This window comes from Ambystoma mexicanum, chromosome 9 (genome assembly GCF_040938575.1).
Source record: "Ambystoma mexicanum isolate Mex_15411 chromosome 9, UKY_AmexF1_1, whole genome shotgun sequence".
Classification (NCBI taxonomy): domain Eukaryota; kingdom Metazoa; phylum Chordata; class Amphibia; order Caudata; family Ambystomatidae; genus Ambystoma; species Ambystoma mexicanum.
Window position 1 is genome coordinate 799,130,958 of NC_090931.1, and position 939,921 is coordinate 800,070,878.

Sequence of the window (939,921 nt, forward strand, 5' to 3'; positions counted from 1 at the left end):
GTAGCTCAAGTAATGACACCTACTGAGATCCCTTATATGAGTTGTTAGATTGGTCTTCCCATGTCAGGTGGGTTTGCCTGAGACTTCCCAAAAACTATCTATTATATTGTTGCTGGTTGCAGGACTAACATTGGCCCTTGCATCCTCACACACCACCCCAGGATTTGGGCGTCCTGATTGGCTGGAGCGGGTCCCTTCAGGGCTGGGACCCTGTTCTGTTCACAGCACTTAGTGTACCCTTTCAAGGTAATGAGAAAGACTGTGTGTCCCCATTGTTGTCCCCATGGTTGCCACTGGCAGAGCCACCTAGCCGAAGAGAGTGCCTGCCAACTGCAATGGTTGGTGGACAATGCACGTGTCAATTCTGTCTGTCTTCACTGGAAACGGCTGTCTGTCTTCACTGGGAACGGCTTCTCTTCCCACCACGGGTAAGTGGCCATTGTTCAGCTAGGCTGAATCACGGTGGTGAGGACCGCAAAACTGAGCTTTTATGTCTTTAATAAGTGAGGATTTTATTATGTTATTTTGCAGGTGGCTCCCTACCCCGGGAGCCAGGAATGTTCCCCCCACCCTTGTCCTCGGCTGTGAGCACTGGCTCTGGACTTCACGCTGCAGAGTCTGTATCTCTTCTTCCCTTATTCTGAGGCCTGTGGCTTCATGTAAATTCACCACCATCATTCTATGGTTCCCTATATATTGTATTATCCTCTTTAGAGGTTATTAGTACTGGAGCCCTTCCAGCTTCCTTATACATTCCTGTAGCTGCTTATGGTTAGTTGCACTAAGCAGTTGCAAGCTTGCTCCGGGTGAGCTTTGCTTTCTCGTCTTTCTGTGTTTGGCTAGGGAAAAAGGAAAGGCATCTGACAGTATGTATTTGTCCTTTATCTACAGAACGGTGTGTGTGTGTGTATGTTCTTTGTGTATGAAGGTGTGTGCCTGCGTAACTTCGTGCATGGATGCAAGTTTACTTCATGGCGAGCATAGCGGCGTCCTATTGTCACTAAGGATGTCAGCCTGGCTGGATATTTATCATTAGTCAACCTGGTCCACTAATGAGCCACCTGTATCCGCAAAGACATCATCTGGATAGGGTTTGCACAGTTGTCTTAGAGAATATCTGCTCACACGTGGAATACACTGGTCCACTTGGGGGTTGGCCAAACAGCAACTGGCATATCTCGTTTCTCGTCGTTCAGGCTGACATGAGCATAGTGAGCGCAAGGGCCATTCCAGGGACCCTCTCTTCAGTCCTCCCCTCTGTTTGACCTATCGACCACTTCTCCAAACCTATTCACCTTTGCCCTCGGGAGCCAAATCTTTGTCACTCTTCCCAGACGTCCATAGAATCTTGCATGGTCATCTGGATTCCATGTCACGTAACAGCTGTCTCCTTCCAGGTTGCACCACACCCACTTCCTCCAATATTCTTTGTAGTCATAGTACTCCAGTCAGGAACAGTGGACACCCGGTTATCTGCGTACTTAGGGTATTTCGCGGTGCTATTACCTTGTTTTCTCTGTCGTTTTTTGACATTGTGTGCTACATATCCTGATCACACACAGTGTCAGTAGTACTAAAATAATGCCGCCAGCAACACTTTCAGTCCGATGGCCATCCATGTAGGTATCCATGATTAGATGTATGACAGCCATCCTTCATCTTTATCTACGCCTTTTGCTACTTCCTCCATTTTGGCATGCCTTTGCAATAATCTGGTAATAGCCTCAGTAAGTGTCCTGTTTGCATCCTCATTTGCTGGAACTAATGTACAGCAAGATGATCAGATCTTGGTGCAAACTCCTCCTTCCATTCCTGTGAGGGGAATCCAGAACATACCTATTCTGGAGAGTCATCAACCTCACTACTCGCTCCGAGCTCTTCTTTTATGGCGTTGAAGCCATTGACAGTTGAGTTTATGGTTTGCATCAGCTCCCACCTCGGAATCCGGAGTCATTTTGCATTTGTGTACGTTTGTACTGCAGGAACGATGGATGCGAAAAACAACTCCATTCTACTGAATAATTGGTGCTCAGGTGGTATGACGTCCAGAGAGTTTTCCATCACTGATATGTAGTTCCTTCTCTTCACCATAGCTTATTCTACTGACCTCTTCTTTCTTGCTGCACCGTCCATTTTAGGGAATTCATCTGTTTTGATATCTTTCTGGGGAACTACTAATGCTGGCATGTTGATGTGCACCAACGAGCATACTCCTACCCAGGTTGGGTGGCAACTTCTCATACGCTGTGGGTGCACAGGCCCAATAATGATCCATTAATACTGCTGTTCCCACTTTCATGCCTGGAACCTTTACTGTCTGCCTGGGTTCCATATGTTAATAACGACAACCAAAATAACGACATACATTTTCAGTGACACTTTAATAACGAATTCTGAATGAATTTTATTTGGTGGTGTCCCCCGGAAGCCCTCTGTTTCTACAGGTATCACTGAAAATGTTTGTCATTATTTATTTTTTGTTATTAACACTGCATACTGTCTGCTTGCATTCCTTGTTCTCTCCAACCTTTACTGCTCTGTCATTTTGGAAACATAATGCTGCTCCTTTTAGTGATACTATGGGCATTGGTCCAGCTTCATTCTCCACCCAGGCCAGTAACTTCACACTTGCTTCCCATTCCTTCAGGCACTTGTCATTTTCTTCTTGAACCTTATGCACTGGAACTGTTAGGAACGTTTGTGCCCTGCTCCTCACTTCTCCTTCTTTCCATCCTTCAGCTGTGTATACTTTGCCATAATCAAGCATCTGTGGTCTTACCTCCTATTTCTATGGGTCCCTTCTTTGGACATGGCAGTTCCCTCAAGATTGTTTTTGTCTCTCCTTTCAATGGGCTGTCAGTGATATATTGTATAGCCTGGTCTTTTTTCCAGTAACTGTCAATGTCTAGTGTTTTTATACAGCTGTCTTCATATGGAAATGTTGCTTTAGACATCCATCCATCTTAAGGTTGCTGTTTTCTCTTGGAATCTTCTTCGGGTAGTACACATTGATAGGTACATAAGGCACTGTGCTCTTGCTGCCTGGTATTTCAGTTGACATCAACGTTCTAGAGGCACTCATGGCGTAGGGGATGAGAGAGCAGACATAGCAGCTCTCTCCAGTGGTGTTTACCTACTTTAGTCATGTGTTTGTACCACATGTTATTGGATACTCGAGCAGTATTGGTGAGCTAATAACCAACCCCTCCTCTAACTTCATCAACACTGTGTCTACCTCTTGTTACTGGTCTTGCAGTGCTTACCTCCGGACCTGACATTGTAGCCATACCTGCCGAAATTGATCACACTTTTAATAATGGCATTCACTGTGGACTCCGCTTTGGAACCTTGTGTAGCTTTGAAGATATTGGCAAACCGACTGAAATGCCCGAGAAATGCGTTATTTTGTTGTTAGTACTTATTACTTTAAGTTCTGCATTGCGATGTTGTGCTTTGGCAATAAGGAATAATTGTTCCCACAGAATGCCTATTCTAGGGTCATCAAGTAGTTCAAGTATAGAAGGATTTCCTCGATAAAGTCGTGGGTATTTTTGGGGCAGATAGGCCAGGAAAACACAGAAAAATAAACTAGGAGAGGGTCTTCTCACACGGTTCGCTCTCCTAACAAAGAGGACAAATTGGCCTTGGATGGTCTCAGGTGAGGGTCTTCAGGAAGCATGGGGCAATGGAGGGTAACAGTCGCAACTTTCACGATGAATGCTGTCAGTGTTGAAAAATAAAAATAAGGAACAGTATATCCTCACTGTGGATGTGTATGAAGTCCTTTCCCTATCCCTCTCGCTCGGCAGCGAGTAATCATGGGTTGGCCTCTGCTGGGCTGTGATGCTGCTTGTGATCTTTTTGTTCCCCCTCATGAAGAATGTAGGCCCTTTCGCTGTTGTTGCTGGGAAAGGCCGTTGCTGGACAGGGCTTGATGTCCCCAAGGTAGTTTCGCACTTTATTTCCCCTTATCTTTATAGCACGATCAGTTACTTCTACTGGATGGGGTCCCGTAAATCTGGGTTTATACCAATTTCTTGCAAGAAGACAGTGTCGCCAAGATAAAGCTTTGGTGCTTTCAGTCGTTTCTCGTTTGTTTCTGTATTGTTGCTTGCTTCCTTTCCTTTGGGCCTCTCCCATTGAGCCTGCAGTTGGCGAGAAATAAGAGGCACTAGCCATCAAGGCAGCAGTGTAATTGTACATTTCTTGTCCCAATACATCCGACATTTTTTCAGCATCGGTCAGTGCCCCAGTGGGAGGAGACAGGGGAAGTTGTATGCGACGCCCGGTTAATGGTAAATGGTGGTCGGACCCTGGTTTGTTGTGCAGTGCGAATAGAGCCAAGGGTAAGCAGTGTAGCCAGATCTTGTTTAAAGTTTTCTTTATTTTGGCTATATTCTTCTTGAGCAGCCCGCTGAGGCACTCGCACATCCGGTTTGCTTGCGGGTGATACGCACAGGAGAATTTGTTGTAATCCTACCAAAGTGGTGATGTGATGGATCATCTCATTGGCAAAGTGAGGACCATTGTCAGACCACAGGACCTCACACACGCCCCATCGTGGGGAAATTTCCCTAATCTGTAATTTTGCTGCTCTAATGGCATCAGGGTGGGAACAGGGACTGGCTTCGATCAATCAGGAGAATGGGAACACAACCACTATAATGTAGCGGTAGCCCTGGCATACTTGGAGCATGTCGACATGGTGTTGGAATGGACCCATTGGATGAGGTCTGACTCCTCTCACTACCTCCAATGCAGGCCTGCAGTGAAACTTTTTTTTATAAACAATGCAATTGGTCTTGAATTCTGCCACATGTTCCGCCAGGTTGGGACAGAACCAATCTTCTCCAATATGAGCAGCAAGCACATCCTTCCCCATATGGCTAGGATGGTTTACCTATGTGAGTGCAGTGTATAATAATGATAATGGCATCATTACCTTCCCTGTGCTTTCCTGCCGCCATAGAGCGTCTGTCAGAGATATGCAACATCCCCTTCGAATGGATTGTGTCCTCCCACGTATTCCTCATCTTGTGATAATTTGTTTCGCGAGCTAAGCTGCATCGGAAAACATTTTTCGGCAGAGGGCACTGTGCTCGAGGTCGTGGCATCGAATGTCCATCGACGGGCTCCGTACCGTGTCGACGTCACTGATGGTATAAATGTCTCGAGCCGCGCCCGTTAGCTTCAGTTCCGTTTTTCCGATTGCTTCGCTCTCATGAACGGCGCGCTTTGAGATTTTCTGTCAAGAAAATGTCTTCATCGACCGCTTCGACTCCCAAGACTGGGTGTAATGACTGTGGATCGAAGATGTCCATCACCGATCCCCACCGTATCCGTTTATGGTGTCTGCGCTTAGACCATCAAACCGGCGACTGTGGCTCCTGTCATTCTATGACGGAGAAGGCCCTCCGTGAGAGGAAAAGTAAGTTAGCGGTGGGACGGGAGGCGTTGAAGGGCTCTTCGAAAGCCTTATCTAAAAAACATAAAAAATCATCCTACTCTAACGAATCGGAACGCCATAAAAAGCACTCGGAAGAGATCCCGATCTCGTAGCAGGTCGAGACGATCTTCTTCCTCTTCCTCTAAAAAGCTCAAAAGGAGACAGATCTCCGTCGTCATCGTCCGATTCGTCAACAGAATTGGTTCGATGTCCGACTAGATCGGATTCCCCTTCCAAGTCGGAGAGCTTTAGAAAAAGAATGTTGCAGGTCTTTGAGAACGCGGCCTTGACCCCCTCGAAAAACCTCAGAAAAGCCAGACCCTGGTTGCTCCTTTGGATGACGCAGGGAAGTCGGGAACTACAACGGTTAAGCCTAGTAGTACCCATAGATCTCGAGTCGACAAGTCGTCGAGAGATCCTCGAGGATCGAGTGCCTCTCCAATTCCTCATAAGAAACAAAAATTGTCGAGGTCTGGTGCAACTTCATCGGCGCCGACTGCTCCGATAGCGAAGACTACTTTATCCTCAACGCCTTTGTCGAAGGTTCCTTCGACTCCCTCGAAGAAAACACTGATTCCTTTGACAAATTATGAGGAAGAAGAGAGAAGGTTTACACCTTTACCAAGATCGGACTTCTTTAGGTCCATGTCTTCAATTTTTGAGGAATCTGGTTCAGATGATGAGGAGGTCACTCCTCTTGGAGTAAAATATGGGACTGATAAATCCTGAGACAAAAATGAGAGATTTATCTGAAACTCTGCATTTTGCTAGTGGTGTGGACACATCGCCCGAATTGGAGTTTGCTGCACCTGATTCTGCAGAACATGCAGACTCAGGGTATAGGAATTTGATGAGTAGGGTGATTGAGTATATGGGTTGGGGAAGAGCCTCCCCTACATTTGAACAAGACGATATGACGGATATTATAGTCCGAGGACCCCGGAAAGATCCAGTTCTCCCCTTTCTTAGGGCATTGCAAAGAACAGTTGAGAAAAATGGGAAAAACCTGATAGCATTGCTGCAGTAGACAGCAATCTCCCAAAAAAGTATAGAACTTCCACCTCTGACCCAGAATACCTGAGTAGACACCCTACTCCAGAAAGCTTGGTTATTCAGGCAGCTACTAAATCCAGGCAGGAAGCATACCCAACCATACCTCCGGACAGGGAGGATAAAAATGTTGATGCCTGGGCTCGTAAAGTTTTTACGTCCGGTAGCATGGCCTTGAAATCTACCAATGTCACCTGTACCCTGGCCAGGTTGACACATACCCTGTGGGAATGCATTTCGGCGGCAGCTGAGCATGTTCCGGAAGGCGAGGAAAGGGAAGGCTTCCTGAATATAGTCAATGACGGTAAAGAGGCAATGGGGGAATGCCTCCAGTCTGGACTGGATACTGCTGATAGTATTAGCAGGTCCATGGCATCAAGCACAGTGCTTCGCAGATTTGCGTGGTTGAGAAAGTCGGGGTTTGCACCAGATGTACAGACCAGGCTTCTCAACATGCCCTTTGATATCTCGAGGCTGTTTGGTAGTAAGGCTGATCAGAGCCTGGAAAAACTACAGACCTCGAAAGCGGCAGAAAAGTCCCTTAGTGCCTCCATGCGACAGCCTCAGAAACCCTATTCAGGCTCATCTTCCTGGAGGGGTCATCCTTTTCGATACTACCCCTCTGTTGATAGAGGAAGAGGACAGGCTTTTCAAAGGGGCAGAAGAAATGTCACTCGTGGTGGACGAGCAAAGACTACAAAGCCATCTTCAGGAACGGCATCTATGCCCTCAGCCGCTCCTACAACCGCCTCCAAATCTCTGAGATCTTATCATACAAAACACCTGTGGGAGGCAGAATCTCTCAACATCTGGAAGAATGGCGAGGCATTACTTCAGATGCATGGGCACTGGAGACAGTAGCTCAAGGTTACTGCCTACCCTTCATAAAAAGACCTCAAGATCATCCACCAGGAGCCAGCTCTACCAAAATTCCAGATCCGCTCCTTTGGCAGGAAATTATAACTCTGCTAGAGAAAGGTGCAATAGAACATGTACCTGTAGCGGAGAGGAACAAAGGCTGGTACTCCCCCTATTTTCTCATCCCCAAAAAGGACGGAGGATTGAGACCCATCTTGGACTTGTGAAAATTAAACAAGTTCCTCAGGAAGGACAAGTTCAAGACGGTAACCCTTTCTCAGATCCTTCAGGCTCTCCAACTCCAAGACTGGTTGGTATCATTGGACCTTCAGGATGCTTATTTTCATGTGCCAATACATCCTAAGCACAGAAGATACCGGAGGCTTGCAGTTGGCAGTTCTCACTATCGGTTTTGAGTTCTGCCATTCGGGCTGACCTCCGCCCCAAGGGTTTTCACCAAACTGATGGCGGTAGTGGCAGCGAGTCTCAGGAGAGGGGGGATTCACGTATACCCCTACCTGGATGCCTGGCTAATCGGAGCACATTCTCCAGAACAAGCTCAGGAACACCTGTCGATCACCTGCCACTTTCTCCACAACCTGGGCTTCTCCCTCAATTTCAAGAAGTCCAACATAGTACCATCTCAACAACTCCAATTTATCGGAGCAGTCTTGGACACTTCCTCGGGGAAAGCCTCGCCGCCCGAGGTGAGAGCTCTCCACATCCAGCAGATGGTAACAAAATTCCAAAAAGCCCAGCATCTACCGGCCTTCGATTTCCTGAGGTGGTTCGGCCTCATGGCATCCTGCATTTTTCTGGTGCCAGAGGCCAGATTGAGAATGAGATCCCTCCAATGGGCCCTCAGAACTCAGTGGTCCCAATTCTCTGGGAATATGTCAGATCTTCTGCAAGTCCCGAGCACAGTTGCTCGGGATCTATCATGGTGGGCTTGCAACAACAACATCTTCAAGGGAGAATCTTTTTGGCAACCATGGCCGGAGATAACAGTAGTGACGGACGCCTCACTCACGTGGTGGGGAGCACACACCAACGATCTGACAATCAGCAGACGTTGGTCTCCATCGGAGTCCAGACTGCACATCAACCTTTTGGAGCTGAGGGCAATCAGACTAGCTCTGAAGGCCTTCCTGCCCTCCGTACAGAGAAAGAATGTCCTGATAACGGACAACACAGTGGCCATGTACTACCTCAACAAAAGGGGAGGCGTAGGATCACTACCTCTGTGCAGAGTGGCGATGCAGCTCTGGTTCTGGGCGATACAAGAGGGAATCTCTCTATCGACAGTTCACCTAGCCGGAGAGCAGAACACGATGGCAGACACGCTGAGCAGGCAGAGCACAGTCTCCCAAGAGTGGGAGTTAGCTCAGGAAGTCCTTCTGGAGATCTTTGCCCTTTGGGGAACCCCTCAAGTGGATCTGTTCGCAACCTTGGTAAACCGAAAGTGCGATCAGTATTGCTCAAGGGAATTTCCTCCGAGAGGAGCTCTAGGAGACACATTCGTGGTGGATTGGGATTTTCCCCTGCTGTACGCGTTTCCTCCAGTCCCCGTGATTCCTCAAGTAATCAGGAGGTTGAGAAAGTTCAGGAAAACCATGATCCTAATTGCCCCAGTTTGGGCCAAGAGGACGTGGTATCCGGACCTTCTGGACATGTCCATCTGCCCTCCAATAAGTCTTCCACAAAGAGAGGATCTTCTCTCGCAAGAGGAAGGTTGGGTTCTCCATCCAGAGGCTAACACGCTCAACCTTCATGCATGGTTTCTGAGAGGTTGCGATACAGGGATTGGGACCTTCCGGATGACGTAATGGAGATTTTGCTTTCGGCCAGGAGGCCAGCAACAAAATCTTTGTACCGGTGCCGTTGGAATAAATTCAGTAACTGGTTCAAGGATAGAGATGTGAACCCTTTTCAATGTGGCACACCAATGGTGCTTTCTTTCCTGTTACATCTAGCCAATCTGGGGCTCCAGATCGGAACAATCAAAGGATACCTTGCTGCGCTGTCTATTTTTAAGCGCTCCTCAGAAGAGGTTTCTTACTTTAAAATACCTTTAATAATAGAGTTCTTAAAAGGACCTACAAATGTATATCCACCAATACCATTTCATGTTCCAACCTGGGATTTGAATTTAGTTCTCAAATTCCTAACATGTATACCATTTGAGCCTCTGCACTCATGTCCATTGAGGCTTTTAATGCTAAAAACTGTCCTTCTTGTGGCATTAACATCAGCCCGCAGGGTTAGTGAACTACAGGCTCTCTCATGTAAACCTCCATACACCACTTTTTATAAAGACAAAGTGATTCTAAAAGTAAAACCATCTTTCTTACTGAAAGTAGTTTCCGACTTCCATTTGTCGCAGAAAATTGTTTTACCAACATTCTATCCTCCTCCTCATTTGGGAAAAGAAGAGGAGAGGTTACATAGGCTTACATACCCTTTCTCTGCTAGTACAGTGAACATGTAGACAGATTCATTTCTACACTGTTTCTGTGTTGCTACAGATCAAGAGGTTGTCTATGTATTGTATAACAACACTTTCGAAGGGATTGTGTCCTCCGACATATTCCTTTTTTTTGATAGACTCCCATAGCAGTGGCATGTAATTGGAGGCGGGAGTGAGAGTGTTATGTATCCCTCTAGGGATGGACCGAATGTAATACGGCCTTGCCAAATCTGGTCTCTTGAGCAGTGGAGGAATCCAGATTGTAAAATCTTGTGAATGTATGTGCGGACGACCATGTGGCAGCCGCACATATGTCCCGGACCGGTACCCCTCTTTGGAGAGCCGAAGAGGCTGCGATACCCCTGGTTGAATGAGCCCTGAGATTTTGGGGTGGCTCTTTCCCTGCTAGTCTATACCATTCCAGGATGGCCAAAATAATCCACCTGGAGATGGTTTGTTTTGTTACGGGTAGTCCAAACTTGTGACCCGAGTATCCTACAAACAGTTGGTCTGCTTGCCTGATCCTAGCCATTCTGCTGATGTAAAAGCTGAGAGCTCGCCTAGGGTCCAGCCTATGTAGCCTTTCCTCCTCTTTCCCCGGATGGGGAGGAGGGTAGAACGAAGGCAAGGTAATTTTCTGAGTAATATGAAATTCAGAAACCACCTTTGGGAGGAAATTAGACTTCACCTGTAGGACAACCTTGTCCTTGTGGAAGATTGTATGTGGGGGTTTACAGGAGAGAGCTTGTAGTTCGCTCACCCTCCTAGCAGATGTTAGTGCTACCAATAGGACAATTTTAAGCGTGAGAAATCTCAGCGCGCAAGAGTGAAGTGGTTCGAATGGAGTGCCCATTAAGAATTTTAAGACTAAATTTAAGTCCCATAAGCGAACCTGGAATGGTTTTGGAGGGTAAACATTAGTTAGTCACTTGAGAAATTGTACCACTAGAGGAATTTTGAAATACGATGGTTCCTCCGCAGTGCGCTTGAAGATAGAAAGCGCTGCAAGATAGCCTTTTACAGTGCCCACTTGAAGGCCTGAGTTTGCCAAGTAGAGCAGAAACGATAACACCGTTGGTGTACCACATGAAAAAGGGTCAATATACTCTTCCCTACACCAGCTGCAAAATTTGTTCCAACGGCAGCGGTTTAAAGACTTTGTTGCCGGTCTTCTGGCCGAAAGCAACTCCTCCATGACGTCATCAGGGAGATCCCAATCCTTGTACCTCAACCTTTCAGAAGCCAAGCATGAAGGTTGAGGGTTCTGGTGTCTGGATGGAGAACCTGACCTCCCTTCTGCGAGAGAAGATTCTCTTTGAGTGGAAGACGGACTGGAGGACAGATGGACAAATCTAGAAGGTCCGGGTACCACGTTCTCCTGGCCCAATCCGGGGCAATTAGGATCATGGTTTTCCGGAATCTTCTCAACGTCCTGATCATTTGAGGAATAACAGGGACTGGTGCGAACGCGTAAAGGAGTGGAAACTCCCAGTCCACTACGAACGCATCTCCTAGAGCTCCTCTCGGGGGAAATTCCCTTGAACAGAACAGATCGCATTTTCTGTTGGTGCTTGTGGCGAACAGATCCACCTGAGGGGTTCCCCAAAGGGGATATATGCCTATAACGTATTATCAAAGATAAGGAATACGTCGGAGGAACATCCCGTCGAAAGAACGTTACCAGGTAAGAAGTAACTTGTTCTTCTAACTGTACATTGCCTAATTCCATCTGGAGAGCACTGTTGAATATGGATGGGAACTCGCAGTACCCTTGTGGAAGACGAGTGTGTTTCCACTTCTTATTTCTATCTAGAAATGAAGTCAGATCTTGCGAGTCTGGATGGAGTGGTATAGAGAAGCAAGGCTTTCTTCAAGTCTGTAACCGTGAAGTGGGTACCTTCCGTGGGAATGGCTACACAAAATTGTTGCTGGGTTCGGGACTAGTGGAAATTCTGCATCGACAATGTGGTTCAAAGAGTGCAAATCTTGTATAAAATGCCACAACCGCCTGTTGCCTTTTTCACAGGGTATACCACCGTTTCGCACCGTGATTCTGATGGTATTAAAATGCCTTGCTTAACTAGGGCCTCAATAGTCTTGTAAATGCCCTCATCTGCCTCCCTCGATAGAGGGTATTTGTTTGCTCTTGGAATTGCTCCTGGCTTAAGTTTTATCTTTACTGCTCCTATTCCCTTCAGAAGCCCGACGTCATAGGGACTTATGGTCTATAAGGTACTGGGGACCTTAGCCAAGTCTTCCTCGAGAAATGATGGTGGTGCTTTTAGTATCATCGCCATTCTCTGTGGTACCTCTCTATAGTGTATTTTCAACCAATATGTGATGCTAATGTCGAACACCACCTCATATCTGAGCGGTTGTTTTTGAACAATTTTTCATCAGTTACAGTAGTCAACCTGAACCCTTCTCCCACTGCATTTACTGACCTCCATGCTTGTCTGGTGTTATCTGTCCCATGTACTGTTATTCCTCCCCCCCCCACTCTCACTGCCTCTAGTTCTAGTGGGATCACCATCCCCTCTTACTCGTCTAATGGTAGTTCTTTTCTAAACAGGTACTCATTTCGAAGGTGCCATATCTTTCCCGCAATCCCCGGGAGCCATGCTATTATTACCTCTACTCCATATTGAAATAGCTCTTCATCTGGCGGCACCCCTCTCTGTTCCGTGCATCCGCAATAGGCTTAAATCATTTCCCTCACGTTCAGGAGGTAGATCCCCAGGTGTGGAGCTCACTATCCCTTGGTCAGTGAATGAGATGGTCATGTTGAGTTTGCTCAAAATGTGTCTTCCCAATATATGGAACACATCAGGTCTGTCTATGGGCTGTCCTATTGTGGATATGACATTCCGTTTCCTGTGATTGGGTTGCCCCCCACCCTACTTTCCAAATGGGAGTCATTCCCATGGTGTCCGTGCTTGGCAGTGTCCAGTCGTTTTGTTGTGCCGTGTAGGGTGACTGTGTGTTATTCCCCATCTGCGGAGCAAGTGGTATCTGACTATTGCTATGCGGGCACCTGCATCTGGGGTGTCTGTGTTATGGGTTGGTATGCCTGCGGGTATGCGTCCAATGTCTGAACTTGTTATTGTGTTTGGTCCTGAACATTCTACCCGGCCTGTTCTCCCTGATATGCAATATTGCATCCCCCATTCTGCTTCTACACACCCTGGAAATGTGTCCTATTTACCACATGCCCAACACTGGTGTGGTCCCCCCATTGATCTGGTACCCTCCCAAAAATCCCTCATGGTCGTGCTGCATCTGGTGCCCATATCCCTGGACCCTAGGTGTCCCCCCCTCTAAACCTGTGAGTCACGTCACCTCAACCTGGGAAATCTCCCACTGTGGGCGGCGTGCTGTACTGCGCATGTGGCGTACCTTGTACTTTTGGGCTCGTTAACATTGCCACTTCCATTGTATATTTTGACAATTGCTTCTGCACTAACTTTGCCTCTTCCTGTCTCCTTTCCTCGCATTTTCCTGCATTAGCCTACAATAGTGTACTAAAGTGAGTTGGATTTCGGACCACAGTTTGGCTTCCATCCCAATAACTTCTTGAGCTGCCTCTGCACCTGCTCCGGCAACCCTTGACACAGTATACGGTAGAAGAATCCCACTGTCTGGTCCCACGGTTCTCGCGTTAAGTGTCCATTTTCTCTTGAATAGCTTGAATGTACTGCAAGGGGTCTTCATCTTCCCCCATTTTGCATGCCATAATCGCATTAATGTCTGAGGTGTCTAGATACTGGACTCGTAGAGCGCACCACACAGCCACTCAGCAGTTGAACAGTAACCTGTTGCGCGCCATGTTCTGGGTGGTCACTCCTGGTTAGCTGGCCCTTTTCCATACGTCATCGGCTACCTGCCAGAGAATCGCAGAAAGTAAACTTTTCATATCCCCCACTGCTAGTGTCGTACCTAGTGTTAGCCTTTCGCTTTGGTATATCCACTTCCCCGCACACGTGGTCAACAAGGGTAGCTCCCACCTTTGGCCATGGCTTAGGCAATTTACCATCTGTGCTTCATGTCGATTCTGTGCTATATTTACACATTTTGTCCCTATATTGCAGAAGGGATTGGCACATTTACTAAAGGGGTGTGTCCCCATGTTGCTGCCACAATACATTATTTTAATACTTACTTGACCCCAAGTCAGGGCTTTCAACACTTCCGCTGTTATCAAACAGATGTACTTTACTTTGTTAACTTCACATATCCAAATAACAGTCAATTTCACAAAATCATAAGCCTCTCCAGCTCTTAACCAATGTCCTGGGAGTGCTCCACGCCCTTCTCCAACTTTCCGCCTTTTCAAGTACACCCACCAATCTTGCGCATGCGCCTTCCTCACACCGCCACAAAACACCACAACTCTGTCAATCTTTGATCGTCAAAAAGCTCGGCACCTCCTCATGCTCTCTGAGTTCAATACACAACCCTCGCTGGTGACATCACTTCAATAATGTGTAAGGATAAGGAAACCGAATCGCCGATACCGGCCCCCTAACAGAATTAACCAAAATATTTCCCAGTGACATCAAGACCCAGACAAATACAAACAACATATATCTACGTCCGTCTTCCTGCCTCCTAACAGGGGATACCAATATTTCACATGCTCATTCTGTACCTACAGCTTCGTCTTGTAGATAAAACGCCTCAGCGAGACTTAACCAGAAGAACACCTTCCGCGATTCAAGCTAATTTCACAAGCAAAGCCCTTAACACTGGGATACCATCATCCATGTCTGAGGTACAATGCCCAACCCACAGGAAATCCAATATTTACGTAACTTCTGTCATCCGTACCCTTAAGTCAATCATCTATGCTAACTGCCACAACTGATCACCTCAAGATCTAATGCTCCCTAACCACAGAAAATTAACATCCACCTCTGCTTCTTCACTACCCAATGCTCCATGCCACCCCATACCCAACCTTTCTTCACCACTTCCCCTATTTGCCATATGGCTGAGTCAATACTTCTACTCTGTGATCCTCTGATGCTGCTTGGCTACCAGCTCTGCCCAAATCTGCCATTCGACCCTTCTGGGTGTCCCACGGGCAGGATTTGCTCCAATGCAGCTCATGACGGCCTCTAAATGCAGTGCACCTTGCGTGTGTTCCTCGTTTTCCATGGGTCACTTCACAGCCCTCCAGGTGTTGCAACGGAAGAGACGGCTCTGTGCCGATCGAACATAGCAAACTAGCCTTTTGTACCAACTTGTAAGGTATGCCAGAGGACTGGGGGTTCGCATCACACAATCACAGCTTAGCAGAGTATACAGGGCCCAACAAACCCTCCCCTGGCAATGACGGAGGACTCAGCCATGGGGCAAGTTAGATCTGGCCTATATTTTTCCAAACAGACAGGATCATACAGGAAATCTCAGAATCTCCAGCAATCACAACTCCTGAGCTCTGACCACAAGTCTTTATCATTCCCAAAAAACCTAAAAAGCAAATCCATTGGAAAGCTCGGTGATAACACCTACAGAGATCCCTTACACGAGTTGTTAGATTTATCTTCCCACATCAGGTGGGGTCACCTGAGACTTCCCCAAAAATGATCTATTACATTGTTGCCGGGTCGCAGGACTACCATTGGCCCTTGCATACTCACACACCACCCCAGGATTTGGGCGTCCTGATTAGCTAGAGCAGGCCTCCTCAGGCCTGGGACCCTGTTTTGTTCAAAGCGCTCAGTGTACCTTTTCAAGGTAATGAGAAAGACTGTGTGTACCCATTGTTGCCACTGACATAGCCACATAGCCTGCGAGATTGCCTGCCAACTGCAATGTTTGGTGGACAACACATGTATCAATTCTTGCCCGTCTTTGCTGGGAACAGCTTCTCTTCTCACCGCGGGTAAATGGCCATTGTTCGGCTAGGCTGAATCACGTGGGTGAGGACAAAAAAACTGAGCTTTTCGGTCTGCAATTACTGAGGATTTTATTCTGTTATTTTGCTGCAGGCTCTCTGCCCTGGGAGCCAGGAATCTTCCCCCCACTTTGCAAACAGCACCGCAAAAAATGTTGGTTCACGGAAACGCTCAGTCTCCAAGTAAAAACAGTTTTCAGACTCCCTTGATGTAATGCTTATCAGTAAAACACGTACAGTCTCACTTGATGAAACGCCGAACAGAAAAAAATACAGCATTTAGTCTCTCTTGATAAAACGCCAGACCTCTCCCACATGTCCATGGAAGATAACGGAAAAATGCTATTACTGATTACATTTGTCGCTAACCAAGGGAACTAAACTACCAAGAAAAGGCCACAACAAAACACGCCACAGGCAACAGACAACTGCCTTGAAAAACATTAGCCTCTATTACTCCACCCGGAGATATAATATGAAAAACAGTTTACACCTCCCCCTTTAACGTGGGCCACAACATATACACAACCAACACATACAGACCCGGGACACTAACCTGATAAACTGTCCCCCTAACCAGGCTCACGACCAACCGGGTCTTGAAAACTTCCCAACACCTGGTCCAAAAACTGTATGGACTTGCAGAACTGGAGAGTCTCTTGCTCAACGGGGTTCGACTGTTCTCTGATAAACAACTCTGTCATGGCCAGGACGACCCCCAAAAGGGTCTCCTAATGCTCCTCCATATGCTCCACACCGCGACCTCTCACTAGAATGTTCCTGTTCACTTCCAACACGCTGTGAGCGGGACACCAACGGCCGCCGCTCACGTGACTAGCAGGCAACGCCTCACAATACTGTGATGTCACCATTTTGCCTTGGGACGCCGTTGTAGCAACTTCCACTGGGGCTCCTTGTAAACTCCTGTCAAAGCCCCCTTGCCGCGCAATGCCATGGAAGGGCCCTGGGCACCCACGGCTCCCGACCCGTTCTGCTCCGGCTTGCCGCGGATCCCTGTTCACACAACGTGCGCCGTTCCTCCATGATCTCTAGCACCTCTCCACTCGCAGACACGCAGGGAGAGACAACTTCACTACCCCGCTTGCTCCTACACCAGCCAGCAGTATCACAGGAGACTTCCTAGCACAGCCTGCACCGCTGTCACCGCCAGATACACTGGCAAAGGATACTCTGTTGGCTGCTCTGGGCCACAATACTGATCACGGGAACCGCCGCTACTGCAAACCATTGCCAAGAGTAACCAACTCGGTTCCAGTGTTCGCTGTGCCTCTGGCGGGCCGACTCAACGCAGAGCCCGCCTGGGTGTGGGGGATGTCCAACAGGGGCGGTGTTCTTCAACTGCTGCACTCCCCCAGCAGCGCCGATGGTGAAGGCACGGTCCACCTATCATCCCATCCTCGTGGCCAGTGTAAAGAAGACGGATCCGGGGCCACCAAGGTAAATTACACTGTGCTTTATTGTCTTGGTCCTGTACTCCTTCGAGATGCACACCGGGTTGGCAGGGGACACGAATGACAAGACATGAAGGGAAGATACACCGGGCTTGCCCCCACACCCATACACAACTGCTCTCTCACTCCAAGCACCAATGGTCACTGCGGAACACTCCAACTCTCACATTCCACACCAACCCATGACATCACAACACTCCAAGCTTACATTACAACACACTTGCTCTGGGCTTCACAATGCAGAGTCTGCATCTCTTCTTCTCTTATTCTGAGGCCTGTGGCTTCATGTAAATTCACTAGCGTCATTCTATGGTTTCCCTATATATTGTATTATTTTTCTTTATCGATTAGTAGTACTGCAGCCCTTCCAGGTTCCTTATACGTTCCTGTAGCTCCATATGGTTAGTTGCACTAAGCGGTTGCAAGCTTGCTCCGGGTGAGCTTTGCTTTCTTGCGTTTCTGCGTTTCGCTAGGGAAAAAGGAAAGGTTTCTGAAAATATGTATATTTGCCCGTCCCCTATCTACAGAATGGTGTGTGCATGTTCTTTGTATATGCAGGTGTGTGTCTGCGTAACTTCGTGCAGGAATGCGAGTTTACTTCGTGACTAAAGTAGCTCTGTCGTATTGTCACTAATGATGTCAGCATGGCTGGATATTTATCATTAGTCAACATGATCCAGTGATGGGGCACCTGTATTCGTGAAGACATCACCTGGATAGGGTTTGAACAGAGAATATCTGCTCACATACGCGGGATGCACTGGTTCACCTGGGGGTTGGCCAAACGGCGACTGGCATCTCTCATTTCTCATCCTTCGAGCTGACATGTGCGTAAAGTACACAAGGACCATTCCATGGACCCTTTCGTCACTTTTCTACTTATCTTACGGCATTATTTAATGGTTCTATCCTAACCTCATCCTTTGCTTCCTGTTTACACTTGCCGCTGTTATCCTTATCCTAAAAAAAACACTTGTTCCTCTCCCCTTCTAACTTCCACCCAATATCATTTCTTCCTTATCTTTCCAAACTGCTGGAACGCCATGCTTACTCTCAACTTTCTACCGTCATTACCGCTAACTCTATTCTTCCCCACTTTCAATCTGGGTTCCACTCCTTTGAGATTGCTCTCCTCTGTGTTTGTGAGTCACTCCTCGCTTCACCCTATCCAAAACATTGTGTCCTCTTGATTCTTCTGGACTTGTCAACTTCCTTTTGACACTATATATCACTCTTTTCTTCCTTCTCTCTTCTCTTGGATTTTCTGGGGCCAACCTGTGATGTCTCCAGTCCTATTTGTCCAATCATACTGATTCTGTCTCTTTGGCTGTCAAATATTCTACCGCTCTATCACAGTGTCCCTCAAGGCTCTGTCTTGGCCCCCCTTTTCTTTTCCCGCTATACCTAGCTTCTTTAGGATGAGGACCTGCACTGCTTCTGGAAATATTATCCTCCTGCATTGGACTAATCCCTCACTGCTGGCTGCAGCAGCTACAGGAGATCATTCAAGTTCAATGTATTCAGAAGTCCGGGTCATGGGATGACCAGATCAAGATTAGCTCTTCAATAGTGGGCAGACAGATACAATGTCACCAATGGATATGCCTTCCAAGAAGACCTACCCTCATTGGTAATTACATTGGATGCGCCCTTACAAGATGTAGTGCAAGCATCAGGGTCCAATTATGGCAAAAAGCCAGTGGACAAAGGGGAAAACTTTACTCAATATCAATATCCTTGACTTACGGACTGTGTCTGTCCCTTCAGAGTTTTATACCCATGATCGAAGGAGCACCATCAAAGGTTCAGATGGGGAAAAAAAACCTGCATGTTGTACGTAAACATGCAAGGCATTGAGAGTTCTTCTTGGGAATTGTAACAATGTTCTGTGGGAATGGGCGAGCCACCAGAAGATTCTCATACAAGCAGAGCATTTGGTGGGGATATCCAACAATCTGGCAGACCCCCTGCAGTTAAACCACTCCACATGGGATCAGACCAAACTGGACCGAATCTTGCACAGATTCGGAACACCACCATTGGACTTTTTTGCATCAATACAGAATTGCAAATGCTGGTTCTTCGCCGGCTTGTACTTTCACCCAGAATCCCAGGGGAGACATTCTCCGTTCCATAGAACCATCTATTCCTGTTCACCTTCCCACTGCTTCTTCTAATTCCCAGGGTGTTGACATGTCTCTGCAGATGCAATGGTATGTCTATAGCTAGAGACCGGCCTGCTACGACAAGGCAGCATCCCTGTACCTTACAGCAGATACCTTTTAAATGGCCTAATAAGGAAACCTGCACCTCCCACATAGTTGCATGGAAGTACAAGTAGTGACAGATTCTATGAGAATCATCTGGGCAGGAAATGACAGCTATTCTGTGGTTGGGGTGTTTCTCCGGAGCCCTGGCCCTTGGAGATCAAACCCCATCAACTCATCACTTACATCCTGTTTCAATCAGAATCAGGACAATCCTATCTGAGTACATCTATCAGTGATCTCACACTATCGACCTCAGAAGAGTGCTGCTACCCTACTATCACTTCCAATTAACAAGTAAATCCTCAAGAGTCTCTTATGGACGTGTCCTCCGTTACTGCAACATCAACCTATTTGGGAAGTTGAAACGGTTTTTTCCAAACTCATGAAGCCTCCTCTGAGCCTTTTCAAAAGGCAGACACAATGTACTTATCCTTGAAAAAGGCATTCCTGTTGGCAATAACTTCTGCTAGACAAGGTGGAGACATTAAAGCATGTTTCCTTAAAAACCATTATGCTTCACAGGTTGTTCTTCACATGCTTCCTAGATATCGCCCCAAGGTTCCCATGATTCTTCATATCTGTCTCTACCAACCATCTTAAAGAATCACTACACCTGCAGAAAGGACACTTCACATGCTCGATGTCAGACTGGCATTACTTTACCACATAGATTTCACATCTGCACTGAGGAATATAGACCACGCCCTATCGAAGAAAGGACTTTTTCACAAAGGAGAACATGTTTTGTTAGGCAGAGGCAGGAAGACCACTGCAATTACCGCCAACCACGCATTACACCAGAAGTAGCGTTGCAAAAGCTGCTTTTCAAGCAGGGGGGCAACCTGTTCATCATGCCAGACCGTCCCCAAGCATTATTGCTAGTACAGAAATGCAACCGTTGGGGTGGGGGGGCGCTGTTGCGCTGAGCAGAGATGGCTGCCTGAGCACAGAGTTGTGACTGCAGCTTGCCGGGGGACCCCCACGCTACACCTCCACCGACTCCTGAAGCTGGGGACTCTGTTTGGACAGAGTGGCGGCTGGGGCGAGGACCGGCGCTGTGCATGCCTACCTTGCGCCGTGTGTTGGCTCCAGCGCCCGCGGCCCTCGCGCCTACTGTGTGCCACGGCGTGGCAGGCCCTGGTGGGGGAGGGGTGCTCGGCCCTGAGTGTGCGCCCAATTGCCAGGATACGGCCGGGGGCGCCCCGCATCCCCCTATGCAGAGAGGAGCTGGGAGTTGGGGTGCGAGCCGACCTGAGACCGGCTCGAGGCTCCCCCCGTGGGCCGTGAACATATTTCTATTCATCGGAGGACCACCACACCTGGTGGGCTCCTCGCGGACGGAGCCGCTGCGGGAGGGCGGCAGCGCCGCAGCTGAACCTGCACCGTTGTGCGGATCGCCAGGGCCCCCCCTGCTGCCCATCGCCTGGCTCAATGCTCCGAGGGACAGGAAAGGAAAAGAGCAGTAAGAGCCCTGGGGAGGTTGCCTGGGGGCTGCACCTGCACTGCGGCGGTGCCTGCCTTCCCGGCCCGGGCTCCTCCTCACTCCCACCTCCTGGGCTCGACTGACTGCAGCTGTTGCCTGTGAGGTACGAGATAAAGGCATAAAAAGACACTGCTGGCCCCCTGTCATTTTGGACAACGACCCCTGCGCCTGCAGTGACACACTGGGCTGCCCCCCCCGGATGGCGGCACTCTAGCTCTTCATCACGGGCCACCTGCCCCTGCCCTGATATCTGAGGGGCAGTGATCGCGGTCGGAGCCCATGACCCATATACACCCTGGTGCCGGGGAGGCTCACGGGTCGCCTCTCGACACCGCCTCTGGTGGACGGACCTGTTCCTGGGCCTCCTCTGGGCGCCCCTTTCACTACTTCTGCCTCGGCTGCGGTTCAGCGCGGCTGGGAGCGCCGGGGGCTGGAGCGGGCCCATAGGCAAATAAGACAACGAGGCAATCTGTGCAAGGACACCTCCATAAACCCCAAATAGCCCTGAACACATCAACCACTCTAAAGGGCCCCGCCGGCGACCATGTTCTTCGCTCCACATCCTCTGAGTGGTTCCCTGCCCCCGAGATTGCCAGTACGACTCAATTGCACCAGTAACACTGTTGTCTGGGGGGAACCTGGAACCACCCAGAGCCAGGACACGACGGTTGCTGTGACAGATTTGCATGCTCCAAAGACTGCTGGGATCATAATTTAATTAACAGATTATGTCACTGCTCTGGTGACGACCCATACAACCAACGCACTCGGGGACCCTGCTGCGCTGGATGCCACGGCGGAATCACACCTCTGGCCACCTACGTTTACCCATACTGCCGGAACCTTCCCTCATTGACACCATGACCAAAGGGGCCGGCGCAGGGAAAAAACAGAGTTTGCTAAATATGTTCACAAAAACGCCGGCCAAGTCGGTGGGCGAGGCCCTTGAGGACGCACCCACTGCCTTGGCCCCTCCGGTCCTGGACGACTCGCAGAAGATGCTGGAGTATATTCGTGAGGGGATCCCCACATTGCATACCAAACTTGATGACATGAACGGCACCATCTCATCCATAAAAGCACATATCGAGAAGACCGATACCCGAGTGGCCGAGATTGAATCAAGAGTGGGGGTCACCGAGGATGATCCGAGCTCCCTGCGGGCTGCGGTGTTCACACTCTCCAGCCAGGTACTGGCAGTCGAAAAAAAGAATGATGATCTTGAATCCCGTTCAAGATGTAATAACCTATGCATTTTTGGGGTGCCTGAGGACAATATCAAGGAGCCCATGGAGGACTTTATGGAATGCATTCTTCTAACGCTCCTGGATACGCCAAAGCTATCTCCGCAATTCGCTGTGGAAAGAGCCCATCGCTCCCTCACCACAAAGCCCAGACCCGGCACGCCTCCACGTCCCATTATAGCCAGAATCTTAAACTTCCGGGACCGAGATGCCCTTCTGAGGGCAGGCAGAGCCAAGGGGGAGGTGCTTCTTGGAGCGGCAAGAATTCATCTCTATCCGTATTTCTCTGTGGCAGTTCAGCAGGAGCGCAAAACCTTTTATGGCAGTGAAAAAGAGGCTCTGAGACTTGGGAGTCAAATACTCCGTTATTCCCTGCGAAGCTGCGGATGTAAACACTCGAATCAAACATTCTTTTTCACGATTCCGGAAGAGGCTTCAAAATGTATTGAACATTTCCCGGGCTGATCCCCCCCCACTGCACTGGTGGCACTGTTGCTCCTAAATTGCATCTGCTGAAATAGTCCCGTATGCTGCCGTGTGCATGGCCGCGGCTCCACTTCACAAGAATGCACTAATAGGTGGTCTTGCTCTTTCTGTGATCTGTTTATCCTCAAATCATGTGTTTCCTTATTACTCATACTGGTTCACGTTGTTTAATAATACAAACATCCTTATGCACCCCCAGTCCGAGACAGTAACGACAGGCCAGCTCTCAGGCCCCCAGGCGTGTAGATGCCGCTGATCTAGTTGTTGTTAAGGTCATGTTGGGTTATCATTCCTCTGGTTGGGGGAGTGATGTGGGTGGGGCGAGACATGTTGGGAAGTAATGTTAAAAAGGGCTCAACCACGAGAGATGCCACGTATACTGCAGCACCAGGTCACAATTACATTGCTGAGGCGAATTATCCACTTTGGTCGGGTCGGCACACCCCGCCGCCCCACCGTGGAGCTGGATTTCCACCAACTCCCCCATACAAATGTCTGACAATAATCGAACGTTCATGAGCTGGAATGTGCGAGGTCTGGGTAACCATAAAAAGATGCGGCAGATACAGCTCTATGCTGACCGCAATGGCATTAAAATCTTATGTTTGCAGGAGACCCATGCCCGCTCTGAACAATGTGAGAAATTTGCTAAACCCTGGGGGCCCCAGAGGTACTACACCAATTATTCCACCCAGAGTCGTGATGTGCTGACTCTGATACATAGGAGCCTGAAATTTACATGCACTCACTCGCGGGTGGACCCACAGGGGAGATATGTATTAACCCTAGGCACCCTACAAAATCAGGAGGTAGCCATATTAAACCTCTATGGGCCAAATATTGATGACCCTGATTTTTACCTAAACTTGACCTCTATGCTAGAGGGGTTGCCCCTGGTCCCGATCATATGGGAAGGAGACTTTAATACTATATTGGACATCATCCTTGACCGATCGGGCTCCAGACCCCGCCAGCTCTCCAGAGCAGCCTACTCTATCTTGACATTGCTTCCCCACTTGTCGGTTGTGGATGCATGGCGTATCATGTACCCAGACTCGCGCACATACTCTTACTATTCCTCTGTACACGATTCGCACTAAAGAATAGACAGGTGGCTCGTATCGGACATTTTAAGTAGGTCTCTCTCCCACTTACCGATTCTTCCTCGAACCCGGTCTGATCACTCACCAGTCGTCATCTCTTTGAATTGGGGCCCTGACTATGATAGAGCCAGACAGTGGAAGATGAACCCCCATTCCCTGCTTGACCCAGTCTTTTGCTCAGAACTGGAATCTTCCATTGAGGAATTCTTTGAGATCAAAACCAACTCTGTGTCAACACAAGCCACTCTCTGGGAATCCTTTAAAGCATACACCAGAGGTGTCGCCATCTCCAAGGGGAGTGGAATCCTGAAAGAGATCCGCACAGATCTCGCGAGAACTGAATCAGCCCTAACCTCCCTCGAAGCCCAATATGCGTTGGATCACTCCTCCGGGATTCTAGCGCTGCTGGGTTCGTAACTGGACACATTACGGGGCCTAGCAGGGCGAGAGGTTAAATTCCTAGACGGCCCCCACCTGGCGAGGAAATATGGAGAGGGGGAGCAACCGGGTCAGACGTTCGCCAAACTAATACGCCGAGAATTCGGAGCCCCCAATATACCGGCGATAGAGAGACCTGATGGAACAATGGCTACATCATCACAAGACATCAATACGGAATTCCTTACATTCTATAGCTCCTTATATTCAAAAACAGATAGTGTCCAGATATCAGAGATCGACTCCTATCTAGAGAGCCTCCCTCTTTCTGCCCTATCCACCGATGCTAGCACTTCCCTTGAGAGGCCTTTCACTCCCGAAGAACTTTCGGAAGCCATTAACTCGCTGGCATCCGGCAAAGCCTCTGGTCCGGATGGCCTGCCCATCGAATTCTATAAACGATTCAAATCCCTTCTGGTCCCACACCTTTTGGCCCTATGGGAGGAGGCTTGTGAAGCGGGCATACTCCCTCCCACACTCCGGGAAGCAATAATAACAGTGTTACCCAAGCCTGGCAAGCCTCCCACCCAATGTGGCTCGTACCGCCCCCTCTCACTAATTAATTGTGATGTTAAACATTATGCCAAACTATTAGCCATGCGGATCAGGCGGGATTCATCCTGGGCCGCTCCACCTCCTTGAATCTGAGACGCCTATTCAATGGGATCAGCAGAGTCAGTCCCACAGTGCAGGCGGTAGCGGCTACCCTAGATATGCAGAAGGCGTTTGACTCTATATCATGGGAATACCTATGGCGAGTTCTAGAGAAATGCAAATTTGGGCCCACCTTTCGGTCCTGGGTTAAACTACTCTACACAAACCCATCGGCTAGAGTCTGCATTGAGGACAGGTGCTCGCCCCCCTTTCAGATAGCTAGCGGAACGTGTCAGGGCTGCCCCTTCTCCCCGTTAATATTTGCTATTGCCATGGAACCATTCGCAGATATGATGCGTCAGTCGCATGCACATAGAGGCCTGCGAACGGCGGGCCAGGCCGATATAGTTTCCCTATACGCTGACAACACCCTCCTCTATATCCGTTCGCCAGACACCAACCTCGCCCCGATCCTGGAGGACGTGGTCCAATTCGGACGCATGTCTGGTCTGAGGGTGAACTGCTCTAAATCCACCCTGTTCCCGCTCACTGATTGCACACAACCCCCCTCTCATCTAATGGGATTTACATGGTCCCAATCCAAGTTCACTTATCTAGGGGTGGCGGTCTCACGGGACGCTGTGACGCTCCGCGAAAACAACTACCTAATCTACCTCACAAACCTGGCTATTAAAACCGGAAGCTGGGCCAAACTCCCTATCTCCCTGGCAGGCTGAATAGGAATACTTAAAATGGTTGTTCTACCCCAGCTTCTTTACCACTTCACTGGTCTGCCCCTGTGGCCAGGAGACGACTTCTTTCAGACCCTAAGCCGCATAACCAATACCTTCCTGTGGCACTCTGGGGCAGTCTGACTCAAATTAACAACACTAACCACTCCCATGGAACACAGAGGCTTCGATACTCCGGATTTCCTCAGGTACTGGCTGGTCGCACAATCCCAATTCGCATCCCACTGGTTTAATACCGCGGACCCCCCCACCACATGTTCGGTTGGAGAAGCTGGCGGTCAGTGACTGTGAAATATGTTCCCTTATTCTCAAACCCGCCCCAGTGGACCATGGGTCAGCTGATCCAGCCGCTAGCACATCCTTAGCCCTCACTAAACTTTGGAAGCTATTGGACATCCCGTACCCCTTTCACGGGGACCTGCCACTCTGGAATTTCCTCCTTGGGGTTCCGTGCGTCCCACAATCCTTTCTAACTTGATGGGCCAACGCAGGCTTCCTAGCACTCTGCGATGTGTATGTACAGGGTAACTTCCTCAAATGGTCAGACCTCCTGCCATCCCTCAAACGGAAACCATCGGCTTGGTTGCAGTACTCCTTTCTCCGGAAAAATCTTAAAATTAAATATCCTGGGTTTCCTACAGAGCCACCTGAAGAACCCATAATAGCCGAGCTGTTCGCCTTCAACTCCTCGAGGGAGAAGATATCTCGGCTTTACACCCAGCTACAGACCAGAGCTGTCCCATCATTCACTGGGCTGAGGCACAGGTGGGAGGGGGATCTCGGGGTGGAGATGACAGATGAGCGCTGGTCCCGGATGTGTGCACGCACCCACGAGGTATCCTTCAATACTCAATTTAAATTAATACAATTTAAGGTGCTGCACAGATATCATACCCCTAGTAGGCTACATCGTATGTTCAATGACCAATCCTCCAACTGCGCTGGGTGTAACTCCGAGCAAGCTACATACATCCATATGATCGGGTCCTGCACACACCTATTACAATTCTGCACCGAAATATGTTCAACATTATCTGCCATGCTGGACCACACAATAGACCCTTCTCCATCAGGATGCCTATTTCATGACTTCCCTCAGGACGAGACTCCAGGAGGCTAGCTGGCCTCTGCATGCTACTAGAGGTGCGCTGCATCTTGATGAACCTGCTCCAGCCTAGAGCACCCATGTATATGCAGTGGCTCAGAGTGGTCACATGGGCGTCAGATACCGAGGAGGCTTGGTGAGTAATGCAGCCTCGACACTCGAGGCCAAGAGATATCTGCAACTACATGGCCTCTATGAACCTGGACTCGGACACCGAATCCACCCCCGCACCGGCACCTCCGCCTGCGGCCGACACCCCAACTGCAACGACTCTTTAATCCCCCTACTGTAGTACTGTCTGGCTATTGTCTAACTCAGTTATATGAAATGTTCATCAGACATCGGAATTGTAATCAGCATGTGGAAATGTATGTTGTTGTCTTACTGTGTACATCTCTTACTGTTATGTGTTGTCAAGTCAAATAGAGAAAGTTTTAAAAAAAAGAAAATGCAACCGTTGGATCAGCAGTGCAACAACACATGTTTTAACAGGGTGAGCTTTATTTTCCATTGGTTTGTGACACTTATTGTGCTTCATGTTGCTTATGCAGAAAATATTTGCAGTGCATACACCACATACATCCTTTTTGTTAGTGCCATTGCTGGAGAAAAAACAAGTTACTTACCTGTAACAGTGGCTACCTTGGATTGGAAAATGTCCTTGATTTGCATGCCGCACAACCCCCCCCCCCTCGAAACTATGTTTAGGGATTTAAGGGTTACATTTTTTATGAATGGACACTACAACTTTCGTATAATGTGAAGATCGATTCCTGGGAAGGAGCTTCAGCCTCTCTCCTTCATTGGCCTGGGAGAAAACAACTTTGATGAAGGGCCTGCCTGATGACATTTATGGATGGTGGCATCACCAGTGAGGCCAGGTGCTGCCACAAACGATGGGGTGCTGAGCCCATGGGCAGTAGGAGTATCCTATGGATGAACACCCTCTCTGCCTGCCACCATGCTACCCGCAAAAGTCAGATGATCATCATAGGATAAACAAGATTCTCCAGCCCCTGAAGTGTAGCGTTCCTCAGAGCTGGTACGCTCGGCTCCCTTTGTGCAGGTGCCAACTGCTCCTGAATGCAAACAAGACAGTGTGTACCTATATCAGAGGCATAAAGGGAAAAAGTGAGTTGGGAATTCCAATATGATGACCGTTTTTCTCAAAGCTGAAGTTCAGACCCATCTAGGACCAAAGAGATACGATTCCGAAGTTCACTATACAAAGTCACCACATCCGATTTCTCTTTACCAAGATAAAGGCAGGGCCATGGCTTGGCAGCCAGGAAGACCATGGGGGATGGGTGTGAGAGAGGAAATGAGTACATTCCAAGTCCCAGACCTGCAAGCCATCCCCAGTAGAGGATCTTGGTGGCTAAACCACATCCCTATCACACCTGATTCCCATTATACCAGAGGGAGGCTGGAAAGAGGAGCCAAAGCCCTATAAAGTCTCAAGAGTGTTGTCAGTAGGAGAATGGAGATAGGAGTAAGAGCTCATTTGGTGCTGACTGTAGAGAGGGAGATATGACGCTGCAAAAGTTGCTCAAGGAGTTGGATACAAGAGACTGGAATGTAGTCCCTGGAGCCTAGGGAGAGCAGGAGGCAGAAGCAGAGGCCAGGAAGGCTGGGGTAAGGAGGAGACGGGGGAGAGGAGGGACCGGCTAGGGAGGTGGACAAAGAGAGGGAGAGCCTAAAGGGGGCATCAAGACAGGCTGTGGAGCAAAAGGTCAAGAAGGTTGGGAGAACATTAAGGAAGGGGGCTGAGATGAGTGGAGGGGAGAAGGTAATCAATGTGGGGAAGGATATGCCCGAAGGGGTGATGGAGAGATATAAGGGAACTGGAAAACCTATGGATGAGGAGTTTGTATTTGTTAGGTGGATAGCGCTTTTGTCAAAGCGCTGCACAAAGACATTACAATACAGGATACAAAAATCGTTGTAAATATATAATTAAAAGTAAAAGAAATTAAGGGGGAAGACGAGACGAGAGCGGAAAACAGTACGAGTGGGAAAGGCACAGCTGTCAAGTGGGAGAGCATTCCAATGTTTACGGCAAGGAGAGAGAGAGGGAGAGAGCAGAAATGAGAATAAGTACACCAGTTTAGGTATAGGAAGAAGAAATTGTGAGTGAGGACGACATTGTGGACAGTAGGAAGAAACCAAAAAGGCAAGATACTGAGGTGCAATGACATGAATACATTTGATAACGATACAAAAAAGTGAAAAGAAGTCTGTAGTTAAAAGCCAGGAAATAGGAGAGAGGGATGAAAAGAGAATCCAGATGGCAGAATTGAATAGGGCGGAAGTCAATAGGTAGAAGCCCAACAGTCAACAAGATGGGGACAAAATGTAGAAGAAAAGGTTAGTGGTATGAAAGGACCGAAAACAGCGAGCTCTAAGGATGTAATAGAGATGAAAGTGAAAGGTACGTACCATATTGGAGATATAAAGAGAAGGACACGGTGGAGTCCAATAAGACGCCAAGATTTCTGACTTAGAAAGAAATACAGAAATAGGAGGGGAAGGAAAGAAAAGAGTTGAAAAAGGTACGATCAGAAAGAGAGTACTTCGAGGGGTTGAGATGTCGAAAATTAGAATTCCTCCAGGAGACAATTTCGAAGGGTGGCATAGATCTTATCAGAAAAGGAGGCAAAAGACAAATGTGTGTATCATGAGCATAGAAAGGACAAGGCAGGTTAAAGGAGGACCTGGTAAGGAAATGGTAAGAGTATAGAGGGAGAAAAGGAAAGGGCCAACGACAGAACACTGAGGGACAGCTAATTGTAAAAGAAATATGGAAGAAGACTTCCCGGCCCAGGGCACAGAGTAGGTCTGATTACTAAAGTAGTAGCTGAACCACTGACTAAGGGTGCCGGAGAAGTCCAAAGAGGAGGATGCAGATAGAAGAGTTGGGTGATTGACAGTATCAAAGGCCACAGAGAGATCAAGAAGAATGAGAATAGAAGAAGGTTTGGCATGATGGCAGAAAGACGAGCGGTGGAGACATAGAGAATGGCAGTTTCGATGGAATGCACAGGCCGAAAGACTGATTGGCGAGTTTAGAGTGATAGATCAGGAAAGAAGAGACTTGGAAGTAAACCAACCATTCCAGTGCTTTTGAGAAAAAAGAAAGAAGAAAAATAGAATGGAAATTAACAGAAAGGCCGTGTTGAAGCAATGTTTTTTCTTTTTTAATACAGAGAATTGATGCATGCTTAAAATCTGAGGGGAAAACAGCAGAGGAATATGAATGCATCGAAAATAGTTCAAGATGGGAAGCACCCGGGGATAAACCTTTGGTCTCAGGAGAGAGGGAAGAGTATTAAAAGGAGAGGGGGGGTGCATGCACAAAAGAAAGCAGTGTCCATATTGGAGGGCTGACGAAAGAAAGGGAAGTGGAGGTGGCATGGGGTCGGACAAGGTAAGGGGGAGAAGAAGGTAAATCGCAAAAAAGAAATGTTGGTAGAAAAATACTGGGTCAAGTCGGAAAAGGAAAGGGATAAAGAGGGATCAGGAGAAGGCGAGGACAAAAGAGGATGTAATAGCTGAAATAAGTGGGAGCGAGACTTGAGGCAATACCCAGGAAAGAAAAGAGATTGGAGTAGGTGGCTGAGGAAGCAGAACCCTGACCGGAGGTAGGTAACGAGGGACCCAGCGAGATCCCTGCCCCAAAGGTAAGGCATCCTTCTGTCATCCTCTGGCTCCAACCCAACATGGATGGCCCACCACTCACGGCTCCACTTGCAGATGCCACCCACAGACTCGGAGTACAGAGGTAAAGGAGAAAAGACTGAGAAATGTGAGACTCAGAAAAGTGTGGGAAGGACGGTGCGAGAAGCCTTGCATGATGCTTAAAGAAACAGAACTGCGCCAAGGAAAAGCTGTGCATGAGCAGAAGAGACATGTTCACAATGTCTGATTGAAACTGTAACGAAATAGAACTGCTGTTAATAGTATGATAGAGAGTATTAGTCTACGTAAGAATTGCAAACACGCTGTTTGCATGCACAGTGTCAATGGGAGTCCCTGATGAAATTACGCAGACTAATATTTTGTTAGTGATCATGTACGGAATGAAACGTGTAGGACAATATATAGCGAAAAGATGAATCGTAGTTTTGTAGTATGAATGGGTGCGAGGGCAAGAGTGTTTGGCCATAAGTGCTTGTGTAATATTGAATGAACCTTCACCTATCTCAGCTGACACTGTTGTTTATTAATGGAAGATGTAATTATGGTATTATGTTTGGCTTACGCTGCTATTCTGCACATTTGATATCGATGTAATAAATAGTAGCAATGTTTTATAACCAAGATGTTCCAAAATTGATACAATGGTATTTTTGGGAAAAAGCGTCACCTAAGAGCTAAAGGGGTATGTACGCGTTGTAGCGGGATCCCTCAAAACTGGGACTGAAACCTCAGAAAAAGAGACCCCTAGAATTATGACACGTAGAGTGTGGAACCCCCTTAACACACGGGATTGTATCGATTTGCCGGGGGACACCCAACCCCAGACTTAATGAGCACTGTTAGATTTTGGTAGGCACACTTTAATTTTACAAGAGACATTTTCTTTTTGATAATTTCTCCTCTGTGAGGAAAAGAACCGTACTGACAACCTATAGGTCAATTCAGACACTATTTGATCATTTGGCCAATCATGTACACATTTTTTTTTATTAAAACCTTTTATTAATCCAATCCTCTGGTCTGGCCTCTTTGTCGACCAATGCTGCTATGTGAGATAGCCACAACAGGCACAATGAGGCTGATAGGCTGCAACTTCCAATGTTTCCTTTACTGCTTTATAATTCTATTGTAGCAAGGGTTATTGAGGGCATATGAATGTATGAAAATGTACAGGAAAGGAACTTGGTTCATTATTAGCATACTGGTGACTGGTGAAATATGGAGGAGATTGAGAAATGGGAAGAGAAATGTACTCCTTCATTCAGTAGACTCCTAATCCTTCCCAACTTGGGAAGAAGGCCTGCTTTTGCAGCAGACCTGGCTGGAAGGAATATTGCTTTAAAGATGCTGCACAATGCAGCAATAGAATTTCTCCAGCATTGGATCTTTCATGGATTCACATGCTTAGAATATTCCCCGTCGTCAGGCTGGGAATCCCCGGTACATTATATAGACCCTTTCCCGTAGGAAAACTTTTTCGACGCTTATGCGTCCTATCCACCTTGTTTTGTATCATGCGTGCCCGCGCCGTCAGGACGCCATGATATAAATACATGACCCGCCCCCGCGCTCCCTCAGATTTCAACCGTCTTTCAAAGTAGTGGGATCCTCGCGGTTACTGCTAATTGAAGTTAGGTTGTGTTTTTTGTTTCGGCGAAGTTACGTTTTGAAAAAAAAAAAATGTCTGGAAAAGCTTTATTTCGTCCTTGTGCGCCATGTGGACTCAAAAAAGTCTATGAAGGTGATGCCCACATGGATTGTATCTACTGTCTCCACCCGCACCACACGGCGGATACATGCGAGATATGCCAGGGTTTCTCCCAAAAAACCCTTAAAGACCGGAAAAGAAGGTTGGTCGACTGGCTTAACGACGGAGCGGGTGCCTACCCGGCATCAGAAGTTGGCTCCACGGCCTCCAGGAGCAAGTCGGAACCTCCCTCGAAGAAGGTGAGGCCTGTCGAAAAATGCCCTGCGGACAAGCATGCGGGGAAGCATGCTGGGTCTTCCTCATCACACAAAAAGTCCTCCTCCTCCTCATCCTCTAAGACGGAGAGGCAAGCGGCATCAAAATCCTCCTCAGGGGACCGTCCTAGGTCTTCCGTGAGTCGAGACGCTTCAGCAGGGAAGTCGGCAACGAAATCGGCTACGAAGTCTAAAGGCTCAGTGCCGGCGACTTGCTCGTCGACCCCGGTATCGCTGACGATGCCTATTACTATTCAGGCAGCAGCGGTGGGGATTCCTTTGTCGACGGGGACTCAATTTATGGCCTGGCAGCCAGAGGTTTGTGACCCGGCCCCCCCTGAGGTCCTGCTGCAAGACACGGCCTTGCTGGGGTCGTCGGTGGAAGGAGAAGGTGACATGGTTATGCAGCCGTCGGACTTGGGCCTACGGCCTTCCAATACGTCGACGACGAGTGCGAGTGGGGGTGTGGTCCCTCTATCCTCGACGTTGCTGACCCCCCAGACGGTTTTGTCTCTGAATGTGCTTATTACACTTCAGAAGCTCCTGCAGCGTCTGGATACGCAGATCCCTCAGCCGGGCACTTCATCGTCGATATTTTCTGCACCTTCCGTCGACGAACAAGCTCAAGCAGCTCGTACGACGACCAAAAGCCCGTCGGCCTCTCAGGTGGTGAAGGATCGTCCTCGAGTGCAGGAGGAGGGTGAGCTATCGGAGTCCGATTCTATACGAGGTGACTCAGGGTCGGACATCTCCCTGTCACCGTCGAGAGACCCAACATGGAATTCGGATGTAGAGTTAGAGTCTACGAGGAGCCAGGCACAACCATCTCCTCCGGATGATGTGGGAGCCTTCCATGCAATGATGGGGAAAGCGTGTTCCGAGTTCGGCTTAATTCCTGAGGAGCAAAAGAAAGATTGTTTTCTTTTTGATCACATGGGTCAAAGGAGGAAATCGGTATTTGCCATCCCAATCCTGGACCACGTATGGCAAGAAGGCCTCAAGACGATGCGTCATCCGTTCTCGGAACCGGCTATTAAGGGGCGTATTGAGAAAAAGTTTAAAGCTCCGGAGTCCACTCCAAAATGTCTAACATCACAGCCACTGTCAGACTCTGTGGTATCGGCGGCAGCGGCTAGGAAGGCCAGAGTACAGCAAAAATGTTCAACCCTACCAGAAAGCGAGGCAAGGAGACAGGACGCCTTCGGGAAAAAGGTGCTCTCAGTCGGCGCCACGACGGTAAGAGCAGCCAACTCCTTGGCGATTGTATCGCGTTACGATAGGGAGATGTGGCATAAAATAGCCCCTATCCTAGAACACCTGCCGGAAGAACAACGCAAAGCAGCCATGTTACTAGTACGGGATGGTGAGGAGGCCTCGAACCATGCAATTAATATTGCGGTGGACCTAGCAGAGTCGGGGTTCAAACAAATCAATCATGGCGTAGTACTTCGTCGACAAGCGTGGCTCAAATGTACTACCTTTAGACCTGAAGTCCAGTACAAAGTTCTAGACATGCCATGTGAAGGAGAACATCTGTTTGGAGACAAGGTTGATGAAGCCTTGAAGGGGATGAAGGAAGACACGGATACCGCTAGGTCTCTTGGCGCCCTCCAGACAGGTAGAAGTTTTCGCTCTTTTCGCCCCTTCAGGGGTGCCTCCGGAAACTCCCACTTTGGAGCCTCTAGGGACCGTGGATTTAACAGGCCCTCATACTCCTCACAAGGTTCCAGACGGGCATCCCAGTCGGCACGTAGAGGCAGAGATTATCAAGCCTCCAGACGACGAGGCTCGGGTCCCTCGTCGACGAAGGACAAGCAAACCAGCAACCAATGACGGCCTTCAGAACGTCCTGGGGGGTCGAGTCTCTCATCATATCGACCAATGGGAATGCATCACCACAGATCGATGGGTTCTGGACACGGTTTGCATGGGTCATGCGCTGCAATTCAAAAACAAGCCTCCAAGTCTTCCGCCAGTGTTTTCGGCCCAGCCCCACCTTCGAGTTCTAAGACAAGAGGTGGCGCTTATGCTACAGAAAGGAGCGGTAGAACGGGTTCCTGTGGCACAGGAAGGACGAGGGGTTTATTCCCGGTTCTTCGTAGTCAAGAAGCCAAATGGAAAATGGAGGCCCATTCTCGACCTGAGGGTACTCAACAAATGGCTAAAGAGCTCAAGATTCAAAATGCTAAAGCTCCAGGAGGTTATCAGGTCAGTGCAACCCATGGATTATCTGTCGTCGCTAGATCTTCAGGACGCATATTTTCATATCCCAATACGTCCACGACACAGGAGATATTTAAGGTTCATCGTCGGGCGAAAGCATTTTCAGTTCAAGGTCCTCCCGTTCAGTCTCAAGTCCTCCCCCAGGACGTTCACCAAGTGCTTGGCCCCCATAGCGGCCCATTTAAGGAAGGACAGTCACCATGTCTATCCATATTTAGACGACTGGCTGGTCAGAGGCTCGTCCATGGAACAAACACGAAACAGTCTGGAGGCCACGATGTCCCTCTTACAGGAACTGGGCTTCGCGATAAACTTCAGCAAGTCCTCCGTAGAGCCTTCGAGGACCTTGGTCTTTCTAGGAGCAGAGTTTCATACGCACACAAGCCTTGTAAGACCATGCAGCGAAAGAATACAGAAGCTACAAAGCAAGGCGTCGGAATGGAGATGGGGTACCAGGGTGTCGGTGCGCAAATACATGTCCCTGCTAGGGACCATATCGTCCTGCATTCCGTTGATAAACAACTGCCGTCTGTTTATGAGACCTTGCCAGGAATTTCTAGCGGACCGTTGGACGCAGAGCCAAGGTCGCTGGTCCGACAGACTGGTCATCGACGAACAACTGGTACAAGCACTCCGCTGGTGGAGAGTTTCTACTCATCTAACGAAAGGAATGCCTCTGTTGGAACCGGAGTTCCAGAAGACGGTGGTGACGGATGCATCGCTGAGCGGATGGGGACCTCATCTGGAGACGTTACAAGTACAAGGCCGGTGGTCGTTACAAGATTCCTCCCTGCATATCAACCTGCTAGAACTGAGAGCAGTGTGGTGGGCTCTAAAATCTTTTCTTCCTCAACTGAGAGACTCTGTGGTGCGTGTCATGACGGACAACACAACTACAATGTTTTACTTAAGGAAACAAGGAGGAACACGTTCCAGGTCCCTGTCGATGGAGGCACAGAAAATCTGGCATTGGGCCCTGCAACACAACATGCTAATCTTGGCGTTCCACCTGCCAGGTGTGAGAAATGTGGAGGCAGATGCCCTCAGCAGGGAAATGAACGAAGTTCACGAATGGGTGCTGAACGACCAGCAACTACAACATGTATTCAAGAAGTGGGGACATCCTTCCATCGATCTGTTCGTGACGAAGGACAACAGGAAATGCCCGCAGTATGCAAGCAGATGGCCTCAGCAGGGCTCACTGGGGGATGCGTTTTCCTTCCCATGGACGAACAAATTCCTGTACGCATTCCCTCCATTTCCTCTTATCCGGAGGACGTTGCAATGGATCCTCAAGTACCCATGTCGGGTGATTCTGGTGGCCCCGTATTGGGCCAGACAGGTGTGGTTTTTCAGACCTGCTGCACATAGCGGCGGCGGAGCCAATGAGGTTCAGGAAGATCCCCAACCTTCTGTCTCGACAGGAGGGTACCGTTTGGCATCACGACCCGGACAGCCTCAAGTTGACGGCCTGGCTCCTGACTTCGCCGAATTTGGTCGGCTAACGATTCTGGAGGAGTGTCGTCGTATTCTGCAAGCGGCAAGAGCACCTTCCACAAACACTTCATACTCGTACAAATGGAGGAGTTTCTGTCAGTGGTGTGTGGATCAACCAGGTTTGGTTCCGCAGTCGATTACGCCGGAACAGCTCCTTCCATACTTGCTGTTCTTAGCTCAAAAGGGCTTATCGGTGTCGTCGATAAAAGTACACCTGGCCGCCATCTCCAGGTTTACGCGTCAACGGCATTCCGCACCATTATTCAGCGACCGCCTGATTAAGCACTTCCTTAAAGGTTTGTTCAGGAGTTTTCCCTCCCGAGAAGAGATTTCCTCCGGTGTGGAGCCTCAATCTGGTGTTAGCGTCTCTTATGAAACCTCCTTTTGAACCAATGTCATCATCGTCTCTAAAGTTTTTGTCGTGGAAATTGGCCTTCCTGGTGGCCATCACTTCAGCCCGACGTATTTCGGAAATCCAAGCTCTAATGGTAGACCCACCATACTTAAGATTTTTCAAGAACAAGGTGGTCCTTGCCACTAACCCACAGTTCATACCGAAAGCGCCTTCAGTGTTCCATAAACATTCCTCTATTGTCTTACCTACGTTTTTTCCAGAGCCATGCTCGGGAGCGGAGCGCACGTTACACACATTAGACGTGAAGAGGGCTCTCAAGTTTTATCTTCATCGCACGCAATCTTTCGGGGAAACGAGGCAATTGTTCGTGGCCTATGGTCTGGGTGCTAAAGGCAAAGCCATTTCAAAGCAAGGACTGTCAAGATGGGTATCGTCTACCATTTCGTACTGCCATTCCAAGGCTGGGAAGCCTCTTCTGCGACGCCCAAGAGCTCATTCCACTAGAGCGGCGGCATCGTCGACGGCGCTGTGGTCTGGAGTCCCTCTGGGGGACATCTGCATGGCGGCTACCTGGGCGGCTACACACACTTTTACCCGCCATTACTGCCTGTCACAACAACATGCCGAAGATACTCGGATGGGACAGGCGGTGCTTCGACACCTATTCCAATAAGGTAAGCCCCGGTTGAGGGGTTCGATCTGGTTGCAATTTTGATTGAATATTGTTCGTTCTCTATGTTAACTATTGCCGATGGGTTTACAACCATAGGGAACTGGCATTGTGAGGAAAGTATGTGAGTTTGCATGCACGCCTCCTCTTTTCGGGATGGTACTGCTATGTAATCTATTCTAAGCATGTGAATCCATGAAAGATCCAATGCTGGAGAAGGGAATAGTTTCTTACCTGTAACTCCATTTCTCCAGCATTGGTATCTTTCATGGATTCACATGTGCCCGCCTGCCTCCCCTGGCCATGCAAACTGGTTCCCCCACTACTTTTGGGGCCGAAATCTGAGGGAGCGCGGGGGCGGGTCCTGTATTTATATCATGGCGTCCTGACGGCGCGGGCACGCATGACACAAAACGAGGTGGATAGGACGCATAAGCGTCGAAAAAGTTTTCCTACGGGAAAGGGTCTATATAATGTACCGGGGATTCCCAGCCTAACGACGGGGAATATTCTAAGCATCTGAATCCATGAAAGATACCAATGCTGGAGAAATGGAGTTACAGGTAAGAAACTATTCCCTTATAATGCATAACACTAGTACATGAACCTGCCATTAAACATCCATGTATGTATGATCCCCATAAATACGTGCCCTGCTCTCAAACCTTTAGTTACTATTTTCCTATACAAGGCTCCCTCCTAGTGTAACCAAGATGTGGCATGACCTTACAGAAATATGAATCCTAGGAGCCAATCAGAAGGGGAGGACAACCTAAGGCAGCGGTCTGTGACCTGCGGCTCTCCAGGTGTTTAGGACTACAACTCCCATGATCCCTCCCCTTTGACTATACTTAGCAGGGCTGATGGAAGTTGTAGTCCAAAACATCTGTTGAGCCAAAGGTTGCAGACCTCTGCCCTAGGGAGAGCTCGGTATTCAAACTTCAGTGATGACAATAAATGGAACAAACCGAGCCATGAAAAAAAGAAACACGGAATACTTAGAAACCCCATTGATTGTGAGTGACTTGTTTAACAGCCAGGTGGAGGAACACCAGGGAAGTGAGAGATGGACTAGTGTACTTCACTCCTCAAGCAAGCCGCAAATATTTCTTTTTAAAGGACTTTAAAATTCCTAAATTCATTTACCTAGACCATCCCAAGTCCTTGGCCAAATTCTGTTGTGAAATACATTTATTTTAAACCTACTTCATGAGAGTTGACAGCGAGGCGGGAAGAGATTGGGGAGTACTTGGAGCAAGTAGGGCTGTAGTGGGCTGCTCAGGAGGAAAGAGAGAGGCTGGGTAGTCAGCTAACAGAACAGGATGTGTAGTGAAAAGGGGAATCCCGCACGCTCCCTTGGGGCCAGCCCTTGGTGCTATAATCACTCCTAATCACCTTCCCACACAAGTAAGTTTATACGAAGCACAATGAACTCCGTCTGGAAGAAACCCAATCACACAGAATATATGATGCTTGATTTCTTCAATGTCTAATGAGAACTAAGCAACAATTTTCAATAATATGGGAATAAACGTGCAAGCTGAATAATGCCAATTATCAGTCACAGATGAATATGCAATTATTTCTTACGCTCCTAGAAAAATGTAGATGATCAGGTCAGATCACACCCAGGACCCTCTACGCTACAGGTGCCCAGCACTCCTCGAGAGAGATGGGGAGGACTGGCCAAGGCCCCGACAGTCCTACACCAAAGCGGGGATGTGATGCTAGGAATCTCGGCCCAGATAGTGCACAGCTGGTCGCCCAGGCGCTGTTCCTCTTCGTGCATGCGTTTCACCAAACAGCCCAGGATGAGTCCCTCCCTTACTGGCCCAGGTATATTTCTCTTATTAGGGGCTACACGTCAATCACTATGACATACCAGCTCTTCGAGAAGCTTCTGGGCTCATGCTTCCGGGCAGTAAACATGTTTTCGCCTGGAAAGTTACAAGACTGGAAACAGCCAGTCTTTGGCTCCCAGGCTTTGTGCACGTTGTTTTGGGAAAGGTCTGGCATTTCTGCGTTATCAGTGCTCCTGACTCGCAGAGCAAAGACGAGCAAAGCCGTGCAAAGCTGTGCCTGGCTCCCAAGGGCTGTGTAGAGCTTCTCGCAAAAGGCTAGATGTTTGTCTTCATGAAGGGCCTTCACAGTTAACCCCTTACAAGCATGTGGGCTCACCCAGTTCGAGAGGCCTGGCTGATTTCAGCATTTTCCTCCACGCTTCGAATAAGCTCTAATATACTTAAAATAGCTCAGTAGGTTAGTGCAAGTGCAGGTTACTGCAAGCGCCTAGAAGCTCATCACGACATTCCACCCCTTTCGAAGTCGGGCCTGAAAATGCTGACTCAGTTCCATGATTTAGAAGCATGTACGGTGTGCTGTAGGCCGATTAAGCGTTTTTCTAGCGCAGTCATTCCAGTATAAAGGAAAGACATTCTGCGCAAGAGCCCAATGAAAATGATAAGAATGAATATTAGGGAAATCGGCAGCCACAGCAATGGATGCAGCATTATATTAAGCAGCTTAGTGGAGGAGGGAGACCATCCATTGAATACATCCCACCAGTGGTGAGTAGTAACTGATTGCAGATGGTCAGCAGTTTTGATTAATTGGTTCCTGTCTATTATCAGCTTGCACTCTGCAGAAATAACTGAGGTAGTTAGCGTATGGAAATCTTTCCAAGCAGTTTGGGCAAATTGTCTAATAGCTTGAAGCCGGGCAGTAATCACCCCATAGGGTAGAGTCCAGTTAAGCAAATGCGTGAGCTCGGCATGCAAAGTAGTGTGAGACCACTGGGTTAATGAATATTGGGTGTGAGTAGCAATGTCTAAGACAGTCACAACCTGATCTACGCAAAATACTTGAGGATTCCCTAATAACCTGTAATTGTTAATAAGCAAGGAATGATTAGTAACTACGCAAGCTTTATGCTGATCTATTTGGAAAATGTCAGTCCCATTAATGTGGTATTGCATCCAGGTGCATTCCCCTGCTACGGGATGCATGCATGGGTCAGGAATTCTCCCCGTTTGGGGACACATCCACCCCTGATCCCAGGGCATGCAGGTGTGACTGTGGATGGTGTGGTTTTGGCTGTCTAACCATTCCTCTCGTATTTGCGGCACCCACCAAGAACCACTGATTTTCAAAGGCAGTACTATAAAAGGACACCATATTTCTAAAGCATAAGCGGTTCTACTAACTTGCATTAAAGCATGGCATGTGCTATTCATGCAATCAAAAGCAAGCAGTTTAATCCATATGTTTGCTGGTAACTGTAGCTCAGTGTGCCAGTGGGTTGAGGATAGTCGCCCCCATTCAGAGCGGAAAGCCAACTCCTGCTGATTTAACAAAGTTTGCCATAAAATGCATCGCGTGTCTTTAGCAGTCTTGTTGACCTGCCCTATGGCAGAAAAAATGTCTTCATAGCTAAAATTCTGCCATCTCCAGTGGTTGCCAATACTTGTAGCAGTGTTGCGCAGGGTAGGGCTTATCAATGGGCCCCACTGGGCCAGGAGTTTTATAGCGGCGCTGGCATCAGAACCCATAGTGGCTGACTTATTGCGCACAGTTTCTATGTCAAAAGCATTTAAAGCTCCTGTCCCCACCCCTGCTGCCCCTGCAATCAATGAATCTAACCCCCTAGCTACGCGCAATTTGGCGATGGGCCATAGACATTGACTCCATTTGTAGCAGCTTGGTAGTACTAAGGAAACATTGCCTTGTGATAAATCAATGTCTAAGTGCACCTCTGTAATGATAGACGCGTGCATCACGTGTCTGCAGTCTAAGTGTTGTCTAACTACTGGAAAATCTAGCATGTTTACAGTTTCTACTTTGTGCGACTTGAAGAATACCATTCTCCAAGTGGGATGCCTGCCATATCCAATATCAGTTTTAGATACAAACACCATACTACCATCCGGCAGTGGCTGTTTCAACGTACAATTGTATGAAATGCATTTGGTCAAGTTATAGTCCAAAAAATCTTGGCGAGTACACTCGCTGCAGTTCTTGGGACAGAAGAAACATGAGACATCAAACAAATTATTGGATCCATTCACTGAAACGTTTGGGCCTAAGATTTCATAAGCACCAGTCATATGAGTCAGTGACAAAAGGTGTCCGACAATATGCCAATGTATTACTTTTGCAGTTCCTTGTGGATACTCATTTGTAGCACTTTTCTCACAGTTTACCGTGCGGTTGTAGTTATCATGCAGGAATGGAGCCTAAGATGTAGTGCATGCGATTCTCAGAGTCCATGTAGCGTCTTGCATCAACCCATTCTTTACAGAGAAAGCGTTTGCTTGGCAGGCCAGGAGCACCCACAGCAAGGTAAATCCCATCCCCTGCATAATGCTCTACGTTCGTGGTGTGAGCCTAGTAGCGGGAATATAATAGGCATGTCAGAATCTTGCAAAAGTACAACATAAGTACTTCCAACACCTTGACTTAACACGTCCCCAGCCTCAGGTTTTTTGTTTGGATGGTGAACCCACACCTTTTTTCCCGCGCTACCGAAGCCTCCTTCCTCCCTCAGTGTAGTGTCTGGGGCTTGCTTACTTTCAACCACTAAGGGAACAACTGCTTGCTCACAAATCAATTGTGCAATTCGGTCATATTTGGTTAATGGTACTGCAGATGCACCAGTGTTATGTAAGAGTACCGAAACAGTCCCTCTATAGTCGGAATCAATCAAACCTCCCAAAATGTCAATGCCTTATTTCGCCAGGCTGGAACATGCAGCAATGCGTCCATAAGTGCCAGCCGGCAATTTGATGCCAATACCCAGTGATATGGATTTGGTTTGCCCCGCTGGTATAACATCATCCTCACAGATAGATCAAGCCCAATGCTTCCTGCAGTGGCTTGCACAGGCAGCTTTGCTTCATTGTCGGTTTTCCACACAACAAGAGTCTTTGTGGATTCCACTTTCTCACTTGTCAGGCTCACAAAGGGTGTCTGGCGGTTTCCCAGCGGACGATTGTTCATTTCAAACAGCGCTTGTGCCAGGTGTTTGGACCACCCCTTGAGAGTGTGAGTCTTAGTCAGCTTCTTTATTTGTTGCTTGAGCAGCCCATTGCTGCGTTCCACCAGAGCAGAGGATTCTGGGTACCGGCTGATGTGCAGTGTCCATTTGATGCCTTGTTCTAACGCCCAGTCTTGCACATTGTGTCCAGCAAAATGGCTGCCTTGGTCTGATTGGATTTCATCCGGGATGCCATAGTGCCTGATAAGGTATGCCATTCCTTGCAAGGTAGCCCGTTAATCTGCATGGGTGACTTGATAAGGTAACAGTAGTCCAGAGTATGTGTCTACCATGGTCAACACATAGTGCTTTCCATTCTCTGGCGGTAAAGGGCCAATGTAGTCAACTTGCCATACGCTAGCAGCTCTTTCACCTCTTCTCAAAGGGCCTTGAGGCTTCCTCTCCAGAGGGTAGTGCTTCACTTCACAGCACACAGAACATTGGGAGGCAGCTTGTCTGGCTTGATCCATGGTAATGGGCAATTCTCTCCTTTTTGCCCATTGATAAGTTCCTGTTTGTCCTAGATGCCCTGAGGTTTGGTGTGCTTATTCTGCCATTCCTTGCAATACCTCAGCTTCTTCAGGTGTTGTCACTGGGCGAATCTTTGCCATTTGATCTACTTCGTTGTTGAACAGGGCAGCCAGTGAGGTGTCAGGGGGCATGTGTGCATCGACATGCCCAATGCAGATTTTGCACCTCTCACCTTTGCACCACATCTCTTCCCAGATGTCCGGCTCTGCCCAGATTGGAGTGTTCTTGATCTGCCAGCCGTCTCTTCTCCATGCCGGTGCCCAATGCGTCAGGCCTTGATACGTGGCCCAACTGTCCGTGTATATGTATGCAGTCTCTGTCTCTTTCACCTGTTCAATCACGGAGGCCACCGCCTGCAGTTCAGCATATTGACTGGATCCTCCCACACCTTCTCTCATTAGCAGTATTTCTCAGTGGGGCTGGAATGTAACAGCTTGCCAGTGTCTTTGCCCTTTATCATATTTTGCGGTGCCGTCCGTGAACCATGCAGACTTTTGTTCATCCTCCGTCAATGTATAATAGTAGATGGGTTTCAGTATCAGGCTTAAGTGAGGTATGTGATTTCTTCAAAAACCCATTAACCCAATGAATCTTTGTGCCTCTTTTTTATCTGCTGGTGGAGCCATCTGCTGAACCATGTCAATTACAGGGTCGGGAATTTTCTTTACCGACCCAGACCAGATTACACCTAAAAATTTCACCTCTTGAGCAGGCCTCTGTACCTTTTTGGGATTAATGGCCCACCCGCGGTCTTGCATGTGTGTGATCAACTTTTCAGCAGCTTTTTCTACATGTTCTTTCTCAGCACTGGTCAGCATGATGTCATCAATGTAATGAGCAACATACACATCATCCAACTGCACCATCTTTAGGTCTCTGGCAATCAATCCATGACACAGAGTGGGACTATGCAAATACCCCTGGGGCAGTTTAGTAAAGGTAAATTGTATATCTCCCCAAGTGATAGCAAATTGGTCTTGTGATTCAGTGTCAATATCAATGGAGAAAAATGCATTGGCCAGGTCAAGGACCACATGCCATTTTCCCACTTCTTTCGTAAGGTTTTCAATCAGAGTAATGACGTCTGGCACCGCCGCAGCTAAGGGCGGCACCTTCTTATTTAAAATGCGGCAATCAATTGTCAGCACCACGCCCCATCTGGGCGGCGAACAGGCCAGATCGGCGAGTTGAATGGACTGACTGCCGGCCTCATTATGCCAGCTTTTACCAATGATTCAATAGTTTCACCGATCTCTTTATGTCCCCCTGGCAGCCTGTACTGTTTCACGCACACTGGCTCCGTAGGAGGAGGTAAATGCAAGGGGGACCATTTGGCATGCCCAACCACCACAGGGTTAACAACACTCACATGGACTTTCCGGTTGCCAAAAACAAATTCAAAACAACACATCCGTACCAAGGATATATTCCGGTATATCTGCAATCAAGACATTTGCTGTATTGTATTGTTTATTTATTTATAGAGCGCGCCTGGCCGTTAAGCAACTGGCGCTTGCAGAAAATAAATCTTGGGTTACAGGTACATGAATACGTTACATTACTTAGGTTACAGGATCATATATTACAAGCTCATATATCAAGCATTTCTTACTTACAAGAGAGATATGTTACATATATCAGAATCTTTTTGTGTTTCACTGTCGGATGACTTACAGTAAAGATAAGTTACAGTTACAGTGTTTACAATAAATATACAGAGTATTTGGTACAGTTGGGGCATTTAGCGATCGTTAGTTTTAAGCCAGAGTTTAGTGTTGGCTTTGAACACATGGATGGAGGGGGTAGCTCTAAGTGCATCGGGGATGGAGTTCCAGAGCTGCGCTGCTAGAACCGGGAAGCTGGACCCACCAGTTCTTTTCAGTTCAAAGTTAGGGACTTTGATGCTATTTGAGAGGGCCTTTCTGATGGGACGTTCAGAGGTGTGCTTTGTGAATTTTTCTGTCAGGTATGCAGGAGCTTTGTTGTTCAGACAATTGTGTGTAATGTTCAAAGTTTGATACGGTCATTGATGGCCAGCCAGTTGACGGCTCTTCTATGGGTAGATATGTGTTGTCCTTTGGGGATGCCTAGGGCTGTTCTGAGGGCATTGCTCTGCAGGGTTTGGAGTTTGTTAGTGTTATGTTTACTGGTGCCTAGGTACAGTGCATTGCACTAGTCTAATTTAGAGAGGATGAGGACTCGCGCTATGGTGGTGCAGCTATCTGTTGAAAGGTATGGTTTGCAGGCGTGGATGAGTTTGCAGGTGTAACTGGTTGCTGAGGCTGTGGCATTTACTTGCTTGTCGAGGGTGAGAGCTGAGTCTAAGTAGAAACCTAAGGTTTTAACTTCCTTAGCTACCTTGATTTTGATGCCATCGATCGTGATGGAATTGTAAAGCTGGGGTAGTTTGTTCAGTTTATTGGTAGAACCAATGATTAAGAGCTTGGTCTTATTGTCGTTAAGACATAGGCCATGAGTGGCCATCCAGGTTTGGATAATTTGGTAAATTTTGTTTGAGTCTGGTGTCTTTTTTATAATCACCTTGGATTGGGATAAGAATCTGGGTATCATCGGCGTAGTTGGTATATGAGACCCCTAGTTTGTCCAATATATCAGAGAGGCTTTGTAAAAATATTATATAGCGTGGGGGAAACGCATGACCCTTGAGGGACTCCGCAGGTGATGGGGACTGGATCTGCTGCTGATGAAGGTGAGAAAACTCTTATGGTTCTCTGGTCCAAGAATGAATTTATCCATGCCGTGGCTTTTGTAGAGAAGTTGGCTGCCGATTTGAGGTGATTGCACAGTACCTTGTGATCTACCAGGTTGAAAGCAGCTGATAGGTCTAGGAGTAGGAGAATAGACACATCTCCTCTGTCTTTGCGCTCGTCTAGCTGGTTTTTAAGTTCAAGGAGAGCCGTTTCGGTTCCATGACTTGGCCTAAATCCTGATTGTATTGTCCCTAGTAGATTGTTGCACTCCAGATAATCTTGGATCTGAAGATATGCAGCTTTATCTAAGATTTTAAGGAGGAGCGGGAGAGTTGTTATGGGCCTATAGTTCGTTGGGACGTTGGGGTCCAGGTTAACTTTTTTTAGTAGAGGTAGTATCCATTCGTCTTTTAGGTTTGTTGGCACAGAGCATGATTTAAATGAGGAGTTAATGAATTATGTGACGAAGGGGGCTAGTTCATGTGCAGCCTCTTTAATAATTGGGGCTGGACAGGTGTCCCCAAGGCATCGGGACGGTTTCAAGGACAAGATGATGTTCTTAGTTTCTACAGTAGAGATGGCTCTAAAACTAAATTGGTTAGGGGGTTTAGTTTGGTTGGTGGCAAGATCCTGGAGGATGGTTTCTTGCGTAGAGAGGGCGATGTTGTGGAGGGTGGATTTTTTGGCTCGTATTTTGTCTTGTAGCATTGTGATTTTGTTGCATAGGGCTTTTTGAATGTTAGTACACCAGGCTTTGTCTTTGGTGCAAGAATCTATGGGTGCAATTTGGGATTCTAATTCTCTCAGAATGGAGAAGATTTCCCTGGTATTCGAATTCGCTGTTTTGATTCTGTCATTAAAGGTCTCTTTTTTAGCCTGAATGATTTGTTTTTTGTAGCTGTTAGTGAGGGCAATGAGAAGGTCTTTGTTGTGGGGAGAGGGGTTTTTTCTCCAACAGGCTTCTGCATGTTGTTTCTCTTTGCGTAAGGCTTTTAGCGCGGGGGTGAACCAGGTGTTCAGATGGGCAATAGGTTTTTATTTAGTGGGTTTCAGCGGCGCAATGGCGTCGATCGCCGAGTTGATGGTGTTGTTGTACAGGTCGACTAGATCGTTGGGGTTAGAGAACTGGCTAGAGTGATTAGTGATAGGTTGGAGTATGGGGAGAAGATTCGCGAGTGTTATTTATTTTTTGCAGTGGGTGAGGGCAGGTGGAGCATGAGGTTTGGTAGATTTGGGTTGTGGAAGGTCCGAAATGGTCAGTGAGATCAGATAGTGATAGGTTCAATTGCCGTTATGAGGGAGACGCAATTGATGTCTGCGACCCAGTCCAATGTGCGGTCTTTAGAATGAGTAGGGCCGTTATTTCGAATAGTGAGGCCTGCTTCCCCAATAGTGTTAGCTATGGTGGAGGAATTGGAGTCTTTTGGGTCCTTATAACCTAAGTTGAAATCGCCTAATAGGATGATTTGTGTTCCCGGTTTGGCATTAGTGTTTAGTAAGGTGGTTAAGTCTTCTTCAAAGGTGCCTAGTGGACCAGGGGGTCTGTAGATAAGGTGTATTGTGATAGTAGGTGTGGCAGAGATTTCTAGTTTAAGGGAAAGTAGTTCAGCTGACGGCATAGTGAGGCTGTCTATTTCTTTGATGGTGAGGTTGGCTCTGCAGATAAGAGCTATGCCTCCTCCTTTGGAAGTTTCCCTGTCTTTTCTGAAGATTGTGAAGTTTGGGGGTATGGCTATCATGAGGGCAGGGACAGCGGCTTTGTGTAGCCATGTTTCGGTGACTGCTAGGAAGTCAAGTTGGTTACAGGTGATGATGTCAGCAATTTCTGAGGCGTGAGCTATTAAGGATCTAGCGTCGATGAGACCTCCCTTGAGGTTTTGAGTTATTTCAGTGTTATTGCTGGTGTGGACCTTGTTGGGCAAAGTTTCAGAGGATTTGGTGCAAAGGGATTGATTGCAGCTGGGTTTCCTTGTGTGCCTGTTTTTCGGCTGGTGTGTTTGAGCTCCTTCTTAGCGTTGCTCAGGGGTATGTGCACGCTAGGTGGTTTGGGAAGTCTGTAGCCTAGTCTGAGGTTCCTTAGTTCGGTGGGGTAGGCTTGACTCTGTAGGGTCTGGGTGAAGGGTAATGTTCAAGCTGTGAAAGGCAATCCCTCGCCAATTGACATTTTTACATTAAAAGCTTTTGCAACAGTTTGTGCTCCCCCATAACCATTGACTAGAACTCTGGGACAGGATAATTTACTGGGATTGCCATTCAAAATGGTTACCTCAGCTCCCATGTCTAATAGAGCCACGACGTGTTTTACTTTCTCATCCAAATACAATGTAAGTGGCACAAAAGGGCGTCTGTCTCTGGGGCTGGCTCTGTTTATTAACCGTACCTCAAAGACAGAGCCAACCCTTCAATCAAAAATGGGGTCTGGGACCTCCCACTTGTCCTTTGCTAAATCAGGGTAACATTTTGCTCGCACTTTGGGCTTCAACACCTCTTCTTCAGAGGGTGCAGAGGGCTTAGTTTTTCCTGATCCCTGTTTTCTCAATTTCTTCCATCTCTCAAGCAGCACAGGTGTGGGTTTACCGTCTATCTCTTCCCTTGGAATTCCAGCTTTTGGCAGGTCCACCCACATTTGTCTGCGTGTGACCTCAATAGTATCAGTTTTCTCTTTGGACTTTTTGCCACGCTTTTTCTCTGAGTCATTACTCGCAGCCACTAGGCGCGCCGCTTTGCGCACATCCAGCCCTTCTAATTGCCCTAACAGAAGTGCCACTTCACCAATGGGTTTGCCTTGCGATGGACCCAGAAATGAAAGCAATGCTCCCTTCATATGGCTTGGAGCGTTTCTCAGCAAGCGAGCGCGCATTCCAGCTGTAAATAACTCCATGTAAGGCCCTGCAAAATTTGCACTGTACAGTGCACACTGTAAACCCATCTCTCTAAGCTGATCTGTTGCTTCTGTTATTGATCCCCAAATGCCCCAATTCTCTTCCATATTCATCGGACTCCCATACAAATTCAATAGGGCAGACTGAAGCCAATTAAACAAAGAATGCGAGCCTTGCTGCTCGAGTGCACCTCGCACTATCTGTCCCAACATTACATTAGGAGTGAGTGAACCCATCTTTAACAGTTCTTCTGGAGTTAAGAAGATCGCATCGGCACCCGTATCCAACAAACGAAGATACCACTTCAGAAGTGCTTCGCCTGTCTTTCGTCTGAATAATTTAGCAATATCTAAAAGTTCAGTCTGTGTATAATCGCGGACAATCCTAGTATTCTGAATGTTTGCACCGCCAGCTTGGCCTTTTGACTTGTTAGTGATTAACGGCCACGCTGGATAAACACATTTCTTTGGAGCACATTCCATCTCCTCTTCGTCAGAGCAGTCTAACTCTGCAAGCCTGACTTCAACAGATTCATCCCAGTCAAATGTTTGTTCAGTTTCGCTGTCACTGACTTCACCCGACCATACATTTGCATCCCAGTTATCTTTCCTAATTAGTGCGCAAATCCTTATCTTTGACGGATTGCCCCGCCGCTGTCTGCGCTTGTGCGTGGCTACACGCACAGCTAAAGAGGCACACCTGTCCTCCATCTGATCGGCACGCTTAACGGACGATTCAAGGGTCTCTCTCATAATTATTTGTTGCTCCTGGAGCAGGGAAATCTCATCTGTTAATTTGCGAATCTGCGCATCTTTAAGCAATTCATTCTCATGCAACTTTCTGAGCGCCTGCAGGAATAACCAGCCTATGTTTCCTGCTGCTTTTAGCTCCCGTCTGCATTTCCCAAGCGGCAAACTCTCCAAGCACTCACTAATTAACATCATTTTCAAGCATGTCCCATGCCCTCGGTGCCGAGTACTGATGCAAAATGTCTGCCACACCCGACCAAGCATTTGCTGCTGGCCATCCTGGAATGTGACAGAGTGCATCTCCCACATTGCATTCATCTTTTGCTTGTTTTTTTCCAGACGGGCATTGTGCTCGTAAATCCTGCCGACTACGCCAAATGTAGTGAAAAGGGGAATCCCGCACCCTCCCTTGGGTCCAGCCCTTGGTGCTATAATCACTCCTAATCACCTTCCCACACAAGTAAGTTTATATGAAGCACAATGAACTCAGTCTGGAAGAAACCCAATCACACAGAATATATGATGCTTGCATTTATTTCTACAATGTCTAATGAGAACTAAGCAGCAATTTACAATAATATGGGAATAAAAGTGTAAGCTGAATAATGCCAATTATCAGTCACAGATGAATATGCAATTATTTATCTTACGTGCCTAGATCAATGTAGATGATCAGGTCAGATCACACCCGAGACCCTCGCCGCTACAGGTGCCCGGCACTCCTCGAGAGAGGAGGGGAGGACTGGCCAAGGCCCCCACAGTCCTACACCAAAGTGGGGATGTGATGCTAGGAGTCTCGGCCCAGATAGTGTACAGCTGGTCGCCCAGGCACTGTTCCTCTTCGTGCACGCGTTTCACCAAACAGCCCAAGATGAGTCCCTCCCTTACTGGCCCAGGTATAGTTCTCTTATTAGGGGCTACACGTCAATCACTATGATGTACCAGCTCTTCGAGAAGCTTCTGGGCTCATCCTTCCGGGCAGTAAACATGTTTTCGCCTGGAAAGTTACAAGACTTGAAATAGCCAGTCTTGGCTCCCAGGCTTTGTGCATGTTGTTTTGGGAAAGGTCTGGCATTTCTGCGTTATCAGTGCACCTGACTCGCAGAGCGAATACGAGCAAAGCCGTGCAAAGCTGTGCCTGGCTCCCAAGGGCTGCGTAGAGCTTCTCGCAAAAGGCTAGATGTTTGTCTTCGTGAAGGGCCTTCGCAGTTAACCCCTTACAAGCATGTGGGCTCACCCAGTTCGAGAGGCCTGGCTGATTTCAGCATTTTCCTCCACGCTTCGAATAAGCTCTAATATACTTAAGATAGATCAGTAGGTTAGTGCAAGTGCAGGTTACTGCAAGCGCCTAGAACCTTATCACGACATATGTGCACAAGGCTATGAAGGCTCTACCAGCTGGGAAAGCAGCTGGACTGGACGGACTCTCTGACGATTTTTATAAGGCTTATGCAGATCTTTTGGTTCCCCCTATGCTATGTGTGTATCAGCAGTCTATACAGTCTATACATGATGGGACACTGCCGGGACAATGTGAGAAGCAGTGGTCACCCTGCTCCTTAAGCCGAGAAGGAACGCTGACAGTTGCTCCTCCTATCACTCGATTTCTTTGATAAATCTGGGCAGTAAAATCCTAGCCAGGGTGCTGGCAAATAGGCTTTTTCCAATTATGTCTGAATGTGTATTGACGGTTCAGACTGCGTTCATTCCCGGGAAGTCCACGTCTTATGGGCTTTGTAGAATTTTCAGGCTTCTGTCTCTGCACTCCAAGTAAACCCCTCCAAATCCATATTGTTGCCCATGACAAGCGGGACAATGTGGTTCCAGGAGGAGTTTGATTTTTAATGGCATGCAGAGACTACTTGTTATCTTGGGGTGATGGTGGCCAGGTCTTCTGAGGAATGCTGAAGAAAGTGTTCAGAGGACATATTTGTTTTACAAATGTCGTATCAAAATGTATCTACACTCAGTGTCAATCATACATCCAACAATTACTAAAAAAAACATACCAATATAATACAACATTAAGAGATAGGACATGTAACTTGTCACCAAAAGCAATAGAATTATTACATATGATCTATCGCAAAGGTGGATCTAAATGCAATAATTCAAAAAGATCACATCCCCTTTTAATAATGGTAATTATTAAGTAATGGTTGGATGTATGATTGACAGAGTGTAGATTAAGGTTTGAATGTTGCACTGTGAATGAAAATTATTGGTATGACTTTTTTTAGCTTTTTAGGTAGTCTTATGCTTCCCTGCCATGTAATATAACTATGAAGTGTATAGTAATATGTGATTGTCTTTTTTGACATTTCGTATCATGGTAAATACATTTTGATACGACATTTGTAAAATAAATATGTCCTCTGGACAATTTCTTCAGCAATCTTTGGTACAGTAATACTCTGGTCCAGAGTGTAGGGTTCTCCTGCGTCCTTCAGGTTCCCATGTCTTCTGAGATGCTGTTGGGGAACATTTTCATTTCAGGGTTTAATTTCTCCCGCCGCAAAGACTTCACAGATTGCCTCACAAATGCTCAAGCTGAACTCCAAAAAGTTTTCTGTCTTGCCGCTGATAACATTTTATCTGGCAAAAGCGGTTCCTGTAATTCTCTATGGTTTTGAGGCGAAACCTCAGCTTTGGCCTACAAATTGGAGTGTTGTAGAGGGACAACTATGGAAGAGGACCTTAAGTCTCCCTTCATATACCGCGATTTGGAGCCTCAGATTCAAACTCGGTCTCAAATCCCTAGGATGCATGGCAAACTGGAAGTTGGTGTCGCTCTACCAGGAGATCATTACTGGACACAGTACCTCTTTATATGGGGATATTAGACACCACTTAGAACAATCCAGATCACCCATGCTGATTGATCTGCAAAGTAGAGTGAAGGTGATGTTGGCCAAGGTAGATTTGGAGGTCAAGACCCACATAACCAATCCATTAAAGTTCAAGCGAGATCTAGAAACTGGCGCTTGGATAGAAACAATTGCGAAAGTGAGTCATCTTTAAACAAACCTTGGCTGCCTTTCTCACTACCTTATGTAATTCCAGACAGGGCAGTAAGGAACAATTATTTGAGGATCAGACTAAATTTGGTGCATTGTGCAGAGGTGTTGGCAAGACGACATCAAGGAGATAAAGCCATTAAGCTGTGTAGTGTCTGCGACATTCCGTCAAACCAAACGCTAAGGCACTTATTGATGGAGTGTGAGGGAACATGGTCTGTACGTTTTACGCAATTTAGGAGATTTGTACATCGAGAGGATGGGACCATCGCAGAATACTTTTGGGATAGACTGGTTTCTGGACACAACATTGCCCTAACAGCTTCGGTGGATCGTGTCCTAAAACTTTGTAAAATAATTGACCTCCATTGGGCCGGGTATTGTAATTGGGCGCAGTTTTTAGCTCATTCACAGATTAAGTAATCATGATAAATAATGTTTCTTATCAGATGATTGGCTTTCAATTAATGTGACTGTAAGTTTATTTTCTCTTAGTATTTTTTCTTTCTTTATGTGTTAGTATTTTTGTAAAATTGTGTATTGCTTCTTTTGTAAAGGTTCAAGGTAGAACCATATACAAATACATTTTTAAAAAAAAATGTCTCCCACCTTAGAGACCCTCAGCTCTTTTGCTGAACTTTGGGACTTTGTACTTTTAATTCTATGTGTTTCCTGTGTTTGGTTTGGGAGTCTGACAAACTCCATAGGCATAATCTTTTTACATTGTGACACACCGCACCTTAAGTGCAGTGGCACAGGAAAGTCTTTCAGATTTCCCAAAGGATACCTCCTTTTGGTTAAAATACTGTTTCCAAGAGCAGTGAAGTGAAATTGACTTTACTTACATTTTGTAACTTTCTAGACCCAGCACACACTATCTTACCATAGGGTCCTGGAGGGTTTACTTAGTATCCCCTTTTTCTAGTTGCTCATGTGACATATTTGCTACCCTTTCTACAATTAATGGCTGGTGGCAGTGGTTTACTTTTTACTACCTTTGAGTGTTTCTACCGCAGGGTGCAATTGCAGCTGCGGTAAAGCACCCATGGGCGCTTTGTGTCAAAATGGTCTGTTTTCTTTTTTTGCCATTTCTTGTTGGAAAACGGTCCTTCTTGAGATTTACTCTGCCCACCAAACCAGGTTTGGTTCCTTTGTTCATTTTGTCTTTGGCGGGATTCACTGGTGAAGCCCGCCTCTGGCTCCAACATGACTGGCAGGGCAGGAAGCGAGGGAGTTGCCCGAATCTCCTGGTGCTTAGTCTCCTTGGTTACAGGAATGCACCCAAAAGGTGATTGGCTGGCTGTCCAGGTTTGGTTCCTTTGTTCATTTTGTCTTTGGCGGGATTCACTGTTGAAGCCCGCCTCTGGCTCCAACGTGACTGGCAGGGCAGGAAGCGAGGGAGTTGCCCGAATCTCCTGGTGCTTAGTCTCCTTGGTTACAGGAATGCACCCAAAAGGTGATTGGCTGGCTGTCCTCGAAGGACAACCTCCCTGCTGTGTGATTGACAGCTAGGCTGCGAATGATTGGGAGAAACCTGCATAAAAGGCGAGGTCTTTTGCTTGGAAAGCAGAGTCGACCACTGGACGAAGGAATCCGAAGAAGAACTTGGAAGAGACGCTTGCTGCAACTCCTGGACCGTTGGTTTGCCCGGTGAAGCCCTGCTTCATTGCTGAAGCTCCGAATTCGCCTCGACTAGCGAAGCCCTGTAAAGGACAACTTCTCCCCTTGGTTGGTGGGACCAATCGACCCCAAGACGAACTCATCTGTCAATCCTCTCAGAGCTTTGCTCCATTGCTGCGGCAAGAACCGATTGCCAGGGCGGAGACCACCAGAATCGAGTGTGTCGTCTTTAAGTCGGACCCGAGCTCCAGGAAGATCCTCAGGACTCCCATGAAGCAGGACTGACCAAGCCTGAGCCAATTCAACAGAATGCTGGACTGTTGCGCTCACCTGATATCCCCAGGGGCGTGTGGAAAGCTCTGAGGTCTGGAACCCTGGATAAGTAGTTGCCCAACATGGAAATAATGAATCTGCAATACAGGAGGGAGGATTTGTAATAACTGTCTTTAGTGGGTGAATCTCCCACCTCCCGCAAACCGATCCCCCCCCTCCCACCAAGTCTTTCTCACCTTATTTTCGAGTATGGTGAGCTATCCGTCCTGCGTTTCTTGTGCAGGGGCGCTTAGCGGTTGCTGGCGCTGCTACCGAGTTACTTCACTGGTGCAGTGCGCCTTCCTTTGGGTCCAGGCCTGCTGTGACCCCAAGCCTGCTGTAGACAGGTAGGTTTGATATTTTATCAGTCTTTGTCTGCTCTCCTGTGGTGGTTTGCAGAAGTTTCATTAATGTCTTTATTTCCTTCTTTACAGGTGTGAAAGTCTTTTGGTGCTGGCTTGCCAGGTGGAGATGCACGCTTTAGGTAAGAGAAAGCGCAAAGCCCGGCGTTCTTTTATTGTCTATTTAAAGCTAACCTGTGTTCTCTTCTTATCCTCACAGGCCACTGTGGAGCTATGAGTGGACGAGAGAACGATGAAACCTGGGCTCAGGCATCCGTTAAGGTAAGTAATGCATAGAGTGCAGCGCGTTTTGTTACATGTTGAAAGCGAACCTGAATATTTCTCCCTTTCCCTTGCAGGATGCTACTGTGTGTTCTGGATGGAAGCGCAATGTGGCGTGACGGAATTCAGGTAAGAATAATGAAATTCGATATTCTGAAACCGCGCGCGTTTTAATATTATTCCCTTTCTTGTTATTTCAGGTCGCAATGTTTGAGCGGAGGCTGCGAATTCCTCAAGCTAGTACTCACAGGTGAGTAATGTTGATGCTTTTGTTCTCTCTTTATTTCCACAGGTTGCGGTCTTCCGCGAGGGATGGTTGAGATGCTGGATCGTGTACTCACAGGTAAGGCAGCGTAATCTTGTTCTTGCAGGACTGCAAGGAGCTGCTGAAGACCAGGAGCTGAACACAGTGAGCGTCACGCTGCTAGATGCAGAATAACGCGAAGCATATTCTGCTATTCGGATGTGGTTTAAATAGCCCAGGTAAAGTAGTTCCAAGCAAAGTAGTTCCAGGCCCAGCCACACCTAAAGCACTAGACCGTGTGGCTTGGTTCTTAAGAACTGAGCTATGCGGTGGCCTCCATGTTGGATTTAAAGTTCCCATGTTTATAATTGAAAGCAAACCTGCTATGTGTCTTCCTTACAGCATATGAGCCTGGCTCCAGGAGCCCTTTTGTAGAAGTTTTAAGGCCCTTAGGGCTATTGTGGGTGCTTGCTTGTGGCACAACTTGTGGCCCTTAATAGTGGTCATGACATGGACCCCAGATGCGAGGAAAGTCCATAAGGTGTCCGAGAACGGCGGTGGTGCCATTTGCGAGAAGCTGAAACCGCGAAGTGCAGCTGATCTAAAGTTTTCCCATTGCTGCCACCGACCTTCAAACCATAGTGCAGGAGTCCCCAGACGTCTTCCCTCTGGTCCCCACGACTGAGGCCCCGGAACAACAGGATCTGCCATACTACAACTGGAACAGAAGCAAGCAGGAACCAATTTCTTCAGACCTAAGGTACTGTAAACTAAGGGGTTGCTTACCTCTTGTCGTATAGCCTTGCTAGCTCTCAGTTGAGACTTGTCTTGGTTGCTTTTGCAGATTTGCTTGCAGCTTTGTCCCTCACAAGCCTCCCAGCTTGTGGCCCATCAGTTATTTCATTTTTTATAAAACATTGTGCAAGACTTTTTACTTACCTTCAAGAAGTGTTTCAGCTCACTTAGAATGTAGCTCAATTGGCATTGGCTGTCCTGACTCCCCGAAAGTCTCTTCTAACCTCTGACTTTGTGCTCTAACTATCCCTCAACAAAAGTCACACATTCAATAACCTGTGTAGCTGGGAAAGGGTTAATTTACTTTGCATTGGGGGGTTCAAAAAGTAGTTACCTGCTAAGAATATTTGTTAACCATTGTTTTATTCCCTCATCTTTTCCTTTTGACACTAACCTCAGTATTGCTCTAAATGTGCCAGTGATATATCAATGTCCACAGTGTCCTAATTATTTAAGTCATCTCATGGTGTAGGAAGTATCTGTGTGCCATTCCAAAAGGGTATCTACTGATTTGAAGAAACTGAGAGTGTGTATTTTGAAGTATTTTTTAGTGTTACATATATTTGCTCCCTTCTAAAGAAGGCTTATTCAACTGACTGTTAAATTAATAAATAATAGTTTAATTAAGAAACCTTGAGTGTAAGTGTTTATTTGGATACTTTTCACTGTGAATCTTTGTTACAACCGTACAGCTCACATTGACCCCTCCTGAGGTAAGCCTGGCTGCTCAGTCACTCTCCCAACTTGTGTAGTACATGCCTATACCAAAGGTTGGGTTAACTATTGCCAAGAGGACAAGGCTGGTGCAGTCTGCCACAGGGTACTGCATACAATCTTGCCTAATAGATGCTCTATCAAATAAACGTTGGGGAAAAGTTGGTGCACACAGAGGCATTAATTCAAAGGTGGAGAAACCTGCTGCTGTCTCTTTCTGTGAGTATTTTGGTAATCAAGATGGTGATACTACCCGCATTTCTTTATGCATTCCTCAATGTGCCCATTTTAATCCTGGCTACATTTTTTCTATGATAACGAATTTCATCTGGCAGAGGAGGCAGGTTTGGGTGCGCTAGGAGAAACTTGTGGCCCCTTTGGAGCAGGGAGGCCTGGCCCTACTGGATCTCGAAGCCTACTGGCTGGAAGCACAGGCCTCTTTTTTGATGCACTGCTACGATCTGGTCCCAGCTAGGGCACATATGCTGATGATAGACCGAGCGTTGGTTGCTCCTTCGCTCCTGAGGACCATTGTTCTCACCTCACCACAGCAAATATTTCGTCCGCAGAACATGGTTGAACTCACCAGTAGTGCATGGAGAAAGATGAAGAGTGCAGCTCAGAAGGAGCTATTTTGTTCTATGCTTCCCCCGATTCTGCACATCCCAGCGCTTCCACTCACAGAGGAGAAGGGTTTTTGTCCACTGGACAGGTTGGGCATTCAACGCTGGCGGGATCTGTTCCCTAACGGACACTTCCTGTCGCTGGAGGACTTCAGGGCTGAGGGAGAGGTTTCAGCGCTGGATGGGTTCGTGCATTTTAGGCTGCGGGTAACACTAAAGGAGAGGTTTGAAGGCTTTCCTCGGGAACTCTGTATGGTACCAGTGCTGCATGGGCTGATCAGCTCAGGGGTGAAGTCTAGGATGATCTCCAGGTTGTATGCTGCTATCATAGATCGAGCTACGCAGTGGGCGGAGGACTCTTGCGTTAAATGGGAGGATTCTCTGGGAGCCCACGGTCGGACAAAAACTAGAAATACTGCTGCCTGCGCAAGGTAGCCATCAATAGTAAATTTAAATCAATTCAGTTTACATGTTTACACCAGTTTTAGCTGATCCCGAAGGACACACAGAGATTCTTCCCCGAGGCTCCTGACTCGTGCCGCAGGTGTGGCACTGCCCAGGCTTCTTTTATACATCTAGCTTGGGACTGTTGACAAATCTGATCCTTTTGGGGGCAAGTGTTTGTACTGCTTGCAGATACAGCAGGGGAACGAGTAGCTCCGTCTCCAACTGGGGCTTTGCTGGGCTTCACACTCAATCTACCTAAACATACTAAGATATCACTTGGCCTTTTGCTACTACTAGCTAGGAGGAGAGTGGCCATGGTGTGGGCTTGGAGCTGCTCTCCATCAGTCAAACAGTGGAGGTCTGATATTTTATGCTATTATGAAAAGAAAAGAACTATGCAACTTATGTGCACCCGACCTCGAGGAGGCCAAAGGACATTTGGGGCCCAAATGTTACACCGGAGGGGTCTGCTCATCATTCTCCCTGATGAAACCACAAAAATGTATGTCTTCCTGTTCTTTGTTTCTTTTCCTCCTTGGCTGTAAAGTTTTTGATAAGTTGGGCAGGGTGTAAGAGCGGGCGTTGTCGTCTGATTGGGATACAAGTGATGTCTGTTTTGTTTAAGCTTTAAAATGCAATAAAAAACAGTTTTAAAAAAACATACTTCATGAGACCTATGTAATACATTGATCCCTCTGACTTGACAGCAAACACATAACTAGAATGTTGCCTTTCAGAATTGTACAAGCTAAGTCACTTATATAACATTAGCACCCCAAGACCTACTCACTCGTCACATCACTCACTTTTAGGAGACTTTGCCATCCCTCAGAACCCTTACCAAAACCATTTCCCTTCTCCAAAGTGGCATCACAACCCCTACCCTTCTTGGCTACTTACCTTTGGTAGAACGGCTGGTGATGCCTAAGTTCCCCTGGTTTTTGTGTTCATCAAAATATTGCCAAAGGAGGGCCTTTCCGGGCTGGTAGTAAAGACCTCATGAAGATAACGTCTGCATTCACTATAAAGAGATGGCAGGACGAAACATCGCACAGCTGATGCCACCCCGCAATATGTGGCATTCCATTGCAGGGGAAAGTGAGCAGGATACAGAAACCAGAAAGTGGTGCGAGGCTGGGATGTAACATGTGCATACTGAACCCAAACGTGATGCTGTTAACATCATACATGGGTGATTTACTGAGAGACTTGACAGGAAATGATATGATATATGGCATTTGTAACGCGCCTATACACAAGTGTTTCAAGGCGCGAGAAACACTTGTTTCTAAATAACAGACAAGAGGCCATAGAACAGCAAGTAAGATTGTTCTGTTACAAAAATCCAGAAATCAAATGTTGATTATTCTCAGAAGGGAGAAATCAGTGGGCAGCAGAGCTTTCAATGGAAACTGTTTGGAAATGTTTTCTTTTTGCACCTTTCCCTCCATAGGTTCCATTGGGTCCCCCTAGTCTTTTTGAGTATAGTTTAACCCTGTCCTGACTTTTGGAGGTCAATAAATTCTTGTATTTTTACAATTGCACACATCACCTTACAGTGAAGAGCAGTTAGGATACGTTGTATTCTTATAACCTTTTACCTGATGACGTTTTGGTTTGTTTGACAATGTGCCTAAGCCTGGGGGCAGCAGTGTGATTTTTTTTAAAACATATTTTTATTGTATTTCCAATAAGACATGACTTCAACATTATTTCCCAACATCACACCCCCCCCCCCTCTTACTCTTTTCCTCCTTTTCATTCCAGGAGAACTTTTCATGCTGTGAATAGGTCAAAAAATGCGAATTTTATGTGGGCACCATTGGGCCATGTAGTCTGATTGTAAATAAGCCAGCACTGATCCCCCTTCCCCATTCCTTCTGGAATAGCTCTTGAGTCCCTTGGACCTTGTGTTAACCATTCCATTGTTACCAGTGACCACAATTTCTGCAGCCAATCATGTGTCGTCGGTGCTGTACGCTGTTTCCAGTACTGGGCTATCGCCAGCCCATGAAGGACTTCTTTTGTGTCTTCGTTATTGTCTTTGACTTTGGGTCCCACAACCTGCAGAGCCAGACTGTTTCTTCCATTTGGGCCGTGACTGGTATCAATCCCTGTATCTGGGTTTTTACCCCATCCCAGAATCCCTGCAACCCCTGGCGGTCCCACCATATGTGCCTCCAACTTCCTGTCCCATTACATCCCCTCAAGCACAGATTTGAGACCTGTGGGTACATCGTCTTTAGCCTTTCTGGTGTATAATGCCATTGTACCGCCATTTTCACCCACATTTCTCTCATCTGGATAGCTCTTGTCAATTTAGGTATTTCCATCCAAAGAGCTACCCCTTAGCGTTACTTCCCATATTTTCATGAAACTCCACTGGATCTCTTCTTTCTGTATAATAATAAATCTATGAAGGGTTGAAACTAGCCTTTCCGCGCAGTGTTGGACAGTGTTAATGTTTCAAAGGGTGTGAGGTCTCTTGTGGCTGCTTGCTCAATGGCCGGTCATTTAAGCCAATGCCTTATCTGCTCGTATTTAAATCTATCAGGTCTAGCAGTGTTTTACATTCCTCAAACGATCTGATGTTCTTGTTGTAGAACATATCCCCTGTTTTAGTGCATCCTGCTGTCTCGCACTTACTGAAGGCCCCCATCTCCGTTCCCGGCGGAAACTCTGGGTTGCTGAACATGCGTTTTAACGAAGCTTGGTCATCTGTTTAGATGCCTTTAATGGATAGCTCGTCCTAAGTGTCTAATGTTATTTTCATCACTTCGCTGATGCACACGTTAGGGTGTCTATATTGTTTTCCTTTCCATAGGGTCTCTGCCAATGGGGCCCTTGCCACCGCCCTATCCTGCCTGTCCCATATTGTTTGTGGGTTTCCCGAGGTCCATTCCTTGAGGACCCACAGTTGCACCACTTGGTAGTATTTGTAGAAATGTGGAAGGGCTGGCCCTCCCGCATGAAGTGGGGCTGTCAGTACTGATCTTGCTACTCTCGTTTTTTTTCCCCAGATATTTGACCTGATTGCCTTAGTAAGTGCTTTAAAGAAGGATTTGGGGATCTTAAACGGGATTGCCTGGAAATAGTAGAGAAGTTGGGGTAAGGTATTCATTTTTATTAAAATCATTCTGCCCCACTACAAGATCATAAGGGGGTTCTACCTGTCTAAGTCTCGTTTGGTTCTTTCCAGAAGCCGAGTGTACTTTTCCCGATATAGGCATCCCACCTGATCTGTTACGGTTATTCCCAAGTATGTAATCCCTTTATCTGCTATTCGTAGTTGTAGCGATGACGCCCGCCTCTTGATCACATCTTGATTCCCCGCCAATATCAGAAGCTCTGATTCTTGTCTATTTACTTTAAACCCTGAGATTGCGCCGAAGCTTTCTATTTGCTGCATCGCTTCTGGAAGTGATCGTATTGGATCCGTAAGGGCCAGTAGCATATTGTCTGCGTACAACACTACTTTGTGAGGCCTTCTTGTCATTTATATTCCTTTCACTATGTTTGATTCTCTGAGTTTTATTAGTAGGGGCTCCAGGTAGATGACATATAGGAGCGGGGACAGTGGGCATCCCTGTTTTGTTCCCCTAGAGATCACAACACTCCCTGTAACTTCCCCGTTTATGGATATTCTGATAGATGGAGAGTTCTAGTTTGCTTGGATCATTTCTATAAACCATTCCCCCATCCCCATATGTTTCAGTATACAGAACAGGAGCAACCATCCAACTCAGTCAAATGTCTTTTCGGCATCGATTGAACGCAATACTGCTGGGGCCTTGGTTATACCTATCTTCTCCATCAGATGGATGATTCGTGTGGTATTGTCATGGATTTGTCTTCCCGGAATAAAGCCTGATTGATCTTGGCCAATCAGGTCTGGTAAGAGGGGTGATAATCTACCTGCCAGGATTTTGGTGTATAGTTATGAATCTATGTTAATGAGGGCGTTTGGCCTATAGGATCCAGATTGCGTTGGATCCTTCCCAGGTTTGTGGAATACTAATACCGTGGCTTCATTCATAGATGCTGTGATATTCCCCACTTCTTTGAACGAGTTGAATAACCTCGTCAGAATTGGGGTCAGGGTATCAGCGTATTTCTTATAGATTGTGGCAGTGAATCCGTGGGAGTCCTGCTATGGCTTTCTTTACCTCTTCTTTGCTGATTTCCCTATCTAAGGAGTGTTTGTCCGCATCCGCTATATGTGGTATAAACATTGTGTTTAAGTATGTGTCTTGTTCAGCGCCAACCGGATAGTCCGACTTGTACAGGGCTTGATAGTACTCTTTAAAGATCTCACCTATATCCTCTGGGCATGTCTGCAATACCCCCAATTTATTTTGGACATTTTTGATTGTTAGGGTGTTTAGTTTGGCTCTCAATTGCATGGCCAGGAATGTGTCGGCCTTATTGGCCTTTGTGTAGTACCAGTGTTTGAGGAAGAGGAAGACTCTTTTCTGCTTGTTTCGTGCCTATTGTTTCTAATTGGCCCTGCACGTGCCTCAGGGCCTTCTTCAGTTTATTACTGGGGTTTCGAGTGATTTCCCTCTGGATGTCGCTAGGTTTCCCCTCCAGTTCTCTTTCCCATTTGAGCCTCTGCTTGTCCTTGGTCTTCTTCAGGGCAATCATATGGCCCCTTATTACCGCCTTTCCATACTGTTTCTAGCGGCACCTCACTCATGTCATTGTGGGCGAAGTACTCCGTGATTTTTTTCTCGTATATTGTTCTCCAGAATGGGATCTTGGAGTAGTTCCTGCAGGAGAATCCACCTCCATAGACCCTTATTCCTGTCAGGTATTGGGATCACCACCCACGAGGGAGCATGATCAGATAACGTTATGGGTCCCAAATCTATTTCCTGAACCCTTCCCAGTAGACCCACCGTCACCCAAAAGTAATCTATTCTAGAGATTGTATTGTAAACGTGAGAGAAGTATCTGAACCATTCCTGTTGGCCACTTCACTCCCTCCAGACTTCACAAAGTGCCAGATTTCCCATCTTTTGGCAGAGATTGTTTGTAGGCATCCCCTGCCCCTGGTGCCCGTTGCTAATTCTGTCAATGTTGGGTTGCCAGGCTAGGTTTAGATCACCTCCCAGTATTATCTCTCCTTTTGAGAAGTCTTCTAATTTCCCCAGAGTCTCCCTCATGAAGCCATCCTGTCCCACGTTCGGCACATATAGAGACTAGCGTTAGTGCGTAGCCTTTGATTGTCACGTTTGCGAAGATATATCTCCCTGTTTTGTCTATTATTGTATTCTTCACCTGTTTCTTTAGGTTATTGTGGAATGCCAATAGGACGCCCGCTTTCTTTTCTATCGCGTTGGATTGTATAGTGTGCCTATATCCCCTAATGTGGAGATTAGCTTTATGTATCGATCTGATATGTGTTTCCTGTAACATTAGAATATCATACCTATCCCTCTGGAGGACATTTTCCAGCTTTTTTCTTTTTACCGGGGAGTTTAGACCCCTCACATTAAATGTTAGTATTTTCAGCCCACCCATCCCTGCTTTTTCTTACTGGCGTTGCTTCCTGTTCTCCGGTCTCCGTGTCCATTACGCTCTCCCTACCCACCCCAACATCCACTCCCTCCTCCCCTTTACCCCCCGACTTGAGTACCCCCCAACATCCCTGTAACTGTCCTGAGGAGGGCCCAGGAACTGCAAGGGGGATCCTAAACCCTGTATTAACCCCTGCGTTCTCACCCGGAGTCCGATGGAGGTCCCCGGCCAGGCTTTGGGTGCTATCTGATCATTGGAACTGTCATCTCTCTTGTCTTTGATTAGCTGCTTCAAAATCATCATCGGAAATCCTGTATCCCAGCCCGCAGGGGGGAGCATTTTCATTTCTTATGCTCATGGTTTCTTTTTTGGGTATACCATCATCCATTCCCATGGCCTTCTCCGGGGTCCCTCCCTTGTCTCGTATTTTTCCGCCTCTCTCTCTTCTCTGATGTTGAAGATATGTAGTCCTTCATCGCAGGTGGTCACTCTGTTGTTTGCTCTCCCAAGCGAAGAGGAGTCCAAAAGGGAAGGTCCAATTATATCTTAACTGTTTTTCGCTACCAGTTCTTTCACCACTGGAGCCATCTCCCTTCGTTTTTGGAGTGTTTCTTGGGCAAGGTGAACAGCTGAATTTCTACCCCATTCATTCTAACGTGATCCATTTCTCAAGCCTTCCAAAGTATAGGCTCCTTCTGAGGGTTGGAAGAAAGGGCAACCAGTACATCGCAGGGGCGTGCCCCCGGTTCTCCCGTCCCTCATGGGCCGATCCTGTCTATCAGGATTTCCTCCTCGTCCCCGCTCGCCAGAATGTCCTTAAATATGGCTTCCTTAAGTTCTTTATCTTCCACGTCGCGTATGGTGGATCTGTGGGAGCCGTTTTCCAGGTCCTCACACTGCAGTTCTAAGTTGTGAGTGAGGCGTACAAGGTGTTCCTCTGTCTCGTTGGTTTGCTGTGCTTCTTCCTCCACATTTTGGACCACTCTTTCAAGGGTGTCCGTGTGCTCTTCTAATTTGGCTATGTCAGTCCTTAATTCCTGGACCGCTTGTCTCATTTCTTCGTTTACGGATGCAAATTGATCCTGCACCATGGTCATACATTTCTCTTGGAGGTCTTTGAACCATGCTTGCATATCCTCCTTTGTGGCCGCCATTGTCTACGAGGAAGTAGGTTCCTGATCTTTTGTCGGTTCCCCCTGGGTTATCCCTTTGGATGTGGAGTTATCGCTGGTCCACAGTTGGAGGCCTGGTTCCGTGGGGTAGCCTGTGCCCCTTTTCCTCTTGATCTGTTCATCTAGGCTCTTTGGTAATGACACTTGCCACCCTCTGCTTTTATCCCTCCTTCCTCTGTTGGAACCTTGAATTTGCACTCTGTTCTCTCCCTTATGGTGCCTCCGGTGGGATCCCGAGGCCAAGTCGTTGCAGTCCTGCGTCCTTCATGCTATTCTCCTCCTTGCTGCTGCCTTGTATTAGAGTGAGAGGTGGGTGGGTCTCACCCTTATGCGGCCGACTGCCCCTTGGCTGAGGTGTGACCCGGGTATTACCTGTTTGGTAGGAGTTGTCAGATGACCCTGCTGGTGCGTCCCCAGGTCACTGAGTTGTCAAGGGATCCCATTGCTCTCTCTCCCTTGCGTTTCTGTGTTTGTGGGGACCTCGATTTAGATGTTCAAGTGTGCCCTGTATCGGTGTGTGAGATGAAGGGGCAGTGTGGGGCGGGTGTTCCCTCCTCCTCCCCCTGTGGCTGTGTCCTCTCTCAGCTTTAGTTTCTTGGGTGCTGGTCATGTGCATGTGGCATTGTGGTCTCGGTCCTCTTCTCCTGATGTACTTCCCTTCTGGCTATTTGTTGGAAGGCCGGTACTGCTCTCTTGTGCTGCGTGTCACTACAGTGTCTCCGGCCCTATGGACCTTTTGGTTCTATCTTGTGTGTGCTCCGACCTCAACGAGGCTATTCCTGGTGAGGTGCCTCCCCTCTCCAGCCCCTTTCCCGGGATATTTTCCAATGGGGCTTTCCTTCCTGGGCTGGGGATAGGGTGTGTAAACGCCTTACGTGAGGGATCGCACAGGAAGTCCTTACATGCGCCTTATAGTAGGCTCCCTGGCACATACTAGTCTGTGGGGAGGGGGTTTGGGGGTGTAGACTGTTCTTGGACTCTCCCGAGAGCCTGCTTGCTTTCAGTGGCTTTTACTGTCACCTTCCCTTTGCTCCCTGTCCCCAGTTTACCGTATCATTACAGTTGCCCTTTTTGGGCTGCTTCCTCCATTCCCCGTCACGTATCCACTGGGGCTTCTGCTCTCTCCTGTCCACTGGGAGGGGAGGTGTCGGCTGGCCGTGCCCACTGTTCGAAATGCTGGTGCTTTTCTCGGAATTTCTCTGTGCCTCAATGTGGTCCGCCGCGGAGCCACGTCTGTCATCCCGTCTGATTTGATAGCCCCAATCCTCTGTGTGTTTGCACCTCATAGCCCGGGAGCGGGAAGAGGGGGCCGCCTCCTCCCACCCGGCTTCTCTTCCTTGACATTGGGTGGTGCAGGTTGCTTCTGGAACTCCTGATCGCCGGGAGAGTGTGTGGGGGGATAGGGGAGTCTGGTCTGTTGGTACCTCCTTTGTAGTAAGTAGCTATGTCCCCCTTGTCGCCAACAAGAAGCTTTGTCCGTTGGCTCTGTAGTGATACACAAAATTGCAAATTTGCCAATCAGGGCTTTAGATGACAGCATTAGCCGCTGAAAGCCAATAGTTTATTCAAAGTATGTGCCAAAAATGCTGACAGTAGTCTGTTGTAGCACTTCCATTACGCAGTAGTGACTACAAGGAATATGCAGGCCTAGTAGGGGTGGTAGGTCACATTATGCATTGTAGATAGACAGGCAGGGCGAAGGCCCCAGCTCTGTAACTAATAGACATTATTGGAGTGTTTGGAACATTATGGCATCTATATAGCGCTTAGATAGCCAGTCTTAAGCGCTATGAACACTAAGCTATGAGTGCATGCCTTTTAGAGCTTGCTCACATAGGCTTAATTCATCTCGACTTTCTAACTGTAGCCCTGCATGGTTTTGTAAACTAATCTTCTTTTCTCTGGGAAGGCACTGATAAGACATTCCTGAGCTTTCGCGCAGATGGGCTCCAAGTAGGGAGGGGCACAGGAAAGGAGCACAGTGGAAATTCACAGAGTTGGGTTTTTCCATGAGCAAGCCTATATTTTGCACAGGGAAGGTTCTAGAACTGTGCGTCATGGACTGACAGCACGAGATTATAAAAATGCATGCCCACATGACTCAGGTGGGAGATCGATCTGTGGACTTGGTTCGAGCAAAATCGAGTGTCCGGAACCTGTTGCTCTGTCGGCACCCTGCAGCGCTGTCCTCTGAGCGGGGCTTGTTACAGCTAGCTTATGAGGGCCAGGGTCTCCCAGTGCTGATTGAAGGGGTGTAAGACTGTGTTTCTCTATGTTTCTCTAAGTTCTATGTTTCTCTATATTTTGCATTTCTCTAAGTTTTGTGCTTTGTAATCTTCTCTAACTTGAATCACAAGATGTTGCTGAAATTCACTGTTTAGAATAAATACTAAAACTTTTTGAAGGTGTCATTTGTCACTAGCATGCGTTCACTGCTCGGCACAATAGAACCTGTATTTTGGGCTGAATTGGGTAATTTTTGCTCCCAAGGGCTGGTCCCGAGGAAGATTTTCCCAATATCAAGACAGGCTCCTGTTGACTGCCCATGGCGGGCTGCTTCCCTTCTCCAGTCCCGCAGGTGTTTGGCGTGTGCTCCTGTGTAGCGTGTCCCAGTGTTCCTTACCCACCTTCCATCTTCTCTCACCGCCGCCCCGCCTGAGGTTCCTAGGTTTGTCTGCTCTGCTGGTGGGTGGCCGTGCGCGACGGTCGGCCTCCCTGTTGCCTCAGCGTTTTGCCTCATCCGCGTCGCTGCCAGGCTGGTTCCGGCTTATGGTTTGTAGGTCCTAACTGCCCTGTTCTTCTCAGTCGATTCCTGCCCGACTCTCGATATGGTAAGGATGTCTGAGTAGCACTCCCGACGGGAGCTTCTCAGGCAGATGATTTTTAGTTTCTGACAGGTTCCAATGCTTTGTTTAGAGCTTCATTGTCTCAGCCTGGCAGGAGAGACTTTCACAGACGTCTCATTCCCATGGCCGCCATCTTGGATCCAGCAGTGTGATTTTAACCATTTTTGGGATATTTTTCATGTTCACTTTTGCATTTACTGCAAATGGCTACTAAAGGTGGCGAGCACCCTAAAATTGCTGTGCCATGTGATTTTCACTTGTTCTTTGGACATCTTGTCCATTGGTCTTCCTGCCTTCACAGGTCATGAAATGCCATATATGGGAACCCTTTTTCCAGTGAAAGCTGCTGTTTTAGCGAGCAAGTGAGCTTTGCATGTCTTGTGCCAGCCCACATCTTCTGGCACCCGAAAGTCTGTTGCTGGATGGATGTGATGACCAGTTGTCCAGGATTGGACAACACTGGGCTGTTTGACTGTTGCAGATCCTTAACATACATTTGTGGGCTTGGGCTTGCTTCCTGCCTTAATCGTGGTAGAAGGAGGTCTCCCGCAGCTTTGACAGATCGTTGGAACCAAGACTTCTATAAGGAAGAGCAGGCTGCTCGCGACCCGAGGATGGCTCATGCAGCTGACCAGCCTAGACTCAAGTGATTGGCCCGGTGAAGCTCTGCTCCTCTGTGGGATCTCAGAAGATCCTTATTGGTGCTTTGACCCTTGGATCGTTGAGAACAACCAGTCACAACCCCTGCTCGAGAATCCGTGCCTTGGAAGCCTTAGTTCAGAGCAGAGTGCTTGGGACTTGACAGATCTTGAGCGTATGCCTTAGGTCACCTGTCCTCGCAATTTCAGCCATCTCACTACATGAGATGCTGTTCTGAGGCTGTTTCTGTGTTCAACACTGGATGATCCCCTGTCGCTGCCTGATCATGGTTATGTCTGCTGGAACAATCTTTCTTCACTCGCGTGAGGGGTCCTGAAGGGTCTGCACTGCTGAGGTCTTCATTTTCTTTATTTAGGATCTTCTTCTTCTTGAAGTATGCTGGAACTGTCTGGTGAGCACTGTGACCAATCCCTGACCTGAAAGGTGACCTCTGCACCTGCGACTCCTGGGCTTCACTCACTCAAACATAGGACAGAAGATTGTGTGGCCAGCGAATTCCAGAAGACCTGCAGTGTCACCTAGAAGAATCAGAGTCAGGGGGTAAGTGAACATACCTGGTTCTGCCCACCCCCTTTGCTCCCTAGGCTAGCATTGGGTGTAAAGCCTGTGTCCCCCAACTACCTCTGGCCTGACCTCCGGTCATCGAACCTGGGTTAAGGATCCTTTCCTGGGACTTGCCTGATTTGGGGCAATTACCTGATTTAGGGTAAATACTTACCTTACTTGAAAGAACTTTCAAAGCATCACCACAGTCGACTGCATCAGTTCTGAAATGCCTATCCTAAAGAAACCATTTGCCACTTGGGCACAAGGCCATTTACATCTTAGGGATGGACTCCATGAGATGGAGGGAACTGGGTTTGTGCTTACTCTAACTATTCTACCCATTTTCCTGAATCTGATTACTCACCACTTGACCACTGGTACATAATCCATATGCAATTCTATTTCTAAGGTTGAATGTAAATATGTTATATATGTTTTTTGTGATACATTATCTACTTGTGATTTTTATAGGCTTCGTGTGTTCCTAAGGGTATAATAAATAATTATATTTGTATATACTTACTAACTTGAGTTATTGGTGGTGTTGTGTGGACTTGAAGTCCTAGACCACTCTCTCTTTAGCTGAAACTAAGTCTTGATGGCTTGTTTACCTACCTTGGTTGGGTTTTGACTAACCTCACAGCGTCTTACCAGTTTACTTTTTTTTAAAATTGTTTATTGGTTTATATAAACCTTTACAAAAAAAATCTAAAATGTCATAAAACATCATCATAAAACAAAACATTCCATTATTCTTTCTAAGTTACACTCAAACTATCTTACAATTAAGTTTCCAAGACAGTAAAATAATACAGTTCGTAGACCAACAACGTATACTTTCTTAAGAAGGTTTCCACAATGATTCTTCACTACAAACAACATTCTCATAGTGACCCCCCGGTTCCTTGGGTACCTTCTAAGTCACTTTACAAATCACCTTTAAAAATTCAATCACCCCAATTTTTAAGGACATTGAGGGGACATGGAGCATTTCATACCAAATCACATCCCTTTGAACATTTGAAGTGTCTTGCACTAATTTAGAAAAGTACTCTATCCTCTCCTTACACAGTTTAGGACAAATTAATAACAAGTGCATCAAAGTTTCAGTTTCACCTTTGGCTGAACAAAATCTACACACTTTCATTTCCTCAGAGATAAAATTTTGCATAAAACCAATTTCATTTGTATTTAAAACATTGCACCTGAAGCGCATCACACTATTCCTCAGAGAGTGAGATGGATATTTTTCACAGTATTTCTCTGGCTCGGGATACCATTTCCATGCTGATACAGTTTGCCAATATAGCCTAAGATTCAATATGGTGGCATTATTGTCTGCCCAGTCAAATGCTTTAATTAACATTTTTACCTTCAAAGGTTTCTCGATGAGGCATTGCATTGTGACGCAGACATTTAACAGTATAGTTTCAACGTCTTTTTTGAGGTTCAGCATACATACTTCCGACTCATTGTCACTAAATTTGCTATACAATGAGTTACTGTCACCTAGTACACATTTCCTACATAGTGCAATCTTCCTACATTCCATGAGGCTTTTCAGCGACCCAAGTCCAAACTCATAGCGCTCATAGCGGATTACTTCAATGGGTACACATTTGGGTAAAAAAAACAGGACTTTTTTCCAGATTGCGGCTTCTATTGTTCTTGGGGGTAAGTTATCTGGAAACCATTCAAACCCATATGCAAGTCTTGGCATGACCTTCGTGACATAGAAGTCTCTACATGTGGTCATTGTGAATTTACCATATCTTTTTTCAATTACCTTCATCTGCCTCACAGCTTCAATTGCCTTTGTTTATAAACAGTTTTTAATAAAATTCTTAGTCATAGAACTGGCAAATGTGTATCCCAAATATTGAAACACCTTATGAAGCTGAATCCTCGTCCCCTCAACAAACCAGGTTGGCTTTACTGCTTTCTTATTTGCGTGTCCCAAATTAATAAATGTTTTTTGTGGATTTATTTTCAGCTTCAAATTGCTTATGAATTTCGTAAATGTATCTATTAATCTCTGTTAGCCAATTTTGGTTTTTATCAAAAAGCTGAAAGTCGTCAGCATATGCGACCCATTTTTCTGATGTTTCTCCCAACTTGGGCGCCACCAATACACTTGCTTCAAGAGCCTCACCAGCGCCAGACACATATAAATTAAATAGTATGGCCGCTATTGCGCAGCCCTGTTTACAATCATGCTTTGTCTTTATTTCTTTAGACATCATACCATTCATACCTAGTCTCACTTTCATCACTGTATTAGAATATAAGTTTATCAGTATATCCAGTAATCCTCTGTCAATATTTAATGCAAGCATCCTCTGCCAAAGTAAGGGTCTATGGACCTTATCAAAGGCCGCTGAAAGGTCCATAGAGGCTGCATACAATGGAAGTTGCCCTGAGCTTCGTGCTTTCAATTGCAAAATAGAGACAAGGAGGCCCCCAACATCTGTTGTCCCCATCCCCTTTCTAAACCCAAATTGTCTAATGTTCAGGATTCTTTGTTCGTCTATCCATCGTATTAGTCGTTCTAAAACCAGAGAAGCAAAGATCTTAGCCTCCACATTCATTAGCGAAATCGGCCGATAATTTGTGGGGCTGAGCTGATTACCTTTTTTAAAAGTCAAGATTACATACAACATTTTCCAAGACTCAGGCATTCTCTCTGTATGGACTACATTTCTGTATATTGAGCTGAGAACCCTTGACCATAACAACACATTCTGTTTAAAAGTTACATAGGACAGATTATTCAGCCCAGGGGAGGAAGACGATTTTGCTTTCCTAATACTCCTGCTTATATTTTCAACTGATACATGATCTAGAACCCATTTCTCTTATTCAAACACCGGAGACGTCCAAATAGTAGAAGAGGAACAAAACAGCTTCTCAAAATAATCACACCACACCGTTTCACTTATGGGAATTATGTTCAATTGAGTAATAGAGACCTCAGTGCTATTAATCAGAGCCCAATAATTCCTTGAATTTGATTCCTTCATAGCTGCTAACATAGCTTCTCCGTCTTTCTGTGATTGCGCAGCACGGTTTTGAATCATCCAATTCTTGTACCACTGCCGACACACTCTAGTGTATTCCTTTGCTTCTAATGGGATCAGATTTAATTTGTCATGCCTCGAAGTTCTTTATGATACTGCGATCTGTGTTGTTTAATATCTAAATCATAAACATCTCTATAGCTTTTACTTTTTGTAGTACCTTTGTTGATGATTCGTAAAACTTAAATAACATACTCTCCAGTAGTACTCCAAAAGAATCTACTGAGTACATTTCAATTTTAGATTCCAAAGTTCTTTGTGTGAAATCATGCATCATTAAGTTATTCAATTTTAGAAGTCTTTGTCGGGTTCCATTTAACTCTATTGCCCCTTTGATTAACAATTGTGTCCGCAGAGTACTCATTTCCATCACAAGATAATTTTTCAATTTTTAAGTTGGTTGACAGCATGGCATGATCGCTATGTGGGTTAAATTGTACTTTCATGTTTTCAGCTAATTTGTTGATATGTTCACTAACAAACATAAAGTCAATAATGGATGACTCCTCTCGTGCCGTCCATGTAGCCCCAAGATCTTGCAAATGATAACCATAGTTCAGGCCCCAACATGGCACGGAGACAGCCCTAATAGATTTTAAAGCCCAAATCGATGAACTGAATGATAAAGGAAACACAGCCATGCTACTCCTCCTTGATCTCTCGGTGGCCTTTGACTTGGTGGACCACGCAGTCCTTTGAAAACACCTAGCATCGGCAGCCCGCTTTTCAGGTGATGCTATAGCTTGGGTCAAATCATTTCTTGATAACAGAAGCATAAGAGTCTTCTCCTTAGCTGCTTCCGCAGACCCAATCTCTACAACATGCAGTGTCCCTCAACGCTCTTGTGTTTCACCTACCATGTATAATATCTTCACTAAGCCTCTATTTGATAAATTGGACCGGCTGGGTATCACCTTCACTAATTATGCAGACGATACCCAGATCCTTATCCCCCTTACGGGCAATTTTACATTGGATACAGCCTTAGTGAATTAAATCTTTACCCTCATTCAGGCATGGATGGCAACCCATGGCCTCTGCCTGAATGACGATAAAACGGAGATCCTAATCCTTGGCTCTACTAACAACTTAAAAAAACTCAATGACAACTATAAGGCCTTCAACATAGACGGTAACATAATCACAGTTGCTAAAGAAGTGAAGACTCTAGGCTTTTACCTGGACTCTACTCTCTCATTAAAAAAACAAATTAACTCCTTGGCCTCATCTACAGCCTACACCGGCAAACTCATTAAAGCATGCAGTTTCTTCCTTTCCCCAGCTAGCTGTATCATTCTAGCCAATGCCCTCGTCCTCTCCAAACTATATTACTGCAATGCACTTTATGCAGGAACCAACAAATACATCACGAATAAACTACAGATCCTCCAAAATAACAGCCCTGAACCTCCCTGCCAGAGATCACATTTCCAACGCCAGGAGAAATCACAACTGGCTAAAAATCACAGACCGGTTCCTCCTTAAAATGGTCACCCTAACCTTCAAATGCCTACATAATGCAGCACCACCCTACCTGAAGGAAAGAATAACCAGAAAACCCTCATGCTCTACCAGAACAGCCAACTCTTACTGTCTCCAAATTCCCAGATTCAGTCTAAAAAAAAACTGGTGGTAATAGCTTCCCAGTAAAGGTAGCACAACACTGGAATGCCTCACCAGTCGAATTAAGAAGAGACCAATCTTACAACCGCTTCAGGCGCAAAACCCGTAGCTGGCTACGCCACAAAGATCAATAAATCAAAGTTACCCATGTACCGCCACTCTCTCGCTCTCCACTGTAACATGCTACCTACATTGTGTACCTAGGCACTTGCACACATAGGTAACCTTCCTAACGGTATCCTCCACTACGACCTAACAGATACATAGGCTTATCTACTACTATGTAATCGATAATTATATTCAAATGTACATACTCATCTATGAATTATCGATACTCATTTATGCACTGTTACCAAGCCTTAAGTAAACCTGTTAATACGTTGTAATTATGTTAACTGTACCATACAACTGTGCCTCGATTTACTCACTGTAACTAAGCTATAAGTTATCTTGATATGTTGTGCGCCCAGCTACTTAAGGGTTTTATGGCACCCTTTAAATAAATAAATAAACAAACACAGTGCCCCTCTATATTTTTTATTGCCAGTTTTGTTTCCATGATTGCCAAAAGAAGTTATTGCCCATTCAATCTCACAAGTAGTTTGGTCACAATCCGCGTTTAGATCCCCTGCCAAGATGATTAGGCCACCAGGATTTAGATCCAACCATTCCTCAATCAAATGGTTGAGGTCTCTAATCAGTTTTTCTAACATCTTGTCCTCATAATCGGCACTGTTCCAGTAAATATTTACCAGCATTAAATCTACAGTGCCATTTCTAGTTTTAATATGGAAGGTAGCTATTAGAACGGATGTATTCAGATGTTTTTCAGTTAGCATGACTATTTCTCAATTATTTCGGAACGCTAAGGCAATTCCTTCCTTTGGCCGACCTCTGGAAGCACAAGAGGCAGGCATACATAACATAACGTACCCATATCATATCAGTTGGCCACATGCCCAAAGTCTAAGTGCACTAATCAGTTGCATACCTCATTATTCAATTCTAAGTGCGTATGACCTCTAGAATTCCATGACACTAATTTAAATGACGTAATATCGCTAAAGCCCCAAGTTTCTGAGTAGTTATATGGATTCTCTTAATGACAATGCGAGAGATCGCCATTTGTGCATCTCTTTTAGGATAATTCCATCATCATTCATCTGTGACTTAGCTTCAATTCTTAGTGATTTGGCTATATTGATCGTTGGCGGTTCTGTGTGCTGTGATTCTTCCATTTGTCTAATCTCTTAATAAGTGCATACATCAAATCCTTGCTTCTGTAAGGATCCGGGTTCTTTGAGAATCAGTGATTGCACAAGTGGGGAAGGGATCACCAGTCATATCTACGAGGATGTATGTAGTCAACCAGTTTAATATCAGATGAAGTAATCCGGGTTAGCTCTGGGATATCACCAAATAGACTTAATATACAAGGTCTGTTCAGAGCATGAGGTCCACCGGCATGAAATACATAATACAACACCAGTCCCGGATCATTTGGTAACACCGGATGAAGTAAGATCTCATTCTGATTATTCTGATTGATTGATTATCCCTAAGGTGTGTGTAACTCAACTTCCCCTTAATCACGTCAGCATTGTAATATTCATCTCTGGAGGTGGTCTGTAATACATGCCCTCTCATATTTTCGCCAGAATTGGTTGTTCTTACTCCTCCTCGAGCTTGCTCATTGCTAACGCAATCACCTAGAACTGAATCTGATGCTTAGTTTCTTGCCTCAGTTTGATTTGCAGGTATCATTTTACTGACGACTTATCAGCAATTTTCTGATTCAAAATGTCGTTTATCACGTTACGTACAAACTTCTCAGATAAGACATCAAACCAAACCCTATTTTTTATCTTCCTTCCTGTCTTTATGCCTCCAACCGAAAGAGCACTCTTACTCACAGGATTAGGTGCCTGAACATTAGCAGTTCTCGCGATTTCCAATACCGATTGTACTCACACGTTTCTCCTGTTGCTAGTGTAGAGCTGTCGATAGGTAATTAAGATTAGAAAGTGCCCCACTTGAATCTATTGACACGCGGTACAGGTTCTTAACAGAGTGTCCTGCTGCTATAGCTGTGCTGCAAGCAGCGAACAGCAAACAGGGCCACTTGAGGACCACTTGCTCTGAGCGCTCCCGCCAGTCTTTTTAAGCACATAACAGTTAGGGGGCGTGACCTAACAAAAAAAATAACAAAAAGCACACATTAGTGAGCTATAGATGTTCACACTACTCAATATTTCTTGTTAGGGTCCAGTAAAGTTCCTTTTCAATGTTTCAAGTAACAAGTTGTACCAAAGTTAAGGTCCGTAGTAGACGTTGTCAGAAGACACAGGAACAGAATACGTCCACAGCACAGCAAACTGGACCACTTGAGGACCACTTGCTCGGAGCTTGTGCGCAGGAGAGCACTCGCCAGTCTTTTTAAAGACGTAACAGTTAGGGGGCATGGCCTAAAAAAATAAATAAAAGAAAGCACACATTAGTGAGCTGTAAATGTCCACACTACTCAGTATTTCTTGTTGGGGTCCAGTAAACTTCCTTTTTAATGTTTCAAGTAACAAGTTGTACCGAAGTTAAGGTCCGTGGCAAACGTTGTCAGAAGACACAGGAACAGAATACACCACAGCACAGCAAACAGGATCAATTGAGGACCACTTGCTCGGAAGGGCCCTGTTTACTACAAATAGGATAGCCTCCTAAAATCCTCCCTCAGGGGCTGATTTTAGAAATCCATCTTAAATTGGTTTGCAACAGTGGGATAAGGTTTTTGGCACTAAATGTATATTCTGCGGAGTGATATCATAGTTCGTTACACAGAACATTAGGCTTTAAAGGTTTTAGGCCTCAAACTGATCTCACCTATATTATATTATGGAAACATACACCAGTACAACTCTTGCTATGCACAAACTTGAATAATGAAAGAAATTGTTTGTAGAAAAAGAATTAACTACCTCTGGTGTTAAATCTGATCATGTGCAGAAACTGGCCAAGAAGCGAGAAAAAAATCCTTACCTGATGCAGATGGTGTAGAAGATGCTAGGGCAGGGCCTAGCAGTAGTAATGGTCCTGTTGTTCTAGGAACCACACATGGCACTAGTGAGGATGAAGAGAAGGGTTCAATGGATTGCTTTTCTCCCGCAGATTTCTCATCATCATAGATATCCATCATCCAGCTCTGCTGTTCGGACTTCTTTTGTCAGGGGGGCGTAGTGGACCTTGACTCGGCTGTTGATCCATCTCGTCTGGCACTCAATCGTCGGCTCCGGAAGTGACATCTGGCATCATATATATAGCACGTCACTACGCCCCATGCTTTAGTTCCTTTTTTTCTGCACGTTTGCAATCTGCATCGGGAACATGACTCGAGTATACTGAATGTTCTTTTTGTACTGTTTGTATGCTTTTCTAGAAAAATCCTTGACGCAATGTCGTCTCACAGGGTTCAAGTGATGCCGCGATTGTGAGGCAAAAATGTCTATGACCGACTGCCATGACATCTGTCTATCGGGCCAATGTGTTAGTCACGACACAGAGGCACAGCGTGTTGTGCGCAAAGATGCAGCCAAAATACCTATGTGAGAGGGCCAGGAAACTGGTCTTGGGCCGACCATGAGCCTCTTGCGTGGTTGCTAGTCCAGTCTTCGGAGGCCGAGACTGAGGAGCCCACTCCCGACAAGGGGAACGAACGGAATCGCAGGAAACCCAATAAACGGTCCAATTCCAGGAGCCTTGCCTCACTGTCTTCTTCACGGAAGAAGCAGCACAACCGCCATCAATGAGAGTCCAGCTTGTCGTCGAATGAGGTAAGCCTTAGGCGGGGCCAACCACACGGGAAGAGTGGGAAAGTTTGAAAACGTCAATGTTAGAAATGTTTGAGGCAAGCTACTGTAGGTGCGGCTGCAGCCCCCGACCAGCAAGCTTTGGTGGCAAAAGCGGCGCTCGGTGCTCCCAAGCCACCCACTCCGTCGACATCGTCTGCATCGAAAATGTCTTCAGGCGTTACGCCTGCAGGGCATAAATCACCAGAAGGCTGTAAGGCTGAGGTCCATGACGCCCATCGGTTATCCGAGCTTCCCTCGGCACCAAAAGAATCTTCAGTATCGAAAGCTTCAGCTTTGAAACCTATTCTCAAGCCCCTGGCGCCAACAGTCGACAACGGTTCATTTATGCCACTGTCGAGATCAGGTTTCTTCGAAGCGTTCCATTTTTGGCATCGATGGACCAGAGGACTCAGTGGACCTCATCTACACGGGAGCCCGCGACGATTTCTTTGACGACCAGGCAGATTTATTGGCCGTAGCTCAGGGTCTACATGACGCCAGTGGTCTGGGTACTTTCCCAGGCCTTGAGTTACAGCAAAACCAGAACATATCCAAAGCTGAGTATTGCTACACAGCAAGCCTAGATGCACTCAAAAGGGACATACCATCCCTCTATTTTAAATCAAAATTAATTTAAACATTTGGCGCCCAAAAAGGCGTAAATTCAACGGTGTACTAACACCGCCTAGCTTTCTTTGGTTTACAAAGGTAAATGTAATTACACAATTTTGCAGCGTTAATAACAATGAAGTAAATGGAACACTCAGAACCCAAACATAAGAGCTAACTTTTGGATTTTAATCTTCATAATCCAACAAGTTGTACATGAGTGAAACAAAACTAGAATGGACAGTGTTCTCTATTATTCATAGGAAAAGGGCACCCACGGATGTTCAGTATAACATAAGTAGGAACAAACAAAGGCATTGATGGACAACAGCTCTAATAGAGTAACACATGCAAATCTGTATAACAGTTACAGTTCACAGTGCTCAAAATGCATAGGTTCAACCATTAAAATATACAAATGAAATCTCATATTAAGATGTAACAAAATAAGGCCGACCCGTTTCGGTTCGAAGAACCATCTTCAGGGGATAGACTTCATTTTTCATAAGCATAAACATTAGATCATAGCACAGTCTCTGTGGGGTAGTAGAGAAAAAAGATTTTTCAGTAAAACTCTATAATAAGTGTAAAGTTCAATAGTTAAGTACAAAGAGTCAAAGTCACTAACCTTGCTGATGAAAGAGTCGGGACACAGACAAGGAGTCCAAACAGGCACAATGGGTAGCAAGAAGCCACAGGTTGCTAAGGTATCTAGGGGGTAAGATCAAAGGACCAAACATTAAGGAAAGCAAAAAGGCTAAAGGTCTGTATTTAGAAGAAAGCAGGATTAAGTGAACAGGCGGAAAATAACACAAAACTAGGGGAGGTAAAACCAGTAACAGAGGAGAGCCCATATATGCCGACCACATAGCCATCGGGTAAAACACAAACGTGGAAAGATTGCGATGTAACTGTATATCCACTTGGAATGCGTGCATAAAAAACGAGCATACTAGCACGATTCGAAAAGTCTCATTAGAGTAAGAAACGTGAACCGGGTGGTTCAGGGTGTAGGTGACTCGAGAGGGAGACAGTAGCTTACCTGCGAGTGCAGGAGACAACAGGTCCTCTCGCTGCAGACGTGCAAGCAGAGTGACCGTTAGCAGGCAACAAAAGCATTGTCATGGTAACCTCGCGCATGCGCGCGAGTGCACCTTGGGGACGTCCATCTTGGTGTGGGAAGCTGAGTGTGGTGTTGCCATAGGGATATCAATAACAACTTAAAAGATATGCGGCCAGGAGGTCACGAGGAAATGTGGGCCGGGCAGCAATGCTATGAGAAAGGTAGAGCGATACTATAAAGGGGTGTCTTAGAGGTAAGTGCATGGAAAATGAGTAAACATAACGCGCGCGTGGGGGCAGCGACCGTAGCTCAGGAGAACTACGGGGTGCCCCCACGGCGAGAAGGTGGGCAGAAAATGAAAAAAGAACTCTAATGCCGCCAAGCAAAAGGTGTATAAGGCAGCCCATAAGTCTGGGTAAGGGCGGTGGTAGCAGGAGACCAAACAACTCGGGAAACAGCAAAACCAGCCCTATACCCATGCTAATATTAGGTTCAGGGATCTGGTTCACAGGGTGGTTGACACCCTGGGGTTGAAGCCGTCCACTACCCCTCTTCAGGGGTATGAGTTTAGCAACATTTTGGACGAGAATTCTACAGTTGAGTATAACGTGCCTTTTAACCCAGCCGCTGCGGACCCTTTAGCCTCCTCATGGCAGCGCCCTTGTACCATTCCCCCTGTGAATGCCAATTTTACAGGGAAGTATAGGCCGGCAAGAGGAGACCCTACTTTCAACACCACACACCCTTCCCCGGAATGGTTGGTTATAAGGCTGCCACTATTTCCACCAGACCTGCGGCATCCACCTCTAATCTGCCTACGGACAGAAAGGGGAAGAAATCTGGTGCATTGGCCAGAAAGGGGTTCACCTCTGGTAGCATGTCACTCAAAGCCACTAACGTTGCAAGTGGATTCGGCAAGTACTCTTTTGGCTTATGGAAGGCTGTGGGACATGCTGCTGAATACGTCCCTGAGAGTGCCATCCGGGACAGATTTTTACAGAGGGTAGAGGATGAGAAGGAGGTAGCCAAGCAGTCATTACAAATGGGCTTGGACGTAGTGGACTGTGTTGGGAGAGCAATGGGTTCAGCAGTTGTAATGAGACGCCAAGCCTATCTAAAAACTTCTGGCTTCTCTCCAAATGTTCAAAACAGGTTACTGGGCATGCCCTTTGAAGGTGACATGCTTTTCAGGCAGAAAGCAGACAAATCCTTAGAAATATTGAAGAGATCAAAGTTGGTTGTAAATCATTAGGTCTAGCGGCGCAGCCGACCAAACCTGCCTTCAGCTTCGCCTACAGGGGCAGAGGCTATAGGCGTCATGTGCCCTATGGCAGAAAGGCACAGCTCTTGCAAGCCAGGCAAGAGCAGAGGCGCTTCTCGCAACCCCGAAGTGGCAGAGAGTCCTCTAGAGGCCAACAAGCATCTGCAGCGGTAGGGTCACCCGCACCCTCTAAGCCGCTTTCATTTCCCCTACCACGATGCACCGCTTGGAGGACGGTTGGCATGCATTGGTCCTAGTGGCAGGAAATAACTTCTGATGCCTGGGCTCTGCAGTTGATTTGGTGGGGGTTATTGTCTGCCTTTGATAAAGAGGCCTCCAGACAGTCCTCCATCTCCCCCAATCCAACTGGGACAGGAGCTCCTGGAAGAACTGAGAGCCCTGTTGTCGAAGGGTGCTGGGGAAGAGGTACCTCCTGATCAGAATGGGTCAGGCTGGTATTCCTGGTACCCAAGAAGGGAGGAGGTCTTCGTCCCATCCTGGACCGCAGGGCCTTGAACAAGTTCCTGAGGAAGGACAAATTCAGGATGGTGACATTGAGAAAGATTCTCCAAGCTCTCGAACTACAGGACTGGCTGGTGTCAACAGACCTACAACATGCTTATTTTCATGTGCTGATCCATCAAAAGCACAGGAAGTTCTTAAGGTTCCTCATAGGCGACAAGCACTATCAGTTCAAAGTGCTTCCATTTGCTTTGACCCCCTCGCCAAGAGTCTTCACCAAGCTCACGGCGGTAGTTGCAGCTCACCTCAGGATAGCCGGAGTCCATTTATTTTTGGATGATTGGCTGGCCGGGGTAAGTCAACGGGGCAGGTCTGGTCTCATCTGACACTGCCTACTACTGCACAGGCTGGGCTTCTCCCTCAACTTGAAGTCCCATTTGACACCAGTTCAGCAGCTCCTGTTCATCGGAGCAGTCGTAGACACCCAGGTAGGGAAGGCTTTTCCTCCCAAGGAAAGAGTCAGCAACATATCCCAGATGATCCATATGTTTCCGAACCACGCCACTCTTCCTTCAGCGCCTTCCTTTATCGGCCTCTTGGGTCTCCTGGCTTCCTGTATTTTTCTAGTGCCAGAGGCCAGGCAGCGTATAACATCCCTCCAGTGGCTCCTGAGGACCAGTGGTCTCAGTATCTGGGAGCTCTTATGGAGCGCCTTTCAGTGTCCAGTTAAGTAGTCAGCGAACTCGGCTGGTGGAACACGCGCAGTATTCTATTAGCAGGGGAACTCTTCTGGCCTCCTTGGCCCCAGCCCTGAGTGGTCACGGAGATGTCCCTGAAGGTGTGGGGCGCCCACTGCGAGGATTTGCAGGTGAGCGCCCTCTGGTCTCCGTCGAAGCCAAGTAGCATATCAACGCATGGAAGTTGCGGGCCATCAAGTTAGCCCTGAGGGTCTTTACACCATCGTTCAGAGGGACACATGTCCTCATCCTGACCGACAACACTGTGTCCATGCACTACTTCAACAAGCAGGGTTGTATGTACTCCTGCCCACTCTGCGTAGAGGCAATTCAACTGTGGTTCTGGGTGTGAGAGAACCAAATCTCGGTCTAAGCAGTTCTTCTGGCAGGGAAAGAGAAAACCTTGGTGGATGCTCTGAGCAGGCAGAGCTCGGTTTTACACGAGTGGGAAGTGTGCCTGGAAGTCTTCAAGGAGGTCTTTGTTCTCTTGGTTACCACAGCAGTGGATCTGTTTGCCACGGAGTCCAAAGAAAGTGCAAACAGTTTTGCTCAAGGGAGTTCCCAGCCAACGGTGCACTGGGGGATGCATTTCTAGTAGTTTAGATCTTCCCTCTCCACTACGCCTTCCCCCTCGATTCCCGTCAATCCTTGGGTTCTCAGGAGGTTGAAGAGATTTCGAGTGACCATGATATTGATCACCCCAGATTGGGCGAGGAAAACATGGTACTCTGATGATCTGGATCTGACCAGCTGTCTGCCTCAAGGCTAACATCTCCGTCTGGATCCCCTAACACATTTGGAGGGTTGAGTGCTCCACCCGACCCCGGATTCCCTCAACCTACATGCATGGCTCTTGAGAGAATGAGGTATGATGATTGGGATCTGTAAAATACCAGAAGGTGTTTCACTGCCCAAACCCCGGGTATCTTTTGCTCAGGTGGCCCAGGGCACGGCCATCACCTTGGGATCAAGACCCTGGGGGTGGACCAGTGCTGGAGGAGCACCTGGGTGAGGGATCCTAGGGAAGTGGGCGTGGGCCAAATAACGGTGAGTCATGGTATCCCCCCTTCGAAACTTTTACTCCCTCTTTCCTGATGAAGTACATGAGTATTGTAACTCCCTCCCCCTTCCCTGCACGAACACATATACATTCCATTGACACATTAGGGAAAGACAGACTTGAACATGTCCTGGTGCCGTGGTCAGGCAGAGTCAGGCAATTTCTTGGAACAACTCACACCTGAATCCCCTTTGCTTTCCCCACCTGGATAAAAGGCAGGGTACGGGAACACACTTTGAGCAAGGCAAGAAACGAGATGGAGCACATGAAGAAGCAGCCTATTCCAGACTGCAGTTGAATCGAGGAAGCCAGGCAAAGTCACAGAATGAAACCAAGGAGGGAGATGTCCTTGGGCCATTTGACAAGTAATCACTGGGCTGGTTGAAAACCGGAAACAGCATGTGTAAGGTGAAGAAATGAGGCTAGAGTATCCTGTAATGCGTGTCCGAGATACAAGGGGGTCCTCCTGCCTGACTAGTCGAGTTGGAAAAGAAGTGCAGCCACTGTGGTATCGCCCTTGGCTCCACGATCAAAGCCGCGAGCCAAACCTTGTATACAGCCAGTAAATTGAAGGCAACTGAGTGAATCTGTGCTGCATACGAACGAAGGTTACACTCAGCAACAACGTGTCCTATGAAGTCGAATGGAAAAGGCATTTGATGAAAGACGCGAGTGAAAAGGGAAAGCCTATAATTGTTTTCTGAACTTTGAGAAGTGAGCACATAATAGTAGAGTGGTCCGGCACTGCGTGGGTGCCCAATCGAAAGGTCTCTGCCTGAATGTATCCAGAACTTATGAAATGTGAATATGATTTATGAGACAGAGAATCAAAGTGGTCCAGCTAGGGTTTAAGTCAAATTCTTTGCACAATCTAAAGTGTTCGATTTGTAGTGAACTGTGAAATAAACAAGAGTCTGAGCCCGATGGAGGGGGGACTCAAAGTGAAAGGTGAAAGTGGTGTGAATTGAGAACAGAATAATACAGACAGAGGCCTGAGTCAGACGGAAAGAAGGCCTATGGTAAATTTTAAAGTGCAAAGATAGTCCGAGCCAGGTCAAGTGGACGCACAGTGGAAATAAAGAAAGTTTGGAAAAATACATGAATCTGGTCCGAGCCCAGCAGAGGGAGACCAATTGAAGATTTTGTGTTCAAGTGGGTCTGAGCCCGGCGGAGGGGTACCCAGGGCGAATCGAAATCACCCCAAAAGGTGTACATGAGAATCCTGAGGAGAAAGGAACTTTTGAATATTTGTTTGTCATATCAGGCCCTCTGAAATAAGAGACTTCGAATGGCAAACAGACTTTGGTACAGAAGGCCCTGATACTGAGATTTGAACTGCATCCTTGTGCTAGAGAAGCCAGAGACTGTGCTTAGCTCGAGTGTGCGGCCTTGCCCTGTGCTGAAAATGTGGGGAAGGGATGTGTCATGACCACTGTGAAGGGGCGCAAGTTGTGCCACAAGCAAGCTCCCACCAGAACCCTGAGGGCCTTAAAACCACTGCAAAAGGGCTCCTGGAGCCAGTCCTGGCACCTTTGGTACCAGGCTCATATGTAGGAAGGAAGGGCTGTTCAGACTAGGTCCCATTTATGTACATGGGCCTTTAAATCCAACATGGAAGCACCCACACGGTCTAGTTCTAAGAACAAAGCCATGCGGTGTCTAGTGTTTTGGGTGTGGCAGGCCTGGAACTACTTTCCCTGGTACTACTTTACCTGGGTTATATAAACCACACCCTGACTGCAGAACACGCTTTGTGTTATTCTGCAACCAGCAGCGTGACGCTCACCATGTCCAGCTCCTGGTCTTCAGCATCTTCCTGTAATCCTGCAAGAACAAGATCAAGATCATTCTGTCTTACCTGAGAAAACACCATCCAGCACTCAGCATCTCAACTGGGCAGCAATATGTGGAAACCGAGAGAAGAAGAAACATCACTCACCTGTGAGTACTAGCTTAAGGACTTCCGGCGAACCGCTACCACAGCTGCTGTTCGAACATTGCGACCTGCAATAACGAGAAAGGGAAAAACAATACTAGAACGCGTGCCTCCAAAACATCGAATTCCATCAGTCTTACCTGAATTCCATCGCGCTATGCCACGCTTCCATCCGGAGCACCACAGCAACATCTGCAAAGGAAAAGAGACATATTCAGGTTCGCTTTCAATATTAAACAAATGCACAGCGCAGTACTTACCTTAACGGATTCCGGGAGCCTGTTTTTCATCACGCTCTCATCCACTCGCAGCACCACAGCGACCTGTGAGGAGAAGAAGAAGAAAACACAGGTTAGCTTTAAAAGACAATAAAGGCGCTGCGCTTCACGCTTTCTCTTACCTAGAAACGTCCCTCTCCATCCGGCACGCCAGCATCAAGACCTTCACACCTGAAAAGGAGGAGATAAAGACATTAAGGTATTCCCACCATAAACAGAACAAAGACTTACAATTAACAATCCTACCTGCCTCCCAGCAGATTCAGGGTCACAGCAGGCCTGGGCCCAAGGAAGGTGTACTGCACCAGAGAAGCAACTCGGGCAGCTCGCCAACAAACGTCAAGCGCCCCATCACAAGAAACGCAGGACGGATAGCTCACCCTACAAATAACTAAGATTCATTATTCAGCACTGGGCAACTACGCATCCAGGGTTCCAGATCTTTGAGCCTGCCAGACGCCCCCCGGGATATCAGGTGAGCGTAACAGGAAGCCAACGACATGAATATCCCGACATATCATTTCTTGAACACTTCTCTTTTGCAGAACATTGTTTCCCACACTATTTGTATTTAGAAATACGGATTGGCAATAGGTTTATTAGTGTAGGACGTTTTATTTTAACGAGACACCACTAGAACTGCATTATTATAATTTGATGGTCGTAGCTTGCTCCCATTTTTAGATTTGGGTTTAGATAGGCATTTATCAAACCCAATTGAAGTTCAATAAACACCCTTGAACTGTGATCACTTGGGTCTGTTTTACTGTTTGATACCATGCCTTCCTTACAGACCTGTCAGAGGAGATGCTTGAGGTTTTGCTGACTGCACGCAGACCTTCTACAAGACCTATGCAAGTGGAGAAGATTTGAGGTGTGGTACAGGGAACGCAAGACTGACCTTATCTCTTGCCCCACTACCACTGTAATGCAGTTCCTTCTGTCACTGGCCTCTTCAGGCAGCAACGGTCAAAGGGTATTTGGCGGCCCCATCTCTGTTCAAGAGGTCCCCAGACCAAGGATCCTTTTTTACTATTCCTGTCATGGCCCAGTTTCTGAAGGGCCTTCTCAACAAGTTTCCGCCAACCCCATTTGTTGTCCCAGACTGAGACCGTAATCTGGTTTTGACCTATTGAATGGTGTCTCCGTTTGAGCCTATGCATTCATGTTCTTTGCGGCTGTTGTCCCTTAAAACACCCTTTTTGGTTGTGATGACATCTGCCACAAGGGTTAGCGAACTGCATGTCTTGTACTGCAGACCCCCCTTTCTGAAGTTCTTTCGTGAGAAAGTCTCTCTTAAAATCAGACCCGGATTCCTTCCTAAGGTGGTTTCAGAATTTCATCTGTCTCAGTCTATTGATTTACCTGTCTTTTACCCTCCTCCACATCCCTCTAAAGAGGAAGAGTGTTTTCACCACCTTGACCCCAAGAGAGCGTTAAGCTTCTATGTTGCTCGCACATCTGAGTTTAGGAAGTCGGACTAGTTGTTTGTGGCACATTCCTTTTCTAGAAAAGGTCTTGCCATCACTAATCAAACCCTGTCACGTTGGATTATTTTATGCATATCAGAGTAATCGTCAGGCAAGGAGCTACCAGCGGGTATCAGGGCACACTCGACCAGAGGGGTCTCAGCCTCTACAGCCCTCCACAGAGGGGTTCATGTTAGGGATATATGCCGGGCGGCCACTTGGTCATCCTAACATACCTTCACCAACGACTATGCCTCGGATGCCACTAAGATTTCATCTAACACGCAGGAACGTGCAGGAACAGATTGTGGATCTGCCCTTCGATAGCGTGGACCTTTTACATTCGTCAACTGATGGCGAGTTGACAAAGAAGAAAACCTCCACTCAAATTGCCAAGTCCTTGGCCATCCTGACAAAACCAGGTCCGAAATCCTTACCTCAGTACCAGGTCAGGACCAAGTTCAAGCCCCACTCTTTCTTTGCCTTCAAGGTGTTCTAGGACCACAGCACACTGAGGCCTGACGGGTCACCCAGTGACAACTGGAGGAAGCAGCAGAGAACGTTGCACATGTTATTTCCACTCCCCCTTCCCTGCCCCCACCTCTAGTGCCAAGAAGAAGTGATGTCTAGGTTGGGGAAAACTGCTTGCCTGTGGGGGACCATTTGGCTCTGTTGCAGGGCACCTGGAAGCATCTTTTCAGCAACCCATGGATCCTATCTGGCTCTTCTCCTTTGCCTCTAACATCCTCTCCTGATCTTCAACAGATCGGGTCCCCGGCTCTTTTATGGGCGGCTCTTTTGCTCTTGGAGATGGAGTTCCTCTTGTAGACCAGAGCTCTGTTTACTATTCCAGGATTTTTGCGGTATCCAAGAACAACCAGGCTGGCCTGAGGGTTGACCTGCACTTGGATTTCTAATTCTGTCTTTACCGCTGGAACGCTTCAAGATGATTACTCCCATGCACAGAGCCGAGTCTCTGTGCGCAGGGGACTGGAAGTGTTCCCTGTACCTGCATGTTCCCATGTACCAGCCGCATTTAAAGTTTCTCTGCAGTTCACGATTACGTTGTACCACTTTCAATACAGGGTGCTGTCCTTAGGCCTGAACTCGGCCCCCTCGTGTCTTCACTAAGTTGATGAATGCAGTGGCGTGCCTTCTCCGCTTGGAGGGCCATCATCTGTACCCTTACATGGACGACTGGCTGGTGAGAGCGGTGTCACCCGAAGGGGTGGTGCAATCCTGCCAGAGATTGGCAGATATCCTTCATCAGCTGGGGTTCTCCCTCAACCAGAGGAAGTCAGTTGCACCCATCTCAGGAACTGGTCTTCCTAGGAGTGCATTGGAACACTACCATTCAGTGGGTGTTCCCTATGCACAAGGGGCTTCTGTCCCTCCGCAAAGCAGTGGGGCACTTTCTGGCCAGCTTGATCACCTCAGCATGGTGGTTCCCACACACTCTGGACCTGATGGCCTCCTGCGTGTTCACTGTACAACACGCTCGATTCCAGATGAGGCACCTCCAGCTCCACCTGGCAGCCATTTGGGAGCAGGAGACTTGGACTCAGTCAGACAGGGTCCCAATACCACCACTCCTACTGCCTGATCTTTGCTGGTAGCTGATAGATGGCATTGTTTCAGTGAAAGCCCCTTTCTCCAGAGTAGCCCCCCAATTCATTGACTCCTTCAGGAAGTCCGAGGTGCTGTTCGTGACTTTTGGGAGCTCTTCCCCCAGCTGTCAGGCTTCCAAGGCTACCATCAACCGTTGGATGGCTCAGGCCATTTCTGAGGTGTACACGGCCATAGGCAGATGTGTTCCTGAGGGGATTCATGTCCATGCGGTCAGAGCCAAGGCCACGGCCGTTGCATTTCAGAGACATGCTTCTTGAGATGCCATCAGCAAGGGGGCTACTTGGGCTCTCTGTAAGCCTTCTTTAAGCACCACTAGCTGGACACCAGTTCCAGGCGCGATGCAGACTTTGGTCTGGTGGTTCAAAAGTACCCTTTTGCTTCATGCTAGATATGAGGCAGGTTATCACATCTCCACCCTATGTTCTTGTTCAGTGGAATCACCCACAAGGATGGAGGAAAGGGGACGGGACTTATCAGTAATTAAAGTTGCTGTAGTGACTAGAGCACTCATAGTCCATAGTCCCCTTTCCTCCATACATCCCACCTGGCTTCCCCCGCTAGTATACCAATGACTAACATATTGGGGGGCTACTCTAGAGGGCTATGTGATTCATGGTGCATGGTCTAGGACGGAAGCCCATCCTGCATATAAATCTGCTTAAGCTCAGACCAGCGGGTCTGGCCCTCAGGCTGTTTTTCCCCTCATCAGGGACAGGTTGATTCTGGTCAGGACATACAATTCTACCACAAGTTTTAGCTGAACAAGCAGGGTGGCACCCATTCCCCCTTCCTCTGCATGGAGGTGGTATCTATCTGGGAATGGGCCCCGATGGAGGGGATTTGGATTTCAGCAGTCCACCTCCCAGGGAACGGAAATGCAGAAGTGTACCAGCTGAGCCGCTTGGGGTTCAACACCTGCAAATGGGAGTTTCACAACAACTCCTTGCTGCCCCTGTTCCAACGTTGGGGGTTTGCGGACCTGGATTTGTTTGCATCCCCTCTGATTTCCAAGTGACCCCAGATTGCTTCATGGGCAGGACGGGTCGGGGGTCTCTGGGAGATGCCTTCCAGATCTGCAGCCAGAGCTGCAGTTGTTATGCGTTCCCACCCACCCCTCTGCTTCAACTGACCCTCTGCAAGTTTCAGGCTTTGATGGGTTGCAGCCTCATCCTGATTGGCCCCCCCAGTGACCTTTGAGACTGTGGTTTTCAGATCTGTTGCAGTTTTGCTCCCAGGGTCCCGTCCACCTTCATATGTTCAGCAGGGGATTCCTGATGCAGCAGGGCAGGGCAGGGCAGTGGAAAAACCGGCCCTGCCAAACTAGTGCTGGCAGCCTGGTTCCTGACCAGCTGAGGCTTTAACATGCTAAATTTTCAGATGATAACTGAGACATTATTCAGAAGGCCCTTGACTCAGTCCCAGTATAAGAATAAATGGACTAAGTTCTGCTATTGGGCTTGTGACAAGGATCTGGACACTGTCACTTGTCCTCTGGGCGATGTACTGGCTTTATTAGCACACTTCGCTTGTTCTGGAGTTCAGTTGGATACTTGCCGCACTTATTTGGTGGCTATTGGGGCTTACAAGAATTCCCCTTGGCATGTGTTTTCTGAGCCAACCCAACCATTAAGGACCACCTTAAGTAGTTCTTTAGGTTTTTTTCCGCCAGTGCATAGGCCGTACCCAGTCTGGGACCTCAATGTGGTTCTTGCAGCTTTGCTGTGCAAACCTTTCAAGCCGATGGCCTCTGTGGACATCCACTTGGTGGCAGTAAAGACCGTTTTGCTGGTGGCTCTGTGTGCAGGGTTAGTGAGCTGCAGGCATTGTCCTTGTGCAAGCCCTTCACAACGGCAAGGTCATCTTGCGCACTCACCCAAACTTCTTGCCCAAGGTGGTCTCTCTTTTTCATCTGAATCAAGAGATCTGCCTGCCGGTGCTCTTCCCGAACCCACAGTGAGAGGCAGACATGGCCCTGCTTTCCTTGGACCTCAAGAGGGTCCTCCAGTTTTATCTCTCTCGGAAGAAATCCTTCAGGAAGTCCGAGGTGCTGTTTGTGACCTTTGGGAGCTCTTCCCCCAGCTGTCAGGCTTCCAAGGCTACCATCACCCGTTGGGATGGCTCAGGCCATTTCTGAGGTGTACACGGCCATAGGCAGATGTGTTCCTGAGGGGATTCATGCCCATGCGGTCAGAGCCAAGGCCACGGCTGTTGCATTTCAGAGACCTGCTTCTTGGGATGCCATCAGCAAGGGGGCTTCTTGGGCTCTCTGTAAGCCTTCTTTAAGCACCACTAGCTGGACACCAGTTCCAGGTGCGATGCAGACTTCGGTCTGGTGGTTCAAAAGTACCCTTTTGCAAAAGTACCCTTTTGCTTCATGCTAGCTATGAGGCAGGTTATCACATCTCCACCCTATGTTCTTGTTCAGTGGAATCACCCACAAGGATGGAGGAAAGGGGATGGCACTTATCAGTAATTAAAGTTACTGTAGTGACTAGAGCACTCATAGTCCCCTTTCCTCCATACATCCCACCTGCCTTCCCCCGCAAGTATACCAATGACTAACATACAATAAGCGTAGCCATGGATCTAAGCATCTGATGTGTTCAAAGGGGACTGAGGTGAGGTGCCGGGGGGGGCGGGCCTCGTCCTGAGGCCGCACAACCCTGCGATGTACTAAATTTAAAGGGAAGCTCAATATTTTGCTGCCAAAAGTTCTGGTATCGTCCCCGTATTGGGTGATGCCCACAAGGATGGAGGAAAGGGGTCTATGAACTATAAGTACTCTAGTCACTACAGTGAGTAACTTTAATTTATGCTTGAACACATTTATGCCTCTTGTTCCACTGAGCTGAAACAGTATTTGGCAGATTCAAAGGCATTAGATCCTACAAAACATGCCATTGGTGCCGATCATTGGGTATCCCATAGTGTCCTATATGTGCAAACACGATCCTGGTAAGCACGAGAAGGGGAACAAGCAAAAAGAGAAGGACTTTGGGTCTACTGAAAATCCTGCATCCCATACCGCCCACACAAAGTTTAATAAGGGGAGTAAGCCACCTGGAGAGTAAGTAAAAGGTAGTGCGATGTAACCTTCTCGAGCATGAAAGCGGGCACAATAAGTCTCCCTACATACAAATGTCCTCAGGATTTTGTGTAACCTGTGGAGCAAATGACCATGTAAAGGGGGGGCCCAGATGTAAGGGGAAGAATTTGGGGTTCCATTCTGTAAATCTGGCATTCCCTCATGAGAGAGAGAGGTACTTGCAGAGGCATCGTTCTCTTTCAATTCCTTGTCCACTGGCATTCGATCCGAAGTAGTTCTAGTGGACCTGGGAGCCTAGAGTTGAGGAAGCTTATGCTTCTATCCCTGAAAATACAAAGCATTATTTCAAGGATAGTGTAGTGCTGGTAGATGGTATAGACGCTTTTGCTATCAGGGACACTGGGGTCAGTCGAACGGTGGTGGAATCCACACTGGTAAACTCAGAGGCTTTGGCCAGAGCACCTCTGATGCCCACGAAGTTGGCTGATGGCCCCCCTCTTAACTTCCCAATAATGCCTTTCACTATCAGTAAATGGAGGAGTGGTCAGGATACCTCTAAGTGTACAGAATCAAGTTCCATGTAGAGTTCTGCTGAGAAATTACCGCCGAGACATAGATATTGTGGTGGACATTGTGGTGGTGGACACAGCAGAGCTACCAAGTACTAGCTCTCAAAGAAGACTGTCTTACCCAAGCCAAAGGAGAAGCCTAAGCCAAAGGGGAAACGCTAAGGCCATGCAGGCAAGGCATTCAAAGAAGGGGAAAAATAGTTCCTGCCCTACTCTACCTACAACTCAGGTTGAGGTAGCTGACCGAACCCTTGAACCTGAAGAGTGTATCCCTTGTGAAGCATACAATCTATTGAGAAGGTGGGTTACTGTACAGTGAACCCATAGAGTCCCCTGGTGGTGATCATAGGAGGTTGGTGGTCCCTCAACATGTGAGGCTTTCTTCCTGCGCATGAAGTCCCCCTTGCAGGTCATCTTGATGTCAAAAGGACTAAGGAGAGGTTATCCATGCATTTCTACTAGCCTAAGTTAGGGGTCCAAGTAGAAGGTCACTGAAGGAGTTGAACCACTTGTCAGTTGTCTGGCTAAAGTGGAACAACGATTCAGGCTACATTGGTACCACTTCATGCAGCGGGTGTACCATTTGAGAGGGTAGGGATTGACATGGTTGGTCCCCTTGAACCTCCTACATCCTCGGGCAGCAGGATGACCCTGATGGTGGTTTATCATGCCAATAGATATCCTGAAGCCATCCCACTAAAAACAGTAATAGCCAAGTCATTTGCTAAAGCATTTTTAGGAATTTTCACTAGGGGTGGCTTCCCTAAAGAAGTAACTTTATGTAAGGCATGTGGAAGGAATGTCAGGTGTCATCAATTTTCATCCGCGTACCATCCCCCGACAGCTGGTCTTGTTGATAGATTTAACAGAACTCTCAAAACCATGATTGGAGCTCTTCAGGTTCCCCAGAGAAGTCAGTGGGGCCTTCTTTTACCATGCTTACAGAGAAGAAGGGGTTGATTTTAGCCCCTTTGAACTTCATTTTGGTCATCCTTTCTGGGGAACATTAGCTATTGTCAAGACAGATGGGAGTCCCCCACTTCTGCTATTAGTGCACATGTAGTAGACTATGTGCTGGGTTTAAGAAAGGGAATGGGCCTTGTGATGACTCAGGCCACTTTCAAGTTGAAGGCTGGACAAGCATGGTGAAACATTGGTGCGACTAGAAAGCTTCACTTGTACAATTTTCTCCATGCCAAGTAATCCTGATCATGACTCTCAGATGGCCTAGAGAGAGACAGAATAAATGGTCTGGCCCTTATGGGATAGTTGAGAGACTAGGTGAACCCTGGCAGGCCTAATCAATCTCCCAAAGTATTATCTTTGGAGATGGTGTGCTTACCAAAAGTAGGAGTTACAGGCTGCCAGACAAGATTAGATCACCCATCAAGTCTGTGTTCAACAAGATGTTGGATCTATTAGTGATAGATCCCTCTAACAGTACATGGTCAGGTCCAGTCCAGTGGAATTGGTACCAAAGGCAGGCACCACAGATTTGAGGTTCTGAGTGGACGACATAGCTCTTCATGCTGTCACCAAGACAGATGCTCATCCCCTTCCACAAACTGATGAGTTAGTGGACAAGCTGGCTGCTGCACAATTCCTCAGTACCTTTGACCTTGGAGATATCCCTGCCATAAAGTGGAAAGGAGAAGATTCCATTCTCAACACCTGAGGGACTTTAACAGTTCAGGTTAACTCCCTTTTGCTTAAATAATGCACCTGACACTTTTCAAAGGTTTGTTAACCATGTCCTGAATGGGTTAGATGAATTTTGAATGGCATTTCTTGATGTAATTGCAGTTGCCACTCGCCAGCCCTACTTGGGAAGAACATTGTAAACACCTGGGAATTGTGTTGCAGGCGTTCAACAGGCCCACTTGACCATAAAGGCTACCAAAGGCCTGATTGGTCAAGGTTCAGTGCCCTGCCTTGGGCATGTGTTTGGCAGGGCAACATTCAGCCTCTACCCAGTAAAGTAGAAGCTGTACAGGACTGTGCAGCTCTCTTATCTCAAACCCAGCTTTTCTAGGCCTGACTGGGTGTTACAGGAATTTCATGTCCAATAATCGATCCATAGATGCCCCTTTGACTGCACTCGCCATTCCAAAGAAACCTAAAAAGGTTAAATGGGCAGTGGAGTGTGAGAAGGCCTTTTAAGCGTTGAAGGATTCCCTTTGCCAGGAACCTGTTCTCATGGCACTTGATTACCAGATACCCTTTGTAGTACAAACTGATGCCTCCTACATTGGAATAGGGCCAGTCCTTAGTCGGCTAAATGACAAAAGGCAGGGAGCAACCTATATGCTTCATCAGTTGCCAGCTTAAGGACAGAAAGTTAAGGTGGGCCACAGTGGAAAAGTAGTATTTTTCCTTTGTGTGGGCACTTAGGAAGCAGAGACCCCACCTCTTGGAGACTCACTTCACTGTACAGACTGGCTGATGAACATGAAGGGAGAGAATCCTAAGTTGCTCAGGTGGTCAATACACCTTCAGGGCAAAGCTTCACTATTGAGCATAGGCCAGGTTCTCAATATAATTGTGTTGATGGGATGTCCAGGATGTGTAACTGACTGTAACGGGTAACCCATGCAGGGGTGGATTAGATCCCTTCTATCCCTAGTTTGGGGAGAGCGTTTAAGTGTTGAGAAAGATTTATTTAGTACCTTTCCTGCCATAGATTCTGATGGGAAAACCAGCCTTTTGCTTATTTTTTTTATCCCTGTCCTGACTTTTGGAGGTCAGTAAAGCCTTCTGCTTTACATCCCTTGCTGGTTTTGCTCATTCGTATGGGGAGTCGTACTAGTCCCCAATACACTTAGTACTGAGAGACTAGCTCTCTTAGTATGAAGTGTTGTATTGTGAACACATCACCTTACAGTGTAGTGCAGTTAGCATACAAAGTATCCTTTTATCCTTGTACCTAATAGCATTTTGGTTACTTTGACAATGTGCCTAAAACAAACTGTTGGCAGCTGTGCGATTTTCTTTTTTTCTATTGTTTTTACCATATCTGTGATATTTTTCTCATGCACTTTGGCATTTACTGTGAATGGCTTTTAAAGGTGCCACAAGATTTTTGCTTGTTCTTTGGCCATCTTGTCCTGGGCCTTCTTAGGTAAGGAATCGTCATATTCGGTAACCCCTTTCACAGTGAAAGCCTCTGTCATGGGCAGGAGTGGACAATCCTGGGCTGATTGAATGGTTTAGATCCGTAGCAGTGGTGGGCTTGGGCTTGCTCCCAGCCTGAATCTTGGATAAAAGGAGAGCTCCTACCGTTATTCGACAGATCATCACTGGAACCAAGACTTCTACAAGGAACCGCAGCCTGCTGACGACCAAAGGATGACTCCTAGAGCGGACCAGCATCGATTCCAGTGATTGGCCTGGTGAAGCCCGGCTCATGTGTGTGATCTCAGAAGACCATTGTTGGTGTTTTCACCTTTGGATCGGTGGAACAACCAGTCTTGATTCCCTACTCAAGGATCTGTGCCTTGTAAGCCTTCGGAGGTGTCACTGGACAACCCAGTGGACTGACCAGCTCCCTTTTGGGATACCTTGCAGCAGCTGTCATCATTCTGAGCATATCTTCAGCTTATGCATAAGTCACCTGTTCTGAAAATTTCTATTTCAAACATCTCACCACAAGGAGCTTCTGTGTTCACTGCTAGATGATTTCCTGTCACCGCCTGATCGTGGTGACCTCAGCTTGAACAATTTTCTGCCTTCCAGTGAGGTGTCCTGAAGGGTCTACGTTTTCCCAAAGTCTTCATCCTTTTCTTCAGTTGTGGTGGTCTTCTTGAAGTTTCCTGGAACTGTCAGGTGAGCATCACAATCGGCACCCACCTGAAAGCGACTTCTGCACCTGCAACCCTTGAGCTTCCCTCACTCGAACCAAGGACAGAAGATTGTGTGGCCAGCGAGTTGGGGGGGGGGGTAAGTGCACATACCTGTGTCGCTCCCCCACCCCCATTCTCCCTAGGGCAACAGTGGGTATAAAGCATGTGTCCATAACTCACTCTGGCTGAAGATCCATTCCTAGGACTTACCTTGAGAATAGGATAGAGTGGGGTGCTTACCTGATTTGGGGTAAATACTTACCTTACTTTAAAGAACTTCCAAAGGAACACCACACTCCTACTGCATAAGTTCTCAAATACCTTCCCTGAAGAAACCATAGTTGAAACTTGCGACGTTTCGGCACATGACCCTATACATCTTAGGGCTGGATTTCATGAAATTGAAGGAACTGGATTTTTGCTTATTCTAATTGTTCTACAAATCTTTCTGCATATGATTAATCACTGGTACATAATCCATATGCAGTTCTATTTTGAAGGGTGAAAGTATATATATGTTATACTTACCTGTGATTTTTATATACTTAGTGTGTTCCTAAAGGCCTAATAAATAAGGGAGAGTATTTTGCTGTTTTCACCAAATCAATACCACTGAGTTGTGGTGATGAGCGCGTCCAACCGCTAATGACAATCCCATCCGGGACATGGTCTCACCTAAACACAGTCGCTCTATCTATCTCAGTGCCTCGGCTACACATCTTGACAAAATCTCCCAAACATTCAGCGACGAAGATTCTATAAAGGCAGTTCGCTTACTGATGTGCAGATTACTTCAATTATTAGTCCCTCATAAGAAAACCTCAAACCTACAAATGCACTACTTTCTGCACACGTTATAGAGAACCACCCTAATTCATTAGACACGGCAAACAAGTCAAATCGGATTTAGTGCAGATAAACAAAGCCTGGCACAAATTGCATGCTGAGCCTGTACCTCATGTAAACCCTTTACACATGAATCAAGGGAGAACACCAGATGCACAAGCCACTGACTCAAATACTACGACCAACCACACAACCAGAGACATTGTGGGGGCAAAACATAGGCGGATTCATGTAAGCAATTCACCTTCCTTGCAATGCTCTCAATTGAAAAAACTGAAACTTACCCAGAAACCTGTGTTGAGCAAACAAAATAAAGGACTTGTGCCTTCTTCCCCTGAACATGAAGCACAATTCATAGAGGCTACTGATCGACATCAACACTCCTCTGCTTCAGAAACCTCTTGCACTGACTCTTCAATTATGGAGCGCCCTTATCCTAAAATCAGATCAAGTAGGCGCATTTACCGACACAAACAGGCAAGTACCAGCTGGATACTCGATGCTATTCAAGACTCATCTCTTCCTAAAGAGCTACAGACAACGATCATGGCATCAATGGGAATAACCATCGCGCCCTTTCTTAAACTCTATGAAGACATGAACGAACATATTAAAGACCTCACGACACTGACTGCACTCCTCAATACAAAAATAACTGAAGTTGAAAGGAAAGGAACTGTCTGCAAAGAAGACTTAACCACCATGAGCAGCAAAATGGATCTAATGTTAAAATCTATCTCCGAATACACTCAAAATAGTAATGAGGACAAAAAACTTATGGCAGAAGTTGCATGAGAAGCTCTGAAACTCTTTAAGCATAAATCTGATGCTCGCTCGCAGATTCTTGACCTGGAAGCAAGCTCCCCTGACAAGGTCCTAAAAGACAAATGGTGCACGATTCAATATCAACAAACCCCAAGTCACTGCCAGATGATTGCTGTTTACTCACACTGCCTCTTGCAACTCAGGATCCAAAGTCAACAAATGATCCCCTTATGATTCTTCAACCAGCAATAACAAAGTCCATGATGGCAACAGCCTACGTTTATGAAATTTCCTGTTGCCCTACGAAGAAGCTCGTTAGGACACCAAGTATTAATTTGTTACCTATAGGTGTCGATCCAGTTGAGCCTAACATTCATGCTAAGGACCTGGCACAGCATGACATGGCATCCTTTGATGAGGTGCTCGAAATTAGCTGCCGACGCGGCAACCTTGCATTATGAAACCCCCAAATGCCTTCATCGTCAAGAATTGATTCCTTGCTTCACGGAAAAAGCAACAAAGATGGCAAAGTATCAGCATGCACAGCTGAACCATCTACCTTCAAGACTTTGGATGTATTTGATGTTTTTAAGGGGCCCCAATGTCAGGCGATACCAGCACCTAAATTTGCATTTGGGAAAACCCAAGCTCCCAGAAAGAAATCCAAAAATCAACCTGCAACTAAGATACGGCGTGGAAATGGCTCTAGGAAATTCTTGCGCAACTTAAAAACTGTAAACTTAACAGTTCACAACCCTGGATGCAAAGTCCCTACCCCTCCCAATTCAAACTTGGTGTGCAAAGCAGCAAGTTCTAACGTTGGCTCAAACCCCTCTGAGGTGATCCAGAATGATGAATCCGACTTGATAAACTTATCAACGTATGATGATGAAGAAGAAAAGCGCTTGAAAATAATGGCAGAGAGTCACTGAAACTGAACGCGAAACCAGTCAATCTAATGCAACCCATGCCTCTCTAAAAACTGGGAAGACATCTAACCCAAAACTAAGTCAAACGTCTCTTGAGTCGCAGTTTCCCCACGGCCATACCTCAGATGCAACACAGTCAATCCTTAAATGTAACTTGACAAATTCTAAAATAACGAAAAAGGTATCAGCCTATGAAAAACTAATTGTGGAAAGACTAGACTCTTGCGACAACTTGATCTTAAATTGACAGTACATAACTAAGTTATTCTATCTCGTGCCCAGTTTGAGAACGATCCATTCTGATAATCTGAAAATTGTGGAGTTGCAGTGTGAAAAAAGAAATGATATGGTGAGACTGCATCTTGCCTCAAGAATAATCTGTGATATACTACTAGATGCTATACCAGCATTGTTCTCACTAGGCTTCGACTTATATTCTCAGCGCCAAGATGTCCTACCAGCAGAGCTCTCGCCCAACAGAATGCACAACAAAAATCTTGAAAACTTAAAGAAATCAACAACCATGAACATAACACATAAAATCCTTAAAGGCCAAGGGTCTAATGTATCATCAGAAATTACATCAAAATCTGAAAACAAAGAATCAATCCATTTTACAGAAAATGAGCAAATTCAAATAACCATTGAAGGTCTAAACGTAAACGACGACACAACCCCTCACGAGGATGTGACTAGAAGCACTCCAGAAAAGGAAAATTGGGCATGGTTGGCTGCAAATCTCAATAATAAACATTGCAATTAACGCCAGGAACAGCATGAAAGCCGATCCATGACTTTTGGATCTTGGAACACACAAGGCTTTGCCCACATGTTCCATTCCCCCTGGATGTGTAATCTGGACCTGATCTGTTTACAGGAAACCTGGTTAACGACTTGCCCTATCTCTTCTTTGTTTGAGATAGCAGCAAATCCTGCGATTAAGCCCCTTAAAGGTAGGTCCATGGCTGGGCTCCTAATAGCCGCAAACAAAGATCGTGGCCTCAGAGTAGTAGAGACAAAGAATGTCTCACCATATATTCAAACCGCCAAAGTGAGGACACCTGGTATTCGCAAACCTGAGTTCCCGTATATTATTAATCTTTACTGGAACCAAATTGCAACTGGAATCTTCCAATTCATTGATCAAGTGACCACGATTTTAGACACGATACTGGAAAACTCGAGCATCGCTCAAATTATAATCTGTGGCGACCTAAACATCGATTGCCTGAATATGAATACTCATACAAAAACAAAGTCATCCAGCAAAAAGGTCAACGAAGTGGCTGCCTACACATGGGGGACCGAAAGGAATTCCCGAAAACTAACACTTCTGAATGGGAACCCCCCTGGCGACATTCTCGCGACCAACAATCCTCAACACTGGACTACTTTTTTGTGTCGGAATCTTTTGCACCAAAAGTCCATCACCTAGAGTTCGTCAAGATAGAACATAGCGATCATGACATGTTAAAGATGATGTTTAACACTTGTAATAACACAGTACAAAAATCATGGCCTCATGCCATTACCTACTGATCCGGAAGGATTCGTCTCAACCTTGAAACAAGTGATGTTAACTCGTTAGCAACTGCCTTGTCGGCCATACCGGATGAGACTGAATACCAACACCTTCTGTCTCAATTCTCAGAACATAAACAAGGTCTTAAACAACATATGATGCAACATAAACATAAGTTCGACATCCAGGTGCTGAAACACAAACGTCTACTACGTGGAGAACTAAGGAAGCTGCCCCGAGAAGACAAAGATCTTTATTGTGCAGGCAAAAAACGTGCAGCACAAAAATACAGAAACTGGAGAAAGACTCACAATGCCGTATTACTCCAGAACGATTCTGAGGAGTGGCTACAAAAACTCAAGAACAAAAACTCTGTGGAATTCTGGAGCCTTGTAAACAATCTTGCTGCTCCTCAGGAGGCGCTTCAAGCATCCCCAATTTCCCAAGAAACCTGGGTAAAACATTATACAGACATCGAAAGTCGAACCCGAAAGAACGAGTGAAGTTGGCGCCCCCTGGGCGTTGAAGTTCGACAAAGTTAACATCACAAATTCAATCAAGAACTCTAGTGCATCGAGAGCTCCGGGAGCTGACTGTCGCACAAACTACACTTTGAAACAAAATCCTGAGGCATGGGCAAACCTTTGTATCATCCTTTTTGAAAGGATAAGAATGAAACATGCGACCCCAAGATTGTGGAAAAATGCCATTATCGTACCCATTTTTAAAAAAGGCAACAGACTGGACCCGAGAGACTATCTACCGATTGCCCTTCTCGACGTACTTGGTAAAATCTACGCAAGCCCACTCCAACAAATGCTGCAATCCCGGTCAACTTAAAACCTTCATAATGACCATTGGCAAGCTGGCTTTGTTAAAGGTGTTGGATGTGGCCTCAACACTCTTTTGCTGAACCTAATAAAAATGGAGACAATAAGAACCAACACCGCGATTTATGTGGCAACCATCGACTTTTCACATGCCTTTGATAGTGTCGACCGTCAAATCTTGTGGGAGAAACTTAAAGCCTGCAAGTGTCCACCTGGCCTCCTGGATGCAATAAAAGAACTGCATTCCAACACGACCATCCAAATCAGACTGTATCAAGGAGGCACTTTATCTCCTCTAATCAAAACCTTTAAGGGCTTGAAACAGGGCTGCCCCTTGGCTGCCATTGTTTTCAATCTCTTTATCTCTGGTATTGGAGACACACTTAACGAGGTACCAGCTTTTCCACCGAAAATTCATGGGTCACAACTAGGCTGGCTTTTATATGCTGACGACTTAATACTCTTGGACGCCACACCTGTCGGCTTGCAATGGAAACTAGAGGCCTTGGAAAGATAAGTAAACAAAAACGAGCTTCACATTAACAAGCAAAAATGTGAAGACCTGATTCTACGCAACTTGGCATCTCATAAAAGAGGATCCACACAATATGTTTGGCACTTGGAAAAAACATCCCTTAGAATCTCTTCACACATAAGGTATTTGGGATCTTTGATAAGTGCCAACATACACGACAACCCATGGGTTGAGGCAACCAAAAGGAAGTGTCAACAGCTAGCCTGCCAAGCTGCTATTATAAACAGAAAATGTGGAAAATTTTCCATAAAACCCATGATCAACTTTTACCGGCAAAAGGCCATACCGGCTCTTATTTATGGTGCCGAAAATTTGTTCGGCTGTCCACACGAGTTGTGGAATACATTAGAAAATAACTTTTGGACTAGAGCTCTGCACCTCCCCAAGGGATGCCCGACAAGTAACATAAGATATGAGTTGGGCCTGACATCTATACAAGTGAGAGTGTGCTGCAATGCATTAATTCTATACAGGAAGACCCTACTTTCAAACCCAGTCCCACAATTTAAAATCTTACATAAACCAGACACAGACCCGGAATACACAATCCTTTCCAAATGGAGTAATTTATGCACAGAAATTCCTGATGCAAACAAAATCAAAATTACAACCTTATTAGAAAATCCAGACAAGGCTAAATTAAAGCTGTGGAGATCGGATTGGCACCAAACTTGTGCTGATAGAAAAAGCTCTCCTTTTATAAATGATGCACCATCAGAAGCAAGAGAGTTAGACAAACTACAGTCTTATTTGACCCAATCTTCGGATCAGAATTCGAGATTACTATTCTTACATTTTCGACTTAACCTTTTCTTCACCAAAGATTGTACAAGAACCTGGGCATTGAAGAAAATCTCCAACCTCACTTGTCGTTTCTGCGAATATCCTACAGAGACTCTAAAACATTTCATCTTGTTTTGCCCAAAGTTTCGTTCATTATGAACAAAACTGTTCGGACCTCTTTTCGAGGGCTGTCAAACTTATTCTACTAATGATTGGTGGAAAGCCATGTTTGATGGTTCTGAACGCAAAGTCTTGTTTGGTTTGGTATTGTTTTTGAAGGACTTGAAAACTCATTTGGCTGAATCGAATCCCACACCTACAATTCCTTCATGAGACGTGCACCTATGCTAAGTGGTGTGGGTTCGTATGAAGTGCTGTAACTGAGAATGAATTCTTTTTTAAAGGTTTTCTTTTAAACCATAAAAAAAATATTAGAATAATAATTGTATTTTTATATTCCTACTGACTAACTTAATTATTGGTATTGTTCTGTGTGAACTTGTAGCGCTGGACCACTCTCACACTTTGTCTGAGACTAAGGCTTGACTAATCTTTTAGAATCTTCCCTGTTTACCATAAATACTGGGGCCTCTAAAATCTTCCTCTTGGGGATGATTTGAGAAGTCCATCTCAATAGGAACCAATTCAGGGAGGGGCTCCCACACGCCTTTTATCATTTTGTAAACTTGGGGTTTCACCGTAAGTAACCCAGGGTAATCCAGACGTGGACCCCTTGCTTACTGTGCTTAGCTTCACCACCTAGTATGAAGAGGCCCAACAGGGCCAAAACACATGTCTGGGGTTGCTGATCAGAGGATAATTACCTAGCTGTTCGGTGCTGGACTGCCCTTGTGGGTGGGAACAGACTGTTCTGCAAATTGATATTTCTCCTTTGCGAAGGGTGCAGTGGACTAAAACGTGGTTGTAGACCCTCCTGAGTGGAGCAAATTTCATAGAACAGGGCATTTGAACTATGTTCGTCCTCAGTAGAGGGGCTCCCATGTGCCTTTTGTAACCTTCTAATTCAGGGACTAGTTACATTGTTACAAAATCCATTCCTCTCATAAGAGGAGCAGCCACTCACTACAGAGGCACTACAGAAAAGGTGATTATTTTTGGAGCAGATCCTCAAGGGATAGAAGTTACTTTAGAGAGAGGAGTCACTTAGAAGCAGGCAGCATGCATCCGGCAATGCTATGAGAGTGTACACATCAGTCCGGAGGGCCTGACCTGCAAGGGAAAATAATCCCTGTCAGGGAAAATAATCCCTGTCAGGGAAAACCTTTCCACGATTGAAAAGTACAGCAAAGCAGTCTATATGCCCGTGAACCTAGTACTGCAGAAAGAGAGACAGTAAATTAGGGTCCCCAAGGATGATGGTGACAAGGACCCTAATTCGATAAGCAGAAAAGAACAGAAATCCTGGCACGGATGTGGTCCAATCTGGAATTCCCTGATTAAGTTACTCAGGAGGAAGTAGTAAAAGATTTCCTGAGCAGGTAGGACTCAATACCAGGCAAGAAGATCCAGGTCTTAAGAATGGTCCAAAAGAAAATGATCCCAAATGGAAGAATCAACAGGAAGTAATGCTCCCTAAATTCATGTGTTAGTGCTGTCTTTTGTGGGGAGAACATTCCCCACCTAAGTTTGGTTGAATTTCACCATTTCTAACCTCAGGGGTAAGGCACTGATGGCAAAAGGGAACATATCTCCTAGGGACGCAGCAGACAAAAAGGTAGATGCAATGATGCACAGGTTTTAATCTTTCATTGTGCAAGGCTTTATGCAGGTTTAGCAGGTGCAATCTACTCATTGGAAGGAATACTCCAACACTATTGCTGTGTCTGGCATAAGCTGGACCCCATCTCCATCACTGCAAAACTCCATAACCACATTAGCATTCACGTGCCAAGTTAGCCAGAAGGAGCATCACTGTCTGTCATAGGAAATCACATGCCAAGCAAAAGAGTAGTCCTTCATATGCCAATCAAGAAGGAAAAGCCTTTCAAGACTGAAAACATTCATATCCTTTACACATAAACCTTCACAACCCAAGAGGTCTCCAATGGTCTTCAAGAGCACCAGGAGAGCTTGGCTAAGTGGGCTGATGTTGCACATCTGGTAGAGGGGAACCTTAAAACCCGGCACCTATTAACAGTTCTGGAGAAAAAAACGCAACTCCTGAATACAGAAAAGAAGGAATCAATTGTGATCAGGCGACATGTACTTCTATTCACCATAGCGTTAAAAAAGATACCCCTGGACAAATGGACATGCAATATAATAAAGAGGATACCAGCTGGAGTTCTATGCAGTGTGCCATAGGTGGCAATAATCACACAGATACCAGGAATAAAGAGAAAGTAGAAGCCTTACTACTCAATAGACGAGCCCCGATTTTTGGGAATGCAACTCCTCCAATTCCCCGGAAGGACGAAGGAAAAGGCCTTGTTAATTTATTTTCATTATCCACAAGTTGTGTGGAAGGTTCGCAAATCATCCTGGATTTAAAGAGATCGAGTGCCTCAAACACACACTCAAACTTAAGATGGAAATGCTGCAATCTATTTTGGTAATGGCGGAGAAAGACACACAGGACAATAGATTTCCCGCAATGCGACCCATCACTACCCAATACTTAAGAGTCATCAGGAATGGCTCTAGTTTGGAAATGCTAGTTCAAAGTCATCACCTTTAGCCTAAAATCACCCCAGGCGCTTCACACAGATGAAGGCACCAGCAGTGGAATAACTGGCCCGGGAAGAGGTTTAAGCCCATCTCTACCAGGATGAATGATGCATGCACACATCGAGCCGCGACAAGTATGCATGTGAAAAGTACATGACATGTCCTAAAACAACTGGGATTTCTGATAAACATCCCAAAATCCAACCTGGTCCATAGTCTGGTTTTGATTTTTATAAAGGCAAGATTCAACATTGCCATAAGAGTGGTATTTCTGCCTCAAACAAGGGCGGAGAAGCTACAGCACAGACTCTGCCAACAACTTGGCAAAGAGAAAGCACTGATAAAAGCATTACTAAATGTCCAAGGGGAATATGACTGCTATTGTAATTATTGCTCTGTAGGCCAGGATCAACGCAAAACTATTTCTAAACCATGTACTACATCAGTCGGATTTATAATCCTTGAACTAAGAGCTCCAGATAACACAACAGCATAAATACAGCAGTGGATGTACTGGGGGATGCAGCTGGGTCATTTAGAGACTGGTGCAACACTGAAACCCCCAACCCGGGATATTATAGCAAGACCCACGTGGGATTGGCAGGGGAGTGACATGGAGACATAAATATATCCAGGGGCAATTAATCATTTCCAGACCTTCAACAGTCACCCAACTGGAAGGAAGTCAAATCAGTATACCTTTCACTGAGGTTTTTAACCTCAGACCTCAAGGACTTCTGGGTTGGAATGGACAGAGCAAATCTAATGTCTATTCCAGCCATTCATATCCAGGGCACATTGAACATAAAGGAGGACAGAGTGAGCAAAGTCTTTTCTTCATCACAGGAGTACGTTCTGTCCCGCGCCGCACGTCGGACAGAAATGCAGGTAATTAGAGGATCGGTCATGAACCTCTTCACATGGAGAACCAGATGGCAGATTTGTTTTTCTGCAGACGCACAGACCAGACAGCCTGAGGAGCAGATACACTTTCCATATCTTAGCCAAGCGACTGGTTATATGCCGTTTCTTCCTTTCCACATGTTGAAGCTATGTTCTGCACTACCAAAACAACAAATCTATTTTAAAATAGTAACATTGTTCCTATTAGTGATTTGTCAAAAAAGGTGTACCGGTTTTGTCTCTAATTGCAACTGTTTTGTCACTTTAGTATCTGTGTTTTCTGTTTTTGTGTATTTTTCATTATCCTGCAAATGTAGTTAATTATTTACATACCACAATTCATACCACTCCTAGATAGCCTAAAATGTCGGTCTATTGTGCAAACAATTTTTAAAAGAACTTTATCAAGGCAGGTCACATCTTTTCTAATTAACCTTGCTGTTGGACCATGTGGAACTCATATCTCTGAACAGGGGTCCTATGTCCTATGTTTGGTATCAGGTAATATTATCCACACCAATAATATCGCCATTTGTATGGTCGTTGGGAATGGCCATAGGTGATATTATTAGTGGGGATAATATTTGGGGTAAATGGGAGTGGGGATTGCGGGGGTGTCCCCCGCTCCCTTTAAAATATGGGGTTGCAGGGGTTTCCCCGGTAGGTTCAATGGGTTAATATCACAGGATAAATATGGCACCATTCTTGTATTTGGATATTTTTGCAGGGATATTAACACATGGAACCCACTGTATGTGTTGAATCCTGGAATCCCTTGTTTAGTTTCACTGCCCCGATTCCCCTTTTCTTGTCTTATAGTTCACAGTGGTTGCCTAGTCACAAGGAAATAGTTTTCTTCAAAGTTGTTTTTCAGAACTTTTCCTTATCCGTCCCCTCACCAACTCTTTCCACAGGAGTTTCTTTTACACATTCATAACTTAATTCAATTACAAGTATCTCAGACGATGGCTGGGTCCAATTTACAGCAGAATACAGAGAGGGCCTCCTTTCAAGCGTGTTCATTTTGGAAACTTCAGAAGTCACACAAACTAATATTTCAGACTTGGATGAAATTGTCCAATTGCATAACCTCCTGGTCTGAATGGAGATATCTGGAGCTATTACGTTAAGACTTACAGCCCTGAGGGAGTATTGTCCTAATGAGCAACAGCTCACCCACACATATGGTCATGACTGGCTAGTTCTAATAAAAGACATCACTACCTAAGTGGTACAACACATTTTGAATGATTTGAGAATATACACAAACTTGTTGCGTTAGAACAGTTTACTAAGCTATTAGAAGAAATAGACAAAAGATAAAATAGTTCAAAGGATTTCCCACCAGTTACAAAATAAATCGCTTAAGAAAGATCTCAAACCAATTTAAAACCACAGGGACACGCCCATATTCAGACAAGGAGTAAAAACATTGAATTCCAGCAAAAAAGAGAAATAGAAAAGTTGACTTCATGGATAACTCTTACAGTTAAATTACAAAACTGATTTCACACACAGTTCCTTCCACCGCTGGTGCAAGTAAGTGGCATTGGTGACCACAAAAAGGTACTAACAGACAAGGAAGAGGCAACAACCAAGTGTAATACTAATCAAGTTTTCTATTAGGACAAGGCATGTGGACAGAACAAGAAGGAAACGACCAATGCGTGACCCCTGGTGGTCAACATTAGTAATCAATTTGTCATCCCATTAGCGGGAATAGATTTGCTAGAAATGGGATTAGATTGTGTTATTTCCATCCATCAGGATGCCTACTCTTTTCGGATGGAATTCCATAGTTTCAGGAGACAAAGCATCTAAAATAATTTCCCTCAACTTAGACATGGCTCCTAGAGACCACAGGACAGGCCTCAACCCACCCCTCCTTTACTTCTGAGCCACCTTCCTCTAGCCATTCAGCTGCATAGAAGGATCTCGGATGTAGAATACTACAAGATATATCATCTCTTGAGCAGGCCAGACATTGCTTCTTCAAGAACCTCTCAAAATGCAAACAAATGGACTTGGTAAATTAGTCATAAAATAGAAAACTCATTATAAAATCAGCAAACAGAAGTGGTCCCATCATATTTATGGATAAATGTTTTCACGAAGCAGAATTTCTGCACAAACGTAGTGACCTCTGATGTACTGGACCCATTAATAGTGACCCTACAGAATCACGCTGCATCCTTATTAAACATGGGTTCAAGAATAAGACCTAGAAATACTAGAAATGGCATTTTCTACAGACTACCTAAAATCCATACAAATCTAAAGAAACCCCCATACCGCCCACTCATATTGGGGATCAGTTCCATTTTGTGACTGCTAACTAAGCATTCCTATCATTTTCTTAAGACCGCACACTCCCAAGATGAGATCCTTCTTGAAAGATACCACCCAAATGATAAATATAAGAAATCCTGCAACTTACTTCTGACACTTGATACTGGATCACTGTAACCCGGATTCCACAGGGCACTGCTATAGTTATTCTTAGGAATCCCCTTGTACTGTACCACACTGAAAGAGTTGCAGATGTGTAACCTGGTATACTGGAATAACAATTATCAGGAATTTCTTTCGTTTTAAAGATCAGCTATTTCACCAGCCAGAAGGCACAGCAATGGGAGCAACGATTGTGCTCTACATAGCAAATTGCTATGTTGCACACCTCGGAGAGACTCGTCTTGAAACCTTAGAAAATAATTGTGCCCATAATGTAGTTCTATGGAGCCTATACGTGAATAACATTCTGGTAATTTAACACAGTAGTGAGTCTATGGCCACTGCCTTTGTGAACTGGATAAATACAAATGCTCCTCAGCTCACATTCAGGGGCCACAAGTAAAAAAGAAATTACATTATTGACATTTCCATTCATTAAGAAGTTTGATTTTCTTAAGTGCACCCATAAAGCAAACCTGCTGGCATAAATTCACTACTTCGTTTTGACATTTTGCACCCCCAGTATCTTAGAGAAAACCACCCTTATGGGCATGTCCTATTCCTTTATAAAAATAGCTCTGGAAAGTCCTCTTTTGAAAGTACATCAACTAATTTAACTAAACAAATTCCGATTCTCGTACACACCGACCAAATGTGTCTCTAACAACAGAGAAGCCCTTTTAGAAAAAACAGTCAGGGATCACCATCCCAACAAACTAGTCAGTCATGTCACAGATGGCTTCAATAACACCAATTCCCAGATGAGGTTCAAGGGTTTATTTTCAATTCAGTCAAAGGCCTAATGGCCATCTCCCTCTAACCTAGGAATGGGCAGTCCCATTCTAACACAGGCATCCCTCGACACTGGACTGGTACTAGTGATCGGTAATCACTACTATCTAAACGCTATCTGTCTATTGGTGATAGCCTTAAGATTTGCCTTATCTATTTAGACTTCCTCTGGGAACAATCCGGGTGACACCTAGCAGGAACTCAGGTTGTATAGTGCATCTCAATCACTGTGGGCACTTTCCTGATCTTCCACACCTTTCTATTCCTCTCCTTAGATCTAGCTATTGCTCTGCCTGGTCTCCTAGTCTTCTCCCCCGACTCCACCCACCAAATTCTCTGGCACTCCCTGTCACTTTCTGGCCGCACACTCTGATGTTCCTCTCCGTCTACCTCCACCCTCAAATCCTACTCCTTCTACACTCTCTCGCCCTCCCCTTCTTCCACTCCTCTCCCCACTACTGCCACTCCTCTCCCCAAACTCCTACTACTCCCCTCTCTCTGTAATACTACACTCACCTCCCCACACCACTACTCCACCTTCTGTTCAGTCACTCTTTTTCCACTCTTCCAGTCAACCCTCTCACTCTCTATTCTCCTACTACCCTCTTCTCTCACACACCTTAATCATACACTCACACCAAATAACCACTTTCTCTCACCAGCCAATACCTCATCTTGACGATAAACTGCCTGCACGTGCTTAGTTTAGTTCATTTATTTATAGAACGCACTGAGCCCTTGGGCAACTGGGCGCTTGGCTTACATGTTGCAAAATACAGACAATTATGAAGGTACACAATATACAAGAAATATACATACACTATACAATAACAGGTCAATGGATGGAGCGTATTAGGATGTATACATCAGAATTGCAGTGGTAGAGAGTTCAAACAATCGGGTGCCTATCTTGCTCAAAGTGCCAGGCTTTGGTCTTATTCCTAAATGTGTGATAAAACGGTTCTTCCCTAATGGAGAGGGGGGAGGGCATTCCATTTTCTGGCCGCTAGGAACCGGAAGCTGGCTCCGCCTGCATGTTGTTGCCTGAATCTGGGTATAATGACACAGTGCCTCAAAGTGGATCTAATGAGTCTTGATAATGTGTGTGTGGCGAGAGAAAGTGTTGGACAGGTAGATGGGGGCTTGGTTAGATAATAATAATAATTTAGCATTTATATAGCGCTACAAACCCTCAGGTATCTGAGCACTGCTTATTATTACCCACTGTGTGTGGTGCTCATTTATCGACCTCGGAAGGATGAATGGCTGAGTTTGGACCTGCCGGGAATCGAACCTGTGTCAGCAGGCTCTGCACAGATGTCAAAGCGAGCGATCTACTCTACTCGCTGTGCTATTGGACTGGCCAGATAGGTACTTGTGAGTAAGAGACAGGGTTTTGTAGGCTATTCTTTGGTTGATGTTGAGCCATTTTAGCGAGAGTCTAGTTTCTGAGGCATGGTGATTCTTATGAATATTTATGGCTGCGCGAATGGCACTATTTTGCAGGACCTGCATTTTGTTAAGGTTATGTTGAGATGTGCCGAGGGAAAGTGCATTTCAGTAAACTAACTTAGAGAATACTAGGGCTCTAGATAATGTAATGCAGTTGGCTGGAGAGAGGTACGGTCGGCAAGCTGTAATAAGCTTACAGGTATAGAGGAATGAGGAAGCTTAGGCATTAGTTTGTCTGGTTAGTGTTAATGCTGAGTCTATATAAATCCCTAGTGTTTTCACCACGGTGGCGACTTTAATTAAGTTGCCATCAATGTTGAAGTAAGAGAATGAAGCATTGAGGTTATTCTGGTTGGCCGGCGAGCCCAGAAGGAGCAACTCTGTCTTGTCATCATTAAGATAGAGTCCATGCTTCGCCATCCAGGCTTGTATGATGGTGTAAATGTTATTGGGAGTCTCACTGTCTACAATGTAGTCGCCGGTAATGGGGATGAGTATCTGTGTGTCATCAGTGTAGTTAGTGTAGATGACACCCAGATAATCAAGCTCATCAAAAAGGGGTTTGGTCAATACATTGTAGAGAGTGGGGGACACGCAAGAGCCTTGAGGCACCCGGCAAGTGATGGGAGTTGGTGAGGCAGAAGCAGACGGTGCAAAGACCCTCATAGATCTGTTATTAAGGAAGGACTTAATCCAAGCATTGGCTTGGTCTGAAAAGTTTACGGCGGAGGACAAATGTTTGAAAAAGATTTTATGGTCTACCAAATCAAAAGTTGCTGATAGGTCGAGTAAGAGGAGCAGAGCTAGTTTGCCTTTGTCTTTCAGTGTTTGGATTTGGGTCTTAAGGTCAATGAGGGCAGTTTCAGTTCCATGTCTTGGTCTGAAGCCAGAATGTTTCAGACCTAGAAGGTTGTTCATTTCCAGGTATTATTGTATCTGCAGATAAGCAGCGCGGTCAAGTATTTTTAGAAGAAATGGGACTGTTATAATGGATCTATAGTTACCCGAGTTGTTTGGGTCGAGAGAAGGTTTTTTAGCAGCGGGAGAACCCACGCATCTTTCAGGTTGTTGGTTACTGTGCTAGATTTGAATGAGGCGTTGATAACAGATGTAATGAAGGGGGCTAGTTCATTGGCAGCTTCCTTGATGAGGGGGCAGGATATGCATCGCCTTGACAGATGGAAGGTTTAAGTTTCTGAATGATGGGTTCAACCTCTTTGATGGATAGAGGGGAGAAGTTAAATTGGGGTTGTGAACTTTTAGTCGATGACTGTGAATTCGGAGTGGGGTCACTGTTCGAGATGAGGGATTTCTTCATTTCTATTTTATTTTGTAGCATGAAGATTTTATCTTGGAGTGCATTGTACACTGTCCTTCCCCCTTCTGGTCCCTTGGTCCACCTCTGCCTCCTCGGACCTCACTCAAACAACCCACAATTCTGGTTTTGTGATCGCTTTTATACACTCCCCCCTCCAATTGGTTGCCACCTTCTGGTTTCCAGAACAATTAATCCTGGTCTCCCCCCACCCCCCTCCCCCCCCGGGACCCCTTTTTCATACACGGATCCACTGGTGTTTGTCCATTGTGGCCAGTTTTCAATATAGTCAAGGTTCCCTTTGTATGAGCATCATTTGGAGCAGCTTGTATGCTGGCATTAAATGGGTCCTGCTCCATGGCCCCTAATAAATTACGTGTGTCTATTTTGTTAATTCTGTGAGTCCTGAATAGGCAGAAATGCTACGTGGACCACTAGGCATGATCCCGTTGGTCTGTGTCACGTAACGAGAGTGAGTAGAAAAAGTGAATGTTGATCTGTGCGCCTACCTCATGTATTCTAGGCCTCGAATATCTAATTTGTTGAACCTGGCTGCAGGTACCTGACCTGTACTGATATTCACTAGTCGGTCAGAATCCAAGTGACAATGTATCTGTAGGACAGGTGATGTTCTGTGCCGGTTCACTGTTTCTATAAACATAAATAAATGATTCAACAGTCTTAAATTGTATTATGGATTTAAAACCTACAGAGTATTGATATACTGCGTATTTTATATTGGTGCCAACATTCTCCAAGTGGAGGCACCTGCTTCGTTCCTCCCGTACCTGGGTTTTCTCAATGCACAATGGTATACAAACTGGTTATGAAGTGAAATGTATTCATTAACCATTACACATAGTTTTCTAATATCCAAAATAAGCCATCGCATTTGTACATATTCCCACTATTAAAAGGTTATCCTGTTATTCCTTCACAACAAGACAGAATTATGTAATGTTTCAACCCTAGTATTTTCTTGACAGTCCACAATGTATGAGTTCATTCACTAATTCTATGTAGCTAACGTGATAATTCTGAGCAGGAGTGATTCATTGTCTCCAACATGTGCCAATAGTTGTAGGAACCTATTATCTCATAATTCATGTGGTGCTCCTCCAACTGGTTGGTTATTTTCTATTACTTTTCTATTGGGCTGGTTCTTCAGGATGTGTCTGGTATCCTGTTAGTTATCTTTGTTTTCTTCATTATGTTATTGTACACAGAGAACCAGCCCAATAGAAAAGTAATAGGGTTTGTTGTTCCACTTGTCCCATGGTAGAGTAGCTTCTGCGGTCTCTCTCCAGGTGGTTCGGCTGCATGGTTTTTCTTCCGCCGCTGGGCAGTGTGTTTCTTGTATGGAACTACCAGGACAAGAGAAAACCAGGGTCGCATTATGCAAGAAAGATATGAGATGATCAACAGTGCTACTGCTCTCCTACATGCAGGCACAGGGTGAAGGGATAGGACTGGGACCCTCACAACTGCCACCTTCACCCCATGGGGTAGGGTTGGCTCTGGCTTCAAGCCCGGTAGACCTCCCACCACAGGTTCAGAGGAGTTCCTATCTTGACACGGACCTGTTCTATTTAATAATTGCTCGAATTTGTCCCACAAAATTAAGATTATTCTGTCAAATGGTCTTTCCCATTTAGAAAGGCCCTTGTTTGTCTTTAAAAGAAGTTGCCATCTGCGTGATCCCTTGGTACACACTGGGCCTTATTACGACCCTTGCGGTCCCGTAATGAAGGGTGCCGGTACGGGACTGGCACCCTTCATTACGGGAGCGCTGATTACGAGGTTCCCTTTGCGGGACCCGGAACAGACGTCTGGTAAAACCAGACGTCATTTCCGGGTCCCTCGAGGGGAAGAGGGAGCTAATAATGGGCCATTTGTAATGTGCCCGTTATTACCTCCCTCCCCATTGAGCCCTATTGGGGCTCAAATGGGAATGGGGAATGGTTCCTTCAAGGAGGAATTACCGGGTCCTCCAATGTTTGAATGACCCGGTAATTCCCCATTGAAGGAACCCAGTATTGGAGCCCGGTTTGGAGGCAGCCATGGAGCTAATAGCACCATGGCTACCTCCAACCTCGTAATGAGGCCCACTGACTTAGTAAGAACAGCACCGGCACACCAGTCTACTATTGTGTCTGCCTCCCCTTATTGTACACCACCTATGAGGCCATTTTTCTGCTTGAAGATTAACATAACAAAGAGTTGGATTCAGGCCTGCCCTGTCTTTTGGAAGCAAAATAAACAGTAACTCACTAAGCGCAATGTATGCAATGATTTGATACTGCAATCCTTACTGCGTTGGAAAGACACTAAGAGCCACAAAGACACGCATCATTGAACTTCGGAGCTGAATATGGAACAAGAATATATCGGCACCACTGGTCAACCATTAAACCAGTGCAGGACACTGAAGATGAAAGGAACTGCTCAATCGCCATGACTTTCCCTCCAGCTCCCAAAGGAGAAAACAGACGTTTGGTGGCAAGCACCGTCTGACTTTCAAAACAAGTCCACATGTAAATGGCCTAAACGAAGACATATGTTATCTTAGATCCCTATGTGCTGATATTGTATCATAGTGATTCCTATAGCTTTTCATTTTTAATGGTATTGTCTAGTTCCCTTTTCCATCCATTTATTATTGATTCTGTTATCCACACACATTGCATGATATACCCATGTTGGCCTATTATTATTTTTTTTACAGCTTTTCCTTAGGGTTTACTTTTTTGTATACCTACCATCACACTTTTCGTGCTTACTTAAAATTATAGTGCGCCAATTTATATCCTTTTTTTTATTTCTTTTTTTACATCAGATGCATTAATCATAACATGCCATGCAGCAAAAGATTTCTACCGCTCCATTTTCACAAATAGTGCTTCATCCCCAATTCATCTTTTGGGTGTACCATTCAATCCATTGGGCATATTTTTCCAAACCGGCTTCTTATAATGGCCCAGACGTTTTGGGGCATTTATATCAATGTATACATTGAATGGGTCTTCCCACTTGACCCGCTCTCCCTATGTGCTTACATTCATTTTGTTGTTCAACTACTAGGCACTTGCACGCAGCCATTTTGTTACTTGGAGCTGTGCATAAAACCACATACCCAGGCTCCCATCTTTCTATCCGTATTTAATTTTAGTGCACGCACAGGAAAACCTTTCTTCACACTCCAGGAAATGCCCAAGTAATTATCACCGTTACTGTTTTCAGTGCCTTTAATTCACCCTAAATATTATTTCTAGCTAACTTTAAATTGATTCCATGAGGACTCCTGTTGAAGGGACTGTTGCCACTTGCCCACTGCCCGTTTCCCTTTCAAGCCCACACATCGCCAGTCAATTAAGTCTGACGCGGACACCAGGACAATCGAGTGACGAATCTTTATTTTGTAATACACCAATATGGGCTGTTTTGACCACTACATTTCCGCCCACCCCGCACCACATGCCTTCCGGTGCCCGCCCGCATCAGGTGATCACAAACACGTGATCATGAGAACATTACAACCGCCCCCCTTTTTAAACATAAAGTCAACTTTACTCCATTTCTTCGATGAGTCTCCTCGGTTTGTTTCTGGTGTGCTGGGGCCGTCCTGTGGGGGCCACTAGGACCTGGTACGGGCTGGGATGTACAGAAGGGTTTCAAGCATCACCATCAGAATCTTCATCACCTTCATAGGGTTCTTCCGATTCCCCTAACTGTGTCATCTCTCCATGTTTCTCCCTCTCGCACCCCTGGAAACCTTCTGAATTTCTGGTTACTTGCCACCGTCCATCCCCTGCTGTTCGCAGTGATCCTTTGACTCTAATGACAGTCAGCGGGATACTGCTGAATGCGGCAGTGTATTTGTGAGTGTGAGGTTGTCTCACTACTACCATGTCTCGTTCCTGTAGGTCTGCTGCCTTTGCTTTCTGTTGGAGGTCAGCATGGTGTTTAAAAGCTGCTTTTGCCAAAGTATGCCAACCTCTCACCTCCTGATCTTCAGGGTATCTTTCCTCTGGCAGTGTGATGTGTGGTAGTCGCGTTATGACATTTCGACCAAACATAACTTCTGATGGAGTCTTTCCAGTAGTGCTGTGTGGGGTATTTCTGTAATCCCTCAACAGTTGATAGAGTACCTTCTCCAGTGCTTCTCCGGTTAAGTGGGCAATCTGGACGGTCCTTTTCATGTTGCTCATGAAGCGTTCTATGGTCCCGTTGGCTTGGGGCCACAGTGGGGTGATCCCTCTATGTCTGAAACTCATGTACTCAACAGAAGTCCTGAAAGCTTGTCCCGTTAATGGGGGACCATTATCATATTTCCCTATGCATGGCACCTCATGCGCCGTAACCATCCAGTGCAGGTCTGGGATGGTATGGTAGGCCACTGAGGACGATAATATCTGTATGTCTGGATAGCGGGAATACTCGTCCATGGCCACAAGTATGTGCTCACCACCTGCAATGGGCCCAAATAGTCAATGTCTACTACGTTCCAGGTGTGCTCAGGAAGTTCTGTCATTTGCAGAGGGTTAGGTCTGGTGTAAGGCTTCTGGACAGTGCATGTGGGGCAAACTTTGAGCAGGGCTTCAACTTGTCCCATCCAGGTGAGGAAACCAAATATGGTGGTGCAGGAGTCTCCTTATGGATACAATGCCCCCATCTCCCTCATGCGCCAATTCTAGCATCTTCTTCCTCACATTTCAGGGTATTACTATCTTGGTGCCTTTCAGGAACAAGCCCTCTTCAACCCATGTTAGTTCTTCTTTTACTAGGAGTAATCCCTCAATGTCTCTCTGCACCTCAGGACAGGTACCTTCCCCCAGTTGTTTGGCTTGCTTCCATCTCCCTGACCGTAGGCATTGTAAGATTATCTAAACAGCAGATCTTTCTCCGACTCCTGAGCGATTTGGGTAATGTCGACCCCTTCCGGGATGGCCGATTGGACCTCATAGTGGATGTATTGTCCACAATCATGGAGCCTGTTTCTGTTGAATTGATCAGGTGGCAGGATAAAAGGTCTGCAGGATTCTACTGCTTGCCGAGCCCGAATACAATGCAGAATTGATAGTCTTGTAGTTGGAGACCCCATGTAGCAATTCGAGGTGGCACCTTTGCCTGTGGGTTTCCAAATATAAACTAGAGAGCTTGATGGTCATTCACAACGGTCAATGGTTTCCCATTCAAGAATAAATGAAAATGTTCACAGACCCTCACTATGGCTAATCCTTCTTTTTTGGGTTGTGATTAGGCCTGTTCCATCTGAGAAAGGCTTCTACTGGAGTATGATACAATGTGCTTTCTATCAGGTGACTCCAGATCCACTTGAGTCAGAATGGCCCCCAGTGCCACAGAACTGGCATAGACGGAGAGTTCTGTTTCCTGAGCTGTGTTGAAATATGCCATGCTGTCTGCAGACGAAATGCACAACCTGATGGTTTCAAATGTTTCCTGGCAGGCTTCCGACCACACGACAGGCACCAGGATCTTGTTGAGCGTGCAAAGGGGTTCGCTCATGGATGCAAAGTTTCGTATATATCGAATACAGTAGCTAGCAAGTCCCAAGAATGAGTGTAATCAGATACATTTGTGGGTGGTTCGGACCTTCTCTGGATCTGGCATCATTCCCTGTGGAGAGAATATGTGTCCGCACAATTGTAGCATTACTTTGCGAAATAATCACTTCTCCATGTTTATTGTGAGATTGGCTACCTCTAGGGACGTGCAATATCTAGCCAATGTGTTATCGTGCTGGTCCTGATCTTTCACAAACACAAGTATATCATTGCTGTAGTTCAGGCAGTTGGGGGTGTTTGATTACATTGTAGATCTCAGCCTGAAAGAACTTGGCAGTCGAGAATACCCCAAAGCTCAGTTGCTTGTATCTGAACAACCCTAGGTGCGTGACAAAGATTGTTATATATCTGGACTCCTCACTCGGCTCTAGCTGGTGGTATCCCTTGTTAAGGTGTAACTTGGAGAAAATGTGTGCTGCGTTCAACAGATAAATCATGTCCGTGATTCTTGGGGCTTGATGCCTCTCCCTCATGATTGCCTCGTTGGGCCTGAGCATGGCAACGCAGATCCTGATGTCATCAGATCGTTTCTTAGTAACCAGAACTATGGGCGAGACCCAAGGTGTCGGTCCTGTCGCTGGCTCAATGTCTTGTTCAAGCAGCTTGTGCAATTCATCCTGTACCTGTCTTTGAATGTTTACGGCATGCCCTTGTAGTGTTGGTCTACTGGGTGCACCTCAGAGTTGATGTGTAAACGTATTTGTCTGTTCCTCTGTTTTCCAAGTCCTTTCAACAGTTTGGGAAATAGCTGTTCCGTTTTGTCTGTTGCATCAATGTATTTATGTGCCATGAGGCAATACAGTATGTGGATCAGGCCCATATCTAGGGCTGCCCTGAAACTTAGGATGCATCCACTTTCTGCTGCAGCCTCGAGCACATGGATGGGCAGCGTTTTGGACTGTCCTTTGTATTTGCATTCTGCCAGAAAATACCCCTTGCACGGTAGGGGCATTCTGGATCCGTAGGGATATATGTTTACCTCTGCAGGCTTGAGTTTGGGGGCACTTGGGATCTTGCCATACACTTCTTTTCTGGTGACATTTACGGTTCCCCCTGTGTCAACCAGGAACTCTACCAACAGTCCTCGTATTTGTAGCAACAAAATGAGACTATGTTCTTTGGCTGTGGAGTTCGACAGGGCATATAAGTACCCTTTCCTCTTTGGTTCTTCTGTGGCTGGTTGTCTGGATCTGTGTTTTCGCTTGGCTTCTTCGGCCGAGGAACAGCTGGAGCCGCTCTCCGAGGCAGATTGTCCTATTAAGCAACTGATATAGTGTTTGGGACTTCTTTGAGGCCTTGCACTGGAAGAACGACACGTACACCATTCTGGTACAGGTCTGCCGTGTAGATGGCTCTCCTCCACATCTGTGTGGGGTTCATATGGTGCCGACGCCCCTACTTGGGGTGTGGTTGATCTGTCTTTCGTTCTGGACAGCCTCACTTGTGTGCCTTCCCCTTTTGCCTGGCTGCGTGACATGCAGCATGCCACTTTAAAATGGTTCTCCCCTCCGCATGCTGAGGATTGTTGACCCAGGGCAGGGCATACACCTTTCTGCGGACATTCTTAACCACATCTGTAGCATAAAAGGTCACTGTTCTGTTGAGGTGTCGAGAATGTGATCACCTTGAGAAGTACTTCTGATGGCGGGGCAGATACTTTGATGTTTCCCATGGCTTCCACTTGTAGCGCCAGAGCGGTGTCTGACCTGGCCAGCTTCAGGATCTCATCAAGCGATCGCTGTAGGCGCTTTCGGAATATAGGGGACTCGCATCCCACAATGATTTGCGATCTCAAGACTTCTTTGTTGGAATCCCTGTTGAAGTCGCAGTGCTTCATCCGAACACGCAGACGCATAACAAACACATCCATAGACTCACCCTTTTTCTGTTTGGTCGTATGGAATATGTGGAGCTTGTAGTCCACGTTGGTGTGTGGGGTCAATTAATCGTTGAGTGCCACCCTGAGGTCTCAGGAGTCTGGGGGCGTCAGCCGGGAGCTCGTCCACAATATCTCTCACATTTGGCCCTAAACCAAGTGACAGCAGGCTGTGTTTCTCTTCCTCGTCCAACAAGCCTATGGCCCGTATGTATATGTCAAAATCTCTGACCCGCCTTTTCCATCTGGGCCCCAGGGTGCTGGTTGCCATAATATCAAAATGGCCGGGTAGCTGCAGGGCCATGTTGTCTTGCAGTCTAGATGGTAAGCCTCCCTGTGGCATGGGTGGTGGTGTGGCAGGTATGGCAATGTGGTCTTGTTCCGACAAGATGTGGCTGCTGACTGTCGCCAATTTGCCACTGATGATGTGACTTGCTGTCTTGTAGTAGCTGCAGTTTCTAGGCTGAGTCTGCCAGGCTTTGATGCTGTGCACTGATTTCACATTGTAAGGATAGTAGTGTTGGGGTCAAAACTCAGCTTGCCTCCTCCCCTTTCTGCAATATAGCATCTGAAGACATGGGTATATGCAGCTGAATTTGGCTCTTATCCACGTTATTTGTGTGGTTCACCTACTTATTGTTAATGTCTATATTTTCCTAAGTGGAAAAAGCAACGTTCTGCTTATTTTATGAATATGCGTGCTGCTCGCACACACAGTGGACTGGGTATGGAACCACTGCACCTTGCTGCGCAGTACTTGCCAACCGCATCTCTGATGCCTGGAGCCTTGTGCACTCCTGCACAGCCTGCATTCACGGCAGGCCTCGCTCCACCTTGCTGACAGGGAGCTTGGATGGTGCACACCTGAAAACGTCTGCTGGCGGTTCCTGAGCGGGCTCGCTCATCTTGCCTTCGTCCCCAATGTCAAAGGGACTGTTGCCGCTAGCCCACGGCCTGTTTCCCTTGCAAGTCTGCACGGCGCCAGTTAATTAAATCTGACGCAGACACGAGGAGAATTGGGTAACACGTCCTTATTTTATAATACACCAAGACGGACTGTCTTGACCCATCCACCTTAACTCGACTTTTCCCCTTGTTTTCAATAGGATTTTTTTTGTTTACATTTTACATATTCTAAAGTAATTTAGCATGATTTCAATTTGTGTTACCTTTTTCATTCAGAAACTGATTTACCCCATTACCAGAGAAAGATGGCTTTTCTGTCTCCCTAGGCAAGTGACTTTACCACCTGTCTCCACCGTTTCAGCAAATGCTTTTTCTGAATACCTTGTGTAAATACCACATCAATCCAGCGCTAAAGATGTTACACTGGCTGCCATTCAAAAAACGAATCACGTTAAAAACTATGTACATAACGCACAGAGCAATCCATGGCCAAGGAGCGGAGTTCCTACAAATTACTATTTACCAACAGACAAGAACACTCGGATAAATCAAGGACACCAGCCTGGAACGGAAACCATACACAAGAAAAAAACGTCTTTCTCTCACCTGGCAGCAAAAACCTGGAACTCCCTGCTGAAAGAAATGCCCAATACAAAGGACCAACTAAAATTGAGAAAACTACTTAAAACCTGGCTCTTCACTTCTCTAAACATCCCCTATCGCCACTCGAGGGGTCGGTGAGGTATCACAAACAACTTGTCCCACAGCCTGCTAGACAGTTAAGGAGACAAGCCACTACTATGTAGAGAATTTGGAGAGTGACCCACCACAGAACGCATCAACACGCTTCACGGGCAGAGACGCCTAACACAGATGTCCGAAGCAAGGAGGTAAGATGGAATGACCCACGAACCCGACCGCTTAAACCTCAACTGTCTGCATTCACCTCTCAACCGTGAAATAAACACAACTACATCTATTACACAGCAATCCGAACACACTTCACTACATGGCAACAACAAAACAAACCACACACCATCTCCCACAACAGCACATGGCAGACTAACGACCCAGAAATTGCACCCATGCTCAGCAAACGGTGTTAACCGAACTGAAGCTGTCAACAGCACATCACAATCCTCGCTCTGCCTTCTTCCCACTATGCCCTGTTAATCCATCCTACCCTCCTACCTTTCAGATCCACCAGGGGACCACCCCAGTGGTGATAGTGCACGGTATCAATGAACTTTAACATAAATAACAAATATCCCTCACCTCTCTATGCCCTGTGTACAACGTTTTTGGGTGCTTTGAGAGTTTACCACCCGTATTACTGTTTTGCCCAATTCCTCAATTTACCCACAATGAGAACACTTGTCTTGACATCTCTGGAGTGTGCTATACAATTTTGTTTTTTATATTAGTCCTTTGTAGACTCCATAATAATTCTGTTAGCTCTCTTTTTTTAGACATCCACATGACCATTACCCCCGCACCCTCCTGAAGAAGGACCTACACCAACCAGGGAATCTGAAACATGACTGGGCACTACTGAAACAAGAAATCCTTTTTACAACAGTAAAAGGGTTCCTGTCAGTGCTTTGAGAGAACGATAAACCAGTTGTTTATGTTTTTCATCTCAAATAAATTATGTTGTTGAAATATGTAATTTTAATATCTATTTAGCGTACTGTTATTTGGTGTTTTTCACTATCATACATATTTAGCTGTTAATTATTAATGTGTCATAATTCATATCGCTCCCAGGTTGACTAAGATGTCTTCATAGATTGTGCAGCCAATCGACAAAAAGAACCTTTTGAATGGATATGCACCTTTCCTGAATTACTTTCTGTAGTCAGACCGAGTAGGGCACATTACATGTTCGCACTTGTTGAGTCCACTACCCACGTCACCATTGGCATTCTTTAGCTGCGGTGTAAGTTGTACGCTAATGTTTATACCTGCTTCAGGTATGTTGGGTATGGTGGCCAGTTTAGAAATATCAAGTTCAGTGCTTTTAAACAAAATCCAGTCATAATCTGACCACAGTATTATAAGTGCGAGACTACTGAAACCTCAGTGAAGGGTGTAAACATGTTGTCTAAAGTATAACCAGCTTCGTGGGTAGGAGCATAGATCAATGGGTGAAGGTCAAGAACATCAAATTCTGTTAGTAAATGAGACGTATTGGGAATATGAACCGCACTGAACCAAAAAGTTAAGAATTCCTAAAACAATAAGTTTGGAATTATTCAATAACATTTCTGCTATTGGTTTCAGTAAGTCTTTGCGTGGAAGGGTGTTTTGAGGGGAAGTGTGGAGTTCTGTAAATTAGTAGCACATTGTAATCGTACTTGTCTGTATTAGTTAAAATAATAATGACTTGTTATATGCGAAGCTCATAAAAATCAAATTCTACCTGTTTGTATAAAGGTTAGAGACGTGCAATTGCTTGTATAGCCGAGCCCAAGTTGGTCCACAGGATATTTACAGTGGCCCTTTTATCTCCAGACAGGAGGAGGGAGATGAGAGAATGTACTTGGAATGATGCAGGTACGGTGGAGAAATATGAAAGAATTGTGGAAAAGACTATTTCGAATTACCCCAATGAGCCATTAAGTAGTCTGGGCAGCAGGGAAATAGCATTCCATGTCAGTGGAGTGATACCACCCCGAGACTAGGGCCTTGTCACTTTACCCCAGTTTATTCTAGCGATACCAAGATGCCATGGCAGATGGACCAGCAATGACAGACGTTTTCTAAAAATGCACTTCCAGGCCAGATGGGAATATGTCAGAAATAATATAAGAGTTTGGAAGAACAATCATTTTTACAAAAGACATTCTGGTGAAGACTAAAAGGAGCAAACATGGCCACCTCTACTAAAAAAGTCTAATCTCTGCCCACTCACCCCGTCGAACTATAGGCCCATTACTAACACCGCCTTTCTTTTGAAAATACTGGATAGAGTGGCATATAATCAGATCTCCACATTCCTGGAACAGAATCAAATTCTGCATAATTATCAATCAGGATTCCGTGCTAATCATGGCACGGAAACAGCACTCCTAGCCCTTAAATCCCATCTCATTCAGGGCATGGATAAGGGTCAGATTGCCTTACTGATGATCCTGGATCTTTCGGCGGCTTTTGACCTGGTGGACCATTCGATATTGTCCACCAGGCTAAGAGAAAATGCATTCTTTTCGGAAGAGGCCATCCTCTGGATATCATCCTTTCTAAAGGATAGGCAAATTAGAGTTACCAGTGAATTGGCAGAAGCAGATCCAATGTTATTGTTGTTCGGAGTTCCACAGGGAGCTTGCGTGTCACCATGTTTCTATAACATCTTCACGATCCCCTTCTTTCAGATGCTGGAGGAGGAAGGGATCATGTTTGCCAACTACGCGGATGACACGCAATGCATCCTACCCATCTCAGGAATCGCCAAAAAGGACGTAGCTTTCATTAATGCAATATACCTAAAAATTCAAGATTGGATGGTATCCAATGGTCTTGCCCTAAACAGTGCCAAAACTGAACTTCTTTTGGTGGGCTCGCCAAGTAAATTGGATAAATTAGGAGCAGAATATAAGAACATCAACCTGGACAATTGTGTCATCAAAATCTTGTCCAAAGTTAAGACCTTGGGCGTATGCCTGGATAGACACCTAAATATGAAGGCTCAGGTGAACAGTCTTGTTTCGTCAGCCTCATATTTCCTCAAACTTTTTCACCATCTTCGTCCATTTATTTCTGAAAAAAAATCAGAATCATTGGCTAGAGCCATCATTGGATCAAAATTAGATACTGGATGCAGTCTTTTGGTGGGCATCCCTCAGACCGAGATTCATCGTCTTCAGGTGATTCAAAATGAGGCTGTGAGAGTAGTTAAGGGCTTAAGTAAGAGAGATCATGTATCAGAGGCCAGAAGGAGCCTTTATTGGTTGCCGGTTAGAGAAAGAATTCAGTTTAGACTTCTGCTCATTACCCAGAAATGCATTGTAGGTCCAATGCCATCATATCTGAAGGAAGCCATAATTGTGAAGGACAAGGGAAGGTCACTTAGATCAGATAATTCTAATACACTCAGTGTACCCCGGCATAAGACCAACAAAACAAGGCATGGGTCTTTTGAAGTTGCAGCACCCATTGCTTGGAATGCCCTTCCAACCTCAATAAGAACGTTGGTTTCAACAGAACTTTTTAAAAAGAAATTGAAACATTGCTTTTTGCCTAAACCCGCCCAGTGGGACAATGGATAGACAATAGTTTAGCTGTTTTTGTGGCCTGTTTTGTGTTTGTATGTCTGCGCCCATCAGCCTTTGGGTACCAGGTGCGCATTACAAATGACTTAACATAACATAACCTCTTAATCTTGAGTATCAAGTCCTCAAATAGGCCTGATGAACGAGCACCAGAAGCTTTGATTCCTTTCTACTGAACCACAATCCCAAATACCTGATTATTTTCCAAACTAATCTATAATGACCAATTTCTTTCAAGGCATAGTGCTAAGTCCATCAGATGGAACCAAACGGATATATGCAAGTTTATCTTAAGCCAATCCCAAATTTCAATTCTCAGCGGACAGGAACCGAAATGGCAATGGGATTGTTAACATACAGCCGAGGATCATCTGTATATAATGGCCTCATGCATTGCCAACCCGCTGTGTGCATCTTTAAGGTCACCAAGAGCTCTATATGGCAAGTGCACATTATAACTGGGAGAAAGGGCAATATTACCTCATTCCCCATCAAAGAAGAAAGCGTTCTAATTGGAGCCCTGCTGGTCTTACCTGGGACCTAGGCTCAGCATATATCAGGCACACCAAGAACATAAAATAGCCACACAGACTCATCCTAGCCATCACAGCAAATAATCATTCCCATGGAATGAAATGAAAGGCTTTACCCACATCCAATAATGTGGTGAATCCCTGTGATTGAGGGCTCAGTTGTGTCAGAACAGAGAAAAACTCTGGCCATTTAGGGAAGTGGGTCTGCCAGAAACAAACTATGATTGAGTGAGACAGATCAGAAATGGCATGTATTTCAGCAACCTATCAGCAAAGATGTTGGCAAATATTTGGGCATCACTATTAAAAGGAGATTTCCGGATGGCCACCAGGGGGCGCATAGATGAGAAATGCAAGTTAGAACCTCTCTGTGCCCCTGGCCCGTAAACCTGCAAATGTGCCCCCATTTGCCCACACTCTGGGACCACCACCACTCTCCCTGGACCGAAGACACACCGGAGCACATACTGGGAAAAAAAATCGGATCAAAATCAGTCTCTCCATCCCAGAGAAATGTCGCCAAGACTGGTGGTTCCCACCAGGAGGCAAGAAGTACATGTGACCATGATGCCAATACATGCCCCCGAGCAGTCCCCGTCGCCCTGGCCTCGGATTAAGTATACCAACCAGACACACAAACAGGCCCACAACTCTGCATCCTGTGGTCGTATAATCCCTGGTGGACCCTAACCAACTTTGCTCGCAATCCGAATTGGAGAAGAAATCCAAGGACCCAACGGAGATGCCGGCCACCACCGTGGAGTGACCCGGAAGGAGTGCAAAAGGTGTGTGGCCTCCAAATCGGGGCGTGTGCCCGCCTGCTCCTCTCACACATAGTTGGGACACCTGGGTCGACCAGACTCGCATACGAAACCATGCCAAACTGACAGCGCTGTGACCCAGAGACTGAGACCTTAAACATAGACCGGCCACAAGTCACTGTCTACACGCCTGGTACTCAGAATCAAGTACCCTCCGCCATAACACCAAGACACCCAAGGTGCCCTCCGGCTTCACCCTGTTGGCTACCAATACTGCAATATCACAAAGGACACCCGCCACCACGAGGCCATTGGAGAAGGGTGCACCTGTGCACGGACTGTAGGAACAGGCTAGCCAGATTTGCATTCACCGGTGGACACAACAGCGACCCCTCTAACGCACCAGTGGCAATGGCCGCAGACATGCAGAATTCAACGGTTACCAAGGGAGATGTTGCTGCACTAATGGATGAAATAACGGGCATGCGTGCTGATATTGCAAACAAAGTGTTCAAGATTAATAGTAGGATGGATAAAATGGAGGATAGACTCACAGAGGTGGAGCACAACCAGTCATCCCTTGACACGATCGAAACACAAATGGACGTCCGATTGAGCGAAATAGAACTCCGAGAGGCAAACTTGATTTTGAAGATGGATGATTTTGAGAACCGAGAGAGGAGGAATAACCTCCATTTCTTCGGGATCCCAGAAAGAGAAGGAGAGACCGAAGGGGAATTGAAGAACATTATCCATCAGATCCTAAAGCAACTCTTCAATGACAAATCCATTGATGCCACAAAAATCGAAAGGCTCCATAGAGCCAGTGGACCTTACTGGAGGACCGAGATGTTTCCTAGTTCGCTTTCATAATTACCCTGACAGGCACAAAATCCTAGAGAAAGCTAAAATGAAGGCACAATAATGCTGGACACAGCACGAATTACCATATTCCAGGATCTTTCATGCCTAAACCTTGCGAAGAGACAACTATGCTTGCCACTGACCAAATGGCTCAAAGAGAAAGGAACACATTACAGATGGGGTTACCCATTATCCATCACGTTTGAACTCGACGGACAAAAGCATAAACTTATCACAGACTTAGAAATCAACAATGCCATAAGGGCATTAATAGGAGGGGAAGAGAGCACCTTGGACAACCTGTCACAAACCGAAAAGAACACTGGATGGCAGACTAAAAGATCAAGGAGAAGAATAATACCAGGAGCCAGACAATTCCTTAAACTCAACACACTCTCACCAAAAGCACCGTGAGAATACGTCAGCCTCTTGCTGTGCTGACAACATGCAAGGATATTCACGTGGACTGACCAGCTCAACGATCACCAATGTTGAGTGAAGTATCACTCCCTACATCATTAGGGCGTATTGAGCATTGGCTTGCATACTATATGAGCCCTAACGGAAGACGATACCTAATGTTGTTATATAAGTTATATAAAGTGTTTGAAGTACATAATGTTGGGGTTCATTGGTAAATGACCAGTTAGAGCACGGGGGCACTCGATCATATGGTTTTATGGGAAGGGGTCAGGTTCAAAGACCTCACCGGTGGCTCGGACTCGCCTAGTGACCAGAACTGGGAGAGACCAGGCACCTCAAGGGATTAGGTGTTTGGGAGGGAGCGGGGTTGGAGGGTAGAACCGGGGAAGAGCAAGCAAGGGAGGAGTTTCAACAATCTCCCCGCAGACTGACATGGTTCAAATAAAAGTTGATAAACCAAGCATGTATGATACACACGATGAGCACAGTTGGTACGCACACACACACGACTTTCACACTCACTACATATGGCAGCAATAACAGGTACCCACAAAATGAACTCACTTTGCATATGCACGCTAAATATTAAAGGTTTAAATTTACCCACCAAGAGATCGTTGGCTGCCAGAGAGTTTCGGAGGTCCGATACTGACATTCTGTTTCTCCAAGAAACTCGATACCAAAGAGGCAGTGAGAGAAAGATTCCCTCCGGCCTTATAGGTGGAACATACTGGAGCTCTGGTATCTTTAAAAAGGCAGGAGTAGCCATCCTAATACACAAAGGGCTACACATGACAGTCACGAAAACATGGGCGGATGCAGAGGGGAAGACACTACTGGTCACGGGATGCATAAAAAAGATTAATATTTCCCTTGCAACCATTTACGCACCCAACGAGGGCCAGAAAAGATTGCTCTTCAGAATCACAGAAAAAATAATTGGCTTGATACACAGTCACCTTGTCCTTGGGCGCGACTTTAACGCCTGGATAAACACAACCCTAGATAGACAAACCCGGGACAATAGGCAGAGCCCACTTCAAACACAAGTAGTAGCAGAGATTAATGCGACCCTAGAGTTATACAGCCTCAAGGATAGCTGGAGGTACATTTACCCACAAGACGGAGGCTTTACTTTCTATTCCAGCCCACATGGCACTCTCACGAGAATCGATTACATATTTATATCTAAAGGCCTGTTTAGAGATACTTGGTAACTCAGACATCCTATCGCATGGTCAGACCACGATATGGTATCAGCAGATTTAAATTAGGAAGGTCTATCACCCCGGAACTCGAAGTTGAGATGTAATGAATCCCTGTGCAAAGATCCAGTTTTTAGGGAAGAAATAGAAACCGAGATTAAACAATTCTTTATAACCAATGACACAGGAGAAGTAAAAAAGGGATCGGTATGGGAGGCAGCCAAGGTCATGTCGAGGGGTGTCCTTACTAGAGAAGGGGACCGGAAAAAAAAGAGAACGCTCACTCATAGAAAAGGGACTCATGGAGCGGATAGGCGCAGCGAGAAGCTTGCACAGTACTCCCCTGGCAACAGGTCTAAACATCTCTCGGAAGCCAAAGGTCTTAGGGAGGAACTGAGGGCGCTTGAGATATGAAACATAGTCCAGAACTTGCAATTTTTCAAACAAAAATTCTATAAAAAAGGAGACAAGGCTGACGCCATCCTGGTGGCCCGCTGCGCAAGCAGATATCAGAGAGGTGGGTTGACACAATAAAAAGACCAGACCCCAAACACACAAATACAACACAGACCACTGCAGAGGGGATTCAGGAGGCATTTGCAACCTTCTATGAAGGCTTATACACTAGTGACGGGTCAGCCCCCACAGAGAACATCGGCACTTACCTCAGGGAGTAATGCCTCCCATGATTATCTAAAGTAGAAGCCGAAGCTCTTGATACATCAATCACAGGAGAAGAGGTGCAGAATGCCATCAAACGTCTTAAAATAGGGAAGGCCCCGAGGGATGACAGCTTCACCCCAGGATTCTTTAAAACATCCTCTTCAATCCTCACCCTCTTTCTAGTGACTCTCTTTAACGACATCTTGGAAACGGGCAAGGCACCCCCATTGTTTGCTCAGGCCCTCCTTACAGTAATACCAAAAGAAGGAAGGGACCCTAAGAACTGTGACACAGTTTGCCCCATATCACCCCTCAATATTGACGCTAAAATATATGCTAGAGTCATCGCGGCCAGATTGGAACACTTACCGAAACGGATACACCCAGACCAAGTCAGTTTTGTAATGGGACGACAAGGGGCAGGCACGATGAGAAAGACACTCCATCTAACATATGAAGCGCAGGAGGCGTTAGGAGACCCTACGCTCCTCTCAATAGATAGAGAGGCGGCATTCGACAGGGTTCTCATAAAAATAGGCTTGGGACCAAGGCTCCTCCGAGGCATTAAGGCGATATACCCCTCTCCAAGGATTGGTTTAGCGGTTAATGGAGGCTATTCCAGGTGGTTTGAACTAAAAAGAGGGACTAGGTTGCCCACTATCTGCTATACTCTTTGTCCTCTCCCTCGAACCACTTGCCCAGAAATTGAGGCAAGATAGAAGGGTGGAGGGAATCACAGTTGGGAAACAGGTTTATAAACTGGGTCTATACGCCGATGACATACTCCTACACGTAACAAACCCTCTAACGTCCATCCCAGCAGCAATAGGGATAATAGAGTCATACGGCCGCCTAGCGGGGCTCAAAATTAATACTGGGAAATCAGTCATTCTCCGTATAGATAAAAGCAAGGATGCTGATGTAGAACGTTTTACACCTCTGGGTATGAAAATTAGCTTAGGCACGCTGCAATATGTGGGCATCAACGACACCAGAGAGCCTGAAGACATATATGAGGCACACTTCCCCCCCCTGATGTCGGTGATAGAAAATGATTTTGAGAGATGGAATAAACTTACGATTGCATGGATGGGTTGGCTGAATACCATCTTGATGGTGATCCTACCGAAAATACTCTACTTATTTCAAATGCTCCCCATTCAAATAACTGATGATTATTTAGCGATGACTAAAAACTCCCTACTGCGCTTTGTATGGCAAAACAAAAAGCCCAGGGTCTGTAGGGCCCTACTCCACCTCCGCAAGGATAGTGGAGGGGTCCGTCTCCCAGACATACAGCTATATTACAGGGCCACACAATTGAGAATTTTAATTCCACATCTTAGACAACGTACAGATCTTCAGTGGGTGGGCCTGGACAATCATCATCAAACGTTGGGAAATTGTTTGTGGGTACCCAGAACAAAATTACTCAAGAGAATACGAGAACATCCCATACTCGGGACCCTGTGGAATGTGTGGAGACAGGGGAAGGGGATGAAAGGGATCACAAGATAGCCCTCACCCTTGGGACACTTGTGGGTACCAGGAATCTGAGATGCCATTTCAAATCCAGAAAGGTTCCAAACCTGGTTTGAAGACGGACTGGAAAGAGTGGGACAGTTATGGAGAAATGATACCTTTATAACAATACAAGAACTTGAAGAGGCACTCGGGATAGGCCCACTCTCAGTATTCTACAATTGAAAGGGGTTATGACCAGAGACATCTGGAAAGACAAATTACAAAGAGTACTCACTCCGTTTGAGAAAATCCTAGACACAAGTATGGGCACCAGTGGTCTTATAAGTGCATTAGACACAGCCTTAGTAGAAGTGAACAAATCCCCACCCTATACACTAAAAGCTAAATGGGAAGCCGACTTAGGACGGGACTTATCCTCGCATACTTGGCTCCAGATATGTAGGAAAACTGCACAAACGTCCATAGCATGTCAGTTTAAACTACACAGTATCAAACTACTTTACAGATGGCAATATGACCCGGCCAAACTAGCTAAAATATGATATGTGATATGGCATTTATAACGCACCTATACACAAGTGTTTCATGGCGTGACAAAGCAAGGGAGGGGGAACAGAGGGAAGACAGAGACCGCGATCCTATTAGGCCAGGTGTGATTCAGATCGCGCAAGTGCAGAGGCAAGGGGGAAAGTGCGAGGGGGAGGGCATAGTGCAGTACATGGGATAATAGAATAAATAACAGTAAGTAAAAGTGCGACCAGCTGGTGGCAAGTGCAAGGATAAGTGCAGACCACGGGTGTCAAGTGCTGGTAGTGGGATTGTAGGGATACAGAGACAGTCCCCAAGTGTGGGGGTTGCCAGGAAGGCATTGTAGGTGTGTGACTGGCGGGGGAGGACCTGGGCCTGAGATCAGAGGGTGACCAGGTAGCCAGTGCAGTTTCAGCCAGGAGTTCAGCAGGGGAGAGGAGGAGAAAAAGCAGAAGCAAAGAGAAATGTTTTGAGGTGCTTACGGAACCGGAGATGATTCTCCTCAAGTTTCAGTGACGCAGGGAGGACCCGGCCGAAGAGAGAGATCTACCACCAACTGGTTGCTTGGAGAAGTAACTGACCTGGAGGGAGTTGGAGGTGGATGAGCGTAGAGCTCGAGAAGGAAGATATTTAGGAATAGAGAGTTGAAGGTATTGAGGCCCCAGGCCCCAGAAGGCCTTGTGGACAATGCAAAGGGTTTTGAACTTAATCCTCACAGCCACTGGGAGCCAGTGCAGAGATTTCAGTCCTGGAGAGACACGATCCCTGGGCTTGAGGCCAAGGACAAGTCTCGCAGTCCTGTTCTGGATGAGTTTCAGAGGGCGGAGAGTGGAAGCAGGCAAATTTAGAAAGAGGCTGTTACAATAGTCCAGCCTAGAGAGAACCAGAGCTCTGGAGACAGTGAGCTTCTGGGGGAAGGAGAGGAAAGGAAGAATACCTCTGAGGCGTTGGAGCTGGTAGTGTGACTTCCTAGAGACGTCAGACATGTGAGCAGAGAAGGAGAGTGTGGAGTCGAAGATGACCCCGAGGTTTTTAGCCTCACAGATGGGTGCAGGAAGAGGGCCAAGAGAGGCCGGCCAGATGTATCAGGGAGTAAGCTCTTACTGGATGCGGAACGAAGGCCGACTATTGGCACATGCGGTGGGGGTGCACAGTTGTACTGGCGTATTGGGACGAAGTCCTTAGCTGGATCAAGGAGCTGAATGGGGTGAAAAGGGAGAAATTAGCGCTCGTGGTTTTGTTTGGTTTGGAAGAGCTAGATGACGCAGTCTCCAAACTGCCAAGGATGATTCATGGTCTGCTTTTGGCTGTGAGAGCATGTCTTACAACCTTTTGGAAAAGGGAACTCCTCCCAACAGAAAATGAATGGATTAATGTAGCTCGAAACATACACTGAATGGACAGCCTAACTGCAGCCATCCATGGGTTTCGTACCTCCATTGACACAGAATGGACCGACTTTTGTACCAAATATGTTACCTGATATAACACGTGCAAAGCCGTCAATAGGTAACAGAACTTTAATTGACTAAGTATCGCCTGTGAGATGACCGAAATGCACTGTGAAGTGTACCTGCTCATTGCAATGTTAAGGCATGTAAGATGGTGCCACTTGATAATGTGACAACTGAATGAACCTGAGGTGGTAAATGAGGGGGTGGGGACCTGAAGGTCAGCGGGGAATAACAACACACGAAGTGATAATGCAGCATGTTTATGTTAACTCATGACACATCTTATTACTGTTATATTTCATTGATTCGAATGTTGTATTACTTTCTGTCTATGATGTACACTCATTGTGACTCAGGGTGTTACTTTCTCTCGGGCATCCTCTCCAGGGTATTTGTCAAGAACTGGAGTTTCTCAGGATAAACAATGTGATAAATGCCCATAAGTGCTTGTATTTTAGTTCGTGCCCTGTGTAGCTCACTGCTTCAAACGCATTTACATCAAAGTGGTCTCCTCTTTCTGCCAATTTCTCTTTGTGCTCCTGTGCCTTTTGTGTGAAGATGATCTCTTATTATTGTCTCAATAGCAGAGTATGGTAACGTAACTGTTCTATCATTTAGGATAATCACTATTTCTATAGGTGTCTTGTGAAACGCTAAATATGCACTTGCAATTTTATAGTGAAATATATGTATCCAAAACATATTGTTGATAATGTGAATTTTGTTTTCATTGGCATTTTCAACATATACAGAAACAATAAAACAAAGCCCTGTCCCTCCTCCCCCCTTCTTCCCTCTCCCCATGCCAGACTCTTGGTCCAGTAAACGATACATAAATTGTCACCTCCAGATGTGATCGAACTTCTACATTATCTCTAGTATTCTCACATACTCTTACGTCCCGTCCTCTTTCCTCCATACTGCATGGGTGTCCCTTCCAAGGGACGGGAGACGGAACCTTTTTCACCAGAAAAAAAAGTTTTCCCCTTTAAATTTAGAGGCATGCAGGTGTGCGGCCCAGGGAGCATGCGCTGCCCTGACTTTGCCCTCCGGCGCCACACCCCAGTCCCCTTTTCCGTGTCGACGGGAACGGGCCGAATTCACCAGCGCTCCTTGGTTTGGCTTCGGCCATGTCATTCCAAGCGCGAATACTTCTTCTCTTTGTCTTTTTTATCATTCAGGCACTCGGTCCTCAGGCGTCGTGCTCCTCCCCGGTGCATGTCGACTTCCACAGGGTTCAGCAGGTGTCCATCCTGCAACAGGCTCTTCCCAACTTCAGATTCCCATGCCCTTTGCCTACGTTGCCTTGGCCCAGACCACGATTGGCAAGCTTGTACAGCGTGTGGCTTGCTGTCCTCGAAATCGCTGAAGAACAGACTAGCCAGGTGAATGAAGCTCTTCCAGAAGACGCCTCAAGAGGATCTGAAGAACTTCATGAAACATCGAGCCAAGCCCAAGGTAGGGCCGCTATTCTCCATCGCACCTTGCAAAGGAGACTCCTTCCCAAGGACGCTCCCGCGTGGGAGGGACTGGTCAGGTCCTTATACCAGCACGTGCACCGAGGCTGATGCAGCTACCGGCCTTCGGGCCAAGGGATCCTTGGATCCTCCAGTGGTAGTGTTGAGGGACCAGAAGGTTCTCGTACCGGATCGTCATCCAAGGGACTCTGCCCTTGTACCCCCAATATGGCCAAGGGGCTATGCCCTATTACCGGCAATACGTCCAAGGGGGTTCCCAAACGCTGCTCTACCGACCCCCGGGTCAAGGGTGTCACACCTACCGGGCCTAGGCCCAAGGAGCAGGGTAGGCCTTGTGATCCACATGCGAGAGTCTTGGTGGAGGCTGGGCCCTGCAAGCCGAGCAACACGTCGCAGGCACGTGGTAGGCAGCTCAATAAGAATGCCGCTGCGCCAGACAGATGCACCCGTACTAAGCCATTCCAGGAATTCGATGAACGAGTGTCAAGGTGGGACTGGCCTCAACCAGGTACGTGGCCTACAGCCAATCCCTCTTATGCACAGGGCAGCTTCCCACTGCGTCCATATGGGCAGGGTATGCAGCGGCTCCAGCAGCTCCTGTCTACCCTGTCAGTACCCTCTGCCACTGCCACCTCTACGGCCAGTGAAGAGGGGTTCTTCGAGAGTTTCCTCGGCCTCATGAAGTCACCTCGGATGGGGGTTATCCTCAAGGATGCAATCAAGGAAGTCCTCCCTACGATGCTAGCAGCACCATAAGCTCTTCCGCTGGCGCCCACGACCCCGGCTCAGCCACTGCCTCCGCCTCCCCAGACTATTCCTCAGGTGGTTCCGTACCAGCCTCCGCCGCCTCCTCAGCCTCCGGCCACGGTCCCTTTACCCCAGCCTATGGCGCCAACTACTCCTCCACCTCCGCATGATCCTCCTGATCCACAGAATATGGATGAGGAGGATCCCTATACACCATCCTCAGCCAGGGCCTTCCACGAACGCCTTGCAGGACTGGCGGAGTATCTGGGCCTACACCAACCCGAGGTTGAGCAGCCGGCAGAGGGGGTTCTGGCTGAAGTCCTCATGCAACGCCCCTCTACCAAACCGAGGATTCTGCTGCAAACCAATGTAGTCTCCCTGGCCAAGAAGGGTTGGCTCAAGCGCCACTTGGCCCAGCCGGTCAATCAATGCCTGGACGCCAAGCACAGGCAGATGGAGGGGGATACACTCTTGCTCTCGTCCTATCCTGAGCCACACTCCTCGGTGATCGCTATGGCATCTATATACTCCAAGCCTCAGTCGTGCTCAGCCCCCTCCTCTGCGGCGCTGCTAGGCAAGGAGGAGAAGATCTTGGAGGCATACGGCAAGAAACTGTATTCCAATGCATCCTTGCATCTTCATCAGGCCAGCGTAGACGCCATGCTGGCGGACGCTAATCAAAGGTTATGGCAGGAAATCGCAGACTTCCTCCCGGAACTCCCTACGCAGAGCCAATCACGTTTTAAGGTACGGCTCGCTGAGGCCAAGCTAGTGGCGCATGACCTCATGGAATCCACCGTGGCCCATATTGACACCTCTGGCCGTGCCATCTGTATTGCCACGGACATGAGAAGGAAAGCCTGGCTCCGGGTGATGAAATTCAACCCGGATGTCCAGGAACTCATATTAGATCTACCATTCCAGGGGGGGGGGGGGCCTCTTCCACCTCACCACGGGCGTGGAGCTGGACAAGAAGAAAAACAGCTCACAAACAGCAAAATCATTATCCATCTTGACAAAGACCATGGCCAAGTCGTATACCCAGTCACAGCAGTGCTCCAACAGGGGGAGTACATATGGAGGGTTCCGCGGCTTCCAGGAACGGAGATCCAGGCAGCCGGACCGCTCGCCGTCTCAGAACCGGCGCAAGCAACAAAAAGCGGGGGGAGTAAGGGCTTTTTCCAGTCCCCCTCCTCTGTGACAGCCTCTGAGGGAAAGAAGGCATGACACGCCCCTTCGGGTCCACATGTCTCCAGTGGGGGGCAGGCTCGCTCTCCACACACATTTCTGGTGCCAGAATTACACTGACCCCTGGATCCTCTCCGTAGTATCCATGGGGTACCGCCTCCCTATCCCAGCCTCTCCCCTCCCTCCTCCCCTCCACTTCCACAGGTTGGGACAGCAACGCTTTTAGCTGAGATACGGTCACTCGTAGAGAGCCAGGCAGTGGAGGAAGTCCCAGCCTCCTAGCGAGGCTTAGGCTTTTACTCCAGGATTTTTGCCATTCAGAAGAAGAACCAGGCAGGCTTAAGAGTTGTGCTGGACCTTTCCACCCTCAACCTCTCCTTACCCCTGCAAACATTCAAGATGGTTACGCCAGTTTTTATAGCAGAGACATTGTACAAGGGAGACTGGATGTGCTCCCTTGATCTGAAAGACGCGTACCTACATGTCCCGATTTGGCAGCCCCATCGTTCTTTCCTACGGTTCAGGATCATTGGCTACCATTTTCAATACAAGGTCCATCCTTTTGGCCTCAACTCGGCCCCCAGGGTCTTTACCAGGCTCATGAATACGGTGGCGGCCCTCCTCAGAGCGCAGGTCCTCCACATCTACCCATACCTCGACGACTGGCTCATCAGGGCTATATCTCCGAAAGAGGTTCACCACTCTTCCCATGCCCTTATGCTATGGCGAAATTGCTGAGGCTTCTATTGGTACTTGCCTGACATTTCAGTGCTGAACTGCCCTTATGGTACTTTTTGTTTCAGAACATGGGTAATTTAATGCTTCAAAATTATTGCATACCCAATATACAGCATGACACTCTGGGGGATCAAGGTTGGATGAGTGCAGAGCCAAAATAAGAGTAAGAATTTGGATTTCATTATTGATCGCTTTATAGCTTTGTGCCAAGGCTCATGTTTTTAATGTTATTCTTAGGAAGATCATGACTTTTTTCCGGCCTCTAATGGAATTTCAGTAGTCAGGGCTACTAGATCATCAAGGTGGGTACATGCTTGTATTTGGGTTGTGCCACTTTTCCTATAAAAAGACATTCAAGTTGTACAGATTGCAGAGGCTGGTCTCTTGTCACAGACATGAAAAAACAAAATATTACTTAACACTGCTTTACCAGCTTCACTGGTTCGTGGAGCACCAACACATTAGTTCAAATCACTTTTTCATATATTTCATATTTACGCTGTGAACAATGTTACTGGCCCACTAGCATGCTTAAAATGCACCCCTTACAACTTTATTTCCCAGGGGATTGCTTTGGGAAAGAGTACCCAAATCCATCAGACATAGTTTGTTTATTCCTCATCACATGTCTTAAATGTAACAGACCTTGAGTACTTTAAAAAACACTATGTTCCACTAGATTTCTTAGGTAGATAACCCTCCCCTCACACAAAGCCTGGTTGAAATGATCTTTAAATTCTACCATATTATGTCCAGTGTTACTCATCCTGTTCTCCTAAAAATGCACAATTTGCCCCTAAAGATCCTGAGAATCCCTTAGGAGGGATGGGTGGGGCAGCAAGAAAATAACCCTTTATATGTTGGAGTAAATGCTACTGTTGAAATGTTCTTAAACATTTGCCACTAAATCGCTTGAAAATTTCCTGGGAGAGAACTCCAAGCACTCAAATATTTTGTTACATCCTACAAAGTTTTTGAATAATTTTGCTGGCCTACTGCCTAGAAATGCAGCGTTTGCCACTTAATTTACTAAAGATTGTATTTTTGTACCAATGTATTGTCAAATGATGTTTAAATCCATTATGAATTGCCTGGACTAGGTTTACACCTGGATGAGATTACTGTTAATTACTGATAATGAATAGTGCTATTAGCAGTATTCATCTTAGTACACATGTGATTTGTTCCAATCATTTTACCACCGACTGAATGCCGATAAATTACATCAAAGTACTGAAGTTTCTCCCCATTTCATCTGACACTCAAATGTTGTTAACATTGCTAACAAAAGGTTGGGGACCTCTGAGTTAGAAGGACCACCATGGCACCAGGTTGATTCCAGTATTGATAGAATCTGAAACAAATCTCAAAGATGGAACGTGAATGGAGTCAGAGGCACTAGGATGAGGCTTGTCAATCAGACAAGTACAGATTAAGAAGCAGTGAAAGCAGGCAAGGCTAAGAAATCCATTTACAAGGACCGCCTCCTACCAGCAAATAATCTGTCTGGGGAACTTTTTGCATCATTGCAGCTCTACAAGAGTTGGAATTGATTAGTAATCAGATTTTGCGCTTTTCAGGGACTCTGTGAATGACTGACCAAGTAGTCTTCTGGTAAGGTATGGCAGGTATTCGGTTCTCTTGAAATCTAATCACCCCAGTTTAGAAGCTGATGCAAAAAAGTGTAGCAGCAATGTTTTACAGACCTAGACGTGGTCAGGACACTTATGTAGGAAGCCAGGGACTTGCGCTCACCTAAGGATCCCTGTCCAGACAGATATGCAACAATAGGTAGAGATTGCCTTAATCCGTATGTAGGAGCACTAATCAAACATCCCTCCGCCCAATAGAATCTACAAATTAAAGATCGATATCATTGTCGTGTATCCACAAAGAATTGCAAGAAGCAGTAGTGCTGCAACGACTGCAGGATTTTGCATCAGCAAACGGTCTCCGACACATTTCAGGTGTGCGTTAGACCCCAGCACAGCAGCAGTTTCGGCCTAAATGGCTGACATCTGTAGTCTCAGGATCTTGACAAGTGTCAAGGCCCTGATATGGTTAGATCTTTCGGCAGCCTCCAACACAGTTGATGACAGTAGTCTGCAAGGCCACCTCCATGCACTGGTGATTAGAGGCAAAGTGCACGCATGACCTCCCTCCTTTCTTACCAGACAGTGGCAAGTTGATAATGTAGCTCCCTATGGATCCAGAATCAACATGGCTACTGGTGGCCAAGCACAGAACTCCGTTTTGTCTCCTTTGTTTGTGTAGATCTTCGTTCACTGGCCATATTGAGATTGCGCAATGTCTAGTATAGCATTTATGCAGAGGATAGACAGATGTTATTGAGAAACAAAGGTGACAAGAAGTGATATGGACAGTAACATTTGGCCTCCCTCAATGGGCAACTGCATCACCCCTTTTGGTGAGGTATATAACCTAGGCGTGTACCTCATTGGGAGCCACACACAGAATACCCCAAATGAAGACGGTTCAAATGAGCTCCTTTTTTCACCTGAGACATGATATGATAGGTTATTTATAACGCGCTTAATACCCAGAGGTTTCTAAGCGCGGATCCGGCGATCGAACCTGAATTGCTCCATGTCGTCTTGCTTCCAAGGCGAGCACGGTGCCGCTGAGCTATCCTCCCGAGACATGAAGGCGTGTGTTGTATTTATTCCCTTTTTCATAGCAGGCCACTTTGGTCAATGGTTTTGTATCAATGAGAATTGACTAATGTAAGGCAGTACATTTAGATGCTCCTCTCAAAAGACTTCCATATTCAGGTTGCACTGTCTCATTTTTTGCTGTAACGGAGGAAAAAGGAGCATGTTACACCACCCCTTGCCACGTCGCGCTGGCTCCAAGAGGCTAGCAGAATTATTTCCTGTATTGCCCACTGAGACAATTCATGAGGGGGCCCAAATTCCATGTCGGAAAACTGTCTAATCAATGTTTCAACGTAAAAACCGTGATCATTAAGAAAGTGAGACTGGGAGGCAGAGCATTTTCAGTGCAGGCCATTGTAAGGTGGAACTCCCTTCCAGACTCGAATCAAGGAATACCTAAAGTAAAAAAATTGTATCCCTTCTGTTTGCTAAAAGCAATGGGACCTTTTGTGTTCCCTGAACCCGCTTGGTTTCTTCTTCAAAGCCCAAAGATGCCCAACAAGCGATAGGGGGCACTACACATTTCATTACATAAACACCCTTCAATCACTTCTTGATTACAGTATTTTTGGAGGGATTAGCTTGTGTAGAGTGCCATCTTTGTCATTGATCGTGCTGACAGAGCATTGACTCGATTTCTTTGTCTTTCAATGCGATTTCTTTCTTTAGATCCAATTCACAAGCATGAGGGAATGTACTCCCTGCAAAGCATATTTATAAGTTGAAATTACTCATATTTGCAGATATGAACTCATTTGGCTTCAATACAATTAATAAATTGTATTTAATTGATGGCAGCCCGATTATTGGGCTATGCCCTTAAACGCATGTACTTGGAATTCATTGCCAAAGTCGAAGTGGTAGCCAAGTAGTGTGGTGTTGGGTTAGGCTGTTTGCTACCTGCTGCAAATCTCCTGCTTTGAAAATATTTTTCCTGAACTTTGTGTCCTGTCAAGTGCAGAAAGCAGCAAGGCGCTTGCCTGGGATTTGAAACCGGCACCCTTAAATATATATATATATATATTTGTTGTTTTCCGAGGATCTCGTGACCTGGACCCCCCCTGCAGGCCCTCCTCCCCAATTCCCCCCACTCCCCTCTCCTCAGATGGGGTACTAATGAACTTTCGCTGCTTGAAGCGGTAGACAAGTGGTGTCGGTGTCTGGGCCTGCGGCCAGTGCAATGTACAGAGCCATAGTAGCTTCACTCGGTGAGTAGTCACTTAAAACTTGTCTCACTACTGGTTTGCTCATTTCTGAAACCTGCTTTCCCCTTCCCTCGCTTGGCAGCAATAGAAGGAAACTGATGTGCTGGGGAATGAAAACTTACAATTTAAGAAGCAAGTAACCCCGCCCAAGAAGAGGACTGTTCAGGTGCCAATGCATTATTGAAACCCTGGCCGGGAGCGCGTGCAGGCAGGAAGTGTCACAAATAAGCATGAGTGACTTTATTCAGGGGGGTCAGCTGCAACAAGGAGACCAGACCTTACTAACGACAATGTGCAGCTGCTGCCCTCTCCACCTAGAGTAAATACACCAGGGGAAGGTGCACTTAGTAGGGGACATCTCTTTGAAGGTTTGATATTATTTATTTATTTTGTTGCTTATGTAGCGCGCCAAGCCCGAAGGCATCTGGGCGCTTTCTTACAGACAAGGTTACAGTTGTTACTGTGATGACTTACTCAGCCCTGGTTTGTGATCTAGTTACGGATAAGTACTCTGCACTGGATGACAACTCGGTTGACGTGCCTGAAATGGTCACTCCTTTGCTAGCGTATACTTGCCACAGTTCTTGTTCAGCCGCCATTGTCCGAAGAGTGAGCTTTGTGTTGTTGCAAGTACGCCTCTACATGTGGTTGTGGACACCCCTTTATCAAGAAACTTTTTGCAGGCAGTCACTGATTTGCCCTACCACAACATGTTTGATGCTGGAATGAGGTCAACAGTCATGCCTGAAGATCTTGGTCATAATGTCTATGAGGATGATCGCTCGGCTGCCCTTTTTTGTAGCATCTGGATGCTACATTGCCTTCAACAACGGGGAAGTCTTTGGGGAATGATAGGGCGGGTACGACCCATGAGGTAAAATCACCAGAAAGGTCCCTGCACATACCTGCTCTGAACCTGCCAAGAGTGGAAAGGCCACTTAAGGGGAGCCCTGCATTCGGGCGTAAGCTTGGCAATATGAATACACGTGTCTGATTATTTCCGGAAGCTGGGGCCCTCGACCAGTACAAACCTTTGTCAGTGGCCAGGATGAGGGAGGTGCGCGGTGGAGTTGACAAAATGCATCGGAAACCAAAACCTTTTGGAGCTGGGCCTGCAAATAGATCAGGGCCCAAGGACCAAAACTGTAGTGGCACAAATACCAGACTCCCAGGGATGCCATTGAAAGTGAGGGTTTCCTCTCATTTCTCACAGAACGCCCTACACGTTTCCTCTCAGATGCTTCCAGCCTACTCTGCTACTGCCACAACAAACTTTGCCTCATACACTTTGTGAACTGGATGACCAGACTCGATTGACTGCTACTGAAATATCAGTTTTAAAACATGGCGCTGAGCCCGTTCTCAACCCTTTATGATAACATCCGTTTAGAGTGGATTACTCATACTCTCCAGCTGAGCGATGTCAAAATCAACCGAGAAATGATTCACAAAACCACGTCTGGTGGTGTGTGGTCATCGGGGAAATCTTTAGGAGACCCAGCAGTGACTCCAGCTCCTTGCGTTGCGTGGACGGTGGTGTGAGGATGACGGGGGAGCCCTTCGGGAGAATCAGCTCCTATTTGTACTCCAGGTCATCCTGTGACCGTTTTTCCTCCTCTTGTGTCAATAACAACGAAAGTGAGCAAAACCAACTTGGAGAAATTCCCGGGAAATCGCCACTTGACGGAGGAGGCAACTTGTGCCGCTGAAAAAATACGCCAAAATACATCCTGGTGCTGCCAGATGACCACGTTATGACTGATATGGATGTATTTGAAATTTGTATTTGAATTTCGACAAAAAAAGGCGATAGTCCTCCAGTGTTTTGATGCTGTGGTATTGCCTAATGGTGATGCCTATACAAAAACAAGGGGGGTCATGGGAGTCCCTCTGCTGGCCAATAAGTCCCGGTTTCGAAAGTGTTACCCAGATTCTTTAGCTCACTATCTCTTTCACAGAGAAGAAATATCCATAACATATCAGTCTTTGTCCTGCCCAGCGGCAGTGCAGCACCGAAATGCCAGGCAATTCTCCTCTGAACAAGAGGACCAAGAGCAACCCAAGACACGTGTTTCAGCCTCGTCAAGGAGAGGAAAGAAAGGCAAAAAAGTCAGCTAAACCAACTTGAGGAAATTCCAGAGAAATCTCCACTTGACGGAGGAGGCAACTTGTGCCGCTGAAACAATACGGCAAAATGCATCTTGGTGCTGCCAGATGACCACGTTATTCCTGACCCGGCTGTATTTGAAATTTGTTTTTCCCTTGCCGAAGTCAAACCTCAGGGAAAGAATCTACGGCTGAACATTTAAATGAAAATCCCCTGGAAACAGTGACTATGGAGACTGGGACCCATAGTGTTAGAAGTTACTCGATATTTCCAAATGGTTGCTAAAAATCAATGCTCCAAATACTAACAATTAAGTATACTAGCGACCATAGGAAATAAGACATTCACAGTGCTTCTGCGGGCTAGAGGTAGATTTGACCGAACAAGAACGGTTCAATACCTGACAGCGGACTGTGTGCCATTCAAATCCTCAGAAGTCGGAAAGTGTGAACAACTAAAAAAAGAGATAGGCCTCCAGTGTTTTGAAGCTGTGGTATTGCCTAATGGTGCGGCTGATGCTGGCCTATTAACCACAAAGGGTTTTCCTTTGGCTTCTACCTCCGGTGGTCAAAATGCCATCTATTAGTTGGCATTGGGAAACGACGCTGGGGCTTCAAAATAGGCAATACGCGTGCAATGCCAAACCCTGGCAGAGGGGGAATTGTCAGACCACAAAAGATTTTTTTTATGTTACCAATAAATGGGTCCCACAATGCAAACTGTCTACAGAACTCCACGAAGTCCAATCACGAGGCCATAAAAAAGGACATGGGACTCCAATGTTGCTTGGGTGCTGTAGCCCAAATTGAAGGTTCGTTGGAGCATATACCTCTACCAACAAGGTGGGCCCTGAAGAATGGGTTTTTCCCTTTGAATAAGGATTATGGTGACCCTCAATGTTCTAGGGAGAGGGCTACAGACTCACAAAACACCTATTCAGGGGCTTCAAGGAAGGTCTATTTGGGTGAGACAGTTGATGTGGGGTGGCGGGTGACCAACAGCCCAATGGTTCAAGGCAACAGCCAACATGGGGCCGACCCCATGCCAGTGAGGTGGGGGGTCTCTTCTCCTCTACCGACCCCATCTATTTCTGTTTTATTGCTCTCTAGGTGATCCATCCAAGAGTTGAAGACTACGAGACTCTTCTTGGAGAGGATGGAAAGTGGCAATAATACCATTTTGCTGAACAGATCAAATGTAATCTTACCTCTCCACAAGATCCCCAGCTACGGTTGCTTAATACAAGGGATATTGATGGGGTCAATTTCCCATATGACCACAGGACTGATTATGTTCAGTTAGACTTTAAATCTAATACTGTGGCACATTATAGTGGCAGAAATCGACTCATTGAGGGCTTTGGGGTACAATTTACAAAACGATAGCTGGGATGATCTCCGGGCCATGGAAGATGGGGAAGTTCAGGGCCTTGAGCCCTTTCACCTAGGATCTTGTCCTCCTGTGGCAGTTACATGTTCGGCAGGGAAAAGGGGTGGTGAAATTTGCCCAGTCATTGAAGACATCATCGAATAATGCTCATGATGACTGGAGCTGGTTGCCAGAATCCCTCGTTAGCTCCATTAGGAGGTTGGGTGACCGCGGGACGGGGCTTTAGTTCAGCCCGCAGCCCCCAAGCTCTTGGAGATATTGTGTTGGAACCCACAAGGGTTCAATAGCTTTCTTGGTTCAGAGGATAGATCAAAGGTTTTGCATTATTATTATATAATTTTCTTACAGGAGGTGTGGCTGACAACAGCTTATTTTGGACGGTTATATGGTCCTCCAGCAGATTGCGACAAGGGGTTAGGGTGGCCGAGCATCAGGTGGCCTAATAATTGCTATCAACAATTCCATATTAGAGGAGTTTGACGTTATCTCAGAAACCACACATGGTCTGTTGGCAGCAAGATTAGTACAGAAGGGGTCTATTCCTTTTAATCCCCTTCTTGTTAACATCTACCATAACCCTTGGTGTAGCCATCTTGATGGTTTCTTGGGAAAATTGTCCGAAATATGTGAAACTTATTTATATAATAAGAATGGGACACACATGTTGTACCTAGGCGATTTTAATGCAGACTGCATTTCCTGTTTGTTTAATGAATGTCCAGTGCCAAGTGATTATCACAAGCTGCGAACTAGGACTGTAATTGAGTGCAAATAATGGTTCGATTTGTTTGACACCTAGAATCTGAAGGTTGATAAAGGCTCATTACGTGGTGACGTTCCTCCTAGTCCCGGTAACTGAAGGGATTTGCTCAAAAATGTGGGAGAACTTAATGAGCTAATAATATTGGAAACAAAGGGGTGGTGTCCTACCACATCTATTTGGTCACTTTACAATAAATATTTTCCTGTAAAGTTTCAGTCATTTAACATGCTTTGTTATATGTAGAGCAGAATATCTAAGCTAGCTCTCATATAGGAAGAACCCCGTCTTCCTATATGAAGAACTGAAACTTTACAGGAAAATATTTATTGTAAAGTGACCAAATAGATGTGGTAGTTCCTCCTAGTCCAACATGGATTTTGGGTCTGAAATCATCATTCCTAGACTGTTTGGTCCCGTTGTCAACACTACTAGATCTTTACAAAGAGCTTAAGGTTGACAATACGGACCTTAGCGACCACAAAATTATTAAAGTCCAAACGAAATGTTTAGTAACTCGTGTCCCTAATGCTCTCTTAAGTAATTTGCTAGTTAACCAGAGAGGTAACCGATAATCCAAGACTTTATTACATCATTACCATTGGAACAAAAAAGGGACCTGATTAGACCCAACTCATTTCAGGCCTTCCTTGATGGATTTAAATATAAGCCTTGAGTAAATAAATCAGGTACACAAATAACAGTGCATGCCGTTGAGCCTGTGATAATGGAGAATAAAAAGAAAAACCTAAGAGAAATGAGATCCTTGGGAAGAGGGGTTTGCCTGCAGTGGCTAATATGGCGAGTGTCAAACGTTTGAACCAAAAATATTAAATTTGGATCAAGGGATATACGTTCATCCAGCACCTCAATGAAAGGTCAAAAATGCTTCCAATCCTAACCCAGAATAATTCCAGGAATTTCGGGTAAGTAATTAACAGAATAAATAACCACAGGTCCATTTGCAGAGAAATCCCATAACTGAGGGAACCTGGGTGAAGCACTTCCTCTACGTATTTCAGGGATTCACAATGTGAAACATCTTGGACATCCCCTGGTCTCTGCCACGGTCAATAGAATTTATTGAGACTCTGAACAGGAGGTCAGCTAATTCTAGGGCCGAACAGAATATTGAATGTTATCTTGAAGCATAACCCAGTTTTATGGTCCAGGATACTATACATTCTTTTCAACAACATTTTGGTGGAAAAAACAATCCCCCACTCCTGGAGTCTGCCAGTAATCGTGCCAATATACAAGAAGGGGGATAGGGATCAGCTGGAAAATTACCGACCTCTCTACCTTCTTGAATGCAAGAGTAAAATCTTTGCAGCTATGGTGCTGAAAGCACTCGAACACTCGGCCACTTCCTCCAGTTGTTTACAAAAATATCAAACCGGCTTCCGAAAGGGCCTTGGAACCGAAATGAATGGCCTGGTGGTTAGCTGCTTAAAGGAGGAATCAGTAAGGGCAGCCAGCTTGCCTTTGTATATGGCAGCCACAGATCTCACTCAGTCTTTTGACTGAATTAATCGAAATCTTCTGTGGTCAAAAATAAAAGATTGGCAAATACCATCAGGCCTACTTTCTATCTTGGTTCACCTATATGAGTACACTTTCCTCCAAGTGAGTTTGAACGGGCAGGGTGCGCTGACGGAGAGCTTCTGTTCTAGTCGGGGCCTGTGTCAGGGATGCGTTTTGGCTCCCTACCTGTTCAACTTTTACTTGTCTGATCTGGGAGAACACTTGTCAAAGTCTACATTTGCTTGCCAGAGGATCTCTACCCTGTCAGTTCCATCCCTTACATACACCAACAATGTGCTCCTCCTTGATAAGACTCAGGTGGGTCTGAAAATGCAATTGTCTTCACTATGGGATTAATCGATAAACAATGAATAAACTACTTATGAGAGTAAAATGTGCATCATCAAATTCACCAGTGGTCCTAAAAAAATAAATATAAAAAAATGGGGTATAAATGGTTAGTTGTTAGTCAGGCAATAATTCCCCACTCAAGGGCTTACATACTTGGGCTTTATGGTGGATTCGGCAAATAATATAGGGACTCTCATGATACGTATTTTGAGTAATGCGACTCAGGCCGCTGCTCAGATGACGAAAATCTGGGTTTAGTACTGTTGCTTCTTCACTTAGCTGGTTTGGTGGAAGAATGTACTTGCATACCTTGAGAAACCTCCATATTTACAAATTTATTGGCCTTAATGCAGAGGATAATCAATTAAAAGATGAATTTCCTTAGTTTAGGTCCAGATAGAAACAATGACAAGCTGGTCATCAACTGGAATTCCTTGGACTTGGAGACAAAAAGGTTGATCACTCTTTTTGGGTCACAAAAATGTTAATGCTCCTCCATTTTAGAGGGTGGCAGAAGCATGAAGAACCCTGGAAGATGAATCTTCTGAATGCTACGTACAGGCAGAACCATATGCAGTTACATTTTATTTTTGTGGGTACTTTCCAAAGGTGGGGACCCATCAGAGGTTTAAAAAGAAATTAAAGAACATGCCGCCTTTGTAAAAGTCTTGAAGTAATTGAGACATTGAAGCACTGGCCAACAGACTGCCCAGAAACAGCCAAAATGCGGAAAACTAAGATTTGGTAAAATTGTACCGTATGATGAGAGTCTGGATAGTGAGTGGTTCTTGGATAGTGAGTGGTTCTGGGATAGTGTAAAGATTGGAGGGGGTATCTGTATTTCTGCCCACTATACAGTTGGGGTAGAGGCACACCCCAGCCAAGGTTCAGACGAACAACGAAGGCTGAGACTCAAGGAAGGTAATGCAGGCTGGTTCCTAGGTACAGTGAATCCCCAAGCTCCCCACAATGGAATGCCCACAAACTATGGGCCTCATTACGAGTTGGGTTGGATTCCGCCGGCATACTGCCCAACAGAATTACTGTTACTGCCACTTGGTCCAGCGGAATTACCACCGGATTACAAGTGGTGGTGGCAGAGTTAATCCCCATTTTTTTAGAGACCATTGGACTCTATGGGGCATTTTCAGCAGTAATCCCACCGATGTCCACATTTTATCAGCATAAAGCGAGAGGATTTACTTCTAGCAAAATGCTGGAGGTAAATCCCCCACTCCAGGGCCATACTCGTAGTATGGCAGTGCAGGAAAATTGGCAGCAATTCTGTTACCACCAATATTTTCCCACACTGCCATACTTGTAATGAGGCCCACTGTTAGGTGATAACACAGTACTTTTATTAAAGGATAAAAGTCAGGTAGATATTCACAAATAAATAAGACTCACTTTGTACTAGAAATCCAAACAGGTAATTTAACATAATACGTGCAGCTCTATGTGGTACCACTATTACCTTTAAAATCAATTGTAAAGCCCCAACTGCTGATAGTTACCAAAAAGCATTTAAATTATTAGGCAAGGGTTAACTTCATAAAACATTACAGTAGAAAGGCAGATAGTCCTTAGAACATAGGCAGGATTCTTTCTTTAGGATAAAAATGCAATAGTGTTTGAGGATCCTTCCACCTGGGCAACCTGTAAGGAAAAATTAAGGTGTACTTTATGTCGTATATTACAGCCCAGTCCAAATATGTTCATTAATTGTCTGCTTCTCTTTCTACAGATCCCACTACCCCAAAGTACCTGAGAAGCCACAGGAGAACAGGATCCAAGACTAATCGGGTAGCTCTGGATGAATCCTGAGGATGGAAGATGCTCTTCCCCATCACAGTACCTTTAGTGCCTTGGCAGGCCAAGTGATGGAGTTTCTTGGCTTTACTCGATGAAACCCCTTTAGGAAGGACCCCCCCTTGGAAGAAGGAGTCGCTGGGATGTCAGTGTTGAGAAGAAGGAGGGAACTAAGCATTGTCGGACCTTTGTGGTGGTCTCCGATGTCTGATTGCTACACCGCCTGTGGATGTTGACCTTGCTGTGGACCTTGACATGACCTTGACGTGGCCTGGCTAAAGATAACATCGCTGGTGGCCTTGGATGACTTTTGGTGTCGACGGGTGCAGTAGCAGAAGTAGGTGCCGGGTTTCGGGATTTCCCGATTTACTGCCTTTCGGTTCTTCTGTGCTGCAGCTGCAACCCAGACCTCAGGATGGCTTCTGGTGACCTGGACATGACCACTGGACTATGGACACTCACCAAGTCTGGACCTTCGGGAGATCTTTGGAATTTTGTGGCGGGAAACCAACAGGTGGACTCCTCGGCAGCGACTCTGGACCTTTTCCGGCATCGAAAAGTGGGTAGACGTCGTGGCAGGGATGCCCCTTGAAGGATTCTTCAGTTGTTTGGAACTTTCACAGCTCCAGGTGTCAGGCAGTACCATGCCAGGGTACCCCCTCTTCCGGGCGATACTCAGCAGCTTGGCTTCCAACGGTCACAAACACTCCTCCGGACCCTGGGTGACACAGATGAACTTCTTGGCTTCAAGACATTCAGGCGCTCCTCTTCTGGACCCATGAAGATCCCAGACCGCAGGCACACAGGACTGGCTTCCAGGCCACTTCAGGTGAAGAGCAGCTGATTCACAATGTTCACTCATAGTCACAGGAAGAGGTCATCTATCGAGGTCCTCTCTGGAGCAGTCCTTGAATCAGCAAGGCAGCATTCAGATTGGATGAAGAGATGCAGCCGCAGACTTCCTCCAACTGGATTCCAGGATGCAAGCTTAAGCTGATTTCAGCTTTTGCTTCAGGTTTCTTGTTTCAGCTTCTGACAAGGAGGTGAGTGTGAGGCCCCCTGTTATACAAAACACTCCCCATTCACTCAGGCTGAGCCAGGCTCCATCAGCCAATCAAACGCAAGTGCATTCATGCAGGCATCACCCAATAAGGCTCACAGGCATTCAGAACATTCTCCAGAAACCAGACACCCACAACGCAGGATGTAGATTGGGGGCTACTCCCCAGCCTTTCAGTGCACTACACTTCATTCATTCCATTTTCAGTCAAGGCTGGCTCAGGCATTGTGTCACACAACCAAAACCAGACACCCACAACACAGAATACATATGGACTACTCACTCCATTCAGGTAGGCTCCATTCCAAGGTTGTACTCACAACAAGCAGCCCCTGGGAAACTTCCAGCCAGTCTGGCAGGAGACAGCCCCAGAGCCAGATATGGTCCTTCCACCAAACAGCCATTCAGGGGAAGAGAACAGAGCCAGGGCTTCTCAGGACTTTGAAAAACAAGGGGGCAAGGCAAAGGAAACCAAGAGGCCACCAGTGGCCATCTTGCCTTTATGTAGGAATCCATTGTTTCCGATGGCAGGGCCTGGGTATCTCAAAAATTAAGGATGCCCAGAGCCACCAGCCCTTACCCTGCTCTGTGGGCAACACACATGTGCCCAAAAACATACACTAGGGATACAGGTTTTTACCCCTGCCCATGGGCGCCCTAAAGGTATCCCATGGGTCCTTGTTCACCAAGAACTAAATGAAGAGGTGCACGGCCAGCAGTCCAAACTGGACTCTACGGGTCCGAGAAGCAGCAGAACACACAGTTTATGGAGTTATAGGAGAAGGACAAGGAGCCCCCCCACCCCCAAATGCATTTCCAGCATCACAGATAGACTGATGAGTGATCATTCTGCATCATTCCCAATGTCACTGGTGCAAGTTTTAATAACACTGCATTCCTTATTGGGGGGAAATGTGTACAGTAAATTAATTGGAGGGCTGAGAAGACAGTATATTTATTTTTTCTCCCCAACCCCTTTCTTATATAACATTGTGGCCAATTTTATGTTTTTAGATATATGCTATGTGGTTAGGAGCTTTTCGATGTATTAATGATTGAAGAGCATATTATTTGAGTTCCTGAGTATAGAACTATAGTAGGAGTATGCTATATTTTTTATATTTGTTAATTAAATGTTGTGTTAAAGTTGAAAAACTGAAACACAATAAAAAAATTGCGAAAGAAAAAAGAATGCTACATATAGAAAACAGATGACTTCACATTAAGGGTAACCCTTTCCATGGAACACACACGTAAAGGGGGCCCCACACACACAAAGTTCAGATCTACATCGGATGTTGGGTTGGTGTAAGGTGTGCAAAAAATAATTCTACTGTCGATACCCTCAGAGGATGGTAGTGCGCAGGCACAAAGGAGATGCAATAGCAACATTCAGAACCAAATTCAAATCCTAAAATGGAGTCCGAAAATGCTTGGGAGTAAAAACTCCCAAGTCCCTTAGGAAATTACACAACCTTACTGAGGGTGGAATATAGGCCCTAGCATCCTCCTAAAGAAATGGTGGACAAATCGCCTTTAACCATGCCAAAGTTGAGGCCACCCTTGGAAAAGAGCAGCAAAAACTCAAACAGCTAGAGGAAGCAAACTAGGTTGTCATTGCTACATCAACTTGAAGACTTTCTCCACTTGTTAATGTCTATTGCCGACAATGTTACCTATAGAGCAGCCCCTGTGAGATCCAAGTCCCGATACCTCAACCTTTCAAAAGACGGACATGAAGGTTCACACTGCACACATTAGGGATGAAGCGGAAAGAGTTCATTCTGCAGAGTGAGGTTCCATAGGTGACATACTTTCCATGGCAGTTCACTTCCGAGACCAGATTCGTCAGGATTGACCAAATCTCAAACCTAAAAGGGACATCATACTCCTTGTAAAAGGTGCTCCAAAAATGTGCCACAGCAGCAAGTCTTAGCTAATGGAACATGACCAAGACGCATTGCTCCACCAAAGGTGATGATGGGTGCAACGCTGGTGCCATTGGCAGGTTCGTGCCAGGCATCGGCATTAACTTTAAAGAGAAGAAAATCTACAGATCCACTAAAGATAATCCTGGAGCCTGGGGAAGAGTAACACCAAACACAGTTCTGGGGCATGTAGTGGTGATGTTTAGGGGAGCAGTGCGGAAGCCCCCCTGCCCCCATTCAGGTAAAGGAGAAATTGCTCCCAGTACACAGGCACCAATGCCTGCTGCATCCTAATTCTTCCATTATGCAGAAACAGAGGCTGCGGTGGTGAGAAAGGCCTTTCTAACCTAGTTTTCCTAGACATGTTTATTGGTTCCTTCTCCTCAGAGCTATGCATGGACTCCAAGTGCTGCAATCAGGCCGCAATTCTGAACAATAGGAAGACTCCTACACAGCTCTTCCTTTTTCTCTTCAATCTACCCCAGCCCAGTCAGAGGCTGCAGAGACTCCTTACCCTCCCTTTCAGTTAGGAGTCGACCAGACTAGGGGATTAGACTGGCGCTGCTGGTGTGTAGTCTAGGCAGGGCACTCAATCGGGTTTATGAAGCATGCTGAAGACCTTGGCTACCCAAGCTCTAATGGCTCTAGGGTGCATGGACTGAAAAGCTGTTGTGTCATGATCCGGCATAAGGCGGCAGACGCTGTGCCAGCGGGGGTCCGTCACCAATAACTGGTGTTTAAAACCCTGACAACATTTCAACCCTCAATGTCTTTGAAGAACCATTAACAAAAACTGCATTAATGGACACAGTAGAGGCTGGCTCCAGATGGGATATGTGGTGCACTGAAAAAATGAATTGAGCAACAGAGGCATGTGCAGCTCTTCAAATGTACATGCTATTAGTGCCAGCGCCAGTCCATAACTTCTCCAGAGACCCGTGGTGGCGCTATGTAGATTGTGGATTCAATCTCCAGCTGGATCCATTTGTGAATGTGAGGAATCAGTGGGAGGAATGGAATAGATCCCTGAGAATAGATTAGTTGTAAACGCTTAGGTTTGTGCTGTTGTCAAGGTTTGATTCAACGTACCTGGTGGTTTTTGATGCGAAGTAAGGTGGCAGACACCTAGGGTTCCCATGTTAACCACAGGAGAACAGAGAATGGCTTGTGGGTCCCGAGGTGGCTGCCAGACGAGGGAGAAAAAAACCCACAGAAGGGAAAAAAGCCTTGACGAAGTCCAGCAGTGTCCAAGGACTGCAGACAAGAATCTTAATGCAGCCGGATCCAAGGAAGAAGGGCTGGATATTGGAGAAGGCAGCAAGGAAGGAAGAACAGAATGGCTTGGAGGCCAGGGACAGGGAACTGAGGAAGAGCAGGAAAATAGGAGCAAAGCAGGAGGCTAGAAAAATGGGGCACAGGAACGTTAGCAACAGGCAAGGAAACCCAGGTGTTGCGACATGTTCTTACCGGAGTCGGAATCCCTTTTAAGGGCCCTTTCCGGATGTGAAGAAAGCAGACATCGCCATCTTGTGATACCGTCAGGCTGTTCCTTACATTATTGCAACGGGGAAGGGGATGCGGTGGGCGGCATCTTGGGAAGGTCGTTGCTAACCCGTTGTGGTGGTCATTTTGGAATGGGATGGACTGAGATTTCGACAGCGCCGTGGAAAGTATATAGAGCAGTGGCTCAGGTACCATAGAGACCAGCCTTCTCTGCTTGGAGTTATGACAGTATACCCCTCATACCAGATTCAGGTCCAGCCTTCTATGGTACAAAGAAAATGTCTGAGAAGCCGAGGGATATGGATTTTGGATGACAGTTCCCAGGTACGATTGCAGGGTTCAAACCCTTTGCAATCCACCAGATATTGCAAACAGCCCCGATGATACCAGGAATCACAGATCTGGGGAAACGTCCTACTTTGGTCCACCCTGAGTTAGAACAGGAACAGGATGCCATTTGGCACATTCAGGAAAACAGTCAACTACATGTGGTTTCAGCTGTGATATGTGGAATACAGGATGTATTCGAGACCAAAAAGGGGGTAGTAGCAGGACAAAGGTCACTGGACTGATGCAGCACATAATCCTGAAGGGTTCAAAGTATTTGGGAGATAACTTGGGCCTAGGGGAGTTGGTAGGTACTGGGAGGATAACCCGATAGCATCCCCGATCTTCAGAGCAGGCCCCTGTGTTATTTTCAGTCTACATTATTCCTTAAGTTTGATTTAGGTTTTTTCGAGGCATTTCTTTGCGTGTTTATGGCCGTCTTGGATGTCTGAGATGAGCTAGAGTACAGAAGGAATGAAAGATTTAGAGTGAGGGCAATCAAAAAAACCTGGGGATGAAACACAAATGAACAGTAGAAAGGACTGTTTTTGATGGAAGAATGAATAGTGTTGCTATAGGCAAACTCTGCTAGAGGGATAAGATCAAACCAATTGTCTTGCGATGTGGAGACGAACCAACGCCGGTACTGTTCTAGATTTTGATTTAGTCGTTTGGTCTGGGGGTGAAATACAGAAGATAAGGCATGTTGAACGTAGAGATAGTTGCACAGCTGTGACCGAAATTTTAAGCTAAATGGAGGACCTTACTCTGTATGGTATTTGCAAGCCCACGTAATCGAAAACTGTGTTGCAGAAAACATGTAGCCTTGACCTGTGCTGAAGGCACTTTAGGCAGGGGTGTGAACTGGGCTAACTTGGTCAATGTGTCACTGTTATCATGATGGCTGTGTATCCCTGTGATGGTGGTAAAGCACAACGTCGATGGATGTGGTCTACCATAGAGTGGCAGGGATGGGAGTCTGAACATTTTTTACAAAGGTTTGGTACAGTGTGTCTTAGATTGAAGAAAAGTGGTGCATGCCAAGACATAGTCACAGACACCGATTTGCATGGATGGTGACCAGAAATGACCAACAACATTAGTAAGAGTAGCCTTGACTCCCTTATTCCCGGCTACGGTACTCTCATGGCACATTCTTAGAATATCCATTTGTAACTCCAGACTAGATATGTACAGTTGTAGTAGACCTTGTTGTTCCAATAGATGCTGTTGCTGCAGCAATGTTGCCATTTCCACAGAGGTACCAGCTCTGACAGCTAATTTGATCTTCTGGAGTTAATCAGTAAAACCAAACATGAAAGTGATGTTGTGGAATAACCTTTTGGAAACTAGGTGTTTTCATTTCAGTTTCTTTCAGGGATATCTGAAATGATGTTGCAGGTTCCAGGAAGTTAAGAGAATCGGATGCCATACAGCAAGAAGGAATAGGCCCATCTGGCCTTCAGACTGTTGCACCACTCAATATTTTGGCGGTCTTGGAGATTACAAAGGTTCATTCGCACTTGCGTGGGGTGCCTTGCCCCCGGTAGTAGGTGTCTCCACTCAATGCAGGTTTGCTTCATGACGAGCAATGCTTTTTCGAGCATTTCGAGCATTGTATAGTTCTTTACGGAACTAGTCAAAGTCCTGGAAAGGTATGCTATGGGATGTTCTACAGCATCATATTTTAGTTGTTTCAGTACTGCTCCAATGGCTTCATTCGAAGCATCGGATTTGACGATGGTTTGATATCTAGTTGGCTTAATGTCAGGGCCACAGTAAATGCCTTTTTAAGAGCATGAAAGGCATTGTAGGCTTGCTCGTACCAAAAAAACAGACTCCTTTTTCAGTAGTCTTGTGATGGGTATTATGGTTCTGGAATAGATATGATAGGCTATTTAAAACGCGCTTAATACCCAGAGGCTTCTAAGCGTGGACCCGGTGTAGTGAAAAGGGGGATCCCGCACCCTCCCCTGGGGCCAGCCCTTAGTGCAATAATCACTCCTAATCACCTTCCCACACAAGTAAGTATCTATGCGAAGCACAGTGAACTCATTCTGGAAGAAAGCCAATCACATAGAATATATGATGCTTGCATTTATTACTACAGTGTCTAATGAGAACTAAGCAGCATACAATAATATGGGAATGAAAGTGCAAGCTGAATAATGCCAATTGTCAGTCACAGATGAATATGCAATTATTTATCTTACACTCCTAGATATTGTAGATGGAGATATGATTGGATCACACCCAGGACCCTCGTCACTCCAAGTGCCCGGCACCCCTTGAGAGAGGAGGGGAGGACTGGCCAAGCCCCCCACAGGCCTGCACCAGAGCGGGGTTGTGATGCTAGGAGTCTCGGCTCAGATAGTTCACGGCTGGTCGTCCAGGCGCTGTTCCTCTTCGTGTACGCGTTTCACCAACAGCCCACGATGAGTCCCTCCCTCACTGGCCCCGGTATAGTTCCCTTATTAGGGGCTGTGCGTAAAACACTATGACGTACCAGCTCTTCGAGAATGTTCTAGGCTCACCCCTCCGGGCAGCAAACATGTTTTTGCCTGGAAAGTTACAAGACTGGAAACAGCCAGTCTTGGCTCCCAAGCTTCGTGTACGTTGTTTTGGGAAGGCCTGACATTCCTGTGTTATTAGTGCACCTGACTCTCAGAGCGAAGACGAGCAAGGCTGTGCCTGGCTCCTGAAGGCTGCACAGAGCTTCTTGCAAAGCTAGATGTTTTATGTCTTCGAGACGGGCCTTCACATTTAACCCCTCGCAAGCATGCTGGCTCACTCAGTTCGAGAGGCCTGGCTGGTTCAGCATTTTTCCTCTACACTTCGAATAAACTCTAAATACATGCAAGATAGCTCAGTAGGTTAGTGCAAGTTACTGCAAGCGCCTAGAGGCTTTTCACGACACCCGGGATCGAACCTCCGTTGCTCCATGTCACCTTTCTTCCAAGGCGAGCACGTTGCCCCCTGAGCTATCCTCCCGAGACTGGAATTAACTTTCTATAGAAATTGGCAAATCCTAGAAATGCTTCGATCTCTTTGACAGTGCAGGGTGCAATCCACTCCAGAACTTCATTGACTTCCTGAAGATCCATGGCAACGACATCAGGAGACAATATGTACCCAAGATAAGGAACTGTTTTATAGAATTGCCACTTCTCCGGTTTTGCAAGTAGATGGTGAAGGTAGCAAAGTACCTCTTCAACATGCTCGTCATGTTGTTTCTGTCTTTGAGTATCAAAATATCATCAAGATATACAATGGGTGAGTGGAGCAGGAGATCTGAAAAATGTGGTCCATAAACCACTGGAAAACCCAGGGTGCATTGGATAGTCCAAACAGCATTAGCCGGTAATCAAAGGTGGGGGGTTTCCTTCCTCTGTTTTCTCAGCACTAACTGGGGTGTCCCTGCCCCATTCCTCCAATCCCTGGTTTACTATCCTGCCAGGGTTTTACTTTGCTACTTGGGTGCAGGTCCTAGATTCGCTGTATGCCCGGTTTTCCTCTTCTGACAGGGATTTTTGTCTTTTCACTTGCATGCAAGTCCCAGACTCACCAAGTGCCTGGTTTAATCTCCGGCCAGGGCTTTTTGAGTCCTCCCAATATTTGAGTGCAAATCCCAGGTTCTCATGCATCATTAACATTCACTAGCTTCTGTATCCAGGTAATTAGGTCTTTCTTATGTCAGGCCACCGACCCTTCTCGAACTGTGTTAAATGTCCTAGCTCCCTTGTGTGGGATTTTGCCCTTTACTAATGGCACTTATCATGCACCCTGAAGCACCCCAATCTCCTTCTCTGGGCTTACCGTTCTTCTCTGGCAGCTTCAGCGTCCTTCGCCTCTCACCATTTTCTCTGCTATCTACTGCCCGAGAGCACATTTCGTCAGCTTCTCGGTTCCCGCCTGGCCTTCTCCTTCACTCGACAGCTTCTGCTGCTCGGGATGGCAGTGCGACAAACACTGTTCTGCCTGACTTCATTGGATGCTGTCCTCGCCATCTTCTTCGCTCCAGTCTGCAGCTCGCTTTCCTCCCGTGTTCCAACCAGCGTTGGGCAGACCTATTCTCCTGTTCTGTTCAGGTATTCCATATTTGGATCTCCCGGCACCTGTTAACATCTTCCAATGACTAGAACGTGGCATTGGTTTGACGCTTCTAGTGATCCTCATTCCATCTCTCTTCCTCGTCTCAGTGTTATAAAAGGGGTTGGGGGATGTATGCAAGTCCCAACACTTGTTAACATCCTCCAACGACTAGAACAGTGTGGGCTTTCCACTTCTAGTGATCTTAACTCCTCCATCTCTCTTTCTCATCTCCGCATTAAAGGGGGAGGTAATCATATAAGGTTGGTGACCAGTAAACAACTGAGATTCTTTATTCACCTTACAATATGCCCTACACTAATGGGGAGGTGAAGCAGTGTTGTTAGGTCCTGATGAAACAGGGGGTTACCATGTATGACCTAACTAGTCTATTCCGCTCCCATGAGGGTTGTCTCCCCTCATATAACCTCTCCAAGGGTCAGGATCAGGTAGCTTCTGCCTTTCCCTGGCCACATGAGCAGGCTTTCCTTGGCAAAAGAGTGACAACATCGCTAGATTCGTCACAAAGGATCAAATACCGGCAAAACAATGCTGTGAGTCAAGTGGAATTTAGAAACCACTTTAGGACGCACCTTGAGTGAAACTTTCTCCTCAAAGAATCGTAGAATTCCACAGGGGAAGAGCCGAGAAGACCCTTTAGTAGATCAGAGTATCAGAACTGGTGTGTCCAGTTTGGAGGACTTGAATAAAGGCTGCATTCACACTGCCTAAAGTTCTGCAGCACCTTGTGGATATCAGCGTCAGAGGGAAGTTTTAGAAGAACTTGCCAGAGAAGTCCAGCAGAAATAATGGCTACGACTGACACTTTTTGGTGTGTCTTGCAGCAATTCAACTTAGTGGAGGAACACCCAAAAGCAGAAACATATTGTGAATCATCACTTGGTAGAGCTCTCCCTCATGAGTAAAGCAACAGAGAAGGATAAGCCTGTCTGCCTCTCTATTGATGGCACACTGAACATGTACCTGTACCAACACTGAAAAAATGTTCCCCAGAGTCACAGTTGGATTGCCAAAATGCATATACGGCAAGAGTGGATGCCCCCCTGCTTGTTCACTTACAGCATCCAGTAGCGTTGCCTCTGTGAAGATTGCTGGAGAAACTAATATTCCTAAGGGGTAGGCTGCACGTCACTGTTTAAGATAATTAGTCAATAAATTATGTATGTTGGTGCTGGTATAAACGGGCCATCAACGAATATGGCCAAACAGAATAAGGAATGAATGTTCCACAGGTCAGACCCGGACAGCTGTGCCGCACTTTTGATGTGTCAAAAGGTCTATGAATCGAGAATTATAATAGTTATAGGTATTCACCTTATCAATCAGTAGTACACGGGTGGAACGGGAGCTTACAATTGAATTGACTGTAAGGTTAAATTAACTTAAAAAAGGAACTAAATAAACGAAAAAGGATCTAATGTCCAATTGACATTCAAAATGTATATACACATTCATAATGAAATTACAAACAAGCATATTCAAGGATGCTTTTCAAAAACAGCAATACATTCGATCTGAAATAAAATCAGAGAACCACCTCTGGTAGTTTGTCTAATTGTTTTGGAACTGCACCCGGTTTCAGAGGAAATGCAGTTTTACCATTTCCTACATCAAATGTAGAGGGGAAACAAAAAATCAGACTTTAACAGAGCTGTCTGTGAAATGTCTATGTGTTTGTACGCCACTCTCGCTGCATATCTAAAATCACCCACAATTGTGTGTGAAGATATCTTTATTCTTGGTCTTCTTTGTTGGGATACTTTCCATCTGGTTACAATTATAGAAGTATTTCCAATATGATGTAATCTCCAAGGTAAAGGTCATGTTCCAAATAAAAACATAACAGTATTATGGACTATAACCCACCTGAAATGTTAAGTAATGTTGAGAGCAAAGATCAGGCTATCCACTTAAGTCTGAAATAAAGACAGAATACCTATAATAAGCCTTTAGGTCACTCAGAAACACATAATAAAACTCGAAATAAGGCTTACAAATGACATGAACCAGCCCTTCGACACACAATAGTCCATGTTAACAGCAGCAAGAAAAACCTGCGAGTATTTGCATTTTCCTTATATGAAAATGTAATGAGCTGGACGTTATGTAGCATCTTGTGTACATCTATATACACAGCATATGACAACTTGTAACTCACATACAATGTTCTTCATAATGTCTCATATGGGTTTTATAAATTATTCCCATTACAATAATAAATCGGAGAGCAGTAAACCTAGTCAGAAAAAATCTAAAATATTATAGCTCCGGTCAGCAGGTTCATTATAGGCAAGTTTACTTATTAACTCCTAGTATATCATTGACTAACAGTTGCAATTTGATGTATTTATTATAGTTTTAAAAAAAAATGTATTAATTAATTTCCATTTACATACCAACATGTGCACACTTTGCTTAACACGTAAAATCAGAGAGCACAAGACACACAAACCTTCCAGGGAAAACAAACCCCGCCCCCCCCCACTCCCCCAACAACATTGCCTGAAGTCCAACGTGGGTTTCGTTTCTATAAGCGTGCACCCTAGCATGTCCTCAGGATGTATGCAACAAATATGGTTGAGTCAGCACAGTTCAGAGTTGGCTGACCACTACCGCCCCCATTTCCTGTAGAGCAAACATTGCCTGTGTTAGAGCATTCCAAGATGCAATGTCTTCACTTGCTTCCCTAAGGCCTCAATGCAAAGCTCTGTGTCAGACTTCCGTCTCAGACATTGTCTACCTTTGCAGATCACCCCACCTCTACCCGGGGCCAAGTAAGGTATTTCATTTTCACTATGTCTTACGTTCCGTTTCCTTGCATACATGTATTTACTATAGTTGGTGGTTAATTTATTACGTTATATACGTATATTATAAAAATGTAAGTGACCTCAAGACTTATTATGTCTCTATCCCAGACTAAGCAGACAGCCTATTCCTTGCACTTAATATTACACACCTTTAAAGTAGGCTATTTTCCATCAGACTGGTATACATTTCTATTTGTAACTCAGCAAACCTTTAGTTTAGAGATAGATCACATTGCTGAAACTTTGATAATCGTATACAAATTGAATGTAAAGGTATTTATCTCAAGAATAAAACTGTATTATCAAAGAAGACTAAGAATTGTCACATGCACTTTTGAGTGATTTTGATACACAGTATAATAACTTTGAACCTCTTCTGTGCTTTACCAACCAGCCTCATTCAGATAGAACCGACACCCTATAGCCCAAACATGAACCTACCTCTTTCTTCTAAGATTAATCCCACGAAATTCCTGCCGCCTCTGGAACATAGTCTAAGCGAGCCTCACATTAAACCCACCGTATTCCTCCCGAACCTGAAACCAAGCACTAGCAGCTACCAAATAAACCAAACCAGACCATCTAACCTCATTGACGTGCCTCCCCCTAGCCAATGGATCAAACTATTTGCAGCTAAACCTACAGCTAATCAACACTGCCGAGGGGACCTTAGAAACTATAGACTAGGTTCCAGACTTACTAGACGCGCAATACCAGCTGAAACACCTTCAGTGAAAGATATTACTCCACCTGACCTTAAAGCAATTCCGAGCTACACAATGCCTCAACAACCTCTGCGCTCCTCAGCCAAGATACCCCAGACGAGAAAATCTAACAGGAATTCAGAGAAGAACACCATAAGCCCGCCTCAAGCCCTCACATCAAAGGCGCTCTAATAAACGGCAGATCCATCATCGCGCACGCCACTGACATAGCGGATGTGATCATCGAGGGAGATGAACAAGTTACTTCTTACCTTGTAACGTTCTTTCGATGGGATGTTCCTCCGACGTATTCCTTATCTTTGATGTTATCCATTCCAACTTGATGGCCTTGCACATTTTTTCAGTAGAGGACGCTGCGTATCGGCGCCAACGTCATCGTGCGTATAAATATACTCACGCAGCGTCCGTTGCTCAGTTCCGTTTTGCAGCTTAAAATTAGCTGTGCATGAATTGGTTATTGACCTTGAAGGAGCATAAACTGCAACTACAAGGGAAGTTTTACTGCAGGGATGGATGGGAGGGGTGATAAGGAATACGTCGGAGGAACATCCCATCAAAAGAACGTTACAAGGTAAGAAGTAACTTGTTCTTCGAAGGGATTGTGTCCTCCGACGTATTCCTAATCTTTGATAGCCTCCCATAGCAGTGATGTAAAGAGGAGGTGGGAGTAAAATTGGAATATTTCCCTTTAAGAATGTAAAGAATGTAACACCGCTTTCCCAAATCTTGTCTCCTGGCAAGAGGAGGAATCCAGGCTGTAAAATGTTGTAAAGGTATGTGCGGACGACCATGTGGCAGCCACACAAATGTCTCGAATCGGAACCCTTCTTTGGAGAGCCGAAGAGGCTGCGATACCTCTGGTTGAATGAGCCCTAAGATGTTGAGGGGGTTCTTTCCCTGCCAATTCGTAGCATTCTAGAATGGTTAAAATAATCCATCTTGAAATGGTTTGTTTCGTGATTGGCAATCCTAATTTGAGTCCTGCATAACCTACAAATAGTTGGTCTGCTTGCCTTATCCTAGCAAGTCTGCTGATATAAAAACTCAAGGCACACCTTGTATCCAGCCTACGTAACCTCTCTACCTCTTTCCCTGGGTGGGGAGGAGGATAGAATGAAGGTAAAGTTATTTTCTGCGTAATGTGAAATTCAGAAACTACCTTTGGGAGAAAATTAGGCTTCACTTGTAAAACAACCTTGTCTTTATGAAAGGTTGTATGAGGAGGTTTGCAAGATAGAGCTTGTAATTCGCTAACTCTTCTGGCAGATATTAAAGCCACTAAGAAGACTGTTTTAAGAGTGAGAAACCTTAATGAACAAGAATGGAGTGGTACAAAAGGAGTATCCATCAGAAAATTTAAGACTAGATTTAGGTCCCACAATGGAACTTGAAAAGGCTTTGGGGGAAAAACATTAGTTAACCCTTTTAGGAATTGGATTACCAGGGGTAATTTGAAATATGAAGGCTAATCCGCAGTGCGCTTAAAGATTGACAGCGCTGCGAGGGAACCCTTGATCGTAGCAACTTGAAGGCCTGACTTTGCAAAGTAGAGTAAGAAAGATAACACCATTGGTGTACTGCATGAGAAGGGTTTGATAGTCTTTTGTCTACACCAGCTCTAGAATTTGTTCCAACGGCATCGGTATAAAGTCTTTGTTGCTGGCCTTCTAGCTGAAAGCAACACCTCCATGACGTCATCCGGGAGATCCCAATCCTTGTATCTCAACCTTTCAGAAACCAAGCGTGAAGGTTGATGGTTCTGATGTCTGGATGGAGAACCTGACCTCCCTTCTGCGAGAGAAGATTCTCCCTTTGTGGAAGACGAATTGGAGGGCAGATGGACATGTCCAGAAGGTCCGGGTACCACGTTCTCCAGGCCCAATCCGGGGCAATTAGGATCATGGTTTTCTGGAACCTTCTCAACCTCCTGATCATTTGAGGAATGACAGGGACTGGAGGAAACTCATACAGAAGTGTAAACTCCCAGTCTACTACAAACGCGTCCCCTAGAGCTCCTCTCGGGGGAAAATTCCCTTGAAAACAACTGATCGCACTTCCTGTGGATGCTGGTGGCGAACAGATCCACTTGAGGGATTCCCCAAAGGGCAAAGATCTCTTGAAGGACTTCCTGAGAAAGCTCCCAAGCGTGGGAGACTGTGCTCTGCCTGCCAAAGCGCCCGCCGTCAAGTTCTTCTCTCCGGCTAGGTGAACTGCCAATAGAGAGATTCCTTCTTGAATTGCCCAAAACCAGAGCTGCATTGCCTCTTTATACAGTGGCAGTGACGCTACGCCTCCTCTTTTGTTGAGATAGTGCATGGCCACTGTGTTGTCCGTCATTATCAGGACATTTATCCCCTGTACTGATGGCAGAAAAGCTTTCAGCGCTAGTCTGAGCTCAGCTCCAACAGGTTGATATGTAGTCTGGACTCTGATGGAGACCAACGACCGCTGGTCAAGTCGTTGGCATGGGCTCCCAACCCCGTGAGTGAGGCATCCATGACTACTGTCATTTCCGGCCATGGTTGCCAAAACTATTCTCCTTTCAAAATGTTCTCCCAACAGGCCCACCACTGAAGGTCTCGAGCCACTCTGTCCGGGACTTGAAGGAGATCTGACATTCTTCCTGAGAATTGCAACCATAGGGTTCTTAGTGCCCACTTGAGGGATCTCATTCTCAGGCGAGCCTCTGGCACTAGGAAGATGCAGGATGCCATAAGGCCTAGCAACCTCAAAGACGAAGGCTGGAAGACGTTGGGCATGTAGAAACTTGTTGACCATCTGCAGAATATCTTGAGCCCTCACCTCTGGTGGCAAGGCTTTCCCCAGAGGCTTTCCTCCAGGATCGCTCCAATGAACTGGAGTCTCTGTGATGGTATCATCTGTGACTTCTTTAAGTTGAGGGAGAAGCCCAGCTTGTGAAGGAAGTGGCAGACATAATCTAGCAGGATCTGAGCTTCTTTCGAAGATACTGCTCTGATCAACCAATCGCCCAGGTAGGGGGTAGACATGGATCCCTTCCCTCCTTAGACTTGCCGCCACTACCGACATTAGCTTGGTGAAGACCCTCGGGCGGAGGTCAGCCCAAATGGCAGAACTTGATAGTGAGAGTTGCCAATTGCGAACCTCAGGTATTTCCTGTGTTTGAGATGGATTGGCACAGGGAAATAAGCATCTTGAAGGTCTAGAGATACCAACCAGTCCTGAAGCTGGAGGGCCTGGAGGATCTAATAAAAGAGTTACCATCTTGAACTTGTCTTTCCTGAGGGATTTGTTCAATTCTCGCAAGTCCGAGATGGGTCTCAGTCCTCCGTCCTTCTTTGATACTAGGAAGTAGGAGGAATACCAACCCTTGTTCCTCTCCACTACGGGTACCGGCTCTATGGCACCTTTCTCTAGCAGGTCTATAATCTCCTGCATAAGGAGCGGATCTGTAAACTTCAAAGAGTTGTTGCCCGGTGGATGATTCTGAGGGGTGTGTAGGAAGGGCAGGCAGTAACCTTGGGCAACTGTCTCCAATGCCCAAGCATCTGAAGTAATAGCCTGCCATTCTGCCAGATGTTGAGTTAACCTGCCCCCTACTGGTGTCTTGTGAGAGGTGACCTCAGAGGGGTTTTGAAGCGGATGACACAGATGCCAAGGGTAAAGTGGCACCTGCGGCTGCGGCTTTTGTACCTTTTCCCCATCCACCAAGGATGAATTGTTTCTGGCCCCTTTGAGCTGGCTGTCCTCTGCCTTTTCTGAATGCGGAGTAAAAGCGAAAGGACCTACCTACTCCAGGAAGCTCCTAAGGGGCGATTCGGAGTCTGCCGGATTGCAGCCTCAAGAGATTTCGCTGCTGCCTTGGATGTTTGTAATCTCTCCAGGCTGTCATCAGCCTTCTTACCAAATAAAGAAGTGCCGTCAAAGGGCATGTTCAAAAGTCTAGCTTGTACATCTGGAGCAAAACCAGACTTCGGCAACCACGCAAATCTGCGGATTGTGTTACTTGCCGCCATGGCCTTGCTGATACTGTCAGCAGAATCAATGCCTGTTTGAAGGGATTCGCACATTGCATCCTTTCCATCCCTGATGATGTTTAAGAATGCTTCCCTTTCCTCTCCTTCCGGGAGGCAGTCAGCCGCAGATGAAGCACATTCCCAAAGTGTATGGCTGAATCTTACTAGCATGCACGTGGCATTAATAGATTTAAGCGCCATGCTACATGCCGAAAAGACCTTCTTTGACATGGCATCAAATCTTTTATCATCCCTGTCCTGTGGAATAGTGGGGTATGCAGACCTACTATTTGATGAAGTTGCTGCCTGTACAACTAAACTCTCTGGAGTTGGATGCTTGCTCAAATATTCTGGATCTGAAGCAGATACCCTGTATTTAGCGGAACGTTTCTTGTTCACTGCCGGGATAACTTCAGGAGTTTCCCAATTTGCAGATATTTTTCTCTGCAGGGCAGTATGAAAGGGAACTACAGGATCCTCCTGAGGACCTTTATCTAAAATATCAGTAAGGTCATCCTGTTGAAAAGAAGGTGTAGGTGTAGACCACCCCATGAATTCAACTATCCTGGTCATCAGAGCCCTATAGGGGGTCTCAGCATGCACCCCAGGGTCTGGTATAGCAAACTCTACTTCTGGAGAAGTATCTAAACCACTTGCCTCATGTAGAGAGTCCAAAAGGTCTTTTAACCTGTTCTCTTCAGAGATTAATTCCTCTGGCATGGGTGTTGTAGTCCTTTGTAAACCAGAGGGTCTCTCATGGTCGGAATCCTCCCCTTCCTCATATATAGAGGACAAGGCTCTAAAATAGTCATACCTAGGATATGGTTTAAAACCCATTTCTAAAGCAGAAGGAGCCAAACTGGTTGTCACTGGCTGAGAAAACATCAAGGTTGTTGACGTGGAAGTCAAAGGCTTCAACAATCCCGAAAAGGGTGTAAAAAAAAAAGTTTGAAAAGACCTTGATGTACTCGAGAGGATCGAGATCCTACTCGGTGTCGTTGAAATTGTCGACGGCATCCTCGATGTAATGGTCGAAATCCTCGACACCTCTACTGTCTGAGATGTAGTGACAGTTGTAGGTCTGTCTTTTATCAGAGTCGACAGTGGCGTCAAAGAGGGCATTGATGTAACCGATTTATGCGTCGAAGGGCCCGTCGACAAAGGCCTCGATGACGCAGATATATATAGTCGAAGCAACCTTCGATGATGGCGTCGATGATGCGGTCTTACTGCCTTTACTCGAGGGTTCATGACGCCCTCGGGCAGTTTCTCTCGCCGGGTTCAACGACTTGCAGCGTTTTGACTTTTTGGGCTTTTCACCCAGGGTATCACCGTTAGAAGTCTCCGAGGGGGTCGAGGCCACTTTCTCTGAGACCCTAAGCATTTTCTTACAGAATTCCTCCCACTTAGCTGGAGAGCTGTGTTTCGTGGGGCAGGTGACCCTTACTTGGGAGGTAGAGGAAGAAGAAGAAGAGGGAGATCTACGACGCCTCTTCTTAGAGTGTTTTGATCTCGAAGACTGATTTTTTTCTTTTTTTTTGGGAACCGCTTCGAGACCTTGAACGGGAATGTTTGTTGTGACGACGAGGAGACGAATGTCTCGACTCTGCCGAAGAAAGTTTAGAGGGAGTAGAAGTTTTAAGAGTCTTACCTCTTTCTAGCTTCCCCTTACACTCTTTCAAGGCTTTCGCCGTCATGGACATACAGTCCTCGTATTCCGAACGTGATGCTCCGATCCTAAGCACCACAAACAAATCCTGTGAGGATCCTGCAACGACATTTTCTTCCCACAGTGGTGACACTTTTTGAAACCGGACAGAATCTTCCTGAGGAAAAGAACTGAGCGACACGTTTCCGAGGCCCACGAAGCATGGAAAAACAGAACTGAGCAACGGACGCTGCGCGAATCTATTTATAGCACGATGATGTCGGTGCCGATACTGTTGAGGGACACCAACTCGAGGGACATCGACGCACAGCGTCCTCTACGGTAAAATTTTCCGCAGCCAGCAAACTGGAATGGATAACATCAAAGATCAGGAATACGTCGGAGGAAACAATTCCTTCGAACTACATTTCTTAGCTATTTCAGCGGCTGCAGGACCATCCCTCCTTCTGGCCATCCCAGACTCTTACACCATGGTAAGAGCAGATAAAGAAACCTCAAAAGGTGGCGGGGTCGCCTTCTTCGCCAAGACCAGCCTAGCTATGAGAGTAACCACTGGCCCTTTGGTCAAATCATGTGAACTTATCTCTGTCAAACTAGCCACCTCTAAAACTAGCACCTTAACTATCCACTTAATATACCGACCTCCCGGCCCCATTGGTGCATTTGAGGAGGATATAAATACCATACTTTCATACAATACTAAACCCACCTCTCAAATATTACTTTTAGGAGACTTTAATCTAGGGTTCCTAGACCCGAATGAACTTCCTGCTAAACTACTTGCTGACTCACTAACTGATTTAAACTTCACACAAAGAAAAGTCCCTCCCACCCACGAAAAAGGCAGAATATTAGATTGGGTGGCCGACCACAAGCAAGCTCCAGCACAGGCAACATCAGTACCACGGGAACAGAAGAACCTACCATAGGGAACACATACATACTACTCTGGAGCCAGGGTTCTAAGCAACAGTACTTTCCCTCTTCCAGGAAGCAACACTTCTACACAATATGACAGCCCACAGCATGCCTTTATTTGCCCAGTTCTCTCAATCACTCCAATGCAGACAGGCATTATTTGCATATGCAGTCACCATTTTGATTGGTTACCAGAAATGCAGAAAGGGATATTTCGCCTGCCAGCGGAATTCTTATTCAGACCAGTAGTACCACACGACGAAGCACCAGGATACATTTTCACCTTTCACATTCAGGCAGTGATTATCATTGATTATCGATGTAACAGGCACAGATGAGGAAGGGATGGTATGGAGAAGTGCACTATGCATAAAGCCTGCACAGCCATTGAAAGAAATTACTGATGAACAGCTATTTACGAACTTTGACACAGATAGGGAAGTAGTCTTTGAAATAGGCATACTTTGTTATTTGGTAATACAGCACAGGGAAGTGCCACATACAGTAATGACAGCAACAACACTTCCAACACAATCACATGAGGACTTTGCACATGTGCCTAGTTAACTGTGGACAAGCAATCCTCATTATGTAGGGCGACTGATCAGCATAGGGGCAGTTAAAATCGAACTCAAACCAGGTGCCATACTCCCTAGAGTAAAGCAATACCCATTGTCTAAAGAAGCAGATGAGGGAAGTTATGACACAATCAAAGCATTACTTGACCAAGGCATCATTGTGCCTTCAGACTCACCTTGCAACACAGCTATACACCCATTGAAGAAAGCAAAGGGGGTGGGTGGGGAATCCTGGAGATTAATCCAGGATCTGCTCCCTCCAAACGACATAGTGGGAGCAGTATATCTGCTAATACCAAACCCAGCATCGATATTCTGCAACATACCTTCAATGCAGTCTACTTCTCTGTGGTAGACCTCAAAAATGCATTCTTCACCATACCATTACATCCAGACTCTCAATACTCAACAGCGTTTTCATATCACGGAAAGAGATTCCAACAGACTAGGTTTCTCCAGGGGTGCTGCAAGTCCCCCCAGTGTCTTTAACAGGGTCCTCCAGATGACCTTGGGGAATATCAACATGGACAGTACACCATTACAGTAGATGAACTTGGGGAATATCAACATGGACAGTACACCATTACAGTATGTAGATGACTTATTAGTGTGCAGCACCAGAGAACAACAGTGCAGAAGAACAAGTTACCTCTTACCTGGTAACGTTGTTTAGATGGGATGTTCCTCTGACGTATTCCTTATCTTGATAGATCATCTCCAACTTGCTGGCCTCGGAAATGTTTTTTCAGTAGAGGGTGCTGCGCGTCGACGTCCCTCGAGCCGGTGTCCCTCGACAGCCTCCGTATCGGCGCCGACGTCATCATGCATATAAATACTTGTGCAGCGTCCGTTGCTCAGTTCCGTTTTGACGTTAACAGTTGTTTTACATTAATTAGTTAATGACCCAGAAGGAGTGTAAGCTGTAACCACAAGGGAAGTTTTACTGAGGGGATGGATGGGAGGGGCGATAAGGAATACGTCGGAGGAACATCCCATCGAAAGAACGTTACCAGGTAAGAAGTAACTTGTTCTTCGAAGGGATTGTGTCCTCCGATGTATTCCTTATCTTGATAGACTCCCATAGCAGTGGTGTGTAACTGGAGGTGGGAGTAAAATTGCCATGTTTCCCTTCAAGAGTGAACAGAGTGCAACACAGCTTTGCCAAATCTAGTCTCTTGGCTAGAGGAGGAATCCAGGTTGTAAAATCTTGTGAAGGTATGTGCAGACCATGTGGCAGCCGCACATATGTCTCGAATCGGTACCCCTCTTTGGAGGGCCGAAGAGGCTGCGATACCCCTGGTTGAATGAGCCCTAAGATTTTGAGGAGGCTCTTTCCCTGCCAGTTTGTAACATTCCAGAATGGCTAAAATAATCCATCTGGAAATGGTCTGTTTTGTTATCAGTAATCCCAATTTGTGCCCTGAGTAACCTACGAACAGTTGGTCTGCTTGCCTAATCCTAGCAAGTCTGCTGATATAAAAGCTCAAAGCCCGCCTTGGGTCCAGCCTATGCAGCCTTTCTTCCTCTTTTCCCGGATGGGGAGAGGGATAAAATGAAGGCAAGGTAATCTTCTGAGTGATGTGGAATTCAGAAACCACCTTTGGGAGAAAATTAGGCTTCACTTGTAGGACAACATTATCTTTATGAAAAATTGTATGGGGGGGTTTACAAGATAGAGCCTGTAATTCGCTCACCCTCCTAGCAGATGCCAATGCCACTAATAAGACAGTTTTAAGGGTGAGAAACCTTAGTGAACAAGAGTGGAGTGGTTCAAAAGGAGTACCCATCAGGATATTTAAGACTAAATTTAAAGAAACTTGGAATGGTCTTGGAGGATAGACATTGGTTAATCCCTTCAGAAATTGTATTACTAAGGGTAACTTGAAATACGATGGTTCCTCTGCAGTGCGCTTGAAGATCGATAACGCTGCAAGATAGCCCTTGATAGTGCCAGCCTGAAGGCCCGAATTTGCCAAATACAGTGGAAAAGATAACACCGTTGGTGTACCACATGAAAAGGGGTTGAAATTATTTTCTCTACACCAGCTGCAAAATTTGTTCCTATGGCAGCGGTATAAAGTCTTTGTTGCTGGCCTTCTTGCCGAAAACAACACCTCCATGACGTCATCTGGGAGGTCCCAATCCTTGTATCTCAACCTTTCAGATAGCAAGCGTGAAGGTTGAGGGTTCTGATGTCTGGATGGAGAACCTGACCTCCCTTCTGCGAGAAAAGATTCTCCTTGAGTGGAAGATGAATTGGAGGGCAGATGGACATGTCCAGAAGGTCCGGGTACCACGTTCTCCTGGCCCAGTCCGGGGCAATTAGGATCATGGTTTTCCGGATACTTCTCAACCTCCTGATCATTTGAGGAATGACAGGGACTGGGGGAAACGGGTATAGAAGTGGAAACTCCCAGTCCACTAGGAACGCGTCCCCTAGAGCTCCTTTTCGGGGGAAATTCCCTTGAACAAAACTGATCGCACTTCCTGTTGCTGCTGGTGGCGAACAGATCCACTTGAGGGGTTCCCCAAAGGTTGAACATCTGTTGAAGGACTTCCTGAGCTAGTTCCCACTCGTGGAAGACTGTACTCTGCCTGCTCAGAGCATCCGCTGTCAAGTTTTTCTCTCCGGCTAAGTGCACTGCTGATAGAGAGATTCCTTCTTGGATTGGCCAAAACCAGAGCTGCATCATCTCTCTACACAGAGGCAGTGATCCTACGCCTCCTTTTGTTGAGGTAGTACATGGCCACTGTGTTGTCCGTTATTATCAGGACATTTTTCCCCTGTACAGATGGCAGAAAAGCCTTCAGCGCTAGTCTCATTGCTCTCAGCTCTAACAGGTTGATATGTAGTCTGGACTCCGATGGAGACCAACGACTGCTGATGGTCAAGTCGTTGGTATGGGCTCCCCACCCCGTGAGTGAGGCATCTGTGACTACGGTTATCTCCGGCCATGGCTGCCAAAACAGTTCTCCTTTCAAGATGTTCTCCTGGCAGGCCCACCACTGAAGGTCTCGAGCCACCTTGTCCAGAACCTGAAGGAGGTCTGTCATTCTCCCTGAGAATTGCGACCACTGAGTTCTCAGTGCCCACTGAAGAGATCTCATTCTCAAACGAGCCTCTGGCACAAGGGAGATGCAGGATCCCATGAGGTCTAGCAACCTCAAAAGGTTGAAGGCTGGGAGACTTTGGGCATTTTGAAACTTGGTGACCATCTGCAGAATATCTTGAGCCCACACCTCTGGTGGCGAGGCTTTTGCCAGGGAAGTGTCCAGGACCGCTCCAATGAACTGGAGTCTCTGTGATGGTATCATCTGTCTTTAAGTTGAGGGAGAAGCCCAGTTTGTGAAGGAAGTGGCAGACATAATCTAGCTGGATCTGAGCTTGTTCTGGAGATACAGCTCTGATCAGCCAATCGTCCAGGTAGGGGTAGACGTGAATCCCTTCCCTCCTTAGACTTGCAGCCACTACCGACATTAGCTTGGTGAAGACCCTCGGGCGGAGGTCAGCCCAAATGGCAAAACTCGAAATTGATCATGAGAGCCGCTAATTGCACACCTCAGGTATTTCCTGTGTTTGAGATGGATTGACACATGGAAATAAGCATCCTGAAGGTCCAGAGATACCAGCCAGTCCTGGAGCTGGAGGGCCTGAAGGATCTGAGAAAGAGTTACCATCTTGAACTTGTCCTTCCTGAGGAACTTGTTCAATTCTCGTAAGTCCAAGATAGGTCTCAGTCCTCCGTCCTTCTTCGGTATTAGGAAGTAGGGGGAGTACCAGCCCTTGTTCCTCTCCGCTACAGGTACCGGTTCTATGGCACCTTTCTCCAGCAGGTCTACAATTTCCTGCAAGAGGAGCGGATCTGGAACTTTCCGAGAGCTGTTCCCCGGGGGATGACTCTGAGGAATGCGTAGAAAAGGCAGGAAGTAACCTTGGGCAACTGTCTCCAATGCCCAAGCATCTGACGTAATAGCCTGTCATTCCGTCAGATGTTGAGTTAGCCTGCCCCCTACTGGTGTCTTGTGAGGAGAGTCCTCAGAGTGATTTAGAGGCGGCTGATCCAGGTGCCGAGGGTAAAGAGGTACCTGCTGCTGCTGCGGCTTCTATATTTTTACCCTGTCCACCTCGGCTGAATCTTTTTTGACCTCTTTGAACCGACTGTCCTCTGCCTTTTCTGAATGCGGAATAAAAGCAAAAGGACTTACCTCTCCACGAGGTTCCTGAGGGGCGATATGGCGTTTGACGGATTGCAGCACCCAGGGATTTTGCTGCTGCTTTGGATGTCTAACTTTTCTAGGCTGTCATCTGCCTTCTTACCAAACAAAGAAGAGCCGTCAAAGGGCATATTTAAAAGTCTGGCTTGTACATCTGCAGCAAACCCAGACTTTCGCAACAATGCAAATCTGCGGGTTGTAGTACTTGCCGCCATGACCCTACTGATGCTGTCAGCAGAATCAATGCCAATTTGAAGGGATTCGCACATTGCGTCTTTACCATCCTTAATGATGTTTAGAAACGCTTCCCTTTCTTCTCCCTCTGGGAGGCAGTCAGCCGCTGATGAAGCACACTCCCAAAGTGTATGGCTGAACCTTGCGAGCGTACAAGTAGCGTTAATAGATTTCAACGCCATGCTACATGCAGAAAAAACTTTCTTAGCCATAGAGTCGTATCTTTTGTCATCCCTGTCCTGTGGAACAGTAGGGTATGCCGATCTACTGCCTGATGCAGTTGCTGCTTGGACAACCAGACTCTCTGGAGTTGGGTGATTAGACAAAAATTCAGGGTCAGTAGTAGATACCCTGTATTTGGCTGATAACTTCTTGTTAACTGCCGGGATAACCTCAGGAGTTTCCCAGTTAGCCAATATTTTTCTTTGTAATGCAGCGTGAATTGGAACCACAGGATCCTCCTGTGGGCCCTTGACTAAGATGTCTGTAAAGTCATCCTGTTGGAATGCAGGTGAAGGTGTAGACCAACCCATGGATTCTATGATTCTTGCCATTAAAATTCTGTAAGGGGTCTCAGCATGTTCCCCTGGGTCTGGTTTGGCAAATTCTATTTCTGGGGAAGTATCTAACCCACTTGCCTCATGTAAGGATTCTTTAAGGTCCTTCAACCTATTTTCCTCAGAGGTAAATTCCTCTGGTTCTGGTGTTGCAGATCTCTGCAACCGAAAAGGTCTTTCTTGATCTGAATCCTCCCCTTCCTCATAGATTGAAGGCAAAGGTCTGAAATGATCAGACCTTGGAAATGGCTTAAATCCCATTTCCAGAGCAGAAGGGGCTAAATTTGTCATAATCGGTTGGGAAAAACATCGACGTCGTCGACGCGGACATTAAAGGCTTCAAAAACACCGAAAAAGGCGTCGAGAAGATTGGAAGTGGCCTCGAAGAATGTCATGACCACTGCTTTCAAGGAGTCAGGACCTACCCAACATCCTTGGAAACAGGCTCATAACATGCCTTATCGGCACCAGCAAGTCCCAATAGGGACCTTTTGGACCTTGTCCTGGCACCGGTGGTGCCAGGCTCATAGTAAGGACCCGTCCCGGCACAGGAAGCGCCGGGCTCATATCAAGTGTAAACGTGCTTGGGTGAACCTACCTGAAGCAGACCATGCTGCTTACTTACCAGCCAGATGATGCTTTACTCTCTTCTAACAGGAACTACTTTTCTTTCTGGGTGGGGCAGGCACCACTCCCTGGATCACTGAGGCTGGAACTCTTCTGGAAGCAGGAACTCTTTTACCTGGGCGCGGCTGCTGTGGAAGAAGACACCTAAGTACTCCTATGGGCTATTTAAACCACACCCGATTGGTACCACATGCTTCGCGTTATTCTGCATCTGCAGCAGGACGCTCACCGTGTCAGCTCCAGCGAATCTTCAGCTCCGGATCCTGTAGTCACGAAAATTACCTGCTGGGAACCAATCTTCAATCTTCAGCAGCTCCTGCAAAACAAAAGGCACAGGTTAGACAAAGGCAAAGTTAGCGCTTCAACTCACCCGATCCATCGGCAGCATCCAAGTCGTTTTCTTTTCTGCATTCCGCATCCGGCATCGGGCCTGCTAAGACAAAGAACATTGGTTAGTAACGCTCAGTTACAATACTGCTTACCTGTGTAGCGCTTGCTCCAACCTTGTTCGCGCTGCATTCCGGCACCTGTAAAAACAAAAGGGGACACTAAGGTGCATTCTACGGCCCTAAAGCAGTCTTCCTACTTACGTGCCTTCGAATTCACCATCTTCTTGTTACGCTCTCTGCCACGAATCCGGGAGAGCATCATCTTTGGCATCGACAGCATCCTAAAGGCAAAAAACATATACATAAGGAAAAAGACATTTAAAGAGAGCAATCTAAAGAGAACTTTAATACTTACAAGTCACGCTCGTGCAGCAAACGGCGGCATTGCTCTCACCTACCCTCTGCAATCAAGAGGCGGAACTCACATCCAGTGAAGTAACTGGACCCAGCGCCCCTGCACAAGACGCAGGATGGAGAGCTCAGCATTCACTTACTTAAGGTGAGCACAACAATCATCTGAGTACTACGGGGAGAAAGGGAGAGAGGGGCTAGGAACTTCTCCCATCCTTCCAGCCACTAATACCTTGATTTTCCACTTGCAGACACCTCACTCTGCAGGTCAAGCTTTCGGTGAGGAAGGGGCCAAATCCGGGAGCCAAACGAACCCTACGCCTAACGTTGAAGACGTTTGCAGCGCCCAGCCCAAGACCAGCGCCTCCGAGGGAACCAGGTGAGCGTTACAGAACGCGAAGCCTCCCAAACACTTCCCGCCCAGGCGCAATGGAGACTTCAGACATAGACCAATTGGCCCAGTTGCTCGGGGAGTTGAGAGCAGAAGTACACGCAGCACGCCAGGAAACAAATGCCCTAAGGAGAGAGCTAGTGGTTTCTAAGGAGCGAACAGACGACTTGGCTAGACAATTGTTACAAGCCCAAGCGGGACAGACTCCTCTGCCTACCCCTGGTGGAAGCCATGCCCCAACGGCTTCCTCTAATCCGGTGCAAATTAATCTACCAGGAAATGTACCTTTGGCTCCGCCCGAACGCTTTTCAGGTGATCCGAAAAGGTTTGCTGTGTTCATCAATCAGTGTCGTTTGCACTTTCTGTGTAGACCTGCCGCTTTTCCAACAGACCAGGCTAAGGTAGCCTTTGTGCTCTCATATCTTAGTGGCAGCGCCGCAGATTGGTCTATTCCTTTAGTGACTCAGGATAACCCTATCCTTTATAATTTCCAGGACTTCCAAGCTAGTATGGAAAGATTGTTCGCAAGGCATTCTCAGGGACAGGCTCTGGACAATGAACTTCTTTCACTACGACAGGACAATCAAGATCTTCTGGCCTACATTGCATCATTTAACAGACTAGTGGTTGAAACCGGATGGCCTGAGGATAAGAGAATCACCCTTTTCTATAGAGGCCTTCGTGGAGAACTTAAAGACGTTCTGGCCCAGGTGGTGAATCCACCACAAGACTGTTCCGAATACATTGATCTGGTGGTGCAATTAGATCATAGAATACAAAATCGAAAAGCCGATCGTTCCAGGTTTGAAAATCGAGTTTTTTCAAGACCACAGAGCTCCGTTAAAGGAAATGATACCGTGGAACCCATGCAGATTGGGGTGGTGAAAGGACCTCTAACCCAAAAGGAAAGAGAAAGGAGAAGACAACTACAATTGTGCCTCTATTGCGGGAACTCAGGGCATTTCCTCCAAGATTGCCCAGTGAAACCAAAGAAGAAGACAGTAGGAGCTTCCGATAAGGGTGCCAAAGGTTCTGAGTCGGAAAACGACCTCGCCCGACAAGTGTAGAGGTTCGCTTGCCGAGCGTAAAAACCAGTTCTTTGACCTCGCATTTTACCATGCCCATGGTCCTCGTGAGTCCGGAACAACCCAATCGTATGCATGCCATTAAAGCATACATTGATAGTGGCGCAATCGGCAATTACGTGGACTGTGAATTGGCCGCCAGGATGAATCTGTCTCTTTGTCCTAAGTCGGTGAAAGACGTCATCACCACCGTGGATGGTACGGAAATAGCTTCCGGACCAGTTACTCACACCACCATGGAAGTGACGTTGGTAAGCCAAGACGGACATCAAGAGAAAATCGTGTTTGACGTGATCAAGGCTCCACAGTTTCAAGTTATCCTGGGAATCCCTTGGCTGGAAAAACACAATCCTCAAATTGATTGGCGAGCAAAGACAATCCGGTTTCCAGAATGCGCACCTACCTGCTTCCCACAGCCCCCCACGAAGCTAGCTGCAACTGTTTCTGAGAGTCCTCACCTGCCTCCTGAATACCGGGAATTTCAGGATGTCTTTCGGAAAGATCAAGCTAATTCACTGCCTCCTCACAGATCATACGACTGCCAAATAGACTTGGTTCCAGGATCCACTCCTCCATGCAGTCGAATTTATGCCCTCACAGAACCTGAAAATCTTCACCTAAGGCAGTATTTGGATCAGTACCTGGCTAATGGATTTATCCGTCCCTCGAAGTCCCCAGCCTCTTCAGCTTTGTTCTTCCTGCCAAAAAAAGAGGGAGACCTAAGAACATGCATAGATTACCGTGCCCTGAACCAGATTACGATTAAGAACAGATATCCGTTACCATTGATCCCTGAACTTCTTGACCAGGTTAAAAGTGCCTGTATCTACACAAAGCTGGACCTCAGAGGAGCTTATCATTTAGTACGAATAAAAGAGGGCGATGAATGGAAGACGGCCTTTCGTACTAAATATGGACTGTTCGAGTATCAAGTAATGCCCTTTGGGCTTTGCAACGCTCCGGCAGCCTTTCAGTATTTTATGAATGACGTCCTCAGAGAGCTCATTGATGTATGTGTAGTTGTCTATATTGATGACATTCTGGTCTACTCGTCCTCTGAGGCGGAACATCGAAAACATGTCACCGCGGTACTGGAGCGGCTCCGAAAACACAAACTCTTTGCGAAATTGGAAAAATGCGTTTTTCACGTCACGGAGGTCGAATTTTTGGGATTCATTTTGTCACCAAATGGAGTCCACATGGACTCAAGAAAAGTGGACGCTATCATTAAGTGGCCCTCACCAACGTCAGTGAAAGGAGTTCAAAGCATGTTGGGCTTCGCTAACTTTTATCGAAGATTTATCCCAGATTTTTCTCAAGTTGTCCAACCCATTACAGCCCTCCTCAGAAAGAATAAACGTTTCGAGTGGTCTACAGAGGCTGAACAAGCTTTTCAGGAACTAAAAACAAAATTCACCTCGGCTCCAGTTCTAAAACATCCTCGCCCGGAACTTCCCTATATCGTAGAAACTGATGCTTCCAGTCTCGCAATGGGAGCAGTGCTTTCGCAAAGAGACCCGGAAACAAATCAGTTACACCCAGTGGCATTTTGGTCCCGCAAATTTTCAGCTCCTGAAATCAACTATACCATTACAGATAAGGAACTTTTGGCGATTAAGTCCGCCTTTAAAGCTTGGCGGCATTATCTCTTGGGAGCCCGACACACAGTCACCGTCATCACGGATCATCGTAATTTACAGTACCTTAAATCAGCCAAAGCTCAATCCTCTAGACAACTTCGCTGGGCATTGTTTTTCGCCGAATTCGACTTTGTGATAACTTACCGACCAGGCAACAAGAATGGTAAAGCAGACGCTCTCTCCCGAATTGGAGTAGATGAACTCACGACCAATCCTGAACCCGTACCTATAATTCCGGAACAGAGAATCCTGGGTTTAATAGATGCACAATCCATTGAAGACATTGAAACTAAAGTTAAAGATCTTCTGACTCCAGCAGAAGTGCAAGACTGGCAACTCAAGGGAAATGATTTCACAATGGATAAGAACCTATTATACTTTCGAGGAAGATTATATCTACCATGTACCGATTTACAAAGACAGGTGATCTCTTGTTACCATGACTCCTTAATGGAAGGACATCCCGGCATTACCAAAACGTTGGAAAAGATAAAGAGACATTTTTGGTGGCCATCTTGGAGAAAGGACATTAAGGACTTCATTAATTCTTGTGGCGTATGCGCTCAAAGCAAAAGCCAGAAGGAGAAACCAGCAGGCCTCCTACATCCAATAGACGTTCCTCCATATCCATGGCATACTCTCTCCATGGACTTCATCACGGATTTACCACCATGCTCCGGATTTAATACAATCTTAGTGATTGTGGACCTATTCTCGAAAATGGCTCATTTCATCCCATTGAAAGGGTTACCTACAGCTCCAATTTTGGCCCGAGAATTCCTCGAAAACATCGTTCGGTTGCACGGCTTTCCTTCAATTTTAATCTCAGATAGAGGGAGTCAATTTATTTCCCACTTCTGGCGGAGTTGTTGTCGTCTAGCCCAAATTGACATAAGGCTTTCGACCAGCCACCATCCCCAGACTGACGGGCAGACCGAGAGGACCAATCAAACCTTGGAACAGTATCTACGCTGCATGTTACAACAATCAGAGGGCACTTGGAAAGACATTCTCTGGATTGCGGAGTACGCTTATAATAATTCAGTCCACGCCGGAACAGGAAAGACTCCGTTTTTTCTTTCATATGGAATACACCCTCGCACCTCAAATCTTGACCCACCTCAGACTCTTGGAACACCCGCTGTAGATCATCTGCATTCGAGAATCACTCAAGCCTTTAAAGAGGCCACATCTCACCTTAAGCAGGCCAAGGAGCAATATAAAAAGTGTGCGGATCTACATCGAAAGGAAGCTCCTCAATATCTTGTGGGAGATCAGGTCTGGCTATCCACCAAACATTTACCCCTAAAAGGACCGCGTACTTTCAATCCACGATATCTGGGGCCTTACCCAATCACTGCCATAATCAATCCAGTGGCGGTTAAATTGGGCCTACCTGCTCATATGAAAATACATCCAGTTTTCCACGTTTCACTACTGAAACCCATGCAACCTGGAACCCGTTTGACAAAATCTCCAGACCCTATTCTTGTGGACGGAGAACTAGAATTCGAAATACAAGACATATTAGACTCCAAGATTTCCAAATCTAAATTATACTATCTGATTGACTGGAAAGGTTATGGCCCCCAGGAACGATCTTGGGAACCGTCGGAACATGTTCATGCACCCCGTCTGGTTAAGAAGTTTCATCGAACTTTTCCTGATAAACCAAAACCCCCGGAGAGAACAAATTTGGGAGGGGCCTTGAGGGGGGGTGCTGTCATGACCACTGCTTTCAAGGAGTCAGGACCTACCCAACATCCTTGGAAACAGGCTCATAACATGCCTTATCGGCACCAGCAAGTCCCAATAGGGACCTTTTGGACCTTGTCCTGGCACCGGTGGTGCCAGGCTCATAGTAAGGACCCGTCCCGGCACAGGAAGCGCCGGGCTCATATCAAGTGTAAACGTGCTTGGGTGAACCTACCTGAAGCAGACCATGCTGCTTACTTACCAGCCAGATGATGCTTTACTCTCTTCTAACAGGAACTACTTTTCTTTCTGGGTGGGGCAGGCACCACTCCCTGGATCACTGAGGCTGGAACTCTTCTGGAAGCAGGAACTCTTTTACCTGGGCGCGGCTGCTGTGGAAGAAGACACCTAAGTACTCCTATGGGCTATTTAAACCACACCCGATTGGTACCACATGCTTCGCGTTATTCTGCATCTGCAGCAGGACGCTCACCGTGTCAGCTCCAGCGAATCTTCAGCTCCGGATCCTGTAGTCACGAAAATTACCTGCTGGGAACCAATCTTCAATCTTCAGCAGCTCCTGCAAAACAAAAGGCACAGGTTAGACAAAGGCAAAGTTAGCGCTTCAACTCACCCGATCCATCGGCAGCATCCAAGTCGTTTTCTTTTCTGCATTCCGCATCCGGCATCGGGCCTGCTAAGACAAAGAACATTGGTTAGTAACGCTCAGTTACAATACTGCTTACCTGTGTAGCGCTTGCTCCAACCTTGTTCGCGCTGCATTCCGGCACCTGTAAAAACAAAAGGGGACACTAAGGTGCATTCTACGGCCCTAAAGCAGTCTTCCTACTTACGTGCCTTCGAATTCACCATCTTCTTGTTACGCTCTCTGCCACGAATCCGGGAGAGCATCATCTTTGGCATCGACAGCATCCTAAAGGCAAAAAACATATACATAAGGAAAAAGACATTTAAAGAGAGCAATCTAAAGAGAACTTTAATACTTACAAGTCACGCTCGTGCAGCAAACGGCGGCATCGCTCTCACCTACCCTCTGCAATCAAGAGGCGGAACTCACATCCAGTGAAGTAACTGGACCCAGCGCCACTGCACAAGACGCAGGATGGAGAGCTCAGCATTCACTTACTTAAGGTGAGCACAACAATCATCTGAGTACTACGGGGAGAAAGGGAGAGAGGGGCTAGGAACTTCTCCCATCCTTCCAGCCACTAATACCTTGATTTTCCACTTGCAGACACCTCACTCTGCAGGTCAAGCTTTCGGTGAGGAAGGGGCCAAATCCGGGAGCCAAACGAACCCTACGCCTAACGTTGAAGACGTTTGCAGCGCCCAGCCCAAGACCAGCGCCTCCGAGGGAACCAGGTGAGCGTTACAAAGAACTCGAGAGGATCGGGATCCTACTCAAGGTTGTCGATGACCTCGAAGTCAGGATAGAGGCTCTGGGTATGACCACTGGCTGTGAGGTAGTGATGGCCGTGGGTTTGCTCTTTTTCGGCATTGGCGTCGCAGACGGCGTCGATTCGATTGACCTATGCGTCAATAAGCCCTTCGACAATGGCGTCGATGACGCAGAATTATGCGAAGGGACCTTCGACGCTGGCGTCGATGGCACAGTGCCTTTTCTCGAGTGTTCGTGACGCTCTCGAGTAGTTTCTTTCGCTGGGTGCAACGACTCGCAGCGTTTAGATTTTTCGGGTCTTTCACCCAGGGTATCACCCTCAGCTGTCTTTGAGGGGTTCAAGGCCGCTTTCTCGAAGACGCTAAGCATCCTTTTACGGAATTCCTCCCACTCAGCCTGAGAGCTATGTTTTGTGGGGCAGGGGACTCTTTCCGGAGAAACAGAAGATGAGGAAGGGGATCTTCGACGTCTCTTACTTGAATGCTTGGATCTCGAAGAGTGGTGGGAACTGCTTCGAGACCTAGACCGAGAATGTTTCCTGTGTCGGCGAGGAGACGAATGTCTCGACTCTGCCAAGTAAACTTTTGAAGGAGTTTTAGCTGTCTTACCTCTCTCAAGCTTCCCCTTATGCTCCTTCAAGGCTTTCGCCATCATGGACATGCAGTCCTCGCACTCCGAACATTGGTGCTCTGATCCCAGGCAACACAAACAGCTCCTGTGAGGATCTGTCAATGACATTTTCTTTCCACAGTCTCGACATTTTTTGAAGCCGGACCGTGGAGTCGTCGGTTCGGGTGAGGAAGCCATCGAGTAAGAGTTGGTTTATTCTCGAGGAATAATGAAGAATATATTCTCTGACTAACGAACTGAGCAACGCGATTCCGAGGCCCACGAAGCGCGGAAAAACGGAACTGAGCAACGGACGCTGCGCAAGTCTATTTATACACATGACGACGTCAGTGCCGATACGGAGGCTGTCGAGGGACATCGGCTCGAGGGATGTTGACGCGCAGCACCCTCTACTGAAAAAAAAAATCCGAGGCCAGCAAGCTGGAGATCTATCAAGATAAGGAATACGTCGGAGGACACAATCCCTTAGAAAAGATACAATATAGCTCCTGACAATATTAGCAGAAAAAGGATACAAGATGGACAAAGAAAATATAGTACTGCCAGAAAGAAGTGGTATACTTGAGTCAGATCGTATCTGCGACAGGAAGAAAGATAAGCCCAGACAGAGCCACAGCAGTGAGAAACACATCACAGCCCAGCACAATAAGAGATGCAGCAATTGTTAGGGGTTGTGCAATTATTGCCACATATGGGTGTTCAATTATTCAACACGTTAGACCACTATTGCAGGCACTTAAGGAAGCCCAGAAGATTAATAGTACAATTGTATGGACAGAGGAAACGGCAGAATGTTTTGAAGACCTCAAAATAGCCATCAGCAGTGCACCTGTACTAGCCACACCAGATTACAAAAATAAATTCTTCTTACTTTCACATTCAAATGGCCAAGTCATGACAGCAGTACTGACACAACGATCATCACATAAACACAAACCTTTGGCATTCTTTAGTGGCCTCCTAGACCCAGTAATGCATGGACACTTTCCATGTGAACAAGCATTAGAAGCAGCCACATTCGCAGTACAGAAATCTGACATAATTGTCATGGGGTGTCCACCCACTTTTTAGGTTGAGCACGCAGTATTTTCCATACTCTAGAGAAACAAGTCCACACTCATCACACAGAGCAAGTGAGTATGAGGTAATGCTGACAAATACAGCTATCACCATAGTGAGATGCCACAAAGTTAACCCAGCAACTTACATTGCCAAGCAAGTTGGACCTGAAAATCAAGTCCATGATTTTTTTTTTTTTTTTTTAAATTTCTTTATTGGTTTTACAACATCAGAACAATCAATCATTAATCAGTGCAATATTCGTAGGCCTGAACAGCAGGTCTTAACTATCCCAACTATCCCGTCCCTCCCCCCCCCCACCGAGACCCCATTGGAACTCTCAAGAGGAAAGCGTCTCAGGCTCATATCTCGTCAGGGCCACTTGGACTGTTCGGGGTGCTATCCAGTGACACTGGGTGGAGTAATGGCATCGTTAAAGCCACCCATCGGTTCAAATCTGCGCTAGAGTCCAGTCTCTGTGTTTGGATTGCCGTTTCCCAAGCCGCCGTCTCAGCAGCTATCCATTTTTTGAGGTCATTCCACCAGAGGGCCCTGTTCGGTCCCCTTGCACTCTTCCAGCTCATGGCGATACGTCTTTTCGCTGTTATATATGCCAAGTCCTTGAGTTTATTTAGGGGCTTGTTCTTGCTGGTCCGTCGGTAGCTTCCCAATATGCAGGCTGCCGGCTCATCGGTCACCAGCTCGATCTCAGCGGTCCCCATTTTTTCCCTTACGCCGCTCCAGAACTGCTGAACTATCGGGCAGCTCCAGAACATGTGGGTCATTCCCGCCCTAGGCTCATGGCATTTGGGGCATGTTTGAATTGTGGCTCCCTTGAAGTTCGATATAACTTCGGGCGTGAGGTAGGCTCTGTTGGTGACATATAGTTGTATGAGTTGGAGGCGGGCATTCCTAGAGATTGCCTTGTGGTAGTGTGTTATTTTCCCCCATGATTTGTCCTCAAATTCGATCCCCAATTCGCTCTCCCATCTACTCTTGCTTTTCAATACGTCATTTGTCGTGCTCTGCAGGAGAGTTTCGTATATTCTGGAGGTTTCATGGCCTCCTTCAGCAGCGTTTAGCAACAGTTCGATAGCCTCGTTTTCCTGAAACCGATTGGCGGCCTCCGGCCATCTTTCCTTCAGGGCTGTCATTACTGCTCCATATAGCAGGAACTGGCCCGGTGGCAGGCCAGTGGATTCGCAGAGGTCGCCGAAAGCCACAAATTCTTGCTCTTGGATGAGGTCCCCAAGCACTGCTACACCATATGGTTCCCACAGCGTGCGTGTGTCCACGTGACCCCATGAGGATTTCGCCATGACAGCTGCGATGGGGATCTGTGGGGAATACGGGTCCGCTGCCCCTATTGCCTTGCAGGCCCTTCTCCAAAGCTGAGTCCCAAGTTTGATCAGGTAAGGGAGGCGTTGCGTGTTTCCCCATCTAACCCAGAGTAGGTCCCTGAGTAGCAGTCTCGGCAGGGCTGGCTGGAGGAGTCTAGTGTCAGCAGTGGTCTCATCTGCCATCCAGTGCATTACGTGCCTTAGTTGGCTAGCCAGGAAGTACAGCTCAAAGTTGGGGATTTTTAGTCCCCCCTTCTCGTAAGGCCTCTGGAGAATGTCTAGTGCCACCCTGTGCCTGCCGCCCTGCCACAGAAATCCCCTGCAGAGCTTGGACAGATCTCTAAAGAAGGTAGAGGGGATGTTAAAGGGTACATTGGTAAAGCAGTGCAGTAGGCGTGGGAGCGCCACCATCTTGAGGAGGCCCGCTCGCCCGGCCATTGAAAGTGGGAGCTTCCCCCAGAACCCCATGGATTTCTCTAGCGCGTCCTTTGCCCTAACCGTATTAAGAATGTGTTCAGTGTTTGGGTGGCGATGGATGGTGATCCCCAGGTATCTAAAGGACGTGGCTTGCCATTGGAGGGCTAGCGGAGGCAGGGAGCCGTACCCCTCACTGTGGAGAGCAGCTAGGGGGTAGAGACAGGACTTGTCTTTATTTATCTGTATGCCCGTAAGTGTGTGGAAGCAGTCTAGTGTCTCTAGGATGTAGGGCAGGCGGAGCTCGGGATCATGCAGGTAGAGCAGCATATCATCTGCGTACATAGAAATAAGGTGTGATACCCCATCTAGCTTGATGCCTCCGTCCCCGTACTCCTGGCGGAGGTACGCGGCCACCGGTTCTGCGGCTATGATGTAGAGCATGGGGGACAGGGGGCATCCTTGCCGTGTACCTCTGTGAAGGGGCCATTTACCGGAGTAGGTCCTGTTAGTACGGACCCTGGCAGTGGGGCGAGTGTAGAGCAATTGGGTCCATTTAAGGAAGGCAGGTCCAACCCCCATCTTGACCATGGTGGCGTACAACCAATCCCATCTGATCGAATCAAAGGCCTTAGTGGCGTCGAGTGATGCCACAGCGTACTTCTGGGGCTTCCCTTCGGTGCCATGTATGATGTGGTGCAATCTACGTAAATTTTCGGTGATGGAGCGTCCTGGCACGTATCCCGTCTGGTCCTGGTGGATCAGGAGGGGGAGTGCTCTGCGCAATCTGCTTGCTAATAGTGCCGCGAGTATTTTGCTATCGACATTTAGCATAGAGAGCGGTCTATACGCTCCACACTCCGTCCCATCTTTGCCAGGCTTTAGTATAGGAATTATTATTGCCTCGCTCATAGAATCCGGGAGGGAGCCCCGCTCAAAGGCCTCGTTGTATACCTGTGCGAGCAAGGGGGCGATGGTCTCCTCGTATGTCTTATAAAATTCCCCGGGAAGGCCGTCCATACCCGGCGTTTTACCCGAGGGTAGTGTTCTGATTATAGCCTTCACCTCGTCAGGTGTAATGGGGTCGTCTAGGGCTTCCGTCATCTGTGGATCTAATCTGGGCAATTGTATGCAGTCTAGGGCGTCTTCGATTCCGGTGGCCGACGAAAGGGGGGTCTGGGAGTAGAGGTCACGATAAAACTCGGAGAAAACCTCATTGATCTCTACCTGTGTGTGCGCAGTGCCGCCATCAGGTTTCCGCACGTGACAGATAGGGGCGCTGGGGGTCTCTCTTTTATATAGCCAGGCAAGGAGTTTGCCAGGTTTGTCTCCTAGGGCGTGTGACCTTTCAACGTGCTTAGTGTAGCTCAGTTTCCCGAGTGTCTCCCAGTGGGTCAGACAGGCCTGTCGCAGTTGAATCATTTCTCGCAGGCTCTCGGGGGTTACGTCCGCTTTGCTTTCTAGCTCGCCCAGTTTCCCCTCTGCCTCCGCCAGGGAGTTCGCGACAGTTCTCTGGGCTCCCCCCACTGCCATCAGCATGTCCCCTCTCATGACCACCTTATATGCCTCCCACGCGGTACCAATGCTGTCTACGCTACCCAGGTTAACCCGCCAGTATTCATCTGTGCTGTTCTGTATATGGTCCCGGAAGGCTACATCTAGCAGGGCCTCAGCTCGTAGTCTCCACGTGGGAACCGGGGGTCTAGGCGGGTGCATCTCCCATGTGACCATTAAGGGGGAGTGGTCCGACAGGACCCTAGGCAGGTACTGTGCATCGCTGAAAGTGGCCTGCCACTCGCAACTTACCATCATGTAGTCCAGCCTAGTGTAGACTTTGTGTGGTGGGGAGTAGAAAGAGTACTCACGCTTCTCCGGGCCCAGCTCCCTCCACAGGTCGCAGAGCGAGAGTTGAGTCATTAGCTTAAGCAACACTTTGGCTGGGGGGGACGGGCGGGAGTGTTTGGCATCAGATCTGTCCCTGAGCGGGTCGAGGGTGCAGTTGTGGTCCCCACCCCAGATCACCGTGGAGTTTGCATGAGGGCCTAGTCTGGTGTATAGGGAGTGGAAGAAGGGGGTGGCATCATGGTTTGGGGCATAGGTGCTAACCAGGCACAGCTCCCTCCCCTCCACCGTACCCCGCACCAGGGCCATCCTACCTTCATCATCCGTCTTGGTGTCCGTTATCCTGAAGGGGACGGTCGGGTCTATCCATATCAAAACCCCCCTTGCGTATGAAGAGTAGGAGGATCCAATCAGGGTCCCTCGCCATGTCTTGGCCAGGGCTTTTAGTTTCTCCTCTGTTAAATGTGTTTCCTGGATCATGGCAATCCTGACTTTACAGCGCCTTAAGTATGTGTGTATTCTGCGTTGTTTCACGTAACTGTTCATGCCTCTGACGTTCCACGTCATTATTTTAATCGTTCCGGCCATGAGCATGGTTGGGTCCAATGTTCCCCCACTGTCTCAGGCGGGGGGTTTAGTTGGCAATGTATCTGTGATAAGGATGTCCTGGGGTCTCGGCGTTTCCCTTTCAAAGTCCCAACGTGGGTGCAACTCCTCCGCAATTCCCTCCCCCCCAATAAACTTCCCAAACAAAAAACTGGTCTAACGGAGGGAACCCCGTCATGACTGTCCCGTTTCCGCTCCTTAGGACCAAACATGGTCGTCGGGTGCCCTACGGGCGGGTAAACGTACCCTAAAAGAGGAATAGAACTCCAGGGGGTTGAGGGAGCTGGTGCTTCGGTGTTCCGCGTGGTATGATCCGTTCAGTTGCTTGTAGGGCGCGATTCCGTGTCGTTGTGCATCTGTGGAAGAGCTCTTTTCGTTATAGTTACGATGGGTGGTTCAGTTCTGCTTACGTCTCTTATCTTCGATGTCTGGCAGTTGTTGCTCGTCCATCCAGTCACGAGCGAGTGCCGGGGTGTCGAACAGGAGGGCCCTGTTGTTGTGTAGTACCTTTAGCCTGGAGGGGTACAGGAGCATGTATTTCACCCCGGCCGCTTTCAATCTAGCCTTAGTGTATATGAACTGGGCCCTGTTCATCTGTACTTGGAACGTGTAATCCGGGTAGATCGCAATCTTGGCCGAGTTCCTCTGGATCTGTCCTCCCGAGCGCGAGAAGGCCAGGATGACCTCGCGGTCTCTGTAATTTAGCACCTTCGCTATCATGGGCCTGGGTGGGGCGCCCGGTGGCGGTTTCTTAGCGAGTGATCTGTGGGCCCTCTCTATGGTGAATCCCTGTGAAAGTTTCCCCGCTCCGATCTCTTGTAGCAGGAGATTTTCTACGTAGTCGGTGGGGTCTGAGCCCTCTATGCCTTCAGGTAGGCCTAGCAGCCGGATGTTATTTCGGCGGGCCCTCCCTTCGGCCTCCTCCGCTCTGTCTTCCAGATTCTTAACTCTCTGCCGTAGGCCGTCTACATCGTGTAGGAGTTGGGCCTTTGCTTCAGTATTTTCTCGTACCTGGGTCTCCAACGTCTCGGTCCTGTCCGCTAGCGCACGGACGTCTTGGCGCAGGAGCCCCAGGTCGATGGCCACGGCATCTATCTTGTTCACTATCGTTGCTTGGAATGAAGCGATGGCCTCCATGAGTTGGGTATTGCTGGGTTCGGTCGGCGCCGCGGCGGGGCCCGGGTCCTTATTAGCCGTTGTTGCTTCGGGGCACCCAGGGGCTGGGTGGTCGTTAGCCGCATACACATCCAGGGTGGTCTGTCGCTGTTTAGATTTGGCTCCCCTGCCCGTAGATCTGTCCAGGCTGGCCATGTTTACAGGTCCCCGGCGGGAGGGCCGCGCGCCTGTGTTTTTCCCTCGTCTCAGCGGGCGGGCCCGGTTCACTCTCCAGTCCCCGTCGGACCCCACCGCGGGGCCACTATATATTCCCTCGCAGGGGCCGTCTCGAACCCGGTGAGGCCTCCTTCGATCTTCCTCCGGAGCCTCTTCTCTCTCACTTGCGATGGGGGCGCGGATCTCCAGGCCAGCGCAGGGCTCCACGGGCTTAGTAGGATGCGGCCGCCATCTTGGTCTCAGATTACGCCGTTGTTCGCAAGCCGCGTTTAGGTCTTTTAGGGCCGCGATTTCCTTGTATGAGAAGTCCAAGGGCCTCCTGCAGGCTTCCACCACTCCTTCGATGTTTCTGCGGGCTCAAGTGTTGCTTAAGTGTCCCGTAAAGCAGCTTATCGATGTCCTTCGAGCGGAGCTCACCAGAGACGCGTCCACTCTACATGGCGGTTAGCCACGCCCCCCAAATCAAGTCCATGATTGTGCAGTATTACGGGGGGAGAAGCAGATGAATTCAGCAGGTTCGGTGAAGATCCCCTTGACACAGGAGAAGCACTTTATATAGATGGGCCATCAAGCATAGACCAGAAAATTGGTCAAAGGCACACAGGTGCAGCAGCAGTATATTCATAAATATGTGAAGGACCAGGAGGAAGAGTCTCAAATAATCATGCAGCAGAGATTGCCCTCACATTCAGCACAAGCAGTAGCACTCATTGTACTCACTGAAACAGCAGATATATCAACATAAAAAAATGATACCATATAGACTGATTCTGCATGCATGACAACTACAGTACATTCAGGTTTATCAAGATGGAAGAGAAGGGGATGTAGACCAGCAGATGGGTCCCTAGTCCAACATGCAATTCTGTTAGCAACATTAATGGAAGCATTGAAAGGCCCAGTACACATAGTTATAGTGAAGTGCACTGCAAAAGGAACGAGACTTAGTGACACACGGAAATGCAGCTGCAGATGCAGCCGCAAAACAGGCTGCTTATATGCCCTTTCTGGAAAGAAGCAAAATATCAGTTACCACAGCCCAACAGAGGGTTACCAGAAGCATAAAGTGTATTATCAAAAGAACATACAATTGAACTGGGCAGCAGAGGTGGGCAGTCGTTGCAGACAGTCTGAGGAGAGAGTCTGCCTTCACTTGTCTCCAAGAAGTCACACTACCAGCTGCACCCCCTCAGAGGTATTCTTCCTTCCCTCTCCTTCCCCCTGAAGCTCACTGCCTCCAGAGCTCTGGTTCTCTCTAAGCGGGACTATTGCAACAGCCTCTTTCTAAATCTGCCTGCTTCTACTCTCCACCCTATGCAACTCATCCAGAACCGGACTGCGAGACTTGTCCTTGGCCTCAAGCCCAGGGATCTGATCTCTCCAGGACTGAAATCTGTGCAGTGGCTCCCAGTGGCTGCGAGGATTAAGTTCAAAACCCTCTGCATTGTCCGCAAGGCCTTCTCAGGCCTGGGGCCTCAATACCTTCAACTCTCTTTCTAAAGATCTTCCTTCTCGAGCTCTTCGCTCATCCGCCTCCTACTCCCTCAGTGTCAGTCGCATCTCCAAGCAACGAGTTGGTGGTAAATTACTTTCTTTGGCCAGGGCCTCTCTCTGGAACAGCCTCCCTGCCCCCCTAAAACTTGAGAACCATCTCTGGTTCCGGAAGCACCTCCACACCTTTCTCTTTGCTTCTGCTTTCTCTCCTCTTCCCTGCTGATTTCCTGGCTGATACGGAACCTGCACTGGTTTACCTTGCCACCCTCTGATTCCGGTGCCCAGCGCTCCTTCTCCACCAGTCGCACACCTGTACTGCCCTCCTGGCAACCCCTGCACTTGGGGACTGTTTTCTGTATCCCTACAGTCCCACCACCAGCACTTGATGCCTGCCCTTACACTTGCCACCTACTGCCGTACTTTTCTATTGTTATATATTCTATTATCCCATGTACTGCACTGTCCCCTCCCTCTTCCCCCCCTGCACTTTCCCCTTCATCCTTCCCATGCACTTGCTCGATCTGAATGACACCTGGCCTAGTAGGATTGTTGTCCGTCTTCCCTCTGTTCCCCCTCCCTTGCCTCGTTGCGCCTTGAAACACTTGTGTATAGGCGCGTTATAAATGCCATATCATATCACATTCTATCCATGGAGGAGGTGTGCTTTTCTCATATTTACTGCATTTCAGCGCGCAGCAGAGGTGGGCAGTTGTTGCAGTCTCTGCAGTCTGGGAAGTGGGACAAAGCTGATAGCTCCTAGACACACGTTATCATTCAGACTGGACCCATGCCTAAAAGGGAAGAAAGAACGACCAAGTGATCAAGTGACTACAGTAACCTAAGTGTTGCCATAGCCCCTGCTGCGATTATTTTTACATCCAATGTGTACAGGAAACATCGCAAGGGTCTAAGAAGCTTTGCCTTAGCTCCAGACGAGCGGTGAATCATTATGTTACCAATTGGCCCATGTGCTAGATGGAAGGGGAAGGTGAGAGAGGACTCAGCAACTGCTCCGATAAACAATCAAGCAGCTTCCGAAACTCCCTCTGTCAAAAGGATTGAACGTACATCTCATGACACGCCTCGAAACGGCGATGTGGGGAGACCAAGAGAAAGGTCCCCAGGCATGTGTACAGTCCTCTAACTTAACGGCCTAGAAAGGCGAGTTGTGGGACATGGTAATGAGTGTTGGCAAAAGTGAGAGGCGGCCCAAAAGAAAAAGTGGCGTCAGTCTCAACTATTCTTGCGATAATGGGCCTGCTCCCTCCCACTCCCCCGTTCAGTCCCATGCAAATGACGCAAGTTTCCCCAGAGGTTAAGGGGGATAATGAAGACTTCAAGTACAAAGAAGATGCTGCATACCTCGAGGTGGTTTTTAACCGCCCGGACTCCCCACAATATGCAGTATTGGGGTCCGCAGAGCATGCAATGAACCCACCTCCCCATGCCGTTTTGTTTCCACCAGTGGATGCTTTAGAGTGCCAGAATGTGGTTCTGGCGGCGCGGTTAGCCCTGGACATTGCCGACCTGACCTACACTAGGTGAACCCAGCGTAGGCCGAGTGACTTGGCTAACACAAACTGCTCCACTCCAAAATGCTTTGATCTCCCCGAAGGCCCACTCCATACTACTAATCTTTTGACGCTGAGGAACAAACCTGCAAAAAGATTGCTGAGTGGCAACCCGGAGGAGTCGGTTTACAGCAACTTCAAGATGAATACCCAAGAGATCACCTTAAAAATGCCTCAAGTCCAAGCCCCTTCAAATGGTAACTTGGCACAGGAATTGAGTTCATCCTCTGCCACCTCCCTCGATTCCGGAGCAAGTATCACTTTGATGAGGAATGGAATGGTCAATTTGCCTCACCCTGGGGCTCCCGGAGCTATAGACCACTTTCAACTGCAGAACTTGTTGATGGAGGCCCTGAACATTACAATCAATCCGTTCACAAAGCTGTATGAAACCCTCAATGAAACTATAAGAGACCAGGCTATGTTGCTAGAGATGGTTCACACCAAATCTTTCTGGAATCTTTCACAGGAGCCGCCCAGTCAAGACTTGATAGGGAAGCTGAACTATCTGCACAATGGCAAGTAAGACTCTTTGGCTTGGCCAGAGGTGAGGAGGTGGAGAAAAACACTAATGACTGGAATCCTGGATCTATTGAAGTGGTCTAGACATCAAAAGACCTTCCGTGATTCTGAGTGGATAGGAGCCTGTATACAAAGCCCGCAATCAACGCCCCAAAGATAATTCTGCCTCCAATGGCAACGAGGGAATAAATCTTGACTAACTCACACAGTACATTGCTCAAACTGGTCTCGCTGAAACCAATGCAAAGAAACGGGCAGGGGACAAGTCATGACACAGTGGCAGTGGATCTTGTTAAAGTTCAATCCACATTGACTCCGCTGGAACCACTGGGGCTGGACTGGGGTCTTGAAAGGACAGAGGTAACATCCACAAGCTTACACTCCAAAGTGCTAAGATCTGAAAGTAGGAAGCTATACTCGGTCTTTGGAAACTCGAGTATGAACGAGGATGGACGTAAAACGGCCCTCAAGCAACAAAGAAAATCAAAAAAACAACCAATGCCTAAAAAACCTAAATCAAACGGCTCCAGAACCTTGATGCAGAATCCTATGCTCCCGGGACCTTTGAACTCAGAGACTTGCAACCCGGAAGAAGCCACACAAATTCCTGTCTCTCGGGGTGCATCTGAAAAGGCCACTGATGCATCCAATGTAGAGGATGAGAATATGCTCCTGCTGATGAATTTATCTACCTACTCTGATGAAATGAATGAGGAATTGGTTGACACAAGTGATCTCACTTTTGATTTTGAGAAAAGGGAGCATTCTAATGGGGAAGACCAGTTCAATCACAGTCATACCTGCGACCTCTCTGCCCCCGGGATCTAGCAGAATAAATCGGGTGTCAGCGGGAGCACCCATTTTCAAATGGTGGAGCATAAAAGAGATTTCTTGCTAAAGAAAAAAGATCAAGTTAGTATACCTCCTCCTTGCTCGATTGGGTAGAGAGAAGAAGATAATACGAGAAGATTATTTATTCAAATTTGTAGAGCGTGCAACAGCCCATAGGCATCGTGGCGCTTGGTACAGACAGATTTCTTAGTTACAGAGCGAGCCATGAGGTGCAACAAGACATGATACAATACACACGAGAGATAGCATGGCATCGTGGTGCTTGTCACAGAAGAGAATTCATAGTTGCAAAAGAAAGGCAGAGAAAAAACAGTGTGTGTTACAGGCATAGGAAAGAGTAGGCAATCAATGGTTTAGGCAAAGAGGGAGGTTTTGAGTTTTTTTTTTCCAAAGGCCAGGAGTGAGTTTTCTGATCTTATGACAGCGGGTAGTGCATTCCATAATCTGGTTGCAATGTATGGGAAGCCTAGCCCACCAGCTTTGGATCTGTTGATGCGTGGGGTGCAGAATTGGTTGGTGTACAGAGTTCTGATGGGCCGAGTGGTTGTGACTATCTTCGTAGTCTCTGATAGATAGGACGGCGCTGAGAAGGTGAAACATTTGTAAGTGAGGGTGAGGATTTTGAATGTAAGGCGCTCTTTGACCGGGAGCCAGTGAGCTGACTGTCTGGCCTGGGAGATATGTTCCCTTTTGGGGATGCTTAAGGCTGCGCGAAGCGCATTATTCTGTGTGACTTGAAGTCATTGGAGGTTTTTTTCAGATGTACCAGCTAGAAGGGCATTACAGTAAACTAATTTGGCACCAATAGTGGCTCTGGCTATTGATAGACAGTTGGGCTTAGAAAAGTAGGGTTGTATGGCATTTATTAGCTTAGTGGTGTGTCCTGAGGCAGAGGTGATGGCGTTAACCTGCCTAGTCATTGATAGTGTGGAGTCTATGTATACCCCTAGAGTGTTCACTGATGTGGAGGACAGGGATAGTAGTAGTAGTGTCAATTGTGAATTTAGCATAGTGTTTGTCAAGTTTGGCTAGTGTGTTTTTTAAACCATGGGTGATGATTTCCGTCTTCTCCCCATTGAGGAAGAGGCCATTAATTGCATTGCAGGCCTGGATGGTGGAGTATATTAGGTGGAGTGCTTCGGAATCTTTATTGTAGATACCGGTGAGTGGGAGAAGTACCTGCGTATCGTCAGCGTAGTTGGTATACGCGATACCCAGTGTGTCAAGCTTGTCGAAGAGGGGCTTTGTGAACAAGTTGTACAGTGTCAGTGCAGGAGCCCTGTGGGACTCTACAGGGTATGGCAGTGGGGGCTGCGTTGGCTATATTAGAGAATACTTTCATTGCCCTGCCTTCCAAAAAGGGGGTGACCCAGAGGGTCGCTTCTTTGGAGAATTTAGCAGAATGAGTAAGGTGCGAAGTGAGAGTTTTGTGGTCCACTAAATCGAACACGGCTGAGAGGTGAAGGAGTAGCAGTAGGGCTGGTTTTCCTTTGTCCATGATTTGGGTGATCTGATTTTTTAAATTTACCAGTGCTGTTTCCGTGCCATGTCCTTTGTGGAAGCCAGATTGTCTGGTTCCGAGGATGGAATGAGCCTCGAGGAAATGTTGGATCTGACTATGGGCGGCTTTATCCAAGATCTTGAGGAGGAAGGGCACAGTGGTTGAGGGTCTGTAGTTGTTGGGCTCTGTCGGGACTAGAGTGGGTTTTTTTCAGGAGGGGACGAACCCACGCCTCTTTTAGGCTATCTGGGATGATGCCTGATCTGAATGAGACACTGATGAAGGCTGTAAGGATAGGTGCGAAATGTCAGTGCATTTCTTGATGAGCTTAGGTGGACATATGTCTCCTTTGCATGTGGACGGTTTTAGGTTTTTAAAGGAGGTTGATAATTTCTGTTTCAGTGATGTCGCTGAAAGAAAAAAGTGGTTTGGTGATGTTGGTGGGAGGGGGTTGGGGGAAGGTTGGCGGTGGTTTGCTTGGGTCTGGGGTGGTAAGGTAGGGTTTTACACTGGTCCTGACATTTTTTGTGCAGGAGATCAATTTTGTGTAGCATGGCCGATTGAATACTGGCACACCATGCTTCGTCTTTGATGATCTCATCAGGGGAGTTGGGAGACGAAACAAGCTCATTGAAAATGGCGAAAATTTCTTTGGAATGAGAGTTAGCATTTGAGATGTGGGCATTAAAGGAGTTGGCTTTGGCTTTGATGATGGCGCTTTGTATTGGTTAGAGATTATATTAAAGCAGTTTTTGGTAGTGATGCTAGGGTTGGATTGCCATTTTTTTTAGTACTTCCCTTTTGTGGGGGCAGAGAGTCTGTAGTTCTGTGAATCAAGTGTTGGTGTGCAGTGACTTTTTTTCTTTTTTGCTTTCAAGTGGGGCTATAGTATTGGTGGCGTTGGTGAGAGTGTCTTTGTAAATGTCTGCTGGAGTGTTGGGGTTGCTGGAGAAGGAGGGGGGCAAGTGCTGGGATATTTAAGTGTGGGCAGAGGTTTTCCTGTGTGAGTTTCTTAGAGCTTCTTGCTTTAGCTGTTGGGACGGGGATGGCTGTTTTAGAGATAGCGGTGTTGGGCATGGAGAATTCAATATAGTTGTGGTCTGTCCAAAGCATAGCTGTATTGGAGGTGATGGTGGTACAACAATTGTGGTCTGCAACCCAGTCCAGGGTGCGGACTTTGGAGTGGGTGGCGCTAGAGACTTTTTGTGTGAAGCCTAGGTCAAGGAGCTCTTTGACAAGGGATGCAGCAGTTTTGTCTTTGGCATCATTGAATCCTAGGTTTAGGTCTCCAAGTAGTAGAAATTTAGTGGAGCTTTTTAGGTTGTCAATGAGTAGGTGGATAAGGTGTCCCTGAAAGTCAGAGGGGAGACCTGGGGGGCTGTACAGCACGTGGATTTTGATGGTGCTGTTGGGGGACAACATAAGCTTAGCAGACAGAATGTCATAGTTGCTAGCCGGAGGGTGACTAATAAGTCTGAGAGGGAGGGTGTCTTTGGAGATGAGGGCTACTCCGCCTCCTAGGCGGCCTAGTCTGTCCTGTCTGAGGATAGTATGACCTGGTGGGAGAGAGAGGGCGATTGCTGTGCCGGATGCGTCATGGAGCCATGTTTCTGTGATGGCTAGTATATCGAGGTTGAGATTGGCTAGTAAGTCGTGTATTTCTAAGGCGTGTGCTGGGAGGGAGCGAGCGTTGAGGAGGGCTCATTTGATAAGCGGTGCAGGACTAGTTTTAAGTTTTATAATACGAGAGGACAGGCGAGACCCCAGGCCCTACCCAAATTACAAGTTTCGTTTGAGAGGCTTATTCCTGAGAGAGACGACCGAATTATGAACAGGAGAAAGGTGTTAAAACCTTAACATTGCTCGCCTAAACTCAGATTCACTGGCCAAGACGATGTCAAAATTGTGTCCTTTATTAGTGAACGTCGTTTGGACTAGGTTGTCTTGCATCTCCACTGAATTCTGGTGAAGAATGCTCTTATGGAAGCCTCTCCTGACTTTCTTCACCTGGGCTTTGAGTCAACTGACAGTGATCTTCTTAAGCCCTTAGCTCTCAGTAAGCCAATGTGTAGCCAAGAGGAGGACAGGATGGGAGAATGTTACAAACAAGCCTGGTATAAGCCACGTCAAAGGCTCAAAACTGTCACCCTTAAGATCAAGGCAAGATCAGGAACCCCCCCATTAGGGGAGGGGATTTAGTAACTTCTATGCAAGTCACCTTTGATTGAATGAAAACCACAGAAAGAAGAGTGCGAATGAGTGAAGAAGGAAGTGGGGCAATAAGGTCATTGCTAGCTGGTCTTGGTTGGCAGGTACTTTGGCACAGGGCCAACGTCTATAACCCCCAGAGACGCAGGAAATTACCTCTCTATGTATGGCCTCGGTCAATACTAGAGGTTTTAGGCATTTGTTCAACAAGGAAGGTTTGGATCTACTAAACTATTACATACTATGTATGTAGGAAACATGGCTGTTTTCCAAGCCGATTTGTGAGGGCTTTGAAGTATGCTTTAATCCGGGCCAAACAAAACCAGCGGCAGGTCTACTACTCTAGTAAAACTGGGGCAGAACCTTAAGATCCTGGAAAAAGGGAAACCAAACCCTGATGTTCAGTTGGTTGTTTTAGAATGGGAGAGAATTACTGGCAAAATCTCATGGTTGCTAGTTGTGTTAAATCTCTACTGAAACCTAGCTGTGATCAGGGATGAGGAATTTGTGGAGCTTGTTACTCACCTTATGGTTAATTGCTGGGTGGAGTTGAAGGACCCCATTTTCTGATTTGTGGGACCTTAATGTAAGATGTTTGGTTATAACGGGGTAAAATTGCCAAAGGTTTCCCCATCCAAAAAAGAGTCTATGGGTTTCAGAGCTAAAGGAAAAAGATGTTTGTACGGTGAATGGCCTGTTAAGAGGTGATATACCGGATAGAGCAACATAGGCCCGTGGTCTGCAGAAAGCCCATTTGGATTATTACTTTGTTTACAATGGTCTTTTCAAATGTTTGCAATCCTGAGTGATCATTGCCTGCTATATCTTTGATTCAAAGGTCAGGAAAGGGGCTCTGATTTGCGGATATGTGAAGACCTACAAATAAATCCATGGGGGAATAGACTGAATACCACCTAATATTTCACAAAAGGTAGCAGACGCTCCTCTCCAGAAAGAACATGGCATGATAACCAAGTTCACTGGGCAACACGAAGTGGAGGTTGCAATACCAACGGTTGCCAATCGCCACACCTGGGTGCATCTGTCCGGCATACGAATAGACACAAGCACAACACCTCACCGCTGATGAACAATGGTCCACAACATCAGAACAAGCCATGAAAAATGTGTGAATTCACCAACTTTAAAAATAAACATAAGATAAAAATGAGGCCCTTCGGGCATAGTAGGACAAGTGCTACAGTTGATATGGAGAAAGTTCAAGAAAATAGTCATAGAAATGTGACAAATTTGCTAATAGGGATATGTTGTATATTTTTCTCCTTTCTATTCTCTTAACTGAGCTTCTAAGACTAGGGCATAGTGATACTAAGCAAAATGGTAAACAAATAGAAAATATCTTTGCACTTACGAATAATGTTATGATTAGACATAGAAGACAAGCACAGAAGCAATTGGAGTGCTAGACGATCATCACTCAGAAGGCATAAATACATGGTACAAAATGAGTTTAGTAGGGCCCATGTAAATGGGTCACGTTATATTTGTGGGCTTATCTCACATACAGTTGGCCCCACCAGACTGCTCTTATCACAGGACGTGCCGACTTTAGACACACAGTAGTTGGCACATTTAGTAACCTGCAAAGTTCAGGGCCAATTTCAGGGAGACAGTGTATATTAGAATGGAGAAAAGGTCAGCAGAAGAATGTGAAAAGATGGGAAAGCAAGAGGGGACACAGTGTCCAGAAAAAACAATGATGGTAATAGAAGGAGCCACATTCTGGAATAGAAATGGGTAAAGGGGGAAGCAGTATTCAACACTGAGGGGCTAATGGGATTTACATAAGATGAAGTGAAACGAACAGATGAACTATGTAGAGATGTATGGGCATTGCATGTGAGCAAATTGACAAGTCTGCATCAATATTAACCTGTAAAAGTACAGAAACTCACTATCTTCATTTTGTTTCAGCAGCAAAGGAAGTGTCCCTGTTGGTGTCAACTCAAATTGCAACAAACGCCAGCACTGTATGAAGGCACCTCCATGGTGATGGACACCCTCTGAAATTCCTATCTGCTGCCATCTTGGAGCGTCTCTGCTCCCTTGTTGCTCTACATGCACCAGTGATGGCAATGCCCGCAAAATATGTGCAATTGTCAAGAAGAAAATCCCAGTCCCCTGAATAGCCCCCACGAATGTACTACACTTGGACTCACCTAGGGTGCATAGAAAGAAATGTAGCAGTTACTTCTCCATGAAAACAGATGAAACATTAGAAAAGATGTCGCCCCAGTATAGTTTGTTCACTAAAACCAAAGTCTTTTTTACATCATCGCTTGTACCAGGAATCCAAGTAGCCACCAATTCTAAGTGTTTACAGCTACTGCGCTGGAACATGATTGAACTGTCCAATGCAAATGAATATGAACTTAACGCCATATGAGAGGAACTCGGGGAGCTCAGTCTCGCAGCACTCCAGAACCCCATGGTATTAGACTTGATAACGGCGATGGAGGGTGGCGTGTACAAGAAGATTGGCAGCTCCTGCTGCACTTATATTCCTCCAAACGATGCAGAAAACGGAACACTTACTGCAGCCATCAAGCAAATGGCCCAATTGACAAAACGTGGAAAAGGAAGGAGGAATTGCTAAAGAAGATGACTGGCCAACGCTGCTTACATCGTGGATGCCCAAGTGGCTAATTGTTTTCGAATAAGGTTTCCTATTCTCATCCTTGGGTGTTATTTGGGTATATATACCAGTTATATATCACCTGTTGTGTGTCCCAAAAAAATTAAAACAGTTTGAGTAATGACAGAAAATGCCACTCGTCAGTGGAAAGATGAAAGCGGTCAAACAGATGAGCAATCAGAGTTCAAAAAACACAGGAGCAGTTACCCCACAAACATACCCAGTGTAGTGAAGGAGGGACAATCGTCCCGGACCCCGTCCAGTACTATCGGATGAAACAGAGACCTGGGAAGGTACAGTAGGGGCTAAGGGAGGTTACAGAGGGATGGGAGTGTCGTTAGGAGCCATGATGCAGAGAGGGGTGTGTGTGTGTGTCTTGCGCTACTATGCATGGGGAATCAAACGCCATTTTGAATAGTAGCAGCCATATTTGAAGCAAGGCCTAGTTTTGCACTCAAGCCAGGGCCACAGGCCCAAGTCACACACATTGAAATAAAGTATATGCAGGTGGTAATAGATTGCAGCTTTAGCACCAGTGAGGAAGGCCAGAGCTGCAGAGATTCATAGACCCTTCATTGTATCATGTTGCCAACATTTCATATCCCCGAAGAAATGTTCCCTGCAAGGCCACAAGGGGGTTGAGAGCTCACTGTGAAAAGTGATCCCACAAAAAGGAGGGCATGAGCCTATGACCCTTCCTGTTCTAGCTCTAAGTAATAGCACCCCAAAGCCCCAGCCTCAATACACCCACCATTCCAAGGTACCAGTCAGTCCCAGACACCCACCATAAAACTATTAAAACCCCCAATCGAGCAGAAAAGATCTGAAAGCAGGGATCAGTCACCTTCACAATAGGATGCATGATTTGTGCTGTGAGGTGCCGAAAGGGATACAACAACATAGCTAAAATGAGGGTGAGAATCTTTGGTTGGGCTGGTGCCAACCTGTCTGGAATCAACTTGTAGTTTTGTTAGATGAGATGACCTCTTAGCCCATGTCTGCAGTACCAGGTGCACATCAGGTTACAGATGGAGCTTGTATTGTTTTTTCTTCACATAATTGCCAATCAGTGGTAATTTCACGCCCCATTACGAGAGAGGAGGAACCCACTTGGAAGAAGATGGACAGAAGAGGCTGGGACCAATGGCCTGGCATCCCTTATGGAGCAGGTAGACTATGTATAGGGTCTCGACCAACCAGCCACGCGGGTTTGCAAAGTATGTAATTTTTGTCCCTGATGATGCTGTAGGCCTAAAGTGTTGTTTGTACTGATTTTGCCAGAACATTCCATGGTAGCAGAGTTCTTTGCTGGTGCATTTCTATTTTTTTTGGAAATAAAACCTTGTCTTCCTCACAAGAGGTGTGCTGGGCTTTGTTCACTAATGGGTTGTATTTTTTCTGGTGTGAGCGTTGAGGGGATTCTCTACAGCAGCTCCCCCGACAATGCTTTTTGGTCCCAACCCAGTGACCCACCCAACTGCTTAGAGTGCTACATTGACACCACTCTAGAATGGACCCATAGCTATTTGCAATGCACCATTTGGGATTAAATCATGTATGGTGGGGATTTAAGAGATGTAGGGAAAATATGGATACCCAGGAGTGTCTACGAGTAGCCAGAAGAAGAGGAAAGATATGAAGGACAGCTTAGGGAAACATTCAACCCTCTAGGGATAAAAGGAGGGGAATGTAGAGGAGTGTGAGAATATGAGCACATTTATGCTACATCCTAAACATGGGCAAACATATAAGTTGTGAAAGTCACTGAAAAAAGTGCACTTCAACAAAGCGAGCAGCCCCAATTAGCAAAAGGCTTCATGCTTTTTTATGAATTTTTTATGAATGCTTCATGCATCAGCCAGGCCAGAACATAACCCTTGTACACCAACATAGTCATGTACTTTTACCCAAACCCAGCTGCATTTAACATCAAATAGAGAAATGTAGGAGTGTTTATATTGACAAAAACATGAACGCCATTAGCTGAATACACACAAAGGCGTCAAGATTTAGCCATTCGTGCTGCATGAAAATCTCCCTGTCACCCCATAATAGGAAGCAGCAGTCAGACCCTTGCTGAAAAGCACACATTGCCGAGTTGCAACATTTATACAGTCACGGGCCAGATGCTGCGAATGGACTGGTTAGAGCAAGACGGGAGGGAAAGCTTTCCCAGGGTTTAGTTTGCATTAGTGAGATCATGGAAAGCAACATCAAATATTAAATCCCTGAGTTTAAGGACAAGACACTGTACTCTGACTGACCAGCCTACATAAGGTTTGCTGCTTTCCCATACCCATGTCCCAGAGAAATATAACAACTCGTGTCCCCAAGCAGAATAACCAAACGCAACTTAATGAAGGTCACACATTGGCAGGTGTCAAACAGTAAGACACGAAAAAAGCATGTTTGTAGAGAGAATGATCAAAGCACAACACTGACATCTGAAGGATAAATCACAGCTGCAAAATTCTCTTCTAAGAAAGTTATACAGAACCCCATTTTCTGCTGTGAAGCCCCAATTAGGAGTTAGTGAACTACACAGAAGATTACACATAGCTCACATGTGAATGCAGGGATAACAACTTGTGGAGCTACACCCCACACAAACAATATTACTGACACAAACATTTGTCAGGGTACAGTAGTTCACTGTCATGGTCATGAAGTCAGGGGCACAAGCATGCACGGGTTACATGCACAGGAGACCTGGGTGGACACTGTCCTGGCGCCTTTGGCACCAGGCCCATGAACAAAAGTAAACAAGAACATCCATTTAACACCAAAAAGCTTTTATTATGGACATACTTCAGATGCATTAACCTTGAACATTCCATCCATTAAGCAGGATGCATTAACCTTGAACATTTCAACCTTTAAGCAGCCCCAAGGGTATTCTCTGGTGTGGCTGCTAATGGATTGCCTTCACACATGCTCACTCTCTAGGAGTGGCAGGGTGTGGCTGGTAAGCCGGGTCTAATGGGCGTGCCCACGATCTCAGCTATATAAGCCGGCCCGATCCTCAAGACAGACGCTTCACGTTATTCTGCACTTCCAAGCAGCGTAACACTCACCGTCGCCTGAGGTCAGACTTACCTTTGAAGATCCTGCTTCCTGGACATCCTGCTTCCTGCCGCCATACTTACCAACTGGGGGAAGCTGTTCTTACCTGTACATCTCTTCGGCGAACCAAGTATTCATCTTTACACTTTCCAGAACGCCGAAATCTTCATCTTGGCACCGCAGCACGACACGCTCATCGTCGACAGCAGCGCCTACAAGGAAAAGCAGAAGACAAGGTTAGACATCGAACAAACTGTCAGTTTAAGGCTGCGCTTCGCCATACTTTGCGCTTTTCCTTAAACCATCACTTACCTGCTGTCGAACATTGTGGTAGCATCCATCTTCCATCCGGCCGCGTCTCACAGCTGCATTGAGGCTGCATTTCCATCTAAGGGAAGAAAACAGAAGAGAGACATTATTGCGGGAATGAATAGGAGCAACATATAAAGACATTAAACAGAACGAACAGCATTCACAAGAGCTCAAGAAAGACTTACCAATCATAAGGAGAAGCACAGTCGCAGCTGGATTGGACTTATCCTTGACAGGGATCAGTGAAGGAACTAGATCCCATTCTACGCGCCCCTGCCAGAAGTAGCAGGACGGAGAGCTTATCTTCCATAATTCACAAGTGAGCTTTATGGGCCGGCGTCTACTCACAGAAACCGTACTTTGGGGTGAAGGGTTCGAGAGGTACAACAATCGAAGATTGGCGCACTCACACACTTATCTCCACGCAGTAGCAGTATCACCACGTACTACCGCTCACAGCTTTTCTACTGAGGGAGATGTTTGAAAGGGGCGATTCAAGTTCAGGGAGGGCTGCAACTGTGCCCCAACGCCTCTGGAGAGGGCAGGTGAGCGTAACATTCACATCCAAGTAACACTGCTTGAATGTATTAGCAAAATAGAGACAGGTTTATGGCAATATACACTATGCAAACACATTCACGCTTGTGCCATTATGAAAGAGCAAAGTTTGTCAAAATCTTGGCTCCAGATCATAAGGTCAGAAATCGAACAAGATTAACTCATAAGAATCAGGAATGACATGCAAGTAGCCTTTCCATTCAAGTGAGTTGCAACAATTAACTGATAATACACAGTTCTTAATAATGGGACAGTATTCTGGTGCCAAACCGCTTAGGTCATTCAGGATGGAACTTAAATGTTATAATGATGTGTTACACAATCACATTTTGATCGGTACAAAGCTCTGTGCTTACTCACTCCACATTTACTCCTTCTGGAACAGACAATGGAAAACTAAATCTGACTGTTAGATGTTTTACCACTCACCATCCAATCACGGAGGCCGAGAAGGAATTCACTGAATAGGAGATAACCAGCATATACGTCATTGTTAACACATGTTTAGAACAGGCCAATGAAACTGTAATGTATAGAAGCACAAATACTGTCATTCATGCCAACCAATCACTGTTGAAGATATTTCAAAACAAATTGTTGCTTTTTTGCTTTCTGTAACTACGATAAGACCACGCACTCACTCTACTAAAATTTGAATGCCTGTTGGATATTTCCCTACCTAAGCAGTTATATAACATTTTTGTTTTTTCTCTTATCTAGTGCATTGCATTTGTGGCTCTTTGGATTCCTTTTATTAATACCAAAAGGGACTTGGCATACACATGGTAAATATTACCTGGATAGACTGGACTACTTTCAATGTAACTATGCATGTGCAACAAGGGTAAAGCATACACAAGCGCTATTAACTGGCTAGACTAGCCTACATTCAATGTAGGACAGTCTACCTACATACAATGTAGGACAGTCTAGCCAGGTAATACTTCTGTTTGCTCTACCTCGGACATCCAAAATCAAGATAAAAGGCAGAGGGCACTCAAAAGACTAAGGCAATCTCTCATCTCCCAAGACAAGTCTACATATCTCTGGTACTACATTGGCAAAAGGCCACCCCAATATTCAGAGCCCAAAGACCCAAATAGAGCTCACAAGATCCTTGCAGAATTCTTAAAGTGCTTGTCGTCAGATACTGCCAATGTCCCAGCTCAAACACGCCCATCAATTTGACACTTTTAAGGTCAACCACCCTTGGCTAACCATCTCAAGTGACACACTTGGTGCTCCAGAAACTAACAATAACAGCCCTACAGGTGATCTTTCCACCACCTAACCACAATCACTCACAGTTTCTCCCATGAGTTTAACTTTGCAGTCACCTCGCACAAGGTCTCTCCAATACCACCTGACCCTTGCTCTGAGGGAATCTCAAAATCTTTCCAAACTGCTATAACATAGCAACTAATGACCATTGCGAGCCACTTGCTCACTCACTCCCGTACAGTTCAATTTCCATTGAAAGAATCTGCCACCCCATCATAGAATGAGGATTTCACCGTGCCAATTACAAACTTATACATAATCTCCCTTTCTCCACTAAGCCATCTGAACAGGCTGGATTTGAGTCAGTTCAGTGCCGCATTGGGGGCAACTCGGACTCCCCGCTCCCTCCGCCTCAAGCTTCCGACCAAGAAGGTGCACAGAGTTGGTTCTGGTCTCCCTGCTGGACAACCTTCATATAACAAATTGATAGGGTCAATCCTACTACAACTATTATAATGTCACTACACTAATCATCTCTTCTACATTCGCTCGAAATCAAATACTATTTCCATGCAATGTAATGCTCTTATTTAACGTTTGTGCAAACTATCATCTGCCAAATGACGATACACCCCACAGCTTTCTGAAACCATAACAATGGCGCTATACAAACTTCAAGTAACAAGAGGTGCCTTCTACACCGTTAATTACAACATTCCTGACTTCTCAGGGGTGGTTGGCCAATTCTTAAACAAACAGAATTAAAAGGACCATGCCCATCCCTTTTCTGCCATCTTTTCTCATCATTGGCAGGGCCCATCATGGTTCTCATCATGGTGCTGCCTTATCCTTCCAGACAGATGCTAGCCTGGCAGTCAGGAATACATGCCTAAAAATACCCCACTGCCCTCCAGTCTTCATTCATAAAACTGACCGATGTTCCACTAGCGGGTTGGAAGTGAACGCCTCATAAATATATTATACTTTTGAGAAAGAGCCTCACTTGGGCAGCAAATGTCTGGCCCTTTGCCCTGGGCACCTTTCTCATCAAAGTCATGCAAGTTAAAGATCTGGGATTCAATGACAGCAAGCTCTCCCTCACACTGCCAATGAGCATAGCTCTCAACACCAACTTTTTGTAACTCAAGCTTGTTTGCCAATAAACATTCCACATATCTGAGAGAACTGCTGCCGTCATTAAATATCTTCCTCCTGCCTTCTCCATGGCAGCCACTTCTACCTGGGTCTCCCATCTCGGCAAAATCAACGACTCAGTACATGTCCAGAACACAGGGATAACTGCAGACTTGTATTCCCCCTATATTGGTTTTCCTTAAGAAAAAAGTGTAGATCAAGGCAGTCTGCAAAACATTACATGGAGCAGATCCTGAATTCCTCAGCTCCAAAATCACTTCCCGTGTGCCCTGCAAAAACGCTGCTTCACTGCTGAGGTCAGCCTTCTGCATTCCAAAGATTAGGGATAAGGTTTAAGTTACTTACCTTGCATTATTGTTCTCCAGCATGGGTATGGCATGGATTCACATGCTCATGAATATTCCCTGTCAGGCTGGGAATCCTCTGTAAAAGAAAAAACAGTTTCACTTTAAAACTGTATTTCTCCTCTAAACCAATCACTGTCCTCTGGGTCAAACTGCCCCCTTTTAAGGACAGTCCTCTCCCTAAGCCTGGCCTCTGGCAGCCATCTTCAGATTTGGTAAGCATGTAAAGTGGCAGTATGAACAAGAAGAGCTGCAGAGGGGCCGGAGGGAGGGTTCGCAGGTGAATCTGTACCGAGAGACCCCCGGCCGGCCCATAGAGTCGGGGTTTGCTCTGCAGTATTTTAAGACGAGATAGCTGCACCTCGAGATGGATGGGGGTGCAGGGTCTCTTACTCCAACACCAATTAATAAGGAAAACTCAATGGTTTGGCAAAGGAGAGTCAGTTTAATGACAAGTACAAAAAACGGGGAAACCTGGAAATCGACAGCAGTGCGACAGCCTGTCTCGCTTCAACTCCCTCAGACTTCATACAAAACATAACTTTTATACTCAAAACGGGTCATAATCTGACGTGTAACACTCAAATGTTAACATGCAATTCTAGTGGTTGGGAAAAGGTAACTTTAATATAGGTGCTATATCTGTATAGGGTAACGGAGGGGATTGGGTAAATACTGTCAGATGGGCAGCTAAACCCTTCCTTCATAGATGACTACTGTAAACGTCACTAAAAGTATGGCGTCTCATTGGTTGTACTAACTATAGGACCCTAGATTATTTGGTACACTGTGATTGGGTTGGCATCAACCCCATGCATAACTCTCCACTTTGCCTAGCAGCACGCAGAATGGTCAACCAGATGCCTTCCTTCAATCAATCATCACTTTATGGGCTATGTGTCAATTAATGCACTGTGGTTGGCCCCGAAACTGCGTCTTCTGTCTGGAAAAGTTTTGATACCTCTGCCTGGGCCGGTGCCAGGCGTAGGTGTGAAGCCGTGCCTCCTTTTGCTCGGCTGGTCACGTGCTAGTACACCATGGATTTGCCTGGTTTCTCTCCATTTGTGTATTTGATTTTCGTTTCACCCGGTCACCTGCATTTGCTTTCTTATCTCGATTCTTCAGAGGCAGGATATTCTGTTCTTAGCTTTAATTAAAAGTAGCTACTGTCTACAGCTTCTATCTATGCGACCTCAGCTTCCCTGGCAAGAGCTGCCTCTGCTGAGTTTCAATTCAGCCTTTTTCCTCTTGATGCTAGAATATGAAACTTCTGGCGTTTGACCTGTAATAACCTGGGTTGGTTCTGTTTTTTATTCAAAGTGGACCCGCACTTATTATATTTTGCTTCGTTTTGAGGTAGATTATGTACAATGGCGCTTGCTGCTCTATTCTACTACTTAGCATAGCAAGCATCACTGTTTTCTTTAGCTTCTTGCGGTTCCAAGCATATGTACATGCGTTAGCTGGTTGAATATATTCATCATGCTTCAGCTTAAGCTCTCTCGTATTTCAACAATGTTCTCTTCTTTTAGTTTCACGTTATCTTTATTCCTGGCATTTCGTCTCTTTGTGTCATCCTTGGGTGGTCACCTCTTCTATCTGTATGTTGGTCCGGGCCCTCGCGACGTCACCATTTGCCCTCCGTTAAGGATTTTCTGGTTTCTTCCTGTACAGTACTTAAACAATCTTCATTTCGTTTCATTTGCTGGTACGGTTTTCTCAATGGGTACCTTACTGCCCATGGTTGTCTGGTTATTGGTACTAGGTATTGTTCTTCTGATAGGTACTGGGCAGAGACCTACTGCGGCTCTCTGCTGGTTTATTTGCTCATCATACGTCACATATTTCAGTGTGAATGTTCCTGGTACTTCAAAATGGGTGACTGGAGCGCAGGCTATATTTGGGACCTCCTCTGCACTCCCCCCTCTGGCTATATTTGGGACCTCCTCTGCACTCCCACCTCTGGTCGATTTATCGACCACTTCTATTTTCTCCTTTGGATTCATTTTACTTGGTTCTTCTGTATTCATCTTCATATCCTCTTCTGGGCTCATTCCATCTTCATCTTCTGCTTCTGTACATGATGGCTTGAAGAAGTGTCTTTTTGGCGTCCATAGCTTTATCACTCCTTTCAGGTTTCCTGCTGTCTTTACATGTGCGTCTTTGTTCCATGTCATCCACTGACATTGTCCATTTGGGTTGCAATAAATCAATTTTCCCACATAATTTCTGCGTTTCCTGGGATAGAGAAACTCTGTTCCTTTTGGTGCGTGAACACTGGCCTTCACGACGTCTCTCATTTCTTCATCAGTCAGATCTCTGGGCTTCCATCCTGTGTTGACATCAATCATGATCTTCATCCCTATGGCTCTCCTCGAAGTCTTCTGGCACTGTGAGATTATTATCTTGATAATGCAAAATCCTAGCAATATCATCACTAGTAAGGCTCCTAGGAACTTGAATGCATCTGCCATCCATTGTGGAACCCATGATAACAGTGATCCAAACCAGCTGTAATCATCAACTTCATTGGTTTCATTGATCATCTGGTTCTGTAGGTTTGTCAGCATTTCTATAGCCTCTGTTAAGGTTCCATTTTCCTCGTCGTGAGAAGGTATAGATGTGCAACATGATTCTCCTATTTGGGCACAAACTGTAACGCTCACCTGATTCCCGTAGAGGCGCCGGTCTTGACTGGGCGTATACCGTATCTTCAAAGGTGATGTGTAACACACGGCTGGCTCTTTGGGCTGGACCTCTGTGAACTGTATGTCTGACTCGAAGGGTAAGATGTCTGCAGATAGAAAATATGGGATTAATGAACTGGGTTATTGAATGTCTCTCTCTTCTTCTCTTTCTCTTCTCCTGTAGAACCCCAAAGGTTAACGCTCTCACCTTAGGTAAGTGAACGCCGTGCTCTCCATCTGCCTCGGGGCAGGGTGCTGTAACCAGTTTCTTCACTGGATAAGGGGAGCAGGCCTCTTGACTTCAGAGGACTGCTGTCCGTCGTTTACTGCACGAACGGTAAGTTTCGAGTAATTCTAATGTCTTTAAAAGTCTTTAGTAATGATGTCTCTTGTTTTGCAGGGTTCCGGCGATGGCGGATGACGGGCTGAAGTGAGTTGAAGATGGAGCCCGTGTGATGAATAGAAGCGCCTGGAAGCACGTAAGTAAGCGCTTGTTGCCTGCTTCACGATGCGCTCTAACTGTCTTTTTATTTTGCAGGTACAAGTTCGGAGCGGCTGCAGGGTGCCGGAATACCCACTGGGTTAGATGTGGAAAGGAGTAATGGCACGTGAGTATTAAAGTTCCCCAATGTCTTTAAACGCACCTTGTTTTGTCTTTCAGATGCGGGATGCAGCGCCAAAGGCCTCCGGAGCGTGCGAAGAGTTGGTAAGCTTTTGTCTTTCAGATGCCGGAATGCAGTGCGAAGACCTCCGGAGCGCACGAAGAGTAGGTAAGCCTTTGTCTTTCAGATGCCGGAATGCAGTGCGAAGACCTCCGGAGCGCACGAAGAGTAGGTAAGCCTTTGTCTTTCAGATGCCGGAATGCAGCGCGAGGTGTTGGTGACAGCCGATGGACCAGGTAAGTGAAGCGCTGTCACTGAAGACCGTAATGCTAACCTGTTCTTTCTTGTCTTTATAGGTGTTGCTGAAGACTGGATTCAGGATGGTAAGCCTTTTTCCTTAGGCCCAGGATCAGATGCAGAAGACACGATGAGCGTTCTGCTGCAGAGGATGCAGAATAACGCAAAGCAAGATTCATCCATCGGGTGTGGTTTAAATAGCCTCCTGTAGTGCTTAGGTGTCTCCTTCCACAGCCACGCCTAGGTAAGAAAAGAGTTCCTGCTTTCCAGAAGAGTTCCAGTGTTCTGAACCTAGGGAGTGGCTCCTGCCCCACCCAACAGGAAAAGTAGTTCCAAACAGAAGAGGATCAGAGGCTCAACTGGCAGGCAAGTAAGCAGCATGGTCTGCTGCAGGTAAGTCCACCCAAGCATTATGAGCCCGGCGCTTCCAGCGCTGGGACTGGGCATATTTATGAGCCTGGTGCCACTGGCGCCAGGACTGGGTCCAAAAGAATTGGGACTGGTTGGCACTCGGAACCTGGGTTATGGATCTGCTTCCAAGGGAGTTGGGAAAACCCTGACCTTTTGGAAGCAGAGATCATGACACAAACTCCTCCATCCATAGCCGTGATCATGTCAAGTACATCTCTCTTCTGGAGAGTCATCAGTTGGATGGCTCTTAGCTCTTCCTTGATTGCATTTAATCCTTTTATGGTTGTGTTGATCATTTGCAGTAACTCCCATCTGGTTATCTGCAACCATTTAGTACTGGCTCCAACTTGGAATCTTGGCATGAAGATTGTCGCGAACACTGATGAGGTGAGGCTGAACAGCCGGTGTTCATATGGGATTGCATGAAAAGCTTCTTCTGATTTGGCAGAAAAGTAATTCTCTCTCTTCATTCGAGTTATCCTCCCCAGTCTCTTGGCAGTCTGATGTATGCTTTGGATCCACATGCCCAATAATGATCCATGATCACGGCAGTTCCATGAACCATTCCTGAAGCATCAAAAACTCGTCCACAGTTCTGATTCTCTCCAATCTTTCTTGTGCAATTGTTTCTGAAGCAGAATTTTGGGCTTTCCAGTAGTATTATCTGCAAGGGTCCTCCTATGTCTTCAACCCATGTCAGCAGTTTTGCAAGCTTTGGCCACAAAGGCTTGCAGCCATTTTGCACAATGTCGACAGTTTCTTTGTAGAGTCCAGTGATCATCCAAGCTCTGCAAATCACCACTCCTTTTTCCCCATCCGTCTAGTGAAAGAACTGTTCCCCAAATCTGCATTTGGGCTCTGTTTTCGAGCTTCTTCTGGAGTGTTTCCTTGGACATTTAGTCTCGGGTTTACTTCCCATCTTATTCCTGCTCCTTTAACTCCAGGATTCTCGTATCTGATCACATGATACCTCATATGAGCTCTGTTTCTTGTCTTAATGTCCTGAACATAATCATCTTCATCGGGATGGGCTGTTTCAGTTGCCCATATCAGTTAAGCGTCACTTCCCATAAACTGCCCTCTAGTATTGCACATGGCTGCATGTGAAAGACAGTGTGCTGTCTGGACATCAATTTCTACAGCCACGAAGATCTTGGACTTTCCCATGCTATACGGTAGGAGAGCACAAACATAGCATTCCCCTTCGGAATTCCATCTTCCAACTTCCTTCATGTGCTGGTACCAAATGCTGGTACCAAATGTTTCCTAGGTGTGCTGTGCTATCCATGTAATCATTCAGTTAATTCTCGTCTTCATGCGTACTTCTCTTGAGTCTTAAGGTTTTCATGTAGTCTGTTATTACTACGTCTCTGAATGCATTTGTGTAGCTTTTTCTTGCTGGAGGGTTCTCAGGTATCCTGATCCAAGGTGCAGGCCTTCTCATCTGCGCCATTTGAGTGGACAGGAGTCTGGCATCTCTTCATTTTTCTTCATACATCGTTTTCCTGCTGGATGCATGTGCCCATACCCACCAACCTGGCACTGGTCCGGTATATGGTTGTACTGTGGAACTGGTTCTTGATCCTTGTTTAGGTACGTGTATGCTGGGTACTGCAGTCTCAGCGGTTTTGTTCTTCATTTCCTCTTGTAGTTTCTTCTTTTCTGCTGCTTTGGTTTGGGGTTCTGCAGTCATTAATGCTAGGCCGGTATCGTGTACAGTGTTTGTGTGCGTTTAGTTGTCAGTATTTTTTCTTCATCCAGTTTGTGCCGATCCTGTCTCTGGCTTTCCTGCTCATTCGTTACCACAAGTGTGTGTATCATTGCTAGTCACATCCATTTCAAGTTCACTCACTCCACCATCAGATCTTCTAGGGACTGGAATGACTATATAAGGTCTGGGTGCTTTTGTGGATTTTATGCGTATATCATTAGGTGGGTGCACTGAAATTGGAATGCTTTGTGCACCAATATAGAATGCAGTTCTGATTGTTAATGAGAGTAAAACAATGATGAATAAAATGCATAAGTACATAAAGGTTCGATACGTGAGGCGACAGCATTTCATTCCAGAGAAGCCAGGATGCCTCTCTTCTTGTGGGATGACCAGGTTGCTGCTCTGGGTCCCCATCTTGATCATTCACCAATTGTTGACGTTAGTATTTCCTTATTCAATGTCGCCCTTCAAGTTCTGAGTTTAGGAGTGTCAGGTGCTCAAAAGGTGTTCCCCTTCCCCTTCCTGCATGTGACAATTCTCTTTTATTTCAGGGCACAGTTCTTTTGCTAGACTATGGAAAAGAAATCAATTTAAGTAATACTTTGGTGTGTCTTTTTTACTGTGCACGTTCAAAGTACGCGAGTTCCCATTCCACCCCCAAATCTGCTTCAGTTCTGAGTACATGCTGGACACTAGTCAGTATGAAGAAATATGGAAAGCTACCAACAAATGTAACAAATGGAGTTCTTGACTCTGTTCCTTCGATCTGTCCCTCGGCAGAAGGTTTCATAATCTTCTCCTAAGAATTCAATGGACATTGGAAATTTTGATTTGTGCTATAATACCATGCAAGAGCATGTTTAGCTGAGTACTCTTTATTGGATTTCTAAGAAATGTAAGTATGTCAACATTGACTGGTCTTCCCACTTGCTCTGGAAAGTCCTCAATAAGGTGGAAGAAGACATTGTATGCCAATATGCTGTCTTCTGGTGACAGGGACATCTGTCCAGTCTGTGCTGAGATTCAGGATTGTCTGTTTTTTCCATGATGTAAACAATGTCTGCACTGTCTGTTTGCGTGAAGTGTGACCAAAATTCAGGTTTTATCTAGAAGATGGTTTAAATGGTCAGTGTTCGCTGGGTCTCGTAGAAATGTGCGTGTGTCAGTTGTTCTTCCGACAATGGTTGGACAGTCTTCAATTATGCAAAGGAACACTGAGGATAAACTCCATTTATTTTTTCCTGTGTTGGGAATAATTTGCTTCTTTCTCACTACACTCAGGGAGTACACTGAATTGTTCTGCAATGACAGTAAGCAGTTGCCTTATTATTTTTTCGTGTCCAGGATCTTGGAGAAAGTCTGCGACACTTGTGATCCTTCCTACTAATGACGGGTAATGATCTTAGCACTAGGTTGAAGTAGGTAACTATGTCCTTTGTGATGTCTCTATCGTGCAACACAATACATGACTTCCAAATAGGGTCTCGGTGTGGAAGGAACTAGGGTACTGTATCTTATTTCAATGTATGTGTCCTTGGTCAACATTTGGCATACTTTTCTAATCAAGGCTTTTTAGCGTGCCGCAGTCCAAAGTTCAAAATCAACAGACTATGTTGTGGCTTCTAAGCGAAATCTTCTTCTTCACCCTGTAACTAGGGTGCACAGAGTGTCCGTTTTTATGTCGTTATCCCCTTTTTTGCTTAGAGGAATGTTCAAAAAGAAGCCACAATCTTTTGGCAAAAGTTCTTTGTCTTTACTTTGCTGGTCATGCATCCTTTTTCCTCGTCATGGATCTCGTCTGCACGTGCTGTGGTTCTTCCCCGTTGTTCGTCGATTCCTCTCATTGGGGTGCAGGCAGGGGGCTTTCTCCGATGTAAGGTTTAATGTCACTGAGAAAAATCCAAGCTCTCCTGCCCTGTAGCTTCACAGCGGACGGAGTGCAGTCCTCTATAATGAAAGGACCGTTGAATCTTGGTTCGTCCCACTTTTTCCTTTTATGATTTCTCACCAAGGCAGCGTCACTAGGGAAGACGAGTGGAACACGTAGAGTCTGATGCAGTGTCTCCTTCTGTGTTCTGTGCTGTGTTGCACCCTTTTTGTTATCGCTGCAGCTGGTCTGAAATTACAATAAGACAAGATGTCGTACAGTTCAGATAGTTTTGCATTTCATACCCTAAAACCTCTCCTGTTGAATGGGCATCACATCTAGCTCTGTCTCGGGGTGTGAGGGGAGTTGTCATTCTTCCTGTGACTATCTCGTGTGGCGTAAGATGATGGTCGGAGCCAGGTTGATTCCAAAGTTCATACAGTGACAATGGAAGGCAGTGCAAACATCCCCTCTTTAGAGTAAGATTCAAGCCTCTCACATATCCCATTACCTTCCGGATGATACGCCGACGAGAACTTGTGCTTTATACTAAGCAGCAAGATAATCTGCTCAAACACTGTATTAACAAAGTGGGCCCCATTATCTGATCTCATGACTTCACACACCCCCCACCTGGGAAACACTTCCCTCACAAAAATGTAGCCGCACAGGTAGAGTCTGGGTGTGTACATGGACCTGCTTCTATCCACCTAGAGAATGGACACACCACAGCAAGTATCTGTACCCGTTGCATACTTGAATCATGTCAACGTAATCGACACGCAAGTGCTGAAAAGGCCCATTTGGCCTGGGGATGATTTATTACTTTTAATGTGTGCCCAGCAGTGAATTGCTGGCAGATTATGCAATTCACCATAAAAAATCTGCTAAATTCGGTATGAACCAGTCTTCCGCGAGCGTTGCTGCTAGATTCTCTTTTGTAATGTGCACCGGGTAATGTAACTGCTCCAGCGCTATTTTTAATAGTGCTACAGGCATTACTGGTTTACCAGTGCTGTCTTGTTGCCACAAGCTGTCAGAGGGGTTTAAAGAAGACCCTCAACGTTTCCACAGGTTTTTCTTTTCCTGCGGTGCCTCCCCTTGGAGCTCCATTAATTGGGTTTGCCCTAGATCGTTATAGGCTTCAGAAGTTGCTAGAGCAACCATCATCCTTTTCATTTGTGCACACCCTTTCCACTTCCATAATCGTCTCACTTTTGGATGCCATACGCTTGGCTTCTGTGTCTGCTGCTTGGTTCCCGCGCGAGACAAAATCTGACCCCTTGGTGTGGGCGGCGCATTTCACGACCGCTATGCCCACTGGGAGCTGTAATGCCTTAATCAGCCTGTCCAATAAGGCTGCGTGCTGTACTGGTGTGCCGTCCGATCGGAGGTAGCCTCTCCTTTTCCAGCGCGCTAAGCCTGCATGCACTGTTGATGTCCCATAGGCAGAGTCACTGTACACCTTTACTTCGTGGTCTGCGTTATTCTCAATGGCGAGTATCAACGCCAATAATTCTGTAGCCTGTGCCGATAGTGAGATGGTATTTGTGCACTAAGAAGTACTTGGAACTCTACATTTGCTGTATGCTTTATCACCGCAACGCCCGTGTACCTTTGCCCATCACTTTGTTTGATTCTCGATGACCCGTCAATAAAGACGATCTCTCCTCCTGCCAAGGCATTTTCTTTCACCCTGGGAATTTCATCATAGAATTATTCAGAGTTCGGGCAGTCATGTATCGGCTCTCCCTCAGTGATTGGTTCTGCGATGTACATGGCTGGATTTACTATCTTACATCGGACTATTTTGATCAATGGGTTTGATATGATCACTTCATAACCAGAAGCTCTCTGAGATGTCAATGTGCCCTTTGGTTTCTCTAGAATGGCAAATATTGAGTGCTCGATGTACAACATCAATTGGTTGTACCCTTCTCTATGGCGAACGCCGCGGCAGCTAAACTTTGTTCACATGGGAAGTGGCCTCTCATTACTGGGTCCAGATTCCCACTGTAGTATGCTAGGGGTTTGTACCCCAAGGAGGTTCTTTGAGCTAGCACTGCCGTCATGACACTGCCATTTATGTGTGAAACAGGTCAAATTCCTCGGCATAATTGGGAATTCCGAGAACTGGAGCTGTACAAATTGCTCTCTTGAGTTCAGCAAACCCTTTCTCCGTGGCTTCAGACCATTCAATCTTTTCCTGTCACTTGGGCCTTCTTTAGGGCCTGAAGTAAAGGCTTAGTATAAGAGCTGTAATCGAAAACCCATGCTCTAACATAATTGCATAGGCCTAGAAAGCTCTGCATTTGCTTTATCGTGTGTGGCTTAGCCGTGTTCATTATGGCTTCAGCCCTTTCTGGGGTCACTTTCTTTCCTTTATGTGTGATCAACTGGCCTATGCACAGCACTTCTTGTTGACAATATTGTAACTTTTCCTTGTCAACTTTATATCCTTTCTCAGCCAATATAGTCAATAACCGAACAGAATCATGCCTGCAGTGTTCTTCTGTGGTGCTGCAAATTAAGATGTCATCCACATATTGTAAGAAAATTTCTAATGTAATATTGCTCAAATCGATATGCAGGACTCTTGTTGAAACTAGATGGAGACTCACAGTACCGTTGTGGCAGCCTCATGCTTTTCAGACACATTTGTCTGAACGTGAATGACATCAGATCTTGTGAGTCACGGTGCAACGGGATTGAGAAAAATGCATTTTTCAAGTCACTCACCGTGAAATATTTTGCCTCAACGGGTATATTACATAGAATTGTAGACGTGTTAGGGACTAAAGGGAACTCAGCCTCAACAATATCGTTTATCGGTCTAAGATCTTTAATTAGCCTCCAAGACCACCCCCTTGATTTGTTTGCAGGATAAACTGACGTATAACATGATGACTCTTACGTCACTAAAATGCCCTGGTCCATCATGGCTGAAATTTTCTTAGAAATACCTTCATCTGCCTCTCTGGACATGGGATATTGTCGGGCTCTTGGTAGGATTGCTCCTGGTTTCAATTTAATTCTTACTTCTCCCAACCCCTTCAAGAGGCCTACGTCATAGGGTCCGGTAGTCCACATTGAGATAGGCACTTTAGTTATGTCGTCATCAAAATATTCGGGACGTTTCAGTGCTAGCATCATTCCCTGAGGTACCTCTCTTTTGATCATTTTTACCAGAAAGGTGAGGTTTACCTCTGCCATTGTCTCTCCCATTTCTGCTTGTTCTTCAAACATCACGTCAGTCACTCAATATCATTCTTTGATGGCGATAATCGCGCACCATTGTCTGCCATCATCATCATAACCATCAACCAAAACCACTTTCCCTCACACTGTGGCAGCATGTATTATTAAGGGAAATACTTGTCCCTCCTCCTCATGCATTGGTATTCTCGGTCTGAATAAGAACTCATCAGAGGTTCTCATTACTTTATCTGCAAGGCCTGGCAATCCCGCCATAAGCACACGCATGCCATATGCAAACATTTCTGGCTCTAATGGTATGGCCCTGATGGCTATGTGTCCTGAGTATGCTCTAATTATTTCACATACATTTGAGTAGTGCATTCCTGGAGTTGAGCATAGTATGCCCTCCTCCGTGAATGAAATTGTCATGTTCAACTTTGTCATTAGGTCTCGACCCAAAATATTTACTGGGGTCTGACGCGAGTATAATAAGTGTATATTCATTTTGCACTCTCCTATGGAGACTGGGAGTGCGTTTGTAAAGGGAACTCGACTGTGAGCTCCTGTGAAACGCTGAGTATCTATGGCCTCGACGGACAAGGAAAACTTGCCTTCACGTATGCACGAGCGTGTTGCACTAGTGTCTACTAGGAAGGAATAATCTTTGCCCCTATAATGACATCCACCCTAGGTTCCCTATGAGGGTCTGGCATCACTGATAGGATAGAGCACATCAACGTTCCCAGTGAGCTGTCCTAGTTCATATACAAGTTTGGCCCAATGTGCACTTGTAGATTTTCCCCATTCCCATTGTTGCTTCCCCTTGCTGGGTTTTGGGTCTGCCCTGTGCTCATCGTGTGTGACACTTGTAACAGTGCTTGTTGGATTTGTCCTTGCAGAAAACTGCCCATGGTATGAGGTTGCACTCTGTGCTGCGCTCCTGGTGCTTGTTGTTGCACCGTGTGATTCTGTGCAACCCCCTGTTGTACAACTGCAGGTGGATTCGCCATGCCTGCTCCCATCCCTTGGCCGTTCTGCATCATGCCTTGATTTCTGCATGTGCGTGCCAAGTGCCCTGTCATTCCACACAGCCCACACACTGGCGGTGGTCGGATTATTTGCCCATTTGACATATCTGGGTTTCCATTTTGCACGTTTTGAAAGCCTCCCTGATTATTTTGGAAACCTCCTTGACTGCTATGCCATCCTCTTCCCCTAAAGCCTCTCCCATGTGGGTAAAGGGTAAAATCCAAAGTTACCCTGATTATCCTGTTGTGGACTAGCCACCTGCTGCATGCTTTGTTCAGCTGTGCTAGCATGGCTCCTTCAAGAGCATACTTTGATAGTTTCTTCTGCACCAGTTTTGCTTCAAGTTTTCCTAATCCATGTGTGGCCATGTAATATATTGTGGTCTTACTCGCCCCCCTCTCTCCGACTCTAGTAGCGGAAACTGGAATGCGTAGCCGTCTTTTTCTTCTCTCATTGTTCTCCAGTCTAAAGCAGGGGTAACATTCCTGCATTGCCGTCTACCTGGCAATGTCCTTAGCCTGTCCACATAGGGCGGTGAAGACACTTAATGTTGGTCAGACCGTGTGGCTGACTCTGATGTCCTCGGTGCAGACTCGCTATTTTCTGACCATCATATCCCTTTTCCTCTTGGGAGAGGTCCTTTGTTATGTCTCCCTCCTTCTCTTTCCTCGCGCTCCTTTCCTTCGAAGTCGGACATTGTGTGTTCCCAATTTATGCAACTTCTTGTATCCTCTTTATTCCTACTTATTTCTAGTCTATCCTGGGATAGGTCTTTATTCCCACTACTTTGGGTGACATCCTCAGTGTCATACAGTTGAGTACTTTCCAAGCGCTCGTCTTCCCTCTCTCCTTGGGGTATTTGTTCTAGCCCCATTTCATCATATATTTTATCAATCGTTTCTCCGATGCTTCTGGTGTCAAAGTCATCGTCAATATTCGCCCTAGACGTACCTGGTACTGAATCGTACGCAGGAAAAAATTCTTCAATGTCTTCCCAGTCTACAACTGGATCAGGTTTTTTAACTTCCCTCTCCAAATATTCAAGATCGCGTGCTCTCCATCTTTGCTTACGTTCGATATCGTCATCAATTTCTTTGCGCTTCCTCGCCTCTTCTCTGACCCCATCTTCTTCCTTTCTTTTTTCATTTCTACGTTCAACTGCCCTTCGTATTTCCTCATCTCTTCATCTTTTCATTCTTTTCTCACATATTCTTTGCTCTTCCTCTAACCTTTGCTGTTTCTGTCTGTCTTGATCTTAGGCTGCTCTTGGGTTGCGATCGAGCTGTTTTTCTTGCTCCTCGCGATATAGCGGCTCTCGCCTTTGTCTGTCTTTACTTCTTATCCTTTTGTCTCTTAATTCCTTTTCTTTCCCCTTTCTCTCCGTTTCATCTAACCTCTCCTTTTGTCTTGCATCATCAAAGCCTTTACCATTGAAGTTCAATACAATTTGCCCTCCCATCCATTCGTCCTTTGCAAATGCTATCTCATCAGTTCTGTCTACGCTCACTTTCCATTTCTTCCCTTCTCTCTCCTTGTCGGGAGGTTCACTTGTCTGTGCCTGGTCTTTCCTTTCATCATCGCGCCTCCCTTTTTCCTTTGGGACTGTGGAGGTAATATTCTTGCCCTTATCCTTCCTTTTATTTTCGTCACTACTATGTGTAGGTGACTCGTATGCAGGGTTGCTGTACCCCGTGGCTGTTTTAAGTTCCCTCAATGGGTATAATCCCTCAACCTTACTTCCTTCATCTTTCATTTTGGGTGGGGCAGGTGAGGCGGTAGGCGTCTCACCCCCCTCAGTGCATACATTAAGTATCCAATCTGTTGGCGGCTCTTCCTCCTTTACCTGTTCGTACATTTTCCATAATTCAAGAATAGCAAGGCGTTTTTCTAACTTCTTGCCTCTATATGTGGCATGCAAATATGTCATATGTTGTAAGACGGCTTTAGATAAAGACCCATTTTGTGGCCACGGTATAAACATCTTATGGGCAGTACCTTTAACCCACTTGGAGCTATACTTCTTTAGCTTGGGTGCGTGTTTTGGCAATTGCTTGCATAAGTGTGCTAATGGAGTTATGTTTTCCATGTTTAAATCAGTTCCCTTTCCTCTTATATAACACTTGCCAATGCTTTCGTGTGGCTTAAACAACTCGTGACAATATGAGCAAACACCAAACAATGCAAGCTCCAATCCAAATGTTCACAAAATTTTGACATATTCCAATGTATTCACAAACATCAATTTGCGTGCGATTCCATCTCAGCTATTGGATCGCGCACTTTTTTTTATCAGTTCTCATAAAAAAAACTTCACATGTGACGTCACAACAGAAAACATGTAAGACAGACGCTAACAGACTAGACAGACACCAGCTGGACACAAATAGCTCTAATCATTACCCCTTTATGGAGTGTAAACGAACCCCTTTAACAACGTCTTTAATCGTTGTGGTAGTCTATTTGTTCCCTCATTATGTGGGACTCTGGGTACACGTTTCTTCTGGCCGTTATATTTAAAGCGCAGGAATAAGGGGAATCCTCTGACTTCTCAGGTGTCCACCCTATTAGCCTCTCTCTTCTCGGGTGTCCACCCCGGTAACCTTTATTTATTTAATTATTCTCAAGTCATTATCCCCTTATATGTATTGAGTCTTCTCTACTTCTAACTATATATTTTTTTTCTCGTCCTCCGTTACCCTTTTCCCTTACTTGTTCTAAAGGCATGCACTGTTTGCCAATGCACTAAATTTTTGTTTCACTCACCGTTCGCATTGTTCGTCTCTGGACCCTCGGGATCACCGCCTTCATTACTGCCTTCTTCAGCTTTTCGCCCGATCAGCTGCCTGTAGGAATGGGAAGAGATTTGTTGGAAAAACGGGTCCCTTCAGGCCCTGACTGCAGTTTTCTTGCTTCCGCTATCATTGTCTACGGGGAGCTTCACGGTCTACTCAGCCGAATGGCAAAGGACTCGTGATATTGCCGAAGACCTAGAGTTACTTTATGTCGACGGTCAATAGGTGTCTTACTTCAATCAATAATCGATAGTCAATAAACCTTCCAATCTTTGCTACCAAGTGTACCGAGAGAGCCCCGGCCGGCCCAGAGAGTCGGGGTTTGCTCTGCAGTACTTTAAGACGAGATAGCTGCACCTCGAGATGGATAGGGCTGCAGGGTCTCTTACTCCAACACCAATCAATAATGACAACTCAATGGTTTGGCAAAGGGGAGTCTGTTTAATGACAAGTACAAAAAAATGGGGAAACATGGAAATCAACAGCAGTGCGACAGCCGGTCTCGCTTCAACTCCCTCACACTTCATACAAAACATAACTTTTATACTCAAAACGCATCATAATCTGACTTGCAACGCAAGTTAACATGCAATTCTAGTGGTTGGGAAAAGGTAACTTTAATATAGGTGCTATATCTGTATATGGTAACGGAGTGAGGGGATTGGGTAAATACTGTCAGGTGGGCATCTAAGCCCTTCCTTCATAGAGGACTACTGTAAACGTCACTAAAAGTATGACGTCTCATTGGTTCTACTAACTATAGGACCCTAGATTATATGGTCCACTGTGATTGAGTTGGCATCAACCTCATGCATAACTCTCCACTTTGCCTAGCAGCATGCAGAATGATCAACCAGGTGAAGGACATCCCTTAGCTCACCCTGCCTTCCTTCAATCAATCATCACTTTATGGGCTATGTGTCAATTAGTTCACTGTGTTTGGCCCCGAAACTGCATCTTCGGTCTAGAAACGTTTTGATATCTCTGTCTGGGCCGGTGGCAGGCGTAGGTTTGAATCCGTGTGTCAATAATACTCAGTACAAGGGAAGAGAATTCGACACTCTTTCCCGAACCACAGAAGCCGAATGAAGTCGACCCTCCACCCGTGGTTGGCACGGGCACCTGATAGAATAAACAGGACACCACGTGGCAGCCAATGGGGGGGAAGAGGAGTTAGGAAGAGGTTGTGGATAGGGTGGGGGAAATTAGGAACACCGGTAAGAGGGTTAGGAAAACCTATGTTGGATAGGACAAGGGGAGCAACGGGAAAAAACCCTACCTATTTTCCTCTGAACACTTAACACCTATATCCAGCATACCATACACAGAATTTAGACCTGAGATTTGAAACACCTTAATACGTGCCTCTACCCAGTCTTAGACCTGTCCCTACGACCTCACAAACACAGAAACATAGATGATACCCTACACATGTCATACTTGGGAGAAAATCCCACAATGAATCAACAAACACGTGGCCCGTGGGCTTACAGAAAACAATGAATATGAACACGTAACATGAAACATGGAACGCATTTGCAGCAACATAAATAACAAACATATGCCCCTTTTGATTTTAGAACGTGATGTGCTGTCATGCAATGCAGTAATGACTCTTCCACTCGCATTGATAAATGAAAACTTGCGAGCGAACAAACTTATAGCACTGGATTTCAAGGCGGCAGGGTACTAGAAACAAGAACTACATATATTAGAGCGATAAGCGCGCCGCTTCTCGCCCTGTACTTAACTCAAGTCCGGGAGGCCAGCAAGCCTTCCCGGACGTAGCAGTTTTCTGCTTCTAAAGTGGATTCTGCAGCCGCCTGAAGTCCGTGTTCCCGTAGAGAGTTTTCACATGCTCCCGCCAGCTTCGTAGCTTCGCCTGCTCCTTCTTCGATACACAAAATAAGCCACACCTGCCGTGGCTCCGTTACTCCTTATAAACGTTTGTTAATCCTTAACAGCTGTGTCAACGGCCGCACAGCCCTCAACTACAATTTTCCTTAGAGAATGCTGGGAATGTAGTTAAAGTTGCATTTGTGAATTCCACAGACCTCTACTGCCTTTTGCACACTCCTTTCTTGCACCAGCCCTTTTTCCTGACATTACCTCCCCTCTCACACCCTTCCTCAAACCAGCCTTGGACATGTGGCGCAAGTGAAATTGTTTCACCAACTTAGGAGCATGCACGGCTTCTGCTGGCTCCCAAGAACAATCCTCCGGTCCATAGCCTTTCCATTGGATTAAATACCACATCTTCTGGCCCCGTTTCTTGACTTCCAAAATTTGTTCCACTTCATATTCCACCTGTCCTTCTTTCAGGATAGCTGGTGGTCGTTTAGTTGTCATCCCAGGAGCTGCGGGTTTAAGAAGAGATACATGGAATACCGGGTGTATCGCTAGATTCTTAGGCAAACGTAATTTCATAGCTGTTTCAGAAATACATTAAATAATGGTATAAGGCCCAATGAATCTAGGCATACATTTTCGTGATCCTATCATGGAGAGGTTTCGAGTTGAGAGCCACACTCTATTTCCCACTTGATATTTAGGACTTTCCTCACTATGCTTATCAGCTTGTGTTTTATACTGTCTTTTGGCATGTTCCAAATTGGTTCGTGCTTTTTGTCTGACTTCCAAAAGCAACTGTTTGCGCTCCTGCAATGCTGGTATACTTTCTATTTTGGGCAAATGTTCAGGTATCATATTCTGCTCCTGACCATACAGGCACTCATTAGGAGCCATTCCCAAAGAACTGTGAAAGGTGTTATTGTATGTGAATTCTGCTAACCAAAGAGCTTGCACCCAGGATCCTCTTCCATCCCCCAAATACCCTCGCAAATATTGCTCAAGTGTTTGATTCATTCTTTCCATTTGACCATCTGTTTCAGGGTGATAGCTGGTGGATAGAGCACAGTTGATTCCTAATAGTCGACAAAAAGCACGCCAAAACCTAGAAGTAAACTGAGAACCTCGATCTGAAACAATGCTTTTAGGTAGACCATGTAATCTCACTATGTGTTGTAGAAATAACTCAGCCAATTGGCCTGCCCCTGGTATTCCAACACACGGCACAAAATGTGCCTGTTTTGACAAGAAATCCACTACGACCAATATTGTATCAAAATGATTGTCAGGAGGCAAATCTGTGATGAAATCCATCGAAATGTGAGTCCAGGGTCTCTCAGGAGTCGGTAAAGGCTGTAACAAACCTCTTTTCTTAACATGATCTGCCTTATTTCTTAAACAATTTTCACATCGTACCAAATAAGTCATAATGTCTTGTCTTAATGTGGGCCACCAAAAGTACTTTTCCAACATCACTTTCATTTTTTTCTGACCTGCATGTCCCGCCAAGGGAGACTTATGACACCAAAACAAAGCCTTTTCTTGCAACATCTTGGTTGGTAAATACAATCGACCCTGATGATATGGTAAGCCATTCCGTACTGTCCTAGTCGAATGACTCCTTTGCCACTCTTGCAGTTGTCTAGATGATACTGCTTTCTTTACCTGTTCAATCAACTTCGTGGTAATAGTCCCAATAATCCTATCGGGTGCAATGATCGTCTTTGTTTCACTTATTGTATTGTCTAAATTCTGTTGCCGGGATAAAGCATCAGCTTTACCGTTTTTCTTTCCCGGCCTAAATGTCACCACAAAATCAAATTCATTGAAATATTGAGACCACCTTAATTGTCTTTGACTCAAAGATTGAGCTGTCTTAAAGTATTGTACATTTTTATGATCTGTTACTACCACAACCTGATGTTTTGCTCCCAGTAAGTAATGCCTCCACTCAAGGAATGCTGATCGGATAGCCAATAGTTCTTTATCAGTGATGGAATAGTTTTGTTCGCATCCAGACAATTTCCTAGAGGAAAATGCCACCGGATGCAAAACTCCATTCTCATCCTTTTGAGAAAGAATAGCTATTATGGCCACATTGCTGGCATCTGTCTCCACCTGAAAGACCCTCTCAGTGTTTGGATGACTAAGTACTGGAGCAGTGGTAAAGGCTATCTTCAATTCGTGAAACGCTTTTTCTGCTTCAGCACTCCAATGAAATCTCACTGCCTTTTTGAGTAATTGTGTAATTGGGGTAACAATGTTTGAGAAATTACTGATAAACCGCCTATAAAAATGAGCAAAACCCAGAAAAGACTGAACATCCTTTATGCATTGTGGAGATGGCCAATCCCTGACGGCCTGCACTTTTTTAGGATCCATCAAAATTCCTGTTGCCGTCAGAATGAAGCCCAAAAACTCCACCTGGGTCACATGAAAGGCACATTTCTCTAGCTCAGTGATCCCCAACGTGTAGCTCGCGAGCAACATGTTGCTCTCCTGACCCTAAAATGTTGCTCGCCCGTTGCTCTGGGTCATTGTGTGAAGGCTAAGAAGAAGGACATTCAGATATGAGACAACAATGGCAGTGTACCCTGAGCCAGAACTGTGCAGGAAGGCTAGCCAATCAGCCTACTCTATTTGACAGGCATGACATACTGTTAGGTATTGACGCTTTAGCTGTGGAGGCATCAGTAGAGTGGTCTGAGTGGTGGGGCAGGCCAGGTGGGTGCAGGGAGTAAGGGGGTGTGGTTACAGAAATTAATCTCTTCGGGCTTCAGATGAGACAGTGATTGAAGAGAACCTGAAGCACAGAAACTAAGCTGGCCTGGCACCCATGTGAATACCCATGGTACTGCTCTGTAATCAGAAGTAAAAAGGACTCCCCACTGAATCCACCCTTATTCAGACAATTTCTGTTTTAGCACTCTAAAATGTATATGCCACTTGAAACTCTGGTACACTATGAGGTGCATCGCTGGCTGGATCAAGACTACAATCTACGAAGATAATGTTGCCGCCAACTGAGCCTTCCCCCATTGCACTCAGGTAGACCGCAAAGGGGTTAGTCGTCGAATAGTACGAAAAGAAGTAGGAAAATAAGTGACTTGAATGCCCAACTGTCAAGGAAGTTCCAATAAGATTCTTTTGTACATGTATGATTTGCGTTTGTTGCCAAAATGTAATTTTTTGGTCCAAAATGTTCCACAATAATTGCATAATCTTTGTGAAAACATTTTCATCTTCTGATTCTTTTTTCTAGTACGGAAGTGCATTAATGGGAAAAATAATTGAACCAAATGCCTGTGTTTGTGTTCTGGTGGCAATTGCCAGCTTCTGTGCCTTTATACAGCTGGTGCCCACATATTGGGCAAATAAGTGGCATGCATGCTCAAACTTTCCTTCTTAAACAAATTGCTTATGCCAGTTTCTTTACATGTGAAGTTTGTGTTTGCGGGCCCCATGCCTCATAATTGGCACAAATGTTACATACTACTTGTATTGCAGTGCCTGGTGGGAACATTCACATTGTATGATGCTTTGCTTATCTGGCATATGACTAATGGATTTCTAAGGGGAATGAGCTCCAAATTGTGCACACTTAATAAGTGTAGCTACCAATTGCAATTCACTTATGTTACTGAAAATTATTTCTTAGTGACATAGAAATTATTTTTACTTTAGTATAGTGTTTCTTGCTAGATTCTTCCTGCTTCTAAATTCTTTAAGAACGGATATTACCCAATGTAATGTAATGAATTAATCAACCTCGAGCAATGAATGGCTAAGTCGACCCTGCCACAGGTATGAACATGCGAAGTGCAGGCTGACCCCATGTCAAGGGAGTGCACTTAACAAGTGAGGTATACAACCATAAACATATAATGTGTACAATATGAAGGAAGAATGCCACCCCTTCTGTAATGTGGTCTTCAAAAGTTCCAGTTTGTGTACAATGTTACTGGCCCACTAGCATGCTTAAGAATGCACCACTTACAACTATATTTCCCAGGGGATTGTTTGGGGAAAGAGTACCCAAATCCATCAGAAATCGTTTTTTTTATTCCTAATCACTTGTCTTCAATGTAACAGACCTTGAGTGCTTTAAAAAGCACTATTTTCCGCTAGATTTCTTAGGTGGATAACCCTCCCCTCACACAAAGCCTGGTTGAAATGATCTTTAAATTCTACCATATTCTGTCTAGTTTTACTCATCCTGTTCTCCTAAAAATGCCCAATTTGCCCCTAAAGATCCTGACAATCCCCTTGGAGGGATAGATGGGGCAGCACCAAAATAAGCCTTTATATTTAGGAGTAAATGCTACTGTTAAAACGTGCTTAAAAAACATTTACCATTAAATCGCTTGAACATTTCCTGGGAGAGAACTCCAAGCACTCAAATATTTTCATACATCCTGCAAGGTTTTTGAATAATTTTGCTGGCCCAGTGCCTAGAAATGCACTGTTTGCCACTTAACTTACTAAAGATTGTATTTCTATACCAGTTTAATGTCAAATGATGTTATGATGTGTTCCAATCATTTTACCACTGAATGCAGATAAATTGCATCAAAGTGCTGAAGTTGCTCACCATTTCATCTGACGCTCAAATGTTGCTCATTGCTAACAAAAGGTTGGGGACCCCTGCTCTAGCTTAACACACAGTTGATAAGCTTGCAACCTGTGCAACACAGCTTTCACATGCTGCACATGCTGCTCTAGAGACTCGGAATAAATCAAAATGTCATCTATGTACACAATAACAAAAACATCAAGAAAGTCATGCAATACCTCTTGCATAAAAAACTGAAAAGCCGCTGGGGCATTACATAAACCAAAAGGCATAACCAAGTATTCAAATAACCCAAACTTTGTCCGAAAAGCGGTTTTCCATTCATCACCTTCTTTTACTCTTATCAGATGATATGCTCCTCTCAAGTCCAACTTAGTATAGATCTTGGCTGTTCTTACTTGATCTAAAAGGACTGCAATCAAAGGCAATGGGAACCTGTTCTTAATTGTCACCTTATTTAATGCACGGTAGTCTATGCAAGTTCGTAAAGTGCCTTCTTTTTTTGGAACAAAAAACAATGGTGAGGAGACGGGGGACGTAGAGTGTCTTATAAACCCCTTAGCCAACATCTCATCCAAATAGTCACGTAAATACTTATTTTCTTTTTCAGTAAGAGCGTAAATCCTGCTGCAAGGTAATTTTGCCCCTTCCTCAAGATCAATCATGCAATCATATGGTCTGTGAGGTGGTAACTGCTCTACTACCTTTTTGTCAAATACCTGGACAAACTCTTGATACTGTGACGGAATTTCTCCACTCATGGCCCCCACCACCTGATTGTCCAATCCTTTCTCTACCATAAATTGGACAGGTCCTACTTCTGGTACCATATGTGCCCGACAACTTTCCTCCTCAAACCACAAGACTTGTCTTACCCAATCAATCCGAGGGTTATGTAACACCAACCATGGCATACCCAAAATCAATCCGAACTGTGGGGCTGCAATTAAATCAAACGTGATATCCTCCTTATGCCCAGATGTACAAATCATCTCCATGACTTGTGTCCGTTTCCGGATGGGCCCTGATATTAGTGGTGAACCATCCACAGATTGCACTCCCTCCATCTTCTGTTTATCAACCAAGGGTAATCCCAACCTTTCAGCAAATGAAATATCCACAAAATTGCCTGTAGCCCCAGAATCTACCATGGCCATCACTTCTTGTTTAGTACACGCAAAATATGTTACCAGAATGTATAAATGAGAAGTTTTACTTCCCATCGTATTTGCCACCAATCTTGGGAACCTGAATTCGTTCGGGCCCGACACCTGTGTTCCACCTAAGTTCGGCCCAACTCTTTTCCCGACTCCTTAGTACTCTTTTCTCCACCCACCTTCTTTTGCGGGGTGTTGGGACAGGTACGTATAAAGTGTCCTGCCTGCCCACAATAAAGACACCATTTTTTTCAATTTACGTTGTTTCTTTTCTAAGGCTGATAATGGTCCTCTAATACTGCCAATTTGCATAGGTTCCGCTTCACTCAGTCTTCCTCCTCTACCTCTATCCAGCCTCGCAAATGGTACTACTTCCGGTCTTTTCTTATCCCCTTTTCGCTCATTCATCCTATGATCCAATCGTAATGCCAAGTCAATCATTGCTGTACAAGTACTTGGTTGCGGCTCTACTTGAGCAATAGCATCCTTCAACTCTTCGCGTAACCCCTGGTAAAATAACACTGTTTGTTTAGCCACTGGCCACTCTGTTTCGATTACCAGCCGATTAAATTGTGTGACATAGGTGACCAAATCCCTCGTTCCTTGCTTCAATCCCAACAACTCTTTGTCCTGTGCTAAAGACACCTCTCTTCTATCAAATAGTCTGCCAAAAAACCATCCCAATTATATAGCAATGGATCATCCCTTTGTACCAAAGGCATGGCCCAAGCCGCTGCATCTCCAGTTAAATAGGAGATTAAAAAAGCTGTTCTCGCCTGTATACTCTCAAAAGCTGTGGGTTTACACAAAAAATGTAATCTGCATTGTGTGAGAAACGTCATATATTTGCGAGGATCTCCCGCAAACCGCTCCGGCGCTGCTAGAGGAACACTGCTCGGAGGTTTCACAATGATTGTTGGATTTTGACTTGTGGACGCTCCCTGAGTTCGGGTGCCTTCCAAAGGAATTCCCTGAGCTACCAAACCCTGAACTTGTGTTTTTAGATTATCTGACTCTTGTCTGGCATGTGCCAACTCCAACTGAATATCCTGAAGAGCCTTTAGCACATCGGCTAAAGGCGGAGGTGTCGCATCCATTTGGCTTGGGTGGTTGTAAGTATCCCAATATGGGGGTGGCTTATTAGGTCAATAATACTCAGTACAAGGGAAGAGAATTCGACACTCTCTCCCGAACCACAGAAATCCGAATGAAGTCGACCCTCCACCCGTGGTTGGTACAGGCACCTGATAGAATAAACAGGACACCACGTGGCAGCCAATGGGGGGAAGAGGAGTTAGGAAGAGGTTGTGGATAGGGTGGGGGAAATTAGGAACACCGGTAAGAGGGTTAGGAAAACCTATGTTGGATAGGACAAGGGGAGCAACGGGAAAAAACCCTACCTATTTTCCTCTGAACACTTAACACCTATATCCAGCATACCATACACAGAATTTAGACCTGAGATTTGAAACACCTTAATACGTGCCTCTACCCAGTCTTAGACCTGTCCCTACGACCTCACAAACACAGAAACATAGATGATACCCTAGACATGTCATACTTGGGAGAAAATCCCACAATGAATCAACACATGGCCCGTGGGCTTACAGAAAACAATGAATATGAACACGTAACATGAAACATGGAACGTATTTGCAGCAACATAAATAACAAACAACATATGCCCCTTTTGATTTTAGAACGTGATGTGCTGTCATGCAATGCAGTAATGACTCTTCCACTCGCATTGATAAATGAAAACTTGCGAGCGAACAAACTTATAGCACTGGATTTCAAGGCGGCAGGGTACTAGAAACAAGAACAAACTACATATATTAGAGCGATAAGCGCGCCGCTTCTCGCTCTGTACTTAACTCAAGTCCGGGAGGCCAGCAAGCCTTCCCGGACGTAGCAGTTTTCAGCTTCTAAAGTGGATTCTGCAGCCGCCTGAAGTCTGTGTTCCCGTAGAGAGTTTTCAAAAAGCTCCCGCCGGTTTCTAGCTTCGCCTGCTCCTTCTTCGATACACAAAATAAGCCACACCTGCCGTGGCTCCGTTACTCCTTATAAACGTTTGTTAATCCTTACCAGCTGTGTCAACGGTCGCACGGCCCTCAACTACAATTTTCCTTAGAGAATGCTGGGAACTGTAGTTAAAGTTGCATTCGTGAATTCCACAGACCTCTACCGCCTTTTGCACACTCCTTTCTTGCACCAGCCCTCCTTTCGCTCGGCAGGTCACGTGCTAGTACACCATGGATTTGCCTTGTTTCTCTCCATTTGTGCATTTGATTTTCATTTCACCCTGCCACCTGCTTTCGCTTTCTTATCTCGATTCTTCAGAGGCAGGATATTTTGTTCTTAGCTTCAATTAAAAGTAGCTACTGTCTACAGCTTCTATGTGACCTTGGCTTCCCTGACACGAGCTGCCTCTGGCGAGTTTCAATTCAGCCTTTTTCCTCTTGATGCTAGAATATAAAACTTCTTGCGTTTGACCGGTAATAACCTGGTTGGTTCTGCTATTTATGCAAAGTGGACCCGCACTTATAATATTGTGCTTCGTTTTGAGGTAATTATGTACAATGGCGCTTGCCGCTCTATTCTTCTACTTAGCATAGCAAACCACACTGTTTTCTTTAGCTTCTTGACGTTCCAAGCATATGTACAATCATTAGCTGATTGAATATCTTCATCATGCTTTCAGCTTAAGCTCTTTCGTATTTAAACAATGTTCTCTTCTTTTAGTTTCACAATATCTTTATTCCAGGCGTTTCGTCCGTTTGGGTCATCATGTCTTCCATCTATACGTTAATCCGGGCCCTTGTGACGTCACCATTCGCCCTCCATTAAGGATTTTCTGGTTTCTTCCTGTACAGTACTTAAACAATCTTCATTTGGTTTCATTTGCTGGTACGGTTTTCTCAATGGGTACCTTACTGCCCATGGTTGTCTGGTTATTGGTACTAGGTATTGATCTTCTGATAGGTACTGGGCAGAGCCCCACTGCGGCTCTCTGCTGGTTTATTTGCTCATCATACGTCACATATTTCGGTGTGAATGTTCCTGGTACTTCAAAATGGGCGACTGGAGCGCAGGCTATATTTGGGACCTCCTCTACAAATCTATGCCAGACCCATGTTGGAGAACAATAGTTACAGGTAAGTAACAAACCTTCTCCAGCCTGGGATGGACTCACATGCTCATGAATAACGAATACACAGCAGTACACATTACACAACCATGGGATGTGGCAAGGCTCAACAGAAGCAATTAACACATACCCCTGGAACAGACTCACATCCAGGGAACAGGTTGCGTTGCACTGCCTAGTCGACTCTGAACTCTTCCCTGGAATCGCCGTCGACGCAGTAGAACTTCGTGAAGGTATGCATGGACATCCACGTTGCAGTCGAACACACCAGAAAGGAACGCCGTCGTTACAGCTATCGCTCTGATGAATTGGACTCCCCGACATCCCGGCAGAGGCCAGTTTGCCAGCCGATTACAGTGCATAATGCAGCCGCCTTGAGATAGAATCCTTGGACAAGGCCTTCCCATGGTTCACAGGACCAAAGCTCAAACAATTGAAAAGTCTTGCGAAAACTCATTGTGCGTGCAACGTAGAAATTCAAGGAACAAACAACGTCCAGCGAATGCAAGGGCCTCTCGGCCGATTAAGGTTTTGGGAAGAACACAGGCAACTCCAAAGGCTCATTGAGGTGGAATTCCGACTGAACCTTTGGCATCAAAGTGGGGTGCGTACGCAGTACCACCCTTGATTCATGGAAAATCAGACATGGATGCTTGCAGGATAGGGCCTGGATCTCACCCACACATCTAGCTGTGGTGATAGCCACAAGGAATGCAGTCTTCCACGGGAGAAACTTGAGTAGGGCTTGATGCATAGGTGCAAAAGGTGACCCCATCAGTCTTCTCAGAACCATGTAAAGTTCCCATGCTGGGGCAGGCGCCTTCACTGGCAGGAAAGACCGAAAAAGTCCATTGAGGAACTCCTTGACTGGTCTGGGAGACCACACCAAAGATCTTCCCGGGGATCTGGTGTAGGGGGAGATGGTCGCCAGGTGTACCTTAATGAATGCGTGAGCCAGTCCAGCTTTTTCCAGGGACAGCAAGTATGGAAGAATCTGTGGAACCGTGACCCTGAAAAGGGTAATCTTCTGCGACCGGCACCAATAAGTAAAACGCCTCCACTTGTGGCCCTTGCACTTCAGAGTCGATGACGCCCTGGCTTTGGCAAGGACCTCTCTGCAGCCCGCTGGCAACTGAACCTCCAAACTCTAAGGCTGCAGGAGCCACGCCTTCAGAGATCCTGGGTCGTGATGAGGGATTGCGCCTCCCTCCCTGGTGAGCATATCCGGAAGTACCAGCACCTTGACTGGAGGAGATACTGATTAGGTCCGGATACCAAATCTGCCTCGGCCACACCGGGGCAATGATTATCATCTTGCACAGACACCGAGTAGGTTGATCACGCGTATCAGGAGAGGAAATGGGAAAGGAGTACAGAAACAGACCTTCACACAGGAAGGAGAACACGTTCCCCATGGTCCTGAGTTGGTGGAACTTGCTGGCAAACATCTGGCATTTTGAGTTTGTCGCTTTGGCAAAAAGATCAATCGGAGGTTGCCCCATTTGACCAACAGAGAGTCCACCTGATTTTCCCATTCGAGGCAAGAGCGCAGCTCCCTGCTGAGGGAGTCAGCGATGGTGTTCCTGACGCCCGTCAGGTGGAACCGGACAAGGAACATCCCTTGTCCGAAGGCCCATTGCCACAAGTCCTGAGCTTCCTTGGAGAGTACCAGGGATCAAGTGCTCCCTTGTTTCCGGATGAAGAATATGGTGGTGGTGTTGTCCGTGAAGATCCTCACCACCTTGCCTCTCAGACGGTAAGACATGAAGGCCACCAACTCCAGGATGTTTATGTGCAGATCCTTCTCCTCAGGAATCCACAGACCTCTGGCGTGTAGACATCCGGTGTGAGCTCCCCAACCTTCCAGAGAGGCGTCTGTGGTGACTGTCTCCTGGTATGGTGGGGTTTCAAATCCAGTCCCTTGGGCGATGTGGGAGCGTGCCGCCCACCACTCTATCACCCGCCGGAACACCTTGCTGAGGAGGATCTTGTCTGCAAAATACCCAGACACTTGCATCCAAGAATTTCTGTAGGGGTCGCATCTGCAACCTGTAGAGAGAGACGAGGTAAATGCAGGATAACAACATGCCTAACAAAGACTTTATGGCCCGAACCGTGGCCGTCTTCGCCCACGACAGCCACTATACCTTCCCCTGAATGGCTGCTAGCCTTTCCTCCGAGGGGGCGCCAGGCAAGTCACAGTGTGGAGTCTGGCGCAATTGCGTTAAGCAGAATTTCGGATAGTTCAAGGAGAATCCCAGCTCCGTCAGTAGTCAAACGGTCTCGTTCATGTGCTCCTCGGCCAGTTCCTGGGAGTGGGTTCATAACAGCCAATCATCCAGGTATGGGTATACATAACTTGGCCAGGGTGGATGACTTCCTCTTAGAAGAGGAGCTCGATGGCAGGCTGGCGGACGGACGATGATGATCATGGCCGATCCAACCTGGGACCTGCATCAGCGGCAAACTCAGTGGAATCGGACTCGCGGATCTGGGCCTAATCTTGGACCCCCAAAGATGGGGCATCCTCAAAGGACTTGACGTCCTCCCTGAGGGAGACCGTTCTTAGGACCGACTGGTCCTGGGTGAGGCATGACCCTGCTCTGAGCACGGGTCAGAGGCATCGCACGATTTGAGCGACACCGCTAGCCTGCTATACCCGTTTTTCTTTGTCTTCTTCGAGATCCACAGGCATATCTTGCACGCATCCTCGTTGTGGTCCACGTGCAGGCAATATAGACAATTCAGATGTTTGTCCTCCACGAACACGTTCAGTAGCCCGCATTGTGTGCAGGGCCTGAAGAGGGTCCTTCCCTCCTTTTTCTCCTCTGTCATGGTCAGAGCATGCAAAGTAGGCCCAAGACTACCTTCTAGAAGCTTCGACGGACAACCACATTTGAGGGATGCGCAACTACACTGACAGCGGATCCCCATTGACCGACTGATGGAGATAGGAGCACACGTGCCCCGATGAAACACAAATAGAACTTTTCTGTGAAAATGTTTTGAAAAAAGTACAAAATATCTCGAAGAGCAATTCTCGAGGACTCCCAACACTGAAGCGTGCAGTAAAAATCTGAAAATGGCTGTCAGAGGCGGGTCTTGGGGAGAGCACTGTCATTGGAAGGGGGCAGTATGACCCAGAAGAAAGTGATTGGTTTAGAAGAGAATTACAGTTTTAAAGCGCAAGTGAAACTTTTTTCTTTTACTGAGGATTCCCAGCCTGACGACAGGGAAAACTCATGAGCATGTGAATCCATGCCAGACCCCATGCAGGAGAACACATTACTTAACCCTGGTAACATTCTTCCGATTGGATGGTCCTCCAACGTATTCCTCATCTTAAGATAATTATCTCTCCAGCTTCAGAAACTTTTTTCGACAGGGGGGCGCTGTGTGCCGTCTCGTTGAGTCGATGTCCCTCGAGGGCCTCCGTTCGACTGTCGATATCATCAGTACAAGTAGCGCACGCAGCGCCCGTTGGCTTCAGTTCTGTTTTTCCCTGCACCTCCTGAAGAGGAATTACCAGGCATACCTTAGACCGTAGGCTCACAGAAAGCATAAAGTGTAAGAACACATAAATTGTACAGCGGGGTAGGCTGGGAGGGGCGATGAAGAATACGTGGGAGGAACATCCAATCAAAAGAACGTTACCAGGGGGTAAGTAACTTGTTCTTTGAATGGATGGAGGCCTCCCGCGTATTCCTCATTTTATGATGGACTGCCAAAGCAGTAATAATTTGGTGGTGGGAGTACGAATTAACCTTTTTGTTCTAATCATGGACCGAATGGAGGACTGCTTTTGCAAATTATCATCCCTGACTGGAAGATGAGTCCAGGCAGTAATGTCTCACAAAAGTATGAATAGACTACTAAGTGGCCACTGAACAAATGTATTTGATTTGGACACCTCTTTGAAGAGCAGCAGAGGCTGCCGCCATGCCCCTTGTGGAATGTGCTGTTAGGCCTTCTGGCTGGTCCTTGCTTGCTAATCTGTAACATTCACCAATAGCCAGGCTAATCCACCTGGATTCGATTTGTTTGGTAACCGCTAGACCCAATTTGGGGCCAGTATAAGCCAATGAATAATTGGTAATTATGGCAAAATTTAGCCATTCTGGATATGTAAAAACAGAGCCCTTTTGGGTCCAGTCTATGCAATCTTTCCTCTGCCTTCCCCAGATGGACAGGTGGATAGAAAGTTGGTAAAGTAATTTTTTGCGACAAGTGGAAGTCGGGGACTACCTTCGGTAAGAAAGAAGATTTCACCTTTACAATAACTGTCTTTATAGAAAATTGTATGAGGAGGTTTACAGGACAGGACAGGGCCTGCAACTGGCTTACTCTGTGGGGGTGACGTTATTGCAATAAGCAAATCAGTTTTTAATGTCAACACTCTTAATGGGCATGAGAGTAGAGGCTCAAAAGAAATGCATGTTAAAAATCTTAACACCAGATGCAATCCCACACAGCTACATTGAATGGAACTGGTGGAAATCAGAGGGATCTTAAAACATGATTCCTTCTCTGAAGAGCGCTTGAAAATACCACCAGGTAACTTAATTGTTCCAATCTGGATTGTCAAATGTAACAAAAAGGAAAGCACCACAGGCGGGTTACATAGAAAATGATCCACCTTCTTAACCCTGCACCAGCTGCTGAACTTGTTGCAACGGCAGTGGTACAAAGATTTTGTTGCTGGCCCTCTAGCTGAAAGCAAAATCTCCATTACTTCATCCGGAAGGTCCCAACCCTTATATCTCAGCCTTTCAGAAACCATATGTGAAGGCTGAGTGTCTTGACCTCTGGATGGATAACTACCTCCCTCTTGCGAGAGAAGATCCTCTGAGGACGACGCATTGGAGGGCAGATGAACATGTCCAGAAGGTCCGGGCACCACGTCCTCCTGGTCCAATCCGGAGCATGGATTTCCCAAAGTTTCTCAACCTCTTTATCACGTGAGGAATGAAGGAGACTGGAGGAAAAGCACACAGGAGTGGACACTCCCATTCCACCACAAACCCCTCCCCTAGAGCTCCTCTTGGAGGAATATTCCTGGAGCAAAACCGTTCTAACTTCCGGTTGACACTTATTGCGAACAGATCCACTTGAGGGGTTCCCCATAGGGTGAAGATCTCTTGAAAGACTTCCTGAGCCAGTTCCCACGAGTGGGAGACAGTGCGCTGCCTGCTCAGAGTGTCTGCCGCGTGTTCTCCTTTCGGCTAGGTGAACTGCTGACAGGGAGATTCCTTCTTACATTGCCCAGATCCAGAGCTGCATTGCGCCTCTGCACAGTGCTAGTGACCCTACACCACCTCTCTTATTGAGGTAGTATTGTGTTGTCCGTCATTATGAGGACATTCTTTCCCCGTACAGAGGGCAGAAAGGCCATCAGCTTGCTAGTCTGATTGCCCTCAGCTCCAAAAGGTTGATATGCAGTTTGGACTCCAATGGAGACCAACGACCGCTGATTGTCAGATTGGTGGTGTGGGCTCCCCAACCCGTGAGTGAGGCGTCCGTCACTACTGTTATCTCCGGCCCTGGCTGCTAAAAAGATTCTCGCTTGAAAATGTTTTTCTTGCAAGCCCACCACCGAAGGTCCTGAGAGACTCTGCTCAGAACTTTCAGGTGGTCTGACATTCTGCCTGAGAACTGTGACCATCGAGTCCTGAAACCCCATTGGAGGGATCTCATTTTCAGGCGAGCCTCTGGCAACAGGAAAATGCAGGATACCGAGCAACCTCAAAATAAATAAATAAAACAATAAAAAAATTCAAGGCCGTAGATGCTGGGCACTCTGAAATTTGTTAACCATCTGCAGAATGCGTTGAGCTCTCATCTCGGGTGGCGAGGCTATTCCTGAGGAAGCATCCAGTACTGCTGCAATTAATTGGAGTCTTTGGGATGGTATCATGTGGGACTTCTTGTAATTGAGGGAGGAGCCCAGTCTGTGAAGAGAGTGGCAAGTTACGCTGAGATGTTCCCAGGCTTGCTCGGGTGAACGAGCCCTGATCAGCCAATCATCCAGGTAGGGGTAGACGTGAATCCCCCACTCTCCTGAGACTCGCTGCCACCACTGCCATCAACTTGGTGAAAACCCTCAGGGCAGATGTGAGCCCGAATGGCAGAACTTGAACTGATAATGGGAACCTCTGGTAGTTTCTGTGCTTGAGATGGACAGGCACATTAAAGTAAGCATCCTGAAGGTCCAACAACACCATCCAGTCTTGGAGTTGGGGAGCCTGAAGGATTTGGGAAAGGGAAAGTATCTTGAACTTGTCCCCTGATGAGGTCGCTAGACAAGTCCTCCGATCTATGAAAGCCTCATCAAAACAGGTTCATCCCTGTTCCTCTAAAACCTTCAAGGACCACATTGATACCCTCACTCCGGCCCTTGCCGACTTTTTCAACCTCTCCTTTGCCTCAGGATCCGTCCCCTCCCCTCTGAAGCATCCTTTTCTCAAGAACCCCACAGCCAATCCTTCTTGCCCGGCTAACTATCGCCCAATTTCCATTACTCCCTTTCTTGGTAAACTCTTGGAAAAATTGGCCATCTCCCAGCTTAATGCTCACTCCGATTCTGTTGGCTCTCTCCATGACCACCAGTCTGGCTTCAGATCTGCCAGAAGCACGGAAACTACTCTCTTGAACATCCATGAAGATCTGCTCTCCAACCTTGACTCTAACATTCCCTCTATCCTCATCCTACTCAGTCTCTCTTCTGCCTTCGACACGGTCAACCAAATCACCCTGCTCAACCGTCTCCGTGATAACCTGGGTATCACCAATCAGGCTCTGGCCTGGCTGACCTCTTTCCTCTCTGACCGACTGTTAAGACGGATTTCTGAACTCTGTCCTGGAGGGGCAGAGGTTCAGAAGGCCAGCCTAGTTTCTTGGAACAGGGTGACCTCTGGACAAGCAAGACCAATCAGGATAGCGATTGCGGCGGTCAAGTCTAGGTCTCGAGGGGTGAGGGTAACTGAAAGCCCGCAATGAGCACACAAAGCAAGGACACTTACAAATTACTCCAAGCAGGTGTTATATTAAAAATATATACACATTTATTACAAGGCCTTTGTAACATTGACCGTAGCGAGAAATCACAATAAAACTTAAGTAAACCAACACATACCAAACCAATACAATATATATACAAATACAAACGAGTCTAACGAGGCAGGCGCACGAAATGTGTAGACCACCTAGATGGGGAGGAAAACAGGCAGTGCGAATGATAATTAGACCCAGTCTGCCTTCAGAGGCACCTAACTAAAAGGAAGTCCAAGCCCTACGAAGAGTGGAGCCTTGTGCTCAAAAGTACCTGCACACATTCGAGGGAATCAGGCAGTTTAGTTCGGTGGACAAATGAAGATGAACAGAGCTCTGCGACTCAAGCGCAGCCTCCACTGTGGGCAGAAGCAGAGCGAGAGTACGGAAAGGCGTGCTGTTAGACACAGCGGGGAAAAGCTATCGGCTCCTGCAGGAGGGCGACCAGTTCCTAGCGATGCTACTCACCGGTCCCCTATGCAAGCAGAGCCAGGCTTCTCCGCGTCAGTTTCAGTGCTGGCAGGTTACGATACGAGCAGGGGACGACTCGGCGTCGTGTAGATTCTGCAGTAGCAGAAGTTGAGTTGAGGACGTCCCAAACGCAGTGAACCCGCACAGTTTGTTACCACAGCAGGGCAACGGAGCGGCCGTGTGTATTTCAGCCAAATGTACACTACTCACTTCAGACCTGGGAATGCCAAGTGTACAAATCGTGTGAGAGTGACAAGGACTCGTAATACAACACAACCTGACGGCGGTTACAGAGCAAGACTCCTGGGTAGGCTGGTCAGTCTGCTGGATGGCCAGAGACACTTCCGAAGGCTTACGTGCAGGAGATGGTGAAGATGCCGAGAATAGTTGTTCCCACTATTCCAAGGGTCGAAGTACCAGTACAGGCCTTCTCGTTCGATCAGAGGTAGAAAGGGTTTCACCAAGCGACAGCAGTGCAGAGGAGCAGTCCTTCAGCGGGTCACCAGCGATTCCTCGGTTCAGCCTCGTGGTTGCAGGATACTTGGCTCCTGTATTCCTTCGTTCGTGAGAACTCAGGAGATCGACATGGTAGTGGTGTTTCCAGCCCCCTCTTATCCACGGTTCCCTTCGCGCCAAAACGGAGGGGACCCAATGGGAGATCTGCTCACAAAACACTCACACTATACGTGGACCCATCAGGGACCACGGAGGTCCCAGGCATTCACACCACCCTAGACTCTCTGGCACCCAGGATGTGTATTGGGACCAGACATCCCAGCCCACATCCTGGAGGCACACACAAAGCCTGTAGAAGCCCGTGAAAGCATCTGTGTTTCGCGGGAAAGTACATGCCCAAATAAAGAAGGCCCCGGGTCGGCTCGACCTGGTGAAGGTGAAGGGGGCAAGACGGTCAGCGGACAGGACAATGAGCCTCGTGGTCTGGCCATTTTGGGAGCCAGGCCACCATTTTGGGCTAAGCGCGAGAAACGTGTTTAAATGCCAAAAGGAGCTCCAAAACACAAAGAAACGATTGCTGCCACCAGTCCCGTCCGTGATTCACTTGCACTGTTTGTTAACAATCCCAAGAGAGTATCTAATGCCTGTAGTAGACTAGAGACCCAAGAGAGCAGTAACTTAGCTTACAGTGCCCTCTTGTGCCATGTTGCGCGAAAGCTGCAACATGATAAAGAAACTACGGAGAACAACGTTTCCCGGTACTGACTGTCTTAAGGGCATGTCAGTTTCCCCGTAAGAATGGAGCGAAAGCCCAGAGGAGTGCGGCAGAAGGCTGCACTTCTCTGGCAAAGTCTAGATCCTGGTGAAAACAGCAGCAAAAAGTTTAGGGGTTGCCACATGGAAGGAAAATTACCCACAATTAAGAAATCTTTCCTAACACTCGCCCTTCCCAGACTATGGACAGGGGGGACTAATCCACCCCTGGATGAGTCTCTTGTTCAGGTCGGTTAAACATTCTGGACAACCCATCAGCATTGCTATGTTGGACACCCGGCCTATGCTCAATAGTGAAGTCGAAGCCTTGTAGACTTATGGACCACCTAAGCAACTTTGGATTCTCTCCCTTCATGTTCATTAGCCACTTTAAGGGCTTAAGGTCAGTTTGCACAGTGAAGTGGGTCCCATAGAGGTAGGGCCTCAGCTTCCGTAGGGCCCACACAACAGAGAAACATTCTTTCTCCACTGTGGACCATCTGAGCTCTCTGTCCTTAAACTGGCGACTAATAAAACCAATAGGGTGTTCCTTACCCTTCTCATCTACTTGCGATAGTACAGCTCCTATCCCAGTGTCAGAGGTGTCCGTCTGCACAATAAAAGGTCTTTGATAATCAGGGGCCCTGAGGACAGGGGCCTGGCACAAGGAGTCTTTTAAGCCATTGAAGGCCTTCTCACACTCGTCGGTCCAAGTTACCTTCTTGGGTTTCTTCGGAGTAGTGAGGGCAGTCAGAGGGGCAGCTATGGTGCCATAGTCTGCCATGAAATTTCTGTAATACCCAGTGAGTCCTAAGAAGGCTCTCACTTGGGTCTGTGTAGTGGGGGCAGGCCAGTCTTGTACTGCTTGTACTTTACTGGGAAGAGGCAGTATTCTCCCTCCACCTACTTCATGTCCAAAGTAAACCACTGAGCCTTGTCCAATCTGGCATTTACTAGCCTTTATGGTCAAGTGTGCTTTCTGAAGAGCCTTGAGCACAATCCTGTGGTGTTTCACATGGTCTTCCCAGGTGTCACTGAAAACTGCTATATTGTCCAGATATGCAAGACAGAATTCGTCCAACCCATTTAACACATGATTCACAAGCCTCTGGAAAGTGGCAGGTGCATTTTTCAACCCGAACGGCATTACCCTGAACTGGTAAAGGCCGTCTGGAGTAGAAAACGCGGTCTTCCCCATGGCATGTTCTGCTAAAGCTATTTGCCAACAGCCCGCAGTGAGGTCAAACGTGCTGAGGTACTTGAAGGCACCCAAAGTATCCACCAGCTCATCTGTTCGAGGCAAGGGGTGTGCATCTGTCTTGGTGACAGCATTCAGAGCCCTGTAATCCACGCAGAACCTCAATTCAGAAGTGCCTGCCTTTGGAACCAAAACCACAGGGCTGGACCAAGGACTACTAGAGGGTTCAATCTCCCCAAGGTCTAACATCTTGTTGACCTCGGTCTTAATGTAAGACTGTACTTTGTCGAACATCCTGTATCCCCTACTTTTGGTAGGTACACTGTCTCCTGTGTCTATGTTATGTTTGCACCAAGGTGCTAAACCAGGCGACTGTGAAAACAGGGGGGAAAACTGCCTAAGCAAACTTTTCACCTCAGCCTGCTGATTAGAAGTCAGGTGAGGGGCCACTCGGATACCCTCAAAGGAGCTATCTGAAGGACCGCTTCGGAACAGGTCGGGGAGAGGTTCAGACTCCTCTTCCTCAACATCTGAAGCCAGTAGCAGTGCTGCGATTTCGACTCTTGGGACGAAAGCCTTCAGCCTATTTACGTAGAACACTTTTGGAGCCTGTCCAGGCCTTCCAAGGTCCACTAAATAGTTAACCTCACCCAGGGGCTCCACCACTGTGTAAGGGCCTGACCATTTGTCCTGTAAAGCTCGAGGCCTTATGGCATTCATGATCAGGACTTGCTGACCAGGTGTAAAGTTGATGAGGGAAGCTTTCTGGTCGTACCAATGTTTCACCAGCGCTTGTCCTGCCTTCAATTTATCACTAGCCAAGCCCATCAGAAGTACCATCTGTTTTCTGAGCCCCAGCACATAATCTACTACGTTGGTAGTAACAGGGGCAGTGGGCATCTCCCATCCCTCTTTGACTATGGCTAAGGGTCCCCGTACAGGATGACCGAACAGAAGTTCGAAGGGGCTGAAGCCAACACCCTCCTGTGGTACCTCTCGGTAGGCAAACAGCAAGCATGGTAAAAGAAGATCCCATTTTCTTCTCTGAGGTTCTTCCAGAGCCCCAATCATGCTTGTTCTGTTGAAACGTTCAACCAGACCATTGGTCTGGGGGTGGTATGCAGAAGAGAACTTGTAGGTGACCCCACATTCTTTCCACATAGCCTGCATATACTTTGACATAAAGTTGCTGCCTCTGTCAGACACAACTTCTTTAGGGAAGCCAACCCTAGTAATGATGCCAAGTAACGCTTTTGCAACTGACTTGGCAGTTACAGTTTTCAATGGGATGGCCTCAGGATATCTGGTAGCATAGTCGACTAGCACCAAGATAAACCTATTGCCTGAGGATGTCTGCGGGTCAAGGGGACAAACGATGTTGCCCTACCCTTTCGAATGGTATTCCCACAACTGGGAGTGGTACCAATGGAGCTTGGATTGTTGAGCCACTCTTACCAGATAACTGGCAGGAGGCACAACTCCTGCAGTGACTTTCTACTTGCACCCCCATCTTGGGCCAGTAGAAGTGCATGGATAACCTTTGCTTGGTCCTCTTAATACCAAGGTGACCAGCAAGGGGCACTTCATGTGCCAGCTGCAGGAGGAAGGGTCTTACAGCAAGGGGAACCACCAATCTCCTATGGTCTCCTTCTGTAGACTCTGTGGGCTCACTATACAGGAGTCCACCTTCCCAATAAATCCGATGCGTCCCAGGAGGTTCACCCTCAAACTGGGAGCAGGCCTGTCTCCTTAGGCCTTCCAGAGATGGGAACTCACGTTGGCCTTTACTGAATTCTTCCCTGTCAGGACCACCTTCTACTAACAAGTCTTTTAGTTCAGGATGGTCGTTGGGGCCAAATACTTCAGGCATCGCCACCTCCTCGTCAGGCCCGGGCGATTGACCAACTTCCTCCACCGCAGTGGTAGGCGAGCTCGGGGGAATGTTCTCTTTCCCTCGTCTTGACTTGCTTACTCCTTTCGCCTTGGGTTTCCCCTTCGGCTGGGTCGGCGTATTGGTCTTGGCCAATGCTGCCCGTGTTTGAGACCGTGTGCAGGGTCTGTCGGCCGTGTCTCCTACGAGCCCTAAAGCTCTGAGATCATTGCCTAACAAGACCTTTCCTGGGACGTTTCTCTGAATGCTCACTGGAATCCTGACTGCTGTACCATTTAAAGTAAGATTTACAGGTATTACTGGGAACATGCGAGGTGGGCCGTCAGCCAACTTAGTGGGCATCAGAGTAGCTCTGGCAACTTCCTCCGGGTCTACCAAGGTAGAATCCACTACAGTTCGACTGCACCCACTATCCCTAAGAGCTGGAGTATCCACTCCATTGATCAGCAGCACACTGTCTTTAAAGTAGTGCTTGGTATTATCTGGAATCCTAGCATAAGCCTCTGCGACTTTAGGCTCCCAGGGAAACTAAAACTACCTCAGCTTCTATCCCGCTGGGGAAGGAGTCTGAAGAGAAGGATGCTCCCGTAATCTCTTCTTCCTCGTAGGAGGAGAAGGCCAGATTAGCGGAGTGGACCCCCAAAGGTTTAACCTTACACCGGGGATCCCCCTTCACGTGGTCAGTTGCTCCACAAGCAAAACAAGATCCATTGGGTCTGTTTACATAGGGAGGCTTATTGTAACCAGAGTTCTGTTTCAGAGGCTGACCTCCACTACCCTGTGAGTTATCTTGTGTCTTACCCTTATTTTTCTTTTTGTGGCCCTTTTGAGAAGATGATCTATCAGATTCTCCACTCTCCTTATCTTTGGACTTTTTCCCTTCCTCCTGCTTACCAGGATGAGTTTTGTCCTTATGGGACACTCGATGTGACACCCATAAATCTGCGGCAATGGCCAGCTTCTTAGGATCTATCTCCTTCGAATCGGCCAAATGCTGCTTAAGCTCCGGGGAAGAAGATGCAAAAATATGTTCCAGCATGACAAGACTTATCATGCCTTCAAAGGTAGAAACCTTATAACCTTCGACCCAGCCAGTCAAGTTTTTTAAGGATTTGGTACATAAGATACCCAAGTACCACCTTCTTTCTTCTTATACTCTCTGAATCGTTTTAAATATTGGGAAGGAGTCTTTCCAAACTTTAAAATGAGAGTTTGCTTTAACATTGCGAAATCCGCTCGCTCAGCCGACATTTCCATAATGGCACTACAGCCAAAATGGGGCAGTCTGCTGAGTAACCAGGCAATCTTAGCATTGTCAACTTGTTGAACTTCGCATGCATACTCAAATGTATTCAGCCAGTCCATAATGTCATTCTTTTCCTCATACACACTGAGCAGATCTTTTGGAAACCGTGGATGAGAGGAGGCCCCAGACCCATGTCCAGGACCCTTGGATCCAGTTGCAACCTGAAGCTTGGCCAGTTCCAACTGGTGATCCCTGTCTTTCTGTTTTTCTGCCTGTTCGATTTTTAGCTTGACCTATCGAACTCAAACTCTTCCTGTAGTTTGGCCATATTGAACTCAAGCTCCTTCTGCCTAAACAGCAGCTCTTGCTTCTTGAATTCAAGCATGGCCTCCCCATCGAAACTGGCAGAGGAAACATTAGACATCACATCCTGCCTGTCCTCGTGGTCGCGGTGGACCAGTGCAGCGGCAGAACCGTCGGTTCTACCAGTGAGAGCAGCCCCACCTCCTTCCGCACTGTCCTCAGAAGTTATAGCGTCAAGCTGCGCTTCTTGCCACACCACGATTCTTTGGATCATATCCATTTTGGTGCCTTGAGAGGAGACACCTCTCTCCGCACACATCTTTTTCAATGTTTCGGATTTAGAAGCATTTAAAGTTAACAAGGTATTTGTTTCTATACTGTACGATAGGACTATGGCCTTTTAAAAGCTATACTATGACAATTCACTACGTGTCCTGGTAGGAATAACTTGAAATGCCTTCACTCGTGCGCAACACTGGATACCTTCAGTCGTATCCCACCGCTGTACACTAATTTGTTAAGACGGATTTCTGAACTCTGTCCTGGAGGGGCAGAGGTTCAGAAGGCCAGCCTAGTTTCTTGGAACAGGGTGACCTCTGGACAAGCCAGACCAATCAGGGTAGCGATTGCGGCGGTCAAGACTAGGTCTCAAGAGGGGTGAGGGTGACTGAAAGCCCGCAATGAGCACACAAAGCAAGGACACTTACAAATTACTCCAAGCAGGTGTTATATTAAAAATATATACACATTTATCACAAGGCCTTTGTAACATTGACCGTAGCGAGAAATCACAATAAAACTTAAGTAAACCAACACATACCAAACCAATACAATATATATACAAATACAAACGAGTCTTACGAGGCAGACGCACGAAATGTGTAGACCACCTAGATGGGGAGGAAAACAGGCAGTGCGAATGATAATTAGACCCAGTCCGCCTTCAGAGGCACCTATCTAAAAGGAAGGCCAAGCCCTACGAAGAGTGGAGCCTTGTGCTCAAAAGTACCTGCACACGCTGGTGCCAACGGGCAAAGGGGAGTCTCTTCGAGGGAATCAGGCAGTTTAGTACGGTGGACAAATGAAGATGAACAGAGCTCCGCGACTCAAGCGCAGCCTCCACTGTGGGCAGAAGCAGAGCGCGAGTACGGAAAGGCGTGCTGTTAGACACAGCGGGGAAAAGCTATGGGCTCCTGCAGGAGGGCGACCAGTTCCTGGAGATGCTACTCATCGGTCCCCGATGCAAGCAGTCCCAGGCTTCTCTGCGTCAGTTTCAGTGCTGGCAGGTTCAGATACGAGCAGGGGACGTCTCAGCGTTGTGTAGATTCCGCAGCAGCAGAAGTTGAGTTGAGGACGTCCCAAACGCAGTGAACCCGCACAGTTTGTTACCACAGCAGGGCAACGGAGCGGCCGTGTGTATTTCAGCCAAATGTACACTACTCACTTCAGACCTGGGAATGCCAAGTGTATGAATCGTGTGAGAGTGACAAGGACTCGTAATACAACACAACCTGACGGCGGTTACAGAGCAAGATTCCTGGGTAGGCTGGTCAGTCTGCTGGATGGCCCAGAGACACTTCCGAAGGCTTACGTGCAGGAGATAGTGAAGATGCCGAGAATAGTTGTTCCCACTATTCCAAGGGTTGAAGTACCAGTACAGGCCTCCTCGTTCGATCAGAGGTAGAAAGGGTTTCACTAAGCGACAGCAGTGCAGATGAGCAGTCCTTCAGCGGGTCACCAGCGATTCCTCGGTTCAGCCTCGTGGTTGCAGGATACTTGGCTCCTGTATTCCTTCGTTCGTGAGAACTCAGGAGATTGACATGGTAGTGGTGTTTCCAGCCCCCTTTTATCCACGGTTCCCTTCGCGCCAAATCGGAGGGGACCCAATGGGAGATCTGCTCACAAAACACTCACACCATACGTGGAACTATCACGGACCATGGAGGTCCCAGGCTTTCACACCACCCTAGACTCTCTGGCACCCAGGATGTGTATTGGGACCAGACATCCCAGCCCACATCCTGGAGCCACACACAAAGCCTGTAGAAGCCCGCGAAAGCATCTGTGTTTCGCGGGAAAGTACATGCCCAAATAAGGAAGGCACCGGGTCGGCTCGACCTGGGGAAGGTGAAGGGGGCAAGACGGTCAGCGGACAGGACAATGAGCCTCGTGGTCTGGCCATTTTGGGAGCCAGGCCACCATTTTGGGCTAAGCGCGAGAAATGCGCTTAAACGCCAAAATGAGCTCCAAAACACAAAGAAACGATCGCTGCCACCAGTCCCGCCCGTGATTGACTTGCACCGTTCGTTAACAATCCCAAGAGAGTATCTAGTGCCTGTAGTATACTAGAGACCCAAGAGAGCAGTAACTTAGCTTACAGTGCCCTCTTGTACCATGTTGCGCGAAAGCTGCAAGATGATAAAGAAACTACGGAAAACAACGTTTCCCGGTACTGACTGTCTTAAGGGCATGTCAGTTTCCCCGTAAGAATGGAGCGAAAGCCCAGAGGAGTGCGGCAGAAGGCTGCACTTCTCTGGCAAAGTCTAGATCCTGGTGAAAACAACAGCAAACATGTAGGGGTTGCCACATGGAAGGAAAATTACCCACAATTAAGAAATCTTTCCTAACACCGACTCTCCTAGATTGAACTTTAGTCCTTCCTATTATCTATCTCCCTCTCCACCTGTGGTGTTCGGCAGGTGTCTAACCTCTCGTCCTGGCTTTTCAACCAATACCTGGAAACGCTCGCCCACTGCATTGCCATTTTCTGCTCAAATCGCCAGTGCTACGCTGACAACTCATTTTCAGGCTACCCTCAGCCACCTCCTCTCCTTTTCTCATCTCTAACTGCCATTCAAGGTTGGTGTGCCGCCAATGATCTTTGTCTAAATGCCAACAAGACTTAGATCCTCCTCATCAGTACACCCTAGCCATCCTTTCCCCCCACTCTCTGGTCGGCCTCCCTGGGCCCTCCTCCTACCCCTAACTGTGAGGCAAAGAACCCCGGGGTCATCTTTGACTGCACACTTTCCTTCTCTGCCCACATCTCAGATGTCTCTAAAAAGTAAAACATCCCACTGCACCTCCTCCGAGGTACTCTGCCTTTCCTCTCCTTCCCCCAGAAGCTCATTGTCTCCCAAGCTCCGATTCTCTCCACGTTGGACTATTCTAACAGCCTTTTTCTAAATCTACCTGCTTCTACTCTCCGCCTTCTACAACTAATCCAGAACAGGACTGCAAGACTTGTCCTTGGCCTCAAGTCCTGGGATCGTATCTCTCCAGCTCTGAAATCCCTTCATTGGCTCCCAGTGCACACAAGGATTACATTCAAAACCCTCTGCATTGTCCACAAAGCTTTCTGGGGCCTGGGTCCAAAATACCTTCAACTATCCTAATGCAAATAACTCCTCCCTCAAGCTCTTCACTCCTCTAATTCTAACTCCCTCAGGGTCAGTTGTTTAAAAAAAACTAACTGGGCGAGATCATTTTCTTCAGCTGGGGCCTCCCTTTGAAACAGCCTCCTTGCCACTCAAACTTGAGGAAAACCATCTCCGGTTCTGGAAGCACCTCAAGACCCTCCTCTTTGCTTCTGCCTTGACCCCCCTCCTCCTCCCCTGCTGATCAGTTTTCTCTCTTGGCACCGTGCACCTGGCCACCCTCTGTCCCCAGGTACCTGCTCACCATGCCACCCTACTGCACTGCCCCCAGGCCACCCCTTGCACTTGGGACTGTATCTGTACCCAACCCCCACTTTCTCTTTCTTTTTGCACTTATCTGGCATACCCAGTCTGCTGCCTTAAAAGCAGCACTTGCCACTTGTTGGCTGCACTACCACCGCTTATTGCCTTTATTACTTATTTATTTTTATTTATTATTTATCTGTTCTCCTCTGCTCCGAACTTTCCACTTCTCCCCCTCCCATGCACTTTTCCCCTTTCCCTTGCGCGTTCTTAATGTCACTGGGCCTAGTAAGATTGTTGTTTTATCTCCCCTGTTCCCCTCCCTTGCCTCTTTGCGCTCTGAAACACTTGTGTATGAGCGCAACATAAATACATCATATCATAGCTTCCTGAGGAACTTATTCAAGTTTCTTAAGTCCAAGAAGGTCTCAATCCTCTGTCCTTTTTGGGAATCAGAAAGTATGGGGAACACCAGCCATTGTTCCTTTCCGCTACAGGTACATGTTCTATTACACCTTTCTCTAGCAGGGCCAACATCTCCTGCACAAGGAGCAGATCTGGAATGTTTAAAGAGTTGTTCCCCGGTGAATGATCCTGAGATCTTCTTTGGAAAGGAAGGCAGCAACCTTAGGCTACAGTTTTCAGTTTGTTAAGATTGGCTGGGGATCCTACAAGGAGTAACTTTCTTATCGTTGATTGGCCATCCAGTCGTTGAGTTTTGCTGTCTGAAGCATAGTCTCCAGTGATAGGGATGAGTATTTGGGTGTCATCAGCTTAATTAATTGTTATAGGTGACACCCAAATAATGAAGGTCATCAAACAGAGGCTTAGTAAACACATATAGTGTAGGGGACACACAGGATCCTTGCGGGACTCCACAAGTGACAGGTGTTGGCTTTGCGGAAGCTGAAGGTGAAAAGACCCCCATTGATCTGTTTAGGAATTACTGGATCCAGGCGTTTGCCTGATTGGAAAACTGTGCAGCTGACATTAGATGGTTGCAAAGGACTGTGGTTTACTTGGTTGAACGCCGCAGACAGATCTAGTAGGAGGAGAAGGGCGAGTTGGCCTTTGTCTTTTAGTACTTCGATTTGGGTCTTGAGATGAAACCAGGCTGTTTCGGTCCCGTGTCTGGGTCTGAAGCCTGATTCTCCGAGGCCGAGAAGATTATTTGATTCAAGATGACTTTGAATCTGCAGATATGCTGCTCGGTCTAGTATTTTCAGTAAAACAAAAGTACTGTGCTAGATAGGTCTGTAGTTGCAAGGATTGTTTGGGTCTAGCCTTGGCTTTTTTAGAAGTGGAAGTATCCATCCTTTAGGTTATTGGGAACAGCGCTAAATTTGAAAGATGCTTTGATAAGGGATGTAATGAAAGGGGCGAATTCCTTTGCTGTTTCTTTTATGATGGGAGCAGGGCAAATGTCTTCCTGGCATTTGGAGGGTTTTAATTTTGAGATATCCTCGACCTCTTTGATAGAGAGAGGGGAGAAATTAAATTGGTTATGGGTATTCCGGTCTGGTGTAGGGTGAGTAGGTGCGGGGGCAACGTTGGTGATGTTGAGTTTTTTAGATTCTATTTTGCTTTGTAGCATTGAGATTTTATGTGTAATGCCTTCTGAATATTAGTGCACCAAGTGATATCTTTGGTGCAGGTATCCAGTTGTGGGGCAGGGGATTCTAGCTCTTTAAGAATGTTGAAGAGTTCTTTAGTGCTACATTTGGCTTTGGTGATGCGGTCGTTATAATTTTTTTTTTTTAGCCTGGACAATAACCTCTTTATAGTTGAGGGATGCTAGTGAGAAATTGTCCTCGTTAGAGGTCGATGGGAGACTTTTCCAAAGAGCTTAAGCGTTTCTTTTAAGTTTCCATCGGGATCTGAGATGCGGGGTGAGCCATGAGTTCAGATGCGCACAGGGTTTGGATTTGTGCAGTTTTAATGGTGCCATAGTGTTAATGGCATTGAGTAGTGTGGGGTTGTAATGATCAACTAGGGCGGTGGGGTCGGGGAGTGCAGACGAGGAATTAATGATTGGCTGTAGTAGGGGCAGTAGTTTCTCAACTGTTATATTGCGTTTGTGTCTGGTGCTCATAGGTGAAGCAAGGTTCTGCTGGTTAAGCTGATTAACTTCCTTTTTGGCAAAAGAGATAAGTTGATGATGGTCTGAGCATGCACACGGTGTGTGGGACAAAACATTGATGTCACAATTGAGTCCGGATAACCAGTCTTTAGTTCTGCCTTTGTTATGAGTTGGCTCAGTTATGCAGTGTAGGAATCCTAATGCAGGTATGCCTGCTCCAGCCTAAAAACTCTGTAACCTTACTCAGTTTTCTATATGGAGGAGTCAGCATGTTCAGTCGGATCTGGTTTGCCAAAATAACTCGGGAGAGGTATCTAACCCACTCGCTGACTGAAGAATGCCGTATAAATCCCTTAATCTGGACTCAGATTAGAGGTGCCAAATTCCAGCCCAAAAGGTGGTGTGTTACAATTAGAAGGACAATCTTCCTCATAGATGGCTGATAAAAGGTTTGTCTGTACCACCAGCTGGCTTTGACAATTTTGAAGTAATCGTCGACAATGACCTTGAAGTCGGAATCACCTTAATCTGTGTCTACTTCGATGTCGGCGGCTCTGATGGAGTCTGCAAAGGCGGCAACGTAGTCGACTTCTTGTGCTTCTTTGATGGAACCCTCGATGGGCTAGGTTCCCGACTCGTCGAAACCCTCGATTTCTCATCGGATCAAGATCTTTCTCGAAGCAGCACCAGCTTAAGGCTCAGTTTCGAAAATGTCTTCGATTTCCATTCGTCTTTTTGCAGATAGACAGGGGCATGGGCTTTCGAGGCCGCATTCTCGATGATCTTAAGCATCTCAGTACAAACACGCATCCCACTTAGCAAGGGAGTCCAATTTCGTTAGACACCGGATTACCTCAGCCGAGGAATCACTGGAGGTCTAAGGCGAGCTATGATGCAGTTTATTGGCTTCGAAGACGAAGAATGGCGTGATCGATTTTTCGAACGAGACCACTCAGATTTTGAGAGGAATTCCTCCACTCAGTCTTTTTTTAACTCTCCGAAGGAGATTTCAAAGGTGACCTCCCAACCACCAATTTACCTTTACGCACCCCGAGAGCCTTTCGGCAATCACATGACAAGAGTTGCAGTCACAGACATACACAGTGGGAGTTGGTGACCAACATCTTCAATCCACAGTCTTAGCACTTCTTGAAGGCTGACTTAAGCACTGATGGTACCGACGAAGAAGACTTTTTCGAAACGAAAAGAACTAGTGATCACAGAAGAACCAAAGCGTGCTGTAATTCTTTTGAATCGTTAGCTCGGAAAAACTGAACTGAAGACAACAGGCGCTGCGTGAGCTACTTATACAGATGATGTCGACAGGCGAACTGAGGCAATCGAGGGACATAGACTCGAGACGGCACACAGCGCCCCCTGTCGAAAAAGAATTTGGAAGCAGCTGGAGAGATAATTAACTTAAGATGAGGAATACGTGGAGGACGCAATCCATTTGAAGTGTAAATATGCAAGAGCCTTTCCCTACTTCAGCGGCAAGTTATGGAATTACACAAAAATACAACAGATCAACAAAGTATTCCTAATGCTAGTGCCACCACCGTCTATACATTTTTAAAATTGTAAGGTACCTTTGGCAGGTCCCTTTGTAGTATTAGATACCCTACAGAATATACTGAATGTAATGAGGCTCTCGGAAGAAAACATTGAGATTCCCCTAATGAAGCCAAATTATTGACAAGGTGAAACATGGTTTCTTGCGAATGGGCTCTATCAACATTTATTATATCGACTACATCCTAGGCATGGACCCAGAGACAGAGGTCACTAGACAGTTTTGAGGAACACTGAGTGGGGATGTAAACAGGCTGCAGTGGACAGAAGAGAGGCGCTTATAGATTAGATAGGTTTATGAAAGGGGCAATACTGAACTCTGAACACAACACTGTTGTTCTGTTATAGACTATGTTCAGTGTGATAACAATTAACTAATTATTGACATTTATATATAAGCACAGGCTGTTTATCCAGGAGAGTCAAACAGAAGGGTTGGGCTTTGTTGCTTTATAATTTATCACATACGCATAAAAACAATATTCTAAGCAAATTGCAAACCAAAATGACCAAAAACGGTTTTAAATGCGCTGAATATACATTTTCTTTAAAAAAACAAAGGGTCTTTGTCACACTGGTGCATACTAAGGCCATTTCAATCAGTGCAAATAATTGTGGATTTTTATTTGTTCATTGGTTGTGTAGCACTATAAAACACACACATCATTGATTGCACAATTTCACAAGTTATGGAAAATACCCATGTTTTTAACAATTAAATATTGCCGGAGTGCTGGCCTATAGTTATTGCATACAAAAAAACAGGACACACATCTAACAGTATAAAGACCACATAAGATGATTGGTAAGCTGACTGAATGTTGGGACAGAAGACACAAACAAGACTAAACGGTCCTTAGAAATGTTTATTACAGCTGCCGCAGGTGCCAAGATATACCCCCAAACTATACAGCCAAGGTATGGATTATGCATTATAGACCATGGAATGGTCATTATTGCAGGTAATTGCCAGTCCCCCATTTATTGCCTGACGAGAAGCATAGTGCCATAAATTGAGAAAACTGGTGAAGGGCAATTATTTCAAGTGATAATGATATCCTCCCAAGGTGGTGATAATATAAAATCCATAAATGCAGTTTGCAAAGAGTTTCCTACCCACGCTTGCTTCCCTGAAAGCAGAGCAAGAGCTAGCAGGAAGAGTTTGCAATGGACACAGCACCATTTGCAGGGTGGGGTAGGCAGTGTACTGAGGGATGCACCAGGAAGAGAAAAATCTAGATCTGCTGAAGAGAACTGGCATGGAAGTTTAATAAATAAAGCATTGTGTGTATTCATTCTTAATTTAGTCAGGTCTTTCACCACTGCATGGCTCTGGTTGACCCGCCTCACCACTCCTATGGTGCCACTACCCTTTGTTCCTGGAATCGGTCTGTAGCCCAGGGGCGGAGTCACTGAGTGAGAAATAAGAGCAATTGATTTAATTTGAAAAAGGACAGCCATTTGACAATAGGGCCAATATCAGTAGTTATTGCCCACATTCTAAGCTTTCCGATTTGCAGAAACAGTCAATGACAGCCATGTAAAACATACATGGTTGAAGCTCTGGCGGGGGGGGAGGGGGGGCAAACAACTTGATCAAGTGGTGTATAGTGCAAGAGGCTACATGAGACATTTCAAAAAGAAAATGGTTATCTTTAATTTGGTGGCACGAAAACCTGTCAGTCCAGTAAATGTGGAAAAAGTGCATCAAATCATTCATGAACAGAAAGATTAAGTGGCGTTAACTTGGATTGTTCCGAATTGATTTCAAGTTATGAAAATGCAATTCCAACTTGTCCGTTTCTTTTTGTAGAATCCTGCTGGAAAATGGAGACATATTACATGTAACTAAACAAATAAATAAAAATATGATATATTATACTTTCACCAAAATTATATCAGTCAGCAGTACCTTCTAAATTTCTTAGAACAATGTCCATAACTAATTGCAATTAGAAAAAGTTACTCACCGTAGTGATTTCTGTACTCTTAGTCCATAGTCCTTTCCTCCATAATTGTGGGTGTCCGTCATTCGGGACGGAAGCAGAGCACTTTTTGCACAGCACCAAAATGTATAATTTCCCCTTAAAACGTGAGCTCCATGGGAGATGAAGCAGTGTGGGTGTGGTCATCACTGATGGCTCCACCTTTCTGCAACACCCATCAGTTCTTTGAAATCGCTAGATGGGTAACCTGACTATTGGGGGGGTCGGCAGGCGGGCCCTATTTATTTATTGTTTGCTTGTTAGGCGCCTATACAGGAAATACATTCTGTTTCAAGGCGCCCACAGGGCAGCAGGGAGGGAACATGGGATAGCCGTACAATTAAATACAACAAAAAATACAGATGGGGAAGGGACGGCCGAGACTACTATCCCTTGCGAGTATTCAGAACGTGCAAGTGCAGGAAGTAAAAGGGCAGTGTGGTAGGTGCTTTGGTGTCGAGGGTGTGCCGCAGATGCAGTGCAAGGTACGGTAAGTGCTATGCAGCCAGGCGCTGCGTTGGGTGGAAAGTGCAAATCTCCAGTGTGGAGGGTGTGCCGAGGCAAGTGCTGAAGGAGGACAGAGGCTGGGGAGATTGGTAGGAATGGTTAGAGGCCCAAGATACCAAATCACAGCAATTGTGGGATTAGCAGAGGAAGGAAGAAGGGAAGGAGGAGGAAAGGAGGAAAGTCTTGAGGTGTTTTCGGAACTTTAAAAAGGTCATGCTCAAGACACAGTGGGTGGGGGAGACTGTTCCAGAGGAGGGATCCAGCTGAGGAGTATTTGGTGAGAGAGTTGCAGATAGTGTGGTCCCCGGCCCCAGACAACCTTGTTGATAATGCAGAGGGATTTGAATTTGATTTGTGCAGCAACCGGGAGCCAGTGGAAGCTCTTTAGGGCAGGAGAGATGCGGTCCCTGGGCTTAAGGCCAAAGACAAATGACGCTGCTTTATTCTGGATTAGCTGAAGGGGTTGCAGAGTGGAAGAAGGTAGATTGAGGAGGAAGCTGTTGCAATAGTGAAGACTAGAGAGAACCAGGAATCGGGAAACATTGCGCTTCTGGGGGAAGGTGAGAAATAAAAGAATTTCTTTGAGAAGGAAGAGTTGGAAGTGGGACTTCTTGGCAATGTCCTGAGTGTGAGGGAGGAAGGATAAAGAGGAGTCAAAAATGGCTCCAAGGTTTCTGGCTTCAGAAGGAGGAGCAGGGGGATAGCCTAAGGTGGGAGGCCAGAGAGAAGGGAAGAAGAAGAAGAAGAAGGGGCAGGGGTCCCAATAGGAAGGATCTCAGTTTTTCTGGCATTGAGGCAGAGATCATTGGAAGAGCACCAAGCCTGGATGGCAGACAGGCAGTGAGTCAGCAGGGAGTCTGAAAAAGAGTTCAGTGTCGTCTGAGGAACACTGGAAGTTGGGGAACAATGAGGAGATGAGGCATGCCAGCTGAGCAAGGTAGAGATTTGTTAAGATGGATTTCTGAACTCGGACCTAGAGGGGCAGAGGTTCAGAAGGCCAGCCTAGTTTCTTGGAACAGGGTAACCTCTGGACAAGCCAGACCAATCAGGATAGCGATGGCGGCGGTCAAGACTAAGTCTCAAGAGGGGTAAGGGGTGACTGAAAGACCTCAATGAGCACACAAAGCAAGGACACTTGCAAATTACTCCAGACAGGTGTTATATTAAAAATATAGACACATTTATTACAAGGCCTATGTAACATCGACCATAGCAAAGAATCACAATAATACTAAAGTAAACCAACACATCACAATCGATACAATATATATACAAGACCGAGGGGTCTAAGAAGTTAGGAGCATGTAATATGTAGACCACCTAGATGGGGAGGAAAACAGGCAGTACAAGTAATCATTAGACCCAGTTCGACATCAGAAATACACCTAACTAGGAGGAAGTCCGAGCCCTACGAAGAGAGGAGCCTTATGCTCAAAAGTACCTGCACGCGCTGGTGCCAATGGATAAAGTAGGGTCTCTTCACGGGTCTCAGGCAGTTCAGGAAGGTGAATGAAGCGATGAACAAGTCCCCACTACTCAAGCAAGGCCTCCACTTGTGGTCAGAGGCAGGGTGAGAGTGAGGGATAGAGTCGCTATTTCGCAACAGCGGTAGAAAAGAAACGGGCTCCTGCACGAGGGGCCACCGGTTGGGGTATGGACTACTCACCGGTCCCCGACGCAGGCAGACCCAGACTTCTCCAGTTCAGTTCACGTTGCTGGCAGGTTCAGCTGCGATGATCAGGACGTCTCGACACCGTGTAGATTCTGTGTAGCAGGATGCAGGGTCGAGGGTGTCCCAAATGCAGTGGACGTGCACAGGTTGTTACTGCAGCAGGGCAACACGGCAACCTCGTTTACTCTGGTCCGGGCGCACTCGTCTCACTTCAGACCTGGGAATGCCAAGTGTACGAAATTCGGTGTGCGTGTGCCGTGGACGCAGAGCAAGCAGTAGACCAAGTTTCGAGGGCTTCCCTGAAACGGCGGCGGTGACAGAGCAAAGTGTCCTGCGTAAGCTGGTCAGCCCACCAGTTGGCCCTGGGACACTTCCGAAGAGGCTTACTTGCAGGGTTTGATGAAGGTGCCGGGAATAGTTGACCGCACTATTCCAATGGGTCGAAGCGCCTTCGCAGACCTTCTAGGACGATCAGATGCAGAGGGGTCTCGCAGGACGACAGTAGTTCAGGGTGCCAAACCTTCAGCGAGTCACCAGCGGTTCCTCGACTCAGCTTCTTGTTGCAGGATACTTGGCTCCTTATCCCTTGTTCGGTGTGAACTCAGGAGATCGACATGGTAGTGGTGTTGTCAGCCTCCTCTTACCCAAAGCTCTCTTCGCGCCAAAACAGAGAGGACCCAATGGGAGATCTGCTCACAAACACTCACACCATACGTGGACCTATCACAGACCACGGTGGTCCCAGGCATTCACGACACTGCAGACTCTCTGGCACCCAGGATGTGTATTGGGAACGGACCTCCCAGCCCACATCCTGGAGGCACACACCAGGCTTGCAGAAGCCCGCAAAAGCTTTGGGGTTTCGCGGGAAAGTGCATGACCAAATAAGGACTGACCCGGGTCGGCTCGACCTGGGGAAGGTGAAGGGGCAAGACGGTCAGAGAACAGGACAAAACCTCGTGGCATGGCCATTTTGGAGCCACGCCACTCATTTGTGCCAAACGCGGATAAAATGGCGAAAAAGGGTTCAAAACACAAGAGAAACAATAGCTGCCACCAGTCCTGTCCGTGACACACTTGCACAGTTCATAATAAGACCAGCAAGAGTTTCTAGGGCCTTTGGAATGACTAGAGACCCAAGAGCGCGGTAAAGTAACTTACAGTGCACACTTTTTTCATGTTGCACAAAAGCTGCAACATGAGGAAAGGACTAAGGGAAACAAAGTCTCCCAGTACTGACTGTCTTAAGGGCATGTCAGTTTCCCCATAAGAATTGAGAAAAAACACCAGTGGAATGTGGCAGAAGGATGCGCTTCTCTGGCAAAGTCTACATTAGGGTGTAAAACAGCAGCAAAATGTTTGGGGGTTGCCACATGGAGGGAAAATTACATACAATTATGAAAGAAAGCTTTCCTAACACTCGCCCCTCCCAGACAAAGGACAGGGGGAACTAATCCACCCCTGGATGAGTTTCTTGTTCAGGTCGGTTAAACATTCTGGACAACCCATCAGCATTGCTACGTTGGACATCTGGCCTATGCTCAATAGTGAAGTCAAAGCCTTGTAGACTTATGGACCACCTAAGCAACTTTGGATTCTCTCCCTTCATGTTCATCAGCCAGTTTAAGGGCTTATGGTCAGTTTGCACAGTGAAGTGGGTCCCATAGAGGTAGGGCCTCAGCATCCATAGGGCCCACACAACAGAGAAACATTCTTTCTCTACTGTGGACCATCTGAACTCTCTGTCCTTAAGCTGGCGACTAATGAAACCAATAGGGTGTTCCTTACCCTTCTCATCTACTTGTGATAGTACAGCTCCTATCCCAGTGTCAGAGGCATCTGTCTGCACAATAAAAGGTCTTTGGTAATCAGGGGCCCTGAGCACAGGGGTCTGGCACAAGGAGTCTTTTAAGCCATTGAAGGCCTTCTCACACTCTTCAGTCCAAGTTACTTTCTTGGGTTTCTTTGCAGTGTTGAGAGCAGTCAGAGAGGCAGCTATGGTGCCATAGTCTGCCATGAAATTTCTGTAATACCCACTGAGTCCTAAGAAGGCTCTCACTTGGGTCTGTGTAGTGGGGGTAGGGCAGTCTTGTACTTCTTGTACTTTACTGGGTAGAGGCTGTATCCTCCCTCCACCTACTTCATGTCCAAGGTAAACCACAGAGCCCTGTTCAATCTGGCATTTACTGGCCTTTATGGTCAGGTGGGCTTTCTGAAGAGCCTGTAACACAATCCCAAGGTGTTTCACATGGTCTTCCCAGGTGGCACTGAAAACTGGTATATCATCCAGATATGCAAGACAGAATTCATCCAACCCATTCAACACATGATTCACAAGCCTCTGGAAAGTGACAGGTGCGTTCTTCAACCCAAAAGGAATTCCCCTGAATTGGTAAAGACCTTCTGGAGTTGAGAATGCTGTCTTCTCCTTGGCATGTTCTGCGAGGGCTATTTGCCAATAGCCTGCAGTAAGGTCAAACGTGCTGAGGTACTTGGAGGCACCCAAGGTATCCATCAGCTCATCTGTTCGAGGCAAGGGGTGCGCATCTGTCTTGGTGACAGCATTCAGAGCCCTGTAATCCACGCAGAACCTCAATTCAGAAGTGCCTGCTTTTGGAACCAAAACCACAGGGCTGGACCAAGGACTACTGGAGGGTTCAATCACCCCAATATCTAACATTTTGTTGACCTCCGTCTTAATGTAAGAACATACTTTGTCTGACATCCTGTATCCCCTACTTTTGGTAGGTACACTGTCTCCTTTGTCTATGTTATGTTTGCACCAAGGTGTCAAACCAGGGGACTGTGAAAACAGGGGGAAAATTGCTAAGCAAACTTTTCACCTCAGCCTACTGATCATAAGTCAGGTGAGGGGCCACTCGGACACCCTCAAAGGAGCTATCTGAAGGACTGCTTTGAAACAGGTCAGGGAGAGGTTCAGACTCCTCTTCCTCAACATCTGAAGCCAATAGCAGTGCTGTGATTTCAACTCTTGGGATGAAAGCCTTCAGCCTATTTACGTGGAACACTTTCGAGCCTGTCCAGGCCTTCCAAGGTCCACTAAATAGTTGACCTCACCCAGGGGCTCCACCACTGTGTAAGGGCCTGATCATTTATCCTGTAAAGCTCTAGTCCTTATGGGATTCATGATCAGGACTTGCTGACCAGGTGTGAAGTTGATGAGGGAAGCTTTCTGGTCATACCAATGTTTCACCAGGGCTTGTCCTGCCTTCAATTTATCACTAGCCAGACCCATCAGGAGTACCATCCTTTTTCTGAGCCCCAACACATAGTCTACTACGTTGGTAGTGATAGGGGGAGTGGGCATCTCCCATCCCTCCTTGACTATGGCTAAGGTTCCCCATACAGGGTGACCAAACAGATGTTTGAAGGGGCTGAAGCCAACACCCTCTTGTGGTACCTCTCTGTAGGTAAACAGTAAGCATGTAAAAGAAGATCCCATTTTCTTCTCTGAGGCTCTTCCAGAGCCCCAATCATACTTTTTAAGGTCCTGTTAAACCGTTCCACCAGACCATTGGTCTGGGGTGGGGGGTATGCGGAAGAAAACTTGTAGGTGACCCCACATTCTTTCCACATAGCCGGCATATACTTCGACATAAAGTTGCTGCCTCTGTCAGACACAACTTCTTTAGGGAAGCCAACCCTAGTAAAGATGCCAAGTAAAGCTTTTGCAACTGACTTGGCAGTCACAGTTTTCAATGGGATGGCCTCAGGATATCTGGTGGCATGGTCGACCAATACCAGGATATACCTATTGCCTGAGGAGTGGTACCAATGGAGTTTGGATTGTTGAACCACTCTTACCAGATAACTGGCAGGAGGCACAACTCCTGCAGTGACTTTCTACTTGCACCCCCCATCTTGGGCCAGTAGAAGTGCATGGATAACCTTTGCTTGGTCCTCTTAATACCAAGATGACAAGCAAGGGGTACTTCATGCACCAGCTGCAGGAGGAAGGGTCTTACAGCAAGGGGAACCACCAACCTCCTATGGTCTCCTTCTGTAGACTCTGTGGGCTCACTATACAGGAGTCCACCGTCCCAATAAATCTGATGCTTACCAGGAGGTTCATCCTCAAGCTGGGAGCAGGCCTGTCTCCTTAGGCCTTCCAGAGATGGGCACTCACGTTGGCCTTTACTGAACTCTTCTCTGTCAGGACCACCTTCCACTAACAAATCGTTTAGTTCAAGATGTCATTGGGGTCAAATACTTCAGGCATCACTACCTCCTCGTCAGGTCCGGGTGATTGACCAACTACCTCCACCGCAGTGGTAGGCGAAGTAGGGGGAATATTTTCTTTCCCTCTTTTTGGTTTTGTGACTCCTTTAGCCTTGGGTTTCCCCTTTGGCTGGGGCAGGGCATTGGTCTTGGCCAATGCTGCCCTCGTTTGAGACCTTGTGCAGGGTCTGTCAGCAGTATCTCCCACAAACCCTAAAGCTCTGAGATCATTGCCCAACAAGACCTTTCCTGGGACACTCCTCTGAATGCTCACTGGAATCCTGACTGCTGTACCATTGATAGCAAGATTTTCAGGTATTACTGGGAACATGAGAGGTGGGCCGTCAGCCAACTTAGTGGGCATCAGAGTAGCTCTGGCAACTTCCTCTGAGCCTTCCAAGGTAGAATCCACTACAGTTCGACTGCACCCACTATCCCTAAGAGCTGGAGTATCAACTCCATTGATCAGCACACTGTCTTTAAAGTAGTGCTTGGTGTTATCTGTAATCCTGGCATAAGCCTCTGCGACTTTAGTTTCCCAGGAACCCAGGGAAACTAAAACTACCTCAGCTTCTATCCCACTGGGGAAGGAGTCTGAGGAGAAGGATGCTCCGGTAATCTCTTCTTCCTCGTAGGAAGAGAAGGCCAGATTAGCAGAGTGGACCCCCAAGGTTTTGACCTTACATCTGGGATCCCCCTTCACGTGGTCAGTTGCTCCACAAGCAAAACAAGATCCATTGGGTCTATTTACATAGGGAGGCTTATTATAACCAGAGTTTGGTTTCGGAGGCTGACCTCCACTACCCTGTGAGTTCTCTTGTGTCTTACCCTTATTTTTCTTTTTGTGGCCCTTTGGGGAAGAAGATTCATCAGTTTCCCCACCCTCCTTATCTTTGGACTTTTTCCGTTCCTCCAGCTTACCAGGATGAGTCTTGTCCTTATGGGACACTCGATGTGACACCCATAAATCTGCTGCAATGGCAAGCTTCTTAGGATCCATCTCCTTTGAATCTGCCAAATGCTGCTTAAACTCAGGGGAAGAAGATGCAAAAATATGTTCCAGCATGACAAGGTTGATCATACCTTCAAAGGTAGGAATCTTATAACCTTCGACCCAGCAAGTCAAGTTTTTAAAGGATTCAGTTACATAAGATACCCAAGTACCACCACCTTTTTTCTTATACTCTCTGAATCTTTTTAAGTATTGGGCAGGAGTCTTTCCAAACTTTAAAATGAGAGTCTGCTTCAACATTGCAAAATCAATTTTTAGTTTGGCCATATTGAACTCAAGCTCCTTCTGCCTAAACAGCAGTTCTTGCTTCTTGCTTCTTGAATTCAAGTATGGCCTCCCCATCCGCACTGGCAGAGGAAACATTGAACATTTCATCCTCTCTGTCCTCATGGTTGCTGTGGACCAGTGCAGCGGCAGAACTGTCAGTTCTACCAGTGAGAGCAGCCCCACCTCCTTCTGCACTGTCTTCTGAAGCTATAGCACTAAACTGAGCTTCTTGCCAGGCCATGATTTTTTGGATCATTTCCATTTTGGTGCCTTGAGAGGAGACCCCTCTCTCAGCACACATCTTTTTCAACGTTTCGGATTTAGAAGCATTTAAAGTTAACAAGGTACTTGTTTCCATACTGTTAGATAGGACTATGGCCTTTAAAAATGTATACTACGACAATTCACTATGTGTCCTGGTAGGAATAACTTGAAATGCCTTCGCTCGTATGTAACACTGGATACCTTCAGTCGTATTCCACCGCTGTACACCAATTTGTTAAGATGGATTTCTGAACTCAGACCTAGAGGGGCAGAGGTTCAGAAGGCCTGAAAGGGGCCCCTAGGGGTCCCTTACGTCTATGGAAACAAGGCGAGTCACCACACACGATAGATACGCCAGACACGAGGTTGTATTCCCAAAGCTAGGGTTTATTGCAAAGCAAAAGTCTCAGTTGGCCAACTCGGTCTCCCGCCCCGCGACGTGTATCTTTAGACCTCGAGAGACGCAAGAGAGTGAATTACGTACATCAGTTACATATATACATAATGCATATCAAACAATCAGCTATGACATGTTTAACACCCCCCTCTATTGAGTTTCTTTGAACTTGGTGTGATGATGGACATTTTCGACAACTATGACACCTTCAAACATCTATTCTAGTAACAACTTGCAATTTGTGAGTGCGGAGGCATCTTTCAGTTGTTGAACAGAACACAGCGCTTCTGTTCTTGGACGCGAGCTACATACGGGGGGGGGAGATTTGCTTTCCAGACCTTGCTATCTATGAGGTGCTATTCGTGTCCTGGGAGCCGACACGCTCTAACGGGGCTCAGCAAAGGGGGCCGCAAGAAGAGCACAATTCAAGCCTTTAGCTGCTTTATTCTAACATATTCTACCATATAACGAGACTGGCTGGCAGCTGCGAAATGATTAAATGCCCTGCAGCTCTGCTTCAAGGCTACATTCGGGAGGGAGCCGGGCATTCTTCCTGGCGCTGCCTACGTTGTGTTTCATCAAACTCTTGTTATCCTCGCGGCCCTGCGGCCTTGTTCTTTTACGTGCAGACAACAATGTTTTACAGTCGAGCAGTGTAAGCGGAAAATGTACTGCGAAGCAATAAGAACAGAAAGCAATGAGCAATGGTTGGAAAACAAAATGGCGATTCTTGTTACATCAAAATGGCCGTTCATTGGCAAACTCGAAAACCTATATTCTGTCATATCGTGCATGAGACGGTTGGCCCACGGCCATCAAAATACATTTGCGGTCACAAAGTAGAGGTATCCATTCTTCTAGACTGACAAACCCTCCTTTGGCCGCATGCAAAACGCCTCATCTATTTATTGAAACCTCCTCTAGTGATGATGAGTCTGAAGTACTTATGTCTGAATTTTGCATGCTATCGTAAACATCATCGTCTTCATCAATATCTATAGCCATCAACTCTTTTACTGTTTTCATCTCATTTGTGTCTTGGCCAGCTCGCCCATGAGGTTGTCTTTTCTTTGTCATCATATGCATACATCCCTCCGTACATCCCTCAGTTACCTCAGCGCAAACTATTGGTAGGCAATGTATGCAACAACAGCACGTTAGGAATATTCCAAACACCAATACTAATATCGAAATCAACTTCCATCCCCAATAACGCAGTATTCCCCAAAACCAAGACCCTATTCCCCAGCTTCCTTCTTCAGTAGGGAGTTCGGAGCTTAGGACATGCATTTTCTTTGATCGTAGGGGAATAGTCATCGACATATACACAACATGCTGATCCCACTATTTTGCAAATTCCCCCACGATCAACCAAGAGCCATTCTATTTTGCAGTGTCATTAACCTGATTCCTCTTTCTTCCAACGTCATGTTAAATAGTATATCTGGCGTTGTGTCGATGGTATTTTTTAGTATTCTGAACAGCTGCCTTATATTATAGGAGTTCATCATCTGCCCCAAGAATGGAATGAATGATTTTGCTACATCAGTTGCTATCAAAACACCCTCGTCAGTCCTTTTGACTCTAGTTCTGGATAGTCTGGCCATGTCTGCTGTTTCTAAGAGGAATACTCCTGGCAAAAGTAGACCTAGGTAATATGTACCTCCCCAGTTTCAGGATATGCTTTCTCTCCACATATAAAATAAACTGGATCTCCCACATATACTGGTTCTATTTCCCATTTCAATACCACTGTATTCATGCACCCAGTATATGTTCAGACTGAAAAAGAGCCTTTCTTTTTTAGACAAAAAGGGACAGTTCTTGGGCTATAATTCACTGTGTAAAATGGGGGGATTGCATCTTTGTCCTCTTCTGTTCTTACACGAAACGTCATTACAGATGTTTTTTCTGGTGGGGACAATCTATCTCGTCATGTTATCTTTCGCATATTTTTCCTTGTGGGCTCTGGGGCCATTACTTGTGCTTTATGGAATATGGAACAACCCACAGGCTTCATCATTATTTCCTCAAACTCATTCATGTTGGTTCTGTCTAATTGACCCGTACTACTCTCATTCCATTTCCCATAGAACATTGCACCTAAAGATGCACTACATGCAGAACTTAATGGTAATGGCTGTACATACCACCCTATTCCTTTCCCAGCATGCTGTGGTAAATGGGCACATACCCAGCAATTTGTTTTCTTCAGAATTGCATGTGTCATGTTCATTATTAATAACGTGTTGTTCCCAAACCCTTCCCTGTGTCTTTCTTCCATTGGGGGCAGGGTATAAGTAATCACCTGAACCGGGCTTTCAGTAGTGGATATATTAACTATTGGTAAAAACATTTCTAATGGGTGTATCGATTCCACATACCATAATATTAGGGCTGTCATTGGTGCTACCACGCTCATAAAGCACATAATTATTGTCAGTGCCAGCATACAATTCGTTTTACCATGCGTTTTTCTTAAGCTTACAGTCTTTATAATTGACTCATTCTCAGCAGTGATGCAGGAGGAGGCTGGAGCCGGTCCCGACATGTTTCTCATCGTCCTTCTTCCTTATTACAGTTCGTCGTGGATATCTCTCTCCGTCACGCTTGCTCTGATGTCAATAAGTTCAACGGAATTGTCGCAGTTCAGTTCTGCCAGTCCTTTATAGCCTGGATTTGCTTATTTATTTTCAGACAAGATCACTTGTCCTTTCTCATACTGCTCAGAGGACTCTTGATCAGTTATCTTTTGCCTTAGTACCATGTGTGCCCAGCTTGTCCGCTCTGGTTCCTGAAACATGTACTTTTTATGGTCGCACAGAGGAGCCGCGAGTCTTGAATTGTCGACTTGCACAATTCTCACGCTTCTCTCCTCTACATCTCTAGTTCCTTCTCCGTCCATGAGCAGAACCAGAGGTTGACATAAACACAAAAAGAACTGTGGATCACTTTGTCTTTCGAGGCCGCAAGTTTTATCGCCTCACTCCTGGTATTGTGCGATCCGTGAATAATGCCGGTGCACTTCCAGATTCAGGCTCAAAGTCAGCCTGTGGCGCTACTGCAGGTGCTGGTGTGTGCCGCGCCAGTGATGCAGATTCGGTCTTTGGTGTGCTGGCAAGTGCTGGTGGGCGCCAAAGGGGTACACGGATTGTTTCTGCTGGCATTTGCAAGGCAGATTTTGTGTCGGCCAACAGTGATGTCGACACTTACAAATTACTCCAGACAGGTGTTATATTAAAAATATAGACACATTTATTACAAGGCCTTTGTAACATCGACCATAGCAAAGAATCACAATAATACTAAAGTAAACCAACACATCACAATTAATACAATATATATACAAGAACAAGGGTTCTAAGGAGTTAGGAGCACGTAATATGTAGACCACCTAGATGGGGAGGAAAACAGGCAGTGCAAGTAATCATTAGACCCAGTTCGACATCAGAAATACACCTAACTAGGAGGAAGTCCGAGCCCTACGAAGAGAGGATCTTTATGCTCAAAAGTACCTGCACGCGCTGGTGCCAATGGATAAAGTAGGGTCTCTTCACGGGTCTCAGGCAGTTCAGGAAGGTGAATGAAGCGATGAAGAACAATTCCCCACTAAACAAGGAAGGCCTCCACTTGTGGGCAGAGGCAGGGTGAGAGTGCGGGATAGAGTTGCTATTTCGCAACAGTGGTAGAAAAGAAACTGGCTCCTGCGCGAGGGGCCACCGGTTGGGGGATGGACTACTCACCGGTCCCCGACGCAGGGAGACCCAGACTTCTCCAGTTCAGTTCACGTTGCTGGCAGGTTCAGCTGCGATGATCAGGACGCCTCGACACCGTGTAGATTCTGTGTAGCAGGATGCAGGGACGAGGGTGTCCCAATTGCAACGGACGTGCACAGGTTGTTACCGCAGCAGGGCAACACGGCAACCGCGTTTACTCTGGTCCGGGCGCACTCGTCTCACTTCAGACCTGGGAATGCCAAGTGTACGAAATTCGGTGTGAGGGTGCCGTGGACACAGAGCAAGCAGTAGACCAAGTTTCGAGGGCTTCCCCGAAACGGCGGCGGTGACAGAGCAAAGCGTCTTGCGTAAGCTGGTCAGCCCACTGGTTGGCCCAGGGACACTTCCGAAGAGGCTTACTTGCAGGGTTTCATAAAGGTGCCGGGAATAGTTGATCCCACTATTCCAATGGGTCGAAGCGCCTTCGCAGACCTTCTAGGACGATCAGATGCAGAGGGGTCTCGCAGGGCGACAGTAGTTCAGGGTGCCAAACCTTCAGCGGGTCACCAGCGGTTCCTCGACTCAGCTTCTTGTTGCAGGATACTTGGCTCCTTATCCCTTGTTCGGTGTGAACTCAGGAGATCGACATGGTAGTGGTGTTTTCAGCCTCCTCTTATCCAAAGTTCCCTTCATGCCAAAACGGAGAGGACCCAATGGGAGATCTGCTCACAAACACTCACACCATACGTGGACCTATCACAGACCACGTTGGTCCCAGGCATTCCGGACACTCCAGACTCTCTGGCACCCAGGATGTGTATTGGGAACAGACATCCCAGCCCACATCCTGGAGGCACACACCAGGCAATCACCAGGCATGCAGAAGCCAGGAAAAGCTTTGTGGTTTCGCGGGAAAGTGCATGATCAAATAAGGACTGACCCGGGTCGGCTCGACCTGGGGAAGGTGAAGGGGCAAGACGGTCAGAGGACAGGACAAAGAACCTCGTGGCATAGCCATTTTGGAGCCAGGCCACTCATTTGTGCCAAACGTGGTAAGCGCGGATAACATGGCGAAAAAGGGTTCAAAATACAAGAGAAACGATAGCTGCCACCAGTCCTGTCCGTGACACACTTGCACAGTTCATAATAAGTCCAGCAAGAGTTTCTAGGGCCTTTGGAATGACTAGAGACCCAAGAGCGCGGTAAAGTAAGTTACAGTGCACTCTTGTTTCATGTTGCACAAAAGCTGCAACATGAGGAAAGGACTAAGGGAAACAAAGTCTCCCAGTACTGACTGTCTTAAGGTAATGTCAGTTTCCCCTTAAGAATTAGCGAAAGCCCAGAGGAGTGCGGCGGAAGGCTGCGCTTCTCTGGCAAAGTCTAGATTAGGGTGTAAAACAGCAGCAAAAAGTTTGGGGGTTGCCACATGGAGGGACAAGTACATAAAATTATGAAATCTTTCCTAACAATGTTAAAGAGCCATGGGGAGAGGATAGATCCCTGGGGGACAGCACAGGTGGAGAAAAATGTAGGAGAGGAGAAGGAGCCAAGGATGACATGGGAAGAGCAGTCAGTCAGGAAATCAGGAAAGGGAACACCCATTCCAGTGCCTGTTCTGAGATACCAAGGGTATCGTGGAGCCTTTATATGATGATGGAATGGTTGACAGTGTCAAAGGCAGAGGCGAAATCAAGTAGAATGAGGACAGCTGGGGAGATGGAGAGCAGTTCTTCACAGATGTTCAAAACAGCAGTTTCCGTGCCTCTGGATGCTCAGAATCCAGAATGATGATCGTGGAGACCACCAACAAGTTCAGTGTGCAAGTTGCGTTGGGGCAAGGCCAACTTCTCCAGCAGTTCTCCCAGCAAGGTGTGATTGAAATAGGATGGTAGTTGGATGGACAGGTAGGGTCTGCTGAAGGCTTTTTCAATAGTGGGCGCACAATGGAGTGCTTGAGGGAGGAGGGGAAAGAGTGGTTGCAGAAATCAGCGAGTGCTGGGGTAAGAGAGCCAATATTGTCCTTGAAAGTTCTGGACGAGCAGGGGGGGGGGGGGCCGGTTTGGAAGAAGCCTTCATAGAGCAGACAACTCTGGTAACATCTTCAGGTGTGACAGGGGTGAAGGAGAAGGCAGTAGGAGGAGGGAGAGTGGCTAAGGGAGGCAAAGAGGTGTGAGATGGGTTAGGTTGGTGAGTAACAAGGGTGTTCGGGATGTCCTAAATTTTGGTGGCAACGTGTGTGGCCAGTTCATTGCAGAGGGCCTGGGAAGGAAGAGGGTAGGAGGAAACTACGGAAATGTTGGCTAGCTCCCTGCAGATTTTGAAAAGGTCAGCCGTGTTATTGGATGCACCCGATACCTGTGCCTGAATGTGGGCCCTTTTCTTGGCAAGGATGGCAAGGATGGCAAGTATGTATTACCTTTGGAGCAGGTGGCAGGGCAGTTTGTCAGACGGTCAACCTGCGTTTTGCCACTTCCGTTTCACAGCTCTGCACTTCGTTTCAGGGCTGCAAGTTCAGTCATACCAGGTGTTAAGCTTAGAGGTGGGTTTCAGGCGGGTCCTCATGACTGGGGCAAGGATGTCAAGGGTACTGGTGATTGCTGAGTGAAGATTTCTGACAGCGGAGTCTGAGGTGGAAGGGGAATGGGGGATGAAGGTAGAGGCAAAGGCAGCAGCTGACACTCGTTTCATCGGGCGAATGTTCGAGAACTAGGTTGGCAAGGCTTTTGTGGGTATGGTAGGAGGGCCGAAGGGACCCAGGTGGGAAGAGACGAGAGCATGGTCTGACCAGGAGAGAGGGGTGACCAGAGCGGGAGCGAGCAAGGTCATAGTTGATGGCGTCCAGGGTGTATGAAGCCGAGTGGGTTGGACCGGAGGGGGGAGAGAGGCACACAGGTCAATGAAAAGAGTAGATGCAGAGGCGTCCAATTGGATGTGGAAGTCACCCAAGAGGAGGAGGTTGGAAGTGGATGAAAGTAAGGAGGAGCAGAAATCAGCCCATTCAGAGAGGAACAGGGTTGTAGCACCTGGAGGCCGGTAGTTGGTAGCAATGGTCACAGTGGAGGAAGGACAGATGACCAATTTGCAGACTAGGCTCTCTAAGGAAGATGGAGTTGGGTGGGTACGATCAAAGAAGGAACCCACTCAAGACAGATTAAGGCGACCCCACTTCCAGCACAGTGAGGTTGAGGCTTGGAAATTATTTTGAAGCTGACAGGGAGGAGGGAGTCAAAAGCAGTGACTGAGCTGGCATTGAACCAAGTCTCGGTGAGAGTGAGAAAGTCAAGGTCAGTGTCTTCAAGAAGGAGGCAGATGTCAGTAGAGTTTGTTGGCACAGCGGGCATTAAGCGTTCCCAGGTGGAGGCGGTCTCTACCTTTGAGGGTTCTCCAGGGCGTACAGGGGCATGGTACTCTGGTCAGGGGCGGAGGATCAGAGAGAGCGGTGAGGGTAGAGGCAGAAGAAGGAAGTACATTGATGAGGGAAGGCAGGATCCGGTCAAGGAGTAGATGGTTGGGCTGATGACACTGAACCAGGTCAGTGCCAGTGTGGTAGACATTAATGATGCAGCGTGAGGATGAGAAGCGAGCCAAGAGGACTTCCCACTTGCTCACGCTGTTAATGGGAGAGGAAGTGAAAGGGGACAGAGTAGAGATGAGTAGTCCAAGGATCTGGAGAGGGGACAGAGAAGAGGATATCCGTGAAGACCTCTCTGGAGGTTGCTCTGATGCAGTTGTGTTTGTGATGGGAAGGCCAGGGTTTGCACGCAAGATGTCTTTTTTGCGCTTTTTCAATCTGAACTTCGTGAGAATGGGGATAGGAGACAGAGTAGCAATTACAGAATATAGGAGAGATGATGAGTACAATTAGCATGACAGAGGGAAGTTGAAAGGAGGGGTGACTGCACTGCACAGTTCTGACCTAATCTCACAGGTGGCGTAGCAGTAGCAGAGACACTAGGATGTAAATACACAACTAAAATGCTTTTCAATGAAAGACCACAAATGCAATGAATAGTTCAAGCATCAATCACTGAAGGCTCAATAGCTCGTAGTGGTGCGGAGGCCTGAGTTCATGGAAAGGGCAAGATGAACCCAATAGGCTGCAGCTTAGTTTGTGGTAGGGGAGAACGCGTGTGTCCCTCGCAGACCCGGGCCGGCACAGACAGGGGCCTTGAAAGAGGGGCTGGCTTCTGCCTACCGGCGCCTGGGATTGGGCTTTCCAAGGCAAAGGCTGCCCAATCATTGTGGAAGCTGGCTGGCACGAGGATGCCAGTGGCCATTTTTGAAAATATTTTCAGCAATGAGAAGTAATGCGCCCACTGCCCTCAGCAAACTTTAAACAACTTTTTACTGCATGCCGTGCAATTGCGCTTCAGTGTGAGCAAGTGGGTGATCTTTCTGCAAAAAATAGTGCCTAATGTGTGCTCAAATGACTTCGAATTTTGATGAATTTGGATTTAGAAAGCCTATCAGTGCTTACCTTCACTCTGATGAATGGACTCGCTGCTCCTGCAGCGTCCAACGCTCATATAGGGTCCAACGGTCAGCTGACATACAGATGAACACAAGGTGGAATTTAAAGAGGTTATTAGCTTAAACAGGGGGCCAAATGTACAGCTGTTAACCCAAATTGACGAAAGAATCGACTACTTAGGTCCTGCGCAAGTGCCTGGCGTTTTAGACTCCCGCTGCTGACGAAAGATTGTGGTAGTCAGAATCCACAACTAGATGTCTCCGGTTGAGATGTGCTAACATTAATTGGGACCCAAGTAAGTCGATTCTTTGGTCAATTTGGGTTAACAACTGTACATTTGGCCCCCTGTTTAAGCTAATAACCTCTTTAAATTCCACCTCGTGTCCATCTGAATGTCAGCTGACCGAAATGAAGTGGCAAAGCAAAATGCTTTGGAAATAACTGGCCTCTACTAAAATGTAAACAAAGGATAACAATCCTGGGGTTCACAATATTCACTACAGGCCTCAAACGCAGTATGGGATGCAAGTGAACCGTGGGTGACTTTCCGAAAACATGGTTATAAGTAAATAACCTTACACGGCTACCATTGAGTCATATTTTGAGCTCATGTCCGTTCAGGATGTAAGTAAAGGTTTGGTGATATTTACTTATCGACGTGTTTTATATAGTGTAATAGTTTGATACACTGTTTAGAGATGTGCCACATTGAAAACTATCGACTACGAAATGTATAGTTACATCAATGTATTAGATCTGTGTATTATTTTTTAAAAGAAAGCCTTTAGGTGCTAGAACCACGATTGTATGTAACACTGTCTATTGCTTGTTTTTAGATATTGTCAAACCTGTTTTGGGGTAATGAAAGAGTTTAACTACTACATCTAAAGAAATGGTCTGTTCTGAAGAAGGCCGCGGGAAATCAATGGTTGTATAGACACTAGAGATAGTGTTTTAAAATCCAGAAAGGCCGAAACATGTCGACAATTGACAACAGACTTATGAACTATTGAAGTCTCATTTCTAACACTGCTAAAGTGAATATAGTCAGTTTTCATTGATCCAACTAACCCCTTTACAGATGATACTGTTTTTAAGAATGGATTGAGAAGATCATGTACTGTTAATTTTGTCATACATGTTAAATCTTGCTCTCTCTCTTTTTTAAATTGCTAAATTGGTCTTAAAATGAATACATTTGTATGGACTCATTTATGATTTGTTGTTTTGCCTTAAATTTTGGGTATTTTTGAGTGTGCAACAAAGATGTGGTTCTTTTCTTTCATACGTGTGTGGCATCAGTTACATTAGGTAACATTAGGTAACTTTAAGATTAAGAGTTGTTAGCGCCACTTTCTTATGAGGACCTTCGTATTCTAATTATCGGAAGAAACTATTTGAGGGCTCTGAAGATAGCCAACAGCTCTAGCACATTTATATGCCACTGGCTCTCTGTATGGGACAATAGTGCATGTGTTTGAAGTTGACTGAAGGTGCCTCCCCAGCCTGAGGGACAAATATGAGGCTACTATGGGCAGAACGAGGATTCAGAAAAGGAACACTTCTCTGAAGATGTGCATTTTCTTTCCACCAAAGCAGATCTGGTGTTGATTTCGGGAAGTATCCGAATCCTTTTCGATTGAGCTATTTTCTCCTGGGTCCATGACTCTGCCAGATGAAGCTGAATAAATCTCATCTTGAAGCGAGCCAGGGGAAGCGCCAGGATAGAAGCAGACATAAGGCCCTGCAGGTGCTGGAATTACCACACCAAAGTGGACCTCGAAGTTAGGAAGTGGGATGCTGCTAACTTTATGCCCCGTACCCTCTCCTTAGAGGAATACTCTGGCAATGCTCGAGCGCCACCTGAAGCCAATGAATATGAAGTCCTGACTAGATGAGACTTTTTGTTGTTGACAGAAAGCCCCAGCCTGAACAGAAGACTTTGCAAACTATTGAGAGACGCTGTTGCTTGCCGACATGTGTCTTCCCCGGCCAGTCTTCGATGTAGGGATGAATATGAATTCCCTGCGCCCTCAAGTGAGAAGCTATCGGGCTCATCAGTTTTGTGCCCCCCGCTATCCCACCCCCCCATAATCTATGGTCAACGATTCCCAATGTGGTTATATGTTGTCGATGTAATCTTTTTAGCCTACCTCTCTTGTACTCTACAGAAGGTTGAGTTATGCCTCTGCTAGTTTAATTCACTCAAAACGTCTTCTGTGAGCATTGCAAAATGCTATCTAGTGAGGTTAGTAAAGCCACACAAATGAAAATATTCTGTGAAAAAGAAAAGGATGGAATGGACTAGTACCTGTGGTTTTTGGCGGACATTCCCTTTATGAACTCTTAAATGTTGCAGTCATATAGATAAACAAGCTACTTGGATGAAACAGTAGCACTGCCCCGTTTCATGTTATAAAATTACAGGTCGTTTTCTCCTAGAAGCATTGTGGACAACCTATCATGCCAAATCAATTTAGCACGTGGCATAGGGAACAGGCATACAGGGAACTGTGAATGTCAAAACATTAAACATCATATGTTAACACCTTCCTAAGAAAACTGCTACACCTCTCTAAACCTAGCACAACTTAGTATCCCATTTAGAATTTGGCATGATGTTGTGTCCCATTATATGACATCTATAACACTACCATTATTAGCTGGTTAAACCCTTTGGCAGTTGTGGAGGGAAAATATTTTTGGACTTGATGAAGAGTGAAGTTTCTGCACAGATAACATGGGTGAAATGTCTTTAAGAAGATTGAACTAATAAGTGGCCAAAGTATGGGCAGTAGCATCAATCCTGACAGATCAGCCAGGAAGCTCGAGAGAAACCACTGTTTCAGGTGCGCGAACATCTGGAGCGCAGCTGTGCAATAAAGATAAGAGACTGCTCTCTCTTACTGCAATCTGCTTCTTAGAGAGCAATGGCCTATAATTAAAAGGCTTTGCCCCCTCGAAGAAGGGGACATTCCAATAGAGTCAGCAGGGGAGGGAAAGCTATGAACAGCTAGCAAACCTGGTCAAGTGGACTTGGTTTTATGTACAACTGGTTTGATTGATTTGGTATTCATAACGCGCCTACACACAAGTGTTCCAAGGCGCAAGTTACACACTTCTGATTGCCTGATGTACTCTGCTGCCAGGGCGTCTCAGATTCACACACTTGTGATTGCCTGGTATACTCTCCTGCCAGGGCTTTTGCTCCTTTCATAATTGTAATTGCCTGGTTGAACTAGAGCCAAGCTATGGAACGCTCTACCCTCAAAAATCAGAGCTGAAAACTCTCTCCTTGCTTTCCGAAAAACTCAAAACTTCTCTCTTCATCTAACCCATTGTATGTATTCTCCTGATTAATGCCTGTATTCAAAATTGTTACTGTTCACATTTCCTGTAACTAAGTAATCTGTCTGTAACAAGCACCAGGATGCCCCCGTGCTGTTGTGCGCTTTACAAATTCGAATAAATAGTGTGATGATCAGATAAAGCACTCACACCCAAGCCATGAAGGTCAACTATGAGCAAGGGGGCCAATCATGAAAGAATGTAGCTTTCATGCCCCGGCTGGGGGGCAGACATTGTGTTTAATGGCCCACCAGCCCGAGCTTTGGTAGGCCTAAGCTGCAGGCCGTTAAACGACATGTCAACCCCCCAGGCGGGGTGTGAAAGCTATTCGGACCCTGAGATTTCCCGGGGTGTGGACCGATTTCATTTTTTTTCTTCGTGAGCACATCTCCCTTCGGAGAAAAAAAAAATAAGAAAATACCAGCTGCCTTTAAAATAGAAAAGGGACTAGGAACAAGTTCCAAAATGGCTGCCGTAATCCGAAAAGGAACCTAGTCCCTTTTCTATTTTAATGGCAGTGGACATTTGACTTTTTTCACCACGGGCAGTGAATGCCCAATCGCGCCCGGGAAAGGAGCATTGTCATTGGTCAATTTGCCTTTCCTGGATGCAAATGAATAGTTCCAACACAAAAGTCCTTTATGTGTGAAGAGTCCTTGTTCCAAAAATGGGGGCTCCCCTGACCTTGATTTCTCTGCAATGAATACAACAGTTACTTGTGTCTTTCTTGGTACACAAAAGCACTGTGACAACCAACGCTCCCTTGCTTTGTAAATCCTTCTGTCAAGACTTGGCTTTTTCTCATATACTTAACAGTTCTGATATTCCTCTGCTTAGAAGTTCTTGTTCCCTACACATTGGCAATTTCCTTGTATACTTCCCTGCCAGGACTTGTCGTATTCACAAACTTGTGAATGCGAGAAACCTTGGCTGGAGAATATACTAAAAAATTACATGGGATTTCTATCCTTTTCCTCAATTGTCTATTTACTTGCTTGGATTATATATCCTCTGGATATACATTTCGATTTGGGGTTGCCATGTATTTACATTCTATGCATTCACATACTAACCAGGGTTTTCACTCTTCCCCTTTTTACCGTTAGTCTCTTTGCATTCTTTCTTTCTCTGGTTCTTGTTACTGTTATTGGTACTTGGCATAATCACCGGCATGCTCTGCGGTCCCCACTGTCTTTGGGCTGACTCAAAAGCTCTTGCTGGCATTCTCAGGCTTGTTCACGGTCGTTCAGTGAAGGTATTGTAAAGCAAGGCATGAAATCAACAGTAAGACGGACACAACTGACCACAGTTCAAGGGTGTTTATTGAACTTTAACAAGGGTGTGATAAATGCCTATATAAACCTAAAACTACAGATGGGAGCAAGCTACGACCATCAATAATAATGCAGTCCCAGTGGAGTCTCGTCAAAATAAAAGGGCCTATAGCAAAAAAAGAAACGATTGCCAATCCTTACCACTAAACATACATAGTAAGGGGTAGTGTTCATGAAAAAATGTTTTCACAAAATATGTCAGGATGTTTAGGCCATTGGCCTCCCTTACCCCACGTTTTCAGCAAAGGACAAGGCGGTTCACTCGAGCAAAGCACACACTCTGGCTTCTTCGGCACGAGGAAACAGTTCCATTACCAGCATCAGGGGCTTCTGCGCTGCAAGTCTCTATGCTTTTCCAAAGTCCCCCGACTCAAAGGGCCTGATGTACAAGAACAAAATGAAGACAAAGATCCTCTCCCCTTTCGAGTCTTCAATTCGGGTTCTCACCCTGGATCCCCCTCAGCCGGGCTCAGATCCATTTGGTATCACAGTCAGTATCGTGGATCCCCCTGTTCTGGGCTCAGATCCTCATTTTCAAAATATTTAGAGAATACCCTTTTTCGGGTGACTCACGGTTCACCCCGGATCCCCCTCAGCCGGGCTCAGATCCTTGCTCCTTTACAATTTAGTCTCCCTCAGCTGGGCTCAGACCAGTTGTAGCACACATTTAACTATTGAAGACTTTCAAATGTGCACAGGATTTAGCTTGACCCGTTGCAGTGCCACTTTATCTCAAATTTCCCCTTTTCAATAGTTGCCAATTAATTGGATACCTGACAGAGACCTTTGAGTGAGCACCCACATGGCGCTGGACCACTGTCTATGGTATTTTATTTGGCCTCCCAAAGTTCAATCACTCCTCTGGTTTTCAATTATATTTGCGTTGTTTGTCTCGTACATTTCACACGCTATTCTCTTTAGATTTCACCATACAATGTTGCTGCTTGCAACCTTGGTTCTAACATAGGCAGATTTTGTATCAGTCTCTCTGACTCACGGCTATGCTGTCTTTAATGGCACTGCTTTGTTGTAGGAGTCGAGGACAGTACCACAGTGTCAGCCGCTCCACCGCGCCATGCTCATCGACGCAGGAGACCCCCCAGTACCTCACACACAATGCAGTTTTGTTCAGCTTTAGTTCCTGTGCTTAGGTTTCTTGCTTTTCAAAGTTCGCAAAAGTAACGGTCTGAAAAGGTCAAGGGCACTTCCGCCCTCCTTGCAACCCTGTCTGGTCTTGACTTCTTTCTCCTTGTATTAAACTGCCATCTTAGAACCGCTGTTTCCTTGTGTGCTTTGCCTCGCTCACAGTGTGCTTTGGTGCTCCACCTTTTATCTGTGTGGGGAAGTTTGATGAAGTCAAGTGTGTGTAATTGCCGGACGTTGCCTGACCATTGTAGTGGCACATGTCAAGTATACGGATCAGGTGTTAGTCCGTTTTTGCTCACACTGAGCTGTCTGTAAGAAAGTTTTTGTGTCTGGAAGGGGGGGGTTTGAGTTCATAAGTATGGGGGAAGGGTGTTACAAGGAAGGGGATACAGCGTCTCACCTTCCTGTGTCCCTCTTCCACTCACCAAAGACACCTCATACAGGTGATCCTCCCACACTAGACCACCCACAGGAACTGGATCCAAAAGAGATGGCCATGTCTTGGCCACTTGGATGACAGATCTCCGGGGACTAGCGGGTGAGATACCTTTGGTGTCTCGCAGTATGCTGCCTGGCTTCCCTTTGTGGCAGTTTCCTGTTAGTTTTCCGGTCTCTCACAGAGTCTCTTCCACTCATCTGTTTTGCCTCAGGCTCCGGTAAGAAAGGGGTTGCTTGTTGCAGTTGGCAAAGGCCCAGGAGTCTTTCGCTGGCTTCTGGAAGCCCAGCAGTCTGACCGATCCGCTTGGACAGCGTTTCCCTTCTTTGCTGGTGAGCCACTCGGCTCCACCACGCCTACTTCTGAGTCTTGCGAGCCTCCCGGAGAGGTGAAACATTTCGCCAACAGTAGCCTCTTGCCTCTCGTTTCCGTACTTTAAATTTCCCAGGCACAGTTGCCTGCAAGGAAAGACTACATCTCTCTCTGGGCTTACGGTTTCTCCAGCTCTGCATTAATCCTTCCTTCTTCTTGGTCCCAAGTATGAGTAATTCTGGGAGAAGAAGTCCATTGTCGGTGATTGACTTCCAAAGCTTGAATAATCACTTTCAATAGTTTTAAATGGCAAAATATTTTAGGAAGATTGAAAAATGGACTTGGAGAAGGCAGTCTTGTAATGTCTACAAGATAAACCAAGTTTGGCTATTTCGCTCATTTAATGTGGGGAAACATCTTCCCTCTTCTTCAAAGGGGGTGATGTAGATGAATAAAAATAGGCCATAAGGATCTTGGGTATGGGAGGATTATTTTCACAAGCAATTGGGGGAATCCAGGTCTCATCCAATGAAGCCATGCCATCTTCCCAGAGGTTGTTTCCTCCTATGTGATTCTCCCTCATAGCCGCCCCGGTGTCAGGATCAGGTAGAGGCTGCCGTCCCCTGGCCACATGGGAGGTTGTCAAAGCTGCAAGGTCAGTGTTGACTCCATAGGATCACATTCCCTACACGCAGGGCATGTCTGATGGTGATCCAGGTGGCGACTACATGTGCACAGTGGCACCCTCCACATGGGCTTACACACCGTCTCCTGTCTCTCACTCTTCGTACAATAAGCAGAAGAGTCCACTGCCTCCCCTTGGCAGGAGGCCTTGCTTCAGCATCCTCAGCCAGTAGAACGCCTCCCTAGACCAGGGGGCTCCAGCCTGTGCCACAAGGCCAACCAGCACAGCACTGCCAGAGTATCTGGGTCTGTGGCTGTCTGAGCCAGCTAGGCAGGCTGCAATTGCTGCACCACGCCTCACCCCCTTGTGGCATTGCAGCTATCCAGCAAGCGCCAGGCCTCTCTTTCGGCCAGAGCGGCACCTCCTCATCTCAGCTGAAAGCTGGGGAGCTGTGACCGTCACCATGACACCCACAGCTGATGTTGGATCAACACTGCACACTGGGGGCTTACCTCTGTGACACCCCCCAGGCAGTGTCTTGTTGCCCCATGCTGGTACTCTGATTCAATACAGGATGAATGTGGGTGCATGCGGGAGCTCAGAAGCGAGCAGCCCTCTGTCATTTGCAACTTCGATTCAGTATACCATTAACTATTGTCACAAATCCGTAGATGTCCCTTCTACAACAGGAGGGAACCCTTACCATGGGGCCAGGGCAGTGCAGCCACAGTCCAATAGTCCTCCTGGGGGTGGTGCATTCATGGGAGGATCACATGGAGAGGGGAACCCCTTATGAGATAGGGGTGAACATCCTAGGGACAACACGGTACCAACCCACCCCTTTTCTACCTCCCTCACCCTATGAAGGGTAATTTAGTTCCACAGACCTCAATATGTCTATGTGGGATAGACCAACCTGTCTCGCTGCCCTATACCAATACAAGAAATAGCAGGGACTACCCATGTGAAACCCACTGCAAAACTGGGACGAGGAAGAGCATTTGTGACTCAGAGATCATCCATAAAGGTACTGCGACAAGGAAGATGTGCAGAGTGCTGAAGAGCAGCCCACGGAACCAACAGGAGCAGACTATTCATTATGGACTTTGAGTATGTATAAAGATGGAAGTAGGATTTACAGGTTTGTCAATTCCTCCCTGGAAGAAACGCAAAGGTGATCACAGGAGAAGGAAGAAAGTAGACCAGGACGCCGAGACGGGAGCAAGCCGGTGCCCACATATACAAGAGGAGAAAGCTCCAGGCGTCCGATGACTAGCAAGTGTGGGAAGCAAGAGCCACGCCAACTGGAGAAGGCTTTTTACTGTGGAGTCATGGCAGAGCAGAAGAAGCTGAGAGAAGGGGAAGCCCAATGGCAGAACGCAGGCATTCCGAAAACCACGAGAAAAGGTACGCAGGTGGAAGGGAAGGTGCTGCGCACCCCAAACAAGTAGTGGCGAGGCGGACAGAAGAAAAGCCCGGAAGTAATGGCATGGGAACCTACCATAGATATGAGAGATTTTGCAGAGCGCAGAAGCATCCTCATTCCTCCTCAGTCACATTACCTGGCAGGAGAGTAAACCAGGGGGGCTGTGTCTATTGGACAGAAAGTGAAAGTCTAGGACCCACATCTATAAAAGCATCCTGGTTGATCCTCAGTCACAGTACCAGGCTGGAAAATACACCAGGTGGACTGTGCATCAAGGACAGAGTGCCGAGTCTGGAACCTGCATCCATAAAGGCAACCCAAGCATCTTTGTTACTCCACATAGTCACCATGCCTGGTAGGGAAGTAAACCAGGTGGACTGTGCCTAAAAGAGGGGAGAAGTAAGAAGCAGCATACCTCTTCTTCACCCCGGTACTTGGCGAGAAAGAGTGCCAAGTCAACCATCCGGGGGTCTGGGACTTGCAACTAGAGGTGGAAGGTGTTGGAATACTTGGAAGAGACCGGGGAGGTAATCATCCCCTCTAGTTTTGTGGAAAACATGTGGACCTTGAGAAACATAGAAAACAGGGGAAGGGAAATATTCCACATGACCGTTTGCAAAGAAGCTTTTGTCCAGAAGAGAAGGATTATTCTTCTGGACCCAGCAGAGACTTTTACCATCAGTTATTTTCAAGTGTTAGGGAAAGGGGTAGATGCGATATGTCATTTATAATGCGCCTGTACACAAGTGTTTCTAGGCGCGACAAGACAAGGGAGGGAGGGAAGACAGCAGGAGGACAAGACAAACAATCTTACTAGGCCTTGCGTCATTCAGATCATAAAAGTGTGGGAATGAGAAGTGGAAGGGGAGTGCAAGGGAAAAGGTAGGGGAAAACAGGACAGCAATGCTCTGAGAAAGTAGGAGTTGACACAATGGTGGACACATTATTTTGGACATACTGACAAGATCCTTAAGTTTATTTGAGGAAGGGAAACCTTTTTTAGCATTAGGGATAGGGTTTTTTTTCCCTTTTCTTTTAGGTACAATAAAAGTTTGTAGAAATCATCATGCCACCTTTGTGTTGATCTACTTATGTACCCTTACATATGGTGTCAGAGTGGGATCTGACCTAGTTGATACAAACTGGGGGACCCATGAATTCACCAAGTTAAACGAAAGTGCAACGAGTCCATTGGTGGCTACTTCAGAGTCGATAGGGTTTGACCTCTCAAGTAGATGTTATAAAAACTGAGCCGAGAAAGTTAGTACCTACTGATCTTATATTAAATCACTCCCAAAAGGTACATAACATCATACTCGCCTGAAAGTCTGGACTAGCATGGAAATATGACAGATGTCATGGCTGGCGTGATAGACCCAGACTTCCGAGGAGATGTTAAGGTCTTACTACAGAATAATGGTCAGTTCCCATATTGAATAAAAGCAGGGGGAAACAAAAAGAATTAAATTAAAAAATAAATAAAATCGCCCAGGGAATTCTGGAAAACTCTATTTCCCAAGTTTCACGAAGTGGAGGACACAAACTACTGAGAGAGTGAATAAAGGCTTGGGAGAAGCTGACCTATAGCACAAAGCCATAGTGGAGGTACCCAAGCCAGATAAGGAAGGCAGAACTGACCCCAGTTTTCACAATCACCCAATGCAATGATCCGATTCTAGCTGAAACTTTCTCCAAGGTCATACCTGACAGGAGGGTAGAAGAAAGGACGCTTTTTTTTCACTAAACAGGGACTGTTGAACAGAGGGGAAACCATTAGTGAAGGCAAAACCATAGCCCAAACAGTGGTCCCCAGGAACCATAGAAGAGTAGTGCTGGAAAATGCTCATGCACATCTCACCTCTGGGCATCTAGGTTTAGCCAAAACACAGGGACAAGTAGTGAGCTGATTATATGGGACCTAGGGTATACGCTTGTGTAAAGAACTTTATATCGAAGTGTCCGTTATGTAAAAAAAAAAATCTGCCCCACACAACCATCCACCGACTCCCCTACAACACTTAACGGTTGTAAATGTCCCATTCTCCCGTATCAGGATTGATATCGTAGGACCCCTGGAAACATCGGAATTAGGAAATAGATATTGGCCGTCATACATTATGTTACCCACTATCCGGAGGCTTTCCCTATGCGTAAAAACACCCCGCAACAGATCCTTAAGCACATCATCATCCCCTCTTTTTTTTCCTTTTTAATCATGGGTGGGAATTCCGAAGGAGATTCGGACTGACCAGGGAACCACCTTTATGAGTAAGATCATGGGTGAGGTCACACAGATATTACAAATCAAGACCGAGTGAGAACTTCAGTTTATCACCCTCAAACGGATGGGCTTGTTGAGTGCTTCAATAAAACACTCAAGAGCGCATTAAGGAAACTAGTAGAGGCAGATGGTAGAAACTGGGACGTGATGATTCCATGGGCACCCGTTTGCCATCTGGAAAGCCCCCCAATCTTCCCTGAGCTTTTCACTGTTCGAGCTCCTGTATGGGCGAGAACTCAAATTTCTAGTACATGTTAAGCGAGGCCTGGTGTCATACTGCCTACCTCCAAGGAGCCAGACCAGGCCCAGCTACCCCAGAGGCAGACATCATGTCCCCGAGGGAAGTCTCAGCAGCCCCAAGTAGGGGCCCTTTGGACTCAGTCCTGGCGCCTTTGGCGCCAGGCTCATATTGGACAACAGTCCTGGCGCCATAGGCGCCAGGCTCATAAAAGATGACTTTGTCTTTAAAGGTGCTTGGTGTAAACTTACCTGATGCAGACCATGCTGCAACATCCGGGCCATCTAGAGGCCTGAATGGGACTACTTTATCTTTGGGGACTACTTAACCACACCGGTGTGGCCGGAGGAAGAATACATACCTGAGAGGAAGGATACATACCTGGAACTACTTCGAAGGCTATTTAAGCCACGCCCAAGCAGCAACTCGCGCTTCGCGTTGTTCTGCATCTAGCAGCTGGACGCTCACCGTGTCTGCTCCTGCATCCTGACTTCTGCCAAGCCCACCAGCATCCTGGAACACCTGCAAAGGGAGAAGAGAAGAGAATAGGAGAAAGAAGAGTCCTTACCTGCTAAATCCGCATTCCGGAGACATTTCGCCGACGATCCTGAAAAGGAAGACATTCATTTTAAAAGCACATCGCATCGATCGCTGCAGCGCCGCATTCCACTCACCTTTACTAGGCGCCTCCATGTTCACCAGCGAACATCTGGATCCGCAACCACATTTCAGCGCCTAAGGAGAAAAAGACAAGAACAAAGGTGAGCTAGGGAAGAGAATAAGAAAACCTTAATTTGCCATCATAAGACTTACCTGTTGGGTCATTCCCACTTCATTTCGGGTCGGTGCCGCATCCTGGCATTTCTGGACCCCGGCCCCTAAGGGGAAAAAGAGGCATCAGCGTTAGTGAGCGAATGCTAAGACATTACCTGAACGCTCATTTAGGACTTACCTGATATCTACTGGAACAGCACCTTTCACTTCGGGTCAGTGCCATATCTCCGGCATTTCCGAACCCCGGTCCCTATGGGGAAAAAAGGCACAAGCATTAGTGCATTAATGCAAGGACACTAAAGGAACCTCATCAAACAACTCACCTGAGTTTCCTTCGTCGGTTCCATTGCTCATCTCGGAATCTTTGTTCTGCACCTGAAATAGAGACAACGGACAATTATTATTTCGGGCTCATACTTATAAACAGAATTCCCACAGAACTTTACCGGGAAGGTCAAGCAAACTTGAACTCTCTACAATCCATGATCCAGTGAAGTAACTGGATTACAACGTGCCCCTGCATCAGAAGCAGGATGGAGAGCTCGTCCTTTCAAACCCTAAGGTGAGACTTCACGGGGAATCGCAGAAGGGCTTCGTGGAGGGTGAGAAGGGAGTGGGAGGCTTACACATTATTCCGCAGATTGTTAATACTCCCTTTTCACACACAGAAGGATATTTCTGCGAGTCAGACAAGTCAGATTTGAAGGTCCAGTCCATCTTCCGAGTCCTGCGCTTCACCATAGAAGAGGCAACAGCACTCCAAACCAGGCCTGCGCCTCCGTGGGAGTCGGTGAGCGTTACACCTGGAAAGAGAGGGAGGAAGCCATCTTGCTGCTGTAACAAAGTGCACAGTGGATTAAGGAGCATATGAACCTAGTAAGAGGGATAGTACACGATCATCTAACTAAGAACCAAGAATACTAGAAAACCCACCATGATAAGAAAGCAGTCACCTAGTCTTTTTCAATCGGGCAAAAAGGAATTGTGTTACTTTCAACACAAGAAGCTGTCTCTATGATATAGTCCATATGAAGTAATAGAACAGACTGGTCCTTTCAATTATCAAACAACCCAACCCGATAGACTTAAAGCCCAAATATTTATCTACTGTTTTGCATTTATAATGCACTCTAAACCCAGAGGCTTCAAATGTGCTTAAAGAGTGGAAGGAAGATCCAGCAGAGTCTTCCTACATGGTCTAAATCTCATACCATCTGCTCCCGACACCACAAAAAAACGACCTCCAAGCCATGTTAAATCAGTTTCCAGATGTCTTCATTGACAAACCTGGGAAGGTGAAAGGCCTGTATCTGTATGTCTGCACCCCACAAGGAAAAATTATACATTTAATACCATATTAAATCCTCAAAGCGTGTAAATACATTGTGCAGGAGGTTGAGAAAATGCTGGAAACCGCTAATCACTGGTCCTTAGACCTTACCAATAGTGTTAGTAGCCAAACCAGATAAATCCTGGAGGTTCTGTATCGACATTCAGAAACTCAGTGTGGTCTCTTAATTCAACAATTACCGATGTTCAGAATCAATTTCCTCATTGACCGATTAGGCTCCGCCGCATACCTCTCCACGATTGACCTGACCAAAGGCTAATGGCAGGCTCCTTTAATTCCTGAGAGAAAACAGCTTTTTCCACAGTGAATGGCTTATTCCATTTCAAAGTCATTCCATTTGGACTCGATTGCACCCTTGCTACCTTCCAAAGATTAATGGATAGAATATTAAGAGCTTATTCTAGCTTTTGTGTCACATTTCTAGATGATATCATATACTAAGACCTGGGAGGAATATGTCTCAATTCATATAAGGTCACAAAAAGCCTTACAGCAATCAGGCCTTAAAACTAATCCCAGGAAATATCACCTGGCACAGTCCGCCGTGAAATACCTGCGCTTCTTTGTTGGGAATGGGTAGTTCAACCACAAACAGACAAGGTTAAGGCAGCCCAAGAAACCCCAGTCCCCATGACCAAAAGGAATTTAAGATCTTACCTGGTTTTAGTGGGTTACTATCAGAGGTTCATTCCCAACTACTCCACTATTCCGGCCCGCATAACCAACAAACTACAGGATGCTGCCCCCCACAAAAAAAATAGAATGGGATAAGCTCAAGCCTGCTTTGATACCATCAAAACTATCCTATGTAGTGCACCCATTTCAACAAAGAGTTTTTACTCCAGACCGATGGCTCCAATATAGGATTGGGGGCAGTTCAATCCCAGGAGCAGGAGGGGTTTGAGCATACCGTGCTCTATATTAGCCAAAAGCTCTTTCCCCTAGAAAAACGATGCAACAATCAATTTGGAGGCTTTGGCTATAAAATGGGCTGTGGGCAATGTTCCCTCTATTTTTCTCAATGTGCGGAACCGGTTGGCTTTTGTGCGTACATTATTTTTCATTTGAGCAACTGACTAATGAGGTAAGCCACTTTGTGAGCTAACGTTGCAGAAGAGAGTTTGGAAAGGAATTTCCTCTTCCCAGCCACTGCAATTCTTTAAAAATCCACAACACTTTTTTCCAAACACATGGGCTCAAATAAAATATGTCATATGTAATTATACAGAAAACTCAACCAGTCCAATACCACTATCTGACACAGTACCTTGCAAACATAATACTACGCAGAGAAAAATGTCGGCCTCATTATGAGTTTGGCAGTAAGTGGTAAAGTTGGCGGCGGTAACTCCATTACCGCCAAATTTAGCATTACGCCAAATTACGATTTCGGGCCTGGAGTGGAAGATTTGCATCCGGGAAAATCCTGGAGGTAAATCCTCCAACTCAACGAAGAAATCGTTGGAATTTGCACTGCGGTAATTCTGCCAAAAAGCGTGAATCCAAAGGGCTCAATATGAACGGGGAATAACAGTAATTTGTTTGGCCAGTATTCTGGTGAATTTACGCTGGGATACCGCCCAAGTCTTAATGAAGCCCTGTATGTTCCATGCCACTGAAAAATCACTAATTTGTATTACAAAACACACATCTCTTAGTTGTGTTCCCAGATATCTTGTGCAAACAATATTTATTCTTAAAGAAATGTTTCTTTGTATTCTGAGTTTTCAAAAAAAAGGAATTTTATTCTTAATGCGATAATCTCGTTGTCAGCCGACAAGTGTTTCGACCCAAGGAGTCTTTATCAAGGCTGGTGCGTTATTGTTCATTGACCGTTAGGTAAGTTGGCTCTTGGTGGTGGATTGGGGTAGGTTAGTTCCACTCCGTGAATAGGCTGGCTTGACATCCCGTTACTGCTGCGAACGACGTCCCTGGCATTTGTGGCCCTCAAATATCACTCATCATAACTGATGTGGCTTTCAAGAAACAGAATACATTTGCCGATGGATTAATGGCAATTTGTTTCTAAGGATAACTGCAACAGAATAACCACACCTTAGAATATAATGATCCAAGATTCCTGTGCCTCTGCTTACTATCCCCATTACGTTTGCCTGTGGGTAGTGATAACACCAGCCTTAGAGCTAAGAGACACATGCACCATGCATTTTTACGCCCTATAAAGGAAAATGTGCCTAACAAAAATGAGAAACAATTAACATAGCATTGCTTCAACCCACAAAGCTCCACTGATATTTTTTTGAATTAGTGACCAGTGGCATTAATGCCCGATCTCAAAAGGAATTTTATGGGGAAAGAACATCTTTTAATAAGCAGAAAGTATCCCTATTGGCAAAGCTAATTACTTGTTTACTCCCTGAAAAATCATTTGACTCCAAGTAGGGAGCAAAATCTGATTAGAGCCCTGCTTGTACCCCTGATATGGAGAGTGAAATGGCAGGGAACATAATTAAGTGCATAGTTTTGGCCACCGTTCCGCACCACAGAAGAGTCTTACTGAGGTTTATTATGGAGAGCTGTTGAAAAAAATCGCACATACATGCCTTTTAAGTTAATTGCATTAATTCATCAGAATTTAGCAAACAATCAACACAATTCCTTCAGTGTACTGCCAAAACGTCGGACTTGGTCTTTAAAATGTGCTGCTTTGTTCATCACCCACTTCCACTCATACCCTTCCCAGGCCGCTGTGCTTGCCTCCAATACTAATTGATAGAGCAGTGTAAAAAGTGAGGGACTGTAGCAGTAAACACTCACTGGGATATTTGCAGACCCACAATGCTTTGCAAGCAAGGCATATTTAAATGCCTCAATATATGAGCGTTTTAATAATGTCATGACTCTGAATGTGCACAATTCTTTTGCAGTGCATACAAGATTGTTTTGTATTCCGAGGCCCCCGGCCGGCCCATGGAGCCGAGGTTTGCTCGGAAATACTTTAAAACGAGATAGCTGCACCCTTGAGATGGATGGGGTGCAGATTTGTTACTCAAGCACCAATCAATAAGGACAACTCAATGGTTTGGCAAAGGGAGTCCGTTTAATGACGAGAACAGAAAACGGGGAGTCATGGATATCAGCAGTGATGCGATCGTCCTTCTCGCTTCAACTCCAGCGAACTTTATACAAGTTGTACCATTTATACTCAAAACTAGTCATAATTGACGTGTAACACTCAAAAGTTAATATGCATTTCTATTGGTTAGGAAAAGGTAACTACTATAGATACTATATCTGTATATGGTAACGGAGTGAGGGGATTGGGTAAACACTGTCAGGTGGGCATCTAAGCCCTTCCTTCAAAAATGAGTACTGTAGACGTCACTAAAAGTACAACGTCTCATTGGTTCTACTAACTATAGGACCCTAGATTATTTGGTCCATTGTGATTTGGTTGGCACCAACCCCATGCATACTTTTCCACTTTGCTTAGCAGCACGCAGAATGAACAGCCAGGTGTGAGGTGCCCCTTAGTTACCCGGCATTTCTCCAATTACGGTCATAATCGATCATCTCTCTAGTAGCTATGTGCCAATTAGTTCACTGTGGTTGGCCTCGAAACTGCATCTTCGGTCTGGAAAAGTACTGAAATACCTGCCTGGTCGGGTGCCAAGCGTAGGTGTGAACCCTAGCTTCTTGCTTGGCTGGTCACGTGCTTTGCACACCGTGAATTTGTCTCTTTTCTCTCAATTTGTGTATTTGATTCTCATTTAGCCCGCCACCTGCCTACGTCTTCTTATCTCGACCTTTCAGAGGCAGGATATTCTGTTCTTCATTTCAATTAGATGTAGCTACTGTTCGCCTCGTCTATTGGTATGACCTTGGCTTCCCTGGCACGAGGTGCCTCTGCTGAGTTTCGATTCAGCCGTCTCTTCTCGTTTTGCTAGAATATTAATCTTTTCTCATTTGGCCTTTAGTAACCTGGGTTGAATCTGTTTCTTGTGCAAAGTAGAAATACACTTATAATGCTGTGCTTCGTTTTGAGGTAGATTATGTATAATGGCGCTTGCTGCACTATTCTTCTACTTAGCATAGCAAGCCGCACTGTTTTCTTAGCTTTCTTGCAGTTCCAAGCATATTTGCAGGTGTAAACTGATGACCATTTTCATCTTGCTTACAGCTTACTTCTTGTATTTCGACATCGTCCTTTCACTTTAGGTTCACGATATCCTTATTCATGGCGTTTCATCTCTTTTTGTCATTCTCGGGTCGTCATTTCTTCTATCTGTGAGTCAGTCTGGGTTCTTGTGACGTCACCATTCATCTTCCATTAAGACCTTTTTGGTTTCTTCTGGGACTGTACTTAGGTAATCATCATTTTGTCTCATTTGTTGGTAGGGTTTCCTCACTGGATACCTTACTGTCCATGGTTTTCTTGGTACCGGTACTTCAATAGGTGCTGTTTTTCTGATGGGCACTGGGCAGAGCCCTACTGCGGCTCTCTGCTGGTTTATTTGCTCATCATACGTCACGTATCTCAGTGTGAACGTTCCTGGAACTTCAAAATGGACGATTGGAGTACAGGCTTTATTTGGGACCTCCTCTACACTCCCCCTCTGGGTGATTCATTGACCACTTTCACTTCTGTCTTTGGATTCATTTTACTCGGTTCTTTTATATTCATCTTCACTTCAACGCCTGGGTTCATTCCTTCTTCATCTTCTGGATCTATACATGATGGTTTGAAGACGTGTCTCTTTGGAGTCCATATCTTTATTACTCCTTTCAAGCTTCCTGTGGTCTTTAGATGTTCGTCTTTATTCCATGTCATCAATTGACATTGTCCATTTGGGTTGCAGTAAACCCATCTTCCCACATAGTTTCAATGTTTCCTGGGGTAGAGAAACTTTGTTCCCTCTAGTGTGTGAATGCTAGCCTTCACAAAGTCTCTTATTTCTTCATCAGTCAGGTCTTTGGGCTTCCATCCTGGCTTGACGTCAATCATGATCTCCATCCCTATGGCTTTCTTCGCAGTTTTCTGGCATTGGGAAATTATTATCTTAATGACTCAGCAGGGCTCTCAGGAACTTGAATGCATCTGCCATCCATTGTGGGACCCATGAGAATAGTGATCCAAACCAGCTGTCATCGTCCACTTCGTCAGTTTCGTCAATCATCTGGTTCTGCAGTTTACATATCTGTTCTGGAGAGTCAGACGGATAGCTCTCAATTCTTCTTTGATTGCGTTGAATCCTTTTATGGGGGTGTTGATGGTCTGCAGTAACTCCAATCTAGTTTTCTGCAACCATTTAGTGTTTGCTCCAACTTGGACTCTTGGCATAAAAATAGTAGTGAACACTGATGAGGTCAGGCTGAACAGCCTATGTTCATATGGAATTGCATGAAAGGCTTCTTCGGATTTGGCAGAGAAGTAATTTTCTCTCTTCATTCGAGTTAGCAGTTCCACAGATCTCTTCTTCCTCAAGTGAGCATCTGCTTTCGGTAAACTGTCAATATTGAGGTCACTTTTCGGGATCACCAGTGCTGGAACATGGACCTTCACTATTGTGCATATGCCTCCTCAGGTTTTCTGCAGTCTGATGTTTGCCTTGGATCCACATGCCCAATAATGATCCATAATTACCGCAGTTCCATGCACCATTCCTGGAGCATCAGAAACTCGTCCAAAGTTCTGATTTTCTCCCCTCTTCCTTGTGCCATTATTCCTGAAGCAGAATTTTGGGTTCTCTAGTGGCACTATCTGCAGGGGTGGTCCTCTGTCTTCGACGCATGTCAGCTGTTTTTCAAGCTTTGGCCATAACGGCTTGCATCCATTTCGCACTATGTTGATGGTAGGCTCGTAGTGACTGAAGACCATCCATGCTCGGCATATCACTACTCCTTTCTCTCATCCGTCTGGTGAAAGCACTGTTCCTCAAATTTGCATTTGGCCTCTGCTCTTCCATCTCCGAGCGTCTTTTGGAGTTTTTCCTTGGACATTTAGCTTCTGGTTTGCTTCTCTTCTGATTTCTGCTCCTTTAACTCCAGGCTTCTCGTATCTGATCACAATGTGTTTTGTCTTTCCATTGTTTCTTGTCTTTATGTCCTGGACATAATCGTCTTCATTTGGATCAGTTGCTTCAGTTGCCCATTTCAGTGAGGCACCACTACCCATGAATTGGCCTCTTGTTTTGCACATTGCTACGTGTGAGAGACAGTGTGCTGTCTGAACATCAATTTCTACAGCTACGAAGATCTTGGACTTTCCCATGCTGTACGGTAAGAGTGCACAAACAAAGCATTCCCCTTCTGAACTCAGTCTTCCAACTTCTTTTATATGCTGGTACCAAATGTTTCCCAAATGTGCTGTGCTGTCCAAGTAACCGGTTGGTTCACCGTCATCTCCATGCATGCTTCGCTTGATTCTTAATGTTTTCCTGTAGTTTGCTATCACTACATCCCTGAATGCATCTGTATGGCTCCTTCTTGCTGGAGGGTTCTCAGGTATCCTGGTCCATGGCGCAGGCTTCCTCATCTGTGCTATTTGAGTAGATCGAATTCTGGCAGTTCTTTCCTGATCCTCATATCTTTTTCTTTCTGGCTAGGAATGTTCGTATCCATACTGGCGTTTGTCTAGTATGTAGCTGCACTGTGGAACTTGCACTTGTCCCTTTCAATGGAACATATGGGTTTGTCCATGCTGTCTGTGGGTTTATTCTCTGACGTCTCTTGTCCTTTTCGTGCTCAGGTTACGAATGGTCAAAATGAATCTGCTATCAGTTGTGTTCGTGCAAGAACCTTTTCCAGGCTTGACTTTATTTCCATAAGTGCTGAATCAGGAATGACCATTAGTTTTGTTCCTGTTGGTGTCTCCTCCACTTTCTTTTGTTTTTCCACAAGTTCAGTCTCTTCTGTGTGTCTGTGTTAGACGATCCTCTGCACGCCAGTTCACTACACATCAGAACACTGCTCACATTTCTTCACCATCCCCTCCCACGGTTCCAGGCTCAGGTGATTCGGTTAACCCAAAGAACCGGAAACCCCGTACCAGCTTTGGTGTACGGGCTCGATTGCAACCCTTTCTGCATTGGCAATTGCCTTGGAGAGCGTTTAGCAGAAGGGACGGTGTTATGTCACCACGTCGGTCACGTGATCCAGAGTCACGTGTCCCTGTTGGACGTCACATGATCCAGAGACGTCACATGACTCCCAGACACACAGTATAAAGGTCTGAGAGACAGAACACTCATTGCTTCTCAGCTGGCTTCAGACCCTGTTTGGCGTTACTACTTGCTCCTTGCTATCTTGATCACGGAACTCTACCTCGGACTCCCTCGGACGCCCCTTTTTGTACCTTTACTTGGAACTGTTGACCTGTTGCCGGATTTTGGACTACACCTCGACTTGCCTTTGGATCATCCCTGGTTGCCTTGCTGAACTTCTACGCCCTTTCCCTTCTTGGGATTCAAGTCAAGCCCTCTCTCCTACAGGTGGCTAGCCCTTCATCCACGCTAACCTGCGGTTCTACCATTCCAGGGACCGCCGCATCAACTGAGTCTCGAACCTCTCTACTAGGTTACCTGGGTTACCCTTACACCAGATAGGTAAGACATTTTAGATCCTTTTGTTTATCTGACTGTGTTGTAATTGCCTGGTACTTAACCCCGTTCCTTCTCGACAGCAGCATCGGTGTTCCAGAGGCTCCGTGGATCTGGGAAGACATCTCCCACCTGTGGCCTCAAAGGTCGCACAGCGGGTTTCTATTAAGTTCCCCTGTGCGTCACTTGGGGACAGAGGACTCATCGGTCTACACGACACTCAAGTCAGAACAGACTGAGAAGCCGTATAGTCGTGTTTGACGATGCAGGGATCCACGGAAGAACCCATAGCTGCTTTAGTCCAGGCAATTACAATATTAAGGGCAGATATGGCAGCCGCGAACACAGTGATCCACCAAAGGTTGGATTCCATACAGAGTGTTCAGCATTCCCTTCCTGCAGACCCTGAGTTTGGAGATGCCAGCTCCTTCACCACACCCCCTCCCTTGGCTACTTCTACAGTCCCAACTCCAATGATCCTCCCATCTCCTTCCCCTCTGGCTGCTCCGGAACGCTATCAAGGTGACCCCAAGAAATTCAGAACCTTTGTTAATCAGTGCAAGTTACACTTCCTATGCAGACCTTTGGCTTTTCCTACTTCCACTACTAAAGCCGCCTTCGCCCTCTCCCATTTAGCCGGAACGGCTGCCGCTTGGGCTAATCCCCTGCTAGAGAATAATAGCCCAGTCCTTTACCACTTTGATTTGTTGGTTCTAGAAATGTCTCGAGTATTCGATACTCGTCACAAGGCGCAGTCTAGGGATTTGGAGTTTTTGGAACTGACTCAGGGTAGAAGGACTTTGATAGAATACATCACCCGTTTCAATCAGCTAGTTGCAGAAACATCATGGCCAGAAAACAAGCGGGCGGTGGTCTTTTATAGGGGGTTGAGTAACACCATGAAAGATGCTTTATCGGTGATCCCTTCTATGCCTACTCAGTATCAGGAATTGGTTGATCTCGTCTTGCAGGTAGATGCACGACGATCAGAGCGTAGAGCTGAATTGGGGGTCTCTTCCCATCCTACTCTTGCTAGTGCTCCTGCTTCCAGTACAGAAGAACCTATGCAAGTGGGAGGTTTACGTAGTCCTATTACAACATCAGAGAGGGAACGTAGAAGGGTGGACAATGCATGCTTTTAATGTGGCACCACTGGACATGTTGTGAAAGAGTGTCCTCGACGCCCCAAGAAGAGCCAGGTTTTTCGGATGGCTCGACCTTAGATCCGGAGAACAGGTCGAGTGTCCCGTCATCATCTCCGGGTACCTCTCTTGCCTTTGCTCGTGTCCAACCCGTCTCTGTAAAGGCTACTCTATGTCCCTCTACAGGCCTTCTTCATGCAGTCAATATCATCATTGATTCAGGTGCCACTGGTAATTACATAGATATTGATTTGGCCCATTCCCTCAACCTACCTTTAGTGGTAAAAACACGACCGGAACATGTCCAAGCCGTAGACGGCTCTGCATTGGTTTCTGGTCCTGTTAGACACCAAACTGCACCCCTCTTGTTGAACATACAAGAAACACACACAGAAACCATATGCTTTGATTTAATTACCACACCCCAATTCGGTATCATACTAGGAATCCCTTGGTTACGTGAACACAACCCACTGATCAATTGGCAGTCAGGCACTGTACTCTTCGAGTCCGAAGTCTGTCAAAATTACTGTCTCCCGGTCCATCAAGCCTCTGATACACCTTCTCGGGCCTTAGGAGCATTAGCTCAACTCACTGTTGATGATCCAGAGAATGTTCATTCGCATACTGTTGGGGGGTTGGTGTCTGGGATTCCGCCTGAGTACAATGCATTCGAATCGGTTTTCGATCGGGGCTCTTCCGAGGTACTTCCTCCACATAGACCATATGACTGCCCAATCGAAATACTTCCTGATTCCGCTATCCCTTCGGGCAGGATCTATTCTTTGTCCCCTTCGGAGGAACAAGCATTGAAAGAGTATGTACAGAACGCCTTACGTTTAGGACACATCCGTCCCTCCACTTCACCAGTAGCAAGTCCCATATTCTTTGTACCCAATAAGGAGGGGGATTTACGCCCTTGTGTGGATTATCGACGTCTTAACGCTATCACAAAAAAGGATAGATATCCAATCCCGTTAATCACCCCACTTCTGGACCATTTAACTCATGCTTCCGTTTTCACCAAGCTTGACCTACGTGGCGCATACAATTTAGTACGCGTTCGCGAGGGAGACGAGTGGAAAACGGCTTTCTGTACTCGTTACGGCTTGTACGAATATTTAGTCATGCCTTTTGGCCTATGTAATGCCCCAGCCACATTCCAACGATTCATGAATGACATATTCAGGGATATTCTGGACGTTTACATGGTTGTGTATTTGGACGACATCTTAATCTTTTCTCGTGATCTTGATAACCATGTAAAGCATGTACGAGAAGTACTATCCCGTTTGAGAGAACATTCCTTATTTGCCAAACCTGAGAAATGTCAGTTCCATAAAACTTCTGTTGAGTTTCTGGGTTTCCATATCACCCCTGGGGCGTTGTCCATGAACGAATCTAAGGTCAAAGCAGTATTAGATTGGCCAGTACCTCAAACACTCAAGTCCTTGCAGGCCTTTTTGGGATTCGCCAACTTTTATAGACGTTTCATTTCTTCTTTTTCCACAATTGTTGCGCCGCTCACGGCTCTGACTAGTCCTCAGGTACCCTATCATTGGCACAGGGAACATCAGGAGGCTTTTGAGGCTCTGAAAACTGCTTTCACTACCGCACCGGTACTCCAGCACCCCAATCCTGACCTGCCGTTCATAGTAGAGGCAGATGCCTCTTCTTTTGCTCTTGGTGCGGTATTGTCACAAACGTGTCCTACAACAGGCAAATTACATCCAGTGGCATACCATTCCCGTAAGTTCTCCAGTACTGAGACTCATTACACTGTTACGGAGAAAGAACTCTTGGCCGTCATGGATGCCTTTCGTGTTTGGCGCCATCATCTTCTGGGGGCCAAACATCCCATCACGGTGTACTCAGATCACCGGAATTTACAGGATCTGGCCTCATTGAAGTGCATTAATAGCAGACAGGTCCGATGGCATCTTTTCTTTTCCTCTTTTGATTTTCGTATTATGCATCGTCCTGGCACTGCACATGGAAAAGCAGACGCCTTGTCACGTTCCCCAGGGGGGGTCGTGTTGCCAACCTTTCCTGACACTGTTCTCAGAAAGAGTCATGTGATTTGTCTGTGTACACCTTCATTGTCGTTGTTAGACTCGGTCCGATCTTGGACTAGCAATCACTCTGACCAGTTGCGAGAATGGGACCCCGTGTTTTCTGATGGGTTGCCTTTCGTACATGAACGTCTATTCCTTCCCACACCTGACACTCGTAATCTGGCCCTTGAGTGGTCTCATGATGCCCCTTTTAATGCCCATCCCGGTCAAGAGCGCACTTTAGATCTTCTCAAGCGCTGGTGTTGGTGGCCATCTATGAAGCGCGATGTAGACTGCTATGTCAATTCATGTGCAGTGTGTGCTCAGGCTAAACATCGGAGAGGCCGACCGGTTGGGTTGCTACTTCCGCTTCCAGTTCCTCCCAGGCCTTGGCATACACTGACTATGGATTTCGTTACCGATCTCCCCAAATCACGAGGCTTTGACTCCATCTGGGTAGTGGTGGACACGTTTACAAAAATGGCTCGTTTTGTCCCTTGCAAAGGTATTCCTTCGGCCCCGGTCTTGGCGGACTTGTTTTTTGAACATGTGTTCATGTTATTCGGCCTCCCTTCGGTCATTATATCCGATCGAGGATCACAGTTCACCTCTCGGTTTTGGAGGTCGTTGACTAAATTGTTGGGCATTGATTCTAGGTATTCTTCGGCATATCATCCTGAGACCGATGGGCAGACCGAAAGGACGAATCAATCTATGGAGCAGTATCTTCGCTGCCTTATATTGCAACATCAGACCTCCTGGTTGGCCGTTTTGCGGCTTGCTGAGTTCGCGTACAACAACGCGGCTCATTCAGCTACAGGTTATTCTCCTTTCTACGCCCTCTACGGCCAACATCCCAAGGTCTTGCCAGTCCCTGATGCTTCTAGTTCTTCGAATCCTGCGGCCACGACGTGTCTTAGGGATCTGTCTGCTGTACATGCTAGTACTGTGGTGCATCTCACGGAAGCGAAGACTGCCATGAAGGCCCGTGTGGATGGCAAACGTCTGGCTGCTCCCCCTCTGGTGGTGGGTTCTAGGGTCTGGTTGTCTTCACGTCACCTTCGCCTAGTGGGTTGCCGGAAACTGCTACCTCGTTTTGTCAGCCCGTATGTAGTCTCACAGGTAGTGAATCCGGTGGCTTTTCGTCTTGTGCTTCCTAGTTCTTGGCGTATCCATCCTGTCTTCCATGTATCCCTCCTCAAGCCTTGCCCCGATTCTGTCCGCCTTCGTACCCCTGTTGCACCGGTGTCCCTGTCCTCTCCTGATGTCTTTGAGGTGTCGGCCATTTTAGGGTCCCGATGGTTTAGGGGTAGGCTCCAATATCTGGTGGATTGGAAGGGTTACGGCCCTGAGGAGCGTTCATGGGTTTCCGCCTTGGATCTGAACGCCCCTCGGCTGGTGGCCCGCTTCCATAAGGATCATCCGTCCTGCCCACGGGGTCGTGGGCCGTTGGGGGGGGCTATGTTAGACGATCCTCTGCACGCCAGTTCACTACACATCAGAACACTGCTCACATTTCTTCACCATCCCCTCCCACGGTTCCAGGCTCAGGTGATTCGGTTAACCCAAAGAACCGGAAACCCCGTACCAGCTTTGGTGTACGGGCTCGATTGCAACCCTTTCTGCATTGGCAATTGCCTTGGAGAGCGTTTAGCAGAAGGGGCGGTGTTACGTCACCACGTCGGTCACGTGATCCAGAGTCATGTGTCCCTGTTGGACGTCACATGATCCAGAGACGTCACATGACTCCCAGACACACAGTATAAAGGTCTGAGAGACAGAACACTCATTGCTTCTCAGCTGGCTTCAGACCCTGTTTGGCGTTACTACTTGCTCCTTGCTATCTTGATCACGGAACTCTACCTCGGACGCCCCTTTTTGTACCTTTACTTGGAACTGTTGACCTGTTGCCGGATTTTGGACTACACCTCGACTTGCCTTTGGATCATCCCTGGTTGCCTTGCTGAACTTCTACGCCCTTTCCCTTCTTGGGATTCAAGTCAAGCCCTCTCTCCTACAGGTGGCTAGCCCTTCATCCACGCTAACCTGCGGTTCTACCATTCCAGGGACCGCCGCATCAACTGAGTCTCGAACCTCTCTACTAGGTTACCTGGGTTACCCTTACACCAGATAGGTAAGACATTTTAGATCCTTTTGTTTATCTGACTGTGTTGTAATTGCCTGGTACTTAACCCCGTTCCTTCTCGACAGCAGCATCGGTGTTCCAGAGGCTCCGTGGATCTGGGAAGACATCTCCCACCTGTGGCCCCAAAGGTCGCACAGCGGGTTTCTATTAAGTTCCCCTGTGCGTCACTTGGGGACAGAGGACTCATCGGTCTACACGACACTCAAGTCAGAACAGTCTGTTCACCTTGCGTGTAGTAGGATTTCTTGAAGTATGGAGTTTTTTCCTCTCTGAGGCTTTGAGTTATGGTTTTGCAGTCATTGACAATGGGCCTGTTGCGTGTGCATTCCATGGTTGCATGTTTGTGGTTGTCAATACTCTTGTCACATTCATACTTTGCTGACCCTGTCTCTGGCCTTTTAATTCATCTGTACCACAAGTGTGTGTGTGTTATTGCTAATCACATCCATTTCAAGTTCATCATTCCACCATCAGATCTTCTAGGGACTGGAATGACTATATAAGGTCTTTGTCACGCTCACCTGGGCTCTGCGGGAGTATCAGGAACCTCAGCTGGGCTCTATCGTCTTGTTCTCAGGCAAATGTGTCTATGAAAAACCGAGGAAACAGAGAAAGATGGTAAGGCCTTGTGTAGTTGGAAACCACCCTGCTTCCCTTCTGACTGTGACCCCCTTACTCCTGGCGTGTGTATGGGTGCTCACCTTGTAGGATAAGTAGTGTAGCTCTTCATCCTGCTTGCATCCGTAGCAGGGGCGCAATATTCAGTCCACCAGTTACTCCACTGGCATTCAACCAAGAGTCCAGGTCACCAGTTACTCCACTGGCTTGTAACCAAGAGTTCAGCAGTATTCAGTGCACCAGTTACTCCACTGGCCTGTAACCAAGAGTTCAGCAATATTCAGTTCACCAGTTGCTCCACTGGTCAGTAAGTAGCCCAGGCCGCTGTAACTTGAGTTCAGTATTGAGTCCTGTAACATTTAGCCACTACCTCGTGACTTGCTCACATGCTGCTTGCCCAGACTATCTTGCCAGTAATTTTACTTTCCTTCCCTTTCCTCGGGATTCGGTTATGCGTGGGGGATGAGGGAGGAATCCCAGCGCTGCTATTCAATACCTGCGGACGGGCCGCGCCTCCCGATGAGTGAGACTGCTGTGCGGTGAGGTGATGAGGAAGAGCTGCGGGCCCGATCAGCTGTAGGATGCTGTAGCTGGCGGAGGCGTGTCGAGCGGGCAGAAGCGGAGGGCCGGCGCTGGAGTGGGAGTGCTCCTGCGGGGCCGCGGACCGCTAGGCAGAAGTGGAGGGCCGGAGCTAGAGTGGGCGTGTTCCTGCGGGGCTGCGGACCGCTAGGCAGAAGCGGAGGGCCGAAGCTGGAGCGGGCGTGTTCTTACGGGCTGCGGACCCGATCAGCTGTCTTTGCCTGCACTGAAGATAGATTAGCTGCCGAGCGGCCGCGGACCCGATGGCAACTAAAGTCCTCGGAAGAGCGCGAGAGTTCCAAACTGGCTGGTTTTTCTGGCCTGATCACGGAGAGCGTGCTGCTGCCTGAACAGTTCAACGTGAAGCGTGCATGGGAGTTTGGGTGTGGCTTATATAGCAGCCATCCTTAGATACACCCAGAGACTAGACAGCAACTTCCCATGGATTGCGGGCTTGCTTTCCCGCCATGTTGGATGGCCATTCCTACAATCGGTGCCATAAGCCCCATACCTGGGTCCAACTAGGCTCGCTCTTCATTTTCCTGATTGGGGGATGAACCTTATAGGAGTGCCTAGGTGCAACTGTGTGTGCCCACGACCTAGCATTGGTGGAAGCAAGTGTTGTTGGTTTGGAGGTTGTGACAGTCTTGGTGCCTTTGTAGGCTTCATCCGTTCATCATTAGGTGGGTGCACTGGAATTGGAGCACTTTGTGTACCAATGAAAAATGAGTTCTGATTGTTAATGACAGTAAAACAATGATGAATACAATACATAAATACATTGTGCCCCTGTATGTCAGGCGGCAGCATTTACTTCCAGAGAATCGTGGACGTCTTTCCTCCCGTGGGAGGACAAGGTTGCTGGTCTGGATCCCCATCTCGATCATTCGCCAAAATGTCTACCTTTTACTATATTTCTTTAAACAATATAGTCTTACGGATTCTGTGTTGTGAGTTTCAGGTGTTACACAACAATTGTACCCCCTCTTGTGAATAATGAATTGCCTATTATCTCGGGATGCAGTTCTTTTGCTAAACTATGGGAAAAATCAAATCAAATAACATTTCGGCAAGTCCTTTTACTGTGCATGTTCAAAGTAGGTCAGCTCCCAGTCCACGCCTTGGATCTGCTCCAGTCCTGAAGACATGCTGTGACCTGGTTAATATGAAAAATAGAGACAAAATAACAATAAATGGAAGAATGTGAAACCCTTGACACTGCTTCCTCGATCTGTCCCTCGGTTGAAAGCTCTTAGAATCTCCTCAGATAGTTCTGTTGATGGTTAGAGTTCTTTTTGTAGCAAGATCCCATGCAAGAGCATGCCCATCTTGCAACATTAGCACGTTGACGTGCTGATGAATATGAGCATGTCAACATGGATCAGTCTCCCCACTAGCTCTGGAAAGTCAGTGACTGGGCGAAAGAGGACATTGTGAGCCAACCTGCTGTCTTCTAGTAACAAGGACATTTGTCCTGTCATGCTGAGTTTCAGGATTGTATGCTTTCTCTTTATTGTAAACAATGTCTGCACTGACCGTTTGCGTGGAGTGATACTAGGATCATAATCAAAAACGTGTGTGTGTGTGTGTGTGTGTGTGTGTCGTTCTTCCAACAAGATTTGGGCAGTCTTCGATTATGCGAAAGAACAATGTATTGATAAGTTCATTTACTTCTTTCTCTGCTTGGGACATTTGGTTTCTCTTCGCTGTACTCAGGAAGTAGGAGAAATTGTTCGACAATTACAGTAAGCAATCTCCTTATTGCCTTTTCGTTCTCGGGATCTTGAAAAAAGTTTGTGACACTGATGATTCTCCCCACCAATGACAGGTATGATTTTAGCACTAGATTAAAGTATATCACCATGTCTTTTGTGATGTCGCTACTACGGGACACCATAAGTGATTCCGAATAGGGTCTCTGTGTGAAATGAGTCTGGATACTGTATTTTCTTCCAACTTATATGTCCTCAATCAAAATCTGGAATGTTATTTTCATCACGGTTTTAAGTGTGCCTCAGTCCAAAGTTCACAGTCAGACTGTTGTGGTTCATAAATGCAGCTTTCTTCTTCACCCTGCAACTAGGATGCACAGAGTGTCCGTTTAATATGTCCGTATCTTCTTTGTTGCTCAGAGGGATGTCCCAAGTGAAACCACAACTATCTCACAAAGGTTCTTTGTCTTTACTTTTGCTGCTTTGCTCTAGCGTCCTTCGTCTTGGATCTTGTCTACACGTGCTGTGGTTCTTCCCCGTTGCTCGTAGTCTCCTCGCGCTGGGGTGCATGCAGGGGTCCTTCTCCGATGTAGTGTTTGATATCGCCCAGGAAAATCCAAGCTCTCCTGCTTTGTAGTTTTACTGCGGTCGGAGTGCAGTCCTCCACTGTGAACAGACCGTTAAATCTTGTCTCATCCCACTTTTTCCTTGTATGGTTCCTTACAAGGACGGTGTCTCCCGGGAAACCGGATGGTACACAAAGTACTTGAGCTGTGTCTGTAGTAGTATCTCCTTCTGTGTTCCGTGCTGCCCTGCACCCCTTTCGTCGCTGCTGCAGCTGGTCTGAAACTACAGTAAGGCAAGATGTCATGCAATTCAGGTAATTTTGCATTTCGGACCCTATCTTCGGATCACATCTAGCTCTATCTCGGGGTGTCAGAGGAGTACGCATTCTTCTTCCTGTGGCTATCTCGTGTGGCGTAAGATGATGGTCAGAAGAGGGTTGGTTCCTAAGTGCATACAGTGCCAAAGGTAGGCAGTGCAACCATCCCTTAGAGCATGATTCAACTTGGCTATCCTTTCCTTTAACAAGCCGTTGAGATTCTCACAGATTCCGTTACCTTGTGGATGATGCGGCGACGAGAACTTGTGCTTTATACCAAGCAGCAAGCTGATCTGTTCAAATACTGTATTAACAAAGTGAGGGCCATTATCTGATCTCATAACCTCGCACATCCCCCACCTGGGGAACACTTCTCCTACTAAAAATGTGGCCGCACAGGTAGAGTCTGGGAGGGACCTGCCTCAATCCATCTAGAGAATGTACACACCACAACAACAAACTATCTGTACTTGAATCATGTCGACGTAATCGACATGCAAGTGCTGAAAGGGCCCATTTGGCCTGGGGATGACTCCTCTTATTACTTTTAAGGTGTGGCTAGCTGTGAATTGCTGGCAGATTACAGTTTACCATAAAGAATGCAACGTGCTCGGTCAAATTCGGTATAAACCAGTCTTCTGCGAGCATTGCTGCTAAGTTCTCTTTTGTCATGTGGGCTGGGTAATGTAGCTGCTCCAGCGCCATTTTTAATAGGGCTATAGGCATTACTGGTTTACCAGTGCTGTCGTGTCGCCACAAGCTGTCGGACCCGTGTCATTTCCAAAGATTTTCTCCTCCTGTGGTGCCTCCCCTTGGAGCTCCATTAACTGTGTTTGCCCAAGATTGTTATACCTTCAGGTTTAGTCCGTGCAACCATCATTCCTTCATTGGTATAGGTGACTACCACTTCCATAATCATCTCACTTTTGGACGCCACACGCTTGGCTTCCGTGTCTGCCGCTTGGTTTCCACCTGAGATAAAAATCTGTCCCCTTCGTGTGGGCGGCGCATTTCACGACCGCTATGGCCACTGGGAGCTGTAGTGCCTTGATCAGCCTGTCCAATAAGGCTGCATGCTGTACTGGCGTGCCGTCCTCTCGGAGGTAGCCCCTCCTTTTCCAGCGCGCTAAGCTTGCATGCACTGTTGACCTCACGTAGACGGAATCACTGTACACAGTTACTTCCTGGTCTGCATGATTCTCAATGGCGAGTATCAGCGCCAATAATTCTGCAGCATGTGCTGAATAGGGAGATGGAATTCGTGCACTAAGGAGTACTCGAAATTCTCCATTCGCGGTGTGTTTCACTACAGCGACGCCTGTTTATCGTTGTCCATCGCTTTGATCGATTCTTGACGAACCGTCAATAAAGACAACTTCTCCTTCCACCAAAGCGGTTTCTTTTACTTTGGGGATTTCATCATAGACTTCTTCATAGTTTGCACAGTCATGTATTGGTTCTCCTTCAGTGACTGGCTCCGTATGAACATAGCTGGGTTCACCATCTTGCATCAGACCATCTTAATCAATGGATTCGATATGATCACTTCATAGGCCGAAGCTCTCTGAGATGTCAGTGTACCTTTAGGTTTCTCTAGGACAGCAAATAGCGAGTGTTTAACATACGTTATTGAGCATCCCATTACAATGGTCGTAGCCTTCTCTATAGCGAACGCTGCGGCAGTTAAACTTTGTTCGCACAGGAAATGGCCCTTCATCACTGGGTCCAAATTTCTGCTGTAGTATGGCAGGGACTTGTACCCCTATGTGGTTCTTAGTGTGAGCACTGCCGTCATGACGCTGCCATTTGTGTGCGAGAATAAGTAAAATTCCTCTGCATAATTTGGGATTCCTAAAACTGGTACTGTGCATATTGTTTTTTTTAGTTCAATAAATCCTTTCTCCATGTTCTCAGACCATTCAATCTTTTTTTTCGTCACCTGGGTCTTCTTTAGGCCCTGAAGTAAAGACCCATGCCCTAACATAGTTGCACAGGCCTAAAAAGGTCTGCATTTGTTTTATTGTGTGTGGCTTAGCCGTGTTCAATATGGCTTCAGCCCTTTCCGGGGTAATTTTCTTTCCCTCATGTGAGATCAGCTGGCCTATTTATAGCACTTCTTGTTGACAATATTGTAACTTTTCCTTGTCAACCTTATATCCCTTCTCAGCCAGTATAGTCAATAGCTGGACAGAATCGTGCCTGCATTGCTCTTCTGTCGTGCTGCAAATTAAGATATCATCCACATAGTGCAGGAAAACACTTTCTAATGCAATAATGCTAAAGTCCATTTGCAGGATTCTGTTGAAAATAGATGGAGACTCACAATACCCCTGGGGTAGCCTTGTGCTTTTCAGACGCATCTGTCTGAACGTAAATGATGTTAGATCCTGTGAGTCACGGGACAACGGGATTGAGAAAAATTCATTTTTCAAGTTAATCACCATTAAATATTTTGCCTCAACAGGTATATTACATAGGATTGTAGCCGCGTTAGGGACTAAGAGGAACTCGGCCTCAGCAATATCATTTATTGGGCATAAATCCTGGATTAGCCTCCAAGACCCTCCCTTTGATTTTTGGATCGGAGAACCGCAGTATTGCATGACGACTCCGATGTCACTAAGATGCCTTGCTCCATCATAGCCAAAATTGTCTTAAAAATCCCTTCATCTGCCTCTCTGGGCATGACATATTGTCGTGCTTTGGGTAAAATTTCTCCTGGTTTTAGCTTAATTCTCAATTCTCCAACACTGTTTAAGAGGCCTACGTCATAGGGTCCTGTAGTCCACACTGAGACAGGCACCTGGGCCATGTCACCATCAAAATACTCAGGATGGTTTCGTGCCAACATCAATCTCTGAGGCACTTCTCTTTTGATCATTCTCACCCAGAAAATGAGACTCACTTCCACCATTGTCTCTTCTGTGTCTGTTTGCTCTTCAAACAGATCATCATCAGTGACGTCAGTCAATCGGTATCCTTCAATGGCAATTACTGCACACCATTGTCGACCCTCGTCATCATAACCATCAATCAAGGCCATTCTCCCCAATGCTGCAGCTGTGTTTATCAAGGGAAATACTAGTCACTTCTCCTCGTGCATAGGTATTCTTGGTCTAAAAAACTCATCTGGGGTTTTCATGATTCTGTCTGCAAGGCCTGGCAGCCCTGCTATTCGTATGCGCATACCATACGCGAATATTTCTGGCTCTAATGGTATAGCCCTCATAGCTGTGTGTCCTGCGTATGTTCTGATTAATTCGCATACATTTCAATAGTGCATTCCTAGAATTGAACATACTATGCCCTCCTCCGTGAATGAGATTGTCATGTTTAACTTTGTCATTAAATCTCAACCTAAACTATTTACTGGGGTCTGGCTTGAATATAACAAAGGCACATTCATTTCACATTCTCCTCTAGAGACTGGAAGTGCATTTGTGAAGGGAACACGACTTGCGGCTCCTGTGAAACTGAGTATTTATGGCCTCGCCGGACAAGGAAAACTTCATGTATGCATGAGTGTGTTGCACCCGTGTCAACTAAGAAGGAATATTCTTTATCCCCAATAATGACATCCACCCTAGGTTCCCGGTGAGGGTCTGGTGTCACTGATAGGATAGAACACATCAGAGCTCCCAGTGAGCTGTCCTAGTCCATATACAATTTTGTCCCACATTGTGCTTGTGGATTTCCCCCATTCCCATTGGAACTTCCCATTCCAGGGTTCAGGGTCTGTCCTGGGCTCACTGTCTGTGACAACTGCAGCAGTGATTGTTGGGACTGCCCTTGTGGAAAACTCACCACATGTTGGGGCTGTGGGTTTTGCTGAGCTCCTGAAGTTTGCTATTGAACCGTGTGATTCTGTGCAACTCCATGTTGTAAAGCTGCAGGTAGATTCACTATGCCTGCTCCCATACCTTGGCCGTTTGCACCATGTCTTGATTTCTGCACATGTGCGCCAAATGCCCAGTCATCCCTCACAACCAACATACTGGCGGTGGTCGGATCATTTGCCCGTTTGACATTTCTTGATTGCCATTTTGCATGTCTTGGAAACCTCCTTGGTTATTCTGAAAACCTACCTGATTACTTTGCCATGCCCTTCCTCTAAATCCTCTTCCCCTGGGGTAAAACCCAATATTGCCCTGATTATTCTGTTGTGTACCATTGACCTGTTGCATGCTTGATTCAGCTGTCCTAGTTATCATGGCTCCCTCAAGAGCATATTTTGACAATTTCTTCTGCACCAATTTCGCTTCCTCACACTTTCGTGTAGCTTCGTGTAGCTTCCTTTTTGCGAATCTTTTCTTGCAGTAACCTGCAATAGTGTGCGATGGTCAGCGGTATTTCTGCCCACAGTTTCGCCTTGACTCCTACCAATTTCTTGAGTTGTTTCTATACTGGCTCAGGCATCCCTTGGCACAATAAATGGTAGAACACAGGTCTAGATTTCGTCCAAGATTCATGAGTCTCGAGTAGCCACGCGCCTTGAAAATTCTGTATGTAAATTAATGGATCCTCAGACTAGTTCATTTTACGTGTCATTTTAGCTCCCATTTCAAAAGTGTCTGGGTAAAGCACTCGTAGTGCTTTCCATACTGCGGCTATGCAGTTGTTAAATGGAGCTCCGTCATGCACAGTATTAATTGTGGTCACACCAGGGTAACCTGCTTGTGTCCACACGTCGTCTGTTCTCTCACCAAGTATGGCGATTAGGAGACCCTTGATATCCCTTATAGCTAGCGTGTTTCCTCCTGTCATTTTTTTCTAACTCATGTATCCATTTTCCGGTTCCCGATGTCAGCATTGAAAGCTTGTTTTTCAGATTTTCTCGATCCATGTGTGGCCATGGAATATATTGTGGTCTTGCTCCTCCTTTCTCGAGTAACGGAAATTGGGTTGAATAGCTCTCTTTCTCTTCTCTCATTGTTCTCCTGTCTATTGCAGGGGTAATAATCCTGCATCGCCACCTGCTTGGCAATGTCCTAAGCCTGCTCACACAGGGCGGTGGAGACTTCCCCCTCTGATTGTGTATTACTTCTTTATGTCGGTCTGACTGTGTGGCTGACTGATGCCCTTGGCACGGATTCACTAGTGCCAGACCATCATATCCCTTGGGAGTCTTTCACTCCCCCTCTCTTCCTCATTTTCCTCGTGTTCCTCCCCTTCTGAGTCAGACATCGTCTGTGCCCAACTAGTTGCACTCCTTGTGTCTCTCTGTTTCTACTTATTTCTAGTCTTTCCAGGGATAGTTCTCTATTCCCACTACTTCGGGAGACATCCTCGGTGTCAGAGCTGAGTGCTCTCTAGGCGCTCATCTTCCCCCTCCCCTTGAGGTATTGGCTCTAGACCCATTTCATCATATATTCTATCGATCGTTTCTCCAATGCTTCTAGTATCTAAGTCATCTTCCATATTTACCCTCAAAGTGCCTGGTACTGAATCGTACGCAGGAAAGTAGTCCTCAGTGTCTTCCCAATCTACTACTGGAGTGGGTTTATTAACCTCTCTCCCCAGATATTCGAGATTGCGTGCTCTGTCTTCGCTTATGTTCTACATAGTCATCAAATTCTTTGCGTTTCCTCGCCTCTTCTCTGACCCCATCTTCCTTTTTTTTTCATTTCTACGTTCACCTGCCCTTTGGATCTCCTCATCCCTTCATCTCTTTATTCTCTTCTCTCGTATTCTTTGCTCTTCCTCTAATCTTTGCTGTTTCTGTCTGTCGTGATCATTGGCTGCTCTCTGTTTGCGATCGAGCTGTCTTTCTTGCTCTTCGCGATATAGCTGTTCTTGCCTTTGTCTATCTTCAAACAGATCATCATCAGTGACGTCAGTCAATCGGTATCCTTCAATGGCAACTACTGCACACCATTGTCGACCCTCGTCATCATAACCAATCGCGTAAAATTAAAATCAGCTTTTTCAAGGAAAATTTTTAGACTGTGACGTCACAACAAATAACATGTAAGACTGACGTTCAACAGACTAGACGACCACCATCCAGTCACAGATATCTCTGCCTCTAAATATTACCCCGACATGGAGTTTAAACGTACCCCTTTCACAGCGTCTTTAATCGCTGTGGTAGTCTATTTGTTCCCCCTTTAGTTGGGACTATGGATACATGTTTCTTCAAGCCACTTGTATTAAAAGTGTAGGAATAAGGCAAATCCTCTCACTTCTCGGGTGTCTCTCCCGGTAACCTCTCACTTCTCGGGTGTCCTCCCCGGTATCTTCTCTGTTTGCTTAATTATTCTCAAGTCATTATCCCTTTCCCCTTAGATATATACATTCTTCTCTACTTCCGACTATGTTTTGTTTTTTCTTTTCCCTTTACTTGTTCTAAAGCATGCACTTTTGCCAAAACACTCAGTCTTTTTCAATCACCGTTCGAATGGTTCCTCTCTGGACCCTCGGGTTCACTGCCTTTGTTACCGCCTCCTTCGACTTTTCGCCCGCTGAGCTGCCCGTAGGAATGGGAAAGGGTTGCGTGGGGAAACACTGGTTCCTTCAAACACTAGTCTGCAGATTTTTCTTACACTACCACTGTCTACGGGGAGCTTCACGGTCTACTCAGCCGAATGGCAAAGGACTTGTGATATTGCTGAAGACCTAGATTTACTTTATGTCAACGGTCAAAGGGGTCTTATCCTGATCAATAATCGGAAAAACAATCAATCTCTGCTACCAAGTGTATTCCGAGATCCCAGGCCGGCCCATGGAGCCGAGGTTTGCTCAGAAATACTTTTAAACCGGGATAGCAGCACCCTTGAGATGGATGAGGGTGCAGATTTGTTACTCAAGCACCAATCAATAAGGACAACTCAATGGTTTGGCAAAGGGAGTCCGTTTAATGACAAGTACAGAAAACGGGGAGTCATGGATATCAGCAGTGATGCGATCGTTGTTCTCGCTTCAACTCCAACGAACTTCATACAAGTTTTAACATTTATGCTCGAAACTCGTCAGAATTGACGTGTAACACTCAAAAGTTAATATGCATTTCTATTGGTTAGGAAAAGGGAACTTTACTATAGGTACTATATCTTTATATGGTAACAGAGTGAGGGGATTGGGTAAACACTGCCAGGGGGGCGTCTAAGCCCTTGCTTCAAAAATGACTACTGTAGACGTCACTAAAAGTACGACGTCTCATCGGTTCTACTAACTATAGGACCCTAGATTATTTGGTCCATTGTGATTGGGTTGGCACCAACCCCATGCATACTTTTCCACTTTGCTTAGCAGCATGCAGAATGATCAGCCAGGTGTGAGGTGCCCCTTAGTTACCCGGCCTTTCTCCAATTATGGTCACAATCAATCATCTGTCTAGTAGCTATGTGTCAATTAGTTCACTGTGGTTGGCCTCGAAACTGCATCTTCTGTCTGGAAAAGTTCTGATATCGCTGCCTGGTCTGGTGCCAGGCGTAGATGTGAAGTCTAGCTTCTTCTTGCTCGGCTGGTCACGTGCTTCCCACACCGTGAATTTGTCTCTTTCCCCTCAATTTGTGTATTTGATTCTCATTTAGCCCGCCACCTGCCTACGTCTTCTTATCTCAACCTTTCAGAGGCAGGATATTCTGTTCGTAGTTTCAATTAGATGTAGCTACTGTTTGTCTTGTCTATTGGTATGACCTTGGCTTCCCTGGCACGAGTTGCCTCTGCAGAGTTTCGGTTTAACCATCTCTTCTCGTTTTGCTAGACTATGAATCTTTTCTCGTTTGGCCTTTAGTAACCTGGGTTGATTCTGCTTCTTGTGCAAAGTAGAAATACACTTATAATACTGTGCTTCGTTTTGAGGTGGATTTCGTATACTGGCGCTTGCTGCACTATTCTACTTAGCATAGCAAGCCACAAGGTTTTCTTAACTTTCTTGCAGTTCCAAGCATATTTACAGGTGTAAACTGATAACTATCTTCATCCTGCTTAAAGCTTACTTCTATTTCGACACCGTCCTTTCACTTTAGGTTCACGATATCCTTATTCATGGCGTTTCCTCTCTGTGTCAGTCTCGGGTCGTCATTTCTTCTATCTGTGAGTGAGTCCGGTTTCTTGTGAAGACCTTTTTGGTTTCTTCCGGGACTGTACTTAGCTAATCATCATTTTGTCTCATTTGTTGGTAGGGTTTCCTCACTGGATACCATACTGTCCACGGTTTTCTTGGTACTGGTACTTCAATAGGTGCTGTTTTTCTGATCGGCACTGGGCAGAGCCCTACTGCGGCTCTCTGCTGGTTTATTTGCTCATCATACGTCACGTATCTCGGTGTGAACATTCCTGGAACTTCAAAATGGACGATTGGAGTGCAGGCTTTATTTTGGACCTCCTCTACACTTTGTAACATACCCCACCCTTATATCATTGTGTAGGATTACACAAGTGCTCAGTCAAACTGTTTTTTGTACAGAAGCGAGTTACCATATAATGTGTGAAGGTCTATGCCCAAAGAAAACTATGCAGATTGTGTGAAGATCATTCTCCCGTCTGAATATCCGGCGCCTTGATACTATGGACGATTAATCACAGGCATAGTCCATAACCATTATCCCTTGTAGGCTAAGTAAATGATATTGCAATGTTGCTCTCTACTTATAGGTTAATGTTAGTAATGCAAAAGTAGGAGACGGCGAGAATCACATTTGTCTTTTCAAAATATTTAGAGTGCAAAATAATATTTGAGTTTCATAATGCGTTCACTTGCAAGGGGTCCGCTTCAAAGCACTTGTGTGACATATGTACAAAGAAGAGGAAGTGAGGGATTTGGTTACACATCCAAGTAGCCTGCTTACTTACAGTCAGTATCTGATATTTGAGCTGGTAGTTAGATTATATAGTGCGGGTGAAGCTTTTGGTAAGGAACAATGAGTAACAAATTTGGGCGCGTGAAACTTATTCATGTTACAACAAACATAAAAAAAAGTGGATGTAGGTACACGTCTGCTAACCTTTCGCAGAGCCAAGCGAGGAAGAGTCAAGGTTGTCCGGTAGTATCTTAATGTACTCTCGGGCAGAAGTTACAGTCATAAGGTAAAAGTGTGGTAAAGTCAGGTTTAGGAGTCATGGGTGTGGAGGGAACATTTTTGGTTAATATGTGCAGGCATATCTTGGTTAGATTCTTCTGTTCAGTTTTTCATATTCGTTTGTAACCTCTTGTGTTGTATTTTGCGGTTAGGGATTTTCGGTGCATAGTAGTGTAATGCAAATAAGCAGAATATCAAGACTAGTTGCTTATATTAAGAAATAACATTTCGGGTAATTGCTGTGCTGTGGCTTGTGCCTTATTAAATCTTTCTGATTATCAGAGAATTGTCTGTGTACGCTGCTAAAAATCTAAGAGGCACCCAGAAGGAAGCTGGGCAAGCGCACGTGCGCACATCTTAGGAGGGAACATTGGCTCTGGGTCATCTTAGATATTACCTTACCGGTAGAAAGTTCAGACTTGTAACGGATCACTCTCCCCTCGTCTGGCTTGGCCTCCAAAGGGACACAAACCCCAAATAATGCACTGGTTCTGTGATATTCAACCTTTCTGTTTCTTTGTCAAGGCCAGAAATGGTAAAAAGCAGGGAAATGTAGATTTCTTATCTTGTTTTACTGTAGAAGAGGAGGGAAACAGCGACATCAGGGGGAAGGGTGTGTGACAAATCCATAGATGTCCCTTTTCCCATAAGAGGGAGCCTTCCCATGGGGCCATGGCAGTGAGGGCCCCAGTCCAATAGTCCCCTTGAGGGTGGTGCATCGTGGGAGCATCACATGGGGAGGGGGAACCCCTTATGAGACAGGGGAGGACATCCCAGGGAGAACGCGGTACCAACCAGCCCCATTTCCACCTCCCTCATCCTCTCACCCTGTGAAGGGTAACTTAGTCCCACAAACCCCAATATATCTATGTAGGGTAGACCAGCCCATCGCGCTGCCCTTTACTAAGACGAGGCAGAGCAGGGACTACCCATGTGAAACCCACTGCAAAACTGAGATGAGGAAGAGTATTTGTGACTCAGTTGAGATAAACCATAATGGTACTGTAACGAGCAAGAGGCATGGAGAGCAGAAGAGCACCCTGCAAACCAACAGGAGCGGACTGGTCATTATGGACTTTGAGTATGTATAAAGATGGACAAAGGACTTATGGGTGTGCCGAGCCTTCCCTGGAAGAACCGCAAACATGAACACAGGAGAAGGAAGAAGGCAGACCAGGATGCTTAGAGGGGAGCAAGCCAGTGTGAAGCAGCTCTGGTGTGGACCGACCACTCGCGTAGACAAGAGGAAGAAGCCCAAGGCGTCCCTGAGGTCTGGCAAGCCAGCCGGAGAAGGTTTTGCACTGCGGAGCCGCAGCAGAGCAGAAGCTGAGAGAAGGGGAAGCCCCATGGCAGACAGCAGGCGTTTCGAAAAACCCTTGGACCACCGCAGACCGTGAGAAAAGGTACGTTGGTGGAAGGGAAGGCACCAGGGCCAAGTGGCAGAGAGGTGGGCAGAAAAAGAGAAGCCCAGAAGAGAGGGTCTGAGACCCTACCATAGATGAGAACTTCTGCAGAGCGGAGAAGCATCCTCATTCCTCTTCACAGTCTCAGTATCCTTAAGGAGAGTACACCAGGTTGGCTATGCCTAGAGGACAAAGCGCGAGTCTGGGACCCGCACCCATAAAGGCAACCTAAACAACTTTGCTGCTCCACATAGTCACAGTGCCTGGTAGGGAAGTAAACCAGATGGGCTGTGTCTAAAAGAGGTGGGAAGTAAGAGAAGCACCATACCTCTTCTTCGCCACAGTACTTGGCGAGAAAGAGTGCCAAATCAAGCATCCAGGGTCTGGGACTGGCAACTAGAGAAGTGGAAGAAATCAGGGGAAGGGAGTCATCACCTCTGGTGTTGTGGAACATTTGGACCTTGAGAAACAGGGAAACCAGAGGCGGGGAAATACTCCACCCGGCCCCTTGCCAAGAAACTTTTGTCCAGAAGAAAACGATTTTTCTTCTGGACCCAGCAGAGACTTTTACCTTAGTTATTTTCAAGTGTTAGGGAAAAAGGTAGGAGTTGACATGACGGTGGACACTTATTTTTGGACATCCTAACAGGATCCTTAGTTTATTTTTTGGGGCAGGTAAACACCTCTTAGCATTAGGGATAGGTAGGGTTATCCTATTCTTTTTGGAAAAATACACGTTTGCAATCATCATGCCACCTTTGTGTCGTTCTCTTCTGCACCCTTCCATAATCCACCTCTATATAGATTATATAAGCACTGACTGGTTGGGTGGGAGGATAAAATGGGGGCTATGGAATATAAAAACAAACTTGAAATTGTCACCCCTATAATTCATTAAAAACACCATACATTTTATAATCTCCCATCTTCTCACTCCTTTCGAATTAATCGTTTTCTCTTGCTGAAAGAACTATTAGGCTGTGCAACCAGGCCTCACCAGAGGGTGCACTATTACATTAAGTGTTTCAATATGTTCTTTTTATGCACTATTAGAGCGCTACAAACCCATCCTAATTTATCATTAGATATACCAATAGTTGACAGAAATAGTCCTAACAAACACAACTGGCGTATGTGCAAAGAAAATAGATAAATGAGCTGGTGGCCAACTTCCCAATAAGTCTTAACCTTATAACATGACCATAGATTATGTAAAGTTGCCCCAATCTCTTTCTTAAAGGACCAGCACATATTCGTGGGTTATAACATACTCACCCACATCCTCCATGGGGACAAGTAGAAGTAATTGTTAGTTTTATGGTGGGTATAACGCAAGTTAAAGGTCTAATTTGTAACAGTTACTTCCATACATATTTGCTTCCACTCATTGTATGTCAGTTTGGTTTAAATCAGGTTTGCAGGGCCATGTTCCTCATATCAAAATGGGATTTGACCGACGGAGCAAGGAGGTTGTATATCCCAGAAGCAGATAATTGTGTAGCTCTAGTCAACTGTAATCGAACTGGAGGACTATGCACGTTTAGCAGTGCAAATAAGGTTATAAAAAGATCTGGGCTGCTGATGGTACTGAATCTCATGAGAATGTAAGTTGATTTTCAACTTCAGGAAATCAAACTCTACTAAGGTATACCAATTACAAATTTGTCCTATTTTCCATATTCCAGCATTTTTTTGCATGACTAATCATAAGATTAGTATTGCTCAGGTTTTTCTAGAGGGCTGAATCTTCACAAATGTGGTACTTCCCACCTTTAAGCTGGTTGCTATATTACCATTCCTTTATTACATGACTAACCGTTGGTAGTGTGTTAGTAATCAAGAGTTTTCCGTCCATGTATGACAAACTATCCAGCGGATCGGGTGTACAGTGTCTCTTTCAAAGTGAACCCAGTTTGGATTTTCTATTGACTCTGCATTAGGCCAGTAATGTAATGTATGCAACGTATATGCTCTACGATACAATTTTTATTTAGGATATCCAAATCTCCCCATTTGAATTGGGCTTTGAAGGATATCTAGCAGAATGTTTGCATTACCCGTTCCCTCCATATTTGTATTTCTTATTTGTGTTCAACTCCCATCTTTTTATTGATCATTCACAGGAGGATGGATTAGTGGAATATGTTCCCTCATTACCCATGACACTACTGATGGCCACCAGGTATGTAAATAAATGCTTAGTTATACATTTTAACACCAAAGATAAAAGTATTCAAAATGGTAAAGCAGTATCTTTACTACTGAAAAACGTTGGCTCATCCTCTGAGTAAGTATTTGCAATATTATAGCTTCATAATAAAATGTACTTTGATATATCATACTTTCTCAAAAGTGAATTTTAAACTTAATTGCATTTTACAGATCCATTCATAATCACCTTGATTAAAAGGATAGCAAATTATGGAGGTATCAGTAGCCATGATATTTAGATACAGAATATTCCCAATTTTTATCATAACATAACAAATGATAACAAGTGCTATATTATACATAAATGTGAGAAATACTAACAAAATTACATACTTTGGCATTCAATATTTTTCATGCATTGGAATGTACATGGATTTAAACACCATTTGATTGTTAACCAACATAGGGATGAAATGTCCCAAAACAAGTTTTTCAAAACTGCTTGACCAAATGCTGCGTCCGATCTAGCACCGGCGTCCAAGCAATAGTGCTTGCAGAAGGCTGATGGATAAGCCCAAGTAGCCGCCTAGCTGACTGTCTGCCATGGAGTGTGTCTTTGAAAAGCCACCGACGTGGTCTTGGCTCCGAACGCGTGGCCGAGCACATTTGCTGGTAAAAAGTCACGTGCTGCCCCTCAAAAGCTTCCTTGATCGCCATAACCATCCACCTAGCTATTGGCACCTTGGGTGGATGGATGCCTGGCATTGACCCACCGAAAGTGACAAAAAGGGAATCCGATTTGCGGAGGCTCCTAGTCCTGTCCATGTAAAATCTCAGTTCGAAAAAGTACTGCGATGGGGGGCACAACAAAGTAGCGATAGTTCAAAAGATATTCATCAATTCTTAAGTTATTTCAAAACCGGTTTTCAACATAATGACTCGTTAGTATTTCAGGTGCACCAGGGTAAATCTCGAGGCCACCCAAGATTCGAAAGGTAAGAACACAAAAGCAAATATCAAGTATTGCTACTTGATAACCCTATGGTGCACTCCTAGCGGGATATACCATCCCAAAGGCAGAGATGGCAAGGGTCACCAGAATAAGGTAGCCTTGGCCGATACCTCTCCCATATATTCAGATTATCATACAGTTTATCATTGTCTTTTGCAAACACTCACATAGTCAAAATAACCCGTAGTGCAGATTGTTTCAATACTTGTTTTATAAACAAAGGAATTTTTTGTTGAAAAGATTAAACAAAACACAAAGAGCATACAAAGCTCAATGCATATTTTTACAAACAGTGAAGTTTTTCATTTTTCAATACAAAAAGTAAACAGGTTCTCTTCAATTCAAATGAACAACCAGTATTTTATGTTGGGACCAATATACATTGACCCAGAGGCACATAATATATACAATTTGGTTGTATCTATATATATCTTCTCAATCAAAACACATTAACTAGCAATTCATGATCATCCCAAATACACTTCTTTCAAAGAATATCTCATGCCGACGCGTTTCGGATTTGACAAAATCCATCTTCAGGGCTAGAAGTGTTAAGTTCCATATCTTGATTAGATTGACAATTTCCTGCTTTCATCCTTATGCTGTCTCCAATTACTGGACACGGAAGGATGCTCCTACCCGATAGAAGACGTCCGAGTAACTCCCAATATGTGGGCCCAATGAATAACCACAATCGTCCGATGTCGAACCGGCATAAATAAATATATAAATAAATATATATAAATAAATAAAAAGGAAAAGGGCACGTCTGACATCCAGATAGTGCAACACTTTCTCTGCCTGGTCCTCCGCATTTGGAAAGAAGGTTGGAAGCACAATCTCCTAATTGAGGAGAAAAGATGACACTACATTTGGGAGAAATGCAGGGTGCGTCCTTAGAACCACCTTGTCCCGGTGAAATGTGATATATGGCTCTGATGCCACTAGAGCCTGGATCTCACTGAACCTGTGCACAGAGTTAAGGCCAACCAGGAGAGCAGTCTTAATGGTAACCAGCCTGATATCCTCTGATGCTATGGGATGAAACTGCTTGTGGGCCAGGGCGCCCAACACCACAGTGAGGTCCCAGACCGCGTGTGGTCGCTTGACTGGGCGATACAATCTGGTCAGGCCTGCCAAATGTTTCCTGACCACCGGATTGGAGGAGGAGAAGAGGAGGTTATCTCCAGACTTTTTGTAAAACCCTATGGCCGCCAGTTAAGTAAAACATGTGTTAATCTGCACACCGGAATGAGCCAGATGCGCGGAAAAAGACAGCACATGGTCTAGCGTGCCCGCCAGAGGATCTATCTTGTTTGCCTTGGCCCAGTGACAGAACCTGGTCCATTTGCTTCATTACTGACAACTGGTGGAGCTGCTTCTTGCCCCTTGAATGATGTCCAAGTTATCATGTGACAAGTGTAGATGTTTCAGGGTGACATGCACAGGAACCAAGTTGCTAGGGCCAACTTCTCCGGAGCGGGGTGTACCACCGTACCTCCCTGCTAGTATAATAAGGGGGGTGATCCCAATAGAAGGGGGAGTGGAGGTTGATCCGACAGTCGGAGGAGCTCTGAGAACCAAGGTATGGCCGACCATGGCAGCGCTATCAAGGTGAGGCGAATCCTTGACTTTGCAGATGACCCAGTGAATATACTGTGTTGGGGAAAAAGCATATGCCCACATGTCGTTCCACTGAATTTGCAACGCATCCCCCAGTGAGCCTCTGCCATGTCCCATCTAGGACGCAATCTGGTGACATCTCCTATTGCTCATGCTGGCGAATAGGTCTATGTGAGGGTGGCCCCAACTGTTGATCTCCCTCAGGACACCCTTGTTCATCTGCCATTCGTAGTTGTCGAGCCCTAGCCTGCTGAGTGTCTGCCTCCAGGTACGACTCCCCCGGGAAGTGGACAGCAGATAGGTAAATGTTGTTCGACAGTGCCCACTCCCATATGTCGATGGACAGCCTGCAGTGGGGAGAAGACCCGGTACCCCTTCTTGGTGATGTAATACATGCATGTGGAACGGTCTGAATGCAGACTGGCGTGTTGCTGATAATAGGTAGGAAACCTTTGAGAGCAAGCCAGGTGGCCATCATCTCAAGCCAATTGCCAATTGATGTGCTCTAGTGGTTCATGCTTCAACCAAAGTCCATGGACAGTGTGCTTGTCCAGGGTGGCCCCCCCGTCCTTCCAGGGACAAGTCTGTGGTAATGGTAAATGCTGGTAGTGCCTGCCAGAACGGCAGGCCAACTAACAGGTTGGCCTCTGCTCTCCACCACGTGAGGTCCTGGTGTTGGTTCTGTGCTATGCTGACTAGAGGCGCTTGGGAGCCAGTTTCCGGATTCCAAGAGGCTGAGAAGTGTAGCTGCAGCCTCCTCATTTTGAGCCTTGTGTGTGGCCATTATTTCCAGCAGGTGCGGGTACCACCATGCTGAAGTTACTGACCTGCTTAGGAAATGCCCCATGTCAGCCCTGATTGCTGTGACCTTGTCCTCGGAGGGGAAGATCCTCTCCAGCCTGGTATCCCAAATTAGCCCCAAGAATGTCAAGGGTTGAGTGGGATGTAACTGACTTCTTGGGGTTGATGGAGAATCCCAATTCGTATAATGTGTGCATAAGCATTGCTGCCGTGCACTGGACTCCTACGGGAGAGACTGCTCGTACAAGCTATTCGTTGAGGTATGGATCGAGGTGTTGGCCCTCCGCTCAGAGCAGAGCTGCCACCGCATTCATTAGTCTCGTAAAGACTCTCAGGGCCGATTTGAGACCAAATGGGAGGACCTTGCACTGGAAATGGAAGTCCATGATCCTGAAGCATGGGAAGGAACGATGGGGTTCGCAAATCGGGACGTGTAAGTACACATCTTTCAGGTCCAGGGCGCACATCTAGTCGGTACAATGTCCTTTCATCATGGGACGTTTTTTCACAGGGCTTTTTACTGCGAATTTTTTATTGATGGGGTTAAAAAATTATATATATGGGATGTGGGTTTTTGGTAATAGATATAAACTGAAACGGAATGGGGCAGTTGGGGACCCCGACCCAAAAAAATGCAATCGTTTTTTGGTAGAAAATTCACGGTAAAAAACCCTGTCAAAAAACATCCTGCAATGAAATGACATAGCACCATCTAGTCTGCCCCACAATGTCTCCACTATCAGCGTCAGCGTAACCATCTTGAACTTTTGGAGGGGTAGGGAAAGGTTGTGTTGAAAGGTCCAGGGTAACTCAAACCAGCCTGGTTCTTTTTCTGTATGGCAAAGATGCAGGAGTAGAAACCCATGCCTCGCTGTGAGGTTGGGACCTCCTCCACTGCCTGGCTCACTATGAGCGAGCAGATCTCCACCAGAAGAGTTGCCGTCCCAATCTGTGGGGGAGGAGAGGAGATGGAGGTGTGGTAGGCAGAAGCCTAAGGAAATCACTGAGAGAAACCATAGGTGAATGTGAAGGGCAAGCCTGCCCATGTGAAAAACCTGGGGGTGAATCACTGTCTGAACCCTAGGACTTCCTTTCTCGGGTGGCCAGGGCACGGCATTCGTCCTTGGATCCAGACCTTGGGGGTGGATGAGTGAAGGAGGATCACCCGAGTAAGGGGTCCTCCGGGAGAAGAATAGGGGCATCCAATGGCGAGACGCAGTATCCTTTTCCTTTCAAACCCCTTCCCCCATCCTACCATGCAGGATTTGTGTAATATTCCCATGAACATTGAGACAAGTGTGAACCTGACTGAGGGATGTCCACAGGGAGTGGTTGGTCTGAGCCCAACTGAGGGAGGTCAACATTGAGAGAAGGATCGGAGCCCGGCTGAGGGGGATCCAAGGGTAAAGAGTAATCGCCCAACATGAAGATTAACAGAAAGAATTTTTGTTTTACTGTTTATGGCACATAAGGCCCTCTGAAGCAAGAGACTTTGAATGAAAGACTTGAGCACAGAAGGCCATGATATTGAGAAAAGGAACTGTAGCCTCGTGCTGGAGTAGCCCAGTAGTGTGCTGTGCTCAAAAGTCCTGCCTTGTCCCATGCTAAAAACGTGGGGAAGGGAGACCCCGGCCCTAACATCCTGACTTATCATTTTGTGAACACTTCATTCTTTTCTTGTGAACATTATCCAACACTATTTTGCAGCCTAGCGGTAAGAATTGGCAATTTTTTTTGTAGAGGCCCTTTTATTTGACTAGACACCACTAGGAGTATATTTGGTGGTCGTAGCTTGCTCCCATCTTAGATTTAGGTTTAGTTTAGTTTATTATTTGATAATGCGCTCCAAACCCAGGGGTAGTTTAAATTAAGCGTTTATTCCACCCATTTTACAGTTTAATAACACCCTTGAACTGTGATCACTTGTGTGTATTACTTTGATACCATGCCTCCCTTAAACCCCCCACCCGAAAACTGTGAATCTGGATGGCATTGTCACTCTTTCTTTCCATATGAAGCTGGTTCCTGGGAGGAGGACTGGAAGAACCCCTTATGTGACGACTTTTGCTGCTTCCGTCAGTGCTGGCTGGGGACCGGTCAGGCTGCCTAATACGACGTTCCTGGAAAACCCTGAAACCACCAAAGGTTTGACCTCTGTCAGGGCGTGGATGACTGGCTAAAACTCTTAGCCGCAGGCTTAGTCAATATTGCCAGAGACTTCGCTGACTGGGAGCGGTTTTTCTTCTCATCAAGCTCCTTGTCGGTCGATGAATGGAACAAGTCACCTCCCCTCGAATGGCAAGCCGAGAATGCGTTCCGGCACCTCAGGGTTGCCTTAAGCCATGCAGTCCATCTCATGTTAAGGGCCACACATACAGCCCTGCCTGCGTTGTCTGTATGTACCACTGTCGACTGCATGATGTACTGGGCCACTAGCTCTGCCTCTGCCAGACCTGCTTTGAATTGAGCTAGACTGTGAGCCGGAAGCTCTGGAAGGAATTTTGCTATCTCGCGCCATAGTTTTTGGTTGATGGCGGCTAGCATGACGTCTACATTAGCCTGCCGCAGGTGAAGAGTAGCATTCGAATATATCGTTTTCCCATAAGCCTCTAGGAGTTTTTCCTCCTTACCTAGTAGGTCCAAAGTAGGTGCAAACGTGGAGGTTTATGGCTTTGCATACATCGAAGCTGCCAGTATGACCGAAGAGTGAGGCTGCGGATGCACTGACAGGACGAGGGAGTCCCCCCTCCACCTGCCAATATTTGGCATCTAGGCGCTTGTTTGTAGACTATGCAGAGTGAAGTTTTACCCAGCCCTTTTTTTTACCACGGACTCTACATCCTTTTTGGGATACCAGATTTGGTGGTTGACTGAATGGTAAGTCACTCTGCCGAGACCCCCGCCTCTGGTTGCTCAACCTGCGGCAGCGGGATCCCCAAGTACTCTGCCACACCAGCCAGCCTTTCATGGAAGGCCCTAGCTAAGGAGGAAGAGTCTTGATCCTCCTCGACATCCGTGTCCCCTGCCTTGTCCTGCTGGAGGAGTGCTGGGAGCAGGGGGGGCTGCGGGTAGTTGTGGTGTGCTGATGGGCTGCACCCCCGTGGCGATCGGCACCTGGGGTAGCGCAGGACCCTGGGCCTGCACTGTATGGGTGCCAGGGGGGGGGAGCATGTCTTGAATGAGCCCCCCTCCCAGACCTCCCCAATCAACCCCCCAGAGTATGGGTCCCCATTGGAGGTGACCCCATGAGCATGCAGAATTTTTCAAAGAAACGGTCCTTGCATGCTGGTGAGGCACGTTCCTGCGTGGTTCCTTGGACCTGTAGATGCTGCTGTGCTCTCCCCACACCTTGCCTCCGGTAGCTGGGGTCTGTGCATCACCCCCGTGTAAATGTAGTAGGGTATGAGGTTCACCAGGTGACCAAACCCACCTTGGCGTGCAGCCCAATCTCTGAGCACTGGAATGGCAAGACTCAGGATGTGCCGCCATTTTGTCTGGTACTGCGCCACATGCTTGCTGCGTGAACACCGTCGTACTGGGACCATTCTCGGCCTGACTGCAAAGGCTCGGACCATCCCTGCAAGTCAGGTAAGGGCCTGGGAGGCAGATTGCCCTCGGCCATGTTGCCAGTAGTGCATTTGGTACTGCGTTCAGGCGCCCCCTCAGGCTTCCACCCGGTAACAGAGCTAACCCACTCGGGGAGAACCCCAGTACGAGAGCTTTGCAGTCCCTTTTTGTTGTTTAATATCATTTTGACCACTGGCGGTGGGACTCAGGGAGTGGGTGTGGGAGGGTGTTTTAAGGGGACTGGGGATGACTTGGAGTGGGGGGGCGGAATGTTGGGGTCATTTGCCGGAGACTAACTCAGTGTAAAGAATAGTCGCTGTCATCCAGGCTCGACATGGGGCGTGTTGGCCCACCATGCAATCCATTTCTGGGCAAATTTTTGTTTTCAAATGCAATAAGAATATTACATTTTAAAAAAAGAAATAGACCACTAGTATATCGGACGCAGTGGTGCCAATATCACCAAAGAGGGTTGACACTGGTTGCAATAACCATGTGTCTGGGTCCTAGCTTCTTCTCCATTGTAATCAGTCAGTACGCACAAGGCAATCTTGGATCATGAAGTCTTTTTCTCCTCCCCCATGGAGTAGTTCTGAACCAGGAAACAGACCATCGAGATGGGGGTAAAGGGCATGGTCACCTTACAACCACCCCTGCATATACCCATTGCTGAAAGCAATGAAAAGCTCATTAAATGATAAATTGGTCCATGTATATGCGGCCAAAGCGATAGAGAAACAGGAAAGAGAAGATATAATGAAATATAAAGCTTGTATAAAAAACAAATACATTCAACAAATTTGCATAGAAATTTTAACATGATGATTTTTTTATGTGTATTTGAAACTATATCCAAAAACTAATAAAAAAAATGTAAAACAATGAAATGGCATGTCTAAGAAGTATAAACTAATGAACAATCATGAATACCTAATGAGCAATACCTGCATAACAAATGAGCGATCTATTACGACAACTAACAAAGTTACTCACCGTAGCGACTACCTTACTCCTAGTCCATAGACCCATTTCCTCCATACTTTTGGGGACATTCCATCCTGTGGGACGGGACCAGAGCACTTTTTGTAAAAAAGCATCAAATTGAAAATGGTTAGGCAGAAACCTGTGAAGTTCCCTTTGGGAACACTGCAAAAGATTTAGGACTACAGGTGTTAGCAGTAAACCCATTTGGTAGCAGTCTGTACCACCCAGATTTACCTGGTAGCTGTGGCTGAGCAGTCAGACTTCCCTCAAGAAGAGTTAGGCAGTATGCAAAGTATACACAATAGGCACTCAGATACAATAGCACAAGCAAACACTGACCAGAGCTTTGGTATCAAGGTATTATTATTTATTTAAAAACACACTGATTGAAACACTCCAGCACTATTATTGTAAATCACTCTAAACACAGTTACTATTATTATACATCCCTTATTCCTTATCAGACAAGTCTTAGTTAACACCACTTATTTCCAGACAGAGGTGAGCGCTTAACTATAGATGGCACTCCAATAAGTTAACGAAAAAGGGAGGGAAAAAGGCAGAATGTAGGAAAATACACCACACTAATATTTAGGAACTCTTAAGCAAGGCAGGAAAGTCAAAAGTTACTTGTGAGCCAAAGTCCATAGTTCGGGCCCCCTCTTGGAGAGAGCAGGGCACAAATGCACCCATGATTACACAATGACAACAGGCTTAAAAAGTCTTGCAGGGAGTTCAGAAAGGTTTAAGTTAGGCTCAGAAAAGTTTAGCCAGGGTGTCCCAGGCTAACCCAGGTTCGAAAGCCGGGGGCTAAATCTACCCCGTACAGTCGGTTGCAAGGGAAGCCAGGCGGAACACGGTACCTTGTGGAAAGGATCCTCCAGCGTGGGTAGTTGCTCCTGGCAGCGAGTGCAAGTCGCAGCGTCGTCCAGAGGAAGAGAAGATCTCGACGTGGAGGAAAGATGAAGGTCGTTGCACTGCCAGGGAAGAAACCAGCCGTGGAGTTTTCCGGTTAAAGATACTACCCTTTGATTCGCGGTAGTGGTAAAACGTGGTATCCCGGTTGCCGGGGTGCATGGCACAGACAAGGCAGCTGCAAGATGCTCCAGGAAATCGAAAAAGGAAGCAGACTGGTTATCCCCACCAGTCGAAGGAAGAAGACTCTCCGGGCTGGAGATCTCGTCTGTCGTTGGGAAAAGTGGTGAGACGGTTCAGCAGGGCTCCACCGATGGTGTCGTTGTAGCAGGTCGACTTAGCTTCTCCCTCGTCAGATTCTTAGGTCCTGTGGCGACTTCTAAAGTTCCAGTCCCCAAAGCCCTGCTTTTATGCAGCATTCATTCAGCCTAGCTGTCAATCAAACATGCTAAGTGGTGAGCCGGCCGGCTCACCACTTGGGCCAATCACACAAGAGTGCGACTTGAGTTACCAAGGTAACTCAGTCCAGGGTGCCTAAACCCCCTCCCACACCACCTGTGGTACCCAGGCAGAGTGGCTCCACTTTTGGAGGCTTCTGTAGAGAAGCTGCCAAAAAGTGGAACAAAGGGCTCGACTTGGGTTGGAGTCACAGAAGAGAACACAAACGCCATTTTAGAATCGAGTCCTGGCAAAAAATACCAACCGGCGAATTAATATTAAATAAACCGGCGGTATGTTCGAGGCTATGAGAATTAAATAATTAAAGTTGGTAGCCTCGAACAATGGGAAAATCCCATAGGAAAATATTTGCGGTCGAATATAAAAAGTAGTTTCCACTGCCACCAGTCAAAACTCGATCAGGGGGGACGGAGACGTGCCCCCTCGACTAAAAGACCCCGGGGCAATCGAATTGCCCTGACCAGTACGTCCACAATATGATGGTTTGTACTGGTTTCTGTTAATAATTTGGGACTAGTAAAGCCAATGGTGACTTTACATGCCCTGGGAGACAGTAGTCAGTCCCAGGGTATGGAGTCTATGGTGGGGTGTCACTATGACACCCCTGTGTTACTACACGGAGGGTGCTGTGTAACACACATAGTAAAAACACATGAGACCCTATGGAGTAAAGGACCCCATAGCCCATAAAACACATCTAGAGTCAAAGAAACACACTCAAATCATGCCCAAGAGTGAGGGTAAAAGAGTCTCACTCTGGGCAGGAGAAAAAAATAAACCCCAAAAATCCAGCAAAGCTGCTGGGGGACTCACTAGGTTAGGAAATTCAGCCTAAACAGATCATTCTCCCTAACAAAAATGTGTCCTCTTTTTACGCGGTGTACCGCATGCAGCCGTAACCCCCCAACCACCTCATCTCCGCTCCGCGCACCGTTCTTCAGTCCTTTTCTATCATCAGGTCGGAGACCATTTAAGCAATAATAGAGGATACCTATTAGAGGGGACGGCGGGCGGGCGTATGGAGGAAAGGGGTCTATGGACTAGGAGTAAGGTAGCTACCACGGTGAGTAACTTTGTTATACTTCTACGTCCCATCCCCTTTCCTCCAAACCTTTGGGAGATTACCAAGCACTCCTCACAGGAAAACGGGTGGATGGAACTCTTTTAGTGAAAGAAGTTAAGAACCGCCTGCCCGAACTGAGCATCGGCTCTGGAGCTCAGGTCCAAGCAGTAATGCTTACAAAAAGCTGATGGGGAAGCCCACATAGCAGCTCTGGCAATGGTTTCCCAGGGAACATATTTCTGGAAGGCAATGGCAGCTGCCTTGCCCCGCACAAGATGAGCATGAATTCCCTTTGGAGGCTGAAGGCCCTAAACGGTATACGCCTCAGAAATACAGGAAGAAATCCATCGGGAGATAGTTGCTTTCGAGGCCGGCTTTCCTTTCCGGGTTTAGGACGATTTTCCCGCATCAAAACCTTTTGTTCTAAAAATGCTACCACCAAAGGTTCGAACACCAAAAGTTCGAACCTTTGGTGGTAGCATTATAAAAAATAAAAAAAACGGGGGCTGGGTGTGTGTCCCCCTAATCACCCCGCTCACTATACTTCATGCAGCTTTCCGTTTCTAAAAAAAAAAAAAAAAGGAGAAAAGGACCCTGCAGTACCAGTTCCCGATCACAGAAGTCAACGGGAACTGGCGCTGCAGGAACCCAGCATGAAGACAATGTAAGTGTGGTTTGTTTATGTTGGGGGTGTGGGTGGAGGTGTGCTGAGGGTGTGGGTGGGGGGAGTGTTATGGGTGTGTTGTGTGTGTGGGTGTGTGTTTGTATGCGTGTTCGCATGAGAAAGGTGCAAACTTTTGGTAGTTTGCACCTTTCTCATGCGAACGATTTGCCTGCAGTAATTTCAGCCGCGGGCAAATCACTCGGATTCCTCCGAAGTACATAAAGAGCTGGGAAGAGCTCCTCAGTTTAGATGTTCTGTCCAAATAAAACTTTAGAGTTCATCTGATATCCAAATTATGCAATACCCTCTCGGCATCTGAGGCCAGGTCTGGAAAGAAAACGGGTAAGGAAATAGACTGGTTCAGATGAAAATCGGATACCACCTTTGGAAAGAAAGGAATGGTCTGGAGGACACCTTATCCTTGTGAAAGGTGAGGAATGGATGTTCTATAGACAAGGCCTAAAGCTCGCTTACATGCCTTGCCGTAGTCACCGCAGTCAGAAAAGCCATTTTCCACGAAAGAAACATTAAGTCCACCATAGCCATGGGCTCAAAAGGTTTATGGCATAAGGCAGTGGGGACCACATTCAGTTCCCACTTTGGATGAGGGTTGCGCACAGGTGGATAAAGATCCATTAGACCGGCAAAGTGTCTTTTAATGACAGCATTTGTCAATAAAAAAGAGCAAGAGTCCATGGACAGGTAAGCAGCGATAGCCGACAAATAAGTCCTATAAGACAAGACATGTATGCCTGAAGTTGCCAGATGAGAAACGAATGACAGGTCTGTGTTGATGGTAGCTTCTCTGGGGTCCAGCTCCTATACTGAGACCTCTAGCCGCCTGGATAATACGCATATTATCAGCGGACAAGTTGAAACTTTCTAAAGATTTAAACTCTGGCACCAGGCCGCCAAGCTGAATGATTGTAGGGAGGGGTGCCACATCTGCTGAACGCTCTGGTGAAGCAGGTTGGGAACCAACGGAAGCCCGATCGGTGAGCAGACTGACAGATGCTGAAGCTCCGAAAACCAGAATCTGGCTGTTCTATGAACAGGAGAGTGCAATTCGTCGTGTTTCTGAGCTTACATAGCACCTGGTGAATCAGAGGAAGAGGCGGGAAGGCGTAGGCCATCATGTGGTCCCACGGAATCTCGAGAGCATCCCCCAGGGAAGAAGCCCTGAGCCCGTTCATGGAAGCATAAGGAGGAAGCTTCCTGTTTGATGACTTTGCAAAGAGGTCCACTTCTGGAGTGCCCAGTGGTGAAAAAGGTCAGAGAGGATCTCCGTGTTCAGCTGACCACTGCTCGCCGGCTAAGAGTCTGCAGTTACAGAATGTGCACAGCCAAACACCGTGCTGGATGGCCCATTCCCAAATCTGAATGGCTAGATCTACAAGGGGAGGTGGCCTGGTACCCCCCCTGCTTGTTGATGTAATACATGGATACCACATTGTCTGTGTGGATGCGGACCACTTTGTTCACAATCACTGGCTTGAAAGCTTTGAGCGCCAAGAAAATCGCCAGAAGCTCCAGATAATTTATTTGAAATTGTCTGTCCTGTGGCAACCACAGGTTGAAAACCGGAAGATGATCCATCGTCGCGCTGCACCCGATAAGCGAGGAGTCCGTCGTAATGGTCGCTTGAGGGGAGGGCTCCTGAAAAGGAGCACCCACGGACAGATTGCTGGAGGATAACCACCATAGATCTGGCATTATGCAGGGTGTGCCCAGAATCATTTTGGTGTCCGGGTCCACTGCCTGAAACCAGGAACTCCGAAGAGCCATCTGCGTGAGTCGCATTTTGAGATGAGCAAGGGGAAGAGCAAGCACGCACGAAGCCGTGAGGCCTAGAAGCCCCTGGAACCACCAGACCCACATGCTCTCTGACTGAATCAAAACTTGACACATGGTTAATAGATCTGCCATCCTGCCCACAGTCAAGTACACTCTGCAGTCGATCGTGTTCCAACAGAAACCCAGGAATATTAGGTCCTGAGAGATCCGTCATGGAGGATTCCCGCCAGTTCATCGACAGCCGAAGACCGAACAGGAGCCGAAGGAGAGACTGAAGATCGAGGCTTTCACAGGACAATGACTGCGCAGAAGCCAGTCGTCCAAATATGGATACCCATGAATACCCTGTAGCCGTAGAAAAGCCACGATGACCGACATCTTTGTGAAGACAAGCGGTGCCGAGCGGAGACCAAAAGGGAGCACTCGGAATTGGAAGTGTTCCTCCCCCTGGGAGAACCGCAGATATTTCCGATGCAGGCTCCAGATCAGGAAATGCATATACTCGTCCTGAAGGTCCACAATGTTGAGCCAGTCGCCCTTCTGAAGAGAGGACTTTATTTGGCAGAGCGTGATCATCTTGAATTTCTCTTGGGGAAGAGAAAGGTTGAACTGGGAAAGGTCTAGAATGGTGCACAGGCCAGCCTGGTTGGGTTTGGGCACCGTAAATAGACAGTAGAAGCCATCCCCTTGTTACACTAGGGGAACGGGTTTCCCCCGCCTTGAGGTCTAGAAGCTTCTGGACCTCTGCTCTGAGGGAGGGCGTCCCTGACTGCTGAAAGGGAGGATTGAAGGGTGGGGTAGGGGCAAGCGGAAGCCCGCCCGAGCAATGGACAATCCCCCTGGTCTTCGGTGATGGTTTGCCACGCCTCCAGATGAGACAAGATTCGTCCTCCCACCGGAGTCTCATGCGAGCGCAAAGAAAATATAATTTTGCAGACTTTTCGTCAGAGAGACTACTTGTCCCTGAAGTGGAGACTGAAGACCGAGAGAAAAACCGACCTCGTTGCGGTGTCCGATGGGAATTACCTCTCGGTGGATCAGTCCTGCGGTCCTGGAAATCTCCAAAGCCCGAGGAGGACCGAGACTTGGATCCAGATCTCTGAGCATTGACTGGGGGCTTCACTGGGGGCTCCACTAGTACCGAAAGAAACTTGGCAGTTTGCGTGCTACCTTTAGCCTTTGAAAGCTCGTCATCCGTTGAATACTGAAACAGCTCTTTGCAGTCAAAAGGCAAGTCCAGAACTTTTTCTTGGACCGCCTTCGAAAATTTTGTTGCATGAAGCCAAGCTGGACTAGGTGTCCACCCCCAGCATAAGGCCTCGAGCTGAGGGGTCAACATGGTGCGCAGCAGTCTCCAGCATATCCTGCGCCAACACCCTGGTGTCCGATAAACCGCCTTTAAATTCTTCCAGCCTGTTACCAGGAATGAACTCCTGGAAGTCAGCCAAATCCCTCCACAGTTTTCTATTCGCCGCCGCCAAAATGAGCTGTGCGTTAGCCTGATGCAATTGCAGCGCTGAGTTGGCAAAAATCTTCTTGCCCAAGGACACTAGCAACTTGTCTTACTTGGCCAGAACCTGAGCCGGAGGTGCAGAGGCTAGCTTGTATTGCAGAGTGGCGGCCACTACCACTGTCGAGTACGAAACGGGCATGACGCCAAGGCTACTTCCTCGGAGGTGTGAAACCTGTAATGGGCGTCAATTCTTTTATTTATGTGCAGCCCATTGTGGGGATTATCCCAGACCTTGCGAGCCTCGGACAGGACGTCCCTCTGAAGGAACAGGCTAGTGCGTTCCTGTGGAGACAAGGTTATCGCCGCCAAGAGCACCCCTTCCTGCGGAGCGAGTGCCTCAGGTACTGGTATGTCAAAGAGTGACCAGTCCAGTACCCGGTCGTGGAATGCTCGGACAGAGCGGGGCTGGTCCTCACTATCCTGACCTGCCCGAGGGTCGTCCAGTGCATCTGGATCCACCGGCTGCGATGCGACTGGCGTCAAATTGACGTCTCGCTCTGCTGGAGTCTTGTCAACTGGAGACAAGGGAGGCAGAGGCGGAAGAGCTGGAGGTGGGCCGGAAGGCAGAAGCGGTGCCGCTGCCGGGGCGACAGGTGCCGTGACTGGAACTGTCGGGGCAGGATGCAGCACCCGAGGGCAGATTTCCTTAATGAGTCCTTTAAAGTACTCCCTCATGGGATCAGAATTCATAAGACTATTACATTTCCCAAAAAAGGCATCCTCTGCCGAGACCTTAGGCACTGTAGTGGGTAGAGGCTGCTCAGGAGGGGCATAACCCCACGAACGTAGTGAGGAGGGCTGCCAAGAGTGCCCACCACCAACCGGGTCTACATAGACCAGTGGGGCAGAGGTAGGAGGAAGCGAGACCGAATGTGGTAGTTGCATCCGAGCACGGCAATCATAAGAGGGGCGGAACGGATTCACACTGTCACGTAGAAAAAGTTGTCCACCAAAAAGAAGGTTCCCAGCCCCCGCCGCCGATGGCGTGGATGTGAGGGAAGAATCCAAAATGGCCGCCTTAGACCAGGCGGGAAGGCCGGCCATTTTGTGAGAATCTGAGGAGAACAGCATCACATGTGGAGATGAGGCAGGTGACTCCACAGAGAGGTCAGGGGACTTGATTGAAACTTTAGCCTCGGCAGAGCCGGTACTATGGGGTCTGTCCCTTGAATTAGCCTTAAAAAGAGGAACCTCAGCAAAGCCGTTAACATGAGTTATCGTCAGCGACCTCTCCCTGTGCCCCCTCAACAGAACCGGTAACACAGCGAGCGTGGGAAGATTGAGGAATCCACCTCACAGACAAGACCTTAACAGGTCTCTCAGTTCTGTTGGTACACACCTTAGCCTTGATAAGAGGAACCTTGGAACAGAGTCCGGTCTTTATAGCTCGCTCAAGAGGGGCCCCGAACTGGGGTTCGGTATAGAAAGCCTCAACGGAGGCTTCAGGGCGCACACCTGTAATCTCCCTATCTCTGCCCACGCTTGCAACTTAGGAATTCACTTTGACTCCTCTCTCTCTTTTTCCCACCATATCTCTCTTACCTCCCGTGCCTGTCGCTACCACCTCTTTAACATTCGCAAAGTCCGCCCCTCTCTCACCTTCCATGCTACTAAACTTCTAATCTCCTCCCTTATCTTCTCTCACCTCTTCTACTGCTCCTGCTTACTCTTTGGACTACCTAATTCCCATCTCGCCCCCCTCAAATCTATCTACCATTCTGCCGTCCGTACCCTCTGTCTCCTCACCTCCCGTGACTCCATCTCTGCTTCCTTTTACTCCCTTGGCTGGCTCCCCTTTCACTCCCATCTTAAATTTAATTTCCTCTGCTTAGTCTTTAAATCTCTCCATGGTCTTGCTCCCCCTCATCTTTCTTCCCTCCTCTCTTTCTACACTCCCTCCCGCCCCCTTTGTTCTGCAGACCACTTCCTTCTCACCGTTCCTCCATCCCCTTGTGCCCCCTCCCGCTTCTGTTCCTTCCAGCTCCTTGTCCCCCCTGCACTGGAACTCCTTAACGCTCTCTCTATGCGCTCTATTCCTTCCTTCTTCTCTATGCGCTCTATTCCTTCCTTCTCCTCTTTCCGCACATCCCTTAAATCTCTCCTTCTCCATTCACCGCCATGAAACCCCTTCCCCCTCCTTGCTCCCCCTCCTTCCTTCCTCTTTCCCCCTGATCATCTCCTTCCCCTCTCCCTCCTCCCCACTCTCACCCTTTTCCCCTTCCCTCACCCTTCCTCTCAGTTCTACTACTCAGCTCTCCCTCTTCCCTCCAGTATAATTGCTCTTCTCACTGTTTTGTTGGACTGATTCATTATTGTAATTTGCTTCTACTTTTATTTTTTTATGTATCATGTTGTTATAATGTTCAGCGCTTTGGTGTAAGGCGCTATATATACAAAATAAATACAATGCAAATACCTCAGTGTCTGTGTGGGAAACTCCAAACAGGGAGACCTCAGCGTGAACTCCAGTACCCAACGCTTCAGCACAACTATGCTGGCTATTAGCACTGGATTGGTGAACCTCTGATCGTGATCCGATATCGGCAGGCGTCTCGCGGGAACCCTCATAGAAAACCCTGGTAAGCCCATTAGGCCTCCGAGGCACCTCCAGAGAAACCTGGTAGCAGAGCTTTTGAAGCCCCTCGCGGACCTGGAGGACCCCGGGAAGGAGTTCCCGGGCCGGGGTACCCTGAAAAGTAAGGAACTTACTGGACGTCTTTTTTTCTTTCCGTCGATGAAGAGTTGAAAATGCGATGGAGGAACTCTCTGGAAGATCTCCTCCCACCGATGAAGAGGACACTGAAGTGCCCGGACCGAAAGGGAGTCGCAATAGAAACAAGAGTCCCAACGGTAATCCGGTCCCAGACACTCCAAACAGAGAGAATGGGGATCCGCCCTAGCGAAGCGAATGTTCGTAAGAGGAATAAGCGACAAATCCCAAACGATCCAGCACAGACGGAGGACTACACGACCGCAGAATACGGAGCCGGAGAGAAGGACAACAGGGGGGGGGACTTACCGATGATGCAAGTGCGTTAGCCCCCACCGCGCAGACTGAAGGACGATGCGCGGTGCGGAGCTAAGGAGGGCGGGGTTACGGCCATGTGTGGTACCCCACATAAAAAGAGAAGGACACATTTTCAATTTGCCGCTTTTTTACAAAAAGTGCTCCGGTCCTGCCCACAGGACGGAATGTCCCCAAAAGTATGGAGGAAAGGGGACGGGACGTAGGAGTAATCAGCTTTTCATCACATAGTCACTTTCCATTCCTCTCCATTCCCCCACCACCCCATCAGAATCCACCCATGCCTTCATTGTCTCACTGTAAGAGTACTTTTTAAAAAACTTTTTTTTAAATTAAGTTTATAGTGCAATGGGTTAAATACAACTTTATACGCAATGAAAATACATTCAACCAAAGATAATCTACAAATATATATATATATATATATATATATATATATATACATTATTTCATAACATCATATTTCAAACCAAACTTCAATAAAACCAACACATCAATATAAATACATTCCTACTGTACAAGCAAAAGTTAAAAAGAGAAAGAAAAGGACAATGTATTAAAATCACTTCCCATTAAACTTACTTTATCTATCCCCTATTTCATTCACATTTATTATACTGGGTTATACCATCGATTCCCCAAAAAATGTCCCCATCAGCTGGCAAATTTACTTATAATTCTCTTCCATATATAGAATGCTGCTCATATATATACTATAGTGTCAGCCATGTAAAACGCCGACCAAAACTGGTCACTTGTTATCATTCTTGTATCACTTACTAAATCCTTATAACCATTGTAATACCATTCCTAAAGATCTAAACAGGAAGTTATTAAGTGTCTGACTGTCTCCATCTCTCTGCGACAGTACTTACACACTCTTTCTTCTCTAGGTATTCCAGTCCAGGCTTCCACATACTCATTACATGGAAGGATATTGAATCGCAATTGAATGATAAATCTAGTGAATTCCTTGCTCTTAATCTTCCCCAGATAACTGCGAGGGTTAGTGGGTTGAATCCCCTGTAAGCCATATATTGCATATTGTTTCTTTCTTGACAGTTTGGACAGATTTTCACTTACAAACCATTGTATTGCTTTTGTTTTCAAACGCTTATACCATATAATTTCTCCGACTTCCCTCGGTAGGCTCAGATTAATTACATTCAAGAAGGATAGAGCTGTGTTTTTCAAGTTCTTCATGTAGTTATTCACTTTCTCCCTCTTTGTCAGACTTCTACTGATCACACTCACCAAATTCCTCTTCATTACATTCCCATATCATAATTTTAATATATAGCTTGCAGCATCTTATGTTCCAAAGTGTTGTTAATGAAGTCAATACAAGTTTGCATTTTATAGCTTCCACTGGTGAGGAACTAGCTAGCCCCATAACTGTTCTCCAGAGCTTCCACTTATTTTTTCCAGATATTTTGTGTTTGCCCTCCACCGATTCCAATCCATGTAATGCAGGTCTTATATATTGCCAAAAAACCTTCAACCGAATGGCCTCATTTTTTAGTCATGTAGCCTCTCATCACATTCCATGTTAGGGGTAAATATCCACAATCTCAATAGTTCTATATAAGTCTTCCACTTAAAAAGATTCTTTTCCCTTTTATTGCCCCCAAACACCATAATCTTTGTTTTTTCTACATTAATACATAGATTATCATCTTTGGCTTAAAGATGTACCGCGTTCAACATCCTCTGTGGACCTATCAGAGTTTTCGAATATAACTGTCGTCCATGTACATCAACCAACTAATAGTCACTTCCCTGACTTTAGGCGGGTTATTGTTGATCCTTACAAATCTTTCTCACATGTTGGCTACATATAGATTATACAATACCAGTGATTTAACAGTCCTGTTTCGGGCCCATATTAGTTTTGATGGCAGGGGAAATATTCGCACCTATTTCTAGACAAATAGTAATGGTCTCAAAATACACTTCTCTCAAAAAGGGCAATATAATCGGGCATACCTTCCAATCGGCTAGTTTGCTCCAAAGTTTATCTCCATCAACATTATCAAAAGCTTTTGAATAGTCAATATGCATACATATATATTCAGTACCCTTGTTGTCCATCGTATCAGTGATTATATGGTTCAGCATTACCATATTATCTAGGGTATTGTGCTCCTGCCTAAGCCAGTTTGTTGTGGTGATAATAACTTTCTCCTCATTCCATTTGTTAATAGTTTTCAATAATATTGAGCAGAAGATTTTGCAGTTAGTGTCTGACATGGCTAACGGACAATAGTTATTGGGAGAGGTTCTATGGCTTTACGCCAATTATCGGGTATTTTTCCCTTTTACCAAATGGAGGTAAATATTTGCAGGAGGATACAGGCCCATTCATTGGAATTCCGTTTGAGGACCATATTCGCTAGCCCATCTGGCCCAGGGGCGCTAGATGTTTTAATTGTATTTATTATGTTCAGAAGGTCTGCAATGTCAAAAGGAACTATTGTCTTACTACTATCCCAGCCCATACTAGTTACTCTACTTGTCTTATTCTTCACATAGAAAAGCTGTGCAATATATCTAATCTATTCTTCCTGTTTGACAAAATGTACATCTTTATTCTCGTCTTCAATCAAAAATGCTGTTTTTATAGGTACCAACATTTTTTGGAATCATGTGTTTTACATAACATGTAAATCATTCTCCAGTTGGCATGGCTGACATCCTGTTTATGGGCTTTTAGCCAATTTTATACTTCGACCGTATGGCAGTTATTCTCTGCCACTTCTCACCTTCTTTCATCTCCTTATCCATCTTTATGTTATTTCCTCCTTAACGCCCTTTTTCTTGTAGTTAATCTGACCATCATATGTTATACTTTTTCCCCAATGTTTGTGTTACACTATCAGTTTTCTGAATCATACCAAATAGATCCCTTACCACCCTCAGTCCATGGAGGGCAATCTTTTGCCCATCCATGGGGAGTATATTGAACATCTGATCGAATTTCTTCCAAGTTATTTTCCGACCAAAATATCCTATTGCCACCTGTTGAACTGTGTATATATTCATAGTGTCTCCTATTGGCCCTCTATTTTGGTGTGTTTTAATAAACTTGCACTTCAATACCTTATGATATGAAGGGGTGTAGGTATGTGTTAAAAGCACTCTACTTGTTTACATATACCTTTACTGGCAAACATGTAGTCTAGGCGGTAGCTCACTTTTCCATTTGTCCAGTTAGTATAACTTTCCCCCCAAATCCCTACCTCCAAATAAGACAACCCCCAATTCTGAAGCAGATTTGCCCAGGTGATCCCTTGTGTAATTTGCGGACTGTTTTGTTTTTTTCCCAGTATTCACAAATCGGATGGGAGAGTTGTCTCGAATTCCCCACACAGATCATCCAATGTTTCCATTTTTTCCAAAGCTACAACGCAGTAATCATCTCCTACTATCATCATTTCTGATTTAGGGGATTCCATCATACATCCTTCGATTGTGTTAGTTATAACCTTTCCTACAGCTTCTATTTTTATCCCCCCTCCCCAGGCAATAGTAAACATGGTTAAGTAGTGTATTCCCAAAGTTACCCAAATTCCCTATGATGGCCCACAAATGGGGAGCACCCAAATTCCTCATACTCTGACTGTTATGGGGCATTTAGCCCCTATACAGACCCCCCCTTACCGGCCTGTTACCACAAATAGTGGGTTTCATCAAGATATTATAACCATCTAGGCGTATCATACCACTTACCCACGTCTCCTGCAGAGCAAACCTCATAATTTTTCACAAAATTAATTCCATCTTTTTTTTTATTTGGTTGATTGTAAAACAACCTTTCAAATAATTCATGGAAAAGAAAAAGATGCAATCACATAATATATATAATGCATGCATTGTTCACAAAAGAAATATTAACAATTAAAAGCGAAATAAACAAGAATCAAAATACATATTGAATACAAAAGTAAGCAATAGGTAATTTTTGTCAAGGCTCCACTAAAACTAAAAATTCATCAAAATTTATCACACAAAACACAACGTATGTTCTGTATCATACGTGTCATTGTGGTCAGTAGCCTAATTACTGACTAGTTTCAATATTGACCAATGATGATGTTTTCTAAATATTGTATTACAGCAAATCTAATTGGTAGTTTCCTGCTAGTAAAAATTGCAAACCAAACTTCGTCTTCAGTCATTGGAATATATGCAGATAATAGACCTTGAAAGTAAGTTTTTCTTATTGAGGTTAGTTCTGGACAGATGACAACCAGATGCTGCAGTGTTTCCAGATGTTTCTCATTTAGACAAAATCGACAATGACTTGAGTATTTTGGAAGGTGACCCCCTTCTTACCAATACTTCTGCCGTTGGGAATAAATTCAATCTAAATCGCATGTGCTGCAGTCTAATATAAGAGGAAGGAAATTTTAACAAATAATCGGCCATGACTCGGAATTTATTTGAACCAAAATGTTGGCCGTTGAAATCCTTGCAACATTTAATTCTGTTACACATCCAGTCCTGCTGAAACAGTTTCGTTTTCGCATGATTTGGATTTGTGAGCAATATATCAATTGATATGCATGCATCGGACAGTGCGTTTAATACATGGTTTTGCCACTGAACAGGAAAGACATGGTCCGAGTTGATTAAATGATAAGCAAGAGCACACAAGATGTTCTTGGCTCCAAGGCCTAAAAGACATTTATGAAAGAAGTTGCACATTTTCCATAACAGTTGAGCAGATAGGGATTTAAGACCTAGTTAACAGATTAGGGGCAATGGAGTGCATTTTGGCAATTTCAACACAGATTTCCAGAACCTTCCCTCACATACATCCCAAAATTTATGTTTTAAAGGTAATTTGGCTTCAGCTCCATATAGCAAAATCGGTACCACCTTGCTTTGGTAAAACATCATAATATGTTTGCATGAAAATTTCCCAAATTTAGATGTCAGAATGATTGCTTGATACTTCAAGTTGTGCAGTTTTTAATTCAAGGTTGAAATATAAGATACATCTGAGAGTACATTGTACACCATTAAACCCAAGTATTTATATTCAGAAGCATTCATTAATGGCACAGTCTGCAAGTGCCAACTGTAGCTTTTTTCCATCTTTGTTTAAGAATGATCGAAAACCTCTGCTGTTCCAGGATATAATAGTTGACTCTAGTCCTATGTCCTTATTTTAACAATCTTCAAAATAGGTCCTATCCGGGATCCACCTCTCCATTATCTTCCACCCCTCTACAAATGGGTCTTTAACATCTTTTTGATTTGGAACATTATTTCTTTTAGGGACATTATTCATGATGTTATTACATATTATCATTTCAAACTCTTTGTCCCATATTACTTTTGGATGTTCTCTTATCAAATCCACTATCACTGCTGTCCCAAACTGGACAATTGCCCAGTTCTCCCAGCTACCAGATTCTGGTAGTATCACTCTCTCAATATCTGTGGTTTTAATAAATTAAAGTTGAGGGATCCAATGCAGACGTTCTAAAAGCTATGCCTGATTTAGATAGGGGCTTTCCTCTTGGGTGGTTCTCTCAATTATTTTAATGCTGTTACCCAGGTTGACTAGCCTCTCTTCTTTATCCTTTTCCTTTCCTAACATCTTTTTACTTCCACCTCCTATATTTTTACACTTTGCCAGTCTCTCCATTTCTCCCATATATTCATCTTTTTCGCTGACATTAAGATTTTCAATTGCCGTATTGATGGAGATATTCAAATACCTCACCCCCTTACCTCTACTTTCCTCCTGTACACAGATTTACATTTTACATCGGTAATAACACCAGGTCAGATCCAGTTAACCTGGACTTCCACTTTAGCCATTTTTCTATTCCCTTGTCTTGTTTGTTGGAGTATTTATTTCCTTCCTCCATTTCCTTTAGATTTCGGTTTAACTAAAATTTATTTTCTACCTCTCCACATTCAATTTCCTTCTTGGATGTCTTGGCTAGGGCTACCCTATTCTTTTTGGCTATAATTGTCTTTCTTACTTTCCGCAGGTTACCCTTTCTTCTGGCCCCTTTTTTGTTATTACATTTGCGACGTGTATGTCTTTTTGATCCCTGTGAGTTGGTATTATTACCTTTTGAGTTACAATCTATATTCTAAACGCCTTTCATCATTAGTTCCTCATTTAGCGCCGTTATCTTTGTATCCGTAACATTTATCATACCACATTCTTTAACCACAATCATACATAGCTCACTCATACATACCTCTTCCATCATTCCTACTTTTTCTATAGTGTGTTCATTGGATTTTTCACTTATTATAATCTTTTCACCTATTACTTTTATATTCTCAGAAACTGTAACCACCAGATTCGTTAGATTTTGCTGCTCATTCATGAGCTTAGTGCATATACCCAATAACATATCCACAGTTGTTAAGGAGTCTAGTTTTCCTCCCATATTTAATGAGATATGAGTTACACTTTCAGGGTCATTCCATGTATTATCCCACTCATCAATTATAGTGTCTTCTTGGGCAAATTTTCCCAGATCCGGTGTTCCTGATAGGTTTGTACCGATCACATTGTCCATATACTTCAAGTTCTCATTGCTTTTTTCCACCTCTGATAAACCCACTCCCACCAGAGGCCCCATGGAGTGTCGTCTAAAGTCATGACAGATTTAATAATGAGTTGTCTATCATGGAGCTATTTTCTGGTAAAGTTATTTCCTCATTCAATAGTTTGACAGTGTCCTTTTTCATCAAAAAGCTGGATATTTTGGGTTGTACCATATTCAACCTGTCCTTTGTCCAGGGCTCATTACTGCCTAATTTTGCACCTCTATTCCTTTTTTGGGAGTCTTTAGCAGGTGTTATAGGGCTAACATGTGGAACACTGCTATTTTGCTTTGTCTTATTTAATTTATGTGAGCAGAGTTTGGGTCCCATCCTAACACCACTTTATTCTTTTCACACTCTAAAACCCCAATATATATACACAGTAAAACCACTAATTGCTAAACTAAATAATTCACCCACCTGCTTCCAGACACATCAAATGTGTGCCTAGTATCGTTAGATCAGGGCACCAATTCACTTTTAGGTTTAAGAGCAAGCGATGCGGTGACATATTACAATTTTTTAACTTTCAAACAGTATTGCTAAGTAATACAGTACCGCTTTCACAATAAAACAGTACATTCTAAAGTTGACAATTTTCCCACCACCTTCCACACACTTCAATTGAGTACCTGTCGTTATAGCGGGACACAAATGAGCTTTTGCGTTTTAAAAAAGCAATACCGTGACGTACTGCAATATTTTAGCTTTCAAACAATGTTACTGGATAACACAATACCACTCTAACACATGACCATCAGTACATTAGCGCAATTTCACCAGGTTCACCTAATTTTAAAAGTACATGCGTTAACCTGCAGGCCTCTACGCAGCTTGCAACACTATGTTCTCACTTATGGATTACTGAAAGGCTGTTCTTGCGCAACTTGTTTTAACTTCTCAAACCCACCTTACATTGACAGAGAGCAATAAAAACAATTTTCAATATCCACAATAAAAACCAGTACCTCGTACCCGAGGTCCCCGAGCCCCTGAGCAGGTATGCTCTTTCCGTGATGATTTCCCAAAGCATATTAAATCTCCTCAGCGTTCCAATGCAGCAGTACCAGCGAACAGGTACTTTACAAGCACATAAAAGTACATGTTTTTTTGCAATTGTCAACCAAGAGGACTATTTATGCAATAAGCCCCGAGCCAGGGGAGCATTACCGCGTCAGCTAATGCCTCCCCGGCGAGGGGCTTATTACCATTAGTACCCAGGCCCGTTAGACCGGAGTACTAATAGTGTTTTTTTCAGTTGGAGAAGCTTGCCGTTTTGCACCCGAAATTTTTTTTTTAAAAAAAAAAGATGAAAAATTCCTGCCACGGATTGGGAAACTTAGGCCATTCTCCCTTTCTGTGGCAGCCGTAGTAAGCAAAGAAGATGGCCGCCATGGAACGGGAGAAGGCACTCCTTTCTCCATTTCTATGGCAGCCTGATGGGAGAACGAAAAGGAACTGTGTGGGATGTGCAGTGTCCTTCGTCAGCTAAGTTCTTGTCGGCTGGGTAATGCTCCGGCATGGGCCAACCAGCTTGTTTGTTACAAGATCATTGACCCTCGCCGGGCACTAATTTGTGATACTTCACTATTTTCTTCAACTACCAGTAACAATTCTATTCATTTATCATTGTTCATAAAGACCAGAAATAACACAAGAAGAATTTTCCGCGTGTGCATTTAGTCTCGAATCTTTATTAATTATTTCACATGATTTGATACTAAATATATATATTAGTTATGACTTTCAAAAAAAAAATATCATGGTTAGAAAAAAAACAATTGTCTTAATTTTTATCTCCATGTCTAAATAGAAACATGGGGCCTGATTCACAGAAGCATTTCATAATGGTGCACTCCCGTTGAAAAATGTTCTGCGAATCCGGCCAATAATATTTTTCATTTCTACAGTAAAGGTGAAACTGAAAGTTAAGTGGACCTTGGAATTTTCAAGACGGAAAGAAGAGTCTAATTGTAAGGCGTTCCTGAAATGGGTAGTGTAAAGCTATCAAAGAGAACGTTTGTCACCAAGCAGAAAAAAAATAAAAAATAGATAACATGAACTTCAAAGCAACACATTGGCCAAAATCCAAATTTAATTTCTCAATTGCTCTCGCACGAACTGCATTTTACATTGCAAGAAAGGATGGGCAAAAACACCACATTTATTTTATTAGACTACGTTTACAAATCATTTTTAAATAGGTAATAAATCCCAATGCAAGCACAACAAATATCTTTAAAATGTCTGAACTTACATATGGCCATGTTATTGCACGTCGTAGTTTGGGGTTCTGATTAAATGAGGGAACTTGTAGTTTAGTTTGCACATTGTAAGAAATATGCTAATCTTTGCAGCATGTAGTGCAAATAAAAAACACGACTGGCTCAAAGTACACCCCCATGTAACTGGATACATTGTGAGGTATGCAGTAAATGTGAAAAATCTGTAAATAATGGATTTGATATAACCCTTATAGGTTTACTGAAAAGCACAAATCAATTGTTGATGCATTTATAGAATTCCCTTGGATCTGCGGAATCCATAAAAAGTTATGTTTTACTTAAATGCAGGTAAAAGTGTTACTTCTTTTGACAATGGGTACTAAGTTATGTTTTTGTTTTTTTTTACATTTAAATAGTTCGGTCCTAAAAATGCGTCTGCCATGAAACCCAGTTTCTGTTGGATGGATTCTCCAACCAAAACATCACTTCACTAACAGGAATATAATCTCGGCATTCTGGGTTGATCGTAAAGCCGCTGTTGCCCATTTGCTGTGCCCACCAGGACAAACATCCCCACATGTCATCAAGGAAAGCATGCAGCAAGCCATGCTTTATTTCAGACGTGCAATTAATCATTTTTCCTCCCAAACGGAATGTGCTTCATGAGAAAACGGATGTTGGAACTATACTGAATTCCATTTCACTCCACCAAACCTTTCCTTGTACAATTCAAGTACTGAGAGTCAAACAAAGAATTAAATCTGAAAGAGTTCACGTAATGTGACCATCGACCGAAAAAGGATTAATATGGCTTGGAGTAAACAATCTGTTCTTCCATTGATATGTGCAGGTAATGGCTCTGTTCGATGTAGTTAACAGATTTTGTTGTAGTACTAAAACTCCTTACTAAATTCCCGACTATGAGTAATTATTGAAAAGTGTAACCTGTTAGCTTTTTTCTGTGAAAAGCGAGCAAACAATAACTATCTTCCGCGTGTTGCGTTGGGCAACGTGATGGTGTACTTATGTGCCAATGTCTGACATAGTAGATCTATTTGGCATGGCGGTGTCAGCTTGAGTGGCGTGTGTTATGATTTACTGCTGCTAGGGAACTTGAACATAAAGAAACTGAAAAACTGATAAGATCACAAGATGGCGGTTTCCTACCCATGCTGTTCGTGTGTCTAATTGCCCGAAAATCAAAAATAAGATGCATTGAAAATCAAAGCTAAAATGTACTGGAGAAATAAAATTAAATTATATTGATATATGCTCAAAAATATATGCTCTAGCCATTGGGCCAATAGCATTCCTGAAAGAGCTTCTCCTTTAAAAAGTAGACCTGAATCTAATAAGTATAGTAGTGTACTATATGTGATGGTGAGCTATCAATCGGGTTGAAATTTGCCTTTCTGCACCACACTACAAATCTTTTCCATTTTTAAAGTAGTAGTGTCTAGTGTTTGGCTTACGTTCTTTTTTTAATATTTCCATGCACATTTCTGGTAAATTAATATGTCCAAACTAGGAGCCAAGCTGCTAAATTGGTTGGAGGAGGATGCAGGATTAACCACCGATTCTGACACAGCAGGTTAGCTTCAAGGGTGAGGAGGTGAGAATACCACGTTTGACGTGCCCACATTGGTGTCCAGTCAATTGGTCGACAGCAAACTGGTCGACAGGACATTTGGTCGACACCATTTGGTCGAATGCCAAATGGTCGAATTTTTTTTTTTTATATATATATGTGTTTTGTGGGTTTTCGTGTGTCGAAAAAAAAAAAATAGAAAAAAAGGGGGTTGGGGGGGGACCCCCCCAAAAAAAAAAAAAAAAAAAGTGTAAAAAAAAAAAAAAAAAAAAAATTCGACCATTTGGCATTCGACCAAATGGTGTCGACCAATTGTCCTGTCGACCAAATTTTTTCGACCAATTGACTGGGAACCGCCCACATTCAGGCTATCAGAATCATTGTCAAGTGCTCTTGGTGTATGTTTTGGATTACTCTGTTCAAGAGTGGGGTTGGAGAAAAAGCATGTGCAAATATCCTTGACCAACTGATCATGGTGCATCCCCATGGATTTCTTTCTGCGAGAACCAGGAGGCATAATGTAGGAATTTTGCATTTTCTTTTGTGGCAAAGAGATGTACATCTGGTTGCCCCCAGCATGTACAAATGTTTAGTATCTCCAAATGTAACTCCCACTCGTGTTCCGAAGGTTGATGGTGTGCTTCTGATTATTGTGTCTGCTAGGCAGTTGTGTTAATGTTGTGCTTGGAGATTTATTCATTTCTGTAGGCGCCATTTCCCGATTTTGTTTGTTGCAGTGCAGTGTGGAAAGACTCCAGGAGTGAGTCCCACTCTGTTTGGTGATGTAAAACATGACTGTAGTGCTGTCTGTTATAATTAGCACATTCTTTCCTCTTAAGTGAAGTTGGAATGCTTGTAGCGCCTGGCAAAAAGCAAGCAATTCCAGAACATGTATGTGTCTCTTGGAAAGTGGTTAAGACCACATTTAATGCGTCGTATGGTGGAGCAATTGGTCTGCCCATCCTGAGAGTGATGAGGCTCTTGCGACTGTGAGGTGTGTTGGCAGGTTGACAAACTGTTTTCCTTGTAACATGCTTTCTTTTGTCCACCGCCTTAGTGCCAACACCACTGCTTGCAAAACCTCCACTAGATAGCCCCAATTGCACTTCGCTTACGCATTGTTTCGCTAACCCCTCTTTCACTGGACGCATATGCAACCTTACATGTGGCACAATGAAGATGAATGATGCCATCATGCCGAGAAGGCACGTTACTTTTCTGTTCTCTAAGTGATTTGCTCTAGTGGGTTTTGGACCATCTCGTTGGAGGGAAAGACAAAGGTGTCTTCTGTATGAATTACTGCTCTCAGGGAAAACAAATTGTGGCTGGGAACTAGATTGGACTTTTTTTGGTTATAGAAAAACCCAGTTGATGCAGAAGATGGATTGTTTTCTGGATATTTTTATTGACATATACAAGGTTTGTCTCCTGTTACTAGCCAGTCGTCCAGATAAGGGTATACTCGAATGCTCGCTCTGCGTAGATGCACTACTACCACCTTTTAGAATACATGAGGGGCTGATGCGATCCCAAAGGGAAGCACCTTTAATTGGTAATGCACAGGACCTATTTTAAACCTTAAATATTTTCGATGTGCTGGTAGCACTGAAATATGAAAGTATGCATCCTTCCTATCCAGTGTGTGTGACCATGAAGTCTCCACTCTTGAGTAGTCGGGTGACTTCTTGCAACAATGTGATTCTGAAATTCTGTGCTTTGACATACGCGTTTGTTAATTTTCGGTCGAGGACTGGCCATTTTGTTTTCTCTTTCCTTGGAACAAGGAAGTACACAGAATAAACACTCTGGTTTACCGCTGGTGCCGGGATAGGTTTTATGGCTTCCTTGTTCAGTCGTGTCTCTACTTTGGCTAGTAGAATCTGTTGATGTTCTAAAGGTATTCTCCTGTGTCTTGGCGGATGATGGTGCTGTTCTAGAAATTCCACGCAAATCTTTGACTGTTCACAACAGCAACTTGTATGAAGCAATCCCCTCCCTTATGTGGGCGATTGAGGTTATGCGACCCCCTTGCTGGGGCAATATGCGAGGGGACCTGAAACAGGGAGTTATTCTTTTTGGGGTGTGGCAAAACATCTAGTGGTCTGGCCTCTACCCCTGCTATACCCCCTTCTGAATTGTCTGTGAAATGAAGACTAACGTTGGCCCCGATTGGAAAACCACATACTGACACCTGCACCTGAAGTATAGCCAGACTGCCCAGATGATCTTGGGTAGCTTTGGACACTAACACTACAGCAGTTGAAAAAGGAACCACTTTGATACGGTTTACTTGTAATTTGTCCCAAAGTTTTGAGTGTTTTATGCTCTTTTTTGCAGTCTGTAGCACATCGTCTACTGCTTTACTGAATAAGACATTGTCTTTTACCAGCATGTTTAACCAGAACTTCTTAGCCACGTAAGTCTTTTTAATCGGAGTGCATTCAGCAACTATTCTACCAGCAGTTTCTGCTGCATCAAGTTTGTTTTTGTTAACAGTATTAGCCGTTTGTTCGCCTTGTACTAGAGTTTTAAGCATTTCTGAACACAGCGGCTCATGAGCGCCATTAACGATATCTGCCATGATCCCATTGTGTTCTATTAAACCACGGTATTAGCAATACACATTTGGTAAAATGCTGATGTTGCCACCTTTTACCCAGGAGGCACTTCTGACGTGGATAACTGTGTACCAGCCCTTTTACGCGTAGTAGTGACAAACAGTGAATCTGGTTTAAGATTACCTCTGATGGAACAGCAGTGGGTCAGTTGGTGCCAGCTTAAACCGCTTTTCAATGTGAGGATTAACAGCCTTAGTTAGGGCTGGAGTGGAAAGGAATGGTGTTAATCTCCTTTTGGCAGATTGTAATATGTGAATATACTGTCCAATTAGCTTTTTCTCGCTGAGGATATCGACAAAATCAGTCTTCTTCAGACTCATAAGTTTACATTTTGAAACATTCTGCTACCTATTTAAGGAGGTTTTTCTATAAGATGTGATCTCCTATGGTTGATGATGATATAGAGTAGTCAATGTCTTGGGATGGGACAGTAAAGTCACATGGCTCAGTGCATGGGTCTTCCTCTGCGATTTCTGCCTCCTCTTCTGAATATATCTCAGTTATGGGCTATTCATAAGTGGGAGTCAGTTCTACCCAAGGCTGGCCGATAGTTTGAGTTTTGGACATATATCGATTTATTTTCAATATCGATCTAGGAGGAGACAATATCGAAAACACAGATATATACATATACTCCAATTTTGTATTTACATTTTGATATTTACACAGCTGGTGTGTATTCTCAAACACGAAGACCAGCCATGTATTTGCATTTTAAATAAAGGTGTTTGTGACATGTCACATGTTTGGCAGCTTAGAACTGATGTATAGTTACAAGGCTCCCACTACCCTCCGTACTGTGTAGGCCAAAGCCTGTAGACATGTAGGCCATCAAGCACCAAATCTCCGGAACCTTCGAGAGCTGCGTGTGATCAGGTATTCTGCAGTCAGCTGACACTGTTGAGCGGTGTTGGTGAGGAAGACGTACGTAATATTAATAGGTCTACTAAAATATGCTCAATCGCAAGCAACAAACTCAATTAAAAAACTCTGCAAAGTGTGACCAGCCTGATGGCGGAAACAAAATAATCTGAGGACCTTGATGCGTGAAGGATCAAGGGTACAGTACACGTCACAGTAGCGATAGTTTTACAGAAATTTCTCTTTTTTAAATTGAAAAGAAATGTCATTACTCAGCACCAACCACTCAATGTAAAGCATATGATTCTAAGCAGATCCACAAGCCTCAGAAATATATATAGCACTGGTTTCCGCATGACTTACTAAACAGAGGTTACCATTCCCTTTCAAGAACATTTAATCCATTTTCAAAAGATGAAAATATTAGCTTTTCCAATATATTCTGGAGAGCACAAAAAGTTGCACTGATTTTGTTCTTACTTTGGAGTCATTGTATGCTATCCTGCTACCTGCTTGGAACCTGCTGCCGGTGGTACAAGGCTGTCCAATTGCTGCCGATTACCAGTTTTAATAAGCCATTCATTAAACTTGAGCTCTACAAGAGCCTGAAATTGTTTTCTTTGGTCCCTGAAACACAAAAACAATGCCATTGGTCAGAAGTGAATTTTCACAAACTACTGTATCATCATACATCATTTCGTTTTCTGGTCCCATTTTGTACATGAAGGTGATAAAACAAAGCATTATAAAATCAGATCCTTAATGCACATTTTCATACTGCATTTGTCCAGCGGGCCTACTCAGAAATCAGAGAAACAGCCCAGTTTCTTGCAATCCTCACGCAGCAGGTATGCTCAAACATCAGATGCACAACACACTCTCTCATAATAATTGCACAGTGCATCTGCTTCAGAAACAGATGCTGCACTAGTTCCCCTGAAATGTGAGCCTAGAGAGCTCACAAAGGCAAAAAAACGCAACATTCCAAAATACTTTCACTTTAGTCATCAGTCAACTCACCCGCAGAGCATGAGCAGTGGTGCTGGCAGACAAAAGGAATGCTCTAGACAGTCTGGCGTAATAACATCCCCAATATTGTGAACGTAAAATCTAAGATGGAGGTTCAGCCTATTAAAGGCTTGGTTGACCCCAAAGTTCAAAGTATACACAGTAAATCACAAGAACAGCAAATCACAGGCCCGCAGTCATTCTCATCCATAGGTGCAGACCATCACAGGACATCATAACATCAGGGAAGGGGTCATTGTGCTATATAATTTAGAGTACCAGTCAGACAGTGTAACTGTTTGGAGTAGGAGCTGGTGGCAGTGGTTTGGAGGGAGAGAGGAGGTTGGAGACAAGAGAGGGAGGTAAGTCATGAAGAGGTTGGGTGAAGACATCGGGAAGAGTTTGAAGAAAATGAAAAACCTTAATGGTAAGTCCACAGGGCTAGCAAGGTCATAGTTAGCAAGAACAGGAACGCACAAGAATGTACAATTGATTTATTTTTAATTAATTGTATTAGTTTTCACAAAGAAAAACCTTTCAAATGAAAAGAAACAATACACACAACACATCTCACTTCCCAAATTTCAACATTATTCCTCCATTCCCTTCATATTCCATTCCACTCTTCTCCGACTCGTATGAGCTGTGAATTTCCACCTACAGTGGTTCCAGCTGCAGCCGATTTTCTATTTCTGCTAACAAAAATGTTAAAGGAATTAACAATTTCATGTCTGTGCCAATGTACATTTTATGCCACCAATCATCAGCACACAAGGAGTGATGATTTGTTGACCAATGTCCCAAATGAATTGTCCTCACAGATCTTAATTCACCACAAAACAGCACCAAATGTTTAAGGGTCTCCCTTTCGCTTTTACACAGTCTACACAAGTCATCCTTGCCTGCATTCTCTGACCATACACAGAGACGCTCTTTAGTTCTAAAGGCATTCAAGCGGAACAGCATAAAAAGTCTCCTCGCATTTAAGTCAGGAAATCGGACAATGTACTGTTGGATGTTATTGAAGCCCCTTGCTTCCGGTGGTACATCTGCCATTATCTTTGAAGAAGCTCGCGGTGTCTAGGTCCGATCCCAATCTGCCCGCCAAATCTTGAGCTTTGCCACATTTGGGTTCCCATGCAACTGATCTAGAGTAATATCCTACTCTGTCAAAAGATTTTTGCAGCGCCTTATCCACTTTCAGGTGATATCAGTGCCGTTTGATGTTGCATTGTGAAAAAGTTCAAATTGAGGGATTTGTTCTCTCAATCTAGTTCTAAATACAGACAGTAGCTTCCAAAAGATTCTGGCATGTATTGATATTAAAGATAGTTCATATCTCATGTACGCCGTTGACGTCCCCTTTGGAAGCGGTAAAACTTTCGACCAGTAGATGTTCTCTAGAGTAGCCCACAAGTCGCGGGGGCATCCAAGTGTGTTTTCTGCACTATAAGTTATAATCAGGATTAATTTCTGTTGGTAAAAAGCTAATGCCGGTTTTAAAGAGAATTTGCCAAAGTTTCTGTTCAACACACACGTTTGGCTTGCAAGTTGTTTACATTTCCTTTTAATCTCAAGAATCCAAGGACCGTCATAGATGCTTGCGCTTATTGCCATTCCCAACTATTTTACACTACTAAGAATGTTCAATGGTTCCTGTGCCAGGTACCAGATTTATTTTTGCAATTGATTGTTTTGGAGGATTTCAAATTTTTAAACAAAAGGATCTCACTTTTTTTGTATTGATCTTTAGGTGATTGCAATTCACATATTCCTGGACAGCATTGATCTTCCTCTGTAGCCCAACTGGCGTTACGTCCAACAGAATCAAATCATACGCGTATAAAAGCCAACTGATATGTGTTTTATGTAACTTGGGTGGAAACGATTTCACAGCGTCTATACTGACTCCAATATCTGATATGAAAAGACTGAAAATTGTCACAGCTAAGGGGCAGCCTTGTTTCACACCCTTGAATGTTTTAATCTCTGCTGACAAAAGACCAGTCTGATCTAACCAAATTCTGATGGAAGTTCCAGTATGCAGCTCTCGAATTGCAGCCATCAAATCCGCCGGACAACCCCAGGCTTCAAGCTTTCCCCACAGCATCTCACAATCGATGGTGTCAAAAACATAAGAAAAGTCAATGAAAGCCAAGCAGACTTGAGTGTGTGTGTTCTCAGAGCCTCCATTTTGTTCAAATTTAGGAGCAACCGATTCAATGAGCATCCGACGTTTTTAACAAAGCCCGAACAGGAAGACACAAGAAGGTACACTTGATTTAAAAATTAGGGGTAAAGGGTCGGGTCCTAATCTGAAGGTGTGAAGCCAGCGGGGGTGAGAATTGAACATTTGGCATTGAGGGAAGCATGACTAGAGTAGAAGAGGTGACAATGAGGGAGGTCAAGACCCTAGGAGAGGGAGAGGACAGACCCCTCTTAAAATCTGCCTGTGTTAACTGGGAAAGGCGAACAAGCTCATAGCGTACCAAAATATCTACAGGAACTACAAGGGAAAAATAAGGTATTCGTATCCCACCCATAAACGAGAAACAAGCAGGAAGAAGCCTGGAGAGATTAAGTGATGGAGAAGTATCCCAGACATCTTGTGAACTTTATAAGGGAATCCTTACCCATTGAAACTGTTGATAAGAGGCTGTCCAGTCACCTTATATTTCGGTTTGTCCCAGACGAGAACCGTCGTAGTTTAAATACATTGTATTTTAACTTAAGCATTGTCTACAGCCTCTTTCTGGCTGCCACTTCGCTATAAGATAGTGCACAAAAACATTAACTTGGTGGCCGACTTGAGTTTCACGCTGCAAGTGCTTAGTCAAGACCAACATGACATTGTGAACTTAATTTTAGTAAGTTGTTATGATGAACTCTAATTGGGGAGTCTTTTTTTAAAATTATAACAAGTAGTGAATATTCAAGTCTTATGTTAAGTACATTATAGATTTTTCATCATAAATGGGTTTCGTACATAGAAATTTATAAAATCTTAATTTCACTTGATTGCAGTCTAGCCAAACTTTAGCAATTACACCATTTAAAGTTAACTAGTTGCCACGTTAGATAACCAGGTTAGGTGTACATTATTGGTGCAATAATTAAAAGAACATTAGAAACTTTACACACAAGTTCCCATCTTATTAATGTAGTTAAGCTTGTTTGATGCCAATTAAAAGTACAGGTTTCTTGAAAGTTTATAGTTTTGGCTTCTGTAAATGAGTTTACCCAGAACAATAAAATAATTTTACCAGCCTGTCAGTTCCTTTTGCAGTTATGGTTTGCAAGGAATTTTAAGTGTTGCTTATCTAGGACTATTCGGTTAAATGAGCACGATACCTTCTGGTGTTTTTCAGCAAATGCCACATCAACACTGTTATATTGCGTCATTATGAGCTGCAAAGATGTTAAGATGCTCTTGAATAGTTCCAATCAACAGGATAAAAATAAGCCATAGATGAACATGGCCAATGAAGTGGCTAATCCATATGCTCTGCAACCAGAATCCATCTTCAGATTCTGGAAATTCAATGGCGTGCATGCAAAAGATTAGCTCCCAGTGTGGGCTGCATAAAACTCTACAAACTAACGCAATGGTTGAGAACGGTGGTGACATGTAAGGAACTTCTTCCCCGGTATTGGGTCGTTCATAATTCACATGCTCTTGAAGATTATAAAATGTAGTAAGAGGCCATAAAGAACAAGGAAGGAGGGAATGAATAAGGTTAACTTTAACTAATAAGACTCTGCAGGTCCACTTGTCTACTTCAGGAAGGTCAAGAAATTATACAAGGGAGGACACGTTTGAGTGAACATGTTTCTTAGTTAGAAGTAGCTCGAGGTTCAGGGGTCTATAGGCGCTAGAGGAATAACTTAAATAAGGACGAGCGCCGTAAACAGCTAGGGGACAACACAAAGTGAGGTGCTCCAGGTGTTGCCAAGATCTTGGGATGTGGATTTCAATAAACATGAACATTTCGAACCTAATCTTTGCTGTCCCTCCAGGGATGCCCTATTCTAGCAATCATAAAAAGTCCTTAAACCACCTGGATAACCCTAGGCCTAGAAAGATTTGCCTAATTCCTGCCCAAAAAGCAAAAAAACATCCAGACTTGATCCATCAAGGTTCGTCACTAGTCTGAAACAAATGTAAAAAGAGGTTTCACTGGGAAATCCCCAAGAAGTTCTTGCAATTCTGGCCTCGCTAGTGCAAGGCATAAATTAGTTTTCAAAAATTGATTAGCAGAGTTTGCGAATAACATTTTTCTTGATTAGCAAACAAACCCATTTGATTAGCAATTTTGTAGTAATAGTTTTAATGCCACCAGAAGATACTTGTACCCAAGATATAAAATGAGCAACAATACAGCAGTTCTGTATACCGCTGAAGACATTAGTGAGATAAGTCAGGCCTTGCAAATTCTTTCTGTAAAATGGTGCATGTCACCACAAACCCGTTTAGTTTGTAACATTGCTGCAAACCATAGGCCAGCCATGCACAGTGAAACTTTTATTTGACATTTACTGCAAACAAAGTAAAGTTTAAATAAAAGTTTCCAACATCCCCTGCAAATGGTACTGGCCCTTCTTAAAACCTACTCGACTATGCGAGTGGGCGAAAATACTCTGCAAACCCTCGATGAGTGTCTGTAAAAAGGTTAGCTGCGTGAACTGACACAAATAAATAGATCTGATATTAAGGCTCTAAAAACAGTTTGGCCAGCTCTCTCTACTGCAGGTGCAAATATAGAATGCAATCATAATCATAGAGCAAAGTGAGCTCTGGAGGCCAACTACAGTGTACAGTTTTGTAGTAGGTCTGTAGATATACAGACTGGATGAAACTATTGATCACTACTTTAAGTACATACCAAAGTTAGCTTTGTGTATTCATTATGTAAAAGACTAAGCAGAGTGGATGTTATAACAGGCAGAGAACTGGGCAAAATAGGCAAAATATTGTAGTTTACGCCCATCTCACTTTTAGGGCAACGGGTATAAACCAACATGGGAAGATAGAATGTCAAGGTGTATGGATCAGCTCATGGGTTGAGCACCAGTTGCAAGCTGTGTGTAGCCAGCAGCCCACAGGACAAGGTTTGCCATCAAAGCATTTGGCTGCATGGTCATGTACATTTTCAAAGGTGTCCACCAGTCAATATGATGCATCTTTCCCAACAAAATGAAATCTAGTTGACACTGAGATTTAGATACACTTTGCTGTAAAGCATGGAGACAATGCAGGGTTTTACAGTAGAAATACTATAATTTTGCATTATGTAACCTATTACATTTTTAGAAAAGAAATTGAAAGCCTTTTAGAAAAAATTAACACATACTGGTTTTTGTCGGACAGGATACAGCTTAATGACTATTATCCCGATTATTTCTGGTTTGCAATTATTTGAAAAATTAAATGTCAATTAACACCTTTGAACTTGCAGTGAACAGAGAAAAGAGGGTTTAGAGAGCTCTGAAGGCAAGAAAGGAATGCAGGATGATCTGTGCTTACATTGAATAGGGTAACTTAAATAGCTAACTTGGCAAACCTACAGAATTGCATAGCAAATTTCTCCCTAACACTGCTTATTTTATGCCTTGCAGTGTCTTACTTTATTAGCAATCTATTTTATTATTGGCTAGCGTACTCGCTCCTTGCCCTGCCATGGGTTTGGGGAGGTGGCTACTGTGGATGGTCAGAAGGAGGAAACAGACCAGGACTTGTCATTTTCAACAATCTCTTTCTTGAAATTGTAAGAAAAATGCCTCACTATCCCCAGTGTATGGGTTTTCCCTGCCTAACAAAACTAACTAGTGTGCTAGTCAGTTTGTGCAGTGTCCAAAACTAAGTTACTCTGACCCTACCACTAACACAACTGTCAAGGAGAATGACTCCCTTCTCCTGGAGTGGCTTTCTCAGCCTTCAAATAGAATCTTCACACAGTTTGTAGATATCGGTTGCCTTAATTCATTCAGTTCACTTAGGGGACTAACAACTCAATGGCTTCCAATTCTCCTGCTTTTCCAAGATCCTTTTTTTATTTTTTGTATTCTTTATTTACATTTTAACAAACAGTACATGAACACACAACAACATACAAAGTAGCAAAGTATATCCAGAGAAAAGAAGAAGACGACAATAAATTGTCAATTACAACATCAAAACAAAGCTAGTACAGATTCAAGAAAGCATCCCAGACCTTCGCATGTAAATTCATTTTCCCCCTTTTTCTGTAAATAATCCTCTCAATGTTCGCCAAGCAATTCATTTCTGCAATCCAATCCTCTAATACTGGCGAAATTTGGGATTTCCATGTTCTCAAAATCATTATTTTGCAAATGGAAGCACCTCTGAACAAAAGAACAAGTTACTTCTTACCTTGTAACGTTCTTTCGATGGGATGTTCCTCCGACGTATTCCTTATCTTAGATATCTCTTTCCAGCTTTGCTGGCCTCGGAAATGTTTTCTCTCTAGAGGGCGCTGCGCGTCGACGTCCACCGAGTCGATGTCCCTCGACAGCCGCCGTATCGACGTCGAGGTCATCCTGCCTATAAAGGCCGCGCGCAGCGTCCGTTGCTCAGTTCCGTTTTGTAGCCCACAATAATTCTTTCTGGACTAGACTAATCACCCTGAAGGAGCGTAAGCTGCAACAACAAGGGAAGTAGTACTGCGGGGATGGATGGGAGGGTCGATAAGGAATACGTCGGAGGAACATCCCATCGAAAGAACGTTACAAGGTAAGAAGTAACTTGTTCTTCGAAGGGATTGTGTCCTCCGACGTATTCCTTATCTTAGATAGGCTCCCATAGCAGTATTCTGTTATTGGAGGTGGGAGTACTGACTTCATGCTTCCTCCTATTGATGAATAGAGTGCAATACTGCCCTTCCAAACCTAGTTTCCTGACTGGAGGAGGAATCCAAGTTGTAAAACCGTGTAAAGGTATGGACGGACGACCATGTGGCAGCCGCACATATGTCTCTAACCGGCACTCCTCTTTTGAGGGCCGATGAAGCTGCGATACCTCTGGTCGAATGAGCCCTAAGATTTTGAGGGGGCTCTTTTCCTGCCAGTTTATAACCTTCCAAAATGGCTAAAATGATCCATCTGGAAATGGTCTGCTTAGTTATCGGTAACCTCAGCTTGTGACCTGTGTAGCCTACAAACAGCTGGTCTGCTCGTCTTATCCTAGCCAGTCTACTAATGTAAAAACTTAAAGCCCTTCTTGGGTCCAGCCTGTGTAACCTCTCTTCCTCTTTCCCCGGATGGGGAGGAGGATAGAAAGATGGAAGGGTAATCTTCTGTGTGATATGAAATTCAGAAACCACCTTTGGGAGGAAATTAGGCTTCACTTGCAGAACAACTTTGTCTTTGTGAAAGATTGTATGAGGGGGTTTACAAGAAAGAGCTTGTAACTCGCTCACCCTTCTAGCAGATGTAAGTGCTACTAATAAAACAGTCTTAAGGGTAAGAAATCTTAACGAACAAGAGTGGAGTGGTTCGAAAGGTGTGCCCATCAGGAAAGTTAGGACTAAATTTAAATCCCATAGGGGAACCTGGAATGGTCTTGGGGGATAAACGTTAGTTAACCCCTTTAGAAACTGTATTACCAAGGGTAACTTGAAATAGGATGGTTCTTCCGCAGTGCGCTTAAAGATGGATAGCGCTGCGAGATAGCTGCCAACTTGAAGGCCTGAATTTGCTAAATAAAGTAGGAAGGACAAAACCATTGGTGTACCACATGAAAAGGGATCGATATTCTTTTCCCTACACCAGCTACAAAATCTGTTCCAACGGCAGCGGTATAAAGATTTTGTTGCTGGCCTTCTTGCCGAATGCAACACCTCCATAACGTCATCAGGGAAGTCCCAATCCTTGTACCTCAGCCTTTCAGAAGCCAAGCGTGAAGGTTGAGGATTTTGATGTCTGGATGGAGAACCTGACCTCCCTTCTGTGAGAGCAGATTCTCTCTGAGTGGAAGTCGAATTGGAGGGCAGATGGACAAGTCTAGAAGGTCCGGGTACCACGTTCTCCTGGCCCAATCCGGGGAAATTAGGACCATGGTTTTCCGGAATCTTCTCAACCGCCTGATCATTTGAGGAATGACAGGGACCGGTGGAAACGCGTACAGGAGCGGAAACTCCCAGTCCACTATGAACGCGTCTCCCAGAGCTCCTCTCGGGGGAAATTCCCTTGAACAGAACAGATCGCACTTCCTGTTGACACTGGTGGCGAACAGATCCACCTGAGGGGTTCCCCAAAGGGCGAAGATCTCTTGAAGGACTTCCTGAGCTAGTTCCCACTCGTGGGAGACTGCTCTGCCTGCTCAGAGCGTCCGCTGTCAAGTTCTTCTCTCCGGCTAGGTGAACTGCCGATAGAGAGATTCCTTCTTGGATTGCCCAAAACCAGAGCTGCATCGCCTCTCTGCACAGAGGTAGTGATCCTACGCCTCCTCTTTTGTTGAGGTAATGCATGGCCACTGTGTTGTCCGTCATTATCAGGACATTCTTTCCTTGTACAGATGGCAGAAAAGCCTTCAGCGCAAGTCTGATGGCCCTCAGCTCTAACAGGTTGATATGTAGTCTGGACTCCGATGGAGACCAACGACCGCTGATGGTCAAGTCGTTGGCATGGGCTCCCCAACCCCTGAGTGAGGCATCCGTGACTACTGTTATATCCAGCCAGGGTTGCCAAAACTGCTCTCCTTTCAGAATGTTCTCCTGACAGGCCCACCACTGAAGGTCTCGAGCCACCCTGTCGGGAACCTGAAGAAGATCTGTCATTCTCCCTGAGAATTGTGACCACTGAGTTCTCAGTGCCCACTGGAGGGATCTCATTCTCAGGCGAGCCTCTGGCACTAGGAAAATGCAGGATGCCATGAGGCCTAGCAACCTCAAAAAATCGAAGGCTGGGAGACGTTGGGCATTTTGAAACTTGGTGACCATCTGTAGAATATCTTGAGCCCTCACCTCTGGTGGCGAGGCTTTTCCCAGGGAAGTGTCCAGGATCGCTCTGATGAACTGGAGTCTCTGTGATGGTATCATTTGTGACTTCTTTAAATTGAGGGAGAAACCCAGTCTGTGAAGGGAGTGGCAAACATGATCTAGCTGGATCTGAGCTTGTTCCGAAGATACAGCTCTGATCAACCAATCGTCCAGGTAGGGGTAGACGTGAATCCCTTCCCTCCTTAGACTTGCAGCCATAACCGACATTAACTTGGTGAAGACCCTCGGGGCGGAGGTCAGCCCAAATGGCAGCACTCGAAATTGATAATGAAAGTTGCCACTTGCGAACCTCAGGTATTTCCTGTGTTTGAGATGGATTGGCACATGGAAATAAGCGTCCTGAAGGTCCAGAGATACCAACCAGTCGTGGAACTGAAGGGCCTGAAGGATCTGAGAAAGAGTTACCATCTTGAATTTGTCTTTCCTGGGGAATTTGTTCAATTCTCGCAAGTCCAAGATGGGTCTCAGTCCTCCGTCTTTCTTTGGAATGAGAAAGTAAGGGGAGTACCAGCCCTTGTTCCTCTCAGCTACAGGTACCGGTTCTATGGCACCTTTCTCTAGCAGGTCTAAAATTTCCTGCAAGAGGAGCGGATCTGGAGCTTTTTGAGAGCTGATCCCCGGTGGATGGCTCTGAGGTATGCGTAGGAGAGGCAGGCAGTAACCTTGTGCAACTGTCTCCAATGCCCAAGCATCTGACGTGATAGCCTGCCATTCCGCCAGATGTTGAGTTAACCTGCCTCCTACAGGTGTCTTGTGAGGGAAGTCCTCAGAGTGGTTTTGGGGCGGCTGATGCAGATGCCGATGGTAAAGAGGCACCTGCTGTTGCTGCGGCTTTTGAATATCTACCCCGTCCACCTCGGGTAGTTCTTCTTTGTCGGTCGTCTTCTACCTCTTCCGAATGCGGAGTAGAAGCTAAAGGACTTACCTCTCGCAGAGGTTCCTGTGGGACGAAAAGGTGTCTGACGGATTGCAGCGCCTAGGGATTTTGCTGCTGCCTTTGATGTTTGCAGTTTTTCTAAACTGTTATCCGCCTTTTTCCCAAACAAAGAAGAGCCATCAAATGGCATATTCAAGAGCCTGGCTTGCACATCTGGGGCAAAACCAGACTTTCTCAACCAAGCAAATCTCCTGGTTGTTGTACTTGCCGCCATTGCTCTGCTGATACTGTCAGCCGAATCAATGCCCGTCTGGAGGGATTCGCACATAGCGTCTTTACCATCCTTTATGATATTTAGGAACGCCTCCCTTTCTTCTCCCTCCGGGATGCAGTCAGGCGCTGTAGAAGCACACTCCCAAAGTGTATGGCTAAATCTAGCAAGGGTGCAAGTAGCATTAATAGATTTTAACGCCATGCTACATGCCGAAAAGACTTTCTTAGCCATAGCATCGTATTTTTTATCGTCCCTGTCCTGTGGGACGGTAGGGTAAGCAGTCTTGATGTCAGTAGAAGATGCTGCCTGTACCACCAGACTTTCTGGGGATGGGTGTTTGGACAAAACCTCCGGGTCTGCAGAAGATACCCTGTATTTAGTAGACAGTTTTTTATTTACTGCCGGGACGACATCTGGGGTTTCCCAGTTCGTCATGATTTTTCTTTGAAGAGCTTTATGAAAAGGTACTACAGGATCCTCCTGTGGACCTTTATCAAGAATATCCGTGAGGTCATCCTGTTGGAAAGCCTGTGAAGGTGTTGACCACCCCATAAATTCTGTGATCCTGGCCATTAAGGCTCTATAAGGGGTTTCAGCATGCTCCCCCGGGTCTGGCCTAGCGAACTCCACCTCTGGTGAAGTGTCTAAACCACTTGCCTCATGTAAGGAGTCATGGAGTTCCTTTAATCTGCGTTCCTCTGAGGATAACTCCTCTTGAACTGGGGTTGCAGATCCCTGCAACTCAAATGTCTCTTCTTGGTCAGATAGTTCTCCCTCTTCCATAATTGAGGACATTGTTCTCAATTGGTCTGAACTCACAAAGGGTGTGAAACCCATCTCCAAGGCAGAGGGTGCCAAACTTGTTGTAATCGGCCTCGAAAACGACGATGTCGTCGACGCCGAAGTCGAAGGCTTCGAACGTGGCGTCGAAAACAAAGGTGGAGGCCTCGAGGTCCTCGATAGAATTGGAATTCTGCTCGAGGATGTCGACAATCTCGACGACATCGTCATCGAAGACCTGGGAATAGCCACTGGGTGCGTCGCAACCGTGACTTTCCTTGGTGTCGAGGATGGCGTCGAGTCGACAGACCCGTGTGTCGAAGGTCCCTTCGACAACGGCGTCGAAGACACCGACCTCGGCGTCGACGGAATCTTCGTCGACGGCACCTTCGAAGAAGGATTCGAGGTCTTTGCTTTACTCGAGGGTTCGTGACGCGCTCGAGAAGCTTCCTTCGCCGGGTACTGCGACTCGCGGCGTTTTAGACCTTCGGGTCTTTCGACCAGAGCATCGCTCTCGGCAGTCTTCGAGGGGGTCGAGGCCGCTTTCTCGAAGACGCTCATCATATTTTTTCGGAATTCCTCCCATTCAGCCCGGGAACTATGTTTCATGGGGCAAGGGATTCTCTTAGGTGAAACAGAGGAAGAGGACGACGAAGAAGGGGATCTTCGGCGTCTCCTTTTCGAGTGCTTCGATCTCGAGGAGTGATGGGACCCGCTTCGAGACCTGGAGCGCGAATGGTGACGAGGAGACGAATGTCTCGACTTCGTCGAGGAAGAAGAAGCTTTAGAAGTCTTACCTTTTTCCAGCTTCCCCCTACGCTCCTTCAGGGCCTTAGCTGTCATGGACATACAGTCCTCGCACTCCGAACAATGGTGTTCAGCTCCCAAACACCACAGACAGACCCTGCGAGGGTCAGTCAGCGACATCTTTTTTCCACAGTCTCAGCATTTTTTAAAGCCAGACCGAGGGGTCGTCGGTTCAGACGAGGAAGCCATCGCGTATGGATCGAATATCTAGAGGAAATTTTAATAATTCTCTACGAAAACTGAGCAACGATATTCCGAGGCACGGAGTGAGCGCGGAAAAACGGAACTGAGCAACGGACGCTGCGCGCGGCCTTTATAGGCAGCGCCCTCTAGAGAGAGAAAAATTCTTAGGCCAGCAAAGCTGGAAAGAGATATCTAAGATAAGGAATACGTCGGAGGACACAATCCCTTCGAAATGTCTTTTCCGATAATGAAAGGTCCTCAGGTAAAGCACTACATCCTAAAATCATTGTTTTGAAATCCAAATTAATACTTTGATGCAAAACCCGGAGACACACATTGCACACCTCATGCCAAAAGCCCCGAACCCGTACACAATCCCACAATAGATGATCCATACTACCTGTCTCACTCCTGCAACTCCAGCAAACATCACAGTCTGACATATCCCTTTTTTTAAGTCTTTCCGGGCTCCAATAAACTCTATTGAGGATTTTAACTTTTTTCGGCATTCCTTGCCTTTTGAGTTTCCTTCACTTCACATTTCTCCAATGTCCTTGAAAGTCTCTTTCTCTAACATCAAACTTTATCTTCTGAGGAATAGATCCAATTTCCTTATTGTTACAGTCAGTGCTCAGGATAAGATTTTGAAGTGGGAGTATTTTACTCCCCACTTTGTAAAGTTCGGATTTAAATGATTTTTGGGGGGAGTCAAAACGTAAGTCCAGTTCACAATGGGAGTATTTTATATGCAAGTAAAAATATGTTTTAACTGGAAAACAAATCTTTTTGAAATAATGATTCCTTTGCACCTACTTATTCATACACATTTAAAAGATACAGGTTTAATTCTTCCAATCAGGTAGTTACAATAGTAGTTTCTTCCTGTGCTACTACATAGACGACTGGTCTAATCATATCCATGGAGCTATGTGGGTGAAAGCAGGGGCACAAGGTCCTACTTGTCGGTTTCCTATTTTCTTGTTGGGAGTATGTTTTACTCCCTGATTTTAGTTTTGAGAGCATTTGCCTATTTTTAGGGAGTAAAAGCGGTCGATAGACCCCTTATCTGTAGGGCCGGTCACAATTCTCATTTTTCCTCTAGTTATTTGGCCTCTCACAGGGATGAGTAGGAAACTCTAAATACAAATTCTCAATCTCTCGTTCACTTGCTAACTCACTGGGACGAGCACAATGAACCCAGTAACAATTCTCACTTTCTTGTGCACTTGCAGTATTACTGGGATGAGTAAGATGTGCCCAGCCCAGTAATGATGCTAACTTTCTTGGTCACTTGTATTGTATTACCGGGATGAGTAGGAGGAGCACAGTAATGATTATCAATCTCTTGGTTACTTGTAGTATTCCTGGGACGAGTATTTATTATATTCAGCTTAGTTACTGATGCAAATATAATAGTGCTACATAACAAGTATCCCCTCTCACTGGGAAAAGGGTGAGTCTTCCAATCGTTATATTTGTTCCTTGTTGGAGTATAACTGAGCCATACATTCTATTTGCCTCGCTCCCAGGGCCTCCAGTTCTCCCAGTTACCTTCCTTATAATGGGTATGCGTCACCAAGTTGGCACCATCCACCTTCTGTGAACATCTCTTCAAGACAACTATGGCTTTCGGTTGTCTTCCTTCTTTCCACACGTCCCTGTGTGTGGTATCAGCTCCTGTTAGGGCTTCTTCTCTCTCCAGCTTGGCCTCCACTTCCTCCTCAGATGAACCTCCTAGGACTCGACTTCACAAGCGTGGCTCTGGTTGGAATTTTCTCTGTCTACTCAACCCAGCCACCACTTCTTCCTTGGGCGTCCCTCCGGGGACTTCGCTCAAGATCACAGACTCTCTCTAGCCAGTCCGTTGCACAAGGTGTCTTGGACGCCTGTTCTCCACTGCTCTTCCCCAGTTTGGGAAACAATATCTTCCTGTGTTCTCCAGTGTCATTCCACATGCTGGTTTGAATCTCTGGGTCGCGCTCTCTCTATCCCCCTCTCCTCCCACTTATGACTCTGCTCGGGGGCTTCCCCAGTATCTTGTGGAAGTCCTTTTGTGCATTAGTCCTACTCATTATTTCTCCCTTGGGTTTGTTCATCCCAGTGCCAACTAGGGACTGGTCTTCACAGAGCATCAGACGTGTAGAGACTCTTCCTGTTTTCTCCCAGTTATTGTTGGGTTGTTGAGTGATTTGGGAAGGGAGTTCCTCTTCGGAACGAGAATCCTTGTACCCGGGGGAGAGGTGGAATCTCTCCTGCTGAGGTCCCGTTTGCCTCTACCCCCAAAGAGGGCATTGTATAGCGGGCTCACCAGTCTAGCCTCACAGGGAAAGGCTTGATAAGTGTCTGCATCCCACAATTCGTCACACTACCTTCCCCTCCACCAAAAAGGTTGCTTTCGGAGGGTCCATAGTACAGAATCCGCCTTGTTGGATCTTAAGGCAAATATGTTGGAAGTTGCAGAAGTAGGAGGCACAGCTCTTTTGCTCATTGCTCTCTCTGCAGTCTCCGATCTAGTGGATCACTCTATACTAGTATCTAGGCTCACACATGGCTCCCATTTCTCCGTAGCGCACTGCTAGAGTTTTCTTTGATAACTAGAAAGCAGATAAGTTTGAGATCGATTGTGGAGTCCCACAGGGTTCAAATGCCTTTCCCTGGCACTTTTTAATCTCTTTACTGCACCGCTGTTTGAACTACTTAGTGAAAGTAGGGTATTATTTACAAATTACGCTGAGGATCCTCAGTGCCTAATCCACTGTCAAGGAAAACATATTGATATTGATTGATATTGATATTTTATTTCTATCGCGCTCGTACACAAGTGTTTCAGAGCGCAACAAGGCAAGGGAGGGGAGAACAAAACAGCGATCTTACTAGGCCCAGTGACATTGAGAATGCGCAAGTGCATGGGAGAGGGGGAGGGGAAAGTGCATGGAAAGGGGGAGAAGTGGAAAGTGTGAAGCAGAGGAGAAACAGATAAATTACAATAAATACATAATAAAGGCAACAAACAGTGGCAGTGCAGCCAGCAATTTGCAAGTGCTAGGTTTAAGGCAGCAGACAGGGTAGGTCTGGTAAGGGCAGGAAGAAAAAGGGGTGGCTGTATCGGTACAGATACAGACCCCAGTGCAAGGGGTGGCCCGGAGGGAGTGCGGGAGGGTGGCAGGGTGAGCAGGTACCTGGGCCCGGAGGACAGAGGGTGGCCAGGTGCACGGTGCCAAGAGAGAATAGATCAGCAGGGGAGAGGTGGGGCGAAGGCAGAAGAAAAGAGGAAGGTCTTGAGGTGCTTCCGGAACCGGAGATGGTTCTCAAGTTTTAGAGTGGCAGGGAGGCTATTCCAGAGGGAGGCCCCAGCCGAAGACAGATCTACCCCCAGCTCGTTTCTTTGAATTGCAGAGGGATAGCTGAAGGTATTTTGGACCCAGGGCCCAGAAAGCCTTGTGGACAATGCAGAGGGTTTTGAATTTAACCCTTGCATCCACTGGGAGCCAATGGAGAGATTTGATCCCAGGGCTTGAGGCCAAGGACAAGCTTCGCAGTCCTGTTCTGGATTAGTTGCAGAGGGCGGAGAGTAGGGGCAGGTAGATTTAGAAAGAGGCTGTTACAATAGTCCAAGCTAGAGAGAACCAGAGCTTTTGGCGGAGGGAGAGGAAAGGCAGAGTACCTTTGAGGAGGTGCAGTAGGAAATTTGACTTTTTAGAGACCTCAGATGTGGGCAGAAAAGGAATGGGTGGAGGCAAAGATGACCCTGAGGTTCTTAGCCTCGCAGGTGGGGGTAGGAGGAGGGTCAAGGGAGGCCAGCCCGAGAGGGAGGGAAAAGGATGGTGAGGGTGTGCCGATGAGGAGGATCTCTGTTTTACTGGCATTCAGACAAAGATCAATGGCGGCACACCAATCTTGAATGGCAGTTAGGCAATCACAGATGAGAGAGGGAGAGGAGGTGGCAGAGGGCAACCTGAAAATGATTTGAGTGTCGTCAGCTTAGCACTGGAAATTTGAGCAGAAAGTGGCAATGCAGTGGCCGAGAGTTGCCAGGTATTGGTTGAAAAGCCAGGGCGAGAGGTCCGACCCCTGGGGAACACCACAGGTAGAGAGGAAGATAGCTGAGAGGAAGGACCCAAGTTGGACCTGGGACGTCGAGCTGAGAGGAAAGAGGTCAGTCAGGCCAGAGCCTGATCAGTGATACCCAGGTTTTCATGGAGACGGTTGAGCAGGATGGTATGGTTGAATGTGTCGAAGGCAAAAGAGAGATCGAGGAGGATGAGGACAGAGGGAATGTTAGGGTCAGGGTTGGAGACCAGATCTTCACTGATGTTCAGGAGAGCAGTTTCCGTGCTTCTGGCAGCTCTGAAGCCAGACTGGTGGTCATGGAGACAGCCAACAGAATTGGAATGAAGGTTAAGCTGAGAGATGGACAACTTTTCCAGGAGTTTGCCCAGAAAGGGTGCAATGGACATTGGGTGATAGTTAGCTGGACAAGAAGGATCAGCTGTGGGTTTCTTGAGAAGAGGATGCACAGAGAAGTGCTTCAGAGTGGAGGGGAAGGATCCCAAGGCAAAGGAGTGGTTGCAAAAATCAGCAAGGGCCAGAGCGAGGGTGTCAATGTGGTTCTTGATGGATTTAGAGGAACAAGGTTGAACCTGTTTTGACGAGGCTTTCATAGATCGGACTTGTCTAGCGACCTCGTCAGGGGAGAAAAGAGGAAAGGACGAGAAGGATGGTGGGGGGTGGCTAAAGGAGGGTCAGCAAGCACAGATAGAGAGGGGAGAGGAGGGGTATGGGTGGAGAGGGTGGACAGGATGTCCTGGGTTTTTTAAATGAAGTGAAAAGCAAGGGCATTGCAAAGAACCTGGGAGGCAACAGGAGGGGTAGAGACTGTAGCAGGGTTGGCCAGCTCCTTGCAGATTTTAAAAGAGTTCGGCCGAGTTGTTAGATGCTGCAGAGACACGAGCTTGAATGTGGACTCTCTTCTTGGTGAGGACAGAGTCGGTATTGCCTTTGTAGCAGGTGACAGGCCAGTTTGTCAGAGGATGAACAGGAAGTCCTCCATTTCCTCTCAGCCGCCCTACACTTACGTTTAAGTGCAGCTAGGTCAGCGTCATACCATGAATTGCACTTGGCTTTGGACTTCAAACGGATCCTCATGACAGGGGCAAGAGCATCAAGCGTATCAGAAATTGAAGAGTAGAGCAGAGACAGGGCTGTGTCAGGATGTGAGACAGCCAAAGGTGCGCGGGGCGGTGGGGAGAGAAAGTGGCGGCAAAAGCCTGAACTGACACATGCTTCATGGGCCGGATGTCCGAGAAGGTAGGTGGCAGTGTTGTGATAGGCTTGGCTTGGGGGGGGGGCGGAGAGAGGGAGATGAGAGGAGAGGAGGGAGTGATCGCTCCAGGAGAGAGGAGTGGTCAGAGGGATGGAGAGGGGGAGGTCAGAGGAGATGAAGACATTGAGGGTGTGCCCTGCAGACTGAGTCGGGCCAGAGGGGAGGATGGACAGGGAGAGGGAGTCACAGAGGTCACGGAAGAGGAGGAGCAAAGAGAGTCTAAATGTACATTGAGGTCACAGAGGAGTTGAGTGGTAGAAGCCAGGAGGGAGGAGGAGAGGTCTGCCCACTCAGAGAGAAATGAGGTGATTTGACCAGGAGGCCGCTAGATGGTAACCACAGTAAGAGAATAGGTAGGCGAGAGAGAAAGCCTACAGACAAGGCATTCAAATAAGTAGGTCTGAGTAGGAATAATAGAGGCAGGAATCCACTCAGGAAAGATCAGGGCTACCCCCCCCCCCCACCGGACCGGGAGGATCTGAGTGCTGAGAGGATCTTGTAGCCATCAGGGAGGAGAGTGTCAAAGCTTGTGACAGAGCTGGCCATGAACCATGTCTCAGTAAGACCAAGGACATCAATGTCTAGTTCTTCAAGGAGGTGGCAGATGTCAGAGGAGTGTTTGGCAGCACAGCGAGAGTTGAGAGTGGCAATATGAAGAAGGTTGCCAGCCTTAAAGACCTTCCGGGGAAGGGTACAGATCAGAGGTATGCCCTGTAGAGGAGACAGAGCCCTAGGAGGGGCAGAGTAGGAGGAGGAGAGAGAGAGAGGGCAAGGTAGCCAAGGGGGGAGAGGAGGGGACAGCAGGAGATGAGTGGAAACTGATGAGGCGAGGGAAGCGCCTATCAAAGAGGCGGAGATTGGCCTGAGGGCCTTGGACCATGACAGTGCCGTTTAGGTAGATATTAATGATGACTTTAGAGGAGTCGAAGGAAGCCATGAGAACTTCCCAACAAGTGCCACCATTAATGGGAGAGGGGAGATCGGGCAGAGCACAGAGACCATATGAAGTGTCCATAGATCTGGCGAAGGAACAACAAAGAGGATGTCGGTGAGGGTCTGTCTGGCAGAAGCATTGGAGTAGGTGTCGGCGATAGGAAGACCAGGGTTAGAGGCCAAGCTATCCTTTTGAACTTCTTCCTACCAGACTTAGTGAGAAGGGAAGCATAGTCAATGAAGAAGCAGTTGGAAAAGATAGGAGAAACAGAAAGCGCCATTGGGGTGGAAGCGAGGAGAGGATGGAGATACTGGGGGGCTAAGGCAGGTAGGTGTGGGGCAAAAGAGTGGCGAGGTCACTGGGCTGGCAAGTTACAGAGAAGAAACCGTATACAAGAAAAATACAGAGAATTTCACAATGGGTAGCAAGATTTGACTTTTTAAAACAAAGCAAAAACAGCAAGATTTGACTTTTCAATCTTGGAATCAGATGTTAGCTAAGGGTTTTAGGAAGCATTGCGCATCAGGATGACAACATGGGAGTAACAAGCAGAAAGAAGAGTGATAGTCAAAGGCGGCAGGAGTGAGTCCATAAGGAGGGAACCAACCCATAATTCTGGAGGAGGGAAAGTCAAGGCAGTCCGGATTTCTTAGAGGAGTGAGGTGGCAGCATCATTGTGGCTAAGGTGCAGGGAGGACCCCAATTAGCATTCCGGAAGCGGACAGGGAGCAGACAGGGGCCTTGGATGTGGGCCTTTGCTGTGAGGGCCGGCTGAAGCCTGCCGGTCCCTGATTGGATGGAAGAAAACACTCAGCAAACAATGGGAGTGCAGCACAGGGAGAGCTGGTTCAGCACAGCCTGCCTACACAACAAAGAAAAACACGGCGGCCATCTTGGAAGGGCCAAAAAACTGTTAAATAAGCAGGCAATAGTGGGAAGAACTTGTGCTTTCAAAATAGCAAGGCAGCTCCAGGTATTAAAAAGCTCAAAAAAAGGCAGTACGATGAACATGCCTAATAAAACAGTCCTTTCCAACAATTATATGCAAGTTTGTTTTCTTTTTCTTCTCTTTTTTTCCAATTTTGATTTTTCAGGTTCAATAATTCCCCTGGAGGTGCAGTCATGCACAGAAAGTGCACCTACCTAATGGAATGGTCAGCAGCCAGGCACAAACTCAGCATGTGCAGGAGAACAACAGATGGCCAGGAGGGTGGAAACAGGACCTCACCCTCAGTGAGAAGCAGATGAAAGAAAAAAAAAACATACCAGGGACTCTGAGGCAATCAACGGGGTGTATGCCATAATGCAAACTTGGATGATGAAAAATGGGCTGGCACAGAATGATGGTTAGATGGAAATCATGACTGTGGGCACAGCTGCACGCCTGAAGAAACTAGGGCCGGAGTTTAGTGAGTTCCACATAGCCGGGTGTGTTATCCCCACCCTACCGAAGGTGAAGACTCTGGGCATGGCGTTCGACCAAGAGCTCAGCATGAAGGCTCATGTAAGCTTTCTGGTGTCCTCTACATCCTACTATTTGAAACTACCTGTACAGTTGAAGCACTTCCTATCGCATGAGAATCGGGCAACAATTCCAAGAGTGATTATTGGAGCTAAACTAGATTATGGCCCCAGCCATACATACATGGAATAGGTAAAGGAGATATGATGCATCACCAAATCATGCAAAATAATGCGGTGAAAGCAGCAGAGGGATTAAAAAGGAATGACCAATGATCTCATTACGGGTCCGGTGGTAACCGGCTGCCGCTGAACCATAATAATTTACCAGGGCCTGACTTCCTGGTGCCACCGTCTCATTAAGGGTCCAACAGCCCAGGATTTCAAGCGCCGGTAAATTGTAAGTCCCGATTCCCATAGAGTTCTGTGGGACTCTATGGGAGTGGTGACACGGAAGCACCAGCACCGTTGCTAACAGGGCTGGTGCTTCTGTGACCGGTCTTCCTACCATGGCTGCTGCTTCTGGCAGGGTCAGACCTGTCAGGCAGAACAGCAATGGCAGGCAGACTCTGAGGTTGCCGATCCGGAAACAAGGGTGCCAGTGAGCTTACTGGCACCCTTCTTTCCAGACCAGCAAAACTGTAATGAGGCCCGATGTCTCTGAAGCCAGGAGAGCACTGCACTGGCTTCCCATGGTTAGTAGGACACCCTTTCGTCTTCTGTGCATTACTCATAAATGCCTGTATGGAGTCAGTCTGGTTTACCTATTTAAACGTATTTCTTGGGTGCCGGCGGATAAAACACTGAGATGCAACAATGTGGGTCTCCTCCAAACTCCTCGGCCAAAACTTGGCATGGTAGTCCAGGGATCCTTTCATTTTGCCGCACCCTGGATCTGGAATGCTCTTCCTCCAGATATGAGACTGTCAATCCATGGAAGGTTTCAAAGCTGGAAAAAAGACTGCTGTTCTGTTGATTTTGTTTCTGACTTATGATTTTATGTGACTACACCTCATTTTCTTTTTGTTTGTTTGTCATTGTTGGCGCTACTACGCTTCAAGGACTGTGACTCGCGCCTTTTAAATAAATAACATTTCTGCTAGAAATGCAAAATCTATTCTCCCATCTTAATCGAGGGCCTTGTCAGACAGTTGATGTTAGGACCCTCCTTCCGTGGTAGGTCTCCTTCTCAGGATTCTTTGTGGGAGTGCAGTTCTTGGACCCGCCAGCTTCCTCCATATTTTAGTAGAACACACATGTGGGCTCCCCCACTTGCACACCAGAGCTACAATTATTGTTATCCAACCCGTAATAGATAATGTAAACTGACAATTATTCTCAACTGCCGTTTCCACAACTTTAAATATGCCCCGGGCCATCAGGGCAATTTGGAAAATCTGTGCACATTGGTGGTTCCACAGCAGCCTGTGTTCGCTGGGTGAACGGACACAGCATCTCCACCTAACACTGCTGTCCACAGGCAGTCTGGAATCCACCTACGATATGTGGAGAATGCAAGAAACTCATGGTGGCAACAGTAAAGACAGACACGTGATCACAGTTCAAGGGTTTTTATTGAAAAATTAATGCAGGGTGGAAAAACGCCTAACCTAAATCTAAGATGCGAGCAAGCGTCGACCATCAAATGTAAATAAGGCAGTCCTAGTGGCGTTGTGGTAAATAAAAGGGCCTATACTAGGAAACCTATTGCCAAACCTTACAACTAATACAAAAAAGGTATGGGATGGTTTTCAAGAAAAGCAAGAAGTGTTCACAAATAATATGTCAGGATGTGGTAGCTTGGATCTCCCTTCCCCACATTTTGAGCACAGGGTAAAATGGGATCTTGGAGCACAGCACACACTCTAGCTTTCCCAGCACGAGTCGATAGTTCCACTTGCAGCTATCAGGAACTTTGATGGCCAAGTCTCGTTTCTCTTGAAAGTCTCTTGCCTTCGAGGGCCGGATGTATTCAATAACAAAATGAAAGTTTGTTTCCTGGTTTTACTTAGGTGATTGCTTCACCTCTGGATCTCCCTAGGCCGGGCTTGGATCCCAAAAGACAAGGGAGGGGTACTTCCCTTCCCCTTATCTTGCAATACTTCATGATTTTCGCACTTGAGGTGAGGATTAGTCACACTTGGGTCCCCCTCTTCCAGGCGCAGATCCCTCTTTAATGCTGGTCTCTGTTCTCAGCCTTCCTCATCTGGGTTCACTATGGGTTTGCACAAAGACTCTACACTAATCTTAATGTCTTTATAAGCAGTTTACCATGGACATGCCTCAGCAGGGTTCACGTTTGACAACACACTGTTTCTTGGGACTTTCGACTTTGCCCCCTTCTCAACGGCATCCATCTTCCGGGTTCACTCTTGCCAACTTCACATTCATATTTACTTTCAATGCTTACAGGATTCACTTCCCTTGCTTTCTTTATAGTTCTTAGGTCAAAGGCTTTCGACTGTACAGGATTTTGCTTGACCTCCTGCATGACCACTTTCACCTATCTTGGCAGCTCTCCTACGGCCTTCTGGTATCTGTAGTTTTACTCAGACGGGATTGACCAGGGTTTCTCGGAGCAGCACCCATGTGATACTTGTCCCCTTTTGCAGCTGGTCTCCCCTTCACAATGTTACAGTTCTTTTAAACGTCTTTCACTTTGTCACTTTGTGGCTTTCATTCACCACAGCCCGGTTCTTATCGGCTCTCCCCTCGACTCACTGGCTGTGATGAACCGCTTGGCTTTGCTCTTTACTAGAGTCTAGGCCGGTACCATGGAAGCAAAAGTCACCCTCGCTTCAGCTTATCGGCATCAATATGCTCAGTGTACCGTTGACATCTGCTGCAGCACACTTGGGCCATTGTCCTCGGTCTTACGTTTCTTTCAGTGGAGGGTTCGCAGGGTTTCGTTGAAAAGGGCAAGGTTGTGTCTCTACTTGTCAGCCTCTTGATATTTGCTGCCTTTCTCCTCCTCTTGAACTGCCGGGTCGGGATAGCTGTCTCGTTGTGCAGTCTGCCTTGCTCATACTGTGCAATTTTGCTCCACCTTTTATCCCTGTGGGGAAAGGAAAGGGCCATTAGGTGTGTGTGACTGAGTAAGCGGCTGACTTTGCGTGACCTTTGTGTCGGGACAGGTCAGGTAAACAGCTCTATGAGACTGTGGTCTTTCGTCGGGTAAAAAAGTGTTGGTGTCGAAGGGGGAGGGGGGTGTAGATCGGCAGATTGTCCTACGGGATAGAATGGGGAAACTGTGCTATATGGAATTACAACCCTTTTATTAGGGGGGTTTTTGGCGATCTTGGAAGGGTGGGTTTTGGAGGGGTTTTGACACGAGTAGGAGGGTTTGTCAGGCACCTTGGAATGAACAGGGGGAATTGTGGGATTGGTAGTGTTTTGTCTGAGCAGACGGGGAGTGCAGGAAATAGTGACTAGAGTTGCATGGAAAAGAATGACCGGGAGTGTGTAGGGAACAGAAAAACAGGGATTCTGGGAGGTCTGGTTTTGAAGGGCAACAGGGATTGGGTTCCTCGGGTAATTACCGGATATGGAGGGGACGTCGGGTTGGGATAGGAAAGATCTAATGTGAGGAAGGGAGGCAGATGGGAGACAGTCAATGAAGGTTTCAAGGATCTTGCCCTCCTCTCCTTCTCCAGTACAATACCACGTCTCCCTTGAGTTATTCCCTTGAGTACAACCCTGGGCATTCCCACCTCAAGTGAGCCTTTCTCGCTCTGTCACCCCTAGAGTTGGGATCTGAGCAGATCAGCCCTCCGCTGGCCACTTGAATATGGGTTTCTCGGGGTTCGCTATGTGAGATACCCTCAGGGATTTCACAATAAGCTGCTTACCAAGAATGATTGCAGCTAAGGATTAATCCTGCTCTGTGATCTTTACTGGGCAGGGAGTGCTAGGACTTAGGGCATTTGCAATTCAGTTCTATGTAATAATGTCCCTGCAAAAATGTTGGCTGGCAAAAAAGTCGCCAAAACATTTCCATTTTATGCACGGACATTAATACATTGAACATGCGAGACACCCCTGCAACCCCAAAACCTTTTTCTTTCCAAGGAGAGCGGGGAACACCCCATTGACCCCCGCTTCCCTTGACCCCATATATACGATCACCATATATAATCTTGCCACAACCTTTTCCCAGCGACATTATGTATGGCGAAAATATTACCAGATACCTGCGATTCGATGTTCTGACATTTACAAAGAGGACAGTATCAAGTGTTTTGCGGGCAGGGGAGTGAAGAGCGATGACAAGCTCAGAACCTACTGCACCATCCAACCTCCGGGAGGAACATCAGGTAGTGTCCGTGTCCACAGTCCCCTGTGGCTAACCCAATCATATCAGAGAATGGAAAGCGTCTCCAACTTACCACACCAACCCTTGTCTGTGCCATGCAGCCACACAGTGCTTGGTGAAAAAGTATGGGTTACATTGCACAACGTTGATATGCATATGCCATGGCCATCACCTTGAAGTGTCTTCTATGTGCTAGATGGAATTACCAGTAAATATCACAGACCAAAGGAAGATAGTAAAATATTGCTTTAATCTCAATAAAAGAAAGCAAGGCTATATAACAGTCATCAAAGTAGATGCTCAATTTTCACTCATAATTTTGCTTGTACAGAGTTGATCTACTTTCACACATGTTATTTATGACTACGTCCTAGGAGTCATTTCATAAAACCCATCGCCGGGAGGGTTTGGATTAGGAGAACATCTACTTATAGAATTGTATATGGGTTAATATCTCATTGGTTGCCCCCTGTCTGTAGGACACGCCCTGAGCTACTTCTACATACAGCACATACTAATTATAGCAGAGAATATGGCAGCAGGCTAATAACTGCAACATTGTGTATGAAAGTGCATGACCCGACTTTTCATTGGTTGGCAACCCTATTCGGCTCCTTAGCAGCACGTGACCAGAACGAAACCTAGGTGTTCAAGCTGCGTCAACTTATTCTCTTGTTTTCCCAATCAGTCCATCGCATTTCATCGACCTGATCCTTAGCCAAGGTCTATCGTTTGTAGTTGACCTCGTAGTCGGCTCACTGTTCTTGGAGATTCGACAGAGTGTGAGCACACCACTAGCTTAACTCAAGCTCTACTGAAATATTTGTTTTGAGATCTTCATCATGTGTTAGGAGACCACGATTTTGTCTATTTCAGCCTGTCAATTACTGCCATTTGATTTTATTAAACAGAGTTTGGTTTCCCCTTTAGAGACTTACTCCCTCCACCTCACATAGGTGTTTGCCTTTGTATTTGTTCAATACTTGGCATCTGTAAACGTCCTTGTGCCTCCAAATCTTAGCAGAATTATCTCTTGAAACACTTGTGTATAGGCGCGTTACAAATGCCATATCATATCATATCTTACGCACACAATCTGTTCATTCGACTCCCTTTGTGCCTTGCACCCATCTCTCGAAATAGCCTCCTTGACTTCAGGCCAACGTACTCCCTTACTTTGCACACAAAAAGAGCTCCTTTGTTAATTCTTCAATTTTTAATCCTAGGCTTGTATTTTGAGGAAGCTGGGTTGATTCATTAACATGGGCTGTCCACTTTCTTTCAATGTCCGTCCTAAACTTTATGTATAGAACTCTTTTTTAGCAAGCTTCTATAATCTTTACCTTGCATAAAAGCGTATTTACAGTTATTGGTCAGCAAGTTACTTCATCTTATTTGCATGATTACTTCATTTTTAGCTACACGTTACTCTTCTTGCTTCAGTTACACCATCAGTCTAAGTATTTTCATATCGTTTCAACATAGGTTTATACATCTTCATGACATCATTCTGGTGTCGTCAGACTTTTACTTAGCATTCATCCATGATTCCCATATCTGTATGCTGACTCTTTGGCAGTGGGCATCCTTCTTGGTGACTTCCTCCCACTGTCTCAACAAGAGGGTATCTTCTGAATGGCTGAGTGCATATCGTCTTTCATACAAGCAACGCAGTAGGGATATGTCGCATTAACCCGTGCATGGGTTCCCAAATATAGCTCTTCGTCTGCTACTCTAATAAGACAGTGGTGAGGGGGCTGGGGCTAAAGAGGCATCCACCTTCTCCTCTACCTTACCCCCTCTGGTCAAAGATCTGACCATACCCTTCTTCTGCAATTCCTGCTTCATCATATCAGATTTTCTTTACTTTGGGACCCATATCTTCGTCACTGCCCTCAGGTGACCCTCATTCTTTACGTGTTCATTCACACTCCAGGTCATATCGACAATCCCCTGCAGGTGAACAGAATATCCATTGTCCCACATCTCTCCGAGCTTGGGGATAGTACAACTTTGTTCCTGGAGGTGCAAGAGAACTCCTCTTGATGTTTTCTCAAGTATCCTGTTCAGTCTGTTTTCTCTCCAGTACCACTTTTAATGTCAACCATTATCTTCACTCCAATAACTTTCTTAGCTGTTTTCTAGCATTGTCCCAAGATGATCCTTAAGAGACAGAATACTAGCAACACTAACACTAGCATTGCGTCTAATAATTTGAAAGCACTCGCCAACCAAGATAGTATCCATGAAAACAGAGCTGAGAACTAATCGTCTCCTGCCGCCTCATTAGCTTCGTCTTCCATTTTTGTATGCAGGATTGTTAACATCGTTCTGGCTTCTGTCAGCATTCCATTCTGTCCATCCCGATATGGTATAAACATATAGCAGGATGACCCGACATTGGCACAGACACCTCCTTCCATTGATGTTATTGGATCCAGCAAATACTTATTCTGGAGGGTCATCATCCTTTCACTCAATGTTTTCAAATTATGCATTTTGTTGCCTAAAGCCCTTGCTATGGGCATCTGTATTTGCACTTGTTGGGGGAGTGAGATGTGTTATCATGGGGCATCCAGTCACCAACTCATTACGTCTTCAGATCTGAGCATGGCTGGTTCTGCAGCGCATATAGTACAAGGGCTAAGGCAATTAAGCCATCCCTTCTTTAAAGTGGCTTTTAGTTTTGCTATCCTTTCTTTCAAAAGGCCATTTAATTTCTCACAAATCCCGTTTGCTTGCAGATGAGCTGAAGCAAACTTGTGTTTAATACCAAACAGCAAAGAACAAGTTACTCTCTTACCTGGTAACGTTCTGTTACGCTTACCTGGCTCCCACAGAGGCGTCGATCTGAACTGGACAGCTGCGGTCTCCACCAATGTGATGCGTAGGGCCGAGATGACGGACTGGACTGGCCCACCTAGCTTCGTTTGCTTGGCCCTTAGGAATGCTCTTCTGCAAATTCCACTCACCCGTGGAAATGAGTGTAATTCCCCCCACCCCCGCTGTTCTCTCCACAGATCACCTTTGATGTCCCCTCTTATAGTCTCACCTGATGGTTTGAAAAGATGAGCTCTCCATCCTGCATTGAGCACAGGGGCGAGTTGATAACCAGTTGCTTCACTGGCTCAAATTAATTGGTGAGTTCCAGAACAATATTGACTCCGAAAAGTATGTAGTTTGTAAGAGTTCACATGTCTGACTTTCACTCTTGTCCGATCCCTTGCAGTTTGCAGCTTCACCCCAGCGAAGAGTTCCTCGTGGTAGCCGACGAAGTTCAGGTAACGATTTGGCTTATCATAAACAGTTCAATAAAATAAGACCAGAATGTAACCTGTTGCTTGCTCCCTTATTCAGGTGTGGAGAGAAAATATGAAGTTCGGGGAATAATGCCTCCGGCGGTAAAATTAGGTAAGTCTATTGCGGCGAGAAGAGTTCCCCTTGTTTGTCCCTTTGTCTCACCTTGTTGTCCTTTTGGTCCCCTTAGGGGCCGGAGTACAGCGAGGATGCAATGGAGACTGCGCCGACCCGTGAAGAGGAATAGTACCCACGGAGGTAATCAGGTAAGTCTATGGGGGTAGTTACTATTGCCTCTGTTTATTCCCTCTTTGCTGTTCTTGTGTTCCCCTTAGGTGCCAGAGTGCAGCGGGAACGTGCAGAAGGATGCGGTGGGTCGCGAGGATGCTGCGAAGGCCGGTCAGTTCAGCGCGGCGCTGCAGAAGGCGAGGCAGCGTGCGTAAAATGCTTCTTTCTTCCAGCTCGAAGGCGCGGTGGATCCGGAATTCAGGAAAGGATCGAAGGTTTTGCTCTTATTCTAACCTTTTCTCCTTCTGTTCCTTTCTTTTTCTAGGAGCTGCAGACTCGAGGCGGGCGTGGCAGAAGACTGGATGCAGGCTTGCAGACACGGTGAGTGTTACGCTGCTGGATGCAGAATAACGCGAAGCGTGTGCTGCTCTTCGGGCGTGGTTTAAATAGCCCCCAAAGTAGTCCCAGGTAAGTATTCCTCCCCAGCCCCACCCGAGTAAAGAATAGTCCCTAGGTAAAATAGTCCCTTTCAAGCCTCATTTGGCTTGGAGCTCTGCAGCATGGTCTGCATCAGGTAAGTTCCACTCTATGAGCCTGGCGCCATAGGCCTCAGTTGTAGTTTTTTCCCAGAACGTGTGGCACCAGTCTTCTGTCAGTCTGACCACACAAAGCCTTGCGGAAACGTAAGCTGCAATCAGATAAGAAATTCTGCAGCGGGGAAGGCAAGGAGGGAGCGATATGGAATACGTCGTCGGACCATCCCATCGAAAGAACGTTACCAGGTAAGAGAGTAACTTGTTCTTCGAGGGGATTGGGTCCTCCGACGTATTCCATATCTATGACAGACTCCCAAAGCAGTACCAATGCAAGGAGGTGGGAAAAGAATTTAGAATACAGAAATTTAGAATGCCCAATCAAATTGCGGAGTAATGGACCGCCTTGCCAAAGGCCAGATCCTGCCCACGGATGGAATCGAGGGAGTAGTGACGTACAAAAGTATGGACCGAAGCCCAGGTGGCTGCATCACAGATGTTACAAATAGGCACACCCCTCTGTAGGGCAGTAGAGGCAGCCATACCCCTGGTAGAATGGGCCCGCAAGCCGACCGGTGGGTCCTTACCCGCCAAGCGGTAACACTCAGAAATAGCCAGAATAATCCAGCGAGACAAAGTCGGCTTAGTCAAAGCTTGTCCCAAACGCTTTCCAGCGTAACCAATGAAGAGTTGATCGTCCACTCTGACCCGGGACATGCATGAAATATAAAAGCTTAAAGCTCTCCTAGGATTGAGCATATGGAGCCTCTCCTCTTCCTTACCAGGATGTGGAGGAGGATAAAACCCCGGAAAAACAACCTTCTGGCCTAAATGAAATTCCGACACACCCTTCGGAAGAAAGGAAGGACCAACTCTAAGGACAACCCTGTCCTTATGAAATACAGTGAAGGTTGGTTTAACTGAAAGTGCCTTAACTCACTCAGCGAGCGGAAGTGACCGCAACCAAAAATACAGTTTTAAGAGTTAACAGTCTCAAAGGGCATGAATGTAAAGGCTCAAACATAGCACCCATCAGAAACTTGAGAACAAGGTTCCAATCCCAACCGTGCACCTGGAAAGGTGACGGAGGGAACACGTTAGTGAGCCCTTTCAGAAATTGAGAAATTAAAGGAATTTTAAAATAGGAACACTCTTCAGACTAGCGCTTAAATATGGACAGCGCCGCCAGGTAACCTTTAACGGTACACACTTGCAAGCCCCTGTGGGCTAAAGAAAGCAAAAAAGACAGAACCATGGGAATGTCACATGCAAAAGGATCAACATTCTTAACCCTGCACCAGTCGCAGAACTTTCGCCAACGGCAACGGTACAGGGACTTTGTTGCGGGCCTTCTGACCAAAAGCAACACCTCCATCACGTCTTCAGGGAGGTCCCAATCCTTATACCTCACCCTTTCAGAAACCAAGCGTGAAGGTTGAGGGATCTGACCTCTGGATGGAGAACCTGACCCTCCTCCCGTGAGAGCAGATCGTCTCGGTAGGGAAGATGACGTGGAGGGCAGATGGACAAGTCGAGAAGGTCCGGGTACCACGTCCTCTGGGCCCATGCCGGAGCAATGAGGATCATCCGGGAACCGAACCTCCGTAACCTCCGCAGTACTTGCGGGATGACGGGGACTGGAGGAAACGCGTACAGCAGTGGGAATGACCACTCCACCACAAACGCGTCTCCTAAGACTCCTCTTGGAGGAAATTCCCGCAAGCAGAACCTTTCGCACTTCCGGTTGACACTGGAGGCGGAGAGATCCACTTGAGGGGTCCCCCAAAGGGTGAAGAGCTCCAGGAGAATCTCCTGAGCCAACTCCCACTCGTGAGAGCTCACGCTCTGCCTGCTCAGAGCGTCCGCCATCTCGTTTTCGTCTCCGGCCAGATGAACTGCCGAGATCGAAACTTCCTGCTGGTGTTACGCTCACCTGGTATCCACGGGGACGCCACCCAGCTCTGGGGACTCTGGTATCCTTCTCAGCGGATTCCAGGTATGATCAGCTGAGAAGTTCTTCCTGGAATATAGATGGGCAATGTTCAAGACTGGGCAAATGGGGTAAGAGCCTCCCAACACCCTGTATGCCCGCAGCCCCCCCCCCTCCCCCCCAAGAGCTTTCCTCACCTTGTTATGGGTTTTGGCGTGCTCTCCGTCCTGCCTTCTTGGCAGGGGCACGTTGTCCTTTGTGGGCGAGTGTGATCTACTTATTTCACTGATGCCGGCCCTTTTGAGTCTTTCAGGTAGGTCTTATTACTGTTATGCTTGTATGCCTTTCTTTGGTTTAAATAATGTCTTTTCTCTTTCCTTAGGTGCGCGGAAGTTCACTGTGGAACGTTGGCCGAGTTGGTAAATGATGGTGCATCGAGAGCGCCTTGATGCGTTAAGTAGACGCTATGCGCAGCGCTATGATGCCTTGCCTTTGCTAACCTGTTGCCTTTTCGTTCCCGTAGATTGCGGTGCTCACCCGGAGCAAGAAGTCCCAAGGCGATGCTGGTCAATGGGCGACTCGTGAGGTAAGCTTCCAGCACGATTGTAAAATGTCTAATGTCCTGTTTCTCCCTTTTTTGCAGATCCGTCGGTCCGGGAGGCTCACTGATCCTTGGATGCTGTTTGCAGGAGCTGAGGGCAGCTAGCGATGGAATTACAGTTAAGCCTGCTGCTATTAACAATGTCCTTTTGTTTTTCAGATGCTGTTCTTCCGAGGTTCGCAGGTACAGCTGAACACGATGAGCGTCACGTTGCAGGATTGCAAAGTAACGCGAAGCGTGTCATTCAAGTCGGGTGTGGTTTAAATAGCTTCAGAAAAGTAATCCAGGAAAAGTAGTTCCTAGGCTACCACACCCAAAAGACTATACCGCATAGCTTGGTTCCTAGAGAACCAAGCTATGTGGGTGCCCCCATGTTGGCTGGCACTGGAAACAAAATAGTCCCAAAAACACAAGTCCTCACGAAGTATGAGCCTGGCGCCAACGACGCCAGGACTGGCCCCAAAAGGGCTTCAGCAATGGATGCCTGAGTTTGTTAGAGACCCGATCCAAGGTGCCTCCTGGCCCATGGGCTGGCCAGGGGGGTTTTAGGATACGGGTCGTGACAGCTCTCCCCCAACCCCCCCCCCCCCCCCAAGGCCCCTCTCAAGGTGTTCCCTGTGTCCGGCCCAGGCTTAGTTGGGAAGTTTCTATGGTATTTTTTGATTAGACGTGGTGCATGAATGTTCCCACAAGGTTCCCAGGACCTATCTTGGGGTCCGAATCCTTTCCAATCAACTAGATAGTAAAGCTTGCACCTTGAGTACTTGGAATCCAAGATGCTTCTGACTTCGAATTCTGGACTCCCGACAATAAGTATGGGTTTTGGTGGTGTCCCAATCCATGTACCAGGCTGCATCGGTTTTAGAAGGGACACGTGGAATACCGGATGGATTTGTAGGTTAGCTGGTAAATCCAGTTTGACGGCCGCCGGATTAATAATTGCTTTGATGGTGCAAGGCCCTAAGTACCTGGGTTGAAAGGTCTGGGTTCCTTTAATGGGTACAAATTCGACAGCCAGCCAGAGCTTGTCTCCTACCTGATAGTCAGGGGCCTTTTTCCGGTGTTGGTCGGCAAATTGCTTTTGTTTTTCTTTGGCGTGAGTAAGATGTTCTTTGGCCTTTCTGAAAGCTTGAGTGATGTTGGTGTGAAGAGTTTTTACTGCTGGCATTTCCAAACTGGATGGGAGATCCAGTTCTGAGGTACGTGGATGTCTACCATAAAGGGTATAAAAGGGTGTAGTACTAGAATGCAAAGAATTATTATATGCGTACTTGGCTATCCAAAGTAAATCTTTCCAGTCTCTTAGTTCCTGGTGCAACATGCACCGTAGGTATTGTTCGAGGGTCTGGTTGGTCCTCTCGGTTTGACCGTCCGTTTGAGGGTGATGGCTACTTGATAGCCGGATGTCAATTTGCGCCATTGCGCAACACTTCCTCCAGAAGTTGGAGACGAACTGGCTACCTCGGTCAGGGATCAGGACTGATGGAAAGCCGTGTAGTTTGACAATACCATCTAGGAGCACTTTGGCTAGCGTAGATGCGTCAAGGAGCCCCTTGAGTGGAATAAAATGTGCAATTTTTGAGAATAAATCCACGACTACGACCACTGGTGTTAAACCCTTGGGTGAGAGGTAGGTCAGTGATCAAGTCGAGGGAAAGACTGTGCCATGGAGTGGGAGGAATGTCCAAAGTTTGCAGAAGACCGGATGGTCTTTGTTTTTGCGACTTATTTTGTGCACAGACTCCGCATGACTGAATATATTGGATGACATCCTTACGCCAGGCAGGCCACCGGAAGTTCTGTTTTACCTTGGCTAGAGTCTTGGTGATTCCAGGGTGCCCTTCGATCAGGGAATCGTGATAACCTGAAACTATTTGTTGTTGTAAGTCCTTGGTGGGTACATACAAACGATCCTCAAAAAAGGGTAAGTGATCCTTAATGGAATATTGTTCTCCTTGCGCTTGCCATGCGAGGAAGGCATCTGGGTTCATGGTTCGTTGAATCTTATCCCTCAGTTCTACTTGGGTTAAGGCCTTAGTGAGGCCCAAGAGTTTGTCTTCCGGTATGATGGGGACTGGGTCTGGGGTCGTGTATACCAAGACATCAGTGCCTGTATGAGAGAGTGCGTCAGCTTTTCCATTCTTGACCCCTGGTCGAAAAGTGATGACAGTCGTATTCTGCGAAGAAAAGGGCCCACCGCAATTGGCGTGAAGACTGGGCTTTAGCTGTTTTAAGGTATTGCAGGTTTCGGTGGTCTGTGATAACTGTAATGGTGTGTCTGGACCCCATCAGGTAATGCCGCCAGGCCTTAAAGGCGGATTTGATCGCCAAGAGTTCTTGGTCTATGATGGCATAATTCATCTCCGGAGGTGAGAATTTTTTCGACCAAAAAGGCTACTGGATGTAGCTGGCCTGTTTCTGGATCTCTTCGCGAGAGGACAACTCCCATCGCTATACTGGAAGCGTCTGTTTCCACGATATAAGCAAGATCTGGGCGAGGATGTCGCAGGAATGGCGCGAAGGTGAACCTTTTCTTGAGTTCCTGAAAAGCTTTTTCTGCTTCTTCGGTCCAGGCACATTTTTTGTTATTTTTTCGTAGCAATACGGTGATCGGGTGTACGACCTGTGAGAAGTCGGATATGAACCGGCGATAGAAGTTCGCAAAGCCCAACATGCTCTGTACCCCTTCTACTGACGTTGGTGATGGCCATTTCAAAACGGCGTCTACTTTATGCAGGTCCATTCTGATGCCTCCTGGAGTAAGAATAAAACCCAGAAACTCAACTTTGGTGACGTGAAAGAAACACTTCTCCAGCTTTGCATATAAACGATGTTCCTGGGGCTTGGAGAGGACTGAACGGACGTGCTTGATATGATCCTGTTTTGAAGTCGAGTACACCAAGATATCATTTATGTACACTAGGGTGCAGACAACAATTAACTCTCTCAAGACGTCATTCATGAAATGCTGAAACGCTGCAGGAGCGTTGCATAACCCAAAGTGCATGACTTGCTATTCGTACAAACCATATTTGGTGCGGAAAGCAGTCTTCCATTCGTCACCGCTTCTGACCCGCACCAGGTGGTATGCTCCTCGAAGGTCCAGTTTGGTGTAAATTTGGGCATCTTTGACCTGGTCCAGAATTTTAGGGATGAGCGGCAAGGGGTAACGGTTCTTCACAGTGATCTGGTTTAATGCGCAGTAGTCAATACAGGTTCTTAAATCCCCTTCTTTTTTCGGTACGAAGAACAAAGGACTAGCTGCAGGGGATTTAGATGGACGGATGAATCCATTTGCGAGGTACTGGTCTAAGTAAGACTTCAGATGAAGTTTCTCGGGTTCCGTGAGAGCATAGATCCTGCCGCAAGGAACTTGAGCACCGGGAACAAGGTCGATCTGGCAGTCATAGGGCCTGTGTGGCGGCAGCGTGTTTGTTTGGTCCTTCTGGAATAAATCCTGGAAATCGTGGTATTCCTCAGGCAAGGTATTAGTCACTCCCAGGGTTGCCACTTCAGGAGTCGTAGAGATACTGAAAGCAGGTTTCTGTTCTTGGTAATAAAAGAATGGGGAGCAGTCACTGGGGAAGGTTAATTTTCTTGCCTGCCAGTCAATCAAAGGGTTGTGAGCGACTAACCATGGCATCCCTAGTATGAGCCAGAATTGAGGTGCCTTGATGAGATCGAACGAAATAAGTTCCCGATGTCCGTCCTGGCACAGCAAGGTTATCTCAGCTGTGCGCTGGGTTACGGGTCCGGAAGCGATTTTTGTCCCATCCACCGTGGTTACCTTGTCTATAGTCGGCTTGAAACACAGGTGAAGCCCCATCTCTGCAGCCAGGTCCTGATCTATATAATTCCCAACTGCTCCGCTCTCGATGTATGCTTCAATGGCATGCATTCTTGACGATCGTTGATTATTAATTAAGATCGCCGGTATTGCAAAGTGTTAGGTCGATGGCTTTTTCCTCTCACTCGACAAACTGACCTCTACGTTTGCCGAGCTGGGTAGTTTCCCGACTGACACTCCTTCTCTTCATCTTTTTCCATTGGCCCCGATGATCTTCCTCGGAGGTTTCACTGGGCAGTCCTTGAGGAAATGCCCTGACTTTCCGCAATACAGACATAGTTGTTGCTGTCTCCTTTTATCTCGCTCTTCTTTTGTTAGTGGGGGTTGTACCCCTCCGATTTGCATGGCCTCCACAGTATTTTCTTGCACTCGAGTTACACTGTCTCTAGGTCGAACGTACACTGGCCGAGGGTCCATTTTAGAATGGTCTGCTTTTCCGTCTTGCAACCGGTGGTCCAGTTGCACAACCAAGTCTATGAATTCTGAACAATCTCTAGGAGGATTAACCACTTGAGCTAGAATGTCTTTTAATTCGCCTCGTAAGCCACGATGAAACAACGTGGTTCTTTTGTCTTCAGGCCACCTAGCTTCAGTAACCAATCAGTTGAAAGTAGTGATGTATGTTAACAAATCCTGATTCCCCTGTCGGAGGGAAAGGAGTTAATTGTCCACAACTTGTTCTCGGGTATGGCGAGCAAAAAGTTTTTCCATTTCCCTCTGAAATCCCCCAAAGTCATGTAATAAAGGATCATCATGGGACACCAATGGTACCGACCAATCCGCGGCGCTGCCACTTAGGTATGATAAAACAAAGGCTACCCGGGCTTGGTCATTTGGGAATGCTCCCGGCCTGCAAAGAAAATGAAGGCGACACAGATTCATGAAAGCAGCGTATTTTCGTGGATCACCAGCAAACCTCTCCGGTGGTGCCAAAGGAACTGTACCTGGTAACACAACTTGTACCGGAGTAGAGACAGTGGATGACAAGGTAGGGTTTTGCATCGGTGGGTTGTTCCCAGGTAGAGGCGTCTGACCCGCTTGTGATTGCAAGACTTGCCTGCTGATATCTTCGGTATGGTCTTTAGTCACCAATAAGTCTCTCCGGAGAGCGTTAGTCTCCTGTCGGGCAGTATGAACCTCGACACGAAGTCCTCCTAACAATTGGCACAGTTGGTCTGATTCTGATGTTTCCATGGCACCCAGGTGGATTGGTTTGGCAGGCTTTGCGTTCTCTTACGCTCACCTCGTATCCACGGGGACGCCACCCAGCTGTGGGGACTCTGGTTTCCTTCTCAGCGGCTCCCAGGTATGATCAGCAGAGAAGTTCCGCCTGGAATACAGGTGGGCAATGTTCAAGACTGGGAAACTCGGGTAAGAGCCTCCCAACACCCCGTATACCCGCAGACCACCCCCCCGGAGCTTTCCTCACCTTGTTATGGGTTTTGGCATGCTCTCTGTCCTGCCTTCTTGGCAAGGGCGCGTTGTCCTTTCTGGGCGAGTGCGATCTAGTTACTTCACTGATGCCGGCCCTTTTGAGTCTTATTACTGTTATGCTTGTATGCCTTTCTTTGGTTTAAATAATGTCTTTTCTCTTTCCTTAGGTGCGCGGAAGTTCACTGTGGAATGTTGGCGGAGTTGGGACTCGCCAGTAAATGATGGTGCATCGAGAGCGCCTTGATGCGGTACGTAGTCGCTATGCGCTGCGCTACGATGCCTTGCCTTTGCTAACCTGTTGCCTTTTCGTTCCCGTAGATTGCGGTGCTCACCCGGAGCAAGAAGTCCCAATGCGATGCTGGTCGATGGGCGACTTGTGAGGTAAGCTTCCGGCACGATTGTAAAATGTCTAATGTACTGTTTCTCCCTTTTTTGCAGATCCGTCGGTCCGGGCGGCTCGCTGATCCTTGGATGCTGTTTGCAGGAGCTGAGGGCAGCTAGCGATGGAATTACAGGTAAGCTGCTTCTATTAACAATGTCCGTTTGTTTTTCAGATGCTGTTCTTCCGAGGTTCGCAGGTACAGCTGAACACGATGAGCGTCACGTTGCAGGATTGCAAAGTAACGCGAAGCGTGTCATTCAAGTCGGGTGTGGTTTAAATAGCTTCAGAAAAGTAGTCCAGGAAAAGTAGTTCCTAGGCTACAACACCCAAAAGACTATACCGCATAGGTTGGTTCCAAGGGAACCAAGCTATGTGGGTGCCTCCATGTTGGCTGGCACTGGAAACAAAGTAGTCCCAAAAACACAAGTCCTCACGAAGTATGAGCCTGGAGCCAACGGCGCCATGACTGGCCCCAACAGGGCTTCAGCAAAGGATGCCTAAGTTTGTTAGAGACCTGATCCAAGGCCCCTCCTGGCCAATGGGCTGGCCAGGGGGGTTTTAGGATACGGGTCGTGACAGCTGGATTGCCCAGAACCAGAGCTGCATCGCCTCCCTGCACAGAGGAAGTGACCCTGCCCCCCCCCTTTTTGTTGAGGTAGTGCATGGCCAATGAATTGTCCATCAGGATCAGGACATTCTTCCCTCGCACAGTCGGCAGAAAAGCCTTCAGGGCTAACCGGACGGCCCTCAGCTCCAACAGACTGATATGGAGTCTGGACTCCGACGGAGACCAACGACCACCGACTGTCAACTCGTTGGCATGAGCTCCCCATCCAGTGAGGGATGCGTCTGTCACGAACATCACCTCCGGCCAGGGTAGCCAAAACGGAGCCCCCTTCATCAGATTGCCTTCAACAGCCCACCACAGAAGGTCCTGGGCGACCGAGGAGGGCACCTGAACAGGGTCCGACATCCTGCCGGAGGACTGAGACCACTGGAGCTTGAGTGCCCATTGCAAAGATCTCATCCGCAACCTGGCCTCTGGCACCAGAAGAATGAGGCCGAGCAATCTCAAGAACTTAAACGCTGGGAGACTCTGGCCAAGCTGAAACTTGTGCACCATCTGCTGAATGTGATGAGCCCTCCCTGTGGAGGAAAACACTGCCCCAGGGACGTGTCGAGCACTGCTCCGATGTACTGGAACCTCTGAGTTGGCGTCAAGTGGGACTTCTTTAAGTTGAGGGAGAAGCCCAGCTTGTGGAGGGAGTGACAGGTGACGGACAGATGATCTAGGACTTGCTCGGGAGAGCGCGCCCTGATCAACCAATCGTCCAGGTAGGGGTAGACGTGAATCCCCTCTTTCCCGAGATGCGCTGCCACCATGACCATGACCTTGGTGAAAACCCTTCGGGCGGAGGTCAATCCGAACGGCAGGACCCGCAACTGAAAGTGCGAGTCGCCAACCGCGAACCTCAGGTATTTCGTGTGCTTCGGATGGATCGGCACATGAAAATAAGCATCCTTGAGGTCGAGAGACACCAACCAGTCCTGAAGTTGAAGGGCATGGAGGACTTGAGAAAGAGTAACCATCTTGAACTTGTCCTTCCTGAGGAGTTTGTTCAAACCGTGCAAGTCCATGGTGGGTCTTAAATCCCTGTCTTTCTTGGAAATCAAAAAATAAGGGGAATACCATCCCTTGTTCCTCTCCGCTACAGGCACCAGTTCTATGGCGCCTTTCTCCAGCAGGGATTGAATTTCCTGCGCAAGGAGGGGATCCGGGCTCTTCAAAGAGAGATTCCCTGGTGGATTGCCGTGAGGCCTCTGCCGGAAAGGAAGACGGTAGCCGTGGGCTATGATCTCCAGAACCCACACATCTGAAGTAATGGCGTGCCACTCTACAAGATGCTGCACCAGCCTTCCCCCAACCGGCGAACCATGACTGAGCTGAAGCGGCTGCGGCGTTGCCTGAGGGAAAAGAGGCAACCGCCCGAGCGGCCTTGGCAGCTCGAGTACCTTGTTTTCCACCTCTGGCACTTCTACGGTAGCCCCTTTGACTGGCAGCTCCTCTCGCTTTACCAAAGGATGAGTAATAACGAAAGGAACCTCCCCTCCATTGCTGTCCCCTAGGACGAAAAGGCGGAGGTTGGCGAACTGCAGTGCCCAACGACTTTGATGCAACTTTGGAGGTCTGCAACCTCTCAAGGCTCTCGTCAGCCTTGCTGCCAAAAAGATGTTTCCGTTAAAGGGCATTTTGAGGAGCCGGGCGTGCACATCAGGAGCAAACCCCGACTTCCGCAACCACGCAAACCTGCGTATTACGGTGCTCGCCGCCATGGACCGGCTGACGCAATCTGCCATGTCCAAACCCAAACCCGACTGAACGGCCTCACACATGGCATCCTTGCCATCCTGGACCATAGCAAGAAAACCATTCCGTTCGTCCCCATCGGAAATATGTTCAGCCGCTAAGGAAACACAGTTCCACAGAGTGTGCGTGAAACGTGACAAGGCACATACGGAGTTGGCTGCCTGAAGCACCATACCCCCTGAAGAAAACACTTTCTTCGCCCAACCATCAAAACGCTTGTCGTCCCTATCAGAGGGATGGTAGGATACGACACCTGCTTTGCCGGGGCCGTAGCCACCAGCACCACCAAACTCTGCGGAGTGGGGTGCTTGGTCAAGTAGCAGGGGTCGCTACTGGCTGGGCGGTATTTTCGCGGCAAAGACTTGTCCACTGCCAGGAGACTCTCCGGAGCAGTCCAAGCCTCCACCACCCTCCTCTGTAGAGCCATATGGAACGGCAGTACCGGGTCAGTTGGTGGACCTTGGACGAGGGCATCCGTAAGGTCATCCTGAAGAAAATCCCCTGGGGGAGCAGACCACCCCAAGTGGCCCTAGACATAAGGCGCCAGTACGAGGAGTCGGCATGAGTGCCAGGCTCAGGCCTACAAAACTCCACCTCCGGAGAGGTGTCCAGACCACTGGCGTCGTGCAGGGACTGACGCAGGTCCTCAATTTGGCTATGGCCCGAGAGAATCTCATCTGGCACCCTATCAGGAACCATGCCACCATCAGAGCCCTCATCCACCTCCGAAATATACTCAAGATGGCGGTAAGAAGGCACAGAATGTGGAACAAAGCCATGCTTGACCTTGGCCAGAGCCTTTCTAGGGGGTTCCTCCGTGCCCCAGGGTACCCCCGTCGAAACAGCCTTCAACAGCGTTGAGTGAATCAGCGTCAACGCTGAACGCGGCGCCGACAGCATCAACAGCGTCGACACAGGCCTCGAGGGCGGAGCCCCGAGCACGTCCCTCGACAGCCAGGGCACCGATGGCGTCGACGACTTCTTCGGAGGCGGAGCCTCGAAAGAGTCCTTCGACGACCTCGGCGCCACAGGTGTCGTCTTCCTTGAAGACACCACAGGTGCACACACACGGTCTCGAGCGCGTCGATGACCGGGACCTGGAACGGGCATGACGAGAACGATTCCCCTTGTCCGAGCGGGACCTTTCCCGCGAATTGTGCCGACCTCCCGAGCCCGAAGGCGTACGAGCGGTGTCTCTCGACCGATCACGACCGACCCCACTCGGAGGTGCGGACGGACCAGTGCCCTGCGATTCGAGAATCGCTAGCATTCTCTTCCAGAAGGAAGCCCATTCCTCCGGCGTCGCATGCTTGGTTGGATAAGCGACCCGCCAACGGGTGGAGTCCTCGGATGAGGACGGGGAAGGCGACCGATGACGGCGCTTCCGGGAGTGCCTCGAAGAGGCAGAGGAATGGCAGGACCTACTCCGGAACCGAGACCCACTGGACTTCCGACGACGATGCGGAAAGTTGCCCCTCGAATCGTCTGTCGAAAGCCCCGCAGACCTCGACTTACGTGGTGTAACGCTCACCTGACTCCCACGGGGGCGCTGGCCTGGTTCGCGCTGCTGTGACCTCGTCTAACGTGATGCGCAGGGTTCGGAAGACGGACTGGACCGGGCCCCAGATCTGGCTTGTCTGACTCGCAGAAGTATCCTTCTGTAGGTGAGAATAGGGGGTTAACTGTCTGCGGGGTAATGCAATCGGCCTCCCACTTACCCCTCTCACCCTCCTGTGCTTCCCCGTAGCGTCTCACCTTAGGGTCTGGAAGGACGAGCTCTCCATCCTGCTTCTGATGCAGGGGCGCGTTGGTATCCAGTTACGTCACTGGATTTTCGGATGGGTGAGAACCAAACTTGCTTGGCTTCCAGGTAAGTTTTTCTATAAGTGGTTCCCCTTGTGTCCATGCATTAATGTTCTAATGCTAGTGTCTTTTTCCCCATAGGGGCCGGGGTACGGAATGCCGGGGAACAGGCACCGACCCGAGGTGAGCGGTGAAATCCTTGTGGAAATCAGGTAAGTCTTTAATGAGCGTTTTGGTAATGTCTTTTCATTCATTCATTAACACTGATGTCTTTTTCCCCTTAGGGGCCGGGGTCCGAAAATGCCTGGATGCGGCGCGGACCCGAAATGAAAAGGGAATGACCCAACAGGTAAGTCTTGACATGGAGTTTTAGCTTCCCTTTTCCCTTCGTTCTATCACCTTTGTTCTTGTCTTTTTCTCCCTAGGCGCAGGGGCGCGACTGCGAATCCGGATGGTCGCTGCTGAACATGGAGGCGCCCTGTAAAGGTGAGTAGAATGCGGCGCTGCAGCGATCGATGCAATGTGCTTTTAAAAATAAATGTCTTCCTTTTCAGGATTGTCGGCGAAATGTCTCTGGGATGCAGATTTAGCAGGTGAGGCCTTTTCCTTCTTCTGTTCTCTTGTTCCCTTCCTTGCAGGTGATTCAGGATGCTGGCAGGTGTGGCAGAAGTCAAGATGCAGGAGCAGACACGGTGAGCGTCCAGCTGCTAGATGCAGAACAACGCGAAGCACGTGTGGCTGATCGGGTGTGGTTTAAATAGCCTTGGAAGAAGTTCCTAGAATGTGTCCTTCCTCCAATCAGGTATGTATCCTTCCCCGACCACGCCCGGGTGGTAAATGAGTCCCACAGGTAAAGTAGTTCCTTTCAGGCCTCAAGGAGGCTGGGGTTCTGCAGCATGGTCTGCATCAGGTAAGTGCACCCAAACACTTTCATAATGAGCTTGGCGCCTATGGCGCCAGGACTGACGTTTTCTATGAGCCTGGAGCCATAGGCGCCAGGACGATGTCCAAAGGGCCCCTATAAGGGGTTGCTGGGACCTTCCCCAGGGACTTGATGTCCGCTTTCGGGGACGCAGGGCCTGAGCCAGCTCCCCGGGAGCGGGCATCGTGACAGCACTCCCCCCCAAGGCCCCTCCCAAGGTTGTTCCCTCCGGGGGTTTTGGTTTGTTTGGGAAGAGTCGGTGGAATTTCCTGACTAATCGAGGTGCATGCACATGGTCACTGGGTTCCCACGACCTCTCGTGAGGTCCGTACCCCTTCCAATCAATTAGGTAGCAAAGCTTTGACCTAAACATTTTTGAATCTAAAATGTTCTTCACTTCGAATTCGGGTTCCCCATCTATTTGAATAGGTTCTGGAGGTTTGAGTAGTCGGGTTCCGGGGACCACTGGTTTCAGAAGTGACACATGAAAAACAGGGTGAATTCGCATGTTAGCTGGTAAATCAAGTTTAACCGCTACTGGGTTAATTATTGCCGTAATAGAATAAGGTCCCAGATATTTTGGGTTAAAAGTTCGAGGCCCTTTGAGCGGTAAATGTCTGGTAGCTAACCACACTTGATCCCCAATCTGATACGGAGGTGCTTCACTCCGATGTAGGTCAGCATTCTCATTGTATTTTCTCTTGTCTTGTTGTAAATGCGTGGTTGCCTCTTTGAAGGCTCGGGTAATGGTAGAATGCATATGTTCTACTGCAGGCACTCCGAGGTTCTGAGGTGAGTCGAGGTTTGAGGTTCGAGGGTGATGTCCAAACAAGGTATAAAAAGGACTATGGCCAGTTCCAGAGTGTACCGAATTATTATATGCGTATTCGGCTATCCAAAGAATGTCTTTCCAGTTGCTTTCAGATTGCAGTAACATACACCGTAAGTACTGCTCAAGGGTCTGATTTGTCCTCTCGGTCTGACCATCGGTCTGAGGGTGGTGACTGGTCGATAATCTTACGTCGATTTGTGCCATTTGACAACATTTGCGCCAGAAGTGGGAAATGAATTGGCTTCTCCGGTCAGAGATTAGTATAGATGGGAATCCATGTAGCCGAACAATATTTTCGAGGAATGCTTTGGCTAGGACAGAAGCTGAAGGTAAACCTTTCAAAGGAATGAAGTGGGCCATTTTGTAAAACAAATCCACAATTACCAGAATGGTATTGTATCCCGAACAAAGAGGCAAGTCCGTAATAAAATCCATTGATAGGGTGTGCCAGGGTGCTGGCGGTATGTCTAGAGGTTGAAGGAGACCGGCTGGTCTTTTCTTTTGACCTTTATTTTGGGCGCAAACACCACAGGACATCACAAAAGATTTAACATCTTTTCGCCAAGAGGGCCACCAGAATTGTCGTTTCACCTTTTCCATTGTCTTGGCAATACCGGGGTGTCCCTCTATTAATGTATCATGATAACCTGAAATAACTAGTTAGTGTAAATCCTTGTGCGGCAGGAATAAGCGTCCTTGGTAATAAGGTAAACCATTATCTATGGTAAAGTCTGATCCCTTTTGTATCCAATCCTGTAGGACTGTAGGGTCCAGGAGTTTTTTCACTCTGACTTGAATGTCTTCAAGCGTCTGTAACAAAGTCATGCCTAGAATTCTCTGTTCGGGAATTATTGGTACTGGTTCTGAGTTTGTATCAGATTCTCCCATTCCAATTCGGGATAAGGCGTCTGCTTTGCCGTTCTTGCAGCCAGGTCGATAGGTAATCACAAAATCAAATTCAGCGAAAAACAAAGCCCATCGGAGCTACCGTGATGACTGAGCCCTGGCGGTTTTTAAATACTGTAAATTCCGGTGATCAGTGATCACCGTGATGGTATGTCGAGCGCCAAGCAGGTAATGCCGCCAGGCTTTAAAAGCGGACTTTATGGCTAGCAGTTCTTTGTCAGTGATTGCGTAATTAATCCCTGGTGCCGAGAATTTTCTGGACCAAAATGCTACGGGATGCAGTTGGTTGGTTTCAGGATCTCTTTGAGACAGAACTGCTCCCATGGCTAGGCTGGATGCGTCAGTTTCGACGACATACGGGAGATCTGGACGTGGGTGTTTCAATATAGGTGCGGAGGTAAACTTAGCTTTTAAATCCTGGAAGGCCTGCTCGGCTTCTTCAGACTATTCAAAACGTTTATTTTTCCTCAAGAGTGCAGTAATGGGTTGTACTATGCGTGAAAATTCCGGGATAAACCTGCGATAGAAATTGGCAAAGCCGAGCATGCTTTGAACCCCTTTTACAGAGCTAGGTGATGGCCATTTGAGGATGGCATCCACTTTTCTTGAGTCCATTCGGACTCCTTTGGGTGTCAGGATGAAACCGAGAAACTCAACTTCTGTGGTATGGAAAACACATTTCTCCAGTTTAGCAAATAGTTTGTGTTGGCACAGTTTTTCCATAACTGCCCTAACGTGTTTTCTGTGATCAGATTCCGAAGAGGAGTACACTAGAATGTCATTGATATAGACGACAACACAAACATCGATGAGTTCCCGAAGGACATCATTCATGAAGAATTGGAAGGCAGCAGGCGCATTGCACAACCCGAAAGGCATTACCTGGTATTCGAATAATCCATATTTTGTATGGAAGGCTGTTTTCCATTCGTCGCCTTCTTTTACTCGCACCAGATGATATGCCCCCCGGAGATCTAACTTGGTGTATATGCAAGCGTCCTTCACCTGGTCATGGAGTTCAGGAATCATAGGCAGTGGAGAACGGTTTTTAACCGTTATCTGGTTCAATGCGCGGTAATCTATACAAGTTCTAAGGTCGCCTTCTTTTTTAGGCACGAAGAACAAAGCCGAGGATGCCGGGGACTTTGACGGGCGAATAAAACCATTGGCGAGGTATTGATCCAAATATTGTCTCAAATGCAGGTTCTCAGGTTCGGTAAGGGCATAAATCCTGCTACAAGGGGGTTGTGCACCGGGCACCAGATCGATTTGGCAATCGTACGATCGGTGAGGAGGTAACGTGTTGGCCTGTTCCTTTTGGAAGACGTCCTGAAAGTCCTGGTATTCCGGAGGTAATTGCATGGAGGCAGAGGTTACAGATGCTAGATTAATCTTCAGGTTTTCTGGGTAGCATGTTTGTGCACAATCCGGGAAGGTTATTCTCTTAGCTCCCCAATCAATTTGAGGATTATGTGTCTCTAACCAAGGAATTCCAAGAATAACCTGAAACTGTGGAGCCTTGATTACATCAAACACAACTGCCTCCCGATGGCCGTCAGGACCAATAAGAGTCACCCCAGTAGTGGAATGTGTTACCGGTCCAGAGGCAATTTCAGTTCCATCGACTGTGGTGATGAGATCTTTGCTGGTTTTAGGACGGAGAGGGAAGTTAATCCTAGAGGCCAATTCACGATCCACATAGTTTCCAATAGCCCCACTATCGATGTATGCCTTTATTGCAGGCAACCGCTTAGGCTTTTCTGGATCTACGAGAACCATTGGCACAATGAAATGCGAGGTCTGCGAGTTAGTTTTCAAGCTCGGCAAGCGGACCCCTACGCTTGTCGGGCTGAGTCGTTTCCCGAAACAGAGTCTTCATGGTTTTTATCAGCGGCTCCTACCGCTTTTCGGGGCGGTTTTGCCAGGCAATCTCGTAGAAAGTGTCCAGAGTTCCCACAATAGAGACTTAATTTTAACTGCCGCCTCCTTTCACGTTCCTTTTGAGTTAAGGGTTCTTTAACCCCTCCAAATTGCATAGGCTCAGAGACATCAACTCCCTTGGGGTTAGCGTGGGTCTTGACCAACACCCGGGTCTCAAACCTGGACCGATCTGTTTTCCTGTTTTGAAGTCTGTGATCAAATTGGACCACTAAGTCTATATATTCTGTGCATTCTTGGGGCGGATTTACAACTTGGGCCAAGACATCTTTAAGTTCTCCGCATAGACCTCGATAAAATAACATGACTCTTTTATCCTCTGGCCATCCCGTTTCCACAATTAGTCTATTAAAGGTTGCAATATAGGATAGGAGGTCCTGATTGCCCTGTCGCAGGGATAGAAGTTCGTCATCCAGAGCCTGCCCCTGAGAGTGTCGAGCAAATAACCTTTCCATGCTTGCTTGAAATCCTTGAAAATCACGGAGAATTGGGTCATCTTGAGTAACCAGTGGAACTGACCAATCGGCAGCGCAGCCGCTGAGATATGACAATACAAAGGCTACTTTGGTCTGATCATTAGGGAAGGCCCCAGGTCTGCATAGGAAGTGCAAACGACACTGATTCATGAATACGGCGAATCGTTTGGGGTCCCCAGCAAAGTGTTCAAGTGGGGCCAGCGGCATGTTTCCAGGTAGATCAATCTGCACAGGGTTACTGGGAACCACAGGAGCGGGGTTCCCTCCGGAACAGGGTAGAGGAGTTTGTCCAGCTTGACCTTGCAAAAGCTGTCTGGCCAGGTCATCAGTTCTTTCCTTTGATATTATTAATTCCCTCTTGAGGGCATTAGTCTCTTGACGAGCGGCATGTACTTCGGCCCGTAATGCCCCCAGTAATTGGGCCAACTGATCAGTCTCAGAAGTTTCCATAGCGCCTGGGTGGGAATTTGTAGGAAGGCTTCGCGTTCTGTAACGCTCACCTGACTCCCACGGGGCGCTGGCCTGGTTTGCGCTGCTGTGACCTCGTCTAAGGTTATGCGCAGGGTTCAGAAGACGGACTGGAGCGGGCCCCAGATCTGGCTTGTCTGACTCGCAGAAGTATCCTTCTGTAGGTGAGAATAGGGGGTTAACTGTCTGTGGGGTAATGCAATCGGCCTCCCACTTACCCCGCTCACCCTCCTGTGCTTCCCCGTAGCGTCTCACCTTAGGGTCTGGAAGGACGAGCTCTCCATCCTGCTTCTGATGCAGGGGCGCGTTGGTATCCAGTTACGTCACTAGATTTTCGGATGGGTGAGAACCAAACTTGCTTGGCTTCCAGGTTAGTTTTTCTATAAGTGGTTCCCCTTGTGTCCATGCATTAATGTTCTAATGCTAGTGTCTTTTTCCCCATGGGGGCCGGGGTACAGAATGCCGGGGAACAGGCACCGACCCGATGTGAGCGGTGAAATCCTTGTGGAAATCAGGTAAGTCTTTAATGAGTGTTTTGGTAATGTCTTTTCATTCACTCATTAACGCTGATGTCTTTTGCCCCTTAGGGGCCGGGGTCCGAAAATGCCTGGATGCGGCGCGGACCCGAAATGAAAAGGGAATGACCCAACAGGTAAGTCTTGACATGGAGTTTTAGCTTCCCTTTTCCCTTCTTTTCTCCCTAGGCGCGGGGGCGCGACTGCGAATCCGGATGGTCGCTGCTGAACATGGAGGCGCCCTGTAAAGGTGAGTAGAATGCGGCGCTGCAGCGATCGAGGCAATGTGCTTTTAAAAATAAATGTCTTCCTTTTCAGGATTGTCAGCGAAATGTCTCTGGGATGCAGATTTAGCAGGTGAGGCCTTTTCCTTCTTCTGTTCTCTTGTTCCCTTCCTTTGCAGGTGATTCAGGATGCTGGCAGGTGTGGCAGAAGTCAAGATGCAGGAGCAGACACGGTGAGCGTCCAGCTGCTAGATGCAGAACAACGCGAAGCACGTGTGGCTGATCGGGTGTGGTTTAAATAGCCTTGGAAGAAGTTCCTAGAATGTGTCCTTCCTCCAATCAGGTATGTATCCTTCCCCAACCACGCCCGGGTGGTAAATGAGTCCCACAGATAAAGTAGTTCCTTTCAGGCCTCAAGGAGGCCGGGGTTCTGCAGCATGGTCTGCATCAGGTAAGTGCACCCAAACACTTTCATAATGAGCCTGGCGCCTATGGCGCCAGGACTGACGTTTTCTATGAGCCTGGCGCCAGGACGCTGTCCAAAGGGCCCCTTATAAGGGGTTGCTGGGACCTTCCCCAGGGACTTGATGTCCGCTTTCGGGGACGCAGGGCCTGAGCCGGCTCCCCGGGAGTGGGCATCGTGACACGTGGCTTGGACACCTTACCTACCGACAGTTTCTTCTTGCGCTCCCGCAAGGCTTTGGACGTAAGCGACTGGCAGTCGACACAATCATCCGTGTCAGGGGCCTACCCGAGGCACCAGAGGCAGGCGTCGTGCGAGTCCGTCACCGACATCTTGGACCTGCAGTCCCCGCACTTCTCGAAGCCCGGACGCGGGGTGGAAGACGAGGTAGACATCACGAAGGATAACTTTACAAATGAACAGGTTTGAAGAACCAATAAAGAACAGAAACTACAAAGAGTCGAGGCACGCCGAGATCTCCGAAGTGAACACGTTTGCGGAAAAAACAGAACTGAGGCTACGGGCGTCGTGCGCCCTACTTATAACATCCAGTGATGTCGGAGGAGGTCCTCGAGGGCGGCGTATCGACGTCATCAACGCAGGACGCAGATGCCCAAAGATTTTCCGAAGCAGCACAGCTGTGGTGATTACTGTCATAGATATGGAATACGTCAGAGGACCCAATCCCCTTGAAACGATATTTTCAAATAGCTCATTTACAAAGTGCAGTCGGATTGCAAAACTTCGCACACACCCCATTTTGGAAATACTTTGTGCACAAGGAACTTGGCGGCACAAGCAGCATCAGGGTGCATGCATGGATCTGCCTTGAACCATCTTGAAAAAGGACATACTACAACTAACATATCTATGACCATTGCAACTCTGCAGCATATCTACATAATCGATGTGTAGATGCTGGAATGGTCCATTTGGTCTGGGAATTACTCCTCTCACTGTTCGCAAAGTGTCCTGCAGAACATTTCTGGAACACAATACGTTTATAATGAACTGTGCCACATGTTCAATAGGTTTGGTACAAACCATTCTTCTGTAATAGTAGCAGCTAACTCTCGAGTCGCATGCGCTGGGCAGTGAAGCTGTTCCAACGCTATCCTCAATAATGCTAGATGCATAACTGGTTTGCCAGTGCTGTCCTGTCTCCAAATTGCCTCAGTAGGGGATACACATCCCTGTTTTTTTTCCATAATTCTTTTACTTCCTGCAATGTTTATCCTTGTATTTCAATTAACTGCACAACGGATGTCATATTAAAATCCTTCCTCAACCAACATGCATCGCCATGTTGCCTGCTTTATATTCTTTACTTCACTCTCAAATGTGGTTGGGTAATAGGCTGCTTTTTCGGCCTCTAAATCTGCAGCTTCGTTTCTGCAAGAGATTGAATCTGCTCTTTTTAAATGGGCTGCGCATTTTACTATCGCTATGGAGGAAACCCCTGCTTTTCCAAAGTGACAAGCCTGCAAGTACAGTTGACGTCACATAAGCGGAGTACACAGTCACTTCCTCATTCTCAAAGCTTCGCAGTGTGTCAATAAGCGCAGCTAATTCTGCAGCCTGTCCTGAATGATCTGGGGACAATCTACTAATCATTACCTCAAATGTACCCTCTCGATTCAGCGTTACCACTGCCGATCCTGAATGTCTCACCCCACTCTTTTGGTGGTCAATTCTCGATGGCCCATCAATGAAGACCCCATCTCCCTCCTTAGAGCATTTTCTCTAACTTGGGAACTATCATCATAACATTCGGTATACGTTATACAATCATGCATATCATCATCTTCTCCAACTGGTTCAGCTATAAACATTGCTGGATTCACTGTGCTACATCTGACCATTTTAATTGCAGGGTTTGAGATGATAACCTCATACCCGGACGCTCTTTGTGTGGTCAATGTGCTTTTGGGTTTTTCCAAAATTGCGAATAATGGTTGTTCTACAAAGAACGTCACTGAATGCCCCATGGTCATGCTTGAGGCTTTTTCGATTGTAAAGGCAGCTGCTACCAAAGATTGCTCACAAGGATAATGTCCTTTCATGACTGGATCCAAGATCCCACTATAATAAGCCACTAGTTTATGACCATGTCCTAATGTTCTTCTCCGTGTGAGAACTGCTGTCATGACATCTACATTTGAAAGAGAGAATATGAAAAAATTCTTCACTGTCATTTGGAATCCCTAACAGGGGCTGTGAGGATTTCCTTTTTGAACTCTAATCCTTCAGTCATCTCTTCTGTCCATGTTAGTTTATTTTTAGTCATCTCTGCCTCCAAGACGTTTTAAAAGGGGTTTAATATATGTACTGTAATGAAAGACCCAGGCTCTGCAATAATTGCATAGGCCTAGAAATTGTTGCATTTGTCTCACGGTTTTTGGCTGTTCAGCCCTCATAATAGCCTCTGCTCTTTCAGGTGTCTTTCCTCCCTTCGTGTGAGATCAACTGCTCTATATACAGTTTTTCTTGGCAAGATTGTCATTTCTCCTTATCCACTTTGTACCCTTTCTCTGCCAGTATAGTCATAAGTTTGACAAGAGACTTCTCTGCAGCTTTCTTCTGTCTCACTGCACACTAAAATACCATCAACATATTGAATGAAGGTACTTTCAAATTTAACATTGTCCAAGTCCATTTTAAGGATGAGTCTTGTGAGTCTACAGTAATATCATGCATATCTCAACAATAACACGTACAACTTGGAACTTACAATGCAGGAAAACACTGATAGAATACCATTTTTGGACTTGGAATTGTACATAGAGAACACCATTTAGACCACCCTTTACGTAAAAACCAACAGCTGGAAACAGTACCCTACACGCAACAAGTAACTATCTGCAACACATCAAATCTAACATCCTGTATAGAGAATTTTTTTAGAATAAAAAGGAATTGTACGCAACCAAATGAATTGGCCAAACACATTTAATAAGCCAAACAAAAATTCCAAGTTGGAGATTATGACAACAAGACTCTAAAGAAAGCATTTAAAAAAACAACATTCGGAATGAGAACTGAACTACTACAAAATAAGATTAGATCCAAATAGTCAATCCCCAAGGAAGTTAGATTCACAACAATTTACAATTCGGAGGCACAATGGCTCAGAAAAATATTAACCAACCACTGGCCAATTTTGGCAGCGGATGAAGAACTAAAAGACCACTTGAGCAACACTCCAAGCATAACTTATGGTAAAGCCAAAAATCTCAAGACCATATTATGTCCATCAAATTTTCAACCCGAGAAACTGCAAAGAGGATTAACAAAATTTTGAAACTCACAGAACTTGAGAGGCAACTACAAATGGTGCACTCGTACAATGTGCCCTTATTTCGCAAATGGAAAAACCAGCTTTAAACTGCCAAACCACAAGGAGTACAAAATCAGAGAATTTATAAATTGCAATTCCAAATACGTAGTCTACGGGATTCTTCAAATTCTACAAAAGGAGCACAATCCGTCATCTCAAAACAAGCATTACAGAACACTTGAGATCAATAAAAAATAAAGACATCAATTACCCACTGGCTTATCATTTCCATCAGGAGCATGGGGATGAAAACATTGAACAGGTCAAATTCTTTGGCATTGAAAAGGTCACAAAGACAGCAAGAGGAGGAAATTGGGGAAAAATCCTAAGACAATGCAAGGCAAAATGGATTTGTCTAGCGGACTGTTGCTTCACAGGCTTAAACACAGACTCAGAAAGGAGTAATTTTCTTATGACTCCAAATTCACTTCATGTGATCATTTTGCATGTTTCTTAGTGCAGTGGTTTATGCATGTTTTCCAAAACCAATTCAACCTCCAATCGGAGGATAAAGATTAATGCAATGTACAAATTATAATGTTTTCAAATGTATATACAATTTATGTGTTGATTTGGTTCATCATAAATAGGTTGTCGCACATGGACCATATTTACAACAATCAATACAAATAATAGTCTAAAAAAAGCAGCATTCTCAGAGAAATAGTCAGCCCGTAATTGCCCAATCCAAAATGGAGGATGACGTTGAAAACAACGCGCATCATCACGCCAACATACATAGGCAGCCATTTTGATTTTACTTTGCTTACAGCCACGGTTATCATGCCGGTGAAATCAACCCATCCATACAAACAAGGAGTAATCAGAAATTCAGGTAAGATTTACCTCAAAACCTTGTGCAATACACTAAACCACTGGACGTTTTGTATTCAATATGTTCAATTTAAATCAAATTAAGCTAACGGGCAATCCGTAACATCCTTCAATAATAATAGGTATAAATCAAGAACTTAGAGACAGAGAACTAGAAAAAAGGCATTACGCAAAGTAAAAATATGGAAAAAAGGAAAAAAATACTATTCAATAGTGACAAAGGAAAAAACACATAAGTTAAAAAAACTCCATCATGTTCAACGAACACTTAAGTAATTTTGCTTTTCCAACCATCCTTTTTGTATGGTAGCCATGTGAGACAGCAATTCATGATATAATTTGGAACACAGGATGTTGGTCTCTTCCTGCTTTGTGAAGTTACGAAATCAGAAAATGACATGAAGTAACCTTACAAAGAAACACATTTTAACATGTTAAAATTATTTTTTGTTTACAGAACCAAATTGCAATGTGTGAATGTTCGATCCACCCTCCTGAGGAACATGATTGTTTGAGAAACACATGTCGAGGGTTTTTTTGAAACATGTATTTTGATGTGAAGCAACATCAAAAAGGTTATTTAAGACAATAAAACACCAACAATTTGAAACAAAGAATGAACCAATGATTATTATTGCAACAATTGAACATTTTTGTGGAAGTTCAGATTAACAATTGGTGATCCTACTTAATTTTGTTTGCGGTCTTCATGAAGGGGAATGGAGAAAAATGCATTTTTTTAAATCTACAACAGTAAAATACTTAGCTTTCGATGGGATAATACAAAATATTGGCACAGGATTGGGAACAGGAAATTCTGCTTCGACTATATTGTTTAGGTGTCTCAAGTCCTGGATGAATCTCGACAGCCCCCCTTTGATTTTTTTTTACAGGGGACACGTCCGTGTTACACAGGGAATCAGATGGGACCGAAAGGCCTGGTTTCATTAAAGCGGATATGGTTTTGGATATACCTTCATCCGCTTCTCTAGACATGGGATACTGTTTTGCACGTGGCAGAATTGCTCATGGTTTGAGCTTTAGCTTTTTACTACTCCCCCTCCTTTCAGTAAAGCCACGTCATATGGACATCCTGAAAAATTGCAGTTTCATTTTTACCAGTGCCATTCTCTGCAGTATTTCCAAACTGTATACTTTAATCCAGTAAATACAATGTATGAAAATTACTACCTTCTTATTTGAATATTCGTCCCCAATAGCTCCTCGTCCATCAAATATGTCAACCTGTATTCTTCGTCGAAGGCTATCACTGTTCACCATCCCCTTTCCTCATTGTCTATCCCATGAAGCATCACCCATTCTGAGCCCTTCCTCGTCATCCATAGGAATCTCTGGCCTGAACAAAAACTTAGCTGGTATCCTCAAAAGCTTGCTGATCAATTTAGGCAACTATGATAATAATAGTTACTCGATACAAAAACACTTCCTTGTCTAGGAGGTACTCAGCATAGAGCTTTCTTTCCTGGGAATTCTGGGATGCGCTCCCTCATTTTTATATAATGTATTCCTGGAGTAGAACACACTATCCCTTTGTCAGTAATACAAATCGTCATGTTAAGTTTCGTCATCAAATCACGCCCTAGTATGTTTACTAAATTCATTGCCCCAGAAATTCTCTGTGCATTCATGACAATGCCGGACATTGGATATTTCGACACAGGAACGAGTTGCTCCAGTGTTCACAAAAAATAAAAACGTCTTGCCTATCGTCACCTTGACCCTTGCTTCCTCTCTGAGGTCCGGTGTTACAGATAGCACTGAACAAATCATGTCCTTCTGTGGGCTGTCCTATTGTGGATATAAATCCATCCCCGGACCTGTGAAAGGATTTCCTCCCACCACAGTCATTCCCCGATTTCGGTGTGGCTGCTTGTGTGGCTCCCATATCCACGGGCCATTGTAATGCACCCACCTATTTCATTGGAATATATTGTGCCAGTGCCTGTTGTGTCTGCATAGGTACATGCTGTTGCTCTTGTGTTGACTGCAGCTGCATTGGGACTTGTTGTATTTGCTGTGCTTGCAGCGCATACGTCTGCGTGTGATCTTGGGCAAAATATCCTTGTGAATCTGTATTATACTGTGGAGCATATCCCATCCCCACTCTTGGAGATTGCCAATTCTGTTGCTGCATGCCTCCCCTGCTCCAAACATTGTCGGCTCTCTCCCCGAGGATGGTTGATAATAGGCCTTTAATGTCGCCTATAGCTAAAGTTGCTCCTGATGTTTCTAGTTCAGAAATCCTTTTTCCCGCACCCGAAGTTAAAATTGGTAGTGTGCACTTTAAATTCTCCTTATCAATTTGTTGCCACAGTATATATTGTGTTGGACCCCCCCCCCTTCTCTAATAGGCGGAATTGTGACAATCCTGATTCATAATTGTAACCCTCCACGCTTCTTGTTTTTCAAACAGTGTTGTTCTCGCCTGTTTGTTTCTGTCCTAGTAATCCACTTAATCTGCTTATATGAAGGTGGGGATGTATCCCACGTACTGCAAGATTGTGCTTGCAGTCATTCAATATATGCGGTTCGCTCTGGTGCTTTTTCTATGGGGTCTTCTAAATCTGACCATTTTACCCTTTCACGCTCGATTCCCTTGAAAATCTGCATGAGCCTTCTCTCTGCGCCCGCTGATTCTCCTCTCTTTCTGCATCTGACATCATTATGCCCCAGCTCGTGTGGCTGTTACCTTCTTCCACTTAGTCAAAATATAGCCTGATCCTAGACATCGTTCTAGGATCATCTGTTAAGACGTCCCTTGATTTACCTTCAGTTCCCTTTGATCGGCAACTTTAAGAATTCTCTCGAGTCTCATATCTTTCTCTGACCCTCATGATCCTATATAGTTTCCAAGGTCTCTGCCCTATGTCTTCTGTATCCTGCCCAACAGCCCATGCTGATTGCGGCATTCCTTGCAGCTCCCTTCAGGGCTGTGTGACCCTCTTCTTCCAATAATTCTTGTTCTTCTAAAGGCACTATGCTTCTGTGGCATAAATATTCTATTTCATGATCTTTTCATCCCCCTACTCCTGTTCATTTCTTCCTTTCTTCTCCTGAAGTCCCTTAACGTCCCATCCTCTCACCTTTGTTGCAACCTACGTACTTTCAATCTTTGAGCTTCTACCAGGGGCGGCTCGTCCATAATGGGTGAGGGAGTCGTCAACCCACTGGGTCATGGCCCCCTCTCACCCATTATGGAGGAGCCAGCCCAGTAAAATACGAGCACCCTGCTCAGCTGTTTCTTTTGTGCCGAGGGAGTGCTCTTAACTGTGAAAGCGAAACTTTGTTTTCAGTTACATTTCCCCAGCCGCGCAAGCTCAATGAGCCATGCAAGGCTGGGGGCATTTGCTTCCACAGCTTTGCATGGCTCATTTGAAATGCTGGCAGGGGAACTGCATATCTGTATGTGCAAGGGGGCGCTCCCACACCTCCTTGCACATACAGAGAGCAGGCTGGAGTGGGGCGTCTCTGGACCCATGCGGAGGCACCGTGCAAGCATTTGCACGAACCAGGAAACGGATTCCTTTTCATGTTTGCAGGGGGCTGGAGCACTGGAACCTCCGGCAACTCTCCCACGGCAGAAGGTACACTTGTTTATGTTCATTTTTTAAATTGAAATTATGTTTATGGATGCGTGCATGCTTGTGTTAGGTGAATGTATGATGGATCCTGGTGTGAATGAGAGAGTGCTTTCTGTGCATAGGATGTCTAAATGTCTGCGTTTGATGTTCATTTATTTAAATATATGAATGGATGCGTTTATGCTTGTGTTTTGAGTGAGTGCATGATGGATGTTCGTGTGAATGAAAGAGAGCTTGCTGTGTGTATGTTGTGTAAATGTGTGTGTTTGTATGCTTATTTATTATTTAAATATGTGTATGGATGCTTGTGTTATGAATGAGTGCATGATGGGTGCACGTGACTGAATGAGACCGAGTGCTTGCTGTGCGTTTGGTGTGTCTGCATGTGCGCTGGTCTGAGATGATTTTGGAAAGTGGGGGTAGGAGGTTTGTACAACAAAGGCATTTTAAAAATGCCTTTGTTGCACAAAGCCCCTCGACATCAGCCAAAATCAGCTCTCCGTCTGAGGTGCTGTGGGGCTCGGGGATGTTATTTTACTGGACATCAATCATAAGATGTCCAGTAAAAAATACCATACCTGACACCCTGGCCCTCCAGCAGGGGGGAGGGGGAAGGGTGTGTGTGTCTGTGTGTGTGTCTCCCCCCCCCCCACCCTCCCCAGGGACAGGTATGGTATTTTTTTTTTTGCGGAACATCTATGTTAGATGTCTAGTAAAAAATACCATCTCCGCCCCAGAGTCCCCCAGTATCTTGCATACACACATAACCACATGGATTGCGTGCATGTGTGAGGAGCTCGGGACCCAGGGGACAGGCGTGTCTTTTTTTTTTTTTACTGCCCATCTGATAGATGGACAGAAAAAAAAATTAAGAAAACAGGCCTTACCCCACTACCCCTCAGCGCCTCGCAATCACACAATCACATTCATCATTATTGTGAGTATCTGACTGCAAGGCGCTGGCATTTTTTTTACTGCAAATGGTTGATGAAGCAAGCATGATAAGTGTTATTACGTAGCTAGAATTGCATTTTAATGCAATCTGTCTAGCCATTTCTTATTGTGGTAGGACATTTTGTATTGGACATCTTTGGTGAAGCAAGCATGATGAGAGTTATTACGAAGCAAGACTGGCATTTTTTATGCTACCAGTCTAGCTATTTCTTACTGAGGCACGACATTTTGTATTGGGCATCTTTGATAAAGAAAGCAGGATCGGTGGTATTATTCTTACTGTGGCATGACATTTTGTATTAGGTACCTTTGGTAAAACAAGCACAAGTGTTACTATGTAGTTAGACTGCCATTTCAATGCAGCCAGTTCAGTCATTTAGTATTGTGGTATGGCATTTTGTATTGGGTATCTTTGATAAAGCAAGCATGATAAGTGCTATTGTGTAGCTTGACTGGCATTTTAGTACAGCCAGTTTGGACATGTTTCATTCTTTGGCAAGCATTTTTTGATGGTAAAGCCAACTGGATTATGTTCTTATGTGGAGATAATGCCATATATTGGCAGAACAAACATGGACATGTTTTCCTATAGTATCATTACTGGTATTATGCACAAAGCAAACATGAGTATGTTCTTATATGGGAATAATAGGGTATAATGTTGCCGTCAGCAAGGAAATGTATGTTGACTTGCATCTATTGGATCTTTTTCATAAGTTACCTTACAAAACTCAATTGCAAACGGTTTGGTTTTTACTCGATTTTCCTTAAACGTGTGCTCTAAAATGCACCATTTTCACTGATTATTTAAAAAAGATTAGTGGGGGGAGAAGCACCCTGAACCGGCCATATCAGGGACAAATATTTACGCCGCTCCAGTAAAAAAAATCACCAGCCACCCACTCGTTTTGCTTCTCCTCTTTCAATCTCTCCTTCCCTTTTCTCATTTTATACCTTTTCCGTTCCTCCCTTTGCTTTGATTCTTTGTCCCTTTCTTCTTTGTATATCCTCTCATTCTCGCTCTTCCCGTGCCTCTTTCCCATACTCCATCAATGCCCTTATCGTCTAGTTTGAGCAATATTTGTCCTCCCATCCATTCATTCTGTACTACTCTCATGCCCTTAGCTACATCCTTTGTTCCCTTCTGTCTTTCTCCTTCATCTGTCTTGTCTTTAGTTTCTCTCATCACGCTGTTTATCTTCATCATGTGTTGATATATTTTAGTGTTCTCTACAACCGCTCTCTTCTGAGGTGTCTTCACTGTTATAAGTAGGGGGCTCATACGTTGGATTAAAGGAATTAAAGGCAACAGTGTGGTATGTTAAAGGATAAAATCCCTTTTCTTCAACTTTTATATCAGGCTTTTCCGGAGGTAAAATAGGGGCTGAAGCTGTTGCATCATCTCCTTTATTCTGATTAAGCATCGACTCCATTTAAGCTGGTTCTTCTTTCTTACTCTGGTACATTTCCAATCTTTTCTTTAAATTCTTTCCTTTATGAGGGGCATTAAAGTATGTCGTCATGTGACCTACTACCAGTTTTGATAATGAACCCTCGAGTCCACGACATAAGTGCTTTATTAGTTGTGCCCTTGATCCATTCGGAATGATATTTCCTAATTTTGGCTGTATATCTCAGCAATGTTCTGCATAGGTGTAAAAGAGGTACGTCTTCCATGGTGACAAGTCAATTCAGACTGTCAATACTAACCCAGTCTGTTCTTTCTAGGTTGATTAAATCTCGTTTTAATCTTTTTGAGCAAGCACCATCACTCGCTGCTCGTAATCCGTGAATCAAAATATTTTGAAAGCCTTTGGCCCCACTGTTCTTATTCATTCGTTTACACTTTCTACTAATTGTTTTTATATTGTTCTTGGTTTTTAAGTTTTTAAGTAACTTAAGGTTCTCCTTTATTTGTATATCAATTTAATTGAATTTTAACCTTTTGATTGACGTCAATCCTTTGGTTTTAAAAAGTGTACTAAAAAGGTATTTTTACTGTTGTTTTATATCTATCAGTTTAAACGTACAGAAAACGTTATGAAGACATATTACACCCCTAAACATGTGCACTTTCAATTTGTTCCCCTACATATGCCTTCCTTTATTTTCCTCAGTAAATGTACCTCATCTCTTATTGTCTTTGTCTCAGAGTTTAATACGCGACCTGCTTATTGACTTCATGCCTCAGGAATCCCTTAACGGTCCTATATAGTTATGACGTGTATTCCTTCTGTCCCTTATGGGCCCGTGAAATCGAGGTAGCCCTTCTCTTTATAATCCCTAAAAATCCAGTTACTCTTTCTATACATATTCAACACACCATAATACAATCCCTCCCCCCTTTATCTTTTACAATATTCAATGGTCTACTCACATCCGCTATTCAGCTCAAGTCCCTCGGCATTGACACTCCCAAAATCAACCAGTTCGCCTTCAGTCTGCGGGGACCTGTCATGATCTCTGCTTCCAAAAGGTCAGGGTTTTCCCAACTCCCTTGGAAGCAGATCCATAACCCAGGTTCCGAGTGCCAACCAGTCCCAATTGGGACCTTTTGGACCCAGTCCTGGCGCCAGTGGCACCAGGCTCATAAATATGCCCAGTCCCAGCGCTGGAAGCGCCGGGCTCATAATGCTTGGGTGGACTTACCTGCAGCAGACCATGCTGCTTACTTGTCTGCCAGTTGAGCCTCTGATCCTCTTCTGTTTGGAACTACTTTTCCTGTTGGGTGGGGCAGGAGCCACTCCCTAGGTTCAGAACACTGGAACTCTTCTGGAAAGCAGGAACTCTTTTCTTAGGCGTGGCTGTCGAAGGAGACACCTAAGCACTACAGGAGGCTATTTAAACCACACCCGATGGATGAATCTTGCTTTGCGTTATTCTGCATCCTCTGCAGCAGAACGCTCATCGTGTCTTCTGCATCTGATCCTGGGCCTAAGGAAAAAGGCTTACCATCCTGAATCCAGTCTTCAGCAACACCTATAAAGACAAGAAAGAACAGGTTAGCATTACGGTCTTCAGTGACAGCGCTTCACTTACCTGGTCCATCGGCTGTCACCAACGCCTCACGCTGCATTCCGGCATCTGAAAGACAAAGGCTTACCTACTCTTCGTGCGCTCCGGAGGTCTTCGCACTGCATTCCGGCATCTGAAAGACAAAAGCTTACCAACTCTTCGGCGCTGCATCCCGCATCTGAAAGACAAAACAAGGTGCGTTTAAAGACATTGGGGAACTTTAATACTCACGTGCCATTACTCCTTTCCACATCTAACCCAGTGGGTATTCCGGCACCCTGCAGCCGCTCCGAACTTGTACCTGCAAAATAAAAAGACAGTTAGAGCGCATCGTGAAGCAGGCAACAAGCGCTTACTTACGTGCTTCCAGGCGCTTCTATTCATCACACGGGCTCCATCTTCAACTCACTTCAGCCCGTCATCCGCCATCGCCGGAACCCTGCAAAACAAGAGACATCATTACTAAAGACTTTTAAAGACATTAGAATTACTCGAAACTTACCGTTCGTGCAGTAAACGACGGACAGCAGTCCTCTGAAGTCAAGAGGCCTGCTCCCCTTATCCAGTGAAGAAACTGGTTACAGCACCCTGCCCCGAGGCAGATGGAGAGCACGGCGTTCACTTACCTAAGGTGAGAGCGTTAACCTTTGGGGTTCTACAGGAGAAGAGAAAGGGAAGAAGAGAGAGACATTCAATAACCCAGTTCATTAATCCCATATTTTCTATCTGCAGACATCTTACCCTTCGAGTCAGACATACAGTGCACAGAGGTCCAGCCCAAAGAGCCAGCCGTGTGTTACACATCACCTTTGAAGATACGGTATACGCCCAGTCAAGACCGGCGCCTCTACGGGAATCAGGTGAGCGTTACAGAACGCAAAGCCTACCGCAAAACTCCCGTCCAGGCGCTATGGAAACCTCGGATACCGACCAGCTAGCCCAGTTACTTGGGGAACTAAGGGCAGAAGTGCATGCAGCCCGTCAGGAAACGAACGCTCTAAGAAGGGAACTGATTATTTCCAAGGAGCGAACAGATGATCTCGCTAGACAATTGCTACAGTCACAAGCCGGACAGACCCCGTTACCCGCATCTGGGGGAAATCTTCCTTCTACATCCTCTATGAATCCAGTGCAGATCAACCTACCTGGGAATGTACCTCTGGCTCCGCCCGAACGATTTTCTGGTGACCCAAAGAGGTTTGCAGTATTTATCAATCAGTGCCGGTTGCATTTCTTATGCCGGCCAGCAGCCTTTCCAACTGATCAAGCTAAAGTAGCTTTCGTGCTTTCGTACCTTAGTGGCAATGTGCAGACTGGTCGATCCCTCTAGTAAATCAAGATGATCCGGTCCTCCATGACTTTCAAGCTTTTCAGCTCAGTATGGAAAAACTGTTCGCAAGACATTCACAGGGGCAGGCCTTGGACAATGAGCTTCTTTCGTTGCGACAAGGTAATCAAGACCTTTTGGCTTATATTGCGTCTTTCAACAGACTGATAGTGGAAACTCAATGGCCTGAGGACAAAAGGATTACGCTGTTTTATAGAGGTCTACGTGGAGAGCTCAAAGATGTGTTAGCCCAAGTAGTGAATCCCCCACAAGATTGTTCGGACTATATAGACTTAGTCGTTCAAATAGATCACAGACTGCAGAACAGGAAGGCCGATCGTTCCAAGTTTGATGCTCGAGTATTTTCCAAACCGCCGACTCCTTCCAAAGGAGTAGACTCCGGGGAACCCATGCAAATAGGGGGCCTGAAAGGTCCTCTAACACAAAAGGAGCGGGAAAGGAGAAAACAGTTGCAATTATGCCTCTATTGCGGAAACTCAGGGCACTTTATTCGAGACTGTCCGGTGAAACCTGCCAAGAAGGCAGTAGGAGCTGCAGTTACCAAAGTTACAAACTCTGAGCAGGGAAACGACCTCGCCCGACAAGAATAGAGGTCCTCTTGCCGAGCGTGAAAACCAGTTCCGTGACCTCGCATTTCGTGATACCTATGGTCCTCATTAGCCCTGATAATCCGGATCGATTACATGCAATTGAAGCTTACGTCGACAGCGGTGCCATCGGCAATTATGTGGATCATGAAATGGTTTTGAGGATGAATCTAACTCTTTGTCCCAAGGCTGTAAAGGACGTCATTACTACGGTGGATGGAACAGAGATAGCCTCCGGACCAGTAACGCATACCACTCAAGAAGTGACGCTAGTAAGTCAAGATGGACACCATGAGAAGATCGTGTTCGATGTGATCAAGGCTCCTCAGTTTCAGATTATTCTAGGAATACCTTGGTTAGAGAAACACAATCCTCTGATCGATTGGCGAGCATGAACGGTCCAGTTTCCAGAATGTGTCTCTACTTGTCACCCTCCACCTGGTGTTGCACTGGCAGCAATTTCTTCAGAGACTCCCCAGTTACCTCCCGAATACCTAGCATACCAAGATGTTTTCCGGAAGGATCAGGCTAACTCTCTACCTCCTCATAGGTCTTATGACTGCCAGATAGACCTGATACCTGGATCTACTCCTCTTTGTAGTAGAATTTATGCCCTCACCGAGCCTGAGAACCTTCACCTTCGACAATACCTGGATCAATACCTGGCAAATGGGTTTATTCGTCCTTCCAAGTCCCCTGCTTCTTCAGCTTTTTTCTTCGTTCCAAAAAAGGAAGGAGACCTTAGAACTTGTATAGATTATCGCTCCCTGAACCAGATCACCGTCAAGAATAGATATCCGTTACCTTTGATCCCTGAACTCCTGGACCAAGTCAGAAAAGCATGCATATATACAAAGCTGGATCTTAGAGGAGCCTACCACTTGGTACGAGTAAAAGAGGGCGATGAATGGAAGACGGCCTTCCGCACCAAATATGGGCTATTTGAATATCAGGTCATGCCCTTCGGACTTTGCAATGCCCCGGCCGCCTTTCAATATTTTATGATTGATGTCCTCAGAGAGCTCATAGATGTGTGTGTTGTTGTTTACATTGACGACATCCTCGTTTATTCTTCATCGGAATCTGAACATCGGAAACACGTGAAAATGGTCCTCGAAAGATTGCGTCAACACAAACTTTTCGCTAAATTGGAAAAATGTGTTTTCAACGTGACTGAAGTTGAATTCTTGGGATTCATATTATCACCTAGCGGAGTGCGTATGGATTCAAAGAAGGTCGATGCAGTTCTCAAATGGCCATCACCATCCTCCATAAAAGGTGTGCAAAGCATGTTAGGCTTCGCTAACTTTTACCGCAGGTTTATCCCCGAATTTTCTCGAATAGTCCAGCCCATCACTGCCTTGTTAAAGAAAAACAAACGTTTTGAATGGTCTACCGAGGCGGAACAAGCTTTCCAGGATTTGAAGACTAAATTCATCTCTGCACCAATCTTAAAACACCCTCGCCCCGAACTCCCCTACATCGTGGAAACTGATGCTTCAAGCCTTGCCATGGGGGCAGTTCTATCACAAAAGGACCCGGTAACCAATCAGTTGCATCCCGTGGCATTTTGGTCCCGCAAATTCTCGCCTCCTGAAATCAATTACACGATTACTGACAAGGAACTTCTGGCTATCAAGTCTGCCTTTAAGGCTTGGCGGCATTATCTGCTGGGGGCCCGACACACCGTTACTGTGATTACGGATCACCGAAACCTGCAATATTTGAAAACCGCAAAAGCCCAATCCTCTAGACAACTCCGTGGGGCATTATTCTTTGCCGAGTTTGACTTCATAATTACCTATCGACCTGGTACAAAAAACGGTAAAGCTGATGCCCTTTCTCGGATGGGAGTGGAAGAACACTTGATCAACCCTAAACCTGTACCAATCATTCCCGAACAAAGAATTCTGGGTGTAATCGCCACACAATCCATAGAGGAAGTTAAGGATAAAGCCAGGCAACTTGTAACTCCAGCAGACATACAGAATTGGCATCTGCAGGGAAAGGACTTTGCAGTAAAGGACAACTTATTGTATTTCCAAGAACGATTATACCTGCGCCCAGCACAGATTTACAGAAAAAGGTCATCTCTTGTTATCACGATTCTTTAATGGAAGGACATCCCGGTATGGCCAAGACCTCAGAAAAGATCAAGCGCTACTTCTGGTGGCCGTCTTGGAAAAAAGATATCAGAGACTTTATAATGTCCTGTGGAGTATGCGCCCAAAACAAGAGTCAAAAGGAAAGACCAGCAGGCCTCTTACGCCCTATTGACATCCCACCTCGCCCTTGGCATACGCTTTCTATGGACTTCATCACCGATCTACCTCCATGCTCCGGATACAATACGATTCTAGTAATCGTGGACTTATTCTCCAAGATGGCGCATTTCATTCCGCTCAAAGGCTTGCCAACAGCAGCAACTCTGGCCTGAGAATTTCTCGAAAACATCGTCCGACTGCACGGTTTTCCTTCGGTTCTAATTTCGGATCGAGGTAGTCAATTTATTTCTCATTTTTGGCGAAGTTGCTGTCGGTCGGCTCAAATTGATGTGAGACTATCGACCAGTCACCACCCTCAGACCGACGGACAAACCGAGAGGACCAATCAAACTCTGGAACAGTATTTACGCTGCATGCTGCAACAAACTGAAAAAACTTGGAAAGACATCCTTTGGATAGCCGAATATGCCTACAATAACTCAGTCCATTCGGGAACTGGGAAAACCCCGTTTTTTCTTTTATACGGCAGTCACCCTCGAACCTCGGAGTTGGATCCCCTCCAAGATCTTGAAACACCAGCAGTAGACTACCTGCATTCTACAATCACCCAAGCCTTTAAGGAAGCTGTTTCTCACCTTCAAAGGGCTAAAGAACAATACAAGAAAGGAGCAGATCAACATCGGAAGGAAGCCCCTCAATATCAAGTAGGGGATCAAGTCTGGTTATCCACCAAATATCTACCTCTAAAAGGGCCACGCACATTCAACCCAAGATACCTTGGTCCCTATTCCATCACTACCATAGTAAACCCAGTAGCGGTCAAGTTGGACTTGCCCCCGCACATGAAGATACATCCGGTCTTCCACGTCTCTCTATTAAAACCCGTGCAACCTCAAACCCGACTAACTAAATCTCCAAAACCCATCCTAGTTGATGGAGAACTCGAGTTTGAAGTCAAAAGCATTCTGGACTCCAAGATCTCCAAATCTAAACTATTTTACCTAATTGACTGGAAAGGCTACGGCCCCCAAGAGAGATCCTGGGAACCTGCTGAATATGTCCACGCTCCTCGCCTAATCAAAAGATTTCACCGAACATTTCCTGACAAGCCAAAACCCCCGGAGAAGCCCGGTTTGGGAGGGGCCTTGAGGGGGGGTACTGTCATGATCTCTGCTTCCAAAAGGTCAGGGTTTTCCCAACTCCCTCGGAAGCAGATCCATAACCCAGGTTCCGAGTGCCAACCAGTCCCAATTGGGACCTTTTGGACCCAGTCCTGGCGCCAGTGGCACCAGGCTCATAAATATGCCCAGTCCCAGCGCTGGAAGCGCCGGGCTCATAATGCTTGGGTGGACTTACCTGCAGCAGACCATGCTGCTTACTTGCCTGCCAGTTGAGCCTCTGATCCTCTTCTGTTTGGAACTACTTTTCCTGTTGGGTGGGGCAGGAGCCACTCCCTAGGTTCAGAACACTGGAACTCTTCTGGAAAGCAGGAACTCTTTTCTTAGGCGTGGCTGTCGAAGGAGACACCTAAGCACTACAGGAGGCTATTTAAACCACACCCGATGGATGAATCTTGCTTTGCGTTATTCTGCATCCTCTGCAGCAGAACGCTCATCGTGTCTTCTGCATCTGATCCTGGGCCTAAGGAAAAAGGCTTACCATCCTGAATCCAGTCTTCAGCAACACCTATAAAGACAAGAAAGAACAGGTTAGCATTACGGTCTTCAGTGACAGCGCTTCACTTACCTGGTCCATCGGCTGTCACCAACGCCTCGCGCTGCATTCCGGCATCTGAAAGACAAAGGCTTACCTACTCTTCGTGCGCTCCGGAGGTCTTCGCACTGCATTCCGGCATCTGAAAGACAAAAGCTTACCAACTCTTCGGCGCTGCATCCCGCATCTGAAAGACAAAACAAGGTGCGTTTAAAGACATTGGGGAACTTTAATACTCACGTGCCATTACTCCTTTCCACATCTAACCCAGTGGGTATTCCGGCACCCTGCAGCCGCTCCGAACTTGTACCTGCAAAATAAAAAGACAGTTAGAGCGCATCGTGAAGCAGGCAACAAGCGCTTACTTACGTGCTTCCAGGCGCTTCTATTCATCACACGGGCTCCATCTTCAACTCACTTCAGCCCGTCATCCGCCATCGCCGGAACCCTGCAAAACAAGAGACATCATTACTAAAGACTTTTAAAGACATTAGAATTACTCGAAACTTACCGTTCGTGCAGTAAACGACGGACAGCAGTCCTCTGAAGTCAAGAGGCCTGCTCCCCTTATCCAGTGAAGAAACTGGTTACAGCACCCTGCCCCGAGGCAGATGGAGAGCACGGCGTTCACTTACCTAAGGTGAGAGCGTTAACCTTTGGGGTTCTACAGGAGAAGAGAAAGGGAAGAAGAGAGAGACATTCAATAACCCAGTTCATTAATCCCATATTTTCTATCTGCAGACATCTTACCCTTCGAGTCAGACATACAGTGCACAGAGGTCCAGCCCAAAGAGCCAGCCGTGTGTTACACATCACCTTTGAAGATACGGTATACGCCCAGTCAAGACCGGCGCCTCTACGGGAAACAGGTGAGCGTTACAGGACCAGACAGGAATTTTATGAAAGGGGGACCTGCCAAACCGGATCTTGAACACATGCTCTATTACGTTCCGCCGGAAGCTACACAATCGTCTGGCTAATGGGAGGAGCCAGTGATTGTCCGGGGTTTGGATCTGGGCCTAGATTTAGGTGGTTTAGACCAGAATCATCAGCAACACAACCAAATGTGCTCTAGCACCTTGAAGCATCATCAATGTGCTAGAGGGAATTACCAGTTAATATCACAGACCAAATAACCAGACAGACCAAAGGAAGACCATAAAATACTGCTTTAATCTCAATGAAAGAAAGCAGGGCGATCTGACAGCCTTCTTACCCCTCTCTGGCTCCTCTGCTGTCTCCTTCGTCTGCCACCTCTTTGGCACCCCCTGATGCTTCTCTGGCAACCCTGTTGCCTCCCTTCTCTGCCACCCTGCTGGCACACTTCTCCCTCTCTGACTACCCTGACTTCTCTTCCTTCCTCTTCTACCCATCCTTGGGTACCTCAAACACTTCTGCAGGGTGTACCTCAGGCCTGTACCCCTCCCCGGCAGTCCTTCAAATGAGGAAACCTGCTCCACATCGCTACTCTCAAGTCTCGTTCAGCTATCAAACACTCCTCTGACATATGCCATCTCCTGGAAGAGCTGGATTTGGATGTGCTCGGTCTATCAGATTTGGTTCACGGTCAGCTCTGTCACAAGTTTGGACACTCTCCTTCCCGACGGCTACAAGATCCTCTCCGAACCCAGAAGCCTTGATTTTCCCAGATTGGACCCCTGCTTCTATCATTCCAGTGCAGCACTACTCCTTTGAATGCCTGGTCTGCAGGCTCTCCCTCTTTCCTGGCCTCTCTCTCACATGCCACCTGGACAGGTCACCCTCTTCCTCTGAGTGGGCTGACCTCTCCTCCTCGATCCTTGCCTCCATCTCCCAACGTCTCCTCCTCTGACACTTTAACATCCACCTGGATGCTACCAGCCCTTCTTCAGGACTCTTTCGCTACCTCTGCGATTCTCTCCCTTTCTATTCTTCCCTCTGGCACGACTCACTCTGCAGGGCACACTCTGGATGTTCTGATTTCCTCAGACCTCCCCTTCTGTAACCCCCTCACCAGCCTTCTCTCTTTGAATTATCACTTTCTCCTTTCTTCCCACCTCTCTTTTCCCTGCAGGTCAAGCAGACTCCAGCACTGCCAACTGTCTTCTCGGTCATCCAACCCATGAAGTGTGTGTCAGTTGAGGCTTTTGCCGCTACTTTCTCTCCTCCTCCTGCACCTTTGGCTGACTCACACCCTGGCGCAGCCCTCTCTACCCTTCATCTCTCCATCTCCAACACTTGCCCCCGTCATGAGGATCTGCTTGAAGCCGAAATCCAAGTGCAACTCTTGGTATGATTCCAACCTTGCCTCTCTTAAACGCAGGTGGAGGACGGCAGAGAAGAAGTGGAGGGGATCGGGCGCATCCCCTAACAAACTGGTCTGCAGCCTGCTCCAAAGGCAGTACAGACTCTCTGTCCTCTCTAAGAAGAGAGCCTACATCCAAGCATGCATCTCTGTGGCATCTAACAACTCAGCCGAACTTTTCAAAATCTGCAAGGAGCTGGCTAATCCTACTGCAGTCTATACCTCTCCTGTTCCCCCCATCTTTTCCTCTATCTCCTCCTCTACCACTCCTTGCCCGTCTGAGGCCGTCTCTCCTCCTTTGCATTGTTCATCCCGGACAATGTTTCTAGACAAGTCCGATCTATGAAAGTCTCATCAAAGTTGGTTTTCCCCTGCTCAGCAGTGCAAACAGATACTAGTACTACCATTACTATCTATTTTAATTTTGTCGTATAATGGCAACAATACAGCCCTATCAGTACGAACCGTAGTATTCAGAGGCGGAATTAGTCGAAAGAGAAAGATGCGGAAACAATGGGGCTTCAGACAACAGTTGGGAGGACGAATCACCCGATCAAGAGCCTGAGCCTAGTCTCATGGAAGACGTTTCCACCTGGTGTACCTGCAATCGGTGCAAGGTCATGCCAACCAAGGAGGCGACCTGCTGCTGCAGAGAAAACTCTGGATGCTTGGCCTATATATCAGAAGACACACCGGCGCAATGTGTTACCGAGCTGCAGGACTTCAGGGTCACCTGCCTCACAAGGTCCGTGTTGAGGATTATGATGGTGCTTATGCACGAACTTTGCGCAACAGTTCACCCTCGTAATCCAAGTAACGATTAAGTGTACTCTGGAAGTGATGTCACTTAGGCCACTAACATTTCACGTTTGTCTCCTATATTGTCATAACTTTGATCCACTTTGATCCATCACTGCCCAAAGAATATAGTCTTGCAATTCTATACAACACTCGCAATGTGGGGAAATCATAGTGGTCATCTTATGTGTCTTTCACGTACAACCGGGAAACACCATTTCTCTGTGCCCCAAACGTTATGGAATGCATAGCGTTCACTTTTCTAATGTGTCTACACTTTAAAGCCCAAGTTGATTGATCCACAAAGGAACATTTGTACTGGCAACTATGCCATAGGATAAAAGATTGCATATTCAAATACGGTTTGTACACTTATATTCATTTAAATACAGTTTGTATGTTTATCTTCAACAGGTGGTACAGGCTGGTGGCCTATTGTGCGTTTACATGGTGGCTTTAAGAGAGGCTTGGATACCGCGTTCCTCGAGTAATACCCGCCTGTGCCGTTGGTGCCATTCGAGTCGAATTCCCCAGTGACATTGGTCATTACAGGGGATTTTCCCACATTGTGCTGCAACCTGAAGTATACAATGTGTAGTATATTTGTGCCATCAACATCAGCAACAAAACAAATTGCAAAAGGGATTTTATGAATAGTGGTTTCAATTATTTAGTGAATCATGATAACGCTCACTTGTCCTGGCAGGGCTGACTGGGTGGGAACGGTCGAGGTACCAAACACCATGTACACTTCAAAGGCATGCTCCCCTGAAGCAGTCTTTGCCCCTGCAATCCACATAAGTGTGTCTCCATTCAGCAGTGTTCCGGCCCTTTTCTGCACGCCCCCTGCCGATCCATCCCTCTCCACTACCAATGGCAGTGCCCTCCCGAGGGGGCTGGCAGGATGGGAACTGCCAAGGTGGCAAACACCATGTACACTTCATGTCAGGTCCTTGGGAAAATAGACTTAGTTAGTGAATGTATGTTTTATTAATTATTATTCCTGTTTAGACTCTTGGATTGCTTTTGGCCTTAACTTTAGTTTGCAGGATGCTGGTGGGAGACCAAGCCAGGATGGAGGGAAGGAACAGGAGTAGTGATTGGGTGAAGGAAAACAAAGGGACGTCTCAAACATTCTAAACTGCCTTTCATTTCTGATTTCAAGTAAGCAAGTCGGGTTTCTGTTAGCTCATGAGATTTGGGCCTTATGTTTTTGAGGCATCATCTTTCACCACAGAAGAGGGATCTTTCAAGTCAAGTTGAAAAGTTTGTGAAGATTACACCTTTGAAGATTTTGAAGATTGCAGTTCTTTCAGTTTGCTCTTTTATTAAGCTAAGTACTTTTCCTGTTAAAAGCTACCAAAGTAAAATTCTAAATCAGTTTTCAGTCATTCAGTCAGAGTTTCATAGGTATTTCTGTGCCTCAAGTAGCTAAGGATTGACTGACTTTGTGCGCGTGTTCGTCAACAAGTGTTTTCGGAAGGATCACGTCCTGAAACTTTCTAACATTGTTTTTGCTTACCCTAGGCAGGTGTGGTTGCCAGTACGGTATCGGTGTCATGTGGAAGCTCTGCGGTGGCATCGCATCAGCTGAAGTCTGGAAGGCATCGGATATCGGGTAGCGTTTCCTGTTTTCCGAGACTACGCGTCCCTTCAGGTGAGTTAGGAACGGCTGTCCGAGTCTCCCTCTTGATGCGAGGTAAGCTTTGCGCCTGTTTTTCCTTCGATTTCTGTAAAGGCGGAGTTTGCATGTTGGACTCAAAATCTAGTTCATTGGTTTGCTTATACCTGCATTACGTAGCGCGGATTGCGCGGTGACAAAGGAATTTTCGTTGTTGGATCTCCCATATGATAGTTCTACAAACTTCCTGAATATTTTTTTTAGGCACAGTGTAAGAAAGCAATTACAAGTTAAAAGGAGAATCGTTCTATTTGAAATAAAATTAAGTGCAGTAGCGTGCTGTAGGGAGAGTGAAGGAAATCCCTATACGCAAGCAGTTTAAGGTTGCCGGATTTAACAAACAGTTTATTATCTGAAAATAAGAAACTGGAGTTGGAAAGGAAATCCAATCGTAATTTTATCTAAGGAAATGCACTATTCTTTTGTAAAGGTTTTCTTTTAAAACCAAAAACAAATAAATAAATAAAAAAAAAAGAAATCCAATCTGCCTAGTTCTTTTGGACACTATTTCTCAGGTGCCAGAAGATAAAAGGATGAACTTAAAAGGGGAACTTGCTCCATTGTTGTACAGAGGTGATCCTAGTCCTCAATGAACACTATATCTTGCACAAGCCAATCTCAACGCCTTACCATACTTATCCTATCAAGGAAGAAACCGATTCAGTAAGATTACTGGAATATTTCCTAGTCCATCTAGGGAAGTGATTTAGAAGGTACACTTCGCTAGTGGAAAACATGCACACTAGGTAGTCATGAATCTTGAAATACCATTGTGTCTTGAGAATTAAGGTCCTCAGATAATCAATGCTCTTAGCTGTTGCAGAGGTCGTCTCAGGTAATAGATGTTATTTATGTTTTGGGACTTGTTAATTGAGGCAAAGTATATTGAGGTTAATAAGCTGTTTTAAATATGTATCCATACAGATGCTCAAAGAAGGCTGGCGTTCCTGTGTCTGAGTTTCTTGTTTTCTGCACTTCCCCTCCCACCCGGGATGTCACAGGCTCAGCTGTGTACCGCGCCCCTGCAATCCACATAAGCGTGTCTCCATTCAGCAGTGTTCCGGCCCTTTTCTGCACGCCTCATGCCCATCCATCTCCCCTCCACTATCAATGGCAGTTCACACCTGTGGCCCTGCCCTCCCGAGGGGGCTGGCAGGATGGGAACGGCCAAGGGTGTACACTTCAAAAGGTATTTTACGTGCAGAGGCCACTGTACACATGGCCTCCCCAGACCCTGCGTCTCCAGAAATGCTGCCCTGAAGCAGACCGTGCCCCTTCAATCCGCATAAGACAACGCAATAAAGATGTCACTCATTTACATACACACCCACTTTTCTAATTCTTTATAAAAACCTTTGATATTTATCCTGTGAACATCTGTAAGCCCCAGAGGTCAACTCGTGATCACGCTACCTGTTCTCCTGCTACTAACTACCCTGCTTGCTGAATCTAATTGTTTCTTAGTCAAGGTAAGGGCAGGTCACCTAATCATCTCTTTTTGATCTCTAATTTTCTATCTATTTCTAATGAATGTACCCAGTAGTGCAATGTTCATTCATCTCATTGCTATTACCATTACCAATGTCTTCTGTTTAATTTAATCTGTTCGATATATAGCAAATGTCATCAGTGTCAATTGGGATAGAACTGCATCCTTCGTGGACCATGTCTATAAGCATGTTTCCTTTGGTGCATGAAAGTACATTCAACGGACGAGCAACATGTTACGATTTGCGTCACATCACTCAATTCTGTAGGAAAGTTCTCCTAGTGTATATTCGTCTACGCTACACAGTTTTTGCTTCTGTGAACAAAACAAACATAGCACAGAAAACTTTCATATAATTACATCTTTCTCACGCATTCATGTCAAACATTTTTGTAACTAAGTTTACTTTTCTTTTTACAGATTTTTGAAGAATGCCTGCTTGTATGGTTTATGGTTGCCATTCTAAGACCCACCACAAACCTAAGGGCACAATAATACATACATTCCTGAGTAATATAGATTTAATAAGAGAATGTGTCAGATATTGTGGATTTCCGGTGGACGAGGTTGAAAGTCGAGCCCTGGATGTGTTGAGAGACTTGAGGGCCAATCGATTCTGCATCTATAGCGTGCACTTTACCTCGGATATGTACGACCAATCGCAGTACACAAAATAGCATCGACTCAGAACGTCTTGTAAATTGCTTCCAAATGCAATTCCAACTCTATTCATGCATATGGTGGACCAGGTGAATCCCGGATAATGAATTAGGTGTAGGCCTTGGGGTACTGAACCGGTAACTACATGAACGGATTGGTGCTTTCGATGTAAATGTTTCTTACTAAACTTTGCATATTTATCAGATTGTATTACTTTATAACTATACAACATTTTGCTAGACATCTGTCCCTGGTTTTATGAGCATCATAGAAAGTAATTATGACCACAGAAAACTATGCCATAGTGCCGTTCGAAAATAAGCAGAATCTTTTCATCATCGGTTGCTTCACATGTCAATTGTTTCAGGAGAGCATACTGATGCAAGCACAGACCCTCGCTAGTGACATCACTGACACGTCCAGTATACCAATGGTGAGCCATACAGACTTGCAGAAGTTCATATTACTGAGAGTTGGATCTTCCCACATATCTAATGCAAAACTAAATGTTCCCTTTTACCACTTCGTGTCACTGCACTGAAAATGAAGGAGCAAGATTCTGCATCCATTTATTTTCCAGAGTCAACAACAACTTTGAGCGTCTATCAGGTAGTTTTATTTTGCTTTTCTATTAAGCAAATGTATTATGCATGGTATTTTAAATGAGGTGAAATAGTTTATGTATCCTGTCATCTGTTTACATAATGTTTCATTTAGGGGTTTCGATTTATATGTAGCATTGTCTGCATTCTATTGTGTCTGTTCAATTTCACGGTTTTCATCCATACTAAAACAAGTAATGTGTTACAGGGGCATCCTGGTACTTCGACTACAATTACATCACCCTTTGGAGCTGGTCCAGAGTTTGAGGTATGCGTACTGACAGTTCCGTTGAATGGAAGGAAGTAAATCCTGCATCGAAAACTATTAGAATGTGACATTCATATAAACGTACAGTGTTTCAAACTCCTATCATTTCAGTTCTAACGTTACAATTTCTACCCTAATGCAGAGTACAATTCAAAATGCTTGAGTGCAACATTACCATCAGTAGGTTGTGCACGGTGATCTCTGATCGAGTAGACTTGCCATCAATCAGGTGAATTTCAAAATGTCTATTTTGACAAAATGATGTTCACTGTTTACGAGGGAATGTAAGTAAGCAATGTGTGCGATGAAAGACTTTCAGTTCAAATAGGATTGACTTTTTTTTAATGAATATTCTATTCAAGGAATGTATACAAGGTCAGGAATTAGAAGAGGAGGCACATGGATCAGAGGTGGTGGACCAGCTTGCTGGTGCGGTCGTTACAGTGAAGGACACGTTTTCACAGAAAATCAGGAAAACAAGGTTAACTTACAAACAAGTGTTTTGGCTTGGTATTGTCTTCATAACATGTTTTTTTTAATCTAATGTGCTATATACTGTATGTTGGATTTACATTGAACATGTTTTACAACCCATCTCCTAGAGGCCCAGAAGGAAAAGAAGTATAAAAACACAGACAACAAATGAAATCAAAGATGCTGCTTGCCAAACAGATTTCACCATGGAGCAACTATTATTTGAGGCGCAGCATGGTCCAGTCTATAAGCAGACTAGAGATGCTTATGCCCAATGGCCAGAAAATGAACTGAATGTGACTGGCGAAGCAAGCAAAGTGTTCTTGGACCATTGCTACAATGTGAGAACTCGACAAGATGAAGAAGAAACTGAATATAAGGAAGATGTTTTAGAATTATTCACGGACCTCTTCACACAATATACATCCACAAATAAAGGGCCATCCAAGAAACAATCGACATTGATGGTTTCTCCAATTTGTGTGCAAATAATGCAAGCGGAACTAACAGAGACCGAAGCTTCTACGCAATTGACCGAGAAACTTGCCAAAGATCTCGACTTCAGTGTGTGCAGTTTGGCCGACTTTGCCACATCAGTTGAGTCACAAACCACATTCATGCAGGACAATAATCCAATAAAGGAGCGCAAATACATTGTATTCGACAGCTGCCTGGTAGAGATTATACTGATGCTGAAATGTGTCCATCCGGTGAGGGGGAAAATATACAGGGAGCCATTGGTGAATGTGGCTCGTGTATTATAAGGCACTAACCTGAAACTCCAAGCCCAGCTCCATGGTACATTTTCATGGTCCGCTCAACCGATGCTGGGCAAAGTGCCAGCTGGAAATCTACTGTGTGCAGAAGCTTTACTTTTCAGTGGCTCTACTTTTAATAAGTTGTCCAGTTTCTGTCAATTTGTTGGACTTCAGTTCCTTTCTAAAACACAATACTACAAATATCAAAGAGCATTTGTATTCCCCACCATTAGCTAAGCCTGGAAAATTGAACAAATGTCTATTGTAAGGACATTCTCTGACAAACGATTCAGGCGAGCTGGCGATCGACAGTGTGACAGCCCCGGATTAGCAGCAAAGTACTGCACATATCACTTTCAGGACATGGAACCTAAAGGAATTGCGAGTTCTGTGGTCGTGCAGGTGTCCCAATGTAAATCCTCAGTGGCCATGGAGAAACATGGCTTTATACAATCCCTGGAAGATCTCCAATCGAGAGGAATGTAAACAGACCACATAGCCACCGACAGACATGTTTCAACAGCCAAGGCCATGCGAGAGCAGCTTCCAAACATTCACCATCAAATTGATGTATGGCACGTTGCCAAATCAATAAACAAATAAATCACAGCTGCTGGTAAAATAAAAGGGTTCTGAAAATATTTTACAGTGGTCCCAGTCTTTCAGCAACCATCTTTGGTGGAGCTCCAAAACTTCTGATGGGTCTGTGGAAATTCTACTTGAAAAATGGCGCTCATTGATGCACCATTGTTCCAATGTTCGCTCATGGACAGAAAACCTACATTTTCACCAATGTGCACATGGACCTTTATCGGAGGAACAGGAACGCAAGAAGTGGTTGGTCCATCTTCACCTCCATACAAAGCTCTTGAGAAGATTATGTTTGATAAAACTCTTAAGAGACCTGAAGGGACTCACAGAATTCTGTCACACCAGAGATTTGGAGGTGTTCCACAATATGTGCCTAAAGTACAGGCCCAAGAGATTGCATTTCAGGACAGACAGGATGCAATATCGAACATTACTAGTGGTATTAGCACATAATGAGAACATGGGGAGACACAATCGAGAACTGCTGGCAACCTTGGTATGCATCGTTACACAATGGCCTTTGCAAAAAGAAGTAAAAAATGGGTGGTCAAGCCAACATACCAGGAAATGGAATTCGATTTTGTGAAAAATCTCACTTTGACTGTGTTGGACATGCATACTCATGGAATCACTCATGATTTTGTTCCTAGGACACATGCATTGCCACAAAACATTGCAAACGTGCCCTATCCCCGAAAGCAGACCTTGTGGAACAGTTCACTTCCCGGTTCAAATGATTAGCGGCTATTTATATGTTCAACCATGTTTATACATTGTACATGACCAATGGAAATCTATTTAACTTGAATTTCAAAGCTATTAAAAGTATAAATTGTCCAAATAAAGCGTCCAAATTGTCTTTTCAAATGTATCCTCTGTCCATTTTTTTTGCAATAAGTGCCCGTTAGAGGATGCTATACAGTGTAACTCTGTGCTTTCACACTTTCCGGTTTCGTCGAGCTCTTGTGGGTCCTTCTGTTATGCTCGACTGGTCTCTGCGGGGACGTTGGGGCACCGTTGGAGCCCTCCTTCGACTTTGCTCCCCTGGATAGACTCTCTCCCCCGGCTGCTGCTGAGCCTGCTGTTCTGGACGCTGGTATTACCCCTGAATGAAGATGAGCGGCAATGAGAATGGCATAGTGGTGTTGTGAATTCCCTCGACCCTCTCGTGCCAAAATGAAGTGCGTAACCGTTTTCCCATGCAAGCTCACCTGTGGTTTTATAACAATGAGCTCTCTGTCCTGCTTTTTGTAGCAGGGGTGCATAGAGTGGACCTAGTTACTTCACTAGTCCGTGGAAGTGGTGATCCAGACCGGCTGTGATCAATCCACTTAGAAGGTGAGTCTTTTGGTTATGATTAATGTTCGTTTTATTATAATGTCTTTTGCCTTGATCATTAATAGTAATTCTTGAAATGTCTTATCTCTTTCCCAATAGGTGTGAATATGGCCAATCAGAGTCGTGGAGCGAGTCCAAGGATTCCCTTGAGGATGATGGAGCTCTCGAATTAGCTGGTAAATTGGCCTTTATAATGGAACTCTAAACTCGTTATTATATGGTTTCTAACCAGTTGTGTTCTTTTTCCCTTGCAGGAGAAGACTAGCGGCGTAGAGCGAAGTCTGGATGCTCGGGAGCAAGTCCACAGCTGCAGGATGATGGTACCGTGAAGATGAAGAAAGGAAGTGGAGCTCTGCGTTGCTGGGCGCCCGGATCAGGTGAGGAAAAGCTCCGACTCCGATAGCGATGGGATGCAGGTAAGATGCGCGCCCAGCGATGGAACAGCTGGAATCAGGTAAGATACGCCTTCAGCGATGGAGTTGCTGGAATCTGGTAAGATGCGTCTTCCGCAATCAAGTAGTGGGATCCAGGTAAGATGGTCTTCAGCCATGGAGTAGCTGGAATCAAGTGGATGCACGACGAGATGAAGAACAGGTAAGGACAGCGGTAAACGTTACGCTTCTGAAAGCAGAATAACGCGAAGCGAAGGCATGTGAGTGGGTTGGTCTTAAATAGGCTGGCCCTGGCCCCTCCCTTTGGCCCCACCGTGTGGCTCCACCTTGCCCCTCCCAGGGACTCTTGCATGTGCCTTCCAATGATGGTCTATGGCCACGCCCGGCCCTGATGAACGTGCCCTAGGCACAGAGTGTGCAAAGCACACTTTTTCATGAGCTTCATGAGGACTGGGTCCATTTGGACACTGGAGGTGAGGAAGGCCGGACCCTTGTCCAATGGCCATGACACCTTCACTGATCGGGGAGGGTTAGATGAATATCAGCATGAAAGCAAATGTGGGGTCTGCAGTTGCCTTAGCAAGCACAAGTTCAAATAGCTGAATAAATATGTGTCCCACTAAGGAATGAGACCTAGGACAAATAACAAACTTGGCATGCTAGATCTACTGACTGTAAGCAAAACAACGCATGAAAGGGGGCTGTTGGTGTGAAATAGGTGCATTCTGACCTATATTTTTATGGAGGCATGTGTTAGGGGTCATTGCTATCGGATGCCTTGTCAGAAGGGCTGATATTTGATTTGCTGCCTTTGGAGTCTTACCATTTCAAACAGTGGGGATAGGTATTTGTGTTACCAAAATATATGACCACACCTGATTAGATATATGCGAGGTGAATTTGAGGTGGTGTGGGAGTAGAGTCTGGGGACCAGATGCATTCAAAGGGAACAGGGGTCATGGGTTCAGGGGACCGCAGCATGGCAGGAAGGGGCTGGATAGGACATGAGTCAGTCAGCAGAGACGGATTGTGCACTAAGGTTGGAGCAGGGCTTGGTCTGACATTCTCGTAAAAGCACATTTTGTCAGGGCTTGAGACTTGCTACTTGCAAAAATGAATAGCTGCATTGCCGTGAGAACAGGAGACGGGCTGAGCCGAAAGGTGGTGGGGGCTTGCTGTGCGCAGCGCTGGGAGAGTGAGCAGTTTGCCAGAGGGACCGCAAAATAAGGCATTTGGAAGTAAACCAAATGAGGTTCAAAGCATACACATTAGCACAGCGTTAATACGCTTATGAAACATGGGTGATGCAAATAGGTAGAGGCGGGGTGGAGGCGTGTCCCGCCTTCGCTCAGGTGTCATTTGACCTGTACGACAATGGTTCACGGGGACGGGATAGATCGTCTCTCCTCCGACAACGTCTCTCCTCCAACAGTTGTAAGTGTGCTTTGTGTGTGTCTCACGTTATCCGCAGAGTACATTCCCCCTCGAAAACAGGGCGCACGCAGATGTGACAATGGGAGGACACTAACTGGTACTGTGTTCATAAAATAAGTAAATCACTATAAATTCCGCGCAGCATTGGTGGATGCCAGCAAACAATTAGTTTGCTTTTCGAAAATATTTCAAATTCCACGTTGGTCTGCAGGGCTAATCACTCCCATGGGAGTGAAGGTCACCGCGTTTGATTTTTGCTTGTGAGCACAGTATGTTTTTGATTTGTGGCTTTCCTTCACCAAAAGCAAGCTTAGCATACGCACTTTTAAGAAGGTTCTATTGTTTTTTGTCCTTGGAAGATGGGGAGGATTCGGAATGGAATGAATCAAGGGAGGTATGTAATACCCTCAAATATGATAAGGTTCACCATTCCAAAACTGGACAAAGGAACATTTTATTTAATTTTATGAACCTTAGTTGATCTGAATGGATACTCTGCGTTACACCGAGAATGGAAATGCTGAATATTATGCACGTTTTATTGTAGACGAGTTTATAGACTATCGAGTCAAGGTTTCATTTTATGACTGGTATTGCTGTCTAACATTGTAATGGGTGGTTGTTTTTGGCATTTTGCAACGACACGTAAAAACAATCTGTGTGTACTTGTCTTTGTCCCGGGCACATGGGCAGTCCAGCACCAAAATGCATATAGTCCACGTCTGGGTTCCACCAATGCCAAATTCTATGCTAATATTCAGTTAAAATGACGTCTATGTGTTCTTCGAATTCATCCGTCAGCTTCCGCATCCCATTGCGAGCTAAACATACTCCATAGCACCAACTTCTCAAGCACATCCTAGACTCCAACTTTCCACAATGTTTTCTCCGTTTCCATTGTTTCACGTTTGTGTTCATCATTAGTTTCCACACGGTGCAGAATGGGTGAATTGATACATTAGAATAAAGAACGGCTACGGAGACACATTTCTGTTATGTTTTCTACACAGCTACATCCTGCCATTTTGCGAATGTCAGTTTCAAGATACCAATAGATGGCTTCTTCAACAGACAGCTGCAGATACTCCTAAATGGCTAGATTTCGATCACGCTGTTGTGGGACGATTCGCCCCAGGCCGATATGCCCTTTACGGTACCAGCGTCAAGGATCAACCTGGCATCATTTACAGTGGTCTAGCAACAAGCTAATGCCAAAGCCTTCCGATTTACGGCACATCCATTGCGCTTCTTATACACAAAAGAACACTGATGATGACAGTGATGACTAGAGAAGAGGCTTCCAGCTGCTCCTCTACAGTAGAACACGGCCATACATTTCCTGAAAGAGTTCTTGCTTTCTTGTGACAAAACCTGATGAATGTTGGAATCCATCTGGCTATGCCAGATTTAGAATCATCTGCCAGTATCATGCCAGAGTTTTAATATCGAGGCAGTTAACAGCATTTCAGACTATGATGGAGGATTATTATACAAGGGTGGCAGAACAATAGGTTGGTTGTGATGGAAAGTCATGAGTGCTTGGGTAAAGTACTGAAGATTGCTACACTGCACTAATTTTTGTAGAACCTGGTGAAGAGTGAATCTCCTCGCAGCAGATGATGGTCGAAAGGAAAGCAGTTTTCCACAATGCAAACTTCAAGCTTGAAAGGGTGATCCACTGAATATGATAAGTGAGTATTGAGTTCCTATGCTGGAGAAATCTTCTCTATTTGCTGAAATGTTCTTAAAAGACCATCATAGATTCCTTAACTATTCTTTCAGAGAAAAGGGAGAACACACTGGGTGCCTGCTTCATCAAGAAAGGACTGCTAAATGCACTTTAATGCATGTGTGCTCTAGATTGCCTTTTGCCAAACCTAGCACACAGTGGTAAAATCTGGTGGGGAGACAGGCGGAAGGCTGTAAAGCTTGCTGAATACAGTGGAACAGAATAGTTTTGATTTTGCGTCATAGGTTTCTTTTATTTATTTATTGGGTATTTATAATGCGTACCTACAGCAAAATGGTGTTTTAAGGTGCATCAAGACAAGGGAGTGGGAGGTAGAGGGATGAAAAAGCCAAACAATAACGTTCCTACTAGGTCTTGAGACAATTCGGAGCGTGCAAGTGCAGAACAGAAATGAGGGGGGAGGAGGAGGGGAAGTGCAGGAACTGGAGGAAGGGGTAATGCTCAGGTGTATGGAGGAGAATGGTACATTAATTGCATGTGAACAGGTTCAAACACAGCACAAGGCTGGAAATGAAGTAACAACTTTGGAGGGGGTGCACAATTTGGGAAAGGCTCACCCTATGGTACAGGGGGCTACGTCACATATGAAGGTACAAATAGGTAAGGTGCAACATTGGACTGCCTCACTTCATGGTGAGGGGGGCTACATCAACTATGCGGGGTAAATGCAAAGCTGGCAAAGCCGCATCTCGTGGTGCGGGGGGCCACATCAAGTATACAGATATTCAAGAGACAAAGTCAAGGTAAATGCAAAACTGCGAAGCCACGCCAAATGGGGATACATCAAGTTGAGAAAACCCTTGCTGAAACACAGAATGTCCCTACAATCCTAAAGTAGTTTTATTTACCTGAATTTCTTTAACTAAGGAGCTACGTTTTCAGTCGGAGAGAAGCAGATCATGATAAACAACATGCCCCCAATGTCTGGACCAGCGGTCATGATGCGGATGAAGAAAAATTGGCTTTTCCCAGAGGTAGATAAAGAAGCTTTCAGAACCAATGCTGTTGAACCAAAATACTGCAGAAAGAACAATGGGATCACTAATCTTATCCAGCAAGCTGCTGCTGCTGCCACACTGGCAAATGAACACTCTGGGTTCTGGAGAAAGGTAACTAGATCAAAAGAATCAAACAAATAGTCATAGGCGCTCCTCTGCGAGAACAAACACGGCTAAATGACCTGTTCTTTGGCTCACTGTACCTTTCACAGAAGGGAAATATCCATTTGCATATCCGTCTTTGTCCTGCCGAAATGAGCAGTCCAGCACCAAAATGCTATGTCAATTCTATTCTGAAGAGTACCAACAGCAACCCTAGACACGTGTTTCAGCCTCATCAGTGAGGTGGCGCTGTGCTTGAAGCACGTGTCTGGGGTTGCCGTTGATTGTTCAGAAGAGAATTGCCATAGCATTTCGGTGCTGTATTGCCCATGGGGGTGGGACAAAGACTGACTTATTTCTCGGAGAGGGGCGCCTATTACTATTTTGAGATCGATCAAAAGAAGCCTAGTAATCCACTTGTTCCTTCTTCAGTTCCACTCATGACAGGCTACTAGAAGATTGCTACTGGGGGTATCTGCAGTCCTATTTTAACTGAGGGAGAAGGCAAGCGGAAGAATATACTTTTGAATGATCATCACTAGAGAGTTTGGGCTACACGTGAAAGGATACCTCACCTGGTTTCTCTTTGCATTCTGATGTTAAACACTGGTTTTATTGTCAGTGAAGACCCTGACCACCAGACCTCGAACTCGTGGATATCAAGATCTCAGGCCACAGCAAACTAGGATTAGCTCTAAGAGATTGACATGGAGCTCCATCCAAGAATCGCCAACATCATATTCCTCATCCCTATATGGAGGCATCTGTCTCCACAGCGCTTGTGAAATTGTGTTTTTGCAACCAGCTCCTACAAGCAGATGTTTGATTTCCCACCATGTGAGGGCCTCTTCTAATTTCACAGACAGTGGCATTTTACCATGTCACAGACAGTGGCATTTTACCATGTCCGTTGCTGGAGACCCGTTTCCATCTGGCATCCAGTTATTCCTGCTATGATTTAATGCACAGTCTAAAATTTTGGATCAGATCAATAAAGGTCAAACGCCTGCCCAGGAGTTAGATTTGAATCAATTGACAAATAATGCATTCCTTACAGGCAAGGGCATGGTTCTTGACACCCGAGTGAAGTGTCAATGGAAGGTTTCATTCTCTATATTTAGTGTCAAATAATGAAGCTAAGAACACCAGGCACTGGTAGGGCCAGATATACAATTTCTTGTAGGTGGTTGAGAATCTGAGTTTTTATGGTCTCCTGCAAGACACAAGCCAATCAACCAAGCATTGATTTAAGTTGTGACCTTGCCTCCACAAGTGAGTTGCCAAAATGGAGAGGCACATTACAAATATTCTGGGGATCCGGCAGAACCACAAACCGAGAGCTGGCTTTACACTTCAGAGCTAAAAGACTTCCTGCTGATGGGGTTGTGGAAGGAGAAGTCCTCCAAATCCAAAGGGCAAAGACCTAGCCTTCTTGCTACAAGAATGTTTCCTATTTGGAAGAGTTTTCAGTGGCACTCATTAACGAAATAGAGATCCAGAATCGGTCTACAACCACCAGATTTCTACAAGACCATAAAACTCTATCTAACACTCTCATTTCTTTGGGACAGTGGTATAGTGATCTAAAACTGCATCACTGAATTACCTCTACATAAACTGCTGTCAGTATCCCTCTCCTAAATATCACAAGACCTGCACCCTCCTTACCTACCTTGCAACTTCTAGTAAAGCGCTCATCTGCCCCTTAGTTTCCAGTCAATTTCAGTACTGTTCGAGACTCCATTCAGGATTCCCTCACTATTTTGCGGCCGTAAAAAATACTAAATGTTGGCACCTGCGCATTTGACAACCTCCCCTGCTACTCACCCACCTCTACCAACCACCTTTATGAAGATTGTTTTTCCATGCACACTGAACCCTCTACACATTTCCTCTGCCTTTGTTGATCCCCTGCCTTCATTGGAGCCCTGGCAGAACAGAGTTTGTGGCTTGTAGGGCTGGTACTGCTGCCCAGTCTAGCAAGATTACGATATTTATGATTTAGAAGTAGGAGTGTGACCAGTCTGAACACCTTTCGCTTGGTCCGCAAAAGGAGTGCACAGGCTTTGTAAGGAACATGTTAACCTTGACTGTCTGGCAGGCCAGATCTATCGACTCTCAGCTGAATGGCACGCCAACTATCCAGGCATAGACACTCAGGATTACGTTTGTGTATCAAAGCTAGTTCTGATGGCCAGGACAGCTCTTGCCATTTACTGAAAAGGAATTCCAGTTACATCTATGGTCAATTAATAGGAATGTCTGGGGCCACTTTGCCTTCCTGCGTAATCGTCAGAGCTTCCACTTCCTCATTTTCCAGGCGCAAGTCCAGCAGTGGTCCAACATATCTCAATCATTATGCATCAGGATGTAAAGATCACTGTCAGCATTTACCTTGGTCATAGCCATGGTGATTATCCTTTTATGAGAGACATCCACCTGCTTACTCTCCTTGTCTGGAAGTGCCATGCAATGTGAATATGGGCTCAAAATGGCCACTTCCTCAGCACTGAAGAAACCAATGACTTGGGTGGGCACACTCTCTGGAGGTTTGTACTCCCTCTCTTTCTAGGGAGATGAAGAAATAAAATAGAGATTTCTGATGGGGGGAAAGCCATCCTTCTGATGTACTCTAAAACTAACAGGGTCAATTGTTTAGCAAGTTGTTTCTACGCCCATCTTTAGAGAAATCGATGATTTCTCAATTGAGTTAAGGGAGCCCATTTTCAATAAATTATCCATCATGGCATTAAAGGGTTGCTATTTCATTCTTGGGTGAGCCCAAGTGGAATATTCTAGGGACTATTTAGCCATCATAATCATCTGACCACTATGAGTGCATTGATGAAGTTTCATCAGGCCACTTCTGTTGGTCTTCCATTTTTTTTGTTTTTAACAACTTTATTTATTTTGGTTTTTCAAAATATGAATACAAGCATTCATGATGTTAAATCCCTCCACCCCCCAACATCGGATACGGTATAGCATATATCAACAATTGAGATTCCTGGGTCGCACATTCTTCCAATTCAGAATATGTGTTTTAAATAACAGAAATGTTGCGCAATAGTTTCGGCTTAAAGTACATTTGTTCTCTATCATTTGTAAATTTGTGTAGTGGCATTCAGGTGTTCAAATATTTCATATAGGAGCTATGGGATAAAGCTGTAGTCTTTTCCATGGCCATTACCCCCCCATAGTCTCACCCACCACATGGCCACTATCGGTCCTTGTTTATTCTTCCACGTATGAGCCAGAGTTATTCTAGCAGCGCTTAGCATGTGGGTAATGAGATGGGCTTTTGGTTCAGATTTGGCATAACATCTCTCTACCGCCTCCCCCAGTAGGAGCACCATCGGGTCGAAAGGTAATTGTGTCCCTGTTATCTCCTTGATGTGATTTAGGATTTCTTTCCAGTACATTTCAGCAAGCGGGCAAGACCACCACATGTGTATCAAATCACCTGGTTGTCCACAGCCTCTCCAGCAGGACATGAGGTAGTCTGGGTTAATGGAGTGCATGGGTACAGGTGTCATGTACCATCTTGCACATTTTGTATGCTGCTTCTTTAATGGAGGTACATCTGGAACTTTTAGCGGCTCTTTGCCAGATTTGGCTCCAAGTTTCGCTAGAGATTGGTTTCCCCATATCTGCCTCCCACCGCTGCATATAGAGGAGTGATTCTTCAGGGTCTACTGCTCCCATTAAGCTACATACTTTCGACACCCCTTTCTTGGGTTGGCCCTCTTATCCTGAGTTCTAGTCCCACCGGTTCCCGGGTTGCCTCTTCTCAGACCTTCCTGTTAGAAATCCAATGCCTTAATTGGACATAATGGAACCTCTCAGTCTCAGGTATATTAAACTTAGCTTTGCATCTCTCGAAGGTCAAGGGTGTACCTTCTTCATAGAGGTCTCCAAGTGTCAATGATTTCTCGTTCCCACCTCACTGTACCCAGAAGTCAGACAGCATTCCTGGGGAGAAGTCCGGGTTATGGGCTACTGGTGTCAAGGGTTCCCCTCCAATCTTCACCCCTCTACTTCGTAACGCCTTGTCCCAATACCATAAGGTGGCTTTGGTGGATTCAAGTAACACAGCATCTTTATTTCTGTGTCGTTCAGGAAGGAAGGGGAGGTTATCCAAGGGGGCTCTAGTTGCTTCCTTTTCAAGGGCCGTCCAACTCGTTTAGTTATTTCTGGTTGACCACTGTAGTATTGGGGCTAACTGTGCTGCCCACAAGTATCTGCGGAATTCGGGAACCCCCAACCCTCCCAGCCATTGGGGTCTGAACAGGACCTTTTTGGGGACTCTTGGTTTTTTCTTTTTCCAAATAAATGCCATTATCTGTTTTTGGATTGCTGGAGTTGGGATGCGTACTGGTAGGGCTCTTACAACATAGAGCAGGGGTCCCCAACCTTTTGTTAGCAATGAGCAACATTTGAGCGTCAGATGAAATGGTGAGTAACTTCAGCACTTTGATGCACTTTATCTGCATTCAGTGGTAAAATGATTGGAACACATCATAACATCATTTGACATTAAACTGGTATAGAAATACAATCTTTAGTAAGTTAAGTGGCAAACAGTGCATTTCTAGGAACTGGGCCAGCAAAATTATTCAAAAACCTTGCAGGATGTATGAAAATATTTGAGTGCTTGGAGTTCTCTCCCAGGAAATGTTCAAGCGATTTAATGGTAAATGTTTTTTAAGCACGTTTTAACAGTAGCATTTACTCCTAAATATAAAGGCTTATTTTGGTGCTGCCCCATCTATCCCTCCAAAGGGATTGTCAGGATCTTTAGGGGCAAATTGGGCATTTTTAGGAGAACAGGATGAGTAAAACTAGACAGAATATGGTAGAATTTAAAGATCATTTCAACCAGGCTTTCTGTGAGGGGAGGGTTATCCACCTAAGAAATCTAGCGGAAAATAGTGCTTTTTAAAGCACTCAAGGTCTGTTACATTGAAGACAAGTGATTAGGAATAAAAAAAAACGATTTCTGATGGATTTGGGTACTCTTTCCCCAAGCAATCCCCTGGGAAATATAGTTGTAAGTGGTGCATTCTTAAGCATGCTAGTGGGCCAGTAACATTGTACACAAACTGGAACTTTTGAAGACCACATTACAGAAGGGGTGGCATTCTTCCTTCATATTGTACACATTATATGTTTATGGTTGTATACCTCACTTGTTAAGTGCACTCCCTTGACATGGGGTCAGCCTGCACTTCGCATGTTCATACCTGTGGCAGGGTCGACTTAGCCATTCATTGCTCGAGGTTGATTAATTCATTACATTACATTCGGTAATATCCGTTCTTAAAGAATTTAGAAGCAGGAAGAATCTAGCAAGAAACACTATACTAAAGTAAAAATAATTTCTATGTCACTAAGAAATAATTTTCAGTAACATAAGTGAATTGCAATTGGTAGCTACACTAATTAAGTGTGCACAATTTGGAGCTCATTCCCCTTAGAAATCCATTAGTCATATGCCAGATAAGCAAAGCATCATACAATGTGAATGTTCCCACCAGGCACTGCAATACAAGTAGTATGTAACATTTGTGCCAATTATGAGGCATGGGGCCCGCAAACACAAACTTCACATGTAAAGAAACTGGCATAAGCAAATTGTTTAAGAAGGAAAGTTTGAGCATGCATGCCACTTATTTGCCCAATATGTGGGCACCAGCTGTATAAAGGCACAGAAGCTGGCAATTGTCACCAGAACACAAACACAGGCATTTGGTTCAATTATTTTTCCCATTAATGCACTTCCGTACTAGAAAAAAGAATCAGAAGATGAAAATGTTTTCACAAAGATTATGCAATTATTGTGGAACATTTTGGACCAAAAAATTACATTTTGGCAACAAACGCAAATCATACATGTACAAAAGAATCTTATTGGAACTTCCTTGACAGTTGGGCATTCAAGTCACTTATTTTCCTACTTCTTTTCGTGCTATTCGACGACTAACCCCTTTGCGGTCTACCTGAGTGCAATGGGGGAAGGCTCAGTTGGCGGCAACATTATCTTCGTAGATTGTAGTCTTGATCCAACCAGCGATGCTCCTCATAGTGTACCAGAGTTTCAAGTGGCATATACATTTTAGAGTGCTAAAACAGAAATTGTCTGAATAAGGGTGGATTCAGTGGGGAGTCCTTTTTACTTCTGATTACAGAGCAGTACCATGGGTATTCACATGGGTGGCCAGGCCAGCTTAGTTTCTGTGCTTCAGGTTCTCTTCAATCACTGTCTCATCTGAAGCCCGAAGAGATTAATTTCTGTAACCACACCCCCTTACTCCCTGCACCCACCTGGCCTGCCCCACCACTCAGACCGCTCTACTGATGCCTCCACAGCTAAAGCGTCAATACCTAACAGTATGTCATGCCTGTCAAATAGAGTAGGCTGATTGGCTAGCCTTCCTGCACAGTTCTGGCTCAGGGTACACTGCCATTGTTGTCTCATATCTGAATGTCCTTCTTCTTAGCCTTCACACAATGACCCAGAGCAACGGGCGAGCAACATTTTAGGGTCAGGAGAGCAACATGTTGCTCGCGAGCTACACGTTGGGGATCACTGACATAGAGGAACCTGGGGAGCAGAGTCATCTTTACCGCTAATATTCTTGCCAGCCATGACAGTTCCTGCACCTCCCAACGCTTTAGATCCTCTGCTAGCTCTTTCAGCAATTCCGGGATGTTAGCTCCGTATAATTTCTCGTATTTGGAGGTCAGTTGTATTCCTAAGTATTTCACTGCTCTTTGTTTCTATTTCAGCGAGTACCTGTCCGCTCATTCTGTCATCTACTCTGCTCTCTCAGTAATATTGAGTGCACAGGATTTGCTATAGTTAATATGGAATCCGGAAACCTTCGCAAATTCCTTTAGTAGGTCTAATGTTTTTGGTAGCGAGTGTGTTGTGTCTTTGAGAAACATGAGGATATCATCTGCGTAAAGAGCTATTTTTTTGAGGACCTCCAGCGCCCGCTTCTACTCCTTGGATCTCTGGGTCGTCACAAGTCTTTTGTGCTAGTGGCTCCATGGCCATGGCGAATATTAAAGGTGATAGCGGGCACCCTTGTCTTGTGCCCTTCTGAATAAGGATATCATCCGTGAGCCGTCCATTGACCATCAATCGTGTGGATGGCTGGGCGAAATTGGCCATTACCATGCGTATGAAGATCGGGCTACACCCGAACTTTTCCAGAGTCATCTGTAGGTACCCCCAATGTAGACTGTCAAATGCTCGGGAAGCGTCTATTGCCAACACTGAAAATCGTTGTCCTGTTCTACGGCCCCATTCGATCGTATTTATGGCTCTGCGGATATTATTGTGTGTTTCACCCCTGTGTGAAGACCTCCTGATTGGGGTGGATTATCCCGGGCAGTACTTCCGCTAGTGTACGGGCCAGGACCATCAAATACATTTTTGCATCTCCGTTTAATAACGAAATGGGGCGGTATCTCGCACATTCATTGGGGTCCCTGTCCGGTTTTAGTAGTAATACTGTGGTAGCCCGGCTCATATCTTCAGAGATCCTACCGGTGTCGCGGATGGAGTTAAACAGTTTTGTTATGGGGCCAATCAGGGTGGTTCTGAACGTTTTATAATATGCGTTACTAAGCCCATCTGGGCCAGGGGTCTTGTTCATATTTAGTGTTTTTATTACTTCTCCCACCTCTTCTTCTGTTATGGGGGCTTCTAACATTTGTCTGTCTGAATCGCTAATTTGTGGCAGAGTCATTTGGTTGAGGAATGCGGTTTGTTTTTCTCTCATCAGGTCCTCCCTTTTTAAGTTTTTGGTGAAGTATGAGTGGATCACTTCCTCTACGGCTTTTTCTCCCCATATTAGGTCACCTTCTACATTTGAGAGTTGGATTATGCGGTTCCGGTTTCTTCGCTGCTTCAATTTAGCTGCAAGGAATCGGTTAGCTTTGTCCCCATTAGTGTAATAAAATTGTTTGGTACGCACTAGGAGAAGTGCAGCTTCATCCACCAGGGGGGTCCCTAAGGCTGCCCTAACCTTTTTCAGTGCCCTCCATGTTCTCCATGAGCCCTTATTTTTGTTCACTGGTTCGGCTTCTGCCACTTGGGTTTCCATGTCCCGCCTCACCCTGTCTTTTCTTTTAATGTAGTTTGTTGTGTGCGCTATGAATTCCCCTCTTACTACGGCTTTGCTTGCGTCCCAAATAGTATCCCAGTGAATCCCATGGGTGACATTTTCTTGGAAATAATTCTTCAGGGTTAGTTCAATGTCTGCTCGGAGGGCCAAGTCTTTCAGGATTATTTCATTTAGGCGCCATGGTTTGCGGTGCCGGTATTGTGGGCTCAGGGGTTCCAGCTTTAAGAGGACTGGGGCGTGATCCGACAGGCACCTCACTCCAATCTCTAATCCCGTAACTTGTGGGATCAGGGAGTCCGAGATCAGCACCATGTCAATCCGGGAGTGGCCTCTGTGTATCGCAGAGTAATGAGTGTAAGCCTTTTCTTGTGGATTAAAGAAGCGCATTGTTTCAATCAGATGTAATTCTCTGAGGAATTTAGCTAAGGCCTGTCGGAACGTGTGATCATTGGAGGAGGCTGGGAGCGTTTTGTCCATTTCAACGTCCATCACCCCGTTAAAATCTCCCCCCATTAGTATCTGTCCCTTCCCCCACTGCAAAATGATCCGGAGCGTCTCCAACAAGAAACTATCTTGGCCCTCGTTAGGAGCATAGATTGATACCAACGTTACTTGATGCCCCATCAATTTCCCTCCCACCAACAGGTAGCGGCCCTCTGGGTCCTTCTTCATAAATTGCTTTTCAAAGATAATCCCTTTGGCTATCAGGATGCCCACCCCTCGTTGTTTTGTTCCACTGGTAGCAAAAAATTGCGTGGGGAACGCTCTGTGCCTCAGTGTGTGCTAATCTTCCTTAAGTAGGTGTGTCTCCTGCATCCAAATCACTGAGGCTTGCATATCTCCCAGTCTAGAAAGCATAGATTTGCGTTAAATAGGGGAGTTCAGCCCCTGGACATTTAGTGTAACAAATGCTAGTTCAGCCATTTCCATGTCCTGCACTCCTGCTTCTCTTAAGATCCAGGGATCTCTTCACTGTTTCGAGTGTTCTTAGTATTTGATGCATCACCGTCATCCTTAAACAAAAACTTTCCCCTTAAACCCCTTAACTCTCGAACTCCAACTTCTTGTACAAACACCTTTGGTGGATTTACCACACAAGTCACCAGGTATAGACTTTCCTGGGAAAACTGGGGTCTGATCTCCCCCCCACCCCCACCCTTTGTTTCGGTTCTTATATGTTTTCGGTCTTTGATATATCTTTCTCGGTTTCCATCTTTATTTTCGTGTCGTATTTACACCCCATTTTGTTGCTGTCTGTCGTAGGTCAGAGCCCTGCCTCTGGAACTTCAGGTGCGACATTTGGGGCTTGAGCTTGAGCGCTCATGTAGGGTCTGTGGCGTTGATATCTTTATTGCGGCCCCTTGGGCGGGGGCGTACTGGCTTCCATCGTTACTTTTCAGGTGAGTCCATTCTCTTTTTAATCTCTGGGTGGGGCGCCATTTGCACCGGCATTTCGACTGTCCTCTTTGTCTCCCATAAGGCTTTCCATTTCTTCCTCTTTGGTGATCGTGTAGCGTTCCCATAGGATATGCTCATCGGTAGCGGACTCCTTTAGCCCGCAACCAGTTTGTCACAACCCTCAGCCGTTTTCTCTTGAGAAGGGTTGCCTGCGCCAGGCCCTGGTATAGTTGAATAGTTGCAGATCTGAAGTGGATGGGTTCTTTCTTCCTTGCGGCGCGCATGAGGTCTTCTTTTAACTGAAATAGGTGTACCTTTGTAAGGACATCCGGAGTTAAGTTTTTGTTAAGCTGGTATGTCGAGTAGACTGTGTGTACGGTCTAGAACTATGTCCTTATCATCTTCAGTACTTAGGATGTGTTGGAATAGGTCTGTTACGCATTGTTGTAGTTCAGGATCTGTCACAGATTTTGGGACCCCTCGGATCGGAATGTTATTCCTTCTAGACCTATTTTCGGCATCCTCCTGCCTATTTTGAACTAGTTCCATCTGCTGTTCAAGTTCTTATACTCTTTTGGTTAGTTCTTCCTGTTCCTGCCCCTGTTCGGCCATCGTGGTTTCCACCTCGTCTATTCTACGTTCAGCTGTTATGACCCTCTTGTTGAGATCGGCAATAGATTTAGCCAAGTCTGAAGCGCTTTCTTTGATGTATTTTTTCAGTTCTTGAAGCAGTGCCAGGAGGTCAGATTTCCAGATTGGCGGGTCTGTTGTGTCAACCAGGTCTTCCGTTGGAGAGGTGTGTACCTGGGCGGTGGCCTGAATCTTTCCCCATTTTTGAGCCTCCGCCACCTGCATAATCACCTTGATGTCCCCCGATGTTCCTCCTTTTGATTTAGTAGATTATTTGGACATACTTGGATGGAGAAAAGGGGAGGACGGGAGCGCGTTGGGCTGGGCCTGCTACTAATATGTTTATAAATGTTGTATTTCCCAGGTAGTTCTTCCTCACTGTGAGGCTTTATATAGACTGCGGCTCTTGCCAATATTCTTGAAACCTCCTTGAGTATAGAGCTCTTTGAGTCTATTCTTCCTACTTTCTTCCGGGCGTTTCAAATCAAGTGAGATTCGCCTACGGGTAGCTCGTTGAGTGAGCTTCGCCAGTGTTGGGTTCACAACTTCTGCTTGGTTGCAGGGTCCTCATCCACATGGCCGCAGGGTAGCTCGCGATAAGGCACAACCTCAGTCATGCGAGCAGGATATGCTGCTACGTAGAAGAGTCGTGGCGTCTTTAATGCGTGCCAGATGTTATGCTGCGTATGAATTCCACCTGTAATATGCTCTAGTGGCGTGCGGTGCCACATTTAACTCCAGGCTTCTCCTTGTCATTTCATGTCTTCCTAAATTTGCCAGACGCTGAGGCAGGTCCCTCCTTCCCCCCCGCACGGCCGGCAAAGCTTATGTTTGGTTGGGGTGTGTTGAAGTCGCAACTCCCGCTACGTTGACTTAATGAGGCGGAGAGGAGGGTTGATATACGCCCGATCGAAGCGCGTTGTTTCGTGCCAGCCCCTCCGCTGCGCTGCTTCCCCGCTGCTGCCCGCAAGAGCCTCTGATCCCCTTCTCACCTTATACATCCAGTGCAGGACACAAGACGGTGCCGGTCGTAGTTCGGGCAGGTCCGTTAGTTACCTCGGGCTCCAGGAACCTCTGTTCCTGCTGTCCTCCGATTGTGTTGCAGTTCCTCCATACGGAGCTCAGAGGTTCTGCTGGCTGTTCTTTGGTCCGCATGCACCGCTCAGGATGTTCTCTTGACAAGCCGCCCAGGTCTCATGTAGGCGGGCATACGCGCCTGTCCGCTGCATTGTGCAACTTGGTTCTCTCTGGGTCCAGGACGGCTCTCTGCGGCACCACGTTGATCATATAGCAGGGCCGCGACTTTACATTCAATCTTCTTTAGTGGGGCTCTGAGTCTTCCATCACGTTTAGGGTTGAGGCTCGATGGGCTCCGCACGCAGGGTTAAATGGGACCATCCCACCTCCGCCAACGGGCACCCCTTGTTTTCAGCCTCAGGCCGCCATCTTTGCGGGAGGATCGGGACGTCTCGTTCAAACGCCTCAGGCTCGCTTGCGGAGGCTCCCCGTCGCTTCTCTTCTTTCCTGGCGGTGCCTCGTGTGTTCCGCCACATCAGCCTGTCTTCACGGCCGAAAACGGTCACATTTATGGGGGGATTAGGGCAGTATTGGGAAAGGGGTTACAGAGCCTACCTCAGAGCCATCTGCACGGGTTCTCGGCTGGCCACGCCCTCTTGGTCTTCCATTTTTAAGCCTAGTGCATCCCACGGAGCAGGCAGGGGTGGGTCGGGTGATGGAGTGCTCCCCGAGTAGGGACCTGCTTCAGAGATTGGATGGAAGCCCAAGGCAACCTGGAGATTGCCTGGGCATTCTCGGATGCTCTTTAGCATGTTCTTTCAGATGCTAAACTGACGGTCACTTAACAGATATAGCTAATATGTGTTGCAGGCTGGACTGCTTTTCAACGTCTGAAGTTAGTGGTTTAGATGTGGGCACCCACACAGCTTGCCGCTTAGCTTTGTCAAAATATCTTTGTGAAAACAGGATCACCATTGTTGAGCAATGCACTCAAGGCTCTATTGGAGGCAAGGTTTGCTGCTTGGGGTGAGCTGCAGACTTTTCACAAATCTCAGAAAATCTGCCTGTTGAGCATTAAAGGTGGAGACAATTTAGTGCTCTAGAATCCCTTCTTGAAGTGCCTACAGATTTTCTAAGAGTATGTTGCTGGAATGGGCCCAGAGTTAGTATGTTCAGAAGAACACGTAGAAACAGTCAAGCATCACATACAGTTGTAACCTGTGGAAGGCTCACTGCCAATGTGGTTGATGTTGCCAACAGTCGGTTCATCGACAGGGAATATGACCAATGTGGCAAGATCAGCAATCTGACTTCGTCACGAGCGGATTGTGACTCAAGCCTTGGGTGGGAGGCCTACCAGGGTCGAAGCCAGAGGCATTCCTAACCCAGAGTGGGAAGGCGACAGTTGGTAGGGCCCCAGTTCCTGGCCCCCTCCCTAGGTGCCTGCATAAGTATTGACAGTACCACTGTGGTTCACCCCATAACCTCTGAAAACATTGCTTGCAAGTTGCTCCCTTAGTTTTTCAGACCAACCCCACATGCAAGATCTTGGCAGACCACCCGTAAGACAACAGCCCACCAGAGTCTTTCAGCCAACAACCCCAGCTCTCCCAGGTTTACTGTGAGCAGGAAACAAGAAAACCATCAGACCAGATGACAAAGCATGTGCAGCTTCCAGGAACACCATGCACGGCTCACCAGCTAGTGTGCACTGCGTTCTAACAGCTGCAACAGAGCCTTCTATGAACAAACACAGACTTTCTGTGGAGTGGTGTCCAAAGGTTAAAAGACTTTTACCTGATAATTTTAGACTTTTCCACAATGCAGCCCCCTAACAGGAACTGGTACATTACTGTGGGCCACCATTGTCTCAGTACAGTTGCCTCCGGGTGGAAGAAAAGGGTGAACTTAACCCACTATTTGTAAACAATGATCACTGCAATAACTCCCAAGTGTGGAGGTTAGGGGGACATTTGACAGGGGAAAGAATCCCAAGGGGGTGGGGGATAGGTGGGATGATGGGAGGATAAGAAGGGTGACAGGAAACAAAGGTGTGGGTTGTTCATATGACGTCAGAGGAGGAGGTCATATTTCGAAGGTAATGTCTAGATTAAGCAATGTACTAACCAATCCACCGCACTCCTCCAACACAACCCACGACCACTGTACACGAGTATGGGCTAACCAAACTACACATCCCAAGCATTCATTAACCTTTGCACTGTAAGGGAGGCATGGTATAAAAGTATGACATTGACACAAGAGCTACAAGTTCCAAAACATTTATTAAATTCTTGGGGTTTGGAAAAACCCCTACTTTGCTCTATAGCTATGGGGGGAGTAGTCTCTACCATCAAATAAAAAAAAAAAACACACTACTAGTCAGTCTATGTCAAATCAAAATGCTCTATACCAACAAAACCTAATGCCTGCCCTATATATTATACAAACAGTGTGTAAAGGGGAACGTTTATGCAAATGAAAGTCAGTGTTATTTTTTTATGTTTATTGACTTTAGTATGAAAAATAAACAATCTTTTTTTGTCACAGTTTCATCATTACATTTCAAATTCTTAATGGGGGAGCAAAAAAAGGTACATTAACGGTGGGCAAGAAAAACAGCAAAACAAGAGCGTGTCCCTCAGATTGCTCCTTTTTGGCTTTCCACCATAGTTTATTTGTTCTTGTCGTCATAATCCCACAACTCAAAAAAAAAATGTCCCGCATTTCTTACTCTATTTTCTTCTTCAGCTCCCCCTACTTAAATTTAGCGCTTCACATCTTGTTCTCGCTCAGCTTTCGTTGCCATGGAAGTATCATATCAACAAAATTGATGAGCGAGCATGTCAAGTTGGTGTTAATCCCTGATATAACATAACTCCACCATTCAGCCATGTTTCCATTCTTTGGCGCAAAGCGTGACAGATGTAGTGAACGCTGGTTGGCAATCTTTGGGCATTCAATCATCAGATGTTTCAATGATTCGATCTCTATCAGACAATAGGGACAGATAGCACTTGTTGTCGCTGGATCGTTCCTTTTCATCAGGATCTCACGAGTGTGGTAAAGATTAAGCCGCAGTCTTAAGAATTGGTTTCTGTGGTATTGTGATGGAAATCTGGTAAGATACTTCGGTGGGTCTCCTACTGTAGTTGAAGACATACCTGGATCAATATTCATCGGCAATTCATCTTTCATGTTGTTATTTATGATCCAGCTCCATTGGTTGAACTTGATTTTTGCCAATTGCGGAGTATTCATTACCATTTCCATTTTTATGTCTGCCGAATCTAAAATGGCCAACAATTTCTCTTCCCATTTGTTTAGCAATTCTGCGGACAGATCTTGACTCTTGTTATTTAAAATCAAATATTGTTTTGCTCCCGGTGTTAATCTCATTTTACGGAGCAAACATATTGACTTCCATAAAACTACTGAATACAAGGAGTTCAGTCCAAGCTCATTGCGGATTTTTACCATTGGAGTACATTGTGGTAGTTTAAGAACTTTGCGCCAGAATTTGCCTTCCACTTGAGACCAAAAGCTTGCATTAATATTCCAACTTGTTTCGCTTCCAAAACATAGTATTGGGACCACTTTTTGGGCATAGAAAGTGATTAATGGTAATAATGAAAATTTCCCATAGGTCGCGTGTAATTTTGTTCCTTGTAGGGCTAAGATTTTCATTCTCGAAGTCACTTTGTTTGTCCAGCTCCACTCTCTTATCGAGATACTGAACACAATTCCCAGATATCTGATTGTTTCTGCCTTGCACAACTCTTCATTATTTAGTTTTCAACGTGAATGTTTTAGCCTTGTTGTTTGTTTTTGGTCCCAGTGCAAGGACTTGCGACTTCTTTACATTTATTGTCATGTGATTTGCTGTTAGAGAAGCTTGCAAGGACGATAACAGTCTTTGGAGTCCTATTTCCGTACTATCTAGTAGTACTATGTCATCAGCATATACTATATGGCTTATCTGATTTCCATTTACTTTTGGTGGAAAACATCTTGTTTGTCTTAGTACAGCTGGGAGATCGGCAATGAACAGTTTAAATAATAGGGCCGCTAGGGGAAGACCTTGTTTCACGCCCTTTGAAGTTGATATTTCATCTGTTAGATCCCCTTCTCTATTTAAACGTACACGAATGCTAGTATTTGCATAAAGAGCCATTAGTGGAGCCAGTAGTTGATTTGGACATCCCCAATTTTTCAGTTTTTTCCAGAGGAGTTGGCAGTTGATATTGTCGAAAGCTTGTTTTAAATCGACGAATGCCATAAAGAGCCTCTTTTTTTGTTTTAGCGCATTCAGTTTGGCTATATTCAATATCACTAGATTCAATTCTACTCCAACGCCTTTGGTGAAACCTGTTTGTCTGTGGTCTGATATTAATGCGTTTTCCGCCCATTGGGTAATTTTCTTTTGAAGGAATGTGGCAAAGACTTTACCCATGGTGTCTAGCAGCGCGATGGGGCGGTAGTTCTCTGGATCACCACGATTTCCTTTTTTAAAAATTGGAACTACCACCGCGCTTGTCCAAGATGCGGGTATCTTTTTTGTCATTGCGATATGCTCAAATAGTATTTTAATAAATTTCGCCCAATTTTCTTTATGTGCTTTGAGCATTGAATTTGAAATGCCATCTGGTCCGTCGGCTCGCGAGGTTGACAATTTTTGAATTGCTAATTCAATATCTTCTACGGTTTCGATGACGTTCCATGTTTCTGCTTCAACCCTTGGATCATTTAACTTCTCACTTCCCTGATCATTAAATACTGTTGTAAAGTGATTTACCCAACTAGTTGCATTCACTCCATTGGCTAATATATCAGACTTCTTCAATTTTCCAGTATTTATAATCTGCCAGATATTACGGCTATCTTTTTGTATTAATAGACAGAGCATCAGTTCGGCTTGTTCTTGAAATCGTATGTGATTAAATGACTTTAGCCAATTTCGATAGCGTTGTCGTCTTTTCTTCATAAGCGATTCTTTTTTTTATCCCTTTTTTTCTTATTTGCTTCAGATCTTTTTGCAGCTGTTTCTTTGCCTCATCTAAGGCAGGGCTGAATTGATGTATATTTGAGATGCATCCTGTTTTTGGATTGTTTGTATGGGAAAACTTTTTTAATAACTATATATATTCCACTTGCTTCTGTACTCTTTGCATTTGGGTATATCCTATTGTTAGTCAATTTGCTTGCTGTTAATTCGAATTCGATTTTGTGCATTATTTATTTCTAGTGGAATTATATATCTTTGCAACTGCTTTTTGTGCGGATCCTCCCATGACAGTATTAGCGGATCGTGGTCACTGTTTCCATTCTTCTTTATCACTAGAGTTGTGATATGCAAGTGAAGATTTTCGGAGGCCCAAATATAATCAAGGGTTTTTGAACTGTCTCCTCGCTGCCACGTATCCGCTGCAGGGATGTCTCCTTCGATTTCACCATTCAACATTGTACATTGACGCAGCATCAACTGGAATTCCCATTTTGTACCGCGATCGTCTGCTTCTGATGTACTTTTTAATAATTTACCTGGTTTACGCATTTTGCTCTTATCAAACCATGTAAAATTTAAGTCTCCACATGCCATCTCAAACGGGTCAGAGAAAGATGCATAGCATTTATCTATTTCCGTTGTAACCGCATCTAGAAAATCTTTTTTGGCAATCATTGCGGGATTCCAGTACAAGTTCAATAGTAATAGTTGTTGATTTTGAAATTTCCCATTCTGGGTTTCAGCTACTGTTTGCAATGTTAAAGCTTGAACAAACAAATTTGGATTGTGAGTGTATAACACTTCCCAACCTGCCGAGTTCTTTACCATGGTTAGAAGGCCAGAGAAGGGTCGTCCAAATATATTTTTTCCTGCTGTATTTAGAAACGTCGTGTATCCATCACTTGAAGGAAGCGCTCGCAGCCACGTTTCTTGCAGACAAATAAAGGTGCTTTTTAGATCTTGTATATTGAAGTCCTTAAATAAATGAGCAAAACCACGGGTGTTCCAGGATGTTAGAAGTTGGGTCGCACCTATTGACCCTACATGATCCTAAACATGGATCTTGTCGTCATGCAATCTAATTACATTAGACCCTTGCTGTTTCATCTGTTTCCATAAGTCATTTCTTTTATTGTTATCTGAGGATCTGTTTTGCTTCTGCTCCTTTGCCTCATCTATTATTGACTATTGGGCGTCACACACCGTCAGATCAAACCCAAAAAACAAAAGATCTTCTTTTGCCTCCAAAAGTGGTTTAGCAAAGTTCTTGGATTTCATATGGAGCATCACCCAATCTGATCTCCTTTCAGATTTGTATTCGACGATGGCAATGTCGTATGATCTTATGTTGCGTAGTGCTGGTACATAATGCAGTAATTTCATTACATTAGCCCTACTTAAATTTAGGTCACTGTTGTCGTCCAAAATGTTTTCCAATTCTGGTTTCCACCAACTGTTTTTTCCATGAGCATATACTGTCGCCTTTTCATTTTGTGTTTTTTGCTTTTGTTTTTGCGCTTGCGCTGTGGTATATTTAGGATTACACTTTAAGGGCGCATTTTGTAATGCTTCTTGCACGTTATTACTTATTTTATCTCGGGCAGCTGAGTTGATTGAGTCTCTCTTGTTACTGTTTTGTGGTCGTTTCTTTGGGTGCAACTGCACAGAACGGCTCTGCCACATAATTTTTCTTTTGAGATCTTTTCCGGTCTCATCTTCAGTCAGTGTTTCCTGGTCTTCATTCGACTTTATCATATTTTCTGCGTCAACTTCTTCCTCAATTGAGTAAGTCTATCAATCACATAAGTCTATTGAATTATTATCCACCTCTTCATCTTCAGATATTGTTTCTTCACGAGAACGTTTTGTTGCCAATTATTGGATTTTCACTGTTTCCTTGGGTAACATTCGGAGAGGATTCGACTCTTTGCCTGGATTCTTGCTTTGCACAGTTGATTTACTGCTTTTAGCACATTCCACTCAAGGGAGAGTTGTCAGATTGCGTAGGAATTTTTTTGCATCATTTGTGCGGGGACGTTTAGAGGCTGGCCCCTTACCTTTTTTGGTACAGTTTTTGCTGTTTAACTTTTTTGCAATTCTGACTTGGTAGCTACTGATTGAATTGATTTTGCGGTCCCCGAAAAGATTCCAAAGGAGGCTATTTGTTCATCTACTAAGTCCGCACTCTTATGACTTAATTGTGGTATAATTACCACTTCAGTAGATGTACTACTCTCTTGCGGTTCAATTATCGTATTCTTGCTTGCTTTTTGTGTGCCTGACGATTTAGAGTTCTCTATTTCTATGACCGCACTTTCATTCGTTTTTAGGATCTCCGCCTTGCGGCCATTCTTTTCTGCTGTTATTGTTAGCCTACTAGGCTCATTGTCTCTCGACTTCTCTTTGGGTGCTGCTACTTCTTTTGGTAAGACGTCCCTTGTGGATTCTGACATTGTGTTACTTGTCTGCGTAAGAATCTCCAAATCGTTAACATGTTGCAGACTGCTACTTCTTGTTTCCTCGCAGCAGCCTATCGACTGTACTGCCACATTGTGTCTGATCCACTTTGTACATTCTACAATGGCTTCTGTTAAATAAAACTTTTCATGGGCTTCACGCTTCGTTATTTCATTAAGTCGCGAATGCCATTGACGCAAAGTCGCTGCTTCTGAGTCTAACCGTGAAATTAAATGCTCATTCAATTTTTCCATTGCCGAGATTTTGTTGTTTAAGGTTCCTAGAACAGAATTCTGATCTCTCAGTGCATCGTTTAAAGATTCATATAGTTTCATAAACGGCATTATCGAGATGGATGTAGCCGCCAAAACGTTATTATGGATTTGGATCCCTGCGGCTATGGAAATGTTCGCCTTGGAGGATGCCGAGTTTTCAAGTTGATGATTAGCTGGTTGCTGAGCATCATTCGAGCAATGTTTTTTTGTTTGACATCCTAACACTTGCTCTTCCTCCTCCTGATCCAAGGTCATAGCACAGTTATTCTCGCTTATTTCTTGGCCCACATCTGTGATATCAAGGTTGATGGGGCATAATGCTATCAACGGGTTTTGCAGTGAGGATTCTTTCCCATTTCTGTATGTAATTTCCTTGGTCAGAGTGCTCACGTTTCGCTTAGCCCAAAGATTCTGCTCTTTTTTCTTAGGAAAGCTATCGTTGAGACGCTCTCTCATTTGGATGAAATCTGCTTTGAGCCGTTCGGTAAGGCGCGCTTCACGAGCCGTCACATCAAAGTTTGTTGTGGTATTTACCACTGTTCTCGGATTGAGCCTTTGTGTCGGAGTATTTGCGGGTCCTGCCTGAACTGGTTTATTATTTTCTTTTTCCCTTGTCGGTTCGTTGCCTCTGCTGGATGCCTTTCCTTCAACCCATTTCTCCTTGGTCTTGGGGTCCGTATTTTCTTCCATATTAATGTGTACATCTTGTCTCACCTGCTTATTTGTAATTACCACTTCTGGGGTGGCAACAGCTTCTGCTATTTTACAAATTTTGTCAAATTCTGTACAATGCTCGTTTTGTTGTTGATTAGAGCTTTCCTTGTGAAATAATATCTGGAGTACTTCCTCTGCTGGTGATCTGATCGCTAAAATATCCGCGTCTGTTATGTCAAACGGGAAGATTGTCTCTGAGGCATCATGATATTCAGTAATTGGTGGAGGAGTATTCATTTCTGAAATTATTACAGGCTTAACTCGCAATGCTACATTCTCGCTTTGAATTATACACTGCTTTAATGAGTCATCATCTTGCCTCAATTCAGTATTCAATGGCAACAGATCAGCACCCGACTTGGAAAGAGCTAATGTTTTTAGATCCTGTGTCTCCCTTGTCTGTGATCTTTATATAGCTGCCTCTTTCACTTCCAACATCTGCAATAGAAATCAACAACACTGCCTCTGAAGTGTCTGTGCCATTTACATTCAAATTGTTAATGTCAGTCAAGGCGATGTTTGCGATAGACAGACTCTTTTGCCACATGGGGCCGATGTATCGCAGCTACCGCCATTACTGCAGCAGGAGTACACTCCGAGCTGCTTCCTGCTTTAGGCGAAGAAACATACGTTTGTCCCGTCTCCTGTAGCTTACAGCTACCCGGGGGGGGGACCCTAGATGGCTCGCACGCCACGTTTACCTTCGTTTTGTTGGATGCATTTGTTTGGAGCCGCCGCAGTTGTAGTAGACGGTTTGGCATATGAAGACCGACTCCTGATGACGCTTCTTGATCGTTGTAGGCATTCGGAACTGAGTCCATGGTGTCCCCTGCTTCGGACAGCGGGGGACTGAGGCTCTGCACCAAACCCCTCCAAATTACTTGTTTATTCGAGGTGGTGAGAACAACCAGGCTCCTGTCTCCGCTCTGGATAAAATTGCTGAGATGTTAGTTGTCCGCAAGCCAATTTCCTTTATATTGCGCTCCTCCAGCTCCAAACAGCCGCACAACAGCCAGTGGGGCTCGTCTCCACCGGGCTTAACGCCACAAGGGTGGTAGCCTCGGACTCTTGAGGGAGTCCAAGATCACGTGACCACTACACGTGGTGGATTGCCCCGCCTCCTCCAGGAAGCGTGCTGGAACGCTGCTGCCGGCAAAATCCTTCACTCGCAATGCCGGGTGAGTAAAAGTGAAGAGCAGCTTGCGCTGTAGAATAAATAAATGTCCTCCTGGGTAAAGCACAGACACACGGCGGGCGGCAGCCTCGGACTCTTGAGGGAGTCCAAGATCACGTGACCACTACACGTGGTGGATTGCCCCGCCTCCTCCAGGAAGCGTGCTGGAACGCTGCTGCCGGCAAAATCCTTCACTCGCAATGCCGGGTGAGTAAAAGTGAAGAGCAGCTTGCGTTTGTAGGATTTGAAGAGTAGTTTTCTTCAGGTTGTTGTCCTTCAGGAGCCTCTTCTTTACTCCAGAAACATCTTCAAAGCTGCGGGGGGGGGGATGTCTGTTTTAATGCTGGCGTTGAAATCAGCGACCTCGCTGAAACAAACCCGGGCAGCCTACAGCGAGGGAACGTGCTTCAGTCAGAGAAAACCCAAAGTCAGTGTTATAACAAAGGATCAAAGTGGCTGAGTCAGCTCTCCTCCCCATGTTGGACAGCACAGAGTAAGGCGGACCCGTAAACGGGATGACACACACAGGCTCAGGTTATCAAACAAAGGCAGTTCAAAACGTGGGTCGAGGCCCGCTTGGCCTGCCACATTAAAGTCACTTATTTTCAATGCACCAAAAGTTATTTCACAGTTCAACAAAAGTTCACGCAGGTCTCCCTTTGCCGGTCTGACCTTGCATCACAGCACTTGCAAGGTTTCCCTTCCACAAGCTTCATTCACATTCGTTAGGGGGTTCCCTTCCCTCAACCTATTTCCTGTTCCCGGTTTCCCTCAGTCAGGCTCGGATCTTTCACGGATGTCGAAGACATTCAAATGTGCGAGGCCTTTTCCATAGACCTCCGCAAGACCACTTCGATTTTCATTTTAGCTCTCCCTTAGGTTGTTTGCCCCAGTGTCTCTTGGTCTTGGTAGTTCCATAACAATCAGACAAGTTCAAAGAAATCTTTCGCTTAAAGCAATCACAGAGATCCACGGGGACTAGCAAGCGAGACACCCTTTGGTTTTTCACAGCACTCAAACGTCAGAGACCCAGGACCTAACCTCAGGCTGAACATACCAGTGCACACAATCCAAAAAACACCAGCCTTAGCACACATAACCACACTCCAACACAACTCACTCAGACATGGTTCTAGGTTAAAGTATCGAAATCAAAAGGTTCGAATGCCTTTTATTCGACAGTCAAAGGGTCGAAAAAAAGGTTGGAATTATTTTTTTTTTTTAATGGGGCGTTCCCCCAACCCCGTTTTCTTTATTAAAAAAAACTTTTTTTTACCAAACCAAACAAAAAAATATAAATAAATAAATAAAACAATTCAAACTTTTTTTCGACCCTTTGACTTTCGAAAAAGGTCATTCGATCCTTTATTTTCGAAACTTTAACTGGACACCCTCAGACATGTAAATAAACACCCAGAACACTGGAGCCCCCAAGCCTCTTATGGATACAACAAAGGAGTCTGCGCAATTATACACCCACCCTAACTGCACGCAACACACACCCCCAACATAAACACTAGTACACAACCAAGGCACTGAGTCGTACCCTTACAACAAGCCGGGCCACTCAACCAACCCACACGCAAGACAACACGCACAGACACCAGTTTATCCTGGTTCTGAACCCATCCTCTCCTCACTAACACAACCTGCTCTCTTTCTTTTTTTTACAGAGCCAGGGTGGTAGCGGTGTGCGTTATAAATCAACAGAACATAACCAATATAGAGAAAAACATCAGAAGGAGGATGTGTTTGGCTAGACGGTGGGGTAGAAAATGGAAGGAGAGTAGTGGGAGGAGGTTAGAACAGCAGTGAAAATAAGGAGGGAACATCAGGGTGAGAGAGGAAGAAGGAAACTAGGGGCTTGAGTGTCCGAAAGGCACCTCCCTACCACCACCCTATAGAACTAACAAAGATAGAAGGAACAAGTTACTTACCTGTAACTGTTGTTCTCCAACATGGGTCTGGCATGGATTCACATGCTCATGAATATTCCCCGTCGTCAGGCTGGGAATCCTCGGTAAAGAAAAAATCAATATCAGTTTCGTTTCTGATCTGTCTTTCGTAGTAGTAACCAATCACTGATCTCTGCGTCATACTGACCACAGCCAATGACTGCCCTCTACATAAGCCTCGCCTCTGGCAGCCATCTTCAGATTTGGTAGCACGTGAAGAGGCAGTATGACCAAGTGAAGAGCCGCAGAGGGGAAGGCGGGAGGGTTCGCATGTGAATCCATGCCAGACCCATGCTGGAGAACAACAGTTACAGGTAAGTAACTTGTTCCTTCTCCAGCATGGGGTCTGGCATGGATTCACATGCTCATGAATATAAGAATAAATAGCAGTACACACATGCACAACCACGGGGGGTGGCAAAAGGCTCAACATTAAGCAATACAAAAAACTCAACATTAAGCATCTCTTACCTCCCGAACAGGTTGCGCAGCACTGCTTGGCCGACCCTGGACTCCTCCCTGGAATCCCGATCGACGCAGTATAATCTCGTGAAGGTGTGCGTCGACCTCCACGTAGCAGCCCTGCAGATGTCCAGCAGGGGCACACCAGATAAGAACGCCGTAGTAGCAGCGATCGCTCTGGTCGAATGGGCTCTTGGACGGCCTGGCAGCGGACGGTTAGCCAACCGGTGGCAGTGCATGATGCAGCCGGAGTGCCATCTGGAAATAGAAGACTTCGAGAGAGCCTTCCCTTGATTCACAGGTCCAAAGTTCACGAACAGCTGTGATGTCCTACGGAAACTCTTTGTGCGGTCCACGTAGAACTTCAGCGCTCTAGCCACATCCAGCGAGTGCAAAGTCCTCTCGGCCGGCGACGAAGGAGACGGGAAGAAAACAGGTAACACCAAGGGCTCGTTAAGATGGAAGTCCGACGGCACCTTGGGCATAAAGGAGGGGTGCGTCCTAAGCACCACCCTCGAGGCATGGAAAGTCAAGTACGGTACTGAGCCTGGTCAGCACCACGTTAAGTTCCCACGCCGGGGCCGGGGCCTTCACCGGCGGGAACGACCGGAACAGTCCTTTCATAAACTCTTTTACCAGTCGATGGGACTACAGGGACGTCCGTCCTGTGGTTCTGGTATATCTGGAGATCGCCGCCAGATGAATCTTAATGGAGGCATGGGCTAGCCCAGCCTTTGCCAGCGATAGCAGGTACGGCAGCACTTGAGGGGCCGTAATCCGTAGGGGGTTGATCTTCTGTGCTCGGCACCAGATAGAGAACCTCTTCCACTTATGACCGTAGCATTTGAGAGTCGAGGACGCCCTGGCCTTTGCAAGAACCTCTCTGCAATCGGCCGGTATATCGTAGCCTCCAAACTCTAGCGCTGCAGGAGCCAAGCCTGCAGGTTCAGCGACGCCGGGTCGTGGTGGAAGATGGCGCCTCCTTCTCTGGAGAGAAGGTCCGCGTCCGCCGACAGCTTGATGGGAGGGGACGTTGACAAGTCCAGAAGGTCCGGGAACCAGATCTGCCTCGGCCACGCCAGTGCGAAGAGGATCATCCTGCACCAGGACCTCTTGAGCTGGCTGATGAGTCGAAGCAGCAACGGCAACGGAGGGAACGCATACAGGTATAGGCCGTCCCAGGGGAACGAGAACGTATCGCCCATGCTTCTCGGCTGGGGAAACCTGCTGGCGAACCTCTTGCACTTCGAGTTCGTCGCTGTTGCGAACAGGTCGATTTGGGGTTTGCCCCATCGTCGGAAGAGTTGATCCACCTGATCCTGGCGCAGTTCCCACTCGTGACACACGCGCAGCTCCCTGCTGAGCGAGACAGCGATGGTGTTGCTTTCTCCTGCCAGGTGGAAGGGAACCAGGAACATCCCCTGGGCGACCGCCCAGTGTCACAGATCCTGTGCCTCCTTGGATAGGGCTGGGGATCTGGTGCCTCCCTGCTTCCGTATGTAAAACATTGTCGTGGTGGTGTCCGTGAAGATCCGCACCACCTTGTCCTTGAGCGACGGGAGGAACGATTTGAGAGCCCAGAACATGGCTCGGAGTTCCAGGACGTTGATGTGCAGGAGCCTCTCCTCCGGGAGCCAGAGGCCTCTTACGTGGAGATCTCCGGTGTGGGCGCCCCAACCTTCCAGGGAGGCATCCGACGTCACCATCTCCTGGTACGCCGGCGTCTGAAAGTCCTTGCCCGCCGTGAGGTGCGCTCGAACGCCCCACCACTGAATCGCCCGCCGGAACACCTCGTTGAGGGGGACCCTGTCTTCGAAGGTGCCCGTCCCCTGCATCCAACGGGCGTCGAGAAATTCTTGAAGAGGGCGCATCCGTAGTCTGCAGAGGCGCACCAGGTAGATGCAAGAGGACATCATCCCCAGGAGGGACTTGATGGACCTCACCCTGGCCACGTCCGTGGCTAGCAGGTGCTGCACTTTGCCTAGAACGGTCTTCGTCCGTTCTTCCGACGGGGCCGCCAGGCGCCTCACTGTATCGAGCTTCGCTCCCAGAAACAGGGCCACCTGCGACGGCACCAGGTGGGACTTTGGGTAGTTTATGGCGAATCCCAGGTCTGTGAGTAGCTGGACGGTCCTCGCAGTGTGTTCGACGGCGAGTTCGCTCGCCCTTGAGCGGATGAGCCAGTCGTCCAGGTAGGGGTAGACGTGAATCCCCTGCAGGCGCAGCCGCACCGCCACTGGTGCTAGGCACTTGGTAAAGACCCTGGGGGCCGACTTCAATCCGAACGGCAGTGCTCTGAATTGGTAGTGGCGTCCCTGGACGACGAACCTAAGGAACTTTCGGTGACTTTTGAGGATGGGAACGTGGAAGTATGCATCCTCCAGGTCCAACGACGATAGAAAGTCGCCTTCCTCCAGCTGTCCCAGTACGTGCTGGAGGGTGACCATCCTGAACTTTTGTGATCTGATGTATTTGTTCAAACGACGAAGGTCCAGGATGGGGCGCCAGCCGCTCGTCTTCTTCCTGACGAGGAAGTACCTTGAGTACACCCCGGAGCCCCGGAGCCTCTTCGGGACAAGCTCGATGGCGCCTTTCCTGAGCATCGCCCGTACTTCCAACAGCAGTTGCGGGACGTGATTTTCCTTCCTGGCCACAGGTGGAACGTGAGGGCACTTCTTCAGGAATTCGATAGACTGTCCTCTTGCCAGGGTATCCAGCACCCAACAGTCGGTGGAGATGGACTTCCACACGCCGACGAAATTTGTCAGCCGGCCTCCCACCGGGGTGCTTCGGTGGGGGCCCCGAGACCACGGCCGGTTCAGTCCTGCTTGGAGGTGGTGGCCTTGCCGCCCTGGCCACCTTGCCGACGGCGGCGAGGCGCTCCCTGCTTGCCGCGACCCCTGTAGGCCTCCTGAGACAAGGAGCGTGCCGCCTGGCGGTAGGACGATGAGCCACCGCTGGATCCCTTGGAGGCACCCTGTCTGCCTCCGGAGCTCCGAAAGGGCCGTCGTTGCTGAAGGGCTCCTAGGGCGCAGGCCGTCTCCGTTTTTATGGCTTGGAGGGATTCGTCCACCGCCTTCCCGAACAAGTTGCTGCCGTCGCACGGCATGTCCAACACCCTGGTCTGGACGTCCTGACGGAAGTCGGTCGCCCGGAGCCAACTCCGTCGTCGTAGGCAAACACCGTTGCCCAGCTGGCGGAACCCGGTATCGGCAATATCGGTTGCCACCGTTATGGCGTGGTCCGACGCCACCTCGCCCTCTTGCAGTATTTCCAGGGCCTCGGACCTCTTGTCGTCCAGCAGGAAGTCCAATATGGGGGCCAGCTTAAATCAGAGCTCCCTGTCGTAACGGGCCACGATCGCCAGGGCGTTGGCCGCTTTGATCGTCGTCGCCGCCGACGAAATGACCCGCCGCCCCATGGCGTCCAACTTCTTTCCCTCGCCGTCCGGCGGGGAATTAGACGTCGAGGCTCCTGACCCCGCCGCTTTCTTCTTCGCCGCCGCCGAGACGACCGAGTCTAGCGTTGGCTGGGCCCTGAGGCACAAGGGAGCGGTTTCGGGGACCTGGTACTTCTTCTCGCACCGGTCCCGTATGGCTAGTGCCATGGAGGGGTTTTTGAGAACCGACAGGCCCTCCTCTCAGATGTCATCGATTAGAGGCACGGCGATGACAGTCTTCCTCTTGGCCTCCCGGCGCTGAAAGAGGAAACCTTCCTTTTTCTGCTCCTCCGGGCAGAGCTGGAACAATTCGGATGCCATGGCGATCATGGCATGGAATGAGCCAATCTCGTTGGGCGGCGAGGCCCATGCGACGGGAGACCCGTTTCCGTCGTCGTTGCCCTCAGAACCCGTCGGCGAGCCCAACGCACCGTCATCTCCCGACTTGTGGGAGGATGAGGAGGGAACTGTAGGCCTTACGGGGGCGAGCGGAGGAGAGGGTTGGGTCCTCCATCGTTTGTTCTGAGGACTTCCCGACGGGCCAGGTTGCTGGTCCTCCGGCCTGGGCCGTGGGAATCTCGTCCTTATCTCAGAGCATAAGGACTGGAGCGCAGACAAAATGGCCGCCGAGCCATCCTGAGGCCTAGGTTCCGGCTGCGCCGGAAGGGAAGGCTGCTCTTCCTCGCCATCGTCGTCTTCCTCGGTTATCTCCCGAGGATCTTCCTTACGGGATCAAACCTTCTCGAATTGGACTTTGAGGTTCCTCACAGCCTCGGTCAGTTCCTCCTCCGAGGCTGACTCTGAGCTCGAGGAGGCTACCGTGCCCCCCCTCGCTTCTTCCATCATGGCGGCCACGACAATGGGCTGAAAAGAGGATTCCCTCCTTGGCGGCAGGGAAACTCTAGTCCCGGAGGCAGTCTCCGCTGGCGGGGTCTCTGCCGGCTTGGCCAGAGTCGCCGCGATCGTCTCGATAGAGGCCTTTGCCTGCTGGCTAGGGGCCTTCACCACCTTAGGTGCGTCCCGGGCCTTCTCCTTCGGGGGAGGGGCGACGCCTCGCTCCCCCTCTTCCGAGATCGGACGGGGCTTCTCCCGATGCTTACCCGGGGTCTCAGACTTCCTCTTCCCCGAACCGAAGCGCTGGCTCGTGGTTGACGGTGCCGGGGAAGGTGCGCCCTGCCTGGCGACCGAAGAGCCCGACCTTTCGGCGCTCCCGGAGCCAGCGGACTCGCGGCGATTGGCCTGGTGTGGGGCCCCCGTCCCAACACTTGAACGTGCGGTAAAAATCTGAAGATGGCTGCCAGAGGCGGGGCTTAGGTAGAGGGCAGTCATTGGCTGTGGTCAGTATGACGCAGAGATCAGTGATTGGTTACTACTACGAAAGACAGATCAGAAACGAAACTGATACTGATTTTTTCTTTACCGAGGATTCCCAGCCTGACGACGGGGAATATTCATGAGCATGTGAATCCATGCCAGACCCCATGCTGGAGAATAGGTCTAGTCTCGGAAGTGACCAAGTCAGAACACAAGACGGTGGGGTGTCAATACAACTAGATACTGACCTGGGGAGCAAGTACACCTGGGTTAGGGTGGAAACTGAATCTTTTAGACAGAGTGAAGGACAGCCCTTAAATACCCTGCCAATATAGCATATATATACTACATAATAAAAGTCCAAATGTATGTTTGCTAAAAGCCTCCTGCCCGCTTCGCCTGTTATTACCGCTAGAGGGAGCTGTTGCCTTACGCATACAACTATAAGACTTAAAGTTAATCTTCCAGACGAACAAAATGTGTATTTCAACAATGATAACATACAATTAGCTGCAGAAAAAGCTCAAGACAAGATACCACTTCAGCAGCATATTTGCATATACTAAGAAAATAAAAGCATTTAAAAATAAAATATGTAAACAAATTAATTTGATTAAGTACTATTTCTCTAACAAAATAAATCACTTTTTAAATGTACTTTATGATGAAAATATGTATTGTAATATTTCTTGGTATGTATTATAATAATTTAGCATTTATATATCGCTACGAACCCTCAGGTATCTGAGTGCTACTTATTATTACCCACGGTGTATGGTGCTCATTTAATCGACCTCGGAAGGTTGAAAGGCTGAGTTTGGCCCTGCCAGGATTCGAACCTGCGTCAGCAGGCTCTGCAACAGATGTCAAAGCAAGCACTCTACTCGCTGTGCTATCGGACCGGAATAATATTCTTCATGTACGGTTTAAACTTTGACTTCAATTTACTTTATGATCTCATGTCTACTTCAAATCAAGCTGCATGTGAATTGCATTACTCTGACATCCCTCAACATTATATATTGGGAGTCCAAAACCCGTAAGTGGAATCCAAGATAATGAGGAACAGATACAACCACTGGCCACATGTACTATGTTGAACTTTCAACGGATTCTGTGAGATTTTGTGGTTACTACTCATCCAAGTAAAAGGAGCAAGAACCTTTACAATTTCTTTTTTTCCTTTTAACAGAATTTACATTAAAAAATACACCACATAATATATTTACAATCTCAAAATGGCTTCCTTTACGCACAGTAGCCCGCGTACACAGACTTTTCCACTATTCATCTATATTTTTAAAAGTGAAAATGTGTGGGTTTGTGGCTTGGCGAAGTGTTGTTCCTTATACAATTCCACACAGTTTCAGCAATCTGCACCAGGTTTTGCATAGTTATCTGTGGGGACCCTGCGGACACATGACATTTGGACAACCCACCCCTTTCCCTGGATTTTAGCACCTTCACACATGAGACGGTTGCCTGAAATCAGCGAAACATCAATGTGGTTGCAGAAGGACTGGTCCTCAAATCTAGAATGCACTGTTTCTGGGACATTCACACCACAACGGACTGCACCACGCCAGGGGGAGGCAACAAGTGGAGAGAGCACAGTAGGTCCCAGTATTTAGCAGCATACCAACTCTCGCCTCCCCCTCCAACGTCTGCTCCAGGCTATGTCAGCCAGCCACACACGGCCATTCTCACTGCAGTTTACTTCAGAGTGCAAATCACATCAGGCAAATTGGAACAGCAACCTACAGGATCATTTATTTTCAACAATTGGAGAGTGTTGTCATGTTTGTCCACAGAACTGATTCCGAGAACAGGTATTTTTTGCTAGTTTTCAATAAAAACCATTGAACGATATTGTGGAGTTGGTGTGTTATTTAGGCCATCTGACACAGTAAGTAGTTGACTGGGCCATGAACAGAATTTCTGATGACGGAGGCTTTAGCACTGGCAACACAATTTTTGCAGAGTGTTTCATCAATGAGATGATTGACCACGCCAGACTACACCTTCATGGTCATCAACAAGGTTTCCAATGTGGTGGCAGGAATTGAAGTTGCCCATCTGTTTATGTACTCCTCAGATTCACTTCTATGAAAACTCTGCCACGTTGGCCTGAGCCTTGCCACCTATAACTGCGTTGTCCAATGCCCTGATGCACATGCACTTAACTGAATGCTATGCAAAATGTAGCCCACTTCTGCTTTGCCTGCTTCTGACGTACGTAGTTCCTGTTTGGCATCAGCAAGCATGTTTTAGATCACGGTCTCAATAGGAGGGCCGGCTTTAGCAGGTAGAATTAGCAACATTACGTGGACAGGCACTGTCTGAGCTATGAGAGAGCTATAGTCATAGTAGAAACTGACCTGTGAAAAATGTAACTGTCAAGGTCTTCAGCATATTACAATGTTTACTCTCTGTTGTATAGCTGAATAGAATGTGGAATGTTGAGGGTGGAGCTTGGGAAGGAATGGAATGGAGAGGGGTTAGTTTTGCTATGAGAATAAAGGAGTTAAGACATGCAGACTGTCTCCTGTCATTTGATGGAGATATAATAAAGTGGTGCCCATGAGGCACACAACAATTGGCAACGAGGTAGTGACTGACCCACTGAAACACTGATGAGCTGTAGAGATGGTCAAGAGAAAGCAGCCTGTGAAACTATTTGAAAAAATACAGTGGAAGTGGCTAATAAGAAGAAATGAAGATAAAGGAAACAGAAGCCAAAGGAAGGAAAGAGTAAGAACAGAGGAGCAACGCTGTGTGGAATTGACTTGTATGACTTGCTAATATGGCATACATGAATACATGAAGGAGAAGATTATCAACAGACTATTGTGCAGGAAAGGCATTTTTCAAAAAAAAGAGGAAAAGGAAAAACTGCAACTGTGATATTGGTCTAAGACTGTTGGAGGTGTGAGAGTCACTGGCTGGGACTCTATGAAGCAAAACTATTGGAAGGCATTGAAAGGAAAGCGATGTGGTGCGAGTGCAACCAAATGAAGGATGGAGCAAAGAATGATGGGGTAAGATGCGCGGCGTAAAGGGGCCAGGAGTCGCAATCATATAACGAGGTGTTAATGCTAGACTGCCATAACGCACGTACAAACAGATATTAGTGGAAGCATTAAAGGGTGGCTAGCATAACTACATGAGTGTAAGGGATATTTATTGGTAACACAGACATTTAGTTCAGGAGAGGTGCGAAAGAAAACAAAGAAGAACGCATCTTTCAAAATCCAGGCAGTAACGAACTTATTTGAGGGTGCAGCGCGAGCGCCAGGCAGAATATGGCTAACATGTGAAGAGTCGTCAAGGACGCTAGAGGAAATGACTTAAGAACGTTAGAAAACGTGCCACCATGTTTGTGTACAGGCTAAGAAAATTGTTAAGGCTCTCATGGCAACATGATACACAATACGTTAGCCAAAACGAAACGTTGTGCTGAAACGGAATGAAAGCAAACATAAATAAAGCTGGGGTAAATTACAAAGGATGTCTGGATAACGTGACACACTAGTAAATGTGAAAGAGTACGGAAGTGAACGAAATAAAACCAGTAAAATAAAACTAGAGTGAAGACCAGAATTATCCACAAATATATTATTCCAGTGGCACAATAAGCATAATTAACAGAGAGCAAATATAAATAAAACACAACCAACTAATGGAAGCAAAATGATATGCTGGAATTTCACAAAGAAATGAATGCAAGATAAATCAGCAACATTATCAAAGAACAATCAGCAAGTTGGTGCAACATGTTGACAGCAACAAAATAAACATTAAGACAGAATACAGCAAGAGCAAGACTTGAAGATATTCATGATATTGCAAAGACATTAAAACAGAGTGTTCATACAACAAGAATGAAAGAAATAAGCGGGCATAGTGTAAAGAAAGAACCAGGAAACCTGAACACAAAACGAAGAGTAGAGGAGCAATACAGTAACAACAAAGGTGAAGAATACCAACAACTTGTGCAGCCTCCAATTAATTTTTCACCACGGATCTTCGCTGTTAGTGCATCCAAAATTATATTCAAGAAGTGCAAGAAATCCTTTTCACACAGTCTCATAAGCACAAATACATGTTAACATGGCTTTCAGCTGCAAGACCAAAGGTCTCTAAGCGAAGTAGTGGAGGGTTAAAAGAAGATTACTGCTAGAAAATTCGTCTCCCGTCCTGGACAGAACGGAGACTGCAACAATGTTTCAACATATTGCACAGACACTGTGAACTGGGTACCTCTGGGTAGACAAAATAAAGACAAGAGCAACAAAATAGAACTGGACAAATGAAAGTTGCACAGATGGAATAATATCGACCAATAAAGAAATAATATTGTGCAGTCAAGCAACAAAGGCAACTACGGTGTGCATGGTTAGGTGGTAGTTGCTGATAAAAGAAAGAGCGAAACAACTGCCAGAAGTGAATAACCACGTTCCTGAATATCACAAGTGGGATTCTGGTGGGCTATCTACATTGCCCTGACCCATTTGTACTTGAGCCACAGGAAGATCAGGGGCAACGATGGCAGGAATGGATGGAAGAGTTTGAGAACTTCTTGAAACCAGCAGGAAACTAGGATGCTTCAAACAAAATGGACATATTTGTGAATTTGGTAGGAAAGGAGGTGAAAAATGTGGTGATGAGCATTCTGGCTCAGGAAAGAACAACATATCAAAAATTGGTCTCTGCAAATGGTGAACATTTGGTAGTCCCTCCCAATCGGGATTATGAACGGTATGCATTCAACCAGTGCACAGAGTCCACATGAAATAATTGACCAATTTGCATTACGACTGAAGAGAAAGGCAGAATATTGCAAATTTGCAAGCTTTAGTGATGATGAGGCAATTAGGCTTAGAATCATTGAAGGCTGTACGCCATCAGAACTTCAAAGACATCTTCTAAGAGTGCCTCTCACATTAAAGGAAGTCTTGAGTTAGCACAAGTGTATGAAATAATTGAAAGGCAGGTGGCCAGGATGGAAAAGAGAAGTGAGTTGAATACCATTATCAGAGCTAATAGACGAAGGCAATCCCGACGTTCAAACCTGTTCACCCAGCAAAGTGCTTGGGATGGTACAGGTAGCAGTCGACTGGAGAAGTGCTACAGATGTGGATTGGATTTCCCGCACAGAGGAAGATGTCCAGCTTTTGGTCGGATGTGTATGAGATGTGGACAAAAATAATTTCTGGATCATGTGCAAAGAAGGGGCCCCAATATTGGCAACATGGAGATCCAGTGAACAATTGCTACCAGGAAGGAAGTGTGGCATGGTGAGATTTCCTGATGCGAGATTGTACTGGGAGAAGGAGAACATAGAGCCTAGTGCTAGTAGCTATGTGAAAATGCGTCACTCCCAGCTGAGAAGCACCAAAGCCGTAAAACTAAATAAAAGAAAAGATCCTGGCTATGAAGCATTTTGAAAATGGGGGGAGGTGGGAGACATGGACATGGTCATGGAAGAAAGAATGCTGAAGGCCAATGTGGATTGGATAACCCGAAAGAGGAAAATGGAAGAAAATCAGAAGCCAGTGAGTGAAAGTGAAGTTGTATTAAGCAGGCAGAAACAACGGAGAATAGTGGGATCCAGCCATGGCCCATAGCGCCTGTTGTGAAAGAGGATGGTGCAGTAACAGGAAAGATAGAGGGCGATTTGTTCTTTCATGCAACGTTCCAGGAGGAGTTGGAAGAAGAAACGGGGAGAAATAAGGTATCTGTTGGGCTTATGTCACAGGATGACTCAAATGAAGAACTGTATGGGGAAAGGAGGAGTGAAGAACCTGTCAATCTCCTGTCACTTAAAGACTCTGGACATTCGCCACCTTGGTTGTTCGGTAGTGGGCGCTCTCAAAGGACTATATGCAAGCCTGTATGCCTCATTGAACAAATGTAGAGGTGAACCTGTCAGACTGATGGGGAGAGTGAACTTCTCTGATAAGCAAGGGGGAGGTGTTGTATAGCTGAATAGAATGTGGAATGTTGAGGGTAGAGCTTGGGGAGGAATGGAATGGAGAGGGGTCAGTTATGATACGAGAATAAAGGAGTTAAGACATGCAGGCTGTCTCCTGTCATTTGATGGGAGATATAATAATTAAAGTGGTGCCCATGAGGCACACAACACTACAGGTATGAAGCTCACAGGAGTGTTTGCGTATTCTATTATGAGAAGAATGGATTGCACATTGAAACATTGTATACAGTTGGCATTGTACGATTAATTACTCACTTCCTTCCACAGGAGAACCTGTGTGCATTACTGTATACAAATCCTGTAAGCCCAGGAAAGGGGGTTACTGCTGCATATATACAGTTCAATAGTTGGTTGTGTCCTGTATTGTAGCTTTTCGGTATGCTGCTTTGCTGACTCATTTATCTGAAGAGTCAGTGGGCTATTTGCACAACACCAATGAGGAGAATTTTGTGTATCGCTTGGTGACCAAGTTCTTTGCGGAACAGAGGGGTCATGGAAACTCAGGCGGTAGATGGATAGGCTGCTTTTACTTCTAGAAAGGCACAAAAGGGTCCCTTCTGGTCTTGGAACCTGGATCATTTCTTAACATGCAGTTTCCTCACGATTCTACTCATCCTGGCAGAAACAGCACTTTTAGTTGACCCTGCTGCAAAATTAGGTGTTTTACCATTGTCCAGCCAAGCCACCAGCATCCTGTGTTTGTCCTGCAGTCATCGCTTAAAGCGCTTGGCAAATATGGAACCGGTCCAGGCAGTAAACACATTTGTGACATTGGTCCTCTGCATAAAAGTTTTTTCAGTCAATATAAAGTGTAGCTCTGAAACAGTGACATTTTTTTCCTCCGTCATGATTAAGCATATTTTAAACAAAGGAAAGAGGAATTTTGGAAGATATAGACGGGAGGCACCCTGAAGACAGCCAATAAGGCCCCCGCACCTACACCAACCGGATAGCAACCTGTGAGCCCAGGATGCCAAAACCCCTTTAAATAGGGATCCTTATCTGCAGATTGGTGTATAAATCTTGAAGCTGACAGAGAGGAACATGTTGTCAAACTCGAGAAATGAAAATCCCAGTTGCACATGAACACCTAATCACAAGGCATACAATGGAACGGAATCTGAAGGGGACATTGTTGGTGGCACTTATCAGCCAACTTTATTGCCCAGAGGGCAAAAGGGCCAAAGTCAATGCAGTGTTGTAAGATATATAGGGTAAAACTGCGTTGTTAAAGGTACTGAGGATTTTCAGCCTGTCAATTGGGAATATTCAAGAGCATGTGACTATATGAAGGATTCAATGCTGGCGAAGTTATCATTCTTAATTCTGGATTTCATGCGATTCACTTTAAATCAATGTTAATTCACTGAATATTTGAAAACCACCATGGTTGATTTCAGCAGGTAAACTAAACATCCAGTTAAATTTGCATGAAATATGGAACAAGATGTCAAATTACACACAATTGCATGTCATTTCAAGCAAAATCAGACATTTTGTGTCCAATAAATCGAACGCTCACCTTGTCAAACCTGCATCTTTGACAGTCTTCTGCCAGGCATGTATCCTCTGCTCTCGTTGAGCCAAAGCCTTCTGATATATTGCTGGCAGTCCACCAGGAATCTCTGTCGTATCTCCTTCCATTTCAAAAGGAATCACGTAAATGTAAAAGTCATGTGGCGATATAACCCTCCAGCTGCTGGTTTCACTGTTCTCTGGATGCATGCACATTGGCTTATCCCAGTAATTTGGCACCGTAGCGAGTCCAGTGTGCGCCATGTGATCCTCCAACATTGGATAATGCGTATGAAAGGGTGACAATATTATACCTTTGTTCGCAGTCAAGATAAGTGGGCGTGTGGCAGTGATAATGTGAAAGGTACAGTTAACTGTGGATGAGATGGACAGACGATGGCAAACTGCAATGGTTTTTACATTGTCGCAGTCCTTTACATGAAGAGTTGTTTGCACGGGCCCCAAGACAAAGGTGCTGTTCCTGCATTTCTCTATGGTGACAGACCTGAAACACACATTATTTTTCATTGGAAAGGCTGAAGGGATTTAGTTTTCTATAAATGAAAACAATGAAATGCAAATGTAAGAAAGACTTTTATAGCATTTGCGTAATAAAACAGTTTCACAATTATGGAACAGGAAACGGGAATATTGCATTTACAAAAAAAGGGTATACGAACTGACGACTGCTCTCCAGCAGGCATAATTTGCACTTGCCACAAGATATTGAATAGTGATAATGGAGACTTGGCAAGTAAAAAGGTGAGCTGTGTGCATTTACGTAAATGAGGTGGCTAGCATCTTTTATATGACCGACATGTAGATTCCAACTTGTATATTTACCCCACACTCTTCAATATTTTATAAGTTTCAGTTAAGGTAATACATTCGCCAAGTACCAGGATACCAAGTGGGGCCATTTTATGAGGCAATACATATGACATAGTTTGCCTTTAACAATAGTCCACATCGTCTTCCCCCGAGAATTAAAACAAAGAAATTTATAAAAAAAGAAGAAAAAAAACACGTTCCTTCCCTACGTTTACATTACATTTAATATACAAATTTGAAAAAAACGAAATCCAAATCAGGAGGACTCTAAATGAAATAAGCACACGGTACCTTCAAATGTTAGAGAACATAGTGATTTTGTGGTCCACGATTGGCACATAAAGGAAATCCATTTCAGTTCATTTTATAGCCCAAACATACAACCCAGGTCCAATCATGTGAGGAGGTAGGAAGGAAACCCCACTAACCAGGGGAAGATAACTACATTGTGGAACTACTTCTGGACATAACATTTCCAGCAAGGGCTCTGCCCCGGATTGAGAAACTTGGAACACATCAAGAAAAGAGATGCATCATATGACAAAGCTTTTGAAAGACACCTACCCAAATTAAGCATGCCTTATATGCAGTCACATTTGAGAAAACGGTATCCAGTAATATGATCGCTGAAGAATTGCCATTTTCACAAATAATCGCGACAAAAAGGCTGTGTTGTGACCCGGTAAAGGTGTTTGTATCATACCACACAAGGGCGCTAGGTTTCCAGGGGTGTCCCCCCGCTTCCTTTGTGCAGTATGATGGGTCAGGGGATTGCGGGGTGTCCCCCGCATCCATTACATAGATTGCGGGGGCCACATCACACCCTTTTTGCTGCATGTTTTTTTTTTTAAACAGCCATTTTCGCGACGATTTTATTACAATGAACCGAGAAAACGTGTGCTTTAAACACCAGGTCGCCTCTGGAACACATTACTTAGAAGAGGATTAATCTAATCATGTGTGGTTGATAGAGGCCACCAGATTTACCACTTTCCATGGTTTCATGTCACACTAATGGCCTCAAATTAGGTGTCCATTACGTTTGTCAGCAGCACATTACATTCTTTATTAAAGCATGTTTTTGTACTAAGGGGAACCTCTTCAAACACACAAGACACCAAACTATTACAAAAGCAAACTGTCAAGGTGAAACCTCTTTGGCCACATGTAAAAGCCCAATATCACCACTGCTTGATGCTATGGGGAAACGTTTGCTTTTAGCAGAAATAGAAACTTTTATAAATAGGATTCTGACTTGTGCCTGTAGAGTTTCCCTCTTAAGCACCATGAAATCACCAGGCTGTTGTCTTTATGATGATTCGCGGGAGATTCAGAGATTCTGGATTGAGATGGAGAACACCATATTAATCCTTGAAATTAAGTGTGACGGGGCATGCAGAGAATTTGGAAGACTGGAAATACTCCGGCCTGATCCAAATGGAATTAAAATGTTGCACAGCAGAATTATCTGCCAGATCAAATGTTATTGATCGAAAACCCATAGCAATCACGAGCTGATCAATGGAAACATTAACCAAAGACTTTCTATCAGAAAGCACATGCCTTTTAGGGGATGAACATTCAAAGCGAATGTATGCATTGTTCGCATCACCTAGATCCCCTAATCCAGTCAAAACAATATTGCAGAAGAAATGCAATAAAGAGTTTTTATAGCCCATGGTGGAGGAACCTCCATAGAGAATGAGGGATATGGGAAACATCTCAAAATGAGCGCCCTCCAACCAAAATCCGGAATTGTATCCCAAAGAGTACTTTTCAAAGAAAGGTCTTCGTGCTGGTCTTGCGTTTTGCCCAATGTTGTAAAGGTCCAGGTTCAACATTACCAAGGGGGGGCGCATATACCAGTTGTGCAAGTAACATGGTGACGTGGTGTGTGACATCGGGTGTGGGGATGACACTGAAAGCAGCACTGCTTGCATTAGGTGACAAAAGCAGGCACAGTGTGAGAAGTCCCATGGTGGAACGCCATGAGGGGTAGGTGCTTTGGGTGTAGTTTGGGGTAGTTGTATAGAGTAGGCACCTGGTGGGGGTGCAGGGTTTTGTAGGGGAGTATATAGTAGGGGAGCCTTTGAATATGTGAATAGAGAAACCATTTTGTTTGTAGGCCCACATTAGGAAAGCATTTCCTGCAGACAGTTCATAAGAAAAGAGCTGCAGGTCTTCATGTGACAAGCAGTAGTGTGCAGAAATGTTGCACAGCTGACGTTTCCCAGGAGAACGTAGCCACAGTGAAGTTACTCTAAGACAGGGATCCCCAACGTGTAGCTCGGGAGCAACATGTTGCTCGTGGCACCCTAAATTGTTGCTCGCCAGTTGCTCTTGGCCATGATGTGGAGGCCTAGAAGGAGGTGCTGAATGGATGAAACCTCAGTAGCACTGTAGTCAGGACAGAGTCCTGGACTGTGAAAGAATGTTGGCCAATGAGCCGCTGTGTTTCCAGCTGGCTTATTTTTATACATGCAAGATTTGTGTTTGGTGCCACCATGCACATCATTTTTCAGTAAATGCCCTTATTTGTTATGGTAGTGACATTGCTAAAACCCTGGCCTCTCCAGTTACTTTGCCCAACTGACAAATGTATTGAGTACAATATTTGAACCATGTTTGTGTCATGGAGAAAATTGGCATATTCTGTTCCTTGGTACAGGTAGTATGAGCAAAATGGACAAGGAGGTGGTATGCATACCCAACTTTCCTTTATTAAATAATGTGCATGCACACTTTCTGTACAAGTGAGGTTTGTGTCTGTTGCCACCATGCATATTTATCGACAATATTCATTTTGGTGCCAACTCTATTTATTATTACATAGTGTCCTAGCAGAAAAATGGTCATCGATTGATACTCTGCCCATCTGGCACATGGTTAATGGGGAGAAACGGTAAATGCATGCCACATTTTTCATAATTAATTAGCCCTATATGCCAATCCAATTAAGTTATTGTTAATAGGTTTAAACTAACAAGCCACTTAATGGAATCAAATACTTTAACACCACCACACCCCTCTATGAAGTGGTCATCAAAAGCTCAAAGGTCTGACCAATGTTTGCCACTAAGTCTTGTGTGAAATCTCTTTTGGGCAGAGAAAATCGGCTCCAAATAATTAAGAAAGTTATTATTTTTATTCCTAATCATTTTCCACCAACGCAACAGCCTTCTGGAGCTTTAAAACACATTTGCCATAACATTCCCATATAATTCTCAGGAGATAACCTCCAAAGGCCCAATGAGGTGATCTTTAAAGCCTACCATGTAATAACCTGAAGTACTAATTAATATTTAATCATATTTCTCCATTACGTCAGCAACATTTAAAAACATGCTTCAAATTTTTCATACAATCCCCACAGAACAAGCCCAAAATAGAAAAGCAACTTTAACATATTCAAACCTGCTATATATAAAAGCCTGATCATTACAAATAATTGTATATAACATAGCTCCGATGTAGTCCACGCTTTTGCAAAACAGAGAAACAACGGCAAAATAACAGAAAATGAACCAAATCTTTGACTCCTATTTTGTAAGCGCACTTTGTGCTTCCTCCTGCACACTTTCTTAATTTATTGAGTGGGTACATTTTAACATACCATTACCACCAGCCTCCTGCATTCTGGGTATCTTATTTCACAGATTTCTCCTTGCCATCTTATAGGTGTATGTAAGTCTGTATATAAGGCTAAAGTGGGCAGCCTATGTATATTTTGGACATCTGACTCTTTTTCCATCAGACAAGCTCTTGCTTTTGGAGCTATTTTGAGGTGACTTAAGGCACCAAATACAGTTATATCCCATCCCTATCCAAATGGTGCCTTACAACCACAGTATTTTTATTCACCAGGGGAGGCTACAATCGCACTTGCACTGAAATTCACTTTATGATTAGCAGAAAATCCCAGATGTGCTTTTAAAAAATAAGGAACATTCTTAACTGGCTTGGCACTTTCAAATTGAACACCCCCAAATCAGCTCACAAGACAATAGCAGGTGTATCTGCGGGGAGACCTGCTATTTGGCACAGGAATTTATTTTGCAACCCCTCCAGGAAATGACAGTTCTAACCACCCTAGTTTTTGCAGCCTTAAAATCATGGATCAGACATTTGTCTTATATACCTCCAGTCACTTCTCCAATCAGAATGCTGCAAACTTGAAATTACAACGTAAAAATCCATTTAATCACTAATGATGCCTTTTCAGCTATCTTCTTTAAATGACTGACGCAAGCACAGCTCTTTCAGAAGAGTAGGCTCAAATAAAAATGAGACTGCCCCCTCATCTCTACATTCATTCAAAAACTAACTACAAGGTTTCATCCTTTGCCTGAATACCATCATTTTAGTTTTTATTATATTTCATTTCAAACTGTAATTCTCAAAATAGTAACTTATGCTTAGCAGGCCCTGTTGGAGACTTGCAGGGGGCAAGTCCAAAATAGCTGTGTCTTCTGCATAAGGAAGCATGCTTCAAAATGAACCCTTCAGGCGGAGGGTGGATTAACTTTCCTAATAGAAGTGCTAGAATCGACATCCAAAAAGAATACATTGGGACCAACTGACATCCCTGCTTGTCACATTTATTGGTGTTGGAAAACAATGTATAATTCGTAATCTTGTATATTGGACTGATGCTGGGATGTCTGCATATCACGTTGGAAAAGACTTTTAAAAAAAACAATAGTGACCTGTAGGAATGTAGGAGTAGGACTCAGACACAGTGGGCTCATGTTGATTGCCATATACTTTTATTGAAAGTAAAATGGTGGGGGACTGGGGAAACGCCTCCATTTCCCTAAAGCTAAGAGGGTTTCCCTTCCTCAACAAAAACTAAGGAAACTGTCAGGATGTCTTGTCTAAAGTAAATAGTCCACTGTCACAAGTCCGAAGCCTATTTCCATCTCTTACACTATTGACTAACTTATAAAAAACCAAAGGTCTTCTTAATTCAGAAGAATAGGTTGTAGTTTAGTTTTAGTTTAGTTTATTTATTTGTACCGCGCACCGAACCCTGGGGTAGCTGGGCGCCGGAGACTTAAAAACAGTTACAGCATGGCAAAAATATACAGTACAGATTGTGATAAAACAACAACGGTGTAGTAGACCGGGTTACAGGTGGTCAACAGAGGCAAGCAGAGAGGAAGTGCATTAAGCGGCGTTTTTGTTGGAAAGCCATGTTTTTGTTTTGGCTCTAAAAGTCCAGAATGAGGGTTCTGCTCTAAGGTGTGGTGGCAAAGCGTTCCATAGTTTGGCAGCTAGGACCGGGAAGCTGGCGCCGCCTGCTTTTTTTAGAGAGAATTTGGGAACGGAGAGGCAGTGTGCGTATGGTGTTCTAGTTGGTCTAGTTGAGGTGTGATTGTGGAACTTGTCTGCCAGGTATTTGGGTGCGTCGTTAGAGCGGCATTTATGGACGATGACGAGGGATCTGAGGGAGATTCTGTCTCGTACTGGGAGCCAGTGAGCATCTTGTCTGAAGCTGGAGATGTGGGCGTTTCGTGGGATACTGCGGGCTGCTCTGATGGCATTATTTTGCAGTACCTGTAGTTTGTTCAGGTTGTGTTCTGATGAGCCAAGAAAGAGGGTGTTGCAGTAGTCAATTTTTGAGAGCACTAACGCTCTGGCTAGTGTAATGCAGCTAGAGGGTGATAGGAAAGGTTTGCAGGCGTTGATGAGCTTATTGGTGTAAGCTGTTGAAGAGGCAGTTGCGTTCACCTGTCTTTTGAGTGAGAGAGTGGAGTCTAGATAAACCCCAAGGGTTTTAATTTCTTTGGCTACTGTGATTAGGTTACCGTCAATGTTGATGGACGCGTAACGGGGGTCTAGTTTGTTTAGCCGCGGTTGGGAGCCGACAATGAGGAGCTCAGTTTTCTCATCGTTGAGGCATAGGCCGTGCTCTGCCATCCAGGCTTGGATCTCTAAATAAAGGTTGTTGATTTTGGTGGAGTCCTCGTCGTAGCACCCTGATAGGGTGATGAGAACCTGGGTATCGTCAGCATAGTTTGTGTAAGTGACACCTAGATTATCTAGGCGGTCAAACAATAGCTTTGTGAAGATATTGTATAGAGTCGGCGAGACGCACGAGCCTTGAGGAACGCCGCAGGTGATGGGGACAGGGAGTGCTGATGCCCCTGGGGAGAAGACCCGGGTGGTTCGGTTGGTTAGGAAGGACTGGATCCAGGCAGTCGCCTGGTTAGAGAAGGCCGCTGAGGTCCTCAGATGTTCTGTGAGGATCTGATGGTCGACGAGATCTAATCAAAGAGTTCCAAGCAACAAAGGTTCCAAACCCAAATGTCTTAAATGTAAAATAAAGTTCCATACAGTTCTTAGATATTTCTCCATTGCACAAACTTCGCAACAACCAGGGACAATGACTCCTTTGCCCTGGTTCCTTCTCCTGTAGGTCCCAGATCTCTGCTTCTCTCTCTTTCCGCTTGGGCCAACTTAGTTCACTTCTCTGCCAAGTATGGTCCTTAGTAAATTACTCTGTGGTTTCCCGTCTTCTCATGGGATTGGCCCCCAGACCCCTCTTTATGTTCGGGAACTGGGAGCCCTCTTCTCCCAAGTACCACCACAAGGAAGAGGACTTGTGGGTTTCTCGTGTAGTGGGTCCCAAACCTCCCTTCTTTGCGTGAGGTTATTGGAGCTCTCTTATCCCATGTACCACCACGAGGAAGATTACTTGTGTGGTTCTCGTGTAGTGGGTCCCAGACACCTCTTTTGTGTTTGGGTGCTTGGAGCCCTTTCTTCACAAGTACCGCCACAAGGAAGAGGACTCATGTTGCTTTCTTTTGGTGGGTACCAGACCCTTAAGTTTCTCTTGTTGGGGGACAGACATGGCTCATATGCATGCCAGGTACTGTGACTATTAAGATGCTGACTACACCGTCTTAGTTTCCCACCAGCCAGTCTGAGTGCTCCCCTTTTGCGCTTCCCTGTCTGCAGGAACATCGGAGCTTCTCTCTTCCAGCTCACCTTCTGGTCCTTCCACTGTGGACTGGCCCTTGTCCTTCCAGCTCCCGTCTTGGCATCCTGGTGTGCTCCCTTGAACCTTCCTGCACCATGCTGGCTCCTGCAGCTCCTTCATGGAGGATTAGACAACTTCTTCCTGAGTCCCTCTTCATTTTGTACTCTGCATTGGCCAATGAGCAGCCAGCAACAACTAGACTGCTCATTATGGTTCTTAGGAAAACTCTTCATGCCTCTGCTCCTCCTTTTCATCCCTCCCACTTATTCCAAGTAGTCCAGAATGCTCATGTTGGTTATGTGGAACACTCTACATTCCTCCATGAATCTTCTTTGTCTCAGTGGTTGTCAATAGCATATCTTTCAACTCTTCCCCATTCTTCCTTGTCTCAGTATTTCTACCCTTGCTCTCCCTTGGGTCGGTTGTGCTCTTCATAGTCCCAGTACTTATCTAGGGAAATGGCAGGGCGACTATAGCTCATGAGCCTATTAGGGAAGGGGTTGTTTTTGGGTTATTGGAAGGGGGGGTCTAGGGTCTGGTGATTGGTGATGATACTGCGTTCTCAGGGTAGTGTTGTTCTTAGTCCCATGAGGGGTTTCCTCTCCCATGTGATCCTCTCCCTGTGCACCACCCTCAGAGGAACTATTGTACCCAGTACGTACCGTCCTAGCCCCATGGGAATGGTCTTCCCCGATAGGGGAAAAGGGACAGCATCCACAGATTTGTCACAGACTCCAATAAAATGTAAATTACGCCACATTATGTTTCTATCAATCAAATACTGATGAAATCCACTGTGGAGTTCTACGGACTCCATAATAGGGGACTAACACCACCAAACCACCACTTGGAATCTAGCAGTGATACCACTGCACCAAGTGGCAGTAACGGTATCATTGAGATGCCACCAAACTCGTAATGAGCCCCAATGTCCAGTAAGGGAATTGGCCTATAAACGTGAGGGGCTGGTGGTCCAAGAAATACTTATCTAAGGGGATGGCATATTGCCAGTCTTAACAACAGCAATAAACATAAAACGATTTGGTGTCCTTCAAAAAAGCTCCCATTGTTTCTCAAATTCTTTTTTTGTCTTAAGCCAATTCTTTTTGCCATTTTGAAACTATAAATCTGACCAGCAGTGTACACACCCCTCATTAAATCGAACCATTGTGCATCCCTTTCTATAAACTGGAACTCCTGAACTTGGGGGCACGGTTTGCCAATAGCTCTGCCCTGGATAGTTTCTCCTAAAGACTCAAACAAACTGACACTTTCCTTTGTGGCCTCTGAACTGGTCAACAGTTTTAAGAGAATATCTTAATTTCTTGTGAATTAGTAATTCTTTCCAATGCCTCCTTTTCAAGCGTAGGCATCGCCAACCAGCCTCTCTGGCTGTCAGATACTTCTTTGTGGTGCCTACCCTGGCCATTTGAAAATGAACTCAAGAGGATTTAGTTTACTCTTTGATCAATAAGAAATGTACCATTTCATAACATTCCTGGAGGAAAAAAAATCCACAACACAGTCATCAATGACTGTGTAACAGTATTGCCGATCTTGCATGCTTAGGAATGCACCATTTGCCATTAAAGACCCCATAAAATCCAAGGCGGAATCTCAGTAGACCTGAAAAATCAGTGGTCCATTTGTGGCCATTTTTACTGTCCATACATTTGCACTAATATTTTGCTCGGGAACCTGAAACCCTTGGTAATGTTTGTTTACTCCTACTCTATTTTTGAACATCTAGGCTGGTCCTATATGTCTAAAAATGTACTACTGACCATTCAATTTCCTCAACATTTCTTGTAGACAACCACTTAACATCAAATGAAGTTAAAGGCCTTGCACATTTCCTTGACTACACTAACATGTGGTCTAGATAAATATTAAGTACTGCAAATGAAATGTTCTATACGCAGTTTTAACTTTGCTACATTTCTAATTAGTGTTGCAATCATTTTTCCGCCAACTGTGCGCCAATATGTTACATCAAAAAATTGATGTTGCTCACCATTTAATTTGATATGCCAATTTTGCTCATTGCGCACAAAAGGTTGGGGACCCCTGCTCTAAGAGATACCTTTGAGGCCAATGAGCTAGGCACCTGGGCACACGAGGAGAATTGGCAGAAGAGAAATTAAATACAGTTAAACTCCAGCCACAGTGTGGTATCGTTTTTTCCAGACTACATGTGGCAGCAAGGCGTGACAAGGAAGCCAGAGTGTTGGGGTAGGGGGGGCATGGGGCACGTGACAGGCAGCCAATCAGCAGAGAGAGGCTTTGGTGTCCCTATGGTGCAACATTGTACAGTGTCCTCCTTGCTGATGTTCGCAAGGCACATAATTGGTCAGACTATGAGAATGTCTTGCCCATTGTCATTTCAAGCCATTTTGCATATTGGACATTGCCAACCAATGACAAACACGTGTTTTTAACTGATCAGCACAATAATGTAATTGAGGGGTGGTTTGGAAAGGTTTGTGACATCACAAGGGTTAATGTAATTGTGGCCAAAGGTGTATTGTCCAATTAGGGTGACAACATATATTTGGATATAGGGGGCTGACATAGTCCCACCAATCAGCTTCTGTGACCTGCCTTAAAAATGTAACAAAAATGTTGTATGGTAATTTGGAAAATTATGTATAAAATGTTCAGCCACAATGGGCAACGTTGACCGTGCATTTCATTCAGTTTGACGGGGCTGTCTGAACTGCACTTCCCAGCTGTTTTGGGTCCAATACATTTGCATTGCTTCTTGCTTGGTGTACGCTCCTTTGTCAGATTATTTTTTGTTCTGTGACAGGACCCCTGATGCACTGTGGAGGCCCAAGTGAGATCCTTAGTTCCCTTGGCGAGCCGAGGCTATTGTTGCTGCACTCCTGGGAGCGCGGGGTAGGCAGGCTGAGACCAGTTCAAAGTGCACTAACGAGAAGGCTCAGCCGATGCAGAGTTTGCAAAGGTCTGCCTGGTCCAGAGAGCCGCCCACGCTCAAGTGGAGGTGCAGGCCATGGGGGAAGACTCAGGCCCCAGAGGACTTGATCTCTAGAGCACGCAAGTGTACCCTTGCATGAACGCACAGCGCCATGCATGTGTGCACGCGGCAGGATTATTTATGGTGTATAGGATGCATCGTACAGGGGGTGGGTGGTAGGACAATTGGCCGTAATAGTCATAGATAATAGTTCCACCCCTCACATAGGGAGTGGGTGTGTGGCGGGCACATCTGTAGGAGAACAGAGAAGTGTATAGACGGTGGCAGACTTCCATTGAATAGGAGTGGTGCGTAGTTCAAGCTGTTGTATAGTTGCGTCATTCTTTTCAGGGATTGTGAGAAGGTAAGTGCTGATTTATTGGTGTGGAACGTGCACAGTAGATTAGAAATATTGTGGTATAATGTGTTGGCCGAGGTGGAAGGGCTGACGCAAGAGTGCTACTGTAAATAGAGCTTAGTGGACTGTTGAAGTAGCTCAGTGGCCGGAGGAGAAGGAAGGGCCAGGTAACTGTATAGTAACAATAGAGTAGCAGCTAGTTAGAATTGTGTGGGCCAGTGTAGAGGCCTATTACGTTTGATAAAGAATGAGTGGGTGAGGCTGTGGAGAGGGCCATTGAATGTTGTTTTCGGGTGATTGATGTGAATGTATGAGGTGAGTGCTGAGTAAGAGTATATGGGGTGTAGCGGGTAGATTTCGTTTAATATTTGAGAATTGTATCAGTAACAAACTGTCATTGAGATATATATATATATCACTGAAAAAACGTTGTTAAAGAGACATTATGGTTTAGTTGCGCTACTAAAAACCTATGAAATTCAAATGGAAAAACGTTACAAGGGCGTTATGGTTACAGGTAAAACCGAAAACCCCCAGAAATCCGCCAGTTATGGTAGGCTAAGCAACCATAACTCGTGCTACCATTGGGCACTACAATGACTAACAGCCATGACATCAAAGATGACATGACTGATGACATCACATGTATGGCTCCCTCTTTTTGTTCAGTGCCGTATGAACACCGGGTGCTTTTCTCACTGGGAGTCGGGAACTAAAAATTGAAAAGGTACTATTTTTGTTGACCTAACACTTCTCATATGGTCTTACACTACTTTCTTTAGGGTTCGGGCACATGATAGGATACATATACATAGGGGAAAAAGTAAGATGGAAAAACAGCAATCATTTCTGTGTATGAAGATAATGAGGTAGGGTATGAACACTTTCTGGTAGTACTGCTACTGTTTTGCTAACTTTCCTTTCCTTGTATATGCACATATTTGTATGCGTTGTCTCTATGCTTTGTGTACATTAGTACCAGTATGTAGTAAGGAACAAGTTACTTACCTGTAACTGCTGTTCTCCAGCATGGGTCTGACATGGATTCACATGCTCATGAATATTCCCCGTCGTCAGGCCGGGAATCCTCGGTATAGAAAAAATCAGTATCAGTTTAGTTTCTGATCTGTCTTTCTTAGTAGTAACCAATCACTGGTCTCTGGGTCATACTGCCCCCAGCCAATGACTGCCCTCTCCCTAAGCCCCGCCTCTGGCAGCCATTCTCAGATTTGGTAGCACTTAAAGTGGCAGTATGACCAAGTGAAGAACCGCAGAGGGGTAGGCGTGAGGGTTTGCATGTGAATCCATGCCAGACCCATGCTGGAGAACAACAGTTACAGGTAAGTAACTTGTTCCTTCTCCAACATGGGGTCTGGCATGGATTCACATGCTCATGAATATAAGAATACATAGCAGTATACACATGCACAACTACGGGAGGTGGCAACAGGCTCAACATTAAGTAATACAAAAAACTCAACATTAAGCATCTCTTACCTCCTCACCAGGCTCACCTTAAGCGAACAGGTCGCGCAGCACTGGTTGGCCGACCCTGGACTCCTCCCTGGAGTCCCGATCGACGCAGTAGAATCTCGTGAATGTGTGCGTCGACCTCCACGTCGCAGCCCTGCAGATGTCGAGCAGGGGCACACCAGATAGGAACGCCGTGGTAGCAGCAATCGCTCTGGTCGAGTGGGCTCTCGGACGGCCGGGCAGCGGTCGGTTTGCCAACCGGTGACAGTGCATGATGCAGCCGGAGAGCCATCTGGAAATGGAAGCCTTCGAGAGAGCCTTCACTTGATTCACAGGTCCAAAGTTTAAAACAGCTCTGATGTCTTCCGAAAACTCTTCGTGCGGTCCACGTAGAACTTCAGCGCTCTAGCTACGTCCAGCGAGTGCAGAGTCCTCTCAGCCGGCGACGGGAAGAAAACTGGCAACACCAAGGGTTCGTTGAGGTGGAAGTCCGATGGCACCTTCGGCATGAAGGAGGGGTGCATCCTCAGTCCTCAGCACCACCCTCGTGTCGTGAAAAGTCAAGTATGGTGGCTTGCAAGATAGGGCCTGGATCTCTCCCACTCGTCGTGCGGAGGTGATGACCAGGAGAAATGCTGCCTTCCACGACAGAAACTTCAACGGTGCCGAATGCATAGGCTCAAATGGGGCCCCCATGAGCCTGGTCAGCACCACATTGAGCTCCCACGTCGGGGCAGGGGCCTTCACCGGCAGGAATGATCGGAACAATCCTTTCATAAATTCCTTCACCAGCCGATGAGACCACAAGGACGCCCGTCCTGTAGTTCTGGTGTATCGTGAGATGGCGGCCAGATGTATCTTGATGGAAACGTGAGCTAGTCCAGCCTTGGCCAACGACAGTAGGTACGGCAATACTTGGGGGGCCGTAATACGCAGAGGGTGAATCTTCTGTGCACGGCACCAGACAGAGAACCTCTTCCATTTATGTCCCTAGCACTTGAGAGTTGAGGACGCCCTGGCCTTTGCAAGAACCTCTCTGCAGTCGGCTGCGATGTCGTACCCTCCAAACTCTAGTGCTGCAGGAGCCAGGCCTGCAAGTTCAGCGACTCTGTGTTGTGATGAAGAATGGCGCCTCCTTCTCTGGAGAGAAGATCCGCGTCTGTCGGCAGCTTGACTGGTGTGGACGCTAACAAGTCCAGAAGGTCCGGGAACCAGATCTGTCTCGGCCACGCCGGTGCGACGAGGATCACCCTGCACCGGGACGCTTGAGCTGTTTGATGAGCCGGAGCAGCAATGGCAACGGAGGGAACGCATAAAGAAATAGGCCGTCCCAGGAGAACGAGAACGCATCGCCCACGCTCCTCGGCTGGGGGAACCTGCTGGCGAACCTCCGGCATTTGGAGTTCGTCGCCGTCGCGAAGAGATCGATCTGGGGTTCGCCCCATTGTCAGAAGAGTCGATCCACTTGATCCTGGCGTAGTTCCCACTCGTGGCACAAGCGCAGCTCTCTGCTGAGTGAGTCGGCGATGGTGTTTTTTATTCCTACCAGATGAAAAGGCACCAGAAACATCCCTTGGGCGACGGCCCAATGCCACAGATCCTGGGCTTCCTTGGATAGGGCAGGGGATCTGGTTCCGCCCTGCTTCCGGATGTAGAACATCGTGGTGGTGTTGTCGGTGAAGATCCTCACCACCTTGCCCTTGAGGGATGGAAGAAAAGACCTGAGGGCCCAGAACACTGCGCGGAGCTCCAAGATGTTGATGTGGAGAGACTTCTCCTCCGGGAGCCAAAGGCCTCTCGCGTGAAGGTCTCCGGAGTGCGCTCCCCAACCTTCCAGGGAGGCATCCGTCGTCACCGTCACCTGGTGAGCTGGGGTCTGAAAGTCCGTGCCTGCCGACAGATGAGAGCGGGTACCCCACCACCGGATCGCCTGACAGAACGTCTCGTTGAGTGGGATCCTGTCCTCGAAGCTGCCCGTCGACTGGACCCAGCGGGCGTCGAGGAACTCTTGTAAGGGGCGCATCCGAAGTCTGCAAAGGCGCACCAGATAAATGCAGGAGGACATCATCCCCGAGGAGGGACTTGATAGATCTTATCCTGGTCCTTTCCTCCAACGGCGAGGCCAGCCGCGCCTCTGTGTAGAGCTTGGCTCCCAGAAACAGGGCAACTTGCGACGGGACTAGTTGGGATTTTGGAAAGTTGATGGAGAACCCCAGGTCCGTGAGCAGCTGGACGGTCTTCGCAGTGTGCTCCACGGCAAGCTCCCTTGTCTTTGCCCGGATGAGCCAGTCGTCCAGGTAGGGGGAGACGTGGATCCCCTGCAGGCGCAGCCGCGCCGCCACCGTTGCGAGGCACTTGGTGAACACCCTGGGTGCCGACTTCAATCCAAACGGGAGGGCCTTGAACTGGTAGTGCCGCCCTTGGACCACGAGCCTGAGGAACTTTCGGTGTCTGTGGAAGTACGCATCCCCCAAGTCCAACAACGATAGGAAATCGCCCTCCTCCAGCTGTCCCAGCACGTGCTGGAGAGTGACCATCCAGAACTTCTGTGCCTTGATGTACTTGTTCAGTCGTCGCAGGTCCAGGATGGTACACCATCCTCCTGTCTTCTTCTTTACAAGGAAGTACCTTGAGTAAACTCCGGAGCCCCGAAGCCTCTTTGGGACGAGCTTGATGGCACCTTTCTTGAGCATCACCCTCACTTCCAACAGTAGTTGAGGGACGTGATTTTCCTTACTGGCCACGGGTGGAACGCGAGGGCACTTCTTCTGGAACTCGAGGGCGTGCCCTTGGGCCAGGGCGTCCAGCACCCAAAGGTCGGTGGAGATGGACTCCCACACGCTGACGAACCTCGTCAGCCGGCCTCCCACTGGGGTGCTTCAGCGGGGGCCAGACCCCACGGTCGGTTCAATCTTGTTTGGAGGCCGCCTTGCCTCCTTGACCTCCCTGTCGTCGGCGACGGGCACCACCTGACTTGCCGCGTCCCCTGTAGGCCTTCTGAGACGAAGATCTTGCCGCTTGGCGGTACGTCGAGGAGCCACTGCCGGATCCCTTGGAGGCTCCTTGTCTGCCTCTGGCGCTCCGAAAGGACGGCCGTCGTTGCTGGAGCACTCCCAGTGCCCGGGCAGTCTCCCGTGTCTGTCTTGATAGCCTGAAGGGACTCATCAACCCCCTTCCCAAACAGGTTGTTCCCGTCGAAGGGCATGTCCAAAACTTTGGTTTGTACGTCCTGGCGGAAATCCGTCGCCTTGAGCCATCCTTATCATCGTCTCAGGCAAACGCTGTTGCCCAACTGACGGAAACCGGTGTCAGCGATGTCTGTTGCCACCGTGATGGCGTGGTCCGAAGCAATCTCACCTTCCTGTAAGATTTCAAGGGCCTCAGCCCTTTTGGCATCCGGAAGGAAGTCCAATAGAGGGGCGATTTTGAACCACAACTCCCTGTCGTAGCGGGCTACGATAGCCAGGGCGTTGGCCGCCTTGATAGTCGTTGCTGCGGATGAGATGACCCGTCGTCCCATCGTGTCCAGCTTCCTGCCCTCGCCGTCCGGCGGGGAAGTTGATGTCGAGGCGGATGCCCCCCAGCTTTCTTCTTTGCCGTCGCCGAGACGACCGAATCCGGGGTAGGTTGCGCCCAAAGGCACAAGGGGGCAGCGTCGGGACCCGGTACTTTTTCTCGTACCGGTCCCTCTTTGCAGGCGCCGTGGCAGGGTTCTTGAGGAGGGAGAGCCCCTCATCCCAGATGTCATCAAGAAGTGGTACGGCGAGGACCGTCTTCCTTTTAGCCTTGCGCCGTTGGTAAAGGAACCCTTCCTTTTTCTTCTCTTCGGGGCAGAGCTGGAAGAGGAAATCATGGCATGGAAGGATCCAATCTCGTCGGGCGGGGACTCCCGAGCAGGGGGTGACGGGGGACACGTCCCGTCGTCATCTGTACCTGTCGTAGCCGTGTCCGTGCCTGTATCATCCCTGTGGGTAGTTGACCGGGGGAAGGCAGAGCGGGCCGCAGAGGTGGGAGAGGTGGCGGAGGATGCGTCGTCCTCTTCTTATGCGGTGGACATTCCGAAGGTCCCGGCTCCGGTTTCCCCGTCGGGTCTGGCTCAGGTACCTCCGTCGGGGGGAGGAGGCAACCTTGTCCTTATCTCCGAGCATAAGGACTGAATCGCTGCCAAAATGGCCGCCGAAGTGTCCTGCGGCACCAGAAACGACGGGCACGAGGGCTCTTGAGGAACCTCGTCGGCGACACTGTTGCTCTCATCGTCGCCCTGGTCGGGATACCTCCCGATGGGCTGGGCCTCCTCCACGACTTCGATGAGCTCTTCTTCAGAGGTCGTGTCCGTATCCACGATGGCCACCTGCCCCTCCCCCTCCTTTTCCAACGGGGACTTTGTGGGGGGTCTTCTCGATGAGCCTGAAAGACGGCTCCCTCCGCGGTGGCAGGGAGACTCTGGATCCTGAGGTCGCCTCCACAGGCTGAGCCAGGGCCGCGGCGACATCCTCAATCGAGGTCTTAGCAGGGTGAATTAAGGCCATCGCCACCTTCTGCACGCTTGGGGCCTTCACCTGGGGGGGAGGGTCCGAGCCTCGCATCCCCTCTGCCGGAATCTTCGAGATCGACCGGGGCCTCTCCAGAAGCTTCACCGGGTTCTCGGACTTCCTCTTACCCGAGCCAGAGCGTTGGCTCGTGGTTGATGGCGCCAGGGAGGATGCTCCCTGCCTGGCAGCCAAGGAGCCTGACTGTTCGGTGCTCCCGGTGCCCACGGACTCGCGGTGCTTGGCCTTTTGTTAGGCCCCCGTCGCCGGGGCACCCTCACAGGACTTAGAACCCACTCCAACATGTTCCCACAAAATCCACAGTCCTTCTCCATGTGCGTCTTGTCCTCATGGAGACAGTAGAGCCATAACGAATGCTCGTCCTCCTTGAACACATTCTGAAGCTGGCATCCAGGGCAGGTCCTGAACAGCTTCCCGGGCGTCGAGCTTCCTTTCTCCTGGGCCATGTCCGGGGTAGGCCTCGGAACTTCTGGAATCCTCCAAAAGCTTAACTCGACGAAATCTTCACCCTTGAGGGGCGTAGAAACTCCGAAACGCGTCCCCGTTGATCAGATGTAGAAACGGTGGAACTTGAGGCGCTATTTAACCGAAAAAATTAGAAAAATCTCCTGAAAAAGCGCGAAAACGCAGCAAAAGCTCGAGAGCTACAGCACGAGGACTCCCAACACTTGAACGTGCAGTAAAAATCTGAGGATGGCAGCCAGAGGCGGGGCTTAGGGAGAGGGCAGTCATTGGCTGGGGGCAGTATGACCCAGAGACCAGTGATTGGTTACTACTAAGAAAGACAGATCAGAAACGAAACTGATACGGATTTTTTCTATACCGAGGATTCCCGGCCTGACGACGGGGAATATTCATGAGCATGTGAATACATGCCAGACCCCATGCTGGAGAAGTGAGGCATTCTTAGATACTTATTACATGTTGCACAGTATGCAAAACTTTGAAACAAAAGCATTCATCATTTTACTATCCAACATGCAAAGAATTTGAATAGTGTACCTGTACGATGTATGCTGCAGATAATGGCTACATTTCTACATGAGCGGATTCATGTACTGGAAAGAACTCTGTAATGCAATGGTGTGTTTGTGTATAGCAATTCATTGGTTAATGAACAAGTTATCTCATTAAAGTTCTTCCAGTGATACCCGATAGGTGTCTACCAACATTACAATGACAATCCCTTGTGGGGGCTTTTCATGAAAACTGTATACACATGTGATGTCATCAGTCATGTCATCAATGACATTTGTGATGTCATCTTTGATGTCATGGGTGTTGGTCCTTGCACTGCACAATGGTAGCCCAAGTTATGGTTGCTTAGCCTTCCATAACAGATGAATTTCTAAGGTTTTTCTGTTTTACCTGTAACCATAACATCCCTTTAACAACGTTTCTTCAGTGAATTTCATTGGTTTTTAGCAGGATACCCTTAATTTGTACAGATGTACCGTGAAACATACTGAAGCTTTTGGCACCATGTTAATGCGCACAGCAGTTGCAGACTATGCGTCTGGTTGCTGACATCGGATGGCATCGAACCTGCTCAGGAAGGCAGAGGCTCTCTTACATACTGGTACCATTCACAAATACAGGGAACGTTTACAAAGAGCACCATGTACATGAATTACAAGGGAAAATAGAGTAGGTCTGCAAATTGTGTACTTATAAAACAAACAGGACAAATGCATAGGGAGCACACCATAACGGAATGCATCAACAAGAGAAGTTACATCTGCCTTCAACAATCTTACTGCACTGCTACTGTACATGGGAACAAAGAACCAACAGCCAGAGTAAGGACGGGAAAGTACTAAGACCAGAACGTAACTACAAAGTAGTAAGCACACTAATGTTTGTCTGATAATTGCACACGTGGTGCAGTATACAATAGTAGGGAAGCATAAGGTTTCTTTTTTTACGCAGCAAAGACAATTTCCCTCATGACGCAATGACTTACGATAGTAACCCTCATTGGTACTCACAGTAGTGTGAAACGTAAATTATGTAATATATTGCTTCATGTACACCTAAGACATTTTCTTTTCTGTAAGAGAACCTAATGGAAAGGAAAGCAAGGCAGCACAAGCGCCACCCCTTCCACAACAGCATACATGCATAGGAAAGGAAAGAGTCTGTGCATAGCAAAATGGACAGCCTGGAAGCCAAAAATGGAAAAATAAATGAACAAATGTGCCGCCATAAAAGATTGCGTACTATGATATATTATGGACAAAATAAAACCTCATTGGCAGACTTGCACATGTACCCCCCATCCCCATGTCACAGCCCGTCATCAACTCAAAATCTGTGTGATGGGAGATGTTAGTGATACCTCAATCTACTCCTCCCCTCACAACCAACTTGTGCAAATCCCCAATTCCCCACAATAAGTATCCACTTCTGCTACACCTTCCCTTTCCTAATGGTGTGTATGAATGTGTACAAGTAAACGTTGATATTTAAAATGTTGCTGAGTGTATATGCGGTATTGTTTTTTTGTTGAAATGCCATTCTGACTCACTGGCACACATTCCTCATTGGAATGACCACAATCAAGGAAAAGGTGGGTGTCCTAGGGACACTGCACCTGCCCGGCCTATCCACAATGACAATGGAGGCATCCGTACGGCGCCAGCACAATCTGCATGTCCGCATGTTGAACACCACCTATAATTACGTGTGGGACTGGACGATTGTTCATTGTGCAAGTACACGCATGTGTATCTGTTCCTGTGTCCTGATAAAACCGCCACTGTGCAGCATATGCAAACAAACTTTAATTAGGTCGAGGCGCCCACCCACATCCTACAGGTAGCTATATAGATAAACATCCCACCTGCTATACCCTATAAACAGCCAGCGTCTCCCAAAATGGTTGGCGCACGTGTGGTGCACTATTGTTCAGTAGAGAAGGGGCAACAGTGTGCATAGGACACCTATGCACATGCACACAACGTATTCCACCCAAAACACGTCCCCGGACAGCTGCCCCAAAGGAGAACAGAGGCATGCGACCACACCCATGCTGCGTGTGGTCCCTTATTTCGGGGACACGATCCGGACCCTTGGACAGCGGAAAAGTACAGTGTTGTGCAATGTACGGAGTGTTTTTCGGAAGTAGACGCTTACAAACACACCACAATGTGCCGTTGCACATGTATATATGTTTTTGAACAGCGTAGGCCTGTTTTCCAGGTACAACTTCTCCAGGGCAGCCCTACAAAAGGCCACACCCCAGAGCTGCTCTGCAATCTGTTTGCAGCTTTTCAGAACAGAGTAGCAGGCCACATAGGTTTGCCCTGTAAGTGATGTTGGACCGAATCAGCTGTGCTACATTTCCTTTGCAACTAAAAGCAACCATGTAAGCCCGGCTCAGTATGCACAGAAATGGAGAAAAGTATGAACGGCCCTTCCTGTGACCCACACCCTCAGGTGCAATAGTCCCCACTCTCCCAATCTCATGGGTAGCATGCTGAAAGCAGTAGTATGTGAACGTGCGTTTCCTCAAGGACGTCGAAGTCTGTGCCCAATAAATCGGAAAGAGTCCTTCTTCCATTTCCACTTTCTTCTTTCCCGCACGCCGTCATTGAGTACTGTTAAAAGGTTCCACATGCATCCTCCAATGGCATTGAAGAGCTCTCCATGTAACAGTATCAGTTCTGTACAACAGTCCTCTGCGTACACACCGCGGCCAGAAACTTTATTGCGCAATCCCTCTGCCTCCACATTCCCATTTCCATAGCTGCCATCTTCAAAATCCCTGGATGTGGCTTTCGTGCTGCGTGCAGGCATGGGGGAATACATTGCAACCAGGGTAGGGGGAGTTGGATTTAAGGGGTGGCTCTGAAAAATAAAAAAGCCTTTTTTTGGTGCTTCTAGAGAAACACCTTTTTTTCTGTTTTTATTTGATGTTGTGTTTTCTTGTGCTCACATTGTTACAGTAAACTCTTCCCCGCACCCTGTAGACGGGAAACAAAACAGCATTACCAATGGGTGACAAGGAAATGCCATTTGCTTGGAAAAACTCAGCATTTCCACAACTAATGAGGTCATTGTTGCAGAAGAACATCCCAGCAGGACAAAAAATTGTACATGCTTTTGTTGATGAGACACCTTCCAACCTCTGGCTCGAAACAACATCCATGAGCATTGTCCCATACTCTTCTTGGTGTTATGGATGAGAAAAGCACCTTGGCAGTGGGAAAAAGCCGATTCACTACATTGAGCAACCTCCTCAGTGGAAGGAACAAACCTAAACAAACCAAGTAACCCATATGCATGCCGCCGTAGCGCATGACTGACATGGACAGTAGCAAAAGTAGCCAGGTCTTTGCAAAGTGCATGCATATCGACGAAACTGCGGCCATAGACAGCACTCCACAATGCGTCCACTCCTTTTATACCGAAATTGCCAGAGTCTTTGCAGGGCATACTTGTGCAGATCTATAACAAAGGCATCACCCAAAGTCAACACAATGCATTTCGCCATGTCAGCCAGCCTCACTATGCCGAGTAATTTACAACAGTATGACCGCCCCTTCCTATGAACCGCACCCGCAGTACATGATTGGATAACCGCCACAGTCCCATTTCCACTGGCCAGCTTGGTGAGAAGCGCAGAATGTGGCACGTGCGTTTCCCAAAGTACTGCGAGGGCCGCGCCCCAGTAAAGCAGGAGCAGTCCTTCTTCCCTTTGCACTATTTTTTGTCAACCAGGATCCCATTGGGTACGGGTAAATAGTCACAGACGAATCCACCAATGCCATCCAAGGCGTTAGCATCTAACACAGTTCTGCACAACAGTTCATATATACCTTTACAAATTCAGCCTGCAAATGTCCTGTCATTCGAAAGCATATCCAGTAGAAAGTGCAGTAAATGATTGCAAGATTTGTGCATTCACATTCATCCAAATGAGCACCCATCACCACAAAATGGAGGGATGAAAACCTTTTCTGCAATATGTTTACAACTGTGTATTAAGTATTAAGTGCATCGGCGCACGGTATCTGCCACAGATCATCCATTACGCTCTTTAAAAGCATACTGGTTTTTTTTTCCTATCCCCTACCATCAAGTGGCACTTCAGTGGTATGTGCTTGCAACGTTTTCATTTACCGATATCATACATTGTAATATCGAAACAGGAACTCTCTGATTTCCTTCCGACAATGCTACAAATTGTTTTCCCCACTAACCAATCTCCTACATAAATCGTAAAAATATGCCACCAAAAGCAGCACTGAAGGGAGTATTTTCTTACCTGTAACTCGATTTCCAAAGTAGAGGGAACCCGAACCCAGGTTTGCCTGCAGGGGCGTCCGGCGTGCGCATGTGAATCCATGAACGATACCAACGCTGGAGAAATGGAGTTATACTCCACTTCAGCAGCATTGGATCTTTCATGGATTCACATGCTGGGAATAGATTACATAGCAGTACAACCAATGTGTGGCGTTGCGTCACAGGCAAACCAACAAATAGCATTTTATCACAGATGAGACAACAAACCCAGCAAGTGATATAGAAAAATAGAAAAACCCCAAAGCTGCGGGGCCTACCTTACCAAAACAGGCATTGGAGGACCGCACGTCCCACCTGCACATCTTCCACATGTTGCTGCCCCAGACAGTAATACCTGGAGGCTGCCTGGCAAATGCCCACCAGTGGTATCCCAGAGCCCAGCGCTGCTGAAGACGGTGCGCACTGCATAGAATGAGCCTTTGGATCACCCCTCAAAGACTTTCCAGCTTTTGTGTTTAAAAAACAAAATTGTAGAGGAAACCCAATGGGAATCCTTATTTGGAAATGGACTGCCCCTTGTTGGAGGGCCCAAACGCCACAAAGAGCTGCTTTGACTTCCGAAAGTCCTGTGTGCGATTCAGATAAAACTTCAGTGCCCTCTTAACATCCAGAGAATGCAGGGTCTTTTCTGCTGGCATGGATGCATTAGCAAAGAACGAAGGTAATACAATAGAGGCAAGTTTGTGAAATTCTGACAGCACCTTCAGGATAAAGTGCGGGTTAATTGCCAGGAGAACCTTGTCCTTCATAAACCTTAGATAAGGCGGGTCAATGACCAGTGCCTGCAATTCTGACATCCGCCTGGCTGACGTAATCACCACTAGAAAAGACACTTTCCACGAGAGGAACTTCAAAGAAGCCGTCGACATGGGTTCAAAAGGAGGCTTCATCAAAGCCGAAAGAACTACATTGAGGCTCCACACCGGTGCAAACCTCTTCACCGGAGGAAATGTCTGAAATAACCATTTCAGAAAATGTTTCATCAAGCAATCACTAAACGGAGGAGCAGTATGTCGCTTTCTCGTAACTCTAGAAATTGCCGCCAAATGCAGCTTTATGGATGACAACGCCAGGCCCCCTTCTGCAAGGTGAAACAAGTACGGAAGAACCTCAGCTGGGGAAACGTCCAAAGGCTCCATCTAAGGATGACCCTCACACCAGGTACAGAATCTCGCCCATTTATGACCATACAAGACCTTTGTGGAAGGAGCCCTTGCTGCCTCCAAGATCCGTCAACACTCCCTGGATATTCCTAGATGACCCAACTCGGAGTGACAGGAGCCACGCCGATAGGCTGAGGGACGCCGGATCGTGATGCCACACCCTGCCGCCATCCTGAGACCGGAGATCCTGATGCGCACCCAACCAAACCGGCTCTTCCACCGCCAGATGAAGGAGATCTGAAAACCACGTCTGCCTGGCCAGAACGGGGCAACCAGAATCACCCTGCACTGGTACTTCCGAATCCACTGGATGGTCCTCCGAAAGAGTGGAAACGGGGGAAGCTCATACACGAAGAGGCCTGTCCACGGGAACGAAAAACGCGTCCTCCAATGACTCCGGTTGAGCCGTCTGCTAGCAAACTCCAGACACTGCTCGTTTTCCCTCGTAGCAAACAAATCTAATGGAGGAAGTCCCCATCGCCAGAAGATTCTTGCCACCTGCTGCGCCTTCAGCCTCCCTCGTGCAGCTGACTAGCGTCCCTGCTGAGTGTGCCCGCTTGAACATTCAGCACCCCAGGCAAATGGAAAGCGACAATATAGATCCCCTGAGCTAGAGACCAATACCACCTCCTGCGCCTCCTTTGACTTGACTCTGGAATGCACACCTGTTTCCTTAAATAGAACATTGTGGTGGTATTGCCTGTCAACACCCTCATGACTGATCCGCTGAAGAAACTACTTCAGGGCCCAGGGCACCGCCCTCAACTCAAGCACATTGATATGCAACGCAGTCTCCACCAGAGACCATAGATCCCATACCTGTGATTTGTCGAGGTGCGCGCCCCACACTATCTGGGAAGCGTCTGCCACGATCGTGAATTGGAACTCTGGCTCCAGCGAGGGCATGCCCTTCACAAGATTGGTCGTGCACGTCCACCATTGAAGGACGCCCACCAAGCCCTTGTCGACCCCCAGCTTCTCCGATCATACTCCTCCACTTTGCGACCACCTGTCTGCGAGGAACTCCTGCACTGGCCTCATGAACAGGCGGCAATTGGGAAGAAGAGGGATACACAATGCCATGGTTCTCAACAGTATAGGTAACAAAAAAGGGCTCCAACCACATACAAATGTTTCTAACTCTAGTCTCGCTTAGAGTATATTATTGTATTTTGTCAGGTTATTGTTTTCTAAAAAGATGCTTCAAAAGTAAGCTGAGTATCCAAATGCAGGAATTATTTTCTTCTGGATATAAATTCCAATAATCTGCCCTGAATCAATGCTTTCTTGCTCAAAGCATTTTATTTTTATTCATCTAAACCAGTCCCTGGGACTGAATTTGTATAGCACATATTTCCATAGTACAGTAAATGAACAGAATATGAGTGATACGGTTCTTCACATGGGACAACACATTACAAAGTATATATCAGAGGTGTGTTAGTATTACTTTGTGGAGTAAATGTTACATCATATTCACATTGTTACAGAGTGGCATCCAAAGCAATAATATTTACATAACAAACAGTGATCTGCATTGTTATACACACATTCCCTCGTATTAATCTATAGGGCGGGCGTGTTCATATCTGTGCAGTTTGTCTTTGGAGAAAAAACAAACAGAAAAAGGATTCAAACTAAAAACCCTAAAATGACTGTGGGGCTGATACCAGTTTCGGTGGTCAGCTCCTGAGTGGGTTAAAATTATTTCCACAGAGTACCAAACCACTGGTTCCCAACAGTGACATGTAACCTCGGACCGAGACCACTGTTCCCCCCTGCCACTCGCCTGCCTTGGACCTCAACTTTGACTCGCTGGAAGGTTTCACCATATTGTCCAGAGTAAGAAACTGGGTCCAAGAAACACCAATTCTCTGGACGGCGTCAAATATAATTTGTCGAAGTTGAATCCCAGCCATTGCAAAAGCTGCATGGTTGCCATGAGAGACTCTCGTGCCCTTGCCAGCGACGAACCCCTCACCAACCAATCGTCCAAGTAGGGCGGCACACATGATGACCCTGCCTTCGGAAGAAGGCTGCCACCAGGGCCAGACACTTCGTGAACATCCTGGGGGAAGACCTCAGGCCAAACGGGAGGACCCAAAACTGATAGTGATCCTCTCAGACCACAAAAAGCAGGAACTTGCAGTGTTTCAGCCTCATAGGGATGTGAAAATAGGCATCCTGCAGATCTAATGACGCCAGGAACTCGCCCGGTTGCACCGAGCGGATGACATCTTGAAGGGTGAGCATCTTGAACTTCTGGCGTTGCAGATTCTTGTTCAACGCTCGAAGATCTAGAATAGGCCTCCACTTGCTGTTGGGTTTTTTCACAACAAAGTACCAGGAGTAGATTCCCTGGTCCCGCTCCGCCACCGGAACTATTTCTATCGCCCCTTTCTCTAGCACAAGACCCACCTCATGCCTCAGGATTGGAAGATCCGGCTGCACCACATGCACTGGCGGAATAGGGACAGGAGGACGCCGAAATCCAATGAATGGTCGAGACGTACTGAGTCCAGTGGCCAGTGATCTGATGTTATCCGCTGCCACTCGTCGACATGGATCGCCACCCTGCCCTACAGCAGATTGTCCATATGGCAGTCATTGTTGAGCTTTTGATTGCCGTCCCTTAGCAGCAGGGGACTGCAAACCTTTCTTTCGTTGAGCTTGAAAGTCCCTGCCCTTCTGAGCCGACTGGACTGATCGCCGATAACCTTGAGATGAGTAGCTGGAGCGCCCGTAACTACGATCTCTGGAGGAGGCAAACCAGGCATTCCCCGAGGTTTCACAAAAAGCTCGAAAGGAGCGAAAAGAGCGACCACTTTGCAAGGAACCCAAGGATTTTGCTGTCTCTGTATCCTCCTTAATTCCTTTTAGGGCCTCATCAATTTTCTCGCCGAACAAGTATTCACACTCACAGGGCATATCGATGACCTTATATTGGACCTCAGGGCGAAAGTCTGTACACTTCAGCCAGGCCTGCCGTCAGAGCACCACCCCATTAATAATCTGCTTAAAACCTGACTCCGCCAGATACACAAAAATATTGATGCTGTGGTTGGAGGCCTCCTCCCCCTCTCGAACCAACAGCGTTGCCTCCTTTGTGTTTCTTCGGAAGATGTTCAAGAATCAGGGCTAGCCGATGATACATTTCTCAATCATATCTGGCCATAATTGCCAAGGAATTTGCAGCCTTCACAGTCGTTGCCCCTACTGTCAAGACCTTCTTTCCAAAGGCGTCCTGTTTCCTGGCCTCACTGTCTGGAGGCGTAACACATTTTTGTGTTGGCCTTTGGCCTTACAGCTGGCAGCTGCCGAAACCACAGACTCTGGCGCGGGCTGCGACACCAGACATCTAGGGGTAGACTCAGGAGTCTTACATTTCTTTTCAAGGTGACCCTTCACCGCCGGTTCTGTAAACGGGTGGCGCATCGTGCGCAGGTCCTCCTGTCCCAAGTGGTCGAGAATCGGCACTGAGAAGACCGCCTTCCTTCGCTTTCCCATATGGTCGAAGAGAAAGCAGTCCTTCCGTTCCTCTTCAGGCACCAGCCCAAACTCCAGAAACGCCTTTGACATCATGGCGTGAAATGCCCCAATATCATCCGGCAGAGGTGGTTGTGCCGGACTACGGGGCTGCTCCACCTCAGGGTCCGTGTCCCATGCGTCATCCCTCGTTGGCGACGAAGACCTTGTTGATAGGGTGTCCCACGGAGTACTCCAAGGGTCTGATTCAGGTAACTCTCCCTCCTCAGGGTGAGACCATGGACGGCCCAACCCCACCGGCAACAGCAATGGCAACCGTGCCGGAGGAGAATTCCTAGGCGCCTCAGCAGGCAACCCCTCAACCACCGGCACCGCCGGACTCAGAGGGGATGGTAACCTTGCATCCAGTTGCTCTAACAAAGACTGGAGCGTAGACAGCACCTGCAATGACAGCAAGAATTGCCGATTAACCAATGGGTAAAGGGACGGCCCCACCATCCCCCACTCAACGTCCTTGCACTCTGCAGACCCAGAGCCGACGGGTCAAACACTGGCTCCTGTTCCTCCTCCATCCCTGTGGAAACAGAAAACGTAGCTGGATCCTGCTGCAAAATTTTCTCAGGAAGTATGGATTTAAGGCGGCGGACTGCCACTCCCCACCCGTCAGCAAACCTTGCGACTCCATTTATGACTACAAAAGCAGCAGACCACTGTCCGCCAAAGTCGTGGACGGCGCCGATGACACCACAGTTGACAACGGAACTGTAGATTGCATCACCACCGTTGACGAAGGAACATCCGTCGAAGAGCTCGTCATCGGAACCACGGCCTCCCGGGCTTCGATTTCACCAGACACCCGAACTTTTTGGAAGACGAACCGGAGCAGTGCTTCAAAGACTCCCGGCTGGACGAAGACTTGCGATGATCCCTGGACGAGTGCTTCGATGAAGACTATTTCGGCTTCGCCAGTCCTTTCTCCGACACTGTAGACTTCTCTGGCCTACCACTAGACCCCTTGGACTTGTCAGGCTGATCATGCTTGGACAACGAGGAGCCACTCATTGCCGTCGAATGATGCGACCTAGATGAAGACTTGCTGTCTTTTCCTACCTCCGACGCAGGCAACGCTGCTCGAAGCTTTTTAGCAGGGGGTTCCGACAACGGCGCTCGGCGATGCTCTGCTGCCTTCTCCCCTCTCCCTGAAGACAGCCGCCCATGGGCCGAACCCACCGACAAAGCCGGGTAACTGCCCTCATTGAGCCAGCATATGAGCCATCGATTACAGTCTTTCAAGGTCTTCTGCGAAAACTCCTAGCATATCTCGCAGGCATCCGCCGACTAATGGGGGCAGAGGCAGTAAAGATAGTCCATATGACCATCCCCTTCGTACACCTTCAGGCCGCAGGTAGCACAAGGCCGAAAGAGAGACGACTTCTGGGCTACCGATGACACCCCAGCCCACAAATCAAAACGCACGTGCAAAACACGAAGAAACACAAGGTGATCCCAACAGTTTGGAGACAGTTGAAATCTGAAGGGAAGCTGCAGGGGTGGGACTATTTATCAGACGTCCTATTGCTGTGGCCTAAAGTGTCGAAGTTTTCCATAAGAAAAGACTAGGTCAAAGTTACCGAAGTTTCCCAGCCCGACGACGGGGAAATATTCACAGCATATGAATCCATGAAAGATCCAATGCTGGAGAATGTACCTTACCAACCTAAAGCAAGTTCCCAAAAGGTCACTGTCTACACAGCTGTGCTTCTGTCTAGGCTGGACTATTGCAACAGGCTCTTTTTAAATCTACCTGCTTCTACTCTCTGCAACTCATCCAGAAGAGCACTGCACGACTTGGCCTTTGCCTCAAGGCCTGGGATGGTATCTCTCCTGCACTGAAATGTCCACGATAGCTCCCAGTGGCTGCGAGGAATAAGGTGAAAACCCTATGCAAAATGCACAAGCCCTTCTGAGCCCTGGGACCTCAATACCTTCAACTCTCACTTCGTACATACCTCCCTGCTCAAGCTCTTCCCTCATCTGCCTCCAACTCCCTCAGGGTCAGTCGCTTCTGCAAGCAACCAGTTGGTGTTAGATGTCTTTTTTCAGCTGGGGCCTCCCTCTGCAACAGCCTTCCTGCCTTCCTGAAACTTGAGAACCATTGTCGGTTCCGGAAGCACCTCAAAGCCTCTCACTTTGCGTCTGCTTTTTCTCCTCCTCTCCCCGGCCGACTGCCTGGTAGAAACTGATTCGGCAATGGTTACCTGGTGACTCTCTGATGTTGGGCCCAGGCCACCCCCCCCGTGCTAGTCGCACCCGTGCACTGCCTTTCTAGCAAAACCCGTACTTGGGGACTGTTTTCTGTATCACTAACAGTTCCTCCACCACCTGATGTCTGCACTTATCCTTGCACTTGGCAAAAATTGGCCCGTATTTTTGTTCTTCCCATGTACTGCACTTTTCCCTCCACCTACCCACGCACTTGGGCAATCTAAGTGGCACCTGGCCTACTAGGTTTGTTGTCTCGGTCACCTTTCTGTTCCCCTCATTTGCCTTGTTGCGTCTTGCAAAACTTGTGTATAGGCGCATTATGAATACCATATCATACAATTGCACATCATATGATAGTATAAACACATTGCATTCATAACAGGAAGCCTGCCACTTACTGTGCACACTTCACGGGTTTATTTGTATCTGCAGTATCCCACTTACTACTAACTTTACAAAAATTATCGCTCAAAAACAGCACTAAATGCATGTTACGAACATCAAACAAGTACATACAATTCATGCATACAACCAGGATGCCTGCCCCCTACCTTGCACACTTCCACCATAGCTGTCTACACTTCATTGTACAAAGAGACCTTCTACCACAGTTTTTGCGTACACACCACAAACCTTCTTGCGCAATGTCTTACGCTCCACAGTCCCGTTTCCATGGCTCCCATCCTGGAAATGACCGGGTGTGGCACGTGTAATCCTGAAACTACAGCAGAAGCCGCTGAGTTTGTGAAGGAAGGGGACGTGGAGAGTGTAAAACAGAGTAGGGGATTGGCTCTTTGTGGTTTTTTGTTTTTTCTTTTTTTTTTACGTGCTTGCAAACCACCTTTTTAGTTTTTTCTCTTTGCATGACTTTGTTGCATCTCCTCCAATTTTTACCGAATTATGGTCAACATTTCTTGCACAGTTCGAAAGAAAATGGTACTGCCAATGGCGTTCAAAGAAACGCCATTTGCATGGAAGCAGTGTATATTTTGGAACGTCATGTTCTCATAGTGGGTGGAGAACATCCCATCAGAGCACGTAAATGCAGGCATGCTTCTGTTTATAAGACACCTTCCGAGCTCTGGCTGTGGACAAATTACACCAGCATGGTCAAATACTCCTCTTGGTGAAATGGTTGAGAAAACAACCTTGGCAGTGGGAAAAATCTGCATCACTGCATTCATTCAGGTGATGGAGCAAACATCCACACGACATAACCCAAATGTAGGCCTCCATAATCCACCATGACAACTTCACCAATAACGATAGAGGCCACATATCTGAAGAGGGGAACCACCCCGCCAAAACTGCACGCATCAAGACTGGCCCACAAAGTGTCCACTCCTTCCAACCCGAAATTAGCAGCAACGCCTCTTTGCACGGCATACCTGTGCAGATCTTGTACAAATATATCACCCACGATCAGCACTGTGCGTCTCTCCATGTCCACCACCTCATTACACAGAGTATTGGGAGAAAGTAGTACCGCCCCTTCCTGTGAACCACACCTTTGACACCCGATTCCATAATGCCCACAGTTCCATTCGCATGGCCACCATGCTGAGAATGGCAGGATGCGGCGCGTGCACTTTCCCAGACCAGCAAGGGCTACACCCCAGTAAAGCAGGCACAGTCCTTCTCCCCTCTCCACTGTTCTTCCAGCACTCCCTTATTGAGTACTGTGAAATATTCACGCATGCATGCAGCAATCACAGCCAAGAACTCTGCATCCAACACTATCATTTCCGTACAGAAATCCATATTTACCGTTCAACACTCAGAGTACACGTCGCGTGTGCTTCCAAAGCACATTCAGTACAAAAGTATGGGAAAAGATCCACGATTTCAGCATCCGTAATCATCTAGAGCGGCACCCATCACGCCTTTGACCATGCACACAAGAGTCTACTACTTGCCCACACCCATCACAACATAATGGAGCCATGCATGAGAATATGTGGCCAGAAACAACAATCCACTAACTTAACACAGGCAGCAGCACTTCTACTCAACCCCAGCACCATAACACAGCGATGCATGGAAACATGTACAGTTAGCAGATTCCTCAAATATACCACTGCCTCCGCCACCCCTACCCATTTCCATTCACAAAGTATTATGTCAATGGCAACCAAACCACACAATCTTCACAACATTGTGCCTACTCCCAGGAAGCTACACAAACCAGAATATCCAAGCACATAGAAGATTCACTGCAACCCTACCCTCTTCTTTACGGACAGTGTTCCAACATAGAATCCAGTGACCACACTACAAGACATTTCACTGGACAATCTCCAGCCATACACTGAAAGCCGAGGATGTTCTAACAATGACCGCACCCATGAAACCAACAATATACCTATTTTTTTAATTCAAAACAGTTCTTTGTAGTTTGATTAACAAACTTTTACAACCTCCTTTCCATTTCATGTTCCACATACCATTTGTACATTTCATGTTCCACATATCATTTTTACATACAATTTATATACAATTTCCAAGAATAAAACAATATGATCAACTAAAACAGCTAAAAAGGTTTTCTCGTGTGGAATTCCCTCCATTTACATAAATTGTCTGCATTTAGAGAAATCTACCATTTAACAACAACGTGTATACAGATACATTTTGCATTTTAACAACAGCATCTTAGCATCGGAGGATTCTGTTTATGTCATAGTTTCTCCACTTGCTAGTCAATGTTTGGGCTGTTAGATTTAAGCCTCTAGTATAACTCAACTGCTGATAAGCTTTGTATCACCTGCATGTGAGTGGGCCCGCAGCTTGTTAAACACAAAAGGGCAGATACCCACTAAGTTGGTGAAATGATCAAACAGCATCTTTGAAAGGAATACAACTTGTTTCTGTTTTTATATGGGTTGTTTTCCAATTCAATACTTAGTATAGATAGAAATCTCGCAAGCCGTAAAATGGCTTTGGTGGACCTACCCCACATGCATGCGAGCCAAAGCCATTCTCTTGTGGGACCTAATGCTCCCACTAGCTCGATTCCAAATATTTACTTGCGTTCAGTTTCAAACTATACGCAATCAATAATCAAGTGCTTTAGGGACTCCTGCATATTAGGCTCTTCACTAAATCTACAATCGTCACCAGACAAAACTTCAATGTGCGTTGTCCAATATTTTGTTCTGTCTAGTGTTAACAGTTGGTTTAATTTAAACCTCAGATCTAAGTCTCTTGCTCTAGGGCATGGAAATTGTAACAGATAAGGCTAGTGCGGTACGCTACCTGTGGGAAATGTAGCCGCTTCTATGTAACTTAAGTTTTTCAATAGTATTTATTGTTTTACACCAATCATACGCAAATAAACAAGTTTAACATGCACTTGCCGGAATTCTAGATCAGCAGGGGTTAGTGCTAGATCAGCCAATATTGCGATCATTTTCCTATAAAAAATTCCAACAGATGGAGGATTGGCAGCATTTAGCATTACCCCCAAATCTTCATTCAAAGTTTTTCGGGGCAAAGAGCATTTTTCCCAAATTAGATAATTCCCGCCAGTTGTAGCGGGCAGCCAAGGACGTTAAGCCCAGTTCCTGTCTTAATACCACATTAGGCAGGGAATTGGCCAAGCGCAGCACACCCTTCCATAGGCGTCCTTGTAATTGATCACGGAATTGATCTATATCCGCCAAGCACATATCAAGGGCGTAGTGTATAATCAACTCAACTTTGAGGGTGTAAAATTCAAAGAGAGGAAGCAAAGAAAACGTGCAATATTTATTGAATACCATGCACATTTGGGTATTAAGAATTTTGGCCTTTTCATTTAGGACATTCTTCCACATTACACTTGAATTGGAATCGGATATTATGTAACCTGGGTATCTAATTGTGGTTGCCCTAGGAATGAGGGTGCTGCCAAGAGCAAAGACGTCTCAAGATTCTTAAATATGAATATGTACGATTTTCCTACATTAAATGACAAATTGTGGGAAGAGCAGTATTCAGCAAATATGGACAACTTTGTTTGCAAGCCTAAGGGATCACAATATCGTTGGCAAAAGCAAGCCACTGAATTTTTAGGTGACCTAGTCTTGCAGGCTAGCTAATTTGTTGCGCCCAGATGTCATTAATGCCACATAGGTACAAATTAAACAATGTGGCTGCCAGGTTGCAGCCCTGCTTGACCCCCCACCCCTATAGGGATAGGATTGGTGGTTGCACCGGTCTGGTTTGCTCTAACATAGAAAACAGTGTTTGCGTGCAGTTTTGCTATTAAAAAGATGATATGCGATGGAATACCCATCGTGCGCATTTTTTGCCACAGCATTCCCCGTACCACGCAGTCAAAAGCGGCTATCAAATCTATTGAAGCCATGTATACGGGCCCAGAGTCGGGAATCTTTATTTTTGCAAGCAAGTGTGCCATTAGAGTTGCATTTAGTGCTGTCCCCATCTGGGCCCGGAAGCCAATTTGAAAGCGTGAGAGAATGTTGTGTTTTCTCATGTGAGCGTGGAGTTCCCAGAGTAATAAAATTGCAAACACTTTGGCCGCAGCATCTATCAAGGCAATGAGACGATAGTTTGCTGGGTTGTCCCTAGCACCCTTTTTGTGGAATGAGCCTAGCCAGGAGGAAGGAATATCTAAAGATGTTAGGATATTGTCAAATTGAGATTTCAATAATGTGGCCCAAAGCAGAGGATTGCGTTTTAAGACGCAGGGGGAATACCATCCGGGCCAGCTGCCTTGGAGTAATTTAGCGCATGGATTGCGCATTCAATATCTTGCAGGGACCAGAAAGGTATCGGTAGCTTGGGAATAGTCGGTTCTTTTGCATTTATGTTGTAAAAAGACAAGGGAAGCGCAAATTTGTTCTCATAAAACTTGACCCATGAGGCAGCGGCTATCGTAGAAGCCTGATTAGTGCTTAAAGTGCATGAATCTTACCTGAGCATTGCCCAGGTTGTGCGACAATCATTTCGGCATAGTGAGATTAATATCTTTTGATTAGCCAGATTGTAAAGATGGCGTTTTAGATTCATGCACGTATTATGATAGGCATTGCAGATCTTTTTTTTCTGCCTCACGTAATCCTCTGATAAATAGGATGTGTTTTTAAGTTTGCGTAGTTCAACATTTTTTAAACGTTTGGCAAGATGGATTTCAGGGCAACCAAGTTGTGGGTTTACGTAATGAGAGCTGTTATTTTCATTACGGATAGTAATTATAGCACTAGCTATCATTTCCAAGTACTTCCTTGGATCTATTTTATTTTGTAGTTCGAATTTAGTTGTGCCCTGGAGCCGACAAAGCCAACCCTCATCACGAGCATTGATGAGGGTTGGCTTTGTCGGCTGTTGTTCCATCTGATGGAGAGACCTGGGCGATCTCCTTCCAGGAAGGCTTGATTTGGATCATGATTTAGAATGGATCTGGTGATGTCAATACTCAACTGAATTATCATATGATCTCCAAGTTCTGGATCTAATGTCACAATGTAATTATACCGATCCTGAAGGTTTGCCGAAATGGCAAAATGATCAATGCACGATGTTAGGAATCCCCCTCTTCCATGTAAACCCTGGTCCCTGCACCTGAAGAGGCAAAAAAGCTATATCCCTTGATGCTAGATGTTTATTCCACAAACTGCCTCTACCAGAAGATGTGGAAGGGGAATCGTATGCTGTGGTATGGGCGAGAAGCTTCAAGCAGTCAGCATTAAAGTCACTGTCCATTAGTATTCGACATGTTGGATACTGTGTTAGAATTTTGTCAAAAAGAATATCGAGTTCATCAAACGCAGTGGCAATTTTTACTATATTAGGGTTGGAATATACAGATACGCACAGGTAGTGGTTCGAGGAGGCCATGGGAAAAGAAATTAAAACAGCTAAAAAGGAAGTTGATTCATGAGCTACATGAGTGAGTGTGCAATTTTGTATTTATACAAATAGCTACACCGCCGTACGGGCGGCCTCCCTGTCCACGTTCAGCAAAAACTTGGTGGACAGTGAAGCCTGGCAGTATGATTTTTTTTGTGTAGCCATAGTTTCTTGGCAGAAAAGTAAGTTGCATTTATCAACATAGCTCGATTTATTGAACCATTTGTACACATTTTTAAATCCACATGAATTCCAAGAAAGAATGCACAAGTGGTTTAATTTATTGGGTGGGCTTGTTGTCCATGGCGGGATTCAACGTGGAAGCCAGTGATGTCAGCCATGACCAATGCTTGCTGACATTGGAGAAGGCAGCCAACTGGGCTATTACTTCCGATTTAAGCGTGCTCTGTGTGTTTGGAGTAGCAACTGATGGTATATTTTCAGAGGGCTGGGCCAGGGGAGTTTCATTAAAAGCGATTGCATCATCTAGGAATTTGAAAATTACCGGAGAAAGTCCAATCACTTGCAATTTGCGGTTATACTGCCATACTAAGTCAGTAATGATGTTAGTTTGAACTATACACACCATCCAATGATTGTGAGTTTGGGGAACAGTGATCCATTCTCCGTTATCCGAATGCAAAGCGCGTAATGCAGGAATTTGCCTAAATGCCTTCAACAAGGCAGAACGATTCAGGCGTTTGTTGCCATAGATCGCAGGGTCAGACTCCCACCCCAAAATCGTAGAAGATGGTACTACGAATGTGTCAATGGACCTGGCGGTGGGTAAAAGCTCTTGTGAAGGGACGACAACCAGAGCATCTGCCGGGTGCGGCGATTCCAGGAGATTTTCGTACTTTTCGCAATTTGGGATGGAGGTGTGTCCAAGGGATAATATAGGTTGGAGCAGCCTATTAGTTGGTCGTTCACAGGTGGATTCAAAGTCTGTAGGGCTTTGTAGGAGTTAGGGAGTTCACATACAGCTTTCCCCACTTGACCAACTTTGGTAGCCATAGGCTTATAAAAAGCTGATAAGTGAGTTTGCACAGTGATTGGAATTTCGTCAAAGGAGGAAAGCGGAACACCGGAAGGGCGAGCTACAATGCCTTTTGCCTGCGCCGGTGTACTCTTCCCTTTCTTGTTCGGTCGTGCAATGCCAGGACCCTCACCTTTAGGGACTGGCTGCGATGCTTTTTTACTCTCGGTCGATAGTTCCTCGATGGGGAAGCCCTGCTCAGGCTCTACCCCCATCTGTTCTACATGATCTAGGTTCACCGGTGTTTCAGTTGAGGAATTTTCTTTTTTTTTTTCATTTTTAGTTTTTTTTATTTGGTTTTGATCCCACTGTTTTTACAGGTACCTGAGGAAGTTTTCTGTCTGCCTTTCTTTTTAGTGCTCTGAAAAAGAGGCGCTTCTCCTTCCGGGAGGCAAAAAGTTGGCCAGCATTGGCAGAGTATCCCTTTTTGGCTTTACTCTTGCCTTCCAGAGAAGCAATCGCACTCTGGGACTCTGAAAAGAGGTTCGTAAGAGCTGACGGGCTATCGGGAAGATTTCGCCCACCTCGATATCTTCATCTGGTTCTACATAGTTCGTCGGTGCCTCAATAGGATTCTTTTGGATGAAGAAAAGTAGTAGTTCCATTTTTTCAGTGTTGTAGGTGACCTTTTGGCACAATTGGGCATGAGTAAGTATCTGGTATTAAGGGGCAGCCGGTGGGGCGGCAACTGTTTGTGCAAAGGATTGGGCAAATGAATAAGCAATTGTTGGTACTGGGCACATGAGGTCGATGGGCACCTCCTGTTCTATATTATCCGTTTGTGTGGCTGTGCTCACCGAGCCCACAGATGCACTCCTCCCAAGGCCAAGCAATGCATCCTTTCCCGGCAGGGGAGCTGCACCATCAGATCGAAGAGAATCAGCAAAGATAAATCCTTCTAGTTTGTTTATTTTGAAGAGGATTTGATTCAAGGAAGACTTACAGTCTCTTAGTTCGTAATGAGTATAATCATGCCCCCTGTCTAAAAAGTTTAAAGGAATGGTTCGGTAAACATTTTTTATTGCCCCTACGGGTCGGCCATGTGTTTTTAAGCCTAAGTCGCTCGATTTTAGAAAAATTTCCTAGGAACCTTACCCGAGTTTTCGTCCATTAAACACACGCGAAAACAAGCAGTAGGGTGCCGCCATTTTGTGATAATCTTATCACTTGCCGCATCGCCCTGGCTGACCTCCTTTTGCGGCACTAAATCATATCCCCCACCCCTGAATATTATCAAAACATTCATATTGCCCACCTCTCTCCATGACGTTTCTGTGCTGCGTAGGCAAACGCACCCAGTCTTCAACGCGACTTCACACAGAACCCGGAAACCAACACAGATCAACTCACAACACAGCGCGCCTCAATTTGGAATATGAAACTGTACTTTAAAATCAAACAGCAACACGGTACATTTGGTAAAGTACATTTATTTGACATTAAATGTTTATAGAATATTCAGCAATTGCCATATGAACTCGGAATGCAATTTATTTTCTTTTATCTCTATCCGCAAATCCGTAAAAGTTTATTGTGAGTCACACGCTGTTCCTTTATGGTACACAGGGTGTTGGTTTTCGTTAAAAGAAGCACTTTGGTCGCACGGTGAACCGCAAGGCTGTTCCATCAAGTAGGCACTAGGCCAGCGTAAAGGTTGATATGTTGCTTCTAGCCGCTAGTACCGCGTAAGGGCATATGGGCCCTTGGCGATCGTCCCATAAGATCGTCAAAGTGGTGCAGTTGATTACGATAAGCTGCAGCTGGCGGTTGAAAAAACCATCTGCCGGGGTCTGAAACTGGTGGCAGTAGCAGTAGGGTAGGATATACCTGTTTTGAAAACATAAAAATTAGTCTCGGCAGCCGATCTTTATTTATTTTTTTTTTTCGATTTATTTTGTTCAGGACAGCCTGAAAAATGTATCGAAAGCTTCCATCATTCGTTAATTTATCTGCAGCTTCGTTTTGACTAAAACTTCTTACTTCCAGTATAAAGAGCGTTTTCGGGTATCTTGTGACTTTTAGGGGAGAGTCCATCAAGGCTTTGCAACTTTCGCCGTCAGCTGAGTACAGTTGGGTTCTACTGTGGGAGAGGGGGTGCTACTTTCCAGCTGTTTGAAAGTTGCCTCAATTATGTTCACCATAGCCACCGACCACCTGGTGGATTCCCCTGATAGTCTATTCCATAGCTCGTTTTCTTCGAACATCCATGGCTTTTCTAACAAGGGTAGTAGGTAAGCTGTTCTGTTCCGTTTATTGTTTTCGCAGTTAAGTATTAAGTGCTTTAGAGTTTCTATCGATGCCGGCTTTTTGCATAAACGGCATTTCTTTTCGCTTGAGGCGGATCTAATCGTGAGTATTTCTTGAGTCGGTAACAAATTTAGTCTCTCTTTCAAGAGCAAGTTTCTTTTTCTTTTGTCGGGAAATTTTTTGCAATACTTGATTGGAGATTTTACTTTGTTAAAAGTCGGAGGGAGGTGAGTAAGGAGTTTGTTGTGAGATAGAGTGTTCGTATCCAATCTGTCATAAATATTTTTTTCTTGATTCTGTCTGGGTTTTCCTTCAGCTCTTTGTCTGAGCACGCTGTTTCCAGCAGTTTCTCTCTTCTTTTTTCTTTCCATTTTGTCAGGGCTGCACATTTGGCATTGTCCAACTCCTCTTTGATAATGGCAAAGGCTGGCAGGGGCTCGTCCAAGATGGATTTTCTGAAGAAATTCATGGCTGCTTGATCTACCATGGATTAGAGGGATACAAGGCCCAACTCCCTTCTGATTGCCGCCATCGAGGTTGATTTGGGGACTCCCAGAACTGATTTCCAAATTAGGCCTTCTAGTTTGGTCCAAATGTTAGTTGGAATTGAGAGCGAGACTTCCGTTCCATAGATCAGTGCGGGGATAACTTTGCCCTTGTAGAAGTTTATCGCGGGTGTCAAGAAGAATTTGACAAACTTTTTATCGACCAGGCGCGTTTGCGCTGTTAACCTTTTAGCTTTGTCCCATAGGGTCCGTTGCATTGCTAGGGATGTGTTTGTGCTGTCCAGGTCAACTCCCAAGTATCTGATTGATTTAACTGATTCCAGTTTTTCGTTTTCCAGGAACCAGACTGGATGCTTCGATTTTTTGTTCTGGGCTTTTTCGATCGTCAAAACTTAGGTTTTGTTTTTGTTGATGACAAGGAAATTTTGGGCGATATATTTAGCAGGTTGTTTAGTTTCCGCTGGAAGCCGATTATAGTTTGGTCGATTAGGATAATATCAGCGTATAACAGTGTTGGTATGGTTGTATTGCATAGTTTTGGCGGAAAGCACCTGGTTTCGGTTTCAGAGTGTTGGAAGTCACTTAGGAACGAGATGAAAAGGGTTGGTGCCAGGGGGCAGCCTTGTTTGACCCCACGTGAAATCTTGATCTCTTCGGACAAGGTTCCTTCTTGGCTGAGTTCAACTCTTACGGTGTTGTCCGCGTGAAGTGCTTTTATCGGCTCCAGAACTGGTGGTGGGCAATTCCAAGCCTGAAGTGAGATAGTCTCGCCAGCCGATCTTTAATATTATTCATTTTATTTATTACGGCCGAGCTGAAACTGTATGCTTTCAAGGATAGTGCAATGGAGTATGTTCGGCTCTAAAATCAATGCGAAAAGTAACGAAATAAATCGAGGTTAGCACACAATGAGAAACGACTGTTAGTCTACATGCGTGTGGAATGTGGAGCTGCATGCCCATGTGCCCGCTACAAGGACGATCCCACAAACGTTTTCCTAGCTCTTCATTCATTTATTTATTCATGCATCCATTCATTAATTCTTCATTCCGGTATAAAAGCGTCTAAAAAGTTTCTTACATTATATTTGCAATTTCCATTGTGTCTCTGCATAATGCAGTCTGTAAATCCCACTGTGCTCTTGACAACGATTTTTTGTATACTGAACTAACATGAAACTCGGTCAAGTTTCAGAATTTTCTGCCTTATTGTCTCTTACATTATTGCACCCCCCCTTCAAATGAAGTTCTTTCGGCATGGTCCCTGTCTCTCAAGGTCAAAAAACAATAGAACCTTGTACTGCCAGTGCGAGTTGTGCGAGCTGAAAATCAAAGCCGCTGACCTTCACTAGAAATGAGCATACATTCTTTCTTTGCAACATCCCGTAGTAAAGCCATCTGTGAGAACTTGAAGTTTCAAATCCATCTATGTACTGCGCCTCAATGTGCAAATGCGAACTGGCTTCTCTCCCATCTGCAACGGCTCGCTTGGCGCATTCTAAGGTCCCCAATTTTGTCCTTGTTGTCTGCGAGCTTTGAAGCCCCAAAGAACTATAACTATTGAGACTTTTAATTTTTTGGGGAAGGTCAGGGAAAGTATAAAGTACCCGAGGAGTTGAGTTGAAAGTGAGATTTATTGTTGGTTTGTTTTATTATTTGCAATACGCAAGCCTCCCCTCGGTTAACAGTGCGCAGCATTTACATGAGATTGCGTAAATTAGTTACATCAACAAAAATATATACATGTTATGTTATGTTATTTTGCACTTATATAGCGCCTTATATACCATTGGTATGGTCTGAAGGCACTGGTAGGATGAACGCCCTTGGGAACCGAAGTTCAGATCAGTAGAGAGAGAACGGAGAGTCAAAAAGGTGCGTGTGAGCACCGGGTATGTGTGCAGCTCGTGCGGTACTCGTGTAATAGCTGCTTCTTAGCGGTAGATGTGGTGGTTTAGAGATCAGGAGAATGTGTTCGTTCTGGCAGGATTTATCCGGAACGGATGTGGCTGCGTTAGGCCTGAGGAAAACGCCTGGCTGGGGGTGTGATACCAGCAGTGTTTACATAGAATGATGTGGAGTAAGCGGCGGATGTTGGTATGAGAACAGTTATACCGAATGGTGTCATAGTATCTCTGTGTTCTAGTTGAGTGGTGATGTAAGGAGAGAGTAAGCGTGGTGGTGTGATATGATGGGTTATATGCTCTTTCAATGAGCACACTTCTAAATGCAACTTTCCCAGAGAGGGTACTGGGCGAACTTCTAAATTCAATTTTTCATAGCAAGGCTACTGGGCAAACTTCTAAATACAATTTTCCACAGAGAGGTTTATTGGGCACACTTCTAAATTCAATTTACCAGAGAGGCTATTGGGCAGAGGGTTATTGGGTACACTTCTAAATGCAATTTTCACAGAGCGTCTACTGGGCATACTTCTAAATTCAATTTTCCAGAGAGGCTATTGGGCACACTTCTAAATTCAATTTTCTAGAGAGGCTATTGGGCACACTTCTAAATGCAGCTTTCCAGAGTGTCTATTGGATACACTTCTATAATCAACTTTCACCGATGCTATTGGGAACACTTCTAAATGCAACTTTCACAGCGTGGCTATTGGGCACACTTCTAAAGCAGCTTTCATAGAGGATATTGGGCACACTTTTAAATTAAATTTTCCACAGAGAGGCTACTGGGCGCACTTGTATAATCAATTTTCAAAAGGCTATTGGGAGCAGCTCTAAATTCAATTTTCTCCAGAGGCTATTGGGCACACTTCTAAATGCATTTTTTTACAGAGCGTCTATTGGATGCGCTTCTATAATCAACTTTCACAGAGGGCATTGGGCACACTTCTAAATGCCACTTTCATAGCGAGGCTATTGGGCACATTTCTAAATTCAAATTTTCCACATATAGACAAGGTCAGCAATATGAGGTGAATAGAGAGAGAATTCAAAGATGACACCCGGGTTGTTCGCCACCCAGGATGGTGAAGGTAGGGGTTAGGGTTAGCGTACTTTGTATGTACACTGTACAATAAAATTTATTTACAAAAAAACAATCGTATTACAATTATTTTAACCGGTATTTGTACTTCACTAACAGCTCTCCTTTGGGTGGACATGGCACAGTGGCAATGTTGGGTGGCAATGGATCAGTGCTCTGCACAGAAACACTCAAACTTCCATATCTGTGCTTCTCTAATACAGCAACAATAAGGCTTTTGACAAAGTCGAACTCCATTTCATCATAGACTGGATTTATCACCCATTGCTTGCTTCTTTTTGAAAAGGCCTTAGTGTAGCGAGGCATCCTTACATTACCCGTAGTCCTAGATTGTTCACGGCCGAGATTCTCGTTATGGGCCAAGACGGTAAGTAGAGTCCTATGTCTCATGCCCTGTATGCTGAAATGCAAGCGCTTTGGCCTGTACTTTAGGCACATATTGTGGAACACCTCCAAACCTCCTGTGTGACAGAATTCTGTTAGTCCCCTCTAAACTCTTGATAGAGTTTTATCGAAATCAATCTTCTCAATGGCTTTGTGTGTCGGTGAAGATGGTTTCAACCACTTCTTCTTCCGTGCCTTCACTGGGGACAAAGGGCCATGTTCACATTGGTGGAAATGTAGGTTTTCTGACCAGCGGTGCACGTTGGTACAGTGGTGCATCAGTGACCGCCATTTTTCAAGTAGTATTTCCACTGACCCTTCACAAGTTTTGGAGCTCCACCAAAGATGGTTGCTGATAGACTGGGACCACTCTGAAATACTTTTCAAACCTTTTTTTTTCCCCTGCAGCCGAGATTTTCTTATTGATTGATTTTGCAAGATACCACACGTCAAATTGATGTTTAATATGTGGGAACTGCTCTCTTATTGTCTTGGCAACTGAAACGTGTCTGTCCGTGGCTATGAGGTCGATGTGCATTCCCCTCGATTGTAGATATTCCACTGATTTTATAAATCCTAGTTTCTCCATGGCCACTGAGGATGTACATTGTGTTACCTGCACGACCACCGAACTCACAATTTTCTTACTATCCATATCCTGAAAGTGGTAGGTGCAGTACTTGGCAGAAAATATAGGGCTGTCGCACTGTCCATCGCCGGCTAGCCTGAATCGTTTGCCTTCGAATGTACTTGCTAGAGACAATTGTTCGATTTTCCAAGCATCACTAATGGCCGGAAACAGATAATCATGTTGGCATTTGTAGTACTGCGTTTTTTAAATGAAATGGAGTCCCACAAACTGAAAGAAAGACTAACTTTCTAAAACTGGACCCACTAAAAAGTGAGGCAGCTGCACACAGTAGATTGCCTGCTGGCAGTTTCCCCAGCATCGGTTGTGCAGACCATGAGAACGTATGATTTAATCTACAGGCGGCATGTATTTTGACGTTACTGCCTTGTTTTTGACGAGTCACATGAATCAATGGCTTCCCACATACTTTCCATCTAACTGAATGTCCACATTTCAGCATACTTATAATATTCATCAAACAACTGTCGAATAATATGTATTTGCCCTCTTTCATTAGACTGTCATCCTGCGTCAAAGTTGTTTCGGCCTGTGACATTGAGGACATATCACCACATTTGAAAGAAATATCACTGCTATCAAGTTCTGATGCGTCGGTGAATGCTGCTGCTGGTTCATTCTCTGTCATTTCAACATCTGCTACTTCAACATTGATGGGAGAACACAACAATGTCGACAGCTTTTTTGGTGGCAATTTTTTGGCGGGTGTAGATTTTGTGAATTGATCTGCGACTACTTCAGAGCTATCTTCAATACATCCAGTATCATGTTGTTGTGGTGGTGGTGCGGTCGCACTGTAGCAATGATCCTTTACAACTTTACTGGATTCTCCGGACACATTCATTTCATGTTCTGGCCATTGGACATGAGCATCTCTAGTCTCAACACGCGGCGTCTGAATTAATAGTTCCTCCATAGTGTAAATGGTCTGGCAAGCAACATCTCTCATTCGCTTCACTGTCTGTGTATGTATAGTTCAGACACCCATGGGTAACTAGAGGATAGATTGGAAAAGGGATGTTCAGTTTAAACACAATATAAAGTATAGTACAATTGACTGGAAAAAAACATAAAATAATCCCCAGCACAAAAAAAATTCTAAAGTTATGAACTGTTTGTAACTAACCTTATTTTTGTTTCTTTTCTTAACAACTTTTTTGGCTCGACCTTCAACATCTGCACGCTGTTGCTCCGATTTGTATCCGCATGTCTCCCTTCCTCTTGCACTGCAACGACTATATTTTCTGTATCCGCATAGACAGCACGGAATGAGGCTCCATCGACTCCCTGAAACATAGTATTTTCATTAATGTGTATCAAAATATTGTTAGCATAAAACACACGTGAGGACGAACACATATGTACATCTCAATAGCCAAAAACGATTTAAACATTGTGTGGAACAATCAAACGACAAGTATTCGAGCTCTGATGACCTAGTTCGATGGAGCGGTCAGTATCCATACCTCTGGCTCTGCATGGACTGCCACGAATGATTGTATTGAAGAGGAGGCATGAGCAACTCCCTGAAACACAGTACTTGGGTTAGTATGGTTTTCAATATTGTAAACATAACACACACTTGGGGTCGACGGCACAGGTACATATAAAGAGATAACCACAAATGTTGCATTGTCTAAAAGAATCAAGGAATATTTAAATATGATCAGATTTAATCGACTTATTTCTCCGATTTCTTTACATCATCTAAATGGGATCTGGTGATTGTAGTGGAAGCTTCATCGTTTCCCTGAAACACAGTACTTGGGTTAATAGGGAAGAAAGTATAGCAAGTGGAATCACGTTATATGATCACGCTCGATGGAGCTGTCAGTATCCATACCTCGTGCTGCTGAAGAATATCTATGGATGTTTTAAATGTGGTGCGCACTTCCGAAAGCTGTTGCACCGATTCGTATCCGCATGGTCCCGCTTCCCCTGGAAGTACTTGAATGTCAGGCTCGGCATCAAGTGCGTGGGTTGACGATTCAACAACTGCCTGAAACATAGTATTTGCATTAGTAAGGATTACAATATAGAAAACACAACACACACTTGGGGTCGACCGCACAGGTACATATCAATGGCTAACCACGAATGAAACATGGTGTAGAACAATCAAACGATAAGTGTTCCAGTCCTGATGATCACGGTCGATGGAGCTGTCAGTATCCATACCTCGTGTTGCTGAAGAACATCTAGGGCTGTTGTCAATGTGGTGGACGCTTCAGCATCTCCCTGAAAGACAGTACTTGCATTAGTATGGATAACACTAATTATAACTGAAAACAAACACCAGGGGACGACAACTAAGGTGTATATCAATTGGAAAGCACTAACCAAACAATTGGTAAAATAATCACACGATACATAAAAACTATTACTTGACATGCATAAAACAAGTCTGTAGCGGAATAGCCAAGTATGATTACCTGATACGCGCTAGAAGTGGTTAATAACTGCGGGCACGTCACGGATGTAGAATGTTCTTGCTTCAGATTCAGTGGATAGTCAAGCAGTTGTAAAGGTAAATTACTGTTTGATGATGAAATGCAAATATTAAAAAATTGCCATGTAAACCGACAGAATACTTGAGAATAATGCTATTGAAAATGCGCAATATAGTACAGTTCCCTGTGCCTATAAATAGATTTCCTTTGGGGGTTATAAAATCGAAAAATTATTTATTGATAAATGTCATTATTCAAAAAGCTATACACTCATATCAATATCGAAAGTATTATAAGGGAGTATTACAAGGGACACAACACCTAAAATATCAATTAATCCATTCGGCTACCTACACACTACCGCAAGGCTTAAAGCTAAATCCGGACACTTGACTCACCAGTGGCGAATGTGGACGAATAGAGTTGGAATAGCGTTTGCGAGCAATTTTCGTGTCGTTCGCCGTTTATTCTTCTTTATTACCCAAGATGTGGCGTACATGTTCGAGGAAAAGTGCCGGCTGCAGATGCGGTATCGATCACCCCTCTTGTCCTCTAAGACTTGTTGGACTCTACTTTCCAGCTCATCCAGTGGATATCAGCAATGTCTGACCCATTCTCTTATTCGATCAACAGTTTTCGGGAATACATTCATTGTAGTGCCTTCAGATTTAGCATGGGTCTTTGAAGGGCAACCGCTAATCGAACGGGCAGGCATTGTTGAAAATTCTGAAAAGTAAATATCAAGATTATTATTAAACCTTGATGAATAAAAATGTCATAAAAAAGTAAATGAACCATACCATGCTCAATGCAAGGTTTGTTTTGGTCTCCGGAACTATACCAGTTCATCATGTGCGGCTTAGTATTTGCATAAATTACAGAAATGTTTTAAATTATGTGACTAAACTCTGAACATGTGACTCGTCCCTTGGATGTTCTGTCTTGCACGAAAAGGAAACATGCTTACATTATAGACTGGACCCCCGAAGGATGCAATTTGATGACAATTGACACAGATGAAAATAAATAGATCTATTGATAGCATAACAATTGAAAATCAAGTCAATAGCAATGAGACCAATGACCATAGCTCTATTGGGTACTGTAATCGCAAATAGATAGAAATGTAAAAATGACCGAAATAAACCGACCGGTTTATAAAGTATTAGAAACAGGTGTGCGTTTGTGAATGAATGACGTGTGTATGTCGTGGTATTATGTGGTTTGCAGGGGGGCGGCCTGCCTCAGGGGAGGCCTGCCTGGAGATAAGGGGTCTGAGGAGGCCATGTGAGTGATGGCCCCTGGGCGTGGGATACCTTTTGAAGTGTACATGCTGTTTGGCACCTTGGCCGTTTGCGCCCGTGACAGCCCCCCATGCCAGCGCTCATCCCCGGGTGGGAACCGCCTTTGATAGAGGGGGGTGGGATGGGTGGGCCGGTGTGCATGCAGGCAAGTGTGTGGCAGCAAGGGGCCATCAGGCCCCTCTCATCCTTTACTTCTCAGTAGAAACTCGGACCAAGTGCCTCCAGTAGTGGGTTCACCCCGTGCCCTTATGTGATGTTAACTTTGGTTGACATTCGCGTAGATGGGACCACTGAGCAGGATACGGGGCATCCATTTTTGTACCCCCTTTCCAATCCATCTTGGTGACCAGGCCTCACTGCACACAGCACATGGTCCCCACCCTCGTTCCCACTCTGACTGGAAAACTCCAGAGGTATTTGCAACAGCTAATAAATGTAACACATCACTCTTCCTCTTCGATCACTGTCCTGCATGTGAACCAGCCTGAACTAAGCACATAGCTCGTTCATCTCCACAAACGTGTCCTCAATACCTGCATGCATTATTGAGAATATATTATGTTAGCTTAAATAGTGACCACCCTGCTTCACAGCGACCTGACCTTCACCCTGACGTCCATCCTTGAATGGAGATACACTTGATTCATTTAAAAAATCGAAACAACCATTGTTAAAATACATGTGGTGTTTTATTTTGATGACACAAAAATACAAGACTTTACACATTGTACAGGTCAGGTTGCAGCACAGTGAGAGAAAATCCCCTGTTCTGACCGCTGTCACTCGGGAACGTTTCTCTTATGGCACGAACGGCAAAGGCGGGTATTACTCTTCGAACGCAGTGTCCAAGCCTCCCGTGAAGCCACCATGTAAAGGAATGATAGGCCACCAGCCTGTACCACCTGTGAAAAGGAATGAAACAAACTGTTTTTAAATGACCAAGATAAGTTTAATAAACGTTTGTGGTCAATGACAATTCTTGTAACTAATGGCATTCTGCTCGGACAAATGCTATCTAGACACTGCACACTATTGAACGACTTTCATGCGTTACAATGATATGTATATGTAATTTTGGATATAGTAGAAGACCATGAAATGGGAGTGGCATGACAAGCAGAGTATACTTACTTGTTACTCGGATTACGAGGATGAACAGTTGCACGAAGTTCGTGCATAAGCACCATCATTATCCTCAACACGCACCGTGTGAGGCAGGCTGCCCTGAAGTCTGGCAGCTCGGTGATGCATTGCGGTCGTGGCTCGCCTTCCGAAATGTAGGCCACGCATCCCGAGTTTTCACAGCAGCAGCAGTTCTCGTCCTCGGTTGGCATTAGCTTGCACCGATTGCATGTCCACCAGGTGGAAACACCGTCCATGCGACTAGGTCCAGGCTCTTCAGCTGTTGAATCGTCCTCCCAACTGCCATCCGAAGACCCATCGTTTTCGCGTGTTTCCCTTTCCAGTAGTTCCTCCTCGGTATACTCGGGCTCGTACATGTAGGGCATTATTGTAGCCATTGTGTGTTAAACAAACTAAAATAATTTATAGCGGTGGTACTGGTATCTGTTCACACGGGCTACAAGAAGGTAGCTGACCAGAGCACAGAAACGAGTCACAGAATACTCAAAGTAACACAGAGAGAGGAATGGAATCGAAAATCTGCTGCTGTGTGTTGTGAAACGGTCTGTTTATACTTTTTTTTTTTTTAACTTCTTTTTATTGGTTTTACAACATAGCCCCTTTTCTTCCCTCTTCCCTCTTCCTCCCCCCTCCCTCTCCCCAAAGGCAACCGCAGTATGTTTATGGTCCGATGCCTCCTCGGGCCTGGCTCAAACAGATGTCGAGTTTATAGTGGGGGGGCCGGTCTCTCGGCGACCTCCCTTCTTTCCCTGGGAGTTTCCTCTGCTTTCGTCCATGTGTGTATTCGCTGGCCTTTCCAGGTAGGATTGCATTGTTCAGTGTGTGCGTTGGACCCGATCCCGTCTCCTTCTTCCCATTTCTTCCCTTTCTCTAAGTTATGTGGTGCCCCTTCGGCGTGGGCGGGCCAATTTCTTAATTTCCTGAGTCGCTTGGGTCGTCCGTGTCATCCCTGCTTCTGCTGCCAAACAGGTCTTGCACCAGAGAGTTCCATGCTAGTAGTCTGGTCCCACTGTTGCTCTCCCCCTTTTGCGTGGCTCTCGCCCAGACTGCTGTCTCTGCTATTGCCCATTTTTGTAGGTCGGCCCACCAGCCCTCCCTCGAGGGGCCTTCGCTCTTGTTCCATGCCATCGCTATGCAGCGTTTCGCTAATATTGTCATTAAGTCTTTCATTTTTGCCACATGTGACATCTGCCGGTGCCCCCTTGGGAACAGGCCCAATAAATATGTTGCTGGCGATCTTGCTGGCATATGTATATCTGCTGTCAGCGCCTTTTCTTTCACCATATTCCAGAAGTCTGTTATCCGCGGGCATGACCAGAACATGTGCACCATGTCGGCTTGTTCGTCTCCGCAGCGCGGGCAGCACCGGGTCTGTCCGTCTCCCATCCTCGACATTCTCTTGGGAGTTAGGTATGCTCTATGCACTATGTAGATTTGCAGTTGTCTAAACCTGGCGTTCCTGGACACCTTTTTTGTGTACGTGAGGACTTTGTTCCATTCCTCATCTTCGAAGGGTTGTTGTAGTTCTTCCTCCCATTTCGTTCGTGCTTTTAATGTCTTTTTGTTGGTGTATCCCAGTAGTTGCTCGTAGAGTCTGGACACAGTGTGTCCTCCCTCGGAAACATCATACAATGCATCTAGTTCTCCTTCGGTGTCCTCAGGCTCCGGCATGGTGTTCCACCTCTCCTTTATTGTCCGAACTAGGCTATTGTACAGGATGAATTGGCCCCTGTGTACATCTTGTTCATCCATCAGGGTCTGGAATTCAACCCATTGTCCGTCACGCCACAGGTCCCCTACTTGTGCTACTCCTTTGTCTTCCCATTGTGCTCTATACGTGGCCAGGCTGGCCATACGTGGCCAGGCTGGCCACTCGGGTGTCTACCAGCCCCGCCAGTGGGATATGTCTTGAGCAGGGGTCTCGTATGCCTTGTGTCTTCCAGGCTCTTTTCCATAGTGTCCGGCCTAGTTGGGCTATATTGGGTAGGTCTTTGGCTTGGGCGGCTTTTATCCATAGTAGTTCTCTCAGGTGGTTTCTCCGGAGTGTTGGTCCCATAAGTATTGTGTCTATCGAGGTCTCTTCACCCAGCCATCTCACCACAAATTGGAGTTGTGCTGCCAAGTAGTAGTATTCAAAATCTGGGAGTTTAATGCCCCCCCATTCGTAGCTTCTTTGTAGTGTGTCTAGTGCCACCCTGTTTCTCCCCCCTCCCCACAGGAAGGTTCTCGCCATGGTGTGTAGGTGTTTGAAGAAGGACCTTGGTATGATATATGGGATGTTTGTAAAGTAATATAAGAGTCGGGGTAGGACCGTCATTTTTAGCAGTGCCGCCCGGCCTATCATGCCCAACAGCAACGTCTGCCAGAATTTCATGGCGTTTTCGATTTTGTCTAGGGCTACTTGTGCGTTACCTGCATGTGTTTCCATGGTGTCGTGGTAAATGTCCACTCCCAGGTATTTGAAGGTGTTCGGGGCCCATGTGATACCCAAGTGCGGCAATTGATCCGTCGGTATTGCGCGTAGGCCTGCCAGGGGAAACAGTAAGGATTTTTCCCTGTTGACCACTATTCCGGACAGCCTACCAAACGCGCGCAGCGCCTCTAGCAAGTCCTGCAGGTGGGTGCGTGGATTCTGTATGTAGAGGAGTATATCGTCTGCGTATATGGATATCTGGTGTATTTCCCCATCTATCTCTATGCCCATTTCTTTGTAGTGCATTCTTAGGAATACTGCGAACGGCTCCAGGGCCAGAATATATAACATTGGGGACAGGGGGCATCCCTGTTTTGTGCCTCGCTCTATGCTCCATTCCCTAGAAACTTGTCTACCCGTCTTGACTCTTGCTCTCGGGTCCTTGTATAGTAGTTCTATCCATCGTGTAAACCCTCGTCCGATCCCGTAATGGGTGAGCGTTCCCAGGAGCCAGTCCCATCCCACTGAGTCGAATGCTTTAATTGCATCTAGTGAGGCTACGGCACACTCCCCTCCCTCTTGGTTCGTTTTTTCTATAACATAATGGAGTCTGCGTAGGTTCCAGGACGTGTTTCGTTCTGGCACGTACCCTGTCTGGTCTGTGTGGATCAGGGTGGGTAGCACTCTTTTAAGGCGGTTAGCTAATGCCGCCGTCAGGATCTTGGAGTCCTGGTTTATTAGGGAGATCGATCTGTAGGAGCCGCATTCGAGGGGCGGCTTACCTGGTTTAAGGATCGGGATTATTATAGATTCTGACATGCTATTCGGGAGTCTTCCTTTCTCATATGCTTCTTCTAGTGTTTCTAGCAGTCTCGGGGCTATGTCGTTTTTGTATTGTTTATAAAATTCCCCCGGGAGCCCATCTGGCCCCGGAGATTTCCCTGTCGGCAGCTGGGCGATCACGTCTGTTAGTTCCTCTACAGTGAGAGGGGCGTCTAACATTTGGGCCTGTTCCTCCGTCAATTGTGGGAGTCTGATTTCCGCGAGGGCTTCCTCCAGGTCTCCTTCTTCCGCCTCCCGGACCCTGGAGTATAAGTCCTCGTAAAATTGCGAGAACACCTCGTTTATTCCCTCTTGGGATCTAATCACCTCTCCCTGTCTATTTTGAATTTCATTAATCGGCTCCCGCCTAGTTTCCTGTTTGGTTAGCCAGGCCAGGAGCCTGCCAGGCTTGTCCCCCTCAGCATGTAGTTTCTGTATATATTTCCCATAGTCGAGCCGCCCTAATCTTTCCCAGGTCTCCGCACACTGCAGGGTGGTGAGGTTCTCTCATTCCGCCCCTTTCTGCCCCGCTTGTCCTTCGGCCTTCTCGATTTTCTTTTCTAGCTCATCTAGTTGTGCTAGGGTTTCTCGCCTGAGACCTCCCATTTTCCCCATCGCCTCACCTCTGACTACGACCTTAAAGGCCTCCCAGACCGTTCCTGTGCTTTCCACACTACCCACATTATGTTCGAAATAGTCTTCTATTACGTTTTGGATGTGTTCCTGGAAGCCTACGTCCGATAATGCCTCTGCCCTTAATCTCCACGTGGGTATAGGGGCTCTCCTGTGTGTGTGCGCCCATGTGATTCTCAGGAGGGCGTGGTCAGATAGGGTTCGCGCGTGTATGTGTGCCTCAGTAAATTCCCCCAGTGTCTCCTTGCCCGTAAACAGGTAGTCTATCCGTGTGAATGTCCCATGTGGGGCACTATAATGCGTGTATCCCCTCTCTTCCCCATGTACCTTCCTCCAGATGTCTTCGAGGTCGAGTTGGTCTAGTGTTTGTCGTAGTGCTCTCGCTGGTGGCGCCGCTCTCTTGTACTTATTGTCCGACCTGTCCAGCCGGGGGTCCAGTGTACAATTGTGATCGCCTGCCCAGATCACCGTTGCATTCCTGTACGGGGCTAGCCGGGACGAAAGCGTCCTGAAGAAGGCCGTGGCGTCATGGTTGGGAGCATAGGTGTTCACCAGGCATATCTCCCGATTTTCTAGCATCCCGTGGACTACCAGGATTCTGCCTTCCACGTCTTTTTCCTGGTTGATGAGCTGGAATGGGGCGCCCGGGGCGACCCAGGTTATTACTCCCCTTGCGTAATTAGAATATGTTGCACTATACACCTGACCTCCCCATTTTTTCTTTATTTTAGCTTGTTTTTCGGCCGTCAGGTGCGTTTCCTGCAACAGTGCAATGTGGGGCCTCGTTTTGTTCAACCAGGTATAAATTCTCAGCCTCTTGACATATGCATTCATCCCTCTGACGTTCCACGTGACAATCCTCAGGTCATCTCGGTCCTTGTGGGGATTAGCGCTCGCGGTCTGTTGTTTCCCATGGGCCCGCTCAGTGTCTTATTCTCTTGGTTTGCTCCTGTCGGGGATTTGTGTCCCTTTCTCTGGCTGTTGAGTTTTGAATCGTCTATTCGTCCGCTTTCTCGGGTTGGTTCTCTTGCTGTTGGCTGCACTCTGTTGTGGACGGTCTCACCTTGTGCTTTCCACCAACTCTTTGTTTGTGGGTGCTGCTCCCTGAATTTGCTTTTCATGCCGATTCTTTGTGTGTGACAACTGTTGTTTCCTTTTCTGCTCTTCTTCTTTCCTTGCGGGCTTAGCTTTAACTTTCGAACTATTATAACTATTAACCTAAATAACATCAACAAACGCCCAGCCTCCCCCCATCTGCTCGGGCTCCACCGCTCTCCAGGTGCCGCTTCTTCCTCCTCGGGCATGCCTGTCGCGGCGTAGTGTCTTGAAACTGACACTATAGACTTTGTTTTTACTGGGGTTTCTCTGTGGGTCTTGGCGGTTCCACTTCCCTGAGTCTTGTGCTCCCTTTGTAAGTCTCTTTACTGTAGGCTTTTCAACTTGGAGGCTGTCGGTTGCCCCATTTCGTTATTTCCCGGTAGGGTGTCTCTACCGCCTTGTTCCCGTAGTGTTGGATTCGCATGTCGTGCTCGGTTCTAGTCCCTGTTTTGCCGGGGGGGGTTTCTGTTTCGCTCATTTCTCTCTGCCAACTGCGGAATCCCTCGTTGGTCCATCCACTCCTGGGCGTCGGTCGTTGTCTCGAAGATCTGTGTCTTTCCGTCATGCAGTATTTTTAGTTTGGCTGGGTACAGCAGCATGAATTTCACCCCTGCCGCTCGAAGGCGCTCTTTGGTCTGCCAGAACTGGGCTCTCTGTCTTTGTACGAGAACCGTATAGTCTGGATATATCGTTATCCTGGCCCCGTTTCTTGTTATGTTCCCTCCTTCTCTTGAGAAAGTCAGGATTTTTTCCCTGTCCTTGAAGTTCATGATTTTTGCAATCATTGGTCTTGGTGGTGCTCCTGGGCGCGGTTTCTTAGTTAGCGCCCGGTGTGCCCTCTCTACTACGAAGCCTTGGGACAGGGTCTCAGCTCCCACTTCTTGGATCAGGAGGTTCTCTATGTAGTTCGTGGGGTCTCTACCTTCCTCCCCCTCTGGCAGCCCCACTATGCGTACGTTGTTGCGCCGGGCCCTGCCTTCTGCGTCTTCAGCTCTGCGTTCTAGTATATTGATTCTCTCCAGTGCCTCCGACATTTGTGTTCGCGAGGTGGTTACTTCCACTGAGTTGCTCTGTACTTGTTGTTCTACTGTTGTCATCCTCTCCGCCAGGTTCCTCGTATCTTATCTGAGGAGTCCTACATCCACCATCACTGCGTCCAGCTTGCCTTCTATCGACGTCTTTAACGCCCCTATGGCTTCTAATATGCTGCCTTCCACTTGCCTGATCTCTCCTTGCGTGGCGTATGGCTCCGGCGTAGCTTTCTCCCCTGCCTCCGGTTGCTGGTCATCACTTTTGCGGGCAAATGTCTCCATGACTGTTTGTCTTCCTCTGCCGCTTTTTTGGCTTGTCTGGCATGCTGGTACCTGCTACTCTTGGCCTGCGGTTGGGTCCTGCTTGGTCGGGGTCTGTTTGCGCTTCGGTGAGTTCTTACACGGTCCTCGCACTCACTTTCGCACTTTCCTGCGTGTGTTGGCTTTTAGTGAGCGTCTTCCTTCTGTTTCTTTTCCCCCGTTGTCCGTTTGCCGTGTCTCTCTGTAGTGTTCTCTTCCCGCACGCCTGTGGGTACTTGCAGTCTGTGTTTAGCGTGGGGCGGCTCTTCCCCTAGTCTCTGCCTTTGTTCAGGTGTTGTGGCGGGGGGTCCGTCGTGTCGGGTGGATTTGTGGCTCGTAGTTACTGTTGAGGTGCTGCCCCGTGAGTTATGTTCTCTCACCCGCTTACTAGTGGTCTTTGGGGCAGCCGATTGGGCCGGGGTCTGTGTGTATTCTTTTGCACACCTCGTTATGTCGGTGGCTACCTCTCTCCTCTGTGCTGTCCCTGTTGGCCTCGGCTCCCCTCGCAGGCTCCGCAGTCTGTCTCTTGTTTCCCCGGTCTTAGTTCTGATGACTCGGCGCTGCCTCACCTCTCAGGATCTCTCGCTGCTCTGCCGGGTCTCCGCTGCTGCTGCTCACCTCCGCGTCGGCAGGGGAGGGCTCTTCTTCGGTCCGATCTGTGGGCCGCCTCCCATTCATGGGTCGCGACGTTTTTACCTTCTCCAGTTCGGTGCCACGCGATTTCTTGCAGTGCTCGGGCTCCTCCTTCGCCTGCTGCCGTTGGTACCTTGACCTTCCGCCGCTCGGGGTGGTGCTCCGGTCCTGCTCGGGCCGGGTGTTGGTCTGCTGTCTCCCTCGGCTCCGCTCTGTACCGGCAGGGAAGGGCTCTTTTTCGGTCTGGTCTGTAGCCCGCCTCTTGTCCTCCGCTGCCTCACCTCTTGGGATCTCTCGTTGCTCTGCTGGGTCTCCGCTGCTGCAGTTCACCTCCACGTCTGCAGGGAAAGGCTCTTCTTCGGTCCGGTCTGTGGGCCGTCTTACGTTCTCCACTGCCTCGCCTCTCGGGTTCCCTTGTCGCTCTGCTGGGTCTCCGCTGCTGCTGCCCACCTCCGCGTCGGCAGGGGAGGGCTCTTCTTCGGTCCGGTCTGTGGGCCGCCTCTCTTTCTTCACTACCTCGCCCCTCGGGCTCACCTCCGCGTCGGCAGGGAAGGGCTCTTCTTCGGTCCGGTCTGTGGGCTGCCTCACGTTCTCCACTGCCTCGCCTCTCGGGATCCCCCGTTGCTCTGCTGGGTCTCCGTTGCTGTTGCTCACCCCCGCGTCGGCAGGGAAGGGCTCTCCTTCGGTCCGATCTGTGGGCCGCCTCCTGTTCTTGAGCCTCGCCGTCTTTACCTTCTCCGGTTCGGTACCGCGCTGCTGCGTGCAATGTTGTCTCGGGTTCTTCCTCCACCTGCTGCAGTTGGTGCCTCGTGTTTCCGCCGCTCTGGTGGTACTCCGGTCCTGCCTGGGCTGGATGTTGGCCGGCTATCTCACCCGGCACCGCTCTTCTCCTTCGGTCCTTCTTCGTGTGTTGGGACGCAGGTCGCTATTTCAGCGTTGTGCGCCCGCCATTTTGTTGGTGGTGCCGCGCGTCTCTCCCTCTTCCCGTTTTCACTCTTCCGACCTCTGTTTTTTCTCGGGTCTTCTCCCGTGTGTGCCTTGGGTCTTCCGATGCCTTATCCTAGCGTTTGTTCGGTTTTCTACACTTTATTTTCACCTTTCTCAGGATCGTTAGTCGGATCTAGTGGGAGCCTCTCGGAGTCTGCTCACGCTTGCATGGCCGCCAAGCCACGCCCCACGGTCTGTTTATACTTATTGAGGAAAGAGGCGTCCTGCCATTTCCATGGCGAAACGTCATTAGCTGAAGCACCGCGAATGTTGACACGAGACGTGCTTTGGCGTTGTGAAATGGGCGGTATGCGTCTGCTGATGACAGGCTCAGGGGCGGGGGATATGATTTAGTGCCGCAAAAGCAGGTCAGCCAGGGCGTTGGGGGAAATGATCGGATTATCACAAAATGGCAGCTCCCTGATGCCTGTTTTCGCGTGCATTTAATGGACGAAAACTCGGGTAAGGTCCATAGGAAATTTTTCTAAAATCGAGAGACTTAGGCTTAAAAACACATGCCGACCCGTAGGGGCAATAAAAAATGTTTACCGAACCATTCCTTTAATATCCGTGACAATACTGGATATGAAGCCTCTAAAGTCTGCAAATCATCCGATGGATCTAGTAAATCAAAGCCCAGAGGAGGGACAGGAGCGCTTAGAGAAGGCGAGGAAGCAGCTCCTGAGGTCGGGCAGTCAGATCTATATTTGTAGAAAGAGATGCGGATTGGGTTTTGGAAGTACAGTGGTTAGAAGTAGTTTTTTGTCAGCCGTGAGATTTGGGGACATATTGGATATGTCGAATGTGGCACTTTCTTTGCAGTGTAAGTGCACATCCGCCCTTCTACTACTGAAAACAGTTAACGGAGTCGAGGGGACATCGGAAAGCCGTACACGTCTTTCTAAGGCAGCAAGAACTGCCAGAGCTAGAATAGAGTTGTCAGAGGGAGAAGTATTCAATGCATCAATGTTACTCTCCCCAGTAGGACAGGGCTCGTCCATTCTCATACTCAAAAAAGTTCTTTGAGATGAGGACGTGCAAGTCAATCCGAGTGTAGGACAGAAAGCAGTCAAATTAGGCAAAGCAGGCAGTGTTAATTCAGCCTGAGTGCGGGCATATGCAAAAACCACTTTGTGGCAAATTAGGTCATTTGCAGAGGCGATATTTGAGCTAGGGACGAAACTTCGCTCCACCTGTGATCGCGCCATGTTTGCGGTTTCCACAATGGGAGACAATGAAGTACTTGCGTCTTTATTTGATTTTTTAGATTGTATGGGCTCGGCCACTGATTTGGAAGGCGGTCGACCACTACGTAGAGAGTAAACCATTTGGTGCTAGAATCTTAAGTGTCCCAGCAACCCCGCTCTCATGTGATTACAGTAAGCAGTATCCAAAAACGTAGTGCCAGCAATGACCAACACAATTGAAGGTGTCCGCTGGCACTATATGGAGGAAAGGTACCGCCCGTCAACACAGTGTCCCAGGCCAACTATTAGAAATAGTGCCCCACCCCAAGGTTTCCACACTCAATTTTGTGGAATCAACCAAGAACAAAGCAAACAACATACAATAATCGCTACAACACCATGAGTCTGTTTAAGTTATAAGTAACTTATTGATCTCCAATTCTACTTTTAGCACTATTTGTGGCAACACATGAGTACAGTTATCTCGCTGCTTGGAAGATGTTCAACGACACATCTCATTTTTCAAAGACAATAAACCCAGGTGAAATCAGGGACTTAAAGAAACACCCAGTCACCCTTTACAGTGAAGTGACTATCCTGTAGTCAGTAATACATATGCTCACGTGCACGTGTGATCAGCCCCCAAGGGTTCAAAGGCCTAAAGCCCGCAGTCACACTGTAAGGGCAGTTCTTGCTGTGCACGCTATTCCCCAATCTCCAGGGTTCAAGGGCAAAGTGCCCACAGTCACCCTCTAACAATAGTGCGGTAGCAAATACCTGTAGTTGGTTGTCACATTCACGAAAGGCCAGGCCAATCAAAAACTTTTTTACAGCAAGGATAATTTGCGATTTCTATTGGCGAGGAGCCCCACGCCCCGCGCTGTGAACAGTAAACAGTACTTTTGAGTACTTGAGGGTGCGCGCACGGGTGCGCTGGGTTCTGGGTATTTAATTCCACCCAGGAAGGCATCACCACCCACAGGGCGGAGCCAAGGTGCTGAGGGAACAGCTTTAAGTAAAGATAGAAGAGATGTTTAGTTAGGCTGCTTCCCTTATGGTCCAATATATACAAGCAAGGTGAACACAAAGTGAACAAAGCATGTATAAACAGTCACTTTCTCTCTCAACGCCAGGCAAGTTGGTGTTGCACTCTAAGACGTCCTGTCAAAGTGTATTCCAGCTGTCGGCATTGGAGGTAAGCAGCACGCGGCAATAGTGCTGGAGTCAACGGCGTCCCAGAAGGGCCTCAGCAGCACTCCTGCACAGAAAACAGTACTTTTGAGTACTTGAGGGTGCGTGCAACAATATATGCATGTCAGCGCACTTCTGGTGCTCTATGAAAAATAAAATGTGCTCCAGGACCATTCTGTAAAGGTGAGCACCCTCTGACAGATGCAGTCTAAACTGCATTGCTGCGGAGAAGGCATTGGCTTTTGTGTGCATGGCCTGCGGCCTTTGGTCATGCACCCAATAGTCTAGGTCTTGCCCACACCCACCGCAATGTAATGCAGGCATGTATGGCAACATGTGCCCAAGTACCACACTCCACACGTACCACAGCCACCCAACCTCTGCACCGTAAAACAGCTATCCTGGAAACATGCAACAGTTAGCAGAATCTACAAACATAACACAGCCTCCGGCACCCATACCCACTTTCATTCACATAGTATGGCTCCCAGCACTCGATTCAGTACAGAAAAGCAATAAGTCATACTGCAGTACAGTCATCAGCACTCCACGCAATGGACACTACGCAATCCTATGCAATATGCAGTTTAGCCCGTATCCACTTCTATGCACACACTATAGAAGAATTGCGCTCACTTCTCACACTTCAGTATCCATGCACTTCAACCCTACCCTCTTCTATACTGACAGTGTCCCAACACTGCAGAACTGTTCACTCCATTATCTGCAGCCATGGAGTAAACAGTGTAAGATGTGCTAAGAAGTACCACACCAATGGAATCAACAATGTAGGCAATGCAGAGGAACCACACACAGAAGGCAACAATGTTAAACCTAATTGCAACCATGGCACACAGTTGTTGGTGCAAGGCCTCCATCCGTGCAGTGAATGAGCTACAGGCTTACCACATGCAACACACCGGAGTACACGCTATCTTCTGCAATTGAGCTCCCACCAGTCACCATGTGTAACGCTTACCTCTGGGGCACTGCAGGAGTGCCTGGTCCGGTCTGTCGGTGTTCTATGCAGGCAGGTGGTCTGACGGCATACGATGTTGATGGTTAGTCCAAAACACTACAGGCGCACTGCAGGAGCAAAGACCCAGTGGACAGAAAGCAGAGTGGTTTGGTTTGGTGATTAATTGGTTCCAGATCCCTCTAGTTGGTTCGGTGGGTCTCTCGAGAACGTAGGGACAGGGGATAGTGGTCAGGGGATAGTGGTATGCATTGATGTGTAATCACAGCTCCAATCCCTTACCACCCCGCAGATACTCTTAGAAACGCCGATTGTCACCATGGAAGTCTGCTCACCTTTTGTCTGTAGTTGGAGTTCACTGCAGTCTCCTTCAGTCTATTCCAGATTCCTCACTGGATTAGGTGGCCCAGGCCATCTGGGACACCAGTTGCCCTGGAGAGTGTCTCTTTGTGGTGATGTAGAATCCATGCTGTAAGCAGTCTTAAGTGAACACACACACAAAGGTGTAGGTGATCCACCTCGTGCCTTATGTCAATACCATGCTGTCCATCCAGGCACGTTTTGTGATACAGGGTGTGCTGTCCTGGGCTGGTAGGTTGGGTGAAGCCCATGTGTCTTTATTTGTTGCTATGCGCCGATGCACAATACTAATATCTTTGCTTACTTCCTTTCAGGTCCGGAACTCTGGTACGATAGAGATTTGCAGCAGCGGAGCGTTGTGATGGCAGTGAAGTGCCGCTGCGTGGACGCAGCAAAAGGGTGAGTTCAAGCCGCTCCAACTAACCTCTGTGTCCCTTTCTGCTTGCTGAAGCTGTGGGCGTACCTTTCCTGTACCGCTGAGGAGCTGGGTTGAAAGCTGTATCCTCGCGGTGAATGCAAGATGTGGAGAGGCTACACAGGATCCCGGGAAGGTCAGGGTAAGTATCAGGGAACTCCACGAGCAGAAGGAAGCGCGAGTCTTGTGCTGAAAACGGGGTCGGTTGCACGTGGATCCAGGAGGGCAAGCGTTGCGCTGCTTCCAACAGCCGAAGAAAACGCCAAGCGCTGGGGGTGGTCCAGCACCAGTAGACCACCAACGATTCTATGCAGTAGGGCTGCTGGGGGCCATCTTGGATACTACTAGGCGACTTGTCCCGGGGGCCATTTTGGGAGGGGCAATCAATGGAATACACAGGCAGAAGCCTGTTCCTAAGCCAGTTAGCCACTCTCTTGGTCCACAGGTTGCCTGTGTTACCTGCCAGAGTTTTGGGGATCATGACACCATGGAAAGAGGTGTACGCAGCAGCTATCGTGCAGTAACGAAGTCTGCCTGCATTCAGCACACATGGTAGTCGCCTGTGCAGAGATCCGCAAATTGGCGCTGTAGGCACGGATACTGCAGAAACATCAACGTCTTTGTCACCTATTGACATCTCATATGCACCACTTCTCACTCTCCGACCCTTTCCATCCCTTCTTCCCACCACCACATGCCGTATTCTATTCAAATGCACAAAAGCAGTACCTAATAGCGGATTACAGTAGGCAGCACTCCACGCAATCCTATGAAATATGCAGTTCACCCCTATCCACTTCTATGCACACACTATGTGAATATGGCACCCTCTTCACACACTGCAGTATCCGTGCACATACAAGGTGCACTTCAACCCTACCCTCTTCTATACTGACAGTAATACAAAACTGCACTCACTGCACAAGTGTTCACTCCAGTAGCTGCAGCCATGGAGTAAACACTGTAGGATGTGCTAAGAAGCACCGCACCCATGGAATCAACAATCTATGCAATGCTGACGAACCACACACAGAAGCCAACAATGTAACACCTAATTGCAATCATGGCACATAGTTGTCGGTGCAAGGCCTCCATCCGTGCATGGAATGGGCAACAGACGTACCACATGCAACACACCAGAGTACACGCTATCTTACAATGTGCATGTCATGTGCAATGCACGCCCCTTCTGCAATTGAGCTCCCACCAGTGACCACGGAAAGAGGTCTCTGCATCAGCTATCGTGCCATAACGAAGCCTGCCTGCATGCAGCACACATGGTAGTTGGCTGAGCAGAGACCCCGCAAATTGGCGCTGTATACGGATACTGCAGGCACATCAACGCCTTCGTCCATCTATCGACATATCTCAGATGATTCACTTCTCACTCCCCCACCCTTTCCATCCCTTCTTCCCACCACCACATGGCGTAATATGTTTTGTAATGCACTCCCCGTCTGCTATTGTCATGCATCATGTCCATACGCCCGATAAATTCCCCGCAGCACGTCCTGCAAGCTGTCCAATCCCAACATGTAGGACAGGGTCCGCGTGAGCAGCTTGGGGTCCATACTTACGTCACAGCGGAAGTCACATTCGGTCCTGGTTGTATCCATTTCTGCATTGACAATTGCCGTGGTGCATTGGGTCAGGCAGAGTCAGGCATTCACGTTTGCTTCCGGATCACGTGACAACGAGTTCCCAATCACATGCTTCTACTTTGGGTCACGTGACTGCGAAAAAAAGGTATAAAAGCAGAGTTCACGCTAACACACATCGCTTCACAGCTGTTCTTTGCGACTCTGTTTGGCGTTTTGCTCTACTATCTTGATTCCTGGATTACTCGAACTCGGACCTCGAACTACGGACTTCGGACTTCTTTTGGCTTACCCTTCGGCAGGGGCGTTGCTAGGGGGGGGGGCTAACGGGGCTATAGCCCCTGATCTTTTGGTTGTAGACCCGGATAGAATCTCAGGAGCTACAGCCAAAAGACTAGCTAGCCCCCAGTTCCAACAGTTCAGACATCAGCGTAGCCCCTGGTCTTTTCCAGACCTAGCAACTCCCCTGCCCTTCGGATTTGGCGTTTTCTTTATTGTGGATCACTGGCTGTTTTGACCTCAGGACTTTCATACCGGACTTCTTTTGGTTCTTCCCCGAATTGCTTCACTTCAATCACAAACTTACGAATATCCACGTCTTCCACGTCAACAACTGCAGGTGGGCTCAGCCACTGGTGGCTACTCCGATCATCATCCAAAGTCACCATTACCATCATCTGAAGGTGCTACTCACGCGCCCCCACATAGCTACATCTCAGGCCCCTGTGTGGTTAGCAGCGACCTTACTACTACACCTCAGTAAGCTTCTTCCTGGACGTTACTAGTCCATTCTGCATACTGTCACTGTGATTGTTTGTACTAATAATTGTTTGCCTTACAGCAGCCTTGGGGTTTCCAGTGCTACGTGGTTTTGGCGTTCCTGCATCGCCCACCTGTGGCCTCAAGGATCGCATAGAGAGTTATTTTATTTCTCCCTGTGTGGTACTTGGGGAAAGAGGCCCCCTCTAATCTTCATGACAATCAAGTCTCGACAGCTATTCAGCTACCACGAGTCAGCACGGTAAGAGGTCGCAGCACAAGCTATCGTGCCGTAACGAAGGCTGCCTGCATTCACCACACATGGTAGTCGCCTGTGCAGGGACTGGTGAATTGGCGCAGTACGTACAGATACTGCAGGCACACCACCGTCTTTGTCCACATAATAATCACATCTCAGATGAACCACTTCTCTCTCCCCCACCCTTTCCATCCCTTCTTCCCACCACCACATGCCGTACATTGTCAGTCCCTTTCGGCACCGCTCTGTCCTCCGATACACCATGGCAGCGTTTTCCAAAAACGTTGACGCACAGCACGCTTCCCTCCAGCCTATCACCGGCCACGTCCAAAGTTTGCCGACAGCACAGCGTACTGCAAGCCAACGAGACTTCTGTCAGCGGAGCAAACAGTGAAACGGGTTTTGCAACTTAACCATAACTACACGCCCTCTACCGCAGGCCGTGTAATATACATACACGCATCTATACACACACACAAATATTGGCAGGGTAGATAAACTGTATAAAGTTAAGGAGGGAGGAACTCTCGGCTGTGGTAAGTCAGTGTGAACTGGAGGGTGGAGGATGGTGTTTAACTGGATAAGCCCCTAGATCATTTATGTAATAAATTGCTCCAGTATCGAGATACAATTTTAAAATACCACTTCCAGTGGGTTGTGATGAATCTGGCGATGTCCTCACTTCTTTCCCTGAGTAGGCCTCCCCCTATATGGCCAGGAGATGGCAGCCGCTACAAGATCCAAACCCTGGGGGCGGCTAAATGAGGGCGGGCCATCTGGGGAGGTTGGGGGGAGATTCATCTCAGGAGACTAACGGGGCATTGTTGGATGAAACCACATACCCCACCTTTCCTTTCAGGGATGGATTCTCTGTCCCACTTGCCTTAATGGCATATTGCCATATTCCTCCCCAACCTCCTGACAGATCTACCGTTATTGCTCTCCAAATTTACATTATGAATAGTACATTCATAAATGGGACGAGGAAGAGGCAGGAAGTATAGGGAGGGGATGAAGAAGAGGCAGGGAGTATAGCGAGGATCACTTCCAAAGCAGCTCAATATCCACTTCCTCAAAGCCTTACAAGAAATTGTCCTAGAACTACTGACACGAGAAAGAACAACCGAGTAATGAAGATCACGAAAACAAGGCGAGCCAGAAAGTTAAAATACGGGCTGGCTACAGCTTACACGGAGCAGGAGAGTGGAGAGCTGTAGACACTGAACTGCAGCGCATCCAGTTAAAACACAGAGTACCACGCAGGGGACAAACATGCTGTGGCAGGCGACGTGAAGATGAATCCTGAGCAGAGAGGAGAAAACGGAGTGCAGGCGGTCCATCGGGGGGGCAGCGGGGAGAGGAGAGAAGGGAGAGAGGAGAATTAATAATATTGATACAAGGAAACAGGGAAAGGAAGCGGTTCCCTGGACTGAACATTAGTTATTGTAACGCCTTTTGTTGTATTTGTACTTTTGTGTTGAAACTGAACATTTGAGCACTTGTGAATAACTAGAGACAGTATCCCTTTTCACTGTGGAGTTTAAGAGTGGAGGCCAGAATACGATTACGGATACAGGACACACTTTTGTTTGGCCATCTTGACACTGGACGTTTTTGGTCGAGAAATTCCTCCTAGTATACAGATAGTGAGGTATTTTCCAACCCCAATTTCTTTTCCATAAAATTCTGTAACCACAAACATGCCTCTGTGTCCGAGTCTCATTCCTAGGTTGCAGGACACTGCTGGGCAGTGTGTGAGAATGGCCAGGAAAAGGAACGTTCGATGCGGACACAATAGAAAACATGTTCTCATATTTGTTGGCGAGATATAAAGGTGCAAAATGAAAGAAGGCCACATATTGTAGGCCTAGCAAAGCTTTATGAAGAGAAAAAGGAGGAACCCGCCAAAGGGGGTGGGAAAGGTAGTGACACGGCGGTGCCACCCACTGCACCCTACCTATGAGATATACCCTACGCTGAAGTCTGCAGCGGGAGACACAAAACCACGACAGGTGTCCAAGTATGGACAAAGTAGAAATAGGGAAAGGAAAGCCAGAGGCTAGAGTCACTACCACTGACACAACAGCTGCCAGTAACGTGAAGTACTTAGCAGACATAGAAAAAAAGTATGTGGCGGCAGTTAGAAACTGTGTTCAAAGCAGCCGAAAGTGTGATAGAGAAGGAGGTCCATAAAAAGGAGGAGCAGTAAGGGGTTGTGGGAACACCAGGTGGCTGGACTCTGGCGAAAATAATGTTTAAGTTAGATGAAGAGACTCCGTAGGAGAAGAGGTCCGTGGGGTCAGAAGCGGACCCCAAGGACAACGACTAGGACGGAGGAGTAGAGCCTGGCAAAAGGGAAATATGGGATGATGAGGAATGAGATGAAGACAGAGGTAAAGGGATGAGGGGAGGAGACGGAAGTAAGAGGGAGATAGAATGCGAGATCAATTGGGGGAGAAGTAGGGACTGGTCCCAGAGCCTCCAAAACAGGATAGGTAGGCTGGCGGTAGCTAGCGCTGCAAATGGCGGGGGTCCCTGCACCACGAACACTGTTGCCCCTGTTGGAGAAAGGTTTGGGAGGAGCGCAGTATGTACCATGGACAGATAATTTTATGTATAGCTTACCATCCCATGCAGCAGGAGCAGGCAAATTGATATATACTCTTGAGAAAGCCATCAGGGGTTACCCTGGCGATTGGCGACATGAAGAGCTTATTTGCAGCCATTTGGCGAAAAGGGGCGAAAAAAATATGGGTGCACGCAGGATCGAACGGTGTAAAATGGAGTAATAGCATACACAACGGTGTGCCTTTTAACAACTTCTGTGCACACGTGTGGAATGTATTACAGACTATGCACCCAGATACATCAGACATGGGTTCCATTTTGGCACGCAAAATGAAACCAGACAAGAACCCTGCAGAATACATAGAACAGATACAGGCAGCCCTCAAGATAAGGTGTGTATCACGCACAGAAATCTTGTCCATACTGCCCCTTTCATTCTTCCTTGCGTACCACTTACACAGGCTATTTATGGCAGCGCCCGCATAAATCATGGAGGGTATCCAGTCATAATTTCGAATACAATATATTCGAAAGTAAAAATGTCGAAAATATTTAGTTGAAAAACAAAAATGTCGAAAAACAAAAATGTCGACTTTTTTTCGACTTTTTTCGATTTTATGTGTTAATAATAAATATTTTATTAAACTTTTTTTAAAAAATAATTAAAGGTATTTCCATGGGGGGTGGGGGTGATGGGGAGGGTTGGGGATAGGGGTTTGGGATGGTTTTTTAAATAATTAATTAATTATTATATTAAAGATTTTTTTTAAATAATTAAAGGTATATCTATGGGGGGTGGGGGGGATGGGGAGGAGGGGGGGGTTGGGGTAGGGGTTTGGGATGGGGGGGTTGGGGGGGACCCCCCCCCCATAATAAATGTTACTATCTGGGTAAAAAAAAAAAAAGAGTGTTTTGGGTTTTCAATTTTTTTTTCGACATTTTTTTTCGAAATTATGACTTTTCCTATTATATGTATGTTTTTTTGACTTTTTTACATTCGACATTTTTTTTCGACATTTTTGCTATTCGACATTATGTTTTCGACTTTTTGACTATAAACCATCATGGAGCTCGCTGGTGACTGCCTGGCTAGCAGCAGCTTGCAAATCCACTCTACTTCAGTAATCGACACAGTTCCTTGAAAGAAGAAACTTGGATGAGTCATGGTCCGTTTTAATTTTTTTAACACTCTTCTGTTAATGATTCTATCAAGATAGTCATGCAAAAGGGAATTTGTGTTTTGTTCACTTTGTTCAACTACCTGCATTTTGTAGGTTACAGTGTTATTAAAGCATCATGAATCATGAACATGCTTTTCCCTTTGCTTTAGGACACAGGTAGTATTGCATAAAATGAAAATGGTCTTAAACAAGGGCTGCATTTCTGCTTAATTGGGTTTAATAGAGGCAATGCAGTTGCAGCAGCATGGGCATTTTATATTTTGTTTTCTTTTAATCACAGAAGTACACCAATTGCAAAGCTAAGCATGTGGTCTGAACTTTAACTCCCTTTCTGACCACCCACTGCAAGCATGTATAATGAAACAAGTAGAAGAAGTGCTGTATATATTTTCAGTGGCAAAGATTGTACCTGTACCTCTCGACTGCTATACATTCAAGCAAAGGAGCCTAATTTACATTTCTTAGCAGGACTGGTATGTTTTGGGACAGTACCTGAATTTCTTAATAGAGCTGCTGTTAAGAAAGCACATACATGTGTTGATATTTTCTGCAGCGAGCTAAAGTACAGAGCAAGAACAGTGGGCCTCATTACGAGTGAGGCGGTAGGGGTTTAACGGCGCTGGTAAAGCTGCTGGCGCCGGTAAAGCTGCTGGCGCTTCATTACGAGATCCCCTCGCGGGACCCGCTCTGGACACCTGGTTTTACCAGACGTCCTAAGCGGGTCCCGCGAGCAGCCCAGCATGCTAACACCGGGCCCGTCATTAACAGGCTCGTTGTTAGCATGCCTCCCATTCCCATTGAGCCCTATGGGGGCTCAAATGGGAATGGTCTGGGTTCCCAGCATGGGGAAATACCGGGCCCTCCAAGGTCGGAATGGCCCGGTATTTCCCCATTCAGGGAACCCGGACCCGAGTTTGGGGGTAGCCATGCCCTTATTAAGCCATGGCTACCTGCAAACTCGTAATGAGCCCCAGTGTCTGAGCTCTTCTCACCAACCTCTGACAGTGTGATAAAATGACATTGCTATCATATACTTCAATCCCTTCTACTCAGTCTTGCATTTTTCAAAACCTCTGCTTCTCCAATGTCCGACTAAGGAGTCCCACTGCCAAAAATTGAGCACATTTCAAAGCAGGGGCACAAGCTTCTATGTGTTCATTTGCTATTTTTTTATAGAGAGTATTTTTCCCCCCTATTTTTTGGGAGGGTTTGCCTATTTTTAGGGAGCAAAAGTGGCAGAGACACCAGTTATCTGTAGGGCTGCCAACACCTAAAAAAGGATCAAGAGTCTTTGATGACACTGCTGCAAAGGCAGCACCCTACACTTGTGGAGCCATTTACTGCTTTTTCCTTTGTCCAAGTGATTGAGTTGCGGGTTGGGGTGCACCCCAACAAGAACAGGAGTTGTGGAAAAAGAGGGGCTTCTCACTGTTACCCACGGACTTGGTGTGGAGACAGAACAGTACAGGGAAACCAGTGATGCCCCAGAGGCTTCTCCAAACAGCCCTGGATCAGACGAATTACCGAGCATGTGTCAAAGAGCATTTAGCTGCAGAGATTAACAATGGTTTGTGTCCTACTTGCAAGAACTGGTAACGGAGTAAGTAAATAATTGTGTAACGTGCCAGAGGTTTACAGCAGGGAACACAATTAAAACTATTAAGGCAACATCACCATGCCCGGGGCGGCGGGGCCCTTCCTACATTTGCATATTGACTATGTGATATGCAGGATCGATGTAGCTCTTATAGATCCACGATCCTCGTGGCATGCCCTTTCTCAAGTTGGCTTGAGACTGGCCTATGTGCCCATAATGATGGAAAATCTGCCGCCAAATTTTTGTTCTGTGAAGTATTTCCAAGGTGGGTGGTATATGATGTGTTGAGGTAGGACAATGGACAACACTTTGCCAATGATCTTTTTAAGGAGGTAACATCCTTATTTGGCATCAAGCACAAACTGTGTTCTGTGTACAATCCTCAAGAAAACAGTCTTTCTGAGCGCCTAAATGGCCTGCTTAAAGAGCGCCTTGCCAAAAGGAAACTTGGCAAGAACTGTTTTCCGCTCGCTTTGTTTGCACTACACAAGTCCCCCTAGTCCTCCGCACAATGCTTTATTAGTGTGTAAATCTGTAGTCAATAGTGGAGGATGATTGTTGAATGAAACGAGTTCTGAAAGGGGCACCACTAGGGCAGGGGTGTATAGTGTAACGAGGGAACACATGTCTCCCTTATCTGGAGTGAGTTGGGCGTATGCCTGGGTCCCGCATGCCGACCATCCATCCATAATAACTGCAGTCCTGCTCCTCAGCGCCAGGATACTCATTTTGGGGATCATCTTTTGACTCCACACAAAATTGTCACTGGCAGAAGAATGCATACTCCTCTCACTCACACGTACAGTTTCGCTAACAGTTCTACCCAACTTCTGGGAGATTAATTTAAAGTATATTTAAGTGAGCTCATGAAATCTCTCACATACATCTCATGCCAGGTGCAACCACGTCAAAGCAGGCCTGCTGACCTGGCATCAAGCACAAACACTCCATCAGCACAAGAAGAGACATTCACAGTACAGCCTCCTCTTCATCCTGGCAAAAACATCCTCATCAGGAATTTTACAAGATCTTGGAAAGAACCACGTTTCACCTGACCCTTCACTGTGACATACTGCATCCTGACAGCTGTGAAGGTAGCAGAGAGGCACCTATGAATCATCTTTCAGACGTACGCGGGGACAAGACTGGCTCTGGCAACTGATGGAAAGTGTTCAACAACTGGCCAGGACTTTTTTCTCTTCCTTTCCCCTGCATAGCAAACTGGTGAGCAGGCCAGAGGAGTTGCACTAAGTAGAAGGAAGAGGAAAGACACTGTATAAGCTATGTTGTTATATTGTAGCGTTTTTTGTGTTTATTTGGTTTCTAGTTTAAAGGGGACCGTTTGCCCCTATTATGGGTAATAATGGGAGAAGCATGCACCAAACAAGATGCATTTAATTCTGAAATGTTTAACAATGGCATTGAGGCAGTCACAGCACTGTGTCTAGCAATATATGGTATGACAAAATGAGTCAGGTGGGCTCAGAGAGGACCAATGATGCATGTTATGTGTGCTCTCTCATTCCACAAGGTACAGGGGCGCATATGCTCTTTCTCCCGCAAGAAGTGTCAGCAGGAGAGGGGTGGTGTTTGATGCATTCATCATTGTGCAAGACAAGGGGCTTGTTTCAGGGACACTCAGTTACTGTCCAATGGATAGATGAGGCGGAGGAAGTATATGCCGACAATCATATGAAACTCACAAGAGGCCACAAAGCACATTATATTGGAATATGTGACAGAAGGGGCGATAAGGGGGTTGGGGGGGGCAAATGTTTACAACCCACAGCAGCACAGTGACACAGGGCACAGCATTCCATGGTGCCATATAAGACTATTGATGCATATTGAGGGGTCTGTCTTCCATGATTGGGCATGGGATGAGAGGGGGGGAATGTTGCAATGTAGGGGGAGAGGGGAGGACTGAGGTTCGAAGATGATGTAGTGAGAAAAATGAATACCAGCCATCTGAGTTTCGAACAAACATGTTCACAGTGTAACGTGGATTGATGAGAAAAAACAACCTTTGAAACACAAAAGCGTCCAAGTTCCTTTATGTGCAGGTCCGCTGGCTCGATATATTTGTGGTCAAATACTGGATGCACCAAGGTGATGAGTATCCCATAAACAATCTGGCGGGAGCTGGGTGTATGCCTGGGTCCTGCATGCCCACCATCCAACCATAACAACTGCGGTCCTGCTCCTCTGCAGTTATGGATGGATAGATGGTGGGCATGACGGACCCAGGCATACGCCCAGCTCCCTCCAGATTGTGGAGGCATGTATTCCCTAGTCAGACTACACAGCGCTGCCCTGGTGGTACCCCGTTCAGAACTCATTCCGTTCAACAATCATCCTGCATTATTGAATAAATATTTACACACCAATAAAGCATTGAGCAGGGGGGTGCATACACGACCAGCCCGATCCTTGAACTTGAAAGGGACATCAATTACTGGTCCAAAAAGAAATCAGCAGACGGGCTGGCTGCTATTCAATCAAAGTACATGTTGTTCAATAAAACAACAACCTTTCTTGCGTCCCTATTGCTTCCAGGTGTCCAAACAGCGGGTAATGCCAAATGGCTGCAACAGTGGTGCGACAATGTGGGGGGCCTTCTGCAAGCCATGCCAAGAGCCCCCCCCCTAAAGCTCTGCAACATAGCATGGGCCGCGTCACATGGCAGGCGTGCCTGGACCACCAAGCATCTGCAATGTGCATGATGGACATGCTGCTGCAGGGAAATGTCACATGCTGCACTCGGCGAAAGATGTGTTTTAATCAAACCTTAAATCTTTTACCTAGGGCGGGTAGAAACAAAGGGGCTGCACATGGTTCCTGGGTCCTGCGAGAAACGAGAAGTTGTCTCACCCGCTAGTCCCCGGGGTCTCTCATCCAGGTGGAAATGACACAGCCATTGCTTTTGGATCCAGTTCCTGGGGGTGGATCAGAGCGGGAGGATCACCTGGTTGAGGGTTCTTCGGGGAGTGGGACACTGGATGGCGAGATGCAGTATCCCTCAACCTGTAACACCTTTGCCCACATATCCTACCTGGTAGGATGGGGTACTTTACACTCCCCTTGCCCTTCACAAACACTTCCACACAGACAGCCCGCTCTGGAAGAAAACAGACTCACACCCGAGCAGTGTACCTGACATGTCCCGCTACTATGGTCAAGCGAAGTCAGGCAATTACTGACAATCACTCACATCTGACTGCCAATAAACTTCCCCACACAGATAAAAGGTGGAGCACGAGAGCACACTGAGCGAGGCAAAGCACACAAAGGAATAGCAGTTTCGCGTCGGCAGCTGAACAAGGGGAGAAAGACGGCAAACCTAGAAGGGTTTGCAAGGAAGGAAATACTCTGGACCTTTTCGGCAAGAAACCGTTACTTTCATGAAACCTTCGCGTCAGAAAGCATAAGGCCAGGAAGCCAGACTGAAGAATCCTGCATTGTGTGTCAAAGATAGCAGAAGCCCTCCCGCTAAACAGTTGGACAGGGAAGAGCAGCAGCTGTCGTGTTATCGTGCTTGGCTTCAAGAACAAAGAAGCGCCAGAGAGATCAACACAACCGGTGAGTTGGGGAGACATGTGCAAGACCGGTCTGTGTTGAAGTCAAGGTTGCAAGCAGCAACATTGTTTAAGAAGTGTTGGAACGAACTTTGTTAAACACGTGTCATGAAAGACGGGAGTAAAGCAAAACGGCTGATGAATGCTTGAATTTAGAAGGAAAGATACCATACCATTGACAGAGTGGTCCGGCGCCGTGAATGCGCTAAATCGAAGGTCTCTGTAAGTTATTACGCCATGAAGTGGTAGAAAGGAAAGTAGAAGATTGATCAGAACATTGTGCTGAGCAGTCATGCGACTGTTTAAGCAAAACCCATCACACACTCGAAAGTCTTCAAGAGGAAACTGAAGAAAGTGAGAATACATGGTCCGAACCCAAACGAGGGAGACCAAATGTGAATATTGTGCTGAAGGGATCAGAGTCCGAACGAGGAAGATCCATGGTCTGTGCCCGAACGAGGGAGATAAGTGCTAACATTGTGGTAAAAAGGGGGTCCAAGCCTGAAGGGGGAATACCCATGATGAACACTGGAAGCGAGACCTTGTGCATGTGAAGATCCTGATAAGAGTGATATTTGTTTGTTACGACAGGCCCTCTGCAATAAGAGACTGTTATTGAAAAAGAGGCTTTGTTCGAAGGTCCCAATACCTATGCTTTGATCTACTGTATCCTCGTGGCAGACAAGCCAGGGTGTGTACATTCCGCCTTGTCCCGTGCAGAAACATGGGGAAGGGAAGCCAACTTCTTTTTGCATAAACCCCCCCCTTTTGTATTTAGAAGTAAGGATTGCCAATAGTCAATTAGTATAGGCCTTTTTATTTTGACAGCGAGTCGACTAGGGCTGCGTTATTATTAGATGGTCGCAGCTTGCTCCCATCCTGAAACTTAGGTTCGATAGGTGTTCAGCGAACCCAGTGAAGTTCAATTAACTCCCTTGAACGGTGATCACTTGTGTCTGTCTTCACTGTGCGATACCATGCCTTCCTTACAGTCCTGACACACGAATGTGACCAGTAATACTAGGCAGTTATCATACCATAAGAAATCATGTTCATGCTGGCTCTGCCTGTATCCCCATGTATGAGCATTCTCTTGTTGACTTTGCCCTTAATGCCAGTAAAACTCTCCTGACACAAGAAGAAAACATGTCACTGCTGCTGCACAAATGTCTTGCCCAAATCCTGCACCACCATGTAAGAATACTCATGTTGACTTTTTGTCCTCAATCCCAGTAAAACATGCACTGCTACAGTAGGGAACCATTGCCTTGTGTTGCTGCACTTATGCCTCCACCCAATATGTAAGAACACTCATGTTGACTTTGACTTTAACACCAGTAAAATATGCAATGCCACAGTAAGAAAACATGTACTTGCTGACTGCACAAGTGCCCTCAACATCCCCATGTAAGAAAACACATATCCTTGTCCTTTAAGCGAGTAATAAATGCCATGTCAAAGAAAGGACATGTTCCAGTCCGCTACCCATTGCGCTATAACCACCAACCGCCCACCCCTCCTCCATGGAATAACATTCATTAAGTTAGCTTTGGCCAGAGATACCAGTAAAACAAGTAAGAAAACATACATGATGCAATGCCCCTTGCCTGGGCCCAAGCCTTGCATGCACACATTCATACCCATTCACCCACCAGCCATTCACCCATTGGCGGCTGGTGACCAAGTTAATTGGAGGGGTGTAAAATTTACCCACAAATATGCCAGAGCATGTGAGCGTAGGGAGTGAGTCTGAACCAACCAAAAGTGGTTCAGGGTGGGGAAGGGTCCCTCTCTCCTAGAGAAAAGAACAAGTTACTTACCAACTGGTAATGTTCATTTCGAATGAATGTTCCTCTAACGTATTCGTCATCTTTGATAATTACGTCCAGCTTCAGCTTCTTCAGAAAAAGAAATTCTCGGCAAAGGGCGCCAATGGCGTCGAGTTGATGTCCCTCAAAAGCCTCTGTCGAGGGTGACGTCATCAGGTGTATAAGTAGCAAGCGTGGCTGCCCGTTGGCCTCAGTTCTGTTTTTCCCTCCTGTTCGTGGTGACTGTTAGCCTAGGCAAGCAGTAGTCAGCCTTGCGAGAACGAACGCTTTAACAGCATAGGAAATTCTACAGAGGGGTAGGATGGGAGGGAGATGACGAATACGTTGGAGGAACATCCATTCGAAAGAACATTACCAGAGAGAGTGGGAAGCACCCAGAAAATAATGCTTTGTGAACGTATGCGACGATGACCATGTCGCAGCATTACAAATGGATCTAAGAGGTACTCCCCTTTGAAGGGCTGCAGAAGAGACTATACCACTGGTAGAATGAGCTCTCAAACCCTCTGGCGGGTTCTTGCCTGCCAATTTGTAACGTTCCGAGATACCAAGTATAATCCACCGTGACAAAGTCTGTTTCGAAACAGCTTGTCCTAATTTTCTTCCTGTGTAGCCAATAGAGTTGGTCATCCACACTTAGTTTGGAGAATCTAGAAATATAGAAGCTTAAAGCTCTTCTAGGGTCCAAGCTATGGAGCCTTTCTTCCTCCTTACCGGGATGTGGCAGGGGGCGGGTGAAACGCCAGCAGAACAATCTTTTGATTTAAATGAAAAATCAGATACATTTTTAGGTAGGAAGGAGGGTTTTACCCTCAACACAACCCTGTCCTGTTGGAATACGGTACAGGGTGGCCTGGAGGAGAGTGCCTGCAACTTGCTCACTCTACGTGCAGATGTCAATGCAACCAATAATATGGTTTTGAAGAGCATTCTTCCGAAGAGCACTTGAATACGGAAAGCGCTGCCAGGTAACCTTTAATAGTTCCAATATTAAGACCTTTGTGTGCTAACGAAAGGAGAAAAAACACTTTCAGGCTGCAACATGGAAAAGGGATCAACATTCTTTTCCCTGACCAGTCGCAAAATTTGTTCCAGCTGCAACAGTACAGAGATTTTGTTGCTGGCCTTCTTGCCGAAAGCAACACAATCATCACGTCATCCGGGAGGTCTCAATCCTTGTATCTCAACCATGCGTGAAGGTTGAGAGAGTGTTGACCTCTGGATGGAGAACCTGTCCCTCCCCTTGTGAGAGAAGAGTCTCTCTTTGCGGAAGACGTATCAGAGGACAGATGGACATATCCAGAAGGTCCGGGTACCACATTCTCCTGGCCCAATCCAGGGCAATTAGGATCATGCGGCTTCCGAACCGTCTCAACCTCCTGATTACATGAGCAATGACGGGGATCGATGGGAACGCGTATATAAGTGGAAAATCCCAATCCACCACGAACGTGTCTCCTAGAGCTCCTCTCGGAGGAAATTCCCTTGAGCAGTACCTTTCGCATTTTTGTTTGCTTCCGGTCACAAAAAGGTCCACTTGAGGGGTTCCCCAGAGGGCGAAGATCTCTTCAAGGACTTCCTGAGCTAGTTCCTACTTGTGGGAGACTGTGCTCAGCCTGCTCAGAGCGTCCACTGTCGTGTTCTTCTCCCCGGCTAGGTGAACTGCTGATAGAAAGATTCCTTCTCGAATTGCCCAGTACCAGAGCTGCATTGCCTCTCTGCACAGTGGTAGTGACCCTACACCTCCTCCCTTGTTGAGGTAGTAGATGGCCACTGTTTTGTCCGTCATTACCAGGACATTGTTTCCCTGTATAGAGGGCAGAAAGGCCTTCAGCGCTAGTCTGATTGCCCTCAGCTGCAAAAAGTTGATGTGTAGTTTGGACTCCGATGAAGACCAGGAAGCGCTGATTGTCAGATCGTTGGTGTGAGCTCCCCACCCTGTGAGTGAGGCGTCCGTCACTACTGTTATCTCTGGCCATGGTTGCCAAAAAGGTTTTCCCTTGAGAATATTGTCCTTGCAAGTCCACCATAGCAGATCTTGAGTCACTCTGGTCGGAACCTGCAAAAGATCTGACATATTCCCCGAAAACTGGGACCATTGGGTCCTGCGGGCCCATTGAAGGGATCTCATTCTCAATCTGGCCTCTGGCACCAGAAAAATGCAGGATGCCATGAGGCCGAGCAACCTCAGAAAATCGAAGGCCAGCAGATGCTGGGCATTCTGGAACTGTTGCTACCATATGCAGAATGTGATGAGTTCTCACGTCGGGGGGGGGGGGGCAGGAGGGGGGCCTTTGCCCGAGGAAGTATCCAGGACTGCTCCTATGAATTAGAGTCTTTGGAATGGTATCATATTGGATTTCTTACACAGACTGGGCTTCTCCCTCAATTACAAGAAGTGACAGGTCATGCTCAGATTTTCCTGGGCCTGTTTGGGTGAACGTGCCCTGATTAACCAATCGTCTAGGTAAGGGTAGACATGAATGCCACCTCTCCTGAGACTCGCTGCCACTACCGTCATCAGCTTGGTGAAAACCCTCAGGCGGCGGTCAACCAGAATGGCAGAACTCGAAACTGATAGCGAGAACTGCCAATCGCGAACCTCCGGTACTTTCTGTGAATGGGATGGATTGGCACATGAAAGTAAGCATCCTGAAGGTCCAATGATACCAACCAGTCCTGGAGTTGGAGAGCCTGAAGGATCTGAGAAAGGGTTACCATATTGAACTTTTCCTTCTTGAAGAACTTGTTCAAGTTCAAGATGGGTCTCAATCCTCCGTCCTTCTTTGAGATGAGGAAGTATGGGGAATACCAACCCTCGTTCCTCACCGCTACAGGTACATGTTCTATTGCACCTTTCTCTAGCAGGGTTAAAATTTCCTGCAACAGAAGCGGATCTGGAATTTTGACAGAGTTGCATCCCGGTGGATGGTCCCGAGGCCTTTTTTAAAAGGCAGTAACCTTGAGCCACTATTTCCAGTGCCCTAGCATCTGAAGTAATGCCCCGCCATTCGTTCAGATGCTGAGAGAACCTGCCTCCCACTGGGGTCTTGTGGATCAAGACCTCAGAGTGGCTTTGCAGCAGCGGCTGAGGGGACAGATGCCGCTGCTGTGGCTGTTCTAGCACCCTTTCCTCATCCAACCCAAAGACATTTTCTTTGTCCTCTTTCACTAGCCTGTCCTTTTTCTCTTCCAAATGAGGAATAAAAACGAAAAAGAGTGACCCCTCCAGGAAGATGAGCCCGAGTAGAAGTGTTGCTGAGGTTGTTGTATGGAGGCGCTAAGTGACTTAGACACCACCTTGGAGGTCTGCAGCTTCTCCAAACTTTCATCCGCCTTGCTGCTGAACAACCTCAAGCCGTCAAATGGCATATTAAGAAGTCTGGCCTGCACATCCGGTGCAAAGCCCGACTTTCTCAGCCACGCAAACCTGCGTAGCACTGTACTGGACGCCATGGATCTGCTGATGCTGTCAGCAGTGTCCATTCCTGATTGAAGGCATTCCCCCATTGCTTCCTTTTCATCTTTCACAATCGCAAGGAAGCTGTCTCGTTCCTTGCCCTCGGGAATGTGTTCAGCCACTGCCCTAATACAATCCCACAGGGTCTATGTGAATCTTGCAAGGGTGCAGGTCACATTTGTTGACTTTAAAGCCATACTGCTTGAAGAAAAAAAATCTTTCGAGACGAGGCATCAATTCTTTTATCATCCCTATCTGGGGGAATAGAAGGGTAGGCAGATTGTCTAATTGATGTAGCTGCCTGGACTATTAAGCTCTCAAGTGTAGGATGCGTAGTTAAATAGTCAGGGTCAGAAGAAGGTGGTCTGTATTTCCTAGCGAGATTTCTGTTCACCGCAGGTCCAGATTCTGGTGTTTCCCATGCGACCATAACGTTCCTCTGAAGTGCTGTGTGAAAAGGAAGAACAGGATCCTTTTGAGGACCTTGACTGAGAATGTCCGTCATGTCATCCTGTTCGTAAGTGGGTGAATTTATGTTCCAACCCATGAACTCAACCACCCTATTCATAATATATTTCTATATGCAGAGTCTGCATGATCCACAGGGTCAAGTTTACCGAATTCCAACTCGGGTGACATGTCTATACCACTAGCTTTTTGTAGACAGTCAGAGGTCAGACATTTTGGACTAGGGTCAATTAGTTCTTCAGGAACATCCCTTGTACCATATTTTACCCCTAAAGGGCAAATCTCCTCTTCAGAGGATTGTTCTTCATATATAGAGGCCATAGACCGGAAAAAGTCTTTTTGGCACAGGGTGAAAAATGTTATCTGTGGTTTGTGAAGGCATTGACTTTGGTTTCGCCAAAGGCATTGATATTAGTGCCGGAATCAATGTTGCCCTCGACAAAGGCGTCAATATTGTCGACACTGGCTTCGATAAAGTCGAAGGAGCCTTAGATGCAAGCGCCGTCGAGGAAGGTGTCGACACTACCTTCTACACTGTTGTCGAGCAAGTCTTGGACAGATGCGTCGAGGAGACCTTCGACATAGACTTCGATGATGGTTTGTCACCCAACGCCAATTTGTCTAGTGTCGCCTTCGGTTTATGCACAGATAGGCCTGTCTTGCTCTTCTTATGAGGTGTCAGAGAGGTTTCTCTCGACGACACCCTCAATGATTTTTTGCCGGATTTAGAGCGTCTAGTCTCTGACCTTCGTCTGTCATTTTTAGAATGAGCTGGGCATGGTCTTCACACAATTTCTTCAAGGGGGTATGGGCCGTGTTCTCGAAGATTTGGATTATCGAGGCTCTAAAAGCCTCCGATTTTCTAGGTGAATAATGTTTTGTTGGACAGGCGAGAACCCCTGTATCAGAGGACTCAGAAGAAGAGGGAGATCGGTGACACTGCTTCTTCGAAGATTACTTTCTTGACCGACTCTTCGACCTAGATTTCTTCGATTTACGCTAGGACTTTCTCTTGGACTCTGCTGAGTGCTTATTTTTCTTCGAAGAGGCCTTCGAAGATTCCTCCCCCACCGCCAATTTACCTCTTCGTTCCTTGAGAGCTTCATTCGTCATAGCCTGACAGGAATCGCACTCGTCAACTCGACCGAGGCACCAGAGACAAACTCGATGGGGGTCACTTATAGACATTTTCTTCCCACAATTCTGGCACTTTTTAAAGCCCGTTTTAGGGGTAGAAGGGTTATATGAAGAAGACATCTCTAAAGACTGAAGCGCCGTTCTCGTACACACGAAGCGAAAGATTTTGGAAAAATGGAACTGCAGCCAACGAGCACAGCTCGAGCCATTTATACTGCGGATGACGTTGTCACACTACGGCAGCCCTCGGGGGACAGACGCCAAGACATCGAGCACAGTACCTTCTAGTGTGGAATATTTTTTTTTCCAAAGCAGCAAAGCTGACGATACGAATGTCTAAGATGAGGAATACATGGGACGACAATCCATTCGAAACACCCTTGCTCGCACACACAACTTTTTTCTTACCTGCTGCTGCGACGAAGGACGGCTGGGCGTCCAACTGCCTGAGTTGTGCCATGCTGACAGAAACCAGGAAGGATCTTTCATCCTAAGGCGCAACAGAGAACCTCCCACAGGATATGGCCAGTGCGCTGCAAATAACCTGTTACTAAGTATTACAATTGGCAAATTCAACAGAAAAGGACTAAACTGCTGTGAGAGAAGTTAGATTAGTTGCCCTCCATAAAAGGGACATTTTGGATTTGTTAACAGCAACGGAGGTTGCAGTGTGTAAGAAGATCGGAAGCAGCTGCTGTACTTTTGTGGCTGCAAAAGATGCAGAAAACGAAAGTTTGATGGCTGCTATTGAAGAGGTGGATATGCTCCATGAGAATATGACAAAGGAAACAAGCATAGTAACATCTGACAACTGGCTCAATATCATATTTGCCTCAGTCCCGATGTGGTTGGCAAACATTTTTAAGATATCTGCTCCAATACTCATTCTGGTATTCATCACCTTTTCTGCAGGTCAATTAGGGTTAATAAAGGAATTATAGGATGCCCTATATGAATGTTGACGGGGAGGTCGGGAAAATGATACCCAGTGTGCGACACACACAAACAGAAATGCAGGAATATGATCCACTGGGAATGCTCACAATTACACCCTGGATATAAACAACTATGATACTTTTTGGGTAGATTGTTCAGCTGGTGGGGAAGCGTGTATCATAATGGGGTGCTTGCTAAAAGGAGTAGGACGCTCAAGGGGGAGAGTTTGCGTAGAGTATCAAGGGTGTGGATACCAAAGTAAAAGAGCAAAGAGCTGCACGCCCAAAATGTGTATCGATAGATTGATCGAAGGGGGGAATGTTGTAAAGGTCCAGGTTCTACGCTGCCAAGGAGGGCACATGTACCAATTGTGCAAGTAATGTGGTGACATTGAGAGTGACATGGTGGGTGACATCGGGGATCGGGACGTCATTGAATGCAGCGCTGCTTGCATAAGGTGAAACAGAAGCAGGGGAGCATAAGAAGTCCAATGGTGGAACGCCATGAGGGGTGGGTGCTTTGGGCATAGTATGGGGTAGTTATTTAGAGTGGGCACCAAGTGAAGTTGCAGGGTGTCATAGGAGGTTAGGGGGCAATATGTGAACAATAGAGAAGCCATTTTGCTTGTAAAACCACGTTAGAAAAGCATTCCCGCAGACAGCTGATAAGAAAAGAGCTGCAGGTCTTCGTGTGACAAGCAGTCAGAAACAGTGTGCAGATGTTGCACAGTTGACGCTTCCTAGGAAAACGCAGCCCCAGCGAAGGGATACTTTTGAGGGCAATGAGCAAGGTACCTAGGTACATGAGAATTGGCAGAAACATAGAAATTAAGTTAATTAAACTCCAGCCATCGTGTGGCATTGTTTTTTCAGACTACACTTAGCAGCAAGGCGCGAGAAGGGAGCCAATCAGCAAAGAGGTTTCGGTGTCTCTAAGGTGAAGCACTTGTACATGTGTCCTCGCTGATGTCCACGAGTTCCCCTGGTACACCACCGTGAAGCATATTAGAAACACTTGAGCAAAATAGTGCTCTTGCCAGTTTCGAGCCAACATGGAGAAGTCCTGTCCGCACCATCGGACCTATGCTAGTGAAGTTACACTTCTGAAAAGGTTCTTAAAATAATTCCCATATTTAGAATCAAATGCAATTTTGTTCCTAGTCCTTTGTGTGAACCAGAAAATGTAGGTAAAATACTGCACTCTGGTGGAGCGACAGAAAGGGTACTGTAGGAAATGTTTTTGTGAGGGACTCCTATATTCATCACTATCAGGAGGCAAATGCTTTGCTGCTCCTCGCAACAAAGGGACCGTAGTGAAATGTCAAATTGAAGAAATCTTCGGTTGGAGATCACAACCATAAGTAACAGACTTTAGACGCAAGTACACCAAGAGACCCCTCGGCACTATAGCAGAAAAACACACATTTCCTTCTGCTTGGTAAAGGAGTGAAAAACAGCTACAGTAAGTCATTGCTAGATGGTCATCAGTCTGGCATAGCTTCAGCAGCAACACATGCTGAACTACTCTGAAGCTGGAAAGTCTGTACAGGAGGGTCTGGCTAGACGGGAGTGTGTTCTGACAGATTGCACAACAGAACAAAGTGCCCTCTAAAATGAATCATGGCTGGGGAAAATCCAAACACGAGGAACAGATTGTCGGATCTCAAATGAGGTGTGCCCACTCAGTATTCGGTCAAAAGACCTTTTTATTCAAAAAGGAAAATAAAATGGTTTAGTAAGACGGCACAGAGCAGAGACACACACACACACACACACACACACACGCACCGCGCGCAGGGGCTGACGGGCACGCCAATACCTGGAAGCCGCGAGGAAGAACGGGTAAGTTCATGTGTACGTTTGTGTTGGGGTTTTGTGAGTGTAATGGTGGGGAGGTTTGGCAAATGGGGCAAGAGAGGGTGGGGGGTGAAGAAATGTCCTTTTTTTGATTTGTGTAGAGTGCCTAAAATCTGCCCAAAAAAATAAATATGTCTTTTTGTTAGGCGAACTACAAAAATCGAAAAAGTTACATAGAACCGTGCCACCTATGCCTGAACTGGCAACTATGAAGATGCAGACTTAAAAAGTAGACTGAAATGGCACAAAAAGGGGAACCTTTTTTGGATCAATAGCCAATTACACAGACTGACATTTTTCATTCCACTACCATTGGAAGTCTAGGAATAGTCTGACACCCCAAGACTACAACTATTAACCACTTGGGTCCCAATCATAACCAGATTAATGCCCTTGTGGTTCTCTCTGCTGGTCTGAAACATGTTGATATATGTACTACCTATCCGGGGGAGACCTCTATGGCTATCTATACGATTCATGTGTTTTTCAACATATGCTCTCCAATACAGGCATTATCTCTGGTATATGTGTGTTTTTACCCATTCATCGTATTGTCCAGGGTTGTTTCCCTCAGATTTTTAGAACAAATCTTCAATATAGGATTGCTAAATTGGCTACGGATGAAGGCGTATGGGCTGTACTGATTTTACAATATTGCAATCTTTTACTAGACCAAAAGACATTTAATGTATGATTCTCAGAAATGTGCAATCCAGCCAGAATTGGCAGAATTACAGACCATCAGAAAAGCAGCCAGAAGGGTGATTGTGTTTGTGGCCCATTTCAAGCAGTTGATTGCTAAGTGCATTTGTCTAAAGTGGCTCAGCTCACATCATTGTGACGAAGGGACACAGAAAATGATCACAGTGGTTACCATCGCAACAGAGGATAGGCTAGGCTATAGGCAAAGAAAATACTCTTCCTGGCCCATTACATTATCTGCTTGGCATGAAGGGCAAGACTTCAGCCCAGTGACAATGTGAGGAGCAGAAGACAGTACAGGAAGAGTCTGAGGCAAGATTGGAGTGTGAGCCAAGTCATTAAAGATCCCCTTTCTGGGGGGGAGAACGGATGACGGAAAGAAGACTCCCAGCAAAGGGAAAGGGATATGGGACCAGTGGAAGAGGGGACTGGCGGCAGGCAGTGAGAGAAAGATAAGGGGAGCCAGAAAATGGGAGAAAACAATGATTGCCATTAGACCAGCCAGTAAATGTTTGACACAGAGATTCCTATGTGAAAGTCAGAGACAGAGCAGGAGAACTCCTGAAGCAAATGGGTGCCATGTCCAGAGCCCTGGTTCCTCCGAGTGAGTTTACATGGCATTGACCAGCTACAGGGACACACTACAGTGCACTGCATGCTGGGAATCAAGTCACCAGCACCCCGTAACACAAACTAACCAATACTGAGTCAATGCATTATGGGGGGGGGGGGGAGAAGAGAGAGAGAGAGAGAGAGAGAGAGAGAGAGAGAGAGAGAGAGAGAGAGAGAGAGAGAGAGAGAGAGAGAGAGAGAGAGAGAAAAAAAAAGAGCAATACTCTACATTCTGTGACGGAGAGTCACGGAGATATACTTTGTGATTTCATGTGAAGCATCAAGAGTGATTCATGAAGGTGGCAGCGTCACAGTTGCTTTAAGAAATACAACTGGAGAATACTGCGCCTTAACAAACTTCCCTTTAAACAAGGTTTCTCCAGCTAATTTTGTTTCGTTAGTGCCGGATAACGAAAACTAATTAAAGTTTTCCCTGTGAGTGCACACACACACACACGATTTAAGGTCTAGAACCAGCAGCTCCAAAAATCCATGGCAAATTGGGACAAGAACTGCTTCAATTACCCCTTCCACCCCAAACATTTAATTCTCACTATCTGGTTCCAGTGGCTGCAGAGAATAGGCTCATCAGTCCGTTTTACCACCATGTGCTAGACTGCAGCATTGGTTTTAGCCTCATGTGGTCATGAAAGGTAGAAGAGGCAATGAGTCTCAAGTTTCACGATATTCTGTAACCCCTTCCATGACGAAAAGGAGTATGACCCTTCAGGGGCTTGCAGTCAGTCTGGGCTAATATCAGAGTATATATCTAATGCCACTTGACTGAGGTTAACCAAAAGGCTCATCAGTGACTATTCTGTGACCTGAAAAAACAGAGGACCAGTCAATCCTCCACAACAGCTTGGAACAGACTAAGGTGTCAGTAACTGTTCACAAGTGAACTCCATTCTCCCTCTTGTTCAGCAAGTAGAAATAGAATTTCCATTAATTTAGTAAGAAATATAATCCCCAATTCAGAATCCCAACTCCAGCAATTCATTGAATGTACATGCATCAAGCCCACACTCTCACAGCATCATATCACATGCCACTTTATAATTGGGGCAACCGAGGGAAGAGTCAGATATAATCCCACTTCATAGGGAAAGCAGATGACCAATTATTTCCCTGACCAACCAAGGTTTCATCACCATCCCTGCAAGTTCAATGTTTATGGGCAGACAGAACCAGCTCATGTCTGAATTTGTAAAGATATTCATTCATAACAGGTTCCAATGGATCAAGCAGATACCGGTTTGTGTAGCTCTAGATGAGTCATGGGTGGATCCCTCATACGGGGCCAGTCTGCATTTCTTGAGCTTGAATCCCGGCAGGGCCTTCTCAGCACATCACCCTTGCAATGTCGACAACTGGAGTACCATTAATCGGGCAATAACGCTTTTATTACAGCTTTTAGAAGCCAGATAAATCTGGTATGAAGCTTTACATAAATGTATCAGGAGGAGAATAGTGACAACATCTGCCACACCACACAAAAACGCTGTGTAAGCTTTATGCAACTTTTAACAGTAAAATATTTCAGGTAGAGACAATAGTGAAACATGACACTGGCACAGGAGTGGCCGCTTCAATGCAAAGGCAGCAATTGCAAAAATTACTTCAAGTGATGGTCATTTTAGTGCCTGATCGTACAGATTACTAGGAGAAAAAGGGTTTGAGCCCCGTAAACAATTGCGTTCACTCTTGCTCTCCAACCACACACTCGGATCAGTCATCCATGATAAATTATCCCTTCAGCCTAAACACATCATGTTCTGCCACACACAGATTTTGCAACTCCAGTTTGCATCCCAATGTAAGATCCAACAGAATTAGCACAGCCAACATTAATGTATGCTGCTCGTTGCTCACCGATTACAATTTCTCACAGGTATAGCTGAAGCCTTACTTGTGTGTGTTAATGGATAGCAATAAATGTACTTATGAATAGCTGTCAAAAATATTTCCCAGAACAGACAAGTAATTTATGTACAGGTCTTTTTTGGGCATTAACTGCAACTATAGAACATAGACATATCTACTGTTCTTTGAACCACTGTTATCCTTATTCTTACCTATTACTTTTAAAGAACTGTCCCCATTCAGTTAACCCTTCTACACGCGATCAGGGAGTCTACTTGAAAATAAAAATGCAGTTTCCGCCTAAAACCTATCATGAATTCATGTACACACAAGACTACTTTGGCTTATCGGTTAATGTCTAGCAAATTACTCAAAGTAAAGCAAGAACATCAATTATTTACAAATTAACATCAAAGTAGCAGCGGCCAAACTAGCAGCACATTGTACATTTCATAAAAAGTAATGTATCATGGAAATAAGCAAAATAGAACAATTAGCTTCTAAACGGGAACATATTGTTAATGAAGGAGTTGAACAAGTGGTTTAATGAAGAGCATTAGAGATCGCCAAAAGCAGATTTTGGAGTCAGGTACGCTTCCATTCTTTTCCCGGTCCCTCAAAAACAATAGGAGGGTATACAAAAAAATTATGATGCTTTAAATCAAATTGTGAGTAGTGGGTGTCCAATGACAATTTGAAAGTAGTATACAAATCTTAAGTGGAAACAATCTGTCTGAGAAAATAGATATCCAGCTCTGGATTTCCAATGTGATGTTCACAATTGCAAGGGGGGGAACCTGCACATTGCCTTAGTAACTACTAACCTATATGGTACAAGAAGAAGAGTACTGTTAGAGTTCCTACCTTTAAAGCATGTGCAAACTGCAAAAGAAACGGGCTGGGAAAGAAAGAGAGCTAACCTTAATGGAGAAAGAAGGTATATGAAGGATTCATTGCATCTGTGAATCTTCACATGAGCTCCCACAAGGGTCTCTGAGCTCTTTGCCAGGGTTTGTCGGTAGATTTGGCTCATTACCACCATCCGATGACCCTCTGGGACCATGTAGGCATTGCAGGCAACCTTTGCACGCTTAGTTGTTCCTTCCACTAGAAAATAAATATTTGACTAAAATGTAAATTAAGAACATTATAGTAAAAGTGACATTTTTCAGCTATGCATTGCACTGACAGGTAATTGATTTCTACAATCTCTCAAACAAACTAAAACAACTCTTTATGCAAAAGCAGCATCTTAAGGTTCCAGCTTGATGTTGCCTGTGCAGCTTTCAAAATTTTTGAAAGTTGAGTAATTACTTTCTTATGCAAATAATAATTATTTTTTTAAATGGAAAAGCAAGATGATTTTCAAAAGATTTCCCTTAGCAGTTATCCAAACTACTGAAGGATTAAATACCACAGTCTGTAAAAAGTCCTCTCAGTGGGCATAATTAGTGTCATAGTAACCTTACTACACCGCACCGAATCCTAATGTATGCAAAAATTATGGACGGTCATAAAAGAAATTGTAGAGTCCTTCACAGGAAGGTCGTTTTGATGCAACTAATGGGATCAACACGATATTGACACTTATTATTTGGTATCAGTCAGAGAATTGTTTAGAGGATTACTGGATTAAATATTTCCCCAACAATACATTTTAAAAATAAACACTCTTAAGAAGATGATAGTTACACAAACACTATGTGCAGCTCATCTTCTTACATGGTTTAATATTTGTCACAGCTAAGAGCAAGTCCTGCGGTTGGTTGGAATATCACTAAAGGAACTGCAAAGAACCTGCGAGAGGATGAGGAAGTGTACTCAAAAAGTATAACTCGTTAGCATATCAATGACCTCAGCATTTACAAATCTAACAAATCAATGATGAGGGTGAAGGGAAAGTACAACTAACTGGAAATAAGTTGTATTGAGGACTTAAAACATCCATTATCCCTCCCCACATAGAAATGTTGATAAACGTCCTCATTCACGCTTCTTAATGTGTATACTTTGTTCTCGCTAATCACTCCTACCTCTCAGGCATCCATAAGTCCTCTTCACTAGTCTGTATTCATCACATCACTTTGGGAACCAACCAGATTAAAAAAAAAATAGCATGCATTTTAATTGGTGGGCAACATCCAGTCCTCTGTGCTCATCTGCACAATACTAGAGATATATGCTACATTAGGGAAGCATCATACAAAAAGGGCCCAATCATGCACAGCATCCAAGCCACAATATTGCTCAGTGCCTCGCTAGCACACATTCAGCGGCACTCAGTGCAAAACTGTCCAGGGTGGAAGGGTTGATATAAGGGCTTCCAGCTCAAAGATAAACTGTGGCGCCAACACAGCATAAGGGAATAGTTTCTTACCTGTAACTCCATTTCTCCAGCATTGGTATCTTTCATGGATTCACATGCTTAGAATATTCCCCGTCGACAGACTGGGAACCCTCGGTAAGCTTATAAAGCCGTTTCCCATAGGAAAACGTTCGACACTTTTGTGTCCTATCTACGTCGTTTTGGGCCACGCACGCCCCACTAGGACATAGTGGTATAAATGCCCCGCCCCCGCGGCTCCCTTCAGATTTTGACCCCTCCAAAGTGGAACGGGGTGAAACAAGAACTACAAGATGATTGCATTTTGGGGAGGCCGGAGGGCGCATGTGAATCCATGAAAGATACCAATGCTGGAGAAATGGAGTTACAGGTAAGAAACTATTCCTTTCTCCAGCATTGGATCTTTCATGGATTAACATGCTTAGAATAGAATGCACAGCAGTGAACTTGAAAGAATGGAGGAGGTGTGAATGCAATCCAGCACCCACCCCATCCTGCAAAAGGCGAATCATGATCACATAAGATTCGAAATTAACAACATGCCACAGTACTGCACCGAGTAATATTCATATAAGCCATAAAAGCATACATAAAACACATGTGTTTACCTCTATGCGTATATTCGTACATATATATATATATATATATGCATATACAAATACATATCCAAACCAGCATAGACCCTTCTCGAAGAAAAGGGCTTACCTTACTGAAAAAGATGTCGCAAGACTGCTCGTCCCATTTGTATCTCGTCCGCATGCTGTCGTTCGAGGCAGTAGTGGTGGGTGAATGTATGGGGCACTGACCATGCTGCCGCCCTGCAAATGTCTGTCAGTGGAACCCCCGCCCACAACGCCGTCAACGACGAAGTCGCCCTGGTCGAGTGAGCTCTCGGACGTCCTTGTAGCGGTTTTCCCGCTTTTGAGTGGCAGAAGGCAATCGTCGACGAGACCTATCGGGCCAGTCCTTGTTTTAAAATTGCCTTCCCCTTTGCCGAAGGCCCATATGCAACGAAGAGTTGCTGCGTAGATCGAAGTTGTTGAGTTCGGTGAAGGTAAAATTTTAGAGCTCTCTTGACATCCAGGGTATGCAAGACCTTTTCCGCAGCTGATGAGGGAGTCGCGAAGAAGGTGGGCAGGACAATGGATGAATGTTTATGATAAGTTGTAGGAACTTTCGGGATGAAACGAGGACTTATTGACAAGATCACTTTGTCTTTGAAAAACCTGAGATATGGAGGGTCTATGACCAATGCTTGCAACTCTGAGATCCGTCTAGCCGATCTTATGGCTATTAGAAAAGCCACTTTCCATGATAAAAACTTCATTGACGACGTGGCCATTGGCTCAAAGGATGGTTTCATTAACCCTGCAAGTACCATGTTAAGGCTCCACGTCGGTGGAAAACGCTTAACCGGGGGAAACGTCCGGAATAAACCTCTCATGAAGTGTTTCACTAACCTGTCGCTAAACAAGGGCGTTGATTTCCTCCCTCTTGTGAACCTAGAGATGGCCGCCAGGTGAACCTTTAGTGATGAAAAGGACAAACCACTCTTCGCCAAATGTAGTAGATACGGAAGAAGTTGTTCCGGAGTAACCCTCAGAGGTTCTACTCCTGCCTGTCCGTGACACCACGTACAGATTCTCCTCCATTTACACCTGTAGGACTTGTTGGTGGACGGGGCTCGCGCAGCCTGTAATATCTTCCGACAGTCCGAGGGAATGTTCAAGACACCAAATTCTGAAAAGTCAGGAGCCACGCTGTGAGGTTGAGACTGCTCGGGTTTTGATGCCACACCGTTCCTTCGTCCCGGGACAAGAGGTTGGGCACCTTCGTGAACGCCATCGGGTGATCCGCTGACAGGTGAAGCAGGTCGGAAAACCATGGTTGCCTCGGCCAACACAGTGTTATCAGGATGACTCGGCAGCTGTACCTGCGTATCCACTGCAGAGTCCTCCATATCAGAGGAAACGGAGGAAAGGCGTAGAGGAACTTGCCCGTCCACGGGAAGGAAAACGCTTCTCCTACCGAATCTTCCTGTGGCCACCTGCTGGAGTACATCTCGCACTTCTTGTTCGTCTTCGTGGCAAAGAGATCCAGCGGAGGCCGCCCCCATTTCTCGAAGACCTTCTACAATTGCTCGGTGTCTATTTCCCACTCGTGAATCTGGTCCATATTTCTGCTGATCGAGTCCGCCTGCTCGTTCCTTACTGCTGGAAGGTGATGAGCTACGAAGGATATATCGTGTTTTAGAGCCCAGTAGCACACCTTCTGAGCCTCGATGGAGAGGGTTCTGGATCGCGTGCCGCCTTGCTTCCTTAAGTAAAACATTGCCGTGGTGTTGTCCGTCAAAACTCTCACTGTGGATCCCCTGATGTGAGGCAGGAACGCCCTCAGGGCCCAGCGGACCGCTCTCAATTCCAGAACGTTGATGTGCAGGAGAGATTCCTTCTGAGACCAACGGCCTTGCGTCTGCAGAGTGCCCATGTGCGCTCCCCAGCCAGTTAGGGATGCGTCCGTCACCACGGTGAACCGGAACTCTGGCTCCTGTAGGGGTACTCCTTTGGAAATATTCTGAACTCTCTTCCACCACCGAAGAGTTAATAGGAGCTCGTCGTCGTCGACGGTCAGCCTGTCTGACCAGAGGCCCTGAGCTTGCGTCCAACGGTCCGCCAAAAACTGTTACTCTGGCCTCATGAAAATGCAGCAGTTGGGCACCAGAGGAATGCAGGACGCCATAGCTCCCAGGATTGATGTATATTTTCTCACCGACAATCTGGAATTGATTTTCAACTGACTTGCCAATCGACTGAGCCTGGTGATCCTGTCGAGGGAGGGTCTGACTAACCCCAACTGGGTCTCGAACTGTGCACCCAGAAAGACCAAGCTTCTTGATGGCTTTAACGAGGATTTTTCGAAGTTTATCGCAAACCCCAACCGTTGCAAGAGGCTCATGGTGTCCTGTAGACTCCTGTGCGTCGACGACGGGGAGGACCCCCTCACCAACTAGTCATCGAGATACGGGTATAGATGGTGGCCTTGCCTTCTCAGCCAGGCTGCCACCGGAGCCAAGCATTTTGTGAACGTTCTGGGGAAGATTTCAGTCCAAAGGGAAGAACTGTGAACTGGTAGTGAGTCCGCCCTACCACAAACCTTAGGTACTACTTGTGTCGCCGACACATCGGTATGTGGAAGTACGCGTCCTGCAGGTCCAGAGACGCCAGAAAATCCCCTTCTTGAACTGACCTGATCATCTCCTGGAGCGTGAGCATCTTGAACTTTATGTTCCTCAACGACTTGTTTAGCTCGCGCAGGTCTAGGATGGGGCGCCACTTTCCATTTGGCTTTTTCACCACAAAGTATCGGGAATAAACCCCTTGACCCCTTTGTGACGACGGGACCAGTTCTATAGCCCCTTTTTGTAGCATAAGTGCTACTTCCTGCAGCAACACGCTCAGATGGGATTGAGCTACACACGCCGGTGGAATATGCAGAGGGTTGCTCTTGAATTGCAGGGAATGTCCGTATCTTACTGTGTCCAACACCCATTGATCTGTTGTTATTAGCTCCCATTCGTTGATGTAACATGATACTCTGCCCCCCAGAACGTTCCGATACCCGTCATTGCTGGTCCTTCTTCTGTTTATCCCTCGTCGACGACGAGTAACCTGCTCTCTTCCTGGGGGCCTGGTAGTCCCGGCGACGTTTAGCCGCTTGCGAAGCTCGCCTGTATCCCTGAGAGGAATATGCTGACCTACCGAAGAGTCGGTCCCTCGATGCTGAAAATCTGGAATTCCCCGATGCTCCTCTGAAGGGACAAAAAGACCGGAAACTCCGACCACTCTGGAGGGCCCCCAAGGAACGCGCCATGTCCGAGTCCTCCTTCATGCCCTTCAGGGCTTCATCGACCTTCTCGCCGAAGAGGAGGTCTCCTTCAAAAGGCATATCCAGTACCTTGTACTGCACCTCGTGTCGGAAGTTGGTGCATTTTAGCCATGCTTGCCGTCGGAGAACGACGCTGTTGTTCACCTGCTTAAAACCCGACTCCGCAAGGTCTACTGCGATGTTTATGGCATGATCCGAAGCTTCCTCACCTACCCTGACCAGCAACATAGCTGCTTTTCGATGTTCATCCGGAAGGTGTTCCAGTATAGGCGCCAACCGATGCCACATCTCTCTGTCGTATCTAGCAACTATGGCGAGAGAATTGGCCGCCTTCACTGTGGTAGCACCTACCGACAGGACTTTTTTGCCGAAAGCATCATGTCGTCTAGTATCACTTTCCGGGGGGGGTCGTACACTTGCGTTGAGCCCTTGCATTTCTCGCCGCCGCCGCCGATACCACAGAGTCAGGTGTTGGTTGTGAGGAAAGGCACTTGGGAGTAGAGTCCGGGGCTTTGAATTTTTTCTCTAGGCGACCCTTCATCGCTGGTTCTGAGAAAGGGTGACGCATGGTTTGAAGACCTTCCACACATGATCCAGGATGGGCACTGAAAACACTGACCTTCTCCTTTTTCCCCATGTGGTCGAAAAGAAAACAGTCCCCCTTTTCTTCTTCTTGGGCCAGCAACAAATTCCGTGCAAGCCCTGGCCATCATGTTGTGAAATGACCCAATATCGTCTGGGGGAGACGGCTGAGCCGGGCTTCTCTGGGTTTCCAATTCTGCATCGGACTCCCAGGTCAGATCCCTGGGGGGGGGGGGGGGGGAGGGAGGAGGGAGACCACCGACGATGCTCTGCTGCCTGATTCCGAATCCAACAGTTCCACTTCCTCGTGGCGTGGGGGTGAGAGATTTGCTTCTGGAGGCCCTGCCGCGGGGGTTGAAGGTGGTGGGCGGCGAGACGGGCCCGGGTCGTCGACGACCGACCTGGCCGGAGTTGTTCGAGGCAGTCTGTCATCCAGTGTCCTCAGCAGCGTTTGCAGCGTGGACAAGACCTCCAATGATAAAATTGATTGCGGATTGAGCAGGGGGGCAGAACCCGGAATGCACCCGGAGAGAGGTGTGGTAACTTGTAACCCCAGGTCTGTAGGGGCAGCTATCCTCTCACCCTCGTCTCCCGAGGACACCGACAAGGCCTCTCGCTGTAAAAGTGTGTCTGGCAAAATTGGGTCGCAGACTTGTGGACGCCAGGGCTCTTGCAGGATATCCGTCGACGAAGCAATAGCTGGCCCCGTCGTCGACGCCGGCGTCGCCTGCGATCCAGGAACGGTTGAAGTCAACTGCGTCAGCGGCAGAGAAGTAGTCGACTGCCCAACCGTCAACGACGGTGGTGGTCGTGCAGGCTTATGCGTTGCTCGCGCCTTTTCTGAACTCGACCTGCGTTTTTCAGTCTCTCGACTCAAGGTCGATCTATGACGATCGCCCAAGGAGGATTTAGATTTTTCTTTGTCTTTCCTCGCTGAAGATGAGGACGAAGAGGCCTTCTTCGAAGAGTCCCTGGAATGGCCTACCGACGATTCCTTGTCCACCGGTCGCGATTTCTTTACCGGGGGTTCCGACGACGATGAGCGGGGCCCCTGAAGACTTTGACACCGAGGCCGCGCTGCGTGTGGAGCCCACCTGCGACTCCGATCCTTAAGAGTCTTCTGGGCGAAGCCCTTACATATGTCGCACTTGTCAGCGTGTGGAGCCCACCTGCGACTCCGATCCTTAAGAGTCTTCTGGGCGAAGCCCTTACATATGTCGCACTTGTCAGCCGAGTGATGAGGGTGCAGACAGTAAATGCAGTCCATATGTCCGTCCCCCTCGTACACCTTCTTAAGTCCGCACGTAGCGCACGGGCGGAACAGTGCTTTTCCCGACATTAGGAGAAAAACCCCAACAGCACAACCTAACCAAGTAGAAAATACACGAGGTGTTCCCACTTTGGAGACGGTTGAAATCTGAAGGGAGCCGCAGGGGTGGGCCATTTATGCCACTACGTCCTAGTGGGGGGTACGTGCGCGGCCCAAAACGACATAGATAGGATACAAAAGTGTCGAACATTTTCCTATGGGAAACTGCTTTACAAGCTTAGCAAGGGTTCCCAGTCTGTCGACGGGGAATATTCTAAGCATGTGAATCCATGAAAGATCCAATGCTGGAGAAACATTGATCCCTCTAAACTGTTAATGGCAACAAAATCCTTGATCTCTTACAAATCAACATTTCTGCCCAAATACAGAACAAACAAGAATGGGGTTAAATGGCATCTTTTCATACTTATGGGGGAAGAGCCTAACTTACACTTGGAGCTCAGTAGAATAAAGGTTAGAACAGACTGACTTAGAAGTTAGTGTGTCCTATTCAGGTGAAGAGAAAAGCCAAAGCTGTTTTTTTTCAAATCCAAGGCATTTTCAAAGTTCCTGATGATACAACAGGACTTTTGGAAATTACACTAAAAACAAATATTCTTGGTATGCGCTCACACTACCTCAAAACACACACTTTATAGTATTGATGGAAACTTTCTAATATTTAAAGTGAGTGTCGCGAAGTAGCGAAAGTTAAAGGATTTTGCCCTCAGATGGAAATTGTATTACAGAAAAAATTTGGACTGAGCTTTTAAGCCTTCAGATTTGCACTCCAAAAGTTCATAGACATGTTTTTATAGATAATGTTGTAAAGGTCCAGGTTCAAAGCTGCCGAGGGGCGCACGTACCAGTTGCGAAAGTAACGTGGTGACATCAAGGGTGACATGGGTAGGGATATCAGGGGGTAGGGACATCATTGAACGCAGCGCTGCTTGCTTAAGGTGATAGAAGCAGGAGCAGTGCGAGAAGTCACATGGTGGAATGCAATGAGGGGTGCGTGCTTTGGGAGCAATACAGGCTAGTTGTATAGATGGGCACCGGGGGTGAGTGCAAGAGGTCATATGATGGGGGGCTTTTGAGCAATATGTGAACAGTAGAGAAGCCATTTTGTTTGTAGGCCCACATTAAGAAAGCATTTCTCGCAGACCACTCGTAAGAAAAGAGTTGCAGGCCTTGTGTGACAAGCAGTATGTACTGTTAGAAACCTATGGGGTATTCTCCTATATAAGCCCTGACAATCCTCTACTCAGGTGGCCTGGGGAAGGTCATCGCTTTTCGATCCCAATCCTGGGGGTGGACAAGCTAGGTAGGATCACCTGGGTAGGGGAGACCGGGGTTGTTCTCACGATAATACCTTAAGGGAGACGCAGTATTCCAATGGGACAATGGGTAAAGAAATCCCAGAACCCTTTGCGGGTTATGGAGGCCCCATTATCCCCAACCCCAGAAAGAGACACAGATTATCCCAGAGCAACCCCAGGAAAGGGAGGAAGCAATGTGAGACAAAAACAGAACCCTAATTCCAACATTTCTTTATCCTTTCCCCGTTCAGATCATAGGAAGGGTCATATAGGCCTGTCCTCACATATCTGGGGTGATGACATAGGAATAATCTAAAACAAAGGGATGTGTCTCTTATTTAAGTAGGGCCAAGGGGTCTTCCACTATTCTTTACCAATCACCTTGTAATAACCTAGCATACCAATGTCAAGTTCGGTCCCTCCCCATTTCCACCAAACACTGAGTCGAGGATGAGGCAACTAAGATCAGTAAAGATTACTCATAGGAATAACACGGGGAAAGCAAGGGAAACCTGCCATAGAAAGAACCAATAGTCAGGCAGGGTCAGGCATTCAATATTAACCATTCATACCCGACCCCACATGACTATCTTTTTACTATACAAGGTGTGGTCTGACAAGTGTATGAGCAAGTAGGAGAGCAACTTGGGAGGAGAACCGAGACGCCAGAGTTGCCCAGGAGCAGAGGCCAGAGACCGGGACACAGAGACACTGATTAACTGCCGTGAAAAAGGGCAGGTACGTGGCGAGGGAGCCGCATTTCGAGGGAGCCAATAAGGGTCCGTGTATGGGACAGAGAAGCATGCTGATGCCCCGCAGAGCCTGTGTATGTGAATGCTTGTTCCCCTGGGCTGGTGAGAAAGCTCAGGAATGTCGTGGGGCAGGTGGTGAGACCCTGACCTCGGAACTAAGAGCCAGTGTGAAGCGGCGGGGCCAAAGTCAGCCTGGTGAGTCTGAAAGCCTTACAGAGCCGGACTGTGAAGAGCGCGATACAGATACAAGGTAAGGTATAAGAGAAAGGACTGCGTTTGAATGAGCGTTTGATTTGAAGCAGACGGTAAGTCTTTAAAGATGCAAGTAACAGTGTAAAACGCGTGTGTGTACTGGACAATGAAACAAGATGAATCAAAGAGGGCCAGAAGGCTGTGGAGGTGCAAGAGGCACAGAAGAGAAAGGACAGTATAAAAGAGGGCGACAGCAACACAAAGAGGGCCAGAAGGCTGTGGAAAAGGCGCAGAAGGATAAAAAGGGGTGCGAGTGACCCAAAAAGAAAAAAAAAAACAGTGCAAAAGTGCACAAAAGCAGTGTGCAAGTGGCACCACCAAGATAAAGAATAAAAGATGGTACAAGTGTGCACGGAAAATAGGAAGGAATGTGGAAAAATGGTGCAGGAACCACCTGACGATAAAAAAGTGCAAAAGGAAGTGAAAGTAAAGAATCAAGAGAGAGGCAAAGTGTCAAAGTGGTCGCGTTGAGGAAACGCAAAGAGCCTTGCGTTTTCAATAGCCTCTGACTCTACCCCATTAGAGGATGATATGCAGGAAAGATTGTTCATAAGAAAAAGGAACATCCTGACTGTTTTGAAAGCTGGAAAATGACTGAGCTTGGGGAAGGGAACCCCGAGAGGTCTATTGAAGAAACAGACTGTGTTTTGTGTTGAAAGCTGGAAGGGTGCCCTGAGAGGCCTATGATAAAGTTAAAGCTTGGGGAAGGGAAACCCAAGGAACTCAAGGGCATTGAAGGTGTATGAATGCACTGTTAGGGCCCCGTGGAGAAGACCTTGCGAACAGCCTTGGTGAGTAAATTAATCTTTGTGACATTGACCAAATTGCACCTGGTGAGAAGACCACCTGAAATCAACTTTGGTTTTGCTAGTTTTGTTGACCCACTATTTTTCCTTTTCAAAAGACTCCCTAACATTTTTGTACAACGCGAGGGCAAGCATAGGTTTAGACACAGACAAACTTTTATTTTGAACTATTAGACAACAGCCATTAGAAACATCAGTTAAGGGAACCATCCTTTTAGAGTTAGGGCCAGTTAGGCATTCCTCCACCCCAGGAACCTTAGTAAATGTTTTTAAACAAATGCTTAGGAGTCTGTGTCTTTCTTGATACCATGCCGGTCTCAGTGTTTGAGCATTCAGCAGAAACAGTGGGCTGAAATGCTGCATGTTTGAAGTTTCCCAGGAGAACGCAGCCACAGTGAAGTCACTCTAAGAGATCTTTTTTAGGCCAATGAGCTAGGCACAGGGGTGCACAAGGAGAATAGGCAGAGAAATAGAAATTAAATACAGTTAATTAAACTCCAGCCACAGTGCAGTATATTTTGTTTTAGACTAAACTTGCCAGCAGGGCGTGAAAGGGAGCTGGGGGGCCAGAGCATTGGGCTAGGTGTTATTGGGTGCAGGGCAGGGAGCGGCTTTGGTGTCCCTGGTGTGCAACATTGTACAGTGTCCTCATGGTCCAGAGGGCACATTATTGGTCAGACTCGGTGTGAATGTCACGCCCCTTTCCATTTTGGATATTGGGCATTGCCAACCAAAGGCAAACAAGTATTTTTCACTGATCAGCACAATCACGTAATTGAGGGGCGGTGTGGGAAGGTTGTGATGTCACGAGGGGTGTATTGTGATTTCTTTGCCAAAGAAACGTTCTGCCCAATCAGGGTCATTTAACATATTTTTGGATATAGGGGACTGACTTAGACTCCATCAATAAGCACCTGTGACCTGCCTTAAAAATGTAACTAAAATGTTTTTATGGTAATTTGACGAATTATGTATAAAATGTTCAGCCGCAGTGGGCGCCGTTGACAGCTCACTTCATTCAGTTCCACAGGGCTGTCTGAACCGTGCTTCACAGCTGTTTGGGCCCAGTACAATTGCGTTACTTCACCGGAGGTCACCTGGTACAACAGTACAGCAGATTCTTTTTATTTTTCTATTGATTTCATAAACCCTGAATTTCTCTGCATTGTTCATTTTGCACAAAATCATTAATAAAGTTCATTTGGGTTTGGAGAAATGGGGTACACACTACCAGAAAAGCTGCAGAACATTTTTACTGTACTGCTGCTCCAGTGCAGTCATATCTGCCACAGGGACTTGTATAAGTGCTTCCTTAGAAAACCCTTGCTTTCGATAAATGGGGGTGGGAGCATGGACCCAATCGGGAAATATCTGAATGCCATGTTAGTTTGGCAAAACCGGGCATGATGAATGCAGAGAGGGAATGATGACCAACTTCTGTTGAATGCCTATACAATGTATAAAGATTACACTTTAGAAAAATGTTGGTCATAAAGTGAATTTGCCATCAAAAATAAAATGCAGGCATTGGTTGAGAAAAACATTTTCTTACAAGCATTAATGGGTGAGCACTTCATAGGCTTATAAAACCATAACATTTCAGAAACCATACCCACAAATACATTACCATAAAAGCATTAAATAGAAAATATAACAAAAAAACGTACTCCGCCCATTCCAAGACATTCATATACAAAAGGCCTAACAGTATATTTGATGAATGGAATTCTTCTAGGTCAAAATCATTTAAAACGATCTAAATCCATTTTGTTCATTCTTGCTAATAGTATTTTTTCCCGGCTTAACTCCTACATGTAATAGGGGCAACATTGTTTCATATTTCATTAAGAAGTCAGAAATCAGAAATCACCCAGACCTTTAAAAGATGCTCTTTTTTGTAGGGGTTAGGGGTGTGGTCTCTTCGACACCATTGCTAGGGAAGTCATGGATGCAATAAATAAGGATGCGAGGCATGCGCGACTAATCGGTAGATCCTCATCCCCTGCCAGGAAGCACAAACAGTATCAAGAAGGGTTCCAAGACAGTCTGTATTCCATCCAGTTCCATGATCCAAGAACAGACCTCCTTCCAGACGTTCTATACTATAGAAATTTCCCACCACACATGCCAAAATGTCCCAGTCCCTTGTATGGTCTCTAACATATGGGACTAACACTGTAAAACATCTTCGATGGGATTTTCAGAGGATATTGCCACTTTTGGAGAGGTTTAATTCCATGCACCTTATATTTAAAAGAACAAGATGATCCATAAGCTTGCGTGCACAGCAAGTGCCAAAAGTCACCAGAGAACACCTTACTTCCATCTCGTCCCCATTGTGTTCCAACTTTAGGTTGCCCCCGGTTTTCTGCCTGAATCACCATTTTATACAGACACATTATCAGGACTTTAGAACCCCTTTGTCCATCTGTAATTTTCTCAAAAGGTGTTAAACAGCTCTTATATCTATTCACCCATTAACGTCTATGATAAAACTCCCTTTTGTCGGCATCTGAAGACCAATACATTCTTTTTCCAGCTGGTGGGAAGGAAATTAACCTTCCATTTCTCCACAGCTGAACCACCCTCTCCAACCCAGCTTCGCACCATTTCTGATGACAATGTACATCTGTGATGCCACTGCAAATCGAAGGGACCCAAACACGACTGAAAGCCATATCGAAATGGACCCCGTGATTTTTCGTTTTCTCCACAAATTCCATAGGACTGTCAGCACTATGTGGTTTCTTACTATCCTAGAAAGTCTGCCTGTAGAGACCCAAAGTCACTGCTCCCGCTTTTACAGGTGCAAGGACATGTTCTCTAGGTAAACCCACTGCCCAGTATCTGAACTGTGCAGATGGTTACCCTTCATCATTCGGGAGAAGTTGGAAATGACATTCAGACTTTTTCCTCCTGCTGAGAAAGTGTAGAAGCATCCTTTCTTTGGAGGAGTCCGGGATCTTTACTAGTAGCACCTGGAAAAGAAAAATCAATATGGGAAGCATATTCATTTGAGTGTGGTTAATTTACCCATTGACGAAAAAGACCAGAAAGCCCTGTGCAGGTTCTGCCTTAATCCACTACCATAACGTTGGAAAGAAAATCTTCAAACAAGGGCAGCAAGGACTAGGTCAAGGGGACACCCAGGTACTTTAATTCTCGCATTGAATCTCAAATGGAAGGGAATAAAGACGAGAAACTTGCAGCATATACCTCACCTAAGGGCATTAGCACAGCTTTTTGATAATTAACAAATCCAGAACGTCTCCCAAAATGCGCCGTCATGTCTAAGGAAGCAGGGATGGAGGACGCTGGCTCAGTTTAGCGAGTGAATGGTCATCTGAAAAAGGAGAGGCTGAAATCCCACTATTCTACTTGGAACCCATGCTATCAGCCTTCACATTTAGACATTTTCTTTTGTGGTCGGCTCTGTTCCTCCCTGAAGTCTTTGTTACTTACCTGTAACTGTATTTCTTCAGCATTTGTATCTTTCATAGATTCACATGCTTGAATATTCCCTATCGTCAAACTAGGAATCCTCAGTAATAAAACAAATTAAAATAAACTTTTCCCATAGGAAAATGCTACACAGCAAGACCCACAGGGCATGTGTAGCTATTCACTTGTGTAGTCGCTCCACCTTCTTCGGTCCATACAGGCCTTAACCAATGAGGTGGCAGGGCTTAAGCTCCAACCCAGGCATCCATTTTCAGATTTTGAACCGTGAGGGCTGATAGGTGATGACCGATTGGATACAGAGCAGGCACTCCCCAGGGGAGGAGGGCGGGCACATGTGAATCTATGAAAGATACCGATGCTGGAGAAAATCAGTTACATGTAAGTAACAAAGACTTCTCCAGCATTGGATCTTTCAAACTTTCACATATTAGTTTCACATATTTGAATAGAATACCAAGCAGTAAAAAAAACAATGAACGTATCTGAGCAAAATATATACAAGTCTTACTCTGCTTAAGCAAGCAATCACATAGAACAAGCACGTAGAGAACAATTAGTATAGGGAAGAATAGGCATATATATGATACATTACTCACCGTAATTTTATTTCTGATGCTTGTATCTGCTATCCACAGGCAGACATCTAGTGATAGTTGCAGAGTATTACAAGATTTGTTTTCGTAACTCGAAAAGAGACCTTGACAGTAATACTATCCCTAGTGTGCCAGTAATACTATCCCTAGTGTGACGTGCACTGTACGCATGGTCCTTCACAAGTCGGGATCCCTCAGATTGTTTCCGACATGAAGTTGCATGAAGTGTAGCGCGAGTTTGGTTGTGATGAAGCAGAAACAGTGATAAACCAGAAAACATCTATGCACCTTCGACTCCAGTAGGGGAGAAAGGGTGGGCGCATGTGAATCTAAGCAGATACAAGCATCAGAAATACTATTACGGTGAGTAATGCATCCCTTCTGAGGCTTGTGGATCTGCTTAGATCACATTCTGTGCATAGATTAGCGAGCAGTATCTGGAGAAGGATGTGGGATGTGAAAAGGTACAGCAGCAAATAGATGTTTTACAATAGCTTGTCACACCTGTGAATCAGCGTTAGAGTGAGTATCAATGCAATAATGCTGTGTGAAAGTATAAATGGAACTCCATGTAGCAGCTTTTCAAATGGCGTCTAGAGGGACATTTGCAATTAAGGCTAAGGTAGCTCCGGTACCTCTGGTAGAGTGAGCCTTGGGAGTGAAAGGTCAAACTCTTTTGGATAGGGAATAGCAGAGCTGTATGCACTGGACTATACATTTGGAGATGGTGTTTGATATATGATCGCCCTCTCTCCCAGGTGCAATGGAACCAAAGAGCTGGTCTGTTTTCCTTAGGGGTTTAGTTTTGTTCACATAGTACAAGACCGCTCTCCGTACATTAAGTTCTATGGATGAACATGGAATTTCAAAATCAACTTAGAACCTAGGATGTGTTCGGTGGACAACATTGTCTTTGTGGATTATAAAGCAAGGGCCTTGCACAAACAAAGCCTGTAGCTCACTGACTCGTCATAGAGGTGATGGCTACTAGGAATGCAGTTTTGCAAGTCAAATGTTTTAGGCTGGCCTTGTGCACAGGCTCCAAGGATGGACCCATGAGCTTGGAGAGCATGACATTAAGATCCCAACCCGGTGGAGGGTTAGAGATGGGAGGGTATAGCCTCTTCACCCCTTCCATGAATTATTTAATGATGTAAATTTTCCATCAGGACACCTTGTTTTGTGAAGTGGGGTTAGCTGAAAGAGCAACCAGGTGTACTTGAATGGAGTTGAATACTAGGCCAGAGTCTAGTAGGTAAAGCATGTAATGTAGAATGTTATCTGGGGGACATTCGGTTGGGTTTACGGTTTGTGACCTGCACCATATTACAAATATCTTCCACTTGTTGAAATAGCAGTGCCGTTGGCCTCCAGGGGGCGCACGGATGCTCGCCTCTTTCCAGGGAGCTCCGCGCCTCGGGTCCCGTAATGCGGTAAAAGCCCCCACCGCTTGACCCCCCCGTAGGCTGAAAACCATACTAAACAAGGTCAGAGGTGAATCTCCCCACCCCCAGGAGGAAGAAATCCGGAAGAAAATCGGCACCGAATTCACAGAGAAGATAGATATTCCCCACTGCGCCTGCAGCCACGACACGCGAGCCCCATCCCCCTCCCAGACTCGGCAACGTCGGCTCTTACAGTGGAGCGCAGTGCCCTGAAAACGCATGGCAAGCAGAACGGGACGAAATTGAGGGGCCCCATCCGACACCGCCGGCTCCAGTGAAGGTGAGGCAGTCTGCGACGCATACACGGCAGAGATCCGCCCGCAGCGGACCTCGGCTCAGTGCGCCGCCCCGCCCTTTGCACCGCACCTTGACCAACGCACCTGGTGCCGGTGCTGCACAGCGGGCCTACTGAAAGGAAGAAGCAGAGTCCCCACTAGACCCACAGGGAGGTTTAAAGGGCAAGAGTCACAGCTTGCGTCCAACAAATAAAAACTGCCTGCATGATGACTGAGAAAAAGTATATTTCATCCAAGCCAGATCAGGAGGCAGCACACGCCAATGGCCCCTCTCAGGACCCCATAAGCCCAGTGGCATATCCAGCAGCCAAGAGGGCTACCCCAAGCAGTGGGCCCAGGCGAGAGCAGACCAGGGAGGAAACCCAGCCTCTCCAAATCGCTGCACTATACAGTGAGACCACAATACCCCAGTGCTCCAGTACGGGCAACCACGACCCACGCTCCCCTTAGGGATCTGGGCACGGCTCCCCCACTAATAAGCACAGTACCAAAGAGGGGGGGGAGGGGAAGAAAAAAGTGCAATGGCCGGATAGTGTGCCGAAAATAGAGTAACAAAACTGCAAACCCAGGGAGAAGGGCCGCTACACCTTAGGTTTGAACCAACAAATGCAAACCCCCACTTTTTGAAAGCACACAGGGGTCAGCGATAACTGAGATTAGACCTGTGGTTCACTGACCCAGTCCACGCGGCAGTGCAAAAACAAGCAAGTGGAAGCAACATAGAACCCAAAAGCGTCCACCCACCAGGCATCGAACAGAAAGTGGGAAATCCATTGCCTAATTCACTGCAACACCAACCACCAGGCGCCTGGAAGATACACATCAGATATTCCAGAGACTCAATAAAGGCTGTATGTAGCGATTATTGGGAACAGAACTACCCCCACTCAACCACTTGGATAACCCATTCTCCCTCCCAGTATCACGTGAATCCTCCCAGGCAACTCCAAACAGAAGTGTTGTGTCATGAACGCACAACAGAAATTGGCCTTTTTTGCTTACCCCCCGACACCCCACGGCACCACCGAATCCACTATGGCAACCACAATGCCCACAAATATGGAAACTGCAGCCACAAAGAGCGACATTGCTGCCCTACTGAGCGAAATGAAGAGCATGGGGGCCAGCATAGGTGGCAAAATCGACAAGTTAACACAACGCTTGGACAATATTGAAGACAGATTAGAAGGAGTGGAGAATAACCAGGCCTCGATAGACACTCTGGAAACGCAGCTGGACACCGAATATCCGACCTGGAGCAGACGGAAGAAGAATTCAAGCTCAAAATGGACGACTTTGAAAACCACGAAAGGCGGAACAAACTACGTATTTTTGGAATTCCGGAAGAGGACGGGGAGACGGAAGGCGACCTTAAGGAAACGCTCCACAACATCATTAAATTACTAGTTGCTGATGACGCCATTGATGAAACCAGAACGGAGGGCATTCACAGAGCTGGGGGCCCCCCTGGAGGCCCGAGGTTGGTCCTCACCCGGTTTCACAGTTACCAGGACAAAGCCAGGGTGCTGGAAAAGGTAAGGAGTGCAAGCGCAATTACTCTGGGAGGAGCACAAATAACGATTTACCAGGATCTTTCCTCCCTGACGCTAGCCCTCAGGAGAATGTGTGGACCCCTCACAAAATGGTTATAGGAACGTGACACTCGTTACAGATGGGGATACCCCTTCTCCCTCTCCTTTGAACATGGAGGCACAAAGGTTAAACTGAGAAACAAGAAGGAGATCAAAGCATGCATATCTGAGCTGGTCGGCCTGAATGAACCAAAAAATGATCGAGCAGATCCTCCAAACGAGAACAGAGAATGGCGTATGCAGGGTCCAAGCCGGAGACGGGTGAAGGGATCGAGAAAATATCGCTGGGGAAATACCTCCCCAGAAGGGACCAACTAGACCGCAGGAGCCTTGCTGCATATTAAAGAAACATGTTGCAACGTCACAAAGTTCAATCAACGGCCCGTAGATTAACAATGAGTCTGATGGCGAAACGGGCCCAGAGGGACCGCATGAGAAAGGACTGAGACAATATCTAAGAAGCAACTTACCCGCAAAGGGGTTAGGTAAACCTGAACAAATGCAACGTACTAGATCTAGATTCGTTATATGAACACCAAAGGCTCACGGATCTGCATGGCGATCCACGGCTTTCACTGAGATGCGTAGCTAGAACGGGAGGAGCAAGTGGGGGCTTAATGTTATTACGGTGTTAATTTCGCATGGGATCGTGAGGTAACTGTTCCTGTTGGTGGTTCGCAGTTGGGTCAGTGCTTTAAACTGGACTCGACCGGACGCCGACAAATGAGGGGGGGGAGAAATGGGCACATGGCAAGGCTGGGAATAATACCAAGACAAAACTTACTATGATTAAAGATGGGGTAATGTATTGAAATGTACTGAAGAGATAGCGTACAGGCGGCAGCAATTTTAAATGTTGTATACTTTGATGTTGCATAAGCATGATCTTCGCTGAGTCAGGCAAACGGGACCGCCTGAGGGTGGGGACACTGAATGTGAAAGGCCTCAACTCTCCAACCAAGAGATCACTTGTACAGAGGGAATTTCGTAGAGCTAAAATCGATGTCCCCCTCTTACAGGAGACCAAATACATGAAGGGAGATGAGAGACCAGTCCTGGGGAAACGCTCTTGCATGGAATTCTGGGGCTCTGGGCTAAGGGGGGAGTGGGAATCCTCATTAAGAAAGGCATAGACTTCCAAGCTACCAGAACTTGGTCTGATTCAGAGGGTCGGGCTCTGCTAGTAGTTGGAACCATTGGGGGCGTTAAGGTTACAATAGCCACGATCTACTCTCCTAATGCAGGCCAGGTTAGATTCCTCTCCAAAAGCATCCCTAAAATAACGCTTATCCTGGTACAGGGATTTCAACCTATGGGCAGATAACGACCTAGATCGAAAACCTGGCAACCCACCCCCTGATGACATGATAAGAAGCGAGCGTAATGAACTCGCAAAGATGATGCAATTATATGAGATGGATGATGTATGGAGGATGATGACCCTGATGTAAGAGGCTACACCTTCCACTCAGCCCCAGACAACACCTTCACCCGAATTGATTATATTTACTTTTCACATGAACTATATTACATCACGACACATACACAGATCTCCCCAATCACATGGTCGGATCATGACATGGTCAAAGCTGATACACAATGGGAACACCGACCAGTCAGAGGAGGAAAATGGAGATGCAATGAGGACCTATGGAGGGATTCAGTCTTTAATACTGAAATGGAAACGGATCACTAAATATTTTAAAACCAATAACATCGGTGAGGTCTCTAAACAGGGGGTATGGGAAGCGGCCAAAGCTACCTGGAGAGAAGTCCACATACAAGAAGGGGCACAAACGAAAAGAGATCTTTGATCGAAAATCGACTTAGAGGGGAAATACCCAGCCTAAACTTTGAAGCCAGGGGGGTAACACAATAGACCCCGACAAGATTTGGGAAGCGAAAAAGAATAGAGAGGAACTCCGACTACTGGAACACAACCAGATAGTGCGCAAGCTGCACCTCCTTAAACAAAAATTTTATGAAAAAGCGGATAAAGCCGATGCATTGTTGGCCGCTAGACTCAGGGCACAACGAGCGTAGCGCAGGGTGACAGAGATATCCGATGTAAGACCAGACCAGATAACAGACAAACCCACCATCCACGAAGCTTTCGCCGATTTTTATGAAACGCTATACAAGCCCAGAGGCAAACCCAGACCCGAGCACGATGGAGAATTATCTAGCAGATATAAATATCCCCAAGGTCGGAGACACTGACTTGCGACATTTAGAATCTCCCATAACAGAGGAAGAAATACAGGATGCAATTAAAAGGCTGACATTAGGTAAATCCCCAGGAGAAGACGGATACACAGCCGGCTTCTATAAAACCTTCGCTACTCACCTCACACCATTCCTGGTCGGGCTATTCAATGAGATCCTTGAATCAGGAAAGGCCCCAGACTCTTTCGTCAGAGCGCTCATAACAGTAATTCCCAAAGAAGGCAGAGACCCCAAGCTATGTGGGTCGTACCGCCCTATATCTCTACTGAATGTGGATGCGAAACTCTATAGAAGGGTACTAGCTGCCAGACTGTAGACACTTATGCCCCACCTCATCCACTCTGATCAGGTAGGATTCATAATCGGGAGACGGGGAGCAGACACTATGCGCTATGCTCCATCTGATTACAGCCTCCCAAGACATGGATAATGAACCAACTCTGCTTTCTATAGACGCTGAAAAGGCCTTCGACAGAGTTGAATGGGACTTCTTGGCAGCTGTTTTGCGCAGTCGGTATAGGCCCGGAATTTAGAAGAGGGATTCAAGCGGTTTACACGGCACCCAAGGCCTCTGTATTTGTAAACAGGGAATATTCAAGATGGTTTGAGCTAAAACGAGGCACCCGACAAGGATGCCCTCTCTCAGCCATCCTCTTCGCTCTCTCATTGGAACCATTAGCCCAGAAAATGAGAGAGGACATCCAGGTAGAGGGAATGCGAATGGGACAGACTCAGTACAAAGTGGCACTATATGCCGACGATATGCTCCTTCATGAGACAAACCCGAATTCGTCCATCCCCAGAGTGTTGAGCCTCCTAGAAGAATATGGCCACATGTCAGGGTTCAAGGTCAATAAAGCTAAGTCAATTCTTTTCCCCGTATGGGGGTCCGCAGAAACAAATGATGATAGATACTCCTCATTAGGCCTCATGATTGAACATAATAACCTGAAATATCTAGGAATACAGCTCACGAAAAAACTAGAAGACCTGTACGAAGCCAACTTCCCGACTCTCCTTCGAAATTTCCACGCTGACCTCGCTCGGTGGGACAAATTGACCATGTCCTGGCTAGGACGCCTCAATGCGGTAAAAATGACCTGTCCCCCACGGTTCTTGTACCCCTTCCAAATGCCCCCCCATCAAGATGCCCAAACACCACTTCTTTGAAGTTAAAAAAGCAATCTTAAGGTTTTTATGGCAAGGGAAGAAAGCTAGAATAGCCTACAATACTCTTAGACGACCCAAAGAAAAGGGAGGGGTGGGTTTCCCGGTCATCCAAAAATATTACGCAGCGACACAACTAAGAGTACTCATCTCCCACCTCCACAATCAAAAAGAACCCCAATGGATAGCCATGGATAACTATTACCTCTCCCCAGCTACTGTCTCTGAATGGCTGTGGGCAGCAAGGAGAACAGTACCCAGGAGGTCAGTTCAAAAGCACACCCGATACTAGACACCATATGGGAAATATGGAAGGAAGGCACAGAGATGCGGAACATTACCACATGGCCATCACCATTGAGCCACTTGTGGTCCCCAGGCATAAACAATCACATCCCCAATCTGGAAAGATTCCAATCATGTTATGAGGCAGGATTAGAGAGTGTAGGACAGCTCCTGAAAAAAAGATTCCTATATCACGCTCAAGGATCTAGAGGAGGCCTTGGGAATAGGGGTACTGTACGCATTCCACTTCCTGCAGGGTGTCCTGATGAGAACCGAGTGGAAAGACAAACTGAGATGGGAACTTACCCCCTTTGAAACTCTATTGAACTCCATGACAGAAATGAAGGGACTAATATCGGCCCTGTACAAAACACTGATAGAGGCCAGAAAAGGGAACCACGGAATCTCTCAGAGCGAAATGGGAAAGAGACATAGGAGAAGGCATTGATCCTGAAATGTGGGGGAAGATGTGCCAGGCAGCTCCCAGAAATTCCCTCTCATGTCAATATAAACTACATGCCATTAAATTATTACATCAGTGGCAATACGACCCTCACATGCTCTCCAAAATGTATCAATCATTTAGCCCATTATGTTAGAGGGAATGTGGAAGTGTAGCAGATTACTGCCACATGTGGTGGGGTTGCCCTCAAATCAAAGTATACTGGGATGAGGTGCTGGGGTGGATTGGGCATTTGGATGGGATCCAGAGAGCTGCAGAACCCCTTTTCATCTTGTTCGGTTTTGAAAAAATTGAAGACGAGTGGAGGAGGGTCAAAGGCCTGGTAACACAACTTTTACTAGCTGCATGGGCCCTAGTAGCCACAAAGTGGAAATCTCCTGCAATCCCGACTGAGAAAGAGTGGGTCAATGTAGCATCCAATATATGGATCATGGAAAAGATAACATCTTCCTTACACGGGAAATCCACACAGTGTGATATCCTGTGGATGGAGTTTCTCAATAAATACATGCCATGACCGACACAGTAATCAGGAATGATGTGTCCGAGGATTGTGTTGGTCAACGACCAAATGAGCAGACCACATGGTGGCCTGACACTAATAGATAAGCGATCCTACCCAAGATGAAGACATGGAAGGAGATGTCCCCCTTCAAGGAGGTCCCCTAAGATATAAACTCAGAACACAATCAAACAAACATTACACAATGCAACCCTCACAAGAAGTAAAACGAAGTAGAGACCGAGACTCGAAAGCACAAGTGGTACATGTTGAAAACTGATTCCTAAGTATAACATTCTTGACAATGTTCTGCGAACAAATTATTATTTTTCTCGCCTTGTTGTACAATGCATTTGTGACTTTCTTGTATTCAAATCCAATATAAACAAATTTAAAAAAAAGAAATAGCAGTGCCTGGTGTTGGGTTTCTGTGCCTCCTTTAGGATATCCATACACCTTTGTGGTAGATTTGAGTGGCCAAAGTCTAGGACTTCAGGAGCCGAACTACTAAGTTCATAGATTGAGGAGTAGGGTGGAGGGATGCTCCCTTGTGATGTGTTGGCATGTTGTAGGGGCACGCTAGCTTGATTAATCGCACATTGCCAGTTTGAGCAGATGTGGAACGCAAGGTTGTCTAGGCCACATAGGAGCAACCAGAATTAGAGTCACTAGTTACTGGTGCATCTTGTGCACAATCCTGCTGAGGAGTGGCGTTGGAGGAAAAGCGTAAGCAAATTTCCCTGAGCAGTTCATCCACAGGGTGTTGCCATTGGACCCTGGTTGGGGAAACCTGGACGCAAAGTCTGAGCATTGCGCGTTTAGGCCTGTGGCGAACAAATCTAATGGGGGATGACCCCCATTGGGATATCTAGTCTAGGATATCTTTGTTGAGCTGCCACTCGTGTTCTTCTGCTAGAGGGCATCTGCTTAGAGAGTCTGCCAGAGCATGGAGTTCCCCTGGAACGTGTTGAGAGTTTAGGAACATGTAACGTTCGAGTGCCCACTTCCATATTTTCGGGGATAGTTTGAACAGACTGAGTGTTTCTCCCTGCTTGTTTATGTAGAACATGGCAGTGGTGCGGTCTGTGAGGACTTGCCCGGTTTGATTTGGAAGATGTTGCTGAAAAGCTTGAAGAGCCTTGAGAACTGCCAGAAGTTCTTGGAAGTTAATGTATTTTTGGGCTGTAATGTGTGTCCTCTTGCTGTGGGCTGTGTGGTGGAGGAAGTGAGCCCCCATCCAGCAAGTGAGCCGTCTATAACTAGCATTGCTGGTGCTGGTGGAACTCGAAAGGCTTTTCCTTTTAGCAGGTTGTCCCTGGACCACCACCGAAGAGCCTGTACCAGGGTTAGTGAAACAACTAGATCGTCCCACTGATCGCTTGCCTGAAACCATTGTTTCGCTAACCACTCCTGCATCGCACGTGTGGAACCAAGTGAATGCATGAGGCCATCATCCCAAGTAAGCACATTGATTTGCATACAGTTATCTGGCGACCAGCATTGTAGTGAGGTACTTGCAACAGCATGTTTTGTACTTTCGTTTGATGGGAAATACAGCTCCTCTATTGTGTCTAAAATTGCTCCCAGAAATTATTTTATTTGGCTGGGAACTAGACTGGATTTGTTTCGTTGATGAGAAACCCAAATTGAAAAGAAGGTCTATTGTCTTTTGTGTGTTTTGTCTGCAGATTTGAAGAGAGTCCCCACCGATTAGCCAGTCGTCCAGATAAGGGTATACAGGGATTGAATACGCAGGTGTGCTGCCACTACTGCGAGCACCTTTATGAATACTCTTGGGGCTGAGGTACCTTGAACTGGTAGTGTACTCTCGTTATTTTGAATCGCAGATATATTGATGTGCGCAGGGAGCATAAAGTATAATAATGATGTGTTATTTATATAGCGCCTTAATCCAAAGCGCTTTGCAGAGAACATATTTACATATAATATCACCCAAAAAAAATTTGTACTCATTTATCGACCTCGGAAGAATTAACGGCTGAGTTGGCCTTGCCGGGATTCGAACTTGCGACCTGCAGATCACGCTCAGATCTCAGCACCAAGCGCTCAACACATTGAGCTATCTTTCATATTCAATGTCACCATGTAGTCCCCCCTTTTTTGAAGCGTGGTCATGCAAAACGTTTGTGGCTTGACATATTTGTTCACAGGGCACAGTTCTAGATCTTTTCTTGGCACAAGGAAGTAGGTCGAATAAGGAACAAGTTACTTACCTGTAACTGTTGTTCTCCAGCATGGGTCTGGCATGGATTCACATGCTCATGAATATTCCCCGTCATCAGGCTGGGAATCCTCGGTAAAGAAAAATCAGTATCAGTTTCGTTTCTGATCTGTCTTTCGTAGTAGTAACCAATCACTGATCTCTGCGTCATACTGACCACAGCCAATGACTGCCATCTCCCTAAGCCCCGCCTCTGGCAGCCATCTTCAGATTTGGTAGCACGTGAAGTGGCAGTATGACCAAGTGAAGAGCCGCAGAGGGGTAGGCGGGAGGGTTCGCATGTAAATCCATGCCAGACCCATGCTGGAGAACAACAGTTACAGGTAAGTAACTTGTTCCTTCTCCAGCATGGGGTCTGGCATGGATTCACATGCTCATGAATATAAGAATACATAGCAGTACACACATGCACAACCACGGGAGGTGGCAAAAGGCTCAACATTAAGCAATACAAAAACTCAACATTAAGCATCTCTTACCTCCTCACCAGGCTCACCTAAGCGAACAGGTTGCGCAGCACTGCTTGGCCGACCCTGGACTCCTCCCTGGAATCCCGATCGACGCAGTAGAATCTCGTGAAGGTGTGCGTCGACCTCCACGTAGCAGCCCTGCAGATGTCCAGCAGGGGCACACCAGATAGGAACGCCGTAGTAGCAGCGATCGCTCTGGTCGAATGGGCTCTCGGACGGCCTGGAAGCGGTCGGTTAGCCAACCGGTGGCAGTGCATGATGCAGCCGGAGAGCCATCTGGAAACAGAAGACTTTGAGAGAGCCTTCCCTTGATTCACAGGTCCAAAGTTCACGAATAGCTGTGATGTCCTCTGAAAACTCTTCGTGCAGTCCACGTAGAACTTCAGCGCTCTAGCCACATCCAGCGAGTGCAAAGTCCTCTCGGCCGGCGACGAAGGAGACGGGAAGAAAACAGGTAACACCAGGGGCTCGTTAAGATGGAAGTCCGACGGCACCTTGGGCATAAAGGAGGGGTGCGTCCTAAGCACCACCCTCGTGGCATGGAAAGTCAAGTACGGTGCTTTGCAGGATAGGGCCTGGATCTCTCCCACTCGTCGTGCGGAGGTAATGGCCACCAGGAATGCAGTCTACCACGACACAAACTTCATCGGTGCGGAGTGCATCGGCTCGAATGGGGGCCCCATGAACCTGGTCAGCACCACGTTAAGTTCCCACGCCTGGGCCGGGGTCTTCACCGGCGGGAACGACCGGAACAGTCCTTTCATAAACTCTTTTACCATTCGATGGGACCACAGGGACGTCCGTCCTGTGGTTCTGGTATATCTGGAGATCGCCGCCAGATGAATCTTAATGGAGGCATGGGCTAGCCTAGCCTTTGCCAGCGATAGCAAGTACGGCAGCACTTGAGGGGCCGTAATCCGTAGGGGGTTGATCTTCTGTGCTCAGCACCAGATAGAGAACCTCTTCCACTTGTGACCGTAGCATTTGAGAGTCGAGGACGCCCTGGCCTTTGCAAGAACCTCTCTGCAGTCGGCCGGTGTATCGTACCCTCCAAACTCTAGCGCTGCAGGAGCCAAGCCTGCAGGTTCAGCGACGCCGGGTCGTGGTGGAAGATGGCGCCTCCTTCTCTGGAGAGAAGATCCGTGTCCGCCGACAGCTTGATGGGAGGGGACGTTGACAAGTCCAGAAGGTCCGGGAACCAGATCTGCCTCGGCCACACCGGTGCGACGAGGATCATCCTGCACCGGGACCTCTTGAGCTGGTTGATGAGTCGAAGCAGCAACGGCAACGGAGGGAACGCATACAGGTATAGGCCGTCCCAGGGGAACGAGAACGCATCGCCCATGCTTCTCGGCTGGGGAAACCTGCTGGCGAACCTCTGGCACTTCGAGTTCGTCGCTGTTGCGAACAGGTCGATTTGGGGTTTGTCCCATCGTCGGAAGAGTTGATCCACCTGATCCTGGCGCAGTTCCCACTCGTGACACGCGCGCAGCTCCCTGCTGAGCGAGTCGGCAATGGTGTTTCTTTCTCCTGCCAGGTGGAAGGGAACCAGGAACATCCCCTGGGAGACCACCCAGTGCCACAGATCCTGTGCCTCCTTGGATAGGGCTGGGGATCTGGTGCCTCCCTGCTTCCGTATGTAAAACATTGTCGTGGTGTTGTCCGTGAAGATCCGCACCACCTTGTCCTTGAGCGACGGGAGGAACGATTTGAGAGCCCAGAACATGGCTCGGAGTTCCAGGATGTTGATGTGCAGGAGCTTCTCCTCCGGGAGCCAGAGGCCTCTTGCGTGGAGATCTCCGGTGTGGGCGCCCCAACCTTCCAGGGAGGCGTCCGTCGTCACCGTCTCCTGGTACGCCGGCGTCTGAAAGTCCTTGCCCGCCGTGAGGTGCGCTCGAACGCCCCACCACTGAATCGCCCGCCGGAACACCTCGTTGAGGGGGACCCTGTCTTCGAAGGTGCCCGTCGCCTGCATCCAACTGGCATCGAGAAATTCTTGAAGAGGGCGCATCCGTAGTCTGCAGAGGCACACCAGGTAGATGCAAGAGGACATCATCCCCAGGAGGGACTTGATGGACCTCACCCTGGCCACGTCCGTGGCTAGCAGGCGCTGCACTTTGCCCAGAATGGTCTTCGTCCGTTCTTCCGACGGTGCCGCCAGGCGCCTCACCGTATCGAGCTTCGCTCCCAGAAACAGGGCCACCTGCGACGGCACCAGGTGGGACTTTGGGTAATTTATGGCGAATCCCAGGTCTGTGAGTAGCTGGATGGTCCTCGCAGTGTGTTCGATGGCGAGTTCCCTCGTCCTTGAGCGGATGAGCCAGTCGTCCAGGTAGGGGTAGACGTGAATCCCCTGCAGGCGCAGCCGCGCCGCCACAGGTGCTAGGCACTTGGTAAAGACCCTGGGGGCCGACTTCAATCCGAACGGCAGTGCTCTGAATTGGTAGTGGCGTCCCTGGACGACGAACCTGAGGAACTTTCGGTGACTTTTGAGGATGGGAACGTGGAAGTATGCATCCTCCAGGTCCAACGACGATAGAAAGTCGCCTTCCTCCAGCTGTCCCAGCACGTGCTGGAGGGTGACCATCCTGAACTTTTGTGACCTGATGTATTTGTTCAAACGACGAAGGTCCAGGATGGGGCGCCAGCCGCCTGTCTTCTTCCTGATGAGAAAGTACCTTGAGTACACCCCGGAGCCCCGGAGCCTCTTCGGGACGAGCTCGATGGCGCCTTTCCTGAGCATCGCCCGTACTTCCAACAGCAGTTGCGGGACGTGATTTTCCTTCCTGGCCACAGGTGGAACGTGAGGGCACTTCTTCAGGAATTCGATGTCCTCTTGCCAGGGTATCCAGCACCCAACGGTCGGTGGAAATGGACTTCCACACGCCGACGAAATTCATCAGCCGGCTTCGGTGGGGGCCCGAGGCCACGGCCGGTTCAGTCCTGCTTGGAGGTGGTGGCCTTGCAGCCCTGGCCACCTTGCCGACAGCGGCGAGGCGCTCCCTGCTTGCTGCGACCCCTGTAGGCCTCCTGAGATGAGGAGCGTGCCGTCTGGCGGTAGGACGACAAGCCACCGCTGGATCCCTTGGAGGCCCCCTGTCTGCCTCCGGAGCTCCGAAAGGGCCGTCGTTGCTGAAGGGCTCCTAGGGCGCGGGCCGTCTCTGTGTCCGTCTTTATGGCTTGGAGGGATTCGTCCACCGCCTTCCCGAAAAAGTTGCTGCCATCGAACGGCATGTCCAACACCCTGGTCTGGACGTCCTGACGGAAGTCGGTCGCCCGGAGTCAACCCTGTCGTCGTAGGCAAACTCCGTTGCCCAGCTGGCGGAACCCGGTATTGGCAATATCGGTTGCCACCGTTATGGCGTGGTCCGACGCCACCTCGCCTTCTTGAAGTATTTCCAGGGCCTCTGACCTCTTGTCGTCCGGTAGGAAGTCCAATATGGGGGCCAGCTTAAACCAGAGCTCCCTGTCGTAACGGGCCACGATCGCCAGGGCGTTGGCCGCTTTGATCGTCGTCGCCGCCGACAAAATGACCCGTCACCCCATGGTGTCCAACTTCCTACCCTCACCGCCCGGAGGGGAATTCGACGTTGAGGCTCCTGACCCCGCCGCTTTCTTCTTCGCCGCCGCCGAGACGACCGAGTCTGGCGTTGGCTGGGCCCTGAGGCACAGGGGAGCGGTCTCGGGGACCCGGTACTTCTTCTCGTACCGGTCCCGTTTGGCTGGTGCCGTGGAGGGGTTCTTGAGTACCGACAGGCCCTCCTCCCAGATGTCATAGATTAGAGGCACCGCGATGACAGTCTTCCTCTTGGCCTCCCGGCGCTGATAGAGGAAACCTTCCTTTTTCTGCTCCTCCGGGCAGAGCTGGAACAATTCGGACGACCTGGCGATCATGGCGTGGAATGAGCCAATCCCGTCGGGCGGAGAGGCCCGTGCGACCCGTTCCATCGTCGTCGCCCTCAGAACCCGTCGTCGAGCCCACCGCACCGTCATCTCCCGACTCGTGGGAGGATGAGGAGGGAACTGTAGGCCTTACGGGGGCGAGTGGAGGAGGGGGTTGGGTCCTCCGTCGTTTGTTCTGAGGACTTCCCGACGGGCCAGGTTGCGGGTCCTCCGGTCTGGGCCGTGGTAATCTCGTCCTTTTCTCAGAGCATAAGGACTGGATTGCAGACAAAATGGCCGCCGAGCTATCCTGGGGCCTAGGTTCCGGATGCGCCGGAAGGGAAGGCTGCTCTTCCTCGCCATCGTCGTCTTCCTCAGTTATCTACCGAGGATCTTACTTACGGGATCGAAGCTTCTCGAATTGGACTTCGAGATTCCTCGCGGCCTCGGTCAGTTCCTCCTCCGAGGCTGACTCCGAGCTCGAGGAGGCTACCGTAACCCCCCTCGCTTCTTCCATCATGGTGGCCATGACGATGGGCTGAAAAGAGGATTCCCACCTTGGCGGCAGGGAAACTCTAGTCCCGGGGGCAGTCTCCACTGGCAGGGTCTCTGCCGGCTTGGCCAGAGTTGCCGCGATCGCCTCGATAGAGGCCTTTGCCTGCTGGGTAGAGGCCTTCACCACCTTAGGTGCGTCCTGGGCCTTCTCCTTAGGGGCAGGGGCGACGCCTCGCTCCCCCTCTCCCGAGATCGGACGGGGCTTCTCCCGAAGCTTACCCGGGGTCTAGGACTTCTTCTTCCCTGAACCGGAGAGCTGGCTCGTGGTTGACAGTGCCGGGGAAGGTGCGCCCTTGCCTGGCGACCGAAGAGCCCGACCTTTCGGCACTCCCGGAGCCAGCGGACTCGCGGCGCTTGGCCTGGTGTTGGGGCCCCCGTCGCCGGGGCGCCTGCACAGGACTTAGAAGCCCGCTCGGACCCTTTCTTCTTTTCACCCGTTGAGCCCTTCTCCAACCAGCTGGCGAGACGGGATCGACGGTCCCTCATGGTCCGCTCCGACAAGTTCTTGCAGAACTGGCAGTCCTTCTCTACATGAGTCTTGTCCCCATAAAGACAGTAGAGGCATCGCAAATGTTCGTCCTCCTTAAACACATTCTGCAGCCCGAATCCAGGGCAGCTGCGAAACAGCTTGCGTCCGGGTGACGAACTCGCGTCCTGGGCCATCTCGAAGTAGGACGCAAATCTTCTGGAATCCTCCAAAAGGTTGATTCGACGAAATCTTCACCCTTGAGGGGCGTAGGAAAATCCTGCAACGGGTACCCATTAACGGGAGTAGAAAACGGTGGAGCTTGAGGCTCGATTAACCGAAAAATGTGAAAATTCACCTGAAAAAGCCCGAAAACGCAGCAAAAGCTCGAGAGCTAAGCACGAGGACTCCCAACACTTGAACGTGCGGTAAAAATCTGAAGATGGCTGCCAGAGGCGGGGCTTAGGGAGATGGCAGTCATTGGCTGTGGTCAGTATGACGCAGAGATCAGTGATTGGTTACTACTACGAAAGACAGATCAGAAACGAAACTGATACTGATTTTTCTTTACCGAGGATTCCCAGCCTGACGACGGGGAATATTCATGAGCATGTGAATCCATGCCAGACCCCATGCTGGAGAAATACCCTTGTTTACCTGGTTTGCTGGGACGATCTCCATGGCGTCCTTCTCCAGCAGTGTCTTTACTACTTCGAATAGTATGCGCCGCTCCTCTGGCGTCATCTTTCCGTGTCTTGGCAGGTGGCTGGGTAGCTTTTGTAAATGTTTGATGCAATACCGCCTGCCACGGTGGATAACACCCACTTGTCTGACTTTATCCCCTCCCATGCGGGGATCAAGTGTGAAATTCGACTGCCTACAGGGGTGGCATGGGAGAGGACCTGCAGCGGCGAGTCATTGTTTGGGAGGGGCAGAGCCTCTCCCAGGTGAGGTTCTGCCTCTTCCTCTGGATCTTTTATTTCGTTTTTGAAAACCAGAAAAGGAAGATTGTCCTTGCGATGGGCCCCAAGATGAAGAATGTCTGCCCTGAGTGTATCCCGAAGAGCGTTGTGAACACTGACCCTGAAACCTTGTGGAGTTAGACGAGCCTGTTGTACGTAGGGCTGGTTAGTTAATTGGCTGAGCCATTTAAGAGCGTCATACTCTTCCTTTGCGCTCTTGAGGTCGTCTTTGACAGCCTCACTGAAAAGGACATTTGGTTCCACCAGCATGTTAAGGACTGTGGCCTGAGTCTCTAATTTAAATCCAGGCTGTCTGAGCCAGGCGTTGCACTTGATGAGTGTGCAATCGGCGATGATGCGGTCTGCATTGTCTCTTGCATCGAGATTGTTTCTGAGGATGCAGTTAGATACCTGCTTGCCCTCTGAGATGGTGCTTACCAATTGTGATTTTAGGGGTTCTGGAACCGCTGCAACCTGTTGTTCCAAGTAATCCCACTTGTAGAAGCCATAACTAGCTAGGAGTGTAATATTCTAGCTTTATATGCTGCTGAGGAGGCAACTTTCCTTCCGAGTGTGTAGATTTGTTTACTCTCTTTGTCTTCAGTGGTGCTTGAGCTATGCAAGAGAGGGGTGCGGGGGGGGATCTGTGGTCGATGCCCTGAATAATGTTTCGATTCTAGGGTTAACCGCCTTTTGTGAGGTTAGGCAGAAGGATGGCAATATACGTTTCTGTATAGACCGTGGAATAAACAGAGTGGCGGACATCTTGATGCCAAGAATTTCCTCCGCAAATTCCTGGTCTCCCTGTGTCTCTTGTGTGTCAATACTAAAATGTTGGCCAGCTTTGAGCAGCAGTTTTTTGTATGGAAGCTGATTACCGACAGGGGAATATGCTACCGACTGATCTTGGTGGTCAGGCGATTGGATGACAGATGTCGCAATGGTAGTATTGGTCCTGACTGTATAGGTCTCCTTGAGAGCCGGGATCTTGCAACCTTGAGAGAGCAACACCATACAAGTCTGGATAAGCGAAGCACAGGGACCTACTTTGGAAGTACTTGGCTGTGGGTCATGACAAGGTTTTTTGGCAGGACGTTGATCTTGTGCAGCACCTGACTGGGAGGCGTCTTTAAGGGCTGTTCGTTCTTCTGGGTGCCAGAGCCCCTGAGTGTTTCTACAGGGGAGGAGAAACCCATAACCTGAGAGCTTTGGGAAGACAAAGGCGTTGAGGATTCAGTGACTGTCTTTAACAGGGTGGGGCGGGGGGTGTGTTTTTTAATTTGTTCCTGCATTTTCGGCGTCTCTTTAGGGAACACTGATGAGCCTGTTCTTCGGCGCGCAAAAGGAGGGCTCTTTTGGGCACAGTGTCCGAACCGACTTTGGGGGCCAGTTTCGGAGGCCTGTCATGAGGCAAAAGCGTAAGCAATGGCCCAGATGACAGGGAGGATTTAGAGGCTTTTGCCGCGGACACTGCGTGGGCCTGGATGTTCGACGATTGTGTCAAATGCCGGCTGTGGGATATGTGCTTTGTGTGTTTGGACGTGTGCACCATGGCCGCCGGGTGTCATTTCCGTCACAGAGCCGCACATTGGGTTCTGACAACCCTGGTCACCATGGACGTTACTAAGGAGACAGATGCTTCCCTCACTGGAATACTCTGTCACATCGATGGAGGCTTCGGCCTGTATTGCGTGGACAGCCCAGCGATTGGTCTGGCAGTCATTGAGAGTTTTCGGCCGGAAAAATTTGCAGGCTTTGCAGAGCTTTTCAGGGTGGTCCCTAGGGAGACAGTAATTGCACACAGGAATTTTCTATAGTAGGATGTTACGCTCACCTGGTCTCTGCAGAGGCGTTGGGGCACGGTTGCAGCCCTCTTGGGGGTAAGGTCGCTCGGGTCCGACTTCGCCCTCTACGCTTATGTGGTGACTGGTGTAAATAGGTGAAGCTGCTCGGGACTGCTCTGGCGTAGAGAATAGGGGGTGTGAGTATGCCAGCGTGTGCGCCTGATTCCCACCCAGACCCCTTCTCCCAAACCGTGGTACCTGTGGGATGCACTGTCCTTGGAAAGCTCACCTGTTAATTAGTTTTGGCGAGCACTCCGTCCTGCTGCTTCTGGCAGGGGCGCTTGTAAGATCTGGACCAAGTTCCTTCACTGGTCCCTTGCACGTAGTAGTCCAGTCCTGCTGTGACTAAGCCACTATACTTCAGGTAAGTGTTCGTGTTTGCCTTTGTCTTTCCTCGTCTGTTTTTGTTGTATTGTAAAGTTTGTGGTCTTGTATTGCTGCCCATTCCACTTTTGATGTTTACTCTTTTGCTTTCTTCCCTTGCAGGTGATGTTGCCGGTCCGGCAGAAGCTGCAGAGATCGAGACGGCAGACGGAGGCAACGAGGAACGAAGCTGCAGCGGTACAGTAGCTGTTAAGTTGTTAACTAGGGGGTGCGTGGGGTTCAAATGCGGCACGGCCCTACAACGAATGTTCTAACCTTGTCTTTCTTCTTGACAGGGTCCGGGTTCGTGGATGCGGAGCGCAGTGCTGCAGCATAGGGATCAAGATCACAGGATGTCAGGAGATGAGTCTTCAGATGAAGCGATGAAGCACTGGTTTCCTGGAGGAGAGTATGCAGGAGAACGCCTGGTTTCAAAGGTAAGTAAACTGGTCCAAGCAGCGGTGAGCGTCACGTTGCATGCAAGTGCACAGTAACGCGAAGCAACAGCCCTAAGGATGGAGCATCTTATATAGTTGAGCTTCTGAAGCCATGCCCACCAGGTTCAGCCGGCCTGCCACACCCAATGAGGCAGCACATCAAGAACATGCCTAGGGAGCCACACCTGATGAGTCAGCACGTGAGGATGTTTATCAGCTCCTGGAAGGTTCTTGTAAAATAAAAGTACTCCTGCACTGAAATAAAGTGTTCCTGCTCACATCTCTATATGAGCCTGGCAAAGGTGCCAGGACTGAGTCCAGCCAGGGCCCCTGTGCTTATGGGTCCTAAAGGGACATAAGCGAGTCAGGTGACCCATTTACCCCATCACTATATGGTATGGTTTTCTGTGTTCTGGGGCCTGTGGCCATGACACAGGAAGGACAAAATTAAAAAGGTGGTTTGTCCATTATAAATGGAAAGGACATTTGAGCGAGAAAAAGGGAAAAGGGTTGGCAGAATCTGCATTCTCTAAAAGGTGTATGAAAAGACCTCCCCACTCTCTCCCTTCCGTCGAGGACCATCGAGCAGTTGGAGCAGTTGGATAACTTTGCAGCAAAATCAGACAGTAAAGAAGGAACAAGAAGACTATGAATAAACCTAACTAGTCAAAAGGCATCAGCCTGGAAAGGAACTCTGCAACTTGCAACCATCCACGATGGTGGAAAGAAATAATCAGAGGGACCTCGACACGCGTGCAGGACCATGGGTACAGTACACGTCACACTAGGGATAGTATTACTAACACACCCTGCCGTTTTCGACTTCCTAAAACATATTGTAATACTCTTTGACTACCACTAGATGTCAGAATATATATATTTATATTACATGGCCTGCGGTAGCGGACATGTAGTTATGGTTAAGTAGCTAACCCCAAAGGAAGAACACCTTTTGGGTGGTTTATAACTTTGCTGCCCCTGGACGAATCCTCACCAAACTTTGCAAAAAAAAGTATATGGCCCTCTCAGAATTGTTTTGCAAAGTTTGGTCGGGGGGGGGGGCTACAGCCCAAACCGCTGGACAGATTTTCACCAAATTTGCGGCAGGAGCAGCGGCTTAATGTAAATCAGTACAGTAGTTTTTGTTAAACGACCAAAAAGTAAGGCAAAAAAAATGTGTGATATCTGCGGACTCACTTCCCCGTTTGGTCCGCGGACTGGCCTCTGATTGGCCAAAGGGGGAGGAGGGGAAAAAAAAGATGTAAATGAAAAATAAAAATCACTGACTCTTGCGTGGTCCGCGGCTGCTGATTGGGTGGTGAGAAAACGTGAAATGCGTCGGTTTTCCTGAAACGGCCACCATCTTGGATTCGTGGACTTTAAGGTCCGCGGACAGCACGGTGAAGATGAAAAAATAAAAAAGCAGCATTGCACTTGTCAAACTCAACAAACAATCTCCGAAAGTCAGCGAACACTGTAGATGTCCTGGGGCAGTCCTGTGTTGTTCGTGGACACTTCAGATGTCCTAGGACATCTGTACCTATTTCTGCATTACAGGGTTGGGGAAAAGCAGTTTTTGGATGGCTTATAACTTTTCCGCCACTCAATGAAACTGCATGTAATTTTGCAATTTTATTCTAGAACTAATCCTGAATGGTTTGCAAAGTTTTGTGGGATTCTGTCAAGAGGGGGCAAAATTAGAGGGAAAGGGTCCCAAAATAATGTAAAGGCATATAAATATGGTGCCATCTGACGAATCTGAACATTTGGCTAAACGATTTTGGATCTAGATATAAATGATTTTCTAAAGTTTGGTGGGATTTTCTCAAGAGGGGGCGAAATTAGAGGGGGGGGGTCTCAACATTTTTAGATGGTTTATAACTTTGTTGCTATTTGACGAATGTGGACAAAAGTTTTGAGAAAGATTACAGACCCAACCTTCAAAGTTTGTGCAAAGACTGAATGGATTTAATCAAGTGGGGGCTAAGTTATATGACTATTGTATGTATATACATTCTGACACTTTTTAAAAAATAAAACATGGGCGGATTTCGAGCAAACTCGTGAGGAGCACTGGCAAGGACATTAAAGCATGGTTTTGAAAATGTGCCTGTGTTTTATTTTTTGACAAGTGTAATAATGTAGGTACAAAAATTGTGTTTATGTGGCTATGTCTACCTGGGACCGGCTATGTGGTAAAGTTATTCGAAGGTAGGATAGGTTTGAAAGGGAAAAAAAGTGCTTGTGGTAATATGTTCATAGGGTTTTGCAGGCTGCCATGGCAAGGGAAGAGGGAATGTGTACAGAGCCCGACCTTCTCTTTCCATGTTGGCTGTCTTGGAAAAGGATTTTCCTTCCTTCTTAGGTATAGGTAGAAAAATCTATGTTTTAGCACCCTGGGTTCCCGCTTTGGGAACCAGGGGTGCTAATGGCCTTTATCCCCCATTTCAGGGGCTGCAATGGATGATAATGGTCTGTAGCCCTCCTTATTTATTTATAACGCACCAATGCCTGTAGACATCAGGCTGTGTGGTTACAGTATTTGTTGAGGAAGATGAGGTGGAGGAAGAGAGCTTACTACTTGCTGTGAAAGGAACAACCTTTCTGAGAGCATTGCGGTCATTGGATTTGGTGTGGCGGCGCATGGCGGTGGTCTCGTAGGAGTACTGTCCAGGTAGTGTGCGACTGAGTACTCAGTGCATTTCACTTTGGTAGCTTTAGCCTTTGGTACACTCCCAACAGTAGCAAAGAACTGGCACACCCATTATTCAATCTTGGTGCTAGAAGTAGGCACTTCCTCTACCTCATCTTCTTGGTCCGCTTCATTGTCTTTTAAAGTACTGTGCTTTTTTTGTTGTGAAGGTCCTCCAGCTGGTGGTGGTGGTGGCTCTTGGGGAGGAGGGATGGCAATAACTGATGCACTTTTTAAGATAAATAGCTGTTTTGATAAATGTCTTCCAAGTATGTACTGTGTACTAGATTGCTAACGGATAAGGAGTACGAAAAGGTGTAGGAGGTGTGCAAGGGAAATTTTGAAGTTGAAAGTTCCTAGATCAGTAGAAAATGCAGTTCCGAACTGTCTTCGAAGCACGGATCCGATCACGAAGTGCAGACGCCTTCGCGAACACGTCACCATGCCGCGCGCAAGCGTATGGTCACGTGGCACTGTCTACGATGAAGTCGGACGTTCCCGGATGTCTACGGATGCAAAATTATTTCAAAAAGTTGCAAAAAGTGTATAGGCATGTTAAACATGATGCTACAAGGTCGGAAATGGCAGAGTTTTAAGGTGAAACTTTGCAAATTGGACAAAAATATTGCTTATTGAGTACGATATTAGTAAGTTGTAGGAAATAGCATGCAGTGGTAAAAACCCATGAAATTCACTGAAAAAACTTTGTTAAAAGGGATGTTATGGTTAAGTTGCACTAATAAAAACCTATGAAATTCAATGGACAAACAATGTTACAGGGACGTTATGGTTACAGGTAAAACCGAAAAACCCCAGAAATTTGCCAGTTACGGTAAACTAAGCAACCATAACTCGCGCCACCACCGTGCACTGCTAAGACTAACACCCAGGACATCAAAGATGACATCACAAATGCTATTGATGACATCACTGATGACATCACATATCTGGCTCACTTATTTTGGTTCACTGAAAAATCTAGGCCAGGTGGTTTTATTCACTGACAATCAGAATATTTAAATTCAAAAGGTGCTGTATATCAAAATGTTAACCTTGTTGTATGTTCTTAAAGTACTTTCCTTCGAGTTTGGTCTCAGCTCATGGTGCACATGCATGGGGCATAGCAGGCCTCAAACACAGGATACAGGAAGATACACTTTAATGCTATTAACATTGTCTGATGATACGGTTTATTTCTTCATTACTTTAGTTTCCCTGTATGTGCCTCTGATTTAGATGCATTATGGTCTTTATATGTATTGTTTGTACTAGCACAAGTGTTTAGTAAGTCTTGAATTGTTAGCTATTTATTACGTTTAACATTACACAATCACCCCCCCTGACATCTTGTTGCCAACATAATAAAAACACCTTGTAGGTAGGGACTTTTCATCAACATTAATTTCACATGTGATGTCATCAGTGACATCATCAATGACATTTGTGATGTCATTTTTTATGTCCTGGGTCTTAGTCTTAGCAGTGCATGGTGGTGGCACGAGTTATGGTTGCTTAGCTTACTATAACTGGCGTATACCCCCCCCCCAACCCTCCCTCCTACCTTAAGCAAACAGGTGTTGAAGGACTGCCTGTCCTACTGCGTTTCCCTTCTGGTATCTTCTTCCAAGCAGTAATGATGGGCGAATGCTCCATGTGGCCGTTCGACATATATATATTTTAAAGACACTCCCGCGTGGACTGATTACGATGCCGCTCTAGCTCTGGTGGAGTGTGCGGTCAGTGGAGACTGTAGTGGATCGCCTCTCCACTGGTGGCAGTGGGTGATACAGCTCGACACCAAGCGAGCTAGTCCCTGTTTGGAGATACATCGTCCCTTGTTACGTCCCGCAAAGGCGACAAAAAGTCTGTTGGAAGATCTAAAGTAAATCATCCTTTGTATACAGAATTTTAGTATTTTAGAAACGTCCAATGAATGCAGCGTCTGTTCAGCTGCCATCGTACAATTGCTGAAGAAGGTAGATGATACTATCCACTCAGACTATGTCATCTCAGACATCACTTTAGGGACGAACCTCGGGTGAGGTCGAAGAACCTTATTTATTTTTCATTTTTACTACGCGCTACATGCCCATGGACCGCAGAGCGCACATGAAGGACAAACAGGAAGGGGACAATAGGAGGGTCAAAGGTCAGGCAGAAGAAGCAGGGCGGTACGGAAATTAACCCGGGTTCAGGTTGAACAGATGGGTTTTAATTTGCTTCTTGAATAGTACCAGATTACTAGTCAGGCGTATAAGCCCCGGGAGTGAGTTCCAATGAAGAGGAGCCTGGACGTCAAATGATGTCCACCCCCAAAGCGCACCATTTTGTATCTAGGCTGGGAAAAGGTGGGGAAGGCAGAGGAGTGGAGCCGTCTTCCTTGTGTGTGCGTCTTCACTTGATCCTTTAGATATGTGGGACAGGCATTGGTACAGCATTTGAATGACCGCATCATGTGTGTGATCCTATGTTGTACAGACAGCCAATGTAACGTCCTTTGAGTATTGGATACATGGGCGCATTTAGGCACGTCATGAATGGCACGAAATGCACTATTTTGTGCAACCTGTACCGTTTGAATGTTCGAATGTGTGTTTTTCCAGCTAAAGACTATTGCAATAGTCTAGTCTGGAATTAATTAGCGCAGAGGCAAGTAGTGCACAGTTCTTAACAGTGATAAATGGCCAGATGTAGTCTAGTAACGTGGAGATGAGACCACAGGAAAATCGAATATAGGAGACATGCGGTCTCACAGTCAGCTCAACATCAAGAATAACCGCTAATGTCTTAACTTTGTTAGACACATTCATAATGTTACCCGCAATGCAAAAAATTAGCATAGGCTGGGCCCAGTCCGTTTAGAGGAGTTCTGGAGGCCCCGATCAAGAGCTTGGTCTTGTCCCAGTTCAAGGCGAGGGAGTTGTTCGCCATCCATGCCTGGACTTTGTCAGATTTTATTTATGGCGGCCAAATCCTGTTCATATTTCCCGCTTTGCTAAAGGACGATCTGGGTGTTATCAGCATAATTAGTATACTGTACACCCACGGCTTCCAGCAAGTCAAGCAGGGGCCTGATGTATATGTTAAACAGGGTAGGCGATAAGCAGGAGCCCTGCGAGATGCCACATGTTTGAAGGACGGGTCGGGAACTTTCTTCACTAACTGCTACCTAGGCATTCCAGGAGCCAAGAAATGATATCCACTGGTATGCCTGATCGGAACAATGTGCGATCTCCCCAAGCCTGGTCACCAGTAGGGAGTGATCCACCAGGTCAAAGGCCGTGGAGAGATCCAAAATTATCAGTAAGGCAGGATGACCTCTATCAGTGTCATGGCCACTTGGCAAGGACCACAAGCTCCACTACATAAAAGGTCCAGTTGGACCCAGTCTTGGCGCCTTTGGCACCAGGCCCATGAGTAAGTGTGCTCTGCACACTTTATTCTGGTGCACGTGCCTTTTTTTCCCCTGCAGGGCCTCCACGTGCCTCCAGGTCAGGCATGGCCATAGGAGTTAATTGGGCTGCACGTGCAGCATCCTCTAGAAGTGGCAGCGTGGGCCACGAGTCGGAACAAATGGGCATGGCCGGGACCAGGCTATTTAAGCCTGCCCCGTCCGCAAACAGGCACTTCGCATTAGTCTGCTTACAGCAGCGTAAAGCTCACCGCCGTCTGAAGCGCATCCTTACCCGATTCCAGCAGCTTACCCGATTCCAGCAGCTTACCCGATTCCAGCAGCTTACCCGATTCCAGCAGCTTACCCGATTCCAGCAGCTTACCCGATTCCAGCAGCTTACCCGATTCCAGCAGCTTACCCGATTCCAGCAGCTTACCCGATTCCAGCAGCTTACCCGATTCCAACAGCAACCGCAGTCAGAGTGCATCCTTACCGGATCCCAGCAGCAACCGCAGTAAAAGCACATCCTTACCCGATTCCAGCAGCAACCGCAGTCAGAGCACATCCTTACCCGATTCCAGCAGCAACCGCAGTAAAAGCGCATCCTTACCCGATTTCAGCAGCAACCGCAGTCAGAGCGCATCCGTACCCGATTCCAGCAGCAACTGCAGTCAGAGCGTATCCTTACCTTATTCCGGCTCCCAGCCACAACACTACTTGTGAGCCCACTTTCAGCCAGCTTCATCGTGGATGCAGGCAGCCTTCAACCGCCGGCAGATCGCCGGATAACAGCATTCCCGTCTGACTTCGCCAGGCCAACCCTGCAAGAGAAAAAGACCAAATAAGGTTAGAAAAACTATAAAGACATTGCGCTAAGGTCGCGCCCAAACCAATCCTCGCACTTGACCTAATAACCAAACTTACCACCTATTGGGACATTGTGAACTCCCCTTTTCTCCATTGGGGCTCGCTTCTTGCACCGCAACTGCCGCTGGGCCTCATATCACCTATTGGGGAAAAGGAAAGACATTACAAGAAGATACAGACAATCAAGGAAAAAGACATTACAAAAGGACATGGACAATAATCATAATCGAAGGACACTTACCTTTGAAGTGATTCAGCCACAGCCGGTCTAGGCTGCCATGCACATGGACCAGTGAAGAAACTCGGTCCATCTAAAAGCACCCCTGCAGTGAGAAGCAGGACGGAGAGCTCGCCATCATAACTAAACAGGGGCCACCAACGACCAGCGCAGCCCACAACACAGGAGCAGGGGAAGAAGTCTGACCAAGGGGAGCCAGTTCCAGCAACCGTGCCTCAACGTCCCCGCAGAGACCAGGTGAGCGTAACAATCAGCTATGCCAGCCAAGGTGGATTTAAGATCCAGCATGGTAGTTTCAGTCCCATACTGAGCTCTGAAACCCGATTGGCGAGAGCCTAAAATATGGTGGTCTTCGATGTGCTGCTGTAGCTTTAAGTATGCTAGTTTTTCCATGATCTTAAGGACAAATGGCACATTAGTAATAGGTCGATAGTTACCAGTAAGGTGGGGGTCTGCATTGGCCTTTTTTAGTAGGGGGGTAATCCAGGCCTCCTTGAGAGAGGGGACCACACCTTCATCGAGGGATACATTCATGAGTTTAGTTATCCAATGGGCTAGTAACTCCAGTGAGTCTTTGAAGACATCTGCTGGACAACAGTCACTGAGGCATGAGGTAGGTTTCAGGTCACGTATGACCTTGGAGACTTGCTCCTCTGAGTAATGGGAGAAGTTAAAAATGGAGAGGTTATTGGATACAGGGGGCAAGTCCTGGGAAGCATTTTCTTTGGTATTACATCACTGTGATGACTGGATGTTACTGATGGTCTGTCTATGCTAGGAATCCATTATGGATTTCCTGACACCAAGTGGAGTCCCTTATTAAATCATGGTTAGTGGGAGGAGGGGGGTCCAGAAAATCTGCCAAGTTCTTAAACAGTTCGCTGGTATTGGAGCGTGCATTGTTGATTCTGTAATTGAAATAGGTAGATATTGGAGCTGATGGCAGTTTTAAATTCCTTGACTGCTCGTTTATACTTGGCCAATGTGTCCAGGCTAGGGTTCTTGCGCCTGGCTCTTTCCCGCGCTCTCTTTATCTGTCTGATAGAAATGTCATCATCAGAGAACCATGTATTTTTATGTCCTTCAGGTTTAATTGTTTCACTTTTCAGTGGAGCTAAGACTCAGATGACCCATTTTATATAGGTGGTAAGCTGCTGTACTAATTGTGAGGACTCAAAAGTTGTTAAGCGGCTCAAGGCTGGATGATAAGAGGGCAGTACTTTTTGGCAGGGGTAACATTGAGGTTGCGTGAAAGTTTCTTGATTCTAGGTAATGTGTTCATTCTCGCTGGTGGTGCGGGGAGGTGAACGGTAGCTTGGATCAACAAATGATTGGACAATTGCACAGCGCGTGACCTTGAGACAGATGAATATTGGAATACCAGCCAATCAAGTGTGTGGCCACCTCTATGTGTGGCTTCTTTCACCCATCGTATGAGCCATGTGGATTTAAGGGAGTCGATGAGCGAGGATGCCTGGTTGTCTAGGGGATTGTCCGCCCAGTGATTGAAGTCTCCCATGATGATGCATGGGTATTTGGGTTGGATGATGTGAGTGAGGCGTTCCAAGAGCTGCACCTCAAAATGTGGCATGTCTTTAGGCCTGTAAAGGGTCAAAATGCTTAGGATGCCATTGTTCTGGGAGATGGTAAAGGGCAGCTTGACGGAAAGTGCTTGCAGCTCCTCAATGCACTTGGCTGACGAGATCACCACCAAAAAGGCTACCTTCCAAGATAGAAATCGTAGGTCACACTTATGAATGGGCTCGTAGGGTGCTCTCATCAGTGCCGTCAGGATGTTATTAGGACTCCAGGAAGGGATGGGTCTGGGGAGGTGCGCAGTAAACCCTTAAGGAAAACTTTAACCGCTCGGTCGTAGACCAGTGATTCTTGTAGAGGCCATGTGGTGTATGCGGAAATGGCTGAAAAGGTGCGCCTTGATAGAGAGCTGTGATAGTCCACTCTTTGCCAAGTGAAGGAGATGGGGTAAGATCTGTTCGACCGAAACTCAGAAAGTGTCAGTGTTCGTTCCTGCGCACAATACCTTGAAGCGCTTCCACTTCTTGGCGTACGTCCGATGCGTGGACGGTGCCTTGGCCGCTCCAAGGATGCCTCAGCACTGAGTCTACTGCAAGGGTATGGAATCTTCGCTGCTGATGTACCAGCCCCTGTGAGATAGACTGGTGGGTCATGGTGGAGCAACTTACCCTTGTGCTGCGACAATAGATGCAGATGTGGTTGGAGATGGATTGGGTGTGGGGATGTGGGGGGGGGTTCTCCCGTGACAGTTGCAGAAGCGTTGTGTAGCATACTTGATGGGCCCATGCTGGGGTTATCATGATCATGTTTGCTCCTTCATTCTTCTGAGCACACATGGTATCGGTGGGGTCGGGGTGAAGCTGTAAAGCAATTTCCCCATTCCCCATCCAATCCACTGAGAAGGTGTCTCCCAGAGTATTTCTCCGGGTACCTGGAAGCAAACTGGTTGCTTTTCTGGTTGTCGAATGTGGCAAACAGATCTATGTTGGGCTTCCCCACCTGCTGAACAACCTGCTCAGTTCCCACTCGCTCAGTTCCCATTCGTGAGATTGTACGAATTGTCTGCCAGAATGTTGGCGTTTCCCAGACGGTGCTCTGCCCTCAGGTGGATCTTGTGTTTTAGAGCCCAGTTACAGAGTCTCTGCACTTCTAGCGACAAGATGGTGGATCTTGTTCCCCCTGGTTTGTATAGTGCATGGACATTGTGTTGTCAGTTTGCACCATCAGCACTTGACCGGTGAGAAGTGGTAGGAATGATATTAGTGCCCAGCAAATTGCCCTGTGCTCCAGTACATTTTTGTGAAGGCGAGATTCTTCTTACGACCACACTCTGCTCGCCTCCAGGTTTCCCAAATGAGCATCCCACCCAGATAAAGAGGCGTCCGTCCTTAGCAGTAACGTGGACGTGGGTATTTGGAATGGTATGCCCTAAAGTAGGTTAGCCCACCATTGCAAAACCCTGTGGAATGTCAGTGTGAGGGGCACAATGTGCTCCCATTATCCGCTGTACAGGACCCATTGCTTGTCCAGTTCTTCCGGAATTGTTGTCATCTTCAGTCTGCAATTTGGTATGAGGAAGACACAGGAGGGCAACATGCCCGGGAGGGACTTCTATTATTGTACTGTGGATGCCTTTAATTCCTCGTAGGCTTTTCTTTCTCGGGTCGAGTTCGGATCCCTTTCACCACAATGTTCCTAACTTTACACAACTCATTTGAAACAGAAGCTCTTAGCTGATCTCCCTCTGCCGGGCTCAGACCAACTTTCTGTACGATTTCAACAACTATCAAAGACTTTCGAATGTGCACTGGGTTTTTGCTTTACCCGTTGCAGGACCACTTTGATTTACACAATTCTTAATCACTCTTCACATTTGACACCCTTCAGCTGGATACCGAACAGACATTTGAACGAGCACTCACGTGGTGCTGGACTACTCCGTTTACGGTATCACAACTTGGCTTCAAAGTTCAATCACTCATCCATGGATCAATTGTATTTGGGTCGCTTGCCACATACGCTTCATATACTGTTCTTCAGTTTTTATTATACAATGTTGCTGCTTGCAACCTTGGCTTCAACACAGACAGGTATGGTATCAGTCTCCCCAACTCACCCGCTGTGCTGACTACACTGGTGCCGATTTGTTGTAGGAGCCAAGGACAGTACCACAGCGGCATACGATTATCCCTACATTGACTATCAACGCAGGAGAGCCCCAGGAACCTCCGACAATGCAGCGTTCTTTGGCCTCCATTCCTGGTCTTATGTTTCCTATTCTCATGAATCTATGAAAGATCCAATGCTGGAGAAATTAAGCCATCTTGGTCCACAAATTAGTTTTGGAAATAGTCTGTCCAACCCGATTGCCAATACTCTCACCATGATTTTCATATCAGTATTTAATAATGCAATGGGTCTCTACGATTTGCAGTCCAACGGGTCTGTCCTCACCATAGGAATCGGAGAGATCATTGCATTCAGATAGGAAAGTTGGGTTCCCTCTCCATCTGAAATCCCATGGAAACACCTTGCTAAAAAGGGGACAGATAGGTTTGCAAATCTTTTGCAAAAGGCTATAGTGAAACCTTTGCTTCCAGCCAATTTCCCTACACTGATATCAGCAATTACTGGATTTTCCCCCTCGGATATTGGAGCATCCAATTAAATCACCTCTTCCACAAGCAATTTAGGGGAATCTAAAATTCTCCAAGCAGGGGTAAAAATTTCAAGTTGCAAGGTAGTAGCAACGCGTAGTCACTTGCCGCCCCAGTTCTCCACATGCACACAGCACACTCTTTCTTACTCAGCAAGCGTCAATTCTCACTCTCCAATGGCTAGTGGTGACTGCAATTTGAGGTCTGCTCCAAGTACCTTTCAATCAGTTGGGGTCGATTTCATTCCGCTGTACAATTACTCTAAATAGTGGGCGAAGCAGAAACTTCAGATGGAAGTGATTATGCTTTCCCAGAGGAATGCCTAATCTTGCCTATGCACCTTTCTGACTGATGGAGCCTCAACCCACAGGCCAATAACAGGTCTGCCTGATCAACTTTTTCATAAAAGCTTGGTTTAAGAAATAAAAACTTTCTAAAAGAAAACACTTTCTGCTCTTTTCACTGCAACAATCCCCGAATTCTATGCAAATTATCCTTCAATGTCTGTGTCTCATCCTTAAGCCTCTTCTCCCTCGGGCCACACTTCCTTTCCCCAGTCGACCCTTCACAGATTAACAACCCTCTTTGTCCAGACCATACTTCTGGACAGCTCTCCAGTAACATGTTTCAAAGAGCTTGTCCATTTCACTTTCCAGGAGCTCCCTAAATGGAGTACCCTGCAACATGATATTACATCACCATCTGCTACCAACCTTATAGAATGCCTCTTACATCAACCTGAATGGCCACTGCTGTGGTCTGTCCAGCCCACTGGTACCATCGCACAGAAGGACACTCGTTGCCCCTCTTCATTGACCCCATTACTTACTGCTCGCCATTTCCATATCACTATAAAAAGGCACAAAAACATCCAGGTATCCATGCTAAGCCATCACCTTCACTAAAGGGTCATTCATACATGAAATTGGCATCCATAACTGCTTCTGAATTGCATATTAGCGACTGCTGGGTATGCAGCTGTTAGGAAAGATTTCTCTTTACTGCATCTTTTCTTCCATTTTAATGGACCTCCAAACTTTTTGCTTTTATTTTTGATCCGGACCTGTACTTTTTACAGTACAGTGAAGGCTTAAGTTTCACTACACTGTCTTTTGCTCATCTGTTATGGGGTAACTGACATGTCCTTCAGTATGTCAGTATGTCAGTACTAGGAAACATGGTTTCCCTTAGTCTTTTTACTTAGTTACTACTTTTAGTAACTTGTTATCACTTGTGGTCACTTTTTATCATTGTACAATCCATCTTACAATGCAGTACAATGGGGTACACGTTTGTGTTTGCCATACACTCAGAGGATTTCTGGTTACTCTAGGTGTGCTAAATGGACCAGCTGATGGCAGCAGTGACTTTTTACAATTTGTTTGGTGCTTTTCGTTTTAGCCTTACCACATTCGGCTACTAACTGTGGCTAGTGACCAAAAAGGACCATGCCATGAGGTTTTTCGCTTGTCGTTTGGCCACCTTGTCTTTCTGTTAGGCCAGGAAAATCCTTATATGGACTTCCAGTGCCCAGGAAAGCAGAGGCTTTTGGTGGGCTACTGGAGGGCTATGTGTGCTGGGACTGTCGGTTCCCAATCCACAAACTGATTTCAGTGTGTCCGAGTGTTATGCATGAGTGTTCCCATCAGTGGTCCTGATTGGACCACTGCTGGGGTGTTTGTGCGGCTAGTTGTGCTATTAGTTGTGCTATTGGTAGTTTTGGCTCTTACCTAGCTTTTGGGATAATAAGAGGACCCCTGCACCCACTCTGGAGAGATCCTGGAGTAACCTGAAGGAGCTAAGACTCCTGTCCGGCTGCTAGACCGGTGAGACCAGCAACCCATCTGAAGGAGGCCTGGCGACCCACTTCTGCTGCTGTCCTGGAAGAGCCGTGCTGCTGGCCTAGAAGAGCCGTGTCTTGCTATTGATCTTCAGCTGTCCTGCGAGGGAACATCCATTCCTGACGCATGCTTGGTACCCTGCGAATAAGAGCCTTCGTAAGCGCCATGTGACTGCCCTGTGGATGACCAGCTCCGAGTTTGCGCTACCGTGCTGCAGACATCGTCGTTTCTGCATGGAGGCCTGTAACGTTGGGGGCCTCTGCATGTCCTACAAGTCTTATCTCAGCGTAATTTCAGAGTCCTAGCATCAAGGGGACCCCGAGATAGGAGGGAAAGTCTGACCGTGACAAGCGAGTGCTTTTGTGTCGCTGTGCTGCAGGGACCACCGTCCGAAACAGCTTACCTAAGTCGAGTCCTGAGAGGGGTCCTGCATCATGTTTTTCTGCATTCTTCATCCGAGAGTCCTTGCACCAGCTAAAGACACCAGCCACAGAGCTGCATGAACCTGCAACCCGTGAATCAAGGACTGAGGCCGACGGAAGGAAAAGCGACCTCAGACCTTCTTTCATTGACCTGCCAAGTACTGAGAAGAATCGGAGTACGGGGTTGAGTTACAGTGGTTCTTACCTACCCCTAAACAGCCTTTAAAAGTTTTGAAAAGTATTATAAAACCGTTACAATACTTTGGCTTTGCCATTGCCATTGCTTGGTGGAATAACTTGTGCTCTAACCCCTGAAATTGTTCACTGGACGCCAGAGACCCTACCTTCCTTTTTTCCAGAGTTACAAACTATCAGCCCTTTTCCTGAACATTTGGGCATAAGGCCCTGTGAGGAAGGGAGGGTGAAACCGAGGGAGCACTGTCTGCGGCACACAGGACAGGAAGGGGTTAATCATGGTGTGTGCGGCGGTTACGAGAGTAAAGGACTGTCAGATGTGAGCGGGGGTGCAGATGCGGAGAGAGTCGGAGTTGGGTTAATTAATTGGCTCTGTCTTTTTCTTTAAAAAGAGGAAATGGCGCGCCAGGTGGGGGAGGCCGAGCCACAAGGGACGGAGGAGACTGCAGGTCATGGGCCGAAAGAGGCGTTCGTCTGGGCTTATTAGTCGGCCGTGGAAACCGGTACTGGAAGGCCGACATGAACGGACGCAGTGGCGACAGCGGAAGACCAGGTTTGCCACGCGGAACGACGCCAACAAGGGAGCAGGTGAGCCTGCCGAAGATTGCAGTGGACGTTGCGAAATTAGCGCTGCTCACGAGGAGCAGGTGAACCTGTCAAAGAGAAAAGGGGTTGGGGTGGAGAAAAGGTTGAACTCTTACACTGCCATGCGGGATTAGTTCAGAACCGGGAGCAGTCTGGCCCGGAACATTATAAGTAGCGGACCACCATAGGAGAACTGGGACACCAGGCAGGGGTGAGGCAACCACTGCACTACTACCAGAATGTTGGACTACTTAGAAGTAACCATTAAGAAACAAAATAAAGACCTGTGCATAACTTTCCTTGAGTCTAAGCATGCTTTGTAACGAAACCCAAGTAGTGATAGGCCCCAGACAACCTAGGGAAAGACTTTTGAATTATCTGTGGACCTGTGGTGCATAAACTAATCGGTACTTTCATTTACAGGGGTTTGATTTGTCTTATGCCCTAATCTAGTGACTGTATGACATGCATTACTTACCGTAATAGCATTTCCGATGATTGTATCTGCTTAAATTCATATGCTGTGCATATAGTCCAACATCTAGTGGTAATCGCAGAATATTGTATCTTTCTTTTGAGGAATGAAATGGGACATTGACATGGGCGTGCCTGTAACACTATCCCCAACGTGACGTGTAGTGTACCCAAAATCCCTCACATGTCGAGGTCCCTCCGATTGTGTTTTTTCTGGAGAGAAAGGGAAAGAAAAAGCGAGGGAAAGAAAAACAGGGAGAGAAAAAGGTGTACGATGTCTATGTTCCTTCTACTCCAAGAGGGGAGGAAGGGTGGGTGCATGTGAATCTAAGCAGATACAATAATCACAAATGCTATTACGGTAAGTAATGCATGTCTTCTGATGCTTGTTAATCTGCTTAGAATCACATGATTTGCATAGTCTAGCGAGCACTATCCAGAGATGGTGGTGGGATGTGTGAAGGAACAGTAGCAAAGAGATGTCTTAGCACTGCTTGTCCCACCTGAGAATCAGACCTAGAATGTGTATCCAGAAAGTAGTGTTGTGTAACGGTGTGTACAGAAATCCAGGTTGCTGCTTTACAAATGGACTCAGGAGGAACTTTTGCACTGAATGCTATGGAAGCCCCCGTGCCCAGAGTAGAGTCTGCTCTAGGCTTGAAGGGCAGATCTCTCTTGGCAAGAGTGTAGCCCACTGTGATGCAGTTTACAATCCACCTTGAAATAGCTGATTTAGAGACAGGGACCCCTTCTCTGCCAGCTGCCACTGAAACTAAAAACTTATTTGTCTTCCTTAGTGGTTTAGTCTTTTTCAGATAATAGATCAGATCCATCCTCGCATTAAGTGTGTGGAGGATTCTTTCTGCCACGTTAGTGAGGTTCTGGAAAAAAGGTGGGTAGTTCTAGCGATTGGTTCACATGGAACTTCAAAATAAATGTAGGCGCAAATCTTGGGTGAGTCCTCAGGACCACCTTATCCTTGTGAATCGTGACAAATGGGTCTTGAACTGAAAGGGTCTGCAGTTCACCAACTCTCTTTATTGATGCAACTGCCACTAGGAAGGCGATCTTGTAAGTGAATGCTTTAAGGCTAGCCTTAAGCATAGGTTCAAAGGGCAGCCCCATTAGTCTAGTCAGTACAACTTTCAGGTCCCAGCAGGGAGTTGGATTGGAGATAGGGGGATGAAGTCTTTTAACCCCCTCCATAAAAGCCTTGATCACTGGAATTTTCCACCTTTTTCTGGGACGTGGTTCAAGCTGAAAGTGGACCTTGGAATTGAAAGCCAGGCCTGAATCTAGAAGGTGAGTCAGGTAAAGGACAATATGTGTTGGTGAGCAGTCAATAGGATTGATGGTCTTGGCATTGCACCAGATGACAAAGCGTTTCCATTTGTTGGAATAGCAATGTCCGGTGTTAGGTTTTCGTGCTTCTCTAAGTATGTCCATGCATCTTTGAGGAAGTTGATGTCCGAACTCTATGACCTCAAGAGCCAGACTGCTAAATTGAGAGTTTGCGGGCATGGATGAAGGGTTAGCCCCCCCGTCTTGTGACACCATGTTGTACGGGCATGGTAGCATCCTTGCAGGGGAGACTGACATTGCCATCAGATGAGGGAACCAGGGTTGGCGGGCCCACATCGGGGCCACCAGAATCTTCGTGACTGGTTCCTGGTGCATCTTGTGCACTATCTTTCTTGTTGAGTAGGGGAGTCTGGGGTAGAAAAATGTCCCCGACCATGGTATCCAGAGTCCGTAACCCTTGGAGCGGTTCTGCGGGTACCTGGAGGCTTAATCTGTGCATTGTGTGTTCTCCAGAGTTGCGAACAATTCAATCTCTGGGAAGCACCAGTCTGCGAAGACGTTGAGAACAACGTCTTCGTGCAATCGCCACTCCTACTTTACGGGTAGTGGGAAGTCTCTGCTGAGCATGTCTGCCAGAAGATTTGAGTTTCCCTGGAACGTGTTATGACAGGAGGAACATCTTGTGGTTGAGAGCCCATTTCCATATGTTCTGTGACAGTTTGGATAGCTGTGGAGAGTTCGTGCCCCCTTGCTATTTCAGGTAATACATGGCCGTGGTACTGTCATTGAGGGCTAGGACTCTTTCCCTGGAGACGCGTTTGAAAGGCCTTCAGGGCCTTGAACACTGCTAGCAGTTCCAACAGGTTTATGTGGCTGGCTGCTACCGCAGGGGACCAAACACTGTGCGCCGTCTGATGAAGGAGCCCACTCCCGACCCCGTCAGAGATGCCTCCGTGGTGAGATTGGCTTCTACTACGAGGTGGTGAAGGTTTTCCTTTGCAGAAGGTTTTCCCTTGACCACCACTGCAGAGATAACGAAGGCTGCCGAGACAACCACTAGGTAGTAGTGACAACCAGGGAGTCCGGAGTGGCATGCCCTCGGATTTACAAAGGTTCAGAAGGAGGGGGGCTAAACAGTTTCTCAACCCGAGGGTTGACAGCCCTTGTAAGGTAACGGGACAGCAAAGAAGGTGCAAGCCGCTTTTTGATGGAATTTAGCAGGGGAATTGCCTGACTTGCAGGTGGTTTTTCTTTCAGAATGTCCTTCACAAAGTCAGTGTTTTGAACAGCTTCCTGCGTGGTAATTTAGAAGTGGTCTGCAGCCCTTTTCAGGAGTGCATTAAAAGCCATTTGATCGTCAATAGACTATGCCTGCCTCTGTGGAGTCAAGGAGGGAGGATCCAGACAAATAGCGTCTGGTTTATGAGTTTGAGTGGGGGAAAGTCAAGGTATTACTTCTAAGGTTCTACAACGTATCCGCTGAGGGAGCTTGTGGGGTTGCATGTTTAGCCTTTAATGGTGCGGGTGTGCCCTTGTCGCCGGGTTGTGATCTCCCCATAGCAGTACCGGCGGCCTGCCGTCCGGGGACAGACAACTGTCAACCGGACGGTTCCGAGGAAAGGTCTATGGACTCCACATCAGAGCCATGGCTGCCGCTAGAGTCCTCATCACTCTCAGCCTGCATCGCGTAAACTGCCCACCGTTTCAAACGCCTATCCTTTAACATTTTAGGATGAAAAAGTTTGCAAGACTCACAAGATCGCTCGTCGTGGTCACGAGGTAAGCACCTATTGCACTTGCGATGGCTGTCCTTCCAAGGGTATTTTCGGTTACAAGACGGACAAAACTTAAATAGAGGCCTCTCCATAGCAGAGGGAAAAGGCAGCAGCCAGACCAGAAAGGGAAAAGGAAATGCATTCTCAGAGAATCAAACCCCAGGGCCCGACTCTCCCTACTATATACGCCTCGCTGAAGGGCCGAGGCCACGCGGTTGACAGCGTCGACCGATGCACGAGTCGTCAAAAGCAGTGGAAGTCTTCGGCTTAGGGGTCCACGAAGTAATCGAAGATGAAAGTCGAGACTAGACGACCAATGTCAGTGGGAGAAAGAAGTGACTCATTTTGCAATACATCTCTTTCGAGCTCAGCATAACGCGACCAACTAGTTGGGCGGAAAACAACAATCTGAGGGACCTCGATGCGTGAGGTATTTTGGGTACACAACACGTCACGTTAGGGATAGTGTTACAGGCATGCCCATGTCGACGTCCCCTTTCGAGCCTCGAAAGAGATGCAATATGCTATTACCACTAGATGTCGGACTATATGCACAGCATGTGATTCTAAGCATAATAACAAGCATCAGAAATATGTATTCTATTAGTGTTGTGTGATACTTCTACCTGTTAATAGTCATTTTTCACAGTGTTGCTTGGCCATAAATAAATAACTATTTTTATACATACTGTTCAAGTGTAATTTGTGACTCCCATTGTGTGTACTCATTGTGGACCCTTTACAAGCTGGTTTGGCTACAGCTCTCAGAGTTGTCCCCGTCACAATATAGGTTGGCCTTCTATACATCTGTCCCCCAGGCCAGATAATATAAAACCAGTCCTAACAAATTGGTGTACAGCGGTGGGATGACCATCTCCACTTAACACCTGGGTGTTTTGTGAAAAGGATCAGTATTAGGTACCTCAGTGTAGTGCACTGGTGGTGCATCCAGATAATACTTGCACAGTACACTGCGATTTTTGATTGCCTTGTAATTAACAGTCACCTACTAGAATAGTTAACATGGAGACAGTTACTTTCACTACTTTAAGTTCTTCTAAAGTGGATCACTTTAAAAAGTTGTGTAGTGACAGGGGCCTAACAGTCTCAGGCACTAAAGCTGAATGACAATGCATTACTTACCGTAAAAGCATTTCTGATGGTTGTATCTGCTTAGATTCACATGCTGTGCATAGGTCCGACATCCAGTGGTCACTGCGGAGTATTGCATTTTGTTTTTCGTAGTCGAAAAGGGGACGTCGACAAGGCGTGTCTGTAACACTATCCCTATAGTGACGTGCATTGTACCCACAATCCCTCACGCGTCGAGGTCCCTCTGTTTGTATTTTTCTGCCCTGAGGGAGCCTTCTAGACGTGAGTGAGTACAGAAAAGAGAGAATATATAAAAAAGGTGTCTATGTTCCTTCCATCCGAGCGGGGAGGAAGGGTGGGCGCATGTGAATCTAAGCAGATACAACCATCAGAAATGATTTTACGGTAAGTAATGCATTGTCTTCTGATGTTTGTTAATCTGCTTAGAATCACATGCTGTGCATAGACTAGCGAGCAGTACCCGGAGTTGGCGGTGGGTTATGAGAAGGAAAGTAGAGAAAAGATGTCTTAATACTGCCTGTCCCACCTGGGAGTCAGATCTAGAGTGTGTATCTAGACAGTAGTGTTTTGTAAAGGTGTGCACAGAACTCCAGGTAGCCGCTTTGCAGATGGACTCAAGGGGAACATTTGCAATGAATGCTATGGAAGCCCCAGTGCCTCGAGTGGAATGTGCTCTTGGCTTGAAGGGTAGTTCTCTCTTAGCAAGAGTGTAACAGAGAGTGATGCATAGAACAATCCATCTAGATATAGTGGACTTTGAAACTGCATCTCCTTCTCTTCCTGCTGCCACAGAGACAAAGAACTGATTAGTCTTTCTCAGTGGTCTGGTTCTTTCCATGTAGAACATGACTGCTCTGCGTACATCTAGTGTATGCAGACTTTTTTCTCCCAAGCTGGAAGGGTTTTGAAAGAACGTTGGTAGTTCTATAGACTGGTTTACATGAAATTTTTGGTGCAAACCTTGGGTGTGTGCGTAGAACCACTTTATCTTTGTGAACTGTTACGAAGGGGTCTAGTACAGAAAGAGCCTGTAGTTCACTTACTCTCCTAATGGAGGTGATAGCTATTAGGAAAGCAGTCTTAAGAGTGAGGTCTTTACGAGTTGCTTTGTGCATGGGTTCGAAAGGGGGGCCCATGAGTCTAGAAAGTACCACATTTAAGTCCCATCCGGGAGCTGGGTTAGCTATTGGAGGGTGTATTCTTTTTACCCCTTCCATGAAGGCTTTGATAACTGGTATCTTCCACCACGACACTTTAAGTTGGGAAGTGGTGTATGCAGAAAGTGCCGCTAGGTGGACTTTAATAGAATTGAACACTAGACCTGAATCCAGTAAATGGGTCAAGTATAGGACAATGTCAGTAGGAGAGCAGTCAATTGGGTTGATGCTCCTATTTGTACACCAGATGACAAATCTTTTCCATTTGCTAGCATAGCAGTGGCAAGTATTTGGTTTTCTGGCTTCCCTGAGGATGTCCATACATCTCTGAGGGAGTTGTAAATGGCCAAATTCTACGATCTCAGGAGCCAGGCTGCTAAGTTCATGGTTTGAGGGCATGGGTGCAGTGTCTTGCCCTTGTCTTGTGACAGCATGTTGTATGGGCAGGGAAGTTTCACTGGGGGAGATAGGGACATCTCCATCAAGTGAGCGAACCAAGGTTGCCGGGCCCACATTGGGGCCACTAGTATCATGGTAACCTGCTCCTGGTGCATCTTGTGCACCACTTTGTTGAGAAGGGGAGTCGGGGGAAAGGCGTAAACAAATTTCCCTGACCATTGAATCGACAGACCGTTCCCCTTGGATTGGTTCTGGGGGTACCTGGAGGCGTAATTTTGGCATTGTGAGTTTTCCATAGTTGCGAACAGGTCTATTTCCGGAAAACCCCATTGAGTGAAGACGTCTAAGACGATGTTTTCGTGCAATTGCCATTCGTACTCTTCGGGCAGTGGGAAGTCTCTGCTGAGCTTGTCTGCTAGCAGATTGAGTTTCCCTGGTACATGTTGCGATAGTAGAAACATGTTGTGTCTGAGAGCCCACTTCCATATATTCTGGGACAGTTTGGACAGTCCTGGAGAGTGAGTGCCCCCTTGTTTGTTGAGGTAGTACATGGCTGTGGTGCTGTCTGTGAGGACCATCACTGTCTTTCCTTGCAGGTGTTTCTGAAAGGCTTTCAGTGCCTTGAACACTGCTAGAAGTTCCAGCAGGTTTATATGTTTGGATGCTAAGCTCGGAGTCCACGCTCCGTGAGCAGTCTGATGGGATAGGTGAGCCCCCCATCCTGTGAGGGATGCGTCTGTGGTTAGAGTGGCTTCTACCGCGGGTGTGGCAAAAGTCTTCCCTATTAGCAGGTTTTCTTTTGTCCACCACCTCAGCGAAAGTACTAAGGCCTGCGAGACCACCACTAGATCGTCCCATTGTCCGCTGGCCTGACACCACTGGCTGTTGAGCCACTCCTGCATTGGGCGCATGCGCAGACGCGCGTGAGGTACCAAATAAATACATGACGCCATCATCCCTAGCAAGCGCATAGCTTTGCGTACCGTCACCTCCCGACCTGTTACATAATGGGGGATCTGAAACAGCATGTTTTGGACCCTCTCGTTGGAGGGGAAGACGAGGCCGTCCTTTGTTTGAATTAGAGCCCCTAAAAATTGTTTGGTTTGGCTGGGTTCTAGGCTGGACTTCTTTTCGTTGATGGAGAAGCCCAGTTGGTACAAAAGGTTTACAGTCTTTTGGGTATTGGAGAAGCATGTTTCGTAAGAATCCCCGGTTATGAGCCAGTCGTCGAGGTAAGGGTATATTGGGATGGATAGCCTTCGCAGGTGGGCCGCTGCTACTGCCAGTACTTTTGTGAATACTCTTGGAGCAGAAGCTATCCCGAAGGGTAGTACTCTGAATTGGTAGTGTTTGTTCTCTATCTTGAACCTGAGGTATTTTCTGTGTGCTGGCAACATTAAAATATGAAAGTATGCTTCTTTCATGTCTAGCGTTGTCATGTAATCCCCTTGTGATAACAGTGGGATTACTTCCTGCAAGGTCACCATACGGAACTTTTGTGGTTTGACAAAGTTGTTCGCTGGGCGCAGATCTAATACAGGGCGCATGGTTAAGTCCTTTTTGGGTACAAGGAAGTACACTGAATAAATACCTTCTGTTACCTGAGATAGGGGGACAGGTTCTATTGCTTCTTTTTTCAGCAGTTCTTTTACTTCTTGTAAAAGAATGGTGAGGTGCTCCGGTGATCTGCGTTGGTTTCGTGGGGGTTTGTACTTTGGGTAACCGTTGAATTCTATGCAGTATCCGTGGGTTATGGTTGATAATACCCATCGGTCTGACGATATTCCCTCCCATGCTGATAGGAACGATGTTAGCCGGCCCCCGACCGGTGATGCATGGGAGGGGACCCGAATCTTCGGGTCATTTGCTGGTATTGGGCGTGGAACCTCTGGGGCTGGAGCCACGACCTCTTCCTCTGCCACGCCGTTGGCCTCTTTGACTGAACTGGGTGTTACCCTGGTTAGAGGGCCAGTTGGTAGCAGAGTAACATTGTTGTTGGTTTTGCTGCTGTCTTTGGCCACGAAAGGAGCGTCTATTACCATAGCCTCGCCTGTTAGGGGGTCTAGATATTTGATCAAGAGTCTTGATGGTATCAAACTCTTTCTTAGCATGTTCTAGTGCCTCATCAACTGCCTTCCCAAACAGATGCGTCTGTTCTATGGGTTTATTTATGAGGGAGGCTTGGGTTTCGGGTTTAAAACCTGAATTGCGTAGCCAAACGTGTCGTTTGAGAAGTATTCCCTGAACCAGGGATCGGCCAGCAGTCTCAGCGGCATCTAGGGAGTTCTTAACGATGCCCTGGTTTACAAGTGTTCCCTCTGATATTATAGTTAGCAGACGTGACCGCAGGGGTTCAGGTGCGTCCTCTGCCTCGCTGCGCAGCTTGCTCCACTGTGCATCTGCGTAGCTAGCTAATAGGGAGTTGTTATTAGCAATTCTAGTAGAGAAGGCGGCGGAGGTCGTGATTCTCTTCCCAAGTGCGTACAGCTTCTTGCCTTCTTTGTCAGGTGGTGCTTCACTAGTGGATAGTGGTACCCCTGCTCTTTTCCTTGTGTTGGTAACTACAAGGGAGTCCGGAATAGAGTGTCCTCTGATGTATAAAGGGTCAGAGGATGAGGGGCTGAAGAGCTTTTCTATTCTAGGGTTGACCCCTCTTACTAAAGCTGGATTAGAAAGGGAAGGAGAAATTCTTCTCTTAATAGAAGCCAGGAGTGGAATAGACTGGCTAACAGGGGCTTTTTCTTTAATAACTCTTTCTACAAAGTCTATGTCAGGAAGAGCTTCCCCTGTGTCAAGCTCAAAATGCGCTGCTGCCTTGCGCAATAGTGCATTGAGGGAAGGTTGGTCATCTATGGGAGAGGAGTTCCCAATATGTGAATCCTTGAGAGGAGAAGGGTGAAAGGAATCAGGGTCTGAGTGCACTGATGGGGATTGCCACGGCTGCACTGACGGGGATTGCCAGGGCTGCGATGTAGCTGTATCCTCTTCGAAATTAGTGTAAGGATCTTCTTCGAACCCCTCTTCCTCAAGTTCTTCTTCTTGCCCACCCAAACACTCCTCATCTTCCTGAAGGTATTGCTCCTCCTCAGTGAGGTCATATACATCTGTGGAAGGGGGAACCAGCCTAGGAATCTTGACTCTAGGGTCATCCTGGGGCCATTCTCTTTGTCTTTTGTGAGTGGGTGGGTCTTGGTTTCCTAGAAACCTTTCCATTTTCTCCATGCAAGAATGGAGTCTTTCAAGGGTCTCATGGGGTACCCCTGAATAGTCTAGAGGGGGGAAATCTGTGTTTTCACCTTCGAACCGCTTCGAACGCTCCCACAACGTCGACGAGAGGTTACCGTCTCCTTCTGAAAAGCCCTCCGGTAGTTCAGAAGCATCCTTAGATGAAAGGGGCAGTTCTTGGCTACCTTTGTGCTTTTTCGTCGCGGTATTCGACGTTTGTTTCGTCGTCCGCGCACGTTTGTCTTCGGAGACAATTCTCGCTAGGCTCTCGACAACGAGTTTGTCCGTCGAGGGCTCTGGTGTCGACGTTGTGTGTGTTGCGCGTTGTACCTCGACGGCCGCTCTATGGAGTGTTACGTCGGATGTTTTTGGGGTAGCGCCCGTGTTAGATGAAAGCCCAATCGCTGGTCGCGGCTGCGTTTGCGGGTGGGGCTTGAGACCTTTACGGTCTGCGGTAGACGCCGGAGTGCCCTGCGTCCCCTTCGGCGCTGATGGATCCTTCGTTCTCGACGAAGAAGAGCCGTGGGTTGTATGTTTAGCCTTATGGGGTTTATGTGCGTCCTTGTCGCCGGGGTGTTCATCCCCATAAGCAGGGCGTGAGCCGAGCCCGTCGGGGCCGGGGACGGACGTCGAGGAGCGGGAACGCTCCTTCTGGGGGTTCATGCATTCCGTAACGGACGTCGAGTTATCGCCCTCCTCGTCACTTTCAGTAACAGCGGCAGCGGGTGAGGAAACTGACTTCGACATCGCGTAGTCCGCCCACCTTTTAACCCTTCGTTCTTTAAGGGTTCTAGGTTTCAAGAGCTTGCAGGCTGCGCAGCTGTCCTCTTTGTGATCGAGGGGCAAGCAACGATTACAGAGCTTGTGCTTATCCTTCCAAGTATATTTGCCCCTGCAGCGTGGGCAGAACTTAAAAGGTGTCCTCTCCATAGCTGAGGCAATAATAGCTGGCGATAACAACCCCAAGGGAAAGAAAGGGGAGAAAGAAAGACATTCTCAAAGAGAAGATAAAAGTTCGAACCCCCACTCTCCCTACTGTATGTTGGCCGTCGAGGCCAGGCCACGTGTTCGGCAGCGCCGAAGGATCTCCTCCGCTCTTCCTCTCCGTCGAAAATCTGTTCGGCGGAGAAACAGCTTCACAGCTAACGTCGAGGGGAGGGATCGTTAATAATATATTAAGTATAACAAAGGACCGAGGTCCGTGGCAAGTATTAGCAATGTCTCTCTAGGATCCTATAGGGCTACTGAGCTACATAGCATAGCAGTAGAGGAGATCCCTAGGGGAAGATCAGTATGGGCCAACAACGAAGGAAAACATCATACCCAGGCCTGTGGAAAAAGGCCTGCTTCCAGTGGAAGGGTTCCCCTCCAGTGAAGCAAAGGATACAACAGGGAGGTGGGTTACTGGAAAGTAAGCCCACAGAGCCCACCAGAGAAAACCTTGAGAGGATGGAGGTTTCTCAGGAGGTAAGGCCCTTCCTCCTACAGTTGGGGTGCGACACACACCTAGTGGTTCATCCGAGTGTCAGGATACCACCAGAGTGGTCTAACACTTTCTTGCTGGCCCAAGATGGGGATCACAGGAGAAACCCACTGCAGGGGTCTCCCTCTTTGTCACCAGGTTGACAGAAGCGAGACAAGTATTCACATACTCCAGAGTTCCCTTTAAAGAGTGGACTCATTTGTACCAGAGGCAAGGCCTACTTTGTTTAGCCCTTTGACCCTGCATACCTCAGGTAGTAAGTCGCAAATGGTGGTTGCTGATCACACCATATGCCTTAATGCCTACCCACAGAGAATGACTGCCAAGTCAATCATTGATGCCTTACTGAATGACAGCCCCAGAGGCAGCGCCTCTACTTAGCTCACTAGTGGTCAGACCCAGTGGAGAGAGAGTGAAGTGACCTGTCAAGTGTCACTTCGCTGTCCTCCACAGGAAGATGGTCAAAGAGAGAACTGTCAGTTCTTTCCCAAGTTTGAATGGAGTCTTCAGTGAGCTCCAGAGAAAGAGGTGGGATCTTCTCCTGTCAACAGAGATATTATGGTTCGGGAAGATATCTCGCGCTCACACCACAAAAACAATCTGTAGGATTTCTTGTTACATGTCCAATGTCATTCAATATTAGTGAAAGCAAAATTCGGTGTCACTCCAAAAGATCAATTTCAGTGATGATTCACAAAAATATATATTTAATTTCTCAAATTGTGAACAGCCGACACATGTTTCGACCACGCGCTCGTTTTCAAGGCCCATAGGTAGTTCTCTATACCCTCTCAAATTTAGGTTTGGATGTCCCAAAGATTGTCACACGTGATCTATCCTCTCTGAGTCACTGAACACTTCTGTGTCAATCCTGTAAGGAGTATCCTGATATTATGATTCTTGGTATAAGTATGAGATATGTTGATTGCATCAATGACTTGATAATTTGACATTCAGGTTCAAAAAGCTGTCTGTCACCTGGCCTTATAATAGGGCTGAATCCCTTTCGTCTTAGTCTCTAGGCAATGCTCGAACTGGTTTCTCCTTTCGCTATATCCCCTGTCAACCCCATTTAGTAAATCCATGAACACATGCGAGTGGTCTTGGCCTTGCCACGTTTCACAGTTTAGCAAGGTAAACTATTCAGAAGTCCTTGGTGGACCTGGACAGGTTACCATAAAGTTTCCTATGAATAGTTTCCCATGAATTGTCCTGATGCAGAGGAAGAAGAACATCGTGCCTGCGATATCTACCACAGCCCACCTCCATCCACAGCTGCATTCATCATCAAGGTAAACCCAGTGGGCTTTAACCAGCAGGGGACTTTGTTTGACCATATTTTATATATATTAATAAGCAGCTTTTTACAGACACGCTCTAAATTGTCCATACGAAGCGCAATTGTCCGTGCAACAGTTTTCTTCTTTGGGCATCCGTTTTCTTTTTAAAGCATCCCTGGGGTCAAGAAAAGCTTTCTACATGCTTGTGGGTGCTTGGTGTGCACCTTCCAAGATGGCCGCCCCTGCCTAGGGCAGAGGACCCACCCACTGCTTTCAGGCCTACCCCCCTCCACCATTGGCTACCTCTTAGCATTTGGGGCAATAAGTGGCACCAGCAGGCAGAAGCCGGCCCCTGCACCAAAGTCCCACATCTAGGCCCCGTGCTTGTCTGGGCTCAGGTGGGCCCCCACCTTATTGCCCCTCCACAAACAATGCTGCAGCCTCCTGTGCACGACTTGCTGCTGAATGAACTTAGACCACAGCACCCCAGGTCCCCCTTCCTGCACAAACGTAAGTTATGGCTGAACTGTACTATTGCCTCCTCCGTGCCAATCCTATTCTGCCATTCTCTTTTGACCAGCTTCACTGCACTGTTCTACAATTGGTAAATTCACTCAAGTTGTGTTTCCAGTTGTGCCTTACATCGCGCATCCTTTTTTTGTGCACTGATTGTAATCAATTTTAAAATCGAATCTAGGTGGGTGTGCTTTTCATCTTGCATCCATTTTGGTGCACTTTACTGTACTTTGGACTGACATCTTGCATTCTTGTTGTGCACTGCATTGTATTCCTTTTGCATCTCACCTTTTGCTTTGCATTGTAATTGTGCCCTCCTTACCACCTGTGAGCAAGTTCCCAGAACTGTGCAGTGCAGCCCCCCCCCCTCTTCCTCCTCACAACTATCCTCTGCCACTGAGATGGCTCTCACCATCTCTCCAAAATGTTCTAATTGTTTCACTATCACCTATCCTCCCTCTCTCACGAAATCTGGATGGAAGCACACAAAACAATAAAAAAATAAATAAAAAGACATCCTGGGTGCAAATCCTGGCCTTCCCATCGCAGACACCTATGTCAGTGCATCTTCCAGAGCAGAGAGATCTTCACTGATATCCTATTCTCTGTCGCCTCTCCAAACCTATGGACTCCTCTCTACTCTCTCCACTTTCTCATCCTCTCCCATTAATGGTGGTACCAAGTGGGAAGTCCTCTTGGCGGGCTACTTCGCCTCACGCTGCATCATTAATGTCTATCACACTGGCACTATTCTGGTTCAGGGTCCTGAGGCAATTCTTCTCTTTGACTGGATCCTACCATCCCAGATTGACTTTCTGCCTTCTCTTTCCTCTCCCCCCTCTTCCCCTTCTGCCCCCCCCCCTCTGACTGAAGTACCACGCCCCTGTACTCCACCTCGAAAACCTTCAAAAGGCAGAAACCGCCTCCACCTGGTGACACTGAACGCCCACTCAGCCAACAAACCCTTTGCTGAAATCGGTCTCCTTCTTGAAGACACTGATCTTGACATTCTCGCTCTGAGACCTGGTTCAACACGAGCTCAGTCGCCGCTTTTGAATCCCTCCTACTTGATGGCTTTAAGATAATTTCCAAGCCACGGCCTCACCGTAGTGGCGGTGGGGTTGCCTAAATCTTCCCTGAGTGGATACCCTCTTCCATCTTAACCATTCAGCTCTACTCTTCCTTTGAGAGCCTAGTATGCAAGCTGGTCATCTCTCCCTCCTCCACCCAGACTACTACTACCATTTACCAACCTCCAGGCGCTACCTCCCCATTACTCTCTGAATGGGCCGATTTATGTTCTTCCTTACTTTCTAACTCCTCCAACCTGCTCCTTCTGGGGGACTTCTAACATCCAATTGGACTCTCCTGACAGCGCCTTCTCTTTTCATTGACCACTGCAACTCATCCCTCTCCCTTCTGAATCAAGCCACTCTGCTGGACACACTCTGGACGCCCTCATGCACTCTGACCTCCCTCTCTCTCTCGTCTCCCATGGTCACCACTCTCTCTTGGTCAGACCACTCCCTTCTCTGCTCCCACCTCGGTCCCTATGGCAAGTACCTCTCCTCCAAAAGCCCTGACAACCTCGTTCAGGAACATTCACACGATGAAACAAGTGTCAGCTACTGCCTTCACTTATCTCCCTTCCTTCCCCCAACTTAGATTCTACCACGGATACTGCTCTCAGCAACTTCCACCTGTCCATCACCAACACCCTTGACATTCTTTCTCCAGTCATGAGGATCCGCTTGAAACCCGCCTCTAAGCGCAACACCTGGTATGACTCCGAACTTGCAGCCCTGAAACGAGGGTGCAGAGCAACAGAATGGTAGTGGCAAACCTCAGACGCACCTCTGACAAACTGGCCTGCGCCGTCTCCAAAGGAAATACAGACTCGCAATCCATGCCAAGAAAAGAGCCCACATTCAGGCACGGGTATCTGGTGCCTCGAACAACACAGCTGAACTTTTCAAAATCTGCAGGGAAGCCAACCCCTCCACAGTATCCTCCTCCCCTACTCCCACTCAGGCCCTCTGCAATGCACTTACCACTGACTTCACCACCAAAACCCAGGACATCCTGACCAGCCTCGTTACACACTCTCCCATCCCATCCCTCACCCCCTTGCGTCCCTTGTCCCACCTGATGAACTCACCAGAGCTGTCTGCTCCATGAAGGTCCCTACCAAACAGGTTTCCCCTAGCGCTTCAAGAACCATCAAGGACAACATTGGCTCTCTTGCCCCTGCGCTTGCCGATCTCTGTGATCACTCCTTTGCTACTGGTTCTTTCTCCTCCTCCCTCAAGTACTCCTTTGTGTGCCCCCTCCGTAATTAACAGTCAACTGACCCTACCTGTCCAGCCAACTACCGCCCTATCTCCATCACCCCCTTCCTGGGGAAACTGAAGTTGGCCCTGTCCCAACTGAACTCTCACACTGAACTTGTTGGTGGTCTCCACAGAAACTGCTCTTCTGAACACCTGTGAAGAACTGCTCGCATCCCTGGATTCCAACTCCCTAGCTGTCCTCATTCTTGATCTTTCCTCTGCATTTGACACGGTCAACCACTCCATCCGCATACATAGGCTCCACAACACCCTTGGTATCTTGGAGCGGGCACTGGACTGGCTGACCTCCTTCCTTACTGGCCGCTCCTCTCAAGTCATCCTTGGCACCTTTTCCTCTCCTACTTTCTTCTCCTATTGTGGTGTCCCCCAAGGCTCTATCCTCTCGCCCTGGCTCTTTAGGTATTACCCAAATTGGTTGTTTACAATTGACCGTATGGTCAATCTGGCCGAATTCGGCTAGTACCATTTGATCGTTTGGAAACAATCAATTTGGGTAATCGCTAACAAACTTGGGGGGCAGGGTTTGCAGGGGTTTACCCCGCTCCCCATGTTTGGTAGTGATGGACGTCAGGTGCATCAGGGGGTGTCCACCGCTTCAGGAGGTTTGGAGGCAGGAAAAAAAAAAAAAAAGGAAAATAAAAAAAAGGAGAAAAGCAGACCCTGCAGCGTCGGATCTGACCAGCGTTGGAGGGCCGGATCCGATGCCGCAGGGTCAGAAAATGAGAGACAGTGAAAAGGTAAGTATGGGTGGTTTTCGTTTCGGCGGATTTGGCAGCGGCCAAATTGGCTTGGCGGCCGAATGGACCACAGTCAATTCGGCCACAAACAATTGTGCCACAGCCAAACCGTATACATCCGCTCTTTACAATCTACCTTTCTCAGCTGGCACTCATCTCCTCATTCTTCCCCCAACTTCCAGCGTTAGGAAGAGGACACACAACTTTTCTTCAAACTTCATGCTGACTGTCTTTCTGCCATTCATGTCTGCTGCACTTCCAATGATCTCTACCTCAATGCCAGCAAAACATAGATCCTTCCCATTGGCACCCTTGCTCCCGACTTCTGGCCTTCCTCCATGGGCTCTCCCCCTCCCCCACCCCCTGCTAACTCCTCTGAAGCCAGAAACCTTCGAGTTAGCTTCGACTCCCCCCTCTCCTTCCTCCCTCCCTCACATTCGAGACATTGCCAAGAAGTCACACTTTCAGCTTTTCCTTCTCAAAGGAATTCTGCCATTTCTCACCTTACCCCAGAAGCCCAAGGTTATCCAAGCCCTAGTTCTCTCTAGGCGTGACTATTGCAATGGCCTCCTCAATCTTCCTTCTTCCACTCTGCGTCCTCTCCAACTAATCCAGAATAGGACAGCAAGGCTTATCCTTGGCCTCAAGCCCAGGGACAGCATTTATCCTGCTCTAAAAAGTCTTCACTGGCTCCCGGTTGCTTCACGGATTAAATTCAAATCCCTCTGCATCATGCACAAGGCTTTCTGGGGTCGGGGACCACACTATCTGCAACTGTCTCACTAAATATTCCCCCTCTAGACCCCTGCATTGCTCTGGCACCAACTCTTTATGTGTAAAGCGTTTCGCTAAACAGAGGGCAGGAGGTCGATCTCTTTCCTCAACTGATTCCCTTCTTTGGAACAGCCTCCCTCTTCATCTTGAGCAGGACTTTCCTAAATTCTGGTAGCTCCAAGACTTTCCTCTTCACCTCAGCCTTCCTCTCCACTCTCCTCTGCTAATCTCACAGATACTTGTTTGGTGTTCAGGGCCCTTATGCATCCACGGGGCCCTGACCTCCCACACTGAATCCCCCCCAGCTTCCATCTTCCCTCAGCACTTGCTCGACTTACCCTCCGCCCTGGAGGACCACACTTACCTTACATTGCACTTTTTGTTGCTCGCCCATCAGCACCACGGCACCTATCCCATTCCCCCTCCCTTCTGCACTTGCATGTTCTGAACACTCACAGGGAATAGTAGGTTTGTCTCCCACTGTATTAATATTTGTATGCATTTCAATCGTTTTTCCATCCTCTTGTCCCCTCCCTGTTGCCCTGTGGGCGTTTTGAAACTGTATTTACTTCCTGTATAGGTGCCTAACAAGCAAACAAATATATAAAATAGTGTGGAGATTTCTATCTTGATAGATAGAATGGGGGCCCTGCGTATGCCTACAGAGAAGGAGTCAAGAGGAATCTGGGTGTCTCCCTGCCCTGTGCCAAAGTAGCCCTTCTAATGGCTTAAGTGAGGATTACCTAGTGTCCCTCACCTGACCCCACATCAGCAAGGTGAGCTGGAGATTTTGCTGAGGCAATCTCCCTCCTTGTTGTCACTGAAACCCTTTGTAACAGATTGGTGTAAACCAGACTATTCTGGGAGTTGGTGAACCCACCAAGTTTGGGTGTTGTGATGGTTCAGACCAAACAATAAGTTTGGACAGTTGGTGTGAGATCCACTGTGTGTTGGAACAAGGAGTGTGTGAGGACTCTAGCTGTCTGAGAATCTGGAGAAACATACAGGTAAAGCCAAATTGGGATTCTATATGGACACTAGAGCTATGTATTCTGTCGCCAAGACAAATGCACACCAAGAGGTAACAACTTCGTGGGTCGGCTCTGTACTGAAAAGTACAGTTGCCTTTTTGATCTCTCTGCAGGGTATGGAAACATATTCCTTGTAGTCTATGCTAAGGAGGAGACAGCAGTTTCAGCCTTTTCAGATCCTTAATCCAATGTATGGACTTCTGGATTGGTGGCTGCAACCGACACCCGTCAAATAAGATTAGCCCCTGATCTGAATGGGAAAAAGGAACTCAGCAATACATACCTGGATGACATGGCAGATTCAACCCCCACTTGGAAGGAACTGGGAATAACTGAAGAGACTGGGTTTCATGACCTTCATCAGGCCAACTTGTTCTGGGAGACAACCAAGTGTCAAACTGAACAGGAGCCCTTGGCCTTCCTTGAGCATAATGTTGGTGTATGTGGGGACAAGAAGCAACCTCTTGTCAGTTAAGTACTTCATGTACAGAACTGGGCAAACCCCACTACCCAAGCAAGGACTTCCCTGGCTATAGCAATATAGCTGCCCCTCTGACTGACCTCACTAATGCAAGGGGTTCTAAAGAATTCTTATGGACCCTTGAGTGTGAGAGGGCATTCACCGACACTGCCACACCATTCTGAGCAAACCTATCCTCTTGTCTCCATCCTAGCACTATGGAATGAAAACAGATTTAGTGCTATCACCCATGAACTTAACTACCTCAAAGGGCCACAAAGGTTTATCCAGAACACTTAAGAGTATGCTCTGCATACTGCTTCCCTCTTTGCGTGGAGATACAAGGAGAAGGAAGAATGTTGGGTAATACAAGGGTTGTAACTTTACAGTGGAATTACTTTGTGAATGGCACTGCCTTGCTGACAGGGGATGATATCATACTTCTCCTTTATAAGTTACACTTTAGTCAGGATGGCTCATTCAAAAGAAACACTTAGTCAGGATGGTTATGCAACAATTCATCAAAACAAAGTGATGGATTTGACGCTTCTTTTCAACCACAACCTTTTACTATAATCACATTGTTCCAAACTCTCCACACTTGAATCATCAATGAGGAGATTTGAACCAACAAATGCTTCTCGGATAACTTCAAAACACAATTGGTTTACATTTTCATCCACAAGGATCTTTCACAAAAAGGATATTGATTCTCTTGTTGATCCATTTGCCTTAAGCAATGCAGGTTACAGTTCTCCCCCCCCCCTGATCCTTTTTACAAGGGGTGTTTTGCTCTTTCAGTCTTCAGTCTGATTTCTATAAAACACAACCTTTGGCTGTTGGCAATATGGTTTACAACCTGCTCTTTCTGGCTAGCTTGTTCTGTGAAGGGTATATTCACATTAACTTGGCATCACGCTCAGCCTTCTCTGGCTTTGACAATGCAGGCTACAATGTCCCCTTATTGGATATCCCTCTTTAGGAAAGAGGTGTTTATTATTATTTACTTTTGCTTCTGTTTGGCAATGCAGGTTACAATATTCCCCCATTTGGAATCCCTTAGTAGAGGAGTTGTGCCCAGTTTGCCTCAATTCAATTGTTCAATATGCAAAACAATGATTACCCAGCAGTCCCCTTCAGAGCGACCTGGGGGTATCTATCTCAGGCCAACTCACCGATAAGCTCTGGCATCGCCTGACACGCTGATATCGCTTCTTTCTTTGGGACCTCCTCAGTGTCTATTTGGTGAAAACCCAATACCAGAGCAGTTCACAGGACGCAGAGAGCATCCCTCTCTCTCTGGATGTCTGGCTTCATTTCCGCTTCCCGTTGCGTGTCCTCTGCATGAATCAGTAGTCCCGACCTACGACACATTTTTCTGCACAGCGTCCCGCTGTCAGCACAGTGTCAACTCCAGCTGCAGCTTCTCCCTGCTACTTCTCTTTGGGCCACACCTCAAAGGCCTTTAAATTATTAAAGGTCCCACTCGGGTGTGGGGAATTACAACAAGTAGACCGTTCTACAGTTTAGCAACTCTGGACCCCGCTTCCTCGTCAGGAGTCCATAATGTTCTTGTTCCTTTTAAGATCACATCATCAGTTTTACAATAAGCCATTAAGACTTTATTAGGGAAATTATCCAGAGGGTTCTCCCATTATTCTTGACCTGAACCCCCACTCCCCCCACAAACCCCCATGTGATCCTGCAGCATAATGTCACCCCCAGGGTCAGGACCAGCTAGCGGCTGCCTTCCAAGGTCAACATAAGAGGTCCAGGTGAGGGGTTTTGCGATGATCACCTCAGATTCATCATAAGATTGGTGGACAACATTCACAAGTCTGTGTGGGGCATGGGGGCCAAAAATGGTCATGTTTCTCCTGGCAGCCTTACTCATATTAGTAACAGGCTATCTCCTTTACAAGCCAATTATGGCTTGCTGCACCAGCAGTAGGAATAATTTTACCAGTATAGCTTTTCATACATTCCTGTACACAGGCGTAGGGAGACTAGATCAATACATCAACCAGGAAGAATTGACCGACTAGGATGGAAGCAGAATGATTTTAGTGAAAAACTAGATTAAAAAAAAGGAGGAACTGAAGTTGTAATTTTGTTAATACATTTTTTGCTGCTTGCTTCCAAGCTGACATATATGCTTGCATTAGGGGAAAGGGTTTTATGCTAAAGACAGATGTGCACGTTGGCAACTAAATCCCTTGTGGAATGAAATCATGGAAGAGCTGTTATGAACGACAGCCAGGCCTCATTTGTCAGCACACAAGATAAGGCAGGGAAGCCTCCCTGTGTCAATAGCCATGGTTTGCTCTGTATTCTGGGAATCAATACCAGCCAAGATTGTCTTAGATAACAGGTCGTACACTATGACCCATTTACCTCCAACTTTAAAGTTGTTTGCGGGTATATGAATGTTGAAAGAAAAAGGGATACTATGATGGGACACTAAACTCAAAGCACATTTTCTGAAAGCCGACGGTGTGTCTGTGGTCAGTTTATTCAGCAGAATAAATCGCTCTTCACCCAAATCCCTTCCAGAAGTGAGAGAGAAGAACTGGACCTTACAGAATGGCCATACAAAATAAAAAACAGGCCTCACCAACAATACTAAATCAGGATGGGTACTCTCTCCAGAACCCGAGTGGTGTATTGGCAACTTAATAAAGGGAAGGTTATCGTGAGGAAAATACATTTTTCAACTTAACATCTGATCAGCACAGGACCAAGATCCCTTAGTCCTACATTGTGGGAGGACAAGCAGGAAGACACCAAAGCAAGAACATGCCATGATATATGATATGATATGATATATGATATGATATGGCATTTGTAACTTGCCTATACACAAGTGTTTCAAGGCGCGACGAGGCGGGGGGGCAGGGGGAGACAGACAACGATCGTACTAGGCCAGGTGTCATTCAGATCGCGCAAGTGCAAGGCTAGAGGGGAAAGGGAAAAGTGCAAGGGGAAGGGGAGAGGGGAAAATGCAGTACACGGTTAGTAGAATACAAGATAAATAATAGGGCCAGCTGGTGGCAAGTGCAAGGTAAGTGCAGGGAGGAGGGGCTGTAGGATACAGAGACAGTCCCGTAGTGCAGGTAGGCAGTGCAGGGAAGAGTGGCTGGGCCAAGGACCGAGATCGGTGAGTGGCCCAGTTGCAGATTCAGTGCAGGTTCGGTGATTTTAGCAGGGGAGAGAGGGAGAGAAAGCGGAGGCAAAGAGGAAGGTTTTGAGGTGCTTCCGGAACCGGAGATGGTTCTCCTCAAGTTTCAGGGAGGCAGGAAGGCTGTTCCAGAGGGAGGCCCCTGCTGCGGAGAGAGATCTACCCCCAACTCGTTGCTTGGAGAAGCGGCTGACCCCGAGAGATATTTAGGAAGAGAGAGTTGAAGGTATTTTGGCCCAAGGCCCCAGAAGGCCTTGTGGACAATGCAGAGGGTTTTGAACTTAATCCTCGCAGCCACTGGGAGCCAGTGTAGTGATTTCAGTCCTGGAGAGATGCGGTCCCTGGGCTTGAGACCAAGGACAAGTCTCGCAGTCCTGTTCTGGATGAGTTGCAAAGGGCGGAGAGTAGAGGCAGGAAGATTTAGATAGAGGCTGTTACAGTAGTCCAGCTTCGAGAGAACCAGGGCTCTACAGACAGTGAGCTTCTGGGGGAAGGAGAGGAAAGGAAGGATACCTCTGAGGAGGTGTAGCTGGTAGTGTGACTTCTTAGAGACGTCAGATATGTGAGGAGAGAAAGAGTGTGGAGTCAAAGATGAGCCCGAGGTTTTTTGCCTTGCAAGTAGGAGCAGGGAGAGGGCCAAGGGAGGCCGGCCACAGAGCTGCAGGGAAGGAGGGAGTGGGTGTGCCGATGAGTAGAATCTCAGTCTTACTGGCATTAAGGCAGAGGTCGTTGGCGGCACACCATTCATGGATAGCAGAAAGACAGTCAGAGATGTGGGAAGGGGAAGAGGAGGCCGAGGGTAGCCTGAAAATGAGCTGGGTATCATCCACGTAGCACTGAAAGTTGGAACAGAGAGCGGCGATCCGGTGAGCAAGAAGTGCCAGATACTGGTTGAACAGCCAGGGGGAGAGGCGAGATCCCTGGGGGACACCACAGGTAGAGAAAAAGATGTCAGAGAGGAAGGACCCCAGTTGGACCTGGGAGGGTCGATTGGAGAGGAAGGAGGTAAGTCACGCCAGAGCCTGACCAGTGATACCCAGGTTATCACAGAGACGGTTGAGCAGGATGGTGAGGTTGACAGTGTCAAAGGCAGAAGAAAGATCGAGCAAAATGAGAACACAAGGGGTGTTAGAGTCAAGGTTTGAGAGCAGGTCCTCATGGATGTTCAGGAGAGCAGTTTCCGTGCTTCTGGCAGCTCTGAAGCCGGACTGATGGCCATGAAGACTACCAACAGATTCAGCATGGAGATTAAGCTGGGAGATGGCAAGTTTCTCAAGGAGCTTGCCCAGGAAGGGAGTGATAGAGAACATGCCATGAAAGCCTTGATGGGAGTGAGCCTGATGGAGGGATGGTCTTCTGTGGCAGAGAGATCAATGCGAATGAGGATAGATGACAGGTGGAAGTGGTGGGCAATACTAGGTAAGTTAAAACTATGGGAAAGCACTGTCGCAGTGCAGGGTCTGTTCTGGACCTCAGACTAGAGAGTTACAGACTAGGCGTTACTGTCCATGGGCTGTCAAGTAGTCCATGACTCTACTGAGTCATGGACTACTTGACAGCCCATGGACACAGTTGTCACGATGCCCGCTCCCGGGGAGCCGGCTCAGGCCCTGCGTCCCCGAAAGCGGACATCAAGTCCCCGGGGAAGGTCCCAGCAACCCCTTATAGGGGCCCTTTGGACAGCGTGCTGGCGCCTATGGCGCCAGGCTCATAGAAAACGTCAGTCCTGGCGCCATAGGCGCCAGGCTCATTATGAAAGTGTTTGGGTGCACTTACCTGATGCAGACCATGCTGCAGAACCCCGGCCTCCTTGAGGCCTGAAAGGAACTACTTTACCTGTGGGACTCATTTACCACCCGGGCGTGGTCGGGGAAGGATACATACCTGATTGGAGGAAGGACACATTCTAGGAACTTCTTCCAAGGCTATTTAAATCACACCCGATCAGCCACACGTGCTTCGCGTTGTTCTGCATCTAGCAGATGGACGCTCACCGTGTCTGCTCCTGCATCTTGACTTCTGCCACACCTGCCAGCATCCTGAATCACCTGCAAAGGAAGGGAACAAGAGAACAGAAGAAGGAAAAGGCCTCACCTGCTAAATCTGCATCCCAGAGACATTTCGCCGACAATCCTGAAAAGGAAGACATTTATTTTTAAAAGCACATCGCATCAATCGCTGCAGCGCCGCATTCTACTCACCTTTACAGGGCGCCTCCATGTTCTGCAGCGACCATCCGGATTCGCAGTCGCGCCCCCGTGCCTTAGGGAGAAAAAGACAAGAACAAAAGTGAGAGAAAGAAGGGAAAAGGGAAGCTAAAACTCCATGTCAAGACTTACCTGTTGGGTCATTCCCTTTTCATTTCGGGTCCGCGCCGCATCCAGGCATTTTCGGACCCCGGCCCCTAAGGGGAAAAAGAATTCAGCGTTAATGAGTGAATGAAAAGACATTACCAAAACACTCATTAAAGACTTACCTGATTTCCACAAGGATTTCACCGCTCACCTCGGGTCGGTGCCTGTTCCCCGGCATTCCGTACCCCGGCCCCTATGGGGAAAAAGACACTAGCATTAGAACATTAATGCATGGACACAAGGGGAACCACTTATAGAAAACTTACCTGGAAGCCAAGCAAGTTTGGTTCTCACCCATCCGAAAATCCAGTGACGTAACTGGATACCAATGCGCCCCTGCATCAGAAGCAGGATGGAGAGCTCGTCCTTCCAGACCCTAAGGTGAGACGCTACGGGGAAGCACAGAAGGGTTTCGAGGAGGGTGAGAGGGGTAAGTGGGAGGCCGATTGTATTACCCCGCAGACAGTTAACCCCATATTCTCACCTACAGAAGGATACTTCTGCGAGTCAGACAAGCCAGATCTGGGGCCCGGTCCAGTCCGTCTTCCGAACCCTGCGCATCACCTTAGACGAGGACAAAGCAGCGCGAACCAGGCCAGCGCCCCCGTGGGAGTCAGGTGAGCGTTACAGAACGCAAAGCCTTCCTACAAATTCCCACCCAGGCGCTATGGAAACTTCTGAGACTGATCAGTTGGCCCAATTACTGGGGGTATTACGGGCCGAAGTACATGCCGCTCTTCAAGAGACTAATGCCCTCAAGAGGGAATTAATAATATCAAAGGAAAGAAATGATGACCTGGCCAGACAGCTTTTGCAAGGTCAAGCTGGACAAACTCCTCTACCCTGTTCCGGAGGGAACCCCGCTCCTGTGGTTCCCAGTAACCCTGTGCAGATTAATCTACCTGGAAACATGCCGCTGGCCCCACCTGAACGCTTTGCTGGGGACCCCAAACGATTCGCCGTATTCATGAATCAGTGTCGTTTGCATTTCCTATGCAGACCTGGGGCCTTCCCTAATGATCAGACCAAAGTAGCCTTTGTATTGTCATATCTCAGCGGCTGCGCTGCCGATTGGTCAGTTCCACTGGTTACTCAAGATGACCCGATTCTCCGTGATTTTCAAGGATTTCAAGCAAGCATGGAAAGGTTATTTGCTCGACACTCTCAGGGGCAGGCTCTGGATGATGAACTTCTATCCCTGCGACAGGGCAATCAGGACCTCCTATCCTATATTGCAACCTTTAATAGACTAATTGTGGAAACGGGATGGCCAGAGGATAAAAGAGTCACGTTATTTTATCGAGGTCTACACGGAGAACTTAAAGATGTCTTGGTCCAAGTTGTAAATCCGCCCCAAGAATGCACAGAATATATAGACTTAGTGGTCCAATTGGATCACAGACTTCAAAACAGAAAAACAGATCGGTCCAGGTTTGAGACCCGGGTGTTGGTCAAGACCCATGCTAACCCCAAGGGAGTTGATGTATCTGAGCCTATGCAAATTGGAGGGGTTAAAGAACCCTTAACTCAAAAGGAACGTGAAAGGAGGCGGCAGTTAAAATTATGTCTTTATTGTGGGAACTCTGGACACTTTCTACGAGATTGCCCGGCAAAACCGCCCCGAAAAGCGGCAGGAGCCGCTGATAAAAACCATGAGGACTCTGTTTCAGGAAACGACTCAGCCCGACAAGCGTAGGGGTCCCCTTGCCGAGCTTGAAAACTAACTCTCAGACCTCACATTTCATTGTGCCAATGGTTCTCGTAGATCCAGAAAAGCCTAAGCGGTTGCATGCAATAAAGGCATACATCGATAGTGGGGCTATTGGAAACTATGTGGATCGTGAATTGGCCTCTAGGATTAACCTCCCTCTCCGTCCTAAAACCAGCAAAGATGTCATCACCACAGTCGATGGAACTGAAATTGCCTCTGGACCGGTAACACATTCCACTACTGGGGTGACTCTTATTGGTCCTGACGGCCATCGGGAGGCAGTTGTGTTTGATGTAATCAAGGCTCCACAGTTTCAGGTTATTCTTGGAATTCCTTGGTTAGAGACACATAATCCTCGAATTGATTGGCGAGCTAAGAGAATAACCTTCCAGGATTGTGCACATACATGCTACCCAGAAAACCTGAAGATTAATCTAGCATCTGTAACCTCAGCCTCCATGCAATTACCTCCGGAATACCAGGACTTTCAGGACGTCTTCCAAAAGGAACAGGCCAACACGTTACCTCCTCACTGATCGTACGATTGCCAAATCGATCTGGTGCCCGGTGCACAACCCCCTTGTAGCAGGATTTATGCCCTTACCGAACCTGAGAACCTGCATTTGAGACAATATTTGGAATCATACCTCGCCAATGGTTTTATTTGCCCGTCAAAGTCCCCGGCATCCTCGGCTTTGTTCTTCGTGCCTAAAAAAGAAGGCGACCTTAGAACTTGTATCGATTACCGCGCATTGAACCAGATAATGGTTAAAAACTGTTATCCTCTGCCTCTGATTCCTGAACTCCTTGACCAGGTGAAGGACGCTTACATGTACACCAAGTTAGATCTCCGGGAGGCATATCATCTGGTGCGAGTAAAAGAAGGCGACGAATGGAAAACAGCCTTCCGTACAAAATATGGATTATTCGAATACCAGGCAATGCCTTTCGGGTTGTGCAATGCGCCTGCTGCCTTCCAATTCTTCATGAATGATGTCGTTCGGGAACTCATTGATGTTTGTGTTGTCGTCTATATCGATGACATTCTAGTGTACTCCTCTTCGGAATCTGATCACAGAAAACACGTAAGGGCAGTTCTGGAAAAACTGCGCCAACACAAACTATTTGCTAAACTGGAGAAATGTGTTTTTCATACCACAGAAGTTGAGTTTCTCGGTTTCATCCTGACACCCAAAGGAGTCCGAATGGACTCAAGAAAAGTGGATGCCATCCTCAAATGGCCATCACCTAGCTCTGTAAAAGGGGTTCAAAGCATGCTCGGCTTTGCCAATTTCTATTGCAGGTTTATCCCGGAATTTTCACGCATAGTACAACCCATTACTGCACTCTTGAGGAAAAATAAACGTTTTGAATGGTCTGAAGAAGCCGAGCAGGCCTTCCAGGATTTAAAAGCTAAGTTTACCTCCGCACCTATATTGAAACACCCACGTCCAGATCTCCCGTATGTCGTCGAAACTGACGCATCCAGCCTAGCCATGGGAGCAGTTCTGTCTCAAAGAGATCCTGAAACTAACCAACTGCATCCCGTAGCGTTTTGGTCCAGAAAATTCTCGGCACCAGAGATTAATTACGCAATCACTGACAAAGAACTCTTAACCATAAAGTCCCCTTTTAAAGCCTGGCGGCATTACCTGCTTGGCGCTCGACATACCATCACGGTGATCACTGATCACCGGAATTTACAGTATTTGAAAACCGCCAAGGCTCAGTCATCACGGCAGCTCCGATGGGCTTTGTTTTTCGCTGAATTTGATTTTGTGATTACCTATCGACCTGGCTGCAAGAACGGCAAAGCAGACGCCTTATCCCGAATTGGAATGGGAGAATCTGATACAAACTCAGAACCAGTACCAATAATTCCCGAACAGAGAATTCTAGGCATGACTTCGTTACAAACGCTTGAAGACATTCAAGTCAGAGTGAAACAACTCCTGGACCCTACAGTCCTACAGGATTGGATACAAAAGGGATCAGACTTTACCATAGATAATGGTTTACCTTATTACCAAGGACGCTTATTCCTACCACACAAGGATTTACACGAACTAGTGATTTCAGGTTATCATGATACATTAATAGAGGGACACCCCGGTATTGCCAAGACAATGGAAAAGGTGAAACGACAATTCTGGTGGCCCTCTTGGCGAAAAGATGTTAAATCTTTTGTGATGTCCTGTGGTGTTTGCGCCCAAAATAAAGATCAAAAGAAAAGACCAACCGGTCTCCTTCAACCTCTAGACATACCGCCAGCACCCTGGCACACCCTATCAATGGATTTTATTACGGACTTGCCTCCTTGTTCGGGATACAATACCATTCTGGTAATTGTGGATTTGTTTTCCAAAATGGCCCACTTCATTCCTTTGAAAGGTTTACCTTCAGCTTCTGTCCTAGCCAAAGAATTCCTCTAAAATATTGTTCGGCTACCTGGATTCCCATCTATACTAATCTCTGACCGGGGAAGCCAATTAATTTCCCACTTCTGGCGCAAATGTTGTCAAATGGCACAAATCGACGTAAGATTATCGACCAGTCACCACCCTCAGACCAATGGTCAGACCGAGAGGACAAATCAGACCCTTGAGCAATACTTACGGTGTATGTTACAGCAATCTGAAAGCAACTGGAAAGACATTCTTTGGATAGCCGAATACGCATATAATAATTCGGTACACTCTGGAACTGGCCATAGTCCTTTTTATACCTTGTTTGGACATCACCCTCGAACCTCAAACCTCGACTCACCTCAGAACCTCGGAGTGCCCGCAGTAGAACATCTGCATTCTACCATTACCCGAGCCTTCAAAGAGGCAACCACGCATTTACAACAAGCCAAGAGAAAATACAAGGAGAATGCTGACCTACATCGATCGGAGTGAAGCACCTCTGTATCAGATTGGGGATCAAGTGTGGTTAGCTACCAGACATTTACCGCTCAAAAGGCCTCGAATTTTTAACCCAAAATATCTGGGACCTTATTCTATTACGGCAATATTTAACCCAGTAGCGGTTAAACTTGATTTACCAGCTAATATGCGAATTCACCCTGTTTTTCATGTGTCACTTCTGAAACCAGTGGTCCCCGGAACCCGACTACTCAAACCTCCAGAACCTATTCAAATAGATGGGGAACCCAAATTCGAAGTGAAGAACATTTTAGATTAAAAAATGTTTAGGTCAAAGCTTTTCTACCTTATCGATTGGAAGGGGTACGGACCTCAGGAGAGGTCGTGGGAACCCAGTGACCATGTGCATGCACCTCGATTAGTCAGGAAATTCCACCGACTCTTCCCAAACAAACCAAAACCCCCGGAGGGAACAACCTTGGGAGGGGCCTTGGGGGGGAGTGCTGTCACGATGCCCGCTCCCGGGGAGCCGGCTCAGGCCCTGCGTCCCCGAAAGCGGACATCAAGTCCCTGGGGAAGGTCCCAGCAACCCCTTATAGGGGCCCTTTGGACAGCGTGCTGGCGCCTATGGCGCCAGGCTCATAGAAAACATCAGTCCTGGCGCCATAGGCGCCAGGCTCATTATGAAAGTGTTTGGGTGCACTTACCTGATGCAGACCATGCTGCAGAACCCCGGCCTCCTTGAGGCCTGAAAGGAACTACTTTACCTGTGGGACTCATTTACCACCCGGGCGTGGTCGGGGAAGGATACATACCTGATTGGAGGAAGGACACATTCTAGGAACTTCTTCCAAGGCTATTTAAACCACACCCGATCAGCCACACGTGCTTCGCGTTGTTCTGCATCTAGCAGCTGGACGCTCACTGTGTCTGCTCCTGCATCTTGACTTCTGCCACACCTGCCAGCATCCCGAATCACCTGCAAAGGAAGGGAACAAGAGAACAGAAGAAGGAAAAGGCCTCACCTGCTAAATCTGCATCCCAGAGACATTTCGCCGACAATCCTGAAAAGGAAGACATTTATTTTTAAAAGCACATCGCATCAATCGCTGCAGCGCCGCATTCTACTCACCTTTACAGGGCGCCTCCATGTTCTGCAGCGACCATCCGGACTCGCAGTCGCGCCCCCGCACCCAGGGAGAAAAAGACAAGAACAAAGGTGAGAGAAAGAAGGGAAAAGGGAAGCTAAAACTCCATGTCAAGACTTACCTGTTGGGTCATTCCCTTTTCATTTCGGGTCCGTGCCGCATCCAGGCATTTTCGGACCCCGGCCCATAAGGGGAAAAAGACATCAGCGTTAATGAGTGAATGAAAAGACATTACCAAAACACTCATTAAAGACTTACCTGATTTCCACAAGGATTTCACCGCTCACCTCGGGTCGGTGCCTGTTCCCCGGCATTCCGTACCCCGGCCCCTATGGGGAAAAAGACACTAGCATTAGAACATTAATGCATGGACACAAGGGGAACCACTTATAGAAAACTTACCTGGAAGCCAAGCAAGTTTGGTTCTCACCCATCCGAAAATCCAGTGACGTAACTGGATACCAACGCGCCCCTGCATCAGAAGCAGGATGGAGAGCTCGTCCTTCCAGACCCTAAGGTGAGACGCTACGGGGAGGCACAGAAGGGTTTCGAGGAGGGTGAGAGGGGTAAGTGGGAGGCCGACTGTATTACCCCGCAGACAGTTAACCCCATATTCTCACCTACAGAAGGATACTTCTGCGAGTCAGACAAGCCAGATCTGGGGCCCGGTCCAGTCCGTCTTCCGAACCCTGCGCATCACCTTAGACGAGGACACAGCAGCGCGAACCAGGCCAGCGCCCCCGTGGGAGTCAGGTGAGCGTTACAACAGTAAGGTTACACGGCTGAGAAAATGGGGATAGAGAAGGAGGAAAATAGTTCTTCAAAACATGTAGGGCATCTTTAACAGGTAGGTAAAAGATTGAATAAAATACAGGGGTAGGAGCAGATGATTGGGTGCAAGCTCCTGGACCCTTTGTGGCCAGAGGGTCTCTGCAGGAGCAGCGGTGTGGACAGCCTGAAGGACAGCTGGCAGTTTACCTGGTGTGATTGATGGAACATCAGAGAGTGAGGAAATGGTGAGAGCGGGGGCTTGTAGCAGGAGGGCAGATGGCATTATATTAGATTTTGCAGAGATAGCTGGTAAAGTCGTCCCCTGAGAGGGCGGCGAGAAATAATGAGTAATGGGAAAGTATTGGCTTGTGAGTTATGGATAGCTTGCAAGAATGAGAAGATTAAGTTGGGATAATAGGTTTTGGCTGAGTCCAGAGAAAAGGAGAGATTCCTTATAGAAACGAAGGATAGAAAGACAGATTCTGCACCCACAGTGCAAGTTAAGGTGCATGCTGGTCCTCAGCTGTTGAATGGCTGGAGAGACCATGGCGCTGAGAGCAAATGAGCAAGTGCGGTAATGGCGCTCTAAATGAAGCTATTGCAAAATTGAAGAGAGCAGGATGAAGGTTTAAATGAATCATAAGCAATAGTACTGCTCTAGGAAACCATCCAAACCAAAGTTTGTCAGCCTGCCATGCCTTACAGTGGGGGTAAAGATAGTATGCAAATCAGGCTTGGTCCCATCCCAAAATGGGGAGTCCAGCCAAATCACAGTTAATCACAATGGGTTAATACCAAATCCACAGTGTGCAGAACTGCCCTACCCACTATAACAAGCATGGGCAGGGATCAAGGGCTTTCTACGGATTTTATAGGATCAAGGCCTCCCTAAGCTATGGAACAAACTGAGTGAATTAAGTAAGTCCAATGGGTCTTGGATAAAATGACAGCATTGGGACTCTGTAAAAGCTAGCAAGAAAATACTGAAGTCTTAAAGTCCAGCATGCTTGGCAGATTTTCTACCGATTTGTCCATTTTATTAATACCAAATATCAAGATGGCCTTAACAAGTCAGAGGATACACAGTGACTGAATATATATTCTTGCTGAAGTAAATTAGGAACCCGACATGGTATTTGCGACCCATAGTTCAGGCATTAAGCTAATGAGTTTACATTTTCCGAATCAATTGCACTGTTGATACAGGATTATCAACATTTCATAGTGTTTAATTTATTTCTTATTACGCGCCACATGCTCATGGGCCTCAGGGCGCACAAATAACAGAAAACAAGACAAAAAGACAGACTAAAATCAAAGGACAAGAGACACCAGTAAGAAACCCAGTTACTGATTGAATAGGTATGTTTTGACCACTCTCTTGAAGACAGAAAGGGAGTTTCCCGCTCTTATTGCCACTGGAAACGCGCTCCATTCTTTAGAAGCCTGCCATTACCACCAAACTTTGCCAGTTTCAACCGACGCTGTTTGTGTTTATGGCCATCACTGCACCGAAGAGAACGGGAAGGTAGATCAGTGATCAATTGTTTTGTCAAGTACACAGGTGCAGTCGATGTCCATCAATTACAGGTTAATGATAGGATCTTATGTAAAATACAGTGTTTAACCATTAGCCAATGTAGGGCCCTTCTAGAGTCTGATATGGTCCCGTCGTCGCAACCCGAAAACTGCGCAAACTGCACTGCTCTGGGAAGTCTGCAGGGACTGAAGGTTAGCCTGTGGTGTTCCCGACAACAGGCTGTTACACAAATGAAGCCTCGAGTTCACCAGGGCAGAGGCAAGAATGCATCTGTTTTCAAGGGTTAAATAAGGACTGATTTGGTTCAATAGCCTGACCACAACCACAAAATCTTGTGTATGGGCTACATGGACCTTCATGTTCAGTTCTGCGTCCAGATGGACGCCCAATGTTTTGATGCAGTCTGACACCAAAATTTGGTAATTAGCAATGCTGAAACTTCTGTAGGAGGCATCAAGTTTTGCAAGACGCTGGCCCGTGGCCACAACCAGGAGCTCTGTCTTGTCATCATTCAATGCCAAAAAAAAAATTAAAAAAAAAAAAATCATACAGCATCCATTACTGCATTGCTGCTAACGCACTGTTAAGCGACTCAGAATCCTGGGCATAGTTGCCAGATAACTCAAGGACCACCCAAGTATTATCTGCGTAGTTGCTGGATCGGATGCCCAGATGGTCCAATAAGTATAATTGAGGTCTTATATGGATAGTAAAGAGCGATGGTGAAATGCAGGAGCCCTGTGGGACTACGGAATCAATGGAACTAGGAGAGGATTGAACATGCTCCACTGCTACTCTCGAGACCCTAGGCCCAAGAAAGGATGCTATCCAATCTGATGCCCCATTAGAGCAACCCACCAGACACTTCAGAAGAATGTAATGGTCAACCAGGTTGAAGGCCGCTGAGAGATCCAAAAGAAACAGCAGTGCCAAGTGGCCTTTTCCACTATTACTAGACAAAGTGATCTTAAGGTCAAGGAGAGCCATTTCTGTCCCATGCCGTGCTCTAAATCCGGACAGATCGATACCTAGAATGTTATTTCTTTCCAGGAAATCCTGGAAACGCAGGTAAGCCACTTTGTCCTGGAATTTAAGCAGGAATGTGACATTAGTCATAGGGTGGTAATTCTTGGCTACAGTAGGATCAAGAGAGCTCTTTTTCAGAAGGGGGTTATTCATACCTCCTTAAGAGAAGATGGAACCACACCTTCACTGAACGATAAGTTAAACATCTTAGTGATCCAGGGACTCTGATGCCTTAATGATATCTGCAGGGCATATATATTGCCCCTGCAGGATGTAGGCTTCAAATTATTGACTCTCTCAATGATCTTTATTTAATGTTTTTTTTATAATGCACCTAATACCATACCAGAGTTTGGTTCCTAAATGTAGATCCTGGATTCGAACATCCGCTGCTCTCCGTGGCCTTACTCCCAAGACCAGCACATTGCCCCTTTGCTATCCTGTCTCAGAACATAGTTTAAACTGGAACTCAGCTGTTAACATACTGCTAATAGGCGCAGCGTATATCGAGGTTTCTTGCGAGATAGTATTTGAGCCAAGTTAATTGTTTTGTGTGGATGGCTTTTTGGTGAACAAGAATTTTGTTAGAAAATTCTTCTTTGATCATCCGACACCAAGCAGCATCACGCTTGATGCTACTATGGGCGTTAGTATTTGTGCCCTCCACCTCCTTTAGAACTTTAAATAACTCACCCGTTCTTGATTTAGCATTGCATATTTTTGTATTGAAATATTTGGATTTTTCTTCCACAACAAGTTTATAGTTATTTACTGTATTTCTGTAGTTGGCAAAAGTTACAGATGACGGTTTCCTCCGCCATTCTCTCTCTAATGTCCATTTCAGTAGTCTCGATCCAAGGACATCGTCGTTGAACCAGCGTTCTTTACATTCTCAGGCCTCATGACCTTGATTTATTCTGGGACTAGCACCTCAATTACAAAGGAGATGGCAGATAAGTTAGAATTCAAGGATGTCACATTGGCAAGTAAACGCCCATGAACATAATTATTATTCTTGGTTTTAATTGCTGTTTTCTTTTGGATTTCATTGTAAAGGATTGTACTGTACTTTTGGTAATCTGTTGAACTTTCATTTGCTTTCAATAAATGACAAAAAGTTACAGAGTGCCACACAATGCCCATAGCAATTCACGAATGCAGGCTGCTTCTCTTTTTTGTCTCCTGGACCCATTTACCCAAGTGATACTACTTACTGATGGGTGTCTTCAGGATGGCGGAACACTCAATAGTTACAACCAGCGTACGTGTACACACACACACACAAAACTGTGAAAAACACATTTAGGAGGTACAAATTTGACTTTTCAATCTCAACCTTTAACTACAGCACAGACTGATGGACCAATCAAAACATTCTTCTTGAAATACCAAGAAAATACACAGACTTTATTTTTACCTTGCAAAGCCCATGCCAGCTTCTTTCCAGACTTGATGCAGGCAGAAATACCAAATGGGTTCACAACAAGACAATCTCGGATCCACGACTGTAGCTTTTGAAAGAAGAACGATTTGGAGGTTTTGGAATATCCGCTCTTTGCCTGGAGTGGTTGCCAAAGAGCAAGATCTTTAAGTTGATGAACTTTTTGGTTACTTTCAGCTGTACCTTCTATGAGAAAACTCAATGCCTTCACAGCATCAACAGATAACAGACTACAGTGAGTAGAGTGAGATGACGCTGTAAGCTGATCTGTATCCAAAAGAAGTTCAAGAAGGTCTGACAGGTGGTGCTGCATGAAGGTGAAATGGTTGTAATCATCCCAGTTCTGGAAAAATCAATAAGAAAAACATGACAGCTGAAACGCTTATAGACACGTAGATTACAAATCAACTCACTATTTACACAGTCACAAATATGCTTTAATAAACATATTTAGCAATGCAGTGCAACCCTTAATTTTCCAAGAGAACAAGTGCTGATTATTTTTGTCTCAAAGTAAATACTGTTAAAATGGTCGATGAAGCTTTACTAATCAAATAAATAAATGTACAAAAAAGAATTTACATACATAGCTCCTCCACAAACCTCCCCTTTATTTCCTTTGCATAGTAAGGTCTGGCAACACCCTGACAGGGTCACAATTTGCCACCTTTCGGACAAGGTCAGGCACTGTAATACAACTACAGTAGTGATGGGCACAGTATAAATATTGGATAACAAAGCAAATGGGAAAAAGCTTCCAGAGAAAGGGGAAAGAAACCCCTACTTCCAAGGGTGGCTGCGGTAATTACATATAGCAAAACAAAGAACGATCCAGCGTTGGGTATATTTAAATTTCTTTTTCCTTATTTTAATTGTGTATGCGGGTATCAATAACTAATATCCAATCTTCACCTAGCATTACTGTTTTCAAAGCACATTTGTGGCAATTCAAAATTAAATTAATAATCACATACTTATGGGTTTAACACATACATGAAATCATAACAATGTATAAACGTTTCACGCAGATGAAGAAAAACAAAATTCATAGTATCTAACCTTAATACAAAGCAAGTCAATTTGAGTAATCCACAGTGTGAGTGGATGGACTCAAGCTTGGTGTATGTTCAGTTAGGACTAAAGTATTTTTTTCAAAGTTGGTAAAAAAGACAGAACAAACAGTAAAGGGAAAGGAAAACAAAAAAATGTACCACTTTTTCTATAGTGGTGTAAATATATTTCTTTCTTTCTCAATTATTCCGTTCTAACAATTATTCCATTCTGAGCTTGTAGAACTCAAATTGTGACTTGTTGAAGCACCTCAAGTTGGTGTTGGCGATCAAAGCGTATGAATCGTGTCGCCTTCGTCAGGGCATCTATGTAGGCCCTTTAGAGATATATGTATTTGTGCCTTTTAGTGTCATTCCAGTATACATCCATTGGTTATTAATAGAGCCCAATTGGTAGTACACGGGTAGACTTACCTAAAGTCTCTAGTAAGTAGGGTGATTCTGCTGTCCCCGGGCCACCTTGGGTGGGAGCGGTGAGTAAGGGGTTGATTTAAATCTTCTTTGGTACAGGCTGGAAGAGTTTCCTGTTATTTCAACAAGATGATTTCAGAAACTGTAAAGCAGGAGAGGGCAGAACGTTCTGTTGTTCCATCAATACCTCTTCCCTACAGGTTTGTGTGTTGATACTAAGACCTGGTAGGTGGAGTCAAAGAAGAACAAAGTTTATATTCAAACTGAGTTCTTACCAAGTATAACAGACTAGAACGGGCATCTGAACTTCGTGCGTCAGTTATAGTTGCAGATTTCATCAGGTACACCGCCACTGTAGTAGGGATTTCTGGTGATTGCGGGTTGTACACCAGGGGAAGGTCCCTGTGTAGATGTTTGTTTATTTTATTTATATCGCGCACCTGACCCAGAGGTAATTGGGCACTGGTAGGACATTAATGGTTACATGGCATAGTATAGACAGTTATGTGCATGAAAGATGCAGTTTTAACAGTCAAGGTAAGATTACAATGGTAGATATATACATATTATACATTATACATATTATACAGTCACACATTAAGGTCATAGCAATAGTACAGGGCAACATATGTACAAATTATGCAGTCCCACCTAAGGTCAGTAGTATTTAAAAACTGTGGCGTTTATGTTTCGTTAAGTAACCATGTGATAACATGGCTTCTGAATTTGTTGAATGCTTGAATAGTTTGAATATTCTGAGGGAGAGTGTTGCATAGCTGGGCGGCTAATACCGGGAAGCTAGTGCCACCGGCTCTTTTTAAATTATATCTGGGCACCGCCAGACATGGTATGTTGGATGATCTAGTATTTCTGTTGGACACTTTCCATGTGAACTTGTCTGTAAAATAGAGGGTGCTTGGTAGTTAAGCGCTTTGTGAGTGAGACAGATAGTTTTTAGGTCAATTTTATCATGTATCGAGAGCCACCTGTGTTGCTTTCTGGTTTCTGCTATGTGCTCTCTTTTGGGGATATTTAACGCTGCTCTGAGCGCGTTGTTTTGCATGATCTGCAATTTATTTAAGATGGCTTTATTGGCACCTAGGTAGAGACTGTTACAGTAATCCAATTTCGATTGTATGAGCGCTCTCGCCAGTGTAAGGCAGCTGGTGGGAGATAGTAAAGGTCTGCAGGCTCTGATCAGCTTGCCGGTGTAGGCAGTGGCAGATGAGGTCATGTTTATCTGTTTAGTTAAGTTAGACTGGGCATCGAGGTAAAAACCTAATGTTTTTACATGTTTGGCTATGGGTGTACTATTCCCCATCAATGAGGATGCTTGTATAGAGAGGACTTAGTTTGAGCAGGTTGTTAGGTGAGCCAACTAGGAGTAACTCTGTCTTATCATTCAGGCAGAGGCCATGTGTGGCCATCCATGCCTGAATGATGGTGTAGACTTTGTTAATCCGAGCGACGTCTATATCATGAGTTCCTGATACGGGTAGGAGTATCTGGGTGTCATCCACATAATTTGTGTAGGTGACACCCAGACGGTCCAGTTTGTCAAATAGTGGTTTTGTAAAAATATTGTACAAAGTGGGCGAGACGCAGGATCCTTGAGGGACTCCGCAGGTGAGGGGGATGGGATCAGCAGCTGCCGAAGGTGAGAACACACGCATTGTTCTGTTTGCGAGGAAAGATTGGATCCAGGAGACTACAGAAATGATAGGTGGTCACAAAGCATAGAATGGTACACCAGATCAAAAGCCGCTGAGAGGTCCATTAAGAGTAGGATGGCCATCTTTCCTTTATCTTTCAATTCATCGATCTGGCTCTTGAGGTCAACAAGGGCAGTTTCTGTGCCATGCTGAGGTCTGAAGCCAGATTGACGGATTCCGAGTAATTTGTGAGTTTCAAGATAGTCTTGTATTTGCAAGTAAGCAATTCTATCCAAACTTTTCAGTAAAAAGGGGACTGTCGTAATTGGTCTATAGTTAGTGGGTATAGCCGGGTCCAGGGTCTGTTTCTTCAGTAGCGGTAGAACCCAGGACTGTTTGAGGTTACTTGGGACGGAATTGCTAGAGAAGGAAGAGTTTATGAGTTTAGTAATGAATGGGGCTAGGTCTCTGGCTGCGTCTTTTATAATCTGAGCCGGGCAGCTATCGCTCTTACAATTAGACGGTTTAAGAGACGCAATGATTTTTTGAACTTCAGGTATGGTAACTTTTTTAAACATGAAGACTGAATTAATGTGTGAGGAAGGGGTTGGTGCTGGAGTGTTGACTGTAAGTTGGGATCTTTTGCCGGGTATTTTGTTCTGAAGTCCTTTAATTTTGTTGGAAAGGGCGCTTTGTATACTGGTGCACCAGGCTTTATCCTTAGTGAATGTGTCTGGCGGGGGGTTGGGGTTCTCTAGTTCTCTTAGGATGTTGAATAATTATTTAGTACTGGAGCTGGCTTGGGCTATCCTGTCATTGTAGGTTTCTTTTTTAGACTGGATTATCTTATTTTTTGTAAGTGGCAGTGATGATGGCAAGGTTTGTTTTGTTTTCAGGTGTGGGGGAGGATTTCCAGCGTGATTCCAATTTTCTTTTTTCAGTACAGAGTATTTTTAGCTCTGGAGTGAACCACAAGTTAAGATGGGCTATGGGTTTTCTTTTTCACAATTTTAGCGGGGCAATAGCACCAATGGCTTTAGTCATGGTCTCATTATAGGTGGTAATCAGTGTGTAAGGATCACTGGTGTCCGGTAGGGCATTGAGTAGGGGGGCTACCAAAGGCACTAAAGCTTCTGCTGTGATGTTACGTTTATTCCTTGTGAGGCAGGGGGGAGCAATAATGGGCTTTTTCTTTTCCAAGTTGTTGATGTTCACTTCAAAAGGTGATAGGGTGGTTGTCTGACCATACTAATGGAGTAGAATCTAATAGGGTGATGTTACAATTGAGAACCACTATCCAATCAAGTATCCTACCCTTGTCATGGGTGGGTTTGGTGCTAATTTGGGTATAGCCTTGTTCTGATAGTGCAGAGGCTAGAGAGATGGCGCGTGGGTCACTAGTATCCTTATAAACAAGGTTGAAGTCTCCTAAAATTATGTTTTGCCCCATAGGTTTAGTGGTGTCAGCTGCTAGGGCTGTGATGTCTTCTTCGAAGGTCCTGGGGGCCTCTAAATGATGTGTAGTGTGATAGTGTTGGTGAAGTTTGGAACTTGACTGAGAGGAGTTCACACAATGCCAGCGAGGTAGGGGTGGCTAGTCTTATATTGAGAGTGGCTTTAAAGATGATGGCTATTCCTCCTCCGCGAGCAGTGGGTCTGTCTGCACAGAGAATGGAATAATTATCCGGGACGGCTAGGGCAATAGAGGGGCCTGCTGCCTCGTGCAGCCAAGTTTCTGTCATTACAAGGAAATCGAGGTTATTGTTCACAATAATGTCGGCAATCTCTGTTGCGTGAGCTACAAGGGACCTGACATTCAGTAATGCTCCTTTGGTAGGCTGCGTCTGTGAGCCCTTCAATGGTAAGCTGGGACTAATGTCATTTGGCTTATTCGGTGCGACTGTATGCCTTTTGTTTTTTCGCCTGAGATTATTGTAGGTGGATCCAGAGCGATCTGAGCATATGAATTTATGGGTGTATTCTGCTACTGAGTGCTTAATGGACGGTAGTCTACTGGCTAGTCTCTCGTTGCGCTTGGAAATGTCAGGAGGGGAGGCAGATGAGACTATTGGCAAGGGGGTCAACTTATCCTGTGTAGTGCTCGTGGTAGAGCCTGGATATAGTTTAGGTATCGTTAGTATGGGAAAAGGGGGTAGCGAGGGGAGGAATGGTGTAGGGCAATGGATGGGGTAGTGGCGGGGACATCTCAGTCTACCTAGCCCTTCATTAATCTTAATGTAGTGACCTTTGGTGCAGGGGGTGGCATAGGGTATTATGCAGAAGGGGAACATAATTAAAGTTAGCAACACCTGCATACTGTAGGGATGGTAGGCAACCTTAGGATAAGCTTGCTAATACTAGGATAGCTAACATCTGAAGAGTGGGTCCTGTCGGGTGGGTCAAAGTTGTAGGTAGGAACGTCTATTTCAACAATTGCAAGTGATTAGATACAGCAGAGTAGAATATAAGACATTGTTACATATAATGAATTGAGTAGGTCGACAGGTTCAAGAGCAGCGAATTCAGTGTAAGCAACCAGAAGACCAACATGACCTGGCCAATTATGCAATGTAGTAAAATCAAAGAGGGGGTGGGGTGGCGCTGAGCACAGTAAGTGAGGTAACGTTGGAGCCCAGGGCAGGGGAGCAGGGAGCATTAGACTGTTAAGCTCTGACAATGGGTCTTATGTCTAAGGACATAGAGAGTAGCTCCAATGACTATGTAGGGGAGAAAGACAGTTAAGTGTTGATGTTAGTTAGACAAAATAGCAATAAGCAGTGGCTAAGTTACAAAGTTGTGCAATTACAAATACCATAACCTCCTACCTGAGGTTGTTGAATCAGTGCTGCAAGTCTGAGGCATATAAGGTCATATACAGGGTGCAGTATACCGCGTCGAGCGGCGCTCGCCGGCGAACAGCGGCAAACAGGGCCTTTTCCTGGCCTTATCTGGGCCGCCGGCTTTCCGCCTGCCAGTGGAAGTTGTAGATGTAAGTAATCTACACGTTGCTTAGCAACGTCGATGCATCCAAGCCTCGTTTTGGGCCCGTGCAGGGCCCAACATTTTCTTTAGATTTTGAATGCAGGGATATGTTGCAAATCAGCTGTTTGTCTCCAGCTGAAAAATGGAGCAGGTAGGGGCACACTGCGGAGCTTAGGACGGCAGTATGATGCTGGGGCAGGGCAAAGCAGATCTCACCATACTGGAGTAGTCTGCAGGGCGAGTTTCGTCCGATGTCGAGTTGCTGCTGCCTGTAGATGTGGAGATGCTGGCAGATGGTGGGGGATCCTGCCCTCTCCACCTCGCTGGTGACTCTGATGTATGGAGCATGCAGGAGTTTTAAAATAGTGCATGGAAGCATGCCGTGCAGGTCGGTATAAAAGCTAGGTCATGCACATTATGGTGCCAAAATTCACAGTGCCATGCAGGGGGGAGGGGGTCCTTACCAATATGCTCAATATCCTAATATGCATATAGAATTATGGTGGCCTCCTGGGTACGTTTCACCGTTCCCAAACGGTCCTGCTCTGACTGTAAAGTAATGACAGCAGTATGTCAAATAGTGCTTATCTCACGGATTACATCACTATAAAGTCTTCCTATGGCTTATATACGGATCGCTGTCGCGTAGCCACCCAAACTTTCTCTTACCTTCAATCTTCGAGGTTCCAGATGTGTCCTGGTCGATTGCTCGGGAGAAACACAGCTGACTGTGTTGTAAGTGAGCCGCTTCCAATACATTCTCATATCCATTTGAGTATGCAGGCTTTAACGCATCGTAGTCATGGTAACCTGGTTATTGTGTGCTTGTTTACAGAGCACTGCACTCATATGCGCGAACGGCCAAACGGATTGGTTTGAAGGGGTCTAGACGTGTGCATGCATTCAAGTCGTTGCTATGAACCCTGAAATGGTACCCAAGTGCCTCACAGTACGTGCGGTGGGCTCCTCGTTACGTGATGTGTGCCAAAGCATAAAGTGGAGATAACTCTTCCTCTGGCATAATGGTGAAGCTAGATGTAAAAATGGAAAAACATTAAAACGTAAACATCAGTATAAGCATACAATGAGGGAGATCTTCAGTTGTCCATTTTGTGATTTTTAGGCTCCTTTTCTGGTGCGCTCTATCAGAGGTGTACGTTTTGAAGGAGTCCTCGGTTTGTTAGATTGAGTCACTAAACCGCGGGTGCGCCAGAGAGAGAGAAATAGGGGGAGTGTAGGGTGGGGGGGGGAAATCGGACCCGCCAAGATCACAACCCCTCTTTCTGGCTATAGTAACCTACAAAGCGGGGGTGGGTTCCATCTAGGGTTCAAGGAGGACATGCAAGTAGTCCACCCCTTACCTTCCTTTATAAACAGGGTGAGGATTCCTCATTTAACCCTTGATTGAATGTATCCATCTGGTCTCTCTTGTTAGTAGGCTCCTCGGTACATTGGGTACATCTTTCACTACTTCCAGAACCCACATCTTTAGATCATTAGCAGAGTGTTGATAATCCATATAGTGTCTCACTAACGGTGCTGACACGTTCTTGCATCGAATTGCTAATGTTCAGAGCTCCTAGTGTTGTTGATTGATCGCATTGTAGCGTAGCCCACAGGGGCATTCAATGCAGTATTCCACCTGGCTGGTTTTGCAACTTGTCATATTGAGTGTCCAAATTCTTTCCCATATTTGGAAGATCGTCATGTTTTGGGTGAATTTACAAGCTACACAGTTCCCAGGGGAAATGGCCTGTGGGGATTACAAGATTCCACAGTCTGGTTCTAGGTGTTGCCTTGGTAAATTGTGAGTGTACCAATTGATCCCACAGATTTTTTTGCTCTTTTGAGGGCAAACCCGGGTGGGGTTCTTGGGGAAGATTGAACCACTGAGCAATATTTATTGATCTATTTTTTGACTTGAAAGGTATGTGAACCACAAGTGATTATTTCTGTCCCTCTTATGTCTGGTTTATGGACTCTAGTAGGCTCCTCTGTCTGCATCTAGCACGTTCTTTGGACCTTGATAGTAATTTCCTAGAGTATCCTCGTGCCCTCAGCCTTTCATCCAGTTTGTCTGCGTGTTTATACAATTCTTCCAGAGAGCTGCAGTTACTTCTAATCCTGAAGTGGGTGTTAACTTACAAAATTTAACAAGGTGTTCCGGTCACTATCCTTGCGATATAGGCTGCACTACAGTTTACCATTCTTGTGCCAAATCTTGAGGTAAACAATCAAGGAGGTGTGGAGACAACCAGACAGTAGGTTGAAGTGTTCACTCGTTTGATCCAGCTCAGGTGTTCTCCTATGGCCCAAGAGATGGAGGGGACACTGCAAACACTTTACTGTACAGGAAAAGTAGAAGAGAATTGAGGAGCCATCTGATGAACCACAGATCCCTGCATGGAGAGACAGAATAGATGTGCGACTGTCATGCCTGCGCCATGGGCACATCCATTTATGCTCCATTTGGACTTTGCTGCTTAATGATTATTTTCAACTAACTACGCATACCATAATGCACCTGGCCGCTAGCATTGATTCCTGGCCGTTCCTATTGGTTTTCTATGGAACTACACACCCCAGAAGCCTTAGAGTCTGGTCCTGCTTCCACCAGCCCAGGAACAGAAAGGGAGGTGGCCGATTGCCTGCAAGTGTGATTCGCCAGGTGAAACCAATTAGCCTGCCTCTGTGCTGGGCTAGGCAGTATAAAGGCTGCTGCCTGCAGTGGCTCAGCCTCTTGCATCTGAGAGTCCTTCCTCCACCTTTCGCTTCTGACTACGGATCCTTGTATGCTGTTAATCATCACTCCTGCTTGGACCCTGCCTTGCAGCTTGCTACACTCTGCTGCCTACAGCCCTAGCCTGTTGGGCTCCCTGCCTTGCAGCTTGCTACACCCTGCTGCCTACAGCCCTAGCCTTTTGGGCTCCCTGCCATGTTGCTTGCTCCACCCTGCTGCCTCCAGCCATAGCCTTCCAGGCTCCCTTCCTCACAGTCTTGCCCTGCCGGGCTCTCCACATTGCAGCGGATCACGCTCTGCTGCCTTCCAGTCCCCGCCCTTGCCCTGCCGGGCTCTCCACATTGCAGCGGATCACGCTCTGCTGCCTTCCAGTCTCCGCCCTTGCCCTGCCGGGCTCTCCACACTGCAGCTGATCACGCTCTGCTGCCTTCCAGCCTCCGCCCTTGCCCTGCCGGGCTCTCCACATTGCAGCCGATCACGCTCTGCTGCCTTCCAGCCTCCGCCCTTGCCCTGCGGGCTCTCCACATTGCAGCTGATCTCGCTCTGCTGCTTTCCAGCCTCAGCCCTTGTCCTCTGGGCTTCCTGCTCTGCAGCCTGCCTCACTCCGGCTGCCTTAGCCCTTGTCCTCTGGGCTCCCTGCTCTACAGCCTGCCTCACTCCGGCTGCCTTAGCCCTTGTCCTCTGGGCTCCCTGCTCTACCGCCTGCCTCACTCCGGCTGCCTTAGCCCTTGTCCTCTGGGCTCCCTGCTCTACAGCCTGCCTCACTCCGGCTGCCTTAGCCCTTGTCCTCTGGGCTCCCTGCTCTACAGCCTACCTCTCTCCGGCTGCCCTAAACCCTTTTCCTCTGGCTTTCTACCTTACCGTCCTACTCCTGTGGGCTTACTCACTACTTTCCTGCTCCTCTGAGCTCTCTACCTTGTACCTTACTGTCCTCTGCTATCCTATCCTGTTACTCGACTTTCCCTTCTATTCCTTCTGCTAGTTTGCTATCACCTCCTTTCCTGGATTTGTCTGTAGTAACATCTCTTGTACTGTTTGTTGACCCTTTTGTTCAGAGCTTGTCTGTTGGTTCCCATCAGTCAACCTCTGCCCCTTCCTTTGTCTTGTTTCTACATTACAGACACCCATAGCTGCTGTTCCAAGTCATGAGCAAACAGCGTGGGCCTCTGTTATAGCAAACTGTGCAGAAGGCTAGAGTATTTCCAAGGTTCGTGGAATACTCTTTTCCTATTCTGCATACACCCCAAGAGGGTATTCATTCTGTACCTTTTCCCTTGCTACTCTTTCCTACTCTTCGTTCTCTTTCCGTTCTGCTGTGTGTGTACTTGTCTGTCCGCTTTATTTCAGCACCCAAACTCTTCTGGGTGCCCTGTGCCACTCTTGACAGAGTGCCATCCTTGACAGCGACTTCTTGCCTTGTAAATGCAAAATTCCAAGATGCAGCTCAGAGATCCATCAAAAAATCCAGGCGTCCTCAGGGGTGGGTTTGGGGACGTATGCCATAAAAAGGTACAGGGGCGATCTGTGCACATCACGGTTTGCTGAAACTGAACCAAAGAGAGGTGGATGCTTAAGAGATTTTGGACAGGTGGGAAGGGATGCATCAACACCTAAAGAAAGCCAGTGGATCTCAGTTCCCAGCAAACGGCAGCAGGGGTTGTTAATGGATTGAGGGGATGTAGATTTACTAGTGACAGGAGGGTAACCTAGGAGTGCAGTGACCAGTTCAGCGGGCGCAATGTGAAAACATCTGTCTAAAAAGCGTTTTGCACAATAACACTTTCTGAATTATTTAATTTTTAAAAGGTCACCCCCTGTGACAGATTTGTAGCTGATGGGGTGGGGGATGGGGGGCACGTTTCAGTTACCCTGAGCTCTTGATTTTTAGTGACAACACATTTTGCTTCAGCAGCAGAAGAGGACTGTGCTCCACTATGAGCACTGCAGGAGAGTAAAAGTTTAAAACTCTCAAAACAAGAACTGATGTTTTGTTAACAGTGTGCAGGGCAGAGCTTTAAAGCGGACTGATCAGCCACTGTTTGTCAGGAAGATGAAACATGCACCATTTGGGATTGTACAATGCATTTTCCATACATAGGCAAATACTGAAATGGCAGTTTTTTCATTAACAAGATGTTGCCCTGATGAATTGTTGAAAGAAATTAAGAAGATGAAATATATGTTGACAGTTCTGTCATACTTATGACTGGTGTAAAATTATATGCAGTTCATTTACTTTTGAAATATTTGTATGCATATATTCATAGAGGTTGTAAATATATGAATTTAACAATTAAATTGCAATGTGTAGAGAATGACCAAGACAAAACATGTTTTGTAATGCACTGTCTGAAAAATAAAATAATTAATTATCTATTTAAATATGTAAGGTGTGCAGACTTTTGTCCGAAAAGAAATGTGCAACCCTGTGAATAGGCAATTTCGTCTCATAATGCTCCATTCCAAAAAAATGTAATGCAGACATGTACCTCTGCTGTGATGACCCGACATCCCCTAGCAGCTGCCTTATAGTGGCAAGAAGACCGGTTCAAAAGAGCACATGTGCATTCCTGAAGGAACATAGCCTGCTGAAACACAAAGTTCCAACAGACAATGACTGAATTTTACCTGATGTAGCCCTTATCAAAATTATATCATTGTGGGATCTGTGATGAATAAAGGTGGAGTCATCACTGAATCCCCTTCGGTGTCCTCCCATGTGGCCATGGGATGGCAGCCGCTACTTGATCCGGACCCTGGGGGCAGCTAAATGATGGAGGATCACATGGGAGTAGACAACTGTCGGGGGGGGGCAGTGTTTACTCCATTGGATGAGACGAGGTATTCCCTCCTCTCCACTGAGGAAGACCCTTTAATATCCAAGTCCTTAATGGATTGTTGTCACTTGTCAGTTCCACCCTATAACAGTCAGAAAACCTTTCCTCTGAATCCCTCTAGTCAAAAACCCATCTATGAACCAGCCATTGCCAATTCATGCATAACATCTTCTGGTTTTGATGTGACTTTGTGTGAAACTTTTGAATAACATCCAAAAAATCCAACAACAGCTATGCACTTTAACTCCCATAAATCTTCAAGGTACTGAGTCGAAGAAGAGGACAGACGGACTCTATGCTGCTCAAGAGAAGACTAAAGCCTAACACGCAGGCTAGTTGTTTTTTTGGACCTAAAGTGAGCAGGATATTTAAAACTGGCAGAGACAATGAGCAAGAGATCCGTGCAAGAGAAAGCAGCAATCAAGAGGATGTCCAAATCCTGGCAACGTATCGAGAACACGAGGCACACATATCGGCGTGGTGAGAAAGGAGAGGCGCAGCAGGCAAACCTGAAGGACCGTGGAAGAACTGGGAGCCACTACAAAGCTCCTGGAGGTACGGTCATGCTGGGAAGCAGCATTCTCTGGTACATGCCACAGAGGGAAGCCGGCGAGTGATTGCAGCGCTGCGGGAAATGCTAGGGGAACGTCCACACTAAGAAACCGACCCAGCAAGGAGGCTTCGTCAACAAGTCACGCCAAGAGTTGAGGTACGCAGTGAGCAACCAGTGAGTATTCCCAAAGTCGTTGGGGGCCACGGGGCTTACCGATGTGTGTGTAAACAAATGACTAAACGTTATGAGACAGTGAATAGGGACAATATACAAAAGTGGTTGAATCCAGATAAAGGCCAATACTGTTTCAAATATCCAACAAGCAGAATCCAGAGTCTGGTTGCAGTTTAATTAAAAACAAAATTCAAGCAATGTCTTGGTTTGACGCAGTGGCTACTGAGATTACACAATTATGCAGCCACAAGCAATTTATGTAATTTTACTGTCAGCTTGGTAGGCATTGGCTCATTTATGACCAAAACTTGTGTGTTTTTTGTTGTCTGGGTTACTTCACCCAAAGCAACTATTTGGGTCACACCAATTAAGCCCTCTCGTTGGTTCTGTCAGGCTGAGAGTTATCCTGTGTCCGCGGAAGCTGCTGAACCCCCGACAATCCCCCTGAAGTGTAATCCTCAGAACCCGATAATTCTCGGCTCTGTTAACTACACCCCAAGGGGGAAGTGGATAACATAAGAAACACCAGGCTGGCGACGTTCTGACTAGCTGATGCGTAATCTGCAGTGAATACATAAGAACATACAGAATCCTCAAATTACTTTACTACCTTTAAATTATGAAAACTTGATATCCTTAACTAAAATGTAAAGAATCATACCTGGTTCTTCTCTTTTAAGATCTTAGAGAAGACTGGAGTAATAGCTGATAAAATCTTTCTACCTTTCTTGTTGCTTTGAAAGTCTTGAAAATAACAGCAATTCCTTTGATTATTGAACTCTTAACAACCTTAATTCTTGCCTTATAAACTGTTAAATGTTCCAGTTAAGAAGACTTGGATGAATCCTGTTCTTTCTTCTTAATAAATAAAGTTCATAGTCTCTTGAAGAACTTGCAAACTTTTCCAAAGTCTGTTGAAACCTTTTCGCGCACATGCGCAAACATTTACCCGCGCAAAACACGCGTTGAAGAAAACACGCACCGGAGAAAAAACACGCGCTGAGGAACACACGTGCTAAGAAAACACGCGCTGAAAAAGTCACGTAGCAGTCTTTTCTTACTCTCGCGTACATGCGCTTTAAACACCCGCGCTATAGAAATCACGTAGCTGTCTTTTCTCGCACTCGCGTCCTCACGCTAGGACTACACGCGCAATGAACACTCGCGCTTTGAACACTCGCACTGGAACACACGCGTTATGACTACACGTGCAATGAACACACGTGCTATGAACATTCGCGCTGGAACACGCGCTATAGAAATCACGTAGCAGTCTTTTCTCGCGCACGCGTACACGCGCAATTGATTCACGCGCTGTAGTTTTCACGTAGCAGTCTTCTCGCGCACTCGCCCTACGATCACACATAACAGCCTAACATTGCTCGCGCGCGTTTAAAAATTAAACGTTGAACTATAAACAGAGCAACACCAGTTCTTCTTTTGAATTTTCATTTACAATCTCCTAAAGTTTCTAATGAATCTGAGCAAAGATGTACATATCCAAATAAAGTCACTTAGCTTAAGAATTTTTTCTTCTCCCAAAGAACTTCCAGAAAATCTCCTGCGAACCTGAATTCTTCTCCTGAACAACCCCGACTACGTAGCCGCTCGACTGCCAGGATTTGAAAATTCAAATCCACTAGGCCCAAGACTTCAGCAGGAGCAGCTACAGACACGTCCTCTCAGCTGGGGTTACGACGATGAAAGGCAGAGAGTGACAGTAAACGTTCATTGTTGTTCTGCAGTTCTCTCTAGCCAATCAAGGCTTCTATTGTAAAACGCCATCTTGCCTTGGGCCAGAGCCAGGAATCTGTATAGACAGGTCAAGGCCAAACCCACACAGAAATAAAGGGAAATAATTAAAGGGAACCTAACAGTAATTAAAGGAAACCTGATGACAGTAATTAAGGAAACCTGACCGGTCCCCTGTGAAGGCGTGCAACCTTCTCCAGGGCATGGGAACTCTCCCTTTGGGTGGGGCATTAGCTGGGAACCAGTGCTTCAAAGGCAGCCCTTTCAGTACAATGGAGAACACAAACCAGGTTGCTAATTACTGGAGACCATTTCATATGGAAGAGAGAGGAAGGGGGTGGCATCAGCATGGTCCAGGAGAGAGATACATTCCATAAAGGAGTCCAACCATGCTAGATTGTATTAGGGCTCCCAAACTGTGTCCCCTTCCTAATTTCCTGAAGGCAAAGCACTGTGTACATCCCATTTTGAAACCGCAGTGAGAATTGAACCTCTTAAGGGAGGATGGATGAGAGTCCATGCATTGTGGTAATTTGCCCTTTATAAAAGGAGGGGGGGGAGACTCTTCCCTTAGTCGATTCATCTTGAACTCTGAAAAGGAGGATTCACCTAAAACTTTGTTGGGCGTACAGCCTGCTCCAAAGTCCTCTTCCACAGAGGTGAAGACAGTGAGCTTCAAGGAAGGTCCAAGCTATTCACCGCAACCATCCCAAAAGGAATATTATGGGTGACCTGCTGGCTGGACAAGACCTACTGCAGCCAAGACCACAGGTTACCAGGACCCTGCAAACTGGAGGTGACCGAACCTCGCAAGTGCTCTTCCAGACGTTACTGACTGGGAAGTGCAGAAGAAAAAGGACTTATGTTGTACCTGGATGTGGTCCCCAGCAGCAGAAGTCAACCTCCAGCTCTTGACACAGTTTATAAGTGGCTGGTTTAAGTTTTTATTCCATTTCAAAATTACAAAGTTCAAACATCACAAGTGAGCCATACATTACCCAAGCAAATAATTAACAGCATATATAAAAAATAAATCTACAGATGAAGGAACAAAGAAAAAAGAAAAGAAACCAAGAGGATAGAACAATTAAAGTCAGAAACCAGGAAAGGATAGAAAACCAGAAAACAATTGGTTAGCCAAAGGTCAACAATGCAGAATCAACGAAATAGTGAACCAAAAAATTACAGGCATAAATAAACACAGCAAGAACAATTCCCAGCTATAAAAACAGCCCATTGAGTGCAGAAAATAAAATTCAACCGTAGACATCCAGGAACCTGTTCCAAATGTCCCAGAATTTCTCAATATCGTTCGCATTCTTGTAAATTGCCTTCTCATAAGTTGAAACAGTCAAAAGTTCATCCACCTATTCATCAATGTTGAAGGAGCTGCTCGACTTCCACGATCTCAAATTATCTTTTTAGCGAGCATACTGGCTCTGATTATCCAGGTCGCCTGCCCAAAGGAAATATCAACTTCCGATACATCGCCCAGAATCAGTAAGGCAGCAGAATGAGGAATTGTACAGCTCAAAACCAATCCCAACCTCTCACAGATGTACTCCCAAAATATCTTTGTTTTAGGACAGAACCATATTAGATGACTGAGGGAACCTCTAGCACCCTTACACTTCCAACAGAGTTCTTCGTCCATGAGCTGTCTCTTAAACAATCTGACTGGAGTCCAATAGGACCTAAAGAGCAATTTTGTTTGCGATGCCCTAAGACCCCAATCCAGACTTACCAATCGGGTATTCTCACAGCAACGCTGCCAACAGAACTCATCAATATCTTCTCCTAACTCCTCTGCCCATATCACAGGCAGTTCTGAATCTTCTTTCCTGAATGATTTTAGGAATCTGTACATCGTAGCAGCAGGATGAGCGGCACTTCCACATAACTGCAACACAGACCAGGCAGTATTCGGTTCCAACAACTCACCATCACCAATGCAAGCAGTGACAATGCCTTTCAGTTTCCTGTACTCAGAAAACAAACAACCAGCCATGTCATGAGTCTGACACAGCTGTGCGTACAGGATCCAATCTCCTCCATCTATCAGATCCCGGAGGTACTTTATTCCCGCCAGGAACCACTCTGGCCAAAACAAAACCTTCCCCCGACTTTTCAGGGCAGGATTCAGCCAAATGGAGGCATCCTCGTGCAGGCAAGGGTCCGCCTTCATGCGCTTCGAGATATTATTCTAGCAGTCTTGAATAAAATCAGTCAAAGGATTCGCTCCCTTCAAGTCCATTTTCTTCTAAGAGAGCAGAGCTCTGGGTTCCAACTGGGATATAGCGCCACATTCCCACGTCACACACTGCGGACATTCATCAACCGGAACAAGGAATTGACAGAGATGTCGAGTTCCGAATGAAAGATGGTATTCACTAAAGTTGGGTAAATTAATCCCGCCTTTTTTCAATGAGAGTTGTAGTTTCCATATAGCCAATCTGGGTGGCTTCATATTCCAAATAAACTGTTGCATAGGTTTGTCTATTGCTTTGAATATGTGACCAGGAACCTTGATGGGCAACATAGAGAGTAAATAGTTCACTCGAGGAGCCAGGTTCATTTTAATGCAATTAATTTTCCCCCACATGGACAAATGTAAAAGCCCCACCCGGCGACGTCAGATTGTAAGTCTTGAATGAGCATCCCAAAGTTCAAAGCTGGCAATTTCACCACATCAGCACCAATCCAGATGCCCAGATACTTGAGTTTATCACTACACCACCTGAATTGGAAATGCGCACCAGCACTACGTAGACACAGATCATTGAGTGGTAAAATTTCAGACTTGCTCCAATTGATTTTATAGCCAGATACAACAGAGAATTCTTGAATGTCATGCATCAGGTGGGGTATGCCATTAACTGGATCCTGGAGCGCAACCAATAGATCGTCAGCATACAACCAAAGCAAATTTTCAAAGTCGTTTCCAAGTATTGGCTTAAGGTTCACGTTTCCTCTCAGACAGAGCGCCAATGGTTGCATAGACAGGATAAACAACAACGGAGAGAGAGGACAACCCTGTCTCGTGCCCCTGTGGAGTGGAAATGCATCTGAAATGAGACCATTCGTGAGCACACTAGCTGATGGACCATTATACAGGATTTGTACCTATTGCAGATATTTTTCGCCAAAGCGCCTCCTCTTCAGGCAAGAGAACAAGAAGGCCCACTCCACTCGATCAAACGCCTTCTCAGCGTCTAAATAAATGGCAGCAGTGGCTACTCTCTGTCGATGACCATGTTCAATAGACAATAGTAGACGGCGCATATTATCAGCCACAGCCCTACCTGTAACAAATCCAACCTGGTTCTTGTGAATTAGAGTTGCAATCACTGGTTCCAGTCGCATTGCCAGTATTTTTGCAAGTATTTTACAGTCACAATTAATCAAGCTTATCGGTCTGTAGTTTTCACATCTTGTGGGGCACTTGTCTTTTTTCTTTAGAACAGTTATTAATGCATGCCGGGTCGTTCCAGGTAACGAACCCGAATCAAAGGCTTCCTTGTAGACATCATACAAATGTTGTAACGCAGACTCCGGCAGGATTCTGTAAAACTCACCAAAAAGACCATCCAAACCTGGCGACTTACCCCCTGCAAGTTTTGAAATTGCCAATTTTATGTCTTCCACTGTAAATTCTTCTTCAAGACACGCCAATTGAACATCTGAGAGTTGAGGTATGTCATAAGAGTTAAGGAAATGTTCAATACCCGTCTCATCACAAGCAAGGTCTGAGTCATAAAGCTTTGAATAAAAGTCACGAAACAATTAGTTTATCTCCTTCTGCTTAGTCTCCATTCCACCACTCCGATTTGCAATTGCAGAAATGAAACAATCACCTTCCGCTACCTTCAGTCTGTATGCCAGCAGCTTTCCAGCTTTTTCACCATTTTCAAAATAATGTATTTTTTGCCTAAATACAGCATAGTCCACTTGACTTGAAATTATTTTATATTAGTTTATAAGTGCCTCAGTTACATGTGTTCCAGTCCTTTGAATGGACAGCATTTGTGGTTACCGGCGAGAAGTCCCTGTCATGCTACTAAGAAATGTTGGGTAGACCAGTGGACCCTCCCCACACCGCTGTGGGTTCTATGTCACTTAACTGGTAGCAGTAGACACCACGGGCACAGAAGACAGGCAAGGCACTTTGTTAGAAAGGCATTTAAAAATAAAAGTACAACTGTAACCTCTTCCATTGCTATGGAAATGCCCCAAAGATAGTCGTAAAATGCTAACCTGAGCCAGATAAAAACAAAGTATCGCCCTACTAGAATGAATATTATAAATGGACACCAGCTGCAAAACACAATGTTTTGTATCCTATTCGGACATACTGGCAGTTGGGCTGGCACAAATGATTATAAAAACCAAGTGATAGCATTCCACTGTTCTGGTTGAAAATGGTAAAACTGAAATAAAATTGGAAAGGGGTGATGAAGTGTTTAGATACACCACAACTACAACCCATCCCCATCCCAACTATTGGCATTCTCTGAATACGTTTATTAGGAAATGTGGTCAGTAGTTTTCAGATGGTGCTTTCAGCTGGTGCGTTTAGCTCCTTCACCGATCTTAAAACTAGATTTCAGTTGTCTGGACATTCATTATACATCCACATAAAGCTCCGAAATACACCTACAACAACAGTCACCTGTCAGGATACGAACGGTACGTCCTTGAGCCCCCACTCATTTTATTTGCATATTTTACTTTGAGATACGTTGTTTCGTAGAGGCACGATTTTGTTTCCTTTCAGGGTTGGGTTGTTACCCAGCCGCAGCATGTGACTGGGCGCCTCCTACTTCCACTCACTGTTTAAAATTTTATTTTATTTTCAGTTAGTTTTATTGCCAGACTCCATCTGGCTGAGAGTGCCGTGATTTACTTTCAGACTCCACACACAGAGACAGGAGCGAGTCCGTCCTCGCTGTCCACGGGACTCGCTGCGGATTGGCTAAGGTAATACAATATGCATTTATTATAGCCATGGCTGCTGACAGCGCAGCGATAACACGCCTCCCGTGCAAAAGTCAAGCCCGTCTGTGCCCGTCCAGGTGGCATGTCAAGGGAAACAGTCTAGCACCACCGGGCACAGCACTTAGTCTAATGCAATGCAGTTTAGACATAGGTGAGTCGCCGGGTCACACAGCATTTCATGCCATGCTGCTCAATACGTGGTCTCTGACAGCTCACTGTGCCTCCATCCACGATCTGTTTGTTAGAGGATCACTAGCCTGATCTCTGTTTAACAGAGGCGTGGCTGACAAAAGCCCCGGCGCCTACCCTTATCGAGGCTCTCCACACAGGATATACGTTCATCCACCTTGATTGGGCGGGCTCGCTATCATTTTTAAATCTCAGTTATTAGTTACACACATTGCTTTTGTCCATACTTTGAAAATGGAGGCCCTTTTGATGTGCTTTAAAGTTTCAGCCTCTCATACTATGAAACTTTTAATGGTGCATCGTCCTCCCAGCCCTTGCCACGCTTTCATAGACTTCTTTGCAGATGTTATTGCAGCTTACAATCGAATTTCTCTATCGACTAGTCCTAGGTTACTCAGACAAAACCTTCCTTAAGCTCCTGGCTACTCGTTTGAATCTTTCGCAGTTTTAGGACTGGGTCAGCAGGTAACTCGGCCCATGCACCGTGTCGGAGGCATTCTTGATTATTTTTTTCTACAGAGACGACTGCACTTACCCAATCCATCTCGAATCATCACCTTGTTTCCTTCAAGCTGCTGACTAGCAGCTCTGATCCTAAACTTCCTTCTGTTGCCATGTACCATTGAAACTGGCAGACAGCGGACCATAAGGCATTCATTACAAGTATTACTAGGGACCGCCCGTCAGCGCCAAACCTTGATCTTTTGACGCTGGGCCGGTCCCTGGCACTCGCGGTCGACTTGGCTACTCTACCTCAAGCTTTTTCAGCCCTCTAATCGCCCTTCTGCCATAGTTTTCGGCGTAACTTAAAGCTACACGCCTGAAGGTCAGGCAAGGTGAACGCAAATGGCGCAATTCCTATGGCACATTAGAAAAGGGTATTTTTCAGAAGGTGTCCTACTCTTACCATGCCTCCATTAAAGTGGTAAAGCAGGCATTTTCTTACAGGAAGGGTTATGTCGGCGCTTAAGAAGTCCAAAGAGCTGTTTGCAGAGGTTAAGTCCTTTTCCGCAACAGCTCATATTTCTCCCAGTGTAGCACCTTCTCAAGTCTTGTATGACTCTGGCTAGCTTTTTTGGGACCAAAGTCAGGGACATTCGTGCTCTTATTCAATCTAATGCCTTGGCGGACAGTGCACCGGATGGTTACATCGCTAGCAAGCCGAGCAGACGGTCCTGGTCCCACTTTCTCCATGAAGGAAGTCGCAGGGCAATTATCCAGGTGAATCAGCTGCCCCATTTGATTCAATCCCAGTGGTAGTTCTGCAGGAGATTCTCCCTGCAATAATCACATGGGTGACCTCAGAAATAAACACCTCCTGACGATCTGGTAACATCCTGTGTGAACTTAACAAGGTCATAGTTCTCCCTCGCCTGAAAAGCCCTCCCTTGATCCTTTTATCCCGCCAACTTAAAACCTGTTTCGCTGCTCCCCTTTTTCATGAAACCTCTGGAGTCTCGAGAGGCACCTCTTCGGTCATCCTTCCTGGAGCCATCATCTCGTCTTGATCCTTTTCAGTCTGGATTCCACCCAAGGCGAGGTACCGAGTGTCTTGGTGTCAGTACTGGATGACCTTGCTATGCTGGTTGACCAATGAGGCATGGGGGCCCAGATATTGCTCGACTAATCTGCGGCTTTTGATACATGTCGACCACGCCATCCTTCTGGCCCGGCTCGCGGAAGCGGGCATTACTGGCTCCGTTCTGGACTGGTTCTCTTCTTTCTTGGCTGACCGCTCTCAGATACTCTCTCTGCCACCCTTTCTCTCTGGTTCACATTTTCTGTCTTGTAATATTCCTCAAGGCTCTGCCCTGTCCCCCATCGTTATGTTCAGCCTCTAGTTGCGCTCATCTGCTCCTTCAGCTTCAGATGCCTATGACGACACCCAAATCTTGGTAAGATTTGACCAAGAGCAACCAAAGTTGTCAGCGCGGCTGGGCGAGTGTCCGGTGGCTTTAAGGAGCTGGATGGATAGCAACTGACTAACACTGAATGGGGACAAGACTGAGGTATTGGTGGTGGGCTCCCCCAAGATTCCTCCGGTTGGCGGTCTGCTCTTGGAGATTTTCTGAATCCTGTGTCTACTGTCAAGAATGTGGGTGTCTATCTATCCTCTTCTCTCACCAGCTGCATTGATTATTGTAATGCTCTCCATCTTGCTCAGCCAGAAGACCTCATCTTGAGGCTGCAGCAGCTGCAAAACATGGCAGCAATGGTGGCCATGGGCGATTCCTATGGAGCTCATATCAGCCCAGTTCTTTGTTCCCTTCAATGGCTTTCAGTGGCCAAGAGGATATTTTAAGGCCCTTTGCATTATGCATAGGGGAATTTATGGGCAAGGCGCATAATTTCTGCAAGAGAAGTTCCGATCCTATATTCCTGGTCATCATGTGCGATCTGTAACGGCCCGGGTGGTTGTCCCGACTTTTCAGAGAGCACGGGTGGGAGCGAGGGCCTTCCCCATAGTAGCAGTAACTCTCTGGAATGATCTTCCTCCTGCTCTGCGGAACACGGAAAAACATCTGCAATATTGTCGCCTGTTAAAAACTCTCCTTTTCTAATCCAACAGGCGGGCTACAGACCATAGTATTCTTGCGCCATGATACCTTAGGGTGAACGTGCGCTTCAGAAGAACAATAACATAACCTAACCTGTGTGAGGAGACTGGGGAACCCTGGGGACTGAAAGTCACCCCATCCGTTTTGTGACACAACCTTTGGAGGCAGTAGATACAGCTCCTCAGTACCCCTTTGAGAGACCAAAAGAACAACTGCCGAGATCAGAAAGACCACCAATTCACAAAGGAGAAAAAAATCGAGATAAAGGAAAGAAAATCAGTTATGTTCAGGTGATCCCATTACCACCAGGAGAAGACCCCTCAAAATATTTCAGCCCCATTACAGGTTTGACACGTATACAGGACATGCAGATGAATTGACAAACAGTGGCCTGCTAACATTTACAAAATATTTTAAAAATGAAGAAAATAAAAACGGCAAAAGTTGCCTATACTCTTCAAAAATGCTGCCTTCAAATGATGCTTTGTAGATGGTATTTACAAATGGATTCCTCTGGAATCTGCCTGCATTTATTAGATGATGAAAAAAATCCCTTGGTTTTACACCTGCATGAAAAATGTAGGCATTAGACACTATGCTCTGAAGTCAGGGAAGCAAACGGGAAATGTTAATTCCGTCTTGTGCTCCTTCGCCACATCCAAATGGCATTTAAATGCCCTGGAGTGGAAACATGGACGCCCCTTTAACCCACGACAAGCAGAAACGTTTTTTATGCAGTTTTACACAAGGAACCTACAACAGAAAAAAGTCAGTGGGCCTCATTACACGGTAGGCGTTATTGATTTAACGTTACCGGTAACAGAATACCGGTAATGTTAAATCCCCATGCGGATTACGACCCGGCTCACCGCTATTAGTACGGCAGGCCGGCAGTGCCACTAATAGCGGGCAGGCCGCGTGCGCGCGACCCTCCATCCCGTAAATTACACCATGCCGCTATTAGCACAGCATCACAAGGCTAGTGGACATGCCAATAGCGGCATGGTAAAGCCCCCCAAACCTCTTACAGCCATGGTGCTAATACCGGCATCGCGAACCACCCGTTAAGAGAACTGAGCAGTGTTCGCACCTGCCACAGGTGGACACAATCAGCACAGGTGGAGGCAATGGAGACTGTGGCAGCTCAAAAGGAGCACACCACACCCCTTCCCACACCCCTTCCTACACCAAGATGGTTCCAATACTGGCAGCATTACATGGCCTGGAGGACCTCATTGCAGCGCAGCTGCAACAACAACAGGCAGCACAAAGGAGACGCAGGAGGAGGAGGAGGGCAAGACAGGCACAGCAAGCACCACCACGGCACCTAATCATACCACAGAGGCACCCACCAATCCCCAGGATCAGAGCCAGTCCATTTAACCTAACCCCTGAGCAGATACACACCCTGTACTGTCTTGACCGGGTTACCATCACCAGCATCGTGGACCTGATACACGACGACATTGTGAGCCTCATAGACATCAGAACTGCCATCCCCGCGCTACTGAAGGTGAGGTGGTGAGTGTGCTCCACTACCTGGCCACAGGCACCTACCAGCATACAGTGGGGAAGATGCATGGCATCTCACAAGCAGTATTCTCCCGCACGCTGAACCAGGTACTCGATGCCCTCCTGAAGCATGCAACTGAACACATATACATGCCACGGACTGCCCAGGATATTGCAAACACAAAAGTTGGCTTCTATTCACTGGCAGGCATCCCAAGTTGCATCGGGGCCATCGACTGTACCCATGTGGAATTGGTGGTCCCACATCACAATGAAGTAGTCTACCGAAACAGGAAGCAATTCCACTCTATCAATGTCCAAATGGTATGTGTCGCCAACAAGATAATCACACATTGCTGTGCCCGATTTCCCGGATCAACCCATGATTCCATGGTCCTGCGGAACTCAACTATCCCGCGCTACATGGAGCGACAAACCGCACAACGTTCGTGGCTACTTGGTGAGTAGCAGGGCAAGCACATGACAGCGTGATTGGGGGCGGGAGAGATACATACTCCAACTGGGTTTGATTGGGGGAGGGAGAGATGCATACTCCAACTGGGTGTGATGGGGGGAGAGATACATACCAAGTGGGTGTGATTGGGGGAGGGAGAGATACATACTCCAACTGGGTGTGATTGGGGAGAGGAGAGATACATACTCCAACTGGATGTGATTGGGGGCGTAGAGATACATACTCCAACTGGGTGTGATGGGGAGAGGGGGAGAGATACATACCCGAAATGGGTGTAGCTTGTCGGCTGCCGGCAAAATGCACATACAGATGTACGCCAATGTCCATCTGGGAAGGCGGCAACGTACTTGAGATGAACCGACATGCAAGTATAAGCTACACAACAGAGATGACATTCCAGGTCTAGTAACATTAAACATCCATCCACATACACATTGCACAACATTCCAGACCACAAAACACAAACATTTCACACATGCCATCAAGATAGTCATCCGAAATTAGTCCAGCACAAGATCAATATTGCAATGTGCCCTATAATGCGTGCAAAGGGATCACCCCTAGCCATAGCATTTCACCACGCACCTATAACACCACCAAAGTGATGCCTCTCTGCATGGCAACATCAATGTTGGAATGGCAGTAAACCAGCAGTGTTGAACCAAATCTGCCTGGGCCCAGGGACACCGAAGACCTCGCCTCACCCAGGACATGTCAATTACTGTTGGAGGCATTAATGGGGCATGTCCACTTGCAGGGTCGACCTCCCCCTTGCACATTGCTGTCACACAGACCATCTGCATGTATGCTGTTAATTGTGTACTTGAATCACATTGCAATGTCAATTTGTGTGATATGAACAGGCCGCTCTTGAGGTGAACAGTAACAGGACCCCGTTCGTTCCCCCATACAGGTGATGCGGGCTATCCCCTTAAGACCTGGCTCCTCACACCTGTACGGAACCCACAGAACAGGCACGAGGAGGAATACAATCGTGCACATACCCGTACCCGCATCGTGATCGAGCAGACTTTTGCCCTTTTGAAGTCACGGTTTAGGTGCATTAGCAGGTCTAGTGGCGCTCTCCTGTATGGACATGAGAAGGTGGCCAAGATCACCATGGCATGTGTCATGCTGCACAATATGTGTATCAGACGGAATGTGCCACTGCCCCCTGACGTTGAAATAGAAGCACCTGATGAGGATGATGATGGTGATGAGGACGGAGGTGAAGGGGATGCAGGTCTTGCAAGAGGGGATGGGCAGGAGGGACGTGCTGTGAGACAGCATCTGATCAACTAAATATTCTGAGGAACATGTTTTCGTACTGTCACATGGATATGGGTAGTAATGTACTGGTGTATGTTTGGAAGCACGCAATGGACCCTGTCGCCAATAAAAGTACACAAACACAATAAAGATGTCCAAGCCTGTGTTTTGATCAGAAACCAGTGTATTGAGTAATGGAAAGGTGAAAAAGTGCAAGTCCCCAAACATCCCACCACCCTTCACCACCATGCCCCACAACAGACCCATAACACCCTTCCCCCTCACCCCCCACAACAGACCCATAACACCCTTCCCCTCACCCCCCACAACAGTTCCTCATGTGTCTGCCATGTTTGCGTTGGCCCATGCACGCAGAGGAATCGCCATTAACCCCCTATTGGCCATTGTCTGTAGCAGCATTTGGAGGATGGCCAGACGTGCGCCTGGTGGTGCGTGTTGAGCGGCGGAGGGGGCTTTTCTGTCTTGAGCTGGAAGATGACGATGGGGCAGACTGGCCTGGTTGTGAGAAGTGGCGGTCCATTGTGTCGGCCATGCGAGTAAGGACCTCCCTGAGCCTGGATATCTCGTTACACAGCCTGTCAGTGTTTGCGTCCATCCTTTCAGTGGAGTGCCTCACCGTCTCCACAATATTCTCCCTGAGATGGACAGCCTCCTCAACATGTTGGCCAACCAGCACAGTCAGTTCGTGTTGACGCTGCAGGATGGTGGTCAGTTGGAGGGCAGTGCTGGGTGATGGTGTACTGGATGCTGTGCCCTCAGATGCACCCACTGCAGCAGGTGAAGCCACCATGGGGGACATTATGGCTGGATTGTTGTCCTCAACTGTCACATCAGACCCAGGTGTCTGGAATGGTGCTGGCTCTGGGGTTCTAGAGGGGCTTGGGGTGTGCATCTCCATTGGCCCAACTAGGGTGTCCTCAGGATCAAATAGGGGGCAGTGGCGGCTGTCTCACCAGCGGAGCTTACCGCAGCCGATGGTGGGCCCTCGGTGGTTGGTATTGGTGCCTGTGGGTTCACCTCCGGTGGTGGGGCTGCAGTTTGTGGTGCAGCTACTTCTGCCCTGGCAGTGGCACTCCTACGATGTTTCCTGCTCATCAGGTGTGACCTTCCCCCCGCTTGCCCCGGGATGTTGTGGGGGTGTCCTCCGAGTCCTGTGCCCTTGGCCTCTTACTCGTAGCTGGTGCCTGGGATGCATTAGCGGCATCCTCACCATCTGTATGTGAGCCTGTCAGGGACAAGAAGGGGGATGGCATTGGTTGCGTTTCAATATACTTAATGCAGATTACATAAATGATGCAGTTGTGGCCATTGGGACTTGGTAGTTGTGGATGCAGGTGATGTGCCAGTTCAGTGCCTCATCCATGCATGGTTGTTTTTGGAACTTGTCTCTGGTGATGTGTGCATGTGTGTGTGTTTGGGTCTGACACTGACATGGTGAGGGATGGATGCATGTGTGGATGTGTGTCCATGCATGAGATGAGTCTGTGCTCACATATGGGGGGAACAGTACATTCACATTGCATCCTGTCATGTGTACACTCACCTCCATCCGAAGTGGTACCCACGCCGAGCTCCATGGTGCCTACTCCCTCTATGGATTCCACAGCAATCAGGTTTCCACAGGTCTCCTCCCATTCTTTAAGTCTGATTGGTGAACCAGCTCCACCTGCACTGGCAATGCAGTGGTTTTCCGCAAGGATGCCCCTCACCCGCAGTCTCAGGTCGTCCCACCTCTTCCTGCACTCACGCACAGTGCGGGTGCTGGTGCCCACTGCACTGACTTTGATTGCAACTTCCTCCCAGATGGCTTTTTTTTTTAGTAGTGTTGGCCGCCGCATGTCATTGGCAAAAACAACCTCTGCATTCTCAGCCAGGGTCTGTGTCAGCATATTCAATTCCTCTGCTGTAAATTTCTCCTTGCGCTGCCTGTCAGTGCCTTTTTTTTAATGCCTTGGGCATGATGCAGGTGTCCCGGATGATTTAGAACTGCTAACGACTCAAAACAGGTCCAGGGGGCAGAGGATGGCAATGGATTGTGTTTTTAAAGATGGCCGCCGTGCTCTTTCCCGTTCCTGTGCGATGACGCTATTTCCGGTTCTGCAATTTAACGGTCACCACTATTTGCGGTGACCGCTATTTGCATGCAGCAGGAGGGCAGAGGTGCAATCTGCACTATCGTCGAGGGCGGTAGGTGACTTTTTTGGGTCTTTACCGCCATGGCGGTAGCGGGTTTACCGGCATGGCGCTATGCTCGTGTCCGCGTACTCTTAATGGTGCGTTATTAGCGCACTCTTGCGAGGGCGGACACGTTGATAGCGCCATGCCGGTATTTTGGAATTTTTACCGCATAACGTGTAATGAGGCCCAGTAAGTTAAATTGAGTTTCTTACATTAACATTGTACTTTCTAACCATACATCTTAGGAGCATGACTTTACAGGACCACCTGAGCATGGTGCAATATTGCTCGACCCAACCAAGTGACACTGGCCACCTCCTTTTCAGGCATTTTTCATGGTACCAACCCATCGCACAGCAGACCCCTGGTCAGCCCTCCGGTTCTCGGACAGCTAAACCTACCGACATGGGCGTGTAGGTGGGCTTACTTATTCCGTGGACAGTGGTTTACTTCATCCTCGCACAGCTCCATGGGCGCTCGTGCACTTGCCAACTAATTGGTATTGAATCCGCAGCACCACACCTCAGCAGGGCTGTGGATCCTACATTACTGCTACAATGTCTGCCGTACAACACCATTCGAGGCTCATGCTCATCCACAAACTTAAAGTAAAATGCCACCAGCTTCCAGTCACCCCTCTGGTGCTTTGAAGTGCACTTTTCATTTTACTTTACAGATCATCCCCATAGTCATACATTTCTGAAATCCATATGTACGCCCTTCATGTCCCACCTTCATGGTTCCTCCTTGATGTCATTGTAACCCTACAGCCATCTATCCATTACTAATATATATCAGTGTGTTTAGCGTTATTCGTTTTTTAACAATCACAGTACAATACAGGCAGATGAGCACAAAATGCATACTGCATCTGCATTAATATGAAATCTCTTCTTCCAACATTCTTCCAAGTAGTTAACATATTTCATTGCGATGCGAACGATGGGGGACGTGATACATTGATTGCAAACATGGATTGCACTTCCCTGACAACTCCTGAGGCTGCACCAGAAACAAAATGAGGCCATAAACATCACAACACTAACGGCAATGGGTAATATGATCCAGTTAGTATGATCCAATTAGTAGGGCTGACCAAATTTGCCCACTCAGTAACATGACAGAAGACATTCAAAGTAGTGCATAATGCGAGTGTCCTCTCAGCCAGTTTCAAAATCTCTCTTTTCTTAATTATATTTAGATTTTTTAACATACAGCTGTTTAACATCAGTTAGCACATGAATTTCTGGCAATACTTCTCTAAAAAACGATATGGGACGACGATAGTACACACATCATTCATTTTACATCTTATTTACATTTTGTACCGAATTACTGCAAGGCAGTTAATTGCATGTCGCTCAGTCAGTGTGGGGGAGAGAGAATCTTAGATTGTGTTTAAGATAACCTTTGAGGTTTTTATTTCTGGAACAGTATCTTGCTCATAGACCGGGCAAAAATATATCAGTCTATCACTCATTACGAAGGAGGACCCAGAAATTAATGCCATTCTTGAGCCAAGAGATATAGCCTTTACATTGCGATATTCACAGGAAACTGTGTAAATAACGCCTGATCCTCCTTTATGCTACTTGGTGCTGGACGAGGGCTCACCTTGGGTGGACACCTCTCTCCACACAAGTTGGAAATAAGACTGAGAAACCTGAGCGCGTCCTCACATATTATTCCCTTGGGACCTCTTCTCAGGTGGCCAGAGAAAGGCCATCGCTATTGGATCCCAACCCTGGAGGTGGAGAAGCGAGCGAGGATCACCTGGGTGGAGAATTCTTGGAGATTGGAGATGAGCTGTGCTCAGGTGAGACACGATATTCCACACTCCCTTCTCTCAAAGAATCTCCTATCCCAAACGCAATCATGGGATATTGTTACCCCTATCCCATTGACAAAGAAAATTATAAGAGATTTAGCCATTCTAGAGGCACCAGGGAGGTTGGGGGGGTGGGGTTAATAGTGGGGTACCCTCAGGAGAGAGATGAATCCCCCTTTCCCTAAAAATTACCTAACCCTCCCCCGACCTTTATGGGCTACTACAAGAATGTCCTTTTAATCACAATCAGGCAAACCTAAGAAAAGACACACCTGTTAACTGGTTGCAGGTGTATAAAATGAAGGTCAGAGAAAGAGGCAGGTAGCGCAACAGGGAGGCTGTGTGGGAGAGACCAGCAGGGAAACCCTTATGTATGGAGACAGCCGTGATGGGACGAGTGAAGGAGCCAGTTTGCTGCCAGGGGCCCCAAAGAACGTGTGTGGCCCAAGGCAGGTGGGCCGTGAAGTGGCACAGGTGTAGGAGCCTCCAATGCAGCACGCGAGCAGCAGGAGCCTTTCCGAGTGCTGACGTGCAGGGAAGACTGCCTGGCAGGTAGAACAGGGCTCGCATCAGAAGGCTCGTGGGCAGAGAGAAGCTGTGAGGGCCGTCGGAGGGAGCTGCCATAAGCCAGTGAGTGTCAGAGGGAACACTTAGGCAGTGGGGCGCTATTGGTAACGGTCTTTGAAACAAATACAATATATGCCTATTCAATACAAAATCAAGCAAAAACTTGAAACTACGTATAAAAAGTGCATTCTAAATGCTGAACTGCATGAAAACGTACAACTGAGCATAACGAATGCATCGCAATTACTGAAATGAATGGAAACTTCAGATTAAGACTAACAAATGCAATTTAAACACTGAACTGAATGAAAAGGTGAAATTATACATAACAGAAGTATATTGAATACCAAACTGAACGAAACCCTGAAATTAGGTATCTTGACAGAGTCTTTAAAAACTTTAATTGTTTAAGGTTTGCTTTGTTCATAAAGTGCCCATGTGAAAATAAACTACGGAGGTCGACAAGGAGAAACCAAAGAAGTGTTAACTTGCACATAAGCCAAGAGGCCAACAAAGTGTAATCAAGTGAAAGTGACTTGGTACACAGGGGCAGGAGCTGAAGAACCTGTGTGTCCCAGAACCTAGGGATCCTGGTTACGCGACCTGTGATGGGTGGACTGTGTGATCTGACAACTGCGCTTAGACCAACAAGCCCTGAATGAGTATTAAACACACCAAGGAGACATATTGTGAATATTGTGAATATACTGGTGAAGTCAACAAGAAGGAGGATCAAGTTGATCTCGAGTTTTGTTGCACTTTTGAAAAGACTAAAATGTGGTGGGATGGATGGATAGGGCCTGCGAGGGTTGAAATGGGGAGAACATGGCTCTGGGGAGCTCAATGATTAATTGATTGTGTTCTATTGTTAGTTTAAGGCATAACTGATGCTGTTGTACTTTGACAGTAGTTGTGGGAAATGATGATGTTAAGCTTGAAACTATACTGAAATGGTGCTATTACTGGCGACTCGAATGAAAATGATTCAAAACTTTGCATGCTTTCTATCTTAGAATACTTGCTGCAGGTTTATGGTGGTACTGATGAACTAGATCCTAGATTCTCAGAGATCAACCCACACAGAGAAAGGAGCATTTAAGTGGATCTGATGTATGCAGGAGCATAAGGGTGTAAAGTGAAAATGTGCAATGAAACCTCAGGTTAGCGGTCATTGGCACCGGGGGATGGTATTGGCTTACTGTTTATGCTGAGAAGGAGGGAGGTTATATATAAATCACCTTTGCATGGAGTTAATGGGCATTTAAAGTTAGTTAGGGAAGGCATATTGCCAGCTAATTGTAGAGAGGTTTAACTTAAAGGGGGTTAATGGAAAGAGGGGCAACATCTTTAAGAGACTACTTTACTTAAGGTTGTTCGGCGCCGTTTGAATGATCATTTGGCTTGTCAATTAGTCTTTACAACTATCAAAGTCCACCAATTTTAATATGAGATGGGTCGTTTATGACAAAAGGGAGTGACGGAGTAGGAGGGCGCCTTTAGCTTTCGTGAATAGATACAAATCCAGGTCTGAGTTTGCTAAGCAATGACTGGCACAGTCAATAGAAGGGCCTAGCGATATATGTAGTGGAGGCTTATGCAAGAATTGGTGGGAATAATAATTTATTTACAGTCTAATGGAAATTTCGATGGTATGTTAATAGGGATGGGGGAATGGTATATTGGTATACTGGTAAGGTATAATGAAGCTGGCAATGGAGGAAGGGAAAATTGAATCTAATAAAATAGTGGGCACGGGTTTCTTGGGGTATAGTAGGAATGGCAACTGTACTGTATATATTAGACTTGTTGGATTTTTTCTAACAAAAATAATTGTGTGTTTGTGGCATTTTTATGTTTGTTTGTGTAGGGGAAGACGAAATGAGCTGCACTCTATTCTGCTGTAAAACTGGGGGACTATCAAATCCTATGGTGGGTCTGAATTTGATTCTGAAGTTGTCCAAATGCTGCAGATGCTTATACTCCATCAGTAACAACATAATATATAGAGATCTTAGTATAGGTGAGGTTTTTAATAGTTGAAGTGGAAACACTGTGAAAATGGAATCTGGGTTTACCGACTTTAAGCACTTGGAATGTAAAGGGACTGGAAAAAGAAAAAGTACTGTCCAAATGGCGAGATAAGGTTGATGTGGCGTTTCTACAGGAAACCTATCTGTTAGAAGGTACAGGGAACTTGCTTAATAGTCCAAAATATGCTAAAACATTATTGAATTGTCATTCTTCTAAATACAGAGGGGTAGGGATTATGTTTCGGAAGGGATTAGGCAGGAGTATAGACAGGAGGACCATGGATGATTAAGGATGCATTATATTGCCGATTTGCGATTTGAGGGCAGAGTAATTACATTAGGTTCTGTGTATGAGCCGTGTGCTGGAGAGGGTTCCTTTTTTAGGACTTTAACTGGGCTACTACGAGATATGGGAGGGGAGTGTGTGTGATTTTGGGGGGCGATTTTAATTGTGTATTGGACTATAAGATGAATAGATTGTCTGTATATGGATTCACGGGTCAAAATAGATTAAGGAATTCCCGGTCTTTATGGATGTTTATAACCTAATTGATGTTCAGAGAACATTACATCCAGGGGAACGAGACTTCATTTTACTCCCTGGTGCAGGACTCCTATTCAAGAATAGACTATTTTGTTGTATCTGATAGACTAATAGAAGAAGTAGTATTGGCAAATATGGGAGAACGCAATTACTCAATGGTAAAGATTAAATTAAGCCTTGGTCCTTTTAGGCATAGTGTTTTCAGGTGGCGACAAACCATTTATTCTAAAGGAGAAGAAAGCTTCAGAGGCATTCAGCAACTTCATAACTAACTTTAATGAAACAAAGGGTTGGCCGATAGCTTGGTGGTTTGGGATTCCTTTAAAGCTTCTACCTGTGGAGAATTAATGAATTGGACCGCTAGGGCAAAAAGAATGGGAGGAGCAAAATTGAAAGATCTTGAATTGGAGGATCTACAAAGGAGCTATGCTTGTCAAAAACTAGGGAAGATAAGATTAAGATGGATGAAGTAAAGGAGGCCTTTAAGAGTGAGATAGACGCACAGGTTGAAAAGGGTATCTTTTTTATGAAACAGATATTGGGAGGAAGGCGTTCGAGGAGGCAGACTGCTAGATGACATTATAACTCTTTTAGACACTATGGGCCTTCCAGACTGAGGTTGGGGACATTTTGTTTATTTTTTAGATGCTTTTGATGGAGTGAACTGGACGTTTTTGAACTACATGCTGTTGGCAATGGGGTTAGGACCGTCATTTATTAATGCAGTCGGTGCCCTACATTCGGAAATAACTGCTAGAATCTGAGTGAATGAAGAATTGTGGGTGCCTTTTCAGTTGTTCAGAGGTACGAGGCAAGGATGTCCATCTCCTTTCCTTTTCAACCTAGCGTTAGAACCCTTGTTAGCTTATATCAGGCAGCAACAGAATATTGGGGGTTTGAGTGTGAGGCAGAGAAATTAAGGTTCTTGCTTATGCGGATGATGTAACGATTATCTTGCAAAATCCGGGAGAAGGAGGTCCAATCCTGAAGAGTATGTTTGAAGAGGTGGGGTTACTGTCGAGTCATAAAATTAACTGGGGGAAAGCTGTAGTATTTCCAGTAAGAGGGAGAAAGGCATGCAATCAATAAATGGATTGGAATTATAGGTAAGAAAACCTGGGTGTGAAATATTGAGGGATTCATCTTGTCTGTGATGTGAGGAAAATTGTAGACTACAATGTGTGCAAATTAATAGAAGTGCTTCGGAAGGGACATTCAGAGATGGAGACGTATCATGCTGAGTGTTTTGGCGAAGGTGAACACAATCAAAATTATGCTACTGCCGAAAGTGTTGCATATTATACAATCGCTCCCTTTGCGGTTTACCAAAAAGGCCCTTAGACGTATAGATAAAATATTTCAAGCATTCTTGTGGGGTACGGGAAAAAGAGGCCAAAGATACCATGGTATAGTATGGTCTGCAGTGTTCAGGAGGCGGATTTGGATATCCTATACTGGAGAACTATTGTAGGGGATTTTTGTTTTAAAAAATGTGTTACTTTGTAGAGGAAGGGAGTTCAGAACCCTTATGGGCACAAATAGAAAGTGGGTAGTTGCAATCATATCAGGTAATGAGTATATTAATTTGGTAAAATTCCTAGACAGATAGTGAACTTACAGTCAATTGTGGCTACAAAGGACGCATTAACATCATGGATACTGGGTAGCGGGCAGTCTCCATTTATGTATAAAGATGCATCGATTTGGTTTAATCTGGGGTTGCAGATTCATATTAAAATGTTGAATTGGCGTATTGGATAAAATGCTGCAAAAGTTGTCATGTTTTCATGCCAATGGAAGGTCGTTTACTGGACTCTGAGAAACCAAGACAGACTTGGTCTGAGGAGTTAGGTAGGAGCATTTCTGTGAAATAGTGGGAGGGTCTTTGGAAAGTCCCTGTTAAGGCTAAGATAGATCAAAATGTGCGTTCTATGCATCAAAGAATATTCGTCCGTCTTTACTGGACTCCAGTGCGAATGAACATATTGGGATTCAATGGTAGTGATCAATGTTGTTGTTGCTGTTGTTACACAGACTATAAAAAAAAAAATACAAACAAAAAAAAAATACTAAAATAAAATAAACTTGGCGGAGGTGAAGTCTTGGGGAAAGGCACCCAAGGACTTGAGGGACTGTACATGTTGTCTTGAATACAAGGCATCAAGACCCCTTAACTTTGGTAAACTGTGTTGCTTGGAACGTGGGAAAGGGACCCACTCCGAGGATTATTTGGAACTGTTTTGCTCGATACTTTTTGTGGAACCTTCTTGCACTTGGGGAAGAGAAGATGAAAGAAAGCTGAGAGCTGGAAGACACTCAGACTTTGAGTCAAGCACTGCTTATTTCTTTAGTAACATCCTTACACATTGTTTAGCTCTAGGCGTGAAGGCAAGAAAAGGTTTTGGATGCAAACAGACTTAAAATGAACTGTTTGACTCAAACTTTCATTATTTTTATTCAGGTAGGGAAATCCCACCTTAGTATAGAGCAAGTTAGGACTTCAATCATCCTGACATTTAAGTTAATAAATATCTTTTGTTTTAACTTTTAACTTTAAGTCTGTGCCTAACTTCATGATGCCTTCACAACTGGCAGCTGGACTATTACTACATGGTATTTTGCACCAGACATTCACTTAAGATCTCCCTTTGGATGCCATTAGCCAGAGGAATCCTCTTGGGACCAGTCCTGAGATATCAAGTGCACCAAAACCTTGGCATAGGTCGCAGTATTCAGCTGCACAAGGATCTCGGCGTGTCCCGTGTAGAATTAACCTTCAAGCACCAATGGGCTGTACCCTAGTAACTTTCAGCTTTTTTTGTGGCAGAGAGTACATTGCTTGGTAGTATTAGGCCTTCAATGGAGCTCAGTGAGAAACCTGACCTCAGGAAGCAGCTGAGAGACTGCCCCCAGTAGCATTACACATCTACGACTCCCAGATCGTTGCTCTGAGGATCTTTTTTATTTGTATGAAAGTATGCCTGAATGCAGGTTGTGGGTGGATGGAGTAAGAGTAGGATCTGAAACCGAAGGTGGGTTCACTTGATGGTCTGCTCGCCAAGTTACGAGGACCTAGATATTTTTACAGGGCTGCGAAGATAAACATGGAAAGCATATGGTTGTTGATATATTTGAAGGGAATAAGGTTGGAACGTGCACAACGCAATATGAACCATCTTTGGTGGAATGCTATTCGCACGAACAGCATCCCTCTGAACAATTGCCACTGGCATAGGCGAGAGCCACAAACAGAGGCTGGAATTCACACACCAACAACAAAACCCCAAGAACCTTCAAAAATAAAAGTTAAATCTGAGTTTTAGCAGTTAAACAGAAGAGTCGATGTGCAGGGAGTTGCTGAGGAATACAACTGCTTAGGTGCCAGGCTCACCCTTTTCAAAATGGGCTTCTTGGTTGACAGGGAATCTTCTAATAAGATGTCCCACAGCAATGACCTCTCACGTACGTCTGTTGACAGGAACTAGACACACAAGTATTTGACTGTTTTCAGAGCGAGCCATTCTACAAACTATAAAAACATGAAACTATTTTCTATATACACTAACCAACAATGTTGTCAACTACATACATTAACATTAAGAAGAATAGTATCTAGGAAAGTAGTAGTTGCATGGTTTTACCCTCGATCACACAAGCATATATTTAGTACATATTTTTCAGTACCTTATCATGACTTCTAGATTTTCCAACAAAGTCTGGCGATGAAGGTCTTGCTCTGGGACTGGGCCATTCTTCACCAATCAATGAGGTGCGTAAAGAGACTTTGTTCAACTGCTGAATATAGAGAAACAACAGAAACTGCAGCGTGTCTACGGAGAGCTGCCAAAAGAAAAAACACAAATCATCATACAATTTCACTTTCCATGCAACTGGCGGCATTGTTCGAAGTCTAAAACTGTCTGACAACAGTGAAAAGAGGATAGTAATTGACTGTCCAAGACAAGAGTACTGTCAGAGGATGAAGAACAGTTTCGATTTTCTGTAAAAATGACTCATTTGAAAGAAGGATTTGGATGTTGTAGTTAAACCCAAAGTTCATCGCCATTTTTTTTATTTATCGTGTTACAGCTTGACATTGACAAAGTACAAAGCAAGCTTTTCACAAAAATAAAAAAAGTACATCACAATTGGTATCAAACGTATAAAAACATCAAACAACCTGTATGAAAAAGAATGAAAAAGTACATGCATTTATACACTTTGTTCAAGCTACATGTTAACACTTAGTCCAAGCGTTTTCTTTAAAAAAATAAAAATGGTAAAGTAGTATTGCCCCCCACCCCACATGAGCCTTTTTTGGTCCCTGGCAGTATTGAGTTCCTGTGATGTTTGTTAAGTGACAGGACAGAATAGAGTGCTGATATTTCCAAAACGTCATGAGTTACCATTTCTCAGCTGTGCATTGTGTTAAGAGAGACAAGGGCATATATCGGACCCCCAACAGAAAATTGAACTAACCCAGAGCTGGGTAACGGAGCTAAATTGACCTTTCAGGGTGTACACATTTCAAATTGCAAGCCATTAGCCATGTATACAAAGTTCCCACCTCCTCAATTTAGTGGAAACTTTTCTTATTGGCTGCAGGGTGCTAGAGAGCCCTGGTGGAATAGCCAGGTTGCTAGAAGGAGGCAGTGTGTGCGAGGCTGCAGGAGAGCCAGGTGGTCATTATTTTAGGTCCCTGCCATCAATTCAAAAAGGAAGGAGTTCCAGATGTCCCAGGTATGATAGTACAGAGTTCATTTTGCTCTTAAATTTGATACACGCGCAAATTTTCCATAACTGACATTCCCAAACCTCTCATTCAGCCAGTCATAAGCATGCATATTTGCCCTTTCAAAAACTGCCAAGTCACAACTTGCACGCCCCAAGCTGACACTCCGAACTCGCACCCATTTCTCTCCAGTTCCTCCTGCAGTCTACAACCCTTCATTCTTTTTCGCTCCTGCATCTCAACCTTTCTCTAAATCTATTGCGCTCTTCCTCATCCTCTCTCTCAATCTGAAACTTGTTCCCCCTTTCAAGCCCACCGCTCCTCCTTTGCTTTCTTGCCTCTCATTCCCCCTCTAGTCCACCCTTTGACTGTTCTGGCCTATCACCCTCTGCTATCTTGCCATCTCTCACCTTCTGGTTCACTGCCTCCTCCCTTTGCTCCCCCACCCCTCCCCCCGGCCCTCAATATGCATTGTGACAAAAATGTGTTTAAAAATTCAAATTGTTTTTTTTTAATGTCCATGATAGCGATCACGAAATTGCATTTGCACCCGGGGAAGGGTGTTCAGTCAATCAGGTGGCTGGAACAGCGGGCGAGAATATACAATCCCCGCCCGCTGTCGCAGCCACCCAAGGCCCTTCCCCAGGTGGCGCTTTTTTTCTTCTTTTTTCATTGTGGGAAGGCAATAGGTAACCTCTCCCATGTGAGCCCCGGGGTGGGATTGGCTTTCATGCCCCTTTAACGGCACACAGTCCGAGCTGAGGCCCAAGCGGGCTGGTGGGCCGTTAAAGGCCATGTCCGCCCTCCTGGCAGGGCATGAAAGCCACAATACGTTTTCGGGGGTCAGGGAGAGGGGAAAGTCCGATTAAACCAAAGTTTTAAATGGATGTGGGTCCTTGTTTTGGGTGTCTGACATTTGGTGGCAGTACACTATTGTGACCATTTTTAGAAATGGGCAAGTAAAAATCCCACATGTGGTCCAATTAATTTCTGGGTGCTGCCTCTAAACTGTTGGGGAAAACGATACATGACAGGTTACAGGAGTGGGCTGAGGTTATTCATCCAGTTTTGGATGTTGAACTGGATTTCAACCTAGGGTAGACATCAGAGCAAGCCTTACATCTTTACATGCCGATTAATAATTGCATAGTTCGGTACAGGGTACCAATCTATGTTGCATGCATGGATTTATTCTAAAACCTTTGACTGTATAAACAGAACTTTTGTGGGAAATCTGAATTGATACCAGTATACTAGGGGCTTCTTCGATATCCCGAGATCATGTTAATGTAGCTTAAGGATGTCTGTCAAATTTGGCATAACGGGTGAGCTTTCATTATTATTTTCGTAAGCTAGAGGTTGAACAAAAAGGAATTTCTGCACTTTTTTGTTCAAACTATTTTATCTATACGATAGTCTCAATTGATGGCGATGTCCATATAATGCCCAGCCGCAGCAAAGCACCTTCTTTATGCGGATGACATGGTATAGATTACTCAAACTCCCAGGGCTCTTCAAATGCACGGATACCCAACACGAAGTACCTGAGATGCACAACCAGTCAGCAAATATAAAAGGTTACTCACCTGGGACCTAGAACTCCCCCCCCCCCCATATGTTATATTGTAAGGGCTTGAATTTTGAATATGTAAAACTTTAAGATTACCTAAGCATCCATTTCCCACAACAGTGAGCTGATAAGCCAAGTAAACAGTACAAGGCAACAGCAATTGTTCACTTTTCCCATAATACAGAAATCTACCCTGTCTACGCAATGCTCATCATGTAGAGTCAGTGGCTGTGACCACATATGCATTGGGACTGTCGGGATTAAGGCGCTCCCACTCATTACCCCAGGTGGAAAATACGTTTCTGGGGAGGATTTTGAGTTCACAATGATGAGCACCTGTTTTTAAATTCACATTGACTTTGAGTGCATTTATTTATATTCATTTATATAGTGCTGCAACCCACGGGCATCATGGAGCATCACATGTAGACATGGACAGAACAATTAGGAACAAGACATCAAATTTCAGAGAAGTGTTGGGTAATGGTTAGGTTTGACTCGTGATTATTTGAACAGTGAGGTTTTCCGTTTTTTCCTGAACTCTAAGCAGTTAGGTTCCAATCTTAGATGGTTTGGAAGATCATTCCATTTGGTGGCTGCTTTGATGGGGAATGCCCTGCCTAATCCATAGTTTTGTTTTTTAGTGGCCGACTTTCACCAAACCTAGGGTTGTTGACCTTAAGGTTCGTAAGGAATGATTTTACTTTTAAGATAAGTCTGTGCCGATCCAAATATACAATGGCAGACAATGGACATGGATTTAAAGATGATGCAATCTTCTATGGCTAACCAGTGAAGAGATCTTCTTTCTCCAGTAATGGGTTCTCTTCTTGATTTCCCCGAGATGGTCCTAACCGCCTTATACTGGATGACTTTTGTGGTGTACTATATTAATGAGCTGCCTATTCTTTTGTAAGGGGCTATTTGGAAACATCCATTGCTTCCACGACCCAAGATCTTCTGTGATATGGGTGATGAAATTGATTAGTTGACATGCATCACCAAAAAAATTTAAATAAAATACAAAAGGTTGCATTCTAAACTGTGTCATAGCTAGGAGGATCAACAACGGACTCAAGACAAGAGTTCATGTCAATCAAACAAGGGTTATTGTAATAAAACACAGGGATAACAAAGGTGAAACCAAAGTTGGATGTGCTTCTGTCAGGAATCATCGTTGCTGGAAACTCTGGCACACGTGGAAATTGCATGCAAACTCCATCCACCTCATCCACGATGGCGCAGAGAAGAACCAATTTCTTACAGTCAGCCGCCTTCTAGTTCGACTCTCCCACCGTCAGGGGGAGTCGCAGCATAAAACACAGCTTGACCATAGCTCTCTGTTGTAGCATGTCTTCTGGAATTCTTCTGCGCTTCAACTACGCCGATGTGGAATTCTTCTGCGCTCAACGAACCCAGTCATTCTTTCCTGCTTGCCACTTTTCCTCGCTGTTCCCCTTACCGGCATCTGTTACTCGCGCATTCCTGCTCTGCCTCACCTACCCTATAACCCCGGCATCCGTCCATATGACAGCTAACATACAAACATAACTCATTGCCCTTTTCCCCCCCCCCAGAAAGTGCAGAATGAGACTTGTTTGTTTGTTGGCATAAGAAGGCCGCAGAATTTATTCCACAATCATAAAACCAAACTGTACATATCTGTGGAAAACTTTGTCTGCCAGGTGCGGCGACTACTCCGTGTCGCAAGGACTTGCTTCCCCCTTTCCTTTCCCAAGAGTCCATTAGTAGGCCCAACTCTCCCAGCCTTGGTAGTATCCGAGCCTGCCTGCCCTTGCAGGTGCTCCTGGGCGGGGAGAGTGCTGTTTCTTTGGGGGAAGCTGAGCCGTAATTGTCCTTCCCCGCCGCCCCTGCCGCTTAGGCTCCCAAGGGGCTTAGGGTCTGGGAAGAGCGAAGACCCTTCCCGCATTCTCCTGGCTCTTCCGGAGTCTGTCTCCTGTGTTTGTCTGGCCAAACACCGCCACACCGCCTTGTCGTCCTGCGACGCCGACGACCAGGCGTTTCCTGATTGTTCTGTTCGTAGGGTTGGTGGGTGGGAAAAAGAAAACCCTCTGCTGCAGTCCCGTGGAAGTGCACGGGTGTCCCTCGGCTGCAGCTGCTTTCTTGTTAGTAGCGGGATCCCCGCTCCTTATGAAGGGGAAACCCCTCCCCTTTCCTTTTGTTGCCCTTCGCGGGCTTTCTTCGATATTTGCCGCGCTTCGGCTTTCGCAGGCATTTCCTTTGTTTGCCGTGCATTTCATTTGCGGGCTTTCCCAATTTTGCCGCCTTGGCCCGGCAACCCCCACCCCCCCTTTCCCAAAAGGGGGAAGGGGCTGGGGACCGAGAAGGACGCCGCCCGGGTTATCGGGGGTGCCTCCTCCATTCCGCCGGGCTCCGTGTCGTCTTACCTGGCATAACCCCGGCATCCGTCCATATGACAGCTAACATACAAACATAACTCATTGCCCTTTCCCCCCCCCAGAAAGTGCAGAATGAGACTTGTTTGTTTGTTGGCATAAGAAGGCCGCAGAATTTATTCCACAATCATAAAACCTATCTGTGGAAAACTTTGTCTGCCAGGTGCGGCGACTACTCCGTGTCGCAAGGACTTGCTTCCCCCTTTCCTTTCCCAAGAGTCCATTAGTAGGCCCAACTCTCCCAGCCTTGGTAGTATCCGAGCCTGCCTGCCCTTGCAGGTGCTCCTGGGCGGGGAGAGTGCCGTTTCTTTGGGGGAAGCTGAGCCGTAATTGTCCTTCCCCGCCGCCCCTGCCGCTTAGGCTCCCAAGGGGCTTAGGGTCTGGGAAGAGCAAAGACCCTTCCCGCATTCTCCTGGCTCTTCCGGAGTCTGTCTCCTGTGTTTGTCTGGCCAAACACCGCCACGCCACGTGTGGGTTTCCGCCCACCGTGGCTCCCCCCTTTGCTCCTTCCTCACTTTTCTAAGATCTTCGTGCGGATGTCCCAGAAAATAAGTCCATACCCCAATATGATGGTGCACCCCTCATTTGAAAAATACCCTGGAGTTTATACGTTAATGAGCCCGTGTCTAACCTGACCAAAACCCCTGCCCTTGCGACATTCAGCCATTGCGCAATTCAGTTTTCGCCAGGACTTCTCTACTGCGGCGTGGCTGTCAGGACCCCGCCCTTCCTTTCCTGGAATGATCTAAACTCGTTAAATCAATGCCACCAAGGCGAATGGTCAAGATGTCGGGCTTCCTTCTGCTGGCCAAGAGTTTACGCACTTGACCCTGAATAGCGCCCCATTCATGCCAGGCACCCCGTGCCACCTGATCCTAAAATCGCCCGCTGTCAGAGCTTCCTGTTCGACTGACCAGCTGAACCCTGCCCTGGATCCGAAGGAGTGTCCTGCCACCCATACTGCTACTTTCTTATTCCAGGCAGGTGCTACAGAGAGGGAGAAAGAAGAAGGCCTGCCACCCTTACATTTTTCCTGGCCTACTGTACTTCTTAAAGCAGCCTGATTTCCAGCTGCCTATCTGCTTGATCGTAGCCTCACTTATTCCCATTGCCGCCGCCGTTGAAGCAGCCCCTAACCTAAAAGAATGTGTACCAAACACCCCTCTTTCTCCCCTATTTTGGCCAGTGCAATTTCCGTATTTCTGACCTTGCCCCGTTTCCCTCTTGCTCCGCCTCACCAGAGCGTGCCTGTTCTGGGACCCTTTTCCTCTGTCCCCTTTCCATCCTGCTCTGCCTTAACCAGGGCGGGTCTGCTCCGGGACACTTTGTCTCTGCCCCTTTCCAGTCCGTTCCGCCTTTACCAAAGTGAGCCTGCCCGGGGACCTTTCTGACCATGCCACCTTACCATCACGGTCCGCCACCACTACGACGGCAACCAGGTGTGCCTGCTCTGGGACACTTCCGCCCCCGCCACCTTTCCAATTTGTTCGTCCTGCTGTACCCGCAATAGGTTCCTCACCATTTTTAGCTGGCTAAAGCACCCCACCAACTTAATCTTTGCTCTGCCTGTCCTTGCAGGAGTTCCCATGCTGGAGGGGTGCGCCGTGCTTGTTTCTTGTTTAGAATTCCAGGCACCATCTTTGCTTTACATCCCCCCACCCTGCTCTCTCGCCCCACTAGCATCCGCGGTCTTGTGCCGCCTTTCCTCTTTTTTGCTTTTCCCAGAGTTTTGTGCTGATTCTATTCCGGGGCTAACCAGGGCGGGCCTGCTCTGGGGCACCTCTGCTCGCCCCAGAAGGTGTTGCCTGCTTCCTCCTATTTGTTTGCGCCAAGTGTGCAGTAGAGCCCACACCCCCACCTTTTGAGCCTGGGCCTACCCTGCCCTTGCAGGTGTCCGCGGGCGGGGAGAGGGCTCGGAGTTCGAATTCCCGCCTTTCGGTGTTTCCCCACACTATTAGCCTTAGACCTGTTCATTAGTGTCGATGTCCGCCTCCCATTGTTTGTTGCTTAGTCCCCCACTTGATTATTAGACCTGACCCTGGCAGTAACTGGAACCGCCGTGAACTGGACCTTGGGGCAATAAACGGTGAGGTACCCAGCACCTAATTGAGGCAGGGAATTTTCTTTACCCCGTTACCCTGAAATGGACCTTGATCCCCCAGTGCAATTATACCGGGCTGGCCCCATCTGAAACAGACCCTTCCCATCGTTGTCTGACTTTACAGCAAAATTGGCGCACCATTCTTGCACCCCATTTCTTCCCATAAACCAGTGTCACCCCTTACAATGACCTGATCTGCCACTCGTGCATTTCAGGTCTGAACCTGCTATCCTGGTTGAATCCTGCACAAACCATGCGTAGCCGTCTTTTTGAACATCAACCCAATGTTCACATTGGGTGTACCGCTAAATCCGGCGCTGGTGTCACCTTTAGCCGGTTATGCCAGGCTGCCCACTAACTGGGTGCAGCTCCCCCTTGCATATACGATGCAAATTGTTCCTTTTAGGCGGCAGCTACTGTGGCCCAATGGTGGAGGATTGGCTGGTTACACAGGACGCTTACTCCACTGAAACTGTCCAGTAAAACCAAGTTTAACAGTTTTCCACCTGGTCAACTTTACCATTCCACCCCTGTACAGTGGCCTGCTTGCCTAGTGATCTTCCCCCTTACTGGCATCTACAACCTGCGACTGTACCTGAACACATTTGATACCGCACATTATTGTCGAGTAAGGAGAATTTATAGATGCACAATCTGCCTCCTCCTAGCGTTAAACAACCCCCCATTTTTAAGCCTAGAACCCCCTTTCTTAATATTCCAACCAGAGGGGTGACTGGCCATTCGCCCCCGCGGGCTCCTTTTAAGGGCGCCGGCAGCAGGGGTGTTGCTAGGTCTGGAACAAGATCTCGGGCTATGCTAATGTCGGAGCTGCTGTGCTGTCCATGATTTAGCCTTTATATAACGCTGCGTACCCTCAGGTATCTGAGTGCTGCTTATTATTACCCCCGATGTGTGGTGCTCATTTATCATACCCCGTGTCATACCAGCTTACCCTTCGACCTGGCTGCCTAGCCTACAGTGTCCTACTACAATCCTCCAATCACCTCCAAGCCCAACAAAAGTGAACATGTACTAAAACTCGATTTTAAAAGACCCAACCTTAACAGGCTCAGCGGAGCCCCCAATGTTTGCTTTACCCCTTTGGTGTCGTACTGTCACCCTCAGCCCGCCACCGGCGGTGCAGCTCACGGGACCCCACCCATGGGCTCACGGCAATAAAAGGAGCAATATGCGCCCACGCAACTTATTTCTCCGCCCCCCAGAGAACCCCCGTCCGCTTTGGGTGGTACCCCATTTTCAGAGCCATGCAGAGGGAACTTATTCAAATTAAAACTCCAAAGGCAACCGTCAATTCCTCCTAAACCCCTGCCACTGCACTAAGTCCCCGTGCACTCACGCTGCCGTGTATTAATCAGTGTACTTACCCCTCTACGAGCAGCCCAGGAACCACCTCCCTGCATGCTGTAATGCGCTGCCAACTGCTATACTCCTGCCCCCTACGTTATGGCAACCGGCAACATGCACCTTATATTTATATAAACCCTAGCAGCGTATGCGCGGTTCAACAGTCTCGAACAATGCGCTTAATAACAACACCAATGTACGTATTCTTTCTATTAACTGTTAAACCATGCATTAATGGCCGTCATTGACGTGCCAAAGGAATGTAAAGCCCTTCCCATATTACCCTTTTAAACCCTGTGCTTCGCTACCACCGTTTAAATACTCCATTGCACATGTTAGGCATCTTTCGTCTAATAATGCCCTGTACCGCTGCGCAAGGCCCCTTTAACTCAACACATCCTTCTACCCTGTGAAAAAAAACGTTTTGAAAGCGGGGCTTTTCCCTCTGAAAAACTTATGCCACATGGCTCAGCTGATACCATATCCTGCGCCAAGTCGCACCAGTTTACACCCCCGGGGTTAAAGCAGCCCTGAGAAAACCAGAACACCTCCTTCCGTCCCGCCGTTCACTAACTAAAGACATACCACTGTGACGCACATTAACAATTATTAGCGTAAAACAACCTTCCCAGCGCTAAGCTTGCCCCCATCGGCGGCAGACCTTCCATGTGCATTTACCCCAACGCTAGACCACTATTACACTACATAGCAGAGGCTTCCTCCTAATACAAGGATTCGCGGGAACCGGGGTCCATACTCTCACCCGCACCTTCGTTCCTCTATAGAGCTATCATCCAACATACGGCAAACCCAACAATACGCATAATGTTAATTCCCCTCATTGCGCTAGTGCCAATAAAAACATAACTCTGGCATACCTTCCTCCCACTGCATAATCCGCCCTGAAGAGCAACCCCTGCGAACACTTGTGTGCCATCCGTACTAATCAAACAACCCTGGTGCACGACAGAATCTTACACAGCCACTAATGTGCCGCATTTTCACCCCCGTTGCAACCTGCCCGGGAAACGCATGTAAACTACCCCCGCCACGTGCTTTCCACCATTGCTGGGGCGGGTTGTCCCGCCGGGCAGATAAGGGACCTGTGCCTGACCTCCTGTCCGCCTACGGACCCTTGGCCTGCTCCCTGATTGCAATCACGACTAGCCGGTGCTGGTACACCTTACACACCCTTCAATGCTCCAGAAAATATATTCTTTTGGTTGAATTTTGTTTCTCAAACCTGTTCTGTTAATAATTTGGCACGTATATAGCGCTACGAACCCTCGGGTATCTGAGCGCTGCTTATTATTACCCACGGTGTGTGGTGCGCATTTATCGACCTCGGATGGATGAAAGGCTGCGTTTGGCCCCGCCGGGATTCGAACCTACGTTGGCAGGCTCTGCACGGATGTCAAAGCGCGCGCTCTACTCGCCATGCCACTTGACTGCCGCCGCTTCTGTAGTGCGACCTGACTATTGTCCTGCATTGCCGCTAGCACGAACCCCGCCTGAGACCCTGGACTCCTGACCTTAAACCTGGCCCAGCGCCCCACCACTCCCTGGCCCCCCCAACGCCGAATTATTTACTTTCCTTCCAGTCATACCTTCTCTCTCCCTTTCGGCAACCCGACGCACCTTCCACACGGGACCGCAAACCTCCTCGGGAACGCCGCTCTGACTGGAAACTGCTCGCTGGCCATAGTGAGCACGACCTCCCCTGGAACCTGGCCCTTCAGCAACCGACTCAGGAGCAGGAAAAACCCTCTGATGGAGGGCAGGTCAGCGTCCTCCAACCGCAACGAAAAGAAAACCCTCTGCTGCAGTCCCGTGGAAGTGCACGGGTGTCCCTCGGCTGCAGCTGCTTTCTTGTTAGTAGCGGGATCCCCGCTCCTTATGAAGGGGAAACCCCTCCCCTTTCCTTTTGTTGCCCTTCGCGGGCTTTCTTCGATATTTGCCGCGCTTCGGCTTTCGCGGGCATTTCCTTTGTTTGCCGTGCATTTCATTCGCAGGCTTTCCCAATTTTGCTGCCTTGGCCCAGCAACCCCCACCCCCCTTTCCCAAAAGGGGGAAGGGGCTGGGGACCGAGAAGGACGCCGCCCGGGTTATCGGGGGTGCCTCCTCCATTCCGCCGGGCTCCGTGTCGTCGTACCTGGCATTCTCGCTGCCTTTCCCGCCTCTACCTTGTTTTGTCAAAACGTAAGCTCTGAACTTTGCCCATTCAGCAGTCCACCTTTGGTGCACTGCAGGGCATATGCAGACGTTGTTACACGTTTGCTATGATCGCGCTCTTCGCCAAACTACAATTGTAAGCATAATTCCATGGCCACGCTTCAGTCCACCGCTGGTGCACTGTTGCGCGATTACAGCAGTGGTTGCTAATCCCTGTGCTTCTCGCCATTCTTGTTCATGTCAGGCATAATTCCATGAGGTTTCGGTCCACCGTTGGTGTAATGTAGCGGGTCTATTGTCGTGGATGCCACATTTCTGCCTCAGCGCTTCTCGCCACTCTTTTAGGTGGCTAACTGCAGTTATCCTTCCTGCAGTGTGCAGGAACTCTGCTTGACAGTTCTACGGGATTTTAACCATCATCCCCTTGAAGAACAGAGTACTACTCTACTCACGTTGTCCTCTGAACCGGACCAGCTGGAACAGACCTAATCTCCTCATGGGGTTTTTCCTGCTATTAGGTTTTTCCCCCCCATTTCTGCACGACCTTCTTTTCCTATTCAGAGGTCAGACAGAAACAGGGGCTCTCTACTTAAAACCCAAGTCTGCACATCAGGTTAGTGAATTTACTGCATCTAACAGCTTCCTTCTTAAAAGAGTGAGTGTGCCAGGACCGCTGAGCAAGTACAAGGAGGGCTCATTGCCTATCTCAAGTAGGGTCGTTACCCTGAGTGCAAAGTGCTACAAGAGATTGTGGGGAGGATCAGTGGCTCTTTGGAGCCAGCAAACAGGAGGGGCTCCTAGAGCCCCTCAATGGAGGATTGATGGTTCTTCCTAGATACAGGTGATAATTGATTTCTTCCCAGTTGATCTCGTGATTTTCAGGAGATCGTCATTCTACAACCGCCACCAAGGGCAATGTGGCAGGAGAATGGTTCTTGCTTGCATGCAAGCAACTTATTCTAACGACCCTAGTTGGGCTTACCTGTTCCAATAGATGCATGTGATGACTCACAGCTAGCCTGATTCATTATCTATCAGCTTCTATTGTCTCTGTAGGCTTTCACCCTAAAAGTATGTGTCTCTAGGACGACATGCATGTCTTTCAATCATTTTAGCTCTGGTACCCTAGCTTCTGCCCAACCTGTGCCCCAGTGGTTTCCCCTTCCAGCTCTTGGCAGCTCCTCCACCCTATGGCCAACTTGGCTTGGCCAATGCTGGCTTTTCTACATGCATCTCACTGCCCACTTTCTCATTCTGCTGCCTTCCTCTGGCTCTTATGGTTTTTGCCCCTTTTCCTTCCCTTCTTCTGGCCAATACTGCCCTGCTCCAACACCTTACCTTCCCTGCTTGTGCCTTCTTCCTTCCTCCTAGTGGTCTCCTCTTACCTCCTTCTGCTCCCTCACTCTCCCATGCTTGCCTTGATTCACCCCTCCCAAATACCCAACCCCAGTGGGCATCCAGGTTTTGAAATGGATTTCTAAAATCTGGCCTAGTGGACAGATTTCAGGAGGCCACCCTAGTTATAGTGAACACTTTAACTCAGAGGTGAGCCAAACCCAATCAAGTAAGTGTGGAGAGTGGTCCATTATATGCCCAAAACACACTAGAAAAATGTAACAAGCAGGTAATACCATCACACAAACATTTATATAAAACATATATACAGTCACCTCAGTTTTGTAGAAATGCACACAATTCACAAACACCCCAAAGGAAGGTAAATCCAATCCCTGTGTTGATGGGGCCTTGTGCCCAAAAGTCACAAAAGCTTCTTCTCATGAGACAGGACAAAAAAGGTAGGATTGGTTCTTGTGGCAGTGAAAAATGTTACGGAATACCTCAAGAATATTACAGGTAAGTAAGATACTTTTTTATATCTTTTAGAATAGCTTTCAAAACAAACTTTTAAAAAACAAATTTGTTTTTCTAATCAAACGCTAATTCTAAGGTTTATTATAGGGGAGGAAGGGGTGGTTGTAATTTGTATTTTGTATAGCGCTTTAACCCAAAGCGCTGAATTTAAAAACAAAGAATGGTACACAAATAATGGTAAGTAGACATCAAAACAACAATACTGGTAGACAATCAAGGACTATGTAGGATATGAGTTTTCAAAGAAAGACGGAAAAGAGAATAAACAGTGATAGAAAGAATGGACAGTGGAACGGCATTCCAATGTCGGGGAGCAAGAAGCTGAAAGGACCGGAACCGGGACTGGGCACATGGTGGACATGGAACATTCAGTCTGAAGATACAGGAGGAGCGGAGAGAGCGAGATGGACTGTAGAAAGATAAACGCGAAGCAAGATAGTCAGGTGCAAGCTGGTGAAGTGATTTGAAGCTTAAGAAAAGAAAGTGAAATTTGAGTTGAGAGTGAAGAGGTAACCAGCCAATTGCAGCAAGTGAGGAAATAATGGAGTTGCGATAAGAATGAAGACAGTAGACGAACAGAAGAATTATAGATTGATTTCAAAGGAGCAAGACGAGAACAAGGGAGACTGAAAATAGATGAGTCATGAAAAGATTAAAGAAGAAATAAGAAGTTTAGCTTGAAAAGTGAGAAAAGGACAAACGTTGCAGATATTGTAGAGATGGAAACAACAGGAATGAGATGTAAGAGGGATATGGTAAACAAACGAGAGATTAGAATCAAGATAGAGGCCAAGATTATGACCTATAGGAGAAAAATAGTGGGACTAGCGGGTGGAAAAGATATGAAAGGAGGTGGTGGGTGAGGTGGAAGATTGTTAGCAGGGAAGAATAGCACCACAGTCTTCCCTGCATTTAAAGTGAGGAAGTAGGAAGCCATCCAAGATTTGATAGCAGAAAGACAGGCCGTGAGTGTGATGAATTTCAGGATTGAAGGACGAAAAGGACAGAAAAAGGTGTGCATCATTGGCGTAGAAGTGATGTTAAAGACCGGAGGAAGAAATGATGATGGCTGAGCATTAAGAAATATAGAGAGAGAAAAGGACCCAAGACTGACCCTTGGGGAACACCGTGCTCAAGGGGAAAGGGTAAGGAAATCTGTCCAGCCCAGGAAATGGAGAAAGTTCTATTAGTAAGATAGGAAGAGAGCCAGGAAAGTACAGAAACCCTAAGACCGAGGGAAGAGAGATTCCAAAAGCAAGGAATGATCTACAGTGTCAAAGGCCGCAGATAGGTAAAGTAGAATAAGAAAAGAGGAGTGTTTAGAATAGCTAGCTGAGAGAAGGGAATTAAGTACACAGATCAGAGCAGTCTCGGTGGAGTGACGAGGACAGAAACCAGACTGAAAGCAAGGAAGAAGAGATAGGTCAGTGACAAAAGATGAAATCTGAGAGTAAACAAGACGCTCTAAGAGTTCAGAAAAGTAGGTAAGAGGGAGATGGCACAGAATTTAGAAACAATAAGAGGATTGGCAGTGAGGTTTTTCAGGATAGAAATATTTTGCTGGTTTGGAGACTGTAGAAAAAACAGAAATGCCGAGACGGGTGTTGAAGAAAGAAACAAGATATGGAATGAGAAGGGGATTTAGGAATGACAGCAAATGGAATGGACCCGTAGGAGTAGCAGTGGGAGGAGCTTTGGCTAAGAGAAGCAGCACATCAGAGTTGGAAACTGGAGTGAAGCTGGAGGAAAAAGTTGATGGAGTAGAATGGGGTGAGAATACAGTGGTTGGGGAAGGAACATTTAGAATGGCTTGACACAGAGAATGAGCTTTAGAGTAAAAGAAGTGAGCAAATTCAGATGAAGACAAGGTAGAATAGTGTGATCAGAAGGGGGAGAGAGGAGCCATGCTAGAGTTTGAAAAAGGCGGCTAGGATGGGCAGATTGAGTGTGAAGGTGGTCAGAGAAATAGTCACGTTTAGCAGAGAAGACAATTATCATAGAGAGCACGATAGGAGAAATAGGCAGAGTAATTAGGTGAAGATCTTGTTTTAAGCCAACGCTTTCCCAGCCTACGGAGAAGACATTGCATAGCGCGAAGATGAGGGGAAAGCCAAGGTTTAGAGGGTTTACAAGTGGGCTGGAAAGCAGACAGAGGATAGAGTTGGTCAAGACCAATAGAGGGGGATGCTGAGAGAGCAGATGCTGCCTCATCAGCAGTAAGAGAAGAAACGTTTGTTGAAGGAAGGAAGGATAGTGGTGCAGGTGTCATAGAAAAATGAGGAGTTGAAATTGCATATATCGCATCGAAAAAAATGTTTTAGGTGGAAGAGTAGTAGGGGTATCTGAGGAATAGAGGACAGAAGTGAAACGGAAATTAAGTAGTGATCAGACAGGTAAACAGGTAAAGCTAGTACAGAACAGGCAGTGAAAGTAGAGAGAAAGATTAAGTCGAGCGAAGAACCAGAAATGTGAGTAGTAACCGTGGGGAGGGAGATGAGAATCGAGAATAGAAAGAAAAGGAGAAGCCAAGTGAGTAGAGAAAAGAAGATTTTAGTCTCCTAGTAATACAAGTGGAGTTCGACTGCCAAGATGTGGGAAAGAAGATGATCAGTATTGTTAGAGAAAGAGCCAAGTGGGCCAGTGGGACGATAGATAAGAAAAGAGATAGCATGGGGAATGGTAAAGATTTTATAAGTAAATTCAAAAGAGGAATAGACCGGTATACTAACAGGTGGCGGAAAGAAGAATAAGAAGAACTATAGAGAATGCCAGTGCCCCCTCCGCGACTGCTGGCTCAGGGACCATGAGCAAAAGAGGATAGAGAAGCGGTGAGGGAGGCAGCAACAGTTGTATTATGGGGTTTCAGTAATGCATAGAAAGTGAAAGTGTAATCTTAAAAGTTAGTCCAGTACTGCAGTTGTTTTATTACATAGAGACCTGGCGTTCCATGTCGTTCCAAAGGCCCAGGTCTATGGCAGCAGATGTATTGGTAGTCAATGGATAGATGAGGTTAGGATTAGGACAAGTGCATGTAAACTTGGTGTCAGATTGAAGGCTATCGGGTGATGAAATATTAGGTGTTGTTATGGTCATAAAATCCTAATGCCGGGTGATGGTTTGGGGCAGTGGGGAAGAAGAAGGTTTGCAGGAAGCATGGCTACCGGGCCATGGACCTCGTTCTTGCTGCAGACAGCTGCAGTATCCTACTTTGCCGACTTCTATTTCCCGTAACTATTACAATTACTCACCACCCTTACTCCGATTGCAGGAGTTTTCTTATGCCGAATCCAGGATCACGGCAAGAACCTGCCCACCAATGGTATGGATTTGCACCACTCAGCCACCAGTGGTCCAATCAGGGACCACTGTGGGTTGCACTCATGCATGCATACTAGACTTTCAGGCACCACAGTTATGGAATGGGACCAGACAGTCCAACCCACTTCCTGGGTCCACACACAAACGACATACACTAGTCAGCGAAAACAGCAGCTTTTCGGGGGGGAAATTCATAACCATATTAGGGATTTCCTGACCTGAGAAGGCAGGAAGAAGGTCAAGAAACAATATGGTCAAAGAACAAGTGAAAAATCTCATGGCAAGGCCATTTTCAGGCACTAACCACGTTTAGTAGCCAGATATGGTAAAAGGGAATGTGCACAATAATAGTGCAAAAATAATACACATTTACTGCTGCCACCTTTAGGCACATATACAAATAACCAAAAATACCCAGTGTTAAAGTATTACGGTGATACAAAAGTATCCCCATGCACTGCAAGATGCGGTGTACACCGTTAGAAAAGTTCCCAAAACAGGTAAGAATTAAAAGACAAAAAGAGAAACAGTTCAAGTACTGACAGCCAGTCTGAAGGACTGATCAGTTTCCCGATGACAAATGAGCAAAAAAGGCTAGGGAAGTAGAAAAGTCAGAAAAAATGTAACAACAAAATGTTGGGGGATGGGGGGAATGTGAGGGGGTCAGAAAGGAAAGCCGGACACAAAGTGGTCATGTTTATGGTTAAAGAATTTCATTAACATAAACGGGTTGGGAAAATGCCCAAGATGAATTTACCTACCTAAAACCAAAAACTAAGGATCGGCCCAAGTCAGGATGTCAAAATCAAAACTGTCCTTGTGTCCAAACGTCCTACCCTAACCCTCTCACTACAAACCAAGGTGAGAAGAGAAATGTCTTTAAACTGCTGTTTGCAAAAAGTGTTCATAAATGCAAATAGAATAGCTCCAACATACATGTTCTCCAAGGTAACATCTTGGTTCCGCAGGGCGATTCCCTTCCCCTGGATTCCTTCAATGGTGTGTCAATGTTTTTTGGTCTAACAGTTCTTTGCGTCATTCTTGGCCCACAACAATCCTGTTAGTTGCAAAGCTACTTGGGCGTGTTGTTCCTTCTTTGTTCAACAACCAGTCCTTTCTTGGGACTTTTTGTAGGTTTGCAATTGCCTGGCATACTCCCCTTCCAGGACTTCTCATACTTGTATGCAATTTTGGATGTAAAGAGAAACTGTGGCAGCTACATCTTCCTTGGTTCTGTAGGACTACAGTTTGCTTTACGTTTTCCCCAAATCTGCATTTCATGCACTCATATTGCTGGGGGTCGTATTTGTGATCTGCCTTTTTCACTTACAAACAATCTTCTTATGGCTTCTGTCTCCACAGCTTTACAGTGGTCAAACCTTGTTTAGTGCAGTTGCCGAAACACCCCCGGGTCCCCACTTGGCTTGGGCTGACTCACCGGCTCTGTGTGGCGTCTTCGATCCCGTTTGAACTTACAGTGTAGCTTTGCCGCCTGCCTTCCACTCTGGACTGCTCCCACGTCTCCCCTGCTTTTCTCGCTGCTCCACTTATGCACGCCTGCCCTTCCTTCAGGTCCCGGTAAGTAACACTGCTTTCTCCAGCTGCTGAACGCCCAGGAATCTTTTTTGGTTCCTGGAGTCTCTGCAGCACACCCTGCTTGCATAATGTTACTTCTTCTCTTTGCTGGCGAGCCCTTTGGTTCCACCACACTGGCTTGTGCCTCCAGCTTTCACACGCCTCCAAGAGATGCAAGGTCTTCTCCTGAACAGCAGCTTCCAACAGTTTGTTTTCCATCTTTAAAAAAGTCCTGTGCACAAGTGTTTTCTGTAAATTAAAACACGCTCATTGAGCTTGAGGTTCCTTATGCTCTGCATGGTTCCCTTCTTCCCCGTCGCCCCAGCACTTAGGTGGTTTTGGGAATTGGACTCCATTGATGTCAACAGATGCATAGCGCTTGGAAATTCACTCTCAATGGTTCCATGTGATAAGCCAGTTCTAGATGAAGGGGAATTAGAACTGGAAAAGGTATTCTTGGAGCTTTTACTTTTTAGACCAGGGATGGGAATTTGGCCTAAAGGTTTTTGGGAAAAGGTTGCCGTATTCTCCCTTAAGGGGCCAGGGGTGTGAGGGGGGGCAGATGGATGGCAATAAGCCATTAGGCTATTGGGTATCAGGAGGTCTTTTACATGGCAAATGGGGGATACCTTATATCATCCAATGAAACCATGACGTCTCCCCGGAGGCCGTTTCCTCCCACGTGATCCTCTGTCATAAAGCCAATCAGGTAGCGGCTACGGTCCCTTGGTTCCATGGGAGGTTACCATCAGGGGATCCATGATGAAAGTATTTAATTCACCACAAAAAGCTGCCCAAAAGAGAAATCTTTCGTAACACCAGGTAACTGCACTAATGCTGAAAAAAGTAGGGGCACCTGTGCAGGCCCATTTACAGGGCTTAGTTGGATGAGCATGCTCCAGTCCCGCAACCAAGTTGTTGCTAATCCATTGCTGAGGATTAGTGGGCAGCCTGTGGCTCAGTGGGCCCGAAGTTACAAACAATAGGCCAACCATTTGGAAGACAGCCCATTCATGGATGTCACCTAATTATGCCAAGGATCCCTCTGACCTGCCTGTGCTATTTCATCTATTCATAGGTCAGGTGTGGAGAGCCTCATCACCATGGTCTATGTAATCCGAGGATATGCAGAGTCTTGCAGTCAGCTCCATGGGCTAAAGAATCCTGCATGTCATTTCTTCGTAGGTTTGTCTCCTGCTCGGAGGTTTTAATCGTGAACCGAGTTAGTGCATGCCAACGATCCGTATTTGTACATTGTTCTACTTTTGCCATGGGGTAGGTCTACGCAATAGTAGAGGCTGGAAAGGGGGGGGGGGTTGCCCTGAAGGATCCTCTCTAAACTACCTCCAGAGATGGCATCACAGAGTGGGTGGTCTACGCAGAGAAATGGTTCCGACATCCCAAACTTCTACATGGGGCATTGTCAAACCCTCTACTCCTATCTGCAATTATAGCAAAGTAGGTCGATTATCAGCAAATAATGTGGTGGTTTATGTGATGCTTCTAGTTTGGAAACACTGCAACATTTGTCCAAATTATAATGAACCCCAGGAGCGCCACACATGTTCAGTAACTGACTGTGCAGGCCAACACCGATGGTTTTGAAAAACAAATATTGGGGTCTGCCACAGGCACAACTTAGTAGTTCTAACAACTGCAACTTGGAGATATATATGATGCGTTCGCATAGTTAGTTAGGGTTAAGACGAAGTCTCTATGGCATTTCAGAGACTTTTCTTAATAACTTTCGAACGGTTCCATGAAACAAATCAAAAAATATTCTGTAATATTTCGAGGCAGCCGCCTGTGCAAGCAAAATTTTTGATTTACTTCATTAACCACTTCAGTTTTAAAAAATGGTTCATTTTGATCGTGTTTTTAACATGGGGTTTTCTCATAGGAAAAAAAAAGGGCCCAAGTATTCCAAAATTGTCTGCTTCGTGCAGGTTCCTAGATTTTTTAACTAGAATTGATGCACTGATGTTTTGAAAACCGGTTTTGAGATAAAGGATTGACAACCACATTTTCCAGTGAAAAATAATATGCAATATGTCCCACACGCCAACTATAGGCTCAGCAACCATGCTACCCATACCCACTGCAGCTATAACCACACCCAGAATACTCACGAACCCCCCATTGCGTTGTACATGTTCCAACCTACAGTGAAGCAAGGAAATGAATAATCCAGTAACAATAAGCAGCCAACAATATAACACAGCATATGCACTCACCCCCACTGTGTAGACATTCCAACATACACTTAAGCAAGGACATACATAACAATTTACTAACAAAAAACGATGAGCTATATAGAAAAACATAAGTAAAGCAGCATGTTACTGTAAAGCTGAATGCATGTTTTCAACAATATTGCCTAGAAAATACAATAAAATAATTCCCCTCATTGGTCAAATTTACTCCATGCACCCCAAAAATATTGCCAATTTCACTCTCAATGTTGTGGTGAAAAATAAAAAGTAGGCCTTGTTCAACTGAAAATGTGTACACACACACACAATTTACAGCTATGCAAGCTCGATTGATTATTCGATGATTCGCACTTCCTCCAATACGACATTTTAAATGCTGACAAACACGAAAAACAATTTTAGTTTCAGGAAATAATCCTGCTAGATGTTGCAAACCAGTTTTATGTTCAAAGAAATGTCTGTTCCTTTTCGGTAGCCAATATCATTCCCACCAGCATGAATTACAATGAAAGCTGGCACTTTCCGACCACTGTCACAACAAACAAAAGGTTTCTCGGTAGCCATGCCATTCCACCTTCATATTCATCAACGGTGAAACACTTACTACTCGACATACGTAATGCTCCATCAAATACACCCAGGAATCACCAATAATTAATCTTCTGTAATGCACTAATTACCGCGGACTAGTCTCTAAACGTGGGACAGATAGTCAAACCTATGATGCTCTGCGTTGTTCCAACACAAACACTTCGCCCCTTACTATCCTCCCTGAATTTTTCCCATACATTGAGAAATAAAACGCCCAAAAATACGTACCCACAATCTTGGTTTATAGTTTGTGCAAATAATTACCAACTGTGCATGCATAACGTCACCAACCAATCAACATACTAAAAGACTCCACTGAACTTACGTTACCACAAACACATGTGCTTTAGACCACACCCAAACGCGCAACTTATTCAACCGCGCCGATTAACCATTTTAAATACTTCAACTATATACATTTTTAATATTAATGGCAAACTTGTAATTCTTACATTTTATACTTTAAAATAATATATTACAATTTAATTGCAGCATATTTGAAAATGTCAACATCCACGCCTTTTACCAGTGAATGCAACTATCATTTAAATGTGAACCTGGAGTGTACTATACATTTTGCGGTGAGTCAATAAAGCTTCATATGCTAGCTACATAGCTTCAAGTATGTATGCAAAATTCAGATGTGTGTAATGCTAGAAAAAAAATTAATATGACTGTAGCCACTAGCGTACTGTTAATAGCACTATATAGAAAATGTTCATACAAATGTAAGCAGTAGCATTCAATGTCCACAATTATAATGTACGCGTGTGTACAATAAACAGTAAGATTTGCAGGTTTGTATTCCATACTGTGATGTTTAAAAACAATTTCAATGTTATGTTGAGGTTTTGACTCAAGAAAACCCTCAAATAGGTTTTGTGTTTAGACCCATTGTTTTAAAAGTGTGTAAATAAATTGTTGTTTTTGCTGCAATATCCTCAGCTCCTTTCCTCTTTTTTCGCCAGCATTGACACACTGGCTACCTGCTCTTTCTCAGCCTACCTTTTTATATGGTCAGATTAGGGGTAGCCTATGACTCTTCTTTTGTCTTCCTAGGTTTGTAAGGCTACATAAAACAGATACAAATGTAAGCACTAGCGTCCTATTTACATCACTATATAAAAATAAATGTAATACAACACAAATGTAAGCAGTAGCATCAAGCATCCTTACAATTCAAACAACACTACAAAAGGTCATCTTTGGGGAATAGGTACCTACTGATATAATGGTTCTGCTAAACAAAGTTCGGGCAAGAATGAATTGTGTGTATCTGTTCACAGCAATATGTAATAGCAAGAACAATTCTAGAATGGTGATCATTTTCAAAGTAGATAACAAAAGTAAACAAACACAATCATGTGGTGTAGTGACAATCCCCACACAACATACATATTTATTTATATTTTATTTTTATTTTGCATTTTTAAAGCTCTCACACAGCCCGTGGGCATCGAGGCGCTGTTACAGGAACAGGTTTTTTTTTTAGTTGCAGAATTGTTTTTTTTTTTTAATCTTAGTTGCGTAGTTATAATGCGCTTAAATACCCAGAGGTTTTTAAGCACGAACCCGGGGATCGAACCTGTGTTGCTTCGCTTCCAAGGCGAGCACGTTGCTGCTGAGCTATCATCCCGGGACAATACATAGTATTAATACCACAATTGGATCACAAATCATGGATCGGGAAAAAAGTGTGCTGGCAATCATTTCCATTTAGATTCAGCAATTGATGTAGTGCTCCAGGTGTAGTTCTAACACTGGTTTTTTACAATGCTGGAGATAATTGAACTGATTAATATCATATAATGTCGATATACATCAGTGCACATTAACATGCCACGCCAACATGTTTCATTCCTTTGGGGCATTACAGGAACATCAAAGGGCAGGTGATGTAATTCAGACCGAGCTATAGGGGATAAATAGCAGAAAAATTCTAGAACTGAAGTATGTATAACTAAACATAAAAACAATTAGGGAAACTTTATTCTACCCGTCAGGGATGAATCCTGTGACAGCTAGCAATGAGGTGGGAGTTTGAACCCTGTATTATTCAGGTACAACTGTGCTCCTGGAGCACTGCAGTCTACGAGTTGCTGGGGCACAATGTTTGTGCCAGAATAAGATAAAAAACATTTGATCATCAAAGGGGATTTCGAATGTACAATAATGGAGCATCATACTAGGGAATAGTGGTTCGTCACTCGCCTTTAGTGGTCCTTAGCAGGTGCAACGGTCTTGTATGTAAGGATCCTTCCTAGAAAGATGGAAACTTTCCTGAAAAAAGTGTGACAGAGACAATCAATGTAGCGGTTAAGCTAGGAAGGAGTAGTTCGAAAAGTCCCGTATGTGAACAAAGTGATGCAACCCGAGAACCCATAAGCGATTACATACCTTATTAGATTATTTAAAGAAAACCGCGGACGCCAGTCTGTTTGTGGATCAACAGGTAAAAATAATAATTATTATTTCGAATTTAAATAGCGCTACGAACCCTCAGGTATCAGAGGGCTGCTAATTATAACCCACGGTGTCCAGCTCGGAAGGAAGAAAGGCTGAGTTTGGCCCTGCCTGGATTCGAACAGGCTCTGCACGGATGTCAAAGCGAATGCTCTACTCGCTGTGCCACTTGACCGGCAACCACATCTGTTACAATGTTATATAGTGCATAGAAGCCTGCATGATTATGAGGGCGACCGCCTAGGACTTAATCACGTTGCTGTGACGTTATGTTTGTTTATGGATGCCTTAGGTAAATAGACTCTTTTTATACTGCATCAATACCGTTCAGGCAAAGTATGCTGGACTCCAGTTAGAGATAATGGTGCATACACAAAAGTAAGGACTGCAAAGTTTAATGGATGGACACCAGCAGTTTTAAATAAAAGTGATGTATAGATGTCAATAAAAGAAGCAAACGGATGTTGCAAAGTGGGACGTGATCTGTTATTTAGGTGGTGAATACATATTGATAGTTTACGCAGTCTGCCAAACTGACTAACGGAACGCCAGGATTCTTTCCTGAACTTGGTTTAGCAGAACCCTTATATCAGTAGATACCGATTTAACCAAAGATGATCTTCTGTAGTCTTGATAGACTGGTCAGTGTAGTCCTCTTTGGTGTTACTTTGTGAAAATAAACTGTACATTTAGGACTATACCCCGTTGTAATATATATATATATATATCTAAAGAAAACAGAGGAGCGGGTGAACCGCGGGCCAATGGCGGATGCCAAACAGACACCATGTAATAAATACAGATGTAAAGTTTTCATTGTTAAAAGGAAAAAAGGTGCGCAAAAAAAATTGAAATGCACAAAAGGCAGCAACACAAAAACACAGACAGAGGCAGGACGCCGGGTGCACGACCTGCAAACAACACGTTTCGCGCTACACTGAGCGCTTGATCACATAGGGCGAGGGAGGGATGACTAACACAAGTATTGAAGCAAAGTTAGTCCTTCTGCTCTGTTGATTGACTCTGTGGAGGTCAATACATGGAATAAACGCGCTGGTGGCCATGATGGAATGGAGTGGAAACACATACTTAACAATGGGAAGCCAAAACCACATAAAGCAAAAAACACACGTACTTAAGTGCATAGTGCACAAGTACCCGTACATATAAATGACAATACGGCTGAGAAAAGGCAAACAGAGCCGTCCAATGTAAAGTTACAGAAAGGTGTAAATATGCCATACACCTATGTAAAATACATACTCAAGGTTGATGACAAATATAAAATGAATTGTTTAGCAAAATATGATATGGCAAGGCATGTATGTCCACAATATAGTAACAGTTGATGGTAAGAAGTCCAAATTCATAGATGGTAAAAATGTAAAATATAAAACCACCGGATTATAAATAATGATAAAATGACCAACATGAGGCGTGCATGCACATGGGACAAATGTTAAAACATAATCTAAGACAAGCAGCAGAAGGGTGGACTGGCTACAGCAACCAAAAAGGAGAGAAATGACTAAAGTGCTTTTTGAAGGGTGGGGATAAAATCACCACCGGTAAAAGTAAGTTATACCAATACCTACAAGCAGGAGTCAAAAACAAGAACCCAACCGTGCTTGGACATAAGGTATGACAATGTTGCAAGGTCCTGTATATGAAAAAGCACGATCATGCAAGTTCAATGCTAGCAGGGTTAGTAAGGAAAAAACTGTCTAAAAGTGCATCCCTCATGAAGTAAAATAATTACCACAGTTTCATTCCACCGAGAGTACCAACAATGGCTACTGGTATACATAATGGTCGTTACTTAAATTAAAAAAAAAAAAAAAAGAGGGCAGAGTAAAACTATAACAAAATGCAAATGCGATACAATGCAGTCCACGCATAAAGTGCATGAATGGTAATATGACATAGTGCAAATGCAAGAACATATCTACCATGCTTAAAGGGTTCTACGTGATTTCATCGCCGCACTTTTCATCGTATGGTTTTTTGCCGCGATTTTCTTTTTCGAAAAAAACATCAGTTTTTTCTTTTTTTGGGGGGTAACCCCCCAAAACCCCCATTTCATTTTTTTTGTTTACATCCCGTACACCCAAACCCATTTTTTAAAAAATGTACCCCCCAAAAAATTAGATTTCTTTTTTCGAAAAAAAAAAATCGCGGCAAAAAACTGCGATGAAAAGTGCGGCGATGAAATGACGGTATACCGCTTAAAGTGCATACGTGGCAACAGGTAGAGAAAAGATCTCTTATAAGGCCGCGTAATGACGGGGCCAATTTAAAGTGCTAGTGCAAGCACAGGAAAAATAACCCTGGGATAATCCCAAAAAAACAAAAGCCACCATTAGCAACAGACTAAAGCATGTAATAGAGAAGAGCCCAAAAGGTCAAAAAGCTGCGACACAAGGTCGAATGCAATAAATAATGAAAATATATTACCGACCACCAGTAAACAGAGAAAGAAGGTAAAAAAAGAGAACAAGTCAGAAATAAATCCCTCCTGAAATCCAAAATTTATGGAAATACATAGGCAAATACCAATCCCCACAGATTGCGATAGTAAGCAGCCAGATCGTGGACAAAAAATAAACAAGATTAAAAGGATACGATAAAAGTAAAGATCATATCCAAGGCCAAAGAGATTCATACAGGAGCACAGAGTAAAGAATCATAAAAGCATAATCAGGGAAAGAGCAAACAAAGAAAAAAGAAAAACGGGAGAAAAGAGTAAAGACAAGATGAAATCAAATACAGACACGGGATACAAATCAAGTCCCCAAAAAGGTGTACAACTCCTCGTCTATATTGTGCCCCTTTGGAGACTTAGTGTCAAAATCCAAAATAAATCTGGTCTCCAGTTGTCCGAGTTTCAAAACACGGTCGCCCCCTCTAGGATGTATGGGCACATGTGCCACTGCAAAGAATTTTAACAAATTGGAATCGTTCCCATGTTCCTGTTTAAAGTGTTTGGCCATGGGGTACGCCGGATCAGAGTTCTTGATGGCTCTGAGGTGTTGAAGGATACGTAGCTTGAGTTTACATGTTGTACTCCCGATGTACCATCTCATACAGAGGCATGCGAGCATGTACACCACAAAGGTAGTGTCACAATTGATGGAATATTTTATCTTGAAATCGAATTTGGGGACAGGGTGTACAAAAGATTTGAGCACAGTGGCATGTGCGCAAGCTTTACATTTCAAACATTTAGTAAATCCCATGGGAGAGGCGGGAAGCCAAGTCAAAGCAGGCACATTTTTTCCTGTGGGAAACAGAAAACTGGACACCAATTTGTCTCTAAGAGATGGCACGCGTTTAAAAGTCATAGTGGGGCGCTTGGACAATACAAATCTGAGGTCATTGTGGAGAGTTAAGGAACGCCAATGTTTCTCAACAATTTTTCGTATGTCATTGGAGGCAGTGTCGAAAGAGATGATCAGTCTGGGATCATCATCAATACTACGATTGACAGGATTGTTATCATACAAAAGTCTGTCTCTGTACATGCCACGCACCTTGGTGTAGGCCATTTCAATGGTTCTCTTGTCGTATCCTTGTTTAACAAAGTCCGCAGCTGCCAGTGCACAATGATGGTCAAACCAGGTAATATTGGTTCAGTTCCGGCGGAAAGGGATAAATTCACCGTAAGGAATTGATTTTTTAAATGCCGGAGGATGACAGCTGTTGGCATGTAGGGGCAGACCATTATTGGAGGCTTTTTTTATGAAGTGAAATTCTATATTTAACAATTGTCCTTACAATTTGTTTGCTAAACGGGAGGAATGGCACAATACATAATGTACAGCTTATAAAGTATACCGTCCGCATCAGAATCGTATTCCTGTATAAAGTAAAAGTATATATAGGTGTATATGTAAACCAGTACCACATCTCATATTTAACAAGTGTTCTTACAATTATAATGTACAAGTGTTGTTAAGGCATCATGAATGAAACACAGACAACAGATTAAAGTTTGGTCTACAAACTTTTATTAACTAAAAATGTGGGTTGGAATTAGGCCCAACGTGCCCTATGCTAAGGTGGGATTTCCCCATCTAAAGAAAATTAAGGGTAGTCCGTCAGGCAGTCCAAAGCAAATTTATGTGTGTCCAAAACCTATACTTACCGATGCCAGCATCAAAATAAGTAGTGTTCAGAGTTCAGAGCTTCTTCCTGCTCCTGGCTTGTAACCAACTTCCTCTTCCCCAAGTTCAAGATAGTTCACAAGGCACAGGGTTTCCCTTCCCCAAGTTCCTAGTCTTTCAGCCTTCCAAACCATCACCGTTCCTTGCAACACTTCATATTTCTGCCGATATTGTTATCTTTTACCACTTCACATATGCAGTTCAGTTCCTTGGCTTTATAAATGATATATAAGCTTTGCAATTCAAACACAATCTTCTTCTATACAGGGTCTAGGCGCAGTTGTCGGACCACACTTCCACCCATTACAGGTCACGCAACCAATACACCTTATTGGCTTCTTAACACGTGGCCACTGCTTCAGCTTAACAGTGGTGCTTAACTCATTCACATCAACAAGGCATAAAATAAGCGGTGTCGCTTAGCAATTTGCCATGCAATTCTGTCAGTTTGCTAATCAAATGGACACTTGTGTAGCAAAGATAGCTATTGAAGTTGCCCTATAATTAAAGCACACCTCGCCCTGCATTGCTCTCTTGCCCTCTGTGTTCTCTCCCCCTCCTTTCTCTGTTCACTTCAAGTCCTAATGGAGAGAAAGTGCAGCATTAAGTGCCAAGGCATGTATGGGAATGCTAGGCAAGAATTCATTTTTCTATTTCAAATAATTGCAAACCATAAATAAATCGGGAATGCTACTTTTATTAAGCTTTTTATATGCTGTTGGCATAGACCAGTATGTGTCAACTTTATATTTTCTTTTAAAAGACAGTCATGCAATTACATTCATAAAATGTAGGTTGTTGCATAATGCAGGATTAGAGTACTGATACTCTATAACACTGCATAATTTCCATGCTTTACAGTAAAATTTAAGTTAGTGTATCTAAATTTCATTGTGTTAACTATATTTCTTTTTGTTGGGGAAGATGCATCATATTGACGAGTGAACACTTTTGAAAATGTACACTATCACATGATCGAATGCTTTTGATGGCAAACCTAGTTCTGTAACCTGCAGGTTGGATACATCTTCCAACTGGTGCTCAACCCATGCGCAAAACCATACTTGACATTCTAGATTATCACCCAGTTGCTTTATACCAGCTACCCTGAAACTGAGATGACCACAAACTACAATATTACATCTAGTTTGTCCAGTTCTCTGCCTGCTACGCATTCCACTCTAATTCTTTCTTTTCTCTTACATAATGAATAAACAAAGCTAAGTAGATGCTTACGCAACGTAGTGATCAATAGTTCCACCAACTATGTACATCTACAGATCTATTCAATACCAAACACTGTAGTTAGCCTCCAGAGCTCGCTTTGCTTTATGATTATGACTGAATTAGATATTACCACCTGCAGGAAACAGCTGGCAAACTGTTTTCAGAGGCCTTTTTAACATATCTGTTTATTTGTGTCCATTCATGCAGCTAACCTTTTACATTTTGTAGACACTCAGCTGTGGCTCGCAAAGTCTTTTCACCCACTCGCATAGTCGTTTACATTTAATAACGGGCCAGCAGCATTTGCAAGAGAAGTTTGAAACTTTTATGTAACATTTACTTTGTTTGCAGTAAATGTCAAACAAAGGTTTCACTGTGCATGACTAGCCTGGGTGGCATCAGTGTACCAAACAAAGTGGGTTTGTAGTGACATGCAGCATTGTACACTAATCGCATTTTACATTTGTTGTCCTCCATTGCTATGGGCCGAGTGCTTCTCTCTTAGGTTGAATAGGGAAACCAAGTTACCCTGCAGGTCTCGCTGAATTTTAAAGAATTTGCAAGGCCTGACTCCTCTAACTAATGTCTTATTTCAGCGGTTTGCAAAACTGCTGTATTGTTGCTCATTTCATGTCTTGGGTACTAATAACTTCAGATGACATTAACAATATTAGTACAAAATTGCTAATCAAATGGGTCTGTTTGCTAATCAAAAAAATGTTAATTAGCAAACTCTAATCAATCTTTGAAAACTAATTTATGACTTGCATCAACCACAGCCTCTTGACATTGTATAGTGGCTTGGCTTGCCACCCTGTATTTGTTACACTTTCCTATAGTCTCCCAACTTTAGATCATTCAGTTCCTTGAATTCTCTTGGCTCTTACCAATGCTGGTTTTCACACGTCATACAGTTCCTTGCATCAGGAAGTTTCACAAACTTTCTTTCACCCAGATCGGTATTCAAAAGTGCTTAACCTTGCGTTCACTTCAATTCGTATTCAAAGAAATACTGGTTTTCATTCAAATCAATGTTCATTAGTCGCTTTCAGTGTTCGCCTGCCAACTCGGTGCTCCTCCTGCTTGTTAGACTCACCAGTCGGAGCTTAAGGCGAGGGCTCCCTTTCCCATGCGGCTCCTCGCGTAGTCTCCCAGCGGCTCTCTGTGGCTTCACTCACCCAAAAATACTTCTCCTGCAGCTCGGGATTCCTATGAACACTTCGATGGCCCACGCCGGTTTCGCTCTCACCGTCTGCTACCGGCCTCCAGCGTCCTTCAAGCTTCGCTTCCCGTTGCATACGCTTGGCCTCTCCCAAAGGGTCTTCAGCGCTCCACTTGCCAGGCCTCTTTAGCTGAGAGGTCTGCTTTCACCCAGCAGTCTGCAGCACTGCTCTCACAGCGGACTATTTTCCCAATACGTACTGCTTTTCAAGTTCCCGCCACCATGATTGGTCCAAAAAGGACTTGATAGCTCAGTGTTGAAACGGTAGTCCTGCATTACTCTTGCTGGCCGCCTCCTCGTCCCAGCACACAATTGATGTCTGTATGCATGTGTGTTACTAGAATGAGGATTTGTTTATTGTTTGCTTGTTCGGTGCCTATGCAGCAAGTAAAATGCAGTTTCAAAGTGCCCACAGACCGAGGGGAGAGAACAAAAGAGTGAAATCCATTAGAAAACACAATATTTAATAAGAGCAGTGGAGGGGAAAGGAAGAAAGGACAAACCTACTATGGCCTGTGAGTATTCAGAATGTGCAAGTGCAGCTAGGAAGAGGGAAGAGGGCAGAGGGGGAAGTGCTGGGAGTCAGAGCTCATGGGTGAGCCAGATGGAGTGCTTGGATTGTTGCTAAACGGCATGGGGCTGCATTAGGTTTATGTGTGAACCTCTATGGTACAGGGTGCTGATGGTAGACAGGAGTGGAGCAGATTGTGTGTGGGGGGTCAAGGGCCCGAGGATACATAAGGGCACCGGACATCAATCACAGCAACTGTGAGATTAGCAGAGGAGAGGAAAGTCTTGAGGAGCTTCTGGAATTTAAGAAAGTCCTGCTGAAGGTGCTGTTCCATAGGAGAGAGTCAGTTGAGGAAAGTGATCGACCACCTACTCTGTTTAGCGCTTTAAATACAAAGAGTTGGTGCCAGAGGAACAGTGATCTAGAGGGAGACTATTTGGCGAGATATAGTTAGAGATAGAGTGGTCGGCGGGCCCATATAGCCTTGTGGATGATGCAGAGAGATTTGAATTTAATCCATGCCAACAACTGGGAGCCAGTCAAAACAAGAGATGCGGTCCTTGGACTTAAGGCCAAGGGATAAGTCTTGCTGCCCTATTCTGTATTAGCTGGAGGGGTTGCAGAGTGGAAGAAGGTTGATTGAGGAAGAGGATGTTGCGGTAGTCAAGCCTAGAGAGAACCAGGGCTCGGATAACATTGAGCCTCAGGGGGAAAGTGAGAAAAGGGGGAATTCCTTTGAGAAGGAAGACCTTAAAGTGGGACTTCTTGGCAATGTCCCGAGTGTGAGGGAGGAAGGAGAGAGAGGAGTCGAAGACTACTCCAAGGTTTCTGGCTTCAGAAGAAGGAGCAGGGAGAGAGCCCAAGGCGGAAGGCCAGAATGAAGTCAAGAAGGAGGGAGCAGGGACCCAATGGGAAGGATCTCCGTTTTACAGGCGTTGAACCAGAGATCGTTGGAGGTCCACCAGGACTGGATGGCAGATAGGCAGTCAGGGATGATGGAGGATGCAAGAGGGTCAGCAGGAAGTTTGAAAAAGATCTGTGTGGCGTCTGCATGACACTGGAAGTTGGAGGAGAAGGAGGCGAGGAGGCGTGCAAGCTGAGCAAGGTAAATGTGAAAGAGCCAAGGGGAGAGGATAGAACCCTCGGGAACACCACAGGTGGAAAAGGAGGTAGGAGAGGAGAAGGTGCCCATGGTTACTTGGGTGGAGTGGTCAGTTAAGAAAGATGTCAGCCAGTACAGTACCTGTTCCGAGATACCAAGGGTATCATGGATCCTTTGTACGAGGATGGAATGGTTGACTGTGTCAAGAGCGATCGAGAAGGAGGAGGAAGAGGAGGAGACCTGGAAGCTGGAGTCCAGAGAAGTGAGCAGTTCTTCACGAGTGTTCAGAAGGGCAGTTTCCGTGCCTCTCGATGCTCTGAATCCACATTGATGGTCGTGGAGGCCCAATTAACAAGTTCAGTGTGCGATTTGAGTTGGGGCAATGCCAGCTTCTCCAGCAGCTCCTCCAAGAAGGGGGTGATGGAAATAGGGTGGTAGTTGGCAGGGCAGGTAGGGTCAGCTGAAGGTTTTTTCCAGTAGTGGTCGCACAAGGGAGTGATAAAAGGCAGAGGGGAAGATCTAGTGACAAAAGAATGATTGCAGAAATCAGCGAGTGTGGGGGCAAGAGAGTCAATGTTATCCTTTATGGTCCTGGAAGAGCAAGGGGATACCCGTTTAGAAGAGACTTCAGGGAGTGGACAATTCTGGTGACTTCTTCAGGAGAGAAGGAGGCGGCTGAGGGCCTAAGGGAGGCAAGGGAGTGTGGGATGGGTTGGGAGGGGGGGGGGTAGCAAGGGTGTTTAGGATGTCCTGAATTGTGGTGGCAAAGTGAGTGGCCTGTGCGTTACAATTGGCATGGGAAGGAGAAGGTGTGGAGGAGACTGCGAAAGGGTTGGCTAGTTCCCTGCAGATCTTGAAAAGTTCAGCCGTATTGTTGGATGCGCCGGAAACCTGTGCCTATATGTGGGCTTGTTTCCTGGCATGGATAGAGTCTGTATTGCATTTGGAACAGGCGGCAGGTCAGTTTGTTAGAAGAGGAGCCGGAGGTTTAACACTACAGTTCTGCCACCCTGCACTTTCGTTTCAGGGCTGCAAGTTCGGAGCCTTACCAAGTGTTACACTTAGAGACAGGTTTCAGGCGGCTCCTCATAACTGGGGCCAGAATGTCGAGAGTATTGGTGATGGACACGTGGTAGGGAGACAGGGGGGGGGGGGGTGAATGAGGAAACAAAGGCAGCAGCAGACAGTCGTTTCATCGGGCGGATGTTGGTGAACGAGGTTGGCAGGGCTTTTGGGGGGCGGACAGAGGGCCAAAAGGGACCCAGGTGGGAGGAAAGGAGAGAATGGTCTGGCCAGGAGAGAGGGTGACTAGTGGGTGCACGGGGTAGGGGGAGGGGAGAGGTCAGAGTGCATGAGGGCGTCTTTTTTTCAGCTGAGTGGGCTGGACCAGAAGGGGGCATGGAGAGGGAAAGAGGTCAATGAATAGTGGTTGCAGAGCCAGGGAAGTCCAGTTGGATGTTGAAGACACCCAAGAGCAGGATGTTGGAAGCGGATGAAAGTAAAGAACAACAGAAATCAGCCCATTAATAGAGGAACAGGGTGGTGGCGCTGGGAGGCTGGTAAATGGTAGCAATGGTGAGGGCGCAGATGGGAGAGATGACCAACTTACAAACTAGGCTCTCAAAGGAAGAGTAGAGATGGGTGGGTAAGATGGAAGCAAGAACCCACTCAGGGAAGATTAAGGCAACCCCCCAGCCAAGGAGGTCGAGGCTTGGAGATGATCTTGAAGCAGTCAGGGATTAAGGAGTCGAAAGCAGTGACTAAGCTGGCATTGAACCATGTCTCGGTAAGAGCAAGAATGTCTATGTGTTCCAGAAGGAGGCAGATGTCAGAGGAGGGTTTGTTAGCTGAATGGGCGCTAAGAGTCGCCAGAGAGCAGAGGTCTCTGCCTTTGAAGGTTTTCTGAGGTGGGGTACAGGGGTTTTGTACACCAGTCAGAGGAGGGTTAGAGAGAGTAGTAGGAGGTAATGCAGCAGAAGGAAGTAAGTTAATGAGAGAAGGCAGGATCCTGTCATGGAGAAGGCGGTTGGGTTGAGGACCCTGACCAGAATAGTGCCTGTGTGATATACATTAACAAAGCAATATGAAGATGTAAGCCGGCCAAGAGGACTTCCCACTTGGTGCCATCATTAATGCTAGATGATGTTGAAGGAGAGAGTGGAGATGAGACGGGCGGGGGGGGGTCCCATAAAACTGGAGAGGGGACAGAGAAATGGATATCAGTGAAGACCTCTCTGGAGCAGGGGCCGACATAGGTGTCTATGATGGGAAGTCCAGGGTTTGCACTCAAGATGTCTTTTTTGTGCTTTTTCCTACCAGAGTTAGTGAGAGAGGGGGGATATGTGATAGTGTAGCAGTTAGAGAACATAGGTGGGATGGAGAGAGCCATAGGTACAGCAGAGGTAGCCGAAGAATGGAAGAAGAGTGACTGCACAGCACAGTTCTAGCTAAACTCACCAGATGGCCTAGTAGAAGTAGTCACAAAGGCATAAGTGCAATACAGATAGGAATAGAGTTTCAAGAGACAATGGCTGCACAGATGTGAAGTACACAGCCTAAGGTTGGTCTCTTCCTCATCCCAGTACCAAACCGTTGTTTCTTAGTGAAAGGTTTAAGGGGAGAACAAGGAAGTGATTGAAAATAGCCTACAAAGGCTTGAGGGACAGAGGGCCCATTATGAAAGGGAAATGGGGGATACTATGTCTCACCCAAGGACATCCTCTACCCACTCCCCAAGTCTCCTCCACCCAGGTGATCCTCCCTCGCATCTCCACCTCCAGGATCAGGATCCAAGAGCGATGGCCTTTCACTAGGCCACCCGAGGAGGAGGATACACAGGGAAAAGTAGTAAGGATGTCCTCAGGTTCCTCACAGTGTGTACATTAAACTGTATAATTATAATGCACATTATATACATCTTGTGAACTATACGCTTTACATCATAAGCATATTCACCTACATATAATGGTACTGAAAAAGAATATACTTTTAACAATTACACATGTACGATCAATGTAATGTTGGTAGCAATGCTTACACAATGCACTTTACACCTTTAACAGATGAATAAGCCAAACAGTACATAGAACATCAGCATGCATAAATGAAATTACACTTGTTGTGTACTTTCCTTTCATCTGTTAAATTCACAAAATGTATAGGAACCGCTTCAGCAGCTGTGTATGATAAACAGTATGCATCACCATCAACTTAGAACTTAATTCATTATTTATTGCATTTGTTATATGCCCAAACCCTGGGGTATCACGGTGCAAGTTACAGAAGGCTTAACATCTCAGGTTACAGTGAAAGAATAGTTGCATAGCAATAGACCGTAAGAAAACAATACATATGTAATACAGTGGTTGACTGAGACCAGGCAGAAATCTATTTACAGATAAATAATTACCGACGCAATTACTGGTTAGGATGGTGCAAGTCTTGGCCTAGTCAAAGCCAGGTTTTTAGGATTTTTTAAAATATTGGGTGCGATGGTTCGCTTCTCAAAGTCAATGGGAGGGAGCTCCAGGTTTTAGGGGCTAATACCTGAAAACTCCTACCCCCTGCCCTCGTGAGTTTGAAGCGTGGGTTGCGGAGTTGGGAGCTGTTATTCGATCTCCGATTTCTTGTCGAGGTGTTCAGCGTTACTGTATTGGTGAGGTACATGGGGGGCGTCTTGGCTAAACATCTGTGTGTGATACAAAGAGTTTTGAAGAGAATTCTTGCCTTAATAGAAAGCTAGTGAACTTCCCTTCTAGTCTTTGAGATATGGCCCGATTTGTTGATGCCTAGTGCTGCTCTCAGCACTTTATTTTGTAGGAGTTGAAGTTTTGCAAGGTTAGTGTTGGATGAGCCTAGTAATAGCACATTGCAGTATTCTAGTTTCGACACAATTAATGCACGGGCGATAGAAATACAATTTTGTGGGGTTAGGTATTGCCGACTTAGTGCAATAAGTTTGGCGGTGTACGAGATGAGGGATGAATATGCTTGGTCAAGGTTAGCTAAGAATCTAGGTAAACTCCCAGCGTTTTAACCTGATTGAGGATAGGAATAGGTGTGCCATCAATGGTGAGGGAGGAGTAGTCCGGGTGGAGGGATTTGATTTTGGAAGGTGCGCCCCTCTTATCCTGCCCTCGCACAAGACATTGCAGAACACCCTATTTGATTCAACATCTGGCCAATGGTCATTCAGCAGAAGAAGAACATTGGTGGGCCCGTTTGATAGGAGGAAACAGATCGTCATGGGCTATAACCGCGACAAAAATCCTGGACCAGATTTTTTACGGGCCCCTACTTGAGGCTAAACTCTAATGGAAGAACTCTTTGACTATGGACTTACTTGCAAAATTTTCTTCTTCTTTCATTCAGACTCTACTGTGTTAACACCTGTAAAAATCACTTTGGTGATTATAAACTCGTAATAAAAAAAATTGAAAAAAATAAGAATCTCTGTCTTTTCATCATTAAGGCAAAGTCTATTGACTGCCATCCAGTTTTTGGATTATGGCGTACATTTACTAGAATTTTCTTGGTTCCCTGTAATGGGGATCAGGATCTGGGTGTCATCTGCGAAGGTAGTATAGATGACACCCATGGTGTCAAGGGCAGCAAAGAGAAGCTTAGTGTAGGCATTGTAAAGGGTGGGTGACAGGCATGAGCCTTGCGTTACTCTTATGGGTACTGGAATGGGGCCGGCAGCTTCCTTTCCTAAGGTGACTCTAGAGGGTCGGTCCCCCAAGAAAGATTTCACCCAAAGGTTGGCTTCATGCGAGAACTGGACACTTTCTGCCAGGGTGTTACATAGTTTATCATGATCCACCAAATCAAATGCAGCCGACAAATCTAAGAGGAGAAGGATGCAAAGGTTGCCCGAGTCTCTAATGGAGTCCATTTTGATTTTAAGATCCAATAGGGTTGTTTCCGTATTATGGCTACGCCGGAAGCCAGATTGTCTAATTCCTAGTAGATTATTCGATTCCAGATGTGTTTGGATTTGAGAATAGGTGATTTTATCTATTATTGTCAAGGGAAAAAGGGGACTGTGGTGATGGGATGGTAGTTAGTCAGTACTGTGTGGTCCAAGGAGGGTTTTTTCAGAAGTGGTGTGACCCATGCTTCTTTAATGCAAGTAAAGACTACATTGGTTCTGAAAGAGGCATTGACAAAATGCGCACAAATTGATTAGTTTGGCGGGAAAGCAATCTCCTTTGCAGTTTGAGGGTTTAAGCCCAGCTATGATCTCCTGGACTTAATTTTGGTTGACCTGGAAGAAGTTAAACTGCAATGATGGTTTGACTGGGTTAGTGTCCTGAGGCGGCGTAGATGGGCATTTACTGACTAATAGTTTTTGTTTGGCTATGATTTCATCTTGGAGCTTAATTATTTTAGCTTATTATTTTAGCTCCAAGCGCATTCTGGATAGTCGTGCACCATTCTTTGCTTACGGTCATGGTATTGGTAGGAGGGGTAGGATTTTCCATTTCTCGTAAGATGGTAAAGAGTTCTTTTGAGTTTGAGGCTGCGTTATTGTTGAGGGAATTCAGGGCGTTGGCTTTGTGTTCAATAACAGACTTTTTATAGTTTTAGATGACTTTCTAGAGTGATTTGCCCGTGACTGCAGTAGGGATTTTTTTGTGAGCATGTTCCATTGCTCTTTTGTTAAGCCGGAACTTAACCAGTTCTTGATTGAACTATAACAATGTATCCGCATTAAACAATGTACAGCTTGGAAAATTGTAGGCTTGAACTACTATTTAAAAACACAATCGATCAAGACTAAGTGATGCACAGAACTGATATTAAATAATAACCATGTGTTGTACAGATTTCATATTTTTTTTATACAAAAATCATAAATGACCTTTGGTAATATCAAAACTTTAAAAACATCTTCATTTCTAAAACACATTATTCAGTTTGTTTCCAAGACTAAATGCATACCTAGTTGATCAGGCGTACCCATTTGTAACCACATTCACACTACAAATCAATACAAAAACTCAATACCATCCTGTGGATTGAATTAAGGCTTTACAATGAGAAGAACATTAGCATATTCCTATACACCCGTTTCTCTAATAGTGTGAGACTCGCTAAACAACCAAATAGTCCTCGACACATGTTTCAGCCGGAACTAAGTGAGCCTTTAAACTGTGGCTCTGTGATATATATGATATGGCATTTATAACGCGCCTACACACGTGTTCCAAGGTGCAACGAGGCAACGGGGCAGGGGGGCAGAGGAAAGAGACAACAATCCTACTAGGCCCGGTGACATTGAGATCGCGCAAGTGCAGGGGAGGGGCAGTGAAGTACATAGGGTAACAGTAAGTAGATAAATAAAGACAGTAAATAGAAGTGCGGCTAGCTGGTGGCCAGTGCAAGGGTAAGTGCAAACATCGGATATCAAGTGCTAGTAGGGGCTGTAGGGATACAGAAACAGTCCCCAGGTGCAAGGGAAGCCAGGGGGGCAGTGCAGGTGTGCAACTGGGGTGGAGGGGACCTGGGACCGAAATCAGAGGGTAGCCAGGTAATCAGTGCAAGTTCGGATTCAGCCAGGAGATCAGCAGAGGAGAGGAGGAGAGAAAGCAGAAGCAAAGAGAAAGGTCGCAAGGTGCTTCCGGAACCGTACATGCTTCTCCTCAAGTTTTAGAGAGGCGGAGGCTGTTCCAGGGGAAGGCCCCAGCAGAAGAAAGAGATCTACCACCAACTTGCTGCTTGGAGAAGCGACTAACCCTGAGGGAGTTGGAGGCGGGTGAGCGAAGAGTTTGAGAAGGAAGACATTTAGGAAGAGAGAGTTGAAGGTATTGAGATCTCAGGCCCCAGAAGGCTTTGTGGACAATGCAGATGGTTTTGAACTTAATCCTCGCCGCAACTGGGCTTGAGGCCAAGGACAAGTCTCGCAGTCCTGTTTTGGATAAGTTGCAGAAGGCGGAGAGTAGAGGCAGGCAGATTTAGAAAGAGGCTGTTGCAGTAGTCCAGCCTAGAGAGAACCAGAGCTTCTGGGGGAAGGAAAGGAAGAATACCTCTGAGGAGGTGCAGCTGGTAGTGTGACTTCTTAGAGTCGTCAGAGATGTGAGGAGAGAAGCAAAGTGTGGAGTCGAAGATGACCCCAAGGTTTTTAGCCTCACAGGTGGGAGCAGGAAGAGGCCAAGAGAGGCCCGCCAGAGAGTGACAGGAAAGGAGGGAGCAGGCGTGCCGAAGAGGAGAATCCCGGTTTTACCGGCATTAAGACAGAGATCATTGGCGGCACACCACTCCTGGATGGCGGACAGAGTCTGAAATGAGAGAAAGAGAAGAGGTGGCAAAAGGGAGCCTGAAAATGAGTTGAGTGTCATCCGCATAGCACTGAAAGTTGGGGCAGAAAGCGGCAATGCGGTGGGCAAGAAGTGCCAGGTAGTGGTTGAACAGCCAGGGAGAGAGGTTAGACGCCTGGGGAACACCACAGGTAGAGATATAGATAGAGGAGAGGAAGGGCCCAAGTTGGACCTGGGAGTGTCGATCGGAGAGGAAGGAGGTCAGCCAAGCCAGGGCCTGATCGGTGATGCCCAGGTTATCATGGAGAAGGTTGAGTAGGATGGCATGGTTGACCATGTCAAAGGCAGAAGAGAGATCAAGTAAGATGGGGACACAAGGTGTGTTGGAATCGAGGTTGGAGAGCAGGTCTTCACGGATGTTCAGGAGAGCAGTTTCTATGCTTCCTGCAGCTCTGAAGCCAGACTGATCGTCATGGAGACAACTAACAGATTCAGAGTGAGGATTAAGCTGGGAGATGGACAACTTTTCCAGGAGTTTGCCAAGGAGAGAAGTGATAGAGACTGGACAATAGTTAGCCCGCCAAGAAGGGTCGGCAGAGGGTTTGTTGAAGAGGGTGCACAAGGGAGTGCTTCGGGGGGGTGGGGGGGGCTCCAGTGGCGAAGGAGTGATTGCAGAAATCAGCCAGAGTAGGAGCCAGGGTGTCCATGTGGTCCTTGATGTTTTGGAGGAACAGTGGTGAAGCTGTTTTGACGAGCCTTTCATAGATCGGACTTGTCTAGAAACCTCATCTGAAGAGAACAGGGGAAAGGCAGAGAAGGAGGGAGGAGGGGTGGCCGAAGAAGGGCCCGAGGAAGAGCAGGGAGTGGAGGGGGCAGGGGGAGAGGAAGAGAGAGAGGTCAGGATGTCTTGAGTTTTAGAGATGACACGAGAAGCCAGGGCTGTGCAGAGGACCTGGGAAGGGACAGGAGAGGTAGAGACTGCAGCAGGATTGACCAGCTCCTTGCAGATTTTAACGAGTTCGGCTGAGTTGTTAGATGCCGCAGAGATGCGGGCTTGGATGAGGGCTCTCTTCTTGGTGCGGACGGAGAGCCGGTATTGCCTTTGGAGCAGGCAGCAGGCCAGTTTGTCAGAGGATCTACCGGAAGCACGCCATTTCCTCTCAGCCACCCTGCACTTGCGTTTAAGCGTGACGAGGTCGGAGTTGCACTTGGCTTTGGGCTTCAAGCGGATCCTCATGACAGGGGCAAGTACGCCGAGAGTATCAGATATAGCAGAGTGGAGCATGGAAAGGGCTGTGTCAGGGTGTGAGTCAGCTAAGACTCACACCCTGGGGCGCGAGAACGTGGCGGCGAAAGCCTCAACTGACAGACGCATCATAGGTCGGATAACTGAGAAGGTAGGTGGCAGTACTGGAGTTGGCTTGGCCTGAGGGATAGAGAGGATGAGCTGAGAGGAAAGGAGAAAGTGATCACTCCAAGAGAGAGGAATGATGAGAAGGATGGAAAGAGGAAGGTCTGAAGAGATCAGAACATCCAGGGGTTGCCCTGCAGAGTGAGTTGGGCCAGAGGGGAGAATGGAGAGTGAGTCACAGAGGTCATGAAAGAGTTCAGTGGAAGGACAGGAAGCATCCAGGTGGATGTTGAAGTCTCCAAGAAGGAGGAGTTGAGTGGTCAAGACCAGGAGTGAAGGTGGCCCCTAGTATGCGCCTCTGGGGGCCATTTGTCCTAAAAAAGGCACCTGATTGGGAGGTTGATATTGTCCCTGTTGTCTGTTTTTGTACCTGTTTTGGTTGGAATCTCCTGATGACGAATCAGAGCTTGAAGTGTCTGAAAAAGAGACCCATTTACGTCTATTTCTGGTGGCCGAGGTTTGATTAGCCAGTCTCTTCTTTTCCTTCTTGTCCTTATATTCTGCCGAGAGATATGGGTAAACTAGTTCTATTTTGAAATTGCTAATGTCCTTTGCCAGTTTTTTATGTTTTTTCTCCAATGTGATAGAAGTAAATTGGTCAAAGGTTTTGTCAATTTATTTCAGCTTCTCTCTGGCGTTGGACAGACTGTCATCATTTAGAAATTTAGTTTCTTCTTCTTTTAGATCTTGTTGTATTTTAGCATGGATGCGTTGTGCTGTCGTTATGGTGAGGGCCATTAGGTCCCTGCTGCATTTTGTTGAGATTTTTCTATTGAGGACAAGGAATATATGCTGGGTTTCAGTAAAATCTCCGCATCCCCAGGCAATGCAGTTTTTCAACTACCCCCAGTGGGGACAACGCAACCAGAGGAGGAGAACCAACCGAAGGTTCTAACTGAAATACCAATTTTCAACTTATCAGGATATGTGCTTTCCAAAGAAGAAACTTCCATCCTCACCAAAGGACTATCGTTTGTACCTACAGGACATACAGACTGGTTCAAACTGGATACTGAATTATCCAATCTCTTCAGAAGTATCAGAAGGAAAGTGTACTTCAGGGATAAAGACCTCCGTCCAGAACTAGATGACACAGGACTAAGAATTAAATCCACATTCAATCCAATGGAAAACAAGGTACCCAGTTCCTTGCTTACTTTTGAAAAATGCATAACAAAAGAAATAAGAAAACTCCAAACCAATCCTCAACAGATAAAACAGAACTTGACCACTGGTGAACGCAAGGCCTAAACAACCTTAGCAGAAAACAAGAATTTGATCATAAAAACAGCTGCTAAAGGTGGTGGAATTGTGATTCAGAATATCACGCAATACAAAGGAATGGTGATGCAATTATTAAATGAAGAAGGCAACTACAAAAAAGTAAGGAAAGACCCCTCAGTTGCTATAAAACACAAAATCCAGGAAACAACTAGATTTGCACTAGAGCAAGAGTGGATCACAGAGCGGGAGGAAATTTTCCTGAATACTTCTGAAAACAGAACACTGGCTTTCTATGCTCTTCCTAAACTCCACAAAGACAGCCTAAACCCTCCAGGTAGACTGATTGTGTCAGGTTGTGGTTCAATTCTTGAACCAATCTGCAAATTCATAGACCCTTTCCTGAAGCCCCTAAGCCAGCAAACACCTACGTACCTAAGAGATACCATGTCAACTATCTCCAAATTTGAAGGACGCCAATTCAACAGAGAACAGGAAATCCTAGTCAGCATGGACGTACTTAGCCTCTACACCAACATCCCACAAGAAGCAGCGGTAGAGTGCATTCGACATCATTTAACTCACTTCATGACCCAGAAAAGAGTTCCCACCAACTTTATAGTGGAACTGCTTGAAATTGCGTTAACCAACAACTTCTTCACATTTGATGACGAATATTATCTGCAAACTAGTAGAACAGCAATGGGAGCAGCATTTTCCCCGAGTTTGGCAATAATTTTTATGGCAGAATTTGAAAAGCAACATGTCATTGACACATCCAACCCTTTCCAAGATAAAATCGCCTCGTGGTATAGATATATCGATGTCATCTTGATATGGAATGGGAATGAAAACAGCCTTACCTCATTTTTGGAGTGGATCAACACTCAGAACCAAGAGATAAAATTCACCATGCAAAACAGCAACATTGCCATTAATTGTTTGGACCTCACCATCTTAGTCAAGAATGGCAAATTGCAATGTGATCTTTTCACAAAAGAGACTGAGAGAAATACCCTACTTCACTACAATAGCCATCACCCAAGAAATCTAAGGGATAACCTTCCATATGGCCAATTCTTGAGACTGAGGCGCAACTGTACAGAGATGGATACATTTCGAGAACATGCCATAAAACTACAAAGTAAGCTACTAGAAAGAGGGTACCCCAGAAAACTCATCAGGCGGACCATAAAAAGAGCCAAATACACGCCCAGAGAAAGCCTGCCAACACCTAGATTGAAAAATCCGGATCAAGAGAATACTCTCACATTTGTCTCCACTTTTGGCCCCGACACAACCAAATTAAAAGGAATATTGAAAAAATGTTGGCCCCTGGTACAATTAAGCCTGCCAGAAGAAAAAACACCAAGAATGGCGCTCAAAAGATCCAAGAATCTGAAGGACATGCTCTCACATGCCAGACTAGAGAAGAAGTCTCAAAGATCCGCGCTCTGGAACATGCGGGAAATAAGGGGACACCACCCCTGTGGCACTTGTACAGTCTGCCGCTTCAACAGGAAAATGTCTTCATTTAGAATAGGTGAAAAAGACTGGCAACTCAGACAGTTCACAAATTGCAAAACAGCTAATGTAATTTACATTATTGAATGTCCTTGTGGTCTTCGCTACGTGGGGCAAACAACTCGTCAAATCCACAGAAGGATAGGTGAACACAGATCCCGAATCCGATGTAAATCTGCCAATGCCCCAATGGTACAACATTTCATCGAAAATCATCATGGACCAGACGATATCCTATGGTGGATAGCCGATTCAGTACCAAATACAAGTAACGCTACTAACTCACTCAACCATAAAGAGGCGTGGTGATTTTTAAACTTAAAAGCACTACCAACGGCCTAAATGAGATAGACCCCACGTGCTTCTGCAGATAATCATACATCTAGGAGTCATATTCTCCACCTCCTGAGAAACCCTTTACTTCTCCTGTCTTTTGTAGACACCACCAAAGATGGCATTTAACTAGATCTTTATCTATTCTTCTCACCCCACAAGGTCCCATCGTATTTCATTTTATTTACGCTCAATTTGCTACCTTGTAGGAGCCGCATGTCTTCCAACACGGCCCCTACAACTATACTCCCATTCAAGTGGGGAGCACCCAATTACTTGTTCTCTAAATACAGCATTACATTGATTGTATATATTGCCCCCTCAAATATGAGTTGCTAAATACATCTGGCCTCCAAACTTCAATACAGCCAACACAAGTCACGGGGCATATTCATGAGCTTTTCCACTCCGTGTTCACGAAGAACTGGGCACTCAGTTTCCCAATGCGCACGTTCAAGTGACTTGCATCCCACAATGGCAGGCTCGCATAGAAACGCTGCAGGAACTCGGGCACGGACATGCGCACACGCCGGTTAGTAGAACAAACACTACCCCCCGGCGCGCATGCGCATCAGCACAGCCGTGCACAGCTCGGCTTTTTTCTTTGGGGATTTTCCTTGTGTGTACGTGGCGCTCCAGTCGCAAGTTACACACGCGACTCCACTCGCCAGCCTGCATTAAGCTCGGGACACGAACTCCAGGTAATCAGAACCCCTAACCTTTGCATTAGATTGCACACCTTATTTACACTATCTAACAAAACGGGTGCACATATCTCGTTTTCTTAACAGCTACAGATTAGAAATCATTTTTGGCTTCACCCAGCCACCATTCCATACGGGTCCGAAACCTTGCGGCCATTTGCCAATATATCGGCATCCCATGCCTCTCCTGTGATTTTCCACAAAGAAGTTACCTAGCAAGGTGAGCGCTTGCTACTTTTATGCACTTAAGTCACCAAACTCCAGTTTTGACTACCAGCAACTGAAAATTTACCTAAAACTGTATGTGTTTTTGAATCCTGCAGACTTTCTCAGCCTGCTGTTAGCGCTTAGAAGCCTACTTTATCCTGCACCTCACGCTATTCTGATGCCACAAGCAATCTCCAGATTCATGCAGCAATTGCAGCCCCTAAGGTCAGTATTCTGTCTCCCCTGCCCCCGATTTTATAGTGGTGTAGCATATTCTTGGAATAGATTATGTCTTGTGTTTTAAAAAAAACTGTTTTTAACTCTTAAATTCAGACACTAATAGTGTCCCCATATCTCTATCCTAGGGAGACCTACTCCAGGCCCAAGATGAAGGCACTTAGCCGAAATGTCTTAAGGACCAACATTTACATACTTCTCCTGGTCCCAACATCTTTTTGATCTATATCTAGACGTCGACCACATGTTAGGTCACCCTCCAGCCTGGCTACAGACAACCAAGAGTTTCCTCATTTACTGCTTCTGTTTTGGTTGTCTTGTATTGAATACACGTTAATCACTTGTCACTAGAGGTGGTGGTTACACAGTGTTCTTTAAAGCACTATCTTGTTTTATCTTTGCATTTCTGCAATTTATCTTGTCATAACAATCGTGTGAGGGCAAGGCTAAGACTGTGAATTACCCTCCCTGCACACTCAGTATTTGTGAATGAATTTTTTGCATTTCTGTTTGTTTTCTCTACAAAAACCTATTTATTAATACTACTGATGCATGACTACTAAATGTATCCAGCAGCAAAATAAATTTAAAAGCTGTCAGATTGATATCTATTTTTGTCTGAACTCCTTCTTGTACATCCTCACATTTAAAGTGTTTTTGTATTTTCTTGGACACAATAGAAATTACCTAGGCCTACTACAATCAATAAGTAGCCCCCCCCCAAAAAACGTTACGCGTCAGAACAGACCAACCCTTTGTTAACCAAGTATCACCAGCCCATTGTTCTGCCGTAGTTGGGCTATCCCTCCAGTTACCGCCACCACACCAGGGTGAGGCAACAGGTGGGGAGCATGCACAGTAGCTCGCTGTATGTTATGTTAAAGGTCATTTGTACCGCGCACTATCACCACTGTAGTGGTCCCTTGGCACTTCGATTATGCAGCAGCACATCAACTGCCGCCTCCCCCACACGTCTGTTCCGGGGTATGTCATCCAGCCACACACGCCCAGTCTCAGTGCAGTTTACTTCAGAGAGCAAAGCACATCAAGCGATAAGAAAATCAAAACAGCGACCTCCAGGATCAATGAATTTCAACAATTGATGAGTGTTGTCATGTCTGTCCACAGAACCTGTTCGTATACCAGTTACTTTTTGCTAGTATTGTAGAATATCGGATACCACCAACCGAAGAAGTAGGCAGAATGGTAGATATTTCAATGCATACTAAAGCAGACAAAGTTTAATCCACTTTAGCTGTTTTTGATCATATTAAGACCATCAGGAAATCTTGTCAAATTGACATTATAAGTTGCTTAGCAATTAATGAAGGCCCTAAAGAAGCATGCACATTGGACTCACTCACTTCAGGGTGAAACATGCGTAGGCCGGATCTATAGTGATATTTTGTAATATCAAACTCATATAGGAAAGAATATTGGACAAATACTTGTGAATCAGGTTTGCATCATTATCCTAGTTCAATAGCACACAAACTTTTCTTGCAACAATGACATTTATATGATCATGAAGATATGTAATCTGTAGGCTAAGATAAACTGCAATATATAATCCTCTCATTTTTTAAAACTGTTTTATTGAGTTTTAAAGCATAGACAAAACAAAATCAACACATACTTAACAATAGACGGCAACACCACCCCCAAACCTCCAACAATGCACTGAGGGAAAATTACAACCAAGGAGAGAAGAAACAAGTTAGTTCCAGACTTAAAAGGCAGATTTTTGGTCGGACCCCACAGATATGCTGCCGCTGATCGACAGTAAGTATGCAACATACGAATCCCAAAGTCTTTTAGCTTTCCGGCCGGGTGTACAATGGTTCCATAGTTCATCTCCATTTCATAACAATATAAGATATCAGAACTCCAGTAATCATATGCAGGAGGTCTGCCCCTTTCCCACACCATAGCTACTCTCCTCTTCTTGGCCAACAATAGTAACAAACCCAGTAACTTTTTGACATGCTCAGACAGCTCGAACGTGTAACCCAAAAATGCTACAATGGGAAACAGGGCTACCCTTACACCCGCAAATACCCTCAATGATTTCGAACACGGAAGGTCGGGTCCGTATGGGACAGATTATTCTGGTGCAGCGTAGTGAAATTACCAAAGTCGCAGCCAGTGGAGCTTATTCGTAATTAATTACGACTCCAATCTATGACATCTACAGCCCAATGGAAATCTATCTGCTTGTATCACAAATGCATGGTGAAAGATGGAGCTCCTCACTTCGCTATTCTTAGCACCCAAAGTTGAAGGACAAAATCATGGCTGAAGTGAGGCATTAAAATATTGAAGGTCTTTCAATATCATGAAATTGAGACCCAGACACACAGAAATCCCCTCAAAGTAAAGAGAATGTTAGAACGTGCAGACTGGGTCCAGACCAGTGATGCTAAAGGTAGGACCTTGAACTATAACTGGTGGAAGGAGAGGAAAGACCTGAACGACATGCCAGCATATCTCTGGAAGTTCCCGTCAGCATTCTATAGAAATACACTACGGAGATACCGCGTGAACATCATGGCAACAAGAGAAGTAGAGCTAAAGAGACAACAAATAGGGCCTAAAGAGACATCCTGCAGAAATTGCGGCAAAAAAGATCAGGTTGAAACCCAGTTTCATTTAGTGACTGAGTGTTGGGAGTTATAGATGATTAGATTGACCTATCTGGGAGACTACCTTGTAAAAATTAGATCACTACACCAGAAGAATGGTGGGATTTGGCACCGATAGTGGAAGGGGTTGCTTTTACTCTAGCTGTATTGAAATTTGTTATTTTAATTATAGGAAGGAGGAAGGTTGGAGAGAAATATCTTGAGACAGAAGATGTGGCCAACTGTATGAATAGCAACTTGAAGGACGTCAACTGACTTGGTCACTGGGCTCCATGAGGTTATTGGCTACACTAAAATTATAGGGTAAGAACAGTACCACAAGATCATTTTGGTAGGGTATGTCCTTACTAAGGTTGAGTCTCCATTGGTCTTACTATCTCTCTGCATCCTTTTCTCTTCCTTTTTCATGGATTGGTCTTTCTGATTTTTAGGGAGTGAAACAGTGATGATATAATTTGTTAAAGGAGAAATATATGTATCTCCAATAAAACAATTTAAAAAATATATATTTCGAACACTTGTGCCCAGAAAGAATTGATTCGGGAGCAAGCCCAAGCAAGGTGTAAAAAGGTTGCCAGGTAAACACTACATCTCTGGCACTTCGGGAAGAACCTGTGTATATCTATTGGGGTGAGCTATAACTGGTGCAAAAACTGGAACTGTATTAGCTTGTAGTTGCTGTTGATGGCCACTGTGCGTGTCTGCATGCAACAGTATCTCCAGATATTGTCCGAGAGGGGGGGGCACCCAGAGCGTCCTCCGACTTAGCCCGAGAAACCACAACCCACCGGCCCATCAATTGTAACAGCATACAGCTTGGAGACTAGTTTGGACCTAGCCCCTGTGCTGATCATCCCATGAGGGACAGGTGCAATAGATCCTGTTGGGGGTGATGGGGTAGGGGTGGTCTGTGAACCTGTCTTTCAATGCAACACGCAGCCTAAAATACACACACACACACACAAAAATAATAATAATATCTAGCACCCACACCTCCCCCTTGGCCTTAAATTCTCCCAACGTAAGGATCTGCCCGTTCGGGAAGATATCCTGCCAACATGCCAGTCCCAACCTATCCATACATTGCACAAAACAAAAACGTTCTCTCCTGCGAGTGGGATCCCCGGCACATGTTTAATTGGGAGAAGTAGGGAGTAAAGTAGCACCTTGCGTGTTCCGCCCTCTATCCATTTCCAGGATTTACGGGTAAATTTGACCATGGTACGCGCCCTGGTTATATGCTGCAGCGAGACAAGAAAGACTGCCCTCAAGAGCGAAGGAGTGACCATTACCCTCTCAATTTGTACGTGTGCCCTGTCTGGACCCAAATAACACCAATGTGGCAGAAAGGATGCTTGTGCTGCATTCCAGTATGCCTCAAAATCGAGAAGAGTGAGCCCACCCCTCTCCAAGGGTGCTACCAACTTACCCCGGGGTACAAGAGCCTGCTTTCCTTGCTAGATCAAATTAGTTATGATGAACTTCAGTGATTTAAAGAATTTGGCATGGGACAAGATGGGTACATTAAGGAATGTATAGGGAAATCTTGGCAATATTAGTATTTTAATTGCCGATATTCGACCAAAGAGGGACAAAGTTTTCACGTCTGAATAAGTGCCCAATAGTTCATTTGGTAATGCACTTCAAGCGACTTAGCCACCACCACCCCAAGGGTTTGAACGTCATCGGAATACCACTGGAAGTCAAACTCCTCTTGAAACCTCTCAATCCCATCAGTCAAGGGAAATCACACCGATTTAGATGGGTTGATTTTGAGCCCTGAGAAGCGACCAAAAACCAATATATCGCTGATGACGGGTGCTAGGTTGGCTGCGGGATTCGTAATGAACAGGATTAAATCAACTGCGTAAAGTGAAATAACCAGTCTACGCGTGAACAGTTGCACTCCTCCATCTACGTGTCTAGCGCAGACCAATTCCACAATGGTGTTCCACAGCAAGCACAAATAGCAGGGGGCGCAGCGGACACGCCTGCCATGTTCCCCTACCCCACACAATGAGGGCAGAGAGCCTCCCATTCACATGGAGGCGTGCCCTGGACCTTCACATAGCAGGAAACCACTCTCACAAATTCCTCTCCCATCCCCAATGCGCCTCAGTAAAGTGAAGAGAAATGGCCACTCAAACGTCTTGTCGGCGTCGAGAAGGGCTGCCACCACAGAGGTCTGCTACTCCACAACCGAGATGAGGCTCAATAGTCAATGGAGCCTGTATGATAAGGACCTCCCAGAGCGATGTGCAACTTTGTTTTTGGTCTTAATCAAACAGGCCAGATGGACCCAGTCCTTTGACCCTTACCAAACCGCCTCACCACAGCACACCTATTAAGGAACCTAAGCTCTCGCTCTACTACGTCCCTACACAACCCCAGTTCCTCTCTGAATCTTGCCTGCATTCCTACGTCAATGGGGAACCCCACTCCTGATTCCAACTCCTTCAATTGAGTTTCACAAGCAGCCAACTCAGCCCTTAGGACAAAAGCCTCCTTGGCGATGCACAGGCCTCTTATCGCACACTTAAAGGCTTCCCCCCCAAAGGGAAGAGTAGGATGTGACGGAGCCCTTGTTTTCTTGAAAATAAAGCAGAGCACCCCCTTGCTCGTTTCCTCCGGGAACACTGTCTTGCAAGCTCTCATTCATGAGAAACCAACTCCTAAACCCCAGCCCAAGTCACCCCTAACCCCTGCCCAAGTCCCCCCTAACCCATTCCCCAAACCCCCCACGTTGCCCTCTCCGCCACTTCCCTGGGATCAGGAGAGCCAGAACCACAGGAGCATGGTCAGAGCGCATGTGTGCCAGACTATTACACTCCCAAGAACCAACCTGACCTATTTGCAGAAGCCAAAGCATAGTCCAACCGAGAAGCCGAACTATATACCCCCTTTCTGAACCATGTCGATCCCTCCACGTATCCACTAACCCTTCATTTGCACAGATCTGTCGTAATTTGCAGGTGGTCTTAGTTGCTCCTCTGCCATGACCCCCGACCTGTCCAGCGAGTTACTCATGAACGCTCAAGTCCCCTGCCCAACATACAGTGCTCTCTATTTTTGTCTGAACTCCTTCTTGTACATCCTCACATTTAAAGTGTTTTTGTATTTTCTTGGACACAATAGAAATTCATTTAGTAGTACCTAGAAATATCTCTGGATATTTCCTAAGGTGCTACTCAATGAATTCTAGGATCTCAAGAGAGTCCGTATTGGGGCCATAATAATTCACAATAATGGTGTGCCTAGAAACACTTGTGTACAGGCGCGTTATAAATGCCACATCATATCACAAAGGTGAATCCCCTCCTTTGGACCAGTCCTGTGAGAATCAGATCCCTGCCGTCCGTGTCCCTCACCACCTCTGTGCATCGGAACCCCAATGTGCCCTTGATAACTATGCACTCCACATGGGAATAATTTGAATTAGACCAGGGACCAGTTTCTAAGCGCGAGCCTGAGATTCAAACCTGTGTTGCTATGCGTGGTCTTGCTTCCAAGACATACGTGTTGCCCCCGAGCTATCCTCCCAGGAATACCATGAATAGGAGGAGAAGTAACTGGCAACTCCATGCTTTGGCAAATGCAGCTTCACCTGATGGAGAGAGGGTGCGTCTCTTGAAGAAATTCGATATCCACCTGGTGTCACTGCAAGTAGGACCTTTCTTGTTTGAGGCATTTCAGGCCTCAGACGTTCCACCTCATACACGTGACCCCCCCCATACCCAATTAGCCATCCCCTCCCTGATTAAGCATAAGCGCCTCGCAGGGGCATATACCTCGTACGACAACACGAGATTCCATCTTAGGAAACCTCCCGTCCAAATAAGACCAGCCGTGCCCCTAAACATAGGCCAGGCGAAGTTCGCCACGCTTTTCTCCTTCCCACCAAAGCGCCGCTCATAAGCGGTCACACTAAAATTAGTAGAGGACTGAGGTCTGTGTGCCGAATGAACCAAACCCCCCCCTAAGCAAACCATAAACTGAATATCCCCTCCCCCAAACCAAAAAACAACCAAAAGCCGGAGCATGGGAGCCTCTCCAGGCTTAGCCACCCCCAAACCTCCCCACCACCACATTCACAATAGGAGACCTTGATTGTCAATCACCCCTTACTATCTCGAGAGAAAGTGAGCCACATAGAAGTGCCATTCCAAAACCAAAGTTTGTTTGCAACTCTGGGAGAGGGCTTCCCTTCCCCATTTCTGCTCCTAGCTCTTCCAGCTCTATTATCCGTGGTGTCTAGGAAGTCACTCGTCTCCTCCAGAGACTGAAAGAACAGGGCTTTGCCATTGTGTTCAACTCTTAGGCGTGCCGGGAGCAGCATGGCGTATTTGAATCCCTTCGCTTTGAGACATTTTTTCAAGTTCTTCGTGACGCCTGCACCTTAGTTTTGAAAAGTCACGGAAAAGCTGAATCTGGTCACCATGGTAGGTAAGGGAGCCCAGTTCCCGTGACCGCCGCAAAGCATGGTCCCGGTCGCAGTAATTAAGGGGGCTGACGATAACAGGCTTGGGTGGCGCACCCAGGACCAGGGAATGCCCCCTCTGGGATTACGATGGGCCCGTTTGATCAAAGAGGCCGTAGAGATGCCAGACTCTCCAAGTGTCTCCCGTTGCAGTACCTCCATCTGTTCCATGGGCACTCTGTCCGCAGTCTCTGGGACCCCAATTAACCTAAGATTATTATGGCGGGACCTGGACTCTAAATCATCCTGCCCACATTGTAGCTCCATGACTACTTTCTTCAGCTGGGCCTCCTCCCTAGATGTTGAGGAGGATTCATCTTCCACCGTGGAGAGGCGTTGTTCCGCTTCATCTAATCCTTAGCCATGCATGTTGAGCCGGACCTGTATAGGGTTGACCTTACAGGTAAGTGTGCCCATTTTGCTGTCCAGTGAGGTAATGCCAGTCTGCAGCTGGTTTGGAATACACTATGTCCCAAAGCGTGTCCGGCGAGTGCTCCCTTCTTAGATCGCCCTCTCCTCCACATCAGGAACTGCTGCATTTTTTGACTGCGAGGGGGTGCCATATGAGAGTTTAGATTGCGTCTTTTCATGCATTCCCATTTTGATCCCGACTGACATGTATCCACAGACGCTCAAGGATCGCCCGGGTCAGGACAGTACTCTGCAACCCCACCTCAACGCCGGACCAGGCAAGGACCACCCAAGGGGTTCAGATGTCACCAGCCATCCTTGAACCTACTGTCGGTACCTCTTCCTTGGCAGCACCTCCTGCCCTATACTGGCAACACAACCTACAACATACTCCGGTCAGCAATTGGATTCCGATAGCTCCGAGGCACCTTGTGCAGTCCTTCTGGGATGGGCTCTCAGACCCGCCTCAGTCTCCAAGGGTTATACTTTCAAATACATTACAGCTCTCTGCTGCAGCCACCAGTGTGCCCACACTGCTGCAGGAAAATGCTGCATCTCCTCCAACAAAAGATTGCAGCTCACAGCACCATAACAGCAGTGCAAATGCTGCTCTCCCACCCCTACAGCCTCTAACAGCGCTGTCTCCTGCTACTCAGCCGCCTGCTCACTCCCGCAAGCTGAGCTGTCTCCAGTCCACTCACTACAGAGGCCGGGGACCTCTCCGCAAATGAAGGGGTTCCCAGTGACCCTCCTGAGCCCGCTCCCCCGCACCCATCAGCGGACTCTAGTTCCCCCTGGTTATGCGGTCTTGATGATGGGTGCACCACAGCTTCGGTGGCCTGAATTACCTGCCCCCACTCATCGGACACAGGCACCGCTCCCGGGACACCAGGCCATCCCGGCCTGCAGCCAGCCACTCCACGGCAACCAGATGAGGAGCATGGGGGAGCCACCCCTGGAAACAGTCAGTACCGCAGTCAGGAGACCCAGAGGTTGCGCAAAGTGGGAATCCAGGCCACCTCCCGCTGCTCCCTGCAAAAGTGCTGGCCGTCACCTATTCAGTTCTTCCCCTCCTCTCCATCCACTACAGCAGTGCCCCACTGCTTGGCAGAGCGGCCGCCAGAGCAGACAAGGAGCAAGCAGTTCCGTTGTGCATGGCGGAGATCAAAGCAGCAACCACCGCGCAACCTCGGGTTCAGGGGCTCGTCCCTCGCAGCCGCAGGTCTTGATATCAGCCCAGCAATGCCTCTGCTGTGGTGATCCGGAGCCACGTTGAATGCGCATCACCACAAGCCCACAGGGACAACTACCTTACAGCTGCAGCTTGCCCTACGCTAGCCATGCAACCGGCCGTCAGCTTCAGCACCCACAACAGTTTTCCCTGGTGAATCAACTTCAATGGATCAAGATTAGATCTCAATTTGTGGCAGGTTTCACAGGAGTTCACATAAGAGCGGCCATCTTGGCACAGCTCTTGAGCGCCCCCATCCTTTTTCATTACTCTTTATTGTCGTTTTGCAATAGAAAGTATCAGCACATTGGGTATACTCCGGAACCGTTGAAATTTGATTATTTAATGCATTATAACAGGTCTGATGCTTCCCGAGTACCAAAAGAGGAATGCACACAAAAAATTACAAGTCTGATACATCTGTCATTTAGTGATTCATTTGTGTGAGAAACCGATTTTATTCAGTGACCCAAAAGGAGAAATGCCAGAGCAGGCCTATTTAAAAGAATAGAAACAGCAGAACTGTTGGAGCATAAAATAAATAAGGCTGATCGGTTAACAACACAAACTAATTGTCAGCATTATGTTGTCCTAATGCTCAGTGCTACCGCTGTATATCTTAAGTTCGTATGGTATTTGACCAGAAGCAATCTCTTCTGTTTAGTTATACATGTTGATAGCTGCTAGCAAGAACAAGCATAGGCCAGAAGATCAGCTGAAAACTGGATGGCAAGAACTAAAAATAAATAAATATAATAAAAATGGTGCAAAGACTAGGATTGCTCTAAAGTCCTTGAAAGTGAATCAAAGATATGCGAGGAAAGCGAAGGAGGACGGGCCCCCTAGTGCCTTTTAGTAATAGGTTGAGACCACTAGAGACAGACACGAAGCTGATCTGAGGTTAAGGTTCTGAATATTGTTTAAATAAATTTGAACTGTGGTGGAGCCACCAGGTGGTGCACAGTCGATGGCAGCTTAAGTCACGCTGCTCCCGGATCATCGGTCAAAAAGGGGAACTGAGCCCCCTCTGCTTGGAGATCCTATCATTGATTCCTGAAGGGATGGTCCCTGAGCACCCCCAGTCCAATTTTTGATAATTTTTATAAACAGGACTCAGTGTTTGCTGTGTATTTTGGACTGGGTGAGATCATGGCCCAGAGCCGAGGAGGAGTTCCAGCTCACGCCACACAACATCCCAGACCCAAGGCCTTACTGAGGGAGGCCGGGGCACCCATCGAAGAACAAAGATAAGAGAAAAATCAGTGGGTGAGGTATACATGTCATCGGCTCCTTCCAAGAAAAGATGGGTCGCCATAATCCTGTCGAACCGTTACAACTGCAGGTGGAGCGAGGTCTTTTTGATCCAGATGGTTGATAAGTGTTCATGAAAGGGAGGTTGCAGGGCAGACCATTTACAATAGGATCAGTCAGATTGAGCCAACAGAGGAAGACATGCCATACACATATTATTCACAAATGCACAACACTTACTCTAGAATAGATATCATTTTCGTGAATCACACCCTTAAGGGGTCGATCTCAGAATTCTAGGTTGTTCCTACACCGTGGTCAAACCACGACTTGGAGAGAGTGGTTGTGGGAGACTGCTTGAGACAAATAATGAGTGGTAGGTGAAGTGCAACATCTTAATCAGGAATAGGGAGATCTCCCAGGGTCTCCTGACGGACATCAAAGAATACTTCGAACATAATGATAATGGGAATTCCAGATCTTGTGGGAGGGATTTAAAGCTACCATTGGGGGCGTGGGTTCTCATTCGGTTAGGCTCACAAAAAAAAGAAAGGTCTAAAAAACAGGAATTGCTTAGGAAGAGAGTAGCAGAGTAACACCTTGGAGGATCCTCGGGTACTTTCCTCAGACCCATATCTGCCACCAACCTACAAAAAACACCTTAAAGCAAAGCTCAAGTCTTTGAATTCAGAATACAGAAATAAATGTTACTCCGCAAACAGAAATATCACGAAAGGGGCAAGGCAGACACAATACTAGCTTGATAAGGGAAGAGAGGAAAAGTAAAATGGTAGTCTCTGAAGGCACGCCCCTCAACGGTCACACCAGAAGAAATACAAACCGCTAGGGGAAGAAAAAAGGCCAAGAGATTCTTGCAAAGATAAGTTTTAATTATACAACAATAGGTGTGCTGGCAAATAACTCTGCTTGCCAGGAATGTTCTGAGCAAAAAGGGTGAAAGCAAAAGCTTAAAAGAGGACAGCGTCATTCATATACAGTAAAAACCTGCGTGGCTGGCTGGAGCGACGCTATACACATGGTCAGCCTAGTCCATAGGGGATGCTAGGCCATTGGCCCCAGCCCAGTCTGTCCGTCCGTCTTCCATCACCTGGGGTCAGCTTGGCTCATAGTCTCAGGGAACCATGGTCAAAAAGACAATTAGCTACATTAGACCAACAGTGCTACCCCTTCATTATACAGGGGACCTGGCATGATCATAGGCTGGTACGGAAGGGGGGCGGGGGGGAGTTGCGTCTTCCGGCTTCCACCCTCGCTTTTTAACTATAATTTATCCCTCGATGTAACTTGCATTACAAATCATGCCACTGTAAAGTAAAGATAGGTTGACCATTCTCTTAGATCTTTTGACTGGTTTATAGTCAGTGGCGGGGGGTCAGCTGGGATCTCAGAATTCAGGGGCATTGGAACTCGGACAGTTGTAAGGGCTATAACCCGTAGTTGGCTGGGTGGCAGTCAGAGGCTTGCTCTGGCCTATTCATGTTAACATGTGCAGCAAGGCACCTAGCACCGTCTCATGGCGGCCTTGCAGGATACATTCTTTCTCGGGATAAACATAGTGGCAACCGTTTTAGAACAAGGGAGGTTTTTTGGGGAAATTAGCAGCGCAGGTTTCTCTCTCATTAGTGCTTGGGCCTATTCAGATTTCTTTATCAGGTTTGCGGCCTGTGTTTAATGCGCTGCCATGCAGGCCTCATACTTTTGCCATAGCTACAAAATTGTTTGTAAGCATGCACCAAGTCTAAACATCTAAAATATGCATAATATAATCGTGTGGGGCCCATTAGTGCGCCCCCCTGGCATATCACAGGTCTCCTAGTGGGACTGGCCTCACCCTAAAGCACCTAGGGAGGGTGGGATGGTGTCATCCCCTTCCCAACATTCCCCCCTTTCGTTACTGCTACAGTAACAAACTCCCCTTCATGCATGCGCTCATTCTCCCTTCTTACTGCCTCTTCATATGGTGGGGTCCCCTTTGTAGGTATCCAGGCCCTAAACACTGACCGCAGACTGTCCCCTGATCGCACATATTCTTCAGGTGTGCATGTCCTATAAATACACCCCCCCCCCCCATCTCCTGCTAGATCAACCCGTACCTGCTCATAATTCTCGGGGTCAGCGGGTGGAATAATGGTGTGATAAACGGTCAACTTTGTCTCCATGAGGGATGGGGTGGTCAGTTTGCATCGCACTATCCTTTGTATTGCGAGGTACTTTTCAAACAATTGACACCATCATTATTGCGCTATTAGGTACTGCTTTGGCACAACACTGGAGGCTCATTTGGCAGGTGCAGAAGATAGCCACGATGAACAGGATGACAGGTACCGGCATCTTGACAATGGCTCCTAGCCAGGAAGGGGCCCAATCCAATGCAACATCGAACCAATTATCCCTGTAGGTGCCAGTTTCTTTTTTTCATCCGAACTCATGTCCTGCTGCTATTATGTGAGACAATGATCCATTCCCTGCATCTTCGGGAGGCACGAATGTGCAACACGAATTCTGGATTTTTCGGCACACACCTCCTTCCATTGCCATCAACAAATCGAGGACATTGCGGTTCAGCATTGTCATCAGTCTCAGGGAGCACAGCTCGACCTTTATGATGTTGAGCCCGTGCTCTGTGTCATTCGCCAACTGAACCAGTTACTGGTGTACGATCTGCAGCCATTTTGAGCTGAACAATCTGTATTTGTCAGGGATTTCCCCCAAGCAATGCGGCTGAGACTTTCAAAGGATAGTTTGATGATCTCTTCCTTGATGATCTCTTCCTTCCTTCACAGTTTCTCATACTGGCTTTTCCCGGCGAGGATGCGAAATTCTGGTGGCGGTACTAAACTTTGTTCCTTGAATGCAGGAGAAACGGTTGGGGCTGGGTCATGTATTGCGCCCCCCCCCCCCGCAATTGTTCTTCTGGGACTACTAGTAGCACTGAGTGCAGCGTGGCCAGCGAACAATAGCCCCTCCATGATGGTTGGAAGTGCAAGTACGCTTGTTGGCCATCGACCCAGTAGTAATCCATCACAGCTGTCGTGCCCCTCTTCAGGTCTGGGATTAGGAGGGTCCTGTTGCACTTCTCATTCTAACCGATAAGATAGTTCCTTCACTGTGGAAGCAAAGTTCATATCTTTCTTCTCAATGCACTTTCACTGGTTTTTCTTTCGCCACAATCCATGTCAATTTTGCGAGGTGCTCGGTCCAGATTTGTGCGCAGGTTGCTTCCACTCAAGCTAGGAGTTCCTACTCGTATCCTAAAAGTCCTTCTGCCAGACAACTGTGTGGTTTCTTGCCACTTGCTGTTTATATAATTGAGTCCTTCAATTACCAAGTATGGCTGCTGCAGGCATTTAATGTCTCTCGGGTTGTTGTTACATTGTAGAGGGTCTGCATCGACAAGCTCTAGTCGTACTCTGTGTGCCTGGAAGGTGCCTTCAACCCTACATAGCCTAAGATGAACCAGGCACTGTGCATCTATATTAGGTGCTTCCTGTGGGACTAATACCTTGGGTGCCCCCGACCACGTGTGGGATCATTGAACACACGAAGCAGCTGCCATTTGCTGTTTGTCTCCCTACCACACTTATGTCTGTGTACAAGCTATTTGACATTTCAGGGTGTCTTACATCTTCAATGGCATCCAGGCCTAGGCCATAGTATGCGTCGTCCATCGCCCTGCATGTTTGCCATTTCCTTCTTTTACATAATTCTAGGGCATTATTAAACAGCACTTCCAGGACTAATATCATAAATGCTTATGTTATGCAAAACATTTTTTTAAATAAATGGAAAAAGATGTTCTAATGTTATGCTCATTTTCTTGCTAATATATGCAGATGTACTTGTTGATTTGTTATAGCTGTTATTATGCCTGTTACTATTACACATATTTACAGTGCTATATGTGGTCCCCATATAAAAGAAGCTCCCCAATAAATTCCCAGTGCAAACATCAAAACGGCAAATAGTGACACACTAAAAAGCAATCCACATGTATATGAATATCATCATCTAGGGACAGTCTGATAGCTAACATTCTTTCTAATATATACAGATGTATCCAATGATGCTGTTTCCATTGTCTTTCCCTGAAATGAAAATAATAATGCACACAAAGAAAGGCAGGAGAGAGATATTTTATTTTAAAAAAAAATAGCATTGCATGGTGACTAGGTGTGCTTGTGTATACACTAAGGGTTAAACCTAAGATGATTATGTGCCATCTGGGGGTACCCTGCGCAATACAGAAAGATGTATCCAATAGCGGAGCCCCTTTACTTGTACGGCAAGATGGGTTGAGAATATGACCTTGTAGGGGCCATGAAATCTGGGTTTGTTCAATTTTCAGACAAAACTATGCACGTAGATCAGTTCTCCAGGCAGTAGCGGTTGGGCATGTAATTATTTGTAAAGCGCTTATACACATGTGAAGTGCTTCAAAGCACTTCAAGGCGGGAAGGGAACAAGGGAATACAGTGTCATTCTTAGGCCTTGAAGTTTCTGAATGATCTAGCAAAAAAAGACTAGCAGGAGATCGCTAAGGGGTGCGGACCAAGATGGCAGCGTGAGCTGGGAGTTCTTCACCCGGTCGAGCAGGAACAGTTAATATAAAAGATGCTGTTCTGAATTGCCCCGCTGTATTTTACGTGCTATATGTGGTCGCATTATCCTATTTGTATCACAACCTCTGCATCCTGTATGCCATACTTGATTGCATTACTTGATTTGAGCTGTCCCTACCGCATCACTGTGTATTACACTTAATTGCATTGAATAGCCCCCCCCCCTGCTTCATGTGTGCTACATTGAACTGCATTTCTGTGTGATTTGAATCGCCCCCTGCATCGTGTGCACTACACTGGATTACATAACTGATTTGAATTGCATCCATCTCATTGTGCGTGCCATTCTTTGCTCCTACTACTCCAAGTGGCCCGATTTGATCTGCCCCCACTGCATTTGAGTGCCATTTTCGATTACATCATTGTATCTTGACCTCATCTGCAAATTAAATGGCAAGCTTTTATATTTGCATTATCTGGCCACTAACTGCTCTGAATTGAACTACCTCGACTGTATCTCTGGTTATATACCCAGACAAAATGCTATTGAATGCACTATTGGCACCACCTACTCTAAGGGCCCCACACATCTACTGCCCAGCATCTCCTCGCATAACATTAGGCTGAGCTCGATTTCATCGCTTGATTACCCAGACCTTACCTCACTATGTATATGCCCCACATATTATGCTATATACCACTTCTATTAACGCCTGTCTTGACCATCCTCAGCACCAGTAGTGACATACCATTTCAGCCTACCATGACATTGAACAACTTTGAACAACTTGTTTAAAATGCCCTGCTCAACATTCACCACCAGCCTCTTATTCATGCCAGTAGCGAGTATTCCACCCACTACCTTCCTGCCCGCCGGCTCACAACCTAGAACCAGCACCATTCCCACCACGACTGCGCCTCCACTTAACCCTTACCTTAACTCACAATCCCTCTGGCTGGAACACTTTGCCTCCAAACCCACACCCAACCAACCTTGTACTCTGCACCTCAGGAATTACAGAATAGGCACTAGATTCCCACTTGCAGCCTTGCAGGGATACAATCCCACTACCTCACCCAAATCTCAACACCTCTACCAAACTCACCAACACTGCCAAGATATTACACACTAAGAATACCCTACCCAAAGCTCTTTCTACCATCACCAACATCAGTCATACCATTGACAAAGTGACCACTATTAAGGGTGCTTTAATTAATGCAAGGTCATTCCCTGCACATGCTCTGGATATTGCAGACTATATCTCACCTCAAAACTTTGATTTCTTAGCCATTACTGAGACCTGGTTACACGCAGCTGCAGGACCATCACTATCACTCACCATCCCCAATGGCTATTCCATTACAAGATGCGACAGAGACTTTAACCAATCTAAAGGCAAGGGCGTCGCTTTCATTTCTAGAAGTTTGTTAGGCCCAAGACCTATTCCAAGTCAGTTCATCCCATCAGCTGAGCTACTGTCTGTCAAGATTCCTGTCTCAGCTACCCAAACCATTACTACGCACCTCATCTATACGCCACCTGGACCAGTTTCCACCTATCAGCTAACACTAAGCCCAACTCACAAAGTATGCTATTAGGTGACCTTAATCTTGGCTTACAAGATGCCAAGGATCATAAAGCTCTGGACATTGCCAGCACTTTAACTGAACTGGGCTTTACCCATCGCATCCAGGAACCCACACACATCAAAGGGAGAACCCTCAATTGGCTGGTTGATCTCAACTGCAGCATCAACATAGTGTCCAACATAACATGTGCTTGGTCAGATCACCATATGATAACCTTCAACATCAAATCTGGACCCACTGCCTCAAACAGAACATATCTCCGTCTATCAGCACGAGAAACAAAAGAGACCTAACTAGTGAGAAACTGCTCCCATTAATACAACCCACTCTAAATAATGCCTCTGAGTCATGCACTGACCCCACTACCTTAGTTGACATCTACAACCAAACCATAATCAAAGCCATCAATACCATTGCCCCACTCAAACTACGGAAATCTAAACCACGGGCACACCTTAATTCTTGGTTCACGCTGCATCTTAAAACACTAAGTAAGGATAAAAAATAATGCAGAGACCCTCTGGAAAAGCTTACTTTCAGCCGTGAATAAGGATAGCCTTATACTTGCATCCCTCAACTACAAGGAGGCCATCTTCCAAGCCAAAAAAGACACTTCTAACAATAGGATCCTGCAAGCCAAGTAGAGTACTAATGAACTCTTTAAGATACTTAAATCTCCTTCAGCTCCCCCCGCCCCCGAAACTTGTTGCAAAGATAGCACATGGTGCTCCAACATTCAAAAAGCACTCCTAGATAAAATTACCATGCTACAAACCAAAATCAATGCCAGAAAAAGCAGTTTGTCTCTTGTAGTATACCTACCAAAGCGCCCGACCTCCTTCAACGTACCCTGAAACCTTTTCTCACCACTCTCCGTCAAAGAGGTAGAAAATATCCTCAAACTCAAACCATCCAACTGCCAGGGCGACACATGTCGAGACCCCATCATCAAGGAGGCTACGAATGAACTAGCACCATTCATCAGCACCCTAATAAATGCATCATTCAACACAGGCATGGTGCCCAACAACCTCAAAGACGCCTGGGTCCTCCCCTTATTAAAGAAAATGTCATTGGACCCGAGCACTCCCACTAACTATAGGCCCATCACCACCATCCCCTTCTTACTCAAAGTCCTGGACAGAGCAGCTTACCTGCAAATTCAGGACTATTTAGATTCCAACAACCTCCTCAGCCTTAGACAACCCAGCTTCCGACCTAGGCATGGAACCGAAACGGCTTTAATCGATTTAAAAACCCAAAATGAAGACCTCAAAGATAACGGTAAATTGGCCCTCCTCCTACTGCTCCACTTATCGACAGCATTTGACCTGGTCAATCACCAAATACTCTGCCAAAATCTCAAATCTGCAGCTCACTTCTCTAACAAAGCCACCACATGGATCCGATCCTTCTTGGAGAACAGATTTATGAGGGTCTTCGCGCCGTTGGCTTCTGCCAAACCTTCACCAGTTCTGTATGGGGTCCCCCAAGGATCTTGTGTATCACCAACACTCTATAATGTGTTTACGAAGCCCCTCTTCGATATTCTTCACTATTTGGGTGTCACCGGCACTAATTATGCAGACGACACCCAAATACTCATCCCCATCACTGGAGACCACAAAGTTGACTACCAAGCACTAAATGATGTCTTAGCTGGTCATCCAGGCCCGGTTGGCACAACACAGGCTCTGTCTCAATGATGACAAGACAGAGCTACTTCTACTCTGATCTCAACTAAGACTCTAATAAATTAGATCCAGCCTTTAATTCGTTCATCATCGATGGCAACACCATAAAGGTATCCAAGGATACAAGAACCCTTGGCATATACATAGACTCTACACTATCCCTAACCAGACAAACAATACCATAATCTCGATTGCCTACACTTGCAAACTCATTACAGCCTGTCGAGCATTCCTTACCAATGCCAGCTGCACTACCCTTGCTAGAACCCTTATGTCGAAACTCGACTATTGCAACGCGCTTTATCTAGGGACTAGTCATCGAAACGTAAACTTCAAATAACACAAAATAACGCCATCAGGGCAGCTCTTAATATCCCTAGATCTCACCACATTTCCAACACTAGACGTAGTTTACACTGGCTACCGGTCTCCCAAAGAATCACCCTTAAATCATTGTCATTTACACACAAATGCCTTGCCAATCAGGCATCGAAATACTTGTCTGACCGATTCACACACGCAACACCTCTGATCGCCCTCACAGAGCAGCCCAAGAACATTGCCTCTTATTACCAAGGTTCAAGCTTCAGAAAGCAGGGGGCTGCAGCTTCCCAGTGCTTGCCGCAAGGCTGTGGAACTCGCTACCCAACCCACTCAGGTCACAATCCTCTTTCCATGCCTCCAGAAGTGGAGCTAAAACCTGGCTTGAAGCACAGGACCACCAGAGCCAACACCAGATACTTTGCTCTTCAACTACCCACGTCTGCTTTTGTTGTATGATATGACCACCCTGATACACTACTGTGTATATATAATGCTTGTAATTATATATGTAAAATGCCTTATATATATATATATATATATATATATGGCATCTTGTGTAACTAATAGTTCAAGCTGTATATCCAATGCAATTCCTTGTATATGTAAAATGCCTTGTATATGCATCAAGTTGAAATATATGTAACTATAACCTTCAACAAATGGGCCCATATGCCCATGGGTCAGGTGTGCTATACAAATAAAACACAAATAAGAGCATAAAAACTCCAACAGACGACCCCGCAGGGTGCAGCAGCGCGAAAAGGAAGATTCGGAGCGGCTAGCGAGACCAAAAGAAAGGATTTGCGCTCTCCCTGCGGAGACAGAAGCAGTAGGAAACGCTAGCGCGGCAACAGCCCCCTCAGGAGCAAGACGAAGCCTGTCGGAGGCCGCGGCCACCCAGTGGTTTAACCACTGGTACCCCTGACATAGCTGAGAGGTCGGGCAGGCATATGGAAGAGCACAAAAATGCAAAAATGTTAAATAAACAAAACAAACAAAAAACAAAAACAAAAAAAATTGCTGAGAGAAATCCAGGCGGCAAACCACATGCACACCGCGAGGAGGCCCAACAGGCCAACCCAGAGGATGCCTGCACCCCGCAGAGCGCGGCGGAATGAAAAAAAAAAACAGCAATGTGGAGAGGAGCACCTAGAAAGCAACAACCGGCAGCCACAAGGTGAGGAGGTACAACCCTACCCTCCCCCGCCTTGAAAAAAGGTGAAAGGGAGACCACACAACAGAAGGGACAGGAACGAGGAGCCCCACGCTTTACATACTGCCTGAGGCGGGGGGAAAAGACATGCTGAAAAGGGAAGGAGAGAATCCTGCCCTGTGGGCTACATTCAGGTGATACCGCAGAGTGAAATACCCTGAGAAGAGAACTGGACCCAGGGCCCAAGGTGAACCGCTGGCATAGATGGAGATCTCAAAGAACAGGGCAAACACAGCAGCCCAGAACTGCTTGACAGGTGAAGCCTAGTAGAGTGCAAGCTGTGATGAGATGCCCCCGGAGAGACAGCAGGAGGGTGGCAGCACCAGGAGGCACTCAGTGAGAAGCACACTCACCCATATAGGAGGTGACTCCAGTGAGAAGAATACACCCCTGAGAACTGCAGACCAACAGCCACACAAAACACAAACAGGGGAGATAATGGTGACTAGGTCATGGATACCCTGAAGCAGGACGTGCAAGCCATCCTTTTAGAACTTGGCATTGAGGACAGAGGTACAGACCTCCTTGGGGGCCCTCAGTGGACCGGGTGGAGACCCTTGAGCACAATCATAAATCGGCTGACATATCGGAAGTGGCCCTAGAAATGAGGGTCAAAGAACTGGAACGCAAGGAGAAAGACGCGATGGCCAAGTCTGATTATGTGGAAAACAGGGAGAGACGGAATATTCTGCAGATATGGGGGCTCCCTAGTACAGAAACCTAATCCCCAAGAGATCTGGAGCTATTGCTGACGCACCTGGTGATACAACTGCTGGGAGAAGAGACAGACAGGGAGATCCATTTGAGTCCACAGAGGTGGCAGATCAGCGGGAGGACCGCGCTCAAGTGCCACTACTACAGCGACTAAGAGGAAATCCTTAGGAAAGCAAAATAGAATGGGAAGGAGCATCTGTGACTATCTTTCACCCTAGAGCAGAGGAAGAAATGCAGGCCCCTGACTCGATGGCTCTGCGAGGGAGGGGTCAGGTACTGATGGCGATTTCCTTTCACGCTGTCCTTCGACTACAACAGAAAACACTACAAATTATCAAAGGGAGACAAAGCAGGGCTGCTGCTACAAGCGTTTCAGAAAAGGAGGGGCATCAACAAGACCACAAGGGTCAACGTAAGCTAAGGGAGCGCTTCAACAAAGCCCTGAATTTGGTGAATTGCTCTGGATAATGGAGGGGGATGAGGGGGGGGGTGACTTTTTTTTATGGTTACTGGTTTTCTTCGCGTTTCAGTGGGGTGGGGAATCCCACACAGTCCTAGTAACCCAGAATGTCCGGTCGTTTCAGGGAGGCTGCGTTGCTGACCCAAGCCGGGCCTGTTCTTCATAGGCCATTTTCAGGGAAAATTCGCATCAAGGGAAAGTTGGAAGGGGTATGGGGGGAAATACACGCAACGCGTGTCCAAGGGCTCAGAACAAAGCGAACCTCAAGGGAACTTGGTGACCGATATGGAATTCGCCAGGCAACGCTATGGATAACGTGAAAGTAGCGAAACTAAATGTAAAAGGGCTAAATTCCCCCGAATAAGAGGCCCTTCGAAGTGAACACATTCCGGAAAATTAAATTTTGTGGTGTTATTCCTACACGAGACCCACAATCGTAAGGGGGAGCAAAGGGCCAGACGTGGGACAAATGTACTGGGCTTTGCGCGCAACCTCAAAGAAGCAGAGAGTAGGCATGGTTATGTTATGTTATTTTACATTTATATAGCGCCTTATATACCATTGGTATGGTCTCAAGGTGCTGGTAGGTTGAACGCCCTTGGGAACCGAAGTTCGGATCAGTAGAGAGAGTAGAGAGTCAAAGGTGCGTGTCAGCACCGGATATGTGTGCAACTGGTGCGGTATTCGTGTAATAGCTGCTTCTTAGCGGTAGGTGTGGTGGTTGAGAGATCAGAAGAATGTGTTTGTTCTGGCAGGATTTATCCAGACCGAATGTGGCTGCGTTAGGCCTGAGGAGAACGCCTGCCTGGGGGTGTGTAACCAGCAGTGTTTACTTAGAATGAAATGTGCGGAAGATGTTAGTATGAGAACAGTTATACCGAATGGTGTCATAGTATCTCTGTGTTCTAGTTGAGTGGTGGTGTAAAGAAGAGGGTAAGCGTGTGATGGGTTATATGTTCTTTCAAACGTTCCCTGCAGTCCAAACCATACTATATACGTCGCGCTAGGCACTTTCTCAATTCAACTTTATACAGGGAGGGTATTAGGCCTAATTCTAAAATCAACTTTGCACAGAGCGGTTATTAGGGAGATTGGTCGGTTCAGCCAGGCGCACTATTAGACTAATTGGATATTGGGCACATTTCTAAATTCAACTTCTAGATGCACTTCTAGATTCAACTTTCACATATAAGCTATTAGGCACGCTTCTAAATTCAACTTTCCCAGAGAGGCTATTGGGCACACTTCTAAATTGAACTTTCTCTGAGAGGCTATTGGGCACGCTTCTAAATTCAACTTTCTCTGAGAGGCTATTGGGCATGCTTCTAAACTCAACTTTCTCAGAGAGGCTATTGGGCGCACTTCTAAATTCAACTTTCACGGAGAGGCTATTGGGCACATTTCCAAATTCAATTTTCACAGAGTATATTGGGCGACCTTCTAAATTCAACTTCTCACATATGAGCTATTGGGAGCGCTTCTAAATTCAACTTCTGGATGCACTTGTAGATTCAACTTTTACATATAAGCTATTGGGCACACTTCTAAATTCAACTTTCACGGAGAGGCTATTGGGCACACTTCTAAATTCAACTTTGCATAGAGAAGATATTAGGCACACTTCTAAATTCAACTTTCACAGAGAGGCTATTGGGCACACATCTAAATTCAACTTTGCATAGAGAAGATATTAGGCACACTTCTAAATGTAACTTTCACAGAGAGTCTATTGGGTGCACTTCCAAATTCAACTTTCACCTATGAGCTATTGGGAGCGATTCTAAATTCAACTTTCGCAGGGAGGCTATTGGGCACGCTTCTGAATTCAACTTTCCCAGAGAGGTTATTGGGCACATTTCCAAATTCAATTTTCACATAGAGGCTATTGGGCACACTTCTAAATTCAACTTTCACAGAGAGGCTATTGGGCACACATCTAAATTCAACTTTCCCAGAGAGGCTATTGGGCACACTTCTAAATTCAACTTTGCATAGAGAGGATATTAGGCACGCTTCTAAATTCAACTTTCACAGAGAGGTTATTGGGCACATTTCCAAATTCAATTTTCAACATAGAGTGTATTGGGCACACTTCTAAATTGAACTTTCACATATGAGCTATTGGGCGCACTTCTAAATTCAACTTTGCATAGAGAGTATGCTAGAAACAGTTTTAAATTCAACTTTGAGTGGGGGATATGCTACAATCATAATTCTATCTAGGTCAGGCAGATGTGTGGCACTTGGTAACATTATTGCACCTGTCTTATTTTGAGGCTGCCTAATCATCAATGTCTCTGGGAGTGGCACTAGTTAACATTGGCATGTGTGTTAGTATGTTATGCAGGACATTACAGTCCAGTCTTGAACAGATTTAGCTTGGTGGTCGAGTCTCTCTAGGTCTGCATGGTGTGAGACTGTGGCGGGTTACATTATGGAAAGGTAAGGTAGAGTGGCAGGGGCTTTCTGGAGTAGAGTAATTGCTCTACACCCCACCCATGCCTCACTTACAGTTTTGTTGGTGTCTTTTCACTGCTGGCATCACTGTGGCTTTCCTTGCGGACACCTGCAGACACTTTCTGGAGCCGTCATTGTAGGAGCCGCCCTTTGCCTCAGGGTCCTTAGCCGAAGGGGCTGCCGGGCAGAAGGCTGCCCTGGAAAGGTCTGTAATGACCTGGTGACACAAGTGGTGGGACAATCACAGAGGGGGAGGGCAGGGCTAGCCGAAGCAGGATGCAGGTGGGGAAACAGGCCTGCGCGAGGTGGGGATCAGGGTTACAAAACACACAAATATGCACAGAAGGGTATCAGATTGACACCAGTATGGGGGTTAACTCACCTGGAGCATGGCAGGGCAAAAGGTGGGGAGTGTGTTTTCAAGCAGTATGGGGTCACTCAGGGAGCCTCACTCACCTGCAGCACTCTGGTCAGGGAACGCTTCTAAATGCAGTTTTCACAGAGAGGCTATTGGGCACACTTTCTAAATTCACTGAGAGGCTACTGGGAACACTTCTAAAATGCAACTTTCACAGAAAGGCTACTGGGAACACTTCTAAAATGCAGCTTTCACAGAGAGGCTTTTGGGAACACTTATAAATACCACTTTCATAGAGATGATTTTGGGAACACTTCTAAATTCATAGAGGTGCTATTGGGGACACTTCTAAATTCAACTTTCAGAGGGGCTATTGGGAACACTTCTAGATTCACAGAGAGGCTACTGGGAACACGTCTAAAATGCAGCTTTCACAGAGAGGCTATTGGGAGCACTTTTAAAGCAACTTTCACAGAACACTTTCTAAGTGCAACTTTCACAGAGCACTTTTCTAAATGCAACTTTCACAGAGAGGCTATTGGGGACACTTCTAAAAGCAACTTTCACAGAACACTTTCCTAAATGCCACTTTCACAGAGAGGCTAATGGGCACACTTCCAAATTCAACTTTCACAGAGAGGCTATTGGGCGCACTTTAAATTCACAGAGAGGCTATTGGGAACACTTCTAAAAGTGACTTTCACAGAGTCTATTTGGCACACTTCTAAATTCAACTTTCCAGAGTAGCTATTGGGAACACTTCTAAAAGCAACTTTCACAGAACACTTTTCTAAATGCCACTTTCACAAAGAGGTTAATGGGCGCAATTCTAAATGCAACTCTTACATGTATAGGACAGAGATTCCAATTGCAAAATATGTTACAGATATAACGAGTTTACAGTGGTGATGCTTTGTTAGATGCGTGGTTGGGTAGTATGGCGTGAAGTGATTGCTTCTGGCCCTGCCCTTCCCACACTTATTGTTGGCTTCTTGCTTCTCCTGCGGATACCTGCAGATAAGACCTGAATCCGTCGCTGTAGGAGCCGTCCTTGCCTTGGGTCCTTAGCCGATGGGCTGCCGGGCAGAGAGCTGCCCTGGGAGGATTGGCAATGAATGGGCGTCCTCTTGTCAAGACCAATCAGAGCGGGGGGTGGGCGCGGTCGGGAGGCGGGAGGGAGGGTGGGGAACCAGGAAGAGGGTGCGGGGAGGGAGCAGGGACGCTGAACAGGCCACCAAGGGGCTTGGGCCTCAGGGGATCACTACACTAGACCTGGATGGCCTACAGGGACAGCAAAAATTACCTGCACTCGCCGAGTCTCCTAGATCAAAAGTGGAGCTTGGTGCAGCTACGGGGCCGTAGGGCCTTCCAAACACGGTCCGAAAGACCAATCAGAGCGGGGGTGGGCGGATCGGGAGGCGGGAAGGAGGGGAACCAGGAAGAGGGTGCGGGGAGGGAGCAGGGACGCTGAACAGGCCACCAAGGGGCTTGGGCCTCAGGGGATCACTACACTAGACCTGGATGGCCTACAGGGACAGCAAAAATTACCTGCACTCGCCGAGTCTCCTAGTTCAAAAGTGGAGCTTGGTGCAGCTACGGGTCGTAGGGCCTTCCAAACACGGTCCGAAAGACCAATCAGAGCGGGGGTGGGCGGGTCGGGAGGGAGGGGATCCAGGAAGAGGGTGCGGGGAGGGAGCAGGGACGCTGAACAGGCCACCAAGGGGCTTGGGCCTCAGGGGATCACTACACTAGGCCTGGATGGCTTACAGGGGCAGCAAAAATTACCTGCACTCGCCGAGTCTCCTAGATCAAAAGTGGAGCTTGGTGCAGCTACGGGGCCGTAGGGCCTTCCAAACACGGTCCGAAAGACCAATCAGAGCGGGGGTGGGCGGGTCGGGAGAGGAACCAGGAAGAGGGTGCGGGGAGGGAGCAGGGACGCTGAACAGGCCACCAAGGGGCTTGGGCCTCAGAGGATCACTACACTAGGCCTGGATGGCCTACAGAGGCAGCAAAAATTACCTGCACTCGCCGAGTCTCCTAGATCAGAAGTGGAGCTTGGTGCAGCTACGGGGCCATAGGGCCTTCCAAACACGGTCCGAAAGACCAATCAGAGCGGGGGTGGGCAGGTCGGGAGGCGGGAGGGAGGGGAACCAGGAAGAGGGTGCGGGGAGGGAGCAGGGATGCTGAACAGGCCACCAAGGGGCTTGGGCCTCAGGGGATCACTACACTAGGCCTGGATGGCCTACAGGGGCAGCAAAAATTACCTGCACTCGCTGAGTCTCCTATATCAGAAGTGGAGCTTGGTGCAGCTACGGGCCGTAGGGCCTTCCAAACATGGTCCGAAAGACCAATCAGAGCGGGGGTGGGCAGGTCGGGAGGCGGGAGGGAGGGGAACCAGGAAGAGGGTGCAGGGAGGGAGCAGGGACGCTGAACAGGCCACCAAGGGGCTTGGGCCTCAGGGGATCACTACACTAGGCCTGGATGGCCTACAGGGACAGGAAAAATTACCTGCACTCGCCGAGTCTCCTAGATCAAAAGTGGAGCTTGGTGCAGCTACGGGGCCTTCCAAACACGGTCCGAAAGACCAATTAGAGCGGGGGTGGGCGGGTCGGGAGGCGGGAGGGAGGGGAACCAGGAAGAGGGTGCAGGGAGGGAGCAGGGATGCTGAACAGGCCACCAAGGGGCTTGGGCCTCAGGGGATCACTACACTAGGCCTGGATGGCCTACAGGGACAGCAAAAATTACCTGCACTCGCCAAGTCTCCTAGATCAAAAGTGGAGCTTGATGCAGCTGCGGGGCCGTAGGGCCTTCCAAACACGGTCCGAAAGATCAGATAGTGATGGCAAAGGCTAGACACCAAAAGGAGGTCAACATTAAGAGGGGCTTCGGGCCAGATTTATTGCAGTCAATGGCAAATTAGAGGGGGAAATGGTCACCCTAGCCTCAGTCTACGCTCCTAACGTGAACCATGTGGCGTTCCTGAGAAAGGTGTGCGCAGTGTTGGAGGACTGGGGGACAGGGCTACGATGGTGATGGGGGCGGCGGGGGGAGATTTTAATATGATCCTAGACACAGTTAGATTGGTGATCTGCACACAGCGACAGGGGGAAAAAGGATAAGACCCACAGAGATTTTACAGGCTGCTGCAAGACTACTACTGGGCAGAGGTATGAAGAACGCACCACACACACACACCAAGAAGGGTACACTTTCTTTTCCCCACCACACCAAACATACACCAGAATTGATATTTTGCAGACACCACAGGAACAGAGGTACCCAACCACAGGCCCCAGGGTTGAAACTGTAACGTGGTCGGACCATAAGATGGTAACAGTGGAATGCAATGTTGGGAGAGACCGGGGGCACCCATCTGGCGCTGCAATGACGGTCTCTTGCGAGATCCCATCTTCAAGGAATTTATGGGGAAAGAAATGTGCTACTTTTTTGACACAAACAACAATGGGGAAACACATTTCAAACACGTGTGGGAGGCGGCAAAGGCTACATTCAGGGGCCTCTTGATAGCAGAGTGGGCACGGAACAAGAGGGAGAGGGCCTTGATAAAGCAGCACCTGCGGGGAGAACTGCAGAGCATGCAGACCCAACTAACAAAATCAGGGACTGATAGGGAGGGACTGCTGAAAGACATGGGGGACAAAAGACAGGAGCTACATTCGCTCCCGATAGGCTAGCTGGTCAAGAGGCTACATTACGTTATGCAAAGGTACTATGAGAAAGAGGACCATGTAGGGACACTCTTGGCAAATAGGATCTGTGAGGCAAAGGTGGAGAGGACGGTTGACGAGATCAGGTACGGAGGAAGGCCAGAATCACACAACAAGGGAGAATATACAAGACTGCTTTGCAGAATATTATGAGAACCTTTATGCACGACCCCACACAGAGTGACGCGAAGGTACAGGAATAGCTAGATCGACTCCCCATACCCCGGTTGGCAGTGGGCGAGAGGTCACTCCTTGAGAGCGACACTACGGCAAAGGAGGTGCGACAGACAAATGCTCATCTGAAGTCAGGTAGTGCCCCGGGTGAAAATGGGTACACCTCAGACTTTTATAAACACATCCAGGAACTGCTGGCCGAAACCCTAGCCCAAAAGTTGAATGCCATTGAGGGGCCGTGAAATATACCACCCACGTTCCTGGAGGCATTGATAGTGGTCACCCCCAACCAAGGGGAGGACAGGGAACAGTGCTCCTCTTATCGACACATCTCACTGCTAAACATGGATGCCAAGATATTCATGAGAATTTGGAGTCCAGACTGGAAGCCTACCTACCCCCAAACGGGTCCACCCGGAGCAAACTGGTTTTGTGCGCAATAGGCAAGGATCAGACAACATGCAGAAGATACTGCACGTCATGACTGTGCCTGAGGTGAGACACAAAGGGGTTCTAATTCTGGCACTAGACGCAGAGAAGGACTTCGATCGAGTCAGCTGGGTCTTCATGGCTGGGGTCCTAGAGAAAGTTGGTATGGGTTGCAAGTGGCTGGGCTGGATTGCAGCCTTATACCCGGCGCCAAAGGCTAGATTAGTGGTTAATGGGGTAATGTCGAGGGTCCTGGGGCTCCAAAGGGGCACTAGACAGGGTTGCCCCCTATAACCTCTGCTGTATGTCCTAGTCATGGAGCCATGGGCGCTGGTGGTACAAGGGGACGAGAATATCACAGAGGTGCGTATTTGGAGTAGGTGTTACAAAATTAGCCTCTTCGCTGATGACGCTCTGTTCTATATCACAAACCCACACACGTCGGTTCCCCGGCTCCTGCAGACATTGGATGAATATGGTGCATTATCCAGATTTAAAATAAACAGACAAAACTCAGTGGAGTTTATGCAGGATGCAGGGGGAATGGAGCCAACACGCAAAGGATTTCATTAGAGACTTAGGCCTACAGGTGAAACGGGAAGTTTTCCGGAATTGGGGGGGGTTGGCAGGGGGGAGTGGGATGGGTGGTTGGGAATCAATCTTACGAGGGATGCTCGGGATCTCTTCGTGGAAAATCATCACTCTTTGGAACAAGGTGCTGACCGATTTGCGTCGCTGGGGCAGAATGAATCTCTTTTGGATGGCGCAAATGTATCAAAATTATACTTCAAGTTTATGTACCTCTTCCAATTGCTCCCAACGGTAGTTCTGCCCTCATACTTCAGGACGGTTCAAAGAGCTCTCCTATATGGGCAGGGGCACGGCCAAGGATGGCCTACAGCAATGGGTCCAAATGGATAACTCAGTACTGGCACCAGTGACATTGGGAGAATGGTTGTGGGTGGGTCCCACAAAAGGAGATGCCTGTGCTAGTGTTGACACCCCGTAGTGAAAGTATTCTGGACAGTGTAGAAAGAAGGTAGTCCCATGCACTGGCTTTCATCTTGGCCCTCGCCACTAAGTTGCATCTGGGCTCCCCCCGAGAGAAAGAATAGCAGGCCTGGGACAGTTCCAATCCCGGTATGAGGCGGGCCTGACCTGGGCAGGACAGATGTGGGCGAATGGGGAGTACTTGCCCTTGGAACAGTTGGAAGAATGCATCCAGGTGGGCAAACTCCACATTACGTTACCCACAATTTAAGGGAGTGCTGATGGAACAGAGGTGGGGAAACAAGTTAAGGCAGGAACTCACGACCTTTGAAAAAACATTGCTGCAAAGCGCCAACACCAAGGGGCACTTAGCCAGACTGTACGAGGAGCTCAGGCGTAGTGAAGTGAAAGGGGTTCTACTAGTGCGAACCAGGTGGCCGGTGGATCTAGACAGAGACATCTCAGATGGACTATGGACTAGATATGTAGAGCAGTTAAGGGGTCCACAGTGTCACCAAATTATAGAATGGAGGTGATCAAACTCATTCACCGATGGCACTACGCCCTGAACATGCTAGCAAAGATGTACCCGGGGGCGGATTCAAGATGTTGGAAGTGTAGACAACTACAAAGCACATACTATCACATGAGGTGGGAATTCCCTTGCATCCAGCACTACTGGCAATCAGTGCTGACATGGCTAGAGTAGGTGGATGGGAGGCGAAGCAAATGTCCCCCCTAATGCTACTGTTTGGAGTAGAGGACAAAGAAAATGTAGGGGAGAGGCACATGATACGTAACCTGCTGGTGGCGGCAAGAAGTTGCATAGCCCAAGGCTGAAAGAAAGGCATAGGCCCCACAGAAGAAGAATGGGTCTCTAAAGCCTGTGCCAAATATAACATGGAATATTTGACACATCTGCTGGATGAAACAAAAAGGAACATGAGGGGGCCTGGCTTCTGTTCTTTGAGAAATATGGGCACTAAACAGCTTTGACAGAATTGAAATGGTAATTTACCTGCATTATAATAGGGACGAGCCAATAATGGACTTCAAAGAGGAAACGCATTCTTATGTATCACTAAAGGATTGGTAGCAAAGTGGCTACGTAAATGTTAATACATATTTAATTTGGAGAAGAAAAAAAAATAAATAATAAAATGGACTAGCAAACTAGGCCTGATGGCCTTACTACCGGTGCAAGAGCAAGACAAGAAACGGGTTCGGGGGTGGGGGTGGAGGACATACAGAAACACAAAACTATCATAGTAGGCCTGGTAAACCATGCCTAGTACATTCTAGGCAATATAAGTGCCCAGATAGGAAGTGAAAGGGAGGCAGAAAGGAACAAGTGTGCCCAGTCCAGCAGGGCCCTGGTGCAGAGAGGTTACCCTTCTCATTTAATGAATTCCAGAAGTGCAGAAGAGGTGAGCAGAGTGCAGAGGCCGGGGGGCAAGTGCGAGGACTGGGGGGGAGCCTGAGACCTATGTGGCTCTGGAGGTGCAGCAGGCGACCAGTCAGCAAACGTAGTGAAGTTAGGGAGAGAGGGAGGAGGGAAGTAGGCAAGAATAGAGAGGAGGTTAACATGGGAGAGGGAGAGAACACGAGGAAGAGAAGAGGTCTTGAGGAGTTTCCGGAACTTGAGGAGATCCGGCTCAAGATGGAGCGAGGCAGGGAGGTTGTTCCCGAGGGAAGCACCTGCAGAGGATAAAGATCTACCCCCAAATTTCAGTTTTGAATATCGGCTCACCCACAGAGAGTTGGAAGAGGAAGAGCAGAGGGCTCTAGAAGAAGAGTGTTTAGGGATAGTGGGTTATATATAGTGTGGGCTCCGACCCCAGAAAGTCTTGTGCACTATGCAGAGGGTCTGGAACTTGATCCTTGTAGCCACAGGGGGATTTCAGTGCCGGAGAGATGCGGTCCCTGGGCTTGAGGCCAAGAATAAGTCTTGCAGTTCGGTTCTGGATGAGTTGTAGAAGTCGGACAGTAGAAGTAGGAAGATTGAGAAAGGCTGCTGCAGTAGTCCAGTCTAGAAAGAACCAGGGCTCTGGAGACAGTAAGCCTCTGGGCGAAAGTGAGAAAAAGGTAGAAAACCTCTGAGGAGGTGCAGCTGGTAATGGGATTTTTTAAAAATTTTTTAGGGATTTTATTTATTCATTTGTAATGCGCCGAAAGCCTGCAGGCATCAGGGAACAAACAAGAAGACACATACAGGAGACAAGAGACGTAGAAGACAGGACACTTGGCGAGCCAAGACAAAGAAGGAGCTGCCTAATTAACTAGTAATGACTGTTCGAGATGTGAGAGGAGAGGAGAAGGAGAGAGTGGAGTCATGCCCTAGATGGATTTTTTGCCACACTAGAGTGTGAGGGCACAGGGCCAAGGGAGGCCGGCCAGAGTGAAAATGGGAAAGCGGGAGCAGGGGTCCCATGCTGGGAGCTTTTTTACTGCTGCGTGTGTGGTGTCCCCTGTTTGGGGCGGTGCAATTTGTCAGGAGATGCACTAATGGCACGTGTACGAGTTGTCAAATACTCTTTAAAAATTGATCTCCTAGGACCGCTGCAGCTTTATGGGCATCTGATTCTCTCCGGACAGGAGATATGGGTGTGGTTATGCGCCGACCAGTTACCACCTGATGGGGCGATATAGATGGTGGTCCTTGCTAAGCTGTGTGCATAAACTGAAGAGACAAAGGCACGCAGCGCACCCAGTTCTGTGGTGCAGAGCATAGATAGGTTTTCTCTTGAGCAGAGCGTTTACCCTCTCCATAACACTGTTGGCCTCGGGGTGATAAATTGAACACATCCGGTGCTTAATGCCAAGTACTGCTGATCTCTTTAAAGAGTTAATTGAAAAAATGTGTGCCGTTATCGGATCTTAACCCATCACAAACACCCCACATTGAGGGAAAATTTCACGAACAAGAAATTTAGCGGCGCATTTGGCATCCGGGTGTGCACACGGTCCTGCCTCGACCCACCGCGAGAAGGGGCAGACCACAACAATCAAGTAGCGTGATCCATTGCATCTTTCTCCCATGTCAGCATAATCTATGTGTAGCTCGCGGAACGACCCAAAGGGCTGGGCAAGGTGCCTGGTAAAGTGCAAAGCATCATGCCTGTACTAAATGACACGTGGCCCAATGCATGATCATGTTTCTGAGGTGCTCCTGAAGATTAACAATACTCCTCTAGGTCTGCTGCAATGTGTTGCTTTGAGCTGTGGGCGGGGTGGAGAATTTGGTCAAAAGCTATCGTGAGTAGTTCATATGGCATTACTGCTTTGCCAAAGCATTCTTGGCACCATAACAAATCGGTTGGGGATTGTCTGCAACCTCTTTTGAAAACACCTTTCCTTTCCTTTTCTTCACTTGTGCAACAGGCAATGCTTATACAGTGTGTTTTGATGGTTGTGTGTGTCGTCAGGACTTACTCAGAAATTATTAGGATAGGCAGTCATTTTGGCCGCAGCCTGCGCAGCAGCATTTCTCCATGAAATTTCATCTGTGTTATTGGTGTGGGCGGCGCATTCGATGACCGGCAATCAATGCATCTAGCAGTGCGGCATGTTGTCCTGGGGAACCGTTTGCTCTCCGGAAACCCCTCCTCTTCCATTGTGACAACACGGCATTCACTGTTGTAATGACGTATGCCAAGTCCGAATAGATGGTCACATGGCAACCGTGTGACGCTTGTAGCGCTTCGATAGGCGCTATAAACTCTGCTACTTGGGCGGAATAATTTGCATCACTAGTGTCTCATATTAACCTCTTTCGAGATGTACTACCGCAGCGCCCGTACGTCTTTGTCCTGTCTCTTGATCAATTGTCTCTGACCCGTCAACAAAGAGCACACCCCCCTCCTCCAATGTATTTGCAAGTCTTCGTCTGTGCACACTTCTGTCGAAAAAGTGGCAGGGTTCACTGTTCTGCATCGCACAAAATGAATGTTTGGGATTGAGAGGATAATGTCATATGCCGATGCGCTCTGTATGGTCAGGGTAGATTTTGATCCCTCCAAAATGGCGAATACTGAATGTTCCCCACACAAAGTGACTGAGCATCACATTATAATTATCAATCGCAAAAGCAGCTGCTGTAATTGCTTGTTCACACACAAATTGCCTTTGCATAACTGAGTCGAGTGTACCACTGTAGTAGGCCAATGGCTTGTGGCCCATTGTACTCTTCTGGGTAAGGATGGCGGTCATGGAGTTTGCCGTTGGAATGTGAGAATATATAAAATTCCTGGGTGTAGCCTGGGGTGGCATGACCTGGGGCTGTGGATACTACTTCCTTCAAATCATTGAAATTTTGCATCATGTCTGCTGCCCATTCGAGTTTGTAATTGCCTCGCTGTGCTTCTTTGAGGACCTGCAGGGGTGGTCTGGTATATGCTGCATAGTCCAAAATCCATGATCTGCAATAGTTGCACAACCCTAAGAATTCTTGCATGTCTTTCACGGTTATGGGCTTGGGGGTGGCACGCACAGATGCCGCCCTGTCTGGTATGTTTTTTTGCTGTTTGCTGATGGTAGCTAACCAAAATACAGTACTTCCAGGTGGCAGTACTGGAGTTTGGCCTTGTCAACCATGTACCCTTTGTGGGCCAGGAGTTGTAGGAGTTTGATAGTCTCTCCTTGGCAGTTCTGCTCACTGTCGCTACACAAGCAGGTCATCCACCAACAGTGGCAAGAAAATTATGTTGAAAGACTTCACGACTTGCGAAAGCAAGAACGTCATCTACGGACTGAAATGCCCTTGTGGCAAGTACTACGTGGGGAAGACCATACGAAAAGTACAGGATAGATGGACAGAACACAAGTCCAACATACGGACGGGCAACATCAAATCCCCAGTAGCAAGACATTTTAAAGAAAATGGACACAATATCTCCCAACTCAGAGTAGTTGTACTAGAAGTGATTCAACCAGCACCCAGAGGAGGAGGAGATACGGCCAAAAGATGGCACAAAGAGAATTATATTGGATCCATACTCTGGACGCAATTACCCCATTAGGTCTCAACGAAGATTTCTATAAGTATGCACCCCAGTAGAACAACCAAAAAACCAATAGATAATTTCTGGAATAGTCACAATTAGTTTGTTCTTCAGATACAGTTTGCTCATTGTTTTAGGCACCACAGAGTATTTAATTGTAACGCTCATCTGATTCCCACGGAGGCGCAGGTCTGGCTTCGAGTGCTGATGCTTCTTCAATGGTGAAGCGCAGGACTCTGAAGATGGACAGGAAGGGCCCTCTACTCTGACTTCTCCGGCTCGCAGGAATATTCCCCTGTGCGTGAAAAGGGAGTATTCCCTACTGACTGAGTTATGCTCAAGCCTCCCACTCTCTTCCAACCCTCCACGATACCCTTCCACGAATCCCCGTGAAGTCTCACCTTAGGGTCAGGAAGGATGAGCTCTCCATCCTCCTTCTGATGCAGGGGCGCGTTGAAACCCAGTTACTTCACTGGATTGAGGATTGATGGGAGTTCAGGTAAGATTGACTATTCAGTTAAGGCTCTGTAAAAGTTCTGTTGCAAGTTCAAAAGTCCAAGCTTAATAATGATGTTCATTGTCTTTTTGCAGCAAGCGCTAATGCTTATGTCTTTTTTCCCCCTAGGGAAAAAAGCATAAGGTAGCATAAGGTTCGGAATGCCGGAGATATGGCGCCGACCCGAAGTGAAACGTGCAGTTCCAGTAAATGGCAGGTTAGTTCTGGATGAGCGCTTGGGAACTGTCTTTGCATACGCTCATTCAATGTCTTTGTCTTTTTTCCCCATAGGGGCCGGGGTCCGGAAAATGCCTGGAAGCAGCAAGACCCGAAATTAAATGGGAATGACCCAACAGGTAAGTCTTATTCCCTTCCTTCTCTCACCTCTTATTCTTGTCTTTTTCTCTAGGCTCTGGGAAGTGGCTGTGGATCCGGATGATCGCTGCTGAAGATGGAGGAACCCAGGAAAGGTGAGTGAAATGCAGCGCTGCAGCGATCGTAACGAAATGCTTTTAAAAATAATGTCTTCCCTTTCAGGATCGTCGGTGTGATGTCTCCGTGGTGCAGATTTAGCTGGTAAGGTCTCTCGTCTCCCTTTGCAGGTGACCCAGGATGCTGACAGACGTGGCTGAAGTCCAGATGCAGGAGCTGACACGGTGAGCGTCCAGCTGCGAGGAGCAGAACAACGCGAAGCGTGAGTTGCTGATCGGGTGTGGTTTAAATAGCTTTGGAAGAAGTCCCAAGTGTGTATCCTTCCTCCGATCAGGTATGTATCCTTCCCCGACCACACCCGGGTGGAAAGTAGTCCCACAGGTAAAGTAGTTCCATTCAGGCCTCAAGAGGGCCTGGATGTGGCAGCATGGTCTGCATCAGGTAAGTGCACATTAAAACACTTGAACACATGTCTAGCTTTATGAGCCTGGCGCCTAAGGCGCCAGGACAGAGGTCCAACATGAGCCTGGCGCCTAAGGCGCCAGGACTGCGACCAAAGGGCCCCAGCTTGGGCCTGCTGGCACTCCCCTGGGGGAAATGATGCCTGCCTCTGGGGTCGGACCTGGCTCCTTGGAGGTAGGCATCATGACATTAATAAACACTTAGAGAGTTCAACCAAGGAGAACAGAGCCAGCTTGGCCCGACAAGGCTGAAATCCGGAAAGCAAAAAAAGCCCACTACAACTCCCGAATCCTAAACTGCAAAAACCCAAGCAAGGAACTCCACAAAATCATCTCTGAATTCACCAAACCTCTTGCACCACGACCGTCCCGACCCCTCTCAATCACTGTGCGACTCACTCTCCCTCCACTTTTACACCACGGCTCTCGAAAGAACAAATACTCTAGCCACCAAACTGGCTCTCTCACATCCACCAGGCAATACTCCCCCCCCTTAGAGGCCAGCCCTCCAGCTGCAACTACTACACAACCAACGTTTGAATCCTTTAGTCCAATATCACCAGAGCAATTTCTCAAACTTCTATCTGCCCGCAAACCATCTGGCTCCCCGCTGGACCCTTGCCCGGCCACAACCCTCAAAGACATTTCCGCTTCCACCTGCGCAGGAGAACACGCAAGATCCATCATAAATGCCTCCCTTTCCTCTGGTATCTTTCCCGACGCATTCAAAATGGTTCATGTCAAACCACTAATTAAAAAACCCTCCCTCGACCCTCTCCAGCCCAAAAACTACCACCCTATCTCAAACACCAGATTCCTTGCAAAACCCATTGACCGGACCGCCTACTCCCAACTAAATGCCTTTGTCGAAGCCAACAATCTCCTAGACCCTGCACAATCAGGTTTCAGAGCCCGTCACGGAACCAAAACCACCCTAACCTCAATCTGGGATGACCTTAAAATGATGGCAGACTCCGCGGGATGGGCGACACTAATCCTTCTTGACCTATCCGCCGCCTTTGACACAATCAATCACTCAATCCTCCTAGACCGCCTCCACTCCCTAGGAATTTGTGGAAACGCTCTTAAATGGATAGCTTCATTCCTCAAAGATAGGTACCAAATAACAATACTCTCCAACTATACCTCCCAAGCCCGACCAGTCGACACCGGAGTCCCACAAGGAGCATGCCTATCTGCCCTCCTGTTCAATCTCTACTTGATTAACCTCCCTCCAATAGTTCATTCATACAACATCCTGTGTTACAACTACGCCAATGACGCTCAACTAATTCTAAAACTAATTAACTCAAATCCCAACTCCCGACCTGACCTGGCCTCCTGCCTCCTCGACATAGAACTCTGGATGACCCATTGCCACCTCTTGTTAAACCCCTCCAAAATGGAAATCATGGTATGTGGCAACTCTGAGCTTCTTCCACAACCACTACCCTGGCCACCCGCCATGGGCAGCTCACCGACCCCCTGCAAATCAGTGAAAAATCTTGGATGCATCCTTGACTCTGACCCAACACTCTCGCGTCAAGTCAACAACGTCTCAAAATCCTGCCACTACTACCTTAAAACCCTTAGGTGCATCTTTCCATAGCTCTCCTTTCCTAACATACTCTCTACGGTCCAATCAATCGTTATGTCAAGACTGGACTATGCCAACCCCCTATACCTCAGAATCCACGCATACCAACTTAATAAACTCCAAAGGGTGCAAAATGCGGCAGCAAAACTGCTACTTGCGCTCGGCCCAAGAGACCACATCTCCCCAGCCCTTAAGACGCTGCACTGGCTTCCAGTAGCCCGAAGGGTGACTTTCAAAACCTTATGCATCTCCCATTGAGCACTGCATAAAACCAGTCCTCAATATCTCCAAAACAAAATAAAACCCTATCACCCCCCTCGCACCCTAAGATCAAGCTCAGCCGGCCTCCTAGTCATACCTAAGACAAACTCAGTCAGATTAGGCGGATCATCATTCTCAGCCTTGGCCCCCACCCTGTGGAACTCACTCCCACCCCACATCCGCCAAACCGAGGATTTAACATCTTTCCGCAAACTGCTGAAAACCTGGCTCTTCCCCTAAAACCAACCGGTAACCAAACTAACCTAAACTGACAAACAGCGTCTCAACGACACCAACCCAACAAACTACCTGAGGCGAGAAATTGACAGCCAATAACCCCTAATATAAACTAGAAAGTCAAACGGAATTAAACGAGTAAAGTAGATCAAAACAGAGAAGTGGATAATAAGAATAAATCATAGGGAAACAGTAAGGAGACAAACTGCAGAAATGCACTTAATGCATGAGAAGGGAACGAAGTGAATGGCGTTGATGAAATAAGTTAGAATGGATGAAGCGTCTTGAACAGATGAATGCACTGAGTGAAAGAATGCATGAGTGGAAGAACAGATGACTACATAGATTGAATAAGTGTGTAAATCGAATTAGTACGTACATCAGATAACTTTATAGAATGGATGAACATATTAAGCAACTAAGTGTTTGGAATGGTTGAGTGTAAACAGTTGAATTCACTGAGTGGAAGAATGCATGAGTGGAAGACAGATGACTACATAGATCGAATGAGTGTCTAAATCGAATGAGTATGTAGATCGGATGAAGGTATAGAATGGATGAACATGTCAAGCGGATGAGCATGTTGAATGGTTGGGTATATAGATCGGATGAGCGCATTTGGCGGATGAGGGCATAAATACAGAGAAGCTAATGTAAAACTGATGATTATACAGAACGTATGAGCGTGCGGAGGGGAGGAGCGTGCGGAGGGGAGGAGCGTGCAGAGTGGAGGAGCGTGCAGAGAGGAGGAGCAGGTAGAGTGGATGAGCAGGTAGAGTGGATGAGCGTGTAGTGCGGATGAGGCTAGAGAGCGGATGAGGCTAGAGAGCGGATGAGGCTAGAGAGCGGATGAGGCTAGAGAGCAAATGAACCTGTAGAACAAGATTACTGCGTATTAGCGAATGACTAAGGGGCTGATGAGTGCATATTAATGTTGGATGCGGGAAAAGCATGAGTGCATAAAGCGGATGAGTGCATAGAGCGGGTGAGTGCATAGAGCGGATGAGTGCGGGGAGCGGATGAGTTGAATGCATGGAAGCACTAGTGCATTGAGCGGATGAGTACGGGAAGCGGATGACTACGGGGAGCGGATGAGCACGGGGAGCGGATGAGCACGGGGAGCGGATGAGCACGGGGAGCGGACGAGTGAAGCGAGCGAATGAGTGCGGGAGCGGTCGAGTTGAATGCGTGGAAAGCACGAGTGCAAAGAACAGATGAGTACACAGAGCGGAGGAGTGCATCAGCATGTAACTCATCATATCACACCCCACGCTTACTCTCTTCTTTTCACCACCACTCAACTAGAACACAGAGATACTATGACACCATTCGGTATAACTGTTCTCATACCAACACCTCCCGCTCACTCCACATCACTCGAAGTAAACACTGCTGGTTACACACCCCCCAGCCAGGTGTTCTCCTCAGGCCTAACGTAGCCACAGTCGCTCTGGATAAATCCTGCCAGAACGAACACATACCCCTGATCTCAACCACCACACCTACCGCTATGAAGCAGCTACTTCACGAATACCGCACCAGCTTCACACATATCCGGTGCGCACACGCGCCGTTGACTCTCCCTACCCCCTCTACTGACCTGAACTTCGGTTCCCAACGGCGTTCAACCTACCAGTGCCTTCAGACCATACCAATGGTATATAAGGCGCTATATAAGTGCAAAATAATATAACATAACATCATATGGGGGAGAAAATGGACAAGATCCCTCAAACCACAATATAGATGTCATAACAGGACCAAGTTGTATTTCCCATTAGAATGTAAGTCACAATGACAAGGTCATTTTTGTTGAATAGTACATTATATTGTACATATAATGTGCATAACCTGACAGAATGTAAGTCTCCTACAGGAAATCATTGTACAAGTTTGAAACGATTTATCACTTGTGAGACCATGCTTTACCTAAACATCTCACAATGTAAAGTATCCTACAGGTTATCAATTTGTTATACTTGATTATTCACCATCAGAAATCTATACCAGGAAATTCTTCCCTTACCATCCCAGCTCCCTAAACCCATAACCCCATTTAACCTTCTGTCTCTGTCTAGTAACTGCGTTACTTTCCCTTCTACGGCATGGTAATTTACTCTGTGATCACGGATAACAAGCTCCTCGTGTCCAAGCGGACCACTATCAAAATCTTTTTGTTTATTACACATGAACATCTTCTGTTGTAGTTAGAACAAAAATTATTTTGTTTACATCCGTGACGTCACGTCACAACGTTATGACGTCATTACTTAGCGCTGTAATATATACGGCCATTTTGATCTTTACTAACATCACGCTACGGACGCGCAGAGAACCTCCACACTCTTGGGATCATAGCCAGAGGTAAGCAGCATTCAACCTTTGCTGACAACACCCTCCCCTTTACCCTCACTTACCTGTTCTTCTATCACTTAAGCTAACGGTAGGAAAACGTTCCTTTTCCCTAGCAAAAGGAACGCCATAAGAATGCATTGACTTACCTGGTATCTCTCACCTTAAGTTGTACACCGCACACAACGGCGATTTCTAGAACCTTACCTAGGGTAAGAACTTACTTACTCTCACTACCATCAGGCACTTTATCAGTGTTTACCAACATCCAATCTGACCTATGTATAAGCTATTTTGTCTTATAATTGTTAAACTCTCCCGGGCACAAATGCCATTAAGACCACATACTTCTATACTCCATAGCAAACTTTTGTAAGACTATTAGGGTACCATGCCCTCACACGAGACTATCCCCTTGACCAACTATGATACAGTACCTACAGATAATCCATAGCCTTTTGTTTGATGATTCCATTTCGGTTTTTAGACTAACAGTCTGCTTTGGACCGTATTTAGCTTAGACAAGTACGTTGACAAGTATTCTATTTGAGATTAGCAGAGTCAATGTTGAAAATAAGTTGAAAAAATAAGTTACAATTATTAGAATGACTAGACAGCTGTATATAGTATCACAAGAACCACTTTTTTCTATTGTTTCTTTTTGAACATAAAAATGTTACCATTGTGTATGCAAAACAGTAACAAAAAGTACTCTACTATAAATGTAATTATGTTTTTTTTAAAAAAGTGTTTTTATAGATGTGTTGCATAATGTTGAATATACCCCTGAAGAAGAGATGTTTATCTCGAAACGCGTTGGGCCTTCCATGAACTTTTGAACAATAAAAATACCTTTGAAGAAATATCCTCATCTTTGAGATCTATCATTGGAAGCTACAATATGCTTGTATGCCAGCAATCATAATTGAATGTATGAATTGAAATTTACTTCTAAGATTCCCTTGTCATTGGATCCCTGCTCTGGCCACGAGCGGGGCATCCCCCCCCTCTTTTCTCTGTTACCCACTGCTTATGGTATTTCTCAATTCTGTCCCGATACAGTGGCAGGGCCTTATAAATATACTAGGGTTGTCTATGCGCCTCACTATTCTCTACGCCTCTTAATGCGCCACGCACACTGCTGCTGTTCTTCAAAAAAGTCAGTCCGTCACCTCCTCCCTCCCACCAAAAAGTCAAAAAACCATTTCTCTAACCCACTCATCCTCCCCACAATCCCCGCCACACACTCAACTACCACCAATTATTACAAAAAACACCCCTCCGTGGGCCTCCACCCTACACAATAACACAAACAAAACAAACTAAAATAAAAACGACTATTCCAGAGCCCACTAATTTTGCAGGGCTCTTATTTATTTCATTTTTCCCCCCTCTGTTTGCTTAACATTCTCCTTAAAAAAATGCATAATACTAAAAAATAAGTAACCATACCCACAACACACCAACAATTTCACTCTCTCGCGCATTCACAATCTTCGCACTCCTCCATACACTTGTCCCCTACTTGTTAACACTTGCAAAGACTATACTCACGTGTGCGTGTTCACCCAAACTCCTCCTACAAGGGCTACCCTATAAACACTCGCCTGCACTCATCTTGGAACTCCACTCCAAAGAGCAGACAGGAATTCTGCAAAGACGGCTTATGTAAGGCCACTGGGGAATACGTGTTTTTGGAACCGATCGCTGTAGGTGGGCACTGCCCCTTTGGAGAAGCTGCCTGGACACCTCTGCAGGTACAAGAGGCGCTGGGATCACCAAGTGAAGGCACACCCTTGAACGCTCACACAGAAAGAGTACAACCCGCTGGGGGAAAAAAGGCCAAGAGATTGTTGCACGGATAATAAGCTTCAACTATACTAAAAATAGGTGTGCCAGCAAATAACTCTACTGCCCAGGAATGTTCTGAGCAAAAAGGGTGCAAGCAAAAGCTTACAGGAGACATAGCATCACTCATATACATTAAAAACCTGCTGGATTGGTGCAACACTATACATGATCTGCCTACTCCATAGGGAATGCCAGGCCATTGGCCCCAGCCCAGTCCGTCCGTTTGTCTTCCATCACGTGGGGTCAGCTGGGCTCATCGTGTCAAGGGAACCAAGGTCAAAAAGACAATTAGCTACATTACACTTACAGTGCTACTCCATCATTATACAGAGCACCTGACAAGATCATAGACTGGCACAGGGGAAGTCGAGGTCACTCGGACCTGCACACATTTCACTCATCCCAGTCGAGTCTTCCGGCTTCCACCCTTGCTTTTGAACTATAATTTATCCCTCACTGTAACTCGCATTACAAATCATGTCATTATAAAGTAAAGATAGGGTGACCATTCGCTTAGGTCTTTTATGGTTGACTGGTTTAGTCGGTGGCTTTGGGTGAGCTGAGATATCCGAATTTAGGGGTCTTGGAACTCAAGACAGTTGTAGGGACTATAACTCTTAGTTGGTTGGGCTGGGGTCAGAGGCTTGCTCTGGCCACTTTGTGATAACACGTGCAGCAAGGCACCTAGCACTGTCTCATGGCCTTGCTGGATAAATTCTCTCTCGGGATAAACAAATTGGCAACAGTTTTAGAACAAAGGAGGGTTTTTGTGGAAATTAGCAGCACAGGTCTTGCTCTCATCACCTCTTGGGCCTATTCAGATTTCTTTATCAGGTTTGCGGCCTGTGTCTAACATGACAGTGAACAGAGAGTGTGTCAGCGGAAACAAAATTCAAGTTAAAGACGTATGGCACCCCTTTTTCTAATTAGGAACTACCATTGCCTTGTCCACATATTTTTGGGGTTTTCTCTATATTGTTAAATGCGGCCATAGCCTCTGACCACCAGCCGGGTGACCCCCTTCAGCCGACTTGAGGTTCAGACAGCTTGGCAACATGAAGTTAATACTGACTGAATTTTCAGTCTGGTTTTATATTGGCACTTTGTTTCACTATGCACTTTATTCTACAACAATCTGCTGCTATTTAGAGATGAGCTCGTAACAAAATTTAAAATGTATGTTTTAACAAATGGAATTTAAATAAAATATTCATGTTTTTCAATTATTGTTTGGTCTATATGGTCTGATCTGTGATTCCGAATTTCGGGGGCCCCCTCTCTCCCCAACCCATTGCCGGTCACCACTTTAACTTGAATTTTGTTTCCGCTGACACACTCTCTGTTCACTACATTTGTTACTTCCTCTTTGTCAGCGAAGTAGAGGTTTACCCATCTTTTGTTTTGCTGTGTCTAACATGATGCCATGCAGGCCCCATACTTCTGCTCTAGCTACAAAATGGCATCTGTTTATATGCGCGCACTAAGTCTACACATCAAAACTTGGCATAATATTATGATTGTACGGGCCTATTAGCAGGCCCCCCCCCGGCACATCAGAAGTCTCCAAGTGGGACTCGGCTCACCCTAAAGCACCTAAGGGTGGTGGGATAGGGTCATTCCCTAACACCTCTATAAGACCTGCAGGGGGCCCTACGATATGCGACACAGGTAAGCTTGGAAAGCAGTTTACTAAATAATACGAGGGATTGTATGCCTCAGAATATTCGGGGGTGGATCCGATATCGATAGGTTTCTGGAGTAGCTCCCAATCCCAGGGATTTCTCGGGAAATGGCCTTTAACCTAGATTCCCCAATCACACCTGAAGAAGTGATACAAACTTTAAAAAGTAAGGTATGTAATACTCCGAGCTCTGGTGGCTTTGATGACATATTATCAAATGTGCAAGTCGTCAGTGGCTCCTTACTTAGTAAGGGTGTTCAATGAGGTGCTCTCAGGAGCTGACCTACTTGACTCAATGATGGAGACTATTATTGTGGTATCCATAAAGAGGGGAAAAGTACATCTTCCTGTTGCTCCTATAGACCAATATCATTGTTGAACAAGGATAGGATATTGGGCAAAACCCTGAGAAATAGACTTGATCCCATTGTCCCATCGCTGGTCCATGGAGATCAGGTGGGCTTTATTAGAGGGAGACAAGGCACGTGCAATATTAGAAAGAACTTGTACTTAATACACCACACTCGGCCTACCAATCTTGACGCTTGTCTGGTGGCGATTGACTCAGAAAAGGCTTTTGACAGGTGTGATGTATCCTGTGGAGTCATCACTAAAACACAGTCTAATGTCTCCTCCCATGTGGCCAGGGGAGGGTAGCCACTACCTGCTCCTAACCCTGGGGTGGTTTAAGGGGGTGGGGGGGAGAAATCACATGGGAGGAGAAGGCTAACAAGGGGAAGGGAGGACTCCACTAGGTGAGAAGCAGTATTCGGAGGATGAACATGAAATCATTCCCAGATGAATGGCATACTATCAATGTACCAATCCCTCTAATATCAATGTGAAGAGAACCAGTTATAAAACGTCAGTTAAACAAGATTAAGTTGATACCTCAGAGACCCAGGAATGAAAGATGAAAACCTTGAATTGTCACAATTCTGTCTTAATAGGAAGTCCTCCCTCTAATGTGAAATTGCAGACTCCTTCCACATGCTCCCCTTACCTTAACAACTATCAATTTATAGAACAATTACTTAATTGAAAATAACATGGAACAACTTACTGTTACACCCTTTTCTATGGACTACAGCTCCCACAATGCTAAAAGTACTGGGGGGCAGGGGGCGGCAGGGGGGAGAGAAGGAGCCTAGAAGCAATGAATACTCAGAATGGTGAATATTCAAAGGTTTGGTCCAGTCATTCCCAATTGAAAAACATGAGAAGGATATTTAAACCAGAGATGAAACCCAGCTGTGTGATAGTGAAGCAGAGGAAGAAGGTCGAGGAGCAACAGATGGCAGTGCAGGAAGATTAGCTGGGAAAGCTACCATCATCCAAGGTGCAGAGACAGCCACATAGAGAAGTCCGCTTGCAAGCAGGAGCCACCCCGAGGAGTAAAAACAAGAAAAGACTGCACAGTATGTGCAGCACAAAAAATCATAGCAAGAAACCCAGCTGAGAAAATTGGCCTCCAGAACAGCGTGTGCAGACGAGTAAGGCAGCAAAAGATCAACAGAGCGGTCGTCTCTTCCGGAGACCACTGCATCACTTACTCAAGGCTCAAAGAGGAGAGGAAGAAAGCCGACTGAAAGCAGAAGCACTGCCACAAAGTCAGGGAGCCAGGAGAAGCAGCGACAGAGAACCGGTGAATTGTCAGAAAGGTAATGCTAACCCCGGGGTGCTCTGTCTACTAAGACTGTCACAGAACTATTGATAAAACAAAGCATAACTTATTTGAATCACAGAATTCTCTCAAAAAGGGAATACAAGAGGGGAAAGTTTGTAAACCCACAGCCAGGAATCCGTCAGAAGACTTTGGGCAAACTACCAATGAAGAAAGCCTCTAACCAATACTACCCATAGACAAGAGACTACAAGAAGTTCATATTAAGACGAACACTGGGAAAAGTTCACAACCAGCATTACCATCAGCCGAGAGGTTGTGAAAACCCCTCGAAAGCAGCTAAAGAATAAAACCCCTTTTGGAAGATTGGGATAGCATCCATCTCACCCTGCCAACAGCCACGTGATTGTGAAACTAGATTAAGGCGACAAGAAGGGCGCAACTCTTGCTTTTGGGGATTTCAATTGGAGTAATCTTGTAACCAAAATTGCTGTCGATCCAAAGGCCATCGAGATGTCATTAAGAAATCCAATAATTCTAGCACATATAATTCTCAGTTTAAGGAAAATTGGAACACAAGTTGTCAAGAACCAAGAGATTGGAAGGAGAAACAGTTGTTGTTTAAACGTCCTTCAAAGAGAGATTGGTGTGCAGAATATTGGAATCAATACCATCATCAAGTTTGAAGTTAGTTGTAGGAGTTTCCTTCCTGGCAGGGTAGTATATCAGAAAAGGGTTTATAATAGTTAGTCCTGGCAGGCGAGTGGAGCAGGAAAGAAGATGATGGTTTTCTATAATTGTGGCAGAAATATATGTGGAAATAATTGTTGAATGAAGAAAATATATGTACTTTATCAATTATTAAGAAGCAGTAGAATCAATAAGACAAGTTGCTTTTTGCTATCTTGAAAAAAGTGTTTTATTTTATGAAGAAGTATTGAGAAAGAGCAACGTGCTACCTTGACAAGAAGAAGTTTTCTTTTGAAGAAAGTGTCATATGATAACAGAACAATTGCATTTGGTTTTGGAACCTGTGTTTTGGGGGAGAAAGTTAATCTTCGTTGCAAGAGACATATCGTCGTAGACATTGAGTTGTTTGGACTGTCAACCATCTGCGTTGAAACGACATTTGTTGTTTTTCTAAGAAAGACTTTGTGGTTGAAAAGTTGTTGGAACTGAACTTTGTTGAAATAGAACCATAATCTGTATATTCCTGAATTGATCTAGGGGAAGGGAATACAACCCTGTTTGCAAGGAATACTTCCAAGAACATCTAAGTTTGAATTACAAAACAGTTCTTGTTGAACCAAAAGTCAGCCATATTTTCCTTGTAGAATTTCATTGTATTTAGAGGTATTTTGGAGACCAAGTAATTGTTCTTTCGTTTTAGATTGCTAGGTAGCGACTGCTCTGTTAGGGTTAGGGAAAGTTATAAGTTTATCAGAACCCCTTTTTACTTTGAATAAATGGCAAACTTTGAGAAACTTTACCTTTGAGTCTGTCTCGCATTTCTGGCCCCTCAAACAGGGCAGAGTGGCAATACATGACCAAAGTCTTAGAAATCAAATGGGGCTTTGTGGCAATTTCTCAAAATAGATCTCCGCCTTATACAGATTGCAAGGGTGCAGGTGAACAAGTCGCTATCTTACTCTTTTGGATTATTGAGAGGGACTAGGCAGGGATATCCACCTTGCTGTATGCACCGACAATGGAGCACATAGCCATATCCATCTGATAGAATCACTTAATAAAAAGGGATCATGTGCAGAGAAGTAGACTTTAAATTGTCCTTCGACGATGACATCTTGAGCTATCTCACTGATGTGTATTCCTCTCTCTTGGAACTGCCATGTCAGATCTCTATCTAGGTTTACTTCTCAGCCCTAAAAATAAACATTGATAAATATTGTGTAATGCTGATAAGAGAGGGAGGATCAGCCCTTGACGGTAGACCAAGAATTGTGGGAATGAGATTAGAAAAAACTTGGGATTAAACATTTTGGGAGCAAACTTTGATCCATTGTCAGATAGGATCAAGTCGGATTTTAAGCAATGGAATCAGTTAGTCCAATCCTGGTACGGACTCATGACCTCAGTGAAGATGAGCGTTCTTCTGCGTTTACAGTATATCTTCACTGTAATCTGTTCATGGCAACTCTCCCAGATACCTGAAACAAACGCATCAGTAAGCAGAGTCATCTGGTAGAATAAGAAACCTAGACTGAAACAGCTACTCTTACTCTCCCAAAGGACTGTGGGGGATTCGGCCAACCGATTTATATTATCAAGCCTCCCAACTGCTAATGTTGCTAGAACATATGAGGAAGAACATACTGGACCTACCTAAAGACCGGGAAGCCCATCCCCCAAAAATAAGAGATCTACAATGGGCTTCTAATAATGAAATCGATAAAAAAAATGGAGGGACCACCTACTCAAGGAGTAGTATGGACAATGTGGAAGTAGAATAGCGCAAATACTAGGCTCTCCTCCTGGACATCTCTGATGACGTCAGTATAGGTTGCATGTCTTTTCACAGAACAATATTTTCAGTAAAAACCTTTTCACCTAATGTAGATTAATGACAATTTTCACAGAGAATCTGTACCGAATGTACCGCCACCTGCCCCCAAATCCCTGTTTTCTACCCTTTTAAACACCTCAAACATTCCCAAATTGTTCTTTTTTTTTTATTGGGGGGTCCCCCTGTTTTCCACATGTAACCCTTTACCCCACCCAAACATACATACATATATTTAGGATAAGAAAAGTTTTCAATGAAAGATTTTCCATTAAACATCTTCCACTGAAAAAAATGTCATTGAAATGACTGTATGCCGTCAGTATGGGCCCCCAATTAATCTCTCTCAACAGGGCTTTAGATAGTGCCAGAAATTGTCAGACAAAGGCTTGGAAAGGGTGGGTCAATTGTTCAAAAACGGAAAATTCCTGGAACACGAAGAATTAGGAGACACTGGGGGAATGACACCATTACCATTTTTGACTATTTTTGTCTTATCTGGATATTTACAGACCAGAAATGGCACGAGAACTTGTCTAGAGTACTAACTCAGTTTGAGAAAGTCCTAGACTATTCAGTTAATAGAAGGGTACCGTCTCAAGATTATACAAAGTACTTATCACTGCGGACATGACGGGTAGACAAACTTTCGAGAGATACTGGGTGGGACTATCCGGAAGGGACATCACAATGGAAGAATGAGCAAAGATTTAGAAGGTAGCATTTCACATGAATCTGTTCACTTACCCCCATGGAGCATAATTATAAAAGATACTGCAGAGGTGGCATTGTGATCCTTTTGAAAATGTTCCGGTACTTTCCCAATATGCCCTAGGACGTGCTGACAGGTAGGGTCTGTGTCCCATATGTGGTGGCACTGTCCGAAAATACTTCTATAGGAATGAACTCTTTAGCTGGATCAAAGATATAATAGGGGAGGGAGGGACAGCTCGAGCTACACCCGCTTCAAATGAATCACTGTGACCGGCCATCTTGTTCCTGCAGCACTCCAGGCTCTTCAGTGGCTATCCAGCACCCTTACTCAAGGACCAGCACCCATCCTTATATTCCGCCTTGATAAAAGACCTACGGAATCAAAACGCACGTTGGCTTTCCTGATGTGACCAGCACTACGTGTGCCCAGTTAACCCTTGGCAATTACTTGCCAATTAAATCAAGACTACACACACAATCAAGTGGCTTGACCTTTCATTTATCAAGATCAACTAGATGTGAGTGAACCTCTCACAGGCCCAGTGCCAATACACACAGGGTTTCAACTATCTTTCTTACCTCGACATATGGGAATCTGTGAGCTTGTCCAACTGAAACCCTGTATACGGCAGCAGAAGATAGTCCTCTCGAGAACAAGTCCAGCGCAAGGGTCCGCCGTTCCTACAAGCTCACTAACCACCAATTCCGCTTCAAGTGTTATTGAGTATTCCAGCTTGGGACAGGGAAGAATTTAGATTCCCCAGGTCATGGAAAGCTAAGCTCAGAGTGGGGAGATTGGCGAATTCCCTAAAGTGCAAAGATGCGAGTGTACCTTTGAAATCTGAGTGGAAACAAGCTACAGGATATTTTTATTACGGACAAATTACAGCAATGGTCAACGATCACATGGGTTCCTTTCCAGAGGAATGGGATTTGGAATCACGGTGACCACACTCTAGGGTCCGACTAACCATAAGAACTGTTGGATACTGGGAGGATTGATGAGAATCGCGAAACTACACTGCTTACCACCATTGGGGGTAGAACAACCTAGTAGGAAAAACTCGGTGGATCTATGTGAGGAGGTGAAGGGGGGTATTGAACTCCCCTATGTAGTCTGACTTCCTATCATACCATTGGCAAAAAGGGGGGCAATGGCATTGAGGTAATATTGAATTTTGAGGGAAGCAGCCTGTTCCGATTACATAACTACATCTATTGAGCAATAAACAATAAGGGAGGGGGCGGAATGGTTGGGAATTTGAACTTCGAAATGTTGAATTTTCATTACGATGTTTGTACGGAGAAGAAACCCTGAATTAAATGATATTGTATTAACCTGGGCCACTTTCCATGTAGTGCTTTGAAAGGTAATGTACAGTGTTTTAAAGACAAAACTATGTGGAAGATAATAGCTAAAAACAATCACCACAAGCAGCTAATCTACCAGATGGATTGAATCAGCAACTAATGCACATAAATGTTCACCAATAGCCATGAGCTTCTATACACCACCGTTAGAGTAAAAATAAAAATTCTAGAATATAGAATATCACGATTAGTTTCACACTTGTACTTGGAAGTCCCAGTTATTTCCTCTAGAACAGTTTGAGGATTTTCTCTACAGCCATTTAAAAAATAAAATAAAAAATAAAAAATACACACACACCACACACAAAAATCTCGGCTGGATTCAAATCACCGAACCTGGCATACAACCAAAGCCCCAAATCTTCTTGATGTTTTTAATCCATTTTATGTTTCAAAAGTCCTAAAACTAGGTGCAGTAGCTCCACTGCACAAAGTGTTCTTGGAGCTCAAAGATCCAGACTACAGCAGGCTCATATCCAGCTACCCATGCACTAAATTACTTGAAGAGTAGCCAGTCCATTAAAGTAATTTCTTGAAACCTAATAAAGCTTCAATAGCCATGAGCCTGGTATTAAATCTTGGTTGGGAGATGGTGCAAAAGCTAGTTTCTGTCCTTTATGACCTGAGGATGTTGCCCGTTATCAGTGGAGTTGTCACGGTCCTATTCTACTCACTATCAGCATAACCGGAAACTGTTGAACAAAGCATCTTATTCAGCCACTGCTAGACAGGATAAAATGGTATCTAACCAGAGGAAAACAGTCTAGTTTCCACCATTTACCTGCATCCATTTTCTTCCAGTATACTAAAGTTCTGGATACCCATGGTGGGGGCTCACTAGACACTCCACAGACAAGACTAGGTACACCCATACTACTACAGTGAGGATTTGGCACAGCATAAAAATATAGTAACATAATATGTTCACCAGCAACTGAAGAGTGTAGTCCTTCCTTAGTGTTCACTAGGAAGATTGCATGTAAAAGATGGCCACTGTATTTTCTTGCCGGCTAGTATTTAATTGAAAAGTATAGTCCTTTCTTAGTGTTTACTAGGAAGTGGTGAGCGTTTTGCTGCACTTGGTGAAAACACATGCTGGTGCTGCACGGTCTTCTTTCAAACCCTGCGAGTCATTAGCGAGGAGTTTGTTTCTCCTAATCTAGAGGTGAGCATGTTGTTCTTGAACTTTAGTAGCTACATTACTTTTAGTGATGTCGGTGGCTATTATCCCTTTTCCGTAGTTTTTTACTTACTGAACATTGAGGTGTTGTGTACTATCTCCCACTACTTGGTCATGTTCAGCATGTTTTTACACATTTAATGGCTGTGAAGTCCGCTGGTGTATGACACTACTGTTTGGAAGCATGAGCTCTAATGCACGACCTAGGCTGGGCTTGAAATGGTTTCTTTTCTTCCCTTTTTTTTTACACATTTGGGAGCCGTGGTGTATCGGTGCATTTTAATGCTCTTTGAGATGGTTGGTGACCGCCCTTCTTATATTACAGATTGGTTCTGCGTCCTCTTTTGTAATCATCTGCAGACTTGGTTGTCATTACAAGGGATTTCCTCCCCTTGCCCCACGTTGTGGGTGGCTTCACTTGCGTGAAGGTCATTTTTATTTAATATATCCTGAACAATTCATGACTGTTGTCCTGTAGTGATATGTGGCTCATTGGTAGTGTGATGTGTCCTTTCTAGGTGTGACGATATTTTCGGCGGATTGAGACGCCTTTTGAAGTATCTTAGTTTTTCAATGAAGAAAAATTAGCCTGTCATTTACAGACGTGCGTTGAAGATTCACCACATTAAGGTAAATCTAATTGGTTTAATTTCTAAACCTTTTTGTGGAATTGTTCTCTTGACTGAGTCAACTCCACTTTTACATTTGGTAATACCCCCTCCCCTGGGGATCTGATTAGTTTCCTGTTTCCCTTCTTTGCAGGCTGGTTGCCTGAAACTACCCATTCAACACGGTGTTGAGAAGAATAGTGGATGTTTTAAAGGTTCCCCTGAAGAATGTTCGCCCGAAAGGGGCTTTAAAGAACAGAAACATGTTGGGATTATATGTTGTTTTAGTGACACATTTAGGTTTTTTCTATGTACTGTGATATGTGATTTTGTCTGTGTCCATTTGTAAGTGGTTTATTTGAAATTTAGCTTTTTAGATTTTGTAGGTTTTAGTGGTAGTTTTGTACACTGTGTTAGGTGTGGGTAGTATCTTATGTTTTAATTTAAATATTCTGTATTAAACAAAAATGTTTTTTGAAATTTGGAATGTTGCACGCAGTCTATGTTGTCAAGACCTGTAGTGCCGGAGAATCTGTCAGAGGTGTCTAATCGTTGGGGGAGAAGGAGGGGTGGAAGTAGAGAAAGTTTACCATCTTATCCTTTTTTTATAATATAATCTATGTTCCTATTGGTGGAGTAAGATGTGGTACATATAAATAGGATCCTGTGTACCTATTTGATTACACACCAGCAACTTGCAGCATTCACCAAAACAACATCACCCCAGTCTCGCTCAGTGTTTATCTACAGTCATTGGCTCATCCCCATCTGCTCCCACGACCCCATTTTACATGAAACGTAAAAAACCACATAGGTCTTGACGTATTGGTAACCTGGGTGCTGCTGAAGATCTGCATGTTGACAATAAGATTAATACAAAATAATACAGATATCATAAACATGGGAGGTGATGCCCCTAGTTTGGTAACATGTCATGTGAGGACCCTCATCTTTCTCAATAAAAAGGCAATTCTGTTCCCTTTTTATCTCCAAAGGAGAAGTGTAAAAACAATTTCCCAAAAAAAGTGGGGAGGACGACGGCCATGCCATATTTTTATCATGAAAGCCAACGTTTCCGTATAAATAAATTAGCCCTTCCTTTGTAGAACTGTTTACCACTGAGGTTTCCGCTTTTGACTAAACATATAGAATTTTGCATACAATGGACAAAAAAAAAATGTGTTTGAAAGTTTTGTGTGATTACCTCAGAAAAAGAAACTGTAGAAATTAGATCCAAACTCTCATGCCCACCTGCAACCAAGAGCGGCTCGGAAGCTCTTAACAAATATTTAGCTCCTTCCTAAATCAGGCACAGTGACACCTGAGAATGTGCAAGCACTGATAACTTTCCTTTGGGCCTTGGGGACATAAGTAACAGACCGATTTGAAAACTATATTTTCTTGCAAACAATTTTGGAGTTGGTCATCACCAAACACCAAGGAGCATGATCTTTTCAACCCCACCCAGTCAGGATTTTGGAACGGTCAAAGCGCAGAGCTAAACTTCACCACTATCTTTGGCCAAATTTGGAAAGCGGTAGATAGTGTCTGAGCCTGCTGGACCACTCAGCATTTTATACCACCAACTACCTAATCCGCCTAGACTGTCTAATTAAAAATGAGTGGAGGTAGGCTTGTTTACATCATTTTCCAAACCACTGAACTGTGGAGTACCACAAGACTCTGTGCCATCACCATCTCACTTCAGTCGCACTCTAGCTAAACTAATTTGTCTAAGTGTCCACCTTTTCCTTAATTGTGCAGATACCATCCAAATTTCTTTTTTTTTTTTTTTTTTTTATATTAGCACTTTGGTTTACACTAAAAAGGAAAACCTTTGGCTATTCCAACAAAATGAAAAACAAAACTAAACAAAATCAATATAATCATTCAATTAATAAGAAGCAAAGAAAGTGTTATAAAAACAAACAGAAATGAAACAAAAAATGTAGAAGTGAGAGTTAACAGAAAAAAATCAGAAAATTTACACTTAGTATCTACAGTTCTGTAAAATACGCTAAAATCTTAATAAAAATGTTGTACAAGAATCAGCATGGTTTCCTTGCTCTTCCTGTTCTTTTAATTTAAGCAATACTTATAACTGATAGTGTTCGCTATACCTCGGAACCTTGTCGTCAACCTGTGTTTGAATCTTCTCCCTCGATTTTCTCAAAGATAACCAGCATAAATTTTGTTACCGCAAGTTTATTTGAAATCTTGTCTCCTTCCAGCAAGTGTGTCCACCAAAGGTCAATTTCCTTAAATCTGTAATCCTGCCAGATATGACCTAAATAGGTCTGTCTTTCCCCTCTCAAGGTTGGGCATTCCAGCAACAGGTGTTTCAGGGATTCCACCGTCTTTGCATTTTTGCATAGTCTACAGTCCTTTGGTTCTTCTTTTCTCCTCTTTCTGTAGTGGTTAGTTCTACTTGGCCAGAGATTGAGGCGTAGTTTTAGAAAGCCCATTCTCAAAAACCAATTAGGGAATAATGTTAGATATTTTGGTAGCCTGTTCAGTTTTCGTGGAACTGCCCAGAAATCTTCGTACCCTTGATATTTGTAAAGGTCTTCCAATGTTTCAATCCAGTCTCTAGTGTACATTTTTTTTTTCACTTGGTCCGGGTTGCTTAGTAGAGACTCTTCCGTTTCGTTCAGCTTACAGAGAATTATCTGACATGTATTGGACCATTCGGATAGTATCGGTTCCAACCTCTCAGCCATTGCTTTTTCTATAGCTGCGAAACCACCCTTTGTCGATGGTTCCAGGCATTTCCTGAAGAAGGACATTATCTTCCACTCTGCGATGACTTTTAATGAGGATAGTGCCAGTTCTCTTCGAATTAGTTGAATTGGGAAAGATTTTGGCAGTCTCAAGGTTGTTCTCCAGAATATGCCTTCTAGACGGGACCATATATTGGCATCCAAAAAAAGCGTCCCGTCAAGTTTCTAAGTTGGTTTCTCAGATCTAGACATCTTGGGGCTTCATTTCTGTCAGTGTTGACACAGACCCCCAGGTTCGTAAAGTTGGACACTTCCGTTATCTTTTTGTTGTTTAGATACCATTGAGCGCGTTTTGTTTTTTTCCCCTTTTTAGTATTGGCGAATGTCAAAATTCTGGATTTTTCCGTGTTGATGGTCATTTTATTTTTGGCTACATATGATTCTAAGGCTCTTAGTTGGTGTTGAAGGCCCATTGGAGTCTGATCAATTAGAACTATGCATAAATTTATCTTCCAATTGATACATTAGCGAGTTTTGCAGGAAAGATTCTCGAGTCTGCAAAGGCATCTTCCATGTCTGAGGAATACAGGTTGTATAATTCTGGTGCCAAAGGGCAACCTTGCTTGAGCCCGATTGTCATGGGGATTGTCTCAGACAGGAGGCCAGCTTTATTTAGCCTCACTTTGATAGAAGTATTTGTATGTAGCTCCTTTATATTGTAGAGGACTTCCGGGCAGTGCCATTTTTTTAATTTTCTCCACATCTCCTCTCCATCTACTGTATCAAAGGCCTTAGATAGGTCTATAAAGGCCACAAAGAATTTTGCCCCTTTGTTTCTAAGGGTTCATGCTTTCAGTAGATTTAAGATAAAGATGTTTAATGGAGTGCCTTGTCCCTTTACGAAACCCGATTGCCATTCGTCTTTGTGGCCAGCTCGTGTTGCCCATTTAGTCAAAGCTTTTAGCAATATGGTGGCGAAGATTTTCCCTGCCACGTCTAATAGGGCGATGGGCCTAATTTTCTCGATCTGTTCTTAGGCCCTTTTTGAAAATTGGCACCACAACACTCGTCTTCCATGAATTTGGTATTCTTCCTGATTTCAAGATATATTTGAACAATTGGTGTGTAAGATTTCTGCCCATTCTAATGGGTCCTTTTTCAAGCCTTCCTTTGTCAAACCGTCGGGTCCTGGTGTTCTTGAATTCTTTAATTTTTTGATGAGCTCTTCTAAGGTCGAAGTGTCTATGTCCAGCAAGCTTTTATCTATTCTAGCTGGAATCCATGTGCTTGTTAAAGGTTCGAATAACGGTTGTCTTTGTTTGTAATGTGATTGCCTTTTTTTCCCCAGGAACTGGGTTGGATATTAAAGCGCCTTGCAGCGTCTCCTTACTGTTTATCAAGGCCCACGTCTCTGCGGTATTTCTCTTGCAGATCGTGTTTATCTTTGACTGCGAATCGTGATTTAGCATCGATTTCTTATGCATCTTTATCCAATTGTGAAAAATGTGTTTTAATTTCCGTATTTCCACGGTTTTATTCGCCTCTTTTGATTGCTTTAGCTGTTTCTTAAAGTTCTTTTCTTCACTACCACAGCTCGATCATATACGTGGCGGTGAGAGATTATTGGTTTTGAGCTACCTGACTTGCTTGTGATGTAAAAAATGTTTAACAATGGGACGTGATCGATGACCTGGAGAACAGCCTGCAACTGTAGTTCGTTTATCTTCGTCGACAAATTTCCATTCAACGTTGGCATCGCAGGATTCATGCTTAGTCCGTTTCTGCCCGAGTTGATTTCCAGGTTAAATGGATACATTTCCGTTTCCTTTTTCACAGAAAGACTTGAGCATGTAAGTTTGACCGGGTTATGGTCACTCGACTGCATGGTTCCTACCTCAAGTTTTTGGATAAATATTGAGAAGTTAGATGAGATTGTGATGTAGTCTAGGGTGGCTTTCGATTTCTGGCCTCTCCACGTCAGTTTCCCCGGGATATCACCTGGCGTGATTCCATTTAAAATTATACAATCCCTAAATTGAAGGGTGGACCTCCACTTGACTCCTCTTTTTTGTTTCGTTGTCGCCATTTTTGGTACGTTTTGAAATGCATTGTTGTTTTCATCAAAGCAGGTGCAGTTGAGATCACCCACCATTATTATCCAAGCGTCATGCCATTTGTCTTTCAGGTTGTCAATTGCAGTTACAACATCCTTCGGGAGTGATTTGTTTGCTTTGGCTCCCGGCGTCCAGTATATGTTGATCAGAAATACATGCTGTGATTGATGATCACCTGGGATCGCTGGTATTTCCACGACTAGGATTTGAATGTATGGTGACAAGTTCATTGAATGGATCACGTTCCAATTTAGTTCTGCTTTTATTGCTATCAGCAAGCCCGCCATTGGTCTTCCTTTTTCCCCTTTCTTTGCTGGGTTTATGTTTACTGAATAGCCTTCAATCACGAGAATTTCTCTCAACCAAGTTTCTTGCAGACATAAAATATCTGGCATTTTTTTTCAAATTCGTTTTTTGTTAGAAGGTGGTTGAATCCCCTTGTATTACATGTAATAGGAGTCCAGGTATCCTTTCGGCTTTCTTTTCGGCATTATAGGGGCTTCATTTTACCAGCTGCTAGTTTAGCCAGCCATTCCCATCTCTCCTTTTCTCCGTTCTGGTTTTGAGTTTCTTGGGATTGTTTCATGGTTTTTTTGTGTGTGTCGTAGGCCGCTTGAAATTGGGCTTTCTTTGAAATAATTTCTTGTTCGAGTACATCCGGTTCCACTTCTTTGTTATTTTTTTCAGTTATCTTGAATCCCATGCTCCATATGGCCCTCTCTTCTGATAGTAATAACTGGTGGATGACTTGTGAGCAAGTTGAAACCCGTATTCTGTCCATATACATTTTGTCGGGAAATTCAATCAGGGATATATCACTAGAGCTAATTAATCTCAATGTTGGTACGTGATGGAACAATCTTAGCACGTTTGCCCAGTTTAAAATTAGTCCGTGTATGTACTAGTCTTTCCAGGAGGAGTCCCCTGCCCTTCTTTTCAGGGTTTAGCCTTTGTTTTGGTAATCTCAGGGGACTGATCAAGAATTTTTCGTTTCCCACGTTATGATTGCTTTATTCTATGTTGCAATCCGTGACCTTCAGTCTAAGCGGAGCACTGTTTTGGCTTTCCGGCTTCACTGTTGGAATTTTAGCCGGAGTACTTGCTCCTCCCATCACCGTTGTTTTTAGTTTTTTCTTTTGTCCGCCATCTGTGTTATTACAGACTGGCTTGTTTACAGATCCGGACTCGTTTGTACTACATTTCTTATTTGCTGTTTCGGATTTATGAGAGTTTTGATCGTATATCAAGTTTCTTTCCTGCAATGTTTTTGGTTTAGGGTGTTCTGATTGTTCTGTCTCTGATTGCTCTTCGTTTGCTTGTTCGATTTCATCTTCTTCCGAGTCACTAGAGGTCAGATCGTTTTCATCTGAGATTGAGTACGTGGACAGGTTCATTAGCTCCAGCTCCGAATTGTCGATTGTTGCTGCCTCTTCGTCCTCTTGACTCGTTTACACCTGCGTGTTAGCCTTTTTCAGAATACTGGTATTTTGGTTGACTTTAGTTGTCGCTGTTTCCTTTGGCACAGTCAAACATTAAAAAAATGTTTTGCTTTTGTTCATTTCCTTAACCTTTTTGTTTTTTAACTAACTGCACGGTTTGTGTAGGTCTGACTTTCTGTTCGGTAATGGTGGTTTTTGCCTTTGACCGAACCAAGGCATTCACCACCTTCTGGTTTGCGTTCTTTTTTTTAAAGATTTCACACAGTTTCGGATTATGATTATCAACCTTAGGCAATTCATTTTCCCTTACTGGTTGAGAAGTGTCCAATGTTATTTGTTGTGCTTGTTGTCCTGTCTTAGTGTTTTGTTTTGCTTTTTCTTGTGGATCATTATTCGGCCGAGTACTGGACTTGGTCACGTGAGTGTCATTTGGTGTCTCCCTTTCCTGTAGTTCGTTAGGTGGGAGAGCCTTAGAAATGTTTGGTGTTGGGTCACTATCTTTGTTTTTTTGCTCGCTGACATTCACCGTCGACGGCAGGGCTTCATTGATCCGTCCTTCCACCGAAGATGTTGTTGGGTGCTCAATCAAATTTTTTGGCCCTTCTGAATTCTTCTCTTCGATGGCTTTTTGAAGGTACTCTTCTGGTGGCCCTTTATTGGATTTTTTCTCTGTTTGTGGTTGTTCTTTCACTAGTTCCTTTAATTGTAGAGCGGAAAAATCAGGACCTCCTAATGAATCTTTTCTGGGGTTTTCCACCGATTTTCCCTCTCTTTCACTATAGGTTCTAGTATGGTGTGCAACATATCAGATTCTTTGCTCGACATTTTGCATGTTCTTTTGTATGGCCGTTATGAATCCTTCAATAAAGATTGTCTTTGAGTGTACCATTGCTAGTAAAGTAGTATGGTCTTTTAAAGGTGTCTGTGGTGACTTTGTGTAGTTTCATATAAGGGGCCAAAATTGCTGCCATTGTAGTGATCATCAGGAAGTGGTCCTTTTCTAATTTTTCTCCCATTGGCCCAGACTTAGAATCCGACTCCCCCAGTGTCTGAGGAGGCTCTGTTGTTGAGGGTGACCCTATCAATTCTAGCTCCTGCCAGTTGTCTGTTTGATTTAAATGATTTTTCGTTCCCCATTCCATAGTTTGTGTTGCCAACTCTGTAGTCAGAGAGTCTTTGTCCATTAAAGCTGAGTTTTCCAACATTAACGCATCAGGGATTTCGTTTAGCGTAGTGCTTTTGAGGGGCTTTTTTTGGGTGTGTGGTTGCAAATTCCTCTACCCCAATTTAATAGAGATTGTTTCCCAAAGAAATGGTTGTTTCTATATTGGGCGTCTCCGGAGGACAATGTTCGAGGTTTCCATATTTTTTTTTTCTAAGTCTGTGTATCTGATGAAGTCCATTCGAATTGATTTGGGAGTTGTTATTCTGTCATTTGTTGCACTAGGAATCCCATTTAGTGCTTTGTCAGACTGTTTGCCCGGGGCATTTGGTTCTATCCTTGGGTTTTCTTCAGTTAGTTGATTTGGTTCACCTTCCTTGGGTGTATTTTCAGTTGGCTCATTTAGCTTTGCTTCTGGTGTGATTGATGGATTACCTAGCGCACCTTCCTTTGGATAGTTGACCATCTTTGTTAATTCTGACTCTTGTTTGTCTATTTCAGGTACTTCATTTGGCTTCGTTAAGATGGCTCCCTTCCTTCTCTTCAAATCGGCATTACTTTCCTGTGTCTGTAGTAGTTGCTCGATCTCAGTCGTGTTATCTGTGGGCTTGGTTGTGTAATTGTCCGTACCAAGGTTTCTCCCTTCCTTCACGGGTTTTTGAAGTGTGTCCTCCTGTGCCATGCTCGACTCAGTTTGCTTACCTATCTTCACCTCTATCGTGAACGGAGGAGCTACTCCCCCCTGGTTGGGGTCTTTATTTTCAGAGCTCAAATTCATGATTTGCACAACTTGAGCAGCTTCGTTGTGATGGGGTATTACGATGTCTTCAATGTACTCCTTTGTTGGTAGTGGGTCCCCTTGCGTAGCAACCGGTATTGGATCTATGTTTGGCTGCTGTGTGGTCATGTGTTTGTTGCGACTGCTCGTCAGTGCGAGACCTTTAACTGGAGTTGTCATTTCAGGCCGTTTGTGCTTTAATTATTGTGTTACTTTCTAATTTCCGTTACAATTTCTCTAAATCGTTTAAGGGACAGACTCCAGTTGGTCGACAAGTATATAAAATTTGATTAGCACCTTTTGTGAATTTGCTACCTTTATATCTTACTTGTAACTATAGCGTCGGTAGGCGGAATCAAAGGGGTCAAGCCCCAACAGTCTCTCTTTTCCACGTTCCAATTCCAATAATATCAAGTGGATCGATCGTGTTATCAGTACTTAGCTTAGATTTCCTGCAGCAATCAAACTTACAGGGTCAATCACACCCGATTCCCTTTATGGGTACTCACGTTTGTTGCAGATGGGTATATCTGGGCGATTTTTAATCTTCTGGGCGAAACGGAGCGTCCTGCCGTCCAGCTAAACAGCCCAAACAGCAGTGCCCTTGTCCCCGCAGTGGGCTTAACGCCGCAAGGGTGCTGGTGAGTGTTTTTGAATGCCGCACTTCCAGGGTGGGTGTGGCCTGGCGGGAGGGTCCGCAAACAGGAATACCAGGCACAGCATTGAAAGGAAAATGCAGCGTTTAAGGTCTGCGCCGCAGACAGGTCCAGTAGTCCAAATATTTATCAAGTTGTCAGGCAACCGGGAGTTGTGTAGCCAACAAACTGAGGAGTGTTTCCTCCAAGAAATGCTGGATGAACAACAACTCCTTGAAACGTAAACCAAGTAAGAGGGAAGGCGCCTTCATAACGCGGTCAGTACTGTGTGGAACACAATGTTCTAGTTGGTATTTAGCCAATACCCTTGGCCCTCAAACACAGGTTTATGGCTTACCAGTACCGCTGCAAAACTAACAAGATCATCTGGCTCTTAGGAAGAAACTCCAGACCCAACTATTAAGAAAAGAAGAGTTAAGATGGTCAGATTTGGTGCTAAAAATCCATTGTCAGGTCAAAGAGCAAAATTCAGCATTATTTTGCATTATGCCCTTTAGTGAATAACTTCTACCATTTACCCAGATACTAATTAAAAACAGTGAATTTCCTACTGCAGACCCCTAAAAAACGCAAAACCCATTTTTTCATTAATGTCATACTTTGAGTTCCCACTTTACTATTTTTAGGGTGATCTTGCGAGTACTACAGCATTCGGTAAATTACTTAAATAGTTTATTCTGCACGCTATCCAACAAAAGAAATTGATCCCATGCTACACAAGAAAGACAAAAAGGAGGTGCGCTGGTCAACAAATGGGCACATATGCTAGCCCCAAAGCAGAGGGTACAAGAAATACATTTAATGGGCACACCTTATTGCGGATCTTGTCCTGCTCTTCTGAAGACTTGCAACTTGACACCGTTTCTGCCCACTCCAGCCGTTCCTCTGCACTCCTCTCCACCAAACTGTCAAAGACCTGGAAATAGAGCCAAGCCAAATCTTCGGCCAACTGCAGCTTCCCACATGCAATGTGCCTCCACATAGGCCAGTACAGGCGCGGGTAGCATCCCTCACTGGCCCGGGTTCGGACATACGTTGACATCTTCCGCAAATAATGCAAACTTAACTTGGATGGAGGGGGCAGTTGAAGGGCTCCCACCAGGAATGGTTCGGTCTTTGGCCATAGCTGGACATTCAATGGATCCATTTGAGCGGTTCCCGAGATGCTCAATCATCGAAGTATCAGATATAAGTCTTCCTTGACCTGGAACAGTTAAAAAGATAAAAGGATTACCTAGTTTTACCAGAAGCTAAACCAAAATGACAAGTACGAGGTGGTAAACATACTATATTCTGTGTTATGGTTTATTGCAAACCTTTCACATAGATTTCATAAAAATATAAAATATGAAAGAACATTAAAGAAAGAAAAACGTGTGAGGTAAAACGGGTATGTAAAAAGATCCATGCAAAATATGTACACAACTAAAATCACCATCTAGCGGCCCTGCATTAGTGTCGTCCATTGTCTTCCCAAATTCCTCTGAAGGCAATAAATAATTAACAGCAAATGGGCAAAATGTATGTTTTCTAAATTCTATTGTAACTGCAAATCATAAAACAAACGTTTCTATAGTATTTTCTCATCAAAGAAACTACACTTCCTAAGAAATGTGTACATTCCCAGCAGAGAACGTAAGATCCGATTAGTAAGGAGCAAATAAAAGCAGAAATCCATAAAACAGCTGTGGGAATTCCCTCTCGCGAGTCTTCGGGAGTCCGAAGCGCGACCAAGAGGGAAAAAAAACAGAGCGAAGGCTGGAAAATACCCCGGCGCTCCTCCTGAACAGTGACTCAGCCATCCTTATAGCCTGCAATACTCAGGCCCTTCATAGCTAGAGCGTAATTCCAAGGCTGAGCGCAGCCTCCTGGGTGCTCTAGCTGCAGGGGTCTCAACAACCTTAACTCATGCCTTGCAGTGAAGCCAACTAGACGAACCTTAATGACAGAACTGCGAGTACTGGCACCATCCCTGCCCAGGACTAAATGTCCCCACTGTTTTACCACTAAAGGTGTTTCAATAAACGGCTAGTAAAATCCCAACAGTGTCCTGTCTTCTGTCCAGGCCACCACATAATTGGCGACAAGGACAAACACCCGTGCATCAGCCATACAGGGTGCCACACTGCCCCCTGCTTTCCTTCCGTCCCCGGCACGCCGGCTATCCCTGAACTACATGGAGGCTGTTCGCCGCATCATCAAAAGATTCACCAACAAAGAAAATGTGGTCCTCCACAAACTCAAATTCTACACAAGGAAGCAGGAGGGCAATGAACCTGTAGATGACTACATCACCAGGATGAGGGAACTGGCAGCATTGTGCGGGTTTGGGGACAATGTCGAACAAATAATCTGCGACATGTTAGTAGTCCACATGAATTCCTGCAAGGTCCAAGACAAATATCATACAGGATCTGGATAAAGCCGTAAAACTTGCCTGACCCGAAGAGGAAACCTCGAGCAGGCGCCGAGAAGTTGGAGGGCCGTCACCTTCGCCCGAATTGGCCGCCATGCAGTGGAAAAGGATGCAGGGAGAGACAGCCCCAAGACACCGTCAGGGAAAAGGGACCCAAATCCAGAGAAGCACCCAAGTGTTACAGATGCGCCAGCACTAAGCACATGGCGAATAATCATGAATGTCCCGCGAAGAACAAAGGAATGCTCCAAGTGCAGGCGTTTCAGCCACATGGCCATAGCATGCACGTGGCGGGAAAAGAATGTTACACACGTCGACTGTGACAGAGAGTCGAGTAATGACGACGATCAGTTTAACAAGCCCATGGTGATCATGGTCAACTCACCCCGAGAAAGGAGGGAGAAACCCCATTGCCTGGTAAGGGTGGATGGATTGGAAACGCGCGTCATGGCCGACTCTGGGTCCGACCTCACCATTCTCTCCATCCAGACATACAAGAACATGATGGGACGTGACCAGTTCAAAATCGGAAGCACCAAGCAAAAGCCAAATGTCTTCGGGGGAGCCACCGTGGATCAACTGGGCTATATCAAAGCAAAAATTGAGTTCAAGGACAGGTGTACCACCATGAAAATCTATTTTCCATCTCAGGGCCCAGCCGTATTGGGGTGGGACGACCAACATAAGCTGAGCATACGACTAGACCCTAGCACCCCGGAACAGGTGCTGCTGGTCTCCTCGGGAGGAGCGCCAAACATAAAAGAAGCATTCCCAAAGTTGTTCTCCGAAACACCCAGGAAAATAAAAAAACTACGTGCATAAAATCCATCTCAAACCTGTTGCAGTACCGGTAAAGCACAAGGTTAGACCGGTCCCAGCGACAGCAGAAACAGCACTTGAATCTCAGCTCCAGAAAATGGTTAAAAAAGGAACTATAGAGACAGCTGAGTCCTCCGAATGGCTGACCCCAGTGGTACTCATAAATAAGAAATCCACCAGCGAGCCAAAAGTGTGCATAGACCTAAGCAGCCTAAATCTAGAGGTAGTCACAGACAGCTTTCCCCTACCCAGCATAAACAAAATCGTGCTTATGATGAAGGATGCAACCATATCTTCAAGACTCGCTCTGCGTGATGTCTACCATCAAATAGATCTGCACTAGGCCTCACGCCCGTTCACGGCATTCATCACCCCCTTTGGAACTTATCAATACACAAAAATGCCATTCGGCCCGTCCTCCGCAGCATCAGCATTCCAGAGAATGATGAGCCGTTTGCTGCACAGCATCAAAAATGTGTTGTATTTCCAAGACGACATCTTGCTATACGCCAAGGACACAGGAACCCACATCAAGGTACTGAGCGAAGTGCTGAGCAAACTAAAGAGCGCTGTAGTCCACCTGCGTCATGAGAAGTGCATATTCGGGGCTGACGAAGTGGAATACCTGGGTTATCGCATCTCGAGTGATGGGGTGAGCCCCAAGAAAAAACTGCTACAAGCCATAATTGATGCCCCAGCCCCGACGTCTAAGGGCCAACTTTGTTCGGTCCTGGGTCTCGCGGAGTTTTATGCGAGATTCGTTCCCAGGTTCTCCAAACTCAAACCGTTTAATCCCGAATGGGAAACCTGCAATACGACAGACGCCAGCTCATACGGCTTGGGCGCCACTCTTACCCAAAATAAGGGGGACACGGAAAACATAGTTGCCTTTGCGTCCAAAGCACTATACACCTCAGAAAATAACTACTCCACCGTGGAAAAAGAGATGCTGGTGAGTGCATGGCCCATGGAATATTTCAGGTCATACTTTTGGGGGAACCGAATTCCGCTTAGTCACCGACCACAAACCCCCGATACACAGGCTGAGTCCTGGCAGTACCAAAACAGCGACACCACGGCTAGCAAGACACTGCAAAACTTCAGGAGTATATATACAAAATCGAACACATCGCAGGTTAGAAGAATGCACAAGCTGACGGCATGTCCAGGCTACTAGACCAAAGCACCCTGGGCACCACATTCCTCAAAGACGAATGTGTAGTGGCATCCATAGGAGATCTTAGGAACAGAGACTTTATGGAGATGAGCGAGCTACATCTCCATGCGAAAGAGTGACCTGGGCCGAGTGGCAGAATGGGCCTGCGAAGGGTAGCCCAACAAGAGAGCAGTGCTGGAAGGTCTGCGTCCATATTGGAAAGTCAGCGGCAAAATCACCGTAATGGATGGCCTGATAATGAGAGGCGACCACGTGATTCCCCCCAGAGGCATCCGCAAAGTAATATTGTGCAGAGCGCATGTAGGTCATCTGGGCAGCAACATGGCAAGACGTAGAGTACACGACGCATACTGGTGGCCCGGCATGGAGCAGGACGTGAGGGGAATGACTGAAAGATGCCATGAATGCTCCAACAGTGACAAGCGACTAAAAGTGAGGCAAGCACCCATGATACCCACAGAAATCCCCACACGCATCTGGCACAAAATAGGACTGGACTTCATTGGCCCGCTGGACGGCATGTCGGCCGACCACAGGTATAGAGGAGTAATGGTGGACTACTTCTCCAAGTGGGTCGAGCGAGATCAAATTTGTACCAGACATCACCACGAGCACAGTAACAGAAATACTCGGTGCTGTTTTTCAAAGGGAAAGGCTCCACAAAGAGATGGTAAAGGACAATGGTGTGCAGCTGGTCTCCATGGAAATGGAAAGTTTTCTACAGAAGCACAATATCCGTCAGTTGAGAGCAAGCCTGTACCACCCACAAGCCAATGGTCTTGTAGAAAGGGCAAACCGCTTCATCAAAGGGGCCTTACAACTGGCATGCGCATCAGGCATGAATCCACACAAGACCGTCAAAGAGGCAGTTGCAGCTCATCGCCTCGCCCCAAATGCCATCACAGGAGTATCTCTGTTTCAATTGTTGAGAGGGAGAAGGGCCGCATCCACGCTGGTACCACCATGGCTATACAAAGTCAGAGAGGACGAAGACATCGACATGAGTGACATTGTGTTCCGATTGCAAAGGAACAAAGAGATCATGAAATCTCAAGGCGACAAACGCAGAGCAGCACACTGCACAGAGGTCAACGAAGGGGACTTGGTAAAAATATGCCTATCCCACAAAGACACTAGCACGGGGTCCAAACACAGCAAGGCCATATAAGTAACTCAGAAAGGAACCAACCATGTCCACACCAGCGACGGAAGAACCTGGAAAGAGTTGCTGTGTACCGGAAAAGAGCGTCCAACACCTACCCCTCCATGGAAGCAGGCGATGACCATGAACAATGGGAATCGGAAAGCGACCCTCAACAAGAGATGGATGTCTCAGAAGAAAGCAACCAACGGGAACATGCCGACAAGAGCCCTACGCCCCAGTCCAGAGAACCCCACCGGGAGGCAACCCCAATGGACCCCATCTCATTTGAAACACCTTGTATAACCACCCAATCCCCAAGGGCCATCACCAACCAGAACAGACCCCAAAAGGACAGAAGAAAACCAAACAGGTTCACAGACTTTGTCATGGACTAGGAACCATCTTTTCCCATGAAAGGAGGTGTGTGGGGACGTCCTCTTGCGAGATACCGCCCACAAGATCTCACGAGGCTTCTGGAGGCAAACACGCGACCAGGAGGGAAAAACCGGAGTCGAGGCTGGAGAATGCCCACGTACCCCGGCGCTCCTCCCGAACAGTAATAACTTAGCCATCCTTATAGCCTGCAATACTCAGGCCCTTCATAGCTAGAGCGTAATATGCGTGAATCTTAAAGGATTCTGGGAAACAAAATAAACTAGGCACGCGGGGTACTTCCTCAAGTGCTACACTCACATTGGAACCAACCCGTCACTGACATCCAAGAGCAAAGTCAGCATCTTGCCATTAATACGATACAGCTTTAGGTTGCACTGAGAGCGAAAACTTGCCCACCCCATATTACTTAAAAACAGAGTTAGTCATTGTGGGGGTGGAGGGTTGTCACGTCCAGAGGTTAAAGTCCAGTTCGGGGGGAAACTAAAGCGGGCAGCGCGAAATATGGACTCAGCGCCGAAGGAGACAGAAGATGTACGTATCACCCTGGGGCTGGAAACGTGGGAATATAAATACAAGTCATGGGTAAGAAGGGAGGGGCCAGCGTGTAGCTCGCGGATAGAAGAGGTGGGAGGGTATATTCTGAACTGATCGAATTCAAGCAGTAGCGTAGCTGACACCGCACACACTATCGTCACGGCTGCCAGCTTGGAGATCACAATTACTAATACGATATACACATAATACCACAGATATAGTGCAAAGAAAGTGCTGCTTACAGTTAAGTTCGCTCCATTCGAGCATATATTTGCGCCAACCAAGTTTGACCCGGAAGCGAACACGCATTCAACTACCGGGACGCTTACCGAACTGCGTCTGTGTAGTTTTTTGGTCACCAGGCAACGATAACTTGTCCCGCCACTCCCCTCATGGAAGTAACTCTTTTTTTTTTTTTATAAAAGACCGTCTTTTCTCACTGTCGCCCTCTTTCTCTCATCTCAACTCTTTCAGATGTACATGTAATGTACATATTCATTTATATAACTCGATTAAGAACATAGTTAAATTCCTATTTAAATGCAATGGATTTTTTTTAAACCGCTGCATTTTACACCTAATGCACATACAATGTCATATTTTCTGTGAACTATTTAGTTCGTAGTCATTCCATAAACTACAAACGTTTTTAGCCAAGTATACCAGAGGTGCAAAGATCGAGATTTGATTTCGCTGGAGCTTGTATACCCCCTTCATCATAGCGACACCTTAACAATACCCTATATCCAACTGTGACCCCTCCCAAACCAAATTACACCGTTTGTCAAGGGTATTTAACGACAGTAATCCACGATCGCATTTTAGTCTATTGACAGAATAGACAGTTGTGCAACCAGGCCTCATTAGTTTAGGGTATTAGGTGGTTGCGCCACCTGACCTACAAGCCAAAACGATTACATTAGAGTACATATAGGGAGAAATGGAATATGAGGAGGGACACACAGCTTGTAGGTGTTATTGGGTTACTTGCAAACAAATGGACTGCCCCTAACGTTCGTAATGCCTATGGCCATGCCCGCTTAGTTCCTATTCCTACCCTCCCCATAACGCCTCCTGGCATAGCTCTCAACTCACACGCTTTTGGCGGGTGTCACCCGCCTTGTAAACAGCTGACTCACCCGCCAAGCCTCTTGCACGCCCATTAATTTTAATGAGCCTCTCACCCGCCAAAAATAAAATCGGGTGTTTTCACTCGCCTTTGCGACATAAATGGTTGAGAGCTATGCGGCTCCTGGTGGGAATTCTTTGAGCTCGCTTTAACAAGCCTTACCATCAGACTTTGCATTTGAAGTTCCTGCCAGTCTTCTGAGAGTTCATGACTTAGGTGGAGCTGTAAACCCGGTACTGATGTAATAAAAATGTCTTAACCAGGTATGCCCTCAGCCGCTCGATTTATAGGCACTATGCATACCGCTCAAACCTTTTAGTTTTATGGTTGAGTGAAAACTGCCGATTTCATTTTGGGCAAGTGAGATCCCATTGAATTGAATGGATGGGTAAGGAGCTTGGGTAGAGAACTGATTTCTTTGCAGGTGACACCTGCTAAAAGAGGGATGACCATGGGTGTCCTTCATTGAAGTCCTGCTAAAAACAAGCATGGACAAAACCAACTGTTTTAGCTCGTGCATAAGTTTTAGGCATTTTGCCAGCGAGTTAGAGCAGCATCCTAATGGTACTTGCCCTTCATAAAATCTCCCTGCCAATGCGAGTGAGAGAAACGTTTTTTTTTGCGAGACTTAACTCGTTTTTAATCATTTGTCACCAGCTTTGCATTCATGTTATGTTATGTTATGTTACTTGGTATTTATATAGCGCCTTATATATCATTGGTATGACCTAAAAGCGCTGGTAGGTTGACCGCCTTCAGGAACCGTAGTTCAAGTCATTAGAGAGAGAGAGAGAGTGTCGTATGGTGCGTGGGTGCACCGGATATTTGTACAGCTGGCGACATAAGACTATTTGGGAATGTGACGCAACCTACTGCCCAGTGTCCTCCTTCAATCCTGAAATATTGTTAAGTTATAGGCTTAGGATGACTTAATTGAAGGCAACGGTAAAGGCAACAGTACAGACTGCGATCTTACATCGCGCTCTCCTGCCGTGTTTGTTGGTCTCAATGCACCTGGATTTGTAAGACAAGAATAGCGTAGCGACAGTTGCAAAATATGCATTGTAAAGACTGGAGGGGGCTATCTGTACTTCTGCCTTCTATATGGTAGGGTAAAGGCACAGGACACCCCAGCAAGGCTCTCAATTTGGTAGAAAGTGGTGAGCAGCCAGGCTTAAGTTTTCAGGAGGTGATGCAGGCAGGTTCTTAAGTACAGTGTTGCCTCAGAGTCCCCACAAAAGAATGTACACACACTATATTAAGTGATAACACAGCTTCTTTATACAGATTAAGGTTTGCTATCTATACCAAATATATACATATAAATGACACTTTGTACTTGGAATACTTATTCAAAGAATGGCAAAAATGATACACTTTATGTGGTACCACGCATTACTTAAATCCAGTAATAGATGCACTAACTACAGACAGTTTTAAATAGGCAGGTGGATTCTTAAGTTAGGTGTAACAACATAGAATAGGAAGGAAAGGCAGGTTAGATGTGAACAGTGGCTGCAGAATGATTTCTTTAGACCAGACAAGTAATTCTGAGTGAGGATCCCCCCACCTGGGCAACCTGTAAGGGAAAAGTTAGAGAGTAATTTATGTTGCATTTTTCAGCCCAGTCCAATAATGTTCAATAACCGTGTGCTTTCATTTAAAAGGTTCTACCACCCCAAAGTACCCGAGAGGTCACATGAGAACAGGATCCAAGACAAATCTGGGACTCCTGGATGACTACTGAGGCTAGAAGATTCTCTTCCTTGTCACAGTACCTTTGGTGCCTTGGCAGGCAAAGTGGCAGAGTTTCTTGGCTTAACTCAATGATTCCCAAGTAATTCTGAGTGAGGATCCCCCCACCTGGGCAACCTGTAAGGGAAAAGGTAGAGAGTAACGTATGTTGCATTTTTCAGCCAAGTCCAATAATGTTCAATAACCGTGTGCTTTCATTTAAAAGGTTCTACCACCCCAAAGTACCCGAGAGGTCACAGGAGAACAGGATCCAAGACGAATCTGGGACTCCTGGATGACTACTGAGGCTAGAAGATGCTCTTCCTTGTCACAGTACCTTTGGTGCCTTGGCAGGCAAAGTGGCAGAGCTTCTTGGCTTAACTCAATGATTCCCTCCGAGGATGGACCCCCTTTGGAAGAAGGAGCCACTGGGATGCTGGGTCCAAGAATAAAAAGGAACCAAAGTCTTTCTGAAGTGCAGCAGTTTGGCACTTCCCGATGCTCTCTTTTGGTCGACGATTTCTCCCATTGTATAAATCCTGTGAAGATGAAACTTGCTGTGGGCTCCTCAAAGGCTTGGCAGATGAAAGTAAGACCCCTGGGACCCTTCAATGACTTCGAGCGGCGATGGGTGCATAGGTCACTTTTGGCATTGGGTTTCAGAATATCGCGGTTTTCCCACTTTCAGTTCTTCCATGCTGCAGCCGCAGCCCACACCTCTGGACAGCTTCTGGCAACCTGGACTCGACCACTGGTGTGGACCTCGGGCTGCCACCAAGTCAGGACCCTCAGGACATCTTCGTTAGCTTCTGGTGCCAGGAAACCCACCAGCGGACCTTCCACTGTACCCAACGACTCTGGGATCTCTCAGGCGGGAAAAAGTGGTCAGTGGTGACCGCAAGGATGTCCTTCCAAATGTTCTTCAGCAGTTTGGAACTTTCACAGCTCTGGGTGTCCAGCAGTACTATGCCAGGGTAGCCCCTCTTCTGCAACGGCTTCCACCGGTCAGAAAATGCATCTCCGGACCCTGGGTGACACCAATGGACTTCTCTCGACTCGAGATGTTCGGCACTCCTCTTCTGGACTGCAAAGACCCCTTCTCTGTATGGCAGGCACACAGGACTGACTTCCAGGATACTTTGATCAAGAGCAGCCAATTGCACAATGGTCCCTCGTAGCTCAGGGTGAGGTCTCCTTTGCAGATCCTCTCTGGATCAGTCCTTAGGAGACTTGGCAGCTTTCGGATTACATGAAGAAATTGCAGCAGCAGACATCTCCTCCTGCTGGGCTTCAAGAAACAGCTTCTTCTTGCTTCAGCTTTGACTTCAGCTTCTGAACAAATTGGTGAGAGCTCCCGAGATATACACATCAGTCCCTCATTCACTCTGGCCGAGCCAGCCTCAGTCAGCCAATCACGTAGAAGGGCATTCATGCAGGCAGGCAGCCAATCAGGCTCACAAGCATTCAGGCCATTTACTCCACCCAGACACCCATTACAAAGAATGTGGATTGGGGTAAGTACTCAGCCTTTTAGCACACTACACTGCATTCATGTCAGTTTCAGTCAGGGCTGTCTCATTCATTTTGTCACACACGCAGGAACCAGACAACCATAACACAGACTGTGAGTTCACTTCAGACTCCATTCATACAGGTCCCACCCCTAAGGTGTACCCACAACACACAGCCCGTGGGAAGGCTCCAGTCAGTCTGACAGGAGGCAGCCACAGAGCCATATATGGTATTTCCACCCAACAGCCAGTCAGGGAGAAAGGGAACAACAGAGACATATATGGTGATTCCACCCAACAGCCATTCAGGAGGAAGGGACAGAGTCAGGGCTTCCAAGGATTTTGGGAAACAAGGTAAAAGGCTATAGAAACCAAGAGACCACAGGGGCCATCTTGCCTTCTATCAGGAAGCCATTGATTCCTATGGTAGGTTTTGGGTGTCCCAGAAATGGAGGACACTCAGAGCCACTGCAAAGTCAGCATGTAGCTGCCACCGGCCTATACCATGCTCTGTGGGCAACACACAGGTGCCCAAAAACACACATAAGGGGTAAAGAGTGTACACTCACCCATGGTTGCAATAGGAGTATCCCATGGGTGTTGTTCACCAAAAGATAAAATGAAGAGCTGCACTGCCAGAGGTCCAGGCTGGACCTCAGTGGCAGAAAACATACGGAAAACACACATAGAGAAGTGATAGGACAAGGACTGGAGGCCCTGTCCCTCCTTAAAGCATTTCCAGCATCACATGCATGTTGAAAGAACCTGGATCCTGGACGTGAACTTTATTTCTACGGGTATGGAGGAAACACTTGGAGAGTATTATTAGACAGGGAGAGCCCATAGATCTGATAGACCTTAGTGCTTTGGTCTGGTTAGCCACTGTTGGGGGTGGGGAGGAGAGGAAGGAGGATATAATGAGGTTAAAGCGGCGAGGTAAGACATTGTTTTGTTAGGATTAAGTGATAACAGCTAGCCTTGTAGTTGCCGTTTGGAGATTTGGTTGTGTAGTGTAAGGTGGTCGATCTAGAGGGGTGTTGGTTAGTGATGGGGCTTACAAGAGCAGCGCCTGATATTGTCACGACTCGCTCCCTTCGCTCCCGTTCCCACCACTTGGGGGCATGATTTGGGGTTTATTCCCTACTGGACTTTTCCTCCGAACCTTATGCTACAGTGCTGTGATGAATTGGGAGCGCTAAATCCCTATTTTCCAGGCTACTTCCCTTCCGGATCCATTCCAGGTTTTTGGCAGCCAGCATGCTTCTTTAACCAAATGACTATGCTTCCCAGAATGCCTGGCCCACTGCTTCACCTCCACCCTTGCAGGACAAGGTTGGGTGGAGGATAGGCAACAGCTGTGGCTGCAGGTGCAGCAATCAGCACACCTGAGGCGTGTGCTCGTTAAGCAGCTTTAAAAGCCTCAGTCTTACTTCAGTCCAGCGCTGGTCATCGTTTGCAGTGTTCCTGTTGTGACTAGTCCCTTGTTCCTTGTTCCTTGCCTTTGTACCTAGTTCCTAGTTCCTGTTTTCTTGTTCCTCCGCCCTGAATCTCGGATTCATGCGCTAATTGATTTCTGCTCCCTTGATTCCCTTTTTGTCTTCCTCTGTTTGCAGGCAGCATTTCTCAGTGCTTTCCCCTTTTAGATGCAGCCCAGTTTGTCTGTGTTCTATATTTCTTTGACTCTGTCCTTTGCTGCTGTAAACCCGTATGCCTTAGCCTTCCTCTTAGATTAGCTTCCTGTCTTTTCCTTGGAGGGGTAGGGAGAAGTTTGCATTGGTTATTTCGTTTTTCCCTGCTCCTGATCCTTACTTTCTATTGAGATCCATTCCATGTTTTCCATTGCACTTCTGCATTTATTTCCCATTTGATTATTAGGTGTGGTGTGCGGTTGTAGCTAGCTCCTGTGTGAATGCTTATGTTTTCCTCACTAATTTGTAATCACTATTCCAATTTAGGTATTTAGTTTTCCTCCCATTGCTGTTCTAGCCTTTCGGGATCCCAGTTTCATCAACAGGATTCGTGGGCTAGCTGACATTCAAGAGGTTTATCTCGTCCTCGTGAGTACAGTTCTTTAGTTCCCTTATTTAATACCATCAAGAGTGTTAGTTCACAGATCCTGTCATTGCTTGCCCTCCACGTGGGTTTAGCGCTGTCAGTACCTGTAACAGCAATTGGGGGTAAGGCGCTTGCCGACTTTCCTCGCGGTCAGGTGCTTACCCCACATCCCTTTTCATATATTGGTTTTGATGCAACACTCTATTTGCACTCCTGGGTTCTAGCATACATGAGTCGTTGTTCCTGTGTCCACATTTCCCTTGCCATATTCGCTGCCTTTGTACTTGCCTGACTAATCCTGACAGATATCTTCCCTGCACGCCTACCATTGGCCTTTTGTATAAGAGTCTGTTTCACGTTCTCATTGCCACCGTCAATCACTTTCTCGCACAGACATTGTTCCCCATCTGCAACAAACATCTGTGACTTGGGAGTTGACGTAAGGGGCAGTCCTGATACTCCATTCAATACCATTAGCTACATGTACGTTTTGGGGAGGCAAGAACCTTTTTCAGCGAAAAGGGTTGCTTTAAATGTGACAGTCACCCATTCAACCTTCGTCATTATATTGGTTGGCAGCCTGAGAGCTTCTTCAAACTTCGCACTAACTGTCATGAACCGCCGTCTGCGTCCCTTCTGGACTTCGTGGTCCCTGACACATAGGGGATTGTACTCAGTAATCCTTCGGACATGGCCGCTTGATGCGGAATGCTGCTTACCAGTCTTTGCGTTACACGCTCTACGTTCTACAAAACAGACACGCCCCCGCGGCTCTGCACATCTCAACGCTACTGCTCGCCGTAGCTGGACATGTGCTGCCGGAGTTCGCTCAGGGCTATTTTCCTGATCTCTATTCCTGGTTTCTTGAGTCCTCCTCCTTTTCCTTTCATCCCTCAACTTACCCAAACCTTCCTGGATTTTCGCCTGCGCTCGAGCCACGGGTTCCGTGCCTCCACGCGCGGACATTGTTCCTTCCTGGTTCCGTCCTGGACAATCTGAACGAAGCACACTGGAATCCGATGACCCACGCACAGGCTTATACAAATCCCAGACCGTGCAGAAGAAGTCATAAAAGAAGGTTGCAAGTAAACAGGAAAGACAGGCGAGAAGGGGAGAGACTTGTGACAGATTGAGACGCCTAAAAATCGATATGGATACAGGGATGCAAGCCGCGGTTCAAGACCTCATGCGAGGCATGCAGGAACTCACCACAGAAGTTCAAAACCTTAAGGCTGAGAACGCTGCCTTAATGCAGCTGGTATTGTCTTGTGATTCTGCTACCAAGGAAAGTGTGTTATTGGGAGGCGTGGTGGACAAATATGAGGGCTCTCCAAAGACCCTTCGTGCCTTCCTTGATTCTTGCTTGGTGCATTTCACCTTCAGATTGTTCTAAGTATTTCTGTAGACTACCCTTCTTTTTGCATTTTATATTGATTTAGCTGGTCAGGCTATTTCAAGCTCTTTTATCAGAAGTCATAATCCAATCTTTTTCTATCACTTTCCTTTTGGCCTGATCCCGGATTTTCACACAAGAGTTCTACGGATACCTCATTCTGCTCCAATATGCATTCACACTGTTGCTTAAATTCTGCCAGAGGGCCCAACTCATTGCCATGTTCCATTTCGTTTAATAATGTATTATAAACCAAATCTTCTGCACTGACCACTATTTTATGGAATAGTAAAACAGTCCACAACTTGGTGATGGCCAGAAGGGAAGTCAACCCAAACTCAAAGCGTATTATTGTTATAGGAACTGTGAGAAATTTGAAGGTGTCTCCCTGGCTAGTCCCCGGGGATCTGTCATCCAGGTGACCAGGACACGGCCATTGCTATTGGATCCAGTTCCTGGGGCTGGACCAGTGAGGGAGGATCTCCAGGATGGAGGGTCCTCGGGAGTGGGATGGGGACACAGATGGTTGAGACGCGGTATCCCCCATCTTTCAACACCTTTTCCCATCCTAGTGCCCCCCCCACCCCATCCGACACAAACACCTTTGCACAACACACCAGAGAACGGACTAACACCAGAGCAGTTTCCCTGACATGTCACAAAACATGAGTCAGGTAAAGTCAGGCAATTCATCAGAATCACACACAACTGACGGCCCTTTCCCTTCCCCACAGGGATAAAAGGTGGAGCATGGGAGCACAGTCCGAGCAAGGCAGACCGCACAACGAGACAGCTATCCAGACCCAGCAGTTCAAGAGGGGGAGAAATGCGTGAATATCGAGAGGCCTGCAAGGAGAGACACGACCTTGCCCTTTCTGACGGAGACCCACGAAACCTCCGCAGAGGGAATTGTAAGACCGAAGACAATAGCCCAAGTGTGCTGCAACTGATGTCAACGGTACATGGAGCATGTTGAAGCTGATAAGTGGGAGCGAGAGACACTCCTGTCACTGTGGTACCGGCCTTGACTCCAGCGAAAAAGAAAACCAAGTGGTTCATCACAGCCTGTGAGTCAAGGGGAGAGCCGATAAGAACAGGCTGTGATGAATGAAAGTCACAAAGTGGCAAAGTGAGAAAGTTCAAGGAACTGTAAAAGTGTAAAGGGGAGACCAGCTGCAGAGGGGCACCGGCACCACGTGGGTGCTGCTCCAAGAAACTCTGGTTGATCCCCACTTGAGTCAAACTACAGAAACCAGAAGGCCGTAGGAGAGCCGCCAAGTTAGGTCAAAGTGGTCATACAGGAGGTCAAGCAAAATCCCTGTGCAGTCGAAAGCCTTTGACCTACGAACTTGAGAAAGCAAGGGAAGTGAATCCCACAAACAATTATGAATGTGAAGTTGCCAAGAGTGAACCCGACCGAGGGATGCTGACGATAAGGGGGCAAGTCTAAAGTCCCAAGCTACAGTGTGTTGACAAAGATGAATCCAGCCGAGGGATGTCCACTAGAAATGTTTCAAGAGACATTAAGATTTATAAGTGAAGCTAAAAGTAAAGAGGGGTCAGTGCCGGAAGAGGGGTACCCAGGAGTGAGGAATCCTCACCAAAAGCAAAACCAGGAAACAAACTTTCATTTCATTGAAGGAACATTTATTTTGTTGTTGAATACTTCAGGCCCTCGAAGGCAAGAGACTTTCAAGAGAAACAAAACTTGGCCATCAACGGTCCTGATAGCTGCAAGTGGAACTGTCAACTCGTGCTGGGAAAGCTTGAGTGTGTGCTGTGCTCCAAGATCCCATCTTACCCCATGCTCAAAATGTGAGGAAGTGAGATCCAAGCTACTGCATCCTGGCATATTATTTGTGGACACTTCTTTCTTTTCTTGAAAACCATCCCACACCCTTTTTGTATTAGTTGTTAGGTTTGGCAATAGGTTTCTTAGTATATGCCCTTTTTATTTGACACAACGCCACTAGCACTGCCTTACTTTCATTTGATGGTCGACGCTTGCTTCCCATCTTAGATTAGGCATTTTTCCAGCCTGCATACAGTTTAATAAACACCCTTGAACTGTGATCACTTGTTTCTGTCTTTACTGTTGCCACCATGCCTTCCTTACATATGGTGTCAGCAGGAGTGGGATGTGACTAAATTGAAACAATTTGGGGGATCCTACAATTTCAAAAACTTAGTCAGAGAGCCTCTAACCCTTCCATCACCACCAAGGAATCAATAGGGTTTGATATCTGTAGCAGTAGGGAAGTTATTATACCCCCTGGAAAAAGAGGAATGATTCCTACAGAAGTGGTCTTGATACCCCCTCTGGGGTGCTATATAAGATTAGCCCCAAAATCTGGCTTAGCATGGAAGTTCGGGATAGACGTCTCAGCAGGCATTATTGACCCAGATTTCTGGGGAGATGTGAAGGTTCTCTTACAGAATCATGACAAAGTCCCTTTTGAGGTACGCCGGGGAGTCCATATTGCGCAGGGAATTCTGAAAAGGGCTCCGTTCCCTCAATTCAAAGAAAGCAAACCAGATAAAACAGAAAGGGGTGACTTATGCTTTGGGGAAGCTGATAAATCTCTTAACATTAAAGATAAGAAAGGAGAAGAACCCACCATCTATCTTGACCATCCTTTGCCCAGCAAAATGATCCAGCCCTCGCTGAAGCTTTCTTACAAGCAATTCCAGAAGAGGAAGGCATAGAGAAGGGAAGTCCCCTTTTCTTCTTAAAACTTGGGTTACTTTACCGATCAGAAACATCCCCAGAAGGTTTTATAAAAACCCAACTGGTAATAACAAAAAGCCACCGAAAGGTCATGCTAGAGATCGTACATTCCCATCTCACAGGAGGGCATTTAGGACACGTTAAAACTCAGGCGCATATTAGTGGAAAGTTTTGCTGGCCAGGTATCCACACCAATATAAAAACTTTCATACAAACCTGCAAAATATGTAAAAAGACCATCCCCCACATCCCAGTGTATGCCCCTCTGAACCTGTTGCCGATCATAGAAGTCCCATTTCCTAGAATTGGTATGGACGTAGTAGGACCTTTAGAAACATCTAAATTGTGCAACAAGTATGTCCTGGTGATCATAGATTATGCAACCTGATATCCCGAGGCATTCCCTATGCGAAATAATAACACTCAGCAGACCCTAAAACATCTTTTACCGTATTTCTCTAGGGTCGGTTTTCCCCAAAAAATACTAACCGACCAAGGTTCAAATTTTATGAGTAAGCTTATGGCCGAAGTCAAAGAGCTACTACACATTACCACCTGGTGAACTTCTGTGCACCATCCTCAAACCAATGGTCTAGTAGACAGATTCAATAAGACCTTGAAAATAATTCTACGGAAACTGGTAGACAAGGACGGGAAAGACTGGGATCCAAAGATCCCATGGGTACTATTAACCCCCCAAGCTTCCACAGGTTTCTCTCCCTTTGAGCTACTCTATGGAAGAACAACGAGAGATGTCTTTGACATGCTCTGGGAAACCTGGGAAGAATGAGAGGAGGCTCCCATTCCAATATCACAAACCGCCACTAGAATACAAGAACACACGAAGTAGGTTTGGGACTTAGTTTGTACTCATATGGGAAAGGCCCGGAGTCAACAAAAAAATGCCAACTATGATAAAAAAGTAAATGTAAGATCTTTTTCTATTGGACAGAAAGTACTAGTCCTTTTACCCACCTCAGAGAACAAACTTGTTTCCAAGTGGCATGGACCGTACGAGGTAATAGAACGAACGGGAACATGCACATATAAAATACAAAAAAGGTAGCAGGCGCCCCTCTCTCGAAAGAACACGGCATGATAACCTGTTCAGTGGTTATTAACCACTTTGAGAGTTCACAGCCATTTGATTTTTGCTCACTGTACCTTTCACAGATGTGAAATATCCATTTGCATATCAGTCTTTATCCCGCCCACATGGGCAGTCCAGCACCGAAATGCTATGGTAATTCCTTTCTGAACAAGAGTACCAATAGCAACCCCATACACGTGTTTCAGCCTTGTTGGGCCTCATCAGTGAGGTGAAGCTGTGCCTCTCTGAGCACAGTGAGCAGGGAGTTCACGTCTGGTTGCCCCTAGGTAACTTAGGGTGACCAACCCCAAGTTCCTTCCAAAAATACAAGAAAGGTAGCAGACGCCCCTCTCTCGAAAGAACAGAGCATGATAACCTGTTCAGTGGTTATTAACCACTTTGAGAGTTCGCAGCCATCTGCTTTTTGCTCACTGTACCTTTCACAGATGGGAAATACCCATTTGCATATCAGTCTCTGTCCCGCCCACATGGGCAGTCCAGCACCGAAATGCTATGGCAATTCCTTTCTGAACAAGAGTACCAACAGCAACCCCATACACGTCTTTCAGCCTTGTTGGGCCTCATCAGTGAGGTGAAGCTGTGACTCTCTGAGCACAGTGAGCAGGGAGTCCACGTCTGGTTGCCCTCAGGTAACTTAGGGTTACCAACCCCAATACAACGTATAAAATAGCCCAACCAGACCAAAACAGAAAGTCCACTTATATCACATCAACCTCTTAAAAGAGTGGAAGGAGAACCTGTCATCCACCCATGACAAAATACTAGCCTGCCTGGTTCCCGAAGATATAGATACATTTAATTTAATTCCCTCCGAATTATCTAGCCAACAACAAGAAGATCTAAAAGATGTAGTGGTCTAGTTCCCTGATGTATTCTCTGAAAAACCAGGAAGAATAAAAGGTACATACCCTTATATTCAACCCTTAAAGGCAAAGTCGTCCATTTTAAACCCTATTGTCTACCCGAGGCACGAAAACAGATAGTGATCGAAGAGGTCAACAAGATGTTGAAGGCTAATATCATTGAACCCTCCTCAAGTCCATGGTCCTCTCCTATCGTGTTGGTCACTAAACCAGACCATTCCTGGAGATTCTGCATGGACTTCCATCAAGTTAATGCCATATCAGACTTCGATGCTATCCCATGCCACGCATCGATGACCTAATTGATAAACTCGGAACAGGCTCCTTTCTGTCCTCCCTAGATTTAACAAAGGGGTACTGGCAAGTCCCCGTATATGGGCCAGATAAGGAAAAAAATGTGTTTTCAACGCCCCTGGGATTATTCCAGTTTAAAGTCCTCCCTTTCGGCCTACACAGTGCACCAGTTACGTTCCAACGCCTTATGGATAACATTCTACATCCTTATTCTGATTCCTGTGGAGCTTACATTGACAATATTGTCATTTATAGTAGAATTTGGGAGGACTATCTCTTCCATCTTTATACCATCATGAAAGTCCTCAGGAATGCTGGCCGAACTGCTAATCCAGCTAAATGCAGATTGGGCCAATCAGCCGTGAAATACCTTGGCTTTTTCGTAGGGAATAGGAATGTACAACCACAACATGAAAAGGTAAAGGCATTCCTGCATATTCCAACTCTCAAGACCAAAAGAGATCTTAATGCTTTTCTTGGTCTAATAGGATATTACTGTAGGTATATCCCTAACTATTCGGATAAAACAGCCCCGCTAACAGAAAAATGTAAACATACCAAACCCCAGAAACTCAATTGGAACGATGATGACGAGATATGCTATAACATGTTAAAAGAGACATTATGCCAAAATCCAATCCAAAAAGTAGTCAACTTCTTGAAAGAGTTTGTGCTTCAGACGGACGCCTCTCTTACAGGGTTAGGAGCGGTCCTGTCCCAAATTTGCGACACACTAGAACATCCCATATTATACACCAGTCGCAAGTTAAACGACTCCATGGTAGAACTAGAAGCCCTAGCCATCAAGTGGGCCATTATCCATCTTAGATATTACCTAGTGGGACGAAAGTTTACACTGGTTACCAACCACTCACCCTTAGTTTGGATTAGCCAACGTAAAGAGTCCAACCTACGGGTCATACAATGGTTTATAGACTTACAAGCCTATTGTTTCACAGTGGAAAACCACAAGGGAAAAGACCAGGGAAATGTGGATTTTCTTTCCCAGTTCCCCAGTGAAGCAAATGTGGCTACATCGCATGGGGGAAGGGCATGTGAGAAACCTGAAGGTGTCTCCCTGGCAACTCCCCAGGGATATGTCATCCAGGTGGCCAGGACACGGCCATCGCTATTGGATCCAGTTCTTGGGGGTGGACCAGTGAGGGAGGATCATCTGGATAGAGGGTCCTCTGGGAGTCGGAGGGGAACACAGATGGGTGAGGTGCAGTATCACCCTTCTTTCAACACCTTTTTCCTATCTTACCACGTAGTACATTCAAAACCACTGCCCCCCCTCTTTTCCGACACAAACACTTCGCGCAACACACCAGAGAATGGACTAACACCAGGGCCGTTTACCTGACATGTCCCACTACAAGAGTCAGGCAAAACCAGGCATTTGATCAGAATCACACACACACAGCCTTTTCCCTTCCGCACAAGGATAAAAGGTGGAGCAAGAGAGCACAGTACGAGCAAGGTAGACCGCACGATGAGACAGCTATCCAGACCCGGCAGTTCAAGAGGAGGAGGAAGGCGGCTAATATCGAGAGGCTGACAAGGAGAGACACAACCTTGCCCTTTCCAACGCAGACCTGCAAAACCTCCGCACAGAGAGAATCGTAAGACCGAGGACAATAGCCCAAGTGTGCTGCAACAGATGTCAACGGTACACAGAGCTAGTTGGCGCTGATAAGTGGGAGCGAGGGAAACTCCTATTACCATGGTACCGGCCTTGACTCCAGCAAAGAAGAAAGCCAAATGGTTCATCACAACCAGTGAGTCTTGTGGAGAGCCGATGAGAACCGGCCTGTGATGAATGAAAGTCGCAAAGTGTCAGGAATCAGGGTAAGGACACCCACTCACAAGGGAACGTCTGTGCTAAGCGTCGTTATCGAGCTAAAACACCAATCTTAGACCCGTTGGAAACTATACACGTTCTTTACTCTCAAGACGCTCTCCATTCCTGTCTCAGTGCAGGTCGTCATGGCAACAGGGTACGCTTGCTCAGCTGCGGCATTCACCCAGAAGTGGTTCAACAGCCGGGGTGCGTTACAGAGACGCACACGCCGGGTTACTTTAACCCATCCCCAACAGCTGATGGGCGCTTCTGATTGAATTACAGACCCGTCTTGCTTCTCGCTACGTGAATCATCTTAGTGCGGGAAGCAACTTAGTCTAAGTTCTGTTCTCCCTTGCCTGGTTGTTACTACATCCTCATTTCCTGATTTACATATCCCATCCCTTCTACCTCCTTGCCTCCCGTTTTGGTTTCCTTGACCCTTTTGCCCTTCCCCTTTTTGAAGTGGGCTTCCTCCGTTTGTTTCTGCTTACCTGTCCTGCTCTGCCCGCATGTTGCCAGACCTGGAAATCCTCACGGACTCCCTCTGGTTATTCGTTTGGATATTGACTCTGCTCGCACGTTGCCAGACTTGGAAAGCCTCACAGACTCCCTCCTGCTAACCATTTAGCTATTGACTCTGCTCGCACGTTGCCAGACACGAAGAGCCTCATGGACTCCATCCTGTTCTCCCAACACAGGATAAAACTCACCGTACACCCACCTGGTATTTCCCCTGTTTAGGACTTAACTAGCACCTGGACTAGAGACGCTTGCTGCCGGTGCTACCTAGGAGTCCTCGTTCCGTCAGAAGTTTTCTCACCTGTGTTGTTAAAATTATTGGTTCTGTTTTGTTTAGTTTATTAACTACCTTTATCATTTGCCTTAGAATCCAGTATTGGAGACCCTGGGGACATACCATCTTCGCCCTATCTTGACCGGCTTCCATTTCTGTACTCCATCCAGGTTGGTCTTCATACATTGGGGCCATGGGGTTTCAGCATATAATCTTAGGATACTGATTGTGTTTCATTTGTATTTTCTACAGCCGGTGAGACATGGGCGTGTCTCCTCTTGTGACTGCTAGACCTCTGTCTTTTTCTTGTCTCTAACAGCAGTGAGTTACAACAGTAGGAAGAATTCTTCGGCTACTGTTTGGGCTATCTGCAGCCGCATGACGGACGGTGGCAAAGCTATGCGAGCAGTGAGATGCCCAGTGCAGGAACGAGCCAGAAGGACCGGACATTGAGCCAGCAGTGCAGTCGTGAAGGTGCAGCAGCCGGCAAGGCCGTGTCCAAAGATAGAGGCAGAGTGGTAGTGGGCTGCTTGAGTGCAGTGAGACACCCGCTGCTGGAGACCGCCAGAGATAGGAGTGGCGGGGAGAGGAGCCACTGCCCACCCCCAACCCCGGATCCCCCAGACAGTAACAGCCAGGCGACCAAGGCTGAATCAAGAGCCTCAAGCCTGAGAAGGCAGCGCGGGGGAGGTCCTTGCCCCGAACCTGTATGAGCAGAGGAGCAGCCAGGCATGGAGGAAAGGAGAACCGAGGCAGACCAGAGAGGACCTGCTGGAGCATGAGGAAGAGAAAGTAAGTGCCACCCCACCTCCCCGTCATGTCCCCACAGGCATAGGGGGATAGAGGTTCGGAGAAGGGGGAAGGTGCCTAGCAGCAGTAAGGGCAAGCACAGCCCACAACAAGGGAGAGGAGTCCCAGGAGATGTAGTAGGCCGCCGGAGTGCAGTGTGACACCTGTGTGTGACCGCCAGAGACCAGAGCGGCAGGGGGGAGCAGCAGCAGCCAAGTGTAACAGTAAGGGCGAGCACGGCCCATGACAAGGGAAAGGAACCCCAGGAGGTGCAGTGGCCTGCAGGGAGGCAAATTGAACAGGGACCTGAAGCCAGAGGCCTAACCTGTAGGGGGCCCGATTGAGCGGCTTCACCCCCACCCCTCCGAGTAGTACATGGAGGTAGTCAGGGTGAGAAGCTGCTACACACCGATGAGAGCAGCGCTGGCCTGTGAGGCACACCACACGCAGACCCACTGACATACAGCTACAGCCCAAAGCAACAATGGCGGCGGGAGGTATCCAAACACTGTTGCAGGATGTACAGGCTATCCTCCTGGAGTTCAAAGCATTCAGAACAGAGGTGCAGACCTCCCTGGGAGCTATTGTGTACAGGGTCTCAAAGGTGGAAGATCGGCTGGAGACTTTGGAACACAACCAAAGGTCGTCTGACATCGCTGATGTGCAAGTGGAGGTGAGGGTCAAGGAACTGGAACGCAGGCAGAGGGAAGCAAAGGCCAAGTTAGACGATGTGGAAAATAGGGAGAGACGGAATAATCTAAGGATATGGGGACTCTCCAGTACAGGGACTGAGACCCCAAAATAATTGGAACTTCTGTTGGCCCGCCTGCTGATACATCTGCTGGGGTCGGAGGCAGTCATGGCAATCCGCTTTGACAGGGTCCACAGAGGAATCGGGATGGGGAGATCCAAAAACAACGATACAGAAGTGCTAAGTGTGTGGGTTTATTATGTATTCACACAGGACATGGTAGATAACTTCACAATTTAATTTACATTACTTCCGATAAGCACGAAAGTTAAGTTGAAGAGGACGGACAGGGTTGGTTTATGCAGTAGTGACACAAGTGGGTGTAGGCCTCTGAAGTATAGAGGTCGGCACTACACTAGGATACATGTTGCCTCATAAATCGAGGGGGTATAGGAACCCGCAGTTACACAAAACACAAAAAGCACACAACAATCTTTGAATTTCAGCGGGTGCAAGTAGTGATACAGTTGTGATAGGAAGTTCGACACAGGGAGTGACACAGGGTGTGTTTCGGCCAAAGAAAGTGGCTTGGTTGTAGCCGTCTTTGTGCTGGCCTTCGTCAGGAAAAAGGGGGCACCAGTAGTGGTGCTGTCCGTACTGTCTGTGGGTGAAACAGAGTAATTAGGATCTCGGATAGTTGTTCGTTCAGTACTATAAGTATTAAATACGGGCCTAATTGTTGCCCACGTTGTACACCATGTGGTGTTTCTAAAAGACAGCTTACCTGCCGTGCAGGGAATCGGGTGGGTGCTGTCGGGGAAGCCGCGAAAAGTGCGGACCGTCCGGTGCTGGGATTAGCACTGGTGAAAGGCTTTAGTTTCCTAGGGGCTGGCGTGGTTCAAAGTCTCACGGAGCCGGAGTTGGGCGTAATTGGACCCCAGTCTGAAATGGAAATTAAAATTAAAAACCGGTATAGGTAACCTGTGAGGGTCAAATGCGCCAGGGAGTATGTCCGCGTAGGAATCAAGTGGAACTTACTGTTGTCTGGGTGGTACGCTGCCGTGCTGGACGTGGACTGCTGAGAGCCGGATGAGTCGGACAGCGAGGGAGCCGTGTTGGACTTTATAAAGGACAGCCAGTGGCTGGGGACCGGCGAATGGGAACCCACGATTCAAGGGTGGCACCCAGCTTGGGCCAATCAGATGGCTGTGCGCCGTGTCCCAATGAAAAGGCGGTACTCCGTGTGTGATGTTGGGTAATGTAGTCCAATGTGGTGTATGGGGACTCCTGCTCATGGGTACTTGCACAACATAACAGGTAGGATACATGGTTGTAAACAAAGGTCATTCACGTGCGCCATGTGGATGGGCGAATGCCGGTGAAGCAAAATAGACTCTCGTATACAATAGTGTTCACAAGGTGGAGGATAGATGTCCAGTGTATACAAGAGAAGTTAGTGCCAGTGTAACAATGCTCACAAAGGTGAACAACATTGGTTTCTAATGTGTGTCAGGACACAAGTTCATACTCAATGGTCGAGCGCAGTGGCCACTTGGAGGAGTACTCTAGAAGTGTTTCCATTCGACGGTTACATTTAGGCCGTCTTGCACAGAGTTCAATTTGTGGACCCATTTTTGTTCGAGTTTGGTGAGGGCAATGTTTATGTCGCCTCCTCGTCTTTGTGGCTGGAGTTGTTGGACCACGGTCCATGTGAATTGTTCGTGGGTATGCTTCTTCTTAGTGAAGTGTTCGACCAAGGGTTTGTCCTCGACTTGGTTTTTGATGCATGATCTGTGTTCATTAATCCTTTGTTTGACAGGTCTAATGGTTTTGCCAATATAGACCAGATCACAGGGACACTTAATGGCGTAGATCACGTGTTTGCTCTCGCAGTTGGTGTGGCTGTTCTGTTTCCATACCACGTTCTTGTGGATGAAAGTTTTGCTGTTGGTGGTAAAGCGGCAGGCTACGCATTTACCACAGCTGAAGTGGCCAACTACTGGTGGAAGGTTCCATAGTGTGGTGACTGGTTTGGTGGGTTCTAGGAAGGTGTGGACTAGGGAATCTTTTAGATTTCTATTCTTTTTGAAGGCAAACAGTGGTTTCTTGGCGAGGGTGCCTTCATTTTTAATCAGATGCCAGTGTTTGTTGATGGTATTTTTGATGAGGTTGCTGACTGGACTGTATGTGGTGACGCAAACAGTTCTATTGTTCGGGTCTCTTTCTTTGGTCGTTAGGCAAATTGTGCGGTCGGTGTTGGCTGCTCTTTTCTTGGCTGTCTTGATGGACTTCCTGGGGTAGCCTCTCTCTCCAAGGCGTGTTTGTAGTAGTCGTGCATGGTGGTTGAATTTTTCTCTGTCTGAACAGTTTCTCCGGATACGTAGAAACTGACCATATGGGAGATTGTATTTTAATCCTTGTGGATGGTAACTAGTGAAGTGGAGAAGGGTGTTCCTGTCAGTGGGTTTCCTGAAGAGTTCCGTCTTCAGTGTCTCTCCGGACCGATAGATGTGTAGGTCGAGGAAATTGATTTTTTGATGGTCCCATTCAATGGTGAACTTGATGTGTTCGTTCCGTGCATTGAGCCATTGGTGGAAGGCTAGTAATCCTTCAGCGCTTCCTTCCCAAATGAGTAATACGTCATCGATGTATCGACGCCAGACTTTGATGTGTGGTCTGTATGGGTTATCATCGTGGTAGATGTGATCATCTTCGTATTGTGCCATGTAGAGGTTGGCGACGTCTGGGGCGAACGTGGCGCCCATACTGACTCCTTTGATTTGCTGGTATATCTGTTGGCCGAATAGAAAGAAATTCTCGCCCATGGCGATCCGGATGCACTCGACCAAAAAGTTGGTGGGTATGGTGGAGGTGTTGGCTCGTTTTTCAAGGCATGTGGCCAGAGCCTGTAGGCCCTCTGCCTGGGGGATGGAGGTATACAGTGCCTCAACGTCCATGGTGACCAAAATGGACTCATCAGTCAGATGTATGGAGTCTAAGATCTTAATGGTTTCTGTGCTATCTCTTAGGTAAGAAGCCATTTTGCCCACAAAAGGTTTCATGAAAAAGTCTGTGTACAAGGAGAGGGGTTCCAACAGTGAATCACAAGCGGAAACAATGGGTCTGCCCGGGGGTTTCGTGGGGTGCTTGTGGATTTTAGGTAAAATGTAGAATGCCGGAGTCCTCGGGTGTGTTTTGTTGAGGAAGATCCTTTCTTCTTGACAAATCCACCCTTGTTCTTCGGCATGCTTCGTAAGGTTGATGATCTCTTCTTGCAGCCGTGGTGTCGGGTCTCTGTTCAGCATCTTGTAAGAGGTTTTATCATTGAGGAGTCGCAAGCATTCCTGGTTGTAATCTGTGGTGTTCATGATAACAATGCCGCCTCCTTTGTCTGCTGGTTTTATAGTAATAGTAGTGTCCAGATTGAGGTCCTTTAGGGATTGTCTCTCCGTTGGTAGTAGGTTGTCTTGGTAGAAGTTTTTTTGTTTGATTCCGTCGGTGATTGTTTTCATCACGATTTTTTCAAAAGTCTCAAATTCACTGGGGATCGTGTGGGGAGGGGGTACGAAGGTAGATTTGGGTTTGAAACCTGTGATGTTCTCTTTGCTCCTCTCTGGTCCCTGGTTGGCTGAATCTTGTTTGCTGGGTATGTATACTTCGAAAAAGTATTTTAGCCTTAAAGTGCGGAAAAACCGTCTAAGTTCTGCTTCCGTATTGAAGGGGTCTGCTTTGGTAGCTGGAACAAAGGACAGGCCCCTCTCGAGCAGTGTTTGTTCGGCTTGGGCTAGTGGCCTGGAGGACAAATTGAAGATAGGAATGGTTTCTAGGGCTGGTTCGAGTACCACTGGCGCGTCCTCATATATTGTCCGGATTGTTGAGTGCGCCTTCTCGGGCGGCCCCGTTGTCCCCCTCTCTGAAAAAACGGATGTTGTGGTGGTTGGTTCTGATTTCTGCCATTTCCGGGAGAGCCTACAGTACTCTCGCTTGATGTGTCTGAACTGCCTGAGAAGTTGACTATCCGATTGCGCCTGTTGTAGTTCGTTTTCTGTTGTTGCTGGAGTTCCTCGTAATAAGTTTCTTTTAGGTAGGGATATGTTTTCTCCTCTACATAGTTGTTAAGATCTTTTCTGAATTTTTGTACCTTACGCTCTACTGTGAGTTGGTTAAACTTGGTAACCTCTTCTTCTAGTTTTTCTAGTTTTTGTTTGGCGTCATTGATGGTTTTGTCATCTAAGAATTTCTTTTCCAGGGTCGCCAGATCATCTCCCTGTTTTTTGCATTCTTCCTGGGCAGTGTCGATTATAAGGATTATCCAGTCGCGGCTGCATTTGTTGCCCACGCCGCTAAAATTAGCTTTGAATTTAGGATTGTCGGTGAAGACCCTCGGAATATTCCTGACTTGTAGGCCTTCGGGGATGATTCCTGCTTTCAAGTATTCTAGCATGGACATACTCCCTGGCGCATTTGACCCTCACAGGTTACCTATACCGGTTTTTAATTTTTTTAATTTTAATTTTAATTTTAATTTCCATTTCAGACTGGGGTCCAATTACGCCCAACTCCGGCTCCGTGAGACTTTGAACCACGCCAGCCCCTAGGAAACTAAAGCCTTTCACCAGTGCTAATCCCAGCACCGGACGGTCCGCACTTTTTGCGGCTTCCCCGACAGCACCCACCCGATTCCCTGCACGGCAGGTAAGCTGTCTTTTAGAAACACCACATGGTGTACAACGTGGGCAACAATTAGGCCCGTATTTAATACTTATAGTACTGAACGAACAACTATCCGAGATCCTAATTACTCTGTTTCACCCACAGACAGTACGGACAGCACCACTACTGGTGCCCCCTTTTTCCTGACGAAGGCCAGCACAAAGACGGCTACAACCAAGCCACTTTCTTTGGCCGAAACACACCCTGTGTCACTCCCTGTGTCGAACTTCCTATCACAACTGTATCACTACTTGCACCCGCTGAAATTCAAAGATTGTTGTGTGCTTTTTGTGTTTTGTGTAACTGCGGGTTCCTATACCCCCTCGATTTATGAGGCAACATGTATCCTAGTGTAGTGCCGACCTCTATACTTCAGAGGCCTACACCCACTTGTGTCACTACTGCATAAACCAACCCTGTCCGTCCTCTTCAACTTAACTTTCGTGCTTATCGGAAGTAATGTAAATTAAATTGTGAAGTTATCTACCATGTCCTGTGTGAATACATAATAAACCCACACACTTAGCACTTCTGTATCGTTGTTTTTGGATCTCCCCATCCCGATTCTTTTGTTTATACTACGCATACCCACCTGGGTAAATCGGGACCTAGCCAGGTGCCCTAAGATTGAAATATATTGAGCACAACCCACGGTTGAAGGGCCACTCAAAAACATAGGAGTAGTCATCCGGACATCCTCCTATCTCTAACAAACATGGACAAAGTCAATATCGTGTCTTACACGGATGAATATTTTCGGAAATTAATGGGCATAACCACCACCCTAGGCTCGGAAGGTGGACCCATCGCCCAGGGCGCCAACAGAGATGAACTGGACACCATCCTACAGAAAAGGAAGAAACTCGTGAGAACAGAGATGCATGGAACTTTCATGCTAGAATACTTGAAAGCAGGAATCATCCCCGAAGGCCTACAAGTCAGGAATATTCCGAGGGTCTTCACCGACAATCCTAAATTCAAAGCTAATTTTAGCGGCGTGGGCAACAAATGCAGCCGCGACTGGATAATCCTTATAATCGACACTGCCCAGGAAGAATGCAAAAAACAGGGAGATGATCTGGCGACCCTGGAAAAGAAATTCTTAGATGACAAAACCATCAATGACGCCAAACAAAAACTAGAAAAACTAGAAGAAGAGGTTACCAAGTTTAACCAACTCACAGTAGAGCGTAAGGTACAAAAATTCAGAAAAGATCTTAACAACTACGTAAAGGAGAAAACATATCCCTACCTAAAAGAAACTTATTACGAGGAACTCCAGCAACAACAGAAAATGAACTACAACAGGCGCAATCGGATAGTCAACTTCTCAGGCAGTTCAGACACATCAAGCGAGAGTACTGTAGGCTCTCCCGGAAATGGCAGAAATCAGAACCAACCACCACAACATCCGTTTTTTCAGAGAGGGGGACAACGGGGCCGCCCGAGAAGGCGCACTCAACAATCCGGACAATATATGAGGACGCGCCAGTGGTACTCGAACCAGCCCTAGAAACCATTCCTATCTTCAATTTGTCCTCCAGGCCACTAGCCCAAGCCGAACAAACACTGCTCGAGAGGGGCCTGTCCTTTGTTCCAGCTACCAAAGCAGACCCCTTCAATACGGAAGCAGAACTTAGACGGTTTTTCCGCACTTTAAGGCTAAAATACTTTTTCGAAGTATACATACCCAGCAAACAAGATTCAGCCAACCAGGGACCAGAGAGGAGCAAAGAGAACATCACAGGTTTCAAACCCAAATCTACCTTCGTACCCCCTCCCCACACGATCCCCAGTGAATTTGAGACTTTTGAAAAAATCGTGATGAAAACAATCACCGACGGAATCAAACAAAAAAACTTCTACCAAGACAACCTACTACCAACGGAGAGACAATCCCTAAAGGACCTCAATCTGGACACTACTATTACTATAAAACCAGCAGACAAAGGAGGCGGCATTGTTATCATGAACACCACAGATTACAACCAGGAATGCTTGCGACTCCTCAATGATAAAACCTCTTACAAGATGCTGAACAGAGACCCGACACCACGGCTGCAAGAAGAGATCATCAACCTTACGAAGCATGCCGAAGAACAAGGGTGGATTTGTCAAGAAGAAAGGATCTTCCTCAACAAAACACACCCGAGGACTCCGGCATTCTACATTTTACCTAAAATCCACAAGCACCCCACGAAACCCCCGGGCAGACCCATTGTTTCCGCTTGTGATTCACTGTTGGAACCCCTCTCCTTGTACACAGACTTTTTCATGAAACCTTTTGTGGGCAAAATGGCTTCTTACCTAAGAGATAGCACAGAAACCATTAAGATCTTAGACTCCATACATCTGACTGATGAGTCCATTTTGGTCACCATGGACGTTGAGGCACTGTATACCTCCATCCCCCAGGCAGAGGGCCTACAGGCTCTGGCCACATGCCTTGAAAAACGAGCCAACACCTCCACCATACCCACCAACTTTTTGGTCGAGTGCATCCGGATCGCCATGGGCGAGAATTTCTTTCTATTCGGCCAACAGATATACCAGCAAATCAAAGGAGTCAGTATGGGCGCCACGTTCGCCCCAGACGTCGCCAACCTCTACATGGCACAATACGAAGATGATCACATCTACCACGATGATAACCCATACAGACCACACATCAAAGTCTGGCGTCGATACATCGATGACGTATTACTCATTTGGGAAGGAAGCGCTGAAGGATTACTAGCCTTCCACCAATGGCTCAATGCACGGAACGAACACATCAAGTTCACCATTGAATGGGACCATCAAAAAATCAATTTCCTCGACCTACACATCTATCGGTCCGGAGAGACACTGAAGACGGAACTCTTCAGGAAACCCACTGACAGGAACACCCTTCTCCACTTCACTAGTTACCATCCACAAGGATTAAAATACAATCTCCCATATGGTCAGTTTCTACGTATCCGGAGAAACTGTTCAGACAGAGAAAAATTCAACCACCATGCACGACTACTACAAACACGCCTTGGAGAGAGAGGCTACCCCAGGAAGTCCATCAAGACAGCCAAGAAAAGAGCAGCCAACACCGACTGCACAATTTGCCTAACGACCAAAGAAAGAGACCCGAACAATAGAACTGTTTGCGTCACCACATACAGTCCAGTCAGCAACCTCATCAAAAATACCATCAACAAACACTGGCATCTGATTAAAAATGAAGGCACCCTCGCCAAGAAACCACTGTTTGCCTTCAAAAAGAATAGAAATCTAAAAGATTCCCTAGTCCACACCTTCCTAGAACCCACCAAACCAGTCACCACACTATGGAACCTTCCACCAGTAGTTGGCCACTTCAGCTGTGGTAAATGCGTAGCCTGCCGCTTTACCACCAACAGCAAAACTTTCATCCACAAGAACGTGGTATGGAAACAGAACAGCCACACCAACTGCGAGAGCAAACACGTGATCTATGCCATTAAGTGTCCCTGTGATCTGGTCTATATTGGCAAAACCATTAGACCTGTCAAACAAAGGATTAATGAACACAGATCATGCATCAAAAACCAAGTCGAGGACAAACCCTTGGTCGAACACTTCACTAAGAAGAAGCATACCCACAAACAATTCACATGGACCGTGGTCCAACAACTCCAGCCACAAAGACGAGGAGGCGACATAAACATTGCCCTCACCAAACTCGAACAAAAATGGGTCCACAAATTGAACTCTGTGCAAGACGGCCTAAATGTAACCGTCGAATGGAAACACTTCTAGAGTACTCCTCCAAGTGGCCACTGCGCTCGACCATTGAGTATGAACTTGTGTCCTGACACACATTAGAAACCAATGTTGTTCACCTTTGTGAGCATTGTTACACTGGCACTAACTTCTCTTGTATACACTGGACATCTATCCTCCACCTTGTGAACACTATTGTATACGAGAGTCTATTTTGCTTCACCGGCATTCGCCCATCCACATGGCGCACGTGAATGACCTTTGTTTGCAACCATGTATCCTACCTGTTATGTTGTGCAAGTACCCATGAGCAGGAGTCCCCGTACACCACATTGGACTACATTACCCAACATCACACACGGAGTACCGCCTTTTCATTGGGACACGGCGCACAGCCATCTGATTGGCCCAAGCTGGGTGCCGCCCTTGAATCGTGGGTTCCCATTCGCCGGTCCCCAGCCACTGGCTGTCCTTTATAAAGTCCAACACGGCTCCCTCGCTGTCCGACTCATCCGGCTCTCAGCAGTCCACGTCCAGCACGGCAGCGTACCACCCAGACAACAGTAAGTTCCACTTGATTCCTACGCGGACATACTCCCTGGCGCATTTGACCCTCACAGGTTACCTATACCGGTTTTTAATTTTAATTTCCATTTCAGACTGGGGTCCAATTACGCCCAACTCCGGCTCCGTGAGACTTTGAACCACGCCAGCCCCTAGGAAACTAAAGCCTTTCACCAGTGCTAATCCCAGCACCGGACGGTCCGCACTTTTCGCGGCTTCCCCGACAGCACCCACCCGATTCCCTGCACGGCAGGTAAGCTGTCTTTTAGAAACACCACATGGTGTACAACGTGGGCAACAATTAGGCCCGTATTTAATACTTATAGTACTGAACGAACAACTATCCGAGATCCTAATTACTCTGTTTCACCCACAGACAGTACGGACAGCACCACTACTGGTGCCCCCTTTTTCCTGACGAAGGCCAGCACAAAGACGGCTACAACCAAGCCACTTTCTTTGGCCGAAACACACCCTGTGTCACTCCCTGTGTCGAACTTCCTATCACAACTGTATCAGTACTTGCACCCGCTGAAATTCAAAGATTGTTGTGTGCTTTTTGTGTTTTGTGTAACTGCGGGTTCCTATACCCCCTCGATTTATGAGGCAACATGTATCCTAGTGTAGTGCCGACCTCTATACTTCAGAGGCCTACACCCACTTGTGTCACTACTGCATAAACCAACCCTGTCCGTCCTCTTCAACTTAACTTTCGTGCTTATCGGAAGTAATGTAAATTAAATTGTGAAGTTATCTACCATGTCCTGTGTGAATACATAATAAACCCACACACTTAGCACTTCTGTATCGTTGTTTTTGGATCTCCCCATCCCGATTCTTTTGTTTATACTACGCATACCCACCTGGGTAAATCGGGACCTAGCCAGGTGCCCTAAGATTGAAATATAGGGTCCACAGAGGTGCTGGAGCAGCGGGTGGCCCGCGCTCATTGGTAGCCAAGTGGCACTACTATAGCGATAAAGAGGCGATCCTGAAAAAAGCCTGGGAAGCGGGCAAAATAGAATGGGAGGGGGCCACAGGGACCATCTTTCAGGACCTATCATCTCACACCCTGGAACAGAGGAGGAAATGCAGATCCCTGATGAGGTGGCTCCGAGAGACGGGTGTCTGATATCGTTGGCATTTCCCCTTCACGCTGTCCTTCGACTATGATGGAGAGCACTATGAACTACTGCAGGGCGAGGAGGCCGGTCCACTGCTGCCTGACCTACAGAAGGAGGGACAGCCACAAGACCAGGAGGGTCAGCGTAAGCTAAGGGAACACTTCAACAAAGCCTTTGGTCAGCTGCGGGGTCACAAGAAAGAAGGAACTGCGAGAAAATCCAAGAAGCTGCAGTTCTCACAAGCAAAGGACCGCGGATGACACTGAGCGGTGCACCACTGATGGTGTGACACACAAGATAAGGGACGAGGGGGAGAAAAAAAGGAAAAAAAAATAAGAACAAATAAAAGTTATGGTTGGCAGTTGGTGTTCATGTTTAGGTAGGGTGGGGGGTCCCACGCTCTCCTAGAAGCCTGGACATGTCCGGGAGTCTCAGGGAGGACGTGTCACAGATGCAGGCCGGGTTAGGTAAGCCAACCATGGGGTAAGTTCAAGTTAAAGAAAGGGGGGAGAGGTGGGAATTCACGCAGTTTAGGTTCATGGGCTCAGACCAAAGTTCTCTCAGTGAGGATTGGGTGGCAGAACCGGAACCAGCCAGCGTAGGGTATGGATACATTTAAAGTGGCCACCCTGAATGTAAAAGTGCTAAACTCCCCAAATAAGAGATCCCTTACAGCCAATATGCTCCGTAAATCCAAGTTGGCGGTGTTGTTCCTACAGGAGACCCACTACCGTAAGGGAGAGGAAAGGGCCCTTAAGGGAGCTGAGGTAGCGCAAATGTACTGGGCCTCGCATGCAATCTCAAAGAAGGAGGGGGTGGGGATAGTGATGGAAAAACCCATGCGCTTGAAGGAGGTCCAAATTAAGAGGGGATTTGGGGCAGATTCATAGTGGCAAAGGGCTAGTTGGAGGGGAAAATGATCACACTAGCATCAGTCTACGCCCCCAATGTGAACCAGTTTATGTTTCTTAGAAAGGTCTGTTCCTTGCTGGAAGATTGGTGCGAAGGGACTACGATGGTGGGAGGGGATTTTAACATGATCCTAGACTCGGGGTTGGACTGGTGGTCTGTGCAAGATGACAGGAAGAGGGTGAAAGACAAGACTCATAGGGACTTTGCACAACTCCTCCAGGACTATTTCTGGGTGGACGCCTGGAGAACCACCACCCACAAAAGGAAGGCTACACCTTCTTCCCCCCCACACGAAACATACACTAGAATCAACCTCTTGTTGACACCTCAGGAGCAGGGGGACCTCGCCACTTCCCCAGGGGTTCAATCAGTGACATGGTCCGACCATGAGATTGTCACGGTGGAGTGGTCGATGGGAGGCGGTAGGGGTCACCCCGATGGCACTGTTATGATGGCCTAATGCAATATCCTATTTTCAGGGAGTTTATGGGGAAGGAAATTCTGTGCTTTTTTTCAAACAAACATCACTGGGCATACACAGATGAAATACATGTGAGAGGCAGCTAAGGCCACCTTTTGGGGCCTCTTGATAGCAGAGGGAGCGCAGAAGAAAAGAGAGGGAGCTTTGATGGAGCAATGGATACATGCAGGCCCGACTGACACAAATGGGGACTGACCGGAAGGGCTTCTGAAAGACATGAGGGATAAGCGGCACGAATTGCATTCGATTCTTATAGGGGAGGTGGTTTAGAGGCTATGGTATGCTAAGCAACAATACTATGAGAAAGGGGACTGAGCGGGAACTGAGGTGCGGGAAGCACTAGGTAGTCTTAAGCCGGGTAAAGCACCGGGAGAGGATGAGTATATCTCAGACTTTTACAAACAATTCCAGAAAATCCCCGCAGAACCATTGGCACAGGTCTTTAACTCTATTAAGGAGGACGGAAACATACCCCCTACGTTCCTAAAGGCATTGATAGCGGTCATCCCCAAACAGGACATGGATAGGGAGCAATGCTCCTCATACCGTCCCATCTCACTGCTGAACGCAGATGCCAAGATATTTGCTAGACTATGGGCTACCAGACTGGAAGTGTATCTCCCCAAGCTAGTCCGCCCGGACCAAACAGGGTTTGTGCGGAACAGGCCAGGAGCGGATAATCTATGAAAGACCTTACACATTATGACAGCGCCCGAGATGAGGCGCAGTAGGGCCCTGCTTCTGTCGCTTGATGCAGAAGAGGCCTTTGATCGGGTTAGCTGGTCTTTCATGACAGGTTTTAGGTTTTAGAGAAAGTGGGCATGGGACCCAAATGGCTGGGTTGGATTGTGGCACTATACTCGTCACCAAGGGCCAGAGTAGTGGTTAATGGGGGAATGTCGAAGGTCCTGCAGCTACAAAGGGGCACCAGACAGGGCTACCCCCCTGCCACCCTGTTATACACCCTGGTTATGGAACAATGGGCACTGGAGGCACGGGGGATGAGAATATTAAGGGGGTGCAAATTGGAAAGGTTAGCTACAAAATGAGCCTCTTTGCTGATGATGCCTTGCTCTATATCACCAACCCTAGCACATCGGTCCCATCTCTCATGCGGACTTTGGAAGAATATGGTGAGCTTTCTGGTTTTAAAATTAACTTGGACAAACCAGTAGAGTTCATGCTGGGGAGTGGAGACAACATGCAGAAGACTATGTCCGGAGCCTTCGACTCTGGATACAGCAGGAAGTGTTCAGATACCTAGGGGTAGATATTACAAGAGATGACAGGGATCTCTTTGAAAAGAACTACCTCCTCCTCTGGGACAGAATACGTCTAGACTTGCAAAGGTGGGGAAGGCTAAATCTCTCCTGGATGGCGCGCCTAAACTGCATTAAAATGATGATCCTCCCTAAACTCCTGTTCCTTTTTCAGATGCTACTGACAATTGTCCCAACCTCCTACTTTGAGACAGTGCAAAGGGCACTCATGGGTTTCCTGTGGGCGGGGCGCGGCCTAGGGTGGCCTACAATACTCTGCTCCTGCCGCAAGAAGAGGGCGAGATGAACTTACCAGACATCGAGGCATACTATAAGGCAGCACAGCTGTGAATAATGGTGGATCACCTGGACCCCAGAAAACAAAAAGAGTGGGTCCAAATGGACAACACAGGTCTGGCACCAGTAACACTGGGTGAATGGTTGTGAGTCCGACAGAGGGAGACATCCAAACTAGTGCTGCTGCATCTTATCCTGAAAGTATTCTGGTCAATATGGAAGGAGGGCAGTGCCACACGATGGCTCACATCATGGCTCTCACCATTAAGTTACATTTGGGCCCCTCACCTGAGAAACCAGATTGACGACCTGGGTCAGTTTCAACCCTGATACGAGGCAGGTTTAACCTGGGCTAGACAGATGTGGGTGGAAATAGACTTCCTGCTGCTGGAACGCTTGGAGGAATGCCTCCATGTAGGCAAACTTTCAGTATTTCGCTACCTCCAGCTTAAAGGAATGGTTCAGTCAGAAATATTATTGGCCAAAAAGATGGCCAATAATAAAACAAATACCTAAAGTATATATGCAAAGTTTCGAGCAAATGAAGCTCAAACTTTAAAATTGCAAGCACTAGGGGGCATCCATTGTGTGATTTCAGGCAGCCTCCTCAGCTCTGCCTTTGCAGCACTAAAAAAGCAGCAAAAGCCCCCTACTGGGAGCTTTTGCTTACTGCAGCCTAAGCAGAGCTGAGGAGGCGGCCTTCACTTTCATTTTATGTTTTCTGTGCTCTCTAAGCCTAGGGAAGCACATAAAACGTAAAATGAAGGCAAAAAGCCGAGGCGCACCAATTAAAAAATATCACAAATACAACAACATTGTTATTCTGACTGCGGCAGCTTTCGCTGGGAGTCTCCTGGGCTCCCCCAACCCTGAGGGAGTCCAGGAGACTCTCAGCGAAAGCTGCAGCATTCAGAATAACAACGTTTTTGGATTTGTAAATACTACGGCATTTACAAATACAAAAACGTTGTATTTCTACACACCGCGGCACGGAAACACAACCGCATTGTGTTTCTGCCTACAGCAGCTTTCACTTTGGGGCTCTCAGGCTCCCCGGGAGCCCAAAGTGAAAGCTGCTGTAGGCAGAAACACTGCAGCATTTCTAAACACCCGCGTTGTGTTTCTGCCTACAGCAGCTTTCACTTTGGAGCTCTCGGGATCCCCGAGAGCTCCAAAGTGAAAGCTGCTGTAGGCAGAAACCCCGCGGCATGGAACCACAACCACATTGTGTTTCTGCCAAAGTGATAGCCACGGCAGGCAGAAACACAACGCGGTTGTGTTTCAAAAATGCTGCGTTTTTTTTTAAAAAAAATAAGCACTAGCTGCAGTTTTTTTTCTAAGTTTTCCGGCTTGGAGGAGCGCGAGAAACTTAGAAAGAAAAACCGCAGCATTTTTGAAACACAACCACATTGTATTTATGTTTGCGGTAGCTTCAGCTTGGAGCTGAAGCTACCGCAAACATAAATGCAACATTTTGAAAGCTGCAGTTTTATTTCTAAGTTTTCCGGGCTCCTCCAGCCTGGAAAACTTAGAAAAAAAACTGCAGCTAGTGCTTATTTTTTTTAAAAAAATAGGACTTACCAAGATGCAGCTGCAGCTTTCCTGCCTGTAGTCTCCGGAGCAGGACATTTCGGCGTGGCCGGTTTGGCGCAGGAGCTGGTTCGGCACAGCAGCCTGCGCCAAACTGCCCACACAGAAATGTCCTGCTCTGAAATGGAGACCCGCGGCAGCCTGCGCCGAACTCGCCACACAGAAATGTCCTGCTTCAAAATGGAGACCTCAGGGAGAGCAACTATGAAGCAGGCACTTTGCACATGTTGTTCGCAGTAATTGTGTGACCCCTGTGGGCGGCTCGGCATGGAATTTCTGTTTCCCTGCATTTGGCTTTCGGGAGACAATTTTTGCCAGGTTCTGAATTCGTCACGAAGCACAACTGCAGCATTCACTTTCTGTTTGTCCGTGTCTCAAGTCTGTTGCTCGGGAGATCTGGACACAGGACGTCGCCAGGGTGGGCACTGATGCTGCCAATAACTCCCACGAGTGAAAGGCACAGATCTATTGAGCTTCCAGAGAGGCGATTGTGTAACTTGTGCTAACTGACGTGTTGGCACCCTTCGTGCTTGAAATGCTACAAGAGGCATGTCCCTATGCCCGCTGGATGGTGATGCCATTGCACAAGGCTGTGCTGCAACCTCACAAGTGTGCGGCGCGACAAAACATCCCAGCGCCAAAACATCCTGTCGCCGAACTGGCCGCGGCAAACTGGCCACGCTGCATCGGCCCGCGCCGAACCGGCAGCGCCGAAACGGGGTGTACCGATAGTCTCTGTTCCCCGTCCTCCGAGTCCGGCACCAATGAAGCAAAAGCCACCCAGTGGTAGCTTTTGTTTACTACAGCTGGCTGGCTTTTGCTTCATTAGTGCTGCAAACGCAAGCACAGGCGGCATCCATTTCACAAAATGGATGCCCCCTAGTGCTTGCAATTTTAAAGTTTGAGCTTCATTTGCTCGAAACTTTGCATAGGGACTTAAAAAATATATATATTTTAGGTATTTGGTTTATTATTGGCCATCTTTTTGGCCAATAATATTTGTGACCGAACCATTCCTTTAAAGAAGTCTTGATGGAACAGAGATGGGGAAACAACTTTAGGCGTGAACTCACAACATTTGAGAAGGCATTACTGCAGGGGACCGATACAAAAGGGCGTATTGCTAGGTTGTATGGGGAGATTAGGCACAATAATGTGGGTGGAGTCCTACCAGTGAAAGCCAAATGGGTGAAAGACCTGAATAGGGAAATCACAGATCAATTATGGTCCACAATATGCAGAGGAGCCAAGTTGTCTACAGTGTCGCCACAGTATAGGATGCAGGCTATCAAACGTATTCACCGCTGGCACTACGCCCCAAATGTCCTAACTAAGATGTACCCAGGAGCAGACTCAAAGTACCTACTAACACCTGTGGTGGGAATGTTCCACTGTACAGCAGCACGAATGGCTTGAGGGATTAGATGGGATACAGAGGAAGTTATCCCCCCTTCTGCTATTGTCTGGATAGAGGAGGAGGAGGGTGCGGGAGAGGGAGGGGGGCACTATGCACCCTGATGATTGCGGCCAGAAGCAGAATAGCACAGGCTTGGAAGAGAAACACTGCCCCCACGGAAAAGGAGTGGGTCCTGAAAATCTGGGACATATACGACATGGAGTCCTTGACACACTCGATGGATGAGACATAAACAAGTATTGAGGGTGCCTGGCTTTGGGTTTTTTGAGAAATATGGACACTGAATAACCTCGAGAGACATACCATAGTATATATGTTTTTGAAATTAGAAGTGACCCCATACTGAACTTGAACGGGAAGGCTTGAGGGTGAGGGCAGGGTTGGGATGAATAATCAGCATATTTCACTGAAAGCATGGTTGTAATTTTGTTATGTGTTTAAAGTGAACTAAGAGAAAATGATAATAAAACTCAATTAAAAAAATTATTTATAAGTGAGGCTAAAATTAAAGACGGGTCAACGCCCGCAAGAGAGGGACCCAGGGGTGAAGAATCCTCACCTAAAGCAAAAACAGGAAACAAACTTTAATTTTGTTGAAGGAACATTTGTTTTGTTGTTGAATACATCAGGCCCTCGAAGGGAAGAGACTTGGGCGTCAGTGGTCCTGGTAGCTTCAAGTGGAACTGTCGACTCGTGCTGGGAAAGCTTGAGTGTATGCTGTGCTCCAAGATCCCATCTTACCCCGTGCTCAAAACGTGGGGAAGGGATATCCAAGCTATCGCATCTTGACATATTATTTGTGGACACTTCTTTCTTTTCTTGAAAACCATCCCACACCCTTTGTGGGTTAGTTTTAAGGTTTGGCAATAGGTTTCTTAGTATAGGCCCTTTTTATTTAACACAGCGCCACTAGGACTGCCTTATTTTCATTTGATGGTTCATTTGATGGCCGTTGCTTGCTCCAATCTTAGATTTAGGTTTAGATTATGCATTTTTCCAAACTGCATACAGTTCAATAAACACCCTTGAACTGTGATCACTTGTGTCTGTCTTTACTGTTGCCACCATGAGTTCCTTACAGAACACAGTTGGGTCATTTTAGCACTTTTCTCCATAACCATGGTTCAAGTTTTTCCAATTCAAGATTGTCAAGTCTGGGGTAAATGTCTAGCCCATACATCAAAACAGGGATGGCTTTAGAGCAATAGAATTGTATGAGCGGCATGCTTGAGAAGCGACAGTATTTCTTTGTAATGTACAACATTTGAGCCGCTAATTGTCGCCCCTTTGCCCATAGAGCCTCTTCATAAACCTTTATTTCCTTTGGTCTTGTTAGTGAGAAGCCTAGATATTAAACATTTTTCACATCCGGAAGTTGTTCACCATTCATTACTCATCTTTCGCCTTTATAATTCATAATGCATGATTTCTTTGGGTTGATTGTTTGGCTATTTAATTTGGCATATTCTTCGAATCTCTTTAGAGTAGAATGTCATCAGTGTATGTAATGCAGAAACATATCTCATCTTCTAATTTGGGTGAGATAAAGGAGGCACTTCCCAAGAATTCCCACAAGTCAGGCAGATACAAATTGAAAAGGCATGCCGCCAACATGCATCCCTGTTTTAGCGGACAATAGGAATCTTTTGGGGCTGATACATCACCTCAGTTATTCAATCTTACTTTAATTTACGTATCTTTATGTAGGTGGATAAGAATGTCCAAGATGTGTTTTGGGATGCCCCAATCTGCTGTCAAACTATGCGTCTTGTTTGCTTGGAATGTCCCAACTTCCCCCCTCCTCCTCCTCCTCACCTGTGTTGTCAAGTCTTCGTCCACTGGGCTGAGGGATCTTTGGGCTCTGTAGTCCTTTTCTTTTTTTGTCTGTGGCTTGTGCCTCACACGGGAGGAAACCACAATGAAGGCTACTGAAAGAAGCACTCCACAGTGACCCCTTTCCCGGGAGGGACCAAAAAGGGGAAAAAGCCGAAAATGGCAGAAAAAACCCCTGTGGATTTAAGGTCACAGCAGGACTCCTCTTGGAAACTGGGCTTGTAGTAGTAGTAAGATTGCAATGGAATATGCAGATTCCGTGGAACAAGGAATCAATGAATCCAAAAGTAGAAGCAGAATAAACAGCAAGTTAGATAAATGGCAAGCCAACGGGGCCCAGCAAGAAGAAAAGAGGAGGAGTCAAGAGCGAGAGAGTAGGAAGAAAGGAGGAGAGAGAGAGCACCGAACGGGGGAAAATCCCGAACGGTTAATAAGGGCGGAGAAAGTAGAAGAGAGGGCTCAAGAATGAAGAGGGGAAGCAGAAAGCAGAAAAAGCTCTGAAAACTGAAACGGAGAGAAAGAAACGCGTAGCGTAACAGCGGCAGCGAAGAGGCCCAGCTGACCGTAGGGGTTGCAACGCGAGTTGCAGAAGGGAGGCGTGGCTAAAGAAGACCTACGTACATCCAAAGTGGAAAAGAACTAGACCGCTGGATGTATGTAGAGTACTGAACAGGATGGGAATCAGGAAATGTGAAAAAGAACTCGGGGCAACAGGCGCCAAGATCGAAGACGGCGCATGACAGTGTGCCCCCCTCTCAGTCTGAAGCCCCCCGGTTTGCCTGGATGAGCCCTGTGAGACTTCCTAAGAAGGATGGGGGTATGAATATGCGAAATGGGTTACCAGGAATCCTCTGCATGAGAGAATCCCTTCCAATGCACAAGGTATTCCAACCAACCTTTTCGGTATCTGGAATCTCTCAGTTGCGAGACCTCATATTCAGGCACTCTGGAAGGGTGAGACAGTACAGGGAGAGGTCGAAGAATGCGTGACTGATCAGCACTCCTCAAAAGTGAGGAACGAAAGACAGGGTGGATGCGCTTTAAGGCAGAAGGTAGTTTGAGGCAGAATGCCACTGGGTTAATTTTGGCAGTAAAAGGATAGGGCCCAATGAACCGTGGTGACAGCTTAGACGGATGGGACCACTGTGGTAGATATTTAGTGGAAAGCCTTACTTTGGAGCCCACTTTACAGTCAGGAACATCCTGGCGATGCTTGTCAGCCTGCTGTTTATATGCCTTGAGGCTCTCTGCCAGATTGAGTTTAGCCATTTATTGGCCCTCTTTATAATGGGATAACACCTTTTCCACGGCAGGAAGAGATGATTGAATGGGACCCTTTACGACCCTTAAAAATCTAACCGATAACTGATATCAAATCCCAAATATGGGCAACCCCAGTGTCATGATCCGTCGATCACGCCCTTTCTGGTCTTCCTGGTCCCTGGCACATCGGGGGTTACTCGCTGTAGTACACCCAACATGGCCGTATACACGGAACGCGGTCTATCGACCTTTACGTCCTATGCAGCACGTTCTATAAATTAGCCACTCCCCTGCGGTTCCGCGCGTCTCAACGCTACCGATAGCTGTGGCCTGATGTGCTCCGTAGTTCGTTCTCCTGAACTGTGTTGCTTCCTGGTTCCCGGACCTTCCTCCTTCTCCTTTCCTTGTACCTTCCTTGATCCTGTTTCTTCCGCGTTCCGCGCAGACCGCCTCCGTGTGCTGCCTCCATTCCAAGCTTCCTGGAGTTTCCTAAGATCCCGGACGAAGAAGCTGAACGAATCCTGGAATCCGAAGACGGCCGAGCGGGCTTGTACAAGACCCGAACTGCTCGGAAGAAAACCCCGACAAAGGACTCAGCAAAACAGAGAAAACAGGTGAGAAAAGGGGAAACCTGTGACACCCCAGGTAAACACTCACCTGGGCAGACAGCAATATCCAGTGGAGGAAGCAGATGCAGAAATAAAAGATCTCCCGGACAGTCCTGCCCCTCCCTCTCCTGGGAATGGAACAACCAGCGAGAGAAAGGGCATGACCCCCAGGGAAACCCTCCAGGGGGAAAAAACCCTGTGTAGAAGCAGGCAACAGGACTTCGGAACCAGGTCTTGAGAATGGTCGCTGCCCGCTGGTTTATGGAAGGCTTGATGGCTGGGATGGATTCTCTAAGGATGAGAGACAGAAAATGTAAGTATCTCCTAAAGAGTAAGCAAGAATGAATGAAATGTAGGAAGGTGGGAAAGCTAACCCTCACTTACGGGTCAGTAACGACCATGGCTATATTGCATGAGCAGACTCTAATCCCCATAAGCAAGAGTGTCCGTAGCCAGAAGTTCTAGGAAGAAAATAGCCCTATAAGTAGAGAGAGAGGGATTAACTTCTAAAGAAAGCGCACAGAGGCAAAATAGAAGGACTGCTACCTGATGGTAGGGAAATGAAGACTCACATTCAAGAGGAGGACGGGCGAGTTATAATATGCTATACTGGGGATTGACGGATTGGAATCGCTTAGCAGAATGCGGGCGGAAGACGTAAGCCGCCTTGGAATTTCGGCAGAGGGAGTGAAACGCTGGGAAATCCTAAATGTTGAAAAACACAGACAAGAAAGTTCAGAAATAAGAAAAGCCAGGACATTAGAGGACACAAGGCTAAATCCTAGGAGCGAATTTACGGAGCGCCGGTATAGACAGTAGCGACGCATTTGATTGCTGTTCTTTGGTCTGTATATGGAATCACGTGACCAGTAGGTAGCGTCCCTTGAGGACGTAAAACGACTCTACCGCTGTCTCCTGCACCGTCAAGTTGGCCGTCGGCCATATCGGATGTACTCCTCCGTATTGCTCCACATAGCCGTCTGCGCTGCCAAAGTGACCAGCGCCTGAAAGCTGTTATGTTATGTTATTTCAACTTATAAAGCGCACGGTCGCCCAAAGGCATCATGGCGCTAGAGAGGAAGACTGCTCGGTAGAGGAGAAACTAATGGAAGAGTCAGGGACTAAAATAGATTAGTTTTCAAAGCTCTTCTAAAGCACAGGTCGTTAGAAGTGGCTTTAAGTAGCGGAGGGAGATTGTTCCAAAGTTTGGCCGGGGCAATAGAGAAGGCTCTGCCGCCATGCCTTTCCCGGTTCAATCTAGGAATGATAAGTAGATTAGAGGTGGCAGAGCAGAGATCCCGATCCGGGGAGTATCGGGAAAATTTAGACTGCAGAAATTCAGCTCCATAACCGTGGATTGCCCGATGGACGATACACAGTGACCTAAAATGAATTCGCTGAGTCACCGGAAGCCAGTGAAGTTGGCGAATCACTGGTGAAATGTGGGCACCATAGGGCGAGCCAGTGGCTAACCTAGCTGCAAGGTTCTGCATACGCTGGAATCGGTGTAAAAGACCGATTGGTTGTGACAGATACAGCGAGTTGCAATAGTCCAACCGAGAGAGGACTAGCGCAGCCACCACAGGGGGGTGGAAGGCTTTAGGGATCATAGGCATGACCCTCTTAAAGACCCAGATCTGATGGTGGGTGGACTGGCAGACGGCCGTAACCTGGTTAGCCATAGACAGGGAGGCAGAGAGAATAACCCCTAGGTTCTTCACTTTGCTAACTGGACCAGGTAAAGGGCCAAGGGAGGAGGGCCAAAAGGCAGGGGTCCACAATAAAGGGTTGGGGGGACATCCTACCAACAGTACCTCCGTCTTATCACCATTTAGCTTTAGCCAATTCTGGTCCATCCAGATCCCGACTGCCTTTAGGCAGTCATGGAGGCAGGCTGAGACCTCAGTTTGATCCTGATCCAAATGGATCAGGATTTGTGTGTCATCCGCATATGAGTAACAATTAAGCCCATAAGCGCGGATGAGACAGACCAAGGCCCAGATGTATATGTTAAACAAAATCGGCGAAAGAGAGGATCCCTGAGGAACACCGCAGGTAAGAGGACAAGAGGAAGAAAGAAAGGGTGGCATGGCGATGGTCTGTGTGCGATCTGAAAGAAAAGAGGTAAACCAGGCAAGAACAGAGCCAGATATCCCGATCTGTGATAGGCGAGAGAGGAGGATGGGATGGTCAACCGTGTCGAATGTGGCAGATAGATCTAACAAGATCCGAGCCCCAACTCCGCCCGCATCGACTAGTCTGGACATGTTGTCCTGTCCAGAGACAAGCACACTTTCCGTACCTCTCCCTGGCCTAAAACCAGCTTGGGCATGATTAAAGATTTTTGAGGATTCCAGGAAAGAAGACAGAAGAGGTGTAACCAAAGATTCCAAAAGTTTAGACAGTAAGGGGAGCAAAGAAATGGGACGAAAATTAGCAGGAATAGCGGGTTCCAGGGAAGGCTTCTTAATGAGGGGAATGACCCTTGCAGATTTCAACTCCGGGGGAACCAGTCCGGACTGGCAGGAATTATTTATAGCCATCGTGATATCAGTCAAGATGTCAGGGGCAATCGTCTTCATAATAGCGGCAGGAATGGCATCCTCAGGGGAGGAAGATTTTGGGCCTCATTACACGGTAGGCGGTGGACGAAGGTGCTATTAGCACCTTGGTCCATGCCAGTAAAATACTGGCACCGCCTTGGAGGAAAGGGGAATTACCACCCTATTCCAAGGTTGGTGGGGCTGTAATTCCCCCTTCCCCCATTGCCCTTCCCCATTCCCATTTTTTGCCCCATAGGGCTCTATGGGAATGGGGAAGGCGCTAATTAGGCGCTAATTACGGTGCCGCAAATTGCGGTACCGTAATGAGCACCCTGGTCCCTTTCCGGGTTGGTTTTTAACGCCTGCTAAACAGCAGGCATTAAAGTACCAACCCGCAAAGGGACCTCATAGTAAGGCGGTAAAGGTTTACCGGTACCGGTGCCCTTACCGGTACCGGTAAACCCTTACCGCACTACGTGTAATGAGGCCCTTTATCTTTATAAATGGCTGCCAAAACTTCTACTTCGGTGAATAGTGGAAAAGTGGACCAGCTAGCAAGGGGGTCAGTAGAACAGGCGGGCACAAAGCTAGGGGTATCGCGAAACAGTATCACAGGAGATTTAGCGATGTTAGCTCAAATGGCATCAATTTTTGTGATAAAGAAGGAGGCAAGGTCATTGCACAGTTCTTGTGAGGGCTTAACCATAGAGGTAAGAGTCTCCGAAGAGGATAGCGAGTGCACGATGGAGAAAAGAGTTTTAGGCTTGCACAGGGCATTTTCAATTTTCTGAGCAAAGAAGGTGGATTTTGCCAGTTTGACGCTGGCCAGATAGGTGGACAGATTAAGTTTGTATAGATCTCTAAGCGCGGGGTTGTAACTAATTCGCCATTTACGCTCAGCTTGTGTGAGCTGTAGGCAAGCAGTGGAAATGCGCTGTCCTGGGCTACTCCATTGGTTACCAGTGGTAACCCCATTCTTCAGGATTTTGCCAGATTCCAGAATCAACCTAAGCAGACTTTTGAACGGCCAGAGTTATCCTTTACCGCCTGTGAGGATTTATTAGACGCCAAACAAGGCTCCCTTGATGTTCTGTCGTATATCTCCACCTTCAAGACGTTGGCAGCTGGAGCCGGTTGGCCAGAAACAGCACAATACACCATCTTTAGGAGAGGTTTGAAGGAGGAGATCAAAGATGAATTAGCTAGATTCCCTCGTTCATCCACTTTTACCAATCTGCTCGCTGCTGCTCTTCACATCGAGTATCGACTCCAAGAGAGAAGATCCGAGCGGCGTAAACAAAGAGGCTATCCCTCGGAATCTTTTACACACTCCTCTCCTAGTCGCTCTGCCACTACTCCTCCTGATGAACCGATGCAGATCGGCACCACTAGAGCGCCCCTGTCTGCCACAGAAAGACGCCGAAGACGCGAGAAGGGACTTTGTGCATACTGCGGTTCAGATCAATATCTTCTCAAGGACTGCACCGAATTGCCAGGCAAGAGCTCGAGAAACGGACACCCTCGGCACCAGTAGGGACATGTGACCGAGGGTCTCCAAACTTTCCTCATCGTCCCTATGTCTCTCTCTCTGTCTCTTCCCCCGAATCTACGGAATACTCCAGACTTATGGTGATCCCAGTGCGTCTAAACCTCGAGGACAGACAGGTCAAGACCATGGCTCTACTTGATTGCGGAGCAGCAGGAGATTTCGTGGACACCCTGAGGGCAGACAAGGTGGGTCTTCGCAGAGTTGCCAGAAAAGAAGGTCAGAAAGTAGAAGGAGTGGATGGTTCGCCATTGTCATCTGGTCCCATCACCCAAACTACAGAGGAGCTCTCTTTGACGATCCATCATCACACGGAGGTCTTGCAGTTCGACATCATCAGGGCTGCCCACTTCCCCATCATACTAGGCATCATATGGCTTCGGAGACACAATCCACGGATAAATTGGACTGAAAATCAGCTGAGCTTCACTTCCCCATATTGTATCACCAACTGTTTTCCATTGGAGGACCGGGGAGATTTGCAACCCGTGAAGGTCCTCTCTGAGAATCATATTGGAGTTCATGCCTTACCCAGCTATTGTTCCGGGTTCTCGGAGGTGTTTCAAGAAAGTCCTTACGCTAAACTGCCGCCTCATCGGCCCGAGGACTGTTCCACCGACCTGGAACCAGATGCCCTAGTTCCTTTCGGGAGGATGTTCTCTCTCATTCAGACGTAGAAGCAGGTCCTGCAAAAATACTTAGATGTAAATCTGGAGAACGGACTCAGTCAACCATCGAAATCACTCGCCGGAGCTCCCCTATTTTTCATCAAGAAGAGAGACACCACGGAGCTCCGACCCTGTATAGATTACCGGGGCCTCAATAAGGTTAGTATCCGAGATCGGTATCCCATGCCTCTCATCTCCGACATTATCGAGGCTGTACAGGGTGCCAGAGTGTTCACCAAACTCGATCTCTGGAATGCATACCACCTGCTTCGAATTGACAGAGGAGACGATTGGAAAACAGCTTTTCGCACCCCTTTCGGCTTATATGAATGCTGAGTAATGCCGTTTGGCCTGGTAAATGCGCCAGCGGTGTTCCAGAGATTCATGGACAGAATGTTTTCGGACATGCTTTCAATATCAGTCATCATTAATCTTGATGATATTTTGATTTTTTCACCCAACATGAAGGTACACATCGAGCAGGTCAGGCAGGTCTTAAATCGCCTTCAGAAGAACAATCTATTGGTTAAGGCGGAGAAGTGCAGATTCGCTGTTCCCAAGGTACACTACCTGGGTTATGTCCTGTCAGAAGAAGGGATCGCCATGGACAAAGACAAAGTCCACGCCATTCTGAATTGGCGAGCCCCTACCTCTGTCCGGGAGGTCCAGTGGTTTCTAGGTCTCTCAAATTACTACAGGAGGTTTATTCAAAATTTCTCGGAGGTAGTGTATCCTATAACTCGGCTACTCAAGAAAGAAGCTCTCCCGTTCTTCTGGACTGTGGAGGCGGAAGAGAGTTTTTGTCGTCTTAAGAGTCTTTTCTGCTCAGAGCCAATTTTACAGCATCCAGAGCAGACCCTGCCATTTATTCTGGAAACGGACGCTTCAGCCATCGCCATTGGGGCCGTACTGCTGCAGACTATTCAGGGGGTGGAACACCCAGTGGCCTACTTATCTAAAACACTTTCTTCCAGTAAACTGAACTATTCTGTCCTAGAAAAAGAATCGCTTGCCATGAAGCTGGCATGCGAGGAATGGCAACACCTCCTCATGGGGGCCCGGCACAAATTCTTAATCCGCACGGATCACAAGAACCTCAAGGTCTTACAAGACATGGAATGTTCCAACTCCAGACAAGCAAGATGGGCCTACCTCTTCTCGCAGTACGATTTCCAGATCACATACATTCCTGGATCGCTAAATCGGCTAGCTGATGCATTGTCTCGCAAGGACTCCCATAAAGAAAGAGCATTGGTCAAGGCTGAGCCCATGTTCCACCGGAACCAAATCCTGGCGGTAGTGGGTTCCTTTCTTCAAGACGTGAAGACCGCTACAGCGAAAGATCTACTACGGATCTCTTCCCATCCCATTTCTCACTTCCGAGTAAAAGACGGCTGGGTCTTCTATCAGAAGAAGTTGTTCATCCCAGAAGGACCACTCCGTAAAAAGATCCTAAATTGGGGACATGACTCGCGCATGGCGGGTCATAGATGCGGAGACAAGACCCTAGAACTCCTCTCAAGGTCCTTCCTTTGGCCAGGAATGAGAAAAGAGGTGTATCAGTATGTGAAGGCTTGTCCGATCTGCGCCAGAGCCAAATATGCGTCAGGGAAGCCCCTAGGTCTGATGACTCAAGTGGAAATACTGACTCGTCTGTGGGGACTCATAGCCACGGATTTCATTGTGGATCTTCCATTTTCTGAATCATGCACCTGTATCATGGTGACAGTGGACGCTTTTTCGAAGCTAGCACTTTTCTCCCCCCTTGCGGGGCTCCCCACAGCAACCAAGATGGCTGAGATCTTTGCACGAGATATTCTCAAACTACATGGCCTACCTGACAAGATAATCTCTGATCGGGGTAGTCAATATATCTCCAAATTCTGGACAGCATTGTGCTCCAGATTGGGAATAGAGAGAGCTCTTTCTTCAGGATTCCACCCACAAACCAATGGGCAGACACAAAGACTTAATGCCACTCTAGAACAATATTTAAGATGTTTCATCACTCAACATCAAGACAATTGGGTCTCTCTACTTCCCACAGCAGAGTTCTCCTATAATAACTCAAAGCATAAGGGCGGACCACGGCTGGGATACCCGGCAAGAAGAGGAGTGAGCGACTATGTATCCGGCCCATACCGGAATATCTGGGTCGCGGCGTATGCGGAGAGGGACCCTGCAGATGGCAGCGTTCGGAAAGTGAAGCTCATTATAAACGTGAGCAGGATCATGCGGCGAAGCTAGGAGCCCCCCAAGGCATGGATGCCAAGCGCCCAGAAATTGGGTAGAATACAGTGGCCACATGCGCCGTGATGCGCTGCGGCATATAAGAGGACTGAGCGGCCGTGCACATTGAAAGGAAACTGGAGGGCGGGTGCGAAAAGGATATGCGGCTGTAGCAGGACTGAGCGAAACGGACGTGGGAAATGAAACTTTGTAACACTAGGTAATGATGGCCCGGGAACATGACGGAGGCAGTTTCTGAACAAATTGGTCACCGAGCGGGCGTGTAGAGCCTGTTGTGAGGACAGCTGCGACAGGGGAAAGGGTGAGTGCACACGAGGACGGACGTTGGCTGGCACACCCAGATGTGCAGCGGAGTGGGCGGCTGAGCATCGCCTCCTGTGCCGAAGGCACCCTGGGACGTAAGCGACCCAGCGGAAAGCGGGGAAAGGGGTACAAAACCCCGCGAGAGTGCGCGTGTGATTGCGCTGAGGAGCCCGAGGCCCCCGAAGATTGGATGCTAAGCGCCCGAAAAAGGGGCTGATCGCAGCGGACATATGTGTAGCAAGTAGCTGATACACCCAGGGAAGAATATACGAATGAGCGGCCACGGAAGGTGAAGGAGAGCTGGGAGACATGGAAAACACTGCAGGACTACATCACTAAGTGACTGCAAGGCAGCTAAAATAAACTATTGCCCAGCAAAACTGTACGATTATTGGCAAACACAACACACGTGGCCTCCCTACATATAAGGAGGAGCTGCCAATACACAAGAAATACAAGGACCCCGCTACATTGTATCAGTGGCAGGAGGGCGGCACGCTGGCCTGGCCTTTTGCAGTGCACAAATTGACTGGGACACGGAATGGGCGGACCCGAAATGAAAGGGCACCCAGCTTGAGCAGTGGGTGGGTGTGAGTGGATTTGGTGGTTACGGCAGACTGATCCGGATGTGCATAGGGAGAGGCCGGTTGAGCTGGTGTGGCGCTGATGCCTCTAAGCCTGGAAAGGCCTAAGATATTGAAACTGAGTGTGTGCCCCCCCCACTGGTGGAACATAAGAGGTGGGTTCAACCACATTATACGGCTGCAGCGTCATGTCTAACAAGCCTTCAAGATTGAAAGTGAAGCAACCCATGCTGGACGAATTTGCCAGGACACCGCCAGGCCTGGAAAGCGCCAAGAGCAAAGACAAGCCCCCCGCAGGTGGCATGGCTGCCTCGGGCATGAATCAGGAGGTCCTGGCTGTGATAGCAGACTTGAAAGCGGCCTGGGAGGCCAAGCTCGAAATAGTGGTGTCTGAACTGAAAACTGCGTTGGACCTTAAGGTCAGTGAAGTGCAGGAAGAAGTGAATCTACTCAGTCAGGACGTAAGGTCTCTAGCGGAGCGCACAGAGAACCTTGAGAAGGAAGCGAGCTCGAATACAGAGGATTGTGCCTCACACAAGTCGGAACTGCATAGCCTGGTACAGAGAGTGGGCAACCTGGAGATTAGGGCGGAGGAAGCGGAAGGACGCGCCCGAAGGAACAACATCCGTATTGTGGGCTTGCCTGAGGGGACGGAGGGTCATAACCCCACGGAGTTTGTGGAAAACATGTTGCTGCAGGAGATACCTGGAGGAGCCCTGTCCCAGGGATTCACTGTGGAACGAGCGCATAGGGCTCTAACGAGGAGGCCGCCGCCAGGCAACCCACCTAGGCCAGTTATTGCCAAGATCCTTAACTACCGGGATCGGGAGAGGATACTGGAACACTTCCGCAAAGGTGGAACAATTAAGCGAGGGGAGGCAAACATAACGGCCTACCCAGACTATACCCTGATGGTGCAGCGGAGCCGAATGAACTGTGGGGCTGTTAAAAGGAGACTGAGGGAAGGAAGCAGGCCATAAGTACATGCTACTTTACCCGGCGAAACTGAAAGTTTTTCACAGAAACAAGACTTTGTTTTTTGACACTCCGGAGGGAAGGAAGCAGGCCATAAGTACATGCTACTTTACCCGGCGAAACTGAAAGTTTTTCACAGAAACAAGACTTTGTTTTTTGACACTCCAGAGGATGCCATGGGATGGCTTGACATGCAGGGTTCCCCCCAGGAGCCTGATATCCAGACGGGAGAAGGAGACGGACGAGATAAGTAATGAGTAACGAGAACACTGGGAGAGGGAGCGGTTTAAGGCTATGGGACTTGACTATAGTCACTGATATGACCTATTAGCGGATGAGACAAGACAAAGATAGATAATGTTTTGTGCGCACTGAGACTGGTGCTTTATTAAGGAGCCTTGTAGAGCTAGTCTTAACACCCCCATTTAGTATTAATAGTTAAGTGGCCATTAGGACGACTTCACCCTACTGAGCTCTGAGTATATTAGTCGGGGCTAGATGTGGGGGTGCCTGAGATCCAGGGATGGAGCTGGGCAACAGTTGGGAAGGGTGTTGTTGGGGAAGGGATGGGAGGGGGGAGGGAAGGGAGGCGGGGAGTGTGATATGTATATAGTTTTGAGGAGTTTGAGTTCTAGTTCGAACATGAGCCTATATAGCAGAATAGTATGGTTGAATCTGTGTCGCGTAGGAGGGTGGGATTTGCTGGAGGTAGGAAAGGAGGACGGGAATGAGCTATGGGGGATCTTAAAATAATTACGTGGAATGTCAGGGGACTTAACAGCTACTTGAAAAGGAACAAGGTCATGCACTGTTGCAGGAAATGCACCTGACACGGGAGAAGATGGAGCTGATTGTTAAGAAATGGAAAGGGGTGGTGGTGGGGTCGACATGCTCTGCGTATGCTAGGGGAGTACTAATCTGGGTGGCGCCGCATGTTTCGTTCCAACCATTGCAGGAGATGGCGGAGACGGATGGGAGGATGGTCATGCTGAGAGTACTGGTGGAGAATAAAGAGATAGCATTGTAAATACATATGCCCCCAATCGGGATACAGCGGCATATTTCAGGACTCTGAGTGCCAACCTCGGCATATGTATGGGTAGCGCAGTGATTTGGGGTGGTGATTTTAACTGTGTACTGAATCCTAACGTGGACAGATCGGATGGCAGGGTTGAGAGGCCTTCCCCAGCGGCGAAAGCATTGCGGACACTGCTAGATGACTTTCATCTGGCGGACGTGTGGAGAACTAGATACCCCCAAGAAAGGCAGTACTCTCATTATTCCGCCCCTCATCAGCTACATACAAGGCTGGACTATGTCTTTGCCACATCGGATGTGATGGTAGAGGTTACCCAGGTAGTATATAAGGCGAGGGTCCTCTCTGATCACTTGCCATTGGTTCTGGGGTGGCAGTACCGCCCCCCGAGGGCACGGATCCCAACATCGTGCTTCGTGCTGAAGCGCTCAAGAATCCAGTCTTCAGAGAGGATGTAAGGGAGGAGATCGCAAATTATTTTGAGGAGAATACGGGCAGCGTTGACTCGGCAGGTACATTATGGGAAGCCTTTAAGGTAGTGATGCGAGGGGTTGCGATAGCAAAATCGAAGGGCCTGCAGGGCGGGGTGCTAACTGACCTACGACGGACAGAAGAGGAACTGGAGGGAATATTGAAGGGTGGATGCGAAGATATAGAGAAGGTACTGGGGCTGCAACAGAAATGTGCGGAACACTGGGAGAGGCTCAGCAACCTTAATTATAAGAAGTACATCGAGAGACAGCATGCGGGAGGGGATAAGACAGGACGGTTGTTAGCGTGGCTATACAAGAGCGAGGCTCCCAGACCCCCGATCAGAACAATAATGAGGGAAGATGGTAGCGCAGTGGACACCCAAGAGGGTGTCAATGAGGAGTTTGCAAAATATTATAAAGCGCTGTATGCTGACGAGATGGGGGGTAGCCGAGAGGAAATATTGGAAACATTAGGAGATATAGGATTACCCATGATAAGTGAGGAGGAAAGGGAGGAGCTAGATGCACCGATCACCCTGGAGGAGTTAGAAGAAGTGGTGAGGCAACTACCTACCTGCAAGACCCCATGGGCGGATGGGTTCCCGAGTGAATTCTATAAGACATACAAGGCAGAGATGCTCCCCCCGATGTTGAATATGCTCAACGAAGCGTTTGAGGTGGGACGGTTGCCGGAATCACTCAGAGAGGCGGTCATAATACCGCTTCCCAAGCCTAATAAACCTGCACACAACTGCGGCTCCTACAGACCTCTCTCAATGTTAAACCAGGACAGCAAGATATTGACGGCTGTCCTGGCAAACAGATTACAGAGAGTGATTAATAAGCTGATACACCCAGATGAGACGGGCTATGTTCCGATTAGGAATATAACCCATAATCATAGGCGACTCCGACGGGTGATTGAATGGGGTAGTACGGCTGAGGGCGACATGGCGATCGTGTCCCTGGATGCGGTCAAGGCTTTCGACTCGGTCAAATGGCCATGGTTGTTGGCGGCCTTGGAGAAGTATGGCATGGGGCCCGGTTATATGAGGTGGGTGACGATGCTATATAGTGAGCCACTGACCAGAGTTAGAACGGGTGCAGTAATATCTGAGAGGTGGCAACTGGGCAGAGGCACTAGGCAGGGGAGCCCTTGGTCCCCGATGCTCTATATATTAGCCCTGGAGCCCCTAGCGATATACCTTAGACAACAATACGACACGATAGGTATTGAAGTGGGAGGAGAACGACATCTGATCTCCTTATACGCAGATGACTTGTTGCTATACTTAAGATACCCAGAAGAAAATCTCCAGTACATACTGGAGGTGATGGCGAGGTACGCAGAACTGTCTGGTATAGCGGTGAAACCCCAAGAATCCAGCATGTTTCCGCTAGGCGACTATAAGGGAACCCCTGAGACGCGGTTACCGGTGTTACAAATACCGTGGGAGGTCAGTTCTTTCCGGTATCTTGGGATAGATGTGTACCATACGGTGGAGGAGGAGCACAAGCATAACACCGAGGTGGCACTCCGGAAAATTGAGAAGTGTATGCAGTTTTGGGTCAAGTTGCCCTTAGCAATGATGCGACGGGGTGCAATGCTAAAAATGGTGGTCCTGCCTAGGCTTTTGCATTGTTTTAGCAATGTCCCATACATGATACCCAAGGGGTTCTTTGCTAAGCTTAACAGTATGTGCAGGGATTTCTTGTGGCATGGTACCCGGAATAGAGTGGCGCTGTGGAAGCTGCAGAACTTTTACGAAAAAGGGAGGATAAAACTGCCCAATTTTGAGGTGTATTATGTAGCGAGTCAGCTGCAATATGTGGCTCAGTGGCTTTCGGACGAGACGACCCCTGAATTTAGGTTATTTGGACATGACTGTACCCCATTTCACTTGAGGGAGATGATCTGGTTGCCCAAGTCCGAAATGAAAGAGCGCCCCAGGATGATGATGCTTGGTTGGCAGATGTGGCGTAGGGCGTGCCAGATGATGGAGAACCCACTTCCTTGCTCCCCGCAGGTACCGCTGGTCGCGTTGGCAGGGGGAGATATCCAGTTGAGAGCTATACTCAGGACCCATTGGGAATCTGTGGGGCTAGTAACGTTAGGGGACGTCTGGCGGATGGGGGCCATTTTGGATTTTGAGGTCCTTGGGGTGGAGACAGGATTGCATGCGGGCCAGTACATCACATACCACAGAATTGTACAGAGAATCCGGGAGACGTGGCCTGAAACTGTGTTAGGAGAAGAACCAGATGCCATCATAGAAATAATATATGATATATCGGATGGAGGGCATGAGATTTCCAGGCTGTATGAGATGGTGATGACCAAGGTTAGGAAAGACCTGACGCAGCTGAGGCTAGATTGGGAGGCGGAGGTGGGAACCCCGATGGAGGATGGGATGTGGGAACGGGCACTTGGACACCATAAGAAGGTGTCAAGGAATGCTAGACTAAAACAAATACAACTATATGTAACGCACAGAGCATATATGACGCCCATGAAAATATCCAAGTTTGAAAACGCTGGACGACAAGCATGTTGCAAATGCGACGAGGAGAACGCTGATATGACACATATGTTTTGGTCATGCCCAGTAAGTGAGGGTTTCTGGGGAGAAGTGGCTCAAAAGCTAGCTGAGAAAGGGGTCACGTTGATTATAGACACAGCTTGGGCCTGTTTGCTGGGAGGGTTCCCCAGATCATCAAAACTTAAGCATGTTAATAAACTGAAAGACCTAGCATATGTGCTTGCTAAACGGAGGATCGCCATGGGATGGAAGACTTGTCACAGGCCATGGGTGGAGGTATGGTGGAAGGAGTTACAGAAATGGGCAGAGGCAGAAACAATGGTATGGCAAGAGTCGAACACTGTAGGGGGGGAGAAGAGATAGGGACCCTGATGGCATGGAAATCACTACTAGCTGAATTGTTTGGAGCAATACAAGATCTGACCGAATCTACAGGAAGCGCAACCCCGCCGCATGCGGCGGACACGGAGAACGATGAACAGAAAGGCTCATGAAGGGGAGTGGTAAGGGGGGAAGCAGTGACCAAGATTAAAGAATTAATGTGATTATGTTGATGCAAAATGCGCTGCTTGTTTGGCTGTATTTTGGTTTTGTTTTGTTTGATTAAAATTAATAAAATTAATTTAAAAAAAAAAAACCTAGTTCCCTCCTTCTCTTCCTTTTTTCTGGAGTAAGGGATCGACGAGTTGCACAGATCTGCATGGGTTCATCGAATCGTTTGACAGTAGACGGTGGAGGAGAGGGGTTCCTTGTGAAAGAAGGACGTGTCTTATGTCCCTCATGACGCCTTTCTTGCATTCTGAATTCCATTTGCAGTGCGGCAGTCAGCAATTCCGGCAGGGAGGCAGGTCGTGGAAAGTGTGCCAATTCATCCTTTAGTTCTTCTCTGAGGCCGCGCCGAAACAAAATGAACTGGGATTGTTCAGACCAGCCTGTTTCCATAGCCAATCTTTTAAATGAGGAGATATATGACAGTACATCAGCTTGACCTGGCGGACATCTAACAGGTCTTCCCCTGCTGCCATAGCAATTTCGGGTCTCTCAAAAGTGCGTTTTAGGAGATCCACAAAAGCCCCACAATTCTGGAGTACGGGATCAGTACCGGTCGCTAAAGGGGTGGCCCAGGCCAGGGCATTACCCGACATGTTAGAGATAAGGAAACCTACTTTGGCATGATCTGAGGCATAGGTGCGGGCTCTAAACGTAAAGTACACCCTGCAGGCACCCAGGAATTCGTTTAATTTCTTGGGAGACCCGTCAAACTTGCCCGAGGACAGTGTCATTGGGGGTAGGACTGTGGTTGGTGGTTCACGAGCTGCCACCATCTGATTCAATAAGTTGTTCTCAGCCTTCATGTTTTGCATTTCTAAGGAGAGATTTTGAAATGCGGCTATTAATTCCTGCACTTGTTCAGCAGTAGCCATTTTGGGACTGCGCGTTGCAAACTGTCAAACTCTGTGTCTTGTTTGCTTGGAATGTCCCAACTTCCCTGCTCCTCCTCCTCACCTGTGTTTTCAAAGTCTTCGTCCACTGGGCTGAGGGATCTTCGGGCTCTGTAGTCCTTTTCTTTTTTTGTCTGCGGCTTGTGTCTCACACGGGAGGAAGCCACAATGAAGGCTATTGAAAGAAGCACTCCACAGTGACCCCTTTCCCGGGAGGGACCAAAAAGGGGAAAAAGCTGAAAATGGCAGAAAAAAATCCTGTGGATTTAAGGTCATGGCAGGACTCCTCTTGGAAACTGGGCTCATAGTAGTAGTAAGATTGCAAAGGAATATGCAAGGTATAACAATCAGATTCCATGGAACAAGGAATCAATGAATCCAAAAGTAGAAGCAGAATAAACAGCAAGTTAGATAAATGGCAAGCCAGTGGGGCCCAGCAAGAAGAAAAGAGGAGGAGTCAAGAGCGAGAGAGTAGGAAGAAAGGAGGAGAGAGAGAGCACCGAACGGGGGAAAATCCCGAATGGTTAAGGGTGGAGAAAGTAGAAGAGAGGGAACAAGAATGAAGAGGGGAAGCAGAAAGCAGAAAAAGCTCCGTAAAACTGAAACGGAGTGAAAGAAATGCGTAGCGCAACAGCGGCAGCGAAGAGGCACAGCTCACCGTAGGGGTTGCAACGCGAGTTGCAGAAGGGGGGCCTGGCTAAAGAAGACCTACGTACATCCGAAGCAGAAAAGAACTAGACCGCTGGATGTATGTAGAGTACTGAACGGGATGAGAATCAGGAACTGTGAAAAAGAACTCGGGGCAACAGGCGCCAAGATCGAAGACGGCTCATGACATCTGCACGCTTTCTCCAGAGTCTTGTTCTATTGATGGAGTTGAATGCAAGACTCAGATCTATGCTGGCTACATAGATCAGGTCTTCTCTGGCCTTGCAGGCCTGGTTAATAGAGATTGAAGCAGCAGGCCACTTGTGTCAGTCCCCGTTTCACGCCTAAAGCTCGTCTGAAATTTTGACAAAATACGTTTGTCTCTTGACCATTCTTCTATATCTTTAAGTAGGCAGCGTGAGAACCTTATTCTTTCTTTCTATAAGGGCTATAGGGCGATAATTTGTTGGATCTTTTTGATCTCCTTTTGATCAGCACAATGGGCCTCATTACAACCTTGCTGGTCCGGATTCAACAGGGCCGGTAGCACTGTACTGGCACCGTTTTCTGGTCTGGCACATTCTGACCCGCGATGGCGGAAACACTGTCACCGCAAAGTGACCCCCATGGTGCTACCGCACCCGGAAGTACCGTGACTGCAAACAGCGTGACAAGTCGCCGGACACCGCTGAATTACCAGCACAGCGGTATAACGGGTACATTAGTAGTTCCACCTACACAGGAAAACTGCCATAAAAATGGTGGTAACACCGTGACCACCGCACATGTAACACTGCCACCGTGGACCAGGTGTTAAACAGTGCCAGGTGAGCTGCAACAGGCCACTGGTGTACAAAATTAACCCAGCTGCACACCTTTGGCCACTGGGAATGTACAGAAGGACCACACCAGCACCCAATCCAACTCCCAACACAACCATGCTGGCAGTCGGTCTAGAAGCAATTGGACTGGGGAACCTGCAAGCAACTATTGAGGCAGAAGCAGCACTTTGACAGAGGAGGAGGCGTTGGCCCAGAAGGCAAATGAGGAACCAGGTGGCAATCCCAAACGTCATTGTGCAGCAGGTACCACCCCGCAGGCAGCCACCATACCCTGCATCAGGGCCTCGCCCTGGAACCTGACCCGAAGCCAAATCTACACCTTATACAGGCTTGACAGGGACACCATCATATCAATAGCCACCCTCATCAAATACGACATCTGCAGCATGACAAACATCCGGACTGCAATTCCACCCTTTCTGAAGGTAGTGTTGGTACTGCACTTCCTTGCAACCGGCACATACAAGCACAGCGTCGCTGAGCTGCATGGGTTGTCACAACCCTGTTTTTCAAGGATAATGTTCCAGCTACTGGATGCGCTGCTGTGCCATCTGTCAGACCACATTGTCCTACCCCGAACCCCTGTACAGGTCAATGCCACCAAAGTGGCCTTCCATGCCCTTGCCGGCATGCCCAATTGCATTGGTGCTTTAGATTGCACCTATGTGGAGTTGGTTCCCAGACATGACATTGAGGTGGTGTATAGAAATCGGAAACAATTCCACTCCCTCAATGTGCAGATGGCCTGTGATGCAGAACAACTCATCACCCATTACTGTGCATGTTTTCTGGGATCCACACACGACTCAATGATTTTGCGGAACTCCACGTTGCCAGGGTACATGGCACGTTACATCGGAGAGAGCACCTGGCTGTTGGTTGAGTAGAATGACCAATGCCTGACCTCTGTGTATTGGGGGGCAAATAGACACTCACCAGAGTGCTCCTGGCTGTTAGGTTATTAGAATGGCCAATGCATGACCTCTGTGTAATGGGGTGGGACAAAAAGACACTCACCAGAGTGCTCCTGGCTGTTGAGTGAGTAGAATGACCAATGCATGACCTCTTTGTAGTGGGGCGTGGGGGCAAATAGACACTCACCAGAGTTCACCCAGATTACTGCTGCAATTGGTCCATGACAGTTTGCCATGTCACGGGAATCCATATACTGCATAATGGAAATACCCCCTAACCATGGAGTGGCACACCATGCAATGGTGACATGTGAATGGGAGTATTGGCACCAGTGAGAAAGTAGCAGGTGCTCCCACGTGCATAATGCCTATTCCTCCCGCTCCGCACAGCAGTAGTGTCTTCACTCTTGTGCGCTGCGGGTGCATGACGCAGATTTTGTCAGCACCATACAAGACATGAGGCACCTAGTATGCAGAAACACCCCATGGTTAACATTGAAAAGAATAAGAGATGTAGTTGCCTAGAAGACCATTGCATGCAGACATTGAGCAAGCCAGTAACAGTAGGAATGAGTGAGCCAAGGGTGGAATATTGAAAACTTGAGCCAAGACAATTCAGCAAAATGCATTCTAAAATCTGTGGCATGTACCATGTTGTGTGCTAACAAAATACTAAGACTGTGTGCATGCTATCATGGCCAACACCAAATTCCCACCATAAACATCCAATCACCTTTCTGTCACCCCCATGCAGGTGATGCCGGATACCCCCTTGCATAGATCATGACACCTGTCAGACGGTCACGGAACAGGCATGAGGAGGCCTACAACTGGGCACACATACGTACACGGGGCGTCATATAGCAGACTTTTGGATTGCTGAAGGCCAGGTTCTGCTGCCTCAGCAGATCCGGCGGGGCATTGATGTATAGCCCCATAAAGGTTGGCAAAATTGTGCTGGTATGTGCCATGCTGCACAATATGTATATACGCCGGAACATTGCACTGCCCTCGGACATGGACCCAGCAGATGAGGAGGATGAGGATGACAACAATTATGATGGGATGGGCGTGCAACCAGGGTGGGTGCCATGGATGGACAACATGCACGCAAAGCACTTATTCAAAAGAAATTCTGAACAATCCTCACAAGCACATGGAGCACATTATCACACACGTAATTTGTAACACTTGCATTAAATATTTCAGACACACACAGAATAAGATTGTCCACTCGTTATTCAGATTAACAACCCAGTGTACTATGATGACAAAATTAAACCAGTGCAACAACAAAACCCGCCCAAACGTACCCACCCACCTGCCAGGCCCCAACTAGCTATCCCAACTATGGTCCCCCTGCCCCCCTCCCAAACGTACCCACCCACCTCCCAGGCCACAACTAGCTATCCCAACTATGGACCCTTCATCTCCCTCCCAAACGTACCCACCCACCTCCCAGGCCCCAACTAGCTGTCCCAACTATGGATTCTCCCTCCCCCTCCCAAACGTACCCACCCACCTTGCAGCCTAAAAAATGTCAACATGTGCAATAAGTGTCAGTCAATCACGACTACTTCTTGCCACGCTTGGCTGCATGTTTGTCCCTCAGAGACGGCCCAGACAGGCGCATGGACCTTCTCTGAAGGCTTGCTTTCTAGGAGCTCATAGGTGTAGTGCTGGTGGAGGGAATTGGGGGGTTATGCAGCGGTAGTCGTGTCATGATGGCCTGTAGGGCTAGCACCATTGTTTCTGCCTTGTTGGACTGGACAATGTTGCCGTCACAGACCCTCTGTGACATCAACATGTTTGCTGTGGCGGAACCTCCAATGGCACGGTCAACCCAGCGCCCAATGGCCTGGTTGCTTTCCCGTTGTAGCCTTGACTCCTCCAGGTGCTGCTGAACCAGTGCAGCCAGTATGTCCTGCCGTTCCTCCATCCATTAGATACGGCTGATAATTTCCTACAATGATGGGGGGGGGCGAGCGGATGGGACTCATGGGTCTCATGGGGCTGAATGTGCCCAGTACTTTAGGGGTGTTCAAGTTCTCCTCACTGCCGATTCCGGCTGCGTCAACGGCCACTTCCTCTGCACTTCTGTCTGTGCCATGGGACTGGGCCTGGTGGGGTGGTGGTGCACATCCCTCTGGGATTGCACTTTCGGCAGGGATGTTAGCCTGAAGGGCTTCCTGTGTTCCAGGGGCAGCAGGGATGTTAGCCTGAGGGGCTTGCTGTGTCCCAGGGGCAGCAGGGATGTTAGCCTGAGGGCCTTGCTGTGTCCCATGGAAGCAGGGGTGTCGGTGTCCTCGGCGTGGTGTACCTGGGCTGTCGTGACTTCCCGGATGTCTTAGGTGCCAGCAGCAGATGTTGAGGGATGGTGTGCTGTGCGACATGCACGTCCGGTCTCCCTCGACGTCCCAGGGTGTCCGCCATCGATGTCAGATGATGTTCCTGTAGGTGAATGGAAGGCATGCTATTAGTGGACAGAGAGGATGAGTACAGTGCAATTAAATGTAACAAAGTCATCAAGCTAGTTCACATTGTGGGTGCAGGCATTGATGCATGTTATGTGCATGTCAAGCATGGGTTGCCTTGAGTGAACTGCAGGCAATGTGCAGACGGCACATGTGACACAGCTGTGCTGAGTATGCTCACATGTACACCCAAATTGGACTGTGGCTAGTGCCATGCATGTCTGCCCGTGTACAGTAATTTGGGATGTGTGTCAACGTTGGGGGGTGGCGGGGAGGGCATGCCTGGAGTCGATGTGTGACCTGCTTGACTGGGCAGGTTGTGTGTGGTATGTTCATGGTAGGGCTGCCTGGTTCATATGAGTAACATGCACCCCACAATCAGTGTGTGCCCATGTCTCCATGCAGGTGGGTGTGTACCAGTATTATGGTGTGCTGCAATGTGCAGGTGACACTCATTATGGGTCATGCATTGACCATGGCAGTGCTACCAGCACCTTGCTACTGGAGCCATTCCCAATGTACATATGCTGACATTACAGTTGTACTCGGATGTACCCAGTACCGGACACAGGAGGTCAGGTGGCAGGATGTTCTTGATTCACATTTGTGTGGAGTCCTATACTGTCACATTTGTGTGGGTAGGCATGTGCAGTGTCAACACTGTTGACAGTGGCAGTGATGACATGGCAACTCTGCATGGCAGGGTTGCAGCACCCACCACAGATGTTCAGGTTGGCTGCAGCAGCCATGGCAGCCACTGTAATGGGCGATCCTCATTTGTTTGCTGGACCTGTCACATGTGTGGTGGTCTACTTACACGTAAGTGTATGGTTACACGCGTTGATGTGTGCTGCATTGTCATGTGGGTGTGTGTGAGTCATACTTGGGGCCAGGGCATCTGACTGACTTTGCACTGTATTTTGTGAGGGGGGGCCATGGGAGGACTGGGTGTGGTCGGGGGATGTGTGCTGTGATATGGGCATTTCTGTGCATGGATGGTGGAGGGGGGCAGGATTAGCTTGATTCAGCTTCTTAATTGTGCACTTTCTGTACTCACCAGCCTCGCCAGGTGTCCCAGCTCCTGCCTCTGCTGCAACGACTTCCTTGATGCCCTTGTCCTCCCATGGGAGCAGCTTTAGGGGTGAGTGTGATCCGCCACCTGTTGCAGTGCATTTATGCCTGTGGACTGCTAGAATGTTCTGCACCCTTAGGTGGAGGTCATACCAGCGCTTGTGGCAGTCCTTGCCGGCATGGGCTGTGACACGCACCGCTGTCAACTTCTGAGCAGCCTCAGCCCATATGGCCTTGTGCCTCTGCTGCAAGCTGCTCCGCTGGTGAGCGGAGAATAGCTCCCCTGCATTTTCCACAATATGGTCCACCAGCATGTTGAGTTCTGCTTCACTGAAGCATGGCTTGTGCATGCAGTTTTGTGGTATCCTTGCAGCCATGTCCCTGTCTGTTGGCACACTCAGTGTTGCTGGATGGCTTGTGGTACAGGGGGATTGCAGGGGATTGTGATTTTTGTAATTGCTGCCGCTCTCTTTCCGTTTCCGGCGATCACGCTATTTCCGGTTCTGGTGTTTCCAGCTCTGCATACGCGGTGCCGCTATGTCTGGTATGCACGCGACGGATGCAACGCCAACATTTGTGACAATACATCTGTCTCCGCCAGTGTTACTGCGATGTTGGTGGCACCGGTCCCGTGCATTATTAATGGTGCGGCGGGCAAGCCTGTAATTCTACCTTGTTTCCGGCACCACGCAGTGGCGGAAACGGTCGGACCGCCATCACGGTAACACCAGATTTTTACTGCCATACCTGTAATGAGGCCCAATTTGTTTTATTGTCAAATTTTGTTGCAAGTCAATTTAAATCGCCAGGATACCTCTTTGATCATTAGATATCATGCTTCCAGTGATGCCTATTCCCTGTTTGATAAATACGCAAAGACCTCCAGACAGAGGGCCTGCACTGGATTTATCGCCCATTTGTTGAAAACATGTGTGTCCGTCCCATATTAAGTCTTCTATCACACGTCTCCTGTAGGCATACTATAGAATAGGAAATTCTTGTAATTGGTCTGTTAGATGTGTGCTAGTTGTTAATTTACCAAAGCCCCTGATGTTAAAATGCACCAATGAGACGGACTGCTGATAAGCGTCGGGTTCCAAGGTGGTATAGCTAGGGAGTAACGTTATCCCCTCTCCGTTTCTGGCCAAGTGCTTCAGTTACTCTGATCCAATCAATTTGATTAGCTTCTTTCAGTGAGGCATACCCTTTTGAATTGAACTTATTTACTTTTCTTTCACCTCCCACGGATTCCCACTTTTGGATATTCTCAAAGACAATTAACGATACCACAACCCCATGGTTCCACAGCCTCTCTCTTTTGAAAATAATCAGCTCCAGTACCAAGTCAGAGTTGAAATGCACTACCAAACAATTACAATGCTTTTCGTCCAGGAACTCCACTCTCAATATGTCTCTTGTGCATATCACTATCAGGCTTGGTATTTGTGCTAGTAGAAGCAAAATATTGCCTCTATTTAGACAGATGCTTTTATTCTTCCCCAAACGTATGAGTAATCATCAGCTGGGAGCACTTTTCATGATAACTCTTGGCCTTCGAGCAGGTAGATCCGGATTAACTCTTTCTTCCATCACCCTTCTTTCTCTTCGCTGTTCCTCCCTTTTATATGTCTGATTTTGATAACAATGTGCCTCAGAGTTGGGCCTGTTTATTCCGGCCACAGCAGTTGGTATGTACATTTGTTTAATTAAATCTCATACATTTGTTGTTCTACGCAGACTATGAGATTTTTCAATTTGGGAATTTCTTTGCAATCTTTCTACCCATTTTTGAACTCCTGGGAGATCATCTTTCGTCTCTAGCACTGGTTGCCTTCTTGTTTGTCCTGACCATCTATTTTCATTTTTGTCAAAAAGGCCTTCCCAAATGATATGCTTTCTATCTCTTTCCGTAGATTCCGCTCTCCCCACTCTTTCATTCCTTACTCTTTGATTATGCCTGTCAGCATCTCTTTCTCGCCTCACCTCATCCTGGGTCTACTGCCTTGGGCCCTCCCACTCTCTCTTTCTTACATTCGTTGATTCAGTTCTCACATCATACTGTTCCGACCATCGTGTATCTGTTTCTTTGTTTAGCATACATACTTTATGTGAAATAGCTGGATTTCTCTCCTCACTGCCATTTTCCGCTCTTGGTTCCATATTCTTATGGTTTTGAAACAACACAGTTTGGACAGTATTTTAGGGGCGGAGGAAGAACGACCTCTTGGGCCGGACAAGCCCCAAAGGTCAAGACCTGTTTGGGTCGACATAGACACTGTCATCCTCGTTTGAGGATTACTAATCAAGTCATCATTATGTCTTTCTTTAGTAATTTCAGCCTGTGGACGCTTTATGCATTCATTCAGTATCGCTGTTGGCCGGGCAGGGTCCTCCTTCTCCTGGTCAGAGTCTTTGTGAGATGTATTTGGTACCTTATTGTGTTGTAATGGTGGTTCTTCACTAATCATTGTTTGTTCAGTTGCTACTGTTCTCTGATAATCTGGTTTCCTCTCAGATCTATCATCTTTTGCACTTCCCTTAAAGGCCACTAAAGACAGAAAGAAGGATAGTGTCAGTGCATTCTTTGGTTTGCTGCTTTTACATTTTTTGGTTGCCTTGTAATTCCCCCTCCATTTGAATAACCTTTATTCTTTTTAAAAGGTTCCTTAACGCAATTTCTGCCCACAAACTGAGAAACTTCGTTGATCATCAGGGGTTTGTATTGACTCAAATCTTTAATGATACGTTTGAAGGGACTGTTACTCACTGCAACTTCTTCTACCCCTTCCCTGGTGTTGGACATCTGTAGTGGGGTTGCTTTTTTTGTTCACACCCAAACGCCGGATTCTTCTCCTGTGTCTTGTGTAGTCCCCTGGAGGGGGCATTGCAGCATGGTTAGCTCATCTACCCTCGCACTGATGTTTGCCTGCATGATAGAGTCAACATGCACCTAACCCCAGATGTTATCATAGAGGGTCACAAAGGAACTCAGAACATATTTAGAGCTGACAAGGTTGGTGATGTCAGTCATATTCGATCGTCCACGTCTCTGAGGGTATGATGCATATTTGAAGACTTCTATTTCTGGATTCTGTCGTTCTTGTTTGTTCACAGTTGGTTTATCTCTATCTCTATTTTCTATTAAATCTATAAGGTCAGACGATGAACATTGCATTGATGGATCCCAAGTTTTATTTATTAATTGTATTCCTAATCTTTTAGGTAAGTCGTCGGGTAGGGATGGTAGCAATTTCATAGGTTCTATTGGGCTGAGATCGTGGACTTCGTTCATATGCGTTTTATCTATGCAGGCCGTTGTTTTGACCCCCACCACTTTTCTCACAGTAGGTATGGTATTAAAAAACTCCCTAATTGTTTTGCCTGCAATAGGTCCTGGTAGTAAGTGGGGGGAGGAACTATGCGCACGGAACCTTTCTACAGGCACCGATCCCTTTCTCAATTTGGGGCGCGTTCCAACCCTTTCACTTTCGGTTTGAGTTATGTGAACTACTGTTGTGCTTGATGAGGTTAAGTGGGGTCTTTCGAGATACCTGTGGGTGCTCCCTTAGATGTCAAATTCGGTATGTCTGCTGGGTGTCCAAGTACTGGCACATTTTCATTAACTGTGTTAGTCAGCTCTCTGTTTGCTTTAATGGCTATCGAAGGACCAGGCTCAGCCTGTTCTCCGTGCGTATGCTGCATGGCTTCTCCAAACACTCCTGTTTTACTGGGTAGTCCCATGCGCGCTGCCATTCCACTTGTCAGACAGTGTCTGTAATGAAGTTAGGCGCACTTGAGTTATAAAACGTCTGCTAAAAGTGCTATGCAATTAGAATTACGAAGAATGTCCGGTTTAGCTAGAGGCAGAGTTGAGTTTCCCCCAAATTACCCAAACAGCCGACAGAGGGGAGGGGAAGTGGCTGATTTAGCAAATGCCTATAAGCATTTATATAATGATGTCAAAAGGCTTATAGGACACAGCCCGGAGTCGCTTTAATGCTTACTGCTTGATTACAGACCACTGCTCACGAGATCGAATTAGTCCACCAACGGCCGACGCACCGCATGCCACAGGTTTTTTCATGTGGATTTTAAGGTTTGTAGCTAAATAACCCACGAAAACACTTCGCCCTAAATTATTTAAAAAGGCTTTACTTCGTATGTAAAGCAGACTCTGTGTTTCTGCTGCAGAGGTAGCGGGCGAAAAGCAATAACATCTTTATTGCATTGACGCGGTTACTCGATTTCACTCACGCTTGTGGGTGGTGAATCAAAGGGACGGATCCCCACAGTCTCTGCCCACACTGCGCGCTTTCGGGAGCTAGTGAGATTAATGCCGACAGTCAGTGCTTTAAGTGGGGTAAGAAATTGAGGGGGGGCCCTCATTTGGGGGCGTGGCATCCGCTGTGGGCGTGGCCTAAAAGTGCACAAAATATAGTAGGGTGCGCAAACAAATATATAAATGTAGTAGAGCATTTATATATTTGTATGCGTACTAGTATGGTTTGTGTATTTTTCAAGCCTTCTTTTATAAACATTGCAATGTTACATATTTCTATGTTTATAAAAGGTGGCTTGAAAGTGTACAAACCATAGTAAGTTGCGCACACTTGTGTGCTTACCTTACTACGGTTTGTGTACTTTTCAAACCACCTTTTATAAACATAGACATTTGTAACATATTTCTGTGTTCATAAAAGATGGCTTGAAACGTACAAGCCATCTTTTATAAAGCGTTGAGGACGGACAAAACCCAAGGTGGTTTTGTCCGTCGACAAAGCTTTATAAAAGATGCCTTGAATTGTGTACGTTTCAAGCCGTCTGTTATAAACGTAGAAATATTTCTACGTTTATAAAAGATGGCTTGAAACGTACACAATTCAAGGCATCTTTTATAAAGATGTGCCAAAGGAGACAGGCACCTCGGGCTCAGTGATCTCTGCTCTGAGCAGAGATCACAGAGCCCAAGGCGTCTTTCACCCTCTGGGAACCCACGGGCTCCGTGATTTAATCTACATATTAAATCATGGAGCCTGCGGGTTCACAGAGGGTCAGTGACCTGGCGATGGCCAACAAAGGAACTGTAACTTCCCTGATGACCCCTCAGATGGGGGGGTCATCAGGGAAGTTACAGTGACTGACAGAAGTGCCAGCCAGCCTCAGCGACGCTGTGGCTGGCTGGCACTTCTGTCCACTTGCCGAACGTTACACTGGCGGGCGCATCTCCCGTCGCGGCTGCGGCCGTGGCGGGATAATGCGTCCTGCCATGGCGTGGTGCGATTGGGGGGCCCCGGCAGGGCCCTGGCTCAGCCCCACTTTTTGGAGACTGGCGGGGCCCGGCCCCGGCAGGCCCCGGCCCACTTAAAGCACTGCTGACAGTGAGTATTAGGAAAGCCAGTCTGGAAACAACTTGAAAGGTTATGCACAGCCAGAGGCATAGCCAGGATTGTCTAGCAAATGGGGCCTGATGTTAATGTAGTTGGGCGCACTGCACTGACAAAAATATCTGTAAATACCCACACAACGCTGCTGAGTGGGCATTTACATATTTTGGGTGGGCCTTGCCCCTCAGGCCTTACCCTGCCTACGCCTCCGTACACAGCCAGGAGTTCGAGGTCTGCGTTGGCCAGATACAGATGACGGTGTGCGACCAGGTGTAGGGGCCACTTCCTGTTTGGTTCTCTTCCCCAGGTAGGAGTGTGGTCGTAGAGCCGCCAACAATGCAAAACCCACGCCATCGGCAAAGTGATGAGGCCACGTGCTAGCTGTGCAGGGCGACACTGGCGACAGGCTGTCCGGTCCTCGCCATTTCCTCAATCTTGGCATCACTGACCTGCACCATTGCATAACACGCTGTGTCGGTGTGAGGCACACTAGGCTGTCAGAGGTATCTCGGTATTGGGTCAGTCAGGGCGCACTCGAGGAAGCACCCTTGCACTTGGTTGTTCCTGTCATACCGAATTGCAGAGGGACACCCCTGGGCTTGTGCAGATCTCTGTCTTCGGCTGGGGCCTCCCTCTGGAACAGCCTCCCTGCCTCCCTGAAACTTGAGGAGAACCAGCTCCAGTTCCGGAAGCACCTCAAGACCTTCCTCTTTGCTTTTGCCTTCTCTCCTCCTCTCCCCTGTTGATCTGTTCTGTCTCAGCATCGTGCACCTGGTCTACCTCTGTCTTTAGGGCCAAGGTACCTGCTCACCCTGTCACACAATCGCACTGCCTCTGGGCAATCCCTTGCATGTAACCCTACAGCTCCCCTCTTTCCTTTTCTGCACTTATTCAGACACACTCTGTCGCCGTATTCCTAGCACTTGCCACTTGCTGGCTGCACTACCACTGTTTGTTGCATTTTGTTATTTATTTATCTATTCATGTTTTATTTACTTATTTCTATTTTTGCTCAGCACTTTCCACCTCTCCCCTTCTACCTTGCACTTACCCTGCTCCCTCGCCAATGCACTTGCTCGTTCTCAATGTCACTGGCCTAGTAAGATCGTTGTTTTTGTTCTCCCCTGTACCGCTGCCTGTACCCCTGCCTTGCCTCATCGAGCTCTGAAACACTTGTGTACGAGCGCGATACAAATAAAATATCAATATCCTTATTTCTTTTCCTGCAGTCTTCTGACTGCGAGCCACCGTCCTGTTCAATGGCATGGTTTATTGGTGCCGGCAGCAGGACGCCTGACATTCGTTTGTCCCAGTTTACTGCCATGTGGGGTATACCTTTCCTGGTTTGACGCTCCATGGAACGCAGCTAGACTGACAAACGTTCAGGAGTCGCACACGTTACACCACCTCTCTGGCCGGGACCTCGCCAGGGTTTACCTCTGCTCAGCCCGGATCCCTGAACACTCAGATGCTCACCGTCGGAGGTCCAGATCTCCCAACATAGCTGCGGGCCACTGTTGGCGTTGCGCCCACGGCAGCTCGAGCAGACAGCCACCTACGTTCCCTGCCTGCTGCCCAATCCTGGAACGCTGGTCATGGGTCCCATCTTTGTGATATAATGTGGGACAGGCAGCTGGACACTGCTGTCAGTGCCTCTAGGCTGTGCCATCCACATTCACTCCATCTTAAGTGCTCACCAACGGGCCTGCAACGCAGCACCCAGTTCCAGCATTGCAGCATTTTCCCCTGATCTATCAAAGGGGTGCTCCTATCTCTGGGCATACACCCACACGGCCATTGTACCACTTACTCTTCTGCCACAGAGCCGTGTCTTGGGAGTGATTGCCCCCATTGTCCATCTTGACTCCTGGACAGGCACATTGCCAGTCACCATCGGCTGGCCCGGGACTCTGCTAAGGGCCATTTGCCTCCAATTCGCCTCTGCACTGGTATGAAGCAAGTTGCTTTCCTTTTGGATGTGCTGCTGGCACTCTGCTTCTTTGACACATGCCTGCTTGAGGTGCAAGCGCAGAGTCCTTTCGTTTCCACTTCTCCGACATGGAGCACAAATGTCACTTACACTGCCGGCAGGGCCCGGGGTCTGACATCATTGCTCAGATGATAAGAGCACCTTCTCCGCCTTGCCCAGATGGTTTTTCATTACCGCTACTTGGGGCACTATGTAACTCATCGCCGGGCCCAGGATCTGTAGAGGGCCCTGTATACAGTCATTTACTCTCAGACGTTGAGCATAATGACACTGCCACTTGGCCCGGGGTCTTTGCTGGGGCCTCCACTTTCCTCTTTGCCCCGGCACCGAGCACTGCATTTTACAGCGCCAGAGGCCCGGGATAATAAAGGAGCACTGGCATGGATGCTCCGTCTTTATTTCTTTATTCGACAGCTCCGACCCCAGAGCTTTATTTCACTGCCCACAGCCTCTTTCCTTCTCCAGCTCGCTAACTGGAGCATTGCACTCTCACCGTCAATGTCCCGGGAATACACAGAGAGTCATTTTCTCTGTGTTAATCGTACTCTGACGTGGAGTGCTTCTGGGCAATGCCGCAGGGCCGCCCAAGGCAAGGGAGGGTAACTGCTGTTACCATCCGGCAGGCTATGGAGAGGGGCAGCTCCCACCCACACAGAGACACGCAGTCTCTTCCCACACAAAGCACAGGAAGGGTGAGGTGTGAACAATCACCTCACCCTTCCACAAAGCAATAGGGTGCTAAGCACCTAGGAGAACCAACAGTCAGGCAGGGCTCAGGTTCAAAGACCTGCCTCCCCTCAGGGGGCCAGACAGTTGGCTACACCGGCCTGGGGGTTGGACTACAGCCCCCACTACGCACATCAAAGACCCAGGGCTGCTGTAACGCTCACCTGACTCCCACGGAGACGCTGACCAGGCCTGGGCTGCTGCGGTCTCTTCTAAAGTGATGCGCAGGACTTGGAACACCGACTGGGCCGGACCCCCAAACCTCGCCTGTCTGATGCGTAGGAAGATCTTTCTGTAGATGGGGAAAAGGATTTTAATCACCTGCGGAGTGACGAGTCAAACCCCTCCTTTCCCCTTTTACTCTCTCTTCAAACCACCTCTGAACCTTCCCGTTAATTCTCACCTTAAGATTTGAAATGACGAGCTCTCCATCCTGCTTCTGGTGCAGGGGTGCGGTAGAATCCAGTTACTTCACTGGTTATCGGACGGGCATTCAGGTCCAGTTGCTTCACTGGTTTTTTGGATGAATAAGGCGCTTTCGTAAGTATATGACTTATTAAGTTCAAGGGTTGTTCTTCCTTCCTTTTTGGCCTTTATTTTCAATGGACTGCTTTTAGTCTTTTAGCGCAGGTGCAGAGCGAAGATTCCACGTAGAGAAGACAATTCGCTGTGGATAATTCAGGTGAGCTTATGTTGGGGTGGTTTTTCTAATGTCTGTATGTTCACCCACTAATGCGCGTGTTCTTTTTTCCCCATAGGGGCAGGGGCGCGGTACTGCCAAAAGGCGTGCCGACCTGAGATGAGGAAGGATTCTTCCCCACCAATCGCCAGGTAAGCTTTCTGGCAAATCAGTTTTTTCCCAATGTTTTCTCTGGCTCACCTTTTGTTCTTCTCTTTTCCTTCCTAGGTGCTGGAATGCAGCGGAACGTGCGGATGGTCGTAGGAGTACGGAATTCCTTGTGGACAGGTGAGTTGAGCGCAGCGCTGCAACGCGCAACGCGAGGAATCCAAAAATAATGTCTTTTCCTTTAGGATCGTCGGTGTGTTGGCTCCGGATCCCATGCAATATCAGGTAATGTCCTTTATTCACTTTCTCTTCCTCTCTTCTTCCTTTTAGGTGTTCCAGGACTGAAGCAGGCGTGGCGGGAGTCAGGATGCAGGAGCAGACACTGTGAGCGTCCAGCTGCTAGGAGCAGAGCAACGCGAAGCGTGAGCTGCTGTCTGGGCGTGGCTTAAATAGCCTCCAAAGAAGTCCCAGGTATGTATCCTTCCCCAATCAGGTATGTATCCTTCCCTGACCACGCCCGAGTGGCAAAATAGTCCCACAGGTAAAGTAGTTCCTTTCAGGCCTCAAAGAGGTCTGGATCTGGCAGCATGGTCTGCATCAGGTAAGTCCACCAAAAGCACTCCCTTTATAAGCCTGGCGCCTATGGCGCCAGGACTGATGTCCAAAATGAGCCTGGCGCCTACGGCGCCAGGACTGTGTCCAAAGGGCCCCTATTTGGGGTTGCTGGACCTTCCCTTGGGTACCTGATGTGTGCTTCCGGGGCTGCCGGTCTTGGACTGGCTCTCCGGGAGTATGCATCATGACAGCACTCCCCCCCAAGGCCCCTCCCAAGATCGTTCTCTCCGGGGGTCTCGGTTTGTTTGGGAAATTCCGGTGGAACCTTTTGACTAATCGAGGTGCGTGCACATGGTCACTAGGCTCCCAGGATCTTTCTTGAGGCCTGTATCCTTTCCAATCTATTAAATAGTACAATTTGGACTTTGACACCTTGGAATCCAAAATGTTCTTCACCTCGAACTCGGGTTCTCCATTTATTCGGATAGGTTCTGGTGGCTTGATTAGTCGGGTTCCAGGTTGCACCGGTTTCAAAAGTGATACATGAAAAACAGGATGAATACACATATTAGCTGGTAGGTCGAGTTTGACGGCCACCGCGTTGATGATGGCCGTAACTGAGTAGGGCCCCACATATCTTGAGTTAAAGGTTCGAGTTCCCTTGAGCGATAAGTGTCTGGTAGCTAACCATACTTGGTCTCCTACTTGGTATTGAGGTGCTTCACTTCGATGTAGATCAGCATTCTGCTTGTACTTTCTCTTGGCTTGCAGTAAATGCGCAGTTGCTTCCTTGAAGGCTTGAGTTATTGTAGAATGTAGATGGTTTACGGCGGGCATTTCGAGGCTTTGAGGTGAATCAAGGTCTGAGGTCCGAGGATGATGTCCATATATGGTATAAAAAAGGGCTTTGTCCAGTTCCCGAGTGTATCGAATTATTGTATGCGTATTCAGCAATCCAAAGGATATCTTTCCAATTACTTTCAGATTGATGCAACATACACCGTAGATATTGTTCAAGGGTTTGATTTGTTCTCTCAGTTTGACCATCGGTCTGAGGATGGTGACTAGTCGACAATCTTACGTCAATCTGCGCCAGCTGACAGCACTTTCTCCAAAAATGGGAAATGAATTGGCTTCCTCGGTCAGAGACTAGTAAGGATGGGAATCCATGTAAGCGAACAATGTTTTCCAGAAATTCCTTAGCTAGGACTGAAGCTGAAGGCAAGCCTTTTAATGGAATGAAGTGGGCCATTTTAGAAAATAAATCCACTATAACAAGGATAGAGTTATATCCACAGCAAGGAGGCAGGTCCGTAATAAAATCCAGTGACAAGGTGTGCCAAGGGGCTGGTGGAATGTCTAAGGGTTGAAGAAGACCAGCTGGTCTCCTCTTTTGTCCTTTGTTTTGGGCGCAAATACCACATGACATCACAAAAGATTTAATGTCCTTTCGCCAAGAGGGCCACCAGAATTGTCGTTTTACCTTTTCTTCCGTTTTGGCAATCCCTGGGTGTCCTTCTATCAGGGTATCATGATAACGAGAAATAACTAGTTCTTGTAGTTCTTTGTGTGGCAAAAATAGGCGTCCTTGGAAGTAAGGTAGGTCATCCTTAACAGTAAAGTTAGATCCCTTTAAAATCCAATCTTGCAAGGCTGTAGGGTCCAGGAGTTGCTTAACTCTAGTTTGAATGTCCTCCAGAGTTTGTAAGGTAATCATAACCAGAATTTTTTGTTCGGGAATTATTGGTACTGGTTCTGCGCTTGTATCTATTTCACCCATTCCTATTCGGGAAAGGGCATCAGCTTTACCGTTCTTGCTGCCAGGACGATATGTGATTACAAAATCGAATTCAGCAAAGAACAAAGCCCATCGGAGCTGACGTGATGACTGAGCTTTGGCAGTTTTCAAATATTGCAAGTTCCGGTGGTCTGTGATCACCGTGATGGTATGTCTAGCGCCAAGAAGATAGTGCCTCCAAGCCTTAAAAGCAGATTTAATGGCCAGTAACTCCTTATCGGTGATTGCATAGTTAACTTCAGGTGCTGAGAATTTTCTGGACCAAAAGGCTACGGGGTGTAGTTGATTAGATTCGGGATCTCTTTGAGACAGAACAGCTCCCATGGCTAAACTGGATGCGTCGGTCTCAAGTATGTATGGAAGATCCGGGCGCGGGTGTTTCAGTACTGGTGCGGAGGTAAATTTGGCTTTCAGCTCCTGAAAAGCCTGTTCGGCTTCCCCAGAACATTCGAAGCGTTTATTTTTCTTCAAGAGTGCAGTGATGGGTTGAACGATCCGCGAAAATTCTGGGATAAATCTGCGGTAACAGTTGGCAAAGCCAAGCATGCTTTGTACGCCTTTCACAGAGCTAGGCGATGGCCATTGGAGGATGGCATCCACTTTTCGTGAATCCATTCGGACTCCTTTAGGTGTCAGGATGAAACCAAGAAACTCGACTTCTGTGGTATGGAAAACACACTTTTCAATTTTCGCAAATAGTTTGTGTTGGCGCAGTTTCTCGAGAACTGCCTTAACATGCCTTATTTGCTCAGATTCCGAAGAGGAGTATATCAGAATGTCATCGATATATACGACGACACAAACATCTAGGAGTTCTCGAAGGACATTGTTCATTAAGTTTTGGAAGGCAGCAGGGGCGTTGCACAATCCAAAAGGCATTACTTGGTACTCGAATAGTCCATATTTGGTACGGAAGGCGGTCTTCCATTCGTCGCCTTCTTTTATTCGCACCAGATGGTAAGCCCCCCGGAGATCTAACTTGGTATATATGCAGGCCTCCTTTACTTGGTCAAGAAGTTCGGGGATCAGGGGCAGAGGGTAACGGTTTTTGACAGTTATCTGGTTCAATGCGCGATAGTCGATACAAGTTCTGAGGTCGCCTTCTTTTTTTGGCACGAAGAACAGGGCCGAGGATGCAGGAGACTTTGACGGGTGAATGAAACCATTGGCTAGGTACTGATCTAAATATTGTCGCAAATGAAGATTTTCAGGTTCCGTAAGAGCATAAATTCTGCTACACGGGGGTTGCTCACCCGGCATCAGATCAATTTGGCAATCGTATGACCTGTGAGGGGGTAGCGTGTTGGCCTGTTCCTTCTGGAAGACGTCTTGAAACTCCATGTACTCCGGCTGTAGCTGTAAAGTGACAGGGGTTACTGTAGCCAGGCCTATCTTTGGATAACAGGTTTGTGCGCAATCAGGAAAGGTTATCCTCTTCGCTCGCCAATCAATTCGAGGATTGTGTTTCTAACCAAGGGATTCCTAGAATTACTTGAAACTGCGGGGCCTTGATTACGTCAAACACAACAGCCTACCGATGCCCGTCCTGACCTACTAGTGTCACCTCTGCAGTGGAATGTGTTACTGGCCCAAAGGCAATTTCGGATCCATCGACTGTGGTGATGACTTCTTTAGTAGTTTTTGGACGAAGAGGGAGGTTGATCCTAGAAGCCAATTCATGATCCACATAGTTCCCAATAGCTCCACTGTCGATGTATGCCTTTATAGCATGCAACTGTCCAGGCTGTTCCAGATTCACAAGGATCATTGGCATGACGAAGTGCGAGGTCTGAGAGTCCGTTTTCAGGCTCGACAAGTGGACCTCTACGCTTGTCGGGCGTGGTCTTTTCCCGAATCCGGTTCCTTATGATTCTTATCCGCGGCTCCTACCGTTTTCTTGGGTGGTTTCACTGGGCAATCTCGTAAAAAGTGTCCAGAAGCCCCACAATAAAGACACAATTGCATCTGTCGTCTTCTTTCACGTTCCTATTGAGATGACGGTCCTTTAACCCCTCCAATTTGCATAGGTTCGGTAACATCGGCATTCTTGGGGTTAACGTGGGTCTTGACTAACACGCAAGTCTCAAACTTGGACCGATCTGATTTTCTATTTTGAAGCCTATGGTCTAATTGGACCACTAAGTCTATATACATGCCATACAGTCTTGGGGTGGATTTACAACTTGGGCTAGAACATCTTTAAGTTCCCCACGTAGACCTCGATGAATAACATGATTCTCTTATCCTCTGGCCATCCAGTCTCCACTATCAACCTATTGAAGGTTGCGATATAGGCTAATAGATCCTGGTTACCTTGTCGTAAGGACAGAAGTTCGTTGTCCAGGGCCTGTCCCTGAGAGTGCCGAGCAAATAATCTTTCCATGCGTGTCTGAAAACCTTGAAAGTCTCGGAGTATCGGGTCGTCTTGAGTGACCAGTGGAACCGACCAATCTGCAGCGCAGCCGCTGAGATATGATAATACGAAGGGTACTTTGGTTTGGTCGTTAGGAAAGGCCCCCGGTCTGCAAAGGAAGTGTAATCGGCATTGATTCATGAATACAGCAAATCTTCTGGGGTCCCCCGCAAAACATTCAGGTGGGGCCAATGGCATATTTCCCGGTAGATTAATTTGCACAGGGTTGCTTGAACCCATTGGGGCGGGAATACCCCCCGAACCTGGTAGAGGAGTTTGTCCAGCTTGACCTTGCAACAACTGCCTGGCAAGGTCATCAGTTTGTTCCTTAGATACAATTAGTTCCCTCCTGAGAGCGTTTGTCTCTTGACGTGCGGAATGCACTTCGGCCCGTAATTCCCCCAATAGGTGGGCCAGCTGATCGGTTTCGGAAGTCTCCATAGCGTCCGGGTGGGAAATTGTAGGAAGGCTTTGCGTTCTGTAACGCTCACCTGACTCCCACGGAGACGCTGACCAGGCCTGGGCTGCTGCGGCCTCTTCTAAGGTGATGCGCAGGACTCGGAACACCGACTGGGCCGGACCCCCAAACCTCGCCTGTCTGATGCGTAGGAAGATCTTTCTGTAGATGGGGAAAAGGATTTTAAACACCTGCGGAGTGACGAGTCGAACCCCTCCTTTCCCCTTTTACTCTCTCTTCAAACCACCTCTGAACCTTCCCGTTAATTCTCACCTTAAGATTTGAAATGACGAGCTCTCCATCCTGCTTCTGGTGCAGGGGTGCGGTAGAATCCAGTTACTTCACTGGTTATCGGACGGGCATTCAGGTCCAGTTGCTTCACTGGTTTTTTGGATGAATAAGGCGCTTTCGTAAGTATATGACTTTTAGCGCAGGTGCAGAGCGAAGATTCCACGTAGAGAAGACAATTCGCTGTGGATAATTCAGGTGAGCTTATGTTGGGGTGGTTTTTCTAATGCCTGTATGTTCACCCACTAATGCGCGTGTTCTTTTTTCCCCATAGGGGCCGGGGCGCGGTACTGCCAAAAGGCGTGCCGACCCGAGATGAGGAAGGATTCTCCCCCACCAATCGCCAGGTAAGCCTTCTGGCAAATCAGTTTTTTCCCAATGTTTTCTCTGGCTCACCTTTTGTTCTTCTCTTTTCCTTCCTAGGTGCTGGAATGCAGCGGAACGTGCAGATGGTCGTAGGAGTACGGAATTCCTTGTGGACAGGTGAGTTGAGCGCAGCACTGCAACGAGCAACGCGAGGAATCCAAAAATAATGTCTTTTCCTTTAGGATCGTCGGCGTGTTGGCTCCGGATCCCATGCAATATCATGTAATGTCCTTTATTCACTTTCTCTTCCTCTCTTCTTCCTTTTAGGTGTTCCAGGACTGAAGCAGGCATGGCTGGAGTCAGGATGCAGGAGCAGACACGGTGAGCGTCCAGCTGCTAGGAGCAGAGCAACGCGAAGCGTGAGCTGCTTTCTGGGCGTGGCTTAAATCGCCTCCAAAGAAGTCCCAGGTATGTATCCTTCCCAAATCAGGTATGTATCCTTCCCTGACCACGCCCGAGTGGCAAAATAGTCCCACAGGTAAAGTAGTTCCTTTCAGGCCTCAAAGAGGTCTGGATCTGGCAGCATGGTCTGCATCAGGTAAGTCCACCAAAAGCACTCCCTTTATGAGCCTGGCACCTACGGCGCCAGGACTGATGTCCAAAATGAGCCTGGCGCCTACGGCGCCAGGACTATGTTCAAAGGGCCCCTATTTGGGGTTGCTGGACCTTCCCTTGGGTACCTGATGTGTGCTTCCGGGGCTGCCGGTCTTGGACTGGCTCTCCGGGAGTATGCATCATGACAGCTGCCCTGGGTCTTATAAATAAGATCAGCAAGCTCTTAGAAAATACAATCTGTTTGTGGACCCTGAACGGGGGTTCACTCAGTGTCCTCCACTCTTTGCTTCTTTTGAGAAAGAGGCCACCCACGCAACACCCAAAAATAACAAAAATTCACAGGGCCCCAGATTTTCAGAAAATGAAAAACACAAAAAGGGTGAACAGCCCTTTCGGAAGAATCAGCCATGGGCGGCTAAGTCTAATGCCCATAGGCAGAACAAAAACCACTCCCCCAAAGCCAATATCCCATGCAGGAATTTTGGAAAAAACCTGTGCACCTGGGGGAAGGAATGCTGGTATAAACACACTTGCACAAACTGCAAAGGCGATCATGCAGCAAGCAATTGCACCAGACTTCCAGCCAAAAATGCAAAAGATTAGCACCAACCCCGCCCTTCCAATCCCACTTTTAACACCAGGCAGAACCCCCATCAATCCAAACAATTTTATGGAAGCACTGTTGAATTACCCAGACAGAGAAACCAGCGAGGCAATCCTGTTTCATCATCCCTTTCAAGGGAACAGGGACACAGAATATCCCAAAAAACCTGAAGTTAGCCAGGGACAACCCACAAATGGTGGAGAGCAAAATTGAGAAGGAATTGCTACTAGGCAGGATTGCAGGACCCTGGGACTCCATGCCTTTCACGGATTACATAATATCCCCCCTAGGATTGGTCCCCAGAAAAGAACCTGGGAAAATGAGGCTAATTCATCATTTCTCCTACCCCAAAGGCCAATCCCTGATTGACGGCATCCCGCACACTGAATCTGCGGTATCTTACACACACTTCCAGGAAGCAGTAAGACTCATACAGGAATGTGGTTGGAATGCCCTGATAGCCAAACTAGACATTGAGGCCCTCATTACAAGTCAGGCGTTGGACCATGGTGCTATTAGCACCATGGTCCATGCCGGATTCCGCCATGGTGGATGGCGGAATTACCGCCCCATTCCAAGGTGAGTGGGGCAGTAATTCCCCATTCACCATTTGCCCTTCCCCATTCCCATTTTTGCCCCATAGGGCATAATGGGGATGGGGAAGGCGCTAATTACGGCACCGTAAATTACGGTGCCGTAATTAGCACCAAGATCGCTTTGCGCCTTGGACTTTAACGCCTGCAAAAAGCAGGTGTTAAAGTGTGAATCAGGCGTTAAGGGTTAACAGCGCCGACGGCGCCGTTAAACCCTTAACGCCTGACTTTAATGAGGGCCTGAGTCTCCTTTCAGACTATTACCAGTCCACCCAGACTCTCAGCAATGGCTAGGGTTTACTTTCAGAAACAAATTCTATGTCGACAGATGCCTCCAAATGGGATGCACAGTATCCTGCGCCCTATTCGAGTAGTTCAGCTCTTTTTTCCAATGGTCATTCCAAAAACAGAGACCAGGGGCCAAACCAAAATAGTACACTACCTCGATGACTTCATGGTAATGGGACCAGCAATGTCCGAAGAATGGAGTAGAGCACTGGCCAAGTTAGAAAGGATGGCCGCACTGTGGGGCATCCCCCTAGCAACAGAGAAGACGACCAAACCAGCCACCAATATAATCTTTCTGGGTATTTAGATAGATTCTGCAGGGGGCTTATGCAGAATCCCAAAAACAAAGATAGCAGAACTCCTGGAAAAAATACAAGACCTAACCAAAAAAAGACAAGGGCACAGTAAAAGAAATCCAGTCACTGGTGGGAAGTCTCAACTTTGCAGCCAGGATCATCCCCCAGGGGAAGGTATTCTCCAGAAGTCTAGAAATAAAAATCAAATTATAGACCAAACCCCACCTACACATCCGGCTAGGCATAGAGGTGAAACAAGATCTGGAAATTTGGGGGAATTTCCTCAGAAACTTCAACGGGACTTCACTATGGCACACGCCATTGAATACATGGACAAAAAGGGTCCTCTTCACTGATGCAGCTGGGAGCAGGGGTTTGGGAGCCATACTAGACTCGGAATGGGTGGCAGGACACTGGTCCAAATCATGGCAGTCTGCAGGGTGGACAAAAAACATCACCCTCCTACGAATATTTCCCATTTGGCTAACCCTACACATCTGGGGCAGACAGCTAGCTAACACGGAACTCTTGGTCTTGTGTGACAACATGGCCGTGGTAGGCTCCATAAACAGAAGATCTACCAAATGACATTTAGTGCTGAAAGTCCTACGAGCCATTACTGCAGTCACGCTACAACAAAACATTGTGGCAAAACAAAACACACCTCTGGAGCAGATAATAATATTGCAGATGATTTATCTCGCTCTCAGTGGCCAAGATTCCGGGAGCTAGCACCACACGCCTGGGTATAGATGACGGCAATATCAGCGGAATGCTGGTCAATAATGGGAAACTAAGAATAACGGCATCAACGCCAGCACCAGAGAGCCTATGCCGGGATGCCCAACAAGAACCAGGCACCTAAAAATGGGTGCCAACAACACACTGCCCACAGAGAACACGAACCCTGGCTCGGGGTTCCTATCAGAGATGGCAGAGAAGGCACTGACAAGCACCACCGCAGCTTAATACAGTAAGTGCTTACAAACAGTATTTAAAGCCACAGGTTTAAACCATGTAGAATTAATAACAATTAAAGACATAGAAATATGTTTTAAATGGGCGCATGAACAGGGTTTTAAGAGAGACTGGGCAAAAAGACACCTAGTAGCAATTTAATATTTTTCTAAAATACGGGGGGGGGCTCAGACCCCACCCAGAACGTCCTGATCTCCTATGCCAGGAAAGGCTGGGGCAGAATGGAGGGACCTCAGGTAGGCACCCGCCACCCCCTAGATTTCAACAAGCTAGTAAAGATAGGAGACCAGCTGGAGGCCATATTCTGGCATCCATATGAGACAATGCTATTTAAAACAGCACCTTTTCTGGCTTATTTCGGGGCTTTTCGGGTAGAAGAACTCGCCGTCTCCAGCACCAAAGCCAACAACGGGTTAGGCATCATGGAGGCCAGGGTCAGAAAGGACAGCGTCAGCATAGACATCCAACAGTCCAAAACGGGAGCCAAAAGAACCATCAACATTTGCTGCATTGATGATGCAACCAACTGCCCCGTGTGTGTCACCAACCAGTATTACGCACAAAGGCCCAAAGTGGGGAGGGGGGTTTCTAATCCACAAGGATGCCCGGGCATTATGCCGCTACCAATTTAAAGGGGTGCTGATGAAAGCAATCAGCAAAGCGGGATGGGATTCGAAGGAGTTTGGCACCCACTCCTTTAGAATCGGGGCTGCTACCTCAGCATGGCAAGGAGGTCTGGCACCACAACAGCATAAAAACATAGGGGGATGGAAGTCAGACTGCTATAAAAGACACATCAGACCACAGCTAATATAGCCCCCCAACACCCTTTTTTCTCTTCACCCCTTCAGAAACAAGAGACGGAGGGAAGACCCCACTCCGATCAGCATGGATAGTTGGACACTCATTTGTCTTCAGGACAGGTCGATGGGCAGAAGAAACCAAAGAGGGCCCACCTTTTAGGAACACCATTGCCTCCTGGTGGGGATACAGAGGCCTCCTTTGGGCCGACATCCACGATAAGCTAGCAGAGCTGGTCGCATACAGAGACCCGCCAGAATTCCTGATAGTGCACCTAGGGGGCAACGACCTGGTGACCACAGGAAGGAGAAAACTATTTGAAGAAATTTTCTCCTCCTTAGCTGGCATTAAACACACCTGGAGGGACACAGAAATATACTTCTCGGCCATCCTGCCCAGAAAGAAATGGCAGGGGGCTATCTGTTACAAATCAATAGACATTTCCAGAAGGAAGCTGAATAGGGGGCTAGAGAAATTCTGTATAGCAAGAGGCCTGGGCTTCATAAAACACCCGGCCATTACTTTGGGTGACCCAGACTTTTTTCTCAAAGACGGCACCCACCTATCAAACCAGGGCATGGAACATTTCCTTGGGAAATTTCGGCAACCTTAGCCTCCAGGGGTTGCCAATAAGATATACTTTCGGGGGAACACGGTCAGCCGGCAAACCTGCCCGTGTGTGGCTGCACGGGCCAGAGGGGGTAACCTCAGGACCCGGTGCCCAAAAGTATGATATTATTATGATATGTGATTATTGTTATTCTCATAACCATATCTGCACAATAAAATCCTACGGCCTTTTTATTGCCAACACTTGACAAACTTTGTGCTCCAACTTATTCACTGGTGAGAGTAAGGGTTCGGCCAATGTAAGTTGCATGCATATGGGTTCAGCAGTTATAGGCAATGCCACAGGGCGGCCCAAGGTGAAGCAGGGTAACTGCTGTTACCATCCGGCAGGCTATGGAGAGGGGCAGCCCCCACTCCCAAGCCTGCTCCCTCTCCCCCACGGACACAGAGACACGCAGTCTCTGCCCACACAAAGCACAGGAAGGGTGAGGTGTGAACAATCACCTCACCCTTCCACAAAGCAATAGGGTGCTAAGCACCTACGAGAACCAACAGTCAGGCAGGGCGCAGGTTCAAAAACCTGCCTCCCCTCAGGGGGCCAGACAGTCGCATACACCGGCATGGGGGTTGCACTACAGCCCCCACTACGCGCATCAAAGACCCAGGGTTCCCCTGGGTCTCATAAATAAGAGCAGCAAGCTCTAAGAAAATACAATCTGTTTGTGGACCCTGAACGGGGACCCAAACAAACAGGAGGTTCGCTGTTCACTCAGCGTCCTCCACTCTTTGCTTCTTTACCACAAAACCCTCCCACCCTACAAAAGAAGGGAGAAGAACAAAGAAAAGACAAAGAAGGACACTGGACGGTGACTACTACAAGTCGTGGGACAAGAAGGCGGCACGGGCCAGAGGGGGTAACCTCAGGACCCGGTGCCCAATGTATGATATTATTATGATATGTGATTATTGTTATTTCCATAACCATATCTGCACAATAAAGTCCTACAGCCTTTTTATTGCCAACACTTGACTAACTTTGTACTCCAACTTATTCACTGGTGAGGGTAAGGGTTTGGCCAATGTAAGTTGCATGCATATGGGTTCAGCAGTTATGTTACACCACCGGGTGGCCGCTTGTCAGTGGGGGTGCCCATACACATTTGTTTCACTTGTGCCGATGCGCAACTCTTCGTTTCTCCTTGAAGCTCCAAACACAGATCATGTTAACTCACCGCCACATTGGCCCGGGATCATGGCGTTTCGGGGGCTTGAGAGGGGCGTGAGAGGGGTCTCTCCTTCCATAGCCCGGCTCAAACAGCTACTTGCATCTTCACCCCCGGGCGGCCCGTGCTCATCTTGTGTGAAGCGGGGATTCCTTCTTCACAGCTTCTGATTGGAGCAGTGGCACACCAAGCGTCCTCTCCCCCAGGCAAGAGACTTCCTCCATTTATTGCAGGCGATTCCGATGAGTACCACTCCGGGCCCCAACTGCAGTCAGCCGCATCTGACTGGAACGTCAGATGGAGTGTGCCGCAGGCAGTCACATGTGGGGTGGGGTGCCGGGACAGGTAATCTCTTTCCTTTCTCCATGGCAGGCTTCTGCTTTCCCGCTGGGCTGGCAGGGCGGGCTCCCATCTCCTTCTGTGCTTAGCGGGGGCGGTGCACATGCACACTACCTCCATCTCCGGCCAGAGATGTATTTCTTCTTCTTGACAGCGGTTGCCACAGAGGCCGAGAAGCCCGCAGGGGGTTGACCCTCCCCTGGCCGCACAAGCACCCTCCTTACAGAGGGCTGCAGCCAGGGAGAGACTGCCAGCAGGGTGCTGGTCGCCCCTTTTTCTATTGTGGCTGTGGCTGCTCCATTTGTTCTTGCGGCCACTTCTTTCCTTGCCACGGTAGAGGTGGGTACTCCCCTCCATATTTCTTGCGGCACACCGCTGCCTCCGGTGGGGTGGGGGCGGGCGCTATACTTCTTTTCGCTCTGCACCGGAGCATATGTCACTCACCCTCTCTTTGCGGCGGATGCCGCAGAGGGGCTGTGGGCAAACTTCCACCCCCATCCCAATGAGTACCCCCTACAGAGGGCCAAAGCCAGGGGGAGATCGCTGGCAGGGCTTCCCCATCATTTTCTCTACCACCCTGATGGAGATTGATACCGGTCCTCCCACGCGGCGTGGCGATGGCTGCCGCACTGTGTCCCTCCCTTCCTCCTTCCAACAAACAAACAAAAAGAAGCAAAAAGAACAAGAACCCAGGAACCGCGGGGACAGGGGTTCTTCTTCCTCGCCGTCAATGTTACAGGGGCCCCGCTGTGGACACCCAGCGCGGCCCCATAGTGCTACAGACATCGGGACTATCTTGCGGCCCAGTGCCTTGGTGGTTGGGACCTGCTCTGGACATCCAGCAGGCCCATGCGGCTATGGGACACCAGCACCCTAGGGGGTGGGAGCAGCGCGAGCCATGCCCCTGACCATATGGACCTCTGCCACCATACTGGCACGAGGGTCCCACAGCATCCGTGCATGCAGGACGGTGCCCCCACGTGTAGGCCTGCAGGCCTACATAAATGAGACATGTACTCAGTCGTTCCTCTTGGGAGTCTGCAGCCGTTCTGTTGCATGTATCTGCAGAGGCTCCTTTTATTAGCTTGGGCCATGACCCAGTCATGGCCCCTGTTAAAGGGGCAATACACAGGGGAGGGACAGGGGGCAACACACTTGGGACGGTCCCACACCACAGAAACCAGTATTTAATCTGATCCAGAGAGCGGACAAAGAAAGAACAGAGATTCCTAGGGCTTGCCCCAGTATAAGGTTGATGTCTGCAAGGCTGCGGGTAATTGCTACTTGGTGTGTGTATTGCCCTACACACCACAGTTAGATTCGAACATTAGATTAATTTTACCAATCACACTGCACCATGCACCATGAATTAATATGTACAGTTGTACATCTTTTAATTACTTGACACAGACAGCCTGACACGCGTTTCGAGACTTGGCTCTTCTTCTGAGGCAGACACTTCTCTTTAAAGCTCAAGTTGCAATTAGTGAGTTCATATCAGATCCGAGCACGTAAGCATCTTATTCACTCTTCGCTGTTGCGATGTATCGTAATAATGACTAAGTGCCTCATTACACGGATAGCGGTAATGGTTAACGGTCACCGTTAATGGTAACGGTGACCGTTAATCATTACCGCCTTACTACGAGGTCCCTTAGCGGGTTGGTGCTTTAACGCCTGCTTTTTGCAGGCGTTAAAAACCAACCCGCTAAGGGACCTTGGTGCTAATTACGGCATCGCAAAATTGCCCTGCCGTAATTAGCACCTTCCCCATTCCCATTATGCCCTATGGGGCAAAAATGGGAATGGGGAAGGGCAGTGGTGGAAGGGGGAATTACTGCCCCGCCAACCTTTGAATGGGGCGGTAATTCCCCTTTCCACCAAGGCGGTGCCGGTATTTTACCGGCATGGACCAAGGTGCTAACAGCACCTTGGTCCATGTGCTAATACCGCCATCCGTGTAATGAGGGCCAAACTCTGCCTTTCGGCATTATGCTGAATATAGGGAGAGGTCCCACAGCATCCAGGCATGCAGGCCGGTGCCCCCACGTGTAGGCCTGCAGGCCTACATAAATGAGACATGGACTCAGTCATTCCTCTTGGGAGTCTGCAGCCGCTCTCTCGCAACTATCTGCAGAGGCTCCTTTTATTAGCTTGGGCCATGACCCAGTCATGGCCCCTGTTAAAAGGGCAATACACAGGGGAGGGACACATCCCCTTAAAGGGGCAACACACCACAGAAACCAGTATTTAATGTGGTTAGCCTTCCTCCAAACAATGAAGAGGGAAAAAAAGACTGCTCCAGCCAAGTTTCCACACAGCAACACACTCCAGGTCACTTTGTGTCGCTCCGCTCAGGAATGTGGTTAGCCCTCCAACAAACAATGAAGAGGGAAAAAAGACTGTTCCCTTCTAACACTAGTTACTCCACATCAGCACTTTCTAACAAGGAAGTGTTTATAGCTCTTCAGTGGGTACGTAGCGTTAAAGTTCCCTGCTGGCTAGCCGTCTCGGGATAATCAGCGCCTATTAACTATCTTCAGTATTACGATATGGAGGATGGGGTTTATAATACACGGCTGGATTGCCTGTTTCTCGCCCCACACCTGTAGATAGGATGCCATATGCACATTTCGCAGAGCCAGCCCCATGCGTTTTTGAAAAACCCACAGCAGGCCGCAGGGGTTTTGTTTGGTGACTGGGTCCAGCTAGTTATTGCAGCATCATTTTGTGGACATTTAGTAAAGTGCTTCTTTATAACTGTATACGTAACCTTAGCATTTTAAAATGCTGTAAAGTGGTTTGATGCCTCTGATGTGTGGGGCGGATAACACTAAGAATAACAGATGACGTAAGTTCTATTGTAGTAAAGTACATGTTTATAGTGCAGAAGGGCAGGAAACAACTGTTTGTAAGGATTCACCTATACAGTATGCAGGTGATTTGAAAAAAACATCAGGCAATTAGTTTAAGGATGGAGCTGATTACAGGCGTGCTCGATGTTGTCAGGGAGATTACGGGTGGGTAAATTAGACGACTTGGGTGAGAGACTGTATCACTGTGCGCTATTCTCCATTGTCAATGATTATTGTGTGCTGGCAGCGAAGGATCTCTGCACAATGAACCCAACCAAAAGGTTCAAGTAATTTAGATGCACCAAGAAACTGCGTAGAGATTGTATTCACGCTCAAGCCTAATAGCACAAAAGTTATAACAAATGATTGTTGTAATCTTCACAAGTCCAACATAATGGTTTATTCTATGTAGTTATCCTGAGACAAAAGTCAGCCGACACGTGTTTCGACCCATTCAGGTCGTTCTCAAGGCTGATTAATGGGTTCAGAAGGTTAGGGTAATTGAGATATGTACAATTGTCGGTAGGACCATCAACGTCCAAACAAAAGTAGAGAGTTACATGTAAATGCGAAAATTTGAGAGAAAATATATATATAATGCATCATAGATAAGTACAATGTGTTCCACATATCATACAAGGTGTTGCATAGAAGGGGGGCCCACATCGTAGAACATAAAGATTTTTCAAAGAAGAAAAAGAGAAAGAAAAAAAAAAAGACAAAATTCATCTTATTTAGAATTTCACCATGTATTAATAATAAATATCATTCTGTTAATCATGATTGCATGCTCATGTGTATTGCTTCCACTCCTAATATATATAACATTAGCTTCATGCCAAAACAACAGCAAATAGTCGTTCCAACCTGTGCGTGAGTCAATGACCCTTAAAATAAGGCATGCAAAAGTAAAAAACCCTTCCAAAAAGAGTACTCAAGATTCAATTCTAATATGATGTGATTGGAGATCATGCTGAATATATTATTAGTTTTAGATGTGCCCAAATCCAAAGGACTGTGATAGCTGAAGATTCACCGTTAGATGGTCAAAGGCTTACCCCGTATTTGAAATGTCTTGGTATAGTCTGTGAGGTAGATAAAATAGACAAATATAGACCGTATCCTATTAAGATTCCATCTGAGTTGATGCTTGGACTTATTCAAAGAATATGTATATAAAAAACATTACTTGTATAATTTGTACCTGTAGGAATTACTCTTTATGCTCATAAATGAATGTGTTTCACTTTCTGACAAATTGCATGGATTGTTCCATCATAAGAAGCCGGGTCTCCCTGTTAAAAGATTTGTATGTGTGTAAATGGAAAACCAGACGGTTGAAATGTTGTAATAACAAATGGCCATAAATGTCTTTGTTATATTGTTCATGATCATCTGACTTACTTGATTTAGAATATCGTGGATAATGTCCACAAAGAACCTCTCCTCTCCGAGTCTTTTAACGGGGATAAATCCCCCTGTTCAGTCTGTGCCTGTAATGGCACCTGTTCCCGAAAATACCAATGTCTCCAAACAAGGGACTATGGCATTTCGGGAACATCATTACGTGATGACGTCACGTGTAACCATGTGCGTGACGTCATTGTGTAAACAATAGCAACAACGTCATTCTCCCACGGTACGAGGTGCCTTGAGTTCTGTAACCTCAATGGATATAATAAGGAGTACCAAATGGTAATTGGTTAAGCCGATGTATGTCCATAACATGGACAAAAAAATACGAACAGATGTATAAAAATTTGTTCAATGCAAAAAAATATCTATGGCACTTAAATGTGTTCAACAAAATTCTGTATTGCTTCTGAGTGTATAAGAGATTTGCAATTAGATATGTGTAATTACTTTAGAATCCTATTGTTAATGACTGTGGGTGATCGTATATTATGGAGTGAAAACGGGTATAGCTTCAGTGTTACAACATCTCAATGTAATATATGGATTCCATAAACAAATTATGTGGTTATAATGAATTGGATTTATATACAGGGTTGGCCCGATATTGCGGATGAATGGCAATGGCAATGAAACTGACACTTGATAGTTACATAAGTCGCCCTGTGCATTGTTAGCAGAATCATCTGCATGTTCTAAAATCTATAAAAAGACATACATTTCATGATCTGTGTTGAAGCCTTCCTCTGTGGCCCGTAAATGACAAATAAATTTCGATTCCATTTGACGCAATTTCAACTGGATATTTCCTCCTCTTTTGCTCTCCTTCACTCTCATCAGGCCCACAAAATGCAAGTCTTCTTGGTTGCTCATCTGATGTTTTGATTGCCAATGTATGGCTAATGGTACTTTGGGTTCAGAATTTCTTAGACTAGTTAAATGTTCACGAATGCATACCCTTAGTTGTCTGATAGTGTCTGATAGTGCTGCCAATATAACTTTTTCCACAAACACATATGATAGCATAGACTACATACCTGGATTTACAGCTGATGAACGCTGTAATTTTGATTTGTTTTCCTGTCTGATCAGTAAAAAATGTACAATTATCTAACGCATGACAGCATTGGTTACAATTTCCACATTTGTAAAAACCAGCGCTTGCCTGTAACCAATTTGTACCTTTTTTCTGCAATGGTACATTGAGAAAGGAAGGACATCATTTCTGCTTGATTGTGGGAGCTCTGGTGAAAATAAATCTAGGGTGTTCTGTCAAAAAAGGTGCACGATCTTTGTCTAACTTGAGGATATGCCAATGCTTGGATGCCAATTTATAAAGTAAATTTGCATCAGAAGAATAACGTGTAATGATGGATACTGTTTGTGGCTGGGTTAGGGTTTTATGTTTGTCCATTATTAGCTCTGATTGTTTGACATGCAGAAATGTGTCTGATGCTTTCTTAATCTCCAATCACATCATATTAGAATTGAATCTTGAGTACTCTTTTTGGAAGGGTTTTTTACTTTTGGATGCCTTATTTCAAGGGTTATTGACTCACTCACAGGGTTGGAACGACTATTTGCTGTTGTTTTGGCATGAAACTAATGTTTTATATATATAAGGGGTGGAAGCAATACACATGAGCATGCAATCATGATTAACAGAATGATATTTATTAATACATGGTGAAATTCTAAATAAGATTAATTCTTTTCTTTTTTTTTTTCCTTTCTCTTTTTCTTCTTTGAAAAATATTTATGTTCTACGATGTGGGTCCCTCTCTATGCAACACCTTGTATGGTATGTGGAACACATTGTACTTATCTATGATGCATTATATATATATTTTCTCTCAAGTTTTCGCATTTACATGTAACTCTCTACTTTTGTTTGGACGTTGATGGTCCTACCGACAATTGTACATATCTCAATTACCTTAACCTTCTGAACCAATTAATCAGCCTTGAGAATGACCTAAATGGGTCGAAACACGTCGGCTGACTTTTGTCTCAAGATAACTACATAGAATAAACCATTTTGTTGGACTTGTGAAGATTACATCAATCATTTGTAATAACTTTTGTGCTATTAGGCTTGAGCCCGAATACAATCTCTACGCAGTTTCTTGGTGATTACGGATGGGGCCTTGAACCTTGCAAACCTTGGTTCTCTTCCATTTCTTCTGGATGTACTTCATGTCCTGAAGGTGCTCAGCTTGCAATTGTAAACACATGTTTTAGATGTAGTCATTGCCTTTCCTATGCATGATGGAACGTTTCCAGTTTCCAACTCAAAGAGCTTGCAAAGCACCAGTTACCTTGCAAATATGTGATAGTTAAAGTCAGCAACACAAACCACCCATTTAAAGATTATCTTGAGATGCGAAAAAATTAGGTCGCTTTATGTAACTAGTGAAATGTTTTTAACATCAGGATTAACACCCAGCGGAGGTTTGTTACAAAGAATCAGCATATCTATGTATGTTTATTACACAACTTCTTGTATTACATGTCATGTATTACATTACATTACATGTAGAGTGGCGTTAAATACGTTTTTCAGGTTGACATTGGGCCTCATTACGACCTGTGCAGTAACCATGGCGCTAGTAGCACCATGGTTGCCGCCGGTATTTTACCGATTCCGCCATGGTGAATGGCGGAATTACCGCCCCATTCCAAGGTTGGCGGGGTGGTAATTCCCCATTCACCATTGGCCCTTCCCAATTCCCATTTTTGCCCCTATAGGGTTCAATGGAAATGGGGACGGTAGTAGTTACGGTACCGCAAATTGCGGTACCGTAATTACCTCCAAGGTCCCTTTGTGGGTCCAATCCTTAACGGCTGGTAAAACCAGCCGTTACGGTAGGGACCCGCAAACGGACCTCCTAATTAGGCGGTAAGGGGTTAATGGCGCCACCACCTTTTACGGCGCCGTTAACCCCTTACCGCCTGGGGCGTAATGATGCCCATTATCTTGCATTCTGGGACTTATACTAATTTACCATTTAGGATGTAAAAATTAAAGCCACAATGATATTCTTTTGGCTTAACATATTTCGATAAGGATTTACATCTTGTCATGTGGTTTATTGCCCCCCCTTTCCCCTCCCCCCCAGTGGATGACTAGAGGGGCAGAGGTGGGGCAGTGATGGCTTGCTGGAATTCAACTGGAAGGCTTGCATCTCCTTCTTACTTGACTTTAGTATATGCTAGCCAGTTTTCCCTCTGTTCTGCACCACACCCATAGCTCTCAACTCACACGCTTTTGGCAGTTGTCACTTGCCTTGTAAACAGCTGACTCACCCGCCAAGCCTCCAGCACGCCCATTCGTTTCAATGGGCCTCTCACCCGCAAAAAATTAAATCGGGTGTTTTTACCCGCCTTTGCGACACAAATGGTTGAGAGCTATGCACACCCCTTGCACCAAGTTGGTGACTGTGCAAATGCGGTCATATAACGAACGGTCGGTGCGGTGATGTCACTTCTCTATATTTGGGCACCCCAGGAAATTCATAAATCGGCTCCCCTGGCACTGCCTATATAAAACACACTGGGTAGTGGGAAAGGAGACAGCCACAACAGCTTCAGCTTCTTCCAAAATTTGAATTAAAAATTCCATTTGCCACTAGATTTCCCCAACAATTCGTGGGGGAAAAAGCCCCAAATCGTCCTTTTAGGTAATATTTAAATTATATCAAGTTCTGAAAATGCTAATTGGTTAATTTTGCTTAAAATGCATTAAAATTCCACAATGGGAAATTCCCCCCCGGAACCCACCCTGATCGACCCTCATTTTGATTTTGACAGGTATGTGCATTTATTGGGCCAGCATCAGTTACTGAAAGAATTAACATTCAATTCGTTTAAATTCCTTTTGTGAATATATAATCGGCAACAATAATAGTACGGCCTGTCTGACACAACTCTTAGTATCAAAATAATATTTGTAGGATTCTATTTTGTACAACAGTAAACGCAGGTAAGTAACTTGAGAGCGCCTAACCTGTCAGCATACGTAGTTTTTACGGCTGACAGTAATTTGCCATGTCTACGCCTGCGATTGGTTATTTCCTCCTAGACCAGGTGACATTTGATCTGCCTTTGGTTGGCTGGCCAAAACATGGGAATGGTGATGATCTTTTTTATGGTTGGCTGGTTTTGGAAGCTGACTGAAACGTACACATCCCTGATTGGTCAAAAAATACAGTTAGGAACTACAACTGCAAATCGTCTCTCTACCGTATGCAAAGGAAGAGACATCTTGTTCGTCCAGTTTATTGTTAATGAACCTTAATAAAAAGTAAAACAAATACAAATTTAAATCACCATTATAAATGCTTACTCTATTGTAGCATAACTTAATTTTATATCAGAATATTACCCTAATAAAAAATAAAATGTGTATTTTATTTTAGAGACACAATTTGTAAGTATTCTTAAAATAAATTATTTGTGAATAAAAATGACTTACTCTTACACTTTATTTCATAAATTGCCTGTATTTTCTGCTGAATCGTCAATACACTTCCAAACAGCTCTGTTCCAAGATGGATGCTTCCTTTGCACTCACGAAGCCGAGGGTGGGGGACGGGTGAATTTGTCAGTCAGTTACCGGCAGGAAGAGGGTTGGGACTGTGCTGTCTATGGAGAACCACCAGGCTGGCTTGAGAGTGATCCGCATATTGGTCTGAGATAGACCCAAAGCCGAGTTGGGACTTGCGAGAGACAGAGGCTTCTAGGCTTTTCGCAAGGCGATCAGATTTTGGCTGTAAGGCGGCTGGCTAGGATGTCCCCACACTCCCTGGGCACCCTGTGCCTACTCCTGATCTTCTTCATTGCCGCGGTGCTTGCAGGGTGAGTGACCCGACCACAGGTGGATGCTACCACCTCCATAGGAATGGATTTATGTATATGATACTACCTAACACTAATTTGGGATCCTAATTGTGTGTAAATGGCATGACATTATCGTTCCTCTTGACAAACGATAATTACTACTTGTTATGTTCTGGCACCTGTGTACCGCACGCTGGCATTCATTTTATTCGTAATGCCCCAAACAACTCCCTCAAGTCAGTGAGGACGGTAAGGGCAGGGTGTAGCAGGAAGAAAAGGGTAAATGTAATATGCTTGCAGCATTTTAGACCAAGGGATATACGTTCTTGAGTAAAATAGCGGTATGGTTCTTGGAGTGTTTTAGTGTTTCACAGATTGCCAAACGCTTGTCTCGGGATGGGTATTTGGAAACTGGTGAGGGGAAGCCGAGATCATGGGGGTTGAACTTTCAGTTGACTAGTCTTTTGAATGTTGCTGTCTTCCATCTTTGTTTGTAACCTGGGCAGCAGGTAAGGCAGCAAGCGGGAACAACACTGGACCCAGGGTTGTAGAAAAGAAAAACCTTTTATTCGGTTACAGGTTACATGTAGTTAAGCAGGAGCTAAAGGTAACGACAACCACCATTAAATACCTCCCATCCTGTCTCTTCCAAACGGCCAATACTGGAATCTCCAGAACTCTACATTCTGTGTTCCATTGGGCATTTATTAACACTAAACATATCCAATGAAAATGGCCGTTAGTTGGCGACATTTCTCTAAAATTGCACCCTCTAGACAATCGAACACTTTCCCCAAATATTCTAGGATTGGAGGTAATAATATATCATTATACCCTGCCTCGAACATTTAGGAAGAATTTTAGGGGTCAGGATAAAAAAAAAGTCGCCTACCTGGCGACTTTTTCACAGCAACACTATTACAAGGAACCACATCTCCATGCACACAGGGCAGACAGCCCATGGACACAAGATATCACATCTGTTAGTGCATTCCATGCACAAGGTCCCTGAATGGACAGAAGTCTAGTCCCAGTTATTACTTTCATTGGCCTGTCAATTGTAGATCATTTACGTTTCACGTTGTTACAGTTTTAAAAGTTCGGTGGTGGCTCATTGTGCCATTACAGGTGCAGGGAGATCGTAGTCTAGGTCTGGAGCATAGTGTAAGGTGCGTATGTAAAGTGTTTCCTATGCTGAAAGATAACTGTGTTTGTGCATGACCTCTGTCGCTGCGTCTTAAGCTCGCGCGTGTAGCAGGTGGGAGTTCATTGCAGCGACTGAACTGATGCAGGCAAATGTATTCCCAATTAATGTTTTAAAAGGTGCTGGTGTGGAGTATGTCTTAAGGTGGATGACAGAGGGATGTGGGATGGTCCACAAGTCATGTACCTGTGTCTCAGCATGCTATGTAGCTGCATGAACTATGCTCCCAAATTGTTCCATGTCAGGCATGAATAGTCCCAGTGCTCAAGATAAGATTTTGAGGTGGGCATATTTTACTCCTTATTTTTAGAGTTTGAGAGCAACTGCGATTTCAAGAGATGACAAAGTTTGTGACATCCAGCTGCCGTGTGCAGAAAGTTAAAACTATCGAAGTCATTATCATGCATCAGTGGGCCACATTGTGACTGAAAAACAGGTTTCTCTCACACTTAACAGACACCATCTCCCAAATAAATGGAACAGATGAGCACTAACACCACGAGCTTCCCCTGCATGAAAAGAATAGGTATAACAGCAGCATAATCTTTTTAACGCTTCACTCACCCAGAACAGGTCCGCTTGTGTAGGAGCTGTGCAGTCAGCGTACCCCCTCACTTCTCCCCTGCGACAGAAAAAGTGAATCAGGGCTACCACAATGTAAGATTTGATCATGTAGAACAGGTGGCGTGGATCAGTGGAAGCTGTAAAGCAAGGGTAAAAGATTCCCATACAGAGATCAGAAGAAAGTGTCCACGCAGTAGAAGCGCCCCTCAGATAACCGGTGCAGCATAGGCTTCCGGAGTGCTCACTCCCCTCCTAATATAGAAAAGGTGTGCAGTGGACCACTGTAGATCATTCTTTCCTCATATGGAACAGGAACTTTGTGGGTCTCAACAGTACACGATTACCACAGATAAGTTGTCAGTAGTAGTTCTGCTCACATAGAGAAGAGGCAGTATGAAATGGAGCAGTGTAAGCCCCCCCACACTGAAGAGGTAAATTAAGGGCCTCCACATTGCAAGCTATACTCACATGGAACTGGAACACACAGCAGTCCAAATTCCTGTCACAAAGAACATGCCCAGCATGGGCCTCTGCAATCCAAACTGCCCTCAAGTGGAATTGGTGGTTATATATCTTTATAACGACATATTTTGTGTATAATGCACATATACCGAAAATGTTACAATGAAAAAAATAACACATTTTTTTAAGGGGGGTGGTCCCCCTCCAAACCCCTGTTTCCCCACAAGCCACATACATTTTCAATATGTTTTTTCGTTATAAAAGTTTTGTTATATGTGTATGTCTACATATAATTTTCGTTATAAAGATTGCATACCGAATTGGTACAACTTAACCACAGCAGTGTGAGCACTGCCCACATAGAACATGCTCAGCAGTGCAAGCGCTTCACAGATGGAACTCATATAACATTGAGCATGACTAGTTCCAATACGTAGACTAACTCAAATCAGTAAAGCCCTGGGCAGGGGGGACTTCAACCCTGGAAGAACAAATAGTTTATGTACAGTTATGTATCCCTGCCACTCTAGCTGGTTCATTTACTAAAAGCATGTTGCAGATGTGGCTGTTAATATAATACAAGGGGATAAGTCTCTCAAATGATTCCTCTACGAAGGTCTGTACATTTGATCTATTCTGTATATATCTTATTTTTTTAAACACAAACAACCTGGCCAATTACTGAGTAAAGCAAACATGACTTGTATTGTGTTTTGAGGTTTGATAGCAGAATTGTCTTTTGATGATTAATGAGAATCTAGAACTAGTACTACTTAATGGTATGCAAATGTTTGATACATTAGTGCAGAGCTGTAAGGTGTCCATGCTGAATTAAGGTTGGCCGAACAGAGTTGGCATTTTATCCTTCAGAGGTCGGTAAACAGACAAACAACTGATTGTAATGCCAACCAGAGTGCTTAGAAGTTTGAGAACCGTGCAAAAAGCGCTTCATACGTAAGTTAAATACCTATCTGGGTTAACACTACAGGGACATATTTACTTTAGTTTATATTTCAATTACAAGTGTAACCATTTTATTTTTGTTTGTTTTTGGAATAGCGCTTGCATAGGCTGGAGAGTCAGGTTTGTAGTCTTGAAGATTTGAAAGAGATGGTGACCGCTGTGGTCGGTTTAATGATGATCACCCACTCTTGAGCAAGGGCCCTGTTGCCGCTGGCCATTTACCACAATGACTGAAAGTTAAGGTTGCATGGATGTACTGGGAGGCACTGAGAGACAGAGCGGTTGACACTTGTGGCTGATGGGGGGGAGAGATTTGTCAGGGATCTGGGGACCCCCCGCCCCAATTCCTGCTTGTCAATCCTTGGGCCAAGACTGGTTCTGACTTTTCTTTTAGGAAGCTTCCTGTTCAGATTGAGAAGGGCCCCTCCCACTCTTTAACCCTGACCCAGGTTATAGCAGTCCAGTCTTGTCGCTTGGTAGCATGCATCATTTTAAGAGTATTACTTTCAGTTTATAATAATTGTAACTAATATCTCTAATGAATGTCAGTTGAAGTACACAAGGTTATTTTTGTGTTTTAGGAAAGTGCTTATCGGAAAGTATTCATATAGACAATATTTGAAGAACCATGGTAGTGAGCTACCTCACTGAAGTAGTTAACAACCTCACTGTGAAGTAGTTAACGACCGTGGTCCTACTTAGCAAAACGTAGTTAATAGTAAGTGTCAGAAGTTTTCCCCTGAACTTTGATATATGGTGGACAGTATTTATCGGATCTTTTGGCTCACCTATTAGTAGAAATGGTCATGCAAATAAGGCCATGTTCTAAGGAGGGGCATGTTCACATATAGGTAGCATGTACATCATATTTCTTGTGAGCAGATAAGTCTGACATCCAAGGGAGGTCGGGGGCGGGGGGGGGGCGGTCATAAAGGCCAACTGCAGGATCACAGATGGTTTCAGAACTTACCAGCGTTTATTACATTTAGTATACTTTGAAAAGACATGCTTGGGGGGGACCCAAGAACACCCAGCTTAACCACAATGCATGTTTACTGCAGGTTGCAGCTTATTTGGTAGGTCCATTGGCTTTCTGGCCAATGGACCTTCTACTAGGTAACACATGGTTATAGGCACAGTGAAAGATCAATTTTGTAATTTACCTCATAGCTCTGCAGTGCATAGGTTCTTGCAGTTAGGGTGCTAATGGTTCCTTTGCAAGCGTTAACTGCTCCGAGATGAGCCAGATTGCTAGGGCGAGTACTGTGGAGCTGTTCAGGTTGTTTAGGGAAAACTGTCAAACATTATGGTATCCATTGACAGGTCTTCTGGAGAAACTGCCCAGCACTCTGACATTTTCCCGTTGGGAGTTTTCACGTTAAAAACCCTTTCAGGAGAGTCACAGCTCCAGCGGCACATGAGTATAGGGCATTTCTAGCAAGGCTGAATTTAAGGATTTGCATTTTAGAGTGGAGACCCCATGACTGGGCAGCACCAATTTAAGGTGCAAGCATCATAGGTAACTGTACGTTTTCCATTTGTCAATTGTGCATCCTAGTGCTTTTGTTTCTGTCTGTTTGTGGTTACTTCCGAGCAGTGATTTGAAACGGCAGTGCTTTCTAGGAGTAGAAGGTAGGAAGCTGGCATCAAGGCTGTTCCCTCTGAGACAGGGAAATGAATTCCTCCCTGTCTGATTCTGTGAGTTGCTACGCACAGCTTTGCTGTCAGTCTTGGAAGATTTCATGCCCCAGAAGGGCGTCCTCATGGCCAATCGCAAGTTCAACTTCTTCTCACAACTCTAGTTTTTCCAATTGCTAATGTTGGCACACCACTTACCTTTATGGGTACATTGGGTGAGAGTAAGAGTCCACCCAATCGGTGTTGGATGCCACATAATTACTTTGCAAGCTTGCTCCTGGGCAGCATGCTCTCCTATGTGGTTATAGCATTAAATCCTGATAAACCCTTAAAAAGGATGTGATCTGATCTGATCTTGGCCTCTGCAGCCCTTGGAATTGCCATGGTTTCGGGGAGGGGAGTGTACATGGCCACACTGTATCACAAACTTTCTTCCATATGGACAAAGCCTGTCTGTAGGACCTTGCACTGAATTTAGAAATGGGTATGACCTGAACTCTCGCCCCTATTGCTCAAAATCTGCTGCCAAACACAAGATCCGACCCCTCTGTTTACCCTATGAAGATAACTGGGTCCAGTGTGAACCCTTACCCTGGGGGACTAATGGTTCCACTCATGACACGTTGCTATTTTGTACTTTTAAGAGCTCCTAGGTTTACAGTAAGTCAAGAGAACATTTGGTGAACCAGCTGGGACAAAAGGGGAAAAGCTCGGGGATGCTGCTTGAAAGCCGCCCATTGGGTCATTTGATCCCACAGTAGTTCCACAATAATCTCAATAGTAGTGTGCAAATAGGAGAAAACTCAATACCAAATGACCCAGAAAAATGTCAGTAGACTCCTGTTGTGTAATTCCCACAGATCAATGTGCGTTCCTAATTACAGATTTAACTCTGAGGCTTACTGTTTTAAAATATTAAATTGTTCAAAAGTGAAGACATATTTTCTCAAAAGAAAGGGAGTGAGTGCATGGCAAATCATTGTTAGAATTGGTGTAGAAGCAAAGCAGTGAATGAGTTAAAAGAAAAACAAGCACACACTGAAGCAGAATCGTGGGAACACTTGGCCTGAATACACACGCTTAAAGCTGGGCACCTTGTGCCAAGAGCGTATGCCAAAATGCATTCAGCAATTCCAATCTAAAACCATCTGGTCTTAATCGACCATGTTGTGGTTGGTGCAAAAAGTAATCTACATCAACAGTTATTGGTTTCTTTCGTCGCTTACAACTGATATGCCCTTGGTTATTGCCCAACACTAGAGGAGAGCCCACAACACCTTCCATACAGAATCCCCAAACACCCCACAAACAAGCACATGGACATCTAAAGGGACGCTGTCAAAAGTATTTAGGAGAATTTCCGTCCCAAGCAGTCCTTCAGTTACCCACTTCTCGAAATCATTAAAAGAAAAATCCTTCCACCATATGCCCCCAACCACCCAAGGTAAGCCTCCCTGTGCAGCTCTGCAAACAATTCAGCCTGCTAGTCCTTACAAAACAACACAATAATTGCGTGTTCCTCCAAGATATCAATAGATTTCAATAGCCTGGTTCAGGTCTAGAAGTTTCCACTCGCCACTAACCTTTCGTTAGTGATAATTGAATAAGAATAGGTGTGCTATGTGCACGTGCCTTATTGATGTGGCTAGTGACTTTTCCTGCCTGGCCTATAGTTTGAAAGTCCAAATTTATACTGCATGGCTAGTTGGCCCATGACGTTTTAGGGCTTTAGGAATATATCTCACCTACTACTAATTCATACAATGTAACCTGTTCCTGTGTTTTCAATTACACAATATGATATGGTGATGTATGGCTTCCTGCCTGTCCCATAGACCCTTTCCAGTCCAAAGGGTAGGATTTAGATTTTGCCAGGCTCGGTAATAGAAATCTCCATTAAGTTATTAAACAATTTACCTTCTCTTGCTACCTGAACCCAACTGCATGTACTTTCTGATGAGAAGCCGAGTAGGAAAGTCCATACAGAGTAAAATGAATTTGTGTCATGGCATGTAAAAACCGGGAAACTCCAGGAAATGCATATTTATTAGCATTTGTTTACATTTTCATTATTTTGATAATAAATAAAAATAGAGACTTTATTGCCGCTGGGTGCCATTGAAAATATCCGCGTTATGCAAGCCGTAATAAAGAAAGCTCATAAGCAAATGAGACCAAGCACACCATCGCTAATGCCTGAAGAGTCACAGGGTGCTCCAGAATGGGCACAGTAGTACCCTGCAAATTAGCCACACTTCTACATTTAAAAACTAGCGTGGTTATTAACCTGGGCATTCTTAAAGTCTGGTGTTTAAGAGCCAAATCCAATCTATTTTCAGCATAGCCACACAAAATAAATGTGAATACAATGCAGCAATTGCCCCCACTCGGGGGCTGGGGGGGGGCTGTACAGGGCCGTTAAAGGCCCACCAGCCCGAGTCCAGGTAGCAAAGCAAGGGCCTCGCAGTGGGCTCGGGTCCGTTACTAGCCATGTACCCCCCTGATTGCACTCCACTCCCATGGCCTCTCGACCCCCCCCTTCCCTCCACTCCCCATGTCTCCCTATCACCATCTTTCACTCGCCTCCCAAATGCCACCATGGCCTCTCCTCATTCTCACACATCCCACTCACTCCAACCTCATGTAGCCTAGCCCAGTCCCTCTACAAAAACCTCCTCTCTCGCTAATGTTTTTAATACCGTTCACCCCAGAGACTCCTGGTGATGGCTGTCCTTGCAACCTGGATTTCACCCATCACACTAGGTGTGCCACCCTCACAGCCCTTCACACAGACTGCTTTTTTTCTCACTCCCTTCATCCTTACGAAAAAAGGTAATAGTGTTGGTCTCATGATTAGCAAGGACACACTATTGGCACTGCCGCCCCCTCTCTGATTTCACTCCCTCCTTTGAGCATTTTTGAATCCAACTCTTACCTTGCACCCTTCATTTTATCCTGCTTTTTCTACTGCCAACCTGGCACACTCAACCTTTTCATCTCTCATCTTGACCTCTTATTCCAAACTCTCCCAGCTGATGTTTCTGCCATCATAATAGGCAAACTCGACCTCTCCAATATGTCCAAGGCCCGGCAGCTCCAAATCACTCCACTCTCTGACCACTCCCTAGTCAACCTACATAACCTTGCAGCACACTCCCAAGGAAACTCTCTTGACCCTATAGCTTGGTCTCTTCTTCTCCCACAACCACCCCCCCAACCAAACACATTCATTTCACCACCCCTGTCCTCCCGCAATCTCCCATCCCTCATCTATCACCAGCTATATATTGAAGCCCCACTCCATGATCTCCTAACTTGACCAAGCCAACCCCTTGCTCCAAGCTCTCTTCCCTCTTGCCCTCTCCATTGTTCTCACTTTTACTGAATAGTACTAGGTGGGCGCTGGCAGTTTGTGGTTGACCAGCTTCTGTGAAGTTATCGTTGTACTGGGTTTCCCCAGTCAGTTGGAATTATAGACGCATCACTCCTGAATTGTTTTTATACATGTTTTAATGTACTTAAGAACATGTGTCAATTTCTGGCAACATAAGCCGACACGCGTTTCGACCGTAGTCTTTATCAAGGCAGATAGTGGTTGGAATCCCTCGACACCAGACGCACAACTAGGAAACCTCCAGATCAGCTATCCAACATGCAGCTGGCACCCTAACAGGGATGGCCGCAGATTTTTGAACTGTCATCTAAGATACCAACCACTATCTGCCTTGATAAAGACTACGGTTGAAACCTATCGGTCCCCTGCACTCCCATGCCACCTCCGGCTTTTCCTCCCGTTCCTTTTTCCTACGGAATGCCTCTTCCCCACCGCTCCAGTCATCTTTTCAGTGGAACTCTTCAAAACACGCCTCAGACTACATTTGCTAGCAATGGCAGAAGCACCTGAAATATTAGCACCCTCCTAACTGCCTACCCACCTCTCCTGCATTATTCCATCGTGACCACTTTGTAATTTGTAAATGCTGTCAAAGTAAACATATTGATATGTCTCCAGTCCCTGTCCCTGCTGTGTGTTCCCACTCTTACTCCTTCACCACTCGGTATACGTTACTCAAGCAATACTCTTAAGCAAAGGCACCTTACCCTAGTATTTCCTCTGCTCTGTTGTTGCCTACTTAATGATTCATTTCTGTTTGAAATGACACCCTGTTTTTCTTTAACCACTTAAGTGCCAAGGACGAGATTGCTCGTCCTAGATGCATGGGAATGCCCATTAGGCTCATTTTTCCTGGCAGTTTTAAATGCAATAAATCGCCTTCATGGACCTGGCCCACCACATTTAAATGCTGTTACAAAACATTTAATGGGCATTCAGGCCACGGGTCCACAAGCTGAAAAAACAAGCATGGGCAAAGACAACAGTGTTGGAATTTATGTAGACATTAGGCAGGCATTGCCAGACTCTGCCATTATGGTACTATTTATTAGAATTATTGTTCTTTGCTGGCTCTAAGGTGGGAGGTGAAACAGAAGTCGCACATTTTTTTTAGGATAGAAAGATTAGGATAGAGAAGTGGTAGCAGGGGAAGTCAAAGTCGGATTATGTGTGGGGAAGCAGGTATGTTTTGAGGCTCTTTCTGAAGGTGGTGATGGATGCTGCAGAGCAGAGGGTAAGAGGTATGGTGTCTCGTGCCCAGTGGGTAAATGCTTGCTTTTGTGTACATGTTACTTTGCAGGGTGGATTGTGTAGGGTGGATTGTGAATGAGATGCTAGCTTGCTTGTCTTTGTGTGTGATGGATTTGTGTTCGTCATGAAAGTAAAACAGGGTTTTGTGGTGAATGGCTTTGAAAACAATGCACATTCCTTAGAAGGCAATTGTCTGAGGAATGGGAAGCCAGGGGAGCCAGTGGAGCTGGCTGAGAGCTGGAGTGATGTGTGAATGTTTGGATAGGCGGAGGATGATTCTGCTGCCGGATTTCGTATGACTTAAAGATGGCAAGGGTGCTGCTGGGAAGTTAGTAAGGAGCGCATTGCTGTAGTCCAGTCTGGAGGGAACTAGTGCTTGCCTTGCTTTGCGCAAGGCATCAGGGTATCAGGAGGATGGATGTGTCGGGTCTTTAGTAGAAGATTGCATGTTTTGGTGTCAGCAGCTATGTGGTGTGTGAAAGAAAGCCGGGGGTTTATGGTGAAACAAAGGGATTTGACAGGTGTGGGGAAGGATGTGTGGCGTGTCTGTGACAAGGTCTTTGATCCAGGGGCAGTTTGGGCTTGTGTGGAGGTGCAGAAGAGGAGGTATTCTCTTTTGGAAGGGTTGGGATTCATAAAGTAGATTTCTTTCCAGGTGGTGATGGTGAAAACCATACAATATTATTTGAGAAAAACTATCGAATGAAACATGAATTTGCACCTTTTGGACAGTATTCATCATGCTGTCAAAATCGTTAGACTCCTGAAGTTCCTAACAAATAACATGATCGATGCGTCATATAACAGACTTCCTGCGTCTTGTTTTTTGACATACATTATAGTGTAGGCAGGTGCACGATTTAAAATGGTAAGCTACTAGACGAGCCTAAAAATCACTCTCCTTAGTTTTATGAATGAAGTGTGGTACAGACATGTGCGGCAGCATGCATCAAACCAAACATAAATGTATGCAGTCTGAGGGTGTGGGAGGAGGAGACAGACGGACAGGAGGCATGCTTTTGAGCAAAGACTTTTATTTTATACCGAAAGAAAGAAAGAAAGAAAGAAAGAAAGAAAGAAAGAAAGAAAGAAAGAAAGAAAGAAAGAAAGAAAGAAAGAAAGAAAGAAAGAGAAGAAAGAAAAACCGATCGATCCCTAACTCTGAGTGGGGTTTCTCTGCCTCAAATAAAACTGAGGAAGTGTCAGAATGTCCTTGGCTAAAAAGTCCACCGTCCTGTGTCAAAATCCTACTTCTAACCCTCACACTTGTAGCAAAACTAAAATGGATTTGTCCCTGCAGGATACAAAAGAGTGATCCCCTTATTCTGGATGGTATGGTTTGTAAAGTAGGGGGAATATCTCCCTTCCCTAGCCTTTCTCAGGCTTCTCTGACAGTCTACTGTGGTTCGTGGAAGGTATCCCTTCCCAGGGCCTTTCTTAGGCTTATCTTGGCAGTTCTCTGGACAGCCCTGGTGTACTCTCCTGCCAGGGTCTGCCTTTCTCAAATGTGGGTCCTTGGCTTCTTATCTGCGGATCCCAGATCCCTTCGTATTGGCTTCTCAATTGTGGGTCCCAGACCCCTTCGTATTTGCTTCTCAAGTGCGGGTCACAGACCACTTCGTATTGGTTTATTAAATGCAGGCCCCAGACCCCTTTGTACCGGTTTCTTAAGTGTCGGTCCAGACACCTTTACAATGGTTTCTCAGGTTTCACAGAGGTCCTCGGGCAGCCCCTGTACCTTCCTTCGGGGCTCCTTCTCGTGTCTCTGGTCATCTTCTTGCAGCTCTTCTCAGCTGTTTTCTGTTCTTGCACTGGTTTACGCTGCTTCGCCACTCTTCTGTGGAGCCACACGGCACATATCTGCTCGCCTGAGTCGTGTGGTGCTCTCCTGCACCCAGGGCTTTTGTCTTGCTCGTTCTCTGCATGTCACACTTCGGCGAAGCAGCTAGGGACTCCAGAACTCTCCCTGTTTCGTTCTGATCAGCAACTGCAGGCTTGGCTCTTCATGGGGTGTGCAATTACCTCAGCTCGCTGTGCCTCATAGTAGGAACTAACAATAATGTTAGTCCCTCTTCCATCTTTAAGCTACTTGTGACTCGATAACTAGACCGTTCACTCTGGTTTTCTGAGCGGTTGGTTAGGGCTCTCTGTATCTTCTTCCTCACAGTACTTTGAGGGGATGACTCAGTGGAGTTTGCACTGATCCTCCTCGTTACAGTAGTAATATCACTGCTATAACAGAAATACATAGAGGTTCCTATAGGATCTGGAGAAGGCAAAGAAGATGAGGAAAGAAAGGTTGGTGAATGTGTGTTGTACTGCATTGGTACCTGATGTCCTCCATGTATCCCAGATGGGGAATCCCTCGCCACGAGATCCACCCGCTGATTCCCACCCCCACTGGGACTATTGGGTAGCGGCCTGGCCTCATGGAAAGGGTGTCCCCATTGGGGAGCAGGGACGACATCATGAGATTCGTCACAGCAGGTATAGACTTTCCTAGCTCCGACCCTAGATGCATAAGCTTACTTGCAAAATCGAACATTGTTAAGGTTGTGGGAACATAGGAACCTTTAAGATTTTCAGTTTTTGTTTATTATAAGTTTGTTAGGATGAATGAGTATAAAGGGCTATTGATCCTGTAATAGTAGCAGTGTATAGGAGAAGGTTGGGAAAACTGCAGTAGTGCTTAGTAGCTTGGTTTCTCTGGGGCTTCCTAAGGCAATGCTCCTTCCTTTGATTTATCTTTCTAGCATGCCCTCTGGTCCTAGCTTTTTCCGAGATATGTGATGGGGTGAACGTTAAGGGGTTCTACTATACTTATGGGGGCAAGCTTTGGATAATGGTGTCAGGATGGAGACATAACAACTCCAAGTCTGATTTCGCTTTGCCGTAGCTTGCGTAAAGCTGACCGGCTTTGGAACAACTCTCACTCTTTTTCTTATCTTTCTACGCTTTCAATGCTGTATTCTTCTTTTGATTCTGCTTTACTCACTGCTAAGACATCCTACTTTTCTAACTTAGTTTTTCTATCTCACCCGTCATCTTTACCAGCTCTTACACAATATCCTTTCTCCGAAAGCTCCTAATCCTTCTTTTTTGTCTTTCCTCTTCTGACTTTGCAAACTACTTCACATCTAAAGTAGCTAATCTTCGTCTTGCTTTCACTCCCTCTCCTTCTCCTCCCTCCCTTCATTCATTATCTCACTCCTCATCGTTTTCTCCTCTTACAGACCTTGTTACTTCTGTTCTCCTAACTCATGCTCATCCTACAGCTTCTACTTCTGACCCTCTTCCTTCTTCTCTGATTCCCCCAAGTATTTCTGATTTTTCACGTTTTCTTCCCTATCTGTCTTCTCTTATGAATTCTTCTTTTCTACATTCTTGCTTTTCTGCAGCTTTTTATTCTTGATCTATCTGCAGCCGTTGATCCTGTGGACCACTGCCTTCTTATCTCTTCTCCTTCCACTTTGGGCATTTCGAGGTCTGCTCTTAATTGTTTCCGCTCCTATCTTTCACAACTGACTTTATTCTGTAACCTGGTCTGAACACTCTTCTTCTTCACTCCCTCTTCTTTATGGTGTTTCCCAAGGCTCAATACTTGGCCCTCTCCTTTTTTTCTCTCTATACTGCTCCTCTTTCTGCTCTTAGTTCTTCTTTCCATCTTTACTTTTATCTCTATGCTGATGATGATCAGATCTTTCTCTTTTTCTTCCTTTGAGTCTGTCTTACACTATACTGTTTCAACTGTTTTTTTAGCTGTCCAGAACTGGACGTCTTCCCACTTTCTACACCTCAATCCCCCCAAAACAGAGTTTCTGTTTTTTCCCTTATACTATTTCTCCAATTCCACCCCCCTCCTCTTTCGTTTCCTCCATCTACTCTTTCTTACTTTCAGCACGCAATTTGGGTGTCATCTTCGATCCTTCTCTCTTTCTCTCTCCATATTTCTTCTATTGCCCGCTCATGCTGTTTTGCTCGGTGTAACATTCGTCATGCTCATGCCTATCTTTCTTTTCAAGCTACCAAGCCTTTTCCCTTGTCTTTTCCAGAATTGACTACTGTTCATCTTTATTGCTTGGTCTCCCTGCCTGTCATCTCTTCCCTCTTCGTTCTATTTATAACTCCTCTGTTTGCCTTTTTTTTTTCCTTACCCCCTTAGGCCCCGATCACATTGTCTTTACTTTCAATCTGATTGCTTCCTTTTGAATCTCGCTTCTTGTATCTCTTTGAGTTGTTTTCAAATGTACCTATGGCTTGGCCCCGCCCTATCTTTGCTCTCTACTATTGCTCTATCTCCCTTCATGCCCCTTGCGATCTCAGAATGTATTTCTCTTGATTGTTCATAAGCCCCCTTGTGCTTTGTCTCGTTCTGTTCCTTTTCTCTTTTGGCTCCCACATATTGGAACACCCCCCCCCCTCTTTCACTTCGCTCCTCTTCATCTCTTTGTATTTGTCACACTAATCTCAAACTTTTTCTTCTTTCGTCTTTAGCCTCTGTTTCTTTGCTAATGTACACTTGTGTTCACTTGTATCAATTTGATTGTACTGTTTTATTCTTTTGCTTTTTTATTGTTCGGTGCTTTTGGCAAAAGGCACTTTACTAATTTAATAAATACAAGTGTACTGGACAAATATAAACAGAAGCTAATGTCTGAGTCCAAGTGCTGTTATCCAACATGGAGTTCCTGATGGCACTCCATGTGCTTGTTGCTTCACCCAAAGTCTAGGGCTATAGTTCCCGGAACTTTCTTGTTTCGCTCATAGTACAGGCCGGGAGGATAGCTCAGGGGCAATGCGTTTGTCTTGGTAGCAAGATGACGCTGAGCAACACAGGTTTCGAATCCCTGTCCTGCGCTTAGAGACTGGTCTCCTGTATTAAGCATGCTATAAAAGATTAACTAATTGAATTAATTATAGGGATGTAACGGTCTTGGTATCTTTTAAAAAAATATATTGTTCTTACTGGCACAAATAACAAACAGTAACAATCCTCCCGCCCCCAACTTCTTCCCCCTCCCCGTTTCCTCCTTTTTAACAACATTATCTTTAGCATTGTGCATGAACAAACAACCCAACACCCACCCTTCCTCCCACGCAGCTGCCCTACCCCCCCTCTCCCCCCTCCTCCATGTTTAGTCTTTAGTTCAATTCTACCGGGTTCCCCCTTATTCCTTCGCTCTGTTACCAATACATAAAACATGTCGACATCTGGCCCGCTACACCCCATCTCCACCCTTCCTCTCCTTACCCTCCTTTCTGGCTCCCCACCTCTTGATGTTGACACCAGCTCCACCCCTCCTGTCTTGCGCCTCCCTCCCCTTCTCCTCCTAATGGGGGCTTCAAGTCTCTCGTGGAACACCACTCATTCAGGATCTGGCTCCAATCCACAGTTATCCCCTTCCCCTGCTTGGGTCTCTATTTGCCTGCAATATGTCCAGTTCAGCCAACCTCCATCTATGAACATCTGCCCTCCACTGCTCCACAGACAGCCACTGGGTCTGTTTCCAGGCAATAGCTATTCACTGTTTGGCCAGTATCAATAAAAACGGACCCAGCTGATTCAGTGACTTATGTCGCTTCTGCCCGGATAGTATAGCCCCATATGCACACTTTCGGGTCACACTCCAGATTAGAGACCACTAGGCCATTGATCATTGATATGACCGCTCCCCAGTAGCGCGCAATAACCCTGCGCCCACAGATAATGTACAAATGCCCTGCGGGCCCCATTCCGCAGAACGGGAAATCTGGCCTAAGGGCACTCTTCATAGCATGGAGCTTTGCCTACGTTACATACACTTGGTGTACTATATTAAACTGGATCAGTTGGAACCTAGTGTTTCTCGATCTTGCGCACCTGCTCCCATATTTTTGCCCATTCCTTCGTCGATATCCTGCAGCCCCCATCCTCTTCCCATTTTGCTCTTCACCGCCAGCTCTTTCAGTGGGACCTCGTTCCTCACTGCTTGATAAATACAGAAGATTTTGGCCCTCCAACTGTCTGATCGAGTAACACCTGCATCAGTGGGCTCGCTCCCGGCACCTCTGGTATCCTCTGCCATAATTCCGCCAACCGTTTAGCTATCGCACCATGTGTTAAATGACCCCTTGAAATCCCGTATCGTGCACTCCACTCCGCATATGTCATCAATTTTCCTCCGTCAAATAGGTCCCCCAATGCCCGGCACCCCTTCTCCACCAACCACCCCACCCCTAAAGCTTCTTGGTTTCTTGATTCTTTTTCTTGGTTTCAGCCACTGGTCCAGATTGGTTTTTGAATCAGTACTAATTTATCCACTATTTAAAAAATGTGGAGGTGAAACTAATTCCCATTCCAAATGGGGGTATTTTTTGGTGAATATATTTTAACACTAAACCAGTTTTAGTTATGTAATCCATAATTGTTTGTACATAACAGGTGAAACAAATTAAAAGATGCTGTTTTTCTTTAAAGTTCCTCTTTAGATCATACAGGGTATCTAGTCAATTCATCTAAAACCATTCCATCAAAATGTTTCCATCTAAAAATGTCCATCTAATGCATGTTTTTGGGGGGTAAAGGGTTAATTTTTGTTCAGGTGTAGTTTAAAGGGGAAAAAATGGGGATTCGGGGGGGGGGGCGCCCAAAAAAGAAAAACAATGCATTAGAAATCTTTTGGATGGAAAAATGTCGATGGAATGGCATTAGATGCAATGGTTTTAGATAAAATGACCATAAACCATCATACAGTGATAATAGTAGAGGTCCTTCCTGCGGCACTGCTCTGCTGGCTGATTTGGACATATCCGTAGAGCTGTTTGAGTGGAAGCAGGGGGCAGGCTCCTATGTGTTTCCTATTGTTTTGTTGAGAGTATTCCTAGTCTTCTGGAGTATTTGCCTGTTTTTTTTGAGTGAAGGTGGCTGGTACACCACTTATCTGTACGGCTGGTTCCAACTTCAGCCCTCTGGAACTGTGAGCAACTTTCTTGCACAAAGCAAAAGGCTGCCTGCAAGAACGTTTTGGGGAATTTCACCCTTCTTCCACAAAGGTGTTAATGTGATTATTATTTTTGTTTTTAAAGGTAACATTTTTATTGATTTTCATAACATTGTTATCCACATTAGTGCATTCCTGGACTCGATATAAAACTGTTTCAAATCTCCCCTCCCCTCCCCTGTTCAGATAACACTGTTGCAGGTATAACCAGAAACCAAAGGGCAAATCACAGGGAGTGTCTTGTTGCTAGCAACTTCCTAACTGTTGTCTTGTGTCTGGTTGGAGTGGCTCTATCAAGTTCATTGCCCGCAAGCGTACTGGGCACGATAAAACATTATATTCATTTTCATGTATTCAAGAAAAGGGGACCATTACTGTCGCAAAGGTCAATGCTCTGTCTTTAAGATTTGCCGTGAGTTTTTCCATTGCCAGGATATACCAGACTTCATCCCACCAAAGGTCGATCGTGGGAGGTATCTGTTGCTTCCATCTCTGTAGTATAGTTAATTTAGTTCTCAACAGAAGATGGGGCAATGTGCTTGGATCTACCGGAGTCTACCAGGTGGCTGTGCCTCCCCAGCACTCCAACACACAGACAATGGGGTCCCTCCCTCGGGATCTCTCCCTTCACCATTGTTTTAATTTTAGACCTCACGTCGAGCCAGAAGCTCTGTATTGGTGGACAGCCCCAGAGGATGTGTAGTAAAGGGCCTTGCCCTCCGCATCCCCTCCGACATTTATCTGCCACATTCAGAATGATTAGATGTAGTCTCGCCGATGTCTGATACCACCTGGTTAGAATTTTTGTTTGGGTTTCTGCCAGATGTGACTCAAAGTATATATTTCTAGACCTGTATACTCCAACCCCCCCCCCCCCCCCCCCCCAAAACCCCCACCCTCTCACACCTCAAAAGGTACAATCCCGATTTTCAGGTGTGGTTTTACTGTGAAACACTACTTCAAACGACAGCAGGACATCTATAGCTATACCCACAAATCTCAGTGTTCCTATGTATTATACAGTCCAACCAACTCTACGGAGTTAACAAACATTTTAAATTACCTTAAACACAAGCTTGCAAGACCATAGCCTAAACCACACCTACAAAGGTAATACTGTGCTGGAACGCCCAATCCATTGCTCGATTTTACTCTTGGAGCATTGGGTATTTTGAACAACTGTACAAACGGCAATGATGTAAACAGTATGTATCACTTCATTTGTTGTGAAGGGCGACTGCATTGTGCAGCTACGAGGAATAATGTTGCTTCCCACACATGAATGTTCAGGGTCGCCCTGATCCATTACTCTACCATGAAAATGCACAGCCAAAGATTCTAAGAACCATCTCCAACTGTTTTTACTGTGGTGATTATGCCCAGGCAGAGTTCACTTGTGATTTTGCCATATTGTATTGGTGTTCTGACCCAAGGTATTGAAGGTACACTAGCTGCTTCAGGTAACTTGACTCATTTCCATTATGCCCCCTGCTAAAACCAGAGCTGTCCACGAGAAGGTGGTTGAGTTCTTTTTTTATTTTCAACATTTTTATAAAATGTGCCTATACGCCTTGCATATACTTCATATGTAAACTTTACCATGACTGGATGTAGACACTTGATGTATTCATATTACAGACCTTTCTAGGTGCTACTCATAGTGACGGTAGTCATTTTGTGAGAGAACCAGAATTTAGCACTGAAACCTAAATTCCCCGTTCCAACCATCTCTCAATTGTGTCCAGTTGGCAGATAGCTTATGTTCTTATCGCTGCCTCTAAAAGATTGTTTTCAGACCTTACAGAAAGTAGACAATTAGCAGTAACAATTACCTCTAGTGTACTCAACTGTAGAACACACTGCCTTCGCCAAATATTTTGGCAGCAGAGCTCTGCAACCTTAAAAACATCCTTATAGTGTTCTGGAGCCAAAATGGAGGACAACATGGGGTGAAGGGGTATAGTTTGGGCAACGCATTCGGAGTTTGTTGAAGGGGTAGAATCTGATGAAGGTTCAGAGTCTGGTAGAGGTGGAGTAATGTTTGGGGGGGGGGCATGCACTTATTTTGGCCTAGGGCAGCAGAAAGCCTAAATATGCCACTGGTGGTGAGCGCATTAATTGCCTTATATTATATAGCTTAGAGATCAATCCCTTAGATTCGGCAGACAGCTTGGTAGATCTCTTCAATCAAGCTACGTTTCCTAATTGCTGCTTCCCTGTTAGGGGGGGTGTAGTGCCCAATGGAGAACCTGGAGATATCGAAATCTATCCCCTTTTACTAGGCCCATCATAAGATGGGCCTAGTAAAAGGGGATAGAAGCAGGAGCTTGCATTTCCTGAAGGAACATATGTCTCCCCTGAAAATGAGATCTCCTATTTTGCTGAAACCCTTTGTGGCTCAATCAATGTATTCCCAATCAAGTGAACCCGGTTTGAAATCCTCATTATGAAGTATCGGTATAAATGCAGAGTGGTATGAAGTTGAGCCTTTCAATTTAGTGATCCCATCCCAGGCGTCGAGGGTGCCCATCGTAATCATGTTGGAGTAAAGTGCTCTCTGAGGTTTAGGTACCCAGGGTTGCTTCCATAGACGGCGGCCCGCTACCTCCTGTTCAATCTGGACCCACATTTTACCCAATTCTCTCTGAGCCCTTTGAACCATAGGTCTTGTTTGTGCCACCCAATATAGTTTAGAAGCTTCAGTAACACAAGTATCCTCTTATCCTTGGCTGCATATCCAGTCTTCCTATTAACTCTTAGCGCTCCTTCTGCCCACAGGAATTTGATCAGCATGGTTTCCCAGCTCTTGATGGTGTCCCTAGGCTCGGGGATAGGGACTGACTGAAAAAGAAAAGGCCAATGAGGAAGGATATTCATTTTATTGGCGAGTGCCCTCCCGACCCACGAGAGTCGCATGGCGCCCCATCCCCTCAGGTCCTTTGTCTCTTCCAAGACTGGGGGATAGATAGCATTACAGAAATCCCAGGGTGCAGTGTGATTTTTTTTTTTTTTTTTTAATTTTTTTTTTATCCCTAGACACCTTACCTTCCATGGTGCTCATGTATACGTAAATTGTAAATCTAGCTTGGTTTGTAATGCTGGTGGGACATTAAGGTTCAAGATTTCTGATTTTGAATAATTGATCTTGATGCCGGAGAACCTACCGAAGTGCTGTAAAATGTTCTACCACAGGGAGGGACTCATCAGGATTCATTATGAATTGGATTATATCATCTACCAAGAGGTTGATTTTTTATGGTGGGTGTTTCCAAATGTTATACCGTGAATATTTTCATGGACCTGAATTCTCACTGCCATAGGTTCCATCACCAGGGCACAGAGAATGGGTGAGAGTGGGTACCCCTGCCTGGTGCCTTTGCCCAGATAGACTAGTGCTGCTAAGTCCCCATTAATCATGAGGGTGTGAAGTTGGTTGCTTATAATTGGCCAGAATCATGGAGCACATCCAGGGCCCAAAATTACATTTCTGTATTATAGCTTCTAGGAATCCCCAGTCCTCTCTAAAACAAGCTTTTTCAGCATCTAACCCTAGAAGAATTGTGTGGGCTGGTTTTCGTTGAGCTATGTCTAACAGGTACAGTACTCTTCGGACATTGTCTGCCATCCTTCTTGCCAGGATGAACCCTGATTGGTCTGGATTAGGTAATATTGGCATACATTTGTCTATTATATTTGTGAGGATTTTGGTGAAAATCTTCACATCCGGGTTGAGGAGCGCTAATGGCCTATAAGTCGAGCACAGTCTTGGATCCTTGCCCGGCTTTAAGATGAGTTACTTGTGCCTCTGTCATAGAGTGAGGGAGTTTGCCTCCTAGCCTGATATTATTAAAAAATAGTGCCTAGCGGCACAGCCAGGATTGAGCTTGGGGCTCTATAGAATGCCTCCATCAGGACCAAGCACTTTATTACATTTTAGAGCCTTGATTGCTATTAGTACACCCCGAGGCTCTACAGGCGCATTGAGTTATAGGCTATTGTTCTGAGATAGCGTTGGTCATTTTATACCTGCTAGATATGCTGACTGCTCTATTGTGTCTATGCATTTGGCGGTGTATAAATCAGTATGGTACTTAATAAAAAGCCTCTTGTTTCTCCTGTTGGTCTCCCCGTTCCACCCCTTTATCGTCAAGTATTGTATGGGTGTATGTCCTCCCTGCTCTGGCCCTAAGCATGTTTTCATAAAAGCCCTGCTTAAATTGAAGTAGGATACGGTCTGCTCTCTGCATTCTTGGAAAATTTAACTGGCTTGTGGAGACAGCCAGTTGTCTAAATACCATCCTAGTAAGGTGTCCCGGATACGCTTGCTCATGTTGTTTAATGTCCCCTAGTAATTGTTGCTCAGTGAGCCCTCTCATACACTTCAGCTCGGCCGCATTGGATATCAAGTTTCCCCTTTCCACTGCTTTGAGTGCATTACAATATGAGCCCATTGTTGTGTCCCCTGGCAGATTTATAGAAAGATAGCCCCAGCCGTTTGCTTTAGGTCTTCAAGGCACACTTTATCCTGTAACACACCTAGGGGTATATGCCATAGGGAGAGCCTTTTGCCCTTTGTTGACTCCCGATATTTGACTACAATCATACTATGGTCGGATATAGACTTGGGCTCAATGTCTGAGCTCACCCACTGGTCCATATTGCCCGTGGGTGCGAATATAGTCAGTTCTGGATGACGACTTGTGCACATGAGAAATATGTGAGCAGTTTCTGTCTACAGCATGCTCAACCCTGCATGCTTCCACCAGATTTAATTCTAGCAACTGTTGCTTCAATGTATGTGAGGATACCCAGAGTGGTGAGGTAGGTGCTCTGGACTGATCCATTAATGCCACTATTCATTATGAGATTCATATCTCCATTAGAAATATGTCCCCCTCAGCCCATTCTCTCTAACAGGGTTCAGGAGGGTAAGCATGAATGGTTCTTGGGCTGCATTAGGAGCATTGAAGGATGTGAATGTGAGCTGTCGCCCTTCATCATGACTGTTATGCCTGTTGATTTCCCTGCCCCTACTAGAGTCAACCCTCCTGCTATGCAAAAAAGAAAACCGCTCCTGCCTTTTACCTGATGGAAATGGTTCAGGAGGTTGTCATGGCGACCCAGACTATTGTCAGGAAGCCGCGCTGTTACACTGCGGTCTAAGACTTTGCGTGGTCACGTGATAAACAATGCTGCGTTATCACGTAGAACTGCGTCCCAGCAAGATATTTAACCATCCCGATTCAGGGCTCCGATGCTTCTGATTGTTGGTTGCAGACCGAAGCACGTTGTCCTTGATTCGCTGTGACTCCACGCAGCTTGGCTGATTCCTGTGATACTTGTTGCCGACCCTGCCGATTAACAGTATTCCTTTTGTCTCCGTCCACTGTCATTGGTTTATGCTCAGTCTCCTTCTGACTTCTGCATGTATATTTGGACTCCTGAATTTCCACTGATTGTGCTTCGTCCTTGCCCACACGTTACCGACCCTGGATTTGCCTTACCAATTCCTTTATAGTGTCCCGCCTCAGGGCCGCACTTTTGTCCAGCATAAGGAATGCTTCCTGCACCTGCCCAGCGTTCCGTGTTAGGCAAATTTTTGACTCCCCTAGTGTCGGATTCTTCCGCTTCATCATATGAGCAGCTGTTTTCCTGCATACATTGTGTGGATCTACACATTACATCTCCCATCACCTTTGTTCCTTTGTTTTCCCTAATTTATTTGATACTGCACTGTACTTTCCGGACGCTCTGCTGATTATCTATTGTGCACCAACCCAATACTAGTGCGTCCCTCGTGCCGCCCGGGTATTGGTACCTCACTAACCTTCCCTTGCTCGTTTTCTCCAAACCACTTCCATAGAACTGCTGGACTAATGACTGGACTTCCACCTTAGTCATATGGTAAGAGAACTCTGTCACAGTCACCCTTGGGAAAGGGAAGGGGCACGGTGGGGGGGGGGACAGGAACCCTCTTTGTTAACATTTATATTACCTTCCTAAGGAGAGCCATGAAGGAGGTCCATTAACCATCCTAGAATAATCATATGCTCCTACATCCAGGTTAGTGAAGCATCAATAGGGGTCTAGCTATACTCTTCATTAGGACCAGTACTGACCTATGCCACTCTATTTCCAGCCTCATGATTCCCGTGGTCGCGGACTCCTCGCCCTTCCAAATTATTTGCTCTTTTATCTTTTCTTATCAGTAGCTAGTGAGTTGTACCCTTGGGAAGGTCTTTCCTTGAAGAAGAGACCCTGACGATTCTAGAGCCCAGGTCGTTCTTCACATCTAAGCAAGTAAGGTACCATTCTCCATCCAGAGGGCTCATATTCATCCCTTGTGAGTTTACCGTTATCCTTTGATTGTTGAAGTTGTGACAATGACATACCTTCCTCCCAAATCCCTCTTACTATTTAGATGCTTGAAGGCAAGATCTCTGTGAATGAGTAGGGAAACTCCTGCTCTTTTAGATTTTGCCGAGGCTTGGACCTGTATTGGGTAGACCTAACTGTGACGTCAAATTTGATCTTTGCTTAATAAATGTGTTTTTTCTAGCGTTAGGACGCTAATTTGGAGCCACCTTAATTCCCTAAATAATCTCATTCTTTTGTTGGGGGTGTTCCATGCCCTCGCATTCAGAGACCCTATATTAATCGTCATGCTAATATAGACATTGCGATCTCAATAAGATTCTGCATGTTATCTCTATCCTTTAGAGGATTAAGTACATGGAAGTGCCAGTCCCCCCTCCCCCCTGCAGTGATGGTTCCCCGAAAACAAACAAACCCTGTGATTTACTCCCCATAGTAATTTCAATAACCCAAGGGAGCACTTCCACCCTAGAGCCAACAATCAAATGATCTCCTCTGTTTTCCAGGGGATACAAATAAACCCCAACTACAGAACATCTAAACAACATAACATAAGGCAACAATAATCCCCCCCCCCTTGTCCACCCTCCACTCAGCTCAAGTATTCATTTGTACAAATCCAAGGTGGCCGACACCACCCCACAAGACCCCCACCCCCGGGACCCGGCAGCAGCCTGGGCATATTACAGTTCTACCAACCATCAAAAGGGTACCATCTTGTAGATTTTTGGGATGGTTTTGTATGCCACAGTTCTCTCTGTGGGTCTACACACGAAGTTGGCTTCAGGGTGGTTTCATTTCTTCTGTTTCAGCGTCATCCCAGAATAGTTTACCACCATTCTCTTCCACTGACAGGGTATGCACCTTGCTCCCTAATTTGAACTGTAAGCCGAAGGGATAAGTCCACCTGTAATGTATTTCCCTCTCGTGTAATTATTCAGTTATTGCCCTCATCGATCTTCTTATCAGGGTAAATTGGGACACATCCTGATAGATTTGGACCATAGAGTCCCAGATGGGTATCTTATTCTTCTTCCTCGCCTCCTTAAGGAGAAACTCTTTTACCAAATTGTCATGGAGTTTCCCAACGATGTCGCCATCATCTCTGACGGCCCCCACCCTGTGGACCCCATCTACCCATCTTCACTCGCTTGTGTGAAATGTTTGAGTGTATTTCAGTGATGTCATGAGGAGAGATGCTTGGAAGCTATGGCCTAGATGGAGGATCCGCCATCAACGTGCCATCATGTTACTTTGCTACGGTCTAGTCTTAATCTCATGCTTCCTATATCTGTCTCTTAGCCCCACCCACCGGTGCATTGCAACTTTAGTAGATTATTCCCTACTTCTGCCTGTGCGCTACGCATACTAGTGACTTCTTGCTCTTACTTCTCCCTCTCTCCGGTTTCAGCCCGGCTTTCTTTCCTGCTCCCTAGCCTCCCTTGTCTGCTTTTGTTTTCCTGTTTTCCCGTTTCTTGCTGTTAAGGTTTGTACGTCCGTGGGCCGGCCGCGAGTCCCGCCTCGCGTTCCATCTCGGCTGGTTCTCCCTATTCCTACTCTTCCCTTTCCAGTCACTACCTGCTGCTTTCACTCCTTTCTGCGGTGCTAGTATCCTTCTGCCTCCCATCCTCCACTGTACCGGCTCCCGCTCCTCCTTCTCTCTGTTTTGTTTCAGTCCTTGTCGCTGTTGGTCTTCTCGCGTATCAGCAGGCTGTAATAGCTTCCATACCGCTGCGCTCTTTTTGCGGCAGATATGCTGCGCATTGCATTTGGTGGTTTTGTCGTTTTAAGGTAATTAGTCTCCCCTTTTCCGCTTTTATTGTATTTTCAGGTGTTCTTTCTTTTTCTGGGTTTTACTTCTGTTCCCTGCACATTTACCCTCCTCCTCATTGGGTACTACCTTTGGCTCATTCTTTACTCCGCTGTCCCCATTATCAGTCGGAGTATTGGGATCCAGCATATCAACACAGAACTTGTTCTGACAGACCAGAACCTCCCTCTTTTTTCTTGCGATTAAAGAAGACCTTGGATGCACGTGTATTTGGAATTCTTTTCTCTGCGAACTATCTGCCTCGCAGAATATCATTTCCTCTGTGAACTTACCAACTTCCTAAAATACCAATATCAGTCTGTGGACTTGCCAACTTCCTAAATAACAACAAGGGTTTTTTGTGCCTACAGCTTTTTTCTCTTCCTGGGCTGCGCAGGGAGGACGCCATTCTTGTTGGTACTGTTTCAGTCCAACAACGGTGGCGAGTTCCCGGGAACAGACCCTATCTCTTCAAAAAGAAGGGATCTCCTGAAGAGACCACCGCTGACCTTTCTGAATCTGAAATTTCCTCCAGTGGCTGCGACACCGAAGCTCAGGTGAGATCATCCATTGTTGACAAGTGAAGAGTTGAGTTATGCGGTCTTCTATGTCGTTCCCCTCTGCGCCTTCTTTCAAAAAGCAAATTCTAAGATTCTCTTCTCGCCCTGTTTTCGAGATTGTCACACTTTGATTGAAGAGCTTGGATGGTTTCTTTGAGGGCCGTGATACTCTTAGTCAATTGCAGTTCCACCTGGTTCAGCCCCTTTTCGGTCTCAACTCTCCCTCCTAGGCTATCAATGGCCCTGCTGTTTTCTCCAATATCGTCTACCAATTTGTTTCTCAGCGTGGCCAGCTCAGAGCGAAGGGAGTCCATGAGTTCGACCTTCCAGAGAGCGCACCAAGAATTCCGAAGTGAGTGGGGCCAGGGCTTTCCAGGGATTCCCCACCCCGCCTCTCCTCTTCAGTGCTGCAGGGTGGTAAGCAAATCCTGCATCCCTGCGTCTTAGGGTTTGCGTGGAGGTTTTGACATTTTTGTAGTCTCAGTTCTCTGGGTTCACAGACTGCTCTGTTCAAATGTCTTCTCCAGTTAGGCTGGTAGACACCTGGGAGTAGACCCCCGCCCCCTCTTCACTCAAGCGCATATGCCCGTTGGCGATGCCTCCATTTCCCACCTTTTATTCTGGGCCCTGTCTTCTTTGTATGTCAAGTGCCTCTTGTACCAGTAGCCTTACAGGCACCTCTCTTCAGGGGGGGTACTCTCCATGTTAACCTTGCGACACCGCCTGCTTGAATCAAGATGCAGGGCTGTCCAGTAAGTGTAATGCTTTGAGCTAAAATATGGGGCTGATGCGCAGTGCATTCTGGTGCGCTCAGAGCCATAATGGACATTCGCTCCATGCAGAGGCGTTGGCAGGGTAGGGCTTGAGGGGCAAGGCCCACCCAAAATCTGTAAATGCCCACTCAGCAGCGCTGTGTGGGCATTTACAGATCTTTTTGTCAGTGCAGTGGGCCCAACTACATTAGCATCAGGCCCCATTTGCTAGACAATCCTGGCTACGCCTCTGGCTCCATGCCTCAGTGAAAGCTGCACTTGCCATGAACTGTACACCGATTTTTCCGCATCCTTAGCCTTATTTTACTGGAAAACATGTTTTCAACATTATTCGTTGCTTATGTTGGTTTGCATTGCTCATCCAAGGACACAGTGCGCGAAAAGACTGAGATCCGCAGGTGCAGGCTGGCTACCTGATAAGGTTGCTATGGACACTGTCAAAGTTGAGGATAAGTTAGAGATGTTTTCTTTGCTGTTTTGAGAAAGGGAAGAGCTCTGCTCCTTGAGGTTACCGCAGGTCACTCCAGGCGGGGGCATGCAGAGAACCACCAATGCGCAGGTTTGAGAAAATGCCACCTCACCTTTGCGGAGGGCTTAAGGGGGGGTGGGAACGCTTCGCTCCGGGCCTGTTGGCTGTTGTGGTCTCTGTGCCTGGCTGTTTTCAGGGTTGTCTGGCTGCTTTTGGCAAGATGAGGATGTTCGCTAAAGTTGCGCCAATGGTGATGTATTTTCTTTAGATTACTGTCTTTTATGTGATCTATTTCTGTTGCAGTTTATTAATTTATTTATGCCTTTTGCGAATAAATAGCTGTATAAGAGCTAACTGATCATCTGAGTGTGTATGTGTGAATAATTGCTTACATGCGATCAAAGTTTTTTCATTCAGTGTACTGTTGATAAAAAAGATGTTGTCTGTGCACTTTCTAGAAAGCAACACAGTAAGTTTCCTTGCTTTGTTGCCCTTTTTGCATCTTCTCCGGTGTTCTGTTGCCGAGCCGGTTCCCAGCTAGTCTGCTGCAGCTTCTACTATGCAGCCACAGCCTCCCTCCGTGAGCATGCCCCAGGCGCATCAGGGTCTACGGTCTGCTGGTCCCGGGCTTCCCCAACCCAACCTTGGCAGTCTGTGGTGGAAGTCTTCACTGCTGCAGGCAAGCTCCCCTTCCGTCCTGCTTCTGCCGCTCATTCTTCTCTCTCGGGGCGGTCACCTTGGCCTCCCAGCGTGCCGCCTATGGGCCCAAAGCCCTCCCCTTCGGTTGTCGGGTCTGTCAGCGGCCGTCCACCGATCCGGCCTTGGCCTTGCACTGACAGACCACTGCTGACGCTGTCACAGGACAGCTGCCAGCCCCGATTGCTCTCCCTTCGGCCCTATTGGACCGCCACACAGCTTTGCCCGTCAGCTATTTTTTGTTTTCGCTCCCACATTGAAGTGAGCACCTGCTGCTCTGGAGTACAGCTGATCCGCAGGAGGGGGTAGCTTCTGAGTCACCGGCTTTGCCAATTTTAGCCTCAGGTTAGGAGCGGGCAGCGTGGGATTTCCACCTACACCGCCATCTTAAGGTGGTTTTTGCCATCAAGAATTTCTTCCCATTTGCCAGGGTCCTTGTCAGACTGAAGTTAATATCATCCGCCAGCCAAAGGTTCTCCTCCTGGTCTTGAACCTTTTAGAAGGCTTTGTCTTTTCCTTTGTAGTCTGTGGTTACGGTCTGAAACTGGGATATGCCGTTAGTAGGCCATCCCTGTCAGCTTCTTTGTAATAGACCCAGCAGATTGATTGCAGCACCATCACCTTGTGCTCTGACCTGGATCAAGAATTGAGCCATAACAGTGTCCTGAGTCGGAGAGTTCCAGGGACTTCGCTGGGAAAGGTGTGTGGGAAAGTTTGCTTGTGAACAGCCTGCTTGCATGAAATTGATTGATTGATATTTTATTTCTATCGCGCTCGTACACAAGTGTTTCAGAGCGCGACAAGGCAAGGGAGGGGAACAGGGGAGAACAAAACAGTGATCTTACTAGGCCCAGTGACATTGAGAACGCGCAAGTGCATGGGAGGGTGGGGGGGGGGGAGTGCATGGAAGGGGGAGAGGTGGAAAGTGCAATGAAGCATGTGTTCTCTTTCTGGCTGTTTCCCCTCTGTTGAGATGTGGTTTTCTTCGGGCTCCGATCCATGCTGGGTTCCAGGTGATATTTTCTCATTTTGAAGGTCAAATGCAAAAAAGACAGATTTGCTTTTGACTGATTTTTGTGTCTTTTAAAATGCCTAAATATCACAATCTGAACCCCCCACCCTCTCCCTTTTCCTGTGCTGGCGGAATTACTAGTGAAGCAGGGGGTGGAGGAGTTTCTCCGACCATTGCTCCCCTTCCCAACTCAACACATTCTTCCTCATCCACCACCACTTGCACAAACCCACCTTTACACACTCCCCCGCCTCCTCCCTTGCCCACCACAAACATTCCCTCTCCACTCCTTCAGACGCTCACTCACATACAAACACGCACACAAAAAATTTGATACTTATCTAATTCCCGTGATTTCCCTCACCTTGTCGCGCCTGTCAGCCCCTGCACATGCTCGGGTGTGTCACAGGGAGCAGCTGTCATCCAAAGATGGCAGGTGCACTGAAGAGGAGCAGGGTTTGCGGTTTAGTTATGGTCTAGGGAGGTGGGTGAATGGATTTTGTATGATCCATTTGGAAAGACTGAATAATAAAACAGATTATTTTAAGCATTCTGCTGTCCTCCACTGAAGTCCTGTTTAGCTTGTGTATAAGTATTAGGCAAGTGCCTTTCTCATGCCTCCACAAAAGCCCAACCTGTTGTCATTGCCATTATTTGTTTACTCATACACTTGGGGCTGAATATTTTTTATGCAGGGGTGTTCTGTCATTTTATTCTTGACATGCATCAATAATGTGAATGCAAATAGGGCTGAATCATCCGAGGTCTTCAAGATTTAATTTAGTCAATTTTATTTATTTTTCTGTGGTGACCATAGTATAACCACTATCATAAAAATGATATTTGTTTGGATATATGTTACAAATGACTGCCTCTTTTCGTTTGGGTTTAAATGTGGGGGTAGACCCCCCTGAGCCCCCTTCTACTCCCCACCTTAACTATTCCCCGCCCTCCCATATATTTCTTAAAAATGTCCCCAAATTTGGAGGAATTTCTCCTTTTTTGAAATCTTTCTGACAACTTTTTCTGCGGATACCGTTTGTTTTGCTTTCTTCATTTAGAATAGGATATGATTTGTGGAGGGTAAAGTAAACATTTAGAAAGTGCCCCATCCATTAAAGCACTAGTTGTATCTAATTTGAGTCTGCGTTTGGAGATGTTGGAATGTCAGGTGCCCACCTAGAACAGAATGGAACTATTGCTGTGTTAAAATCATCATTCCTTGGAGGGGAGACCGACTGCAGTAGTTTCTCTGGAATAAAGCAACATGGCGATTGTCAATATTTTCCCACCATGATCCCACTGCACCCCGTATCCAGGCCTCAAAATATACACTTGTCCCTAGACATTTGTGAGTGATAGTTGACTCTTGGCGAGTAAGGAATGGAATGCTGTGTGCAGTAGTGAACTGAGGGGGCAAGGGACTTTTTATTCCTGGCTAGTAGCTTACAAGTTGACTTTTTCACCTCTGTTGTATCTAAATCTCTGTTGTAGTTAATGTTCGTGTGCAGTCTCAAATGTAGAGAAAGGCAACAGATATGTTTTGCTTAAGCTTGTATCCTGGAGACACAATGCTACCCATACATAGGTCATATTGGCTTAGTTTGGTGTAGGAAGCAGTGGTTTGATACGGGAATTGGAAGTGAGATACAGGTATCATTGTACCTGGTTCTATGTGGTAATTCTGTGAGGCCATATCTATTCATATGAAACAGATTCGTTACAGCATACATACACACTGGTGTGGGTTGCCTTGTGGTTTTATCTAGTTTTGCTTAATCAAATAGGATTGCTAGTTCACATGTCATCTTTTGTGGAAAGTACTTTTTTTAACGAAGGTTGTCCCATTTACCTCCTGAAGCGCAGTGGAGGTGTGGCTTATGAAGAGCATGGGTTATTCAATTTATTTTTGATAGTTAATTTTGGTTGAGTCTCATTATTTAACTATGGTAGAACTCTTGTTGTAGGTGGCTAGGGTGACACAACTCTTGTTGACAGCTTAAGCCCAATTAAGGTAGCCAGTGGACACAGATTAATTCAGTTTGTTTCTGGGAGTAGTTTGTCTGCTAGCTGTGATGGAGAACTAATAAGTAGTGCACTACACAATTTTTACCTAGTGATTTGAGGTTCCTTAACTTGTGCACCAGGGTGCAAAATCTGATTCCACAAGTCTCCAAAGCATTAATCAACCCAGGAAAATTGACTACTTTTCTGAAAACCTAGTTGGCATTGGTGTAGCATTGTGGCTTAGTTAATCTCAAGGCTATGACTTGTGTGTTAGTGAAATACTATCTTAAATAAACAGAAATCTTGTGTGTTTGGGGGCGGTGTATATTCTGGAGATATTTGTGTTTATATTTTATTCTTACAATGGCAGAGATAGACTTCCTTCTGCTTCTGCTGTTCTATCATCAGGCCATTGATCTTTCTAAACATTTGGCTCAGCTAAGAGTTTATTACCCAGAATGTTTCAGTGGAAATGGCATATCGCAGTATTTACACACTTGTGCACAGCTGCTTTTTTCAATTGAAGGAAGTTGAGAAGGATCCTATTGTTAGAATGGATTTCTAAACCCTGCTCTGGTTAACAGAAGTTTAGGAGGCCACCCTTGTTGGTGAAACCGTGAACGCTTCTTGGACGATAGCCAGACCAATTCACGGTAGCTTGGAGAGCAGTTGAGGCCAAGTGACAGGAGGAGTGGGGGTGAGCAGAGATCTTTGTGCGCACACAGTGAAACACCAAAAATTACCATTAGACAGAAGTATATGAAAATATACTATTTATTAGGCCCAAGAATAAATACAAATTAAGAATGAAAAACAATGTAAAAATACTGCACAAGCAACACACTATGTAAATAATATACAGTCACTGGAGTCCATGCGATAAAGTTCTAAACTCCACCAATACCTGTAAGGGAAAAGGGCAGGCAATATTTATAGCATAGACAGACTTCAGAAATGAAAAACCCTAACTTTTATAAGTCCAGCCTTACGATGAATGGATCCTTGTGCTCGATACGTGTGTAAAAGCACTCAGCCGTGTGTAAAGACACAAAAGGACTTCTCTAAGGAGCTGGTAAAGTTAGGGACAGGATTCTGAAGGGTGAAGACGGGTACCAAGAGTGAGGAGGGGTGAATCTGCTGCTATGAGCAAAGCTATTTCCAACTTTGGGAGGGCTTCAGGAATCGGGGGGGGCTAACCAAGCCAAGTAGGGGGCCTCAAGGGATTCTCTGTGCATGTACCAGATGAACCAGGGGCCACCGGTAAGAGGCTTCAGTACTTATCACGCCTAGCTCGGTTTGGGTCCAAACTTGGCAGGTCTGGAGGGGGTTGTCAGGGGTTCAATTTCCAGTGCTTGGTTCGGCTTCACAGTGGTCGGGCCCTGCGGGTGGAGATGCGGGTCCAGTTTGCAACAGGAGCTGTATTTCTCATCTCGGCTGAAGAACAAAGAAAACACTGATGAGCTGGTCTCGGGCACATGAAGGAACACAGGAAATCCACATTCAGGGACCGTCACTGTCGCACAGTGACGCAGGGTTACCCAACTCTCATCATGTGACGCAAAGTTTCGAGACAAACCTTGGTGCAACAATGCTCCTGCATGGGTTCCAACGTTTGAGCTGGGACCAGACTTTCCCAGCACAGCTCTTGGGTACCTACACACATGACCTGCAGTAGCTCGTGTAAGAAGCAGCATTCTCTGCCAACTGCATGCCCAAATAAGGAGGTCCCGGGGTCACGAAGACCAGGGACAAGGCCAACAGACAAAATGGCCAAAGGAGTAGACGAAAGACCTTGTGGCTCAGTAAGCGCGGTATGGCTCAGTAAAGTTATAAACATGCACAAAAAGGCCTCTGCTACCACCAGTCCACCCTAGGCACGTTGTCCAGTCACCAAAAAATCCTTAGTGGATGACTAGGGCCAGAAAACACAAGGACCCCATTGCGTGGTACTGTAATGTACATTGAGCAAAGTCGAACGACCAAGAGAAACAAAGTTTCTCAGTACTGACAGCCTGAAGGACATGTCAGTTTCCCCATAACGATGGATGAGCGAAAGCCCAGTGGAGTGCAGCTGAAGGCTGTGCTCCACTGGCAAAAGTCAGGTCTGGATGCTGAAACCAAAGCAAAACGCTTGGTGTGAACACCTACCGTTACACTCAACTTCCCACAAAAAGCTAATATTGGGATTTGTGATCATGTTCAGATTGTATTACTGCATTGCCCTTTATGGAGGAGTGTCTCAATCTTTACTAAGTAAACTACAGTGTCCCCACAATACCAGGAGCTTCTGATTTGCAGCCTGAGTAAATTCAATCATGTGTCAGCTGACAAGTCTTCATTTCATTGGTCACAGGCCCACAATAATAATTACATTTAAAATAGTTATTTAGCTTTTAAATGTATCCACAATACAGCATTTGCCTATCTGTGTATTAAAGTGGCTCAACATGTACCAGAAGAAAAACCTGCAAACCTACACTTTGTGAGACTTTTGCCGTAGCACCAAAGGTGGTAGATAGTTTGCAGATCACTCCGATCAGAATTGGAATATTCTGCCTCTCACTAGTCCCTCCAACTCCCTCATGTGGTTAAGATGGCAGTTAAAATCTCACTTGTTCACTTAGGCAGTTTGAAGCAGTGTTCTTGACTCCGCTCCCCCTTCATCCTTAGAACAAGCATTTATAAAGGCCGATCGCCATATTGGATTGTGGGTAGTTTTATGCAGGAGGATTCCTTGGTGCAGAAAATCTGTATTCCATGGCTGCTGCTCCCTCGTGATGGGATGTAATACATCTTTGAGTGTGGCTGTACGGAGATCCACGTTTGAAGACCTGCATGCTGTTTCCTCCAAGCCCTGAACTCTCCCCTCACTGTTTGCACATGCAGCCCATAATCTGCATATGAGCCAGACATTCCATACTCTTCCCCCACCACCCCCACCCCAACCCCGAAGGCGGGTTATCAAAGAGGTGCACTGTATCCTGTTTGTTAAACCTTTCTGACCCCAAAGGTTCCTTTGAAGGGACAGAGTATAAAGGGGTTCTCGTACAGCAATCTCCTGCCTCCTGTTGGTGGCATGGTGGGAGTAGCCAGGGTTCTTTCCTACACTTCCCCTGGCTCAGTCTCACATGGTTTGTAGATGCATTCAACACTGTTGGCGACCCTAATTCCCCCCCCCCCCCCCCCCCCCTACTCGATTCAGCCCCAAGTTCATGAAATGGATTTTGTCACAGATGTCAGCATATTCTATTCTCTGGGCACATGAGACTTGAATAGTTTAACATTCATCTGGCTATTCAGAAAATCATGCAGAGCTGGGGAAAGTATGATATAAGATATGGCATTTATAACGCGCCTATACACACACGTGTTTCAAGTAGCAGAGAGAGAGGTAGAAAAGCAGATACAAAAAGAGAGGGAGAAAGAAGAGGGACTTAGTGAAAGAAGGGTCGATAATGGATAGAGGGGCACAAAGGGAGAAGAAGAGAATTTCGATATGATTTGAAAAGTGAAGTGCTCAGAAAAAGTAAGAGATGTGCGAAGGAGGTGTGGCAACGGGGAGCTAGGAGACGGGACTAAATAATAGAAGTAAAGAGGAAATTGGTGCAGGTAACTATTATTTTCCCAGATTATTTTATTGATTAAGGGCAGCTGCTTTACATGGCTGAAGAAACAGCACATTTGTAGTAAGGTGTTTTTGTGTACTACCCTCTGTTCTAACAAGCTCCTGCTGATAGTCCAGTGGCAGAACAATATTCAACTCTTTGTCATTAACATAGTGTGCGACGAACCTAGCGATGCTGCCACTCCTTTCACAGGGAAAGTCCTATGTGGCCAGGGAAAGGCAGAAGCTACCTGATCTAGGGGAGGCTTTCTGAGGGAGGACCACATGAGGGGGAGACAACCCTCATGAGAGTGGGATAGACTTGCTAGGTCAAACATGGTATCCCCCTGTTACATTAGAACCTAACCGTCCTTCACCTCCCAATTCTTGTAGGGCATATTGTAGGTTGGATAAAGAATCTGTTGTTCACTGGTCACCAACCTTCTATGTATTACCCCACGCCCCCTTTAATGCTGAGATGAGAGAGAGATGGAGGAATTAAGATCACTAACCGCAGCAAGCCCACACTGTGTTCTAATCATTGGAGGATGTTAACCAGTGCTGTGACTTGCATACATCCCCCTCCCTTTAATAACATGGAAACGCGAAGTACTGGGACTTGTGTGCACCTCCCCCTGTTTATAACACTGAGACAAGGAAGAGGGATGGAGTGATGAAAATCACTAGAAGCGGCAAACCAACACTGTGTTCTAGTCCGTAAGATAGTAACCCGTGCAGGGACATTTCAAAAATGTAACACCTGAACAGAACTGGAGAGTATGTCCTCCCGATGCTGGTTGGGACACAGAAGGAAAGCAAGCTGCAGACCAGAGCGAAGAATCTGGTGAGGACAGTGTCCATGGAAGTTGTGCAGAAGAGAGTTTGCTGCGCTGCCACCCCGAGCAGTAGGAGCTGCCGAACGAAGGAGAAGGCCAGATGGGAACTGAGAAGCCGACGAGTCGCGCTCCCAGGCAGTAGACAGACAGGGGAGGAAACAGTGAGACGTGAGGGACGCCAAGCGTCCAGAGAAGACCAGTAGGCTCCGAGAAGGAGATTGGGATACCATGGCGCTGCAGGGCCGATGCTACATGCTGTTAGTAAAATGCAAAAACCCACACAAGGTAGCTGGGACAGTTGGAGAAGGGTTGGTGGCCAGACATATGAAAGATATAATTACCTGGATACAGAAGCGAGTGAAAGTTAATGAAGATTGGTACCCAGCGAGGGACAATGAGCCTCTAACTAGCAAGCTCATTGGCCCTCACCGGGTCGTTACCAGCCCAAACAAAACCTTTGTTGGGCCACTCACAGCTGCTTCCTGGCCGCCATGGAAAGGGAGAAGGGACATGTAGTCCCGTAACCCCTTTCCATGGCGACCATCTTTATTATTTTTTTTTCAGTTGTGATATCCCATATCGCAACTTAAAACGGACACTATTAGTACCTCGGTCTTACGCGCAGGGGTACTAACAGCTATAATCCCCTCGCTGGTGGGCATTAACGCTTCAGGTAATGCCCCCTGGGCCTGTAGCTATGGACCCCTGGGGCATTACCTGAAGCGTTAATGCCCACCCCACACCCCCAGTGAGGAATTACTGCTAAAGTGTGAGCCTGGGATTTTCACTCTAATATTGAGAGGACTCAAAAAGCCCTGGCATGAGAGTAAACCAGGGATTGGAGAAACTGGGCCGAGACACCCAGGAAGTGCTGAGAAAACAGGGGACGAACCCTCCTCCTCCCCTTTTTTTGAATTGTGGACCAAAAGGAAAGAACCATTCTCCTTTCTGAAAAGGGGATCAAGGGTCAGAGAAAGAACTGTACAGTGTTGTGGAGTCATAGAAATCTCAAGGGAAGGGCCACCCGCTTGGAATTGTGGAATGAAGACAAAGTGTTGTGCAAACTGAGAAAACTGAAGGGAAGAGCCATCCCCTTTGGGATTGTGGAATATATGAGAAGTGACATTTTGAATAACCAGAAAGGCACTACGGCAAGGGAAGGCCCTTCTCCAATGGAACTTTATTCATTCGTCTTTTCAGCACCTTAGAGACTTTATATTTGGAACTTTGGAAGAAAGCTGCAGGTGTTCAGCCAAGAGATATTGTGGGAGGGTCAATTTAGGATTTTGGACACCGGACAGAGAACTCTTTTTGCTTTAGACATCCTGACATGGATGTTCCTTAGTTTTGTTGAGGCATGGAAACCCATCTTGGAGTCAGGGATAGGTAGAATTTCTCCAACCCGTCTTTTTCTTTTGATAATAAAAGTCTTTGATAAACACTGAAAATGCCACTGTGTCCGAATCTTATTCTTGATCCCTTACAAGTGGTATATTTTCTGTTTAATAATACATGTGTCTCTAGCCGAACCATTCCAGGCAACATTGTGAGCCATGAACATCTTTGAAAAATCTTCATAGTTCATATAACCTCTGCTTGACTCAGTAAATTAAATCAAAGTTCCAAGCATATGATGCACTCACTTACGTAGTGAGACTGCTCTTTTCCATGGATCCTTGTTATTTGGGTAGGAGCTGGCTTATGATTTTGCACCCAGAGTCTGTTGTTTTTTATGTGAGTCTACTTCACCCGACTGCAGTATTCTAGCATGGCCAACCTGTGTATTTTAAGCTTTTTATTTCTTGACCCCATGTTCTCTTTTTAAAAAATTTTTTTTAACATTATTTTACTTTAATTCTTTTTTTTTTTTTCTTTGTATTGTGTACCAGAGCCTCTTTGAATTGAGATGCTTCTCGATCCAGTATCTGTCATTAAAAGCTGCTTATACTAAAGTTGAAGATTGATCTTGCTGCTCGCATTTTGTATCTTTCCAATTTATGCACTAGAATTTGTTGACAAAGAATGAGTCTTTCACAATGCTCTGGGCCAGAAGTGGCAGCTGCCTAAAAGATTGGGGACCCACATTCAGCCCCTTTGGCATTCTCAGAACCCTGATATGAAGATTTCTGAACTGATTTTCGATCCTCCTTTCCGATATCCAGGGCTTTGTTTCGCTTACACTTTCTCTTATCCTTTTTCTTTTCTATCGGAGATGGTTTGCTCACCTTATTAGTAGAATTAGTTTACTATTTTTAGCAATGGTCCATCCATTAAGCACTGATATGATGTTTGAAAGAGGCACTGTGAGAAACTCCTGGTGACAACAAGTAAGACGGACACAAGGGATCACAGTTCAACTGTGTTTATTGAACAATGAAAGTGATATGCGGGTTGTAAAAACGCCTAATCTAAACCTAAATCTAAGATGGGACAGGTGTCGACCATCAAATGAAAATAAGACGGTCCTAGGGGCGAGAAGTCAAAATAAAAGGGCCTGTACTAAGAAACATTGCTAAACTTCACAACTAATATCAAAAAATGGGTGTGGGATAGATCTCTTGAAAGAAACAAGTGTTCTCAAAATGATAACTCGAGATGCAGTGGCTTGGATCTCCCTTCTCCACGTTTTAGCCACAGAGTAAGATGGGAGCTTGGAGCACAGTATAGTCTCGGGCTTCTTTAGCACGAGACAACAGTTCTATTGGCAGTTCTCGGGACCGTCGATGGCTAAGTCTCCTTTTCTGTGAAAGTCTCTTGCCTTCGGGGCCTGATGTATTCAAATAGCAAAATCAAAAGTTCCATTAACAAATGAGTTTCTTTCCAAGTTCAATATGGCTGATGGTTTCACCCCTGGGTCCCCCTCTTATGGGCTGACCCTTCTTAATCATAATCCACAAATCATACTGTCTTTTACACAGTTGTTTAACACACTGTTTCTAGGGATTCGCTTCCCAGATTTTCTCTTTCTTCCAGCCAATTTACGGATCAAAGTGTTACGAATGGACAGGGCTTTTGCTCGACCCTCATGTATGACCACTTTTAGTTCCTTTGGCAGCCGTCCTGTGGCCCACTGGTTTCTGTAGTTTCTCAATATGGGGCTTGACCCGAGTCTCTTGAGTTGACACCCACGTGCTGTCGGTTTCCCTCTGCTGCTGGGTTTCCTCTTCCCACTTTTTACAGTTCAATCACAGTTCATTAGCTCTGTTTCAAAAGTTGCTACTTTGCGATTCTCACTCCACAACCCGGGTCTTTATTGGTTCTCCCCTCGACTCACTGGGTGTGACAAACCGCTTGGCTTTCGGCTTCTTTGGAGTCAAGGCCGGTACCACGGGCGCGGGAGTCTTCTGTGCTCTGCCTGTTCAGTATAGGCTTGCCCCGTGTTCCGTTGAGATCTGCAGCAGGACACTTGTGCGATTGTTCGCAGGCTTAGATTCTCATCCACAAAGGTTCCCCGCCTGGGATGAGAAGGTCACTTCTCTCCTCGCCACCCTCTCATTTCCTGTTGCCTTTCTCCTTCTCTTGAACTGAGGCATGGTAGCTCTCTCGATGTGCTGTCTGCTGTGCTCGCCGCTCTCGTACTGTGCTCTCTGGCTCCACAGTTTATCCCTGTGGGCAAGGGAAAAGGGTCATTAGGTGTGTATTGGGACATGTCGGGTAAACGACTCTAGTGGTGTTCCATTGTGTTGTGCGAATGTGTTTGCGGCAGAAATGGGCGGGGGGGTACTGGTTTGGAATGTCCTACGTGAGAGGATGGGGGGGAAAGGTGTTGAAGAGGGACACTGCGTCTCACCCGTCGGTGTCCCACTCCCCGAGGACCTCTCCCATCCAGGCGATCCTCCCTCACTGGTCCACCCCCAGGAACTGGATCCAATAGCGATGGCCGTGTCCTGGGCACCTGGATGACAGATCCCCGGGGACTAACTAGGGAGACACCTTCAGGTTTCTTACAAGGACCCTGAGACATCCTTGTCCTTTGTGGGAAGCAAGCGTCCTCTAAACGCTATACTACTACACAAAAACCTGAACTCTGTAGTGCCTGGAACACCATTACTACTTTGTCAAAGAGAGTGCATGGTTATCAACTGACCCAGCCTACAGTCTTTAACAGTGATCAGACAAAATGGATAGCAGTAAGGATTTTACTTCGGGATGTATAATTGTAATTGATTACATTTTCTCGTTTCTAAATGCAGGACTGTATGTAGTGAAAGGCAGTGTGATATGAATGTGTGAAGACACTCACTGGCTGCTCTCAGCCGATGCTCTGGGGTCCAGCGGGACTGTGTTCGCCTCTAGTGTAGGGTACGGCAGATGATCCGCAGAAGGAGGTAGCCATGGCAAGTGACAACCCAATGGCAGTAAAGGAAGTTCAGCAGGTCCTGGGCTACTTAGACGGCTGTCTGGGAGACCGGGTCCGACCACCAACGGCACAATTCCCTGTCCGGAACAATGGCAGACACAGAAGAGGGGTGAGGTTTCAGGGCAGTCTTTCGAGTCCAGGGGGAGACACCAGGGACATCAAGGCAACACCATTGGCCAGGTAGAAAGAACCCCGGGAGGAGAAGAAAAGGGGGGAGAGGGAGAGAAAAAAAAAAAAATAAGCAGTTGCTATCCTCTCCAGTTACCGCTGGTGGCCAGAGGAGAAACAGGAGGTCTTCAATTGGGCATACATACTGAATTCAAGATTGCACCAGGGGAGAGGAGAAGAGAAACATGACCTGGCTTCCTGAAGAAGGAAGCAATCAAGCCCTTGATGGGGAATTGGGCAGGTGCCTTGTTGGAAATTGGATTGAGAAAGGGATAAAGGAAAGAATAAAGGCCAATTGGCTCCTGTGCTTCTTACCATTTTTCACCGAATGACATCCAAAATAAAGCTTGTTGACCGCCTCTGACCAGATGAGAAAATCTATCCAGCTACAACAATGTGTCTGCGTCATCTTAAATCGGCGGAGCGGTATAGCTAGGTGTAAAACCAAGGTCTACTGCAGTTTACATCTTTCTACCCCATTTTGAGCAGTAATACAAAGGTTTTTCAGATGGAGTGAGAGACGTGAAGGTAAGTAAGTTTCTGCATTGTACAACCTTGTACACTTTTCAAAACATCTCAAATAATATTCAGACAGCAGTTACGTATTTTTTAAAACTGGAAATAAAGTGGTAGAATACAGGCGATTTTTGCCAATTCTCCTTTTGTATTCCATTTTGGTAAATGTGAACAATTACAAAGTAGGGACCCAACAGTACTTAAGTGTTAATGTTGGTAACCTTTTTTACAAAACGAGTTACATTGTGTTTCCAGGAAGGCGTTTCCTTACAACCAGCCATGTTCTTGGTATACAAAAAATGTAGGAGTTTATATAAAAAAAATAAAAAAAAATCTTCTTGATAGAAGAATTTGCTGCTTCAGGAAAAAATAATGCAAATATCAGAAAAAAATAAAATGCCAATAGGTAGAGCAAGATTAAAAGGCGTACAAATTTAGAAAACCATAATAGCGTTGAGTCTGAAATTTGGAACCTGTCACCAAAAAGATGGCTCGTAAAAGGGACAAGTTTCTGAAAACCTGTGTCGGGCCCATTTACTTGTGCATCCCCTGGGCTTGGCCTTATGGGATGCCTTCTGCTCGGGGTGTTGATTTTTAAGCCATGTATCACTCCTTTCTGCACTCTTTTTCTGGATGGGTGTACTCTTCATGTTAAGCACACAAGGGTCTGAGCCACAGCAAATTCTGTTTGTGGCATTGTTTACCATGCATAGGTATTCCTTTGTCTGAGCATAACGTATACCTGAAAAAAGATATTTCCAAAAATCGGGTGCAACTTACTACTGTTGGAACATCCAAGGAAGTTGCATCTGATTTACAAAAAGGCCTACTTGCGTTTTTAAAATTTGCAGTTTGTAGAGTTTCCAGAGTAAGAAGTTGCTCCATGACAAACGGGGAAACAAACCTTTTTATTTGTATTTGTTTTTTATTAGGATTTATATAGCGCTTAAATCCAAATCGCTTTATATGAGGACAAAAGAATACATAACAAGCATTAGCAACAATGAAACTAGTATCAGAAAACAGTACTTAGAACAATTTACATGAACAGTAAGGTTTTACATGACTGGAATGGGACTGAGGTGGTGGAGGTAGTAAAAATTTAGGAAGCGATGTAGGACCAATGTGAAAGAGATGGCTCAGGTATTATGATGGAGATTGGATGAGGTAAGACTTGAGAGAAGTGCAGAAGGAGTAGTAGGAGGAGATGGATCTTATGGGGAGGGGAAGACAGTTCCAGTGGAAAGGGGCAAGAAGTTGAAAAGATCTGAGGCAGGATGGGGCAGAGGGCAGGGGAGGAGAGTTGAGAAAGAAGAGATCAGCAGAACGAAGTGGACGGGGGAATGCAAGGTGAAGAGAGAGGAAAGCTAAGGTGGAGCGAGACCATAGAGGGATTTAAAGACAAGGCAGAGGAAGTTGAATTTGAGAAGGGAGTGGAAGGAGAGCCAGCTTAGAGAGGTGAGAGAAGAGGAGATGTGATCATGAGGAAAGAGCAGACAAAGCACGCGGATAGCGGAGTGGTAGATGGATTTGAAAGGGGAGATATGGGAGGAGGGGAGACCAAAGAATAGAGAGGAGCAGTAGAAGTCTAGAAAAGATGAGGGAGGAAATCGGGAGTTTAGTAGCATGGAAGGTAAGGAAGGGATGGACTTTACGAATGTTATAGAGGTGGAAGCAGCAAGAGCGGGCGGAGAGGGAGAGGTTGGAGTCGATGTGAAGGCCAAGATTGCGGGCATGGGGAGAAATGGGGAGTTGGGAAGAGGAAAAGAGAATGTGTGGAGGAGGAGAGGGGGGGTGGGGGTGGAGTGTTAGCTGGGAAGAAAAGGACTTCAGTTTTGTCGGCATTGAGGGTCAGAAAGTTGGAGGACATCCAAGATTTGACAGCGGAAAGACAGGAGGAGAGCTTGAGATGGATGTCAGGGGAGAAGGAAGAAAAGGAAAGGAATAGCTGGGTATAATTCTGTATTCCTCTTTGGGGGGAAAAAACCTTTTTTATAAATATTTTTGTATTCCTCTTCTTTCAAAATATTTTTCAAGCATCTATTGCACCTTACTCCACACATTTTAAGTACATTTTCATTCACTTTCACAACTTGCATCTAAAACAGTCATCTAGAACATTCAGGTGTAACTGCATTTACAAAAGCTTCCAACGTGGCGTTGTGACTAAAATGCAAGTTATGCTTTTATTGGCATTTACCTCTTCCCCATTCAATCACTGCCACAAAACTCCCAACACATCTCTCTGGGAAAGCCAACAGCCAAAATGTTAGTCTTTGAGCAAGTTATGCACGTGGGACAAATGTAGTACAATAGAATGTGTGACTCACTCTTTAGTTCTTTTGTACATTTGGAGTACCTTTCTCAAACGTATGTTGCTACATTTACCTGGAATAAATGAACCACACTCCTGGACAAAGCTTGGAAAGAAGGCATGATAATTATTTTTAATTATGCCAATGAACAAATGCCTGCGATTCGCCTGACTCCCAGTCGGGAATTTAAGAAACTTGGAATATAAGGAAGGAATATTTGTTATCTCTTCTGTTTTTTATATTTAACTGTGAATTGAATGGTTTGGATGATCGTTCATTTAACAAATGTGCTACAGGCCGATGCTAGATAACGTTTTGAAATTGGTACCTCTAATTTATTTTACTTTTATTTTCTGCTTTCCCTTCAGTCTGTCTAATTCTTTTTAATGCCTGGTGGTGGTTGTAATCTCCCTTTGTATGCTACAACATGCTTGGATGTTTTATAAGTTTTCAGTGTGTTATGCGATTGACCATCCGAATAACAATTAAATAAAAAAATGGACGCTAATTCCCCCAAATGGTTTCAGATGGATTTGTGTGGAACACTTTCAGTTTAAACTAACAAAATCAAGTAAGAGACAGTTTGGTGTATAATGCTAATATTGGTAGGCAAGGAAATGTATCCACCCATTCCTGACTTGATAGTTAATTTCTTTTCAATACATTTAATTATGCTTTTTGTGATTTATGTATTATGTATTTTTTAATGTGATCAATATTGTTATTTCTTTCTTTAGGCGTGATTTTTATCAAATTCTGGGTGTGCCCAGAAGTGCAACTGTGAAGGAGATCAAAAAGGCCTATCGTAAATTGGCACTGCAACTTCATCCCGATCGCAACCCCGATGACCCTCAAGCACAGGATAAGTTTCAAGACCTAGGAGCAGCTTATGAGGTCAGTGTGCATGTAAATGACATTAAGTGCTATGTGTCCCTCCTCCCTTTTGCAATAAACACTTGGAATATATGTGCCGAAAAAGGAGGAAACAGAAAACCTTTATCCACAGCATTAGAGGGTATAATTGGAACCCTAAGCAGCCAGGTAGGCTCTCCCGGCTTTCTCCAACTTTTATGTCTTACTGCTGTGGCACCCTTTGAGATCCTCTATGGGTCGGTTTTCAGCACTTTGTAGATGATACTCCACTATAGATGGGTCATTTAAAGGTTTATCTAAAACCTACACCTCATATCCACCATATATGATCTCATTTGGTAGTGGAATGCATGCCATCAAAATACAGACAGAATTAAAGTTTTTTTGTTTAACTGTGTCGCCAGTATACTTTAAAGGCTTAAAACTAAGGCTCCTAATTTGCACATGAATTGGACAAGATATATATATATATTTTTTTTAATAATTCACAAACAAGAGTTCTGCTCTACCATATTCTCTGCATTACTTATAAGGTTAACAGACCAAGTTTATGTGCCAACCACACTCTCGAGTGTTCCCAGCTTGCGATCAAATCACTTGTTCTATGGTTGCAGGGTTCAATATTAAGCTTTTTTCTGTTTGAGACCATGGGCCAAGTAGGACAGATATTTAGTTTACACTTGCGCCCTAAAGAAATTGGTCAACAAAACAGTGATGTTTCACGATTGCTTCATTACAACTAGTGATGCAGCAAAACAGGATGTGCGTTGAGAGCACAAAGCAATGACCTACTAAAAACATCACTTAATAGTTGGATTTAAAGCGTGTGCTGCAAACTCTCATCTCAGAACAGGTTATCATGCCATGTTCCTTCTGGAGAGGAGCGCCTGCTACCTTTTTTTAAAATTATTTGTAAGGAACCTGGGGTTGGTCACCCTGAGTTACCTGGGGGCAACCAGACGTGGACTCCCTGCTCACTGCTCACTGTGCTCAGAGAGGTGGAGCTTCACCTCACTGATGAGGCCCAACAAGGCTGAAACACGTGTATGGGGTTGCTGGTGGTACTCTTGTTCAGAGAGGAATTGCCATAGCATTTCGGTGCTGGACTGCCCATGTGGGCGGGACAAAAACTGATCAGAACAGGTTATCATGCCATGTTCCTTCTGGAGAGGAGTGCCTGCTACCTTTTTTTGAAACAGTTGGATTTAGTATTCTGATTTTTTCAGTCCATGGTACAACACATTTCCAGATAGAATGCAAGAAATTAGATGGCTCAAGGGAGGAGGAATGGTTGCTGGAAAGGAATGGGTCTGGAAAGAAAAGGAGAAAGAACGTAGACCTTAATTGTAGCAAAGATGAGGAAGAATGAGGGCGAGAAAAGGAGGTGACATGACATGACTAATATTCCTTTTAAATGCTACTATCTTTGTTCAACAGTGGAACAAATTTTAAGGAAGCTAGAGATTTCGTAGCATTACACAATGCACGGTCCATAAACGTGTTCCATGCTATGTTTGAAATGGAACATTTTCATTTAACATCTACTTCTCATTCTATACTATCTATAGTGTACCGGAACTACACCTCTGTTGTTTAAACTGGGCTGTCTGAGACACAGGATACAAACGCCTCACAATTCAAATCTCTGGCAACAATTTCTCTGGTTACTATAGGCTTGCTTTATTGAGGCCTGTGTTTAATGTTTAATAGGTGCCTGGAACCCCCTCTCAACCCATCACCCCCCTGCAGATCCCTTTGGGAGGGATGCTTAGTGGGTGTCTTTCCAGTTCACAGCTGTGCATAGGCCTGCCATTTTGCTGCCCAGCGAAGTGCTAATGTCATGAATATAATGAAATTGCGTGTAACCACAATCCACAGACTCCTGGGGATTGCCATTGTCGAACTGCAGAGCTGCGGACATCAAGGAATGTTGGTCAGGGCATTGTAAGCACAGAGAGTCTGCAGCAATCTGGATAGTAGAAGAATTTTCTGCAGGGCTAAAGATTCTTGCATTAAGGATCCATGAGAATTCCAGTGAAACGCTGTTTGAACGACTACTTTTGAGATACGGAGTGCCATGATTATCATCTTGACACTTTTTTGTCAAAGTCTGGTTTACTTGTTGCTATAGCGTGGTTGTGTGACAAAAAGCTTGCCTTCAACCCTTCTATTGGGGCCCTGCATCTTTACGTAACTGTTTCAATCCCACAGCGGTCATACATGGTTTTGAACTTAAAAGGGTTGGGAAAATGCCTCTGACCCTGCTCTAAAGAGAAGTTTCCCTACCAAAAACGAATGATCTGATCTGTCTGTGGCAGGATGTCGGAAATCAAAAGCCATCCTTGTGTGCAAATGTTCTATCCTGACCCTCACACTACAAACAAAATGATTAAGTGAGAAGGGGAATGTCTTTAACCTGGAATTGCAAGAAGTGTTCATACATGAAAAATAGAACAGCTACAACGTAAATGTTCTCCAGGATGAAAAGACCTGGTTCCATTGTGTGATTCCTTCCCCTAGATTCTTCAAGGGCATGACAATGTCTCTTGATCTAAGTTATTTGTGTCTTTCTTGAACCACAGCAAGCTGTCTGGCCTTGTAAGTCCTTCTTTAACACCAGTTCATTTTTTATTCTACAAACACTGTCCTTTCTTGACACTGCTTGTAGGTTTGCAATTTGCCTGGTGTACTCTCCTGTCAGGACTTCTCTTATACTTTGACCTACCTGGTATACTTCTCTTGCCAAGACTTCTCTTGTACTTTCAACTGTCTGGTATGCTTCACTTGCCAGGACTTTTCATATATTATAGTTCCTCTTTACATCAAAAAATTGCATATTCCTTTCTTGGTTCCGTATATCGATCTGGATCAATGTTTGTTTAAGCTTTAAACAATCTTCTTATTTCTGTCTCTGCTGCTTTACAATGTTCAAATTGTGTTTTGCTTGGTTGCTGAAACATCCTGGGGTCCCCACTTTGCTTCGGCTGACTCACCAGCTCTGTGTAGTGTCTTTGGTACCATTCGCACTTATGCGCCGTAGCTTTGCTCCTTACTTCCCACTCTGGGCGGCTCTGATGTTTTTCTGGCTTCCCTCGCGATTCCGCTCCTGCACACCTGCTTTCCTTCAGGTTCTGGCAAGGATAACGCTGCTTCTTCTGGCTGATGAACGCCCATGAATCCTCTTGCGGTTCCTGCCGTCTCCACGGCATGTCCTGCTCATGTAACGTTACTTTCCTTCCCTGCTGGTGAGCTCCTTTGCTCTGCCACACTGGCTCGTACCTCCAGCTTCCACATACACGTCATCTCCTGAGCCAAAACCTCTTCTCACAGTATGGTTTCCATTTTTAAATGTCTTGCACACAGGTGTTTTCACCAAGCAACTACCACGCTCATTGAGCTTGAGGCTCCTTCTCGTCATTTCCTTCCTCCTCCCTGTCTCAGTACTTGGGTGGTTGTGGGAATTGCAGTCCACTGATATCAACTGATGCACAGTACTTGGAGAATCTCTCAATGATTCCATATGAAAGACCAGTTTTATACAAAGGGGGATTAGAACTGAAAAAGGTTCTTTTGGAGCTTTTAGTCTTCAGATTGTGGATGGGAGTTTGGCCTAAAGAGTGTTTGGCAAAGGTTCCTTTATTTTTCCCTAGGGGGGGGGGACAGACCCATGGCAACAGGCCATTAGGGTATTGGGTATCAGGGGGTTCTTTCTCTTGGGCTAATGGGGGCAGCGGGGAACCGCACCTCATCTAATGAAGCCATGGCATCTTCCCGGTGCCTGTCTCCTCCCATGTGATCCTCCCTCGTATAGCCGCCCCCAGGGTCAGGATCGGGTAGCGGCTGTCGTCCCCATGCCACATGGGGAGGCGGTTACCGCCGGGGGGATCCTTGCTGACTCCATTGGATTGATCACAAACTATTCACAGCACGCATTGGTTATAAATGGTTTCCTTGAAACCTATGTAAGTTTCATTAAGACTCACATCTTTGAAACTGAATACAACACTTGTATTAGTTTACAGGTCTACTATGTTTTTAGTGGGCCCTGTGTTTTTTTGAAAAATATGTATAAAGTTTAGCGTAAAGTGAAACTTACTTTTTTTGTTTAATTTTTTATGGTGATTTGATTTTTTTCCTTTTTATTACAAGGTTCCTAGTATGTAAGTTGTACCGTGACTACATGTAGTAGTTCACGCTTTAACAGGACAGTTTTCTCTGTTCCATATGTTCCATTTAGTGTCCATTCAGAAACATAAAAAGGCACATTGACAATATTTATAATGTCCAACAATACACATTGCCTGCTTCTGCAAGAGGCCTTTTTTCTGAGATTGCCTCTGCACTACACCAGAGCGCCAGGGTCCCACTTCGGTGGTGATAGTGCACGGTATAAATATCCTTTAACATTAACAAACACCTGGGTGTGCTAGCACACGAGACTTTTCTTAGTAGCAGTAGACCACATACAATTTTAGTAGCAATGTTTGTGCCCCCAATTTCTCTACTACTTCCCACCACTATTGCATAAATGCACTATACAAATTCAATATTATACAAATTGAACATTGACCATTTACCATTGTTCTTGGTAGGACCACACCATTGGACCATTCTCACTGTGTAGAAGGAAACTCGTAGAACCCATTCAAGAAATGCTCAAACAGCACCTACGTTGACTTCAAGTCCCTCAGTCTCACATCTGCGTTGTAGCCCACAGGTGGCATCTCTGCTACTGCAGAGCCCAGCTGCTTGCAGGCCTTGTATAGGCAGACAATTCATATACACACACTATTGTCCTGCTTCATTCATTTGCTGAACCTCCACTTAGATTTTAAAAAAAGGTTCTTCTTTTGCAAAACACGAAGTTTCACAAAGGAAACATTAATGCATGTTAGATACTAAACTGCCACTGATGTTAGAAGGGATCTGGAAGCAGTGAATACGTGGAAGAGGAATGGAATAAGAAATGGTGTCTTTGCACAGAAAGGGTGGTATTTTCCCTAAACCCACACCCAGATTAAAAATACAACGCGACACTGACACACAGCGCCGCTTTGGCGAGCCTTCGGGCACCATGACGGCATAATATTAGCAGAGAAAGGTAAGGGGGGGGGCTAAGGTGGTGAAAGGCAGTGGTGCAGATCATGCACCTGCACTGGGCATGGTGGATTTTAAAATAGGGGCCCAGGGCACAAGTCCGGGTGGGAGCAAACTGAAAGGTTGGTAAAGTTATTCAAACGTATGATAAATGTTTCTGTTTATATATTAAAAAAAAAAGAGCAAGCCATTAACCATAATAACGAGTTGGTCAGTGTGAAATCAACCATTCTCAAACATGAATTGTCAAAGGTATGTGTCAATCGGACATTGACCCCTTTATTGTCTTCTATTGCCGCCGAGATAAGGGCTTGGTTATCTGCCACATGGTGCTGCGATTCTTTGTGCAGCATTTCTGATTGAGATGCTTACCCAACAACTGTACCGGATAACCTATGTTTTAAGGAGCTAGACAAATTGTGGCGGCTCATCCATGGATTTCACTTATTCTTGATATTTGTTTATCAAATTAGTCTTACAAATCCTTTTCCTTAATTGCTGTTTATGTAGCCTTAACGCCTTTTTTCTTGGCAGCTTTAGATAGTGTAACACAAGCAATCCAGTTATTTCAAGAAAAACTTTGGGAAAGGTGTTGTTGGATAATCTTTTCAGTTCTCTGCATCCCGTACATGTTCCATTAGTGATTGCTGATCTGCACAGTTCACCTTTGTTTACTTAATCATTGTCATTATTACACTTGTGTTTCACCAAATGCTCTTTGTACAAACAGAAGATCAGCTTATTGTTTGCTAATATCATTTTAGGTGCTGTCCGATGAGGAGAAGCGGAAACAGTATGATGCCTATGGGGAAGAGGGCTTAAAAGATGGACATCAGAGTTCTCACGGCGACATATTCTCACAGTAAGATGCAGAGTTCATAGTAATGTTCTTCAACCACATACCATTGTACAATATTTTGACTGGAGCAGTGCTGCATTTTGAAATTGTCAGTTAGCTGAATCGATAAATGGAAGTTCCTAAAAATATTGGTGTTTTGAGCATTCTTATCAAAACATTTTAAACTGTAATCTCCATTTAATCACCTGCAGTTTATGTATTTCCTTACTGTCATTTAGTTGTAGTGCCATCAGCTTGGGCTGGTAATAATTTTACTTGACTAACAAACTGTAATAACTCATTATAGTTGACAGTGACATCAGTGTCCACTGGCAACTAGCATTTATCACTAATGGATTGTTTGAGAGATGGTCCTTCTGCTGGGCCAGGCATTTGTCCTGGGGTTCTGCTCAAGGCAGGGGAGGGATAAAGCGCTCAATAAAGACGTGTAGCGTTGAGAGGGCACAGAAGGATATTTTTTTTAAATTGGTTTTACAAGTTTTTTAAAGACCAACACAATCTCCCCCTCACCTCAAACAAATCTAGATCTGAAACAATAGAGCTTTATGCCCAGGCGGAGTGGGGACGGACATGGCTTTAATGGTCCGCCAGCTCGAGCTTTGGTAGGTCCGAGCAAAGGTCGGTCATCAGCTAGGACTGCTAGCTGTTAAAGCCCATGTCCGCCCCCCCTCCCCTCCCGGGGCGTGAAAGCTATTCGCACCCCAGTATTTACTGGGGTGCGGATAGTTTTGCTTTTTTTTTTCTCCATCTCATGTGACATCTCAGCGCAAGCCATCTGCAGTCGGAGAATTCTTTTTATTTTATTTTGAAATGCTCATCCCTGCACCTGGGAAAGGCAGATTGTGATGACCAATCTGTCTTTCCGGGGTGCGAATAAAAAGTAAATCAAAATTACAGGAATGACCTATCAATCACATGGGGCTACATTATAAAACCAGCTGTGCCTTAGAGTTGGATTCTAGGTACCAGTTTTCTACTATTCTCCATCTTTTTGTAGGAGAGCAGTCCAAGACATACATGTGCACTGGAAAGCCAGCATTGCATAGAACAGTTACTACCACAATTACTTCCACCCTTTCCTCGCCCTACCCGTTCCTCAAACCTAGCATATGCCTGTTCCCTGTCCTCCCTTTATCCCATATCTCTCCCCTACGCTTCCTTCACTGAGTTCCCCATTTCTCTGTAAACTGGCCCCATTCTATATCAAGGGTTCCCATATCATCGTGCGACTGATATGTCAGTTTGTCCACACAATACGTTTCCTAGATCTTCGGTAACCAATCCTGTTTATCAGGCACTGACTGATTTTTATTTTTCCCCCCATTTTTGGGACACTGCCAGCCTACCCGCTCTGAACATAGCTTCCCACATACTTGGGAACTGGTGAACCTCACTTCCCTTCGGTGGTATTCACGGTGACTGCAACAGGGGATTCAGATCCATCTGTACTCTCGTCTCCTTTTTAATCCAATTTAACAATTGAGACGAACACATTTGAATAAAGGGGCACAACCTCCACACATGATGAGAGGACCCCACCTGGCCACAGGCCGAGTACACAATGGGGAGAATCCCACAAGCATTGTGGACAACTTTAGCGGGTCTCTATGCCATCCATGCAATACCTTGTTTTTGTGTACCATTGCATAGGTGCACAGGTGACCGTGGAACATGACCTTGTATATCTTTTTCCAGTGTGAATCTGGGAGTGCCTCCCCGGCCATGATATGGCAATACCTTTTGTATATTTTCCTACCCTTTAGGTCACTAGTAATAAGAACCTTGTACATTTTCGAGACTATCCTTTTCATCGAGGCCGCTTCATCCAAAAAATGTTCAGGTGCCTTGAGTTCCCTATCAAACTGTGAGACCCATTCAGGATAGTTCTATCGTATTATCGGTAATAACGCGCACTCTCGAATCTTAGCTGAAATGGTAAAGACATTTACCCTGCATACACATAAAAGATAGTGCCTTTTGGAAAGGAAAATTGTTGGTTAGTGCAACACTGGCAGTTCTTAAGGTTTTAGAGGCAGTTTCTTTGCACAGAAAGTCTTTTAAGGTCCAAAACGCAACCCTAGCTAAAGGCAGTTCAGAGAGGGATTAAAGTCTTGACCAGCATCAGAATTCAAAGGTTCCTGTGCCTACTTTACAGTCTCTTGTCTCTAAGATACAAGAGAACACAACAGAGATGTCCTTTCACCAAAATGCTAGGGGTAACAGAAGTGACATCATACGACCTGTGACCTCTGATGGCATCACAGGAAGTGATGTAATTTGACCCATCCGGAAGTGACATCACGGGAAGCGATGGAACACAACCTTTCTCCTCTTGACAAAACAGTGAGTGGCATCACATAGCATTGTTCCTAAGTACACTACCAAACATATGATTACAATATCACTGTAATGTGATATAAGAATGGATCACCATATGTATCGTTAATATCAGTGTGTATAGGCCCATGTTAAAAATTACTGTGAATGCAAGCAGACGTCCAAGGCCAAAGTATAAGGATGTGTTATTATATAGCATTTACGTTTAAGCGCGTTATACAGAACAAATATACATGCAATATCACCCAACCTGTGTTGGTACTCATTTATTGACATCAGAAGGATGGAAGGCTGAGGTGAAGTGTATAAGAACAGACTAAATCAGTGACTCGCCCCCTGAAGTGTGCCTGAAATAAACCTTTAACCAGTCTAGCAATTGTATAGAATTCCAGAAAGACAAATTGTGTTGTTCCTGTTGTTTCTTATTTAGGGTCACTGCTGAAAGAGTTACACTTGTGGAACCCCCAGTTTTTTTTTAAGAGGCCTGAACAAAAAGGCCAGCCTCTCCAGAAGTAGAGCCACATGGCACTGGCCACAGCGGGAAGCTTACATTAAAAAAGAAAAGTAGTAATGAATTTTCTTTTAGGGGTAGCAAGGGAGACCACAGGGGTAGCAACTTCGATTTCCCCCCCTCCACCCAACCCCAATGACGTCCCTGGGACACAATCAACATTGGAGACTCTGTTAAAGGACTCAGTGAAGGGACACAAGCAGCAGCTTGAGTTTGAGGTAAGAAAAGTGGGGGGGTACCCTGGAAACCTTTATGTGCACTCCAACGCTCTGGAGCAACTTCATGGATCAAAGTAAGCAATACCTTTCTCCCCACAGTACCTTAGGTTAGAAGAAAAGATTGTGACTGGATTCTCCTCACTGTGGCAGCACTGGACCCAACCTCCGGATTCCTTGGTCTGATGACGAAAGGCAGGACAATGGACGGGATCTCTCTGTAGCATTTTTTGCAGCACCAACAACGCGATTCGCTTGGTCAATCTTCTTAGCTTCTCACAGTCCTGCACTCTGTTGAGGAGGCCTGGGCGAGTTGTATCGGATCTCGAATGTCCTTGAGGGCTCAACAAAGACTTGGATGAGTTTGGCCTTTCCACAACGATGCAGTCGGAATGGGCTGCAGATCCCCTGGTATTTGGGTTCCGCAGCTCTGGAAACTCGCAGGACTTCGGGAGATGGCTCAAATCAAAGTTTGTCTTGGGATTGGTTGTTCCCACCAGTCAAAGGGAAGGAGTTGTCCTCTTCAGAGTTCCTCCGTCATACAGAAAACGGGGTCTGGGCAGCAGTGGTCTCTTCTTGTGTTGTAAAGGGCATGCAGGCGTGTCTGGTCGTCTTTTTCGGTTATTTCAGTTTCCAGTGGTCGACTTGCCTTTCACCTCGGGAGCCTCGCCTTTTATACAGTTCCAGAACACTCCTCTGCAATCTCTCTCAGCAATTTACAGAAAGGGGCGGTGGCTTATCCAATCAGGACAGCCAGCCCCCCAGTTAGAGCTGGTTCCATTCAGGCACTCTGGCAGACAAAAGGCAGGGGAGTGAAAAACTCCTCCCCCACTTCCTGCCTGCCCAGACACACTGGAGCCTAGGCGGGGACAAGCAAAACACACACAGGCCTCCCCCACCCAGTACGGTAGAAGAAGGGCTAACAAAGAACAGCCATGCTAGTAATGGCAAAAAAAGAAAGGTGCCACTTGGGTGACCTTATTGTGTATTACCAAGGCTATGGACATAGCCTGCGGTAGTAAATTCTCACAATAGTTGCTAGAACACGTCCACTGCCACCAGCCATAACCAGGAGATTGTCTGTGACATAAGTCACTGGAGCGGCGAGAAGGGGGGGGGAATACTAGGTATCCCTTGGGCACTCCACATAAGTTGGTGTGTGCTAATCTCTCAGGCTATAAAGTGTTAGGAGAGATATCCTTAAGAACTTAAGTTACTCTAGGATACAGAAAAGAATCTCAAAGGAGGACCCAAAGGGTCCGCAGCAACACAGGACCTGTGTGCTGCAATAGTTAAAATGCATATGCCTTAAGAGAGATGGAGGAAAGTCGACTCCATAGGACAGTAAATTACAAAGGAAAGATTACGTGCTGGGGTCTCACTAGGGGAGGGGATGAAGCATACAAATGATAAATGTCCATCATTTATTCTAGAAGGATTCTGAGCTCGTCTGCCCTGTAATAATTAAACCGGTCAGGAAATCAAAATCCCTGTGGTCCTTCGAGAGGGTCCGCACAGCCCTTTTTGTTTCTGAGCTTTTTTTCCCTGCCAAATATACCTATATAACATAGTCTGCTTCTCTGAAAAAGCTGTCCGGTAATGGAGAGGGGATTATATTAAAGAGAGAGCAAAGAACATTCATAAGAGGATCGTAGTTTAAAGTATGTAACTTAGTTAGGTTGTTAGTGACTTGGATATGTAATTGCCATCTTCTCCACCTTCATCCCTTGGACCCCCCTGTTGTCTGCTATACTAGACCCTTTTGTTCGGATAGGAAGACTCGACTTGGCCATGTTGATCTTTAAGCCCGCAGATTCACCATGCTTAATCATAATCCCCATCATTTCCCAGAGCAACTCTCCCCTATCCTTGAGGTACCCCGATATATCATCTGCGAAAAGTGAGATTTTAAGTTTGACCTTGTCACGTTCAGTCCCTCTGTTAGGGTTACTTCGAATGGCCACTGCAGGGGGTTCGATTGGCTAGAGGAGCAGAGACAGTGGGCACCCCTGTCTTGTGCCCCATGACAAGTTAAAGGGGTTCTTGAAACTGTAGCAGTCGGAGAGATGTACGAGGCAGCCACCCACCTTTGGCAGTTCGAGCCCAGGCCCGTCCTCTCAAGGACCGTCCCCAAGAACTGCCACTCCACACGCTCAAGCGTTCTGCAAGTCTAGAGAGACTAAACCTTCCATCAACTCCCTGTTCCTGAGCTAGGTGGATCAGGTTAGTCTGCCTAATTTTTTGGGAGCCCAGTCTACCTCGTATGAACCTGACTTGGTTCCCCTGAATAAAGGGGATAGGAGGTGGTGGGGGGAGAACACCATCCAACCTGTTCCCCATGATGTTAGAAAATATTTTAACATTACCTCGCTTTGTTCGAGCCTGCTTAGGATAAGGCTTGCGGGCCGTACCGACCATGTCCACCCCCGATGCAGGGATGATTGCCATAAACGTTTTTGATTTTAGAAATAAAATGTGTGTAACTCTTTTTCTGAAAGGGAGGCAGATTAATCGGCACACCCTTTCATAATGCTACATGCCAAATTCATGGTGCACTCATGTGTCTTTGCAGTGACAGTCTCCTGACAACTCTAGCAACTGCACTGCTGTGACGGCAGAGCTGGATCAAATGCCACATGGGCAATTATGACAACTCCTGGAACAGTTCCAACAGCCAGTGGGTGCCCTAGTTCGCTTGGTGGCAAGTTAAACTGTAAATATAAGCCATGTCGCCATGTCTTATTATGACATGGTGCCTGCTAATGTTACAGAACTATAAAGTGACAAGCATTTGGCTCGCATATTAGTGTCAGCCTGGCAAGGTTATTCAGTTATGACAGGGCTGGTGTGTATTGGCCGCCTGGTCTCGTCTGGGTGTACCCACAACAACCTACTTGGGACACCTTACTTCAGGGCACAGCAGCCCCATTCGGGAGGTCCTCTGGGAACTGATGCTTCAAAGACTGCCCTGATGTAACAAAGGAACTCTCACACCAGAGTGATGATCACTTGTTCTTTTGAAGTAGGCAGACGTGGGAAGAGGAGAATTGGAGTAGTCTGAAGGGGGTCGTGGGGAGGATACATAGTCCAATTGTTCTGAAAATATATGTGGGGGGTTGGGTAATCGTGATAATTAAGATGGGGGAAGTAGGTGGGGGGTGGGAGCTGCAGGGGATACCCCCCTGCATATATTGGCATCCAAATTGAATTAAAGAAAAAAAAGTCAACAAAATCGTATTCGACTAATTGTTTTCGATGTACATCACATAGAACTGCCTGGTGGGGAGGTTTAGGCCAAGCGAGAGGCTCCACAGTCTTGTATTCTGCTAGGGCTACCCAAACTACCTGCCCCTTCCCCACTTTGTGCTGACAAAGGACTCTGGGTATGACTTCAGTAGCCAAAGGGCACTTATTACAGCAGTCCATTTAAAAAATGATTGTCTTCTCATTTGTTCAGTCTTCTGCATCCCACTTTCCAAAAGCAAATACAGCTTGTTAGTCTTTTCTATGCTTCTGGCTCACCTATGGACAAAATCAAGTCTATGCACCAGTGTCCCCATGGTGCATACCCCTTGTTACGGCAAAGCAGCATTTATGATTTGTGATGCGTATTGATTTCCGTCCTGAATTCTTTAACTCAGATGGGCATTTGTCTTTGAACAGCTTTTTTGGTGACTTTGGATTTATGTTTGGAGGCAATCCACGCCAACAAGACCGCAACATTCCAAGAGGAAGTGACATTATTGTGGATTTGGAAGTAACTCTGGAGGAAGTGTATTCTGGCAACTTTGTGGAAGTAAGTTTGAGATAATCAGCTTTGAAATTGCTACTGTCATGCTACTTAGACGTGATCTGTATGGTTTAATCTCCAATAGTTTCTATCTGGCCCCATGTCTGCATTTTCTTCCAAAGGTCATTTAAGTTTGAAGCGTCTGGACTAATACTAGCCTATGCTATTCTCAAAGGGGCAGGATGAACACTGCCTGTCCACAAAAGACCCTTGGTCACATTCTAAAACGTACTCTTAAGAAGTTATGCCAGCGTAGGCTAAGGGCGCGGTGTTGTGCGACACAGAACCGCAGGAGATGCTGGCCGATTGATATTTAGCACGTTGCGCTATGCTCACGCAGCGTATCCTTTAATGACCTCGGATCTGACCCTCCATGGCAAAGCCTGCGTAGGCTAAGGGCACAGTGGTGTGCAACGCAGGCATTTGGCGACGAAAGGGAGTGCAAGCATGCATTGCATCCATCAACCAGCAGTGACTGTAAGGTAGGGTAGGTGCGGGTAGGGGGAGGGGAGGGCGCAGCAGTTACTGTGCTCCACTAAACTGCCTGACCTCGCGTTTACTCCTTACCAACCATTAGGTTTTCCCCTCTCCTGGGTAGCCGTACTTGTGTTTTTGTGTTTCGTTGCTGTTTCTTTGCATTTCTCGTGCATTTTTCTGCATTTTCCCTATCGGTGAGATGTTCCTGTGTGTGCCTGTCACACTGCTTATTGTTGTGTCTAGGCCTTTTTCCCATTCTAATTTGTAACTGAGCCCGGTTGGCTCCCCACTGTTTCACTCCCCACAGTTGTAGTGCCCTCTGTTGACCTGTATCCGTCTGCGCTCTTCTGTTGCTTGCTATCTCCCTCTGTTCCCCTCTACCCCTTCCCTAGACCCCTCCCTGTGTTTCCTGTGTGGTGTAGCTCTGTGCATCCTTTTCTCTCCTCCTCTCCCCTGAGCTCTCCCTCGTCTATTGCACCGTCTATGGTTCTCTCAATTTCCCCCCTCTTCTCGAAATGCTATTCCATCTCCTATCCTACACCTCCCACTAAGTCTGGCAGGAAGAAGCTTAAGAAGGATACCATTGTCTCCAACCCAGGCCTTCCCATCGCTGACACCTATGTCAGTGCCTCCGCCATACAGACTCTCACTGACATCCTCTGTCGTTCCTTCTCCCAGCCTATGGACCCTTCATATGGTTGCACTTCTCTCTCCTTTTTCCTCCTCTCCCATTAAAGGTGGCACCTGGTAGGAGGTCCTCCTGGCCTCCTTGCTGTCCTCCAGAGTCATCATTAATGTCTAATCGGCACTATGGTGGTCCAGGGCCCTCGGCCCATTCTCCTCATATTTGATAGGTGCCTCCCTCGCCTCATCATTTTCCTTCCTTCTCGTGCTACCTCCGCACTGACTCCTTTGTCACCTCCCGTTACCACCTCCTTTTTCCAACTCTCTGGCCCCTCTGCCACCCCCTCCGCCACCCCCTCCCTCCACATCGGCTCCTCTGCCACTTGTATGGCTACTTCTCTCTCCTGTACCCCTCCCTGGAAATCTTTCAAAGTGGCAACTTGCTCCACGTATCTACTCAACTCTCGCTCTGTTGTCAAACAGTCCTCCGACATCTGCCATCTCCTTGAACTCCAGGACCTAGATGTTCTCACTGTCACAGAGAAATGGTTCAAGACCAGCTCCATCACAAGTTTTGACACTCTTCTCCCTGAGGGCTACAAGATCCTCTCCGAGCCCAGGCCCAATAGGCCCGGAGGCGGAGTGGCCCTGAGCTTTCCTGAGTGGATCCCTACCTCTATCATCCCCACTCGGATCCATTGCTCCTTTGAATGCCTGGCCTGTCGGCTATCTATCTCTCCTGACTTCTCTGACCTTGGCTACAATCTCCAGGCCAACTGGCCAGGTCACCACATTCTTCTCTGAATGGGCTGACCTCAGTTCCTCTCCCCTTTCCTCTTCCGCTCAGCTTCCTCTCCCTGGGGATCTGAACATCCACCTGGACTCCCCAGACCCATCCTCTGGGCTCTTCGGCAACCTCTGCTACTCTCTCTCCCTCGCCATCCTAGCCTCTGGTCCGACACACTCAGCCGGACACACCCTGGGTGTTCTCATCTCTTCAGATATCCCCTCTTAAATACTCTTACTACACTTCTCTCTTTGACTGATCACTTTCTTCTGTTTTCTCACTTAAAACTTCCTGTCCCCCTGGAAAAGTCCAACCCAGCACTGCCACCTTCCTTCACGGTCATTCGGCCTATGAAGCGAGTGTCAGTGGACGCCTTTGCCTCCACCTTCTGTCCCCCTGCGGCTGACTCCCACTCTGACAGAGCCCTTTCCAACCTTCACCTTTCTATCTCTAACACTCTTGTTCTCCTTACCCCTTTATGAGAATCCATGAGAATCCGCCTGAAGCCTGTCACCAAGTGAAACTTTTGGTTTCACTCAGACCTGGCCACTCTGAAACGCAAGTCTAGAGTAGCTGAGTGGAAGTGGGGAGCTTCCGGCACACCCTCTGACAAACTGGCCTGTCGCCTGCTCCAAAGGCAACACAGACTCTACATCTTCTCTAAAAAGAGGGTCCATGTTCATGCCTGCATCTCTGCGGCCTCTAATAACACAGCCAAACCTTTTAAAATCTGCAAGGAGCAGGCCAATCCTACTGCAGTCTCCACCTCTTCTACTCCCACCGAGGCCCTCTGTACGGCTCCGGCTTCACCACTAAAACCCAGGATATCCTGTCTGCACTATACTCTGCTTCTCTTCTCTCTCCCTCTACCTCTCAGGTGCCCCCCCCCCTCCCTTGCCTGCCCCCTCTCCTTCTCTCCTCCCTCTATCCTATAACACCTGATGATGTTTCTAGACAAGTCCGGTCTGTGAAATTGTCATCCAAACAGGTGCCCCTTGCTGCTCCAGAACCATTAAGAACAGCATTGTTTCTCTTGTTCCAGCCTTGACCGATTTCTGTAATCCCTCCTTTGGCATTGGATCTTTCCTCTCTTGGTAAGCACTCCTGTGTGCACCCGCTATTGGAAAAGCCTTCTGCCGACCCCTCCTGTCTGGCCATTTATGGCCCGAGCTCGATCACTCCGTTCCTGGGCAAACTCCTAGAGAAGTTGGATATCTTTTTATTTTTTATTTTTTTATTTTATTGGTTTGTACAAACCTTTAAAACACATAAAATTAGTCCAGACCCAATACAAAACAAAACATAAGCATGAGATAAAGTTCCATCCTTTTGACAGGGTTTGTGTCTTTAGTGCCGAAGGAGCCTTGTCAGGGAGTGATTAGTTTGCTTCGTTTGATGACTAAGCCATGTTAAGCACTACCCTAATGTCCTTGTACTTCGGTGTCAGATATCTCAAGGCTCCTTTCAATCTCGTGCAAAAACAGGGTTAACACCCTTGTCAGTTTTGTGTTTGAACCCATGAACATCAGCTGCCACCATTCTTCGGCATTCCTCAGTGGATATTCATTTAACATTTGGCCAAGATGTTTAGTTCTTAGAGATGTAAAGAAGGGGCAGAATAAGATGAGATGTTTAAGCGTTTTGTCGCAGGCTTTATAAAACCTACATATGATATTGGACTTATCCTTTCCAGCCCAGATCTTTGTTCGATCTTTAGTTCTAATCACGTTTAGGCAGAATCTCATGTATGTGGCCCTCCTCCTGTTGTCTGGGAATAAGACCACATCATTTTGCAGTTTATTGAACGCTCTTACTTCACTAGGAGCGTCCCTCATTGTTTTGGAAGTCCTTCGGTCTTCGCTGGTTTGGATCCAATCTAATTCCCAGATCTTTTTTTTTTTTTTACCAAAAGCGGATTTTCCTGCAGCGTTTTGATGTTGGTCTCATACATGGTCAGAAGCTCTTCACATTTCTTAAACCATAAAGCTAACAGTCTGGGTTCGCATTTCCAGGTTTGCTCAGTATTTTAAATTGTGGAGCAGCGTCTGGCAGCGTAGTTTTCCTAAATAAGGCCAAGGCATTCCACGTGATCCGTGCCTCAATAGATATCAAGCCTAACTCATAACGTAGGCAGGCTGTTGAGATGCTATTTGGTAGGTGTAAAATTTTCACCCAGAAGATGTGTTCTAGGGTTGGCCAGAATTCAGCTGGATATCCAAAAGCATTTTCAGCTCCATATATGAGGGATGGGACCACCTTCTGCTGGTAAAAGGTTATCACTGGCTTAAGCGAGAACTTCCCATATCTTTTGTTTAGGATCACTGCTTGAGAAGCAAAGTGTCGGCATTTTGTTTTCCCAGTCTCCATCCAAGGGCTATCATTTATGTTTGTGTTAATTTGCATGCTGACATATCTAGTGCTTTCCACCGTGGTAAGTTTTTCTTTTCCCAGATGCCATCTAAATTTGTTGTTTTTCTGGTGGCGGCCCGTTTGCAGGTTTTGCAGCGTCAAGATTTCACTTTTTGTGTTCTTGATGTGCAGACCATTGGTTTCCACATAACGTTCCATAACGAAGTTGGATATCTCCCAGCTAACCCTTCACACTGAATCTGTTGGTTGTCTCCATGATCATCAGTATGGCTTCAGAGCAGCCAGTGGCATGGAACCGGCTCTCCTGAACACCTGTGAAGATCTGCTCTCTATCCTCGACTCCAGCACTCTTTCTGTCCTCACCTTGACCTTTCCTCTGCTTTTGACTCGGTAAACCATGCCATCCTGATTAACTGACTCCGTGAGAATCTGGGCGTCGCGGATCAGGCCCTGGCATGGCTAATCTCCTTCCTCTCTGGCCGATCCTCCCAGGTCCAGCTTGGGTTCTTTCTCTCCACCACCTCTTTCTCCACATGTAGTGTTCCCCAGGGCTCTATCCTCACCCCATGGCTCTTCGATGTCTATCTGGCCCCTTCGGCTCTACTGATCTCTACCTTCTCCTCTAACTTTGTGTTCTGCGAATTACACACAGCTCTCTTTAGGTTACCCTCAGCCTCCTCCCTGCCTCGCTCATTCCCGACTGTCTATCTGCTATTTAGGCATTGTGTGCCTCCAACGATCTCTGCCTTAATGCCAGTAAGACAGAGATCTTCCTCATTGAGACCCCTGCTCCTGCTTTTCATCTCACTCTGGACGCCCTCCTTGGGCCCTCTCCCCTCACCCTACTGTGAGGCAAAAAACCTTGGGGTCATCTTAGAGTCCACACTCCTCACATCACAGACCTTGCCAAGAAAGCCCACTTCTAGCTGCACCTCAGAGTTATTCTCCCTTTCCTCACCTTCCTCCAGAGGCTCACTGTCTCCAGAGCCCTGGTTCTCTACGCTGGGCTACTGCAACAGCCTCAGCCTCTTTCTCAATCTGCCTAACTCTACTCTTCTCCCTATGTAACTTATACAGAACAGGACTGCACAACTTATCCTTGACCTCAAGCCCAAAGACTGCATCTCTCCGGCCCTGAAATCTCTCCACTGGCCTCCAGTGGCTGCAAGGATCAAATTCAAGACCCTCTACATCATCCACAAGGCTTTATGGGGCCTTGGCCCTCACCATCTTCAACTCTCTTTTTAAATACCTTCCAGCTAGAGCCCTCTGCTCATCTACCCTGCTCATCTACCCTAACTCTCTGCGGGTCAGTCGCTTCTCCAAGCAGAGAGTGGGGGAAGATCTCTCTCCTCTGCAGGAGCCTCCGTCTGGAACGGTCTCCCTGCCTATCTCCGTGTTGAGCTGGAGCTCCATAAATTCGGGAAGCTCCTCAAGACCCTCCTTTCCTTCTGTCTCTCCCCTGCTAACCTTCCCTTGCTTCTGCTCCTCCTACTCGGCTGACTGGCTGCTTGGTGCCCCCTGAGTCTTACAGGGCACCATGCCCTGCCCCGGACCAATCCTCCTGCACTTGCCGCCTGGACTACCTTGCACTGCCACCTGGCCTACCTTGCATTTCGTGGCTGGTATTGCACCCTGTTTTCCCAGCTTCCCTTGCACTTAACTCAGAGCCTGCTGCCCTTGTTGCACCCCTCCCCCCCGCACCCCTTCCCCTGCACTTGCACGATCTGAATATCACGAGGCCTAGTAACATCGTTTGTCTTGTCTTCCCTTGTTCCCGTTCCTTGCCTTGTTGCACCTTGAAACACTTGTGTATAGCCGCATAACAAATGAATCAATCAATCAATGTGCTCTTGGGTGTGGAGTGTGTCAGACTGACAAAACACAACGCAAGAAACATAATTTTAACCATAGTTTATTCATACATTCTTGGGTATGATTTCAAAATGCCTTGGATCACCATGACACTGGAAGACTTGAAAGTCTGATCACTGCAGAGCCAAAGACAGGCTTTGTTTCAGTAAGCATTTTTAACAGAAGCACAAGCCTAGGTTTGGTCAAGTATACCAAAAGGAAAAATAATTCGAGGTTGTTCTGCTTGCTTTTTAGGGGGCTATAGCAAACTTGGCAAATTCAAATTTTTGACATACAACCCCTCTCAAATGTAATTTGGGGGCTAGGAAGTAAGTAGAAGGGATTTGACAACTGTGTTTTTCTTGGGCTTGGTTCCAACATGCCCAGGCTCACCAGGAGTTGAGAAAATTCCAGACATATTCCCTGGCTCTGCAAATGCCATTCTCCAGCTATCTCTCCTTTCAGCGCTGCACCCCATAGAACACACTTCAGTCCCATGATAAATTCAGTCCAATTGTACACATGGCTCAGCCACCTTTTCCTTGTTGTGCCTCCCTGAGCTTCTTATCTTTCCTCCACCCTCATCCCAACTATGTACTCTACTTTACTCTTCCCTACCACTACTGCATGTTCTATCATAATCCTCCTTTGTCGCTCTGACAGGCAAACTGATGCCTCGCTCCTCAAGTGGTGCTTTCCCCTAGACATTTTGCTGTGCTCTCCAGCTAAACAAGGTTTTTCTCTCTGGGAATGATGCAAGTAAAAATATGTCGGGTTGTCAAACTTTAACGTGTCAGGAGGTCTTCCGCAAGTGGCGATACTGGTTCAGATTCCCACACCCTCTCAAGGGTATTCCACACAGCCGATATCTGTTAGCCATAGGGATATAGCGGCTAGCTGCTTCTTGGTTCAAATTCACAGTCAAACAAATAGTGTCCAGATGCCTCTTTTCTTAAGTTACAACTGCATAGTCTGGAATACAGCCAAGAGAATAGTTCATGGCCAATGTATTTCTGATCTGGGGTCATAGGCCCAAACTGCACCTTTTAAAGGATACAGTACCAGTCCCACTCAGAAGTGTTATTTTGCCCTTCTTTCTCTAAAGGGATATGGTGCACTTCCCACCGGCAAGCAATCCTAGTCCCTTTACGGTGCAAAGGAGCTACGGGTCCTACAACTTCTCAGCCACTGCGATTGGGTTAGTCTGCCCAGTCGACGCTAGACCTTCAAGATCTTTCCTCTCCTGGGTCTTGGTTCCTATCCCGGGGTATTCTGGTGTGCTCCTGGGGTCTGCATCTGTCCCTCAGTGTGCTGCTGGCTCCTGAAAGACTGCTTCTTCCTCTGTATCAGTGCCTATAGTGTCTGTCAGGCAAAAACCAATGAGGCTCTAAGGGAGCGTAAAGGTAAAGTGGCGGTGGGTATGACCCCTTCGAAATCCCCTTCAAGTCTCTTTAAAAAAGAAAAAAAAGTAATTCGACGTGTTGAGATTCCTCTTGACAGAACAGATCCAAAAGAAATCTCGATCCAGGAGTCATTCATGTCACTCTTCGTCAAAGAAGAGGCATTTTAGCATTTTAGATCTCCTACAACCTCTAGTGATTCCTCTCCTGAGAAGATCACATGCCTGACCAAGTCCTCCATGCCGGCTCAGTGGGAAGAGTTTTGGAGAGAGATGCTAAAAATATTGGAGAAGGAGGCCCCAAACCCCTCGAAGAGAAGCCATGCCCCGGTCACTCGGCATAAAGACGACAAAGGGAAGTTGAAGGCTAAATCCAGTTCACCCTCGAGCCTGGGATGCAGGCCAGAATCCCATCGGGAGCCATCAAGGCCTCAAACCGATGAGAAATCGTAGAGGGCTTCGATAAGTCGAGAATCCAGCCCTTCGAGTGCATTATCAATGAAAAAGATGTTGAGAACTTTGACACTAACAAAGCCTATGGCATCAGATTCTACAACGCCTGTGTGAAGAACATAGACGTCAGGGCCGAAAGCTTCAATGTCATTGGCCTCCTAGCCGTCATCAACGGGAGGTTTGCAGCCATCGAAGCTGCCAACGGCACAAGCAAATGTTGAAAAAGCACATGTTGATAGCACTCCATCTATGGCCCAACTCCTGTTTCCAGGCCAGGTAACCTAGTGGAGAGAACGGCTGCTGAGCCACTTCATCTGTGTGTAGAATAATCAGGCTGTATGAACAACTATTTTGGTGCGTTTTCTGTGTGAAGGACCCTGAATCTGTCCTAGTTTTGTTACTGAACAGTCTCAGGAGGATTTTTATCTTTTCGACTAATGTGGTAGGAGGCTGTATGTTTTGCAGGCTTTTCTGGGTTTTGTACATTATTTTTACTCCCAACCAGTGTTAATCCAAAGCCTTACTGACAGGGTGTTTCTGTTTTTTGTGTTCGTCCTTAAGAGTCCTTAATAGGCCCAAGGAAGGGGTGTACCCCATGGTGTTCCAAAGTGTGTGCACCCCTCTGTTAGTCATTTTGCTAGGCTTTTGGTAGCTTTACTTTGTGTATTATAGCTGCAACCTCATGGAAACCATTTTACATGTCTGTGGTCCTGGTGAGTCACTCCTATATTCACAAAATGGAGGTTGACTTTGTCTCGAAGCTCCTGAGGAGTCACATGACTATTGTGGTGGTGGCCATATTTGTTAACAGTGTGCCTGCATCCCAGTACTGGGGTATAAGGCCACTGTGAATTCAGTTCTGATTAACATATGCCTATCGTGGATTCCCTTATTTTGCATGTGCAAGCCCTTTCTAAGTGCCCAGGTGTCTTTGGAAGGATGGTCAGCCACCCCTCTGTGTTTTAATGTTGTACGGCATGTGATTGGGTGCAGTGTTCACCTGCCTCCAAAGGGGAATAAAAACCAACCACCTTTCCCACTCATCTTATCTACTGCTGCCACAAGGAACGACCAACACTCTGCACCAGCACCTTTGACACTTCACCTAATCCAACAGCGAATTTCTGCCTCTCCAAAGGACCAGAAGGAACCAACTGCACCTCTGATTCAGTGGGGACAAGTGGATCACCTCTTTTTCTTGAAGGACCGTTCTCCCTGAAGCTAATGAACCCTGCCTGCATTGCTGGATCCAGAAGTGAGATCCCTTTGCTGCTGCAGCCCCGAGAACTCATTGAGCCATCTGGACCTGAGATTCTTCATGGAAGGGCACCTGGCAGGCGTCCTGGTACCATCTTCTCCCATCTGAGAATCACCAGGGACTCATGCCGACATTCGATTTTCAACCACACCAACAAACAATATCTTCAGGTCTTTTGTAGTTGGCCTTTCTCTAGTGCATCTCCATGTGTGAATCTCAAACAATTGTACTTGCCTTGGTGTCTTCGCAATGAAATCCCATCCTCAAAAGCCTGAAATTCTGAGCCTAAGGGCGACAGAGGAACCCTACATCCCGGACTACTGCTGACCACAGCTTCTTTGCCTTTCTGCTCCTCTGGCTCAGACAGGCCACGCGGGAGCCACTGAATCTTCAATAATCGCCATGGTCAAGGGTTTTGCAGTCCCTCCTGCACCTGTGACGTCGCTAGAACCTTCGGTAGTCGCCAAACACGCCTTATGACTGCCCCTGGAAACAGCAACACCTCATTGTGCAGAAATGCTTCTTGGATATTGCTCTACTGACTCTCCAGTACTGCTGTCAAGTCTGTGTTGTAAACCACGCTTTAGCTCCTGAAGCTACTCCTTGGTTTACTCTTTGGGAATAAGCACATTGTCCAAAGTAACCTGTCCTGCAAAAGCCTCCCTAACAATGCACAAACTGTTTGCCATTGGCCTCTTTACAAATACATCTTTACTGCCCTTGGTAGAAACGCATTTTGCTTGGCTGTATCTGCATTTTCCTATCTAGGAAAGATTGTTTTTGCTGAACTTTTGATAACTCCAGAAAACGTTCTACTTACATGCTACAGTTTTGCATATTTGTTTTCATCATCAAATTAGCTTTATTTCGGCACTAGGCCATACAAGCATATAGATCAAAAATATCATAAAAGGGTTAAAACACACAATAATTAGAATTGATTTACAGCTAATAAATAAACAGATTTGGCAGTATGTGTCCGCCACTGTTTGAAGTGCGATTGTTACTGTGCAGTTCAACTCATTACATAATTTTTCCCTGCAGGTCTTTGGATTGAGATATATATGAATTTTATTTACCAATAATCATTTGCCAATAATCATTTGCCAGAACACATGAGGCACATCACATTTCATGAGTTATCAGGTCTTAGGTGGGCGTGCTTTATGGCATTTCAGATTTGTTTTGTAAAGTTCATCTACCTGTTGGTGTAGTGTTTTTATTTCCTGATTTTTCTATATACAAAATATATTCATATTTGTATAAAAATATAGTGTGTAGACCGTCTGTCTTTGGGTAGTTGTGAAGAGTGCACTGTATTTCCTAACCACCAGTCTCCCATAAGAGCTAAACCTGGGCTGTTCTGCCATTTTACCCATTAGTGAGCCTACGGACACTTAAGGGAGTTCTGTTTCGGTACCCAACACAACTAACTAGGGTGCTTCTCGTTAGTTGTGAGGTTCAAATAATAGTCTGCCCTCCGTCCAAAACTAAGCAACTCTGACCCTATCGTCAATGTAAAGCAACTCAAGATCAGGAGAATGACTCCCTACTCCTGGGACTTCTTTCTAAGCAAGGTCTTCTCAATATAAGATTTTTAAATGGTTCTTGGCGATCAACTGCAACAGTTCATTCAGTACACTTTTTTAAAAAACAATTTTATTGATTTATTCAAACAAAAAAACAATACAAACCAAACACGCAGTGTATTTATCAACAGCTCAGTTGTACATTGCTTAATTTCGGTCACTGCTCCCCTTATCCCACCCCCCATTACGAGCCTATTTATTCCCATACTCTGTTTGTTTCTGCATCACGTGGTAGGGTCTCCCTTTCTGTGGGTTCTGTCAGATCTTGTATCGTTCCAAACAATTCTGCTATTAATGATTTCCATGCCATCAGGGTTCCGCCTCCTCCTCTCCCCCCTACATTGCTCGCCTCTTGCCATACCATGGTTTCTGCCTCCGCCCATTTCTGCAACTGTTTCCACCACACCTCCACCCATGGTCTGTGACATGTCTTCCATCCCATGGCAATCCTTCTTTTTTTGCAAGCACATATGCTAGATCTTTCAATTTACTTAACATGCTTTAAGTTTCTGCGATCTGGGGAACACCCCCAGCAAGCAGGCCCAGACTGTATCTATAATAATCGTGACCCCCTTTTCCGCTAGTTTCTGTGCTACTTCACCCCAGAAATGCTCAATAACCGGGCATGACCAAAACATGTGTACCATGCCAGCCTTTTCTTCATCGCATTTGGGACATGCTTGTCATCCAGCATTTTCAAACCTAGATATTCCCTGGGGTGTCATATATGCCCTGTGCGTAATATATAGTTGTATCTGTTTTAATCTCGCATTCCTCAACACCTTCTTGTGGTGCCCCAGGGCACGTTCCCACATCCCCTCCTCTATCGGGGCTCCTACTTCCGCTTCCCAGTCTAGTCTCAATTGTGTTAATTCCTTCCCAACCTTAGACATCATCATCTCGTACAGTCTAGAGATCTTGTGCCCCCCTTCCGTTATGTCATATATCGTATCTATGGTAGCATCTGGTTCTTCTTCCAGTATCGTTTCGGGCCACGTTCTCCTAATCCTCTGCACCATTCTTTGATACGTAATATATTGGCCCGTATGTAACCCTGTTTCTTCCCTCAGCACTTCAAAATCTACGATGGTCCCCTCTCGCCAGATATCCCCCATTGTTACTAACCCCACCGATTCCCAGTGGTTCCCGATTATCATCCTTAGCTGCTTATCTTCCCCCTGCCAGTGCAACTAGTGGTACCTGCTGGGAGCATGGCAATGGGTTCTCCATCAACCGGCATGCCCGGCGCCACATCTTCCACCCAAGCATCATCATTTTAGGGCGCTCTTCCATTTCTGTCTTGGGCAGCCAGATCATCTCTCCTAAGTAAAATGGAGCACAATCATGTCCAAACAACCTGGATTCGGGGGTCACTTCATCTGAGAACCATTTGGCGATATACTGCAGTTGACTCGCTACATAATAGACCTCATAATTAGGCAGTTTTATCCCCCCTTTTTCATAAAAGTTCTGCAGCTTCCATAATGCCACTCTATTCTGCGTGCCATGCCACAGGAAATCCCTACACATGCTGTTCAGTTTAGTGAAAAACTTCTTGGGTATAAGGTATGGAATATTCCCAAAATAGTGCAGGAGCCTAGGTAGGACCACTATCTTAAGCATTGCCCCACGTCCCATCATTGCTAGGGCCAACTTCACCCAGATTTTCATACAATTCTCGATTTTCTTAATGGCTACCTCAGTGTTGTGCCTGTGCTCCTCTTCCACTGTGTGGTACATGTCTATCCCAAGATAACGGAAAGTACTAAGCACCCATGGTATTTGTAACACCGGTCCGTCCCACAGGAATTCCCCTATAACTGCCTAACGGGAAAATACTAGATTTTTGAGGATTCACCGCTATACCAGACAGCCCCGCATATCTCTCCATCACTTCCAAGATGTACTGGAGATTTTCCTCCGGGTGCCTCAAGTACAGCAGCAAGTCGTTGTCATGATGCATACCCCCGGGCATCTAGACCACGTCCATCAGCCCCGGGAGCAGGCATCATGTTGCCTTGAGAAAACCCGGCAACCCCTGTTAGGTGCTGCCTGGGTTCAGTCCTGGTGCCTATGGTGCCAGGCTCATATGGGACATCAGTCCTGGCGCCATAGGTGCCAGGCTCATAGGTGCACACTTACCTGATGCAGGCCATGCTGCAAGAAGATCCAAACCCATGTGAGGCCTGGAAGGGACTACTTTACCTTAGGGACTATTTTGTTACTCGGGTGTGGTCGGATTGGGAATACCTACCTGGGACTACTTTGGAAGCTATTTAAACCACGCCCGAAGAGCAGCACATGCTTCGCATTATTCTGCATCCAGCAGCGTAACGTTCACCTTGCCAGCAGCAGCATCCAGCCTTCTGCCACACCCGCCTCGAACCTGGAGCACCTAGAAAGAAGGAAAGAAGCAAATGTTAGGACAAGAGTATTACCTGATTTCTTACCTGATTCCGGATTCATCGCATCCTCAAACCAGAGGAAAGACTTTGTTTTAAACGCGTCGCATCGCAGCAGCAGCGCCGCGCCATACTCACCGTTCCACGCAGCATTTCTTCGATCCGGCGCTGTCTCCATCTTTACATCGCCGAATCCCGGCACCTACGAGGGACAAGAAACAACAAGGTGAACAGAGAGAACAGACAGAGACAATCTCTTTAGCCGCCATATGCTTACCTGATTTTACCGCCGGAGGTATTATTCATCAGCACGCCACATCTTCTTATGCCGCACCTGTAAGAAAAGGAGAAAGCAGCAAGTTTAACCCTTGGCATTATTTACCGGACAGTGTTGGGTAACACAGACTTTTACCGGAGCGCTTTCAGCAGTCAATCTTCTTATTGGGTCAAAGTTGCAAGATAAAAGAGGAATTGGGCAGGAGTGAATTCCAGACATTTTGAACTCTTACGAACTATATACTTACGGCTCTTTGCCAGGACCTTTTGGAGTCAGGATTCGTCTACAACTCTTCCAATATCTTCAGGACAGTGAAGTAACTGGTCATCAACGCGCCCCTGCGTGCTTCGCAGGATGGAGGGCTAATCCTTCAAGAATATAAGGTGAGATTGCTGAGAGGGCACAGAGGTGATTAGTGGGGAGGACAGTGGGGGTGCTATCACTTGAATCCACAAGTGGCTAAATCCATCTCTCCACTTGTAGGAGAATATTTCTATGGGTCAAGCAGACAAGATTAGGAGGGCAGATCCAGTCAGTCATCGCTGAACTAAGCATCATGTGGGTGGAGGCCGCAACAGTCCGGGTCCGATCGACGCCCCTGTGGGAGCCAGGTGAGCGTAACAGTCGTCCGCATATAAGGAGATCAAGTGTCGTTTCCCACCCACCGCGATGCCTATAGTATCGTATTGTTGTCTAAGGTATATTGCTAGGGGCTCCAGAGCTAGTATATAGAGCATTGGGGACCATGGACATCCCTGTCTGGTGCCTCTACAAAGTTGCCATCTTCCGGATATCACTGATCCTGTTCTAACCCTGGCCAACGGTTCACTATATAGCATCTTCGCCCACCTTATATATCCAGGCCCCATTCCGTAGCCCGTCAGGCCCGCCAGCAGCCATGTCCACTTAACTGAATCGAAAGCCTTTACTACGCCCAAGGACACAATTGCCATTTAGCCCTCGTTCCTGCTCCCCAATTCAACAACCCGTTGGAGTCGTCTATGATTATGAGTTATATTCCTATTCGGGATAGCCCGTCTGGTCGGGGTGTATTAGTTTGCCAATAACTGTCCGCAGTCTGTTTGCCAAGACAGCCGTCAATATCTTGCTTTCTTGGTTCAACATCATCATCAAAGGTCTGTAGGAGCCACAGCTATGCCCAGGCCTATTGGGTTTGGGAAGCTGTATTATGATCGCTTCTCTAAGTGACTCTGGCAGCCGTCCCACCTCAAACGCTTCATTTAACATTTCTAACATTGGGGGGAGCACTTCTTCTTTGTATACTTTATAAAATTCACTTGGGAACCCGTCAGCCCCCGGAGTCTTACTAGTGGGCAACTGCCTCACCACTTCTTCCAACTCCTCTGAAGTAATCGGTGCATCCAGCTCCTCTCTTTCCTCAGCACTTATCTTAGGCAGTCCTATGTCTTCCAGTGTTTATCGTCCCATGACTACTCCCCTCCTCATCCCCATATAATAACCTATAATAATCTGCAAACTCCTCGGCTACACTACCATCTTCTCTCATTATCGTTCTAATCGTGGGTCTGGGGGTTTCGCTCTTGGATAACCATGCCAAAAGCCTTCCTGTTTTATCCCCTCCCGCATTCTGTCTCTCTATATATATTTTTTTATAGTTGAGGTTACACAGTCTTTCCCATTGCCTTGCACATTTCTACTGCAGTTTAAGTATCAGCTCCATATCTCCCTTCATGTTACTTCCACCTCTCAATGCGTTTTCCAGTTCCCTTTCTGTTTCTTGTAGGTCAGCCAAGATCCCACCTTGCAGGCCTTTAGATTTTGCGATGGCTATGCCTCTCATCCCAACCTTGAAGGCTCCCCATAATGTGCTCGCCGAGTCCACGCTACCAGTATTCATCTCAAAGTAGTTTATAATCTTCTCCCTCATATCCTCCCTAAAAAAGGGATCCTTAAGTGCCTCTGCCCCGAGGCGTCATGTCGGAATCCTTGCTTTCAGGGGGCAGTATTGCCATCCGAGGACCAGGGGTGAGTGGTCCGAAAGGGCCCTCACTTTATATTCTGCCTGTGTAATCGCTGTTATTACCGCCGATGTAGCAAAGACATAGTCCAGCCTTGTATGTAACTGCTGCGGGGTGTAATAATGCGAGTATTGCCTTTCTTGGGGGTGTCTCGTCCTCCACACATATGCCAGACCAAAGTTGTTTAGTAGTGTCTGCAACGCTTTAGCAGCTGGGGTGGGTCTATCCATCTTCCCATCTGATCTATCCACCCTAGGGTTTAATACGCAGTTAAAGTCCCCACCCTACATCACCGCGCTCCCCATACACATGGTAAGGTTAGTATGGCGTATGGATTTACAATACTTATCTCCCTATTCTCCACTAATCCCCTCATTATGACCATCCTCCCATCCGTCTCCGCCATTTCCTGCAACAGTTGAAACGGGACATGCGGCGCCACCTAGATGAGCACTCCCCTAGCATAAGCAGAATATGACGAGTCCTCCACAACCCCTTTCCATTTCTTCACAACCATCTCCATCTTTTCCCGTGTCAGGTGAGTCTCCTGCAACAGTGCAATGTCTATCTTTTGTCTGCGCAGGTACAGCATGACATTGTTACTCTTTAGATAACTATTAAGTCCCCTGACATTCCACGTAATTACTTTAAGGTCCCCCATGGCCCATTAGAGTTCCCCCTCACCCCCCACCGGTGCAGTCCAGATCCAACTTCCATCTCAGTCTATATAGGCTTGTTCCCCATTTCAAACTTCCCTTAACTACAAACACCCCAAACTCCCCTTCCCCTCTCCCTCCCACCTCCCTTCCCTTCCCCAACTTTACCCCCCCAACTGTTGCCCATCTCCATTCCGTGGAACTTAGGCACCCCCGCATCTAGCTCTTTCTGGCAATAGCCTGTACTCGAAGCTCAGCAGGGTGAGGTCGCCCTAATGGCTATACTGCTACTTCTACTATTACTTGGGGGGGGGGGGGGGGGGTTGGGCGGGCGGGAGGGGGTAAGGTGCCTGTGTTCTGCCGCTCCTTTTTGCTGCAATTCAGCCACATACTACTATTCAATTTGCTCATATATTCAATACTCTATATTCCAGTCCGTTACACATCAGCAGAATCAAGGATATCATAACCTGGCTTCAACACTACCCATCCCTACACCTCTATATGTGTCTTTATCAAGTCTCTACTGGGATACCTCGCAGTGTGGTATACCAGTATGCATAGTGTGCCTCAGTCACTTATCTTGCTCTTCTTGGGCCCGTTCCGCATCTTGTTCCGGGCAGCCCTGTAGGTCCAGCCATGTTGCAGCTTCCTTTGGGGTGTCAAAGAAGAACATTCTACTTTTGTGCAGAACTTTCAATCTTGCAGGGTACAGGAGCATATATTTGATGCCAGCCGTGCGCAGCCTCCTCTTCACCGCTACATAGCTATACCTCTGCCTCTGGACCAGCATTGTATAATCAGGATAAGCTGTAATAGTAGCCGAGGCTCTTTCAATCGTTCCCCCTTTTCTAAAGTACTCCAAAACCTTCTCGCAATCTTTATAGTTCAGTATCTTGGCAATTATTACGCGGGGAGGGGCTCCAGGCTTTGGTTTGCTCATGAGGGCTCTATGCGCTCGCTCCACTGTGAATCCTTGCGAGAGTTTATCGGGCCCTATTTCCTGCAGGATCATATTCTCCACATAATCCATAGGGTCCTGGCCGCCTCCTCCTTCCGACAGACCAACCACACAAATGTTATTCTGGCTCGCTCTTCCTTCGGCCTCCTCTGCGCGGTTCTCCAGGTTAGCCACTTGCTGCTTTAGTATGTGGACCTCCTTTGCGTTCTCACTGCTGGTGGCCGTGTTAGTTTTGACCGCACTTTCCAGGCTGCTCGTTCTGTCTGCCAGCGCCCTGACATCTTGTCGCAGCAGGTTGACTTCTATCCGCACTGCGTCTATATTAGCCTCCAAGGAGGTCCTTAGATCCGCCATTGCTCTCCCCCATGAGTCTTAGTTCCGTTATTGCTGTTAATATCTGGTGGTTTTCAGTTCCCAGGGAGCTTTCCGTGGGTACATTTGCGCCAGTGTGCGTCGACGACACTGGAGACTGCTGTGTCTTAGCAAACGCATCCATCGTGTGTTGTTTGCTTTTGCCCTTGACCACTCTCCCTGTCATCTTGTGATCTGGATCAAGTGTCCCAGGCCGCTCTGTCCGTGGCGTAGCAATTCTATTACTCTGTTTCGGCATGATGCCAGCGTGTCACTCCAGGCCTGGGCTGTTATCTTTGGAGTGCCCCGTGTGGATTTGTGTGCGCTGAGCTATATATTCGGGTGGGTTGTGTCCTCCCACGTTTCCAATTGGCCTTACTGCCTCCTGTAGATCGCTACTGGTCCCAGTTGGACCATCAATCTCTTGGGCTCCTTATATTTGACGCCTTCTATCTGTGTCCACTGGGGCCATTTCCATGCCATCTGCCACCCAGCGCAGTTTTATACCTTGTGCTCTTCCATGTCGGCACTTAATGTGCAGCCATTGCACTCTTCGGGGCCATCTGCCTTTAATTGACGCTTCAGGGATAGTGCGGCGGAGAAGCCACAGAGACATATGCCTCAGACAGAGCGGGAAGGGCTTTTCTTTCCCTTGGCCTCTGGCACTTTTATTTAGTGAGCACGATGGTATAGTTCCGTTTGTAAGAGGTGCTCAATGGGCACCCCCAATAGCTGATGGCTGCCATCGTCAGTGTTTCGCCACAGGTCCCAGGTCCCATACGTACTTATGGGCAAAGGTATCTCCAGTGGACCGCGCTAGCTCTTCTCCCTCAGCGCGGTTCCTACGTTGCTTTTACTCTGCAGAACCACCGTGTTTCCTTCCTCAGTTCTGCTTTGGCGTGCCACTCGTGTTTGCCGGAATTTCACTCAGTGTGAAACCACTCTGTGCAGCTCCCCTGGATCTCGCACCGCACGACTTGCCCCACAGCGAGCGGCCGGGGGACTCACGATATTCCTTCAGGGCTTCACCCTGGCTTTAACAGCTTCTACACCCAGCTGTTGTTCGCTGCGAGCGCCTCCCCGCCCCAATAAATCTAATATTTAGTATTGGGTGCACGGAGCCAGGGGCGATTTGTTGTGTGGCCCATGCCGTTGTGCTCCCACTTGTATGCTGGCAGCACTTCGTTCCAGCTATTCCCATCCGATCTCGCTTGCCACGTGGGAGAAGTGCCCGGCAAGCAGCGCCGGTCCCTCTCAGTTCGGTCTGGCTGCTGGTGATTATTCGAGGCAGCGAGCCTCTGTGCACCGATCTCGCTCGCACGGGTGCCTTTATATTCATAGAGCGCTTGGTGCGCGATCATGGAACCTCAGTTCCTTGTTGGTCCTGCGACCTGTAACTGTTCTCCGCACGGGTCATCCACACTCCTCAGATCCTCAAATGCAGCCCCCGTATCCAGAAGCACACTCACCCGCGGGCGGCAGGGAGCCGCAGGCTCGACAATCCTGTATAGCTGGGGGGCGCCGCACGGGCTCCAGATGCCGGTCCTCACCCTTCCGCACATGCGGTCACCGCACTCGCGACCTGGGTCCGCCTGTCACACCGGGCCCCTCACGATGGCTCTGCGCCCTCGCTGGTGGTCCCCGCTCACCGTTCCGGGCGCAAAGATCCACACGACCTCCAAGGGACAGTGTCTCCTTATCCGCTTCGCACTCGGGTCTGCAACTTTGTTCTCACTGCTGTGGCTGCACCTCTTTTGTTCTCCGCATTTTGGATACTTTGTTTCGGAGCAGCCGAATGCTTCGAAGTCAATTTCAGTTCTGTTGCTTAGTCCGATTTACTTGGCTTTTGTAGTTGTGGCAGGGGACCCATTCACACACCAGTGTCTCTATTCCTGAAGCAGCTTATCCATATTTAGTTATTTAGTGCATGTTCTCACGAATCAATGTCGGATCCACGGAGCAGCTCTCTCAGGCACGTCCTATTCCATGGCCAGTTAGCCACTCCCCCAGTTCATTCAGTACACTTACGTTATGCACACTTATAAAGCGCATCGGTCGCCCGAAGGCATCATGGAGCTACACCTAGAAAGTACAATGCCCACTCAATGCAGCCGAATCAGAACAGAAAAGTTTTCAATGCCCGACGAAACAGCAGGTGGGCCTCAATGGCACGTAAAGCCCGGGGAAGAGAATTCCAAACACGTGCAGCTACCACAGAAAAAGCATGACCCCCCACCCGAGTGTTAGGGAGAATTCTCTCTTTAGGCTGATTTTCCTAACCTAGTGAGTCCCTCAGCAGTTTTGCTGGATTTCTGGAGTTTGTTTTTTTTCTCCTGCCAAGAGTGAGACTCTTTCTCCCACTTTTGGACATGATTTATGGTGGTCCTTTGACTGTTAATGTGTTTTCTGGGCTATGGGGTCCTTTACTCCATAGGGTCTCATGTGTTTTTACTATGTGTGTTACACAGCACCCTCCGTGCAGTAACACAGAGGTGTCATAGTGACACCCAACCCTAGACTCCATACCCTGGGACTGACTACTGTCTCCCAGGGCATGTAAAGTCCCCATTGGCTTTACTAGTCCCAAATTATTAACAAAAACCAGTGCAAACCATCATATTGTGGACGTACTGGTCGGGGCAATTCGATTGCCCCGGGGTCTGTTAGTCGAGGGGGCACGTCTCCGTCCCCCCTGATCGAGTTTTGGCTGGTGGCAGTGGAAACTACTTTTTATATTCGACCGCGAATATTTCCCTATGGGATTTTCCCATTGTTCGAGGCTACCAACTTTAATTATTTAATTCTCATAGCCTCGAACATACCGCCGGTTTATTTAATTAATATTAATTCTCCGGTTGGTATTTTTTGCCAGGACTCGAAATGGCATTTGTGTTCTCTTCTGTGACTCCAACCCAAGTCGAGCCCTTTGTTCCACTTTTTGGCAGGCTTCTCCACAGAAGCCTCCAAAAGTGGTGCCACTCTGTCTGGGTACCACAGGGGGTGTGGGAGGGGTTTTGGCACCCTGGACTGAGTTACCTTGGTAACTCAAGTCGCACTCTTATGTGATTGGCCCAAGTGGTGAGCCGGCCGGCTCGCCACTTACATGTTTCATTGACAGCTAGGCTGAGTGAATGGGGGTATACTGCATAAAAGCAGGGCTTTGGGGACTGGAACTTCAGAAGTCGACACAGGACCTGAGAATCTGACGAGGGAGAAGCTGAGCCGACATACCACGACGACACCACCGGTGGAGCCCTGCGGAACCGACTCGCCACTTCCCGATGACAGAGAAGATCTCCTGGCTGGAGAGGCTTCTTCCCCTGACTGGTGGGCACAACCAGTTTACCTTCTTTTCTTCGCACCCCAGACCGGTTTGTGGTCGAACTGCCCGTGCCAAGCACCCCGGCAGCCGGATAGCCACTTACCACTGAACCGCGAATCAACGGACCGCTCCTTGTACCTGAGAAACTCCGCGGCTGGTTTCTTCCCTGGCAGTGCAACGGACTCCTGTCTTCTGCCCGACGAGATCCTCTCTTCCCCCGGACGAAGCACCGACTTGCATCCGCTGCCAGGAACAACTGCCCCCGCTGGAGTGTTCTCACCACTTTAAGGTACCGTGTCCGCCAGGCCTCCCTTTCTAAAGATTGCTACAAGGTAATAACTCCTTAACTTTCTGGACTGGGCTGGCCGCTTTGACCCTCTAACTGGTCCCTTTCTTTGGTCCAACTCTTTTTTGAACCGTTACAAGACTCTTGTGCACTGCAACTGTGTGACCTTGGACACATTTCTTTTTGTTACTCTTAAAGCGGATCCGGCCTACTGACTCTGAATTCACGGTGTTACTTTGCCTTCCTCTCTTGTTGTGTTCGTGAAAAGTGTTGGGATCTGTTTCAATTTATTCTCTGCTTTTCTCTCCCTTTTTAACACGAATTATTAGAGTGCCATCTACGTTAAGCGCTCACCGCTGTCTGAAAATAAGTGGGGCTTTACTTAAGACTTGTCTAATATTCTTTTAAGGGAGTGTATATCTTTTAGTGACCGTGTTTTTGAATTGCTTACTATTAGTGCCTGTGTGTTTTTCTAGATGTGGTTTTAAATAAATAATTATATCTCTTTTACACCACGTCCTGTTCAGTGTTTACTTGTTCTATTGTGTTCTCTTGACCTATTGTGAATACTCTGTATACTGCCTAACTCTTCTTGAGCGAAGTCTAACTGCTCAGCCACAGCTACCAAGTGAATCTGTGTGGTACAGACTGCTACCAAGTGGGTTTACTGCCAAACACCTGTAGTCCTAAATCTTTTGCAGTGGTCCCAGAGGGAACTGCACAGGTTTCTGCCCAACACCGAGAGAGCCTAATCCTAAGAATGTAAATGGTGAGAGAGTCCTGAGAGCGCAATACTCTCTAAGGACATAGGGACTGTTTTTCTCTTGCAGATATTCTGCCTCATTTTTATAAAAAGCTCTGTGAACCAAGCACAGAGACTTGAACCTCACCCGTTGCTCGACAGGAAGCCAGTGGAGCCGACGGAGAACCAGAGACATGTTGGAGCCATAGGGTGGATGAAGTATCGCACTAGCAGCCATGTTCTGCAACAATTGAAGCCGGTGCAATAAGTAATGAGTGGCCAGATAAAGCACATTGTAGTATCAGTTCCGCTGATGACTAGGGCAGAAACGACTGGCGCATGAAACTTAGTAGGTAAGTAGGATAAAACTTTACAAAGGGTGCACAATTTATAGTGACACCTTTACGGCAGGTCCTTGACACCTGCTCAGACATGGAAAGAGAGGCCATAGTCTGAATGCCTAGGTCCTTAACTGACCAAACTGGTTCAGGAAAAGGGCCAAGACTGGCAGGCCAAAACTCTGGGGTACAAAACAAAGCAGGGTTCGCTGTGCCAACCACCAGAACCTCAGTTTTCCCACTGTTCAATTTCACCCAGTTTTTGGCCATCAATTCCCCCACGACCTCAAGGCAACTCCTAAGCCAACCTGCCATCTCAGGCCGTGATAAATCGAGACGCAGTAAAATATGCATGTCGTCGGCGTCAGAGTATCGACGGAAGCCGTGCGCATGGATGATACCAGGAGAGCCTGGATTTAAACGTTAAATAAGGTGGGCGATACAGAGGCGCCTTTTGGGACTCCACATAGAAGTGGCTGGGAGAGGAATGGTGGCAGGGACATGGATTGAGTGCGTCCTGACAAGGAGGAAAACCAGGCCAGTACCTGACCTGACCTGACCTGACAAGCCAGCGGAGGAGAGGGGGGAGACCAAGGTGGGGTGGTCAATGGCATCAAAAGCCGCCGATAGGTCTAATAGAATGAGAGCCCCCACGACTCCCTGGTCCACATCCGCTCCAGGTCATCCACAACTGACACCAGGACAGATTCTGTGCCTCGGCCTGGCCGAAAGCTGTATTGAAAAGGGTCAAAAAAGGATGACGTTTCCAGAAAAGTAGTTAAGAGATGAGAGACCAGAGATTCAAGTAATTTCATAAGGAAGGGAAGCAAAGAAATGGGACGAAAGTTAGAAGGAACAGTTTGTTTAGAAGAGGAACGACAAGAGCATGCTTAAGGCCAGCAGGGATATTCAGTGAGGCAAAGAAATCATTAACTGCCATAACCAGCAGCGGAGTGATCGTGCCTGACACATCTTTCAAGATGGATAGGGTCAGAGGGAGAGAATTATTTTAAACCATAAATAGCAGCTAGGATCTCCTGGGCTGAGAAGAAAGGAAAAGTGGAGCAGTCAGCCTTGGTTCTGCTTTCCCTAAGGGTAGAGGGAGACAAGTTGGACTGGGAGCAAGCCATGTCAATCGCACAACGAATGGTGGCTATTTTTGTTTCGAAAAACAGTCTCCCAGCGCCTGAGAAGAGGGAGCGCTGGCCTGTGTTTGCACAGATAAGGACTGAACGGCCTCAAATGGGGCTTTAGGATGATTCATGGCTTGTTCAATCTTATCATTAAAGAATGATTGTTTAGCCGCTTTAATGGCTGTATGATAGTTTACCGTAGCAAGACGAGCGAGAGTTTTATCATCTGCTAAATATCCCGTTCACTGCCTGCCTGCATCGAAGTTTGAGGTCTTTGAGTTCAGCCGTAAACCAGGGTTCAGAGTGGCGATTTTTCACCAGACAAAGTTTAAGCAGAGCCAGCGACTCTGCTGCAGATTGAAGTGACTGGGACAAAGACACCAGCGTGCAATCAGGGGAATTAGCACAGCTGTTAACAATCAAAGTACTGAGATCCTGGGTACAGCCAGTATGCCAGGCACGCTTCAGAATAAACTGTCGGGTGGGGGCAGAAGGGAAAGCTCGAGCTGTACTGAAAAAAGGCACCACTATGCAATAGGACCAAGTAACAGGAAGCGCCGGTAATACAGATGCCAAGTAAGGGAGGGGAGGGGGGGGGGGCATAGATGAAATCAAGAATATTGCCCAATTGATGGGTGTCATATGCGACCTGCTGAGAGATGCCAAGGTCAAATATCGATGTCACGAAGCGGGTGGCCAGAAGACAATTTAGCTTATTAGCCGGGTGGTTAAAATCCCTGATAATGATCAAGTTTGCTATTGCAAAGCAGCCACAAGCAGAGGGAACTCGGAGCAAAAAAAAAGTCATCGCTGGAGGTTGCAGGGGGGGGGGGGGTGGGAGGTTGCGATACACCAAGAGGGCAAATAGAGTGTTTGTTTGTGGCAGAAACCGAAATATGAACATGGATACTATTTATTTTCAAAGAATGTAGGACAGGGAGGACTGATACTTTAAATTGACTATTGTAGATC

General features: G+C 46.5%; 2 protein-coding genes across 4 annotated transcripts in view; one reads left to right on the top strand and one right to left on the bottom strand.

Moving 5' to 3' along the window:
* Positions 1-250,476: 250,476 nt before the first annotated feature.
* TBCCD1 (TBCC domain containing 1) lies at positions 250,477-773,249 on the bottom strand. 3 transcript variants are annotated; one of them, XM_069615765.1, is made up of 8 exons: positions 773,117-773,244; positions 767,200-767,592; positions 662,582-662,737; positions 626,537-626,903; positions 544,440-544,626; positions 459,109-459,606; positions 342,720-342,866; positions 250,477-251,694 (listed from the first exon to the last, which is right to left on the bottom strand). In XM_069615765.1, exons 2-7 carry the CDS (start codon positions 767,533-767,535, stop codon positions 342,737-342,739), a joined length of 1,674 nt encoding a protein of 557 aa, XP_069471866.1. In that variant the 5' UTR covers positions 767,536-767,592; positions 773,117-773,244; the 3' UTR covers positions 250,477-251,694; positions 342,720-342,736. The 3 variants fall into 3 exon arrangements, with proteins under 3 accessions (XP_069471866.1, XP_069471865.1, XP_069471864.1); XM_069615764.1 differs by having other exon boundaries at positions 250,730-251,697; positions 773,117-773,249; XM_069615763.1 differs by lacking the exon at positions 773,117-773,244 and adding an exon at positions 772,638-772,750 and having other exon boundaries at positions 251,510-251,697.
* An 86,433-nt stretch (positions 773,250-859,682) lies between these two features.
* Positions 859,683-939,921, top strand: part of DNAJB11 (DnaJ heat shock protein family (Hsp40) member B11) — a 196,327-nt gene continuing 116,088 nt past the window's right edge. The window contains exons 1-4 of the mRNA XM_069615766.1: positions 859,683-860,049; positions 902,726-902,882; positions 908,723-908,820; positions 915,544-915,676. Of these exons, the coding sequence (XP_069471867.1) occupies positions 859,982-860,049; positions 902,726-902,882; positions 908,723-908,820; positions 915,544-915,676 (456 nt within the window). The 5' untranslated portion in view covers positions 859,683-859,981. The remainder of the gene's footprint in view (positions 860,050-902,725; positions 902,883-908,722; positions 908,821-915,543; positions 915,677-939,921) is intronic.

Bases quoted from the DNA above. Each gene is read 5' to 3' on its own strand.
- TBCCD1 (XM_069615765.1), bottom strand. From the start codon at position 767,535: ATGGATCCATTGAATGTCCAGCTATGGCCAAAGACCGAACCATTCCTG. The intron at 626,904-662,581 runs GTACTGAAAAAT...TGATTTTTCCAG, and splicing joins AATCTAGAAGTCATGATAAG to AACTGGGATGATTACAACCA. The intron at 544,627-626,536 runs GTAAAAATAAAG...TTTATTTTCTAG, and splicing joins GCTGGCATGGGCTTTGCAAG to TGGAAGGAACAACTAAGCGT.